General features: G+C 35.3%; 34 protein-coding genes, 6 long non-coding RNA genes and 1 pseudogene across 93 annotated transcripts; 18 read left to right on the forward strand and 23 right to left on the reverse strand.

Annotated features, from left to right (window-relative positions):
• Window positions 1-3,985: 3,985 nt before the first annotated feature.
• LOC145724776 (uncharacterized) lies at window positions 3,986-9,424 on the reverse strand. The gene has a single exon (XM_081973241.1). The coding sequence runs from the start codon at window positions 9,422-9,424 to the stop codon at window positions 3,986-3,988; it is 5,439 nt and encodes a 1,812-aa protein (XP_081829367.1).
• Window positions 9,425-110,142: 100,718 nt separating this feature from the next.
• LOC145724848 (uncharacterized) lies at window positions 110,143-110,598 on the reverse strand. Its single transcript, XM_081973355.1, has one exon. The coding sequence runs from the start codon at window positions 110,596-110,598 to the stop codon at window positions 110,143-110,145; it is 456 nt and encodes a 151-aa protein (XP_081829481.1).
• A 69,529-nt stretch (window positions 110,599-180,127) lies between these two features.
• LOC145740459 (uncharacterized) lies at window positions 180,128-180,626 on the forward strand. Its single transcript, XR_014181435.1, has 2 exons — window positions 180,128-180,386; window positions 180,461-180,626. It is a non-coding gene; the product is annotated as an uncharacterized LOC145740459 (long non-coding RNA).
• A 105,164-nt stretch (window positions 180,627-285,790) lies between these two features.
• Window positions 285,791-293,139, reverse strand: LOC145728000 (toll-like receptor Tollo pseudogene; annotated as a pseudogene).
• Window positions 293,140-296,729: 3,590 nt separating this feature from the next.
• PolZ1 (DNA polymerase zeta catalytic subunit) lies at window positions 296,730-318,387 on the reverse strand. Of its 6 annotated transcripts, none has more exons than XM_081972947.1 (16): window positions 318,192-318,385; window positions 313,843-313,999; window positions 313,595-313,781; window positions 312,968-313,529; window positions 310,651-311,365; window positions 309,599-310,101; window positions 309,418-309,514; window positions 307,672-307,881; window positions 307,547-307,589; window positions 306,204-307,325; window positions 304,282-305,506; window positions 302,990-303,265; window positions 302,750-302,940; window positions 302,465-302,692; window positions 302,183-302,405; window positions 296,730-297,307 (listed from the first exon to the last, which is right to left on the reverse strand). In XM_081972947.1, the coding sequence occupies exons 2-16, from the start codon at window positions 313,985-313,987 to the stop codon at window positions 297,134-297,136; spliced, it is 5,901 nt and encodes a 1,966-aa protein (XP_081829073.1). In that variant the 5' UTR covers window positions 313,988-313,999; window positions 318,192-318,385; the 3' UTR covers window positions 296,730-297,133. The 6 variants fall into 6 exon arrangements, with proteins under 6 accessions (XP_081829073.1, XP_081829068.1, XP_081829078.1 ...); XM_081972942.1 differs by having other exon boundaries at window positions 309,418-309,532; XM_081972952.1 differs by having other exon boundaries at window positions 309,418-309,753.
• Window positions 318,388-319,495: 1,108 nt separating this feature from the next.
• Window positions 319,496-320,757, reverse strand: LOC145736593 (uncharacterized). Its single transcript, XR_014180035.1, has 2 exons — window positions 319,702-320,757; window positions 319,496-319,625 (listed from the first exon to the last, which is right to left on the reverse strand). It is a non-coding gene; the product is annotated as an uncharacterized LOC145736593 (long non-coding RNA).
• A 5,055-nt stretch (window positions 320,758-325,812) lies between these two features.
• Window positions 325,813-334,878, forward strand: Tsf1 (Transferrin 1). 2 transcript variants are annotated; one of them, XM_081972077.1, is made up of 12 exons: window positions 325,813-325,958; window positions 326,111-326,213; window positions 326,807-326,946; window positions 327,001-327,279; window positions 327,333-327,490; window positions 327,547-327,868; window positions 328,146-328,352; window positions 328,401-328,707; window positions 328,764-328,960; window positions 332,160-332,290; window positions 334,523-334,666; window positions 334,726-334,878. In XM_081972077.1, the coding sequence occupies exons 1-12, from the start codon at window positions 325,835-325,837 to the stop codon at window positions 334,819-334,821; spliced, it is 2,208 nt and encodes a 735-aa protein (XP_081828203.1). In that variant the 5' UTR covers window positions 325,813-325,834; the 3' UTR covers window positions 334,822-334,878. The 2 variants fall into 2 exon arrangements, with proteins under 2 accessions (XP_081828203.1, XP_081828211.1); XM_081972085.1 differs by lacking the exons at window positions 325,813-325,958; window positions 326,111-326,213 and adding an exon at window positions 326,552-326,724.
• Window positions 334,879-338,604: 3,726 nt separating this feature from the next.
• On the forward strand, window positions 338,605-386,156 carry LOC145730407 (free fatty acid receptor 4-like). 4 transcript variants are annotated; one of them, XM_081981606.1, is made up of 4 exons: window positions 338,606-338,843; window positions 356,339-356,578; window positions 383,704-383,860; window positions 385,117-386,156. In XM_081981606.1, the coding sequence occupies exons 2-4, from the start codon at window positions 356,367-356,369 to the stop codon at window positions 386,050-386,052; spliced, it is 1,305 nt and encodes a 434-aa protein (XP_081837732.1). In that variant the 5' UTR covers window positions 338,606-338,843; window positions 356,339-356,366; the 3' UTR covers window positions 386,053-386,156. The 4 variants fall into 4 exon arrangements, with proteins under 4 accessions (XP_081837744.1, XP_081837732.1, XP_081837737.1 ...); XM_081981618.1 differs by lacking the exon at window positions 356,339-356,578 and having other exon boundaries at window positions 338,605-338,843; XM_081981611.1 differs by lacking the exons at window positions 338,606-338,843; window positions 356,339-356,578 and adding an exon at window positions 362,677-362,818.
• Window positions 386,157-390,069: 3,913 nt separating this feature from the next.
• Window positions 390,070-397,647, forward strand: fzy (cell division cycle 20 protein fzy). The gene is made up of 3 exons (XM_081996090.1): window positions 390,070-391,195; window positions 394,401-394,792; window positions 397,321-397,647. Exons 1-3 carry the CDS (start codon window positions 390,220-390,222, stop codon window positions 397,513-397,515), a joined length of 1,563 nt encoding a protein of 520 aa, XP_081852216.1. The 5' UTR covers window positions 390,070-390,219; the 3' UTR covers window positions 397,516-397,647.
• A 40-nt stretch (window positions 397,648-397,687) lies between these two features.
• Nup54 (nuclear pore complex protein Nup54) lies at window positions 397,688-417,441 on the reverse strand. Of its 2 annotated transcripts, none has more exons than XM_081996089.1 (7): window positions 417,228-417,441; window positions 414,482-414,934; window positions 413,027-413,251; window positions 412,767-412,962; window positions 412,621-412,713; window positions 410,069-410,744; window positions 397,688-398,002 (listed from the first exon to the last, which is right to left on the reverse strand). In XM_081996089.1, exons 1-7 carry the CDS (start codon window positions 417,280-417,282, stop codon window positions 397,775-397,777), a joined length of 1,926 nt encoding a protein of 641 aa, XP_081852215.1. In that variant the 5' UTR covers window positions 417,283-417,441; the 3' UTR covers window positions 397,688-397,774. The 2 variants fall into 2 exon arrangements, with proteins under 2 accessions (XP_081852215.1, XP_081852214.1); XM_081996088.1 differs by having other exon boundaries at window positions 412,767-412,977.
• LOC145740483 (uncharacterized) lies at window positions 409,885-417,145 on the forward strand. 2 transcript variants are annotated; one of them, XM_081996092.1, is made up of 2 exons: window positions 409,885-410,043; window positions 416,601-417,145. In XM_081996092.1, exons 1-2 carry the CDS (start codon window positions 409,993-409,995, stop codon window positions 417,081-417,083), a joined length of 534 nt encoding a protein of 177 aa, XP_081852218.1. In that variant the 5' UTR covers window positions 409,885-409,992; the 3' UTR covers window positions 417,084-417,145. The 2 variants fall into 2 exon arrangements, with proteins under 2 accessions (XP_081852218.1, XP_081852217.1); XM_081996091.1 differs by lacking the exon at window positions 409,885-410,043 and adding an exon at window positions 416,392-416,547.
• A 1,602-nt stretch (window positions 417,442-419,043) lies between the features above and the next one.
• LOC145729099 (cathepsin L-like proteinase) lies at window positions 419,044-423,177 on the forward strand. The gene is made up of 4 exons (XM_081979727.1): window positions 419,044-419,213; window positions 419,269-419,607; window positions 422,427-422,715; window positions 422,780-423,177. The coding sequence occupies exons 1-4, from the start codon at window positions 419,121-419,123 to the stop codon at window positions 423,115-423,117; spliced, it is 1,059 nt and encodes a 352-aa protein (XP_081835853.1). The 5' UTR covers window positions 419,044-419,120; the 3' UTR covers window positions 423,118-423,177.
• A 2,819-nt stretch (window positions 423,178-425,996) lies between these two features.
• LOC145726164 (homeobox protein rough-like) lies at window positions 425,997-441,561 on the forward strand. The gene is made up of 4 exons (XM_081975135.1): window positions 425,997-427,651; window positions 427,718-427,918; window positions 438,367-438,601; window positions 440,842-441,561. The coding sequence occupies exons 1-4, from the start codon at window positions 427,540-427,542 to the stop codon at window positions 441,035-441,037; spliced, it is 744 nt and encodes a 247-aa protein (XP_081831261.1). The 5' UTR covers window positions 425,997-427,539; the 3' UTR covers window positions 441,038-441,561.
• A 1,698-nt stretch (window positions 441,562-443,259) lies between these two features.
• On the reverse strand, window positions 443,260-607,782 carry LOC145729054 (tachykinin-like peptides receptor 99D). 2 transcript variants are annotated; one of them, XM_081979673.1, is made up of 11 exons: window positions 607,624-607,782; window positions 546,767-546,823; window positions 483,024-483,126; window positions 473,525-473,677; window positions 466,103-466,277; window positions 458,817-459,032; window positions 454,297-454,447; window positions 451,741-451,937; window positions 450,948-451,090; window positions 450,805-450,897; window positions 445,408-445,543 (listed from the first exon to the last, which is right to left on the reverse strand). In XM_081979673.1, coding segments are annotated over exons 3-11 (1,209 nt in total). In that variant the 5' UTR covers window positions 483,103-483,126; window positions 546,767-546,823; window positions 607,624-607,782; the 3' UTR covers window positions 445,408-445,541. The 2 variants fall into 2 exon arrangements, with proteins under 2 accessions (XP_081835792.1, XP_081835799.1); XM_081979666.1 differs by lacking the exon at window positions 450,805-450,897 and having other exon boundaries at window positions 443,260-445,543.
• Window positions 502,605-503,481, reverse strand: LOC145725145 (uncharacterized). Its single transcript, XM_081973816.1, has 2 exons — window positions 503,242-503,481; window positions 502,605-503,105 (listed from the first exon to the last, which is right to left on the reverse strand). The coding sequence occupies exons 1-2, from the start codon at window positions 503,479-503,481 to the stop codon at window positions 502,605-502,607; spliced, it is 741 nt and encodes a 246-aa protein (XP_081829942.1).
• A 5,391-nt stretch (window positions 607,783-613,173) lies between the features above and the next one.
• On the reverse strand, window positions 613,174-625,359 carry LOC145726116 (protein tolkin-like). 2 transcript variants are annotated; one of them, XM_081975087.1, is made up of 15 exons: window positions 625,153-625,359; window positions 622,999-623,380; window positions 618,550-618,981; window positions 618,177-618,494; window positions 617,772-618,002; window positions 617,531-617,718; window positions 617,324-617,477; window positions 616,802-617,269; window positions 615,332-615,497; window positions 614,958-615,163; window positions 614,696-614,901; window positions 614,298-614,509; window positions 614,103-614,237; window positions 613,885-614,050; window positions 613,174-613,831 (listed from the first exon to the last, which is right to left on the reverse strand). In XM_081975087.1, the coding sequence occupies exons 2-15, from the start codon at window positions 623,150-623,152 to the stop codon at window positions 613,685-613,687; spliced, it is 3,183 nt and encodes a 1,060-aa protein (XP_081831213.1). In that variant the 5' UTR covers window positions 623,153-623,380; window positions 625,153-625,359; the 3' UTR covers window positions 613,174-613,684. The 2 variants fall into 2 exon arrangements, with proteins under 2 accessions (XP_081831213.1, XP_081831205.1); XM_081975079.1 differs by having other exon boundaries at window positions 622,999-623,412.
• Window positions 625,360-626,119: 760 nt separating this feature from the next.
• Window positions 626,120-642,462, forward strand: Zn72D (Zinc-finger protein 72D). 6 transcript variants are annotated; one of them, XM_081995067.1, is made up of 17 exons: window positions 626,120-626,272; window positions 627,295-627,430; window positions 629,203-629,382; window positions 629,992-630,118; window positions 632,045-632,475; window positions 632,537-632,680; window positions 633,508-633,615; window positions 633,837-634,019; window positions 634,776-635,084; window positions 635,141-635,241; window positions 635,939-636,125; window positions 636,349-636,466; window positions 638,366-638,454; window positions 639,045-639,140; window positions 641,159-641,413; window positions 641,602-641,704; window positions 641,910-642,462. In XM_081995067.1, exons 1-17 carry the CDS (start codon window positions 626,223-626,225, stop codon window positions 641,975-641,977), a joined length of 2,685 nt encoding a protein of 894 aa, XP_081851193.1. In that variant the 5' UTR covers window positions 626,120-626,222; the 3' UTR covers window positions 641,978-642,462. The 6 variants fall into 6 exon arrangements, with proteins under 6 accessions (XP_081851193.1, XP_081851184.1, XP_081851200.1 ...); XM_081995058.1 differs by having other exon boundaries at window positions 626,121-626,272; window positions 638,363-638,454; XM_081995074.1 differs by having other exon boundaries at window positions 626,121-626,272; window positions 632,537-632,671; window positions 638,363-638,454.
• A 1,432-nt stretch (window positions 642,463-643,894) lies between these two features.
• Window positions 643,895-663,270, forward strand: ndl (serine protease nudel). Of its 2 annotated transcripts, XM_081995044.1 has the most exons (23): window positions 643,895-644,936; window positions 644,997-645,128; window positions 645,552-648,138; window positions 651,200-651,429; window positions 651,482-651,770; window positions 652,017-652,493; window positions 652,686-652,822; window positions 652,880-653,041; window positions 656,780-656,863; window positions 656,914-657,105; window positions 657,157-657,328; window positions 657,383-657,499; window positions 657,549-657,718; window positions 657,775-657,888; window positions 657,945-658,254; window positions 659,825-660,007; window positions 660,058-660,388; window positions 660,447-660,798; window positions 660,856-661,096; window positions 661,728-661,835; window positions 661,893-662,008; window positions 662,420-662,624; window positions 662,678-663,270. In XM_081995044.1, exons 1-22 carry the CDS (start codon window positions 644,801-644,803, stop codon window positions 662,620-662,622), a joined length of 6,843 nt encoding a protein of 2,280 aa, XP_081851170.1. In that variant the 5' UTR covers window positions 643,895-644,800; the 3' UTR covers window positions 662,623-662,624; window positions 662,678-663,270. The 2 variants fall into 2 exon arrangements, with proteins under 2 accessions (XP_081851170.1, XP_081851161.1); XM_081995035.1 differs by lacking the exon at window positions 662,678-663,270 and having other exon boundaries at window positions 662,420-662,645.
• LOC145739804 (uncharacterized) lies at window positions 648,510-649,135 on the reverse strand. Its single transcript, XR_014181223.1, has 2 exons — window positions 648,997-649,135; window positions 648,510-648,934 (listed from the first exon to the last, which is right to left on the reverse strand). It is a non-coding gene; the product is annotated as an uncharacterized LOC145739804 (long non-coding RNA).
• On the reverse strand, window positions 653,953-655,808 carry LOC145739764 (uncharacterized). Of its 3 annotated transcripts, none has more exons than XM_081995132.1 (5): window positions 655,582-655,808; window positions 655,324-655,529; window positions 655,085-655,270; window positions 654,188-655,035; window positions 653,953-654,135 (listed from the first exon to the last, which is right to left on the reverse strand). In XM_081995132.1, exons 1-4 carry the CDS (start codon window positions 655,734-655,736, stop codon window positions 654,212-654,214), a joined length of 1,371 nt encoding a protein of 456 aa, XP_081851258.1. In that variant the 5' UTR covers window positions 655,737-655,808; the 3' UTR covers window positions 653,953-654,135; window positions 654,188-654,211. The 3 variants fall into 3 exon arrangements, with proteins under 3 accessions (XP_081851258.1, XP_081851269.1, XP_081851250.1); XM_081995143.1 differs by having other exon boundaries at window positions 653,953-654,141; XM_081995124.1 differs by lacking the exon at window positions 653,953-654,135 and having other exon boundaries at window positions 654,164-655,035.
• Window positions 663,271-665,420: 2,150 nt separating the features above from the next.
• Window positions 665,421-675,348, forward strand: p53 (transcription factor p53). 3 transcript variants are annotated; one of them, XM_081995154.1, is made up of 9 exons: window positions 665,421-665,582; window positions 668,495-668,604; window positions 668,843-668,936; window positions 671,266-671,439; window positions 671,496-671,688; window positions 671,740-671,971; window positions 674,251-674,446; window positions 674,505-674,652; window positions 674,711-675,348. In XM_081995154.1, the coding sequence occupies exons 2-9, from the start codon at window positions 668,552-668,554 to the stop codon at window positions 674,728-674,730; spliced, it is 1,110 nt and encodes a 369-aa protein (XP_081851280.1). In that variant the 5' UTR covers window positions 665,421-665,582; window positions 668,495-668,551; the 3' UTR covers window positions 674,731-675,348. The 3 variants fall into 3 exon arrangements, with proteins under 3 accessions (XP_081851280.1, XP_081851282.1, XP_081851285.1); XM_081995156.1 differs by having other exon boundaries at window positions 668,843-668,932; window positions 671,265-671,439; XM_081995159.1 differs by lacking the exons at window positions 665,421-665,582; window positions 668,495-668,604; window positions 668,843-668,936 and adding an exon at window positions 669,344-669,673.
• On the reverse strand, window positions 666,892-668,969 carry LOC145739793 (uncharacterized). The gene is made up of 3 exons (XR_014181221.1): window positions 668,836-668,969; window positions 668,243-668,261; window positions 666,892-668,181 (listed from the first exon to the last, which is right to left on the reverse strand). It is a non-coding gene; the product is annotated as an uncharacterized LOC145739793 (long non-coding RNA).
• Window positions 675,349-677,124: 1,776 nt separating the features above from the next.
• On the forward strand, window positions 677,125-684,068 carry nesd (SHC binding and spindle associated nessun dorma). The gene is made up of 5 exons (XM_081995111.1): window positions 677,125-677,776; window positions 679,820-679,977; window positions 682,605-682,781; window positions 683,064-683,733; window positions 683,816-684,068. Exons 1-5 carry the CDS (start codon window positions 677,292-677,294, stop codon window positions 683,982-683,984), a joined length of 1,659 nt encoding a protein of 552 aa, XP_081851237.1. The 5' UTR covers window positions 677,125-677,291; the 3' UTR covers window positions 683,985-684,068.
• A 4,552-nt stretch (window positions 684,069-688,620) lies between these two features.
• Window positions 688,621-752,988, reverse strand: uif (sushi, von Willebrand factor type A, EGF and pentraxin domain-containing protein uif). Of its 2 annotated transcripts, XM_081991351.1 has the most exons (44): window positions 752,806-752,895; window positions 737,078-737,181; window positions 728,468-728,549; window positions 720,734-720,921; window positions 717,820-718,738; window positions 717,551-717,763; window positions 717,275-717,411; window positions 717,036-717,214; window positions 716,799-716,982; window positions 715,427-715,616; window positions 715,000-715,372; window positions 714,628-714,939; window positions 714,003-714,438; window positions 713,759-713,941; window positions 713,517-713,706; window positions 713,235-713,464; window positions 712,362-712,823; window positions 710,738-710,992; window positions 710,440-710,678; window positions 710,175-710,388; window positions 709,903-710,120; window positions 707,534-707,786; window positions 707,276-707,475; window positions 706,499-706,795; window positions 705,523-705,701; window positions 705,304-705,469; window positions 704,789-705,230; window positions 703,334-703,624; window positions 702,996-703,280; window positions 702,699-702,944; window positions 702,478-702,643; window positions 701,216-701,467; window positions 700,952-701,163; window positions 700,579-700,895; window positions 700,294-700,519; window positions 696,956-697,079; window positions 695,805-695,966; window positions 695,583-695,654; window positions 695,246-695,436; window positions 695,017-695,190; window positions 694,417-694,880; window positions 691,830-692,179; window positions 691,439-691,767; window positions 688,621-689,409 (listed from the first exon to the last, which is right to left on the reverse strand). In XM_081991351.1, the coding sequence occupies exons 2-44, from the start codon at window positions 737,175-737,177 to the stop codon at window positions 689,375-689,377; spliced, it is 10,737 nt and encodes a 3,578-aa protein (XP_081847477.1). In that variant the 5' UTR covers window positions 737,178-737,181; window positions 752,806-752,895; the 3' UTR covers window positions 688,621-689,374. The 2 variants fall into 2 exon arrangements, with proteins under 2 accessions (XP_081847477.1, XP_081847567.1); XM_081991441.1 differs by lacking the exon at window positions 695,583-695,654 and having other exon boundaries at window positions 752,806-752,988.
• An 18,068-nt stretch (window positions 752,989-771,056) lies between these two features.
• Window positions 771,057-802,812, reverse strand: Top2 (DNA topoisomerase 2). 4 transcript variants are annotated; one of them, XM_081984805.1, is made up of 18 exons: window positions 802,581-802,812; window positions 802,367-802,442; window positions 800,819-801,004; window positions 798,418-799,139; window positions 797,140-798,095; window positions 793,731-793,902; window positions 793,007-793,663; window positions 792,592-792,951; window positions 791,344-791,492; window positions 791,077-791,280; window positions 790,760-791,019; window positions 790,651-790,674; window positions 786,565-786,732; window positions 786,367-786,505; window positions 786,171-786,316; window positions 786,019-786,114; window positions 778,080-778,311; window positions 771,057-771,541 (listed from the first exon to the last, which is right to left on the reverse strand). In XM_081984805.1, the coding sequence occupies exons 2-18, from the start codon at window positions 802,379-802,381 to the stop codon at window positions 771,336-771,338; spliced, it is 4,692 nt and encodes a 1,563-aa protein (XP_081840931.1). In that variant the 5' UTR covers window positions 802,382-802,442; window positions 802,581-802,812; the 3' UTR covers window positions 771,057-771,335. The 4 variants fall into 4 exon arrangements, with proteins under 4 accessions (XP_081840931.1, XP_081840923.1, XP_081840906.1 ...); XM_081984797.1 differs by lacking the exon at window positions 802,367-802,442; XM_081984780.1 differs by lacking the exon at window positions 802,581-802,812 and having other exon boundaries at window positions 802,367-802,550.
• Window positions 778,867-781,728, forward strand: LOC145732563 (uncharacterized). The gene is given in 5 exon segments (XM_081984909.1): window positions 778,867-779,414; window positions 779,474-779,703; window positions 779,888-779,978; window positions 780,033-780,319; window positions 780,473-781,728. Coding segments are annotated over 5 exon segments (1,410 nt in total). The 5' UTR covers window positions 778,867-779,286; the 3' UTR covers window positions 781,147-781,728.
• Window positions 802,813-804,846: 2,034 nt separating the features above from the next.
• LOC145732588 (transmembrane protein 216-like) lies at window positions 804,847-805,602 on the forward strand. The gene is made up of 2 exons (XM_081984944.1): window positions 804,847-805,213; window positions 805,268-805,602. The coding sequence occupies exons 1-2, from the start codon at window positions 804,982-804,984 to the stop codon at window positions 805,459-805,461; spliced, it is 426 nt and encodes a 141-aa protein (XP_081841070.1). The 5' UTR covers window positions 804,847-804,981; the 3' UTR covers window positions 805,462-805,602.
• Window positions 805,603-807,101: 1,499 nt separating this feature from the next.
• On the reverse strand, window positions 807,102-808,260 carry AIMP1 (aaRS-interacting multifunctional protein 1). Its single transcript, XM_081984933.1, has 2 exons — window positions 808,063-808,260; window positions 807,102-807,963 (listed from the first exon to the last, which is right to left on the reverse strand). The coding sequence occupies exons 1-2, from the start codon at window positions 808,222-808,224 to the stop codon at window positions 807,187-807,189; spliced, it is 939 nt and encodes a 312-aa protein (XP_081841059.1). The 5' UTR covers window positions 808,225-808,260; the 3' UTR covers window positions 807,102-807,186.
• A 291-nt stretch (window positions 808,261-808,551) lies between these two features.
• LOC145732521 (uncharacterized) lies at window positions 808,552-818,923 on the reverse strand. Of its 8 annotated transcripts, none has more exons than XM_081984896.1 (10): window positions 818,650-818,922; window positions 818,283-818,592; window positions 816,484-816,890; window positions 814,756-814,851; window positions 814,590-814,698; window positions 814,338-814,391; window positions 814,028-814,122; window positions 810,822-810,987; window positions 810,506-810,722; window positions 808,552-810,389 (listed from the first exon to the last, which is right to left on the reverse strand). In XM_081984896.1, exons 1-10 carry the CDS (start codon window positions 818,815-818,817, stop codon window positions 810,155-810,157), a joined length of 1,857 nt encoding a protein of 618 aa, XP_081841022.1. In that variant the 5' UTR covers window positions 818,818-818,922; the 3' UTR covers window positions 808,552-810,154. The 8 variants fall into 8 exon arrangements, with proteins under 8 accessions (XP_081841022.1, XP_081841007.1, XP_081840977.1 ...); XM_081984881.1 differs by having other exon boundaries at window positions 808,552-810,398; XM_081984851.1 differs by having other exon boundaries at window positions 808,552-808,791; window positions 810,120-810,398; window positions 818,283-818,922.
• A 103-nt stretch (window positions 818,924-819,026) lies between these two features.
• LOC145732505 (NHL repeat-containing protein 2) lies at window positions 819,027-831,915 on the forward strand. 3 transcript variants are annotated; one of them, XM_081984827.1, is made up of 9 exons: window positions 819,027-819,102; window positions 819,235-819,422; window positions 819,473-819,890; window positions 819,950-820,122; window positions 820,188-820,382; window positions 822,115-822,348; window positions 822,407-822,618; window positions 824,723-825,066; window positions 831,047-831,915. In XM_081984827.1, exons 2-9 carry the CDS (start codon window positions 819,275-819,277, stop codon window positions 831,489-831,491), a joined length of 2,169 nt encoding a protein of 722 aa, XP_081840953.1. In that variant the 5' UTR covers window positions 819,027-819,102; window positions 819,235-819,274; the 3' UTR covers window positions 831,492-831,915. The 3 variants fall into 3 exon arrangements, with proteins under 3 accessions (XP_081840953.1, XP_081840944.1, XP_081840937.1); XM_081984818.1 differs by lacking the exon at window positions 819,027-819,102 and having other exon boundaries at window positions 819,174-819,422; window positions 831,050-831,915; XM_081984811.1 differs by lacking the exon at window positions 819,027-819,102 and having other exon boundaries at window positions 819,175-819,422.
• Window positions 831,916-842,090: 10,175 nt separating this feature from the next.
• Window positions 842,091-847,279, reverse strand: LOC145732570 (tubulin alpha-1 chain). Its single transcript, XM_081984922.1, has 2 exons — window positions 847,118-847,279; window positions 842,091-843,523 (listed from the first exon to the last, which is right to left on the reverse strand). The coding sequence occupies exons 1-2, from the start codon at window positions 847,118-847,120 to the stop codon at window positions 842,174-842,176; spliced, it is 1,353 nt and encodes a 450-aa protein (XP_081841048.1). The 5' UTR covers window positions 847,121-847,279; the 3' UTR covers window positions 842,091-842,173.
• A 2,706-nt stretch (window positions 847,280-849,985) lies between these two features.
• LOC145740273 (uncharacterized) lies at window positions 849,986-850,745 on the forward strand. The gene is made up of 2 exons (XR_014181383.1): window positions 849,986-850,321; window positions 850,373-850,745. It is a non-coding gene; the product is annotated as an uncharacterized LOC145740273 (long non-coding RNA).
• A 911-nt stretch (window positions 850,746-851,656) lies between these two features.
• Window positions 851,657-855,281, reverse strand: LOC145740272 (tubulin alpha-3 chain-like). 2 transcript variants are annotated; one of them, XM_081995710.1, is made up of 2 exons: window positions 855,061-855,281; window positions 851,657-853,108 (listed from the first exon to the last, which is right to left on the reverse strand). In XM_081995710.1, exons 1-2 carry the CDS (start codon window positions 855,061-855,063, stop codon window positions 851,762-851,764), a joined length of 1,350 nt encoding a protein of 449 aa, XP_081851836.1. In that variant the 5' UTR covers window positions 855,064-855,281; the 3' UTR covers window positions 851,657-851,761. The 2 variants fall into 2 exon arrangements, with proteins under 2 accessions (XP_081851836.1, XP_081851837.1); XM_081995711.1 differs by having other exon boundaries at window positions 855,057-855,280.
• A 4,049-nt stretch (window positions 855,282-859,330) lies between these two features.
• On the reverse strand, window positions 859,331-867,085 carry LOC145740271 (tubulin alpha-1 chain-like). The gene is made up of 2 exons (XM_081995709.1): window positions 866,908-867,085; window positions 859,331-860,765 (listed from the first exon to the last, which is right to left on the reverse strand). Exons 1-2 carry the CDS (start codon window positions 866,908-866,910, stop codon window positions 859,416-859,418), a joined length of 1,353 nt encoding a protein of 450 aa, XP_081851835.1. The 5' UTR covers window positions 866,911-867,085; the 3' UTR covers window positions 859,331-859,415.
• A 5,124-nt stretch (window positions 867,086-872,209) lies between these two features.
• On the reverse strand, window positions 872,210-880,724 carry LOC145725356 (uncharacterized). Of its 2 annotated transcripts, none has more exons than XM_081974079.1 (6): window positions 880,458-880,720; window positions 880,141-880,407; window positions 879,765-880,089; window positions 876,894-877,145; window positions 876,191-876,348; window positions 872,210-872,758 (listed from the first exon to the last, which is right to left on the reverse strand). In XM_081974079.1, the coding sequence occupies exons 1-6, from the start codon at window positions 880,617-880,619 to the stop codon at window positions 872,573-872,575; spliced, it is 1,350 nt and encodes a 449-aa protein (XP_081830205.1). In that variant the 5' UTR covers window positions 880,620-880,720; the 3' UTR covers window positions 872,210-872,572. The 2 variants fall into 2 exon arrangements, with proteins under 2 accessions (XP_081830205.1, XP_081830215.1); XM_081974089.1 differs by having other exon boundaries at window positions 872,617-872,758; window positions 876,167-876,348; window positions 880,458-880,724.
• Window positions 880,725-881,944: 1,220 nt separating this feature from the next.
• Window positions 881,945-882,831, forward strand: LOC145725362 (guanine nucleotide-binding protein subunit gamma-1-like). Its single transcript, XM_081974102.1, has 2 exons — window positions 881,945-882,217; window positions 882,282-882,831. The coding sequence occupies exons 1-2, from the start codon at window positions 882,209-882,211 to the stop codon at window positions 882,483-882,485; spliced, it is 213 nt and encodes a 70-aa protein (XP_081830228.1). The 5' UTR covers window positions 881,945-882,208; the 3' UTR covers window positions 882,486-882,831.
• Window positions 882,832-884,077: 1,246 nt separating this feature from the next.
• On the forward strand, window positions 884,078-886,682 carry LOC145738809 (uncharacterized). 4 transcript variants are annotated; one of them, XR_014180871.1, is made up of 2 exons: window positions 884,078-884,178; window positions 886,396-886,682. It is a non-coding gene; the product is annotated as an uncharacterized LOC145738809 (long non-coding RNA). The 4 variants fall into 4 exon arrangements; XR_014180869.1 differs by lacking the exon at window positions 884,078-884,178 and adding an exon at window positions 884,286-884,493; XR_014180872.1 differs by lacking the exon at window positions 884,078-884,178 and adding an exon at window positions 884,489-884,605.
• Window positions 885,575-926,575, reverse strand: Gdap2 (ganglioside induced differentiation associated protein 2). Of its 9 annotated transcripts, none has more exons than XR_014180860.1 (12): window positions 926,416-926,575; window positions 924,978-925,176; window positions 921,976-922,118; window positions 921,676-921,918; window positions 918,504-918,645; window positions 918,349-918,446; window positions 914,890-915,055; window positions 894,830-894,983; window positions 894,527-894,721; window positions 890,987-891,130; window positions 887,247-888,000; window positions 885,575-886,832 (listed from the first exon to the last, which is right to left on the reverse strand). XR_014180860.1 is itself a non-coding variant. In XM_081993810.1 (11 exons), exons 2-11 carry the CDS (start codon window positions 925,169-925,171, stop codon window positions 887,959-887,961), a joined length of 1,521 nt encoding a protein of 506 aa, XP_081849936.1. In that variant the 5' UTR covers window positions 925,172-925,176; window positions 926,416-926,575; the 3' UTR covers window positions 885,575-887,958. The 9 variants fall into 9 exon arrangements, 1 of the variants encoding a protein (XP_081849936.1); XR_014180858.1 differs by having other exon boundaries at window positions 887,135-888,000; XR_014180857.1 differs by having other exon boundaries at window positions 885,575-887,022; window positions 887,135-888,000.
• A 195-nt stretch (window positions 926,576-926,770) lies between these two features.
• Window positions 926,771-931,956, forward strand: Naxe (NAD(P)HX epimerase). Of its 3 annotated transcripts, none has more exons than XM_081993854.1 (5): window positions 926,771-926,932; window positions 926,983-927,199; window positions 931,280-931,428; window positions 931,481-931,623; window positions 931,673-931,956. In XM_081993854.1, the coding sequence occupies exons 1-5, from the start codon at window positions 926,879-926,881 to the stop codon at window positions 931,896-931,898; spliced, it is 789 nt and encodes a 262-aa protein (XP_081849980.1). In that variant the 5' UTR covers window positions 926,771-926,878; the 3' UTR covers window positions 931,899-931,956. The 3 variants fall into 3 exon arrangements, with proteins under 3 accessions (XP_081849980.1, XP_081849985.1, XP_081849993.1); XM_081993859.1 differs by having other exon boundaries at window positions 926,776-926,932; window positions 926,987-927,199; XM_081993867.1 differs by having other exon boundaries at window positions 926,787-926,932; window positions 927,012-927,199.
• Window positions 931,957-934,403: 2,447 nt separating this feature from the next.
• Rexo5 (RNA exonuclease 5) lies at window positions 934,404-948,439 on the reverse strand. 3 transcript variants are annotated; one of them, XM_081993791.1, is made up of 8 exons: window positions 948,130-948,439; window positions 947,810-948,053; window positions 947,507-947,755; window positions 944,002-944,201; window positions 943,771-943,942; window positions 939,657-939,832; window positions 939,329-939,599; window positions 934,404-935,098 (listed from the first exon to the last, which is right to left on the reverse strand). In XM_081993791.1, exons 2-8 carry the CDS (start codon window positions 948,031-948,033, stop codon window positions 934,465-934,467), a joined length of 1,926 nt encoding a protein of 641 aa, XP_081849917.1. In that variant the 5' UTR covers window positions 948,034-948,053; window positions 948,130-948,439; the 3' UTR covers window positions 934,404-934,464. The 3 variants fall into 3 exon arrangements, with proteins under 3 accessions (XP_081849917.1, XP_081849927.1, XP_081849908.1); XM_081993801.1 differs by having other exon boundaries at window positions 947,507-947,749; window positions 947,810-948,075; XM_081993782.1 differs by having other exon boundaries at window positions 947,810-948,075.
• Window positions 948,440-952,895: 4,456 nt separating this feature from the next.
• Window positions 952,896-956,034, reverse strand: fbp (fructose-1,6-bisphosphatase). Its single transcript, XM_081976461.1, has 5 exons — window positions 955,746-956,034; window positions 954,128-954,272; window positions 953,769-954,070; window positions 953,237-953,441; window positions 952,896-953,107 (listed from the first exon to the last, which is right to left on the reverse strand). Exons 1-5 carry the CDS (start codon window positions 955,913-955,915, stop codon window positions 952,919-952,921), a joined length of 1,011 nt encoding a protein of 336 aa, XP_081832587.1. The 5' UTR covers window positions 955,916-956,034; the 3' UTR covers window positions 952,896-952,918.
• Between the last annotated feature and the right edge of the window lie 58,433 nt (window positions 956,035-1,014,467).

Below are 1,014,467 nucleotides of genomic sequence, written 5' to 3' on the forward strand. Positions count from 1 at the left end.
GTATCAAGGTTATGTTTCATATCATATATTTTGGATTTATTCTCAATCCTGTCGAACGACATCATTCGTCAACCAACCGCATTGTTCTTGCCATGGGGTCCTGCAGACTGTTTTTGGCGCCCATGCACAGGATGACCCGATCGTCGACATAGGCCTGTATGTATAAGCCCGCGTCGTTCAGTTTCCACAGGAGCTCCACCACGACACTCCACAGCAGAGGAGAGAGAACTCCTACCTGGAGGCAGCCTCGTGCAGCCACTAACTTGTGCCAATGGCCGTGGAGTACGGCTCAGACTCGCCTCCGCGACAGCATGAATTCGATCAATCAAGGAGGTGTTACAAATGACATCAAAAGGAGTCGAGTGTCTTCTCCTCGTCGAGGAAAACTCCCAGAGCCTCCTGTTTGCAGAAAAGAGCACCTTCAACCCTGCAAACCAGATGATGAAAGGGCCGTCTCTGGAGATTTGCCTTTTTGATAGGCGTATTGGGTTGCATTTGTAGCAGCCTCTCCTTAATGTAGCGACTGATTGTTTCTTTCCAACTTTTACAAGATTCTGAGAAAAATGTTTGTAAGACTGATGGGCTTAATATGGTTTTTGGGTCAGAGTAATCTGACTTCTGGCTACTCGGTATGTCTCGACTGCAAACAGCCAGTTCCTTTCTATAAAGGTCCCAGTTGGTAGCCCTCAGGTTTCTGAAAAATCTGTTCTCTTTTGATATGTGCCGTCCTAAGATCGAAGATGATATACCTGATCATGTGCATTATTAAATTTTTGTTTTTGTCTTAATGGATTCAGTCGCATCTAACAGGCAGACAACAAGAAATTATACAGACATCAGCGAAGAACAAACGAGTTTTAACAAAATGAATCAAATTTTAAGATAAATATTGAAAAATGCCAACAAATTTACAATTATTTGCTATTTTCCTCGTTTATTTTTTCGCTTCATACTGTACTAATGTTTTGTTTGGCTAATGCATTTTAAACTCAATAAGTTACTTTTATGTGTTTCATTTAATCTGTTGGTTTAAAAGGAAATTTGGCCAGTATATCGTATTCATGGAATATGCCTTTGACTTTCTTGACGTAAGTTTGATTTTCAAAAGTATGGGATGAGCATATTTGCTGGTTTAAAGGAGACAAAATGGAAATAATGCTTTCTGGTCTGCAACTCTGTGTCTTCTGTTAATTACTACCCCTCTAAATTTATATAAAATGAAGCTCTTTTTTAAGTGTTTCTTTAGAAAAGGCATGCTGTGCTGTACTATCATTTTATATGTTTGCTGAAATGAAATATTGGTCAATCAAACCATATTTTGGGGTAAGATGCCAAATGGATAATCCTATCCTCTCTTAAAATTGTTTCCTTCCTTAAGGGTGTCTTTTTTTTAATTGGTAAATTGGCATGAACTTAGCTATTTTGAGTGAGTTTTTATAGATCATCTATGCAGAGACAAGTTCCTCACCATTAAGCCCTCTTTATAAGAGTCGAGTCTACCAGATTTTCTTCAAAACTACCCCATCCAGGACAAGTAAAAGAAAAAAATATTTTGTTTTCTATCAATAATTCAGTAAAAAGTGTATACTTCCCTAACAAGTAAATGTAAAAAATATGCATACGAGTACATATAGATTGTCTCTGTTTTATTGAGTTATTATTGAAGATCCACTTATCATTTTCTTTAAAACTACTTTTACAACTAATGATAGTTTTATATCTCATGGTTTGTCATTAAATTACTACGTAAATTAAATATAGATGGATAAAGCAAACTGTACCTTAGCTTACCTCATTTGGCTCTTCTACTTATCAGCTGTTTGCAACATTCCAGAATATTCTTATATTTTGGGGAAATATTTCATAAATATAAATATTTTTTGAAAAACTTAACTTGCTTTATGGTTACTACTAGTCAATATTGTGAAAATCAGTGCAAAACGAGCAAAAATAAGCTTCCCTCTACCCGCAGGTCAGGGAGTTGATTTATCGTTTTTATTAATTAACATGCACATATTTGTTTAGCAATTTCCGCAATGATTAAAATGAGAATTAATCACTGGACCGTATTTCATAACATATCATATAAATCAACCCTTTTTAGTACCAAAACAATTACTATTGTGCAACAATGCCTTTTTATGTTGTCAACAGTTAATTTTTTCATCAAATTGTGGAGAATTACCTCGACTGACTGACTATTGTTATTAAATTTAAATACGTCCGATATTAAAATATCACCAGTCCAATAAACAATTTAATAAATATTTATAAAGAGCTTTTTATCCGCCCAATTAGCAATTCCATGGGAAAATATACAAAACGTGGAGCGTGTTGCATTATTTCGCTGCTAAAATTGTTGTGCATTCGTCCGCGCAAACGGACCTTGTAAATTATACATTTCCGGTTGGATTTGTTTAAACAAAACCCCCATTTCGTAACTAAAACCGCCCCGCTGGCGAAAACAAATAAGTTGAAACTGTAAACTTTGTTTTGGTATGAGCAAAACGGGGGTGAGCGAATGTTTGTGGCGTCTTGCCACCCCCTGGGAAAAGCAATATTTTTATTTGCGTTGACAATTTGATGTAGTTCCCCCATTTTAAATTTCACACTTGGGATTTCTGTTAAGGTTAGGATTTAGCTACAGGCTGGAGCCGATTTATATTTAAATTACCTTCTAAACTGTTTTGTAATAGTCAAATTGAACTGTTGCCGTTCTAAAGCCAGCTATTAAAGCCAGTCTGTGTTTTTGCATTGTATTAGATCTGTCTCGATATTTTCAGATTGATACTGCAAAGGGCTGAACAAATGGTCAAAAAACCTAAATTATTTGATTATCAAAATAAATATAATGTAATTATTTATTTTAACACATTTTTGATACTCAATTTGGATTTCGTAGAGGGCTAGAACTCAGAGAAGCTCTGTTTGCCATACCGGTCTTAATACAGAGATGCAATTGATTACCAGACAGCATTAGACGAAGCCCGGGAGCGAATTTTTGTCAACGGAGAAGTAATAAACAACTTGCGTTATGCGGACGATACGGTTCTACTGGCGGAAAGCGCTGGTGATTTGCATCTGACGTTCTCGGAGGACATGGCACGTAAAGAAGAAGACAATTTTATTCAGTAACTTAAGTGATTCTTCGTGAAATGCGGTCCAGAAAATGGGATATTGCTTGTTTTGTCAACAGACAAAACAAGCAAAACACCAAGAAAAATTCTGTAAAGAGCTTTAACACTAGTTGTTACAACTCAAAATTGTCCAGAATTGATTGGAACGATGGTTAAGGCTAATTTTAAAACTGACCAAAAAATAATTTTTCATAACAACTCTGGTTTTAACTAGTCTGGACAAAAAAGCATGATAATACCATCAATCATTTCAATATTTACATACAACTCTTTGTTAAAAGAATATACAAATTTACAGAAATTATGAAAGTTGCAACAGAGGTTAACAGACAAGTAGTTATTGCATTATTTCTGAAAACAGAACAATCTTAATCATAACAGCTTTAGTAATTTCAAAAAGTCCACCGATAATGCCCAAATGTCGAGAGATATTTACTCGTAAACTGAAATTCACGAACATAGACTTTTATCTATACTGTTGTGTCGTGCACCAAAGAAACTACCCGTTTCAAGGGCCGTCGACCGGTTCGTTAAATAAAATACGGAAGGTCTGTACAAAACACTTTAATTTCCTGACAAAACTAGCAAAATCTAATAAAGTTTCCCGCTATCTTTTTCCCTTCTACATCCATCCAATAACAACCTTGCTTAACCACACTTTTTTAGGTTGTCTTCTACTTCTCTTCTTTTCCGCCCCATTCAACCGTCTCTTATACCCAACATTTCTGACATTCTCCCACCTAAGAAACATTGCTGACAAAAAAAATGTTTCTTAAAACTAAAATTAAGCTCGTAAAGCTAAACAAACCAAAGATGGTAACTACATCAAATTTCCTATAGAACAAACACTAGTCTAAATAACGACTTGGAATCTTACTAATGCGTCCACACCTAGTTGTTTTCTCGACTTCAATGCCAACATCTTCCATCTCAGGTTCACAACTCTCCTGAGAAAGCGGTATCTGTGGGTTTTCACATTCTGTCGAAGTCACAGGCGAATCCCCTTCAGTCTCAGTTCGAACACGAAGCTTAAAATCGCCCAACTCTGAGAGTCTTTCAGGATCACGTCCACACTCCAATGGAAATAGTCGTTGTAGCGGACGAAGTAAGCACCCTTTGATAGTCTCCACCTTGACTAAACGAATCTGCCCATCTTTTCCTGGAAGTACGTCTACAACACGTCCGATAGGCCATTCCAAACGCTTCGTATTGTCGCTGCCGATGAGTACCAACTCACCAATGTCAACTGGGCGGGTCACTTTTCCATCGCAAAATAACTTCAACTGTCCCAAGTATTCTGAACGAAAACGTTTTCGCAACATTTCACGTAAAGTCTGAAGTTTCCGTATCTTACGGCTGAATGAAGTTTTGTCGATGACGTCACAATCGGGTAATCGGTCTTCTATCTGTTCTCTTAAAAACATGAGGGGAGTCAGTGCAGTCAGATCTTGGGGATCTTCTGACAAGTAGGTGAGAGGTCTGGAGTTGACTACTGACTCGCACTCACACAATAGCGTCGATAATTCTTCATAATTGAGGCTGGCTCGTCCCAACACTCGCCTTAATATCTGTTTTAGAACACCTATTAACCTTTCCCAAAATCCGCCCCACCAGGCTGCAGTAGGGGGGTTAAACTTCCAGGTAATACGCTGGATAGCGGTTTCTCGCGTAATTCTCTCCCAATCTAATGTCGCAAAAGCATTTGCTGCTCCTAGGAAATTCGTACCGTTGTCACTGTAAACAGTATTAGGTCTTCCTCTACGCGCTACAAATCGTCGAAGTGCCTGGAGGAAACTAGAAGTGGAGAGTGAAGTCGTAAGTTCTAAATGTACGGCTCGATACACGGCGCAAGTGAATAAACAGATCCAAGCCTTCTCTCCAGTTTTGAGATACAACGGTCCCGCAAAATCTACTCCGGTCACCTCAAAAACTGCCGCATCTCGTACACGATCCATAGGTAGCGGTGGCGTTTTCGCCGACAAGTTCTTGGAGTTAAACCGGTTACAAACCACACAGTGCTTTATTACGGATCTAATGGTACGCCTTCCGTTAAGCAACCAAAATCTCTCTCGAAGGAGTGAAAGTAGACCCTGGGTTCCGACATGACATGACTTAATATGGACTTCCATGATCATACTCTTCACTATAGGATGTTTAGATGGCAACACTATGGGAAAACGAAAGTCATCGTTATCTGACCTTGTAGATATTCTGGACATGAGACGAATTAATCCTTTTTCGTCACACATGGGGGAAAAACCAATTAGTCTTGAGTCATTCAATCCAGTGAAACAGTCAGCTTGCACTAGTTTCAGGATTTGTACCTCTGCCGCGTTATGCTCGTCCGCATCAAGTTCACCATACTTCTTTGTATCTGGGCGCTTGCAATTGTTAATAAATCTCTGGATCCACCCAAACATACGTACGGTTTTGGTGTACTTCTGAAAGTAATTAAAGTGCCAAATATCGGTTTTTTCCAAATGGTTCAATGTAGTGACAAGTTTCTTTTTCTTTTCCCCATTAATCTCTTCCTCATTGGGAACTTCAACGGCAGTTGGCCAAGTAACCGGGTCGTCGTAAAGCCATCGGGGTCCCTCCCACCATTTTAAGTCGAGTAACTGCTTCGGAGAGCACCCACGGGATGGTAAGTCAGCTGGATTACACACTCCAGGTAAATGTCGCCAGTCGTCTGCCGATGTCAGCTTTCTTATCTCGTTTACGCGGTTCCACACAAACACTCCCCATTCTTCCTTTCGTTGAATCCAATGTACCACAGTGGAAGAGTCGCTCCAAAAAAAACATGGAACTTCTTGTTCAAAATTTACCACCAAGGATGAGTAAAGACGAGCGCCTATGGTGGCCGCCAACAGTTCCAGTCGAGGTATGGTCATTTTTGTAGCTGCTTTACACAGAGGCGATATCCTTGCTTTTGCACCCAACAGAAATACCGACACTTTACCGCCTCGGACAGCTCGTAGAAAGACGACACAAGCATATGCTGATTGGCTGGCGTCACAAAACGTGTGCAAACTCAATTCCTCCGCTTCGTTGGTACCAGCCATTACCCAACGAGGTATTTTAATCTGTTGCAGGTAATGCAACTCATTAATCCAACTCATAAACTTGTGAGCTAAGTCTTCAGTCACTGGTTGATCCCAGGTCAGGTCGTCCTTCCATAATTGTTGAAGCATCAGCTTCGGTATGAGCGTAGTGGGACTGACAAAACCAATTGGGTCAAAAACTTTCTGTGTCAAAGCAAGTATCTGTCGTTTAGTAAGGGCGTTCATCTCCAAAGTAACGTCTTTCATGAAACTATAATTCAAAGTAAGATAATCTCCTTTGGGGTGCCAATTCAGTCCGAGCACTGCGCAGGTTTCTTCAAAATCACCAAAATCCATTCCTCCAGTGCGCTCCCACCCTCTTAGATCAAACAGTCCTTGTTTCATGACGATTGTTGATTCTCTGATGAACTTTTCAACTCCTGCTTCTGTGGATAAGCTAACCATACAATTATCCACATAAAAACTTCGTTTCAATTTTTCCACCGTCTCACGGGTATACAGCAGATTACTACTCGACTTAGTGGAACAGCATAAATTTAAACATTGGGACAGGTGATGATCCAAAGTGGCCCCAAGAAGGAAAGGACTGCTATTCAAACCAAAAACTACTCTTCGGTGGTTGTATACGACTTCGCGTCCTTGAGAGTCTAGCCATAAAAATTTTAAGAAGTCGCGATCTGCAGTATGTACACTTATTTGCAGGAAAGCCTTACGAATGTCCGCCACTACCCCAATCCTTTTTTCTCTGAATCTCAATAACATGGAAGGGATTTGTTCTATCAGATTGGGTCCTTTTTCAAGGCAGTGGTTTAGAGCAGGTTTCTCTTTCTCATGGGCCGAAGCGTCAAAAACCGGCCTTATTTTTGTAGTTAGACTGCTCTCGTTGATGACGGGCCTGTGGGGCAGGTAATGTCCCAGAAGATGATTAACTTTGTCTGGACTAACTTTCTCGATAATTCCTTCTGCTTCCCACTCGGCAAAAATCTGTTCGTATTGATCACATAAACCGGTGGATTTCAACCTTCGAACAACAGACTCTAATCTCTTCTGTGTTAAGCTATAATTGCTGGAAAGTGGAGCATGGTCTTCTATCCATGGTAACCTGACTTCATATCGCCCTTCTGAATCGATGTGGATTGTCTGATTAAAAAGTTCCCTGGCAGCAATGGCAGCTTCTTCTTTGCTGCGTTTATCCGAGGGTTCCTTAATCCCAAGAGCTTCCAGTTCCCACAGTTGAGTAAGGGACGCGTTTTGCACGAACAAATTTAACGTCGTCATGACGGTAGTTGAACGAGCGCCATTTTTGCTTGAAACTTTTCCCATAAGTGTCCAGCCTAGTTGAGTCTCCATGGCGATCAATCCACAGGGTAACTGTTCTCGTCGTCCGGTGTACAACATGCCTATAACATCAGCCCCTAACAACAATTCTATGGGACCAGACTGCCCACTATCTGATACTTGGACGCCCAAAATGTCTAACTCATTGGTCCAAGGTCCGTAAAACACCGGTGGTACAGTTCCACAAATAGTAAGTTGATCCAGGGCTTCAAAAGTATGGGAAAATAGACCTCTACAAACAGTAATATCAAAACACTCATGCGTCACCCACATCTCTGATCCCCCAAAAAGGCAATGTACAACCTTTTCCACTCTTTTGGGTTGACAGTAAAGCTGTGTGGCAGTATCTTTCAGTATATACGACCGTTGTGAGCCAGTATCCACCAGAGCCCTAACTACTTTTGACCCTCTATCTCCTTTTATTGTCACACGCAGCGTTTGCAAAAATACTTGAGTAGACGTGTGATTAGCTAGCGTATGTTCACGAAAATGACTACCACTTGGTTCCTCCGTCGTAGTTGGTTCGCACTGCTTGTCATTTCCACCATCCTGTTTAGTAGTGGCGAGTAACTCTGAGCACATTAAAGAAACGTGTGAACGACCACATAACAAACATCTCATTCTGCCCCTACATTGTCTCGACTGGTGACCAATTTTCAAACAACGAAAACAGGCTTTATACTTAGCGGCCACTTCTTTCCGTTGTTCTAGACTCATTTTTTGGGCTTTAAAACAGGCTTCGGACAAGTGAGTACCTGAACAAAACAAACAGCGATTAATGCGACCAACCTCTGCATTTACAAGACCCAAAGCAGTTGGTTCGTTATGAAGTCTGTCTTTTCCCCGTCTTTGACCGGCATTGTCTCCTCCAGACGACCTCATACCACTTCCTAAACCAAAGCCTTCAGCTGCTAGACTAATGCGCTGCTCATTTTCCACTTCTTGCTTAAGGAAAAGCATAAGTCGCTTTAGCCGAATTTCCAACGAAAAGTCGGTTGGGTCGTCACCACTAGCAGGGCTATTAAAAATAGCTGAACGTTGCCAAACCCTAAGTAAATCCTGGGGTAAACAAGACTCTATCAATGGATACAACATGGCGGAACATTTATCAGTTGTTATCCCAAGTGTCTCTAAAGCTCGCAACTGAGTTTCAATTTGGTCATATAGACTGCTTATCTCCATCTTTTGTTTAGAGGTTGTGTTGGTTAAAATCAACTTTAATAACTCCCTAACATATACCTCTATTTGGAGATCCTCCCTGCCAAATCTACTTTGCATGCTTTCTATAATTTTATAATAGTTCTCACTCATGGCCGGATAGCTCTCAACAAGTTGTCGTGCTCGACTTCCAGCTAAAGTTGCCTGGATTAAATATTCAATTTTATCATGGTTATCGATACTCTCGTCTTGGTGAACCTTTTTAAATTGAGCCCAAAAAGCCAACCAGTCTTTGATGCTACCGTCATAGTGTTTGAACTCAATACGAGGAAGTCTAAATTTACGCATACCTGTGTGGTTATCTTCAATACTCACAGTGCTTCTTCCATCAGCCCCCCTGTTATCACTACTTCCAGTTAGGGTACTAGATTCAATAACCTTGTTACATTTCAGCCTCAGTATAGTAAATTTCTTGGCATAAACATCACAGCTTTCTATATCAGCTTCCAGTTCAGCGGCTGTCGACGTTTCCAACAAAAGATCATATAGTTCACAGTCAATTTTGCTCAGACACTCGAATTTTGACTGTAACATTTCGAGGGAAGCTTGTATTAAGTCTTTGTCAGGATTTTCCGACTGTAACCCCACTTCTAGTTCATTCGCGGCTCGTGTAAACGCACTCCGGTACACGGTACGGCTTTTCTTTGTAATTTCAAGTCCCGTAGCCATAATAAACGATTTGCAAACCCGATTCAAAATCACTCAAAGTTTCGAGGTTAAAACGACAAAGTTCGAAACCCGGTAAAAGTTTACAAAACTCGACTGCAATGGTACGGATTTTCCACGCACTTTCCAGAGTAACACGGGGGTTTTCCAGCTTATTTACAGACCGAAAAAGAGTTCCACTATTTTCCACAATAAGTCCTGTCACGGTCGCCAAATGTTGTGTCGTGCACCAAAGAAACTACCCGTTTCAAGGGCCGTCGACCGGTTCGTTAAATAAAATACGGAAGGTCTGTACAAAACACTTTAATTTCCTGACAAAACTAGCAAAATCTAATAAAGTTTCCCGCTATCTTTTTCCCTTCTACATCCATCCAATAACAACCTTGCTTAACCACACTTTTTTAGGTTGTCTTCTACTTCTCTTCTTTTCCGCCCCATTCAACCGTCTCTTATACCCAACATTTCTGACATATACCAAAAGCATTTACTGGACAATGGGCTTTTGGCACTGATTTCTCAATCTCCATACACAAAGAGATACTGTTGGTTTTGCCAGAAAAGATTTAAGAACAATCAACCCGGAAGCAGGTAAAATCATCACACAGGAAACTAATAGTACTAATTCAGAAGACAACGGAATTTGAAAAAATTAAAAAAGTCTTCTTCTTAGAATTCGGTGCAGAATCCTGTGTATGCGTTGATCTTCTTCCTTATTAGATGGTTCTATTAGTTGTAGGATTTTGTTATGTTTGGAAATCCTTTATACCCGTCCATTAACGGATATTTCGCAGCAACTTCTTTCTGCCCATTCCTCTTCTTCCCCTTTCAATTTTTCCCTGAAGAATGAGGTGCTGAAAGTGGTAACGTTTTCCACGCAACTTGTGTTCTGTCAGAACGGCTCGTTGGAGAACGTTTCCTTTTCTCACATGATCGACCCAAGATACCCTTAACAAACGTGGGAAGATCCACATTACAAAGGCCTCAATTTGGTCGATGATTGATACCTTTAACTTCCACGTCTTGTCACCGTAGTCTGTAAGAGATTTTCGAAGTTTTGGAATTTTGTTCTAGTCTGCTCGATCCTGCATCTAATCTCTTCATCATTCCAGGTCCTCCATCGTGAATTCTTGGTGTGGAATATCTTTGGATTTCTACATTGACCTGCACTAATTTGATAAATTTTAGAGATCATGTGCATTATCTGCCAGTATCACGGTGTCATCCGCATACCGAATATTGTTAATGAAGATTCCATGCATTTCAAAATCTTCGGTGGTTTGTGGTGTCAAATCAGATTACGAATTAACCATTTTCCATCCAGTCCCAAATCTCTAAGGTATGTTATCAGGAGATTGTCAAATGCTTTTTCAGAATGGATGAAACACATAAGATCTATTCTTTAATCTTGGCAGTTTAGGCCTTATGTCTGGAAAGTGAATATCGCTTCCAGTTCTAAATCCGTTCTTAAATCCAAATTGACTGACTTACTTCCTTACATTTTTGGTAAAGCCTTGTGTGTAGCACTCGAAGGAAAAGCTTCAGAAAGTGGTTCATTAAACTGATGATCTTTACACGAAGTTACGTTGTTCAATTTTGGTAGTGTGATAAACGTAGAGCGGAGCCAGCCTTTGGGGAATGGTATCATAGAAAACAAAACGAAACGAGCAGAAAACGTAACTGAATGTTACTAAACATTGAAATTGTCAGAAAATTTTGTAAATTTGACTTTTTGTTGTTAAACTCTATACTAAAACTATTGTGAAATATGTAACAATTTCCAACTAGTGGACTAGTCCTTACTCTACAGAGTGTCTAAATCATACAGAAGAAATTCTCAATCTCAAATGGCGCTTAAGATGACGATCTAACCTAACTTGGATAACTTAGTTTAAAAACGTAAAATGTTTGAGATACAAAATATCACAGGTTAACGGAAATTGGTTTTAGTTTTTAATTTTTTTCTAATAAGTAGTGCATTACATCAAAATTTGACAAGTAGAGGGCTTTCACTTTTTGTAGGAAGAAGTGGTATAATCTTGGAGGATGATCTTAATGTAAATTAAAATATCTGACTTTTTATAAAATCTCACTCAAACATCACCATTAACTGATCCTTAGAGAGACAATAATTTCTGGCAAATTTCAAGCGTACCCAGTTAAATCCGTTCATTATCCCAGCGAAATTATTTACAAAAGCACAAGAACGTTAAGTGGTTTGTGCATATTATGTGCAGCAACTAATTAAGTCTGCGGCGGATTCCAGACTGAGCTAATTTTATGGAAAACGCCTCCAAGATTGGAATCTTTTAAGGTGGTGCTCCTCGACCACGTTATCAACTCGTCGATACGGTCAATTAACGAATTTAGAGCTTCAGGCTAAAAGCAGGACAAATACAGTCATAAAATTATCAGATTTTTTATATGGCGACCCATGTTAATTTTAGTGGACATCGTTTTAATTAGGCCAATTAAAATAGCAGAAGTTTGTTGATCAGAAATCAAAATCTTCTCCAACAGCGTTTGTTCGATATAATTCGTATCACCATTAGTTAAGGGTCGATGTCTTTTTTAAACTCGTTTTGTACATATTGAATAATTGGAATTTCTCGTTGTCACCTTAACATTCCTAAGAACGATTAACCTAGCAGGAAATAAGTGAAGAAGTCAACGTAGTAACGAGACTCCCGCTGACACACGTCGGATCCAAACGGACGATAAGCCGGGATTAGCACCGGCTTATTACTTGATTTCGATGGAGGTTTGACCCTTCAACCCGAAGAAGTCGTGCTGTGACTGGTAAATCACTTGGTGTTCTCAGAATGTTGTTTTTATTGATTGTTTGACTCTTCAGGAGGCTGGGTCATTTACAGTCTCAAACATCGTCGTCAGATACTCTACAAGTTTTTTTTTTTAGAAGGTCATATATCATAAGAGAAAACGTTGTCAACGAAGTTTTTCGAGTCAAAGTCATTTTGATTCAAAATATTTGTTTTTGCTGTTTTAAGTGTTATGACCAGAATAGCCAACATGCAAGGAAACTAATTAAAACAAATAATTGATCAACAATAAACAATCTATAATAGTGTAACGAAGTTACGAATATTTTTCTGTTTGGTTTACTAAGCCGTCCGTTAGTACCGTTGGATTTGCGGCGATATGCAGATAAGGAATCTATTAATAGAAGCCGTTTAGTAAAGTAACCAGTGCTAGGACGTTGCCAAAATACGATAAGCCGTATTATTAAGTTATTATATTTTCTCAGGATTGGCCAGTCCGATTTTTACCATTCTTGTTGGAAACCATGGGTAATATTACAGGGTTTACAACAATGCTGCAGTATGATAGCGCGTAATAGGAAATTAGTGGTTTGCGTTTCCTTGTAATTATAATTCGCGAGTTGACGTAGCTGGCTAGGTTGGCCGAAGCGTACCGTTTTCCTGCAGTACTGCGTTTCGGTACGCGTCACTCGAGTAGGGCCGTGTTTCCCACTACCCGACAGTGGGGGAATCAGACTGTCTATAAAACTGGCGTGCGCCGCCAGTTCGTTGTCTGTTGAGATCACTAGCTCCCCCGAGCAACATCTCAACCTCCCAGCAGCACCGCCGCAACACAGTAAGTATACCTGTTTAGTGGTTAGCTCTCCTAGTGCACTGTGTACCTGTTATTTGAACACCGAGGCTCGCTAGACCGGGTGTTCGTTCCCTGTTTACTCCAACCCTGTACCGCCGTTTGTTGTAGCGTCGTGGCTCGCTAGACCGGGCGCCGCTGTAACGTTCACGTCACCTGTTTTCATTGCAAACGCTACATGGTTCGCTAGACCGGGCGTTTGCACCGTTAGTCCCAGTCCGGCCATCTTTCCGGCCCTTTTTACTTCAGTAGCATTGTGGCTCGCTAGACCGGGTGCTACGCCATAGATCCGGCACTGTAGGCTTTTATACAAACACTACATGGTTCGCTAGACCGGGTGTTCGTATACTTTTCCCCGATAGGCCAATTTCCGGCCCTAGTTTACTCTGTAGCGTCGAGGTTCGCTAGACCGGGCGCTACACGATAGTTCCACCTTCAACACAAACGCTACATGGTTCGCTAGACCGGGCGTTTGTGTCATTTAGTAGTCCGGCCGCACTTCCTGGCCCTGTCTTTTGTTGACTACGCTACATGGTTCGCTAGACCGGGCGTAGGAGGCAAGTTTCTAGATCCCGTTGCCAACAAGAACCACTACAAGGCTCGTAAAGACCGGGTGGTTCAGTAATACCCTGTTACAACTCTTTTACCGACCCGTGACACCGTAACTTTATTTGCACTAGGACGGTTAATTGCTTAGTTGTAAACGTAGACCTGCATTGACCCTGTAATTAACTTTGATTCATTTTGTACCTGTAACATTCATTGCACTGCGTGGCTTTTTAACTTTCTGCATTATACCGTTGACCTGTTTTGCATCGCATCCGACCCGTACCGTAACTAAGTTGCACACTCTCACTCTCGTTCTTGTTTAATTAAGGGGAGGGGGGATTTAAGATACGTTTGTTTGCATAAGTATTTGCTCTAGTTAAGTTTGCTGGCATTTTAAGTTAATCACAGAGAATATACGTTAGTTGATTGGTACTTTTGGCTTTTATTTGCGTTGTCACCAACTGAACCACTGTTACCACAGATTGTCGGGAACCTTGTCTCCAGCTGTATAAAAGCTACCAAGGCATACGAATTGTGTTTCCTGGTTCACATTTCGAAAATTCTAATTACTTTCTTTAAACCAGGTGGCGCCCGAGGCAATTCTCATTAACTTTTGTTCTAGAACATACTTTAATTCGAACTCCCGAATAAATAGCGTCACAATAGACACAACGTAACTTAAAATACTGTTTTGCACAGCCGATAATACAGAAAGAAATTAAAACTACTCAAAAGTAGATTAGAACTACTATAAACATTATTTCCAATTCTATTCTCTGAATGGACTATGAATATTCTAGTTTGTGAGAGAAAGAGAAAACCCACCAAAAAAGTGCAATGGACTAGACAAAGATGACCATAAAACTTCAAGTAAATGACACTGGTCAGTTTGTCAAAGCTGATATGACGTAATAAGACACTAAGTCACAAGGTATTAATCAGTCTATCATAGCCATGAAGAGTTCATATGATCTCAACTGTCGAATGACACATTTGGTTTGACAGACTGACACAGGTCACTTACTTTGTCATCTTTGTCTAGCTCATTGATTTCTAATGTGGTGAGAAAAGAAAATATATACTTTTGAAATCTTATCAAAAGGCATTTCTTATCAGAAACGTTGATTTGGACAACAATTACATAGAATAATTATTATCAACCTGTACTGGAACCAATCCGCCTTTTTTTGAGTGGAAGGAGAGAAAACAGAAGCAATAGAGATACTGCGGGGTGTAAGGCAGGGTTATATACTCTCACCGTTATTATTTAACATCTAACCGAGCCCTGTGAAGAACTGTATACTAATTAATGGGAACTGCATTAATAACATTAGATATGCGGATGATACTGTGGTGCTCGCGGACAGCCTTGAAGATCTCCAGGCAATCATGACCAAAATAACGCAAACAAGTAAACAATAATATGGCCTTGATCTGAATATTAGTAAAACAAAATTTATGGTGATCAGTACAGACGCAGTGGTCGCAGGAAGAGTAACATTAGGTTTGCAGCAGATTGAAGATCCCCACGGGAAATTCGATGTAGAAGAAGAAGAAGCAAGGATCTAACCTTAACAACAATGATAAGATTCCTGCGCAGCTATAGTAGAGTCGTGGATGCTGACGGGAACTAAAAGCAAAAAAACTGTCTGAGTCTTTTGAAATGTGGCTTAACCGTAGATTGCTACGTTTATCATGGACTCATCATGTTACTAACGAGGAGGTGATGAGGAGGACGAACCAGGAAAAGGAAGTATGTACTTATCAAGGTGAAGTCCAGAAAATATCTAAGACATATTATGAGAAACTCGAACAGATTTCAGTTACTTTAACAGATTCTTGGATGACGAAAACCATCAGAACAAAGAAGAATTTTGTGGGTGAAAAACCTCAGATCATGGTTTGCAATGTCCATCACTGGTCTTTTTTGAGCTACGGTCAACAAGGTTATAATTGCATGGTTGATGGTCTTGTTAAACATTATTATTACAAAGAACCAGCCTCAACGATGCAAATAAAAATTGATGAGAAAAATTTTAAAATGAACTAGCCAAGCCACTGTCTTAACCAGTGGTGTTTTTGATCAAAACTTGAATATAAATGTTAACCAAATATCACATTTGATCAGCGACATACGTTTTTTAGTTGGTAATTGAGACTCAACAGTCAGAAGTTGCTGAACAGTATATTATGTAGAAGCTGGGATGTTCAGACCATTTAGATGAAAACAAACACGTCCTACAGATCAATTAGCCTTTTACGTTTAAGATAATAGTAAATCTGGTATTCCAGAAAGGACAGATCCTGATGGTAAGTTTATAACAATACTTTTAACAAAAGCAAAAACATAAAACTCAATTGTGTAACAATTACTTGGAGAAAAATACCGACTTCTGCAACTTATTTCTAAAGGAAAAGAATTGTTGGTGGGAGGCAGATGTCATGGCTGAGAAGAATCAGGCAATGAAGAAGAAGTACTCTCCACAGTAATCGTCAACGTCCGGAAGACCAAGCAATGAAGAAGAAGAAGATTCAGACAAAAATTGTCCTGCGATGGTTTTGTTATTATTATGACGTTCTTCGTCATAATAATAACGTCTTCGTTCATTAATAGCCCAACACCATCAACAGACAATCTGTACTCCGGTGCAAACATTCTGCTTAAAAGGAACTAGGCAAGACGGATATTCGGCGGGATGAAAAGCCCCTTCATCATCATCATAGAGATGGAAAAGTGCGGTGCACGGTTGAAAATTTAATGCAGGCCACTTATTATTCGTTCCTCGAATATTACTGGCCCTGAAAGCGTTTCAAAACGTGTATCGTTTGTACGCTAGACGTTCTGCGCCTTATTTTGCTTGGTCGACTAAATCTTGAGGAGAATTCTTAAGGCCCCCCCAGGTTTTTAAATGCATCGGGCCGAAAATCTACGCGCGCCGTGCTGAATAATTTTCACAGATCAGTCGTAGATCAAAAGGTCAACTGCAAAACTGTAAAAGTTGCAACGAAAAACAGTTTTCTACTCTGACATGTTTTAAAACAAAATGTTAATTCTTGCATTCAGTACAGTTGTCATGTTTCTAATATATTAACGAAATTCGATGAAGTAAATAATAGTGTTATTTACCATCTGCCAACGTGTATGGTGATATGATCACATTTCTCATGAACATGCCAAGATAATAACCTTAAAAGGAGCCGAAAGGTTTACGAAAGTTACGTAACCTTGAGCAGATTATACAACCGTATTGGTATATAACGAGGCACATCATTCAAACTATTTTACTAAAAAACCACTAAAACTAATAGTAGCGATGTTATCAGGACCCATTAAAACCGTTCACAGTTTCTGGTAGCCCAAATACGACTATTTAACAGCCAATTAATCGTCACTTTCGTCCATTTTTTATCATTAGCGCTCATCGACTTTCAATTAAAATAAAAATCCAACAGTTGGAATAAGTTACAAAGAGAATACCTAATTAGACTAAGACTGGTCGTTAGTGAAGGAAGATTTAAAAATCCTCCCTAACTTCCAGAGGATTTAAAATTAAAAAGATGATATATATATTTGGGTGGCGGCTGTCTTTTCTCTACAGTGGCGTACAACACCTTTTGCATACCTAAAATGTCTTAAAACTGCTGCTTGGTGCTTTGGTGCAAGTACTCTGCTTAAACAAGTGTTCCTTAGTAAAGAGTTTTTAGGAAAATAAGCAAATATGTGCGCCACTGTTTTAAAGAGGAAAGCATCGTCTTCGACAAATGGGGGCGAAATTCGGAACATCTGTTTAGTTGCCGCCCCAATATCGTCGTCTCGAAAAGTTCGTCACGTACTTTCCTACGAAAATCCAAAAATTTACGGAGAATTTTAAGAGCCTGAAGTTGGCAACTAGTATATAGAAATCCCGGCAGTTTTGCGGCACATTTTACTGTTTTTAATTTTTTAGAAACCGGTCCGGTTTCCTGCCGGAATTGGGTTTTACTGCTTATCGAAAAAGCCCCATAGACCTACTTTCGTCCGGCCGTAAACGGAAATTTACATCCCCACGTATGCAAGCGAAATTCGTTTTACGTTTTCTCCAACCTTTTTTTTGCTTCGAGTTCTAATCTACTTAGGAAGAGATGAACCGGCAACCTTGCGCAATGTAAATTGTAACCAAAAAGCGAATTCGTGGATGGTTGTTTAGGAACGCTGCCAAATGTCCTGCTGTTTGTTAATACGGTCACATGTTGCATGCATTTGATGCCCTTTAGGGCTGGCCTGTTTCACTCGATCGATCGTAGTTTGCCCCGAAAAATGTTAGTCTGAGGGAATTTTTAGATTAAAATGGTCACGACCAAAACTTTAACTTGCAACATAATATTAACAAACAGTTGACAAGAATTATTAGCAACAATTAGAGATGGTCCAAGGTAGTTTTCTCCATGAAGAAATAGTATATTACATACTCAGATGGAAAGTGTTTGATTTCTGTCGAGAAATTAGGTAGTTTGCCTTCGAGATGAACTTTATCTCGAGACAGAAATTAAACTTTCTACCGTGGTTTGTATACTATTTTATTTTCAACCATTTATCAAAATCTTATCGGACTTCTAATAAATCATTCAGTTGAAATATTGATTGCTAATAGTCTCTAACAATAAGGTAGTATAGGTACGAGTAGTTATGACTTCAACCACAATAAACGACGGTGGTGATTTGTTTACAATCTTAACAACGTCATTATTGTGCTATTCTGTCTTTAATATTATGAGCTGAAACGTTTCTTAAAGTGCTTTTAACATGGAGATTTCTGAAAACGCAGATGTTCCTCATCATCACCTGAGCTGCGAGCTGTTGCAGAGGTGGCGGCACAGTCTCTTAACTATAAAAAATAAGCCCAGATATGACAAGACGCATATTGACATTCACCCGGGTGGAAAGTGACATTTACCCGAGTGGAAAGTGAGTACTTTCCACCCGGGTGGAAAGTAAATCAGGTAATTTTCATCTTTCTACCTGGTTCACACATAAGAAATAACGTTATTACATATCTGGTTGAAAATAAAAACCTTTGCAAACCAAAAAAAAATGTTTTTCAGACTGCAAAACACCTTTTCCAGTGGTAACACACTGGAGTTAAATTTGACAGTTGTGACGTTGAGTGACATAAGTATCAATGTTCCTTAACGTCAGAACTGACAAATTTGCCTCCGTGTAGCTGTAAACACAATTTACAGGGCAATTTCTCAAAAAAACACATCTTTTAGGCATTTTATGCTTTGATATTACTGGTAAGTGAGTTTTGATAGTTATGACAGCTGTCACGTGACGCAAGGCACTAAATTGTTTCTTAATGTCCGAACTGTAAAATTTGGCTTCATGGTACTTTAAACACAACATCCAGTGTAATTCATCAAATTAGCAACTATTTTTAATTTTATCGTTTCAACTCACTGGTGAACGGGTTTCGACAGTTATGACAGCTGTCACGTGACGTAAGAAAAGTGTTCTTTAACGTCACAACTGTCAAATTTGGCTATATAGAGCTTCAAGTACAATCTTCCAATGTAATTCCTCAAATTAGCAACAATTTCTAATTTTATAGTTTAAAGAACTGGTTTTGACAATTATGACAGCTGTCACGTTACGTTATAAAAATTAAAAAGTGTTCTTTAACGTCAGAACTGTCAAATTTGACTTCATGCAGCTGTAAACACAACTTACAGGCAATTCCTCAAAGATACAGATTTATTTGGCATTTTATACTTTTTGATGATCACTGGTGAGTGAGTTTTGACAGTTATGACAGCAAGTGAAGTTACATTGTTTCTTAACGTCACAACTGTCAAATTTTGGATCCCTTGAGCTTCAAGCACAACTTCCAGTGTAATTCCGCAAATTAGCAACTATTTCTAATTTTATATTTTCAAGGCACGGGTGAACGAGTTTTAGCAGTTTTGGCAGCTGTCAAGTGACGTAAGAAATGTGTAAAAGTCTTTCTTAACGTCATAACTGTCAAATTTTTGGTCCATAGAGCTGTAAAGACTACTAACTGTGTAGTTTCTCCAACAAACTTCATCATTCTCTTGAATCCTAATATGGTGGTGCTGGCCTTGGTGGTGGATACGGAGGTCACAAAGCATTTCTGTTACGTACAAGGTACTCAGTTCGTTCACCATGTTTTTATTGTTCGGAGAACAAAACTCTTAAAGGATACAAGTTCTACATTATAGAATAGGTTAAGCCTGTTATTAAACACCACCATTCCAAAAGAAAAATCTTCATATCCCTAAAGTTTAAAAGTTCGTCATTCAAAGTTCTTTTGTTAAAATCGTAGCTGATAGAATTGATAAATTCCCCGACAGACATTATTAATAGGCAAACCAATACTTTGATGATTAAAATAGTACAACTAGTACGGGGTTAAGGAGTACCTACAGAACATCTAGAACTGAGAACCGAGGTCCATGTGACTAAATAGGCTAAATTCATATAGATTTAGTTAAAAACTAACTTTGTTGATATTACTCATTGCCAGAAACTGAAAATCCGACAATGCCACAAGATATCTGACAATTGCTATAACTAAACTATTGTTAACCCACTGGCAACGCCAGAAGCTATCTAGTATTGCCTGAAAGTATATGGCATTGCTAGAAACTATCCAACAATTGTGAGCAAATATCTGGTAATCCTGGAATCTATCTAGAATTACCAAAAGCTATCTGACAGGTGCGAGAAACTATCTGGGAATGCTAGGATCTATTTGGATTTGCCAGAAGCTATTTGACAATTGCGAGAATCTATCTGGCAATGCTAGAACCTATTTGGAATTGTTAGAAACTCTTAGAATCACCGTCTCTACCACCATGTTAGTACACCATATTGTCAAAAAATGGTGTGGTAATCCTAGAATCTATCTAGCATTGCCAAAAGCTATCTGACATGTGCAAGAAACTATCTGGGAATGCTAGGATCTATCTGGATTTGCCAGGAGCTATTTGACAATTGCGAGGATCTCTCTGGCGATGCTAGAACCTATTTAGAATTGTTAGAAACTCTTAGAATCACCGTCTCTACCACCATGTTAGTACACTGTATTGTCAAAAAATGGTGTGGTAATCCTAGAATCTATCTAGCATTGCCAAAAGCTATCTGACAGGTGCGAGAAACTATCTGGGAATACTAGGATCTATCTGGATTTGCCAGAAGCTATTTGACAATTGCGAGAATCTATCTGGCAATGCTAGAACCTATTTGGAATCGTTAGAAACTCTTAGAATCACCGTCTCTACCACCATGTTAGTACACCATATTGTCAAAAAATTGTGTGGTAATCCTAGAATCTATCTAGCATTGCCAAAAGCTATCTGACAGGTGCGAGAAACTATCTGGGAATGCTAGGATCTATCTGGATTTGCCAGAAGCTATTTGACAGTTGCGACAATCTATCTGGCAATGCTAGAACCTATTTGGAATTGTTAGAAACTCTTAGAATCACCGTCTCTACCATCATGTTAGTACACTATATTGTCAAAAAATGGTGTGGTAATCCTAGAATCTATCTAGCATTGCCGAAAGCTATCTGACAGGTGCGAGAAACTATCTGGGAATACTAGGATCTATCTGGCTTTGCCAGAAGCTATTTGACAATTGCGAGAATCTATATGGCAATGCTAGAACCTATTTGGAATCGTTAGAAACTCTTAGAATCACCGTCTCTACCACCATGTTAGTACACCATATTGTCAAAAAATTGTGTGGTAATCCTAGAATCTATCTAGCATTGCCAAAAGCTATCTGACAGGTGCGAGAAACTATCTGGGAATGATAGGATCTATCTGGATTAGCCTGAAGCTATTTGACAGTTGCAAGAATCTATCTGGCAATGCTAGAACCTATTTCGAATTGTTAGAAACTCTTAGAATCACCGTCTCTACCACCATGTTAGTACACTATATTGTCAAAAAATGGTGTGGTAATCCTAGAATCTGTCCAGCATTGCCAAAAGCTATCTGACAGGTGCGAGAAACTATCTGGGAATGATAGGATCTATCTGGATTAGCCTGAAGCTATTTGACAATTGCGAGAATCTATCTGGCAATGTTAGAACCTATTTGGAATTGTTAGAAACTCTTAGAATCACCGTCTCTACCATCATGTTAGTACACTATATTGTCAAAAAATGGTGTGGTAATCCTAGAATCTATCTAGCATTGCCAAAAGTTATCTGACAAGTGCGAGAAACTATCTGGGAATGCTAGGATCTATCTGGCTTTGCCAGAAGCTATTTGACAATTGCGAGAATTTATCTGGCAATGCTAGAACCTATTTGGAATTGTTAGAAACTCTTAGAATCACCGTCTCTACCACCATGTTAGTACACTATATTGTCAAAAAATGGTGTGGTAATCCTAGAATCTATCCAGCATTGCCAAAAGCTATCTGACAGGTGCGAGAAACTATCTGGGAATGCTAGGATCTATCTGGATTTGCCAGAAGCTATTTGACAATTGCAAGAATCTATCTGGCAATGCTAGAACCTATTTGGAATTGTTAGAAACTCTTAGAATCACCGTCTCTACCACCATGTTAGTACACTGTATTGTCAAAAAATGGTGTGGTAATCCTAGAATCTATCTAGCATTGCCAAAACCTATCTGACAGGTGCGAGAAACTATCTGGAAATGCTAGGATCTATCTGGATTTATAAGAAGCTATTTGACAATTGCGAGAATCTATCTGGCAATGCTTGAACCTATTTGGAATTGTTAGAAACTCTTAGAATCACCGTCTCGACAACCATGTTAGTACACTGTATTGTCAAAAAATGGTGTGGTAATCCTAGAATCTATCTAGCATTGCCAAAAGCTATCTGACAGGTGCGAGAAACTATCTGGGAATACTAGGATCTATCTGGATTTGCCAGAAGCTATTTGACAATTGCGAGAATCTATCTGGCAATGCTAGAACCTATTTGGAATCGTTAGAAACTCTTAGAATCACCGTCTCTACCACCATGTTAGTACACCATATTGTCAAAAAATTGTGTGGTAATCCTAGAATCTATCTAGCATTGCCAAAAGCTATCTGACAGGTGAGAGAAACTATCTGGGAATGCTAGGATCTATCTGGATTTGCCAGAAGCTATTTGACAATTGCGAGAATCTATCTGGCAATGTTAGAACCTATTTGGAATTGTTAGAAACTCTTAGAATCACCGTCTCTACCACCATGTTAGTACACTATATTGTCAAAAAATGGTGTGGTAATCCTAGAATCTATCCAGCATTGCCAAAAGCTATCTGACAGGTGCGAGAAACTATCTGGGAATGATAGGATCTATCTGGATTAGCCTGAAGCTATTTGACAATTGCGAGAATCTATCTGGCAATGTTAGAACCTATTTGGAATTGTTAGAAACTCTTAGAATCACCGTCTCTACCATCATGTTAGTACACTATATTGTCAAAAAATGGTGTGGTAATCCTAGAATCTATCTAGCATTGCCAAAAGTTATCTGACAGGTGCGAGAAACTATCTGGGAATGCTAGGATCTATCTGGATTTGCCAGACGCTATTTGACAATTGCGAGAATCTATCTGGCAATGCTAGAACCTATTTGGAATCGTTAGAAACTCTTAGAATCACCGTCTCTACCACCATGTTAGTACACCATATTGTCAAAAAATTGTGTGGTAATCCTAGAATCTATCTAGCATTGCAAAAAGTTATCTGACAGGTGCGAGAAACTATCTGGGAATGCTAGGATCTATCTGGATTTGCCAGAAGCTATTTGACAATTGCGAGAATCTATCTGGCAATGCTAGAACCTATTTGGAATCGTTAGAAACTCTTAGAATCACCGTCTCTACCACCATGTTAGTACACCATATTGTCAAAAAATTGTGTGGTAATCCTAGAATCTATCTAGCATTGCCAAAAGCTATCTGACAGGTGAGAGAAACTATCTGGGAATGCTAGGATCTATCTGGATTTGCCAGAAGCTATTTGACAATTGCGAGAATCTATCTGGCAATGTTAGAACCTATTTGGAATTGTTAGAAACTCTTAGAATCACCGTCTCTACCACCATGTTAGTACACTATATTGTCAAAATTTAGTCTCTTAATTCAATGTGTTTCTCATTTGGTTTGAGGGGGAAATGGGATGCGACAAGAACCGGTCCTGCCTTTTTAGCTTCGTTAATAAATAAACCGCTTCCGCGTCTCAAGACTCGGCACACAAACTCACAAAGGGAATCCGGAATTCGGAATTCAATTTTAAACACAATGTCGCTCCGTTATTTGCTTTAAGAAACACTAATTACGGCCGCGTCGTCTTTAGTCCCGTGCATGTGCACGATAATGAAATTAGGCACGTATGCAAAGCCGCTAGTATTTGCAGCCGTTTCTTGACTACAAAACCATATAATATCGTCCCCCAAAATTTGGTAACGGACTTCCCTTCCTTTAGTTCAGTGTGTCAAATAAGGCGTCAGATATCTGACTGCTTGGATATCTTTTGAACTTCTGCCGGATAATCACCGTTATTACTTTAGCTATCTAGTCTCTTTGTAGCTGAATCTCGACGCTTGGGCTTTAATCCTGCTCTAGGATTACAGGGTCTTTGCACTTTAGCTGTATTAATGAGGATTTATCAGGAAAGTGTTTTTCTGCTAGAGGTAAACAAGTTGCGCAACAGTACCGTTTACGCGGAATGGAAAAGATGCAGGGGCATTACGTATTCCATATTCCATGCGGACTGTATTTTCCACTATCCGAGATTGAAATTTTGTTTCGTTTGTTCTAAATTTTATTTTGTTCATTTTTTAGAGTAGTGCACAGCCTTGTGTAGCATATTTGCGCTGTAAACAGGCCACGCTTTTCAAGGTATAACTTGTTTTGTATATGACAGTGGTGTAAATATCGGCCTTTAACGTGATTGACCACAGTGATTGATGTGCATACTCGCCAAATCACCCTTAACCCACATTTGTTCTAAATTACATAACCAGGCAGAATTTAGGGTTTGTTATCTAACTGCCTCCAGGTATATGTGCCTCCAGGTATTTAAATGTAATTTACAGAATTTTCAAGGTTAAAGATGACATTTTCCGGGTCACGTGACTGTTGTTGACAAGTTTTAACTTAACTTTACATTGTTGCCAGCTGCGAATTTAAATTGTCACGATCACGTGACGTTGTTTTACAATTTTAGCTTTCCCAAGTGTTTAATTGTAATTTACAGACTTTTCAAGGTTAAAGATGACATTTTCCCGGTCACGTGACTATTGTTGACTAGTTCTAACTTAACTTTACATTGTTGCCGGCCGCAAATTTAAATTATCACGAACACTTGACGTGGTTTTACAGTTTTAGCTTTCCCAACTGTTTAAATGTAATTTACAGAATTTTCAAGGCAACAATGTAAAGTTAAGTTAAAACTTGTCAACAACAGGCACGTGACTGGGAAAATGTCATCTTTAACCTTGAAAATTCTGTAAATCACATTTAAACGGTTGGGAAATTTTTAACTTAACTTTACGTTGTTGGCAGCTGCAAATTTAAATTGTCACGATAACTTGACGTGCTGACATTTTCCGGGTCACGTGACTGTTGTTGACAAGTTTTAACTTAACTTTACATTGTTGCCAGCTGCGAATTTAAATTATCACGAACACTTGACGTGGTTTTACAATATTAGCTTGCCCAACTGTTTAAATGTAATTTACAGACTTTTCAAGGTTAAAGATGACATTTTCCGGATCACGTGACTGTTGTTGACAAATTTTAACTTAACTCTACAGTGTTGCAGCCTGCGAGTTTAATGTGTCACGATCACGTGACGTGATTATATAATCAATCAATCAAAAGTACTTTATTGTCCTGAGAATCAGGTTCCATTGACAAAATTTAGAATAATAGATGCAAAAATAATAAACAACAATACAAAATTTAGCAGAACACTAAGTACAACAGACGTTCAAAGTTAAAATGCATCTTATAGAAAATTAAAACGTAAAATTAAAATATACGTATTAAAATGAACATGAACAATGTATACACATATGAACTAACACAATTTTAGCTTTCTCAACAGTAATTGTAATTTATATTTTGAAGGTTCAAGATGACATTTTCTGGGTAACTTTCCCGTGTTGCCAGCTGCGAATTGTCAGGGTCACGTGACGTGCTTTTATAATTTTAGCATTTCTCACTGTTGTAAATGTAATTTACACTAAGACTTTATCAACCTAACCTTCCAGTTTAAAGCGATAATTTTTTATTTTTGAAAATTGTGGTGTTAAAATAATTGTTTTGTCAATGTTTTCCAGGGATTGAAAAAGGTTTTGATTTCTTGTCCGTAAATTTCGTTAAGAGAGTTGTAAATATCATTACATATTTACATTCATCCAGATCAGATATCATTACATGTTTTCACCTCAGAAATTTGTGGTAAGATTTTGTACAGATATTTTGCAGACCATCAAAAGTATCGTACACAAAAACGAAATCTCAAAAAGGATGAGTGAAAAAATGGGGTAAATCTTAGTCTCTTTACTTACAATGAACTTATTCGCCACTCACTTATTAAAGTAATATAAATATCTCACTCAAAAGCAATTTGTTTCTGAATCAGATTCCGGTAAAGTTAGTTGAAGATAGAAAGGTAATTGCGAAAATTTCTGAATTTTGCCCTAAAAGTGAAAATTTAACGGAATTCATCTTTACAATCACATCACAAGTCTTATATTAGTAAGTTCAACTTACTGTGCCATACATTTTTTATCAATTCAGTTAGTTTCTTAAAAATGGATCAGTAAAAATCCTAATAATACATCATTAAAAAACCTTAAAAATAACTTCATATTTTTAATAAACGTACATTTTTAAAATGTTTAGTTTAAGCACATTTTTATTTATAAAATTGCATAAATAATAGAATTCTTGTAGACAGCACAACTGAACACTTCAGTACGACACTTAGGGTCCTCATTGCTTGAAAATCATGTTTAAAACACATTAGAGAATCTTTCCTATGCAAATCATTGCTTAGATATGCAACTCACGAACTCCAGACGGGCTCACTCAATATTCGATCATTAATTAATAGTATCAAAACTTGAAGTTCATCAACCCTCAAACAATCTCAAAGTTGGCTAACTTGCTCGTGGCAAAGTTGTAAAATTCAACTCATACGTGGCGACGTTAAAATTTAAGGTTTGATTTATCGGAAGTTAGTAGTAAGTAATTTAGTTTAGCGCCGTATAAAGTTTTTATGACGAAAAAGTTTTCCGCCAGTAACTTCGTTTATGATTAGTAAAAGGTTCTCGCTCGATTTATGATTAATTTACGACTGTTATTTTTCCGCTGTGAAGAATATAAAATGCTAAAAGGTATCTTTGAAGGTATTTTAAGAATTCTTGCGACTGTCCCGCCGAATTTTCTGGTTCCCAACTATGCCAATAAACTTGAGGAGGATTGATATGCGGTAGCACCAGGTCGTGTCGTCGGCTTCTTTGATATCCACGCCGCTACCTTAAATTATCCCCAAATGATTTGGTAATTAAAATTCCCAATACGAGAGAATATTTCAGATTTAGGCCCGACAACAACTAAATCTGACAGAGACAAATTGAGGAGAAATCAGAAACGACCAAAAAAGGTGATAATTCAGGAAATTACACAAACCATAGAGTTGTTCTAACTTCAAGCTCTTTTTACGACAGCAGCTGTAAGTCGCTTTAAACAGTTTAAACTTGGCTCCAGCTTTCTTTAGATTTAACTTTTAAGAGTTAAATGGTTCGGAAGCAACTAAAACTGAAACTTTCAAAATTTCAGATCCTTTTATTTTTGCATAGATGGAGGTTGTTCTTATAGAAAAACAACCCGGAATAGTATATAACCATTAAATTGGAGCAGAAGAAATCGGATCTTAATTTTTTATGTTGTCTGTTTGACGATTCATAAAGCGTTCCAGGTCGCTCAACTCGATCCGTATTTGTTTCGAGCTTAAGAAGCTTTGTAGAAATGCACATTTGACGATACATCGCCCGCAGGCTACGTGTGGTGAATTGATGAGGCCCGATTGCACTATAGAAACCCGCACAATACCAATTTTATGTCAATTTAAATTTTATTCTGTTGTTAACCTTTTTTTTAAAGTGGATGTATTTGATTACATGAGTTGCATTTTACTGTGAGCTGCAAAAGTACATTGAATAATAATTCTTTCAAAACCAGGTGAAGATGTGGTAAAGTTTCTGCACTCATATTATTTTTCAAAAACGTACATATAAATTAGAAAATAATAACTGTATGAAGAGAGTCCATTTTCACAAAGTGGAGTTGAAGTAAACTGGGTTTGTTTAATAACACAAAGACGTCTCCACTCTTTTATACCATAAAATGCCCCAAATAAAGGTACAACAAACCCAGTAATAACTGTATGTTTGATTTTTTATATAAGAATACACTTCTAATCATTTTTGCACACACAGACATATATTGTCGTAAATTTATTATTACTACTTACCACTTTGAAATGAAAATCTCTTTCTTTAAGAACCTAACCTAACCTAATTGTGTCACGTGACTCATAATTTTCCAAACTTTAAGGTTAAGTTAAAAATTATCTTTCCAAAAAAAATCACGTCACTGGGTTAAGTTAAATTAATACTCACAAATATTATTTAACAAACTACGTGGCAAGAGTAGGCAAAGATAGGTTAGGACCACTTTGAAATGAAAATATCACGTGACTCGGTTGGATTAACTCAAAAACTGCTTTCTGGTTTCCAAAGAAATCACGTGATTTAGTATGTTGTGTGATAACTTTCCAAAATAATGTTACGTGACTGGGTTAGGTCAGGTTAATTCTCTAAAAACTTTATTTAACAATTCACGTGACAGGATAAGGAGAAGTTGGATTAGGACTACTTTGAAAAAAAATCACGTGACTCAGTTAAGTTTGGGAAATTACATGAGTCACATGACATTGTTAGGTTAAAAATGACTTTTTGGTCTCAAAATAACCCACGTGACTTACTTAATTGTCTGACAAATTTCCAAAAAATGTCACTGTAGGTGCTTTGCCAGAAACCTCTACATGCTCCTGGAATTTTCCCAGAACTTGCCAGAAGCCTCTACAAATGTCCTAAGCCTTAAGAACTTTTCAAAATTGCCAGAAGCCTCTACAAATGTCTGAAACCTTTCAAAATTTGTTTAAAATTGCCAGAATCCTCTAAATACTCTTGGAGCTTTTCCAGAACTTGCCAGAAGCCTTTACAAATGTCCTAAACCTTTTAAGAACTTTTCAAAATTGCCAGAAGCCTCTTATTGCTCTTGAAACTTTCCTAGAACTTGCCAGAAGCCTCTACAAATGTCTGAAACCTTTCAAAATTGTTTAAAATTGCCAGAAACCTCTAAAGGCTCCTGGAACTTTTCCAGAACTTGCCACAAGCTTCTACAAATGTCTGAAACCTTTCAAATTTTTTTAAAATTTGCCAGAAACGTCTAAATGCTCCTGGAACTTTCCCAGAACTTGCCAGAAGCCTCTACAAATGTCTGAAACCTTTCAAAATTTGTTTAAAATTTCCAGAATACTCTACATACTGCTGAAACTTTTCCAAAACTTGCCAGAAGCTACTACAAATGTCTGAAACCTTTCAAAATTTTTTAAAAATTGCCAGAAGCCTCTTACTGCTCCTGAAACTTTCCTAGAACTTGCCAGAAGCCTCTACAAATGTCTGAAACTTTTCAAAATTGTTTAAAATTGCCAGAAACCTCTAAATGCTCCTGGAACTTTTCCAGAACTTGCCAGAAGCTTCTACAAATGTCTGAAACCTTTCAAATTTTTTCAAAATTTGCCAGAAACGTCTAAATACTCCTGGAACTTTCCCAGAACTTGCCAGAAGCCTCTACAAATGTCTGAAACCTTTCCACATTTTTTAAAATTTGCCAGAAACCTCTAAATGCTCCTGGAACTTTTCCAGACCTTGCCAGAAGCCTCCTCAAACGTCCTAAACCTTTTAAGAACTTTTCAAAATTGCCAGAAGCCTCTTATTGCTCTTGAAACTTTCCTAGAACTTGCCAGAAGCCTCTACAAATGTCTGAAACCTTTCAAAATTGTTTAAAATTGCCAGAAACCTCTACATACTGCTGAAACTTTTCCAAAACTTGCCAGAAGCTACTACAAATGTCTGAAGCCTTTCAAAATTTTTTAAAAATTGCCAGAAGCCTCTTACTGCTCCTGAAACTTTCCTAGAACTTGCCAGAAGCCTCTACAAATGTCTGAAACTTTTCAAAATTGTTTAAAATTGCCAGAAACCTCTAAATGCTCCTGGAACTTTTCCAGAACTTGCCAGAAGCTTCTACAAATGTCTGAAACCTTTCAAATTTTTTCAAAATTTGCCAGAAACGTCTAAATACTCCTGGAACTTTCCCAGAACTTGCCAGAAGCCTCTACAAATGTCTGAAACCTTTCAACATTTTTTAAAATTTGCCAGAAACCTCTAAATGCTCCTGGAACTTTTCCAGAACTTGCCAGAAGCCTCCTCAAACGTCCTAAACCTTTTAAGAACTTTTCAAAATTGCCAGAAGCCTCTTATTGCTCTTGAAACTTTCCTAGAACTTGCCAGAAGCCTCTACAAATGTCTGAAACCTTAAAAAAAATTTTAAAATTGCCAGAAACCTCTAAATACTCTTGAAACTTTTCCAGAACGTCTCAAAAGCTTCTACAACTGACGGCTGGCTGAATTTAGGTAATTTTCCTAAATATGTTATTAAAAATGACGGCGGGAAAGTGGAAAAAGAAAACTGGGGTAACCAGAAAAAAAATTGTTAGATTCGGATAATTTGCTCAAAAATTGGTTTCTACTTAACTTTTGAAGAAAATCATGTAAAGTAGGTTAATTTTCCGGGTTTGTTAGATTATTTCTCTAAAAATTGTATTTAAGCGGCGGGAAATTGTATAGAAAAGGAAAACTGGGCGTGACTCAACTAAGGACAGGGCAGTAACCAGAAAAAATTTGTTAGATTCGGATAAATTGTTCAAAAATTGGTTTCTACTAATCTTTTGAAGAAAATCACGTAAAGTAGGTTAATTTTCCGGGTTTGTTAGATTATTTCTCTAAAAATTGTATTTAAGCGGCGGGAAATTGTATAGAAAAAGAAAACTGGGCGTGACTCAACTAAGGAAAGGGTAGTAACCAGAAATTTTTTTTTTAGATTCGGATAATTCGCTCAAAAATTGGTTTCTACTAAACTTTCGAAGAAAATCACGTAAAGTAGGTTAATTTCCCGGGTTATGTTAGATTATTTCTCTAAAAATTGTATTTAAAGGTCAGGAAATCGTATAGGAAAAGAAAACTGGGCCTTACGCGACCAAGGCCAAGGCAGTAACTAGAAAAAATTGTTACAAACAACCGAATACCTTATAGAACCTGTCAGGCATATAATGTATCTTAAATATGAATAAGTTAGTAGTCTGAGTTCGCCATCCGGTACTAGAATGTGTCAAACCCTAATTCCAGAGCATTAATATAACCTACACCCGGTACATTTGTTTATTCTGTGCTTATGAGGTTTCAAAAACCGAGACAAAATGTGAGAAGTACAAAATATGAGTTTTAATAACATGACACAATGTTTTTATGAAAATCTCTGTTGTAATACAAGAAAATATTAGTTTGAAACGTCGCATTGTATCATTATTTCATTGGAGCATGTTGCTCAGTATTACGTGACATCTTCAAACACAAGCTCTGAAATAGACTTGGCAAGGAACCAAGTTGGAAAGCTTTATCGCCCCGTTCAAATCTGAAAGGAAGACGATTTGCAAACATCTGCTAAAACCGTGCGACTATTAGGATTTACACGTCCGCTTATTTGTCTTTCGTAGGTGTCGGATTTCTCCCCTAGACTATCTTTGTTTCCCATCAAAATGCCTAAAGAATTAAACCAGAAGCAGAATTTCAATTAAAACCGGTGGAGGCAATAAACCGATTAATCATCTTCGGGACTTTATCGAACCAGCAGATTACAATAATACTAATAAACGTTTAATTGTCTTTAACGAATCTTAATTGAGGAATCACTCGGCCACATTCTTCCACTTGTTTGCCAGGAAATTTACTGGCACAACAAATTGCTGGTCGGGATATTAAACCGCGTAACTGTCCTAGATATTTACGACCGTTTGATTGCGGGGGGAGTATTAAATTTGCTGTTTGCTGCGAATAATGCCATTCAGAGCATTCCAAATGTTCTACGTTTTTCCACAAGATAAGTTTTTGGGATATTTTCTTCTTCTTGACGAAACATGGTCCTGGATATTGCAGCTCTGAAGTTGTGAGCATCCAAACCATCTTCTGAGATCCATTAACCATGATTTTGACGTCTGCCGATTGATCTCTTTACTTGTATTTTGCCCTCGATTCTCAGAAACTTTCTCGCCTCTCATAACATGACCTAATGTAACTCGTTTTTCGTTGTTTTATTGCCAGTAAGAGTTCCTTTTGTTTTCCCATACACCTCAGCACCTCCTCATTGGTTATGCGGAGTACTCTTCTGTACAGGTACATCAGTACAGAGTCCAACAGGCGTACAGTAAAACCGAGAAAATATAGCACCTGACCATACAAATTCGAAGTTTCAAGCTGAGGTTTGATCTTGTGAAGTGTGCCCAGATATTTGAAGGAGGATATTTGTACGATATTCCTTATCGTATATTAGTCATATTATTACTGTGTCTAGCGTCTCTCTAAATATGGTTTCTGAATATAAATGTAGAAAAGGAATGGAGAGAATGTGGAGTACTGTCTTACTCCCCTTTTTATTGGCACTACCCCTGTTGTTGCTTGTTCTACTTTTACATCGGCGATTTGGTGCCAGTAAAGGTTGGAGATGATGTTTTCCTGTTGGTCTTCTCTGGTTTCTTTTAGGATTTCAACCAGCTTGCCTCAAGCAGTCAAATGCTTTTCGGTAGTCTATAAAGCCAGCGAAAACTTGTGTTAAAACGTTAGATGATAACAGTGCCTCTCGTGTGCCTTATCTATTATTGTGTATTATTCATTTCACATGAAATTTTTTAAATGGATCGGTAATGGTTTTAATCAGTTTTCATGTTCTTCACAGTTCTGGAACATTTCGAATCCCTCTCTCTTCCTCTTGTTCTTTTCTTCTCGAGAGAGAGTATGGTGAAATCATGTCTCAATTCCTCAGATCGTACTTCTCCATCCTCTTTTCTGTCCTGAGTCGCAAGAGAAGCTTCCTGCAGACCGTGACTTGGTTTGATCCAGCCCATCGGAGACCTTCCTCTTGGTCGCTTACCATCATTGATTATTCCCTCCACAATTAGTATCTCCAGTCAGTTCTTCTTGAAATATGTCCAAAATACCATAGGTATGATTGGTTTATTCTGTTTGTTAACTTTGTGGTGACTTTTAGTTCCCTAAGAATTGACACGTTAGTAAGATATTCGCAGCATTCTTCTTCACATTTCAAAAGCAGAGGTCATCAAAAGGTTTCGGAGGCATATGTGGCAATAGGAAAGATACACTACGTACGTACTATGGCCCGTCTGCGTTTGCTTTCTTTTTCGAAGCAGTCTTTGTTTGTGATAGGTGATCCTGAATAGTAAAATTTCTCCATCACTTTTGTTCGACGTAAGATCATGTTCTCTGCTGGACATTTGGAATATCCTGTATAAATATACCTTCAGAGTCATTGTACCGTAACAATCATTGTTTGTTTCTTGGAACACTTTATAAAACTGTTAATTGAATCAAGTGGAAGAAGACTGCAAGATATCATCTCTCAATCAAAAAAAAAATCATTTAATAAAACGTCGGTGGTTCTGTCCGAATAGGTGTTCCAAATTGGTTTTTACCTGTCAGGACGCCTACGCCTTCGAAATAGTAATATACAAGCGAAAGAATGGACGGTTTAGATTCTGATCTCAAATAATAAAGTGGCTGATTAATTATGTCAAAATGCTTAATGGAGTAAACGGGGAACAGTGGCCGAGACGTTTTTTCATTGTTGCGCGACTTAATTGGTCGGCTTAATTGATGGGGGTTGCTTTTGAAACCCTTTCCACCGTTTTGACTAACATTCTTGTCTTTGTACTGTCTATCAGTGTTTGTATTGTATTTTAATTGATTAACTTGTGTATCATTTATTAGAATATTGTACAAGGGGATTTCTTTAATGAAAAGTCTTTCCAGAATACTTCATACATAATAAACTTTACCTAGTTCATAAACTTACCAAACAAATAGCCAAAATTATGATGGATCGTTACTCTACCATAGACAACCCTGCTTTTTGTCTGCAATTCTGCATTAGGGCTATTAACATAAACTGCTTTTTGGACAAAACCCTAACTTGGCGCAAAAACATCATCCAAATCGATTACTTCACATCTAGGCGCTTCACTTATATAGTAAATGGCATCTTCGTGGGCTGCTTCTTGTGCAAATGCATTCATTAACTGTTTGTACAATGGTGCACTGCATCATCAACACCAATTGTCTCAATGGCAGTATTTAACTCCTGCTCTTTATCCGTCATCGCCATGTGCCTTCAATTCTACGATTCGAGGTGGAGACAGCCATACGGCCTTTAAAGAACGAGAAAAAACCGGGTCCTCACAACATACAGGGTGAAACATTGAAATTAATGTGCGAACCAGTTTCTTGATATTTTGACCACCCTTTTTAACACCATCTATGATAGAGGAAAGTTTCCTGAGGACTGGCTACATTCAACCTTTATTGCTATCCCTAAAAAACCAGATGCAAAATACAGTGAACAACACCGCCTAATAAGCTTGATAAATCGTATAACGAAGGTCTTCACAAAAGTTATACAAAACAGAATATACGGGAAATGTGAAACAAACATCTCCAAAACGCAGTTTGGCTTTCGTAGCGCACTAGGTGCAAGGGAAGCGATCTTCAGCCTGCAGATTCTCAACCAGAGGTGCAGAGATATGAACAAAGACGTACACCTGTGCTTGATCGATTTCTCCAAGGGTTTTGATAATGTCAAGCACGAAAAGCTCATCGAGGTGCTTAGGAACACTGGCCTTGACGGAAAAGATATTCGTATTATCGCTAATATGTATTGGAGTCAAACCGCAAAAATAGAAATAGGCAATTCGATCAGCGATGAAATTGCTGTCAGAAAGCTCTTATTCAACCTATACTCTGAAGAAATATTTGGAAAAGCACTGGCGGAATTATCAGATGACATCAAAATCAATGGACAACCAACATTAGATATGCCGACGACGCAGCAATTATAGCAAATAACAATGAAGATCTTCAAAATATTATGCAAAACCTATACATAGCAAGTGAAGAATATGGACTCTCCCTGATCATGTCAAAAACAAAACATATGATTATTAGCAAAAGTCAACATCCTCCAGTGCGTCTAACGATAAACGATCAGGACATAGATCAGGTGGAAACGTACACATATCTCGGAACTACATTAACGCGAAATGGGACCAGGCATCAGAAATACAATCACGGATAGAAAGGGCTCGGGCTGCGTTTAATAACATGAAGAAACTATTTACCAGCAAAGATAAGTCTCTACGACTAAGATTAAGGCTAGTCAGGTGCTACATATTTTCTGTTTTCTTCTCTGGTGTAGAGGCTTGGACTACAACTGAGGCCACTTTAAAAGGACTGGAATGCTTCGAAATTTGGACATATCGGCGTATTTTGAAAATATCCTGGAAGGAACACATCACCAACATGGAAGTTATGCAGATATTAGGGAAAGAGAAGGAAGTCGTCTTTACAGTAAAAAAACGGAAGCTGGAGTATTTTGGCCACATACTAAGACATGAAAAATACCGGCTTCTATAGTTGGTTGTCCAGTGCAAGGTGGATAGCAAGAGAGGACCAGGGAGGAGACGACATTCTTGGTTGCACAACCTACGCCAGTGGTTTGGATTGTCCTCTGTTGACCTGTTTAGAAGCGCAGTAAACAAGATAAGAGTAGCAATGTTAATAGCCAACGTCCGCAACGGATCAGACAACGGAAGAGTTGTTGATCCCTCTCTTGTAAAGTGATTCCAAGCTTTTTCCAAGTCCTTCTTTTCCTTTTCCAACTTATTCATCATGACATCCAGTTTAACCTTGACCTGCCTTAACTCTTCTTAAGTTCTTTTCAGATTTTTTAGTTCTTCTTGATTGTGTAAATACTGTTCAGTCATTCATCTCACCAGTTTCTCTTTTATGGTAGTTAAGAGACACTCTCTGATATGTTCACTTATAATGAGTGCAGGGGGATTGAAACTGCCACCTGGGGGAAGGTTAGGAAAAGGAAGAGTTGGGATAAGAAGGAGGAAGCTTGAAAGGGATTGTAGGGGTTTGGCATTGTGTATGGATAGTTTCCAGAATATATTTGACACATGCTTTGAATGTTTTAAATGAAACACCCTGTATTTTGCTTTCTCAATCAAAAAGTCTATTTATATTTCAAATATTATAATAAGGTTATGTTGGTTACTTAAGTATTGATAACAAAGAACAATTAAAATATTAGTGATAATAGTTCAATTTGAAGTTCAAAAACAAAAAAACTTCAAACTCAGATTACCAAAATACAGGGTGTTACTTGGTGATATTACCCTCGATAATTTTAGATAGATTTAGATTTTTTGTTTTTAGGATAAAACAAATACTTTTTTCAAAAGTGTACAAAAGAAAAATTAAACCGTTCATCATGCAATCTTTACAAGTACCACAAGCCAATTCTCAAGGGCCTGGAACCTGGCACCTTATCAAATTTCGGCCACTAGAAATTTACGATGGCAACTTGAAGTGTTAGCAAAATCTCTGACAGTTATCTGTTTGGTTTTTTTTTGGGAACGGTGTCAAGTGCCATCGTTCACACAAACAATAAACCGATATATTTATAATTTTAATTTTTATTTGCCGACCCAGGTTTATGATGATGGGACCGCGCCGTTAAATTGGTAATTTATGCATTCCGCTTTTTTGTCAGAGACATTTATAGCGGATAAATCACAGCTTTAGACTTGTCATGTTTACACATGGTGGAGTAACGAAAATAGCGGTTTTCGAACCGCGTTTACACCTGCCAACCCTCTAGTTTAATAAATTCGAACTTAAAGGGTTTCAGCTTCCAGTCTTGACGTATTTTTCTTTTAAATTTAGTCCGTATGGTTGATCATCCTCGATGTGATTCGGGGAATGCGATAGGCCTACAAAGGTGCCAGATTTATGTCTGTTTGAGTTTTTTCTACGTTGTTGATCTCCAGTCCTTCGTTATTATAATTTATGATATTTACACAGCTTAAAAGAAGAGAATCAGTTAAAATTGCGTCTGTAAAGGAGATAAAAATATTAGAATTTATAACACTAATAATTTACGACTGTACAAATTATACATAATAATATGAATAGAATTATATTTTCGTCTGTTATTAGCTTGTAGATGAATGAATAGACTATAATACAAACTTACACTAATTTTGAACATCAAATAAGAAAAAAGTTCCTTGGAAAACTTGTTCTTTTTAAAGATTTTTGAGGCTATTTTTTGACAACCCCACTTTTGGAACAAACTTTGAAAGAAAAGTGTTTAGAACACAGTAAATGTCAAATTCCACATAAAATGGAAAATGTCCCAAAAACGGACACTGATAATTATATGACATTATACATAAATTACTAATAGAATTCGATGTAAATCACAAAAATATATAGGGTGTCTAAGCAGGATGACTAGATTTTCGGTTAAACCAAAACTCCAAAATTTCAAATTTCTATAAACAGGTTTGGGTGGCTAACCGTGTATATGGAGTAGTCAGTAGAGTAGTAACAAATTTAGTAGTATATAATTTGTATTCTTTATAAAAACCTAACCTAACCTAACCTTTTGGAACAATGTTTGAATTTAAAAAAATAAGTAGACATAGGTAATAAATGTGAAGTTTTTAGAAAATTATGAAGAGAAGTTATTAACGGGTAACAAATTTTCGAAAGTAGGAAGCCAGACATAAATGACAAACAGAAGATGTAGGATTCAAGTTTCATTCATTTTTTGTAACTTTTTTAAAGTTCAGAGATGTCTCTGGTGTTTCCAACACGATTCTAGAAACATTATAACAATAAACGGATTGTGGAGCAAGATATTTAGAGGCCTTTGGCAATACTAAATGTTTATTTGAGGATTTTCAATGTTTTTAAAATAGACTCTAGTAGCCTCTGGAAGTTTGGAAACTTATAGAGGCTTTTGGAAATTTTAAAATGCTTCTAAAGTCATCTGGCGTAGAAAATAGATTATTGACTGGTTTTCCATGTACATAAAGGCGTCTGCAAATACTATAACAGCTTTGGTGTTTTTAGAGTCATCCGTTAATTTGAAAACGATTTTAGGATCCTTTGGCAACTTTAGGAGAAAGGATGAAAAGTTAAAGGTTTTTGAAGATTTTAGACGTTTCTGATACCTTTGAAACAAACAAAAGATTTATCTTGCAAAATTTTCATAACTTTAACCGTTTCCGACTATTCGAAATTTTTTATTTACTTTTTTAGAAATTGCAAAAAATTTTCTCTGTTCTGTATCTCTGTCATTTTTGGGGTTGCAGCGGCTGTAAAAAGCTTAAAATGTTTGTCTTGAATTGCTCTTTTCCCTCGTGTTGACAGCAACACGATATAACATATACAGGCTGTTCAAAAAACAGCTAAATTTTAGACTAACGCTCTGTCAGTTATGACAGCGTTTAACCGGCACTAAGTGGGTGTAAAGTTCACTGAGTTCAGAAAGTCTGAAAGTACTGAATGTTCTGAAAATTTTTGGTTTCTTGCAAAATTTTCGTAGCTCTACCTGTTTCCGAGATATTCGACACTTTTTTTTTGGAAATTGCGTCAAAATTTTTAAAATTTCGTATATTCCCTATTTTTGGGATTTCAACAACTGTAAATAGCTCAAAATGTTCGTTTTGAACTACCCATTTACCTCGTGCTGAGTCCAACACGATTGAACATATACAGAATGTCCTAAAAACAAAATGAAAAACAGTTAAAATTCGACGTTGATAACTTTTTTTGGAAATAAAATACAAATTTTGAAAATTTGGTATCTTTGCCTTTTTTGAGGTTTCAGCGACTGTAAATAGCTCAAAATGTTCGTTTTGAACTACCCTTCTACCTCGTGCTGACCGCAACACGATTGAACATATATAGAGTGTCCTAAAAACAAAATGAAAAACAGTTTAAATTCGACTTTGATTACTTTTTTTGGAAATTAGATAAAAAATTTGAAAATATGGTCTCTTTACCATTCTTGGGGTTTCGGCGACTGTAAATCGCTCAAAATGTTCGTTTTGAAATACCCATTTACCTGGTGCTGACCGCAACACGATTGAACATATTCAGAAAGTCCTAAAAACAAAATAAAAACAGTTAAAATCCGACTTTGATTTCTTTTTTTGGAAATTAAATAAAAGTTTTGAAAATTCGGTATCTTTGCCATTTTCGGGGTTTCAACGACTGTAAATAGCTCAAAATGTTCCTTTTGAATTACCCATTTACCTGGTGCTGACTGCAACATGATTGAACATATACAGAGTGTCATAAAAACAAAATGAAAAACAGTCAAAATTCGACTTTGATTACTTTTTTTGGAAAATAAATAAACATTTTGAAAATTCGGTTTCTTTGCCATTTTCGGGGTTTCAACGACTGTAAATAGCTCAAAATGTTCGTTTTGAACTACCCATTTACCTCCTGCTGACTGCAACATGATTAAACATATACAGAAAATCCTAAAAACATAATGAAAAACAGTTAAATATCGACTTTGATTACTTTTTCTGGAAATTAAATAAGAATTTTGAAAATTCGGTCTCTTTACCATTTTTGGGGTTTCGGCGACTGTAAATAGCTCAAAATGTTTATTTTGAACTACTTTTCTACCTCGTGCTGACCGCAACACGATTGAACATATACAGAGTGTCCTAAAAACAAAATGAAAAACAGTCAAAATTCGACTTTGATTACTTTTTTTGGAAAATAAATAAACATTTTGAAAATTCGGTATCTTTGCCATTTTCGGGGTTTCAACGACTGTAAATAGCTCAAAATGTTCGTTTTGAACTACCCATTTACCTCCTGCTGACCGCAACATGATTAAACATATACAGAAAATCCTAAAAACATAATGAAAAACAGTTAAATATCGACTTTGATTACTTTTTCTGGAAATTAAATATGAATTTTGAAAATTCGGTCTCTTTACCATTTTTGGGGTTTCAGTGACTGTAAAAAGCTCAAAATGTTCGTTTTGAACTACCCATTTATCTCGTGCTGACCGCATGATGATTGAACATATACAGAGTGTCCTAAAAGCTAAATAAAAAACAGTTAAAATTCGACTTTGATTTCTTTTTTTGGAAATTAAATAAAAATTTTGAAAATTCGGTATATTTGCCATTTTCTGGATTTCAACGACTGTAAATAGCTCAAAATGTTCGTTCTCAACTACCCATTTACCTGGTGCTGACCGCAACATGATTGAACATATATAGAGTGTCCTAAAAACAAAATGAAAAACAGTTAAAATTCGACATTGATAACTTTTTTTGGAAATAAAATACAAATGTTGAAAATTTGGTATCTTTGCCTTTTTTGGGGTTTCAGCGACTGTAAATAGCTCAAAATGTTCGTTTTGAACTACCCATTTACCTCGTGTTGAGCGCAACACGATTGAACATATACAGAGTGTCCTAAAAACAAAATGAAAAACAGTTAAAATTCGACGTTGATAACTTTTTCTGGAAATTAAATAAGAATTTTGAAAATTCGGTATCTTTTCCTTTTTTGGGGTTTCAGCGACTGTAAATAGCTCAAAATGCTCGTTTTGATCTACCCATTTACCTGGTGCTGGCTGCAACACGATTGAACATATACAGAGTGTCCTAAAAACAAAATGAAAAACAGTTAAAATTCGACTTTGATTACTTTTTCTGGAAATTAAATAAAAAATTTAAAAATTCGGTCTCTTCGGACCTAGTCTGCTAGGTGCAGAAAATGATTCTGAATTTTTGGTATCTTGCAAAATTAACTTAACCATTTCCGAGATATTCAACTTTTTACCTTTTTTTTTTAAATTGCATGCAAATTTCTTCGCCATTTTTAGTATTTTATTTCAAAATGTTCTTGAACGTTATCCAATTTTCACTAATGTGATATTGGTGAAACAATATGTGTAGGTACCCTTTTCATGAATCTTCCTTTAGTTATGTTAACTTTACTGCTGAAGTCAATGAAAATATACATTAAAAACTAATAAAGAGATGCAAAGTTATCAATTTTCTTATTCTTATCATAATTTGAATAAAATTCCAAATGCAACTGCAAACTTTGAAAGATTTGCTAAAGAACTGATTTCATTTGTACGAAGGAGCAAAACGATAATGCTTTACTTACCCTTAAAAAAACAGAGAAAGATGATTCGATGCGTCTGTATAAATTAAAACGAACAAAACCACAGTACACAACTCTAGATAGGAATAACATTCATGTCGTTTAATGAGAATGGCAGCAAAGCGTTAAATCAAGTCCAGCAAAATGCAATACGAAACCATCGATCATAAATAATGGAGCGTTCACGTGACTAATATCGAAAAGTCAACGTCCGAAACAAAGAAGAACGTCGGTTTACGAAAATATCGCCACATGTCGCATACAAACCCGATAGGAAGTGAACCCCAAATTCGCCATAATACAGCAGAAAAGAGAATCGCTAGAGATATCCCTCATTATTTGGGCACAATCTAAAAACGTTACGCCGAATGGTTTACAGATGTTGTTAGGATCAGGACGAGGAAATCCAGCATTTATTGTTCACTGATAAGGTTTTTGTCCTTGAATTTTTGATGTGGTTAGAGGTCATAATGGTGTAAATGTCACACCTCATCAGACCAGCCGGAATGGTGCGTGGTAATGACCAGAATTTATGGCGGAAATTAAAAAGCACCCTTCCAGACACACACGTGTGTTTATTTTCGTCACGCCCCAGTATTATTGGTACAAATACGAAACTTACACAGTTACACTTTTAAATCTCCTGGCCGCAAACAAGGCATAAATCTGAAAAATTTGTTGCTTTTAATTGGTTACAAAGTGGAAACATATTTCTTCTCACTGTCTGGAGGATGTGGGACATCCGATTACCGACAGATGTCTTCAGTGGCGTTTCATCCCTTGTATCGAGGGGGTTTCAGAACCTGAAAGCCACTGAAGGCAGATGCGACTTGAAATTCTTGCGACGACCGTTGACAAATTTGGTTTTCTACGCCAATTTTATCGGAAGGAATTCAGGTTTTCCGCTTATTAAATTTGGAATGTTGAAATAAATTCACCGCAGCATATTTCTATATGATACGCTATAGTTCGGTAAATTTGGAAATACATTTTTCAAATATGCATATGAATGAGGATAAAATTTCATTTTTCTCCGAAAAATAATCATGCAGAAATATTTACTGTCCGTCTATTTGTTATCACTAGAGTCCGGATTTCTAGAAATTTTGCTTTTTATAAATAATAAAAGCAAACAACCTTTGACATCTAATGTGAACGATTTTATGCTTTTTTTGCTTTTTTCTTCGTTTTGTGATCATTTTAGTTTTTTGTGCTTATTTACTGCTATTTTTGTATGGTTTAACTAGTTTTTTACAAAACAAGCTTTCCAAGTTTTTAAAAATAAACTAAACTAATAACTGCTTTGACAAAAAATTGCTATATTGAGATATTGAAGCCACGCCAAAAACATGTTGCAAAATGTATAAGTATCAATTTACAAATTTGAACTGACCAAAAAATTTCCAAATACTCCTGAAGAGGTCTAAAAAAATGTAAAAACATTCCAAAATACTATAAAACCTCTAAAATGCCTAGCAAAGCTTACAAAGCAGCCTAGAAGCTTCTAAAAGCTGTTAGAACAATTTAAAAGCTTCCAAATGCTTTTCAATTTATCTAGAAACTTTCAAAAGCTTCCGTATGCTTCTAAAGCAGTTTAACAGATTCCAAAAGTTTCTAAAACCGTCTACAAGGTTTCAAATGTCTTAAAGGCAGTCCAGAACCTTCAAGGCTCTTTAAACTGCCCAAACACCTTCCAAATGCTTCTAAAGTAGTCTAAAAAGGTTTTAAAACACTACAGAAACTCCAAAATATGTCTAAAGCCTTACAAAACAGTTTAGAAGCTCTCAAAAAATTTCAAAACAGTCTAAAAGCATGCTTCTAACGTAGTTTCAAAGCTTTCAAATTCACATGTCTTAAGAGCAGTCCAGAATCTTCAATGATCCTAGTCTAAAAAGATTTCAAAACACTACTGAAACTCCAAAATGCTTCTCAAGCAGTCTAAAGCATTTCAAAATAGTCTAGAAGCTTCCAAAAGCATTTAGAACAGTCTAAAAGATTCCAAATAATCTGCAACTAGTCTAGAAGCACTTAAAAATTTCAAGGCAGTCTAAAAGCTTCCGTATGCTTCTAGAGCAGTTTAAAAGCTTTCAAAAGTTCAAATTCATATATCTTAAAAGCAGTCCAGAACCTTCAATGCTCCTAAAGTAGTCTAAAAAGATTTCAAAACATTACAGAAACTCCAAAATGCTTCTAAAGCAATCGCAAGTCTTTCAAAACAGTCTAGAATCTTTCAAAATCATTTAGAACAGTCTAAAAGATTCCAAACGCTTTTCAACTAGTCTAGAAGCTCCCAGAAGATATTAAAGCAGTTTAGAAGCTTCCAAAAAATTGTGTGAACCGTGTAAGAGATTCCAAATGCCTCTAAAGCATTTCAGAACCTTCAATATGCTGTTTAAACAGTCTAAAAACCTTCCAAATGCTCTCAAGAAGTTCAAAAAACTTTTGTTTTCAAAACAGTCTAAAATCTTCCGAATGTTTCTAAAGCAATTTGAAATCTTGAAAAAATTTCTAGAAGTTAAACTCAAAAAAATGTTGGATCTCTGAAAGAGTTTTGTGCTTTTTTACAGATTTTTATGCTTTTTGAAGCAAATAATTTTGCTTTTTAAACGCTTTTTTTCACGACTTTAGTGCTTTTTAATCCGGACTCTAGTTATCACTTTAATGCGATCATCTTGTTGATAGTAAGCATTGTGTTTGTGTATATTTTCTGCTTGAATTTACTGGTACAAGTTTGGTTTTTATTTAATTCTGTCAATTTACAAAGCTTGAATTGTAATTTTTGACCTTTAATAACTCGATTACTTGTCAAAAAGACAATGACAAAACAATAGTCAAAAGGCTGACGTTTTCAAAAATATGCCTACTTTTGCGGGAATTTTGGCAGTTTTCAAGACACTTAAAAAATGACATTTTGACAGATGACACCTTACTCCACATTTGTACTATTTATGGCTAAGTTGAGTTTAAGGACATCTTAGATAAGAGTTTAGTATAGACTGTGTGATTTTACTGCTGATCTGTCACATTCAAACCTCAACTTAGCTTAAGTTGTACTTAAAATCGACTACTTGGATGTGTCGGGGCATAACCTAAACTAATTAAACAAAAATTCATTGGATTACCTTCTTTAAAAATGTCAAAAACCTAGTTTTTTATTTTTTAAGATCAATCGGTGCTTTATACAGGGTGTCACAAATTCGTGTCTAAGTATGAGGATTTCGAAAACGGTAAGTGATAGAGGATTGGTTAAATAGAGGCAAAGTTGCTCTATTTGGAGTTCAATCTTCCGAAAAAATCCTAAAATTCGGAAAAATAACCTCACCTGTGATAGCTCTATTCATTGGCTACTTGTCACTGACTTTAAAATTAGGATATTTTTGAATTTTTAGTTTTTTTTTAATATCTTTGGAAGTACTCGAAAAATCGAAATTTTCAAATCAGAAACTTTGCCCTAATTTAAACTATTTCGTATCCCTTATATGTAGTTTCCGAGATCCCAATGGTAAGGGTTGAATTTGAATTACCCTGTATAAAAGATGCTTTCCTGTAATTTGTAAAGGGGCAAAAGTGGAATTAAGAGATGAAATAGATGCTAGAGACATAATACATAATATAATGTGTTTTCGGGAGTTATAGCACTAAGTGAACCAAAAGAAATACCAAAAATAACAGAAAGAACCCCGACCAGAAGATGTATACCAGAAGAATATTTATTTAGTAATTAAAGCAACATTAAACGCTACTTTTATTACTTCAATTAACGAAAAATTACAAAAACATTTTGGTTTATGGTGTTTGATTATTTGGACATTTGATACAACTTGGTTAAAGTTGTATTTGAATTTGAAATTTTCCAGTGCTGGTTTGGATACCACTGATGTTGTATTATGGCTGTAATGACAAGATTGTTGAGTGAAATAAAGAATTCGAGTCAATATCATTTTTTTTTAAATGGTTCAGTTTTCTCCCAGCTTTGGGTTGAAGCAATAGAGTTTCTCAAAAAGGTCGTCTCATTAAACATATAAATATAAATATTTTTAGCAACGTACTTACCTTTGAAATTAGTATAAGTCGTCATGTAAAATTAAAATGTATTTCTAAAAGTCGAGCACCTGCACGAATTTCGGAAACCAGCCAACTACTTAAAATACGGTGTCTAGTTTCCGATTTCAGGGAAACGACAAACGACACCCGCTCGCCATAATTCAAGTCGAGCCACACACAAAATTCGAACGAATTAATCAAGAGAGTTGGAAAGGTGTCAACCAGACATGGAATTAATACTCAACGCATTAACTGGTCCTCAACAAATTGTTTCCACCCATTTCGTGATTTTTTTCACACATTCCCACCCAACTGATCTACGCAAAGTCACCTGAGGGCCATACCCAACAACTCAATTTAAATAATTAAAAACTTTCCAGCCTCCAGATTTCCACAAGGGAATCATCCACTTTGCTGCCTGACTATAGCGCCTCGTCCGTAATTTTGCTTTTAATTACCTCTTATTCAAGCTTTCAGAGGAAGTGAAGGTTATTAAGGAAGCTTGGAGGTGGGAGTGTTCCGTCCCTTCTAATTTCAGGGTGTAAACTTCCCCTTACGTTTGAAAAAACAAGAAAGATTAAGTGAAATCGAGTTTGGATGTTTTTTTTAACAGCTCTACATGACGGACGAGTCGTGCAAGGGATTAAGTGGATCTTTAGGCCGTATAACCCAAATTTATTGATGGGCCACACGTGCTTAGAACGGATAACGTTTTTGGGCATTTTCCAGACGGAGGCGGATTTTAAAGTTTTAAACTAGTTTTCTGTCGTCATTGATCAGCAGCGGAAAAACTAAACGGGTTGAAACTTTTTACATGTAAGTATTGGTAAAATGTTGCAGTTCCTGAAACCCAGATATGGAAGCAGAAGAAGAAGAAAAGTTTTAGGGCAGGAAGATCAACCTCGGATTATCTCTTTTGCGTCAATTAATTGAGAAAAAAGTAGCATTTGGTCATATGTGGGAATACGGTTCCCAATGGGAATTAGGACTGAAGAGAGAGAGGATATACAATAAGCTTTTGACAGTGTCCGGAGGAGCCTTCTCTAGGAAGCGCTAGAAAAAAAATATTAATTTATTAATAAGTTAATAATTAAGAGCGTTAAACAAGACTGTTGTATCTACTTACAAGAAATACTGAAGCAATGAAAAAGACCATGGTACATGGGTATTCCTTTGGGACCAAATAATAGTGGCACAGGATTGCGAGAACCTGGAATACATGTTAATATAAACAAGATAAATATTTAACTATTTCAGATAAAGATAGATTAGTGGAAACAGCAGTACTCTAAGGAACTAAAAGAGGGCAATGTGACAGACTATTCATTATTCAACGACATCATATAGATTTGTATGAAAATATAGCAGAACGATAGCTGTTGGGCAACATCTGGTGACATCTGTACTCAACTCTGTGAGTTAGAAAGTACAGATGGCGTTCCCAAATCTAGAGGGACAGACTTCACCAGATGTTGCACAACAACTATCATTTCTGGCATCCAGTTGACTATACTGGAATGAAGGTTTTGTTCTTTGATTATCAAACCCTATAGCCTCTCTGATGAGCCGTAATACGGCGAAACCGGTGAGAGGATTGGGATTGATAAACAAAAAACAAAACCTCACCTTTATAGCAGAACGAGCAATAAAAAGTTCCTCGACCAAAAGGAATACCTGCTGAGTTGCTGAAAAATAGAACAAGCAAACTGACAAAACTCCTGACAGAACTGGTTACCAGATACATAAACGGTAAAGAAATACCATTCAACTGGAACGAGACATGAATAATACTTAAAAAAGAAAGAAGAGACAACTGCTCAAACTATAGATGCTTTTCCGTCACGAGTACAATGAGCAAACTGTAAAAAGGTATTAGAATGTCTAAACTCAATATTATGGTCAAATCTCTTATGAAAGGAAAAGTACAGTAAGAACTGTATGACTGTGAAAAGTCTGTCCCTCTGGAAGCTTCTAGGACTCCCTGGAAGCTTCAAGAACACTCTTGCTAGACAGTTTCAAAAGTAATTTGCTCTTTTGCTCTTTAATTTACTTAATTTTTCTTTATCTCCTGTTAATTGTTCTTTGCTTCTCTCCTATCAATTCTTCTTTTCTTATCTTTATTCAATTATCCTTCTTTCCTTTTCCCCCTTTCAACTCTCCTGTTGTAAGTAAAAATAATATTCATTAGTTTTGACGACTTTTCTCTCGTTTCACTTCCCTTTCTCGATTCTTTTTTTTTCTTTCTTCTCTTTTTGTGATTTTTTTTGGCGCCCTTTTTTTCTTTTACTTTTTTCTTGTATTATGTCGGTTACTTAGGTTTTTACTAAGGGTTTAACTTTTTTTATATTTCTTACGTTGATTTTTATTATGTTTTTATGAAAACTGACAGAATATAAAATGTTGTAGCTGGCCTCGAACCAACGACTTCAGCATAGAATTTTCTAAGGTTTAATTTGCTAGTAATTGATATTTTCAAATGATTCAGTGAATACGTTTTAAACCATTTGGATCACGACCTACCTTCCTAACAACAAATCACTATAATTAGCTCGGAAACGACTTTCTTTATGTCCCGAAATTCCCGGAAGCTTTGTTTCGATTCGTTAACGCTCCAGCAGGCCACAAAGCAGAAAATTAATAAAGATGGCTCATGCTGCGTCTCGCTGTATACATCAATTTGCATCGCTAATGACTTTGAATTTTATTCGCGATTGTTGCTCAATTACCCCCTTTTTTACTGTCAAAACAAGGAATTTTTCCTTGTTTGTTCCAATTCAATAAATTTCGGCACGAGTCTAGTGGCCGTAAACTTCTTAAGTAGGGTGGGCGAGACAAGATACTCGAGGATCTACTTCGTTTGGCTCTTGGTGATCCCTTTACAGGCTCTGCCACTCCTTTACCGCATTATGCATATGGTTCACCTTGGACCACAGTAAGTGGATAGAGTAGTAACCGGTCCTGTAGATTGTCATGTCATTGTTCAAGTTATAGAGACTAGTCGAGAGCTTTTGATCAGTCTTGAGACTTGTTACATATACGGCATTTTTAAGGTTCAAAGGTGCGCCAGTCTTGAACAAACAGGCGGATGATGTTTCGATTAAGTTTTTTCGACTAGCCGTTGGTTACGACCCGGTATATTATGGGGGAGTAACTGATGGGCTCGTTATACTCTACTTAATTGCAGTTTATGTCCGTTTTCGGTTTGGGCATATCACAACATGCAGCTTTCTTGGACATTATTTCATTCACTGTGTTTTTGTAACTTTGCATCAAATTTCTCTTCTATACAGAGTGTTACAAAATTAAAGGCTAATTCGTTAATCATAAGGGTCTTAAGCAAAATATAAATGGTTTTTATAGCACACAAGAGTAACTGGGACGTTGTGGATCTGTTTTAGTTCTCCCACCAGTGAAAGGGTTTATTTTGACGTTTTGGTGGTCAAAATGGTCAATTTGGTTGCTGAGTTTCTGGAGGTAGGAAATAACTCCACCATAATGTCTGGCATAGATCCATCTGAAGGTCCTTTAAGACGAAGATCCTATTTTTGCAAAAATATTCTCGGAGATTTTCTTAATGGTGGCCTAGTCAGTTCAATTGCGGTGAGAGATCGGCTGAGGTGCCTACTGGAGGAGTTCTTTTCTTCGATATTATAAGCTACCAACTTTTCCGGATTTTTAATATTCAATGCTTCGTAAACTCAATCTAACTACACATACTCTTGAAAATGGGTTTGAAGTTGGTTCTCCGAAATAGTGACATATTCTCATGAATGACCATTGTGTACTAAGACCAAAATTCAACAAGAAAATTCATTTACAGCAGGAACAAGGACTTACTTCTCTAGAAATATCGGAAAGAGAGATCCACCATTCAGTACAATTTTAGATTGAACAGTAAATATTGCACTTTGCATTCAAGGCTGGTTGTAATATCTATGAAGGTTATTTTGACAGTTCTCAAGTGACAACCGTCTATAATATCAAAACTAGCAAACGTTGTCGCGAATCTGTCAAAATCGTAATATAAAACAGATGAGAGATTTACTTAGATTTTAACAGTATGATATTATGACCATAGGTTGATCCTGGAGGTTTACTTAGCCTTAAATTACACTGTATTTTGATGGTTTAAAGAATAGAGAAGGTATAACTCAGTAGTGAATTATTGTAAAACACTTTTGGAAAGTCAAACCAATTGTAAGAAGAGCAAAAAACTTTTGGTGTAAAACTCGCTTAAGAAATTCGATTAGTATTGAGTTCCACCTAAAGACGAGCCTGTAAACATCATTAATCAATCAATCATCATCACTAACGCATTTTGAATGTTGCTCATGTAGAATGCTCACTTGAACACAGCAGCTGTAATTTAACAAGAGTACTTTTACTAATAATTACTTTTTTTAATCATTACTAATTTATTCCATTTATAAAAGCTTAAATTATGTTTCTGAAATTTATTTATTTAGACATAGGAAAGGTCAGAAACATTTATAAATTTTTTAGGACGGTGTGGGAAGTCTGCTTCATCTTAATTACCTTAATCTCATTTTACATTCTGCTTTTTAAGCTTTCTAAGTAATTAATTTTAAAGCATCTGGTTTTATTGTTTTCCTGAAATGCTGCTAAAACATGAATATAAAGGGAACTAGTACATTTGAGAAATCTTCTTACACTTCTTGCTTTATAACAGATTGGGTGTGTTAGCAAAGTCTTTTGTCCAGAAGTCTTTCAGACAGCAATTTGTCCTAAACTGACAATAAAATTTTGAAACTTTAACAAACCATACAACAATAGACTTGAACGTCTTCGAGGTAATATTTTAAGGGTGGCTTCCACTTCCCACTTTAACTGTCAGGTTAGCCGACGTTTACGCCAGGCCACACATCGAACCAAACAATGGTATGGGTTGACTGCAAAACGTATAAAAGTCAATGGGATCAACGGTGTCACGGTGCGGTGGTCCCTTACAATACCATATCATATAAAACCAGTGGCGTAGCGTTGCGCATTTGTGAGAAACAATGGGAAACTGCCAGGCTACGCCACTGAACAGTGTCAACTGCACAATTGTACAATTCGCGGTGGTAAAAAAGAATCTTTATACAATCGAACCTAAATGGCAGGTGGTAGGAAAGCGGCAGATATTGATTTATGGTTTAGATGTTAGGGAAGTTTGAAATTTTGATCGTTTTGTGACCTGAACACACATAATGAGACATAATGGGGTATTGTGATCGTGTGGTAAAATATTTGCTGTTTCTGGGTATATAAAAAAAACCACGCCTGTATGGTTTGTTTGACGTGTGAGAAGATGGACGATATGATACATTATGACTCTGAAATATGTTGGATGTTTCCAGCATACCAATAAATCAAACTTTTTGGTAGTAAAATGTCCGGTAACTTATTTTAGTAGCTTGTAAGGCTCAAAATCTATCATAAATATAAGTGAATAACAATCAAGCAAAAAACTTTGCCATTACACCACAACATATTGAGGCAATTGAAGAGACAACTCAACATTTACGAGTAGAACGGCAACAAGAATTAAAAATCATATCTCAATTTTTCTTAGAAAAACAACACTAAATTAAACAAAACCTATCAAAAGCTGAACAACAATAATATGTACTCCCTCTATCTTTCTAAAATGCATAAAACCATTATGCCATTACGGCCAATTGTAAGTAAATAGTATCAATTCACCTACACAGTCACTACTTACTAAACATTTTAAATCGACTTGTAAGTAACACAATTCATTTCATTTTCTTGAAAAACTCAAAGAAATTGATATTAATTCCAATGACTTTCTGGTATGTGCAATATGTGCAAAAAAAGCATAATTCCAATATGGAGATGATTACTACCAACAAAATTCTGGAATGACAACGGGTTCCACCTTACCAACAAACCTTTTTGGTGCGGTAAGACGAAAATTCCCACCAACAAAAATAACCAAACAAACAACCAACTTATAGAGAATATCTAGAAATGTTTAGTTAAAATTAGATTCAATGAGGACTTTCCCAGGTCATCTATCAATGAATATATGGCAAAAATAAACTGTGTTCATTTATTGACTTTTTGTACTTGGTAAGCAGATAAAGTTGTTAGAGTTAGTTGTTTTTGAAAGTTATTTTTAGAGATTAGCATGTATCTCTTCAGGAATTGATGCGGTGCTTGTCTATTATATACTCTATCAAGCCTTTCCTGATCACTGGATGAGATTTTTTGGATGTTCCTCTAATACCATCTGATTTAGCGACATGAATATTTTATTAATTAAGAGTTATAAAATAACTCGCTTTTATGACAGTTTTACTCATCGCTTTTATTAATTTACAACGTTCTACGTCTTCCATAAGGTCAGAAGCTACCAGGGGCCTAATTCTTGAAAACGGAAATCTCAGGAGAAGTGTTGATAAAATGTGACAGAAGAAGCTGACAATAACGGGTTCCTATCACATTCTACAGGTCTTTCTCTTGATAACTCCCTTCCTTCGTTTCAAAAATATACGCATCCAAGAGGTCCCTGAAACTTCTAGAAAATCCCAGAAGCTTCCAGGGGCCTAATTCTTGAAAGAAGGGAACGGAATTCTCAAGAGAATTGCCAATAGAATGTAACAGAAGACGCTGACAATGGCGGGTTCCTATCACATTTTACAGGTCTTTCTCTTGATGATTCCCTTCCCTCGTTTCAAGAATACGCACCCCGGTAAAAAACAGTCAATCCTCCTCAATCGAAGCTTTTGAAATTCTTCAACAAGCTAATTTCAGTCAAAAACACCCACAAAATCATCTGGGTACGTATTCTTGAAAAGAAGGAAGGGAATTATTAAGAGAAAGACCTGTAGAATGTGACAGTAACCCGCCATTGTCAGCTTCTTTTGTCACATTCTATCAACGCTTCTCTTGATAATTCCGTTCACAGCTTTAAACAATTAGGTCCCTGCAGTTGTAATACACTATAAGGCCTAAAATGTATTTTACCAGATTAATGAAAAATTAGAAACACGAAAATTATTAAAAGGAGAGAAGAAGAAAAGAATAATTTACAGGAAGGAAAAAAAGAAAAAGTGAAAAGACAGAAAAAGCTTCAAAATTAATATAAATGATTTTTACGCCAAAAATTGTATTCATCTAAGTTAATAATAGTGCAATTTTTTTTAAATTATGGTGGTGATTGTATGTCAGAAAAATGAAGTATTTGGTATAGCAAACATTTTTATTTACCATTTTTCAGAAAAAAAGGTATTAGGACCAATTTTAGTTAACTTTTTCTACCAGATTTATAATCAGCATCCCCAAAAACCCTTTAGTCAATATTTTTAAAATCTCAACAGCTGATTTTAGCATAAACAAAATGAAAAGCGGGACACACTGTATAAAACAAAGAACAGTCACAAAAATAGATGAAATCGAAAAGAATTGAAAAATAATTAACAAAAATGGTTTGAAGGAAAAAATTACAAAGTGGATATTATTTTTGTGCCAAAAATGTATTCTACCAGATTAAAAAAAAAATAAAATAGAAACGAAAGCCAGAAGAGTTTAAAGGAGAGAGTAAAAAAAATGGAAAAGAGACAAAACAATAATTGATAGTAGAGAAGAAGTGAAAAGAGAGAAAAGGTTCCAAACTCACCATCATTTGCACCGTCGTAATTTAAGTCAAGTTTAAGTTAAGCGTGGTTTAGACTGTGAGTGTTTATCGGTATTGTCACATTCTGACCCACCCTTAATTTAAGCCTCGCTTAAAGTACGACGAGGAGAAGGAAAAAAGGATAAAATTTTGACTAGAAACAAAGAAAAATCTAATAATTTTGTTTTAGTTGATTAATTTATAATAAAACAGTAGATTACTAAAAAGCAACATAATTACTTTGTAATATTAAGTATATGATTCAGTCTGTGGTTGTATATTAATTTTTAAAATACATTATACTAATGAAAATGGTTGTGCCCGAAGATGTATAGTAAAACCGAATATTTACTTTGTACATTTCCATCACATAATTACATTAAATTCTATTAAAATCTTGTGTAATTATTGACTGAAAGTCTTAATTAAATTCCCTTTTAAATGTTGACTATAAGACCACAGACTTTGTTTAAATGTTTAGACTTTCAGTTGTGCTCCACTCCACTCCAAATCAAACTTTTGACATTTCAAACAAGTAATTTTCGAAAACTAATTGAAACAAGTTGCAACTAAACAGACTTGAAATCCTATTAGCCGCACCGGTAAATAGAGAGGAATTTCCGGACGACAAGACAATTCTTTTGACACCCAGTTTCAACGTCTCCGAACAATGTTTATGTAAATCCGTAAAGTTCACGTTCTTGTCGTGACTTGTTCTCCATACGAAATCGTTTATTTGTCTCCCTCTTGACATCTGAAAACAAGTAATTACGTTTTCCTGCACTCGGGCAAAAACACAAATTCTCTACAACCTTCATCCCCATCTAATTATAAATTAATAACGCGAAGTTAATAAAAATTCTCGTATCCACGCTTTTCCACAAACTTTTTTTCTTCCATTTTTCTGTTAAGGTAATGGACAAAGTTCGGCCTCAAAAGTTGGGAAAAAATCGCTCCATTATATGAATACCTGATGAAGGGATATGCCTCTAAAATAATCTCTACCGAATAGGTCGTTGTTTTATTTATGATTCCGCTATATTACTTCGTAAATTTTAATAAGCGCCCCCTGAACGTTTAACCGTCTCGTTTGTCTACAGTTTTATCCATTAAGTCCATTAGTGTAACGTTATGTTGCTACTTTTTTTGCCAAAACAAATTTTCCTACTTTTTAAATTTTTCTGCTGGACTGTTTTCGAGCGTCTCTGTTGAGAACCTGAAAAAAAATTATTAGGTAGCAGATTCTAATATCAACAGCAGCACTTTTCCAGGGAGAAAAATATTTTTTACCTGCGAATCCGTTCAGTACTCCGCTGGACCTCTCCCATTCACGGAGTTTTTAATTTTTTCGTTATTTTTCTTTCACGAAACTAGAAGAGAAGGGCAGTTTGCCAGTCAGTTTTGTATGCGTCGCATACAATAATAAAACAAGGAATAATGTTGTTTGATGACTGCTTTAGCAACAACCAACTATTACGATGATCAACAATTGCGGTAAGAGCTCAAAATAAGGAAAATATTGATGACAGGTCTGGCACTAGTAAGACACTAATAGTAGGCGTTACCTTAACTGGGAAGTTAGACTAGAATTCTAAGATGACAGGTTGTCCAGGTCTCCTGGGCATACATCCGCCCGTCCAAATATGGAGGACCTGGAGTTGGCCAGGGTCGGATAGCGGCACAGTAGGTTGGTGGCCGATGTCACCTTCCATACACCAGCGGCATTAGGCGTCTTCCGCCAGGCCTATTCGGTGGATGTGAGCCCTTAGCTGACAGTGACCGGTGTACAGTGCCGTCACTGCCCTCAAGTGTGGTTTGCAGGAGATTGTTCGTCCTGTTTTTAGAGGGTCACCTAATGAACTCCTTGGAGTGAGTCAACCCTGTAGTTCTCAGCCATAGGTCGGAGTGTTCCTGATAACACCACTCTGTAATGCTTTTCTTTGCTTCACCGTGCGCCATACCAAGTGCCGGTTCTGGGCCGATGTAGGACGCCTCCGAACCCAGCTTAGCCAGTTCGTTGGCTTTGGCATTCCCTGTGAAGTCGGAGTGACCCATCAGGATACGCTGTTGGATTTTCCAAGAGCTCAAACAGCGGCCTCACTGTCTGTGAAGATTTTTTATCGATTTCCGCCTAGGGGGGTTTTTAACCATCTCCTTAGAGCAGATCTCGATGGCGTAGAGTTCAGCCTGCAGGACCCAGTTTGCCCCAGTCCCTCAGTCAGACAGACCCTCGCCTTAGCACGGAAAGCCCCAGCTCCAGTCCTTTTTGAGAACTTTGAGCCGTCCGTAAACGAGCAGATATCTGCTCGGAGTAGGTCATCAGCCCGTTCTGCCCAGTCCACTCTCGATGGTACGAGGGTCCTGTAGCATAAATGTGGTAGTAGTACCCGGCAGAACATCGGAAGGCATAGGAAGGGACTCGCGATTTAGAATTTCCGCAAGGGGCCCTCGAAGCTCCATGTATGTGACCAGGACACGGGTAATAAGAGCCAGTAGTAGGCCATCCTTGCCTCCCTCTTCAGCAAGAGATGAAGGTGGGTAAGTTAAGGAGGCACTCTAACACGTACGTGGCCGTTGTCTTGAACGCCCCCGTGATAAAAAGACATGCCTGTCTTTGGATTGAAGACAGTTCCTTCGCTACGGTGCTCTGGAGGCTCTGGAGGCCAGTATATCTGCTGGGGCTCTAGATCCCAGGATCTCCCGCAGATGCTTTTGCATCTCCAAAGCAGGATATTAGCTCTACTGACTAGTCTGTTCACATGCGGGTTCCAGGTGAGTGTTTTATCTGGAATGACTCCCAGATATTTTACCTGCGCCGCATATGGTATTGTTTTACCAGAGAGGGAGAGAGGGCGGTTTAAGAAAGCAATATATCAATAATTGTAATGAAGACAGATATAAGACAGTGGTTGAGATCGAGGATAGCGGAATTACCTTAAATATTAAAAAGACTTATCACAACATCAGTACAGCAATAGAAAAACGTATAGATCAACGGAGAACTAGTACAGAAAGTCAGTATGCAAACATTTTTTTGCCAGAATTGAGCAAGTCATATTCCTACCCATCTTTTTCGACCTTCTCTCGACAACTTAACAAACTTCCTATCATGTATTGTAAATTGTAAAATAACCTACTGTTCTCTATTTTGAGTTTAGCAAAGTCTTTATGTAAGTGTAAGCTAGAAAATAAACTTTGAAATTCGTTCGTAACTTTTTAAAAGCAACAGCCGCATCATCGCCAACTTCATATTTCACTGCACTTTGTAAGGAGATCTTTTGGAATCGATACGTATATGAGAAGGTTTATTAATTTTTGAAGTTCGAAAGTAAAAGTTCCTATAAATGTGCTCAAGTTTTCGAAGTAATAAAGTTCGGAAATTGTGTGCAAGTTTTGCAGTCTTACCTTTAAGTTTTATAGTCAGTGTGTCTGTAAGGGCTGAACTTGATGTATAGGTTTTATATTTATGATGTTTTCTATGTTAAAGATCGTGAATATTAGTTCGTAAAACGATTTTTTGTGAAGCTAAATCTTTTTGGGTTTATATATTCTAGTAGAAAAAATGTTCTGAGACACTCATCAATTCTACATAAAAAATAATGCTATATAAACCATACTTTAAAAATTCAGATCTTTATTTTGACCATCATTTCTTTTCTAAGTTTTGACATTAGTGACATTTAGAGAATAATTTAGCTAGACAGTCGCGTGACAACTGTCAAAATAACTGTCATAAATCTCAGAAATACGTTTTGAATAAGAAAACATTTCTTAACTCTGAATTTAACATCTTTTGGGCACAGTGACAATTTTGACGTTAGTGACAGTTGTCACGTAGTTCTAGAACACTATTCAGCTAGACGGTCACGTGACAATTTTCTAAATTACTGTCATATGTCTCAGAAACACGTCTTTTTACGAAAACTGTGTTAAGCTGTATATCTTGCCAATTCTAGTCAATTTTTGACAGTTTTGATATTAGTAAAAGAAATCACGTGGTTTTAGAGGGTAATTTAGCTAGGCAGTTACGTGACAACTGTCATAAATCTCAGAAACACTTTTTAAATCAAATAACGACAACTGCAATAAAGTTTTTCTAAACCATGATTTGTGAACCTTTTGAGCACATTTTGAAAGTTTTGACATTAGTGACAGTGTCACGTGGTTCTAGAACACTATTTAACTAGACGGGCACGTGACAATTGTCAAAATAAGTCAAAATAGTTGTAATAATATAAATTTTAGAAACACGTCTTGTATCGAAAACTGTGTTAAAAACAGTAATTGTAGCAAAGTCTAGTCAAGCTTTGACAGTTTTGACACTAGTGACAGATATCACGTGGTTTTAGACATTAATTTAGCTAGGCAGTCACGTGACAACTGTCATAAAATCGACTGTAAAACCCGCTTGTAGTAAGAAAATTACTGTTTTACGCATTTTTTTCAAATCCTAATTAAATTTGTTATTCAATAACCTGAAAAAACACTACAAAATTGATCATGTGGAGTTGGCAATTCGCAGTATATAAAATGTTTCACCACCCACATAATGACAATGTTATTAAAAACGGTTGATTATATATAAAAAAAAAACAGGAGAACGGTAGAAAAACCACAACAGAGGTAGAAATAACAGCGGATGCGCGGACGACACCGTCTTACTAGCAGCAGATAAAAATGATTTACAAACGCTCTTAGCAGCTGTTACAGACGATAGCCAATAAATGGGACTACGATTAAATATAAAAAAGACCAAATGGATAGTTGTCAGCAAAAACAAAACATATCCGATAACTTAACAGATCTCAGCTTAATTGGAGAAATATTGGAGAAAGTACAAAATTACAAATATCTGGGCTGCTGAGTGAACGAAAAATAGGACTTAAGCCAAGAAATATAAAACAGAATAGAACAGGCACTAATATCTTTCAAGAACATGCAAATTGTTCTATGGGATAGAAACTTGAGGCCTTACCGAAGAATGCTGAGGATATCGTGGATGGACAAAGTGACGAATGAAAATACTTAATATTAGAAGAAGAAGAAAGCTGGTGCACTTTGCCTACGTAATAAGAAATAAGGACGAAATATGAATTGCTCCACATTATTCTTCAAGGAAAATATAAGGAAAGCGTGGTCCTGGTTGACGAACACCAAAGTGGACAAAGATCATGAGACTGATCGCTAATATTCTAGGGGGACACTGCACTTGAAGAAGATGATGATATAACTGTTTCTTCTTATATTCTGTTTAAGCTTCTGATTGAACGTACGTACTTGATCCCACCATTACACATTAAAATAGGGTCCAAACTCTTAGAAATTTATACCAAACCACATAAAAACTGGACATAAATATTTGCTTAGATGCAAGAAATTATAATGAACTTATCTAAAGCTGTTGCAATTCTTGAACTGCCATCGCCAATAGTTTCTAATTGTCTGCACATGTCTCGAGGGAATTTTTACTGCGACTTGCTCGAATTTTTATTGAAATATCAAATCGAGTTCGGCTCTCACGCACCCATTAAGCCGCCATAAAAATTTCAAAATACAAATCGTGTGCCATGATTCGGTTACAAACCACCGCAATTTAGAGCAATTTGATAAACAAGCAGACAGAAACCGGTCATCCTGCCTTGATTCTAAGCCTTGAACACACCACACTTTTCACTTCTTTATCTTTTAATCTGCATTATCCTGTGCTTTCATCAATTACATGATTTTTTATAACCGAAAAGTGTTGTTGTGTGATTAAATATTGATGACATAGATTGTAGCTGAAAAAATTAAGGTATGAGTGGATTGGTTCAGTGTGAACATGGCTTAAAACTCAAACATTCCGTCCGTCGTAAAGAAAATTCAAACTGACGGATGCATTATTTAGCCACGATTTCAATCAGGCTGCCTCAATTATGCCAATCGATGGCAAATTGCCCTCCGCATCGGCGTTTTTATTTTCTACCGTCCCGATTTCGTGTAAATAAACAAGGACGTTCGCGTTCCGGCTTAATTGCTTATATCAGTCGCGACATCTGGAATAAAATCTACACCCGGATCGGGAATTTACGGGAATACGGATGCCTGATGAAATTCATTAACGCACACTCCCACTGCCGTTGCAATAAACGTTTGTTACGCTCAAATAAGCTGTTCGCACTGTAGACAAATAGATTTCGTACTCGGCAATACACAGGTATTTTAATTGCTTCGTGGGTTTGTTGGACCTCCATGATCACTAGATCTAAATCCACGTGACCGTGTCATTTCTTGCATTTATTGGATTTGAAATGGAATTGCTGTGGCGGCAAATGCAGAACGATAATTCATTAAATTGGATGATATCTCACTGTTAATAATTATACTAGATACAATTCTTTTATTGTTAACGATTTAAGCAAACCCTGCTGTAGCTTTCGTACATGTTTTTGTATCCATCGTCTGATGTCGCTTGTGTTGAAAACGACTTATCTAGACATCCTGTACAAGATGAGTTTCATAACATTTTTGCTCTTTCTTGCTGGCTTGTTTCAGACAGCAGTAAGTAGACTAGGTTAGGTTAGGTGGTTTAGGAAACCTATTATGATATGAGTTGAGCAAAACTCTAAAAACCTTCATTACTGGGAAATAGGTTGGCAGAGAGTTCTGAATTTTAATTCAGCTACATCTATTTACATTTGTAAAATTTGGCAACAATGGCTGCTATATAAAATTTTAGTTAAACTTGTCAGTTGTCCTCGTCAAGTTTAAATTTTGGTGGATCCCGGTAAATTTTCTACTTGAGACAATACATCATAATCAAATTTTGTGCTGGTAAGTAATTTGATGAAACTAATGCAGAAAACGTATATAAGTTTCATAGTTTTCTGATATTGGGATTCTATCGTTTTTCTAGCTAAAAATGATGAAACTAACATAACCAAAAAATAATTAGATGTTACACATTTGGTTAACATGAAATTAACGAAAAAAAGTAATTACTTATAAATACTACCACAAGACTATTACATAAGCATTAACCAAAAAGAATTTCATGAATCTGCACTTATTAGCTTTCTTGATATATTTTTTCTTTAGTACGTTAAACAAATTTGAGTGATTTGGCATCTCTATTACACAAACAAGCCCAATTCAGGGTTCATTGCAATCACAAGATTCCTAAATATGCACAAGAATGCGATTTGTACAAGTTAAAACACCACCGGAGTCGTTATTTGCCAGTTTTGAGTCGATTGGCATCAATTGAGGCAAGAAAGCCCCTATATTGACACAAATGAGCCCAATTTAGCATGCATTGCAATCACAAAGCGCCTAAATGAGCTAAACAATACGATTTGTGTACTTAGGAACATCACAGGGGTCGTTTAGTTTGCCAGTTTTGGGTCGTTTAGTGGTTTTCCAAAACACCTGGATTGAACAACAGTAAACATTTCTCTGATCCTCCAGAAATAAGAAAAGAACCTCTGGAGAAGACTGATAGCGCTGTAGGAGACAAGAGGAGGATTAGAGAAGGATAAGATGATTTTTCTTTGCATACAAGACGAAAGAAGCAATAGAAGATTCTGCTTAGAGGCAAGCACTAGTTATACTGACGTATTTTCTTTCAAGCGAAAGGCAGAAGTTAGATTTAAATATTCATAAATGTAATAGTGTGCAGTGAGCAAAAGAAAAAAAGGATCTTTTGTTGCATCTTCCAAAATACTTGGAAAACGTTTCTCTGATCCTCCAGAAATAAGATCTGTGGAGAAGACTGATAGCGCTGCAGGAGACAAGAGGAATATAAGAGAAGAATAAGTTGTTTTTCTTTGTGTATACGAGAGGAAAGAAGCAATAGAAGATTCTGCTCAGAGGCAAGCACTAGTTATACTAACATATTTTCGTTGAAGCGAAACATTCAAGTTAGATTTGAATATTCATAAATGTTATAGTGTGCATTGAGCAAAAGGAATAAAAGAATCTTTTGTTGCATCTTCCAAAACACTTGGAAGATGCAACAAAAGAGTTTCTCTGATCCTCCAGAAATAACATCTGTGGAGAAGATTAAGTTGTTTTTCTTTGCGTATACGAGAGGAAAGAAGCATTAGAAGATTCTGCTTAGACGCAAGCACTAGTAATACTTACGCATTTTTTCTTCAAGAAAAAGGCTTTAGTACCGGAGTTATATTTAAATAATATTAAATATTATAGCCTGCAGTGGTCAAAAGGAATAAAAGAATCTTTTGTTGCATCTTCCAAAACACCTGGAAGATGCGACAGCAGACGTTTCTCTGATCCTCCAGAAATAAGAAGATGACCTGCGGAAAAGTCTGATGGCGCTGTAGAAGAGGATGATGAGAGAAGATTAAGTTTATTTTTTTGCGTATGAGATGAAAGAAAAGACAATCCTGCTCAGGGTGTAGAACACGTTAAGACCTAACTGGAAATGCTAATTGTTATCATCCCATACTCCATTAAGACTGATATTGAGTAGGCATTAAATTGCTATGACTATTTGAATTCGTACTTATATATTGCTATAATATTTATTTAGTCTTTTCGTAATATTTACAACGTATTGAGACAAGCCTTATTTTACGAGATTCACTGCGCATCAGTTAATATTTTTGTTCTGAATCAATAAAACTGGATCATCGCGTAACTCTCACAAGAACAAATATACGCTTGTTAATGCTATAGTATCCCGAATGTGGATGTAACAATTTACGGTCGAATCGAACCTTATCGAGCAAACTTTTCAGATAACACGGGCGTCATTACAAACAACGACGGAGGACTTAAAAATTTATAGGGCCGGAAAAACGGTTCGTCTTTTCTTGAGGGGGATAAAACGACGGGACGCCAGTCTCCCGGAATTCATGTCTGTTTTATTGTTTACCTCCAACGTTTGAATCGCTAATATTTTATTTCCGCTTGTCTTTTCCTTCTGTCCTATTTGGAAAAACAACCGATTTAAAATTTATGGATATATTTTGTTGAGGGTCATATCAACTGTTTGAATTTACGCTCAATAGCGTTTTTTTTTTTTGGAAGATATTTTAAAGTGAATTTAATGCTATTTTTCTTGGTTGTCGGACTGTTGGGGGTATAAAAACTTTTCTAAATGTGTGTATAAAATATTCCAGAGGTCATAAATAACGTAAGCAGGTCCGTATATCAAATACGTGCCATTTCAACATGCTACCTTAGAAATGCACTGGCGGCGTGCAGGCGAACGAATTCGCGCAAAAACAAAACTTAACACTTTCGCGACATTAATAAATTTACTCCCGTTTAATGCTTTAATTTTCGTTTCGCACGAAACATTCTTATTCTGTCCGGTTTCGTTTTTTTTCTAGAAATTTCGTAAAAGAGCACTCTAGTCCACGTCAAGATTATAAATTGCCTGTACGATGCTCGTCCAGATTATAATGTTCATTTTCTTGCAAGTTATCCAACAAGATATGACGTGCCATACAAATATCTGAGAGTCTAAAGCTTTAGCCCATATCTGTCAGAAACATGTTATTTATGTATGTTATAGACGGTAAACCAATGTTGGGAAATCACTAATGAGAAAACTATTTTATTTTTAATAAAAATTAGAGTTTATCTAGTTTAATAAAGCTATTATTAGTCCCAAAAAATAATAATATATAACGAACAATATGGATGAAGGTAAATTTTCAAAACACCAAGAATATAAGAACCTGTACCCTCCACGCGCCCTTATCACTGCAGTCATCCATCTCCTCATGCTTCTGATGACATTATCAATCATGTCTTGAGGCAGATTGTCCCAAATCTTAACCAGAGCAGCTGCTCCTTGTTCGGGATTTTGAACTGCAGGAGTTATGGACCTTAATCGTCTACCTAACATGTCCCAGACATGTTCAATCGGATTAATGTCTGGAGAACATGCCGGCCACGCCATTGTTCTTATTCCGACAACATTCAAAAAGTAGGAGACACATCGAGCCTTGTGAAGGCGGGCATTGTCGTGCATTAGCAAAAAGTTTTCTCCGATATGGGGGGCGAATGGTACGACATGCTCTTGCAGAACATCGCGAATGTATCCATCTGCATTTAAAGCTCCATTAACAACCACCAACTCTGTTCGTGCCCCTAAGCATATTCTACCCCAGACCATCACTGACCTTCCACCATAGGAGACAGTGGGAGTAAAATTAAATTGTTCATCTTGTTCTCCTCGGCGGCGATATAACCTTTCCCTGTCGTCGATGGAATTAACACAAAATCGACACTCATCTGCGAACAAAACATTGGCCCACTGATGATTTTCCAAATTTTCGTGCTCCCTAGCAAAGCCTAGTCTGGCCACACGATGACGCCGCTGGAGTAATGGAGCTTTCTTGGTTCTGGCCTTCAAACCAACTTCCTTAAGCCTTCTGCCAATGGTCCGAGCACTTGTTCTTCTTCCACGTACTTTTTCAGGTCGCTTCTTAGTTGCGGTACTGTTTTACGACTATTCAATAATGTTTGCAAGACTATGAATCTGTCATCTCTAGCCGTGGTTGACCATTTTCTTCCTTGACCTCGTCCCCTCACATACTCTCCCGTTTGTCTCTAACGTCTTACATTACGATATATCGTAGATTTTGATTTTCCTAACATGTCAGCAACATCTCTGTAACTTGTACCAATTTCAATCAACGCTACAGCCTTCGCCACATCAGTAGAAACCATATCACCCATGTTGGATTTTTAAGAATCAAAATGATGAATGTTTTTGACTTTCGCTTGACAAGAACCAATGACGTATAGCAAATTTGATTAGGAAACTATGGCAATAGATTACCTCTAAAACAGGTGTGGAAAAATAAGATCAATATCCACATTTTCTTCAAAACCCTGTATTTTCTTTAATAATTAAGATATCAGAGGGAATAAAAAAGGGAAATGTTCAGAAAATAACGGGCTTAAATTTGATGTTATAAACTGTTTTCAATTCTCAGTTGTTCTCTCCACAGCGTGTCTCAAAGAGCACAAAAAATTCCTTCCTTCCTTTTCGTCCCTGTATATGACATAAAGACAAACCATTTAAAATGCGTAATAAGACAGATGTATTCATGAAGAATCAGGCTACAATTCATTAAAAAGATGATCAAAATCGGGCGAAGGATTGAAGAGGAAATTGATGTTAAACTAAGTCTAAATTTTGACGGTTCTTCTAATTTTGCTGGTGTGTACTTTGGTAAAAGTTGTGGACTATGAAATAAGATGTTTAGTTAAATATTAAACTAGCAATTTTAAACAAAAAAATGTATTTAGTTAAAAGAAAACTTCTTAACTGAGGTAAGAATCAAGTTAGGAGCTGTCAAATTGTTCCACCTTTAATATGTCTTTTTTTAATATTTTAACCATTTTCATGAAATATCTAAGAAACGGTGCAAGATAGGTATAGGGAAGTATAAACATTAATTACTAGTCTTCATGCGAGGAATTCAAAAATGGGATTAGAAACAGGGTGTTCCATTTGAAAGTCCTAAATAATTTGTAAAGAAAGTTTGAATCCAACCTAGGCTACACTCCAAATTTTAGCGAAAATATTGAGTCGTTTTCTAGATACTTCTAATATACCATCAGCGTGAATCACCCTGTATGTTACTAAAAAATGTGTAACGTTAAAGGAAAGTCAAAATTACGGACTACATTTTTACGTTTCAATGAACCTCCTAACTGTCATAAGAATCAAGTAAGGAGCTGTCAAATTGTGACTTTTTCAATATGTCTAGTACAGTTGTACTGTTCAAAAGCATGTCAAATATTTCGGTTATTTGTAATTTTTGTAAAAAAAGTAAAAATTACGGACTGCACCTTTCTTGCAAGTTGACACATGTCAAATAAAGACATCTGTCGTTTTTAATGAAAGAAATAGGAAACGGAGAAAGACTTAAAATAACAGTTAAGCAAAAAAATGAGGTAGATAAAAAAACTTGAAGAGAGTAGGAAAACACAAAATAATTTAAAAATCGGTAGAATCGACTATACATAGGAGTTGCAACTGCAAATAATGCTTTGTAAAAATGGGGAGTTTTGAAATGACTAATCTTGAATATCATTGATCAAAAAGTATGTTCTCATCCTTCGTTCATACCTACTCAAAGATCTTTTGTCTTTGTCTCTAGTTTTAGACGAGTTAAAAAAACTACATATCCACATAAGTAATAGTTTATTATTAACAAAATTTTCTGATTTTCCAGTTGGAAATAGTTTTCTGCCGGCTATTAATATAGTTACTGATTTACTTCCATTTAAATCCAATATTTTGCATCATATTCGCAAAGCAGAAATGGCCCTGCAAATTTTAAAATGTTCTCCAAGTTTCTATTTCTACATAATCATTCTGTTTTAGAACACATTAATTAGATCTTTTATTGTGTTCTTCATACACAAGTTAGTTTGATTTTTCTGACCGACATTTTCTTAGAGGTAAAATTCCAACTATAGGTCTGTTCTAACATTAAATTTCTATAAACAATTTGGGTGGCTAACCCTGTATAGTGCCTACACACGAGGCTTTTTACTCACTCTGTACATTGATCGTGCATGCACTAATTTCCGGATGATGCATAGGTTTGAGAACAATCACAAAATCAACAAATAGGCGTGATTTTTTTTGTCTAGTGGGATTAAGTCTGTTGAGTGGGCGTACCGATTCGATAACACTGCAACACCTAGGTGGTTATTGTTTGCTTATTTAGATGCCGATCCGGATACTCTATACAGACTATACATCTTTACTGAACGGGCTTTTGTAGTCGGTCCTATTGAGGTATTATTTATTTAAATTGGAAACACTTGATCGAGCGTATGATTCCCCATTGTGTGCAGCGATCATTGTAGTGCTTGGTTTTTTTTTTGTAGGCGCGTACGTTCATTAATAAATTATGAACTGGCTTCCATATAGAACAGGCAACGCGATAAAATTGTACATTCATCATAGCAACAACCAGAAAAATTTACGGAGATAGATCGTATAACCTTTAATTGGACCCGAATCGTTTCGCAAATTTGTATCGAACAATCTCTTCAGCTGAAACGAATACGACTACATTTGTTTACCCAACGCGTCATTATAAAAGATGATATTATCGAGCATGTGGAAAAACCACAATAAATAATCGAGTTCTGTTGTTTTCGTAGCAGTAACAACCAAGTTACCAAACTGAACAACGGAATCTTCTTCCAAACGGACAATAACTCTCTATTTTGGTGTCTGCAGTCTCGACGGCATCGTGTTCTTAGGCTTTATTAAATAAATTATATTTGACACTATCGAGAATCTCAGTCTCTGCGTATGTTCACCCGTTTTGTATCCGTGTAAAATCGGAATTTTAAAGCGACAATGAGACGGTGCGTCCATTAAAATATTTCGTGGGAAGACGATCAATCAAACCCAATCGGTCGTGTACTGCCTTAATTCCACCTGGTGTTGGTCGAGTGTCAATTAAAATGGTTGATTGAGGTGCGGGAAACTCAAAACACTTGGAAATGATGCTGACAAAAAAAAATTAAAAAAGTTTATCAAGTCTTCAAGTGTCAGAAGCGTAACATCTTTGGTGGTCTTTTTAAGGAATTTGTAATATTCAATGTAGCAGTCTGCCTTCGGTGTGCGATGGGAGAATTGAGTAGCTCATCAAACCTCGATGCCGGTCCCAAACCCGGAAAAATGAGGAGGATTGTCAGGCTAGCAACCTGCCTGGCGTAAAAACAACACCTGCTCACAGATCCAACACTCAGCCTCGGAGATGACGAACCCGGCGAGAAACAGAAAAACGAATATGAAACACAAGCTAACCAAAAAACCACAATGGAGACAAAAGGACAGCCTGCTGGACAATATGTCCTGGAGCACGAAAGACAAGGAAATATTATTGGAAATGGATAACCATAAAATAGACAAATGTGTTTGTGTAGCAGATTTAAAATGTCTGCTGGAGGCTTCTGGCACATTCTAATCACTATTAGAATCTTCTGACACTTTGAGATGTCCATTAAAATGTTTCAAAGGCAACTGGCATTTTAAAAATAATAGTTCTTAGAGGCTTGTGGCAACTTTAGGAGACACTTAAAAGGTTTCAGAGGCTTCTGTCACATTCCAATCACTATTAGAACCTTCTGATACTTTGAGATGTTTATTATAATGTTTCAGAGGCTTCTGGCAGATTTAAAATGTCTGCTAGAAAACTTCTGGCACGTTTAGAAGACTCTTGGAACGTTTTAGAGGCTTCTGGCACATTCTAATCGCCATTAGAATCTTCTGACATTTTCAGATATCCATTAAAATATTTCAGAGGCAACAGGCATTTTAAAAATAATAGTTCTTAGAAGCTTGTGGCAACTTTAGAACACTCTTAAAAGGTTTCAGAGGCTTCTGTCACAAGTGTCACATTACAATCACTATTAGAACCTTCTGGTTCTTTTAGATGTCTATTAGAATGTTTCAAATGCTTCTGGAAGATTTAAACTGTCTGCTAGAGGTTTCTGGCACGTTTAGAAGACTCTTGGGAGGTTTCAGAGACATCTGGCACATTCTAATCGCTATTAGAATCTTCTGACACTTTGAGATGTCCACTAAAATATTTCAGAGGCGACTGGCATTTTAAAAATAATAGTTCTTAGAGGCTTGTGCCAACTTTAGAAGAATCTGAAAAGGTTTCACAACCCTCTGTCACATTCCAATCACTATTAGAACCTTCTGATACTTTGAGATGTTTATTAGAATGTTTCAGAGGCTTCTGGCAGATTTAAAATGCCTTCTAGAGGCTTCTGGCACATTCTAATCGCTATTAGAATCTTCTGACACTTTAAGATGTCCACTAAAATGTTTCAGAGGCAACTGGCATTTTAAAAATAATAGTTCTTAGAGGCTTGTGGCAACTTTAGAAGACACTTAAAAGGTTTCAGAGGCTTCTGTCACATTCCAATCACTATTAGAACCTTCTGATACTTTGAGATGTTTATTAGAATGTTTCAGAGGCTTCTGGCAGATTTAAAATACCTGCTAGAGGCTTCTGGCACGTTTAGAAGACTCTTGGAAAGTTTTAGAGGCTTCTGGCACATTCTAATCGCTATTAGAATCTTCTGACACTTTGACATGTCCACTAAAATGTTTCAGAGGCAACTGGCATTTTAACAATAATAGTTATTTGAGGCTTGTGGCAACTTTAGCAGACTCTTTAAAGGCTTCAGAGGCTTCTGTCACATTCCAATCACTATTAGAACCTTCTGATACTTTGAGATGTTTATTAGAATGTTTCAGACCCTTCTGGCAGATTTAAAATGTCTGTTAGAGGCTTCTGGCACATTCTAATCGCTATTAGAATCTTCTGACACTTTAAGATGTCCACTAAAATGTTTCAGAGGCAACTGGCATTTTAAAAATAATAGTTCTTAAAAGCTTGTGGGAACTTTAGAAGACTCTTAAAAGGTTTCAGAGGCTTCTGTCACATTCCAATCACTATTAGAACCTTCTGATACTTTGAGATGTTTATTAGAATGTTTCACAGGCTTCTGGCAGATTTAAAATGCCTTCTAGAGGCTTCTGGCACGTTTAGAAGACTCTTGAAAGGTTTTAGAGGCTTCTGGCACATTCTAATGGCTATTAAAATCTTCTGACACTTTGAGCTGTCCACTAAAATGTTTCAGAGGCAACTGGCATTTTAAAAATAATAGTTCTTAGGGGCTTGTGGCAACTTTAGCAGACTCTTAAAAGGTTTCAGAGGCTTCTGTCACATTCCAATCACTATTAGAACCTTCTGATACTTTGAGATGTCCATTAAAATATTTCAGAGGCAACTGGCATTTTACCAAAAGCCACCCTTTGGCTGTACCAAAGTACATCCTAATATACAGCGGAGTTGCTAAGCACAAAAAGAAGAAAAATGAATGAATCATGATAGCATCACTGGAAACAGAAAAAGGAAAACTCCACATAATTAGTGGTATATGCACCAGATATTAACAGAAGCAAAGAAGAAAAAGACTTATTCTATAAAACACTAGAGGAAGAAGTAAGGAAGATACCAGCAACAGAGAACCTCCTTATAAGGGGCGACCTGAACGCCAGAATTGGGAACAACATAATATCCGGAGTAAAACATCGATTTAACGAGGACCACCTCAACGAAAATAGTGAAGCATTAATCTACTAGAAGAGAATAAACAACAGTTTCTTTAGACATAAACTGCAACCCAAAATCACCTGGCAAAATTCTCTAGGACAGAGCTTTACAATAGAAGTATCCAGATTAGAGTTTTAAAATTTGGTCTTCTTTTGGGAAGCACTTTTTTGGACATAATTAACATTTTTGAAAAGCACACAGTTCAGTTGTAAATAATCAGATTTAACTTGATACTGATACTAAAAAACATCTCTTAAAGCTTCAGTCATTTTATAATATACTGCCTCTTCGACCATACGCGGAGATAAAAATTGGAATTTATGAAACAATCTGCAAGGGTGCGACCGTATCTCGTAACGAAATCCGAAACGTTATCAGCCAATTTAGATTAGATTGATATAACTATACGATTTGAATACATGCATAAAAGATGAAAGAAGGTAAATGGGAGGGTTAAGAGAGAGATAAAAGCGATTCCGCTTTTTAAAAAAATATTACTGTGGCCAAATTGATTTAGTACGGTTTTTGCGATACCAATTTACGGCCGCGGAATTGGATAGGAAATAACCGAGGTTTTGTTGCTTTACATAAATTATTTTCGTAGATTTTTAGTGTGGAAACGTCGCTTCTCAAAAGGAGGAGCTTATTTGAATTTCAAAAGGAAAGCGACCGGTGATAGATCGATAAGGAAAAAAAACCTCTAATGTGTTTGGCTTTCGCATTAAATTCCACCGGTTTGCGTGCCCGGACTGGAATTTATTATACCAAATATTAGATACGTTTAAAAGGGCAAGTGGCAGATATAACGATAGTGGCCGAATGGCGTGACATAATCAAATTTAGGATATTTACTTGTCGACAGCTTTATAAAAGTTACACTGGCTTTAGGGTGGCTTCATTATTAAAACTCTCTACTATACAATTTTTAAAGTGGTTTTTCCTGTACGCTTGTTAATGATTTCCACATTCAGCCACACAATTTGCATTACACTTGACCCGTATTTGAAACTATAACTGGATGATTGCAAAACAGCAAACAAATTCAAGTTTGTTATTATCGGTGGGATGTAAAGTTCAAACACAATTTGGAACCAAATGGATATTTGTTGCCGAACCAGATTTCCAATAAATGAAGGATATTTGGAACACAAAATTAATCCAAGTTTGTCAATTTTAATCACTGTTTTGTGGAATTATTTAGATGATGTTCTTCTCTTAGAACAAAAAAACATAATATTTCCTGCTGAGTCTCAGCAGTCAGAAGCCTTTGGCAGATCACAGAACAAGATTCCTAAAAATTTGTTTTGCACATCTAGACAGTTTTCGCAGAAAAGAATCATTCTTGTTTTCATGAAACAGACGGAAGTATGGCTTGTCCTTTATATCCTCTTCTCTTCTTTCATGGTAAATTTTAGAAATCGTTAGATCTGACCAATAACGTTTTGTCTGTGCAGTCTTTCAGCACGAATCACAAGGTTAAGTGCTCTAGGTGGAATTCACTTTTCTAATTAGTCGACACTTTTCTAATATTCGATGAACTGTTAATCCTCGATAGTGTCTCCACAAAGAGATATGCCAGATCATCTATACAAAGGTCCTTCATGAAGATACTCCGCTTCCACTTTCATTTCTTGCATTTATTTATTAGAATACTTGTGATTCTTGTCTCCACCCAAGCAGATTTATCATCAAAGGTAGCACTAACATCACTTCATCCCAAAGAATTCGTTTCAAGGTAAAATGTATTTTCAAGAAGGGGCATTTAAGAGGGTATGTCTTTAGCAAGTTTTTATTATTTCTCCATACAGTTTGTGATACCAATTCAGGGACATGCCCTGAATATTAACGATTGATAAACTGAAATGATGGATTGAACCAGTTCTTAAAAATTGTACTGCAGATTGTAAGTTTCTAAGAAAGCACTCATATGAGACATTTAGGTTAATGTATGTTAAAGTTTGGGATGTAATTTAAGTTGACGTGTTTTACTTTAAAAACGAAAGTTTCCGTGCTCAATGTAAATTATTTCAAGTAGATCTTTTGAAATAAAGGAATTTCACAAGGAAACAGCAGAACAAGTAATTATACTGACTTGAAAGACCACTTTGCTTGGTATGGAAAGACTTCAAAAGTCAACAATTTTCATTTCAAAAATTTAATTTTATTGATAAAACTTTACTGTTCCAGATCAAATGATATGATGAAGAGACATATGCAAACCTGTCAACAATTGCTAAATAAATCACATAATGTCAAATTCAGTGTGTGTTCTTCTGTGTGAATCATGACTGACTGATAAACCCTCAAATTATATGGTGTTTGGAAGCATTTGTTCCTACAGTTTATGGTTTTAATGATAATGTAAACAGGAATAAGTCAGTTAATATTAATTGTGATGAAAACTCGTTATTAGATAATTATTTTTCTTTAGAAATATGTCAAAAACTTTTTGTACTGTTCTCACAGTGCTATTTTTCAATCACTTAATATTCGTAGCAGTACTAAGTCCTCGATTTTTTGTTGCTTCTTAATTTTTTTCAGGTAACTCAATATCTTTAGTGTATTTGCATACCTATACACACTTTCCATGCAGTAAAATGCTAATTTTCTTCTTAAAATGTTGGAAAATGTCAATCTGTTAGTTAATAAAAGTTTCTAGAGACAATTCCCTGGATCTGTCTTTGTGATCTTTACAATGACTATTCTAGTTGTTTTGGTCTATTTTGATCATAGATTGTATATGAAAGAAAAGCTAAGAAAATCCGAAGAAGATCCAACCATTAGAATCTAACTTGAACACCGAAAAATAGGTGAATTCGTCTTTTTCGAGCTTAGGAAGAGAGATATGTAATGAAGTTATTCATCTACGGGTCATTCAAATAGCTATTTTCCTAGAATATTTTGTGCGATATGCTGTAGCTACTACTACTACAACGTAATCTTTTATAAAAAGTAATTTATCAGTTCAAGTGATTTAAAAGCAAATTAAAAGTCAATTGGTCTAATTTGACGTACAGATTCTAGTAAAAATTGTGTAATACTTAACCTTTTACTTCACACAAGATAGGCCGATAAATGACTCTCTTTGCAAACAAATTTGAACTCTTTGAATCCAGTTTTGTCGTGCTAATTAAATCGTTCCTACCTACTTGCTGTTCGGGAGGATGTCGATTAATGACATCCGACAGTGTCATTTATAGATATTTGCTACTTGGGAAAAATACAAACCGTTTCTAAAATATACCCATAATCAAATCCAGAAGATTTAGCTCAGGTGAAGACGGAGGCCAAGTGACATTCGTCTAACTGTAAACGTGTTTTCGATCAATTTGAAACAAGAACGACTTTTCCATTATACAATACAAGTTTGTTTATTTTGAGTGTTCATTTTTCGAAATTTTTCCCGGGTATCTCAAAAACTACAAAACTACAGTTTTTTTTGTGAAACAAACGATGGTTTTCGAGCTACAGGGTGATTTTGAAAACTCTGCATTTTGGGAAAAAGAGGTTCCTTTACTTTTACTGAAATGATGCATGTTTGAAACAACAATTTTATTAGGAAATATGGCCATAAGAAAACTAAAATATTCGTGATTCCAGCGTTGCCGCATCTACATGAAATCAGTGGCAACAACGGATTTTTGTTTGACAACCCCTAGTAACTGATGACTATTTGGAAGGCTGTAGCAGGCGAACGGTTGAAGATACAGCAAAACGGTTTACGTGTTCCTTTCTTACATTTTTGAGATCAATCTTGTGACGGTATTTTCAAAATAACGAAAAACTACTCAAAATTTAAAATTTTTTGAAAATTTTGAAAATACAATCATAATGTAGATCTCAAAAAAAAGTAAAATAGGAACATGTAAACCGTTTTGCTCTATCCTCAACTGTTCGCCTGCTACAGCCTTCCAAATAGTGAAAATTTCAAGGTTAACAGTCTGAAAACATAACCGGTGTTATTGCTGTCAAATTATTTACTCCTTTGTGGAAAATCTTAGAAGAAAACGAAAATCATTTTCAACAATTTTTCGATTAAGGAGGTGAATTGTTAGTTATTTTGATATCTATGATACAAAACACAAGTTTGGTTCATAACTCTGAAAATATCGACTGCAGAAAAACTGAGTACGCCACTGGATTCTTCATCAAATTCTCTAAAGAAATCCATAATCCGATAAGTTAAAAAACGGCGGAACAACAAAAACGGGACAAAAAGGACAAAAGTTTTGTTTGCAACATCGTTTGTTTTACAGAAATGTAAGACAGTAAACCGCAAAGAGTTTTGTTCCAGCATTTGTAGTTTTCGAGATACTCCGGGAAAAGGACACCCTGTACATTTCTTTTCTTCTAGTCTACGCGTCACCAAAGTTGTAGTTTCAGTATCAATTTTAATGTTATAATTAAATAATATTGGTTATTTTACTACTGTTTTTCCTACACCAGTCGTTCCTGTTTTATTGGTGCTATACTCCTGGTTTTGGTCTTCAAAAAATTTATGGGAACTGGTTCGCAGAAACTAATTGCTGTTTGACAATCTGCATAAACCTGTCGCAATTCAAAAGCGGCAACGTGGCGTTTCGGCCTTTCAGCATGTTTTTTCATGTGACGCCCCCCATAAAAAGTCCCATCAGCGGCAAACGTCACTCTTCAGCAATATTTCAAACTAAGTTATGTTACAGTCCTTTAATAAAGACCGTCGACAAACACTAGAATTCCGGCACAGTCATATTAAATTTTTCAGATCCTATCTCCAAGTGCAGCAAAAAAGCGCGCATTTGCATACATATTAGAGCGGAAGCAAACGGCATGTATGCCGGCGGATTTCGAAGAGTGGAGATATTAGGGGGGACCCTAAAAATTTCAAATTTACTGCGAGCGTTATGGAGGGGACGCCGCCGAAAGCCCAATTTTAATAAACTGTCTCGTATGTCGCCAACATGAAAAGCGTCCCAGTTTTGGGCGCTTTATTTATCTGTCGCGTAATCAGCATTCTGGCTAAAGCTCCGCCCAACAACACCTCCAGAGACCAGACCGAACATGTTTATCCATATGGACGTAAGACGTATTCTGAGTAAAGTTCGCGGTTTAACGTCTCTTAGGTAATGTATCCGAAGTTATTCAACTGGCTCTTTATCCACGATAGTAAATGAAACAAGTGATACTTTGGGGAGTTTGCGGTCACGTCTTTGGCCGCTTCGGCACATTAACGGGGATTACCGCCCCGTGATGGAACTTGCTTAATTACGGGGTTACGCTCGCGAATGTCTTAAGGGAACTGGATGAGACACTTTAGGGGTCCAGGTCGCCTGGCTCGTGTTATTGCTTGTTTTAACGCCGATTTCATAGGAGGTTTCCGCGCTTTAATGATGCTAAAACTGTTTCTTTGTTTTCAGAATGGCATCTATGTCAATATTCTGTTCATAAATCCTTGTGGTATTAGTTGTTGCAACCTTTTTGCCGATGATGTAGACGAAAAAGACCCCTCTGGACCTCCCAAGATATTCCTTAAGATTATCTACTACAGAATATCAATAAAGTGCGAAAGAAACATCTATTCCACACAATTAGGATTCAAACGAGGTTTAGGCACGACAGAAGCATTAGTTGCGACTCAAGTACTGGTTCAGAACTGCAACGATCAGAGAAAGAACATAATGCTGTGTTACATCGATTATGAAAAGGCGTTCGACAGAGTCCAACATCATAAACTGATCCAAATCCTAAATAGATTGGACATAGACCAAAAAGACATCCGCTGCATTCAAAGCCTATACTGGAACCAAATGGCTGAAGTCAGAGTTGGTAACGATCTCACAGAAGCAAGACCAATTTGTAGAGGGGTCAGACAAAGGTGTGTTCTCTCTCCACTTCTCTTCAATTTATATTCTGAAGCCATATTTCAGGAAGCCCTAGTAGAATGCAACGTGGGAGTTAAGATGAATGGTGTATGGGTCAACAATATTCGTTATGCGGACGACACAGTTCTAATTTGCGGGATATGCTTGGGAGTGTCGGGGAATGCAGTAAGACCATGGGCCTCAATATCAACACTAAGAAGACTAAATTTATGATAATTACTCGAAAGCCACAAAAATTTCAAAACTCAAGCCTAACATATGAGAATCAACCAATAGATAGAGTAAATAAATTTAAATATGTAGGAACGTGGCTGTGTGAAAACTGGGAATCAGACAAAGAAATCAGATGCCGGATTGAAAATGCACGCAGTGCGTTCATGAAATTCAAAAAAGTGCCCACCAATACTGATTTCGATCTTGGCTTGAGGATTAGATTTGTCAAATGCTATATTCTGGACAGTGTTGCTTTATGGCACGGAGGGATGGACACTGAAGGTGAGCACAATGAACAAGCTGGAAGCATTCGAGATGTTGGTCTATAGGCGTGTACTGAGGATTCCATGGATTGCAAGAAGAACCAACGATGAGGTCTTGAGAATAATTAATAAATACCGCAAACTGTTAGACACTATTAAACGTCGAAAAACAGCATACCTGGGCCAGGTAAGACGCAACGAGATGGTACCAATTCCTGCAATTGATAATTGAGGGAAAGCAGGAAAAAGATGTCATGGCTCTGCAACGTTAGGCAGTGGACAGAACTGAGGACAATGCAAGAACAAGGCATACCATACGTGGTAAGGAAGAGTGAACAAATGTGATCGCAAACATCCATTAATGGACACGCAGCAGAAGAAGAAGAAGAGAACAAGACAGAAAGTCAAAATTGTCATGCTGAGCAATCTACTACAAAACTCTTGTGAAAACTTACTTAGGTTATTTACTCACCCGGTAGATATTTTCCAAAGACTTTAACGTCTACACCGTTGTTAGTGCACGTAGTACGTAGTTGTTGTGCAAGATCTGGTGACGTCTGTACTCAACTCTTTAAAACTAAACCTTCATTCTACCATATCAACTGGATGACAGAGATGATAGTTGTTGTTTGGAGGTTATAATCCGAAAAGGAAAAAAAGACTTTAGTAAATGTGTGTTTCGTTCCAGAAGTTGCTCATCAGTAAGGCTTGGCATCCTCTTGCCTTATACACACGCCTGTAAGTGACGTGGAGCTTATATAAGTACTAATCCACTGTCCTGGAATCTCGGCGATTAGAACTTAGTTGCTGATTGCATATTTTTGAGAGATAGTAGCTGCAGGTGTGCAACATCTGGTCACATCTGTAAGAAAACCTGTAAGACATTCTAGTAAAAGTAAACAGGAATCTCAAATTTCCGACTGTTTGATGATCTAAGAAATTTTGTCATAATCATCTTCTTCTTCAGGTAGCTTTTCCAATATCGGATACATCATGGCAATCCTCACCATGGAAACTGCTGCTCTGAATAAATCATCATCATTTTCTCAGATTGTGCAGTCAAGACTCTTCTTCCAATTGACCTTTTGCCCACATTCTTCCCCTGTCTGATCAAGTAGAGTGTCTCATACTTTGAACATCGCATTATGTGACCCAGATTTTTCTTCTCTTCGCCTCTTTTAACACCTCCAAACTCTTTATTCATTCTGGTAAACATTTCTGCGTTGGTCGTGTGCTCCATCGATGATATTCTGAGCAATCGTCTGTAGGTCCACATCTCAAATACCTCTTTATATTTTCCTTTCGTTCATTCTGTTAAGAGTATCGGGAATTTCACTTTAGCATGCGTATTCTAATATTTAGGCTTGAGTCGCGGCTACAGAGCATCTCTTTCATTTTTACAAATGCTGCTTTCTCTATAAGGTTCTTGATTTGTGGAAGTAATGCTTGTACCCAGAGAGTTATATTTTGTAACCCTCTCTAATTGTTCTCCGTCTACATAGAGGTGTTCTTGGGGAGCGTTGTTCTTTGTTATAATTTGTATGGTTCGCGTTTTACCTTTTCATTCAGAATGGTAGGCACCGTTTGTTATTGAGTACTAGCCTGTATCACTACTCTCTGATCATCGGACAGATTTTTAATGTAATTTTCCCATTATAATGTGTGCTTCTCTATATCTATTATGTTTCAGCCATTGTCTGTATTAGAATGTACTGCTTTTGTTTTCTGCTCGTACCGTTAAATTATTTGATCGTTATATGGAGAGTATGTACATCTTGTCGCTGTTGTAACTCCCCCACTAAGCCTTCCCTGGCTTGGTGATATTCATACTTTGTTTTTCAGCTCTCGGTACTTTTTCTGGTCTCTGGAGGTTTTGGCTATTCTCCTTTCTTCCCTTAACCTAAGAATCTCATCCGTCATCCAGTAATCTCTGTTTTGTCTTTTTCTTGGTGTCAGGTATTCTCTGCATGGCTCGATCATTGCTGATTTGAAGGTTCACCACATGTCATATATTTTTTTTAAATTTGCTCCGCTGCTAACGATACATACATTTATCATAATACAGTCTATTAGATTTCTGATGATATGATGAGGGTTATCTGGTGGTTTGATTCAATATTATACAGTATCCTTTCATGAAAATTCAAAGAACAAGAAATTCTGTCATTGTTTCCAGGCCTTAAAAACTTTCAAGTGAACTTTCTACGAGATTTGCGTTTACCATCAGGTTGAAGCAACTTTCCAGCTACTCTAATTACGACGTTCCTCGTAAAAACCGACAAGCTCGGTTCAAATTTACCTCATTACCCACTTTTAATGAAGGCAAATAAAGCCGGCTCTGCACGGTAATACAACTTTAAAAGCTGCCAGTTTAAAATTAAACCGAACCATGAAACCGTCATAATGATTGCGGCATTTAACGCACCCAAATGGGCAGGAGAACAGTAAATTTCAGAAAATCGTCAATACTATGATAAACCCGAGCTTAACGTTGATATAAATCTGTATGCAGTTTTAAGGGTGTGTATCTCCCTATCAAAGTAAAAGTGTTCTTAATAAAGGGCCGCAACAACAGGGCTAATCTGCAAATAAACGGTGAGTTAAGCCGAATAACAGCATCAGCATGGGGAATAGACACAGGCTTGAAGTTCATTTTTTATACGCGAACATCTGTCACCCTCGAGGTTAATTTTGGCACGGACAACCAGCAGCGTCGTCTGAATTATTTAACCCTAAGTTAATTAACCTGCCCTAATTACCTGTCGCTGGATAATTGCCTAGGTTCTACAGTTGAAAAATATTACAAAAATTCATTTGGCTTCTTTTTTTGCTTACGCATAAAGGGAAATTCATAAAAAGTGGCTACGCCACTGCGTACAACCCCCTGGGACTTCCTCAAGGGTAATCCAACCCATTTAAGTTTGATTCGCTTTATTACAACTGCAAATCGAGGCTTGTCTCCCTGTCAAAACATAAAGACGCAAGATTTATACGTGCGCCCATAAAAAGTATTAAGTGTAATTTGTTGTCTCGGTTTACCCTACGGCTAACACCCTGTAGTTGCGGTGAATAACATTAAAACTTTTTCATTTGGCGGAGTGCTAATTCGATTGACAGATGGTCTGATTTTGTGTCAGAAATGCAAACATTTTTAGTCACTAAGGGTTTCCTAAAAAGCAATTATAAAAGGCATATTTTAAAAGAGAATTTTAATTCCATATTTAAAATTCCTTCTTTCCTTTTTAACCTAAACTCAAATCTCGATACTGTACAAATGTTCAAATCTTTTGTGGGAAATGTGTCAGAAAGAGGTACAAAAACTACCTTATTTGACTACCTTAGAATCTATTTCAGCAATAAGAAACAGGGATCCTTTAGTAGATGGAAGAATACTGTTCTCGTTAGAATGAACAATAACCTATTTAAAGTCTTTTATGAATTTACATAAAACCATGAACATCATAGTACTTATTTCAGTATGTTTCAACAAATTTCCAGTACATCATTGGGACATAAAAGGTGCAAAAAAATTACATCTAGAAATAGTTTTTTGTTGTTTTCTTCCAAAGAATATTCTGAATAAACTAAAAAAACGGTCCCAATTCCAATCTCTTTGGATCAGTTAGTTATAGATTCATAAAACGAATAATAAACTATAGACTTTACAGTAATGTGTGCAGACGATACGTAGTTGTGTATATCATTAGAGTTGATAAGCAAGTTAAACAAGATATTTACCTACCAATTTATGCAGTAAGATAAGCATTCTTTAGAGAAATTGACCCTAGAAAGACATTTTCATCAAATTTGTCACGTTCAGGAACACTTTGATATTTACGTCACTTAACGTCACAACTGTCAAGTTTCGTCGAACTATAATATAATGTACACTTTGATTTATCTAAGCGGTAGAATTATTTTGGATTGATAAAATTCGCATCAAAGCTGCGTGATTTTTGACAGCTGTCAGGTAAGTAAGAAACATGTCAAAGTGTTTGTTTATGTCAAAACTGTTAAATTAAACTCTATGGAGCTATAAATACAACTTGCAATGCTATTTAGCAAATAAATAAAACTAAGTAGTATGTTAACGCAAAATGAGTTTTGACAGTTGACAGTTGCCTGGTGACGTAAACACGTATCAAAGTGTCACTCGACCTCACAGATGTCAAGTTTTGAGACTTTCATCTCACTGCTGAATTAATTTTAATAACTATGACAAGTCAGTCAGGTGGTTATAACAACATTATAACAAGTTTCACCTGACTATGACTGTCAAATTTAACGTCTTAAACTGTCATTTACAGTCAAAACTACTAAATTTAACTCCACAGAGTTGAATGAACGTCATAGGTAGTTCAATTCGTCAAAGTGGTTTTTCCAACAACACAAATTCAAGATTTCTTGAGCTTTTCGACGTTGTCAAAATGACTGAACCAAGAGTTTTGGCTTCTAAGTTCTAAAGTCTGAAAAGCTGATATTTTTTCGGTTGAGTCTAAAATGCCAAGTTCACTCGATCTATTGCATTATACAGGGTGATTCCAAAGTTTCCTTTCACCTGCGAATAGGGCTTCAAAAAATAAGGTTCAAGGTTAAATTATTTTTTTTTGAAATGTGAACAATAACGAAGATACAGGGTGTCAAAGTTTTACTGAAAAAACGAAAATAAAAAATTCCTTTATCTTAATTTTAACTAACTGACAGGTTATTTCCTATCAACACACATTAACAATTTTTTTTTAAATTTTCTAACTTTTTCAGTTTTTGAGAAATTTCAATTCGAAAATTGTGTCACTTTCTGTGAGTTTGCAGCGTTGTTGCCAGGTTTGAAGCCTTGTGAAGCTGTAATTTGCACTCCAATCTAGATTTTTTATATATCATTAGAAAGAGAATGAGAAATGTTACAAAATGTCGGTTGAGCGAATTTTCTAACTTTTTCAATTTTTGAGAATTTCAATTCGAAAATTGTGTCACTTTTTGTGAGTTTGCAGCGTTGTTGCTTAGTTTGAAGCTTTGTGAAGCTGTAATTTGCACTCCAATCTAGATTTTTTATATATCATTAGAAAGAGGATGAAAAATTTTACAAAATGTCGGTTGAGCGAATTTTCTAACTTTTTCAGTTTTTGATAAATTTCAATTCGAAAATTGTGTCACTTTTTGTGAGTTTGCAGCGTTGTTGCTAAGTTTGAAGCCTTGTGAAGCTGTAATTTGGACTCCAATCTAGATTTTTTATATATCATTAGAAACAGGATGAAAAATGTTACAAAATGTCGGTCGAACTAATTTTCTAACTTTTTCAGTTTTTGAGAAATTTCAATTCGAAAATTGTGTCATTTTTTGTGAGTTTGTAGCGTTGTTGCTAGGTTTGAAGCCTTGTGAAGCTGTAATTTTCACTCCAATCTACATTTTGTATATGTCATTGGGAAGAAGATAGAAAATGCCACAATATGGCGTTTGAACAAACTGTCTAGCTTTTTCAGTTTTTGAGATATTTTAATTTAAAAATTGTGTCACTTCTTGTGAGTTTGCAGCGATGTTGCCAGGTTTGAAGCCTTGTGACGCTGTAATTTGTTCTCCAATCTAGATTTTTTATATATCGTTGAAAAGATTATAAAAAATGCTATAAAATGTCGATAGTATACTTCAACCCTGTAGCACCCTGTATCTTCGTTATTGTTCATATTTCAAAAAAGCTTCAAACTTTGAAGCCCTATTCGCAGGTGAAAGGAAACGCCCCAACTTTGGAATCACCCTGTATTACTAGTATTTTCGAAACAAAACAAAATTTGGCAACAGTCCTGATATTAACTTGTCATCAACTTTGGTTACATCCTGTAGAAATGTTTTTTTTTTCTTATTTATTTGGGTAGTGCTCTTCTTTAAACTTACATGTGATCCAGTACTATAAATGAACCTCTCCAGCGTGACACTGTTCGGGGAATGCCCCCAAAAAGACATTCGTTCCACGTTTACGGCCATTTTACATACATGTGCGTATATGGGATACCTGTCAAAGGCAGCAGCGCAAAATAAAGGGATGTTTTCGTCTTTGCCTGACTTTTTCACAAAAGGACTCGTCACGGTCGGTTGCGGCACGATTTATTGTTCGTTCTGGCTGTTTTTTTTCCTTGCCCGCCTTGACGGGAGTCCCCCAGCCCTAAAACGTAATAATGTCAAGGCAAAACGACTGAAATTAGACAGCGCACTCGATCGTTTTGTCTCAAATAACGAGATCCAGTCCCCAAGTTGAAAAGTGGATAAAAATCGCGCCCAGACACGCAAAAATGACCCGGAATTTCCCCGGATGCTTTGTAGTCGAAAGCGGCCGAAAAGAGCTTTGATGTCCCTTGTAAAGCGTTTTCTAGACGAGTCTGCAATATGCGCAAAGTTTCCCATCGGGATTGCTTTTGCAAATTGACAACGTGCCGAGGAAAATGAGCACGAGCACAAAAAACAGGCCTGCGGTATTACCGGACTTAAACCCCAGGCAAAGTAAGATCAGAAAACAATTTATCAGAGTCAATAAAAGTCAGTTTTCTTTAACCTAGAGGACAATGGAATGGAAACAAACGACCTGTGCGCTTGGGGCTCATCTGCCGCCCCCGCACCGGTGAATCCACGTGGGGCCCGGGTGCATTTACGCTTTCAATTGTCCTGTTATTGGGTTTGTGGGCCACCGCAGTTGCAAAAACATCCCCCAAAAGTGTCGTTTAAAGACCATTATTCTTTTACCAGACGGAGAATCACCACGTAACTGGATTTAGTTGCGGTTTTTATTCAGTTGTTTTATTTCAAATTACGTTATTTACAAGCAAACTATGATTAAACAGGGATATTTACTAGTCAGTTGGCTCGTTTTTGTTAGAAGATCAGAAATCGATAACACATTCTTTCAATCTTGTGGATTCGTAATCTTGCTCTAGAGTTAGAGGCTCCCCTTGCTAAAAAACTATTAAAATTAAACCCTGAAAAAGGACTGGTCAAAATTTACATATAATTTAGAAGTAATTCAACACTAACGAGATTATCATTGCCTAAAACAAGACGATTGAAGCATTGGTGGGACCTTATGGACTAGGATTACGCAATGATCGTGACGAACGTCTTTACCAATTCTGCCAGGAGGAAAACATGAAAATAACAAACACATGGTACAAGCTGCCACCTAAAAGCTTATATACGTGGGAGATCGCCCAGACAACATAATCCGCAATCAGATCGATTACATACTCATTAACAAACGTTATGGGACATCGGTAAAAAGATTCTTGATGGCGGTAATCAAAATCAAAATTATGACAATCAAAACCCATGTACCACAGCCAAGGATAGATTACGAAAGACTTAAAGATGAAGAAACAAAAAACAAAGTTACCAAAAATCTTAATGAGAAAATATTGACAACCATAGATCCACAGACGGTGGAGGAAGCTAAAATGGGTAACGTATAGAAAGAAATGGAGGCTGTCATGACCAATGTTGCGGAGGTAGAATTGGGACATAAACGAAAAGCACAAAAACACGATTAGATGACAGATGAGATACTGGCGCTGTTTGAGGAACGAAGACGGTACAAGAACCAAGGGAATGGTGATAGCTATAAAAAAATCCAGAAAGTCATTAGAACGAAGATAAGAACCGCTAAGAATGAGTGGCTGAAACAACAGTGTAAAGAACTAGAACAACTACAAAGAATACCCGATGACTTCAACCTACACAGAAAGATAAAAGAGACGGCAGGAATCTATAGAAAGATTCCATTCTCTAATGTAGAAAACAATCAGGGAGAATTAGCGCTGATCAACAGCGTAAAATCATATGGGAAAACTATATTAGCAACCTTTTTGCCAATGAAAGACCTGCTGTTGAAAATGCAGACGACAAAGACCTCTCGGGACCTCCCATCACAAAAGAGGAAATGATAAGAGCGATCAATACATCCAAAGATAGAAACTCGATTGGTCCAAACAGCATACGTGTAGAGTTGCTCAAACTATTGGACGGCAAAAGCATCACAGTTCTTCAGACGTAGTTTAATCGAAACACAGGCGAATATCCCGCCAAATGGTTAACATCGAATTTTGTTTCCTTGCCGAAAAAGAACCATGAAACAAAATGTGAGGACCACAAACTAATCAGCCTTATGAGTCACACACTGAAGATATTCCTTAAGATTATCCATAAGAGAATATCAATAAAGTGCGAAAGAAACATCCGATCCACACAGTTTGGATTCAGATTTCAGACTCAAGCACTGATTCAGAACTGCAACGATCAGAGAAAGGACATAATGCTGTGTTTCATCGATTATGAAAAGGCGTTCGAGAGAGTCCAACATCATAAACTGATCCAAATCCTAAATAGATTGGACATAGACCAAAAAGACATCCGCTGCATTCAAAGCCTAGATTATGCATGCAGCTTTATGGCATATAGGGATGGACACTGAAGTTGAGTAGCAGCAGTTGTCTCTGGCGTGTAATGAGGATTCCATGGACTATGGACCAACGATGAGATCTTGAGAATAATCAATAACGACCACTTAGACACCATTAAACGTCGAAAAACAGCATACCTGGGTCACGTAATATGCAACGAGAGGTACCAATTCCTGCAATTGATAATTGAGGGAAAGATTGAGGGAGAAGAGAGGAATCGGCAGGAAAAAGATGTCATAATTCCGCAACGTTAGACAGTGGACAGGACTAAGGACAATGCAAGAACTCATGCATACCATACGTGATAAGGAAGAGTGGACAAATGTGATCGCAAACATCCATTAATGGACACGCAGCAGAAGAAGAAGAAAACGAGACAGAAGGTCGAAGTTGTCATGCTGAGCAACCTACTACAAAACTCTTGTGCAAACTTGGTTATTTAGTCACTATGTAGATATTTCCAAAGGTTCCAACCTCTGCACCATTGTGGCCTACGGCCTGATAAAAAAAATTAAAATTAAAGGAGAAATTGGTTTCCTACAAATCTTGTGAGTGTATAGTTTTAGTGCTTCACTTTAGTTTTAGATACCAAAATGAAGTATTTTGAAACACTTTAGCATTTTCTCTATTCGACCGATTTCTGCAGTAGACTGCTACTGTTTAGGTTTCAGCTGTTTATAGTGTAAGTTTTATAGGTTTAGTGGTACCACCCTCACCGACAAACATTAAATTTCTATTTTGACATTTACGCAGAATAGGTGAAATTTTTTCCGGAACCCGCAGGCATTGTTCGGTCGTTCTTTCATCCATCATTCAGCCATGAATAAGATCCCGTACGTAGGAGTGATAACTAATGGTACATGTATTGACTTTATTGAATCTGGCAACTGATATTTATTGCCCCCGCCGTTTGACGGCTAATACCAGAAGGGTGCTAGAAGAGCCTCCTTCCTCCTACCCCCGCGCGTAAATTACGGAAACCAATCAATAAATACTTCAACCCTTTTTAAACTTTATCTCGACCCCGATCTGGTTTTACACCAGACGTTTACTTTACCGATCAAGGCCCATTTGTCTTGCGAACGCTGATCGCCCCGATTAGGTGGAATGAAAAAAACCCTTTAGCAGGTCCCCGAATATATAATCGGGACCTACAGGTGGCTCCTCATTAAAATCCAAAGGGTTGGATTATTGAAATTGCTTCTTATCGAGACAGCCGATCGGGAAGCTGGACAGTTGCATAAGCAACAAAGGGAAGACGCAACCGACGTCCCGGTCGCAGTACAAAGGGCGAACGGCTCCCTTGAAATTTTCACGCACTCGGGTCTGTTTGAATTCTGCCTTTTAACGTACGAAACTTCGTGTGACAGACGAGTGGTCTGGTTCTCTGTAAACACCCTCTTTTCAACGGAAAAAGTTGCGGGTCATTCTTTGAAAATATATAATTTATCTTTAAAGAAGATTGTCCAAACTATGTATCAAAAATATAGGTGCAAAACTATTACCAGAATTGTATTTAACCACAGCTGAGGGTTGCTAAGAGTTATTTTCAATTTGGGGTTTATTGGGAGTCACCCTGTACTTAAAGTAAAATTACCATTGAACGCATCAATCAGTGCCAATCAGATTATTATGAAAAGATCATAGAATGAGAATGCTCAAAAGTGATACCACAGCTCTAATGCTCTAAACATTAAATTTGCTTCAATTCAATCAAAATCGACACAAAATCAATGATTGGAGGAAAATATTAGGCTACGAGATTCAATCTTACAAAACCAACTGAAATAATAGGTATTTTGGAAATCAACATCGGCAGTCAACTTTAAGAATGTATGTGTCTAAAATTATGAAATTCACGTAGCTAAAGCTATGTAAAGTTAAACTTAAATTAGTCAAAATCAAGATGTACCAGAACTTCACCTTAAATGTCCAAAATTAAGCCTACTTTCCTGTATATACAGGGTGGTCCAGTTTTAAATGTCAATAATCCACCAATCCATCATAGCCAATTAAAAAATAAGTTGACATTCATTATGTCATTTTCCTGAAAAGTGCTTCTTAAGAAAATACAGTCCTTCAAATTTCTGTTTAAAAATCGTTTTTTTTGTCATCACTGTCAGACCGTTGGAGCAATATTGATCAAATTTGGAACAAGCACTTTATTACACGTTATTACGGTCAAAGACCCAAAACTAACCCAACCCAACTTAAAAATTGTCTTGGAAACGGAAAATTCACTTAAGAAGTTTAAAAAATATTATTGTAGCCGGTTGTCATAGTTTCCAGACAAACTAAAAGACTAGTTTTGAAAATAGAATTAGAAAACATAAAAATTTCAGAAGCTTAAAAATTGTGTTTGTAACCAGTTTTCATGCAAATCGAGAGACTTTAATACTAAAAATTGACTCGTAGACATAAAACCTACTTTTTCAAGAATTTGTTACTACAAATTCTTACATTTATTAAACCTTAAAAATTGACTTGAACCCCAAAATGTGACTGAACTAATGAAAAGTGACATCAGAAGCTTAAAATTTGCATTTGAAGTAAGTTTTCATAATTTGAAGACAAATTTCAATATTATAGTCTTAGATGCAAGACATTGACATTAGATTCATAAAAATTGTCTTGAAAACTAACTTTTCGTGCTTTTTACTTTGCTTTTCATTTTCTTCGAATTCTGGACTATTTTTAGTGCTTCAAAACTGCTTTCAGCTTGGAAAATCGAGATTCAAGACTATCTTCACCAATTTATTGACATAGCAAACTTAAAAAACAGTTTTTACATTCTTCATAGACTTAAAATGGCATTCGAAGCTTTGTCACTATTAAATCGACTTCTAGACACCTCAGTGCTAAAAATGCAGGTATTTCTTACTAAACTAGACTGTTTTTGGTGTTTTAAGGCTGTTTTCAGTGCCTCAAATCGAGTTTCAAGACTATCTTTACAAAGTTTTTGACTTATCAGGCCTAAAAGCCAGTGTGTCCACTGACCATAGTCTTGAAAATGTTATTTCAAGCTTCTTCACTATTAAATTGACTTCTACACTCATAGGTGCAATAAATTGTAGCATCTCTAAGAAATTCAGACTGTTTTTAGTACTTTTTAAGACTGCAAAATCGAGTTTAAGACTATTTCCAAAAGTCAAGTTTCTTCAGTAATAAAAGTAAAAAATTCTGGTACCAAATGCTACAATAATAGTCTTGAGAACTAATTTTTAGAAATAAAATGTCCGAAAATTTAATTTACTTCTAGACTTAATTAAAGTCTTGAAAATATACTTTTGGACTCTCTTTAGTCCTAGTAAAGTCAGTTCTAGCATTAAAAGGCAACTTTTATAATATTTTTAGTATTAAAAAATGAGTTTCATGCACAATACAATCTTTGTCTTGATTTCCGGACTTTTTTTAGTTCTTGAATGCCAGTTTCAGACACTCAACCAGAATGGCAGTCTGAGAAAGCGAATTATAAGACCATTCCTAATAGTAAAAAGCAAGTTTTTAGACTATTCAGTACAAATTTGGACTTTCACAAGTGTTGAATGTTCAGTTTTAAACTATAAAACGATTTTTTAAATTGAAATTTGGAGGACTGTATCTTCCTTAGGAAACGTTTTTCAGAAAAATGACATAATGCAAGTCAACTTATTTTTTGATTAGCTATCAAATGGTGAATTATTGGCACTTAAAACTGGACCACCCTGTACAGGGTGCCCTATAGGGAATTAAGACTGCAAAAAATTTTAACTTTGTTTAGAATACCTAACCAAACCTAAACTAATATCTGAATGACAGTGAAAGATGGAACTCAAATACTAAATAAAAATGGCATCTGGCATGACGATATTAAGTTAACATTTAAATATTTAGTATTTATTTAATTGACAATAATAGCTATTTATGTAACCAGTTACGAAAAGATCGATTTTGTGTAACGAATGAATGTTTGTAGGGCGAGCGCAGCGAGGTCCTACAATTTGAATGAGTTACACAATAAGACATTTTCGAAACGTGTTGCATACATAATTTTTTCTAATTTTGACCAAAAAGCGGTAAAAACCATCTTTTAAAGTGATTTAACACAAATATTCACTTTCATAGCACCTTGTAGTGACAACGACATGTTATGATGGATGTCGCCCATATGTTTCTACGGAAATGCATAAAAACAGGGAGTGATGAAATGAACTTTTCATAACTAGTTACATAAAGTATCACTTTATTACATAAAGTGAAACGTTTTGTCAGTCTAATCAGTTTTGAAAAGTGTCACTTTATATGCCAAAATTAGAAAAAAGCTATTTGTGTGTCAAAAGATTGCAAAATTTTGATAAATAAGTAGAGTTCTAAATCATGCACAGCATTTCAAATATACTTACTTTGGACATTTCCAGGAGTATCAAAGAAGTTTAGTATTTTTTGAAAATATAAGAAAAATGCTGATCCAAAAGATAATAACTCCTAAAAATCTTAAAAGCAGTTAATAAAATAGGTAAGTTAATAAGTTTAAGCTGCTAACTGGTAACGTAAGTTATTTTCTATAGTAATAACGCAATGGAATAATTTATCTCAAACTACTAAAAATCGTCAAATTACTTGAAAATAAATTCTAAACTCTAATTTGCTGTTTAAGTTACTTTACTAATTACTTGAGAATATTGTGTTTAATTCTTTACAAACCTTATTGCCCAATAAAGCTGTAAATAAAACTTGACAACCGAAAAGTTGTTCTGAAAGAGTGTAAAATTAATTTTAATATAATGATAAATAATTTAGAAAATAAGTTTGGCTCTCAATAGGTGTGTAACGCGATACGATGAAGATTTATGGATAAACGCACGAGGGCCTCACTTTATACCCAATTAAAGTATCAAAACGGTGTTTTGATTTATGTTGGAGAGCCAATTTAAATCTTGATCCGTACGAATTCGTTGGTTAATTTATTACCCGGCATATGTGATCATAAATAATCGAGTTTCGAAAAAAAGAAAAGGTTTTGTCAACAGTCAGTACCGATTATCTGGTGAATTGGTGTCGGGCGCAGTATGGTAAACATATAAAGATTGATGAAATTGCTGCAAAGTTCAAGTCCTGTTAAAATAAAACGAGTCTTAAAAATTGCTTCTTCATTTATCTTTATATTTCCATAAGTATCGTTTTCCGCGACAAAAGAAGTTCGCTGACTTGCCTCAGGCGTTCGACCCGTAAAACGTTCTGACAAGGCATCGGACATCAAAGCTAGTCGCGTCCCGTTTACAGGACGCCGCAAAAGTACGTAAACTAAAGGCTTTGTCGACGCCCGGAATGACAATGGCGCATTCCTTCGTTGGCAAAGGCATCGAATTCTGATCCGGACGGAACACTCGAACGAAATTTGATTTAATTGAAATTTCGGGGTTTCCTGCAGGATCCTGCATTGTCAAAGCAACGAACAATGTCTCTCTCCCTATATGGAGTAAGTTTTTTAAACGCATTTACTTTCACGTGCATATTTGCCGTGCTAGCAAAATCCACCCTTCTCCCCCTCAAATACGCGGTGATTTAAGGAAACAATTTGCATTTTTATGCTCTCGAAAACAGCATCTCGGGACCTCGTTATTAGTCGACTGTATTTCTACGAGTGCCGCGAACCGGGTGAAAACAAGAGTCATAAAAATACATAAAGCTCTGCCAGAGATCCAGGTAAACGATGTGGTAACGGGCGCGGTTCGGATGAATTATGACCCTCGTAAACGTTTTCGGATTTCGGTGTTTTAACGTTTCGAATTGCGGACAGATTTTGTTAAATATTCAGTTAAATTTACTTCCATAACTCACTTTAAGAGCTTTTAATGGAGCGCACAAAGTTCTCAAGGCTTTAGCTATCAAACTTTTTACACTGTATCTTTTAACGTGTTCTTTCCAATTTATTTGCTAACTTGTCTGTCTCATGGAAGGTATATTTGGTTGTCAGAGTAAGTTCTTCTCAAAACTTGTATAATGTGATCAAATATGTTACTTTGATTCGTATTGATAGGTACTATTAAAAATATTCTTCTTCTTCTTCTTCTGATCTGTTTTCCCTATTCTAGTAGTGTAAATTAACTCTCCTATAGTTCCCTTCTATGTCTAATATTTCATATTTCAGAGCCATGACATATTCTTTCTGTCTATACCCTTCTTTGCTCTATTTTTGCTGCTATTAGCAGTTGGAGCAAATGGTACCTTTCGTTGCGTAACACATTTCCCAAGTACAACGCTGTTTTCTCGTATCTAGCAATTCACGTTCTCTTCCTATCGTTATCAAAATTTCCTCTTTAGTTTTTCTTCCTGTCCACGAGACTTTGAAGATTCTTCAGTAGATCCACATTTCAAATAGGCTTCCAATGTCCAGCCTTCCATATCATACAGCTACTTAACATTATGTGAATCTACTGACCCGTCTTCACATAACCAAGGCCCCAGATAATTATTAAACTTTTTTACTTGCTCTATGTATATGAGAGTTTGGCGTTCTGAAACTCATTCAGTCTTTTTTAGGTTGATTGTGTTGATCCCCTTGAGTTGGCTGTGCATTCCAACTATGTCCAGAAGCCTTTGGAGGTCATTCATATTGTCTGCTACCAGGATTGTGTCTTCTGCGTACCTAACATTGTTGATCCATGTGCCATTTACTTTGATGCATAATTCTGGTCCTTTGAGAGTTTCTTGAAAAATGTTTCTAAAGTAAATGTTAACCAGAACAGAGCAGAGAACACATTCAGGTCTTGCACCTCTAAGGACTTTTTGTGCCTTTGTAACTTCGTTGTTAAATCTCACTGCAGCTGATTGGTTCCAGCGTATATCATTTTGGTCTATGTCAAGTCGCCTCAGCATTTGAACTAGTTTATGCATTCTTCGTAGTCTGTGAAACAGATCATCAGATCTTCTCTATAAGTTCTGAACTAAGACTTGTACCGAGAACTATTCTAACTCCGAATTAAAAATTGTAGACATTCTGTATTAAATGATTTTCAAAGTGTAACTCATCAAGCTAATTTATCTATGATCTTCACATGTTGTTGCATTGTTCTTTTTTGGGAGAGGTATGAAAAGATATGTAAGCCATTTGGTTGAGAATTTTCTGATGTTGTAAATTTGGTTGAAAAGCCTTCGTAGCTTCTTAATACTTTCGTTGTCTAGTTACTTAAGCATTTCAACAGGCAATAAAACTAGTTCAACTGTATTCTTATCTCTCAAGCTTATATTAGACTCCTTTAATGTAATTGACGGCCCAGAGAAGTTATCCTCCAGATTATCTTCTAACTGAAGTCTATCATCTGCAAATAGTTTGCCAAGATATTGTTCCCAAGTAGCTTTTCTCTGTGATATTTGTCCTTTTTTGTTTTGTATGTTAGGGAAAGTCTATTTTCTTTACTTTAGCTGTTTCTTTTATTGTTCTGTTCAGGTTGTACTCAGCTTGTTGTTCATGCAAATTTGTTGCCCTTCTTATATTCCTCTTCTTAAACTTATTAAGTATTTTGATGATTTCAATATTTAAGTTCTGAAATATTCAAATTAGATTTAATACTACACTAAGTTCAAGAACTAGAATAGCACCATTTCTAAAAGCTGACGGATATCCTGAAGATTAAATCTGGTCCATCCAGTAATCAGTTCACAAAAAGGCTTTGTACTCGGGCACTGTGTGACATTATGGTTCTTCATTACTATCAGTAGGTAAAAATTTAGAAAATCCGTACGACCAATCAAAGGAAGATATTGTGAAAATTAAGCTAGTTGTGTCTAAATGGATATTCCAGGCAATGTCCTACACATTTTCTTTTTCTTTACATGACTTAAGAGTATTTCCATATTCTTCTTCTTCCTCTATTATAATTGGTTGTTTAGTTGGTTGGTTGCTGTATCTGTACTGTTTGTTAAAAGTATCAACAACAATTATAGTTCCACGAATTCAATATTATTCGTATTCGCTTCAGGTAGATTTACAAAGTTGGGAGCAATTTCCACACATCTTAGTGTAAAATATCGTTAACTCACCCTGTACGGGGTGTAATACGGATCTCGCTTAACTTTGTTTTGCTATTGATGGTCAAAGTCCAAAGTGATTGTAGCTGTTTAGTGGTTATAGTAATAATACAGTTTGTTCTCATTGTTTGGTAAATCACAATGATACTTATGACGTCCATTACTCCAATCTTGAATATTTAGGTTAGCAGATTAAGGAAATTGTTATGTTTATTAATTTTATCTGTTGTATGACGATTTTAAATGCTGTGCTTTCGTAACTGTTGGTGTTTCAAGTTTAATCTGACGGTCTGGCTATTTTTAGTAGAAGACATAGTCTTCAGAGCTATACATCTTGAAAGCAGGGAATGGAATCTCAAGAGAAATGTTGGTAGGTAGAATCTGACAAAAGAAGCTGACATTGGCGGGTTCCAATCACATTTTACACACCTTTCTCTTACCAACTCCCCTTTCCTCGTTTCAAAAATACGCATCCACCAGGTACTCATAGCAATTACCAAGAGAAGAAAGTTGGAAGTTTTTCTGGAACAACCTTTTCTATCTGCTGAAATAATACCATTTGCTATGCCAGAGCCCTGGAGGTGTTGCTGAATCTTATGCCATTAGACATTTTTATTAAGATGGAAGCCGTACGTGCAGCATACGGGCCATACTTGTCCTGCGGCTGGCACTATTGTCCAGTCCCCTAATTGGACAGAATATTAATATCTGCTCAGATAGCAGGGCAGCCATCCAAGCACTCAGTGCTGGAATGTAAAACAATCCTCGAGAAACTCTCGTTGGAAAATAACATCCGCCTCATCTGGGTGCCAGGACATTCTGATGTTCCTAGCAATGAGGAGGCCGACCGGTTGGCTAGATTGGGCGAAAAAGTGGCGCCCGTCGGTCCTGAACCGTTTGTTGGGATCTCAAAGAGTACGGCTAGACGCTCCATGGGAGCCTTGGCCAGGCAATGGTTTCACCAGGCCGCTGATAGGTGGCCCCAGTGCTCTGAAAACTAACTACTGAGACTCGACAGACGCAATTTAAGAACGGTGACAGGCTTCTTGACCGGTCATTGTCACCTTAGACGACATCAGTCTTTCATGGGTGTTGCTGAGGATCCCGAATGTAGGGGATGCTTAGAAGATGAAGAAACTTCGGGACATGTCCTTATGAGCTGTCCTGCCTTGTCTTATGCGCGTATGCGCATACTGGGATAGCCAATGCTGTTGCCCAGGGACATAAGGGACTGCCCCAGCAACCTGGTGGCTTTTATAAAGGACACTGGGCTGCTGTAGCTCTCTTACTGGCGTGACGTGACGGGCCCATATAGGAGGCCTATACGTTTTTCAAGGTCAGGAGCCCCCCGCGTCACACACACTCACACTCACATTACCATTTGCTACTCGGGTGATGTATGTAGATAATCTGGAATTAAAGATATTTTCATTTTCTTCTGCGGTAATATTCAGTTTTCAGAAGCAATAATTTTCTTCATCAATTTTAATAAGACTAATATGCCAAATATTCCCTTTGAAAGTAATACTTTCAGCTTCTCTTCCAACTTTACTAAATACATTCTCCAAAAATATCCGCATTGTTCTTTAAATCATCAAACAATCTCAAAATTTGTCTGAAATCAGCACAAAAATGTTGCGTAATCTGGTTAATTTGTGGTAATGGTAATGGTAAAGACACGTCTCGACAAACAACTTGCGCCACTGCACATAAAATCCGAGTGACTCGTCAAAAAAAACGTTTTTTCTTGCAACCCAAGTAAGTAAATCAAGCAGAAAATAGTCGATATCCTTCTCGGCGAACACAATTGTATACGCGGTGACTTAAATCTGATTTCACTTTGTTCTTTTTAATTAGTTCGTTTCAGATGTATGGTTTTTTAAACTTTTGTACGATTGTCGGTCGATTTCTGTTTTTTCGGACATAATTTCTTATCTGATTCCGTTGATCTAAAATTGGAGCAGTGGCTGATAAAAGGGTATTTAAAAGTCCCGAATTTTTCCGCCTGTCCGCCCGATTACTTAATGCCTTTCAAACGATCCATTGCGTGGCATGAGAAAGTATCAGTTACCTTTTGGGAGTTTTTTTTTTTCAGTTCAGCACGATAGCCTAGAGGTTTTTCAAATAGTTTTGTTGAGATAAGTGGTGTGGACAGTTTGACAACCTGATGATTTTTGCAAAAAAAAAAAACTGTTTTTGTGTACTGTAAAGGGCTTGAATTATTCATGAACGTTGCCAAAAAAAAGTCCGGCTGTAAAACAATAAATTGACAAATTAAAGTGCATACATTTTAAATTTTTATCAACCTATTTGCTCAGCTGCTATATGCGCGTTTTTTTTTGCCGATTTATTCCGTTCGTCTCGATGGTTTCCGATCGGAAATTGGACGCAGATTTTCGGCTATTATGTTTCTAATTCGTTGAATTTGAAAAAAATTTGGTTGCACGTGAATCATTTAAACCGCCATAAAATACTTCTTTTGCAAAACGCGTCAGGTCGAATATTGCATTAGTTAGGCAAAGTGTGTAAACGTAATTTATCGGAACTATTAAAATCGTAAATTTCCGGCACATGTGAAGTTGTCGAATGAAACGGAGGGTGGCTACGACACGTTTCTCTAATTAGCCCAATTAGTGAACTGGCCATACTCCATAATAATCCCGATATGGCTTCATCATTATTATTATCATTACCGAGCGGAATGTAATTTTGAATTTTCCCTTCGAGTATTGCGTCCGAACGGCGATTTATTAACAGCTGGTAGTTTGTTTTTGGAAAGACTAATTACATGCGGTACATAGTTAGCAAACTGTTTCCATCTGACCTTAATTTGACAGCATAAAGTCAACAAAAGTGCACTAAAGAGCTTTTAGTTTAGTTTTTTTGCTGACTTAAAGTTAAAAAAATGCGAATAACTGACCATCTTTTTTTGAATAATCATCTCCCAATGAAGTATAGCATTATATACAGGAGGGAACAAGTTTTAAGTTATATTATTGTGCTCTCTTTTTGAGATACATGGTGGATGCACTATGATAAGATAAGTAACGACAAGAAAAGAAGATGGTTTCACTCTATACAATCAAGCTTTATATTTTTTTCTGGAATAACTGCCCATTTTGTCGAATTTGATTTGCTAGAGTGTATCAAACATAAGTAAAACAGTAATGTAATATTTACAACTGTGAAAAGGCTTTGTTTAATGATAATTCACTAATATGTCCTGTTTCCGAAGAGATAGAGTAAATGGATTCTTTATGGAACAGGTAATAGTACGAAGGCGTAGAAGGGCCACAAACGTTATTTTTATCAAATTTTTACTTCAAACTCAGAATTTACATTGTTACACTATTCGAACCAAAATAGTAGAATTCGTCAGTTTGACAACATTGCAATCACACTTCAAACCAAATTAGTAAAATTTGTCAGATTGGCATCATTGCAAGCATCGTTTAAACCAAATTTGTCATTTAGGCAACATTGCAAATACACTTTTGACCAACTTAGGTAGAATTTGATAGTTTATCAACAAACATCACACTTCTAACCAAATAATTAAAATTTGTCATGTGTTTGGTAACATTTTAAACACTTTTCCAACCATTTTGACCGTTTGGCAATATTTCAAATACTCTTCGAACCAAATTAATAAAATAAAATTTGAAGGTTTGGCAACATTGCAAAGACAAAACTTTAAACTAGAGTAGGGCACGCAAAATCTTTCTTATACTTTACAATAATTGAAAGTTTGAAGAAAGAAGACTGAAATTAATCAACACATAACCTGAAAATTCACGTTTTGTATTGTTTGATTGTGATATTGTTTGTTGATTTCCATATGATTAACTCAAAACTCTCAAATATCAATAAAAACAGTAATAAAATTAGTAACTAAATATAAAAGTAAATATCTGGAGTTGAGTCAAGTCAACAAAGAACGAACAACAGCATTGAATATTGAATTGAATGACAATATTGACAGTTTGGCACGACACCAAATGTCAATATTGTCATTATCAAATACGGCATATAACCACAAACCAAAATTGCTAATTAGAAAGTTTCAGAAGAAATCCGAATTTACAGACTTGCCCATCTCTACTCTAAACCAAATTTGACAACTTTGCAAACACTCTTTGAACCAAATTAGTAGAATTTTTCAGTTTCAGGAAAAATTAGTGGAATTTGTCAGTTTGGCCACATTGCAAACACTCTTCGAACCCAAATAGTATAATTTGTCAATTTGGCAACATTGCAAGCATATTGGAAGAATTTAACTAAATTCTGAGTTCAAAGTCAGAATTTAGTTAATTTCCGAATTTGAAGCAGGAATTTACGAAAAATAACGTCTGTGCTGACTGAAAACAGTCACGTGACCGAAAAGGAGTGACACGATTTTCAAAATAACGGTTCAAACTGAAAAACGGTCACGTGACCCTTCAAATAATAGTTTTCTATTTTCAATCACGTGGCCTTCAGTATTACGTTTTTGCATTAAAAAAGAGTCACCTGACTATTAAAAATAAATTTTAGACTTTAAAAAACAGCCATTTAAACTTAGAAATGGTCACGTGACCCTTCAAATCATAAAGAAAGAAAGAAGAAGATAAGTTAATAAGAAAAGTTAAGAAAGAAAAATATATAATTTTTTTTTCTTTAATTTTTTTTTAGTATTATGATATGTTAAGTTCTTCCCTTACTCTCCTATCTGTACTTTCTAACTCATAGAGTTGAGTACAGATGTCACCAGATGTTGCACAACAACTATCCTTCAAATCATATTTTAACATTTGCAATGGTCACACTTTTTTTATACTAACTCTATTTTGACTAAGCGTAGCTCCGTTATTAAGCAAGCTACTAAAAAGCGTAAATAAGAAAAGTTCTAGGAAATTTTATCTTCTACAAGGTTGTATTAAGGTGTTTTTGTCCTTAAGGGCTTCCTTAAGGAGTTAAAAAGGAGGAGGAAATGTTGGTTTAATTAATGCCACATTTGTAATTGTTTGTCACGCAAACTTAATAAATCCTAAAATTTAATTCACTGTGAAGATCGATAAAGATGATCAAGACAATAAAGTAGAGACAAGAAAACAAGAGAGACAAAAAGGACAAGAAGGACAAGTAACCGTAACTAAGAAACTTGATGAGACACTAGTGCACTAGTCAAAACAGACTACTCAACAAAATGAGCTACAATATCTAGAATAGGTCTTTGTAAGAAACTGATAGAGCAGACCAAAGTTTAACAAAACCTCACACCAGAACACGGTCGTTGACAACAAACAGAAGATGGTGAAAAAGAGCTGGATTGGATCAGCTGCTTCCCTTACATACAGAAGATCACGAATAGGATAGGAAACACGTATGAATCACATATTTGGCATTGAGCAAAACGTTTTAATTTATAAAACTAACTAATTCTAGAGATGTTTATCAATTAAATTTGGTCTTTTCCTCCAGTCCACCATTCTAAGTCTTTTAAGTCGTCTACATTATCAACAATAAACGTGGTATCATCCGCCTAACAAATGTTATTGATGAATACTCTGTTTGCCTTAATTTCCTTAAGTCTCTCGTGAATATACAGATTCCTCAAACAGATTCAATAAAAGAAGATACAAAAAGCATCCTTGTCGTAGCTCTCTTCTAACTTGGTATAGACTTTAAGACTAAAACAGACAAAATAGTTAAATTAATCAGGAATCTAGATAAAAAAAGAAACACACTCAACTCGTTGAGTTAATTGTCTTAATTTTTCTAGTTTTTACTGATTTTCTTGCACTTATTTTCTTATTGTGAGGTATTAAAGTCTTTAAATCATCTAACTTCATACATAACAAAAGCGCAACTTTCAAGCTCGTTTTCTTAAAATTGCTCCCAGACACCGTCAAGTTTTATAACGCCTTTTAAAAAACAATATTAAATTAAACTGGCCTTATTAAATTATGAAACGACCAGTGCGAGTAAACCGGCACGAAACTGACCCTTTTAAGTTTTAAAAATGGCCAGAGCGCCATAACGACGCCGGTCACGTTTCCGCATAGCTGCCAATACTGGGAGTAGCTGAAATATACGAGGTGGTCAAGATACCGGGCCATTTGAATTCACTTTTATCCCCAGTATATCATGACCCAGGAAGACTGTAACCGCAGGAGGAATTTCTCCCTGGAGAAATCTGAAATGACCACAAACGGACTGTATAAGAGTTGAGGAAAATCTATAGCAAGAGACGGATGACGTAGTTAAAGATTCAAAGGGCCGAAGACAAACTGCACCCCACTGAAATATGCACCAGTGCAAAGTGGGTTTTTGCTGGAATTGAGCGCGACGACACGAGAAAATGATGGAAGACGTTTGCGGAATACGTCTACGACTCTAGTGCAATTTTAATATGCCCTTTGGCCTGCAAAGTGAAGGAATGAAAATTTAAGGGATTTTCTGCAGCACCCTGCAACAAAACCCAAACAGATTTGGGAAAATCAACCCTTAAATCCGATCAGTGGTTTACAACTTGATGAAATTAAACTCAGTTTATCCGGACGCGCGGATATGATAAACAACCGTCAAAATCGACCGGGTACAAAACTAATTACCTTAATTTATGTTTGCGTGTGAGATATTAGGTATATAAATTATTTTCTCGATTCGTAATTAAAACTAAAACGTCCATAAATTCATTATTAGAAGCGCTGCCCGCTAATGTTATTGCGGCACAACATTTTACTGGAAACCCGTTACCGGTGACATTTTATAATAAATATTTATTCACAATATGCTAATGTCCGGCTTAATCGTCGGATCGGGCGGATTCGTTACATGTTTGAGAACAGGTTAAAAATGTTTTTTTTTTCGGGAAAAAATCGGAATTTCAGGCTATATACGTCAAGTGTAAAATAGCTTGAAGTCGAGACATTTATTTGAAACATAAAACCAGTAAATTACTGCAGTACCACTTTAAATATTGTAGCTCGTGTAGCTGTAGAATATTCAGAAAAAAATAATAAATTACCAATCTATCTAGGATATCATTTTGCAGTGAAACCAGACACTTTTTTCCTAATAACAATTACGATCTAAAGAAAGTCACAGTACCCTTTTAACCAGGTGCTTACCACACACCCTGTATAATCTCTCTCTCTCTAGTCGTTAGCTTCATGTTTGAAGCGTCGTGATCCCATGTTAGTCTCATGTTGTGTTTTTAGCAGTTTCCCTCCATTCCTCTCTATCTGACATGCTGTCTTGGAAAGATTTTCCTGTAAACTGCTTCATCTGGTCCAGCCATCGTTTTGAAGAACGTCCTCTAGGTCGTGTTCCCTCTACCTTCCTTTGGACCATAAGTTTTTCGAGATTGTCATCTTTCCTCCTGCTGACATGTCCAAAATACTTGAGAATCAGTTGTTAGATTTTAGTTGACAATCTGACTTGGATGTTAAGTTCTTCGAGTATGCATACGTTAGTTCTGCGGTCTGTCCAGGAAATCCTCAGTAGTCTTCTCCAGACCCACATCTCAAACGCATCCAACTTGGCGATGTCTGTGGCTTTTAAGGTCCAGAGGGTGTTTACTAATTTGCATTTTGTTGTGGTTGTTATATGCCAATCTTTCCAAATTTTGTTGAGTTCGGTCATGGCCGTTTTGGCAAGAGCTATCCTTCTTCTGATTTCTTGACTTGATCCGCCATTTCTGCTGATGTGGACACCTAGATAAGTTATTTCCTCCACGTTCTCGACATCTTTAATATTAGGCATTTCTTCCCTGTATAATAGTTTGGATAGCAAAGTTTGGAGGAAAGCATGCAGGTCAAGAGAGGATTTTTGAGGACTACAAATTGGTATATTCAGCCACCCTGTAACTGTCTTAAAAATCAAGTTTATGGAAGTCTTTATTAACATCCTTTAGAATATCTTACAATTAAAAATTACAGCGTACATTCCTCTGATACTTAATTTAGTAACTTCGACTGCATTATTAGTAAACTTCCAGACTTTCCGCCCTTAAATGGGGTGGGAAAACATCCCCCCAATAAATCCGCTATGCAAGTTAAAATCGGATGTTTTCAATATTCGGTCCGGAATTTCAGATTCTTGGCAACTGCCGCGGAGAATTTAAATCGAGAGCAAACTTGAAACATACTTTTAGTTCCGAATAGGGCTGACGAAGGGTTGTTGTGTGTTTTTAATATCAAAAATATTCGGGAGAAAAGTTTCCCCCTTTCAGCCATCCACTGAATAGAAAAAGAACATAAGAAGGAAATGGCTCTTCGCTAAATCCGACACGTACATATCCGATACCCTCCATCATCAGAATATCAAGAGTCCATCACATTTCCGCAGACGGATCCGGAACGTTGTCAAAAGATTTAGGTGTCGCGAAGTCGATGCGTTTCCATTTTGTCTGCCTCAAATTCTCGGATTTATTCGATATCATTTTCGGGGAAAATAAGTTCGTTTCACCCCGACAAAATCCGGACAATGTCTTTTTCTTAAAGATGGAGCACCCGCGGCTTTGCCATTTTATGGTTTTTATCAAGCGATAACTGGGTTATGTTATATGAGGACTGATTTACAACGTACGGGTGGTCTGCGTAATTGATTGTCGGGTCTCGGTTCAACGTAGGTAATTGCAGGTTTCTGTTTTACCTGCCATGTTTTTTTGGTAGAAAATTACAGGTTTTTGGAGGCCAAATGTAGAAACTGAGCAGTGGCACTGCAGGATTATTTTGTGCTTTAAGTGAAGACATTTTTATTTTTTAGCGTTTAGCACTGCTAATAGCCGAATTATCTATTATCCAGTCATTTTTATTTTGTAAGAAAATTATCTAAAAGGCCAAGACAGGCAAGTTCAAAAGTCCAGCAGTGAAAGTATTACGCTGATTAGTAACTGGAGATTTTGACGTCTTTTTGATGTCTTTCCCAATTTAAGGACAACAGAAAGAACTGTTAGACTCTTTGGTCCTACAGACGGTAAAGCTAGAATTTTCTGTAATGAGCACCACCATTTGTATCATTACATCATCTTTGATTAGATTCTTAATAGCAGTCCCAAAGTCAAACTCCATCCATCACTTTGCTGCACAAGCTTTGTAAAGATAATCTGCTGATCCAAGCAGTCAGTAGCCTTAAACAGCATTGATAATACTGAACATTCTACTGCTGATGAACTTCCCCTGCAAGAACCAATGGTGCTCTGGTGCTTGAAGGTGGTGAACACATGATGAAAGAAGACTTATTCGCTTCACAAATTTGGTTTCATCGATATCCCATTTTGCCATGTGCTGTTTTGTCTTTTAGACCGTTGCTCATGTCAATTACTTCCAAGTGGATGTGGATATGCATGTTGAGAGACCCAATTTACAGTTAGCTATACTGGTCAGGCTTATTAATTTTATCAGCAGGTGAACTCACACTTTACCTGGCAGTTGTGCCAAGTAACTTCCGATTTACTATCAAAACTAAACATGATGATGATCTTGATGAATTATTTGTAGGATCAACATTACTCATTGATCATTTCCTGATCAGATTGTATTGTTTTTGATTGTATGTTGTGATTTTTTTTTAAATTAGAAAGACCGTTTATACCTCATTTATCCTGCTCAACAGAAACTGGTGGCTTTCAAAGTCTAAAATGTGCAATGTTTCCAATGAGACAAGTTCCACGCAAGAAATAACCTGATTTTAATTTTATGCTAATTAACACAGACCTCAGTGTTAATTCGGTAAATAAGGCAATATATTCAACTTTAAGAAAAAATGCAATTTACACAAATCATTTCGATTAATTCTTAATGACTTTGCTTTTCTGATTCTTTTAATACAAAAATTGACCTTCAGTGAACTTTGCAGTTCCTTTAAAATTCGCCAGCCAAAAATTCGACTGTGTCTAAAGGTCCAATCGGTCGAGAAAAAAACAAATACATTGAGACAATCCCGTCTGGGTCACACTTGAACTGATGGGTTTGATGGATGCCTCAGCCAGACGACTATTGTCGATACCCATCCGTCTATAAAACGTATTTCCACCCATTGTGGCACGTATTTTTACAATTTAACTGCTTTACTGATAAGTGTCCAGCCAACCTGCACCAATACAACTTTGATTTTTCAAAATTTAATCTAGTTTAGTGTCGAATATTGAGAAGAGCAGGTGCAACGATAAATACGCGCTAAAGCAAATTATCGTATTGAATTCATCCAATTAAAATGGAAGGTACTTTTAAGGTAGAGAAAATCATCTGCTCGATGCTTGAAGGGGTTTTATTCAGATTGCTTGTACGAGTTTAATCAGATTGTTACCGTGGGATTGCCTTTACTCGCTTTTGAAATTTCTTTAATTACTCTAAGAGAAAACTGTTTTGGTGTTAGTAGTGTGCAACTTAGGAAATTTCGTTGATTTCTTTCAAATACATTTTCAAACAAATGCAAGAAAGAAATGTTGACTCTCTCAACCCTTTTAACGTAATTGTTATCAGTGTGAAAAGTCCCTAAAAAATTGAAATTGTTTTTAAGAGAGCAACGTTCCTACAAAGTTCTAATTGTAAAACAACGAAAAATATTGACAGTTAATATAATCAAACAATCCACCGTAGATGTGTCCACATACACTAAACTGTCTGTACCTTGCTAGACTAATCTCAAACTAAAAACCAATCTTCTCCAAACAGGCTACTTTAAAATCTTGGGTAATAAAAAGCTTAAATTTCATTCACTTTATTCATTTACCAGGAAGGACTACAAAGTAGGACACCCTTCAATAATGTACACATTTTTGAGTACCTTGTTGCTCTGAAACAGATCAGAACAAAATCTTGATATCTTCTTTGTCACTTTGGTGATCCGCTTTTGAATAAGATAATATAACTTAAGATGACTTTTTGGTCTCTTATAAAAATAATACAAACAAACGCCAATGTTCAAGCTTCTTGAAACATATACTGCACTAAACTCTGTGGATGAATAGAGCATATGCAGATCTCGGTTATCGTGAGAGATATAAGATCCAGAAAGTGTTCCAAATAAATGTTCTCAATTCTCTTATTCAGGAAGTTTTAAGAAACCCAGTGCCATTTGTGCCTAAAAATAATTAAAACCAAATTTATCAAAGAAAATGTAAGAAGAGATCTGTTTTCCAATTGGTATCTCCGAATGGTGCAAAAGTATGAAAGTTAGTATACTGATTTTGTTTTTTTTAAGGGTAACCAGTTTTGAAACGTGTAGGGTTTATACAGTTGGAACTTTTCAATGTTGACCATCTTGTGATGCAAAGTAACCTCATCCTTGTTTCAACTGTTTAGTAATAAGTCCAGGTTTTAAATCCATAGGAGCAGCTTACAGAAGAAGGTAATGAAAGCTAAACTGACAATTTTAGCATTTATTTGTCGTTTACTCTTTTGACTTGAGAGCAGAATGATTTCGAAAATGCTTAGTTTGGCCATTAGAGCTGGCCTATCCAGATATACTGTATGTAAATGATGTACGAGAGTGTGCTAATGTTATTTCTAGTACAATGTGTAAATGCTGAAGCTAATGCACAAGATCTCCTTGAAAATTTTGTTATATATAACAAAACTGCAAAATTTGAAACCAAAAACCTAGAAAAACAAGTTCTAGGTACATTTTTAGATGGTAAGCAATAGGATTGTCTAAAAGGTAAGTCTATTTTTGCAATATCGATTTTGCTTTTACGTCCACTATAGACATCTCAAACTACAATCATTTTCAATGCTATTCCACTTGATTCTAGGACAATTAATTTTAATTCTTAATTGGTCCAAGTAGACGCCATTACAAAATAAACTCTTACCCAACAACATATTATTCACACAAAACTGATTTTTGAAATTCACCCATAATTTTTTTGGCGACATTATTTGTTTACACAAACAAGATAAAGTTACAGCAGACTGGAAAGTCCAAGCAAAAAATGAGTTTTCATATAATGATCGAAGTGAAAGCTGTATAAATAATGGATTCCTAAACTCACAGTTTTATTATACAGCATGGGAAGGTTTGGAAGAACAAGAAAACCGAAAAGAAAAAAAAAAGAAAATATTGTCTCGCCAAAGGCAAGGTTCAAGTACCTAACAGAACAATAACTTTTTTAGGATTGTTTGTCTGTTACTCGAACATGCCCCGACAAACGTTTTTTTACCGCCCTTATTTTTAATGTAATATGTAGGACCGTAAAAAAGGGAGAAGCCCTTCGGGCTTCAGGTGTATGTTAAAGTTTCGTAAATACATCTAACACAAAAGAAAGTTACCCTACCAGCATAACTGCTCTTAAAACTAATAATAATTTTCTAGATTGTAATCTGTCCCTTTCTTTTCGCCTTGAACTAAATTAGACCAGAAATCAAATAATACAATTCGTCAGTATCGCGTTTGATATGCCTATCGTTTCTGTCGCTCTATCAAGCTTATTCAATTACGTTTCGCCCCCATTGCCGAAACCCTTTTGTGACTACTCGCAAAGAATACCGGATGCAGAGGGAACTATTTTCCCAAGAAGATAAGCGTCGATAATTCGATTTGTGCTTATTGCTCTTAATTAAATTTCCTAGATTGGAACCAGAGCTTCTCAACATCTTTCCAGAAAAACTGAACTATTTGTTTCACAACCCTCCCACCGCTAAGATATTCACGATCTAATTCGAAGGCGCCGCGACGCCAAACAAAATTCAAAACTTCCCGGGCCCCGAGAGTTTAGGAATAAAGTTGGCCTTACGGTCCCCGCGGACCCCGAACCGGGAAAATTTTATCTGCGAACTGTTGATACACACAAATAAAAGTTTTAAACTTTAACTGCGACAAAGTATTATGCTACACCTAAATTTAACGATATATATTCAAGCGGGACGGTTGCAAAACTGTATTGGAACTTCCGAAGGGCCGGAAAGTTCATCGACGCCACCGTATAAGGTAAATTTAATTTCCTATAATCGTGTTCCGGAAAAAAAGTCGATACTTTTGTTTGTCAGTTGAAACAATACTGTTAGTTCATAACCTAACAAGTAACTACCGCTTACATCTTGTAATCTTGTTATGTTGTAGCTCAACCTGGCTGATTTTGTTATAGTCAGCAAAATTTGATAGTAATCCGCATCAGGACCCTAATTCTTGAAAGCAAAGAACGGTATTGTCAAGAGAATTGTTGATGAAATGTGACAGAACTAGCTGACTGCAAGTTTCTGTCATATTCTACATACCTTTCTCTTGACTCTCTTCCCTTGTTTCAATAACATATCCTAGGGTCAGTCAGTTTGAATCTTAATTGGAATGACTTAAGAAAGAATTATTTTATGAAGTTACGGTATTTTTGTAGTCCTTTAGTTGTGAAGAGGCTATCGGACATGTTAGATCATATTTTGATTCTTGATGATACCTGGAGAAAATGCGATATTACTACCCTATTACTCTTCTTCGGTTGTGTTGCGAGGACGGCTGTCTCCACCACTTCCTCCACTGGAATATTTGCTGCCAAGGAATTGATCCATAAACTGGGCTGGTGATCTGCTTCTTCTTTCTTCGCCTTTACCCTGAATGACCAGTTTTTTCATTCCATCCTTTCTTACAACATGACCTAAATGGTTGAAAATGGTGAGGTTTTGTTTTTTGTTTATCAATCCCAATCCTCTGACCGGTTTCGCCGTATTACGGCTCATCAGAGAGGCTATAGGGCTTGATAACCAAAGAACAAAACCTTCGTTCCAGTATAGTCAACTGGATGCCAGAAATGATAGTTGTTAGGAGGAACGTTTTATTGGCTTTTACGAAGGTTTTGTTCTTTGGTTATCAAGCCCTATAGCTTCTCTGATGAGCCGTAATACGGCGAAACCGGTCAGAGGATTGGGATTGATAAACAAAAAACAAAACCTCACCATTTTCAACCAATCAGATCGGTGTTTACCGAATGATGCGGCATTAATGGTGCTGTTCCTAGATTTTGGAACGCCATCTGTACTTTCTAACTCCTAGAGTTGAGTACAGATGTCACCAGATGTTGCACACAACTATGACCTAAATGTTTGAGAATACGTATTTGTTTGTATATTTGATAGAAGTCAGTTTTAGGATTAATTCTTAGTGGTTGAAGCATTTTTTTTATAGCATAACATTTCGAAGGCATCAATCCTCCGGCAGGAAGCATTGAGAATCCATGACTCTGATGCGTATGTGGCAACCGGAAATACAAGCGACCTTACCTTAGCAGTCGTAGTTTTGATGTCTTTCAATATTTTGACAAGTTTGGTGACTAACGATTCCGATTCGTCTCTTAATTTCTTCTTCCCTTCCCACTCTATTTGCAATGCAAGCTACCAAATAACTGCTACTCTTCCCTTCCTCTCTATGTTTGGTATCATTTGGAAGGACTGAGGCAGTACTCCTGCATTATCGACGACCATAATAAAGCATTTACTTCTATACAGTTTCAGGCCTATAATCTTCAATGAGCTGGAACAACTTTGCCATCTCTTCCTCTATGGTAACTGTGCCAACAGAGTTGTGTCGTCAGCGTAGCGCAAATTGGATACTTACTTTCTAATGATACTCTATCTGCGTAAGTATTGAAGAGGAAAGGGGAAAGTATACATCCCTGACTGACTCCCTTACCGGTATGGAAACTATCAGTTTCTCATCAGGTCCTAGATTCTTGAAACGAGATGAGTTATCAAGAAATACATAATTTCACAGAAACCTGCCATTGTCAACCAGTTCTGTCACATTCTATCAACACTTCTCTTGGCAATTCTACTCTCTGCGATCAAGAAGTATTAAATGTACTGCCACAATCATTTCTGTAAGATTTTCCACAGTAGTAACGCAAATGTTTCGAGTAGTCAAGGAAGCAGAAGATTACTGGTACGTTAAATTCGTAACACTGTTCCACCATAGATGTGGCACAACAGCTAACTTTTCCACCAGTTGTCGTACATTGGTTAGCTTGCCTCTTGTTTCCTCTTCCAGGATTGAATCCCGATTGTTCCGGAGCAATTTCAGGAAGAAGAAAGGTTTTAAGTCGTTCCTGCATCACAAATATAATCATGTTCCACGTTTCCTCAGATATCTACAGCTTCTTTGGTTTATTTCAGCTTCAGATTCAGTTTCTAATATTTCTTTAAACCTGCTCCACAGTTCTTCGGTGTTTGAACTGTCGATTTCTTTAGATATTTTGTTGGTTGCTTCCGTTACATTCACAGAGGCTTGCGTCAAAAAAAAATAACTAAAAGTGCCAAAAGAAACACATCTAGAATATTTTTGTAATTCCTTTACATGAAATCAGTGGGAAAAACGGATTTTGATTCGACAACCCTAATAACTGATACCATTTTTCGATCATACTAATTTTTGTTCTTAAAGTTGCTCTCTAGATTTTGTATTTTGGTGAGATATTTACCATTTAAAACATTAAAGGTCAATGTGGCTTAACGGTTCATTAAAAATGACAAATCACGTATGAACGCTAATTGGTGTACTTCCCATTCTTTTAATAGCTTAAGTATGCCATTTTATCAGTAAATGGACGCTTTCAAACTTCTTGAGGAAATTCAGGCTTCAAACTAAAAAAATGAAAGTTTTGAGAAAATTTTTTAACTTTATTTTCAATTGCAGGATTATGACACGTGTATTGGAAATTCCTTTTACTCTCAAAAAAAAACTCAAAATTCACTTAACTCGTGTAAGGTCGAAATTGGTGTGAAACCCATTAGTACTCTAATGAGATTAGTCTTTCTAATTCATTTTAATATTAAGAAAATTGAGATCTTAAAAAAGTAGGAACATGCAAACCGTTTGCCTGCTACGGCCTTCCAAATATTGAAAATTTCAATATTTAATTGTTGAAGCATTTACTGGTGATTGTGATAGAAGTGTCGTCCGCGCAAATTGTATATTTTCTAGAATATTGCGTATTGTGAAGATCATTGATACAGATCCTAATACAGTTGTACAATTGTGCAAATTTTTAGAACAAAACTGAATTGATGGTTGCCATTTAACTACATTTTTGGCTTGCACAAATTGCCTGGACGTATGAACGGTACATTGGCTCTCTATGCTGGAGTATGTATTGCTCACTCTCTGTCGTCTGAAAGAAAAAGATGTGATTCGATTAGGTTTATTCCAAACTTAGCAAAATGATATTTCAGTTTTCGCGGAAGAGTTCTGTGATCCAATCAGTCAAAGGCTTTTGACACAAAATCATTTAATTCAATCATTATGAAATGACTCAGAAGCTTTGTCAGGTCCCTTACACTGTCTTTCTCACTCTGACTCTCACATGCATATCTATTACCACAGAAATGACAAAAATGATATCAGACGATATTTTCCATGAAGAGCAACGTCTACAAATATACCCTCCAAGAATAGGTGAAACTCGCCGAGTGTTGGATTCATATTCTTCATTGGTTCTTCTCTAGTTATTGGCCTATATTTGTTTATTATAACCCATAAGGCTCGAGTAACATTTGTGGCATTATTTATACGATAGTATTGAAAAGATGAGATTTTATCATATCTCCCAATAAAACACACCCTGTATTGTGCTCATCAGCCAGAATATTTAAGATACTGATATTGATCTTGCATCATTCTCAGCTGGTTATTAACCCAGCTTATGTGAAGTTAACTTGATCTGATCTCATCACATACTTTTTTATGGGAAAACACTCATGATGAGCTATATCTAATTTGTTCAACAATATGACAAAGTTGTCATTTTTACTGGTAAAGTTTACATTTTCGACCATGTTTCTCCATGAGGTAGATCTCTTGGTAAGATATGACTGTCAAAGTTAAAAAAGTTAATTGTAACATATTGTAGTTAATTCAGCATTAGTAAATTCAATTGATTTCAATAACAGACATGAGGAGTATTAACACTATCATCCCAAGTAATGCAGGTATGTTCTGCATTAGGAACCCTGCCAATAACTTGCGCACCTTGTACTTTGCAATTTTTTTATTTCGAATAACATTTTAAAATACTTTCGATGTAGAAAATAATCCGAGGTTTCAGTATTTAGGAATAAAGTGCTAAAGTAAAAAAAGTAAAACTAAAACTAATTAAAAACAGATTCTTCTCGTCTGAAAGTGAAGACAGAACGATGTGTTTTCGAAAAAGTATCGAGTTACTCACTAGAGACCGAAAAATCTGTTTTACAGTCACCACTCGTGTTTTCCTAATTGACGTCAATCATCCTACGCCTATGCTCATATTTTAAACGACAAATTATAGATGAGTCCGTCCCTGCGGTCCATTTCTAATGCATTGCCCTGTAATTGAGCTTATATACGCGATAATGCTCGTACAATGCAAATTGACGTATCCTCGCTTTATAATTGAAATACACGTGTCTTGTAATGAAACTTTACATTATTGATAACGATATATTGGATATTGTGGATGCCGATAGCGTTTGTGAGGGACAATTCAGGCTGTCTCGGTTCCCTTGGGGGATTAAGCCTGGCGTAACACTTTCTCATGCATAAACATGAACGGTTTTTTTTCCACCCGAAAGATGATCCATGTACAGTTAATGTTATGTTAAGTCGAAATTTTTAAGGAGATAAAGTGCTTTCCGTAATGACGCGTAATGCCCTTTTGTCCAGGTGAACCCGCCACAATGCCATGCTTAAAGTGTTCTTTAGCTTTCTTCTATTCTGACTTTGAAGTTATAAATAAAATATTAACGGTAATCAATTTGCGGGATATGGTGAAGGTGGTTCTCAAATAAATTCGATTTTACTTTTCTTAAATTAACAACTTTAAGGTTAATTTCCTGGTTGACTTGTTTGTTTTTTTAATATATCAGACACTTGGTTGTTTTGTGTAAAAAGAAACTTTTCTAATTCATCGAAGAACTGAAGAATTTTAGACTTTAAGAGAGTTATTTTCTTATCAGTTAGGGAAAGTGACACTTTCTCACACCAAATTGACTTGGAGCTCGGGCAAGCTCTTCTTTTCCGCACTAGTGCAGAAACATAGCTATTTCTAACTGCTTTGCATGCGGGGAAGTGCTGACTACCCACGGTAATAGAAAAACGTGGTTTTGTTATTATGAAGACAGCATTATTGACTTTAACGCTTTGCTACAATGAACATCAGACCCAAAACAACAGTCGTTCTGACTGATATTGCTCCTTATATGTGGTGGTTGTCATCTTTAGGATTTTTAACTAGATATATCTTTCCACTTCACACTACTTCTTCTGTCACCTTCTGATCCAACGAATCCAAAATCACCATCTTATATTACTTCTTTAGAAGATTTTTCCACATTTTCAGCTTTATTCCTCAGCTTACTCAAAAATTTCTGGTTTTATTTTCAGCATCTTTGACGTCTTCTGCAGCTCTAAGAATCATTTCCACAGTTAGGTTAGCGGACATTTTCAGGTTGTTTTCTTCTTTCTGATCCGCTTGAAATGTCTTAAGATCAACTTAAACTCTTCTTCTTCTTCTTTCTTTCTAACATGGTAAACCATATTAGTAGGCTACTGCCTGTTCATTGCCAGCATGTCCTCCCCGGAGGATGATGTCCAGCATTCTCGCCATCGTTTTGGTGGTCTTCCCTGTGATTTTTTTCCTACTGGGTTGTTCATTTTTGCGGCTTTGACGAGTCTGCTGTCCTCCATTCTTTTTATATGTTTGTTCCAAAATCTTCGTCTCTGTCTCACCCACCTTCCTATGTCCTGTATTTCGCATTGTTGCCTAATATCTTCATTCCGAATTCTGTCGTGTAGCGTTTTGCCTTGTATGGTTCTTAATGTTTTCATTTCGACTGTTCTCATCAGTTGTAGAGTTCTGTTTGTGTCTGATCTTGTCTCTGCCGCGTATGTTATGATAGGTCTTACGGCCGTTTTATATATTCTGGTTTTGCTTTCGGTGTTAAGGTATTTGTTCTTCCAGACAATTTCTCTCAGGCATCCCGAAATTCTAGCCCCCTTCATTGTTTGCTCTCTAACTTCGTTATACAGATTTCCATGGCTCGTTATTTCTGCTCCCAGATACTTAAAGTGGTTCGATAATTTTAGAATCTATTTCCAACTTGCATCTTATCGGTTCTTTAGATGTTACTAAGCATTTGGTCTTCTCGGTGTTAATGACCATATTTAATTCTTTAGCTTGAGTGTTAAAGGAATGTAGTAATCTTTGGAGATTTTCCTCGGAATCCGCAATAAGGACAGCATCGTCAGCATAGCAGACGGCATGGAAGAATGTGCCTCCCATTTTGAATCCAGCAGTTTTGGGTAGGGTTTGAATTATTTTATCCATTATCAAATTAAATATGAAGGGGCTAAGTGAATCGCCTTGTCTAATTCCTGTGTTGATCTCTATGTCTTTTGTTGTCATATGTCCTGCCCTGATTTTTGTTTTACACTGGGTGTTAATGTCGTATGTTAGGTTAATTAGTCTATGATTAAGACCTTTTGTTCTCATTATTTCTAAAACATCCTTTAGGCGTACTCTGTCAAAAGCCTTGGTCATATCGACAAAACACATGTACGCAGGTTTATTGAATTCTATAGATTTTTCTGATACTTGTTTGACAATGAATATTGCATCGATAGTGGATCTGTTTTTTCGGAAGCCTTGTTGTTCTTCTCGTATGTTTATGGTTTTGGTGATTTCTTCCAGCATTGTTTTTGTGAATGCTTTGAGTGTGCTATCAAGCAGTGTTATTCCACGATAGTTTTCTGGATTTGTTTACTGTCCTTTTTTAAAAATGGGTATGGTTACACTATTGTTCCACTCGTCCGGTATTTTTCTCTCTTCTATGATATTGTTAAATAGGGTTAATATTTCGTTCTGTAGGTTGTTTCCGCTATATTTAAGCATCTCATTGGTGATCTCGTCTGGTCCAGGACTTTTTCTATTTTTAAGGGACTTTAAGATGCTTTGTATAGTGTCAATTGTTAATTGAATATCGTTATCCTCCTCATGCTCATTCTGTAGCTGTTCTATGTCTTCCTCTTCCTTATATAGATTTTTAAAGATTGTTTACCACTGCTCTGATGTGATTTTATTGGTTTGCACTGTATCTTTGACTTCAAGCTTGTTTCTTCTTAGCATTCCCCATATCTTTCTTCTTCTCTCAACTTAAACTAATTTTCGAAAATATTTGGTCCGGTGATGTAGATTATTTCGTTGAATGTCTGGAATTTGTTTAACAACGACGTTTTCGTCAAATACCCTAAAAAAACTGAAGAAGAAAAAAACAGCGAACAGACAACTAACTTTCCGGCAAAGCAAATTTAATTACTTAACTCTCCGCGAAACTTCCTGGTCCATGGAGTTAATACGGCGTAGTTTCCAGTAATCCCGGATTACTCCTGCTGCAACAATTGACAAAATAGATGCAAGCCCGCCGAAATAAAGGTCCGGATAAGGGCCGAGCTCGCTTTGTTTTTACTGCTCATTATCGCTGTTCGTTCCCGTGGATTGTCCCGGGGCAAAAATTACGTCCGGGAATTAAGTCGTTTTAGTTGAAATGTGGACGAGAGCAACACAAAATTACAATTTACTAGCAACGGTTTTGTCAAATTTGTATCTAGGTGCAAAATTTGGTACAAAAGTGTCGTCAAATTGTCAACTACACTAAGGAAGCATGTTTTAATAACATTGACCACCATTTATTTGTGTGGCTGTTAGATTACCTTTACTTGCCTAACAGGGTGGCTACAGGGATCCAAAATCATGTCAGCCAAATGAAGAGTTTATATGGATGTTTTTATGAACTTATTTAAAACGACATTTACGACAATAGTATTCATATAAGGCTTGCAGTTATCTACTCTAGTGATATTATTTACGAGCTAGTAAATTTCATAATAATTGAGCTTAAAGGTAAAAGGTATTAGAACCAGGACTACTTAAAAATGAGGAAAGAAGATCGTTATATGAAGACCATCTTAATAAAGAATTGGAAAGTATTGCCAATACAAATGACATGTACAACCACTGGCTTGAACTCAAAGAAGCTTTTCGAAAAACCAATGAGACCTCCTTCACAACTACCAAAGGACACAAGAAGAACAAATGGATGATATTCTGGATTTAATTCACTATACAGATTATAAAAGAAGAACCCGAAATTAAATAATACCAGCAAAAGAAAATTGGCTGACTGAGGGATGTCTGGAAGCAGAAAATCTGAGCAAACTAGAAGAAATCGCCTGAATATACAACAATAGGAATATAAGTTTTATTAAGGATGAAAACAGTCAAATAATATTGGACACCCAACAACTACCACGAACATGGAGAGAATACACCACTCATCTTTCCAGGACGACAGACCAAAATAGATACAACAACGCTATCAGGACCAAATATATTAAATAGTGAACTTAAACACTTCTATAACTCTAATGCCAAATAACAAAGCTCCAGGCCCTGATGATATGTACTCAGAACCGTTTCATTTGGTTAGCTAGCAAAAGCTTGACAGCATTGTCCGACTCTTTAACAATATTTATGACACTGGACAAATTCCCGAAGATTGGCTCCGTTCTACATTTGTCGCGCTTCCGAAATCAAACAACGCAACCGTATGTAAGCATGATGAGCCATTTCCTTAAACTCTTTCTTCGAGCTTTACACGAATTTTTGGTGCTAGTCAATTTGGATTTAAGAACGGTTTTGAAACAAGAGAAAAGAGTCTCCAAACATTGGTGCAGAAATGACAGGATCAGAAAAGAGACGACTTCTTGTGCTTCATCGACTACGAGAAAGCATTTGATAATGTAAAGCACTCCTCATATATCTTGGTTAACAGGTCAACAGTTAACTGATGATGATCCTTTCTACAGATGAAGCTGCCAAACCACGAGATTCTAGTGGCAAACACAGTAGAGAGAGATGTACCAAGACATCCATATTGGCAAGCTTGTGGTGAGAATGTGGAACGCACAGTATTTTTGATTGCTTTTACTCCTCCTTCGTCAAACATGTAACACAATCCACGAGTAGCACATTAAAAAAAAATCGGGTCTTTAGGGGAAACTTAAGGTATACTAAGAAGGCAAACGACAGACTGACGTAAGTTGTCTCAAGAAAGTTTTTTGCCGATGTCAACTAAATAGAAGTTTCTAAAGGAAGAATATCCCACCAATAAACATAAAGATGCCATAGACAATGAAGGGATCTCGAAAGACATCCAGAGAAATAAAAACAGAGGCTGCATTCGTTTTCAAGCTCCATGGAGGGAGCAGAGCATTTTTGACGTCACAATGACGTAATTTGCCAAAACCATAATTTGACCAACTGTACTCTGTTCGCTCCATGGAGCTTGAAAACGAATGCAGCCAGAAATCCAGAGAACTAGCAGGTGTATTAACAGACAATGCAGAACAGAACAATGATATTTACAGTAAGTTAAAACATCGATTCTAGATTTCATTTTTAGCATACTATTCTGATGCTATTATCTCTCCTCTTCTATTCTTGCTCAAAGGCCTACTTTACTAGCTGGTTAGGTTAAGTTAGGCAAAAGTTGAGCAAATTTCTGCCATCTGATCTTGAATCAAGGTTTAAATATGATTTATAATTAGAATGTGACAGTTGATCAACAATTTGACCAATTTTCTTCTCTACCAACAACAAGAGAACTGATATACTGATTGATAGTTAATAATAAGACAAATTGTTGTGTTCACTAAGTAGCTTGGTTTTGACTTTTTTCCATCCATCCATCCATCATCAAGTGCGCTCTAAATTCAACCCGTTAATGCCCCAGTTTCAGTATTCAATCCAATATTAGCCGTAACTGAAGTGGCTTATTAATATTAAGACAACAGGGTGGAATGTACATTATCTTGAAGGTAAACAACGGATTATCGATTTACGTGAAAATAGGTCAGTGCTCATTACACATGCTATCCTGTTTACTTTTACGTAAACTGACCGATGAGGCCAAACTTTCCTATAAGCTGAACTGGCCAAGGAAATCGACCCGACAACGCAATTAATCCGGTGCACCATTCTTGAAAACTATTTTAACGAAATCCGTTCCAGTCCGAGCAGAAGATGGAATTAGTTTCAGTAGCTATTATCTTTTTAATTTAATCCGCAATACCGAAATCCTTCCAAGTCTGAAACAGGCCATGGATTTGGAAATTAACTGAAAAATTCGTTAGCTTTCCAGCGCCGCGGATATTTTCGATGCAATTATCCGGGGACCGAATCGAAAATAAGGCGAAGCCAAAGAAACGTCCGGAATTTTATTTAAATAATACGAAAAGCGGATATTTCATTATCGGATTCCTCCAAAGGGAAATGCGGGGTTTTCTCAGTTTTATTAATTTATCGACGCCCCACCGCCGATTGAATTTGTTTTTCCTCTAATTCTAGTATTTTTTCGTGGATTAGTCAGTTATCTGAAAAAGCCTAATCCTACAACCAGTATTCCTCAAACGTTTTTCCAAACCAGATACTAACGCAATTGGAAGTGAAACAGTTGTACGACCGCTAGTTTCATTTTGACAGAGGACGGGTCCTCGGCTATCTATTACATCTGGTAATTCTAATAATACCTCCACTAATCCCCGTGTTTTAGAAATCTAAGGCATTTCACGGCCGCCCGACTGTAGAGATTAATTTTTCAGAAATTAAAGTCTATTTGAGTTGACGGACGTGAAGCCGACTTAAGATGCCGACGCTTTATTTTAAAACGGTCGGACGAGTTTTGTTTTGAAAGTCGATTTATCGTCAACGCAATATTTGTACAACGACCAAAATTGCGCCTATTCTACTTTATGTGCTTTGTAGCAATTGGACGAATTATCCAAAAACAATCCAACCAAGCTTCTTAATTCGAATTAGTGTCACTGAGTTGTGCCTAGATATTTATCTTCTTCTTCTTCTCCCTTTGCCTCAATTAAGAAGACTGTGTCGTCAGCGAATCTCAGATTGTTTATTGTTATGCTATTGATTTAACTGACTATGTCATGGTCACCAAGAATCTTCCGAGTACAAATTATAAAGGATTGGTGAGTGTAGATACTTTGATGGACTTTATTGTATACTTCTCTGGTTCTTCAAATGCTAAGTCTTCTACTTGTATTGATACTTTCTGATCAAAGTAGATTTTTGGTGTTATTCGTACTTCTCTGGGGTCGATTCTTTTCCTTGTTGGTGTGTTTGTGACTTGGTCAATGTCGACCTTTGTCAAAGGAATTATGATAATCTATAAAGTACATGATCTATATTTAATCAGCTTTTTAATGGAACTTAAAAACAGTATTACTTTTGTTCTTAAGTCTTTACGAGATCCATTTCACTTTCTGAATGTCTTGTATTATAATGAATTACCCTAAAGAGAATTTTCAATATTTGACAAATCAGAGCAACTGGCATTTTGTTCTGAAGGGTTATAAATATTGCTAGCAAACATTTGTTTTAATCATTCTTCTTTTATACTATACGTTACTCTCCCAAATTTCATTTGCGTAAGTTAGAATATCGCCAGAGTCCTTATTTGTCGGTTTTCAGCTGTTTGGCATAAACTGGAGAACTTTTGGAGAGGAACAAGCCTAATTCAGCATTTATTGCAATTAGAAGAGCCATAAGTATGGTCTAAAATTCTATTTGTGTAAGTTAGAGACGTTTAGAATCAATTGGGGAGAGATGGGACTTTCACTGTAATCACAAACGCCATAAATAGGCTCCACAATCCATTTGGGAACGTTAGAACATCGCCGAGGTTGTTAATTGTCGGTTTTAACACGATTGGCTTCAATGGGGAAGGTTTTGGGCTCTGTATGACAAACGAACCTATTTCAACGTTCTTAACGTTATTTTTTACCCATTTAAGTATCCCTGTTGCTGGTGTGTTCTTTAATGTCTTTGGTGCATATACCACTTTTCTTCCCCTTTCCAATCTCCCTTTAAATTGTCTATACCTCCCTGCAAACTTGTGTATTGTGTTAAGCCAATCGATTTATAACACTTTTGTTTTATTGTTTTTAAAGTGTGATAACTCACAATAGAGAAGACAGAAAACAACAAATTGATGTATTAAGAGGAGACCAAATACTTGGATGTCGCCAGCCGATACACATGATAATATTGTCCGTAATCAAATTGCTTAGTTAACAAGAGGTTTAAAAACTGCTTTCCTGGCGTAAAAACCTATCTTCGAGTAGATATTGAATGAGATGAAGAAACTTACGAAAAAACGTTTAACGTACGCATAATAGTAAAGAATCCAACTGAAACCTTTAAGAAACGGTAAAGTGAAACAGACCACAGACAAAAATAGAACAACTATAATCAAACAAACACTACCTGAAGAACGGAGAGCATGCTTCTTGAAAATCAAAGACTGGAAATCAGTTCATTCGAAGAAGCAACAGGCTCTTCCATAGTGATCCACAAGATGGAGACAGGAGATAAACAGCAGAGTTTCTCAAATTGTTGGAGAAACGATACTCACACTTGAACAGAATCTTGCATTCTCGAAATATCCCCGAATAAAGGCTGCAATCAGAATTTATAACTATGTACAAAAAGTGTGGAGGAAAGATGTGTGAGAAGTATCGGATCATCAGCCTGATAACTGAGGAGTCAAGGTAAGTAAAGTAAGTAGTCAAGAAGGGAAACAATTTGAAAAGATGAGTCAAAATGGTAGAACTTCATGGTTATGAATAAAAAAAGTGCTTCCAAATGGAAATTTCATAAAAGTGACCAATATAGGACTGAAATCGCCATTCAATAATAGAAAGGTGAAAGGCTTGAAACAACAGTGACAGTGTGTGAGCAAATTTTGCAAGCAGTCCAGGGGACATTCCGATTGCTATAAGCTAATGGGTAAAAGTTCTCTCAGAACGACTCTCGACGCTTCTTTTCATCAAGTAAAGCTGGTTTATTCCTCCAGAGTATCTCAAGGCATGCTCAAATATCATAAAAGATGTGTGGAAGACACAGCAGTTTCCTGGTGAATGGAAGCTCCTAAATACGATAAATAAACTTATTGCCATCATCATTCATACGCGTCTCGCAAAAGCAATAGAACCCACCCAAACACGAGAATAGGTTGGATTTAGGCCCAACAGGAATTAATATCAAACAAAGTATTGACCTTCTCTATACCTAACCTTCCTTGATTTCGAAAGAACGTTTGATACTCTGGTATACTCAGCTATATAGAAGAACGCTTCTGGAGAAAGGTGTTCCACCCAAACAAAAGTGCTGGAAGAAATAGAAGTCATGAATGGAGCAGAACAGGGATATGTGTTATCCGTGGTGCTATTCAATATTGAGCAAAACTTCGTTATAGCTGAAAGAGCCATTCCGTAGACTTTTACAACCCGTCTGGGGAAATGTGACTAAAAATTCTGTCACGTAAGGCAGAAAAATTTGGAATGAAAATGAATATTAACAATACCAAAGAGATGCTGTTAAATACAGACCAACCGATAGAAAGAGTGTGTAATGAAGTTAGTGTTCCTCCTCGGCAGAGTAATAGACAACACGGATGGCATCAGAGAAGGGTGGGATAGAGAGAATTGTGAAAGCACGCAGAGCTTCTTCTATTGGACTACTAAATCCAATATGGAACTCGAAGGTGTAAAGAGATTCTATTAAAATAGGGATCGAACTTAAACGCTGTGCTACGATAGAACATTTGGATGAAGCTGAGATGATGAGCAAGTCATGGGGAGAAGTGGCAACTGGCTTATAATCAGGTCAGATGGAGGAGATTTGTGGAGGTCCTATGTTCCAACCTGAGGAATAATGGGAACGCATATTTTACGCTGTTGGGTACAAACTGAGTCAACAGGTATGGGACACTCCCTTCTGTTATGTTTCACAAAGCCCATTATCCTAGAATGACAATTTTTTCCTAATGTGCCCCCAGTGTATGACTGTATCATCTTACAATTTACTTGACTAACATTTTATAGTGTGCATCACCTTTTGATACAATTCAAGTATCCATTAATGCAATTTAGACTCATTATTGTAACAATTGAGCAAACTGTTGGTGAATAACTAACGACACTACAAGAATTGATTACAAAATTACAGTTCATTTTACATCTTTGACTAAGTTAATGACACGAAGCTAATTATAGTTTATACTAAAAAAAGCAAAATTATGCAAATTTTAGTAGGCGGTTACAAGTTCCCTTGTTTGTTCAGCCTAATTTGGCCGTCATCGTGATCATGGAGCTGGCTAATTACGTGGTACCTACCTTTAAGAGTCCCGGTGGTCTTATATAATAATCCCTGAAGGGCAGAGGAGGTACTAGCCTTAAGTAGTGTTGCTTGACTTGACAAACAGGGTTTTGGAGCCTTAAGGGTGGGTCAGTGGCGGAGGCATGAAATAATTGATTCCCAGATAGTCGGACAGCCGCTGACTGGCTCGTTAATCTACTAAACCGATCGCTCACGCAAACTTAAAGTAACGAACAAACCGTAAGCTTTTATATAGTTGGCGAAGTTTTTGCGTTAGGAACTTCGACATGCAAACATGGAAAGGTTTTTCTCCCACCCACTTTCAATTGAGATAAAAATGCGACAAAATGTACCGGGTGTATCATTATAAATTACTAGATGGATATTTTACTTGATCTTTTTCTATTAGTCTCTCTATATATTATACATATACTAATTTTGGCACTTTTTCGCCTTCTTTGCTTATCTCTTCACATTTTAATTCTTCTTCGTTTAAACTGATCGGTGTTCTTCTTATTTGCTTCTTTCCGTTCTATTCTTCTGTTTTTCTGTGAAAGTGAGACCCTTTCACGTTTTTCAATTATTATTTATTTTCTTCCTTTCTTTCATTTCTTGTTCTTTTCTTGCCTTTACTCAATTCTTCTTCTGTTCTTCTCGCGTTTTATTCTTCTCTTTTGAAATATGAAAGTCCTTTCTTGTTTCTTAATCAAATAGTTTTTTCTTCTTCTTTGCTTCCGTTCCAACCGTTTTTTTTTTATGATCATAGAAGTAAGTTATTTTCTGCAAATCTATATGGAAACAATCATGTAAGGTAGAAATAGCAACTGTATTTTCTTGCCATTAATGTGATTCAGTGGGTTTACTAGCAAAGTACAGTTTTAGCTACAAGCAATATGACATCTGACCAGCTGATCATTTTTGCAACATTGTTATTGTGCCAAGATTTGACATTCCTCGAGAGTTTTCTGTTTAATGTACAATTTATATGATACATTAACGGTTTGGAATACACTGTTACGACACACCCTCAAAAAATATTTAATTAAATCTTATCAACTACAATCGTACTGCATTAAAGCCCCATCGGAATCGGACCGATCGTTTATCAAAAACTAATTAAATTTATTTACACTCTAATAAAAACGCCATTTGCAGCCGCGCCACTAGAAAAATGCCTCCCGCATATTACTTAAAAAACGGTCCCCTCTTCGTCTCGACAATAATATCCTCAATAAAGGGCAGACGACACGAAAAAATACTTCTGTAAATGATAGGGACGCGGCTGGTAGGGGCGGTTATGATGGAAAACGCGTACTTTTCAGCTCAAAATCCGTACGCGTCCCTCTATAATAAGTAGTTTTCAGATTAGTCACCCTCCTCAGTTTTTCTTCTATCCCATCTGACACCAATGTTTCCAAAAATATGTTGGTAATTTACTGTCAAGAGGTTATTTCATTGGCTTTCTTTTTTGATACGTAGTTGTTACTTATATAGTTGAACTAAATGCAAAGTTGTCATGCAATGGAAATTAGTCATCAGTTGCTAACATACCAGAAGATTTATCCCATTCACCTGTGACGTTCAACTTGTGACGTTATTTCGTTTCTTTAACTTCGCAGAACGAAATACCGGTGACCTTTTGGATCTGATCAGTCCATTCCCAAAACACTCATCCTCTCCAGGTTGTTGTCATCTCTTTGCACGATGTATCCAAAAAATCTCAATATATTCGCCAAGCACATCAAGAAGGTAAAACATAGTCTATTGCGGATGTTCTCTAAGGATTCGTAGCATACGTCTGCAGCACCAGATCTCGAAGGCATCTGTTCTTTGTTTGCTTGTTTAATTGTTCATGTTACATATTGAAAAATGGAAAAAATCAAAGATAAAACTAATTTCATATTAGTGTTGTTATTCAGCAAACCGGGGGGGTAGCCGCCTCGGAAACGTATGGATCCGTCACATCCTGGTTGTTGGAAGCTGCAGCAGTGCAGTCGACTTTAAGAAGCCAACTAGTCTGCTAGGTCATTTTAGTTTTATTCGTAATAGATCTGTCTTTTCAAATCTTGGTTTGTCGATTTATTGCACTTTTAGCTAGTCCTATTATCCTTCGGATGTCACTTTGTTACTCGTGTTACTAATATATAATCCCAGGTACAGGATATGGTCAACAGTTTGAAATCTTTGTAGAGCCTCTGTCATGGATGATTTTGGTTTTCGCCGCGTTCATGATAAGGCCATGGTTATTGCTCTCTGTCTCCACGCTGTTTAGGGGATCCAACTTTTCCTCTTCTGAGGCAGCTCTTAATGCTGCATCGTCTGCATATCTTAGGTTTGTAATATTTTCCTCCGCAATTGAGATTACTCCATGCCAATCATCCAATGCCTTCCACATTATGTCTCCAGAGGTTTGAAGAGGAAGCAGCAGTGACGAACGCCCCTGCAGATTTTAAATGGGACCGAGTTCTGGTTCTCTATTCTGATCTTAGCTATACTGTTGTCGTAAAGGTTTCTTATGAGTGCAATCAGATGTTCAGGCACTCCCATCTCTTGAAGAACTCTCTACAGCATCTTCCAGTTAACACAGTCAAATGCCTTTTGGTAGCTCCAAAAAGCAGATGACTATTGAATATTGAATTTAAGGCTTTGAGAAGCTAAATTATATTGTCATCATCATCATCATCATCATCAACCAGCTGAGGACGGTCTGAGCTTTTGTAGCCAGCGATTCTTCTGACATTTGCCTCTCCGAGTTCATCGCCAGAAAAGTCTGTCTTCCCCGATCTTTACGGTTCTATAACAGTACCATCTTCAACCGGAGCTTTAAATCTTTTCATTTTCTTTAGTGCGTTTCTTATTTCATTTACTGTTATACCTGGATTTTTTTTCCATCCTTACTTAACTACGCTTTTTCCAGAGTTTTCTCCCTCTCTTTCTTTATCTCAGTTTTTTGTATGTTGCTCATCAAAGTTTTGTCGGCTACAATAATGTCCTTCTTCTCTGTTGTTGGTCATATTTGTGGTTCCATTTTTGTCTTTTAATTTTATTATTTCTTTTTTCCCAATGTTTCAGTTTCTCCTTAGAACTTGACTTTTATTATCTTCCATCCTTTGTTGGATTTGTTGACTATTCTACTTTCAGTTTTTTTTCTTCTTATAGATTTGGAAGTTTGTAGTTCTTTGTTCTTATCGCTTTGCATTTTTCTTCTCATGCTTGGGTTTGCTGGCTTTCCTCTCTAGCTTTCAGTATAATGTCATTTCGAGGATAGTGTGGATGGGTTCTATATTTTAAGGGTCTGTCCAGGTAGGTGTGTATCTCTTCATACCTTTCTTATCCAAGGTCTATTTCTATAAAAACTTTCACCACGCTGTGGTCGCTACCCATTGAAAACTGGTTCAGGACTAAAACTTCTCTAAAAATTTGCTTCTTGTCGGATATGATAAAATCAACCTCATTTACATCTTCAATGATTCTTTTTGTAAAAGAAGCTGTTCCAAAGGTTCTTTTCCAGTAGAAAACTTGCAACGCGTTTGCTTTTGCTTTCCAAACCAAATTGAATGGTTTGTGTGAGAGAACCAAAACCTGATATAAAAAGGCTCTTTCAAACTATGAAAGAACATTAGGAAAGCAGCTCTGTTAGCTTATGTACCAAAATGGCCCAGAATCACATCTAGTGTTAAAAAAGTAATTTTTGGAATTTTTAAACCGACAAAAAGAAAATCTACAGGTCCGTATCACAAGCTGTATAAAATTAAATTAGAAGATAAGATTTGTGTGACCCTTCTCCCACACGATTTCCAATTTACTCACTTCCATCACACCCTAATACGCTCCGTATTTATTTTTAATTTCCTCCAACTGTTACGTGTTTAATCCGAAATTGTGAAGAGCATCAGAACGAATGAAAATAATTTGAATGTTATAAAACTTAATCATTCGCCAGCGTTAAAGTTCGAGAGTTAACTAATATGTCGCCTTCAAAGCGGTTGCAAGGGATTTCCTTTAAAATTCCGTCCTTGAATATTAATTATGACTCTGTTGATTAAAGAACAGAGCGCAAATGGCCCAGATATCAATCTGGTTTTCTTTTCCCTTTTTGAAAATTTAATAAACTGCCACCTGACACGCGACAGAATTGAACACTAAGTGCCGCTGATTTGCTTTCTATTTACTTTGTTATTTATTTCTCGGGGACATTTTTTCCTTTGCTCTGCTGATAAAGTATAAAACGCAACCGAATATTTTAATATTATTATCGTAGTTAAGTGGGAAAGGTCATTCCAATTCTAAAACCCTCAAAAACCGTTTACACAGTATTTTTTTAAAAATAAGCAAGTCTGGTATACTTTTTGATTATTAGTATAAAGCAATTCCAACGCATGCCTGTTGTAAAATTTTAATTTTTTTTTAATTTTCTTAAAATATTAAGAAAGTCACTGGAATTCAGAATTTCAATTATACTTAACATTGTATTTTTCCACAACGGTGCTCACAAAACTGATCATTAAAATTTACTGAATATAACCAAACTGTCTGTTAAAATTGTATCGGTGCAAGCTGGGGTAAACTGCTATTGGCAAATATTTGATATTAGTTAGGCTAAAAGCCCTTGGCGGTGTTTAATCCATTTTTAGTAACGCCATTACGATGACTCGTTCGATTACTAGTCCACTGTTGCCACGTAGTTCTACCGTTTTTGTGGTTCTTCTACCGTTCTCCATTTTTTTATAAAACATTTTATATAAGTAATCTACACGTTTTCTTTTGTTGTGTGGTTTTAGGTTTGTGGATAGGAAATTTGATGAGGATTCTAAAAATGTGCTTAAAACAAAAATTTTCTTACTCTGTGGGTTTTTTTGTCCCTGACTGTATTTTCAAACTGTGTTTCTAGGCTTTTCGAACTTCGACACCGCTTTTCTCCATGACTGCACGAAATTTTGTACTGTCTTTTTAGGTTATTAAATAGGAATTTTAATTAGGATTCCAAAAATATGCTTAAAACAGTCAAATTTTTACTCCAAGTGGGGTTTATCAGCAATTTTGTCCTTTCAAACTGTGTTTCTAGCTTTTCGAAGTTTTACACCGATTTTCTCCCTAACTGTACTGTTTTTTTTAGGTTATTAAATAGGAATTTGAATGAGGATTCCAAAAATATGCTTAAAACAGTAATTTTTTTACTTCAAGTGAGTTTTCCAGGCGTTTTTGTCGCTGACAGTCTCTTCAAACTGTGTTTCTGGCAGTTCAAGACTTGACTGCTTTTCTCGCTGACTGTACTAAATTTTGTCCTGTTTTTTGCAGGTTATTGAATAGGAAATACAATGAAGTTTTTAAATCTGTTTTTTTCCTCCTCCAAGTGGGTCACGTGGCTTCCTAGCTAAATTAGCCTCTAACCTAACCTAACCACGTGATATGTGTCACTAATGTCAAAACTGTTAAAATTTGTCTAAAATAAGCAAGAATTAAAGTTTATCATAGTTTTCTTACAGTTTTCGAAACAAGATGTGTTTCTGAAATTTATTACAGTTATTTTGACAATTTTCACGTGACCGTCTTATCTCAATAATGTTCTAGACACACGCGACAACCGTCGCTAACGTCAAAACTATCAAACTGTGCTCAAAACTTCAAATCAGGGTTTAGAAAAGTTTTCTTGCAGTATTCGATATAAAACGTGTTTCACTGATGTGAAAATTGTCAAAATCTGACTAGAATTTGCAAGATTTACAGTTTAACACAGTTTACGAAACAAGACGTTTTTCTGAGATTTATGACAGTTGTCACGTGACCGTCTAGCTAAATAGTATTCTAAAACCACGTGATAACTGTCACTAACGTCAAAACTGTCAAAACTTGACTAGAATTTGCAAGAACTACAGTTCAACACAGTTTTTGAAACAAGACGTGTTTCTGAGATTTATGACAGTTATTTTGGCAATTTTTACATGACTGTCGAGTTAAATAGTATTCTAGATCTACGTGACAACTGTCACTAACGTCAAAACTGTCAAACTGTGCTCATAAGTTCAAATCAGTGTTTAGAAAAGTTTTCTTACTGTATTCGATATAAAACGTATTTGTGAGATTTATGACATTTATTTTCGCAATTTTTACGTGACCGTTTAGTTGAATAGTGTTCTAGACCCACGTGACCTGTCACAAACGTCAAAACTGTCAAACTGTTCTCAAAAGTTCAAATCAAAGTTTAGAAAAGTGTGCTTGCAGTATTCGATATATAACGTATTTCTGAGGTTTATGACAGTTATTCTGACAGCATTCACGTGTCTGCCTAGTTAAACTATCCTCTAAAACTACGTGATATCTGTCATTAATGTCAAAATTGTCAAAACCTGACTAGAACTTGCAAGAATTACAGTTTAACACAGTTTTTTGAAACAAGACGTGTTTCTGAGATTTATGAAAGTTATTTCGGCAATTTTCATGTGACCGCCTAATTAAATAGTGTTCTAGATCCACGTGACAACCGTCACTAACGTCAAAACTGTCAAACGGTGCTCATAAGTTCAAATCAAGGTTAAGAAAAGTTTTCTTGCTTTATTCGATATAAAACGTGTTTCTGAGATTTATGACAGTAGTCACGTGGCTGCCTAGTTAAATTATCCTCTAAAACTACGTGATATCTGTCACTAATGTCAAAATTGTCAGAATATGACTAGAATTTGCAAGATTTACAGTTTAACACAGTTTTTCGAAACTAGAAGTATTTCTGAGATTTATGACAGTTATTTTGGCAATTTTCACGTGACCGTCTAGATAAATAGTATTCTAGATCCACGTGACAACTGTCACTAACGTCAAAACTGTAAAACTGATGTGTATTTTTGAAGTATGGTTTATATTGGCCTTTCAAGTTAAGATTGCAGCGCCAGTTGAACTAAAATCGGGCAACCCGTTCCTAACCTAACATTATAAATAATATGACATTGTCATTCCATATTTATGAAACCAGTGGCTAAATTCCTAACCAAAATCAATGTAAACAAACGGATAAATGACAGCTGGAATGCCCGAAACTGTTTTCATAACTGATCACCAGAGGGAGTATCCCTTATCTTGAAACGCCAATAGCAAATTTGTTAATAACTTTTCTTTATTAAAATTTTTCGATCTATTGTTATCTACCATTTTTTGACCGATTATTAAATATTTTGACTTGGCAACACTGAGTTAACTAGTTGAAAATTTTAGGGGCAAAGATAACCCCACAAGATCGAAATCACCATTTAATTAAAAAAGCTACTAAAGGAATCATGCACGTGCGTCTTTCCAGCTTAACATGAGAAAGATCAGTGAATTTCATAGGAAAAAAAATAAGATAATCTTGGAATTAACTAGGAAAATTCCCCTCTAAACCAATTTGCAAAGTTTCCATTAAAACCGGCTTCGCGATGCGACTTCCGGAGGTCTTGGAAAAGTTGGATTAAAAACGTCGTCCTTCTGTTCCTTTCCATTGGAGAAAAACTCGCTGCACAACTCCCGAAAGAATTTTATACCGCCGAGCTTGTTAAGGAGTTTAGCAAACTTCCTCTTTAAACTATTTTGACGTTTCCTTGATCGTTCTGTAGTTGTTATGTTAAGAGTCTGGAAAATTCTGGACTTTTGTTGTGTAGTTTTTTTTCTTTTAATTTGTACAAGCAAAAAGCGGTTGTGCGAGGCAGCAACGAACACGAGCCCAATAATTAAACGGCAAGAAAGTTTTGCCATAAAATGTGTGCTTTACCGGCATAAACAAACTTAGCCGGAAAGTTTCCGAGCCCGGTTAAAGCGCAACTTATCACCACTTATGGAGCTCCAGGGAGCGTTTGGTTAGTTCGCGATTTCATATTTTGCCAAAAAGTCGGATTCGTTGCTGTTCTTTAGAAATTGAAGCCAACTACCACAAAAATTTATCTAAACAAGTTGATTTACTGAGTATTTTGAAAGAAAATACAACTTTATTATACAAAGGTGAGTCAGTTTACATACCCGGTGCGGGTTGCAGAATTCGAGATGACTACATTGGTGTGGCACGAGACGGAGTCTTCGACCGTCTCCCTGACTAACAGATGTCAAGCTTTTTTTAACCAAATTGACTCAGTGACGAACCCTATTGTTCGTCGCTTGATTTCATATTCCTGCTGCAGCAACAGTGATGATTTGTCACTCACGACTTTTCTCAATAATTTGCCGAAAATGGTCACACTGTGACACTCTCACAACTTTCTCGAATAAAACAGCATCTAATTTTGTGTTTGCACAGACCATATCTCACAATGAGATTTATCTGTATTTTGTAAAAATTTTACTAACAGCGCTACAATTATTTGCTGTTCATTCGTAAAAAAACACAAAATAAAAGACAAGAACGAGTCAGCACACGACCGACATTAGAGAATGTGAAGGGACCGTCAAAGGGGTCTCCTCTTTGACACGTAATTGATTAATCGCCTTTGACGGCGTCTCTGGTTCCCGATGCCATCCGTCTTAGTTTAATTAGCGGTTTAAGGGGGGAAGTTCACCCCGCTTTAATGGGAAAAAGGCAAACATTTCAACGACAATTGCGAAAAACGCCCCCACGCTCGTCTCCATCCATGTTTCGCGATATTCAAATGCGAGTTTTGCCGGCGGTAGGTGCAGGCGAATAATTCCCGGCCAGTGATAAGGGTCATGAAATTGAAATGTTGATTTATGGCATCGAAAAAACGGACACGCACCCCCAATAAATGCCGTGTCTAATTACGTATTAAATGCGTGGGGTTGGGGTTGTTTCAAACGGTTTTATTGTGAGATATGCAACGTATCTGCATATTTGTGAATTATGCAAACTAGTTATTTCTGTTCTAATTATTTTTTTACAGTTGTACGATAATTACACATATTTGAGTCGTTATTTCACGATATGTAATCTGTAAAGGCTGATTGCTAAGAAAAATTTGAAAAGAAGAAAAAGAAATAATTTGGGCTTGCAAGATGCACTAAAAGTTTCTTTAGGATTGTTAATAGGAGAAGAAGCACTTTTGGTATAATCCAGTTTTCAAAACTAGATTGGTGTAAAGTAACGATGTTTTAAAAGATCTTTTATGCGAAAGGCGTAAAATTGTGGAACGATGAGATGAAGTAACTGAGAACCTCACTTACCAGACACAGGAAAATGTATACCGGAATGAACACACCAAACAAGAGGAAGAAGTAAGAAGAACAATACCAATTAACTCAGGTAAAGCAGAACTACAGGAAAACCTTCTAGATAAGACTGGTAAGATACTTAAAAACTAAAGTGAAACCTGTTTCTTCCAAGGGAATAAAAATACATCTCAAGAAGATTCTTGAAGAAGAATGGTAATAACCAAGAAGCTGTCTGAACAGCTTTATTGGAAGCAATAAACAAATTTTTCTAGAAGACCCAGAAGATGCTAGAACTAGACGAACTCTCTTAGAGCTAGTAATTCCACTTCCTCAGATAACAGACTAGTCTAGTCTAGTCTGGCAGCCTGGTGCATACTGAACCGAAAAAGCTTTAAGACTGGATGGATCACAATTGATTTGTATCAACTTGATAGCTATTTGGTCGACCTAGCGAACTACAGTCATTGTAGAAAATGCAATCCAAGAAATAGGAAACTAAAAACTTCAAGTCCACTGAAATAGAGCAAACAGATTATAAAATGCATGGCTTTCGATGTAAGGAAAGCATTTCTTGTCATAATATGCGCAAATAATGTTCTTCTAATCGATCTATTTTTAAACGCAAATTTGGCATTTCCATGTTAGTTATTACTGGAGAAATAATTCGAGTCCTGGAATTCATCGAAAGAATTATGAAACTTGATGAGCAAAATTTTTCAAAGTTATCAAGTTTTATAGTTTACTTGTCAATTTTCAGTTTGCAAAGTTATTTATCCAGTTTCGAGTCCTGAAATTCATTGGAAGAACTATGTTGTTGAAAAAAATTAATGAAAATTGACTTGGTTAGCAAAATTTGTCATTTTTACGTTTATTATCAAATTCAAGTCTAAAAAATACTATATTGTTTAATTTAGCTGAGTGTTGGTAAAAACATCATACTTTTGAATCTGAGCAGTTCTTTAGTTTGCTGATGTTCTAGAATTCTCTAAAATAATTCAAAACTTGTTTGGTCTACTAAGTGCTACCTTAGGAAGTGTGTAACAGGTTTCACCCTGTAACTCCCTTTCCTCATAAGAGAGAAATCTAAAAAAATTCTGGATTATTCTAGAACAGTCACAGAACCAAACAAATTGAAGATTTAAGTTAATTCTAAAGTTTTTTTAGAATAGTTCAAACTTTGTTTGGTCTGCTAAGTGGTTTAGAGAGTTGTAACAAGTTTCACCCTGTAGCCCCTAAAATTCTGAAAAAAATATCAAATATTATATACAACAGTTACAGAAACACCAGTAGAAAAATTGAGGCTTTGTTAATTTTCTAGAATGTTACAAAAACTTGTTGTTATTACCTGGACGTTTGGTTTGTCCTCCAGGCGTGCGAACAATGGCGGCTGGAGGACAGTTCTGACTGATGTTTGTTTACGTGGCAACTCTAAATTACTCTCAAAGTTATCTGGCAGGTTTAAAACAGTCTCAAAAAAGTTCAGTGGCTTCTGGCAACACTTAATGACATCAGGGTGCGTATTCTTGAAACGAGGGAAGGGAGTTATCAAGAGAATGACCTGTAGAATGTGACAGAAACCCGTTATTGCCAGCTTCTTCTGTCACATTCTATCAACACTTCTCCTGCGATTTCCGTTTCCTGCTTTCAAGAATTAGGCCCCTGGAGGTATCTGGCAGGTTAGAAATAGCTTTAAAAGGTTTCAGAGGCCTGTGGCAATATTAAAATGGCGTCTAGAGGCCTATGGAAACTTTGAATTACCTCCAAAAGAGTCTGGACAGTTTGATAAATCGCAAATGGCAGAAAAAACGTTTCAAAAGAAACTAATAAAAACATCCGGTTGGAGTGACAGATTTAAAAAAAAAACAGTTGACAGATGAAAAGAAGAACAGACACAAAGTGGTTTGACATAAATGACAAGTGACAGACAATAATTTAGTTTATTTACCAAAAATATATAGAGGGCTTGGAGTTCTGTAAGAGGACTTTTAAGACACTTTGCCCCCATTAAACATTCCTAAGCAAATATCTCCTTTTTGACACCTTTGAAGGCAAAATGTCTCTCTCAGGTTTTCGTAGAAAATTAAATTTCCTACAATTTTTGTTTACTAATATTTTCCAGATTTTTGCCATGTGGCTGAGTTACAAGACATTGATTCAGACACTTTCCCCAACTAAACATCCCCAAGCAAATATCTTCCTTATGAGGTTATTAAGGACCAAATGTCTCTCTAAGTATTTGATAGAGAATTGAATTAGCTAAACATTTTTTCTTTAGACTTTTGCTGAATTCTGTCAAAAAAAGAAAATACAGAGGATTTACTTTGTTCACGGAGTTTCCTATAATTGATACTTGAACACTTATTAGTTGCCTTTTTAATCCCCACCAAATATCCTCTGGTAAGTAAATAACTTCCAGTCAGTGAAAAAACTGACACGTGATCTACCTTAACGACGACAACAATTAAAAACTTTTGAGTTGCAAACACAAAGTCAAATGACTTTAAACCAGTAAAATCCACATTACAAGTGCCTAATACAGAAACAAAGCCTTAAAGCAAAATACATGTTGGGTCAACTAAAAGCGAGCTTCTCTTGTCCGATAAGTGTTTGCCAAAGCTCTTCGTTGTTTGCAGACTGCATAACTCTAAAACAGTGGCCTTCCTATTTAAACAAACGAACTCACTGTTTGGCTACCATTTGTTTTTACATTTTCTTTTCTCCATTTGTTTGTTTCTCTTTGCTTGGCAAATATTTGATCACCTTGGAACAGTTTTTTCTCTACCTAACCTGCGAAGTGGCAACAAGGCTGAGATCACAGATTCAGTCAAAAAGTTGGATTTATGTACAGTTTATAAGGCACGGTTTTGGTCGGGGCATAAATCACCCACTTTAATTATATTGTTACGGAGACTTTGCCGTTTATTTCAGAAAATTTAGGGAGTTTTCTACTTCACTTGTTTACTCTCCAGGTCGTCGAAACTCCTCCCGTAACGCAGCATTATTTCCTAAAACTTCTCCTGAAATTTACCAACCAAAAACCCATTTCCTTTAAAGCTTCCTATCGAATTTTGTTTAAGTTACGTCTTAGATAGGCAGAACAATGCTAAAACTACAAAAAGCCATCCTAAAAGGCAATAAATACTGCATTATCGATGAACCCTCTGTATACGTTCCTGTATATAAGATATATACCGAGTCTTCCAAGCATTTCCTATTAATTATGGAATATTTTAAAGCCCACGTTGCCAGTTATTTATTAAGTGACATACTAGCCAGCTTCTTAAAGCGAGTTTAATTGGCTACCATCTGGAACACTTGAAACAATGTTGCCAACGCTTAAATGATCCCCAAAAATTTGCCAAATTGCACAAAAAGTTTTTTTTTTTGCTTTTATTCTACTTTCTTATACTATGTGTCCACTTAAAATGCTATTATTACATTTACTCAACATGAATTTGCAGTTATCAAAACGAACAGAATTATATTCTTGGATTTTTAAAACATTTTTAGAAATGTCACAACATACAAAATTCAACTCATTTGAATTGAAAGTACCCTTAATTAAAAATGTTTTTCATTATCTCATATGACCAATAACATAAGTACAGCTTAAACCAACAATCAACAAAAAAAAATAAAAATCTGCTGTCTTGGACGAATAGCAATGAATATCACGTTCTAAATATGTAATAAAACCCTAAGAAATGTATTTATAAATTGACTGATAATTTAAAATTATTCTTTTTTATAAAAGGCTTATAAAAAGCGGAAACGTTAATAAATTATGAACCATCAAATAGTGATTTCTGAAGAAACTATTAAATTTACTTAGAATGATTTAAAACTGTATTGCTTTTTTTGCATGATTTTTTTGTACTTTTATAGTTTTTTAGTGGTATTTGACAGGTTGCAGCATTTTGACATATGAAATCCTGCTCCAAAGAAAACAGTTTTACTTCACACCTGTCAAAAATCCTGCTCATGGAGTCCTAAAAAACATTTTATGTAAATTTTAACATTTTAACAGTTGTGACGTGTATCTTGTTATTTTAATCATATTTCAATCTGTCACAATTGTAGTAACTGTCAAATACAACTTTATGAAGCTGTCAAACTATAAAACATTGCTTAAAAGTAGTACAAATCATATTTGATGCTGGTTTATAGGTCTATGAATATAATTTTGACAGTTCTGACATGCAAACGCATGTTACAAACGTGTCAACTGGCAAAATCGGTTCCATAAAGCTATTAAACTAAAACAACCACACATGAAAAGAGTTTAAATTAGTGATAGTATGTTATATGCTTCATAAATTAAATTTTGACAGAGAACACGTCCATTTCGGACATAATAAATCTGTCACCATAGTGGTAACTGTCAAATACCACTCCATAAAGCTCCAAAACTACAAAAACTGCTGAAAACCACTGTTATAGTTAATATATTTTAAATTATACTAAATGCTTATTTGTAGGTCTATGAGGAGAAAGTGGACAGCATATTTTAACCTGTCATAAACTTGGAAACTATCAAAATTTCTTAAAACAATTACAATCAGTTAAAATTGTTTTTTAGTTCCAATTTCAAGTCATGTTTTGTTTAAATTTTATAGCTTCATGAAGAAGATTTTGATAATTTTCCAGTTTTGACAGATTAAAATATGCTCAAAAAACCAAAAACACGTCACAACAGTTCAATTTCTACTGATTGACGTACAACATCATGATCATTTACAATTATTTACAACTGTATTAGCTATAACAGTGCTCTTAAGCAGGTTTTGTAGTTTTATAGATTTTTGGAGTGGTATTTGACAGTTGACATCATTGTGACAGATTTAAATACATTCAAAACGGACATGCGACCTGTCAACATTTACTAACTACCAAATAGCACTGATTTAAGTGATTTTTATGTAGTGTATTGCTTTTAAACAAGTTTCGTAGTTGTGATCGGTATTTGACAGTTTCCAAGTCTATGACAGATTGATATATGACTAAAATAGACAGATCACGACACGTCACAACGCGGCGCCCTCTAGCGATCAAACCGGGAATGATACATTAACTACTAATCATATTTTTGGAAACCTGATAGTATGTACTCTCTTATCTATATTATATCTTTTACCTTTCTTAACTTTTTGACGTAACTTGTCAAATAACCAACCTATTAACTGTCAAAGACAAGATTGTCAAAATGGTTGGTCTGCAAATCATATTTTTGGAAACCTCATAGTCTGCACTGTCTTTTGCGGTATTTTGCCGTAACTTGTCAAATAAAGAACGTAACCCTGTCAAAGGGAAGAATGTCAAAATGATCAACATCACTGTTTGGGTCTGACAAGCTGGGTTTTGGCGTTCTAGTAGTCAAACCAGCAATGATACAGTATCAATTAGTTACATTTTTTAAAACTTCATAGCCTGGACTGTCTTTTACCTTTCTTGATTTTTTGACATAACTCGTCTAATAACCGAGGTATTAACTGTCAAAGAGAAGATTGTCAAAATTGAAGATTGACAAGCTGAATTTTGTCGTCCTCTAGCGGTCAAAACGGTCCTCTAACAGGCAAATTTTGTTGCTTTAATGAAAAAGTTAAATTGATAAGTTTTTCCAAAATATTGAAATCTGGTTATTCCAGAACCAGGAAATGTTCCACAGACCTACAGCAAAACTGACTTGAAATTTCTCTTTTTTCTCAGCAAATCGAATTTCTCCATGACTTGTCCCATTCAAAGTGCACAGCCAGTTTGCTCGCATATTTTGCTTAACTATCAATTGATCTTAATTAAAGGGTCGTCAGTAGCTGATTTAGATTTAATGAGTTGTCGCTTTAGTCAATAAATATCGTACAAATCAAGATTTAAATGGAATGAGATCGTGGAACTCTTATTAAGTCTTTGTTTCAACAACTGCAAGTGTCATGTTAATATAACTAAGGTCACAAATAGTGGAAGGACGATAAGAAGTAGTTTGATATTCAAGAATCAGCATTTTCACTCCAGTATAAACAAGGAATTGATAAAAATCAGGTTTTAGTTAGTGTTCTGTTACAATCGAAAGTAAAAAACTTTCTTCATTAAATACTGCAAATGCTGTTATTACTGCCGTTAGTCAATTCTCTGTTAACCAATTACCTAAGTTAAGCAAGTTTTTCCGATTGAAAAGCCATTTATATGGTCAGTTTTTGATGTAAAAATCTTAACAAACATAGTAATTAATTGAACTGACATTGTCCCAATTTTCTTCAACTTTTCTTAATTACCTGACGTTACTTTTCTTCTTCCCGAAATAAAACATTTGGAATACTTGAAAACAGTGTTGTATATGACGAGGAAAAGGCTATGTTCTGAAAAGTGGAAAACGATTTTCCAACGCTAAGTAGCTTTCCCAGAAAAATTGTTTTGAAGAGGTCTATCCTCGATAATAATGGTTACACAGTAAAAGTACCTCCTTCCTCTGGTTAATTGTTGTCTGTTCTTCCTAAGACAGTAAATACTCAGTTCACTTTTTAAAAAAAAACATGTTCCTGTAAAAGAGAGACATTTTGTTCCTGAGTCCACAGACATTTTGGTAGTAAATACTTAGAAATGTTTACTTAAAAGGAACTGCATAACCTAATAATCTAGCATTTTGATGTTTTAGCGATTAGAATTTGAATAAAGAATTTAGGATCCAGGTCCTGTATTGGTATCATCTTCTTAACATAAAACTCAGAAACTAGAGCATCATTTGGGTAAACTTCTCTTTTTTATACATTATCAACATGTTCTTTCTTGACATGGATACATGTAAAGAGATATATTGAAATACCGTTTGAATATTGTTAGTTTCGTCGTTTCCTGTACAAAACTTTCTGCCTCTTGTGCTCTTTTGGCAGACTAAAATGATTCTCGACCCTCCAAGCCTACAAGTATTCCAAAATATGAGGAAATAAGTCTTCTTCTTGAATTGCTTGGTTCAATGTAAACTTTTGGTAATATACCCAGACAGACAAAATCAGTTTTTGTTCACTTTTCCATAGCAAGACCAGTAGAAGTATTATGTAATTTGATGAAAATAAGGATTGAAACAAGACTTATGAGTCGGACATGTCAAGTCAAAGTGAATTAAAGAAATACATTCATTATTTTCTATTCCCTTACATAGTCCTCCTGCTGGATTTACTTTATTTTATTCTCTAGACAAATGCCAGCAATTTTTTCATATTATTATAAGTTAAATGATGATCTGATCATTAGCATCAAAATTATTTGGAAAATCTACCTGTGTCAGCAATACAAGAAATCTTCTTTGTCTGATCTTAAGATGAGTCTGAAAGAAACTTGTCCCACCAAAGTACACAAATTTGAGCATAAGGATCTTAAAAAAAACAAAAATCTAGGTCCCTTTCCCAGAATCCCTAACCTAGATCTATTAAAAATATCCAAGACCCTTCGGACCTCCAAGTGGGAAAACAATCGTACGAAACCCCAATTTGAAAAAGGCAAAAGGCGGCATAAATGGCAACAATAGCACCCCGGGGCTTTAAGTAGTGGCAACGACGGTGACTTTCACAAAAGCAGATGCATCTTTGGCCCTTCAGGGGCGCAACCCCCTTTTGGAATACATATAAAATAAATAAAAAATCATTTGGGACGCCTCTGATTCAATGCTCAACCGCATCTCATTAGATGATGTGAAGAACACTTGGTACGGAAGGTGACGAAGCGAATTTTTTCTGGTCGAAAACGATGAATTCACAATGACGGAAATTTATGAGTTATGACAGCGGTGGTTTCGGATAAACTGGTTTGTTGAGCACCAATTCTCGGATTGGGGGTTATTAAACGCTTTTGTGGCTTAGTGGAATAATTGGGTCGAATTTGAGACGCCCGATGGGGTGTGAAAGTTAATGATCTTGACTGAATTCTGGTCTTGACATTTATTAGGGGTGATTGTAAATCGTTGTACCGGTTCACTTGAAAAAACTCCGGTTTTTGTTTCATTTCGCTTGGTGGTTTCCATTTCGTTACAATGAGAGGCAAAAAGTTTTCTGTGTAACGCCGACCAGGAAATAAAAAGGAAGTAATCGATTCGACATGTCGTCTCTGACTTTGATACCCTGGTATGCACCCGAAAGCTTTTGAGATCATACAGTTAGAGTTCTGTTAGATTATTTCAAAATTAGTCCTGGAACTATTACAGGATTCAACAAAAACACTCTGTATACTGCGTGAAATATATTGAATCCTGGATTCCACTCAGTATCACCCAAGTACTATTCAGAATTTTCAATTTTGTTAATTAGTTTCTAACACTCTTCATAATTATTATTAATTCTTAATTTTGTCACAAATTTGTTGTTGTTGACCATTCTATGCTAAGAACTAAATTAACTGCAGTAAGCAAAAAAGACAATTTAGTTCAGTCTAAATTCATACCTTAACCGCTAAAATTAATCTGCTGAAATCGTCTCAATGATATTTAAGAATTCCTTCTTTTTGTACTTATTGAAAACTGGTGCAATTTTGCTTTCCTTATAACTGTTTCATTCATTAACATTCTTTCTTTAGTTTCAATGATTTAACTTTTTATATTATATAGGTTTGCAATAAAAATTTGCAATAGTGTTTTATTGTAATTATTAGAAAAACTTTTGTCCTGATAATGGGGTTTTGTTCGATTTTAGTTTTGGTACAAATTCCAAGCTTTGATGCACTTTTTCTGATTATTAATGATGCAGTTACAGAGTTAAAATGGTTTAACGACAATTTTTGGTGTAATGCAGGTTTTATCAGATATTCCAGGACTGAAAAATAAAACTTTTTTACTAAGGCCGAGAAGAATTATGAAAAAATCAGACTAAACAATCAAATTTAGTAATTATACCAATAGATGGTAGATACCAATATATGGACATAAAAAACAACCCATATCAAATACGGTTCTATAAAAAAATCTAATTATTATTTTTTTAATAATCATATCAATAAATAATCTAGTAATTATTACATGTTTTTCAAACTTTTTACTTTCTAGTTTAGTTAAGTGAAGAGCCAAAGATGAGGCCCCGAGTGAACAAAATAACGAAACTATGTACAGGGTGTTCCATTTAAAATAACGAATTTAAGGGGGTTTGAACTAAATGAAAGCATTTACAACAAAACTTGAATGGAGAAATTCAGGCAACTTTAACCACAAACATCTTCGAAACAAAGTCTCAAGAAAGATGTTCAGCATTTAGCAGCTGTATTTTAAACATTTATGGTCAAGTACAAAATCTCTGTAACTCTAATCGTTTCCGAGATATTCGACTTTTTTACTTTTTGAAAATTGCAGCAAAATTTTGAAAATTCCGTATATTCGCCATTTTTAGGACCATAGAAAGCTCAAAATGTTCGTCTTGAACCCCTCTTTTACCTAGTGATAACCGCAACACTATTGAACATATACAGGGTGTTCAAAAGTAAAAAAACTTAAAATTGAAAATAACTGTCTGCAAGTTGTGACAGCGTTTACCTGTTTCTAAGTGGATATAATTATATAAACCTAGTTCACTAGTGAAAGCTCTTCTGAATATTTTTGGTCTCTTGACAAATTTCCGTAACTCTAATCATTTCCGAGATATTCGACTTTTTTACTTTTTGTAAATTGCATCAAAATTTTGAAAATTCCGTATCTCCGCCATTTTTAGGACTTCAGAGACCCTAGAAATCTCAAAATGTTCGTCTTGAACTGCTAATTTACCTAGTGATAACGGCAACACGATTAAACATATACAGGGTGTTCAAAAATAAAAAAATGGAAAAATTTAAAATAACGATCTGCAAGTTGTGAACGCGTTTACCGGTTTCTAAGAGGGTGTAAACTTGGTGCAAAAAATCGTGTAAAAAATTTTGACTATAACGTTGACTTTTTACTTGTTTTGAAAATTGTATCCAGAATTTTGAAAGTTCTGTATCTCCGTTATTTTTTGGGTTTAACCGGTAAAAAACTCAGTAACCTGAGTAATCAGTTTCCTGTCTGGTTAAAAACTTTGATAATCCGAATCAAAATTTCAATAAAAAGTAATAGTGGTAGTACTGAACTGCCAGCTGTCAAAATTTGTGTACTTCAGTCTGGCCTTAAACCGTCAACTGTCAAAGTCTGTTCTATAAAGCAGTAAACCTATAAAACATACTTGAAACACTACAGAACCGTTCCAAAGGAATTTAACCGTGTTTTATACCTTCATGACTGTTTGCAAAGCAATATCGTTAATTTGACGAGTATTCGAGTCCTTCCTTACAGTGTAAACTGTCAAAATCCGTTCCATGAAGCTGTAAAACTACAAAACTTACTTGAAACACCGCAGAAAGATTCTAAAGAAATTTAACTGAGTTTTATACTTTCGTGACTGTTTGCAAAGCAAAATCTATGAAGTTTAGTTTGTCTTCTGTCAAAATCCGTTTTGTCAAGCTATAAAAATATAGAAGTTACTTGAAACACTGCAGAACCATTGCAGCGAAATTTAACTTCATATTTTATACCTCCATGACAGTTTGCAAAACATTATGGTTTATTTGAAAAGTATTGAAGTCTGTCCTTATAGCGTAAACTGTCAAAATCCGTTCCATGAAGCTGTAAAACTATAAAACATACTTGAAACACTGAAGAACGGTTCCAAACGAATTGAACTGTGTTTTATACTTTCGTGACTGTTTGCAAAACAGTACCTATGATTGACAAGTAAATATTCGATTCTGTCTTTACGGTGTTATTTGTCAAAACCATTCCATAATGCTGTAAAGCTATAAAACATACTTGAAACACTGCAGAACCATTCCAAAGAAATTTAACTAAGCTTCACACCTTCACGACTGTTTACAAGCGCAGTATGGATTATATGACGACTATTCAAATCTCTCAGTACTGTGTCAACTGTCAAAATATAAATTAGGTCTGTTCGCGCAAAGAATCCGCAACTAATAATCAGAGAAATATGTACAGCCATTGGTCATTAATCAGAAAATGTCAATGTCACCTGTTTATTCAACAAATAAAAGCCAACATTTTCAGTTTGGGATTTCCTGTGCAGACAGACCTATTATCACATCCATTCTCTCTACAAAACACTTTTAATTCTTCCTTTTCTACTCCTTTGAGACCGGTCCCGGAATTTTTTGTGGTTGACTTCGGCTCTTGTTATCATTCAAAAGGCCGGTGACATTGACACTCTAACCAACTTCCGCCCAATATCGTTGCTGCCCACATTATCCAAAAATTGTGGAATATATTGTCATCATGATTAGAATGACGACTTGAACTCAAAGAGAGTGTTTAAAAATAAATCCGTTTTAGAGCAAATAGGGGCACTAGAGTGCAATCATCTTTTTGGTAGAGCTTGGTACTGGAATAAACCAAGGTGAGGCTTTTGCGATCTGTCCAAGGCTTTTGACTACGTGGAGTGGCGTGAATCTGGACATCCTCATCCGGGAGATGTCTGTGTGCCGTTTTTTTTTCTCTATCGATGAGTATTTGGAATATTCAACTGGGATTTGGTAGTCTCTGACCGGACACTGCTTTAAATTTTGAGATTTATTTTAGAAACTTTACCACAATCTCCACTTCTTTCATGTAATTATTAATGGAGTCACAATCCAAATGCAAAAGCTAATACAGAAGCTGATGTGATGGTAATTTGAGTTTCTACATGGCAATTGTTGTAATCACCAAAACTTTGTGAACTCAGGTGAACTGCGCAGTTCACAACCCTAATGGGATAAACGCATTTTCTCTTTTCTTTCAACATTCAACTTCTTCTTCTTCTTCTAGTGCCTATTCGTTTCGAATATTGGCGACCATCATGGCTATGATGTCCTTGTTGACTGCTGCTTTAAACAGTTGTTTTTGAATACCATGTCCTTAGGTTCTTAAGCCATGATATCCTTCTTCCGGGCCCTATCTTTCCAAATACTTTTCCTTGGAGGATGGATTTTAAGAGTTTGTATTTGTTGTCATTTCTCATTATATATCCGAGATATTCCAGTTTCCTCCTCTTAATCATCAACTTCTGGGAAAAGTTGAAAATACACCAAATTATTAACTCTAAGAATAAATCAAGAAGAGTTCTAGTTATGAAAAAAATCAAAAAATGCTGGTTTAGAGAAACGGAAACTGTAACTAACTGTGCCCTTTGTGTATCAATCTGTGCCACTTTCCACCCTGATCACAATGACCGAACCAACCATCAAACCTACATTATGTGTACTTTCTAAGAAAGAGACAAAAACCTTGTTTTTCTTTACGAAAAGCTGAAAGCACAAATCGTGGCAAATGTTTCTCTTAAATTTGCAGTTTTTACAGCTGCCCTGAGAGAATTCCACACAGCACTGATTAAAACAATAAACCATCGTTGGTACACATAGCGCTGTACAAATACCAACTCCCTAATAACAGGTTAGGACTACAAATCCGGCCGATGTTCTAATAACACACGTTGCACAATGTCAATATCATTATCCAATCAGAAATGTCTCTGCAGACAGCCTAATTACAGCCCGCGTCGGTAATTTATTTCGTATTAAGAGTCCCGGAGCGGGTTTTTAAACTCTGACCGGCCGGATAGAGCCGGTTGTTTCGCTTTGGGGCTTAATCTAATTAGAGGCCAGGTGAATTTATAGACGAGTTATTAAAATGTATTAACGAGGCGCTTTTGCTATTATTGTCCTTTTGAATGGGGATTTTCCACATGACATAAGTTTTGGCGTCGCGGTCAGATTAAACATCCGTCACTTGTATGCGCTGAACAGTAGTTTATTTAAGTTAGTTTTAACATTGTTGGCGCCAACATGGCAAATTTGTTTTCCTCAAAAAATTCGGCATAAAAGCATAAAAATCTGTAAAAATGCTTTAAAAAAGCACAAAACTCTTTCAGAGATGCAAATATTTTTTTGAGTTCTAGAAATTTTTTAAAGCTTTTAAACTGTTTTAGAAGCATACGAACGATTTTAGACATAGATACATTTGGAAGGTTTTTGGACAATTTAAAGAGCGTATTGAAGGTTCTGGAAGGCATTTGGACATTCTTAGACGGTTCTAGAATTTTTTGAAGCTCTTAGACTGTTTTGATATTATTTGGGAGCATCTGGACTAGTTGAAGAGCATTTTAGACTGTTCTAAAAGCTTTTGGAAGCTTCTAGATTGTTTTGAAAGGCTTCCGACTGTTTTAGAAGCATTTTGTTGTTTCTGCAGTGTTTTGAAACCTTTTTAGACTACTTTAGGAACATAGAACGTTCTGGACTGCTTTCAAGGCAATTGAAACCTTGTAGACAGTTCTAGAAACTTTTAGAAGCTTTTAAACTGTTTTAAAATCATACGGAGGCTTTTAGACTGCCTTGAATTTTTTTAAAAGCTTCTAGACTAGTTGAAGATCATTTGGAAGCCTTTAAAGCGTTCTAAAACTTCTAGACTGTTTTGGAATACTTTCGACTGATTGAGAAGCATTTTCTGTAGTGTTTTTTTTTGTAATTCTAACCGTTTTCGGGATATTTTCCAAAAACTACTTTGATGCACTTTTTACCGAAAATTAGTTCAATACTTTAACACCCTGTAGCTTGGTTATTTTTGGGAGTTCAGGGTGGTTCAGCCACTCAAACAAATCGTTTTAAACTGCTCTTTTCAGTGGTGTAGAGCAAAAAAATCGTGTACAGAGTGAGCAAAATTAATGATCCACTAACAATTTTGTGCACACCCTGTATACAGGCAACTGTATTGAATTTCAAACGTTACGTAGTTTGGTTTAGTGGTCAATTAGGAACAATTTTGCACTCTTGTAGTTTTTATGTAAATCTAACCGTTTTCGAAATATTTGCTAAAAACCATTTTAATTCAGGCGGCGGTCAGTATAGTAGGCCAGGAAAAACATTCATTTTGACAAAATTTTGGTGCATTTTTCCAAAAAATCGCGAATAACTTGATTATTTGAAACGTACCGTATAGACACATTAAATGATCGTAAGTGGCTAATGATTAAGGCTATCACGTGACGTTAAGCGGGCACCGCTAACTTGCCCCGTTTGGCCGCTAGAGGGCGTCAGACTTTGATTAATTTTCTTCGGACATTTTTCTAAATATCTCGAAAACGGTTTGAGCTAGGAGTGTGAAATTTTTACCACGTATATCCTCAAAGCCCCCTATATAATAATATCTTTCATTAAATATAACATTTTAGGGGGTTACCCTATAAATTTGTTGGAAAATTTTGTGAATTTTGAAAAATGTCTTTGACTGCCTTAGTTAGTTTAGGTTAATGGTAGAAATGTGACGTAAAGCGTCATTTGTCAAAATATAATTTTTAAAGGTGCTATGTCTTGAAAACTGTTAAAAATTTCCTAATTTCAAAGTCAGTGTGTAAATGGCGGCAGTTACAGCAAAACGGGCACCAGATTTGTGTTCTCCATGGCATAATTAGTTAAAATTGCCTTTTTAGACTACTTTCGGAGCATTTAGAAAGTGTTTAAAGAGCACTAAAAGTTCCAGACTGTTCTTAAGGCATTTAAAACCTTGTAGACCAGTCTAGAAACTTTAGGAAGCTGTTAAACTGCTAATTAGAAATCTTTTGAGAGCTTCTATAGATAAGATTTGGAAGCTTTTCGACTGTTCTAAAAGCTTTTGGAAGCTTCTAGACTATTTTGTATGCTTTTGCAAGGTATTTAGCAGCTTCTATGTTGGAATGTTTTTACACTTTTTAGACTACTTCAAAGTATTTGGAAATTATTTAGTCAGTTTAAATTTGTAAATTGACACTCACCCATTTTGAAACAGATAATTGGTATGTTTTTGTCTCTCAGAAGCCTTCAATTTCTCAATATAGCTATTGCAATTGTAAATTAGGCTATTTAACTTTAAACCATATTAAAAATTGCTTTTATTATTTACAAAAAGCAAAATTCCTAGAAATCCGAACTCTAAATAATTAACATTCTTCAAGTTATTTAAGTAGGTATGTTTTGAGAATTATGACAAATAATAGTTGCTTAACAGGTCTACGAACCGTAATAAAATTGTTTTTCCTGAATCATAACGTGTGAACAAAAAATATGATCAATCAGAGAGAATAACGAAAAAAGTCCATTTTTCTTTAAAAACAAAGATTACTGAGTTTTTTACCGGTTAAACCCAAAAAATAACAGAAGTTTGAAAATTCTAGATACAGCTTTCAAAACAAGTACAAAATTTAGTTAAAAATTTTCACACGACTTTTTGCACCCAGTTTACACCTTCTTAGAAACGGGTAAACGCATTTACAGCTAAAAGAGTTTCAGTTTCTAATTTTGCTCTATTTCTTTTTGTTTTATGAACACCCTGTAGACGTTCAATCCTGTTGCAGTTAGCAGTTCAAAATGGACCATCTGAGCTTTTTACCAAACACCAAAAATGGCAGAGATACGACATTTTCAAAATTTTGATGCAATTTACAAAAAAAGTCGAATATCTTGAAAACAATTAAACGGACCGTAATAAAATTGTTTTTCCTAAATTATAACGTGTGAACAAGAAATATGAACAATCAGAGAGAATAACGAAAAAAATCAATTTTTCTTTAAAAACAAAGTTAAAACGGCATTTGGTGCAATTGCACCTCAAACACCCTGTATAAAAAAGTAATAACTAAAAATTACTTTACCTACGACCTCAGTGTAAATAGCTAATTACGCATAGTTTTCCGTTACGTAATGAACCTGTTTACGCACAGTTGTAAAAAAAACGCACAGCTGTAAAAACAGCCCACAGTTTTAAGATCGGCCAAAAACTATTGCTCTAATGCTGGGAAAAATTGATTTTGTTTACATTTCTTCCTTTATCAGAGTATATTAGATGGAGATCATCGCGTAATGCATTGTTCATACAGTTTTAAGTAACTACCACTTCGTCTAGAATATTATCTGCAATAGCAAACACATCAAGTAATATTACTGAAAGTTTTCCCTTTCTTCTTAATAACTGTAATGTCACCATAAATAATTATTTTAAGAACAACACTAATAATTAATTATTTAAGTAACATGATTTGTGAATTTTTTTTATTATGTTATTATTTTTTTCTTTAGTGGCATAATGCCTATGATTAGTACAAATATGATGTCAATACGTTGAAAATATAGTTTTTTAATGAAAAGTTACTCTGAATTATATGAATTGCGAAAACAGGACTTTCCATTTGGTCGTAGGTAAAGTATAGTACGTCACACGTTAAGGCATTTTACGCACTCATAGAATAGAAAGTACCTTTTCCATATCGTGCGTAAAATGCTTCTTACAGCACTAGTTACGTAATAGACTATAACAATCATTCTAGTTCTAGTAACTCGTTTCACGAAATCTCTGACGCATAACCCTGCACGCACTTATCAAAAACAATCTAGCAAGATTTTGAATGACATTTTGACAGGGTGGATGTCCGTTCCATAATACGGGGACTTTGCCCCTGACGGGGGCCAAATCTCCAATTTTTCACAGTTCGACGGACTGATGAAAAACAGCCGTCGCTAAATCGATTGTCCTCGCTTTTCTTACCATTCTTCTGATTGGGTTATCCAGATTTTTCTGACTAAAGGGAGAGACCAGCACGTGACTGATTTATTAAAGTTAATTTTAGGAACTCGGCCTGAAAAAACCAAGATTTGCACTATTTAATCAAAAGTAGTTTCAGTTTGCAATTATCTCCTAATAAGTCAGAGGCTGATTTTATCAAATTTAATTACTGGCTGTAGCAAACGAGAAACACCGTGCAAATTAATTGATAATTTACTAGATAAGAGGCCCCTTTTCCTGGTCAGGCAGATCGATCAGTTTGCAATTTTGTTGTTGAGCAACTTTCTTAAAAAACTCCCCCATTTGCCTAATTAAATCCTCTTTCATCTGCAAGGGCAGTTTGCAAACTATACTTGTAAAGGGACTGCAACCCCCTTTTAGAAAAACGTTGATGGATTGGCTATTTTGAGGGTGGAAAAAAAGTCAAATTAATTTAATGTGCCTGATGAATTAAACACGAAACATTAATAATACGCTACTTGGCTGTCAAAGAGTTTATCACCCAAAAACAACACATTCACATCTTGAATCTAAAACAAACATGCCATAAAGCAGTCATTAACAACCCCAGACGCCCGTAAAATGACTGTTTTCATTAGACAGTCGGGGCTAAATATAGTTTTTTTTATGAAACTTCTTATTGCAGCATCAAGAAATAAGAAACATTTTCAAGAACAACATATGGCGTACTGCAAGGTGGTAAGTACCACACGTGCAAGCTTTTAAGTGGGTACTCGACTTTCTAGCTGGTTTTGCACGGTCAGTGTATCCATTTGAAGCATCTTCGTATTCTTCTGTGAACGAGGAAGTGTACTGTTAGCTGCTAATTAGATTGTGTAACAGTACGAGTCATTTTTGAACAGGTGGATTTGAGTGAACTGTTTGTTTCATTCAATATATTAAAAAGCAATTCTAATTTAAAAAAAAATAAATTTAAAAACGTATTATTTAGTTCACGTTATTTTTAAGATTAAAGGTTTTTTCTCACTCAATTTAAGAAACTAACTGCACTGATGAAAAAATTATGACACATTAAATTAATATTATGATCTCGTTGACAGCTTAATTTGATTTACTTAATATAAAAGTTAGTTATGTGATATTTATAAAAAATAACTCTTAGCAAACGATAATAAGTTCAAAAATAGCGATGATATGAAATTATCAAAATTTTAAGGCAATTTACAAAAAAAAAAAAACAGTAAAAAAAAAGTCTATTGGAAAACTTTACAATAGACCATAAAAATGTTCAAAATGCAGCTGCTAAATTCTGAACATTTTTCTAGAGATTCTGTTTCTGAGATATTGAGGTAAGAGTTGATTTCTCCAAAAAGTTGCGTTGAAAGTGCCTTTATTGCGTTAAAACCCCTCAATAAATTAGTTATTTTACATGGAACACCCTGTACGTGATTACGTCATTTTGTAATGTAACATCAACTGCCACAAACGTCACAATCGTTTTAATATGACAAAAAACAAACACGATCTGTCAAATGATTACAGCTAAAACAGAGAGAGAAGACGTCCAAGACAGATTTGGTGGCCCCGTTTAGTCTTTCTTTGCATTGAATATACGAATTTTAACTAAATTTGGCAACACTGCTAGTATATTTAATTCTTTTTTTAAACTGGACGAATTTTTAATAAATTTGACCAGAATGGTAGTATTTCTCATGATTGGCCAAGTTAGGTGATAAAATTTGGCAATACTGCTGCATTTTTCTTGCAAATTTTTATTTGGCAGAAATGCTAGTAATTCTTTAAGTAAAACTTTCCTAGGAATTTTGATTGAATTTGGCAACAGTGTTTTATTCGTCTTTCTTTAAAAGATGTATTTTGACTAAATTTTGCCACATTTGTAGTAACTCTTGTTAGGTTAGGTTAAGTTTAAGGTAAAAACAAGAAAAACATAAAAAAATTTGTTATGTGGAATCAATGTTGCCAGGTCTACCATTCAAACGGTATATCTACCGTTTTGAAGTTGTTCTCCTGTTTTTTGTATATAACCCACCGTTTTTAATTACGTTATTTCCATTATGTTGGTTGTGAAACTTTTTATATACTTTATCAGTTTATTGAATAGGAAATTTAATAAGGATTCTAAAAATGCTTTTAAAACAGTCATTTTCCTACTCCAAATTATACTCTAAAACAATGTGATGTCTGTCACTAATGTCAGAATTGTCAACATTTTACTAGAATTTGCAAGAATCACATTTTAACACAGTTTTCGAAACAAGACGATTTTCTGAGATTTAACAGTTTGTCAATTATCACTTCATAGTCTAGCTAAATAGTGTTCTGAAATCACGTGACAACTGTCACTAACGTCAAAATTGTCAAACTATGCTCTAAAGTAGCAAAAATCAGGATTTAGAAAAGTTTTCTTGCAGTATTTGATATAAAACGTGTTTCTGCGATTTATGACAGTTATTTTGACAATTGTCACTTCATAGTCTAGCTAAATAGTGTTCTGAAATCACGTGACAACTGTCACTAATGTCAAAATTGTCAAACTATGCTCTAAAGTTGCAAAAATCAGGATTTAGAAAAGTTTTCTTGCAGTATTTGATATAAAACGTGTTTCTGCGATTTATGACAGTTATTTTGACAATTGTCACTTCATAGTCTAGCTAAATAGTGTTCTGAAATCACGTGACAACTGTCACTAATGTCAAAATTGTCAAACTATGCTCTAAAGTTGCAAAAATCAGGGTTTAGAAACGTTTTCTTGCAGTATTTGATATAAAACGTGTTTCTAAGGTTTATGACAGTTATTTTGACAATTGTCACTTCATAGTCTAGCTAGATAGTCTTCTTAAATCACGTGACAACTGCCACTAACGTCAAAACTGTGAAACTATGCTCTAAAGTTGCAAAAATTATGATTTAGCAAAGTTTTTTTGCAGTATTTGATATAAAACGTGTTTCTGATATTTATGACAGCTATTTTGACAATTGTCACTTCATAGTCTAGCTAGATAGTCTTCTTAAATCACGTGGCAACTGCCACTAACGTCAAAACTGTCAAACTGTGCTCAAAAGTTGCAAAAATCAGGATTTAGAAACGATTTCTTGCAGTATTTGATATAAACCGTGTTTCTGAGAATTATTACAGTTATTTTGACAATTATAACATGACCGTCTAAGTAAATAGTGTTCTACAATCACGTGACAACTGTCACTAACGTCAAAACTGTCAAACTATGCTCTAAAGTTGCAAAAATCAGGGTTTAGAAACGTTTTCTTGCAGTATTTGATATAAAACGTGTTTTTGAGATTTATGGCATTTTGACAATTGTCACTTCATAGTCTAGCTAGATAGTCTTCTTAAATCATGTGACAACTGCCACTAACGTCAAAAATGTCAAACCATGCTCTAAAGTTGCAAAAATCAGGATTTAGAAACGTTTTCTTGCAGTATTTGATATAAAACGTGTTTCTGAGATTTATGATAGATATTTTGACAATTGTCACTTCATATTCTAGCTAGATAGTCTTCTTAAATCACGTGGCAACTGCCACTAACGTCAAAACTGTCAAACTGTGCTCAAAAGTTGCAAAAATCAGGATTTAGAAACGATTTCTTGCAGTATTTGATATAAACCGTGTTTCTGAGAATTATTACAGTTATTTTGACAATTATAACATGACCGTCTAAGTAAATAGTGTTCTACAATCACGTGACAACTGTCACTAACGTCAAAACTGTCAAACTATGCTCTAAAGTTGCAAAAATCAGGGTTTAGAAACGTTTTCTTGCAGTATTTGATATAAAACGTGTTTTTGAGATTTATGGCATTTTGACAATTGTCACTTCATAGTCTAGCTAGATAGTCTTCTTAAATCATGTGACAACTGCCACTAACGTCAAAAATGTCAAACCATGCTCTAAAGTTGCAAAAATCAGGATTTAGAAACGTTTTCTTGCAGTATTTGATATAAAACGTGTTTCTGAGATTTATGATAGATATTTTGACAATTGTCACTTCATATTCTAGCTAGATAGTCTTCTTAAATCACGTGACAACTGCCACTAACGTCAAAACTGTCAAACTATGCTCCAAAGTTGCAAAAATCAGGGTTTAGAAACGTTTTCTTGCAGTATTTGATATAAAACGTGTTTCTGAGAATTATGACAGTTATTTTGACAATTATCACGTGATCGTCTAACTAAATTGTGTTCTACAATCACGTGACAACTGTCACTAACGTCAAAACTGTCAAACTATGCTCTAAAGTTGCAAAAATCAGGGTTTAGAAACGTTTTCTTGCAGTAGGTATTCGATATAAAGAGTGCTTTTGAGATTTATGATTTTTGACAATGGTCACGTGACTGCCTAGCTAAATTATCCTTTAAAACAACGTGATATCTGTCACTAATGTCAAAACTTAAAAAAAATCTGTATTTTTGAAGTACGGTTTTTATAAGAATAATCATGTATAATACCTATTGTATAATAATAAAAAATAAATGAATTTGTTTTGATCTACCGTTTTTTGACTGATTATTCTACCGCCATTAAATATTGACTTGGCAACACTGTGTGGAATAGTTTCTTCTTTTCTGAATGGCAAACATAGTCAAACTATAGAAATCATTGAAGTTTAGACAACAATGTAAGCGGAAACGCCTGGTTCTATCTCCTAAAAACCAGCAACGATAACGAGAAGAGTTAAGTTTACATACCTATTAACACCGTAATTACTATTCCGATTATGTTGCTGGCAGTTGAAATAAATTTTAATGGAATTATAATTGCCGGTTACTTCTCTAATTTAAATGTAATTTGACCTGTAAAAATGGCTGAAAATTGTTGCGCATTCTACCGACGGCTGCCCATCACTCTAAATGATCTACGTCGAAAAGGAAGACCTTTAATTATTCCGTTGTTAGGTTAGGTAATTGTTTTACCAGGGCCAACGAAAGTCAATAACAAGTTCGGCTAAAAAACGATTTAAATAAAAACCTCGAAAGTTTGTATATTCCAAAGTTTCAAACTCTTTTAGATTTAATTTTAATTAATTCGTCCTCGAGGGTCTCACTTTTCCTACTCGACCCGCTCAAAGTTTAGAATTTACTCGATTTTTCTTACTTTCACTGTGAAGGACCCCGTTGAGATCAAAGCGACTACTTTTTTAATATAAATGGATCTCTACGCGATAATTACTCCGATAAAAATGTACTTGCCGGAAGGGTCGTTCTAAAGGCGAAATGCCTCTGTCAATTAGTAATTTTAATGACACTTAATAGCGTCTAATAGCCGTGGGTTGTATAGTAGAAAAATCGGAAAGCTTTCCCGGGAAAACAGTAAAAGTTTAAAACTTAATCAGAGATCGTTTCGGTAATAAACCGTTCTTAAAAGGCAGGTAACAAATAGAAGTAAATTTAGCATATTTCAAGTAACATAACATAACATAAAGTTAGCTCTAATCTATCTTTAAGATATAATTAAGTCTTTCAAATTTTTTGTTTTGCACTTTTGGGTTCCAAAAAGCGTGTTTTATGGACAAAACAACAGAGACAGGTAAGTTCTACTCATCAAAAAAAAAATCGTTAAGGTGTATATGAAATATCAATCAGGGCCAGACATTTTTGTACACTGAAATTTCATTTTTCTATAAATTTCCACAAGAAAAGTTTTTCATGAGCTTCCACAAAATTTCAGTTTCCAGCCAAAATTTCCACAAGTACCGTGAATGGGAAATTAAAACAACACGCTGTAAACCTGGATTTATACAGAGTGGACCTTTTAAGTAATGTTACACAGAACTACAGTAGATTCCTGAACTGAAAATATTACTATCCAGCTGAAAATTCTTATACCGAAAGTCGATATTAAAAAAGATGTACATAGTAAGTGTTTTAGTTGAAATTTTATTTATGATTTATTATCATGTTTTTGTAGTTTTTTGACTTTAATAAATTAATGAAAATTTTTGTAGGAAGGTTCTGCCAGGCGAAAAATGAGTTAGTATTGGCTGTTTAGCTATTTTATTGTAACCTAATAGACGCTATTTAACTTTTTTTATTAAATTTTGTCCTATTATTGGTCAATTATTCAACGTTTAGCAACGATTTAAACAACGTTTTATTCATAAGTAAACTAAAAAGTTTCAAAAATTTATTCATTATATTTAGGGGTGTAAAAAAGTAACCCTTAGTGGACTTACTTTGTAGTTTCCTCAGGAAGGTTTCCTGAGGTCCTAAGAATCTCTTGGTACCCTAGAATCTTTTTGCCGCACCCTTCCAGTACCACTAAAATGCCAAAGATTAAAATTGTTTAATAACTTTGAAAGTTAATGAATATACTTAAGGGTGTAAAAACGTAATCCTTAGTGGAGTCACTTTGTAGTTTCCTCAGGGAGGTTTCCTGAGGCCCTAAGAATCCCCTGGTACCATAGAACCTTTTTGCCGCACCTTTCCAGTGCCACTAAAAGGCAAAAGTTTAAAATGGTTTAATAACTTTGAAAGTTAATGAATATACTTAAGGGTGTAAAAAAGTAACCCTTAGTGGAGTTACTTTGTAGTTTCCTCAGAGAGGTTTCCTGACGTCCTAAGAATCCCCTGATACCATAGAACCTTTTTGCCGTACCCTTCCTCTACCACTAAAAAGCAAAAGTTTAAAATTTTTTCATAACTTTGAAAGTTAATGAATATACTTAAGGGTATAAAAAGGTAACCCTTAGTGGAGTCACTTTGTAGTTTTGACAGGGAGGTTTCCTGAGGTCCTAAGAATCCGCTGGTACCATAGAACCTTTTTGACGCACCCTACCAGTACCACTAAACTGAAAAAGTTTAAAATTGTTTAATAACTTTGAAAGTTAATGAATATACTTAAGGGTGTAAAAAAGCAACTCTTAGTGGAGTCACTTTGTAGTTTTCTTAGTAAGAACCTCGTAGTACCATAGAACCGTTTTTGCCGTACCCTACTAGTCTACTAAACTTGTTTAGGACCGATTGCACCGACATATTTAAGTGCACCCTAGGTTAGGCTTTAATTGGACTGGGACATTTTTGCACATGATCTGTCACAGTCAAATCACAACCTAGTCTATGTAAATCCTAAAGTGTCCTTAATTACGTCGGTGTAATCCGGTATTAATAACGCTTTTTAACCCCATTTCTGTCATTCGAGAAAACCAAAGACAATTTTTGTTTGACAGATCAGATGACGTTTTTTATCTCCAAACTTGTTTGACATCTTAATACATACAGAATATCTCAAAAACAGATGACGATAGAGTTCTTCTAAAGACGTGATCGTATTCTACGTAAAAAGCTCTAATAACGCTTTATTTGCCGTAAAAGATAATTCAATTAGAAAACAGTGAAAAAAATATACATTCAATATAGTGAAGTCATAAACAAGAAGTAAACCAATCGAGACTCATTTTAATAATTACTGCTGAAAAATATTTGAGCATATAGCAAATATAACTAATGTGACAGTCATTATACGTGTAAAAGTCATGAAAACCGTTTTTAAACTGCGGAAAATATCATAAAATTTCTCTAAATTTCATAAACTTCATCTCTGGAAAGCACCTTTTCCACACTCGACCGCTTGGCGTGCGGAAAAGTATTGTTTTCCGCACTCGTTAGTAGTAAGTCTTTTCTTATTTACTTTTCTGTGACAATCATTGAAAAGACTGGTGACGTCAAAATCTTTTAAATAGTATAATAAAGTAACAGACAAAATTAGAGTATATCTATAATTAAATCAATGAAGTAAAATAGAAAAAAATCCACCTACAATTATCCCCCAGGATTCTGATTTATCGCCACCCACTGCGGTGCGTCTTTATCGTTATCCGAGCGCGAATCTCGTCCGACCACCAACCAGGCTGTATTTATCATAATTATCAGGTAGAATATTATCATAAGTATGATATATGCCTCGAAAATTACTTTATTACCAAGAGCTAGACAGTCCACTGTTTGCTTTTATACACGAGTGAATTAATCAAGCCGGGCGTACGCCAGCTGATATTGGTTTGGTAAATGGCTCGATTATCACACACACACAGGTGGCTGTCCCTAAAATCCGCACAATTTCAGTGTGTAACTCTCATGATAGAGTTTCATACAAACATAGTAGGTGGTCAAGCACAGGGATTTAATTACATACAAGAAAACAGTCCAAATTAACCCGGAAGGGTCGTTAAACAGAGACAAACAAGTAGTAACGTTAGCTATTATTGACCCTAAAACCCTCGCACTAAAAATAATACAACCACTAAAACCCAAAAAATCGTTGTTTTGCCATAACGGTTTATAACCATAAAGGGGAAGATTCAACCCCATTTTTTCCGTGAAAAATATCACAGAGCAGATTAAAATCAAATTTGCTTTCGTCGCAAAATAAACACTTGAATCGACTAATTAAAAGCAGGGCCGATTTGAATTAAAGGCTCGCAAAGTTTTATTAGCCGGAACGGTTTGTCAAATGGAAGTTATTTACGCTCGGCCAATGTTCGGACACAAATTGAAAACTATAAATTCAAATAAAACTCTGCCAAACCAACTCCCTCCCCTCCCACTAACGCTATACAAACTCGAATTGAAAATTCCCCAGTTTTAATAATGATTGTTTTCGGTTAAGTGATGGTTTCGACCGCAATAATTCAAGATCGGTAGACCGTTTTTGGTTGTAGTTTTAATTTTTTTTTTAATCGTTAAAAAAATTCAAGAAGTAGTTGTTACACGTAAAGTTGCTTTGAGTAAGAGATTATAGACAAAACGTATATGTAATAGTAAATTGATTTTACTATTATTGCTTTTGGTTCAGTCAACTAGCTCCAAGTTTACGTGTGCAAACACTTGGCTAGATCACGGGTTCAAAGGCGCCACATTTTTCAGATTATCTAATAGTTTTCTGCTCGAAAGTATAATTAGAAAAAGGTAATCACTGACACTGATCCACAGACGGTAGAGGAAGCTAACATGGGTGACGTATGGGAAGAAATGGAGGCTGCCATGACCAATGTTGCGGGGGCAGAATTGGGGCATAAACGAAAAGCACAAGAGATACTGGCGCTGTTTGAGGAACGAAGAGGGTACAAGAACAAAGGGAATAAAGATAACTACAAAAATATCCAGAAAGTTATTAGAACGAAGATAAGAACCGCTAACTAGAACAACTACAAAGAATACACGATACTTCAACGTACACAGAAAGATAAAAGAGACGGCAGGAGTATATAGAAAAAGTCCATTCTCTAATATAGAAAACAATCAGGGAGAATTAGCGCAGGATGATCAACAGCGTAAAGTCATATGGGAAAACTATATTAGCAACCTTTTTGCCGATGAAAGACCTGCTGTTAAAAATGTAGACGACAAAGACCTCTCTGGACCTCCCATCACAAAAGAGGAAATTACAAGAGCGATCAATACATCCAAAGATAGAAAGGCGATTGACCCAGACCGCATACCTGTAGAGTTGCTGAAACTGTTGGACTACAAAAGCATCCCAGTTCTTCTGACGATATTTAATCGAATCTATAACACAGGCGAATATCCCGCCAAATGGTTAACATCGAATTTTATCCCCTTGCCGAAAAAGAACAATGCAACAAAATGTGAGGACCACAGACTAATCAGCCTCATCAGTCACACACTGAAGATATTCCCTAAGATTATCTACTACAGAATATCAATAAAGTGCGAAAGAAACATCTATTCCACACAATTAGGATTCAGACGAGGTTTAGGCACCAGAGAAGCATTAGTTGCGACTCAAGTACTGATTCAGAACTGCAACGATCAGAGAAAGGACATAATGCTGTGTTTCATCGATTATGAAAAGGCGTTCGACAGAGTCCAACATCATAAACTGATCCAAATCCTAAATAGACTGGACATAGACCAATAAGACATACACTGCATTCAAAGCCTATACTGGAACCAAATGGCTGAAGTCAGAGTTGGTAACGATAAGACCAATTTGTAGAGGGGTCAGACAAGGGTGTGTTCTCTCTCCACTTCTCTTCAATTTACATTCTGAAGCCATCTTTCAGGAAACCCTAGAAGAACGCAACGTGGGTGTTAACGTGAATGGTGTGTGGGTCAACAATAATCGTTATGCGGACGACACAGTTTTAATTGCAGATAACATGGAGGATTTGCGGGATATGCTTGGGACTGTCGGGGAATGCAGTAAGAACATGGGCCTCAATATCAACGGAATGCACTAGTCAAAGAGAAAGTCAAACGCGCCAACATGATTTGGTAGGAATGCGGTCTCAGATAGATGGATAAAGCAAGACTATTGCTTTTTACCCTCCTATCCTTGTAGACCAAAGGGATAGGTCTGGAAAAGAAACTCGCTACAAGTCCAGGAATTTTCTCTTTCGGGAAGTTCCCAGAGTTGCATCGGCGTCCCTTGTCCTGGGAAAAGGATGATGCCCCCTCTGACGGAGGGGCTCTTCTTGTCCTTTATTTCTTCTTTCTTCGTCAGCTCATCTATCTCTGGTGGTCCTGGCGAACTATAGGATGTCCGAACAGCCGGCTCTCGTCCGTCTGTTTTTACGTCCAAAGTTTGGTGGAGTTAGAGCCTGGTGAGTGGGGAATTCCAGGAGTGCCGTCAGAGCCCAGTTACCACTGGGTTAACTGCGGAAAGGTTCTACCCAGAGTTTGAGAATATGAAACATAAATGGTATAGAGAAATGGCGACAGTACTGCACCTTGCGGCACTCATCCTGCTTCCATTTCCCTATAACTTGAGTAGACGAGAAAGTCAAAATCTTTCCTCGCGTTTAAATAGTCAAGGGATAAACGAAAACGCGGTGGGGGCTATCGAAGCTAGCCGAATCTTCCAGAGCACGTTTTCATTCAGAAAACAGGAAGTTTGTGTTAATTAATTAGTAGAGAATAGCTAGTAAAATCCAAAAGGCATAACGTCAAACTTTAGTAATAAATAACTAACGTAAATAAGGGTGAAACTCAAGTAAGTCACTATGTAACACTATTGTTGGGCTAGGATAGTTTCTGATCAACATCTTGTCTTAACGTCTCCTTCTTAAGATATTTTGTGTACAAAACTAACAGAAGACAAACGCAATATTTGAATATAGCTACTCCTTTAGTGTTTATCTTTTTATCTACTCCTAGCATGGTAATCATTCATTACATAGCTCATTTTGAGTTACGTAATGAGCGATTTTACCGCACTAGTGCGATAATAATCGATTTTATCGCACTAGTGCGATAAAACAACTTTAAATGAAAATTCCTGCTGTAATTGTTTATTGAATTTAAACATAACTTTGATAAAACCATGAACAGACCTATCTTAAATAATAACTATATTTTACTTTTTATAAATAATAAAAGGAAAATGTATTCCTGAATTAGAAAGTTCTTGGATCGAATTTACACAAAAAAAAAAAAATGCTGGATGAACTATAGGTTGCTGCCAAGGTTTCAAAGTACACGAGTAACACTTTTTCTTGAAAGGGACTCTTTATGTTCTTGGTCTCGCACCAGGTGAGAAAACGTTGATACATTTTTTCATATTTCTCCTTTGACTTGGCAGGCAACAAGCCAGATACCACGTTTGCGGCAGCTTCTTCAATATCTGACGGAAGTTCTTCAGACATGTTCATAACGAAATGCACTTTTAAAAATTTGTGACTGACACTGTTAAATTGTCGCTTAAGTGATATGTGGAAACAAATGGCCACCATAGCAACAACACCAAAACAGTACAGCGTAGATGACAAAATTTAAGGGTAACAAATAACTACCCGTAGCAAGCATATACGAGACGTTCCTAAATAGTTCACATTGCACAAAATATGAATTTTTTTCTTACTTTACGCTGCTTCTGATGGTCGTAGATAAAATGTTGTACATCACCGGTGGGGTATGGCAAATTAACGTACTCGTGTGATCACTAGTAATGTAAATAACTATTCTTCTATGTTTTATGACATATAATAAAACGAAGATAATGTTACTAGCTCGAATTTCACAAACCGAAACACTTTTGTTAAAAAATTTGAAGACTTTTGAAGGATGTTTGGTTTTTACAGAGAGTCTTGTTTGAACAAATGCCAGACTTCATCGTAAACTTGCAAATCCTTTTGTTGGACCTACTGGAGCACCAACCACATAGTGGTCAAGAGAGTTCTGCTAGATGGTTCTGCTATTTAATTTCAAATTAAGAGACTTTGACTTCAAACTAGTTTTCTCTACTGCTATTAGTGAACAATTTGTTGATGACATTCAAGTGGTCTCTTCTATCCTTTACCGTGTTAAACTGTTTGGAACTGACTACTCCCCAAATTTCGAAACAATCTGATACAAAAAAATTGTTAGGATTGCCTTATTGAAATATTTCTTTTTTAAGAGCCAGTCGCTGTATCTGTAATAGAAAATTAGAATGGCCATAAACACCAAAGCATCGACATTGACGGCAAAAAAATCCAACAGGAATTCCGGCCGATAAGTCTCATCCGCACCATCTGCATTCTCAAAGTGTTTTTTAAAATGTCCGGCGCGCGGCTACAAATTATGCCATTAGTCAGCCTGACGTAAAAAGCGCCGCTTTCGCCACTCCGGGGAAAAACAAAGAATGTTTCGCCCATTTGTATGCCGGGATGCAAGTTTTATGTACTTTGGCTTTCAATCAAAATACGTCTTTCGTTTCCCCACCCACTTCATTCATTCTTCAATGAAAGACAAACACTTTCGTACTGAAGTGCGATTATCAACCCTTTTACGCGATGTTTGCCTTATCGGGCACTTCATCACGTAAAGTTTGCCCCTGTCTCATCAAATAGATGAGCCTTTCGGATGTAAACAAGACTTTCCATGGCATTAAAAGTAAAATGTCTCAGTCACCCTGCTTTATTATTCCAAAGTCAAGCCCTTTTTGCATGTGTAGTTGCTCCAGATAAAGCCTTTGGGGTTTTATAGCTTTTTTTACAACTCGAAAGTTTTATAGCTCGAAGGGAAATATTAAGCTGTTACAATATTATGAAAAGTTTATTCCGGAATGGGTTACATAAATCTTTGGCTTAAATGGGTCGGTTGGCGTGACTGGAAATTCCAACTTTATTGGAGCTTGATTAGTACTGGAAGCGCCGTTAATTTTTCATTCATCCAAGTTGTCGCTTGCGGTGCTTATTGACACACACAGAGGGGGGAATCCAAGCCAAACAGAATTAAAAACCCATAAATTCGGACGGAAATAAACATCAGAATTAGGTGTGAAATTAATCCGAAATAACACCTACAGGAACGAAGAGTTTTCGTGCTTTTGGTGTACGTTAAAAACGGTTGATAAAGTTAGAATTTCAATCGAGCAAAACGAGGCTACAAATAAACCATCAGCCAAAGTTAGACACGAACAAAAAATAACATCGAAACTTTAGGCGGAACTTTTGGAAAGCCGGAAAATCCAGCGGACGTTTGACGGGGCCCGGACAGTTAAACCTCAAACTTCCAGGCTGGACCAATTTCCAGCTGTATTACGCCAGTCATGTAATTAGGACAGTGAGTGTTGTTTTGTATGTAGAGAGTTGACAGTTGACAGATGAATTATTGGTGCCGCGTTGCCAAATGAAACAAAGTGCATACGTGCTTTTTTTTTCTCAAATTTCTGTAACTATTGATAGAACGGTGAATCTGATAGAACAGTCCACAAAATGTGTCAACAAGTAAGTATGGTCCATTTATTTTCCCGTGGCGGTTACGTCATCATTTGCCTTTCTTGTCTATTACATGCGTTCCGAGCGCGATAGAATTTTGACGTCATCTAGTCACGTCGGCAATGAATCAGGACGACAAGGCTCGGAAAATCGGCCGCCATTGTTGACAAAAAGTAAACAAAGAGACATTTTTTATTTTTGATGTAAATTTTACAATATTTTAAGGAATATTTTGATTTAACTTGTTTTTAACTGCGACTGAGACTAGATAATGTGTGTGTGTTTCGATAGTCAGTTTTGAAAATGCCACAACACTACAAAAACCAAGTTTATTCAAGCCAGTGGTTCTCGAAGAAAGATGGATATAGAGTATTAGGTGTATTTAGCAGAAGCTGACAAGGTGATTTACCTAATACTATAAAAAGGACTCTGGTAGAGGTATTAATGAGCTGCTAATACTAAATAGCTTATGTTTCAGGTACCTTTATTTGCCTAATCTGGAGTTTGCTTATCATGCTTTGAAAGGGTCCAAATTTAAAAAGTCCCATTATCAATTGCTCTAAAAGACTCAATATGCAGAGTGTTGAAAAAACAAATTTCTAATAAGTTTCAGGTAATATTAGAAAGATACAAGTTACTTAATACATAAATTTGATCAAATGCCATTATTTTGCAGAATTAGCCCTTATAAATTTTGCCGTATCTTCTCTGACTATAAGGCTAGAAACAGATGGTGCTACTGTTAAATACTTTTCCATCAGATAGTAGGTTAAATTACTATTTTAATTGTATTATTTACACATTATGAAATATACAAATAAAATCTTTAAAAAGTACACTCAAGTTTATATTTTATCTAAGAAGTCTAGTTTTCTTCATAAACAATCATAAAATTAGATAATTTCCTTAACTCAGGTACCTACCTGCTCTTATAATACATTGAACTGTAATTGAAAAAACATGTTAAATAAATCACACAACAAAACCAAATTGATATGTATTTAATGCTGGGTAAATTTACAAAAGGAAATAATTAAGCAATCTATATCACAAAACCAAGAAGCAAGTTCTTAAAGCACCAACAATTCTGTTATAAGTTAAAACACTGCTTTAGGATTTAATAGTCCCCAGGATACACACATTGCCTTTCCTTTCTTGCAAATTTTATGGAATAATTCTTGAAACGTTGGTATTGGGCTGTTAATGACTCGTTTGAATGCACCTATCTGTGATGTTCTTTCCAGATAATTTAAATTGAATGTGGTTGTTGTTCCCAAGCCAAAGTTTGATTGGAACTTTCCGTCTTTGTTTACCACCAAATGTTGCAAGTTTTCCAGTTTGGTGAAGAAAAATCTTAAATTCTACGAAGATTTCGCAATAACAACACTAATTAATAAACTTAAACAACAATAAATTAAGTTTTTATTTCTTCTGTTTGTAGTTTTTAGTGTTTTTCAACTTTTTAAAATTCCTAACCTCAAAATGTTTAGCCGACTGTCAGTTGGGACTATGCTCTATGTTGCCACATCTTCCACATAGTTTTCTCATTTTCATTTATAATTGCTTAATGAAAGATACATATTGTGAGGTTTAAAGGAGGAATTTGTCAATACGGCAACGTCCAAACAGGTGATTAAAAGGATGGATAGCCTAGCTTGTAATAAACGACGTGCGTAAATTTCAATATGGCGGAGCACTTGATGACGTAACCACCACGGGAAAAAAAATGAACCATATTTTTATATTCAACCAGGTATGTAATGACGTTATTTCTTATGTGTAACTCGGGTGGAAAGATGAAAATTACATGCTTTTACTTTCCACCCGGGTGAATGTCAATATGCGTTTTGTCATATCTGGGCTTACTTTTTGCAGTTAAGAGACTGTCTGCCGCCACCTCTGCAACAGCTCGCAGCTCAGGTGATGATGAGTAACATCTGCGTCTTCAGAAATATCCATGTTAAAAGCACTTTAAGAAACGTATCAGCTCAAAATATTAAAGACAGAATAGCACAATAAGGACGTTGTCAAGATTGTAAACTAATCACCAGTCGTTTATTATGGTTGAAGTCATAACTACTCGTACCTATACTACCTTATTGTTAGAGACTATTAGCAATCAATGTTTCAACTGAATGATTTATTAAAAGTTCGATGAGATTTTGATAAATGGTTGAAAATAAAATAGTATACAAACCACGGTAGAAAGTTTAATTTCTGTCTCGAGATAAAGATCACCTCGACTTCGTCTCAGCGAACTACCTAATTTCTCAACAGAAATCAAACACTTTCCACCTGAGTATGTAATATACTATTCAGTACTAAATTTATATATCTTGGTGGGAACTCTTCTGCTGTTCTTCCCTAGGAATGTGACACTTTTGTATACCATTCTAAGGTATGTTTCCTCAGATAGTGGAAAATTGGTCTGTCTGTCAGGAAACTCAAAGGTTCTTTAATGCGCCTGTTCTGAGGAAGTTTAGTGTTATTCCTACAAATTTACCTTCTTGCTTGAAATGTGTCACTTCTTCCCAGATACCTCAAGATCAGATCAACTTTATCTTTCTTCACTATATTACAGAGGTTTTGGTAGGATTTATACTCACCTACGGTGTGGTATTACTTCAAATAAAGTGTATTTCAACAAATCTCTCTAGCGGAAACCCATAATCACAATCAGAACCCCAAATTAAGGTAATCATTTTCCTTTACTTAGATAAAATCAATACAAAAACATAAACACATTAAAAGCCCCGTTTTCGCTCAGATTATGATATATCAAGGGAAAAAAAAACCCTGATAGATGCTTATACATATAAACTAGAGACTATTAATTTTGATAAGAGCAGTCGTCCAATTTTCCGCGCGTTTCCCCTGCCCAATCCATTAATAAATTACAGACCCCCGAGCGATTTTATTACTAGAATCTGAGCCTATTTTCCCCGGCAATTTCACAAACGACTACATTGCCATTCCTGCACTCTTGAATAGTTTTCTCCCCTCTTTCTGGTCATAAAATATTTATTGATATATTTTCTTAATGTACGGTATTGCGGTGTCAGGTTGAAAGTGTTTTATACATTAGAAGGGACGGTTTTTCCATCCTCTTAGAAAGTAGCTTATCAACTGAGATCTTCAAGCTGCAAACTGTGTCAACAAATTTATTTGGTTTTTAGACACCCTATACCAGAGAAAAGATGTGAGAGAATTTGAGAAAAGCCACACAAACTTAAAACTTAGAAAGATGGAAAAGAAATTAAAAATATTATGCTAACAGAGATTAAAAACCAAATTAATAGGAAGAAAAAGGAAGGAAAACACAAAGAGATGGAAATGCCTACAAAAATAAATAGCTGAGAAATGTATGGCAGAAGGAAATAGTGGATTATACTAAAAGACAAGACGGTACAAGCAGTGTTGCCAGGTTTGCAGAAAATGCCTCACCTCTGAGGAGTTTGAATTAACTTATTTACTGCAGCAACAAAACTTGTTTGTCTATGTGCTGGGTTAGAACAATAAAATGGAGAGTCGTGATGTGTATTTGTTTATTTTAATTATATTTTATTCTGTCGTAATAAAACTTGTTTAAAAGCAATACAGTCAGTACAAACCATATTTAATACTTGTTTATAGGTGTATGAATACAATTTTGGCAGTTCTGACATGTGTGTCATCTGGTAAAATCGAATCCATGGAGCTATTAATCGGAAACAATCACTTGGAAAGCGTTTAATAGTTCAAAATACCTTATACAAGGTGATTCCAAAGTTGGTGCTTTCCTTTCCCCTACGAATAGGGCTTCAAAAAATAAGTTTTTTTTTCCTTTGACGCTTTTTCGAAATATGAACAATAACGAAGATACAGGGTGTCAAAATTTTACCGAAAAAAAAACAAAATAAAAAATAACTTAAATTTAATTTTAACTAACTACAGGTTATTCTTTATCATCAGACATAAACATAAACAAAAGATTTCAGCCGCCTTTGAACTAACTTTTAATAAATTGACATTTTAAATTAAAACAACATTTAATTTTAGGCACGCATTAAAAATAATAAAAGGGGTTTTATTTTTAGAATTGAACAAGGAATTTAATAATAAATTTTATGTTAAAAAAAAACTAGTAGGGTAATATTTTTTTTCGAAAATGTTTTTAAAAAATTATACGCGCGCCACTGGTAAATGCAAAAAAAATGTTGTTTCTTCGAAAATTTCCTTTCCACGTAGCTACTGACACCTACAAAATTTTGTTTAATTACTTCAAGTGGTTTGACCAAAATCATAAAATTTTTATGTATCACCCTGTATCTTCGTTATTGTTCATATTTCGAAAAAGCGTCAAAGGAAAAAAAACTTTATTTTTGAAGCCCTATTCGCAGGTGAAAGGAAAGCACCAACTTTGGAAACACCCTGTATTTAAGTTTTAAAGTGCAAAAACTGTACGAGTAGTGAAAATAGAGGTGTTCATCCGACAATAATCGCAAAAACATTCATAACGTGCAAACTGTTGGAAAATCAAAAATTAGCCATCTTTATTAAAGGTTTAAATTGGCAAAAATGGATTAATCTAGTTTGAGCTCGACTGAAATAAACACACGTACACTGATTTATAAAGTCAAACAAACAGAAAACGATAAATGGAATTCCATATTAATGCTAATACAAACGTTCATGTTTAGATAGTAGTGCATATCCGTAAATGCCATATCTCAAAATAATAAGTAGTTAACTTGTTACTGCTGAATTAATACAAACTCAATATTTGTTTGTATTCGCTAATATAAGTTACATTGATTTAAGGTTAATAATGATTTAAATTTATTTTTTAAGGTTTTACCATGCTTAATGCAAAATAATATGATTTAGTGATGTTTTAAACTGGTGTCTAGACTGAGTGGTGGTTTGGTTTCAAATTACGACTTTCTCTACGTAGAGGAACAGCTAACAAAACTATGACCAAATTAACACATTTAAGACTTTCTGCCTGAAATAAACTCTCTCTTGCATGATCATCATTTGCTATAGTGACTTTTGCATATAATCAAAGCTAAAAAATCTTGCTACCTAAAGAATAGGTAAGAAAATGTGATGCTTGTCCGCACCACCACCATAAATCAAATCCCTTGTCACTTGTGCAGGCCCTAACACGCCTTTGCAAATCCTTCCGAAATTCACTCGATTTTGTCTGAATAGAAAATCCGTCGGTTTTAAGTTATTTTTATTGAATTTTTAAGCCACCCAGTGTCAATCAGACGCTCGTACAGGTGCTGACAACCGCCCGCCTTACGAAATTGTTTTTCTAAGGGGTAGAACCTGAAAATTTGGTCGCTTTTAAAGAGTGGTTAACAAGCCACGATTTTGCCAGCTGCTTCTTGTTATCCCAGAGGGAATTTCGGGAAAATTGCTCAAATAGGTCAGCGAAAGGACCGGAGGTGGTTTATAATTAAAGGGACCGACCGACTTTTTCTGGGGTTAATATGGTTTGGTAGAAATGATGATTGAAAAGACATGAATTAGATGTCACGCACAGGTTTGTTTACAGAGCATTTTACTTAAGTTGACAGGGTTAACATATGTTACTCTAATAGATACTTATAACTAAAGTAAAATATATTTAATTATTTGGGAAGTCATTTGGTTTCATCACTATAAAACAGGTACCTTTACAGGATGATACAAAATTTCAGATTTTTCCAAGACTAATTCCGCAAGAAAGATATTTTTGGTTTATGACTATTTCGCTAATCGTTTTCTAGATCGATTGATGTCCTATCTTATCGCGTGTCTCGCTAAATTGTCACTGTTTGCAAACTGAAAATTAAGTAAGAGTTTTTTGTAGAAATTATCTTCAGTCACCCTGTAAACAAGACTCACTTTGTGCACTAAACTTCATCAGATGTGCAGTTTACGACTATAAGACGTTCTGTCAAGAAATGTTTGGACTTTCCAATGTTTTCTACAGCGATTGGCTAAGGAGAGGATACTTTGGAGATCGATCAGACTGATCTTCTTTTTTTTCCTCTTCCTTTTGGTATTTGAGTTATTTTATTACCTGGATTACCTAGCTGTTGGCTCCTTGTTCTTGCAGGACTTTTAGTTGCACTTTACCGAATGCTTAAGTTAGTTCAACAATGCGGTCCAGACCATCACAGAAAGACAGGCAGCACAAAATGCACAGGAATCTGTAGATTTACGTTCCAAAACCTTTTAGGAACTTGGAAAAACTCTGCTATGCTTTGAAGCGCACAATAAAATAGGATTTTGTTGCACAAAAAAACACCACAACAATAAAGGAAAAGATATTCTTTATTATAAGTCATTTTGTAGAATTAGAACCTACGTGTTGTCTGATACAGTAGATAGCCAAGGAAGAAATAATGTCTATATTAAGAAAACATCTGAATATAGGACAAACTCTAATGTTTTGTATTTGCGCAACTGAAAAGAGTCTAAACACAGGACACTTTGAACTTCGGAAACATCTACATTAAGTGCGAAAAGTCCTGAATATACATTGTTCGGAAGAGAGAATAGAATATCTCTTCAATTTTTTTTCTTCTCCACTTTGTTTCTGAAACTGGTGAATTACTTCTTCACGTAGCTCCACATAGAGATAGATACAAAAAAGTTCAGTCAATGTGGGAACGCTTGAAACAGCAAAGACACTGTAAGAAGAAGAATACATGAATGTGAGACTTGCACGCCATTGTGATACACAAAGAGACATAGCAGGAATGCTCATCAAGACAATTCTCCAATCCTTCAGGAAGACAAGACTTTTGAGTTAAAAATAACGGGAAAGTACAATTAGGCAAATCGAAAACAAAAAAACGGTTAAGGATGTTCGACTTTAGATACCAACTGAGAAACAAAAAGCTCAGTGACAATATTGGTGGAATGGAAGAATGTTCTGCATATATCAAAGGAAGATAACTAAGGTAAATTATTTACTTAATATACTTACCAAAAGCAATTAATCGTGTCTTATACAACAGGATCGGTATAATCTTCATGTGAAAGGGTTTTCCACCTATTTGTGTAATTCCTAAAGTGCTTAAGTTGATTCTTTTTATTAAAATTTATTTCATAAACTTTAGTTCGTTAAAAACAAGATTCCTTCCATTAAGTAAGATTAGATGATGAAGGATTCACAACAGGTATATTCGCAAATATTTGCAAAATAATCAAAGTATTTCCCATCTACCAGAACGAAGACTGGTCGAAGATGCTTGGGAGTTTAGGTGAAAATCCATCTGCGCTCATCCAGATTTTGTCTTGACCCAAATGTATTACCATTTCCTTAATTCAATCAGGATTATTTTCTACAATATTCTAGTATAGAGTTCTTCAGGTACCACGTCGAAAAAAGTTCTTTATCTATTGTAATGGAAGCATACAACATGCTGCCACATTATTTTTCAGAAACACAGAATGCTCCATTTACGAGGTAAATGCTACTGATTGAAATCCTAAGCAATTCTATTAAAATCAGGTTCTAGAAAATAAGTTGGCTTCTTGTAAATGTTCTTCCTTGATTTCACGATCAGTAAGACTGTAACGTTCTAGTCAATGTAACTAAATCTAATTTCTTATCAAGCTCAGTCAAAAAATTGGCAATGGGATTCTAAATGATTAATTAGATTCATCAATGAGAATCAAGGACAATATTATTAAGAACATCACTGACCACCTTCTTGGACACTTAACAACTTCCTCTAACAAAATAGTATCATCGGCATATTGATCCACTTCAAAAACAAGAAAAAGTTAGGCATGAAAAACTAAATCCAGAAGCGAAAAAACGATTAATTTCTGACCGTACAAATTATCCAGTGAAATCTTAAAAGTTCATTGACAATAAGATTAAGATTTTCATTGATCGGCCTCTAGGGAAATTCATCCTCCAACTCCAAAAAAAAATGAGAAAAAACATTTTTAGGATTAAAAATTAAATCCAGAAGCTGGAAAGCTTAATCTCCAACTCCACAAACTATCCAGCGAAATCTTAAACGTGCACCACAAGATTTTTATAGCCTCCTTGTCAAAAGCTAATTATATTTAGTTGCGCCACATTAATTTTACGCCCGGACGCTCTATTACTTTTGTAATTACAATGTGAGGACGTACGAGGCATCGCAGATGCGGACGATTCTCGATCTCGTACAGGAAAAACAGTATAATCGCTCTATTTAGTTGTGGCGCCCGCCTTAATTTAAATATCTCTTTCGGTTCGTTTTTTTTTTCAAAAGTTTCTTTTTAGAGCGATAATTTCACTTTTATAGACAAAGACGTGCTATCCGGATCCGTGGCTTGCATCACAAAATAAACGCGGCAATGTCTTGAAGGTGGCGGAAGAGATTATTTCACGCCTAGATCAAAGAGTTTAATAATGTGACGGGTTTCTTTTGGATTTTTTCTCTCCGGCTATAAATATGTGCTCGATAGAGTTTTTGCGTTGCAGTTCGTAATATCATCGGAAAATAAACAAAAATAAGATGGGACATCACGGAAGGGTTCAACAGGAAAGAAGAGACAGGAGCCGTGCTGCTAGACGTCTCCAAGTTCTTGGACAGGGTTGGGCACAGAGGACTTCTAATCAAGATGCTGGATGCCGGATTTTCAGTCGGCCTGGTAAAACCATCTTATCTTTTCTTTCAGGTCGTCGCTTCCGAGTCAAATTCGACAGCGGCTACTCAAGTTACAGGGAAATGGAAGCAGGAGCAGTACTGTCGCCATTTCTCTGTAACATTTATGTTTCAGATCCATCTAGAACTCACCGGACCAGCTTTGTTCTTTCTTTCTTGAGGACAAGAAGAGCGCCAGAAGAGCCCTTCCGTCAGCGGGGGCATCCTTCTCCCAAGACAGAGGACGCCGATGCAACTCTGGGAACTTCCCGAAAGGAAAAATTCCTGGACTTGTAGCGACTTTCTCTTCCAGACCTATCCTTTTGGTCTACAGCGATGGGAGGGTAAAAAGCAGTAGTCTTGCTTGACCCATCTATCTGCCAAAGAATATTGGCGCGATTATTTTCAAAAGAGTTTCTGTGGCCAACTGTACAAATCACAGGGAAATGTGATTTACTGGCGAAAGTGTAGCACTGAGAGCATTTGGCACAGGAAATCTGACAGCCGCGATGCATAACTTGAGGAAGAAAAGGACGAACTTCCGCATGAAGTGAAGAACTGCATGTAGTGTAGACCTGACGTCTTTCACCAAGTCTTCAATTATTCATCAGTTCAGTAGCCTCCCCGAAGATCTGATAAACTGCAATGCTGGTTCTTATCGAAGAACCAAAACTACAAACTACACACCTGTATCACCAATCGTAAACTGTTAGACTCGTTTACCAAAAGGACTTGATGATAGAAAAATAGTGAGGACAACCTAGGTCGGGTTCCAAGCCGGACTTTCCACAATAAATGCTCTTAAGAGAATAAAAGGAATCAGAGACAGAAGAAAAGAAGAAGCTCCGAAAAATCAGGAATTGTTTTACGAACTCGGGTGGCATAGTTGATGCTCTTGAAGAAGGATTATCATTTAAAAGTCAATAATCACACAGAGCGAGGAAGAATTAGAAATGTTCTGCAGAATTTGCTAAGAGTTAGTAATTGCTTTAAAAGCTATGATGACAAGCATAATGAAAACTAGAAAGAAGAAGAAAAAAGAATGTGGAAATTAAGGAAAGTATCTACAATTCAAAGTAAAATTGGGTAATTTACAGACAAGTAAATTACAAACGATTACAAGTAACCGACAGAAGACGATTTACCTTTATCTCAAAGTAGAGACTACTTCAAGATTATATTTCTCAAACTCCTTCAATCATTGGAGTTTTTATGAAACAACGAGTATTACGCATTAAAGAATTAGTAAATGTGGGCTTTTACACTTAATAAACACTAGCAATCTATTAGAAGACTATTCTCTGTATGTTTACTTGAAACTAATTATGCCTGTGCTACTACTACCTAATTGAATATTGTAGTTATTGACGTTCAAATTTTACAAGGTGTGCTCTTGAATTGGTTAAAAGACATTTTCTCCAAGCAATTATACTTTATTTGAAGGATCCTTCGTGAGCTTTTCTTTTGTTCCTTTTCACGCAAAATCATCTTTACCACACAAAAACTAGAACTACACCCCATCTACGTAGCCAAACTTTCTGGTAAGGACTTTAATCCATCTTAAAAGGCAGCTTTCTGACTCAAAATATGCAATTACAAATCTTGTAATATCTGAACTGTGTATATACTGTTAATCAAAATATCGTGCTTTGCTTACGGATTCTAATTTCAAAAACCAATTGAATCATTCTTCTCTGCATTGACTATAAAACCACTCACACATATTTTTTGTCTAGAAATGTTGTATCATCTGCTTTATGAAAATTGGGGCAGGTTGTTCCTGTATTCCTTCTGCATCATTATCTAGAACCTTGATGAATAGCTCTTCTGAATAGGTTAAAGTAAAAATTCTGGCCAGTTCAATCAGTTCAGCAAATTCTGCTCCTCTTCTTTTCTGACGCTGAAAGAAATAATTCTTCTTTAAAACATATTTGGCTTTATCAAACATTTTAAACTTCTGACTGTTAAGAATGCTGAGTAGATATGTAGTTTCGTAGCGATTCTGATGAGGTTGTGCGGGAACATGTGTTTGAGGTAGTTTTGGAAATTAAGTCCATTTTTCTCTTTGAGCTGACCAATTAAGACATACTTTCTGTTTATCTTGAAGCCAAATAAAAAGATCTTATATCCACATAAGCTCCTTATTTTAAGACACTCATTTTAATAAAGACACAAGAATTTTCAATTAATAAAGCAAAAAAAGGACTACATGATTAAAAATTATTAGGTTGACATTAAAAATATCCCACGTATACGTGCAAAGTAACAATCAACTTAATTTTTACTATATTTCAGTTGTTATACAACAGAAAGTGCCATGGGTTTATTCCCGACAGGAAATGCAACCGCCCCCCTTTTTAAATTACAAAAGAGTTGGATCTAATTAAATTTTTTCCAGAGAAAAAGACGTATACAAGACCAATAAGCGGCCGGAAACAATTAGAATTAACCAGCAATTTCTCATTTTAAATAAGCCGGTTATTGCGCACATGACAGTTTTTTAGGAACCCCATTTTCGACTTTTTTAAGTAGCCTAATTCGTTTAATCCCAAGGGACTGGGTGGAAACGGTTATCGAAAGCCCGTCACGGACCCATAAAACTTTGAACGTCTTTGATGCTTTAGACGACTCTAAGTGGCGCCGAATGATTTCCCCAAAGAACCAGAAACGCTGCATGCAACTGCGATTTGAATTACTCTTCCTGCATTGTTAAAGTAAGCGTCAAATTTCGATTTTATTTGCTTTTGGTTGGAAAGCGCGTGCATATGATTGCCGCTAGGCAAATCGAATCAAATCACCTATAACGTATTGTGTCACTGATGTAATAGTGGTTTTCCAACAATCGTGGATTCAATCTTTGAGATGTTTGCAGATGACACAGTGTTGGAAGCAATTTAATATTTTTAGCAAGCAGAATTTTTTTAACAAAACATTTCTAACAAAATATTGTAAAATTATACCTGATGGTGTTCTAGAACAGTGTTGCCAAGTCAAAATATTTAATGGCGGTAGAATAATCGGTCAAAAAACGGTAGATCCAAACATAAACAATTTATAAGATTTGGGTATACTGGTAGAGAAATTTCAAAACGGCGACAAACTGCGCGAGTGACGTGTCACTCTGGTCACGTGACCAACTGTCGAATAAATGTCAAATTCACTACATCACAAAATAATACAAATTTGCTATATAAACCATATTTCAAAATCAGTCAATTGTTTGACATTAGTGACAGATATCACGTATTTTAGAGCATGTTTTTACTAGACAGTCACGTGACTACTGTCATAAATCTCAAACATGTTTTATATTGAATACTGGAAGAAAACTTTTCTAAACCCTGACTTTTGCAGCTCTTGAGCACAGTTTGTCTGTTTTGAAATTAGTGACACTGTCACGTGGTTTTAGAACATTATTTAGCTAGACGGTCACGTGATAAAATACCGGTTTTTTTTTTGAATCTATGGTTTTAGAGGATAATTTAGCTAGGCAGTCACGTAACCCACTTTGCAAACTGTGTTTCTGCCAGAAACATGGTTGGAAAGTTCAGTCAATGACAATATTGCCTGTAAAATCCACTTACGGTAAGAAAATGACTGTTTTGTGCACATTTTTGGAATCTTAATTAAATTTCCTATTCAATAACCTGAAAAACAAAAAAATTTAGTACAGTCAGTGAGAAAAACAGTGTCAAAGTTTGAACTATCAAAAACACAGTTTGAAAGAACAGTCAAGGACAAAATCGCGGGTAAAATCCAATTGGAGTAAGAAATTGGCTGTTTTAGCACATTTTTGGAATCCTCAATAAATTTTCTATTGAATACTTTAAAAAAGAGTACAAAATTTAGTACAGTCAGTGAGAAAAGCAGTAGGAAAGTTTTAACTACCAGAAACACAGTTTGAAAGAACAGTCAAGGAAAAAATCGCTGGTAAAATTCAATTGGAGTAAGAAAATGGCTGTTTTATGCACATTTTTGGAATTTTCATAAAATTTTCTATTGGATAATCTTAAAAAACAGTACAAAATTTAGTACAGTCAGTGAGAAAAGCAGTCGCAAAGTTTTAACTGCCAGAAACACAGTTTGAAAGAACAGTCAACGACAAAATCGCTGGTAAAATCCAATTAAAGTAAGAAAATGGCTGGTTTATACACATTTTTGGAATCCTCAATAAATTTTCTATTGAATAATCTAAAAAACAGTTCAAAATTTAGTACAGTCAGTGAGAAAAACAGTGTCAATGTTTGAACTACCAAGAACACAGTTTGAAAGAACAGTCAAGGACAAAATTGCTGGTAAAATCCAATTGGAGTAAGAAAATGGCTGTTTTATGCACATTTTTGGAATCCTCAATAAATTTCCTATTGAATAATCTAAAAAACAGTACAAAATTTAGTACAGTCAGTGAGAAAAGCAGTAGCAAAGTTTTAACTGCCAGAAACACAGTTGGAAAGTTCAGTCCATGACAATATTGCCTGTAAAATCCACTTACGGTAAGAAAATTACTGTTTTGTGCACATTTTTGGAAGCTTAATTAAATTTCCCATTCAATAACCTGAAAAACAAAAAAATTTAGTACAGTTAGTGAGAAAAACAGTGTCAAAGTTTGAACTATCAAAAACACAGTTTGAAAGAACAGTCAAGGAAAAAATCGCTGGTAAAATTCAATTGGAGTAAGAAAATGGCTGTCTTATGCACATTTTTGGAATCGTCATTAAATTTTCTATTGAATAATCTAAAAAAACAGTACAAAATTTAATACAGTCAGTGAGAAAAGCAGTAGCAAAGTTTTAACTGCCAGAAACACAGTTTGAAAGAACAGTCAAGGACAAAATCGCTGGTAAAATCCAATTAAAGTAAGAAAATGGCTGTTTTATGCAAATTTTTGGAATCCTCAATAAATTTTCTATTGAATAATCTAAAAAACAGTTCAAAATTTAGTACAGTCAGTGAGAAAAACAGTGTCAATGTTTTAACTACCAAAAACACAGTTTGAAAGAACAGTCAAGGAAAAAATCTCTGGTAAAATTCAATTAAAGTAAGAAAAATGACTGTTTTATGCACATTTTTGGAACTTATTAAATTTTATATTATATAACCTGAAAAAACAGTACAAAAGCGGTGTCAAAGATTGAACCTCCAGAACCACAGTTTGAAAGGACACTCAGGCACAAAATCGCTGGTAAAACCCACTTGGAGTAAGAAAATTACTGTTTTAAGCCCATTTTTGGAATCCTCATTAAATATCCTATCCAATAACCTAAAAATAAAACAGATGGATATGGCAATTTGCAACGTTATTAAAAACGGTAGATTATATAAGAAAAAAAATAGGAAAACAGTAGAAGAACCAAAAAAGAAGAAGAACCCAAAGAAATTCACTCATGTCTTAGATTAGTTCCAAAGGTTTTTATTGATATTTTGTGGTTGCCAGCTTGAGCATTCCAGATTCCCGGTGATTTAAAAAGTTTTTTTTTTTTTTGTTTAACCAGACATCAATATCTTTTTTTGCATTTGGCAAGATGGCATCAGTGTGTTTTTAAGGTTAGCAAAGCCGCTGTTTTCCCTCACAAACGATAAATTTAAGTTGCAACGGGAAAAGGTTGAAGAAACTGCCAACAAACGCCAAAAAACCAAACACCAAAGAACATACGTTAATAACGTCAAAATTCCGTCTCAATCAGTTCACAACTAATAGACAAGGAACGACAAATTATTACGTCACTGCCGCTAGCCTTGGGATGGACTTCAGATATACCAATTAACGGTAGACTTGGCAACAATGTCTAGGTGCAAAATGATTACATCTTTCTTACATTATTACGCTAGAGCCAACGTTAGAGTCTAGAGTATACAAGAGCTCTAAACCTTGAAACTCAATACAAAAGTCCAATATTGAACTACCAGGCTAAACCATTATTACTGGAAAGGTAATAGAAGTCAGAAGGGAGTGTCTACGAAAAAATATATTAATCACCTAAGCAGGAAAAGACAACACAGACAGTCTGTTGTATTAATTAAGCAGCAGCCTAAACATACACACCCGACAACAGAGGGAACGTTTATCCGGTCGGACCTGTCGAGAAAGAAGAATTTGTGCCGAAAACTTCGGCAAAAAGGCGATCTTCACGAAAACCAGCCACCGAAACCGAAGAAACGAAAATCGGGTCCAAGCTCGTCCAATTGATTTACTTTTAATTAGATTAGCGGTTTTGTGGAACAAGTCCCAGTCATTTGACTGTGGCGAGTTTAAAGTCCGACCTTCGCTTCGCACCATTTCGAAATGTCAGCAGTTTAAATTTAGGTTATATGACTCTGGTAATTTTTGCCACCCTAAAATCAAACACTGCAAAATTGAGGGTGTTAATACTTGATTTGATGAGCAATTTATTGAAAAGCTACACTGAATCTGGAAAATTACTCAGACGGAGCCAGGATTTTCCTTCGGGATTTTAAACATTTTAACGTTTTACGGATTGATTGATTTAATCTGCTTGCTTTCGATTCGAATTTCGGATTAATCAGGGAGGTTTGAAATTAGGTGGGAATAAGGATTTTACGACTGTTTGCTTTCAGACGATTGCCACGCTTCGATTATTTATAATTCAGACGTCTTCTTGTCTGGAAGCTATCTTAAAACGGACTAATTTTAAGTGGCAGAAGTTTAAAAAGCAAAAACATTTAAATTCAGTTAATAATTGAAATGACTACTTTTCAACAGTTATATGTGTCATCTTACAAGGACCTTGCATACCGCAAGTTAGTATTTGCCATTAATAAAACTAGAAAGCTGATTACCAGAATGTCACTATAAAATTCATGCAAAGAAGAACATTCAAATTGGCTTCGTAATCTGGACTCGTCGGTCTAATATCACAAAGGGATTTGTCTGTCTGTGCCCCTTCTATATCATTAATATCACAGCATCATAAAATATTTATTCGCTATCTGGCATTTAGGGTGTTTAGGAATAGGGAAGATTGACGCAACATGATAAGGTTTAGATGCAAATTCCCCCCAACTTCTCAAGTGAGTCACACTGTATGTTGTCATTTAATCAAATGACTGGAACCTGTGTTTCCATACACACAGAGTGAATCAATTTGGTTAATTTTTTAAGATATCAGGTTGGTTCAATGTTTCGTTTGTCAGGGAAAATGTACCTACCTGAAAAATACAATTCACCATTGAAATGGCTTTATTAAAATTGACAAAGCTCTTAGTTTACGCTTTTTGACTTACATTCGAAAGTCAAAAAGCGTCAGTTACAACCAAATCGGATTACGTCGACAGATTAGCATTGAAACGGCGCATTTTTAATTAAAGCTCGAGTTTACGTCTCTATACCGAAAAACTCGGGTCCAAAAACCGAAAATGAAATCATAATAGAACATCCGGCGGCCGTCAAAAGCCGCCACTTAACGCGAACAAAAGAACTTATTATGCCTTTTCGGGAGGGCTTAGCCAAACTGTTAAAATAACACCGAATTGTCTGTCAAGCTTAGAAATTTTCGGATTATGTTGGTGTACGTTCAAGCGTTTACGTTAGTACAGCACTGAGTTTTACGAAAATTTAATTTGCATTTTCAAGTACTTTTTAGACTGTATTTTTTGTGGCTTACATCTAGTTTTTATTCCAAATACATGGTTAACATGAGGAAGAGTCAAATCGTCTTTAATACAAAAAAAAAACATAATTTTTCTCAGAAAGTCTAAATGTAAAGATGGGGGACCAAATATAGCTAATTTTCAAGTTAGAATAGAAACCATCAGAAAAACTGAAAACTAGAAAACACTAGAAAACAATGAAAACAATTAGGAACAAATAAACAGAGAAGCAGTTGACGGAAAATTACCCAAAACTGGTTGAAGAAGTTGAAAAATTAACAGAAAATTTAAAGCAAGAATCATGGGCAATAAACTCAAACAGTTAACATTGAAAAATGCTTGCAAAAGACAGAAACAAAACTGCCACAAAGGCTGACCTGAATTATGAAGATCTGGAAGATTCAGGATTTTTCAAACAGCTGGAGGAGAAGTGGTTTCAGGTGAAGAAGATATCTAGTGAACTAAGGCTCATCTGGTAAACTGTTGGAAGTTTTCAAAAACTGGCGAGAAACACAATAAGCATTAGCATAATACAAGTTTGTTCAGACTTTTAGCTACTAATCTAGATTGATGAATGAAAGAGACCAAACTTAAAGCCAACTGTCATCCATGAGATTAGCCTAGATTCCATATCAGTGCAACCAATTGCAATTGCCTAATTATCCCTTTTCTACGCTGTTTAGAAATTAGCAAATATTTCTGCAGAAGTAGAGAAATTGTTTTACAAGTAAACTGCGATAGATTTAAAAAATCCAGAAATATGGAGAAAGGCAGTAGAAAACTGCTTAAAAGTAGTTGACAACCACTAACCAAGTAATTTCCAAGATTCATGACAGATACACCACATAATAATAGCTCCGAAGAAGTACGAATCAGAATAGAACAGACCATCAGAATCACAATGGTAAGAATGAAGAGACTTTTCTGCTGTCGAAATCTTGATGGCTCTCAAGAAGTCAAATCGGAATAGAACAGACCAGGGTGCGTACTCTTGAAACTTGGTAACCCCCACCAAGAGAAAGATCTGTAGAATGTGACAGGAACCCGCCATTGTCAGCTTCTTCTGCCACATTCTGTTAACCCTTGAGAAATCCGTTCCCTGCTTTCAAGAGTTAGGCCGCTGAAGCACATTGGTAAGGATGAATGGATTTTTCTGCTGTCGAAATCTAAATCTGCAGCTAAAAATATGTCTGATGAGATGCTATGTGCAATCTGTACTATGGGATGGAGGTATGGGCTTTGAAGACAATTGATATAAATAAGCATTAGCATAGTACAAGTTTCTTCAGACTTTTAACAAAATGAAAAAAAAATTCAAAATATCTACTAATTGATGAATGAGAGAGACCAAACTTAAAGCCAACTGTCATCCATGAGATTAGCCTAGATTCCATATCAGTGCAACCAATTGCAATTGCCTAATTATCCCTTTTCTACGCTGTTTAGAAATTAGCAAATATTTCTGTAGTAGAGAAATTGTTTTAAAAGTAAACTGCGATAGATTTAAAAAAGCCAGAAATATGGAGAAAGGCAGTAGATAACAGCTTAAAAGTAGTTGACAACCACTAACCAAATAATTTCCAAGTTTCATGACAGATACACCACATAATAATAGCTCCGAAGAAGTACGAATCAGAATAGAACAGACCATCAGAATCACAATGGTAAGAATGAAGAGACTTTTCTGCTGTCGAAATTTTGATGGCTCTCAAGAAGACAAATCGGAATAGAACAGACCAGGAACTTCTTGAAACTTGGTAACCCCCACCAAGAGAAAGATCTGTAGAATGTGACAGGAACCCGCTATTGTCAGCTTCTTCTGTTACATTCTGTTAACCCTTGAGAAATCCGTTCCCTGCGTTCGGCAGGGAGGCCCCTGAAGCACATTTGTAAGGATGAAGAGATTTTTCTGCTGTCGAGATCTAAATCTTCATGATATGCGGAGATTGAAAGCACTTGGTGGATATACCGGAGAGTACTGGGGATTTCATGAGTGGAGAGAGTAACCAACGTCGAAGTGATGAGACATACGTATGCATAAAGAGAGAGAAATAATTTCAACATTGCAGAGAATGAAATTGGGATACATAGGAGATCATCGCTCAAGTTGGGGAAAGAAGGTAAAATGTCAAGGTATGTCAAGCTTCTGTATTTAACATTTTCATGTAACTCTCAAGACAAACGGGATAATCACTTTATAGTTGGGACAATCTGTACGAGGGTTTGAGGTTAAAGTCAATTTACCGTAAGTAAAATCTCTAATGACATATTTCTTAGAAACACAGGTAAAAGACTACTTTCGCCCCGGAGACGCGTGCATTAAAATGCGACCGGTTAAATCAAAAATACAATTTGTTCTCAGACTGGGGAAAATTGTGCAGTTTCCTTTTATCCTTAATAAAATTTCCCTATCTGCAGCAACTTCCATATTTTAATTTAAAAAAGCTTCTTCCCTCCCCGGAAAGGATAACTTCGTGGTTCAGTTTTCCCGTTGTAATCAGGAACGGGGATTTGGCTTTCTACGTTTGCGTTATTACTGTTTCCGGTTTTGCAATTTAAAATCCGACACACAAAGGCTGCTGACGCGTCACACTACTTAAACAAAAATTGGATGCACATAGATAAGTCATTACGGGAAGGAATTTAATTTGGGAACGTTGTAGTTGAAAACCAAGGAGGGAGGGAAAATCGAGCGGAAACGAGATCGAGGTCCGTAAAGTGATCCGCGGGAGCACTCGGGCACTTTTCTCAACTTTGCCAAATTGACAAAGGAAATAAGTGGAAGACGAGACATCTGTTTTACTTTCCAAAGTTTGTTTATTTGTTTCGAGTGCGAGCTAGCAATTGCGGTTTCTTGTTTATCGTTGCTAAAAGCCTTCTTGTTGCAGTCGGAATGCTGTTATTATTGAATGGTTTTGTTGCAATTTTTGTTTCATGCTTTTAAAAGGTTTTATCAGGATTGAGATCCTTGCTGAGTTTCCACTTTACACAACAATGACGACTGAATTATTCTCCAGAAAAAGAAAGAGTTTTGGTTTCACACTTTTCAAAATTAATCAAAGGGGACTTTGATTATAGGTGCTTAGATTGAGACAATTTTGTTGCATAAAAGTGTAAAGCCAAATCCAATTAATTTAACAATTCTTTCAATAAATATTCAACTGAACTTTACTTTACTGAAATAACTTTTAATATGATCGTTCAAAAGTTGAAATATTAAGAGACATGTTACGTGACTTTGATGAATGCAATTTGAACTTGAAACATTGAAAAGACTAGTTGACACGTCTCAAAAAATTTAGCTTAAACGTTGGAAAAATGGTAAATCAAATTTAAACAAACACAAATTTTTAAACTTTTTTGATATTTTTTTACATGACAGAGTTATGCACTCGTTTCATGTTTTGAAACAGTTTTAAGGAAATATCTTCCTTAAATAACCTTTTTTGTCAAAAGTACCCTGATGCAATCTAGTAGAGAATATAATTTTCTACAACATTCCTCTATTACACTTTCTTGATATTTTTTTAAATAACCGAGTTATGCACTCATTTCAAATTGTGAAACAGTTTTAAGGGAATATCTCCGTTAAATGACCCTTTAGGTCAAAAGTACACGGAAGCCATCTTGTAGAGAATATAGTTCTCTACAAATTTTCCTTTTTACACTTTTTTGATATTTTTTCAAATAACCGAGTTATGCACTCATTTCCTATTTTGAAACGTAAGAGATTACCTTCCTAAAAAATCAAATTTAGACAGCTTTAAAAGCTGAAATTGTTAGAGAAACATCACGTGACGTTGATAATGCACTTTTGAGCTTACAACACTGTAAAGACCAGTTGATATCACTCAAAAACAGTCACGTGACTTATAAAATGTAGTTTAAACGTTGAAAATGTAGTAAATTAAGTTTAGGTAGTTGTAAAACTAAAATTGTAAGAGCCACGTCACGTGACGTTGATACTGCAATTTTGAGCTTGCAACACTGTAAAGGCCAGTTGACACATTTGCAAAATTAGTCACGTGACCATAAAAAACAACTTGAACTAAAAAAAATTAGTAAATCAAATTTAGACAGTTGTAAAAGCTGAAATTAAATAGTCACGTGTCTTTGATTATGGATTTCTGAACTTGCAACACTGTAAAGACCAGTTGATACCTGGCAAAATTAATCACGTGACCTTAACAAAAACAGTTTGGATGGAGAAAAATTTGCCAAATCAAATTTAGACAATAATTGTAAAAACTGAAATTGTAAGAGAAACATCACTTGACGTTGATAATTCACTTTTGAGTTGGCTACACTGTAAAGGCCAGTTGATATCTGTCAAAAACAGTCACGTGACTTTTAAAATATAGTTTAAACGTTGAAAATTTTGTAAATTAAGTGTAGGCAGTTGTAAAACTAAAATTGTAAGAGTCACGTCACGTGACGTTGATAATGCAATTTTGAGCTTGCAACACTGTAAAGGCCAGTTGACACATTGCAAAATCAGTCATTTGACCATAAAAACAGCTTAAACAAAAAAAAAACTAAATCAAATTTAGACTGTGTGTACAAGCTGAAATTGAAAGAAAAACGTCACGTGATTCTGATTATGCATTTCTGAACTTGCAACACTGTAAAGGCCAGTTGATACCTGGCAAAATTAATCATGTGACCATAAAAAATCAGCTTTGACGAAGAAAAAATGCCGAATGAAATTTAGACAGTTGTAAAAGCTGAAATTGTAAGAGAAACATTACTTGACGTTGATAATGCATTTTTGAGTTGGCAACACTATAAAGGCCAGTTGATATCTATCAAAAACAGTCACGTTACTTTCAAAATATATTTTATTTGCTGCAAATTTGGTAAATTAAATTTAGACAGTGGGTAAAGTTAAAATTGTAAGAGATGTGTCACGTGACGTTAATAATGCACTTTTGAGCTTACAACACTGTAAAGACCAGTTGACATCACTCAAAAACAGTCACGTGACGTTTAAAATGTAGTTTAAACGTTGAAAATTTAGTAAATTAAGTGTAGGCAGTTGTAAAACTAAAATTGTAAGAGTCACGTTACGTGACGTTGATAATGCAATTTTGAGCTTGCAACACTGTAAAGGCCAGTTGATACATTGCAAAATCAGTCACGTGACCATAAAAAACAGCTTGAACTAAAAAAAATTACTAAATCAAATTTAGACTGTGCGTAAAAGCTGAAATTGTAAGAGAAACGTCACGTGGCTTTGATTATGGATTTCTGAACTTGCAACACCGTAAAGGCCAGTTGATATCTGGCAAAATTAATCACGTGACCATAAAAAATCAGCTTGGACGAAGAAAAAATGCCGAATTAAATTTAGACAGTTGTAACAGCTGAAATTGTAAGAGAAATATCACTTGACGTTGATAATGCACTTTTGAGTTGGCAACACTGTAAAGGCCAGTTGATATCTGTCAAAAACAGTCACGTTACCTTCAAAATGTAGATTAATCGTTGGAAATTCGGAGATTAACAGTTGCAAAAGTTGAAATTGTAAGACAAAACGTTAGGTGACTTGACGATTTGTCAAGTTGGTTTTGATTGACAGTAAATGCAAATATTAGTCAAATAGTTCAATAATTTTTGTTTTTGTAGCAACATTTGTTACGTTTGACAACTACAATTTATATTTTTGATAAGTTACCAACATAACCTCAATAAGTTAGATATATTTGATATCAGAAAAAAAAACAGTAAGGGTACTATGTAACTTAGAAATTTCTATTCTATTTCCTTACATAGTTCCACGGCAGATATTCCCAATAACAAACAACAATAAACGAGTCAAAAATATGTCAAACTATAGTGGCATATGCAAATTTTGACAAGCTTATTTTAGTGTGAGTTATTTTGTTTGTGAGTTTTTTCTGTGTTGTATTACAGGATTACTTCTTTAATATGTTAAGAAAGTAGCCAATATCGCTGCAAGAGTAGGGCAAAGGACTTGTGTGAGGTATTTCCTGAATTTTGAACCAACACAGCATGATCGTAATAACTTCCTCACTTTTTGACTAATAAATCTTGCAGAAATAGCCGATCCCACAGGACAGGAAAAACGACGCAATCAGACTTGAGACAAAGGCATATTTTCCGTAATATGGCAAGGCTGGCGCCCATGTTTTTCAGCAAATCGCCTCCCATCCCATAATTAAAACTAATACTTTGAATAACACAATTAAAAACGCAGTTATCCTTCGTAGTACGTTTCCTTTTATGGATAATGTAATGGAAATGGAAATTAGTCTGCTTTTCTTTGCATTTTCCGTGCAAAGTACAGCGCCGGCCCAACAAAAAATTACGTTTTTGTAATGTGTCTAACACAATGTTGATGTGCTGTTGCAACTAATTTGTAAAAGGATGGATGAGTTGAAATGTGAAATGTTTACACCAAACTGCCAACATTAGAATTATGTAAATTCCCATGAAAATGACAAGTGGTGAAAGGGACGTCACTGCCCTTAAAACAAGGGTGCATACACAGGGCAAAAACTCCATTAGAATAATAGTTCTGTAAGTACAATTCTGCAGACTATCTGCACCGGAACGTCTCTTTTATGAGGTTATCGTTCTGAAATGGCAAAAAAAGCCAATTCTCGCGATCCTGGCCTGCGTAAATCGCTCTTTATGATTTTAATCAGGTTTTTATTAAATCCCCACTTCCAAATTATGTTTTTTCGAGAAACTATACTTAATTTTAGCTTCCTATTAACCCCCCGCAGCTAAAGAAGGAACGTGCGGAAATAGTTATGTGGATCTGATAACCGCACAGGATAATGAAGAAATTAAATTGCCATTATGGCAGCCTAAATTGCAAACTTGCACCGGATATGAAGACAATTAAAGGTATTCGCACAGAGTCTTTTGGTAAATTACGACTTATGGGCGAGACCATTTAGGCCATTTGCATACTGTTTGATTAGGACAATGTCAGGTAGGAAACATGGACGTATGGTAAAACAGGTTTTGGTTATATTCAGTGTTGCCAAGTCAAAAAATTTAATAATTGGTAAAAAAATAGTAGATAAAGGTAGATCAAAAATTAAAAAAAAATTATAAAGAAAACAAATTTCATCGAAAAATATAATACCAGTTTGCTATATAAACCATACTTTAAAAATACATACTTTTTGAGCACAGTTTTACAGCTTTGACGTTAGTGAGAGTTGTCACGTGATTCTAGAACACTATTTAACTTGACGGTCACGTGACAATTGACAAAATAACTGTCAAATCTCAGAAACACGTTTTGTTTTGTGAACTATGTTGAACTGTAATTCTTGCAAATTCTAGTCAAGTTTTGACGTTAGTGACAGTTGTCACGTGGTTCTAGAACACTCTTTAACTAGGCCGTCACGTGACAATTGTCAAAATAACTGTCATAAATCTCAGAAACAACAACACAACAACACTCTTGTTTCGAAAACTGTGTTAAACTGTAAATTCACGTAGACAGTATATCACGTGATTCAGTTTCATAGTAGTGACATTTATCACGTGGTTTTAGAAAATAATTTAACTAGGCAAGCACGTGACTACTGGCAAAATAACTGTCATAATTCTCAGAAACACGTTTGGTATCGAATACAGCAAAAAAACTTTTCTAAACCCTGATTTGAACTTTTGAGCACAGTTTGACAGTTTTGGCGTTAGTGACAGTTGTCACGTGGGTCTACAACTTTATTGAGCTAAGACGGTAACGTGAAAATTGTCAAAATATGTTTCATCTCATAAACACGTCTTGCTTCGAAAACTGTAAGAAAAATGTATTAAACTTTATTTCTTGCAGATTCTAGGCAATTTTTAGAATCGTCATTAAATTTTTTATTGAATAACCTGAAAAAATAGTACAAAATTTAGTACAGTCAGGAAGAAAAGCGGTGTCAAAATTTGAACGATAGTCAGAAACGAAATCGCCTGTAAAATCTACTTGGAGTAAGGAAATGACTGATTTAACCATATTTTTAGAATCTGGATTGAATTTCCCATTCAATAATCTGAAAAAACAGCACAAAATTTAGTACAGTCAGGGAGAAACGCGGTGTCAAAATTTGAACTGCCAGAACACACAGTTTGAAGGACAGTCAGAAACGTCAGAAACTGAAAAATCGCTGGTAAAAGCCATTTAGAGTACAAAAATACTGTTTTAAGCACATTTTGGTCAGGAAGAACAGCGGCAGTGTTGCTAAGTCAAAATATTTAATAATAGTAGAATAATCGGTCAAAAAATGGTAGAAAACGGTAGATCAAAAAATAAACAATTTTTAAAAGAAAAACAAATTTCATTTTATATTATTATATAGCGTGTTTTGCTACATAAACCATACTCAAAAAATACAGATTTTTATTTTCTTATGAATTGTTTTCTAAGAATATATTGAAATTAGTGACAGATATCGTGGTTTTTAAAAAAAAGATAATTTCGCTAGTCAGTCACGTGACTACTGTCAAAATAATTTGTCATAAATCTAAGAAACGCGTTTTATTTCCAATACTACCAGAAAACTTTTCTAAACCCTGATTTGAACTTTTGAGTACAGTTTGACAGTTTTGACGTTAGGGACAGCTTTCACGTGGTTCTAAAACACTATTTAGCTAGACGTTCACGTGACAATTGTCAAAATAACTGCCATAAATCTCAGAATCATGTCTTGTTTGGAAAACTGTGTGAAACTTTAATTCTTGCAGATTTTATAAAACAAAATAATAATAAAAATAAAACTTTGACAGTTTTGACATGACAAATATCACGTGATTAAGTTAGGTTAGGGAGAAAGTTAGAAGATAACTTAGCTAGGCAGCCACGTGACCCACTTGGAGTAAGAAAATAACTGATTAAAGCACATTTTTAGAAACTTTATTGAATTTCCTATTTAATAATCTGAAAAACAGTACAAAATTTAGTACAGTTAGGGACAAAATCGCCTGTAAACTCACTTGGTGTAAAAAAATCATTGTTTTAAGCACATTTTTGAAATCCTCCTTGATTTTCAATTCATTTTCTATTCAATAACCTGGAAAAATAGTACAAAATTTGGAACAGTCAGTGAGAAAAGCGGTGTCAAAGTTCGAAAAACACACTTTGAAAGAACAGTCAAGCACAAAATTGGTGGTAAAACCCACTTGGAGTAAGAAAATGACAGTTTTAAGCACATTTTTGGAATCCTCATTAAGTTTCCTATTCAATAACATGAAAAAACACTAAAAATTTGGTACAGTCAGGGAGAAAAGCGATGTCAAAATTTGAAGAGCTAGAAACATAGTTTGAAACGACAGTCAAGGACAAAATCGTTGGTAAAACCCACTTGGAGTAAGAAAATGACAGGTTTAAGCACATTTTTGGAATCCTCCTTGATTTTCAATTCATTTGCTATTCAAAAACCTGGAAAAATAGTACAAAATTTGGTACAGTCAGTGAGAAAAGCGGTGTCAAAGTTCGAAAAACATACTTTGAAAGAACAGTCAAGGACAAAATCGATGGTAAAACCCACTTGGAGAAATAAAGTGACTGTTTTAAGCATATTTTTGGAATCCCCATTAAATTTCCTATTCAATGAGATGAAAAGAAAACTAAAAATTTGGTACAGCCAGGGAGAAAAGCGATGTAAAAATTTGAAGAGCTAGAAACATAGTTTGAAATGACAGTCAAGGACAAAATCGTTGGTAAAACCCACTTGGAGTAAGAAAATGACAGTTTTAAGCACATTTTTGGAATCCTCATTAAATTTCCTATTCAATAACCTGAAAAAAAACACAAAATTTGGTACAGTCGTGTTATATTTAAACTGCCAGAAACACAGTTTGAAAGGACAGCCAGGAACTGTGTTGTTTTAAGCACATTTTTAGAATCCTCATCAAATTTCCTATCCAAAAACCTAAAAACACATTACAAAATAAAACATGTGGATTTGTCAATTCGTAGTATAGTCAAACGAAGAAGAAGAAGAAGAACTTGTCGAAGTTTTCAACATCAGCAAAAGCAATGGCATGAGGATCAATATTAATTTTCAATAAATAGAAAGTTTTTCGTAACATTTTCTAGAAGACTTAATTCTCTTACTCTAAAAATAAATCAGAAACATAAAAACGGATTCGTTTGCTCTTGGTGTTGTCGAAAGAAGTTTTCGGCAAAGAGACCCACTCGAGAAGATCGCGCTCTCGAATGATTTATAGGAATAATTAAGCATCACGCGTAATGTTTCATAAATCCGTTTCGGATGATTTACGCGACCCAAAACGTTCAGTTTATGCACTGAACTTCGCTAAATTCGTAACAGTGGGCATTCATAAAATCGGGATGATTAATTTTGGAAGCCGGAGAATTATTGTTTCTTTGCCGACCGAATATAATGCGATGGCGCGAAGCTTTTTTGCCTCCATGAAAATTGTCCAAATCGACCGCAAACCTTCTTGTTCAGAAATTCCATCTGGAAGTTTATACAGTCGACACTGTTTGAACGGAAATGTGCTTGCGTTCAAACAGTTTTTGTCGCAAAGTTCTCTGGAGAGATATTCTAGAATAATTTATGTTATACACTACACCCAATTTATAGCAACATTATTTTTCAATCAATCAATGGAATGATATTTACTTAAAACACCATTAACAGTCGTTCTTAACTAACCTAACTTTTGTTCTTTGTAACTGTAATTCCAATAACTTCTTCCTCATCCTAAATTCTGCCTCTCATTCTGTTTCTGTTGTTGTTGTCAGTAGGTTGTCCTTCCATCTTTTCTTTGGTCTTCCTTTTGGTCTTCTCCTGCAAAGGTTTTTTATTTTTACAGAGATGTCAGCTAATCGGTTCATTTGTTGATGCTCTGGATGGTACATTGCTCCCGTATGCTCTTATTTGTTTGTCTGTCCCTAAGTCTTATATCCTTAGGAACAGAGAAAACAACAATTTAATTTTATTATTTATTCTACTTTTTGTTTCTCATGCTCAAACCAACTTTACTTGTAGCAGTTTCTTTTGACTATTGGCTGTATTGGTACTTTTTTAATATTATTCTGCTGTCATTAATTATTTTTGCGTTACTGCTTACATCTCCATGTGTTTTCCTATTCAGAGAAAATACTAGAAAAGCTTAGATTTAAGTTCCAGTCTAGTTAGAGAGTCTTAAGGGTTGTCGGAAACCTAATCTCGACTTAGAGGCCGCAGACATACGCGAACCGTACCGAATCCGAGCGAAATTAATCGCAACTTCGGAAGTAGCTGCCGTCAAAGTTGAGAAGCCGCGGGAGTTGCTCAAAGTATCAAATTGTCGAATATTGTTTGACGTCGGCTCTAGAGCTAAAACCACCCCGCTTAGTACCGAGATCCGTTCGCTAATAATTAACGAATCCCCGGCTATTTCAATTTGCAAGAAGGAATTCCATAGTTTACTTAACTAGGGGAAAAGGGATCGGGGATTAATGATCGCCTAAACATCCGGGAACCGGTCGAAACTTTGACGATTCTTCCCGCAGTTCCGGGGAGATCGAGTTTATCAATTGTGCGGATTATGGACGTGCTAAGTGCGAATACCTGTTAATTACCGACGTTTTAGATGGAGAAGCTAAGCGGTGAATAATCGAATTCCGGTGGAGAGTTTACAGACAAAGGCAAGAGCCTTGAAGTTTAATTAAGAAGAACAACAGTGAAACAAAATCTCCTGTGGTCAGTACGATGCTCGCGCTTTAATAAAAACAAATTTAAGGCTTCGTCAGTCCATGAAACGATGGAGAATGAGCTTTAGTTCCACATCGAGAGGAAACGTGTCATTCTTGATTTGGTACAGTTTTGCGTGAGAACCAGATTGACTGTAAGAATTAAATTGTTTTAGATTTAAAATCTTTCAGTATCTCAAAAAAATTGCAAATATCTAAATAACAGTGCACGAGATAATTTTATTATTAAACAAGAAGTAGCTAAACCTAAGGTACTTTATACAAGTTACTTACGAACCTGATCATCCTGAACAAACCTATATGTCCTTTTAAAATTTAGAAACCTTATACCAGGTCATAGTCATTTTTGTCAATTCTCTTACAAAATTCATCACAAATATTACTGATTTTATGAATGATCCTGACGAAAACTTGATTGATTGCTTTAAAGTCTATCTATATTTCTAGGTATTAAAATTAGAGCACAAGTTTGTGTCGGACACTTTCGTACAAAAATGGGTTGTATTTGATCATGATATTTTCGTACAACATTTTATAACGAAGAAAAGGTAATGGCAAAAATTAAAAAAACAGAAAAATTCCCGGGACAAACCTCATCCCAAACGAACTTCTGAAATATGCCGGACCTGAACTAGGAAAACATCTAAAAATCCTCTACAACAAAGTTTTAGAAACATGGGAAATACCTACGGAATGGCACAAAAGTATAACTATCCCCATATTCAAGAAAGAACAGAAGACGCACCCGGACAACTACAGAGACATAACGTTGCTGAACACAAGCATGAAACTCTTTCCGGCATTTTGAAGGAAAGACTTGAAACACAAATAACAAACAAGGAAGAACAACAAGGCTTCAGACGAAACAGATCCACGACCCACGCCATATTCATTGTCAAACAACTAAAAGAAAAATCAATCGAATTTAATACACCAGCATGTCTGCTTCATCGATTTGACCAAGGCGTTTGATAGGGTTCGCCCTATCGACATCATAAATATACTATAGGTAGCGAAAGAAACGCCAGACACCATCGTAAGAGCAATCCGCAGTCTCAATATGAACAACATGACTAAAGTAAAGGCAGGAAACACTTAAAGGGAAGAGATACCGACACCAGGAGGCATCAGACAAGGTGACAGCCTTAGCCCATTTCTGTTCAATCTCTTAATGGACAGAATTATAGAGAAAGTATCATCACTAAATATGGGATATCAAATCGGACAGAATAAAAAAATCAGCATAGTATGCTACGCTGATGATGCAGCTATTTTCGCGGAAACGGAGGACGATCTACAGAGACAACTACACAAATTCTGCCAGGTCAGCCAAGCGATGAACATGACCATATCTATAGAAAAAACGAAAAGCATAACCTTTGCTCAAGATCCCGTAAGATGTAAGCTGGTAGGTCAGGACAAAATCATCGAGCAAGTGTCACAATTCAAACATCTGGGTATGGATCTGTCGAGTTATCACGACCCAGTGCAGGACCTAAGAAGCCAGATCAGCAAAGTGTCTGCCGATGTCGGATTGCTTAAGGCAGATAATATGGGCGAACGAATACATGCGAAAGGATAGCAAGGTCAGGATCTATAAGACTTGTATCAGGCCGATCATGACATACGGAATAGAAACCAGAGAAGAAACCAACATAACGAAAAGAATGCTTCGAGTGGCCGACATCAAAAAGCGCAGGACTATAATGGGAAAAACAAGAATAGACCGAATTAGGAACACTGACATTAGGGAACAATGTGGGGTGCAAGACATGTAAGATGGGGGAGACAAAAGATATAGGTACGCTCTCGTGAGAAGAATGGAAGAGGGAAGACTGCCACGCATCGCACTTGAAGGGAAACCAATAGGGAAGAGAGCACCCGGAAGACCACCTAACGGATGAAAGGACACCTGGCAGTCCACGTCCCAGGAACTGATCCCGAGGAACCTGCAAAACTAACAGATCGCGGGATCTTAAATAAGAAGAAGAAGAAGACTTTCGTACACTCTTAGACTGTTATTATCTTTTTTTTCTCATTTAAAGATGTAAGTATATTATAATTTCTGATTTTTGGTATTAGATGCACCGGCACTGCTTATAGTCATTCTGGTTTCAACTTTTTAAATTCATCTTATGTACACTTCAAGTACACCACAACGATGGCTCTGATGAAGTACGCAATTTTTTTAAGAGTTTTTGGCAATCCCAGTTCGTTTCTAGCAATAAGTAGCATAAATTCTGGCATTGTTGTAGAAACTATCTGGCAGGTTGGAGAGAAGTACTCATATACCAAAAACATTCCAATGTGTGTCAATATCTTAAAAAACTTCTTTGTTAAAAATATCTGACAATTTTGCCAGAAACTATCTGGAATTACTAGAAACTATCTGACAAATGCCAGGAACCATCTGACATCGCCAGAAAGTCCTACTACAAATTACATGGCTCCTCTGAGGCACTGTACATTCACCACAAGGTACTGCAATGATTTAATTACCTGGAGCTTTTGCTCTATTTGCTTTGAAATAAAATGTCAAAAGACAAAAAACCAAAAATATATGATATGATGAACACATTAGATCTAAAGAAGAATCAGAAGATCATCCTTTTGCCACAAAGTAAATATTGAAGTTGAAATTTTGGAATATCACGAAAAGAAAAAAAATCCTGATAACATTCTTGACATGCCATCGAGTTGTGTAACTCTGGCCCAATTTGCGTCGATCATGTATCAGATGTGTGTCTTGCAAAATTTCGCATTATGCAAACTATCTGATTAACTTTTAGTTTCATTATTACCAACACAGAAAAAAGCAGCTGAACTGGACTTATTTTATTAATTGTGTGGGAAAAGGCTTAATAATGCGACAATTATAGTATTCAGTACATAAAACATCCCTCGAATATACTACGTAAAGTAGGGTCCTTGCCAAAAATGTGTTAAAAAAAACAGCCCTGATGATGCAAATCTCGGACGACTTAAAAAGAAGAAAAATTACGTTATTTGACAGTTGGTTTTGTTAAATTACGTCAAATTCACTCTGCACGCTCCACCAGAAAGCTAAACCGAGTACATCCAAATGAAACTATCCGTTTTGGCTTATTTTGTCAGTTAATTCAAATGAAGCTTTCATACAAAGATATCCAATTAGAAGATGAAAATGTAAATTTTTCGTGGTGGGGAATATAAACGTGTTCTGTCAATCATGTTATTCCTTTCCTTTCGTGTAATTTGACCATTCTTTTGTAAACTTGCAGTGTAACTTGACATAATACGAGTATCATAAGTGATTGCCATACACAATTAATTTTGGAATGATCAAGAGCAGGTTGTAATTGTGATTATTAAAGCTCTATCAATCAATTGACAACAGTTTAATTCAGATGTGGTCATACCATAAAATTACCTTTGACCAAACTTCTTTTTCATTGTCTTGATTACTACTTTTCGTGGATATATTGGGGGTTGGATTTTGTTGTACTGAATGGTTCTTGACTTAAACACCCTTCACATAAATAGACTTGAAATATTTTGACTATAAATTACCACCTTTGAAAGGTTTCTTAATAGAACCCATCCACTTCCAAACAACTTTTGTGCCCTATTATATTAAAAACCCTATAAAAAACCTTCTAACCTGCTCTAAGCCTGAAAAACAAAAGACCGGCCGCGGACAGCTGATTTATCAACTAAAATTTCGATCTCGACAGGTGCTTCTCGTTGGTTACTAATAAGAAGGCAGTAAACTGTTGGTTTTCCTCTTCAACCTAGCAATTTCAGGCCAACGAGTGACGACCTAATTCCGTTGGTACTGCGGCGAACAAGTCAATTCCCAGAGGTAGCGTGGTACCTCGAAGCTGAAAGTCACCCACACGCAGTCCAAAAAGTAAATTGAATTTCGGTAAATTCGATTAGCGAGTCAGAGCCACCTACTGAGCGAAACTTTTATAAGATTATTAAACGTACATGATTTACGTCTCGAAACTGGCTGCAGCTCCTCATAAATCAGAAACTGAATTTACTTTTTCGGGGAGCGAATAAATCAGCGAAATTAAACAATTTCTGAATCCGTCCGGCTCGTATTCTGCACTCGATTTACTGCTGTTTCTATATATGTGTATATAGATTATGTCAAAGTGGTCCAGAACCGTAACAAAAAAAAGGTCTAATTAAATTAAAATGTTACAATTTATGGTTAATCTGTAGGTCTTAAACTGTTAATACAAATCATAAATTAATATTTATCTTATACCTACAACCAGCACAGATTTCTCAAAAAAAGCAATAGTATTGAAAAAATGGTGGAGAGAAAAGACCAGTGGTACTCAGAGGTTTTTCAATATGTTACCTTAGATTTTCAGTTTGACATTATTTTCCATGATAGAGAGAGAGAGTATCAGCCAAGACTATAATCAGAAAAAGATAGATAAACTCTATGTAGTTAATAATAGTAATGGATATTAATCACGGAAGTAGAGTCTGCAGAGGTCTGGGGCAGGTGTGTATAGTGCGACTTCGGGGACAAGGCTTAGCTTCCCTCTAGGCTGCCACTGTACCATCTTCCAAGCCGAGATCTTTGCGATCATCCGATGCAGGGAATTCACAATACTCCAGAAGAATATATTTATCTGTAGGGACAGCAAGGCAGCAATGGCTGCCTTAAAAGCTTATTCAACAACGTCTGCGCTGGTGGTGGAGTGTAAGAAGACACTCCTGTCGCTCACGCGGATGGCCTAGGTACGTCTAACTTGGGTTTCAGGGCACTCCGGTGTTAGGGGAAACGAGGAGGCGGACAGGTTGGCCTTTCGTGGCTCCAAAGAGAGACCCGTAGAACCCGAACCTATTGTAGGACTAGCCGGCTCGGTGGGATCCGCCATTGTGGACTGTATCTTCTGGCAAAGATCCGATATTACTTGGGAGGAGGCCGGAGGCATGCGGCAGTCGCGATGTCTCATGGGCTTTTTTCCAAGAAACCAGTCAAAGTCCCTGATGGAATTATCCAGAAAGGACCTCAGATGTGTGACAGGACTTCTCACGGGTCACTGTCAGATGAGAAGACACATGCACATTCTGGGTCTGTCACAGGATCCGGAATATCGCTTGTGTCTGGAAGACGAGGAAACGATACATGTTCTCAAACAGTGCCCGACACTTGCGACGATCAGAAAAGAGCTTTGGGGTAAAAGTGTAATCAACCCCTTGGATATTCAAGGTACCCGGCCAAGGAGGCTTTGAGGCTTTGTCAGGGCCAACGAACTGGAGGGGTACTAGCTTGTGATGGGTCACAATGGCTAGAGGCTGTCACAAGTGTCTTCTCCGAAGGGAGCCCATCTAACATCATCATCACGGAAGTAGTCTTTAGTGCAGCAAATCTTAGAACATATAAATCTATATACTTTGGAGATACTTGCCTCTATTGAAGACTCAGCTTCAAAAAAATACTTTCAGAGGATGACTTTTGAAGAAAAATACTTTCTGGTTTATGATATTAATTATTCTGGAGAACCAACTCGACCAAAATATCTGAAGAACTCGAAAAGGCTAAGAAATTGACTTTTCTAGAGTAGTTTGTCATGAAATACAGTTAAGATTCATGTAATTAATGCAAAGGAAAAGAACAAGAAGAAGTCATGTTAGAGCAACAGACAAGCACTGAGAACAGTTAAATTGACAAGATATTTTGATGATATCATTGATTTGATAGAAGAAAATTGAAATAGTCCAATGACATAAAGAAATCAAAAAGTTTATTTTTCAATCATTCATTTATGTCAAATAATGAAACAAAAAAAGATGGACTATATCTTTTGCTATAATAACACTAGAAAATAATATTTCTGGAAAAATTTGCAAAACAAAAAAATTCACAAATTTCTTCCTTTAAGAAAATATAATCTTCTAAACTGTTAAAATATAATATACGAAATCAAGTTTAAGCGCATCCATTGCACCTTAGATCATTAAAGAGACCTTCCTGTAAGAGGTTCCTATTCCAAACGTTTCATTTTCCGACGTTTTCTAATTTTACTTTACATCACCGGCAAACAATTTTGACTGAAAACGAAAGTAGAGAAAAAACAGAAAGAAAGATAAAGAACCGAATGAAAAACTGTCTCATATCATTGTCTTAATACACCTGGCCGGATTAAGTGTAAGTTCTCATAGATCATTGGAGGCTTATCTAAAAGCTCAAGTTTAATATTGTGACAACTCGAAAAAAACCGTCGTTCGAAAAGGTGTAGTTATTTATGACGCTGGAAAAAAGCTGTCCGACACCTGAAATCGTTTTGTTAAAGAGATAGTCCAAACTGGTTTCGACTTAATGTATATTGACCAGCGCGAGCCGAGAAAACCAATATCCCTATCTGTCCTGGGCTGGGTCATTTGTCTTTTCGGGTTGATAACTATCTTTATGAGATGATTCTTCTCCTGCGGGGCTTAATAAATCAATGGGCTTTGGCCAGTCATTCATTTTGGGTGTACTTGTTCCTGCCAACGTTATAATGAGGAGAAAGCGAGGGGTGCGGCTGTATCAACTGTGTAAAAGTGCATTTTTTCCATTTTCCAAATATTGAGTTTTTAGTGATTGCATTAGTAAAGCTGTGGCAATTTTTCAGATCGACAAAATTGACTCGATACAATGACAAAATTCGAGTATTGCCTCCCCCAGTTCAGTGCAGTGAGTTTCAATTAACGCACCGGTTAGAAATTATATTTGCGTTTAGAATTTCGGGCCGCGGAAAATTGCATTACTGCCCATTTACAAAATTAATACCCAAGCACAATACTCGATTGTTTATTAGCCAATTTTGACGCCCATCAGCGGAAAATTATCCGGCGACAGTGGAAACGGACCCTAATTTGATTAAAACCAGTCACTTTATTGAGTTCTAATAGATGCCAAACGTTTTCATTGAGATGCCATTCATCGTTAGGGAATAACTTGGGCTCAATTACAGAAGAAGTTATATGTACAGTGTGTCCCAAATTGGTTGTACATGTATTAGAAAATCATAAAAGCTACAAGGTTGGGTTAGATGGGGACAGTTTAGATAAAATACACGTTTAAAATCACATCACATTAAGAATGTAAAGCGAAATTTAAAACAAACTGGACTTGTCTCACCTAATTTGGTGAGTTTGGTGATGCTTTGCTTTGCTGCTAAAGGAGCATACCAACATATTAAGTGATTGGTATCAATTAATATTCACTTTCACACAATTTGACTAGCTTAGAGGTTAAGATGTCTGCACAAAATGCTTCTTTTTCTTTACCTTAGCATAGGCCAGAGGCTCTGAATAAAAACTTGCTTTTGCTCATCATATTTGAGACCACGAAAGGATGGAAACAACTTGCTAAAATAGATCACTTTGGGAAGCTCGCCAATTTGAGGAACCAAATTTTTACCATAAAAGTCAACGTGATTCTTATAGCTTTTGCAGATTATAATTACTGTTGGTTGTAATAGCATTGTATCTGGCGGGAATAGGGAATTACACACCTCACAAAAGAAGAAAACTGCAAAGCTATCGCTGAAGTAGAACAAGAAGATTTTAGCGCAAATATTTCCACCTTTGACCATCTCTTTTCACTGACATATCCTAGAAAAGAAAATAGGTTTTAATCTGAAAAAAACATATGGTAACCCTGGTAAATCTGTGGGAAACTTTACCCTAGAGTAATGGATCAACTTGATGCTAATAAAGGCTGTGAAAACCTTATACAATGATACAACATCTAGACGGTTTAACACCAATATTGACGCTTACCAAAGTTAAGGTTTGGAAGCGGAAATGTAGAAATTTAGATAGAGCAGTTGATGATGATTATACAGTTTACACCCTGTCATTTGCAGACGATCATGCTATGGTTGCACAAGATGGGTGACATACAATTCATGACCAGCAAAGCAATTGAAGGATATCCCACAAATCCCATTTATTGGGTTTAAAAGTCAACATCGACAAAACTAAACGTTGGATGAACAAGATCAACAGCTGGCAACGAGATATTTCACATTGTACAAATATCTGGGAATAAGAATCTCTAAAGACAGAACCCTCAACAATGCAATGAGAGGAGCGCTCAAGCACGATGAGGAAATTCCATTCAAATTGATATACTATGGCAGTATCGATGCGGTATGGATACGTAATGATACAACAAGAAATCTTATAAAAATCGTGCACTGGTATTTCTAAGGAAGTATAAAACTAGGAGGACCATGCAAGAGCTGGAGAGAAGGAATTGAGACCGCAGTTTGGGGAAAAGATTTAGAAGAAGCCATGTGGAGAGATAGAGAGAAGTGAAGATTAGGAATCTAATCATGTATATCTAAAATTACAAAAACTTGTTGTACTCTTCACAACTAGGTTAAATAATCTCAGGATCATTTAAAAAATACTGAAATGGTCACGAAGTTCCAGACATGTGGAGAATCTCATATACATTCAGTATAAGCTCCGTAAGTCAAATATATCACAAAATTATCAGTAATATTATAAAATAGAAAACGAACATGGAAGCAGAAGAACAAGCGGGTTTCAGAAAAGGTAGATCTACCTGAGATTATTTCTTTTGGGTTATTCAATTTGAGAAAAATGTAGCATTTGACCAACACTGCCTTTGCTATATATATGGATCTAGGGAAAGGCTTACGACAGTATACCGATGAGCTTTCCCTGGAAAGAGCTAAAGCAAGCAAATATTAATGTAGGGCAATCAAGGCAAATATGAGGGCAAAGCTAAAATAAGAGATATCCTGGCCAAATGGTTTAGGATTGCAAAAAGCCTTAACAGTGTTACTACTACTACTTAGAACAGTATATGGGTATTAATTTAGACGATAGTATTCTCAACAACAAAAGAAGATAACGGAGAGGATGTTGTGCGATACAGAGATGGATTATTGGAGAACGGCTGCTGGATGATCAAGGAGAGAAGAGAGTCACCAACCAGAGGATTAGAGAAATAATGGAAGTGGAACATACTATAGTCGATGACATTCGAGGAAAACCACTAGATGGATAAAATCATGTGAAGAAGATATAAAAGAAGAGATTGCCTAAATATGTGAAAACGTGGAAATCAGCTGGAAGAAGGCGACGAAGAAGGCCAAGAAATAACTGGAGAGAAGGAATCGATAATGAACGAATAGACCTTGTTACTTTTAGTGAACCTTGTTACTTGGTTGTTCCCATAGAAGAATGCATGATTTTGAACAGTTTAGTTGATGGGGCATATGTGGTCGTCATTCTTACCTATACCAGATGATTTCTCGATTTAAGGTAATTAACAGTTACTACTACAAGTTCTTCCCCCATTTACTATACCAATGTAAAGACAAAAACCGTAATAAGTGCCAAATACAAAAATGTGAAAAACATTAATGAAACTAACCAAAGAGTCTTTAAAAGTCTGTTCTAACGAATTCTAGTTGAGTACGTCACCATTTCAGTTATTTCGGTCTCATATTCTTGTTCTTTGTTTTTCTCTTCATTCTTCTGTTCTTTGGAAGCAAGCATTTTGTACTTTTCCCGAGTTCTAAAATATTATTTCTAAAGATTAAATCTTGTTATGATGCTTTTTGGATTATGCTCTTCATTTCTTCAGTAATAATGGATTCCTTTCTGCAACAAGTTGAACTAAATTAAAAAAACTTACAATTAAATTAAATCCAATTTATCTATCGCTCGTGTCTCTCGTTACATTTCAATTTACCTATCGTGTCACTTTAAACGACTGTACCATTCGGTCAGCAAAAGAGGGCGGAAAGAGCAAAACTAACAAAGTTTCAGCAATGCAAATTCCGAAGCCGGTAATTTAATTAAACGTAAACTAACGTGGCCACTAACCATAGAAAACCGGCAGGATAAACACGCGGTTTTGGCGTATACGAGAAAAAAAACCGGAAAAAATTGAGATTCAATTTCTCAGGACGAACGTAACCTGGAAGCAATTAAAATGGACAAACACGCGAACAAATGAGTTTTGTAAAACGCACGCTCTTAATTATCGCCTTGGTCGGGCTTACTGACCGTTAATTACATTAAAAAACGCTCTCAGAGCTGGAATAGAAAGATAAAGTTTGTATTTTGAGACTAGAAAGGGTTTAAAACGGTTTTTCTTACATTATTCATTAATTTAATTGCTGACAAAATTAGAAGCTTCTTTAAAACATTTTCAAGACTTTTTGTATATAATCAATATGTTACAGTTTACTTACATGTAGGTAATGCAAAAATAGGAGGAAATTGTTGTAGACATATATGTTGTTGAATCTTTTCGAAAAATAACGAAACGTTGAAGTTTCATTTTTTCTAGCTTTTGAGATGTTTCTCATAAATTTAGAGCACAGATTACCTTCTGAAATGTACATCTCTCTACGCGTATAACTGCTGCTAAACTGCATAATCTCACTTTTTCGGTAGAAATTCGCATATTCTGGATCACCGCAGTCCATTAAAGACCTCAATTAAGGGATTATGTTGGTTTTTACGTTGGGGCCTGCTGCCGAAATTTGAAACCCGTTTAACCGAACCTCCAACGGTAATTATCCTTAAATTTATTATTCCCCAGGTCCGTCACTGGGCTGGCCGTCAGTTCTAATGATAGCCTACTTCTTGACCAGAGACGTACAGGGCAAAGTTGAAAACCAATTTGCAAAAATTTGAGTCATCTTTGCTTTTGTTAAGTTTTTCCCAGCTCATTTTATCAATAATTTCAAAATTTATTTATCTTTTTGTCTACCTAATTACAACTGTAACAGCCGTTTCATTTCATACTTTGAGGAACCAACTGATCCGCCACTGTTTTGACTAACAAGAACCTCGTTTATAAAACAGAGTGATCATCGACTAAACACAGGTTCTCATGATTCAAATTTCGAAAATATGCTCCGGCGTTATTATTTTCGTACCCGGTGATTACGGACCACCGCCGAAGAGGGCCGGCAACGTCTTCTTCTGGTGCACCAGCTCTCTCAGCTAACAACTAAGATTGTTAACAACTTTGCCATTACAGTGCTTAACCAATGGTCAAATACGAAAAGTTTCTGGAGTTTAACAAAGCACCAGGTAAAGGGCGAATACAAAACGATTAGGGAATCAAAGGAACAATATCGCAGATGGACTTGAGAGTTTTCGCTTTACGTCCAGACGAAGTGCGGTTAAACCTGAAGTTTGCCAAAGGCAAACGAGGAAAACTCCTTTTATAAGGGAGAGTTAAGGTGCTTCCTAAACTCCCCCACATATATCCGGTCAGTAATCCGGATTAATCCCTAGCCTTTATAATTATTTCCTTTCCAGTTGTATTAGATTTCATCAGGTAAACTTATTGGCTAGTTGCTATCGTTTCTAGATCACTTAGGGGCATTTTCTTATATAATATCAGATTACTCTGAAGACTTTAGGATGACAATTTTAAATTGGAAATTTGCCTTCAGGTCTTGAGTCTGTATCTATCCAGGGTTAGATTAGTTCCTGCTTTTAATTCTTAAGAGCAAACTGAATTTTCTTTGAAAATAATCATAGAAAATGAAATTGGCTATACTGCAAGGAATAAAGTGATATAATAGATCTTATGTTATTTAAGCGAGTGAATGATAGCACAATAGCCATTACTTACATATGAGCAGAATACTATAGTTTTCCTCTTTTTGTCAATATAAACAGCGTGCAAAAATACAAGCAACTTCTTAGAAAACAGGAAGGCTATACCAACAAGATAAAAGATATTTAAAATCGTTTAACTAATGAGATTCTTCGTAACTGCTCGAATACAAATTTGAAAATTAAAAAAGAGGCAATCCACCTGCCTGACCGGGACCCCATAAAACCATTACCACCGAAAGCACTTTAAGTCTCTATTCAGGGATTCTTGAAATGCTAAAAGACCCCATAACATAATTTCCTGCAGTTAATGGTGGCCAGAGCTAATCTTATCATCGTGCGGGCCCGGTCCGACACTGTTTACCAACATCATTAACGTACCATAAACAATGACGGGATCTGCTTATTATCATTTTACTTAGTGTACGATTACCGGTGTTGGGTTTGGTTTATGGGATTAGTCGTGCAAAGCTTCCTCTTGCAGTGGCGCCACCTAGTATTTGCTTTAAAGTCTACCAGATGGCTTAAAAGTGGTAGTTAGTAGGTCAGAAAAAGACAGCATACAAAATGCAGAACTGTGGAAATCAAATAAAAAGAGTATTGGATAGTAAAAGAGCTGGAGAAGAACCTAAAGAATTGAAAGAGTGTAAAGAGAAAGAGGAAAGAGGTGAAAACAGTGTGAACAGGGTAATAGAAGAAGAACAGGAAGAAGAAGAACAAACCAAAGAGTACAAAAAGCAAAATACTAAAGTTGAAGAGGAAAATAGTATTGTCCAGTTCTTGGGACAGTGAACCAAAAATCTCTGACAAATGCAAAATGGACAAAAAAAAGGAAAGATACGAAAAACATAGTAAAGCTAAAAAATAAGCAAAAAGCAAAATAAAAGTTGGCGCAATTAGATAATCGAAAAATACAGAAAAAGAGCAAACTAAAAATAAAAGTGAAAATAAAGTGTTTAGTTGAGCAAAGTAAGAAGATAAAAATATCCAACAAGAGAACAATAGAGAATACAGAAAAAAGCAAAGCAAAGATGAAATTGTGTAAAGTGAGGCAAAGGTCAGAAACAGACAAAGAGAAAAATTACTAAAGAAAATGCACCAGTAAACCATGTAATACAGTTATGACAACTAATATAAGAAAATTGTAAGATAAGTAACCAGAGCATACTAGAAAGTGGAAAGATAGAGAAACGGAAGAAAAAGATTGTGGTAAAGACGTTAAAAGCTAAGAGCTAATTTATGAAGAAAGCTGACCAAAATAAGGAAACAACAGAAAAGGAGGAGGATTAATTGTGAACAGGATAATAGAACCGAAGCAGAAACAGTAAGAAAAATAAGATTTAAAAGAACTCATAAAATAATATAAATAAAAGAAAAATATTGGAAAACAACAAACTAAAAATAAAATAACAAAAGCACGATACTAAGTAGGGAGAAAGATTTCAAAAAAATAAACGGGTAATGAAAAAATGGCAAGACAAGCAGGAAAAAAGTATATGTGAACAGTAAATATGGTCAATAATAAATAAACAAAAAATAGGCAAAAAAGATTATTTACGAGTAAAATAACAAAAGTTTAGTTGAGCAGAGTAAGAAGAAGGAAAAAGTAAAAAACTTAGCAAAAATAATGGAGACAGCAGACATGTAAAGAAGTACAGAAAAACAGCAAAAGGAAAAAATTACTTAAAAAAATCTAACAGTATTATAAATATTATAATATTAGAGTATACTAGAAAGAGATAAAATGGAGAAATGAAAATAACTGGTCGCAAAAAAGACAAAAAACTGAGTAGATAAGAAGAAAACTGACCATAATGAGGACACATCAGAAAAGCAGGATAATTAATTGTGAACAGGAGCAGACCAGGAAGAATAAGAAAAATGAGAGTAAAAAAAACTGAATAACATAACATAAACAAAAAAAAAAGCAAATTAAAGAGTTAAAAGAAATGTAGTAAAGAAAAAAAAGTTATGAAAAACAATGTAAGAAAAGAGCAGTGCAATGAAAATCAAAGTAGTTTAGAAAGAGTGATGACGATCGATAGAAGAAAGAAAAAAAAAACAAAAATAAGAGACACAGAAAAAGTGAGAAAAATAAATTATAAGATTACAAACAAGTACAAGCAATTCGTGTGCCGAAACAAGATTTTTACAAGGAAATAAAAACAAATTAATATGTAAAACACAAAATTAATTTTCTCTGTAAAACTGAAAAGGGAAATACTAATAACTAAGAGATAAATGAAAATTACGTAATTTTCTTTGTTTTTTTTTTCTTGGTAGTTCTTTTCGGTAAGTCTCGTTACATGCAAATTCTTACATACCATCATCCTTTTTTTTATGCCTCACATAATCGATTTTTCCATATCAAAATTCATAGTTTTGTCTATTTAAATCTGAAGGGATCTCAAGTCTACTGCTATTTCGAAGTCATTTTAGCTCTTTGAAATTTTTTTGTGTTAACAAATCTTTTCCTCAATTTGTATCCTTTCTATGTTTCTATTCTAATTCAAGATGACGCTTTGTTTCCTAATCGTTTCTCAAAAGACAGATTTTAAAAAACTTGGGTTAGGTGGCGGTGACGTCACGCAATAATACAAAACAGATAAGAAATGCAGTTGATGACGTAACCGCCATTCGCCTTGGTTTTAGACACTTTTTAACTATACAGTGTGAATGGGGAAGAAGAATAAAACCATTGAAACTCAATGCTTCCGACAAAGATGGAAAACACTTCGTAAGTGATATTTGTCTTTCAAAGCAAATGACATAATTTGAGAGTTAGTCACAAAATGTCAGTCACAGTTTCTAAAAAGTCATGTGACATACCTACTGATATATGTCACTTACAAAGATGTTTCCATTTTTGTCAGGAACATTGATTTCCTATGCATAAGATGTCCTTGTTTAAGATTTTTTAATTAATTTGTCCATTTTTATTATGATTTCTTTGGAATTTAAAATGGGTAATATTTAATTAATCCCCAGAACTACACTACCTCTAGACGTCACAATACTAATATTCTTATTGTCTTTTTTACTCTAATTTAAAAAAATATCATTTTGATATATATTTAGTTCAATTTATATAATTTCACATTCTGTGTATATTTTTTTTTTTTATCTCAGAGTCTGAAAATTGGAAGCAATTAATCTAAGTACTCTAAATAGAAACTCAAAGTAATTTTATTCCATCGGGTCTAATCCATTAACAAACTAGGATTTTCATCTTGGTGGTAAAAAAGCATCATCATTGATCATAACAAAACATGTCATCAATTAAAACGTACAAGCAGTGTTGTTCCTAATTAAGGGTGCAGACGTGGGGCTCTTTTTTTCTAGCCGTTCACCTGATTAACTCCACTTGTTTTTAAGATTTTTTTTAATACAATTTTTAATGAACATTGTTTTTTTGTGTAAACTGGGCAGGTGATTTTGATGCTGTTACAGAAATGATGCGGACGTATACAATGCACCAAAAACCACAGAGAGGGAGACAGAAACGAAAACAGTGGGCGATAATAAAGGGAGCAAATTACGTTTTAATTATTGATGTAGTCCGGAACCAAACGAAATTCATTAGCCAAAATCAACACGAGTCATAACTATTTTTCCCGATGGCGCTATTGTTCGTTTTCGTGTGTTTATTAAAATAACAGGAACAGAAACTGGGAAAGGAACGTTTGTTTTTGCCTTCTGTGAGAAAAGCAAATATGGTTTTAATCAACTGGGAGGCCGTTTTCGCGATTTTTTGCTAGAAAAGCAGTTAGGTAACATTAGACGATAAATTCTCCCGCAACCGCTTATAGTAGAAACCGCATTATCGATATGGCGGTGTTTTTGTGTAATTTTCGAGCACGTTTAAACTTGGCCTTAAGCGCCAAACTCGTACGTGGGTATCGTGTATAATTAACCCCATTCATTTATGGCACAATAATTCAATGTTTGGTTATTGCCGGTTCTTTGTGCTTTTACCACTCTTATTGTCTTCTAGCTTTTGGATTCTAATTTTAAGCACCTAACCGGAAAATTTACATAATTCAACCAGAGACGTGAGCGTTATTCAGTGACATGCTACCTATACCAATAATTACTGTCCTCTTAGTGAATTGAGAGAACGATGGAAAATGGCAGATGTGATACTGTTTTCAAAACCACGAAAGGACACACCAAACTACCGGTCTACTTCAAAGAATGGGGAAATTAGCAGAAGCTATCATCCTGAAAAAGCTCAAAGAAATCGAAGAGGAGCTGCCATCATCCCGGATGAGCCATTTGGATTCAGACAAGCACACTCGACGGAACTTGGTTGCGTTCATCACCAATGGATACAATCAGAAGGAAGCAAGTTTTGCTAGACTTATCAAAAGCCTTTGATCGCGTTTGGTACAAAGAACTGCTCATCAATATGCTGGACCTTGGATTTTCAATGCAGGAGCAGTCCTCTTATCGTTCTTACACAGCAGGATGGAACCTAACACTGTCATGCTATGCTAGAAATGTCTGGCTACTCCCTTGGAGACTTCTAAGCAAAATGTAGATTCTGGAAAAATGATGTTTAGAATAGAAAATCCAGCTCAACCCCGCCAAGACACAAGCTATTCTGTTTATAGCAAAAAGAGCAAACTCAGACCGGAGTTTGTGTCTAGGTAGTCCATGAGAGACACAGATAAGATATTAACATGGAAGTGTCATGTCGAAAAATCCCGGAAGAAAACCAAGCTTGCCAGGATCAAACTCTACCCAGTTATCGAAAAAAACGTCAAAACCAGCGTCAAACAAAGCTGACTCTCATCAGAACAGTTATCCAGCGAGACCATGCATATCCTAGCAGCAAAGACCCACTTGAAACAGCGACAGAGGATGGCGGAATACCAAAACCCATTCATAAATACGCCATCGACTATGACCTGGACATGAACTCCCCCCACAAACGGCCCTAATTCTTGAAAACAGGGAACGGAATGCTCAAGAGAAATGTTGATAGAATGTGACAGAAGTAGCAGACAATTGAAGGTTCCTGTCACATTCTACAGACAAAACTCTTGATAATTCCCTTTCCTCCTTTCAAGAATACACACCCTGGACATCAGCTGCTGTCGATCTTGGCCAATCATCCAGAATTGAGAAACATGGTAAAATGGAAGCTAGTTGTACTATTGTTTTTTGTTTTCTGTTGCAGGTAACAATCAGGACCACCTCAAGCCAAGAAGATCTCTTCTTCTAAGAAGAAGTTACTTTAATCAGTCGTTGTTTCTGCTGATGCAGATGGATTTTCTGGATAAATGTTGATCTTAATAGAAAACTACCATTTTTGGGACAATTACGAAAGAACCAGTGATTTGTTCACTTTTTGATTTGATAAGTGTTTGAGTACGGTTAAATCTGTGACTATTTGGTTTTTGTCTGTAGTAATAAAATCAATTATTCCGTTTGCTGTTCTGCCATTTGGACTGATCCATGTTCACTGTCGAAGTCCTTTTAAAAAAGATGTTAATAGCCGCCCGTTGGTGGTGAAGAAAAAATTGTAACATACATTTTAGTCTAAAAAAATCAATTTAAAGAATAGTAAAGGAAGAAAGATATGAAAACGAAAATAAAAAAAGCTACGATTTGCAGACGATACTGTGCTGATTTTGGATTTAGGAAATGGTTTCAGAACTAACCGCAAAAACTTTGTCTATACAGAGTATTAATGTGAACATGTTACAAACTATGAAGGTATACTCAATAAATGGTAAACAAATTATAAATAACAGATCTTTCGCAAACTTTTCGTTTTCATAAACTGCTCTTCTTTAATTCTCTTTATTAAATTATTATCATGTTGTTGTTGCTTATTTAGTTTTCATCCTCTGAAGTATATCCACTTATATAACAATCAACTGAATTAAAACAATACTGACTTTGTTTTCAACATACATACATATACATTTTATCTAAACTACCTTAGCATTATCATTTATTCTGTTACACTGTACAAACATTTTTCAATGAGATATTCCTTTAGTTCTCTTTCAAATTTGCTTAGCGTAGGAGCATCTTTACTCAGAATACGGTTTTGTTTATATTTTCCCGGAAAAGCAGTAGGAATTTTTTTGAAAGAAAGTTGTTGGGAAACGTAGGGACTAATACAAAGTAAGAGAATTTAGCCGTTGTAACAACTTCTGAAAGAATGTCTCCTCAAAGAGCCCCAGTGCAGTCGCCCACATAAAGAATTATTTTTGGTAACTGATTTTCTCAAATATTGTTCCAGTCATTTATGAACAGTGGGACAAACAGCGGCTATAAAACATTTTACTTAAAAATCCCGTAATTGACTCCCAAATACGATCTTTCTACAGTTCCAATAATAACTCTTACCGTACGATGCTACAAAACCATACGAACAATCTTGTAACAAATCAATGAACATTATAGTAAAAAACTTGAAATTAAGTGCTCCAAATTCTTACAAAAACGAACGCTAAAGCAGTAATTGTATTTTTGGTTAAAGTTTAATGAATTGAACTTGGTCAGTCACATTTCTAGGAAGAAATTCAAGTAAATCCCAGAGCTCAAGGCTAGTTATTTACTATTCATCGACCGTGTAACCAACAGTATAAACCGTGTTAATATGCCGTAATGCAACCTCACTGAAACAATAAAACAACAGGCATAATGCTGGCAGGTCGTAATGTATGGTTTATTGTCTTCGAAGAAGAATGGACGAAGCAAAGCGGTTTCGCAAGACATCGAGGGGGTGGACGCTATTGAAGAAACTAATTTGAAAGAAACGCACTGTTCAAATTTTACCTTTCGACTGGTACCATCGAATGGCGGGTGGTCTCCTAACGACGACAAACTAATTGAAAGCCAAATATTTGTTCACATCTTAGCATTGGGCCCAGAAGAAACCGGAGAGTATTTAGTTGTTTGCTGTTAACTTTGTCAACTTTCAACCGCTAGATCTAATAAACCCTCCATTTGTTTCGGGCTACCGGGACGACAGTAACTTGATGCTGTTCCAATAAAGAAATCTGGGCGGCCACCTGGTCAAGAGTAATTAAATCGGGCGGGCAAGGTGGCATACGCCGATATCTTATCCTCGAAATGTCCGACTACCGAAGCCAATGTAATGGCGACAGCTTTCGATAAGTGAATTATTTAGATTTAGACCTCTGCAGTTTTGTGTCTTGGTTGGTTTTTTCCTTTTACAAAACAGGTGCTACTGTACTCTTTTTTGTTTGGTACGAGGATTGTGGACTTTTGCTTCAATAGTAACCACGTTTAATAAAATCAGACCAAACATATTGATACAAAATAACAATTTTAAACTAATAAATCATTGTCTGAATTAGAAACTTATCCCACATTTTGCTGCTAACATTCCTTATTCTATATTGCTATTATAGCTTAGGTATAGTAATGGGCCTGTCCCACAATTTTTTTTTATTTCATAACTACAAAGACGGATTGAAAATATTATACCCGTATTTTTTTGTTTTCAAAAATATTAAGTCTAAATAGAAAAAAAATGATGATAAAAACTACATTAATCTCATGTTTAAAACGCCCGCCGCCGGTGACGTACTACACTATCAACCAATCAGCGACAAGAAGTGAAACAGTTGGCGTGCAACAGCCAATAAAATCGCCCAGAATTACGTACGTCACATGCGCGCCAAAACAGATCTTTTAAATTTAATGGACAAATTCAAACTAATGTAGGAACATTTCCGACCATAATTTTTTCTTCAAGAATATGAAAAATTAGTTTTTTGATCCTATTCTTTCGATTCCAGTCATTAAAACAAAAATTTATGATATGTGGGATAGGCCCATTTCGCATTTTAAAATCGTTAGCTGTTTAGTGGGTGAATTATGTAAATTATCACTTTCTGAAAATTGAGCATCATGTCATTTGGGGTCTATAAGCATTTTCTGTTCTTGCCAATCTCTGCCAACTTTAATAAACAAACTTAAGTCTTATAATAGTTAAAGTTGGGACTTTTTGGAATAGTACCACTAAGATATTATGGTTTTAACTCTATAAGAAAAAAAGTTAGAATAAAGAGAACAACTATAAGTAGATCGGTCTTCTTTGCTTGCTTTTACTCAGGTATGATATGATCCTAAATTTAGAACTCATTAATTTTGAGACCATAAATTTTCTAGTATCTACTGAAACTGGCATAATTAATATCACAAGTTATAGGCTAAATTGAAAGTAAATGGCACCCTAATAAACAACATAGGATATGCCGATGACACGGTTGTAATTGCAGAAACTACAGAAGACCTTCCGATACTAATTAACAGTAGAATAGTAGAATGCAACGAAGAATACAGATTATTACTTAAGCAAAACAAAATAATGGTGGTATCTAAATCACCACAAAACTTCCCTGACATAACCGTACATGGTCAAAAGATTGAACGGGTGGGAAAATATAATTACCTGGGTTATCAACAAAAATAAGTTCTGAGGAAATCAAGATCAGAGTGGAAAAAAGCTACAGCCACATTTACTAAAATGAAGAAGGTGTTTTGAAACGACGTGCTGTCGTTTCTTTTTACAGAATGGAAGCGTGCACACTAGAAAAGATCGATAACAAGAGGGTAGAAGCACAAGAAGAGGACCACAATTTCCCCCAAACCTTCCCCCGGGTGGCGAAGAATATGATTCTCAAAATCTGGGTAGAACCTTTCCGCAGTTATCCCGGTGCTAACTGGGCTCTGACTGCACTCCTGAAACTTTGCCCTCCACTCACCAGACCCTAACTCCACAAAAACTTAAGGATGTAAAAGCAGACGAACGAAAGCCGGCTGTTTGGGCATCCTATAGTTTGCCAGGACCACCAAAGATGGACGAGCTGACGAAGAAAGAAGAAATGGAGGACAAGAAGAGCCCCTCCGTCAGCAGGGGCATCCTTCTCCCAGGACAGAGGACGCCGTTGCAACTCTGGGAACTTCCCGAAAGGGAAAATTCCTGGAATTGTAGCAACTTCCTCATCCAGACCTATCCTTTTGGTCTACAGCGATGAGAGTAGACTACATCGAGAAGAATATTGGCGCTGTAGAAGCATTTAAAATGTGGATGTACTGTAGAATACTAAAAATATCCTGGACGGAGAAAGTGACAAATGTAAAGATTTTGTGGAGGATAGCCTTTTTGCCTGTTTGCTACTAGTACTTCTTTTGTATCACTAACTGAACTTAACCTAACTTTTGAACGTCCTATATAAGCTTTACCTCTGTGTTAAATTATTCCCAAAGGTGATCTAACCAACAACTACAGCCTGTATCGAAGTAAGACGTCCCACCACAAGAGTTTTCTTCTTGAATAAAAAAAAAAACTGAATCGGTCACAACTCTCGCATCTTTATGCGACCACGTCCGAATAATGCGCTCATTTGTATGACCGAAATCGACCAATTTATTTCAAAAATACCCACTTGAGAATGTACTCGGACTAGCCCGAATATATTATTGGACTTGACCAGCCAACGGGTCGTATTTAAATTCAATAAAACGCTATTGAAACACATACGAGTCCGTACTTTTTATGCATATTTAATATCACCGGAGGATAGTAGGAGGGCAACAACTCCAGAACTTATGGGATTTTTTTCGTAAAACAGCGTGCAAACGCTTTGGGACTTGGACTAATCGACCACCTGTATGGTAAAAAGCAAATTCGCGTTCCTGAAAAAAATACCGCCCGTTCACTTGACTGATTTAGGATTATATCGAGTGGATGTTGTTTTCGAGCGGTGCCGAAGTGTGAATTTGTCAAGAAACAAGAGTGAAGATCCAATTTACAGCCACGAATGAACTGATTTACATCGCGACACTTTTCTTCACTCGACCGCATCAAATTAAGTAAATTACCCACGGTTCGTGTTGCTTTTTTTTGCAGGAACCACCTCAATGAAATTAGTCAACCAATCAACATTAACGGGAAGGACACCAGTTTATCATTTAGATAACACGAACCAATCAGAGCCACCAAAACTAACCAAACAGATTCAAGTCTATTATCACTAAACTTAAGATAATTTTATGAGTATAATATTGTATTTTTGAATAGTCCTATCGATTTCAGATATTTTTCATGTCTACAACAGTTTTCGAGATATTGACGTTTGAAAAATAACAATGTTTTCCAGTGTCATAACTGCAAACCAGAATGAGATAGAGCAAAATGGCTTGCATGTTCTTATCTTAACTTTTTGAGATCTATCATTTGGTAACATTTTTAATTTTGACAGGTGTCAAAAATTTCATCTCAGTTAAAAAAATGACACCTGTCAAATTTTCTTATATGACCACGCAATAGATATCAAAAAGTTTAGATTAAAACATGCAAGCCGTTTTGCTCTGTCTTATTCAAATTAGGACTAAGACACTCCAAAAACTAAAAATGTAATTTTTCAAACGTCAATATTTCGAAAACCGTTGCAAACAGTTATAGGTTATGATACATAAAAAATTACTATTCAAAAATACAATAGTATACAGGGTGTTCCATTTAAAATAAGCAAGTTTACATCTACTTCCGGTTAAACCGGAAGTGACAGAAAGATGATTTTTTTAAAAATATAGGAGGCATCGAATTTATCTTGCTTCCAAAAACAGTTTCTTGCTTTTATTTTTCTTCCCTCTCTTTCTGTCGTTTTGGCACATTCCTTGTCTCTTTCTTGCTCTTTGCCACTGACTTGACCGTCTCTACATTTATCTCTCTCTCTCTATATATGTAAATAAGTTTGCCTTGGTTCTCTCTCTCGTGTCAAGTACAAGTCCCTGCCTTTCTCTCACTAATCGATCGATTTTGGTTTGTCTCTTTCTCGCTTCTGCTTTTGCTTTACCTACCAACCCTTCTACACGTGACAATATTATGACAGTAACATGAATAACACCTTAATATACTCAAAAAATAAATGGCTGGGTGAGTATTGTTAGAAATAAAATGAGAGGACTATATTTTTTTAATGAGAACGTTAATGGACCAAAATACCTTTCCTAATTTTGCTTATTTCCAAATACAAGATGGCACAAGTGCTCATTATGCTGTAGAAGTCCGACAATTGTCTGGATCTAATCTTTCCTAACCAGTGGTTAGGATGACGTGGAAATATTGAATGGCTCCCCAGTTCGCCGGATCTTATGTCTTTAGACTTTTTTCTTTGGAGTCATTTTAAAACCGTGTTTAAAACTAAACCAGAGAATACCGAGGAATTGAAAGAGAGAATAACATTCGAATGTGGAAAAATAAATGAAGAGACAGACAACAGGAGTTTATTTCCAGATTGCTTCAGAGAAGCACATTTTTAAATACTTAATTAAGTAAAGGGGTTCATTTACTCATCCTCATCAGTTTAACAGTTGAACTAAAATATCGATTCAACGATTTTAGTCTCCATCCTCGTGTCGCCAATCTATATATGCTAAACTGCAGGTGGAAGCTCGAGAACTACTAATTCAATCAAACCTAAACCTAAAAACCATAAATAGGACTTCCCTCTTCGAGGCAGTAGCACGAATCGCATGACTACCCGTAGGCCGAGGGCTAAAACGTGTCACCGCAGTCCGAGCCCGGAACGGGACAGTTTTTGCCCGGTTTGCAGGACTTTTTTTCCTCAACCGAAGACAAACGACCAAACAATCCGATAACTCTCTAATGCCGTCTAATGCTAATGGCGACAAAGGGAATCACGATACTCGGTGTCCGCGGTTTTGTCCCGAAACCGATTAGAATTGCAAATCGGGCACGACACCTTTCGCCGTGTCCGCGTTGTTTAATTGTCGGACCCAGTCCCATTGTTTTGCAGTTTATTTTGCTTCGGTGTCGCTAGTTAAGCTTGGAAATTCACGTTCTCGAGAATGACACTTTTTTCTGAGAAAAGAGGAAACATCGATGACCTTGTCTTGTTTAATCAATACAACCGATACTTTTTAATAGACATCTAGTATTAATACAGACATTTAATTTAATTCAAAGAAGTCCCTAAAACTAAGAATTCCAATACTAACAAATTCGACAGCAAGCTCTTCCAGTTTAATGAAATTTGACATAAATCAATAGCAAATTTTAAGTGGTATTTGTTTACTGACTCTAGATAGTTGATTAGATAAAGCATTTTGTTTCTAATTGCTATAATAATATTGATTATCCATCACTTATGTTTATTAACTTCTTGACAAGAACATTCTGGCATAAACTGCAGTTTTAAGCTTAAAAGAGACATTTTTTTTGTTCTCTAAAGCTTAAGCTATAATGGTGGTAGTACCCCCCTACATATATTGGAAAATTTGACCTAAAATTTTGGTGAGTAATCTGTATAATTACTCCTAGCACCTGAAATAGTGAGTTACTGAAGCATCAAAAGTGAGAATAGCCATAATGATAGCAAACCTTTTGAGAGAAAACTCAAAGAAGAACAATCTTGGTAATGTCATAAACCTGGATAAAGCTTGAGCAGAACGTACGACTGATAATTGTTTCTCCTCTAGCTTTTAAGAACAGGAAATGGCACTTGGTAAAGAAGATCCTGGAAAAGTCATATCTACGGATAAAGCTTGAGCAAAACTCACGAACGATAATTGTTTCTCGTCTAGCTCTTCAGGAAGAGAAGATGGAACTTGAAGAAAAGAATCTTGGAATTTGGTCCTAGTGTTTATGTAATTTATCTTCAAGGATTGTGTGCAAAAGGTCGATCTTGAAGAAAGCTAACACAGCAGTGAGAAGGGTTGGATTCTTTCCGGAGAGTTTGAAGCATAATGCCACAGGTCGGTGTATTTTATTAAGTCCACTAAAATAGCGGAAACCAAAAAAGAAAAGGAAATAAAAGATAAAGTGTGGTAGCCAGTATTTCTCACTTTTAGAATTGAGATTAATTACATGAGTATTTCTGATATTCTGGATGATTCAAAGTAGAACTTTAAAAATTTGTTTATGAGATACTTTTAAATGGCCTGAATGCTTAAATATACTAATTCAATCGTAGAGAACATAAACCTCCTTGTAACGCAGGAACAAATAAATCATCATCCTTCAAGTGCCGTGTCCTCCCAGAACATTGGCGATCAGTTGCATGATCTTCACTTTGTCCACAGCCGACCTAAAGAGTGAATAGAACAGTTGCTATGAATTGCTGGTTCTACAGTATTTTCCAGAAGGTGTTTCATCATTGTAACCTAACCTAATCAGGATGTTTTCTGAAACTTGTTCTGTTCTTGTACGACAAGCACAAATGATTTGTAACAATTACAGGAACGATTAGAAAGAATTTTCTTGCTTGCTGATCAGAAAGGCAGATAAGGTATTTGGAGAATTTGGAGAGTTTGTCAGTTTTGTTAAGAAAAACATCAAAGCCACATTTTTTTCGATGTGGCTACCATTGCCTTGTCAAAATATCTATTAGATGAATGATATGTACATTTTATTACAAACTTAGTGGAATTCAGCAAGAAAAAAATAGAATATAAGTATATAGAAACATAGCTTTCCAGTCAAGCTTCAAGTCTGAAATGCTGATCAGAATATTTTGCAATCCAATATTTCTAGTGTATTTTCAGTCACGTCCTCACACATCAGTAATATATTACCACCTAAATCATCTGGTAAAAACTATTTTTTTAACTACTGCAGCGAAGTTTAGGTGCAAATTTTGAATTATTAATGGGATGGTTAAAAATATGGTTTACCAGGTTCTTGTCTTGTTTCATAAAACAATGTTTGTTTACTTTTACAAGAATCATGAGCATTTTTGTTTTTAGTACTCAAATTAGTATAAGTTAAGGACAATGTAGCATAGATTAGCATTCAAAAATGTATGAAAACATTGGGAACTCTCAATGTAGTCTTCCACATTCAGGAAAATTTGTTGTGTGTGTAAATCTCGTAAATCTCGAGTTGCACAGATAAATCCACCATCCTCTGATAGACCAATATGATGAGTGGTTTGGTAAAAATAAAAACTAGTGTAATTTTTAAGTGTAACATCATTGTGGTGCTTTTCTGGGTTGATTGTCCCGTATATCAGCGAAGACAAGGCCTAAAATGAGGTTTTAACGATGTCAGAAATGTCGTGCCGATTTTTTTCATTCGATAAGCAGTTTATCAACTTACAGTAATTGCCGAGTCTAGACCGAAGAGGAAGAAGGTATTTAAGGTTAACTTTGCCTATCTGCGCTCGTTTGCGTGCTTTCCTAGAAAATATAATGACTAAGTTACGGATGTAAGTCAGTGCCAACGTCTCTTGGAGTTTTTCAAAGTAATAGATAACCCTCTTAGAATCAGTCATAATAAAAAGTAAATTTTAAACTATAACATTACACTGGATAACGTTTAACAAAACAACAACCCAATTACATGAACATTAACATTTCTGGCCACCAGTTCACTGTTTATTAATTTCAATCCGGCTTAAGCAAACATCAATAATTAAAACGCAATTTCCTATATGTTTACACCCCCCATCTGGGCGGTTTTTGGGCCAAATTAGTTTCCAATCCCAAATTGCAAACTATACTAATTTGTCGACGGATTAATTAACAAATTTCAATTACAATTTTTCGGTTTTTTGCTGTATAGTTCGGTAGTGTTCAAAGGCATTTAATAAATATTAATGGTCTGGAATATCTCACACCTTAATTCTTCAGTGTCACCAGTGCACACAACATAACAAAACGACTTTCTCAGATAAGATTAACTTTGATTGATACATGGTAGCTTAAAATGCTTGGAACGTTGGGAGATATACCTGCTTGTAGGATTATCAGGTACAAATTAGTATTTGATAAGTGAAGACAAAAAGGTTGGAATAAGTTTATTTAAAATGCAGAAAGAGATTAGGACTCTTTTATTAGGAAGAAATGAAAAAAAGAGTTTCGGCAATTTTCAGAAACAGAGAAAATGGAGTTAAGTAAGAAAGAGACCGCAAAATTGAAGGGAAAACAGATGAGAAGGTAGAAAGAGAGCGGAATAGTAAGGATACAAAAAGGTTAGAAAACAAAAGCAGAAACGAGAAAACTGTAAACCGAAAGATCAGCCAGTGAGAGATGGAGACAAAGAGAAAAAGACTTTCCACGTGACACTAACGAGAGAGAAAGATGGTTAAGTAAATGTCAAAGGTCGAGAAAGAGACAAAATAATTATAAAAAGCAAAAAATCCCTGTCAAAGTAGAAGGTGTTCAATTTTACTAGAAAGACTATACAGTGTGTCCAGCGATAAGGAGGGACTATGGGGATCTTGGTAACGGTTAGAGATACAGATTTAGTTAAATGGGAGAAAAGTTGCGTAATCATGGCCTTAATAAAATGACATTTAAAAAACAACGAAATATTTTTTGGTTTTTGAGATTTTGAAAAAAGTGAATTTAGATTTTGAATTTCAGTTTTTTGTTGATGACACTTCTTTACAGCAACTTTTTAAATGCGGTCATTGGTTTTTATTATCAGATTCTGAAAACCATTTTTATTCCAAATTCAATGATGAAATGTCCTATTACGGATCTGAAAATTATTTTTTGTTATTTTTTTAAATTAAAAATTGCTTATGCCAATACATTGTTTAGATTATTTAGATGGTTATTATTAATTTATATTTAAAAATAAGAAAAAAATGTCAAAATCAAACTAAGACATTATTAAGGCACTTTTGTTCGTAAAACACGATTATGTAATTAGAAAAAATCTATCGTCATTGGATTCCGAGATATGGATGATAACTTCTATGGATGAAAAAGATAATTTAATTTGGAAACCGGAAATAAGTTTCACATAAAATTCTCTAAAACTTTCCCCATTTAACCGACTCTCTAGCTCTTACGGTTACAGAGATCCCAATACATGTAGAACCAATTTGGGACACACTGTATATTGAATCACTATTTTACTATCAAAATATTTGAGTAAATAGACTAGTAAAGTGGAAGCTGTCTAATTTAGCTAAATCTATCAAATAGCTTGCTTTATTGTATATTCTTCTCTTCTGCTCTGAGCAAGAAGCTATAAGAGAAAAAAAAGGAATCAAATAGAAAGTAAAAGGAATAGGAACACAATAAGTTGGAGAGTGAAAGCAGAAACGAGAAAGAGGCATACCTCAGGATCGACCAGTGAGGGAAAGACAAGGAAAAAGAGATAGACGGAGAGTCAAGTCAATGTCAAAAAGTGATATAAAGGCAAATAATGTGTGTTACTCATATTAGTGTTATAATATTAGAGTAAATGGGCTTAAAGCTTTATTACCAAATAGTCCTCGAAATAGAGAAAACAAAGTTAAATATAAATGAGACAGAAAATTGAGAGGAAAACAGACAAAGTTAGAAAGCGAAAGCATAAACTGGAAGGAGGCAGACCAGTGAGAAGAGACTGCGCTCAACACTAAAGAAGGAAAATATCAGAGAGAGTAAATATCAAAGAGCAAAAAGAAGGAAGTACGACGGAATATTGACTCCAACTACTGAAGAATGTCCTTTGACCAGATTTGCTCTGTTGTTCTAAGACAATTTATTTCAGTTTAGTTATTCCACTCAAGTACTATATTTGAGGTGATCGTGGATAGTATTGATGATCATCCTGTAAATTTACATTTTTCACGAAGGTTTCCGATTAGATTCTCTCAAATGTTTTATTAATCTAAATCATTTTTTCTAGAGCTCCAGACAATAATGGTAGTATTTGCTTTTATTGCCTCCCTGTAGGTATACCTACCACTGAACCGTTGAACTTTCCCATATGAAATACATTGGTGTCAAAGTTTCTGACTTGAACCAAGTTCAATGGGGGACCTCAAGACATCCTCATCAGTCACAAGGCCTTAAAAACTAAAAAAAACGTTTATTGAAAACCATTCCAACAAAATCCAACACTAAAACCATACCCACAGCCGACATATTTATGGATAGATGATTACTCAGTCTATTTTTATGGCAGCCGAATGGAAATGGGCAATATCCGCTAACTGCCTTTTCTCTTTTAACTCGTAAATATTTTTTCGTAATCGAATGGGCGATACTATAAGGCCAAATTAGCATCAAAGAGCCAAAAACCGACAAACAACACAATAAATTCCGAAACCGACTGACACCCAAACCGCCCTCGAACCGGCTAAAACGATGCAATTTATTGCCGCGATTCACCCTGTATAATCGCCGCAGACAAACTTGTAATACATCAATATAAATGGGCAGATGATGGGCAGTATAATTTTATTTACCTAGTCGATGTTCTCTTCGGGTCCGGCTACGCCCTTAAAAACAAAAATTTCATTATAATAGAGGCGCTGGCGCCCGACAGGCTTAGGGTCGGAATTTCTAAACCTTTTGTTTACGGTTTCGGCTAATTCGCTGTCTCTTGTACTGCTAACCGCTAATACAGCGACAAAGTATTGTCAACGGCCGAAACACCTGTTTGTGGTTTGTAAGGTCCGTTTTTTTAACAACTACAGATAAACTTAACAGTGAGATTTGTTGTCATGTGGTCCAGTCACTGTCCACTTTTAGGGTACTGTAGGAAACTGCACTTAATTTTTTGAGTATTACTACAATAATGTTAAAATATCTTTTGAATTACCAATTATCTTAAGAAGATACAAATGTTCTCACAGTTTTGGTTCAAGGAAATCTTTGTTTTTCTTCTGAAACAGTGTGTTCCAATATTCAGTGCTTTCTTCAGTTCTTCCTTCCTTCCTTCTTCCGTTTTGGAAAATTCATTTCCATAGAAATTTAGGTTGGTTTCATGGCATAGAATTGGGCCTCTTCCCTTCTTCGACTTCTCACTATTCACTTTGTTTTGGACTTTTCATTTTGTAGCTAGCCAATATTTCCTCTTCAAAGAACCAAAAGTACCATCGCAGTTTTATGTGGAGGATACTTTGTACCATACCTTTCGTTCAAAATGGAGTACCAAATCCCATTATGTTTGTGTCCCTTTTTAGTCGAAAAATTGAACTCAGACTCGAACTTTGGCAACCAGGTAAGGTTAGGTTAGGATAAGGTAGAACACCACGGTTTGAGTCCAGCTCAATGAAGAGCAAAATTTTGAAATAATGTCTTAATGGTCAGAATACTAGAGCGCATTCTGACTAAAACAGAAATAAACTTTTACCCTTTCTTCTTTAAATATCTCTTGACAGTCATGACTATCAACCAAAATTGTTTTTTTGAAGACACGCACTCCAGTTTGGGGGATTTCCTTTAAAGGGTTTTTTTTTCCTGCTGGTTAGCGTGAACGAATCCGCTCAAATGCAAGCAAACTAGAAAAAAAACGGCACGACAAAACTAGAAACAACGAAACTTGAGCAGGATTCCGGTCACGCACGCCCAAGCGACCCATTATGTTCAAATTGATCTCGTACGTCTCCTAACTCCATTTAGGTCGGGGCTAACTCGATATCTTTTTTATGTAGCCCCATCGACACCTCTCGAAAATGGAGTCGAAACAACGCCGCATTAGTGGTGTTTAGACCAGCTGGTAGAGTTTTTGCAACCTTTCCTGCAGCTCCACAAAATGGCTTTAAAACAGCAGTTTGTTAAGTCAATAAACTAGAAAAACCGTAAAAATGTAACTGAAAGCGTGTAGAATTTTGTTGCTTGAAGGTGAAAATGGAGGATGGATTATTAATTTCCTTTTTAACGCAAATACTCTCTTGAACATTGTTGGGTGCAAGTAACAAGAAAGCAAAGGACATTAAGGCACTGCACGACATTCAAGTAAGCCTTCAACTGGAATTTGACCTTTTTTGCAAAACGACTCGATTGCTGAAAGCAGTGAAACTGCTCATGATCCTTCTGAGGCACCGATAATGGTAAACTGTTAATTAATATGATGGTTTTAAGTTAATTGATAGTTAAATGTTACCTTTTTAAAGGAGTGTAAGCATTTTCTTAAATTACTTAAGGTAATAATAGTTTTAACATTTTTCTTAATTGCTCACTCATGATTCATAGTATATTATTTATTAGAAAGGCTAGTATTGTATTTCATCCAGGGAGTAATAGCTATTACATGCTAGCAGAATACTGTACTTTCCTATAACTCTATGGCTTCTCAAATTCATAAAATGCTGGTGAAAATGACTGATTACTCACGGGTATATGGATGGTTATAGGCATATTATTAAACCATCTTACAAAAATAGTATTTAATGTATTAGAAGATGCCTCCTATATTACTTTACTCATATTTGATATTACAAATCCGCTCTTTTTTCCTACATTATATTCAGACTACAAATAACATGGCAGGAAACTAGGAATATCAAACCAATGTGTTGAATTGAAAAAAAATATATTCTGTCAGAATTTTGACTACCAGTTTGTTCACAAAAATGATAGAACTTGAAATAGATTGCTAGGAAATCTGCTTCAAAACTATTGAATAAGAAAATTTGGTTTTTAACATTATTGTGTCAAATGCTAGAATAGTGTCTTCTGTTTGTGGATGATCTTAAAATTGTATTTGAAGGTTAATTCTGACGCTGAACTCAGGAAGATCTGTACAGCCTCAGTCGATGGTGTGACCAATAATGGAAAAGGCAGTAAATGCTGGGAAATGTTGTTTACGCCAAAAAAACCTACTGACTATATGCTGTAAATCCATCTAGACTTCAAAGTGTTACTTTCGTTATGGATTTGGAGCTTCATCTGGATCTGGCATTAAGTTTCACTCGCTAATCACGTTTCTTGCAAAACAAGCAAATCGTTGAAAGTAATCGGATTTATTAAGCGATGTTCTTGTGATTTTCCTTCCCTGGATTATGTTAAGCTCTTTTACTTCTTGTCTGTCTATTTATGTTAAGTGAGTGATATTGTGAAAAATTTTAAGATTTATTAATTGGAAGTTCTTACTCAGTGGGTTTTTCTACTAATTGTAACCACTACTAAGATTTAACGCGTCTTGAGTCAGTTTTGAGGATTGAAACATTATTAAACAAGAAAAAAAATACAAAATTTAACTGTCCTGTCTTTTAACTGGTACGAGAGGAAGGGTTGCTTCGACGAGAGGCAATTCGGTTTCCAGAGGTCCAGGGACACGGTTCAGGCAATAGAAAGAATGATGGCAAAATGGGCGAATACAAGGAACGTAACTGGCATGTTTTGGTGGTCGGAGGATGGAAGCGGACGGGGTGCCGGTGGGTCTCAGGGAGATTTCCTGGCAATTCCTGAATGCTAGGATAGTAGCGAGTGGGGAGGTGAGCGAACAGGTAACGAGGGGCTGTCCGCAGGGGTCAAGCCTGGGACCATCCTCAGAGACGTTTGACGAGGAGGATGAAAGGGATGGACAGGCATTCGCGGACGACCAGGTGGTCTTGGTCGCCGGGGTGTCTGTCAAGTAGATTGAAAAGAGATGAGAGGGGGTGTGGAAGAAGAGTGAGAGATGGGAGAGAAAGGGTCGGACGACTTATAACAAGTCAAAGACGAGGGCTATGTTTACCGAAAACTACGGTAGGATAAGACCTCCGGTAGTGCGTCTGGGGGAGGAGAGAGTGGAATATAGTGAGTGGACTGACGTGCTTGGGCTTAGGATTGACAGGAAGGGCATGTTCATTGAACATGCCAAGCATGTAAGAGGGCGAATGGCAGACGGGCTGAACTGACGAAACTGACGGGCCTCTGCAGAAACAAAGGGAGAATGGACAAGAAGAAAGTGGCCACATCGGCAGCGCTGTATGGGAGTCAGATCTGGGGAATTAGAGCGAATGACAGTAGAGTGAGAAGGCATTTGGGGGCGGCGGAGACCAAGTTCCTGTTGGCCTCCGTTCGATGTTACAGTACGGTGGCCACGGAAACCATCAGGGTCGTCAATGGCATGCTACCGTGGCATCTGGCAGCCGCCGCTGCCGCCAAATTTAGAGAGAAGTCAGAGAGAGTAAGGGAGAGCGACTGGGCAACAGATGACGACAGACCATATCCGGGTTGGAGAACATGGACGGAGCAGGAGGAGGTCTCGACGGAAGGGGAACAGGTCGTCTGGGTTGATGCTGGAGTGTATGAGGGATGGACGGGAGTGGTTGTCTGCGATAGGGGCGGCATTAAAAATGATAGGGGGAGGGGGAAGGGGAACTTCGTGGTACACACGGATTGCCGTAGCGAAGTTCACATGCAAAGGATATGCGGTGAACTTGCAATGGAAGGGGAGAGAGAGCGCTGGGATTGCAAAGGCAGATAATCTAGCCAGGAATGCCAGATGGCGGTGAGAAGTAGGGAGTTTACAGATAAAACTATGGGAGAGAAAGAGAATATAGCGAGACATGAATGAATGGGTGATGAATGAGTGGCAAAAGAGCTGGGACATCACTCCGAAGGGGAGGGAGGTGTACCAGCTCTGTAAGGAAGTGGGGGTGGACAGATTTGTGGAAAAAGATGTAGATGTGGTGAAGTAGGGGTTATACATTCGATTTACTTTACAAGTGCTTTATAGATACTTTAAATTGCTTCTGGAAAAAAAGTTATTACAATAGAAAAATGGAAGTCTTACATTACAGGTTACTGACTGTAATGCACCAAAATGATAATTTATATGATTATTTGCTTCACTGTTACATATCTTTTTTTCTAGGTAGTTTCCAGATAACTCAGAACACTTAATGCATATCCAAGGGAAAGACATCATATTTTGTATGGACAATTAAGGTAATTTATACAACTACATAAAAATTAAAACGTGGAGAAGATTGTTCGGCTGTACGAATGTCCGAACACACTATTTCTTCTTATATGAAGAACTTTATACATTTTGGGAAGCACTAAACTAACTGCGTTTTAACCGCAAGATAGGCAGCATTTTACACATTATTTTTCTGGTGTAAATAAGGAGAAGGTTAATTTGTTATGTGCAAATATAACCAGCCTTAATTATGTATGAACGCCACTAAAATGTGTATGATTAGATTAGGTCAATTAGGACAAACGCACAGTATAAGATTGTTAGCTAATCTTTAGAGAAGTTATTTCCCTTAAAACAAATTTGAGTTTTACTCGGGATAATTGAGTTTTATCAAAAATGTCTTATAGCTTTTACGTCTACATATGCCTAACCTAACCCAATTTCAAGTTTTGTCAAATTTTCTACTATAGTTTACTATAATGATAGTCATTTGAATTCCGGTCTTTTCAAAAGATGATATTGTACAAATAACTTCAAAAAACAATATGCATTGCATGCAAGAAGGACAGTTTCGAAATTTGTAGAACCATTTATGGTACACGTTTCAACGACTGTGGTAGAACAGATTAAGAAAACGGTAAGTGAAACCCTTAAGGGCAATAAAGATACGGTTCTGATAGTTGAAAAGGAACAATTGCCGACATACAACCCCCTAATTTTCCATTGTCGTACCGGAACAAACATATCGCGAGACGCAATCGGCCTATTCGTCCTTTTGTCGAGTTGAAATGCGAAATTGTTGCCATTTGGGCCTGCGGCTCGGATGTCTAAAGACTGTATTAAATTACCTGACAATAAAGGCCTTTAAAACGCTTTTTTCCACTGTTATTCCTTCCTTTTTTCTTGTTTTAATGGTTTTGTGAAACATAATCATCAAGGGTCCAAAATTTCAGCTAAGCACACTGAACTTTCAAGAAAACAAGGATAAATAAAATAAATTGTCGTGCTACACTGTTACAGCATTAACAAGAATCAGAAGCGATTGGAAAAACGTACCAACGAAGAATCGACCGTTGAATTACAATAGCCTAGAGCACGAATTCCTTTAGTAGTAGTTCTAGAGAAATATTTAAAATTCGCATTCGGTCATACTAAAGGCACAGTGTTTCCCACATAAAAATGAGCTCGAACAGGCCAAAGAACGTGATTTTCTCTTTACCAACATGTTTCCCATTTATACCAAGTAAGTTTTGTAAATTTCACCTATCAATGTTTGAAGAAAGATATATAAATAAGATATTGATTCTTCTTCTTCTTCGAGTTAAACAGGTGCTTGTCAAAAATTCCAATATAGCTGAAATAGGACACTTTGCATTTGTTGGTATTGTAGAAATTGAGTTTTTTCAGGATTAGATGATTTTTTATGAAGTCGTCTTGACTTTACCTAAGTTTATTGTTCTAGTCAAGTGTATTTTGTGTTTATTTTATGGTGTTTTCACTATTGTTCTTATTGTGAATTGTTCCTTCGTTGTTCGGTAATTTGTTGTTGTTCTTTTACTTAAACTCTATTGAATACTGTCTCTATAATATGCCGTTCATTGGTTGCCTGTCAAAATGTAACAGCAATTTAGAAAAAGTGTCAGTCTTCCAGTTATCATTACCTATACTGTATATAAATATTGTTCTTATCATATGTGCGTTGTCATACAAAGTTTACTTACTCAATCTGCAATATATCGAAACAAAACAAGATAACTAAAAGGTTTTTCTATAACAAAAATAATGGTAATAATCATTTTTTCAATTTAGTTGGTGGTTTGTTGTACTTTTCAGTACAAATGTTCTAACCAACTCGTTTCGTCTAAACTTGATTGTGTTTAAAAAGCTCTATACATGTATGGATCAGGAGTGAAACTTTTTCTTTCTGACAAAGTGATTTTTGTACCATGGAGAATTAAGAAACAACAATAACATTAAGTGCTGAACCGTTGTTTCACTGCATAAACTTTTATTTGAACCATTGCTAAAAGCAAATAGGTACGGTATTTTATTTCACCATGAAGCTAAATTTGACAGTTTTGACGTTAGATTGACGGTTTAGGGTGCATCTAACCAGCTGTCAAAACTGTTAAACAATAACGAATTGAAATGTTAAGAGTCCAATCTTATTTATAACTCTTTTATTAACAAAAGTAACCTTTCCTAAAAAATAGCATTTTCAGCTTTTTGTCACTTCTTTTATTACTTTATGTTCATTAAATTTTGACAAATAATAAGTTTTTCATATGAGAATTTGAAGATATTATTATTTACACAACAATTTGAAATTTGCATTTTATTTGCAATTTACATTTACAAATATTGTCAAAATAACTCATCTCTCGTCATAAGATGACAGATATCACATGGTTTTTGAAGGATAATTTAGCTAGGCAGTCAAAACAACCTGTCATAAATCTCAGAAACACGTTTTGTATATACACACACACGAATATTACAAGAAAACTTTTCTAAACCCGGATTTTCGCAACTTTTGAGCACAGTTTGACAGTTTACAAAATTGCTTGTCAAACCCACTTGGAGTGAGAAAATAACGGTTTTGAAGCACATTTTTAGAATCCTCATTAAATTTCCTATCCAATAACATGAAAAAACATTACAAGATTTGGTACAGTCAGGGAGAAAATCGGTGTCAATGTTTGTACTGATAGAAACACAGTTTTGGAAAGACAGTCAGGGGCAAAATGGCTTGTAAAACCCACTTGGAGTGAGAAAATGACGGTTTTAAGCACATTTTCAGATTACCCATTAAATTTTCTATCCTATAGTCTGAAAAAACACTACATGATTTAGTACAGTCAGGGAGAAAAGCGGTGTCATAGTTTGAACTGACAGAAACACAGTTTTGAAAAGACAGTCAGGGACAAAATTGCTTGTAAAACCCACTTGGAGTGAGAAAATGACGGCTTTAAACACATTTTCGGATTACCCATCAAATTTTTTATCCAACAGTCTGAAAAAACACTACCAGATTTAGTACAGTCAGGGGGAAAAGCGGTGTCAAAATTTGAACTGACAGAAACAAAGTTTTGAAAAGACAGTCAGGGACAAAATCGCTTGTAAAACCCATTTGGAGTGAGAAAATGACGGTTTTAAACACATTTTTGAAATCCTTATTAAATTCCTTATCCAATAATCGGAAAAAACACTACCAGATTTAATACAGGCAGGGAGAAAAGCGGTGTCAAAATTTGAACTGACAGAAACAAAGTTTTGAAAAGACAGTCAGGGACCAAATCGCCTGTAAAACCCACTTGGAGTGAGAAAATGCCGGTTTTAAGCACATTTTTGGATTACCCATTAAATTTTCTATCCAACAGTCTAAAAAAACACTACAAGATTTAGTACAGTCAGGGAAAAAAGCGGTGTCATAGTTTGAACTGACAGAAACACAGTTTTGAAAGGACAGTCAGGGACAAAATCGCTTGTAAATCCCACTTGGAGTAAGAACATGACGGTTTTAAGCACATTTTTGGAATCCTCATTAAATTTCTTATCCAATAACCTGAAAAAACACTACAAGATTTGCTACAGTCAGGGAGAAAAGTTTGAACTGACAGAAACACAGTTTTGAACGGACAGTCAGGGACAAAATCGCCTGTAAAACCCACTTGGAGTGAGAAAATGACGGTTAAGCACATTTTTGGAATCCTCAGTAAATTTTCTATTTAATAACCTAAAAAATCACTACAAATTTTGTTACAGTCGGGGAGAAACGAGGTGTTAAAGTTAGAACTGACAGAAACAAAGTTTTGAAAAGACAGACAGGGACAAAATCGCCTGTAAAACTCACTTGGAGTCAGAAAATAACGGTTTTAAGTACATTTTTGGGTTCCTCATTTCATTTCCTATCCAATAACCCGAAAAAACTCTACAAGATGTGGTACTGTGAAAATCTTTGTAATATTATTAACTTTCTTATGCTTTCTTTTTGCTTATCTTGACAAACTCTATTTTAAGGGCATGCGTTATTTAAATCAATTCAGATTTTTATCTACTGTATTCACAAAAATTACTTGCTTTCTTCTTCTAGAGAGATAAGCATTATTGAACGTTTTTCATATTATCTCCTCTTCTTTCAACCATTATCACTGTTATATTTGATACTTAATCAATAACTGTTGCAATATTTTCCTCTAACTCTGAAAAAACTCTTAATTTTGTTATATGGACTGATTTTATCAGTTATTTTAGTGTGTCAAAAGAAAGTATCGCTGGAATACACTAAGAATAATTTTAAATTATCTTTATTCACCATTCTCTGAGATAATCAACCATCCGACAGTAAAATAACGCATTGACCACCTGCACGTGAAAAGTCTCTTAAAAATTCCAAAAGCGGTTCCGAATTTCGTCAAGATCAATATCTCGTAAACTAATGCCTTACGCCTACCGCTGCGGTGCCTTTACTGTCCTAAGACACAGGAAATAACCAAATATCTCTTTTGGGGCACGTACAAAAACAATTTAAATGGACCTTCCCTGATCTTCCGGTAATAACCACCAGGTTTTGTCCATTCACGCTTCCATAATCAAAACTACAAAATAAACACCTTTGTCAAGCGTTGGAAAAAACTTGGAGATACTAAAATAATAACATTAATTGGATTCGCTCGAGTACAAGCCTGTTATAAAGTTATTGTTCAAAGTTTGACGTTTTTCTGGTGTCTTTGTTGCCCGAAACCCAATTAGGATGCAGTAATAATATCCTTTATGTGCGGATTATTAAGGTTCGAATTGTGGCCGGAGCAGTAAGGATTAATTTGTGATTGTCGGGTGCTGTTTCCCAGGCTGCATTCGATTTAATTTCGAGCTATGTTTTTATTTCTGTTTCTTCGAATGTGTGTGTGAATTGGAATGGAAGATTTTGCAGAGGTTATTGCTCTTGGAAACGAATGAGATTCAAATAAATTAATCTGTACTGTAGAGTCAAACAGTTTGTATTAAATCTGTTTATTAAGGATTAACAAAGAACAAAGTTCTAAAAAACATTTGACAAAGACAGACATTGACAGCCTCCCTCCCAACAATACTATTACCTAACAAAACGGTAATACAGGTAAATGGAATTAGAAACAACTGATATCCTTTCTTCTCTGACAGGTGATTTGGTTCGGGTTACTAACACTGTTGGTTCGGTTTCGTTCATTGCAGGTGTTTTTGGCATAGCTTTTGAAGAAGTTGAGCTGGTTCCAGGAAAAGTCAACAATCGAGGATTCCATTTATCTCTAGTGATGCAACGATTAGAGGCTTGTCCAGGTTGTAGCACAATTTTATCTCTTTGATTTGCTCGAATTTGATCTACATGTCTCTTGAAACGTTTTCCAAAATAATCAATTTCATAATGTATATCTCCTAGCTTTGAAATAATCGTCCCAGGAATCCATTTATCCATTCTCGGATTTCCAGATAAGAAATAAACTGCTTGTGTCGGATGGAAAACACGAAAGGAAGGTTCAAAAGTTGCTTGTTGTCTCTCTGTAATTTTTGTATACAGACTTTCAGGTTTAAGTAAATCAAGGCGAGTTCGCAGCGGACGACCAAGGAATAGCTGAGCTGGAGATTGCCCTGTAGTAGAGTGGGGAGCTAGAGTGGGGAGATACTGCCTCAAGAATTCGTTTAAGTTACGCTGTAAGGTCCCTGGTGTTGTAGCCATAATTTTGAGATGATCTTTAACGGTTTGTACATTCCTTTCCGCTTGACCATTGGTTGAAGGATGGTAAGGTGCTGTACGTTTGTGGTACTTAACTCCGACTTGTTGCAAACATTCTTTAAATTCTACAGAGGTAAATTGAGTTCCGTTATCAGAGACCACCGTAATGGGAACTCCATAAGCTGCAAACACTTCGTCAAGCATCATTATTGTGGAAGTCGCTGTTGTACTGTTTGTAATTTTAACCTCGAGCCATTTACTGTAGGCATCAGAGACTATAAGCAACATTTTACCAGCAAACGGTCCTGCATAATCAATATGAATGCGCTCCCACGGACCATGCGGATATTCCCAGTGATGATCATGATATTTCGGTGGCGCATGCGCATATCTAGCACAGTCACTACAGGATTTGGCGATCAATTCAATATCAGCATCAATTCCGGGCCAGTATACAAACGAACGAGCAATTCCCTTCATTTTTACAACGCCCAGGTGTGCTGTATGAAGATCATTCAAAACAGCCTGACGAAGCCCAGATGGCACAACGACTCGATGTTCAAAAACCAAGCAGTTTCCGACAAGCTTGTATTCCAGCTCGGGCGACTTATATCCGGCGCGAGCAAGACTTTGTCCTGACTCCAATAACCGAAACATTTTTCCAAGATGAGGATCCTTTACCGTTTCCCGAGCAATACTTTCAGCAGAAGTTGGAAGTTGCTGAATCTGCTTTATTATAAAATTGTCGAATTCATCAAATTCTTCTTCTTTGTCAACTATGTTCCAAGTTCTTGGCCTAACAACATTTACTAAATTGGGTAACGGTACTCTTGAACAATAATCTGCATTAACATTCAATTTTGTAGATTTGAATTTAACCTCAAAGTCAAAATGTGCGAGATAATCAGCATAATTTGCCATACGACTGATGCAAAGAACAGGTAGTGATTTTTCAGGATGTAAAATCTGCGACAGTGGTTTGTTATCCGTGTACAGAGTGAAATGTCGTGCATAAAGATAATGGAAAAATTTTTGTACGGCCCACACAATTGCAAGTGCTTCTTTGTCAATTTGAGGGTACTTCTGTTCAGTTGAGTTCATAGTTCTACTTGCGTAAGCAATTGGTCGTTCACGTCCGTCGTTAAGTTTGTGCGATAACACAGCACCAAGTCCTATTCGGCTGGCATCCGTTGCCAAAATCAAAGGTAGAGAGGGATCATACGGCATAAGGACTTGAGGTGAAATCAATGCATGTTTAATGTCTTCATATGCTTTTTCTGCTTCTTTAGTCCAAGTAAATGGTTCCTTCATGCACATGTCACGTAAAGGGCGAACTCTCGTTAACAAATCTGGAATGAATGAACTATAATACGTAGCTTTCCCTAAAAATAGCTGCATATCATCTTTTGAAACTGGTTTTGGCGCATCTCGAACTGCTTGCACATGCTTATCTGATTTATGAATTCCCTGTGCATCAATTCGGTGGCCTAAAAACTCAATTGAAGTTGCTCCAAAAACGCATTTACTTTTATTTAGACGGAGCCCATGCATTTTTATTCGTTCCAGAACTAAGTCCAAAACTTCCAACAGCTTGTCAAAGTCCTCTGCGAATACAACCACATCATCAAAGAAATTTTTAACGTTTTGGAGATTTTGTAGCACTGATTCCATACGACGTTGCCAAATAGCAGGAATATTTGCAGCTCCATATACTGCTCGTGTGGGTCGAACCAATCCATGAGTTGGCGTATTGAGGGTCAGAGCCTCGGCAAACTCTTCATTAATCGTAAGATGTGAATAAGCATCTGTAATGTCCAGGTGACAAAAGAATTTTGCATTCTTCATTTGATTGAAAATATGTTCACACTTTGGAATTGGATATTCGTCAATGATCATTTGAGGATTCAGCGTAGGTTTGTAATTACCTGTGATGCGCAATTTCCCATTTTTCTTAGCAACTACATGCGTCGTTGAAGCCCATCTTGAGTAATCAACTTTCCTGTACAGTCCTGTCGCAATTTTAAATTAAATTTCCTTAGCATAAGCGTCGCGCAATGCTAGAGGAATTTCTCTTGCTTTAGAGAAGATTGGTGTTGCTCCTGGTTTTAAATGTAATTCTTCAGGTGGTCCTTTTAGTTGTCCGGCGGTATCACTAAAAATGTCTGTAAATTTGGCCAGTAGACCATCCAGGCGAATTTTGTTTTCTTCATTTAAACTTGGCACTGACGTTAAAATACCATTTACTTGTTCAGACTTCGAAAAGAGTTTGTTGAAATTTATTTCGTCAATAAAATGTACTATCCATTCTCGTCCTAGCAGAGCGTCAAAATTACCTTTAACCACATAAACATTTAATTTTCTTAATTTTTGTCCAATCTTAACTTGTACAGGAAGACGTCCAAGGCAGACTATTCTATGACGAGTATAGCTAGCAAATTGTCTGTCGGATCTTAGTAATGAAAACTTCGGCTTGATTGATCGCAATGTTTTTTCACTAATTATGGCACATGGTGCACCAGTGTCGAGTTCCATGTCTACTACACGTCCGTCAATTTCTACTTTAATCATATGACGATCAATTGTTCTTGTAGCACAAATATCGTTAATTGTTCTGAAATAGTCAATATGATCAGTACTTTCGGAACTAAGATCTTCGACAGGTTGTAGTATACTAGATGTTTTTGAGATAGGTTGTTGTCTTTTTGACCTGCAGACCCGACTAATGTGACCCTTTTTTCCACATGTATTACAATTTTGGTTTAAGAAAAAACATTGACTACGTAAGTGAAAACCTCCACAACCATTACATTTGAAACGAGAATTTTCATACTCGCCTGCTGCTCCATCACGCATTACAGGGACTCCTGGGTCCTTAGTCTTCAACATTGGTTTGCGTTGTATTAGCTTCTGATCCCGTCTTATCTGCGGATTTGTAAATCCTAACTTGTTAGTTGGTTCTGATATAGGTACATATGTTGGTGATTTCACTTCGTTTGCAGTGAAATGTGTAGCTTCCAGGACGTGTACGATTTTGTAAGCATCTGAAAAGTTGTCTGGATTCTTTGCAATAATCTCATCACGCATTTCGCACGATCGCAATCCATGCAAAAGCAGTTCAATAAGCATTCTGTCTAAAAATGACCCGTACTCACAATAAGTTGCACCTTTCCTTAAACGGAGGACGTACTGTGCAACAGTTTCATTTTCTTGTTGGATAATTTGTCTAAATTTGATACTTTCAGCATATTTATTTTTACTTCGATCAAAATGTTCAATAAGAATCGATTTAATTTCTGTGTATGAAAGACTTTCAGCAGAACGGGGACTGATTAGAAATTGTATCACATTATTTAGTTCTGCACCCATGTAAACTCGTGCATAATTACCATGTTCATCATCAGGTATTCTAGATAGTTGCAACGCCCAATCAAACCGCTTAAAATAATCTTGTATTATTGGTTCTTCAGAGGAACGGTATTGGTCCATAGAAAAGTTCGGGGGTTTGCTTGATGATCGGGAGAATGTACTTAATTCTGCATCTTTAATTCAGATGCATCACCAGCTGCCGGCGTTGGAACGTTTGTGGCGGCTGTTTGTACTGCATTAACGATTAGTTTTGATAGAGCTTGAAGAAGTTCGGAAGGTATTTCGCTCATTGTTGGTATCCCACTTCTGACACCACTATTAAATCTGTTTATTAAGGATTAACAAAGAACAAAGTTCTAAAAAACATTTGACAAAGACAGACATTGACAGCCTCCCTCCCAACAATACTATTACCTAACAAAACGGTAATACAGGTAAATGGAATTAGAAACAAAAAGAATAGTTATTTACATTACTAGTGGGGTATGAGCATTTTTATAGTCACGAGTGGGAGTGTTGCCACGACGAGGTCGTAGACCGAGTTGTGGTGATCACACGAGTACGTTAATTTGCCATACCCCACGGGTGATGTACAACATTTTATCTACGACCATCAGAAGCAGCGTAAAGTAAGAAAAAAATTCATATTTTGTGCAATGTGAACTATTTAGGAACGTCTCGTATATGCTTGCTACGGGTAGTTATTTGTTACCCTTAAATCTTGTCATCTACGCTGTACTGTTTTGGTGTTGTTGCTATGGTGGCCATTTGTTTCCACATATCACTTAAGCGACAATTTAACAGTGTCAGTCACAAATTTTTAAAAGTGCATTTCGTTATGAACATGTCTGAAGAACTTCCGTCAGATATTGAAGAAGCTGCCGCAAACGTGGTATCTGGCTTGTTGCCTGCCAAGTCAAAGGAGAAATATGAAAAAATGTATCAACGTTTTGTCACCTGGTGCGAGACCAAGAACATAAAGAGTCCCTTTCAAGAAAAAGTGTTACTCGTGTACTTTTTTTTTTTTGTGTAAATTCGATCCAAGAACTTTCTAATTCAGGAATTCATTTCACTTTTAATATTTATAAAAAGTAAAATATAGTTATTATTTAAGATAGGTCTGTTCATGGTTTTATCAAAGTTATGTTTAAATTCAATAAACAATTACAGCAGAAATTTTCATTTAAAGTTGTTTTATCGCACTAGTGCGATAAAATCGATTATTATCGCACTAGTGCGGTAAAATCGCTCATTACGTAACTCAAAATGAGCTATGTAATGAATGATTACCATGCTAGGAGTAGATAAATATAATTAAGTTCAAACACAACAGTTTGAATCTTCATATTATCAAAAATTAAATGTATTTTTTCACATTAGAGTGGTCAGGGAACCTAAAACATTTCTAACATTAAGTGCACATTTTGCCAACTTGCTAAAGTAGTCACAATTTTTGTTTTCTTATTACTTGTGACAGTGATTTTTTTGGATCATTTTTAATACCTTACCATTTCTAAACGAAACGACAGATTTTGATGCGATTTGGACTATCATTGAGCTTAATTTATTGGCTTTTGGGACCCTAAAAGGTCCGGCGAGTTGACCTTAAGGCCCTTTTCGCCATTTCCCCACCTTACCACCTCTGACTTACGCCACCCAGACGTCCCGTCTCCCTGACGAAGGCAAGGATCCGTCCCCACTCCAAGGAAGACAGTGCCCTGGGCCCTAATTCTTGAACGCAGGGAGTAGAATTATCGATAGAAGTGTTGATAGAATGTGACAGAACTGGTTGGCAGAAGCAGGTTTCTGTCAAATTATGTGTTCCTTTCTCTTGATAACTCCCTTCCCTCGATTCAAGAATCTGTAACGGAGGAGACATCTCCTACTCCTACCTCCTACTTGAAAATGTAACTTTTTTGCACGCACTTCCTTTACGCCCTGTATAAGGCAGTTAGAGTGCATTAAAGTAAAAGTTTGTTACATCAGTAAAAAGCCAGTAAACCAAGCCCAATGACAGCGCAAACCGCATTAAAATCTGTTGATTCGTTTCGAAATGGCGAGGTTCTATCCAGTTCCTATATTCTTCTTACGTTAGATCTAAGTTTACGATTGTCATAGTCACAGTACATATAGTATGTATGTGAAATATTCTTTGAGATTCAAATCTATTCAAAACTCCAGATTTGTTTTTTTCCCGTCGTAGAATCATTTCTTGTTCTTCCTTTCAGATTGTTCTTGCTCCTTAATTCTCTAAGTTCTCATCTTCCATTTCAGCCATACTATAATAGGCTACAAAACAACTGATATTAAAATAAGTTCTTTTCTATGCAAACAACATCTAATAAAGCATATAGGTACAGGGAACAATATTGTAACTAATTATTAGCAGTATGTATGCTATTCTGTACTAATGATAAAACAAACTACATGCAGTTAAAACGGGATTTTTCAATGTCACGTGACTAGTCTACTTCTGGATCACTCCATGGTCAGGTGAGCATATTCAAATTCAATTTATTTCTTTTACAGTCTTCAAATTTAGACATTTGTAACGTAACATGTCCGTTTTTAAAGTAAAATTTGAATTTTTTGCGTCACGTGACTATTTTCAAATAAATTTGTACCGTCACATGACTATACTCAAATTGAAACATGGTTTCCCAGAATCACGTGATCAACGTGCTCACGTGGTTAATTTTAAATATATTTTTTTGGGTCACAAAACCGTTTTCAAATTGAAATTGATTATTCTCGATTTTAAACCGTCACGTGACAGTTCTCGATCTGGCAATAGACTTCAGTTTTAAGTCACGTGATAATAACAAAACGTATATGATTGGCTTGTATATTATCAAATAGTATATGAACTTAATTACTACTGATTTCGATCTTAAGTCCTGAATGTTGATATCGTTTGTCAATCACAGAAAGCTACATGAACGATACAATTACCAAAAAATATAAAGAAATTAAAATTAATAGAAATATCGAAAATTTCTTCGGAATTCCGTTCAGAAATATCTGTAAGGTGTCAAAATTGCACTTTTAGTTTTAATATAAAAAATTACAAATAACCTATTCTAAAGTTGTTTTGTTACTTTTGCAATACTCAACAAAATGAGAGATGTTTTATATATCGTCATTTGTCATCTCGGGTTATTCTTGACTCTCTGTATATCTGACTAACTATTAGTGTAGTTTGTCCACGCCCTTAGTCCGTTAAATTGGAAATTAACCTTGTCCAAAGCGGCGTTTTCATGGGTCCGAGCCCGCCAAGCAGCGCCCCAGCTGGGAGTCTTGAGAAACCAATTCTATTACCAATCCATCATCGAGTCCCATATTCAAATCTTCCACTTGCCAATCACCCAATAATGCCTTACCTACCATAAATTTCATTCCGTTTTTCTCCTCTAATTGATTCTTGGTTATCTTGTCTTTGTACATCCAATTACCATAACAATAAAAGACGTTCCTACGATATTAAAACGATTTTTTGCCGGTACGGACTTTAATTAAAGGCGCCAGGTGTCTCCCAGTTTTTTATTCTCTCTCTCCAGAGGTGAAAATTTGATTTTGTCCTAACCTGTTGGCGCTAATTTTCAGCCCGGTAAAACGATATTCCGTTTTTCTTTTTAGCCATAAGGTGAGCGTCCTTCCTATATGAATGTCACCTTAAATTTGAATAAACGACCGACTGTTGCTCGAAAAATACATGTTTATTCACGTAAAAAGCGTTTATTTTATTAGTCAAGAACATAATTTTCCCAATAACAAAGTAAAGCGGCAACGAGATGTCCCAACCGGCTGGTGGGTTTTTTCTTTCTGCCTTTTTTTATTGTTCGTCCGGTCTATGTACTGTACTGACACTGTTTGTTATTTAAATCAGGCAGAGATATATGATTTCCATTTTTTTCTGTTCTAACAAATCTGAATAGTATGCAGAACATTAATTTATGTTTGAAAAAATCCAAAAGACTTAGCTTAGGAAATACCCAAAAAACTACTGCGAGAAGCAGTAAACTACGACCCGGAACTAGAAGCACCCCACAAACGACCCCGATACCAGTTACTGGATAACGGGTAATTATTAATAAGATTTTCTTCTGTTTCAGATAGATGACAATTCAGGACCAACCAGCCAAGAAGAGTACCACAATTCCCCCCAGACATTCTCTCTCTGGATAGAACCTTTCCGCAGTTATCTCGGTGCTAACTGGGCTCTGACTGCACTCCTGGCACTTTCCCCCGCTTTGCCTACGCAAAAGAGGGAAAACCATTCCCCACTCACCAGACCCTAACTCCCCAAAACTTTTGGACGTAAAAACATACGGACGAAAGCCGGCTGTTCGGACATCCTATAGTTCGCCAGGACCACCAGAGATAAACGCGCTGACGAAGAAAGAAGAAATGGAGGACAAGAAGAGCGCCATAAGAGCCCCTCCGTCAAGGACAACGGATGCTGATGCAACTCTGGAAACTTCCCGAAAAGGAAAATTCCTGGACTTGTAGCGACTTCCTCTTCCAGACCTATCCTTTTGCTCTACAGCGATGGGAAGGTAAAAAACAGTAGTCTTGCTTGACCCATCTATCTGAGGCCGCATTCCTAGCCAAAAAATATTGGCGTACCCAAAAAAACTAACTTCTTCTTCTTAAGGTGCTTTATTCATTTATGTACTGAATGTTGGACAATTCTGGTTTGGGTCTTGTGCAGCTCTGAAAAGAGTGTATGGTCGTGAAAGTTTGTCCAGTCTCTTATCTTCTATTTTTTCTTCCGATACCTCTTCTACCTTCGACCTTTCCCTGCATAATCAGCTTCAGAAATTGGTAGGTACATGGAATTCCTGAATATATGACCCAGTTAGGCTGCTTCACTATTTGCAGCAGTTCTCCTTCTCTTCCCATTAGATTTAGTACCTCAGTGTTGGTTGTATCTGTCCACCGGATTTTAAGGATTTTCCATAAACACCCACATTTCGAAAGCTTCTAGACGATCCATGACGTTAGCTTTTATTGTCCCATCGTGGCCTGTTCAATTCTGCTGCGTATCCTCATATCCGGATCAAGGTCCTCAGATATGCAGCTTCCGAGATATCTAAACTTGATGAATATTATTACCGTTCACTTGTATACTTAAATGTATATTTGGTGTTCTGCTAACCACCATTACTTTCGATTTGTCTGCATAATTTTTTAGACCAAGTCGTTCTCCTTCGGTATTTATCCTGTCGATCAGACGGTGAAGTGCTTCCTGGCTTTCAACCAATATAACCGTGTCATCGGCATAACGAAGATTATTAACGACCTGTCCGTTAACCTTTATGCCATCCTCTGTATCTCTCTGTGCGAAAAGATTGAATAGAAGGGGGCACAAAACACAACCCTGTCTTACCCTTTTCCTACCTTCACCGCTGCCATTTGTTTTGCATAGAAGTCGTTCTGGTCTATCCTTCCCCGTAGAAAATTAACAGTCGCTATATTAACATTCTAGGGAAGTGTTAAAAAAGGAAAGAAAAATTGTTTCTTAAATAACTTTGAGTAAGTAAAATGGTTCAATCCCAGATGAACAAGCTCATGTAAATGATTTCAATCGTATTTGCATGTTGTAAGAGAATTAAAACTAAATTTAAATCTAAATCCATAACTTGTTAATTATTGTAAGTAATATAATAAGTGCAACAAAAATTATAGATTATTTTTTTTTTAATTGAAAGGTGATATTCTCCTTCTTCCTGGTGGTCTTCTGCTATAAACTTTCCTTGGTGAGAGGACTTTGAAAGGTAATATTTGCTTTCGTTCCTTAAAATATGTCCGAGGTATTCGAGCTTTCTTCTCTTAATGGTGTTCATTGCTTTCAAGTCTTTCTTCATTCTCACCATCACTGCCCTGTTGGCTATCACTCATGATATTCTCAGCATCCTCCTGTAAAACCACATTTCAAAGGCTTAGAGTTTTCTTGGAGTTGCCTCGGTTAATGTCCATGAATCTATTTCATAGAAGAGAATGTGAATGTGAATTGTGACTTTTAAACGGATAAGCCAATGAAGGCGGCTTTCTCTGTTCTTCACTTGATCTCTTGTGAGTGGTCCCAATTATCATTGATCATCGTTCCCAGACAGGTGAACTTTGCTACTCTGTCTATTAGTATGATCTTGATCGTTAAGCATTATCTTCCACCAGTTTCTTTACTGATTACCATGAATTTGGTCCTCAAAGAACGTTTACTATGTTTGTTTCATATTAATCTTAATAATAGTTTACTGATTTCAGTAAAAGATTCGGATGATCCCTACATCTTTATCATCCATCCCCGTATTCATCAAGAGTTCATCATCTTTTCGTGTTTTATTCTATCGAACGGATTCCCCTAGTATACAAAACAGGCAAAAATATATCTACTTCATATCCCTACAGCGCTGGAACAATATTTGCAGGCAGAAAAGTGTATGTCTTGTTCCTATGCCCTTCATAAATCCAAATTGTGTATGTGACATTCTGTCCTCGCAGATCCTATAAAATTTTGAATGAATGATTTTGAGGAACAGTGACTGAGGATGTGACTGAGGACTGACCGATGGATCCGTAAGTAGCAGAACTGAGTATAACCTAATTTTCTCAGGAACAGGCCAAGGTAACTCCCAGCTTGTTGATGAACACTGTAAACTCCGATATATGTCCAGTACGGTAGGAAATGTTACAATAATATCTGAAGAATTGTAGAATATTGGATATTTTGGTCTAATAATCATGCAAACATGTATGGTATAACAATATTCCAGTGGAACGCAATGGGATATCAAAGTGAACAAAATATTCAAAGGAAAATGCAGGCCTTGAGGTATCTGATTTTAAATGCACAGATCATTCACATATACCTTCTACAGAAACTAGCTTAGCCAAAGCTAGAGCAACTGAAAATGCATTGGAAAAATCAAATCATACCTCCAATTGGAATTACTAGATATCCTGGTGGCAATTAAGCTTGACTTAACGAAAAGGTTCTAGTGGAAAAACTGAAATCGTTTGTAAAGTATCACTTAATAATTAATAATTTTGTATTATGTATTTAACCTAACTTATTCTATTTTTAAATTTCTGGTCAGTATTGCTCTAAAAAGAACAAGAGAAGGAAATGCTATAAACAACCGGAAAGCTACTACCTAATCCATTACATATTCAGTCATTTTCTCACTTGATATCTCACCAAGCACATGCAACAACTTCAATAATTAGAGTGTTTGTGTCATCCCAATGGTGTAAAAAATAAAAACTTCATATACATTCGAGAAAATTAACATGGCAATCGATCAACTCCCTCTTAAAGGCAATCTGAATATTTGGAACCGCCAACTCATAATCTGAAATACGTCTTCATCATACCTTGATCAGACCAGTCTAATTATGCGAAATGTTTTATTAATGAATCGGTCATTAATTTAAGAATCGAGATATCGAAATTCGCCCTAAGCCCGACAGTTACCCAACTTCTCAAGTCGTGAAAGATCGTTACGTCCGTCTTGTCTTTGTGGTCAGAAAACATCATACAACAGGTAGATGGGTCCCCGGAGGCGGATTTGGCCGACCTCTGATGGTTCACAAAAGTAGTTTCGTAACTCTGCTGGCTACGTTTACGTCCTTCTTTGTTGTCGGTTGTTATCGGCCACTAGAGTCCGAATGAAAGGGACGACGTAAACCCAGCCAGTTTGGAACTGTTTGTTATTCCTCCGGAACCTTTAGACTTATTATAATTGGATTATAATGTACACTTGTAGACTGATAACTGTAATTTTCGGAGCCGAGTTTTAGGAGATTAATTTGTTAAATTTTGCTTCATCGAGCCATGGTTTAGGATGAGGTAAATGGTTAAGATAAGCCACACAAAGCTTCAGATTTCTATTTGCTGGCTGGGATTTATGTCTTAACGCACCAAAAAGGTTTGTTGGGAAACAATAATTTTACACTATTTTTAAGTTGAAAATAACATTATCCTAGCCGTCCCAATACAAGACCACTGACATAATCTCTAAAAAACTCTCTGGCGTTTCTTATGTAATTTTTAAAAGTAATCTTGTAGAGCATGAAATTTGTTACAACTCTCTTTATTAACACATTCTGATAGCTCATAAAATAACAGAGTTACGCTCACTTGAATAATTAATCAACTAGTTGAAAATGAGCACTTTGGTGCATTCTGTCACTTTGTGGCCTGTAACTCGTTTAGGAGGTTCTTAGGGACAAATACCTAAATATGATCTTGTACAGCGTTAAATTTTCTGAAACTTACTTTATTAACACTTTTTGATAGCTCCTTAAATAACGGAGCTACGTTCACTTGAAAAATCAAACTAGTTGAAAAGGAGCACTTTGGTGCATTCCGTCACTTTTTGCCCTGTAACTCGTTCAGTAGGTTCTTAAGAACAAATACCTAAATGCGATCTTTTAGAGCGTTAAATTTTCTAAAACTTACTTTATTAACACTTTTTGATAGCTCCTTAATTAACGGAGCTACGCTACTTGAAAAATCAAACTAGTTGAAAAAGAGCACTTTGGTGTATTCCGTCACTTTTTGCCCTGTAACTCGTTCAGGAGGTTCTTAGGGATAAATACCTAAATGCGATCTTGTAGAACGTAAAATGTTCTAAAACTTACTTTGTTAACACTTTTTGATAGCACCTTAAATAACGGAGCTACACTCACTTGAAAAAGAGCACTTGATGAAACCCCTCACTGTGGTTCTGCAGCACATGAAATTTGCTAAAACTTACTTTATCAACACTTTTTGATAGCTCCTCAAAAAACAGAGCTACGCTCACTTGAAAAATCAAACTAGTTGAAAAAGAGCACTTTGGTGCATTCTGTCACTTTCTGGCCTGTAACTCGTTCAGGAGGTTCTTAGGGACAAATACCTAAATACGATCTTGTGGAGCGTTAAATTTTCTAAAACTAACTTTATTAACACTTTTTGATAGCTCCTTAAATAACGGAGCTACACTCACTTCAAAAAGAGCACTTGATGAAACACCTAACTGTGGTCTTGCAGCGCATGAAATTTGCTAAAACTTACTTTATTAACACTTTTTGATAGCTCCTTAATTAACGAAGATACGCTATTTGAAAAAACAAGCTAGTTGAAAAAGGGCACTTCGGTGCATTCCGTCACTTTTTGCCCTGTAACGCGTTCAGGAGGTTTTTAGGGACAAATACCTAAATGCGATCTTGTAGAACGTAAATATTTCTAAAACTTACTTTATTAACACTTTTTGATAGCTCCTTAAATAACGGAGCTACACTTACTTGAAAAAGAGCACTTGATGAAACACCTAACTGTGATCTTGTAGAGGATGAAATTGCTAAAACTGACTTTAACAGCACTTATTAATAGCTCTTCCAATTTACGTAAGCTAGCTACGAAGTAACGTAAGCACTTTGGTGCATTCTGTCACTTTCTGGCCTGTAACGCGTTCAGGAGGTTTTTAGGGACAAATACCTAAATGCGATCTTGTAGAACGTAAATATTTCTAAAACTTACTTTATTAACACTTTTTGATAGCTCCTTAAATAACGGAGCTACACTTACTTGAAAAAGAGCACTTGATGAAACACCTAACTGTGATCTTGTAGAGGATGAAATTGCTAAAACTGACTTTAACAGCACTTATTAATAGCTCTTCCAATTTACGTAAGCTAGCTACGAAGTAACGTAAGCACTTTGGTGCATTCTGTCACTTTTAGCCCTGTAACTCCTTTCATCGGTCTTTAAGGACAAAACACCTAAATGTAATCTTGTAGAGCATTAAATTTGCTACAACCTTCTTTATTAACACGTTTTGATAGCTCCTCAAATAACAGAGCTACGAAAAACATATTATATACAAAATTCTGTTACTGTTACTGATCTTTTGCAATTTTCACGTAAAATTGTTAAACCTTTCTCAGAATTTGTTGTATAAATTTGAGTTCTAAATTTCGAAATACAGAACCAATAAAAATAAATTTGTAAGACGTTTTGCGTTAATTTAGAGAGGGTCAAACGCTTTGTTAACCTCTATCAAATCCCAGATGTTTGGTTCAGATACCAATTGATTTCAGTCAATTGTTCTATAAACGGACAGTTTGAGACCACTTTATCAATTTACGGTAAATCCTTGCACGTTTCGGTTTTGTAGGAAAAAAATCGTGAGGATCGTTTCAATGTCAGCCAGAGAAAAATGATTATTATGAACAGCATGGAGGCGCGCCAATTTAAAATTCAATCCGGCGTGAGTCACTTACAAAAGAACTTACTTATCAATCGGCCAGGATCTGAATGATATTTCCCTTTAAATGGTATGCAAATATTTTTACAAACCCATTCTAAAGCAATAATGGATGGAGCCGACCGCGGATGGCATTATATTGTTCTCCGAACGAGAACGAATTATGTTATTTGTTCTTGTTAAGTGTTAAACTCGAATTGATTGTAATGGTTTGTTGTTTTTTTTTTTGTGACAATATAATGCCAAAGGTTAGGACCTACCGCAGATTAAACACATTTCACCAATATTATTATCGGGCTGGACGCAGAATTGTCACATGAGCCGGCAACGATCAATCTGGAGACATCGGATCGGTTTTTCCTGAAAAGGTCGGCATTAATTTCAGTTGCCGAACATTAATTTCTACGGGCCATTTAAATAAGGCTAAAAACCGGATTTCTGAACTCATTAGGGTGGTGTCGAGGCTTTTATGTGGAATTAATTAGCCTTTACGCCGTATTAGTTTAATGGCTTCGTATTTTCGCTTGTTAAAAGTGCCGTCAACGGTTGGTATTTTTATCCGACTGGTATGGATGGTATTTCGGGATTTGCATTCGATTTTAGAGGTGAGTGAAAAAATGTCAACCATTTCAGTGTTGGTCCACCATACCTATTTTCCTTAATTATAAAAAAAAAGGTAGAACGAAGGTCGACTGCTCAGTAACTTTACGGCAATAAGCATTCCAATTATGTAGACCTTACTGGTTTGTTTGAGAAGGATTGCATTAACTGACTAGTTAGGAAGGATGAGGGTTCTTAGCGTGTCAGTACTTAATGAGAAGGGTTTTAGTAAAAGACTTTACTTTAAATATTTTATGTTCCACTACAGTAGGCAGAATTTTGCTATTTGGTAAATATTTAGCCCAGTTCACATTTACCTGGGAAGAAATTTAAAGTGAATGTTGACAGATTGTCCTGACAAGTTTAAAGTCTAGTCTTTCTAAAGTTTTTGACCTTACACCAAATTCAAAAAAGTGTATATTATTCTAACCTAACCTAATTATATAGAGTATAAACCTTTGAGGTTGTATTTCCTCTATAGAGTTTTACAGGAAAATGTCTGCTCAAGTAGTTTGGTGATTATTGGATCTATTGTACCCCATCTCCTTCTGCTATCTCAAAGTTTCCTTGTTTATAGGAGCCTCTCAAGATCCAGTTCCCTTTGGAACTTCAGGATCTTGAGAGGGTCTATTCGAGGCATTTCTTCTACAAGCAGCTGGTATGATCCCAGTGTGTTTAATCTTCTGTAATGTACAGCATAACACTCCAGCAGGATGTGGTGGGGTGTCTCCGGATCTTCTCCGCAGAATCTGCAGGTGATGTCCTATTCTCCTTAGGTGCTCTCTTAGTCGACAATGTGTTAGAAATCTCGTTATTGCTTTGAGACTAATTTTACTGAGGTTCAAATTTGCCAAGGAGATCTTTGGTCTGCCTCAGTCCTGGACGTGTTTGCCAGTGCGTTGCTCTCTTTTCTTCTTTAGGTTTATTAAGTTCTTCCTGGACGTAGAATCAGTGGGGTTGATGCCCATTTCGTGCCAGAGTATCTGCTTTTTCATTCCTCTCTACTCAGAGGAAGGTTACCTTGCTGTTCCTTCCTAGATCCTTGACTTTTCCTAGGCATCCAAAACCATCATCGAGTTAAACTGAATACACCTTATTATGGCGTGAATTTCCGCTTGAAAAACGCTAGGAAACTGACCCATGGGTTCGGAGGCCAGAAGACTCCTGTTCCAGTTTTCTTGGAAATTTTAGATCCGTCCATATTTTTTCCCAATACTTGATTGGATACTCTGCTCCATTCTCTCTTGGTGCGTAATTCCATTCGAAATTGTTTTTTTAAAACTGAACTTCCTGATGATTTTGTCAGTTGGGTGACCGACGAGGAGTACACTACCAGTGGATAGTGAGTCCCTTACACTGTGTGCTTTTCTTTTAAATCCCTATCCAATCTGAGATGTGCTCCCCAAGCAGTTCACCATGATGTGGAGAGGTGTGAGGTTCTCTAGTGCTGCTGTTGGAGTCGATCTGCTCCTGTTATGCACAAACATGCAAGTCTCAGTGATGATTTTGCCTTGCTGGCGATCTTTTCTAGATGACGATTCTAGATCCAGATCCAGAGAAGTTTGAGTCTAGGGTGAGTCCTAAATACTTAAACCTTTTGCCGCCATTCAAAGTTTAAGATGATCATCAAGTGCTGTAGTCTTATTCTCGTGGTGAAAGGTACCACTGTGGTTTTTGATGAATCAATTCTCAATACCACTGAGAGACACCATTGATGGATGATTGATCATTTTGTAAGAATTATTTGTGTAATTATAAGTATTTGTTCTAATACTATTGTGAGCTCTCATCAAAGTTAATCATTTTGCTTCACTGTTCACTGTGAACAAATCAAAGATAGAGAAATCTTAATACTCTACATCAATGAAAGAACACACTGTATATATATTATGTACCTTGCTATTGTTGATCACTAAAAATACTCTTCCTAAAGTATTTTTGTGTAATTTTAAATTTTTTTTTTTTAAAGTAAACCAACATCTTAACGTTGCGGTTATTAGAAAAATGTATTTTTCAAAACCATTGTCTTTGAGCAACTTTTTTGTTTAAAACATGTGTAAATCCAATCTGAAAATGGATCGGTTATCCAGCTTTGATGTCTCCTAATGTATTTGCATTTCATAATTCCTTTGAGATACATTTTATATTAATTTAATTAATTAACGAATGTATGGTAATGTTTATAAATGAGACTAGTTTTAATGCCTTTTTACAAGCATTTCAAAGGATTTTTAAATAACTAGGATTGTTGTTATTCATAATTAAAGGCAAGTCCAGTCTACTGAAAAGTACGTGTATAACCCAAATGTGAAATTTCTGAGTTACACAAATTAGGACGTTAATTGCTGACAAACCAGTAAAACAACTTTAGAAGTTCCACAGCTCTAAAACCACTGGGATTTATACATAGTTTAATAGGTTCTGAACTTAATTTCGACCCAAATAATGGAACAGTTTACATGGAAGTATACTGGAAAATAGGAGCTGTATGAAGTAGACACGGTAAATTTGTTATAGCGAAGGGATTGCTGGAAAATCAGTTGAGTAATTTAACAGTTGTCGCAACTCTACAACGAGAGGATGTCTTCAAATTTTAAAAGATGTTTAAACAAATTAGTAATAATTGGAAAAAATGTATTAATTTAAAATACCGTTTGAAGAAAGATGATATTTGATACACGTCACCCTAACACTTTTTTTTTTTTTTTAATTAATAATGCAAATATCATATTGTAATCCACAGCTGGCATATTGTTTCAATTTTTTTTCTCTTTCAACACTTTGTTCCATTCCAAGCAAGAAAAACATGATTCAGCGTGCAGAAGTACCCAAAGTACGGTTAATGTGGTTATGAATTTTCTTCTTTTCTGAATGTCAATGTAAATTAAACTTTTTGGTCTTTGTCAGTTGGTTTCACTGAACTGATTCACTCACAGATCAGAAACAATTACACACGTACAGATTTTTGTGTATTTCACAAATATACATTAATGAGTTAGTAAAATTTTGGGTTCTATAGAGATGTGCCCATATTATCCTTAAGACGAAACTAAACATTTAATAAGTTTCGATCATAATAGCATTTTCCATTACCTAAATTAGAACAAATTTGTTTTAAAAATCATCAGAACAGAATTGTATGCACTGAGTACTATAGTCTATCCGGCGAACCTACGGAGTAATAAAAGCGAAAATTAGGAGGGGTTGATTAGTATTGGTCTATATCCGGTCCGTTTTACAATATAATATCTTCTTCTCTCTCTAATATAAGGACTTCTCGGGTCTCATGTCTCGATTCACTTTTACGTACCTGTTTTACAGTGTAATGCGGGTCGACCAAAGTTGCCGCCCATCGAATTTTATTACTCCGTAGGTTCGCCGGATAGACTATAGCAGAAACGGTGTTAGGCACTTCATTTAGTCCAGTTTGTTTTTCATTGTAAAGTTTTGATAGAAAAATTAAAAAGTTACCTGAAAGAAAACTCCAAGTTGGTAAATATACATTTAGAAAAATCTTTTTTCTAAAAAAAAACTAGTATTTTTAGAGACGTTTCGTACAAGGTTATTTGTATCTTTAAATAATGAATCCACCTGTCATAACCCTGCTAATTGCATATCCAATATGAAGAACATACACACAGATGAAGATTTAATGTGCAGGCTCAGTTAAAGAGGAAGCGAAGTTATGCTTAAAGTTCAAGAGTAGAAAAATTCCTAGAACAATACAAGTTTGAATGTGTATGGAGACACCAAGTGGGCAGAGATTTATTGTAGGATTTTGCGTTTTGGGTTATGAAACACCGACTTTATTGCACCAAAGTGGGTGTATACCCGCTATATCTTCGTCACGGGTTCTTGGCCCAACTCGACCTGTGGTGAGCTGAAGAATAGTTAAAACAAAAAGTGGAATCCACATCACACTTGACTCGTCCGAACCGAAATCGAGCGTCTAATTCGCTTTCGAGTCTCGTACTTCAGAGTAGAAAGCCCCCCGTTGCGACATTAAACAATAACTACTCCGAACCCTCATCCATCATAACTGCGGCTGGCCTTGGCTGAGATTAGGTGCTGCCCCCCCGCGGCGATCAACCGCTACGTAAAGTGACATTTAATTTGTTTTGATCCGGGCGGCTTCTTCGTTTCTACTCTTCTTCTTCTTATTTGGCCTGTAAGCCGATGGATGAGTGATGCATTCCTGCTTTGGATCGTTAACTGGCTCGTCGAGTAAATCACGATTTGATGCTTTGCTCCGTTGCAACGAAATAGAAAACACTTCGTAGAAGAAAAGTCATGGAATGATGTAATTTGTGCTAAATGTAACACGGAATTTGGTTGCATAATGTAAGAGTAGTTGATGATCAGTTATCTTAGCTACATTTTTATGAATAAGTTAAAAAATGATTATTAGGTCATGTTGCATTCATTTTAGCACCCTCTTCTTTTACTAATAGTCATTCCTTCTTGTTTAATAATTTAATTGAATTAATTCTATTGTTGTTTGTATGGTTATTTATTGTTCCTCCTCTGCATTGAAATCTTTATTTGCACTCTTTTCTATTTTCAAGTGTACCCATTCTTTCAGGATTTTTATTGTTATCGATACAGTTAATTTTGCCACATTGCATTTGTAATTTAATTTTTTACGTCTATGATGGTAATTTTGACAGTTTTGACATTAGCTAGGCAATTTACGGCGTGGTTTTGATTCTAAACAGCTGTCACAACTGTCAAAAATTATATGGATATGGAGCTGTAAGCGTATGTCTGACCAACACAACATTTCTTCAAAGTGTAACTGAACCAATTAACATTGGTTTTATAGCTTCTTGGAGATAAATTTGACAGTTTTGACGTTGAAGGTTAATTTAGGGCGTGGTCGAATTGGTAAACAGGTGTCACAATTGTCATATATTGATCCATTAAGCTGTAAAATGCAAGTATATTGCCAAAACCCTCTTTAAAATTTATGTAAACACAAAAAATTAATTTTATACCTCTATGATGGTAATTTTGACAGTTTTGACATTAGCTAGGCAATTTACGGCGTGGTTTTGATTCTAAACAGCTGTCACAACTGTCAAAAATTATATGGATATGGAGCTGTAAAGCGTATGTCTGACCAACAATTTCTTCAAAGTGTAACTGAACCAATTAACATTGGTTTTATAGCTTCTTGGAGATAAATTTGACAGTTTTGACGTTGAAGGTTAATTAGGGCGTGGTCGAATTGGTAAACAGGTATCACAATTGTCATATATTGATCCATTAAGCTGTAAAATGCAGGTATATTGCCAAAACCCACTTTAAAATTTATGTAAACACAAAAAATTAATTTTATACCTCTATGATGGTAATTTTGACAGTTTTGACATTAGCTAGGCAATTTACGGCGTGGTTTGGATTCTAAACAGCTGTCACACCTGTCAAAAATTATTTCATGGAGCTGTAAAGCGTATTTCAAAGTGTAACTGAACCATTTTAAATCGGGTTTACAGCTTCTTGTCGATAAATTTGACAGTTTTGACGTTTAAGGTTAATTTAGGGCGTGGTCGAATTACTAAACAGCTATCTTATATTGATCCATTGAACTGTAAAATGTAACTTGTGACAAAATCCTTTTTAAAATATACTTAAACACAAAAAATGATTTTTATACCTTCATGATGGTAATTTTGACAGTTTTTACGTTAACTAGACAATTTAGGTAGTGGTTTTGATTTTAAACAACTGTCAAACGTTAATCCATTGTGCTGTAAATCGTGTGACTAAAAATCCAACATGGGGAAAAAATGCCAGAACAAATAATTCCAAAACTCGCCTTTCAGTGAAAGGAATAAAGAGGACGAACACGAGAAAGACTTACTTGGGGAAGTGGAGTTCAGAGAGCAATGTCGGAAAGAAATCTAAGACCAGGAGACTGACCCTGGATACCTAGATAGAAGAGGTTGGCAGCTAGGAAACAGAAGATCTAGGGTGCTATAAACCCGAACTTCGGAGGATATGACATATCCCATTGCCTGTGAGCGCATTAGTCCTTAACTTATGTAGCGGTTTTATTGATTTAAATTTAGATTTCAATTAACATCCAGAAAAATTTTACAGAGATTCTACTCTTATTTTTGGTGTATCTGTCAAACGTCTATCGGAACATATTTGAAATCAAAGTTACTAGTCACAATTTTCTAAACTAAATGATTAGTTAGAGTACTTAAGTAAATCGTTGAGTCACAATTTAATTCAACTCTGTCTGAGGCCCAACCCACACGTGCACCGACAATTGCCAGCACACAGATCGAATTTCCATAAACTAATTAGCAACAAATCGACGTTTGAATAAAAGATACGATTGCGAATCAATTAATACCCTCGGCGTCGCATTACCATTCATTACAATACATTAGGGGCGATTTTTTGGTGTCGCCGGTAACTACTTGTCACATTACCGTCACTCCCAACACGGTTTTATTATCAGCAATGAATACATTTCGTTTGCCCGGCCATTTGCTTTGCTAATACATGTTTGCTGCGAAACGGTGCCCCGTCTCGAAGCAAAATTAATTAATTATCTTTACAGGCTAATTCGTGGCGATACCAGAGTGTGAAGTATTTTCTAGATGCGAGGCCCGGTCGCAGCGGGACACCCTGTAACAATCTTCTTTATCTCGCGTTCTTCGACTACCACAACTTTGCTTATTAACATTTAAATATTCGACCCGTCCATTTATCAGACTAAGTTATTTGGACGCAAACTGCGTGCCGTAAAGAAAACGCACGTCTGGTTTTTCTTCTTTTTTTTTAAATGGTTGAATATGGGCGGGGGCGAATTGCCCACGTGGGCCGGACTGGTCTAAATTATGATTCACTTAAAGTTTTTTTCCAGTCCTCAGAAAGGAATTGGTCTAAATGTTATGTAAAGCACAAGTGCATATATCTTTCTATACAGGTGTGATACATGAACGAGACAAAGACAGAAAACACAAAAAAGTCTTCTTCTTTTTCTACTGCTATCCATTAATGGATGTTTCACTTTTAAACATGCCTCCCTAATTCTGGTGGTATGAATTAATTCTCCTGAGGTTTTTTATTTTTCCTTCTTTTAATAAATAATTGGAGCAAATGGTACCTTTTGTTGCGTAACATATTTCCCAAGTATGCTGTTTTCCTATCATTCCTCAGAATTTCCTCGTTGGATTTTCTTGCTGTCCACGGAACTTACGAAACCTTGCGCTATACGTAGACGACACCGCGCTACTGGCCAAATCCAGGAACATCAAGCTACTCACCCAAAGACTCCAAGGCGAATTGGAGACACTGGAAAAATGGTGCACGAAATGGAAGATCCAACTGAACGCCGCCAAGACCCAAGCTATTCTATTTAGCAAGCGGCGAAAACTCAGACCGAAAACCAACCTCCGAGTCCAAGATGAAGATATTCCATAAAGTAACAGCGCGACATACCTCGGCGTAGAACTAGACAAGACACTAACATGGAAGTGTCAAATCGAAAAAGCCCGGACGAAAGTAAAGCTTGTCAGGACTCAACTCTACCCAGTCAACGCCAAACCAGCGTCAAGACCAAGCTGACTCTTATCAGGACCATCATCCAGCCACACGTGAGATACGCCTCAGCAGCCTGGGGATATGCAGCGAAGAACCACTTGAAACGCCTTCAAGCGGTAGAAAACATAGTGCTAAGATCAGCCATCAACGCCCCGTGGTATGTCAGCAACGACACCATCAGCAGAGATCTCCAGTACAAGACAGCGACAGATAAGATCGAAGAACACGCACGCAAGTTCTTTGACAAGATGGTGGAACGCCAGAATCCACTCACAAGGAACGCCATCGACTATGACCCCGAAATGGAAGCCTTCCACAAACGGTCAAGACATCAGCTGCTGGACGATAAATGACAGCGCTGAACACCCGAACATGACAACCATCCGGATTTGACAAACTTTCGATCCTGACCCAACTTCTTTTGAGGTAAAGTTAAAATTAATGTTTCTCTGTTTTTAGTTTCAGATGACAGCCAGGACTAACCAACCAAGAAGAAGAAGACCCCCTCGCTGACTGAACTTGGGTAGAACCTATCCGTAGCTAACTCGGTGCTAACCGGGCTCTGGCTACACCTCCCAGATTTTTGCCCGCCTGCTCAAAATGCTGCAGGTTAAGGACATCAATCTCCTCACCACCGATCCAACCCTCACAAATATTCTTGGATGCAAGAATGGTTAGCCAACTAACCATTTAAACATACAAGAATATGCCAAGAATCCCAAGCTGACAAAGAAAGAAGATTTGAAGACAAGAAGAGCGCAGAAGAGCCCCGTTCTCAGCTGGGGCATCTCCTTACCCAGGACAGGAGACGTCGTTGCAACTCTGATTTTCCCGAAAGGGTAATATCAGCTTTGTTAACGGAGTCTTCTTCCGGACGTTTCCGTTTGATCTACAGTGATAGGAGGGTTAAAATGCAGTAGTCTTGCTTGACCCGCTTATCTGAAGCCCCATCCAAGTCATTAATAATAGCGCGGTAGATACACATTTCAAGCCTGCTTTCCATACTTGGTTATGTAAAGACTGGCGTTTAGACGTAAAAATGTTGGATAGAAACAGCGAGGAACTTATTTCAGAGATTCAAAAACCTCTTTACGAAATCTGGCTTGGACCTCATTCTCCAGAATTAGAGTCACAAAATGTTACGTAATGTATCAACAATACGTAAAGTAATGAAAATGAATCTTAGAGAGTATTGTTAATCCGTTCATCAGCGCAGAACTTGATGAAAACAAAACATTTGTCAAAGATGTCACTTCCTTCTGCTCTGGAACGAAGATTACATTTTCTCTAGTAGCAGTGTAGCTTTAAGCTAATTTAGGGCAGTTTCTCATGGTCACTCTATTTTGATTCTCAAAATGTTAAGTATTTTTCAATTAGCTGTTGTTGTTTTACATAACAAGTTCTATGGAATCAAGCAGTTGACCATGTAGTTTTATGATACTGAGTAGCGAACGACTTCCAAACTCATAAAAAGTCACTAATCAGAAACTAAACAGCCGAAATCGTGCTTAATATTCATTTAAGAAAAACTAGATTTCTATGAACTAGTGAATAAGCCGGGTTTCGAGGAGAATACAGCACACTGACCATCTACAAACATTGCAAATCCTTTGCATCTGTTGATTTCTAAACACATTTGATTCTATAGAAACATGGACCTTTTTAAATGCACAACAACGCCACAATTGATTCTAGGTCCGAAGCATGCTAGTAAAAATTAACGAAGACACGAAAACAAGAAGTTCGTTAATGGAATACAATATCACCAAAGCTATTCACTTAGGCCTCTGGAAGAAGTCTTCAAAAAACTTCTTCTCCAAAAAGGAATAAAGATTGATGGATCATTTCTAAATAATCTACACTACTAAATGACTGTCATCATTTCCAACCACTTATGCGACCTGACAGAAATGTTGCATCATTGAATGAAGCTTCTGAAGGTATAGAGCTGACAATGAACATAAGCAAAACCAAAACAATGAACCTTGACAATGCTCATATCCGTAATCTTAACTTCGGTGGACAAACAAGGTGGAAAGGATAATTATGTTATATCTGAGAAACAATGTTAATTAAAAGTGTTACAGGAAATTCACTGGGACTGCATTAGTAACTGAATAAGTAAATCACATGACGGTTATTCGGTGATAAGTGTCTTGCAATGAACTGAAATAACTCTTATAGAGGAAAAAAATCATTTTTTTGTGTTTACATAAATTTTAAAGTGGGTTTTGTCAATATACGTGAATTTTACAACTTAATGGATCAATATATGACAATTATGACCTAACCCTAATTAACCTAAAAAATGAAACCATCAAATTGTGTCCAACAAGCTATAAAACCAATTTTAATTGGTTCAGTTACACTTTAACAAATTCTTGTTCAAAAATACGCTTTTACAGCTCCATGAAATAATTTTTGACAGTTGTGACAGCTGTTTAGAATCAAAACCACGCCGTAAATTGCCTAGCTAATGTCAAAACTGTCAAAGTACCATCATAGAGGTATAAAATTAATTTTTGTGTTTACATAAATTTTAAAGTGAGTTTTGTCAATATACTTGCATTTTACAGCTTAATGGATCAATATATGACAATTGTGACAGCTGTTTAGTAATTCGACGCCCTAAATTAACCTTAAAGTCAAAACTGTCAAATTTATCTCCAAGAAGCTGTAAAACCAATTTTAATTGGTTCAGTACACATTAAGAATTCTTGTTCAAAAATACGCTTTACAGCTCGATGAAATCATTTTTGACAGTTGTGATAGCTGTTTAGAATCAAAACCACGCCGTAAATTACCTAGCTAATGTCAAAACTGTCAAAATTACCATCATGGAGGTATAAAATTCATTTTTTGTGTTTACATAAATTTTAAAGTGGTTTTGTCAATATACTTGCATTTACAGCTTAATGGATCAATATATGACAATTGTGACAGCTGTTTTAGTAATTCGACCGCGCCCTAAATTAACATTAAACGTCAAAACTGTCAAATTTATCTCCAAGAAGCTATAAAACCAATGTTAATTGGTTCAGTTACATTTTACAGATCTTAGTCAAGATTTTATTTACAGCTCCATGGAACAATGTTTGACAGTTGTGACAGCTGTTAGAATCAAAGTCACGCCCTAAATTACCTAAGTAATGTCAGAACTGTTAACAATTACCATCATAGAGATATAAAATGCATTGGTTCCTGTTTATACGTAAATTTTAATAGGATTTAGTCAAAAGTTAAATTTGATAGCTTAATGGATCAATATGTGACAGTTTGTGACAGCTGTGTAGAATCAAAAACACGTTCTAAATTGCCTAGCTACTGTAAAAACCGTCAAAATTGCAATTATGGAGGTATAAAATGCATTTTTTGTGTTTACGTTAATTTTAAATAGGATATAGTCTAAAGTCGCACTTTACAGCTTAATGGTTCAATATCTGACAGTGGTGACAGCTGTTAAGAATCAAAACCACGACCTAACTTGCTGACTAATGTCAGAACTGTCAAAAATTATCATCATAAAGGTCTAAAATGCGGTTTTCGTGTTTTATGCGTAAATTTTAAATATGATTTAGGCAAAAGTTGCATTTTACAACATAATGGATCAATATGTTATAGTTGTGAGAGTGTTAGTAATTCGCCCGCCGCCTGAGCTGTCAATTTACGTCAAAACTGTCAAATTTCAAATTTGTCAAATTTATCTCCAAGAAACTCATTTTAATTGGTTCAATTGCACTTCAAAAAACTCTCAATCAAAAACACGTTTTACGGACAATGTTTGATAATTGTGACAGCTGTTTAGAGTCAAAAACACGTCCTAAATTGCCTAGCTAATGTCAAACTTTCAAAATTCCAATCATGGAGGTAAAAAAATGCATTTTTTTGTGTTTACGTAAATTTTAAAGTGGGTTTATATACGAATAGTTACGTTTTACACCTCAATGGATCAATATATGACAGTTGTGACAGCTTTTTAGTAATCCGACCATGCCCAAAATTAACCTAAAAGTCATTTTAACATTTTTAATTCGATATTTCCTGTAATAAAATCAATGAAGTTAAACTTTTATAACAATTGGGTAGACTCTCCAGAACACCCGGTATATTCCGGTTCTTTTTTCACAGTCTAAGCCGTGCGTGGCGAATTAGAATTTAAATGCAGCCGCAACTCTTTACAAAATACACGATGAGATCCACAAGGGTGGCCTAATCCGGTATTTTTATTCAGAAGGGCGACCCCGTTTAGTTAAACGAGATTATCTAAGCCCTTTTTAAAGTCCGAAAGAAGCGCGTTTCATTGGGAAAATTTACACTTGCGTTTTCCTCTTGTAATTCAGTTTGTGTTTCTGATAAAGATTATCTACATTTAAGGTACTGCCACCACACACATGTTGGGTCCTTTGTGTGTTGTTCGTGTTTGGTTTGTATGCATTTTGTGTAACCCCGAGTGTCTAATACAGATTTATGGATGTTTTGACGTTAATTCGTAGATTTTTTAGGGACACGTTTAAAGCTTTTCAAACCGAACACAGGGATAAACGGATTCCATACGAACGCGAACAGGTTTTTAATGTCCCCATTTTTTTTCTTGTGTGTATGCGACTTTGTTTGTTGGTAATCATCGGTTGGGAGCCGCAATCAAAAAGATAATTGACATAATAGATGATTGCTTCAATGGTAATTATAATTTGGCTCTGTCCTAATTTAAATCCGCTTAATATTGTGAAATTCAATCGCAAGCGGTTTATTATGTGGTAATGCAATCACTTTGAACTTAATTAGACGGATTGCAGAGCAACCAAAGAGAGTTTTGGTTGAAATTCGTTATTTTATTGCTTCACAGTATCTAATGTGGTTGCATTCACATTTTCGGTTTGTCAACCAGGTGAAAAGTGAGTATTTTCCACTATTATTTTCTTCTATCTTTCATTACATTTGATTTAATAGTACTTGCATTGAAAACTGAAATCAAAAATGAGTTGATCCACATGATATAAAACAATAATCAGGCTTTAGAGCTGGAAGATTAGATGTAGATAACATATTTAGTATTAACCCAAGTAAACGAGAATAATGCAGCAATCAATGATCTTACTAAAGCCTACGACACTGTTTCGATAAGAAAATTTCGCCAGCATTTCGAGTGACAAAATGGTTCAGACTTTATCTGAACAAGCCCTCAAGAGATGAAGAAGATCCTGCCAAGGAATGGAAATGCGGAACAGAACACTCTTCACACATCACTTTGCTGATGACCAGACCACCATAGCACAGAAGAAAGAGGATCTAGAATTTAGGCAAGGAAACAATGAAAACTAGGGTTTTATAATGAATCTTGATTAAAGAGCAGAGCAGGAAAAAGAAAAACAATAATTAGATATAGTATTAAGTATGTTGCTCCTATTCGAGTATCACACTAATAAATTTACAATTTCGAATTTACTCATAGGAAACGAAATGATCAGAAGAGAAAACAGTGAAATTTAGCATTTGAAATCGACTTCTGGAGAAAAGGTACAGAAGAAAATCATCATAACGAAAGAGTAGGAGAAATTGTGCAAGTAGAAAAATAAGAATGAACGAGTTAAAAAGAAGACAATTGATATGATCTGTGAAAGTTATTAGTAGATTCTTATATGATGGTTATAAAATGGGTACAAAAGATTATAGGCCGAAAACAAGATAGTTTGGAGGAATACAAATGTCCGAGAGAAATTGCTTCCAGGAGTTTGGTTAGACAGAAAGGTCAGAATACTGAGAAGCGGAAGGGAAGAAAAACTCTGCACTGACATTATTTTGCTCAAAATAGTTAGAAAACTATCCCACTAAAGGGAGTGAAGGAGCAATTAAGGTTGATTGCATCATCGGCACAAATCACTGTGAATGTGCTATCTTCTCATTTGACAATCAGAACTCTTTATGAAGGCTTCAGACAGCATTTTTGACTACTCAAAAACAACGAAAAGCATTCTGACATCATTTTGACACTTTAAACATTTGTAAATTTTTACAGCTTTGGTCTTCTCATCCAAACTTCTCGAGAAGCTTCACGGAGCAGTTTTGACTACTCAAAGACATCGACAAACTTTCTGTCTTTAATTTGCTAATTTAGGAACAGTAAAATTCTTGTAGCTCCTGTTTTGACAATCCAAACTTGTCAATAAAGTTTCAAGTATCATTTTTGACTACTCAAAGACATCCACAAGCGTTTTGTCTTTACTTTGCTAATTTAGGAACAGTGAAATGCCTGTTTGACAATCAGAACTCTTTATGAAGGCTTCAGACAGCATTTTTGACTACTCAAAGACAACGAAAAGCATTGGTAACATCATTTTGGCACTTTAAAGGCATATAAATGCTTCAATCTTCGGTCTTCTCAATCCAAGCTCTTCGAGACAGCTTCACGGAGCATTTTGACTACTCAAAGACATCGACAAACTTTCTGTCTCTACTTTGCTAATTTAGGAACAGTAAAATTCTTGTAGCTCCTGTTTTGACAATCCAAACTTGTCAATAAAGTTTCAAGTATCATTTTTGACTACTCAAAGACATCCACAAGCTTTATGTCTTTACTTTGCTAATTTAGGAACAGTGAAATGGCTGTTTGACAATCAGAACTCTTTATGAAGGCTTTACACCGCATTTTTGACTACTCAAAGACAACGAAAAGCATTGTGACATCATTTTGACACTTAAAGGCATTATAAATGCTTCAAGCTTTGGTCTTCTCAATCCAAGCTCTTCGAGACAGCTTCACGTAGCATTTTTGACTACTCAAAGACATCAACAAACTTTCTGTCTTCAATTTGCTAATTTAGGAACAGTAAAATGCTTGTAGCTCGGGTTTTGACAATCCAAACTTGTCATTAAAGTTTCAGGTAGCATTTTTGACTACTCAAAAACATCGACAAGCTTTCTGTCTTTAACTTGCTAATTTAGGAACAGTGAAATGCCTGTTTTGACATTCAGAACTCTTTATGAAGGCTTCAGACAGAATTTTTGACTACTCAAAGACAACAAAAAGCATTGTGACATCATTTTGACACTTTAAAGACTTTATAAATGCTTCAAGCTTTGGTCTTTTCAATCCAAAACTCTTCGAGACGGTTCACGAAGCATTTTTGATTACTCAAAAGACATCGACAAACTTTCTGTCTTTATTAGTACACGTATGCTATCTTCTTCATGAAATATTCTGATAACGTCTAATTACACGAAGCTTATGAAGCAAAAGATTATTGAGGGTGACAATGACACAACACAGTACAATATGCGTGTGCAGGCATGACAGTTCTCAAATATGTCAAGTAGCTGTCAGGTGATAAAACAGAATCATCACGTTAGTCATAGTTTGTGATAGATCAAAGCAAACTGCTTTTAACCTATGTTTTTTCCTCAATTCTCAATATTGTCACGATTGGAAACTTATTTACCTATTTTCAGGGGGTTACAAATCATCACTGCTGCTATGCAGGAATATAAAAACCAGAACAATTTGGTATAAATAGGTTTGACATCCGTTAGTAAGACAGATGGTCGGAGACGGTCAGAAGACTCCGTCTCGTGCCACACCATGTAGTCGTCCCGAATTCTGCAACCCGCACCGGGTTCGTAAATTAATGAAAATAGAAAATTATGATAATCGCGAGTACCAACCCTCCAGAAAAACTGGCCTCATCGTCCAACAAATGTAAGTAAAACCTATTTTATTATTGTGATATTTTGTGCATGTGAAATGTATTGTTTAAAGTGATACTTTTTAAGTTTAATTGATTTTTCGATTCACTAGGTTAATAAACCAACCATTTTGTCAATTAGTTTTAAACTGTGTTATTTGATCATTAAATTATATTTTTCTACTTAAGTGGTTGATTCTACCTCTGGAAACAAATCTCGGTAAGGCGTTTGAATGAGGATGCTGAAGTTTTGTAGTTTTTCAATATTTTCTTCTTTAACTCGCCATCCAATGTTTTACGACTTACATTACTTGCAGATTAGATGGCAGTGATAATCTACGAGATGATGTTCTCTTTTTTGGTTCTGCTTATTATTCTTCTTCTTGAGGCTCTTTTGGTTCACTGCTGGACGAAGGGATCTCCCAGGACCCTCGTATCCTTTAACATCGTCCAATCATCTTTTCTGCGGTCTTTTCATATTCCTTTTTGTTTCTTTAGGTCTCCAATGTACCAGTCTTATTGTTGACCTGTCTGTATTCTGCCTTGCAACGTGTCCATTTGAGTGTCATTATTCCTTTGATAATATCTGTTAGGCTTGTTTTTTCTCTGTTCTTCTGTCTTTTGGTTATTCATCTCTAAATATTTGTGTTAGTTGAATCAAATCTTGGCTTTTGATTTGATAAAAAGAATTGCCAAAAAATGTGTGTCATCAACCCTTCAAAACAATTACTGTTGAAATCCTACAAACTTCTTCTTCGTTATACGTCACAGCTGTTTTAAAATTCTTAACATAAAACTATTAAAGTGTCCTACATATTTGCAATTCTTCCTGATTAGTTACACAATTTACCCCTTCGAAACTCGCTTCGCTACACATACAGGGTACATTTCACCCTGAAGAGGGTATCGCCACTTGAAACGTGGGCTGCCGCTTGTTATTTCAGTTTGATCGGACCTTTTTTTTTTATTCCTAGCTACAATATGCATACATGATCTGATTCGGGACCTTTTGTTGTCGGTTAGTGAATGGATTTTAATTCATGGTTTTTGTCCCTTCCAAGCTCCAGCTGGATCTTTTTAAACTTGTTTTTTTTTCAGCAGAGGGACGTTGACCTGACCACTTTTGCGCTAACCAGGTTAGTCAAAGTGACTGAGAGGAAAATGTTTCTCTATCGTAAACAAACACGAGTAGCAATATTAGGTTTGTATTAGTCTAAGCCGATGTGGCTAATGGATTCGTATTTCTTCCAGCAGTTACTTTGCTTATATTAGAAGGAAAGGAACTGTTTACACGACCATTTTTAAAAGCTTCAGCTTGCTAACTTTCTTTTGCTTTTTGGTAGTTGATGACGGTTGTTTTCCTAACTGAAAAGAACTACTAGAAAGTTTCTGTTTAATTTACTAAAAAGAAAGTTTTTACTTAATTAGTAGATAAAAACTGACTAATCAGTTTCTGTAAATAGATTTCTTATTAAATAGTCAATGGTCGCAGGGGAGGAACTAGAAACCGACTGGGTGACATAGAAGAGGAACAACAAGAGAAAGATCTGTAGAATGTGACAGGAACACGCTATTGTCAGCTTGTTCTGTCACATTCAAAGAACACTTCTCTTGAGAATTCAAGTTCCCTGCTTTCAAGAATTATGCTCCTGGTCTAGTTCAGATGGAACACTCTGCAGAATTGTTGTTTTCTGGATTCTATTATAAATTCTAGATATAACTTATGTATAATGTAGGTAATATACATATCTGTATTTGTTTCAGAGATATCTATCATTTAAAAAAGTGTTTCACTTGAATATTTTAAAGTAACATAAAAGCTAAACTTGCTTGGTTTCAGGAACAGTGAACTACTTTAAAAGCCCCTAAACCAGTATTTCAACATTTTTTTCCTTTTGAAGTAAAAGAGAACAAACTGAAAAGCCAGCTTCCATATATTCCGCAAAATGGTTTCGTTCCACCTCTCACTTAATTAAGGGTCTGAAACCAGCTCATAAACACCCTATAGCCAAGGTTGCATTTTACTATGACCGGATAGTAAATCAGTTCGGTTTCTAAATGTGGCATCTTGACCATAAAACTGTGACGACTTTAAGGTTTAACCGCGATTTACGACCTTTCAAGTTACCCCCTATTATAAGGTACTGTAAATCTATCAGCGGTTACCTTTAACTGGAAACCGTATTGGTAAAACTTAGCCTTAACTAAGTCACGCCAGGTTGCGTAAACCGGTAATTTAGCTTTCAGCAGTTTGAGCGGATTAAATATTATTTTTTTTCTCGAATAGTAATTAACAGCCGCATGGTAATTCGGCCATTTTAAAAACAGGAAACGGGGGCCATGATGCGTTCCCCGATCTTGATAGATTACAGTCTAAACGACGGACTGCGCCACCGGCCAATAGGAAAAGGGTTTTGAACGGAAGTGGACTATTAACGTGTCGAGGTTTCCGTTTGTTTTTTTCGACTTTTTACCCCATTGTTTGCCGCATTTTCCACTTACATTCACACACCCAGATGTCTTGATCAGCCAACCAAATTTTCTCTACAACTCGAAACTGTATCGCTTTATTAGTTTATTGCCACGAAAAAAATCTCAGCTTTCCAAGGACTAAAAATTGGTTCTGGGTGTAAATAAAATTCAGTGTTTCGGGGATGATTTATGGTGATTCTACCGAGAATTTTATTGTTGACTGTTATGGGAGCAGATCATTCAGAGGGTATGGTCCGTTGTAAAACCATTTGGAAGCTAAACCGACATTGAAACATGCAATTGTGTGTTATCTGTTTAAGGGGAATAGTTAACTGTTTGTTCTTCTATAATTTTTAAAACTGCTCTGCGAGTGTCAATCATAAGTTTATCTCCAGAATCTGTTAGTCTGCAGAATTTCAAATAATTTTGTGCACCAAATCACGTAGTCTTTTTAGATTAAAAATTGAATTCATACTGTATTAAGTGTACAATTTGTGTTTAACTTTCATGTCTAACTGGTTGCTACTGACGAAATGCTAATATTGTAACTAGTGAATAAAACTTAGATAAGTTGGTCTCCAACCTTTTAAAACACATTATACAAAACAAGATGACTATTTTGGTATTTGTAGTAGTATGTTAATACTGTTTATCTACCAATTTCATGAAAGAAACTGTTTATTTCGGTATTAGTAAATCGACAAGTACCTCGTGCACTATCTGATTATAACAAGACCAGATACACCACTTTGAATTGCAAAACAGTTTTAAATATACATTTCTACATAAGTGGATTGGATGCACAAGGTCAGATAATGGCCAGCGGGATCTCCTGACTTAACATCTTAGATTAGAGCCTAACTGAAACTATATTTACTAAAGATATTACCAGTATATTATCCCGTAGAAAACAGCAAAGTTCTTCTTGTATGTAACAGTTCTGGAACTTTAACAAGTTTTATTGGCTATCGGATAATTTGAGTAAAAATGAAAATGTAACTGTTTGTACTCCTGCGGTTACGTTTTGATTCGTTTGAAGTTACAATTTTTTCTTCTTTCGCTTGCCGTTTGCCTGTTTGAACATTCCCTGCGGGCTTTCAGGCCACTCTGAATAGCAGAAAGTTTACACACGAGTAAACGCTGCCATTGGCGTTCAAACGGAATATTACTCACAAAGTTTAACACACGCATTAGGCAACACAGACCAAACGCAGGAGAAAGCACATGACTTAATTATACGCTATACAAACATTAGACCACATTTTTTAATACCTAACGAACTTGACATGTGTTCGGTAAGCCGCCATACAAAAGTACAGTGGTTTTTTTTAAAAAGTGGGTCACGTGAAGTAGGTCTTTTGTTTGTAGGCATGAGCCTTAAGCCTTTCATTCATATACTCACTAGATTTACTACTCATTTTTTTCAAATCCTCAACTTACTGTGAAGTACTTTTGACTAGCAACACAAAAATTGTGGACTAAACTAAATAAAAAAAAAAAACAGAGGAAAACATAATATGTGTGAACACTCAAAGCTCATTCCTACTAGTCTATATGTGGCCGGAATGTAGGCAGAAAAATCGTTTTCCTATGGCAAGGTAGGTGCCTAATTGTCAGAGGCCTGAATGCTTATTGTAGGTTACTATTTACTTATTTTAGTCTATCAGAAAGAATTAGGCAGCCCATTGTTGTGTCGTTCGAATGATTTATAGTCTGTTAATGCGCATAGGAGAGTGCGTTATGAATGGTCGATTCTTATCTGGTTACAATAATATGTTGCATTCGGATCGCCTGCAGGACACGTCTGAAGATGGTTTATGGCGTTTGAAACGTTGCAGTGTCTGTAACTGTGTCCGTAGAAGTATTTGCTGATTGTGAATATGCAAACTATTTACTTAAATCAGTTTACCTTATTCTTCACAGAATTATCCCTTGTGGCTGTAATTAGTTAGGTTAGTGTAGCTCAAATGTTTCTTCCCCAACCCTATAGAAGCTAGAAAATCCAAAAGCCCTACTGGATGAACAAGCACTACATAATAGTTATATATTTTCCCAATTTTAGTGCTCCCTAGCATAGCCTAGTCTGTCCACACGATGACTTCGCTGGAGTAATGGACCTTTCTTGGTTCTACAGGGTGGTCCAGTTTTAAGTGTCAATAATTCACCATTCGATAGTCAATTCAAAAAATAAGTTGACTTGCGTTATGTCATTTTTTCTGAAAAACGATTTCCTACAAGATACAGTCCCACCAATTTCAATTTAAAAAATCGTTTTTATGTGTAAAACTGAACATTCAAGACTTGTGAATCAATCAAATTTGTACTGAATATTCTAAAATTTGCTATTACTACTAGGAATAACCTTATAATTCGTTTCTCTCAGACTGCAGTATCTGAAATTGGATTTTAAGAACTAAAAACAGTCCGGAAATCAAGACAAAGATTGTATTGTACATAAACTCATTTTTTGCTATTAAAAATACTCTAAAGTTGATTAAAAGGCTAGAACTGATTTGGTCTAAAGAGAGTCTATTTTCAGGACTTTAATTGGTGTACAACTCAATTTTCTGAAACAAGACTACAAGCAAATTAAATTTTCGGACTATTTTACTTCTCATACTAATATCGTAGCATTTGGTACCAAATTTTTTTACTTTTATTACTGAAGAAACTTGACTTTTGGAAATAGTCAAGTTTAAAGTTTTTAGTAAACTCGATTTTTCAGTCTTAAAAAGCACTAAAAACAGTCTGAATTTCTTAGAGATGCTACAATTTATTGCACCTATGAGTGTAGAAATTTAATAATAAAGAAGCTAAGCTTGAAATGACATTTTCAAGACTACGGATAGTGTACAAACTAGCTTTTAGGCCTGATAAGTCAAAAGATAGTCTTGAAGCATCTTAAAGCACTAAAAACAGTCTAGATTTTTAAGAAATACTTGAATTTTTATCACCGAGGTGTCTTGAAGTCGATTTAATAATAAGAAAGCTTATAATGATATTTTAAGTCTAAGGAGAATGTAAAAATTGTTTTTTTAAGTTTTGAAACACTAAAAATAGTCCAGAATTCTAAAAAAATGAAAAGCAAAGTAAAAGGTACGAAAAGTTAGTTTTCAAGGCAATTTTCATGAATCTAATGTCAATGTCCTGTGTCTAAGAATATTTTCAAGACTAAAATAATGAAATTTGTCTTCAAATTATGAAAACTTACTTCAAATGCAAATTTTACGTTTCTGATGTCACTTTTTGGTGTTCAAGTCAATTTTTAAGGTTTAAATGTGGTTTTTTATGTAAACAAGTCAATTTTGAATATTAAAGTCTCTCGATTTGTATTAAAACTGGTTACAAACAATTTTTAAGCTTCTGAAATAAATTTTTATCTTTTTTAAGTCAATTTTCAAAACTAAAGAATTTCAGTATATTTGGAAACTATGAAAACTGGCTACAATAAAATTTTTTAAGCTTCTTAAGTCAATTTTTCGTTTTCAAGAGAATTTTTAAGTTGGGTTGGGTTAGTTTTGGGTCTTTGAACGTAATAACTGAATTATCTCGTAAACGAAGTTTCAAATTAGAATTGTATAAGAGATAATTAATTTTCATCGTGAACAATAAAATTAAAAGAAACTGTAATTTTTGAAAAATATCCAAAGACGTAGAAAATAAGGCGAAAACATGATACGCTTCTGATCCTACGCTTCTGGAGAATTTTGGCAAACGTCATTAAAACTGGACCACCCTGTATAGGCGTTCAAACCAACTTCCTTAAGCCTTCTGCTAATGGTCCGAGCACTTGTTCTTCTTCCAGTTCGCTTCTTAGTTGCAGTACTGTTTTACGCCTATTCAATAATGTTTGCAAGACTATGAATCTGTCATCTCTAGCCGTGGTTGACTGTTTTCTTCCTTGATCTCGTCTTCTCACATACTCTCCCGTTTGTCTCCAACAGACATTACGATATATCGTAGATTTTGATTTTCCTAACATGTCAGCAACATCGATGTAACTTGTAGCAATTTCAATCAACGTTACAGCCTTCGTCATATCATCCATGTTGGATTTTTAAGAATCAAAATGATGAATGTTCTTGACTTTCGCTTGACAAAAACCAAAGACGTATAGGCAAATTTGATTGCGAAACCATAGCAATAGATTACCTCTAAAACTGTGGAAAAATAAGATCAATATCCACATTTTTTTCGAAACCCTGTATTTTCTTTAATAATTGAGATATCAGAGGGAATAAGAAAAGGAAATGTTCAGAAAATAACGGGCTACAATTTGATGTTATAAACTGTTTTCAATTCTCAGTTGTTCTCTCCACAGGGTCTCAAAGAGCACAGAAAATTCCTTACTTCCTTTATGGGTATTCATGAAGAATCAAGCTACAATTCATAAAAAAATATGATCAAAATGGAGCAAAGAGGAAATTGATCCAGTTCCTCTAATTTTGCCGGTGTGTGTAGTAATGAATTTTTTTTTACAAGCAAAATATTATTAATCAAACACTTGATATAACCTCTGACGGTTTTCATGGTTAAAAATTAAAAACCAAACCGGTCGACAATAAAAACCAAATCTCCGCTTACATAAAATCAACATTGTACGGTTTTTAACAGGTTCGAATCTTTACGTTTATGATTATTTGTATCTTTAATAGAATTTTAATTTCAGTCGGCAAAGAAATCGGATTGTAAATACTCAAACCACCGTAAACCTGACACGTTTATTGGTGATAAAACTATACTGACGTAGGTCCACAAGTTTTTTAAGGACGGTCCACTATAGTATAGCTCAATATGAGTATCCAGTACCAAATTGGAATTAACTAACTATCTTAGGTGGTCACTTTTTCCATTTTTTATTTTCCCCAATTTACATAGAGGTGTCCGGTTACAATGGTGATGTTGTTCAGCTACGTTGAATCAATTATTCAACTGTGTATATGCGGAGAACGAGATTTTAACCGCTATTAATTTCCAATTGTCTAGGAAGAATTGAAACGTAATGGTCGTTTTATGGTAATGGTTTGGGACACCGTACATCCAAAAGGCTTTGTCGTTTACCTAACTGTTGTTACCATTTTCTGTAACGTTTTATACGATAAAAACGAAAGTGAATTAGAAATGGGCCAAGATATGTGGTAAAAATCACTTTGGTAATTGCAATTGCACAGGGTGAGCCCAATTGGTGATATATGTATAGGGATTTTGTGTCGGTTAAATGGGAAATCTTTTAAAAAAGCCACTAAGGCACCATTTTTTTTAAGAATTCGACGTTTCTGGAAAGATCATCAAATTGGGAATTTTTTTTGAAAAATTGAAGAATTTTCAAAATTTGGAAGAACTTTCCAAAAAAATTTTGAGAGAGATCATAAATGATCAGCATTCTGATTATTCATCACAGTTTTGCACCTAAATGACTAGGTTTATGCTGGTTTCAGATACTGAGTACAAGGTAAATGCCGTCAATACTGGCAGAACGTTAGTTTAAAATTTGACCGTTTTTCTGTTTGTTTCTTGCACACTCTGTATTATATTTATAGTATCGCAGTTTGTGGGAAGTGAAAGAGCAGTTTGAAACAGACATTTTTAGGGTTTTTACGGTCGCGAACTCTCTAAAAATGGTTGAAATACGTAATTTTAAAAATGTTGATGCAGTTTCCAAAAAAAGTCGAGTATCTGCGAAACGGTTAGAGTTACGACAATTTTGCCAGAGATCATAAATGATCAGAATGCTGTTTTGCACCTAAATGACTGGGTTTTTGCTGATTTCAGATACTGAATACAAGGTAAATGCCGTCAATACTGGCAGAACGTTAGTTTAAAATTTGACCGTTTTTCTGTTTGTTTCTTACGCACTCCGTATATACTATTTAATTGTGTCACGGTTTGTGGGAAGTGAAAGAGCAGTTTGAAATAGACCTTTTAAGGTTTTTACGGTCGCGGGCACCTTAAAATTGACGGAGATACGAAATCAAAATTTTGAAGCAGTTTCCAAAAAAAAATCGAATATCTATTTTTTAGTTTTTGGACCAATTTTCATGATTTTGCTCATTTTTTAGTTTTTAACCCAATTTTCAGAATTTTGCTCATTTTTTAGTTTTTGGACCAATTTTCATAATTTTGCTCATTTTTTTAGTTTTTGGACCAATTTTCGTGATTTTGATCAATTTTCATAATTTTGTTCATTTTTTAGTTTTTAAACCAATTTTTATGATTTTGATCAATTTCCATAATTTTGCTCATTTTTTAGTTTTTAACCCATAATATAATATAATATAATATCTGGGAAACGGTTATGGTTACGAAAATTGCAACAGATCATAAATGATCAAAATGTTGTTTTGCACTTAAATTACTAGGTTTATACCAATTTGCAGAATTTTCAAAATTCAAAAAACCGTTCGGAAACGGTAAATAAAAAAAACTAAAAAAAATATTCAAATGTTAAGAACATCAGTGAGAAGAACGAATTAACAAAATTGTTTCTGTTTCTTTGAAGTTGAGTGCAGTTTTAGACAACGTCTAATGTAACTGCTGTTTGAAACAGGACAAAAACCAATAACATAAACATGTCTCCAAATTTTGACTGAACATGTCATAAAAAAAAATACAAAATAACGGAAACCCTGAAATTATCTTAATTATAAAATGCTTAAAAAATGTATTTTGATCTGTGTCATTAAAATAATTGTTTTTTCTTGAAAAATTGTCTTGTCTCCCTAATTACCAACGGTAACACTCTTTTTCGAAGTCTTTTTAATGAGGAATTTAATAAGTTAAGCCATTTCCTAAACACTGCATAACAATTACGTATACCGACAATAATTGTGTGTCTTAATGAAGGTAAGAATTTTACTAAAAATAACCAAAATATTACTTTTTAATAGTTTCCTTTATTTAAGTAGTCTGAAAATCATTATTTAAGTGATTTACTAGCAGGTATCTAGTAAACTACAACCTTGGTCATGGTTTTGTAAAATCTGGTTTAAAACCCCTAATTAAGTGAGACAGTGGAACGAAAACTACACATCTTTGCTAAATGTGTGGGAGCTTTCAGTTTGCCTTTTAAAAGGTAAAAGTATAGGAATACTAGTTTGGTTAGATATTCCAGGTATTATAATCCCGAGACGTTCAAGTTTATCGGGTAAACTGTGCATAGGGATTTTTTGCAAAATTTTGCTTGGAAAATGATTGACGACTAAATAATTCGACGATAAAATCCTGAGACCGCAGGTCGAAGGATTTTTTCCAAAGAATTATTTAGTCGAAACCATTTGCCTAAAAGAAAAAATTTGCAAAAAACCTACCGAATGCACATTTTACGTGATAAAACCGTGAACGCCGAGGGGTATATGTCAAGATTATTTCCTGAAAACTCACATTTTTAGTTTATTAACAAGAAAACACCTTAGTTAGAACACAAATACTAACTAAAGGTGAAGAAATTATATGTAATATTGAACTCACCCCCTAGCAGACGACAGATTTTCGTTCAGCCATGTATATTTTTGTTTACATTTCACATTGACAATCAGACGTCATAATATTTAATTTATGTAATTTTTTAAGGAAACTCGTTATAGTGATTTATTAATTGTTTAATATTGAAGAAAATAGCTTAATTTTATATGTGCCTAAATCCCGTTTCGTTTAATATCAAATGTTCTTCAAAAAAACGTATTCGAAAAAGGTAGGAGGTGTTTAATCACTGTTAAATTTTAGCAGCCAGGGATTTAATCAGTATAAACGGTTCCATTGGTGGAACTAGAAAGGTTCTCGGAATTTGATTGGCTGCGGTACAATGAAGGAAATAATCAGTTTTAAATACATATCATTTTAATAATAAAAAAAAATCATCATTATAAAATCAGGTCCGATCGTACAGGAAAAGCAAATTTTCGGAGAAAAAGATCAAAATTGAAAGAAAGATCAAGTATTTTTTGTGAAAATCTCAATTATTGAAAACAAAATAGTTATTCTTGCTCTATAAACCCGGTGAATAAACTGACACAAAATTGAACCTTTCTGTTTATGACAATGTTCTCTGAAATTAATTCTTCATGTATAAGAAAACTAAATCTCTAAAGGCACTTCTCGTAAAATAAGAAAAAAGTTAATAAACATTTAAAACTAAAAACAAAAATCATAATATATAATCAAATAATCATGTTTCAGCTATTGTTCCTACAAACTTTTGGTTCAAAATGTTTACTGAATAAGAGTATAATTAGTATTTTACTGACCAGTTTTGTGGGATTACCTAAAACTAGTTTTAATGAACATTTCAAAATAAGATCCTTTATGCATGTTTGCTTTTCATACATTGTTCTAGAATTTTTGAACTAATCCAAAGTTAGTTGACAACATATTCAGAGAAAAGTTATTATATTATTCGATATTCGAGTGTTGTAGAATAACTTCTAATTTTAAACTTTGCTAAAGCAGTGGGCTGGAATTGAAAAACAATTCAAATGGCAACTAAAAAATTACAAGTTGATCTTAATGACACTAGAAATTCCAAAGAATCGATTTCCTTAAAAAAACACGATTTTTTAATAATTTTGAAAATGCAAAAACAGAGTGATAATGTCAACTATAAAATTTCAGATTGACTTTAGGAGTTCCAAAAAAACAACTTGAAAGAAAAAACACACCTTGAAAGCTTTTCAATTTTTATTAATCATAATTGCCAATCACAATAACCTCAATTTTGTTGCAATAATTTGGGGATCGATCAAAGTTTTGTCTCGAATTATAACCTAAAATTAAAAAAAAACAAACAAGTGTTGAACATTATTTAAATCAGGACCAATTATAGTCCTTTCAGAATCTGCTAAAAAAAATTGTCAACTCTGTATTTCTTACCGTTTTCGAGATTCTCAATCGAGTTTAATTTTTTTTGAAATGTGTATTTTTAACAAATTAGGATAGGTAATTATTATAGGAAAGATATACTCTGTACTAAAAGATTTAAAATAAATACTCTGCTGCAAAATCTACGATTTCCATACACAGTTTACATGCGTGGAAGCCCATTAGGTGCTGATAGAAAATTGAAAATGGCCATCATCCTGGAATGGCACGTAAACAAGCACACAAACCCGCGAAGATCAATGTTACTACATTTACCCCGACCCGTATCCGACAAACGAATGCATATGTAAAATTTGCAGGGCAAAAAGCAAAATCGGGAAAAAAAACGCACAAAGCCGCATTTTTACCATAAAAAAGTATAAAGCCGAGCGCCATTTATTCACCTGCAGTTGGTACTCTTTCGGAGCTTTTGCGGACTGAAAATGCCTATTCATACTCCCCCCAGTTTGATTGTTTTACCAATTTTTAGCTTGGTTTTTGTGCCGCATTTGCACTGTATATCACTATGGTTTATGTCGATATCGGCTGCGTATTGTTGCTTTTTTGCTGTTCAACCAAAAGTGCAATAAACCCGCTTTGTTCTTGTCTCAAACTTGTGGTGGAAACGCCAGACCGACAGGCGACCCCCAGGTGAAGGCGACGTGCCTGGTTTACGTAACACAACGACGGTTAGAATGTGCCTTTATAAAAGCGAACTACGCTTAAATATTTCTAATACATCCCGCACACCACTTTACAAACAACATTTCTGGGAAATCGATAGAATGACTTCAGATTCTGGGAAAATTGCAAGTAAGGTTTAGTATCGAGGAATTTTTATCTAGAGTCGGTAAAGTTAAAGAATATAAATAATTCCTTGAATTTGGAGGAAGAGAAATATTTTGGTCAAAACATATACAGTGAGATAAATTTATCTCTGAAGATATGAGGAGAGACTAGGTTAGTTTATCTATGCAAATTTTCTAACAGCACACCCCAATAAATTGTATAAGTAACACAGAGCGTTCCTAACTCCCATTTGTTTTAAAAGCAGCTTGAGCATTTAGAATTACTCAGTTTTAAGCAGAAATTATAACATTAGTCCTTTCCACGTTTAATAAATACTTAACTTTATAAAGAAGAAAGAAAATCTGTAATGACTCTTGTAGAATATGAAAGAACTTCAACCATTTAAAACCACGAATTTTCTATACCTAAACTTCTATCTCTAGCATAGTTTGTTGTGGAGAAAATTTGCTCAATAAGAGCATTCTTAGTTATTAAAACGTTTCCCTTAAACTGGAGTGTATTTGTAACAACTATAAGTTAGGGGGCTTTTCAGTCGCTTTTACAAGACGTTACAAGCCCAGAATGACCAGTTTTGTACTCCTGAGCAACAGTCACATGAAGCAAACTGCTTAGTCGACGAGGAGAACTGCAACGAAGCAGCCCTCTTTGCTCAACTGGAGAAAAGAAGAAGGATATTCGGGCAAAATCTCTAAAATTACTGACTTTTTAAGAGAGCAAATAAGACACAGGATTAACCAGAGAAGAAGAAGTATCTGAATCAAAGGAAAGGTTACCATAAGTCACTAAGACTAATGTTCTTTAAACACGAAATGTAATATCGATATATTGATAAAAACAGTTAGAGAGTATTCTTTCACTGTTCCAAAAACACTATCGTTTTACAACAAATATTTTAAAAGAAAACAACCAGAGGAGTGAATTGAAAGGCTTTAAGTCTTTTAAACTCAGTAACTCTAGAAAATCGATTTGCTGAATCTAAAAAGTTTTTCTTTAAGAAATCTACTACCAAAGCTGTAGAAGATTTCCGCTTCTCATTGAACATTCGGTTAAATTTCACTTTTTGGGGTTTTTTAGGAAGCTGCAGTCAAAGAAACTCTTTTAGAGATGGCGAAGAGATGTCAAACGAAAGAAGAGGCTTTATTGATGGGCAACGACCTTTATGACTGGATTACCTCTAATTTTAATCTAAAGTTCATAAGTAGTAGCAGCAGAAATAGGGCAATGTAGCTTTTGAAAAATAATAAAATAAGTAATAAAAAGAAACAATTATGTAGCTACGCAAATGAAATCACGCTGATTGGAAAGAATTGGTTAATCTCTCTCTCTAGTCGTTAGCTTCATGTTTGAAGCGTCGTGATCCTATGTTAGTCTCATGTTGTGTTTTTAGCAGTTTTCCTCCATTCCTCTCTATCTGTCGTGCTTCTAATGCTGTTTTGTAAAGATTTTCCTGTAAACTCCTTCACCTCGACCAGCCATCGTTTTGGAGAACGTCCTCTAGGTCGTGTTCCCTCTACCAAAAGTTTTTCGTGATTGTCATCTTTCCTCCTGCTGACATGTCCAAAATACTTGATAATCAGTTGTTTGATTTTAGTTGACAATCTGACTGGATGTTAAGTTCTTCGAGTATGGATACGTTAACCTCAGTAGTCTTCTCCAGACCCACATCTCAAACGCATCCAACTTGGCGATGTCTGTAGCTTTTAAGGTCCAGGATTCTGCTGCGTATAGCGCAATTGGAAAAACGAGGGTGTTTACTAATTTGCATTTTGTTGTGATTGTTATATGCCAAGCTTTCCAAATTTTGTTGAGTTTGGTCATGGTCGTTTTGGCAAGAGCTATCCTTCTTCTGATTTCTTGACTTGATCCGCCATTTCTGCTGTATGTAGATTTAGTTAAAAGAAAAACCTAAATAAATGCCTAAATCTTTATGCATTTCGAGTTTTTCCGTCAATTAAAAAATACTCGTGCTGAGCTTCCTGCAGTGTCCTACCTACCTTGAAGTCATTGAAATCAATTTAATGAAATAATCTGAAATCATGTCTCGGATTTCTAACACAGCTCATTAAATACGGTTAAATTTTCATAATATGCCCGCAAGCAACTAAATTACCCATTAGCAGTTGAAGACAACGTTTCAAATCATTCTTAGAATTTTAAACAGAAATATTAAGGCATTAGGCCTCTTAGTTAAGTAACTTGTTGTGAATGGAAATTTCTGTGTAGTCAAGTGTATTTACTTATAAGTTAATTAATTCTATGGCTAACAAAACCAGCAATATCAAGTATAAAACTTATTAAGGCGAAAATACGTAATCATTAAGAAAGTTTATATTATTAATTTTGAATAAGCTAAAACTGAAAAACGTTAAAAGCTACAAGATTAAAAATTTTCTATTAACAATATTCTGTGCAATATTTTACTAGAATGGAGATTCGGCTTAAAGATAAATTAAGAAGTTTGTTGTATAATAATGACAATTTGTCTGTGTGACAATGCTCCAATGAAGTCAAATCAAAGGACAGAAAAATGTCAAATATCAATTTTTGGATGAGAATGAGGATTTGGATAAAAAATGAAAATTTGAGATATTTAAAAAAACTTTGTGAGCCTTAACTCTAACCGATAAAGCAGGTTTGGTTATAATAGTATATTATTAAACGAGCAAGTAATGATAGCTATTAAGGCAAGTGTAGTAAATCACCGAGTGAGTAATAGCCATTACGTCCGTGTAGAATACTATACTTTTCCTAAGAGTGTGGTATCTATTCACAACAAAAGAAGGTGACACATCACACATAAATTAAAATATCATCTAGTGTTAATTTGACAGCTATTGCAAAAATAAAAGTAAATTGAGTCACATTGTATTTGTTAGTTTTCAAGTAGTTTTGTTGTTTTGCACCTCCATGGGATTGAAATTGACAGTTTCCAGACTCAGGACAGAACTGTAACTGTCGAAATTCAACTCATAAAGCTATAAAATGCATTTGTACTGCTTATACTGATTTTAAGACTGTTTTATGATTTTACAGCCTTATGGAGAGGATTTTGACGATTTTCAAATTGAAAAATTGACTGAAAGTCAGTCAGAAATAGACAACCAAAGGTTAAATGCCTAGATGGAGATATAAAATGCATTCAACCAACGTCACACTGATTTGGTTACTTTTCAAGTGTTTGGTTGTTTTGTACCCCTATGGGTTTGAATTAGCCAGTTTTCAGGTTTAGAACAAAACAAAAAACAGAGCTATAACCTATAACTGACGGCCAAATGTCATAACTGTCAAAATTTCACTCATAAAGCTATAAAATACGTTTGGTACTGTTCATACTGATTTTACTGGATTTTAAGACTGTTTTATAGTTTTACAGCTTTATGGAGAGAATTTTGACGGTTGTCAGATTGAAAAATAGACTGAAAGTAAGTTGGAAATAGACAAACAAAAGTTACAAACGTCAAAATTGCACTGATGGAGATATAAAATGCATTCAACCAAAGTCACACTGATTTTGTTACTTTTCAAGTGTTTTGTTGTTTTGTACCTCTGTGTCCTCTATGGGATTGAATTAGACAGTTTTCAGGTTTAGAACTGAACAAAAGACAGAGCTGCATCCTATATAACTGACGGCCAAATGACATAACTGTCAAAATTTCACTCATAAAGCTATAAAATATGTTTGGTACTGTTCATACTAATTTTACTGGATTTTAAGACAGCTTTATAGTTTTACAGCTTTATGGAGAGGATTTTGACGGTTGCCAGATTGAAAAATAGACTGAAAGTAAGTTAAAAATAGACAAACAAAGGTTACAAACGTCAAAATTGCACTGATGGAGATATAAAATTCATTCAACCAAAGTCACACTGATTTTGTTACTTTTCAAGTGTTTTGTTGTTTTGTACCTCTATGGGATTGAATTAGACAGTTTTCAGGTTTAGAACTGAACAAAAGACAGAGCTGCATCCTATATAACTGACGGCCAAATGACATAACTGTCAAAATTTCACTCATAAAGCTATAAAATATGTTTGGTACTGTTCATACTAATTTTACTGGATTTTAAGACAGCTTTATAGTTTTACAGCTTTATGGAGAGGATTTTGACGGTTGCCAGATTGAAAAATAGACTGAAAGTAAGTTAAAAATAGACAAACAAAGGTTACAAACGTCAAAATTGCACTGATGGAGATATAAAATTCATTCAACCAAAGTCACACTGATTTTGTTACTTTTCAAGTGTTTTGTTGTTTTGTACCTCTATGGGATTGAATTAGACAGTTTTCAGGTTTAAAACAAAACAAAAAACAGAGCTGTAACCTATAACTGACGGCCAAATGTCATAACTGTCAAAATTTCACTCATAAAGCTATAAAATACGTTTGGTACTGTTCATACTGATTTTACTGGATTTTAAGACTGTTTTATAGTTTTACAGCTTTATGGAGAGAATCTTGACGGTTGTCAGATTGAAAAATAGACCGAAAGTAAGTTAGAAATAGACAAACAAAGGTTACAAACGTCAAAATTGCACTGATAGAGATATAAAATGCATTCAACCAAAGTCACACTGATTTTGTTACTTTTCAAGTGTTTGGTTGTTTTGTACCTCTATGGGTTTGAATTAGACATTTTTCAGGTTTATAACAAAACAAAAAACAAAGCTGTAACCTGTAACTGACGGCCAAATGTCATAACTGTCAAAATTTCACTCATAAAGCTATAAAATACCTATATTTGGTACTGTTTATACTGATTTTATTGGATTTTAAGACAGTTTTATAATTTTACAGCTTTATGGAGAGAATTTTGACGGTTGTCAGATTGAAAAATAGACTGAAAGTAAGTTGGAAATAGACAAACAAAAGTTACAAACGGCAAAATTGCACTGATGGAGATATAAAATGCACTCAACCAAAGTCACACTGATTTTGTTACTGTTCAAGTGTTTGGTTGTTTTGTACCTCTATGGGATTGAATTAGACATTTTTCAGGTTTATAACAAAACAAAAAACACAGCTGTAACCTGTAACTGACGGCCAAATGTCATAACTGTCAAAATTTCACTCATAATGCTATAAAATACCTATATTTGGTACTGTTTATACTGATTTTATTGGATTTTAAGACAGTTTTATAGTTTTACAGCTTTATGGAGAAGATTTTGACGGTTGTCAGATTGAAAAATAGACTGAAAGTAAGTCAGAAATAGACATCCAAAGGTTACAAACGTCAAAATTGCACTGATGGAGATATAAAATGCATTCAACCAAAGTCACACTGATTTTGTTACTTTTCAAGTGTTTTGTTGTTTTGTACCTCTATAGGATTGAATTAGACAGTTTTCAGGTTTAGAACAGAACAAAAGACAGAGCTGTATCCTATATAACTGACGGCCAAATGTCATAACTGTCAAAATTTCACTCATAAAGGTATAAAATACGTTTGGTACTGTTCATACTGATTTGACTGGATTTTAAGACTGTTTTATAGTTTTACAGCTTTATGGAGAGAATTTTGACGGTTGTCAGATTGAAAAATAGACTGAAAGTAAGTTGGAAATAGACAAACAAAAGTTACAAACGTCAAAATTGCACTGATGGAGATATAAAATGCATTCAACCAAAGTCACACTGATTTTGTTACTTTTCAAGTGTTTTGTTGTTTTGTACCTCTGTGTCCTCTATGGGATTGAATTAGACAGTTTTCAGGTTTAGAACTGAACAAAAGACAGAGCTGCATCCTATATAACTGACGGCCAAATGACATAACTGTCAAAATTTCACTCATAAAGCTATAAAATATGTTTGGTACTGTTCATACTAATTTTACTGGATTTTAAGACAGCTTTATAGTTTTACAGCTTTATGGAGAGGATTTTGACGGTTGCCAGATTGAAAAATAGACTGAAAGTAAGTTAAAAATAGACAAACAAAGGTTACAAACGTCAAAATTGCACTGATGGAGATATAAAATTCATTCAACCAAAGTCACACTGATTTTGTTACTTTTCAAGTGTTTTGTTGTTTTGTACCTCTATGGGATTGAATTAGACAGTTTTCAGGTTTAAAACAAAACAAAAAACAGAGCTGTAACCTATAACTGACGGCCAAATGTCATAACTGTCAAATTTCACTCATAAAGCTATAAAATACGTTTGGTACTGTTCATACTGATTTTACTGGATTTTAAGACTGTTTTATAGTTTTACAGCTTTATGGAGAGAATCTTGACGGTTGTCAGATTGAAAAATAGACCGAAAGTAAGTTAGAAATAGACAACCAAAGGTTATAAACGTCAAAATTGCACTGATAGAGATATAAAATGCACTCAACCAAAGTCACACTGATTTTGTTACTGTTCAAGTGTTTGGTTGTTTTGTACCTCTATGGGATTGAATTAGACATTTTTCAGGTTTATAACAAACAAAAAACACAGCTGTAACCTGTAACTGACGGCCAAATGTCATAACTGTCAAAATTTCACTCATAATGCTATAAAATACCTATATTTGGTACTGTTTATACTGATTTTATTGGATTTTAAGACAGTTTTATAGTTTTACAGCTTTATGGAGAAGATTTTGACGGTTGTCAGATTGAAAAATAGACTGAAAGTAAGTCAGAAATAGACATCCAAAGGTTACAAACGTCAAAATTGCACTGATGGAGATATAAAATGCATTCAACCAAAGTCACACTGATTTTGTTACTTTTCAAGTGTTTTGTTGTTTTGTACCTCTATAGGATTGAATTAGACAGTTTTCAGGTTTAGAACAGAACAAAAGACAGAGCTGTATCCTATATAACTGACGGCCAAATGTCATAACTGTCAAAATTTCACTCATAAAGGTATAAAATACGTTTGGTACTGTTCATACTGATTTGACTGGATTTTAAGACTGTTTTATAGTTTTACAGCTTTATGGAGAGAATTTTGACGGTTGTCAGATTGAAAAATAGACTGAAAGTAAGTTGGAAATAGACAAACAAAAGTTACAAACGTCAAAATTGCACTGATGGAGATATAAAATGCATTCAACCAAAGTCACACTGATTTTGTTACTTTTCAAGTGTTTTGTTGTTTTGTACCTCTGTGTCCTCTATGGGATTGAATTAGACAGTTTTCAGGTTTAGAACTGAACAAAAGACAGAGCTGCATCCTATATAACTGACGGCCAAATGACATAACTGTCAAAATTTCACTCATAAAGCTATAAAATATGTTTGGTACTGTTCATACTAATTTTACTGGATTTTAAGACAGCTTTATAGTTTTACAGCTTTATGGAGAGGATTTTGACGGTTGCCAGATTGAAAAATAGACTGAAAGTAAGTTAAAAATAGACAAACAAAGGTTACAAACGTCAAAATTGCACTGATGGAGATATAAAATTCATTCAACCAAAGTCACACTGATTTTGTTACTTTTCAAGTGTTTTGTTGTTTTGTACCTCTATGGGATTGAATTAGACAGTTTTCAGGTTTAAAACAAAACAAAAAACAGAGCTGTAACCTATAACTGACGGCCAAATGTCATAACTGTCAAAATTTCACTCATAAAGCTATAAAATACGTTTGGTACTGTTCATACTGATTTTACTGGATTTTAAGACTGTTTTATAGTTTTACAGCTTTATGGAGAGAATCTTGACGGTTGTCAGATTGAAAAATAGACCGAAAGTAAGTTAGAAATAGACAACCAAAGGTTATAAACGTCAAAATTGCACTGATAGAGATATAAAATGCATTCAACCAAAGTCACACTGATTTTGTTACTTTTCAAGTGTTTGGTTGTTTTGTACCTCTATGGGTTTGAATTAGACATTTTTCAGGTTTATAACAAAACAAAAAACAAAGCTGTAACCTGTAACTGACGGCCAAATGTCATAACTGTCAAAATTTCACTCATAAAGCTATAAAATACCTATATTTGGTACTGTTTATACTGATTTTATTGGATTTTAAGACAGTTTTATAATTTTACAGCTTTATGGAGAGAATTTTGACGGTTGTCAGATTGAAAAATAGACTGAAAGTAAGTTGGAAATAGACAAACAAAAGTTACAAACGGCAAAATTGCACTGATGGAGATATAAAATGCACTCAACCAAAGTCACACTGATTTTGTTACTGTTCAAGTGTTTGGTTGTTTTGTACCTCTATGGGATTGAATTAGACATTTTTCAGGTTTATAACAAAACAAAAAACACAGCTGTAACCTGTAACTGACGGCCAAATGTCATAACTGTCAAAATTTCACTCATAATGCTATAAAATACCTATATTTGGTACTGTTTATACTGATTTTATTGGATTTTAAGACAGTTTTATAGTTTTACAGCTTTATGGAGAAGATTTTGACGGTTGTCAGATTGAAAAATAGACTGAAAGTAAGTCAGAAATAGACATCCAAAGGTTACAAACGTCAAAATTGCACTGATGGAGATATAAAATGCATTCAACCAAAGTCACACTGATTTTGTTACTTTTCAAGTGTTTTGTTGTTTTGTACCTCTATAGGATTGAATTAGACAGTTTTCAGGTTTAGAACAGAACAAAAGACAGAGCTGTATCCTATATAACTGACGGCCAAATGTCATAACTGTCAAAATTTCACTCATAAAGGTATAAAATACGTTTGGTACTGTTCATACTGATTTGACTGGATTTTAAGACAGTTTTAGAGTTTTCCAGCTATATGAAGAGGATTTTGACAGTTGCCATCATATTTAAAAATAAACTAAAACTAAGAGAGACACACAACCAAATGTTATAAATGCCAAAAATGCACTGATAAAGGTATGAAATGCATTCAACAAAAGTCACACCAATTTTGTCTTTTCAAGCAAGGATGGGAAAATGTATGTATAAAATAATATTATACATGAAAAATGTATAAAATGTGTATAATATTTTATACACATTTTATATGTGTATAAAATATTATACACACATTTTATATTATGTGTATAAGAGCGACATGACAAGTATGACATATACCGTCACTTTTTGTCTAATTACAAGTTTGGGTTAGATTGTTCTTTCGGTTCATATTCGTATATAAGTAAATGTCCGACCACAGCTCAACATGTGGCAAAATAACATGTTCAGAATGGTAAATGTAGTAAAAGAATAATTATTTCTAAAACTGCTTTCAAATCTGGTATTATATGTCTACTAACTTACATATTCTAGAGTATTCTAACTTACCGCCATAATATCCAAAAATGTATAATATTCATGTATAAAACATTCTAAACTTTACATATTCTATATGTATAAAATTGTGTATAATACATGAGTGTATTATACTTCCCATTCCTAATTTTCATATAACGTGTAGTATATGCTCTACAAACTTAATATTACCAAAGATAAGTTTAAGTGATCTGTAATTAAAAAAAAATCCAATAACAATTAACGATATTATATGAACAATAAGTCTATCAAAACAATCGAGAATGTGAAGGCTGATTATTTATAACAGTCACTTATTGAATAATCGAGTAATTAATTAGATCTAGCACACGGGTGTTATAATTAACTTGAAGGAATGTCGGGTGAGCGTAGAGGGGTTTAATTGGGTTGGTGAGAAATAGTCTAGGGGATTTAGATCAGGCTATCCGGAAAGGGGCATTATTAGCATTTTTTCCAAAAAGTTAATTCCCGGAACGACGCAACTATGACGTATCTATTCGGTAATTAAACCGTTTCCGAGGCTTTTAATGAATATTTCAGAAAGGAAAATGGCCGTTTTTGTAATTGAGGAGAGGCAGTAATTAAAATATATCACCTCGAACGTCCGACTGAACAGATTAAAAGATAACTCGGGTATTTTGATTGATTTGGAGGGAAACTTGCTAGTCTGAGAGGAAAGGGGCGTGCCCCGGTGTGCTGTAAACAATTGCTGCAAGATTGCTGCGATAAGTTTTTCCCTCAGCTGCGTAAAGGAAAAAAATCACTTTGTCTTGGATGAAACCTCTATATACATATAAAAGAGATCCGAGAAAATACAAGAAGAAACACAAAAAAGGTACCTACAATTCCAATTCGATTGAAATAACAACCGAGAGGTTAGCGAAAGACCATCGTGAGATTAAAGTAAGATTAGTTTCTGCGATTGGCCTATACAGACACAAAGGACATAATTTTATTTGAAATAAATTGTCGATTTTATCGCGGCCCTTTTTTTTTCTCTAGTCTGGGGCAATTTGGAGAAGCGGCCCTATACGAAGGGCTCTTGAATAAACTATCGGGTTTACAGCTGCTTGGGCCGCGATGCCACTCTAGGAAGAGGACGAAATGTTATACAGTATTCCTTTTGAAGTTCTTTTCCAGTGCCAGTTTCAGGTATCCGGGCTTTACGAATACGAAACTCTTTATGGTCCAAAGTAGGAGGGAGTTGCATCTTTAGTCGTGACTAATGCTGGACAAAGTCCACATTTGATGTTTGAAAAATTCGATTTGTCAAGTCACTTTACTCTTGACAATCAATGGGTATAGACATAGTAGCTTCAGTGAGGATTGTCAGTTTTGAAATTGAAACTCTCCCCCCGCTCTTACTTTCCATGTATAGACACAGACAGGACTAGTAAAATGTTGAAAACAAGACTTATTTAGCTCAAAAGAGACTAAGAACAGAAAAATACTTGAGTAATGTAACTGTTTTCTTCCGCATTCAGATTTAACTCTGGATTAATTTAATTAGATTTTCAGGAAAATTCTGGCACATTTCTTCACATTGTAGGCCTACTGCTTTGCTGAGTGTTCTAAAGGTACGAAATCCTGGGCAAACAGGATCAGGAAGTTCAGTTATCATGTCATACTTTTTTAAACACAGGGTCCCTACAAATTAATTTAAAAAAAATTATTTCAGTTAACCTTTGACTACAGATGGGCTTTGACACTCGTTCAGAAAGTCTCCCCATATTTGTCTTGCTGTTTCCTGGTTTAGACTGTTTCTAGATACATTACATCACCTTTTTGGTCTCATGGGGATACAAATTTGAGTTTAAGATCTCTTTCAAGTGTCATCTCCTCTCAGAAGATTGAATATCCTCATGGTTATTCCCACTTTTGACGCTGCAACAACTCAATGCGGCTTCTTCTTCTGCTTTTTATTCTCGGTGCTAGAAAATTAAACTACCAAAATAAACCCACAAAGTGAACAATGGCGGAAAACACACTTTAAGGGTTACTAACAAAAAATTTGTTGCTGTCTTTCTATAGAGGAATTAACAGCAAAACCAGTTGTGTGTAAAGACAAAATTCGTTGGTTGTTGAAGGCAAATCATGCTCAAAATGGAGAAAGTAGAAAATGAAGAATTGAGAAAATAGAGAATGGATGAATTAAGAGAGGCTGGTCAAGACGAGATTAGTATGGGAGATACTAATCAAGACGAGAAAGTATGGGAGACAAAGAACTGCAATTCGGAAATGAAACATCGGCAATACGACGAAAATTTAGAAAGGATGGTAAAACCCCGAACAAGGAGCCAAAAGGGTGATATATTTAGACCCGAAGACAAAATAAAAAGCTGTAATGAAAAGCTGTACATGTTAAAAGTAGAAAGGAAGGAACGTGGCTTGGGAAGGCTTGGAGGAGGAGTGGTGACGTTGAAATGGATAAAAAAGAGGAAAACAAAATTTAATGTTGAAAAAAATTAATTAATAAAAAAAAATACTGTAGCAGCGTATTTAAGCTGGTCATTCAGACAGACATCTTCTATTGCTTTGCCAATCTCCAACATCTCAAGGAGGTTCATGATATTGCCCTTATCACAAAAATGCAAAGCATTATCATGAAATGATGGTAGCCTGCGAAATTTGATTTCATGTTGGTAGTGTCCAAATTAGTGGTTTTTTTGGAACTTTTCATACTCTCTAGTGTGTTCGTTTATGAATTCTAGTGGATAACTTTCTGACAGTCTGACCATTACAGTGTGGAGTACGGTAAACTTCGGTTCTTTTGAGAAGAAGAGTGGGATCTTTGGAATTGCACAGTAATCTGCTGGAGGTGTGAGTTGTTGGATGTCATCTGTTACATTTTCTGAGAAGTTTTCAGGACAAGCTTCATGTTTGTTAAGACCTTAGAGAGTGTCTAGTGACTGAAATTTTAAGTTTTTTTCACACTTTTCTTTAGTCACCCTGTATGGTTCTATCGGCATAATTCAAATCATTAATTCATTCCAATAAGTTCAATTCAATGAAGATCCATATAAACAAGCAGGAGCATAGGTAGACCTCCAAAAAGATAGGCCAGATGATGTGAAAAGAACAGCGGGCACCCATTGGCAGCAAAAAGAAGACAGAAAATGCATGGAAAAGATTAGAAGAGGCTTATATCCTGCAGTGGGCAAAAATTAGCTGAAGAAGAAGAAGAAGAGCCTGACAATAATAGCAAAGTTATTGTTTTAAAATGAGATTAATAAAATGAATTGGAATTTCTTACAAGATCAAATAATTGCGCTGTATTTAAATATTCTTCGAAAGTCTTATCTGTTTCGGTTTATAGCTTAACAAATTATGCACTTCTTGCATTCAATGAGTCTGTTCAATACCGACAATTAACTAGATTAATTGAGTCGATAAGCTTGCTTGATTAGTCAGGAAATCATTGATGAGTTCTTCTGCACAAAATTGATATTCAATTAGGTAATCCTAGAAAACATGTAAGAAAGCTGAAAATGTTTCATAATGTCGTTAATCTACACTTTTCTGTTTTATGAACTAGCTGAACTAGCTGCTCTTATGCGAATGATTAAGTTTTTCAACAGAAACCCAAAGAAGAAAACTTCCCCAATTTCAAATTACTGACTGAGCCAAACGTCGGTTTATACTCCATATTTTGGCGGCCGCCATGGAAACTTCATCCCGAATTGTGGCTTATCCTCCGGAGGGTAGTATATAGTCTAGTCTTAAGTGGCGAGCGCTCCAAACTTAATACAAAACCGAATCCGGACGACTGAAACAATAACTCTAATTCGCGCCCGGATAATTCGCATTCAAATCAGCTTAATAAAAATCCCGGCGGCGACAAGTAAAGTTATTCGGCTGCCGCTTTAAAGACGGTTTTACCACTCGTCGGATCGCAGCTTCGTTGAGGCGGCAGCTGAAGCTGAGAGCCTTCCACAGCTGCAGGATCGCTTAATATCGTCGCTAGAAACTTATGAAACTTGAGTTTGAGTCGTCGTACAGCCTCCGGCTATGCTTATTTTTTTGTTGTTCTTGTTTGTCTCTTAGAGTTAATTGGCCGATGTAGTTTTGAGTTTGAAATTGAAAACCAGCCAGACGAGGTCTCGTTATCTGTTTAACGTCAGTAATTAAACCTCGATTAACCGCCTATCTTCGCTGAAACGGAAACATCGCAAACTTTTTACTTCGGGCAACTGCTAATCAATTAAGACAGCCGGTCAAATTCAAATTGCAACCTCTCAGAAGTTTGTTGGCGATTGAATGTGAAAAATTAAGGGGTTTGTGTTGCGCCAGCCAAAGTTGGAACAAACAAGAGCCCGCAGGAAACATAATATTCACTCAAACTACTGTAACTAATTCAATATTCATGAACCAGTGGGCTTTAAAATCTTAAGGTACATTCACAAAGCCAGTGTGCCAATATTGACGTGCTGCTAAATTATTAGGTTGGTTCGTACGTGCCAACTCTGGTATACAGTTATGTGCATATTGTGGTTCGGTCGTTTTGATACACTTTAGATAATTTGTTATTCCATTTTTTTTCACCAAAAAGGAAATTACATTTATTGTGGTTAATAATGCTTCCTGCAGTTGTTATCAGTAAACTCTCTCAATAGCATTAAACAACATCGAAGCTAGATATAGTTTACGGATAGGGGTTTCAATTACACTTTGATAATAATGTTCCACGGTAAGATAGGAGTTATATTAGACGTGTAGTACCTAGAAATTCAGAGATAATTATTCAACAATCAGCAGTATTAACGTTATCTAATTTCCTAGAATAGTTTAAAAGAGGGTTCATATGGGGGTATGGCTGAAGGAAAAACTTTGACTTTAATGCTCTATAGCTGTACTACAGGGTGTGAAAGAAACTGAAATTTTCTAGTAGATCCCATTTTTGTGTTTTTCAACATAGGAAAGTGTTGTTTAGATTTATATCTGGAGACGCTTTTGGCCATTTTCCAATTAACATGCGGTGTTTCACAAAATATCGGATTATCCAGAAAATACGACATTGCAATGCTTAATATTGGTGTTAAATATCTGGCAGTTATCTAAAATATCTTACTTTTCATAAGATTTTAGGTTGAGTGTTATTATTATTAATTAAGGCAAATTAGCTCAGTTTGAGTACGAACTTTTTTGATAGATATGGTAAATAGTGTAAAAATGATAACATTCCCGCACTATTTTTGTTATCTAAATATAGACCTTTTTCCACACTAGTGCGGAAAGAAATTATTTTCTCGCTTTATGGTGAAAAAATTAAATTATGTTAATTTATGTTATTGTAAATTTTAATCAATTTTTTTTTTGTACTTAATATTTTTAAGGTGCTGTTACCTATATTTTAGTTACATACATAATGTGAATATGTATAAAAGAACAATATTGTTTAATTCACTATTATTAAAAATTTATTTTTTAATTTTAATTTATCATTTATTTTCAATTATTGGAGAAAAAATTATGTTCCTATCACGTCCGGAAAGTTCCTTCCAGCAGAAAGTATCACTTTCCGCACTTGTTAGGAAAATAACTATTTCCACATTGCAAGACTAATTTACAATAAATGCATAATAAACCTGCAAAGTTGAAGTTTACATGTGTAGAGCAAAAAACACATTTGCACCAACCTTTTTAGAGAGAGATATTCAAGCGAAGAAAAATTGAGTGCAAAATAGTAACTTTATCTACTACTAGCACGGTAATGATCCATTACATTGAGTTACATAATAAGGGATTTTACAGTCACTAGTGTCATAATAATTTATTTTATCGCACTAATGCGGTAAAGCACCCTAAGAGTACAATAAAACAATCATTATCGCACTAGTGACTGTAAAATCCCTCATTGTGTTAATCGTAGATGAAATATTGTACAATACTCGTGTGGTATGGCAAATTAATGGACTCGTGTGATCACCACTAGATTTACAATCTCGTCGTCGCAATGCTTCCCACTCGTGACTATAAAAATCCTAATACCACACTAGTAATGTAAATAACTATTTCCACACTGGTGCGGTAAAGTTACTACATTCATTTTATTTTTCAAAAAAAAAAAAAACATTTAAATCAAAAAACCGTTTATTTGATTTTACAATTCAGAATACACTTTTAATCATAAATCATTTTAGTAATTTTACTATAAATTTTCTTACTCGTAGGAAAAATGTACCTTTAACTGCTGCAGTCACACTGCACTGCAGTTTCGTGCGTTAAAGTACCATTTTCCGCACTTGTTAGGTAACGAACTATTTGCTATTCGAGTGTGGTAAAGTGCACTTTTCCTTTTCGCACTGTAAGATTAATTTACAATATCCCGCACTCAAATGAGTACAAAAGGAGTTTACCGCACTCAATGCGGAAAGTAACTTTACCGCATTGTAAGATTAATTTACGTTTGGGTGTCCCACGACGAAAGACATCGATTGATATTGGAAAAAGTAGAAATAGGAGAGTTTTGAAAATTTGGCAGGATACTGATGTGGACATGCCCAATCCAACTAAAATTTTTTTCAAGATGGTTGCACTTCCGTTTATACCGGAAGTCGATCACAACTTTCGTATTTTAAATAGAACACCCTATATATTATTACATATTTGGATTCCTCACAAAATTCTGACCAACTTTTGTATAGAATGCCCTATGCCTATCTCTAGCCGTTTTCGAAATATTTGATGTTTTTCCAAAAAAGTGACAGTTGCAACGCTCAACATATTTTTGTACTCTGTCAAAACCTTAATTCATTTTGCAATGAAACTTTGGGTTATTGTAAATAACGGATCGTTTTATTAAACTGAGGGTGCGTAATGACATATACAGGGTCGTCAAAAAAAAATCATAAACTTGCCACTAAAAAAAATGAAAAATCTCAAGTTTTTTAAATAGAAACCCACATTTTTTATGACGGAATCATTTTGAGCCTTAAAAATTACTATAAGTTGCAATTTACTTGCCTATACCTAAATCCAACCCATTTCGTTTTATTTGAGAATTAACCTTTTTTTTATTAGGCTGCATGTTGGGATTAGCTGGTACTCTTGGTCATGCTTTTGACACACGGTGATATTGGAGACCTGCAGAGCATGTTAATAACACTAGTTTTGAGTGTTTTGACAACTGCAAATTGCCGTAGCGGTTACGTTATTCCGACCAAGATTACTTAAAACATGTTCGGTATTTGCCGCTCGTTATCCAGAAAAACCAAAGCCATCACCAAAAGCTGTCAAGCAAATAATTGAAAATTTTAAGAATACGGGACAAAACCAATCCCTAACAATACAAATATAGAAATTGCAATTTTGGGCTATTTTGTTGCAAATCCAACTTCGTCAATAAGACAAGTTTCCGTAGAATCAGGCATATCCAAAAGTTCAATTCAGAGGATCCTGAAGAAACATAAATTTCACTATTTTTCATTTAAATTAGTGCAACACTTAAAAGAGGTTGACTTTCCGAAGAGAGTTGTTTTTAGTGAGTTTTTGCTGACTAGTCACTATGGAGATGACTTGTTTTTGAATAATATTATTTGGAGCGACGAGGCCAAATTCACTAAAAATGGAATGTTCAATAGACATAATTCACACTACTGGTGTGACATAAATCCACACGTAATTAGAGAGAGAAATTTTCAAGAAATCTGGAATTTTTATAATAAAAAATGTTTATTCTCAAATAAAACGAAATGGGTTGGATTTAGGTATAGGCAAGTAAATTGAAACTTATAGTAATTTTTAATGCTCAAAATGATTCCGTCATAAAAAATGTGGGTTTCTATTTAAAAAACTTGAGATTTTTCATTTTTTTTAGTGGCAAGTTTATGATTTTTTTCACGTCATTACGCACCCTCAGTTTAATAAAACGATCCGTTATTTACAATAGCCCAAAGTTTCATTGCAAAATGAATTAAGGTTTTGACAGAGTACAAAAATATGTTGAGCGTTGCAACTGTCACTTTTTTGGAAAAACATCAAATATTTCGAAAACGGCTAGAGATAGGCATAGGGCATTCTATACAAAAGTTGGTCAGAATTTTGTGAGGAATCCAAATATGTAATAATATATAGGGTGTTCTATTTAAAATAAGAAAGTTGTGATCGACTTCCGGTATAAACGGAAGTGCAACCATCTTGAAAATATTTTAGTTGGATTGGGCATGCCCACATCAGTATCCTGCCAAATTTTCAAAACTCTCCTACTTATACTTTTTCCAATACCAATCGATGTCTTTCGTCGTGGGACACCCTGTATATGTAAAGCAAAAATACCCATTTGCACCATTTTTTTTCTGAGATATTCAAGCAAAGTAAAAAAGTGCGGAAAAGTAACTTAACCACACTAGTCCAGTAAAGTTCTCCTTTCATAAAGCTTTAAAATCAATTTGATGATTCTTTGACACTTTTTTAGAAACTAGAACTTTCCACTTTTATGGAAGCAAATTTTGACAGGCCTGACAGATGTCACGTGACACTAAGATTAGATATTAATCTGACGGTTACGTCACAACCTTCAAAAACTCCCTCCCATAAACCTGCAAAGTACATTTAAATCTTACCAATTCAAGAGAAATTATAACTTTCATTTTGATATCTTCGTCCTAATTAAGGCCTAATTTGAGAGTTGTGACGTAACTAACAGGTTGTCACGTGACATCAACACACTTTTTATAATGCCTACGTTACAACTATCAAAAATTCCTTCCACAAAGCTAGAAAATTCATTTTTCCTTTGACAGAGAATAAGTTAAAATCTTTATTTTTATAGCCCTAACCCAGGTAAATTTTGACATTTGTCATGTGATCTCGCATGTGATACTAAGACACTTTTTAATTTGATGCTTACGTCACAACTGTCAAGTGTTTCCATTTATAAAGTCAATTTGATTGTTTGACAGTTTTTGAGTAACTAAAACAAACAAATTTGAATATCGTAAATTTATTTTTTTTTTTCAATATGAAATAGATAAACCAGTATTGTTTTAAACAAAAATATTTTTTGGGCAGCTCCTGAGTAAAATGTTTTAAGCTAAAATACTAAATTCAAAAAATTGAAATAGGAATAATTGAGAGAAATAAAAATTCATAAAACTTACATTATTATGAGTAGTAGTAAATACACTTAATTGACCAATCAATTAAGAAAGATCAAAATGTCCAAGTTAATTTATCGTATCTTTTTATATGTGTTAAATTAGGATCACCCAAGTTAATTAAACGTTACTATACTTACCTTAAGTTTAAATCACTTGATAGTTTTCCCCCTACCCTTATGACTTGCAATGTTCATTTATCATTACAATAACATTAATAAAAACCTACAACCCCTACATATTTTTTGCAATTTTCCGCATTGCGATTTCCCTGTCTGACTGGAGAAAGGGCATGAAACAACCCTATAATATCACCCCTATACATATACAATCAGTCAACCCCCTGTAACTTCCTAAACAGATATATCAGCTATCGGAAGTGGGAAATTACATACCCCAAAAAACGGATGGCTAGGGAAAAAAAAACGAGAAATGTTAGTTATATTTAATTTTTCCAATATGGACACAAAAACCTAGTGTTAATTCAATAGACCCCCAGTCCTAATCCAATTTCGAATTGAAACAATTTCAATTTTTTCAGGCAATAATCCCCAATTTTTTTGTACAAAACAACAAACGGCTTTTTGCTTTGATGACAAAAGCCGTTAGAGCAACAAAAAATGTATTTCAACTGAATAACATAACATTAAAAATATCCTAAACCTAAGGATTTACCTAATTTGATGTGCCTCTCTCTGACTTTTAAAAGTATTTATTGTCCCTATCTATTTGGTTCAAAAGGATCCCGTTTTACCAAAGGAATGCCTTAGAATGGGATTTCTACCTGGTCTGAGTCACAATAGATCTAAAAGGGCAGCTCTAATTAACCGTGGTTGTGTGTGATTCCGGCTTTACAGGCAATAAAACTCCAACGAAGCGAGATCAATTTTAAAAAAAGTTTTTATTCATAAATTATTATTTAATGTACAGTGTCCAACAGTCTTTAAATGTATATTAAATACTATGTACAACCTAAAATTAGTGACTAATAAGCGCTTTTTAAAAAGTTTTGTAATAGTACTTTAGAAGGATATAATTTAATTATATACAAAATGTACAATTACAGTCAAATTAATACGTAAAATTTTGCGCAAATACATTTTATAAGTAAAAAACAGCCTTTTATTAAATTTACCACTCACCGTTATCACATTTTTAAACGAAATAAGTCCGAGACTGAGGAGGAGCGTCTGGAATTGTGGAGTAAACGTGATGGGGCCCCGGATACTGCGAGTACTGAGGAGGCCGACCATCAATAGAAACGTAGCTGTGGTTTAGCTGTTCCGAAGCGCTGCTACCCTCATCCTCTGTGCTTCGATTTGACTCACCCCCTGATACGTAAGTACTCTGTGTAGGAGTTGGAGTCAATGTGGTACCATTATGAACCCCAGGCATTGGTTGGTACTTATACCAAGTGTCTGTATGGGGAGTGGTGGTGTATCTAGTGTTGGGCTTGCAACGGATTTCTGCCGCCCCATTGGGGTGGAGGATTTTGCCTCTAGAGGCGTTGTGGATGACGTCAGGCATGGAAAAACGCAACTTTTCCCAGAATCGCCTCTCTCCCCATCTGGTGATAGTTGCGGCCCTCAGTAAAGCTCTTAATTCAGGGTCCATTGGTTCTAAAGGGTCGCCACTAAGTATGCAAACCAGTTTATGGCGGAATGTGGTCCTTAGGGCAGCTTGCAGCGCCGCTCTGAACTCAGGTTTAGTCCACTCAGTGCAGATTAAAGATGGGGAAACCACAAACAAGATTCTGCGTGAAGCATCTGCCGCCCCCACTATAGCGTCCGCCCCACTAACTAGATGCAAATCTCTATAGTGCAAACAAAGAGTATGTCCTAAAGTTTCTAGTTCTGAGGCAATGACTCTGCAAAGATCTTCATCCTTGTGACTGTAAACCATGTAACAGTCATACATATGATCTTGATCGTCACTAACAGTTGTACTAGTGTCCTGGAAAATTCTGACGCCATATTTAGAATGTGCCCACAATCGGACTTCTTGTCTAAACACGAACATTATGGCAACGATCAAACACACCACGATCACGCTCACTAAAGTGGCGGCTAAAAGGGGCACGTAACCGTCCCCTAAGTGGGGCGCCACCATTTCGCGTTGTACAGCCGACGTGGCCACGGTATTGTCCAAGTCCTCGCACTTGTTTAGAGCTTCCGACACGGTTTCACCCCCGCCAGAGCACAACATTTTCGAAGGGTCTCCTCCAGAGGAGCGCAACCACGAGTTCACTTTACTCAAAGACGCGCAGTCGCACGACCACTTATTACCATCCAAAGACACGGACACTGCCTGCAATTTCCATGGAGTAAAGTCCACGATCTCGTTCTGGTCCAGTTTTAACACCTCCAAGTTGTGCATGTTTCGGAAAGTTTGGTTTCCCACGTAAGTTAACTTGTTGTGGTCCAAGTAAAGCTCGTTAACGTTTTCCAGTTGATCGAATTCAAACCCACGCAGCTCGTCCAGTTCATTCCCTTCCATGTGGAGCACTCTGAGAGACTTAGCACCGTTAAAAGTGCGGTTGTGCAGTGCTTTTACGTTACTATTGTTCAAATATAGGACTTCAAGCTTCTTTTTGCCAATAAAAACGTGGCTGCCAAGCTCCCCTAAGTCATTACCATCCAAGTAAATTTCTGTTGCATCCATAGGAATTTTTTCAGGGACTTCCTTGTAACCGGCATTACTGCAATCCACCACGTTTGAGGTCCAGGTGTGGTCGTGATAGCAAGAACACCGGTCTGGGCAGGTCATTTCACAGTCACAAGCATCAAAGTCACAACAGTGGCATAAGGCAAAACAATGAGTTTGGTAAGGGCATAAAAAGTTTGAGGGTTTGAGTCTCTGAAGTGGTTGAGGAGGACTTCCACGGGCATGCGCCAGCTCACAAGTAACATCATCCAAATCCAAAACTTGCGGATATTGTCTCAAGTTGCTCAAATGGTTGATTCTTAGCAACCACTCCATCTTGCAGTCACAGTAAAAAGGATTGTTTCCAATATAAAATTGGGGCAAATCCTTATCGTCACTTACAGGTGTTAAATTCAAAGCTGCAAGGTCTAAATATCGAATTTTGTTGCCGTACAAAACAACTTTCTCCAAATTCTTTTTGTGTGTGAAAGCGTTGGGGGCTACTGACGTAATTCGGTTGTGCTGCAAGTATAAAGTTTCCACACTGTCAGGTATTGAGTTTTCTTGAATTTGTGTGATCAAATTGAAACTCACGTCAAGCATTTTGATTTTCAGGCTATTGCGCACATCAAAGTAGTTACTTAACTCTGGAATTTCGTTACCGTGCATATCCAACCACTCCAAACCCACTGGTAAATGACTAAAATCAAACCATAAAAGCTTATTAGAGGACACATTAAGCCACACTAAGCTCTGTAAATTAGTAAAAACGCCACTAATGTCTGTTAGTTCGTTAGCGTCCAGTCTGATGGCTTTCAAAGTAGGATTACTGGCAAAAGCACTTTGTTCCACAAACTTAATACGATTTGAAGCTAAGTTCAAGACTTGTAGAGACGGTAAAGTGGAAAATGCGTCCCTAGACACGTTCACAATGTGATTATCTACCAATCTCAACCCGTACAACAAGTCCAATCCTTCAAATGAGTTATTCATTACACTTTCAATCAAATTCTTGCCCAAATCCAAGGTTTTCAGGAATCGTAACTGTCCAATTCCTTGAGGGACACCACCGAGAAGATTTCCATTCAGTCCCAAGTCTTGCAAGTTGGTAACATTTTCGAAAGCTTTAGGGTGAATGTTTTCAATCTCATTTTGGTCGAGTAAAAGCTGGTTTAGGGCGTACAATCCAGCAAAGTGGAAGGCTTCAATGCGGCTGATTTTGTTGTGGGTTAAAGTGAGGGCGTGCAAATTTTTCAATTCGCCAAAAGCGCCCTCAGCAATTATGTTGATTGAGTTGTGCTCCAAGTTAAGGATTTGCAGAGTATACAAGTCGTGAAATAGAGCGCTATCAATGCGGGTTAGTTGGTTGTGTCCTAAGTTTAGCACAACCAGTCTGACTAAACCCGAAAAAGTGTCTCGATTGACCCAGTTACTAGTTAGTTCATTGTGAGATAAGTCCAGCACTCTTAATTGGTCTAAACCTTCCAAAAGTCCAGGTGCTAGCACACTTAGGGAATTATTCTGCAGGTATAAGTGACTTAGTTCTCTTGATGACTGAAATAACTCAGGTGGCATAGCCACTAGAAAGTTGCTGGACAAATTTAAAGTTTTCATAGCGTTAAGTCCAACAAATGACCTGTCTCCCAAAGTGCTAACTGCATTGTCTTGCAAGTGCAACTCTTCTAAACTTCTCAGAGCACTAAACCCATTATCTGGCAAGGCAATCACTTCATTTCCACTTAAATCCAGCACTTCCAAACCGTTTACACAAGCTCTACCAGGTTCCAGAGGTCCTTTGCCCCAATCAGAAAATCCTAGACTTTGAATGTCCTGAAGTTTATTCCCAGTCAAGTTTAAACTGGTTAAACTGTACAAAGGGCAGAATAACTCTCGTGGTGTTTTCCAAATATTGTTGTCACCCAGGTCTAAGCTTTTCAGTTCGCTGAGTCCACGAAAACTTTCAGAGTGGAGCTCCAAAGTCATGGAGGACCATTCAGAATTGCGAGAGCGTAGTGATAGAGTTTTGAGGTGGTGCAAACCGGCTAAAGCGCTAACAGGAACGTTACGTATTTTGCAGTTTTCAATTTTCAAATGGTGCAATTTACGTAAAGCGCTTAAGAAACCATGTTTTGAGTTATCTAGGGTGGACTCAAAAAATAGAGCGTCATTGCATTCGAGTTTCAGTGTGGTGACTTGATCGATTTGGATTTGAGTTAAGTTTCCCACAACTAATTCCGCACCACTTATAGTCCGAATTTGGCAGTAGAGTTGAGGTTCTTCTTCAGTGGCTTGCCATTCGCATCCCGAAGGGAGGACGTCAAAACTTGTCAAACTCCGGGCACTAACACTAGCAATCACTAACAGGAACACAACACTAAAACGTAACATTGTGATTTTCGAAAAGTTTTTAGTGTTTACACGTACATCACAACGAAACGACACGATCTCGGCGAAGTTAAAGTCGTGAACCGAACGTGCTTCACAATTCCACGTTCGCTGTTAAACTGAAGAAGCGGGACAGGACAGGCAGACTGTTGCATATACGGCGGGACTGTAACCACGCCCCCTTTGTCCCCCACCGTCGTCTCACTTTGAGCTTTCAGCTGGTTAGACTCGCTGTGAATGGATGATGTCACGTGGAGTTTTGATAATGTTAACAATGTGCAAAGTGGTTCCCCCCCGCGGTCCTCTTTATGTGTATTGCCGATTGTCTCTCTGGTTTTTTGCTTGTTTTTTTTACTGGTTTATTGCCAATTTTCACTATTTTTATTGCCATGTTTTTTTATCTATTTATTGAACAATAACAACAACACATCTAATGTGAACGATCTATGCAAAAGCACGTCATTTGACAGATTTTTTTTGTGTTTCTTTTTGCTTTTTCTTCTTTTTGTGTTTATTGTATGGTTTTATTTTGTATAGGTTAATTTACAGTTGCAATAGTTCTGTAATTTCTCGCCAACAATATAATGAAATCATTCTACTCACCTGAGTGCACAAAATGCACAAAACCAAAATGCAATGTTTTGATGCCAACTGTCAGTGAGGATGACAATCAGAAGACTTACTTTGTTTACGTTCAAGATTAGCTGTAATTGGTCTATTTCATATTGCACGCTGAAGATTGTCTGTGATTGGTCTATTTCATATCGCACAGTTGCGGAAAGTCTAGGATTCTGTATTCGTTCAACCGCTGGCAATTGCCTTATACTTATCCGTTCTCTAAACTGTTAAGGAATGAACCAATATCCCTGTAGGAGTAGAAAAAATTAGTTACACACACATTTGAGTCTCTACTTATTCCTGTAACATTTTTTCGATTATGTTTGACCTTTCTTTAGAAAATTAACCATTTAGCACTTAAATTCCTGGTTTCCCCTAAGTAAATTTAATGAAAACGTCCAAAGGAAATAACTTGATAAACATTGATCTGATTTTAAGAGAATCTGTTTTTATAGTATTCACTTAATAAAATAAGAATATTACGCAGAAATCTGTTTAAAAATGTAATAATTGTATTTTAAGAATGTATGCAAAGAACCACTTATAATAACTAAAGGATTTCTCAATCAATAAAAAGTAAAAAGTATTCCTACTGGAAAAGGTTGTAGTTAACGATTTGTTTCAGGGAAATTTGGTTTTTTACCTATAAATTAGTTAACAGAAAAGCTTAAAGGTCCTGTACAAGTCTTTTTAGGACACTATACAGTTAATATACATTTTATTTGCAAACATAAATCACATTTTAAGAAAACCTTTTTCTTGTCGCTTTAACAATCCTATTATGTGGTAAATAGATTCATCAGTTCTGCCACGCAATCTCAGTATTATAAGCCTAAAAAGTATCTAAATTAAATTTAAAAAAAATTTAATTAAATAAATAATAAAATAATGATAATAATAAAATAATAATATAATAATTTAAGTCCTTTAAGTTGTGTTTTCTTAATAGTGTTTCGATTATTGCTAAACTTACTACCCTATTATAAACTATAGCGTGACTGTAGTTATTTATAGGAATAATTACAATATTTGTGTGTTATATTTTTCGTCGAGGATTAAGATTTGTTTACTAGTTTGAAAGTCAAAACAGGCTTTTGCAATCTTGATTCCTCATCACGATAAAATGATTACCTATTTCTGTTTTTTGTATGCCTCTATTTGTACATTTGTTATTTAGGAATAAAAAGTGTTAGAGGAAAATACATCCAGTAATGATAAAACATGCATTGATAGAAGGTTATTAAGTTAGTTTTAAGTTTAGTTAAGTAAAATAACATCACAACACAAATAACATGTGTCATAAGGTTAGTATTTGTAATTTGTATAATTCAATGTATCAATTTTTTTGTCTGTATAAGAATCTACCAGAAACTTGATGGTTTGGTTGGTCCTACCACGTTCTACCTGATTCTCTCGCCTGGTATACAGTCATCAGACCAATACAAATTTGAAACTAATATTTAGCACATTAATTACAATACAATCTGTAGAACAAATAGGAATTTGGACTTATTTAGACCATAGCAAGCAGACTTAAATGTGCAACAAACATTATCAGAATCGCGGAAATTACGTTTAAATTGTAGCAAATAAACAAGATAGCAACCTCGACTTGATCATGTTAATAGATTCAAACATACTATTCTTTCATTCATAAATTACACAATACACATTCTCACAAATGTTGTTATTTACACACGTACTTACATGGGAAAAATCACGACTTTGTTGAATATATAAATGTATTCAAATTTGCCCACGTTAACTTTAAAAGACTGAAATCGTGCTAATTTAAATCCATGTGTTAAACATAATTATGCACGCAGATAAATTTAACTGTAATTGATTACCTCACGCTGTACTTTTGTATAAACAGACAATTTAGAAAGATTCATAAACGTCAAATATGTATTTAAAAACATATCTTTACTTATCGGATTTCAATCTATTAAAGGCGGACGCTTTACATATCTAAATTAAGTATAATAAGGGAAAATAAAGAAGAAAACCTCTTGAGAGAGCTTCTGCATACATCCACTTGTGAATAATCGTGAATTCTAGAATGTTATATCACAAATTATGTTCCTACCTAGGTAAAACAAAACCAATGTTTTAGTGTTCTTAGTACAAATACGTATACAGGTGTGATAAAAAAAAAACGTGTAACGGACAGAGAAACATTGATAATTGCATGCGCAAAACAGACAAAAAATTTGAAAGTTTGAAAAGTTTAACTGCTAAACAGCTTAACGAATATTAATTCATTTTATTCAAAAATGAATGCAGGAACTAAAAACACCTATTCACGGAAATTAATAGGAATGGTCCATGTAACTAATGTAATCGATGAATTCAGATAGACACTGACAACATTGTCACGAAGTTTTCGCCTTACTAGACAGTTTATTGGGCTTTCTGTCTTTGACTCGCCTGTGCAATTAGCAATAGGGTTTCTCTGTCAATTACACGGTTATCCTATTAATTACTGGGAATCATAAAAACCACAAAAATTGTAAATTTAGAAATACAAACAAAAAGGACAATGTGTACAGAATATTTTTGGACAAACGCAAAAAAGGTGGTCTTTCTGACTCTTTTGTATTCTGTTAAAACCACTGTTTTACACCAGCTGTTAAATAAAGACCAAAAAACTCAGATTTCAAGTAAGTTAGACATGTTAGACTTGCAATTTTCAAGTCAAAAAGATGCTATCTCTGAAGATACTTGTAACTACTTTCTTCTTGCTCTGACGCTCTTTGTGAATATACTTGCAACTACTTTTTTCTTCTTATACTACGAGTATAATATAAGTATAAGAAGATATCCTGTTGTCGGCTCGCTGATGTATGCTAGTCTCACTTGGTCCACTCTATATTTATGTGATCACGCCAATATCTTATTTTTTTCTTCCTTATCTCACTATGTCCTCCATCTTGCATGCCTGCTTGTATGTCACTGTTTCTCACTTTGTCTCTGAGTGTATTCTCTGCGATGGTTCTTAAGGTTTTCATTTTTGCTATTCTGAGGATGCTTGTCAGCTCTAGTGTACCCTGTTCGCTGTTGTTGTTATTGTCACAGTCTTGTTGTTGTTGTTGTTAAATAGTTCCCTGTTCGCTGTTGTCACACTGGGTATAATCTCGTTCATGATGAGGTTAAAAAGAAATGGGCTGAGAATATCACCTTGTTTTGTTGTGGAAGATACACAAAAAAGATGTTCCACTTAGACTCACACTTTTTCTTGCAGGCTTAACATAAACACAAAATCACTTGTCTCACATGTCGTCTTGATCTTTTTTGCTCTAGTATCAAAATACTTAAAATTCTGAGACATAATTTGTCATTAATTATGCCAGAGTAGCCATATAGTGCATGTGAAAAGAAGCAGACTTCTTCTGGTTAATTAAGTCCTTAATTTTCTTATTAAACTAAAGATGGTCTTTGTAAGCAAAATCTCTAAAGAAAAACGATAACCGTTAAAACTGAGCTAAGAAAATTGAAATGCAAATTGAAGGCATAGTATTGAGCCGTACACCATCATGGACAAGAATCGCGATTCGTTATCATTGCATGTTTAGCGAGAAGATCGAAATCGTCCGCGTGTAAAAACGTCCGATTCACGTTTTGACGTCCCGGGGCTTTCGAAAAACATAATTGAATACGATTTATCATTTTATTACCTAGGCAGGTTGAAGGTGGATTTTTTCCTGTTGCACCTTCGCTGTCGTGTTTTTTTCTTCAGTCGGATTAGCGTCCGTCCGTTTTGATGTGGTGTATTTGCTTTCTTGTTGCATTGCAAACTTTGACGCTTTCAGATAGTCTTTATGTAAATGCTTTAAAAGTTGCAGATCACTTTGAAAATTGACGAAACAGATACATACGGTGCCATCTCTGGGTCCGACCGATATAGACTGTCGTAACTTGGTAATATCGATTAGTCACTCTTCCTTATTGTGAGATTTCTGACTGTTAGGTGGATTAGTTCCAACTGTTTTTCTCAGGTTTAGGTAACTTTAACATTACACTAATCAAACACAAAATATAAATTATTATTATTATAACTTTAGTTGGAAGTCATTAAGGTGAAAATGGGCGGCGTTGTCAATGTTATAGAGTCCATATTTCTACAAAATTTAGCTTTTTGTACATAATTTAAGATTTTGTTAATGCTTTTTTTGCTTTTTTCTTCGTTTTGTGCTTATTTACTGCTATTTTTGTATGGTTTAACTAGTTTTCTACAAAACAAGCTTTTCAAGTTTTTAAAAATAAACTAAACTAATAACTGCTTTGACAAAAAATTGCTATATTAAGATATTGAAGGCTTCTGAACGACAAAAACATGTTGCAAAATGTATCAGTACCAATTTACAAATGTAAACTGACCAAAAAATTTCCAAATACTCCTGAAGAGGTCTAAAAAAATTTAATAACATTCCAAAAAACTATAAAACCTCTAAAATGCCTTGCAAAGATTACAAAGCAGCCTAGAAGCTTCTAAAAGCTTTTAGATCTAAAAGCTTCCAAATGCTTTTCAATTTCTCTAGAAACTCTAGAAAAAGCTTCCGTATGCTTCTAAAGCAGTTTAACAGCTTAACCGTCTACTAGGTTTCAAATGTCTTAAAGGCAGTCCAGAACCTTCAAGGCTCTTTAAACTGCCCAAACACCTTCCAAATGCTTCTAAAGTAGTCTAAAAAGGTTTTAAAACACTACAGAAACTCCAAAATATGTCTAAAGCCTTCCAAAATATGCTAGAAGCATCCAAAAGCTTTTAGAACACTCTAAAGGCTTTCAAATAATCTTTAACTAGTATAGAAGCTCTCAAAAAATTTCAAGGCAGTCTAAAAGCTTCTGAATGCTTCTAAAGCAGTTTAAAAGCTTCCAAAAGTTCAAATTCGCACGTCTTAAAAGCAGTCCAGAACCTGCAATGCTCCTAAAGTAGTCTAAAAAGATTTCAAAATACTACAGAAACTCCAAAATGCTTCTAAACCAGTCGGAAGTCTTTCAAAACAGTCTAGAAGCATCCAAAAGCTTTTAGAACACTCTAAAGGCTTTCAAATAATCTTTAACTAGTACAGAAGCTCTCAAAAAATTTCAAGGCAGTCTAAAAGCCTATGAATGCTTCTAAAGCAGTTTAGAAGCTTCCAAAAGTTCAAATTCGCATGTCTTAAAAGCAGTCCAGAACCTGCAATGCTCCTAAAGTAGTCTAAAAAGATTTCAAAATACTACAGAAACTCCAAAATGCTTCTAAACCAGTCGGAAGTCTTTCAAAACAGTCTAGAAGCTTCCAAAAGTATTTAGAACAGTCTAAAGGCTTTCAAATAATCTTCAACTAGTCGAGAAGCTCTTAAAAATTTTCAAGGCAGTCTAAAAACTTTCCTATGCTTTTAGAGCAGTTTAAAAGCTTCCAAAAGTTCAAATTCACATGTCTTAAAAGCAGTCCAGAACCTGCAATGCTCCTAAAGTAGTCTAAAAAGATTTCAAAACACTACAGAAACTCCAAAATGCTTCTAAAGCAGTCGGAAGTGTTTCAAAACAGTCTAGAAGCTTCCAAAAGCATTTAGAACAGTCTAAAAGATTTCAAACGCTTTTCCACTAGTCTAGAAGCTCCCAGAAGATATTAAAGCAGTTTAGAAGCTTCCAAAAAATTTTGTGAACCGTGTAAGAGATTCCAAATGCCTGTAAAGCATTCCAGAACCTTCAATATGCTGTTTAAACAGTCCAAAAACCTTCCGAAAGTTTTCAAAACAGTCTAAAATCTTCTGTATGCTTCTAAAGCAATTTGAAATCTTGAAAAATTTTCTAGAAGTTGAACTCAAAAAAATGTTGCATTTCTGAAAGTTTTTTTCACGACTTTAGTGCTTTTTAATCCGGACTCTTGTTATAAATAACATGATTTTACATTTTTATATCTAATGTAAGAACATCATTTGTATTTGCAGAAAGATCCGAGTAGTTTTACTTTTTCAGTTAAACTTTTACGATGTTGAGAAGGGAGAAGGGAAAGTTAGTTTAAGCGAGGTTAGGTTAGGTTAGGCCCTTATTTTGAGAGAGAAAAGGAAGTTTGTTAAGATATTTAAACATAAATATGGACCATCCTATAGGGTTACTCCATTTGGTCCCAACGGTTTTCAAAAATCAAAACTCTTTTAATGGTTCTGACGTCATCGGTAACTTCCTATTAACGGATATAGAAATAATCTTTATTTTTTCATTAATAACAAATTAAGCGTATTAACAACTTGACTACAGTGTTTAAAAAGTAAGAGAAATCCACAAAAAAAAAAAACTTTAAAAATAGATTTTAAGCAAAAAGACTTTTTAAAACTTTACAATTCAAGAAAATCAATAAACAAAACTAATATACTACAACACAGCCAAGTAATACTGATTCAAATAGATGCGAAATAAACGATAGATAACTACTAAATCACTTAAAAAGTTCTTTGGAACTTTAGATTTTCCTGAATTGCACTACAAAATGTAACAAAAAAAAATTAAAAGTCATTTTAAAATTGCACTTACACTGTAACATAACAACTTTTCTAGTTTTCTAGTACCCTCAACAAACTGACGAAGTAATTGTCATCCGGTGTCAAAGTAATTACTTTCCAGAAAAACGGGAAAGGTATCCAAAAGGTCGCGAACATAGTTGGCTTGAAGTAGATCGTTGTGGGTTTGTGTCCTTCGGTAAAGGACTGGACAGTCCAAAGAGGCGCAGGATATTTGGTTTAAGTTACCAGTGCAAGATTGACAGATCTAAAAAGTGAGGTAAGATTGAAATAAACTAATATCTGGTGTGATATTGTCAATTTAATGCAAATCAATAATCATATGTAATTAAAACTTTTGTTAGTGGTCATGATTTGATTAATATCGAAATTGTGATCTCGCTTTACAGAGTGATTAAAACAAACTCAATGTACTCATTTTCGTGTATAGTTTAAAAAAAAAGGAAGTTTGTGTAAGAGAGCTTTTCTTACTTATTTACTTCGATGAAATTGGTAAAGTTCTGTTAAAGAGGCATTCAAAAAGTGGTTAATGTCAAAAATCAAACATTTCACCAATATTAAAAACTATTTCATCCTTAGTGATGGATCAGAACGAGAACCGTAACGTTGTTTACGTTTTTAATGCGTTACTTTTAGAAATTGTGAGCTTGAAATGGGAAAATTGAAGTTTAATTTTGTTATTCCCCCTTTGCTTCGGAAAAACAGTAAAAATAACGTCATTTTTGATGTTTTACCATAAATATTATAAATTGTCCTTAAAGGCTAAACTGGCGGAAATGTCTAAAGATATGGATTAGATTATTGTAAAAAGTATGGTTTTTTTATCAAATACCATTGTTTTCTATTGAAATTACATAACTTGCTAAAAATTATAATAAAATTTCTGATTTTAATTTGATACTTTTTTTTTGAGGTCACTATAATGCAGTTAATAAGTTTTTACTTAAATTGTGTAATCTTGCTAATCCCGTTTTTAAAAAAATCTAAAGAAATTGTCGAATTTAAAACAAGTTAAGTAATAATCATCCCATTATTCAAATCTTTAAGCAAAATGGCTATAGACCATATTTTTTTACTTTTGATTACATCTCACTCGTCAAACCCTGCATACTCGAATCAGTGGCAACTTCCAAAAAAAATTATTTAACTCATGAGAAATAGAAAAAAAATACCTTTCAATCGTCAAAAGAATTATTAAAATCGAGTCAATTACTTTGAAAAAACAGCTTCTGAAAAATGACGCAAGAAACATATTAAAGTGTCACTTAGCACCGCAAATGTCAAATTTGTGGCTCTATTGAGATGTAAATACAAGATACAACTGTTTTGCAGTTTGATAGGTATCTTCTCGCTGCTGAGTTTTAATAGTTATAACAAGTGTCACCTGACTATAAGCCACGCTGTAAAGTGTCATAACTGTCAATTTTAACGTCTTAAACTGTCATTTAGCCTCACAACTGCCAAATTTAACTCCACAAAGTTAGAAATAACAATTTGCGGCGCGATTTATCAAAGAGAAGCGACTATTTTCTTATCAGCTGTCAGTTGCCTATAAGCCTGTCAATAAACGTCATAGCTAGTTCATTTCGTCAAAGTTGACCAAGTTTTTCCAACTACGTTACCAAAATAGCTGAATCAGAAGTTTTGATTTCGGCAAGGATAATTTGAATGTAATTTTCAAGCTTTTCTATGTGGAAAATTTCTAAAAAGTATAAATTAAGAAGAAATATTAAAAATTCTGAGAAAGTTTGTAAAAGAGAATTCTCCATAATTTACTGTTTTCCGTAAATTCTTCGTGAAAGTACCTTGGGCAATCTCTATTACTAAGACAATAATGTTACGGTTTGGGCCTACTATACTCGAGTCAGGATGAAACCGATGCGCCGCAATATTTGGCCGGGCGCGTGTTAAAGTAGGCCACAGTTAGGAGGCGCCACCTGGAAGAATCTTGGACGTTCGATGCAAATCGCGAAGCGTCATTCTAGAACGTGGTTTGCGAATATAAAAGAAGCGGCGTCAACGACGGCGTAGAGAGTAGTGTAGTAGTGAATTTGGGAACGCGGATAAGTTTAAATAGCGGAATAATTGTGGAATTGTAGTAGTGTTTTTAGTAGCTGTGTTAATTATTGTACGGAGTGTTTTGAAGTATTAATAAAGTTATTAATCGTTGAGTTAAATTGACTTTGTGTGAACCCACGGGAAAATCGTAACAATTGGTGTCAGAAGTGCGATCAGACTTTAGTGCGACGTGAATTGGAACTAAACTTCGGGTTAAAGACAGTGTTCAGAACCGGACTAGAGATTTTCGAAACAGTGGTGTGTTAAATTTATTTTATGCCAATAACAAGACGTCAAAGTGCAAACATGGAGGCCCAACTTGCAGCTATGATGGAAATGCTTAAACAAAATCGACAACAAGACAAGGAAGAACAAGAAAGAATTCGACAACAAGACAAGGAAGAACAAGAAAGGATTCGACAACAAGAGAAGGAAGAACAAGAAAGGATTCGACAACAACAAGAAAGAATGCTACAACAAGATATAGAAATGCGGCAAGAAGATAGAGAGCGGCAAGAAAAACGTAACGTAGAAATATTGAACGTTCTAGCACGGAACAAGACAGAAATCCAAGAGTATGTATCCGATAGTCTCAAAAAGATGGAGTGTGATGTTCAGGTAAAATTAGACGATGTTCGGGAGGACATTAATAAAATTCAGGTTGATGTTCGGGAGGACATTAATAAAATTCAGATTGATGTTCGGGACATTCATAAAAATCAGAATGATGTTGAGATAAAGCTACGCGACTTAGAGCAGAAAATTGACAGCAGAGGAGCCAGCTCTACAGTGATCACCGGAAACGGGCTCAACAAGATCAAGCCTCCCACATACGATGGTCAAACTTCATGGACAATGTACCAACTACAATTTGAGGCCGCTGCAAATGCAAATGGATGGAGTACCAAGGAAATGGCTGTAGCACTAGTAGTGGCATTACGTGGACCTGCATTGGAGCTGTTACGGACTGTATCGAACGCAATTAATGGCAAGACAGCAGAAAACTGGTGAAAATCTAGAAGAGTTTGAAACCGAAATTCGTCGCCTTGTGCATATGGCTTACCCAGCCGTCCCGGATGAAATCCAAGAAGAACTTGTGGCACAGTATTTTGTAGATGGGATTCGAGATCCGGAGGTAAAGAAATGGCTGAAGATGTTCAAAGGGAGCAACAACAGCGAATTACTGACTCGAGCGCTGGAAATTGAAGCTGCGTGCAATGATTTAAAGCCAGAGCCTATTCAAGAGGAAAGAGTACCGCCAGCCGATCATGTTGCTACATTAATAGATGAAATTAAAGCAATGGTAGGCCAATTAGTGCAACAAATGGCAGCATCAGGAAATAGTCAGTCCACACAATTAGAACGATCACGCCCGATCACGAGAGTGGAGTGTTATCGATGCGGACGTACGGGACACATTAGAAGGAATTGCAGACAGCGGTCTTGTTCTCCAAACCCACAGTGTCGACGAAACCAGGACATCAGAACAAATCACCGGAACTCCTCTGCTAAAAGAAACATTACATGTTATATTTGTGGACGTAAAGGACATTACCAATGGAATTGCAGACAGCTGTCTCGTTTACCGACCCCGCAGAACTGGCGTAACCAGGAGCAGGAAATGAAGAACCCGGAAGGACATTTACCGCGATATGTAGAGGATCGTCAAGCTTTGGATAGTGACTTAAGGTATCGGAAAGGACAAATTCATAATGGTTGGAGGATTGGTCAAATCGCGATGGTGACAGATAAAGGCGCTACAAAAAGAATGAAGAGCTGCGTTTCTAAGGAGGACATAATAAAAGGACAGCGCTCAGACTCTGATTTGAAAGTAATCAGAAGATGGTTGGAGAAGGATTTGAAACCGGATTGGCAACAGATTTCCAGATATGGACCAACAGTAAGGGGTTACTGGTTGCAGTGGAATTCGCTTCGACTGCGAGATGACTTAATTACTCGCAAATGGGAAAGTCCAGACGGAAAACGCTTTGTTTACCAAACAATAGTGCCCAATTCCTGCAAAGAGAATGTGCTGCGAGAACTACATGACAGTCGCGGAGGAGGACACTTTGGAGTAAACCAGACTTTGGCTAGAATAAGAGATCGATTTTACTGGATTAACTTCAGAAAGGACGTTGAGGAATGGTGTAAACGTTGTGACCAGTGTTCGTTACAGAAGGGATCCATCACAGTTCGGGAACTTGAGAGAGAGAAGATGAAACCAAACAACGACCGTATGAAGATGACACTGGACCACAGACCAACTGGTGGCAATTATAAGGAAGGTGATGCCGTGTGGATGTTTCAACCCAGGAGGAGCAAAGGATTAAGTCAAAGATGGCAACGACACTGGGAGGGACCTTTCAATGTGGTAAAAAGGTTAAATGACGTCGCGTACAGAGTCCAACGCAGCCCCAAAGGCAAGATGAAAATTGTCCATCTGGACAGACTCAAGAAATACCAGGGATTAGATGAAGCGGATCGGGACGATCAGCTTTAAGAGGGGGGCAGTGTTACGGTTTGGGCCTACTATACTCGAGTCAGGATGAAACCGATGCGCCGCAATATTTGGCCGGGCGCGTGTTAAAGTAGGCCACAGTTAGGAGGCGCCACCTGGAAGAATCTTGGACGTTCGATGCAAATCGCGAAGCGTCATTCTAGAACGTGGTTTGCGAATATAAAAGAAGCGGCGTCAACGACGGCGTAGAGAGTAGTGTAGTAGTGAATTTGGGAACGCGGATAAGTTTAAATAGCGGAATAATTGTGGAATTGTAGTAGTGTTTTTAGTAGCTGTGTTAATTATTGTACGGAGTGTTTTGAAGTATTAATAAAGTTATTAATCGTTGAGTTAAATTGACTTTGTGTGAACCCACGGGAAAATCGTAACAATAATATGAGCGTTTTCCATTTTCATTATGCTCCAGTTTTATGTTTTCTCTCTTAGACACCACAAAACATTATCACTTGTTAAACTCATTTGACTATTGCATCATGAGCTAAGCTAGGAGTATCCCAGACCATTTAAACACCCTGTTTAAAATTATTTAACACATTATAGACTTACCAGCAATGTGTCTTGGTAACTCTCCTCCCATCCTCTAAGCTTCTCATGCAAAACTACTGAGGCTTCTTGAGGTTTTCGGCTGCAGCGCAAGCATAATCCTTCCATACAGGGTTCTCCGCACGCCGCACACAATTTAGACACAAAATACTGCGATATGGTTGACTTAACAATAGGTGAAGAATTCGGTAGGTAATGGGTGTTTTTCCGAGGCATTTGATTGAACCTTCAACAAAGAAATTATAAAAAATTCTAGTAGAATTCAGGAAAACTTCAACAACAGACCACAGGAGGGCGTCAGCTCCGATTAGATTAAGACAGCGATTCAGTGGTGGAATAATAACTTTAGTAATGTAGTATAGGGCGTTAGGGCGCAAGGAAGAGTCAGCCAAAAGGTCTCTAGGACTGCGCACTAAACGGATTAGCGGTAATCCAGGATGGCCATGCACTATTACATAAGGTACTCTTTCACTTCTGCGCGGTTCGCTGCGTTTGTCCACCGAAATCCATTTTCTACCAAACTAAGGAAATTAATATCGCTGGTTTGAGGTTTTGGTGTTAAAACAGTACCGTGCCAACTCTAATGCAGGTACACAAGCACCTGGTCGGTAACCAGCAAAACCTCTATACTCTTTGGCAAAAGTCAAGTCCTGAATGCTAGCTCGACCAGCTTGTATTTTGCTAAACTGCTTCACCACGTACTTTTTAACCAAACTGACGTCTTTAGTGTTAAACAGTATCATCAAGCACTTTTGCAGCATCTACGCCAATGTCAATTAGACTAAACAATGTTAAACTTAGTAGAATTACCTTAGATACAGCAGGGCAACCGTCCCTCCTTACAGTTTCTATGCCTTTCGCCTCGTAGACTGGTTGTTTCTCTTCAGGACTTTCGTACATTAGACCGACGTAGCGTTTTTTGGTTTGTAAAATGCACGGTTGGTAGACTTTTTCTAGTTTCAGTTTCACCGGGTCGGGATTATCCGCTGTCACGGCTTCAGCGATTTTTTTGCCGATTTCAAATGCCACTTCCTTTGTCCGGCCCGGTACTAAGACGAAGAGAGAGTCGGTGTCACCGTACACTACCTAGTAATTGACATAATTGAGTTTTGTTCGTTCACTGTTGATTTAAATTAAGTGTAATTACAAACTAATTTGAAAATTGGGCAATCAAGTTGATTTGCAAAACAACTTTCAGTAAGGAACTCAAGCAATTTATGAATTGTTTCGACGAGACAAGCTTTCTCTTAGCTTTCATTAGAGATAGTTTGAGCGTGTACTGATTCTGACACTTTTTCAATTTATTTATTTTTTGGAGAAATTGTCCAAAGAATTTGAGTAGTTTCAGGAGAACTCAAGAGAATAATGAAGAAAAAGCTAATAAAAGCACCTAAAAAGCAACAATTTAGGATGGAATTTGGACTAGTTGGAAATTATTGAATGCCAGGTAGATTTGTCCTTGAAGGAACCACAATGTAAGTAGTCTTTAGCTCAATGGACAGTTCTGACGTTAAGGAACATTTTAATACTTTTCTTACGTCACGTGACAGCTGTCATTACTGTCAAACCCCGTTCACCAATGACTGGAAACTATAAAATAGGAAATAGTTGCTAATTTGAGGAATTATACTGGAAGTGTTTAAAGCTGCATGGAACCAAATTTGACAGTTGGGACGTTACAGAACACTTTAATACTTTGCTTTCGTCACGTGTACAGCTGTCATAACTGTCAAAACTCACTCACCAGTGACCTGCAAGTATAAAATGCATTCACATTTTCGACCCCCTTGTTTTCTCTCAAAATCTAAATTAACGTGTTTCCAATAGTATACTGTAGAACAAAAGTGCTCAATTAAACGAGGATAATACAAAAACCGACTTTTACAGTCTAATTTCTTCTAATACTTATAAAACTTGGAATTACATACCAGATGTGATAAAAGTAAAATTGTTTGTAATTGGTCTGTCGCATATTCCACGCTTAAAACTTCCTGGTATTGGTTCATTTCATATTTTTACAACGAGGGTTAACAGTGTTAAGATTAGCCACTAACTAATTCGATGAATCTGTCAGAAATGTTCATTTTAACTCATAATCTTACCTTAGCATCCCATTCTTTGTTGTTCTCCACCATGGCAATAGCTCGTTGTAAAGTCTCCCTGCCTTTACTGACCACACTGTCCCCGACCTCCACGCAACACATCCTTCCACTAAAATTGGCAGCGGTATAGCCGTAAGTGACATTGGCGATCAGCTTCAAGCCCAACTGTCTATTATGCAACACTTTCTGTAACGTGTCGTTTCCTTTGTTCTCCTTCATTGAGCTTTTGACCATCAATCGGGTGTCCAGCACCTCTTTTAGCATCCGCGGCAAAATGCCCTCACGCACTTTTTGCTTCACAAATGCCACGCCGCAAGGAGAGTAACTGAGCAATTCGCGTTCGCAAAGTTTCCGTACAAGTTTTCTTGGAACTTTCAGCTGAGTTGCTCCAAACTCAAAAGGGTGGTTGCTGCCTAATTTGCTGATCCTGCCTACGCAGGTAGTGAAACAGTAGTTGTATGCGATCATAATTGATGGGTAAAGACTTTGAAAGTCTAGCACTATTACGGGATCAGTGTAAAGCTTTGATTCGGGTTCCATGACTAGAGGAATGAATTCAGGAGCTCTCATATGGGCTCTTTGTCGCGTGTCTGGAGAAACTGGTACAAAATTTAGCGGTTTAGCAAGACGCAACATCATTGACTCTACTCTAAATTGGGATCCTCTGGATAACACCTCGTAAAACTGGATGCCAAACAGGCTAGCCAGTTCACTAGTGCGATTCAGGAAGTCCAACTTTTCAAACAACTCCAACACCACGTCGACTCGCAGAAGGTAGTAACGAACCACGCGGTGTCTGTACAAGTTACTGCGATGATCCCACCAGAAGGTTAACTCTTTAAATAGATACATAGCCAGTCTACGATGTAAAATGTGATACACTACAGACTCAAAAGTGTAGCTTTGTAGTGCCACTTCGTGCCGCATTGACCTCCACACATTTAAAACAATCCGCCCAATTATGTTGGTTTCAAATTCCTGCGGATTGAGTTTGGATTTGCCAAACTTGTGCAACTGGCTGCGGCTCAATAAGGATGTGAGGTTGATGGAGAGAACGGAAGCGCGTTCAATAAGAAAGCCCCAAGATAGCATTTCAATTTCATACCCTGCCAAAATGTCAGGGTTCTTCTGCCTGACCAAGTTTACTAAACTGTTGATTAAAGATTCTTCGTCGGAGACTAAAAGGATGTCGCACGGAGTTGTTAGACCATCGAGGAAGTCTGGCCTGAAAGATTTAAATTACTTTTTCAAGGGATGGTACTCACTTTTTTACAGAAAATTATTTAATATGAATTTCAGCAAATACAATTACTTTACCAAAGAGGTGTTCATATTTTTTAAGAGAATGTATCCCATTTACTTGACAATATAACAGTTTGTTACTTTCATTTACAAAACAACTTATATTAAATTATTAATCCTTCCAACAGGAGTTGCAATTTTCTTTGTAAAGGAGCTTAAAAATATGCCAATTCAACTGATCAAGAATGATCATCACCAGAATTTTCACTTCCACACAATATAACAAAAAAGTATTTATTTTAAAGCATAAACAGCACTAAATTCAATAAAAACAAAAAAATAAACAAAACAAAGACAATTGATTATAGTTATAGCTTGTTTGCTTGTTGAAATGTCAAAAAGTCAAAGGACAAAATTCAAATTGAAAACGCAGACGTCAAATGCAACAAGCACACGTGAAAGCCAATCAGGATATTAACAAATTTAAATTTTAAATAGTTTCTAAGTTAGCTAGACCATTAAATGCCAAACTAATTATATTTTCTGGGTATAAATTAAATTTAGAACTAAGTATAATTGTCAAACTTCAATACCAGTTTATGGAAGAAGTCCTCAACTAAACAAATGGAAGAGAACTGAGAAGTCATTAACAGGCTACTGTTAACTATTACATGTCTTACCTGCTTACTCCCAATTCTGCAGGGAGACAATTCACAGCAATAACACCGCGACCAGCTCCACTGTCCTCCAGCATTGAGTAAAAAACCGCGCAAACTTGGTCAAGTTGAGGATCAGGACGTAAATCCGCTCTAGTGCGGACATGCAGCTCCATTACCATGGTAGTCAGTCCCAGATGGTGAGAAACAGCACGAACCGCTTGCATATCCTGCACTGATCTGTCAAATCCGTAGGTGTTGTTGGGTGTCACCCCACTAATTTGACAGGACTTGTCTTGTTGTGTTAGCTTCGGCCAGTCAGGACTCAAGGATAACTCAACATCGGAACCCCCTTCGTCGCCTTCAGGACTTGTAGGGATATGCAGCAGTTTGGTAGAATGTTCTTTAGGAGTGTGTTCCACCTCAGTTGGCTGGCCAGACCATTTTAGAACTTCCGCAACCGTTGGTGCTTTCTTGACAGGGCAAATTACGATCGATTTGTTTGAGGAGTGAGCCAGCTTAAGGCTGCGTGCATTGTTAGAGTTCCACTTAAGACCAGCAACGTTCTGCAGAAAAAGTTTTCGAAACTCTTCCAAAGCATTTACCATGGAATTAAACTCTGGAAGGTGAGCTGTGGTTTTGCTAGGAACGCGCAGCGTTTTTTGTCCCACCTCCACTGACCCTGCGTAGTCTTCAAGATGACTGTAAAATGGCTCCAACTGCCTCACCTGCGGTATATTGTACTCTCCAAGAGTGACTTCAACTCTTTCTCTAGTAGGAGCCTTAAGAATCGTTTTTTTTACGGCTTGTGCAGCAGGTATATCCGAACTGGTTGCTGATGAAGGAGTTTGGACGGTTGAACAACCTGGTTTTGCCGTTATGTTAATAGTTTTATCATACTTTTCAGAAATTGTTAAATTATGAGCTTCGTCACCCGAAAACAGATCGGAATCACTTGAGGAATGGTTTAGTACTGTCTGACTGGATAATTGGAGGGTACTAGAAAAGTTTGACTTTGAAGTATAAGCGCAAGAAAGGAACTCCTGGGTTGTGGTGTGGTTTAATGGAGAAATGGAGGCCTCAGAAGTGGAGAATAACTGCCGCTTGTAAGATACTGTGTCTTTTGATGTCCAAGCAGAAGAGGATCTGAAAAAATATATTGAACTGCTCAAAAAAAGTTGAAATTATGATAGTCAGGGAAATTACTATACTGAAGTCAGTTTATGCCTTAAACAATTAATGATAAGCCCAAAAAAATAATAAACAGATGATAAAAGTGGAGTTGCGTCTTGGGATTCCAAACCAAGATGAAATGCAGTGGAAACCCATAACCCTAGAGTAAAAAAGAATTTTAAAAAAACACTCACTCGATGTGGAAATCCGAAACTGGCTGCAACTTTTCCGCAATTCCTAACAATAGACAATAATCATTTACATACAACTAGAAATTTAATGAACTAAATTTAACCAAAATTGAATATCAATAAGTTACCTTTCGTATTATTTTGCGAAGAACCTGAAGCCTGAGAACTTGTGATAATCTTCAGTGGTGGATAAGGGGTAGACCGTACGTTCTTCTTAGCTTGTTTTATTTTCAGGGACTTTCCGTCTTCTTCCGAACTGCTGGTATCAAAAGCTCCATCGCAGTTTGCGTACAGATTGATCAAAGAACCGTTTAAACGTCCACCGGACGCAGCACCACCTAAAAAGTGGCACCAATGATCAACGTGGGCAGACTGATAAATGTAAAGTACCGGTAACAAAAAAAAAAGAAACGTTTCCAGTGTGATTACTTTAAATATTTAAAAAATAGAAATAGTGTTTTCCATAACTTGAGAATGATTAGATAAATGTTGTCAGAAGGTAGAGTCAAATACGAATAAGTTTCTTATTCTGTCATTTTTGTGAAACAAGCAGTGTTGCATATATTTCTGCAAAATACCGAGAAAACAAAAAGTTTATGGCTCTAAACGGTTCCTTAAGTTGGGAGCAATCACTTCTCCTCGTCCATTTTCCTGAGAATAGCATTGTTTAGCCCACATTTACAATTGAATCAGTGAATGGTCAAAAAACTAACTCCAATTTCCCATTACTACTACCTAATAATAATTACTTAATTCAATAATCGTAATTTTCCTGATAACTATTAAATTTAGGCAATACACATAATCCATAAAACATACTGAAAACTCAATGAAAAATTCCAAAATATAATAAAATACAGATTTTTTTTATGGAAAATGAGTGGAATTTTGTTAACTTATTTTTGGGCAGCGTAGTTTATTTAGAATATAATAGTCTGTATCGTATATTACATCTTATAAGTAGCTGTTAATAGCTTAATCAAATAACATTTAAAAAGTTAGTTACAACACACATTTGTAAAATACAGGGTGTTTTTAATAAGTCTTCCAATAATAATTTTAAAGGTAAACAGTCCATAGGTCCGCAAGGACCTACTTATCGAGCTGCAGGGTGTTTACATTTTGACGTTTTTAGCTGTGATAAGAACTAATGTTAGGTCAAATTATGTCTATGAATATCTTAATTCAAATTTGTTCACTTTCACTGCTTTATTTCATATCAAATATCTCGGTTATTTGTATTTTTTTTTTAAGAAAATTGTGTTCAGATAAAGGAAAGTTGAAATTACGGGTTATATACGTTTGAACGAAACTTCTAGCTGACATAGTAACCAAGTCCGCAGCTAAACGGAAAAAAGTGGCAAAATGAAGGAAACTGATGATATGCATTAAATTTCAGGAATAACAAATTATAATCTATAAAAATATTTGCTGGGGATTTTTTTATTTCGACTGGGGAAATCGATTAGAAGCATCTGGCAACCCTTACTATGATTAACGCTATTCATAGTTTTCTTTCTTTGTTTCCAGTTATTTTGAAGGGTTGAGCTTATATTTTAACATCTTCAAGTATCTAATTTTCGTAACCGTATACCTATAATTCGTTTTTTTAACCTTAAATAATCTAAAATATAGCAATAAATCTCAAATTATTTTCTTCTTCACGCCAGGCGGCTGCAAGAATTCGTTTAAAAAACCCCTACTAAAATACACCTTTTTATTCATTTTTGTTTTTTTTTTTTTGATTGAAACTTATGCTAGCACAACTTTCCGTTTTTATTTAGTCTGAAAAGAAAAAGAAACAACAAAAAATTAAACAAACTGCACTGGAAACGCTTCAACATTAAACTGTCAAATTTGCCCTCTCCAAGTACCTTTACCACCACCAAGCTTAGGATTATAATTGCTGTTGGAAGAGTTCAGGAATCCACGATAAGTTTCCGCGACCTTTCCAAAGAATTGCAGCCGCACCTTGGAGAAAAACTGACTCTTCAAAGGCGACACAAACGGATTGATGTGACCAGTTATACTCAACATCTCAAACTGTTTACTCACAGAAAACATTTCGTAGTTGATACCCGTAAAACTGGCACGGCTAGTTGACTGAATCTCTTGAACGTTCTCCGTAGATGGCGGTTTTTCCAGGGTTTTTGCTGTTGTGGTTGGTTTGGCAATGATTGCTTGCTTAGGTTCTTTAGTGGACGTTTCCACTATTACTTTAATAATTGTATTTTCTGACTGATCACAGTGTGCTTTAGGATTTGGAATAATCTTCTTGAAACCGCTACTAAGGGGTTTTAAATACGCCACCATTGACTTGGCTCGCTTACTGCGGCTTTGCAAGCAATTACTATTAAATGAATTTAGAAATGCAAACAGAGGATCATGCAATTGCAAAGGTATGGGCGTGACTTCAGGATTGGCGCACCCTTTGTAATGTAGAATGAACGCCTCGTGAGGAGTTTTCAGAAGTAGATGCAGGTCGGGATAGATGTAATTGTTAGTAAGGCTTAGGAGGCTTTGGATTATGCTGTGATTTTGCTGCTGCAGTGAATGCTCTAGAAATTCACATTTACCAAAACTTAATACAATATTCATAACAGTTAAATGTTCTGAGCTATGATAGTATTAAAACTCAACTGCTCATCACGTTAACTGGAATAGAGAAGTCATTTTAAAACAGAGAAACGGATCTTGATGCGATTAGTGGAAAGTTTTGCTGATATAGACAACGTTGACAAAAAAAATATTATCCCGGTTGACGTAGCACGATCATCAACTAGAGATAAGCATGTGTAAATTTAAGAAGATTTAAGATGGTAAGAGCATTAAAAAAAATTGCCAGAAAACGTTCCGGTTTATTTCTGAACCTTTACCAGAGACATGTCTAAGAAAAAATTTACGCTTAGGTTGAAGTTCATATGCCAGAATAATTTTAACTGGAGAATATATATAAAAAAATTGTTCACGTGAACAAAAAGTCTATAAATCCAACTCCAGTACAGTGCAAACCGCATCAAGATCTGCTTTTAAAAAGAGTCAAAGTCCAAAGTCCTGTTTGACATAATGAGCAGTCAATATAGAATTTATTAAATAAAAAAACTCACTTGTAAATGACGAAAAGGCAGGTCTGAGCTTAAACTTGGGCGACTTCCAGTTGTTCAAGTCTCCGACTCGCCTTTTGAAAACTCTCCCGAGTCTAGCAACACGATTCCTAGACTGAATCATCTTGATCCTCCATCTTAACTTCCTCAAAGCCTCATCCACAGTTAAACTGGTCTTATTGAGACTTTTCTTCTTGATATTACTTGTGGACAAATATTTACTAATATCCAGTCGCTGTAGCTTGACGTAGGCTTTAAGATTTAATTTATCAACTGCAACGTAACCGTCCTCAAGTGTGGGCATTGATCTTCTTGCCCTTTTAAATTTTCTTTCTTGTTTCTCATCATCGTCGTGCATTCCGTCAATTTGAGGTATCAGCGTGGAATCCAAGTCTTCTTCAGGCTGAGGAGCAGATTTTATTGGGGTGGTTACGGACCCCAAAGGCATGCTAAGATCAATCTCGTCTTCGTCGTCTTCTTGGGGTTCCTCTTGCTCTTTCTCTTCCACTTTTTCTTCGGCTAGCTGTTCCAAAAGTTGTAGAAAGTTTAGAGCTTCTTCGTCTAGCGTAGGGTCGTTCTGAGTTAAGGTTTCATTGAGGAACATTGTGTCGTTTAGAGATAGATCTAAAGAAGAACGGCGAATGTCCAAAATTGACGCGTTTTGTATGGTGGCATTCGAAGGAGTTTCTGCCGGGTATATTGAAGCATCCGGGTTTTCCTAAATGATTTAATTATGTACAGAGTGTCTCAAATTCTACGATTTAACCGGGTATCTCCAAAAATAGCAAATGTAGGGTGATGAGAGTGAGAAAGGAACGATGGAGCAGTCGTATCTTTCACAGATGCCCCCATTTCTCAGCTACAGGATGATTTTGAAAATATGACATTTTGAAACCCCCTCGTGTTTTCTTTATTATTAGCCACACGGAATTACTACAAATGCCCCAATACTGTTTTCTGATCCTTAAAAAGTCACTTTCAAATAGTTTTTTTGCTCCTCAGAAACACCAATATGTCACCAGTGTCTTTTGAGTCTTGAAAGTATCACAAAATGGAAGTTCCCAAACAGTTTTTGCAGCTCAGAAACACCAAAATGGCATTAGTGGATTCTGATCCATTAAAATGTCACCAGAAGTTTGCTGTTTTCAGTTGCTTCTTCGATTCTCAAAGCTGAGAGAAAAATTGATGAAGTTTGACGCCGTCTAGCGGCCAAACGGTTTAACCTACCAACCAGTGTTGTCATATCTTTACGTATAAAAGTTTATAGAGTGTGCACCAAATTGAGTGAAATACTGCATCAAAAAAGTGAAAAAAAAGGTTAGCTTTGACGCCCTCTAGCGGTCAAACCGTGAAACCAATTAACCAAAGTTGTCTTATTTTACAAAGCCCATTTTATTGGCTATCCATCAACATATTAAAATCCTTTTCTTGTCAGTCCAATAAGGAAGTTATTTAGGTTTGAACAAAACAGTGCATGAAATATTGGTCAACTTTGACGCTCGTTAGCGGCAAAACGATTGAACCGGTCAAGCAACGTAGTTATATCATTGGAAAGCCCATTTCCTTGGTTATCCATCGACATATAAAAGTCCATACATTATGTATCAAATAAGATAGTTATTCACGATTGAACGAAAGAGTGCATGAAAAGTGTTAAAAACGTAAATTTGGCAAAACGTGTCACGTAATTTTTTTTCATTTTTAAAGGAAAAAAGTCACAATAGCCGCCAAAAGTCACGTGACTCTTCAAAAAACAGTCAAAATGGTGAAATTGTGTGCGCGTGTGTTACGTTACTTAGGAAAGAAAAGTAAAAAAATTTTAGAAAACGACAACAAAATGACCGGTAAAAAAATCACGTGATCTGGGAAAAACTGATTGAAATAACAAAATTAAAACGTATCAAAATGGCGGAAATGTCTATTTAAGAAAAAGTGATTCTTAAAAAATATTAAATAAAAAAAATAATGAGAAACCTCCAAGTTCAGCCCAGCGTAACTCGGTTATTTGGAAAAATATGTAAAAGGCGAAAGTTGTAAGAAATTTCACCCTTTACTAGATTGCATTAGGGAACTTTTGCCCTAAAGGGCCTCCTGAGGAAAATATTCCCTAAAAACTGTGTCAAAGCACAAAAAAGTATTTTAAAAGACCCTAAACTAATTGAACAGTGTTATATATTACTATTATTATTATTAAAATAATGCGCTTCACAAAAAAATCACTCTATATTTGCTAGTTTTGAAGATACCCGGTAAAACCATCAAAGTTGAAACACCCTGTATATTATTAAATATACAGGCAATTTTTACCTGATCATCGTACCTTAACTATATCCTTATCCAGTGATGTAGACGCCAAACGCTCCTTCAAAGCCTGATGAAACATTAGATGAGTCTGAGTCGGTGGCACATTAACTCTTTTCAACTCCAGAAAATCCCCGAATTGTGACGTGAGACCTTTATCCCGTTTCCTCTGCCTTTCGTCTTCCCACAAGGCGGCAATGCCAGGATTAACAGCCAAATTACCACTCAAAACTTCATCTCTATTTAGAATATTTTCAGCCAGTACATCTCCCTCTAGCTCACATACTGAACTTTTTTCCACAATGCGAGGCAAAAACTCTTCCCCGTCCAAATCTCCACTTTCCGCAACATCCGGATTGAACCTAAACTTCATTTCCGATACGGAAATATCGCTCATACCGTGCAAATTAAAGTCGATCATAAATTGCAGTGTGTAGTTCAAGTGGATTTCGTGAGGTTGAAACACCTCACCTAAGATATTTCGATTTAACAGTAAACCACCCACCCTGGATACTAAATTAGGGTTGTACAGGTAGATTTTGAAGAATTGATGGGTTTTAGGGTGAAATCCATACATTGGTCTAAACCACCAAAATAAAAACGCAAGTAAAAAAATAGTTTGCTGCATTAATAAAGGAAAACTTACATTCCAGATACCAAAGAAATGTTATACACATGTTGCGTAAGAGAGTTGGCCTGGTTAAACTGCACGTTGATAGTTTTATCAATAGCAGACGCAAGTTTGTACATGAGATCCTCAGGTTTACCCCGACCATCATAAGGAATGTACAGGTAGGGAAAAACTCCATGAATGTGAAGACAAATTTTTTTTCCTAATATTTAAAACACTTTTACTTAATATCAGTAATAAAAAAAAATCTTTTGGTGTTATACCGTGTTCAGTAGACCCAAAACACCGCAGAACTGGTACTTGACTCACTGTAGAGCTTCGGAACTCGGAATATGTGACGTCCAGGCCTGGAATTGGTGATGACATATAGTAGTCTAGGACTACAAGTTTAATGGAGTGTTTAGGCATAGTGCGGTTTATCTGTAACAAAAAAGTGATTTTATTTGTTTTAAAATACAAAATGGTTAGTACATTAAATAATCACCCTGTAGTGTAGTGTTTAAAACAATTTAGTATAAACCCTGGCGGTATTTTTTTTAAGTGTCTCATATGAACAAGTTTTTAACTGAGAAAAATGTGTTACTCCTTAAAACGTTTCAGATATATCATAGTGGCAATTTTCCGACAGTGTTATTCTCTTTGTAGTTTTTCTGTAATTCACACGCCTTGCTAATCACAGAACTGCAGTTTTCTTTCCATTATTTATGACCTTTTTATTTTTTCCCACATAGAGATAGTTAATTCTCAGAAATTGATTTTTAGAGAAAATGCCAATAGAATTTAAACAATTTCAATTCAGGCAATCAAACTATTTAAAAATTATAAAATGTCAAGCAGATGTGTTTCTTGCAAAAACCACACTGTAAGTAGTCTTTACAACTCCATGAAACCAAAATTGACAGTTCTGACGTTAAGGAACACTTTTCTTACGTCACGTGACAGCTGCCATAACTTTCAAAACCCGTTCACCAGTGACTTGAAACTATAAAATTAGAAACAATTGCTAATTTAAGGAATTACACTGAAAGTTGTGTTTAAAGCTCCATAGACCTAAATTTGACAGTTAAAGACCACTTTAATACTTGCGTCACGTGACGGCTGTCATAACTATCAAAACTCACTCACCAGTGACCTGAAAGTTCAAAATCCCAAATAGATGTGTTACTTTGAGGAATTGCACTGTAAGTTGTTTTTACAGCTCCATAGAACCAAATTTGTCAGATCTGACGTTAAGGAACACTTTGATACTAACCTCACTTAACGACACAACTGTCAAATTTCGTTCCATAGAATTATAAATACAATATACATTGTGATTTATTCAATCAGTGGAACTATTTTTGATTGGTAATTACGCGTCACAGTGAGACTAATGAGAAACATATCATAGTGTCAGTTACACTTGTTGTTGTCAGTCACTTCTAACAAATGTCAAATTTGGGGCTTTATAAAGGTATAAATACAAGCTACACCTGTTTTACATTTGATAGTTTCATCTTACTGCTGAATGTGTTTTAATAGTTATAACAAGGGTCACCTGACTATGAGCCACGCTGTGAAGTATCATGTCTGTCAAATTTAACCTTAAACTGTTATTTAACGTCACAACTGCCAAACTTAACTCCATAGATCTACGAATAACAATTTGTGGCGTAATTCATCAAAGAGACGCGACTATTTAATATTTAGTTGGTGGAGCCAATAAAACCAGCAAAAAAAACACTTTTTCAGCTTTTCGACGTTGCCAAAATGGCGTTGATTTGAATGTAATTTTCAAGCTTTTCCAGCAAGTTTTCCACCTGGTAAAGGAGTTTTACTCTAAAAAACTGAAATTTTTTCGGTTTGTGAAAGTTGTAGTATCAATCCTCCAAAATTCCATTGCCTGAATTGTTGCAAATACTTTTCATTTCATTCATTGAATCTATATGACATTTTAAGTATTATTATTTACTAAACTGCGCGCCACCTCAACCAGGACAACGATTTTTTTGGGTAATTTTTAAAATCTCGCCATTTCAAAACGGATCATCGGATTTAAATGCGACTTGGACTGTCATTGGACTTGATTTATTGGCTTCAGTTGACGAGTTCAAGAATAAAAAAATAAGGGTTTCCATTTGCAAAATACAGTAGACAGCAGAGTACAGAAAACTGTAACCAGACAAAAGTGGATATATCCATTTTGTGACTGTGGAGTTACTTGCTTATTGTTTTGAGATTCCATGAGATTTGTGAGCAAAACCTATAAATCCTTATGTAAATTAAATTGAAAGTTAGGTGAATCCAGTAAAAAGAAATATACATAAAACAAACTGAAAGTGAAGAAAATCGAGACTGAGACTGGAAGCAGCTAACATGACAACAGTTTAAACCCTTAATTAATTTGCTTAAAAAAATTCTTGTTTATTAATTTTATAACTAAATATATTATGAGGTACTAAAAAAATTTTAATGTTATTATTAAGTAACATTCACATAACATGCAGTGCATTTGTACTGTTAATGGCAAGTGCACTGCAAGAAGTAGACAAATGACATCATTCACAATAAACTCAAAATTAAAATTATAAAATAGGAATCAGGTTAGGATTTTAGAAACACAAGACATAAACATCATACTAATAATAGTAACCATCCCCTAGACTTCAAGTATTTGTGCCAAAAAAGATAATTAGGTACAAACTGAACCAACATGCATAAACAAATACAAAAATTTTGAACAGTTAATTAACAACAAAAATATGCATGTGTCAAACATCTGAAATGGCTCTCCTTATTGGTTGGTTGTATTAAGGTGGTAAAACTTAACAGTAAAAGCTAAAAGCTAGATAGGTTTTGCACTACTATTAAGTTATTAATCCCACAGTATACAAGTATGAACAGTACATTAGTTTATAATGTACCTAACCTTTAGCAGTACACATACCTTACCGCTGCAATAGCCATAAAGTTTATGTGAATGATGCTTTACTTTTATCTACTGTACCTAAACTTTATCATGTAGGTACTACAATATTTGAAACTCCAGCAGAACTTCATTAAGTTATTTGAAACAAGCAGAATGAAATAAAGTTGCGTGTTTATTTACCATTTTTATGTGTTTACCTCTACTGTGAACTGTGAGTACCATTAACTTCACTCCAAAATGAAATAAATTTATTTGTTTATTTGTAATAACTTTGAATCTGTGTATTAATATAAATCTCCATATCTCCAACAACTCTCATTTGTGTAATTCAATTTTTGTATCTAGCTTAGAATTATCTGAAATGCATTTATGCACTCTTGACTGATCAATTTACTTGTGTGAGTCAACCAAAGAAAAACTACAAAATTTTAAACAAAGTCATGCCAACCTGTCTACCCTAACAATAACAAAACCCAATAATCATATCAGTCAATGTACCTGTAAATTAAACAACAACAACCAATCTGCAGTGGAACTATGTAAGGAAATAGAAAAGAAATTTCTTTCTTCATCTCCCTTCGACTTGCATGTCCTACTATAAGTCTGCCTTGTTTAAATCTCTGTTTCTATCTCTATCAAGTTACATAGTACCCCTACAGGCTACACCCTCTTAAAAAATGTGACATGAACACAAATATTATAACACATAAATAATTAGGTACATATGGCAAATAAAATATTAACATTACCTGATAATCAACAAAAAAACATATCAGTTTCAACCTGCACTAAAAATAGCAAGAGAAATAGATTATCAATACTTTCCTCTACTACTATACTCTATAAGTTATAATTGACAAAAATAATCAGTCAAGCTTAAAAGTGTAGTTCAGACTGTGACTTTTTTCAACTTTTTCTATCACAAAACTCAACTTAAACTTAGAAAAAAATATGAAGGTGCAAATGGGGGTGAAAATGTTAATGCCTTGGTTGATGTTATATTCTCTTTAATAACTTATGGCAAAATTTGTTTAAGCTTAGTATTTATTACATATTTGTTTTACCCAATTTACCTTGTTAGTATAACTTGTTTGTTTCTTAAATCTGGTTTGCCCCATTTACACAAATACTTATGAAATACAGTAAAATTTAATTAATTACAGAAATAAAGCTCAAACTTCTGGAAAAAGAAGCAAATTCAGTTAGTTACATTACAATAACACTAACATAATGCTAAGTTGTTTTAATACAAAATTAATAGTCCTTATTTGTAAATAACTTTGCATTTAGCATTTGTTTTATTCAATTTAACTAATTACCTAGATAGTTCAATCTACACATTTTGTTTTCAAAATTTTCTCTAAAATTTCAACATGCACAATATTGAATTTAAGAGTGACTCAAGTACCTAATAGATTACACAACACTACAAACAATGTCTAAATTGTTTTATAATAATTAGGTACTCCCTCGGGTACTCCATTACTATCTAAATTTGTCAGAAAACTAATAATTACTGCCTTGCTTGCTAAAATATCCCAGAAAATATCAGTCAAACTCCCACTATATTTTTCTCAAAGAATAAGTAAAACCAACCTCTGAATGCATAGTTTATACTGAATAACTCTGTTGAAATTATAGTATTTACAATAACAAATTATAATCTTACAGAAAAAAAACTGTAGGTAATTCAAGTTTACTTACCACAGTTTCATTCAAAAAACCCAATAACAACTAAATTAAACACATATACGGAACTTACAGAGCTAGTAAATATTATGAAAAAACAATTTTAAGTGGTGCAAATGACGATTTAAAACTAAAAAAAGGCTTTTTAAAAGAAAAAAAGCTTTGAAAACAAACCCTACACCTAGCAAATTTAAATACAAATAAGTAAGGTTAGTTGGTCGCTTCTTCTTCTTTTTCATCTTTAATCTGTCAGAAATCGTTGAAGTGACAACTGACAATAGTAAGGAGTGGTAGGAATGTAGTAAATAGGTAAATACGTTTATTGAATGAGCTTGATATAGTCAAATTTTTACCCTTTGAGAATGACGTCAAGCAGGTGAAAAAACACGCATGTCTGGAATTAGATCACAAGTTTTAACCTACAAATGCTTTGAAAAATTAGTGCGTTCAGAAGTGACTGATGATCAAGTGCCTTGAAAATCACATGATCATCATTCATTCAGGGAATAGGTGTGCTTGCACTCACTTAAAGATCTCTTCTACTCCTAATAACATAATATATTATTAATGTTCATTGATTTTGTGCTCTGTTATTGTGCTTTGCACAATAAAGCGAAAATAGTAATTTGACATAACAACATTACTAACTTCTTTGTTTTTCATAAAAGCGGTTATTTTGGTTTTGCTGACCGACATTTTCATAGAAATGTTGGTGAAATAGGAGTCGTTAGCTGGAATTCCAGCCTTTTTCTTTCGGCATAGGGTAGCAGTACTCAGTTTTGAAGCATGTGATGCTCTATCATACACATTGGAATAATCAATTGGGATGACATCTGGAAACTGTTTCTTTTCGTACTCCAAAAAAAGCAGCACAATTAGAATTAGCATTTGGGCTTGCTCATTGTAGCACAGCATTTTTATACTTGTGATATTTGTTTATATCAAAGTGACAGTAAATGTCAACATTTTTAATTTGACAAGATGACAAAATCAATAACGTGCCTTTTTTGCTAAAATTGTTTATTTCATATGTTTGACATGCGAGAAACAAAGATGCAAAAAGATGACGTCATTCTCAAAAGGTAAAAATCCAACTATAACAAATCTGGAAGGATTATGTGATATTAGAAAATCGCAAAATATAGAAAGGGATCGAATACTTCCTTATGATTCAAGAACAGCTTTGATCAGGGAATTTATCCTGACGCCTTAAAAACGTCTAAGGTGATACTCATATATAAAGGCAAAGGTGACCATAGCGATGTGAGAAATTTTAGACCGGTTGCACTAGCAAGTCAGTTTAGTAAAAGTTTTGAGTATTGTTTTAATGTTCGTTTATCCAAGTATTTAGAAAAGTATAATATTATTTCTAGGCATCAAAATGGTTTTCGCCCGGGCTATTCTACTCAAACGGCTTTAGACATGGCTTTGAGCAATGTGTATGAAGCACTAAATAATAAAAACGAAGTTGCTGGATTATTTTTCGACATGTCGCGTGCCTTTGACACTCTCGACAGAGACTTACTCATTCGAAAGCTTGCATGTGCGGGCGTGAGGGGTCCTGCTGGCTCATGGGTGCATTCGTATTTGTCCCGGAGAAATCAGGTGGTGGACGTCTGCAGCTCGAGATCAGATAGTTGTGAGGTGGCTGTTGGTACACCGCAGGGGTCCTGCCTATCTCCTACTTTATTTATCGTCTATATAAACGATTTGGCGGATTCATTAAGAGAAATTGGCTTTCCCATAATATATGCAGATGACTGCAGTGTCATAATAACAGCTAATAGTTTTCAAAATCTTATAGAAAAATGTCAGTTAGCGACTTCTACCATGGCGACGTGGTGTCAAAAAAATGGTTTGAAGCTGAACACAGATAAAACATACGCAATTCAGTTTACCACAAAGAACAAATCGATAAACTGTAGCCCTTTAATCTGGACAGAGGGTGGGTCGATACAGAGCGTCGATGGCGTCAGACTTCTGGGCATCACTGTAGATCAGAAACTTACATGGGGATTGCATGGCGACATGATTAACTCTAAATTAGGTTCATACTGCTATATGATCAGAAATATTAAAACAACGGTGTCTCTGGAGGTGTTGAAATTGCTGTATTTTGGCTTGGTGCAGTCTCGCTTATCTTACGGTTTGATATATTGGGGTCACTCTCGTGCTGCCGGGTCGGTGTTTATTTTACAAAAAAGAATAATCAGAGCTATGGTTGGTCTGCGTCCCATGGAATCTTGTAGGAATGCATTCAGAACCCTGAGAATAATGACGTTGTCTTGTTTGTATATATATTTGTTGATTATCTTTATAATAGAAAAGAACAATAATTTACAGCAAAAAAGTTCTATACACAGACATAACACTAGGACAAAGAGTGAGTTTATTCTTCCTAAATGTAGATTGGCAATTTCGCAAACTGATCCGAACTATATGGGCATTAAATGTTTGAATAAATTGCAGAAAATAACCTGTTTATTTGATGGTTTCTCAGTAAATAAAAACTTTAAAAATAAGTTGAAGGATTTCCTTATAAATAGGTGCTACTATACAGTAGCAGAATTTTTTGATAGCGATGAACTGTGAATGGCCGCTTCCAGATCGAGAAACTGGTTTTATCAATACCTGTGCCCTGTGCCCGATAAAAAAACCTGGTTTTTAATATTGTGATGTTTTTAAGTGTTTTTTTTGTGACGGACTTTGTGTTGGTGTGGTTTATTCTAATTATTATACATGTTAGATAAGTATACCTATAAATTGACGATCCCATAATGTTACATTGTTCTGTTGTAAACATTGAGTGGAATTAATAAATCAAATAAATAAATAAATAAAAAAAAACAATTATATGGAAGCAGTGGATTGAGCAATGGAGAGGATAAAAGGGAGAATGTATGGAGAAGTCATAGTTTAAAAGAGGGAGCACTTAAATCGTAAAGATATTATCACCTAAACGACATAGCAGACAATGGTCTCTCCCCGGCACTGCTCCACAGAATTGGAGTAAAACCGTACACCTGTAACCAAAAGGAATTCATCACTTGCTTTTTGAGTGTTTTTACAACTCCAAAACAAGATTTGCTTTACTCTATTTTGCAACGCTTGCTACCCACAAATAACACCTTTCAGTGTGACATCTATTTTTCTCCACTCTCTTCTTACACAGAATGTTTTCTCAATGCAGCTCAATTCAAACTCACGATCATTTATGCATGAAAAAGTTTCTAGCAATCCTCCGCCTTAAGTTAGTTCATATTAACATAAGCTAACAAGTGCTGGCCTACACTGCATAGGGTACGCAAATTACATTTTCCAAGTGCAAATATTGAACACATTTTATGTGAACTAATACAAGCAGGAATCCAAGTTACTGAAAGATGGTGTTCGGTCATGGAATTTAATATAAATCCAGCCAAAACCACTGTAACAAAAACGGGAAGCACGAATTTGAAACGGGTTTTGTGAATAGATCTAGTCCAGAATACGCTGGAATTCAAACCAATAAGTGAAAGACTTAAAGGACAATGGTACAACATCTCGATCATTTCAGCGCATGCAGCAACTGAGGCGAAGGATGAAGCTACAAAGGATGCCTTCTACCGTGCCCTAGAAAGAACTACAGATACAATGCCCAGACAAGACTTTAATGCCAAGATAGGCAAAGAGTCCAACTTAAGACCAACAATAGGCAAACACAGCCTCTATAATGGCCAAAGGCTTATAGAAACAGCTGCAGCTAATAACATGATGATAAAGTCAACCATGTTCCCACATAAGGACATTCATAAACAGACTTGGATAGATCGGACAGATCGACCATATCATTACAAATGCTGGTCACACGAGCAACATATTGGATGTATAAGAAGCCTAAGAGGAATAGATAGGGACATAGACCATTACTTAGTCCGCGCAAGAGTCAGAATTAGAATATCGACGGACAAATACAACAAAACCCCAAAATGGAACATAGACGAACTGTAGAATGAGACAAAACAACAACAATATAAAGGAAAACTCAAGCAAACAGTAAACTCTGAAACAAAAGGTAGTGAAAGTGAAAATGAAAATGAAAAGCTATGGGACGTAACTGCAGAAATTATAACAATAAAGACCGCCGAAAGTGTCTTTGGAAAAAGTAAAAGAGAGAGGGCAAAAAGATGATTCGACGAGGAATGTCAAAAACAGCTAGGAAAAAGAGAAACAGAAAGGAAGAGAATGATACAACTACAAACAAACGAAAGTAGAGAGAAGTACGCAATTTGTCGAAAAGAAAAAAGAAAAGTAGTAAAAGCGAAGAAAAGAAGATATGAACGACAGAAGTATGAAGCAATGGAAAGAGACCACCCCAAACCAAGCTCCAGAGAATTCTACAGAGCAATCTCTTGGAAGAAGAGAGGATTTAAACCCAGATCCATACCAACACTGAAGAACAACCAAGGGCACATGATTCTCAATGACGAAGTACTAATTGAGGAATGGAAAGGATATTTTAAAGACCTTCTAAACGTGAAACAAGAAAAACCGCGCCAAAGAAGAAACATACAGCACAGTGGACCTACCAGTTAATGAACCATCCTACGAGGAAACCCAAAAGGCACTAAGTAAACTAAAGAACTTCAAGGCTCGAACAAACTTTTAAAATATGGGGTAGAGGCACTACATCGCCAAATCCACCGAGTAATAATTCTAATATGGGGAGAAGAAAAAATGAGATGGAAAGAAAGCATCATCATAACAATCTACAAAAAAGGGGACAAATCAAAATGCTCCAACTATAGAGGAATCTCACTAAGTAGACTAACCCCATAAGCAGAAAACCTCCTGGGAGAGTACCAAGCCGGATTTAGGACAAACAGATCAACAATAGACTTCATAGACTTCCGACAGTCATACGATAGCATAGAGAGAAGCCAAATCTGGAACGCTATGGCAGAATTCTCTATACCAAAGAAGCTCATTCAGATGACTAAAGTTGGTATGGAGGGCGGAGTATCTAAGGTACGAGTAAATAACAGTCTATCCAGCAGTTTCGAAATACACTGTGGGCTTAAACAAGGCAACGCCCTATCATCGCTGCTTTTTAACCTCGTCTTAGAGAAAGTCGTGAGATCAGCAGAAATAAAAATCGAATTGCTAGCAGCTCACTGAAGAAATCAAGGGCAGAATCCAATCTTCAAACCGCTGCCTATATGCACTAAACAATCTTATGAGATCAAAAAACATAGCAAGAACATCAAAAATTAAAATTTATAAAACCGTTGTCAGGCCGATAATAACATATGGATGCGAAACGTGGATAATGACCAATGCAAACGAAGAAAAACTTAGACGCTTTGAACGAAAAATCTTTGGACCTCATCATGATCCGACTATAAATCGATATCGCATATTAGGACGAATGCCGAAGTGCAGGAGCTCTACAACGATAGTGATACTGTCCAAGAGATTAAATCCCAAGGTCTAAGATGGGCAGGCCACGTACTGGATGACGAAAGACTTGTAAGAAATGTGGGAGGAAGTTCCAACAGAAAAAAGACCACTCGGGCACCCCAAAATGCGTTGGAGAGACAACATTAAATCAGACCTCCAAAAAATGAATATCCCTTTTGACTATAGATTGATGGAAAACCGAACTGAGTGGAAGAGAGTGGTGCAGTCAGCCAAGACCCACCCAGGGTTGTAGGGCTAAAAGATGATGAAAACTATATCTGTACTATTTACAAAAAGAAGAAAGCTGGCAAATCTAACAACGATCGAAATATCTGGATAAGTCATGGAATCCTAGCAGGAAGTTAAATTTCTACGAAAAAGACTAGATCATGAACTGCTGTGGAACAGGTACATTCAGGAAAATGTCAGCAAGGGTACAAAGGCCTTGGGAAGGAACAACAAAAACAACAAAACTAACTAAAAGCGATAAGAACTCGTGTCTCTTATCAATTACTTTTAATAGCGCATAAACAAGAATGTTATTTTTAGCTATCGGGGTAATTCCCACAATTATTTCGCTTATAATTACGCATTATATAGCAATTAATTTCTAATCAGGCGACCGGTGTTTGATCTGAAAACTGCTTTTCAAAAAATTACGATACGAAATACTACTTGATGCAAATATGACCAATAAATGAAGAGGCGATGTTTAAACTAATATGTTATTTGAGCACGTACTGAAAGTTTTGGGATTCACCGTGAGGTCACGCTTCTACAGGGTGTACCACATTTAGACGAGATAATCCAACAGAAGATAGGATCAGATACAACAAAGAAATAGAAAAAAAAACGTATCAATATGTTTGTTTCAGTGCATGGTTCGTGATACGAGGTGACAAAGTTTAAATACAACGAACTTTTGAAAATGATCCAAATTACTGGTTCACACGTGTGCAGAAACGATAGTAAGGATGATTCCGGAAAATTGGAAGGTTGGAAGATTCAAATGTACAACCTGTGGTGATGGACCTATTTATTACTTCGAAGGTATAATATCACGGAAAGTTTAGATCCTGACATCGAGATCAAATCCTATATAGAAGAAGTGTCAAGAACGACGTTTAAAATAATGAAATTTTTATTCTGTAACAATGCTATATCTGGTAGGTTCTCCTTTTCTTCTTCTTCTTCTGGTACCATGACCGATCAACAATGGTTGGTTATCATGTTGGCTATTAAGTTGGCTTGGAAAAGCTGAACTGTAGACTTTCCATACTACTGACTTAAATTCTTCAACCTGGTTCCCTTCTGCTTCTCTATGGGGTGGAAAGCTGGACCTTAAAGGTAGCTCCTTTTAATTGTTTGGTGGAATTAGAGATGTAGATTCACAGAATGCTGCTGGTTTCTTGGACCAAAATGCTCCTCAACGAAGAAGTCTTGCAAAGCCAGAACAAAACGACAATTTCTAACAATAAAATTGCGTGGAGAAAAATATCGTCTTCTACAACTCATTCTAAAAGGAATAATAAATGTTGGTGAGCAGCAGATGTCTTGGCTGAGAAACACCAGACAGTGGACAGAATTCATGAAGCTGGTGAGCTTTTCAGATAACCAGAAGATAGATAAGTACTCTCCACAGTAATCGGTAACGTTCGAAGGATTTGGCAAGGCATATGAAGACGAAGAGGAAGGAACTATTTTAAAGATCTATTTTGTGAATGAAAACAGTATTGCTTTTCAAAACAACCCTCAGGCGAAGAGGGACTAGAGAAAAAAAGCGCTAGTGGTAATGGGCCGGAGAAATAAGTTTGGACTTTTTTTTAGATGGATAAGTATAAGCTAAATCGAAGATTAACAGGAAGCTAGATAAGACAAGTCTCAATTGTATCTAATTTAGTTTTTTTGACTGAAACTTATTGGTACACCTTGTATGCAAATTAGAGTTCTTAGTTGAAATTTCTTGGAATGACCTCACAAATCACAAAAGTCCCAAGACTGTGGCTTTTTATTACAATCAGTACCTTCATAAAAATGTCCATAAATAATTTTCAGGAGGTTGTAGTGCCAGTAGTGTATTAAGTGTGAAATCAATAAGTATATAATCAAAGTGTCTCAAACTGCACTGTGTTCCCCTTAAAAAAGCTACATGAATATAAAGTAAAACAACAACACAGACCGCTGGTTGAGATTTTTTCCTTTATTCTGATCATAGATAAATGTATGGTAATTCGAAAAGCTCGGCCAGTGTAGTAAGAACCATGAAGCCTGTTTGGTTCTTCGTTTTCTTTGTCGCGGCCATCGCGTCCGCCCGGTTAACCAAGAGAAACGCGCGACAAGTCTGTGAGTACCTCGTTAATTGATAAATTGCATTGTTTTTGTCTTATTTTTAGCTTGAATTTTCTGAGTTTAATTAATATACAAGGCTACTTAAGCTTTATTGTTGGTTGCATTCGTTCTGCATACGTTCATAACGAAGTGACTGATCGTTTCAGATAAAATGTGCGTTGCCGACAGTTTGCTGCAGTTGTGCAACGAAATGGCCAGCCAGGAAACTAAAAGTGCTGCTAAAATTGTTTGCATCCCTGCTAGAGACAGGTATATGACTCCTATGGTTAATATTTTTAATTTTAGAAAGCTGTACAGTCTGGTTTTTTGTATATTATGGTTGCGCATTAATATACAAGTATGGAAATTTCAAAATTACACATAGCCAGAGCAGTGCAAATAAACAAGTTTTATTGAAGATGTCAAAATTTGGCAGCTCCTAAATTGGTTTTTATGACAGTTAAAACATCAAAATGTAGTTCGTCATTTTGACTTTCCTTTACCTAAATACAATTTTCCTAATAAAATCACTATAACCGAGATACGATCAAAAGTTTATTGACAAAGCAGACAACTATCTCCAGAGCCCTTTTCTAATAATTATTGCCTCAAACAAATAACTTTTTTACAAATAATATTATCACAACTTACGATATCCTTGTAACCTTTCCATAAAATCGAAGGTTTTTCCAATATACGCGGTTTATTGTTTACAACCTTCGCGCTAACGGCTTATCACGGGGAATTCGCGACATTAGATCCCAAAAGGCACAGTGAAAACGTAATTGCATAAGTTTTCTTCTCGATAATGCTATCCGGTTTCCCTTAGGAAACTTTAATTTAACGGTTTGATTAAATTTCAGAATGGAATGCATCGAGAAAATTAAACAACACGAGGCTGATTTTCTTACAGTAGATCCGGAGGATATGTACGTGGCCAAGAAAGAACCAGATGGTGATTTTGCCATCTTCGAAGAGATTAGGACCAAAGAAGAACCTGAAGGTTGATTGGTTTAGTTTGTAGTTGTTTTTTGTATTAATGTTGTGGGTTGAATAGCTGAGTTTAGGTACGAAGCTGTGGCTGTGATCCATAAAGATGAAAATATCACTAATATTAAAAATATACAAGGATTCAATTCTTGTCACACTGGGGTGGGAAGGAATGTGGGGTATAAAATACCTCTTACCAAGCTGAAGCAGAAGGGGATTATAGGACACTTAGCAGAACCTGATATATCTCCAAGGGAAAATGAGTTGAAGGCCTTGTCTAAGCTTTTCAGCAAAGCTTGCATTGTAGGCCAGTGGTCGCCAGACCCTAAAATCAACCTCAAACTCAGTAAGTCCTTTATATGAACAATCAATCATTATTTCCAACATCAACAAATCTAGAACAAAAATACTCCAACTTGTGCGAGCTTTGCGAACATCCAGAAATATGCGACTATCCTGACTTATACTCAGGGTATGATGGAGCTTTAAGGTGCTTAGCACACAATGGTGGTCAAATCGCCTGGACTAAAGTAATTTACGTGAGAAAATTCTTTGGAGTAAGTCTCTCTTATCTGTGTAACCCACACTTGGATACAGATTTAAGTATTTTTAGCTCCCAGTAGGAATAACTCCAGCGAAAGCGACCAACGAAGATCCATCCAAGTTTGCCTACCTTTGCCAGGATGGCAGTAAAGTCCCAGTTACGGAAACGCCCTGTACATGGGCTGCCAGACCATGGCAGGGCTACATGACCAATGCGGCTGTTGCCAAATCAGTGGATGAGTTAAGGAAAAAAATTGAAAACTTAAACAATGTAGGGAGTAAAAATCGTGCGCCTTGGTTGGAGAAGGTGTTGGAGATAAATGATAAGTCAGTTCCTAAAGAGAATAAGGTTATTTCTCCTGGGGATTACTTGGACAAGGCTAATTACACTGGTAAGTTTACTTATTTATTAGTTATTTTTTAAACTTAACCAAGAAATGCGTCTTCTTCTTCTGCAACCAAGTTCTGTGGAGTCGTCTGCATACAGAATATTGTTATTGGGTATTCCATTAACCTATTCTTGTCTCTGTTCTGTGTATATATCATTTATTTTTTGTTTATATGCAACATCAAAATTAGACACTTCTTTTGGAGCGTCGAACTGCAAAAACTTAGTTATTTCTGAAACTTATTACTGAGATAACTTTAGTTACTTTTTTGCATTTTCAGACGTGGTGGAACGTGACTATGGTCCACCTTTCAAAACTGTAAGGTTCTGCGTCACATCCCAGACAGAAGAAGACAAATGCCGCACTCTTAAGAAAGTAGCATTTTCCAGAAATATTCGACCAATGTTTGATTGTGTACTGGAAAAAAGTGTCCAAGACTGTCTAAAAACTATTAGAGATGATGGTGCTGATGTCATTACTCTTGATGGTACCTACTTTGTTTCAAATCTGTCAGGTTTTTAATATTAAATTTCAGGAGGATTGGTAGACGTCGCAGAGAGAGATTTTAATCTGGTGCCTATACTGGCAGAGCAGTACGGTCCCACTGGTGGTTCCTACTATGCAGTTGCAGTGATCAGAAAAGATTCAACTATAGGAAGTTTCGAGGATTTAAAGGGTAAAAAAGCGTGCCATACTGGAATAGGCAGAACAGCTGGATATAATGCACCTCTTCACACTTTGGTGTCCAAAAATATCCTCAAGCAGGGCGATTGTCCTTATCCAAAAGCTTTAGCAGAGTTCTTTAGCGGTGGTAGTTGTTTGCCTGGTGCCAAAGATCCAAGGTGGGTTTACCTTAAGCACTCATGAAATCCTCGAAAACGATCTGTTGTTTTTGAAGGTATAATCTGGATTCGGCAACTTCGGAGAAACTCTGCTCATTATGTGCTGGTGACCTCGAAAAGAACAACAAATCCACTAAATGCAATTTTGACCAATCGGAATCCTTCAGTGGTTATACTGGTGCTTTCAGGTGTCTGGTTGAAGGAGGTGGTGATGTGGCTTTTGTTAAACATGTCACTGTACCTGGAAATACCGGTAAGTGCAAAGAACAGTTACGTTTTGTTACAATTTTGGTTTATGATGCAAGGATGGTTAAGCATGTTGATTTGTCCCCTTTTTTGGGGATGGATACAATAGTACTTTCCCTTCACTTTGATGGTATTTTGTCTTTACCGGTAGATTCGCAGTTATGTAAGTTTCTTCTTTATCCGGTTCTTCCTGTTTAAGGTTTAGATTTTTGAAGTGTCCTTTCTTTTTTTCCATTAGTTCTTCGTCACTAACCTGGACCTCTCTCCTCCAAAGAGATTGCTCTGTAAAATTCTAAAAAGTCTATTTCCGTTGCTTCATATTTTTGTGCGTTTTTGGTTTTTATCAATCCTTTATTGACTTTTGACCAAAGATTGATGAAGGACCGCATACATACAAAAGTTGTGCGATCAGCTCTGACCCACTCAGGGTTGTAGCGCTAGACAATGATAATGATGATAATGAGCTAAAGAATAAATCTGCAAAAGGTATCAGGACATCAAGCAATAAAAACCACAGAATGATAGACCAACTGGCAAAACTAGAGATGCAACAAACAGTACAGCTTACAGTACCATGGCAGACTATTTCAAACAAAAAAAGCAACGACCAAACTTTGAACAAAGTTTAAGAACCTCAGACGCTGCTCATTATAAGTAGATACCCTGTCGAAGAAGACTGATGTAGGAAAGTTGACACGGACAGTAAAATGTTGGAGTGAGTGACCGTACCTTATTGTCCTCACCAATATCACCTACAAACAATTGGTGTATTACAAGAGTCAAGAGTAGTATATGTATAAAGTAGTATAAACTGGGACAAACTGCTAGTGCTAGAGTTAGGTGTCTTGGCAGGCTGAGATATGTGTGCTTCTGTCAAATGCCTTATTCTTGTCCTTCTTCTGGTATGTCTCCCACAAACAGTTTGATTGATGCATTCTCTTGATGATAACGTATGGCTCACAAACACAACTTTTGACATAAAAAACTATCAATAAAATAACCGAGAGCGAACCATGGCGAAGTCCATGTTGGGAGTGACATTGCGAAATAAATTAAGAAATGAAGAACTACGTAGAAGAACAAATGCAAGAATATCGCAAGAATATTAAATAATAGATGGACAAAAAGAATATGAAGAGAAGAATGGTGTCTTAAAGGTGAAGCACATAGGAATACAGAAATGCATGAGTAGATGGAGTTGTGATTGGTTGGAGTACAGGAGTGTTGGTGATGATTGTGGTTGGTTAAATTATGATATTGGGGAATGAGAGAGAGAGAGAGACGGGTAGACTTAGCGACGATCTGTTGGTGATTTTGGAAGAGATTAGATTAGTAGAAGCAGGACAAAGAGGTGACATATCTTGTTCTGCGACAACACAATAGGATACCAATAGGATAGTATGAAAAGTGAAGGGCTAAACTGTTAAGCAAGGGAATTTCTTCTTTTTATTGTTCTTCCTTAGGCCGTTTGAATCTATAGCTTCTTCCAATAGTTTGCATGTCCGTCTATCCAGGGCTGTCTGAAACTCTTCCATCGCTTTGGGATTATCCCTGCATTTGTATTTGTGGCTTTTAGGTGCCACCTAGATGGGTTCTGCTTTGCAACATGACCCTCTATACTTTGAAAATATAGAGTTTTTGGATAGCTTGTTAAGGAACAAGTTTAATACCGATGTTTACTCAGACCAGTCCAGTTTTGTTCAAATTGGTTTATTTTAGGTATGCAAGATACAAATTGTACTACACCTGATTGCGTTCTTACTTGGTGTCTAGTGAGTTTTGACTTCAAAATGATGATTGACTTTTCAGAAATATATAATTTCTCCTATAATCATCATGTTGTTATAAGGTGTGAATGACATTTACAGAACATTCACAACGTTTCTGATCAAATTGATGAGTAAACTTACATAACTTGATCAAAGAATAGCTATTTAACAAGAAGTGACAGCTGAAAATAGAAAGCGAATTAGACAGAGGTGAACTCTTCCTACCAAAGTTAAAGAGACAATCGACTGATATCGGCTTTGATCGTTGAATATCAGGAGTTTTATTGGTTGGTCATTCAGGTTGTTGAATAACGTTGCCATATCTCAGACCACATCAAATATTTGTTTTAAAACATCAGTTTAAAGTTAATAATAGTTAATAAGAATTGATATCTTCCAATTATTAAGAGGCGAACTTAAAACACTTTGCCTGACTTGACTTTGGCTGAAAAGAAGTAAACAATGATTATACGAAATTAGTTTATATTTGACTATGAAAATTGAATGCAATTTTTATTTCCAAATGAAATAATATAAGAGACAACTGGCAACATGTTTCCTACCAAAGGTCAGCCAAAAACCAACAATCACCCCAACATCAAAAAAATTATGCCGGTTGTCCCTGGTAGTTAAATAGCTATTCTTTAACTTGATCATGCAGATTTTTAAACTGTACTAAACAAAAGTTGCACCAAACTTTTGGTAAATACACTAAATCGATCACACAGATTTACCTGGTTCTTATGGACCTTGAATGGATTTCGAGTCAAATATTATCAGCCTCACCGGTCAAAGAACTGTACGTATACGAAAGCGTAAAAATAGTTAAAATTCATCCAGGTTGGAGTTTTATCTGAAAAATCTGACATTAAAAACTCGCATACGATTTTCCAGGTCAACTAACTGAATGTAAGGGTAAGCAAAAAAGACAAAGTGGATCTCCACATAATTTTTATTATGTAGCTTTCAGTTGCCCAACATGTTTCAAGGGTATAAACTACTCATGTTCAAGGGCTTAAAAAGGGCCACACTTATGGAAATAACGCCTTTACACACAGCACGTAAAACGGTTCTTACATCACTTGTATTTTAACTTTCATAAACTCATGATTATTCTCAGCAGCCCAGAAATACGAACACTCAGCTAAATAGCATAGAAAAGACCTAATCGAATGGCGAATGAAATGGGGTCAGATGGGGTGATAAAACCACCCCCAAAGTGCCTGAATTTGCATCGGGCACCTATTTAGGTCAGCTACACAGTTTCTGATTTATGATAACAAGGCCGTGCGCGAATTGATGCCCCTGCTTATCAATTAATAATTACTCAAGGTTTGTTTTCGTGTTCGATTTCGTTCCAAGCTTTGTTTTAAAGGCCCGAGGGGTTACTGCCAAAATTTAACGTTTTTGTTAAAACATTTTTTTGTGTCATTTCAGATGGGAACAACCAGGAGGCGTGGGCCAAAGATTTGAAGTCTCACGACTATGAGTTGTTGTGTCCTGATGGGGGACGTGCTGCGGTTGACGATTATGCCAGTTGTTATTTGGCTCATGCTCCACCACATATGGTAAGTTTATGTCTAATACTAAGAATTAAATTAAAGACAAATCCAGCTTTATTGCTAAAAACTACACCCATTAAAAAATAAGGTTTTACTTAATTAAGGACTTAAGAGAATAACGAAATTGCAATGTCTAAACTACTAAACTTAGAGCACTTTTAGATTATTGCAAATATGCAATTAATTTGAATGAATAGTCGAGAAGATTGAAACAACATTTCGAGATAAAGTTGCAGCATTTAAATTTAATTTATTATTTACCACAAAGCTAATATTTTCACCTAAATTTTCTAGTTATCACTACCCAGAAATTTTGAATTTTGTTGACTGCTTATTCCTACTAAACATTCAAAATAATTTAAAATATAATTAAACAAACAATGATAATTAGGTGAAAATAATAAACAGTGAAGGAATATTAACTGAATAATTGAAAAAAAGGTAATTGTACAAGAAAAATTATTCTGTGCCTCTGCATTCTTATTTCCTGCAAGTAATAAGGATACTAGTGCTACACGTGTTTCTGATTTTTGACTTTGTCACTGTGGTTTGTTCTCTTCTGCTTCACTTTTTTTGCGGAAATATCCATTACCCCACTCTTTGAATTGTTCCTAACCATGTCTTTCCTTTAGTGTAAATTTACCTCAACAAATTCAGCTTTATAAATTGCCAACCGTCTTTCTATGATAGAATACAACCTTAGTTCTTATTATCAAAAATGTTCTACAGTTTCTCTGATAAAACACTACTGCAAGGTAATTTTTTGTAAATATTTAGGGTCTAACTTTTTTGTGACATGTTGTTTGTATGTCTATGTTATGGGAAAACTTAAGGTTTCAGTTTGTCCTAAATAAATAGTTTTCTACTCTGAGATACTCTCTATGACATGTTTTTCTCAGTTTTGGATTTGAGATGCACAGCTCCAATACCAAAATTGCTGGCAGCTGTGTCCAAAATAGGCTTTTCTTTTGGTTGTGGATTACTGAGGGTGAGACTGAAGAAAAGAGATGCCTTTAACCTTCTGAGAGCTTGAACATTTTTTTTCCCTCACTAAGTTGTACTGTAGAGTGCTACAGACAATAAGTGTCTGTAGTAGGTGGGAAGTCCTAAGCAGCTTCTCAGGTTGTGTATATCCTTCGGTAATAGCCTTGCCAGACTTCCGTCAACCGACACCACATGTCCAAGAAACTCGACTTGCTTTTGGAAGAACCAACACTTTTTGGCGTTCAATTGGAGATGGGACCACCTATTCTAGCAAATACTTCTTGTAAGTTGTCCAGATGTTCTTCAAAGATTCTTCCCATCACCATGATAAACCAGGCAAGTCTTTCAGGCCGTGAAACACAATTTCCATGCGAGTCTTTCAATCAATCCGAAGAGCATTACATTGAATTGGTACAACCCATTTCCAGTAGAAAACCTTTTCCAGCTTCCCAACTTGCAAGTACCCACTTTTCAAATCTAAATTAGAAAACCAACAAGGTCGTCCATTCACACAAAATCTTCTTGATCCATGTTTTTTGGTGACCAGAACAACAGGTGATGACCAAGGGCTGCAATAACATAGATTCTTCTATAACTCCGTTGTCAATCTTCCTCCTGCTCTTCCTCTTGTTTGGCTACTAGTATAGTTTCCTAGGCGGTGGTCGATTCGGTTGTGCATTTCTGGTGTTGATTCTGTGTTTTACAATGGTAGTTTTTCCCAGATTGTTCGGAGATTCAAATATGCTAGCTTCTTTCCAGGTTTTTTCAAGTACATTTAAGAGTTTGTTCTCCTCCAACTGCTCTTTCTGTTCTGTTCACCCTTTGCAATTGGTTACTAGGCTCGTATCCTGCAATAACTTCGCCTTTGTAGATTCGGACGTTCGGACTTAATTTCTTTAATTTACAAGTGATTTTCCAATGATCTATCTGGTCTGCCTGGGTTTCGTACAAGTCCAATTCTTCTCCAACTCTCCAATGATTATTTGCTTGGATTCCCATTGATCTACCCAGGCTTCTGAAGGAGATAATTCTGGAGGCTTTGTCTTCAGTCAACATTGGCTTCGTATTGTGGGCATCACTTTAAAAAAAAGTTTGTTTTTAGCCTTGCTTTTGGTTCCCAACTGATCATATTACCTTACATTTAGCATGCAATTTTTCATAAAACTGTTATCAAACTTAGCAATCAAAGTTTTTTTTTATGATAGTGACTTAGTGAGTAAGTGAGAAAACAAAGTAAAACATTGTAAATTTCAGGTAGTGACATCTAACACGAAATCTGAAAATCTGGTGGACGAAATCAGAAATGCTCTTATTTCAGTGAGCACCCAATTCACTGAACGTCCTGACCTATTTAAAATTTTTGGATCGTATCAAGGCAAAAAAGACTTACTTTTCAAGGTACAGTACTTACATTTCTAATAAATTTTTGAATTTTAACAATATTTTTATTGCTTTAGGACTCTGCAACCGGCTTGGTATCCATAACTGGACAATCAGAAGTGCAAAAGGATTACTCCAGATTACTTCAAGTTGTCGGGGCTTGTCAGTCCTGAATTACCTACAATGTAAAGTTTGTACTAAAACGATAAGATTATAGCTTTAAAGTTTGGTATGGTAATTTTATTAAAACCTGTGATGCAGGATTGGTATTGAAAATCTTCCAGCATCGCGTATAATGCATACATAATGCCCGAGCAAATTGCAAAAACGGATTAATTTTTAGATTAAATTTTGAGGGTGAATGACTACAATTTTGATCGTTTGTTGGGAAAAATGTAATAGTTGGCAACATGCTCTTTAATTCAATTTTAATGAAAAGATTCTGAAATGAAAAATATAATTATTATAACTTCAATACAATTATTAAAGAAAAATGTAAATGAAAAGACATTTCTTAAGCCATTTGTCATCATGTGGGAGGAACAAATATAGAAAATATGCGTGGGAAGTTCAAATCTACACAGATAAGCTTTACAGTATCCGGATAGATCCGAAAGTTTTCAATCGCTGAAAGTTAGTGAACCGGGATTTTGTAAAACAGCTTAAAAGTTTGGAATATATTAAAGTTTCAGGTACAAAAAATCATGCATGAGCTAGAACAAAATAAGTCAACATAAAATAGTAAAACTTTTTTCTTATAGAAATATACCTGTTAGAAAGTTGCTTAGAGGAGACAAGTTGAGTAAAAGTCCTGGTTGAAAACGCTTTTCCTGAAATTCAACATTGTTGTCTGGAATATAATATTTTTGTGTCTTTCAACGTACTTTACTAAATTTAATATTAACGTTTTTAGCAAACCAAGAAAAGTTTCTCTTAAGTTTTTTAGTTTTACTTTTAGTCTTTGATTTGGCCAAAAAGCAAAACTATAGTCACATAAAAATGAACAATATTAGAGACTGTAAACTTTTATAACTTATATTGTTTCGATCCAGAATTCTATTACTTTAAACACGATTTAACCCTCAACTTGCTTGTTAATAAGTTTTCTACTCCTAACTCTGCTAACAAAGTGGTGGTTTCTAAATTTTCCCAATTAACTACTTTTAAATTTTAGCACATATTCATAGGCTTAACAACCATTTTGGCTTAATTGACCTGCCATATCATTAAAACTTAAAATATGAACACTTTGTATACAGTTTTACGTTCTTTCCATGACTTTAAACATTCAGTTTTGTGGATGGAATTTAATTAATTAGTTTAACTACTTCTGCAAGTATAACTGACATTTCTTTAACAATTTAGGGTATGAAATATTTCTTCTTATTGTAGTTTTTCAGTGAGTATTGTAGTTTAACCCAAAAAAGGTATTTTCTGGCAAAAACAGATGGGTGGACGTCCTATAAAGTAGAAGTTTTTTAGTGGATGCATGTATATGGAGACGATATCAACATACAAATAATCAAGTAGCTAGTAGAGTAGAAGCTCTTCATTATGTTGTTTCGAATCCTTTTGTGAGCGTAAAAAAATTAATTAAAAAAACAGCGTTACTACTTTTCTTTCTAGATTTTTGTATCCATGTTAGTTTACATATATTTTTGTTATTATTCTGCTTAAAAATAGCGTTTAAAGACCAGAAATTGAAGTAGTCTATTACTATTCATATAAATAATTAAAGAACTGTGCTATTCTTCACTTCTTCAATGGTCATTTACTAGTAAATCAAAGATCAACACATCATGGTCATCTATTAGAAAAATTTACAATTTTGCATGGATATACCTATATCATTAATTTGTTAATGCAAAAATTAAAAGTTACAATGTTTTAAATAGCTTTAACATTAATTCATCTAATAGTTAATGTTTTTCATGTAAATTTACAGGTTGAAATACCAAGATACTTTAGTAAACTGAAAATGTTGATTAGATGGACCATTACTGGTACAGTGACCTTAATATTCGATAGATTCCTAGCTCAATTATTATGAAAAATACAGGGTTTCGAAAAAAAGGTGAATACTGATTGTATGTATGTACAGGGTGATTTTTTAATTGTGAACACCCCCTTAACTCCTTTATTCTTCATTTTTTGAAAAATTGCTAATTATGAATCTTTGTAAATATTTGTGTGGTTGTACTTTTTTTTTAGATAATCCACCAGTATACAGTGTGTCCCATATTTGAGCAACAAACCAAACTTATGATTTTTCAAATGGTATGGTCTGGATCGATATTCAGTTGTTTTTGCTCTAGCAGCCTTACTTTAACCACCCCCCTCGAGAGCAGAAATTCCTAATTTCAGCGCAATTTTGAGGCACTATTCTTAAAAATTGTGAATAGATCGCTTATTTGAAACATTCTGTATATAAGTTAGAGCAAAATGGACGTCAGATTAGTCTTTCTCAAGTTAAAATTAATTAAAAAAATCACTTTTATCGAGCAAAATCCAATATACTCGTATGGCAGCGATTAGTAGATTAGTACAGTAGGCCTAAAAATTCCTAATTTGCACTATTCTTAAAAATTGTGAACAACTCGCTTATTTGAAATATTCTGTATATACGCACCATATAACAAAAGAAAGCTAATTAATGTGGCTATCACGTGACGTGAAGTAGACACTGCTAAGTTGCCCCGTTTGGCCGCTAGAGGACGTCAAATTTGACTAACGTACTATTTGCTCAATATCTCAGGAACGCTTTAAGTTTCCGCAAAAGCACCATGGTGGTACACAACTTTTACTATCTTAACACTTGTAACATGCACCGTTTGACCTTAAAAATGAAAAACTAGAATAATAATAATAAAAAACAATCTTTATTTCATTACGAAATGGGCTATCGACCGAAATGGTCTTTCTGCCCTTGTTTGTGTACATTTGTTGGTTTAGGCTAAAACTAGAATTTTTTAAAAAAACCTGATTTTTCTGTAAAAAAATTTAATTTTGAAAATGAACTTTTACTTACTATATACCTTCAGGTTAATCATTAATCTATATTGTGGTAAAAAAATCAAGGTCTAAAGTGAAATTTTGGTAAATTTCTATACCCTGTATAATAACTATTTCTACAGGGTGGTCCACCAGGAACTGCCGCTATCCATTATGGGAAAACCGTATAAGGAGCATAATTTTGAAAATTTGGTGGTATACCAAAGTCGCAGTTTTTCTAAAATATGTTCAAAATCGTGGCGCTTCCGGTGATACCGGAAGTGGGTACCAACTTGCTTATTTTAAATGGCAGGTACACCCTGTATATTATTATAGTTTTAGATTCTGCTAAGGATATCAAGTATGTTTCATGTATGATAACCTAAATCTATCTGCAACGGTTTTCGAGATATTGACGTATGAAAAATGACATGAAACATACAACAACATACATGAAATCGTTAGTAGAATCTAAAAATATAATAATACAGGGTGTTTCGGTGTAACCAAATATAACAAATTTTCAGAGTTATGCTCTTTACGGTTTTCCCATAATGGATGAGAGTTCTAACCTAAATATCTACAAATTTTGTATTTAAGCTTTTTTTTAAATAAAATCAGAAATCAAGAAGTTTTGTACGTTTTTTATGGGGATATCTTAAAGACAAACAGGCTATGGAGGTCGAACTTAGTGCAGAAAGAATTCGGGGGATAATATGGCCAAAAGTAGAAGCTATGAATAACGAGAATAATAATTGTATGCAAAACGCTACCGAAAGTAGTCAAACAAATTCAAAATTTGAACTGTTATTCGTTATAAAATTTGCTAAAACCTCCCTAAAACTAGAATAGTTTATCAATAAAATCATCCAGGGGGAACATAATTCAGGGCGCGTTCCTGGTCCAGGACACTTCCGTCTTCCTGGTCGAACCCTAGCATTATCCTAGGCCAGGAACAGGAACGTTCGCGTTTATTAAATCAGTCGACGTTTGGATTCCTTCGAAGAAGGAGGTGGTAGTTCAGTAGCAAAACAGTCGCGTATATCGGACACCTGTAAACACTTTCGCCATCCGCATTAACAAATAATTTCTTCGGTTTTTGGTTCGTTGATTTTTGTTATGCGCTTTCTACCGGAGGATAATAATTGTTGTAGTCGTTGCCATTACCGGCGATTCGACATGTACCGCACGGATATTTGTACCTGTAAGTACCGATTGTTTAACCGAGAAAAAAAACATAATTGGTGTTGATTAAACGAGCTTTAAATATGCACCAAAAAAAGTTACTTTAACGTAAAGGAACTAAGAGATTTTAGCTTTTTTAGAAAACTTATTTTAGTCAGTTTGCTTTAACATGACAAACTTGTTGTCATAATTATTTTCAGTGTGTGTCATCAAAAAATTGTCTGGTTTCTCATACTAATAAGTACAGGGTGGCCAACTATAGGACGCCCTGTGCTTTATCGTAGAAACCACTATTGACTGCAATTTTTCCTACTTCGATGCGGTAAAGTGGACTTTTCCGCACTCATTTGACATTTTCAACAAAACGTTTCAGGCGATTTTGAACCTTTATTAATTTTATTGGAATTAATAAACATCTTTAACTACTTTAGTTTGACCTTTTCTGTATTTTTTGGACAAGAAGAAAGATAGAAAGAAGATAGATATTTTTAGCAAAAACACGTTTTAACCAATAAACTTTCCTATCAAAGTCAAAATTTTCCTGATTGCGACCCTGTGTATAAACCAATTTAACTGGAAGTTATTTTCTGAGTGTAAACCGAGCTTAAGTGGTTTTAATACAGAAAAGTCGGTTTTCAATGTCACTCAAATTTCGGTACATCCTTCTAACAAATCGTAAATAACTTCCTTATTTGAAACATTTTGTTAGTACGTATTTGCATCCAAAGATAGCTAATAAATGGGGCTATCACGTGACACTGACAGGACTACGCTAACTTGCACCGTTTGGCCGCTAGAGGGCGTCAGAATTCTGTTTTGTTTTTCGTGGTTTTTGCGAAATATCTCGGGAACGGTTGAAAAAATTTTTATTTTTAAAATTGACTTTAATTACCCAAATACCTTTAGTGTAATGGTGTAAATGTGATGTGGAGTATCGTTTGTCAAAATACCAGTTTGTAAAGGTGTCACGTACTGAAAACTGTCAGAATGGCACTATATTTAAGTTCACTTCCAAAATAGTGCCCCTTGGAGCAAAACGGACACCATATTCGTTTTTCCCAGGCCTGAATTAGTTGAAAACATCACTTTGTCTAGTCAAAATCCAATATGGCCGCTGTTATAGATGGCCGCTAGTATAGTAGGCCATTGAAAATCGTATTTTGGACTAAATTTCGGTGCATCCTTCTAATAAATCGTAAATAACTCCCCTATTGGAAACATTTCGTAAGTACATATTTACATCAAAAAATAGCTAATAAATGGGGCTATCACGTGACGCTGACAGGACTACGCTAACTTGCACCGTTTGGCCGCTAGAGGGCGTCAAAATTCTGTTTTGTTTTTCGTGGTTTTTGCGAAATATCTCCGGAACGGTTGGAAAATTTTTTATTTTTAAAATTGACTTTATTTACCCTAATACCTCTAAATTAATGGTATAAATGTGATGTGGAGTATCGTTTATCAAAATACCAGTTTGTAAAGGTGTCACGTACTGAAAACTGTCAGAATGGCACTATTTTCAAGTTCACTTCCAAAATAGCGCCCCTTGGAGCAAAACGGACACCATATTCGTACTTCCCAGGCCTGACTTAGTTGAAAACATCACTTTGTCAAGTCAAAATTCAATATGGCCGCAGTTAGTATAGTAAGCCATTGAAAATCTTAATTTAGAGTAAATTTCGGTGCATCCTTCTAAAAACTTAAAAATTGTTTTTTTGAGAAATTTTTAAAAGCGATGGCCCTTCAGTTTTTTTGGCAATTTTTTTTATTTTTTAAATTGACTTTAATTACCCAAATACCTTTAAATTAATGGTATAAATGTGATGTGGAGTATCGTTTGTCAAAATACCAGTTTGTAAAGGTGCCACGCACTGAAAACTGTCAAAATGGCACTATTTTCAAGTTCGCTTCCAAAATAGCGCCCCTTGGAGCAAAACGGACACCATATTCGTACTTCCCAGGCCTGACTTAGTTGAAAACATCACTTTGTCTAGTCAAAATCCAATATGGCCGCTGTTAGTATAGTAAGCCATTGAAAATCGTAATTTGGACTAAATTTCGGTGCATCCTTCTAATAAATTGTAAATAACTCCCTTATTTGAAACATTTCGTAAGTACATATTTACATCAAAAAGTAGCTAATAAATGGGGCTATCACGTGACACTGACAGGACTACGCTAACTTGCACCGTTTGGCCGCTAGAGGGCGTCAAAATTCTGTTTTGTTTTTCGTGGTTTTTGCTAAATATATCGGGAACGGCTCTAGTGACAAATTTGTAATTTTCACCCTTCAGTTTATTTGGAAAATGTTTTTATTTTTAAAATTGATTTTAGTTACCCAAATACCTTTAAATTAACGGTATAAATGTGATGTGGAGTATCGTTTGTCAAAATACCAGTTTGTAAAGGTGCCACGCCCTGAAAACTGTCAGAATGACACTATTTTCAAGTTCACTTCCAAAATAGCGCCCCTTGGAGCAAAACTGACACCATATTCGTTTTTCCCAGGCCTGAATTAGTTGAAAACATCACTTTGTCAAGTCAAAATTCAATATGGCCGCTGTTAGTATAGTAAGCCATTGAAAATCGTAATTTAGACTAAATTTCAGTGCATCCTTCTAATAAATCGTAAATAACTCCCTTATTTGAAACATTTCGTAAGTACATATTTCCATAAAAAAATAGCTAATAAATGGGGCTATCACGTGACACTGACAGGACTAGGCCAACTTGCACCGTTTGGCCGCTAGAGGGAGTCAAAGTGCCGTTTCGTTTTTCGTGGTTTTTGCTAAATATCTCGGGAACGGCTCTAGTGACAAATTTGAAATTTTTACCCTTCAGTTTATTTGGAAAATGTTTTCATTTTTAAAATTGATTTTAATTACGCAAATACCTTTAAATTAATGGTATAAATGTGATGTGGAGTATCGTTTGTCAAAATACCAGTTTGTAAAGGTGCCACACACTGAAAACTGTCAAAATGGCACTATTTTCAGGTTCACTTCCAAAATAGCGCTTCTTGGAGCAAAACGGACACCATATTCGTATTTCCCAGGCCTGACTTAGTTTAAAACATCACTTTGTCAAGTCAAAATTCAATATGGCCGCTGTTAGTATAGTAAGCCATTGAAAATCGTAATTTAGACTAAATTTCGGTGCATCCTTCTAATAAATCGTAAATAACTCCCCTATTGGAAACATTTCGTAAGTACATATTTACATCAAAAAATAGCTAATAAATGGGGCTATCACGTGACGCTGACAGGACTACGCTAACTTGCACCGTTTGGCCGCTAGAGGGCGTCAAAATTCTGTTTTGTTTTTCGTGGTTTTTGCTAAATATCTCGGAACGCCTCTAGAGACAAGTTTGAAATTTTTACCCTTCAGTTTATTTGGAAAATGTTTTCATTTTTAAAATTGATTTTAATTACGCAAATACCTTTAAATTAATGGTATAAATGTGATGTGGAGTATCGTTTGTCAAAATACCAGTTTGTAAAGGTGCCACACACTGAAAACTGTCAAAATGGCACTATTTTCAGGTTCACTTCCAAAATAGCGCTTCTTGGAGCAAAACGGACACCATATTCGTATTTTCCAGGCCTGACTTAGTTTAAAACATCACTTTGTCAAGTCAAAATTCAATATGGCCGCTGTTAGTATAGTAAGCCATTGATAATGGACTAAATTTCGGTGCCACCCTTCGAATAAATCGTAAATAACTCCCCTATTGGAAACATTTCGTAAGTACATATTTACATCCCCAGATGGCTAATAAATGGGGCTATCACGGGACGCTGACAGGACTAGGTTAACTTGCACCGTTTGGCCGCTAGAGGGTGTCAAATTGACGTTTTGTTTTTTGTGGTTTTTGCTAAATATCTCGGGAACTATTCAAGTAATAACTTTTATTTGTGGAATTTCTTTAAAAATTATACATTGAAATCAAAGAGTAATAACTGTAAATTTCTAATTAATTAAGAATACACTAATTTAATCATCTTTGGAACCAGAAACTTTTGTTTCAGTAATTTTACTAAACCTTTTCGTTGAATTAAAAATGTTGGAATAACAAAGTGTCAATTACTAAATTTTTTTAGTAAATAACAAAGCTAAAAACAGAATAAACGTAATTTCTAAAAAAAATGTTTGAATGCTCATTTCATTGGCTATCCATTGACATATAAAAGCTTATACATATTGTTAATGTTACAACTTTTTGACTCTTTAAGGGCTAATTTGATCCTGGAAAATTAGGAAAAAACGGTCACATGACCTACCACGACATAATGGTGGCTTGTTGGGTGGAATTTTTTTTTTAAAAACTGTTTTTTCAAATGACAATTTTCGTAAGAGTCAAATTTGCCTCAAACATTGCCACTTATATCCTAATGGATTTTGCGTTAGCTTGGCAACTAAGCGTAAGCGAAAATTGACCTTAATAATTTTTTTTGTACAATTTGGTTACGTCTCTGGATTTGCCAATTACTGTGCTAAGTTTGTGCCAAATATCAGGGCCGTAACTGTCCGATAGACAGTGTATCAATTTTAAGTACGATTTTTTCAAAGAAGTGATCATACAAAAACTTATCTTAATTTTGAACAGGAAATCAGAAAAAAAATAAAATTAGGGTGTTCCATTTAAAAAACTGGACTTTTGGTCATTTTTTAGAACTGACTTTTTGACGGCATTTTGTAGTACATTTGACTGTGTGTCACGTGATCATTCATTGTTTACCAATGATAATATTACATGAACTAATGCAATTTGACCTAACGAAGGATTGTTGATTTCAAAGAGTTCTTTGTAAAACATAATTTTGGTTATTTCCCCTAAATTGCACGAATGAATCACATATTATAATCAGACAAAAATGTTTTATTCAAAAATGTAATAATTGCGTTGATAAGAAAAATAAAAGTTAATAGTGTAAAAAACGTTTTAATTGACTAAATATTAATGAAGTGACGGTTTTATTTAATGATTTGCCATGCATTTAAGAAAGGAAGTAAATAGGAGGGATTATCTTATGAAATGTATGTCAACTGTCAATTATTATGCCACATTTGAAATATTGAAACATCGAGGGGTCGAAATACAAGGTAATTTACGATGATAAACAATAATAAATTATGGTTATTGACGCAAACATGCCTGATACAAATATTATAGGATATACAGGGCGTTGAGTTATTCTACTAATCAGATAATACATTATAAAGAATATCCCATAAATTGACTAAAGAACAAACGAGCTGCAAATTTAAATTTGTAGCAAGACGCAAATTCGACATAATTTAAATAACATACGTCGTATTAATTATATTGCAACTTAATTAATACTGAGAAATACAATAAATTTGTCATCAACGTCCTAAATGGAAATTGCAACTATTTCATCCGGCCATTAGTTTGATATGGGTTTACGAATTAGCCCCGGTAATATAATCAGGTGTAAACCGTACTGATTTAGCATTGATCCTTTTTAAATAATTTACCGTTCGACAATTATAATATGCCAAGAGAATTTATAAAAATTTAGGAGAATTCAAGAGAATGATGATGAAAAGGTTAATCAAACAAAGCATTTGCATGTGTTCTAGATCCTCAGAACAGTCATAAGCTACTCAATTTATTAGATATAAATAGCACAGTAAGGATGAATTTGAAAAATCATTAAGAACCGATGCTAGAAAAGTGCAAATAAACTTTTAACAACTTTGGAACTTTTAAAACTTAATTTATCAGTTTAAATACACACAAGTTATGGATTGATTAGACTGATAAATTCTCTAGGGGAAATGTGCAAACTTTAAATTGATCGTTACTAGAAAAGTTCAGGTTCCTGGCTATGAAAAAGTTCAAAGTTAAAGTTCAAAAAAAGTTAATTAACTACTAAATGAGGTTCGGAAATAATAGATAGCGTTGACCTTTGTTGGTTGAAAGTTTACTCGGAGGCTTAGCAAAGCTTTTGATACAGTTTGAAGATTGTTTTTAGGTTGCAAGTTCTTGTACAACCTGTCTTAAAATAAGACTAGAAGTATTCGCAAAATATACAAGTTTTTTGACTTATTCTAGGTTTTTTAATTTCCCCCTAATTGTTTAACAATTTTATAAAACATGTCAAAATTCAACGATTCCTGAAACATATTACCAAGTTATTTTCGAACAAACGTAAAAAGTGGTGACAAAGTATCACTCCAAGCACCAATTTATAGCTTCATGAGCCGTGTTTTGACAGTTGCACTGTATTGACTGCTGTCAGATGCCATTTTGACTAAAAATCAGAGTTACAACTATCAAAACTTTTATTATAGACATAAAAAACGGCTTCAGTTGTACCTTGTTCAAGTGGTGGTAAAATATCACTCCAAGCACCACTTTATAGCTTCATGAGTCGTGTTTTGACAGTTGTGCTATACGGAACAGCTGTCAAATGCCATTTTGCCTAAAAATACGTGTTACAACTATGAAAACTTTCATTCTAGACATAAAAAATGGCTTCAGTTGTACCTTGTTCATGTAGTGGCATAATGTCACTTCAAGCACCACCTTTTTAGTTTCATGAGTCGTGTTTTGACAGTTGCGCTATACGGGACAGCTGTCAAATGCCATTTTGACTAAAAATACGTGTTACAACTACCAAAACTTTCATTATAGACATAAAAAATTGCTTGAGTTGTATCTTGTTCAAGTGGTGGCAAAATATCACTCCAAGCACCACTTTATAGCTTCATGAGTCGTGTTTTGACAGTTGCTTTATACGGGACAGCTGTCAAATGCTATTTTGACTAAAAATACGTGTTACAACTATCAAAACTTTTATTATAGACGTCAAAAATGGCTTCAGTTGTACCTTGTTCAAGTAGTGGCAAAATATCACTCCAAGCACCACTTTATAGCTTCATGAGCCGTGTTTTGACAGTTGCACTGTATTGACAGCTGTAAAATGTCATTTTGACTAAAAATCCGTGTTACAACTATCAAAACTTTCATTTTAGACGTAAAAAATGGCTTCAGTTGTACCTTGTTCAAGTGATGGCAAAATATGACTCCAATCACCACTTTATAGTTTCATGAGCCGTGTTTTGACAGTTGCACTATACGGGACAGCTGTCAAATGCCATTTTGACTAAAAATACGTGTTACATCTATCAAAACTTCTATTATAGACATAAAAAATGGCTTTAGTTGTGCCTTGTTCAAGTAGTGGCAAAATATCACTCCAAGCACCACTTTATAGCTTTATTAGTCGTGTTTTGACAGTTGCGCTATACGGGACAGCTGTCAAATGCCATTTTGACTAAAAATCCGTGTTACAACTATCAAAACTTTCATTTTAGACGTAAAAAATGGCGTTAGTTGTACCTTGTTCAAATAATATCACTCCAAGCACCACTTTATAGCTTTATGAGCCGTGTTTTGACAGTTGCGCTATACGGTACAGCTGTCAAATGCCGTTTTGACTCAAAATACGTGTTACAACTATCAAAACTTTCATTTTAGACGTAAAAAATGGCTTCAGTTGTACCTTGTTCAAGTGGTGGCAAAAAATCACTCCAAGCACCACTTTATAGCTTTATGAGTCGTGTTTTGACAGTTGCGCTATACGGGACAGCTGTCAAATGCCATTTTGACTAAAAATCCGTGTTACAACTATCAAAACTTTCATTTTAGACGTAAAAAATGGTTTTAGTTGTACCTTGTTCAAGTGGTGGCAAAATATCACTCTAAACACCACTTTTTAGTTTCATGAGTCGTGTTTTGACAGTTGCGCTATACGGGACAGCTGTCAAATGCCATTTTGACTAAAAATACGTGTTACATCTATCAAAACTTCTATTATAGACATAAAAAATGGCTTTAGTTGTGCCTTGTTCAAGTAGTGGCAAAATATCACTCCAAGCACCACTTTATAGCTTTATTAGTCGTGTTTTGACAGTTGCGCTATACGGTACAGCTGTCAAATGCCGTTTTGACTCAAAATACGTGTTACAACTATCAAAACTTTCATTTTAGACGTAAAAAATGGTTTTAGTTGTACCTTGTTCAAGTGGTGGCAAAATATCACTCTAAACACCACTTTTTAGTTTCATGAGTCGTGTTTTGACAGTTGCGCTATACGGGACAGCTGTCAAATGCCATTTTGACTAAAAATACGTGTTACAACTTTCAAAATTTTTATTATAGACGTCAAAAATGGCTTCAGTTGTACCTTGTTCAAGTGGTGGCAAAATATCACTCCAAGCACCACTTTATAGCTTTATGAGTCGTATTTTGACAGTTGCACTATACGGGACAGCTGTCAAATGCCATTTTTACTAAAAATACGTGTTACAACTATGAAAACTTTTATTATAGCCGTACAAAATGGCTTCAGTTGGACCTTGTTCAAGTAGTGGCAAAAAATCACTCCAAGCACCACTTTATAGCTTCATGAGCCGTGTTTTGACAGTTGCACTGTATTGACAGCTGTAAAATGTCATTTTGACTAAAAATCCGTGTTACAACTATCAAAACTTTCATTTTAGACGTAAAAAATGGCTTCAGTTGTACCTTGTTCAAGTGATGGCAAAATATGACTCCAATCACCACTTTATATTTTCATGAGCCGTGTTTTGACAGTTGCACTATACGGGACAGCTGTCAAATGCCATTTTGACTAAAAATACGTGTTACAACTATCAAAACTTTCATTTTAGACGTAAAAAATGATTTCAGTTGTACCTTGTTCAAATAATATCACTCCAAGCACCACTTTATAGCTTTATGAGCCGTGTTTTGACAGTTGCACTGTATTGACAGCTGTCAAATACCATTTTGACTAAAATCCGTGTTACAACTATCAAAACTTTCATTTTGGACGTCAAAAACGTCAACAACCATGTTACAACTGTCAAAACTTTCTTTATAGACTTAAGTTGTACTGTGTTCAAGTGATGGTAAAATATCACTCCAACCATGACTTAATAGCTTTTTGAACCGGATTTTGACAGTTGCACTGTACCAGAGAACTGTCAAATATTATTTTACTAACTATAGCATAAAAACGCTGCCAAATTTTTAAAACTTTTTAATAAAACTGTGGCACCCTGTATGCACGAGTTTAATTGTAGCAATTTCAGAAAAAGTAAAGTGGCAGAACTGCTCTAAAAAAAATGAGACACAATTTAAAACCCTCATTTTTCATTCTCTCCCTCTAATTCCGTATATCCCAGCACCACAACACGAAAATAACAAATTTACACTGAATAACACAAACAGGAAATTTCCAGTTTTTGTCTGTGTTGTATAATTTTTTTTAGGAGCGATACGTTGATCTGATTACCCTGTTAATCGGAAAATGCGAATAGATAATAGGGAAAAACTAGCTCTGTAATTATTTTATAAAAGTTTCAGGAAGTTTTCGCCTAAAGGCAATACGAGAGCAGTAAATTAGTTATCTGCAAACACTTTCTTCCTCCCACTGTTTATGCGCTTCAGGGTTTTGCAGAGAAATTAGTGTGTTTAAGGTAGAAAAAACTTCACTTTGCAACTAGTGTAGAATTTTTAAATTAGAATGATTTCATAAAAATTGCAAACGACTAATTGTTTTGGCTTACAAATTGCATTGTCTAGGTTACTTTTGTGCAACAAACAGCTGACACATGCAGTATATCATCGTCATTATAGCAGGAATTTCTACTGTATAGACGAAAACAATACGTGACATAAACACAATTAATATTGCGCAAGGGTACAACAAGTAAATTGCATAATTATTAATTTAGTGGATTGAATTTTAATAAGAGTGGATCCATCCAAAACGCCCACTAATTTAAACAGAATCTAAAAGGCAATCATCCAACTTTTAGGCACCTAATTCGGCATTTGGGTCCATCAAATCTCTGACCCCAATTTCTCGGGAATTAATTTGTTTACAGACAGACTCCCGTGTGTATTATAACTCAGTTTATAGCTCCATAATTTATAAAACAGTTTTAATTAGAAAAAGTTTGTTTTTTTGCAACAGTGGCGAAGTACCTACAAAATGATGGATATTTTGCGTCATAATTAAAATTTTTAAACGAGTGAATAATAACCATTATACACGAGTAGAAGGCACTTATCACAAGTCTTCTCCTGTAAACAATAACTTGACTGTTTTGTTGCTGGTACTATTGCCCTATTGGCTGAGGGGGGTGTATAATGAAAGAGGAATGATTTGTTTGGTCAATAGCAGTGATTTCCTATTGGGAATTTACTAAGGTAATCGATACCATTAATCAATCAATTTAAAACCACCTAGATTGTCTTATGTTGGTTAGTTTTCGAAATAGAGCTATTTCGTAAAAACCGAAATCAAAGAATAATTAAAATATTAGTTGTATTTAGAGCTCCATGGAACTCTTTTTGACAGATGCAACATTTGGTGACAGTTTACAACATTGTCACAATTGACTTGGCGCTGCCATAAAGCTATAAAGTAATATAACTTGAATCTGTGGTTCCATATAGAAAAGTTGTTTGTTAACAGTTTAGGACGTTGACTGGGTTGCATGACAGATGTCATCAGGGTCATAGTTGAGTAGAAAGTGTCATAAAGTTATAAAGTATCATTTTATGTAAAAACAGTTTAAGTTGTATTTACATCTTAATGGCTCTAAGTTTGACAGATGCATCGTTTGATGACAATTTACGAAATTGTCTTTAGTCACGAGACAGCTGCAACAAATCTCAAAATTGACTTAGCCCTACCATAAAGCTGTAAAACACCAAGGTTGATATCATTTTGGTAAATTACATTACAAGATGTATCTTTGGTTCCATTTAAAAAAGTTTGACAAATGTGATCTTTTTTGACAGTTTCGGACGTTGGCTATGATACATGACAGCTGTCACCACTGTCAAAGTTTACTAGAAAGCGCCATATACAGTTATTAAGTTTCATAATGATGTATCATTTTATGTAAAAACAGTTTAACTTGTATTTAAAACTTAATGGCTCTAAGTTTGACAGATGCATCGTTTGATGACAGTTTACGAAATTGTCTTCAGTCACGTGACAGCTGTAACAACTCTCAAAATTTACTTAGCCCTACCATAAAGCTGTAAAACACCAAGGTTAATATCGTTTTGGTAAATAACATTACAAGATGTATCTTTAGTTCCATTTAGAAAAGTTTGACAGATGTGATATTTATTGACAGTTTAGGATGTTGATTATGATACATGACAGCTGTCACCACTGTCAAAGTTTACTAGAAAGTGCCATAAAGTTTCATAATCGTGTATAATTTTATGTAAAAACCGTTTAAGTAGTATTTACATCTTAATGGCTCTAAGTTTGACAGATGCAACGTTGGATGACAGTTTACGAATGTGTCTTCAGTCACGTGACAACTCTAAAAACTCTCAAAATTTATTTGGCCCTGTCATAAGGCTATAAAATACCAAAATTTGTATTGTTTCGGTAAATTACAGTACAAATGGTATCTGAAGTTCCATTTAGAAAAGTTTGACAGATGTGATATTTATTGACAGTTTAGAACGTTTGTTATGATACATGACAGCTGTCATCACAGTCAAAGTTTACTAGAAAGTGCCATAAAGTTATAAAGTTTCATAATGGTCTGTCATTTTATGTAAAAACAGTTTAAGTTGTATTTACAACTTCATAGCTCTAAGTTTTACAGATGCAACGTTTGGTGACAGTTTACAAAATTGTTTTCAGTCACGTGACAGCTATGGTCATACTATAATTGAAACACCTTGTATTTTATTTGGTCAATCGGAGGAACTCTTTTTTCTGATTTCAAAAATATATATTTTATTGAGGTTATGCTGGTTACGTGTTTGAATATCGGGTTATTTGAGTTATTTCAAGATAATTTGCAGTATATTGTCATTTTAATAGAAGTAATACCATTTTTTTGCAATTTATTGATTTAATACTTGTAATCTTGGATAACCATTGTATGAGTTATGTAATAAAACTTGCCAACTAAACAATTATATTTAAAATTAAAAATGCATAAAATGTTTATAAAAAGAAATAAAAATATTTATGAAAGTAGTTAGTCTATTATTTTTGTTTTTCTTTATATCATTTTTCTATGTATATTTTCTGCCATTTTTAAGGCACTACACTGTTCTGACTTTTAAAAGACAACATTGTTTACTCACTAATATGTATTTGTAATTATCAAACAAACTGCGATATAACATGTTAATGCAAAGTGAATAACTGACAATAATCACTAAATGCTGGAAGTGCAGAGTACGCCTGAAGGAGTATTAAATGCGAAAATAGGACAAAAAATGCTTAGAATGGTAATTGATTACTAGCTAGAAAATAAAAAACAAAATACAATAATATCGAAATGAAAATTACCTTGTTTGATGACAAATTTATACTTATATTGCAGTCCAAGGCGTTTGTATTTTGCAGAACCATAAATTTTAAACTGTCAAGTAATAAAGCAGTTTCATAACCTTGATCTACGAATTATGCTGCTTAAATATTAATTAAGTGGGTAGCTGTTTAACAAACTATCAATGAAATGAATAATAGAAAATTTGTATAAAAACGTAAGTAAAAAAACCAATTTTCAACTTATTTCAATCCCTTTACAACTATTCAGTACAACATAAATACAAAGACATGATTTTTGATGCAGTCCAAAAAAGGCAAAAAGCTTTGATAACGTTTGCTTTATTCACATTGTTGTGTCTTTAGCACAGAATTCTTCATTCACAGTTCAACAAAATATAATTATTTTAAAAAATTTAGTAACAAACATGAATTATCATGCATAAATATGACTTTTCTGGATAATAGTGAAAGGCAAAGGGTACAAAAGTAAATAAACCAAAAAAGTTGCGTTTTGCAGTCTTTATTGATTCTCATCTATTAAAAACCTCTCTTTGAGAGAGGAGCCAGCTGTAAAGACAATTGAGGCGTAAAAGCTCTTCTACGTTTTGCTAGACATTCGCTAAATTAACTAAAGTAATAAATGGAGCGTCCGAACTTGTTTTAGAAAATTAAGCAAACCTTCCTTATTTGCCAGTGATTATTTTGGTCTAATAAAGCAAAATTATGTAAACTATCTTTTTCTGAAAGCTTGCTTTTAAGCATACGTCCTGATTACTGAATTTATTCCAAGTTACTCGCACTCTGTATATCCAGACAAACCGTAATAAAAATTGTTTTGACTGTTCTAAGGGAAATACATATTATACTATAATTAGCAGAAAACATTGACTTTCATTCAAGATGAAAGTGACTAATATGCTTGTTATAACAACTCAAGCTAATAATAATTACGGTCATTTGTAGCATCCGCATCTCGATTACAAAGGGAAATCTAAACTTTCATTTTTTTGCACAAAATCGCAGACTAATTCATCAGCTCACACCTAATGACAACTTAAATGAATAATTGATAAATAATGAAAGGGGTCTTTTCAAAGAGAAAAGAGAAGATGAAAGCAATTGTTTGTTTAAAATTGATACAGAAGATCAATATATTGAAAGTTGGTTACATTACCTTGCTTTAGTAGGATATCTGGTAATTTTTAATATTAGCAGATTGCTTTTGGCAGTGTCAGCTAGTTTATGGCATTGCCAGATAGTTTCTAGCAATTGTCAGATAGACTTTTGCAATGTCAGATGGTTTTTGGCACTGGCAGATAGTTTCTAGAAATAGTCAAGTAGTTTCTTGCTATGCCAGATAGTTTATGGCAAGTCCCAGATAGTTTTTGACATTGCCAGATAGTTTCTAGCAATTGCCAGATAGAATTTTGCAATGCCAGATGGTTTTTGGCATTGGCAGATAGTTTCTAGAAATGGTCAGATAGTTTCTTGCAATGCCAGATAGTTTATGGCAAATCCCAGATAGTTTTTGACATTGCCAGATAGTTTCTAGCAATTGCCAGATAGACTTTTGCAATGCCAGATGGTTTCTGGCATTGCAAAAGTGCAAAAACCATTTCAGATAGTTTCTAGAAATGGTCAGATAGTTTCTTGGAATGCCAGATAGCTTATGGCAAGTCCCAGATAGTTTTTGACATTGTCAGATAGTGTCTAGCAATTGCCAGATAGATTTTAGCAATGCGAGATGGTTTCTGGCATTGGCAGATAGTTTCTAGAAATGGTCAAATAGTTTCTTGCAATGCCAGATAGTTTATGGCAAGTCCCAGATAGTTTTTGACATTGCCAGATAGTTTCTAGTAATTGCCAGATGGTTTCTGGCATTGGCAGATAGTTTCTAGAAATGGTCAGATAGTTTCTTGCAAGACCAGATAGTTTATGGCAAGTGCCAGATAGTTTCTGACATTGTCAGATCATTTCTACCAAATGTCAGATAGATTTTTGCAATGCCAGATGGTTTCTGGCATTGGCAGATAGTTTCTAGAAATGGTCAGATAGTTTCTTGCAATGCCAGATAGTTTATGGCAAATCCCAGATAGTTTTTGACATTGCCAGATAGTTTCTAGCAATTGCCAGATAGACTTTTGCAATGCCAGATGGTTTCTGGCATTGCAAAAGTGCAAAAACCATTTCAGATAGTTTCTAGAAATGGTCAGATAGTTTCTTGCAATGCCAGATAGCTTATGGCAAGTCCCAGATAGTTTTTGACATTGTCAGATAGTGTCTAGCAATTGCCAGATAGATTTTAGCAATGCGAGATGGTTTCTGGCATTGGCAGATAGTTTCTAGAAATGGTCAAATAGTTTCTTGCAATGCCAGATAGTTTATGGCAAGTCCCAGATAGTTTTTGACATTGCCAGATAGTTTCTAGTAATTGGCAGATGGTTTCTGGCATTGGCAGATAGTTTCTAGAAATGGTCAGATAGTTTCTTGCAATGCCAGATAGTTTATGGCAAATCCCAGATAGTTTTTGACATTGCCAGATAGTTTCTAGCAATTGCCAGATAGACTTTTGCAATGCCAGATGGTTTCTGGCATTGACGGATAGTTTCTAGAAAAAGTCAGATAGTTTCTTGCAATGCCAGATAGTTTATGGCAAGTGCCAGATTGTTTCTGACATCAACAGATAATTTCTGGTATTACAAGTTATTTTCTGACAATTATTGTTAGATCGTTGCAAGATAGTTTCTGGCAATTCTTAGATTATTTCTAGCAATGCCAGATACTCTCTGGCAATTTTCAAATAGTTCCTGGCAATTCCGGATAGATTGTAGCAAACCCAAACATTTTTTTTGCACTTTCCAGAAAATATATGGAAATATCACAAAAAATGTGCATGACGTCACACAAGTATCGTACCCTTAGCAGATAGGTTTTTGTTACAAAATTTTATAATGTAGATACTGTTGCTTATAAACCAAACAGTTTTCGGTTCTGATTTGCACAAAATAAACTTGTGGTCAGGTTTTAGAGTAAAATTCTTGTATGTGCAATATCTTATTCGGTCTATCCCATACAATAAGCACCATTCCCAAACTTGTATCATCAAAATAACCAACTCAGTATAATAATTTTTAAAATCAAAACAATCAGACAATCGTTTATATTGTTTTTTAACCCACTGTGCGGTATTCATGACATTATATGGGCAAAACCGTGAAACCCAGGAAATTCCAGTTGTCCTTTGAATTAAATTGGAATTAATAATATTCTATTCTGTTTTACTGATATACGGTTAATCTGCCTTGCCCACAATGTTATTTAAATTACCGCTAATCATCTTAATAACACCTGAAGGCAATTTAAAACAATACGTAGATGTAAGCCAATAAATCTTGTCAAACTAGTGAAACTCGAAACCAGGAATTAAACTAGTTCCGACACGTAATTGGACCTTGTCAATACATGTATATTAATGGATCGTTAAATTTAAAGCGACTCCTGACAGTTTTACATTGACTGAACAGGAAACTGGGTAAATCAACCTGAGGAATATGGAAAAACGGTTAATTGCTTTGGTAGAAACTGTTCAAGTTTCAGGTTTCATTTGCACCCGCCATTTCAAGAAAATTTTAGCTGAAACAATTCAGTTTCCCTGAATAGAAAATTGCTACATATTTTTGTGTCGTTGGATGGAAACTAATTATAAAAATTGTTGGAATTTTAATAGTATTGGGAAATCCCATATTAATTAATATTTATATCACGTAAAGATTGCTTCGATTATTTTTTCAAACTGTAGTAAAACTGTCTGGAAGCTTTTTTTGTTTAGAAGCAGATTTAATATATTTTATTGTGCAACAGTTAAATATAACTTTCATAATGAAGCTTTCAACAAGTTCTATCTTGTCACTGTTCATTTTTCTGAACCAATTTCCAATAATACGATTTTCTTGCCAAAAACAAATAAATCTACTGTCGAAATCAATTTGTTATTTATTGATTTGCCTAGTTTTGCTGCGAACTAAACAAACCCCGACCTTTCCATAGCAAATTTTCTTAACATATTCTGCATAAATTTTCCGCAAGCGTATTGACCCACTTATTTTAAGAGTCCATAAACACAAAATAGGTATTGTTTGGCAAAGTGAAAACTATGTATACAAATGTGTTATTTTCCAAATACATGCATGTGCTCTAAAACTGGGATGACTTTCAGGAAAATAACACGAGCCTTATGCTGCTTTTTTCCATTAAAAATATTGAAAATTTGCGTTTATGTGTAGTATGAAATGTGTTTCGTATAAATACGAACCTGCCATGGGCAATTTTTTAAATTTTATTGCAATGTTTCCTAGGAGGATAAAATGAGATTAAATGGTTCTGAGCAGACACATAAATATAATTTTAATATTTCATTTCTGCAGCTTGTTTTTGGTTATTTTTTGTCTGAGAATTAAAACTTTAGGATAGAATTTTGTATGGCAAAAGTTTCCACCTTTCTTAGAAACTTGTTTAAGGCACAATTTGGTGTTTTTTAACTGTAGCAAAGTCAAATTCAGAAAGTTGTATTATACCAATTACCTCAATATCTCTTCTCAGCTCTATTAGTAAGATCAAAATCAAGAAGGTTAGGTTAGTAATTTTCTCTTTTTTAATAGGTTGTTTGAACAAGCAAACTAAGTTCTTTAACTTAATATACAATTATATTTTAACAGTTTTGCCATTTTATTGACAACTTTTTCAGATTAAAAAGTACTGTATGTGGCAAAATTTTAAAAAAATATGTCATTATTTTAGTTTAAAGAATACTGTTTAGCACCAACTTTATCCAAATTGAATTCTCTTTTACAACTTTCCATATCAATTCCTCTTATTTTGTGAGTAACGTAAGTAGTAGTTTTCCGTTATTGTACTAGTAACCTACATTAGCTTGTACTTAAAACAGTAAATCCGAAACAACATAACAAAATAAATTCGACGAAATCTCAGGTCGTTTCGGGGTTATATCCTATCTGATCGTAAAACACAACCTTCCCAAGGAAAACCGTTTAAAAGACAAATAACTTCACCAGGAAATAGGTTAGACAAACTATCCATAATAAAATTAGGGAAAGTGCTTTCTCATTGAAAATCTGTTTGAGAATGTTTTATTTTCTAGAAACTCTGCATGTAGTCCGAGAAGAGAAATGGAAAATGTACAATTTGACTCATCTTGGAATAGTTCCTACGTTTTTGGAGTGGATAATCAAAGTGGATGGGGTGGACGATATTTCTTCAGCTATTTTTCGGAATTCAATTCACCGCATGATCAACACTACCTGTGGGAGCTTACTGTACTTATATTCACTTTCATTGTGTCACTTTTTGCTAATGTGTCCATTATTGTCTGCGTATTCAGGTAAGATTAATTTTTAATTACTCTATTATTTAATTTTGAAGTATTTTAGGATAGGGACTTATTTGAACTTGCCTGAAACAACTTTTTATTGGTATCTTTTGCCTTGGTCAGAAAAGAATTTCGACCACTATCCAAAATATACAGGGTGTTTCAGAATTCGTATTACAAACATAGACCATGTAAAAAATGCACTAAAAAATGCTTAAGTTTTCGAGATACAGGGTGTGAAAAAATCTGGGTTTTTGTATTACCTTATAAATTTGTAATACTCATTTTGTTACACCCTGTACAACTTAATTAGTAAAATTCTTTATCTTGTAAATATTGATCTTTACGGTGCGTCCAAGATAAATAATCTTATCTCTATAGAAATCTTGAAAACGGTTAGAGAAAGATCGAATTTCATTTTGCTTTTTGAGATATTTTGAAAAAAGTGAATTTTTGACATCAGGTCGAATTTTGGGCGTTTCTGCATCGCTCGAAAAGTACCTAAAAATGACAAAAATCGAGGTCATCTCAAAAATGGTACCAATAAGCGTCATTTTGACACCAGATTTGACTTTCTGAGGTTTGCAAAGTACCTTAATCTAAAGCTGCAAACTACAGTAATTTTGACAATTTTGGTACACTTCACCATAAAATCGCTAATTTGAAACATTCAGTATAGACACATCATAGAATGGTTTGAATTATGAATGGAGCTATGACGTGACATAAGCGGATGTGGCGTTTGAACGCTAGGTGGCGCCAAAACTGGTCATTGAATTTCGCACTTTTTTGTAAATATCTTGAAAACCGTACAATTTACATACTTGAAATTTTTACCATAAAGCATTTATCATATACATACACAATTTTTTTATAAAATGTAATGAAATCTAAAATTCTCTAATTTTTCTAAACCTTTTCTTATTTCTAAAAAAATAAAAATGTTGCCTTTTTTGTTTTCAACCTGTGTTAAACAAAACTTAAAACATTATTAATTCGAATTATTTTTTAGGTAGAATCAATAAAGACCGTTTCCAAATTAAGTAATTACCCATATCTGAAACACCCAGTATACAGAAAAAATATTAATTGTAGATACAGTGTGTAATAACTTTTAAAAAGTAAATGTTTATGCGTACTTTGAATATTATACCTATATTCAAGTAGTAGAAAAAATAGAACATACACGTGTTGCGTTAAAAGTTTATATTATATTGCGTAAATATGAAATGTAAACTTAACAAAAATAAAAAGTAATAAAACTAGAAATATAATCCTTACTAGGTTTATAGATCCTGGTTTATTTATACATGATTTTAGGTTATGTTAGAGCAAACAACTTTTCTAGAAATCTAGCTCCACGTGTATTAATTATTTTAAAAATATAAGTAAATATTTGCTTTTTTTGGCTGAAAATATTATAAGCATTTTTTTGTAAATATCACATATTATTAACATTACGTATTACGTATACTTGGCAATGTACATAAGCTGTTTTGAAAACACTGAACATCTATTTATTAATATTAATCAACTTGTTTGTAATTATTTTGAGTAGTTCAACTACTTTACAAGAGTTTTCGTAATTCAATTACTTTTCTTGGGTAATTGCAACAGCTCTGAGTAAAATAACACATGGGAAATCGTTTGACAAACCTAATCTTCTGACATACAAAACTCGATGTAACATAACAATAATATTGTAAACTCATACTGGTTACAGGGGAACTTAATATTGTTACTGATTAAACTAAAATTTGATTTTCTTTCTAAGTTTAAATCGAACAGTTTACGTTTTCATAACTTGATTTCATTGATCTTTGATTTTACCTTGTAAAAATGACATTTAATATAAAAATACTTTCCAAAATACCAATCTCTATTAAATTTTAAATGGTTTTATTTCAATTTTTGAAGAGAAAAAGATACAAAACTTAACTGACTTAAAAATGGTCTAAATAAGTCAAAGCGACAGCTTGAAAGCCAAGTGAAGTTTCCAGGCTGACATTTTAATGTGATCAATAGCCATTTAATGCAGTTTAAAAAGTTTAATCCAAAAATTAGTACCAAAATATTTCTAACCTTCAAATAGAAGAGCTACAGCCAATAATGGTGTTTTTTCTAATGGATCACCCGGTATATTTAACTATTTTCGGAATGTGCTCAAAATTGTGCAAATATTTTTACAAAAAAAAAAAATTAATAATTTTTCGAAATTTGTTTTTGACGAACCCTATATATTGATAAAAAAAATTATAGAGAGGACCATTTATTAATTATTATTACTCTAGAATTACTGTTTTTACTATTATTATAACTCTGCAAACTTAGCCATAAATAAATGAAGGTAGAATATAAGACAAGTTTTACAATTTTACAACGAACTAAAATGTTTTTAAAAATTGGTAATTTTTCAACCTCTTCTGTATTTCAGTTGCTGTTAAAGTTATCAAAAAAGGAAGAACGGTTCCCGGTAGAAGTTTTCATGTAGAATCCAATGGCGTAGCCAGTTTTTTTCTATTCCGTTTAGTTTCTGACATATGACAGTAAGTTACATTTTTTTAAATGAAACATCCTATATATTTTTACGTCATTTAATTCTGTTGATTTTTACCTTTTCAACGGTTTATTACAACATATAAGTTTGTGGAGGTTAATCCTGTTATTTTAAAAAAAGACCTTTGCTAAGCTTAAAAAAAGGCCAATATCTAAAATACCAAACAAAATCGGAAATCATATAAACTAACACATCAGAAAATTAAATATTTTTAATAAATCTTATTAAAAAAGTTACAAACAGTTCTACCGTCACTTTAATAAGAAAAGAGGCCATTTCTATTTTCTACTATTTTTAAGGTAGAAGTTGAAAAAACTGTTTATAAACGACATATACATGTTAATATGAACATATTTTGTTTCAACTGTGGATATTTTTATACATATTATTTAGCACTTTTTTGTTAAGGAAACGCCTTTTTTCTAATTACCAAGATTAACGTTTACAAACTTATATGTTTTAATACACCGTTGAAAAAGTAAAAATCAACAGAATTAAATGAACTTAAAATATATAGGGTGTTCCATTTAAAAAAATATAACTTACTGTCATAGGTCAGAAACTAAACGTAATAGAAAAAAACTGACTACGCCATTGGATTCTACGTCAAAACTTCTACCGGAAACCGTTTTTCCTTTTTTAATAACTTTAATAGCAAATGAAATACAGAGGAGGTTCCAAAATGACCAATTTTCAAAAACCCCCCGTATCTTCGAAACAAAAGAAGTTTGCGCCGCCCACTTTTCGCCAGTCATCTCAGCTCAGAAAAAGAGATCAGAACACGTATGCTACTTTTTTTCTATCTATTACCGTTTTCTCTGTACCCCGTAAAACCATCGAAAATGCAGCACCCTGTACAATATAATATAGTTAAATAATAGTAGTTTAGTTGAAAATTTGAAAATTATGCATAAAAACCAAAAACGAGGCAAAAAAGAAATAATAAGCACTAGAATACACGGAAAAGCTAGTACAAAAGACTCCCATTTTCCACTTTTCATCATCACATTGAAAAACCTCCGTATAATAGAAAACGTACACGTTCTGATGAATAAATGAATACAGTGCGGTGTTTAATAGAATGCGATAAACTAAAAAAACCATTTAAAAAACCACACTAAATGTCCGTAATCAATTCGTGAGTGTTAATTGATAATTCGATTTTGCTTTAAATTCAGTTTGAAACATGTTTCGAGTGTACATAAACAATAGAATCGTGTGCGGTTTTAAAAGTAAATTGAACCAGCGGCGTGGATCGTTACGTTTCGTTTATCGTTTATCATATCCGTAAAAGGAAATTGGACTCAAAATATGGTGAAATATCAAGCAAATTTTAATCCAGATAAAATTAGGTCGGATTTAAATACAAAGTAAATTTCACAGTTGCAACCTGTTTGGAATTTAAAACTTTGCTTTAAAAGTCCAGCCAAAACTTGCAAAGATTACTTTGACTGACACATTTTTGTACTTAAAAGTGTAGGGGCATAAGTAGGCAAAAACACTACTTACTGTCAAAAAAAAACAGAAGAGGTAGTTTTTAATTAAATGTAATATAATGAAATCCCTTACACCTTTCCCTTTTACCGTTTTTTGAATTTGAAACTAGATTTCTCTATAATTTAGTGCCTTAAGACAGTTTTTGGCAAGTATCTTCTACGGACGGCCACCTACAGCAAAATTGCTCTAATACAATTTTGTAGAAAATTAAATTCCTTACATATTTTTCTTTTAAAGATTTTTGATACTTTTTAAAATAACGAAAATTGGTTGATTGAATTTGGAACTAGTTTTCTTTAAGCAATTTAGTGCCTTAAGACAGTTTTTGGCAAGTATCTTCTACGGACGGCCACCTACAGCAAAATTGCTCTAATACAATTTTGTAGAAAATTAAATTCCTTACATATTTTTCTTTTAAAGATTTTTGATACTTTTTAAAATAACGAAAATTGGTTGATTGAATTTGGAACTAGTTTTCTTTAAGCAATTTAGTGCCTTAAGACAGTTTTTGGCAAGTATCTTATTCGGACGGTCACCTACAGCAAAATTGCTCTAATACATCTTCGTAGATAATGAAATTCCCTACATATTTCTCTTTTACAGATTTTTGATACTTTTTAAAATAACGGAGATGTGGTTGGTTGAATTTGGAACTAGTTTTCTCTAAGCAATTTAGTGCCTTAAGACAGTTTTTGGCAAGTATCTTCTACGGTCGGCCACCTACAGCAAAATTGCTCTAATACAATCTTGTAGATAATAAAAGTTTCTACATATTTCTCTTTTACAGATTTTTGATACTTTTTAAAATAACGGAGATATGGTTGGTTGAATTTGGAACTAGTTTTCTCTAAGCAATTTAGTGCCTTAAGACAGTTTTTGGCAAGTATCTTCTACGGACGGTCACCTACAGCAAAATTGCTCTAATACAATTTTGTAGAAAATTAAATTCCTTACATATTTTTCTTTTAAAGATTTTTGATACTTTTTAAAATAACGAAAATTGGTTGATTGAATTTGGAACTAGTTTTCTTTAAGCAATTTAGTGCCTTAAGACAGTTTTTGGCAAGTATCTTATTCGGACGGTCACCTACAGCAAAATTGCTCTAATACATCTTCGTAGATAATGAAATTCCCTACATATTTCTCTTTTACAGATTTTTGATACTTTTTAAAATAACGGAGATGTGGTTGGTTGAATTTGGAACTAGTTTTCTCTAAGCAATTTAGTGCCTTAAGACAGTTTTTGGCAAGTATCTTCTACGGTCGGCCACCTACAGCAAAATTGCTCTAATACAATCTTGTAGATAATAAAAGTTTCTACATATTTCTCTTTTACAGATTTTTGATACTTTTTAAAATAACGGGGATATGGTTGGTTGAATTTGGAACTAGTTTTCTCTAAGCAATTTAGTGCCTTAAGACAGTTTTTGGCAAGTATCTTCTACGGACGGTCACCTACAGCAAAATTGCTCTAATACAATTTTGTAGATAATAAAATTCCCTACGTATTTCTTTTTTACAGATTTTTGATACTTTTTAAAATAACGGAGATATGGTTGGTTGAATTTGGAACTAGATCTCTAAGCACTTTAGTGCCTTAATATCTCTTTTAATGCAATCTTGTAGATAATGAAATTCTCTACAACTTTCCTTTTTACAGTTTTTTGGTATTGGTCGACAAGCAATGTATGACTGCCATTTTCACTTGGTATTCCAGTATAAACAGTAATTTGTATGTTTTGTATTATTTATGAAACTGCAGTTTGAGAACATAATATTTGACATTTTGATGAGTTGGGGTGCGTATGTTTGTTTCATAAATTCGAATCCTATTTGGGCCTAAAATAGAATAATATGCAACCATGACCCCGTACAACATGCATTCAAATAGGACAACAAACTATCGGAAAGCTTTCCTATTTATACCCGTGGGATGTTCGATGTTACGACAATCCTGTTATGCTAATTTTGACCCTGTTTATGTTGATCCGTGCTTCGAGGCTCATCGCTATTATTTTGTTGACCATTTGACTGATAGAGTGAACTGGGTACAGTTTATCATTGTGATAATGTAGAGTCAACAGATTTGTATAAACCTGTGAATTATTAATAGAAAGTTTTTTAATATAAGATCGATAAGCGACGGAAGTCGCCATATTGGTTAAACAGTTTTGGGTGCGCCTTTGTTTACCGCACAGGTGAGTGAATGTAGTTGAGCAATTAACCTAAAAACCCAAAAACAAAGTGCATATGTATAGAAAATTAAGTTATACAAATATTATTATAACCGAAACCCCAATTATTTGACAAAATGCACTTTGACACAAAAAACATTGACACATACGATGATTTCATTGTTTTGTGACTTAATTCAGTAAGTTTTTCTCTTTTTTGCAAGAAAACCAATAATATTTCTACTTTTATATGTTAAACACAAAAAGCAGAGTTTATTCAAATTTTGATAGAAGGTAAAAATATCAAGCACGTCTCAGTGGAATAAAAACAAAATATTTCCTATTTGAGTACGATTGTAAATTGAGTAAGTGTTATTCTGAGAATGTTACTGTAATTTAATTACATTTTACCGGTTTAACTGGAGATTGCAATGCGTAAAAGCAGGTGAACAAGCTTAGGACGTGTAATAGAATCCAATTAGAAATTAGAGCGATTGAGGAGAGGAATTTTCGAAATAGACTTAAGTAGTATAACAAGATAACGTAAGATTAACTGCACAAGTGCTGCAATCGACACTTAAAAATTCTGAAATTTATACGTAAAATTGCTTTGAAATGTTGAAATTGACATTTATAACTCAGAAAAAATACTGAAATCGACACTTCGACTGAAATAAAATCGAAATTTAAAAAGCTGGAATTTGTGCTTGAAATTGCTACAATTTGAAAAGTATACTGTCCTGTTCTGGATAAAGGGTTATTAAAACACGTGTCCAAGCTTATACAGTGTGGTTTTTGAAGCAGGATACATGTCTTTAATGCTTGCAAGTTTCATGTGTATTACAGACAGGCGATTACGACAATATTTTCGGTTTTTCTGTTCATGAAATCAAATTTTCAATCGGTTTCAGAGTAAATACTTTAGGGGGTGTTAAGAAGTTTAAAAGAACATAAATTTGTAGTGTTTGTAACAGATAAAGCTACTTTGAACAGACTCAATTCTCCAATCATTTGTGCTATCAATTTTCAGAAGAAAAATTATGAAATTTCTTTACTTATCATACTTTGAATCTAAAGAGTGAAGTGAACAAAGCTAAAGTGGATAGTGCATGCAAAAACCTAAAATTTCTTTTATGCAAATCTGCCCTTTTACGACAAACAGAGTGTAGAACAAATATTTCATTATTGACATATTGAAAATAATATCAAAGTTGCTTAAAAACGCTGTGTTTCAGTTTTGAGATTTTTTCAAATGTAATAGGCAGTTATAGTATATTATTCAACGAGCGTGTAATGATAGCTTTTTTTCACGAGGGCGAAGTACACGAGTGCCGTAAATTATCGAGTGAGTAATAGCCATTACATGCGTGTAGAATACTATACTTTTTCTACAACTGTGATAAAGTCTGCTGTCTGCTGTCAACATGACAATTTTCATCACCTGCTATTGTTCGGTTTGGTACCGGACAATTTGACAGCCAAAGCAAAAATCAAAGTTAATTGAAGTCACACTCCTTTTGTTACTTTTTAAGTATGTTTTGTTGCTTTGTACCTCTATAGGATCGAATTTGACAGTTTCCAGGTTTAGAGCAGAACAAAAGACAAAGCTGTAACAGACAGCCAAATGTCATTTGTATACGACGTAATAATGTAAGAAAAGAAAATCAATATGTTTAAGAATGACACTATTGATAAATGAAGAAGCAAACATTCACAAACGTTACATTCAAAACTAGTGAATAATAAGCATATTATTGGCCAGTCATAGAAAAAAACACGTTTTATTTCACAATGCAAATCCTGGATTTGTCAAACTGCCTCAAGGGTTCAAATTTATTGTGCACGCTTCTTCTTTTAATGTATTTTTTTGGGAAACTACGTTTTAAACTTAAACTTAATAGTCTAGACTCTTTCGGCCTTGAGGCCGACCGAAATGGCGCAATATTATCCCCGGCACGAAATTTAATTGGGTGTCAAAAACGTGCCGATAATTTATAATGAACCGCGTTGGCACGTTTTTGAGTTCGATTGATCGACAAATATAAATTAAGCTCCGTTTTAATCATTTGTTACGGTTTTGTTTGCCCTTTTCTCATCGGCGCAACACCCTTAAACGTAACCAGTGTGATTAAATGCGGCTCGTGGGCGTTATAAATACACTTGTTTGTTAGACTAAATGAAAAAATTTAAGCTCCTTTATTAAGAGGAATTTTCTTTCAAACTCGTGCTTAAATATTGGCTGTCATTAAACAATAACTAAAATAGTATTTTTGTATAAAACATTTATTTTTGTGTAGAATATTGGACAACTTAGTGTTGAGCGAAAAGTACGACATACAAACAAAAAAAGTGTGGTAGATGAAAAACCGATCATAGGAAAACCGTGTAACTGACAGAGAAACAAAAATGAAAATCACAAAAATGCTAAAATTAACACTTTGTAATCCTTTCAAACGTTATATGTAAAGTCCGGATTAAAAGGCACTAAAATCGTGAAAAAGCGCTTAAAAAGCAAAACTATTTTCCTCAAAAAAGCATACAAATCTGTAAAAAAGCTGTAAAAAAAGAACAAAACTCTTTCAAAGATGCAAATATTTTTTCACTGTTTTGAAAACTTTTTTGAACTACTTAAGGAGCATTTGGAAGGTTTTTGAACAGTTTAAAGAGCATATTGGGGGTTCTGGAATGCTTTAGAGAAATTTGTAAATTCTTAGACAGTTTTAGAATTTTTTTGGAAGCTTCTAGACTGTTTTGATATCTTTTGGGAGCTTCTAGACTAGTTGAAGAGCATTTGAAATCTTTTAGACCGTTTTGGAAGGCTTTCGACTGCTTGAGAAGCATTTTGGAGTTCCCGTAGTGTTATAAAACCTTTTTAAACTACGTGAGGAGTATTTGGACAATTTAAAGAGCATATTGAAGGTTCTGGAATGCTTTACAGGCATTTGGAAGTTCTTAGACGGTTCTAAAATTTTTTGGAATTTGCTATCCTAGTTAAAGAGCATTTGGAATCTTTTAGACTGTTCTAAAAGCTTTTGGAAGTTCTAGATTGTTTTGAAAGGTTTACGGTTGTTTTAGAAACATTTTGGAGTTTCTGTAGTGTTTTCAAATCTTTTTAGACTACTTTGAAGAGCATTGAAGGTTCTGGACTGCTTTTAAAGCATTTGAAACCTTGTAGACATTTCTAGAAACTTTTGAAAGCTTTAAAACTGTTCTAAAAGCATACTTTTAGACTGTCTTGAAATGTTTTGAGAGTTTCTAGACTGTTTTAAAAGCTTTCGACTGCTTTAAAAGCATTTTGGAGTTTCTGTGGTATTTTGCAATCTCGTTGACTACTTTAGGAGCATTAGGAAAGTTTCTGGAAAGTTTAAAAGAATTGAAGGTTTTGGACTGCTTTTAAAGCATTTGAAAACTTATAGAGGGTTCTAGTAACTTATGGAAGCTTTTAAACTGCTTTAGAAGCATACGGAAGCTTTTAGACTGCCTTGAAATTTTTTGAGAGCTTCTAGACTAGTTGAAGATCATTCAAGCGTTTAGTCTGTTTGAAAAGCTTTTGGAAGGTTTTCGACTGCTTGAGAAGTATTTTGCGGTTTCTGTAGTGTTTTAAAACCTTTCTAGACTACTTTAGGAGCATTTGGACAGTTTAAAGGGCATTCAAGGTTCTAAACTGAAGAAGCTGTTAAACTGCTCTAGAAGCATACAGAAACTTTTGGACTGTCTTGAAATCTTTTGAGAGTTTGTGTAGATAAGTTGAAAAGCTTTTGGAAGCTTCTATGCTGTTTTGTAAGCTTTTGCAAGGCATTTTGGAGCTTCTTTAGCGTTTTGAAATGGTTTTAAATTTTTTTCGACTACTTTGGAGCATTTGGAAATTATTTGGTCAGTTTAAATTTGTAAATTGTTTTTGTCTCTCAGAAGCATTCAATATCTCAATATAGCTGAAAATTAAATTTTACAAGCCATACAAAAAATAGCAGCAAATAAGCCCATCATTTGCAAAGTGAAAATCAGTCTCAAAAGAAAATTTAATGTGATTATGGGACACCCTATAAGTGTCCCAACAGTCTTTTGAACTAGAACTTATTAGTCCCATCCGTACTGTCAAAAACGCCATCAAAACAAATTTAAATGGCCAACTTTTACATTCAAAAGAAGTAAAAAACATTGACCTGAATTAATTTTAATTGAATTAACTGTTTAGTTAACCAGCAGAGTTTTGAGAACATTGTTTGGGTCCCAATAGTATTTTGACAACCAAAAAATTGCTATTAAAGTGGTCGCAAAAAGGTTAATCAATTACCAAGAAAATAGGTATAATATTACAGATCGATGAGGGAGAGGAGTTTCATAAGTTAAGCTGCACTTTAGTTATTAATCCCTATAATTAATCAGTTGTTGCATAACTTGCAGCTAGAGTCCAATTAGCGTAAAAGTGCATAAATAAATGTCAAAATCTATTTTGTTTCGTTCGTTTTAAAATAGCAATTTAAACATGGAAAACGCCGTGGATAATAAAGTTTAAAAATTTGCAATTTAATTAAAATAATGATTTTGATGCCAAATTTATTAAATTGTGACTCATTTACTGAATTAGTGAGATAAACACGGTTGACAAGTTAAAATTATGTCATATTTCAACTCTCATTGGTTGGTTTATTAAATCGGAAGTTGTAGTTATTAGATAGAGAGGAAAAAGTTAGTCTATTACTTTTAATGTATTAGATACATTTTTGATAGAAAATCAAGTTTAAGCTTGGAGTTTGTATTTGATTTTCTGCGGAAATTCATGCTTTACGACCTAATTATACTAAAACTTTGCTCCTCAGAGTTAATATAAGAACTATTATCTATCTCGTGTTCAGGGAACTTTCACCCAAAACCACATCTTAATAATCCATTAGCTATTTAACAGAGCTTTGATGCAAAATGACGTTACAGAAAGATTTTGCGTAAAAGTTCTCAAATTGTTTTGTAGAAACGGAATTATTGACCCTCCCCCCCAATTTTAAATGTCTGCTAGATGCTTCTGGCAGTTTTAATGGCCTTTGTCACATTCAAATCACTATTAGAACCTTCTGGCACGTTGAGATATCAATTAGAATGATTTAGGAGCCCTTGGCACTATTAAAATGTCTGCTAGAGGCTTCTGGCAGTTTTAATAAATTTTTAATAAGTTTTAATGGCTTCTGCCACATTCAAATCACTATTAGAACCTTCTGGCACGTTGAGATATTCATTAGAATGTTTTAGAGGCCTCTGACACATTTAAAATGTCTGCTAGAGGCTTCTGGCACATTTAAAAAAAAATTAATAAGTTTAATTGGCCTCTGCCACATTCAAATTACTATTACAATCTTCTGGCACGTTGAGATATCCATTAGAATGTTTCAGAGACATCTGGCATATTTAAAATATCTTCTAGAGGCTTCTGGCAATTTTAAATGTCCATTAGAATGTTTTAGGGGCCTCTGGCACATTTAAAATATCTGCTAGAGGTTTCTGGCAGATTTAATAAATTTGTAATAAGTTTTAATGGCTGCTGCCACATTCAAATCACTATTAGAACCTTCTAGCTCGTTGAGATATCCATTAGAATGTTTCAAATGACTCTGGCATATTTAAAATATTTGCTAGAGGCTTCTGGCAGATTAAAAAAAAAATTAATAAGTTTTATTGGCCTCTGCCGCATTCAAATTACTATTAGAACCTTCTGGCACGTTGAGATATCCATTAGAATGTTTCAGAGACATCTCGCATATTTAAAATATCTGCTAGAGGCTTCTGGCAATTTGAAATGTCCATTAGAATGTCTTAGGGGCCTCTGGCACATTTAAAATATCTGCTAGAGGTTTCTGGCAGATTTAATAAATTTTTAATAAGTTTTAATGACTTCTGCCACATTCAAATCACTATTGGAATCTTCTGGCACGTTGAGATATCCATTAGAATGTTTCAGAGGCCTCTGACATATTTAAAATGTCTGCTAGAAGCTTCTGGCAGAGTTAATAAATTTTTAATAAGTTTCAATGACTTCTGCCACATTCAAATCACTATTAGAATCTTCTGGCACTTTGATTCTTCTATTAGAATGTTTCAGAGGCCTGTATCGAGTTATCGTACTATTTGCAGTCATTTTAGTCATTTTTCAAATTCAAAACGTTAAAAAATAATTAGTATTGACAAATATTGAGTATTGACTTAATTTAAATATTAATAAAAACAATTTTTTGTTGATAGTGGGTACGGTTTGACAACGCTGCCAAAACTCGCCTGGTTCAACAATAAATAAAAATTGTCAAAATCTGTTATTCTGTCAAAAGTTGTCAAAATTACAGTGAAAACAAAATGGTCAAAATGTGTCAAATTTAAAGAAATCAAAATTGTTGTTTTGATTGAAAGCTAAAGTGGTAATTTTAACACTGACATAGATGTCATGCATGATGTTGGCAATGTTAAAGTATTGTTGGTTTAATAGTCTATTTTGATGACATAATTACCCAAATGTCAATTGTCAAACACAATAGTTGTCATTGTTATTTAATTCGACTTTGTTTAACAATTTTGTAATTATAGTAACTCTATTATTTTACGCTGAATGACTCAATAACGGTTTAAGCAAAAGATAGCATAGACATTTACATTTAGAAAGTGCATTATATTTTTGTTACGCCCTGTATACTACGGGCGACTGAACTTTTGATAGTACTTAGTAGCCTAAAAAATGTACGTAAAATTGTACAATTCATATATTTATTGGTTTTCACGTATAACTCGTCATTTTTAGAATTTTCATTACATGAAATCAAACTTTTCCTAACTGGTTACATAACCAACTATTATATTTAACTTTTGATGGATTTGGCCCGGTTAAAAACAATACAACTCTGGCAATCATAAAAATTCAAAGGAAAAGCACACAAATTTGTTCCGCAAACACTAGAACATTTCCAAATCCCATTTCACTTTTCAGACTTACCATTCTTACCATCTCACCTTGACTTGTCGGTCGTCAAATCAGCATCGTTCCACAGTTTATCTAGGTCAAAACGCGAAATTGAATTTCAAATCTTAAACTGAATAAAACCTGCAAAGCTCTCCGTTGCCGACCTCGTTTTCTGGTTATTGTGCCTGGCCTGCAATTCTATGTTCGTCTACTGCATAAAAGGCAGGAAATTTCGAAACAAACGCTAGTTTAAGTAGGGTAGATTCACGATAAGACGATTTGTACAGTTTTTGTGTGTCATGGAGGGTGGATTTGTTCCATTTTAGGGGTTGTCTGTGTGTGTGGAACACAATACCAGTAGTTACCATTATGGAAACAAGCTTGTACAAGGTGATTTTTTATATTTTATTCTGTATCAGTTTATTTGAATCTTATTTCACTTTGTCATAAACTTGGAAACTCTCACTCCAAGAAGCTATAAAACTACAAAACTTATTTAAAACCAATACAATCAATGTAAATCAAATAAATATTTAGTATTATAATTTTTTAGTTTTATGATGATTTTTTTGGCAGTTGTGACGTGTAACTGTCTATTGTGGATAGATTTCAATTTGTAACTGTAAAATACAACTCCATAAAGCTATAAAACATTGCTTAAAGGCAGTACAAATCATATTTAATGCTTGTTTATAGGTCCATGAGTAGAAATTAAACAGTCGTGACGTGTATCTGTTTATTTTGAGCATATTTCAATCTGTCACAAACATGAAAACTATTAAAATCTCCTTCTTTCCATGAAGCTCTAAAATTTTCTTAATACAAGTACAGTCTGTTTAAATTTTTATTGCATGTTTTTTAGAGCTCCTTGAGCAGAATTTTTGACAATGATGTGATGTTTTGTTTTCTTTGGAGCTAATTCTATCAGTGCTGCCAAATGTATTTTTTTTTCGGGGTAGATGTGTTGAATACATTGGGGCAGTTCAGACATTCATCATATTATATTACTTATTATCATATAGATTTTCTTAAGAACAATGACGATCAGGCTTTAGACCAGACCAGAATGAACTCCTACTCCTGCTGAGTTCACACCGTCTCTGTTTATTATTATTGGCAATGTTGCCAAGTCAAAATATTTAGTCGATAGAATAATCAGTCAAAAAATGGTAGATCCAAACAAATTCATTCATTTTACATAATCATTGATTCTTGCTATAAATAATATAATAACCGTACTTTAAAAATACAGATTTTTCATTTTTTTAATAATAATCGTTAGATCGCGTGGTTTTAAAGGATAATTTAGCTAAACAGTCACGTGACCATTGTCAAAACCATAAATCTCAAAAACACACTTTATATCGAATACTAAAAGAAAACGTTTCTAAACCCTGATTTTTGCAACTTTAGAGCATATTTTGACAGTTTTGACCTTAATAACAATTGTCACGTGATTGTAGAATACTATTTACTTAGATGACCACGTGACAGTTGTCAAAATAACTGTCATAACTCTCAAAAATACGTTTTATTATCAAATACTGCAAGAAAACGTCCCTAAACCTTAGTTTTTGCAGCTTTTGAGCATAGTTTGACAGTTTTGACGTTAGTGACAGTTTTCACGTGATCGTAGAACACTATTTAGTTAGACCGTCACGTGACAATTGGCCAAATAACTGTCATAATTCTCAGAAACACGTTTTCTATCAAATACTGCAAGGAAACGTTCCTCAACCTTAATTTTTGCAACTTTAGAGCATGGTTTGACAGGTTGTCACGTGATTTTAGAAGCTAGACTATGAAGTGACAGTTGTCAAAATAACTGTTAAATCTCAGAAAATCGTCTTGTTTCGAAAACTGTGTTAAATGTAATTCTTGCAAATTCTAGTAAAATTTTGACAATTCTGACAATAGTGACAGACATCACGTGGTTTTAGAGAATAATTTGGAGTACGAAAATGACTGTTTTAAGCGCATTTTTAGAATCCTTATTAAATTTCCTATTCAATAAATTGAAAAAGTATATGAAAAGTTTCACAACCAACATAATGGCAATAACGAAATTAAAAGCGGTAGATTATAGGTATACAAATAACAGAAGAACGGTAGAAGAACTACAAAAACGGTAGATATACGGTTTTAACGGTAGACCTGGCAACATTGGTAGATTTTGATGGGAAGAGCGAGCGGGGTGAAGTTATTGTAAATGAGGTAGATGTACCCCGATCGGGGTAGTTGGGCAACGCTAAATTCTTAATGTGAAAATGCTGCAAATACCACTCTATGAAGCTATAAAAGTGCAAAAACATGCTCAAAAGCAATACAGTCCTAAAGGATTTTATAGGTTTATGAAATGAGTTTTACCGGTTGTGACTATGTGTGTGTTATTCTAAAAATATTTTTAAAATCCAACGGCAAAATTCTGTTTGTTTTGGGATCATCAATCCGTATTAAGTAGATGTAATAATAGCATTTTAAATGAATTGGCAAAGTATAAAAACGTAGAATCAAAGCAAAACTGAGTTCATCCGAATTAAATGGAATTAGGTCAACTAAATATTCAAGTCCATGCAATAATTGACATAGACAAATGTTTCCAAGCTTCGTAAATATTTTCTAAAACTCCGTTTCCCTAATAAATCCAGCTATTTTCTGTCATTGACATGTTAAGTTATTTCAATCAATAAATCTGAGTGGGTCTGCGACCTGTACAAGGTCCTTGACTCTGAAAGTTCCTATTGAATAGCATTCATTCAGCAAAGTAAGTTTACTAAACGAGTAATGGAATTTAATTAAACCACACGATTAGATATCAATTTAGAGCAAAAGGCGAATAGCGAGCAGATTGTAAAACCAAACGAATCGAAAATTAGAGCGCATAACCGTTCTTTTCAATTAACTATAAAAGGTTAATAATTCCAGTTTTACGGGTTTTCGCTCGAGATGTTTTTATTATATTGTCGTAAAATTGGTTGTTTTCGTTTGTGGAAGCTCGTAATAATTGGAAGGATATTTTTAGATAAGGTTTTAGATGCCTGGAAGTGGCTTAAGGCGTTTTATAGGAATTGTCTTGAAACATAATCAAAAAGTTATTATTTTTAAGCACTTAAAACACGTGACTTGTTTTTTAAATAGTATTTCCCGCAACGTGGTTATTTTTGAAGAAAATAGTATATTATTAATCTAGTTTGTAAAGCCTAGTTTAAAAAACAAAATTTAATTTTAGTAGTATTAGTATTAACTGTGAAAAGAGATTTAATTTTAGTATCAGCAATAACAAATTGATTTTAAGTAAATTCAATTATTACTAATACTAAAATTATACATAAAGCTATAAAATACGTTTCATATTGTTTATACTGATTTTATTGGATTTTAAGACTGTTTTGAGGTTTTACAGATTTATGAAGAGGATTTAGAGGGTTGTCAAAAATAGACTAAAAATAAGTCCGAAATAGACAACCAAATGTTATAAATGTCAAAAATGCACTAAAAAGGGTATAGAATGCATTCAATTAAAATCAAACTGATTTTGTTACTTTTCAAGTAAATGTTTCATTGTTTTGTACGGGATTGAATTTGACAGTTTTCAGATATAGAGCAAAACAAGATTTTACATTTTGTTTTAATGCTCAGGTCACAAGATTCCCAATTAGTTCCCAATCTATTTCATTATCATTCTGTTTGATGGTCCTTTGTGTAATAACTCACTACAAATACTCTTCTAATCTGACTTAAAGCAGTAAACAGTTTGAAAGAAAAAGTGGAATTCCCCACTACCATTTCACTTAATATTTAACTTTGTAATTTTGACTGTTTTCCTGGTCTTTACTGCTATTTTGGTGGTTCATAAGGCGAATTCCTGGTAAGTTAGTCAATTGATAATGCACTCATGAAACTTAGAATAATCATCTGGAACATTCTAAAAAGAAAACGCTAAAAAAGTCGGTAGAACGTTGCGAGCAACGTAGAGGTTGTCTCTTCCTGATTGAAAATTGTACATTTTGTTTATCTTCTGAAACATTTGGAAGATTTTTTAAAGGTTTTGAGACTCTGCAATATTTTTAGACATTTTGCAACATTTTTAAATCTACTGCAACATTTCTAGACCTTTTGCAGCGTTTTTAGACGTTTGTTACTCCGACTAATTTTTTTTTAATTTCAGTACTAAAACTGACAGTTTTATCATTTGTACTGTTAGGTTTTAGTAGTAAACGCGTCATCTTGGTAGTTTGTACTGTCAAACTGCAGTACTAAAGCAGTCAATGTCATAATTTGCATTGGCAAATTTGAACACTAAAACTATCAATTTTATTATTATTACTTTCAAATTTTATCACTAAAAACAGACAATTTTATAATTTGTACTGGCAAATTTGAGCAAGTCAAACTTGGTACTAAAACCAAGACTAAAACAGTAAATGTCATAATTCTTAACCTCAAATTTGAATACTAAAACAGTCAATTTTGGCACTTGAACACTCAATTTCATAATTTTTACTCTCAAATTTGAGTACTAAAGCAGACAATTTCATTATTTTGACTGTCAAATTTGAGCACTAAAATAGTCATCTTCGTAATTTGTACTTTGAAATTGGAGTACTAAAACCATCAATATCAAAATGTGTATTGGTAAATTTGAGCATTAAAACAGTCAATTTCTTAATTTTTACTCTAAAATTTTATCACTAAAACAGACAATTTTATAATTTGTACTAGCAAAATTTGAGCACTAAAGCAGTGAATTTCATTATTTTTATTCGAAAAGTAGTAGTCCATATGTTTATATGGAGTCATTATTTTTATTTTTAAATTTGAGCACTAAAACTATCAAATTCGTCATTCTTACTGTCAAAATTGGTACTAAAACAGTAAATGTCATAATTTTTAGCCGCAAATTTGAATACTAAAACAGTCAATTTTATCCTTTTACTGTCAAATTTGGTTACTAAAACTATCAATTTCATAATTTTTTCTGCCAACCTTGGCACTTGAACACTCAATTTCATAATTCTTACTCTCAAATTTGAGTACTAAAGCAGACAATTTCATTATTTTGTCTGTCAAATTTGACTTGTTGATTTAACTGTCAAGTTGTCTGAGAGAGCTGTAACCTTTAACTGACGGTCAAATGTCATAACTGTCAAAATTCCACTCATAAAGCTATAAAATACGTTTAGTAACGTTTGTACTGACTTCAAGTCTGTTTTGTGGTTATACAGCTTTATATGGAGAATATTTTGACGGTTGTCATAGTATAGACTCGTAACACTGTAAAGTTTAATTTGGGAGTTGTGACGTTGGATGACACTTTAAGATGTAAAATTTGACAGTTATGACACTTTATAGTGTGGCTTATAATCAAGTGACACTTATAACTATTAGAAAATTCATTAAGCAGTGAGATAAAATTATCAAATTGAACAGTTGTTGTATCTTGTGTTTTTACACCTTAATAAATCCCCGAATTTGACATTTGTGAGGCTTTGATATGTTTCATACGTCACCTGACAGTTCTCAACTGTCAAAAACTGGTATAGATCTTTATATTGTATTTCTTTGATACGTTGCATTACAAGTTGTATTTATAGCTTCGTAGAGTTAAATTTAACACTTGCGACACTTTATGTACAGCTGTCAAAAATCACCCAGCTGTCACGCGAAATTAACTTTGTATTTATAGTTTTATGGAGCGAAAATTGACAGTTGTGCTGTTAAGTGACGTAAGTATCAAAATGTTCCTGAACGTCAGAACTGTCAAATTTGGCTCCTGGAGCTATAAAAGGGTACTTACATTGTGGTTCTTCCAGTAAACACATCTACTTGTAATTTTATAATTTCCAAATATGTTGTTTGAATTCTTCGTTCACTTGAATTTTTCTGAAATTTTCTTGTCATTTTCTTCCAAAATAACTTTCTGAAAATTTTCCATCTCAGTGACAACAGGACAAACTATCACTTACTATCACTAGGCAATCTCTTACCGTTCATTGGTCAAGAAAATAATAATAAAAGAAATTGTAAAGAGAAAATCATGTAGAATGTGACAGGAACCCGTCATTGTCAGCTTCTTCTGTCACATTCTATCAACACTTCTCTTGAGAATTTTGTTCCCTGCTTTCAAAACATAGACAATTGGAAATGCAGCAGCTGATCCTCAGCCTAAAAAGATATTAGACCTAAAATGTAGTCAAAATTTATACTAAACTTTGCCACAAAAAAAGTAGTAAAAGTTTGATTTTTTCAAAATGTATCATAGTAAAAATGTGGGTTGCACATGCGTAAAACTAAAAATTATATATAATTTAATTATTACCTATACCTTCTTGAGCTGCACTAAAACAACCCCGTTTAAGGGTAATTTCGACCCTTTTATGTGCGGAAAAACGAAATGGCACGTTTCACATTATTCCACTAAAATAACAATTGCGCCAACCCAAAAGGCGCAATTCCTCCTGAATGCTGATTACTACGTTCAAACTGAATTTGCGAAGAATAAAAGGGGATAAGATATTGTACTAAACAAATTTCTTAAAAGCAACTTCCTTGTTGTAACTTGTGAATTAACAATTGAAGGGAATGTTCCTAAACTTTGGTAAACCAATTAAAAAAGCACTTTAAAACTACTGAAACTTTCAGGTTGAAAGTTCCGGCTTGCGACACTCAAATTAGCCGCCAGACCATTATGTAAATAACTATTAAGTGCCACTGAAAAGCAAAAACTTGACTCGATTACTTGATTTTTCTTCACCAGACCATACATATTCATGCCCTTTTGACACGTGGACGACCTAAAAACAGACTTATTAAAAGGCTTCTTATTACTCCACCACTTCTGTTTATGCGGTGGGATTTCTGCTGTTCTATTATTAAAAATCGTCACTTTGTAAGATGAAGGAGTTCGTAAATAAGGAAAAAGGTCGCGACCAAACAAGTGGAGGTAGCTAAAAATAACGCGTTGCCTTTCAACGTCAATAGGATAGAGTGGCTGGAGTGGGCTCGTAAAAGCTATTCTTAGACTTTCAGCTCAATTTTTGATAAAACTTCTAGAGGGTATTGACTAGATGAGATGCAGGGAGGTTATATATTATATCCGGAAGAAGCTTGTAATATTAAAATTAACTTCAGAAACGTTTAAATTCAAATTGCACTTACACAGCGATCAAGAAAAGGAGTTTTGTAATATTGTTTATTTTTTACATAAAATACCAACTACAATTTGAATATGTACTAATGTTATATTAACTTAAGAACAATTTAAGCTTCTAATAAACATCTTGCTTTAAATTTAGTGCTAGATCAAGTATTAACTGAACAAAAAGTACTAATTAACTGACTCCCTACTAATTAATAAGTTTTGTGATTGTTAGGTGGTGTAAGAGAAGACACAAGCACAATGTGAACACAAAATTGACTAATACGATGACAAAATTAACAAATTTAACTTTAAACACAATAACAATTACAAATGACAAATAGAAAACGTTCTGGGTAATCGTTTATATTTTACTCAAAACTAACTTTGTAAATTTTGCAGCATAATTTAATTTAGCAGTATTTTTTTCTGAATCGCCTGAGACTAATATCAAAACTGAATATGTCTAAATTTTTGACACTTGTTTTGCTTATTTTAAATACCAGATGTATGTATTTTATTTGCTCTTTTTTTCTGCTTTCAAATACGTCTGAGGTTATATGTGTTGGTTACTTTTCAAAAATATAAATGTGTAGTTGTCAAACGTAATACTGTTGTTTAAATTATTTGACTAATATTAAAATTTAGTGTCAACTGGCCTTTACAGTGTTGCAAGCTCAGAATTGCTTTATCAACGTCATGTGACGTGTATTTTACAATTCAGCTTTTAAAACTGTATAAATTTGATTTGGCAACTTTCACTGTTCAAACTATTTTTTGATGGTCACGTGACTCTGTTGACAGGTGTCAACTCTGGTTTTTACAGTGTTGCAAGCTCAGAATTATCAACGTCACGTGACGTGTATTTTCAATTTCAGCTCTTACAATTTCTATCTAAACTTGATTTACCAAATTTTCACATTTCAAACTATTTTGTATGGTCACGTCACTATTTGACAGGGCATTTACAGTGTTGTCAGCTCAAAAATTGGATTATTAAAGTCACGTCAACTTTTGCAAGTATGTAAATTTAATTTACCAAATTTCCCACCTTTAAACTAAAATTTAACAGTCACGTGGCTAATTTTGTCAAATGGTCTTTACGGGTTTCAAAATCAAAACTTCATAATAACATCTTTTATAACTCTCTAAATTTCAGATCAAAGTTAGCTATTGAGTTAAATATAACAATCACTTTCTTCTTGCACGTACATTTGTAATTATTATTATATTAGTTACTTTAATAAAATAATAAAATTCTAGTTACATCAGAAAAGCTTTTAAACTAAGACAAGAGTCTTAATTTTGAAAAGTTAACAGGCGGTGAGCGGTTTTAGCATAATTGCATTAAAACTTTTTCCATAATTTTTCTTCTATTTCAACGTCTTTTAAAAGATTTAATTCTTTTACTTACCACAAGTTATCAAAATTAAATTAGATGACCACTTCCACAGTTTTTCCTCTTTACAAAATCACAAACATTATACATGAGTAATCTGGAAACTGAAAATAAATGATAACATAAATACAAATGTGTATAAGTTAGTGAGAACCCATAATTTTACGGTATTTTTTATATTTTTATTTCTGACTTTCAAGTTTTGTTTACTTCACGTAAGAGCAGAAATCGTACATTTTCCAAGATTAACTTAGACAACTTTTAATGGAAAGTAAATAACAACATTGATTGAATATTATATTTAGGTAAGCTGTTAGAATATTAAAATATTGATTACGCCTTCATGCCACTTTACCAAGATTGATGCTAAAAAGCAGAAGCGAAAGATGTTTTTACGGAAAGTAAATAAAAACGTTTTGGATTCTGTTAGAGTGTAAAAGCGATAGTGGACGAGAGTCTTAGGAAGCCTTGAGGAATTATTTTTTATGTTAAAAATTGTGTTTGTAGCTTTAAATGGATCAGCCAGAAAATGTATCAAGACCAACAGTATATCAAGCAGAAAAATAATGCAACAGTGATCTAAAGCTTTATTGATATTGCTTCTGATCTGATTTTGTAATAATTTTTGGGTAATAAGTTTACTTTAGTAAACAAGTTTTCTTAAATTGTCCAATTCGCTATACTTTGGGATGAGTAAGAAGTACTTTTTAGTTTTATCATTTTTATTAAATATTCTTTAGAAGCGTAATTATTAGAGTAAGCAAAGTGCTCTTTTAATAAATAAAATTTAATTCATACAGTTAAAAAAAGTTAGTTTTTATGTTTTAAATTGTTTGTAAAAACAAGAAAGTAGACCGGTGAATCATCAATTAAGTAACTGAGAAAACTATTTTTCTCAAATAATTTTCTGTTCTGAATTCATTAATCTAAAATAAGTAACAAATAATTGATGCATATGGGTATTTTCAAAACGTATCTGCTGTTTATTGCAATTTTTGGTTTAAACCTATTTTTTTAAATCATTTTTAATTCAGAAACTATTTGTCATTACCAGAAACAATCTCACAATTGCCAGAAACTATCTGACAATTGACAGAAACTATCTGAATTTTTTTATTTAAAATTAATTTCATAATTTTCAGTTCTGCATCTAACTTAACTTTTCCTTCTCATTTTCAACTTGACCTTTGCCAATGCTTTTTTTTGATTTTTTTTTTATGTAGCCACCTTTAAAAAGTGGCAAATTAATCACGAAATGTTTCATATAATATTGTTCAATTCTTTGTTTAAAATTGGATTTAACCAAGATGCATCTTATCTAACACAATGATAGTTAAACTCATTTTCTTTTTGGTTAAGCCTCTTACAATAATCCCCTCCAGTCACTAAAAAATAACTTTCGGCCTTAATAAACCAACTTTCGTAGGCGATGAAGGTTTCATTAGAGTTGCAAGTGGGCGACACATTTTTTCGCTCCCTTGGGAGTATTATTGAGAGACTGTTCCTGTTATTTCTACGAGTATTTGCTTCACGTTCAAAATATTCGACTTTCTCGTAATTCTACGCTAAAAATGCGAAAAAAACTTCCGGAATGTCATTTACCCAACTCGTGTCAAGTCCCGACTATTTCCTAACAGGAATTAAAAGTTTAGTTTCAGGGTTTGTCACAACTTTAAATTGCATTTCGCGTAAAACCTTGATGCTGTAATTTTGTGTTGATTTGCATTTAGTCGCCCTTAGGGGAGGTCATCAGTTAGAGGAAAACTTCTTCACTATCGTTTTATTAGCATCGTCACCTTAGGCGAAAATCTATAAGTGACCTACTTTAAAATGCACATTGTTGAAAATAAGCTAACAGTGAAAGAAATTTTAAAACTCCTTTTCTAGGTCACTTTATAAGTTACTTGTTGTTTTTAAGTATTTTGGGTAAGTGTAGGTAGGTACTTGTAGAAACATTACTTATGATTTAAGTTACAATCTAAATTAATCAGACAACATCCACTAAAAGCAAAACAAACAGTTTCAAAATTTTAAAACTCCTTTTCCAGGTCACTTTGTAAATTACTTGTTTTTGAAAGTATTTTGTGTAGGCGGTTGTACGTCTTGTAAAATCATGACTAATTAATTAAGTTACGACCTAAATCAATGAGATAACATCCAATAAAAGCAAAGGCCGTATAATAATCTCGAAATAACAGTTTCCTTAATCTTTGCTTTGTTTTAGCACAATGGGACCTTTCAATGTATTAATGGGTTTTCTCGAGTATTTGGGAGTTTCGGGTATATACTTAGATTCCCTAAGGCAGGCCCTTAACGAGGGCGTTCTGTTAACTATCAATGAAAGCCGCAACATAATATAACATCTGGGATATCGTATTTATTATTAGAATACCCTTATTTTCATTAGGGTGGAATGTTCGCCATTTGGTTGGAACTGCTCGTAATTTGGACTTTGTAGCAAAACAAGAATGCAGCTAATAAAAAATAATCAACATTTACAACTTAAGTGAAAAATTTTCAACTTTCTATTGCTTCCATAATTGTATGTATAAGAACTTTGTATTATAGTGATTTCTGTGTTTTTTTTCTTTCTAAAAGCTATAAGAATTTCATTTCGTATAGTGTATTGACTCCTGTTAATGACTTCCCATCATTAATTTAACTGGAAATGTTTCCAACTTCCTCGTATGTGCAGACTCCTTAAAAGCATATTGTATTAACGAGGTCATTCACTTTATTATGAAGAAATACGATAGCGGTTGCGTGTTTTGTGACTGTAATTGTTGGCAAACGTGACTATAATAATTAAATTGTAATTAGTGTCTAGGATTAGACTGTAATCATTTTATAACACATAAAAAACAAACAAAATTAGGTAGACTAATTTTACTCTGTTTTTGTGAAGTTGTATGTTAAAAGAGGTTCTGTGAGGAAGTTTTGGTTTTGAAGTAGAGTCATAGGTAATATAATTTATTCTTCTCTGTAGAATAACATTACTATGTACCGGATGATCCACCTAAGACAAGAAGTCGATGGTATTTGAAAAAAAAAATGTTTAAAAAACAGAAGTAAAACCAACATTTTATTAAAAAAAATAATAATCAAATTTTGGATTTAAGTTTTGAAAATACCAACATATTATCCTGCAGATTATCACAGGCGATTGAGATTATTGAACTCAAAAAGTGTTCTCCCAGATGGTACGATGTATGTGTATGGATACTTATTATCCAAAAATTATTGGAAAACTTAACTGATTGATTTTATTTCAATTTAGTTAATATCAAGAAATTGGTACACATTTGGAGCGTTGCATTAAAAATTAGAAAATTATTTTACTAAGAATATGCAGCATCTAATATAATAGCTGCCTAATTATTATATAATAGCTGCCTAATTATTAAAGTTTATTTTATAAGTAATTTTTGTGTGACAATTCATGAGTGCACAGATTCATAATTATTTTTTAAAGTTTTTGAGCCTTAATTACATCTCAAATATTCAAACATAAAAATTCAATTCAAACGTTTACAGCAAGCTGAAAAGTAAAAATATTTAAAATTCCAATAAGATTAAGCATATAAAAGTTGCTTTAATAAAGTCTAAGGGATATTTTGATAGCGAAAAGGGTTTCTTAGGTTCTGTAAGGCATTTTTGATTGAATTCCTAACAAGTTTTAATAAGCATAATAATGTTTGTATAAATTAATCAGGTTCGATCTGAATAAAAAAAATTTCATCAGTGTGTCATTGAATTACTACATACAACGTTAAAGAAGAACTAATTTTGTAGATACTTTTTCATTTAAAATCATTTTATCACTTTTGGACTGACGAACAAATTAAGTTTAGTTAGACGATAATTACAAACGTCCTAATTAAATAATAACCTGATATTTCACTTTAATAGGCGCTTTTAAAATCAAAACGGAGCAACTGCTCTATACAGTCAGAGCAGAGAGACAATAATTGCTGCTTTTAATTAAAAGACTGTTTAGAATAGTTAAAGCTTATTTCAGCTCCGAGCTGAATAAAAAATCCTTCAAGAAGGTGTAATTAACACAGAAAATACATTCGCAAGTGAACGTTTAACAGCTCTTGTAAGTTTTAAGTAAGTAAATTGATTGAGTGTTTCATAAATTGTTGATACAACTGTGATGTTCGATATTTTACGTTGCAGCCAAGTCACAGCTGTCAAATTTTTGTACATTTAATGCCCTGACTTAGGTTGATACCTGTCAAAAGGTTAAACTTTGTTCAGAAGCTAGTTTCTGAGATGTTAGTGATTAAACCTGTCTAGTGTTAAAATTTTTTATACAAATGTGAATTTCAATATTTTCAGTAGCCGTCAAGTGACAACTGTCAAATTCAGTACATTTATTGTCCTAGGCTAGGTTGACAGCTGTCAAAAATTTTAGCTTTGTTCAGGGCTGAGATATCAGTGATTAAACCTGCCTGGTATTTAAGTTGTTGAAATAAATGTGAATTTTAATATTTTTACTTGCAGACAAGTGACAACTGTCAAATCCTATATTAGGTAGTTATAGTCCTATATTAGGTTGACTACTGTCAAAAATTTTGTCTCTATTCAGAAGCCAGTTTCTGACTGAAAAGTGATTAAACTTGCCTATAGTGCTAAAAAATTAAAAATTAGTTTAAAATTAGTTATTTGGACTGATTGAGGAAAGGGGTTTTGAATTTTAGTTGTTACAAATAAATAAATTGTCTGAAATGTAAATAACACCGAAAATCGATTAAAGAACATTAGCCAGTCAACGATTAAAAACTCTTAGGTTTATAGTTAGTTAGTTAAACAATTAAGTAATTTATAGACTGATTGAGGTAGGGAGTTTTTGAATTTGTGTTGTAATTAAATAAACTGTTGGAAAAACAGAGTAATTTTTTAATCTGATTTTGAAGTTAACTACTCTAACACTAAAGCGGCACTTTAAGTTATTCCTAATTTATAAAGATAGCTTTGTCTAAAGTTAATAAATTCGAACAAAGAGAATCCATTATGTTTCACATTAAACTTAAATGCATGATCTACTTTCGGTCATAAAAAGCTTTCAGCTAAATGGACTTCAAGACCATTTATGATAAACGACGTGTTCCAATTACTGTATTTAGCTAAGTTAGCCGTTGGGGGATCCAATTAATTAAAAGGTAAATTTATCATCGTTGAGGTCATAATATTTGCACAAATGTCGTTCGAATGATAAACAAGAAACAATTACCTCTGACGTTCTAGAGATACCGCAAAATCTTTCAGGACTAGAAAGAAAACCACGTGCATGATGGTAACATAGTGACATCAAAGCAAACACAGTTCGCTAAATTAAAGTGGTTGATGTTTATTCAATCTTCTTGAAAATTGTGAATCTAAATGTAAATTAAGAGACTTGGCAACAACAATTGAAAAACTTTGTTTTTCAGGTATCCAGAAATGAAGACTGTAACAAACTGTTTCGTACTTAACTTGGCCATCAGCGATATTTTGTTCGCACTTACCATTCCGGTGGTGGCTTACACCAGGATAAGCCAGTCGTGGAAGCTGGGAGACACTACTTGCAGGATTATTCCTTATCTGCAGGTTTGTACTCAAATATTTTTGATACATCAAAATAGGTTTCAGATTTTGTGATTTTTATAGTTTGTTTAAAATATTACTGACTAAAAATTGCTGCAAAAAAAAAAAAAAAAACCTTTGAATAATTTAAAGCTGAATGCACAGGAATAGCTTATAAAGCTTATTATAATGTGATTTCGAAAGAGCTTGTTTGTTCCTAGAAAATTATTTTTCAAGTTAGTTAGTTAATGAATTTGCTGAACTCCTGTAACACATTCTAAGTTACTATTTTTACAAATTTTGTTATACACACCAAAACTCCATTGTTTGTGAAAACTAACTAAACTGTTCCGGTAGATCTCTTTGGAGTAAGGACATTTACCGGAAAGTAGCGAAAAAACGGCATGTAATTTCCTCATAGAGGCGAAAAATTACTGGAGAACTAGTGAGTAGACGTAAGTAAATAGAAACACAAAAGCAAAATACAAGAAAAACGTCAGAAGATAGATGGAAAATTGTAAACCTTCTGAAGGAGAACACTTTTCTTCGACTTGAAGGAAACCATGGATGCCAAAAGAACTGAAAACCAAGAAAAATAAATTATGAAGATTATCTAAAAGATTTAACAACACTCTTAGAAGGTCAAAAGAAGTAAAAGTAAAATTATGTGGAAGACATGTTTGAGAAGAAAACTAAGGGATTGTCAAATTGGAAAAATCGAGAAAAACATGATTCCACGACGACAGGAAAAAGGCATAAGATCCTTTCAAAAAAGACAGACAAGACTGATGGGACAGTAGGGAGATAAATCTAAACGCAAAGAGTAAATATCCAAAAAAAAATTGACATAATGATAAAGTAGAACCTTTCTGAAGAGGACTTTACTAGTGCTCCTCCATCACGTACGTAAATGCTCTGAGAATAAAAGTAAACGAGTCTAATTTTGACAAATATAGGAATGGATTCTTTAATAACAAGTGGCAAAATAAACTTCATTGTGTAATTGGTTACACCATCAGTACCACTCCAACCAATTGTCAGATGCATAACAACAAAACTAATACATGCATAATGTTACTAGGGATAAATTATTTTGACATGAACATTTCTCAGAACTAGTACTACCTAGTACCAATGAATATTAATCTAACCTATATGTTTCTATTGAACCAAGATTCAAAAACATACAAAAAAACTATTACTTATAGTCTACAACAGCAAAATCTGAAATCTATAGATTCTATCCATCAACTACACTTAGTCTTACCAAGTTTTAACAGTTTGTTTCAGGCATCGTGCTGCTCTGGACTTTGGCCTTCATTAGCATAGACCGTCATCGCTGCATAGTAGTACCACCGTACCGCTCCAAGATGTCCTTACCCCAAGCAAACTGCACTTCCGTCCTCATCTGGCTGGCCATATCAATGGCGGCAGTGCCCGTAGCTCTGTGGTTTCGGGAAATCACTACAGACCAAGGATTAACAGTTTGCACTTTGGTTTTTCCCAAATCCGATACGATCAACTATTCAGTGCTTTTCATTATCACTGTCGTGTTTTTTGCCTGTCTGCTACCGATGGCGTTGCTAGTCTACCACTACCAGCAAATTTTCCAGAAGATTCTATCTACGAAAAACGCTTGGTCAACTTCCTGTGTTGTAATCAGCGCCGTGGAAATCAAAGGATGTGGCAGAACTCAGACTAGAAGACAAAGCGAACTGAGTTTGAGCGATATTTTTGTACCGTGGCCTCGTAAATTCTCTAGCCAAATCAACTCAAACAGTCGACATGGTTCCCTATCCACTCAGGAAGAATTGAGGCTCAATAAGCATCTCAAAGTGGTCAGGGTACTCTTTTTAAACGTTGTAGTGGTTCTGGTAATGTGGCTGCCCATTACTTTAGTAATGATACTAATCCATATAGATGGAAGAAGGGAAAACCAGGACTACGGATACTTTTTGAGGTCACATCATTTTATTTCCGCGTTGAGTGTCGCCCTATTGAACACCGTAATCAACCCCTTGCTGTACGGGGTGTTGTCGGATAATTTCCGAGCGTGTCTGCTACGGATTTGGTGCAGAAGGGAGAGGGGAATATTGGAAACAGCCACACCGTCAAGTGGCAGACAGAATGGGAAGAACAAAAGACCGAGCGCTTCGTTGAGTGAAAAAAGTGAAAGGAGTGTTGGTGCAGAAGGAGAGAGGAAGTTTCTAGGTTAATTAAGCTATATAGATGTGTAAATACGATAAGGCATTTACTTATTTATTATTGTATAGGCTGGTACTGAATTAGTGTTTAATATACTGATGTAGTTATAAGAAAATGCTACATTTTGTTCCATTATTTTCAGTTTCTGAAAGTCAATCTTCTTCTTCCTTAGCCCATGTCCGGCTATTCACGGCTGACTGACAACAATTTATCTCCGGTATTTTTTTATTGTTCCTCCATCGCTTTGGGGTTTCCCTGCATTTCTTTTTGTGGATCTACTTAGGTGAGTTCTGCCTTGCAACATGGTCTGCTCATTTCCGTTTTACTATGGGTACTCCTCTCACAACATTCATTACCCTTGTTTTTCTTCGACTCTCACAATTTTTATGCAATCTCTTCAACTGATCCCCCATGGCTCTCTGAGTTGTTCTGAGTCTTTCTGCACTCTCCTCGTTGTAAGTGTCATAGTCTCCAGTCAGAATATTGTGACGGGTGTCTCATAGGCTTTTCGGTTAAGGTTGATTGAGTAGCCTAGTTTACCGAATGCGGCCTAGCTAAGTCTTGCTCTCCGGGATATTTCAGCTGTTTGGTTTTGTTTTTTGGCGTTTTCCAATGCACACATTCAGTGATAAGGTATCCTTTTGGCAAACCCTGGTCTATTTGGTACATCTGTTGAGGTCTCGTCGTCAATGGCTTCTTGTAATGTAGAGTTTTCCTAAATATGTTTGATAAGATTGAAGTATCTTGTGTCTATTCTTCCCAAGAACATCCCAAGCAGTCTTGACCGAGTTGAAAACCCGTTTGAAGCAAACCGGTCTTTTGCTACCTGACATGCAAGAGTAAAGCTTATTTCCAGAAACATCAGTAGTCCATATTCATCCGCGGCTTTTGGTAGAGATGACGACCAATTCATCCTAACTCGCTGCCTCTGTCTTCTTCCTCTTGGATATAATTCAAAGGAAACAATGCTGGGTGCGTATTCTTGAAACGAGAGAAGGGAATTAACAAGAGAAAGACCTGTAGAATATGACAGGAACCCCCCATTGTCAGCTTCTTCTGTCACATTCTATCAACACTTCTTGAGAATTCCGTTCCCTGTATTCAAGAATAGGCCCCCTGATGTCATTTAAATTGTAATAGGTAGTTAAGCTGAAATCCCTTGCTCTAGTCGCACGGTAATACAGGAATATATTCCAGCGCATGATCCAAGCATTCTGGAATGTCCTGATGATCAAAATGGCAGAACAAAAGCAATAAGTAGTACTAGTGTAGATTTTGCCGCGCAAATAGGGTCTTTTGAGAAAAACAAGCGGGCTGGATGTATTGGTTAGGCTGTGATGGGGTTTTCTGGTCTGAGCTCACTATAACCGACACTCACAAAAAATTAACTAGCAAAAAGGTAGCCATCCCTCCAAATGACTGGGCTCTTGGAAGCAAAAAGGTTAAAGAGTTGATTCGAATCCTAAGTGACGCCAAGACAACATCCAAAGGGTTGATGTCAAGGAATCGTTGGTTCTTAAAAACTCTGACTGCGGTTTTGTCAGGCCAGTGTGTCTAAACAGACATCTATACCCATACCTACTATGTATGTAGAACGACAGAAACAAACCTGTCATCTATTAGATGGAACATGAAACTCAGCTATAGCCAATCGTCTGTTAGGAGGACGGCCTCGACACTTTCCACCTGCAAGATATTGTCTTTTTTGGAATGTGGATATTCCGGCTTGTATTTGTCATGAAAACGGGACCTTTTGGGTAACAAGGATCAAAATAGTAAAAGTAGAAAAAGTTGGGGAGTAAATGGAGGGAAAATGACAAAAAAGAATTTTAGGACCTTTTTAGACTCTCCACACTTCTCCAAAAATAGCATTTACCAAGTTAACTTTCCTTTACAGTACTGTTTTCTTCCCAGAAATCCAAAATGGATACTCGCTATACACAACCTTTCTCTCTCAAAGTAAGCAGCAAGTTGCCAAGCCTTATGTACACTTCTCTAAGATCTTGCAGTGTTTTCTCAAAATGATTTTTACCAAAATAAACTAGGTATACAGGGTTGCCCATCGAAAACGAATCAGTGACGTTTTTAGAAACTCTGTAGATTATTTTAAAAAATTTTCAGACACGTCAACTTTATTTTTGAAAAAGACAACAAAAACAAACAAGAATTGTTATGTAAAGTTAGTGAACAATTGCTTCTCTCCATTGCGCGACCGTGGGGTTCTATTGTGGCTCACACATAATGATCTCTTCGATCAAAAAGCGAATACCTGTCTCAGTAATTATTAGTCTATTAAGGTAGTAAAACAAGATGTTCTAGGCTAATGCTGAAAATGTTTACTATAAAATTTTATGAAGTACATATTCAGGCAAAGTAATTTCATACATTTTGTAGAATTTGTGGTGGAATTTGATCGCATTCCTGTAAGATTCTTTAACAAAACTCTTCTAATGACGTAGATTAGGTTAGGAATAGCATAAATTATTGATTTGAGATAGGTATGTTTCCAGTGGAAGAAGTATAACGGTGATAAATCAGGAGAACGTGCAGGCCATTGAGTCTCCTTTTTCAATCTATTGATTAAGAAACCGTTTAACATAACGCTATAATATACCTAATAAAAAGTATTTGAATTTTAAAGCTCATATGATCTCTTGAGAACGGTTAGAGATTAGAGATAGGTATAAAGACATGTTACATGGGAAAAGTTTAGATTATCAAGGACAACCATAAAAATACGTGTCCGAGAGTTTTTCGATATAATCTGTATAGAGGGTATTTAAAAAGGTCCCTGTATCGAAAAGTCAAATCAGGTGACCCCACGATCTAGTCACTCCAGTTTCATGTAGTAGTAGTAGTAAGTCATTTTAGTTTACAAGTTTAATAGTCTATTATACAGGGTGTCCGGAAAATACGTGTACAACGTTTGACGACAGACTCCTGACGTCAAAATATGTCGATCTAAGCCGACTTAGTTATATCCAAAATTGTCTCGTTTAGCCGGTAGAGGGCGACAAAAATTTGTAAAAATATTGGTTTTTTACTAAATTACGTGAAAACCTGCTAATGGATTTTAATGAATTTTAGTATGTAGACTAATACTATAAAATGACGTTTTCTAGTAGTATAGTCACCGGCTGTAAATAAGTGGAAGTGTTATAAAAGTGATATAATACGTCAACATTTCTCCTCATTTTTTATATGAACGGCGTTATGACAACCCAGATATTTTTGTCGAGTGACCGGAAGTATTTTGAAGCTATTTTACCTCTTTAATATTTCCCGGTGGATGAGCTGTTTCGCCCGGAAAAAAAAATTTACAATTACCTGCATACATCAAAGTAGGTATAATAAAGTTGAAATTATTTATTGTAAGAAACTAAGTAAACCAAAAACATTACTTAAGCAAATGTGTAAAATGACCGCCATCTTGCTGAATACACTTATCAATACTCTTTAAGAAATGAAATTGTACCCAATATTTTTACAAATTTTTGACGCCCTCTACCGGCTAAACGAGACAATTTTGGATATAACTAAGTCGGCTTAGATCGACATATTTTGACGTCAGGAGTCTGTCGTCAAACGTTGTACACGTATTTTCCGGACACCCTGTATAATAATGTGGCAATAAAATAGCTTATTACCGGCGCACGTGAGTAAAACTTGCAAATCGAGCAGATGAGGCAAGATTTGCAATCTATCGAGGACAGTATAATAACCATGTATACCAACACGTATATTATGTACCATACTCTACCTACAACAGTGCTGTAACTTGATTACACTTAAAATTCAGTATCTCAGGCATGTCTTTGCCTTGTTTTACCTTTTAAAATTAGTTTTTTATAACCAGTTCTGATCATTCCAATTCCATTTGACTTTCAATTCAGTGGCTGTTTGAGGTTAACAAAGACCGAGAGCTATCACGTGACTACTAACACGCGTCTCGGTAAGTGGCCACGTGCTATTTAGCGTTTAAAACTTTTTCCTCTTCTCTTTGTGTCATGACTGTCATATTAGCATGACGTGATTTCAAATCGAATACTCTTGTTGATTAACGGACAAATCGGTTTAGTGCAGTTTTCATTGTATTTGTATAGTTTTAATTCAAATACCTACATTTAAACACTCTTCACTCATTTGGCCGTTACAATTTATACTGAAAACCTACCAATATGTCCCAGTTTAAGTTCTGGAACGATATGAATAGTGTCCTAAATTTTGAAGGGCCTGTAACTAAAGGGCCTCAACCCCGTTATGAACGCAAGAAGAATAATCCCCTGGGAGGCAACCTGAACAACAGCAGCCTAAACTTGTCAAAGCAACGCTCGTTATCCTCATCTTGCCTAAGCTTTTCCTCCAAAACACCATCTAAAGGTCTGTCAGAGGAAAGTGCAAGAGGAAAAACCCCATCAAAAACCCCCTTGAGAAAGTCCAAAACACCGACACCAAACAAAGCAGGCAGAACTCCTGGAGGTGATAGATTTATACCGTCAAGAGTGGCCAGCAACCTGGATTTGGCTCATTACAAAATCTCTCAAGAAGATAATGCTGAAAATTGCAGTCCAGACAAAAATGATTTGTCGAAAGCTTTAGCTAATAATTTGTTGGGTAATCAGCGTGTGTTGGCTTATAAACACAAGGCTCCTGCTGCTCCCGCAGGGTTTCAGAATCCAACTCGAGTGCTTTATACTCAAACCCGCACTCCCTCCACTTCCTCCAAAACCAACAGATACATTCCACAAGGTCCTGACAGAATACTGGATGCTCCCGACATAGTGGATGATTTTTATTTAAACTTGTTGGATTGGGGCTCCAATAACATTTTAGCAGCCGCTTTAGGTTCCCATGTATATTTGTGGAATGCCAGCACTGGCAATATTGAGCAGTTGCTTGAGTTGCAAGGCAATGACTATGTCTGTTCTTTGGCTTGGATTCAGGAAGGTGACTGTTTAGCTGTTGGTACTACAGAAGGTAGTATTGAACTATGGGACTGCTCTCGGTCAAAGAGGTTGAGGGTTATGAATGGACATTCAGCTCGGGTGGGTTCTCTGGCTTGGAACAAATATGTACTGAGTAGTGGCTGTAGAAGTGGACAGATCATTCATCATGATGTCAGACAGAGGGAACATATTCTTGCAACTATTTCTGGTAAGTTAATAGATTTTTTTAATTTAATAATTAAGTATTACTTAGTAAAGTTGAAAAAGTCAAATTTTGTGCATAATTTCCACCATTTTAAAGTTTGTAAGTATCTATTCACATTTCAGCTATTTTACCAATTAGGTTTATACTTGGGGTTTCCTGTATTTTTTTCGACTTTCTATTAGGTAAAGGGTAATTTTACTTGTAAGTTTATTCTTGTGATATTGTGTTTTATTTGTAGTTTGTAATATTTGTAACATTTTTATGAAATATTTGGAGGTACACTTGGTAACCAGACTAGATTAAAAAGTGGTTGTTATTTAGTTATTAATTGTGCTTGGATTCTGGAACACTACTTTTATAATATTAAAATGATTATAAAAAAAGATGCTGATCAGAAATTTGCTTGCCAAGAAGCCAAGTACCTACTTGCTGCAAGAATATTGTTGCAAACCTTAATTTCATGTTATCTAATACATAATTTACTTATAAATTGTAATTTTTAGTATTTCCAAATACCTAGTAGGTAAGTTGTTTGTTTATATTGCTGCACTTCACTTTTTTACACTTTTGTAGCATTTTTAGACAATATGCAACATTTGGAGGGTTCTAAAAGCTTTTGAAACATTTTTTGAACTTCACCAACACTTTTAGGTTTTTTGCAACATATTTATACCTACTGGAACATTTTTTGATCTTCAGCAAGATTTCAAACAAACAAACAAACAAAATGTATTCGTGCTCACACAAAAGGTTTACACACGTCATAGTCAATGAATTTGATAATATAAAAATATTAAATCTATATAATGCTTCATTTATGTGAATACTTATAGCTAAAGAAAAGTCATTAATGAGAAAAATCAGAAAAGTCATTAATAAGAAATTCATTGATAGAATAGAATGATTTGACCTCGGATTTGACAATCAAATTTTCTTAAATTTTTGTTTTAAATTGCAGAAAAGGTAACAATTTTATGTGAGATGGCAACAGATTGAAGAATTTAGGACCGTAAAAAGATATCCCAGTTTTCAATTTATGAATTCTACAAAAGTCCATATATACAGGGTGTCCGGAAAATACGTGTACAACGTTTGACGACAGACTCCTGACGTCAAAATATGTCGATCTAAGCCGACTTAGTTATATCCAAAATTGTCTCGTTTAGCCGGTAGAGGGCGTCAAAAATTTGTAAAAATATTGGTTTTTTACTAAATTACGTGAAAACCTGCTAATGGATTTTAATGAATTTTAGTATGTAGACTAATACTATAAAATGACGTTTTCTAGTAGTATAGTCACCACCTGTAAATAAGTGGAAGTGTTATAAAAGTGATATAATACGTCAACATTTCTCCTCATTTTTTATATGAACGGCGTTATGACAACCCAGATATTTTTGTCGAGTGACCGGAAGTATTTTGAAGCTATTTTACCTCTTTAATATTTCCCGGTGGATGAGCTGTTTCTCCAGAAAAAAAAAATTTACAATTACCTGCATACATCAAAGTAGGTATAATAAAGTTGAAATTATTTATTGTAAGAAACTAAGTAAACCAAAAACATTACTTAAGCAAATGTGTAAAATGACCGCCATCTTGCTGAATACACTTATCAATACTCTTTAAGAAATGAAATTGTACCCAATATATTTACAAATTTTTGACGCCCTCTACCGGCTAAACGAGACAATTTTGGATATAACTAAGTCGGCTTAGATCGACATATTTTGACGTCAGGAGTCTGTCGTCAAACGTTGTACACGTATTTTCCGGACACCCTGTATATTCCCTTTGGCTCTTGTATGATGGTAATGGATGCTTTTGTGTGTGTTGTATGAATTTTCATAATTTTTAACATGTCAGAGACATTGATAAATGTCTTGTGAATATACAGTCAAAATTTTCAATTTTGAAAAATAAAATCGGCAGTTGTCTCTGTAACCGATATTACTGAGGATTCTAATAGTCCTCCATTTCTAAGCCTTCTGCAGCATTTTTAGACCTTTTGGAACATTATTAGAGCTTTTAAAACATATGTAGATGCTCTGGAACATTTTCAGACCACTTGCAACACTTTTAGTTTTTTGAAATACTTATAACCAATCAGAAACCTTTCTAGTTGTTTTGCATGTTGTTAGAACTTTTATAACATTTCTAAACTTTCTGGAATATTTTTTAGCCTTCGCCACGTTTTTAGAGCTTTTGTAACATTTCTAGAGCTTTTGCAACACTGGTGGATGTTTTTCCAAGTTTGTATACCCTTCGCAACATATTTAGACTTGTTGGAACATTTTTTTGATTTTCAGCAACATTTTTAAGCATTCTGCAATATTTTTTTACTTTTAGAAACAATTTTATGTACTTTAGGAATTGAAAGTGCATTTTTATAATAATAACATGTTTGAAACTAAAATATGTTTGTGATTCCAGCGTTGCCGCATCTACATGAAATCAGTGGCAACAACGGATTTTTGTTTGACAATCCTAGTAACTGATGTTATTTTTTGCTTAATCTACCTAGTGGGTTTTTGTTCTAATCAATATCTCTCTAAATGTCGTCGTTTTAGAGATATTGACTGTTAAATATTGGAATTTTCACTATTTGGAGGGCTGTAGTAGATAAACGGTTGAAAATACAGCAAAACAGTTTACATGTTCCTATATTATTTTTTTAAATCTATCTTACAATGGTATTTTCAAAATTTAAAAGAAAAATTGAAATTTTAAGTATTATTTTTGTTATTTTTTGAAAATCCGTTGTTGCCACTGATTTCATGTAGATGCGACAAACTCTGGATTCACGAAAATATTTTAGATATATTCCTTATGGCCATATTACTTAATAACATTTTTGTTTGAAACATTCATCATTTTTGGTTTCTGAAATACAGTACCTCACATTCTTACTTGGCCACCTTGTACAATTCGCAAGGGATTAAAAGACACTTTGGTCACCATGTTTATGTACTATTTTATGTACTTTAGAAAAGTGTTTCTTCAAAGTGTTTTCGAAAATCATTTATTCTGCATATTAGGTTAGGTTAGTATTATAGGTATATACATTTCTGCTATAAAAACGAGTATAAAAAGTCTGGGCATATACAAAATATTCTATTATTATAGTTTTGATCGTTTTTTCCAATTATAATATCTTATACAATAAAAATTCATAGTAAACTTGCTGATTTTTTTAACAAAATTTGATTAGGACACAGCCAAGAAGTGTGCGGATTATCCTGGTCACCAGATGGAAAATATCTAGCTAGTGGTGGCAACGACAACACTGTAAACGTATGGGCGGCAGCGCACGGAGCGTGCCATTCCGAAACGTCGGCTCTTCACTCATTCACGCAGCATCAGGCCGCGGTTAAAGCGCTAGCTTGGTGTCCGTGGAAACCGCACGTGTTGGCAACTGGAGGCGGTACCGCCGACCGTCACATCCGCCTATGGAACATTAATACCGGAGTATGCGTAAACGCTATTGACACTAAGTCACAAGTGTGCGCACTGTTGTGGTCTTCAAACTACAAAGAATTGGTTTCTGGACACGGTTTTGCCAATAACGAAGTTGCGATCTGGAAGTATCCAGTAATGACTAAGGTAAGTGGTGTCACATAAGTTACTTAGTTTTAGGGAGTTCAAAGTTTTATATTTTTTAAATATTGAAATGGGGTAATTAAAAACAAAAAAATAACAGCAGTTGCTCAAAATGTCCTCCTTCTGCAAGAATACATGCTTTACAACAACCAACTAAAAACGTTTTCACTCATGGTTCATATGACCTCATAAATAGAAACCCAATAGATTTAAGTCGGGAGATCGTGGCGGCCATAAAATTGGACCAATCCAAAATGTTCATTTTCCACCGTTTCCATTTCAGTAACCGTATATACAAAATTTATCTCAGCATATCTTTTATTATTTTTGACCGCTAGGTTTCCTTTCCTGTGGAACAACCCATAAAAATAAAATTGATATAAACAAACTGACCAAATCTTTAATAATCTTTGAATGTGATATTTGTGAAGCGTTTATCATTTTAGAGTATTTGGTACCTAAAAGCAAGTATTGCAAATATCTGGCAGTAGTTCGAATACCGCAACATATTTAAAATTGCAGTAATTGCTGAAAAATTCATATCCTTTTCTTAAGTTCTTGAAATTTGAAATGATTTTAAGTTATAGAGTATTTGGTATTTGAAGAAATAAACTGTGTTTTTGCCTTAAATGTCCCAAATTAGTGTTGTAACCACTTTTTCTCTCTTTAACTTGTTAAAATAGATACTAGAATACATTTCTACTGCTATAGAAATATGTATTAAGGTTCAAAGTTGCTTTCCTGTCTTAAAACTGTCAAAATTGACAATTGAAACTTACTGACTGGTTTTGAATTCATTGAAACCACTTGGTAATGGTAATGGTAGGTGTGGATGGTGACAATGTACTGCGACCTGATTAGATCTATTGTACCCCATCTTCTTCTCCTATCTCAAGGTTTCCTTGTTCATAGCAGGCCCTCCAGATTTAGTTCCTTTAGGAATTTCAGGATCTTGAGTGAGTCTGTTCGAGGTATTTCTGCCACAGCCAGCTGGGGTAATCCCAGTGTGTTTAATCTTCTGTGGCGTACAGCATAACACTCCAGCAAGATGTGGTGCGGGGTTTCTGGTTCTTCTCCGCAAAACCTGCAGGTACTGTCCTCTTCTATGCCTAGCTTCCTTAGGTGTTCTCTGAGTCGACAATGACCCGTTAGAAACCCCGTTAGTGCCTTGAGACTAATTTTGCTGTGGTTAATCAGTGTCTTCGATCTTGCTCGGTTAAAATTACCGAGGAGATCTTTCGCCTGCCTCAGTCTTAGAAGTGTTTGCCAGTGCGTTGCTCTCAGTTCTTCTTCAGCTTTATTAAGTACTTCCTGGACATATGCTTTTCCAAGGCCGCAGATTGGTTCTGGCCCGATCAGTGACGCTGATGCTTCTTTTCGTGCCAGAGTATCTGCTTCTTCATTACCCTCTACTCCGACGTGCCCCGGAACCCAGAGGAGGGTTACCTTGTTCCTTCCTAGGTCATTGAGCTTTCCTAGGCACCCATCATCGAGTTTTTAGATGAGCTCAACGCTTTGATGGCTGCTTGGCTATCGGAAAGAATCGCAATTTCCTTGTTGCGGTATTTCCTGCCGAGGTTAAACTGAATACACCTTTCTATGGCGTGAATTTCTATTTGAAAAATGCTAGGGAACTGGCCTATGGGTTTGGAGTATTTGGTGCGAGGCCCGTAGGCCTGCTCCAGTCCCCCTCGGGAGTTTTAGATTGAAACCACTTACTTAAATAATTTAAGATTGCTATAGGCATCCAAATACTACAGAAAATTTTCCAAAAATTGAAAGAGGCTTCTACAAATGCCCTAAACCTTTAAAACAGCCAAAGGTCCTTTCGTTTGCAATTTTCAGAGCCCTATTCAAGGGTTCTAAAATCTCCAAAGGATTTTTCTAAATTGTCAGAGATCTCTAAAATCATTTTAGAATTTACAGAAGCTTCCATACATTGTCTAAAATGTCCAAACTGTTCTTAAGATTGCCAGATGCCTCTAAAATCATTTTAGTATATCCAGAGGCCGCTAGGTATTACTGAAAACCTCCTAAAAATTGCCAAAGGCAACTACAAATTGCCAAAGGCATTAACAATTTTTCAAGATTGCCAGTTGCCTCTAGAATCCTTTTGGCTTCCAACTACTACCAAAAATCCACTACAAATTAAATTTTCCATGATTGTTTTTATTACAGAAGCATCACCAATTGTTCTATACACATTCAAATAATTTTTTAATTTTGCATGAAGTTACGAGATTCATTATCGAATTGCCAGATGTTTTTAATTACTGCGAATTGTCTCTCAAAAATGTCCAGAGGCCCCAAGTGTCCTACAACTCTATACATTTGTTTTCCAATTGCCTAAACCTTTAATTTTTTTCTTTAAGATTAACTGATAGGTTTTGCAAATCATTTTGCTAAATTCTAAAACAAAAACTATTCTGAGAATAATTTTGTCAGGCTAAAACACTGACACCTGAATCTTCTTTATTATATTTGAAAACGGATGCAAAATTCAAATTTCTGATAATTTTGTAAATTTAAAGGTGACTGAACTAAGAGGACATACTGCCAGAGTTTTACATTTGGCAATCTCACCAGATGGCACCACGGTTTTGTCAGCAGGAGCGGACGAAACTTTAAGGTTATGGAAATGTTTCGTCATGGATCCTGTTAAGGAGAAAGCGAAAGAGGCCGCCGTCCGCGCCAAACCTAGTGCCTTGAGACAGTGCATTAGATGAATGTATTATTTTTTTTATTTATACTGACTCAGTTTTAGTTTACTCTAATTCGTTTTTAGTTTGTGTATTTTGTGTTTATTTTTTTTGTACGTCCTGAAATAAAGTCTGATTGACCTAACGATTGTAAAAATATCCCACGTTTTTTTTTTGACCTTGAAGTTCAAACCCACTATGAAAAGTACAGAGTATAGTTTATTACCAGAAAAATGGAAAGGAGTACATAATAAAAATAAAACGTGAAAATCAGTCTGTGAATATCCTACATGAGACGACGTTTGTCTGTCAACTCGTGCAACCCTCCGGAAATAATTTTTAGCGATTGCAGGTCGGCGTTAACGATTTCGACCAGTTGCGCGATGCCGCCTTGCTGCATCTTCAAAAATTGTTTGATTTCTTCTTGCGCATCCGCATCCAATCGGTACCTCTCAGACTGTTTACGGGAATGGTCCATCATTTTGACGTGCGACAACAACTCGTTGATTTGACCCTGTAAAAGTCACTTTTCAAACAAATAATAAAAGAGGCAAAACAGATTTTTCAAAAAATTGGAAATCCTTAATTTAATGGATTTTAAGTGCTAAAGCGTAAAATATATTGTTTATAAATCTCAAATATCGAATTATTAATAAACCTTAACTGGGAATTAGCTGAAAAACTGACTGGAGACATGTTAGGAACGATTATTAGCAGTTCGTTTTTCCACCAGTGATCGCGCGTATTTGCTTTACACTTTCTACCGTTTGTTATCCCATCTAGTTGTTTTTGGTATAAACTATAATACTGTAGAAATATAAAATACAATTCCATAAATAAAAATATATTATATTGTGCATCATTCTGGGATTAAATCAAAGATGCACAAATTTAATTTAATTGGGGGTTGATAATCAAGTGTAGCAGGGGTTTGTTTTCGGTAAATCATTTTAGTATACACGTAGCTGTAATGTTATGAAGAGAACTTTAAAAAGCCGACCCTTATAAAGGACGTAGGGTAAATTAAATGAGCGGTGGTAAGAAAAATATACCAAGTATTTTGTTTAAAAATTTTTTAAGGGCTGAAAATCGACCGTTCCGTCCTATAAAATTGTGGAACTGATAAGAATCCGACAGATATTTTTGTAGTTGTATGCCAAAAACGATTTGGCCGCTCAATGGACAATTTTCATGACTTCTTCATCAGAAGAAGAGGAAACACTGAAACATCCGTTTGTTAACGAATTAACAACACAGAAAAGAACAAATTACTAGAACTTTAAAAGTTAAGTGTTTAAGATATGTTGTTCATATCTGTTTAGCGTAGCCGTCAATACACGTGCGTCACTATTTGTGGATCAGATATCTGGTCGTTTTAGCTGAGATATTGTCACGTTTTGGGGGTAGCGCAGGAAGAGAAACAACAAACGTAGCTCAAGTATGTCTCCTTTATTCGTATACTGACGATGATGCCTAACTAAATCTTACTCCCAGATTAAGAGGACCGCTAGTACCGCTACAGGCGGGACGCCCATGGGACTCTCTCTACGAGGGGGTGCGTGGGGGTGTGTGTGTGTGTGAGTGTGCGTAAGGCCTCCTGATGTGCCGCCAAGCGGAACCCGCTCGATACGAGCAGGAAACCTCTATGTCCGACAAGCCCGAAGGATTTACTTTATGCACAGCAAGCCCCCCTTGGAGTGTCGCCAAGCGAAACCCGCTCGATACGAGCAGGGAACCCCTATGACCGACACGCCCTAAAGGACTTACTTTAGGTACTGAAAGGGTCAAGAGTCCCGACGGTCACCACTGGGTTGCGTAAGGACTCTAGTCTGTTCAGCCTGGATTTCCAAGAAGGTATCGAGCCGTCCGGGCACTAGGAAGTTCGGACTGATGCTCGATAGACCGACCCAGAGACCAGTAATCTTCGATGGCTTGAGACGCTGATTAAATACTCGTCTCATGACCCCAATTTGCCGGTCTCGCTGATTCGGCAGTGCACTGGGGGAGACCGGGGCCAGACTAGGTAACGGAACATGGTGCAACTTATGTTATTCGTGACATCTCCCCCCTCTGAAGAGTGTTCGCCCCGGACACTTAACCCTAACTTAACTAAATAACCTACATGCCCCATGGCTTTATTTACACCGTGTGACCAATCGTAACTTATGTCCTATTACGCTCCCCTTGTTATCTCCCTTGTGGTTCTCCTGGAATCTGTTGCTCCTTCCTGGAGGGCGGCCTTACGCGGCTTCGTCTTGCCTAACTGTGCGCCAGAGCACCCGTTACTCAGTTCGCGGGTGGTGGCGCCCTCTACTGACTTTCCTCGTCCACTTCGAAGTGCGCGGGATGGTCGCTTGTTCCGTGAGTTCCTAGGTTGTGATATCCTGGCGGAAGAGGCGTAATGATTGGTCAACCTACTTAAATAATTGTTTAGACTATGTTAGCTTTATGAAATATACTGAGTTTGCACCCTACTTATGCAAAATGTTACCCTTACAACTTATTTTATTGTTCCACTTCCTTGCTTTCTACGTCTGAATCCACATCGGATATATCCCCCAAAGTCCATTCATCGTAAAATGGTAAAATCCTCCCTATGTGCACTATATCCGTTTTTTTTCCTTTTTCCTGTTTTACTTCATAGTTAACTTCACTGAGTTTCCTTATTATTCTGTAGGGTCCGAACCATCGTAGCAACAGTTTCTCACTTTTTCCCACTTTCCTAATTGGGATGAATATTTTCACCCTATCTCCTACCTCAAATTCACCATCTCTGTGATATTTGTCGTAAATGTCCTTGTCCTTTTCTTGTTTTTTGTGGATATTATCTACAGCAATTGCCCTTAACAGTAAAGCTTTCTCTCGTAATTCGTTCGTGTTCGACTCGTCCTCAGTTTCTAAAAGGGTGGCGTCCAGTGGGAGTGTGGGGTTCCTTGCGAATATTAGTTGAAATGGGCTAAAACGTGTCGTCTCCTGTTTGGCCGTATTGTATGCGAATGTCACGAAAGGCAGATACGTGCACCAATCTGTCTGCTCTGTGTTGCAGTATAGTGACAGCATGTCCGCCAACGTTTTGTTTAAGCGTTCAGTTAGGCCGTTGCACGAAGGGTGGTATGCCGTTGTAAAAGTGCTTTTCAGACCCATAATCTGTTGTAATTCCTGCACCAGTTCGGATTGGAATACCTTGCCTCTATCGCTGAGGATGCTTCTAGGAACGCCGTGAATTAGTATTACTCGTTCCAATAAGAATTTTGCCACAGGTCCTGCCTTCCCGTTAGGCAGGGCCGCTGTGATGGCGTATCTTGACGCGTAGTCTGTCACTACTACTATCGTTGTCTTGCCTTGGTTACTTTTCCGGAATGGTCCCAGTAGGTCTATCCCTACTTTATCAAATACTTTGCCCACTTTTATTGGCTGGAGTAAGCCCAATGGCTTATCATTTGTTGGCCCTTTTCTCGCCTGGCAGTCCCTACAACCTTTAACGTAATTTCTGACGTCCTTAGTCATCGAATCCCAATAGTATTTGGGAGTAAGTCTGCTCAGAGTTTTTGTTACCCCCATGTGTCCGCTGGTAGGTGCGTTGTGAGCTTCCCACAAAATTTCCTCCCTAAGTGACCGGGGGATCACGAGTGCGTGTTCCAGTCCTTCCTTAGTTTGTGTTGCTCTATACAGAACGCCCTCCCTCAGCCTAAAATTCTTTATTTTTCGCCGTGTCAGTGCGTCAACGTTTGTTGATTCGGGGTTGCTTATTGCTGTTTTTAATTCTAGTATGGCCTTATCCTTATTCTGCAATTCTCCTATGTCTAACGTTGATATCGTGAAAGTGGGTATATCGTCTAATTCATCTAATTCGACTTCGCTCCATCCTGCCACCGGGTTCCGTGATAGGCAGTCCGCATCTTGGTGCTTACTGCCTTTTTTATAGACTACCGTGTAGTCAAATTCTGCCAACTTGAGAGCCCAACGTGCTAATCTTCTTGAGTGATCTTTTACATTGTGTATCCAGCATAATGCGTGGTGATCTGTTACGATTTTTACAGGGTGTCCATAAATTAGATGCCTAAGGTAGGTCATTCCCCAGACTGCTGCTAATAGCTCCAGCTCGCTGATCGAATAGTTCTTCTCTGCTTTTGACAAGGCCCGGCTTATATAAGCTATCGGGTGGTCTTGACCGTCACTGCCTTCTTGGAGCAGAATTGCCCCTATTCCATCTATACAGGCGTCCGTGTGCATTGTACATCCTATATTCGGATTGTAATGTTTTAATACTGGGGATGACGTCAGTTTTTCTTTCAGCAGTTCAAATGCTTTCGCCTGATCTTCACCCCAGCAGAACTTGTTCTTTTTTGTGGCCTCATGTAAGGGCCGTGCCAATACCGCGTAGTCCTTTATAAATTTCCTATAAAAATTGCATAATCCTAAAAAGCTTTGTAGGTCCTTTGTTTTCTTTGGTGTGGGGAATTGCTTAATCCCTGCAAGTTTTTCTTCCTCTGGGCTTATTCCTTCTTTGCTTACTGTGTAGCCCAAAATCCTTATCTTTTCCTGCAAATATTCGCATTTACTCGGTTTTAAGGTCAGATTGGCTTCTCTCATTTTCTGGAATACTTTTTGTAATTTTGCTAAGTGTTCCTCTAAGTTTTCTGAATAAATAATAATATCATCTAGATATATTAGTATGTCCTTCCACTTTAAGTCTCTAAATATCTTATCTGCAAGTTGTTGGAAGGTTGCTGGTGCATTGCATAGACCAAAGCTTAACACGTTGAATTCGTATGATCCATGTCCCTGTGCCGTGAAAGCCGTGTATTGTTTGGACGACTCTTCTATAGGAATCTGCCAGTAACCCGAGAACATGTCCAAAGTTGTAAAGTACTTGGCATTTCCCATGTATGTGAGAATGTCATCGATTTGTGGTATCGGGTAACATGATTTTTTGGTGACTGGGTTTATAGTTCTTTTGTAATCCACGCAGAACCTCGTCGTGCCATCTTTCTTTTTCACCAGTACAACGGGGCTTGCCCACGGCGAGTGGCATGGTCTTATTACTCCGCAATTGAGCATTTCTTTTATTTGTGTGTCAATGATTTCTCGCTCGGATTGTGAAACTCTATAAGGGCGGCATTTCACTGGTTTATCTTCTGTTACTTCTATTTTGTGCTCTATCAGTTGTGTTTTGCCCATATATTTTGGTGACTTGCAAAATACGTCCCCATATTCAACCAGTAGACTCTCTAGTTCTTTTTTGAACTGCTTATCCGTAATGTGGTCCAGTTTGTGGTCTTCTAATGTCACTACTTCTTCGTCTATTCTCTGTGTTATAAAGAGTGCTGTGGTGCTCAACCCACTGGGCTCTTCTAGCCGTGCCACCGTTGTGTCTTTGTAAATAACCCTTCTAGTTGGCCCTATGTTCTTGAGGGTCAATGATATAGAGTTTTCGGCTCTTTCTAGGTTGCATAGTAGGTTGTTGCGTACTAGCCATCCCTCGTTTTGTACTAATAACATCTCTGTAGATAGGGGTATTTTTGGTTCAGTTTTGATGGATTTTTTCTCTCCTGGCTTCAGAGTGTAATCTTCCTTTGCCTTCAACTTAACTATCAAGCGGTCATCGTTTTCTATGTAGTTCGGCAGGGTGTTCCAGGAGCTGGTTTGTGTCTTGGTCTTTCTTGGTCGGGGTTCTCTATTTTTTGAAACCAGTACCGTCACACTCGTTTCCTTGAAAGTCTCATACAGCAAGTCTTTAAGCTTCTCCCAATCTGACTCGCTGTTTGCGTTTGCGGATGTCAATCTAGGTATAGCCACCTTACTTATTTTATTTCGTATTGCCCAATCTTTCAATTTCCTACAGCAATGTTGGAGCGTATGAGTAGGGATATATTCGCTACCCCCTTCTTTTACTATCATCTGTAGGGTATGTCTGTTTTTCTTAAACAAACTGACCACGCTCCCTATGGGTAGCTTTTCTGTGTTGTAATCTGCCAAATGGTCCCTGATGGCTTTTCCCACTCCTCTATCTCTACTGGGAGCCGAAGAGACTGCAACGGCCCATGCAGTGCTGCTCGGAAGACTGAAGATGGACCCAGGTATTTCTTGGATCACTTCTCTCCAGCTCCGTGTTTTGCATGGTTTTTTGGATGCAGAATCTTGCTTTGCACCGAGCGGTATCACCAAATCTTGATTTAGGGTGAGTATGTTGGATATTAAGCAAATTGCTGCCTGCATTTCCCTTAAGAACTCCATGCCCAAAATAAGGGGTTGTGGTGTATTCTCCAATATCGTTGCTTTAATTTCTAATTTTTTCTTGTAATTGCCTCTGAGCTCCAGTGATGCCAATGTGTCGCCTAGACTTCTTACTTTCTGACCGCCAGCTGTCACAAGCAACGTGGGTGGGTCTCTGATCCTATGTTTTTTGTTGACCAGGAGATGGCTTATCACATTTAGTTCCGCACCTGTGTCAATAATCGCCGGTACGTAATAATCGTTCACAACAGCATTTATGTATAGTATCTTATAGCACGTTGTGCCCCGAGTGGAGAGGGTGACGGGACTTAGTTTTGCCACCCCCTGGAGTTTGGGTGCTGCTGTCTACTTCTACACACAGCAGCAAAGTGGCCTATTTTACCGCAGTTGTAGCACCTGAGCCTGTTGTCATATGTCTTCGTGGATTGGTACTGTCTTTCTGGATTACTGGCATGGTTTGTGCCATAGTCTCTCCTGAGCGGTGGCGGGGTTCTGTAAGGGCGGGGATTGCCAAAAGGTGACTGTCTTTGTTCTACTGGTCCAGCGGCCTGTTCTTCTATTTGATGCTGCGGTCTAAAAGTGAGCGGTGTCGAGAACTTTTCAGGAGCGTTGTCTATTGTGATGCAAAGTTTTTTGACTTCGTCCAAGTTCCTAGGTGGGTTATTAGGAAAATTTGTGAGCCAGTAGTATTTAGCTCTTGGTATATCTTTTAGCCCACTCTGGAAAATATCTACGAATTCGTCGAGATCTACGTTTTCTTTGTATTCTTCGTATAGGACCCTTAGATCATAGAAATAATTCTTTGTCTGTTCCAGGTCCCTTTGCTTCCTTTGTCTTAACTTTGCAAGCAAATGGCGACTGTTGATACCGTCGCTAAACTCAGTCTTGAATGCTTGACAAATGTGTTGCCAGTTGCTGTCAGGGTTTGCTGCTTTATATTCTCTATACCAAATGTTTGCGGCGCCCTGCAGGTACGAGTGAAAGTATAGTATTTTTAACGCATCGTTCCAGCTATTGGCCACTGCCGTTCGCTCGTATGTGCCGATAAACTGAGGGGCTGAATCACTGCCCGGGTTGAACGTTGGTGGGCTGATGAATTGAGGTAGTGCGGGTGTTTTTTCCCCTGCCTCAACCGCCGAAATGGTAATGTCCGCCATTTCTCTTGACCCCTTCTTGCCTTCTAATGCTTTATCTCCTTTCTCAGGGTGTACTTGTGCTCCTGTCTCTATCACTGTATTTTCCAGATCGTTTTCTGGTTCTTGTGGCTGCTCAGTGTCTTCCGTTCTTGTATTTACAAGCGTAAGGGTTAGGTAATCTGTTTCTTGCATCCAAGGGTCTCCTACGCTTGAGCTCCTGTGCCTTGGTTAAATGGGGCTTTTCTCATTCCTGTTAGGGCGTACGGCTTGGTTTGGCCACAGATATGGAGATCAGTAGCCCCGGGATTCAACAAGGCGCCTCCACCATGTCACGTTTTGGGGGTAGCGCAGGAAGAGAAACAACAAACGTAGCTCAAGTATGTCTCCTTTATTCGTATACTGACGATGATGCCTAACTAAATCTTACTCCCAGATTAAGAGGACCGCTAGTACCGCTACAGGCGGGACGCCCATGGGACTCTCTCTACGAGGGGGTGCGTGGGGGTGTGTGTGTGTGTGAGTGTGCGTAAGGCCTCCTGATGTGCCGCCAAGCGGAACCCGCTCGATACGAGCAGGAAACCTCTATGTCCGACAAGCCCGAAGGATTTACTTTATGCACAGCAAGCCCCCCTTGGAGTGTCGCCAAGCGAAACCCGCTCGATACGAGCAGGGAACCCCTATGACCGACACGCCCTAAAGGACTTACTTTAGGTACTGAAAGGGTCAAGAGTCCCGACGGTCACCACTGGGTTGCGTAAGGACTCTAGTCTGTTCAGCCTGGATTTCCAAGAAGGTATCGAGCCGTCCGGGCACTAGGAAGTTCGGACTGATGCTCGATAGACCGACCCAGAGACCAGTAATCTTCGATGGCTTGAGACGCTGATTAAATACTCGTCTCATGACCCCAATTTGCCGGTCTCGCTGATTCGGCAGTGCACTGGGGGAGACCGGGGCCAGACTAGGTAACGGAACATGGTGCAACTTATGTTATTCGTGACAATATCTTTTCAATAACCTATGAAAGCGAAAGGTTTGTTCAGAAACCCAAATTGAACAAATAAGACAACTTATCGAATCGATAGTCTTATGTGAAAGATACCGAGAATCAGAAACCGGGCATAAATCGACTAAGGGTAGATATAGAAATAATATCCTGTCAAAAACTCAGAAAGGCCGGGTACTTTAAGGAAGTGAGGGATAATTAATGAGCGATGGGGGAAAAAGTATAAACCTTTTTCTATTTAAATGTTTTCTGAGTTTTTGACAGGATATTATTTCCATATCTACCATTAGTCAATTTAATGAAAAAAAACGCCCAGCAACGGTCCATTTTCAACCCTTAAAAACTATTTAAATTGTAAAATGTTTCTACTACCGCTCATTTAATTCACCCTACGTCCTTTATAAGGGTCGCCCTTTTAAAGTTCTCTTCATAACATTATAGCTACATGAATACCAAGACGATTTACCGAAAACAAACCCCTGCTACACTTGATTATCAACCCCCCAATTAACTTTATTAACTTAAATTTGCATCTTTGATTTAATCCCAGAATGATGCACAATATAATAAATTTATTACTATGATATATTTTTATTTATGTAATTGTATTTTATATTTCTACAGTATTATAGTTTATAGCAAAAACAACTAGACTGGATAACAAACGGTGGAAAGTGCTAACTCTTGAAAGCAGGGAACAAGATTCGCAAGAGAAGTGCTGTTAGGACATGATAGAAGACTTGATAATGGCAGGTTCCTGTCACATTCTGCATACCTTTCTCTTGAAAACTCCCTTCCCTTGTTTCAAGAATAGACACCCTGGTGGAAAAACGAACTGCCGATTTCGTTGCCGAGAATCGTTGCTAACATGTCTCCCGTGAAAAACTGAGTTACAAGCTTAAAAAAGTGATATTTCTTATTTGTTTACTGCCATCAACCGCACAACAATAAGCCAATAAAAATGGGTACATCTGCATTATTTTCAAGATCTAACAAATAAGATAGCGAATGACAACCTATAAAGTGTTTCAAGCCAAATTGAGAGAATAGATCTGGTAAGTGTAAAACAGATCTTCGTTTCTGCCCCAAAAGGCAAAACTATGAGAAAGTTCTGGTGGTCCAAAGCAGGTTTTTTGTTAAAGAAGCTGCATATTAAAGCAAACTTACATTGTTCAAGTCAGGGACGGAAAACTGGGTATATGTCGCCGGCTTTTTTGCCGTAAAAAGCTACTACGCCACTTGAATCTACGTAAAAAACTTTATCTACTCCTAGCATGGTAATCATTCATTACATAGCTCATTTTGAGTTACGTAATGAGCGATTTTACCGCACTAGTGCGATAATAATCGATTTTATCGCACTAGTGCGATAAAACAACTTTAAATGAAAATTTCTGCTGTAATTGTTTATTGAATTTAAACATAACTTTGATAAAACCATGAACAGACCTATCTTAAATAATAACTATATTTTACTTTTTATAAATATTAAAAGTGAAATGAATTCCTGAATTAGAAAGTTCTTGGATCGAATTTACACAAAAAAAAAAAAAGGCTGGATGAAGTATAGGTTGCTGCCAAGGTTTCAAAGTACACGAGTAACACTTTTTCTTGAAAGGGACTCTTTATGTTCTTGGTCTCGCACCAGGTGACAAAACGTTGATACATTTTTTCATATTTCTCCTTTGACTTGGCAGGCAACAAGCCAGATACCACGTTTGAGGCAGCTTCTTCAATATCTGACGGAAGTTCTTCAGACATGTTCATAACGAAATGCACTTTTAAAAATTTGTGACTGACACTGTTAAATTGTCGCTTAAGTGATATGTGGAAACAAATGGCCACCATAGCAACAACACCAAAACAGTACAGCGTAGATGACAAGATTTAAGGGTAACAAATAACTACCCGTAGCAAGCATATACGAGACGTTCCTAAATAGTTCACATTGCACAAAATATGATTTTTTTTCTTACTTTACGCTGCTTCTGATGGTCGTAGATAAAATGTTGTACATCACCCGTGGGGTATGGCAAATTAACGTACTCGTGTGATCACCACAACTCGGTCTACGACCTCGTCGTGGCAACACTCCCACTCGTGACTATAAAAATGCTCATACCCCACTAGTAATGTAAATAACTATTATAAGTTCTCGTTTTCAGTTTTTTGTTAACTTAAGAGATATCGCAAAGAATCGAATAAGACCAATTTCTAAAAATCCTCTGTACAGGGTGCTGCATTTTCGATGGTTTTACGGGGTACAGAGAAAGTGGTAATAGACAGAAAAAAAGTAGCATACGTGTTCTGATCTCTTTTTCTAAGCTGAGAGGACTGGCGAAGAGTGGGCTGCGCAAACTTCTTTTGTTTCAAAGATATGGGTGGTTTTTGAAAATTGGTCATTTTTCCACCTCCTCTGTATTTCATTTGCTATTAAAGTTATCAAAAAAGGAAAAACGGTTTCAATCCAATGGCGAAGTCAGTTTTTTTCTATTACGTTTAGTTTCTGACATATGACAGTAAGTTATATTTTTTTAAATGGAACACCCTATATATTTTTAGTTCATTTAATTCTGTTGATTTTTACTTTTTCAACGGTGTATTAAAACATAAGTTTGTAAACGTTAATCTTGGTAATTAGAAAAAAAGCGTTTCCTTAACAAAAAAGTGCTAAATAATATGTATAAAAATACCCACAGTCGAAACACAATTTGGCTATGTTCAAATTAACATGTTACATGTCGTTCATAAACAGATTTTTTAAGTTCTACCTTAAAAATAGCAGAAAATAGAAATGGCCACTTTTCTTATTAAAGTGACGGTAGAACTGTGTGTAACTTAGATTTTTAATAAGATTTATTAAAAATATTTAATTTTTAGATGTGTTAGTTTATATGATTTTCGATCATATGTCAGAAACTAAACGGAATAGAAAAAAACTGACTACGCCATTGGATTCTACATGAAAACTACTACCGGGAACTGCTCTTCCTTTTTTGATAACTTTAAGAGCAACTGAAATACAGAAGAGGTTCAAAAATTACCAATTTTCGAAAACCCCCTGTATCTTTGAAACAAAAGAAGTTTGCTCCGCCCACTTTTCGTCAGTCATCTCAGCTCAGAAAAAGAGATCAGAACACGTATGCTACTTTTTTTCTATCTATTACCGTTTTCTCTGTACCCCGTAAAACCATCGAAAATGCAGCACCCTGTACATACATCCGAAACCAATGAAGATGGATCAATTCTGATTGGATTAGCTCTATACCCCGTAAAACCAACAAAAAGTGGCCACCCTGCACACTATTAACTTTACACAAACTGATGTTAATTAAAAGCGATGGTTCCCTTAGTTGTTAACTGCTGGCATTTAAAAAATCTATAATATTTCTCTTAGGTGGTGACAATATTTCAGCTAACTTTTAAATGTACAGAATTTCAAATAAAAAGAGTTTACGATCTTATTGCATGCCTTTTGTAAGTCATTTAGAATGTTGATAACAATTTTCTATAACACTGAACTAATCGTCACTTTCGCAAGATTTGCAGATTTCTCTGTGGTACTCGAAGACAAGATTTTCCCATGTTTTCCAACGTCTAAATCAAACTAATATTAACAAAAAAAAAAGTTTTCAAATAACATTTTATGTAAAGCAAATCTCATTAAAAACTCGATATTTTTTAAGATTTTTAAACTCTTTGTGTTCGCCGATATTTAGGAAAACGGCTTATGTTTAGATAGTACTACAATTATTTCTGTTTTATTATGAACATACAAAAAGTGTCAGACAGTAGTAAAGGTACGCACATAGTGGAGCGACGATCAAAGCAGAGCGGAGAGCAAAGCGACAAAATACAATTTTGACCCCCGCTTTGCTCTTCACTATGTGTCAGCCAATTAATACTGTATGTTTGTTTTCTACGCTTTGTTCCTCACTTACTATGTTTGTACCCTAACTATTTTAAAAATGTTTCACTCTGTTCCCCTCAACAAAAAACATAATTCACGCGAGGTTGCCTTATCGCAGCAAAAAATTAGAAAAATTCCACAATTACTAACCAAACCTGATAACAACTACCACAGTTATTTGTTATTATTGCAGTTTTAAATGTAAAAGAAAACACATAATGTCCGACAATGTACTACACTTTTTAGGGCTATCGCCCAACCATACTGAGGTAAGTACCTAATTTTAGAACCAACCTTAAACTGTTTCGGGGCGTTCAACTGAGCATGCATCACCTCCAACCGTCCTCGCAACGCCTCCTCTTCCGGCTGCAGCGATATTCCCACTTTCCTGCTACTCTCCTGCTTCACCAGAACCCGCAAAATGCGGTGTTGCAACTCCAAAAACTTCTGTTTCAACTCGTTAATGTGCGCTATGGAGGCGGAATGTTTGGTCTTTAGTCCGCTCATTTCTTTGCCGACTTTCTCCAAAAATGCTGCGTGTAACCCGGTTTGGTACTCCTGATTGAGCATGCGCGTTCTTAAATCACCGAACCCGTTAATGGCCACCGGGATGTATTTTTTCGGGTCCGGGTTGTCTTGCACGGCCGCCTGCCACATTTGACGGTCGATACCGGGTGGAGGAGTTTTCAAATACTCTTCCAACTCTCCTTTAGTGGGCGTGACAAAAGGAGTGATGGCAGTCACGCCCACGTTGGTTAGTTGTTGTTTCTGGGCGGGTTGGTTGAGGTAGGCGGCCAATTCTGTGGCAGGAATTTTCCGGTTTAGGCCAGTCACGCCTTTTTCGGATACGCTCACTTTTACTTCAGTTTGAGAGTCTGATAAACCTTTAATCAGGAGAATTTCCACTGTGAGGTTAGGACGGTTGCCTAGTACTCCACCGATTCCGGACTTCAATAGATCTTGCTGATTACTAGACAATACAAAAATAGATTTTAATATTTTTTTATTCATTTCATAAAATGTAGCTGCTTTAGAACATAAAAAGAACCGGGAAACGGGTCACAACTGCCAGAGTGTGATTTCAAATTTATAATAGTTTTTTGTTAGTTTATTGAACACCCTGTATATGTTTAATAGAGTTGCGGTTAGAACAGTTTTACACTCGCTTAAACCCCAAAAATGATGGAGATACAAAACTTTTAAAATGTTTAACTGTTGACTCAGAAAACGGTTAGAGAGTAACGGAAATTCTGCAAGCGAAAAATATTCAAAGTAACCTTCTGCATCCTGCAGACTAGTGGACTACGTTTACACCCACGTAGAACTAGGTAAACGAGGTCAGAAGTGTCCGAGCGTTAGTTTCAAATTTAACTGTTTTTCTTTAAAGTTATTCATGCTTTATTGAAGGCATTTCAAAAAATTCAAATGTAAAAATATTGTTTATCTTTAACTATTTTCTAAAAAATTTCATGATTTGTACGTTTCATGATGAAGGTACAGCGTAAACTACAAAACTCCATTGAAGACGTTTTTTGCTTTCTTATAGTTAAAAACCTATTTGATCAACCAATTACACAATTTATGTTTGTCTCAATTGGAATTGCTATAGTAATAATACTAATTCCTTTTTAATTCTTTGTAAAATCAATCCACACATAGAGGGATATTGTAGGATCGTCAAAAATAAATAAAAACATAAAAACCACATTCACACATTAAAAGATTTGATCATATTTTAAGACTTTCTGCAACATTTTTAGACGTCTAGAAGTATTTTCAGCTTTTTGACAACATTTTTAGACTTATGGTCACATTTTCAGACTTTTCGCAACATTTCAAGGATTTTTATGCAACATGTCAGAGCTCTTGAAAATTTGTTTGCAAAATTGTTTGGCTTTTCACAACATTTCCGGCCTTTTGACAATATGTTTAAGATTTTTATGACATTATTAAGCTTTTTGCATCATTTTTAGTCTTTTGGTCACATTTACAGACTGTCTGCAACATTTGAAGGCTTTAATAACATGTTTAGAGAGTTTTGATAACAGCTTCAAGCTTTTTTCAACATTTTAGCCTTTTTACAAACTTTTCACATTATTTTTAAATTGTTTGCAACATTTTTAGATCTTTAAAAATAAATATTTTCAGCTTTAACAACACCATCTACAAAATACAATACCAGACTAAGAGTCAGAAGCTCTTTCTGCTGAAAAGAGAGTTAGAAACTCTTCTGCAGAATAAAATAACATCTATTATGAAAAACAACCTGAACTCTCTCTTATTGACGCACATTCGTATTCCCAAATTTACAAACAGAAGACTTTACGCTACAAAAACTAAACTAGTAAAGGTAATGTAAGATCTTGCAAAAATTGTTTTGAACTGCAGAAAACTTTAAATATTGCAGTTGATTGAGTATTATTATTGGATGATTGATTTGTATTTGGTCAGATGATAATTTAAATTGTGATTTTTTTTAAACTGATTAAAAATGTTTTTATAACCAATCGCAGCTACATTAAAGGGATTTGGGCATATATGACAAGATCCAAATGGTTTAAAAGTTCAAGTAACTAAAAAGTAGTGATTTCAAATAAAGCTCCTTTCTGTAATAATAAATATGCTAAATAGAATAACCATAGACAAAAATGTTAAACGAATTGATGTGTTATTGATAACCAAAACTGTCTAATCAATAAATAAGGGCGATAAATGTGAATATTTCTTTTTCCCTCTTTAATTACTGATTTAACATTGTTACTGTATGGTTTATTTAGCTTAATATAAAGATAAAACATTTTCTGCTCTCATAAATAGGAAGTGGTGTTTTATGTAAAGTTACTTACCGCAAATCTGTCACTTTCTTGTTAAACACAAGTTTCACCACACCCTCAGAGTTATCCTGTTCGGGGATTGCGTTGTATCCCATCGCTTTAAATCTAAAGAAAACTGAAAAAGTAACCCACAAACATTTCGCAAACATCAAACTAACCTATAAAACGGATTTTGAGGCGTGTATTCCACCGCAGGTTGACTGGTGCTATAAAAACCCTTTCCCTTGCCCCAACAAGCCTGCAACATGTTCCACTTTTTCAAAATATCATCCCGCTCATCGTTGAACACGTTAATAGAATACACAGAAGCCATCACTTGTTGGTTCTTATTTTGCGGCACCGCGGGCTGTTGTCCTGCAAATCCCGCCCCTTTTTTCAACCTTACAAACGCCCTCACTTGTCCCGTGACCATTCTTACCGGGTTGCTGTGCCGGTTTGGCGCCAAACAATCCTCCGCCTGTTCCAAACCCGCCAAAACCTGTAGTAGTTGAGGTAGTGCCAAATAGTGACGGAGCAGTGCTTTGGGGGGCGGCACCAAATAATCCCGCCCCAAAAGTGGGAACGGCCGAAGATTGTCCGAACAAACTGGGCGTGGTCGTGGTGGCGGCTGGTTGACCAAAAAGCGAAGGCGTGGTCGTATTTCCTATACCACAATTTATTTATCAAAGCAGCAAAAGTATGTTTAAGAACCATTTTATATCAAATTGATTTTTAATTGAAAAATTATAGAGAAAACAGAAAGTTTTAAAATATTAAGGATAGAATTACTAGAGATGGCCCAAAGTAATTTTTCCCACGAGAATTTTCTTCTACAAATGTTCTCAGAATTTTAGTTATTTATTTGTTAATTTCTCAGTAATTCCCTATATTTGTCCCTTATGAATAAACACTTGCATTTTCCCACAATCAAAACATGAAATCTGAAGCATTGTCTTCAAATTTAAATTGCAAAAATAAATTAAAAACAGCATATTATTTTGTAGAAAGAAGAGAAGAAGAGAAATATTAACAGTTTATTAAGGACTGGTACTTTCACTTCCGGATAAATTTATTCTTTGGATAGTTTCTAAAGAAGTGAAAGTACTTGCCCTTAAAGGAAAGCAACATTTGTGCATTTATTAACCTTTTCTTCATCATTCTCTTGAATTTTCCTATAATTCCTAAAGCACGGGTCACACTAGGCTGCTAGTCAACCGCAAATTTAGAGGCAACCACTATCAACATGCTGTGACTATAAAATTGGACAATTTCAACATTGTCAGCCGCTTACAAATACTAGCTGGCTGATGATGCCACCAGCGAATTTTATGGTCTCATCATACTAATAGACCGTTGATAGTGGTTGCTTCTAAATTCGCGGTTGGCTAGCAGCCTAGTATGACCCGTGCTTTAGAGATTCCTCTTTATTGATTTGTACAAGAAGAATAGAACTCCAATTAGTCTGGGGTGGATGAAATCTCAAACAATTTACTCAAAAAATGTAAAAAACATTTGTCAAGTAATTGCTTTTTTGTTTAATCTTCCTTTCTCGAATGGAACATTCCTGGCAGTCTTAAAATTTACAGTTGCTGTTACTTTTTGTAAAAAGGGAGACCCTAAACCTAACCTAACAAAGTTTCTAGCTACAGAACGATTAGTTTGTTGTCAGCAATATCTAAAATATTTATACTTTTTCTGGTGCATCAAATGTTGTGCTTATTGCAAAAACAAGGTTATTGTTTCAAATTGACTTTCTAATTTCCTACCTACAACGCTCTGAACTTTTTTTCCTGCTAATTCTGCAAAAGTGTATTCTTTTTGTAAACACAAATTTGATAAAAACGCTAAAATACTGTTCTAAAATCATTCATAACAGCATCAAATCATAACTCACCAAAAAGACTGCTTTGGGTAGCAGGTGTCGATCCAAACAGACCTGTGTTTGCGGTAGTGGCGGTACCAAAAAGACCGCCCGGTTTCTGGGCTTGTCCGAATAAACTCGTCGAGCCCTGAGTCTGGGCGGTCCCAAAACTACTACCAAAAGCAGGGGCGGCGCTGCTTGCTGGCGCTCCGAAAGTCGATCCAAACGCAGGGGCGGCACTGACTGCGGGCGTGCCAAACGTTGACCCAAAAGTGGGGGCGGTATTAGCGCCGGGTGCACCAAACGTCGACCCAAATGTTGGAGCTGTGCCGCCGGCTGGCGCACCAAAAGCGGGCGGCGCTGTGGTCGTTGCCGACCCAAAAGTAGATCCAAATGCGGGTGTAGGTTGTGATTGACCAAAGCCAAAACTAGTCGACTGAGTCGTAGTAGTTTGAGTGGATCCAAAAGGTGTGGCAAAACCAGTTGCTGTTAAGAATACAAATGAGTTATTTAAAGTAATTTAAAATGTTAAAAACTGCTCAGTCCCAATCATGACAGACATGAAAGTAGGATTTTGACAAGTGTAAAGACACATGTGCAGTATTTGCGTAAATCATAGTACTGTTTGCAGTTTGTGATTGGTCAAAAAAAGCAGCAGCTGGAAGCTGCTTTTATGACCAATCACAATAAACTACTCAATGAAGTAAATTTCACAGAAATACTGCACATGTAGACTAAACATCATTGCCAGAAATATGTTCAATATGTGTACATGTTGTTATGTTAATTAACACTTTTAGATCTCTAGTGAAGTTTTGAAGTGAGTTTACCCTAGCAAATACAAGCATATTTTCTGTAGTGTATTGAAACTGTAATTGTTTTTTTTTTGCTTGACTAATTTCATACATAAAACACTAATGATTGGTGGATCTCTATTTAGTTATGGGTCTGGTTATTTTGATATGAGCTTCTCTTTGTTTTTCTAAAATCTGTTAAAGAAAAATTGTTGATTTTTATAAATCTAAGCAACCTGAACCAAAAATAATCATTTTTAAAATTGAGAAGCTACAAACTACTTTATTAAAGCTCAAGATCAGTTCAGAAGTGTTGCTTTTTTTGAGCAGCTAGAAAAAGTGAAATATAACTACAAAACAGAAATAAAAGTCACTAAAAGTAATTAAAATGGGTGAAAAACAGGGAGAAAACATATTACTTTCTTTATATTTAAACAATAGACATACAACTACTTGTACAAATAGAAAACCTGTTCTACTTTTTTGGTTAACTCTGTACTGAAAAATTTTCTAAGAAATAACATTCAGATGCTATATTTTAATATTTGTGGGTAAACAGAGATACTTAATCAAGGTACATCAATATTGAAATGCTACCCTGTATATTTGCTGACTAAATGATAGACCTTTATTTACCTTTTTATAAAAAAAACATATTAAAATGTTGATATTTAGTTAAGCTGTTTTAAAGAAAAATTATAAATAATGTAATTTGAGACAACATTTCAGAAACTATAAAATTAGAATATTTAGGTTCTATTAACTCAAAATTCTATAATGTTTTTGGTAAATCTCTGTAACTTTTGTAGGTATTAACAGTTTTTTCCTATCTGTAAAGCCGAAGTTGTTACAAGCTGTTTGAATATAGGGACCAATCCTATACAGAGCAGGATTTGGAGCATGGTAAGCTATTTTCATGGCTATTTTATTTGGAACTTTCCAAGGATGTCAACATTTTGAATTGTGTTAAAAATTATCAAATCAAAATCAATGACAATTTTTTTTTAATATAAATAAACAATTTTACTTTAAATGAAATCAATATATTAGGCATGTGTTGCATTGCTCATTCCTTTACCTATTAGTCACATAAGTATCAGCTAAATAGTACAAAAACATTTTAACTACCATAGACAAGCAGTAATTATGCAAAAAAATTATCACCAACAACCTTCCAGTAAGGTAATACAGTTCCAATAATTGTTAAAGCAAGTTCAAAACATTCTAAATACCTAGTCAACTACCATGGATTATATTGAAAACTTTTGGAATTCAATAGTCAATACCCTATTTCCTTCCACAGAGGTTTTAAATTTAAATTTACTAAATCACATGATTAATTTCTGTGTTTGTTTTAGGATGATTTACCACTTTTTGACCCAACCGCTGCACCATACAATGTCCACCCAATGGAAGTTGATATGACAGTACAACCCTCAAAGGTTCTAACCAACAACTGGATTCAACCACCTGTCAAAATTAAGGAAGTGCTTATAACTATTATTCGAAGAAGCACTGAGTCACCAGCTACTATTGAGACAACCACCACTAACCAAAATATTTACTCAGAGACAACTACCATTGTGGCTGACAAACTTGATTCTGCTTCCACCGCTGAATGGTTGGAGATTGTTACTACAGAACCATCTATCACTGAAGGAAATGCTAATATCTACATCATAGTGGCATTAAGTTTGATTATATTGATTAGTGCTTGTTTGGGGATATTAATGTGGTGCAAAAACAACCGCTTAAGAGCAGAACGCAGAAATGAGTACCCAGTCCATGCAGTATCTAATGAAGAGTATATGGACCCCCAAAAGCTTAAAAATGTGCCCTAAATGATTGTAACTGGGATTCTAATATGATTTGCTTCATATGTAATAAAAACATGTTATTGTTGCTTAAAGTGTTTTTTTTTTTTAAATCGCACTTATAATATAATCAAAATTATAAATAAGTGACTAAATTAAGGGGGTACTTACGTTTTTGGGGGGTTGAACCAAAGGCCGGGGTGCTGCCACCAAAATTGAACGACATAGCGTTTATATCTTAATATACTTTTACAACAGTAATATTTAACAGTATTTTAAATGTTTCTTTATAAAGATAAATTCATTAAACGCGATAAAAACTTTTAAAAATGTATCTTGGCTTTTAATAAAATAAATATAAACATAACCACAAAAATTTTGACGTTTGTGGTTTGACTGACATTAGTGACACAATACCGCTATTCGACAATCGACATACGCCATAAACTAGAGATGGGCCGGAAGAAAATCCATAAAAACGTTCGGTACTCGGTAAAGTCAGTTTATAGTGCAATTAATTAATAATTGTAAATAAAGCCTCTAGCTTCTAGGTTGCAGGTTGGAGCTTCATGATTTTTATCCCCATCAAGCTTAAGTTAAGTGTGGTTCAGACTGTGTATAATATAGTTCTATAAAATCACAGTCTGGACCACGCTTAACTTAAGCTGGGCTTGAAGTGCGACGGTGTAAATGGCGGTTAGTGGTTTAATTTCTTTGGCTTTAGAGTTTTCTACGCATATCTTGGTTAACTTTATGATTTTTTCTGGTACCCTATGTCTTCCAAGACTTGCCGGATACTTTCCCTGTTGATGCTTGACAAAAATTGTTGGTGGACCTCTTTGTAAAAAACTGAATTTTTTTGATTTGATGTCATCTCTTGGGCAGGAACGTGCATTGGTAGTCCCTTAAGTTGTCTTCTGCATATGGTGATATGCGTCTTCTTAGAACATTTGCTTGATTGTCTTTCCAACTTCTTGTACGCTACCATTGAGTTCTTGGAGCATAACCCTGTCCCAGATTGTCTGACAAAATAACGCTATCATCCGCGAAGCGTACTTGATTAAGTATGGTGATTGTATTTGGTCATAAACCGTTCCAAGAAGTAGCAATGAACTATGCAGAAAGTGAAGCATTAATGCCTTATTTGCTCGCATCACTCCTACTTGCATTTGAACAGCTTCAGGCAACATATTGAGAATTTGAAGAGTATGTGGAGAAAATTCCAATTCAAAAAATGTTTCCAAAACTGCCTACAAAATCCAATGTCAAAAAGTATGTCTAAAAGTATAATATCTCTAAAAGAACATATTGATATGTTCTGCTTTGTTCCAGAGTTCCATTAGCTTCATTGCTTTACAGCTTCCAGCCAAAATTTTCTCTTTCCAAGCCTCTCCACAACTTTACAAACTATTAAGTCTGGGATAGCGCTTGTAGCAGGTTTGTACTCTAAATCCCTCCTACGTAAACTCATGTTTTTGGTAAATATAGGGTAACTGATAAATCATCACCTTTTATGTAGAAAAGGTCTAAATTTATTTTTTATTGTACGTAAGATATAGTAAATATAGTAAATATAGATAAAGTTATGGGGATATAGCTTAGCAGCTATATTCCCATAACTTGAATAAACATGTATAGATTAGATCTAACTCAGTTCCAACCATGAATTAAGTTTTTCGTGAACCGCTGGGAGACCACCTAGATCACTTTGACAACCTCTGCATCGTTTACAATAATAGATTTAATGAAATTATTACTCATTTAAGTATATGTTTAGTGAGTTTTACTTTACTTACTTTTACTAAAGTATCAAGTCAATCAATTAGTCAGTTTTCGGTATTTAAAATAATCCATTGCTTACATTTAGCATGAAATCACGATTGATATGATTTTAAGTACTCGCTTAATTCCATCAATTTTTTGCGGAAACACAGAGTCACTTTCTTTATCTAATCGGAAATTATATTTTGGGTAAACTCTCTTCAAATTCAGATCATACTGATTCTATTAACATGACTGATTTCAGTGAGGTTTTCTAAACTCATCTAAAAACTTTAATCGGGAATGTTTCAAATAAATTCAAATTTACTAATAGTTCTGTATGTTAGTGGCTATGTATTCAGTACAGAATTAAACGTATCGTTCAAAAACTTTCAGGTCAGTACTACACAGCTTGTTCTACCATCCAATGGTAAAAATACTCTTATTTTAGCTCACACACCAGAAAACCTATGCAACCAATGAGGAAATTCAATTACGAGAAATTATTTTCAATTCCAACTTACTGAAAATTCAAGAGCACAACCAAAGATATGAGCAGGGGTTGGAAACATATACGATGGGAGTCAATCAGTTTACGGATATGACGGAAGAAGAATTTGCAGCTTGGTTAAATGGCAGTTTGTTGCAATGGCCGCAAATTGGAACACGTAAAAGTAGTCTGGACATACTGGTTGGGGAAATACCGGAAAGAATCGATTGGAGGGAAACGGGTCTGGTCACTGAAGTTAAAGACCAAGGCAGATGCGGAGGATGCTGGGCCTATAGTACTGTGAGTTTAATTATTATCGTTAAGTATAAGTTTATGTATAATAATGACGCTTTAATCTAAGCGTAAAGTGAAGTATGTCTGCTTATCGAGATTGATATTAAAATATCATGAAATACAAACAACGAAAACTGTGCGAAATATGTTGTAGATAACCTATCTAATGCTCATGGAGTGCAACATACAGTGATATCTATATACTCTCAGATTGAGTGCTATAGGGTGTTTAAAAAAATATAATAGTCAAATCTATAGAATATATACAAGATAAAGTAAAAGGTAGTAGAACAGAAAGGAAAATAGGGAAAAGTGCATTGTTGCCAAAGTGAAGCAAAAACCAATACACAATATTTGGTATCAGTTACCAGAATCTTAAATTAACTTTTGTTGTGAGGACAATTTTCTGGGTTTTTCCTTTTTCACTGTTTGAAAACACGAACACACTGTATTGATGTTTAGTTCCAACTTGGCAATGGCGTCTAACCTAACCTAGTTAGTTAGTTAGTTATGGAACGTGAGCTGGCGTATTGTGCCCTCCACCGCGACCGCAGGTCCATTGTGGGCTCACACATAAGTTAGAGCTCATCCAGAATACTCGACTCCCTGAGGAACCGAATAACTGCTCTAGATGAGAGGATGTCCAGATCTCTTGGGCGTACATCCGCCCGTCCAAATATGGAGGACCTGGAGTTGGCCAGAGCTGGACAGCGGCACAGTAGGTGCGCGGCCGACTCGTCATTTTCCATACACCAGCGGCATTCGGCGTCTTCCGCCAGGCCTATCCGGTGCATGTGAGCCCTTAGTTGACATTGACGGAATTCTCAAGATAAGTGTTGATAGAATGTGACAGAAGAAGCTGACAATGGCGGGTTTCTGTCACATTCTACAGATCTTTCTCTTGATAACTCCCTTCCCTCGTTTCAAGAATACGCAACCTGGTGTGGTCTGCTGAGTTGCAGGAGATTGTTGGTCCTGTTTTTAGATGGCCCCCTAATGAACTCCTTAGAGTGAGCCAACCCTGTAGTTCTCAGCCATAGGTCGGAGTGTTTCTGATAACACCACCTCGTGATGCTTTTTTTTCATACCCAGTGCCGGTTCTGGGTCGATGTAGGCCGCCTCCCAACCCAGCTTAGCCAATTCGTTGGCTTTCGCATTTCCTGTGAAGCCGGAGTAACCCGGAATCCACATCAGGGTAACGCTGTTAGATTTTCCAACAGCGGTAAGAACTTCATGACATCCCAGGACCGCCTTGGACACAAAGCGACCTAAGGAGAAGGCTCGAACAGCGGCCTCACTGTCTGTGAAAATTTTTATCTGTTTCCCTAGAGCAGATCTCGATGGCGTAGAGTTTAGCTTGCAGGACCGTCGGTGTTTGCCCCAGTCCCTCAGTCGGACAGACCCCCGCCTTGGCACAGAAAACCCCGGCTCCAGTCCCTTTTGAGGACTTTGAGCCTTCCGTAAACCAGCAGATATCTGCTCGGAGTAGGTCATCAGCCCGTTCTGCCCAGTCAACTCTCGATGGTACGAGGGTACTGTAGCAGAAATTGGTGGCAGCTGTGCCCGGCAGAACATCGGTTCGTTGGTTCTGAATCAGAAGGTGACGAATAAGTCGCTTTTATATGTACGAGTATATTCGGAAGGAAATACCTTGGAGTTATACTATACTTGAGACTAAACTAAACTGCAATCAACATATCAACAACATTCCTTTCTCCGATGCATCCCACTCCGTCATTATCTAATCCTCCATTTTTCTCTTACTCTTCTTTCTATCCCACAGATCATAGGCTCTTTGATCTACTTTCCAACCAGATTTCCTCACCCTCCATGCACCCAACGGTTAACCCCACCCCTCCCTCATTTTTTCTTTCCATCCACGCGATCTCTATTTTCCATCCTCTCAGATTCAATTTCCACCACCCTTTATAGACTTGAGTCCGGCAATATCCACACAGTCCACCCGATTGTCCGTGATAATCCCCCACGCTTCCTTCTCATCCCATCCCCCCTCTCACTCCTTCCTCTATCGGCATCAGCTCCGCCAAAACGCTTCTCCTCTCCTTCTCATCCCATATAACCATTTTGCACCCCGTCTCCCTCACCACCGCTTAATTCGTGTATCTCCCTCAGGTCTGCGTCTAGCCAAATTTTCTAGACCACCATCCATCCTTTTTTAAACTCTCCACACTGAATACGGCTTCTCACTCTCTCTTGTCCCATTTTCACTCTTTACTCTTTTTCCCCTTGCTTTTCGCCGCTGCTAACCAAGCAGCTCTCACTCTCTTCGCATGTTCCACAAACAAACCTTTCCTATCCAGTCCCCTAGTAAGTCAACTCACTCCTCGCATTGGATTCCGTCCTATCCCATCCTCATTTTTGGAGTCTCTATTTTGGAGGACAATAAACTACCATAAAATTATTTCTATTACAAAGATTCAAGTAACGGTCATTAGCATATTGCACTGAACCAGCAAAACTTAAACAGTCATCATCAGCAAACTCTGTTAAGCTTCAGTTCCTAGATTTAGGGACGTCATTTGTATGTTTTAACTCATAGAATAAAGTACAGATGTTACCAAATGTTGCACAACAACTATCTTGTTTTGTTACCCAGTTTATATGGACACTGGAAGGAAGGTTTAGTTTGTTGGTTATCAAACGCTGTATTAACTCTAATGAGCCATGATATGGCAAAATGTGTCAGTAGATTGGGATTGGTTTTAAAAATGAGATAATAAAGCTTAACTCTGTTTGATTCACTTTGTATAAACAATTCAATGAGTCTAACCTTTTGGTGTATCAATTTTTTTTTTTTGCGTAAGACTGGAACTTTAGAGGCTCAATTGGCATTAAAAACTGGTGAGCTGATAACGCTAAGCGAACAGGAGCTTTTGGATTGTAGCCATTCAAATTATGGGTGCAATGGAGGAGTAGTACAGTACGCTTACGATTACATCATTTCCAGTGGTTTGTCTTCTGCTGAAAATTATCCTACTACCGGAAGTGTAGGCAGCTGTAAGCGCAAAAGACACAAAGCCGTCAGAATGGAAGATTATTACAGCATAACGCCGTATGATGAAAGCGAACTAAAAAAGGCGGTAGGCGTTGTTGGTATGTTTGATACCCATAAAATATTATTCTCTACTATCGTACTTATCGATCAATTTCTTTGCAGGACCAGTTTCAGTAGCTATTAACGCTAACTTAATACAAAACTATCAAGGAGGAATTTTTAAAAGCGCTTGCTCAGACGATCTTAATCATGCCATTCTGGCTGTAGGTTATGACAAAAACAATGAAACTGGAGAGGAATATTGGATACTCAAAAACTCATGGGGTACATCGTGGGGCGAATCGGGCTATTTTAGAATGAGTCTTGGTAAAGGATTGTGCGGTGTTGCCGTCCAAGCTTGCTTTCCTTTGGAAGTTACTAGCAGTTCCAACAACCTTATTTCAACCAAACTCTGTATTAATGTTTTTATTATGTTTGCGCTTTTGTTAAGATTTTTTTAATCTGTCAATAGAATTTTTTTTAGTAATACTAATATAACTAAGAAAATGTATACACTAAAATGTGAGTAATTTACGTTTAGGTGACATTTAAATTTTGAAAAGGTAAGCAATCCTATATATTTTAAGATTAAAAACATTAACTCATCATAGCAAAATATAATCAAATTTACGTTTTATCCTTGAAAATTGACTTGATAGTTTCAGCAAGTATAGAATTTTCACCTTTTTTGTTTCAAGCTGGAAAATTGACTTGAAAACTTGATCAACAAAACATTTTTCATGTTTTGACATTTGAAACTTAAAAAAGGACTTGAAAAGTTGATAATTTGATCAAGTTAACATTTATTTTATGAAGACTGACTTGATAATTTGACCAAATATTAAATTTTCACATTTACAGGTTTCAAGCAGGAGAATTGACTTGAAAACTTGATCAACAAAACATTTTTCCCGTTTTGACATTCGAAACTTGAATTGGAATGGACGGAATTCACTTTTCAGATATGTAAATTGACTTGATAATTTTACTAAATAGATAATTTTAATATTTAATTGTTTCAAGCTGGAGAATTTACTTGAAACTTGATGAAAAAAGCAGTTTTCACGTGTTAACATTTGAAACTGGGAAGATTACTTGAAAAGTAGATCATTTGATGGAATTCACATTTCAGATATGAAAATTTACTTGAAAATGTTACCAAAATAGAGAATTTATACATTTCCTTGTTTCAAGCTGAACAATTTACTCGAAAAGTTTATCAACAAGGCATTTTTTATGTTTTGAAATTTGAAACTTGAATAATAACTATAATAGTAGGTAATTTGATGAAATTTACATTTTAGGTATGAAAACTGACTTTGTATTGTTATCAAATAGAGACATTTTACATTTTCTTGTTTCAAGCTGGAAAATTGACTTGAAAACTTGATCAACAAGGCATTTTTTATGTTTTGACATTTGAAACTTAAAAAAGGACTTGAAAAGTTGATAATTTGATCAAGTTAACATTTTTTTTATGACAACTGACTTGATAATTTGACCAAATATTAAATTTTCACATTTACTGGTTTCAAACAGGAGAATTGACTTGAAAACTTGATCAACAAAACATTTTTCCCGTTTTGACATTCGAAACTTGAATTGGAATGGACGGAATTCACTTTTCAGATATGTAAATTGACTTGATAATTTTACCAAATAGATAATTTTAATATTTAACTGTTTCAAGCTGGAGAATTGACTTGAAATTTGATGAAAAAAGCAGTTTTCGCGTGTTAACACTTGAAACTGGGAAGATTACTTGAAAAGTAGATCATTTGATGGAATTCACATTTCAGATATGAAAATTTACTTGAAAATGTTACCAAAATAGAGAATTTATACATTTCCTTGTGTCAAGCTGGACAATTTACCCAAAAAGTTTATCAACAAGGCATATTTCATGTTTTGACATTTGAAACTTGAATACTAACTAGAATAGTAGATAATTTGATGAAATTTACATTTTAGGTATAAAAATTGACTTGGTATTGTTGTCAAATAGAGACTTTTCACATTTTCTTTTTTCTAGCTGGAGAATTCACTTAAAAACTTGGTCAACAAAACATTTTTTACGTTTTGACATTTAAAACTTGAAATATGACTTGAGAAGTAGATAATTTCTGGAAATTCCCATTTTAGATATAAAAATTGAGTTGATAATTTGACAAAATAGAGAATTTTCACATTTTCTTGTTTCTAGCTGGAGAATTCACTTGAAAACTTGGTCAACAAAACATTTTTTACGTTTTGACATTTAAAACTTGAATTGGAATGGATGGAATTCACTTTTCAGATATGTAAATTGACTTGATAATTTTACTAAATAGATAATTTTAATATTTAACTGTTTCAAGCTGGAGAATTGACTTGAAACTTGATGAAAAAAGCAGTTTTCACGTGTTAACACTTGAAACTGGGAAGATTACTTGAAAAGTAGATCATTTGATGGAATTCACATTTCAGATATGAAAATTTATTTGAAAATGTTACCAAAATAGAGAATTTATACATTTCCTTGTTTCAAGCTAAACAATTTACTCGAAAAGTTTATCAACAAGGCATTTTTTATGTTTTGACATTTGAAACTTGAATAATAACTATGATAGTAGGTAATTTGATGAAATTTAAATTTTAGGTATGAAAATTGACTTGGTATTGTTATCACATAGAGAATTGACTTGAAAACTTGATCAACAAGGCATTTTTTATGTTTTGACATTTGAAACTTAAATAATGACTAAAAAAGTCGATAATTTGATGGAATTCACATTTTAGATATAAAAATTGACTTCATAATTTGACCAAATATAAAATTTTCACATTTTATTTTTTCTAGCTGGAGAATTCACTTAAAAACTTGGTCAACAAAACATTTATTACGTTTTGACATTTAAAACTTGAAATATGACTTGAGAAGTAGATAATTTCTGGAAATTCCCATTTCAGATATAAAAATTGAGTTGATAATTTGACAAAATAGAGAATTTTCACATTTTCTTGTTTCTAGCTGTAGAATTCACTTGAAAACTTGGTCAACAAAACATTTTTTACGTTTTGACATTTAAAACTTGAATTGGAATGGACGGAATTCACTTTTCAGATATGTAAATTGACTTTATAATTTTATCAAATAGATAATTTTAATATTTAACTGTTTCACAGTTATTTAAGTTTCACTGACATTTGAAACTTAAATAATGACTAAAAAAGTCGATAATTTGATGGAATTCACATTTTAGATATAAAAATTGACTTCATAATTTGACCAAATATAAAATTTTCACATTTTATTTTTTCTAGCTGGAGAATTCACTTGAAAACTTGGTAAACAAAACATTTTTTACGTTTTGACATTTAAAACTTGAAAGATGACTTGAAAAGTACATAATTTGAAATTCACATTGTAGATATAAAAATTGAGTTGATAATTTGACAAAATCGAGAATTTTTACATTTGCTTATTTCTAGCTGGAGAATTCACTAGAAAACTTGATCAACAAAACATTTTTTACATTTTGTCATTTGAAACTTGAAAGATGACTTGAAAAGTAGATAATTTCTGGAAATTCCCATTTTAGATATAAAAATTGAGTTGATAATTTGACAAAATAGAGAATTTTCATATTTTCTTGTTTCTACGTGGACAATTCACTTGATAACTTGATCAACAAAACATTTTTTATGTTTTGACATTTGCAACTTGAAAGATGACTTGAAAAGTAGATAATTTCTGGAAATTCACATTTTAGATATAAAAATTAAGTTGATAATTTGACAAAATAGAGAATTGTCACATTTACTTGTTTCTAGATGGAGAATTCACTTAAAAACTTGATCAACAAAACATTTTTTACGTTTTGACATTTGAAACTGGAAAGATGACTTGAAAAGTAGATAATTTCTTGAAATTCACATTTTAGATCTTAAAATTGAGTTGATAATTTGACAAAATAGAGAATTTTTACACTTTCTTGTTTCAAGCTAGAGAATTGACTTAAAAGCTTGATCAACAAGGTATTTTTCATGTTTATTTATGTATGCGATATGTTCAAAACGTTCCTCGTTCATCTGAAGAAACAATTAAATTGTCCTTTGTCTACCTGAATATGCTTAAAGATATACGATAATTTATTACATAAAGTTGATTTTGGCAACTAGACAGCCTGTATAATTTTAATTACAGAAAAGGACAGAAAAAAGTTTAAAGTATGTGTTAATTTTTTGTAAAATATGAAATTTATACGCTATTTTTAAATTTGTTCAGAACATTATACACAAAATGTGTCTGAAACAACAAACAGAATCGAAAAAAAGGTGTCCCATTTGTTTTAGAGTTAAAAATTCCAAAATATTTACTACTAGATTTGATTGAATTGAATTGGTATGATTAAGAGGTTAATGATTTTTTCACAGATGACAATAATTGCTTTAATACTTTATAGCAATTTAGTAATAATTTCAGCTGCATTTTCTTCTTGCAGAGTTACTTGTACTAAATGAATATTATCTGTTTTAAAAAACATCCTGTACAGTATTTTTACATACTTACAGGGCGTCACAAATTAAATCTGGTATTTTTATCATCATCATTGTTCTTTCAGGAATGTATTTCCAGTAGATTTGTTTGGGCAATTTGTGCACTTGTATTTAATTGTGCAAATTTCGCTCACATCACACTGTCATTGGTGGTTTAGAGTAACGCCCCTAACTAAGGGCCGGCCTTTCGTTTAGGGCAATTTTCGCTGCGGGGTAGTTATAATCACTTATGAGTTGCTTATTTAACGTTTAGTGGCTCAAGAAGTACATCAGCTGATTTAAGTGCGCGTCTTTAAGAATTTAGTTGTACAAATAGTGTAGATTTTAAAGAAAATTAAACAAAAATGGACTCTACCACCACCACCACAACAAAAATCAAACCATCCAGTCCTAGAGAATTTTTCCACAAACTTTATGGACACCTGGAAGACCCTAAAGTGCCCACATCTAGCTCCAGTAAGTTTGTATCTACGATAAAAAACACCCGTTTAACCTGAAATTTAAAATGATACAAACTTTCAGCAAGTTTAGCTGGTAAAACGGATCAGGATTTGAGTACACTGTCTGTTTTCCAAACCTCCCTAATTTCTGGAAATAACGTTGCCAGACTAGACAAATCGGAAGATTTAGTGGTACCTGTGCCTATTTTAGCAACACCGCTACCGTTTCTGCTTCCTCCGGAATCACAATTGGCAGCTGCTGCAGCTGGTTTATCAGCTTTTTGTGAGTACATAGCTATTAGTGCAATTTACTAGATTGTATACACGAAACTATGCCTGAATTATTTAATTGAATCAGTATTTGTTGTACAGTGGTGTAAATTAAAAATTCTAAAAAATCTGAATGACAACAATTTTCATACACCTCCTGTATAGTGGGGGCACTGACGGAATGTTAAACTTCTAGGGATGAGTTTAGTAGTTCCTTAGGAACGTTTTTGCTCTCATTAAAATTTTTCGTAACTCTTACCTTTTCTGAGTTATTTAGCAAAAGCTGGTTTGATGTAACAAATTTTCAAATTAGTTGAAATTGCGGTTTAATATTTGAACATCCTGTAACTCGGTTATTTTCGGGAGTTTAGGGAAGTTGAACCACTTAAATTAACCATTTTGAGCTCCTCTCTCCAGTGGTGTTACTTATTACAAAATTGTGTACATGGTGTCCAAAAATCTGAATCACTACAATTTTCATACACCCCCTGTATAGTAGGGGCACTGATTGACTGTGAAACTTCCAGTGACAAGTTCAGCAGTTCATTATGAACATTTTTGCTCTCCTTCACATTTTTCGTAACTTTCACCATTTGTTAGTTATTTAACCGTAACTGGTTTAATGCAACCAAATCTTTTCAAATCAGTTGAAATTGTGGTTTGAAATTTGAACACCCTGTAACTCAGTTATTTTTGGGAGTTTAGGGTGGTTCAACCACTTAAAAGAACCGTTTTGAGCTCCTCTTTCCAGTGGTGTAGTAAAAAAATCTATCTTAGAAATTGCGTACAGGGTGACCAAAATAGTAAATTACCATAATTTTCTTACACACGCTGTATACTGGAAGCAACAGCGGTCTTGCAAACTTATGGTGCTGGGTTAAGGAGTTGATTAGGAACAATTTTGGTGTCTTGAAATTTTGTTGTAACTTCCACCGTTTTCGAAATATTTAGGAAAAACCGGTTTTGTGCAACAAATATTTAAATCAGTTGAAATTTCGGTTTGAAATTTGAACATCCTGTAACTCAGTTGTTTTTAAGAGTTTAGGGTGGGTCAACCACTTAAAAGAACCGTTTTCAGCTTCTCTTTCCAGTGGTGTATAGTAAAAAATTATATCTTAAAAATTGCGTACAGGGTGAGAAAAATATTGAACTACCATACTTTTCTTGCACACCCTGTATACTGGAAGTAAAAACGGTTCTGCAAACTTACGGTGCTGGGTTAAGGAGTTAAATAGCAACATTCTTGGTTTCTTACAATTTTTTTTAACTTCCATAGTTTTCGAGTTATTTAGCAAGAACTGGTTTGATGCAACAATTTTTCAAATTAGTTGAATTTGTTGTTTGAAATTTGAACACCCTGTAACTCAGTTATTTTTGCTAGTTTAGGGTGGTTCAACCACTTAAAAGAACCGTTTTCAGCTCCTCTTTCCTGTCATGTAGAGTAAAAAATTGTATATTAAAAATTGCGTACAGAGTGACCAAAATAGTAAATCACCATAATTTTCTTGCACACCCTGTATACTGGAAGTAAAATCGGTCCTGCAAACTTACGGTGCTGGGTTAAGGATTTGATTAGGAACATTTTTAGTTTCTTACAATTTTTTTTAACTTCCACCATTTTCGAGTTATTTAGCAAAAACTGGTTGATGCAACAAATTTTCAAAACAGTTAAAATTGTGGTTTAAAATTTGAACACCCTTTAACTCAGTTATTTTTGGGAATTCAGGGTAATTCAACCACTTAAAAGAACCGTTTTGAGCTCCTCTTTCCAGAGGTGTAGAGTACAAAATTTTATCTTAAAAATTGCGTACAGGGTGAGAAAAATATTAAACTACCATACTTTTCTTGCACACCCTGTATACTGGAAGTAAAAACGGTGCTGAGTTAAGTAGTTGAATAGGAACATTCTTGGTTTCTTACAATTTTTTTAACTTCCACAGTTTTCGAGTTATTTAGCAAAAACTGGTTTGATGCTACACATTTTCAAATCAGTTAAAATTGTGGTTTAAAATTTGAACGCTCTGTAACTCCGTTATTTTTGGGAGATCAGGGTGGTTCAACCACTTAAAAGAACCGTTTTCAGCTCCTCTTTCCTGTCGTGTAGAGTAAAAAATTCTATCTTAAAAATTGCGTAAAGGGTGACCAAAATAGTAAATCACCATAATTTTCTTGCACACCCTGTATACTGGAAGTAAAATCGGTCCTGCAAACTTACGGTGCTGGGTTAAGGATTTGATTAGGAACATTCTTAGTTTCTTACAATTTTTTTTAACTTCCACAGTTTTCGAGTTATTTAGCAAATACTGGTTGATGCAACAAATTTTCAAAACAGTTAAAATTGTGGTTTAAAATTTGAACACCCTTTAACTCAGTTATTTTTGGGAATTCAGGGTAATTCAACCACTTAAAAGAACCGTTTTGAGCTCCTCTTTCCAGAGGTGTAGAGTACAAAATTCTATCTTAAAAATTGCGTACAGGGTGAGAAAAATATTAAACTACCATACTTTTCTTGCACACCCTGTATACTGGAAGTAAAAACGGTGCTGAGTTAAGTAGTTGAATAGGAACATTCTTGGTTTCTTACAATTTTTTTAACTTCCACAGTTTTCGAGTTATTTAGCAAAAACTGGTTTGATGCAACACATTTTCAAATCAGTTAAAATTGTGGTTTGAAATTTGAACACTCTGTAACTTCGTTATTTTTGGGACTTTAGGGTGGTTCAACCACTTAAAAGAACCGTTTTCAGCTCCTCTTTCCTGTCGTGTAGAGTAAAAAATTCTATCTTAAAAATTGCGTACAGGGTGGCAAAAATAGTGAACCACCATATTTTTTTTCAAATGTATTTCAAATCTTTTATCTCACTGCAAAAAATGCAGAAATAGAAGAATTTGTGCACTTTATTTTGTTCTTTGTCTATTTCGTGTACTTGCGAAATAAAATCATGGTAACAACCAAGAATTGAAAAATTGAAAAGTTTTCTGACTTAGTAACAGTTTTTAAATGTTACAGCCTATTTTTTCAACTCCATCCTTAAAAATGATACTACAAACAATAAGAAAACACAGAATGGGTTTCAATTTTCTCTGATCGGACCCTCGTTTTTAGGGAAGAGCACTTAGTATTGTAATTCCACAATGCGTAATCACAACACCGTCAGCAGTTCATACTTTTATTTAAAGGTGGATGGACCAAGGTTGGGGTGGTAAATTAAGCGTGGATAATCTGTAATTGAGAGGGCCATACACTCCTGATGATGGTAATCAGGCCAGAAGGGTATTGTTGCTGTGAATCACTTGATCATTATTTTAGAGTTTTTTTTTTGTTATTTTTGTGGTCTGTATTTGCATAGAACAAACTCACAGGGTGTGTCAACCAACAAATTTTCTTTAAAGTTTTAGTGCTGTACAGGGTGGTCGTGTTTAACAACATCCTATAAGTGGTTAATTGAAACGATTAGTTTATAGGAAGCCTCGAATATTAGCGGTATTACACCCGATTGGACAGATTTAAATAGGCGTGCTTCGTGTCGCACTCTGCGGTTCACACGGCCTCCCCTTTTGAAGGAAGAATGCCATATGGGCTTGGGTAAATTAGCAGATTCGCCAATCAAGCCGGAAGTTTCGATTTTAAGGGAAATCCTGCCACTTTTACCTTCTTATCTGTACTCAGACAATGCAAAAATGCTTGTTTCTGAACGTACAAATTTGCTTGCTTTACTGGGAATGAAAGAGAAGAGAAACAAATGCTTAATATATTACAATCACCTGGGGTGTTCCACCCTCTAGGTAAATTAAAATTACACTTAATAATTAACCCAGGTCCATCCCCATCCTATTCTAGAAAATCCCTTTATAACAGACTTTAGATGTAGGGGTGAAGTTGGATGATTAAACTATACCAATTAATCATTCTACCTTTAGTTGTCGATTTTAAATTAGGTTTCAACTATGCATTTTCAGTAACCTATTTTCACAGTTTTGGAATCATCTGAATGAATAATGACTATTATACGCGACAATTGTAGTTTCGCTATGATTTTACCTAAAAAGTACTGCATTTTGTCAGATAACTCAATTGTGCTACTGGTAATACTGCCAGAATGGAATACATAAGATACATAAGAGGATGGGTATTAGGTATAGTGTACAATAGTAGTGATTTTCAACTAAGGGTTTAACCAAAGCTTTTAGTTATTCCCGGAATATAGAATTAATGTTGTTATATTATAAGTAACAACGAATAACAAATAATGGAATTACGTTTGGTTGAGATTCTTGGAGTTTTAAAATCACTTTTTTGTGCTTTATTACATGTTTTCTAAATTAAATCTCTTAGATGACCCTTTAGAGCAAAAGTGTCTTCTTGAGAAAATCTTTTAGAGTATAAAATTTCCTAAAACTTTTTCCGCTTACACATTTTTGATATTCTTAAATAACGTAGTTACGCTTGGTTGAATTTCTTAGGTTTTATAAAATAATTTTTTGAGTTTCAGTGGAGTTTTTTTTAAATAAATCCGTTGGTTGGCCCTTTAGTGCAAAAGTGTCTTTTAGCAATCTTACAGAGGAAGAAATTTCCTACAAGTTTCTCTTTTTCCCATTTTTTGATCTTTCCAACTAACGGAGTTACACTTGATTGAATTTCTTCAGCACTTTTTTGTGCTTTAGTACAGGTTTTTTTTATTATTTATTGAATAAATCTCTTTGATAACCTTTGATATGCTTGATATACTGTTCTCTACAGAAAAATTACTTAACAATGGTTGACAGGATCAGTATTTTATTGAAAAATGACATAATTAATTAAATATTAAATTTGACTATCTGAGAGCAATACGAAAGCTTCCTATTCCAATTTTTGTGGTCTTAAAACAATAAAAGCTTCTAACCTAAAATGTTTGGTTGTCTAGGACATCTTTGACTATCAGTTGACAATTCCAAAACAATAAAAAGGGTTTCAGTATAATTTAGGACAATTTTAAAGCAGAAAGACAGTAAGACAGCTTCTGACGTAAGTACTTTTTGTGTAATCATTTGACAATACCGACACAGTAAAATGACGTATAGTTTGAAATTTGACAACTTTAAATCAGAAAGAATATGTCTATAGACAATTCTGACAATGTAAGCCAAATTACTAACAATTCGTTGTAATTTAAGTCACAAACTAACATAACCTTGTAAAAAAAGTCATTTGATATTGATAAGCCAGTAAACTAACATAAAATGCTTCAAAACGTCAATTTTGACAATTAAACGACAAAAGTGGCATACAAAATAAATCAAATTTTGAATTAAGTCATACATTTTTCGCTTAGTAGTGGAATTGTCAAATAATGACCGATACCTTTTAAATGTCTAAGTTAAGTCAAACTGTATGTTAAAAGCTTCAAATTGTCAACATTTGTAAACCTGAACAATCTTTTTCAAAATTGTCAAACTTAAAGTTCCAAGCCTTTTTACTGCTTTGGAATTGTTAGATGTCTTAGACAACCAAAAATTTTATGTCACAAGCGTTTCTACTATTTCCTGACCACACAAATTGGTATAGGAAGACTTGTTAGTGTCTTGAGATAGTCAAAATTGGTGTTGTCAACCTGCTTACTGCCTTCATAGTGTCTTAAAAGCCTTCTTATTGTTTTAGGGCAGTCAAAGTTGATGTTGTAAGGTTGTTTAGTGCCTTTATAGAGTCTTAGAAGCACTCTTAGTTTCTTTTGTCCAGTGATGGCAGAAAATCTTAGATTGGCCAAAAATTGGGTTAGAAGCTTTCTTTTTGCCTTCAGATAGTCAAAATTGATGTTGTAAGCTTGTTTACTGCCTTCACAGGGTCTTAGAAGCATTTTTAGTAGCTTAAATATGCCCAGTGATGACAAAAAGTGTTAATTTGGAGAACATTTGAGTTAGAAGCCTTATTATTGCCTTTAGATTGTCAAAATTAATGTTGTAAGCTTGCTTACTGCCTTCACAGTGTCTTAGAAGCATTTTTAGTGTCTTAGAATTATCCAGTGATGGCAGAAAGTCTTAGATTAATCAAAATTTGTGTTAGAAGCCTTCTTATTGTCTTCAGATAATCAAAATTGATATTGTAAATTTTGTTACTGCTTTCAAAGTATCTTACAAGCCTTCTTAGTGTCTTAGAATTGTCCAGTGATAGCAGAAAGTCTTATATTAGCCAAAATTTATGTTAATAATCTTCTTATTGCCTCAAATTAGTCAAAATTGATGTTGTAAGATTTTTTACTGCCTTCATAGTGTCTTAGAAGCATTTTTACTGCCTTAGAATTGTCCAGTGATGGCAAAAAGTCTTAGAATAATCAAAATTTGTGTTAGAAGCCTTCTTATTGTCTTCAGATAATCAAAATTGATATTGTAAATTTTGTTACTGCTTTTAAAGTATCTTACAAGCCTTCTTAGTGTCTTAGAATTGTCCAGTGATAGCAGAAAGTCTTATATTAGCCAAACTTTATGTTAGTAATCTTCTTATTGCCTCAAATTAGTCAAAATTGATGTCGTAAGATTTTTTTTACTGCCTTCATAGTGTCTTAGAAGCATTTTTACTGCCTTAGAATTGTCCAGCGATGGCATAAAATCTTAGATTGGTCCAAATTTGTGTTAGAAGCCTTCTTATTGTCTTCAGATAGTCAAAATTAATGTTCTAAGCTTATTTACTGCCTTCACAGTATTTTAGAATCATATTTAGTACCTTAGTATGTCCAGTGATGGCAAAAAGTGTTAATTTGGTCAACATTTGAGTTAGAAGCCTTATTATTGCCTATAGATAGTCAAAATTGATGTTCTAAGCTTGTTTACTGCCTTCACAGGGTCTTAGAAGCATTTTTAGTGCCTTATAATGGTCCAGTGATGACAGAAAATTTTAGATTGGTTCAAATTTGTGTTAGAAGCCTTCTTATTGTCTTCAGATAGTCAAAATTAATGTTTTAAGCTTGTTTACTGCCTTCACAGTATCTTAGAATCATATTTAGTACCTTAGTATGTCCAGCGATGGCAAAAAGTGTTAATTTGGTCAACATTTGCGTTAGAAGCCTTATTATTGTTTTTAGATAGTCAAAATTGATGTTCTAAGCTTGTTTACTGCCTTCACAGGGTCTTAGAAGCATTTTTAGTGCCTTATAATGGTCCAGTGATGACAGAAAGTCTTAGATTGGTCAACATTTGTGTAAAAAGTCTTCTTATTGTCTTCAGATAGTCAAAATTGATGTTGTAAGCTTGTTTACTGCCTTCATAGTGTTTTAGAAGCATTTTTAGTGCTTTAGAATTGTCCAGTGATGGCATAAAATCTTAGATTGGTCCAAATTTGTGTTAGAAGCCTTCTTATTGTCTTCAGATAGTCAAAATTAATGTTTTAAGCTTGTTTACTGCCTTCACAGTATCTTAGAATCATATTTAGTACCTTAGTATGTCCAGTGATGGCAAAAAGTGTTAATTTGGTCAACATTTGAGTTAGAAGCCTTATTATTGCCTTTAGATAGTCAAAATTGATGTTCTAAGCTTGTTTACTGCCTTCACAGGGTCTTAGAAGCATTTTTAGTGCCTTATAATGGTCCAGTGATGACAGAAAGTCTTAGATTGGTCAACATTTGTGTAAAAAGTCTTCTTATTGTCTTCAGATAGTCAAAATTGATGTTGTAAGCTTGTTTACTGCCTTCATAGTGTCTTAGAAGCATTTTTAGTGCTTTAGAATTGTCCAGTGATGGCATAAAATCTTAGATTGGTCCAAATTTGTGTTAGAAGCCTTCTTATTGTCTTCAGATAGTCAAAATTGATGTTCTAAGCTTGTTTACTGCCTTCACAGTGTCTTAGAATCATTTTTAGTACCTTAGTATGTCCAGTGATGGCAAAAAGTGTTAATTTGGTCAACATTTGAGTTAGAAGCCTTATTATTGTCTTTAGATAGTCAAAATTAATGTTTTAAGCTTGTTTACTGCCTTCACAGTGACTTAGAAGCATTTTTAGTGCCTTATAATGGTCCAGTGATGACAGAAAGTCTTAGATTGGTCAACATTTGTGTAAAAAGTCTTCTTATTGTCTTCAGATAGTCAAAATTGATGTTGTAAGCTTGTTTACTGCCTTCATAGTGTTTTAGAAGCATTTTTAGTGCTTTAGAATTGTCCAGTGATGGCATAAAATCTTAGATTGGTCCAAATTTGTGTTAGAAGCCTTCTTATTGTCTTCAGATAGTCAAAATTAATGTTTTAAGCTTGTTTACTGCCTTCACAGTATCTTAGAATCATATTTAGTACCTTAGTATGTCCAGTGATGGCAAAAAGTGTTAATTTGGTCAACATTTGAGTTAGAAGCCTAATTATTGCCTTTAGATAGTCAAAATTGATGTTCTAAGCTTGTTTACTGCCTTCACAGGGTCTTAGAAGCATTTTTAGTGCCTTATAATGGTCCAGTGATGACAGAAAGTCTTAGATTGGTCAACATTTGTGTAAAAAGTCTTCTTATTGTCTTCAGATAGTCAAAATTGATGTTGTAAGCTTGTTTACTGCCTTCATAGTGTCTTAGAAGCATTTTTAGTGCTTTAGAATTGTCCAGTGATGGCATAAAATCTTAGATTGGTCCAAATTTGTGTTAGAAGCCTTCTTATTGTCTTCAGATAGTCAAAATTGATGTTCTAAGCTTGTTTACTGCCTTCACAGTGTCTTAGAATCATTTTTAGTACCTTAGTATGTCCAGTGATGGCAAAAAGTGTTAATTTGGTCAACATTTGAGTTAGAAGCCTTATTATTGTCTTTAGATAGTCAAAATTAATGTTTTAAGCTTGTTTACTGCCTTCACAGTGACTTAGAAGCATTTTTGGACCTAGATTGGTCCAAATTTGCGTTAGAAACCTTCTTATGGTCTTCAGATAGTCAAAATTGATGTTCTAAGCATGTTTAATGCCTTCACAGTGTCTTAGAAGCATTTTTAGTTCCTCAGAATTGTCCAGTGATGACAGAAAGTCTTAGATTGGTCAATATTTGTGTAAAAAGTCTTCTTATTGCCTTCAGATAGTCAAAATTGATGTTGTAAGCTTGTTTACTGCCTTCACAGTCTCTTAGAATCATTTTAGTACCTTAGTATGTCCAGTGATGGCAAAAAGTGTTAATTTGGTCAACATTTGAGTTAGAAGCCTTATTATTGTCTTTAGATAGTCAAAATTAATGTTTTAAGCTTGTTTACTGCCTTCACAGTGACTTAGAAGCATTTTTGGACCTAGATTGGTCCAAATTTGCGTTAGAAACTTTCTTATGGTCTTCAGATAGTCAAAATTGATGTTCTAAGAATCAAAGAATTTTAAAAATCCTCTTTTTTGTCTTGTCAGCGTAAAATCCGATAATATCTGGCATTTAATAAAAGATTTGCACTGGTATATCCAGTTTTCGAGGCTTCTGACAAGTTTTGAGAGCATTTCAGAAAAGTTTAGAGGATTCTGATATTTTCAAAATGATCCTATTATTCTCTGGCAAATTTAAAAAAATCTTGGAAAGCTTAGGACACTTGTAGAAGCCTTTGGCACTTTTTAGTGACTTTAACGTACTTTTTAGTAAGTTCTCAGTAGTATTTAGAGGTCTCTGGAACTTTCAAAAAGGTCCTACAGGCTGGCTTTTTAAAACAATTCTCGAAAGCTTTAGGACACTTGTAAAGGCATTTGGCTATTATTAAAAGGTTTGTATCTTTAAAATAAAAACAGCTTCTTTTAAGGCAGGCTTTTCTTTTAAAAATTAAGCATTTCTCTACGTGTATCGATTGATTAAGTGCAACAAAAATTGTTGCATTAAATGCAAAACAAATTTGGAGTTGTAGCTATTTTAATCTACATCCAAAGGCACCAGTAACCATAATATGTGACTTGTTAACTGTTTTGTTTCGTTATTATGAGACGTAAAGTCTGTTTAAACAGCCTATTGTGTCGTCAACACATAATCTCCAACAGGCGGAGCTTTTTCTCCATCCCCCCTTTCCGGTCTCCCAGTGTAGAAGCCGCTTTCCATTACGCCCCACTAAACCTCCCTAATCACATCATAATAATATTTTACATTTCGAATTGTAGTTGTTATTGTATCGTTTAAATCTGGTGGAGAACGTTGCCAAATTTATGTTTACTTATTTAGGTATATAATTTTTAAAGTTTGGTACTCAAGGGTTGCAAGCTCAGCTTTTGAATTGTATGCAACTTAACAAAGTCACTCACTAGGGTTAAGGACAGTTTTTAAAAGTGGATTATACTAAATGATTTGGCAACGTAGCACTCGACTTACGCAAAATCTTATCTGGGAAAGCGAACCGCTGGAAATAGTCGCGAGGTGCGAAAACCCCCCCTGGGCGGCAATAAGCCGCCCATTGTTGCCAGCCAAACGCTCGGAAAGTGATTGTAAATGCGGCTTAAGCTCAGATCGTTATCGTTACAACTTCCCGGACGGGAAATTCCGGCTTTATATCGAAAAAATCATGTTGCAGTGGCCAGGCGGAGACGAAAAGAGGGCAGACCGAGACGTCAAAGGACCACGTTCAGTTCTGAGCAAACTTTGCGGCTCGAAATTGAGTATCAGCGTTCTGAGTACATCAGCAGAGGGCGCAGATGTGAATTGGCCGATGATTTGAGACTGTCGGAAACTCAGATCAAGATTTGGTTTCAAAATAGACGTGCAAAAGATAAAAGGATTGAGAAAGCTCACTTGGATCAGCATTACAGGTCAGTCTTATTTTAAATACTGCATTTATTTTGGACACTGTGTATCTTTCTTTACTAGGTCGTGACAATTACACTGTGTAACTTCACAAGAAGAGTGCTTTTAATTAAAAATATCTTTATTTTTCTATACTCTAGTTGCTTTTTTATTTAAGATGATGTACTTGAAGATTCTTCTCCTTTTGGTTTAAATGGCTATTGTGTACTTGGAAACTGCAGTACAAAACACTTCCGTAGATAAGTGATTAAACCATCTTCTCAGGGCCTTTAGCCATGATTTATGGCGTCTTCCTACTGATCTTTTACCTTATATTTACCCTGTATAATGAGTTGGAGAGATTCGTATCAATCACCTTTCAGCACGTGATCTAGGTTATCTCATTTTCTCTCTTCGATGGCGTTTAGCAGTTATTTTTATTTACTCATGTGTTGGAGTACTTGGTTGTGCTCATGTTTTGATGAAAAAACTACGTTAGTCTGGTTTTTCGCAAGTTTTTATTTCGTCGTTAGAACTGGAATGATGGGTTAATTTGGGACTTTTCTGTTGATACAGGGTGAAAACTCAAAACAGGATATATTTGGAAAAAGCTGCATAATGCCAGAAATATGAAAGTATGGTGAAAAACTATCAACTCTATATTGCAGGCAGTCGAAAGTACTTCAAACTGATGATTAATTGAAGAAAGAAAAAAGTTTAACAAAGAAGAAACAACAGAAATTCTTACAATGGAGGAAGAAGGTAAAACTTCTGAAACTACAGTAACTACTAACTAGAAGAAGGAGACTTTGAAGAAGCTCAGTATTAAAAAAAGAAACCAGACGAAAAAAAAGATGTTTCAGAGGAACTTCATTGTGGAAGAGCTTCCTGAACAAATACTAGAAACTATCACTATAGAAGAAGGAACTTTAAAAAAGAAAACCATCCAAAAGCGTGTTATTAAAAAGAAGAAAGGAGACAAAGAGGAAAGAACAGAAATGGTCACTATTGAAGAAGAAGGGAAACAACCTGAAACTAGAGTAGCAGTTCTTCAAGTCCCTAAACAGTTTGAAGATAGTGAAAAGGTTTCTGAACAAATTCGAGAAACTATTGTGGTTGAAAAAGGGGTTCCTAAGAAGAAAGTAACTAAAAAATCGTAAAAAAGAAGAGAAAATTGAAATAAATAGTTACCGTGAAGAAAGAAGGTAAAACGCTTGAAACTACAGTAACAGTGGAAGAAGTGCGAAGAAGAACTAGAGCTGGTAGTTGAAAAACTTAAGATGTACATAAGAAGGTACACTGATTTAAGAAGGCTAAAAGGAGTGCTCTCAAAAAGAGGATTATCAAAAAAAAAGAAGGAAGACAAAGGAGAGAAAACTGAAATTGTTACAATTGAAGAAGTACTTGAGCATCCCGAAATTAGTGAGGAATCAATTAAGAAAGTACAAAAAAAGCGCACAGTTAAAAGTAAAAGAGATATGGAAGAATCTCCTGAAGAACCAGAATACACCGTGTAATAACTTCATTAAGAAGGTGTACCTAAAAAGAAAACAAATAATCGAAAAAAGAAAGGAGACAAAGAAAAAAAAATCAAAATAGTTTTAGTTGAAGACGAAGGTATACTACCACAAACTACAGTAAAGATAAACAGTAACGGTACCTAAATTTTGACAGTATCATCCCTTGCAATAAGTAATAATAATAATAAAATAAAATACTAATAATAATAAAAATTAAGACTTTTCTAATATGCCTTTTTTCGGTTTTCACTCTGTGTCAATATACAGTACACTACACAATCATATGTTTACCAAGTCCTGTCCTGTGTGTATATTAACTGTCTTTCTCATATTACATCTACTCTTGTCATATTTTCTACTCGTTTTACTTCAACTAAAATCATCTATCTGGTACCCATCGTATATAATGTACATACAGGGTAACAAAACCAAAACCAAAATAATACCTAATTAAAAACACACAACTACATGGATACTTGAATTTTATCTCACGTTTCCATAAAAATCTTCATTATACACGAACGAATTAGACTCATTAGGCAAACCCAAATAGAAGATAGATAAAGTAGTATTAAAAGCCCCGTGTTAAGATTTGAGGGTCTGATACGATTTTCTCGTGTTAAACAAGCATTAAATACCCCTTTAAACCTCTCTATTACGTGTGTTTATCTCCCTCTTTTATATTATTGTATTGTTAGGACCTTAACGATAGCTCCCATTACAAATTGGCCGTTAATATTTTTCAGGAAACTGATGGGGAGTTTCCAGTCAACCTTTTGTCGGATGTGCAGCGAAGGTTCTTGCTTCCATTTGCACTTGGATCAGTGCAATTCAAGTGCCCCTGAATTGCCAAGTGATTTTATTTTCAGAAAGGACAGTAGCAGTTTGTTTAGTGCGGAAAATGGCGAAAGCAATGGTAGTGCAGTTAATGACAATACGTAAAAATATAAGACCAGAAGTGTTTCCGGAAAATGTCCATCGACTGGAGTTTGTTTATACTAGAGCAGGTTTTTAATCAGCGCTTCCTTACGCTAGAATTGACTTTCTTTGGGAGGATTGGCTTCACTGAAAAGACTATTCAAATATGTATAATTGCAACTCAGGAGGGTTGGTTTTCAATATGACTTTATCGAAATAAGAATTGTTTAATACAATCGTTTAAAAGTGTAGCTAAATAGAATATGTTTGTTTATTTATTTCCTGTAAAGTATAGAATAAAGTAATAATAGATGGTGTAAAATTAGGAAAAAATTATTTAAAAATCAGGGATGGATGGTGTAATTTTAAGTCATGCCAAAAATTATTAAATAAAAATTCATGTTAATTCATTATTGAGTGATTGTTTATATTTGACTTTTGACTACCTAACTCTGTTAATTTTAATCTGACAGCAAAATTTAATCGCCAAAATTTAATATCAAAATTGACATATGCCATTCACTTGTCAAATTGTTGACACATGTTTTGATTATCAGTTTTTGTCAAATTTTCTTTCTGCTCTCTTTCCAATTTTTCTTGTTTTACTTTGACCTTTCAATACTATTATTAATTTTTTTAATCTAATAGAATACACTTTTTGGCACGAAATAATATACAGGGTGATTTCAAAATTGGGGTTTTCTTTACACCTGCGAATAGGACTTCAAAAAATAAGTTTTTTTTTTTCGTTTGACGCTTTTTCGAAATATGAACACTAACGAAGATACAGAGTGTCAAAGTTTTACTGATTATTTCCTTCCTATCAATTTTGACCAATCGCTATCAAGAATTAGTATAACAAATGTAAATTTTAAGTGGAAAAATCACTTGTCAACAACCGTCAACTTAGCTGTCAGCAGTTTTTCCGGAAAAAAAAATCGAAAAAATTGCACACTCCTCACAACAACATAAAGAATAGTGTTACCCTTTCTAGCTTGAAAGTTATTGTTCTTATTAATTATTGTTCTTATTGTTTTAATTAAAATAAAATGTTTATTTAACTCAGGAAATAATCTTACCAAATATCGCTCGTGCATTCCAATACTCCAACAGGAAAAATTAGAATACTCGTTTCTAAGTAATTTGTTTTAACAAATAGCATGAGCGAGAGTGGTTTTAAAAATCATCCGAGTCGAAGACGAGAAGAGAAAGAATAGAAACTAGAATAGAATAGAATAGAACATAGAAACTCGTTTTTCCGAATTTTTCCGGAAAAATTAAATGCACTAGGGATATTACCCCCGAAAAAATTTTTTTTTTTAAATCGATTTAGCGTTAATAAAATTACGTTTTAAATCATTAAATTTTTGTTTTTTCAGTAAAAAATTGTTGATATTTCGAAAATGCGTCAAACGAAAAAAAAAACATTATTTTTTGAAACCCTATATTCGCAGGTTAAAGGAAAGCCCCAACTTTGGAATCACCTTGTATATTAGTTTAGAAGCCTTTTTTATTTTTTTCACCATCACCATCATCTTTGTTTCACTCGTGTCAATTATTCTTCTTTTCTTTTCTCCTTACAATTTTTGTTTTTTTTTCTGGTAGAACACAATTATTGACGGGAAAATAATATTCACTTATTTGTGCGCCTTATATCTCTTTTCAATTCCTCTTTTTTCTGTAAATTCCTATTCTTTTATTTTCTTCTTCTTTTCTATTCTGTCAAATGTTCTTTTTCCTTCTCTCCCGTCAATGTTAAGTGGAAAACTATGTATTTTATTTGCTCAATCAAAAAAAGCTTTTTCTTTTGTGTAAATGTATGTATTTCTTTCTTTCTAAACTGATAGAACATCAACATGCAATTTTGAGGCCCATTTTTCTCTTTTCACTTCATTTTTTCTCCTGCCCATTTTTTTAAATCTTTTTTAACTCTTCAACTTTGTTTTAATCTAAAAGAACACACTTTTTGTACGTAAGCATAACGGTTATGTTTTTTTCCCACATTTAATTTTGCATTTTCCACTCTCAAAAAAACAACAAAAAACATAAAAATAATACAACAATATCATATACAAATTAAATTTATTTAGTGTGATTTTTCATTTATTTTTTTGATTCCAGACGTTTGCTATCCAGGAACTCGTTATTTTAGGAAACATCGATTTTCATCTGAAACTCAAGCCACACTGTATATTTAAAAGGAATCTATATGCCACTGAATTATGGTGAAATAACTAACAAATATATACAGGTGCGCATTTATTTTTTACAATTACACGTCGATGTCCTTTTTAAAAGGTTTTGGTGCAGTTTTCTATACATTTTCGATTAATCGCTGTATACAAAGTGCTCCAACAAATGTCAGTTTTAAATTTTCTCACACAATAAAATCGTAACGTTTAAACTGATGTAGTAGGCACCCTGTATATACAAAAATCACTTGTTTTATATACACATTACTTATGCATGTAAAAAGTAAATACAAATTTGTACAAGCTTAATAACTTATAGACTTATAATTACTAAAAGGTACCAGCTGATAACAAGATATCCACTCTACAGGGCGGTAAGAAAACTGTACACAGTAAAAATGAATCACGCTCTGTATAGTGTCAGCTTCACACAATATTTTAGTTACAGACAAAATTGAAAGCGCTTTGTTTTCCCTGCTTTAGTGTTTTATTTTTTATGGATCTGTGCACAATTTACAGTATTTTTAATATACAATCAAATCGTTGGTGCTAGGAGAAGAGATGAGAGCGGAAGACGATGGTCTTGTAGCTGTTGGTCAGGTTATTTACAAATTTGCTGCGTATTCCTCGGTTTTCAAGCTTAATTAATAAGATAAGTCGCTCTATCAATCAAATATCTTATCGATATGGAAAAATAACGATTTTCTACAATTTAATTGTTAACCAGACGATAGAGCCCTCTTGTTGTGTTAAACCGAACTAAGCGTCAAATCAATACAATATGGTTATTTTGGGCAAGTTGAGATCGATTGGCAATACATCGATTATACCATGTTTAAGAAGTCTGATAGATGGCGCTAGTGTTGGGCGATACTACAAAACTAAGCAAGTTTTTTACACGTTTTTCTTGAAATTGCTAAACCAAAAATTCAGACAAAAAAACAAAGTGATTTAGTAAAAATTTTAAATAGTATTACATCCTATTGGATATACGTATTATGTAGATGGTTTGTTCAATATGTTTTATTTTTCGATAAGAACTTTTATGGTTAAGCAATAAGTATAGTCATTTCAGGGACACTCTGGGAGTTATTGCAGTTTTTCGAATAATTGATACTAAACTTGGAATAGTCTGACCAGGGAGCCGAATTCTCAAAACGAGAGTTGAAAGTTTTCAAAAGAAACATAAACAGAATATGACCAAAGACTGTCATTGTCACCCAGTTTTGTCACATTCTGACACTTTTTAGAATCAATTCTCCTCTTTTCAAGAATTGTGGGTTCTGTCAGTACAATATAATGTTAAGATTCATACGGCCTTCATCGATTACAACAAGATAATTCGATTCTGTTGCAAGCTTGGCAAGGAAATCCAACAAGTGGAAGTAAGAATAAAGTTAAAGCTAAGGTCTTCAACACTTAACGTATTTTTCCTGTTCTGACATGTGCAATGGAAAAATAAAATCCGCTAAGAAACTTCAATGAGAAATAGAACGGGTGAGGCATATCGCTAGGCAGGACAATACAAGATGAACAAGAGAGTTACTGCAATGGAGATCCAGGCTTTCCAAAAAAAGTATCGAACGATCACAGAAAAGATGTATTGACAAAATCAAGAAAAGGATGGGAAGAAACTGATACCAAACAGTACAAGATAGGTTGGAGTGGAGAAAACAAATGGAGGCCTATATTCAGGAGTGGATGAGCAATGGCTGTTACAGAGAGAAGAGAGAATACAATAATTGTAGCCCCACTAGATATATTGTAGTTATGTCTCCAGAACGTAAATTAATTAAAGTTACTGACCCTAAATCAGTTATCAAACTGTTATGTTGTGGCTAAAGGTAGATTTTACAAAATGAAGGTTAGATATGTCTTGCGAATAAGTATATCCTTGACCTGGACCGCCCAACACTAGTAAGTAGTACTTTTTTGTGGTATGCCCACAATAATTCCTAAACTTGCGCAATTATCATCCACCACTCAATCGTTTTTAAAACCTTCTCATAAAAAGTAAAACTTTTAGTTCAAAGTAGTTTGCTCTCCTCCTCGACAATGTCCTCCTCGCGGGGTCTTAAAGACGGCCGCGAGGCTGCCCCGGCCTATATCCATGTGCGTCGTTGTGGTCCCACTCCCGTTACTCCTCCTCCTACTCCGGTTCCATTGCTGGATGTCCCGCTCCCTGACCCAGTTCTATGTCAAGACAACTGCCTTAATTCACATCTGCGCAATGCCATGTCGTCAGGCAACTGGCTGTAGCAGGTGTTGGTCGAAGATGATGGCGAGGGTCGTCCAGCAGCCATTGAAGTGTACGGATTGTAGGACACGCGTAAAGTTCCTGGAAAAACCATCTATGTAAAGTATGTTTTAAGTTAGGTTAAAAATCAAAAACTTGATTGGATTGAGTGAATTATTTAATGCTTTCATGAAAAAATGATGCCAAAAGTCTGAAGCCATTTTAGTTTACAAATTCAAATATCTTTATGGCCAAATTTGGGATTATGGCAGATTGCAACATTATTTGGAAAATAATGGCATATGCAGAAAAATTGGTAGAATTATAAGGTAATGTTTTAATCTATGACAGAATCAATACCGATATCAGGATTAACTCAAACCTCAAACAAAATATGTTGAAACAATTAAACAGTTTAAGGAGGAAATGACTTCTAACTAACATAATACTTAGTTTTTATTAAGTAGAATTGCGTACACTATGGTCTTTTACGCAGTTTTTCTCAGTTATTAGTGATTTTCTGAAAACAACTCAGTTTTGGCAAAAGAATGTAGAAATAGAGAAAGAAAAAAATCTGAAGACAGTGAATGGACTATACATAGCAATTTTAAACCGATAACATACATTTTCCTACACTTTGCTCCTTTTGGTACTGGTTTGACTTTCTGTACTTGTATTCACTATACCATAGTCTATGGAATAAAGTATTATTAAGTTTTACATTTAAGTTTCTAGGCTGTCTTTCCCAATTATTAATGATTTTTCGTTAAAAACTTCATCCCAACGAAAGAAAGTAAATATTTTGAGCTAGATTTTGACGTTCGAACGAACTTCCTATCATAGAAACCAAGTAAAGAGCTGTCAAATATTGACCCTTTTAGTGAAGATTGTACCGTTGCACTGTTGTATGACTGAGTGAGGTTGTCTCAATTATTTAGTATCTTTTCAAAAATATTTTTGGGTAAAAGATGACGTTTGAAGGACAGAAAGACACCTATCTGCCAGCTGTCATAAGAACGAAGTTGCCAAACAAAGTTGGGAACAAATGAATTGGTTAAAGCTCAAATGAAATTGACAATAGGTCTGTTCGCAGAGGCAATCCCTGACTGGTTTTCAACTCAGAAACAGTAAATGTCAAGTTTTATTGGTTGGATGCTCACGTGACTATGACGTGTTCTGACTTGTGACCAATCTATTTCTCTGATTACTAGTTGTAGATTCTCTCTGCGAACAGACCTAATATGGCGCTAATTTGAAGAACGCCATCTTGTTTTAGCTTTACCTAACCTAACCTAACCTAACCTAACCTAACCTAACCTAACCTAACCTAACCTAACCTAATATGGCGCTAATTTGAAGAACGCCATCTTGTTTTAGACCCTGACAAGCTGTCAATATCGACCGTTTTGTCTCGTTTACTAAATATAGCCAACTTTGACAATATTAGACGGAGAACTGCTTTATAATAATTTTTTTGAGCCTAGAACAGAAAGAAAACCTCATTTCCCTTTTTCTAAAGACTTTGATGACCGATCTCGGTTAAAACTGAGATTTACCTTTCTTCCTTTAACTACATCGAGGTTAAATCTTTTAAATCTAGCAAAGTAGCGTACATTTATACCTCCATAGGTAGGGTAATCATTAGACAAAATAAGGAACCAATTTTTTTGTGTTAGGTTTTAATTACTATTTTCTATTATTTGTATGTATTTGTTATTAAAGTTGTGGGGGTTCTTTATACTTTCTATTCGTTTTTTCTCCTTTTTTTACAGTAAAATCCGTCATCAACACTTACAAAATAGTGATGGGATGGATAAAAAGAACACTATACTATAGGAAGAACTCAAATTTCCAACAAAAATGATGGTTAAAGGAAACTTCTGATATTAACTAGTAATATCAGCAAAACATATTCGTTTTGGCATTCAAAAGCTTGTACCTCCCTATGTAATATCAGCTTTGATTTATAAGATTCAATTGTCTTCAAAAGAAAAGCTCAAACTATAAATTGCACCACTTCAAAGGGATATCAAGCATAAAATATAAGCCCCTAAAACGTTTTTTACACCGCTTGGAAATTGGACAAAACAGACACGAAAACCAGGTCAAGCAAGCCTACAACATAAATCCGTGCTGATCAATCTCTTAAACCTGGCTTGGGTATTGTACCAGCGGACATATTGCATTCATAATTCACCCAATAAAGCAGGAAGGAATAAAAATTGTAAACTGCCTCCCGCTTGCAAAGGCTATAACTCACTTTTGAATCGAGGACCGTGCTGAAATATTGCCGTTGATAAACGCGTTGTATTCGGTTATTGGAAATTTGTGTCTTGTCCTTTTTGTTTGCGGTTTGTTTAGACTACCTCTGGTTGGGTTTTTGCAGACCACTCGTCAAAAATGGGGAAAACAAATTATGTTTGCCACGAGCGTGTCCGATACGTTTCCCCCACGTTACAAAAGAAAAGTAAATATTTGGTGAATATACAATTTATAATCTGTTTATTTATGAGTATTTGCAGTAAAACCTTGTTAAACTTGTTTATGTGTTTGTAGCAGGTTTCTTCTGAGTTCGTCTTCTTTTTCTTCTTCTTCTTTCTTTCTCATATGGGTGTACATATAGGTAGGCTAATATCTGTTTTGTCCTATTATGCCTATTCGGACGTTGATGTCCAGCACTTTTTCCAGCGTTTTGGAGGTCTGCCTTGGGTTCGTTTTCCGACAGGATTGTTTGTTTTTGCGATTTTTATAAGTCTGTTGTCTTCCATTCTGTTCTTCATTTCTGTTTACGTGTTTACTCCAATTTTCAGTTCCAGTTCAACTTTAGTTTCCATTTTCTTTTCTTCTTGCATACGTTATGACAGGTCTGATTGTCGATTTATACCTCTACTCTTACTTTACTGCTTATGTTGAGGTATTTGTTTTTCCACACAATGTCTCTTAGGCATTCTGATATTCGAGACGCCTTTATAGTTTGTTCTCTGACTTCATTCTGTAGATTTCCATTACTTGTTATCCCAGCTCCTAAGTATTTGAACTGACTTACTTGCTCTACAATTTTCTGGTCAATCTCCAGTTTGCATCGGGTTGGCTCTTTTGATGATACGAGACATTTGGTTTTGTCTGTGTTAATGACCATATTTGTTTTGGAGTGAAGTAATCTCTGAAGATCGTCTTCAGAATCCGCAATGAGCACCGCATCATCTGCGTAGCAGACTGAAGTAAGTGTTCCCCATTGTCCATGATGTCCGCCAATTGCACTCGGTCATAAGCTTTAGTCATGTCGACAAAGAACATATAAGTTGGTTTGGTTGGTACAATGAAGATAGCATCTATGGTAGACCTGTTTTTCAAAAACCTTGCTGTTCTTCGCGAATTTATTAGGTTTTGTTTATTTCCTCTAACAAAGTCCTAGTGAAGGCTTTGAGGATGCTGTTGAGAAGCGTTATTCATATTCATTTGGTACTTTTTGTTCTATTATGATGTTTCTGAACTGAGTTAATATTTCTTTTTGTAGGTGGTCTCCCTCGTATTTTAACATTTCATTTGTTATCTCTGCGGATCCTGTGCTTTTTCGATTTTTGAGATGCTTCAAGATGTGTTCTATCGCCTGTCAATTCTTTTTCTTGGTCTTCTTCTATTAGTAGTGCTTCAATTCCCTCATTTTCTTTATATAGGTTTTCGAAATATAACTTCCATTCTTCCGCGTCGATTTTATTGGTCTGTATAGTATCTTTGATTTCCAATTTGTTCCTTCTTAGCATTCCCCATATCTTTCTCTGTGTTCGTGTTCATTCTATATGCTCTACTCGCTATTAATCCAGATTTAATATAATTTTAATATAACAAGAATAATAATATAAACCTTTTCAGTTAAAGTTCTTGTTACCTAAAATTTAAATAGTTAAAGATGTCTGGGTCTCAAAGTGATGAATATTCGTTATAACTACAAAACTCATTCTCTTACTCGTTTGAACACCTACACACACTGCCTCGATTCGCCCACACTTTTGACATTATCCATTTAGGTTACGACAACTTTTTATCTCGTGGGTGTCTTTTTATACTTTCCTCCGTTTAAATGTTGGGAAAAACTAGAGATATACCAGTAAATTGAAAACAGCTACAGACTGTCTACGATAGGCTATTTATCATGAGGAATTTAAACCACATTTTGTGTTCGAACTGGACATTGTTGACTAATGTTTCTATTTGATCGATTTGGTTGTAAACTGACATTTGAATAAATCAGGAAAGTGAGTGAAAAGCAGTTTAAAAATAAAATGGGTTGCTGGACTAGGTCAAACATATAATGATGAGATATTACGAGCTACAATATTTAGTTAAAATTTATCTGGAAGACAAAAAAATTGAGGAAAAAATTTACATTTTAATTCATATCAAAATGGTACCTTGCTCTTTGTTCGGATGGAAAAATTTGCAAACGCTGCATTGCGAGTTTTTGGCACTATAGCCAACCATAATTCGGTCATTTTACTTTGCATTTTACAACGTCAGCATTATTATGTTTGTTGAAATATGGAACTCGGGAAAGTAAATTTTCATTTTGTTACATTTTTCTGTTAAATCTAAAATATAACCCCTACTTTTATTATACATAAATACATAAGAAAATATTTATTAAAATTTGCTATGATTAATCTTGATCTAGTTTTCTTCTAAATCTACTCAGATAAGTTATTAATCCTGCATTTCGTTACATGGATATGTTTTCGTTGTTTTATAATCTAGAGTCAAGTGGATCACGAATATATACATTTACTGCTTTGACAGCCAGGTTACGGCTTTTACTATTTGTTTAATCAATACCTTCTTGGCACACAAGACAAGAGAATAAATCCATTAATTTATACAGAGTGGACAATCTCTATCTCTATTCAAAATGCGTCCAGAAGAGAAATGAAAGATGATGACCAAAATGTGTAATCAGCTTATTTCTGGACGTTTTAGAGAACTGAAGAAACCAGTTCGGTCAAATTAACACTATCCACAAAATAACAAAAATTCAAACCGGAGTGGATCACTGCATCATAAAAATTAGTGCAAAAGGATGAGATTGTTGGTTTAAATAACCCTTGAAAAGTCTAACATTATGCTAGAAGCATCTTGGTTTACTTCTTGTCATTTAAATACTTCTAGAATCTAGCAAAAAGCTTCAAATTCGTATCTAAACAAAACTGCGTGCTTAACTCGAGCTGCACTAAAAACAAAATACGAAGCATGATTGTTCCAAATGGGGCATGCAACACCTGAACTATTCTACGAAAATACGTTATTAATGTGAACACCAAACTAAAATAATCTCCAGAGTTACATGCCACATCAAGAAGAATCATACGTACAAATTCGACTGTCTGATTGGCGGACGCAGACGTGACGTTGATGGGCGGTCCACTTTTGATGGCGCAGATCCGTGTACTTGTGGTTGCTGCTTCCTGGCGCAAGCGCGGTAACAAAAACGACAAGTTTGGTTACAGTTTCTTACCGTTTCGGATTATCCGATTGTGGTCCGGGGATCCGGAGTAGGAACGTCGTTTACTCGTCAACACTTCTCGTCTGGTTAGTGCTCCTGGACTGACGTGAACGAATGGTAGACAAGAGAAGAATTGTTTGAAACCTCTTCTAAATCTAAAATTAAAACAAGAATATCTAAGAAACATTCTCCTATATCCGATTCTTGTTGATTAGGGTTGTGTAATCATTTAACCGATAATAGACGATATAGTATAAGTATAAGTGCCGTGTGACGTCACGAGGCACGTTTCTGTTCGGCCTCGGTTTTAGTATGATAGTGAAGTATTTAATAATATTAAATTTAGTTTTTGGAGGCCTCTGCCTATTTTAAACAATATTTCTAAGAATTAGGACACGTGTAGAGGCCAAAAATAAATTTGGTACAAATTGGACAAAAGTAGAATTCACAAATTATGTCATCTTGACGTCACGTTTGCTCTGTTCGCTCCATGGAGTAAAATAACAAACTTATTATAAAAATATCCCATAAAACTTTGTACACCTACTTAGATTACTTTAGACACACTGTGATTCTTGTTTCAAGCCCGACTTGTTCGTTTTAAAAAGGAAACAATGCATACGCTTCAAAAATCGGAGAAGGCCTTAAAAAGTCGAGACAACACGTACAGCATCCCCCCATTATTCTCCCGTAATGCGACAACGTCTGCTTTATTATCTGCCTGAGATAAAGCGAATTTATACGCTTTTCCCGTAGGAGGAGATGGGGTCCGCTTACGTATATACGAGATGGACCGAGACCTTACCTCGCATTCATCCAACAGTAAATGATCGGATTGTACATCGAGTTGCTCATTGCCAGCCAATAGATAGCCAGGAACGTTTCCTGGATGTATTCGGACCTGGTGATGGACGGGTAGTAGGCGATCAAGATGAAGTAGAGCTGGTAAGGCAGCCAGCACACTGCAAAGATGATCACCACCACTATCATCATCTTCACTACCTGAAATTTGAAGACTATTAAGAATAATGAAACCATTGTCTATAGGAAATCACGTTGGAAAGAGAGGTGTTCTATGTCTAAAATTTAGAGAAAAACAAAAAATTAAAAAAAGTGTATGATACTTCCATGAGTTATGATAAATTGAATGTAAAACCGATTTGTGTTGTTTGTCACTTTTTTTTTGGGTCATGTTACAATCTGTGGTCTCATTACCTGAAATTTGAAGATTATTAAGAATAATCAAACCATTGTCTATAGGAAATCACGTTGGAAAGAGAGAGAACTGGTGCTCTATACAAAAATTAGAAGAAAAACAAAAAATTAAAAAGTGTGTATGATACTTCCATGAGTTATGATGAATTGAATGTAAAATTGATTTGTGTTGTTTTCACTTTTTTGTTACTATCTGGGGTCTTTTGGGTGGCAAAAAATCAAAATTGTCGATAGGAAATCAAGTGGAGCAAGGTGAGAGTTCTCAACCACAAATTGCAAATATTTTAATTAATCAGTGTGTATCATGCTTCTATGAGTTATGTTGATTTTAATGTAAAACTGATTTGTGCTGTTTGTTCACTTTTTTTTGGAATAATGAAAAAATTTAAAAACTCTTTTAGAAATTTAGAAACTTTAAGTCTGCGTATGTAACATAACCTAGCCTTTCTACAAAAACTACTATAAAACGAATCCTAAAAATTTATTTTTCATTTGAAACCGACGCTAGGGAAAATGAAAACACCTAACAACGTTAAAGAACTGTTGAGACTTTCTCGGGCTGATTTCGAAACGAAACGTAAAACTTTCGAGTATTAAACTAAACTTGTGAACTGCATTTTACATTTGTTTGTCCCTAGCGAAAAACTTTGGAATAGCTTACAGAACACATTAACCATTCGCAAGATTATTATCTTTTAAATCAAATAGAGAAACGTCAATTTTTGTTCAAACATTTACTTTAATAGCTATTTAGGTACCAAGGGCGTTAGAGAAAACATAAATGCCCCAGAGTAGAAAATAATTCAATAAATTATTTGTCGTACATTTAAACTTTCCTCAAATTTGTAATGAGATATTAATTATGTTAGGTCTGTCATAACAAATATAAACTAAATTAATAAAGTTCAAATTTCCTAATTACCTACATTGCTCTGTGAATTACATTGAAACGTTTATGGCAAAGGTATTCCACAATTCACGATTATATTATGTATTTAACGGGATTTAAAGTATTTAAACGCAGGCAATGATTAAGAAGCAAAAACAACGCTTCCCAATGGAGATTAGACGAATTTAAATATTTAATGGGATTTGGGAAGGTTTTGAACATTAACGTGATTAGTTTAGTCAACACAAAAGAAAACCATTTAATATTTTTTTTAGAAAATTTTTTAAATAATTATTGATGAAGATACAAAATTCCATCCCTAAACAGAAACTTTATCTACGAAAATCGTTCGAAAGTTAAAAGTTGTCACAAATAATGTCCATTGCACATTTCACAAATAAACGGGATGTGAATTTTGATTTTCATATTTCTACGTGCCCATGAGGCACGAAATTCGTTATAAGATATATCGATACAGATATTTCTAGAGAAATTTGTATCTGAGTTTGTTTCTTATAATTGCAAACTGCTATTGACACAACTACAACACTAACCAAAAAAAGGAATTATTGATAATTTTCTAATTTTACCTATGACTATCAGAGCAAGTTTCTAGAGCCAGACTGTTGATAAGTAAGGGTAAACCTTCCGTTACATTCTGTAAAAAATAGTACAGTACGTAACTAGTGCTATAAGAACTCAAAAAATATCATAGATGTCCATTTCAAGTCCATATTAGGACTGTTACTATACTTTTGCCAGGATGAGTTGGTTCCAAGAATTAAATGAAATGAAGTAGTTTCAAGAAAAGCTGATTCAAGTAGTTTTTATTGCAAATCCTTCTACTTCGATCCTAGTAAATGCAAATTACAGGTTGCCAAACTAAAATGTTGATTTGGAAATCGTTTCTCTCGGAAAGAGTTGAAACATTTTACGCACGTTTACATTTTAGGTAATAGGTGTTATTATCTATTCAAAACTAGTGAGTAAAAATCATTTTATTAAACAGTCGTCAAAAAAAAATATAAATAAAAAGTATTAATGGAGATGTTTGGAAAAAATTGTAGCGGACGTTAAAAATTTGATAATATTTTTCCACATTTAGCCGGATCAGAACCATCGAGAACTCTGCCATTAAGGAACAGTCAGAAATCAATTTTTACCTGTTTTCTAGGTTAGAAAAATAAGATTGTTATTACATATTTTCACACTTAACTTACATTGACACTTAACGGTCGTCAAATACCTTCCACTTACCCGTCTTTTGCTTTTGATGTTATCCATCTGCCTTTGAGTGCATTCACCAATACTCTGCGAACCCCACAACTCAATACCAATCCTAGCGTAAGTGTAGGTCATGGACAGTATAGGAACTAAGTACGTAATCACCAGGAAGATCACATTAAAGCTGAAATTAAAATCCCAAGTTAAACACAAAATTTTACAAGAAACTTTGATGGGATAAAGATGTGTTTTAATTACGTCGTTTTTCAGTGCGAATCATTTAACTTTCGCGCTTTCCTCTAAAAACGACCTTTAAAGGTCCCAGTTTTCGGTGCAGCACTTTAGCGCTGACAAATATACGGCCATTAGGGTAAACGTCAGTAAAAAGGCTCCGTAGGGTCCCGACGTAACGCGATTTGGGCCAAAAATGGAAAAAGGGAAACTCAATTAGCCAGGCGCGACTTCCATGTTCGGAAAAGTGAAACTGAACAGTTTTATTTCTACTGCAAACTATTGTGTTTATTAGTCTCCAGGGTGGACTTCAAAAACTACGAAGCTGAAAATTCCCTTGATTAAAAGTTTACTAAAGTGAGAGTTTTCGGTAAGAAAGTTTTAACTGGAGCCTTGATAAAAGTCTTTTAAATTACAACCTTACATGTAAACTAATTTTAATTTTTAAAGCCTTATAGAAAGTAAAAGTCATCATAAGGACGTAACACCACGTGGATTTTCTTCTTGAATTTAAATTTCTTAGACCCGGAACCAAATTTTATACCAAACTCAAAGTTTAATAATTAGATTCGGCTTGTTAATCAATAAAACTGAGGTGATCTGACATTTTAAATTCGAAATCAGCTTTTTCTTACTTTCTTTAGCAAAGAATTTGAATAAAACGTCGGTGATACCAACACAAAATATTAATGAAATCAAAAATTCCGTTTCAGTAACAGTATAGGCTTTTATTCATTCAAAGGTCATGCAGGTTCCTGATTTTGTCTTTTTTTGTAAATGTTTAATTATGGGAAATACTACTTAAAAAAAAAAACGTTTATAATTTCTTTTATCGAATATTTCCAGAAAAAACATTCTTAATTCTTGGAAAAACAAAGATATAGTTACCTAAAAGCTGTTTGTCAAAATATTGTTGTCTGTCTATCAATTTGGTGTACTTCTTTTTATACACATTCACTAATAAACGCCATATTAGGCTTTTCACTATTTATATAACCTTTCTATAACTGTTTTAAATTGCCAGAGGCCTCTAGAATCATTTTGAAGGATTTTATAGATCTCTGAACGTTACTGAAAAGTACCAGACTCCTCCACAAGTGTCTTAAACATATAAGTGTGATTGAACATATCTAATTGTTTTAACTGTTTTAAATAGGGAACTTTTCCATTTTTTGTAAAAAGTCTCCTCTGCAACTGTTTGAAACTTTCCCAGAGTTATTTTAATTTGCCAGAGGCCTCTAGGACTATATTGAATGTTCCATATTTATCTAAATGTTACTGACCCCCTTCTGAAAAGAGCCAGGGTCTTCTACTAAATGTCTTAAACGTTTCCATAACTGTTTTAAATTTTCAGAGGCCTCTAGGACCATTTTGAAAGTTCCATAGACCTCTAAATGTTACTGCCAACCTTCTGAATAGTGCCAGAATCTTCTAAAAGTGATTTAAACGTTCCCATAACGGTTTTAAATTGCCAGAAGCCTCTAGAACCTATTTGAGTTCCATAGACCTCTAAATGATGACAACCTTTTTAAAAGTGCCATAGTCTTGTATGTATAAGTGTATTCCCATAACTGTTTTAAATTGCCAGAAGCCTCTAGGACCATTTTGAAAGTTCCAAAGAGATCTAAATGTTTCTAAAAAGTGCGATAGTCTTCTACAAGTGTCTTAAACGTTTCAATGACTGTCCTAAATTGCTAAAAGCTTGTAAGACTATTTTGAAAGTACCATAAACCTCTAAATGCTATTCTTTTAATAAATGTCAGAGGCCTCTATAAGTCTCTTAAACGTTCCCATAACTGTTTAAACTTGCTAGAGACCTCTAAAGCCATTTTGAAAGTTCGATAGACCTCTAAATGATGATAACCTCTTTAAAAGTGCCATAGTCTTGAATGTACAAGTGTCTTAAACGTTTCCATAACTGTTTTAAATTGCCAGAAGCCTCTAGGACCATTTTGAAAGTGCCAAAGAGATCTAAATGTTACTGACAATTTTCTAAAAAGTGCTATAGTTCTCTACAAGTGTCTTAAACGTTCCCCTAACTGTTTTAAATTTCCAGAAGCCTCTAGAACCATTTTGAAAGTTCCAAAGAGATCTAAATGTTACTGACAACCTTCTAAATAGTGCTATAGTCCTCTACAAGTGTGTTAAACGTTCCCATAACTGTTTTAAATTGCTAAAAGCTTGTAAGACTATTTTGAAAGTTCCATAAACCTCTAAATGCTATCCTTTTAACAAGTGTCAGAGGCCTCTATAAGTCTCTGAAACGTTCCCATAACTGTTTAAAATTGCTAGGGACCTCTAAAGACATTTTGGAAGTTCGATAGACCTCTAAATTATGATAACCTTTTTAAAAGTGCCACAGTCTTGTTTGTACAAGTGTCTTAAACGTTCCCATAACCATTTGAAATTGCCAGCACCCTCTAGGACCATTTTTAAAGTCCCAAAGAGATCTAAATGTTACTGACAACCTTCTAAATAGTGCTATAGTCCTCTACAAGTGTCTTAAACGTTCCAATGACTGTTGTTAAATTGTTAAAAGCTTGTAGGACTATTTTGATAGTTCCATAACAATCAAAATGCTACTGAAAACCTTTTAGCAAGTGCAAGAGGCCTCTATAAGTCTCTTAAACTAACTGAAGGCCTCTAAAACTATTTTGAAATTTTGATGGGCCTCTAAATGCTATTGAATACCTTTTAACAAGTGCCAGAGGCTTCTACAAGTGTCTTTAACGTTCCTAAGTCTCTAAGATCATTTTGAAAGTCCCATCGACCTCTACAAGTGTTTTAAACCTTCTCTTCCTTTCCGTTATGCCTTTTTGCAGGGGAATGAAGATTGATGTTAGTATTAATCGGCCTACTGGCCGGTTTCATATATTCTGTTGAAGAATTTCTGAAGAACTGCCATGATGATGATCGAGTATTTTTTTGAGCTCATCGGTACCAGATGTTTTGTTGTTTTTCAGTGAGTGGATGGCTCCGTCTATTTGGTGTACACACTTGAAGAAATTCAAGAGATTTCTTAATACAGAGAAAGTTAAAATGTATCAAAAATTTTGTCGTGAAAGTCGGAAACAACAATAATTAACATATTTGTGTTTAAAATCATTCACATTGTTCTCTATTCCGCTAGTGGCGTAATTACCACACTTAGGAATAATAAAATGATTTGTGCATTAGAAACCAAATGCACCAAATTATACCACAGTCTACAGTAGAATCAAAGAAATCGTTAGGAAAACTGTATGAATATAGATTGAAGATGAAGAAGAAGAGATGGACTTCTTGCGTCGAGAACTGCGTCCTTAAACAGGGTGTCCGAAGATGGATGGTAAGTTGAACTGGAGAAAGGAGAGTTTTCAAAATGTGTGATATTATTTATACAACACACTTACTGCTACCGTAGATCAGAACATAGTCTTGAAAGATAACCTTATACAACCATATTAGCATCTATCCTACCTTCCACCTCCGCACACCCTGTATATTAGAATGTCATTAATATTGAAGAGCCTCAGTATAGTTGCAATTCTGGTTTTTATCAGAATAAGAGAGAGAAGAACAGAACACCTGGTATGATTGACCTAGTCGCAACACTTTGTATAATTAACCATAATATGCAAACAAGAAAAATGTCTCTCACTTCAAGTTTAGGTTCGTTGTCAAAGAGGCATAAATATGTTTAAAACCAAAACAAAATAATGACAGCAAACGAGAAGAACATGAAGGCAACTTAGCAGAGAAAAATTGGTTTCTCTACGACTATCGTCACGGATTCTAGGTGGTTTTTAAATTGATTAACCCATTTGTATTACACGTAAACTTGTAGTTTAAAGTGAACTAGCTTTTAATTCAAGAATATAATTAGTTCAAAACTCGAAGAAAAAATATGATTAATTGCATAGCTAACCTTGTAATTATTATACAATTTAACGATTACTCTTATTTAAATTAAAATCTCACATCCACAAATTACTTTCAAAGAATTAAAAAAAAATCGATGAATTCTGCAACAAATTACAGGGTAACGAGATTTTAAAGCCCGTAATTAAACATCGATTTCCGCAAACACTTTAACAAATTTTCTCGTCTTGAAAACTCGCTAAATTTTTACACTGAAATCTACGAACTAAATGTCAAGGGGTTTTTCCAACTTTTATTTAACTTAAGCTCGTCCATTCTTAAAAAAAAACCAGCTGGGGAAGAGGTCGTTTATCTCCCATTCGGCTCCCCGGAGCGTTATTCATTCTTGCTACTTTTTTACTTTATAGCAATCCCCAAAGTGTTTTAAGGTTGGCGTTTTTCATCAGCGTCTAAATACTCACTAATATTCGTAAGGACTGTCGTTGGTCAGACCGTCAGGCCACTCGGGATAGCAAATCACCCGTTCTCCACCGTTCGAATACGTGTCCCTGTAAGTCTTGTAGTAGAGTAAACTTGGCATTCCCATTACAACTCCTAATACCCATGTGAGTAAGGCCAGGATTAAGGTTGTGTGTCGGCCCATACGTGGTCTTAAAGGAGTCATTATAGCCATGTATCTGAAAAAGAAAAAATAATCAAATATGACTGATGATTACTACAAAATTTCAAATTAAATACTTTTTAATTGCTAGCAATTATTAAGATTAGGAAATTTCAGAATTGAACCTGTCATACTGACAGTCAAAAAGTCTCTAGTTTTCTATGATTGTTATTGTACACAATGTTTTCCTTCTTCATTTGCCAAATTTAAAATATTTACCATAGAACACCATAGTGTTATTCCTTAACCTTAATTTTCCTTTTTATTACACTAGTAAGTCATAATTTAAGGATTATGTACATTTGACCTCTGACTGTTCCTGACCAACTCAATCCCATAGAGGTAGAAAACATCAACAGGGAAGAGACAAACAAGCAGAGAGAAGAGACTCTATTGCGGACGTTCAGTTCTCTAAGGATTGACTCGTTCGTCCTGTCTACGGAAGTCGGATGCGTCTCCAGCACCACATCTCGAAGACATCAATTCTTCTTCTGTCTGCTTCTTTAATTGTCCACGTTCTAGCTTCATATCGGAAGATGAATCAACGATTGAACTAGTTTCATTTTAGTGTTATTCATAATAGATCTGTCTTTCCAAATCGTGTCCAGTCGACTCATTTCCATTCTCCTTCGGATGTCACTTTCACTTGAACCCGTGTTACTAATATATTGTAGAGCCTCTGTCAATTGCAGAGTGTTGGATCAATTATCATGATTTTGGTTTTCTCTGCGTTTATCATAAGGCCGCAGTTGTTGCTCTCTCTCTCTCCACTCGGTTTAGGAGATCCATCATTTCCTCTTCTGACGCAGCTATTAGTGTTGTATCGTCTGCTTGGCTCAGATCTTTTTACTCAAAATTGAAATCCTTCAATGCCAATCATCCAATGCCTTCCTCATGATGTATTCTCCATAGATGTTGAAAGAGATCTGAAGAGTGCTGGTTCTCTATTCTGACGTTGGCCATACTGTTGTAAATGTTTTTTATGAGTGCAATTAGTTGTTCAGGCACTCCCATCTCTCGAAGAACACACAGTCAAATGCCTTTTGGTAGTCCAAAAAGACACAGATGACCATTGGGATAAAATTCCCTGCATTTCTCTAAGAGTTTCTGTCGGATAAGCATCTGTTACCCTCTGGTACCTTCGTCCTACACAAACTCTGCCTATTCCTGGGGAATCTATCGATCCAGATCCCCAAAGATCGCTTTATAGAATCTTGCTCGGGTGTGATATCAAAGAAATGGTACGGTAGTTGCTACACTTTATGGTTGGACCTTTTTTATGAGATGGAATGAATATAGAAGTAGACCAGTTTTTGGCCATAGACCATGCTTCCATATTATATAGTATAGATCGGTTAAGAGTGCCCTGTTGAACCAAACTTTGTTTATGATTTTCCTCTTTTCAGATGTGCTATTGCTTCTTCTACCTCTTCTTCAATGTCAGGTTTGGGCATTATTTCATTTATATTGCGAATTCTACCGTCTTCATCTATGGATGTTTTGACATATGTTGGAGAAGGTCGTTTTTCAGTAGTTTCATCTGTTCACTTATAAATGATTAAATGGATTCAGACGAAGATATCAAGATCAGAATAGAAATGGTTTGAAAATCATTTACCAAATACTCCGCAATGCTTTCAAGCAGATATTTAAACCTCCAGTTTAGAATAAGATTTATGGAATGCTGTCATGTGTGTATTGTGATACAGAGTGGACCTTGAAAACTCAAATGATCAAAAAACTTGAGCCTTTGTAGATATTGCTTTATAAAAGCATCCTGAAAATACCATGAACTGACAGAATCTGTTGACTCTCATTAAGATAAGAAAAATATCTTACGCAAAGATAAATCCCTACAACACCTTTAAAATTTCATTCGGTTTATATAAGAAATGAGTAACTATCCACGTGCAAGTAAATAAATTATTCAAAAACAACCATACATTACCAACATCATATTGAAATGTGTTGTAAATTTGAAAGCTCTAATCCGACACAAAATATGGTTAAGATTTGTATAGTTAATTTTCCAGCGAGTCAAGTTTAAACTGGCACAACTCCAAACTGGACAAGCAAACATAAGCCGTCTCCCACACGAAAGTTCTGGACGGTAGCTGTAGCTGACCTCAAATTAAGTGTTACCCCGCGCTCTTAATCCGCTATAAATCTGGTTTCCGTAGCACACGTAGCTGCAACATAAACTAGGAAGCGAGTGGCACCCGGAGCTGTTAATTTACTTCTGTATATTTAAAACGCAGATTACTCAGTTGTTATGCCTGATGTAGCGGGCTGAAGCTGTTCAATTATGTATTTACAAGGGCTAAAATGGTGCGGATTAAGCGGGCGGGAGCGCAAGAAATTAAGTCGGAATTAATTCCGTCTGCTCGTTAAAGATGAATAATTGCTTTGTTTTCATCGGCCTAGACAATGCCTATGATTGCGACTGTTTGTTCCTGTGAACTGAAAACGCTCTTACGTCTATTAATTGTCTATCCATAAGATAGATCGTGTTGTCTAAACAACTGTAATTAGTTTTGAAAAATCTCTTCATTTTAGTCTAGTCTCTCTATCTAGTATTTTTGGTGTTGTAAATAGAGTTTCTGATGGAAAGAAAGAGCGAAATCAGGAAATAGTCAAACCATTACCTAGAACTAAGAACCTACTACTCTAGTACAGGAATCGAGGAGGAAACGGAACGTAACGAAAGATACGAAAGGAACTCTACCAAAAATTATACAAGTTATGTATTCCAGACACGTCAAATGCAAAAACAACGATTATCATTGTCGGATCCGAAAAAATCTCAGATATAAAACACCAAAAAATAAGAACAGCACTGAAACACATGAAAACGACAACATAACCAGCAAAATGTTAAAAATGGGGAGAGATCCACACTGGTTAAATCACTAAGGATACTCTTCAGTAAATACTTAAATGAAGGTAAAATTCCTGAAAACTGACGAAGCGCAGAAGTTATCCTTATAGTACACAAAAGCGCAGACGATACCAATATTGACAACTATCGACCGATAGTGTCTGGATGAATGTAGAATACCCAAAGAACGCAGAGGTGATGAGAGAGAGGCTGTCCTTAGATATTTCAGCAATATCCAAAACTATCGTTCGATAAGTCGTTTATCCCATATGTATAAATTATTATCAACGGTCTTACCAACAAACTGGATTCATACCAACCAAGGGAGCAGGACGGTTTCCGAAAGGGATTTGGTACAATAGATCATCAAAACTTCTTCTTCTTCGTCGTATCTTCATGTCTGAAGCAAGGTGACACTATGGCTACTTGCAGCTCGTAACCTTACGCTTTCAAAGGTGGCGATCCTCATGCTTCTTACTTGATCCAGCCAACGTGACGGAGATCGGCTTCTGGGTCTTCGGCCTTCTACTTTGCCCTGTACTATAAGTTTCTCTAGGTTATCCTCATTTCTGCGTGTGATGTGTCCAAAATATTGAAGGATTCGTCTGCCGCAGAGGTGGATAGTCGATCCGTGATGTCGAGTTCATTAAGAATTGACACGTTTGTTGTTCTAGCCGTCCATGGAATGCGCAACATTCTTCTTCAGCACCACATTTCAAATGCGTCTATGCGGTGTCTATCAGCCGCCTTAATGGTCCATCACTCGGATCCGTACGAAAATATACAGAACACCAAAGATCTCACCAGAGATATTTTTGTCTTTTTGGTTATCCCTCTGTCTGTCCATATCTTTCCCAGGTTTACCATAGCTGCCCGCGATAGTGCTATACGTCTTCTGATGTGTTCGTTATTTACCGATTCGATATTTGGAGGCAGATTGTTTATCTGTACTGCGTTACTTCTATCAATTACCATGAGTTTGGTTTTCATAAGATAATCTCCAGACCAAGAGTCCGACTCTCATCAGCCACCCTTCCAAGCATTCGGGCCATTTCTTCTTCATTCTTTGCTATTAGAGTGGTATCGTCCGCGTATCGAAGATTGTTTAGCATTTTACCATTGATCGTGATTCCTCCCTCCTCCAAATTTAGGACGCGACTCATTATGTATTCACCCCTGGCGTAGTCCTCTTTGCATTTTGAAAGGATCCGATGTTTTATTAACCAGGTTGACAATTGCGCCATTATTCTCGTACAAACTGGTAATGAGGGCTACCAGGTGGCCTGGGACTCCCATTTCACTCAGCACTTTCCATAGACTCTCACATCTTACACAATCGAAGGCTTTCTTGTAGTCTAGAAAGCATAGGAGCATAGAGGCCTTAAACTCTCATGCTTTTTCTACTAGTTGGCGGGTATTAAATCTAAATAGCAGACTTATAGTAGGGCATCCAAGTCAAAGTGAGATGAATAAAGAAATTTCTTTTCTATTCCCTTACATAGTTCCACTGCTGGCCGACTTAATATCTCCAAAACTGTTTATCTTAGCTCTAGACAAAGTTTGTAAAAAGCTGTCTTGGGACAGGAAGGGTGGATGATGTAGGTACACCTGAATCCCTTAAGGTAGGCAGACGACATCGTCCTTATAAGTAACGTCGTAGAAGAACTTGAGACAATGCTACAAGATTTGAATCAAACAGCTAGTCAGATTGGATTGGAGATGAACTTTATTAGCAAGACAAAGATGATAAGTAGGAACGACGTTCGGATGAACACAACAGCACAACTCTGAAAAATGTCTAAAATTACATATACCTGGGACACATACTAAAGTTGGGCGGAGAAATTTAAATTAGAGAAGAATTAGCTTAACATGGTCTGCTTTCGGTCACATTCCTCAAGATCCCGCCATACCCATCTGCCTGAAAAGGAAAGTATACGATTCTTGTGTACTGCCTGTGGCCACGTATGGACTAGAAATAGTAAGAAGAAGTGAAGTAAAAAATATTAGACGAAGAATTATTAGCAAAAATTGCAGATATTACAGACCGTACTGCAAATTGCAGAGAGTGAAGAGAGGTGGACGCTTTGAGAATTGTACCTTGGCGTCCCAGAGAGTCAAAGGGAAGAATTGGTAGACCACAAAAAGGCGAAAAAATACATACATACTGAAGGACATTGGTCTCAACTTGCTGAGTACCGGAGCTTATGGAAAGTTAATGGAGTCGCTTATATCCAGCAACCGCAGACTGATGAAGAAGAAGATCGTCCGATAAGCCTTTCAACACTTTAGACCAGATACAAACAATGAAACTACTCATCGAAAATGATGGAGCACTAGATGGAGAGGAGAGATGATGGAGCACTACTCTAAGAGTACACATCGATTAATTCCCATTGAGGAGAATGAAATTCCAATGTCCCCGAAACTATTTACCCTAGCTCTGGAGAAAGTCTTCTAAAAATTGCCTTGGTAACATAAAGAAACTAAAATAGATGGGACATACCTGAATAATTTGAGATTTGCAGACGACATTATAGCGTTGACTGACAAAAAAAAAACTAGAAATAATGCTGCATCAACTCCAACAGGCATCAATCATGTAGGACTGCAAATTCAGAAGACTGAGTGCTCGTGATTTTGAAGCCGTGAAAATATAGAAATAAACATGAAAACAAAGATAATAGAAAATGTTGACACAAAGGGTAACACAAAGATCGATGGAAAGAAGAATACTCGGTGTCAGCTTAAGACAGAGAATCTTGAATATGAGCATTACTCTCCTAATATCTTGAACAGATATCAAAAGATTAATGATTCTCAAATGGCAATGGGTAGAACACCTTGCAACACAGAATACAGACAGGTACTTTGAAGACCCATAGAAAAACGAAAAAGTGTGGTAAAATTGCAGAAAAAATCGAAGAACGATGCACAGGATGACAATGGTTCCGAGTAGCACAGGACAGAAATTCGTCTTCGAAGAAGAAGAGAAGAAGAAATTAAATTGCCAACTTTAAATTCTGGCAAGAAAGGTATTCCGCAATGTATCCAAATATAATTTCTGCGAATAACATTTTACGTACCATGAGCCGAAAGAAAGACCTTTCCGAAACAAATCAAACTTTGGCCAAGACTGTATCATTTTGCTTTCAGCCCTTGATACAAAGCAAAATTACATTCATATCCTAAATAACCTTTCCAAACTTTTTTCAGAAAAGTCAGGAAAAAACAGATAAATGAAACCACGTTAAGTTAAATTTGTAACCTTTTGCCAGAGACACTCTGGCCCTTTTCAGGCCTAACTCAATTACTACTATTAATCAAGTGAGAACTTTTTACGAGCAAAAATAAAGCAGCTAGGAAATAAACCGGAGATGTTAAATCACTCTAAAACAATGCGGACCTTATCTAAATAACGGGAAAAAGAATCAGCCAGTTAGCACCGAGGCTCGAAACAAACTAAAACAAAACCGTAACTGGATAATTTGTTTCTCGCTCTTCTATCGTTTCCATTTCGCCGACCAAACCGCCACTTTAGGCGTTTAGTTAATTTTTTTTTCCTTCAGGTTTAATCACATTATTTCAGTGGTGAGTGTGCCAATTCTTTTTTCCTGCCAGTTTAATAAAATTAAATCTAAAGCCAGGTTTGCATAGCGTCGAACCGCAAAGTCAATGCCGACAAGGAACGGACTCTAAGTTTGGCGCTTTGATCCCTTGAGGGTGGTAACATTCCGGATGTTCCACTTTCGACTTTTTGTTTGTACAACATCCCCTCAATTCCACTTTAGTGTAGTCGGGAACATGCTGAACTTACTTCTATTTCCTTTATTGGTCCTTATAGATTTCTCCTATTCAGGTTTATTAATATATTATAATAATAAATGTATGGATATTCAACATAGTAATAAGTAATTTCTTTTTGTTGGTAGTTTGTGTAGTTTCTTAGCATTAATTCACGCAAACTGACAAACCAACATGTTCCATTTCCACTAATCCAAATTTAGCTAAACAATCACGACAAGGCGTCATTGTTTTAGTCCAAAAGGATTATTTTACGTCGGAAACAACTCCAGTTACCGACCGAACAATTTAAACACTAATCCACCTCAAAGCGTTTAAGCTTTGTTCGCTTAATTTTCCGCTTAACTTGAAACGGAGACTCACACGTGTCGTTTAAAAATCCCTAGAAATGGGAGAAAACTTACCTGTCAATCGAGATGGACATGAGGGAAAACACGCTAGCGCATACTGATAGAACAGCGATGAATTGGCTCACTTTGCAATAGAGTTCGCCAAAAGGCCAATGCGAGTAGAGCATGTAAACGTAGTTAAACGTCACGTTTAACGTTGATACCATCGTATCTGCGATCGACAGGTTCACTGAAAAAAAAACAGAAAAAAGTTTATGTACAGGGTGGTCTTTAATTAAATGTAGTGGACAAACAAAACTGAAATTAATTAATGCTTTCACTGAAATGAAATTTAGTGCTTTTTAAAGTAAAACTTAAAATTTAAGGAATTTTAGTCTTCTAACTATCTAGGAATCTTGTTTCTAACTCATTATTGTGCAAGAATATCAACACTCCACTGTTTAAACTTTAAAATGTGTTTATACTGACATTACTGGAATTTAAGTGTGTTTTACACTTAAAAAGGACTTTGACCGTTGTCATATATAAAAATTAACTAAAATTCAATCAGAAACCCACAACTTAGTGTTATAAATACCAAAAATGTGCTGATAAAGATATAAAATGCATTCAACCAAAGTCAAACTACTTTTGTTACTTTTCAAGTATGTTTCGTTGTTTTATACCTCTATGGGATTGAATTTGACAGTTTTAAGGTTTAGGACAGAACTGTAACTGACGACCAAATGTCAGAATTGTCAAAATTCTACAAAATACCTTTCGTACTGCTTATACTGATTTTATTGGATTTTAATAGTGTTTTGTGGTCTTACAACTTTATGGAGAGGATTTTGACGGTTGTCATACTTAAAAATAAACTAAAATTAAGTCAGAAACAGACAACCAAATGTTAAAAATACCAAAAATGTGCTGATAAAGATATAAAATGCATTCAACCAAAGTCAAACTGCTTTTGTTACTTTTCAAGTATGTTTCGTTGTTTTGTATCTCTATGAGATTGAATTTGTCAGTTTCCAGGTTTAGGACAGAACTGTAACTGATGACCAAATGTCATAATTGTCAAAATTCCACTCATAAAGCTATAAAATACCTTTGGTACTGCTTATACTGATTTTACTGGATTTTAAAAGTGTTTTCTGGTCTTACAGCTCTATGGAGAGGATTTTGACGGTTGTCATATTTAAAAATAAACTAAAACTAAGTCAGAAACAGACAACCAAATGTTACAAATACCAAAAATGTGCTGATAAAGATATAAAATGCATTCAACCAAAGTCAAACTGCTTTTGTTACTTTTCAAGTATGTTTCGTTGTTTTGTATCTCTATGAGATTGAATTTGTCAGTTTCCAGGTTTAGGACAGAACTGTAACTGATGACCAAATGTCATAATTGTCAAAATTCTACTCATAAAGCTATAAAATACCTTTGGTACTGCTTATACTGATTTTACTGGATTTTAAAAGTGTTTTGTGGTCTTACAGCTTTATGGAGAGGATTTTGACGGTTGTCATATTTAAAAATTGACTAAAATTAAGTCAGAAACAGACAACCAAATGTTACAAATACCAAAAATGTGCTGATAAAGATATAAAATGAATTCAACCAAAGTTAAACTGGTTTTGTTACTTTTCAAGTATGTTTCGTTGATTTGTACTTCTAAGGGATTGAATTTGACAGTTTCCAGGTTTAGGACAGAACTGTAACTGACGACCAAATGTCAGAATTGTCAAAATTCTACTCATAAAGCTATAAAATACCTTTGGTACTGCTTATACTGATTTTACTGGATTTTAAAAGTGTTTTGTGGTCTTACAGCTTTATGGAGAGGATTTTGACGGTTGTCATATTTAAAAATTGACTAAAATTAAGTCAGAAACAGACAACCAAATGTTACAAATACCAAAAATGTGCTGATAAAGATATAAAATGAATTCAACCAAAGTTAAACTGGTTTTGTTACTTTTCAAGTATGTTTCGTTGATTTGTACTTCTAAGGGATTGAATTTGACAGTTTCCAGGTTTAGGACAGAACTGTAACTGACGACCAAATGTCAGAATTGTCAAAATTCTACTCATAAAGCTATAAAATACCTTTGGTACTGCTTATACTGATTTTACTGGATTTTAAAAGTGTTTTGTGGTCTTACAGCTTTATGGAGAGGATTTTGACGGTTGTCATATTTAAAAATTGACTAAAATTAAGTCAGAAACAGACAACCAAATGTTACAAATACCAAAAATGTGCTGATAAAGATATAAAATGCATTCAACCAAAGTTAAACTGGTTTTGTTACTTTTCAAGTATGTTTCGTTGTTTTATACCTCTATGGGATTGAATTTGACAGTTTCCAGGTTTAGGACAGAACTGTAACTGACGACCAAATGTCAGAATTGTGAAAATTCTACTCATAAAGCTATAAAATACGTTTGGTACTGCTTATACTAATTTTACTGGATTTTAAAAGTGTTTTGTGGTTTTATAGCTTTATGGAGAGGATTTTGACGGTTGTCATATTCAAAAATAAACTAAAATTAAGTCAGACACAGACAACCAAATATTACAAATACCAAAAATGTGCTGATAAAGATATAAAATGCATTCAACGAAAGTTAAACAGCTTTTGTTACTTTTCAAGTATGTTTCGTTATTTTGTACCTCTATGGGATTGAATTTGACAGTTTCTAGGTTTAGTACAGAACTGTAACTGACGACCAAATGTCAGAATTGTCAAAATTCTACTCATAAAGCTATAAAATACCTTTGGTACTGCTTATACTGATTTTACTGGATTTTAAAAGTGTTTTGTGGTGTTATAGCTTTATGGAGAGGATTTTGACGGTTGTCATATTTAAGAATAGATTAAAATTAAGTCTAAAACAGACAACCAAATGTTACAAATGTCAAAAATGCTCTGATGAAGGTATAAAATGCATTCAACTAAAATCATTCTGATTTCGTTACTTTTCATGGATGTTTCGTTGTTTGGTACCTCTATAATCTATGGGATTGAATTCGACAGTTTTCAGGTTTAGAACAGACCCAAAGGCAGAGCTATAACTGACATCTATAAAAATATGACGTAATAGTGTAATAGAAATTATAATTAAGGTTTAGAATTTACATTATGGAAGCAATAAAAAAAGATAGAAACAAATATAGATTACTGGGACTCTAGAAATGCAATAAAGATTTAAACGATTTAATAAAAAAATGTTTTTTATCCAAATAAAAACTAATAATGCACATTTTTTAAAATTATTATGAAATTGATCAAAAAACTGCCTAAAATTTACCTTAATTGTTCTGAATTTTCCTTTCCAACTTTTTTTGTGTTATAAATTTAGTTTTTGGCTTTTTTGTGCCACATGTTTCATAATCTCTTCTTGTAAAAGCTTTTGCCCCGAAAGCTACATAATTTGAGATCCTCGTAACTGAAGTAGGAGTAAAAGCACAGATATGTGGTTTACAGGATATGAAATGGAGAAGGCTCAATCTCGAAATTGCTTTATCCAGTTCACTTGTCATAACTTATAAAAGTATGATTGGCATTTTATCTAAGCTGTGTGAGTATTGATAATTTTATATTTAGCCTTAATGCGGTTTACTTAGACGTCGGAAACTTTCCGTCATCGCTCAACATAAACACGAAACAACGTATAATCGACTAGACGGTTTAATCCTTTCACAGGCAGTTGTTAAACAGTCTCAAACGAATTTCTAATAAGTAAATTAAGGAGATCAAAACTTTCCTCTCGGTCGGGGTACGCTTTTGTAAAACTGTTCAACTCGTGTGCAGAAAACTTTGTTGAACGACAGTTTAATTGCACGTTTCCTGTATTTTAAGCAGTTTTGGTGGGAATATGTGTCCGGTCAAGGATTGACCAGTCCACGTTAATTACGCACTCATCACTAAACATGAAACAAACCAATTCGGTTCGGAATCGAGTTATCGACGCATTAAACACATTAATAATTCCAGTAAACCGTCGGCCACGAATTGTCGAATGCTCAAGTCTGTGCAAATTGGTAGTGTACCTCAATTTCCAGGTTTCCGTATTTGCTTGTTTACGCCCAAAATTACCTATCCTAGTTGCTTGATAACAGACAACAGTATTAACGGTTTAAAGAAGTTGGACGTCAAAAATTAAATCAATTTTATGTAATTATCGGATATTAATTTTGTATTATTGGTATCATGATGTTCTATTCTTAGAATATAGAATACTCTAAATTGTCAATCAATCATTAGAAAAAAACTACAAATTTCCTGCCAGAAGGTTTAAGTAATTGCACGTAAATACGATAAATTTGTGAAACCAAATATTTTAATTTAATACCTTAAATACCCTGATTGCAATAACTAATGAATAATATAAAATGTCAAAAGCGTCAGCAAATAGACTCATTATACCTCAAAAAGAGATCCTCTTTTTTATTAGACGATTTGTGTAATAAATAAAAGGGGTTCGACTTGCAAAAGCTTTGAAAATCAAGATAGACATAATGACAAACTGAACATTTTCCATGAAAGGTAAAAAGTCGAAAGAGCAAAATGGTATGTCAGTAGAAATTTGATTTACACAATCTGTTTTGGAATATTATTTTCTCTGAACTTGATTTAACTAACAGATTAAGTAAAATTTTTTACCTATTTTTAGTTAAAAACAAATTTTAGGCCTTAATTTAATCATAATTTCCTACTTATACTGGTTTTGGTTACTTAAATTGGAAACTGTGTATGTTACTGTTATTTAACCTCTGCGGTTTTTTTGCACTAATGAGAATATTTTTACATTTACATTCTCTGTAGAATAAGTAATTTCTTTTAAAATTTATAATTTAGAATTCATTTGCTTTAATTTTTGCAAACTAACTTTGAATGATACCTTTCAACTTTTAGCTTACTCTTTGCTGATTACATTCTTAAACAGGATTTTCAGTTACCTGCTTTTTCCGGCAAAGCTTGAGCGAATATAAAGAAACCCTGTACCCAATCTATAATCGGCAAACTTTTTAATTAAATGAACGTCAAATATATTAATCAGTAAGAAAAGTTTGGATGAGTCAAAGTTTAAAAGTTTTTACCGCTAAAAGCTTCATTTATCTCTCCCTTTTCATTTTGAGCTTCGATTTGCATACGTTTCCGTTTTGTTTTAGAGTAAGTCATTTTTTCAAAAAAGAGTGGAACACAAAAGGGTTATTATTAATTGTTTCAACACTAAAAGTTCGTATTTTTAACTTATTATGGAATTTTTATCTGAGCCTCAAAACCATTTGAGTTGATTTCGTAGATCAGAAAAATGTTCTTGTGAGCATGCAAATTTGCATTTTATGTTATTAGACTGAAAGATTGATTTAATTTACAAATGTAAACATTTTGTTTAATTAGCACAATTTGATAATTAAAAGTTGTGAATTTTTAAATTTTGTTTGTTCTTTACTTTTTATTTCATTCACTTAAATGAGAAAATAATCACTTTCTCATTTGTTTCTCAGTAGCACGAGGTACATAAAGAGATTGTTTTTCTGAATTTCTGAATCACTTGTCAAGCTTTTGACAGATATTGTGATTATTTTGTGAACCTAAAATAATAGCAAAGATATTGTAATATACAATATCTTTGCTGTACTGAGCCATATTCTTTCGGATCCAAACGCGTCATGATCCAAAAGTCACGTGATTTGTAATCATGGTGCCATGTGACTTTTAGATCATAACGCTTTTGGATCAGAAATCATGGGTCGAAAGAAAGCGCCTCTGTATAAAGCAAAGTCTGGTTGAAAAAAATGTTTTTAAGATGTAGAACACTTTTAGAGACTTTTGGGTTGAGGTTTGAATGTGAGAGATTAGGTGCAAAATAACACAGTCTAAACTAAACTTAGCTAAGTCCTTAACCTCAACTTAGCCAATGTTGGGAAAACGAACATTAGGGGCTTCTCGCATTTCCAAATGATTTTAGAGACCGCTCACAATTTCTCAGTTTTTAGACAAATTGAAAGACTTTGGTTTTGAAAATTTACTTTGAAACCAGTAAACTGTGAAAATTCATTTGAGAGGTCTTTGTAGTAAGTCGTTATAGTTTTCAGTTAAATTGAAAAACTTTAATATTGAAAATTGACTTGTAGACATGAAAAACTACTTTCTCTTGAATTTTTGACTACAAGATTATAGATATATATTTAGATTCATGAAAATTGACTTGAAGACTAACTTTTCAAGTTTTTTTACTTTGCTTTTCATTTTCTTAGAATTCTGGATTATTTTTAGTGCTTTAAAACTGCTTTCAACTTGGAAAATCAAGTTTCAAGGCTATCTTCACCAAGTTTTTGACATAGCAGACTTAAAACACAAGTAATAATGTCCTTTCAAGCTTTGTCACTATTAAATGGATGATGATTTCTAGACACCTCAGTGTAAAAAAATTTAAGCGTTTCTTAACAATCTAGACTGTTTTAGTGCTTTAAGCCTAAAAAATCTAGTTTCAAGACTACATGCACAAAACTTTTGATTTATCAACCCTGAAAGCCAGTTTGTACAATGTCCATAGTCTTGAAAATGTCATTTCAAGCTTCTTCAATATTAAATTCTTCTACTACTCAATCAGAAGTGTTTTTAGTGCTTTAAGACTAAAAAATTGAGTTTCAGACTATTAATTCTAGTAAAAGTCCAGTTTATAACTCTTTAGTAATGAAATTAAATAGTTTTGACACTAAATGCTACGATATTAGTCTTGAACACTAATTTCTAAAACTGAAGGTCCGAAAATTTAATTTGGACTGTTAAAATAAACTGTTAAAAGAAAAAATAGATCGTTCGGACTCCTTTAGTCTTAGTAAAGTAATTTCTAGGCTTAAAAGTAAATTTTTAGACTATTTTTAGTAGTAAAAAATGTGTTTTAACCGCAACAAACTTTGTCTTGATTTCCGGACTGTTTTTAGTGCTTGAAATTTGCTGTCTTTTTGACAAGAAGTTTATATTAAGTATATTCGACAAATTGGGATAATCATTTGGCAATACAACGATGCAATTATCTCCTGCAATGATTTTTTGACTGGTTTTTAGTCTATGTTTCTCTGTCCTACGGTTATTCTTACGGTTGGTTTATCTTTTATCACACGTGCATAAATTGCATTATATGCATGTTCTGAAATGCGCAAAATGAATGGTAAACCAAAACAGAGTTTTAAAAAATAGCAGGTAGTGCAAAATTAAATTTTGTTCCGGAATACTAAAGCAAAAAACCTGAAACCTTTTCCCAGATTAAGTAACTTTAAAAATAGTTGTTTTTCTGGAGTTACGTAACGGAGGCCGCTCCCGCTCATAATAATGAGTATGCTGCCGACCAAAGTGCATTATTAACCAGGTCCATAATCCCCGAGTATTATACGCCTTGGTTTAATGGACTCAATTTTTGTTGCACAACTCCCACATTTATGGTTTATAAAAATTAATTATATTAATAAGGAAACTTACATAAAAAATAATTGGTTACAGTCCTCATTCTTTTATGCGCCAAAACTATCCAAATTACAATCAAATTCCCTCCAGTTGCCACAAGCACCATTCCAGCGTAAAGGATACTCCACAACACCTGCCTCCATACGGGTAATATAAACTGGTTACGATCTGCAAGCAAAAAAAGAAAATTCAATTTGAAATAACCTTTAATAAAGCGGTCCAAATGAGAGGTTAGTTAGAGCAAGCACCTCCAATCTCTCGGTAAATAAGTTACGCTTTTGCTTATTAAACCGCTGACTTCGGATTTCTTTGTTATGGAAAACTCGCTGCGGCTGTTATGATTTAATTACAGCACGTGGAGTTTTCTCTACCAGTTTAAATGGGGTTTTTCCAGTTTCAATCGACAAAGCAAAAATTATATACAAGGTGCCGCAAATTGGTGTGTAAGTATGGAAATCTCGCAAAAGTTAGTTAAATCATGGCAAAATTGCGCAATTTAGAGTTGTAACACTTTTTTCAAATTCTAACCGTCTTGAGAATAATCCAGACATTTTTTGCTTCAAATTTGGCCTTTAATAACTAATTTCGGAAATCGATTTTACAATTGCCATTTTACTAGCCTAAATTTACTAGAATCTGTGATAAAAGTTACAAGTTTCAGATCTCTAACTTGGGAAAAATCCCATTCGAAAATCTTAAAAAGCTTTTTGCATTTTTCAATTCAATCGTGAATATGTCGACATTAAAGTACCGTAGCTGGGCAATCGTGACTTTGAGCGGACAAGTCTTTCCGTTTGGCCGCCAGAGAGCGTCAAAATCAATGCTCTAAAAGCTAAAAATCCGTAGAAGGTTTCTCCCTCAATCTAACACTACAACAATGCAACTAAATTGACATTTGTACAATCGATAGAATACTGATATTAGTTTTCTAACCTTCAATGTTTCAGAAAAAAAGTTATCAGACGGTTATTCTAGTAAATTTAAGCAACAAAATTGACATTTGTAAAATTGGGAAATTAGCCTTTTAAAAGGCCGAATTTCAAGAAAAAACTTCTGTAATATTCCTCGTAGAATGGTATTTAAAAAAGAAATAAATTGACAATGGTTACCAAAAACAGAAACATCCGACTTCAAATGTGACGTTGTCATGTTTTTGTCAAAGAAAGGAACGTTGCAATTGACAAAGTGTCAATAATCTGAATTTTATGTTTCATCAACAGAAAAAACACATATTTTTTATTATTTTTGCAAAATTGCAAGTTAAATTTTAAATTAACAGCAATTTTTTCATACACTCTATCTCTTACCATTTTTGAGATCAAAAAAGTACAATTATACAATTCTGACAGAGATTTTTTTGGGTCATTTTTAAAACCGCTATTTCTAAAAAAATTGACAGATTTTGACACGGTTTGGACTGTCATTGAGCTTAATTTATTGGCTTTTTGTTGATGGAAAAAACCCTGACTTATATGCACCGCCACTGTACTATACAGGGTGGAAAGGAAGCGCGTGCCAAAAAGTGAAATTTTCAAGTCCAATTGACCAATATTTTTTTTTTTTGGTTTTAACTTAAGGAAGTGTTGCTTAGGTCAATATCTCGGGAAGTTTTTGGCCGTTTCCCAATTCTATGACTCAAGAAATATCAATTTATCCAAAAAATGCGACACAGCAGTGGTTCTCGAATTAAGGCAGTAGCTTTGAACTGTCATTTTAAGTCACGTGTAGGTTACATATTATGTGTTGCATAATTTTAAGTCAACACGCTTGACCGATAGAAACATACAGGGTGTTTACAGTTAAAGTGGAAGAACAACTTGTTCAAACAATTTCAAGTTTTACTCACTGTCGCTGGACACCCTGTAAGGTCTTACCAAATATGGGACTTGTCCTGAAAAGTCTTTAGATTATGTAACAGATAGTGTTGAACATATAACTGCATTTGAATAGATAGAAACCTGCTAATATGGCTTAATTCAAGATTGAACAGTGTTATATCCATTTTCCCAAAAAATAGATATTTCTTCGGACACATGACGTTAATTAAGAAACGTCCAAAAACATTCCGAGATAATACCCTAGACAACAAGTTACTACAAGTATGTAAGAAAAAAATATTTATTAGTAAAGTGACTGTAATTTAAAACTTTTATATTTTTGCACTCGTTTTTCTCCCACTTTGATTGTCTCTAGCCACCCTGTATGACCTTATTGGTCATGAAGTTGCTTTAAAAATTATGTAACAGATAATATTGGATCTACACCCAACTAAATGACACATAAAAAGCTAAAAGCATAACTTAATTCGAGCTAAATTAGTATTTCTTGAGATCTGAAATAACACTTCCTAATGTTAAAACAAAACCAAAAAAAAAATATTGGTCAATTGGGTACTACTTGAATATTTAATTTTTTTTTACGCACTTCTTTGACACCCTGTATAAGGCAACTAGAGTGCGTTAAAGCAAAAGTTTTTTGCGTCAGTAAGAAGCCAATAAACCAAGCCCAATGGCAGTCCAAACCGCATTAGAATCTGTTGATTCGTTTCGAAATTACGAGGTTTTTAAAAATGACGAGCAGTTTAGTTGAATTTAACCAAATACAAAATTGGAATATTATTTTAATCGATTATTGGTTTAATTGAAAAGGCACACAAAATTTCCATTGCCATTACCATTACAAATGAATAATAACATTATAATATCAGTCAAACAGTGTGTTTGTTTGCGTTATTCCTTGTTTTCTCAGCCAGGTTTTGATATCTTATTAAAGTCACTCGGTGTCAAGTCAGAAGATGATGGATAGGAAACAGGTTTTTACAGGATTACCTCTGAATTTGCTTCAAAGCTGACGGTTTTGTTTACTTGAAATCAAATATTAGGAATCACGTGCTTAAGAACAGATTTATTTTTGAATCTTATCACTGTTCATTAAGTTTATCAATGTTTGTAGTCTTGATTAGAAAGTGACCAGTTAAAATAACATTTTTTGTAGTTGTTAGTTTTTTTGATCTTATTCTACGGTTTGCACTGAATGTAAAGTTAAGTAGGTAAGCAAATTGTTAACAGTCTTAGTTATTAACTATCATTTGCAACAAATAATCTCCTTTTAGGTGAGACTTTCATTTAATTAAGCGATTATTCAACTAATAATCAATCAGGTTATGAGGATACTTGGTACGAGTATTAAGTTTCTGTATGTTTGCAACCATTACGAATTCACGATTTTTAGTTTTTAATAAAATTTAGATTCAGCTAATTTATCTCTCTTTCTTTCTTTGTGAGACATTTCAGGAATTTTTCAAATCTATTTTTTTTGATATCAGACAAGGGTGGTATACAGGGTGGTCCGTCACGAACCGCCAGAGCTGTCAAAATTTAATTGATAGACCTATAAACAAGAATTAAATGTGATATGCTCATGAAGTTAGATTCGACAGTTTCGGCCATTCACAACTGCCAAAAAACAACTAATAAAACTATAAACTGCCTAACAATATGATTTATACTGATTGTATTGCTTATAAACAAGTTTTGTAATTTTATTGCTCCATGGAGTGATATTTGAGAATTTACTAGAGATACTAAACTGTTATTAAAATAAACAGATACACATCATGACTATCTATTTCTACTCATGGACCTATAAACAAGCATATGATTTACAACTGTACTAACTATAAGTGCTTTAAGCAGGTTACTTGTAGTTTTATAGCTTTATGGGGAGTGGGATTTGACCGTAACCACCATTGTGACAGATTCCACAGATTTAACTTCTGAAGCTACAAAATACATATAACGTAGTGGAACACTAATTCAAACATTTTTTAAGTGATTTTTTTTTAGTTTAATAGCTCTATGGTTTTTGCCAGCTGACATGTTTGTAACAGATTAAATTCGGTCTGAAGCGTGTATTTGTAGGTCAGAACTGTCAAAATTGTATTGATAGACCTATAAACAAGCATTAAATATTATCTGAAAATTTGATAAAAAAAACTGAAAAATTTACCTAATAAAATTGGGCAAACTAATTAAAAATTGTCATTTTATTAAATACAAAACATCACATATTACCATTAAGTTTAATTAACAAAACACCTTAGAAAGTAATTATTATTATAAATATTTTGTTCCAATAACTTTGTAAGTAACTAAACAAAATGTTAAAAGTTAACAACGTCTAGTCTACCTAATTATTCTAAAATTAGACTTAACTTAGCAACTGAATATTGATATACTGACTGGGTAATCGAATTGGGTGTAGTTATAATATTGAACATGACTCTTCTGATCAAAAAGGGTTAGGACGTTAAAGGAGAAGGGCAAGAAAATGTAATTAGTAATAATTGAAGTAAGTATTCTGAGGTTAAACTTTCTTCAGTAGTTAGGTATAAGGCAATATGTATAACTTTATTAAATCAAGCAACAAGTTATACTTTCAAGAAACATGTTTTTGCGATATATACAGTGAGAATCAAAATAATTCAATTTTTAATAAGCATCATTACATTAATTACCTTAAAGTATATGAAAATTATGGAAATTTTATTGAAACGACGTACGAATTGTATCATAACCTTGTTAAGCACATTCTAGGAACTAGCTTGAATTTCTGCTAGTTCTTTTGAATACACTACATTTTAAATAATCCCAAAGTAAGTCAAAGTAGTGTCAGGAACTCTAGCTGGCCAGGACATATCAAATCACAAAAAATTCCTCTGCTAGGAAATGTCTGTCACAAAATCTTCATTTTTGGGAATGCATGCAGATCTTCTGTCAGAGGATTTTCTTCCAAAACTAATTTTGTCACTTACGTAACCAAGACGATATAACCCGGCGAATTTCAAAATTATGGAACCACATTTTATCGAATTTTTAACAGTACAGACTACAAAACGTTTAAGCAATTAACGTAATTCAGATATAGAACTTTACAAAACTTGGTTCTAATGTTGAATTGAATTTCTCCCTTAATGTGAATTCTAACACAGTTTTACCCTCCTCACTGTTATCTTTTATCACAGCAAATCACAGTAATTTTATTTTCCAAACTATCACGGAATATCAAGAAGACTATTCCGACGCAATTACGATGCAAAGATTGCTTACTTATATCGTTGATGTTCTTTGGTGTATTTTTGTTATTTTCTATATCTCACTTTTTTCGTCTTTCTCATCTTTACTGTTTCTTTCTTCAGTCTGGTCTGCTCTTCTTCTAAGTAGCATTTGATTCCTTTGTCTTCATTATTGAAAATGTTCTGATGTAGCACCTTCTCTTCTCTCGTTCAAACTTTTGTCTTATTTATTTCTGTTTTCTTTGGCAATTCTTTAATGTACTTAATGAGACGTCCTCCTTTACACTGACAGCAACAATCTAACCAAATACGAATTTAATTTAATTTAAATGTTCCATAAAGTATGACTTTGATAGTATAAAAAGAGATTTTTAAAATCACCCAGTACGAGCAGAATTTTACAGACATTTATTCGAGTTTTAACACAGTACAAGTTAATTATTCAACGCGTGGTTTGGCTGTAAAAAGCGTTTTATTCAGCAGTAAATTAACAAGAATAAAGTTGGGAATTGAAAAAATAACAATAGGAATAATTTATTTGGTCATGTGTTGGCTCCAGCTAATTGCTAATAATTGACGACAAACTAAATTTGTTTTTTGTCGGCCAATAGTAAACTATATTTGTTTTTTGGAGTCTTATTAAAATATCGAAGTGAAATAAAAACATTCCTAAGTTTTTTCCTATTTAGTCAGGAAATGGGGTTTTCCTGTCAAAACACACTAAATCTGGACACCCTGTACTAGTGATTTTATCCACTCACATACCGTGAAGTGTCGCTTCCTGACCCTTATTAGGGCTTGAGTCGTTTCCTGTACCCACTATGAAGCAAAACCACTACCAAAGGCCTTCCCATCGAGCCTTTCTGGCCAGGCTGTCCGCTTTCCCCATATCCCCACTCCCGTCCATCCATCCTGCACACTCGCATCCACCCAGACGACCTGCACCTCTCCATCTAACCGGTTCTCCGCTGCTTTCCAGAGTCCCCATCCCGGAAACGGTCTGTCGTCTTCCCTTGCTCTCTCTTTCTCGCACGCCCTTCGAGATTCACCCCTAAACTTGAAGGCCGCGGCGGCCGCCAAGTGCCACGGTGACGTGCCGTTGACGACCCTGAGGGTCTCCGAGGCAACGGTCCGGTAGCACCGGACCGAAGCCAGCAGAAACTTCCTCTCCGCCGCCCCCAAGTGCCTTATCACTCTACTGTCACTCGCCCTTTCCCCCCAGATCTGACTGCCGTAAAGCACCGCAGGTGCCGCTACTCTCTCCATGATCGCCCTCACCTTCTCCTTGTCAATTCTTCCTTTATTTCTGCAGAGGTCAGTCAATTTACTGACTGCCTCCTCCATCCTTCCTCTTACATGCTTGGCATGTTCAATGAACATGCCTTTCCTGTCCATTCTAATGCCTATCACGTCTACCCATTCACCATAAGTCACTCTCTCTTCCCCCAGTCTCACCACCGGAGGTCTTCACCAACATCGTCCTGGTTTTGGCCTTGTTATATCTCATACGACCCGTTTTCTCCCATCTTTCACTCGATTCCCAGACTCTCTCCCACCTTTTTTCGATCTCCTTCACAGGACTACTTGGTCGTCAGCGAAGGCCTGTGCATACACTGCTCCTCTTTCATCCTCCTCATCAAACATCTCCAGGCTTGAACCAGGCTTGAACCCTGTGGACATCCCCTCTTTACCCTTTCACTCACTTCCCCACTCACTACTATTCTGTCATTCAGGAATTGCCAGGCTATCTCGCGGAGACCGCCCGGCACTCCATCCACTTCCATTCTCTCCTTATACACTCTCATTTTATCCCTCAAAGCCTCCACTGCTGCTATGGTGTCCTTAATGTTTCCTTAAGTGCTTCTTAAGGAAAATACAGTCCTTCAAATTTCTGTTTAAAAAATCGTTTTTTTTGTCATAACTGTCAAATCGTTGGAGCAATATTGATCAAATTTGGAACAAGCACTTTATTACACGTTATTACGGTCAAAGACCCAAAACTAACCCAACCCAACTTCAAAATTGTCTTGGAAACGGAAAATTCACTTAAGAAGTTTAAAAAATATTATTGTAGCCAGTTTTCATAGTTTCCAGACAAACTAAAAGACTTTAAATGATAGTTGTGTGCAACATCTGGTGACATCTGTACTCAACTCTATGAGTTAGAAAGTACAGATGGCGTTCCAAAATCTAGGAACAGCACCATTAATGCCGCATCATTCGGTAAACACCGATCTGATTGGTTGAAAATGGTGAGGTTTTGTTTTGTTTTATTTTTTTGGCATTAATGGTGCTGTTCCTAGATTTTGGAACGCCATCTGTACTTTCTAACTCATAGAGTTGAGTACAGATGTCACCAGATGTTGCACACAACTATCATTTCTGGCATCCAGTTGACTATACTGGAACGAAGGTTTTGTTCTTTGGTTATCAAGCCCTATAGCCTCTCTGATGAGCCGTAATACGGCGAAACCGGTCAGAGGATTGGGATTGATAAACAAAAAACAAAACCTCACCATTTTTAAAAGACTTTAGTTTTGAAAATTGAATTAGAAAAGATAAAAATTTCAGAAGCTTAAAAATTGTGTTTGTAACCAGTTTTCATGCAAATCGAGAGACTTTAATACTAAAAATTGACTTGTAGACATAAAAACTACTTTTTCAAGAATTTGTTACTACTAATTCATACATTTAAACCTTAAAAATTGACTTGAACCCCAAAATGTGACTGACAAAATGAAAAGTGACATCAGAAGCTTAAAATTTGCATTTGAAGTAAGTTTTCATAATTTGAAGACAAATTTCAATATTTTAGTCTTGAAAATAGTCTTAGATGCAGGACATTGACATTAGATTCATGAAATTTGTCTTGAACACGAACTTTTCGTGCTTTTTACTTTGCTTTTCATTTTCTTCGAATTCTGGACTATTTTTAGTGCTTCAAAACTGCTTTCAGCTTGGAAAATCGAGTTTCAAGACGATCTTCACCAAGTTATTGACATAGCAAACTTAAAAAACAATTTTTACATTCTTCATAGCATAGACTTAAAATAGCATTCCAAACTTTGTCACTATTAAATCGACTTCTAGACACCTCAGTGCTAAAAATTCGGGTATTTCTTAATAAACTAGACTGTTTTTAGTGTTTTAAAGCTGTTTTCAGTGCCTCAAATCGAGTTTCAAGACTATCTTTACAAAGTTTTTGACTTTATCAGGCCTATAAGCCAGTTTGTCCACTGACCATAATCTTGAAAATGTTATTTCAAGCTTCTTCACTATTAAATTGACTTCTACACTCATAGGTGCAATAAATTGTAGCATCTGTAAGAAATTCAGACTGTTTTTAATGCTTTTTAGGACTGAAAAATCGAGTTTAAGACTATTTCCAAAAGTCAAGTTTCTTCAGTAATAAAAGTAAAAAATTTTGGTACCAAATGCTACAATAATAGTCTTGAGAACTAATTTTTAGAAATAAAATAGTCCGAAAATTTAATTTACTTCTAGACTTGTTGTCCAGTCCAGAAAATTGAGTTGTACACCAATTAAAGTCTTGAAAATATACTTTTGGACTCTCTTTAGTCCTAGTAAGGTCCGTTCTAGCATTAAAAGCCAACTTTTATACTATTTTTAGTAGTAAAAAATGAGTTTCATGCACAATACAATCTTGGTCTTGATTTCCAGACTTTTTTTAGTTCTTGAATGCCAGTTTCAGACACTTCTCAGACAACCAGGATGGCAGTCTGAGAAAGCGAATCATAAGACCATTCCTAATAGTAAAAAGCACGTTTTTAGACTATTCAGTACAAATTTGGACTTTCACAAGTCTTGAATGTTCAGTTTTAAACTATAAAACGATTTTTTAAATTGAAATTTGGAGGACTGTATCTTCCTTAGGAAACGTTTTTCATAAAAATGACACAATGCAAGTCAACTTATTTTTTGATTGGCTATCAAATGGTGAATTATTGACACTTAAAACTGGACCACCCTGTAGATAATCCAGTAAGTCAGTATTCTCTCTATTCTCTCTCAATTTAAATAGTTACACCCTAATTTATAGTTAGTTCTACAAACTGTGTTTAGGCTCAATTGTGTATAAAACTTCATTTTAACTGAAACCTGTTAAAGTGACCTTCCTAAGTGACTAATTCCTGTCTGAAGTACTAAAAGTCAGTTTTACACAGTTTAGTTAGTTAAACTTGGGGTTAACTTAACGTTATGGTTAGTCTGTTCGTGCATCTCGAAATTGACAGTTAAGTTTTACGAAAACATGTCAAACAAGGAGGTTTACCATTTCAACAAACAAAATTGAAACCAATTGAAATCCGTTTAAATTCTATAAATCTTAGTGTCATTTTACTCAGTAAAACAATTATTTTGCCTCCTGAGACACCCTGTATATGACATGGAAAGTCAAAAGTAAAGTCAAATATTGCTTACCTTCAAAGGTGTCATTATAGAAAAATCGACTAGAATTGTGGATGGACGCGTTCTCAAGAAACGCCGCGAAGTCCGCCATGTTCTCTCGGTCGGAGCATGAACTCTGCAAAAGATATTACAAAAAAGCTGTAATGAACCAATCATCTATTAAAAACAGGGTAACTAATTAGAAGTCGGGTCCTATCAACGACCTCATTAGCGGCAAACCTTTTCCGCACTGTTCTTTAGCGCGAAAGAGGCCTAAATATCTCAAAATCTATGGCCATTAACAAATTGCCGAATGTTGTTCAGGTCCGTTCGATAAATCAACACGCTATTACTTCGCGCCAGACAGCTTGAAGCGGAAACAATGCATAGGGATGAGGGTGGTACACCCCCTTTTTAGTCTCCCCCTCATACGTCATTGTTTTACTCAAAATAACGCACCATTCAGTGAGTGAAAGGGTTGCGGGGGAACGATAAACTGTGATATTGTTGTTTTGTTTAGAAATTTCGCAGACGCAAGTGTGAGTTTTGAATGAAAAGAATTTTCCCGGTTTTAAAAGGGTAAAAAACCGCGAAAAAGCATTGTTGTTTCTTCTCATTTAATTTACGAGTCACAGTATTTTTCTTTGTATGTTCTAATTTGACTTTGGCATTATACCTCCATTTTTCTGACTTCAATTTACTGTAGTTTGATTCTGAGAATTCGATACTCTTTATAAAGTAGTTATAGGCGTAAATTTACCGTGACCCGTAAGGTAAAGTAAAATTAAGTGTGACAGGAAAAATTACCAATTTTACCAGTAAATTTATGGGTCTAATTGAAATTTGCTTTAAGCTTTCAGAGAATAGTTTAGCAGTTCTTTACGAACATTTTTGCACTCTTGCAAATTTTTTGTAACTTTCACCGTTTTCTAGTTATTTAGGAAAAACTGGGTTGATGCAGCAAATTTTCAAATCAGTTGAAGTTGTGGTTTGAAATTTAAGCCCAATGTAGCTCGGTTATTTTTGGGAGTTCAAGGAGGTTGAATCACTCAAATTAACCGTCTTGAGCTTCTCTTTCCAGTGGTGTTAAGCAAAAAATTCTATCTGAAAAATTGCCTACAGGGTGATCAAAAACAGTGAATCACCATAATTTTCATGCACACCCTGTATACTGGAAGCAAAAACGGTTCTGCAAACTTACGGTGCTGTGTTGAGAAGTTGGTTGGGAACATTTTTGGTTCTTAGCAAATTTTTTGTAACTTTCACCGTTTTCTAGTTATTTAGGAAGAACTGGGTTGATGCAACAAATTTTCAAATCAGTTGAAGTTGTGGTTTGAAATTTAAGCACATTGTAACTCGGTTATTTTTGGGAGTTCAAGGAGGTTGAACCACTCAAATTAACCGTCTTGAGCTCCTCTTTCTAGTGGTGATGAGCAAAAAATTCTATCTGAAAATTGCATACAGGGTGACCAAAAACAGTCAATCACCATAATTTTCATGCACACCCTGTATACTGGAAGCAAAAACGGTTCTGTAAACTTACAGTGCTGAGCTAAGAAGTTGATTAGAAACATTTTTGGTCCCCTACAAATTTTTCGTAACTTTCACCGTTTTCTAGTTATTTGGGAAAAACTGGGTTGATGCAACAAATTTTCAAATTAGTTGAAGTTGTGGTTTGAAATTTAAGCACATTGTAAATCGGTTATTTTTGGGAGTTCAAGGGAGTTGAATTACTCAAATTAACCGTCTTTAGCTCCTCTTTCCAGTGATGTTGAGCAAAAAATTCTGTCTGAAAAATTGCATACAGGGTGAACAAAAACACTCAATCACCATAATTTTCATGCACACCCTGTATACTGGAAGCAAAAACGGTTCTACAAACTTACGATGCTGTGTTGAGAAGTTAGTTGGGAACATTTTTGGTTCTTTAGCAAATTTTTCGTAACTTTCACCGTTATCTAGTTATTTAGGAAAAACTGGGTTGATGTAACAAATTTTCAAATCAGTTGAAGTTGTGGTTTGAAATTTAAGCACATTGTAAATCGGTTATTTTTGGGAGTTCAAGGAAGTTGAACCACTCAAATTAACTGTCTTGAGCCCCTTTTTCCAGCGGTGTTGAGTAAAAAGTTCTATCTGAAAAATTACCTAAAGGGTGCTCAAAAACAGTCAATCACCATACTTTTCATGCACACCTTGTATACTGGAAGTAAAAAACGGTCCTGCGAATGTATGGTGTTGAATTAGGAAAAGTTTTGGTCTTTTTTTTGTGATTTTTTTTTGTTTCTGAGTTATTTAGCAAACACTTCTTTCGTTTAAACTTTCTTGGAAACAACTAGCAAACTTTAGAAGCTTCCAGAACCCAATCCATATCAGTCAAACTTAAAATATAAGCTTGAAGTGCCCGAAAGCTTAGAAATATCAAATTAATTTAAAAAATAAACGATTCTAGAACTTCTAAATAGAATCTAATCTAGTACCTTATATAGGTTAGATGGAACTTTTTTAGAAGATTGTAAGTCTCATTCCATAACAGTCAACCTAGGTTACAGTCCTATTTTTGGGTTATAAGGATATTTCAAGGTTTTTAGATACTTGTAGGTTGAACTGCTATGGAATGGGACCTGAAAGCTTTCAGAAAGTTTAGTCTAACCCCTAGAAGGTAATTCAAAATCTTTTATGTTAGAGTAATGAGGATATTCTAAACTTCTGGGCTCCTCTAGACTGTAATCTAAGTTTGACTGACATAAAATGGATCGTAGAAGCTTCTAGACTTCCCGAGGTAACCCTGAGAAAATTCTAGAATGCATTTTGCAAGCAGACCAAATTATTTAAACTAGTCTTCTATTTCCGAAAATTTTACTCGTTTTGATGGGGTTTTTAAGTACGCCTGGGTCTTATTATAGATTTGACAGCTGTGGAATCGAACCTAGAAGATTTGAGAAGTTTCCAGTTAATTCGTAGAAATGAATAAACTAGACTTTTGTACAGGGTGTTTAAAATTTGTCCTGCAGGGTGCCCTCCAGCAGAATTGTCTTAACCTTTTTCGTTGTTACTACACAGGGAAAAATTGAACACAATCACTTTTGTCACTTTTTTCTTTAAACTTTTTAAAAAGAGGTTAAAACTGATTCTTATAGATATTTTTTTAAGTCTAAATCAATTCTGCATCAGTTACCAAAATATTTTGGAGCAGCCCTAGTGGTTTAAGTGCTGGTTTACCAAGCAAAACATGGAAGTATTATTGCCAAAAATGATGTGTACAGGGTGTCCAAGTAAGAGTAGATCTCGGGTTTTTTGACTAAACCGTTAATTCTTGTGTTTTTTTTTTAAAGGTGCCCAAAGCTAGTAAATACTTGCGGTATGTATGTGGTAACTGCTATGTTATAGAGCATTGAGGCTAGTACCATTGAGAATAGCAGAAGAGCAGGTTTTTTTCTATCAGATGAATTTAAAACCATTTTTCCTGTTTCTCCTTACCTTTTTTAGTATTGGATAGTTTGACACCACTCTATGTCTTCAAATTATGACTCTCATAGAAAAATGGTTGTATATTATTCTATTTGTCTTAGCTTTACTTCTGCCACTTTATTATGTTTTACACTTGCTGCATATGCATTTCAGTCATTTCATCTATAAAAAATTCAGAGTCACAAGAAACTTTGTAGTGTTTTTGTTTAAAATAAACGAGCGGCCATGTTTGCAAAAACCTTCCACCATTTTAAACAAGAAAACATAAAGTTGAGGACGATCATCCGTCACGTCCTCCAGGTTATAAACGACACTCGTACCGTAAATTGCATTAATACGTGCTCTGGATGTCCAAAAACTGCTTTAAGTAGTTGGGCGCCGGCTTTATTGAGTGAAAAATTTTTTTGTCTCGAAAAAATCATAATCATTTATGACACGCTAAATAATCCAATCGGAAACCACATTTCCGATAATTGGAAAACAAACGTGTCGCATTTAGCAAAATTACTTCATTGAACAGCGACATTCGCTTGATGGACTGGCTAAACTAATAATATGCTTTTCGATAATAATTATTCATCGGTTTGTTTTTAGGGTGAGAAATTGAGTTTTTTGATTTGATAAAATCACACTTAACCTAAAACAGTTTAGTATTCGTGTATCAAAATGTAATACCAACGAGGCCTAGAGGCCTAATTGAGATAGAGATAATTGATAGCGTTGCATCACCTCAGGTCTAACAACTACTCCCTTTCCATTAAAAGATTCTGTGTTGTTTGACAATGTTTATTAATTTTCAACAAACAGGAAATGAAAATTTAGATTCAGATTAGATTAATTAAATTATACCGGGTATTTCAATGAAAAAAGTAGATTTTTTTTAGAACGTTAGTACCAAATATGTGTATTCTACCTTTATATAGAATATCGCTGCAGACAATTTTCTATTATACAGGGTGTTTCCAAAGTTGATGCTTTCCTTTCACCTGCGAATAGGGCTTCAAAAGATAAGGTTCAAGGTTAAATAAAATTTTTTCGAAATGTGAACAATAACGAAGATACAGGGTGTCAAAGTTTTACTGAAAAAACGAAAATAAAAAATAACTTTAACGTAATTTTAACTAACTGACAGGTTATTTCCTATCAAAACACATTAACAAAATTTTTTTTTTAATTTTCTAACTTTTTTAGTTTTTGAGAAATTTCAATTCGAAAATTGTGTCACTTTTTGTGAGTTTGCAGCGTTTTTGCCAAGTTTGAAGCATTGTGAAGCTGTAATTTGCACTCCTATCTAGATTTTTTATATATCAATAGAAAGAGGATGAAAAATGTTACAAAATGACGGTTGAGCGAATTTTCTAACTTTTTCACTTTTTGAGAAATTTCAATTCGAAAATTGTGTCACTTTTTGTGAGTTTGCAGCGTTGTTGCCAGGTTTGAAGCATTGTGAAGCTGTAATTTGCACTCTAATCTAGATTTTTTTATATATCAATAGAAAGAGGATGAAAAATGTTACAAAATGTCGGTTAAGCGAATTTTCTAACTTTTTCAGTTTTTGAGAAATTTCAATTCGAAAATTGTGTCACTTTTTGTGAGTTTGCAGCGTTGTTGCCAGGTTTGAAGCATTGTGAAGCTGTAATTTGCACTCCAATATAGATTTTTTATATATCAATAGAAAGAGGATGAAAAATGTTACAAAATGTCGGTTAAGCGAATTTTCTAACTTTTTCAGTTTTTGAGAAATTTCAATTCGAAAATTGTGTCACTTTTTGTGAGTTTGCAGCGTTGTTGCCAGGTTTGAAGCATTGTGAAGCTGTAATTTGCACTCCAATATAGATTTTTTATATATCAATAGAAAGAGGATGAAAAATGTTACAAAATGTCGGTTAAGCGAATTTTCTAACTTTTTCAGTTTTTGAGAAATTTCAATTCGAAAATTGTGTCACTTTTTGTGAGTTTGCAGCGTTGTTGCTAAGTTTGAAGCCTTGTGAAGCTGTAATTTGCACTCCAATCTAGATTTTTTATATATCATTAGAAAGAGGATGAAAAATTTTACAAAATGTCGGTTGAGCGAATTTTCTAACTTTTTCAGTTTTTGATAAATTTCAATTCGAAAATTGTGTCACTTTTTGTGAGTTTGTAGCGTTGTTGCTAGGTTTGAAGCCTTGTGAAGCTGTAATTTTCACTCCAATCTACATTTTCTATATGTCATTGGGAAGAAGATAGAAAATGCACAATATGGCGTTTGAAAAAACTGTCTAGCTTATTCAGTTTTTGAGATATTTTAATTTAAAAATTGTGTCACTTCTTGTGAGTTGAAAGAGTTGTTGCCGGGATTAAACCCTTGTGACGCTGTAATTTGCAGTCAAATGGAAAAAAGATGCAGAATGCTTCAAAATGGTGTTTGAGAGAATTTTTTAACTTTTACAGTTTTTCAGATATTTTAATTCAAAAATTAAAATACCTGAGTCACTTTTTGTGACTTTGCAGCGATGTTGCCAGGTTTGAAGCCTTGTGACGCTGTAATTTGTTCTCCAATCTAGATTTTCTATATATCGTTGAAAAGATGATAAAAAATGTTATAAAATGTCGATAGTATACACCCTGTATCTTCGTTATTGTTCATATTTCAAAAAAGCTTCAAACGAAAAAAAAACCCTATTTTTTGAAGCCCTATTCGCAGGTGAAAGGAAACGCCCCAACTTTGGAATCACCCTGTATATTTATGGAAAAATCGAAGTATTAGTAAAACTATTATGATTGGGTATATCACATTATTAACAAAAAAAAGTCAAATGAGTGCGGAAAAGTGTATTTTACCGCACCCGAGAAGGAAACAATTTTTTTTAAACATCTAGTGAATAAAAAATTGTTAAAATCGTTGCTAAGCGTTGAATAATTGACTAATAAGAGAACTAAACTTAATTTTAAAAAATATTATATTTTGTGAGCCACGCCTTTTTGAAGCACCCTGTATATTCAAAAACAGTTTTGAACAACATATTTCAATATTCTCTAAAACTTTTGTTTTAAGCTTTTTTTGTATTTTTCAAAACAAGTACAGGGTGTCTCATTAATAACAACCCCGTTTAACTTTTTTGTTTATGATTTTAGAAAAAAATGTTTATACAAAAGTTGTAGAATTTGTTCTAAAGATTTGCACGTAACTTACTTAAATTATAAAGGATGTCCCAAAAAGTGTGACAGATCAAACTTCTGTTTTTTTTTTAAATGGAACACCCTGTATTTTATTCAACTGTTGAATACACGCCGAGACGATTTCAACGATATATGGTAAGTTGGATTTATCCGTAATTCTTTTCTCAAAAAAAGGGAAAAAGCAAATCTTTCAAACCACCCTTACATAATTCAAAATTTCTTACCACAATTAATTTTCAATCATTACAAATGAATTGAATAGAATTAATAGAAATCATGCCGACTGGATAATTTATGGTCCCTTGGTATAAATATGCCCTTTGTTGTGCATTGGAACCCTCCTGGAGCTAAATAAAAAATTGCCAAAATTGCATTTTTTGCAAAAATTGCATTTTTTAAATTTTTGAATGACTGTGCCTTTTTTATTTGAACTCTTATAGATTTCACTAAAACGCCATTAGGAAAAGGATAAAAAAACTACAAAATGAGCCAAAACTGGCCTCTCTAGCTGTTCATGTTACCGAGATATTGAATTTCAAAAAGTAGTAAAAAAAGACCATTAATACCCCTTCAATCTTTCAATTTTTTTTGAAAAATCAAACATTTTAAAGTGCTTTTTTTGTACTTATTTTACCTAATTTAAGGTTCTTTGGAATAAATATGCCCTTTGCTGTGCATTGGAACCCTTCTGGAACAAATAAAAAAATTGCCCAAATTGCACTTTTTGCAAAAATGGCATTTTTTCAATTTTTGAATGATGTAACTGTAACTTTTTTATTTGAACTCTTATAGATTTCACTAAAACGCCATTAGAAAAAGGAGAAAAAAAAACTACAAAATGAGCCAAAACTGGCCTCTCTAGCTGTTGATGTTACCGAGATATTGAATATCAATTTTTTTTATTTTGTTCTAAATCTTATCACTGTCAAATTCAATCCCATAGAGGTATAAAACCACAAACATACTTGAAAAGTAATGAAATCAGTTTGACTTTTGTTGAATGCATCCTAAAACAGGCTTTAGCCACACTAATAGTTGATTTATGCTCGACGTTAAATTAAAACAAGTTTTTGTTCATCGTCGTTGTCAAATTGTGTGTTTTGTACTTAAATTGTTAAAATAAATTGCTTTATGTATTTGACGTACTAGACAAAAATATATTCTTTCAAACTTGCTATTTCTAAACAAACGATGTAGTTTTTCATTGTTTCTGTAAAGTTTCGTTTTTTGGGAGTTTAACAGGTTCTATTAACTTGTAATCATCGATTTGGGAGTCGATTTTATACAGGGTGTCCGGAAAATACGTGTACAACGTTTGACGACAGACTCCTGACGTCAAAATATGTCGATCTAAGCCGACTTAGTTATATCCAAAATTGTCTCGTTTAGCCGGTAGAGGGCGTCAAAAATTTGTAAAAATATTGGGTACAATTTCATTTCTTAAAGAGTATTGATAAGTGTATTCAGCAAGATGGCGGTCATTTTACACATTTGCTTAAGTAATGTTTTTGGTTTACTTAGTTTCTTACAATAAATAATTTCAACTTTATTATACCTACTTTGATGTATGCAGGTAATTGTAATTTTTTTTTTCTGGCGAAACAGCTCATCCACCGGGAAATATTAAAGAGGTAAAATAGCTTCAAAATACTTCCGGTCACTCGACAAAAATATCTGGGTTGTCATAACGCCGTTCATATAAAAAATGAGGAGAAATGTTGACGTATTATATCACTTTTATAACACTTCCACTTATTTACAGCCGGTGACTATACTACTAGAAAACGTCATTTTATAGTATTAGTCTACATACTAAAATTCATTAAAATCCATTAGCAGGTTTTCACGTAATTTAGTAAAAAACCAATATTTTTACAAATTTTTGACGCCCTCTACCGGCTAAACGAGACAATTTTGGATATAACTAAGTCGGCTTAGATCGACATATTTTGACGTCAGCAGTCTGTCGTCAAACTTTGTACACGTATTTTCCGGACACCCTGTATATTAGTATATACTACTCTTGTGAACTAATTTGTATTCACAGATAAAACATTCTTTCTTTACTTACTTTGTGCTTAACTTAAGTTTTTGATTGCAGTTTTTGTTTTGTGTTTTGTTATTTTCCCAAATCCACACACCTTTGGCGGAAGTATCTGACAAAAGAAGAAAACGTCAATCAAGATAAGCTGTGATTGACATTTGTACCAAATCTTATTCCAGCCATGCGACATAAGCATTAAAATCAATATTAAGTTAAGAAAGTTAAAAGTTGATCAACTTCTTAATTTGATTTAACTAAACTTTAACGTACTAATTCTATTTTAACGTCGTGCATAAATCCACCTTAAAATTCTTTATATTATTTCATGAGTAAAATATATTTCCCCTTACAAATATCCATATTCAATGCCAAACTTCAGTATAACTTCTGCCAAGACATTGCCAATCAACAATGTTTCATCATAGAAGTAGTTCTCACCTTCTGTAAATAAATAGAGCGACGAGGGTCGAAAGTTTCGAAACATCATTAACTTTATAATCGATCAAGTAGCATCCTTGGCGGCAACCTTTAACCTTATACCAGCAAAAAAGTAGAATCTGGCCAATTCCCGCAGGAAGCAAAGGATTCGTTCGGGCTTAGAAGGGTCTGGAAATTTTCAAGAAAACGTATTTTTGCACCACCAGCTCAAAATGCGGGCCAAGTCCTTGGGGGATACTATTATCGTACATGAATACGAAGGACTTGACTGACTCGTTTAAGCGCGAATATTTACTTTCCATGATAATTTTTTTGAATGTTTGATTTAATCCTAAAATGAGCGACCTCCCCTGATAAGTCAACAAACGCCTCGAAGGAAAATTGGATTTCCATCGTTTTTTTCTACAAACACAAAAATTTACGAAGGGGTAAACTTGGAAAAGAGTTTCTCCTAGCTTGGACTTTTCAATGCAAACCGCTTTTAAGCGTAATGAAATATTTTTTTTTGTGGCCGGCCGCTAATGGATTATTCTGATGGTCGGTGCGGGGGTTGTTGGAAGGCGCTAACGTTAAAAAGCGGGAGATAGTAAAGCCCTTTCTGCCTTTACGGCCGGCACTTACTCATATTTGATTTACGAGGAATGCGGACATAAAAGTTAATGTTCTAAGCTGCGGGTGGAGTCACGTCTATTCTGCTGTGTCCCACATTACAAAGAGGGAGAGTGGAAAATGTGCTGTTAACTGGACAAGAGATGTGCAGTGTGACAAATTATATTTTACTCAAAAATATTAGTGGCATGATCATTTAGATGCTTGACATTACAGTGTTTATCAAATGTTATTTCACATTTTCTTCTTCTACTTAAGGGGAATACTTGTTCTTCATTGTAACTCGCTTTATGGAGGTAGGTGGTCACTCCAACGTTTTCAAAGATTTTCTCTAACTTATCTCTGGCAATCTTCACTATTCGCTCTTCTGTCTTATGTGGGATATGGTCATTCCACTCAATTTTTCTACTTAGTCGTTGATATTTTCGATGTTTGTCCGAAATCCGGGCTTCTTTCCCTGACCCGTGCTTTTCCAGCTATTTATTAAATTATCTTCAACTCTGTAGTTTCCATAATTTGGCTTATTCTGGATGTTTCGGATCTTGTTTCTTCTTTAAGAAGAAGTTTTGCTTCATTTAGTAGCTGCACAGAAACTGGATATAGACACATAATATACGACACATAGAGTCAGAGTCAGACACATAAAGTACGTAAAAAAGTACGTAAATATGGATCAAATGAAAAATTGTAAATATAATAGGGTAGGTCACATTGTGACAAAATTGCGAAATGAATGAAAAGTTACAAAATGGCTTGTGGAAAAAGAATCCTTCTGTATCTGTAAATCCACAGCACTTAGGCCACATGTGACCCATTGTACATCCTCCCAAGTTGTCCTCCTAGGTCACTGTCCATCCTGCCTTTCCCAGGAAGGTGGACAGGTCACTAGGAGACATCTCTTTTATGCAGGTGTAGGCCAAGACTCACCGAACACACACACTCTCTTATTGACGATAACTCCAGATACTCGCATAAGACATGCCCGACAGTTTCATCTTCCTATTCAAACAGAGGTGTGTCCACTAGCCCCATTGTATGGAGGTGTTTCCTTAGTTGACAGTGGCCAGTCAGAAATCCTACTGTTAAACGTAGGTTTCTCCTGGTCATCGCCAAATATTTCTTCGGCGCCAGCTTCCCAGGGTGACCCAGGGTGATCCTGGCAAGACTACATTCTTTGATTCCATCCCATCTCTTTAGGGATTGAGCATGGGTGTAGCGTTTGGCCAGATTATTATGTTTTTGCCAGAAATACCTTTTCTGGTTAGTTCTTTCGTGGCGATTGAGATACCAGCCAGTTCCGTTTGAACCACGCTGGTATTTTTTCCCATTCCCCACTTAATCGTTAGGCTTAGTGATCTAGAGTAAACTCCACATCCTGAGCCTTCTTTGGTTTTTGAGCCGTCTGTGTAAATACGTATTGCATTTGCAGCATCTGACTCTGAGTTCTGTTTTATTTGTATTTTGTAGGGTTTGTTAAACATAAATCTGTGTTCAATTGCATCACTGGCTGCCTGCAGCATAAGCAGCGCAGTGAGTGCTTCTCGCCATAGGCTTAGCCTCAATTGATCTGCTCCTACTGCGGGGTTTACACCAGCCGTGCGCAATAGTATCTGCAAGATAACTATGTCATCTGCGTATGCAAATGTGTAGAATCCATTATTGTTGAGGTGATTAATTAGGGTATCCAGAACTATGTTCCAAAGAAGGAGTGATAAGACCCCTCCTGGTAGACATCCCCTCATGACCAGTCCTCTCACTGTGATGTCTTCTACATTGATACTTATTGCTTTACTGGAGAGCATCTTAAGTGTCCATTCTCCTACTACTAGGGGTGTGTTGGAGTTAAGTTGCTGGGTAATTGTCGGAAAGGTTGTTTTATCAAACGCTCCCTCGATATCTATGAATATACCTAGGGTGGATTCTTTATTGTCCTATGATTATTCGAACCTAACCAACCACTTGGTGAAGAGCCGAATCAGTGGATCTACCCGGAGTATATGCATGCTGATTTGGGTGAAGTGGGTTGTGAACCAGCACCTCATCTCTTATATACCGCTCGCAAAGAAGAACGATGTGAGACTAATTGGTCGGAATGCTTTTGGTAAGGTGTAATCCATCCTACCTAGTGCCATCTGTCTGAACCATCCTCATCGGACAGGATTTCTTATAGGCAATGACAATTTTGTTTTGGATAGATACCGTGTACCTTTCCAATTCCTCGTTACTGCAAGGAGTCAGGACCTCTGTAACCTCGGGCGATGATATCCTTGCAAAAGAATCGTTAATGATAAAAACGACAGAAAAACGATTTAAACCAACAAACATTTTTAAAGTTTTTCTTATTACAAGAACTACAATTTTTAAAATGTTCAAATAGTAAGTCTGGTTTATATGCCTGAAGCAATGTGACTAGTAAGGTAGCCTGCAAGGTTCCCCGATTTAGTTCCCTTTACTTTTTGATTTATATGAAACATAAATCTTTTGTGTAAACTTTTGTATATGCATTTTCTGGTAAACCTGTTTGTTATTTAAATATCAATTTTGTAAATGGTTCCAAACATCCTTATAATGCAAGTGTTTCTTACTGTTCAGTTAACAACACCTTATCCTTTGTCCAAACAACAATGATGCTAAGTATGAAACTTACTAGCTAATATCAATTAAGATTGTGAGTACAACTCGTATGAAATAACTGTTATATCTGTACGGAAAGAAGTGAATAAAATTCTAGGATGTGCATGTTAGAAAACATTGCGATTTAACCCACTTTTATTACTTTTGTTGTGGAATTCTCAGAAGTTTATCCGATCAAGTCAAGCAAAATATTATTTTAAGAAAAGTTTCATAAAGCGGTGAGACAAGTTGACGTTGTACGACAGTTGAACATGCATGTAGTGTTGTTTGTAAACAAATCCGTTTATTCGAACAATGAGAGTCAACAGCAAGTTTAGATATGTCAGGAAAGTAGAGAAAAATGTTATTCTATTTTCTAGATAAAATTAAATCCACTCTACTTATATTTGATCATTTCCTTATAGTGATTTTTTCACAAGTTTCTCAAACTATTACTTAATATTGAATTACTCACCCAAATATCAGTTAAACAACACTAACTTGAATTACTTTACAAATTGAAACTCTTAAAATGTGACTTAATAATTCTACTAAACTAAGTGAATTTCCTCGGAAACTTCGTGAAAGTAAAACGGCCAGTTGGACTCGAATAAAATCATGTTAATTTTAGAAGCGCAATTCTCCTCCATGACACCAAATTGTAATTTTAATGGAAGCATCCGGGAAAGCTAAAACGAACTGGGGCTGATTAAAAATCTTTCTAGTCGTCATAATGAAACCTTTGTTTTTCCCGTTTTCGCGGTTCCAACTAATAAAAGCAAAACTCTTTCTATCCAGTCGTCATGGAAATTTTAGAACGTTCTCAATAATATTTCCACGTATAAATTCGAAGGGAAAAATACCGATATTTTTACATGGAGAAATGTGATCGGTTGCCCTCCGGTATTTCCTTTTGCCATCGTGATCGTTATGGCCCCCGTATAAATTGTCGACATTTAAGTCCGTTTTTAATAAAGGGACCCACTTTTGATGCATTTATTGGAATTTTGCTTACGTTCCTTTCTCTTTTTTTTTTGGTTTTGCGGTGTCGTGACGACAATTCTTTCCGGAGTGATCTCATGAATTTCCGATGCGCATTCCGGTTCCCCAGGGAAGTTGGATAGCGGAAAGCTTTCTCAATTGGATCGTACCGTAAATCCTTGCACTTTTTAAAACCAACTCCTCCTTTGAATCCACTTTGTAATCCTAACATTGCAAAATTTACCATCGAATTAACGCCCCCGACCAAAATTAACTAGACAGAAACTCTATTAGATGTTGACAAGTTTAATAAGCTTTCTGGGTGGCCGAGCAAGACGAATTATGAGGGAAGTCAAAACAGGAGCTCCACGTCTAGAAACCGCTCTAAAGTAGCGCACTTAATAGATAATTTCGAAGGTTATCTTAGGATGTTCTGTTGCCCTTTTGGAAAGGTTCTTGACCAAATACAGGTGTGGTAAAAGAGAAACCGACCATAACCGTGTAACGGACAGAGAAACATTTATAATTGCATGTGCGAGGCAAAGACCCAAAGTCTAAAAAAAGTTCAAAATAAGACTGCAATGTTGCCAAGCGTTTTTTTTTTTTTTTGAATTTGTCGACTAAATTACATGCAAAATTAATTTTCATGTGTGTGCTTAGTTTGATTATTGCGTACATTTGTTTTTTTATGTCATTAGATAGGAAATTGAATGAGGATTTTAAAAATGTGTTTAAAACTGTAATTTTATCACTCCAACTGGGTTTTACAGGCGATTTTGTCCCTGACTGTCTTTTTAAACTGTCTTTCTGGCAGGACTAAATTTAACACTGTTTTTCTTCCTGACTGTACCAAAGTTTGTAGTGTTTTTTCAAGTTATTGGATAGGAATTTTAATGAGGATTTCAAAAATGTACTTAAAACTGTCATTTTCTCACTCCAAGTGGGTTTTACAGGAGATTTTGTCCCTCACTGTCCTTTCAAACTGTGTTTCTGGCAGTTTCAATTTGGACACCGCTTTTCTCCCTAACTATCGGTACTCGATTTTTTAGTGTTTTTTTGTGTCATTAGATAGGAAATTGAATGAGGATTTCAAAAATGTGCTTAAAACTGTAATTTTATCACTCCAAGTGGGTTTTACAGGCGATTTTGTCCCTGACTGTCTTTTTAAACTGTCTTTCAAGCAGCACTAAATTTAACACAGTTTTTCTTCCTGACTGTACCAAAGTTTGCAGTGTTTTTTTAGGTTATTGGATGGGAAATTTAATGAGGATTCCAAAAATGTGCTTAAAACTGTTATTTTCCTACTCCAAGTGAGTTTTAATGGAGATTTTGTTCCTGACTGTCCTTTCAAACTGTGTTTCTAGCAGTTTCAATTTTGACACCGCTTTTATCCCTAACTATACTCGATTTTTTAGTGTTTTTTTATGCCATTAGATAGGAAATTGAATGAGGATTTCAAAAATGTGTTTAAAACTGTAATTTTATCACTCCAAGTGGGCTTTACAGGCGATTTTGTCCCTGACTGTCTTTTTAAACTGTCTTTCTGGCAGCACTAAATTTAACACTGTTTTTCTTCCTGACTGTACCAAAGTTTGTAGTGTTTTTTTAGCTTATTGTATGTGAAAATTAATGAGGATTCCAAAAATGTGCTTAAAACTGTCATTTTCCTACTCCAAGTGGGTTTTAATGGAGATTTTATCCCTGACTGTCCTTTCAAACTGTGTTTCTGGCAGTTTCAATTTTGACACCGCGTTTATCCCTAACTATACTCGAGTTTTTAGTGTTTTTTTTATGTCATTAGATACGAAATTGAATGACGATTTCAAAAATGTGTTTAAAACTGTAATTTTATCATCCAAGTGGGCTTTACAGGCGATTTTGTCACTGACTGTCTTTTTAAACTGTCTTTCAAGCAGCACTAAGTTTAACACCGTTTTTCTTCCTGACTGTAACAAAGTTTGTAGTGTTTTTTTAGGTTATTGGATGGGAAATTTAATGAGGATTCGAAAAATGTGCTTAGAACTGTCATTTTCCTACTCCAAGTGGGTTTTAATGGAGATTTTGTCCCTGACTGTCCTTTCAAAGTGTGTTTCTGGCAGTTTCAATTTTGACACCGCTTTTCTTCCTCACTATACCAAAGTTTGTAGTGTTTTTTCATGTTATTAGATAGGAAATTTAATGAGGATTTCAAAAATGTACCTAAAACTGTAATTTTCTCACTCCAAGTGGGTTTTGCAGACGATTGAATTCATCGCTTTGCTCGTCGGGATTTAATCTTGACATACGATCAAAAATAGCGGTCTAACCGTGGATAATATAGAGTTTTTTCCACTACTAACCATATTTTTGATGGTCATTTTATAGAAAATTTAAAAATGTAGGATAACAACAAAAAGTCAAATATATATCATATTTCATATGTGTTAATACACATTGACATTATTATTTACCTAGGTCAATAATACTTTCTTTTTTCTTGTGTTTGTGCCAGACTCTAGTCTAAAGATTAGACGCTATTTTTGACCTAGGTCAACAATGACCATTAAAGTAGAGAAAACTAATTTCCCAAGTTACTAGTTAGTGGAAAAAATCGGTTATCGTTTTCCCAAGATACAGGGTAACTTAGAAAAAAGTGCGATTTTGATTTTTCATAAACATTTCTGTTGTAGACCAAAAATTTAAAAACCCTCAAACATGTCTCCAGATATCTGCCAAGCCCATAAAATGACTTTACCTTGTATGTCTGTTAAGAAATAACTTTTGAGCCAAAATGAATGACGTTCCTGATTCTAGAACAGCCTTTCAAATTCTTTTTTGTTCATTAAATTCGGCTGAGGCGTTTCGGAGATACATACTGTGTCGATCTTTTTCGTGAGCAGTTTATATGTTCCCTTATTGTAGTTACTAAAAGTAGGTAAATACTAACCAGTGGCATATTAAGGTAAACTAAATTTTAATGATTGCATAGACATGGAGAAACACTTTGAAACGACAATAGGAAAGACACTAGACCAGTAGGTATGCCATAGAGGTGTAAAAGTTCAAAAAGTAGTTCATCACAAGGATCTACAAGTCTAATATTTTCGTCTATTTTCAAATCATCAATACATTCAGATTACTAAAGTATTCCAAATTATTCAAAAAACTTCACAACAACTCAATTTAACATAAAAAAAGCTGAATTGTGCAGCATTCCAATAACGTTTAATTGACTTAACTGACGTGAAATTTATTTCCATATATATACAACAAGCATTGAATCGAAAATAATGTAATAACTTATTCAGTGCGTTTCGTTTATGAGTAATTGAGGCATGCTTGCTTGGCCAGGCAAATAATATTTTCCGCTTTGTTTTGCTGATAATTAATTATTCACTTTTCATGCAATTTAATGTATTGCTCCAACTGGCAAATTGGATCTTAAACCTAGAAATTTTTATTGTGATGCGAATTGCTACACATGTAACAAATTGACCTGATACAATTTGCAAGAAATCGAGTTTCGTTCGGTTTTTGAATTCGATTCGATGAAACTACACGACTTAAATTAGTAGACAACCCGGAAATGCAGTTTTGTCGATTCCCCTTCGTGCCGAATAACGTTGCACGAAATATGCAGTAACGTTTCTCTTCGCTAGAAAATTGAGGTGTTCCAATTTCCAATTTTCAAAAAAAAAAAACGTGTTTCGAACGTCATACTGCTGAAACTTATTACACGTTCTTTCACACACGAGGGACAACTAAAAGCTGAAACTAGTTATCTAAAAACGGGAGCAAAAAGGGGCCCAATGTCCTAAGGGATCATTCCTATTCCCTTAAAGTCGTTTTTTTCACTTTGAAACTTATCCGAATGGAGTTTTTCCATTCTATCTATGCGTGTTGGTACCAGTGTTAAATGTTTCTTCAAGTTTACCGCAATTTTCATCTGTTTCTTTTATTCAATAGCGTATGCCTTCGAACTCGAAAACTCCATCCAACAATAGCCTTTATGGCGTATAATTTCTAGCAGAGAGTTGTGGAAAAAGTCGTAAATTGATTGGAAATAAATTTAAATTCCAAATATCACGATTTGCTCATAACTTGTTGTAATGCGTATTATCCAATTTACAATTCAAGCACAATTTATTCTAAATACATGTAAATCAAAGCTTTTGTAGTAAAACTAGACAATTTATCAAAAGGAAAAAACTAGCAAATATGACGTTCTACACAAGATTGGGCGCAAATTGAGATTGATGGGTTTCCAGGTTGATATTAACATTTTTTTCTGCTGGCTAGGAAATTAAATTAACATACAATTACTTTATTATTTCAAAAAAATGGGTGCCCTACCTTTCATTGGCTGAAAAAGTAAACATACCTCCATAATGAAGTGTAATTCTCAGTCTACTGGTGCAGTATTTGCGTAAGTCTTAGCACACATGTAATTGGTCAAAAAAAAGCAGCAAGCTTTTTTGACCAATCGCAAACTTTTGCTGCGATTTTCGCAAATTCTGCACACGTAGATTGAGCAGCAACATTCATTCAACACTCTCACCAAACAACGAGATAGATATAGATGTTTTAGAGCTTTGATTTTTATTTTAATTGTGAAAGCAAATTTTGACTGTGTTTTGTCTTCTTCTTCTTCTTCTTTCTTTCTAATATGGGTGTCCATATAGGTAGGCTAATGCCTGTTTTGTTCTATTACGCCTCTTCGGACATTGATGTCCAGCACTCTTTCCAGCGTTTTAGAAGTCAGGATTGTTTGTTTTTGCGATTTTTACAAGTCTGTTGTCCTTCCATTCTGTTTACGTGTTTATTCCAATATTTTCTTCTCTGTCTTACCCAGTTCATTCTGTAGATTTCCATAACTTGTTATCTCAGCTTCTAAGTATTTGAACTGATTTACTTGTTCTACAATTTTCTGATCAATCTCCAGTTTGCATCTTGTTGGTTTGACACATTTGGTTTTGTCTGTGTTAGTGATCATATTTAATTGTTTTGCTGAGGAAGGAGTGATCTCTGAAGGTCGTCCTCATAATCCGCAATGAGCATCGCATCATCTGCGTAGCAGACAACATTGAAAAAAGTGTTCCCTATTTTGTATCCTGCTCTTTTGTTGTTGTTGAATATAAATGGGCTAAGTGAGTCACCTTGTCTTATTCCTATGGCTATTTGCACTTCTTCAGTTAATAGATGTCCTACTTTTATACTAGTCCGACAGACAATATCTGGTTCACTTCCTTTTCTCGAATTATTTCAATGATGTCCGTCAATTGCACCCTAAAGCACATATAAGCTGGTTTATTGAACTCGAGAGATGTTTCTGTTATTTGCTTCACAATGAAGATAGCATCAATGGTAGACCTGTTTTTCCTAAAACCTTGCTGTTCTTCGCGAATTTTTTTAATTTTGTTTATTTCCTCTAACAAAGTTCTAGTGAAGGCATTGAGGATGCTGTTGAGAAGCGTTATTCCATGATAACTGTCCGACATTGTTTTATGGTCCTTGGTTGGGGTTGGTTCGGGTACAGCTAAATGCAGAATACAATTTTTACTTAATTTTTCATTTTTGTTTAAATGACAAAAAATATTTTTTTGACTCCCATTTGAAACCTTGTTTTTAGAATGAACCAATTTAGAAATATACAGTTTTCTTAAGTAAATGAACCAGCCGTTATATTGCCTTTCGTTCTTGTATGATGGTAATGAATGTTTTCATGGGTGCTGTCTGTATCTTCATATTTTTTAACATGTATGAGACATTAATCAATAAATAAATGCATAGTCAAGATTTTTAAAAATTAGATCAGGATTTGTCCCGTTATACGATGATACTGAGAAATCTAGTAGCTTTCCTTGGCAGACCAAACACTATTACTATATCATCTGCTTTGCGAATCTCCTTTCCTATCTAGCAACCTTCATATATCAACTAACACATAAAAATCATAGATGATGAAGTCAAGTGAACCAATGTGATTCATTTAAGTTTAAAAAGTATCCGGGCTTATAAATCGTGGTCCAATGGAATTTCTTCCTAACGTTTCGTCCACATCTGCGGCGGACATTATCAAAGACGATGACGTAACGGTCGAAGTGCACTTCCGTACCTCTCGACGATGATTTGCATCGGCGCGCACGGTGTCTGGCGCAAGACATCTACACCAGAGGGAGGTAGCACATGCCCATAACGGTCTGGGGCAAGATTCGTTTCCACCCCGGATCTAACAAGGTGATCTCTTCCTTTCTGTTGATGATGTTCTCGTGCTTAAAGATCTCAATGGCTTCTCTAGTTAATTTAGAATAGTAACGCTGTGATCAATCCAAAACCTCCACCTCTTCAAAACGAATATCATGTCCTCCAGAAAGTGCATGTTCTGCCACCGCTGATTTTTCGGTCTGTCCTAGTCTGCAACTTCTCTTGTGCTCTGCTATTCTTGTGTTGACACTACGTTTAGTCGTTCCAATGTACGCGGAGCCACAGCTGCAAGGGATCCTGTAAACTCCAGAAGCCGATAAAGGATCCCATTTGTCCTTGGCCGATCTGAGACTCTGTTGTATCGTGCGGGTTGGTTTAAAGACGGTCTTGACCTTGTGCTTCTCTAAAATCCTTCCAATCCTATCCGTGGCCTTGTGTATGTATGGTAAGCAAGTCCAACCAACTTCCTCTTCAACATCATCCCCCGTTTGTTGTCTACGTAGTTTGATGTTTTTTGGGCGAGTGGCTCTGTTGAATTGTTGTCTACTGTATCCGTTCCATCCGAAAACCCTTTCCAGATGTTTAAACTCCTTTTCTAATTCTGATGGTTCGCATTTATTCTGATAGAGTTTTGATCACTCCTCTTTTTGGGCTAGAGTGATGATTAGATTCACTATTAAGATAACGATCCGTGTGTGTTGGTTTTTGATACACCGTGTGAGCCAGTGTTCTATAAGGTTTCCTTGTCACCATTACATCCAGGAAAGGTACACGTCCTTCTTTTTCGATCTCCATAGTAAATTGAATTCTTGGATTTACGGAGTTTAGATGTACCAAGAATCGCTGCAGTTCGTCTTCACCGTGGCTCCAAACTACAAAGGTATCGTCAACGTATCGAAACCAGCACTTTGGTTTCTTTGGAGCGGTGGCCAGAGCATTTACTTCCAATGTTTCTATAATATAGTTTGCTATTACCGGACTGAGAGGACTGCCCATTGCTACAAAATCATTCTGTTTCGAAGAATTCACCCTGCCACTGGAAGTAGCCGCACATGTGGACGACACTTCAGTAAGAAATTCCATTGGACCACGGCTTATAAGCCCAGATAACTTTTGTATTTCAGTTTTAACCGGCCTTGAAAGCCTTCATAATCTGATATTGTAACATTGTTTAACACTATGGCTAAACACATCCTATCGAGATGGAAAGTTTATGAGTCATATCAACGTAATCCAAAATCCAATACTTCAGATAATATTACTCAAAATTTAAAATACACATTGACTAGTACACACACATTTTAGTTTTATAGCAATCTCTTCTTCCTATAGTAGAACAAGCGGTCTTTTTAATTTATCGCTGTCGATACGTTATGGCGTAACAATTTCCCGCCTGCTGGAAAATTACAAGTCTAAGTAATTTCCCCACTGTCAGCCTGCTGGTTCTAAATTTTCTGCAGTCAGTGTGGCAATTTATCGTCACCGGTAGGTTCGCCTCCGGTCATTAAACAGCATTTTTAGTTGGTACTGGATTTCCCTTGCACCCGATTAAATTATTAATCCAGCCCGACAAAACGCCACTATAAATCAAACGCCATTGGGGAGGTAAGGGACCGATCAATCACTCTCTTATCGGATTAATAGCGTATCGATTCTGTTTGCCTTAATTAAAAATCACTTTATAATTGTCAACAATAGGTCAGTAAAATTTATGTTTAGAAGAATCAAGGTGTTTGTTTACTAAAAAAGACAAAATCAAAAATCGTCAGACAAAAAGTCAAGATCTACACGAGAGTTAGGTTAGTCAAAAAAGTGTATTCAAATTTAAAGTTTCATTCATGAACTCTGGACTAATTACTTAAAAAATCAGGTTTTATTCGACACATTAAAAAATTACTTATGACTGTCTCTAAATTGTGCTTTCCAATCTAGTTTAATATATCGCAGTATGGATGTTAAAATGAAATCGAATCAGCCTTAAGGGCCTGCCAGCTTCCTTTCAAGATTCCATTTTTAATTTTCCTATTATTTACCCGTCAGTGGCACGTTTCTCGTCTACAAGAGAAGATTGTCTCCAAAACTGGTTACAGCGATCATAACTTAAAATGATTTAAAAAAAAAAACCAGAAAGTCTCTTGCAATATCTTTTTGATGTATACGGCCCATAATTCGGCCGTAACAGGCTTGTTAAGTTCACAAAAGAAATATAAGGGGCGGCTGACGGATGCCCGGAATTTCAATGCAATTTAGGCAGTCTCTGAAGGTAGGAATTCGGAAAAATAGCGTTTGGTTGATAACATGCCTACACCCCTACTTAATAACAAGTTTCTTGTTAGAATTTCTTATTAAACTTGAGATTTTTTATGCAAATTATGCAGTTAAGGCGAGTGGTTTTGATTTTTTCAAGAGCGCTTTAATACATCAATTCAGTTCTTTTTCAGAAGAAAAATCAGTCCTGCAAACTTACGGTACTGAATTAAGGAGTTGGTCTCATGCAACCTTTTCTGAAAAGTGGTTTGGTGCAACAAATTTACAAATTAGTAAATTTGTGATCTGAAATTTGAACACGCTTTAAAGGACAGTCAGGGGTAAAATCGTCTGCAAACCCCACTTTGAGTGAGAAAATGAAAGTTTTAAGCAAATTTTTGAAATCCTCATTAAATTTCCTATCCAATAACTTGAAAAAACACTACAAACTATGGTACAGTCAGGAAGAAAAACGGTGTTAAATGTAGTGCAGCCAGAAAGACAGTTTAAAAAGGCAGTCAAAGACAAAATCACCTGTAAAACCCACTTGGAGTGAGAAAAGGACAGTTTTAAACACATTTTTGGAATCCTCATTCATTTTCCTATCTAGTGACACAAAAAAAACTAAGAAATCGAGTATAGTCTGCGAGAAAAGCGGTGTCAAAATTGAAGCTGCCAGAAACACAGTTTGAAAGGGCAGCAGGGACAAAATCTCCTGTAAAATACACTTGGAGTGAGAAAAGGACAGTTTTAAACACATTTTTGGAATCCTCATTCAATTTTCTATCTAGTGACACAAAAAAAAACTAAGAAATCGAGTATAGTCTGCGAGAAAAGCGGTGTCAAAATTGAAGCTGCCAGAAACACAGTTTGAAAGGGCAGCAGGGACAAAATCTCCTGTAAAATACACTTGGAGTGAGAAAAGGACAGTTTTAAACACATTTTTGGAATCCTTATTCATTTTCCTATCTAGTGACACAAAAAAAACTAAGAAATCGAGTACAGTCTGCGAGAAAAGCGGTGTCAAAATTGAAGCTGCCAGAAACACAGTTTGAAAGGGCAGCAGGGACAAAATCTCCTGTAAAATACACTTGGAGTGAGAAAAGAACAGTTTTAAACACATTTTTGGAATCCTCATTCAATTTCCTATCTAGTGACACAAAAAAAACAATAAGAAATCGAGTATAGTCTGCGAGAAAAGCGGTGTCAAAATTGAAGCTGCCAGAAACACAGTTTGAAAGGACAGTCAGGGACAAAGTCACCTGTAAAATCCACTTGCAGTGAGAAAAGGACAGTTTTAAACACATTTTTGGAATCCTCATTCAATTTCCTAACTAGGGACACAAAAAAAAACACTAAGAAATCGGGTATAGTCTGCGAGAAAAGCGGTGTCAAAATTGAAGCTGCCAGAAACACAGTTTGAAAGGACAGTCAGGGACAAAATCTCCTGTAAAATCCACTTGGAGTGAGAAAAGGACAGTTTTAAACACATTTTTAGAATCCTTATTCAATTTCCTATCTAGTGACACAAAAAAACAATAATAAATCGAGTATAGTCTGCGAGAAAAGCGGTGTCAAAATTGAAGCTGCCAGAAACACAGTTTGAAAGGGCAGTCAGGGACAAAAATCTTCTGTAAAATTCACTTGGAGTGAGAAAATTACAGTTTTAAGCACATTTTTAGAATCCTCATTAAATTTTCCATCTAATAACCTAAAAAAACACTACAAGATTTGGTACAGTCAGGAAGAAAAACGGTGTTAAATTTTGTGCTGCCAGAAAGACAGTTTAAAAAGACAGTCAGGGACAAAATCTACTGTAAAATCCACTTGGAGTGAGAAAAGGATAGTTTTAAACACATTTTTAGAATCCTCATTCAATTTCCTATCTAGTGACTCAAAAAAACAATAATAAATCAAGTATAGTCTGCGATAAAAGCGGTGTCAAAATTGAAGCTGCCAGAAACACAGTTTGAAAGGACAGTCAGGGATAAAATCTCCATTAAAACCCACTTGGAGTAGGAAAATGACAGTTTTAAGCACATTTTTGGAATCCTCATTAATTTTCCCATACAATAAGCTAAAAAAACACTACAAACTTTGGTACAGTCAGGAAGAAAAACAGTGTTAAATTTAGTGCTGCCAGAAAGACAGTTTAAAAAGACAGTCAGGGACAAAATCGCCTGTAAAGCCCACTTGGAGTGATAAAATTACAGTTTTAAACACATTTTTGGAATCCTCATTCAATTTCCTATCTAATGATATAAAAAACACTAAGAAATCGAGTATAGTCAGGGAGAAAAGCGGTGTACAAATTTAAACAGCCAGAAACACAGTTTGAAAGAACAGTCAGTGACAAAATCTCCTGTAAAACCCACTTGGAGTGAGAAAATGACAGTTTTACGCACGTTTTTGGAATCCTCATTAAATTTCCCATCCAATAATCTAAAAAACACTGCAAGATTTGGTACAGTCAGGGAGAAAAACGGTGTCAAAATTTGGAATGCCAGAGACACAGTATTTGTAATTTACTACGGCTTCGTGCGTAACTTATCCCATATCGTGCGTAAAATGTTTCTTACAGCACTAGTTACGTAATATACTATTATATGTATTAACGCACTGTGATGACACGTCTTGGCCTACGGTCTCGCGCAAATTTTTACACGCGTGCTTTAATAATATTCATATCCTACTTGTTACGTAAATAACTATTTATCACAGTATTTTTTAAATTTTCCGCGTAAAACCCAATCTGACAATGAGGCAACACAAGTCGCTAAATTTGAACAGGAAGGAGAATGTCAATTTGGCAATTGCCTCGTTTTTAATAGTTTGTAGTTAATAGAAATGCCAATTTTTAAAACTTTAAATTTGCAAAATCTTGTGGAAACTTGGAATGTTTGGTTTAAGACAATTATTTTGTTTTGTGGTGCAGAAAGAATGCAGTACAGAAAGCATTCAGCGCTCTTTTATTCCTACCAAATTTCAAGTCATTTTACTTCCTATAAGAAGCAATTTACAGTTGACCTTTATCTGAAAATCTCATAACCTAGTCAAACCTCGTAAAGGCCCAGATATTAATTAACACGTGCCGAAAAGCCTTCAGATGACGTCAACGTCCTGCGAACATGAAAGGACTAATTACGAGCTTTTGTTAAGTAAGTCGGGTAGGCAAAACTATGCTTACAGGCTTCTACTGTATGTTAAGTTGAGGCAATTTTCACTAAAATGTTTACCGAGGGTGTTGTCGCCCTTACATTACATATTGATTGACTTTATTGTCTGGTATCAAGGAAGTTTGCCGCTCTCTCACAATTTATTACACTCGAACGTTTCTGATTAGTCTGAGACGCGGATTTTTACTGGAAAGTAGCTATTTACATGTACATCCCCACAATGGAAAAACGCGATGAAAGAGAAAACTTTTAATGCACTTTGAAACCCTGAAGCAAGCAGGCAAATTATCCCCACGAGCTTCGACTACATTCTCCTTTCTTTCGCGAATAGCAAAATGGATTCGGATAACTTGCTGACAGATGGAAAAGTTTTTTTCCTACGTGGAATCCAAACAATTTAAGTTTTTCCAGCGCTTGCGGAACTAGAAAGTTCCGATTGTATCTACAAAGGCTGAACCGAGATTATCTAAATCGAGTTTAACTGCCGTGTGAAATATTACAAGTAGATTACGAATTTATGAGCGTAATTTAAGCCGGCAGATTACGGAAATTGACTGTTTCCTTACGAATTTAATTTATATCCGCCCCGAAGCCTTAAACCTCTCAGATTTCATAAATTACACTCTGTTATGAATGTAAATATTAAATGTTATTTATGGTTGTTAGTCAACGTGTTTTAGAGGTAAGTGTTTTTCTAAGTATGTAAGTGTGAGATTTTAGTTTATAACCCCAAATCACGTGCGAAAAGATTTATTATAAAATGTTTTTGGTTTCTTTTTTACTAAAATATTTCAAAATAGCTGTAGTTTATCGCCTAAGGCTGTTTTATAGAATATTTATTCTTTCATATAAGAAGCGATGTTTTCTAAACTTTAAAACGAAAAGTGCAATCAAAATAAAGAAGTTGCAAAAAACAGTAAACCAAAAATCATAAGAAATGATAGTAAGATCAAAATAAAACCAAGATATTCAGGCCAAATTCAGTTTTTTAATAGTTTTGCCTTGTTTGTTTTGATATGCCTTTTGCACTCAAGCCTTTTGTGAAGGCTACTATGGCTGCATTTCTGGGGTTTATTTTCAATATTCAATATTTCAACAGTGGCTGGATGATGAAAGTTAATGGAGTCTGAATGAATAACATACGCTATGCTGACGACACTGTTCTGATTGCGAACAAGCTGGTTATAGCCAGGATATGAGATGAAAGATGATAGGCGTCTTGATGAATATGGGGAAGGATCATCCGGAACCTTTACTGCTTTTACTCCGTTTCCGTAATGAAAACCAAATTTCTGGTAATCAGTAGAGAAAGTAGTAAAAAAAAAGTTTAACAATCATACACTAATAAAGAAAGTAGCAGTTCACTTATCTGGGATGAATTAGGACCACTCACAGAAGATCAGTTGTAGAATAAAGAAAACAAAGACCGCATTCAAATGGCTAACAATTCAAAATCCTAACCTCAACATCAAAATCAGACTTCTCCGATGCTATACTTTCTCGATTCTTTTCTATGGGATGAGCGTCACTTTGTTCCAAAGTGCCAGCTTCGTTGTCCTGCTTGTCATGGGGTACAGTTTTGCTTGCGCATGAGATTTTGGTTCATCTTGACCCCAACGTACATCGCCTTGTTGCGCCTTCCTCTTCCATTCGGTCTCCTCTTGCAGGTATCGGGTCAGGAGTAGGCCGCTCCAAATCGGAATCCAATTGCTCGTCGGAGATGACGTGCAGGTCCTCTTCTTGCTCCTTTAGCCTCATGAGGATGATAACTTCTGCCACTTTTCTCAAGGATGGCAGGAAGCTGATCTGCCGATAATTCTGGGAGAACAGCGGGTCCTTTTGTGGTTTCGGATACAAGATAACATCAGCCCTCTTCCAGTCAGCAGGAAAGTGCCTCAGTTGAAGTATTGCATTAACAATATTCAACAGGGCAGCTTTTCTGGGCGGAATGTTTCCTATCTCGTCCCATCCTGGTGCCTTTCTGATGTTGAGGTGCCGCAGGATTTCCTGTAGCTTCTCTGATATCGCGTGCCGGATTGGTTGGTCGTCTGGCACATCTGTTCCTTGTCCTGAAATTGTCTCTCTAATGTGTCGGCAAAGGCTTCCGCTTTGTCCCTCTTCCCGTAGACAATCCCGTTGTTGCCATGAATGGCTGGAATCGGTTTCCTCTTTTGTCGCAGCGCTCTGCACATGCTTCTGTCCACGGGATTTAGGCTTTCTAGGTGTTTTTGTCATTAGTTTCCTCTATGGTTGTCCAGTGCAGCCTTAACTCGCCGGTTAAGCTGGTTGAGCCTATATTCTTATCTGCAGGAGTCTCTCCTGTCCTCATGGTACTACCAAACTATTTAAAGCAGCATGATATACAGGATGATCACCATCAATATTCGGAACGATTAGGCACTTGAAGACTGAAACTGGCCACTGAAAGTAAAAGCCATAAACAAATTGAACGCATTTGGGATGTTGTTGTTATGAGATACTGCAGCATTCTTAAGGTACCATAACCAGGCAGAATGACAAACAAAAACAAAGATCGCAAACTTTTCAGCAATGTAAAAAAAATATACTGCGTATCTAAGTGATACATCATAAATATCAATTTCTGCAACTGGTTATCGAGAGCAAAATCGAAGATAGAAGAGGACTAGAACGAATGAGATTCTCATGGCTAAGGAACGTGAGAACCGGATATAACCAAGCTATGGAAAATGTGGTAGCAATCATCCATTAAAAGATAAGCAGAGAAAGAAGAAGATACAATACAATACTAAGACTAAGAAGAGAGACTGACCAACTAAGAATACAGTATTCAGTGCTCCCTGCCTAGTTTGCCTGATGGTAGTGTTCTTTTTGCCTTAGACTACAGTAACTAACTCATCAGCAAATCGAAGAACGTCAATTCTATTATCGATAATAATTCTCAGCTGCTGTTTTACAAGACTACAACCCAGAGGAGAGGGACCCTCTCCTTACATCACTCTTCTGTGTATCAGTGAGTTTTTGTCCTTATGGATATTGTTTTTTCAGCAGAGAGCTTGATGCCTTATATGATAATCACTAACTTTTTCATCGTCTTCATCATAATTGACTTAAGGCTTACGTTTTGTTTAGGTCTGGTCTCTTTCAAGCAGCAATCAGGAGGATACGTTAAAACGCGAAACCGGCTCTAAAAAGTCTCAACATCTAAGGAACTTGTTTGGAAGTTGAAGGAGCACTAGAATTGCATCATCTAATTTTGCTAGATTATATTGATCGAATGAGCTTTCTGCCCATTTTATTTTCTTGTACGTTGTCACTAATTTAGCTCTTTTTTAGCCTTTTAAACGAACAGACTAGTCATGTAATGTTATTCCAAATTTTCTGATCCAGGAAACAATTTTAAAACATTTTTTTCTCTAGTGTTGTATTAAAAACACTAGAGCTTATTGATCTTTGGTGATTGTTTGTGAAAGTCTGGCAGTTTTGACTGTTTTATATGCTGACAAGCACTTCCTCTAATCTTAGAGTTTCTAAGAGCGTTCATAGCAAAGAGTAATATCAGTAAAAACCATAACAAGGAGGTTGAAAAAAAAAAAATTGTAACAAGTTCTATAGTCTATCCGGCGAACCTACGGAGTAATAAAAGCGAAAATTAGGAGGGGTCTATATCCGGTCCGTTTTACAATATAATATCTTCTTCTCTCTCTAATATAAGGACTTCTCGGGTCTCATGTCTCGATTCAATGCGGGTCGACCAAAGTTGCCGCCCATCGAATTTTATTACTCCGTAGGTTCGCCGGATAGACTATAGTATTGAACACATATTAACCAACCCTTTTACCTACATTCAATAAACTTTCTTTTCTCAATATTGTTTAATATATCAACATTTAAAAGAATATACATACTGTGTTTTACGTGTGTATGTATAATTGTTGAATTGCGATTTAGATTTTTATATTTCAAATCAAGCCCCTTTTAACAGCCATTAAGTACACATGTAAGGAATGGAATTTATGGGCCTGGCAACGGACTTATCGCGTGACCGCAGTAGATATTTCGCCCCCGTTTTGCGGTCGAAATAATAAGTTTTGCAGTTAGCGCTGAGTGGGACGAGTTCAACTTGAGATTACGATCTCCCTGAAGGGGGTGCGGAACGCTTATTGAAAGGGCATCAGTGCCACCGATGATGAACGAAAACATTAAATGGTTTTGTCGATCAATCAGGTTTGCACTTCGCAAACGACTTTCTATTATGTGCTCCGAGTTTCACGGACGAAAGTTTTGAATCGAGATTTATGCAAAATTTAACGGCGTGAGATCTCTTCCCTTGTAATTAACCGGTTTAATTAGGTTCCTCAGGCACTGTAAAGGTGCCTAGATGGTGAGTTATTACGGTAAAAGTTCTTGGCGTTGGTTTTGCGGAGCAACTTAACATACGCCAACCAAAAATGTTCATTTGTGCAGTGAGTAATAACTGAATTATAAAGAGAAATGTTAAAGTTATATCACTAGTTTGATAAAAGAATCTTTATGTACACTTTTTTATCGTAGAATGTTGCTAACTAACTAGACTACTTAAATTCTTCATATAAGACTTTATTTTCTAATTGTGCTCTAAAAAGAAAACCACTCAAAAACGGAGTTACAAGACCTAAAGGAAGAGTGTCCGTGGAAAATATTTGTAAAAACTCTAGAGTCTACTTGGAAACGTCAAAATATATCCATTTATTTAAATGACTCCCATCTCCAAATTTGACTGCCTCTTTTTCTTCTTTTATGGTAACTCTAGACTAAGAGCTTCTCAGGGAGCAGGTCTTCTGACATTCTTTGACTTCATTATCTCAGAAGTTCCTTTCTGTAGCTTTGAGTATTTTTTCTGTTCTTCCTTTCAATAATATACACCTACGAGCTTGAGTTGCTCATTTAATTGTCTTGTCTCTTCTTGTTCTCTGGGCCCTGTGCCTTTTACTTGTTCTTAGCTACTAGTTGCTCCTATATGAACGAAATGTTTGAAAATTCGGGCTCATCCTATGTCAAATAACTTTTGGGGTCTTTGATTTCCTGGATAATAGACCATTTAATTCTTTTTGCTGTTCAAGGGATTCGCAAGATTCTTCTCCAACACCAGAGCTTTAACGCGTCAATATTTCTGCCATCGACTTCTTTCAGTGACCATATTCCCTTTCAGTGGTAATTATTGTTTTTGTTCTTCTAGCACAATTAGCTTCCTGCAAACAACCTCCTAATCCGAAATCAGTGCTCCCAAGGTGGTTAACAACTTAGCGTTCACCCAGATGTTGGATATCAGGCCGAGTATTACAAGCTCGATCAATGATCATCACTTTGGATTTCAAGTAGTTGATATCTAGGCCAAGGCTTCCACTTTCAGTTTCCAGATTATGCAGGAGTTTGTCTTTGGTGCTAGCCAACAAGACGGTGTCATCTGCATAGCGGAGGTTGGAGATATTTACTCCGCCAATCGTAATTCTTCCTTTCCATTCCTCTGCCACCCTTCTGATGATATGTTCTCCATAGATGTCAAACAGAATGGGCGACAAGATGCATTTCTTCCGGACTCCTTTCTCAATTATTTTCCAGAATGCACTATTAGGCATCTTAACTGCTTTCCTTGTTTGGAGGTTCCTGTCCTATATTAATCGTCAAGCATTTCCGTCTCTTGAAATCCTCATTCTCAGATATTTTTAACTTTTTCAGTAATTAATTGTTGACCACTAAGACCTATTTTTCATAGTCCTTTATTAGTTTCCGTGTCATGTGCTTCATATCTTAAGCAACTATTACTTGGTCCTCCGCAAAAGATACAGTGTACAATGTAGTATCATGGTATTCCCATTATACTGTTTTTTATTTTGTTTACAGTGCATTTTCTAAGTAGATTCTAAATAGGGTTAGGATATACAGCAGCCTTGTTTGAAATTGTTGGTAACCTGTAACGGAATTCTTAAAATATCAATTGGACTATATGTTGATCGAAAATGCTAAATAGTGTTCTTGACACAGATCGAAATTTTACTCCTCTATCTTCGGAAATTTTCAATTGATAATTTTCTCTTAGTGTACCATCATCTGTGCTGCATTCATCCAAGTGTACCATTAGCTGTAAATTACTATGCTTTCCTTTCTAACTTGTAACATTTACCTATTTCTATTTCACTTTCAAAAGTGGGTTAAAATGCTAGAATGTTTCTGTTTGTTTACACAATTATGAGCTTTAAATCTTTGGTCTGTCACTTGTAGCGTCTTTGCAAAGTACTAGTTCTTCTGGTTTTGGTGAGAGTATTTCTGAATTTAGGACTGCTCTCATGTTCTTAAGAAGTAGCCAGATTTCTGAGCTTTTTCTTCCTCCTAAATAGAAGTTTTGATTGCTGTGAATATTTCCATTGGAGGCTCTTCTTGTCTCTAGTCATTTTGTGTACACTAGCTTGTAATTTTTTGTAATTTATTATGTCATCATCATCATCAGCCTATACTGTCCACAGCTGGACAAAAGCTTCTCTCATACCATTTCCTCTAGTGCCATCAGCATCCAGTTTCCCCCATCGGGCTGAAGGGCGTCCTCTGTTTCTGTATGCTCCACTCTTGGTCTGCATTGTAATATTTTTTTGTCTAGTTCCACTTCATACGCAGAATGGCCTCTCTCTCTTACTTCTGTGTTGTGTCTGATGGTTCTATCTCGGAGGGTATTTCCCAGCATTGATTTCTCCATTTTCTGAATGTTGTTCATTAACAATGACCAAGAACAACATTCAACATTTAGTATTACCTCCTTGTAAATCTCAGAGAGTTCATTCTAAGTAAAAAAGTATCTCTCAATGTAAATTTGTATAAAACAACAAAGGTTCTTTAAGCATTGATCACGTGCTTCAGTTTTACTCCTTCTGGAGTCCTTCTGGTTTATCATTAAATTTTTTGTTGTTTTTGGTCAGGTCTTTTTGTGTTTTCTTCTTGAATTGCATTTTCAATCAAAATGATTAACAGTTATCTACTAAGGTTAATATCGTTTCTCGTGTTATTTACTTTCCTATTGCGTAATCACACTTTTTCGCGTTAATTATAAAAGAATAACCAACTAACAAAGCACAAAGGAATAAAGATCATCATTCCATACAAAGTAGTTAATATTCAAGGCTTTACCTGTCACAATAAGTTATTTTGATGATGTATAAGGTTACTGCACATCAATTGTTAAACACTTTAAGTGGCAGATGACGTACGTATTTAAGAATTTTGTATTTATGTTAAAATTGGCTTTAAGTTTTACCTTACATTGTATACGCTATTTCAGGTATCAAATAACACTATAAGTCATATAGAGAGATATCTGTCAACCTCGTGTTTTCTCTTAAATTTTCTTTGATTTTAGCTGTTTATTTTGTGTACTGTAGACGTTCTTGTTTTCTTGTGTATGTTGTGCACTTATAACACGTTTGCTAATCTCCCATCTCTTGAAATGGGAGAGCTATAGCAAATTTTGAAATTGAAATTTTTGAAATTTGATTGTTCCATGTTTTGTTAGAAAAATGACATGAATCATAAAACGTTGATTGGCAGAAGCCTGTTTGTGGGTTGCGTATAATGTAGTACACGTTACGTTACGTATTACGTATAAAAGTTACGTTACGTATAAAGTTTTGCTGCCACTTAAAGTGTATTGTGAATAGATAATAAAAACGAAAAACATCTACCATATAACTGTATAAGTCAATAAATCTCTAAAAAGTAGCACAAGTTAAACATTTTTTGGCAGAAAAATCCAATTTGTGTGCACAAAGAAACTGAAAAACCATCAAACTTAATTAACCAACTTTTTAATGCAAATAAAACGTCCAATACGAGATCGTTATTATTTCGGTCCCGTCAAAGATACGTCGGTAATTACCGTGGCCCGGTCTATTTCCAGTTTTTAATTGGCGTTTTTGATGTGCAAATGCTAAATCTGAGGTTGATAATTGTGATTTATAACAATGCTTAAAAGCGTAAAGGAGCTAGAGAGAAATTTTTGTGGAATTAGCTGTAATTAGTATATTTCATATCTCACGGCCAAAACTGCCTTTGATTGGTCCATTCCATATTTTACACTTACCTGTGATTAGTCAGTGATTCTATATCCGTTCAGCCAGTTGCCTACATATCCGTTCTCTAAGCTGTTAAGAAAATAGCAAATTTTTTCCCTTTTTCTACCCTATTTGCCACAGAATTGGACTGGGGAAGATACAACCCTACAACTTGCATTTTCACTGTTCCCCCCATTTTTTACGTCGTCGCAAGGGATATCGAGGCCAAATAAATTTTATAAATTTTGCAAATGTTTGATCATAAAAAAGCATATTGACACTTACAAATAGAAAATTCTCAGAAATGTATTTTTTGATAAAATTCCAAAAAGAATTATAGGAAAATGATAAAGAAAATGAAAAGTGCACATCAAATGCAACAATTCAGTCAATTGAATTTGGACTATTTGGAAATGCCAAGTAGATGTGTTTCTGATAGGAATCACACTGAACGTAGTCTTTATAGCTCCATGGAACCAAACTTGACAGTTCTGACGTTAAAGAACATTTTTATACTTTAATTACGTCACGGGACAGCTGTCACAACTGTCGAAACTTTTTTCAAGCTTTTCCAGTTGAAAAGAGTGTTCTAGTGTCCAAAATTTCTAAGTTTTCATTTTATTTTTGGTATTGTATTCCTTATACCTATTGAATTGAAATTACTAAGAATTTGATTAAGAAGAAATATTAAAAAATCTGTTAATATTTGTAAAAGAAAGTTTATCGTTTTCCGTAAATTCTTCGTAGACAAAATTACCTTGGGCTTTTCCAAGGCAGGCTGGAAATTTCCACTTTCACCAAAATAGTGTTCGTGCCAGTTTATTTGCTTACTAGACAACATTTTCCATAATGAAAACAACATTACTTTATATAAACAATCTTTTTCTAATTTTGGCATATAAAGTGACACTTTTCCAAACTGATTAGAGTGACAAAACGTTTTACTTTTCGTAACTAGTTACGACCGTAGAAACATATGGGCGACATCCATCATAACATGTCGTTGTCACAGTTTATACAAGGTGCTATAAAAGTGAATATTTGTGTTAAATCACTTTAAAAGATGGTTTTTACCGCTTTCTGGTCAAAATTAGAAAAAATTATGTATGCCACACGTTTCAAAAATGTCTTATTGTGTAACTCATTCAAATTGTAGTACCTCGCTGCGCTCGCCCTACAAACATTCATTCGTTACACAAAATCGATCTTTTCGTAACTGGTTACATAAATAGCTATTATTTCCGAGGAAAACGGCTATCGACCTACAATGGTCTTTCTGCCAATGTAACAGAAACAAAGCTTAATGTATTTACATAAATATTTACAAGAAAAAAAATGTTTTACAAAAAAAAGGTTAAAATTAACAGTTTTTTTAGGTAAAATGCTCCAACAGAGTATATTGGGGAGATTGTCTAGTTGGTCTTGTGAGGGAGAGGGGGGTTATTATTGTCCAGTTGTGGGGGTTGCCTTTCCATTTTGCCTCTAGTTTTGTTAATCGTTCTGTTATTTTTGTCAATTTGTGTCCGTTCGTAGAGTAATTTGTTAGATGGGTTATGTAGCGGGTTTCGAGGGTGTCTAATCTTAGTTATTAGTCTAAGTGCAATTTGTTCTGTAGTTTGTATGTGTTTTGCTGGTCGAGTAGAGGTCTGCTAATAGATTTGTATATTTTAGTTGCAGCTTTTGTGCTTATACCTCTGTTCTTGTACGTAAGAGCTCTGAAATGTTTAGTTCGTTTAATAATTTCAATTCTCACGTTTTGTGCATGTTTTGTAATTTTGATTTTTTGGTCAAGTGTTATCCCTAAGTATTTTATTAGATAGAGTTGTCTTTTATTTTGTGATTTGGTAAGAGTAGTTGTTTTTTTGCGGGGTTTGGTGGTTAATCTCCATTTGTAGAACCATGCTGTTGTCTGTTAATGTCTGAAGCCGTTCTACAGCTTTTGCCGTAGTTTTGGCATGCACTATGAGTGCAGTGTCGTCAGCATATTGTCGAATGTAGTCATGTTTGCTTATGTAGTTTTTGTCAAATAGATTGTGGTTGTATATGTTATAAATGATATTATACCGGCTTTTTTCAATTTTCGGCTAGAGAAAAAGTAGCTTTTAGGTGCGAAAGTCAATGAAATACAGTGGAATCTGTACAAAGAACGCTAAATTCCAGTTTATATATCCGCTACGGTATCGGAAAGGCAACTAAACCCTAAAATATGTGGATAAACAGTAAACATTACACTAAATAAACCATGTGTTGAACTATGGAAGCAAAACGGCGTTTTTTTTGGGAGAAACTCAATCAGTAGAAAGATTTACGACGCGTTTGCCTCATAAATATTCATAAACCTCTATGAATTCGATACACGGGTAAAATCCTCATTTTTTTTTTCGAACAGGTTTGGAATTTATTTTAGAATTAGGCCGGTAATCGTCGAGGTCGTAAATCCGTTTTTGTTTTTGTGGAGTAATCGGACAATTTACATAAGCGAGTACGTGGGCGAGGCAAGGCCTCATCAAGCCTCCATTCAGACCGGCAATTTGGCCTTACCGAGTCGCTAAACAACCGTTTCAAGAGGAATAATTGCTATTCGAACTTTCGAGTAAATTCGTTTCGTTATTTTGCGCTCCTTGCAGCTGCCGTTTCGAATTTATCCCGTCGCTTTGCCTTCGGGAAATATTATTGTAACTATGTAGTCTTTATGCCTCATAAATCGTGTTTAATTTACATTTAGTCCTCGAATTCCGATCCCCGGGGGCTCTAACCGAGTTCTTTGAGGCAACTTTTGCCACCGGAATATGTTTATACGATTATGGAGCATCACAGTTATATGGTCTTTAGACTGGTCTTTTTGATACAAAGTATGTTCTTTAACAACATATGAACCGTTTTACTTACGCTCACTTCATTTTTCAATGTGAATTTTGCAGTTGTATATAATCGCCCAGTTTCAAGAACTTAAAAGTACCAACTTCTGTTCATAACTGAAGATTTGAGAACTGAGGAGGAAAACAAAAATGTGCTTAAAACTGTCATTTTCTATCTCTAAGTGACTGTTCTTTCAAACTGTGTTTCTGTTAGTTCAAGTTTTGACACCGCTTTTCTCCCTGACTATACCAAATTTTGTAGTGTTTTTTTTAGGTTATTGGATAAAAAATTTAATGAGGATTCCAAAAATGTGCTTAAAATAGTAATTTTATTGCCACAAAGAGATTTTACAGGCGATTTTAACCCTGAATGTCCTTTCAAACTGTGTTTCTGGAAGTTCAAATTTTGATATTGGTTTTCTCCCTGACTGTACTAAATTTTCTAGTGTTTTTTAGGTTATTGAATAAGAAATTTAATTAGAATTTCAAAAATGTTCTTAAAATAGTCAATTTCTCACTCCAAGTGGGTTCTACAATCGATTTTGACCCTGACTGTTCTTTCAACCTGTGTTTCTGTTAGTTCAAGCTTTGACACCCCTTTTCTCCCTGACTATACCAAATTTTGTAGTGTTCTTTTAGGTTATTGGATAAGAAATTTAATGAGAATTCCAAAAATGTGCTTAAAATAGTCATTTTCTTACCCCAAAGAGGTTTTACAGGCGATTTTAAGCCTGACTGTCCTTTCAAACTGTGTTTGAAATTAAAATGTTGATATTGCTTTTCTCCCTGACTGTACTAAATTTTGTAGTGTTTTTATGTTATTGAATAAGAAATTTAATTAGAATTTCAAAAATTAGCTTAAAATAGTAATTTTCTTACCCCAAAGATATTTTACAGGCGATTTTAACCCTGACTGTCCTTTCAAAATGTGTTTCTGGAAGTGCAAATTTTGATATTGCTTTTCTCTCTTACTGTACTAAATTTTGTAGTGCTTTTTAGGTTATTGAATAAGAAATTTAAAAAATGTGCTTAGAATAATCAATTTCTCACTCCAAGTGGGTTTTACAGTCGATTTTGACACTGACTGTCCTTTCAAACTGTGTTTTTGGAAGTTCAAATTTTGATATTGCTTTTCTCCCTGACTGTACTAAATTTTGTAGTGCTTTTTAGGTTATTGAATAGGAAATTTAATGAAGATTTCAAAACAGTGCTCAAAACTGTCATTTTCTCATTCCAAGTAGGTTTAACAAGCAATTTTGACTCTCAAACTGTCAAACTGTACCCAAAAGTTGAAAAAATGGGGTATAGAAAAGTTTTCGTGCAGCATTCGATACAAAAAGTGTTTCTGAGATTTAGGATAGTAATTTTGACAGTGACAGTCACGTTTTTGACGGTCACGTTACTGCCTAGCTAAATTATTTTACAAAAATCACGTGATATATGTCCCTAATGTCAAAACTCTCAAAATTTAGAAGAATTACTGTTTAACACAGTTTTATAAACAAGACGTGTTTCTGAGATTTATTACAGTTTTTTTTGACAATTGTCAGTAAATTACAAATTGTTGAAATAATAATATCTTCACATTCGCGTCATTTTTCTTATCTCAAAAACATATTATTTGTCATAATTTTAATATGAGACAATAAAGAAAAGTGACAAAAAGCTACTTTTTAAAATTATGATTGTTACTCATTTTGTACAATAATCACTTGGTCAGAAAAGTTTTAACTCAATTATCTTATTGTTGATAAACTAAAATCTCATCAAAATTACATTTTATTCAGAGTTTATTTTTAAGATTTTATTTTGACAATATTCACCCAAAATTGAAATTAATGACAGCAATGACAGGAAAATGATGCCTCTCAAGCAAATAGTATTTAGACCAGTAAATGTCCTGTTTAAATTGGAATTTACTGGTAAAATTAGTAATTTTTTCTCTCACACTGGATTTTACTTTTCCAATTATACCTTACCGGTAAATGTAGGCCAATCAGTAATTTTTTGCTTCCGATTTGGCTTAAAGATTTTTTCAAATAATTTTTTAATGGCTTAATGTAATAAGTAATTAATTATTTGGCTTAATTAAAACAAAATCCTCAAAATTTTGTAAACAAATTGAGTGTTTGTCTTCTCATATTCTACACGGTGGTGTAGAAAATCATTATTTACGTGTCTGCACGTCACAGTTTACTAAAGAAGTATAAAAACATTTAAGACTATCCTGTGCTACAAAACACAGGGATGAGAAAATATAAATCTCTATGTAAGTGATGATTTATTTGTTGTAAAGTTGATGTTAACCATAGCTCAATTGTTAAAATACGTACAAATAGATTACATACGATAGATTACAACGTCATTTTCTTTGATATTTATTTACAATCGAAAAGATTTTCTTAAAAGATTGAAAGATTAACAATTAAATTTAACATTATATTAATCAATTTACTTCAGTATAAAATATATTATTAGGACGATAGTTATTGTAAAGTGGATCGTCTCGACTACTTAATGTTTTTCAAAGCAATGTTTAATCTTATAATGAACATATTTTGAAGCTATTTGATTTACTTTTATAAACAATTCAAAGTTTACTGTGGTTGATATTGATTTATGTTAAATCTGTTATTTAGGTACGTTGTTACTCATCTTTATAAATGCGTAATACTTACTTTCCTCTAAACAAGTAACACAGTTTACAGACAAGAACAAATGCTATATTTTTTAATTTCCTGAAAATCCAATTAATTAGTTTATATTATTTGGCAAACAATAACAAACATTAATTGGTGGGAAACTTATAGCACTCAATTCTCTATTTGGTCCCAATTCAATGCACTATTGCTCTAAATTTTTTGAACTGTAACTTTCCTGAACCATATTGTTATGGTATTCTACTGAGTTTCTTACTAAAAGCAATTTAGCAACTTGAATGTTGAACACTATGAAAATATACAATAACATAAACTAAAATTAATAAATAATATACTCTTCTGATGACATAATGACGTCTGATTGACATGAACATCGTCTTATGTACTGAGTGTTAAATTCAAAACAAACTGTTTGAAAATGCTTCTTTTAGATCACTTCTGGCAGAATTATTATGTTGTGTATGTTAATAAGTTTCTTCAAATTCTTTCAGAGTTTGCAATATCCATCTTGAGCTCTATTATTACGTACCATTACATGGTTGCTATTGTGGATATAGGTATCGTGGTGGCAGGTAAATAACAGAAAATCAGATCTGGTCAGTGATTTTTGCAATTTGCATCTGTTTACATCTTTGTAATGGGCCTATCCCACATATCATAAATTTTTGTTTTAATGACTGGAATCGAAAGAATAGGATCAAAAAACTAATTTTTCATATTCTTGAAGAAAAAATTATGGTTGTAAATGTTCCTACATTAGTTTGAATTTGTCCATTAAATTTAAAAGATCTGTTTTGGCGCGCATGTGACGTACGTAAGTCTGGGCGATTTTATTGGCTGTTGCACGCCATCTGTTTCACTTCTTGTCGCTGATTGGTTGATAGTGTAGTACGTCACCGGCGGCGGGCGTTTTAAACATGAGATTAATGTAGTTTTTATCATCATTTTTTTTCTATTTAGACTTAATATTTTTGAAAACAAAAAAATACGGGTATAATATTTTCAATCCGTCTTTGTAGTTATGAAATAAAAAACAATTGTGGGACAGGCCCATTGTGTTGTCAAAATTTATAGAACATACGTTAGTAAAGAAAAAACAAGGAAACACTTTAGCAACACAGAAAACTAAACTAGATTTCTCTCTCCATAATACTGTTGGACACTAAACCACCAGATAAGTGACTGAACAACCAGGTTTGTCACAAAATGTGTCTAGAAAGAGGAAATCCATATGGTGAGTTCACATGTGTGGCAAAACAAAAAAAAAGCAGCTTTCAACTTTCTGCTTTTTCTTGACCAATCACACATTTTGAAAACGCTTTATGTTTGTTTATCCTCTCTTTTGAGTGATTTTACATAATCACCGTCGAACAAGAAGTAATTAGAAAAATGTTAGTCGGTAAATGATGGCACAATTATTCCACCAACTTTCAGTAAAATGTTATAAACCCTCGACCAACCTACTGAATTGTGAGGTTACACAGTTTTTCGATTCGCTGGCATTTGAATATCCTGAAAAAGAAAAAAGTTTCTGAAACGTTACTACACAGCAAAACACTTAACCGAATGAAACTGCACGAAACCTGTTTATGGATGAGATTCCTTTCCAATTTTCATATTGAAGTAAAAAATAATGGGGCGCTTTGGCACGCTTTAAAGAAATTTAGAATTCAGTGTGTTTTAGTAATTTTCTTGCATTTCTAGACTTCCTTTATTATATTTCTTCTGTAGACCGGAAAGTATGATGTATAACAGGAATACGAGTATTTAAAAGCTAAAAGTGAGGTTTAACAATTGAAATTTTTACTTACAGTTTAGTATAGAGCTTACAAACCACAAAAAAAAATGAAACTCTATACAAACGCCAATTTAACATGGTTATCTGTATGGGCTGACCCGTGTTTCCTAAACCAACACAATTAAACAAATAATTAGTCCAAACTAACATCAACAAGAGTTGGATGCACTAATTATATATAGCCTCTGGCGGTTTAATTGATGTGGATCTCTACATTCAATTTATTGGTAATGGTTAAACTTATTTCCATGATTGTTAAGGGAATTTCCGCTTCTTTCGGTTAATTGTGGGAATGATTGCAGTTTTAGAGGATCAACCCACAATGCTAACCGATGGACCGAGAGTTTAGAAAATCAACGAATGTGTATAGTAAAAGAATGTGTAGAGAAAAAGTGATTATATTAAAGTGAAGTTATGAGAGAGAAAAGGAAAGAAACACACTAAAATTGCTAAAGGTAAATAAAAAAGCCAAAAAAACAAAGAAAAGAAAAGGTGTAAAAAGTGAATGACGTTCAAACAAAAAGAAATGAAGAGAAAACTGCGCAAAGGAAGAAAATAAAATATTAAACTACCGCAAGGCTCACCTCTTTCACCTTTACTATATAATCTGTACTGCCATGACATATACAACCATAACAAACAAGACAAAAATCATATTGACGAAACAGCATACATATTACAATACGCAGACGACACTGCACTTATTGTTCACGACAAAACTACAACAAAAGCAGTTTCAAAACTACAATCACTTACTGACGACACCATGACATGGTTCTACAGATGGAGACTAACGCCTAACGCAACTAAAAACCAGCTTTTATTACTGAACCATCAAATAAAAAACGACTCACCAAACATAACCGCAGACGGACACACAACTGATCCCAAACAAGACGTTAAATACTTAGGGATAACACTGGACCAAAAACTAAAATTCACAAAACACCTTAAAAATGCCCGGACTGAAATCATTAAAAGAACAAAACACTTTAGGTCACTAACATACAAAAACAAAGGCATTAGTACAAAAACGGCAACTCAAATATACAAATCCATCTGTAGACCGGTCCTGGACTACGGACACTTACTTAGAGCAAACGCTACGGACAAGACTAAAAAATATACACAAATTACTGAACAGATTGCTCTAAGACTAATAACAAAAATACGACATCCTGCAAACCCACTACACAACCCATCCAACCAACTTCTCTACGAACGTACGAACATGACTAAAATAACTGACAGACTCATACAACTACAAACCAAGTGGAAAAATAACCCAAACAACTTGACAATTGTAAATCCACTATGCATAACCAGACAGACTAGACAATCCCGTTATCTTTTCCCCGCTCTCACCCTGTTAGAACATTTTAATTAGAACTTTTTTTTTTTTTTTCTCAATGTATAATTTGTATATATTAATTAGAAATAAGATTACCTGTACATATTAAAAAACATGTATACATAGGCAGAAAGACCGTAATGGTCGATAGCCGTTTTTTCTTGGAAATAAAGATTGTTTATATATATATATAAAATATTAATATCAATTTAGTTGCCAGAACAAAGAATAAGAGTTCTTTAAGTAATTTGTGGTCAATTAAGCTTTTTACGAGTAGTTTTTTAAATGATTTTGTAGCCATTCATTCAACATTCTCAATTTTAGTCATAATTTTTGTATTTCTCAGGTTCACAGTTCCTCCTATTTTTTAACATCAAGTCTCCAACATCCTGACTTAGGAAAATCACATCATCCGCATAACGAAGATGGTTTAGATATTTGCCATCAATTTGTACGCCATTTCTACTCCATTCCAGTGTCTTAAAAACATCCTCCAATGCAAGAATGAATAGCTTTGAGGAGATGGTGCTTTCCTGTCTAATTCCCCTTTTAATATGGATTTTTTTGCTTTCTATGTCCTGTGCTATTTTTATAACTGATGTAGCATTGTAGTAAATATTTTTAACCAGGTTTAACTAACTTTAAGTCATCCTTTGTATTATTTAAGGCTTTAAAAATAGTCACAGTCAAAATATTGTACCAATTTCCAGTTATATTGTTGGTACACTTTTACATCTTGTGTTACAGTTTGGCAATATAAGTTTTTCGTTTAAAAACTGTCTGAATTGAGTTTCTCTAGTATTGTTTCATTAAATATAATTATCCGGGCTAAAACCTGAACCCTAGCCTACCCTACAAATGCAAATAACAAAAAATTAGATAAACATATTTTCACTGAAAATGCCTTCTACAGTACTTTATGATGGATAAACTAAATGCAGTTTGAGACTATTCAAAAATAGAACCGGTTCTATTTTTCAGCAAAGGCTTTCTCAGCCTTACGAGAAGAGTACTGCAGCAACCAGGACAATGGAACCTTTGATTTAGATCATCCACGACTTCTTAATTAAACAAAAACCAATCCAAAAACAGTAACGTCATTACGAATGACATAAATTAGACATTTTTCTGTCTAATTGCTGTCGAGGAAGAGGAAAAGCAAGCAAGAGGAGTCAGAAAGAACAACAAGCAGCAAGTTGCACCCGAAGAGTGTGAAGAAAACCAGATTGCTGTGCAAACCTTCATTGATGGTGTCCGGATGATCAGTACCAAATGGGAGATGTAGCATTAGCTGTTATGGAGTTAATTGTAAAGAAGGTAGATGAACTTTCCTATCGTCTTAACCCGAACATCAGAACAAATCAACGGTACTCCTCTGCTAAATGAAACATTACGTGTTATCATTGTGGACGTAAAGGATATTACCACTGGAATTGCACACAGCAGTCTCGTTTACCGACTCCGCAGAACTGGCGTAACCAGGAGCAGGAAATGAAGAACCCGGAAGGACAATTACCACGATATGTAAAGGGACGTCAACATTTTGATAGTGACTTAAGGCACCGGAAAGGACAAATTCATGATGGTTCGAAGATTAGTCAAATCGCGAAGGTGAAGATCAGCGTTTCTAAGGAAGACATAATAAAAGGACAGCGCTCAGACCTGATTTGAAAGTAATCATAACATGGTTGGAGAAGGATTTGAAACCGGATTGGCAAGAAATTTCCAGATATGGACCAACAGTATAGGGTTACTGGCTGCAATGAGATTCTCTGCAACTGCGAGATGACTTAATTACTCACAAATGGGAAAGTTCAGACGGAAAACGCTTTGTTTACCAAACAATAGTGCCCAATTCCTGCAAAGAGAATGTGCTGCGAGAACTACATGACAGTCGCGGAGGAGAACACTTTGGAGTAAACCAGACTTTGGCTAGAATAAGAGATCGATTTTACTGGATTAACTTCAGAAAGGACGTTGAGGAATGGTGTAAACGATGTGACCAGTGTTTGTTACAGAAGGAATCAACCACAATTCAGGAACTTGAGAGGGAGAAGATGAAACCAAACAGCGACCGTATGAAGATGAGACTGGACCACAGACCAGCTGTTGGCAATTATAAGGAAGGGGATGCGGTATGGTTGTATCAACCCAGAAGAAAAAAAGGATTGAGCCCAAAATTACAACAACCCTGGGGAAGAGCCATACAGGATAGTGAAGAAAATAAACGATCTAGTTCTAGCAGGACAGAGTTTTCACTTCTTTATGTTAACATATTTGAAAAACCTTCAGAGTCGAGAAATTACGGGGCTTTTGGTCTCTATTGTGAGTGATTTCTCTTTTACTATCAAACCACTTTCATGTCTGAAAATCAGGGGAAAACTATTTAGTTTCCGATGAACTGAGCGAACCAATGTGCATTTATACATTAGCAGAAGAGCGTTAGCCCGGAAAGGTTCTAGTTCAGCTGAATGTGGAACAACGTATTTACTTAATTTTAAAATTATGTCTGAATATCAAAAATGATTTCCTTTTATTTAAATTATTAATATTAAGATGTTCAGTTACTGATAAATAATATTTTGTAATCAAATCTGCTAGTGTTGAAGAAGCCACTCAAAACCTTGAAAAACAACTTATAACGTCATAGAGCAATAAACAGTCCGATATCCCGTTGTGTATTTCTTATGCTATTACGCAGGGACATTTGTTCGGACTCGATGGGGAGTTCATTTTCCATTTATTCGATGCCAAGGGTCGTCCGTCAACGGCAAAATAAATACAGCGTGTCACAGGCCTGCCCTCCCATTTCCCTCACCTTATACAACTTAATGGTCTTCGTGGCGTTATAGTTTATTTAGCAGGTGGAAGGTTTACGGACGTGTACATCAGTCATTTCGGGACTTTAAAAGGTATTTTTTACCCCCCTAATGGTAAATTCAATGCGGTGTAAACACACAAGAGCGTTATGGGGTTAGGTTTCGCTTTGAAATACTAAATGCAAAACAGTTTGAGATTAGAGTGTATCTGTTGGCGCTGAATGACGGGAAAGCCGCATGAAGCAGGAAATGAAAGTCACGCAACTAGTATAAAAGAATCGCCTCCCCCGTGGAATGTCGGAGAATCGAATTGACCGAATTGGATTACCATAAGCCACTCTGCTTGCCTGGTTTAATCAAGACCTGGATTTGAATGAGTTTCCACTAATAAGGCTTTAGATATTCGAAGTGTAATACGAAGATGGGTCTCATTTTTATCGGTTAAATGAAATTGAATAAGAAATTCATGGACCAAGTTCACTTTTAGAAGCTCGCTAAAGTCGTTTTGTAACTTTTAAATGTGATTATCAAAAGTAGTCGATATGTTATTTCTTCCTGGTTCAGTGGGTCTTATCATTACCGCACATCTGGTTTATTAATTAAATCTGGTGGTTAAAACATGGAAAACCAAAAAACGTTCAAAATCAATGATGATGTTTGATTTGAACAAGAAAAGTAACGGAAAAAAGTATATTTGTCATAATTGCGCCTCGTTATCGTCGTTTTATCTGGTTCGATAACTCTAGCGACTAATCCTGTTTCGAGTCGTTGCAGCGGTTAAGTCTTGCGCACTGCCTGTCTGGAGAAAACCAGTGACATAAGTACTACATTCTCCCACTCGACCGTCCTGTACATCATACGTATTGGATGATCCAATCACATATTCAGGATCATCGTTAGGTAGGTTTGCCCAAGACTTAGCTTTCTTTTTGAACGCCATGTGTTTCACAATCACTAGAGAGATTACGAAGATTTTTCAACATGTGCTTGCAGGAAAGTAACATTCCAGACAAATGGCATACTGCTCCAAAAAAAGGAGACAAAACAAACCAGAGCCAGAAAGCAGAGTGAGAACAGGAGGATACCATGTCCCCTAAATTGTTTATAACCGTCAGGGAAAACGCTTTCAAAAAACTCAACTGAAACACCAAAGGAATCAATATTAACGGTCAGAAACCACCTTCGCTTCGCGGACGATATAGTCTTAACATCAGACGACCTAGGGGAGGTGAACCAAATGCTCTATGAGCTGCAGGACGCATGTTCTGGGGTTGACTTGAAAATGAACTTCTTTTTTGCGCGGTCTTGGATGGGCAGCCTATGGAATACTGAAACACCAGTGATCTCTCTACTTGCCTAAAAAGAAATGTGTTTAAGGCAAGACACCATGTCATAAACCGTGAATTGCGAAGAAGAACCGGGGTGTCAGATATTATTGTAAGAATAGCCACAATGAAATGGAACGGGGCTGGGCATGTGGCCAAACAGAGAGACAAAAGATGGACAAAAAGGTTGCTGGAATGGAGACCATGTACCGACAAGCGTAATAGAGGAAGAGCATCCACACATTGGACCGACGACCTAAAAAAGATTGTAAACAACTGGATCCGGGAAAGCCACACAAAAATGGAGCTTGAGATATGAGGGAGGCTTATGTTTAGTTGATGATGATGTATCCCATTCTTTCCTTTGAATTGTTTTCTATGGTCTCAAAAACTGAGGCTTCAGCTTTAATCCTGGTTCTTTTTGTACTTAGTATATGCTCTTCCCCAAACAGCACAGATCTATCCAATGGATATCCATTACATATCCTCATTTGGACATCAGGGCTGTCCACTGGAAAACCCAGTTTGGACGTGGGGCATACAATGGATGTCCATTGGATCCTACGTTTGTCACAGAATTATTAGTCCAGTGGATATCCACAATATGGACATCTAATGGATCAAAAAATGGACATCGAATGGACGCTCAATTACATGCTTTGGATTGCCACAGGAATTACAATGGATGGCATTTATCAAACATTATTGTTAATATGTATATAATAAAATTGTACGTCCGCTTGTTTTCTTCTTGTAATTTCAGTATCTCCTTCTTGGCTTTTCTTCTTAATTCGTTTCAATCGTCTTCAATTTGGTGTTAATTAGTTCCGTGTTTCTCATCTGCTTCTTATTTCTGATGGTAGCAATTCGAACAATGTGACGAGGCTCCTGAGAAGTGTCACAGTTATCGCTCGCTGAATGTCACCCACATGTTTGTACAATATAGCTGGATTTTCTAGGGAAAGTTTTGCTAGTACAGAAACTATAATGGAAATGTAATCGTGTGGTGTTTAATGTTGTGGTTGTCGCAGTACTGTTGAAAATCGGCTGAAGTAAATCCTGTTTCTCTGTCAGGAATGATATTCTCGGGTTTACCCAAAATTCTTCCTTTTGATCTCTAAATGACTTCCTTCGTGGTGGTAGGTATAATTAGTTGGATACAGCCTATCAAACTTTGTAAAAGAGTATTTCACGGCTAGAATGTGCTTGTGGTTTTTACTGGTTGATTCGATTGGAGCTAAGTGATCAATGTGCAATGCATCAAATTCCAAACTGGTCATTTGTAATAGTGGATCATTTTATAAAGAGGTCACAAATAAGAACATTAGTATAGAATCAACAATTAAAGTGGCCAACAACTAAATCAACTGCAAAACCAATAAGAAAACGAAAGAAAAAGTATTATCTTATATATAAAACCGTCATCTGAAGCTTCCACAAAATCCCTATAAGCGCACGTAAAACAAATTGCTAAAGAAAGCATTGCTACGTCACGGATACTTTATACAACATCCCCGTAAATCCATTAATTTTCTTCCACCAAAGACAACCCTATTATGTGGCCAAAATGAAACCATCAGCTGTCTGAAAACGTGTAAACTAAATGGTGTGCCTAATGATAAATAGTCGTCATCACTGACCTTTCGGTTAGCATTTAACACGCACTCAGCCCGACGGCCTTTAAACTGGTCCCATCTAGGAACAAAATTTCCTGTAAGTCAATTAGGAAATGAGGATCCTCGTTGTCAAATCGAATTAGACTAAGGCAGAGAGCCGCATTCGTATCGGATCGAATTCGATTGGGATATAGTTTGAAGTGATTTTAAGACTGCGTTTTCCCCTGGCTGGATGGCACAAATTATTTTCGACCGGTCTCTTGATGAGATTGCGCTTTTTTTTTCGAGGTTCTACACTGTTCTCATACTTGATAAAAGAGGAGCGCAAAAATTGCGTGCAAAGAGGATTAAACGCGAAAAAAGAAGGCTCTTCCGATTCATTATCTCTTGTTTTAAAGGTCTTTAAGGGGACGCGGCAATTACCTTAATCAAGTTGTCCCAGATGAGATGCTGTTCATTTTCAGTAAAAATTGGGACCGAGCCTGCTGTGTATAATCTAATTATATTCCTTTTTTTAGGACTAGGCCGACCTTTACAGATTTCAGTACTAATTAAAGCTGGTAATTTTATTAACAGTAGAGAGACATGAACAGCCCAGTTTTTACTAATACTTTTTGCAAAAAGTTAACAAATTGTTTTGGGGCGAATGTCGTTTAATGAACCAGACCAGAAAGCGGTTAGACCTATATAAAACGATATACAAGATTGGTCAAAAGAGGATTCAAAGGCTACAAAACCAACCTGTAACTGTCTGAATAAACGGGTTATGAACTGTCCAAGAAGAAACTTAAAAAATTGTAAAATCGTCTTTTTTTTAGGTTGGCCAAAAGAGAATTTTACGGACTACAAATTAGTATAATAAACAACTGGGTAACTGTCAAAATAACCAAATTATCGACTGTTAATGTAAAAAATTGTAAAATTCAATATCTGCCATTCAGTCAATCTGAGTCATCTGCTTTAATATGAAGTAACTCCAAATATTACTACTACATACAGCGTAGTCAAAAAGTCACAAAATGACACCCTGTAACTGTCAAAATAACCAAATTATTGACTGTTAATGTAAAAAATTGTAAAATTCAATATCTGCCATTCAGTCAATCTGAGTCATCTGCTTTAATATGAAGTAACTCCAAATATTACTACTACATACAGCGTAGTCAAAAAGTCACAAAATGATACCCTGTAAGTGTCAAAATAACCAAATTATTGACTGTTAATGTAAAAAATTGTAAAATTCAATATCTGCCATTCAATCAATCTGAGTCATCTGCTTTAATATGAAGTAACTCCAAATATTACTACTACATACAGCGTAGTCAAAAAGTTACAAAATGACACCCTGTAACTGTCAAAATAACCAAATTATCGACTGTTAATGTAACAAATTGTAAAATTCAATATCTGCCATTCAGTCAATCTGAGTTATCTGCTTTAATATGAAGTAACTCCAAATATTACTACTACATACAGCGTAGTCAAAAAGTCACAAAATGACACCCTGTAACTGTCAAAATAACCAAATTATCGACTGTTAATGTAAAAAATTGTAAAATTCAATATCTGCCATTCAGTCAATCTGAGTCATCTGCTTTAATATGAAGTAACTCCAAATATTACTACTACATACAGCGTAGCCAAAAAGTCACAAAATGATACCCTGTAAGTGTCAAAATAACCAAATTATTGACTGTTAATGTAAAAAATTGTAAAATTCAATATCTGCCATTCAATCAATCTGAGTCATCTGCTTTAATATGAAGTAACTCCAAATATTACTACTACATACAGCGTAGTCAAAAAGTTACAAAATGACACCCTGTAACTGTCAAAATAACCAAATTATCGACTGTTAATGTAACAAATTGTAAAATTCAATATCTGCCATTCAGTCAATCTGAGTTATCTGCTTTAATATGAAGTAACTCCAAATATTACTACTACATACAGCGTAGTCAAAAAGTCACAAAATGACACCCTGTAACTGTCAAAATAACCAAATTATCGACTGTTAATGTAAAAAATTGTAAAATTCAATATCTGCCATTCAGTCAATCTGAGTCATCTGCTTTAATATGAAGTAACTCCAAATATTACTACTACATACAACGTAGACAAAAAGTCACAAAATGGCACCCTGTAACTGTCAAAATAACCAAATTATCGACTGTTAATGTAAAAATTTGTAAAATTCAATATCTGCCATTCAGTCAATCTGAGTCATCTGCTTTAATATGAAGTAACTCCAAATATTACTACTACATACAGCGTAGTCAAAAAGTCACAAAATGACACCCTGTAACTGTCAAAATAACCAAATTATTGACTGTTAATGTAAAAAATTGTAAAATTCAATATCTGCCATTCAATCAATCTGAGTCATCTGCTTTAATATGAAGTAACTCCAAATATTACTACTACATACAACGTAGACAAAAAGTCACAAAATGGCACCCTGTAACTGTCAAAATAACCAAATTATCGACTGTTAATGTAAAAATTTGTAAAATTCAATATCTGCCATTCACTCAATCTGAGTCATCTGCTTTAATATGAAGTAACTCCAAATATTTCTACTACATACAGCGTAGTCAAAAAGTCACAAAATGATACCCTGTAACTGTCAAAATAACCAAATTATTGACTGTTAATGTAAAAAATTGTAAAATTCAATATCTGCCATTCAATCAATCTGAGTCATCTGCTTTAATATGAAGTAACTCCAAATATTACTAGTACATACAGCGTAGTCAAAAAGTCACAAAATGACACCCTGTAACTGTCAAAATAACCAAATTATCGACTGTTAATGTAACAAATTGTAAAATTCAATATCTGCCATTCAGTCAATCTGAGTCATCTGCTTTAATATGAAATAACTCCAAATATTACTACTACATACAGCGTAGTCAAAAAGTCACAAACTGACACCCTGTAACTGTCAAAATAACCAAATTATCGACTGTTAATGTAAAAAACTGTAAAATTCAATATCTGCCATTCAGTCAATCTGAGTCATCTGCTTTAATATGAAGTAACTCCAAATATTACTACTACATACAGCGTAGTCAAAAAGTCACAAAATAGCACCCTGTAACTGTCAAAATAACCAAATTATCGACTGTTAATGTAAAAAATTGTAAAATTCAATATCTGCCATTCAGTCAATCTGAGTCATCTGCTTTTAATATGAAATAACTGCAAATATTACTACTACATACAGCGTAGTCAAAAAGTCACAAAATGGCACCCTGTAACTGTCAAAATAACCAAATTATCGACTGTTAATATAAAAAATTGTAAAATTCAATATCTGCCATTCAGTCAATCTGAGTCATCTGCTTTAATATGAAGTAACTTCAAATATTACTAATACATACAGCGTAGTCAAAAAGTCACAAAATGACACCCTGTAACTGTCAAAATAACCAGATTATCCACTGTTAATGTAAAAAATTGTAAAATTTAATATCTGCCATTCAGTCAATCTGAGTCATCTGCTTTAATATGAAGTAACTCCAAATATTACTACTACATACAGCGTAATCAAAAAGTCACAAAATGACACCCTGTAACTGTGAAAATAACCAAATTATGGACTGTTAATGTAAAAAATTGTAAAATTCATTATCTGCCATTCAGTCAATCTGAGTCATCTGCTTTAATATGAAGTAACTCCAAATATTACTACTACATACAGCGTAGTCAAAAAGTCACAAAATGACACCCTGTAACTGTCAAAATAACCAAATTATCGACTGTTAATGTAAAAAATTGTAAAATTCAATATCTGCCATTCAGTCAATCTGAGTCATCTGCTTTAATATGAAGTAACTCCAAATATTACTACTACATACAGCGTAGTCAAAAAGTCACAAAAAGGCACCCTGAAACTGTCAAAATAGCCCAATTATCGACTGTTAATGTAAAAAATTGTAAAATTTAATATCTGCCATTCAGTTATGGTAATCTGAGTCATCTGCTTTAATATGAAATAACTCCAAATATTACTACTACATACAGCGTAGTCAAAAAGTCACAAAATGGCACCCTGTAACTGTCAAAATAACCAAATTATCGACTGTTAATGTAAAAAATTGTAAAACTCAATATCTGCCATTCAGTATTCAGTCAATCTGAGTCATCTGCTTTAATATGAAGTAACTCCAAATATTACTACTACATACAGCGTAGTCAAAAAGTCACAAAGTGACACCCTGTAACTGTCAAAATAACCGAGTTATGGACTGTTAAATTGTAAACTGTCGCTCAAACGAGGATTTAACGATCTGCGAATGGACGTATTTGAATCACCTTGTAACCGTCAAGATTAGGTTAAAGTGGACACTGTCAAACTGAGATATTTGCAATTTCCTGATTATATATTCACACCGCATTTATAGCGCAAGTTTAAAATCCTACAAAATGGTAAGTGGGTATATTTGAAACACCCTGTAATCGTCGAAATAAACATTGTCAAAGTAACCCAGTTACGGACTGTTAAAGTGGTAACTGTCAAATTTATAGTTAAAACTTAGTCAACTCAGTTATAATCAGTAAATAACTTAGTTATGAGTAAATTTTTAGATTGGTCTAAAGAGGATTTCAATGGCTACAAAATGGTATATTGAACCACCCTGTAACTGTCAAAATAACCGAGAGTGAAAGTGAAAAGTGTCAAATTCAATCTGCCACTTACTCCTATTTGTTTTATTATGAAATCTCATCAGTATTTGACATTTTCACTGTAGACTGTAGATATAGTGGTTCAAATGCCATAAAATGGTATATCGCGCCATTCTGCAACTGTCAAAATAACCGAATTATGGACTGTTAATGTGAAAGTTGTGAAATTTAATCTGCCATTCAGTCCCATGTGTTTTTATAATGACTTTTTGAAATACTCAAATATTTGATACTTTCACTGTAGACATGATGTAAAGTGCACCAAAGGCCACAAATTGGCATACTAAACCACCTCATAACTGCAAAAAATAACCGAGTTATAGACTGTTGAAATTGAAAACTGTCACACTCACACTTTACTTCATTCAACTCAATTCTAATCAGTAAATAACTCAGTTATCTGTATTTACTACAGACTCTTGTTATAAGGTGGTGGTGGTTACGACAGACTTTTGTTAGAGGATTTCAAGATTTGCAAACTGGTGTATTTGAATCACCCTGTAACCGTCAAAAGGATCAAATTATGTTAAATTGGAAATTGTCACATTCATCTTGTACTTCAGTCAACTCTCAGTATTTGAATGATTGGTGACCATAGAACTATAAAAAGACACTTGAAAAGTAGCAAATTATATAAAAAGTATACTGAAATTATTTTGTAGGTCGATTGGTAATTCTGACAGTTTCGACAACTACTTTGACAAGCAAATTGATCTGTTAGTACACTGACAAATGTCAACATTTGGATACCAGGAAGCTGTAAAACTGGAATTAAATGTAACCAAGCACCGCTCTACATTATGGTAAGAAGAATTGCTTGGGGAGCACATCTCAGGCCGGATTTAAAAGGAGAGCACACAGTTCAAGGGACTCACTTCCCACTGGCAGTGCACACCTCGCCGATCTCCCAACCGACGAAATCATCAGGAAGTTTAGTTTCGAAAAACAATTTCGAAGAGCACCAAGAGAGATTGGAGCAGAGAATCCATTCAAACATTGGGAAAAAATACCTCCCGAGGGGACTGGAGCAGGAGTCTACGGGCCTCGCACCAAATACTCCAAACCCATGGGCCAGTTTCCTAGCATTTTTCAAGCGGAAATTCACGCCATAGAAAGGTGTATTCAGTTTAACCTCGACAGGAAATACCGGAACAAGAAGATTGCGATCCTTTCCGATAGCCAAACAGCCATCAAAGCGTTGAGCTCGTCTAACATCAACTCTATGATGGTTCTGGAGTGCCTAGAAAAGCTCAATGATCTAGGAAGGAACAACAAGGTAACCCTCCTCTGGGGTCCGGGGCACGTCGGAGTAGAGGGTAACGAACAAGCAGATACTCTGGCACGAAAAGGAGCACTGATCGGGCCAGAACCATTCTGCGGCCTTGGAAAAGCATATGTCCAGGAAGAACTTAATAAAGCTGAAAAAGAACTGAGAGTAAAGCACTGGCGAAGACTTCCAGGACTGAGGCAGGCCAAAGATCTCCTCGGCAACTTTAACCGAGCAAGATCGAAGACACTGATTGACCTCAGCAAAATTAGTCTTAAAGCATTAACGGGGTTTCTAACGGGTTATTGTCCACTCAGAGAACACCTAAGGAAGCTAGTCCTAGAAGAGGACAGTACCTGCAGGTTTTGCGGAGAAGAACCAGAAACACCCCACCACATCTTGCTGGAGTGTTATGCTGTACGCCACAGAAGATTAAACACACTGGGATTACACCAGCTGGCTGTGGAAGAAATACCTCGAGCAGACGCACTCAAGATCCTGAAATTCCTAAAGGAACTAAATCTTGAGGGCTGCTATGAACCTTGAGATAGCAGAAGAAGATGGGGTAGAATAGATCTAATCAGGTCGCATTACATCTGTATCCATCCACAACTACCATTACCAACCAAGTGCAAAAACTATATTAAAAATGTATTTTAGAGATCTATGGTTTAAGTTTCTACAAACATTTTAACTTTCATTACTGTTACTTGTTAATTTTTTTGTTAACTATTAGACAGTTCAACTAATCAAATAATCCAAAATGCAATCTTTACGTCATCCAAGTTTACTTTGATTTTTCCGTATATTTATTAAATTTCATTGTTACTTACAGATTTCTTGTAGTTTCCAAAGTTTAATTGATCAAGCCCTTTCTCTTTGTTTAAGCTTCAAATTAATTAAATTCTTGGTAACTTAGTTAATTTATACCTTTAAGCCTTGTATTGCAATGGTATTTTAACACTGTGTAGTACGATTAAACATTGTTTTTGTCTTGTAAAATGCCAAATACACATACTTACACAGTTTTTTTTTTTTTCAAACATTTCACTGATTTAGTCATTTTTTTGTATGTAAATTAAGACAAATAACACATAAAAATGATGTGGGAGCCTGACTTTCAAAAACTATGTTAATTTGACCCTCTTTTTTACATAACATCTGAGTTTCCTGGTTTTTTTTTGAAATAAACCTGATTTAAGGCAAGACACAAATCCGCCTGTCGTCAAAAATTATTACTGAACGTGGCAGGGACAGACAAAATTGTTTTGCGATCGGTAATAATCGCTTCCGGAAGCATTTATTACTCCGGAACGATCCGGCAATAAACACAATAAGATTTATTGAAAGCCTAATGCGGTTCGGTTTGTTTGTTTTATTGCTTCGCAGTTTTCCAACCGACAGTCTTGTTTACACTACTTTAAAACTAGTACGGCTGTGTAATTGGGCGTACTCTGTTGTTAGGTTCATAAAAATTCGAGTTTAGAATGTTTTCGCATGTATAAAATATTGCATAGACAATTTGGAACGCAGGGAAAAGCGGTATTAAATCTGCATTTTTCCTATCCTATATGCGTTACAACTAAGACAGTGGATCTATGGTATTTTGATGAAACGCGACAGTTTTATTGCTATGGAATGCAAGGGATTTTGTAGCTACAGCCTCATATTATTTATCCGAAACGTCAGCGATATTACATTTTGATGTCTGGAAAAGGGACGTATTAGGGAATAGGCGACTTTTCATAAAACATTGCCGTGTTTTATTCGCGTTTAGGCTAGGCGCTTATACGAAATTTGCGCATATTTTGAAATGTACCAGAAAACTAATAAAACTTTTAAAGTTTTAGGTAATATTAGTCAGCTTTTATCGGTAAGGTAAAGTAAAATTCAGTGTGACAGGAAAGTGTACCAATTTTACCACTAAATTCCAATTTGGCCAGTAAAATTATGGGTCTAATTGAAATTTGCTTAAAAGATATCATTTTCCTGTCATGGCTGTGATTAAGTCATTTTTCGATTAATGTTGTCAAAATAAAATCCTGAATAAAAGGCTGTTTTGACTTGTTTTAGAGATTTTGGTTTATCAATTATCAAGTCACGCGACCACTTTCAAAATAACTATCATAAATCTCAGAAACACGTTTTGTATCGAATAATGCCAGAAACGCCAACCAAACACAATTTGAAAAAACAGTCAAGGACAAAATCAAGTCAAGGAGTGACAAAATGGCTGTTTTAAGTACATTTTTGGAATCATCATTAAATTTCCTATAAAAAACCATATAGTACCATAAAAAACACTACAAAGTTTGGTACAATCGGAGAAAAAAGCGGTGTTAAAATTTGAACTGTCAGAAACACAGTTTGAAAGGACAGTGAAGGGCAAAATTGCCTGTAAAACCCACTTGGAGTGGGAGAATGTCTGTTTTAAGCACATTTTTGAAATCCTCATTAACTTTCCCATCTAATACCATAAAAACACTGCAAAATTTGGTACAGTCGGAGAAAAAAGCGGTGTTAAAATTTGAACTGTCAGAAACACAGTTTGAAAGGACAGTGAAGGGCAAAATTGCCTGTAAAACCCACTTGGAGTGGGAGAATGTCTGTTTTAAGCACATTTTTGAAATCCTCATTAACTTTCCCATCTAATACCATAAAAACACTACAAAATTTGGTACAGTCAGAGAGAGAAGCGGTGTCAAAATTTGAACTTCCAGAAACACAGTTTGAAAGGACAGTGAAGGTCAAAATCGCCTGTAAAACCCACTTGTAGTGAGAGAATGTCGCTTTTAGGCGCATTTTTGGAATCCTCATTAAATTTTCTATCCTATACCATAAAAAAACACTACAAAAACAGAGAGAAAAGCAGTGTTAAAATTTGAACTGAAAGAAACACTGTTTGAAAGGACAAAATCGCCTGTAAAACCCACTTAGAGTTTGATAATGTCGATTTTAAGCAAATTTTTGGAATGCTTATTAAATTTCCTATCTAACACCATAAAAAACACTACAAAATTTGGTACAGTAAGAGAGAAAAGGGGTGTCAAAATTTGAACTGCCCGAACCACAGTTTGAAAGGACAGTCGATGACAAAATCGCCTGTAAAACTCACTTGGAGTGGGAAAATGTCTGTTTTAAGCACATTTTTGGAATCCCCATTAAATTTCCTCTCCAAACCATGAAAAAACACTACAAAATTTTTTACAGTCAGAGAGAGAAGCAGTGTCAAAATTTGAACTGCCAGAACCACAGTTTGAAAGGACAGTCGATGACAAAATCGCCTGTAAAACTCACTTGGAGTGGGAAAATGTCTGTTTTAAGCACATTTTTGGAATCCCCATTAAATTTCCTCTCCAAACCATAAAAAAACACTACAAAATTTTTTACAGTCAGAGAGAAAAGCAGTGTCAAAATTTGAACTGCCAGAAACACAGTTTAAAAAGACAGTAAATTACAAAATCGTCTATAAAACACACTTGTAGTGAAAGAATGTCTGTTTTAAGTACATTTTTGGAATTCTTATTAAATTTCCTATCTAATGCCATAAAAAGCATTACAAAATTTGGTACAGTCAGAGAGAAAAGGGGTGTCAAAATTTGAACTGCCAGAAACACAGTTTGAAAGTACAGTGAAGGAGAAATAATCACCTGTAAAACTCACTTGGCATGGGAAAATGTCTGTTTTAAGCACATTTTTGGAATCCTCATTAAATTTCCCATCCAAACCATAAAAAAACACTACAAAATTTAGTACAGTCAGAGAGAAAAGAGGAGTCAAAATTTGAACTGCCAGAAACACAGTTTAAAAGGACAGTGAAGGACAAAATCGCCTATAAAACACACTTGTAGTAAGATAATGTCGGTTTTAGGCACATTTTTGGAATCCTCATTAAATTTCGTATTCAATACCATAAAAAACACTACAAAATTTGGTACAGTCAGAGAGAAGGGCGGGTTCAAAATTTGAATTGTCATAAACATAATTAGAAAGGACAGTCAAGGAGAAAATTGCCTGTAAAACCCACTTGGAGTGAGATAATGTCGGTTTTAAGAACATTTTTGGAATTTTCTTCAAATTTCCTATCCAATACCATAAAAAAACACTCCAAAATTTGGTATAGTCAGAAAGAAAAGAGGTGTCAAAATTTGTAATGCCTTAAACACAGTTTGAAAGGACAGTCAAGGACAAAATCGCCTGTAAAACTCACTTGAGTTGTGTGAGAAAATGATTGTTTTAAGCACATTTTTGGATTCCTGATTAAATTTCATATCCAACAATCTGAAAAAACACTACAAGATTTGGTACAGTTTGAGAGAAAAGCGGTGTCAAAATTTGAACTGACAGTAACACAGTTTGAAAGAACAGTCGGAGACAAAAACGCTTGTAAAACCCACTTGCAGTAAGAGAATGACTGTTTTCAGCACATTTTTGGAATCCTCATAAAATTTTGCGAGTTTGAGTGCATGTTAATGTGTTTTGAGTGACACTAGATTTGACAAAATTTACCTAACCATTCCAGGATGCCATAGTTGCTTTTCCAAAAAGTATGGGCGTGATAAAAAACAGAAAAAATTGATCATAAAGGCTGTAGGAGACAATTCAAGAATAAAACAAAGTCTGTGACATTCTATTCAATAATTACGGACAAAAATGCGCGTGATCAAACGAGCAACAGAAAAAGTAATCAATGTGGCAGAGGCAACACAGTGGACCAGTATGCTTTTTCCAAAAATTACCGGCAAACATGCGAGTGATAAAAAAAATACAAAAAGTAATTAAGCTTGAAGAGACAACACTAAACTATGGAAATAATAAAATTATTACTAAAAGAGCGAAAAATCCCTCAGACAACATTAAAACGAAAATCAGTCTTACAGACTTGTTGAGAGTCATTTCAGTTCTTCTTGCATCCACTAGTCTACAGAAAACGTGAAGACACTACAATGTAAAAAAAATCTTTAAACCTCAAGTTTTGTCTTAATCCATACTTGTTAAATAGGTTAAGATTTGTTCTCACTTGCTTCTCAATATTTTACAGAACCACCTGGATTATATCTGTCAGACTTGCCCCTTCCGGAAAACTTCAGCATTGGGTCGACAAAGAGAAGAGAACGCGATTAATGAGAATTCCTCGGCGATGATTGGAAGCGGCATTTAAAATAATCGGAATTCTTTCAGGCTGTGGCATTTCCCCTAATTGCAACGCCCCCACTTTGCCCCTGAACCTACTTTTAGAATGAGTGTAGATTTTACCAGCCTATTTACATTTACGGCGTACGACAATGTACTGGAAATTAGTTCCTTATTCGCTTTGCTAAATTATGGTAGAACACGTGTAAATTACCTAAAATTATGCAATTTAGATCACAGAAAAAAATTTAATTTCTTTTTAAATTGCTGAACATTTGCTTCCTGTACTAGCCACGTGTTATGTTGTGTGGGATAATTTTCCTTTACAAAAAATATACATGTAACATTACATGTCTTTGGCTTATAATAGTAAAATTGCATTTACTTGCATTACTTTTTTTTACACTGAACTTATATCCTTTGTAGAATTCCGAATATTCACAAAGTCTCGTACTTACTATTGCATTCATCAAAAGGGGATTTTAATAACTTCCTTTCAGAGCAACGCTCATATATTAAACTGGTATTCAATATAATCCCAGGCACTTTTAGTATGAAATAAATAAAATCATCAATGATTTTATGTTAAAATTCAATCGACAGCGTTCGAATCAATTTGGTGTTCAATCTCCTAATAATTGAGTTTTATTAATTCACGTCTACAGACATTATTTAAACCTTTATCATACTTTCCTAAATTCAATTCATTTACACTAATACTTGTCAACGAAATTTGACAAATTGAAACCAAACCAAAAGAGACAAACTGGAAAAAGTGTAATTCAGCAAACAACTTCCGAGCTATCAGTGCGCCACAATAGGATCGCATTTCCTAAAATGAAACTCCCATCATTTTCCGATTAGATTCGTTTTTCTTTTGAAGAAGGGAACAAACGAGACTACTCGATTGTAAAGAAAACTCAGTCGAGGGCAGTTTTCTCGAAAATGAGCCGGCACATCGGCAATAATCGGATGATTCGATACTTGTCATTGGGGCAAGGTTGTTCTTGTTAATTGGCTTAGTTACACGAAATCGAGTAGCGGGAAATTTATAGTGATTATGTTATGTATTAGTATTTATTTTTATTAGTATTTATGTATTGTATATTCCCAATAAATAAGAGATTAAAACAGGGCGACCGACTAGCACCGACACTGTTTAACCTGGCTCTGGAATATGTAACTGGCCTACGCAGATGATATCAATATTATGTCCCGCAGAGCGGAAGAGGCGGCAGAAATATACACACAACTGAAGAGAGAGGCCAGAAACATCGGACTCGAAATATATACACAAAAGGCAAAAACACTAACCCAGGCAAGAACAAGAGGAAACGAAAACTACCTCAGAGTAGAGGATAACGTGGATGCTGTCCAGAGCTTTACATATCTAGGTGTTGAACTCAACACGAGAGGATCAGAGGAATCGGAGATACAACATCGAATAATATCGGCAAATAAAGCCTACTTTGCTCTGTCCCATATATTCCGCTCCAAAATCATACACAGAAAATCCAAAATCTGGATATACAAAACCATCATCAGGCCGATACTATGCTATGGATGCGAGACATGGGTCATGACCAAGAACTCACAGAATAAACTGGAGGTGTTTGAAACAAGAATACTAAGACGGATCTTTGGGCCACTAAATGAAAATGAGACATGGAGAAGAAGATATAATCATGACATCTACCAACTTTTCAAGGAGGCACCTATCTCAGAATTCGTCAGACTACAGAGGCGACGTAGTAAGAATGTCGGATAACAGACTACCAAAAGGGTCCTCAACAGTAGGATGCAGGACAGAAGACCAAAAGGGAGGCCACGAAAAAGATGGGAGGATGGAGTGACAGAAGACGCGCAAAACTTGATAGGTGTCAGAACCTGGAGGAGAGCAGCGTTAGATCGACAGTGTTGGAGGCGGAAGATAAAGGAGGCCAAGGCTCAATTTGGGCTGTAGCGCCATTGGAGAGAGAGAAAGAGTATTGCCCTCATTGTACTAGTAACCAATCAAATACAAAGAATCTTTCTTGTTCCACCATTGGAAAAATTCCTGTTCACAATCCAGTTTTTTCGATAAAGTTTTTGAAACAAAACTTGAACACTATTTAAACATTAAATTTAGGTTATTCTTTTCAATATTAACAATAAATGAATTAGTATAACATTGTTTTCATTAAATCATCTCATTGTATAGTCTGTTCACGATTTTTTTGGATCTACTCGTTCCAATGGAATTTTGACATTTTGGCCCTTGTAAATTGTTGACATTCCACTTTTCTCACAATTTTCATCTGATCGTATATTATAAGGTTTCTGCTGCTACTATCTGGTTAATGAGAATTGTTTACTTAAAAAGTTACAGATTTCACTAAAATTTACTTTTTTAGGTTTTTTTGCTTTAATTATAATTATACTTTACAAATCTTTTAAATGTTCATTCACTTAGAATGCTATTATCATGTCTACTCAACATGGATTTGCTGATCTCAAACCGAACAGAATTTTGTCATTGGATTTTTAAAAAGTTTTTAGAATAAGTCGCAACAGCCAAAATTCAAGTCCAGAACCTAAACAATTTATGTAAAATGATTTAGTACTTTTATAGCTTCATGGAATGTTATTTGACAGTGCTGCACACTGTAGACCTATTTCTAAAAGAAACAGCTTTACGTCACATAACTGTCTATATTACTATCATAAAGCTACTAAAAATCATTTAATGCAAATTTAACAGCTTGTACTAGTTTTAAGACAGATTTTATAGCTTCATAGAAATCATTCACACATGAAACACACATCACAAACAGGTTCCTAGACAGTTTAAAACCTTACGAAATTTGTATCCAAACGTAATTTTTAAGAAATATTTGTGTCAAAATCTTTTTAACATGATTTGACAACTACTGACAGACATTGCAAACATCAATCTGAACACCATTTAAACAGGAAAAAGCAGGGATGTAAAATTTCCGGAAAATTCAATTTTTGGGAAAATTTTCGGTAATTTCTTGGAAAAATTTAAAAATCTGAAAATTGAAAATAATTGTTTTTTTAAGTAGTTATACCAAACATCTGCCAGATCTCTCAAATTTTGAAAAGACAGTCACAGACAAAATTGCCTGTAAAACACACTTGGAGTGAGAAAATATCTGTTTTCAGCACATTTTTGGAATTCTCATTAAATTTTCTATAAAATATCATTAAAAAAACACTACAAAATTTGGTACAGTGAGGGTGGTCAAAATTTGAACACAGTCAAGGACAAAATCGCCTTTGGAGTGAGAAAATGTCTGTTTTAAGTACATTTTTAGAATCCTCATTAAATTTCCTATCTACTACCATAAAAAAAAAACCTACAAAATTTGTTACAGTCAGAGAGAAAAGCGGTGTCAAAATTTGAACTGCCAGAAACACAGTTTGAAAGGGCAGTGAAGGACAAAATCGACTGTAAAACCCACTTAGAGGGAGAAAATGCCTGTTTTAAGCTCATTTTTGAAATCCTCATTAAATTTGCTGTCCAATAGCATGTAAAAACACTGCAAAATTTGGTAAAATCAGAGAGAAAAGCGGTGTCAAAACTTGAACTGCCATAAACACAGTTTGAAAGGACAATGAAGAAGAAAATCGCCAGTAAAACTCACTTGTAGTGAGAGAATGTCGGTTTTAAGCACATTTTTGGAATACTTATTAAATTTCCTATCCAATAGCACAAAAAAACACTACAAAATTTAGTATAGTCAGAAAGAAAAGCGGTGTCAAAATTTGTAATGCCTTAAACACAGTTTGAAAGGACAGTCAATGACAAAATCGCCTGTAAAACCCACTTTGAGTGAGAAAATAATTGTTTTAAGCACATTTTTGGATTCCCCATTAAATTTCGTATCCAATAATCTGAAAAAACACTACAAGATTTGGTACAGTCTGAGAGAAAAGCGGTGTTAAAGTTTGATCTGGCAGTAACACAGTTTGAAAGAACAGTGAGAGACAAAAAACGCCTGTAAAACCCACTTGGAGTAAGAGAATGCTTGTTTTAAGCACATTTTTGAAATCCTCATTAAATTTTCTATCTAATAGCACAAAAAAACACTACAAAATTCGGTACAGTCAGGGAGAAAAACGGTGTCAAAATTTGAACTGCCAGAAAGACAGTATTTGTAATTTACCGGTCAAATTTTGAAAAGACAGTCACAGACAAAATTGCCTGTAAAACACACTTGGAGTGAGAAAATATCTGTTTTCAGCACATTTTTGTAATTCTCATGAAATTTTCTATCCAATAACGTAAAAAACACTACAAAATTTGGTACAGTGAGGGAGAAAAGTGGTGTCAAAATTTGAACTACCATGAACATAATTTGAAAGGACAGTCAAGGACAAAATTGCCTGTAAAACCCACTTGGAGTGAGTTAATGTCGGTTTTGAGTACATTTTTGGAATCCTCATTAAATTTCCTATCCAATACCACATCCAATTATTTAAATTTAATATCAATTGAACCATTTTAAGACAGAAACAATAGTTTCTAACATCGATTGGGATAATTTGCAGATACCAAGTCTCTAGGACAGTTTTTAACATGATAAGATAGAAATTAACTGAAATCACTGCAAAAAAATGCGTTTTAACGTCAATTTTAAGAATTTTTAGGGTTAGAAAGTTTTTAAAACAACTTGACTACTAACATTGAATATATCAATCTGAACTATTTTAAGACAGGAAGAACAGCTTTTATCATCAAAAGTGACAATTTACTGGTATTAAGAAGACCTTTAACTTAGATTTTGACAATTCTAAGACAGACAGACAGTTTTCAAACAGAAACAGCTGGCAGACATCGAAAACGTCAACTTGAACCATTTTTAGACAGAAAGACTTTTATTGTCAATTGTGACAATCTGCTGCCACTAAGAAACTCTCTAACCTCAATTTACAGGTCACGACTGCCTGACTTCTACTCATGGACCCATAAACAACCATTTAGAACTGTATTAACTATAACAGTGCATTTCAGCAGGTTTTGCAGCTTTATATGAGGTGGCAATTGGCAGTTCAAAATAGACGTGCTTCATGTCAAAATTCAATTTATGACGCTATAAAGAACTTTTATCACTAATTTAAAGGCTTTTCAAGTGATTGTTTTAGTTTAGTGATAGGTCTCAGTATTTTATCGTCTTATTTTTTAATCTCAATCAATTTCCAAGCAAAATTTTGCTTAAAATCCACTTAAGCACAAATTACCCGATAAAATTATGATTCAAAAATTTAAGACCAACACTTACCTCTTGGGCGATGTCTAGGAAAAGTCTTTAGAGCAAAACGGGGCTTTGCCACTCAATCTGCAACAAAATTAAGCGTCAACGTCGGCACAAAGACTCAATTTTCTTACAAGTAAATTGGTAATTCGAGTTTCTGTGCTGATTTCCGGCAATTCCGCAAAAAGGATTAAAGCGCGCAAAACTGCGGTTCTATTTTATGTATAAATTCCCTTTTTGCTGGTGTGTTAAATAATTTTGCGGTTTTTACTACTTAGTGAGCAGCGTTCCGCTTTTATGGTCTCGCAAATTTAAGTTTTCAGTTGATATTAAATTTCTACTGCAATCTGTTTGAATATAAAGTATTATGCAGCATTTCACGACAGTTGGGATTAAAAATTTGTTAAGATTTCACGGAACAATTATTACTTTATAGTGTTTTCGCTCATCTTAATGACTTTACATTAATTATAGGTTATGTTAAGAAGAGTAATACGGGTCAACCCTGTATGTACAGGGTGATTTAACTACTGTATTTATCATTTTATCAAAAAATTACTTAATATGAATCTTGGTTTTGCTCTAGCAGCCTTAATTTAACCACACTCCTAATAGAGAAAAACATCCCTAAATTGAGCAAAATGTTCGTGCATTTTTCCAGAATGTCGCGAATAACTCGCTTATTTGAAACATTCTGTATAATCACACTGTATAACAAGAGAAAGCTAAGGAACGGCGCTATCACGTGACGTTAAGCGGATACAGCTAAGTTGCCCCGTTTGGCCGCTAGGGAGCGTCAAATTTGACTTATTTTTTGTAGTTTTTGCTGAATATCTCAAGAACGCCACCAGAAACTCACCTCGATGGGATGCAACTTTTACCTTTTATGTTCAAGTGTCATTTGTCAAAATGTAATTTATTAAGAGTGCTACGCACTGAAAACTGTCAAAATTGACATAATTTCAAGGTCATCTCTGAAACAGTGCTACTTAGAGCAAAATGGACGTCAGATTCGTGTTCCTCAAGTTAAAATTCGTTAAAAAGTTCACTTTGATCGAGAAAATCCACCATGGCCGCGGTTAGTATAGTAGGCCCAAAAATTTCAAATTTGAACTAAATTTTCGTAAACTTTTTCCAAAAATCGTGAATAACTCGCTTATTTGAAACATTCTGTATATTCGCACTCTATAAAGAACGAAACCTTATAAATGGAGATATCACGTGACGTTGAGCGGACCCAGATAGGTTGCCCCGTTTGGCCGCTCGAGGGCGTCAAATTTGGCTCTTATTTTTTGTGGTTTTTGCTAAATATCTCAGAAACGGTTCACGTTAGAGGTCTAAAATTAAATACCACAAACGCACCTCGATTGAATGCAGTTTTTACCTTCTATACACTTTTTCGGTACCAGGCACCGTTTGACCATGAAGATCACAAAACAAATTTTGGCGGTTTGTTCTACGTAGCACCTTAAAAAAGTGACATTTTCACAAATGTCATTTTTGACACTATTAACCTGAAGGTATTTAGGCAGAAAAAGGAAATTTTTAAATTTCTCAAAAAAATCTGTAGGTACCAACACTTGAACATTTTGAAAAATTGTAGTTTTTAATTTTTCTAGGTCATACGGTGCAAGGTATAAAAAAGTGTTAAGATAATAAAAGTTTCGTACCATCAAGGAGCGTTGTCGTAAAAATTTCAGGCCTCTAACTTTAAGCGTTCCTGAGATATTTAAGAAAAACTATAGCCAAGTTTGACGCCCTCTAACGGCCAAACGGGCCAACTTAGCCGTATCCGATCAACGTCAGGTGATAGCCCCATTCATTAGCTTTCTTCTGTCATATGATGTGTCTATACAGAATGTGTCAAATAAGCGAGATTCACGATTTTTTGGAAAAATGCTTCAAAATTTCGCTCAAATTAAGAATTTCCGCTCTCGATGAGGATGGTCAAAGTAAAGCTGCTGGAGCAAAAACAGTTGAACGATACAAACATTTTACATCAAGTAGGCCTAAAATTTCACGTAGATTCCAAATATTTAATAAAAAATAGTTCATCCCATTTAAACAATTAAAAGTAAAGTTGTTCAAATTTAGAACACCCTGTATACGAATGGATTTTCCAGAAGTATACACAAATATCTACAAGATTCATATTTGGCAATTTTTTGTGTTCAAAAATCCATAAATCACCCTGTGTGTACAGGGTCTTTCACTGGGGACTGACCAAGCCCCCTTTTTGGGCTTCCCTGTATGTAATTAAAGAAACTGAGATAGCCATTTGATAAAGAATCAAAAAATTAGTACCAAAATATTCCTAACCTTCAAATCGAAGAGCTACAGCCAATAATGGTGTTTTTTCATAAGGATCACCCGGTATATTTAACTATTTTCGGAATGTGCTCAAAATTCTGCAAATATTTTTACAAAAAAAAAATTTACTAATTTTTCGAAATTTGTTTTTTGACGAAACTTGTATATTGATTAAAAAAAATTATAGAGAGGACCATTTATTAATTATAACTCTGGAATCATAGCTACATAAACAAATGAGGGTAGAATAAAAGACATGTTTTACAATTTTACAACAAACTAAAATAAAATATTAAGAAATAAAAGAAAAAAAAGAAAATTTTGTGGTCATTTTTGGATTCAACTTTTTAAACTACATTAAATGGCCATTTCAGTTTTTTTAATTACATACAGGGAAGTCATAAAAAGGGAGTTGGTCAGTCCCCAGTGAAAGAGGTAAAGGTGACTGAATTTCCTTATTTTGATAGCTTTCTGGATTGTCAAGACTTTTTACATACACTATTTGTTCCTCTAAAACTTCCTGGATTTCTTATCATTATAATAGCAACCACAAAGCCAAAAAATCAAATTTTGTAGATTTTAGACATGTTCTCAAATAGTCAAAACTTTAATTTTTATTCGAATTAAATCTACAGACCAGAAAACTGATTTCACTTGTTAAGTTTCCATGCCCACGCTTTATTATTATTTATATTATTTATTAATCAAGTTTTGTTAAAAGAGAAAGCTAATTTAGTACAATATAAATAGAAATATTTTAACGTGGCGTGTTCAAATGACGCTAGTTTCACGTTCCAGCTCATTAAGTCGAATCCCCGCTGACAAACTAAGGCTTTGCCAAGGTAAAACTTGTTCCAGACAAAGACTTTTAAATCCACAGTCTAAAGAAATAAGCTCCGTTTTGCGCTTGAAAAAAAAAATGCAATCTCTGACCTTCCACAGTGCGAAATCGACTAATAAGTTCGTATTTTTAGCCCTGATGAAAGAAAGAGGGGTGACTCAAATTGATTTAAGCAGTCCCCTCAAAAGGCTCTTTTTCTTATTGTCTGGTAGAAATTGAGACTAGGAAAACTCAATTTTAATTCTTAGTGAAAAAAAAAAAGTTGTCTGTCTAACTCACTGATTTGCAACTTTTATTGAAAACGACAAGGAAAAGGGAATTAAAAAGACAAATTTACAGTCAGTTTCAACTTGTCGGCGTGAGAATTTCTCGACTGGAAAACAATCAAAAGTTGGGAATTAAACAAAAATGGAAAAAGAGGGAAAGGGTCGACTGTCGTGAGAACTGAAATCTCCAAAAACGCAAAATGCCGGAACGGTCCAGAGAAGCGTAAAACGATATTTTCCACCCGCATGATTCAAAAAATTTTCTTGGCCACATACACGATTCGGGTTTTTCGGATAAGTACCATATACCAGTGCCTCTATTAAAGCAGTTTTTTTGAACTTTCTGGTTTTTTTAATTTTTAACAGCCAAATGTTTCGAAAAAAGTGTTTATAAGATAAAAGTTGCGTTTTTCCAGGTTCATTAGTGAACAAAATTTCATGCCGCCAAGTAGAATCGTTTTCGAGATATTTACTGAAATTTACAAAAAAATTAATTCAACTTTGATGCCCTCTACCGGCCAAACGGTAATACTTAGCGGTATGCTTTTAACGTCATTGGATAGGTTCATTAATTTGCTATTTGCAATCCTCTTATGTCTTTATAGTAAACATTTGAACAAACCGAGTTATTTGCGATCAAACGAAAAAGTGCAGAAAAATTTGGTAGAAATACAAATGTTCAATCATCTCAAAAAGTTATGTTTTTATTAGGCAAATCTGATGTAACGTAATAGAGCAAAAACAAATCAAAATCATTCTTAACCGAAAGTCGCTATCTCTCACCGTTTTCGAGATATTTGCAAATAAAATTGTCATTTGACAAATGACAGGAAAACTGTTTTTTTTTTCATTAGTCAGGAGTAATTTGACTTCCTCGACACGGAAGCGTTGTCTTTTTCCAAACACCATTTTCTCAAATACGACCTCCAAAACCGTTTTGCTCTATATTTTACCATTTCCAAAAAAACTGTATATTTTCATTAATATTTTTGTTTAAAATATTGATATTTTCTTAACATTTTGTTTTTAGTTAGACAGTTTTGCAGAGATGTTACTTTCATTTGTACAATTTTATATCTAAATTTTTCGTATTAATAATATTTTTTGTTACATTCTGTCACCTATACGGTCTCAAATTTACTCCACTATCTGTAAATAACGATCAGAGAAAGGACATAATGCTGTGTTTCATCGATTATGAAAAGGCGTTCGACAGAGTCCAACATCATAAACTGATCCAAATCCTAAATAGATTGGACATCCAGACCAGGACCAAAAAGACATCCGCTGCATTCAAAGCCTATAGTGGAACCAAATGGCCAAAGGTCAGAGTTAGTAACGATCTCACAGAAGCAAGACCAATTTGTAGAGGAATCAGACAAGAGTGTGTTCTCTCCCCACTTCTCTTCAATTTATACTCTGAAGCATCTGAAGAATCTTTCAGGAAGAACGTAACGTGGGCGTTAAGGTGAATGGTGTATGAGTCAACAATATTCGTTATGCGGACGACACAGTTCTAAGTGCAGATAACATGGAGGATTTGCGGGATATGCTTGGGACTGACGGGAAATTCAGTAAGAACGTGGACCTCAATATCAACACCAAGAAGACTAAATTCATGATAATTACTCGAAAGCCACAAGAATTTCAAAACTTAAGCCTAACATGTGAGAATCAACCAATAGAGCGAAGAAATAAATTTAAATATCTAGGAACGTGGCTGTGTGAAAACTGGGAATCAGACACAAAAATCAGATGCCGGATTGAAAATGACTGCAGTGCATTCATGAAATTCAAAAAAGTGCTCACCTAAACTGATTTCGATCTTGGCTTGAGAATTAGATTTGTCAAATGCTATGCCTGGACAGTGTTGCTTTATGACATGGAGGGATGGACACTGAAGGTGAGCACTATGAACAAGCTGGAAGCATTCGATATGTGGGTCTATAGGCGTGTACTGAGGATTCCATGGACTGCAAGAAGAACCAACGATGAGGTCTTGAGAATAATCAATAAAGACCGCGAACTGTTAGACACCATTAAGCCTCGAAAAACAGCATACCTGGGCCACGTAATACGCAACGAGGGAAAGAGAGGAATCGGCAGGAAAAAGATGTCATGCCTCCGCAACGTTAGACAGTGGACAGGACTGGGGACAATGCAAGAACTAATGCATACCACACGTAATAGGGACGAATGGACAAATGTGATTGCACACATCCATCAATGGACACGCAGCAGAAGAAGAAGATCTGTAAATACCTTCATTGTCACCCTTAAGATGTAAAACTACTTTCAAGTCTCAAAAACCGTGTAGAAATTGTAAGGTCCATGAAAAAACTAATTTATAAGAGTACTACAGATGATGTCATACTCTAATGTCAAACTCATGACAGCAACAATGCAAGCAAATTCCTCTTGTATTCGCCCCGATAAATTGAAAAATTCGGTAATAAAAAGTATGTTTTGTATAAGAAAAACTCTAAAAGGTTCCTTCTACACAGTTAAGTTTTGCCTTTTAAGATCACAAAGTCGATTAAAAGCAATTGTTTGTATTATTTTCCGGCATCTTGCGACAACCTAACCTAACCAGGCATCTAGTTTAAACTGGCGCTAGGCGGAAATTCATCAGAAACAGAGCGAAATGGCGCCACTTAAACCAAGATTCAAAATAGAATAAAAACTTTACTATTAATCCCTTCGAGTTAATTTACGGGCACAATTAGAGCCACATATGTTCATATGGTTCCAAATTTTCAGACTTGTATCTTGTCAAACTTGGGAGAAATTACCGAAAAGGTCTACAAATAGCTTCAAAAGCTTGTAAACAAAGTAAAAAATAAGTAAGATACAATCCTGCTACATTACTTCTGTAAACAATTACTATTAAACATAGAACTACAAGAATGAACCAAATTTTATTGAAATTTTGATAGCAAACTCTGTAATTTAGTGTCGGTCAAAGTTACACCTTTGCAAATTAACTCGCAAGTTTAACTGAACGGGCATCAGATACCTCAAGTTTCTTGTGCGGTTTCCTCTAGTCGCCCTTGATCTATGTCAGGGTGCTAAGTTTGTTTACCACGTCTCAAGCAAGTTGTGTTAGAGTTTTGTATGCCAGAAGGAAGGCTGATTAAGTCATTTATATGGTGAACAGACAGTGGTGTTCAAATCTTGTCAACAATCAGCTCTAAAAAGTTTCAGGTTTTATTTGAGGCAATTCAGCAATACTTATAAAGTTAGCAGTGAATAAATGTTCCAGAGGTTTATTTAAAATTATTTTAACAAGGAAAGTTATCATATAAGTACATGACAAAGTTTAGAGAAAAATTTACTTCATCTGTCCAAAGAATCTTCAAATATTTAATTGAAAGCATGCAATTAAATAATAAAAGTACACATCATCCAATTTAACAAAGTTTGTTTTTATTAATCGTAAAAAATCGTCTTTTCTAGAACTATTGAGTGTTGGTAGTCGCAATTTAGACCATGTCTGACTGTATGTAGTGACATGTAAACTCAAAAGCTAATGAAAAACACACTCAACATCATGTTAATGTAAGCAACAGTTATCTTTCTTTACTTTGTAAGTTAGGGAAGGTTGTAAAGTAACCTAACCTATCTTTTTGTAAACCTGTGCTACCGCGAACCTGCAAGAATGTATAAGAAGAATCAATAAAAGTCGTAAAGCATACTGAATGCCTTTTATATTATCCTTTCATTCCAATTAAGTAGCATGACGACTGTGAAGTGTCGCAACTATAACTAATAAAACCATTTAATAACATAACATAACAACAATCAATAAAGCAAAAAGACAGTGGTGTGATTCCAATCTGTACAAAGAAACCAAATTAGTACAAAACAGTATCAAAATTCCTTAGACAAGCAATTTTCCACATGAACCTAAACTCTTATATCTCTTTCAGAATGAACGTTAACGTAATACAAAATACGTAAACATAAGCGTAAACGTATAAAATAACCATAGCAAAGACAATGAAGTTCCGTTACTTCTTACGGACTTCGATCAGTTATAACGTTTACATAACAGTGGGAAAGAGAGACAGAAGAGAAACAGGCATTAACTATACGGATATGGTAAAATAATTTGTAGTATTTGTAGAAATCCCAGCACTATTGGTAGTTTGTGGTTGGTCGAAATACAGCTACTTTTATCTTGCTGTTATTTTCTTGATCTACAAATAGTGTGATTTCTATAAATTTTCTCTGTGTGGAGTTACCATCAATCATTCATTTTCCAAGCAGCTTCTTCTGCAAATTTTAATAATCCAGAAAACATGTTTATGCCAGATTGGTTCGATGAACCTAAAAAAATTCGTTGATTTTAAAGAAAGATAATATCTGAAAACACTACATATAAGTATCTGTAGATACCAAGAAATAATTATGACCGATGTTTTAACGTTTCCCGTTGATATTTGGTTGTGGCTATGTAGTTGATTTTAAGTTGAATTTACGTTGAACAGCGATTCAAGCGACATTTTTACTATTTTATTTAACTTTTCCCAATCTACCAAAATCAACGTTACGTTACGTTTTACTACAACGTTTCTTCGACGTAGTTGTGCTTATTGGGTAATAACGTTAAAGAGTGTTTCGTGCAAACGTTAAATTACGTTTGCAAATCAACATTGCTGTTGCAACGAATTTTAACATTGTCCAAGTTCCTAAAATCAATGTTGGATGAGTTGCAGTACAACGTTTCATTAGCGTAGTTGTAGTACTGTGTAAGAATCGTAATCGTAATTTAGTAGGGTTTTAGTCCTACTTGAACGGTTTTTTACAGTCAGTTATTAGCACTTTTGTGATTATAGTTGTTATCACACCTATCGGTTACGTTACGTTACGTTACGTTAGAACAGCATACGTCGTACGAGTTGAGTAATGTTCTGACTAGTTTATTCACTTTATTTAACGTTAATTATTGTCGTATAGTGGATAGTCGGAAAACTGTTATTTGAAAAGTTGAAGTGAGGTTTGAGGCTTACTTTAGGAATTTACTACACTCCGAATTACGAGAGTTGCGAAAATAGGATTTTACATTTGATCGTAGGTAAAGTACGTCAAACGTGCCCTAAAGCATTTTACATACTTATTGAGTTACCTAACTGTTTCCATTTTATGCGTATACTACTTCTTACAGCACTAGTTAACGTAATATACTAAATTGAATGTCCTAAGTAGGCTATACATTATAACCACACGGTTTACCAGAAATTTTATAGAAAACAACTATTGGTGTAAATTAATATAAAAACATTTTGAAATGAATATCCAGGGAAAACAATTCAAATAGAGTAATTAACTTTATTTTAAAGTATAGTTTTTCAGACAGAAACCGTATCTTGACAAGGTTTCTCGCATCGTAACGACTGAAGCACAATCTAATGGTTTAACCCCCTTAAGGGGGAAGCGATAATTAATCCCAGATTGTGACACGTCATATTTCACCTGTCGTTTTGTTATTCTCGCAGATTCCCTTTTCCAGAGATTCGCCTAGATAGTAATGATCGTAATGACTTTCGCCTTTGCTCCACGTTATACAACTTATAATAATTATCTTAAGACTTCAGTTTCAAACTGATAATATAAATTTGAGTAAGAGGTATTTTATTGTATATTTTCAAATATTTTATCATAGAATAGTTGTTGATTGGATATTAAAGATTATTAATATTGTACTTAGTATCTATATGCTCAATTGTTGTGTTTAACTCATTTAATTTTGTTGTTTTTCTGACTTACATTATATGAAGATGTTAAATTTATATTATTAAAAAGTTAGTTAGTTTTCACCTTATTTTTTAAGGAAGAGCGTTGTAAGAAAAACGCAAAAGTTGCTAGTTCAAATTCAACCAAATCCAGTGATATCTTCAACCTATTCCTTTCTACATAACAGAATTCGTAATAGCTTTATCTTTGTTTTAGAAATTAATTTACGTAATTTATGACAGTACTGAAACATGGGTGCAAAATGAGAAATCAACGATATGTCTACAGCATGAATTGGTTGAAAACAAACACGTGACTGGTAACATTAATTGTTACATTATGACTGATTGGAAAGTATGTCCTAAAATTAGGATTTTTTAAAAATTGTCACATTGTGTAAACATTTTTAAAGGTTTCTTCTAAAAAAGCTGAAAACTAGAACGTAGTTTCTGGGTTAAAATTTACGTTAGGAACATAGCCAAAAATGTCACGTGACCTAAAATATTTTAAATGCTGAAACTGAAACCTTGATTAAGGTAGTGAAATTTCAAAACAAAAATTATTAAAATATCCTGAAAACTGTTTTAATATCCATTCACTAAGATCTTGATGCAATCAAGTTTCCTAGCTTCTTGTGCAATTATCCATACTCTCAACCTTTGTTTGTTACTATTTTAAATAATTTCTAATTAAGCAAATTATTGGAATTTTACAAAAACAGTTACAAGTGATCTTTGACCCAGTCCTATTTTAACATTCATCATGTGACACACGTATATGTCCTTTATTCAACGTCACGTGAGCGCTATTAATATACATATTTTGTTTTACTAAATTACAATAACCTGTTTTGTTTAATTTTTCTATTATGTATTTATTTTGGATTCAAATTTTGTGAATCAGATTGTAGGTTTTTCTTAAATAAAAATTTTATATATCTTGAACTTTATTGGACTTAACTTAATAATAAAATAAGGACCCTGCCGAAATTTTGCTGAAAAACATGAGATCGAAATAAAAAAACAAGAATATGTTGAAAGCAGACTGAATTACTTTCAAACTTCAAGAGAGGAATAAGTGATAAAAGAAGAGTGGAAGAATGTTTTAAAAAGTTGAGATGGCCCAAAGTTTTCAAAAGGAAACTAACTAAAAAGAAGAGCGGAGAAATGTAAAATGACTGAGCTGGTTAATTACCCAGAAATATCGAAAACAGACGAACTAATGAAAGAAGAGCAGGAAAATGTATTGAATTGATTGAGCGGCTAATTGCCAAGAAAGTTTAACTGATAAGAGTTGAAAAATGTCTTAAAATGATTGAACTGGCTAATTGTCCCCAGAAATGTCAAAAAAACAACGAAGTGGTAAAAGAAGAGCGAAAGATTGTGTTGAAATGATTCAGATGGTTGCTCAGAAATTTTAAAAGAAGAGTGAAAAAATGTGTTAAATGGACTAAGCTGGTTAATTGTCCTGAAATTTAGAAAAAGAAAAAAGTCAAACTAGTGAAAAAAGAGCGGAAAAATGTACTGTATTGAGCTGGCTAACTGCCTAGAAACTTCAAGAAAACTGATAAAAGAAGAGCAAAAAAATGTTTTAAAATTATTGAATTATTTGCTAATTGTCCACATATTTAAAAAGAAGATGACTTGATAAAAGAAGGACAGAGGAATGGTTTAACATCATTGAGATGGCTAATTGATCAGAAATTTAAAAAGTATAGGAACTTTGAGATGACTAAGTAATCATAAAGCTTGCACTTTTAAAACTCAGTTTCAACACTATTTGCTACATGGCCTCTCTCTATATCTAAATAGTTTCTAGAATACAGGGTTTCATTTTTGGTCACTTATTAATCATCCTGTATAGTATAACACCCTCTTTTTCAGACTACAAGAGACATAAAAAGAAAAAGTTTTAAAAACGTAGATGACTTATAGAACAAACAGGGTGTGCTAATTAGGTAATTTGATAAATTTCTTAGGCACTTTATTAATAATATAGTTATCCACGACCTGTCAAACTGTCAGTTATATTTGACAAACCTTCGCCTTATTACCATGCAAACAATGCTTAATGACTTTTTATCGATGCTGTTCGAGGTGAGAACCACCAAAGGGAGCCAATTCACAGTTGAATCAAATTAAAGGAAATAATAGGATCTATATTACGAACAACAATATACTCGCTAACACAATTTCTTGACTATTAAAGCCGACTATTCATCTTAATTGCTTGTTTAATCGAATAATAGAAGGGCGCCTCATAAAGGAATCACACGGTTGTGCCCGACAAATATCTGAGAAATGGTTGATGAAATTAAGGAAGCCGCTCTCCTAGTCGTAATCCAGTTATGCACTAATTCCTTTAATATTAAATAATATTCCTTCTTTTCTTGCAAATCTCGGCAAAAAATCAATTGGCCTTGGTGCTACGTTAATTATGGAGATTTCCACCACCAGGAAAACTTGAAGAGTTGAATGGAAAGTTTTAATTACGTGCCGGCTATTTGCATTTCCAATGATTAATTCTATTGAATTTGGACTATTTTCGCACCCCCACAAACCACAGCAAGGAAATTATTATTTAATTTTTTTGCATTATTGAAGAGAACAAGTTTAATTCTAAATCTTCCGATTAAAATTGAATTTAAATTAAAAATAACGCGACCTTAAGGCAGAGAATGCCAAAACAAGCAATTTGAAAAATTTAATAATAGTAGGAAACTGAAATTGAAAGCTCTACAGCGGCCTTGATGGGAAAGCGGAAAACTCTATTTTGTAAAAATTTAAACTTTGCCCCGTTACAATGCTATCGGGAGAAGAGTGCTTGATAAATAATTAGAAAAGTTTTTAATAATGCGCCAAAGGGCTTTTCAAACTAGAACCCGCCACTATCAGGGTAGATAATGGCATGATATGAAAATATGCTCTAGGTGACAAAATTTCAAATTTATGTGTTAATGATATAGATAGGAAGATGGATATTATAGAGAATGTTAAAATATGATATGAATGTTGTATTGTTGTAGAAGTTAAGGTTAATTAAGAAACGTACAGAAAAACGTATTAAAAAATTTGGTTCCACAGTTGGAAACCAGTAATTTCATTCCACTGTGCAGAATCTCTGCAAACAGGTCATGAACCTAGAATTGTCATAGAAGTGATAAAAGTTAAAGCTCCAGTGTTAAAAACTACCGTGAATAATAAAATGGCAGGCAATCAGAAGGAATTCCAGTTAAAGCTTCTACTAGAGCATTACGATGTGCTGGATGTCTTAACACAAGAACCTCCAACAGAAGACTAAGTCAGGTTGCTGACAATGTTTTATATGGTATATACAAGAGACTGCTATGCAAGTTCAATGGCAAAGTAAGTTAAGAAGCATGAAGTATTCCGGAACGTGTTCATTGAATGATTTCCTAGTCGAATATGAAAAAAATTGTGGTAGCAATTGAGAGACTGTAAAAATGTTACTTAGCTTTTGTCTGCTATGTCGGAAACTTACCATTCTAACACCACAGCAATTCACATTCTATTTTGTCAGAACACAAATGCAGTTACAACAGACTTCAAAGAAGAAGTAAGGCAAAATAAAGGGAGAATAGAGGCTGGTGTTTCTCAACAAGTTTTTGCAGCAGAAATTAGAAGACTTCCTCCAAGGAATTTTCAATTTAATTGTTATTACTGTGCGTAGCAAAAAAGAAGAACAACAAAGAAATAGGCAGTGTAATGTGGCAGAAGATGAAGATGAACTTGTTTTTAAGACATCAAATGAGTCAGTCTCTAAAGTAAATTTACATGACAAGTCTGTAGTTAATTTCAAAGCAGACAGCAGAGCCACTGAGCATCTTGTTACGAAGAAAATGAACAGTTTTCTGATAGAATCAAGATCAGTAAACCAGAAGATCAATGTAACTAAAGAAGGAGAGATTGTAAAGGAACACTTTTATTAAAGACAAGAAAGTGAAATTGGAAAATGTTTTGCTGTCTGATACATTAACACACAATTTACTCTGTCAGATGCCAGAAAATTATTTAAAAAAAATGGATTAGTGAAAATACAGAAAGAACAAGAAGAAGAAAATTATGCTAACTGGTAGATATGGACTTATGGCATCGACGAATGGGGTACTCAAATATGCAACCAACTTCTAATGTATGCAGAGTTTGTTTGCAAGATAAGCAAGTGCAATTTTCTTACAAATTTCTTAAGGAATGTACAGAAGAACGTGTCAAAATCCAATAATAATACTGAAAATTTTTATTTGGCAAGACATACTGAACGCGATGACATTTTTCTTTGTAGCTAAAACATGGAAAAATCCAAATGGTATGATAAAAAAAAGGAAATTGAATACATTCTGTGCAATAGGAGGAATATCTGTACTGACGTGACAACGTTTCTGCAAACGAAATAAGCGTCCAGAAAGAGGCTTTTTGAAAAGAATTGGAGAAGAAATTTAACCACATTGTCAACATAGAGGGAATGAACTTGAATCAACTCGCCGGATTGTTGTTCTAGAGTTAAAACAGCAAGTGACAATAACCTAGCACACTTCTAAGGCAAAGGAAATCAATAGTCAGATATACAACAAAGTACCTGCAGTTCAGCAAGAAAGTACAGAAGGAAGTAAGGAAACTGTAAATGAGGATAACAGTTGGTGAATATCTTGGGTATGTCAGTGAAATGGGAAAAGAAAACCAAACAGCAGAGATAAAATAAAGAATAAAGCTGACTTTTGGAAAACTGAGTAAATTAGTTAAAAACCCTGCCATCCCTATAAACTTAAACAGAAACATCCTATCGCAACATATGATCTTGAGTAACCAACAAGAACAATGCAAATGTTTGGAGTTAGCTTACGAGATGGTTTTATCTGGCAAGAAATAAGAAGAAGAACGAAGGTAGTGGACCTGATACAGGCAGGCCACAGAAGACGTGGTTGGATGATGTTAAAAGTAGAAGAAAGAGAGTACCAAAATGAAAAAGGCAAAACAGCATGGAAACAAATTGAAGATGCTTTTGTTCAGGAGTGGACAGATAATGGCTGACGAAGAAAAATAGAAGAAGATATGGATAGAAAAACTTTGTGTTAACATTTAGATAGATTAATATTAAAATGCATTTTTCCCAGTAATTTATATTTATATCTCTAATAATGTTGAATCGTCTGCAACATTTTTAGTTTGCATTTTTGTGTCCAGTGGGTTGAATTCTGTGTAACAAGAAATAGTCCCTTTTGTAATAATACTTAAATATAATAAATTACAAATAAAAACCGTTTAAAATGTTACAGAATAGAATCTTTAATTCATTCTTTTCAGAATAATCCTGACAATGGGTTTAGCATTACCACAGCTAAATGAATAATAAAAAATTTATGAAATTAGGAATTTAATATCCCGCATTACACAAATTATCAAACAATGCCTAAATACAATTTGCAAATAGAAAACAAATTATGATGCGCATATTGCACACAAATGCGTGTTTCCTATCCCAGTTGTATGAAATGCATATTGGTATATTATTACCTATAATTTTCACAGCATGATTCATATGGAAAGGAAAATTTCATCAATTTTACTGTAATAATGGTAGTTTCGATCCAAATTGGGACTCAAACACATTGTTAATAAAAACAAACATAATCAAAAATCTGCTTTTTGATATCAAAGATGACTTTACTAAAACCAACTAAAGTTTAGATTGTAATGGATATTTTTCATAAATGACAGTATTCAAGTTGAAAAACAAATAATCTCTAATAAAATTTTGATTTGAAACTTTGTTTACTACCTAATTGAGTTATTACGTTCAAAGACCCAAAACCAACCCAACCCAACTTAACAATTGTCGTGGAAACGGTGGAAGTTGACTTAAGAAGCTTAAAAAATGTCTTTGTAGCCAGGTTTCATAGTTTCCAGATATGTTGAAAGACTTTAGTTTTGAAAATAGACTTAGAAGCCAGTAAATTGACTTTTAAACGATAAAAATTGACTTAAGAGGCTTAAAAACTGTCTTTGTAGTCAGTCGTCATAGGTTTCAGATAAAATGAGAAACTTTAGTATTGAAAATTGACTTGTAAACATGAAACACTATTTTTGACTACTAATTCACACGTGTAAACCTTCAAAATTGACTTGGACACCAAGAAGTGACTCTGAACCAATGAAAAGTGACATCAGAGGCTTAAAATTTACATTTGACGTAAGTTTTCATAATTTGAAGACCAAATTTGATATTTTAGTCTTGAAAATAGTCTTAAATACAGGATGCTGATCTTCATCAAGTTTCTGACATAGAAGCTATAAAAAACAATTTTTACATTTTCCATAAGCTTAAAATCACTATATAAATTGACTTGTAGACTCCTCAGTGTCAAAGTCTAGACTGTTTTCAGTGCTTTAAGGCTGTTTTCAGCCTGAAATATCGAGTTCCAAGACTATCTTTACAAAGTTGTTGACCTGAAAGCTAGTCCATAGTCTTGAAAATGTCATTTCAAGCTTCTTCACTATTAAATTGGTGCAAAAAATTAGAGCATTTCTCACAAATTCAAGTCAAGTTTCAGACTTCAGTAATGAAAAGTAAAAAATTTTGGCACTAAATGCTACGATATTGAAAACTTAGAATTGAATTAGTTAGTTAGAAAATTTAATTTGGACTGTTACCAGTGTTTAACTGAATTTTAGATAAATTTTACATAACGAGTATTCATTTGACGAAAATTGCTCCAACTGTTCTTCAGGAAATGGGTTATCAAATGGTGTGAATTATTGACACAAAATTGGACCACTCTGTAGAACAATATACGCACAACTTATAGATGAAACTAAATTTACTTATGCAACTTAATAGTGCTCCTTAATAACCCACCAAGTGTGCACAAGATAATCCAGGCAACTAACAACAATAAAATTAATATTTATGAATATTTATAGTCTAGTTATTAAGCAGTTACAATGATAATTACTACTATACTAATAAAATACAGATACCAAATCATAAAACTTTTTTTTTTTGGCAACTGATATACGCACCTATGAAAACGAATATTTCAATAGTTCAAAAAGTTAGACAAATTACAAAACAATAGGAAAATTCAAAAATATTAATGGTTTTGTTAGAAAACAGAGTGTTGTTTGTATTTTTCTAAATTTAAAGTGTTTAATTTAGTTTTATTAATTCAGAATATAATAAATTGTTTCGACTGTTTTTAGGACGCTTTTCATGAACAAGTTTACTAGAAAAGACCAAAAGTATGTTTTTTTTTTTGTTTCTGGTTAGGTTAATCCGTTTATAAAAATTGGAGTTTGCAGACCAAAAAAGGAATGTAATTAACTTCTAATAAAATTACTAATATTACTTGGTTAGTGCATTTTTTATTTTAAGTAGTGTCCATTAAAGTCCAGCAAATGATTATACAGAGTGTCTAAAAATGGTCCAAAATTAATAACTTAGACAATTAGTCAGCTGAATCATTTAAGCAGATTCTTCCGCTCTTCCTTTTAAAGTGTAGTGACTAACATGTTTTTCAAACAAATTAATTTATACTTTATGTAATAATTAACTTAAAAGTATTAAACTTAAAGAATAATAATATAGTTTGTGCAAATCGTTTATTACAATCTATGTCGTGCACTGGTTTCGACCTATAAAGCCATCCTCAGCACCTAAAATTCCACCAAATCTCACAGCACAAGCCTGACAATTATTATTATATTATTATCCAAATATACTAATCAAGTTGTATGTGCAACGAACCTGAAAAAATGGTAAAAAGCGATGCAAAACCCAATTTTCTATGCATCTAAATAAATGGTTTACATCCCAATCTATCACCCCCAATCAACTTAACCCGGATTCGATCCCCATCTGGCTGTTCCGATTAACTTGTTGAATTCCAGGCGCCGTTTTGTTTTCTTCCCTTTTTCCAGTTTTCCCTTGCAACAAATAGTTAAAGTTCCATTTACCTAAACTCCGGTTTTAAACACACACAGCCATTCAAACGCCAATCAGTTGGTCTAACATAATAATTAATGCTTTAGTTACCACCAAATTCTCTCAGTAGTAAATTGCAGCTTTATCAACGTTGCGGAAGTTAAACATGTTTTGGAGTTGGGGAAATTCATTTTGGGGGTTTTTTGTCAATGTGCAGCCTGGCGAAAGAGCCGTCGTTTTGGCTCTCACGGCGTCCGTCTATTGTCACTTTCGATCAAACGGAAAAGGGGAAAAAGAACGGGAAAGATTGATGATGCTGGAAACAAACAAAACCTCGAAAGAGTTTTATCCGGTACAATAAAGTTTAGTATAGATAGTCGATTGGACAAGAAATCCGAGTGAGTAAATGCGCTAATTACAGCAGTGGGAGTACTTTCAGTTTGATGCTGATTTCTGATTCAGCGCTTACAGCACAAATCCTTAGCGTAGCTAATTATGGAACATAAATCTTCTTTGCGCTTAAAGTCCTTAATTCCCGACGAAATTTGATACTTTCGCTTTGGGGTGACAACAAAGAGTGAAAACGATACGTTTTTTCTGTCAATTTGCTTTGTTTTCACAACTCTGGGGGATACGACACCCGTTTTATTAAGGCCCTTCATGACGCCGCACATTTGGAAGGTAAATCCCAATTAAACGAGTTTGCTAATTAGTTAGCTTTTTGCCGATTTGGTGGTTTTAACCGTGTCTTAATGCAGCAGAGAATTTTACTAGGTAAACGTCTATTAAATGAGGGAAAACTGCATTGACTCAAAGCAAAATTGCATTGCAACCAACACTGCTGGATTTTCGTAAAATTTACATTAAGTAAAGTCGGTTTAGGTTTGAAATTGTTTCACAAAGGTGATTATGTTGTAACTGTTGACGATTTTGAAGTAATTTGTAAAACAGATTGCAACTTTGAGCAGAATTTATGCAACATTTTGTACTTCCGTAATTATAAGCTAAATAAAATTGTTTTAGTTTCCGGTGTTTACTATGTATTTCTTTGGGTTTGTATTCTCAAGATTAAAGTAGTACTTCTAAAAACTATACAGGGTGGCCAAATTTCATTACCTAAATTTTGGTAGAAAATTCATCATCATCAGTATTATTGTCTGACAAACTAGAGTGTGCCATTGTTGAATTCTAGACATATTTCAGGATAGTGCAGAATTTACAATTTTTTCCTCAAAAATCCTCATTAATTAATTATGGTTCATTTTTTTCCCGTGGCGGTTACGTCATCAAGTGCTCCGCCATATTGAAATTTACGCACGTCGTTTATTACAAGCTAGGCTATCCATCTTTTTGATCACGTGTTTGGACGTTGCCGTATTGACAAATTCCTCCTTTAAACCTCACAATATGTATCTTTCATTAAGCAATTATAAATAAAAATAAGAAAACATTATTGTTTTGAAAAAAAACATTCTAAAAATCTCACATGTTTTGCTTTTTTTTCGAAATCTGTATAATTCATCGGTTCGTTTATTACTGCAACAAACAATACACCAGGTTCACATCCTGTCCTATGTTGCCACATCTCGTGGAAGATGTGGCAACATAGGACACAGTACCAACTGACAGTCGGCTAAACATTCTAAACAACATTTTGAGGTTAGGAATTTTAAAAAGTTGAAAAACAGCAAAAACTACTAACAGAAGAAATAAAAACTTAATTTAGGGTTGTTTAAGTTTATTAATTAGTGTTCTTATTCTGAGACCTTCGTAAAATTCAACATTTTTCTTCATCAAACTGGAAAACTTGCAACACTTGGTGGTAAACAAAGGCGGAAAGTTCAATCAAACTTTGGCTTGGGAACAATAACCACATTCAATTTTAATTATCTGGAAAGAACATCACAGATAGGTGCATTCAAACGAGTCATTAAAAGCCCAATACCAACGTTTCAAGAATTATTCCATAAAATTTGCAAGAAAAGAAAGGCAATGTGTGTATCCTGGAGACTATTAAATCTTTGCAGTTTTGTGATGATTCTAAAGCAGTGTTTTAACTTATAACGGAATTGTTGGTGTTTTAAGAATTTCTTTTTGTAAATTTACTCAGCATTAAATACATATCATTTTGGTTTTGTTGTGTGATTTATTGATATAACATGTTTTTTCAATTTCAGTTCAATTTATTGTAAGAGCAGGTAGGTACCTCAGTTAAAGAAATTATCTAATTTTATGATTGTTTATGAAGAAAACTAGACTTCTTCTTAGATAAAAAAGAAACTCCAGTGTACTTTTTAAAGATTTTATTTGTATATTTCATAATGTGTAAATAATATAATTAAAATAGTAATTTACCGTACTATCTGATGTAAAAGTATTTAACAGTAGCACCATCTGTTTCTAATCTTAGTCAGAGAAGATATGGCAAAAGTTATAAGGGCTAATTCTGCAAAAATAATGGCATTTGATCAAATTTACATATGAAGTAACTTATATCTTTCTAATATTACCTGAAACTTACTAGAAATTTGTTTTTTCAACACTCTGCATATGGATTTTGACAACAACATTATAACCATAGCTTCAAACACCTTCTGTTCAGAGTCTTTTAGAGCAATTAATAATGGGACTTTTTAAATTTGGACCCTTTCAAAGCATGATAAGCAAACTCCAGATTAGGCAAATAAAGGTACCTGAAACATAAGCTATTTAGTATTAGCAGCTCATTAATACCTCTACAGAGTCCTTTTTATAATATTAGGTAAATCAACTTGTCAGCTTTTGCTGAATACACCATTACTCTATATCCATGTTTCTTCGAGAACCACTGGCTTGAATAAAGTTGGTTTTTGTAGTGTTCTTGTAAAAACTTCTAGGGAGTAAGTAAATATATGGGCTGTTTTATTGTGACAGTGTTTTCTATTAGAAAAGGCATCCTTTTCTGTTCCACAAACTCTAGTTCCTTCAGAATGTTTCAGTGGGCCCCTTGATAGTTGTAAAGTGTATTAAGGTGGCATTTTCAAAACTGACTACCGAAACACACACACATTATCTAGTATCACACGTAGTATCGCAGTTAAATCGAAATACTCGTTAAAATATTGTAAAATTCACATCAAAAATAAAAAAAATACGGGGTGTGCCATTTAAAATAACGGTTTTATACGTTTGATAAAAGCGTTTTCAACGCAACTAAGTGGTGAAGTTAAAGCTCGATTTAACCTGAAATATCTCAGAAAATTTAACTTTTGGTATAACATTTATTAGGTTATTAATGTCCGTTTTCCCAACATTAGCTAAGTTGAGATGATGATCTTAGTTGAGCTGATCTGCCACATTCAAACCTCTTAAACTCAGGTTAATTTGTACTTAAAATTGACTTGGAAGTGTCGAGGAAACAGACATAAGTAGCTCTGCTTCGTTTCCCGTTTAAAATAATGGTTTTATACGAGTTTGAACTTGGTAAGTTAAAGCTCAATTCAACCTGAAACTTTTGGTACACTTATTAGTTCATCCGTACTCATAAAATTACAAGTTTTGAGCATAATCCATTACTGTAAGAACGGTTTTAATTACTGTTTTACATAAAAATGCACTATTATAACACTATTCCAAAAAATAAATCACTATTTTAAGCCTCACTTCAAAAAAGTAACGGAATTCTGTAATGGTTACTGCAATCATTATTACATTTTCTGTAATATTATAAATATGTAATGAGAATAAAATCCCTGTTGACCGCCTAGTAATGACCGTTTTTCCTGCCTTAATGACTGACTATAGAAATTTGTTAAGTGTTTTTTTGGTTGCATTACTGAATAATAAAAGCGTTTAATACAAATACAATTAAATTACTGAAGCTATTTATTATCGATTATCATCAACAGATACTAAGGAAAATGTGGAATTCGTGATTTTTAAAAAATCGAACAAATGTCCATTGTGATTACCAAATAGTGACAAAATATGTATTTTTGCTAAAAATATTAGTTATGAAACTATTTAATTGCTGGTTATTAAAACACTCAAGAGCCCTAATCTGTTTTCTTTTTCCAGTTTAAAATTTAATTCATTTTTATTAACGTGGGCACTAATTCAGTCAAATTCACATTGTAAATCAATACCAAAATAAATTATTTACTTATTGGTGGTTTGGCAACTTTGTCTTTGTTTACACTTTGAAGAATTGGTCAAATATCTGTTTGTCAGTAAAAGAGAAATTTTGTTTGTTTTTTGTGATAATTAATGCTTCTTTTATTTTGTATTAAGGATTGAAAGCAAAAATTGGTTCTTTTACTTCTGTTCTAGGAAAATGGATTATTGTTGCTATAGGTGCTTGTTTAGAATTTTTAACGCCGCAACTTTTATATGTTCAGTTTTTAAAGAAAACCTGAATATGTTATTGGTTATTATGTATATACATTTTCACATAAAATAACAACAAAATGGGTATTTATGATAGTCTGCACTGTCACTTTAATGCAAATTTTAGCACACCATCCTGCAAAATCCAGCTTACATGGGGAAAAGTCTAGACAGCGTGTGTTTAACCGCAGTTGTTGATATGGATTTGATGTAGTAATCTTTATTTAAAGTTTGCTAAAGTTATAAACAATAAAATATTATTTAATAATCGTATGTAACTAAACGTTATATCCGTTTTAATTAAAAGATTACCAGAGCATTACTTTTATTTTTGAAAATAACAAGAAAAATTGTAAAAAACTTTCTCGTTTCTACGAAAAAAAACACAATATGAACTATGAAAACTCAGTCTTAAAACAATAGTGAATACGTTACCGAAATTATGCCTAAAATTACTCGTAGAGTAAGCACAAAAGTAATAATTCAGCAAAGCATGCAGTATAGGTGCAAATGGAATTTCAAAAGCGAGAACTGTTTCTGTTGGTTATTTAGAATAATCTGCAGCCAAAGTTTCAGCAACTTGTCTACTGCAGGTCTTACAACTAAACTTAGACGACCACATAAGGGACTTTACCTAAAGTTACGTTTAGAATAAGCGTAATCAAAATTAGAAATTAAGTGAGAAATTTACCGCATGCATTAGATTCGAAGGTTTTGTACGATCAAACGTGAAAAAAAATTTAAATAATTACTGTAACACATTTATAAAATTTATTCAAAACAAATAACAAGTATATCAAAATATCAATTATTCTAGTTTGAGATAATTCAAAAACTACCAGAATTTTGTCCAAAATGTTTCCTGCAGTATTAGATATTTGTTTTTTCCTTATGGACGCCAATTTGGATTCTTAGACGAAAAAATAATGACAATTTTATTCTGATTTCAGTGATGTATCCTAAACCTCTTATGGTTTGCTTCATCAAAGGTCAAAATACGTTTGACTGATGCTTTTAATACTCATTTTATTCTTTTTGCAAGGAGAAAAAGTGACAATAGTAAAGTTTTATTTATTTCATTAGAAAACTACAAAAAAATTTAGGTTTATTTCGAATATTTTTGGAAGTAACAGAATTTTTTTTAGATTTGAGATTTTAACTTTTGTGAATTTTCAACTCTGTATCTCTTACCGTTTTCGGGATCCCCATACTAACACACAAATTTGTGAAATATTTTTTGTACTGGAAATACAAAGTGTTAAAGTCTAATTTACGTTACACAAAATTACTTACACTACATTTTATTTTTTATTCTTATATCAAAAATCAGTGTTTATTAATTTCATCAATTTAAATACTATTTATTTTCAACCAGGTATGTAATAACGTTATTTCTTGTGTAAACCAGGTGGAAAGATGAAAATTACCTGCCTTTACTTTCGACCCGGGTGGAATATAATTCGATGAGATTTTGATAAATTTTGTTGAAAATAAAATAGTATACAAACCCCGGTGGAAATTTTAATTTCTGTCTCGAGATAAAGATAAATATACTATACCTAATTTAATTGACTGAAAGTTTTGACAAGCATGGTTGTTGTCAGTTTGAGTGATATTGAGCGTTCCGACTCGAAGACAAAAAAGGTTCCATAAGTAATGCCTCACACATTCACCCATAGAGAGTATGCCGACATGATATTCGTGTATGGTTTCTGCAATGGTAGCGCAATGCGAGCTGCTGATGAATATCGACGTCGTTTTCCAAATCGAAGAGTTCCTAATCGAAAAGTTTTTCAAAAATTGTTTGCAAGGGTTCAGGAAACTGGAATGTTTCCAAGCGTAAGGATTGATTCGGAACGAGAGGAGGGTTTAGATGCTGAAAATGAAGAAAATGTTCTGGATATGGCTGAAGAGAATCCTGGAGTTAGTACGAGGCGGATCTTCAAATACTATCACATGTGGCCGTTAAGACGCTTAGAAAAAACGGTTTAAAGCCTTTCCACGTTCAACCAGTCTTCAAGAAGTTGATTATGACTTAAGGCTTCAATTTTGTGAATGGATCAAACAAAATCGAGACCTCCACAGTCCACAGATAGATTTTATTTACCGATGAAGCTCAGATTACCCGCGATGGAATCAACAACTAGCACAATGAACATCGGTGCCACGATGAAAATCCTCATGCCACATTTGAACGAAACTTTCAACATCGATTCAGTATTAATGTGTGGTGTGGAATGCTCAACGACTAATTGTTTGGTCCTTTTTGTATTGGACGGATGTCTTACTGGAGATGGATATTTACGGTTTTTGGAAGACCTTGTAACGAATATGTTGGATGATGTTCTGCTAATTGTTCGACACCGAATGTACTTTCAGCATGATGGAGCTCCGCCTGTTTTCGTGATCGTTGGATTGGCCGAGGAGGACCTCATGTTTGGCCACCGAGATCACCAGACTTAAATCCACTGGATTATTGCCTTTGGGGGGTGGATGAAATCACTAGGAAGGACTCTGCAATCAAATTTTCAATTCTGCAAATATTATTAGAAACAATCCCCAAGCAATTCAGCGTACCACTCGACAGATTAACAAGCGTGCTGCAGCTTGTATTGAAGTTGGTGGGGGTATTCAAAAATACGTGATTTGAGATAGTCTAGTAAAACTTGAAAATTCCTAATTATGTAGAACTTAATCACTTAATCAATTAAACAAGCAATATTTATTTTAAATTTTATAGGTATATTCTTAATTAATTATATCAGCGTTAGTAAAACTATGATTGAAAAACGGGAGCTAAGTTATGTTACCATTCAATGTTGGATGAAAATATTGAAACAAATAACCTAACATAAGAAATAGTATATTATAAACCTAGGGACTAAAGTGGTTCCTAATAAGCCGAAGAAGTCCAAGACATTGGATTTCGACCATATAAGAGATTTTCTTCAAAATGCTCCAGATGAACAATATCTAGCCCAAAAGGTAAGATTATTTTCTTTACTTTGAATATTTTCCTGATAGTACTACTAAAAATAACATTGATTATTTTTGTCTACAAAACTACAAAATGTACTGACAGGAGACAATTTTGTTGCAGGTGGTGCTGATTATGAGAGTCACTGGAGCATGTCGAGGAAAGGAGCTCTGCCAGCTAGACTGCAACGATGTCTCGGATCATAAAAGCTTTTTTCTGGTAAATCTACGGGGAACAAAATCAGGAAAGGATCGCTTGTTTGTGATAAAAACGTCTGGCGAAAACTCTACGAATGTAGTGGAATTCGTGAGAAAGTATATTGGTCTAAGGCCACCTACAAAGCATACACGATTTTTTGTGTCTTACAAAAATGGGAAATGCATGACTCAGCCCATAGGAAAAAATACATTTGGACAGCTACCAAGGAGAATTGCTGGCTACTTGAGACTACCAAACGCAAACCTATATACTGGGCATTGTTTTCGCAGATCATCAGCTTCTTTACTTGCCGACTCTGGATCAACCATAGATGTGTTGAAAAGACATGGTGGCTGGAAAAGCAGTTCTGTTGCTGAAGGTTATGTTGAAAATTCATTGTATCAAAAGAAGAATGTTGCCGATCAAATATTCACCAATGTCTTCTCCGATGTTGATATGGCATCAGCATCAACCATAGAAAGATCAATTTCAGAAAATGAGACAACGGCAACGGCGACTGCTACGTATGTGCAGAATATGTTTACTACTAAAAATGTTGCTTCCAATTGTCCACCCTTCGTTAGCCTTGCAAACTGCACCAAAGTCAATATAAATGTAAATATATATAATAATAAGAACTAGATTTAAGTTATGTTTATGTTAATTATCCTTTTTCGTCCTTACACTTTAACAAATAAATAAAATTTCAATAAAATCATTGTTTAATTTGGAAGAATTTACTTTAAATCCCCCAGGGATTAAAATTACTTTTAATCCCTAAAGTGCATAAAAGTATATTTTTTCAAAATTCAATTTTTTCAAAATAGACATTTTCAGAATAGTGTTTTTTACTATGAATTCCTGTCTTAAAAAACGTTATTTATTTACCTACAAGGATGGTAAAACCGTCAATTTCTGCTAACAAAACGAAGTACAAATCCAAAAATCAAATTGTTTTTTGTTTTGTGCGTTTGGTGGAAAACCGCCTTAATTTGTAACTCTGTATCATCTTCATCTATAGTCAATATTAGCATGTACCTGTTTAAGTACTTAATTTGTTTTCCAAGTGTGTTTAATTCAAAATTATCTTTAGGCTCAATAAAGCCAATCATATGTCCAACAACTGTACTATATTTTACTCTTCTAGTTTTTCTTATCTCGAATACGCCAGATTTTTGTTACGACTTTACCAACAAAAAATATAATATAAAAATTACCAACAACGTCCTATCACCGAATCAATCAAAATTAACTCTAAACCTTTGCCCTTTTCGTTTTTTTTTTAATAGTGTCAAGCTCGGTTTACGATACTATTAACTTTATGACTCCATTGCGTCTTTATTGAACAATTTCTTTTTTTTTAATAACTTCCCGTGACTTATGAATTAGCCGATAAAACGTCGTTTTATTAACCTCTAAAGGTGCTTTTCAATCATCGGAACGATGTTCCATTATATTGACTCAAAGGCAAAACACGTTCGATTTCTTTAATAAAACCGCTCGAGTTTTTTACGAATTTACAAGACAAAGTTTTTGAACGCGTGTTTCCTTGACGATAAAACGAAAATTCCAGGAAGTAGTCGGTTTATTGGTTTTTTTTCAGTGAGTTTCTAACGTTTATTTGTTTTTATGATGATCTTGTTCTAGCACTTATTTAGTCAATGGTTTCAAATTTGTCAAATCATCATCAACTTTATATTTTCTTATAGACGCTATTTTGAGTTTTTTAGACAAAAAAATGATGCTTCTATTCTGATTTCAGTGATGTAGGACTATTTTTGATTTATTCTAATAAAAACTCATTTTATTACATTTGAAAAAGTTTGCTTTTTGGTAGTGAAATCCACGTTATCTTTGATTGAAGTTAACTTAAACGTCGTACATGAACAAGTTTGGCGTCGTACGTTTTTTTCCTCTTTTTTCATACTAGATTGGTCTTTAACTTCAATAAATCATTTCCTATGGTAATGATAAAGAACAGGAGTGACTCGCCATGGTTCACTAAGGGTTTAAGGATCGCTTCTAAAAATATGAGATGTCTCCATTATATTCGTAAATACTTTTTATCTACTCCTAGCATGGTAATCATTCATTACATAGCTCATTTTGAGTTACGTAATGAGCGATTTTACCGCACTAGTGCGATAATAATCGATTTTATCGCACTAGTGCGATAAAACAACTTTAAATGAAAATTTCTGCTGTAATTGTTTATTGAATTTAAACATAACTTTGATACATTTTTTCATATCGCCTTTGACTTGGCAGGCAACAAGCCAGATACCACGTTTGCGGCAGCTTCTTCAATATCTGACGGAAGTTCTTCAGACATGTTCATAACGAAATGCACTTTTAAAAATTTGTGACTGACACTGTTAAATTGTCGCTTAAGTGATATGTGGGAACATGGTGGAAACAAATGGCCACCATAGCAACAACACCAAAACAGTACAGCGTAGATGACAAAATTTAAGGGTAACAAATAACTACCCGTAGCAAGCATATACGAGACGTTCCTAAATAGTTCACATTGCACAAAATATGAATTTTCTTCTTACTTTACGCTGCTTCTGATGGTCGTAGATAAAATGTTGTACATCACCCGTGGGGTATGGCAAATTAACGTACTCGTGTGATCACCACAACTCGGTCTACGACCTCGTCGTGGCAACACTCCCACTCGTGACTATAAAAATGCTCATACCCCACTAGTAATGTAAATAACTATTATCGAATGTTGATTTATTGCCTACTTTAGATATCGTATGATCTTTCGTAACACAATTCGTCTGGCGAAACAATTATACTTTTCATCTAGGCTGAACAAATCTAGCAATAGGTCTAGAGAAGCCTAGAATATCGTTCGTGATCTTACAGGGAGATCGTCTACTCGTGCTGTACCTAGTGATATTCAGCCACATGAGTGAGCCCTCGCTGGGGACATTCTCTCGGGCTCCGGCGACCCTAGATCTTACCTTTGGCATCTTTCTGTGCCTCAATCATTTTTTCTCGGTCCTGTAAGCGCGCACGAGCTTGCTGACGTACTGAAATTTTTTAAACTGTCAAATTATGCCGAATTTGATGGGATTTCTATGAGGGTTGTTTCTACGCTGCCTGACAATGTTTTATCTGTTCTCGCCGATGCAATCAGCGCATCCTTTTCTAAGGCAGTTTTCCCATCATGTCTTAAGAGGGCTCAGGTTATTCCTCTTCACAAGTCCGGTGACTATCGTCCGATTGCCCTGCTTCCGGCACTGTCTAAGGTGCTGGAGAAGCTGGTCCAGAGGCGGATGATGTCGTTTCTGTAGCGTCATGAGCTTCTCAGCCCATCTCAGTTTGGCTTCCGGCCAGCAATGGGCACGAATGATGCTATTTTTTCTTTTCTTCAGGTTCTGTATGGTCGCATGAATTCCCGCGATATTTGGGCCGCGGTATTTTGCGACTTGTCGAAGGCATTCGACTGCGTAGACCACCAGATCTTGCTTTGGAAGCTTCAAGCTTATGGCTTTCGAGTCGCTTCTTTGTTGTGGTTTCGCTCTTTCTTGTCCGGCCGGAGCCAGGAGGTCTTCATCGGGGGCCATGGTTCTGGAGAGTTAATGTTAACTTCGGGTGTCCCTCAGGGCTGTTCTTGGACCTTTGCTGTTCTTGATATACATCAATGATATTGTTTCGCTCCCTATTAACGGACAATTCACTGTTTTCGTTGATGACCCGAGCATTCTTTGGAGCGGCAAGAGCGCCGATATTGATGGGGACCTCTCCATAATCAATCATTGGTGCAATTCCAACTTACTGTCATTAAATATCAGTAAGACCAAGATCCTACATTTTGGATGCTCATTGCAGGAGATTCTTGTTGAGGGTGAGCCATTGTGCGCCGCTGGAATGAACAAGTTTCTTGGTCTTATTATTGACGACTCGCTTCGATTCGCTGAGGGTAATCTCTGGCAATCTGGATTACCATGTAGCTAGGAGTGCATACTATGCACTGATTGACTGCCATCTTCGCTACGGCATAGCTTTCTGGGGAGTTTGTTCTCGAAGCCGCTTCAATTCTGTGTTTCTCCTGCAGAAGCGAGCATTGAGGTGCTTGTGTCGTGTTGGATACAGGGCCTTATGTAGACCCCTCTTCATTGAACATGGTATCCTCACCTTGTGCTGCATTTTCATCTTAGAGACGATTTGTCTTGTCCGTGGCAAGTTTGGGGGTCAGTTGTCCGAGGGCTCCGGCTCGATAACTCGCAGTAGATTCGTTTTGAGGCTTCCCATTCCTCACACGGAGAAGATTGAGTCGTCGCTTATTTACGGTGGCAAGAGACTTTTCAATAACCTTCCTCTCCACGTGAGAGGCCAGCCATCTGCGCATGGATTTAGGCGTAAGGCTGAGAGGTTTTTGCTTGACGGGGCGTACTATCCTCTGGACGAATTCTACTCAAGTTCTTAAGGCGCCTTGTTCTGCCATAAATTGACCAAGCAGCACTGTTGATGTTTTTGATCTCTTTCTCCTCTCTTATACAGGGTAACTGCCTTTTTGCTTTGTTTTTATTTTAATAATTGTAAGGTGTCATTATGTGTGATTCAGACTGTATGTGTAGTGTAATAATTATGTATGTTCTTTTTTTGCTATTTTTGTATGTGTTTTCAGGGCTTTGTCAATGACTTTAAGTTTCCGACAATTTGATCAATTGATTTGATTTTAGTCGGTTTATGGGTTTTTCAGTGAGTTTCTACCCTTTATTTGTTTTTATTGTGGTGTTCTAGCACTTATTTAGTCACGCCCTGCAGATATGTTATATGCACCGTTAATTTAGCAAAACAAGCGTTTAATTACATATAAACGCTAATTAACTGCCCTCGGCTTATAATTAATAATACCGAATTAGATTAATTAAATTGACTGACGCTAATATATGGTGATTGTTATTTTTTCAGTGGGGCGGATTTGTTCATTTGCATTTTGGTTTCCGGTTTCATTGTTCAATTGATAATAAATTATATTTAGTTTTAGTAATTAATCAGGCTGGAGTAACCCTTGGGGATAGTTTGGAAAGCTTAGCAGATTATTAACAATTACGGAAATATTTTTGAAAATTAATAACTACACTGATAATCCAGTCGATATATACAGGGTGTCACAAATTCTTGGGATGGAAATCTCGCAAACGGTAAGAGGTACAGAGTTTATGGAAAAATTGCGCAATATATGCTAAAATTTAAAATCTGTTTTTTTTTTTTTTTTGATGATATAACTAAAAATAAATGACATTTTACTCTTTTATTGGTTTCCATCATCAACTTTGGCTTTTCTTATGGGCGCCATATTGGATTTTTACATTTTTGAATTGGACTACTTTTTCTGATTAGAATAATGTGTGATATATTATCGTTCAATTTTTCAATTCAGTGTAAATAACAACATTTACGTTTTAATAAAGCGTACCTTCAATATAACAGCTTAAAAACTAGTTGTCAAATCATTTGACACTTATTCACGTGTCATAATTGCCATTTTCAAGCCAATGAACATGTGACACGCTGTCAAATGACAGCACAAAGCATGTTTTCTCCTTTTCATCAATTTTATGGAACTCGTCTGACTCTTTTCTCATTTATTTTATGAGACAATTGAAAATAAATGACATTTTCTGATTGTAGCAATATTATAAGTGAGATACAAATTTTCAGTTTTTGGAAAAATCATCAGATTTTTTGGTTTTTAAAACACTGGGCTAAAAATTAGTCTTTAAGACTAATATATCGTAGCATTTAGTGCCAAAATTTTTTACTTTCATTACTAAAAAGTCTGAAACGTGACTTTCAGTATTAGAAATAGTCTTAAACTCGATTTTTCAGTCTTAAAGCACTAAAAACAGTTTGAATTTCTTAGAAATACCCCTTATTTTGTACTGATGAGTGTAGAAGTCAATTTAATAGTGAAGAAGCTTGAAATCACACTTTCAAGACTATGGACACTTTCTTTCAGGCCTGATAAGTCAAAAACTTTGTGAAGATTGTCTTGGAACTCGATTTTTCAGCCTGGAAACAGACTTAAAAGACTAAAAAGAGTCTAGATTTTTAAAAAATACTCCAATTTTTAACACTGAGGTGTCTAGAAATCAATTTAATATTGACAAAGCTTGAAATGACATTTTTAAGCCTATGGAGATTATAAAAATGTTTTTTTAAGTCTGCTATGTCAAAAAGTTGGTGAATATAGTCTTGAAACTCGATTTTGCAAGCTGAACAGTTTTAAAGCACTAAAAATAGTCCATAGTTGTAAGAAAATTAAAAGCGAAGTAAGAAAAACTTGAAAAGTTAGTCTTGAAGTCAATTTTCATGAACCTAATGTCAATTTCCTGAATTTAAGACTATTTTCAAGATTAAAATATCGAAATTTGTCTTCAAATTATAAAAACTTTCTTCAAACGCAAATTTTAAGCCTCTGATGTCACTTTCCATTAGTTCAAAGTCACTTTTTGGTGTCTTAGTCAATTTTCAATGTTTAAATGTGTAAATTATTCGTCAAAAATTCTAGAGAAGTTAGTTTCTTATGTCTACAAGTCAATTTTCAATACTAAAGTTTTTCAATTTATCTGAAAACTGTTACGACTGACTACAAAGACAGTTTTGAAGCCTCCTAAGTCAATTTTCATAGTTTTCAAGACTAAAGTTTTTCAATTTGTCTGAAAACTATGAAATCTGGTTAAAAAGATCAATTTTTACGTCTCTCACGTACATTTTCACCGTTTCAAAGTCAATTTACTGGTTTCTAAGTCAATTTTCAAAACTGAAATCTTTTAATTTGTCTGATAAGACATTTTTTAAGCTTCTCAAGTCAATTTTCACCGTTTTCAAGTCAATTTTTAAGTTGGGATGGGTTGGTTTTGGGTCTTTGAACGTAATAACTCAATGATCTCGTAAACAACGTTTTAAATCAAAATTTGATAAAAGATACGTATTTTGAAACTTACTTGAAAAAACAAACCGGGTTATGACCAAATACTTTTTGGTATGTCAAAAGTGCATATGTCAAAACTGGATTTTCAAGCGCTTTTCGTACATTTGGCAACTATGCTTTTTGCGGTTGATAGAGTTGGAAAAAAAGCAGAAAAAGCCACAATTTGAGTTTTTTGCGGTCACTGAAATGCTAAAAATAACCAAGTTATGACTATATTCCTCTTGCTATGCCAAAACAACATATGTGGAAGCTGGATTTTCTAAGGAGTCTTCGTACATTTGGCAACTGTGATTTTTGTGGTTTACAGAGTTGTAGAGAGGGCAGAAGAAGCTACATTTTCAGATTTTTGCGGTGAAATTCCGAATTACGACCAAATTTCTCTTGCAATGCCAAAACAACATATGAAGAAACTTTTTTAAGGATCTTTTGTACATTTGGCAACTAAGCTTTTCGTGGTTTGTAGTGCTGAAAAAAAAGGCAGAAAAGAGAACATTTTGAGTGTTTATGTACTTCTTGGTATATCAAAAGTACATATGTGAAAACAGCATTTTCAAGCGCTTTTCGTAAATTTGGCAACTCTGATTTTTGTGTTTGAAATGGTTGGAAAGAGGGCAAAAAAGTTACATTTCGAGCTTTTTGTGCTCACTGAAATCCTAAAAATACTACAACCAAATTTTTCTTGCTATACCTCATATATCATTTTTGATGGGCTATCGAGTTGTGAATTATTGATATTTAAAACTGGACCACCCTGTATACTACAGGAACATAATAACTTAAAAAGTTTCCAGTGAAGGTATTCGTTTTCCCTAACGTCCGGTTCAATAAATCGCGAGAACTTCTTGGAAATCTTTAGGAAACTTTATAAGTTCAATAAATCACAACACAACATGTTAAGTTCAATGTCATTTTCATATCAAGTTCTGTTCAACACAATTACCACAACAATTATTGAATTAAGTAGTCAATAAAAGTTATTCAGCTAAATCTCACACTATTTTATGCTAACTTATTTTCTATTGTTTTTATTCCAAAAGGTAATCAAAACAAAACCAATGCAAGTATTGTTATCACTAATCTCGCTCAAACTGAATTCTGCATTATATTTTTCTAATAACTAAATTATAAGAAATATTATTAGGTAAATTGACACCCAGAAAACATGGGAATAGTCTGAACAATAAATCTCATACTCAGTGAAACACCCTGTAAGAGGAGTTGAAAGTTTACACTCAAAAACAATTTATTTTTTTTTAAGTTTAGTCACTTTAAATTTTCCAACTTTGTAACAACTTTCTCTAAATAATCAACTCTATTCGTTCGTTATACGTCTATTTGATTTCAAAATGTCTTGTGGAGAATTTTTAATTCACCCTAAACACGTAGACCTTTAATAGTCGTATTTTGGAGTCATAATGGGTTGAGTTTGTAAACTTTGTGGGGATTTTGTTTCGTTTAATGCCACACGACATACAATGTTTAAACTCTCGTGTATAGCCAGTTTTAAACAAGTGTATGTAATTATTGTATGTTATTCGATATTTCAATTCTTTAGCCAGTTTAGAGTAAAATTTGTAAGAAGAGCAAAGAATAATAATTAATAAAATGCAAATTGTCATTTTGAATAAAATTTAAAGTTACACTCTATTTACTTAGTTTTTGCTGTTATTACTTTCAAGTTTAGTATTTAAGGTATTTTAACTTCTAATTTATAGCAGAACATATTGTGAGATTTGCTTTAAGCACTTAAATCCGCTGAAACTGCTGGGGCTGTCCGGAAAATGTAAATGAGAAAAAGTTTCCAATGACGACGTAAAAGTGGAATTAAAACTTCATCCCTTATCGCGATAAAAAGTCTCAAACGCAACATGTAAATAAAATACTTTTAAGTTTAAAGCTCTAAAACTTTCTTCTTTTGGCAATCGTCAATAAATAATTGCCTGTTTAGCTTCAGGTTAAATAAAACTGAAGGTGGAAAAGAAGATCTAGTCCATCACATTTAAGACTATCACAAACCAAAGCAAAAAAGTCAAACTGATGAGATGTTATTGACGAGGAAATGAGTGTCTTTTGTTCACTTTCTGGCTTACATAAAAGCTGCTTTTAAAGATATTTAGAATGCAGCTAACGTAAAGTTTGTCAACCTAAAGAGAATATCATCAAGCGTTATCATGCACTTCCATTAACTTTTAATGCGTAGCAAGAGACGAGTTAAAGGCAAAGACATTGTTAAAGCAAATCCGAGTCTATATCCACACAAAGTTTTCTTTTTGAAGTTGTCGTGCCATGGGAATTTTGAGCAGAAATCTGCACCAGGAATCGACAATAGGCAGCAGGTCTTGAAGTGGTTTGCGGGTCTAAAGGTCTTGTAATAATCAACTCAAAAGCCTTCGAGAGACTCGCTAAGGATCATAAAACGGACCGCTGCACAAATACGGTCGTATTTGAAAAGGTCAGTTCAAAAATGCAATTAATGACGAAGGGGCCGCTGCACTTCACATACTTTAGTAAAAGGGGAAAACCATTTCCAAACTCCTCGGCTAGGAACAATCAAATTGCGGAACTTGGAGCTCTGGAAATTACCTGGAAACGTGAGTCGGACCGCTAAAACGTTTATAAGCAAATAAGGTGGTCAATCGTATGGTTAGATTGGCCACGATTATCTTTCTCTAAAATTGGAATTTCAAATGCAAGTTGTCGTTTTGTGTTCGTATTTACCTTTGGGATAGATCAGATAATATTGTCAAGATCCGGAATGCATTTAATTATAATGATGGAACTAATACAATTAAATTCTACAATTGCTGGAGTTTGGAGTTTCAAGAGGATGTTCAGGTTTTTCCAATTTATCGCTCATGTTTTATTTTCGACCATCCACTGTGCTGAGATTGACGCATGTGCTGCACATATGGGGGTTCTTCAGTAAGTTGTGTTTTTTTAGAGATAATTGTGGGTTAACTGGAAATGATCACTTCTAAAGTGCCTTATCCAATTAATTACTTCTCATTTCGTGTTATAAAAAATTTCTAAATCTCAAACTAATACCTCAAACCTTGAGAGTTGTAACATGTGTCATCTACAAAACTATTACGGATGAAACCCCACTTAAATGTTTTTTAATAATATTGTCACTGTGCGTGACCCTTGAGACGTTACTAGACTGTATAATTTCAATTTGTATAGGACTTGAACAACTTCCTAACAAAAAATAAAACTTTTACCAATATATCCTCCAAAGAAGAGAAAAATGATAAAACTGTCTTTCCTGAAACTTAGCACATGGCATTAAGTAACACTTTGTATTTGACTTTTACTGAAATAGGTCAGAATCACAATATATTCAAGAAGAACCAATGCCGTCTCAGCTAATTTACGAGCTGTAGGGCTTAGAATTTTGGTCCAATGCAACAGACAATCAATCAAATCCTATTAACAATTATTAGATGTATCCATCATCGCAATACAATTGAATCGACGCATAATGGGATTAACAGTAGGCACATCAGAAATTAGTGTTCTTGCGTATTTCAAGGTGTAGCATATTTTTAGAATATACAGGGTGCGTTAATCCGTGAATTTGAATATGAATTCACCGAATTTTAACACTTTATTTTTAAATTTAGTAATTTTAATTACAAAATAGGTATCATCTGCATAACACAATTCATTCTGACATGATTTTCAGGTCATATCTACTGCTCTTAGTATTTTTGGTTCACTTTGTCAAATGTTTTCCAATCATTAACAATAAGCGCAAACAGTCTTTTTTGAAGATATTATAGGCAATAAAGTTTTTCTTTTCCCACATCTATTTCTATTAATCTCTGAAATTAGGTGGCTCTTTAGGCTGATCGTAAGAAGTTATTTGGTTGTTTGACGATTTGTTTCTTTAGCATTGTAGCGAACCATCATTTACATAATTCCTTTTTGGTATATTACAAAACAAAATCATGACTTAAAGGGAAAAATAAATGGATACAAATAACACCTTAGTGGAGACAACCAAATCCATTTTTGGTACAGAACGGAGAAGAAAAAATTCCAGATGGATGACCGAGGAAATATTGGACCTCACGGAAGAGCAAAGAAAACATAAAAACAATCACGAAGAAATATAACAAATCCACAAAGCTCGAGGCTTGATTAGCAGAGATACCAAAATCGAACAAATGGATAATCAACATAATTTGTTCAATTTACATATAAAAATTAAAGAAGCCAGGATCGCTACAAACACGATTGGCGAGGCACTACAGGACATTGGCCAAAAGAATACTTTAATGATGAAAACCGAGGCATTTTGGAAAAACCGAACATAGAAACTTGACTGAAATCACCACAGAAGTTGCGAATGCAATCAGGAAGCTTAAAAACATCAAAGCAGCAGGAACCGATGAAGTTTATGCAGATTTGCTGAAGTTCATAGAACAAAACCACCTCGACATCATTACAGAGCTATTCAATTACATTTATGAGAGCGGCCCAATTCCAGAAGAATAGCTGGTTTCAACATTTATCACAACTAAAAAAAATGTGAAGATAAATAGACGTATTTATCCCAAACTCGAAGAACATATCGGAGTGATACAATTCGGAACTGACTCGGAACACAGGAAGCATGTTTAGCCTTAAAACAACAAAAACTGTGATGCCTTTTCCTGTTTCATCGACTTCGAGAAGGCTTTTGATAGAGTAAATCACACAAAACTATTGGAAACGCTCAATCAGGCCTGGATTACAGGGATGTCCCCATTATATTTAACCTTTACTGGAAACAAAAGGCTTGTGTTCAGGGGGAGAATGCGCTCTCTGAAGAGTTTGACGTCCGCCAACAAGTTTGACAAGGATGTGTGCTCTCTCCTTTGTTCTTGAAATTTTTTGAAACCTACCACATGCGCCAACAAACTAGGAACATTTCTTAACAACAAAAGGAACAAATAAATGAAATTAAGATCCGAATTGAGACGAGTAGAACAGCTTTTAATCACATGAGAAGCGTGCTGTACCTCAGAGTCAGAGTTCTTAGATGCTACGTTTTCTCAATAGTAACATATGAGGTGGAAGCTTGGACCCAGATATGGTGCTACCGACACATGCTTAGAATATCATGGGTTATCATACTTCGCACATGTAATGCGAAACCAGAAATATATTCCTACTTCAGCTTATTATGCAGGACAAGGTAAAGAGATCCTGGAAAACGACAAATATCTTGACTGCGATGATGGACAGGAATGACATCTATGGATCGATTTAGGGATGCAGCAAATAAAATCAGATGAGCCATAGTAATCGCGATCGTCCACGGAGGATAAGGTACAAGAAGAAGAATGCTTTTTAAAAGTTTATTAGATTTCAACACTTTTTTGAAAAACGCTTTTTGAATATCACCATAAATATTAAACTAGAAATGTTATTAAGGACCACTCGCTGAGTCAATAAAAGCAAATTTCTGCTCAATTTTCTTTTTATACATCAATTGAGCTGTTGGGTCGACGATTTGCATGTTAAAGGGATTTTAAAAAGCCAATTGAAGAGTGGAGCGTTAACAGTGGGTCCCCAACCACCTCTTTGCCCGCCAATCCATGTAAATGTTCTCCATAATGCAGATAAGACCGGATTCCGATCTAACGATCGGAATAGTCGAATCGACAATGTCTGCGATAGAAAATGACGGCAGCGAGATTAGTTATGAAGGTCGCTTAATGCGAATACTTCCTATCGGAATCGGATTTTAAGCCAAAAAATCAAAAAACGACACTCGGGAAGCGGGCATTAAATTCCTGTTCAGCGCTCGCTAAACGTTTCTTCAGTCGGGATCCAGTAACGAGGTTGCCTTTTCCTGTTGAGATATCGACGAAGGGCTCTTTTAAGTCTCCCTGTTATTTGCTTAATCCAAAAAAAAAACATCTCATCCTAAGAGCAATCATAATAAAATCAAGAGAAAAAATGCCTTTAGAAGCGCAACGCTCAAAAATGTAGTGTAATAATACATAATTCTATTCTTCTTCTTCATATACCATCTCCATGTCTGAGGTTGGCTATCATCATTGCTATTCTTACCTTGGAAACTTTGGCTTTGAATACGTTGGAGGACGTGACGACGAACCGTTCTCGTAAGTTCCTAACCCAGGATATTCTTCTCATTCCAACAGACCTCCTTTCCACTATCTTTCCCTAGATTATGAGTTGCAGAATCTCATAACGTGTCCGAAATATTGCAGTTTTCTCTTTTTAACTTCATGTAGAATCTCCACGTCCTTCTCCGTTCTTCTTAGGACATCTACGTTTGTGACTACATTGTCCATGGTATTCTCAACATCCTACGGTATGTCCACATCTCGAAGGCTTCCAATTTTGCTCACAATATACGTTCAGGGTCCATCGCCACTACAGAGCAGCTTCTTGATCCACATGAAGGATGCACGGACCTTCTCAATGCGAATCTTTATTTCTGAACAATAGTCCACAGAACAGTTGACGCTTGTCCCCAAGTAGTCATAGCTCTCGACTCTTTCCAGTTTTTCGCCTACCACGTACAGATCCTCATTTGGCACTTCACTTTTGGGAACAATCATGTATTTGGTCTTCGTATCGTTCAGTGTTTGATCATATTCTCGACTAGATGTGATGACGTTATTCAATATATTTTGAAGGTCGGACATGTTTTCGGCGAGAAGTACTGTATCGTCCACATAGCGCAAATTGTTCAGTGAAATTCTGTTAACTCGTATTCCACTTTCTTTATTTTCGAAGACTTTGGTGAAAATTTCCTCTGAATTCAAGTTGAAGAGGAGTGGCGAAAGACCCCAACCTTGTCTGACTCCCCGTTTGATTTCCACTGACTTAGTTTACATTTACATACTACTAAAAGAAAGCAAAACACGAAACTATAGTACCCCTTCCAAAGCTTAAAACTATTGGCTAGAAATTGAAAACAAATGTAACGTATATTAAGCAGAGTTAAAAATGTTTTACCCGTTTAACCAACATAGGCAACTGTGCAACAAGATAAAAGCTGGAAAACTCCAGATTTATTGAGGAGTTGACCAGAAATGAAGCAGCTGAATGTAATAAAGATATAAAATGAAGGGAAATAGCTAGAATGCAGGTAAGGAATGAAGAAGTATCTCATCTCACTAGAAGATTCATTCACTGAGAGATTTTTATTGACAAAGTGTCTAAAATTATTGTACAAAATTTTATTAACAAGACTTTTAGGAAAACCCAAGTTGGTGGTTACAGTTTTGATCCACGAAAGTTTCTTATTGATGTTAAAGAGTCTATGAAAAAAGCAGTTTGAGAAGAGATTAAACGAAGCGTTGAAAGCCCATTAGTCCTAATAATATTCGCAGTTTTAAAGCCCAGCCTCATCAGATATTCAAATAGCTCCTGCTAGGACGTATTTCTCCAGCTCTTTCTTAGCCGCTCCATAAAATTTAATAGAACCATCGCCGTTATTATGATGGGTCTTGCCTGGGGCGTGAACAGAATTTTTTTTCTTTGTCGCACGTTCAACATACTATCACACAATGAGGATGCCCGTCTCTACGGAAAATAAGCCCACGCGGGGATTATTTTTGGGGTCGTGTGACAAGAGTAACAGGTAGAAGAAAATCCGTAATTTTTCTTTAGCGGATAAAGGGGAGGTGTGTTTCATAAAAACGCTTGGAGCAGCTTTTCCAAGCTGGAGCTAAATGAGGTTAGCGGAGCATTTTGCGATGTGTATGTTAAACGGTCTTAGGATGAGATCAAAAGGGCTTTGAATACGTTCATTATGAGCCACAAACGGAGTATTGTTCCTCGATTTTAAATCCAAGAGTTTCTAAGGCATCTAAATTTATTATAAAATAATGTCAAGCAAAAATGTGTAGCAAAAATTTTCGATTGAATACAAACTGATGTAAAATCCAATAACAAAGGAATACACAGGATGTTCCATTTAAAATACGAAACTTTATCTCACAATTGTTGCCATAGACTTTGATATTCTGCCAAACATTCAGTACTCTGATCCTTAAAATAATCTGTTCCTAATGGATAATGGCATATCACCGTGATCCATCTTATTATGCATGCGATTTCCATGTATCAAGATTCAAAAAAGGTGCAACAAAACGTGCAGCATAATCTGATTAAAAATAACAAGAGAATACGAAACTAATGACCATCTAATGACATGATTACATGTACGTTTTAATATTATAAAAGAAATTCGACGCCTATAGAATTACCACTCAGAATTCAACTTATCAAGGTTAAAAATAAGTTTATGATCTACAGGGTGGTCCAGTTTTAACTGTTTACCATTCGATAGTTTATCAAAAAATAGGTTGACATGCATTTATGTCATTTTCCTGAAAAATGCTTCCTAAGGACAATACAGTTCGTCAAAGTTCAATCAATTCAATGTCAAACCGTAATTTTGATCAAATTTAGAACAAATACTTAATGACGTTTGTCCAAATTGTCCAGTATCGTAGATATAGGAAGATGGTTTTAGTTTTTTCGCTGGATATTTTTCAAAAATGATAGTTTCTTCTACTTTTCTTGTTCAATTTGAAAAAATAAGTATCTTTTATCAAATTCTGATTTGAAACTTTATTTACGAGATAATTGAGTTATTACGTTCAAAGACCCAAAACCAATCCAACCCAACTTAAAAATTGAGTGGAAAACGGTAAAAATTGATTTAAGAAGATTAAAAAATGACGTTGTAGCTAGTTTTTAGAGTTTCCAGACAAATTGAAAGACTTTGATTATAAAAATTGACTTAGAAACCAATAAATTTACTTTGAAACGATGAAAATTGACTTGAGAGGCTTAAAAATTGTTCTTGTAACCAGTTTTCATAGTTTTCAGATGAATTAAAAGACTTCAGTCTTGAAAATATAGTTGGAAATTGTGAAAATTGACTTGAAAGACTTAGAAACTGTCTTTGTAGTAGTTTATAATTTGAAAACACATTTTAATATTTTAGTCTTGAAAATAGTCTTAAATACAGAATATCTATTGACATTAGAATCATAAAAATTGACTTAAAAACTAACATTTCAAATTTTTTTCTTTTGCTATTATTTTTCTTAGAAATCTGGACTATTTTTAAAGCTTTAAAACTGCTTTCGGCTTAGAAATTCGAGTTTCAAGACTATCCTCACCAAGTTTTTGACACAGCAAAAATTTGAGCATTTCTTAAAAATGTTTTTAGTGCCTTAAAGCTGTCTTTAGCCTGAAAAATCAAGTTTCTGATTTATCAGTCCTGAAAGCCAGTTTGTACACTGTCCAAAGTCTTAAAAATGTCATTTCAAGCTTCTTCACTATTAAATTGACTTCAACACTCATTGGTGCAAGAAATTGGAGCATGTGTAAGAAATTCGGACTGTTTTTAGTGTTTTAAGACTGAAAAATCGAGTTTAAAGCTATTTATAATAGTAAAAGTTAAGTTTCAGGCTCTTCAGTGATGAAAGTAAAAAATTTTGGCAATAAATGCTAGAATATTAGTCCTGAACACTAATTTTTATATGTCCAGTGTTTAATTGAATTCTAGACTTGTTTATCCAAAAAATTGAGTTGTACACCAATTAAAGTTCTGAAAATAGACTTTTGGACTCTCTTTAGTCTTAGTAAAGTCATTTCTAGTCTTAAAAGTCAACTTTCACACTATTTTTAGTAGTAAAAAATTAGTTTTATGCCCAACAAGTTTTGTCTTGATTTCCAGACTGGTTTTCGTGCTTGAAATCCAGTTTCAGGTACTCGACAATGGATTGCAGTCTGAAAACTATTCCTAGTAGTAAATAACAAGTTAGAGTTACAGTTCAGTCAGTTAGAGTTACACTACCTACAGTCTAAAAAAATTAACGCCAGTAAAAATTAGTCCAAAAATTCTGATTTTTTTTTTACTATTTTCAGTGTCAAAAATTAATTCACAAGGACAAATGACCAGATTTTAATCCTTTTTAACCATTTTGTGGTCTTGTCCCATTAATTTCTGTAAACTGGTAAAATACTGACAGTAATACTGACCATGGGAAGACCTTGTGAAAACCTGAACCATCAACATATAAAATGCAATTAATGTATAGTTTGAATTAATTTAATGGTGAAAATGATGACAGTTGTTCATGTAATGGCATATCAAGTACTAGGAAATTACTGTAATATATTTTTTACAGAATGTGTTTTTTATAGTGTTTCTGTCCTTTGGGTTGGAATTTGGCAGTAGTCAGTGTAAAAACAGTGTCATACAGTAATTTTACAAAATACGTAGTTTTCCACTACTCTTTGCAATTTCCGTATTTATTTGTGGTATTAATCTTTTTTTTAATTACATATCCCGTAGCAACGGTAGATTATGTAAATCTTTAAAGTAACTTAAGTGAATAAACATCATACGAAATTATTATGTTGGACGTGCAATAGAGCAGTTATCCATTTCCAAGGCACTTTGGGCCACGTTGTTGAATGTTTCTAACTGGCTCCTACTCGTAATAAAATCCATAAAAATCCGCAGTGATGAAAAGAGAGATGTAGAGGAAACAGAATTAGGTCTCGCTGACCGTCCACATAAATTCGACGAAATTGATACGATTACCTTCTAGACATTTTGCTAGTTCCCCTTTTTTCTTGTTTACTAGGCTATATTTGGCAATTTGCTTTTCTTATCCGGTTTCGCATCGAAACTAAGTTAAGTGACATTATTGAATTCCATTCAGTTAACTAGGCACTATTCAATATAGACGATGCCTCTTTAAGGAAAAAATCACTTTTTACTTAAAACCAACTTCAAGCTCGGTTGGCGCATATTAGCTCTCGCAAAGCGAATAAAATTGATTTAAAGTTGCGACACGAAATCCATATGGAAATTGGGGCTCTGAGGTGCCAAAAACGTGTATTCCATTTCGTTCGTTTTGCCATTTTGCCATTGACGTCATCCACTGACAGGCTCATGTGAATTATTCCTAATGCTATCCACGCCTACGTTCGAATCATGGTAAGCACACTGAACATGAATGAAAGGGCATAAGAATGCGCTTAGCAAACCAATCGGTTAATTATCCAAATTGATAGGAATGGTTAGAGTCGCAACCCTTTTTGCGAATTGTCATCGGGGATAAACAGGATGCGGATTATATAGGGCGGAAGCCCAATAGCTTTATGATGGGATCGAATTGTTTGCCAACGGTTTGGATATTCAGGAGTAAATTTAGTGTTTCAGTATTTTTTGCTGTGCTGAGACGTGAAAGATTGAATAACTACAAAATTACGGTCTCAATTATTATGATAAAACAACCTTGTCTGTATCTGTGCACTATATGAGCTGAAAGTAACAAAACTCAAAAAGATAAAGGCTCTTCTGCCATGGATTTTAAATCTTGCCTCTCTGTGCAACCCGACGAAAGAAAGTACCTATTAAACCACTAGAGAATTTGGCTTTTAATATAAACACAAAAAGCTCCCCAAAAAAGAAGAAAAGTGCTGTTTTTTTTGTTATGAAAAATACAAGACAATGGTTGGCACATGCAGTGAAGAAGTCCTAAAAGTGTTTTAAGTGTTATCCGTTGAATTAGCTTGAAGAGGAGAAGACGCAAGTTGCTCTTATATTAAGGAAGAGCTTTTTGGTAAATGTGCGATAACTGAACGAATTAAATACAACCACCTGCTTACGAAAGACAACTCAAAGGGATGATAAATCATGTGCTTCTACCAATTGGATTGAAAAACACACACAATCCAGATATATGTGCAGTTAAGCAATAAAAAGTTGATTATATTTTTGTTGAATAAAAACTGTTCGGTTTTTCTTAACTGTGAATCCGTAATGAAGAATTTCATAATTGTACCAAGACGCTCTTCTTCAACAAGTTTGGAAATAAGGTATAGAAGAGCAAAAACTAATTAAAATTAACGGGAATTTCCATGCAAAACCTTTAAATAGCTGCAAACTAGCATGGAAAGTTAAGGAAAATGAAGGAAAGTACATCCAGTGAAGCTCATCACTAGCACCGGAACTTTCCACTTCAAATCTTACTATGAATATGAAGTTATTGAAACCTTTCACAGTCATACCAAATAATATGCAGTCATAAGAGGAGAGGAGACAGACAGTCACTAATTTCGACAGTCCTCTGACAGTAAAGACCAAAGTGACAAAAGCACGGGAAAGAGGTACCTAATCTCCAAATTCCAAATAAAAGTTTGACAACAACCACTAATTTTGGGTAAACACAGTGTTCATAGTAATTAAGAAGACCACAAACCAAGCAACAGATGAGAGAGTAGATAGAATATGTGAGCAATAGATAGATCTTGCGATACTTAATCTTCATCCAACTCTGTCATTCCATGCCTCTTCCTCTAGTCTTAGTTTTTGGATCTCTTCCTCTACACCATCTCTCCAGCTTCTTTTGGGTCTTTCACGTGTTCTCCTTCCCCCTGGTTTCCACTGCATTACTAGTTTAGATATTCTTGCCTCTGGCATTCGTTGCACCTGGCCAAACCATGTCTTGAATATCGTCCACTATTGTATGCTTGACGTTCATTATTTCTCTGATTCTCTAATTTTCTTTCCATTCTTGACCTGCCCGCCGTTCTTCTCCAAGAGTCCATTTCTGCTGCTTTCAGCATTTTCTTTGTTGTCTCTTTTAGTGACCATACCTCTGAGGTGTAGGTGGTTATTGCTTTACGATTGTATTGGAAATTCTTGTTTTGTTTTCTTTACTGATATTTTTGTACCAAAATACACTGTTAAGTCGTGATATTGCCTTCCTTTCCTGTGTGTGTGTCGGTCTTTTATTGCTTCTATTAGATCTACGTTGTTTGTTAGTTTCATACATAGGTATATATTTATACTTAGTTCACTGCTTTATTGTCTGTCCATTGTTTAGTATGAGATGAGATCCCCCTGTCCTCATCTTATATATTCTGTTTTGGACAAGTTGACTTCCAATCCCCATTTGGTGTACTCTTCTAAAAGCTTCATGAATTCAAGATCTTCATAGTCTTCAAATAAGTGGTCTAACGACGAAAAACCTGCTTGTTCTTCTGCTTCGTTATTTGTGTATTCATTTTCGATTCTACTACTGCTTCCGTGTTTGATTAGTTGCCCATATATCTCTCCTGGTCTCAGAGAGATATCTGGGGAATAAAAAGGAATAAAAAGATAATAATGGTGGTAATTCACTGAGATGACATAAAAGTTTCATTCTTTCTTTATTGAGACCAACTATAATAACAAAGAATTAGCAATAATTAAAGTAATTCCATTTCATTGCATAAGCAATAAATTACCAACTTAAATGTAGCTATTTACATATTCAATTCATTTTCACGCGATAAGAGTGTGGCGCTTTAATTCCACCCTCAAGACGTTTCTGAAAAACTTTTTCCCATTTACAACCCCCAAAACAGCCCCAACGGTTTCGTTGGATTCAAGGGCGTATAAAAAATCTACAACAAAGAGATAATTTATCCTGGGACAAAAAACTCCCCGAGTGCGCTTCAAAATAGGCACCTGAAGCTTAGCTCGGTCGTCTTTTATTGATGCAAGAATCCCCCGAAGGGATTTCAAAGGGCTCGCCAAGCTGCATGTTAAGCGGAGTGGTTTCTATTTTAGCGTTGGTGTTATTATGCAACGCGGCGTAATCGAACCTCGCCCTCTATCTTGTAATATCACCAAAGTGAGCGTATTTCGCAAATCTACCCTTAAAAGGCCTTGCGACTAATTTTATCGACAATTTTATTGAAAGGTAAAACAGCAAGACTGTCGGCTTACCCTATAAAACTTTACCCAGTACCACGTATTGACCGGTGATTCCGAATGTATACGATTATTTTTATGTTCTTTGACGTTATTGCCGTAAATAATCCGCTCTTATAGGTCCAGTTTTTTAGTTTATCGTCAACAAAGTGCAGTATAATAAGTGGAAACAAAAATTTCATGTTCAACCAGGGAATACTACAACGGTTTACATGACGATAACGCCCACTGAATTGTTGTATTCCCTTCTGAGCGGTCAGGAAATTGCCGGATATTGAATTTCCTTTTATATCTATTTACATTTTATTATTTGCTTTTATTTTTTTATTATGGACTAAAACATACGAATGTGGGAATCTAGTTACTAAAGGTACGTGTATTCTTAGTTCAGTAAATCGTACGGATATACCAAGTGCTACATAATTATAAATTAAACATTTTATAGCACATCGTTGTTCCTCCATACCTATTTTCTATTTTACTTTTTACTTTTAGTTAAAAGCGTTTAACGAAAATAAGTAATATGAAGTTAGCATTAGAAATTCTTGTGGCTTTCGAGTAATTATCATGAATTTAGTCTTCTTGGTCTTGATATTGAGGCCCATGTTCTTACTGCATTTCCCGACAGTCCCAAGCATATCCCGCAAATCCTCCATGTTATCTGCAGTTAGAACTGTGTCGTCCGCATAACGAATATTGTTGACTCATACACCATTCACCTTAACGCCCACGTTGCGTTCTTCCTGAAAGATGGCTTCAGAATATAAATTGAAGAGAAGTGGGGAGAGAACTCACCCTTGTCTGACCCCTCTACAAATTGGTCTTGCTTCTGTGAGATCGTTACCAACTCTGACTTCAGCCATTTGGTTCCAGTATAGGCTTTGAATGCAGCGGATGTCTTTTTGGTCTATGTCCAATCTATTTAGGATTTGGATCAGTTTATGATGTTGGACTCTGTCGAGCTTCATAATCGATGAAACACAGCATTATGTCCTTTCTCTGATCGTTGCAGTTCTGAATCAGTACTTGAGCTTCTCTCGTGCCCAAACCTCGTCTGAATCCAAATTGTGTGGATCCGATGTTTCTTTCGCACTTTAATGATATTCTGTCTTGGATAATCTTAAGGAATATCTTCAGTGTGTGACTCAGGAGGCTGATTAGTCTGTGGTCCTCACATTTTGTTGCATTGTTCTTTTTCGGCAAGGGGACAAAGTTCGATGTTAACCATTTGGCGGGATATTCGCCTGTGTTATAGATTCGATTAAATATCGTCTGAAGAACTGTGATGCTTTTGTCGTCCAATAGTTTGAGCAACAGGTATGCGGTCTGGGCCAATCGCCTCTTCTTCTTCTATCTTTGGATGTATTGATCGCTCTTATAATTTCCTATTTTGTGATTGGAGGTCCCAAGAGGTCTTTGTCGTCTACATTTTCAACAGCAGGTCTTTCATCGGCAAAAAGGTTGCTAATATAGCTTTCCCATATGATTTTACGCTGTTGATCATCCTGCGCTAATTCTCCCTGATCCTTTTCTACATTAGAGAATGGACTCTTTCTATATACTCCTGTCCGTATTCATTAGCGGTCTTTATCTTTTCTTCTCTTTTAGCGGTTCTCTCATTCTTAGCGGTTCTTATCTTCGTTCTAATGACTTTCTGAATTTTTTTGTAGTTATCACCATTCCCTTTGTTCTTGTACCCTCTTCGTTCCTCAAACAGCGATGGTATCTCATCTGTTTATGTCCCAATTCTGCCTCCGCAACATTGGTCATGGCAGCCTCTATTTCTTCCCATACGTCACCCATGTTATCTTCCTCTACCCGCTGTGGATCTATGGTTGTCAGTATTTTCTCATTAAGATTTCTGGTAACTTTGTTTTTTGTTTCATCATCTTTAAGTCTTTCGTAATCTATCTTTCGCTGTGGAACACGGGTTTTGATTGTCACAATTTTGATTTTGATTACCGCCATCAAGAGAACATGGTCTGAGGGCACATCGGCGCCCGGATAGGTGCATACTCTCTTTACCGATGTCCCATAACGTTTGTTGATGAGTATGTAATCGATCTGATTGCGGATTATGTTGTCTCCCAGTTTGAAACTAATTACCTGAAGAAACCAATTAGAAACAACTAATGTTGCCGGAAAGTTTCCTGGTAAAAGCTGCTGACATTTCTGAACGTGATACGAATATAACAATTATTATTTTTTTTCTTTTAGATTCAGAGCACATCAATATAGAGTTAACTGTATTGAATCCTATATTAGCCCTTTACTTTCACTTGAAGCAAATGCAACTGAATCAGAGTTATTTCCTACTTCATCTTTTAAATTCAAACTTACATAAAAGACACTCTTAGATGCAGTATATTGGATACATTTTTGAAAGTTTGACAAAAGTTACAACAAAACTCCTAAGAAATCTGAAATCCTAAATACCAATAAAATGTATTCATTAACTGTGTTGTTTATAGTATAAAACTTGAAAACAACAGAATAAACACTTAGAAAGTGTCTCTGATATAATTGCATGTAATAGCATTTTTAGTCTAAAATGTCAGGGCAGTTCCATTAAAAGCTTGCATTCAATTTGAGTCTTACTAAAATGCATTAAAATGCAAGATTTCATTCACTTTAATGTACAATATCAGTGAAAACTAAAATGAATGAAACATGAATGAGGCAGCCACTTTTTAGCTTTGCATAACTGAGCAATTTTATGAAATAATTCTTCTTTGTAATTAACTTTCATTTATTTAGAGTGTTGTAGTGAGTGGTTTGCAAGAGATTCAAAAATATACAAACTTCAAGTTTTATGTCCCTTTTTGAGATTACCGAGCAAAGTAAATTCCAGTACGACAACAAATCCGCCAGTCGCGTTGTTTAAACTGTCAACGATCAAGTAAAGAAGCGAAGATTCCTGCACTTCAAAACGGTTTGAGCCGATAAATTCGCTCCGTGCATATTTGACGATGTTTCTTCGTAAGTTCAGTCTGAAAAGGGCAACGGAAAACCCTGCCACCATTTAGTTTCATGAAATATGCAACCCGACTCGCGTTTCCCATCCCCCCATTCTCTGTTTTTTCGTTAGGGTCCGCTATAGAGTCGTTAAACTTTATGAGGCGTGTTAATTTTCCATGGAGAAAGCTCCTTTACAGGTTGTAAAGCTGGTTTTGTCGCACTAGTATTAACCTTCACGCCAAGTTCTAGCGAAACAAATTAAGCCCAATATAGATTTGATAGATTTAGCTTTTATGGACGTCACACGAAAATGCTTCTAACCTAAAATATTTAGTTGTCTAGGACAACTCTGTCTATCGTTTGACACTGCCAAGGCAGTGAAACAGCTCACAGAGGGACCGTTGAATATTCCGTAACGATTTTGAAGTAGTAAACAGGCAAAAACATTAAATTTTGACAACCTGGAGAATTGTAACATACATTTTGACTAATCTAAGACTTCTACCATCATTAGACAATTCTAAAGGACTAAAAATGCTTCTAAGGCACTATAAAAGCAGGAAAGAAGTTTCTAAAACTGTTAAACAACTTTTACTTACGACCTCGGTGTAAATAGCTAATTACGCATAGTTTTTCGTTATGTAATAACCCTCTTTACGCACAGTTGTAGTTTGTTATTGGACTGTTTTAAGATCGGTCAAAAACTAATTGTTCTAATGCTGAAGAAAATTGATTTCGTTTCCATTTCTTGCTTTATCAAAGTATATTAGATGGAGATCACTGCGTAGTGCATTGTTTATACAGTTTTAAGTTTTTTTGTTAAAGTTCATCTAGATTCTAGACATCTGCAATAGCACATACATCAAATAATACTACTGAAAACACTGCCTAAGTCTCAACAAGCAACAAAACAGATACGCCATTGTTCTTTCTTAATAACTCTAGTGCTCTAAGGCATTTTACGCACTCATGGAATTACACACTCGAGGCTTCGCGGTTTCGTGCGTAACTTTTTCCATATCGTGCGTAAAACGCTTGTTACAGCACTAGTAAGACGTTTGTTAACATTTATTAGCAGTTCTATGCCAAGAAAACATTTTTAAAGTAGTAAACAATCTTACAACATCAATTTGACTATCTAAAGACAGTAAGAAGGCTTTCTAAATCAGTTTACTGGTTATAGAAAGTTATTCTGAACATCTTTGGTTTCTCACAAAATGTCCATTACTCTCACCATTTTCGAGATGTTTGACTCTCTTTACTCATTTGTTTAAAAAATGCATAAAAAATTTTAAAATTTGGTATCTTCACTATTTTTGGAGTTTCAGCGGCTCTTTCACGTCTTGCTAACCGCAAAACGAATTAGCATACACAGGGTGCTCAAAAAAACATTTAAATTTAAAACTAACGTTCTGTCAGTTGTAACCGCGTTTACCAGGTTCTAAGTGGGGGTAAACCTAGTGCTCTAGTTGCAGAATGTTCTTGCAATATTTCCGTTCCTTTAAGCGTTTTCCAGATATTCGACAATTTTACTTTTTTTTGGAAATTGCATCAACATGCGCCATTTTTGGGGTTTCAGCAACCACAAAAAACTCAAAATACTCATCTAAAGTGCTCTTTCACGATTTGCTAACCGCAGCATGACATGAATATATACAGGATGTTCAAAAAACTCAAAGAAGAACAGTTTGAAACTACGAAGGCGTAGAAGGGCTACAAACATTTTTTTTCTTAAATTCCGACTTCCGACGAACTCTGAATTTAGTTAAATTCTGACTTTGTACTCAGAATTTAATTAAATTCCGACTTCAAACTCGGAATTTACTTAGATTCCGACTTCAAACTCGGAAATTAACTAAATTCCGACTTCAAACTCGGAAATTAGTTAAATTCCGACTTCAAACTCGGAATTTAGTTGCAATGTTGTCAGACTGACAAATTCTACTATTTCACATCTACTAATTAAGATCAAAAAGTGTTTGCAATGTTGCCAAACTGACTAATTTTACTAATTTGGTTTGAAGAGTATATGCAATGTTATCAAACTGACTAATTCTACAATTTTGGTTTGAAGAGTGTTTCCAATCTGCCCAAACTGACAAATTCAACTAATTTCTTTGAAGTGTGTTTGCTTGCAATGTTGCCTAATTAACAAACTCTCCTAATTTAGATCGAAGACTGTTTGAAATGTTGCCTAACTGACAAAATTTGGTAATTTGGTTCAAAAGTATCCTAGTTCAATGTTATCAAACTAACAAATTCTACAATTTTGGTTCGAAGAGTGTTTTTAATGTAACCAAACTGACAAGTCCGACTAATTTCTTTGAAGTGTGTTAGCAATGTAGCCAAAGTTAACAAATTTTACTAATTTGTTTCGAAGAATGTTTGCAATGTTGCCAAACTGAAAAATTTTGTCTAATTTGGTTTGAAGAGCTTTTGCAGCGTTCGAAGTCGGAATTTAGTTAATTTCCGAGTTTGAAGTCGAAAAATAACGTCTGTGGCCTTTCTACGCCTTCGTACATTCTGAATATTTTTGGTGAAAAATTTCTGTTTCTTTAACCGTTTCCCAGATATTTGACTTATTTACTTTGTTTGGGAAATTGCATCAAAATGTTGAAAATTTCGTATTGCTGCAATTTTTCCAAATTGCTCAAACTCCTCTTTAACTTTGTACTAATCACAACACGATTGGACAGACATTTACTCGGTTGTAAGTGAATGTAAACCTAGTCCACTGGGTGCACAAAACCATTCTGAACATGTAGGTCTTTTACCAAATTTTAGAAACTCTCTTTTTTAAATAAATTTGAAAATAATGTTGCGAAGCGAACTTTTGATTATTAGTTAGGATTTCTTTAGTTATTTGTTGTTACCCCTGTATGTTACGTTGCTTTGTTTACGTTCTACATTCTTTTGTCTGTGTTCTAGAAAATCCTGGCTCCGTTGCTTATATAGAGAGAGATTTATGTTATAGCTTAATGAGTGTGAGAGAGAAAGTCTATTTCATGAATATTTGGGAACTTTCTAGAAACCATGGAAGCCTATATAAGCAGCTGAACCAGGCCTGGTAGTTAGTTGTTGAGTTGATGATTGTAGTGAAGTCGAAGTTGTCAGATTACGAGGTTAAGTGTCAGTGTCAGTTTATTGTTTGTAAACAATATACAGTGTTGAACAAGAAGTGTGTCATTAAGGAGTACGACGGTACATTTGGTGTCAGAAGTGGGATTGGAGAATCGAAGAAGAGTTCCAGAGGAAGACAGAATAAACCGACAAAAGCAGAAGGTGTGTTGAATGCCTGTGAGTACACGACAACAAAGTGCCAAAATGGATGAAGGAATGAAACAACTTATGGAGATGATTCAAGCAATGAAAGCAAGTCAGGACCAAAAGTTGGAGGAAATGAAAGCGAGCCAAGACCAACAGTTTGAAGAAATGAAAGCGAGCCAAGACCAAAAGTTCGAAGAAATGAAAGCAAGCCAAGACCAAATTAAAGACCAGTTTCAACAACAAGATGAAAAATTAGACCGGGTAATAAATGAAATTAAAGGAGAAATGGACAACAGGATGGAAATTTTGGAAGAAAAGGTAAATGAGAGGATAAGCGGTATGGAGGAGACCGTTCAGACCTTGCGAGAGGAATTTGACAAACTACAGGAAAAGTCTTCAAAGCCAACCGTAGTCGCCAGTTCTAGTGTCTGCTCAAATATTAAGCCACCAGTTTTCGACGGTAAGACCTCATGGCAGGTTTACAAAAAACAGTTTGAGGCTGCCGCAGAGGCCAACAATTGGACATCAAGTGACAAAGCCACTGCCTTGGTTTTGTCACTTCGAGAAGAAGCACTGGAGGTTTTGCAGACTTTGGACGAGAGCCAGTACAAAAACTACGACGACTTAATCCAACATTTAGAGATGAGATTTGGAAATAAGCACCTAGAACAAGTATACGAAGCTCAGTTGTCTAGTAGGACCCAAAGAAGCACGGAAACACTTCAACAGTATGAAGCCGACATTGCTCGATTAGTTTGTCTGGCCTATCCAACGGCCTCTCACGACATTAGAGAGCGAATGGCAGTACGGGCTTTTGTACGAGGTCTTAAAGATTGTGACACAGAGCAAGCAATACGATTAGCGAGATGCCAAACATTGCATGATGCTCTTGCCTACGCTTTGGAGTTTGAGGTGGTCAAGCAAGTATCACGAGGACATACTCGAGTGCGTCAAGTCAGAAGCCTTACACCGGAACCGAGAAACCGATATTCCAATTCAGATCACACAACTCAGTCAGACTTGAGTCGTCAGCTGGAGGCATTTCGAAAAGAACTAATGGGAGCGTTAAATAGAAGAAGTCAGAACAACCGAAACGCTCAAACCACCACGTTTACTCGGTCATTGGAATGCTGGAACTGTGGAGAAAAGGGGCACATTCAATCGCAGTGCCGCAAACCTAGAAGAATGCAGAACCAGGAAAACGAAGAGTAGCCAGTTTTCCGGGGCAAAAGCTGGCTATGCAACACTGTCAAGCCCCACCAACCATAATTAAAGTAGCCCGTCTTCAGCACGAAAACACCAGCTTAATAGTGACCGGTAAGATTTGCGGCCGAGATTGCCAAATGGTTGTTGATACCGGTTCTTGCCATACTATCGTAAGGCCGGACATAGTGAAACACTGCAGGATTAGCGACACTGGTACAAAGTTTATATTGGAAACTGCCGCTGGTGAGTCAATGCCTGTTCTGGGAATCCATGAAGCTGAAGTGAAGCTTGGGCGACGTGTCTTCAACCATACCGTTTTTGTGGCCAACATAACTGATGACGTCTTAATGGGCTTAGATCTTATGGAGCAACACAAGTTCCAGCTGGATTTGGAGAATAGACTGATCAAGACTGGACAAGACGAGATTGTTATGATGACACCCGAACAAGATATGCGTGTGAGGAAAGTCACGTTGCAGGAAGATGTCAACTTACCTGCAAGATCAGAGACCATCGTAAAAGTTAATTTGGACAGAAAAACGGAATTGAGCAAACTTCAGCTGATAGAACCGAGTTATGAAGAGGAAGATGATGCTGTGAAGAAGGGAGTTCTTGTAGCCCGCACCCTAGTCCAGCAGAAAAACGGCCAAGCATACGTAAAAGTCGCCAATTTGAAAGAATGTGGTCAAAGACTAAAAAAAGGCGATATAATAGCCAAATCCGAACCAGTACTTATGGTGACTAAGGAGTCGCACGAAACAAAACCAAACCCTGACAGTGACCTTCCTGAGTGTTTGGTGCACTTAATGAAAAAGACGAGCTCAATTTTGACTGATCAAGAAAAACAGACTTTTGGCCGTTTGCTTCACGACTACAAGGACGTGTTCGCCTTAAATGAAACGGATTTGGGAAGAACTCATTTAGTGAGGCATAAAATTGAAACAGGGGATTATTTGCCCATTAAACAAAGACCCAGACGGCTCCCATTGGCTAAGCAGGCAGAAGTGGAAAATCTTATACAGGACATGGCGGATCGCGGCGTCATTGAGCCATCCACCAGCCCTTGGAGTTCTCCTGTGGTACTTGTTACTAAGAAAGATGGGTCGACAAGATTCTGCGTGGACTATAGAAGACTAAATGAAGTTACTAAGAAAGACAGTTATCCCTTGCCCAGAATAGATGACACCATAGACACTCTGGCTAACGCAAAGTGGTTTTCCACCTTGGATCTAAAAAGCGGATACTGGCAAGTGGAGATGGATCAACGGGACAAAGAGAAAACTGCCTTCTCAACTGGAAATGGCTTGTGGCATTTTAACGTCATGCCTTTTGGACTTTGCAATGCTCCGGCAACCTTCGAAAGATTAATGGAAACTATTCTACGAGGATTGACTTGGAAAACCTGTCTTGTTTATTTAGACGACATCATTATTATGGGCAAAACATTTGAAGAACACCTGCAAAACGTTGAAGAAATCTTCAAGAAGTTCAGAGGGGCAAACCTGAAATTAAATCCGAAGAAATGCAGCTTTTTCCAAGAAGAAGTCGAATACTTGGGACACGTTATATCGTCAAAAGGAGTAAAAACCGACCCGAAGAAAACTGAAGCTGTAAAGAATTGGCCTGTTCCGAAAGACAAGCACGAATTGAGAAGTTTTCTGGGATTGTGTTCCTATTACAGAAGGTTTGTTCGTGGATTTGCTGATATAGCCAGACCCCTACACAAATTGACGGAGAATAACCAGCCCTTCGAATGGACTACAACATGTCAGGAAGCCATGGAAGAACTGAAAGTAAACCTTTGTTCTCCACCAGTTTTGGCTTTTCCACGACCTGGGGAAGAGTTTATTGTGGACGCAGATGCTAGTAATATTGGTTTAGGCGGAGTTTTATCTCAAATTCAAGATGGTGAAGAACGAGTGATCGCCTATTTCAGCAAATCACTATCAAAGCCAGAGAGAAATTATTGCGTAACCAGGAAGGAGCTGTTAGCCGTAGTGAAAACAGTCGAGCAGTTTCACAAATACCTGTACGGACAACGATTCAGACTAAGGACGGACCATGCCTCTCTGAAATGGCTATTTCAATTCAAAAATCCAGAAGGACAAATAGCTCGATGGTTGCAAAGACTTCAAGAATATGACTTCCAGATTGAACACAGAAAGGGACGTTTGCACGGAAACGCGGACGCAGTGTCACGAAGACCTTGTGTGGAAGGTTGCAATCACTGTAAACGCCTGGAGATAGCTGAATTTGGAAAGCCTTGTCGAAGGATCGCTCTGAAAAATGACATCGCATGGGATCGGGAAAACTTGGCTGCCGATCAACGAGAAGACCCCGATTTAGGACAGATAATTAACTGGAAAGAGCGTGGAGAAAGACCAAATTGGGAGGAGATTTCCGCTAAGTCTCCAACATTAAAGGGATATTGGGCATTATGGGAGTCCCTTATTATTGATGGAGATTTACTAAAAAGAAAATGGGAAAGTCCGGATGGGAAAGAAGAACGACTACAGGTAGTTCTGCCAAGAAACCGAGTTAGTGACGTACTGAAAGAAGCCCATAATGGAATTGGTGGAGGGCACTTTGGCATCAACAAAACGTTAAATAAAGTTAGGGAAAGGTTCTATTGGCTACAAAGCCGCTCAGATGTAGAAGATTGGTGTCGGCGTTGCGCAGACTGTTTCAGTAGCAAGGGTCCCAAAACTCGAAGCCGAGGATGTATGAAGCAGTATATTGTCGGAGCTCCGTTTGAGAGGATTGCCGTTGATGTAGCTGGACCTTTTCCCAAAACTAATTCCGGAAATCGCTATGTCTTGGTCGCAATGGACTACTTCAGTAAATGGCCAGAAGTGTACGCAATACCAAACCAGGAAGCCGCTACTGTAGCAGAAGTTCTGGTTGACAACTTCTTCTGCAGATTTGGAGTACCGAGGGAGCTGCATTCGGATCAAGGGCGTAATTTCGAATCGGCAGTATTCACGGAAGTGTGTGATCGATTGGGAATTAAGAAAACCAGAACTACTCCATTACACCCACAGTCAGACGGAATGGTGGAACGTTTCAACCGGACACTAGACAACTACCTAAGGACAGTCGTCGATAACAATCAGACAGATTGGGATCAGCACATTCCGTTTTTCCTGATGGCTTATCGATCGGCAGTACATGATTCCACTGGCCAAACACCAGCTAGTGTTGTCTTTGGAAGGGAGCTTCGTTTGCCAATGGATCTTCTTTTTGGACGACCGGAAGAACCCCCAGCCTCTTGTGATAGCTATTCAGAAAAATTGGCGCAACGCTTGCATGTGATCCATGAGGAAGTTCGGCAGAAGTTGAAATTTGCAAGCGACCGACTAAAGACAAGATATGACAAAAGGGCCAACAGCAGCGGATTCCAAGCCGGTGATCAGGTCTGGTTATACAATCCTGCTCGAAAGAAAGGAAAGTCACCGAAGCTACAGAGGTCATGGGAGGGACCCTACGACGTTATAAAGCGTCTGAACGACGTCGTCTACAGAATACAGCGAGGACATCGGGCGAAAATGAAAATAGTTCACCTGGATCGACTTGCACCTTACCGACCACCCAAAGCTGGTGAAGTTGATGATCGGGACGATCAACTCTAGGAGGGGGGCAGTGTTGCGAAGCGAACTTTTGATTATTAGTTAGGATTTCTTTAGTTATTTGTTGTTACCCCTGTATGTTACGTTGCTTTGTTTACGTTCTACATTCTTTTGTCTGTGTTCTAGAAAATCCTGGCTCCGTTGCTTATATAGAGAGAGATTTATGTTATAGCTTAATGAGTGTGAGAGAGAAAGTCTATTTCATGAATATTTGGGAACTTTCTAGAAACCATGGAAGCCTATATAAGCAGCTGAACCAGGACTGGTTAGTTAGTTGTTGAGTTGATGATTGTAGTGAAGTCGAAGTTGTCAGATTACGAGGTTAAGTGTCAGTGTCAGTTTATTGTTTGTAAACAATATACAGTGTTGAACAAGAAGTGTGTCATTAAGGAGTACGACGGTACATTCCAATGATTCCAGTTTACAACCAACTTACAATATACCAACAAACAGTCATGTTTATTAACTAAAAATTTAACTTGAAACTTCCACGAGTAAATGGTGCTTGCTTATTTATGGTTAACACTAAGTATATTTATAATGCGTTGGATTCTCGTCGTAATTAAGAGACTGCACGTACAGATCAGTCAGCGTAAACTTGCAAATCCACTTGATTCAATTTTGAACTATTTGCCAAGTATTATAAATAAAACTTTAGCTGATGCAATCTATCAAGAAGGAATATTTATATATTTGGGAAGAACTGGGAATATCTTATCAAAAGTTGTAATATTTTCAAAATGTTTAAAATTATGTCCAATTGACTTCTTTTTCAATATTCAGTTAGACAAAAATGTTCACTATAATTTATTGAGCTCGAAAGTTGGAAATTTAAAAGAAAAAAAAAATCAAAAAGACACTCTCAGTTAAGTATTGAAAATGCATTTAACACTTATTAAAACTTATCTTTTACGTACTCTTTTTTATCGTATTTAAAAATGTATATTATATATTTTTATTATATATTTATTAATATACAGGGTAATTCAAATTCGACCCTCACCATTGGGATCTCGGAAACTATAAGAGATACGAGAAAGTTTAAATTGGGGCAAAGCTGCGCAATGTAAAGCTCAACCAAATGCAGTTTTAAAAATTTCGATTTTCCGAGTACTTCCGAAGATATCCGAAAAAAACTGAAAATTTGATTTTTTGTTTTTATTTATTTCTAATCTTATTTAAAGAGATATTCCAAAACTAAAAGCACCTTAAACCAATAAAAAATGGTTTGTCACTTACTGTATAAATAACTATAAACTTGCACTTAACATTATACAAAATTGAAATTTGGCATAAAATGAAGTGCTTAAAATGATGATCTTTCTCTTGGAAACATAAATAAGCCTTTTAAGTTAGAGATAATGCTAACAAATCTCTTTTTTGATTAACTTAAATAGTTCAGCAATGCTTGTATAATAATAACATTTTCTGCGGGGGTTTCTTTTCTAGATACATTTTTAACTATGATTGACGCTCTAATGATCATCCGAATTATCGTGTTTGACAAGCACTGTCAAATAATGACATTTTTTAAAGCGGCCCATTAACTCAAAGCCAATAACTAAAGTAAAAATAGTTTTTATTGAATTATTTTGTTATTTATGAAGCAAATCATAAGTTATTATACATCACTAAAATCAGAATAAAACGTACTATTTGGTGGGCTAAAAATCCAATATGGCGCCCATAAGAAAAAAGAAAGTTGATGATGACTGACAGAAAACGAAAAGTCGTGTGGCAAATTTGTATCCATCATCGAATAGCTAGGAAAAAGTGGCAATGAAAAGATGCTTTTAGTTTTGGGATATCTCTTCAAATAAGGTTAGAAATAAATAAAAACAAAAAATCAAATTTTCAGTTTTTTTCGGATATCTTCGGAAGTACTCGGAAAATCAAAAATTTTAAAACAGCATTTGGTTGAGTTTTAAATTGCGCAACTTTGCCCCAATTTAAACTTTCTCGTATCTCTTATGGTTTCTGAGATCCCAATGGTGAGGGTCGAATTTGAATTACCCTGTATATAAAAATTTTTTATTTATGGGTGAAAGCTGTTTAAATCAAATTTTTGTTATACCAATCCTAAATTTAGCTACAGAATCTTCTCTGAAATTTTCTGAGTTATTTACTTACACCATGAATTTAGGCATTCAGTTGCATTTAATTCAAAGATAATATATTTAGTTTGAAAATATGCCAATAATTCGAAAGTCTCAGAAAACTCCAACCCCAGGAGCTTTTAATCTTTAATCCTAAGACCTTCAGATGAAAAATCTGAAAGACAGCATTGAAAAAAATAACTATTCTTGCAGAAAATGAATATGCTTTCTGGACTCAAGTATCAATTTCTTTATTAAAAACGCCTAGTAGGAAAAACCGCATTTTTATGGGAGTTTTCACCTCAAATCCGACACGACATAGCGCCATTACTCCTATAAACAACCTTCAAAATCCTCACATACGTTGCGTATATCAAATTACTTGATTAAAGTGGATTTATGATACGAAGTAGATTTTTCCCGGAATCATTAAACTGTATGTAGGCTTTCTCAAGGTGTACCTTCAAAAATTATTTTGTTAAATCACTATGACAAAAAGGAAACATTTTAATAGGAAGGTGAATGTTTAGAAAATAGTAAACGTCACATTAAAGACATTTATCGTTTTATTATCCATTTTACCAAAAGTTTCCACCCTCTGTTATTCTAAGCTCAATTTGCACTGTCGTATTTTAATCCGAGTTTAAGTTTCGTAGATAAATATGTACTCAAAGAGAATTCTTGGTAAAATTGAAGCTAATTTTCTAAAGAGTAGTTAGTAATTTACTCTGTCTTTTTGGCATCTATGAAAATGATACCAACTGCTTTTTATTTTCTATGGCACCAAAGCAAAGATTACTAAAAACATACGTTGTAGAACAAATACTGTCACTTAGAATTGATTCAAATTGTTTGCCAAAGGATATACAATATAGGTCTAAAATTTACATCATTTTTTGTGAATTGATACTACAACAGCTTTTTTAAATTTTTTAGAAAAGTGTCGTTTTTTTATTAATAAGTTAAACAGGAAAGACCAGAAGGTAAATCTCTTGAAAAAAATTATGGAGGAACATTACCAAAACCTACTGATTTTTGGCCTGAAGTGGTTATATTCTTTCTTTTACATCATTGATTGGTATTGCTAGTAATTCCAAATCACCCCCAAACCAGTGCATATGATTAAAACTGAAATTACGCAATAAATAATACTCTTAAGGTAACTCTTTAAGTAACCTAAACTTTTCTTTTTAGAAGTAATAAGCTGCCAGAAACTCCGGGGATTGCTCTCAACATTGTTTTCAATGAATCTCAATTGGTATTCCAGGTCATTAACTTTGACTTTTTTGAGTCATAAACGTTACTTGTATTTGGTATCATCCTGTTTACCCTGTCTAGGCAATACTTATTTGCGCAACAAGGGTGAAAAGTGAAACTTTTGCTCCCCCGAAAAATTCCATGGTGCAAAAAGCATTTTACTCCAGATTTGCACACCTAATGTTATGTTTTATTGAAAAAAGTAGCAGTTAAATAGCATGTTAATTATGTTGGTTACAAGTATATGTTTGTCAATTTGTCAAGAAAGTGTCAGAGACAACGGATTGATTTCAGTTTTCAACCCTCAAGTGAGGGAGGAAAGTTTAATTTCCTATAAGGGTTGTAGAAAAATATTCTTCTTTACTCAACTATCTTCCAAATCCACTAGCATTAAGTTTATATTTTGATCCTTGTCATTTAAATTGTATCAGGTGTCAACTATCCATCGTAGGCTTGCCCATAAAAGGGCCAAGAAAAATACATCTAAAATTTGTTTGTAATTCTAGCGTTGCCACATCTACCACATCAGTGACAACAAAAAATTTTCTGTTAATAATTGATACCATTTTGTGATTCTGCTACTTGGTCTTGACAGTTTTTGTTCTGGAAACTTTCTCTCTAGATCTTGTCGTTTTCGACAAGATGAGAAAGTTTCAATATTTGGAAGGGCGTAGCATTAAAAAAATGTGATTTTCTCCTAGAAGCTAGAAAAGCTTATTTTAGAATTAGTTTTAAACAGATCAGTGTAATCTAGGACAAGTTTGGCCGGTTTTTAATTATTACAACTACTTTTCGATAGAATCCAAATTTTATGGTACCTAAAATACACTTTTTTATCGAAAAGCGAAAATGTCCAGACATGTTTTTTCAGAACAGCTTAATGATCGTGTTTAATATAATATAAGGTAAAAGTAAAAACTCAAAGTTTTAAATAATTTATCATTTTTATAAATCACCCTGTATAACCTATCTTAAGTGATACTTTACAAACTAACACAATATCTGTAATTGATACCCCAAACTAGGCATTTTCTTCTTGTTTAATTTTCACAGTATTTTAAGTAAAATTTAACCAAAAAGTTCTGGCAGTTTGTTTCAATTGGCCTGCAGTTTTAAAAGAAAAACTTACCGGATTTTCACTGGTAAGGTCCAAATTTTGCATCCAAAAAATGGAATCACAAATAAAAATTGCGCTCTATTTCGAAATAGAGCGCAAAACTTAGAGCGCGTCCGTTAATAACGAAAGTTTGAGACGGTCGGACGGTGCGCGAAACACTGTCACGGTCGACTATGCTAAGGCTGAATGTTTGAAAATAGCGGCACGCCGCACGCAACTTTATATTTTACATATTGTGTACGATATCGCTTTATTATATACCCACTTAGTTGCGGATTTTATTTGCACAACAAAAAACCATTTCCCGATGCGAAAAAGTCACCCTCAACGCGGTTTTTGTGCCCCGGACAGATCATGCGAAAATGCCGAAAACCCTTTGAAAGGATAAAAGCTAAACCCCTAAACTGGCGTGAGCACGTTTTTATGCCGTTTGTTTTGTGTGGCTTCAAAATTAAATTTCAATGTTTTAGGACCGTACATTAATTAACGAAACTTTAGAATAATGCCGAGCCAAATTACTGTAAAATTAAGCGTATAATTAGCCTGGTTTTATTTGTTATACGAGGTGTCAACTACATGATAGCAATTCATATTTTATAAAAAAAGGAAAAAATTCTAGATCGAGATACAGGATGTTTAAGTTCAGAAAATAAATTTTTTGCAGACCTTCCAATACAGCAATTTTTGTAGTGATTGGTGATATTTCACTTAATAGACAACTCCATTAAATTGGATCTGACAGCTTTAGTTTAGTTTAACAAAGTTGCAGCACTTTCCTTCAATTATTATTATAATATATTATTACTATTTTTTAACATAGCACATCCGTGGATTTGCCATTGTATCGATGATATGTCAATCATTTGTCAAATTCTTGGGCCATAAATCAATTAACCTTCCGCACTGTTTTACTTAATACTTATACTAGATTAGGCTGAACTGGGATTAACTAAACTGGTCGTCAAAAAGATTGGGACAGCAAACTTTTTCAAATTGGCTAACTTGATTTTACTAATTTTATAGGAGAACAAAACCTCTGAAGTATAAATCCTACCTAACATTTAAGTTTCATTCGAGTGTTCAGACACGGCGTCTAGTTAATAAATTCTGACAAACTCGAATACTACCCTGGAGAAATGAAGGTCTTGAATTCAGCAACGTAATTTCCCATACACAGAATATTGACCCTTTCCGTCCACCCGATCACTTCAAAACGTTTAGTCCGCACTGAATTTAGTTAGTTGGGGGTTCGATCTAATTATCTTTTTCATTTGGACGCCCAATACCGCATAAATATTCTCTTTTATATAATACACGTAATTAAGGAATTCGGCCCTTTCAGTGCCTGATCGAATTTGAACAGTTCATTAGGGGATCGACCGGTTTCGGCGAAGAAACCCGTTGACAAAACTGTTTTCCTGCAATTGTTGGCAGAAGTTGTTCCAATGTTTAGAACAGAAACATCAGAATTGTGAAGTTGAGCTTAAAATAATGTTGTAGTAACACATTTCAAAAAATAATTAGTGTAAGCTTCTAAACTCAGTATATCAAATGTTGAATTTGTTCCTAGTTTAACGGCATTACTTTCAAATTGTAAGTTTTGTTGATTACAGAACTTTCTTATTTTTTATAATATTCTATAATTTTGCTACACATTCTGAGTTATTAAAAAGTATAGTATACTACTAGAATAGACAACTTAAAATAGAAGTTTTAATGAATTCTTCAAAGATAGATTTTTTGTCCCAATCAACCGTCATTATGCGGATGACACCTCTATCCTGATTAGAACATCAAGCATTACTGAGTTAGTAAATCGAGCACACTCCAGTAAGTCTGCTAGTAAAGGGTGTTCATTGCACTACATTTGAAACAACTATACTTTAAAATGTCGTTTGCTTACATGAAGAATATGACGATATCCAGTTATTTATGGAGGTTTAGTGGTGTAAACGTTCGTAAAATCATGTAGATTAATCCCCATAATGAGCCTAAAGAACAAAAATAAGAGCATTCGCTCAAAGTACAATATAAAAGCAAAAGTAAAGCTTTATTGAATAATAATTTGGTTTTGTTTCATACTAAATACTTCGTTATTCGGATCACTTTTTACCCAGCTTTTTACCAATTATAGGCAGGAATATTATGTTACAATGTCTGATTAAATATAAAAGGCTAATTTCGTATTAATTATGTAGCGGCAGAAGCCACAATGCTTTGAATTCATAAGAAGAAAAAACGAATGAAGAAAATAATCATTGTCTCAGTTTCTATCAGTATATTTTCTTTCCCAAAGAAAGGGTTGAGTAACAAATGCACGTTTGCTTCATTGAAACGAAAAAAGTGTGTAAAAACGTTTTATGGCTCTCTCTAATAATCCCTTAAACTGAAAATCTGCACTAGAGACCAACAATGAAGCTTTTGCTAGTCTCAAGCAAAAGCATAACTTTATTCAGATAATCTGATGTACTAACTTATGGTGCAGCAAATCCTTTGCCGTCGGTTGTAAAGCAAGTTCTTCCAAAATATTTTTATCATATGCTTTAAAGGTTTTGCTTTAATAATTAACAAAGTAGTTTTATTCAGGAAAGCTTCTAATCTTATATGACAACCTGTAGCAGAAGAAATAAGAAATCATCTGCACCCAGAAGAAGAGAAAATGGAAAATGAAGATGATGAATAAGATAAGGACTGTCAGTTGGGTTTATGGTAATTGGTAATCCAATTGAATAACAAAAAGATTGCAAATGATTATTGCAAAGTGTTAGGAATTATTTACCATCATTAACAAAATTCTCTGATGTGATGAATCCACACTTATTGAAGCAAATATGATAATTTACATGAATGGAGAGATAAAATACCCTCACTTATTATTAGAAGTGTACTTGGCTCACAAAGTCTACCAAACCAACTCAATAATTCTGCTTTGATCTACAAATGGTTACTATAGTCGTTATTCAAGGTTTTGTCAGTACAAAAGTAGAGTTTTTGGTCCCAACACGTCATAGAATATCAATGCAAATTGTCAGATAGTTTCTCATAATTGTCAGATAATTTCTGGCAATGTCACATAGTTTCTTGCAATGTCAGGTAGTTTCTGGCAATTTTTAGATTGTTTTTGGCATTGGCATCAGATAACTTCAATAAAAAAGTGTCAACAAAATAGTTTCTGCCAATACCCGATTATTTCTAGAGTTGTCCGATAGTTTCTGGTGTTGTCAGATAGTTTCTCATAATTGTCAGGAACTATCTCTGTCAGATGTATCATGGCATTCCAGATAGTTCTGACGTTGTGAGAGTGTTTTGAGCAATGCCAGATTTTTCGATTCCACTATCTATTTAGCATTGACAGAAAATATCTGTCACTGCAAGAAACTCTCTGGTATACAAGAAATTATATGACAATTGTCAGAAAGTATCTGGCAATGCCAGAAAAAGAATTATTTACATGGCCCCTCAGAGTCACTGTATAAAATGCTTGTAAAAGAGAATTTACAATTTTCCATTCTTAATTTTCCCTGTTTGAACACGAGCGTCAATTTTGGATCCATGTATGGAAAAAAATTAATGAAACTCCACCTACTGATAAAAATGATGAATAAAACATAATTCTTTGTATGTCAGCAAAGAATGTACTTACTCCGCGCCACTGATTTACCGCAATTTTGGGAATCTCATAACGCGACGAGCACTTATAATTTTAAATGACAAATCTTGGATGATTAAGGGAGAATAAAAATGGCCGACTTAGGTCCGGGAATGGGACATTTATTTCCGGTCTGCAGGAATGAAATTCCCGGTTTTTGTCTCTGCACAGCTTCGGAAAAACAACACGAACCGCATAAACGAATGTTGCAAGTTTATTATCAGCTTTATTAAAAATTTCATATCTAACCTTGGTTACGATCATAAAAAACACTCGAACTGGCTGACAGGAGCAATATTTTCCGTCTTGTCTCAGCAACTATTTTGTATCCCCCATAAACATATCCGTCAGCTTTAAAACTACATAGTTTAACCGAATTCAATTTGCAGATTCAGTCTATATATCAAGAGTTTAGTGTTTCGGGATTTAATTTGGATAGGTCAAGTTAGGAGTTGTTTAACTAAAACTAAGCGTTTGCTATTCCACCCTCTGGATCGCATGGGAGGCATATAATGGAAAGTTTTAATACACTCGCTGGATATTGAGAGAGAATTGAACCTTTCTGGAAAGGGGTGTTTGCGCCAAGATAATTAAAAGAAACCTCTTAATATTCAGGAGTAAAACCTTAAAAGATGTTTTTATTATATGTTTGCTTTTGAGTGGAAACCACTTATTTGTTAGGAATATCATGAAGTCAGCATTTATGGAGAGAGGGCATTGATTTTATTAGAGTGCTGAATACTGAATACATTATTTCTTCTTTTATAAAATGTTCCATAATTTATGTTTCACCTATCTACAATAATAGATTCATAACACTTTAAGAAATGATATACTGGTTGTAATGTCCATTGCAACCGAATTATAATCTCATTTGTGTGTTTCATCAGATTTTACGAAGACTCATAACCACAACACATACAATTTTATAACTTATTTGACTGAATGATTTAAAATCTATCTATCTAATTATCTACTTAAAAACTAGACTTTTTTTACTCTTAAAATCTGAAGTCATATACCTACAGGGTGTTAGATTTGAATTAAGAAAGTTGGTATACATTGTGACTGACCCTGTATACTTGCCAACCTCATTTCACTCTCACGTCATGTGCTGTTATTTACTAATATAAATCGCAAACATAATAAAATCAGTAGTTTTGGAGAAATTTGCAATATTCCAGACTTTTCAGAGACGTCTTGTATTTTTCATAATGTTTGCAAAATTACTATGAGTTAACAGGTTAAAAAGTAGTTGAGTCTTTAAAGTTGTTTTAAAGAATTTTCATGTCTTTAGTGACTAACTTCTAATTTTACAGAGAGATGAGGGTGGGGAGTTTTGTAAGTGCAATAGCATTCTTGTTTTTTCAACTTGATCTTGTCTATGAACTGACAACTGGCTTTGGTATGGATAAGTAAAAAAACAAACATATTGAATAATAAGTGTTTTATATGGACAGTGACATGTGTATTATCAAAATTGCATCAAATTGATCCATTAAAAAGGTATTGGATATTTAGATGTTCCTGCAACTACCTAGAAATTGGTGGCAATACCTGAAAAAAGTACATCACGAAGCCAAAAACAAACAAAATTTCTAGATACAGACAGTCCTGAAATCTAAGAATATTTTCTTTCAAAGCAAACTTCAATCTCTATGTTCGAATTTTGATGATTCGTAAAGGAAAAATAGGCATCAACAGATTGTCCACTAATAAAAAGCCTACAACGAAGAGGAGATAGATTATGGGCAAAACCTTATACCATACTTTTTTCAGTCTTACCAACAAATTGTCGATCTACAGTGCAATGGAATTAAAGCAATTTAAAGAAAATTAACCCATTCGACGACAGTATTATCCCAGAAAAGCCATTCCGCAGCTACATTGAGGTAAAATAACACAAAAAGTAGTAAAGCTGGGAACGTTATTTTTATTTTACGACACTGATTAAACTCTCGAAAAGTTCTCTTTACGTCTGTCTACGGATCGTTCCAAACAATTTTACGGTTTAAGTACACATTCAAACAAGAAAACTGCATACAATAATTTTCTTTTGACAATAAGGGAACTTTTTATATTAAAACTGTGAGTAAGTAGTGAAAGTACCATGTAACAATATCAGAAAACTCTTACACTTACTAGTTTAATAGTAAACATACACTACAAACGCCCTCTATAAACGAGGGCGAGCACAACGACATCAAATCGATTTAAAAGTTATTACTCTCTTAAAACTTCAATCACGCCATCAACTATTTAAATACAAACAGGTTTCTACACATACATAATAACTCGTTAAGTCCCGATAGTTTCAGTTCCGGTTAACGTCAAGTTAACCCTCGGATAAATCGGGTATCGTCTTAATAAAATGTAACAATAATTAAATTGAGATCTACAAAAAGGTCTTTAGAGGTCGGGTGTTTACATTTCTTCCTCTTCTTCTTCCTCTTCTTCGCTGTATGTCGTCAGGGCTTCGTAGACCAGGCTGAAACCTTTGCTTACTAAAGTGTCGTCGGATCTAAATCGAACCAGCAAAGCCTCGTTTGTCGAAATAATGTCAAAAGGTTTCTAAAAATATCAAAATAGTGATCGAAAAACAAAAAAATTCTGTCACAACTTACTCTAGTGCCACAAAATCTCCCATAAGTGGGTCCGCTCGAGTCCAGTCCACTAAATATTTCGACATAGTCATATCCGCAGTCTTTTTCGTCTTCAGTATCAAAAGTGAGAAAGGACAAGTGGACGTTATAGCCTTGAGGAGCTTCGATTGTCCAATCGCAATCAGCCCTAAAATCGGTTGGTCACAGAAGTAAGAACAAAAAAAATACTGTCAACAAACCTGTTATCGTAACTAGAGCTGCCAAATTTGGCGTGAGAGTAAATGTGTTTCTTGTCCACCGTAGCGGCCAACATTCCGCCGCAAACTGTAGAATGCGTACCCGAAAATCCGTTTCTCTGAATGCTAGCATCAGACCTGTACAGAAATATGTTAACTGAATTGACTTCTCAGAGTCAGCAAGAAGCAAGCACAAACTTGAATGTCATGTACAGCTGATTGCCAGTAGCGACAATCATATGCGGTAGCTTAGACCCGCAGAATCTGCCCAGTAAGGCGGCTTCTGGCGATGAACCGTCGTAGAAGTCCACGTGGTCGTAAGCGCACTCTTGGTGAGGTTCCAGCTCGAAATAGAGGAAGTTTATCCTGACTCTGTGACCTGGAGTGGTGCTGAAGTGCCATACACAGTCCTACATTATTACATAATCGAGAATTAATTTGGTTCAGGCACTAAGTTGTTGGAAATAGCACCTTTATAAAAGCAAAAGCTTTTCAACAAGAAACCAAACAATTTTGGTGATTCGCTTTTTTTCAGGAAAAAAAACTTTATGTTACATAAAACCTAACTGGTTACGTATAGCTATCGCATTTCTTACCTTTTTTGGTGGATAATAATCTGGATAATTAGGACTTTCCAATTTTCCGCTGGGTGAAGTGATTTCATATTTGCAACCACCCTCTTTACAGTCGTGTCCATTTTCATGGAGAGTGTACCCATTGTGACATGTGCAAACATACGATCCCAAGGTGTTGAGACATTCGTGCTGGCAGTTACCATGATCCTTTGCACACTCGTCGATATCTGTAATACAACATTTTTAAGTTGGTTTACGAAATAACAACAAGTAAAATTCTGACCTGAAACGAATACAGCAGCAAATCCAGTCTTCTGTACACTAGTATCAGAGTAGAACACCACCCTCATAATATTGGTCTCCGAGGTAATCATGTTGGGAGCCTTACCACCACAAAACGATCCGTGTTTTTTCAGTCTACCTTCTCTAAACTTGCTGAAGATGTCCACTCGGTCGTATTCGCATTGCTGCTGTTGAGGATTATTGTTTCTGAAAAAGAAAAATTGTCTTGAAATAGCTATTTTTTATGTAAAAGAATCAGTAATGTCCACATGCTACTTTCTGCTAATAATTAAGTTAAAATGATACAATACACAAAGAAGCTTGTAAAAAAATGTTATTTAATATGCACCGATCTGAAATAAATGTTTAGCTTACCCTTCCAAGTCAAAATGAGTAAAATTCAGGGTGATCTTGTGCTGGTTCTCAGCTACAATCTCCCACACGCAATTTTTGTTGAATGGATACAAATCGGGGAAAGAAGGAGATGTAATAGTTCCATTCTTTTTGTCTCCTGTTATGTTAAAAACTCCCCCGCAAGCATCTGAAAAAAGAATATAAAAAGTGTGTGAAAAAGCAATAAAACAGTATGAAGAGCCAGGCAAAATTAATATCCAAAAAAGTGCTTTTCAAAAAAAAGACTAAATTTAATTATTGTTAAACCGTATTCTGAAAACATCAATTAAATAAATAATAACTAAAGTTAATAAGAAACTAATGTAAAATAACTAAAATAAATAGTTGATAAGCAACATATCCACAAAATGTATCGTAAGAGAATGATGAATGTCCAGTGACTCTAACCGTTTCCAGGATATGCCATTTCTGAGGTTGCAGCAACTGTAAAAATCTTGAACTGCTTCTTCACTTTGTGCTCACTACAACACGATTAAATACATAAAAATCAAAACTACCTTTCGACTATAAGTACTGATGTAGCGGGTTAAGTACAATAAGTGATAATTTCTCTAATCGAGAGATATAAACTGGGTGAAACTATTAATAATTATATAACGCTATTGCACCTGTTACTATACCCAAGAAAAAGGTTTGATAGTCTCATAGTCTCTTCTCTATAGCATCAGAGGAGAAACTCAGTCAAAGCACGTTATAGGCTTCCTGACAGGAATGTTAACATTGGAAGACTGATCTGAAGAAACGACTACCAAATGAAAAAGAACCTGGTCCCGAAACGAGCAGGCCGCTACAAACAAGTCATTTGACATTCTAAAGAAAAACAGATCATCCCAAAAATAAGACACCAGTCACACACAAGAGAAAGTTTCATCTGATCCAAGCCCTGTCCATGCATTACTCTTGAAATGCAAATAATCTTCTGTAAAAACTGCCAGTGAGAGGAAAAACCATTAATAGAAAGATGATGTTTCTAGGAGCATACCAACATACAGCTCTACTAAAAAAAGGTATGTGCATGAAACCTAATTTGAGTTACAGAAATTAATTGCAATTTCAACATCTTCCAGAGAAGACTCGGGACACTCGAGATGGGACAAATTACCTGCATTCGAAAGTATTTGCTTACCTACAAGTTATTACCAACAAAATTGCAAATAAAGACAGAAAGTTGCCAGAAACTAAAGAGTCTCTGGAAGTTCCACAAGTTATCAAAAGTATGATGGAAAGCTTGATAGGTCATTGAGGACAAATATTTAGCACTGATTGAGACTCACTGTCTGCCTTCTTTGTTCTGTTTATGGGCTAAAACTAGCAGAAATCACTTCCTAGGAAGATAATCAACAAGGCAAGATACTATTAAGGATGGAACAGTTTAGAGCTTTTACACTTCTGGTGAATGCAAAAGCTACATATTTAGTTAACTGACATTACCTTCGCAATTTTTTCCATCAGAATGCAACTCGAATCCAATTCGACAGGCGCACACATAACTTCCTAGAGTATTAACGCACAGCTGGGCGCACCCATGGTCGACTTTGGAGCACTCGTCGTACTCCTTCATAATGGTGGCCGAGAAACCGCCCTTTTGCACCGATCCGTCCGAAACAAACTTAACCAGCATGTGATTGGACGTGGAGATGACATCTCCAGGTGGTTTGTGGCCGCAATGTACTTTAATGATTGGTGCGTCCACCGTGATTCCATCTCGGATTTCCACGTAGTCGTAAACACAACTGTCGTGATTCTCCACGTCAAAACTTTGAAACTTCAACGCCACTTGGTAGTTGTCTGGAACTGTGATTCTCCAGATGCATTCTTTATTTGGGTGGTACTCTTCGGGGTAATTGGGGGATTCCAGGTGGCCTTCCTCGTCTACGTAGAAATCTCCACCACACACAGCTGTAAGTCTTACTAGTATAGAATTGGATGTTTAAGGTGGTGGTAATTAAAAACCTTCATAGGAAGCTGTAAAGCCACGATGGGTTCCTGGACGCTTAGTGACGTAAGTCACCAACATCCGGCTACCCGTGGAAGTAATTGATGGTAGTTGTCCGCTGCCACAATAGCGTCCCAAGATTGTAGACCGGTGCCAGTATCCGTCCCTAACCTAATCAAAACACTCTACATCCAGACCATGGAATATCCTTGTATTGCACTTACTTCAACGTAGTTCTCGCTACAATCTGGAGATTTGGAAATATCCAAATTTGTAATATTGAGAATAATCTTTTCCCCGTGAGTCGCTGTGATACGCCACTCACATCGAATAGCCTCATCCATAATCTTATCACCGCGGAAAACTGGTGCAATGAATGTAGCCGCGTTTTGCTGGTAGGTTCCGCCACATTCTGAAAAAACCACAATAAATACACATACAAATCAAGAAAAGATATTTTCTTACTAGGACACTTGTAAAGCAACTTAGTTTGGGCGATGTCTCCTTCGCTTAGTCGGACTCTTTGACCAATTTCTGGTCGTTTTCTTCCAGCGATGTCCACCGGCTGGATGGTATCTAAGTAAGTACCTTTGGAAAAGGTATTTCTAGCATAATGCATGATGGAGTCGTAATCGTAAGTTAGTCCCAAAGAATTAACTTCTTCTTCGTTCAACTTGTTGAAGTTGTATTCTTGACCTAGAATTTTTTCATATAAATTGTATCTATATTACAAACCATCTATCATATTATAAAAATTATGATAAAAATGCAACCAAAATCAAAGGCGAACCGTTTACCGGCAACTTGATACTATTTACTCTTTTCCCATAGAGTCTCGTACACTAAAATCTTCAAATTGATCGTACTTACCACTCATGATATTCTCCCTGATGATATTGACGTGGTTGTCTCGATCAGGACGGGTGTGTTCGTGCCAGAACCCAACCACGTGTCCCAATTCGTGCACCACAATGCCAAACTTGTCGCAATTTTTCCCGATGCTGATAGCTTGTCCACCATTCCCACGTTTACCAACAAAAGAACAACAACCACACGGTCGTTCCGTAAAAATGATGTAATTTTGATGGGCTTCTCTGTCGCGTTCTACAAACTTTACGCAGGTAAAGTTCTCCCAATGGCGCATTGCCTGTTTGAACAGAGCTTTATGAAGACCGCTGAAATTTCCATCTGAAATTTAATAGAATAGTAGAATTTAGAAAATTAATTCTGATAACCAACTTACCAATTTCATAAGGAATCACTCCATAATCCCACACTCTTTCTTTTCTAGCTGTAGCAGCTCTAGTCACTCTTTTCTTCTTCAAATCAAAATGAGGTTCAAAATCGTGCACCGGAGACTCCAAAACCTGGTGCAACCCCTTGGACACGGTTTTCCTCCGTTTCCTCCGATTGTGGCGTCGTTTTCTCCTGCCTTGGGGCTTAAGAACCTGACTGTGTTTGGTCCCTTTCTGGGTGTAAACATTGTGAAAAGGGTCGTTATCCGTTTGAGGCGATTCCTGTTTCAATTTTTTGCGCATAAAGTCGCTGAGGCCCTCCTCTTCAACTTGGAGACCTTCCAGCACCTCTTGTTTGTACTTTTCCACCTCCTCTTGGAGAATGGATGATTTTGGTGCAGGTGGTTCATCAGGGAGGGCAATGTCCCCTAGGAAGTTTCCTAGAAATTATGAATCCAGATTTAATTTTATGGTAAAAAGTGGTGGAGGGATGGAATTGCGGCATGTTAATTATCGTTTGGACAAGCGCATATTCGACGACAATAAATTTTGGCTGGTCGCGGAAATTTGCATTTATCTCTTTTAATTAATCTGCATCTGTTAAGCGAAATTATATTTCCATTGCAAATAGTCCCGACGCGGTAAATACCGAAATTCCATGTAAAGTCACGATAACAGCGTTTCATTGTTTGTCCGACCGCTTTGCCAATCGATAGTATCGTACAGTAGGCATTATTTGGATTATTAACTTGTTTTCATCCTTTTGTTGTTTAATGATATTTGTATAATTTTTCATAATAAACAATAATAATTATGGTGTTTTCGTGCACTTACTTTAAAACTTTATGTTTATTGGAAAAGTATTACAACGATATTGTAGGAAAACCAAATTAAAAATGGAACGACCTGTAAGCAAAATTAGTAACAAATGATTAATATGTGTTTTAATTGCAGGCATGTGAATTAGTTCCATCAGTGATTAGCATAGAAAAAATGTTATGGAGCCATCGAACAGAAGGCAGTTTCTTAAACACCTTAGCGGATTTTAGAAATGTCAACAGTATCTAAAAGCCCATTTTTGTACATAAAATTCTTAATTAATGTTAGTTGTCCAACTACGACGAAAGACAAGACCAATTGATATACGGAAAAAATCGTTTCTGATATCGTTTCCTAACAATATTCTGGTCATCATCGCCAGAACACTCCAGACAATATAAGCTTTATCTGTCTTAATAAAGTACCTATCTGGCAATTTTAACCACAACTGGTCAATTCTTCCTAAAGGAAAGAATTCACCTAGATTGCTTAGAACTCTAGTTACTCATTAACACCTCTTCTTCCATACTGGATTGATTAGAACCTCTTTTCTTTTAGAGTTAATCTGAAGGATGGAATTTGGCAGGAAAGTGGTTCAATAGCTCTAAATCACGTTTCACTCCTCCTCCTCAGTCATGACTGTGATTGACCATTCATGTCTATATTGTGCTTTCTGAGATGCTTCCAGGAGACATAATGTGATTTTTTTTAATTTGATCAGACTTCGGATCAGACAGACCATCGTGAAGGAGATTTGCATCTTCTACCTTCGACGATCAGTCTTTCCATGCCCTCTTTCCTTCTAGTGATATGACCAAAGTACCTCAGAATGTTTCTGTTTTTTATTGTGCTGCCTCTGGTATCAATATTTAATTCTTGGAGCACAGACTCATTTGTACCATGTGCTGTCCATGGTATTCGCAATATCCTCCTGTATACCCACATCTCAAAGGTGTTGATTTTGTTCGTAGACAAGGCTGTGTGCTGTCATCACAATTGTTTGATGTGTATTCACAGGTAATATTTCAGAAACCACTCTAAAAAAAATGTGATCATTGCATTGGAAAAGCCATAAAAAATAACAAGGTTTGCAGACGATAGAGCAATAATAGTATAGAGTATAGAAAAATTAGGACAAACAATGAACATAAGCAAAACCAGGTAATCTCAACAACTAATTTTTTGTTATCAACAATGTTCTACATTGACTACTTGATTCTTTTTGACAACCTTTAAACTATTTACTATTCATACTTATATGAGTATTGTCACAAAAGAAACATTTCTCGTTATCATTAATAGGTTTCACAGGTGAAGAGTAGAGGAGGTCTTACAGAAAGAGATTTGAGAGAAAATGCATTTTCTTCCTCTGCTTTCCTCAATTTCTCTGTATCTTCCCCTCATCACGTGACCCAGATATTGCAGCTTATTTTAATTATATTCAATATTTCCTTTTATTTGTTCATTCAGTGTATTACACTTTGATGTAATATTTGAAACCCTCAGCCCCTAAACTAGTTATTAAGGACTTTAATCGAAATGTTCAGATATTCAATCTAGATTTCTACGAGTTTTCCAACTTCTTCATCCTTTGTTTCCTCTATCAATCCCACAGATGTTTTCTGACAAACACATATATTCCGGTAAATTTTACTTAATCACTTAAAAAGAATAGCGGCATATCATTGTGGTTTCAATTCTGTCATAATGTTGTCATGTAAATTATTCAAATATACTTTCTACTTTGATATGACAATCTATTTGGACCTTTTTCCAATACACACGCCTTCTACTATCTTGCCTAAATAAGATATCTTGCTAGGTTATTAGAAACTGTAGCTTGACTTAAATATTCTACTTTGTCAGTTTTTACTGAATCTTCATGGATTTCATTGATTTGCGGCCAAGAATACGGAAATGTCCCATCAAGACTTGACTTTGCTTGTGTAGTAGTAGGAAAATCCAAAGTATTCCATACATCATTGTAAAATATGACATTGTCTACAGTAATTAGGTTCATTCTTTTGGTAATTTGTCATTAAAACACCCTAATGTCCTTAATGACATAACTGAGACGGATGCCACTGGTCGCGTCAAGATAAGCCCCAATGGAAGGATAAATAGTTTAAAATTAATAACCTAATCCAGGGACGACGGAAGCGGAACTTCAGCAACTCGTTATTTGTAAAGATTAGGGTTAATTCCTGAAGTTTAATGACGCAGCAGGTTTAAGCCCCCTTCAACTTGACGAAGATGAGACGACGTAACTAAGCTTTCGCCCCATTTCAACCCCCTTCAAACGACCCGTTTTTTATTTTTCAATCCTGAGAAGTGAACAATATTCGTTTGCTGATGCTGCTCGGTCATTAACGGAAGCGTCATTAAAAAATTTTAATTTGAACATCTAACAAGCAAAGTTGCTTTTTAGAGATATTGTGCCAAGGTGGGATAATTTGAGAGCGGTGTGCGTCTATGCGAAGGTGTAATAATAACATGGATGGAAATATTAAAGGTTTCGAACATAAAAATACAGAGTGGTCTAAATTGATTTAGTAAGATACTGAAATGATGCGAAGTACAGACAAAATAAAGGTCAAAGTGTCATATAAACTATGCTTGAAAAGTGCCCCCTAACAAAGCTGTGTAAATATGTGACCTAAAAAATAAATTTTTTGAGTTTTAATTTGAAAATGGCATCCTTGTTCACCACTTTGAAGTAATCATTTGGACATATTTTCAATTTTTTAATACATACATGTCAAAAGTTGAATTCTCTTAAATTGAAAAATGTAATTCAGTGAGTCTTTGACAAAACAATTTCAATCTTTAGCAAAATTCTAAAGGAACCATATAATTTTTTTCGACCAAAACCTAATACATAGATAAAATTTGTCCTTCAGGGCCTCAGAAAGGAGATATTTGCTTAGGGCTTACTTTAATCCCCCGTAACTCGGACACATAACAAAATACAGGAAAATGTTAAAGGACTAAATTTGTAGGGAATTAAATTTTCTACAAAAACCTAAAAGGGACATTTTGCCCTCAAGTTCGTCAGAGGGGAGTTATCTTCTTAAGACTAAGACAAAATCTGTGAGTCCGTGAAAAACCATTTCAACTTTCTGTATTTATTTTTCTTGACAGAATTCAGCAAAAGTCTAAAACCTTACACACGAATTTGTGGCACCCTGTGTAGAACCACAGGAACCTTGAGCCACTTGTTTTGCGTACATATTATTATCACAAAGAAAAGCGTCAAGCTCAAATCGGTTTTAGCCTTTCCCAGGGTTATTGTCCTGATAAAGCCCATCATTACAGCATCGGTTGCATTTCAATCAGCAGTTAGATATTATAATAATGGGGACGTACTGTTGACAACACACGTAAGGAAGGACATTATACATGCCAGTTAAGCACAAATACCAAAAAAAATTGCCAGGAAATTATAAATTACACTGCGGCGGAAACAAAAAGGGCGCCACTGGGGTCTTTTACTAATTCCCCCTAACGCATATTATACGCTCTTTAATAAATGAGATTAACACGTTCCAGTTACCTAGTTTCACAACTCATCATGTATGTACGGTCATGACTTAGTTCATAGTATTAAAATAAATCCACCATTTTGTCACCCAACTTACCAGCTTTGCAAGGATCTAAATCCAGGTCGTTGGAGACATTTTTAGGGAAAACTGTTTGCAGTAACTGGTCGACGGTGTACTTGGACTGATGCGTAGAAACCGTTTTGTACAACAGCGTTGCACTGGTAGCGATGAGCCAAATATGCGTCCACATGTTGAGCGGAAAAACTCGGTTTTTTCGTTAAAGTCCGATAACTCTTCACATTTTACTCTCCCAAGTCGAGACGACCGACTAGAATCGATTGATAAGAGTCCCAGCCAGCCTTTTCTCATCGGCGATTGTTTTGTTTATAAACTGATACTCTTATCGCCATTCAACGTCGATCTCCGTCTTATTGTCTTATAAACGGGTCTTAGAATTGTACGAATTCAACATTTTTTGCTGCAGAATTGGTCAATAGAGTGGTGTTAGCACTAGATAAAATAAACTATAATTTTTAGAAGATCATCAATTATAGATCATCTTCAGACAGAGTAAATGGTAAACTTGTAACTTTTATCAACAATTCATGTTTATAGGGTCTTTTATTAATTGAATGATGATGAAATCTATAATACATATACGGATCTGTAAATTCTGGTATTTTTATCAAATGATTCAAATGAGGGTTGGAGGTTAAGCATTAGAGATAGAGATACGAACAAAAATGCATTTTAACTACACGCTGAAAATTTCCCATCGCTCAAGGAAGTTGTTTAGTTATGTAGTACATCAGTGGTAGTTTTCAGTAAAAATACAATAATTTTAAAAAAAAGGTCAGTGTAGATCCAATTTGGTATGAGATTCCTGGTTAGCTAAAAGAAAACACACTAATTTTGCTTTTTCTTTAAATGGAAAAATTGAGATTCATACTATTTTCATTTTTTTTACTGCATTTGACTCTGTTGATGACAATGTTTCTTGGTCAGATTGTATCACGGTATTATTGAAGTAGATTCTTAAGTTTTTATTACACTGTCATAAATATCTCAACATTAAAATGTGAAATCAGCATCAAAAAATGAAATTTTTTTTTGACTACCTACACCAAGACCTACACCTTAGTCACACCCTGTATACTCGGATCCGTGACAACTTTCAAAAATATTATTTAGGTCATCAGAAAGAGGAAGAAAATACCTTTCAATCCTGAAAAAAATTATTACAATACATACATATTACAATCGAGTGAATCAATTTGAAGAAACAGCCGCTCAAAAATGACCGAAAATTTTGCTATCCCCTTCTTTTTGACGAGCAGTTTCATTTTCATGCATCACAACCTGTAAATATCATCTGTAATGGTTTTCAAGATATTGATATTTGAAAGAAGTGTCATAGCTCCTAACCAGAATAATATAAGATAGAGCCAAACGGCTTGCACGTTCTATCTGGCAACTTCAGAAGACATTTTATTTGAAAACTAACTAGGACATAAGTCAAAACATGACTGGATTTGAGTCAAAAGCTACAGAGAAAGCGAACCAAGTGCGACAATTTGACAATTAGTCACAAAAATTAATGGTAAGTATCTCAAAAACGACAAAATTTAAAGATAAACTTCTTAGAACACAAATTACCCAGATCAAGTAGCAGAATCGATAAATGGTTACTAGGGTTGTCGAACAAAAATCCCTAGTTGTGGCAACTCTGTAATTCCAAAAATGGTTTATATGTATTTCTCTAGGCCCTTATGGTTACAATTTTTTTCTTACGATGGATAGTACCTCGCATTCTTAGTTGGGACACACTGCATTTCAAGCAGCAATGATGTACTTTCTGCTCTTATCCTAAAAATAACTATTCTAGGTATGCATTGTAAGCTGGACGTTTTAGACAGTTTTTTCACATAAATAATATAGTAAATTGCGAAAATCCCAGTGGAAACTAGTAAAAAGTCATCAATAGTGCGCGCGGAAAATAAAACTTATTGTGCGAAACCTACAGTTTTTCGCATTGGTTGTGCGGGCGGGAAAGTACTAATTACTCACGGTGGTAGTAAAAATGGTCAAATTTTAATAGGTACTGAGTTGAGTTTAAATGTATGAATCATATTATCTATGTCAAAGACCAAAATGTACGTAAATTAGTGTCTATTATTTTCGGAGTGATTTGAGACAAATTTAGCTCATCAACCTGGAGTACTTCCAGTCGGTACGACCGAGGAGCCTTACTGTATATAGGTTTGGCAAAAAATGAGACCGTCTCTTTGATTCTCGTACAATTTGAACGATTCAAGCGTGAGTAACGATAAACCAGTCGTAATTCAAAACCGGGAACGAAAACGAACACATTCTTCTTAAGACACAGACCGGAATCGCGTGAAAAACCCCGTCACGATGTGGCCGTGCAGCCTCCCGACGAGCACAGATTTTATGACTGATATTCACGGACACGCATCCACGAGATACACACACAATAAGCGGTAGCATCGCCGTCTCCAGGGGCGGAGCCCCACGCTTTGCTCCCAGTTTTTTGAGCCATCCCCAACCACCAAAAACGGCGGAGCTGCCGCCAGGGGATTCACAAAGAAAAAACCAACAAACCACCCTCTCTCAACACTCTTCTTGCGATAGATATGGTCCTGTTTAAACTTTACCCAGATACGGCACTGATCAAACAGGTAATATATAGCAACCGCGATGTTAAAGGGCACTAAATTGCTAATTAACAACCCTACCTATGTAGGTTTAGGGGTTGTGGGCGCTCGGCCGTGTGAAGCAGGTGGCGTGTGTGCGTTAATAAATTTGCAGTACACGTCCCTGGTGGTTTAAAATAGTAATTAAAAGCCACTAGCCCATAAATTAATTAGATTAAAGCAAAAAATGTGGGACCTTTGCTTTTTTAAGTTGTCATAATATCGATAACTAAAATATCGATATATGGCAACCATTCCCATCGCATAGCTCGATAACATCGGCTCATTCCTACTAAAAAACAGGTTATGGTGTGGATGACACATGTGAATGACGTCACTGGAAGAGAGTCAAAGTAGTTTTCGTGTTTGTACCAACTTACCAAGCAAGTAGTTGTATTATGTTTTTACCCACACTTTGAGCCTGATTTATAAATCTTATTTTACCAACAAACATTTCTAACTAACTTAATTAACTTTCCTATTTAAATTCCCCGATTTAGCGCGAATTTTCAAAATTGACATTACTGACACTTCCTGTTGTTAAATTACAAGCGAGTCCGCACGAGGGCGTTTAGTCAGTTTGTTGGCGTGCTGTGTGAAAGAACGATGGCCACTAATAACTATTTTGGATTTACGCACGGTGGAACCCAATACAGGTAAGCATAACGTTTATCTTAATGTTGTGCATGATTTTCTCTTTCGGTTCGTGTATGGGCTTTTGGGGTAGCTCTTTTTGTAACTTGTCAAAAGGCGCCTTCAAAATTGGCAAAATCATTGTCCTTGAACGGCCGGCATTTTCACCAAGGGGATCGATAACCGGTGTGGCGTTGCCACGTTTCTGTGTATTTTATTTCAACCTCTTTACAAACGATAAGTAGAACTTTCCATTAATTATTGAATACTAATATTTGAAGGAAGATTGGAGAATACCTAGCGTTCAGTTTGTGTATTAATTCAATAATTTTCAACTTACCAGATATCTGTGGTTGAATAGACGCGCTACTAGAGTAATTTTTCCCATTTAAATTTGTTATGCTTCCATTGCCACTCAAAACATTATTTAAAGTGTCCTTTACACAGTTATTAATACAGTCTCAAACTCCCTAAAATGTCTTCTACAGGAAAACTAAAACATGTGACATGGCAACGTCGCACGAATGACGCCGTTCGTCCGCCATTTTGGCCGCCCGGTTTTGCGGTTCTATTTGCGGCACGTGCGAGTTTTCCACTCAAATATCAGGTTTTTGAGGTGTTTAAACCTTGGTTTTTGTAACCAAAAGTTGGTTTAACCCTCGGTGCACGTTTTAAAACCCATTGCAACCGTAGAAAATTTGAAATCGTTCCACAATCTCTAGGTAAGTCTTGGAAGGGCCAGCCTACTTTGCCTGGAAGCATGGAGGCCGGTCTTTTGGAAGTTTGTCTCTATTTTCATTAAAAAAGTGTTTACTACCTTTCAATTCTACTTATTTATGTTCCTAAATTTCAAGAATACTCTACGCATTGATTATAATCTTAATTCATCACATTTTGCATTATTTGAGTTGATTTCAAAGATCAATCAAACCTTGACCTGCAACTTAAGCTACAATGGATACTCCACCAAAGTTATTGACTGAAATAGTGCAATTTAAGGCAACAAAGCATGCTTCAGAATGCTAATTGAAATCTCTAATTACAGTGCAACAGCAACTGGAGCAGCATACCAAGCAGGACAACCAGGTTATGCAGTAGCTGCGCCAGCAACAGCTGCCGCCACTTACGGCACCCAAAGAGCACCAGGCTACGAAGCAGCCTATCAGACAGCAGCAGCTCAGGTATGTTGTAGCTTTTCAGTGTTAGGTTAAGTTAGTTTGTAGTTGGGGGTTACTAGCGATGAGGCAAGCAACCTTTCACAGTTTGTAACATGTTTTGAGCAAAGTTATTGTTTAAGTGTAAGCCAGCAATCTGTGTTTATGTCTTAAATGTTGGTTATCTGTATGGTGGATTAGTCCAAATTAAGTTTTTCTGGGTATTCTTTAGAATACTGATACCCACCTAACTAATTAGGAACATAGGAACTACCCCATATTATCATTATTTGGAGCATTATTCAATTAAATACTAAATTTACATTTGTTCCATGTAGGTGTTGTTCTCGAATATCTTGGTTAGGTTTATTAATTTTTTAAACTAGTTTTGCCACCTTTGATGTTGAATGTCTGAATTACAAATAATTATAATGCCAGAAGCATACAGAGTGAGTTGAAATGTGATGTTTGCTGCTTTAGGGCCACTGCCAGTAATTGGCCTCTTTATCACCTCTTCTGACAAAGAAGAAAGAGAAATCTTACACTTTCAAATGTATGCTCTGTTTTGATGTTCCATCAATCCTGCAGAGTGAATTTGATGTCATCATTTGTACCAAAAATGTCAAATTGCGTCATTGTGACCTCAAATTCGCTCTGCACATTAGATGGAACGTCAACTCAAAATGAAAAATTTGGACTAAGTAACAGACACAGTTACTTGTATATCACACTTTTTTCTATTCTATGGTTCACTAGGTGGTTTTTTGAACAAAAAAAAACTGTCTGCTGATTTATTGTACTTTGGGTGTTTGGTCTCTCTTGTAGTGTAAAAAAAAAGGATATTTGCTTTTAATATCTGCCTCAATAGCCTTAACACATAGTATGTTGTATTTGCTCGGATTTTAAATGCCAAATACTAACTTATCATGAAACTTTTTCCAATGTGGTCTTATCTCCAGTAAAACCTAGTGTTTGTTCTAAAAAAAAAAAATAGGTAATCAAACCATGTCACAGATAATGTTATAGTGGTTTTAGAATGGCAGGTGATAGAGCTTAATTCAAGATTCAGACACTGGATGTTTATTATTGAATTGTCAAAAACTTATTAGTCTAAACAATACACCTTTATGTTGAATTAAACAAAGTAAAATATTTCTTTGGCAAATATACCTTTTTTGCCCTCCCTAAAAAATCTTTAAGCCCAGTTGATGGATGCACAGTTCAGTTGCCATACCATATCGGTAGTTTACCAATCAAAGAACATAATAAAGTGTTTTTTGTCTACTAAAAAGCATTTTGGCACCACTCAACTATAAACTTTCTTTTATGGAATAATGAGAGAAGCAAGTTTGTACTCAAATTTCTGTATAAAATTGTATAAAAATTGGTGTTCCAGAATGAGTTTATTGCCAAACCACCAAAAGTGGTTACCTAATTTAAGCATTTTTTGATAACAATTGGAATTAAAGAACCATTATACCACCAGAATTAAAATAACGGAATTTCAATTATACTTTGTTATCCAACACAGATAAACTTTATAAGCTACCAATATACAAACACACAAGTTGTTTTGAGCAAGAATGGTTGTTTAGCAGTCTTGGAGTCTGCTAATAATGATATTCGCGTCCTCGCTAGTTTCCTTCCACCGAATAAAAACACGAGTGTCTGTCGGCTGTATGCAACTAAATAACCGCCACCAAAAATATTTTAAAAAACTCGTTCAATTAGTAATTTTGCAAAACTGAAAAAATTAAAGGAATAAAAGATTTTCGGGATTTCACTAGTATCATTTTTAGGGAACTTATGCTGCAGTTGGTACCGGTGCCACGCCAGCATACGAATACGGTTACGGTCAAACAGCTGCAGCAGCCACATACACTCCGGGTTACGACCAAGCGACCGCAGCCGTCGCGAAACCGGCCACTTACGCCACTACTTACGCTACGCAGAGAGCCAATCAACAGGCCCAAGCTGCTGTAAGCATTTTGTTTTCAATTGGGCGGTACAAGGGGGGGGGGATTGGCTCTTAAATTGACAGCAAATGGCAAAATCAGCAAGGAGAATTACACCCCCGGTGTCTTAGTGCTTGGGCGTGATCAGACACCTTGCTACAGCATTTTAGTCAGAATCCGGTCATGTTGCTTTGTCTTTTACTTGTAAAAGAGAGAACTTGGGTTTTGACTGACATTTTTTAGTGTAGACGTCTGCGATAATTCGGGCGTCCATCTAAAATGAAAAGATTTACAAAAAAGTAGTTCAAATAAAGCATTATAATACTCATAAAATAGTGGCCTAAAAAAATGATGTTTAGTTTTGTAGAAGAGAATTATTAGTTGTCAATTGTTTTGCTTTTTTAAAAAAATTGCTTCCTACTTCATTTGACTGACTCTATTGGTAGAAGCAAAACTTTTAATTGTGAGTTTACTAGAAGCTTTAACTAAGCGTTGCTTCTGCTTAATGACAGCGTCCGATAACAGGGAACTGTGATTGTTTGGATGGGCGCCCTTTACATTTGTATGAGTGTGTGCATGTATATGGAGAGTTTGGTCAGATAAAAAGTTTCTGACAAGAGGAGCGTTTTGCAGACTGCTGCAGCGAAGCCAGCTCAGTACGCGGCTACTTACCAGCCTAACGCCACTGTGTACCAGGCTACGTACGCCCAACCCGCCGCTCAGACTACGATAGCCGCCCAACCTACCACGCAGGCAAAACGTGAGTACTACATGCTCTTTTTGTACCCCATAAATCTCCATTTATAAGAACCTAAAATATGATTTTAAAATTATTTCTATTTTATCACCTTGTATAATTATTTCGGGTTTAAAAAAGTCTTGTCATTTCAGTGTCATCAATCATTCTCATTTCAGTATGTCTAGGGCAATCTGAATGAAGTGTGTCTATAGCTACAAGACTTATAAATAGGTATAACTTAGCTTGGTGATTTCAAAAATAATGTCAATACCGCGAATATATTTTTAATTCACTCAGTGTGAGTTAGGAGTAATTTTTAATTTCAAAGACACCAGACATCAGGTTCCTCAAATATTAAACTTGGTAAAGAAAGTATGTGTACAGAAAAATTTATTTGTTAATTTCAACTAAAAATTAAGAATTTCACACTATTAGGCAATTTTACATTTCTTGATTTGCAGCTTTGAGCTGCACCAGATAATCTGATATTTGAAAAACTGACCACATGTTATAAAACAACCATATACTTTGTTAAATATGAAATAAAAATTGTCTGATTGAGAACTTGCTGCTGGAGAAGTATTTTTAATGCTGATTTGTGAAATTAACAGTCAAACTAACACAATTATTTTAATCTTAATCTATTAATGATTTAAACTTTTAACACTTGTATAGTCTTAGGACTGGTACTTTTACCACTGGATTGGATTTCTCACTAGATTTCTTAATAAAATTATTCTGAAGTGAAAGTACTGGCCCTAAATAGGATATCAGAGGCATTTGTTTTTGGCTCAAATCCAATATTATTGTCCTTCTAAGGAGTGCAAATACAACTAGGACATTAGTTTTATACAAATGTGGAAAAGTGTTGTTTACATCCAGATTACAGGATGTTTTTGGTCATTTCCCAATTAACGTTCTGTGTCTCAAGAAATATGCATATATCCAAAAGCCAATCAGCAGGCTCAGCCAGTTAGGCGGTAAAAGGTTTTTTTTTGTCTTAAATTGGCAGGAAAAGGTAAAATCAGCAAGGAGAATTACACCCCCGGTGTCTTAGTGCTTGGGCGTGATCAGACACCTTGCTACAACATAATAGTCAGAATCCAGTGATGTAGCTTTGTTTTTTACTTGTGAAGAGATAAGCTGGGTTTTCACTGACATTTTTAGTATACATTTTCAAGTCTCCAATTAACCAATATTTTTTTTGGTTTAATTTTAACACAGAGTAGTGTTGTTTAGCGTTATAACTAGGTATGTTTTTGGCCGTTTTCCAACTAACATCCTGTGACTCAAGAAATATTGAATTATCCGAAAAGTGCGACAGCAGTACTCAATCTCGAATTGGCAGTAGCATTGATCTGTCATTTTACGTCAGGTGCATGTTTCATAATTTTAAGTCAACTCCCTTGACCGATAGAATACAAGGTGTCTAAAGAGAACAACTTGTGCAACCTCAAAAACAATTTCAAGTTTCGGTCACTGTCTCTGGGTACCCTGTAAGACCTGTCCTAAAAACTACTCAGAGTAGGTAACAAGTAATGTTGAACATACAACGGCATTTGAATGACAGATGTAAACGAGGATATATTAAATCACTGCCGATTAAGATTGAACCCTGTTTAAGTGTTTATCCATTTGCCGGATAAATCGATAATGTTTCGGACTGCCCAAAAACGTCTTGAGATATTACCCTAAACAAGAAGTTACTAAATATGTTAGAAAATTAAAAAACAACCTTTATTGGTAAAGTGACTGCAGCCTAAAAAACTATTACTGTCATGTATTAGTTGGTCTGGAGAAAATCTTGATAGTCAGGACAAAAAGTCGATTTTATAACCAAAAGAAAGTAATCTTGATCCTTTTTCAACTGACAGAATGTTTTGCATCATCCAAATATGATTTTCTAATTTTATACCTGAAGAGTTTAGAGTTTCCCATTTTTTGCAGCAACCAGCGCCACGTATTCCGGATACGACGCGGCCTTATATTCGGCCGCAACAATGTACGTTGCGCAGCAACAGCAAGGCGGCGTAGCCGCTCCTACTGTAGCTGCAGCCGCTCAAAAAGGCGCCGGATGGCAAGGCTTTAAGAGGGGCGCGGGTGGTAATCGGGGCAACCGACCCAAAGCTCCACCTAAACCTCAACAATTACACTACTGCGACGTGTGTAAAATTAGTTGTGCCGGCCCGCAAACTTACAGAGAGCATCTGGAAGGCCAGAAACACAAGAAACGAGAAGCTGCCACCAAGATGGCGGCCAGCGTTGCGACCACCAACGCTAACAGATCCGGAAATTCGCTGCGATGTCAGTTGTGCGACGTGACGTGCACTGGCAATGATGCCTATGCAGCCCATATACGTGGTGCCAAGCATCAAAAGGTAAACAGATTCACACGATCACAGTAAGTATATGGTGGTTGAGGGTGATGTTTTGCTGCAGGTAGTTTTGCTACACACTAAATTGGGAAAACCGATTCCGCCTCAAGAGCCTGAGGTGATCGGAGGAGCTAAGAAGTCGCTGGCGAGCGGACCTAAGATCAATTTTGTGCAATCGGGAGGCCTGGGAATAAATAATGTAAGTCAGGTGCGTGTTTTTGTAGCGTAGTATTTGTTGTGTATGTTCGAAGACTTCGTAACTAAACAGAATGTCGAGCGAAAAGTAGTCGATCTTGGAATGTTTTTTTCTTATTTTGGTTACCGTTTGAATCAGAATATCAAGATTTGAACTTTATGTTCAAAGCAGCGTTTTTGTTGATAATCTAATAAATCAAAATGAGTTTTTTTTTGCGCCAGAAACGCAGAGGTCGCTGGTGCAAATTCGGTGAAGGGCGAAACAAATTTTTAATTAATGTCCGAAACGCCATAAAATTTCCATGTAGTTGAAACATTAAAATCAGTTTTCATTAAATTCTAGGTCAAAGTGCTATTTTTTTTAAATGGATATTTGAACAATTTGAACAGGAATATTTAAACTATTACCAATTTATGAATAATTAATTTTGCTCTAGAAATACTTCTATAATCTTAGTGGTTTTTGCTGGATGCAAAGGATTTGTCGTTCTCTTGGATCATTTTGGCGTTGTTGTAGACAAAAAAAAACCGTGTGTTTTAATATAAAGAATATTGTAACTTTGTAGCTGCTATTTTTTATAAGTAAATTATTTTCTTTGCTATGTGATTAGGGACAGTGTTCAGTACTACTATTAGTATATAAATTAGGTGTTACATTGACGTTTATAATTAGAGCGTCTTTGCTAATAATTTTTAAGGAGGTGTAAACCAAACTGTAACAGTAGCATCAAGTAAACGGAAGATATCGGGAATTTTTTTTTTGGTTGACACCCCCTTACCCAAAACATGAAAAAATCGGCGTACCCAGCTGACCACAGCCTTTCGGTCTCTCTATTCCAGGGAAGTAATGGCGAGGTGAAAGAGGAAGAGCAAGATGACACACCGGAGCCTGACATTCAACCAGTAGGACAAGACTATATTGAGGAAATCAAGAGTGAGGACGGCAAGGTACTGATTATACATTGATATCGTCGTCCCTGATTGGATAATGTTGGACGTTGTCGACCTCGTTGACAATTTCGGTCCGTGCCAATCAGGGCCACAGAAAAAGACGGACATTTTCGCGGGACGGTCGTCTACAATTTGCGCCGTTCCGTAGCCCAAAATCCGCACAAAACTATTCTCTTCACCAGGGAATGTCATGAAGAACCGAATGATTCTGTCCGCAGGTGATGAGTTTCAATTGCAAATTGTGCGAATGTCGGTTCAACGATCCGAACGCAAAAGAGATGCACATGAAAGGTCGCCGACATCGGCTACAGTACAAGAAGAAGGTCAATCCGGATTTGGTGGTCGACGTGAAACCATCGCTACGTCAAAGGAAGATTCAGGAGGAAAAATTGAGACGTGCTGTAAGTAGATTTTTTCTGTTTTGGGTCCAGGGGGTGCGTTCGGTATCATTTTTACCCTATATTCGAACTTGCGGAGCTTATTGCATGAGAATAGTATGTTTGACATTTAAGTAACAATTTTCATATGAATTAGTTATTCTCAGTCTAAATTCAGGTCTTAAAAAACCAACTTTGCGTTTTACTCAAAATTTTTGGTGCTAAATTGATATTGGTTCTAGTCTAGCATAATAATTACAGCACGCATGTACAATTCAACAAATTGCACGAGTTACATAATGTAGAAGATGTTTCAATTTGGTTATAAAAAAAAATATGTATGAAAGTTCAATTGTCATCTCGAACAGAGATTTTAATTTTAATGTCGACCTCGACGATTGTTCCTTTTGTTAACCCGTTCATGGTTTTACAAAATTTTCAGGTTGTCGTAGATTATAACGGAATTTCTTCACCCCCTTTGCTTCAAGGTCTAGCCTAGGGGTATTGCTAGTTCCTACATTTATAATTATTGTATTTTATTTAAATAACCCTAAAACATTTTCATTAAGCACAGTCAAAACTTTAAGAGCTTTCTTTCACAACATTCTTGTGAAAGTGTTGCTGATTTTGAAACAGATGTGTCAATTGACACAAAGTTGCACAATTTCAAGTTGAATAGTCTTAATTCTTTAACAGGAAGCAATTGTATTCTTGTGGTTTTGAACAATCTTATGATCAACTGACTAAAACTATGTTGCTATTGTTTTTTTTTTCTTACAGGCGATGCGGGAAGAATTTTGGGCGCGCAGACATGGTTTCAACATGGACGACGAGGAATCGATGTATTGGGAAGACCGACGTCGTTACGAAGAATACATGGAAATGGTATCTAGGGGCGGACCGTTTCCTAGAGGAAGACCATTCCCGGGAGGGCCGCCATTCTTTCCTGGAGGACCGGGTGGTCCGAGACGGCCTGAATCTAGCGACGATCGTCATGTAATGGCAAAACACTCCGAAATCTATCCTAAGGAGGAAGAACTTCAAGTCGTCCAGAAAATTGTTTCACATACCGAAAGGGCATTGAAAAATGTGAGTTTATTTGGAAAGCTGCGGGGAAATAGGTCAGTAATGACGTGGATGTTTAGGTGTCAGACCAATTGGCGGAACTGAAACCTGCTGAAGGGGAAGCTGCCAAGGACAAACCAGTCGAGCCTGCACAGAAGGAAGACGGCCGGGATAATCAGCTGTAAGTTTTTTTTTGCTTTCAGTCATAGTTTTCGAGTTGAGGAGGCGAGAGTAGAATTGAACTTAAATGTCAATGGTACTTTTAGATTTTTAAACTACTAGATTTAAGTGACTAAACGCTTGACCGTTAGAAACGATTATTTGTGATTTTAGTTGCTCTTTGACTCATTAGTAAAAAGAGTGCCTAAAAGAAAATTAACATCATAAAAAATTGAAACGACCATCGCGAGATAAATGTATTAACCGTAAGTAATATTCCAAAATTCTATTTTTGCAGCTTTCATCTTGTATCTTAAAAAAGTTTTTCTTACCTAAATTTCAAAACTTATAACTCCGTATTTTGGGAAAAAAGAAAAAGTTATATAGCTTTCGATTTTTTTTTATATTAATTCAATTAGTGGTTGTCAAGTCAATCCTGTTTACATACATAGCAAGAAACATAACACAGGACTTGAAAACATTAGAAAGAGTCAGCCCCTAAACAGGAGACTGCTATCTATTTTATTAGATTATGTTTTTTTGATTTTTTGTATGTTCTTATAAACTACAACAGACAGACGGTATATTTTGATTTGCGTTTTTCAATTTCTACAGTTGAAATAAAACTGAACGAAAATAGCTGTCTGTGGTAGAGATGTGAAGCAGTTTTTTATGGTTACTGAGATTTACACATGCGTTATAAGTAGAATTTTTTGCAGGTTCTCATTTCAGAAAGAGCAAGATGTGTCGCGTATGCTACGCGGTGTTATGCGCGTTGGACATTTGGCTAAAGGTTTGCTATTGAAAGGGGACAATCAGGTCGAGTTGGTGGTACTGTGCGCAGACAAGCCTACGCTGACGTTACTAAAGAAAGTAGTAGATTTATTACCGGCCGCGTTCAAACAGGTACGTTAACGACTGATTATTACATTAAACTTAATGTCAAAAACAATTATTTACTCAGTTATTATTGGGTCGAGTTAGCTTTTGTTGTAAGCTTTTGATTTGATAGGATGATGCTTTGAGACTCTTAGATAAAGTCTCTTCGCACAATGTTTATTAAAAGTGTCTTTTTATCATTAATCATTGTTAGGTTGTTGTTTGTTTCTATAAACTGAAATGTATTTAGGTGGCACCAGAAGCAAACTACCAGGTACTGATCAATCCGGCTGAGGCCGGATTAACAGTGCAGGCTGAAGGACTGACCGTTCTGGTTCAGTTAACAAGTCCGGTGATGCGTGAACAAGGTAAGTGTTGTTGGGCGCGATAAATGTAAGGGTCGGTGGAAGGGCGCCGATTTCGTTCGCGATCGATAAGTGGATGGTTTCCGGATGCTTGGTGGTCATAAAAAAAAGCACAGTCTAATAACGTTGATTCTACGAAAAGAGGTTCGAAAAAAATAAGTGCGTATGCGCAAGCCAGTATAACAAACTTTAATTGTAAATATTGGACTTTTTTTAGGCCAAAGATGGAAGTTCTGCATGATCCAGTGTCAGCTGAATGCTGGCGGTTTCGTGAACAACTTTTTGTAATTTTTTTACAGTCATGTTTTGAAACAATTTTTGATGCATACTTACACGTTAAATCTTCCATAAGAGTAGTATATTATCAACAAAATGACTAATAATTGCGTTTCAGTAATTAGGCTGGACGTATTTTAAATTAATTTTGTAGGGCTGTTTTCAAAAGCAAAATACCGGCAGTGGAATCTAATTTTTAAAATTAAATTGGTATTTATTTGTTTACATTTTTAATAACAGACTTATGTCACCTTTTCAAAAATTGCAACGAAAACTGTCAAGCTCTTTGTTTTCAAGGTTTTTTGTTTTCGTGGAAGCCTAGTTGGATCATAAAAATTAATTAACATTTGTATTTACCATAAATTTGATTTGACCGTGGATTTTAGATCTTAAGACGATCAAGTTTGTAAAAAAAATTGTTTTTAAAATTGATCACTAAAATTGTTTATTTTTCGTTTTGAGTAGTAGAAAATATCATACGATGTTTGATGCTATAAAGTTAACTTTTTTTATAATACACCCCCCACAAAAACTATCGTCTTACTAAAATATTTGCAGAAAAAATATTTGTATTGTCATGAGTTTTTGGTTGAAAATATAGTTTACCAACAATAGCAGCATATTAAAATTAATACCCGACTTAGTTTCATCTATTCATAAAAATTTTTTTGGTTAATTTTATTATCTCTGTTAATAAAAGATATTAAATTTTTTAGCACAACCTTATTTTACAAACATGCATATTGCTAATTTAAATGCGTATGTTGAAAAGAAGACAGAAAACAAAAACAAATTGACTTCATGCAGATTTAAATAACTGTTGGTTGATACGTATATCAATTTTTGCAGTACATTTCTTTTCAGTATTTATTTTATATCGTGATTTCTCATGAGTGCATACTAATTACTTAGTTTTATAAACTGTGAGTTAAAGTAAGGTCGGGTCGGGGGTACTAAACACGACCAAACTGAGGTAATTTTGATTGTTACAAAATTACTAATTAGTAAACCTTTTGGTACAGTGTAAGTATATTAGTTAATAAAACAAATAAAAAACTAAGGTTTTACAAATAGATGGGGCAAAACTCTGCTATTAATTTTAGCATGCTGCTGCTGTTGGTATATCTACAGGGTGTTTTTTTTTGTTGCAACCAACGGTATTTACTGAAAAATGAAATGTTATTTTAATAATCCCAGATTATTATTCCTGAAGGAAAGATCCTAAAGGAAAAAAAAACATTCAATTCGATCAAGAGGTTCGTATTCAAACTTTTGCAAATATTAAGTAATGCGATAATTTTTTTGGGGTGTGTAATATAATATTTAGTAAACTATAAATATTTTTGTTCACGAAACGCCGAAGAGACTGAATAGTTTGAAATAGCCAATTTGTCGCACATACGCACACCAGTCAGTCCAATACTTATACATAAATACGTAAAATGGCTTTTGTCTTGTATAGACATCCCCGTTTTCTAGAAACCATCGGCTAATACGCGGTTGAAGGATTTTTGATCATGCACGTCGGTCAGACGCTCCCTTACCTTAAGTTACTTAAGTGGGAAGGGGAGCGCTGGCCGATCATCTAATGGTCAAACACCCTTTGAATTGTGTGTTGTCTAGAAGCTGCGAGCGGCGGGTCGGACCGGGATGTACTCTCGAGAGGAAAGTGTCTCCAGGCGCTGGCAGCGCTCAGACATACCAAATGGTTCCAGGTTGGTTCTCTTTTTTTGTTGTTGTTCTAATCTATCTGTTCTATTTTACGTACGCGCAATCTGTTCGGTTAGCAAAATTCGAAGAAAAAAAAAAGATAACCTGTATCCATGCAGCCTGATCGTTGTTGTTACTTAAGGTTAGAGCGGGACCTTGGGCGCTGCGCAACCACACTATAACTTTGTTTTTATTCCATTTGGTAGATTATTTGTTAAGCAAGCAAACCATGCGCGTCTTAAGTGTCCCGCCCAATTATTTAGAAATCATTGATCTGATGATGTGGGTTTTTGGCATTGCTAGTAAAATTAAACGAATATTTACTTTGTATTTGATAGAAATTCACTTGCACGACAACTAATAAGTTAGATACAGAAAAAAAACTACACATCTCAATCACAAAGATTGTCGAAAAAGTGCGAGGGTTCCACATAAATAAAAATTCTACTTGACTCAACACTGATCATCAGATTTAACCGATAAAACATGCGTACATTTTTAATTTCCTGATTTTTCGTTTTTTGTTTTCGTGGAACCTTTCCGCGACCAATGTAGGCTGCTTGCAGTCGATTCTGATTGGTTGAACGTTTTACAGGCTAGAGCTCTAGGTCTGCACTCCTGTGTCATTATTATCCGCATCCTCAGGGATTTGTGCCAGCGTGTGCCTACTTGGTCGCCTTTGAGCCCGTGGGTAAGTTATATTTTTTACTTATTGTATTTAAGAAGGGTTCCTTTTTTTTGTCTACTTATATTTACCCCACGTTACTCCCTGTTTATTACATGTTGGTCTTACCAATTACTTGAATAAATATCTTATATTATAAATATCACCACTTACCACTGTAAGTAAAACATTTTTCAATCGTTTACTTTGTTTAAAAGATTAAAAACACTCAACACAAAAAAATCATAAGTACTCCTCTCTAATATGGTTGAATGTAGAATACTCTCTTACTTACCATATTTAGTTAACACCCTGTATGAACAACTAATTTCTTATGTTTGCATGAAAATAATATTACATTATAGAATTAACAAAGACTGATTAGACCAGCAATTAAATTACAAGCAGTAACACGCAATGTTGCACCAATACCGCTTTAAAGAACTTGACTCCTTGTCAGACATTTACGTTGTATTATTAAATATTGTTGAACTGGTATTTTTGATAATAATAATTCTTTGGTTTTAGGTTATAGTATAAACACTATTTTATTTTAAAGCACAAGTTTTTTTTATCTCCTTTAGCTGTTTAATATTTTTTAAATTTTAAGATATACCGATAAATATTCAGTTTTACCTATTTAGCCCAGTCAACAAAAAGGTATAGAGGGAAATGCTTGGAATACAATTTTTGACTTCGTAGTTATTGAAATATTGTAGTTGTTTTGGTAACGATCTTTAAGAAGATTTAAATGTAAACATCAGAATCACTATGATGGTCTCTTAGACGTTTTGGCCAGTCACACAACAGAACTTATATTTTTTTTTGCCTAGATAGTGGATAAACAGCAGACAAATACAGTAAAAGAAGAATAAACGCGATGACCACATTTAAAAGAAAAGTACAACTAAGTATACCTATTTAAAAATTAATAGGTCTGATTTCAAATTATGTTGGCAATACTTGTAGAATAGGATTGGCTGGTTGATGGTATGTACTGTTTGAACTGTGTTGAACAGCACTGGTGTAAATATTTCTGTAGCAGGAAAACGAAAGCAATTGAATTTAAATCATTTTTCTGTGGAAGGCAAATAATACGACCATTAATTTCACAGTGCGTATGCCTTTCTAGTAATAGAAAATATTCTCATAAAGCCCTAGAACATCATATATTTGCTTAGGGAAGCCATTTTCAATCAAATCGAATACATCTAAATCGTCGTTCAAACATGTCATAGTTAAGTACAAATTTTTAGGATTGTTTTTGGGTAGATTTCAGATAAAACAGCCAAAACTGTGTTGCAAAAAAGCAATGTTGCCGTAAGTCTCTAAATTTCTGAAGGCATTACCTATCTTCCAGGGTTGACATTTGTTGTTTATTTTAATGGTTTAGAGTTTACAAGGTATGCGTTAATATACTGGAACTATTGGCCTTTCAATATAAGAGCTACTCCCTCTGGTGATCAGTTTTGAAAACAGTTTCGGACATTCCAGCTGTCATTTCTCCGTTTGTTTACGTTGATTTCGGTTAGAAATTTAGCACTGGTTTCATAAATATGAAGTGACAGTGTCAGATTATTTATAATGTTAGGTTAGGAACGAGTTGCCCGATTTTAGTTCAAATGGTGCTGCGATCTTAACTTGAAACGCCAATACTAAATGGAACTTTCAAATCGAAATTTTCAACGGTAAGAGGATTAAACTATTGGAAATCAATGCTTGTGACAAAGATGTAAAATGTATTGACTGCCAAAACTAAAAAACTACATAACTAATTAAATCAGTAAAGCAATATGGTATAAAGTCTTTTGGTATTTACATGAACTGTCATTTATGAACAGGATAATGTTAAGTATGATCTCTATTAGGACACCTTATTAATTTAACCCCAAAATGAAAAACACATGATGCTAGATTATGTATTTGCTACTCTTGAAGAGTCATGATGTTAAAACCATTTCTGATTGTTTTTCAATAAACTAACTGTACCACTCGTATTTTGCATTTGATTTGGCATCTAGACGGATTTTTTTGGTTACTTTCAGGCCATGGAACTTCTGGCCGAGAAAGTGATTTCGTCGACGCCTGGTCAGGTTCAACTATCCCCCGGCGACGCCTTACGCAGAGTAATGGAAGCAGTCGCAGGCGGTTTATTGCTGCCTGGTGGCCCTGGATTAGCCGATCCGTGCGAAAAGGAGGGACCTGATGCTTCTTGCGCTCTCACCGCCCAACAACGCGAGGATTTGACGTGTTCAGCGCAGTATGCCTTGCGTTTGATTGCTTTCCGACAGATTTATAAGGTTAGTAGCATACCAGTTGTATTTCCTTTTTACATTCACCTTTAGACATGATGTTTTACTTTAGTATTTGCTACTCTTGAAGTACCATGATGTTAAATCACCTTCTGAACGTAATTAACTTACTGATGGGAGGTTACGTTCCGTTTTTGTTTAAATATCTAAAAAGGGGATTTATGTTGGAATTTTAGGTTTTGGGAATGGATCCTTTACCTGCGCCTCAGAAATCATTTAAGAAGGACAGATCTGCGCGCAAGCGCCGTCGTTCAGGCGGTGAACAGGAAGGATCTGAAAGTGAGTTTTCATTTTCTGATAAATCTTTGGTTGTGTTTTCCACTTTCCTTTTCTTTCCGTTCCATTAATCACGAGTTTCCTGAGTTTGTAATGTGTTTCTTCTGTCCAGTTTTGGTGTGTACACAGTTCCAACATCCTTCCTTTAAGACAATTGTCAGTCGTTACATTTGCAGTAGTAGCCACAGACTTAACACAGGGTTTTCAGGTGATTCCGGCAAAATTATCAAGACCGAACCTGCCACGCCATCAGGGGAAGCCACGCCTTCTAAGTGATTGAACCTTCCACATTACACTATTTGATAGGAAAAGAACTAAATTACGTGCGTTAAGTTGACCTGTTCCTTTAAACTAAATGAGGGCTGGTCATCTCTAGTAAATTTCATAGTTACAACCGTATTAACCTAAAAGGGAGGACACAAATAATCCGTCTCTGATCACACAACATGCTGTACGTTCTCTCTCCGAGAGAGGGACATTTATTTCTTGTAAACTTTTCTTTTGGGCTTTGACGAAGCTGAATTATGTTGATAACATTTTCTTCGTTAACGGCGTGGATGAACGAAACATGCTACGAGAAAATATATACTTAGAATAGTTTTCTTAGTTGTATCATATTACGTTGTGATTGATTAGTTGTCGTAATTAGTTATTTTTGATGGAGTCTGTTGTCTGGTAGGCGAATGACATGTGTCGTTCAAAGGTCACTATGATGGATTTGTATTTTGATTTTTCTATGAATAAAAATGATGTTTCAAGCAGGTCTTGGGATTGCGAATTTTGATCATTCAACCTCTACTCTTTTCCTATATGTTTCCTATAATTTTTCTGTCTGATGGTTTCATTACAATTAAGTTCGACCCCGCATTGTTTATTTTATTCTACGGGTACAAATTTAAGTAAGAGATTTTTTCCCATTCTAATGAATAACAGTTCTAAACCGCAGCGGTTTGAAAAACTCCAAAAAGTAAACCGTTGTAACGTCGCCGATGGTAAAGCTTTTTATGCTATTAAACAAAATAAAGTTCAGGTTTTTTAAGTGTAATGATTTCAATAATAGTAATGATATTTATAAAAAAAAATATAATTGTTTCAACATTATGTCCCAACTCAATTATCGAAGAAAAGCTTCTCATTGAATTTACTTTGATGCATTTAACTGCATTGTTCCCCGTGAAACTAATAAAGTGATAAATTTCTTAAAATAGTTCTATCGACCTCTAAATGTTATTGAGAACCGTCTTAAATGTACCAGAGGCTCTACAAGTGTCATATCTTCCAAGAATTGTTTTAAATTATCAAAAGATTAGATCCATTAAGAAGGTGCCAGTGGCCTCTAAATTTACTGACAACGTTTTAAACCTAAGGATTAAATTTATGCCGGTATATTAAGGAAAACCTAAGAAATGGCTCTGCCCTTTGCAAGTGTTCTACACCTAAGAAATGTTTAATTATTGTTGGTATATGAACTTTGGTTTGTCATATATTATGTAATTTATTCTAGCCTTAAGTTATAACATAACTGTAATCAATAAAATTACGATAATCAAAATCAATCCATATCACATTTAATCATCGACATACGTTTTTTTCTGGTGAATGTGACGCAATCAGTTAGAAGTCACTGAACAGACTATACATATTCCTCTGTTGACCCTTTAAGACAAAACAGAAATATTATTGTGTGTAAACTAGGGTCTAATAGATAAAATATAAGATAGCATATCTTATATTTTTATAGGTAATGTGTCTATTAAGGATGTTTTCTAAAATTTTTGCATACTGCGACATTGATAAACTACATATCAGTACTTTGCATCACTTTAAAGAAACAGTTTTCCTACTAAAATCTTTGGTAAATGTGGAAGAGAAAAATTTTCAAGAAAACATTAGAATACTTTCAATGATGACAATTTTTAACAGATGTTTGCAGATTTTTCTTATTTATACTTTTTCCAAAATCGATCGATGCTGTTACCAAAGGAACACAAATTTGATTTGAATAATGCTTCATAAATAAATATAAACAAAATTACTTTTGACTTCGTTTACAAATAACTAACAAGTAGTTTCTAAATTAAATCATCAGAAAGTCTTTAAGGACTCAGTTGTGTCCCAAATTTCAGCTAAATATCTCGAAAACCATTAAACCCAAATTAAAAAAAATACAAATAATATATAGTTCAATGTATCTATTACAATATGGATTAAAATGTACGGTGTGATGTTCTTTAGAGGTATGTTTTTCAAAATAAGAAGTTTTTAATTGGAAAAGTAAGTAGTTGAATGATATAACCCTCAGAGCAGAGGCAAATTTGAGAAAAGTATCTCAAAAATTGCAGGAATGAGAATCTGTTTCTTGCTGTCAAAACCAAATAAACTTTTAAAACTTTGACCTTCTGTATATCTCTTTGAAAAGGTGCAACTTTGTGATAGATAATAAGTTGTCTTGAAACATCATTTTTAAATGTTCCCTGTCGGTCGAGCTACGGGCCGGGCCACCCTGTATACGAGACATAATGTTTTCGAAGCAACATTTTTAACAAACCTAACAGCGAATACATACATATTGAAGAGGCGTGGAGGTTAGTGATAGTGGTTGAGTTAATGAGTTGCGTAAGGAAACCAAAAGGACATGTATTTCGGAAAAAATTTATAGCAAAAAATAATAATTATTATTGAAAGTAAAAAAAGCAAGATGATGAGCATTTAAAAAAAAATACAATTCTGTCTTGTTCTGTATAAGTTTTGTTAAAAAAGAAAAAGTGTGGTCAGGTTCCAATATTCTTGTCTAAATGCTAGACAAATTTTACTGCAAACGGTGTTTTCAAGTTACTTAAAATTTCCATTTGCCCAAAAATTACTTAAGATTGATAAAAAATATTTGCACACAACAAAAGAAAGCACATCAACCCAGAATTTACAGAGAACGCTGATCGGGCAACCTTATGCAACACTACCATATCACTTACCTAAGCGAGTTTGGCTGTTTTGATTAATCGGAATCGCATTAAAATATGGGTCAGTTGTCAGCTTATTACAGTGTGAGTATTATTAAGGATAGCAACAAAATACTTATTTGGTTCCGAGTGATACAAAATGGTGGTTCCAAAAGGGGCGATAAAGAAAAAATCGCTTGAGGAAGTGAAATCTGGTTCGCCCAGCCCAGAACCTTTCCAGGAACCTGAAGGAATGACCACCATTGACCTGAATAGAACCGACGACTACTCTAAAGGTGAAAAAGTACTAACATTTTTTTTGTACAGTGTGAGTGAGTTTGGAATATTTTAAGCAGAATGCAACGAAGATAATGGCAAGTTAAGACAAAGGGCTCAGATTAGGTACGTGGCTCGGTTGTTGGCTTGTTTATGCTCAATCCTGCTGCTTGTGATGGTTGTGTTAATTTCAGGAGCTTTTCTTGATAGAGGTAAGTTCAAAAACAGTAATAAATTGATAAGTTGGTTTTATACAGGGTGTCCCATAAATATAGCAACAAAATGAGCAAGAGTCCTAGAAGAGAAATTGTTGTGTGTAACATGAGAAATTTTGAAGTAAAACAGGTATTCATATCAAAAAACGCTACTAACAACCGTTTTTTAGTTATTTCGGTTTAAAATAACGAACGCATACGTACAAAACGCATCGTTAAATAAATCAGTTGAAACTTCTATCTTATGGTATCATCAACTTTTTAGAAAAAACAAAAATTAAGTAAAGACTTGCTAATCTGAAAAAATACTTGAGGAAATTATTATGTGAAATGACGGACACTTTATTAAACATCCTGTGTAGACTATTCTGTATTATTGTATAGTTTTACTCAGGTTTTTCAGTTTGTAGTTACTTTCAGAATATCAACTGTTTACTCTCAGTACAACAACCAAACCACCACCAACTTCAACCACTGAGGATTTTATCAGCCTGACCAAGCAACTGAATCAAGCCCTTTTTAAAGACAGACTAAAATCCGGAAATTATCTGGACAAATCATCCATAAAAATGCAACGTTGCCAACTCAAGCGCACTTTGGAGGCGTGTTGTCACGTGTTTAAGGACACTGAACTAAATCTTCTTTCGGATTACTGCACCGTAAACGATATGCTTAACATTTTAATGGAATACGACACTGAAAAGAGACGAAAACGTGAGATTGACTATGAGGACTATTTGGTTGCTGATCCAGAAGGTCACGGAGGAGAAAGTGATTATTTGCTGCAATCCGCTCCTATGTTTATCTCACCGAATAATCCTATGTTAGAAGAAGAAGGTTTAATGTACGTTGAGCCTCATTTTGAGGATGATTCTCCTATGGTTGGAAACTATTTGGGTGCCCCGCTACCTGATCGAGTTAAGCAAGAAGTTCTTCACCATGTTACTTTAGCACCTGTTGGTGATGTGATGCCTTTGGCTGAATTTGAAACACAAGAAAGAGGACACCCAATGTTTGAAGCTTGGAGAGAAGAACAAGGTTTTCCAGGTCAACATTTCCAAAATGCTGATGAACCAATATTTGGAAATAATGTAGAATTTATGGAAGAAGGACTCAACCATCCACCTCCCGATACTATTTTTGAAGAAACCCCTGAAGTGATTCACTCTAATTTTGAACAAAGAAACAGAGGTCTCTTAACTAATGAAGAAATTGAAGTTTTACCTCAGCATAGCCCAGATAATGTGGATATAATTGGGAGAAAAGTTATCAGTAATAGAGGAGAAGATTCGGGAGCGTTGGAGTCTTATAGAAAGTTACCTGCAAATGTAAATCATTTGCAGTTTCATAGTAAAGGAGATGAAGACATCCAGGTTGGTGCTGCGCAGAAAAATTCTCTTGAAAGAGTTAAAGTTGTTACTGAAAATTTACAAGCAAAGTTAAACCATCATAGCGAATCAACAGCTGACAAAATGGCTTCTTATGATCCAAATCAACAGGAAGAAAATCTTCAAGTCGGAGAACCTCAAAAGGACCTTTTAGCCAATCATTTTGTTGATGGTGGGAAAACTGACGGAGGGAATGTTAATGATGAAAATAAGTTTTTAACTGACCAAGAGCAGTTTGGAAATTTTCCAGTAAATGTAAAGCCTTTCGAATTACCCAGTAGAGAAGTTGAAGACGTACCAGTTGGTGACAAGTTGGTAGCCAAGTTTGAAGGAGTTAAAGTTAGTGAGAATTCACAAGCAAATTCAAATGACCATAGTGAATCAAAGAGCATTTTTCAAAATCAACAAGTTGAAGACCCTCAAGAGGAAATTGTAGCCACAAAATTTGATGAAGAGAATGTTAGTGATGGACCTGCAGTTGACACAGTTTTGACAGATTTTCACAAAATAGGGGACGTTGAAGTTGAAAAACTTGAACCTTTATCTACTGATAAAGTTAATGATGAAGCTTCCGTCAGTTTTCAAGACAGTACAACTGTAGACTATAACCAACATAGAAAACTTACCAAGAGATTGCGAGTTCCGAAGCTAACTAAAGAATTTGCGGTTGCTTTTGAAAATGTTGCTGAACGAGATAAGGGTAGTAATCTCGAGCAGAATGAAGATTTAGTGGCAGCTATTGACAATATCACTCCTTCTCAGAAAACAAAAGAAACTGGTCGCAATGAAAAAGACATTGAAGAACTTCTGGAAGGAGTTAGAGGAAATCACGATGGTTTTTCCAACGAAGAAGTTCAAGTTGGTGAACCCCAACACAAAAAACCGCTTGTATCAAAATTTCCTGACGCTAAAATTATTCGAATCAATGTCACAGGAGGTCCCGATGGTGTTCCTTCTCGTGTTAATCCTGGAAAAGACTCGCCTCAAACTGTAATCTCTCCAAGTACAAAAAGAACAGGCAAACAAATGTGGAACCCCCTTGGAATTTCAGATGCTGATATCAGTGATGAACTGGATGAAACTCTTCAACTTAACCAGTCTTCACTCGAAGAACTTTTAGTCGGAGCCTCAAACTTAAATAATGAAGGTATTAAGGATTCTAGAGCTGCTCCTAGCCAGGACGACTTTAGTCCTAAAGGCAAGCAACTGGGAGCTTTAGAAGACGTTCAGTCCACTCAGCAAATGCTCCCTAATCCGTGTTTTTATCCTTATCCTTCTCCATACATGCCTATGATGCCCAATCCTTCTAGAATAGATCCAGGCTACTTGAAAGTGCTATCATCCAGCCAACCTAGAGCTCAAGTCCTACTCAATCCAGCAATGTTTTATAGTGTTCCTCAGCCTACGTCGCCGTCTTACATGTATCCGCAGTTAGCCCAAAACGTTCAGCCTCCTGCACAGGCGCCATTGCAAGTTACTTCACCAGGAGGGCAGTATTATGTGTGCAACCCCATTCCAACACCAGCAAGTAGCATTGCAGGAATGGCTCAAGTGGAGGTTAGACGAGAGGCCACTAGTTTACAGGATTTACTTCTCGAGAGCATTGATTTTGACCGGAGGTGAGTATTTGAAAATATTATTATTCTGTAGCACAAACCCTGGATTTAAGAGATTTATATGGGTTTTTATACTTTTTGTGGTGCCTGAACGGTTGATTTAGCTGTATATTTTAGTTTTGGTACTTTCCATGCAAAGTGCATCCGAAAATACGTTTTAAGGTTTGCCTGTATGCTATTTAAAATAGCTTTGTTGATGGAGTCAGTACCATCTAGTGGTATTTTGTTTCATAAAGATTTTTGAAAATCAAAGTTTTTTGTTGCATAGCAGAGATCTCTTGACGTAGCTATAGTAAGGACTGTTTATGTCTAGATTCTTTTTGAAGAACTATAAAGGTAATATTGGGCAACTTATCAATATGAATGTCACATGCTTTGCAATTATACAATTTTATTTGGATACATCTCAAATAATTTTAAACTACTTACATCTACACATTGTTTTTTACTTTTAAATTCAATAAAGCAAGTACCTGTTGTTTACAGTTTTACAAATTTTCTTTTTTAAATAAAACGGATAATTTGTGGAGTTTATTTTGTTGCTTTTGGTATGATAAATGCCATTTGTTATCACAAAACTTCTAAATGTTTAATTTTTTTATTTTCAAGTAAATCAACATTTTTGCACCTACTGGTAAAATCTCATAGCCCTTGGAAGGGTGTCCATCAGATAACTAGTAATATCGATCCAAGTCGATCTTTTCGGGTGTAAGGGTCAAAAAAATTCTCTTTTGAATGCTGCACTGAAGATAAACGAAGATCCATGCTGTAATAGAATTATTGCATCTCTTTTGGTAATCTGAAAAACCAAAAATCAATATGTTTAGAGATTTTTGAGGTGTTTCTATGTAGCTTACTTACCACGATTTCTTTATCATGTAATAGATCAGGAATAAGAAATTGTCGTCATCCTCAACATCCACTTCTTAACAAATGAAAATCATATCATTTATGCCTCTTGCCTCTTGCCTTGCCTCATTTAACCTATTTTTTTTTGACGTAACAGACTGTAACTGATTTTGACTTTGACAAGAATGACAGCCGTGACGTTCCCGAAGCGCAAATGCGCGAAGTATGAGATGGATATCTCAAAAACGATACAAAGAGAAAGAGATACAAAGTTTTTTTAATTCCGCTTACTAACGAAGATATTCACAGAAAACCGAAATTTAGAAAATTAGATTTTATTTGTTTGTTGCTTTATTTGATGCCTAAATCAAAAATAAATGAGACTGTACCATTATCAATTTTTCTCATCTACAACGTGGCAGTATCATATTTGAGTTCCAACGTTTCATTTTCAACTTTTATTCACAATTTAGTCACATTTTTTTTCGAATTCTTACCTAATTTTCAAACAATCAAACAAACAAGTGTTGAACATCAATTAATTCTTGTTGCAATGTTTCTTGTTATTAGAATAACACCCTAAGAATATTTCAAAAGTTTTCCACTTAAAATTTGACTTGAAACGTTCAATTTCAGTAAACTACCGATTTTACTACTGTCAATTTTGTGGCCTAAATTTACTAGAACAACCTTTCTGAAAATATTCCAGAAGTTTATTGCCGCTCGAAGTTTGGTCTTAAATGACTAAGTTAGGTAATTTGCCTACTTTACAAATGCTATTCTTGTAGCCTAAATTTATTATAATAACTCTCCTAAGAATATTCCGAAAAATGCTGTAAAACATTTGAAAATATCCGTAAGCTAAGTTAACCTCTCAATCTACGGAAAGTTGAGCTTTTCAATTAACATTTGTAAAATCGGTAGAAGAAATTAGTTTTTAAAGGTCAAATTTCAAGCGGAAACCTTCTGGAGTATTAACTTAACAACTGAAATTGATTTTTAAGGTGAATTTTAATTGGAAAACTAAAATATTATCAAAGGTATTCTAGTACATTTGGGCCACTAAATTTAACTGTACTTCTGTAACATTCCTAGTAAAAATATTTACTTGCGATTCAATTATTTGTAAAAGTAACTATGTCGTGCTTTTCTTACAATTTTTTTGATTAATCTTCCAGTCTAAATTTAAACAAATACGCAACAGTAATATCAAATGAACGAATACTTTATCTGTCAAAATAGAAAATGCAATACTTATATGGAACTTTTTTATTCCTCGTATAAGTGGCTTTGCAAACAGATACGAGATATTGTACTGACACCATATTTGGGTAAAAACACACGGAGCGGTTTGTGTCGTTTCGGCCACCGAGTCGGCCGCCGAAGCTGCGCTTGCTTTATGTCGTTTCTGTTGAATGAAACAGACGGTGCTTTTTGGAGCGGCACGCAGTCGCGGTGGCCGCGCGTACCCTGCCGAACACCATGCGCCGCGAACGGTTTTACGATTCTGGTCGGCATGTCATTACATGTTTGCTAATAGATTGAAACAGACGTAGGGCGGTTTTGTCGCGTTTTTTTTATTTTTTCGTACTTCAGTGTTGCCAGTGAAATATTTAATAATGGAAAACTTGGACATTGAAAAATTAATTAATGAAATTCACCTTGACAAGCAATTTGGGATATGCGTTCAGAAGATTATTCCAATAAGATTAAAAAAACGAGTTCTTGGGAAGAGGTAACCGACGCTTTCATGGGTGAAGTGAAAAAAATCATTTATTTTTTTCTCTCATTGATTATAGGATGAATCCAATATTTGCGTTTCTTTTTTTTTATTCTCTTGTATAACAAGCATGAAGTTGTTAAAAAAAACAAATCATCATCACTTTCATCAGAAGAAGCCATATGTAATGCTTTCAACGTCGTGTTCAATTTACAACTAGACAACATTGATATTTTGAATTAAGAAAATCGCCCGTCAGCACTTGTAGTGACGCCCCGTGTGTTTTAAGCCGCTTTTCCGCCGAGCGGTGGCCGACTCGGCACAAACCGCTCCGTGTGTTTTTACCCTTTTTCTTTCGTCAAACGGCGTTTTTTTTTTTTTTTGCTGTTTAGCTAATATTTTAAATAACACTCGAGTTAACAAAGGATATCAACAAATTTTAGTTTGTGATGAGACCTACTTTTGGAATGTTGAGCCAGGTTGTATATTTTACAGTATCAACCACTCTCGAGCAGCTTGGGAAGGAATCAGATGCCCCATAGGCGAACATCAATGCCTGGACAACAGTAGATGCATAAAAAACCAACACGTATGCGATAACGAAGTTCACTGTGACGATGGCAGCGATGAGATGGGCTGTTCTTGCAAAGAGCGGATGGGAAAATTGAGGCTCTGCGATGGATATTGCGACTGCCCCCGCTGCGAGGATGAAGAAGCTTGTTTTGGTACATTTTCCCACATGCTTAAATTACCATTGCATTTTTTTCGTTTATTCAGGTTGCGCAGAAAATGAATTTTCCTGCGACGATTGGTCCCGATTTAGAAGATCGACGTGTATTCCTCTGGAGCAGCGCTGCGACGGAGTGAAACAGTGTGAAATCACTGGGAGGGACGAAACTGACTGTTCGGTGTTAACGGACCAGTTGGGCAATCTTACAAGGAACAAGATCTCTAATTCCGTAGGGTTTCTGCACCGTAACTACAAAGGACAATGGTATCCGACATGCTTTGGAAGCGAATTGTGGGCGGCCGAAGTTTGTCAAGTAGAAGCTGGTCCTAGTTCCATGTAAGTTTATTAGGTATTGTCTCCATTTAAAGAATTCATAAGTTCTTTACTTCTTCTACGAAAATGTTAAAGATTTAGTAAATATTAATGAAGGGAGAAGCAAGACAAGAATCAAAGTTTATCTAATATGTTGAGGTAACGTTTTGGCTGGAATCTTGGAACAAGTTTTAAAAACCAGTGATGTACCTTTCTATATCCTATTGTTTTATAGTTTTCTATCTTTGAGTGTATTATTTTGTCAAACAGCACTCCCAAAACGCACATGACACTGACCGCCCAAAATTACGACGGTAAATTTATCAACATCCGACCAAACAACGAGGTGAGTCTGGTAAACGGCTGCGTTCAGGACCGAGCCGCCTTTGTTGAATGTCCGCCCATTTACTGCGGCTTAAGATTTGTCGTGCACAACCCCTACAGACGAGAGGAGGTGGATACCAGCTTGGAGGAAATGCTCAACCAGATGGAAAGAGCTTACAGCATGCGGGAGGACGATTATTTAGTGGCCGAAAAGCTGGGTGAGATCCTCAAAGAGACCCAAAATGATGACAATTTGAGTCGATTGAAAAGAAGGCATACTGAAGGGCGAATAGTAGGGGGTAAACCAAGTCAACCTTCGGCCTGGCCTTGGCTGGTTTCGATCTACAAGAATGGGATTTTTCACTGCGCCGGTGTTTTGATCAATGAATTGTGGGTGATTACTGCATCCCATTGCGTTGACAGGTAAGAAAAGCTTTACTAAATATAATGCTTGTCATTATTATCAGAAAAATTAACTTTGACCATACCCCAGATTGTGTTAATCTACTCCACTAGTTTCCACTACATTTAAATTAGTACAATTTCTCTAGCCTTTACTCTAAAAAGCTGATTATATCAGTCAATCTGTCTGAAGAACCTGCTCATATCATTTAGATATTGGCAATACTACTACGAAATTCAAGCTGGAACGTTAAGAAGATTCTCTTACGCCCCGATGGATCAAAGACGTTGGGCTAAAGTGGTTTACAGTCATGAGCTGTATGATAAGGAAAATTTACGCAATGATATCGGTAAATCTAACCTGACTAAATATGCAAGTGCACCTGTATTCAATGAGATAATTTCAGCCCTGATGAAGTTATCAGCACCAATCAGGTACAATCGGCACGTGCGCCCAATCTGTCTTCCTTCTGAGAGTACCGCAGGAGTGGAGTTTAAAAAGGAGCCGAAAACTGGTGCTATATGCACTACTGTAGGCTGGGGAGCCACCGTGGAAAGAGGATCTGATCGTAAGTACCCACAAAATTCAATAGAATGTCTGTTCATTATAAAAAGTGGAAAAACGGAGTTTAATAGTTTTATGGTATGAAATGTGGTATAGGAGGGCAAAAAATTAAAAGTGAGATTTCTGTAATAAACATTGAAAGTAATTACTGCAAATTACATTTTATACAGGGTGTGTAAATAATCTGTGCAACAATTATTATCTACAGGGTGTTATATCTCAGTAACTATTGAAAATAGAACCCTGAAAATCAAACTTGTATCATAAAAGCGACCAAGAGAAAATCACGTGAAAGAAGGCTTGAAATGTGACCTTTGCTCCTCTATTTGTCACATTCAATTTTCCGTTTTACCTTTCTATTATTGTAACGTCACTCCGTTTTGGTTTGATTTTTGGCCATATACGAATTGCTCAAATAAAAAATAAACCTTCTTATTAATTTTTTTAAATTTGTTTTTTTTTTGTTGCATGTTGAAGATTTTAAATGAGGCATATTTTCTAAACAAATAGAAATATCAAGTTGACATTTTCAGGATACGGTTGACACTTATTTGGTACACCACATATCTGTGACCTAGAAACCTCTCTTCTGTTTATAATGAGTTGAGTGAGAGGGAATGCATGGACGTATGTCTAACATACATTTTAACCAAACATCGGAGACGTAACTGAAATTGTGCTGCTTTTTAAGAAGATGTTAAGTGCTTTTTTAAGAAAAAAATTAAACTTCTGATACATCATCTAATGGACTATGAAGTAAATAACGCTCTTTCTAATGAGCCATTGCCCGACTAAATCCCATGAGTCGTTTTCGAGATATTTTAGTTTCCGTCCAACCATATTCGCAACCCCTCTTACCATTAGGTTGTGTGGGTGTGAACAAAGAAAAAAAATTATGAAGAAATTGCTCAAGAATTTAAATGTGATATTTTTATTATATTATTTTACTACATTTTTAGTGTAATTGCACACACACACCAGTCTTTTCTCTTGGTCACTTTGATAATACATACATTTTTTAAGGATCTAAGTTTAATAATTACCGAGATACAGCCACCGTTTTGCGTCTCCAAATTAATACCAATCATCAGGAAACTTCTACAACTGACGATTGAGAAACTTATAGTTTATGAAACATAATATTTATTACGTTAAATTGTGTCTTTGGAGAAAATCACCAGTCGGCCAAATCGGATTCACTCACACTAAAAGCATCACTTAAAAGCTGAGTGAGAGTATAACTCAAAGTGTCCTGCCTCTTAACACTTTCCTCCACGTCTAGAGCTATATTTACGTCCTTCAATAAACATGGGTACTTTTTATAAAGCAGCAAGTCCTCTTTGATTAACCTGGGCAAGGGTATCACTTTATCTATAGGGTCGACAATATCCGTACCCTTGGACAACGTATTGACCATAGCCCATCTAACTTGCTGAGACTTTTTAACTTTAGGTCGTAAACTTGGTAGTACTGTGCCTCTATTTAGAAGACCTTTGAGCCGTTTTTCTCTAGGGTGGTCTACCGTTTTAAGACGGTTAGTTTTGCTGTTATCTAGGCACTGTTTTAGAACTTCTGGGTCTACTTTGCTTGAAAATTTCTCTATGGTTTGGTCTAGAAGTGTTCTGGCTTGTCGGTCTTTAATCACACTATCACAGACGTAAGCCCAATACGGATTGACTTTTTTTAGGGACTGTAATGTTTTCAGGTCTAGGTAATTGAAAATTATTTTAACGATCCAAATAGGAAGCATTTGGACCCAGTCCATGGCCTGTGAAGATGTTGCCTTAGTATTTTTATTTGCCTTTTTAGATGGAGCTTTCTTAGGCTTTTTTGTAGGAGTTTCCGGGTCGGCTTTCACTTCAAACACTTCTCGTCGATACTTCTGGATAATTTCTTCCCATTTTTTTCTCATCTTCTCTACTTCCAGAGTAAGGGGGTGCTCTTGAGGGTACATAGTAGAATCGTCCGGATCTTCTATGTTTAGAATAGCTTGCAGATCTACAAAACCATTATCAATCAGTCAGTTGAAATTGTCTAAGAAAGTTACCTTTCTGGGCTTGGTTGGTTTTAGAATGACCGATTTCTAGCAATTTCTGATTGTAGATATTGACTATTGGAATATACAGCTTGCGCACTAGGCTGCCTCCAGCCATGCGCACCAAATCCAGAATCATAATAATCAGCTTTGGATTGGGTAAGGTTGCCAACCAGTTCAGATGACTACACATTACTTCTGCAAAATACTTTTCAGCCATAAAATCTTTTATTCAATTTTAATTTAAAAACCTTTAAAGCAACTTTCTTCCATCGCCCGATCGTGGTCAACTAAAATCTGGTCTGAAACATTATTGCTTTGCGGACTAACGTCCGAATAGGCTGCAAGTTTTCCATAAAGCGTACCGATATAACTTATTATACGCACCAGGGTGTCGAAACAGTTGATGTTCTTAATGATGCTTAGAATGAATTGCTTTTTGTGATACCAGGACAAACTGCAGAAAAAAGCTATTTTACGATTTTCTATAGAAAATATCATTGATGTACCGAACAAAACAGTCACTTAAGCAGCTAAAACGCAACTCGTCTTCTCGTTCCTCAACGTGGAGCTGTTTTAGCAGTTCATCCTTTTTTCTGGCTTCCTCAGCCAGAATCTCTTGTTCCTCGTGGAAATCTGGGTAATTATCTAAGCAGAAGTTCATGATTTTGAAGACAGTAGCTGCAATGTTGTTAACCGAAATTCTGACAATTCACTGACGTTATTTTGACAGTTTATACAGATTTTAACAGGCTTTTATTTTTCCACTCTAGTAAGACAAATACACTATTTTGTTTATTAAATTCGGTTCAGAGGTACAGGGCGATCAAAATGACAAAAAAATTTTGGATTTCGATATTTTTCTGGAGCTGTTTAGTTGATGGTCAAACGAGGCTATGAAGAAATCTACAATACTATCTATAATAAATTGAAATTTGCATCTGATCTATATTGTTATATTGACGGTAAGTTTTTACTGACTGAATGAAAATTGTTTTCTGTCTTGTCTCAGAAATAATAAAGACAAACAAACATGTATCCTATTGACTTCTGTATATGTATCCTAATACGTACACATAATCATACATCCGTGTCGAATCACTTGAAAATAGTTACTGTTTCTCTACAAAATGATAGGCAACTATCACTTAAAAGCTACTTGACTTGTGGGAGCTTTACTAACAATGTATAAAAATAAAAATACAGGTTTATAGATTTTGATTTTGAATCATTTTTTGTATGATTATGAATATTATAAAGACGAACACAGAAGTAGTAAGATTAGATTTATCCGTTAGTCTGATTATAATTACATAATTGATGTAGTCAATGAACTGTACAGTTTCAATACGTAAATAATTACTTATTTTTGTTATGTGTTCCCTACATTTTTAAAAAAATATATAATATAATAACATGAAATGAATTTTTAAAATAACAATCCCAGGATTAACAAAAAAATAATATGATAGTTTTGACCTACAAAACTGAATCGCAACCATATTTTTCTTCAATTAAACTAGAATAAATAAGGTAAATTAACTGTAAAAATACTTGTGGGATTTGTCGAGTTTACCAAACTATAGGGACTATAGAAGCCTACACTATCGATATAATGCCTCCTACAGGAATCACAAAGTTTGCGTGCTAAAAAGTGACAAATCTATTTGTAACTAGTTTTTATTGATGAAATAAACGTATCTTTAGCGGACCAAATGAGAGAAGTAGAAGTTCCAATCCTAGGTCACTGCAAACACAACGAAGACTCAGACTTGGATGAAATCTGTGCTGGTAAAGTTACAGTTTTCTCTATTTACACCTTTTCAGTCTTAGTTTTTTAGGATTTTCTGAAGGAGGCAAAGACGCTTGTCAGGGCGACTCCGGTGGCCCTTTAATGTGTCGCAATCCCAATAATCAAAATCAGTGGTATTTAGCTGGGATTGTTAGTCACGGACAGGGTTGCGCTCGCCCTAATGAACCGGGAGTTTACACCAGGGTCAGCAAGTACCTTCCCTGGATTGTTGAGCATACCAGTAAGGTTTCTTTAGTGTCGCTAGTGGTTTATATTAAGAAGGTTTTTTTAGGGGGTGACAGAGTGACTATGGCACATCCTTTACAAAAATGTCCAGGATATATTTGCAATGGAGTTCACCGGTGTATGTCTAAGAAAAGAAGGTGTGATGGTACAGTGGATTGTTTCTTAGGGGACGATGAGTTTGGTTGTGGAGGTCATAACGATATCTTTAAACACTCAAGGTTGAACTGATTTTTCAGTAGTTTATATAAGTAATTTAACTTTATGCAAAGTAGGAGTCATCTAATGAGACCTCTGGATGAAGATGATTTTGATGACTTGTTAGGAGCTACGAGAAACTCCAGCCTGGATTTGTGGGACGGATTTGATGGGACGAATTTCCGATGCAAAGTGTAAAGTTCTGTCTTAATCCAAATAGGTAGTTTCAACTTTGTTTTGCAGCCTGTTACAGGTAGTTCCTATGAAAAAACGTTGCGATAAACAATTGGACTGTGAAGATGGCAGTGATGAAGCTGATTGCAGCTGCGCGCACTACGTCCACTCTGCACGTCCCGACGCTATCTGTGATGGAGTCACCGACTGTAATGACGTCAGTGACGAGATTGGTTGCGGTGAGTCTTACTAAACATCAAGTTTTAAGCAGGTTCAAGCTTTTTCATTACAATAGCTGGCTGCACTCAATCACAATTCACGTGCCGTCTCTCAATGCAGTGCATCGATCAATCAAAACGTTGCGATGGAACGTCTGATTGCCCTCAAAACGAAGACGAACTCAACTGCGGTATAAAAATCTACATCTATTATTTGAATTACCTTTATTAACTTCTTGGTGTATAGTGTCCCTGACAAATGGAAAACATCTGACAGTGGATAAAGACAACAGGCCGATGCTACACGTAAAAGGTGTGGTGACCGTCAATCACCAAGGATTGTGGATGCCACTCTGTCTCAACGCGTCAACTGAAAATTCAGTTATTGCCAGTAGCGTGTGTAGCGTTCTCGGTTTCCAAGATTACAGCGGGTTCTACAGGTACACTGTAGAAAATGCTAGCGTGGATGTTACCAAATCTATGACTGAGGGAAGGGTGACTTTAAAAGGGGAGGCTGTCAAAAGGTGTCAACATTGCTGCGATGGTCTGTTTGTGAGGTATGTTTTAAATAGTTTTGATTTTTTATCAACAATATATTGTGCCAGTAGTATTATACCAAAAGTTACTTATTTTGAATTTTGAGTTTACAAGCTTATTTTTGGGGTTTGAGGGGCTTATGGAAACAACCACCAATCTCAGTCAATTTAAGAACCCAAAATCATAATGTTTATTTACGGTACGATTTCTACCTAACTCATCTGCCTTTATCGTTCCTTTTTGGACATTTTGAATTGAATTGAAGCAACAGGCTTTAGGTCTGGCGGTTACGATGTTTTTTAAGCGAGATTTCCAGATTTTGTAGTGTCCCAGATAAAAGTAACTGCATGGGGATTTCGGAAACGGTAAGAGATACAATTTCGGTTGAATCGGGAAAAAGTTTTGCAACTCTGAGCCCAATCAGATGCTGCATTTAAATATCTACAAAAGTTTCAAAATATCGATCACAAACTAAAAATTGTATTTTTCCAAAAATTGAAATAGCTGTCTTCTAAAGAGCTTTTAAGCAAATTTTAGTAAAATTTTGTAGTTGTGTATTAATTGAAAACGATTTGAAAAATGTAAATTGATTAAAAATTTCTTTTTTTTACTTAGTTTTTGCAACAAATGTCGTAATTGTAGTGTTGTTGTCATAACTAGGTAACTGTCTCAAAGTTTTATTTTTTCTTACTTTTAATCAAAATAACAAAATTAGTAAAACATATTTTTTAATTATTGTATTTCTAAAGTTCCTAAGAAAAATAGCATTTGATTACAAATCAAAACAAAAGTTAAATAAAAATAAAACAATGACTAAGCATAAGCAAAAAACAGTCGATCTCCAAAAAAAAATTTATTTAGTAGCTAAACGCTGCCCAACATATTTTGAGTGTATAAACTACTCATCCTCAGGGGTGTTTGGCTAATTTAGGGCACTGAGGATGAGTGCTGGATGATGGATGAGATACACTCGAAACATGTTGGGTAGCATTTATCTACTAAATAAATATTTTGTGGAGATCGACTTTGTGTTTTTTGCTTATACTTACGCTATACAACTCCACTGTTTGAAGATAGACTATTTCTGTTCACTCCAATGACTAAGCGTTAAATTAATTATATTATATAATAAAATAATAATATCATATATTATTATTTTCATCAGAGCATAGAATTTTTAGCAAAAGTTGAACATTTTTATGGTCTTTTTCTGCGAACCAGATTTTTATTATTTTCATTAGGCACTCTAATCCCGATTGTGTTTTTTAAAGGAACTATAGATAATTAAATAATTTCTGAGCTTACTAAAGGTCGATAAACCCGGCTGCCGTCTTTCTGGATATCGCTGAAAGTAGGTACTTATGCTTCAATAATCCATATACTCTCATTGAAAATATTTTTGGAAGTCACTAAAAGAATAATTGGAAGTTTTGACAGATATTTACGTAGCTATGACAACAAAACACAATTACGACATTTGTTTTAAAGTTAATCCATTGGTCTGTATAAACTATTATTTTGTAGACAAATTCAATTTAATGTTTTCTTTTTGGTTGATGCGTTGTTATAATAGCCATTTTATTTCAACAGCTGCTTCAACAAATCAGTTAGCAGCACCCTAACTTACAAAAACCTCGAACAAAGCAGCGAACTATACCTTTCTCCATGGACTGCTTCAATCTACTCGGAAGGCAATTTTCAATGCACAGGAGCCTTACTGAACCCTTCATGGGTAATTACCTCCATACACTGCTTTGGAGACGACTTGACAAAGTGAGTTTTAATTCTCACAATTTAACCCGTTTCATTTTGGTTTTTATTAGATATTTAGGCAACCATTCTTATGTAACCGCAGTCATGGGTAAAGGTAAACTGGACCTGCCGGTTAAAGGTCCTCACGAACAAATTGCTCAAGTAATAAGAGCTGTGACGATACAAAAAGATGTGCTACTGTTGAAAGTGGATAAGGAAATTAAATTAAACCGCTACGTGCAAATTGCCGATCTGAATTCCAGATGGGAGGGCGACAGTAGGGAAAAGTGTTTTGCAGCAGGTGTGGGAGAAAAGGGGGTTGAATTTAAAGCACTCTACCCAAAACCAAAGTGCCCGAGAGGTTATCGATGCTTTGATCGTAAGATTACCGAGGACTGTATGGTAGGCCTGAGAGTTTTTCCTGCTAGTGCGTTTATTTGAAAACAATTTTGATGTTTAGAAAAATCAGCAACCTTGGACTGGGGTAGTGATGTGCGACTCTAGGGTGGGTTGGTACCCAGCTGCGGTATTTCATAACGTTTTCGGAAGATGCGGATTTTCCCCGGACAAATCGTACACCAGTTTGCAATTTTTGAAACTTGAAATTTTGGATGTGGTTTTCGGCGAGCGCTCCAATGCTTCCCACATAGTAATGGGAGCTGGACATTGTAATGGTTTTCGCTGTGCCTTAGGTCAGTGTTTAAACAAGCAACAAGAGTGCGATGGAGTTCAAGACTGCGAAGATGGTAGCGACGAGAGTGAGGAAGTATGCTACCGTAAAGAGAGTGAATGCTACCAAACCAATCGTTGTGGTGAGTTGTCAAAGAACGCCACTGGCGTCCTCTACACTAATTATGATTAAATTACAGACTGTCCGGCCACTCATTTTAAATGTCCGAAAAGCGAAAAATGTGTGCCCAAATCGGCATTCTGCGACGGCCACAATGACTGCGGTGATTATGCGGATGAGCCTACAGTATGTTCTTGCGGGAACTACCTTCAGCTAACCAATCCTAAACTAGTTTGTGACAGAGTCTTAAATTGTGCTGATCGTACCGATGAAGATCCCGAAGTTTGTCAATGCAAACCTGACGATTTTCATTGTGGAAGGTAATGCTGAGATTTGATTATTTTTTTAATCAAATTTTGAAATAAACTAAAAAAAATTTCTGTTACTTTTTTACGTTCCGATTAATGCTTTAGTATACTTGATTATTAAGGATAAAAAGATATTTTATAGGTCTTAACTGAACTTCTGTAAAGTAAAAAATAAATAACTATTATTTTAGGTAGTACTGGGTAAAATGTGTAAAAATTGTCTACAATTTTACTGTTTATTTGTGTATTTGAAAAGTTTAACACGATCAGTGTTAAGCTGTCAGATTGACAGTGACATCTAATCTAAGGTCAAATATTTCGGATGGGATCCTTTCCAAAAAGTTAAAAAATGATTTTTCTCATTTGGATTAATTCATCATTTGGTCTTTTTGACATGTTGACATTTAAGAGTTATTAACACAAAAAAGATCTAAAAACCAGGAAATGGTATTTTAGAAAAACACTCAGACCCGTTAATTTTAATTTTTTTTGCATTTTTTCAACTCAAACTATTTAAATGATGAAAGTTATTCATTGTTTTAATAAATCAGTCAAGTTCAAAAACTATACGGATCTTATCCATGTTTATTCTTGATTTTACTTTAATTTAAACTCCTTTGCAAGTTATTTTATTATTTCTCAGCACTAATAAATGTGTACCGAATGATACAATATGTGATGGACACCCAGATTGTCCAGGCGGCGAGGACGAGGTTCATTGCCTCAAACTGGACAGTCGTAATCATACGGAGTAAGTTGCAATAACCCCGTTTTTTCTCTACATAAATTAACTCTGCAAATTTGACAGAACCAACGCTGGAGAAGTGCAAACAAGGGCTGCAGGAGTATGGCATTCTGGGTGTTTCAACTCTACTTACACCTCGGACGACTTGGAGAAGTTGTGCGAAAAACTAGGATTTCCAGGTAAGTTCATTTGCAACAATTCAGTTTACTAAACGACTTTAAAAAAATAAAATAAAGAAATTTGTTTCCAAAAATTGAAAATTTGCACTTCTTTTCTCTGTGATTTTATAAATATTACAGTTTATTATTTTATTAATTTTAAGAAATTAAAAACTTGTTCATTTTAGACTATCCTCAAGTCATTTGTTTATTTTGAAATCTGCTGCTGTTCTGTGAAAGACAATTTTTGTATGGAAAACAGTAATTAACAGTAAAAAACCAAATCGATAAATATGATCACTTATTACTTTGGCGAAAGTGAAACGCCTGAATTTTCACATTTATTTATATTATTATCACCTTTTAGTGAACACACAGATTTAGTTAATCTTTTTTCCAAATAAGTAAATACAAATCTTTGTCTAAAATCAGGTACAACAGGTTATCAACTTTCCGTAAGACCCAATATGACGGCAGTACTTCCAAAACGTCCGGTACTTGACTCATTCGACGTTGTATGGCTGAACAGCGCTCCCAAGCGACACGTGAAGTTTCTGATGCGACCTGGAAATAGGCCTTACGTGAGCTTCGTCAAGGACCCAACCTGCCTTCGGCTTTTCGTAGCTTGTGTTTAAAAGTTAATAAAGAATTAATTTATTTTTTCCCTTTCTAAACTAATCCTTATCATAGATCCATTGGTGTAAAATCCCTTTATCCTGAAGTAGAAACGGAGGAGTTTAGAAGTTTTTACAACCGAAAATATTAACCAGAGATTGAAACTCGTATTTATATAAAGGTAAGTAATGAAAATTAATGAATTGATTTTAGTTTTATTTTTACTTCTTTCTAATGGTAATCTTTTCAAATCATTAAAACAAATTCAAGACCAAGACTTTAACTGGCATCTATTAAAAAAAACATTGTTTTGTGATTACTGCAGTTTTATCACATTATTATTCTTTTTTATGTATAAGTCGGTATGCGGAAAATCAAACAAAAATAGGGATGACATAAAATGACTGTCAATGTTTTGAATGTGACATTTTTTAGCTTGTCTGTTTGCCATATTCAAAACATTTACCTGTTTATGACATTTAATATTCCTCATAGGTTCCTACAGTTTTTTGATGAAAATAAAGATGTTGCGGCAATTAAAATTGAAGAAAAACAGGAAAACTGTATTTTAATTCAAAAGAAATGCGGGAAAAATTTAGGTGGAGGTGTAAAAAAAGTTGGAAGTGAATGGTTTGCAAACGCCAAATTTAACAGACGGTCCAACGTGTTTTTGTAAGGAGCAAACACAGCAAAATCTTATCAATTCTGTTTTGTATGAAAAATTGCTGTGTTTTTTATTTTTCTCGTACACAGTTACCAAGATATTATTATATTATTATTTGGGTGTTTGTGCCGGCTTTCCCTCCCAAAAAAGCTCTCAGCTGTTTTTCAGATTTCATTGAAGTGTCTATAATCTGGGCTAATATCTAGATCAAAACTATACCTAGAGAAAGTTATAGTATGTTTATGTAGTTTTATTGTTATTTCAGAAATAGATACCAACTCGCTTATTTTAAATCAAACACCTTGTATATTTCATTTTTGGACTCTTTAACGAACTGTAGCATATAGAAATTGATTTATTTGTGTTTATTTCCAAAAGTATCGATTTTTCAAATAAGTTCCATACTTGCTAACGGAAAACTAAATACAATAATTGTAAAAATAGGGGTGTTCCATTTGAAAAACTTGACTTTTTGCACTTTTAAAAATTTTTTTAAGGCCAATTTTTTAACTCTCTGTATAACTACAATATATTTTTGAAGATTTTCAGCACTCTTCCTTATATTATCCGTAACTAGTTACGAAAAGTATCACTTTATGTAACTAGTTATGAAAAGTTCATTTTATTACACCTGTTTTTATGCATTTCCGTAGAAACATATGGGCGACATCCATCATAACATGTCGTTGTCACAGTTTATACAAGGTGCTATGAAAGTGAATATTTGTGTTAAATCACTTTAAAAGATGGTTTTCACAGCTTTTTGGTCAAAATTAGAAAAAATTATGTATGCAACACGTTTAGAAAATGTCTTATTGTGTAACTCATTCAAATTGTAGGACCTCGCTGCGCTCGCCCTACAAACATTCATTCGTTACACAAAATCGAACTTTTCGTAACTGGTTACATAAATAGCTATTATTTTCAATTTTACTTCCGGTATGATCGGAATTCAGAAATACGGTTATTACGTTTTTTTCTATAACAGAGTCGGCGGTTTGTGGTGGACCACCTTGTATATTGTATACAGGGTGAAGTTCCAATTGAGACTGTAAAATCAGACGATCCTATTGGGCAATTCTGTCATGTCTATAGAAATTTTCTTAAGAACAAATTTATCCGGTAGGGAGGTATTTTTGTTTAGAATTTCTGGTATTAAAGCAAAGAAAAAATTAGGCATTTAAGAACTTTGAACCCAAGTACAGAGTCCGTATATTTAGACAGTTTGTGGAGACTTTATTTTTGCAGATATGTTTTATTGCAAAAGTTTTCGTTCTTTTAAATCAGCAAAAAATTTTATTTTATGGATTATTGAATAAAATAATAGACTACTGCTAAAAAAAATATAAATTTTCAATGGAACGCCCTGATATTGTGATTTTATTGTGCTCTGCACACTGGATAGAGCATCAACTGGAATACTAAGAGAATGACGTCAAGCAGGTGAAAAAACACGCATGTCTGGAATTAGATCACAAATTTTAACCTACAAATGCTTTGAAAAATTAGTGATTGAGTTTCAGTTGACATCTGGAAACTGTTTCTTTTCGTACTCGAAAAAAAGCAGCACATTTAGAATTAGCATTTCGGCCTTCTCAGTGTAGCGCAGCATTTTTATACCTTTGATATTCGTTTAAATCAAAGTGACAGTAAATGTCAACGTTTTCAATTTGACAGGACGACAAAATTAACAACGTGCCTTTTTTGCTAAAATTGTTTATTTCACATGTTTGATATGCGAAAAACAAAGATGTAAAAAGATGACGTCATTCTCAAAAGGTAAAAATCCAACTATAGATTGATTTGCTACAGTCTGACCTGTTGGAGCTAATTACCGAACACGGTTAAAATGGCGGTCAGGTCAGCAACCAGTCAAACCTGGAACTGTCAAGAAGGACTTAAGGCAACGTTGCAATTGCAAACAACCCTAAATTTGAAAATCCAATTCAAACATTAAATTGCTGTGTATTGCTCAAGTTTTCTTTGTAAACACTGATTATGTATCCTTAATTATCGTTCTAACCTGTCAGTGTTACGTTTTTCGTGTTGATAAGAGTAAAATCATTTGTTAATGACAGTCCTAAATATGACAACACTGACAGAAAAAATGCCGGCCGCCCGGCGATTGGCGACGCTTGAATGCGATTGGCCTAATCGGACTGATAGTTATTTGCGTGATTGCGTGAGTCACGCAACAAGTGGTTTGCTCGGTGATTGAGTTTTGAGGGGTGATTCCGACTAATTTTATAGGGGTTGCGATTGAAAGACGATCCCGATTGGCGTATTTATGAGAAACACAAAATCTGCCGGTAACAGGTGAGCCCCTGCGTTGTTTTTATGGCTGTAACAGACAGAAAACGAGCCACAACAAAGAACATGTATGTAAACATGGCGGAAAGGGTTGTTTATAAACATTACTTCTCACCAGTCATCTCCTTCCAGTTTAATGATGATTATTGTATTATCCGCGTAAATGACTCAGTTTTCTAGAAATTGCTGAATAATTTTGTATTATAATTTTCTATTTTGGATTATCATGCAACATTGTGCAATGGACCTTTTGATAGGATGGTTAGGTGTCACACTATTTCCTCATATTACCTCATTATGATGAAACTTTTATCTGGCCTAACAGCGAGTGTCAAGAATTAAAAAGGATCCCTGGTTGTAACTGAGTAGTTTTGTAATAGAGAAAAACAACAGCAACTACCTAAGTAGTATGCTGTGGTATCATTAGTTAGTAACTTTACCCCTCTTCTTCTTCTTTTGGTTTTACGGCCTTAAGCTGCCAGGACTATACGGCCGAACTTTACCCCTATTGTCAACCCTGTAAATTGTCTTAAACTTGTCATTCCTGTCAGAGTTGTTTATAGGTTTGATTTCAATTTAAAGTTTACATTTAAATTAGCTAATATAATAAAAGTTCATATTTATTTTTGGACTAACTTACAGCAGTAACCCAAGCATCAGCATTGCCAGAGTGTAACATAATTATTGAATTGTAACATAAAAAAAGTAAAAGCCTGTAAAAGTGATCTTGAACCTATCATTTCTATCAGATATGGACCACTTTTATAGGTTTAAGTTTAATTTCAGTATGAAGTTTAAACAAAATTTTTAATTGTAACTGCCACTACTTAGATTTCACTTATCTTCAGTCAGTTCTGAGGAAAGACTGAAACATTGGCCAACAGGAGGAAAGGGCATGATTTTAATTATTTACCTAACTGTCCTAGGTAACCTACTCTCAGAGATTTCAACATTACTTGTACCATGGAAAACCCTCAGGAAAACCACTCAACTGAATGATTTGTTCTACTATGTTAGTATGTGATGTAATGTTCCATTCCACAGAACATACTACTAAAATGACCGAACTGAATTATTTTCTTACAAGAGTTTCATCTCTGACAAGCAGGAAACTTAAACTGGATTATCCTGGCAAAACTGTGGGGCAATTTAGGGAACAAATCAGAAATCTACAAATGACTAATTTGCTCTGTTGTTCTTACAATGCTGTAAAGTTTCAGTAATTTCTTAGTCAAGAGAGTTGCTTTATAGATTATTTGTTTTATCATTGTTAGCTTAAGTCATGGGCATGTGCAGTAAAAAAATAAAGAAAGTTTACTGCTAGTGATGATTTTTTGTATATTTCCTTTTATTATCATTTTCTATTTTTTGGCTTAACAAAGTATCAAAAATTAATAAAAAACATTTAAGAGAGTCCTTTTGGAATAGAGCAAAACAAGAGTATCTCTGTTGATATGCAAGTTTTTTAGAAATCTCACAATTTAAAACTGTGGGGCTCTGGAGAAATGTCATAATTTTTTCCTTAAATCTGGTAGTAACAACTACTCTTCTCACTTTTAAGTTTAATTTCATTCTAGACTTTAAAGTAAATTTTTAAGATCCATTAATTGGAACTTCTCACTCAGTGGACCAGCTCACTTTCCTACTAATTGTAGAGATCCTACTAACTTAGATTTCACTGGTCTTTAGTCAGGTCTGTAGAAAACCTAAACTGGATTATCCTTGCAAAACTTTGATGCAATTAGGGAACTAATCAGGAATCTGCCTGATTTAAGTATCCTGTAGTTTACATTGAATGATTCTTCACTCTTCATTAAACTCTCAGTAATTTACCTAGAATATATTCTTTCTATTTGTCAGTTGTGAATAAATGTTTGTTTTTTATCACAATCAAAACATGAAATCTGAAGCATTGTCTTCAAATTTTATTTGCACAAAAAATTCAAACGGCATATTATTTTGTAAAGTAAATTTTTGTTGTCAGAAACTATTGAAATTTAAATCCAACAAACTTGTCTAAATAAATATTTAATAGAAATAATATTGCTTAAAATTTCATGTAGATTTCAAAAACACCATCACAAACTGAAAAATCACTATGTTTTTGAGACTCTAAAACATCTTTTCCAGGGGGAAAAGTTTGACTTTTACATTCTGTGGAGCTGTTACGTCTTACATTTCAATATTACATACCTATAGTAATTTTATAAAATTAATTATAAAAAATAAATATAAAATATTTTTTGAGTGTCAAATTTGGCTCCATGGGGCTGTAAAGATTACTTCCTACAGTGTGGTTGCTCCAAAAAACTCATCTACTTGACCTTTTATAAGTTCTAAAATTTCATTGCCTGAATTGTTGCTTTTGATGTGCACTTATTAGCCTTTTCTTCATCATTCTCTTGAATTCTCCTAAAATTTCTTAAATTCTTTTGGTATTTTCTCCAAAAGTTATGTCTTCTTTTTGGTTTATAGTCTCGTTATTTGTTATTTTCTTTGATTTAGCTTAAGTCATGGGCATATCCAGGAAATACATATATAACATTAGTATTACTGAACTTCAGATTAATCCTTCCACCAACACAACTGTTATCTAAGCAGGCACCTAGAAAATTGTCGTTAAATAAATATATCTTTCTGTCAATCTTCCTATGACATTAACTCACAGAGTTGACTGTTTAGTTCCTGAAAAATAGAAAATTGCATTATGGAATTTTTCCTGACTGCTCATTTGACATAACAATTACATGCATGACATTAATAAAACATTACATTTTTGTACACTTATATTACTTTATTAATAATAAATCGCCTAAATCATCTTTATTAAAGCAATTTTGGTAATTTGTTTCACTGAATATTGGAATAATCTTACTAGTGAATTAGGCTTTATTTAAAATATGTTTTTTTTTTTCTAGAACTTTGCACCTCTCACTTATTTCTTACACTGCTGGACGAAACCGCATTACCTGACAATGTCATTCGAGCTCCTAAACCAAGACGAGGCCAATGAACTTTACAATAATGTGTAAGTTTAAAAACATTGGATTTTAACTGAATTAGTGAGAATAATAGTACAAGTCCAAATTGGTTGTTTTGAAGTGAGAAAAATCAGAGACCAACAAATTTTATTTTAGTGTGTAGATAATACATTAAAACTACTATATGTTTACTAATTGTTGTATGTTTACTAACTTGTACTGTTCTTATTTTCACCGATTCAACCGTCGTTGGAATCCAAATTTAATCAATAACATACCTTTTAGGGGATCGCAGTTAAACTTTTTTTTAAATGATATGCATAATATCGAAAATGGGTTGGAGTTTGACATAAATGGGACGTCTTTGGCCACTTTACAGGTAAGTTTTGTCACTGATTACTTCCTAGAAAACGACACATAATGCCGGAATGTGTTGTTGTTGTTGCAACTTGCAACATGAAGCTAAAAGCGTAGCTGCTATTCCAGTAAAGATGTTCCAAGTAATTAATGAACAATGGAAATTTTAGTAGTTGAGATAGGTTGTTTGTCTAACTTAATCATCATTGATTTGTAAACACCGAAGTAATGTAGTAACTGTTCAAAGGTTATGATTGAACGAAAAATAAAGAAACCTGCAATTTTGTTATCTACTTTTTGTTTCAAAAAATTGTGAAATAATTGTAAATTGTTTTGTTAATTTTTCTTAATCAGACAGAAAACGTCACGCGTCGTTTGGAGCGTGACGTTCTACATAATAATCAAATAAAAAGAACCGCAGCCTATATTGAATTCATTTAAGTATTATTAGGTACAAAGGCGGGCTGAATCACCGGTCTAAACCTGGTTCAAGTTAAAACTTGTTGGTTTTGTGGAGTGGCGTATAAACGCTATATTATCAGTCACCACAGCAAATTTTCAGTATTTCAAGTTCTGTCTGAAATCTAGTCGTTTAGTTGTTAATTTTCAATGAAATTATTTCTTCTGTGATATCATTACTTGTATTCTAACTTATTTTTGTTGTTGATCTAACAGAGTTTAATTAAAGCTATTTATTTAATTTATTTTGTTAACCAAAGTTTCAGTGTTTTAATTTTAGCAGCAATGGGTCTAAACATGGTAAGTGATGAGTTTTAGACTTGAGTTATTGAAACTTTTGTGTAGAATAGATTAGTTTCCAAATTAGAGTAACCTCGGTGCAAAGTAAACATGCATATTTATTAAAGAGAATTAATGAATTTTTAATTTTATATGCGTAAAGGTTTCTAAAATTGATCTAGTTTTTTCATATACATATCATAGTTTTCGATTTGCCATATATTTTTGATTTTTATTCAATTTTTTTGAACTATTGATAATTCCTTTTCTAAAGCAAAAAAACAATATAAATTATTCTTTTCTAATAAAGTTGTATTTACTGATATTGAGGATATACAGAGAGTATCTAAATACACCAAAAATTTGTATAGATTTATTCTTTAGTAAAAAATTAGGTGGGGAGTCTTATACAGGGTGATTCCAAAGTTGCGGCTTTCCTTTCATCTGCGAATAGGGCTTCAAAAAATAAGGTTTTTTTTCGTGCAATGGAAATTCCAATGATTACCAGTATATTCTTCCATGTACACCGTATACAGGGTTGGTCTGTGAAAAAAGTACGTAGATACGAGATTTTGAGAAACGGTTTTCACTGACCTATTTAGATGTTATTTGGCTACTTTTTCATAAAGAAAAATTCATATCAATTCATTTGAATTGGGGAATTAATATTTTTTCTGATTACGATGATGTGTCAATTGGCAGACACGTGACATCATTGTCATTTTCAAACCGATGACACTGTTAAATGACTTCACGGAATCATCCGTTTTGACTTTCTAATCGATTGTTGATTGATGTTATTTTGTCGCACTCTTCTGAGTCTTTCCTGATTTATTTGATTAGGTAACTAAAGATAAATGACATTTTGCTGTGCCATGATCGGCTTTTAGGTTTTTGTTTTGGGGGCGCCATATTAGATAGAATTCTTCTTATTTAAATTGTTAAATCAACATTTATTAGGTTAAAGCGCGCGTTTCGTGTCATATTGTCACATTCCTTTCCAAATGGCAGTAATATCACTTAGACTAGTGTCATTTGACCTATCGACGGATGATTGAGATGTTATTTTCAAGACGCTATTTGCAAAAACATAATTTTCAATATTTTTACGAAATTGCAAGGTGAACCATAACGTATATTGCAATTTTGTCTTCTTTAAACGTTCGCAGTTGTCGATATTTCGACTTCTCATCAATGCTAAACATCTTAAAAGATGCGTTCCAGCAAGCTGTACAGAAAATAATGAATTTACCTTAAAAGGTAACAAAACCACATGTGTCTATTCATTTTAAATGAGACACCCTGTAATCTGCTGTGTGGTTGTAAAGTAGTATTATTACGGGAGCATTAACTTTTTTTTGACATTATTTGTGAGTTAGTATAGATAATTTTATCTGTACAAATTAAGTGCAGGTTGTTTAAAAATTAACTAATCTCTTAGATTGATATAGGCACTAGGGTATCTAAAATACCATATAGCACTACTCTATCTTGAAAACAGTAATAGATACTAGGTCGATCAGAAAAATATCGGCAGTTACTAAACTTTGCATTCAAATTACATATTGAAATAATATAGTGACACATGTTAGGCGCCGTTATAACTTTTGCAGGATGAAAGTACTACGCCATACGAAGACGTGAAAGACTTTGCAATCTCTCAGAACAACGCTATGATGCCATTGAATCCATTGAACGGAGTGCTGTCCAATGAACAGTACATGGGACCTTTCGGGTTTGAAGTGAATCCCATTCCCAATGATTTAAAAAATAAAGATCCGTGGGTGGTAAGCCAGTTCGAAACATAATCTATTTGGCATATGCCAAACCTGTTTGGTTCCAGTACTCTTCTTCGTTGAACAAAGTTTTTATGAACATCAGCCAGCTATTTCCGGTGGATTTCAAAATTGCGAATCGACCACAGGAGCAGCCTTTATTCGTCAGAGTCACTCCTCAATACTCCAGTCAAAATTTCGCTCAAGATCCAGTTTCGAGGTGTTTGCAACACGATTACCAGGGCGATTTGTCCAACAAAGGTCATATGCAAATTAACAAATTGCGTTCTCTTCATATAAATTTTTTTATAGATATTCCTGAACATGTGCGTCAACACGTTATAAGATGTCGCAATAACAAGGCCCATTACATTGGAAATCCGAAAGATGGACAGAAACTTAGCATTGTGTTTCCTTTGGGAACTCCCCAGGCTGGCAGTGAGACTGTGCGCGAACATTTCAGTTTTGTTTGCAAAAGTTCTTGTCCTGCACCGGGGATGAACCGCAGGGAAATTGAGGTTATTTTCACCCTTGAAAATGGAAGGTAAGTTTATTGTTGTGATACTAAATTTATGTTGCGGTTTGTTTCGTCACAAGAAGGGCGTCAGAGATCATCTTAAATTTACACTCACTCTATAAGTCCACATTACTTTCTGTATTCACTAATTAGTTCCAATGGGTCTATGAAAGGGAAGTAAAAACTGCTTCAATTTAACCTAAGATGACTTATTGTTTAGAATTCAGGATTTTATCCACTGAAATTTGGGAAACGTTTATTTTATGATAAATATAAAGCGATAACAGAATAGGATCAATTGACTAGTGAGTAAAAAGCATCATTTTTAAATAGGTGAGTGAAAAATTACATCCGACGGAATTTAGAAAAACTGATGCAAACGAACTATTTTAATTAATTTTAAGAGTTTTTTTAAATAAAAATTTTAACTTTTCATTAATGCTTTTGTTGGGTATTGTGAATCTGTAAAGAAATGATTTTAAGTTATTTTTTTAAGATAACGTTTTTGCTACTAAATAATGGTACTAAAATGCACCTTTGCTTATTCTGTAACTTCGAAATAATAGTTTTGTCACCAAAATAACAATTTGACTTGTTTGTATCTATTAAATTATGATACCTATATTTAATATGATCATGTTTTAAATTCTAACTGACATAAATAGTAAAAAACTGTCAGAATAAATGACAACATTATCTGTCACATTTTACATTGTTTAATGATTTTAAACCACACATGATTTTAGACAAAAAAATATAAAAAGTGCAATTTTCAAAGGTTATTGAAACTTAACTTTTTTGAATTTAGATGTCAATATTGTCAAATATGACAAAAGTGGTAAAATTGACTGAGTATGTTAGAATTGTGATTTTTACTTACAACTGTTAAATTTCATTTCATCTATTTTTAACTTGAGACTATATGTATTATTGAAGACAATGTTAAAAGTTTTTTGAAAAAACGAACTAGCCAAATGGGGTTTCTAATGTTATATGAACTTTGATTGGTTGGTCATATACTATGACTTCTGCAGAGTTTAAACTTAAATGTTCCAAGAACTGATTTAAATTACCAAAAACCATTAAGGCCATTTTGAAAGTGCCAGAGACTTCTAAATGCTACTGACAACTTTCCAAAAAGTAGCAGAAGGTTCTACAACTGTCTTAAACCTTCCCAGAATTGTTTAAAATTGTAAGAGGGCTCTAGGAGCATTTTGAATGTGTTAGAGACCTCTAAATGCTACTGAGAACTTTTTGAAAAGTTCCAGAGCCCTCTTAAACTGCCCTAAAACTGTTTTAAATTGCCAGACACTTTTAGGACCATTTTGAAAGTTAATATACCTCTAAATGCTATTAAGAACTTTCTAAAATATGCCAGAGGCCTCTACAAGTGTCTTAAACCTAACATTTTTAAGCCTAAAATCTTTAAAACCTTTTAATAAAAAATTAAATTTTACCAGATAAAATTACTCTAAACTTTTAAATATCTAATTTTTAATTTTAACTTCTTCACTGTTAAACATTATTACCTGTACCTTAAATTTTTAAATTTAAAAAAATAAAAAAGACCATAAGCCCCTTATTTATAGGAATATCCTCTTAATACTAAAATTAACATTCATAAATTTAAGAACAGGAAAAAGCAAAAAGCCAGGAAGTTCAAGCCAGAGTCTGGAAAATTTTAATAACATTATTGCTTATCCAGTGCAAACAATCTCCAAACATAATTTTATTCAAAACTAAATGAAGACACACACTTTTGAGCCATTCTACGTCTGTTGGGATCACATTGGACACTGAATTTGGCTTGTTCGTGGTCAATCTGTGCCAAATTGTATTCTTTCGTCTCAAAACCGGCAAAGATCGATTCCGGTGTTCTAGTCTGCATATTTGTTACTTTTGAGGCATTCTACGTCTATTGGGACTACATTGGTCGCTGAATTGGACTCGTTCGTGGTCAATCTGTGTCAAGTTAAACGTAAAATCCTCAAGTACAAACTGCAACGCATCTACCAATAAAAACTCACAAATTTTAAAGAAAAACAAAATAAAAATAATGAATAAATTAAATATACAATATTTTGGTCTGTGATATACGAATAAATGTTTAAATGGGAATTTGCTGACCAAAAGAAAGCAATAAACTGAAATTTGATTATTGGTTCATTAGTTAGTTTCTTTCTATCATACGGAATTGTTGATTGTGTGAAATGTTTGTTGTTAATTGTTTCACAATGGTATGGTTATTTTACTTCACTTTTTCTTATTTTTCTTTCACTTTCAATCAGTTTTTCACTTTTTTTCAGAGGTGAAGTGGTAGGTAGAAAATGCTTAAAGGTTCGGATCTGCGCTTGTCCGAAGCGCGACAAAGAGAAAGAAGAGAAGGAAGCCGAGAAGAATACACCCAATGCTCCTCCTAAAGGAAAAAAACGCAAGGTGGAATCGTCGGCTACGCCGCAAAATCGCTCAGACTCGGAGGATTTAACTGTGTACAATTTCCAAGTAAACCTCGCATTAAATCAATCAAAAGTACTTAACAACAATTAAATCGTTGTTTTAGATGTCATTCGTCGGCAAAGAAAATTTTTTGAAAGTTTTGACTGCCGCTGAACATGTTTACGCGACCAAACTGTACAAGTTAAAAGGAGCACCGCAGGAAAAGCAGGAACCTTTACAGGAAAATTTGGAGCGCATTCAAACCGTTATTAGTGAGTTTTTAACTTTGTTTTTATGCCTGTCAATGTCAAAGTGATTATTTGCTTTCAGAGACGTTGACCAAACACTAGTGTCTGGCTTTGGCAGAATTTTTGCTATACAACTATATTTACTCGTCTATTTTTAGCATTTACTTGTTCGATATTCTTCATTCTTATAGGTTCTTAAGAGTGCGTTTTTAAAAGAACTGATTTTCCTTATACGGACATTCCATTAAGTTTCTTTTGTATTGAAATTTAGTTTGTATGTTATACACATGTCACAACGCTCGTGCGCCTGTGTTTGTGTCGTATATTTTATAAAGTATATATGACGTTTTGAGGTGCTAGAATGAATCCAACATTTTCTGATCTCATTTTTTCTAAAAAACAATATCATCATTTTTGAGTCATTCAGGATTTCGGAATTTCAAGAAGCGTAGTTATGTTTTCTCTAAAAAATCAGAAAAAAAAATAAAAAATATTTAATGAATTACTTAAATATCTATCGTCCATTAATTAATTTTACAAATTTTATTAATTAAATTAGTGTTGATAAGGCTAGTGATTGTTGTGTTTAATGATCATTCTGTCTTTCACCCTGTTGGAAACATATTAGTCCTGATCGTATACTTTTACAAATATATTGTTTGTATTCGCGTTTCCAATAGAAACGTTTTTTTTATACACAATTTTTTGTCATAAAGATAATGGTTTTATTTTTCCTCGGTAAATCCACGTTACTTCCTTTTGTTTTGGTGTGTGCCACAATTTTCCTCTCTGACCTCTAAATCAATGAACTAAAAAACTTGTAAATATCTTACATACGTTCAGTAAGTATGGAATAAATTCGATTAAACTGTAATTATATGAAAATGTGTCAAAAGTTTATACCAGAAAAAAAAATAAATTCGCCAAAGTTTACATTTTTGCAGAGATGGAAAGGGGTTCGTTCAAGTATTCCAATTTTGGAACATCCTGCATTAAAGATGCATATTTAGAGATGCTCAGACAAATGTACCTACGTTGTCTGAGCATTTTTCTGAATGTTGATTACCCAAATTTATTCCATACTTTATAAACTATGTTGTACTGAGCAAAACAAGCTCCAAAATCGCAAGTTTAGATTTTTGTACGCAAAAACACTTAATAAGGTCCAGTTACTAATGATTTGTGATTAATATAGGTGTGGAAGAAGAAGGCTACTGAGTGGCGCAGTTTCTTTATTTTTACAGAAGAAATTATAATCTGCTTAAGAAGTGGTTGGTATCTTTTTCAGGTAAGTTTTGTCACCCCTACATAGTAATTTAAGAAATCTGGTATTAATTTAATATACTTACAAGGATCAACAAAGGTGAGTTTAAATATAAAAATACCTTTTGTAAACTTGTTTTATGTATTTAAATACAGTGCCGTGGAACTCTCCGTGAAATTAACGAGACAAATAATGATAGACTCGGAAACATTTCTAGAGGAAATGTCTTTGTCGTCGTTGTCTAGGCTAAGAAGAATATAATTCAATTTTAATTAATATGCTTAGAAAGAAATGCCTAATTCTTTTAAATTAACTGGATTATTTATCATTTTATACCAATTTTTTTTAGAAAAATTACTTTTTGAGTTAAGTGCTAAAAACCTGCCGATTTTAAAAAAATTATTTTAATTTCGTTATTTTGGATTCCTTACCTATTTAACTAACCTAACCAGGCACTACAACAAAATGTCAAAAACTGCTGATCATAGTTTAGGATGGGCAGTTGGGAAATTTACACAAATTTTATTATAAATCCGAAATATTATAAACATTTTATACTTTTTTCATGTAGGTATATAAAACATGATTTGATACATGTAATGTATTATACAGGGTGTCCCATAACTATAGACATTCTCTCGTGAGCATACAGGGGAGGTCAAAATAATACAAACATTCATATGGTTCATATAAACATTTTTCCTAAAGTCACTCCGAAGGGAGATATCGAGCCCCAAAGAACTGCCCTCCAATTAACGTTTTTGACCGTTACTTTTGAACCACTTTGTATATTGTAACGATTTTTGGGTTTAATGTTTTATCGAAAGAGACCTTCTATTTGACATCAAAACCATAACATAAACTTTGAATACTAATTTACATAAAAAAACGAATATTTTTAATAACATTGTGGTTTAAGCAGTTCCTTCCTTCCTTCCTGAATCCCCTATCCAACTAGGGGAGTTTAAGCAGTTCAATGAAAAATTTACCCATGAAATGAATATTGACAGTTCAACAAAAACTTGAGAAGTACATTTGAGTTAAAACAGCTGATTAAAGTTTGAATGTAACTTAATAATCACGACTTTTTGGAAGAAGCAGACAGAATACTAATTAATTCAATTTAGATTTAGATATCATGTGTCATCTATTTTGTAAGGATGTAAACGGTCATGTGATACAAGTTTTAGTTTAGTTGGTTGCCTATGTGAATTAAAGAATTGGCGTCGGGCAAGACGAATTAGATAGGTTATGTCAATCAATCGCCGTTGTTGAACTGTCACATATTTGAATTTTTGAAAGTGCACTAATCTACCATTCATTTAATTTTTTTCTGTACTAGATTTAGGATTTACCACAGAAAAATAACCTGTCCGTGATTCGTTAAAGTGTATCTATCATGAATGAAATAATTCTTTTTGATAAATCACTCCAGGACCGACTTTCCGAATACGAAAACCTGTTTTCAGGAGCCAGTAAAGTCCCTTACTCCACCCTGCCAAAAGAATTCTCCTTCTACTTGGAACTGACCATGGATAGGAGCGGTTGGCAAGCTATATGGAAAATACCGAGACTCAAATGTGAAGAATTCAAAATTTACTTTCCAACCATAGTCCTGGTGTATGTGATGAACGTTTCGTACAGTGACCTGACAGCTTTAGTGAGGATCCTGGCTGTACAGGACGATATTCACTTGCCTGAGAAGCATCACGTTGCTTTGGCCCATTTGTGGCCCACTAAACAACAAGACAGGAGCATTGCCTTGAATATAGAGGCTACAGCAAACACCCTTGATATTTATAGGTTTTTTAATTTAAACTTACTGATGCCATGGGATGAGGATGAGGATTCCCCTGATTGGGTTCAGGATCATTTGGTTAGCAGGTAAGCTGTACTCCTGTGTTTTTTGGTTTTAGTATGTTGTTCTACCTGTTCATGTGTTTAAATTAAGACTTCTATTGAATAAGTACTACCTACTAATTACATAGGAATGTGGTTTTATTTAAAAACTAAGCACTTTTTATTGTTCTAGCTAGACATATAAAACCTATGAACTACTTGTTAACAAAGATTCTAAAAATTATTTGAATTGCATAGTAATGTGATCCTACTTTCAGAAAATGTTTGCAACTTACCACAAGTATTTAAATTGTTTAATTTGTGTAGGAATGTGGTCTAGAAAGTAACTAAATTTCTTTTAAAGTTTCTAAATTACTGGTTACTGTCTAAATGTGCTTGTAAATTATGTGTAACTTGTTCTTGTTTTTTCATAAAAATGTTATTATGAAGAAACATGTTATAGAGAGGTTTGCAAGCTTTAAAGTTTGTTATTACCAGGAAGTTTGAAAAATTGGGAAACATCTGGCTAATATGTAATAAACCCCACTTTGAAGTGTATAAGCATGTTTTTTAATATATAAATCCTTCAAAGTTATTACTTTAGTTAGTGATTTTTTTTGAGTTTTTAATAAACTGTTCACAAAAAAGATCAATACAGCTAATTTTTTTTTAAATTTTTACAGCCTTTATCTCCTAAATGCCCCAGTAAAATTTAATAAACAAAAAAGGTTTTCAGGACATTCATTTTGCCTTAAAAGTGATTTTTTCACAAATATACAGAGTAAGGAAAATTGTGCTGCAAATTTCTTGAATTTCTACCCAATGCATATTGTAATAGTTGGGGATAACATATTTTCTTATGTCATTTTATGGGGTTGATATCTGGGAACCTTTTTTGGGAGTTTTTCAATTTTTGGTCTACAATACCCCTACAAAAATTTTTATGGGGTACATCTACAACTGAAATGCTTTTATTAATCAACAGTTTATGTTCCTAGTTTAATAAAATTTTAAATACAAATCTTTTTATTAAAATTATGCAGTACAGAGTAACATGCAAGAACCTGTAACCTCAGTAATTATTTTCTTATAACCCCATCACATTTTTTACATTTTGCACAACTTATTTATTTCTATCTCCCTAAAATTAGTTGAGATACAGAGTAATTTATAAAAAAATACATCAGTTTCAAAAACACCCCATAATTCCTTTTGTAGACCAAAAATTGAAAAACCCTCAAACATGTCACGAAATATCAACCAAATTCATTATATAACACAAAAAAGATGTTCTGAAACTATCAAATGCACTGGATTAAAAGATAAGAAATTTGCAGCACTTTTTTCTTTTCCCTGTATATCGGTGAAGAAAGCTTCTGATTTTTCAGTCAGTAAATGTTGCAAATGTGTATCATGTAACAGGGAACAGTTAATTTTGTAAAATGATGAATGATGCTGAAAATGATGGGTAGCTAAAAAATGCACCCTTTTTCTAAAAAAGCTTACCTATTACCATTTGTAAAGGAAAATTTGCCAACAACAGGCATTATAAATTATACAAATTTTATGTTTGATAAACTTATTTCAAAAAATAGAAAACAAAATAAATGAAATCATCTGTTCAAAATGATCTTCATTGGCTGGTGACTTATAAACTCCTTTTGAGCGTTATCAGTCACTTCTTGGGAATATTAATGACTGAATTTTCAAAATGTTAATCCAAACATTTGTAGGATGAGTGTGGTATAAGATGGATCGAACTTGCTTAGAATTACTTGTAGAATTCAAGTATGGAATAAAATACTCATTAAAAAAAAACAAAATAATTTAAATACTCAGTATTTGGGTCACCCTGTGTAAATCCAAAACTAAAAATAAAAACATAGGAGTTTGAGCAATTTTGCGAAAAATAAGTCTTTTTAATTTTATCCAATTACATTTTTCTTGTTGTGTTTTCTTTTGTGGGTTTTTACGGTTTCACGCAGGCCTGATCTTTACCTACCACTATACTAATGACAGTGACAGAGTACTTTTATTTGTTTTGTTTTGTTATACTTTCTGATAAACCCAAGTTTACTTTCATTTCAGATTGAAATTCTATTACGATTTGCGTAATGGCAACATACCGATTCACATGTGTGAACATATCAACGCCTTGATCAATGAAGCCAAGAGACTGAGCAACAGAAGAGAACAACTAAACAATACCTGTGACGAATTAGAGAGCGACGGTGACGAAAACAATGGTAAGATTATCGATCAAACTCCCCATTAAAATGAAAGTAAAAAAAGACACTACTTTTACCACAATAAGTTTAGTTTTGCCCTTGGTTGGTCTTGTCTCGTATATTTTGTAGTTTAGTACAATGGCGATTTAATTGAATATACAGAAAATCAAGAAAACGGGTAATGTAACAGTAAAAAAAATTGCCTTGTTGACTTGTAGTAAAAAAAAGAAAACGTAACAGCTTGAAATGTGACAAATGTCAAGTACTTTTTGTTATACTGTGTGTTACTTGTTTAATACAATTTCTGCTACATTTAACAAAAGTTACACTAAAAACTAAATATATCCTTTAAAAATTTAAGCTAATTCTTTTTAAAGTTTTTATAAATATTGAGAAAGTTTATAAAAAACTATAACTACCTACTTTACAAATATTGCGAACACAACTTTTAAGAGTGTAAAATAGAACTACAATTATTATTTTCCAATATAAATTTAAAAAAAAATGCCGTTGAAGAACTTAAAAAAAACTGATTTATATTCAAATTATTGCAGTTATTAAGTTACAAGTTTTATCGTTTGCAGGATTTGTAAGTTCACAGCATCTAATCTAAAAAATTCGCAAATATATCATTAAATTTACTTTTTTTCTCTCTCAGACACCATGACAAAGTCCTTCTCTCTCACGAACAACTGAACTTATTTTTTATTATGTGAGCATCATTTATTGTCATTTTGACAGCTGAAACATAGTATAAGGTCACGCATAAAACACGTTCTGACAATACAACGAAACCATGTAAAAGTCGTATTCAAAGCTCTCGAAGATTGATTTTGACAGTTGTTTACTGGAGTTGCAATTTTGGGTCCGGTGCAAACTGTTCGCGTGCTTATGTCGAAATGCGCCCAACAAAATGAAATAAACCCTTTGGCAACTTTAGAAAATCACGAGAGAAATGAGAACCGTCATATTTATTGCCCTCTGTAGAGGAGGGTGACTGTTTTACTGTAGCTGTTGTCACCTGATTGTTGTATACGTCGGAACTGTCAATGTGCACCACTTGACAACTCTAGAAAACAACAAAAAGTCGTATTCAGAGCTCTATGAAGCAGATTTTAACCGTTTTAAAGCAATTATTGTTTATTAAAATCAAAGTATGTGTGTTTTATAACATTATACTACCATCTATTGTCAGTTTGACTGTTTAACTAATAGCCATTTTGAAAGTTCCATAGACCTTCAAATGCTGTTGAGAACCTTCTAAAAAGTGCCAGAGGCCTCTACAAGTGTCTTAAACCTTCCCAGAGTTGTTTTAAATTGTTAGAGGTCTCTAGGACTGTTTTGAATGTGTCAAAGACCTCTAAATGCTGCTGAGAATTTTTTTAAAAGTTTCAGGTCCCTCCACAACTGTTTTAAACGTCTCCATAACTGTTTTAAATTTGCCAGAGGCCTTTAGGGCCATTTTGAAAGTTCCATAGACCTCTAAATGCTGTTGAAAACCTTCTAAAAGTGCCAGAGGCCTCTACAAGTGTTTTAAACCTTCCCAGAGTTGTTTTAAATTGTCAGAGGTCTCTAGGACTGTTGTGAATGTGTCAAAGACCTCTAAATGATGCTGAGAATTTTTTAAAAAGTTTCAGATCCTTCTACAACTGTTTTAAACATCCCCATAACTGTTTTAAATTTGCCAGAGGCCTTTAGGGCCATTTTGAAAGTTCCATAGACCTCTAAATGCTGTTGAAAACCTTCTAAAAAGTATCAGAGGCCTCTACAAGTGTCTTAAACCTTCCCAGAGTTGTTTTAAATTATCAGAGGACTCTAGGACGGTTTTGAACGTGTCAAAGACCTCTAAATGCTACTGAGGACTTTTTGAAAAGTTTCAGAGCGCTCTACAACTGTTTTAAACTTCCCCAGAATTGTTTTATATTTGCCAGAGGCCTCTTGAAGCTCTTGAAAAGTTTCATAGACCTCTAAATGCTATTGGGAACCTTCTTAAAAGTGCCAGAGGCCTCTACAAGTGCCTTGCCGACATATTTAAAGGCATCCTAGGCTATACTTTCATTTGCCTGTGTCATTTTGCACATGACCTCTCACAGTCAAAGAATAAGTTACACCGGTGCAACTTGCCATAAGCCTTCCAAGATTTGTTTAAAATTGCCAGCAATCAATATCACATTTAATCACCGACATACGTTTTTTGCTGGTGAATATGACGCAACAGTTAGAATTCACTGAACAGATTATACCTGGGCTACACGATGACGTAATTGTCAGTCATACTGGTCCCAACCATACCCATTCACAGCCAACCATACCCATTCACAGCCAACCATACACTTTTACACAAACATCCGATTTTTTGGTGTAAATACAAAACTGATTTCCTTAACATTATATAGGTAACAATATTGAAATCAGCTCAAAATGCTAAAAATTTAAGATGCTATCAATACATTTGTTATACGCCATTAACTATGTATTGATAGCATCTTGATTGTATTTGAAAACTAGTGACTGACTGTCTGTGTGTATACGATTTGTCTATTCACAGTGACTCGTGTTTGACTAGCTATAACTTTCTCACTGTTGTAATCTTTGCCTCGTTAGGAATTATGGACGTTACAATATTGTCGCAATTTTAATTTCAGAGCATATGAAATCGTTAATAGAGATCAACATGCGCCTCAACCAAATCCAGAATGAAGTTAGTATATTAGAAAACACATTATTCAGGAAAGTTATCTTGGATCGTCGAGACTCGAATGACGGTCAAATGTCCGATTCGGACGATGACGATCGTCGTGTTTGGATCGTTACGAAACCAGGTAACACACCTGTATAGTTTACTCACCCTGTATTTATAACCGATTTTAAAAGATTAATTTACTAACTCCGGTTTTTTGTGATTTACAAGACTAGTTAAGCGGAATATTACTTTCTATCACTTTACACACTGTGTATTCTGATGTAACTGCTTATACAAAACAAATTTTTACTTCTCACTTCAAGTTACCATCGCATCCGAATTAGTGTTTTCCGTAGCGTTACCGTAAATCTCACAAATCCTTTCATACCTTTATATGACTGTGATTTTTTGTGTATTTTAGCCAATGCAATCAATTACATTGAAATGTTTAAACTGGCAGCCGAAACCAATCCTAACGACCGCATTTCGGTATCGTCAAATATAATGGGAAAACTAAAAACCGCAAACCCCGACGAAATGATCTTACTCAGTCCTGAAGCGCACAAAATTAAGGACGGGGGCGTTGTAGTCGACAGTTGCGTCATTAAAGGGGTTAACCAGAATGAACCAGCTTATATCGTGTCTTTCACTGAAAATATAATGTTTGATTGCGTGGGAAATTCGGTAATGTTGGAAAATCTCACTTTGGACTGCCAAAAGGCTCAGTGTGGTTTGTTGGTGCGGAAAGGGCACTTGATCATGAAGAATTGCACTTTAAACGGGGATCTCGCATCTACAATTCGAGACGGAATTTTGGTTTTAAAAGACGCTGCACTCACTTTGGAAAAGTGCACTTTCTCTGGGTTTTCGACTGCCATTGTGGGAAATTCCGGATCTTCGATTTCTATCCGCGGTTGTACAATTAGCGAAGCGATGCGCGGAATTTTGATTTACAGCAACTGTCAATTGAATATAAAATCGAGTTGTATTGAGAGCTGCAAAGATTACGGAATTGTGGTGGAAACTGAGGAAGAACTACCATTCAATGAGTCGCCCGAACCCAGTTCAAGACCATTTGATGATCTGAAAACGTAAGTAATTACTACTCTTACTAGCAAACGATACTGTTCTGTAAATTAACAATGATTCGTAACAATATGATTCTTTTCGCAGATTCTCGTATATATCAGTCGATAATTTGCGAGGCGGTAATAACGTTAAAGGCGATTTTAACGTAAAAACGTGCAATATAAAACCCCGGAACAACCTTTTCGATAACCCGGAATTCGATCCCACTTTCATTGAGGAGGATGGTTCCGATCAGGATATGACCATTACCTAGTCTATTTTAAATATGATTATTATTAATGTCAATTACTTAAATGAGATTGTTTCTTGCTTGAATAAATTGGATATTTTGTTAAAACCATATTTCTGTTACGCTTTCCTATGTACCTTTTATATTAAGACAGATAGTTAACTTTTTAGTTTACCAGGAAAATTTGACCAGTAAATTACTGGTAATTACAAGTACTGTGTTTTTGGCAGTTCAAGCTTTGACATCGCTTTTCTGTCTAACTGTACCAAGTCTTGTACTGGTTTTCAGGTTATTTCATAGGAAATTTAATGAGGATTCCAAAAATGTGCTTACAACTGACATTTTCTCACTCTAAGTGGGTTTTATAGTCGATTTTGTCCCTGACTGTTCTTTCAAACTGTGTTTCTGGTACTTCTAACATTGACACCGCTTTTCTCCCTGACTGTACCAAATCTTGTAGTGTTTTTCAGGTTATAGAATAGAAAATTTAATGAGGATTCCAAAAATGTGCTCAAAACAGACATTTTCTCACTCCAAGTGGGTTTTGTAGTCGATTTTGTCTCTGACTGTCCTTTCAAACTGTGTTTCTGGTACTTTTAACATTGACCGCTTTTCTTCCTTTTTAACATTGGCCGCTTTTCTTCCTGACTCTACCAAATCTTGTAGTGTTTTTCAGGTTATAGAAGAAAATTTAATGAGGATTCCAAAAGTGTGCTCAAAACAGACATTTTCTCACTCCAAGTGAGTTTTGTAGTCGATTTTGTCTCTGACTATCCTTTCAAACTGTGTTTCTGGTACTCCTAACATTGACACCGCTTTTCTCCCTGACTGTACCAAATCTTGTAGTGTTTTTCAGGTTATAGAATAGAAAATTTAATGAGGATTCCAAAAATGTGCTCAAAACAGACATTTTCTCACTCCAAGTGGGTTTTGTAGTCGATTTTGTCTCTGACTGTCCTTTCAAACTGTGTTTCTGGTACTTTTAACATTGACCGCTTTTCTTCCTTTTTAACATTGGCCGCTTTTCTTCCTGACTCTACCAAATCTTGTAGTGTTTTTCAGGTTATAGAAGAAAATTTAATGAGGATTCCAAAAGTGTGCTCAAAACAGACATTTTCTCACTCCAAGTGAGTTTTGTAGTCGATTTTGTCTCTGACTATCCTTTCAAACTGTGTTTCTGGTACTCCTAACATTGACACCGCTTTTCTCCCTGACTGTACCAAATCTTGTAGTGTTTTTCAGGTTATAGAATAGAAAATTTAATGAGGATTCCAAAAATGTGCTCAAAACAGACATTTTCTCACTCCAAGTGGGTTTTGTAGTCGATTTTGTCTCTGACTGTCCTTTCAAACTGTGTTTCTGGTACTTTTAACATTGACCGCTTTTCTTCCTTTTTAACATTGGCCGCTTTTCTTCCTGACTCTACCAAATCTTGTAGTGTTTTTCCGGTTATAGAAGAAAATTTAATGAGGATTCCAAAAGTGTGCTCAAAACAGACATTTTCTCACTCCAAGTGAGTTTTGTAGTCGATTTTGTCTCTGACTATCCTTTCAAACTGTGTTTCTGGTACTCCTAATATTTACACCGCTTTTCTCCCTGACTGTACCAAATCTTGTAGTGTTTTTCAGGTTATAGAATAGAAAATTTAATGAGCATTCCAAAAATGTGCTCAAAACAGACATTTTCTCACTTCAAGTGGGTTTTGTAGTCGATTTTGTCTCTGACTGTCCTTTCAAACTGTGTTTCTGGTACTTCTAACATTGACACCGCTTTTGTCCCTGACTGTGTACCAAATCTTGTAGTGTTTTTCAGGTTATAGAGTAGAAAATATAATGAGGATTCCAAAAATGTGCTCAAAACGGACATTTTCTCACTCCAAGTGGGTTTTGTAGTCGATTTTGTCTCTGACTGTCCTTTCAAACTGTGTTTCTGGTACATCTAACATTGACACCGCATTTCTCCCTGACTGTACCAAATCTTGTAGTGTTTTTCAGGTTATAGAATAGAAAATTTAATGAGGATTCCAAAAATGTGCTCAAAACAGACATTTTCTCACTCCAAGTGGGTTTTGTAGTCGGTTTTGTCTCTGACTGTCCTTTCAAACTGTGTTTCTGGTACTCCTAACATTGACACCGCTTTTCTCCCTGACTGTACCAAATCTTGTAGTGTTTTTCAGGTTATAGAATAGAAAATTTAATGAGCATACCAAAAATGTGCTTAAAACAGTTATTTCCTAACTTCAAGTGGGTTTTGTAGTCGATTTTGTCTCTGACTGTCCTTTCAAACTGTGTTTCTGGTACTCCTAACATTGACATCGCTTTTCTCCCTGACTGTACCAAATCTTGTAGTGTTTTTCAGGTTATAGAATCGAAAATTTAATGAGGATTCCAAAAATGTGCTCAAAACAGACATTTTCTCACTCTAAGTGAGTTTTGTAGTCGATTTTGTCTCTGACTGTCCTTTCAAACTGTGTTTCTGGTACTCCTAATATTTACACCGCTTTTCTCCCTGACTGTACCAAATCTTGTAGTGTTTTTCAGGTTATAGAATAGAAAATTTAATGAGGATTCCAAAAATGTGCTCAAAACAGACATTTTCTCACTTCAAGTGGGTTTTGTAGTCGATTTTGTCTCTGACTGTCCTTTCAAACTGTGTTTCTGGTACTTCTAACATTGACACCGCTTTTGTCCCTGACTGTACCAAATCTTGTAGTGTTTTTCAGGTTATAGAATAGAAAATTTAATGAGGATTCCAAAAATGTGCTCAAAACAGACATTTTCTCACTCCAAGTGGGTTTTGTAGTCGATTTTGTTTCTGACTGTCCTTTCAAACTGTTTTTCTGGTACTCCTAACATTGACACCGCTTTTCTCCCTGACTGTACCAAATCTTGTAGTGTTTTTCAGGTTATAGAATAGAAAATTTAATGAGGATTCCAAAAATGTGCTCAAAACAGACATTTTCTCGCTCCAAGTGGGTTTTGTAGTCGATTTTGTCTCTGACTGTCCTTTCAAACTGTGTTTCTGGTACTTTTAACATTGACCGCTTTTCTTCCTTTTTAACATTGGCCGCTTTTCTTCCTGACTCTACCAAATCTTGTAGTGTTTTTCCGGTTATAGAAGAAAATTTAATGAGGATTCCAAAAGTGTGCTCAAAACAGACATTTTCTCACTCCAAGTGAGTTTTGTAGTCGATTTTGTCTCTGACTATCCTTTCAAACTGTGTTTCTGGTACTCCTAATATTTACACCGCTTTTCTCCCTGACTGTACCAAATCTTGTAGTGTTTTTCAGGTTATAGAATAGAAAATTTAATGAGCATTCCAAAAATGTGCTCAAAACAGACATTTTCTCACTTCAAGTGGGTTTTGTAGTCGATTTTGTCTCTGACTGTCCTTTCAAACTGTGTTTCTGGTACTTCTAACATTGACACCGCTTTTGTCCCTGACTGTGTACCAAATCTTGTAGTGTTTTTCAGGTTATAGAGTAGAAAATATAATGAGGATTCCAAAAATGTGCTCAAAACGGACATTTTCTCACTCCAAGTGGGTTTTGTAGTCGATTTTGTCTCTGACTGTCCTTTCAAACTGTGTTTCTGGTACATCTAACATTGACACCGCATTTCTCCCTGACTGTACCAAATCTTGTAGTGTTTTTCAGGTTATAGAATAGAAAATTTAATGAGGATTCCAAAAATGTGCTCAAAACAGACATTTTCTCACTCCAAGTGGGTTTTGTAGTCGATTTTGTCTCTGACTGTCCTTTCAAACTGTGTTTCTGTTACTCCTAACATTGACATCGCTTTTCTCCCTGACTGTACCAAATCTTGTAGTGTTTTTCAGGTTATAGAATAGAAAATTTAATGAGGATTCCAAAAATGTGCTCAAAACAGACATTTTCTCACTCCAAGTGGGTTTTGTAGTCGATTTTGTTTCTGACTGTCCTTTCAAACTGTTTTTCTGGTACTCCTAACATTGACACCGCTTTTCTCCCTGACTGTACCAAATCTTGTAGTGTTTTTCAGGTTATAGAATAGAAAATTTAATGAGGATTCCAAAAATGTGCTCAAAACAGACATTTTCTCACTCCAAGTGGGTTTTGTAGTCGATTTTGTCTCTGACTGTCCTTTCAAACTGTGTTTCTGGTACTTTTAACATTGACACCGCTTTTCTCCCTGACTCTACCACATCTTGTAGTGTTTTTCAGGTTATAGAATAGAAAATTTAATGAGGATTCCAAAATTGTGCTTAAAACAGTTATTTCCTAACTTCAAGTGGGTTTGACAAGCAAATTTGTATCCTACTCTCAAACTGTGCTGAAAAGTTGCAAAAATCAGGGTTTAGAAGTTTTCTTGCAGTATTCGGTACAAACCGTGTTTCTAAGATTTATGACAGTGGTCACGTGACTGCCTAGCTAAAATATTTTCTAAAAACCAGGTGATATCTGTCACTAATGTCAAAATTTGCAAGAATTACACTTTAACACGTGTTTCTGAGTTTTATGACAGTTATTTTGACTTACTTACTGGTAAATAACCGGCCACGGTAAATTTATTAATAATTACTTTTGAGTCAATAACTAAATTCGATTTTTGGCGGTTAACTAACAATTTGGTTGGCTTTCAAAAGTAAAAATAACTCACTCTGGAACAGTAAAACAAACGATTTTCTAAATAGTTTTATTTTTCTTTATAAATGTGTATTTTTTATTTATAAAATGAATCGTTCAGTCACTCTCAAGCGCACGCTCTCCCAATCAATTAATAAGATACACAATTAAAATATAACTATCATAACTTCACATATAAAAAACACAATTTGTAAAAAAGTTTTTTTTTTGATAAAATGTATGTATAAGTTACTATAAAGTCTAAAAATGTTGAAGATGAATTCGCTTAACAAGTACAAATCAGGTTAGTGGCTGTATAATAATAACGACGAGATAATAACAAAATTATTAAACATACTTTATACAGTGCGTTAGTTGACAATAATTGCCCGCTGTTGTTCCTAACAAAAAAAAAATTAAATGAAAAACAAAGAGAAGAAATTGCAGATATATCTTTTATATATGTATAAAAAAAGAGAGGTAATTCATGTACAAAATACAACAATATTCGATGTGGAATTTCTTCTCTGTTTTCAGTCCCAGGGGTCCAGCACTAGATTAACCTTTCCAGTGCTGAACCCGATCTTAACTATAATGATTTAAAGTTGGTAATAAAGCTTTTACTGTCGTTGCACGTACATTTACACTATATACGATCAAAATACTCCCATACGAATTGGGAGGTTTCAAGATGATATAAATTAACTGGTTTTGGTACTACCTAACCTATATATAGTGTGTGTCTGAGACTATTTCTACCGGATCGTTGTGCTTCGATTGAGCATTTCTTCTATATGACCAGAATACAGTTTATTGGCCGACTTCGCTGTCGCTGTCGCTTTTTTCTGAAACGGAACAAACATACTCAGTTATAGATTTGTCTATAGTGTTTTGCAAAGTGAAGATGTAAGATGTTCCATTCTAAAAGAAAACAAGTAAAAAATCTCGGTAACCATTGCAGATACGAAATAATAATTTACGCACAAATGGTTAGAAATGAATCACACATTTTTTGAATCCATTCTAGGCACTACTAAAGGCAGATATTTTTTGTGACATATTAAACGTCACTTTCAACGCTGTCCTATCCGTCTTCCTGGTGAAACTTTCACGCAGTATATCTCGGGAACTGTACGCTTTTTTACGACCTTGTAGACCATGACAAACTAAAACCGTTTTTCTAGTTTTATTTCGTTTAGTAGGACGGAATTTGACAGTCATTACATTTATGACATTTCAAAATATTTGTAAACAGCTACATGTCACAACTGTCAAAACCAGCCAAACAATTCAACTGTTAAAACACTCATGAATCTATAAAAAGCAATTTACTTGCAGTTTTTTTAGTTTTACAGCTTTATGGGACATGTTTGGACAATCGGCAAGTTCACGACGTGTAAAGCATACAGCCAGACCCATAAGAAACCCATAAAATGCAATGCAGTTGATTTCCAATATTTCAAGAACGTTTTTCTAGTTTTACACCATCATGGGGCATGTTTGGACAGTTGACACGTTCATGACAGTTCAAAATACGTGTCAAACAAACCAACTGTCAAAATAAAAGTCATGAACTTATAAAATGCAGTTCAGTTGATTTTTACTTTCTTTTTCTAGTTTTACAGTCGTCACGTTTGTCCAAATAACATTTATAAACCTATAAAATGCAATTTACTTGATTTTTACTCTATTCCAATAATTTAAGTACGTTTTTGTAGTTTTTTTTATTGTTGCAGTTTTACAGCTTTATGGGAGATATTTGGCCAGTTGACGGGTTCACAACAGTTCAAAACACGTATAGCAAACAGCTAAACGTCACAATTGTCAAAATAACACATATGAACCTATAAAAGACAATTCAATTGATTTTTACTTGTCTATAGCTTTTCAAATAATTTTTTTTAGCATAATGGGACGGATTTTAACAATGTTCGATGACGTTCGTTTCAAACAGTTCAAAATACATGTAAAGGAAACAGCCAAACAACTGGCAAAATAGGACCCATGAATCTATAAAATGCAATTCAATTGATTTTTACTTATTTACAACCTTTCAAGAACATTTTTATAATTTTATAGCTTGATGGGACGATGTTGATCACGTTCGTGACAGTTCGCAATACGTGTAAAGCAATTAGCCAAACATTACAACTGTTAAAATGACACTCATGAATTTATAAAGTACAATTTAGTTGATTTTTTACTCATTCCCAATCTTGTAAGTACGTTTTTGAACTTTTACAGCTTTATGGGACATATATGGACAGTTGACACCTTCACGACAGTTCAGAATACGTATAAAATAAACAGCTAAACGTGACAACTATCAAAATGCAACATGAACCTATAAAATGCAATTCAGTTGATTTTTACTTATTTACAGCCTTTCAAGTACATTTTTCTAGTTTTATAGCTTAATGGGACGCGGTTTGACAGTCGTCACGTTCGTAACAGTTCAGCATACGTGTACAGCAAATAGCCAAACGTCACCACTGCCAAAATGACACTCTTAACTGTAAGATGCGATTTTTGTTGTTGTTGAGTTGATTTTTACTTATTTCCAAAGTTTAAAGTGCTTTTTTTGCAGTTTTACAGCTTTATGGGACATATTTGGACAGTTGACATGTTCACAAAAACAACCAAAAAAGACCGTGGACAGACTTTCTTCTTCTCTTCTCTCTAGTTCTCTTCTTCTGATCATTAAAAAACGTATGTTCAACATAATATTTCCCGAATTGACTCCTGTTCGTTGGTTTTCTTCCTTGAAACCGACCAGATTTAAAAAGAAATCGTATTTGCAATGGTTGAACTTTTTTCTTGTAAAATGAAACATTGTACATAATGCAATAGACTTACAAGGCAATTACTGCTCACCTTTCTTGCCAGGGTAGGCATGCCTTTTCAGTCGATCGTACAGGTCGTCCTTGGTACCGTACAAACTAGCATTACTCCTGGCTAGACTGTTCATCTTGCCTCCATTCACGCCATTGTGTAAGCCTTCTTTCATGTAGGTTTCATTGTAAAAGTTTGGCATTTCCCATCCATCTTCCTCATCGTCGTAGTAGTGCGCATACGTGGAATGGTGGGAAGGCGCTATTGATTCTGCGTACGGAGTCGGTGCACCGTAGTAGAAGTTTACTTGAGAACCGTTAGCGTCCGTGGCGGGAGTAAGTAGTTTCTTTGGTTCTTTACGGCGATTAGCCCTAAAGTACGATTAAAAAAAAAATTGTATTTCAAGTCGCGCAAAACAATTTAACCAACCAACCTAGCACAAATCATCCATATCAACAAGACGATAAAGATGATAAGGATTACGGAGGCAGCAATTCCTCCTGCAATGTAAGCGAACTCGGATTTTTCGCTGCAGTGTTTGCCGGTGAAACTGCCTATGCACCGACATGAGGGTGCGCCAGTCACGTCCTTGACGCAGACGCCCTCGTTTTCACAGTATCCATCGCACACGTCCGTGCATTCTTTGCCGGTACCGTTGAAGCCAGGTTTACACTCACACTTAAAGTCGCTCGTTTCCGGAATCAGCAGACAGTAGGCGTTTTGGTCACAGTGCATCTCTTGACCGTTCATCTCGCATGGGTTTGTGCACTCTTTCTTAGATTTCTGCAAAAATTTAATATTTTAGTTTGGTTACACTAACAAATACTCAAAGATGTGCTTTTGTGACATAAAAAAAGTACATATAACGGAATAATTCTACCAAATTATATTTGGATTTTTGGATTTTTTAGATTACTGATTTAATAGGGAGAAAAAAAAAACACTTTACATCCTCCGGAAGAACAACTTGACAGATCTAATGACCAATGAGGAGACTACATTACAATGTCTCATCATATCTTCATAAGATCCGAGTTATAGTTAAGCAAGCACAAATTTGCGATGAGTGTCTATACATAGTATTGGTCCAGTTAGTAACGTTTTTGAGCCATTTTCTGTCGATACCACACTTTCCATCTTTCCTTCCATTATTAATTGAAGGAATGTTAAATACACAAAACTTTTTTTAGCTTTACTATATAAGAGTCCCTGAATAAACACTTTATCCCAGGAAGCGAAAAAAAGCGACTCACAGTGGGCCATGGGAAATTCTAAGTGGTAATAACGACTTTTGCTATATTGAGCTCCTTCTATATATGGACATCTTCTGAGAGACAAAAACACACCATTTACAATTATATAGAAATTTGTTGATTTCTGATTAAATGTATCATAGTTTTTTTACGTAATAATATTGCCAGAACGCTACACTAATATAGCCTAACAAATACATAAGATTTCAAATGCTCTTGGAACAATCTATTTAGCTTCCAAATGCTTTTCAACTAGCCTAGAAGCTCTCAAAAGACTTTAGAACAGCCTAAAAGCTTCCGTATGATTCTAGAGAAGTTTAAAAGCTTCTAACAATTTCTAGAATCGTCAAAGACTTCCAATTGCCTCTAAAGCACTCAAAAACCTTCAACAGGCTCTTTAAACTGTCCGAAAACTTTCCAAATGCTCCTAAAGCAGTCTAAAAGATTTCAAAAGCTTCCAAAACACTATAGAAACTCCAAGAAGCTTTTAAAATAGTGTCTGGAAGCTTCTTAAACACTATAGAAGTTTCGAAATAATCTTCAACTAGTCTAGATAGAAGCTTTCAAAAGATTTCAGAACAGTCCAAAAGCTTTCATATGATTCTAAGGCTGTTTAAAAGTATCCAATAATTTCCAGAACCGTTAAAGACTTCCAATTGCCTCTAAAGCACTCCAGAACCTTCAATATGTCCTTTAAACAGTCCGAAAACCTTCAAAATGCTCCTGAAGTATTCTAAAAAAAAATCAGAAACTCCAAAACAGTGTCTAGAAGCTTCCAAATGATCTTCAACTAGTCTAGAAGCTTTGAAAAGATTTCAGAACAGTCCAAAAGCTTCCATATGATTCTTCCAAAACAGTGTCTATCAGGAACATTTGGAAGCTTCTAGTCTAAAATGTTCCAAATGCTCTTCAACTAGAAGCTTTCAAAACAGTCTAAATTTTCCAAATTTCTCTAAAGCAATCCAGAACTTTCAATATGTCCTTTAAACAGTCCGAAAACCTTCCAAATGCTCCTGAAGTTTTCTAAAAAAAAATCAGAAACTCCAAAACAGTGTCTAGAAGCTTCCAAATGATCTTCAGCTAGTCTAGCAGAAGCTTTGAAAAGATTTCAGAACAGTCCAAAAGCTTCCATATGATTCTTTCAAAACAGTGTCTATGCTGCTTCAGGAACATTTGGAAGCTTCCAGTCTAAAATGTTCCAAATGCTCTTCAACTAGTCTAGAAGCTTCTGAAACAGCTTATAAGCTTTCAAAAAATTTTAGAACAGTCTGACAGCTTGTTACTAAAAACTGTTGTCTCTACAACAACAAATCTTAAGTATAAATGAGCCTTATGAACAGACTGTTAACAAAAACAAAATTTGAAGAACAATAATCAGTAATGTTAATAATTATAATTAATATTACTGGCCAATTTCCACGCCAGAAAGGAAATTCCAACATTATATCCAGTTAGATTTCCACAATAGCCCACTGTGCGTCAGCTATCTTCAACCATTGTGAGAACAATAAATTTATAATGAAAAATCCCCATGCATGCACCTGAAGTACCTTAACGTGAAGTGTGCAACATACTTAAATCTACCATCTGAGCAAAAGTTTTCACTCATCAAGTGTGTTGTTCAGAAACCTTTACCATCTTCTGTTAGTGTATACTTACTCAACATCTTAGAATACACTTCAAGACACAACAACCGAGTTAAAATGATTCATACCTTTAGTCAAACACAACATTGACATTTCTAGGTGTATAAACGTTAAAACTTACCGAAGCTACATTCTTGGTGCTAGTATTGGGCGGGCACGGGATACACGAAGTCTGCTGAGTCTCGGGTTGATAGAAACCGCGCTTGCATGGCACACAACTGTTCAGCGTGCCGTTGAGGTATGTTCCTGCAGTGCAAACGGGCAGGGAACATTCTTCTATTGTGATGGCACCCGTTTTGGGAGTGGTGCGTCCCACTGGACATGACACGCAAGCGGCTTGCACTCCTTGCGACCTGTACGTTCCTCTGGGACACGGTTCGCATCTTCCGTCTTGCGCCAATTGCTGACCGTTGCCGCACTCGTCCCGGCATTCTTTCACGGACACCGCTTCGTTGGTTCTGGTCGTTTTACCCAAACCGCAAATCTTGCAGCCGAAAGCGCCCTCTAGCGGTTGGTAGAAACCGTGACCGCAAGAACGGCACAAACCAGCGTCGTGGTCGTAGAATTTACCGGCCGGACAACGCTCTGTTGAGGTAAACGCTTTTTTGTTATTTTACTCATTATTGCAGTGGATTTAAGTAGATTTTTCTTTGGAAGTTTGTTTTACTCCATCATTCATTCGTGTCACAGTTAACTTTGAGAATAATCTAAGAACATGTACCTTTACAATCTGCAGCGCTCCTAGCACCAGTTCCTACAGTAACACCCGGACGTCCTGCAATCATCGGACACTCGATGCACTGTGATTGTCCTGCTTCGCTCTGGTAGGAACCTTGTGGACATGGCAGACAAGACTTGGTATCCTTATTGTAGAAAGTACCCACAGCGCAAGGTACTGCAATATTACCCAGTAGTTTCAAGTCATTTGTCTGGTATTGTTTATTACTTACCGCAGTCGGGTGCGACTACAACTTGACCGGGCGGACATGCGTAGTCAGATTCCAATTTCAATGAAGACGGGTCCGGTACGGTGTTTGGTAAAATGTCCCTGACGTCGAATTGGTCTTCTTCTAGGATCAGTTTCTCCAACAAGTCTTTAACGCTTGCGCGTTCGTTTGTGTTGGTGTTGACCACAGGATCGCTATATTAATTTAGTTTGCACAGTTAGTACGAGTCATAATAAAGAGACAATTCACAAACAAATAAGAGTGAACTGTCTTTGAAAACGAAGAAGCAAGCAACTAGATAAAACAAGCGGTGCATGCAACAAAAAGACTAAGTGCTTACTTCAAAGCCGGGAAGGCGACTTCGATGTTGTAGGTGTCGCTCGCGGGCGATTGCCGTCCTTGTCTGTCTTGTCTACAAAGAAAGAAAGGACATGCTATTCTAGCTACGCGCAACTAAAACACTACTCTAGGTCTAAATCACAACAATATTTAAGTATGATATGGATGTTAGTCTAAGAACAAACTAGAAAACACACTACAATTTCTGAAATCGATAACTTACTTGTCTACTGGAACACTGGTGTCCACTACGTAAGTGCTTTCATCTTCTTCGTCAGTCGTTTGTCGCACTTGTCTGCTACTTCTGTGGTCACACTTTACGTCAATGTTCAAGTCTTTACATTCTCTAGTGCCCTCCACTGAGAAAGAACAGAAGTTCCAGTCCCTGCAAGCGGAAAAATTCAAATTAGTAACAATTAACAGTTAAATGACAATAATTAAATGACGTTCAGTTGGTCAACGTATCTCCAGGTGGACAACTTTTTATGTTGGCAACAGTGTAAGGTCCTTCCAAAGGATTTAATCTGATACAATCGATTGACCATGTACGTTTGTACTACGATTGATTTGATTATTCATTGCCTTCATTACACTTCTGCTTCTTGATGTTTTAGCTGGTGAATAATTGCAATTTATCATTCGCTCACGAGATTAACATGGACTGGATTTCTTCACGAAGTTTGCATACTTAGCTTCTGTGCTACCAGGTTAAACCTGTAGAGGTGTTGCAAGTTTGCATTTATGCCAAAATAATATTTTTCAGGAGCAAATTACTCTGCAGGAGCTCGACGATCTGTACTAGTACATCATTTTTTAATTTAGAACAAGCATTTGTTGGCTTTATTTCATCATTTTCACCAGAACCAGCGTTTTAACATTGTCAACCATACAATTTAATGGTTTTTATATTTTCAACTCTTGGCTTTTTAGATCTTTCAAAGTAGCACAGTCCTTGATAAGCGCATTCCGAGATTTAGTTTTCTTTAAAATCTTTTGTCAATGAGCGGTAATTCTTATCTATTGTTGACATGATTGCTACGCTGTTACCAGAAATTTTTAGCTTTTTATAGGAAATCTTGGTGTGTAATCTATTGCAGTGCTTTGTCCATGCTTAAGTGTGTTTCAGAACTATCTGTGACAGTTTAAGAGCTTTTCCTCTTATTTGACAGGTTTGTGCTTTAGTTCCTGTTCACCATGTCATTTTGTGTTGGGTAAACCGCTGTTAGAAGCTTATTTCCTAACTTTCATTTTTACTTTACGTTCTAGTGCGGAATTTACCTTTGAAACATTTTGTTCCTCGTATGTTTTTGACTTTTTCAAAGTTACATGACAATTTATAAAGACTCTGAATGTGAAAACATATTCTGTACGCACCTGTTGAGAGTGTTAACTGCGTTCCTCACTCGTTGCCTCAAAACTCCTTGACCAGCTTCATTGCACAGCACTGAACTAGGGAAGAGCATGTTGATCCTAAACACTCGTTGAGCAGCTTTGGCCGCTGTAAAGAACAAGTTAAAGTTATATTGGAACATACCTACAAATATCGCAAAAAATTGGGGCAAAAATATACTTTTGCAGTGAATTTATTTTCCTTAGCAAATTTTAATATGTCAGACAATGTCCTAACGGTGAGATACTTTGAAACTTTTAAATTACAGTTTGAAAAGCATTGAAAGAGAATTCACCAGGCTGTAATTTGGTCAAAGCTGGAACACTGTAACTGTCAAAACGAAAAAACTTATTTTAGAGCAGTGTTGTATTGACCCTCAAATTGTGCCGTTTTAGGTATCAATTAAATTTGAGTAATACAGAGTGGTCAAAAAACGATTTAACAGGCTATAATTTGGTTAAAAAATTGAACCGGAAAACTGTCGAAATAACGAAGAAACGAGTTGTCAAAATGGACGGCCAGATTGATTAGTTATATTAGAATTAGAGCAGTTTTGTATTTACCGTTAAATTATGCCGTTTTAGATATCAATTAAACTTGAGTAATACAGTGTGGTCAAAAGAGGATTTAATAGGCTGTAATTTGGTCATAACTGGAGCACTGTAACTGTCAAAATAACGAAGAAATGACCTGTCAAAATGGACGGCCAGATTGATTAGTTATTTTAGAGCAGTTTTGTATTTACCGTCAAACTGTGCCGTTTTAGGTATCAATTGGACTTGAGTAATACAGAGTGGGCGAAAGATGATTTAACCGGCTGTAATTTGGTCATAACTGGAGCTCTGTAACTGTCAAAATAACGAAGAAACGAGCTGTCAAAATGGGCGGCCAGGGTGCGTATTCTTGAAACGAAGGAAGAGAGTTATCAAGAGAAAGACCTATAGAATGTGACAGAAGCCCGTTATTGTCAGCTTCTTCTGTCACATTCTATCAACATTTCTCTTGAGATTTCCGTTCCCTGCTTTCAAGAATTAGGCCCCAGATTGATTAGTTATTTTAGAGCAGTTTTATATTTACCGTCAAACTGTGCCGTTTTAGGTATCAATTAGACTTGAGTAATACAGTGTGGTCAAAAGAGGATTTAATAGGCTGTAATTTGGTCATAACTGGAGCACTGTAACTGTCAAAATATCGAAGAAACGAGCTGTCAAAATGGACGGCCAGATTGATTAGTTATTTTAGAGCAGTTTTGTATTTACCGTTAAATTATGCCGTTTTAGATATCAATTAAACTTGAGTAATACGGTGTGGTCAAAAGAGGATTTAATAGGATGTAATTTGGTCATAACTGGAGCACTGTAACTGTCAAAATAACGAAGAAACGAGCTGTCAAAATGGGCGGCCAGATTGATTAGTTATTTTAGAGCAATTTTGTATTTACCGTCAAACTGGGCCGTTTTAGGTATCAATTAGACTTGAGTAATACAGGGTGGTCAAAAGAAGATTTAACAGGCTGTAATTTGGTTAAAACTGGAACCGGAAAACTGTTAAAATAACGAAGAAACGAGCTTTCAAAATGGACGGCCAGATTGATTAGTTATTTTAGAGCAGTTTTGTATTTACCGTCAAACTGTGCCGTTTTAGGTATCAATTAGACTTGAGTAATACAGTGTGGTCAAAAGAGGATTTAACCGGCTGTAATTTGGTCAAAACTGGAGCTCTGTAACTGTCAAAATAACGAAGAAACGAGCTGTCAAAATGGGCGGCCAGATTGATTAGTTATTTTAGAGCAGTTTTGTATTTACCGTCAAATTGTGCCGTTTTAGGTATCAATTAGACTTGAGTAATACAGAGTGGTCGAAAGATGATTTAACCGGCTGTAATTTGGTCAAAACTGGAGCTCTGTAACTGTCAAAATAACGAAGAAACGAGCTGTCAAAATGGGCGGCCAGATTGATTAGTTATTTTAGAGCAGTTTTGTATTTACCGTCAAATTGTGCCGTTTTAGGTATCAATTAGACTTGAGTAATACAGAGTGGTCGAAAGATGATTTAACCGGCTGTAATTTGGTCAAAACTGGAGCTCTGTAACTGTCAAAATAACGAAGAAACGAGCTGTCAAAATGGGCGGCCAGATTGATTAGTTATTTTAGAGCAGTTTTGTATTTACCGTCAAACTGTGCCGTTTTAGGTATCAATTAGACTTGAGTAATACAGTGTGGTCAAAAGAGGATTTAATAGGCTGTAATTTGGTCATAACTGGAGCACTGTAACTGTCAAAATAACGAAGAAACGAGCTGTCAAAATGGACGGCCAGATTGATTAGTTATTTTAGAGCAGTTTTGTATTTACCGTCAAACTGTGCCGTTTTAGGTATCAATTAGACTTGAGTAATACAGTGTGGTCAAAAGAGGATTTAATAGGCTGTAATTTGGTCATAACTGGAGCACTGTAACTGTCAAAATAACGAAGAAACGACCTGTCAAAATGGACGGCCAGATTGATTAGTTATTTTAGAGCATTTTTGTATTTACCGTCAAACTGTGCCGTGTTAGGTATCAATTAGACTTGAGTAATACAGGGTGGTCAAAAGAAGATTTAACAGGCTGTAATTTGGTTAAAACTGGAGCACTGTAACTGTCAAAATAACGAAGAAACGACCTGTCAAAATGGACGGCCAGATTGATTAGTTATTTTAGAGCAGTTTTGTATTTACCGTCAAATTGTGCCGTTTTAGGTATTAATTGAACTTGAGTAATACAAGGTGGTCGAAAGATAATTCAACCGGCTGTAATTTGGTCAAAACTGAAACCGTAAAACTGTGAAAATAACGGATTAACTAGTAATTTTACTGCAGTGTTATACCGTCAAATTGTGATTTTTAGGTAAAAATTTGACTTGAATGATATAAAGTGGTCAAAAGAGGATTTATCAGGCTGTAATTTGGTCGAAACGGAATCCTTCTAGCTGTTAAAATTACTTAGTTATAAGCTGTCAAAGGGAACCAAGTCCAGATACATTAATATGAAGAACAGGACCGTACCAAGCCCAAATTATTTGGGTTGTAACCCACCTGGTAAACACTTTGAGCATGTGTGAGTAGTTGGACAAAGAAACTCACTGAAAACCAGTTTTTTTTACAGTACTTGATAGATTTTTAGTCAGATTCGTTCTTATCAGAAGGCAATTCGGTGATAAAGTCCAAAGAGACTGTTGGAAGAACCGAGTAATTGAAGAACCAGTTGCAGGGATTAACTATCGAAGTAAAGAAGTGTAAACACTAATACTTTGTATAACAAGTAAGTAAATAGAAAAAAACTTACGCGAACAAGCCGGATACACCAAAGGTAAGTTAGCATCTGTGTTTGGCCTCCAGAAACCTTCAGCGCCGCAAGTGTAAAATTTGGAAATCTCCTGAGAGAATTTCAGACCAGAGTTACAACCGATTTCGCACACCTTAAACTGTCCGCCAGCGCCCCAATCTTTGCACGTTTGGTAACCTCCGATCGGATCGGGGAGTTCCGGGCAAAACTCTGACAGAACCGACACCTGCAAAAATTCCATATTTTACATGGTAAATTTAAAGAGAAAAATCGAAGTTGTTGAACCTTGAATGTGCAGGTTGCGGTGTTGCCCGCTGCATCACTAGCCACATAGGCGATTTGATATATGCCCCACAACAGAGTTTGTCCAGGTCTGTGTCCGCTCTTTTCTTGTACACCAACCACGCCTACATTGTCACTAAAATGCGGCTCATCCCAAGCTACTAGAGCTGATCCGTTCTTGGTGATGAACCATAAATCTCCCGGGCAATACTCCACTTTAGGCGGGATCTTGTCAACTTCCAGGTCTTGACATTTTGGTCCTGCATAACCAGGAGGACAGTTACGTTGCCCGCAGTGTGATGGAACTACTCTCTCCACACCTAGAACAGAACCACTTAAGTAGTTTGTAACGGGACAAATGTGGTCTGAACCAAACCTCCAATAGTGTCTTCATAACCAGCCCAAGTGAGCACAAGACCTCGATATAAAACTGGCTCAGTACGACAATCGCGCACTTGCTTCTGAATCTCAGTAGTGACATCCAGAGCTTTGTTCCAGATTTGGACTTTGGTTAAGTGGCCTTGGAAACCTGACTCCGTGTAGGCTTTAGGATTTCCTGATTGTGGTCTACCCAATGTAGCCCAAGCGCTACAACACCAAACGTTAAATAACAACGCTTTCAATCACATATGACACTTACTATTGGGGAAGCTTTCGTCCACCTCCGTAACCATCAACTTTGCTGGCAATCAATCCTTCGGTGATCAATTTGAGTTCACCACCATTTTCTCCGTCCCAAACTATGGCAATGTGATGCCATTGGGCGTCGTTTACGGTCGTGTAGTCGCGGTAGCTCAAATACACGTCTTGCAAGTCTGGGAAAATGGATACTTGGACGCCATTGGAATGAGCTTGGATGATGGGACGTCTGTTGGACGGTACGTGTTTGGCGCTGCAGCAAAAAATTACGTTGAGAGCTCAGTTAAGTCCGTCTCAGGGCTAGTGGCAGTGACGTAATAGTTATCATTCCTTTTCTATTAGATGTGAACTGGGCAAGATATAAATTTGACGTCATTAACGTATGTTGTTTACGAATTTTTAAATTTGTGAATGTTCGCGGTGGCGCAGGGCCACCTTCAGAAATAACTCCACGTCCGTAGGTTAACAATGTACATTTATTACATTATACAATACAATTATTTTCGTTTTGTGTAATTTTGACAGCAGAATCATGTTTCAAAGTTCAAAATGTACCGTACTAGTTTTAATTGAAGAATACCAAAATTACGGCGGTTATCTAGTAACCACGCAGACAGTCTCAGAAAAACTAATTTTTAGGTAAATCTTGGATTTGTTCGGAAAATTTTTGAATTTTTAAAATTGTCTGATTGCCTAGATAGCTTTAGGTAAATGGTAGAAATGTGACGTTGAGGGTAATTTTTTAAGGGTACCACGCCCTAGAAACTGTCAGAATTGTCATAATTTTAAAGTCATCTCCAAAACAGTGCCAGTTAGAGCAAAATAGACGTAAGTACTGGGACTCCGTGTAATGTAGGTAGACTAGAATTCTATTTGTCTACCATATTCTTGTTATTGGGCCTTTTGTGCTCAAACCGGTAAAGCCACAACATCTCGTGAATTTGGGATCAAAAATCCCAAATTTAAGTGCAAATTTCAGGCACTTTTCCAAGAAATCGTCCATAACGCGCTTATTTGAAATATTTTGTACAGACACACCATATGGCCAAAGAAAGCTAGCCAATGGGGCTATCACGTGACGTTGAGTGGGCAGTTGACTCTAGTTTTTCTTGAATATTTCAGGAGCGCCTTAAGTTAGAAGTTTCATCTCGTTGGAAGTCTAGTTCAACAAAAACGAAGCTTTTTCAATATAACAGAGTTAATGTCGTCACTGCCACTTCTCCTGGAACAAACAGTACTTAAGTTTTTTGATTAAATATGTACCTGACACTGTATAATGTGAAGAAAATTCCATTTTCGTCTTTCTGAGTAAACTGCACCCACATTGCTATGGTCAGACTGGATGAGGTAGTGGTGTAGAATGGTACTACTTGAGAAGCTGAACTACGACTAGCGTCGCTGAAGTAGAGGTCATAATCGACAGAGATAGCTGCAAAACCATACCTATTTGCACCACTATCTTGCTGTTTCAATCAAAAACTTACTCTTCCTGCAGTCTTCTCCAGTCAAGTTGAATGGACACTGGCAATAAAACTTGCCAGTAAGATCAATACATGTAGCACTTGGTGGGCAGGAGTTTTCTTTACAGTCGACAATGTCTTCTTCGCAGTATTTTCCTGTGAAACCTGGAGGGCAGATGCATTGGAATCCAAACATATTATTGGTGCAGGTAGCGCCATTCTGGCAAGCCTCTGATTGGCATGCGTCGTATTCGTATTGGCACCCGATTCCTGCAATCACCATCATTATTTGCTCTCTAACTTAATTTACTGTTAACCTACCAGTGAATCCATCGCTGCAAGAGCAGTTAAGTCCAGAACCAAAGTCCTTGCATTTACCGCCGTGCATGCAAGGATTTCCTATGCATCGTTCGGGTGCTGTTTCGCATTGTTTTCCGTCCGTTCCTGAAGGACACACGCAGAAGTAGTCTTGGAAGAGATTGATGCACTTGGCATCATTTTGGCATGGAGTGGTTTGGCAGCTTCCAATATCAGTCTGACAGTTCTTGCCTGTCCAGCCGGGTGGACAAACGCACTTGTAGTCTCCCACCTCATCTCTACACGAACCTAAACTCATGTTCTTGTTGTAGTTGTTTTACAAAGGTGTCCCGCAAACTTACCTCCGTTTAGGCAAGGTTCGCTACGGCAATCATTCACATTCTCTTCACAAGTGGTACCCGAGTACCCGTCGCGACATTTGCAGTAGAATTTGTTGTCCAGGTCGACGCATTTTTCGGTACCGAGCGGGTTGCAAGGATCGGTGAGGCACTCGTCGATTTCTGCTTCGCATTGTAAACCAACGAATCCGGGACGACACTTACAGTTAAAACTGTCCACCAGGTCGGTGCAGGTGGCGCCGTTTTGGCATGGTTTGGACGAGCAAAAGTCAATTGTATGTTGACACCGTTTACCTACATGGTAACATATTTATGTAATTGTCTTTTTGTATGAATACCAGAAGGAGGGAATAACTCATAGTTGCCTCAACCTTTTTCACCCTGTATATCTCGCAAACGATGCACATTTTGTATGGCATAAAGACTAATATTTTTGAAGTCACGTGACTCTTTTTCAGGTACAAATGTTCACGTGACTTATTTAAGATTAAAAATCGTATTAATAATGTATTAGAGTTATCTTTAAAATTTAGCACCCGCGGCGGTAAATGAGTTAAATCCGGCACTGGGAAGTACTGACAAGTTTTACCCTGTATATTGTTACGGTTTGGGCCTACTATGTTCGATACTTCTGAACGAGCGCTCGCTTCGGGATGAAACCGATGCGCCGCAATATTTGGCCGGGCGCGTGTTAAAGTAGGCCACAGTTAAGAAGCGCCACACCTGGAAGAATCTTTGATATTCGAGGCAAATCGCGAAGCGTTTCGCGGTCATTCTAGAACGTGGTTTGCGAATATAAAAAAAGCGGTGTCGACGACGGCGTGTAGTGTAGTAGTGAATTTGGGAACGCGGTAAAGTTTAAATAGTGGAATAATTGTGGAATTGTAGTAGTGTTTTTAGTAGCTGAATTAATTATTGTACGGAGTATTTTGAAGTGAAAATAAATGTATTAATTGTTGAGTTAAATTGACTTTGTGTAAACCCACGGGAAAATCGTAACAATATCTTGGAAACTGTACACATTTTATATGGCACTAGTAGGCTGTAAAGTAGACCATGACAAGAAGAATCGAATGACGTAAAAACATAGAGGGTGTCCTATTTGAAACAGTTGAGTTTTCGGCCTTTGAATGTAATTTTGTCAAATTTCTTGTTGAAAGTAATGACAGTTTTCCGCAACTTTTACCCTGTATATCTCGGAAACATAATAAGGTGCCGGCTGTTTTTCTATACAGGGGAAACAGTAAGGCCGATGTTAACAGTAATTTGAATAAAATTAATTAATTCTCAAAGTGGAAACAAAGCTGGTTTAGGAAAAGGAAATTAAGGAAAAAGGCTGGGGATGTCCCATAAACCAAAAAATTGTTTTTTTTTTCAAATTTCCTCCTCCTGGTATTTATGAAACAATATAACACAACTTAAAATCAATATTGTGCTTTACGTATTATTACAACTTACCAGTAAATCCAGGTTCACAACTACAAACAAAGTCATCCACCAAATCTGTACAATGTCCTCCATTCTCGCAAGGATTGGCCTGGCAATCATTGATATTAACCTCGCAATTTCCCCCAGTCCATCCGGGTTGGCACACACACTCGTGGTAGAACAACTTGTCAACGCAAACACCGTTCTTGCACGGACTCTTCGAGCACAGATCGATCTTGTCCTGGCATCGTTTTCCAGTAAAACCAGCCGGGCAAGAGCAGCTGAAGTCGTCAACCAGGTCGGTACAGTTTGCTCCCAGAAGGCAAGGTTTTTCAGCGCAGTCGTCCACGTTAATATCGCAAATTTGACCTTCCCAGCCTGGGAGACACTCGCACATGAATCTACCTTGTTCGAGAGCGATGCAGGTAGCACCGTTGTTGCAAGGGTTACCATTGGCTGTGCACGGATCAATCTAGATGTACAGTTAGTATCAGTTCTATTTTTCAGTTAATTAAAGTTATGTTGGACGATGAATTGAAACTTACAGTGATATCACAGTCCACCCCAGTGTATCCAGATCGACAGAGACAAGTATAGTTCTTGTATCCAGGCTCATCTTTGCACATTGCCCTGGCAGGACAGGTATCGTTCGAACAGTCGCTCCTTTCTTCCTGACAGTTGATTCCAGAGTATCCAGGAGGACACTGACACCTACCCAAACACTCTCACTGTACTCCTGTAAACCTCCTCAAAACCAAACTTACCTGTAGCCTTGAGGCAGATCGATGCAAGTACCTCCATTGTAACAAGGTTGGGAAGCGCACTCATCAATATCGATTTCGCATCTTCGTCCGGAGAATCCAGCAGGACAGAAACAGTGGATACCGTGTCCCATCGGGAAACACAAACCTCCATGTTGGCAGGCGTTTTCGGTACATTGTACCTACACGTTAAATTGTGATGGTAAGTGCAAAATATTACTAGAAATAACAGTTTTTCATCCTGCTAGAAGTAAGATTACTTCAGAATGTTAATGTGTTACATATAGTTATAAAACTCCTAACCTTCATGACTTCATTTTTCAAGATTATCTATTTGTCTGTATAGTGACATTCTTGAAACATGTATTTCCGATTATATGGCTCAAATTATTGTTCTGCAATTAGAACCACTTATGATTGATGATTTTATGGTAGAGATGCTTGGAAGTTTTGTCAATTGAAAAATTATTTATGTTTATTATGTTATGTTATGTTATTGTTAGAATAATTTCCATAGAAATGACAGAATTGACCAATAGCAGTTTCTCATTTCACGGTTTCCATAGAAATTATCCTTAGAAAAAAGTTATTCTGAACTGAAAGTACTCACCCTAAAACAATTGTGTTATTCAGTACTAGACAATCGAAAACAGAAAAAACACAGTTTTTCCTCAAGGTAATGGCGAGACTAGAGTCTAGGCAGTTGGAGTTTGGCAGTTGCAACAAATGTATGATTTTAAATAGCTTTTTATATAGGAAATTGACTGTTGAAGTGCAAATGAAGTTTACAGATTTCTAGATAACTTTTCTGTTTCTTAAATGCAACAAAAATCTCAAATCAGTCGAAAAATTTTGCTATGATGCCATGCAATTGAAAATAAAGATAAGTTATTATTATTATTTGACTAATAATGGTAAGGAATAGCCAAATAACACAAAATGCAACAACATTCTTTTTTGTAATTTTTAGACTATTTACCTGTCGGCATTCGTCCCGTCCTATTGCTCCTGGCCCTTCAGTTTTCATATTGGAAGGACACTCGTTGCAAGAAGTTTGTCCGGAGATGGCCTGGTAAAAGTCTCGAGGGCAGACGGTGCAAGAGGCCAATCCGGTGGGCGAGTACTGTCCTGGAGGACATTTAGGCTTGCATAGTTCTTTCGTTGCTGCTGACGGTTGGTAAGTGAAAGTGTTCGCAGGACAGGCTTGACAATCTTTGAAACCTCCGGTTGGTGGTTCTCCGGAATAACTGTTTCTGGGACATTCCAGGCATGGAACCTATGTTAGAAGGAGAAGAAATTGTAAGAAAAAAATTAATTGTTTGAGCGTTATGGTAATCTTAAATAATTTAATTGTATTTTTATGAACGGATGTTTTCCAGAATAATTATGTACTTGACCCAGAATTAGTACTGTAATTACGAACATAAAGGGCACATTGGTTTTCAGACTCAAATGGAGCAAATGTGATGTTACAATTCGTAACGTCACATTCGCTCTACTCGCTCCATGGAACGTGAAAACGAATGCGACCAACTTTTGATTGCTAACAACATGTTGCCAACAGTCTAAAACTGGTTAAAAATGTCTAAATAATAGTCTGTGTGTGATTAAATTTAACTGAATATGTTGCCAACTGTCCATAACTGTTTAAAAATGTCTAAACAGTTTGTTAAGCGATTAAATGTAACTTGAACATGTTGCCAACTATCTAAAACTTTCTAAAGCTAAATTAGTTTACAACTTGTTATGTTCTCACCATTCCAGTGGGAGAGTACGTTCCATAACCGCATACAGGAACACAGTCCTGAACACTTTTGCTACCTTCCTCCCTAGTGTAGGTGCCTTGCGGACACCGAACACAAGAACCCTGCCTGTCTCGGTTCTGGTAGAACCCGCGTGCGCAGTACGTGCACTCCTTTTGGTTCGGTCCGGCAAAAGTCCCGGCAGGACAATGTACTAAAAGTGCATCCACAGTTTAGACCAACAAACTTCAGGACAAAAGGAAACTACTTACAGCATCTAGGTACGTCGTTAGTGTCCATATTAAGCACTTCGCCGACGTTACAAGTGAATCCACGGTTGCTTTCCGACTTGAGGGCTTTCAATGGAGGACATTGGTTGCCTATTGAGGCCACGTTCAGTAAGGGTTCGATCACGGCATTGGCATAGGGTACTGATAAGTCAAACATCAGGTTCATAGTACTTCCGCAAAGGTCGTAAAGCTGGGGTTGCCGGATTTCGGGGTCGACATCTACGATGTAGTCCACCTTAAAAAGTGTATAGCATATTGTTACGGTTTGGGCCTACTATGCTCGATACTTCTGAACGAGCACTCGATTCGGGATGGAATCGAAGCGCCGCAATATCTGGCCGAGCGCGTGTTAAAGTAGGCCACAGTTAGGAAGCGATACCTGGAAGCATCTTTGATATTCGAGGCAAATCGCGAAGCGTTTTGCGGTCATTCTAGAACGTGGTTTGCGAATATAAAAGAAGCGGTGTCGACGACGGCGTAGTAGTGAATTTGGGAACGCGGTAAAGTTTAAATAGCGGAATAATTGTGGAATTGTAGTAGTGTTTTTAGTAGCTGAATTAATTATTGTACGGAGTGTTTCGAAGTGTGAATAAATTTATTAATTGTTGAGTTAAATTGACTTTGTGACAACCCACGGGAAAATCGTAACAATTGGTGTCAGAAGTGCGATCAGACTTTTGTGCGACGTGAATTGGAACTAAACTTCGGGTTAAAGACTTCGGAACAGTGGTGTGTTAAATTTATTTTATGCCAATAACAAGACGTCAAAGTGCAAACATGGAGGCCCAACTTGCAGCTATTATGGCAATGCTTGAAAACCAAGAAGAGATTCGACAACGAGTGTAGTAGTGAATTTGGGAACGCGGTAAAGTTTAAATAGCGGAATAATTGTGGAATTGTAGTAGTGTTTTTAGTAGCTGAATTAATTATTGTACGGAGTGTTTTGAAGTGTGAATAAATTTATTAATTGTTGAGTTAAATTGACTTTGTGACAACCCACGGGAAAATCGTAACAATATTAACTATGAATGGAAGTCATAAAGCTAGTCAATGGATTTAGAAAGGTAAACATTTTTTTTTTCATTATACTACGCTGAAATCTTCTGTAAGAAAAAACAGGAGGCGAACTCTGTAACGATGTAGGAAATAGAAAACGCATAGAAATAGTCAAGAAAATGTCTTTCTACTAACAGTTGGTACTCTCTAAGCTATTTTCTATCACATTTGGCTGACACAATCAACAGAAAACTCAAAAACAAAAAAAGGGGGATGCAAACACAATCAATTGGTCCACAACTGGACATAAAGGTTGAAAAACAAAATATTTGAATTTTAGAAGACGACGGAAAAGAAAGCATGACAAATGCAACATTTCATAGAGAGATAAAATCATAGGAAGACCTCATTTGGTCTTTCTATTTTGCACAACCTGGAGGCGAACTCCATAACGATGTAGGAAATAGAAAAAGCAAAGAAATCGACAAGAAAGAAAATTTCTTTCTATTAACTGTTGGTACTCTCTAAGCTATTTTCTATCACATTCGGCTGACACCGTCAACAAAAAACGGGAACTTATCGGTCCTAAAAACATTGACTAATTTCTAGTAATAAATATAGGGCTTTTACTTGTTTCGTCGTATTCAGGATTAATGACAAGTATCAATGACAATAATTTAAATAATTCTACGTTTTCTACTTTCTTCTTCAGTAATTAATCAAATATTTCAAAGTTTACATTCTAAAATAATCCGTTTTGTTGTTGGTTTTATTTATTGTAGTTCTGTCTCTTCAGTTTCTTATTTTCTTGTTAGACCATTAATATTTTTCAGTTGCTTGTAAACATGCTACCAATTTTTATGCATTTTGTGAAGAAAGTAGGATGGGACTTTAGGATGTGTTGATGGAACCCATATAGCCATAACACAACCATTCCATCATGAACAGCTTACACCTCAAAAACAATAACAATAGATGCATTAACACTTTAACTAAAAACTCAAAAACAAAGAAAGGGGGGTGCAAACACAATCAATTCCCCAACACAACCTTATTGACACAATGTTGACACTGACGGGCATAAAGGTAAAAAAACAAATCATTTGAATTTTAGAAGACGACGGAAAAGAAAGATTGGCAAATACAAAATTTCATAGCCGCAGGAGAGAGATAATATCATAGCAAGGCCTCATTTGGTCTTTCTATTTTACACAACCCGAAGAGCTACGTTGAGTGTCGATTTTCGCCAATTGAAACGTAGAGAGACGATAGAGAAGGGTTTTCTGATATAGCAAAGAAAATGTCTTGCTATTCGTTACAGAGTTCGCCTACAGAATATCTACTTTTTGTCTTACCTTGACGACATTATCGTCCACTAGACTGGCCATGGCGTTGATAATAGACACGTTCATTTTGACATTGACAGCGGAACACTTTTCAGACAGTACTTTGTTCAAATTGTCATAGTACTGAGACAGCAAATCTGTGTATTGTTTCAGACAGGCGTTGGCCACAGCACCGTTAGCCCGGTAATTCATCATTGCGGTGAAGTGGTAGTCCGCTTGTTGTGTATCTATTTCCCAAACAATTAAATTTATTCTAAAGTTAGATTAAGCACTAAACCTACCTTCAGAAACGCAGTCTGGCACCACTCCTCTAGGCTTCCAAGCAGAGTTTTTGTCACACGTGAAGGTTTTGACAGGTTCACCGTCGGTGAAACGGAATCCAGGTTTGCAGGTGGCGATGCACTGCAGGCCTCGGTCACCCGGCAGGCAATTAATAGCCCCATTTACTGGGGGACGTAGCTCCCAATCCACACAAGGCGTCGCTTGTACCGATACCTGTTTGTTTTTATTATAACTTGGTTTCCTTCACTGCCTTAAAAGACATACCTGGTAGTGACAGGAAGCTTTGTTGCCGTATTTGTCAGAAGCGATGACGGTGACGTTTTCAAAAGCCCCAATGGCAATTGTCGCCCTTTCAGGAATGAACGTAAGCTGTACATCACCGGACGAGTCTGTGACGTTGATTCTGCTGCGGGTTTCATTGAAGTTTACGGGATAACTATCTTGGCGGTCAACCAGTTCGATAACGTAGCTGGGAGGGCAGCTTAGTTGCGGTGGAGTGTTATCTGAACCACAAATCAGTTAATACAGAAACCAGTTTTGACTGTACTCTTCCTTATCTTACCAGGAACAGTGATGTTGATTTCGCAAATAGCCACGTTGCCGTCATAGTCAAAGGCCACATATTTCACCACCATATCCTCAAACACGTACATGGGAGTCTTAAAGTTTGCAGGCTCGACTTCTAATCTGGCAATGCTTCCAGAGTTGTCAACTGCGGTAGGTTCGGTGAAGTTGACGGGCAAGATTCCGCCATTTTCATCTTTTTGCACCACAATTGGTTGTTGGGGGCAGTTTTGAAACACTGGCGTCTCGTTATCTATCGATAGAAATTAACCCAATGTTATCCACGAGCGTTAAATTAAAACATAAATGTTATGTTTCCTCGAATCAGTGGCGGATCTAGAAATGTGTCAAGGGGGAGGCTTGAGTTATCAAAAGTGTTGATATGTTCTATATAATTTAGTTGAGTTTGAGTTATTCTTCAAGTAACTAACTTTGTTAAAGATTCAACAGTTTGCACAAGCTTTAGACTGTTCTAAAAGCTTTTGGAAGCTTCTAAGCTCTTTCAGCAGCATTTAAAAGCTTCTAGACACTCTTTTGGAGTTTCTATAATATTTTGGAAGCTTTTCAATTTTTTTAGACTACTTCAGGTACATTTGGAAGGTTTTTGGACAGTTTAAAGAGCATATTGAACGTTCTGGACTGCTTTGGAGGTATTTGGAAACTTAGACGGTTCTAGAAATAATTGTTGAAAGTATAGGGAAGTTTTTAGACTGTTCTGAAATCTTTTGAGAGCCTCTGGACTAGGTTACAGCATTTGGAAGCTTTTAGACTGTTCTAAAAGCTTTTGAAAGCTTCTATGCTGTTTCAGCAGTATTTGGAAGCTTCTAGACCCCGTTCTGAAAGTTTTTGGAATCTTCATAGTATTTTGGCTTCTGAAATCTTTTTGTACTACTTTAGGAGCATTTGGAAGGTTTTAGGACAGCTTAAAAAGCATATTGAAGGTTCTGGATTGTTTTAGAGGCAATTGAAAGTCTTACGCGTTTCTAGAAACTATTGGATACTTTTAAGCTGTTCTAGAAACATATGGAAGCTTTAAGACTGCTTTGAAGTCTTTTGAAAACGTCTAGAGACTAGTTGAAGGGCGTTTGGAAGCTTTTTAGACTGTTTCAAAAGATTTTGAAAGCTGCTATGCTGTTCCAGGGCCATTTTTTAAAGCTTCTAAACACTGTTTTGGAAGCTTTTGAAGTTTTTATCGTGTTTTAGAAGCTTCTAAAATCTTTTTAGACTACTTCAGGTGAATTTGGAAGGTTTTTGGACAATTTAAAGAGCATATTGCAGATTCTGGACTGCTTCAGAGGCATTTGGAGACTTAGATGGTTCTAGAAATATTTATTGGAAGATTCTTACTGCTCTAGAAGTATAGGGAAGCTTTTAGACTGTTTTTACATTTTTTGAAAGCTTCTAGAAGTTTTTAAACTGTTACAAAGACTTTTGGAAGCTTCTGTGCTGCTTCAGGAGCATTTGGAAGAATTGGAAGTGAGCATTTTTTTTGTATATGTGTTTGTGCTTTCATCAGCAAAACGGGGATCCGCCAGTGGCACGAATTCTACTTAAAAATTGAAAGTGGTCATAACTATTCTCCGGTTAAACCAGAGTTGATAAGAAAAACCAATGAAACTTACCCACACAAGGAGAATACCCATAATCGTACCCAAGAAGTGGTTCCTTTTCAGGTTCGTCACATCCAATCAGCTCAAACTTCAAACAGGCATTATCCATATATTTGACAATCATCAAAACAACAAATCTAGCCTGCACGTATTTTGGCAAGGAAATCATGGACACTTCTCCATAGTTGCCTGGGTATCTCATGGTTAAGGTAAAGTTGGGGAAGAACACCACGTAGTTTTCGTTGTCGGCTTGTTTGTAGAAGAACCCAATCTCGGTGGGTCTACCCACCAGGTCGTTGGTTACCACTCCTTTTACCAGAATGGCCTTCAGTCTGTATACTTTGCCCAAATCCACGCTGACAAAGGATCCGTTTGCTTTACCGCACCATCCAGTTACTGAGTTGAGTCGTACGTTTTTGGCTTCGTAGTTTGGACGTTCGCTAGTTGCGTTGATTGCGGAATCTGGAATTCTTCCTGTAGGACGAAATAATTTCAATTAGTTAACCATATCATTAGTATGTTGTTGTATTAAGAGAAATGTAATCATGGTTTGTATCATAAAGAACAAATTTGAAGGAGAGCCTATTTGATTTGATTGCTGAATAGTGTAGTGTAGAGAAACCGGAATGTCAAATGTAAGCGTTTTACGAAGTAGGAAGACTAGGCTATTTCAGGTATTAACCTGGAGCAAAATATTATTCGAATTTAGAAACTTTTCCTGGAGGAAGCGCCGAACAGGAACTGAAAGCTGTATATAGCTAAGTATTTCAGGAACTTTACTGTTATCAAAATAAAGGAGCTTGGAGTAATTCTGCTCTAACTGATGCCCTGATGGTCACATTTAAAAAGAAGAATAGATGTCCTACAAACTGATTGAGGACTTACCTGAAGCTAGTCCCAAAGGTCGTACTACTTTACATTCAGGCTCACGGACACACGTGATTGGTCTGTTATCAATTGGAATGTAACCAGGTCTGCTGCAGGAGAACGCAACTTCTGAACCCTGCTCGTAGCTGCGCGATATTTGCACGCCATCTGGTGGCCTGCCGGGGTCTTCGCATACCGGTCCTTCGCATCGCAAATCACCAAAGTCCCAAACTCCATTAGCTTGACATCTGATTTACCAATCGGTACATTTTCATGTAAATTAAGTTGAAGAAAACTAACCTGACCACGTTGTCGTGCTTGCTACTTTGTCCGGCCAACTTGAAGGTGTTCTGACACCCGAAAAAGAACGACGACTGGTATCTTGTGTCCAGGAATTGTCCGTATTCAGCTCCTGGTGTAGGTGGAGGTACTCCACAGTCGACTCTTGGGCAGGAAGGCATTGTTCCGCTCAACCAATAATCAGGGAAACCTACGGAGTATCAGTAAGCACCAAGAACAGCTGAAAAAGTAGTGTGACCCACCAGGTTTAGGATCATAGACACACTGCCTGAACCCGCTGCTAGAAGTCCTTCTCAACTGCCGTCCAGTGTTGCCACAATGCAAAGTAACGTTTTCTCTAAAAGGCACCAGAACGCTGTCCTCGTCATTCCTAATCACCCGTAAACCTTCATTTTTATCATCTGGTAGTGAGACACATTGAGCGTCTGCGTAAAACCACAAAGTTATTATTCATTTCCTTTGTAGAGCTCTAGACAATTAACATACATTTGCATTCAGGTACTGTCCCGTTCCAAACTCCGGTAGAAGTACACAGCAACGAGCTGCTACCAGACATAACGTAGCCAAAGTCACACTGGAACCGTACCAAGTCTCCAAAGTGGTACTTGTCTTTAGTGGACAGCACTACACCGTTATCAGGAGCGTTTAAAGATGGACACATGACAGGCACGCAAGATTTGGAAATTTGATAGGTATCTCCGTCTCGTTTGCCGTTTTCCGACGATTCGATGTAGTAGGAGGCGGTACCGTTGTCTTGGTACAGCTCGAACCCAACATTGCACGAGCAAGTAAAGTCTCCGGGAGTATTGATGCATCTTTGCTGACAACCGCCGTTGTTTACTGAGCATTCGTTGATGTCAATGCATTCGTGACGCGTACAGCCCATTACTTCCAGTTTTAGGCAAGGTGCGCCTACATAATCCTGTTGAATATAAACGTATGTTGGTGTTAATGTTTTACACAAGTCCAAGGCCAGTAAATTTAGACGGAGAGAACACAATGCTTAAATTGAGTTAATTGACTTTGGTGGTAAACCTTTCTTCACATTCACAAGACTTATTACAAATCATATAGAGAATAACATATTTTCTGGTAAAAAAAGTGAACTTACCTGAATTTTAAACTTCACATATCGAGCTTCGATCGGCACTGGCAAATTCAAAATGCTCAACGTTGGTTTCTCAATAGTAAACTCAACAGCAAGACCGTCTGGATTTCTGTAGTCCTTAAAGACATCAGTCAATTCGTCCGTATACTGGATTCGGACCGCTGAAGTAAAGGCAGTGCCATCATTCAACCTGGTAACGGCCATGGTCCTGAAGCCTCTGATGATGGTTGGAGCTCTGAGATCCACCATCACCCAGTTAGAACCAGCATCGATGGCGTTGCCACACCAACCAGCTGGGTTATTCAGTCTTACCATCTTTAGTAAAAAGACCAGTTAAACAAGTTAACTAAACTAATCTATAAGAGGAAAACTTACAGTTTTATCATAACCATCTTCGCTACCGGATACCGTGATAGACTCATCGGGAATACCTCCATTGCTGAGTCCCAGATCAGCTACAGGTCTACACTCAGTTGTAGGAGTAAAGCCTTTCTTGCATTTACACTGGAATGATCCTGGAGCGTTCACACATTCAGTAGATGCGACATCACACTGACTGCTAATGCACTCATTAATGTCTTCACACCTAGGCGGGTTGTTAAACGTTTGGTTTTCTCCGCATTTCAAAATTCCATTTCCAATCAGTTTGAAACCTTTGAAGCATTGCACTCTGGCTTCATCAGTGTAGTAGTAAGTGCGCTTAGAGTCGGTTATAATTCCGTTAGCAATTTCGGGAAGAACTGGACACCTGAAGTAGATTATTATAAGTGGAGGAGACTTAAGACAGTAAAAGTTATCTCACTTGGCCCGAGAACAAACAGGAACTTCTCCACTCCAGGTTCCGTTGCTCATACACAAAATTACTGGAGGTCCGCTACGGATGTAGCCTGGTTCACATTCGTAACGGATGATGGTACCGTAAGTGCGTCCTAAACCGTTTAGGATAGTCATGTTTGCGTGGGGTACTTCAGGGAGAGAGGCGCACTGTGATGCTGGAACATTCAAAATTATTATAGATATAGAAAAACATTACATAATTCAGTAGAGTTCATTTTCTTGACCTCCTTGCATCTATGCTCTTCTAATACCATTTTCGATTTTGTGTAAAAATTGGATTTTCTACCAGGAGTAAGAGAAGGTATTTTAAGTTTTTTTGACAATTTGTTGAATGTGTCTGCTACCAGGAGTAATCGAATTTTTACCTTCTTTCATTTCTGCTCTCACAAGTCTCGATTTTTCGTAAAAATTGGATTTTCTACCAGGAGTAAGAGAAGGTATTTTAAGTTTTTTTGACAATTTGTTGAATGTGTCTGCTACCAGGAGTAATCGAATTTTTACCTTCTTTCATTTCTGCTCTCACAAGTCTCGATTTTCCGTAAAAATTGGATTTTCTTCATTAAAAAAAGGGGTAAGAAAAGATTTCTTGACTATTTAGTAAATGATTGGAATATCAGAAGTAACAAAAATTTACCATCTTGCTTTTTTGCTCTCCTACTAAAATTCTCGAATTTCTGTAAAAATTGGATTTCGCACAGGAGTAAAAGAAGGTGTTTTAAGTGTCCTTGATAATATTTGATAGATGATTGAGGTGTCAGGAGCAACAAAATTTTAAAGTTTAAAATGTAAAAATTGGATGTTCTACCAGGAGCACACGAGTAAGAGAAGTTGTTTTAGGTTTTTCTCTCTTGACAGAATTCAGCAAAAACCTAAAGAGGAAAGCTGTACCGTTAATTCTCTATCAAAACCTTAAAGAGACATTTTGTCCTTTAGGGCCTCAGAAAGGAGATATTTGCATAGGAATGTTTAATGGGGGCAAAGTGTCCTGAAGCTCCAATTCTTCTTCTTCAGGTGCCGTCTCCGTTTCGAAGGTTGGCAATCATCAGGGCGATTCTTATTTTTGAGACCGCAGCTCTAAATAGTTAGCTATTATAGAAGCTTCAATTGTAACTCGGCCACATGGCAAAATACAGGAAAATGTTAAGGGAGAACTTTCTACGAAAATCTAAGAGGGACATTTTGCCTTCAAGGGCGTCATAAAGGAGTTCTTTTCCGAAGACTAAAACAAGATTGCCAACAAATGTAAAACTACTTTACACAAGTAATTGATGGGTATTTGAAGTATAAACCATTTTTCATCAATAGTACTTATTTTATCAGTATTGGTAGGTTCTTACCCAAACAATTAGGTTTCTTCTCCCATTTCCCATCAGCCAAACAGGATATCTTCTCAATTGGTTGTCCTGAAGGAAAAGCGAACCCAGCGTAACACTGATACATAGCCTGTCCTTTGTAGGTTACGTTAGTAGAACCAATGGAAAACCCGTTATCAATTTGTGGTACTGGTCCACAATACACTTCCTAGTAATCAAAGACTGAAATTTCTGAGCATTTAAGGTTAATAAAGGTCCAACCTGGCATTTTGGGATGTAACTAATTGACCAGTTACCACCAGGCATGCACTGGGTGGTCAGACGGTTACGACCAGTCGCAAATTCTTGTCCAGCTGGACAGCTGAAGGTTATTATAGTTCCGAAAGCGGTGTCACGACTGGATGCCAAAGCGCCAGCTCCAGGTTGTAGTAAAGGACAGTCTGTAATCCAGATAAATCCATTAAACACTTTCTAAAAAAGTGTTTCAAAGTGTTTAGTACCTGCTGAAAAAGTGGCTTGCCATCCTTTCTTGTTATGCAGAGGATCAGTGGTGAATCGGAGCAGCATTTCACCACTAGAAGCAGTTAAGGTGATTTTTGGTCTGGCGGTTTCAGTAAATCCGTTACCTGGATGTAACCTGTAGATAAATAGTTAAAGTGGTGATTTCAAGGCAATATCAGACGGTTTATACAATTAAGACCTATATAACAGTGTAAACCATGTCAAAATTCATTTTTTGTTTTCTTAAAAATAGACTGAACAACTTCATTTCTTACCTTAAACCGCTAGTGGTTGAACCGTCAAAGATCTGAACAAAATCTGATTTGTCCACATCAAAGTCATCAAAATTAAGAGACAAAGCTCCTCCTACTGGATTCCTGATTTTATACAAACATTCCTGGTTGCTTGGATAGTTAGCTAACCCATAGGCTGGTGAGGTGATGGTACCATTCCTGGTCACAATGGTCGCTTTACATCCTTGAGTATATCTGAAAGTTTTCTTACTTTAGAACAAAAATACTACACTGAAGAAAAACTTGAATACCTGATTCTAAATCCTCTCTTTGAATCGCCTAAACTAGTTTTGAAGTAGACGTACAAATCGCTTTTGGTAGACATAACAATCCTTTGGTTTCCTTCTAAACCTCCAGTCAGCCTGGCAATCAGTTGACTTCTGGGTGAATCTCCGTCTCTGACAAACACGTAGTCTCTTCCTTCATCCAAATCCAAATCATCCACCTCCAGGGTGATTATTCTTCCACCTTGAGCGCGGATAATATACAAACACTCCAGTCCTCCTGGGTATTGTTCGGGGTAGCCTGGTGATTTCAACACCTGTCCTTGAGGTGTAGCTCTTAAGTTTCCTCCACATACTTGCGGTTCGGTTTTCCATGATGCTCTAAAACCTTTTTTCTCCACAGAAGCGTCAGTACTGAACTTGACGATCATAAAATTGGACGCTGACACAAACGATCTGTTAGCCAAGTCTTGTTTGCCAGATAAAGTAGCCAGATTGACTGAAGTGTCTTCAGTGCGTCCGCCCACCAAAATCTGTACCGTATCAAACGTTTTCTCAGTCTCAAACTCTTGGAATTGTAGCAGAATGTTGTGTCCTTGCGGACCTTCTAAGGTCCACTTACAATTAGTGAGAGGAGCGTACTTGTGGGGATAGTAAGGTGATTCGACAACGTCTCCGCTACTGGCCAGGTAAAAATTGCAGTTTTGGGCGCAGTCCAATTCGTCGCTGTTGTCGCCACAATCATCTTGTTTGTCGCATTTGAATTTTTCGTTGATGCAAGCGCCGTTAGAACAATGGAAGGAACCGGTAGGGCATGCTTTGGCTCGGCACATGAACGGGAGGAGGGACTCGCAGGTTGTTAATTCCCATGACTGGCTTTCTTCGGTGATGGAGACGTCCACACATTCGCCTGCGTCGGGTTCTGGTTGTTTTAACGACCAAAATCCTGAAAAAAAAATCACTTTAGTTACATCGTTTTATTGACCTTATTTATAAATAAGTTAACTACACAACAAATAAACACAAGTTCTAATTTTTTCTACAAATTAGAGAGTAAGGGATTTTAAAAACTATATTTTGTCATTATTCATATTGTTACGGTTTGGGCCTACTATACTCGATTCGGGATGGAATCGAAGCGCCGCAATATCTAGTAGGCCACAGTTAGGAAGCGACACCTGGAAGCATCTTTGATATTCGAGGCAAATCGCGAAGCGTTTTGCGGTCATTCTAGAACGTGGTTTGCGAATATAAAAGAAGCGGTGTCGACGACGGCGTAGTAGTGTAGTGTAGTAGTTAATTTGGGAACGCGGTAAAGTTTAAATAGCGGAATAATTGTGCAATTGTAGTAGTGTTTTTAGTAGCTGAATTAATTATTGTACGGAGTGTTTTAAAGTGTAAATAAATTTACTAATTGTTGACTTAAATTGACTTTGTGTGAACCCACGGGAAAATTGTAACAATATTGAGCAATGTGTATGTTACGGATAAATTGTTCATGTTTGTAGTCAAGAAGTCAATTTTTAATACTATCTAGTCATTCAATTTATCTGAAAACTATGACGCCTAGGCCTCTAGTATGACGTAATACATGTCAACTTAAGTTTGGATGAGCTATGGAATGGTGAATTATTGACATTTAAAACTGGACCACATAATTATGGCCATTGCGCAGTTTCAAAATAGCAGCAGAAGACAGTGTACGCGCACGTTTAAGAGAGCGTTTCTGTGAAGTTTCCATGACTTGGTGTCTTTGAAATTGAAAAGTGAAAACAATTTTTATTATACTAAGATAGTCAAGTTAGTAAAAAATTCTAAAATAACCAAGACTACTCTAGAATACCCAAGAAATTTGATATATGTTCTGTTAGGGGTTAAAGGAGTGGAGAAGCTAATGCTCGTGTATTATCAGATATCTTATAGTACAGTTTGAACTATTCTGTACCATGGTTGGAGAATTAGAAGAACTAAATTCAACAAACTCATCATCAAAGCTTACTTATTCATTCTCTAAAGCAAATGGATGTTGGCATGTTTCATAATGAATGGCATGTTCTTTCTAACAACTTGCTAACATTATCTATGATGTTTGGCCCCGATGAGTAGGGTACTGTCCAATTTAACCCAATACCTAAAAAGTAAGAAAGTAACACTCAAAAAGGTCTGAGGAATACAGACTTTATCATCATGATTCACCTGCTGAAGACCTTCCTGAAAAGTGATACAAGCAAGAATAAGAACGAGATGCAAACTCAATTTTGATAGAACGCAGTTTGGTTTTAGAATCCTGTTCAACATGTAAAACTCATTGAAGCACTGAAAAGAGTGGGAATTGATCAGAGAGATCTCCAAATCATAAGAAACCTGTACTGCCAAATCTGACTCAACCTGTCCTGTAACAATGTGGAGATGCCTACGCCACGGCTGCACCTTGTGTCCTCTTTTATTCAATTAGTTTTCGAATTTTATTTTCAAGAAAGCATTGGAGACTGGCATTAAGGTATTAAGATCAATGGACTTCCTATACATAACTTCAGAAATGCAGATGATACGGTTATTATGGCGGAAATCATGGAGGACCTTCAACAACTGGGTTATAAACGCTAGCAGAGAAATGGGACTAAACATACAAATACAAAAAAGTCGCCGTACTCAACACGCAAACGAATAAAAAAAAAAAAAAAAAATTGAAATAGTTAAGCTCTCTTATAACAGACAACCTAGATGCTGTATCCATATCCGATGAAAATTCAGATAACTGATAGGACACACTAGAAGAAGTGCTTTAAAGAGACAAACAATATTGCACTAGTTCCTCTCTACAATCACTGTCTATGCATTTTTGGGAAATTCCTTTGCAGGTGTAGATACAATACCATAAACTCCAAAACACAACTAATTTTAGTGTTGTAGCAACTTACAAACAACTAATAATACTAACCTGAGTATTGGGACACCAAAGTACCAGCAGCAGATTCTAAAGTGTTCGTTCGAAGGTCATCGAGTGATGCCAACCCCAACCAATAGTGATCGAGACCTCTCCGATCTACAGACCCGGAACTATTGGCTATACTGGCTGTCAGATTGTTTTCCGCATAGGATTCCACCGCCATCAGGTCGCTTCCATACCTGCAAAAACATGATTTCTATGAAATTGCGTTCTACTAAAATTAGTACAAGCTTCGGACTGAAGCAACAAGGAAATAGCGCGGATACCTTAACGCCGTATTAACTTTAATAATATACCTAGTTGCTTAATAAGCTTACAGCTCAACGTTCAGGCGGAAAAGATTAGGTAGTTGTTGAGAGATACATATACACAACGCCTTGTGAGTAATTTGCGCTCTTTTCCTAAATGGGTGCTTTCAATGCGCACATTGACAAAAGATCAAACTCCATATTGGAGGAGTGTTGCTACTAGATTATTATATGATTTAACAAGAAATAAGGTCGGGCAAAAAACTGGCGCACCTTTTAATCTAATAACAAGTTGTTGGTTACGAAGAAGTCGTGAGCAGTCGATTTGAATGTTCGCGTCTAGAAGAAGGTCGATAAGCATCGAACGACAATGGGGTCGTATTTTTTTGCATTGTATGTCTAATAGAAACATATATCCTTTAGATGGATAGGGTTGTCCTGTTTGTTTTCAGTAGACGTGTTCGATATTACTGTCAGAATTCACTCTGTATAGCACTTATAAAGAAATTTGTTATGGTTCCTTGGTCTGGTGGCCGGCGGTGGAGAAGGCCTGTATGGCAATAACCGGCGCAATGAAGACAACACCGAGTTTCGCATTAAACGTTCTTCTGGGCCTTCCTGAGTTACCTCGGTGGATACGCACTGAGGGCGCTGCAGAGGATTCCAGCATATTCCAATCCTGGGAGCAAAGGTGGTCGCACCTGACGTAAGACTTAGGTTCGAAAGAAAGTTTAAGGTAGAAATTCCAACCAGGGAAAGTTGGGATAGTGACTAATCGAGAAGGGGTGCAAAGCTGATACACCGACGGCTCAAAGTCTCCCAATACGGGATGGTCCGGGGCGGGAGTGTACCGACAAAACACCAACAAGGAGGCATTTTTTTCGCTGGGGGGTTGGACGACCATCTTTCAGGCGGAATTGTTTGCAATCCTCGAGGGCGCCACAAGCAAGGAAGTTACAGAAGGACGAGAGGGAGTGATCGAGACCTGCTCCGACAGTCAGGCGGTCCTAAAGGCACTTTGTAGTGCCATGATGGGCAACAGACTGATTTGCATCTACTAGGAATTGGTGGTAGCCTTGTTTGTTCGCAATGTGGAACGGCGGAGGAAACATCATATCACCTATTAGGAGTCTGCCATCGCTGGTCGTCTATCAGGAGGCGCTTTCTTGGGGCCTCCACACTCTCCTGCAGGGAACTGTCTTCCTTGGAGTGGGACGGATCTTTGCCTTTTTCACGAAGACGGGACGTCTGGATGGCGTAGGTCAGGGGTAGGAAGGTGGGGGGGTCCCCCCGCATTATTACTACTACTACTAATAAAGAAATGTGAAGAAACTGGTTATGTTTCTAATATTTGTCATTGAGCAAAATTTCGACTTTCTTATAGTATATTGTAAGTACTTACAGATAAGAAAAATGATAGATTCTTATAGTATATTGTAAGTACTTACAACAATTATAACAAAATTCGGTAGTAGTAGGAGATATGTTTTAGAGTTGGTTGAGGAGAGTTACTTATTTACTTTCGTTTGTTGGGATTATCGACTCAAAAGAGGGAAAATGGTTGCACTAAAAATTGAAATTTGATATTAAGTATTTATGTTAGACAATATAATGTCTTTCCAGTTTTTTTACGCTAAGTGTGCTTGTTCACTCTATCATGATCTGCGTCTGAAAGATGGTTTCCTCTAGACCCAGCCAGACTTTGAGGAAATATTTTATATTGCCTGCATTTGATGATGTCCAGTTTCGCAATGATTAGATTACAGGGTAATTCAAATTCGATCCTCACCATTGGGATCTCTGAAACGGTCGGATGGCAAAATTGAAACCACACCAACACCCTCCCCCCTAACCCTTTAAATTGTCTTTTGATCCTCTAGAAACTTTAAGATATCTATTTCCTAAAGATGCAGAAAAGTTGGTATTCCTGGTCCCCTGCTTTTCTCCATGGAATATTATGGTTCAGCAGCATTGTAGACGGTGAAAAGTGTATGAACTAGCGCATTCATGTCTCAAGAAGCATTTTATGTTGTCAAATCTGTGCTTTGTCACAATAGTGTGATTATGTGCAAGAACATATTATTTAGCAGTGACCTTTATACAAGGTGGTCCAGTTTTAAGTGTCAATAATTCACCATTTGATAACTGATCAAAAAATAAGTTGACTTGCATTGTGTCATTTTTCTGAAAAACGTTTCCTAAGGAAGATACAGTCCTCCAAATTTCAATTTAAAAAATCGTTTTATAGTTTAAAATTGAACATCTAAGACTTGTGAAAGTCCAAATTTGTACTGAATAGTCTAAAAACTTTTTTACTACTAGGAATGGTCTTATGATTCGCTTTCTCAGACTGCCATCCTGGTTGAGTGTCTGAAACTGGCATTCAAGAATTAAAAAAAGTCCGGAAACCAAGACAAAGATTGTATTGTGCATGAAACTCATTTTTTACTACTAAAAATAATATAAAAGTTGACTTTTAATGCTAGAACTGACTTTACTAGGACTAAAGAGTCCAAAAGTATATTTTCAAGACTTTAATTGGTGTACAACTCAATTTTCTGGACTGGACAACAAGTCTAGAAATAAGTTAAATTTTCGGACATTTTATTTCTCAAGAGTTTTCAAGACTGTTATTGTAGCATTTGGTACCAAAATTTTTTACTTTTATTACTGAAGAAACTTGATTTTTGGAAATACGCTTAAACTCGATTTTTCAGTCTTAAAAAGCACTAAAAACAGTCTGATTTTTTTAGAGATGCTACAATTTATTGCACCTATGAGTGTAGAAGTCAATTTAATAGTGAAGAAGCTTGAAATAACATTTTCAAGACTATGGTCAATGGACACACTGGCTTTTACGCCTGATAAGTCAAAAACTTTGTAAAGATAGTCTTGAAACTCGATTTGAGGCACTGAAAACAGCCTTAAAACACTAAAAACAGTCTAGTTTATTAAGAAATACCCGAATTTTTAGCACTGAGGTGTCTAGAAGTCGATTTAATAGTAACAAAGCTTAAAATGCTATTTTAAGTCTATGAAGAATATAAAAATTGTTTTTTAAGTTTGCTATGTCAATAACTTGGTGAAAGCTAACTTCCAAGCTGAAAGCAGTTTTGAAGCACTAAAAATAGTCCAGAATTCGAAGAAAATGAAAAAAATAAAATAAAAAGCACGAAAAGTTAGTTTTCAAGACAATTTCCATGAATCTAATGTCAATGTCCTGCATCTAAGACTATTTTCAAGACTAAAATATTGAAATTTGTATAATTATGAAAACTTACTTCAAATGCAAATTTTAAGCTTCTGATGTCACTTTTCATTAGTTCAGTCACATTTTGGTGTTCAAGTCAATTTTTAAGGTTTAAATGTATGAATTTGTAGTAACAAATTCTTGAAAAAGTAGTTTTTATGTCTACAAGTCAATTTTTAGTATTAAAGTCTCTCGATTTGCATGAAAACTGGTTACAAATACAATTTTTAAGCTTCTGAAATTTTTATCTTTTCTAATTCAATTTTCAAAACTAAATTCTTTTAGTTTGTCTGGAAACTATGAAAACTGGCTACAATAATATTTTTTAAACTTCTTAAGTGAATTTTCCGTTTCCAAGACAATTTTTAAGTTGGGTTGGGTTAGTTTTGGGTCTTTGACCGTAATAACGTGTAATAAAGTGCTTGTTCCAAATTTGATCAATATTGCTCCAACGGTCTGACAGTTATAACAAAAAAAACGATTTTATAAACAGAAATTTGAAGGACTGTATTTTCCTTAAGAAGCACTTTTCAGGAAAATGACATAATGAGTGTCAACTTATTTTTTAATTGGCTATGGATTGGTGAATTATTGACATTTAAAACTGAACCACAAGTAAGTTGAACTACTCGATGTATTTACTTAAAGTGTTTTGAAAAATCCAATATTGCATCCATACATCCTCAAAATGTATTTGATAACTTGGAACTGGTGGAAATATTACGTTTTTTGCAATCCCCTGTAAAAATCTTACATACGAGCTTTCTTCTTCAACTGTTATAACTAATTTCCTATTGTAGCATAAGGCTGCAATTTGTGGTTTTAAAACAGGTGCATCCGTTTTTTGCCGGTTTTTAAAGGAAGCTTTACACTCACCCTGGTATTCTACCACATTACATCGAAAGTGGACTGAAGATAACCGGGTACGTGCGAAACCAGCATTGTTGGTCATCGGGCAATACCCGCGTCCATTTAACCGATACACACAAACAACTCAAGTTTCTTTTCCGTCGATCGCCCGGATCCGGAAAATTTACTTTCTATTTGTTTCGCGTACCTGCGACCTGCGTTTTCTTTTTTTATTGGAAACGATAGGCCTCGTTTGGACTGCGCTAATATGGGCAGGTTTCATGCTGTCGCGTTAAGTTTGCAGAAAAAATAGCGCATCTTATGTTTATTCGACTAGTTGTTATTTGGTAAATTAGGAAAATCTTGCAAAACCCATTAAAAAAACGGAAACTTCATAAAACTGATGCTAAGCAAAAATTATTAACCAAAAAACTGTCTTTGGAAGCTTTTATGGAAGTAGAGTGTACTTTTCCAAAGTCTTCGAGATTGAATTATTCAAATTTAGGTTTAAACCAATTGTTTAAAAGAGAGTTACAGCAAGATTTTTAGAATAAGTTATTGTCTACATTGTTCTACATACCAAAATAGTTAATGGCAATCAAGATTAGAGATATTCCAGGGAAGCATATTATTTTTTCGCTCATTACATCTTCTAGAATCAGATTCTTCTATTTCATCTAAATAGTTTCTACACTCACTAGTGGTAACACATTAAGAACATAATTACCAACACTATTTGCGCTTTTTTAGTTTGATTAGTATATTAGCTACTTGATGTGGCCAATATGTTGTATTTATCTAAAATATTAATAGTCCAATACATAAGAAAATTTAATATCAGATGGATTGGTTTGATGGATGGTTTGACTATAATTTTTGAATTAAGACCACAGAGAGAAAGAGCTGGAGAAGGTTGGTTTCTAAGCCAGATTTATGGTAAATCATATTATTCTTGAATTATTCATCACCTAATTAAATCTATAGTTTTGTATTTTTCAATAGAATTACATTTCAATAGTAAATTAATTGGTGCCATGTTATCCCACGATCAAACTGTAAAATGCAGATTTTCTTAATGTGGCACAAACGTACAGACTTCTCAAGAGCAAAAGAGACAAAAAGTACATTTTTACAATCATAAAGAAAATCCGATAAAGCTGCAAAAAATCTTCAAATAAAAAGAAAACATTTTTAGACTAAGCTAATAAATTATTATAATTTTCTCGAAGAAGTAAAATAGAAGATGCTTCGTATAGTGCAAAAGAATGCTGTGAAGCGTTAACAGATTTGAAAATGTGGAATTTTGTATTTTTTTTTTCACACAATCAATGTGATTCTGGCATTAACGTGTTTTTCCAACAAGTCAAATACAATTTTGCCGCTTAACGTGGATTTTCTACGAAACAAATTTTTGGTGCCCAACGTGTTTTTTTGCAAAATTTGCCTCTCAACGTAAGGTTTTTACCAATAACCAACTTAATTTTACCGATCTATGCCAGAAACTATCTGGCATTGTTAAAAACTATCAGGCAGTGCCAACAACTATTTGGCGTTATAAACTATATGGAACTGCCAGAAACTATTTTGTATTGTTAGAAATTATCTGGCAATATTAGAAACTATCTGGCATTTTTAGAAATTATCTGCCATTACCAGATAATAAATGGTTATATTAGACACTCTCTGGCAATGCCAGAAAATATCTGACAATTGGCATAGACTAATTGAAATTGTTAGAAACTACCTGGCATTGTTAGAACCTATCTGACAATACTTAAAACTATTTGGTAATGCAGGAAACCATCTGGCAATTCCAGATACTAATTGGCATTATTGGAAACTATCTGACATTGCCAAAATCTATCTGGCATGGCCAAAAGATAAATGGCTATGTTATAAACTATCTGGCATTGTTAAAAATTTATCTGCCATTGCCAGAAACTATCTGGCATCGCCAGAAAATAAATGGCTATGTTAGAAACTATCTGGCAATGCCAGAAAATATCTGATATTTGCCATAAACTAACTGAAATTATTAGAAACTATCTGGCATTGTTAGAAATTATCTGAAAAAGTTAGAAACTACCTGGCATTATTACAAAATATCTGAAAATGCTACAAACTATCTGCCAATGTTAGAACCTTTGGCAATTCCAGAAACTAACTGGAATTATTAGAAACTATCTGGCATTGGCCAAAAGATAAATTGCTATGTTAGAAACCTTCTGGCAATATTAGAAACTAACTAGTATTGCCAAAATATTAGATTAGATATTCTGGCAATATTAGAATCTGGCATTGTTAAAAATTATCTGCCATTGCCAGAAAATATCTGACAATTGCCATAAACGTATACCTTCATCATTTTTTGGACCCACGCAGTTTCATTGAGAAAACCGTGTATATCTAATTATAAAAAATTCAATCAGGAGTCTTTCCCAACCGAAACAGCCTGTAGGCTAAACAGACAATGGAATAAGGACATCGATTGCTAAAATGCATGGGTTTCAAACAATATTTCACCCACAAAAAGCGCGGAAAAGCTTGGGCAATCTGAATTTCAGTAATTCATTAAAATATTGTTGGATGCGCTTTTTACTTTTTACGCACAAATGAACTGAAAATGTATACTTTTACGGTTTAGTTATTAGATGGAAAAACATCTTTACCGCCCGTTGGCGACGAGCTGTAAAGTGAAAATAACTCATGCTGCATTCTTTTGCTGTGTGCTTCAACAAGAAACTTGATGATACTGTCTTTTAACAATTGTACACATAAATTGAAGTGCATTTAAAATAACAATAAACTATTTCATTACAATACGCTAACAAGACTGTTTCGGTTATAGTGTTGTAGTTATAGACATCTATGCTTTCAAGCAATTCAATTATACTTTATAACGTTCTTTTGACTTTTCTGGCAGTAAATTCTACAAAGATTCATCTGCTTCAGATGATACTTTAGCTAAAATGATGCCAAAATTTATCAAATTTAGGATATCACCAAGATCTTGAGAGATTTCGTTTGAATGATTTTATTGACAAACAAGTTTATGATTACTATGGTCTGACGATTGTTTAGTGATAAATTTCACTGGTACTAAATTAATTAGCTTTAATTAAATGCATTTAAAGTATCTCATTTGTGCGTAAAACGTTTTACGTACCACAGGACGAGTAAAAACTTCGTCCGTGGGCGTAATCTTCTTCTTTCGGCCCTCTACACGTAAATAACGATTGTAAACCGAGCAACAAATTTTACCTTAAAACAAACTTCCTAATCTTCTTTAGTATGCAATAACCATCATAGTACGGCGTGTGAATGTTTTGGTTACAATTGGTGCGATATATGTAACAGTGTAACACTGACACAACTTACCTCCTACATAACTCGGCAGCCTTTTCCCATGAATGTCTGATATTGAAGAATTTGTAACAATGCAATCCTCGCAATTCCCAGCCTGCAATATAAAATACATCAGAGCATTAGATTTGTGAACCTGTTATTACATTGTTAATGGTTTTAATATTATAATTGAGGGAGAGTATTATTGCCGAAATAGTGGCAATTCGTTTGGAATACCAATTTTTTTGCATTAAAGACGTTATAAAGCAACCTAGGAAAACCATGTAACTGACAGAGAAACATTGATAATTGCATGCGCGAGACAAAGACAGGAAGTTCAATTTTGTTGCAATGTTGTCAAACGTGTCTCTGAATTCATCGACTAGATTACTTGGAAAATTAACTTTCTCACTAGAACAATTATTTTGATATTTGTGTTCAGTACAGTTTCTGTGTACATTTGTTTAAAAAGTTAGTACCAATACTCCAACAACAAAATTATATAACTAATCCAGTGGATGAAGTCAGATAAGCTTCTGGCAACATTGCCCCAAAGTTTTCGCCCACTAAATATTTTATTAAGTTTTCTGTCTTTGTTTCGCGCATGTTATTATCAATGTTTCTCTGTCAGTTACATGGTTTTCTTTTATCACACCTGTATATTTGACTGATACTAATTACACCTTTTATTGGCAACACGATTTGGTAATAAATAGCTGGTGTATTAAATGCGATAATACAACAATAAACGTTTCCTAAATTATAAACTACGTGAGTTGAAAATCATTTCAAACACGATTATTTCGTCTGCAATTATAGTCAAAATAGTACCAAAATTTGTTTAAAAACCATATATTTAACATGCTGCTATAATCAAATTTTATTAAATGTTTCGTTGTTTTAAAAATCATTTGTAATCAAGTGTAATACACAATAAAGTGTACTTACGTGAGACATCACACGAATATTCTTAATATCTGGCAATAATGTCTCTGATCTCTGTGTGAGTGAAATAAAATAATAAACTAACAAAAACCGACAGGGTTTCATTGACCTTAACATTCAGAAAATGAGAAACTATTCAACAAAACCAATCATATCCAAATTGGTAAATTATTAGGTATTTTTTGTTTAAATTTAAAAATGGAACAAGATTTTGAGAAGACCAATTGTCCAAATAAAAATCAAAAATAAACAAAACATATGATGACAGAGCTTTTTAAAATTTTTGTTTTCTCAGTTATTACAGTAACATTTTTGTGTTTAGATTTACTTACTTACTAAATGTATGTTTACAGTTATATGGAAATTTCAAAATTATACATAACAATCCAAGGATAAGGAGAGATAATCAATGTTTCAGACGAAGATGGAAAAAAACTTCGTTTATGACATGTGTCAGTCTGCCGATCAAGATAATACTTTCCCTGCATTACCATAGTACACATTTTTAAAAGATTGCTTTCTTGCAAAATATATTTGGGAGGAATTAATATTCTAAGATGAAAACCTATAGAAGTGGAATGATCATTTAAACGATAATAAAGGATATCCTTTATCTGTCTCATCAATCAGTAATTCCTCAGAACAGAACCTTCATAAATTCCTAATGCTATAATTGAAAAAGAAACCAAACATTGGTGGAACAAAATAAAATACATGATTTCTTCACAAAGCTTATTATTGATATTCGAGACCAATTTGGAGAACCGAAAATAATGTCACCAATTATACGGTTTAAATAAGAAAGTATGAAAGTAAGAAATAATTTCATATTATATTGCAATTCCGTTTATTTTTTTATTTTACTAATGCTGCACACCCAACTGCGTAAATCTAACGTTTTGCATAAATAAGGTTACATAAAAATGCTTTCCTATAACATTAACCTTCTACTGGACCTTGGTGGTACTTGATCTCAAATTAAAAGCTAATAACCTAGCTGAGATTAATTATTATTATACTGTCCAGACAAACTAATTTCAGTCATTTTTTTTATTACGTAACAGCTTCACTATTTTGTCTAGATTTGTGGTCTTTGGATGGAGTTTACGTTTCGTAATGTCTTCTTCTTCTTATTCATATTTAAGATCTCGCGATCTCTTTTGCAGTTTCCTCTGGATCACTTCCTGGGAGGTGGACTGTCAGATGTCCTTCCATTCTTCCGGGTGCTCTTTTCCCTATTGGTTTCTCTTCAAGTGGGATGCGTGGCATTCTTCTCACGTGAGCGTACCAATATCTTTTTCTTTGTCTCCCCTGTCTTGCACCCCACATTGTTCCCTAATGTCAGTGTTCCTAATTCGGTCTATTCTTGTTTTCCCCATTATAGTCCTGAGCGGTTTCATTTCGGCTACTCGAAGTATTCTTTTTGTTTTGTTGGTTTCTTCTCTGGTTTCTATTCCGTATGTCATGATTGGCCTGTTACAAGTCTTATAAATCCTGACCTTGCTATCCTTTCGCATGTATTCGTTCGCCCATATTATCTATACCTGCTAGACCTGGCAGAATTTGTATAGTTGTCTCTATAGATCGTCCTTCATTTCCGCGAAAATAGCTGCATCATCGGCGTAGCATACCATGCTGATTCTTTCATTCTGTCTCATTTGGTATCCCATATTGTGGACACTTTCTCTATGATTCGGTCCATTAAGAGATTGAACAGAAATGGGCTAAGGCTGTCACCTTGTCTGATGCCTCCTGGTGTCGGTTCCGGAATTTATTTCAAAGTATAAACACACAATCTTCCCAACAGACAATGTATTAACCTCTGCCAACTAGGGGCTTAATAAAATCCCTTAGGCCAAATCACTAGTTCTAAGTGGTTTTCGAGCAAAAGTCGTCTAATGAGTGAGAATTCTTCTTCTTCAAGTGCCTATTCACTCGGAATTTTGGCGATCATCCCGGACATGATGATTTGGTAGTAGTTTTTAAGCCATGACATTCTTCTTTTCTTTTCTCCTTCTTCCTGGTGGCTTTTTGCCATAAGCTTTCCCTTGGAGACCGAACTGTAAAAGGTGATATTTGCTCTCGTTTCTCATAATATGTCCAGGACTCAAACTTTCTTCTCTTCATTACTTCCAAGTCCTTCATTCTCTCCATTATTACCCTATTGGTCACTTTGTCCACCCATGATATTCTCAGCATGCTCCTGTAAAGATGTCTTTTGATGTCGATGTTGAGACCGTTTAGCCATTTGGTTGAATGCGGCTCTTGCTTTCTCTATTCTACACCTGATTTCCTGTGAGTGGTCTCAATTATCATTGATCAGGGTTCCCAGATAGGCGAACTGTGCTACTCTCTCTCTATTGGTGTGTTGTTTCTGAACGATATTTACTGCTAACATCTTTTATCAATTCTTGTAAGTTGTTCATTTTGTAAGTGAACATCACTATTATCTGCGTACCAGATGTTGTTCATTCGTTCTCGAAACTTCTGGCTGTACCCCAGCAGTACCGAAACACGTGCTACCTGCTGGATGAAGTACCAGATGAAGTGAGCTGGGAAAGGGACAGAATTTTTGACAATTGCTGGTTTCGACGTTTAGGCCCATGAATTGGCCAACCAGATCACCCGAAATTACACTTCTCGACTTTTACTTAATCCTGAAGAAGTACATGTGTCAAGAATGAATAAAGTTATGTAATAAAACCTTGTAGCTTGGAAGTGACGTCTGAAGTACTGGACATCCTATATTTTAGAATTTATACTTTTCGATGATTCATTTTAACTTCAGTAAAACGGCGCACGTCTCGTCTCTATTAAATACTTTCTATCCGATGATTGCCGGACAAGTTCCTACAGCAGGGGCCGGTTCACTACGGTTTTACGCAAAGTATTTCTGTGGGTCAAAGAAATCTACGGCTGGCCTACAACAAACCTAATTATTATTATTCCGCGTTATTTCATATCCGATGAATCGACACCCCTCAGCGTTATCTAATTCAACAATTATTGCGGTTTTGCTGCAGAAATTAGTATTGAATTGGCATATTGTGGAACAACCGTGAAAATACGTCGAGGTGTTCTAGTTTTATTTCTTTTACGTCACTTTGTAATTATGTTAAAATAAACCTAACATCGAGTCTTAATCCCGTTAACCAAATATATTTATTACGGTGGTCAATGCAAACAGTTATACTCACGGATGTTGAACAATACCAGTTCCTTAGAGTTAATCACCTTGATGACTCGCCGAATCATCGATCAATGTAATCGTTTTGCATTTTATTAAACTAGCATTTAGCATGGGCTCAGCAAGAAAAATGTCAAGGTTGTACAGCCAAAACATCATTCAGGTATTCCACTAGACTTTGCGTAACACCAAGTACAGACCTCCCGCTAATTGCTCTAACCAATTTGCAGCAGATAGTTTGGACAAGAAGATGCGCACATGATGCTTTCTCTGCTATAAAAGCGACATTTTTCACTAGAAACTGTGTACAGCATCTACAATTGGCCAAATTCATTCACTACACCATTCGAATCTTGTGCAATATCTAACCGCTATAATAACTTTCACCTTATTCAGAATCGAACGGGTCTTGTGTTGTTTCAACTGTGTTAGGAACCTCAAGTTGATAATAATTTGTATATTTCTAATAGTGAATCTTAAGTTTGAAGCACGATAGTGTTTCAAACTCACTGAGTTTCTCTTTATTTTGATGGAATAATTGGTAAAATGGTACTAAATTGTTGCGTTAAATGGTCAAAGGAACAGCTGGATGATGAGGATTTCACACAGTCTTCTTTTGGATTGAGTATGAGAAACTACTTCTTTAGGGTCCCGTTGGTTCTTTTTTGTGGAAGAAAGAAGAGAAACTGGAAAAAACCGTTAGCCTGAATAAAGTATCGCAATTAAGACCTCGTCAGAAGGTTTATTTGAGGTAAAGTCTGTTAGCTAAATTTCAATTCAATCAAATCAGAATAGAGTGCTCACTCACTATTTTTTACACTCACTATTTGTAAAGTAGATAATACTATTATTTAATCTTCATTTGGAAGAAATCATTCAGAAAGCACTGGAGAACACAACATTGGGAGTAAAGGTTAACTATCCGGTATGCAGACGACACCAAACTTATTGCCGAAACAATAGAAGATTTACAAGCTTAAGCAACAGAAAAACCTATGGATTAACGGAGAACTACCAGAGAAAGTAATGAGTAGGTACACTGAAGAATCTAAATCAAGAACTGGGCAAGCCAGAACCGTATTTAACAGATATTGCAAAATGTTTTATGCAACTTACAATTTGGAGTCAAAATATTGAGATGCTACGTTTTCTCAGTGTTGCTATATGAGATGAAGTCCTGGACGTTAAAGAAAAATATAAGTGACCAACTGGAATCACTTGAGATGTAATCATATAGAAGGATTTGAAGACTAAGTTGAGTAGATGTGGTAACAAATAAATAAGAACGTACAGAAAAAAATGAGAAAAGAAAAGGAAAAGCTCTGCAATATCTGGACTACGTGATGAAAGGAGAGAAGTATGTATTGTTGCAGAATATTATCCAGGGAAAGATACAAGCAGAAGGAAGCATAGGAAGAAGACGAATTTCCTGGTTACATATCCTGAGAAAATGGTGTACAACTCTAGTTCCATTGAGTTGTTTAGAGCTGCAGCGCCTACAAGTGAAAATAGCCATGATGATAACTAGCCTTCTGACAGTAGATGGCACTAAGAAGAAGAAGAAAATGTATAAAATAATAGCGTTGTTAAGCTTATTTGTACCAGAAACACTTTTTTACACACTGTACCATTTTGTAATTAAAACTTATATCAAATATCTGTCGTTCGATTGCTTAATGCTTAATGATTGATAAATGGTGTTTCGTTCTGGTACATGACTCGACACCTGTTAGTCTAATACAGGCACACAATATTTATTCGTGCTGTTAGCGTTCTTTGTTGTTTCTCAACCTTCTTCTCTTTACCGCTGGAGGGCTTCTTCGTCCAACCTTAGTTGATTAAGCCTAAACAGCACTACATTGCAATTAATATCAGTCTGTTTACAGAACGCTTCGAGTAGTTCATATAGCTTTTTGCTGTTCATCTTGGTTTGTTATCAACTGACCATTATAACAGTACCAGTACCTGTACAGTTTAGTCACTTACTTGAGAGCTTTTGCGTAGAAGTGGTTTTGTCAAAATTGTCTTGTTTTTGACAGACCACTTATCTATCTATCTCTTTACGTTAAGTGAATGAAGTACAGGCAATTAGGACGTGTAAATATTCGGTTTAGCTTCAACTTCCCTTTTCTTTTTTGAGAAATACCTTTCAGAGTGAGGTAGTAGTCCATGGTTCTCACAGTGTAGGTGAATGCATAAAATTGACACCCAACCTTCTCCACTTTTGGTCCATCAACGTAAAGCAATGATTGAAATCCTCCAAACGAACGTGAAATAATCTTAAACTTGTGATATTCTTCTTCTTCAATTGCCTTATCCCTTTTGGAGGTTGGTTATCAGCTTTTCTAAACACCACTTCCTTAGATTTTGCATCCAAAAGTTTCCTTGCCCTAGAGGATAAGCTGCTGAAGGCGATATTTGTCGTGTCTCATCCGTTTCCTTTATCATGGATGTGACTTCTTGTTGTTTGCCGATTCTTCTGGATACTTCTTCGTTTGTTACGTGATCCTTCTAGGATATATCCACATTTCAAAGATTTTGTTCATAATTTGTTCTGTCTGTGAATATGTAGCATTTGATCAGTCTAATTTTTAGTGGTAGTGAGACGTTTCTTTCTGTAAATATGTTTTTCATTGTAACAAAAGTTGATCTTACCTTTTTAATCCTGGATTTGATTTCTATGCTCATGTCCCATCGACTGTGAACAATTGTTCCTAAATATGTATATTTTTCAACGTAGGTACTCTATGGGTGTTTGGTTTAGTGTAAGTCTTCCTATTGGTATTCGTTGTTTGCTAATGCACATCCACTTTGTTTTTGAGATATTTAGTCCGAATTCCTCGGATATATCGTTAGGAACTAGACTTTGAAGATCTTCAAGACTATAAGTGCAGCGTCGTCCGCGTATCTAATGTTATTGATGAGTTCTCCATTCATCTTTATTCCCTCTGTGGCATCTTAAAGTGCCTCGTCAAAGATCGTTTGAGAGTAGAAATGGAAAAGTATACATCCTTGAATTCATTTTAGTCAATTCACACCATTCACATACACTTTAGTCAATTCATTGACTTGATACCATATTACCACCATTTTTAGATTAGACACGTTATATTGAGGTTATACATACTGTTAGCCTTTCAGCTCTGGTTATGCACATCTGAACATGTTTGGTTGCCAGAATTGAGTTTTAGAGTTTGTCACAGGTTTTGTTTACTGTTTTCATTGTTTTGTTTCTTCGTAGGTGAATAAAAACGACTTTTTGAACCTGATCCTACCGTGGGCATACAAGTTTCCAGATTTTGAATTGAAAAGATTCAATTCCTGATATTTGGCACCAATAATATACACAGTTGTGGTAAAAGAAAAATTGACCATAGAAAACACAGACAGAGAAACACTGATAATTGCATAAGCAAGACAAAGACAGAGAAAACCCAATAAAAAGTCTAGTAGGCGAAAACTTTGCTGCAGTGTTGATAGACACTCATTTTAGTTGTTTGGTCTGGTTTCTGGTTTTTTAATAAAATGAATGAATATTTGTTTAGTTGTTTACCATTTGAGTTACTATTGCGTTGCAATTACTCTCTAATGACGTTATTTTAATCTGTCAAAAGTAAATAAAATCTATGACTTCAAAATCTCTCTCTGTATTGTGACGTTTTGGCAAACAAATTTTAGGAATAATTTCTTTATTAGTTAAGTTTTATATTTGACAGTAATTGGGACTGTAATTTGACTGCAAAACGAGGAACAAACTGATTTTGAGAGTAATCTAGTCGACGACTTTAGTGAGACGTTTGACAACATCGCAGCATGACTGTTCTTATGTTTGTTCTGTCGTTGTCTCGCAGATGCGATTATCAATGTTTCTCTGTCCGTTACACGGTTATCCCTGTGATTGGTTTTCCTTTTGCCACTTCTGTATAGTAACTAATTTGCTTAATTTGATTACCTAAAATCTGAATTAATTATATATCATGTATCATCGTCTCCAAGTAGTACAGCTGAAGTTAAGAATAAAACTGTTCATAGTTGTATCAATAACTTTTGAATACCTGAATGATTGTTCGCAGATGGTATTTTCTATGAGAATAGACCTATTGAAATTGGAACCTTGAAATAATCATAATGGTTTAGCGGCTTTGAAAGTTAACTTTCAAAGGTATTCTACCTGAGTTTTCAGTCTTTAAGCTACCAGGACTTTTGACTTCCGCTTACCTGAGTGCAGTTTAAAAAAAAATCATATACCTGACTTGTTGCAGCAATTAAAATATTAAGGCCAACCATTGACGGTTTTCATTATTGCGCATTTTCTTTATCTATTACAGCTAATACAACGCTTATTAAAGAGATACACGTCCTCGGGGGCATTTCAAATCTATACATATGCGAGAAGAGAACGACATTCCTCCGCAATAACGCTAGAGAGTTACGCAAGATGTTGCTGCAAGAATTGCTCATTTCTCGTTCGGCTAATAATGGTGTACTATAATACAGGGTGGTCAACTTACCGCTAGGACAAGCGAACAGATTACTGGAACCATCACTCGGTTCTATCCTAATGAGAGTGAGGGCGGCGACCAACAGGGCCGCCTCTATCCTAATCAGCATCGACCTAGAAGAAGAAAAGCAAAATCAGTATCCTTGATCTAAAGTTCTGGTGGAGATTTTTACATAAATTATTCGGTTTGTTGGACCATTATCTAATTAGTTACATTTTTGTTAACCGGACATCCGGGCTACTGGTTTTTTGTTACTTAACCCTGTACAATTCAAATGTGTGTCCCACACATGTTAAGGTGGGTTTTGTGGGCATCGGTTCAAGGTTGCAAGATGTGCAATTTGGTTGTGATTAAGTAAATTCTAACGGAATAATTATGCGGAAGATGCTAGAAATATTTAATATACCGTTACTGTACAGTAGGTTTTGTTATTTGATGTTGACCAGTTGAATATAGGAACAAGCCACTGTTGGCGGTTACATTAATGGAGGTGCCACCATATTGAGTTTCACTTATGTTTTCCGCATGTTTTTTCTTTTTTAATACTTTTTTCTAGATTTATTGAAATTCCAGTTACCTAGTCAAGTTTTCCTGAAAGCTTAGGAGCTTTCTAAATGAGATATTTAGTGGATTTCATAAAAAGTGTTTAGGAATTGTAATTGTTTAGGTCAGAGTACTTCCAGAGAAGGTAGGAGTTTTAGGGGTTTTTAGGAGCCACTAAGTCACTTATAGAAACTTTTCCAGAATATTCTTCTTAATTCAGAAAAAATACCTGCAAGAGGAAACCACAGCATTGGAGAAATGGTGCAACAAATGGAAGATCGACCTAAACGCGGAGAAAACGCAGACCATAGTCTTCAAAAGAAGACCAAAGATGAGGATAGAAGGCATGGACATCGAGTGGCGCAACAAGGCGATGTACCTTGAGGTCAAGATGGACAAGAAACTCACGTGGGGAAGCCACATAGAATACGCCAGACAGAAAGCCAGAGCGACCAGAGCAAAACTGTACCCCATGACAAGCAGGACATCGAACCAAATCGCACCTAAAGAAAGTCCAAGAGGAGGAAAACATTGCGCTCAGGACGCTCCATGGTAGGTCAGAAACGTGGACATCCAGCGAGATTTGAAGTTCACCACCACAACGGATGATGTTCCAAAAAGTGGAAAGCAGCGAAAATCAGTTACTGCGAGAAGCAGTGAACTACGACCCGGAGCTAGAAGCACCCCACAAACGACCCCGATACCAGTTATTGGATAACGGGTAATTATTAATAAGTTTTTCTTTCTGTTTCAGATAGACGACAATTCAGGACCAACCAGCCAAGAAGAAGAGGTCCACAATTCCCTCAGACCTTCCCCCCGGGTGCGAGAATTTTATTCTAAAAATCTGGGTAGAACCTTTTCGCAGTTATCCCGGTGCTAACTAGGCTCTGATTGCATTCTTCTGCCTCCCATCCCTCACACCCCAAAACTTTAGGATGTAAAAACAGACGGACGAAATCCGGCTGTTTGGACATCCTATAGTTTGCCAGGACCACCAGAAATGAACAAGCTGACGAAGAAAGAAGAAATGGAGGACAAGAAGAGCGCCAGAAGAGCCTCTCCGTCAGCGGGGGCATCCTTTTCCCAAGACAGAGGATGCCGATGCAACTCTGGGAACTTCCCGAAAGGGAAAATTCTAGGACTTGCAGCGACTTCTTCTTCCAGACCTATCCTTTTGGTCTACAGCGATGGAAGGGTAAGAAGCAGTAGTCTTGCTTGACCTCCAGCCAATAAGGAATATCCCAGATCCAGAAGGCTGAAACCTGACAGCCTTCTTGGCCAAGTTATCGAAACAGTATTGGAATTACACAACCGCTAATTTTCTTGAATTTCACTTGTAATCCACATATTTCTTAAGGTAATAACGATCATTACTGATCCAAGCAGAAATCGTGTTAAATAGCGCATAGTTGCAGATGTGCACAATAATAACGCCGATGCCATTAAGACTGTTTTAATTAATTATTAGAGTTACCGTTAGGTGGGCACTTGATAGTTATTAGGCTTAAACGGCCCATAAGGATGCCAGACAAATAGACCAGAAACCGTAGCAGAGAAGATGGTTGATTCAAGTAATAATAAGTGGCATCGAGGCACGCGTTTACTGGTTTCGATCGTTGTTATCCAACGGTTAAATAAGACGATTGCTTCCGGTTTCGCTGAGAAAGGTAAAAGGTCACAGTCAGAGCGTGACGAAAACACCAAACGTCGATCAAACATTAGTCCAGTTTCATACGTACGATTAAAAGTGACAAATCTTGTTCTCTATGTTAATTGCGCTAGTTTTCTAGGACGGTGTACAGTTAGATCGACGTGTCGCGTTCAGGTCCCTTTCTACTCTACAGGAGAATCTTCGAGTAAATTTGTGTTTGTTCCAAGTTCGATTAAAACACAAAAATATTATATACGGTTTACGCAAATTAACATTAAAATTGCAAATTTCTTCCTGGTGTCAATATGCACTTAGATTAATAAATTATTAACGTTTACGTAAAACTGGCCTTGATTCTTAATTTAATCAATGGCATTTCATTAAGTCGGCATACTTCAAATTGTTGCACTTTTGTTACGTAAATTTGTTGCTTAATTGTTAAATGTTTGACAAAGAATACGCACTGGGAGAATACATACCCATGATTTTATGAAAAAGGAGTTACCTATTTAAACGTGTTTTGCTACCTGACTCACCTAACTGAAACCTTTCAGATGTTTTGACTAAACGACCAGTCTTTGAAGTTGTTGTTTGTGATATCTGGTTTTTTTACAAGAAGAAACATCACCATTCGTTTATTAGTTCTGATACTTTTCCATTTCCTCCAGTTCATTTTTCAAGCAATGATCTTGAGTCTTTGATTTCTCCATTACCCGCAGTAACTTTATATTTAATAATGAGTTTTTCTAAAAACTTTGCAACATTATTTTCAAGTTGACAACGTCGGAAAAAGTCTAATTATACAGGGTGGACCAAAATATCTGGTTAGGAATATACTGTAACTCTACATGGTGTACCTTGTAATTGAACAATTTGAAATATATCGATATCTTCTTTGCCATTTTTTGACTGATGATGTCTTCTGCATCTATTTTGCACTCTTATGACATATTTCAATGTATATCCTTCCTAACTTTTTCTTTTTACTACTCATTGCAATGAATCTTATCCTAAAACATGTTCTTTTCTTCTTCAGAATCACCATGAATGACATCAGCATTTACAAAATGTTAATGTTGTAATTGTTACATCTTCTTGGTAAATTAGGACATTTCCTAGTGATGTACAGTGCCACAACTTGAACATGATTATTTTCTATCTTACAACGTTTGACAATATCCGGTGGGTACACCAATTCCAGCTCTACAATCAATGCATTGTGGTAAGTCTAGTTTAGTCACCTAAACATAATTTATTTGGTTGCTTGTTTTGCTTCGGTCAAATCATACTGTTCTTCATCAACTCTGATGATGAATACTATGTCGGTCCCTTTCGTGCTTAAAAATGCTTCTTACAACACATGTTATGTAATATACCACACACTAGAGGAACGGTCAAAATTTAGACTTAGTTTAACATCAATTTTCTTTTCAATCCTTCTCTCGATTTTGATCATCTTTTTTATGAATTTTAGCTTGATTCTTCATGAATACATCTGTCTTATGACGATTTTTAAATAGTTTGTCTTTATGTCATATCTTCTTCTTCTTCTTCTTCTTTAGCCTATGTCCATCCACTCCTGAATGTAGGCCTCTTCCAATGATTTCCATGTCCGTCTATCCAGGGCAGTTTGAAACCAGTTTCTTCCTGCTATCTTCTGGATGTCATCCCGCCATCGCTTTGGGGGTCTCCCTGAATTTCTTTTTGTGGCTCTTGGGCGCCACTGCATTATTTTATTAGTCCATCTAGATGGATCCTGCCTTGCAACATGACCCGCCCATCGCCACTTTAGTTCGGCTGCTCTTCTCATAACATCGGTTACCCTTGTTCTTTTTCGGATCTCTTCGTTTCTTATTCGATCTCTGAGGCTGATTCCCAGCATGGCGCGCTCCATGGCTCTTTGAGTTGTTCTGAGCCTCTCTGCACTTCTCTCTGTAAGTGTCATAGTCTCCAGTCCGTATGTTGTTACGGGTAAAATGCAGGCCTCATAGACTTTCAGCTTAAGGTTGATTGGGATACTTTGGGATTTTAGAATGTAGCCTAGCCTACCGAATGCTGCCCAGCTGAGTCTTGTTCTCCGGGATATTTCGTTTGTTTGGTTTTGTTTTCCCAGTCTGATAGCGTGGCCCAGGTATATGTATTCCTCAACGTGTTCTAGAGTGCAGCCTTCTATGGTTATTGCCGTCTCTTCGCTGGTCATTATTTTGGTTTTATTTAAATTCATCTTGAGCCCGATTTGTTTTGATGTTTCCTGCAGTTCTTCCAACATATCTTTCAGCTGATTGATGTCGTTACTGATGACAACAATATCGTCAGCAAAACGTAGATGATTCAGTCGGGTTCCATCTACATTGATACCTTTGTTTTCCCAGGCCAAGTTTTTAAAAGCGCTTTCTAATGCCAATGTGAATAGTTTAGGGGATATGGTATCCCCTTGGCGGACTCCTTTTTCTATTTTAATCTTATCCGTTGATGTATCTTCGTCAATGGCTACTTGCAATGTAGCGTTTTCGTAGATGTGTTTTATAAGATGCTCTTTGAGACACCCTGTGGAGAGAACAACTGAGAATTGAAAACAGTTTATAACATCAAATTGTAGCCTGTTATTTTCTGAATATTTTTCTTTTTTATTCCCTCTGATATCTCACTTATTAAAGAAAATACAGGGTTTCGAAGAAAATGTGGATATTGCGGGAGGCCTATGTTCAGCAGTGGACATCAGGGGCTATTTGATGATGATGATGATGAAAAACTTCTCAGAGATACGACATGAATTTTATATCCAATTCCCCTTTGTGATTAAAAAATGGTCACTTTCAGATGTAATTATATCTCAACAATGCTTCTAACCATAAACCTAACCAAAAAAATGTTCTACTATACCATGCATATTACTGTCACTAATACATTCCCCTTCCTCCTTTACAGTGGAAGTCTTCAGGGACACCAATTAGACGCAAACCCGATTTCCCAATTTCCCAATAGCAACAAACTGTACAGAAAAACTTCACAAATACCTTTGACCACAAACATACACGACCATTAGAAAGTCAAGGTTGTACCTGCACCGAAACCGTACGTAACGCCTCAGATCGGAATGAATTTATCCGCTTTTTTCTTTCGCTTCGTAATTAACACGTAAACGATAATTGCCACACAATTTCCTAGCAACGTTCCATTTAATCCGGCCGCGGATTTAGTAGGCCGTTGATCGTTTTTTTTTTACAGTTACCTCTCCAAAATACTTTTGGTTTCTCCATAAGGAGCTATAGTCTATCCGACGAACCTACGGAGTAAAGTATTGGTCTATATCCGGCCCGTTTTACAATATAATATCTTTATTTCTCTCTAATATAAGGACTTCTCGGGTCTCATGTCCCGATTCTTACTTCAACAGGTACGTAACGGTTTTACAGTGTAATGCGGGTCGACCAAAGTTGCCACCCATCGAATTTTATTACTCCGTAAGTTCGCCGGATAGACTTTAGTAACAGTTACCTGTCACACTTAACGTGAATCACTAAAATTTTTTTGGTATGAGACCATAATGAAGTAGTCACGCTTATTTCGGTTGTTGTTACAGGAGAGACCATTAGTTGCAATAATTAATCAGGTATCTGGACTGGTTTTTATTGTCGTAGGCTAACCTTGGACAACTTTACTTAACTAGGTAGGTAAACCTCGCAACACTTTAACATATATTACTAATATAAATCAAAAGGAAAATTGCATATTAGTTTGCGTTAACTGGCAATGGATTTCCTGCTTGCAAACGGACAAACATTCTTGCTGCGATTCGAAATTCTTTCGAGGGAATTTAACCTACATGACACTCACGCCATGAAACTGAACCATAATTCAAGCCCCCGAGAGATTCATATTATGAAAACTGACTTTAATTGTTGTATGAAGTGGAGCGCGATGTTGCCGTACCGTAACCCAAGAAGTTACATATTTTTTGCGAATTCTGCTGTTTTTCTGTGAGAGGACTGTCTCAAAACTGACCACATTTACAACGTAACGTTTAGTGATGATTTTATACCAAGTTTTGCATTAGGTTCATATTACCCAAAAAGGCAATTGTGACATAGTTTCTGGCAGTGCCAGAAGGTTCAAAACTTCTTAATAACTCAAACTGATATAAAAATCAACACTTTAAACGTTACAGCAACTTATAACATGGAACATTCCAAAGATGTCTTTATATCAATTAGCAAACCCCATGTCAAGAATAGAAAATGAATAGATAGGCATTAGAAAATGACTAGGGGGATGATACCTATTTTATTGGACAAATTTAATTCTTTCTCTTTATGTTTTTTGAACACTCTGTATAGGTTCAATCGTGATGCAGTTGCCACGAGGTGAATGAGCAATTCAAGACTGTGAGCATTTTACAGTCGCTGAAACTCAAAAAATAGCGAAGATATGGAATTTTCCAAAAATTTTATGCAATTTCTAAAAAAAAAGTTAAAAATGTCGAATATTCTGAAAATGGCTAGTTTCGGAAATTTTCCGAGAGACCAAAAATATTACAAATGACTTTCTTTACCCAGCACGATCACAACTGGAAGAGAGTTAATATCAAATTTAACTGTATTCTAACACCCTGTATATGTTCAATCGTGTTGCAGTTACGACGTGGTCATAGAGCAGTTCAAGACAAACATTTTGAGCTTTTTACAGTCGCTGAAATCTCAAAAATGACGGAGGTACGGACTTTTCAAAATTTCAGAGCAATTTTCAAAAAAATAAAATAAAAAAGTCGAATATCTCGGAAACGGTTAGAGTTACGGAAATTTTGCAGAAGGCTAAAAATGTTAAGAACGACCTTCTATACTCAGTGAACTAGGTTTACACCTACTTAGAACCGGGTAAACGCAGTCACAGCTGGCACAGCGTTACTTTCAATTGAACACCCTGTTTATGTTCTAGCGTGTTGCGGTTAGCACGAGGTGAAAGAGCAGTTCGAAGCCAAAATTTTGAGCTTTTTATACTCGCTAAAACCCCAAAAATGGCGGAGATACGGACTTTTCAAAATTTCAATGCAATTTTCAAAAAAAAAGTAAAAAAGTCGAATATCTCGGAAACGGATAGAGTTACAGACATTTTGCAGGAGATTAAAAATGTTAAGAATGACTTTCTGTCTCCAGTGGATTAGGTTTATACGCACTTACAACTACGTAAACGCGGTATTTTTGAGTACCACACAATTGTTTTTGAGCACCCTGTATATGTTCTAGCGTGTTGCGGTTAGCACGATGTAAAAGAGCAGTTCGAAGCCAACATTTTGAGCTTTTTATACTCGCTAAAACCCCAAAAATGGCGGAGATACGGACTTTTTAAAATTTCAATGCAATTTTCAAAAAAAAAGTAAAAAAGTCGAATATCTCGGAAACGGATAGAGTTACAGACATTTTGCAGGAGATTAAAAATGTTAAGAATGACTTTCTGTATCCAGTGGACAAGGTTTATACCCACTTAGAACCACGTAAATGCGGTCTTTTTGAGCACTTCACAATTGTTTTTTGAGCACCCTGTATATGTTCAATCATGTTGCGGTTGGCACGAGGTGAAAGAGCAGTTCGAAGCAAACAATTTGAGCTTTTTATACTCGCTAAAACCCCAAAAATGGCGGAGATACGGACTTTTCAAAATTTCAGTGCAATTTTCAAAAAAAAAACTAAAAAAGTCAAATATCTCGGAAACGGATAGAGTTACGAAAATTTTTCAAGAGACTAAAAATGTTAAGAATGACTCTCTGTATCCAGTGGACTAGGTTTATACCCACTTAGAACCACGTAAACGCGGTCTTTTTGAGCACTTCACAATTGTATTTTGAGCACTCTGTATATGTTCTATCGTGTTGCGGTTGGCACGAGGTTAAAAAGCAGTTTGAAGCAAACATTTTGAGCTTTTTACAGTCGCTAAAACCCCAAAAATGGCGGAGATACGGACTTTTCAAAATTTCAATGCAATTTTAAAGAAAAAAAAGTAAAAAATCGAATATCTCGGAAACGGTTAGAGTTACGGAAATTTGGCATAAGGCTAAAAATGTTAAGAACGACTTTCTATACTCAGTGAACTAGGTTTACACCTACTTAGAACCGGGTAAACGCGGTCACAGCTGGCACAGCGTTACTTTCAATTTAAATTTATCTTTGAACACCCTGTATATGTTCTAGCGTGTGGCAGTTAGCACGAGGTGAAAGAGCAGTTCAATACAAACATTTTGAGCATTTTATAGGCTCTAAAACCCCAAAAATAGCGGAGGTGCAGAATTTTCAAAATTTTGATGCAATTTCCAACAAAAAAATTTAAAAAGTCGAATATCACAAAAACGGATACAGTTAGCGGAAATTTTACAAGAGACTAAAAATGTTAAGAATGACTTTCTGTATCCAGTGAACTAGGTTTACATCCAATTAGAACCGGGTAAATGCGGTCACAACTGGCAGTGCGAGAGTTTAAATTTAAACTGTTTTTGAACACCGTGTATATGTTTAAGAGTGTTGCAGTTAGCACGAGTTGAAAGAGCTGTTTAAGACCAATATTTTCAGTTTTTTACCGTCGATAAAACCAAAAAAATAGCGGAGATACGGAATTTTCAAAGGAATGTCGAATATCTCGGAAACAGTATCAGAGTTGCAGAAATTTTGCATAAAATTTTGCAATGCAGCTAAATTCAATGATTTAAAGAAACTATCTAAGTTAAAAAAATCGTGTTTTGGGTAACAATTGTCTTAAAAATTTAAAACAATAAATTATTACTGAACTAGATACTGCGTACTAAGCAAATATCATTTTAGTAAACTGGATTTTTATCCTTGTTTATACTAATACATACTACTACTAGATAATATAAATGTAATACAAAAAATCAAACTAAACGAAGACATTGCCATAATTATGTGCATTGTTGCCATATTGTAGCAAAATAACTGTTTTATATGCGACTAGTTTCATACCTTCAATAAATATCCAGGATGGAAGAAACCAGTATCAAAGTAATATAAAGGTAAAATTGTTGAATGCGACAAATAAGAAAAGAAAACATTATATTTAGAAAATTTACCTTTCTGTTGCATTGTTACGTCATTCCAATTTATTTTGATTGTTGCCTTATCTTTTTCAACAAAAATTCATTAATTATTACTTTTATGGACGATGACGAATGTCTTTCTTAGTATCATCTTGTATGTAAATGAACTACCTACCCATCTCTCAAATCTGACATCGGTTCAATATGCAGATGACACAACCGATCTTGACCATCATTGTAACACTGCTCAGCTCCACGTGGTAGCTGCCGCCACTCTTAGGAAACTAAACACCTATTTTGCTGACATCAATCTATGCCTCAACATCGAAAAAACAGAAACTGCCATATTCTCATTGAAAGAAAAAGATGAAGGTAAATCGTTCAAATTTTTAGGAGTAATCCTTGAAAGCAGGTTGACCTGGAAACACCACATCACCCAATTGACCAAAAGCCTCTCTTCGACCCTATTTCTCCTCCGCAGAATCTCACACACCAATCCAATAGAAGTCTCCCGCACAGCATAAATGGGTCTTTTCCAGTCCAAACTATCATATGGCCTATTATTCTGGGTAAATTCGACAGACTGGCAAAAGGTCTTTCTGTTACAAAAAAAAAGCCATAAGTATTATGGGCAAAGTAGAGTCCTTGGACAGCTGCAGAGCCTCTTTTCAAGATCTTCGAATCTTAACCTTACCAGGCATACATATACCAATGTTTGGCACATGTGAAATTTGCAACAGTAAGCAGCAGACTTATTAACAGAAAGACTTAGAAAACTTATTAACACAAACTTACCTTAACCGACAAGAGCTACATCAATAACAGCATCAAACTGTACAACTCCCTGCCCAATGAACTAAAAACTTTGCTACATTTAAAGCAAAAATAAAACAATTACTTTTAGATCTGTGTCCTTACTCCTTAGATGAATTTTATATTAGCAATAGTTACACCATATAGGTAATGTTATAGTTATGCTGTATATTGTGTAATTTGTAAAATATATGTACCTTTGACAATGCTAAACATCTCCATCGAACTCTATTTCTGGCAAGCATTTTGACTTCTTGCCATGATGCATTCATTTTACGTGTTTCACTTAATATCGTTCTTCTCCAAGTTGTCTCTGGGCTTGGATTTCTTCTCCAGAGCTCTTCATTTGAAATTTTTCTTAGGATAGGTAACTAAATTGCATTTGATGGTATCTGAATTACAGTTAATTATTCCGAATCACGCTTGACGACTGTTTAATTACTGAATTCGAATTAGAAATGTTGTAGAAGATCAGAAAACCCAAAGTTAGGTCTTTGAGCGCCACTCAAAAACAGTTACAAACTCAAACTGATAAACACTGTACACAAAGAAGCACGTTCTGACACATTTACAAGTCTGTAAAGCCTGAGGTGCAAAATGAGCTAATTGTTTTCTAAAGTCTATTTAATTACCTGACTAAACAAACATATAAAGTTAGACTTATACGCTTGCACTTGTAAAGCTTTTCCTATAAAAAGAGCTTACAAATATATGCAAGTATGCGAACCCAGTTCGAAGAACCTGTTCTGATGACCGATCGAGGTTACTGTGCGAGATTTTTTGGTTACTTAACTGTTCGTTGTTGATGACGACTCACATATGATCATCATCACAATTTTAGGACGATATTTGTCAGAATTTACGAATGAAAAATATTGAGGTGAGCGTTTACTGTTAGGCCAATGAGGATGTCCTCTACGTTTTTTGAATTTGCTAACTGTAAAGCTCTTTTAGGCGGGTTTCTCCAAGTTTGGCGGTTTTTCAAACCGGAAAAACTTTGTTCGGCACGGTGCATATAAAAAAGAAAATACTTCGAGGCCGGAATTTCTAATGGTAGTCTAAACGGGAAAGTGATTCATGCACAAACTTTAATCGGACATTTACCAAGGCTTTGAAGACGACTTTGAAGAGTTTAAGCACAACAAATTTTGTTGAGATCTCAAATATGATTTTTCCATATACAGAGTGTACAGGAATAACTGCAAAAACGTTTTTAATCCAAAGATCACTTGTGCGTATTTGCCAATTGGTTTCTGGCAATACCAAAAACTTTTTATGATAGTTAGATACTATTTGATAATTTCCAGAAACTACGTGACACTGTTAGAACCGATTTGGCAATGCCAGAAACTATCTGGGATTGCTAGAAACTATTTGACGATTGCAATAAACTATGTGGCATTGTTAGAACCTCTCTGGCAATGCCAAAAACTATCTGAGATTGTTGAAAACTATCTGGCAATGCCAGAAACTATCTAGGATTGTTAAAAACTATTTGCCAATTACTAGAAACTATGTAACATTGTTGGAACCTATCTGGCAATGCCAAAAACTATCTGAGATTGTTGGAAACTATCTGGCAATGCCAAAAACTATCTGAGATTGTTGGAAACTATCTGGCAATGCCAGAAACTATCTGGGATTGATAAAAACTATTTGCCAATTACTAGAAACTATGTGGCATTGTTAGAACCTATCTGGCAATGCCAGAATCTATCTGAGATGGTTGGAAACTATCTGGCAATGCCAGAAACTATCTAGGATTGTTAGAAACTATTTGACAATTGCCAGAAACTACGTGGCATTGTTAGAACCTATTTGGCAATACCAGAAACTATCTGGGATTGATAGAAACTATTTGACAATTGCCATAAACTATGTGGCATTGTTAGAACCTATCTGGCAATGCCAAAACCTATCTGGGATTGTTGGAAACTATCTGGCAATGCCAGAAACTATCTAGGATTGTTAAAAACTATTTGCCAATTACTAGAAACTATGTAGCATTGTTAGAACGTATCTGGCAATGCCTGCTACTATCTGGGATTGTTAGAAACTACCTGGCAATGCCAAAAACTATCTGAGATTGTTGGAAACTATCTGGCAATGCCTGCAACTATCTGGCATTGTTAGAACCTATCTGGCAATGCCTGCAACTATCTGCGATTGTTGGAAACTATCTGACAATGCCAGAAACTATCTAGGATTGTTAAAAACTATTTGCCAATTACTAGAAACTATGTAGCATTGTTAGAACGTATCTGGCAATGCCTGCAACTATCTGGGATTGTTAGAAACTACCTGGCAATGCCAAAAACTATCTGAGATTGTTGGAAACTATCTGGCAATGCCTGCAACTATCTGGGATTGGTGGAAACTATCTGGCAATGCCAAAAACTATCTGAGATTGTTGGAAACTATCTGGCAATGCCAGAAACTATCTAGGATTGTTAAAAACTATTTGCCAATTACTATAAACTATGTGGCATTGTTAGAACTTATCTGGCAATGCCAAAATCTATCTGGGATTGTTGGAAACTATCTGACAATGCCAGAAACCATCTAGGATTGTTAAAAACTATTTGCCAATTACTATAAACTATGTAGCATTGTTAGAACGTATCTGGCAATGCCTGCAACTATCTGGGATTGTTAGAAACTACCTGGCAATGCCAAAAACTATCTGAGATTGTTGGAAACTATCTGGCAATGCCTGCAACTATCTGGCATTGTTAGAACCTATCTGGCAATGCCTGCAACTATCTGCGATTGTTGGAAACTATCTGACAATGCCAGAAACTATCTAGGATTGTTAAAAACTATTTGCCAATTACTAGAAACTATGTAGCATTGTTAGAACGTATCTGGCAATGCCTGCAACTATCTGGGATTGTTAGAAACTACCTGGCAATGCCAAAAACTATCTGAGATTGTTGGAAACTGTCTGGCAATGCCTGCAACTATCTGGGATTGGTGGAAACTATCTGGCAATGCCAAAAACTATCTGAGATTGTTGGAAACTATCTGGCAATGCCAGAAACTATCTAGGATTGTTAAAAACTATTTGCCAATTACTATAAACTATGTGGCATTGTTAGAACTTATCTGGCAATGCCAAAATCTATCTGGGATTGTTGGAAACTATCTGGCACTGTCAGAAACTATCTAGGATTGTTAAAAACTATTTGCCAATTACTAGAAACTATGTGGCATTGTTAGAACCTATCTGGCAATGCCTGCAACTATCTGCGATTGTTGGAAACTATCTGACAATGCCAGAAACTATCTAGGATTGTTAAAAACTATTTGCCAATTACTAGAAACTATGTGGCATTGTTAAAACCTATCTGGCAATGCCTGCAACTATCTGGGATTGTTGGAAACTATCTGACAATGCCAGAAACCATCTAGGATTGTTAAAAACTATTTGCCAATTACTAGAAACTATGTGGCATTGTTAGAACCTATCTGGCAATGCCAAAATCTATCTGGGATTGTTGGAAACTCTCTGGCACTGTCAGAAACTATCTAGGATTGTTAAAAACTATTTGCCAATTACTAGAAACTATGCGGCATTGTTAGAACCTATCTGGCAATGACTGCAACTATCTGGGATTGTTGGAAACTATCTGGCAATGCCAAAAACTATCTGGGATTGTTGGAAATTATCTGGCAATGCCAGAAACTATCTAGGATTAAACAATATCTTATTTAGATCATATCATTAGATAGATTAGTGTGGATCAATTGTATGGCCGGATGGGTCTCCGGACTTACTAACATATATAGCAAAGTAACAACAACAATTCAAATACATAAGAGAACAAGACCAATACACATAAGAAGAGATGTCAGACAGAGCAATATTACCAAAACTTTCAAACCAGTTCCTAGAGGACGTTTTTAAAAAATTGGACGAATATCCAATATATAAGACAACACCTGAACAACCTACGATACGCGGATGATATCGCCTTGATAACGGATAAGAAAGAAAAACTGACGAAAATGCTGGAGAAACTGGAGAAAGCAGCTAAAAATATAAGTCTTAGTATGAACTACGCCAAAACTAAAATCATGACGAACACCGTTAAAGATATCACTGAGACAAACTGTTATTACTCCACAAAGAAAACCAAACAGGAGAATCAAGAGACGAGTTAGATTGGGTTGATCAGTATTAGGCAAATTGAGCTTTATTCTAAAAAATATCCACAATACCTCATAACCAACTTTCTGTCCTCCTCACCTATGGATCACAAACATGGACAATGAAAAGGAAAATGTTACATGTAAAACTGATATATAGAAGAAATAAAACAAAAGTAAGAGATGTTAGACAAATGGAAGCAAGATCACAATGCCAGACAAAAGGTTGACCGATGGAACTAGAAATGTATTCTAAACTGGAGACCCTGGGAAAATAAAAGAAGCAGAGGAAGACCCTAAATGAGATGGGCAAATAACCTGAGGAAACCCACTGGAACTAGATGGATGAACAAGACGACAGACAGGAAAAAGTGTAAAAGACTGCCAAAAGATGGACCAAAGAAGGCTAAATAGATATGTTTCAATCTCAACATCACTTTTGTCGTCTAAAAGACTTTATCTATCATATCCACCCAATGTGTACAATGTTGCATTTTTGTTTTTGTTACTAAGTAGGGTAATTTTCTAAAATGTTACTGCATATAAATCAAAAAGTATAATTTAATTTGAAACATGCTATCCCCTTGTACTTTGGACAATTTGTTATAGTAGGTATTTGGATCTGCATTATTGCTTGAACAGGAGTAATGTGTGATCAAGTATAGTTTTCATACTTAACCCAATTTCTCTTGTTTGTATAAAAATGGTACAAAACCTAATGACATGAGGAAAGCAACGATCAAGAATCAATGAAACTTTGCAATTACTACCAGGTCCTTATAAGTTATTATTAGAGAGCACTTTAAAACTGTTATTGAATCTAAAACCTCGAGTGTTTTAAAATGACAGACATAATATAAATGTGGAAACTTCTTTAGAAGTGATTTTGTAAGAAACTTTCAGACTGTTTTGGAACAATTCAGATTTGTTCCGGTTTGTTTAACAATAGTATTCATCATTATTAGGTTATTTGTGATTGAGGTTATAGATGAAAGAATTCTTAGAAAAATTTAAGAGATACCTGCGAACCCGACTTTTACCAACAGAGGCCCACCTTTTCTGAAAAATTGATATTTCTAGGCACGGATAGTCAAAGAGACCGATTAGGTAACCAGTAAAGTATGTGATCCATTTTAATATTCAAGACCCTGATGAAGAACGGTACACGTTGGTTTAATACCTCTAACTGTTCCTTTGTGTGTGCGGTCAAGCTAATTCGGTAAGCTGGGCAGTGTTAGTTATTCTAAGGCCCCGTTTTCCGGCTCCCGGGTATTTGGGTAACCTCGCCTTCTTAACACTTGCACCCGAGAAAGTTTGAAATTTTTAGGCGCGGCTACATTTAAGACAATGCCAACCAGAAACGCGTTTGCGTAGGGTATTTAATTAGGCAAGGCTAAGCGTCCAAGGTGAAAAAAAGTGGCAATACGGACAGTACCATCGACCCCGATAAACAACTTTCGGTATGCAAAAGTACCATCGCGGGCGCAGCCATCTTCAACGACGGTTACCTAACCTTCAACTCGAAAGGGTACTCACCTAGGTGTTCTCTGGACGTTCAAGCTGGAACAACCAAAACCACACACATAGGTCTTTCCAGGTACGTTTGAGCCAAACTTGGTGCACCAACTATTATAACCAAACCGAAAAAAAAAACTATAACGGTACTGAGACGCGGTACTACTTACTACTACAGCGTACCACGGTACCACGGCGGTTCGAGCGAGCTTACTGAAGACGGAATTCTTGAAGGAAGGCGCTGGGCCGTGCACAGGTAGATTTGGTGGGAGAAAGGTAGCTGGTTTTAAGTGTGTGCGAGTTGTAGGTACCGGGTGGTTCTGTAACTGTTACACCTATAATTACTTTCGGTAGAGACTTGAATGTTTGTTAGACCACCCTGTACAGTCGAGCTGTAAATCACAGGGGGTTTTTGATACCTCGACTGTAAACATACCTGTAGAAGGCAAAGAATGCGTGCTCGTCTGATAAGTTTAAGGGTTGAGACAGGTGATTAGGGTGGGTTTACGTCAGGTTTCTGGAATTGTAACAAGTTTGATAATGGACAGAATATTATCCACAAAGAAGGATATCACCTACCTTATGCACATTCCCAGCAGATAGTTTGTGATTGGTCAAAAAAGCATATTCACAACAATTAGTTTATTATTTCTCTCATTGGGACAATATTTGAGACTATTTATAATCTGAGGGTGCTGAAGTGCTTAAACCAGTTCAAATCTAGATTGGTTTTAGATGCATTCATTGCTTAGGATATCCAGTAAATTGTTTAAATGATTTTTTGTAACATCATATTCCTAAAATAGAGGCAATTACACCTTTTACATTTGTGGTTTTAACACAATTTTCCAAAGTAAACTGTTGATCTCACAGAGAGTTCAATGAGCAAGTAAGTCAGCAAACTTGTAAATTAGGTAGAAATTGTTTTTTTTTTCTATGCTTATTGCTCACTAGAGTTGAATAGATAATAACACCCATTACTCACTGGTTCAGTCCACCCGCGGACACCACCAATATACAGGGTGGTCCAGTTTTAAATGTCAATAATCCATCAATCGATAGCCCATCAAAAAACAAGTTGACATGCATTATGTCATTTTCCTGAAAAACGCTTCCTAAGGAAGGCACAGACCTCCAAAGTTCAGTTTAAAAAAACGTTTTTTTGCTACAACTGTCAGACCAATTTTGATTAAATTTGGAACAAGTAATTATGAAATGAGTACTCGTTATTTGATTTGAATGATATTCTTCAAAATTGTTTATATGCGTCGATATAGTCTTTATTTTCTACGCTCACTGGATATTATTCAAAATTGACAAAAATGTCTATTTGGGTTATTGTATTTTTTACTTTAAAATGATTCAAAGGGATTCATTTAAACGCTGGTAACAGTCTGAATTTTCGAACTATTTTAATTCTAAAAATTAGTGTTCAAGAATAATATCGTAGCATTTAATGCCAAAATTATTTACTTTCATCAATGAAGAGTCTGAAACTTAACTTTTACTATAAAAAATAGTTTAAAATTCGATTTTTCAGTCTTAAAGTACAGTGAAGCGTCTAGCAGTCAATTTAATACTGACAAAGCGTGAAATGGCATGTTTAAGCCTATGGAAAATATAAAAACAGTTTTTTAAGTCTGCTATGTCAAAAACTTGGTGAAGATAACCCTAAAACTTGATTTTCTAAGCTGAAAGCAGTTTTTAAGCCCCAAAAATAGTCCAGAGTTAAAAAGTTAGTCTTCAAGTCAATTTTCATAAATCTAATGTCAATATCCTGTATTTAAGACTATTTTCAAGACTAATATATTGAAATGTATTTTCAAATTATGAAAACTTACTTCAAATCCAAATTTTAAGCTTTTGATGTCACTTTTCATTGGTTCAGAGTCACACACTTTTGGTGTCTGAAGAATTTGCAAGGTTGAAATGTGTGAATTTGTAGTAAAAAATTCTCGATAAAGTAGTTTTTCATGGCTACAAGTCAATTTTCACTACTAAAGTTTTTCCACTTATCTGAAAACAACTGACTGAAAGAGAGTTTTTAAGCCTCTCAAGTCAATTTTCATAGTTTCCAAGTCAATTGTCAAGGCTAAAGTCTTTCAATTTGTCTGAAAACTGGTTACAAATACAATTTTTAAGCCTCTCAAGTCAATTTTCACCGTTTCAAAGTAAATTTACTGGTTTCTAACTCAATTTTCAAAACTAAAGTCTTTCAATTTGTCTGGAAACTATGAAAACTGGCTACAAAGACATTTTTTAAGCTTCTTAAGTCAATTTTCATCATTTTTAAGACAATTTTTAAGTTGGGTTTTGGGCCTTTGAACGTAATAACTCAATTATCTCGTAAACGAAGTTTCAAATCAGAATTTTATAAGAGATCCTTTATTTGTCAAATTGAACAAGGAAAGTAAAAAAAACTGAAATTTTTGCAAATTATCCAATGACGTAGAGAATAAGGCCGAAAAATGAAAACCATTATTGCTCCAGCGGTCTGACAGTTATGATTATTTTCAGGAAAATGACAGTGTATGTTAACTTATTTTTTTGATGGGCTATCGAATGGTAAATTATTGACATTTAAAACTGGACCACCCTGTATAGCAAAAATCAAAGTAAAATGGAGTGACGTAACAGTTAATAGAAACTTTGGTTGAATGCATTCTAGTTATATACCATCATCATTACATTTTTAGCCTTTATAACATTCTGTTGTGTGTTTCTAACTTAATTTTAGTCTATTCACACTCTTAAAATGTAGTAAAATCAGTATAAACAGTACTAAAGGTATTTTAAAGTATCATGAGTGAAATTTTGACAGTGTGACATTTGTCAGTTACAGTTCTGTCTTAAACTTGGTCAAATTCGATCCCATGGAGATGCAAAATTTGAAAAATTTGGTTGTAAATACTTCTGCACCCATGTAATGGCTATTACTCACTGGATGGTTCATCTCCGTGAGTAATAGTTATCATTGCATGCTGGTTGAATAATATGAGTACTATTAATCAACATGTATGTTCCTTTCTCTTCTTATCAACTTTAACTCTAATTTGAATTTTTATTTAAGTGTAAAATTGCACTCTTGAAAGACCAAATCTATAAAACATTATAAAACATTTGGAATACTGCCCACAATCTCATTAAAAAAATATATTTTACATTTACTAGACTCATTTAAAGCGTGACCAAGTACAATTGCCATAACTTAACATTATCTTCATGCAATAATCTTAACGTAAATATGTAAGAGTTTCTCCTCATAGAATTTGGTGCTCGAGGAATGCGAAGAAAATGTTCCATTTCTACGGCAATTACGTTATTGCGTCGGTTTGCAAAACTTGGTCAAAACCAATATGATGTGGCATGCAGAATTCAGGTGGAAATTGGTGCAAATCGTCTCCGTTCGACGTTCAACGACCCAAGAAATAAACCGTTGGCCAGGGCCAACGCAAGAATGCGACCCGACCGTACCCAAACACTCGGTATATTGGTCAGGCGTCGTCCGAATATAGGCCGTTCCTATTGGTCACATTCTGACCTCATTTCGTTCTGATAACTCAATTCCCACCAATTGTCACGTACTAATCAACCTGCGACTAAAATGAGTGGAATTGCACCCCATGAACAGGTTGAAGTAAAACCGGAAAAGTGTCTGGTAAACTGCTTTTTAAATACTGATTTTGGCACGTACTAAGCATAATAACAATTTAAAGGTAAAGCCAAGAAGGTATTGAGTTTTATTAGTTTTAAATCACTTGACACCCAAAATTTGATTTTTAAACAAGTGTGAGAAAGTTGGGTAGAACATCGTATAAACTAATTGTTTTATGATTTCTCACGCCTTTGATGAGAAAGGAAAGCCAAAGTAGGAGATAATTTTTATTACTTTAAGCTTAACACTTAAAGTAAAACATATTAGTAAGCCTTCTAATTGGTAACAATACTTTTTAAGGCAGCTGGTTTACTCGCCAGTCCAAGTTTTTGTGAAATCAACAGTAGGTTAAGACAGCGAATGCATCGTTTGGCTGTTTAAAGTCGAATTACTGATTAGCTGCAAATTAAGTCAAAATTTTTAGCATTTAAACCAACGGAGCATTCAGGAATTAATAAACAACCAGTGAACTAAACTCTAAAAAAATTAGGAATCTGTTAGTTGATTTTTGGTAAAAATTTGTGACAGATGTACTGCGACCTGATTAGATCTATTGTACCCCATCTTCTTCTGCTATCTCCAGGTTTCCTTGTTCATCAAGATTTAGTTCCTTTAGGAATTTCAGCATCTTGAGTGGGTCTATTTGAGGTATTTCCTCCACAGCCAGCTGGTATAATCCCAGTGTGTTTAATCTTCTGTAGCGTACAGCATAACACTCCAGCAAGATGTGGTGGGGTGTTTCTGGTTCTTCTCCGCAGAACCTGCAGGTACTGTCCTCTTCTAGAACTAGACCTTCCTTAGGTGTTCTCTGAATCGACAATGACCCGTTTGAAACCCCGTTAATGCCTTGAGACTAATTTTGCTGAGGTTAATCAGTGTCTTCGTTCTTGCTCGGTTAAAATTGCCGAGGAGATCTTTGGCCTGCCTCAGTCCTGGAAGTCTTTGCCAGTGCGTTGCTCTCAGTTCTTCTTCAGCTTTATTAAGTTCTTCCTGGACAATGCTTTTCCAAAGCCGCAGAATGGTTCTGGCTCGATCAGTGGTGAGGATGCTCCTTTTCGTGCCAGAGTATCTACTTGTTCGTTACCCTCTACTCCGACGTGCCCCGGAACCCAGAGGAGGGTTACCTTGTTGTTCCTTCCTAGATCATTGAGCTTTCCTAGGCAGTCCAGAACCATCATCGAGTTGATGTTAGATGAGCTCAACGCTTTGATGGCTGCCTACTCTCCATCCTGTATATGATGACTTAGTTCCGTAGTAAGTTTTGAGAACCATGTCCTTAAGAAGAAAGTTCTATTTCCCTTGGAGAACAGATTTTAAAAAGTGATATTTGCTTTTGTTACTAATAATATATCCGGGGTACTCAAGCTTCTTCCAGGTTTCTCTAATATCTTCTCTATCCACAATCAGCTCATTTTTCTCTTTGAATTTTCCTGTAACTTCTCTCACTTTCCTATGTACATTGCACTCATCGAATCTGCTTTGCAGTACTTCTATTTCTTGGCATTTCTCATCAAATTCCAAACCAATATCCCTTTTTATGCTTTCGTGTTGATGAGAAACTGTTCTTTATTTTCTCAAACAAAGTTTCTTCTGTCATCCATGATTTATTTTTCCTTCCATCATTCTTCAGGTTCCTATCTTTGACATTAGTTGTTATTGTCATCAAGTATCATTATTTGTTCTTCTGTGTTATCCGCAATCAGTCTGCATTAGTCGTTGATATCCTTCTTTTCTTGGTTCCTTACTGGTGCCGTTCTTAAGTTTCCTAAGATTATATTTTGGCTGTTTTGTTTTATATTCCCCGACAAGTGGATTGTGGTCTTGTGAAGCTGTTTCTATATCTTTCTTTGTTTATGGATTTATTCAGATATATAATCTATCTGGTTTTGGATGATATGGTCTTCTCCTTCATCGTTTCTGGGAGAAATCCCATGGTATAGTCTTCTGTTTGGTAGCTTATAGAAGGTGTTTGTTATTATTAAGTCATGTTTAGATTATATATATTATATTTAGATATTAAATGCTTTTAAACTTATCTAGAAGCTCTCAAAAGATTTCAAGACAGTCTAAAAGCTTCCGTATGCTTCTAGAGTAGTTTAACAGCTTCCAAAAGTTTCTAGAATCATCTACAAGGTTTTAAATGCCTTAAAAGCAGTCCAGAAACTTCAATGCTCTTTAAACCGTCCAACCACCTTCCAAATGCTTCTTAAGTAGTCTAAAGCATTCCAAAACCGTCTAGAAGCTTCCAAAAGCTTCTAGAACACAATAAAGGGTTCCAAATGATCACCAACTAGTCTGGAAGCTCTCAAGTTTTAAATGATTTAAAAGCAGTCCAAAATCTTCAATGCTTTTTAAAATCTCCAGATAGCTTCCAAATGCTCCTAAATAAGTAGTTTAAAAAAATTTCAAAATACTACAGAAACTCTAAAATGCTTCTAAACCAGTCGAAAGACTTCCGAAAGCTTTTAGAACAGTCTAGAAGCTCTCAACAGGTCTAAAAGTTTCCGTATGCTTTTAGAGCAGGTCAAAAGTTTCTAGAACCGTCTATAAAGTTTCAAATGTCTTAACAGCAGTCCAGAACCTGCAAAATGTTCTTAAAGTAGTCTAAAAAGATTTCTACAGAAACTCCAAAATGCTTCTAATAAAGCAGTCGGAAAAAACAGCTTTCAAATCAAAAAAAAATCAAACAACAACTTTCAAAACAGTCTAGAATCTTCCAAATGCTTTTCAACTTATATAGAAGCTCTCAAAAGATTTCAAGACAGTCTAAAAGGTTCCGTATGCTTCTAGAGCAGTTTAACAGATTGTAAAAGTTTTTAGAACCGTCTACAAGGTTTTAAATGCTTTAAAAGCAGTCCAATGCTCTTTAAACTGTCCAAATGCAGTAGTCGAAAGCATTTCAAAACAGTCTAGAAGCTTCCAAAAGCTTTCAGAACACTATAAAGGCTTCCAAATAATCTTCAACTAGTCTAGAAGCTCTCAAAAAATTCCAAGGCAGTCTACAAGCTTCCGTATGGCTTCTAAAGCAGTTTAAAAGCTTCCATAAGTTGATAGAACAGTTCATAAGCTTTAAAAGCAGTCCAAAATCTTCAATGCTTTTTAAAATCTCCAGAAACTTTCCAAATGCTTCTAAACAAGTAGTCTAAAAAAATTTCAAAATACTACAGAAACTCCAAAATGCTTCTAAAACAGTCTAAAGCCTTCCAAAAGCGTTTCGAACAGTCTAAGAAGCTATCAAACAGTCTAAAAGTTTCCGTATGCTTTTAGAGCAGTTTAAAAGCTTCCAAAAGTTTCTAGAACCGTCTATAAAGTTTCAAATGTCTTAAAAGCAGTCCAGAACCTGAATGTTCTTAAAGTAGTCTAAAAAGATTTCTACAGAAACTCCAAAATGCTTCTAAAGCAGTCGGAAGCCTTTCAAAACAGTCTAGAAGATTCCAAAAGCTTTTAGAACATTCTAAAGACTTCCAAATGCTCTTCAACTAGTCTAGAAGCTCTCAAATATTATCAAAACAGTGTAGAAGCTTCCAAAAAACTCTAAAACCATCTATGAATTTCCAAATGCCTCTAAAGCATTGCAGAACCTTTAATATGCTCTTTAAACTCTCCAAAAACCTTCCAGATGCTCCTTAAGTAATTCAAAAAAATTTAAAAGTTTTTAAAAAGCTTCAAAAATTTTCTAGAACTTGAACAAAAGAATTTTGGGCTTTTTTACAGATTTGTAGGGTTTTTAATCCGGACTCTAGTCATAACATTTCTGTACTAGAAGCATCATCAAGAATAGAGCCTCTCTAATACCCAGCTCATTTCTTGTGGTATACTCTAGAATGAATCAAGTTCACTATTCTACTAAAATCATCATGTTAAACGAACCTTAATCGTATAGGCTTAATTAAAATTCATAGTGGTCGTCTTCGGTTGTTGAACTGGTTTATTAATAATATTTGCGGCGATGTTAGTTAATAAGTAGCGCAAACCGTTTAGATTTACCCTCCGTTATAGACTAAACTAGATTTAGCTACTTATTTTTATGGTATTCGGGGTCGGAAACTTATTTACTGTTTGATTAATATTAGTTTCAGTTAAATATGTAAAGTACGGAAATTATTACTTTTCCGCACGCAAAACGGTTTGAACATTTGAATCAAGTTGCGCCATCTATTTCATATCTCACAGTTGTGATTCTATATCCGTTCAGCCACCAGTAAATTAAATACTTATTTATCACATCATAATAACATCTATGCTAATGTCCTGTAAAAAAAGGAAATAAAAAACCTGTCGATTTCGTAAGGTAATTAAAAGACGTACATTTAACACTCCGATGCATCGATAATCAAGCTTTCTTCATGCAGGAGGAAGCAATTCATTTCTTTTGCAGCAAACCGTGAAAACGTTCTCCTCCGATTTCACAATTTAACAGTTTTGACGTGGAGAAAAAATTATTTTTTTCACACCCACAGTGATGTTATGGTAAATTCCTTAACAGTTTAGGGGACGAATAAGTATAGGCAATTGCCAGTGACTGAACGGTTGTGAAATCACAGTCTAATCCTGACTGTGAGATATATGAAATAGACTAAGTACAGGGTGTCTGAAATTTGATGGTTTTACCAGGTATCTCCAAAAGCAGGTTTGCAAGGTTTTTGCAAACCGACTTTTATGAAAGGAATGTTAGAGCAGTCGTACTTTCCACAGTTGCCCCATTTCTGAGCTACAGGGTGATTTTGAAAATATGACAGTTAGAAATCATTAAAAATTAAAAAGGTAGTAGGAATTCTCCTTGTATGTACACATTTTTGATACTTTTCCAAATAACCGAGTTAAGCTTGGTTAAACACTTGTTTAGAGTCTTTTAAAGCGTTTTGTGCATTAGCCAAGTTTTTTAGAAATATCTCTCTGAGAAGGCCCTTAAGGGCAACAGTGCCCTAACCCAATCTGGTAAAACGTAAAATTCTCTACAACTTTCTTCAACGTTTTTTTCATATTTTTCCAAATAGCCGAGTTAAGCTTGGTTGAACTTGTTCACAGTCTTTTAAAGCGCTTTTTGTGCGTTAGCCAAGTTTTTTTAGAAATATCTCTCTGAGAAGGCCCTTAAGGGCAACAGTGCCCTAACCCAATCTGGTAAAACGTAAAATTCCCTACAACTTTCTTCTTCTACACTTTTTTCATATTTTTTCAAATAACCGAGTTAAGCTTGGTTGAACTTGTTTACAGTCTTTTAAAGCGCTTTTTGTGCGTTAGCCAAGTTTTTCAGAAATATCTCTCTGAGAAGGCCCTTAAGGGCAACAGTGCCCTAACCCAATCTGGTAAAACGTAAAATTCTCTACAACTTTCTTCAACGTTTTTTTCATATTTTTCCAAATAGCCGAGTTAAGCTTGGTTGAACTTGTTCACAGTCTTTTAAAGCGCTTTTTGTGCGTTAGCCAAGTTTTTTTAGAAATATCTCTCTGAGAAGGCCCTTAAGGGCAACAGTGCCCTAACCCAATCTGGTAAAACGTAAAATTCCCTACAACTTTCTTCTTCTACACTTTTTTCATATTTTTCCAAATAACCGAGTTAAGCTTGGTTGAACTTGTTTACAGTCTTTTAAAGCGCTTTTTGTGCGTTAGCCAAGTTTTTTAGAAATATCTCTCTGAGAAGGCCCTTAAGGGCAACAGTGCCCTAACCCAATCTGGTAAAACGTAAAATTCTCTACAACTTTCTTCAACGTTTTTTTCATATTTTTCCAAATAGCCGAGTTAAGCTTGGTTGAACTTGTTCACAGTCTTTTAAAGCGCTTTTTGTGCGTTAGCCAAGTTTTTTTAGAAATATCTCTCTGAGAAGGCCCTTAAGGGCAACAGTGCCCTAACCCAATCTGATAAAACGTAAAATTCCCTACAACTTTCTTCTTCTACACTTTTTTCATATTTTTCCAAATAACCGAGTTAAGCTTGGTTGAACTTGTTTACAGTCTTTTAAAGCGCTTTTTGTGCGTTAGCCAAGTTTTTTAGAAATATCTCTCTGAGAAGGCCCTTAAGGGCAACAGTGCCCTAACCCAATCTGGTAAAACGTAAAATTCTCTACAACTTTCTTCAACGTTTTTTTCATATTTTTCCAAATAGCCGAGTTAAGCTTGGTTGAACTTGTTCACAGTCTTTTAAAGCGCTTTTTGTGCGTTAGCCAAGTTTTTTTAGAAATATCTCTCTGAGAAGGCCCTTAAGGGCAACAGTGCCCTAACCCAATCTGATAAAACGTAAAATTCCCTACAACTTTCTTCTTCTACACTTTTTTCATATTTTTCCAAATAACCGAGTTAAGCTTGGTTGAACTTGTTTACAGTCTTTTAAAGCGCTTTTTGTGCGTTAGCCAAGTTTTTTAGAAATATCTCTCTGAGAAGGCCCTTAAGGGCAACAGTGCCCTAACCCAATCTGGTAAAACGTAAAATTCCCTACAACTTTCTTCTTCTACACTTTTTTCATATTTTTCCAAATAACCGAGTTAAGCTTGGTTGAACTTGTTCACAGTCTTTTAAAGCGCTTTTTGTGCGTTAGCCAAGTTTTTTTAGAAATATCTCTCTGAGAAGGCCCTTAAGGGCAACAGTGCCCTAACCCAATCTGATAAAACGTAAAATTCCCTACAACTTTCTTCTTCTACACTTTTTTCATATTTTTCCAAATAACCGAGTTAAGCTTGGTTGAACTTGTTTACAGTCTTTTAAAGCGCTTTTTGTGCGTTAGCCAAGTTTTTTAGAAATATCTCTCTGAGAAGGCCCTTAAGGGCAACAGTGCCCTAACCCAATCTGGTAAAACGTAAAATTCTCTACAACTTTCTTCAACGTTTTTTTCATATTTTTCCAAATAGCCGAGTTAAGCTTGGTTGAACTTGTTCACAGTCTTTTAAAGCGCTTTTTGTGCGTTAGCCAAGTTTTTTTAGAAATATCTCTCTGAGAAGGCCCTTAAGGGCAACAGTGCCCTAACCCAATCTGATAAAACGTAAAATTCCCTACAACTTTCTTCTTCTACACTTTTTTCATATTTTTCCAAATAACCGAGTTAAGCTTGGTTGAACTTGTTTACAGTCTTTTAAAGCGCTTTTTGTGCGTTAGCCAAGTTTTTTAGAAATATCTCTCTGAGAAGGCCCTTAAGGGCAACAGTGCCCTAACCCAATCTGGTAAAACGTAAAATTCTCTACAACTTTCTTCAACGTTTTTTTCATATTTTTCCAAATAGCCGAGTTAAGCTTGGTTGAACTTGTTCACAGTCTTTTAAAGCGCTTTTTGTGCGTTAGCCAAGTTTTTTTAGAAATATCTCTCTGAGAAGGCCCTTAAGGGCAACAGTGCCCTAACCCAATCTGGTAAAACGTAAAATTCCCTACAACTTTCTTCTTCTACACTTTTTTCATATTTTTCCAAATAACCGAGTTAAGCTTGGTTGAACTGGTTCACAGTCTTTTAAAGCGCTTTTTGTGCGTTAGCCAAGTTTTTTTAGAAATATCTCTCTGAGAAGGCCCTTAAGGGCAACAGTGCCCTAACCCAATCTGGTAAAACGAAAAATTCTCTACAACTTTCTTCAACGTTTTTTTCATATTTTTCCAAATAGCCGAGTTAAGCTTGGTTGAACTTGTTCACAGTCTTTTAAAGCGCTTTTTGTGCGTTAACAAAGTTTTTTAGAAATATCTCTCTGAGAAGGCCCTTAAGGGCAACAGTGCCCTAACCCAATCTGGTAAAACGTAAAATTCTCCACAAATTTCTTCTTCTACACTTTTTTCATATTTTTCGAAATAACCGAGTTAAGCTTGGTTGAACTTGTTCACAGTCTTTTAAAGCGTTTTTTGTGCGTTAACAAAGTTTTTTAGAAATATCTCTCTGAGAAGGCCCTTAAGGGCAACAGTGCCCTAACCCAATATGGTAAAACGTAAAATTCTCTACAACTTTCTTTTTCTACATTTTTTTCATATTTTTCCAAATAACCGAGTTACGCTTGGTTGAACTTGTTCACAGTCTTTTAAAGCGCTTTTTGTGCGTTAACGAAGTTTTTCGAAAATATCTCTCTGAGAAGGCCCTTAAAGACAAAGATGCTCTTATCCATTCTGGTAAAGGGTGAAATTCTCTACAACTTTTTCATCTTCTTCACTTTTTTCATATTTTTCCAAATAACCGAGTTAAGCTTGGTTGAACTTGTTCACAGTCTTTTAAAGCGTTTTTTGTGCGTTAACAAAGTTTTTTAGAAATACCTCTCTGAGAAGGCCCTTAAGGGCAACAGTGCTCTAACCCAATCTGGTAAAGAGTAAAATTCTCTACAACTTTCTTCTTCTACACTTTTTTCATATTTTTCCAAATAACCGAGTTACGCTTGGTTGAACTTGTTCACAGTCTTTTAAAGCGCTTTTTGTGCGTTAACGAAGTTTTTCGAAAATATCTCTCTGAGAAGGCCCTTAAAGACAAAGATGCTCTTATCCATTCTGGTAAAGGGTGAAATTCTCTACAACTTTCATCTTCTTCACTTTTTTCATATTTTTCCAAATAACCGAGTTAAGCTTGGTTGAACTTGTTCACAGTCTTTTAAAGCGTTTTTTGTGCGTTAACAAAGTTTTTTAGAAATACCTCTCTGAGAAGGCCCTTAAGGGCAACAGTGCTCTAACCCAATCTGGTAAAGAGTAAAATTCTCTACAACTTTCTTCTTCTACACTTTTTTCATATTTTTCCAAATAACCGAGTTACGCTTGGTTGAACTTGTTCACAGTCTTTTAAAGCGCTTTTTGTGCGTTAACGAAGTTTTTCGAAAATATCTCTCTGAGAAGACCCTTAAACACAAAAATGCTCTTATCCATTCTGGTAAAGGGTGAAATTCTCTACAACTTCCCTCTTTTACACTTTTTTCATATTTTTTCACATAACCGAGTTACGCCTGTTTGAACTTGAAGGTTTCCCATTATTTTTTAAGAATTACGGTTTTTACAATGGTTATAACCTTTAACCAGTTTTTTCACGTGACATTTCCGCCATTCTGACATGTTTTAATTGATTTATATCAACCAGTTTTTCCAAAGTCACGTGATCTTTTTCCCGGTCATTTTGATTTACCTTTTTCTAAACCTTTTTTACTTTTCTGTTCTGTCAGTCACGTGACACACGCACACACAATTCCGCCATTTTAGCTGTTTTTTGGTAAAGTGTCACGTGAGTTTTTTCATCATTTACCCAACCATTTTATCCACGTGGTTTCTAGATCACTTTTTTTAAACTTTTTATTCAATCGTGAATAACTATCTTATTTGACACAAAATGTATGAACTTTTATATGTCGATGGATAGACAATGAAATGACTTTCCAACGATATGACCACTTTGCTTGACCGGTTGAAACGTTTTGCCGCTAAAAGGAGTCAAAGTTGACCAATGTTTGCTGTTCAATGCACTATTTTGTTTGAACCTAAATAACTTCCTTATTTGACTGACATGGTAAGGACTTTAATATGTCGATGGATAACCAATAAAATTGACTTTGTAAAAATATGATACCTTTGGGTACTTGGTTTGACGGTGCGGCCGCTAGAGGGCGTTAAAGTTGAGCATTTTTTTTCACAATTTTCAAAATTTGAGTATTGAAAATCGTCATGTGACTTTGTGAACTATAAAAAGGGTCACGTGACTCTTCAAATAATATTTTTAACATCTAAAACAGTCACGTTACCTTTAGGATTCCGGTTTGACGTGAACACATTTTTAATTGAAAATGCATTATAAAGAGAGTAACGTGTGTCTTTAAAAATATCAGTTTAAACTGAAAAACGAGCATGTGATCCTTTAAATAGCAGTTTGACATTATCAAAACTGTCATGTGACATTATAAAATCCATTTTTAATCTTAAAAGAGTCACGTGACCTTTAGGATCCGTTTTGAAGTTGAAAAAAGAGTCAAGTGGACTAAAAAAAATTAAATTTGAGTATTGAAAATCGTCACGTGACCATTTGCATATTAAAAGGAGTAACGTAATTTAAAAAAATCTCAGTTCCAACTGAAAAACGGTCACGTGACCCTTTCAACATTATTTCGCTATTTACAGTCACGTGACCTTCAGGATTTCGATTTGACATTAAAAAAGAGTCACGTGACTTTTAAAAATATGTTTGATTATTGAAAATCGTTATGCGACTTTATGAACTGTAAAAAGAGTCACGTGACCTTTAAAAATATATTTTATTTTTAAAAATCGTCACGTGACCATTTGCATATTATAAGGAATCAGGTGACTCTTCAAATAATACTTTGACATCTAAAACAGCCACGTGACTTTTAGGATTTCGTTTTGACGTTAAAATAATTGAAAATTGTCACGTGGCCATTTGCACTGCAAAGCGGATCACGTGTCTTTAAAAATATCAGTTTAAACTGAAAAACGATTACGTGATCCTTCAAATGACATTTAAGTCATGTGACATTATAAATTCCATTTTTAATCTTAAAAACTGTCACGCGACGTTAAAAATGACATATTAATCTTACAAATACATACGTGATTTAGTGTATCAGTTTAAAACTAAAAAAACGGTCACGTGACCTTCAGGATTCTGTTTTGACGTTAAAAAAAGAGTCCTATGACATTTAAAATAAATAGAATCTTTATTATCGATACCTCAAACCAGAAATTCTTATCTTGATTAGTTTTCAAAATACGAGTAATTTAACTCAAATTTATTTAAAAAAATCAAGCTTTCTTATGCAATTCAGATGGGATAGCAAAAGAGAACGGATTATAGTGTTACGGTTTGGGCCTACTATGCTCGATACTCGATGAAACCGATGCGCCGCAATATCTGGCCGGACGCGTATTAAAGTAGGCCACAGTTAGGAAGCGCCGCACCTGGAAGATTCGAAGCAAATCGCGAAGCGTTTCGCGGTCATTCTAGAACGTGGTTTGTGAATATAAAAGAAGCGGCGTCGGCGTGAGAGAGTAGAGTGTAGTAGTGACTTTGGGAACGCGGTTAAGTTTAAATAGTGGAATAATTGTGGAATTGTAGTAGTGTTTTTAGTAGCTGTGTTAATTATTGTACGGAGTGTTTTAAAGTGTTAATAAATTTATTAATTGTTCAGTTAAACTGACTTTGTTTTGTGTGAACCCACGGGAAAACCGTAACAATTGGTGTCAGAAGTGCGATCAGACTTTAGTGCGACGTGAATTGGAACTAAACTTCGGGTTAAAGACTTGTGTTCAGAACCGGACTAAAGATTTTTGGATTTTTGGTGTGTTAAATTTATTTTATGCCAATAACAAGACGTCAAAGTGCAAACATGGAGGCCCAACTTGCAGCTATTATGGCAATGCTTGAAGAACAAGAAAAGATTCGACAACGAGACAAAGAAGAACAAGAAAGGATTCGAAAACAAAACAAGGAAGAACAAGAAAAGATTCGACAACGAGACAAAGAAGAACAAGAAAGGATTCGAAAACAAAACAAGGAAGAACAAGAAAAGATTCGACAACGAGACAAAGAAGAACAAGAAAGGATTCGAAAACAAAACAAGGAAGAACAAGAAAGGATTCGACAACAAGAAGAAAGGATTCGACAACAAGACAAGGAAGAACAAGAAAGGATTCGACAACAACAAGAAAGAATGCGACAACAAGATATAGAAATGCGTCAAGAAGATAGAGAGTGGCAAGAAAAGCGTAACGTAGAAATATTGAACGTTCTAGCGGGGACCAAGACAGACATCCAAGAGTATGTAACCCATAGTCTCAAAAAGATGGAGTATGACGTTCAGGTAAAATTAAATGATGCTCGGGAGGACATTAACAAAATTCAGAATGATGTCGAGATAAAGCTACGCGACTTAGAGCGGAAAATTGACAGCAGAGGAGCCAGCTCTACAGTGATCACCCGAAACGGGCTCAACAAGATCAAGCCTCCCACATACGACGGTCAAACTTCATGGGCAATGTACCAACTCCAATTTGAGGCCGCTGCAAATGCAAATGGATGGAGTAACGAGGAAATGGCTGTAGCACTAATAGTGGCATTACGTGGACCTGCATTGGAGCTGTTACAGACTCTGCCTATCGCCCAACGAAGCAACTATGAAGCATTAGTAGCTGCATTAGAACGTCGTTATGGGGATCAACATAAGAAAGGACTGTATCGAACGCAATTAATGGCAAGACAGCAGAAAACTGGTGAAAATCTAGAAGAGTTTGAAACCGAAATTCGTCGCCTTGTGCATCTGGCTTACCCAGCCGTCCCGGATGAAATCCAAGAAGAACTTGTGGCACAGTATTTTGTAGATGGGATTCGAGATCCGGAGGTAAAGAAATGGCTGAAGATGTTCAAAGGGAGCAACAACAGCGAATTACTGATTCGAGCGCTGGAAATTGAAGCTGCGTGCAATGATTTAAAGCCAGAGCCTATTCAAGAGGAAAGAGTACCGCCAGCCGATCATGCTGCTACATTAATAGATGAAATTAAAGCAATGGTAGGCCAATTAGTGCAACAAATGGCAGCATCAGGAAATAGTCAGTCCACACAGTTAGAACGGTCACGTCCGATCACGAGAGTGGAGTGTTATCGATGCGGACGTACGGGACACATTAGAAGGAATTGCAGACAGCGGTCTTGTTCTCCAAACCCACAGTGTCGACGGAATCAGGACATCAGAACAAATCACCGGAACTCCTCTGCTAAAAGAAACATTACATGTTATATTTGTGGACGTAAAGGACATTACCAATGGAATTGCAGACAGCAGTCTCGTTTACCGACCCCGCAGAACTGGCGTAACCAGGAGCAGGAAATGAAGAATCCAGAAAGACATTTACCGCGATATGTAGAGGATCGTCAAGCTTTGGATAGTGATTTAAGGTACCGGAAAGGACAAATTCATAATGGTTGGAGGATTGGTCAAATCGCGATGGTGACAGATAAAGAGGCTACAAAAAGAATGAAGAGCAGCGTTTCTAAGGAAGACATATTGAAAGGACAGCGCTCAGACTCTGATTTGAAAGTAATCAGAAGATGGTTGGAGAAGGATTTGAAACCGGATTGGCAACAGATTTCCAGATATGGACCAACAGTAAGGGGTTACTGGTTACAGTGGAATTCGCTTCGACTGCGAGATGACTTAATTACTCGCAAATGGGAAAGTCCAGACGGAAAACGCTTTGTTTACCAAACAATAGTGCCCAATTCCTGCAAAGAGAATGTGCTGCGAGAACTACATGACAGTCGCGGAGGAGGACACTTTGGAGTAAACCAGACTTTGGCTAGAATAAGAGATCGATTTTACTGGATTAACTTCAGAAAGGACGTTGAGGAATGGTGTAAACAGTGTGACCAGTGTTCGTTACAGAAGGGATCCATCACAATTCGGGAACTTGAGAGAGAGAAGATGAAACCAAACAACAACCGTATGAAGATGACACTGGACCACAGACCAACTGGTGGCAATTATAAGGAAGGTGATGCTGTGTGGATGTTTCAACCCAGAAGGAGCAAAGGATTAAGTCAAAGATGGCAACGACACTGGGAGGGACCTTACAATGTGGTAAAAAGGTTAAACGACGTCGCCTACAGAGTCCAACGCAGCCCCAAAGGCAAGATGAAAATTGTCCATCTGGACAGACTCAAGAAATACCAGGGATTAGATGAAGCGGATCGGGACGATCAGCTTTAAGAGGGGGGCAGTGTTACGGTTTGGGACTACTATGCTCGATACTCGATGAAACCGATGCGCCGCAATATCTGGCCGGACGCGTATTAAAGTAGGCCACAGTTAGGAAGCGCCGCACCTGGAAGATTCGAAGCAAATCGCGAAGCGTTTCGCGGTCATTCTAGAACGTGGTTTGTGAGTGCGTGAGAGAGTAGAGTGTAGTAGTGAATTTGGGAACGCGGTTAAGTTTAAATAGTGGAATAATTGTGGAATTGTAGTAGTGTTTTTAGTAGCTGTGTTAATTATTGTACGGAGTGTTTTAAAGTGTTAATAAATTTATTAATTGTTCAGTTAAACTGACTTTGTGTGAACCCACGGGAAAACCGTAACAATAGGAAATACTGCAAAAGTTGGCAACTATGTCTGCAATGACGAGCTGTATTAGCGCCATCTCTTAGAGTTTACCTACAACTGAAGCGGCCGAAATACATTAGGAAGCCCTTGAAGCGAAAACGGCTTCCTTTTATTACATTGCGCTGGTTGTCTGTACTTATCATTTAGTCTATGGTTATAATAAGTGTCACCTGATTATAAGCCACGTCAGAACTGTCAAATTAAACATCTTAAACTGTCATTTCACGTCGCAACTGTCAAATTTAACTTCACAGAGTTACGAATAACATTTTTTGCGTGATTCCTCAAAGAGACGCGACTACTTGACATTTTACACTTTCACGGCACTGTTTAATGAGTTTTGACAGCTGTCAGGTGACTGAATAAATAAATATTGAGAATTTAAGGAAGAAAAAATATTCAAAATTCTGAGAACTGAGTAAAAGAAAATTCTAGATAACTAACAATTTTCCGTAAATTCTTCGTGAACCTTGGGCGATTTCTAAATTTGTCAAAACAGTTCTTTGAGTAATACTCACCTACATTTGATAGAATCACCCATTCCTATCCCAAAATTCATGACAAACAGAAAAACCACTAACTTTATGATCAATTTATTATATTACAAAAATCTGTACACGGTACAAAAAAGAAATTCAATGTACGAGTTTCAGACAGTACAATATCCTAAAAAATATCAGATGTGGCTGGTCTACCAGTGTCGGCAATTTATCTATAATGGAACTAATTCGACTATAGCACTATTAAAAAAACTAGACTAAATTAGGGTGAATGATTTAAAAAATATATAAAATAAATTAACTCTTGTGATGATATAACGTGTTGAACTTGATTGACGTTTCATCAAAAAAACATTAACTTTAGTCGCTCTCGGAATCGCTGAATGTGTACTTCGATTTAGCCTTAGCTCGGCCAGGCCTGTTTGTTTTTGGAGGTTCCTTCGGGACGTCAGAGTCATCGTCTAGAACAAAGTCATAGTCTGAGCCAGCTTTGTCCTTCTTTTTCTGTTTTGACGAATTTTTCGGTGGCGGACTATCGTCGTCTGAACCTTTTTTCTGCTTCTTGGCTGGAAAAAAATAATAAAACACCAATAACATTTTTTATTAGATTCTATTTTTTTGAAAGCTACAAATTTCAAAGACTAAATCAATCAATAGCCAATGAATTACAACACATAAACGAGTAGTTTTAACCAATAAGCACAGTAGTTCTGTGACAACTCCACGCATGTATAAAAAATCGCATATACAGGGTGTCCAACGACACGAAAGACATCAATCAATATAAGAAACACTACAAATAGAATCGTTTTGACAATTTGGCAACATACTGAAGTCAGCACGCCTAATACAATTAAAATAATTTCTACAGGGTGGTCCAGTTGTAAATGCCAAGAATTTACCATTCGATAGCCCATCAAAAAATAAGTTGACATGCATTATGTCATTTTCCTGAAAAATGCTTCCTAAGGAAAATACTGTCGTTTAAAATTCAGTTAAAAAAATCAGTTTCTTGTCATAACTGTCAGTTGGAGCAATTTTGATCAAATTTGGAACAAGTACTTATGAAATTAATACTCCTAATGACGTTTATCAAAACTGTCCAGTGGCATAGATACAGAAAGATCGTTTTCATTTTCGGCCTTATTTCCTACATCACTAGATATTATCCAAAAATTACACTTTTTTTACTTTTCTTGTTCAGTTTGAAAAAATAAGTAGGTTAGTCAGGTTATCTACTTCTTCGTTTACAAGATAATTGAATTATTACGTTCAAAGACCCAAAACCAACCCAACCCAACTTAAAAATTGTCTTGGAAACAGTCAAAATTGACTTGAGAGGTTTAAAAATTGTCTTTGTAATCAGTTTTCATAGTTTTCAGACCAATTTAAAGACTTTAGTATTGAAAATTGACTTGTAGACATGAAAAATTACTTTCTCTAGAATTTTTGACTACAAACTCACACATTTAAACTTTGAAAATTGACTTATTAGACACAAAAAACTTGTGACTCTGAACCAACGAAAAGTGACATCAGAAAATTTGAATTTGAAGTAAGTTTTCATAATTTTAAAACACATTTCAATACGTTAGTATTGAAAATAGTTTTAAATACAGGATATTGACATTAGATTCATGAAAATTAACTTGAAGACTAACTTAAGGTTCTTTACTTAGAGAACTTTGGACTATTTTTAGGGTTTTTTAAACAGCTTTCAGATTGGAAAATCAAGAATATCTTATCTAAGACCCGGTTTTGACATAGCAGACTTAAAAATCAATTTTAACATTATCCATAGACTTAAAAATCCTTTTTCAAAGCCATTTCAAGCTTTGTCACTATTAAATTAGACTTTTAGACACTTCAGTGTTAAAAATTCGACCATTTCTTACAAATCTAGACTTTTTTAGTGCTTTAAGGCTGATTTTAGCCTGAAAAATAGAGTTTTAAGGCTCTTCTCTATCAGACCAGTTTGTACACTGTCCATTAGTCTTGAAAACGTCATTTCAAACTGTTTCACTATTAAATTGACTTCTACACTCATCGGTGCAACAAATTGGAGCATTTCTAAGCAATTCAGACTGTTTTTATTGTTGTAACACCGAAAAATCGAGTTTCAAACTATTTATATTAGTGAATATAGTGAAATTCAAGTTTCAGATACTTCAGTACGCTAAATGCTACGATATTAGTCTTCAACACTATTTTTTAGAATTGAAATAGTCCGAAAATTTAATTTGAACTGTTACCAGTGTTTAATTGAATTCTAGACTTATTTTAATCCAGAAAATTGAGTTCTACACCAATTAAAGTCCTGAAAATAGACTTTTGGACTACCTTTAATCTTAGTAAAGTCATTTCTACCTTTAAAATTAACTTTTAGACTACTTTTAGTAGTAAAAAATGACGGTTTTTCGTGTTTGAAATCCAGTTTCAGACACTCGACAATCAGTTTTACACTAATTATAGTCTAAAAAATTTCAGTTCTGACAGTTATAGCAAAAAAAAAATATTTTTTTAAACTGGAGTCTTGCTTAGGAAACGGTTTTCAAGAAAATGACATAATGCATGTCAACTTATTTTTTTTCTGGACTATCGAATGGTGAATTATCGACACTTAAAACTGGACCACCCTGTATATCAGGCAAATTTAGGTTACTCTGAAAAAGGTACTCAGTTATATTTAAAGGCTTCTGGCAATTTTAAAAAGTTGTTAGAAGGTTTAAGGCACCCGTAGAAGCTTCTAGCTCCTTCAAACATTTTTAGAAAGTTCTCAGTAGTATTTAAAGGTCTCTGGCACTTTTAAAATGGTTCTAGAGGAGAGAGAGTGCTCTGGCGATTTCAAAGAATTCTTGAAGTTTTTGAAAAACTTCAAAGGTATTACAAAGTTTCTGGCATTAGCAAGATGATCCTAGAGGCATCTGGCAACTTCTTTCAAGGTTTAGGACACTTATACTGGCCTCTGGCGGTTATTAAAAGGATCGATGCATTAACATTGCTATAGTCTGTTTAGTGACTTCTGACGGTTGCGTCACGTCACAAGAGTTTCAAAGGTATTTAGAGGTTTCTGGCATTTTCTAGATGATCTCTGGCAACTTTAAAAAATCCTTGAAAGGTTTAGGATACTTGTAGTGACCTCTGGCGGTTATTAAAAGGTTTGTAGTAGTATCTAGACAACTATGACACTTTTAAAATAACCCTGGAGGCCTTTAGAAAATTGTTAGAAAGTTTAACACACTTGTAGAGCCTTCTGGCAAGTTTTTGGAAGTTTCAAAGGTATTTAGAGTTTTCTGGCATTTTCAAGATGATCCTAGAGGTCTCCAGCAACTTCAAAAAATCTTTGAAAGGTTTTGGACACTTGTAGAGGCCTCTAACACTTTTTAAGAAGTTCTCAGTACTAATTAGAGATTTCCGGCACTTTTAAAAAGGTTCTAGAGGTCTCTGGCAGTTCTTAAAAGGTTTGCACCAATATCTAGTGAGATCTGGAAATGTCGAAGGATTCATGGAAAGTTTTTGGAAGAATTTCAAAAGTATTTAGAGGTTTCTGGCATTTTCAAGATGATCCTAAAGGCCTCTGACAACTTTAAAAAATTCTTAGAAGGTTTAGGACCCTCGTAGTGGCATCTGGCGTTTATTAAAATATTTGTAGTAGTATCTAGAGAACTACGGCACCTTTAAAATGGCCCCAGAGGCCTTCGCAAATTTTAGAAAATTGTTTAAAAATGTTCTAGAGGCCTATGGCAGTTCTTAAAAGATTTTTACTAGTATCTAGTGAGCTCTGGCAGTTTTTAGAAAATTTTCAGTAGTGTTTAGAGGCACTTATTACACAATTACAAGGCAATTTAAAACAATTCTTGGAAGCTTTAGGACAAAACTGTGGCACCTTTAAAATGGTCCTAAACTCCTCTAGAAAATTGTTAGAAAGTTTAACAACGTTGGAGAGGATTTTGGCAGTTTTTAGGAAGGTTTCAGGAACAATTAGAGGGCTCTGGCTGTTGCAATATTATTCTAGAAGCCTTTAGCAATTCAAAGCAATTCTTGAAAAGTTCAAGGATACTTGTAGAGGCTTCTGGCAAGTATTTGGAAGAGTTTCAAAAGTTTAGAGGTTTCTGGCATTTTCAAAATGACCCTAGAGGCCTCTGCCAATTTTAAAAAATTCTTGAAAGATTTAGGACACTTGAAGAGGTCTCTGAAACTTTTAAGGAAGTTCTCAGTAGTATTTAGAAGTCTCTGGCACTTTCAAAATGGCCCTACAGGCTTCTGACAATTTAAAACAATCCTTGAAAGCTTTAGGACACCTGTAGAGGCTTCTGGCAAGTTTTTGGAAGAGTTTCAAAAGTATTTAGAGGTTTTTTGCATTTTCAAGATGATCTTAGAGACCTCTGGCAACTTTAAAAAATTCTTGTAAGGTTTATGAAACTTGTAGAGGCCTCTGACCAGTTCTTAGTAGTATTTAGAGATTACTAGCACTTTCAAAATGGTCCTACAGGTTTCTGACAATTTAAAACAATTCTTGAAAGCTTTAGGACACTTGTAGAGGGGTCTGGCAGTTCTCAAAAGGTTTGTAGTAGTATCTAGAGAACTGTGGTACTTTTACAATGATCCTAGAAGCTTTTGGTAATTTGAGAAAATTGTTGAAAGGTTTAACCCACTTGTAGAGATTCCTGACAATATTGAGGAGGTTCTCAGTAGCAATTAGAAGGTTGTAGCAGTTGTAATATGATTGCCTTTGGCAATATAAAACAATTCTTGGATAGTTTTAGATTGCCTTTGGCAATATAAAACAATTCTTAGATGGTTTTGGAAATAGCAGCAGAAATCTGTTTTCAACTGAAATAGTAGTCTGGAATTTTAGTAAAATGATGATACGCATTACGTAATTTTTACTTTAAAACTAGATAAATGATATTCAAGATTAGCAATTCCGGAACGCATTATTTTTCCAAAGCAATTAAAAATTAAAAGTTGTGATAATAATTAAAGACATGCGTGTGTTTTTTTTTTCTAAGAGTAATCCGTCTCTCCCTCTATGTTTCTACGAAATCGCGTAAAATCAAAACTTTACACTACTCACTGTTACATAAAATACTTGCAAAGTATAAACCGTTTCGTCACAAAAATCACTTTATATACTGTTCTCGCGGAGTGAGTTTACCCGTGCGTCACAAAGGCTACGTCATTTATAATCATATGAATCAAATCAAGTTTTCGTCAACAAACCTGTTGTGTTCATATTATAGAAAAGAGCGTGTCTAAAGCTTCGTCACGTTTAAAATTTTGCCTGTATTGTCAGTCAGAAAGTAGTGATCTGGCTGCAAATTTGCACTAAAACAACCTTATACCAAAGCAAATCAAAAATATCTTGACCGAAATAACATTTTTTATTTATGAGAAGTCTTTGTTTGGATCATAGAATTCCGTCTAAATTTGAAACCTAATTTATTTACCAAAATTCGCAAAAATGTATCCCCAATATGTAGTATTTCTTTAACTTTAAGCTCTTGATTTAGGTTCTGGAGGGTTACATGTTTCTCTAAAATAAATACAACAAATTAAAAATTCAATAAGACATTCTGAGTGATGCTGTAGTATCTCATATCTCATTTTCAGGTTGCAATCCACTTATTTTATTTTAAACCCGCTGGAAAACATTTTAGACGCTTATTTTGTTTTTCTATGACTTTATTATTGATATGTTTGAAGAAATTTTTATGAAAAATCTATAATGCAACCCAAAAATCTCAGTCTCTGGAAACAATGAAATGTTAATAGATGTTTCTTACAAAAGTAGATATATTTTACTATTATTAACATACTATGGTTGTACATATCATATAATGTATTGTACATATATGTATGACACCTTTCAAAACTGATTAGAGTGATAAAACGTTTTACTTTATGTAACTAGTTATGAAAAGTTCATTTCATCACTCCCTGTTTTTATGCATTTCCGTAGAAACATATGGGCGACATCCATCATAACATGTCGTTGTCACTGTTTATACAAGGTGCTATGAAAGTGAATATTTGTGTTAAATCACTTTAAAAGATGGTTTTTACCGCTTTTGGGTCAAAATTAGAAAAAAATTATGTATGCAACACGTTTCGAAAATGTCTTATTGTGTAACTCATTCAAATTGTAGGACCTCGCTGCGCTCGCCCTACAAACATTCATTCGTTACACAAAATCGATCTTTTCGTAACTGGTTACATAAATAGCTATTGAACATCCATTTTAATGCTTTCAGATAAATCAGTGGTCATGGCCCGTCGATAACGTCTCGATTTATGTTTTCTAGGTGAGGAAATCATAAGATTACTTGCTTGCTTTTTCCGAATCGAATAAACAGTTTTGCAGGAAATTTTCAAAACAGCTGCAACCTTCTAGTATCAAAAAAATACATCAGTAAGAATATGTAAGGTCTTAAAATTTCTTATTTTCTTCCTGAACAGATGATAAAGCTTCTAAAGGTACTTCATTGGGTTTTTCCAATTCAAAATATTCACAAAGGTTAAGAATTAACTTCTGGGCTTGTCTGTGGAGATTTTTTCCAGGCATTTTCTAAAAAAATACCGTAATAGTAAGTAATTCCGAATTTACGAAAAACCAAATGGCTAAATAAAAACCATAATAGACACTCCCACTTTTTTTTTCAAAACAGGTTAGTAATTGTGCCAATTTTGGTTAGATCGTGACAGCCCACATAAAAAAAAATTAAAATATTTATAATAATATTATGAAAGTACTTACAGAATGTTAAAAACGTAGAAACAATAGCTCTTAAAAGAACTGTGGTGGTGTGGTAAATAGAAAACTTTATAAATAATTAACAACACAAAGAAACGGAAAATAATTAATAGTAAACAAATCAAATAAATTTCGATGGTTTTCAAACTGACAATGACTGAAATAGAAGCGCTAATCAGTAAATGTTTTTTTTTGGAAGACATTCACTTAGATATTTACCCTTTCAGAAAGTGAACAATAGACAAGGATGAAGTCAATAAATGCATGTCTACTTCTAAATCATAGGGGGATGACGCACGGGTAAACTCAGTCCGCGAGAACAGTATAAGAATTAAGTAGAAAAAACTTACCTCTAGGTTTTTTAGATTTCGTCTCAGGCTTCGGTTTGGGCGCGGGTTTGGCAGCACCGTCGATATCGCTATCAGAGGTTACCATTGGTCGCTTAGCGGGGCGGGTTTCGGACGTGCTCGGTTTGGTTGGCTCGTCGTTTTTAATTAAACGATCAAACAACTCCTCGGAGGACTGCTGCATTTGAGGAGGCGGTTTTTCGTCTTCGCTTTCATCGCTTAACAATGCGGAAGCCTAAAAAAATAGTATATTATTAACTAAGGTTTAGACAGTAGCTTTTATTGACTGTATATCAAGATTATATCCCGATACCTTTCATCATATCAGCATTTATCACTGAAAAAATAGAAAAGTATAAAATAATAACAAATACATTTTGTTTGCTCTTCAATAAAGTGCTTTTTTCTTACAAAGTAGTGACAACTTAATTTTGCATTTGTGATGGCTGAAAATAGTGGCGGTTCCAAAGACACTGACAAAAAAATGATCAAATTTGGTGAAGAATTTCCACGGAAAAACCGATCCAATTCGATGGGTTCAACAACGTTTTCAAAGTCAGAAATTAATAAAATTATTCACGGGTACGAGGAAAAAACAGCAGCGGAGCTGATAAGGACACAGTCAACTAAACAAACCTTCCAATATAAAGATAACATTGCTATCGCTTCCAATATCGAAGATAATACTAATAGCAGACAAATACCGGAGATCCTCAATAAGTTAAAAGACAATTTGACCGTTACCGACTATGTATTTAAGTCGCCGGATAACTCCGGCAAGCGAACATGTAGAGCTCGATTCAGATGAGAAAAGGCCACCGCATCATCAATGACGCAGTTTTTAAAACTATTTCTTTCTCCTTCTACAGTTGCCGTCGCATTAGATATAATCAGAGGCGTCCTATTAAAATATTCCCGAAAATAAATTCTTAAGCGGTCAAAAAGCCACTTGGCAACGTAGTACGGTTTTTTACTTGGGCACAATTAAAACAAATGCGGGTGCGGCCAGGGACAGATGGACCCTTTTACATGCTTTTACTAGCCGGCACTCTAAACGATGTTGCCAAGTTTAAAAAAATGTAGTGGCGGACAGGTTGAGTTTAAAAATTAGGTTAGGTTAGTTTCCGTTTTAGTCTGGTGTTTTGGTTGTGTTGTTGATGGTCGCAGTTTGAGTTCACGTGTTATAAGTAAAAATCGTTAATTTGTCATAATGTCTCCAAAAAAGATTGGGAAGAAAGGTGTTGTGATACACAGCCAAGGGCGTGAAATTGTAAGTAACGTCTTAGAATTTATGAAGAAGGAGGCAGAAGGAGTTTCCATTCCTTTGAATAACTACAGGTATTGTCTTTGATTAAAAACGACGAAAACGTTGAATAATATAATAAATATCATTTTAGAGAGAGAACTATAGCAGCTACAGGGGTGTCTAGATCTACTGTGCAGAAGATATCTAGAGAAGCACTACATGTTGAATGGGGAGGGCCAAGCTCATCATTTCACACTCCTACAAAGAAGGGACAGATTAAAAAATTAAAATTGGATAACATCAAACCTGATGAAATCAAAAGAATCAGAGAAATTATTTATGATTTCTATATTCTTGAGAAAAAACTTCCAACATTAAAAGGTAAGTTTATAATACATTAGGTATACCTACAGAGTCTTCAGAGTTTTTCTAGCAGAACTTACCATGTTTTTTACAATTAAATGTAAGCCTAGTTTGCTATATGTATAAACCTTGATAATGTGTTAATTGAAAATTTAAAACAACAAAATTTAGACTAAAATGGGATTATTTTTTATCTTTACAGGTATTTTGCAAAAAATTATTGACCAGCAAATCTTGACTGAATCCATTAGTGTAAGCAGCTTAGGGCGATTGCTTAAGAACATTGGATTTTAGTATGTTTTACATCTTGGCAATCATGTACATCAAAATAACTTTATCTTTTGTAGGTGGCAGAAGACACCAGACAAAAGAAAATTCTTGTGTGAATCATATGACATTTGCTTAAAACGAATAAATTTTTTTAAAAAATTGGTGCAATACCGCTCAGAAGGTCGCAATATTGTATATACAGATGAGACATACATTCACAGTAGTCATATTCATGACAAAGGATGGTATGATGAAAGTTTTAAAGGCTTACAAAAACCAATTTCTAAAGGACAACGCCTTATAATAGTGCACGCAGGTGGAGAAAAAGGATTTATTGAAAATGGATTGCTTATATTTAAGTCAGGTAATATTTATGTACACCTCAAACCTACTTAAGTACTTCCTCCTGCTTAAATAAAATAAGTTTATATAACAAGTAATTAATAAGTTTAACCACATTTTACACATCATATAAGACACATAATGTTTGTACTATGATTTTTTTTTTTTTTTTTAGGTTTAAAAACAGGAGATTATCATGATGATATGAACCATGAGAATTTCATGACTTGGGTAAAAAAGCAATTGCTTCCTAATTTACCTGACCGCTCAGTCCTTATTATAGACAATGCAGCCTACCACAATGTTACTGTTAACAAAAATATTACAACGGCTACTAAAAAAGGAGATATGTTAAGTTGGCTAGTGGAAAAAGGAATCCCAGCAGATCCTCATTTAACAAAGCCAGAGCTGTATCAAATCATACAAGAAAATAAATTTAGATTTCCTCCACAATATAACTTAGATAGGCTGTTAGAACAACATGGGCATCTTGTGTTGCGTTTACCACCCTACCATCCAGAATTAAACCCAATAGAAAAAATTTGGGCTTTGGTTAAAAATTGGGTAGCAGCTCATAATACCACTTTTAAATTGTCTGATACCGAAGCTTTAACAAAACAAAAATTTCAAGAGGTGTCTGAAAAAGAGTGGTTTGACATTTGCCAGCATGTAAAAAAGTATGAAGAGGAGCTCATAAAAAAAGAGCATATTTTTGATGATACAGTGGACCAGCTTATTTTTACTGTTAACACTGGTTCATCTGATGATAGCGATGAAGATTCTGGTGATGATGATGAATGTGATGCCAGTTTATCCGAAGAAGAATTAGGATGCTCACTCCTAGACTAAGTTTTGGATTTTTGTTTTATGTTATGAATTCGTAATTTGTATATGTATATGTATTTATAAATAAACAAAATTATCAAATTTATAAAAATATATGATTATTAAATTTAACAAAGATAACAAATTTTAAATATTACCTCTTCTTCATGAAACCCTGTATATCAAAAACGATGCAAAGGCAAGCTGAAAGTTACTTTGAGACTTCATTTTCAAGGTCTAGCTGCACTGTAGGACCTTCAAATTAAGAATAATTGAACAAAGAAACCAGCTGCCTATTTTTATCTTCCAATAATTGATTAATTGCCCCAAGACAATGTTTTTTTGTGGTTAACATTGCCCTAAGTTAAGTTATATAATTTGGATTTAAACTAATTGGTATTTAATATTCTTCATCAATCATCACCCTGCAGCTACAGCAGAAAAATAATTTGCACAGATCTTTTTAACCGAAACACACTGTATGTTTTTTTAATTTACCCTTTGCTTGTTTTCTTGTTTATTTTTTAAATTAATATTTAAAGAAATGGGACCAGAGACCTAGGCCAATTTTGTTCTCAAAGCGTCAATATTATGTATGTATATGTATTTGGTTTGTTTTATAAAACCTACTTACCTATCCTGTTTTAATACAATTTATGAAATGAAAAAGCAAAAACTACACCTATTTACGTTAATTAAATTTCATTTCACTGAGCAGAGAATAGCACGCCATTGACTCGCTGCATCAACTTGGAAAGTAACGAAGGCAGCAATATTTAAAGCGAGACGTACAGAGATCGTGACATCATCGTTTGATGACGGCCGTGGCCTTTTCTTAGCTGATTCGAGCTCTAACGTTATGTCACCTGAAGAGGAAAACTGTTACAAAAGGACATATGATGGAATAAGACTCATGTCAGACGCGAGGACCTCCGTTCAACAAACAATACAAACATCAGAAAAACAAAAAGAACTACAAATAGGCAGCATTCTAAATGATACATTTGAAGCACTAGGAAAAATTGAATTTTACACAAGTGAAGAAGTAAATGGCAGTCCAGCTATAATTAGGTACAATCAAGAAAGATTAAGAAAATCAACTACTGTTATTTACAAGAACTTGACTCTTATCACCCTAAAAATGGGACAACTAGAGCAAGAAAAAATGTCCATTGCACATGAATTAGAATTGACAACCTTGAAGATAAAAAATGACTCAAATACACACCCCCTATTGAAAGCTAGTAATCAACAATCCATTGTGCCAAAAGAAAAAACATACGCAGCTGTAGTACAAGAGATTAATCCTTCAAAAACAAACAATGATCAAGAAAAACAAACATGGACAACACCTAAGTTTCAAAGAAATTAGAAACACTCGTTAAAATCAATGATGTCTCAGACCCAAGAGAAGCAATGTGTCAACTTAAAAAAGAAATTGAAAGATCTGGGATAGAAGGAGGATTCAAAAATATCAAGCATTTGAAAGATGGGGCAATAGTTTTTGAAAGCCGGAACGAAGCGCAACAAAAGATATTAAAAAACACACTGGAAAAGAAGGACAACATAAAAATTAAAGAAAGTGGGATAATAAATCCAATGTTTATGATAACTGGCATTCTAAAGGGCTACTCAGAAACCGAATTTATTGAAGAATTGATCAGAATGAACGACACCATCGAAACCGATTTGAATATTTCAAACCTAAAGATGGAAATCAAAGTAATAGCTAAAAAACAGTGTCGTAACCTCACCAAAGAAAATTGGATTCTACAAGCTCAACCAACAATAGCTAAGTGGTTTTTAAAAGCCGAAACCGTCAATTTTGATATGATAAAAGTGTACGTCCAAAAACATGTTAACCTAACCTTATGTTTCAAATGTTGCGGTTTTGGACATGTTGGAAAATACTGCAAGGAAGGGCTGTGTTGCCATAAATGCGGAGAATACGAGCATTCAGGCAGTGATTGCCAGTCAATACGATTAAAATGCATTAACTGTATTAAAATGAAATACAAAGCAGAAGAAAGCCAACATTCAGCACGTGACATTAACTGCCCAGTGTACCAAAGGAGGCTGAAAAACTACCGGAGTCAGATCAATTATTCAGATAATTTTTTATAACCAATAATAATAGCAATGGAACCAACAGATCTGAAAACAGAATTCTTCCCAAGACTGTCACAAGCATAATACACCAAAATAATATTTTTGTTACCCTAGGCACAGACTGAACCTGAGCGAAAAAAGTCCAGAATATATGTGCGTAAAATTGTTTAACAAGTTACCTCGACAAGTTAGTCAACAAAAAAGCATATCAATATTTAAAAAAAAAAATTAAAAAATTGCTTATTAACCTAGAGCCATATACTCTGGATGACTACATGAATATGTAAAAATACCTATAGTTAACTTTAGAACTTTTTTTTTATTATTAATATGATTTTAACAATGTATATACAGTGCGTTTTTTTTAACGCGCAACATAGGATTTCACGTGTTAAATTTTTAAGCCCGTGTTAGACCATGTTGTTTTGGAACTACAAGTATAAAACTTGACGGGTGGCTGTTTCGTACCCTGAAGCTTAAGTAAGTTCACCAATTCGGCCTAAAAAGTCATTAAAAACTTGCAAAAAATCATCTTTTTTCGAAAAGATTTTATCTTTCTATACTCCCTGTATGTATGATAGGTGCTTGTTGTTTTTGATACTGGCACGGCAGGTAGCAGGTAAAATTTGGCGTAGAAAGTAAAACAAGTTGATCATTAACTTTGTATCAAGAAAGTTAAGAACAAAAGAAGTATTTTTATAAGTGAATTGTTCAAAGTGACCTCCGTTTGAAGCCAAACAGTATTCCAAACAATCATAAAATGCCCTTTTGACGTTCAAAAGATGTCAGGTCTTGATGCAGTCCAAATATGTCACTCTACCTGCTACCCGCCCTGTCCGTATCAAAAACAACAATGCATACAGGGAGTATGAAACGATAAAATCTTTTCGAAAAAAATGATTTTTTGCCAGTTTTTAAGTACTTTTTAGACCAAATTGGTTAACTTACTTAAGCTTCAGGGTACTAAAGACACACCCGTCAAGTTTTAGACCTGTAGTTCCAAAATAACATGGTCTAACAGGGGCTTAAAAATTTAACACGTAAAATCCTATGTTGCGCGTTAAAAAAAACGCACTGTATAGCTAGTGTAACATTTTGTACAAACACGTAAAACATCTTGTATGTGGCCTGTTATGGGCCTATTGACAAAGTTTCTTTTTGTTATCTCTTTATGTAACAAATATGAAATATATATATTGCCTAATTGCCTATTACATAAATTCGCATTTCGTTAAAAAGTTAAATTTCATTATTTTGTGTATCAAAAGAATTGTATTTTTTTTTCATAATGTTTCAGAGACACTGATTTGTGTTGAATCTGAATTTGTTTTTTCTTTGACTGAATTAACTTCCTTATTGCAAAAAACACTTTTCTTACAATGAAATAATATCACTTATAGATTTCCAAAGAAATAATCTATGGATATGTTTTTACCTGGAGACTCTGACAAATTTAAAAAAATAAATGTACAAAATAACTGGCGACTCTTCAATTTTAGAACTGATAACATCAATTAGTCAAAGTAGATGTAGTTTTTCATAAAACTTCTTGGTACTTATAAAATTTAAGAAAATATTAAGTAAAGTTTCAAAGGTTGTTTTGTAAAATTCTTTCTTTTTCTCATTTCCGTGAAATTATAGGTATACTTTTTTACAGGGTGTGTCACAGTTGTTGTGACAAAAGCCTAGGGGAGATTCTCCTGGCAATTTCCAGAAAAAAAAAATCCAAATTTTTTAATATAAAAAAATTTTAAGTGGTGTTGACAACAATAATACATATTTTACGATAAAAATATTGTTTTTAGTTTCATCAGTAGCGCGCGTACAGGCTCGTCACTCGATATTTTTTTAACAAAAAAATGATACACCACAGGTTTTTTTTAACGCAAAAATTATTTTTGTTGTTTCCTGTTCAATTCTGAAGAGAAAAAGTTATTTTAATTTTTTCCTAGAGTGTCCCATTTTCGAGTAAAAAAATAAAAATCATTTTTATTGCAAATACTAAAAGCAATGCGATTATTTTTAAAATATCAAATTATTGAACCACTAGCAACAGTTTTTTTAAGCAACACTTGAACAAGCAAACCTCTTCTAAATTTGTATTTTTTTTTGAAATTTGAACACATTTGAACATTATAATAAACTACATTCATATAATATAATAAATTTTCAATAAAAAGACCATAAAAAATATGGTTAATAGTGGAAAAACGCTATATTATTCACGATTTAGACAGCTTTTATTGAGGATTTAAGACATAAGTTTCAATTCTGTCTTAATAATGTACTATCATTAGACATTTGGATTACGTTGTAATTGTTACTATTAAAAGTAAAACGTCCTGAACTCAGTGTATGTATCTTACACGTTAACGGTAAGGGTAAATTCAATTAGCGGTTTACTGTACTGATATCCAGAAATAACCAAAAAGTATAGCATTTTTAATACCCCAGCAGATTAACGGCATCTCCTTTCAATGTAAATAAATTGGTTGAGATAAAATACTACCGGAACAATGTATGTCTTGTCAGATTGTTTTAGTCAAGAATTTAAGTTTGGTTTTGAAAGTGACAGAACAAAAGGAAAAAGTTACAGTCTGAACAATGGTTAGCTTAGGTACGACGGTGCAATAACCCCTGTGTGTAGCAAAAGCCACAAAGTTCTTTAAGATGATCAGAAAATGAGCTTGCTACCTTTTCTTGACCAATCACAAACAGTTGTGTAATTAACGCAAATACTGCACATTTAAAAAATAATCAAACTCATAAATAAAAATAATTACTCACCGGTTTGGGGACAGTTTCTTTTACCAAGTCATTGTCGAACAAAACATCTTCTCCTCCAGAGAATTGGTCATCGTCCGACAGAGTGTAGTTGGTAACCTGAAAAAAAAATAGGTTTAGCACAATCAATGTGACTTTATAAGCTTTAAACTCACTTTAGTAGCTGCCCGTCTGGCATTGGTTCGTTCCTTGACGGGACTGACCTGTACGTCAGATTCGAACGAACCATCCGAATTGAACTTGTCGTCCTCCGAGTCCGAGTTCTTCTTTTTACCTCTCTTCTTAGGCGACCCATTTGCGGCTGCAATACAATTTTTCGACCTCATACTAATCATAGTTTAAACAACAAACCTTTCTTGTTAAAGTTCAGCGTGGTTTGCTTCATACCGTCTCCGCGTTTCTTCTTCACCTTCTTTTCGACTTCGTCCGGTGTGCCGAGTTTTTCCTTTAAGGTTTTGGTGTCTTTTATCATCGCATCGAATTCATCCTCCTGTAGCAGGTTAAAAGTGAAGAAAAAACAAATTACACAACCAAAAACTGCAAATTTACTTCTTCATCGAATGCAAGCTCCTTCTTCACAGTTTTCTTCCCTTTGTTCTCTTTCGATTTCACGGCAGCCTGGATTCTCTTTTTCAAATCCTCGGACACTGTTGGTATTATTCGTTGAGCGGCGGGAGATGGCAAAGTTTCCATATGTTGTATTTTCTTTCTTCCGCCCTTAATTAGAAAGAAAGTCATTCCAAATCATATATCAGAAGACTAAAAATACTTTCTAATTACACTTTTTCATGGCATCTAAAACAATACATATTGTATGTCCTTTCAAATGTATTATTAATACATACTTTTCATACAAAGTGTTACAAATTCGATGCATTAACACTGCTATAGTCTGTTTAGTGACTTCTGACGGTTGCGTCACGTCACAAGAGTTTCAAAGGTATTTAGAGGTTTCTGGCATTTTCTAGATGATCTCTGGCAACTTTAAAAAATCCTTGGAAGATTTACGATACTTGTAGTGACCTCTGGCGGTTATTAAAAGGTTTGTAGTAGTATCTATAGAACTATGGCTATCTTTGAAGGGGCCCCAGAGGCCTTTGGCAATTTTAGAAACTTTAACACACGTGTATAGGCTTCTGGCAAGTTTTTGGAAGAGTTTCAAAGGTATTTAGAGGTTTCTGACATTTTCAAGATGATCCTAGAGGTCTCTAACAACTTTAAAAAATCTTTGAAAAATTTAGGACAATTGTAGAGGCCTCTGACACTTTTTAAGAAGTACTCAGTACTAATTAGAGATTTCCGGCACTTTTAGAAAGATTCTAGAGGCCTCTCGCAGTTCTTAAAAGGTTTGCACCAGTATCTAGTGAGCTCTGGCAGTTTTTAGAAAGTTTTCAGTAGTGTTTAGAGGTTTGGCAGTTTCAAAATGGTCCTACAGGCAATTTAAATACACAATTACAAGACAATATAAAACAATTCTTGGAAGCTTTAGGACAAGACTATGGCACCTTTAGAATGGCCCTAAAGACCTCTAGAAAAAAAGAGGCTTCTAGCAATTTTTAGGAGATTCTCAGTAGAGGAAGTTCTCAGTAGTATTTAGAAGATTTGGGACCTATTTTATTCATTGTATTTCTTAATGACCTGAGCAACATTCTGCTTTCAGAAAATGAGCATGTGACGTGTTATGCCGATGATACGAATTTATTGACAGGGGGAAGAAATGTAGAAAGCCTAGCACTATCGGGAGAAAACTTATTTTGCAGAGCACAAGATTGGTTTAAAAGTAACAGATTATTACTTAATAATAATAAAACAAAGGTTCTACTCTTTAGAACAAAACAATTTAAAATTGAAAAACCTGGAACACTAACTTTTGGACAATTAAATACAGAGCTCGTAGAACATACCAAATTTCTTGGATGAATTCCTAAACTGGTCAAATCATATTTTAGAGTTAAACAAAAAGCTTAGTTCAGTTTGCTATGGCATACGAGTCACTGCGAAATACATGAATGAAAGAACATTAAAAATCCTATATTACGCAAACTTTGAATCTGTGCTCAAGTATGGGATAATATTTTGGGGTTCTAATAGCTTAATGGAAAAAAATTTTGTTTTACAAAAACGAGCACTTAGAATAGTCAAGAAAATGGGATACAGGGAGAGCTGCAGGGGGATTTTCAAAGCTAATGGCATTCTGACGGTGTGGGGACTATATATTTATGAATGTATAGTTTTCTTTTTCAAAAACAAAAGTATGTTTGATCTGGAGGTACATCATAGTTATAACACTCGAAGCGTAAATGTAAATTATCCGATACACAGATTAACTATAACCGAAAAAAATCCATATTATGCCTTTTTAATACATTACAAAATGATTTAAAATTAGAAAGAAATGAGACTTTTTAAAGGAAAGGTAAAACAGATGTTAATTAATTTAGAGCTATATTGTATCAGGGATTATGTAAGAGACTATTAGGTGTACGCTCATCTTAAAATGACGCTGTTTCTTTTTGTGTTTTCATGTATGTTTTTTGTAGTTACAGGAAATGTATTGTGACCATAATTAGAAATAAAGAAGACTAACTAACTAACTGACTTTGGCACTTTCAAAATGGCCCTAGAGGCTTCTGACAAGTTAAAACAATCCTTGAAAGCTTTAGGACACCTGTAGAGGCTTCTGGCAAGTTTTTGGAAGAGTTTCAAAAGTATTTAGAGGTTTCTTGCATTTTCAAGATGATCTTAGAGACCTCTGGCAACTTTAAAAAATCCTTGTAAGGTGTAGGACACTTGTAGAGGCCTCTGACGCTTTTTAAGAAGTTCTTAGTAGTATTTAGAGATTTCTGGCACTTTCAAAATGGTCCTACAGGTTTCTGCCAATTTAAAACAATTCTTGGAAGCTTTAGGACACTTATCGGGGCCCTTGGCACTTCGTACAAGGTGTTCAATAGCATTTAGAGGGTTATACAACTTTCAAAATGGGCTATGGTAATTTAAAACAGTTATGCGAAGGTTTAAGACACTTGTAGGACCCTCGGTCACTTTTAAGAAAGTTCTCAATAGCTTTTAGAGGCTTAAAGACCTCTAGCAATTTAAAACAGTTACGGAAAGATTTAGGAACCTGGCAGAGGGCTCTGACACTTTTTAGAAAATTTTCAGTAGCATTTAGATATCTGTGGCACATTCAAAATGGTTCTATGGGCCTCTGGCAATTTAAAACAGCTATGGGAAGGTTTAAGAACAACTTGCTGACAGTTTTAGGAAAGTTCTCAATAGGATTTAGTGATGTCCGATATTTTCACAGTAGACCTCTGGCACTTTTTAGAAGATTCTCAGTAGCTTTTGGAAATTTCTAGCACATTGTGTCAAAATAGTCTTAGCTAGAAGCCTTTGACAATTTAAAACAATTCTAGAAAGATTTAAAACACTTGTAGAGGACTCTGACACTTTTTAAAAGATTTTCAATAGCATTTAGAGGTCTGTGGAACTTTCAAAATGGTCTTAGAGGTCTCTGGAATTTTAAAACAGTGAAGGGAAAGACATTTAAGACATTTGTAGGGCACTTTTAAGAAGGTTCTCAATAGCATTTAGATGTCTCTGATATTTTCAAAGTAGTCTTAAAGACCTCTAGCAATTTAAACCAGTTACGGGAAGGTTTAGGACACTTGTAAAGGGCTCTGGCACTTTTTAGAAGGTTCTCAGTAGTATTTAGAGATCTCTGGCATATTGAAAATGGTCCTAGAGCAATTTAAAACAATTGCAGGAAGGTTTAAAACACTTCTAGAAGCCTCTGGCACTTTTTAAGACATTTTCAATAGCATTTAGGGGTCTATGGAACTTTCAAAATAAAACTGGCAATTTAAGACAGTTGTGGGAAGATTTAAAAGACTTGTAAAGAACTCGTGGCACTTTCAAAATGGCCCTAGAAAATTCAAGCCACTTTTTTAAGTCTGAATACAAGATTTTTTTACGTTTATACTCATAATATTTTCAGCAACTTGTTAGGCATGTCAGCATATGGTATTAATTTTTATAATTGCAAAAATTGTACGGTTTTGTAAGTTTTCATGTAATTGTATATGTTATGTTTTTAAATTAAAAAATATACCTAAAAGTTATATAACAATATCGCAAAAACCCCAGACAAATTGTTCACCGATTACCTTTTTTCAATTACTAACACACTAGTGCGGTAATAAAGGCTATTATGACACCGAAAATAGTGCGAAATAATGATATTTTGACAGCAACAAGAAAACCAAAGACGATACCAAATTTCTGTTGGCGACACACTCACTCAAAAAATACCTCGTCGGCAGCGTCTTTTTGATTTTAAAATTTCTTAACGGTCTTGGTTTGTTGAGTTTCCACAAGCAAATTTGGCCACTCTGTACGTGAACAATCCTCCTAAGAAAACACTGCATTGGCGCAAAACTCAAATATTATCAGAAAGTAATCAAATTTATGTTATTTTAAGAGACGGAAGAAAAAGGTTTTAATCAAAATAGTCTCACGTGAACGTAGCTTTCATTTCAAGTTTCCATTAACTGAAATGATTTTCAGTCACCTTTTACTACCAAATATAGTTCTCACTAAAGCCACTCTTATTTAGGCACCCGGTACAACAAAACTTACCTTTCCTTTCACTTGAATAACTACCTGAAGTCCGAGCAGCATAAATAAACATTTTTAAGTCACAATAATAGCAAGACAAGGCAAAGAACAAAACAAAAATTCATCTTACCGTCTCTTTTTTCTCTTTCTTCACTCCCTGCTCGTCTTTTCGTTCCTTCTCTTCCACTTCGTCTAACTTTGTAACAAACGCGTCCAAATCGTCGCGCCACAAATCTTGCGGAGTTTTCCTTTTCAACTGGTCCAATTCCGCTATTTTATTGTCCCTCTGCTTCAGCAACTCGTTTTTCTTTTCCTCCGTGAGCATCCACATCGACATTCCGAGCAAATAGTCGAATTTTTTCACATCAGACAATTGTTTGAACTCTTTCTCTGTGTAATTATTATTATTAAAATTATTAGTTACAGCTGAAATAAGAGTATACTTACCAGGATCGACTGGTTTCTTTCGTTTCGAACTGGAAGCACCTTCGTCCTCATCCTGTTGCTCTTCTTCCTCTGGGGCTTCCTCTTCATCGTCTTGCTGTTTCATATTCTGAGCTTTCCATTCCTTGACTGGATCAGGTTCGTAACCGCGTTTGATCAGCTCTTCGACGATAGTTTTTCGTTTTTTGTTCTCAACCTTGAGAGTACCTGTGCGACGCCGGTTTGTTTAAATATCTTCGAAAAAAGGTATTAAAAAGTGGTTCAAGTTACCATCACACTTTTGTTCAATAAATCTCGCTTGATGGCTCAATTTTTTAGCCTCGGCCTCTAACATGCCCGTTAAGTAGTCTTTTCGTTTGTGGTAGAATTTCAATCGAAGTACGTAAAACTCTTGCAGAATATCCATTACGGAGTCGAACCTAGAGGAATAGTAGGTTAGTAGGACTATTATAAAGGCAGGGACCAAAGTGCTGATTTTAATACCACGGGGAAACTTTTGTAGACTATCTAATCTAATCTTTTGTATATATCTAATTTTGAGATCATAAATTTCATTTAGTGCGCACTAAAAAGAATGACAAAATACACTGCAGGTCGTTTAAAACGCATAATAAAAAATTGATTGGTTTGATTGCTTCCTTGGACTATAATTTGTCCAGTGAATGCGAAACAATATGTTTATCGAAAACATGCCACCAATATGTGATCTTTGATGTTTAATTTAAAATCTATTGAACAAAAACAAAAAAGCACTCTCCGTTTCCTAGAGAGTGAACGCAAATTTGACTGCACTGCTATGCAACTATGATGAGATAGACCACAATTTAAACAAAGTATGGAGTTTTCTTTGAAAACCAACAACAAAGAAAAAGCTTGGAAACTTAAGCTAATCATAAATGTTCAGTTAGTATGCTTTTAAAGCTTTAACAAACAATGGCAATTCCTATAATATCTTGGAAGCTTAACCAACCTAACCACCCCGCAAACTATCTTAAAACAGGACGGACAGTTTTAAAACACTCCCAGACTAATATTTACGGTTGAGAGTTTAGGGAAAGTGAAAAATAATGTTTGTCCAAAATAAATCCCAAAACTTATACACAAAGTATTAAAAAAAAAACTGTGTTTTCTTCGTAATAACTATAAAAAGTACTCACCGTCTCAAACAGCCTAACTCGACCACAATTTAAAAAAAGTATGGAGTTTTCTTTGAAAACCAACAACAAAGAAAAAGCTTGGAAACTTAAGCTAATCATAAATGTTCAGTTAGTATGCTTTTAAAGCTTTAACAAACAATGGCAATTCCTATAATATCTTGGAAGCTTAACCAACCTAACAACCCACAAACTATCTTAAAACAGGAGGGACAGTTTTAAAACACTCCCAGACTAATATTTACGGTTGAGAATTTAGGGAAAGTGAAAAATAATGTTTGTCCAAAATAAACCCCAAAATTTATACACAAAGTATTTAAAAAAAAACTGTGTTTTTTTCGTAATAACTATAAAAAGTACTCACCGTCTCAAACAGCCTAACTCGTCAAAACAACACATCGACGTCAATGAAACGACAGACTGCAACTTGAAGACCTTGTGCAGTCCCTCCTTTTCCATCGCCTCCAACTGTCCGGCTTGGGGAGTGACCACGAAACGAACCGTGGTATCCGTGTTGTATTCCTTGTAGTCCTGCAGCACAGCCTTGATTTTTTCAGTACCGCTTAGCATCGGTTCCAGAGTGGACTCCTTATAGTTTTGTGTCCAGGTACCGACCGGCAGTTCGGTGATTTCCACTTTGTTGTTGTTAACGAGCGCCAATTCGCCGCTGACGCAGTATCGTTGGTCTCCGCAGTACTCGATTGTACCTTTGAAGTTTTTATACCTACAAATCGAGTGTTTTGAAATGAGTAGCGGTTTCAAATAGAAAACAAACTAACCAGGGATGTATTTCTTTAGGCTCTTGGTCATCTAACTTTGCCCTGATGTACTCTACCAGATCTCTAGGATTGTAATTGGGAATTTTGGTCATCCAACCAGTTCCAATACCGTCTGCACCATTTACAAGCACCATGGGAATAATAGGCATATACCACACCGGTTCAATTTTTTGATTGTCGTCGTATTCGTGCGTAAGTAGCGGATCGTCGTGCGGATGAAAAATTAACCGTGTTAACGGCGACATTTTCGTAAAAATGTACCTCGCGCTGGCCGAGTCTTTGCCACCATTCAGCCTCGTACCGAACTGACCTCGCGGCTCCAGCAAATTGATGTTATTACTCCCCACGTAGTTTTGGGCCAAATTAACAATGGTCATACACAGCGACACTTCGCCGTGATGGTAGGCGGACTGTTCCGCAACTGAACCGGCCAATTGCGCCACTTTTACCTCGCGTTTGTCGTTTCGCTTCAAACAAGTATACAGGACTTTACGCTGTCCTGGTTTAAACCCGTCCACTAGACAGGGAATTGATCGGATATTGTCAGCGTTCGAAAACAGTACCAACTCTAAATTAATAAAATCTTTATAGTTGACCATGCGGGTTTCCTTAGTGTACAGGTAACGTTCGGGCATGTTCATCTCTTTGCGCCTCTTACTGCAATCCACAACAACAAAAAAAAAACATAAGAAAACAATATTATTTCACTAGTGTTAATCCTGACCTATCCTGCATAAAATTCGTGAGCCATTCCTTTCTGGCCTCGATATGTTTCTTACTGAATGCCAAGACGATGTGATCATCGTCCTCTGGACCGCTGTATCTAAATTGGATACGGTGGCGCGTCATATTGGTGAAATACTCTTTAGCCTCCTTTGACGTGGAGGTACCCAAACCTATAGTGATTCAAATGTCAGTCAATTCGAGAACAAAAGACCGACATGACAGTAAATATACACTATTGGAAAACTTGACAAACTTAAAAGTCTGTTTGTTTGTTTGTCATAATAAATCATGAAAGATGATGCATACAGAATGTACATAAAGTATAGAATAAATTTAATATTGAAATATGAAAGTTATCCGGGGTTATAGGCCGATAATGTCCTCCGAAGATGTGAACGAAACGTCAGGAAGAAATTCCATTGGATCACTGTATGCATTAAAAGTATAAGCAGTTCACTGCCTGTTGTTAGTCACTTTCAATGTCTAATTATTCTGTCTGGTGTCGTTCAGTAATAAAGGTGAGTAAAACCAAATTACTCACGAGTAGGTAATAAGTGTTTATAGTGTATGTCACGAAAGAAGACGATTCAAGGCCATTCACACGTTCAATCAACGACATATTTCCTTCAATACGGTAATGATCTATGCCCGTATTCATAGTTCTTCCTTGAGGCTCCCTCGATCCTCAAGGCACCCTTAACGTACGGAATTTGTTTCATAGACGTTCCTCGGCTCTTAAGGGTTCCTCGACCGAGAAGAATTTTCGATGGAGGGTAGAAGGTACCTTGAGGCGACCTCGACATTAAATTATAGGTTAAGTTGCATCCTATTGCTTGTATATTTTTAAATTGTTTGTATACAAGAAAAGTATGGATTTAGATGGGTTTCTTAATTTTGTGGACCGTGCAGTAGAACAACCAAATTTTTATTTACGCTACCGAAAAGGTATATACGTGATGCAGAAAATCCTTTGGAATTTTATGGTGCAGATGAATTTAAGAGAAGATACCGATTTTCAAAATTTTCCATTACAGAGGAGGTTTTTCCTCTTGTGAGAAATTCACTAGAAAAAAATACAGATAGTGGATTACCGATGCCTAGAATTATACAGTGTTATTAACCGCCTCAAGATTTTACACCACTGGAAAGAGGAGCTCAAAACTGGTTTTTTAAGTGGTTGAACCACCCTGAACCCTTTCAAAAATAATTGAGTTAGAGGGTGATTGATTCAAATCATAATTTCAACTGATTTAAAAAACAGTTGCATCTAACCAGTTTTTGCTAAATAACTCAGAAACGATGAAAGTTGTGTGTGTTTACTCTGTACGAAGTTTAAAAAAGACAGGAAAAACTGACCACATCTGTAAAAACTGTAAAAAGCGGCAGAAATCTGAGAATTCCATTTTTTTAAATTGCCTCCATTTTGATTTAGTTTCATAACCGTTTTTCATAATATATCTTTTTTTGTCTAACTTTACCTAAATCTGTGGTACAGAAAGAGCAAGCAATATACTTCAGATTTTTTAACGCCCCAGTTATTGGCGTTTCAAGATAAGAGATACTTCCTCTGGTGATCAGTTGTGAAAACAGTTTCGGGCATTTCAGCTGTCATTTCTCCGTTTGTTTACATTTATTTTGGTTAGGAATTTAACACTGTAGTTTCATACATTTGATGTGACAGTGTCATATCATTTACGATGTTAGATTAGGAAGGTAACTTGAAAGGCCAATAGGTCAAGACATTTTATCGATTTACGGTGTTGACAGTTTTCTATCATTTGCAAGGGCGCCTTACTCAAAGGCTACTTGAGGAGCATCTGTGAATCCGAATCGCCGAGGGCAACTCAAGGCGGTCTTGAGTAAGGAAGGCGTAAGGGTTCCTTTGAGGTGCGACTATGAATATGGGCACTAGACAAAGACATTTAGACAATTCATGTCTTCCAATTTTGCAATTGGCTAAAGAGAGCAGGAGAAAGTTCAATAGTGTCTTCTTGATGCATCAAATGCTGTATTTTCACTATTCAGGCGCAGCTCACATTGACCGATTGTTGCATGTAATCTTGATATAGTACTCTATATCGCTATTGAAAGTTTTGCAAACCAGTTAGTATGGGACCAGCCGCTGAATCCCAAGTTAGTATTTTCTTTAGTGAAATATTTTCAAGAAGAAAAGGACAATAATCGTTAGTGCAGATGGTAGGTACATTTAAATGAAATATAAGTATAATTTTAAAGAGCGTTTTGCTTCTTTGTTAGAGAGTGGCTACAGCCTTAAATATTAGTATAAGAGTCATCAAATTCTGAAATCTCCGGGGAAAAAACGACCGAGACAAAAAACCAAAACTTTTGATTTGCCTGAAAGTAGTAAATGTGATATTTGTAACACAATCTATCACCTGTATTTTGAAAGTAATAAATCTCTCCTTATTTAACAGTATTCCTTGATAATATTTCTTCAGACCTCTCTGGTAGACCGTAGTGTGTATAGCGTAGAAAATAACATTTTATGCACTTTAGGGATTAAAAGTGCACTTTTAATCCCTCATTTGAGGGATAAAAGAGACACTTTTAATCCCGCAGTTTACTGTATTTGCTGATGTCGACGTTTGCTTCAGATATTATCGTGGCTTTGATCATGAAATATTGGCTCCATAGAGAAGATGCCTTGAGCTTCTTAGACTTCTGCAGGAAGTAAGCCAGGAGCACCTTTTCATCCGTAAAATTCTCTGCATTCTGTTCAACGCACCATTTTTGGTAAACAAGAAACTGTTTTTTGTAAGCCTCGCGAGATTTTTCTGGAAGAAGGCTAGCGATGGCCTCTTGGGCGGCCTCTTCAATGTTCATTTTCAAAAAATACGATTTTTCTGGACTCACCGTTTGATAACAACTGATTGACATTTGTTTTGTGCCATAGCAACACTTCCAGGGCACAATAAATTTTAAGTGAATCCACCATGCCAACAACAATCAATAACAACTATCAGTAATACGAGAGTACCGTTGTAACCACTGTTAGTTTTGTAATTTTTTTTATTTTTAGTTTCTCGCATTCTAAAGTGCATAAAAAGTATATAAACCTCGTGACTAAAGTGTCTTTTAATCCCTTAGCGAATTGTAGCCCTCCCTACGGTCGGGCTTACCTTAACCTTTCGCCGCAGGATTAAAAGAACCACTTTAGTCCCTAGGTTTATAATATACTATTACTAACTTAATTTCCAATTTCAATACAAATAATCAAACCTAAAGTCAAATCATATCAAATCTATCTAAGAGGTAAGTTCACATTTCTTTATTCGCCGTATCAGAGGAAAATTGGATGACTTTGAATAGTCTTTGGTGAGAAAGATAATATCTATTCAAAACTAGTTATAAGAGACACAAAACTTTAAACAATCAAAAACTCTTACCTTTGTAGTACTTGATCTGATAACTCTGATGATTGGGTGTATTGCTTTTCCACTCCTCGAACTCTGGCAAGGAATAGAATGACAGCTCATGATTCTTCTTTTTAGCTTTGACGATGGGCGTGATAAACTCTTCTAGGAAGTCCTGTCTCAGCAATTCGGGCCAGTTGTGGTGTATAAAATTGATGAGCAACCCTTTGATGTGCGACCCGTCCTGATCTTGATCAGTCATGATCATGACTTTACCGTAACGCAAACTTTTCATATCGTCCCGTGACAAGTATTTTTTCTTGTACTGAAGCCCGATAATTTTGATCAAATTATTGATTTCCGCGTTTTCTAAAATCTGTTTGTGCGTGGCTTCGCGCACGTTCAGCAGTTTACCCCTCAAAGGGAAGACGCCGTAGTAGTCTCTGCCGATAACCCCCAAACCGGATACGGCTAATGATTTAGCTGAATCTCCTTCAGTCAATATCAAAGTACATTTCAGGCCGTTTTTCGTGCCTGCTTCGTTGGCGTCCTCCAATTTGGGTACTCCTTTCAGTTTGCTGGTCTTTTTGCCGGCGCTCGCCTTTACCAACTCGTTTTGTTGTTTGAACTTGGCCCAAGACAGCACCATTTCGACGATACCACTTTTCTGGACGTTGTTGATGAATTTTTCACTTAAGTTACACTTGGAGCCGAAACTTTTCAATTGAAGTGTCATGTTCTCTTTCGTTTGGGAATCAAAGGTCGGATTGACGATTAAACAATTAATAAATATCCACATGTGATTTTTAATTTGAAACGGCTTGATGGCAGTGCCGCCTTTGTTTTTCTTTTTGATCACTTCCTGAAGTTGTTTCACGATCATATCAACTACATAATCGACGTGGCGACCACCTTTTGTTGTCGCGATGCTGTTGACGAACGACATCTGTTGGAACCCGCGTTCTGACATTGTCACCGCAACTTCCCACCTAGAATAATACTTAGTTTGCAATTTTTGTACCGATTTGCATCCCGCACGCTTTTAATTAACATTAACCCTTATTGTCTTTGAACGGTTTAATTAACAGCCACGGATTCCAAAGAAATGACAAATCAAACTCATCTGACTATGAAAAGACATCTTTTTGAATTTAAATTCATCAAATAACAATTTGACAAATAAAATTGCAATAAAATAGAGATACAACTTATTCCACCATTTATGGAATACATTTTAGTGGCCAAATAGTTATTAGCTACTTTATGAGACGATGGAAATACCGACCCTAATTCTAAGTAAATAAAACGTACCGTTCGTTCGGCTGCTCGTAAACAACTTTCAGGTTGTTTCCCATTTCGTCTTCCTTGCCTTTAATGTACAAGTCGATATAATCTTTGAAAGTCTTAACTGGCAGTCGTTGTCCGTTCAAAAATACTTTAACCCCTCTAGAAGCCGCGGCAATATCGTACGCTCTACGGGACATCAACGCCACTATATCATCATCCAGCTTGTCCATTTTAAACTTCTTCAAGTCCGGTTGAAAGGTGACTTTCGTGTAATCCTCACCAAAAAAATCCTTGACCTTCGGTTCAGAAGCCTTCGTCATATTACTGCCCCACGTTTGTTTGAATTGCAGTTTATACTGTTTTGCGGCCGTTTCGACCGTAAACTTGTCACTAAAGATGTTGCACAATTTGGCACCGTAACCGTTACGGCCTCCAGTCACTTTATCCTCTTCATCATTGTAATTTGAAGAAGTGAGTAAATGCCCGAATATCATTGTGGGCACATACATGTTTTCCTCTTTGTGCATAACCACTGGAATACCTTGGCCGTTGTTCCACACGGAAATCTGGTTTTCTTCCGGTTTAATTTCGATTTTGATGCAATCCATATTTTTGTCCCGTTGTTTATTATCGGCCGCATTTACTAAGATTTCATCAAAGATTTTATAAAGACCTGGGACGTACTCAATTTGTTTTTGAACCATCATATTTCCTTCAGAGTCATAGACCCACATTAATTCACTAACCTTGAAAAGAAAGTTGAATGTTAAGACAAAACTCAGCTGGTAGAATGAATAGTACTACTAAGAAATTCTCAAAATGTGTTTCATATATTATAGTGATAGAAAATTCTTAAAAATGTAGTTTTGGATACAATGCCTGAGGAATTTTAGGAGAATTCAAGAGAATGATGATGAAAAGGCTAATAAATGGACATCAGAAGCAACAATTCAAGGAATGGGGTTTGGACTACACATGTGGAAATTATAAATTGCCAAGTAGATGTGTTTTTTGGGAAAACCACTCTGTAAATAGTCTTTAGAGCTCCAAGGAGCCAAATTTGACAGTTCTGACGGTTTAGGAACACTTTTATACTTTTCTAACGTAACGTGACAGCTGTGATCACTGTGGAAACCCTTTCACCAGTGACCTGAAACTCTAAAATTAGCAAGTAGTTGCTAATTTAAGAAATTACACTGAAAGTTGTGTTGAAAGCTCCATGGAGCCAAATTGAACAGTTGAGACGTTAAGGAACACTTTAATATTTTGCTTGCGTCACCTGACAGCTCTCATAACTGTCAAAACTCACGCACCAGTGACCAGAAAGTATAAAATGCCAAATAGATATGTTTCTGTTAGGAATTGCACTGTTGTGTTTACAGCTCCATGGAGCCAAATTTGTCAGTGCTGACGTTAAGGAACAATTTGATACTCACGTCACTTAATGTCACAACTGTCAAATTTCGCTCCATTTAGTAATTTTGAGTCACAGCTGCGTGATTTTTGACAGCTGTCAGGTGACGTAAAAATTATTCCAAAGTGTATGTTAATTTCACAACGATTTGCAATGCGATTTAGCAAAGAAATATGCGTAATCTGCGTAATCCAGTTGTGTTGGTGTCAAAAGAGTTTTGACAGTTGACAGCTGTCAGTGTAACTTAGCCGCACAATTGTCAAATTTGGAGCTTAATTGAGATGTAAATACGAGATTCATAACTGTCAGATCTAACGTTTGAAAGTGTCATTTAACGTCACAACTCTCAAACATATCTACAAATAACAATTTGCGGTGTAAATCATCAATAAGACGCGAGTATTTGGCATTTTACATTTTCACGGCACTGTTTAATGAGTTTTGGCAGTTGTCAGGTGGATAAGCCTGACTTTTAACGTCATAACTAGTTCAGTTCGTCAAAGTGGTCCAAGTTTTTCCAACCACATGACGTTGCTAAAATGACTGAACCAAAAGATTTGGATTTGGCAATTTTTAATGTAATTTCCAAGCTTTTCCATGGGGAAAAGGTGTTTTAGAGTCTGAAAAACTGATTGATTTCTTCTTTTTACTTAATAAACCGTAGGTCAATTCAAAAAAATGCTAGAATCTTTTATCTGTCAAATTAAACTGTTTCCAAAAAAAAAGTTTGTTTTCCAAAATAATTGTGAAGTAAAAAACAATATTTAAAAATTACCTAACTGTATGTTACAGGTTTCTTTTCTTTTGTTTTACTAAATAATTTAGATGGAAAATAATAACCATTACAAAATCTCAAACAGTTTCTAGGAATTTCCAAAATAAGATGTCATAGCTATAAAAATGAGTTCTTATTTCCCCTTTAATAAAACCTCAATAAAGCAGTTTTAAATACTTAGAAATTTATAAACAAATTCTTAAATATTAAACTTTTTTCCAAGCAAAACAACTTACCTTTTCAACTGAACCTATGTAAGTGTCAGGTCTCAATAAGATGTGTTCAAGTTGAGATTTTTTCTGATAAGTTTGTTCAATAGTGGTGGCCTTCTTTGATTTAGGTTTTGGAGGTGGCGCAGCCTCCCCATTTGTGCCACCACTGCCTCCAGCTGCCCCTCCATTTGACAGATTGGCAAACATAGTCTGAAATTGTAATTAATATAACGACGATGGTACGTTTTACTTCATTCATTTTATTATTGATAAACCAAAGTCTCTAAAACAATAAATCAAACAAACAAATCAAAACAGACTTTTATTTTGACAATATTGACCAGAAATTACTTTAATAAAGTTAATGACAGGAAAATGATATTTTTCAAGCAAATTTCAAGACTCTTAGGATCTTAAGGATTTATTGGTAAAATTGGTACATTTTCCTGTCACACTGAATTTTACTTTACCTTACTGGTAAATATCCAGTCAGTTAATTTACTATCAATAACTAGTTAACACTAAAATTGCAAAAAACTAGCAATGCTGAACCATTTTTTTTAATAACAAATTTTTTCAAATAATAAACAGATTTGATATTTTATTATTGAGCTCCAGGCACTTATATCATCATGGGTTTTTGTTTTTGAAACTGAAAAGTAGCATAGAAGTACTTTTTTTCTGTACAAATCTTGTAAAAAAACTGAAAGTGAATAATTATCATTATTACTCCACATGTTGTAATATTTGATATATTATCATATTGCTTTACAGCAAATATGCTCAATCTGAAGAACACATATCTTACATGTGTCCCCATTATTTATGATTGGCAATGAATTATGTTAGTGTTTGGTATGTAAAATCTTTAAGACTCCAACTTGATCCATTTAGGTAAGGGTACACACAAGAAAAGCAGGTTATCCAGCACCAAGGTTAAAGACAATCAAGAATAGGTAAAGAAGTAGTCCATTTTCTCATAGTTGAGGTGTACGTACAAATGTAGAGGGGTGACAATAAAAAAAATTAAAAATATATTGTGGAGAAGGCTGTGTGGTTAATCACCCTGCTACATTCAAGAATAGGTACTTTAACAAGAAAACTACCAATTTTTCTAACTTTGTAGAGACATTTTTAATTTAAATATACTAAAATTCAAAATATTACTTGAAAGTAGTTTACTCCAAGAACAACAGGAAAGTCCCATGACCACTGAAAACAAGTCAAAAATGTAACATTGATTTAGCCTAAATAGTCAGCTTTCTACAAACATTTACAGGTTAAATAAACTGTAAACCTGCTCTTTTTGTGATAAAAACTAAAACAAAACTCTCCTTAAGACCCTCTCCTGCTTGGGACATTTTAGACCTGTTTAGTACTGGTTAAACACATTTGAGGTTAGAGTGGATAGGTGAATTAGTTTTAAAGGTAAGGCACCTATGGTGTACTTAAAGCCAAACAAATCCTATCAAACCTTTAAGATAGTCGCATATAAGCAAAACCAGAACAAAAAAGCAATATTTTGTTAATGTTTCAAATCACAATACAAACACATAACCACACTTTTTTTACCGTGAAACTCGGCATTTTTGGCAGCTTATTTAGGCGGAAAACCCGTTTTGTGGGACCCGCGCTATACAAGCAAGCACTATAACATAATGGTAACATTTAAACTTGAACAAATCCCTAAAATTTTGGGTTTAACGGTCTCAAACACGAGATAAACGCCACCGAAAGATCATTGCCCTCCCCCTCGTCCCGCGGCAATACTCCGTGCACTGCTTACCTTTAAATCCGCCATTTTTGCTGCTTGTAAATTTGCAAACGCCGATCTTTCTACATTATTCTGTTAGCGTCACTATCCCAACTAAAAACAACACGATTTTCTTTGTTACATTAACTAAAATTGGCAGAATGTTGTAACAAACAAATATTCGGCGGTATTATTTAAAAAAAACAGCCACAAGACGGAGATGCATTAGCAAATATAACAGACAACAACGTTAAGCAAATGAACTAAGGTTATGACGCATGACGCCAATCGTCAATCGACCAATCGCAGGCTCGAGTCAACTGTCAAAATACCGGCTGACAGTGGGGGTAGGTGCTTTGTGGCCAATCGGTTTGCAGGAAATTTGAATTTAACCAATCAGGTGGAAGGTTATATGTCAACAAACGATCGGTTTATACAAGGTGGTCCACAAATTGCAAGTTTAAAGAACTTGGAAGAATTAGAATTAGAGAATTTAAAAATAGTTGTTTTATCTATAACAGACATTTTTTGTCGGCTTATTCTCCCTTTAATTCAATATACCGTAATTTTGATAAAACAATAAATATACCAGAGTGTCCAAATCCAATATACCTACACAGTGATCACATAGGTAATACAGTTTTTTATTAACGAGAAACGACGTCTCAAAACCTGTCCGAATAGCTTTTTCTCTGTCAAAGCTTCAAATTTGTTTCAATATACCTATTTTCTACAGCTTTTTACGCATTTTTTAAGATGTATACAGCTTTTAACACTATTAAGCATGCATGTACCTACATATGGCAAAAATCAAAGCAAAACGGGATGACGTAACTGTGGATGACAAGATTTGTGTGAAGTGATGTCACATTTACCTTTAATTAACTTTATTACATTGTTTCATAGTTACCACATAGTACACTTTATTACTTTGATTTTTTCATAATTACTTACCTAGGCCGCATTCGTTTTCACGGTCCATGGGGCGAGAGCAGAGCGTTTTTGACGTCACAATGACGTAATTTGACAGTTGGTCAAACTATGGTTGTCCCAAATTACGTCATCGTGACGTCAAAAACGCTCTGCTTGCTCCATGAAGCTTGAAAACGAATGCGGCCTAGGTAAGTAATTATGAAAAAATCAAAGTAATAAAGTGTAATATGCGGTAACTCCCTCCTCCCCCCTACCCGCCCCTCCTACTTCAGAGGATTCTAGCAGTTAAAAATTGTTTTAACAGTAACAGGTTTAGGACACTTGGTAGAAGCTTCTGGCTTCTTCTGGGAATTTCAGGATTACTGTAGAGACCTCTCTAGCAGTTTTAAAAAATTCCTGCAAGGTGTAGGACACTTGTAGATGAGGCTTCTGACTTCTTGAAAGGTTTAGGACATTTGTAGAGGTTTCTGACAGCCTCTGGAACGTTTTCAACACTTATAAAGGTCACTGAAAATTTAAAAAAAATCTTTTAATATTTGGGACACTTGTAGAAACATTTGACAGGTTTTGGAACGTTTTGAACAATTGGAAAGGCCACTAACAATTCTACAAAATTCTTTGAATATTTAGGACACTTGTAGAAGGTTTTGGCATGTTCTGGAACGTTTTCAACACTTGTAAAGGCCACTGACAGTTTTAAAATATTCTTTGAATATTTAGGAACAATAAAAAATACAAAAGTGACATTATAGATATTAAATATACCTTGTGCGCAGAGTATATCAGTGAAAATTGCATATATTTAATAATTGAAAATTCAAGAAAAGCAACAAAGAATACTAAAATAAAAGTTAACATTTTTCCACTGAAAATTGCATGAATTTAATAGTTAAAACCCGAAAAAAGCAACAAAGTCCACCAAAAAGAGTTTAGATTTTCTTAAATGTTTATCCTTTTAGATAAAAAGCTTATTACAGCTCATACAGGGTGACCCATATTTGAGTAACAAAAACCAAGCTTATACTATAAACTATAAGATGACCACAGTTTATAATTCTTGAATTGAATACAAATATTTATTTAGATCAAACAGACCTGAAGTTTGAAGTAGAAAACAAGGAAGTTATAAAAGGGTGTAGTCAAAATTCAATCACCCTGTAGAATGTTCCATACCTGTCTCAGTCGTTTTTGAAATTATTGAAGTTTTTTTAAAAAATAGCAGTTGTATGAAAGGCCAACTTACTTTGATACTTATTTGATGTAACTCATTTGCATACAGGGTGGGCGCAAAAAATCAAAAATTATGAGAGAAAACGCCTATACCGAGTAAGAAAGACATCTGTCAACCCACAATATAGGGGTTGTGTGCCAGCTGTCATATAAAATTCAGATTCAAATATCGATCCCGCGATAACGCAACTCGCTTTATATACAAGTTGCACTCCCTGCCTTCCTCATTCAATCGTTTTGCGATGAAATCCACGATACAAACACAACAGAAATGACCGACAATTGCCGTATAAACACCTCTTTAACTTTTGAGGTACTGCTCTACCTCAATTCCTACTATTTCGGACTATTTGCCGCCTGCGAAATAGGCATCAACATCGTCAAGTACCTCAATTTCGACGATCTGCACCATTTCGAGACGGATTTTGGGGTGCTGATGGCTGTGTGCGGTATTGAAATCCTGCGGATCATCGTAGCTAGAAGGGGCAACTTGACTGAAAAAAGTTTTTCTTCTGTAAACAATTGTAATACGTTTTATGCATGTTTGTAATTTTCAGAGTGGTTAATTGTACTTGCAATCCTGCTGACCATCCCTTCTGTAGTGGGGGTGCTTTATTTGATGCTGTTGCAAAGCGAGGTGTTAAGGTTCGAATATATTATTTGCACTATTCAATTGGGGCTGTGCCTTATTGAAATTGTGACTGGGGTGTTGTGTTTGTTTCCTTGTTGTAAAGTTCCAGAGTATTATTAAAGTTTTAAGTAGATATATTATTTACTATAATATACTGCAGTATTGATGAAACATTCAGTGAATACTTTTTACTAGTATTTGATGATTTAATTAAATTATTAAGGTATTATTGTAATAATTAAACTTTATGACTAAATAAATGTTAAGTTTGATTTACTCCCATAGGAATCCCAGAGGCGACACAAATAATATGTCCAACTCAATTGTGCAGATAAATATCAGATATATTATCTGGAAAAATTCAAAGTAAAACAGTGCAATATAGAAAGATTAAAAATGTTTTGAATGTTCTGATGTGACAAATAAAGAAAAAGTAAACATCACATTCAAATCATTTATACCTTTCTACTACATTGTGACGTTATCACGTTATATTTGAATGTCGCCACATGTGTCATTATCTACTACAGTATAGTCAAACAAAAGATTATAGAGTTCTTGTGCGCATTGTACAGAGTGATCTCGGAACTATAATAAAGTGATACTGAGTGAGAGACAAAGGCAAAGTTGTGCATTTTTGTGGGAAAGAATATGCCTTTTAAAAAAAAATTCAAAATCTGAATAGTTTCGGAAGTATTCTGATTTGCGTTCCTATTTAAAGAGATAATAATTGAAAATACATATTTGTTACCAGTTGTTCCTCGCCAAAACGTGGTAATATCCATTTCGTTATTTTCTTAGTTACTTATGAGTCAAAAGTGGGTTACCTATGAAGCAAATAAAACAGAAGAAAGACATTTTAACCAAACGAAGTGTTAACATATTTTTATCAAAAATCTCTAATGCATTTCTTTAAAAATACATTTTTTTGAGAAGCGGAATGATGTGTCAATGTTTAAGAAAAATATTCCTTGATTTTTAAACAAATTTATTCCATATAGTATTGCTGCTCACTGTATGTGTATACAGGGTGTATAGAAAATGGGGTTGTACGTTGTGGGACACCATAAAGTGTGTAAAATAAAATATTCGGACCTTTAACACAATTATTAGCAGGAATGATTGTTATAAAACTCGCAACACCCTTGATGAGGTAAAAAGGTGTGATAAGTCCTACTTAAAAACTGTGAGACATGAAATATAGGTAAGTTAGAAATATTTGAGAGAGAGTGATACAATAAAGCCTTGGTACCATAAGGTATCTATTTAGTATTAGAGGCCATTTTGGCTCTAAATAATCTCTAATTCTTAGAATAAATTTTTTAATGGTTTGTTCCTCTTTTTCACTGATATTAAGATGAAAATAGTTTCTATCAAAAAAATTTAATTCCAAAGGTAAAAGGTTGCAAACAATTTTTTGATTTATTTGACATTACTGTCAATAAGTTCATTTTATTGATAAAGGAATACACAATGGTCCAAATAAATAATTTCTGTAATGTAACAATTTTGTCTAAAAAAAAATATAACAAAATTGTGTGTGTTTTAACTCAAGATTGCAAGGCTATTTGAAACTAAAATTGGGTGGCATGATGAGGGCTAAGATGACCAAAATTTTTTCTAAAATTGACCACCACGGGACGTATTTTTTATCTTGAAAGGCCAATAGTAGTATAATGGTAGTAACTTAATTTTGAACTTGTAAATAGTGTCAAACATTCCCAACTTTAGGATAAAAAGATTTAATAAAAAATATGACCTTTGTATTAAAGCAACCTTTATGACTTAAATAATCCATATTTGATTTTTTGATAGTCAAACAGTATAACAAAAAATAGACTTTTCCTACTTGACAGGAACATTTTTCAAGCTCTTTGCACTTGAACTTCCTTTACCAGGAACTACAAGGGGAACCCCCTTGTAACAAGCCTCCAACTTGTCATTAGTGTGCAAGTCAGGTGCCACAGTCTCAAATATTTTCTTTTTGGGATTCATCACCCCATCTGGTTGTCTAGTGTACCCATCACAATGCACCAAGTCACCTGGTTCAGCATTAGGAGGTGGCAAAAGCACTTCAACTCCTTGTTCACTACTGGCACACATTACCATTGCCTCTGAAGTAATCCCACGCATTTTAACTGGCTTCAAATTGCACAAAACCATCACAACTCTTTCCTGAAGCTCCTCAATAGGGACATGTTTTACTAAACCTGAACAAACAGTCCGGGGTTTGTCCTCTCCACAGTTGATTTTTAGGACATAAAGTGAGTCTGCATCGGGATGTCTTTGGACTTCCACCACTTTACCTATTCTCAAGTCAAGTCTACCAATGTCAATTGGTAGTTCAGCAGGTGCTTCTTTTTGTGGTTTGGGCTTTTTGTCCTTTTTTGGTTTAGCTTCTGCAGTTTCTTTAGGCTTTTCAGCTGGCTGTTCTGATGCAGGTTCAATGGTTGCACTTGAAGTTAGCACAGTTTGTGGTAATGGAACTTGCTTTACTCCATTTTGGACTTCTAGATTGACCAGTTTTTTCTTGGCTTCTTCCACTGCAGCCAGAAGTCTGGTGTTTTCTTCCCTCAATTGTTTGGCTAACATGTTGTTGTATTCTTGGTTTAGATTGCTTAACTAATGAAAAAAGACTTTTAATACTGAGTGTGCTTGATTTTTAAAGACAAAACAGGCAGGTACATTTGTCTTAGGAAAACACTTTGAAAAATAACTTACTTCATTTTTTAAAGTGTTAATCGTATTTTTAGCTTCTTCGGCGTTTTGCTTGATTCTTTCTATCGCTTTGACCTCGGACATTTTATAAACGTGCTGAAATTGCCGGTAAACTTGAGCTATATTGCGAAAAACTTTAGGAATTTCAATATAAAAATAAATCATCACCAAGTGGAAGAATGAAGAAAACTATTAGGTTATGTTATTGTATTTGTCAGTGTCACTGCTACCAGTTGACGACTGACAGAAACAGATGGTGGAAACAAATTAGTTGATGCAGCGACCCCTAGAAACAAAGTCTAGAAACTGTCTCTGAGACAATTTTTGCAAACAAGCAGAAGTATTACTGATGTTGGCATTTAAATGGGTTTTGCGCCGTTATAATTGAAAGGAATGGTATAAGGATTATCCGTCTTATAATTTGGAGGTTAAGTGTTAGTTGTCATTAGTTTGAAAATGCGATTATTATACTAAGTAAAAGTAAAATCAAAGTTAAAATTTGTAGAAACAAATTTATTTGATTGTTATAAATAACACTGCAAACTAATCTCGAATCGATACCGCGCCTTATTAGCAAGCTAAGTTATATTACTAGAAAGTGTAAAGCTAAAAAACTTGAAAAGTTTTCATCTCTACTCTAAATCAGTTTGAAAGTTTCACAATTCGAAACAAATTTTATATTATAATCTGTACAAAAAAGCCGTTGTTTTCGCATCGTCAGCGCGATTCAACCTGAAAATGGGACCGGTTAACGCAAACTCCGACAAACTGCATATACAGGGTGTCCAAAATACCACCAGCGCTATCTTAAAAAAACACTGTAAGAAATCGGTTAAAAATAAGAAATAGATTGGTGTTTTTGGAAGCTTTTACTATCCCGTTTACTAGCGCCGTATAGCGTCACCGTTCTTAACTTAAAATAGCTACCTTGCAGTCACGTGACCATATTCAATGTCAAAATATTGCTTTGAAGGTCACGTGACTATTTTTAAGCGTCGAATGGTATATATCTTGAAGGTTACTTGATTATTTACAAGCATCGATCAAACTCTTGAGAGTGACGTGACTCTTCTTATGGTTAAAATAGCTACTTTGCAGCCACGTGACCTTAATTATGGTCAAAATGTCGTTCTGAAGGTCACGTGGCCATTTTTACGATAGAAAAAATTTCTGAAGGTTACGTAATGTGTTTTCAACTATCAAATTCACCGACAAAGGTAACGTGACTATTTTCAAGAGTCGAATGGAATCTTAAAGATCGCGTGACTCTCCTTACGGTTAAAATAGCACCCTCGCAGTCACATGACCACATTTTTAAGGTCAAAATGTTGTTCTGAACGTCACGTGACCAGTTTTAAGATTGAAAGTAATTTCTGAAGGTCATGTAACTGCTCTCAACTATCAAATTTGCCTACAAAGGTCACGTGACCATATTTAAGATCAAAATGTTGTTCTGAAGGTCACGTGACCAGTTTTAAGATTGAAAGTAATTTCTGAAGATTATGTAACTGCTCTCAACTATCAAATTTGCCTACAAGGGGCACGTGACCATATTTAAGATCAAAATGTTGTTCTGAAGGTCACTTGATTGTTTTCAACTATCAAATTCATCCATAAAAGTCACGTGACTATTTCTAATTTAATTCATATTTTTTATTGAAAAAAAAAATGTTTGACAGCGGCGCTTAGTTTTTTTTTTAATGGTCTTCGGTCTACCACTACGTTACTGCAGTTTACAAGGTTGCCAAATCTCTTCTAGTTTTCCAGATTTAGGTGGTTTTAAATACACACTGCATTTTGTTCATCACAATAGAAAAAGCTATTTAATATAAAAGTGCAAAGTATTTTTAAAGTTTGAATCTTGACAATCCATCTTCAGAAACCTGGAAAACTAAAAGAGAATTATTGGGGGTTGTGAAAAGGCTCCAAACCAGCATTTTTTTCTTATCACCACGACCTTTTGTAATTCTTTTCCAAAATAGCTATGAGGAGTAAATGATATTTCAAACACCCTGTATTTAAACAGGACTGGACAAGACATAATTACAATAAGGTACAACCTGCGCTTCGGTCGAATTTTTTCCCCCACCAGGCCTCATCTTCGGTGAGACCTCTTACCCCTGCTGGACGATCTTGACCTTGACCGTCGCGACCTTTTGCGGTGCGACCTGCTGCGCGATCTTTTACTCCTCGAACTCCTCCTGTACGATCTACTGCGCGATCTCGATCGTCTCGAGTAACGCGACCTTTTCCTCGACGAGTACGGGGAACGAGACCGTGACCTAGACCGTCTGGATGATCTCTTTGAATAGCGAGATCCCGATCTGGATCTGTAAAACCTGCGTTTGATTATTTCCTAAAATTTTATAATTACAACAATCAACGCAGCCTCAAAACTACTATTTCGTCCTCGATAACAATGTTCAATGTTAAATTAAATATGTACCGTCTAGAGTGTTTCCTCGAATCGGAGCTACCTCTTCTAGAGTAACTTTCTACCGATCGGTCCCTTTTAGAGCTCGATGATCTGGTAGACCGTCTTCGATTCGGTTTTCTACTAGACGCTGGAGAGCTACTGGACGACCGTCTGCGCGGTTTGCGGTCTAGATATCCCGAGCTTCCTGTAGATTCATCGTCTTTGGGACTGTGTCGTTTTGCGGGCGCTGTAAAAACATCCGAATGACCAAGCGTCTACACGTTCGGACAAATGTAAGGTCGTCAAGGTGCTTCTCGTGGACGAGATGCGAGGTGGAAATACTGACCTGGCGCGTTTGCTTGCTCTACCTGTGATTTATCGCGGGAATCCACACTCGACGAACTACTCTCGCTACGGCTGCGCCCCCGCGTTTTGCGTTCTACCACCGCCAAACGCTCTCTGATCTCCTGCTCTGTTTTGGAGAATGCGCTTTGTCGTTTTCTAATCGATTCCTGCAATAGTTTTATTTATACATACAGGGTTAGTCACGTAAGATTGTGACAATGTTTAATTTTGGCATAAATATTAAGATATTATTAAAAGTATCTTTTAAAATTATTTTACGTTGAAAATAAAAGATAATTTCCTTAAGATTCAAAACGTCTAAACTTTACAGTTTCTGAAATATTTGTTATTTTATAAAAATGTAGAACAAATATTAGGGCTTAATCAATCAACATCTGTTAAATAATATTTATTAGCCAAAATTGGCTTGAATACTAAAAGATTAAAAAATAAAAGATTTTAAGTTTTTGTTGGTGTATAACTTGAAGATTTCTATTTAAATTACCAAAATACAGAGCCTAGCCTACACGTTGTTTCTGATTCTCAGGGTTTACAGGATTGGTTTTATAGCTATTAATGTAACGGGATTATTATGTGATTTATAATAGTCGTGGACATGCAATGTCCTTATAGTCAACACTATAAGGTTGAACTTGCTGGAAAAATCGAAGGAAAAGTCCAGTATGAGAAAGAATATGAACAGTTTTGTGTGTGGCGAAACCAAGAACAAGTTCGAGGTGCAGAAGAAACGGTGTTGCTAGCATATTTTGCAAAACTCGCTGCAGAATATTCTGCTTCGTCCTTATGGCCAAAATATTCCATGTTACGAGCGACCTTAGAATTGAAGGAAAGAGTGGAAATCGAAAAACGTCGGATATAGTGCAAAAAAATCAAAGGTATTTACAACAGAACAAATCAACGAATTTGTACGTTCTGCTCCAGACAAGGAGTTTTTGAAGTTAAACGTGTCCTTTCTAATTGGAATTGGAGGAGCCTGCCGAACCAATGAACTAACCAAGATGATCAGGAAGATGTTGACGTTTTAGAGGACAAGCTGATTGTTAATATTCCCGACTCCAAAACCCACATGAAACGGACGTTCGCGATAGTATCTGAGGGCAAAGTCAATCCTGTGCTTTTATTTAAAAAGTATGCAATGTTAAGGCCAGCACATGTTACTCATCAAAGATTGTTTCTATCATATAGAAAAGGAAAATGTACAGCCCTGCGGTATTCATTTCTTCGCTAAACTACCTCAAAAAATAGCTGAGTATCTTTCACTTGAAAATCCTAATATGTATACAGGTCACTGCGTTAGAAGATCTTCGGCAAATTTTCTTGTTAATGCTGGAGGGGATATATTGGTTTTACAAGAACTTGGGGATGGGAATCAACGAAGGTTGCTAGAGGGTATCTACAAGAAAGTGTGTCCAAGAAAGTTTCCATTGCTCGCAAAATTCAAATCGGCGATGTCTCCGGCAGTGGATTAAGCCCTAGAGAACCGGATGAAATAGAGAGGAATGCATACTCGGGCATTAATCAGCCTTCAGAAGACATAAATATGATCATGGACTCCAAAGGCAGTGGAGTATCCGTTAAGTTTGAGAACTGTCAAAACATTGTTATGAATATTCATGAAAAGTCGTTGTAATATTATTCTGTTATCGAACCTGTTGTCCTTCGTAACTAACGTATTATTAGTACCTAAGGTTTTATGAAGGAATTAGTACATTTATGATGTTGATAATTATTAATAAAGATTTCATATAAAATCGTTTAATATTCAATGATAAGATAAAAAACTTTAGTATCCCCATAAAAAAAGTTTACAATTTTAGTGGAGGCGACTGCGCATTACTGCCCTTTGGTAGTCTAGAAATGTTAGATCTGGAAATCTAGGAAGCCATTTAAGGGTCCTCTTCTATAATCTATCTATCCTGATTCTCCTAATCTATCTTCCTGATATACCTATATACATAGATATGTACACAGGGTAATTCAATTTCGACCCTCACCATAGGGATCTCAGAAACCATAACAGATAGGAGAATGTTTAAAATGGGGCAAAGTTGCGCAATTGAAAAGCTCAATCAAATGCAGTTTTAAAAATTTTGATTTTCCGAGTACTTCCCAAGATATCCGGGAAAAACTGAAAATTTTTAGTTTATTTATTTCTAACCTTATTTGAAGAGATATCCCAAACCTAAAAGCACCTTTTCATTGCCACTTTTCCCCAGCTATTCGATAATGGATTCAAATTTGCCACACGACGTTTCGTTTTTCGGCAGTCATCATCAACTTTCTTTTTTCTTATGGGCGCCATATTTGATTTTTAGCCCACCAAATAGTACACTTTATTCGGATTTTAGTGATGTATAATAACTTATGATTTGCTTCATAAATGACAAAATAATTCAATAAAACTAATTTTACTTTAGTTGGCTTTGAGTTAATGAGACGCTTTATAAAATGTCATTATTTGACAGTACTTGTCAAACACACACAATTCGGACGATTATTAGAGCAAGTCAAGCATAGTAAAAAAAGTATCTAGAAAAGCATTGCTGAACTATTTAGGTTAATCAGAAGAAGAGATTTGTTAGGATTATCTCTAAGTCAAACCGCTCTTTTATGTTTCCAAAAGAAAAATCATCATTTTAGGAACTTTAAGTGTGCAAGTTTAAATAAAGTAATATTGCATTTTGAAAAACACCAAATTGTGTCGGGTTTTGGTTAAGTTTTAACTAATTAAAGTTATTTGGGGCTGTTGGCTTACTGATTGCAGTTGGCTTGCTCTCATATTATTAACTTAGTATCAAATTTGTGATAAAGCTTAAAATAATATTGCCGCATTTTTCCTCATTTTGACTACGCACGTTCAGGCCAATTGCGAGTGACAAGTATTACCAAGTAATCTTCATAAAACGGAATTTTTAAAACTGCATTTGGTTGAGCTTTAAATCGTTCAAATTACAATGGTGAGAGTCGAATTTGAATTACCCTGTATACACCGATATTAACAAACAGTTCTTGAAAAATATCCAGTTCTGCTTAAGCTATTGTCAGTTACTTAGTAGACAATTTGAGTATGTATTGAAGAAACATTTTTTAATTAAATGAGTTGACCGAAAAACGAGTAGAAAATTATTTGTAAATAACGTAGGATGAGCATCAGCTTCACCATAATCAAAACACTAGAGTACTTACTTTAAGTTCGTTTTCGGAATCCGAACTGACCTCCCTGCGTTCCTGATGGTCCGAGTCTTCTCCACTGGAAGATCCCTCATCGTACGCACCCAGACCTAAGAAGCCGTTTGAAATAACCAACAAACCGAAATGAGGAAGAATAGACGCAAATCATCAATCAGGTTAAAATTGTCGCATCTCTGGCCGCATTTAAGAAGCTAATCCATTGGTGTAATTAATACAGGGTGTCTCAAAATCACCAGTACCCGTTTTTGGCACACCCTGTATCGCGTAAAAACTTACAGTGAATATCAAGAAAATGAACACTTACCGAGCTTGGCCTTAATGAGGGCACCACTGGGTGCTGAAGCGAGTTGATCGGAAGCTGCAGTTTACAACGTGTACGATTAACAACTAGATTTTGGTAAAACCTCCTCGCATTTACAACCCGCTACAAAAAGCTTACCCAACTTTCGTTTTAACTTTAAAACAAACTTTTTAACAGTTCATATGTTCCGTTCGATCGCAGTGTGAGCACAACTGATCAGTTTTAACACTAGTAAAGTGGGGTCAAATACAATACCTTTGCGTTTTTTAATATACCGTTGACGTTCCTCTTTGCAAACCTGTTCGATTTGTTCGTTGGTGACTTTTAAGAGAATTTCGGTCATGGTTTTGCGCATTTTCAATATCTGCAAAACATTTTCCTATAACAGGGCTCTACAACTGCAGGAAATGGTTGTATTTACCAATTCCTCAGGTGTCAAAGGAACTGGAGGGGGTGGGGTGACTTTCCTTACTAAAGGTGACTTTTTGTCGTCGTCGGAATTTTCGTTATCACTATCCTGAAAGTTCTACATTTATAACATCCGTTTATACAAGGTGTTCCACGACAAAATACATCAATTGACTCACAAAAAAGTATAATATGCTTAAAGGAAATTTTATCCAAAACGGTAAATTATTGAGAATTTTCAAAATGTAACATGAAATTGCAACAATTCAGGCAATAGAATTTTGTACGAGTGATCTTCCTCCATCAACCTTCTCCATCTGCAAAAGCTTGAAAATTACATTGAAACCTTCATTCGGTCATTGTGGCATCGTCAACAAGTGAGCTTTTAATTCGTGTAATTGAAAAAACGTGCACCACTGACGAACTGAACTAGACGTTTAATGACAGGTTTGAAAACAATAAACAGTGCCGCGAAAGTGTAAAATGTCAAAAAAGTCACGGATGAACCACGCTGCAAATCGTTATCGTCGTAACTCTGTCAAGTTAAATTTGCCAGTTGTGACGTTAAATGACAGTTTAAGACGGTAAATTGGACAGTTATAACACCATCGAGCGTGGCCTGACATTTGTGAAAGTCTGACATTTGTGAGACTAAGTGATACTTCGATATCTAGGTATCTTACGTCACTTGAGCTGTCGCAACTCATTCAGAGCTAACATACAAGAGGAATACGCAGATTTGTTGTATTTCTTTGATAAATGGCATTGCAAGTTGTATTTGAAACACTTGTGACATTAACAGACACTTATTCAGTGAGATGAAACTACCAAATTCAAAACAGTTGTACCTTTTCTTTACAATTCAATAAAACCCCAAGTCTGACATTTGTGAGACTAAGTGATACTTTGATATCTAGGTACATTACGTCACTTGAGCTGTCAAAACTCATTCAGAGCTAACATACAAGTGGAATACGCAGATTCGTTATATTTCTTTTATAAATGGCATGGCAAGTTGTATTTGAAACCGTTGTGACATAAGTATCAAAATGTTCCTTAATGTGACAATGGACAAATTTGGCTCCATGGAGCTGTAAACATAACTGACAGTGAAATTCCTCAAAAAAACACAACTATTTGACATTTTATACTTTCAGGTCACTGGTCAGTAAGTTTGACAGTTATGACAGATGTCAGGTGACCCAAGCAGCTAAGCAAAATATGAAAGTGTTCCTTAACGTCCCAACAGTCAAATTCGGCTCCATAGAGCTTTAAGCAGAACTTTCAGTGTAATTCCTCAATTTAGCAACTATTTCCAACTTTATAGTTTCAGGTCACGGGTGAACGAAGTTTCGACAGCAGTCACGTGACGTAAGAAAAGTATAAGTGGTACTTACAATGTGGCTCCTCCAAGAACCACATCTACTTGGTATTTCATAATTTCCAAATAGTCCAAATTCCATTACCTACCGATTTGCTGCATTTGTCGTGCATTTATTAGATTTTTCTTCATAATTTTCTTAAATTCTCCTAAAATTCCTTAAATTCTCTTGAAAAATAAATGTCTGAGAATTTTCCATCTCTAAACATGAATACAGCAAAAATCAAAGTAAAATACGATGACGTAATAATGTAATAGAAAGGCGAGTATTTTTACTTCAATTTTCTTAATATAGTTTTTTGAATATTGATGTATTTCTTCGTGGGACACCCTGTACGTAATAAATAAAAATGAACATACAAATCGGCTTTTTTTCAGCAAGTTTTTCTCCTTAATCGTATGCCGCAAAATCTCCATTTTTTCCTTCTCCTCCAGTTTCAATTTTTCAGCAATCTCATCATTGGCTAATTTTTCTTTTTCGCGTTCCAGCTGCTTTAATTTATCCCGCTCCATTTTCTCCAAACCTTCACGAATCCAGGCTGGCAACTGTTTCCGTTTGTTCGTGTCCAGTACAGGGGGCGCAGCGTCTGGTATTGCGGGAGGATCACCACCGGCCGCGGGGGTGATTATCGTCACTTTGGTGGGCACATTTACTTTGCTATACCGTTTGTTGTGCGGCTTGATTTCCGTTTGAGTGATTTTTCCCATTGCCATGCCTGTCCAGAACGCTGGCTGATTGTTGGTTGATTGTGGTGGCGCATTATAACCTTTATTTGTTTATATCAATTAAGAAGCTTCAATTCAAAAATGTTACTTATTAATTTAAATGTGAATTTTAAAATATTAAGAATAAAATGCATTTAACTTTTAAAAACTTGAACCAAAATATACTCAAAAAGTTTAAAAAATGACTTACAATTATTCTGCAGCTAGAGAGAATATGATGATGGCATAAATTTATAGGAAGAAGGCTTAGTTTGTTCATCAAGTACAGAGTGTTTTAAATCTTATGACAAAATTGTAGAAGCCTTAAAAACATCAAACTTCTTGCTCTGAACACATGTGACTGTGGCTTTGTTTGAAAAGCAAAAAGCTCTAACAATTTAAAACAACTATAAGAAAGTTTAAGACACTTGTAGAAGGTTCTGGCAGTTTTCAGTAGAATTTAGATGTCTCTGGTTACAGAGAACTACAACAGACAACAGTCAGAAGTCACTGAACAGAGATTTCCCCTGTAAAAATGCTTCTTATTCTTAAGATGACAAAAAAATATGGAAAGTTTGCTTTGTTGTGGTATTAAAATAATATAACATGGAATTACTATACAAATGTTTTGTTACAGGATAAAAGTAGCTGTTGTTTTAATGGTAGTTAGTTTTAAATATCTCAAAATGTTATTTTTGAATGATTTTTTTACTACCTATAGGTACATTTGTAGACAGATTAAATCTAGAATCTTCAAGTTCAGAAAAAATAAGAAATAAAAACTAAATCAAAAAACCTGAAACTTAAGCACACTTAATTTTTCCAGTTTTTAGATAAAATTTACTTAGATGAGCTAATGAAACAAACAAATTTGTGACTTTGTTATTCATGAAACAAATTGATGTGATCTGCAAAATGTCTCAGGTAGGTAATTCAAATATGTACTTAAATTTCTCAAGGAGTAGAATCATTACTATGTACTATGTATTACACGGTACACTAAAAATATGAAAACCATGTCCACTCTTGAAAATGCTCTAAACCAGATATTACTTGAGATATTATCATGCCTAAATGGTCAATAGATTTAAAGACAAAAGTTAGTTGTAACATTTCCAGAATTTATATATTTTATTAAGTAAACTGTAGAAGTTGGTCATCATCAAACAGTCAAACCTAAACTAACACTTGCTTTTCATTAAATGATTTTTTTTTTGGAGCTTTAAATAAAACACTCTAAACTTGCATTACTTGCAGTCAATTTATGTACTTCTCAAGTTCTTTGTATTCTAATCTTTAACTTTTGTGTGTCAAGTAAAAAAGAGGTTTTGCAGAATTTGAAATGTTGAATTATATAAAAGAATTCAGAATTTCTCCTAGACTTGTATCAAATAAACTTTACAATAACTTTGTTGATATAAAAGTAACAACACTCAAACACACATTATACTTACTAGTATATGGAGTGGCATTATCACTAGCAGAATCTGGGAATACTCTATTAGGAGTAGGAAGCAATGGTGTTTTGGTATTGGCCAGATGTGGGGGTGGTATATTGGTTGGGGGATTCCAACTGCTGCTCCAGTTCCAGTTAGGACCTGGAGGACCAGCCTGAGGGTTCCAGTTGTTCCAAGCTTCAGCCCCGGGAGCAGGGGGAGTCGCTTCAGATCCGCTCCACGAAGGTGCATCATCTTTTTCAGTGTCCATGTCCATTTCAGCTTCACCCCCTTCAGCTGGCTCCATTTCAGTTTTAGGTCTCTGCGGCTGCATAGAGACCTTAGCAGGAAAGTGGGAAATTTGATTTCGGGGTGGTAATTGTACCCTGGTTTCGCCTGGAATGGGTGGCGGACCGGCTTCTTTCATTATGATCCACTGTTGGGCCAGAGCCGCCCAGTCCACCTGGTCGTTGGGCGTATTTTGGTAAGCCGCCGGGTTCATCGCCCATTGCGTATACTTTTGTGAGTCCGTAGACTCTCCACCCGAATACATTTTTAATTAAGTTTTCATAGTTTTTCACTAAAAACTGAGAAGGAAAATTCTTTACAAAAATTGAACAAGAAAATGAAAATAAGTTGTTCTGACAACTGACGTGACAAGTCATCGACTTCCACTTTTCTAATTTTGTAAACTGTCACATGACCTCACTGTTAGTTATTTCAAATTGATCACATGACTACTTGAATTTATTTCTAGAAAATATAAAAAAGGTTATGTGTGTGTTATCATCATCATAACCTCCGACCCATATTTTGGTTTTTGTCATTGACCCAAAAGGTAAATGGAATTAATTGGAAAATACTTATACGTAATGTTCTTTGCTACTTTCCGTTAAAGACCTGGTGCGCCATGCCCCACATTCTCATTACCGCAGCGTTCTAGTGCAAACCTAATGAATTTTCTTCGCAGGATCTTTGCAGGCGTAACTCGCAGGATAAGGCCCCTTAGCATGGACACTATGGACAGTGAGGAAAACTACTTGTACTACTCTAACGAGAAGTTAACCGGCCTTATTGCGTTAAGTAAAGACAAGGACGAAGCCATAAGAGAGTACTTACGCACAGTTAAGTATGCTCCTATTAAGGATTTCAACAATGGTAAGTTTATCCACTTCCTTTTTTAAAGCTCTAGCGTAATTATTTTAAAGGTCTCGAGTGGTTCAACGTGTCAGAGCCATTGTCCTTTAACAAGCACCTCAAAGGCAAAATTGTTGTGCTTGATTTTTTCACCTATTGCTGCATTAACTGTATGCACATAATTCCCGATTTACGAGAAATTGAAAGCAAATTCTCTGTTGAAGATGGCTTGGTTGTGATAGGTGTTCATAGTGCAAAGTTTGAAAATGAAAAGCTTTCCTCTAATATACTGGCTGCAGTGCAGCGCTACAACATTGCCCATCCTGTTGTAAACGATCAGAATTCTGAAATGTGGCAAAATTGTGATGTGCATTGTTGGCCTACTCTTTTACTGTTAGGCCCTGATGCTAAACCTCTAGTTATGTTAACTGGTGAAGGTCACAAAGATGACCTACTGGATTATATTAAAGTTGCCTTAGAGTTTTATAAGTGAGTCTCTCATTTTACCTGTGTGTTTTTTTTTGTACTTATTTACATGAAAATTTTAGACAGAAAGGTCAAATTTCTGATCATAAGCTTCCATTTAAGTCAGCTTTTCACTTACTTCCAGATCTAAAAGGTCCCTTACTATTTCCTGGAAAAATTGCTTCATTTACTGATGAGAATGAGGGTCAATTACTGGCTATATCAGATACAGGAAATAACAGAATTTTAGTGACTGGTAAGTGTCAATTTCTATTGTAGTAGCTAAGCAGTGAATTACTGTGTTTTCTGATTTTTTTTTAGACAGTAATGGTGCATTATTGAAAGTGATTGGTGGCAAGAAGCTTGGGTTTAAGGATGGTAGTTTAGAAAATGCTGAGTTTAATAATCCTCAGGGACTAGTTTTTCTGAATAAAAATGTTTTGTTTGTTGCTGACACTGAGAATCATGCAATAAGGAAAGTTGATTTGCTTACTAATAGTGTGGAAACTGTAGCAGGTAAGTGTTATTTGGGTCCTAGAAATTTCATTTACATTATAACCACTACAATTAAAAAAATAGTAAAATTATAAAAAAAAAACAAAAAAGTGTCATTATTTTTAGAAGTAGGTAGTTTTAGGAAAAATTGTGAAATATTTGTTTTACTTTGAATCACTATACCAAAGAGCTATAGTGTGACAGTAATAATACTTCTTTTATTATCCATTTGAAACTAATATTAAAAAAGTATCAAAAATTTTATAATTTTCTATTTAAGGACTGTTGATTTTACTGGTAAGAGGTAATGAATGTTCATCATGTATAATGTTAAAGTGTCAAATTATGGGAGGTAATACGCAGAAAAACAAGTTAACACTGATTTTCTATATTTGCATGTTTTTGCATTGTTTTTCTTGTCCTGTGTGTCTGAGCTGAGATGATGTTAAATCTGAGCTCAAAAAATGGTATTTGATAAGAGAATTCTAAAATACAATTTGGAAATTGAGCTTGTTAAGTCAATAGAACAGTTCTCAAAAATCTACTGACATGAGATCTATTTTAATATTTTTCTCAAAGTGATCTAGGAAGCTAAAATTGTAAATTAAAATCCTCAAATTGATTCTAGTTTACTTTAGAAATCCTAAAAAATCAATTTTTATTAAAAATCAGCACTCTTAAAATACTGAAAATGAGAAAACATTGTGAATGGCAAACAAAAAATTGCAAATCAATCTCAGATGACAATTTCTAAAGAATCGATTACCATTGAAAAAAACACTTTTTTAAAATATTGGAAATGGAAAACAACACTAAAATGGCATTTAAAAATTGCAAATTGGTCCAAGATGACTCTAAAAATTACAAAAAATCAATTTGCATGATAATAACACACTTTATTAAAATGTTGAAAATCGAAAAATAAAAGAGACAAATTAAACTCTTTTTGTTTTTTGAACACCCTGTATATGTTCAGTCGTGTTGCGGTTAGTACGAGGTAAGTCGAATATTTCGGAAACGCTCAGAGTTACGGAAATTTTGCAAGAGCCCAAAAATGTTCAGAATGTCTTTCTGCATTCATTGGACTAGGTCTACACCCACTTAGACCCTGTAAACCGAATCACAACTAGCAGAGCGTTGTTTTCAAATTTAACTATTTTTCCTTTTGTTTTTTTTTAACACCCTGTATAAGTTTAATCGTGGCTCGGTTAGCACGATTTGAAAGAGTAGATCAATACGAATATTTTGAGTTGTTTACATTCGCTGAAACCCCAAAAATGGCGGAGATACGAAATGTTCAACATTTTGATGCAATTTTCAAAGAAAAATAAACTGTTAGAGTTACGGAAATTTTGCAAGATACCGAAAATGTTCAACATGCAACTGCTAAGTTCGAGGATTTAAAGAAACTGTTTAAATTTTGTAGTCAGGAGACCCAACTGTATTTCTTCAGCCTCTCTCTCTCTGGTCCATTTCCCTTAGAAAGGATTAGTAACAAAGATGCTCCTGTAGCAGTATTTATGGTATTTTGCCACTCCGTTCTATTCTGGTCCATGTTTACAGTTTGATGAAGGCCTTGGCCGATTAGATCTTTTGTTTGGTCCACCCATCTCATATTTTTTTTGCAATAACCGTCAAATCGATTAGGGATTATAACGGAAGGTTTTTTTTTTGTATAATAAATTTTGATTCAGTTTGAATTTTGAGTACTGTTTCACTTTAGGGAAACTTCTATCTTGATTATTACTTTTAGGAACTGGCCATCAGGGTCACGACCGTTTAGGCGGCAAACCCGGTCCGGACCAGGCAATTTCAAGCCCGTGGGACATCTGCGTGTACCGCACACCCGACATGGATCTCACTTTCCACCCAGACGGTAAACCGCCAATCCGAACAGTTTTACTTATCGCTATGGCGGGCACACACCAGATTTGGGCGCTGTTTTTGGACGACACTGTTTGGTGGAAATGTAAAAAATACTCTAAAGGTTTGTCGGTTTCAGTCGCTGCAAATGTACGTTATTCAGTACGTTGGATTGATTTTAGGTACTTGTATAAATATTGCTGGCTCTGGCAGGGAAGAAAACCGAAATAATAGTTACCCACACGCTTCTGCGTTTGCGCAACCGTCAGGATTGGCTCTGTGCGAAAAACGCAAGGAGCTCTACATTGCTGATAGTGAAAGCTCTAGTGTCAGACGATTGTCATTGGTGGATGGAAAAGTGACACCAGTAGTAGGGGGAGACAGAAACCCAAATGTGAGTCATTATTGTTTGTTGTTTTTTTGCGGACTTATATTTAAATGTTTCGGCATTTGAAATGATTTTTCTAAAGTTTAGGACACTTTTGGAAAGTCCTCTGACAATTTTTAGGAGGTTTTCGATTATATTTACATACTTCTGGGCGTTTTAAACGATTTTTCTAAGGTTTAGGACACTTGCAGAGTTCTCTAACAATTTTTAGGGGGCCTTCGACAGTATTTAAAGGTTTCTGGGCATTTTAAATAATTTTTCTAAAGTTTAGGAGACTTGCAGAGTCTTCTGACAATTATTATGAGGTTTTCGATGCTTCTGGGCATTTTCAACGATTTTTCTAAGGTTTAAGACACTTGCAGAGTTCTCTAACAATTTTTAGGGGGCCTTCGACAGTATTTAAAGGTTTCTGGGCATTTTAAATGATTTTTCTAAAGTTTAGGAGACTTGCAGAGTCTTCTGACAATTTTTATGAGGTTTTCGATGCTTCTGGGCATTTTCAACGATTTTTCTAAGGTTTAAGACACTTGCAGAGTTCTCTAACAATTTTTAGGGGGCCTTCGACAGTATTTAAAGGTTTCTGGGCATTTTAAATGATTTTTCTAAAGTTTAGGAGACTTGCAGAGTCTTCTGACAATTTTTATGAGGTTTTCGATGCTTCTGGGCATTTTCAACGATTTTTCTAAGGTTTAAGACACTTGCAGAGTTCTCTAACAATTTTTAGGGGGCCTTCGACAGTATTTAAAGGTTTCTTGGCATTTTAAATGATTTTTCTAAAGTTTAGGAGACTTGCAGAGTCTTCTGACAATTTTTATGAGGTTTTCGATGCTTCTGGGTATGTTCAACGATTTTTCTAAGGTTTAAGACACTTGCAGAGTTCTCTAACAATTTTTAGGGGGCCTTCGACAGTATTTAAAGGTTTCTGGGCATTTTAAATGATTTTTCTAAGGTTTAGAAGACTTGCAGAGTTCTCTGACAATTCGTATGAGGTTTTCAATACTTCTGGACATTTTAAACGATTTTTCTAAGGTTTAAGACACTTGCAGAGTTCTCTAACAATTTTTAGGGAAATTTCGAAAGTATTTAAAGGTTTCTGGGCATTTTAAATGATTTTTCTAAAGTTTAGGACACTTGCCAAGTCCTCTGACTATTTTTTTCGTTTATACTTACAGACTTCTTGCGTTTTAAACGATTTTTCTAAGGTTTAGGACACTTGCAGAGTTCTCTGACAATTCGTATGAGGTTTTCAATACTTCTGGGCGTTTTAAACGATTTTTCTAAGGTTTAGGACACTTGCAGAGTTCTCTAACAATTTTTAGGGGGCCTTCGACAGTATTTAAAGGTTTCTGGGCATTTTAATCGATTTTTCTAAAGTTTACGACACTTGCAGAGTCCTCTGACCATTTTTAGGAGGTTTTCGATTATATTTACAGACTTCTGGGCGTTTTGAACGATTTTTTTAAGGTTTAGGACACTTGCAGAGTTCTCTGACAAGTTTAGGGACATTTTGACAGTATTTAAAGGTTTCTCGGTATTTTTCTAAAGTTTAGGACACTTGCAGAGTTCTCTGACAAGTTTAGGGACATTTTGACAGTATTTAAAGGTTTCTCGGTATTTTTCTAAAATTCAGGACACTTGCAGAGTCTTCTGACCAATTTTTAGGAGGTTTTCAATAGTATTTACAGACTTTTGGGTATTTTAAACAATCTTTCTAAGATGTTAGGACACTTGTAGAATTCTTTGACAGTATTTAAAGGTTATGGGCAGTTTACACAATTTTTTTAAGATTTAGGACACTTGTAGAGTTTTCACTCATTTTGGGAAGACTTTTTTTGCAGTAGCAACTAAAGGTATTAAAATTTGACGTGTTTTGAATTAGCGAGTAGAAATTCTAGGCCTATTCACGTGCCTCGTAACGTAGGAGTCATTGTTACGTCGAACGCGATGACTTTTTAAGCTTTTTTTTTAATCTAAATCTTTGCTTGTAGGATTTTGCTGGGACCTACTTAAGTGTATTTTCCTCAATCAGTTATATTTAATTTCAAATGAGAGTTACCCTATTTTTATTATTTGCAATATCTTGCAGTATACTTGACTCTTTTTCTTTCAGAATCTTTTCGCTTTCGGCGATAAAGACGGCGTTCTTTACGACGCCAAGCTGCAACACGCCTTGGGATTGGCGGCGTCGCACGACGAAACCATTCTTTTCGTGGCGGACACTTACAATCACAAGCTGAAGCGGATCGACGTGTTGGAAAACAAAATCTCCACGTTACAATTTAGCGGAAGTCTGGAGGGCGACAAAGAGGCGATCTGCTTTAAAGAGCCCGGTGGTTTGTGCGTCAGTGCCGACGGCAAAAAACTGTACGTGGCCGACACAAACAATCACCGGGTCAAGGTGTTGAGTTTGGGCCGAAATCACGTGGTCAGTGGCGTCGCAAAGCTGGACTTAAGGTGAGTAAAATATGTGAATTTGTGCGACTTTTCCAATTTTGGTGACAAAACTGGAATGGTTTCGGTCGAAAAGTATTGAATACCTGATTTACTAATTCCTAAAATAGTAATTATGCTGGCCAGTTGCTGGTAGTTTGCTAGAGATTTGACAATCTGTATGTACAATCTACAAACTAAAGCTTTGCCTAAAACGAAGTGAATTGAAAACGGCTGCGTTGTCAAATGTGTTTGAAATAACTGATTTTATGCAATCAGATATTTATTTAGGCTCAATAACAATGAATTAATAGGGCTGAAACTTATTCACAATAACATTAGCATACATTTCATACACTGAAACGGAATGCGATCCCCGTTAAAACGAATATGAGTAAAGTCTGATTATAATTATTATAACTTAATAACTAGTATTATATATTTTATAAAAAAACCCATTAATCATCATCATTTTCAAAAAATCAGTTGGCGGACTTTGCATTTGAAGTTTAACAAAATTAGTAAAGACTTCTTAAATAATCAATTTATGTTCAGTATTAAATTAACAAAATTTTGAAAATTGCGTTGCAACTTGCATAATTTACAAAAAGAAAACTGCACAAGGAAGCACAAATAATAATTTATAGGATAATATTATAATAGAACGAAAGGTGAAACAAATTTAATAATAATTATTATAACTGACAGCTATAATCACATTGTCACGTGATACTCTGTAACGCGCTGCCATTGGTTAAGAGTTAAGATTGACTTGGCGGGATATGTACAGGGTGATTGATTGAATTTTGACCACCCCCTTAACTTCCATAATTTTGATTTTAGCAAAAAACGTTAAATACAAAACTAGAAGATATTTAGGTCTACTTTATTTTTAGATAAACAGTTATTCTACAGGGTGTCCCAAATTTGAGTAACAAACCAAACTTATGTTTTTTTAAATACGATGACCAACTTTTTATCCGATATTTGAATTCTACGTCAAATTCTAGGCCTAATTGATGTAAAATGTCTGTATCGATATTCAACTGTTTCCGCAGCAGCGTCCTTGATTGATTGAATTTTGACCACCCTCTTAACTTCTTTAATTTTGATTTTAACAAAAAACGTTAAATACAAAACTAGTAGATATTTAGGTCTACTTTACTCTTAGATAAAGAGTTATTATACAGGGTGTCCCAAATTAAAGTAGCAAACCAAACATGTTTTTTTTAAATACAATGACCAACTTTTTAATCTATATTTTAATTCTACGTCAGATTCTAGGCCTAATTGATGTAAAATGTCTGTATCGATATTCAAATGTTTTCGCAGCAGAGTCCTTGATTGATTGAATTTTAACCACCCCCTTAACTCCCGTATTTTTGATTTTAGTAAAAAAACTAGTTGTAGCAACAGTTATAGATATTTGGGTCTACTTTTACTCTTATATAAACAGTTATTATACAGGCTGCCCTAAATTTGAGTAACTAAATTAAACCTTAATCAAAGTAGTAGTAGTTAAAGTAACAGATGCTGCGGAAACCGTTGAATATCGATACAGACATTTTACATCAATTCCTAAAATTTGACGTAGAATGCAAATATCGGATAAAAAGTTAGTCATTGTGTTTATAAAAACATAAGTTTGGTTCGTTACTAAAATTTGGGACACCCTGTATAATAACTGTTTATCTAAGAATAAAGTAGACCTAAATATCTTCTAGTTTTGTATTTAACGTTTTTTGCTAAAATCAAAATTAAAGAAGTTAAGGGGGTGGTCAAAATTCAACCAATCAACGACGCTGCTGCGGAAACAGTTGAATATCGATACAGACATTTTACATCAATTAGGCCTAGAATCTGACGTAGAATTCAAATATCGGATAAAAAGTTGGTCATCGTATTTAAAAAAAAACATAAGTTTGGTTTATTACTCAAATTTGGGACACCCTGTATAATAACTGTTTATCTAAAACTAAAATAGTCCTAAATATCTACTGGTTTTGTATTTAACGTTTTTTGCTAAAATCAAAATTAAGAAAGTTAAGGGGGTGGTCAAAATTCAATCAATCACCCTGTACTTGCATGACTGCTGCATTTGGAGGGTTTTAAACGATTATTCTAAGGTTTAGGACTTGTTAGGACACTTGCAGAATTCTCTGTCAGTTTTAGGGGGTTTTTGACAGTATTTGAAGGTTTCTGGGCATTCTAATCGATTTTTCTAAAGTTTAGGACACTTGCAGAGTCCTCTGACAATTTGTTGGAGGTTTTCGATAATACTTACACACTTCTGGGCGTTTTAAACGATTTTTCTAAGGTTTAGGACACTTGCAGAGTTCTCTGACAATTTTAGGAGGATTTTGACAGTATTTGATGGTTTTTGGGCATTCTAATCGATTTTTCTAAAGTTTAGGACACTTGCAGAGTCCTTTGACAATTTGTTGGAGGTTTTCGATAATACTTACACACTTCTGGGCGTTTTAAACGATTTTTATAAGGTTTAGGACACTTGCAGAGTTCTCTGACAATTTTAGGGGGTTTTTGACAGTATTTAAAGGTTTCTGGGCATTATAATCGATTTTTCTAAAGTTTAGGACACTTGCAGAGTCCTTTGACAATTTGTAGGAGGTTTTCGATAATACTTACACACTTCTGGGCGTTTTAAACGATTTTTATAAGGTTTAGGACACTTGCAGAGTTCTCTGACAATTTTAGGGGGTTTTTGACAGTATTTAAAGGTTTCTGGGCATTATAATCGATTTTTCTAAAGTTTAGGACACTTGCAGAGTCCTCTGACAATTTGTTGGAGGTTTTCGATAATACTTACACACTTCTGGGCGTTTTAAACGATTTTTCTAAGGTTTAGGACACTTGCAGAGTTCTCTGACAATTTTAGGAGGATTTTGACAGTATTTGATGGTTTCTGGGCATTCTAATCGATTTTTCTAAAGTTTAGGACACTTGCAGAGTCCTCTGACAATTTGTTGGAGGTTTTCGATAATACTTACACACTTCTGGGCGTTTTAAACGATTTTTCTAAGGTTTAGGACACTTGCAGAGTTCTCTGACAATTTTAGGAGGATTTTGACAGTATTTGATGGTTTCTGGGCATTCTAATCGATTTTTCTAAAGTTTAGGACACTTGCAGAGTCCTTTGACAATTTGTTGGAGGTTTTCGATAATACTTACACACTTCTGGGCGTTTTAAACGATTTTTATAAGGTTTAGGACACTTGCAGAGTTCTCTGACAATTTTAGGGGGTTTTTGACAGTATTTAAAGGTTTCTGGGCATTATAATCGATTTTTCTAAAGTTTAGGACACTTGCAGAGTCCTTTGACAATTTGTAGGAGGTTTTCGATAATACTTACAGACTTCTGGGCGTTTTAAACGATTTTTCTAACGTTTAGGACACTTGCCTAAAACGAAGTGAATTGAAAACGGCTGCGTCGTCAAATGTGTTTGATATAAGTGATTTTATGTAATCAGATATTTATTTAGGCTCAATAACAATGAATTAATATAGGACTGAAACTTATTCACAAATTCACTTCCCCGTTAAAACGAATATAAGTAAAGTCTGATTATAATTATTATAACTTAATAATAGATATTATATATTTTATAAAAAAATAGGTTTTGAAAAATTTAAACGTCTTAGATCCATTAATCATCATCATTTTCAAAAAATGACTTGGCGAACTTTGCATTTGAAATTTAACAAAATTAGAAAAGACAAATAATAATTTATAAGATAATATTATAATAGAACGAAAGGTGAAACAAATTTAATAATAATTATTATAACTGACAGCTATAATCACATTCTCACGTGATACTCTGTAACGCGCTGCCATTGATTAAGAATGACTTGGCGGGATATGTACTTGCATGACTGCTGCATTTGGCGGGTTTTAAACGATTTTTATAAGGTTTAGGACTTGTTAGGACACTTGCAGAGTCCTTTGACAATTTGTAGGAGGTTTTCGATAATACTTACAGACTTCTGGGCGTTTTAAACGATTTTTCTAAGGTTTAGGACACTTGCAGAGTTCTCTGACAATTTTAGGAAGATTTTGACAGTATTTGATGGTTTCTGGGCATTCTAATCGATTTTTCTAAAGTTTAGGACACTTGCAGGGTCCTTTGACAATTTGTAGGAGGTTTTCGTTAATACTTACATACTTCTGGGCGTTCTAAACGATTTTTCTAACGTTTAGGACACTTGCAGAGTTCTCTGACAATTTTAGGGGGATTTTGACAGTGACTTTTCCAAAGTTCAGGACACTTGCAGAGTTTTCTCACAATTTTTAGGAGGTTTTCGATAGTATTTACAGATTTCTGGGTATTTAAAAAAAAATTCTAAGATTTTAGGACACTTGTATAATCCTTTGACAATATTTAAAGGTTATGGACAGTTTACATGATTTTATAATATTATAATAAAACGAAAGGTAAAACAAATTTAATAATTATTATAACTGACAGCTGTAAAGACATTGTCACGTGATCAAGCCATCTTGAAGGCGGTCATAAGAATTTACAAAGTTATCATCCATATCTCGGAAACCAATGACGATAGATTTTTTCTAATTACGTCGTCGTGTTCTAACGACGGCACGTAAAAAAGTGCCTTAATAATGTCTTAGTTTCAAAACTCTCTTTGACTTTGTTAAACAGTGTTTAAAATGCAGCCTCTGACGTTTTTCCAATTTTCCGGAAAACGGAGAAAGATAATTTAGTTTGGAAACCGGAAATAAGTTTCACATAAAATTCTCTAAAACTTTCCCCATTTAACCGACTCTGTAGCTCTTTCCGTTTTCGAGGTCCCAATACATGTAGAAGCAATTTGGGACACACTGTATAGTATTTTAAATTTAGACACTGGTAAAATTGAAAGAACTACGTCACGTGACTATGATAATTCAATTTTTGAGCTTGCAACACTGTAAAGACCAGTTGATATCTGTCAAAACTAATCACGTGACCGTTAAAATGTGGTTTAAACTTTAAAACCTTGGTAAATTAAATTTAGACTATTTTAGACAGTTATAAAAGCTGAAATTGTAAGAGACACATCACGTGACTTGAATTATGCAATTTTAGAGCTTGCATTACTATAAAGTCCAGTTCACACCTGTCAAAAACAGTCACGTGACCTTAAAAATGTAGTTTAAATGTTGAAAAATTGGTAAATTATTATAATAATTTGTAATGAATATTGTTTCAACTTAATATCATGTAACAAAGATTTTACCATAATAATTACATGTGCGGTCAATTTTGTTATATTGTTACACTTATTGTCTACTGCTTGGTCTACTACAACGTATTCCTTAAAATATCGCAAAACATTTTGAAACATACAGTCAATGCCTCTAAATTCCATGAAATGCCTTATAAATAACTTAAAAAATACCTCAAAATGCTGGTAATACTGGGAAAGTGCCTCATAATACCTCGAGTGTGTACACCAAAATACTTCGGCGATCTATGAGTCACAATTCTATTCTGAATCATTTCAATATTTAAGTGTATATAACTACTTATAATATGTCAATCATATTATGTGCTTTAGCTCTCACTGACTTAAACCTAAAATTATAATTGTAATTAATATGGTTGTGACTTTTACTTTGTCTGCTGGCACCATGATCTGTTGTTGTCAGGAAAAGATACTATACTAAGACTATCGACAACTCACATTTCCTATTCGGTATATTAAAATCTCCTGGAATCACAATATTGTTGTTAAGTAAAGTATCACAGCCTTCCAGAGACTCAAAGATGTACTCATAATCTTTGATCGAACAAGATGGAGCAACATATATCAGAATTACAAATTGCAGTTCTACATAACTTAACCCTACAGCCTAGAGAAGCCATGTAGAAGAATAATTGTTATAAAAGCTGCAAACTAACCTACTAGGCAAAAGTCTTACTAATTATTAAAAATATTTACGTTCGATTTCTAACAGAAACTTTTAATATGTTTGTTACTTCAGCAGGCAGGAAAACGAACGTATCACAATCGCTAGCAGCGTAAAAGCCACCGACGTTTACAGTCTGCTTAAACCCATACAAATCAACCCCAGAGGCGGTAAAATCCTTCTTGACGTTGACGTACAATTCGTCAAGGGTCTGAAACTCACTCCCGACGCTCCCCAAAGATGGATGGTGACCTTACCTAGCCCCACATTTTCGTGCGTACCTAAAAGCGGTACCAGCCTGAAGGAAATACAGATCGTGGTAAGCGTACCGTCGCAAGACGGCGCTCCAGCCCATTCAGACGCGGGCGTCAACTTCAGCTTGGTGACCTGCACTGACGAAACGTGTCTTCCTAAAGTGTTCACTCTTCGAATTCCTTTGGAGTATTGTGAAGGTGGTGAGGTGAAAGTGGAGAGGGGGGTGAAGGTTGCTTTGGGGGTCAGTGATGTTATTGTGGAGTAATGTTGGTTGGTACAGTTTTCAAGAGTGTGATAAATCAAGGTCGGGTTTGTTTGTGGTTTAAATTCGCGAAAAAAAACGATTTTTTAAAATGTTGATCATATGAAATAAGGATAATCAAAGCTTATTAACTCAGTTGGATTTTTATACACTAATGTTTGTTATTTCTGTAGTTGCCAAACTCATTTTCGATTGAATTAACGCCAGTTAGTAAAAATGCAGCTTTGCCAGAACCAGTCATTGTAGGCAAAATTTCCGTTAAATACAGTTTGATAACTTACAATCGTTAGCTCTTTGTCTACGTTTTGCGTACAGGAAAGAATGGACCATGTTGAGACACTTTGTAGGTTTTTTTACAATTCATACTAAAATATAAATATTGTATTTTATAAAAATTAGTATAAAGTAATAAAACTATATGATGAAAGATAGAATAATTATTTTTGCTTAAATAGGAGAAATCCTCCAATGGCATTAACCGTAGTTTGGTACATTTCTCGTTTTAGTACATAAAAAATTATTTATGGTTTCCTAACAAAAATATAGGTTTTATCTGCACCATTGGTGGCCATGATATGGCAAAAATGTGACCAGAAGGAGCTCTTGTTAATTGTTTTCAGCGGCCTAATAACTCTGAATCGTTATTAAATGGAAAGCCATATTTTCCTAACAAGTGCGGAAAGGATGCTTTTCCCATGTGTTGGAACAACATTTTTTCTACTTCAGTTACGGAAAATGTCAGATTCAACCATTTAAATTTACGCAGCTCTTTACTTAGGATGTCCAGTAAGCACATGATCAAACGGGTACTATGAGGCTTAAATATGACGATTTAAAATTCTAACCCAACTAATCAATTGATTTACGAAAGACTCAACTAAATTGTATTTTTGACACGCTGTATCTCAGATATTATTGGAGTAGGGTAACTTGGGTTAGATCGTCATAGCGAATTTTAGGGACACCCTGTATAGATTATAGACTGCATGCGCAGTGGGCAGTTTAGCTTCTTAAAACCTTCCTTTACAAGATTCTTTAGGTTTAAGTCCCCATTGTTTTTGACTGACAAATATTCTATTTGTTTCAATACTTTGCCCAGAACTACCTCATGATAAGTTTCAAAATTGGTATGGTAGATGTTATTGAAGAGGAGAGAGAGATTCTTTGAAGAACTGCAAACAATACTAGACATATTAGGGGTGACCTAAATGTCATAATAGGACATGAACCACTGGATGTCATAACGAAGAGACCACAAACGAAAATGAAGATCTTATTCTGCGCAAACAACAACATGAGAATTAACAATATTGTTACGATTTTCCCGTGGGTTCACACAAAGTCAATTTAACTCAACAATTAATACATTTATTTACACTTCAAAACACTCCGTACAATAATTAACACAGCTACTAAAAAAACACTACTACAATTCCACAATTACTTCGCTATTTAAACTTTACCGCGTTCCCAAATACACTACTATACTACTTCCTAACTAACTACGCCGTCGTCAACGCCGCTTCTTTTATATTCGCAAACCACGTTCTAGAATGACCGCGAAACGCTTCGCGGGTTGCCTTGACCATTCAAGAATATTCCAGGTAGCGCTTCCTAACTGTGGCCTACTTTAATACGCGCCCGGCCAGATATTGCGGCGCATCGGTTTCATCCCGAAGCGAGCGCCCGTTAAGAAGTATCGAGCATAGTAGGCCCAGACCGTAACACTGCCCCCCTCTTAAAGCTGATCGTCCCGATCCGCTTCATCTAGTCCCTGGTATTTCTTGAGTCTGTCCAGATGGACAATTTTCATCTTGCCTTTGGGGCTGCGTTGGACTCTGTATGCGACGTCGTTTAACCTTTTTACCACATTGTAAGGTCCCTCCCAGTGTCGTTGCCATCTTTGACTTAATCCTTTGCTCCTCCTGGGTTGAAACATCCACACAGCATCACCTTCCTTATAATTGCCACCAGTTGGTCTGTGGTCCAGCGTCATCTTCATACGGTCGTTGTTTGGTTTCATCTTCTCTCTCTCAGGTTCCCGAATTGTGATGGATTCCTTCTGTAACGAACACTGGTCACACCGTTTACACCATTCCTCAACGTCCTTTCTGAAGTTAATCCAGTAAAACCGATCTCTTATTCTAGCCAAAGTCTGGTTTACTCCAAAGTGTCCTCCTCCGCGACTGTCATGTAGTTCTCGCAGCACATTCTCTTTGCAGGAATTGGGCACTATTGTCTGGTAAACAAAGCGTTTTCCGTCTGGACTTTCCCATTTGCGAGTAATTAAGTCATCTCGCAGTCGAAGCGAATTCCACTGCAACCAGTAACCTCTTACTGTTGGTCCATATCTGGAAATCTGTTGCCAATCCGGTTTCAAATCCTTCTCCAACCATCTTCTGATTACTTTCAAATCAGAGTCTGAGCGCTGTCCTTTTATTATGTCTTCCTTAGAAACGCTGCTCTTCATTCTTCTTGTAGCCTCTTTATCCGTCACCTTCGCGATTTGACCAATCCTCCAACCATTATGAATTTGTCCTTTCCGGTACCTTAAGTCACTATCCAAAGCTTGACGATCCTCTACATATCGCGGTAAATGTCTTTCCGGATTCTTCATTTCCTGCTCCTGGTTACGCCAGTTCTGCGGGGTCGGTAAACGAGACTGCTGTCTGCAATTCCATTGGTAATGTCCTTTACGTCCACAAATATAACATGTAATATTTCTTTTAACAGAGGAGTTCCGGTGATTTGTTCTGATGTCCTGATTTCGTCGACACTGTGGGTTTGGAGAACAAGACCGCTGTCTGCAATTCCTTCTAATGTGTCCCGTACGTCCGCATCGATAACACTCCACTCTCGTGATCGGACGTGACCGTTCTAACTGTCTGGACTGACCATTTCCTAATGCTGCCATTTGTTGCACTAATTGGCCGAACATTGATTCAATTTTATTTATTGATGTAGCAACATGATCGGCTGGCGGTACTCCTTCCTCTTGAATAGGCTCTGGCTTTAAATCATTGCACGCAGCTTCAATTTCCAGCGCTCGAATCAGTAATTCGCTGTTGTTGCTCCCTTTGAACATCTTCAGCCATTTCTTTACCTCCAGATCTCGAATCCCATCTACAAAATACTGTGCCACAAGTTCTTCTTGGATTTCATCCGGGACGGCTGGGTAAGCCAGATGCACAAGGCGACGAATTTCGGCCTCAAACTCTTGTAAATTTTCACCAGTTTTCTGCAGTCTTGCCTTTAATTGTGTTTGGTACACTCCTTTCCTATGCTGATCCCCATAACGTCGTTCTAATGCAGCTACTAATGCGTCATAGTTGCTTTGTTGGGCGATAGGCAGAGTCTGTAACAGCTCCAATGCAGGTCCTCGTAATGCCACCACCAGTGCTACAGCCTTTTCCTCGTTACTCCATCTATTTGCATTTGCAGCGGCCTCAAATTGGAGTTGGTACGTTGCCCATGAAGTTTGACCATCGTATGTGGGAGGCTTGATCTTGTTTCCGGTGATCACTGTAGAGCTGGCTCCTCTGCTGTCAATTTTCCGCTCTAAGTCGCGTAGCTTTATCTCGACATCATTCTGAATTTTATTCATGTCCTCCCGAACATCATTAATGTCCTCCCGAACACCGTTCTGAATTTTATTAATGTCCTCCCGAACATCGTTCTGAATTTTATTAATGTCCTCCCGAACATCATTGAGACTATGGGTTACATACTCTTGGATTTCTGTCTTGTTCCGTGCTAGAACGTTCAATATTTCTACGTTACGTTTTTCTTGCCGCTCTCTATCTTCTTGACGCATTTCTATATCTTGTTGTAGCATTCTTTCTTGTTGTTGTCGAATCCTTTCTTGTTCTTCCTTCTCTTGTTGTCGAATCCTTTCTTGTTCTTCCTTCTCTTGTTGTCGAATCCTTTCTTGTTCTTGTCGAATCCTTTCTTGTTCTTCCTTGTCTTGTTGTCGAATCCTTTCTTGTTCTTCCTTCTCTTGTTGTCGAATCCTTTCTTGTTCTTCCTTCTCTTGTTGTCGAATCCTTTCTTGTTCTTCCTTGTCTTGTTGTCGAATTCTTTCTTGTTCTTCCTTGTCTTGTTGTCGATTTTGTTTAAGCATTTCCATCATAGCTGCAAGTTGGGCCTCCATGTTTGCACTTTGACGTCTTGTTATTGGCATAAAATAAATTTAACACACCACTGTTTCGAAAATCTCTAGTCCGGTTCTGAACACTGTCTTTAACCCGAAGTTTAGTTCCAATTCACGTCGCACTAAAGTCTGATCGCACTTCTGACACCAATTGTTACGATTTTCCCGTGGGTTCACACAAAGTCAATTTAACTCAACAATTAATAAATTTATTTACACTTCAAAACACTCCGTACAATAATTAACACAGCTACTAAAAAAACACTACTACAATTCCACAATTACTTCGCTATTTAAACTTTACCGCGTTCCCAAATACACTACTATACTACTTCCTAACTAACTACGCCGTCGTCAACGCCGCTTCTTTTATATTCGCAAACCACGTTCTAGAATGACCGCGAAACGCTTCGCGGGTTGCCTTGACCATTCAAGAATATTCCAGGTAGCGCTTCCTAACTGTGGCCTACTTTAATACGCGCCCGGCCAGATATTGCGGCGCATCGGTTTCATCCCGAAGCGAGCGCCCGTTAAGAAGTATCGAGCATAGTAGGCCCAGACCGTAACAATATTTTCTTCGAACATATCAAGACGCAAATTCACAGGAAAAACTACAAGAGGACATCAATTGGTATTAGATTATATTATCAGAAAGAAGGAGGTCGTACCTTAAACAATATTGGACGTAATGAACTTTCAATGGCGCCAACTCAGGAAGCGATCATAAGATGGTACTTTGCAAAATGAGACTAGAACATACCCAAATCCACAAAACCTAAACGGCAAATATGCAGCAAATGCAATGTCGAGTTATTAGAAGATGACAGCACAATCTGTGTGAAGACCAGAAAATACCACCAATGAAAAACAATAAACAAATAACATACTAGATGGAAGCAATAGGAAAGCGAAAGAAGTAGTTAAACGGAGAACTATAGCTATAAACACCAGAAAACTGGAACAACTATCAAAGAGAACGAAACCAGGATAATTTCTTTATTCTCGTTTCTTCTCTTTCTCGATTAAATGAAAAAATAAGGGAACTAAAAGAAAACTATTGGGAAAAGTTCACAAAAGGAATGGAAAGAGCCAGACCTATACGCAATATAAGCCAGAGGATATGGGGAATACTGAAACGAAAATCACGACAAAACAGGGGCAAACGCACTTTCGGAATTCATACAAGGAAGAGGAAGATAAGGAAGAAATTAAGAAATGACACGATCAAAGATACCTCAAATTTCCTTAAAAATATTAAAAGTGTCATACCAGACGAGATCGCTATAATGTCATAAACAACTGACCCCATTTAAAAACATCATAGAAAAACAAGAAAATACCAAACTAATGGGATAGCAGTATAATAAAACCCGTTTTAAAAATGGGCAGAAAACTATGGTGGAATAACCCTACTTTGAAAAGATTCGCAAAGACTATTCTGGGGGAAATCACCAGAACTATAAGGAGAAGAGAAGAACAACCAGGCTTCCAAAGAAACAGATCCACAATTAATACAATATTGAAGCTTTGACAGAGTGCGTTTAAAAGATGCCCTGGAAATAATGAGAACAAAAGGCCTAAACCATAGACTACTTAATGTAATAGAAGACATACATATCCAATACAGAACAAAAATCAGAGTAGAACCCATTAGAACGGAAGATATACAACACGGGAGTTAGACAGGGAGACTCACTCAGCCCCTTCATATTTAATGTGATAATAGATGAGAAAATCTTTCTTGAACGGCTGGATACGAAATGGAAAATACTTTCTTCCATGTCGTATTCTACGCTGACGACGCGGTTCTTATTGCAGATTCCGAAGATAATTTCCAAAGGCTACTCCATTCTTTCAACACCAAAGCAAAAGAACTAAATATGCTGATCAACATCGAGAAGACTAAATGTTTAGTAGTATCAAAGAAACCGGTAAGGAGCAAACTGGATATCGACAAAATCGTCGAATAAGTAAACCATTTCAAATATTTGTGAGCAGATAGAAATTGTTTAGAAAATCAAATACGGAAAGCAAAGGTAAGATATACCTACTATACAGGGTGTCCCGCGAGGTAAGGGACAAAACTTCACTACGTGTTTTTTAGGTGAATTCGAGTCAAAAATGTTCTATGAACATGGGTCCGCAAATGCTTCCTTACCGAGATATGATTTTTTAAATTTAATAGTGATTTTGTACCGAAAACTACAATGGCTCTCATCCACATCATTAAAAGGGCTAGACTATGCTTACAATGGGAAAATGGACACTTTGAACAATTATTATAAACAGTTATTTTCCAAGAGGTATTAATTTTTTTTGTAAAAAAATATTTTTGTGAGGTTATTGTACTTTCCAACACAATAAAACTATTAAACTTAAAAAAATCATATCTTGGTAAGGAAGCATTTGCGGACCCATGTTCATAGAACATTTTCGACTCGAATTTACCTAAAGAACACGTAGTTAAATTTTGTCCCTTACCTCGCGGGACACCCTGTATAAAAAGGCACTAAGACCTTTAATAACATACGCAGCAGAAACAAGACCAGATAGAAATAGAACTCTACAAATAATGAAAACAGTTGAAATAAATAAAGACCTTAAGAAGCGTATAACGCAGAATACAATGCGAGATACAGTACATAGGAAGATGGGTGAAAAATGAATAATCCACATAAAGACCACCAAAGCGCTGGGGAGAATGCTGGGCCTCATCTTCCGGGGAAGGTGTGTTGGCAACTTGTATCCCATATTAGAAAGAAGAAGAAGAGTTATTGAACATTTCTTATTTTAGTGGTAGCAATAAAGCATCTCCTAGCGCCCTATGGTGGCCACAATATTAGAAGAAATGTTCTCCTCGTACCCAGCTGATTTGGATGGACTCCCTGTATATGGGTAACATTATTTGTTATCTACTTGATTTATTTATTGGTATGAAAGCGTAAATTGGATTGGACTACGGGAGGCCTATGGTCAACAGTGGACGCAGCTAGGCTGAATGATGATGAAAACGTTTCACGCTTGTAATTTCTTTAATATCATAACCAAAACTTATACTTTAAGATTCCTCAAAATCCTCTATCAGTTGTCCTCAATTTGTTCTAGCTACCTAGTTTGAATTCGTTTTTATGTCGAATTTTAGTACAAATTTCCTTAGGACAAACGACAATATGCACATAATTGATCTCCTATTTAACGTATTTGTTAAATAGGTGAACATGTGGTCACAGATCGACATCACCACACATGTTTACCTGCAAAACACCTTGAATGTTGTAAGAAATACATAAATGGTGTAGGTGAGTCACGAACGACTGCACTGACATGTCTTTTTAAGGTAAGACGAGCTTTGCGCTTACTAAATAAGGTCACGTTCACTTTCACCCATCATTTGGAGATTGTTTTCGATTTTAAGTTTTGCATTTAGATGCGTAAAGCAATCTGGTCCAAAAAATGCTCGTTAGGAAGATTTGCAACCTTGTTAGACGTTTAAATTTACTAAAAGTTTTAGGAAATTGATGGAAAACGCAGTGTAGTAATTTCAATATGCAATTTTTTTTTTTTTATAAAGTTTAGTGCATTCAAACCGTCAAGCGTGTGCAAAAAGGGTTCTTCATAAAGTAATTTAATATTAAAGTTGCAATTTTTATCAGGATTATACTGATAGTGATTTATTTTCCTAAACTGCTGTAAATTTGAAGCTACTAACTTTCTATTACATGTCCTCACACCTAAAAATTTCCAAAATAAAATAAATAACAATTTTCCTATCATGCAATATGAAAATAACAAAATTATGATCTTCTATGTCTATAATGTCTTTGTTTTGTAGGTCAAGTTCATTCTAGTAAAAAGAAATAAATATGTGTTAGAACACATTTCTGATCAAACTGCTTAGTTGAGAACATGTAATAGAAAAGCAAGCGGGATTCCGTAAGTCCGCAGACGCTTCGAACTCTTATTGAAAAAGCCACAGAATATAACACTCCATTTGGCCTTCGTCGACTACTAAAAGGCTTTTGACTCTGTCGAAACCTGGGCAATTCTAGAATCCCTAGACAATGCAAGGATCGACTCTAGATACTGAAACCTCATCAAACAAATCTATAATAACGCTTCTATTCATGTAAAAATAGATGATGAGTTAAAAACCGACCATATTCCAATCAAAAGAGGAGTAAGGCAAGGAGACATCATCTCACCAAAAATTTTTACCCTTGCCCTGGAGGATGTCTTCAAAAAACTTGACTGGCAAGAGAACGGGATTAATATCGATGGAGTGCGTCTAAACCATTTACGATTTGCCGACGATATTGTGGTCGTTGCCAGCACAGGTGAAGAGCTTAAAAACATGCATCGGGAGCTTCATCGAGCATCGCTGCAAATTGGACTTGAACAAAACAAAGATCATGAGTACAGAAGACATCCAGGTGACCGTTAACGACCAACCCCTGGAGGTTGACTCGGAATATGTTTACTTAGGCCACAAAATTCAAGTTGGCAAAGAAAATCATCATCTTCTGAAATCACAAGAAGAATAGGCCTCTCCTGGGCAGCCTTTGGCAGACTAGGATTTATCCTTAAATCTAGTGCGTTTCCTATAAATTTGAAAAGGAGAGTGTTGGAAGCCTGCGTGATGCCGATTCTCACATATGGACTAGAGACAATGGCAATTACCCGCAAATTTGCCAATAAACTGCAAACCACCCAGCGAGCAATGGAGAGGGCTATGATAGGAATCACTCTAAGGGATATAATCCGCAAAGAGGAAATTCTTAGAAGAACTAAAGTGACAGATGTTCTAAGGCTTGTGGCACAACTGAAATGGTGATGGGATGGTCATGTGGCAAGGCAGAACGACCACCGGTGGGCACATAGGACACTAGTTTGACGCCCAAGAGAGACCAAACGGAGCATTGGTAAACCCCAGAGACGATACCCAGAATGTTGCAGGAAGGAATTGGACCCGGACTGCTAGAAATAGAAAGGCGTGGAGGGATTTGGAAGAGGCCTACATCCAAGAGTGGATAAATACGGGTTGAGAGGAAGAATAGAAAAGTGGTGTCAAACTTACAGCAGTTTAAGAAAATAAATAAAAACCCATACATTCTCATTTAAAAAAATGCAACGTTGATATGTATTTAATTTATAGAGCTCTCTGTATTATTCCAAGGTATTTTGAGATATAGAGATTTGATTTATTTTTGAGATTTGTCAGAAATTAACACTGCTCGATCAAAACCAGCGATAATCTCTCGGACTAGAGCAAAAAATTGAAACTTTCTACTGTAACATATGCGCGAAAAAGTGAACTTTCAAGCACTTTTCAAGCAAAGTAGAAAAGTTTCCTGAAAAAAAAAAGTTCAAATTTTAACTAAAAAACTATCAATAACGGAATGAGTGTTCGTATTGCTCAACTTCCCCTATTTTTAGGGCTTCAAAGATAACGTTTCCCCAATAACTTGCCCATATGTGAAATGTTTGGTGTCAGATGTCTTATATTGTATAAACGTACACAGCTTTTAAGTATTCTTTTACAGGGTTTACCACGATAAAAGGAACTACCGATATACAAAAAAATAATAATAATAGCATAGGAAAGGTGTTTTACTCAAAATGTTTGTTTACGTCTAGGTTTCAAACATTTTCACATTTCAACATCAACTGTTGAATGCTACAGTTTTCCAAATATTGAAAATTCCAATGGTAAATATTTCGGAAACGACAAAATTTAGAGAGAAACTTTTGAAAACAAAAATAGATGTGTTTTACTTGGGCTTTTAGTTACCATTTTTTTCCGCAATATAGCTTTCCCAAATACCTACTATAGTAAATAAGCAACCTTGTATATTATATAGGGTGTCTTTTTTTGAGCCCATATAGAGACTATTTGAAGAGACGGAAGGAAGATTAAAAATTGAAGTTATGTAATTCGGAATTCAATAAAATGTCGCTTTGAAATTTAAAAACCCTCAAGTACTTTCGAAGATATCCGAAAATAACCAATTATCATATTATCAAGTTATTTCAAAAAATAAATGACATATTGTCAATGCCACTTTCTCCTCTATAACGCATGGCAGCATCGTAACTTTCACACCATCAACAATTTTATTTCCGATGATCATGTAACCTACTGCCACTGTGACATACGTTTCGGTTTTTTTCTTGTAAACGCCATATTAGATGTGTACCTCTTTAACCGCCATACTTCAAGTTTCAAGTTGAGTTTAAGTGTAGTTCAGACTATGTAGTAATTTTTTTCATTCCTGTGGACACAGTCTGAACTACCCTTAAACTTAATTTAAAGTATAACCGTGCAATACCCCCTAAAATGTATTTTTCCTTAGTATATGTGTCAAATGTTATACCATGACTTCGATCTAGAATGTTGTGCTGTATAGGTATAGATTAGTCGACCCTCATCCCCCACTTTAAATAAAACAAGTAAATCAGGTGAAAAAATCAGGACATTTATTTAAATCTTGCAAAAAATGTAAAAAAAATATTTCGGTAAAATGCAGTGAGAGGAGACTTAATACTCTTCAGCGCCTTCACCTTCACCTTCTCCGGAGTCCATGCCGACTTCTTCGTAGTCTTTTTCGAGGGCAGCCAAGTCCTCACGAGCCTCAGAGAACTCGCCTTCTTCCATACCTTCTCCCACGTACCAGTGCACAAAAGCCCTCTTGGCGTACATCAAGTCGAACTTGTGGTCCAACCTCGCCCAAGCCTCAGCAATAGCGGTGGTGTTAGACAACATGCATACAGCCCTCTGCACTTTAGCCAAGTCGCCTCCGGGCACTACAGTAGGAGGCTGGTAGTTGATACCCACTTTGAATCCAGTGGGACACCAGTCCACGAATTGAATGGTACGTTTGGTTTTGATGGTGGCGATGGCAGCGTTTACATCTTTAGGTACGACGTCACCACGGTACAACATGCAACAGGCCATGTATTTGCCATGACGAGGATCGCATTTGACCATCTGGTTGGCGGGCTCGAAGCAAGCGTTGGTAATTTCAGCGACGGACAGTTGTTCATGGTAGGCTTTTTCGGCGGAGATGACTGGGGCGTAAGTGACCAAGGGGAAGTGAATTCTGGGGTAGGGTACCAAGTTGGTTTGGAATTCAGTTAAATCGACGTTTAAGGCACCATCGAATCTCAGAGAAGCTGTGATGGAGGAAACAATTTGGCCAATCAGTCTGTTAAGGTTGGTGTAGGTAGGGCGCTCGATGTCCAAGTTACGTCTGCAGATGTCATAGATGGCTTCGTTGTCGACCATGAAAGCGCAGTCAGAGTGTTCCAAAGTAGTGTGGGTGGTCAGAATGGAGTTGTAGGGTTCGACAACGGCGGTAGATACTTGTGGGGCTGGGTAGATGGCAAATTCCAATTTAGATTTTTTGCCGTAGTCCACAGAGAGACGTTCCATCAACAAAGAAGTGAAACCGGATCCGGTACCACCACCGAAGGAGTGGAAAATGAGGAAACCTTGCAGTCCAGTACATTGGTCGGCCAATTTCCTGATGCGGTCCAACACCAAGTCGACGATTTCTTTGCCGATGGTGTAATGACCTCGGGCGTAGTTGTTGGCGGCATCCTCTTTACCAGTAATGAGTTGCTCTGGATGGAACAACTGTCTGTAGGTGCCGGTTCTCACTTCATCAACGACGGTAGGTTCCAGATCAACAAATACAGCTCTGGGTACGTGTTTGCCAGCGCCGGTCTCGCTGAAGAAGGTGTTGAAACTGTCATCTCCACCTCCTACGGTTTTGTCAGAGGGCATTTGACCGTCAGGTTGGATGCCATGCTCCAGGCAGTAGAGCTCCCAGCACGCATTACCGATTTGGACTCCGGCTTGGCCGACATGAACTGAGATACATTCACGCTGCAATTAAAAGAATTGTGTTAATTGACAAAAGTAAAAACTTTAAACATTTTAAGAGCTTTCTTTAAGACAGCAAATTTAAAAAAAAACATCAACTTAGAAGCATTTTTTATAAACTTTAATATTCAAAGAAAAAAATATGAATTTTTCAGTTGATTTGTGTAGTCTAAGTCTATATGCAGTGTACAGGGTGCTGCATTTTCGATGGTTTTACGGGGTACAGAGAAAACGGTAATAGATAGAAAAAAAGTAGCATATGTGTTCTGATCTCTTTTTCTGAGCTGAGATGACTGGCGAAAAGTGGGCGGCGCAAACTTCTTTTGTTTCAAAGATACGGGGGGTTTTTGAAAATTGGTCATTTTGGAACCTCCTCTGTATTTCATTTGCTATTAAAGTTATCAAAAAAAGGAAAAACGGTTTCCGGTAGAAGTTTTGACGTAGAATCCAATGGCGTAGTCAGTTTTTTTCTATTACGTTTAGTTTCTGACATATGACAGTAAGTTATATTTTTTTAAATGGAACACCCTATATATTTTTAGTTCATTTAATTCTGTTGATTTTTACTTTTTCAACGGTGTATTAAAACATATAAGTTTGTAAACGTTAATCTTGGTAATTAGAAAAAAAGCGTTTCCTTAACAAAAAAGCGCTAAATAATATGTATACAAATACTCACAGTCGAAACAAAATTTGACTATGTTCATATTAATTAACATGTTACATGTCGTTTATAAACAGTTTTTTCAACTTCTACCTTAAAAATAGTAGAAAATAGAAATGGCCACTTTTCTTATTAAAGTGACGGTAGAACTGTTTGTAACAGATTTTTAATAAGATTTATTAAAAATATTTAATTTTTAGATGTGTTAGTTGATATGATTTCCGATTTTGTTTCGTATTTTAGATATTGGCCTTTTTTTAGCTTAGCAAAGGTCTTTTTTTAAAATAACAGGATTAACCTCTACAAACTTATATGTTGTAATATACCGTTGAAAAGGTAAAAATCAATAGAACTAAATGAACTAAAAATATATAGGGTGTTCCATTTAAAAAAATATAACTTACTGTCATATGTCAGAAACTAAACGTAATAGAAAAAAACTGACTACGCCATTGGATTCTACGTCAAAACTTCTACCGGAAACCGTTTTTCCTTTTTTGATAACTTTAATAGCAAATGAAATACAGAGGAGGTTCCAAAATGACCAATTTTCAAAAACCCCCCGTATCTTTGAAACAAAAAAAGTTTGCGCCGCCCACTTTTCGCCAGTCATCTCAGCTCAGAAAAAGAGATCAGAACAAGTATGCTACTTTTTTTCTATCTATTACTGTTTTCTCTGTATCCCGTAAAACCATCGAAAATGCAGCACCCTGTACAAGGACTGATCAGTAATACATTATTGCTCCTAAATAATCCCTAAATAATCGTCAAAAAAAAATCTTTGCAATATATAACTAGGGTTTAACAGAAGAGGACAATTACAATCGACCATTCGGTCAAACAATTTCGTGACATTATTTGGCTGGGTTTTGGACAAGGTTATACAGGGTGGTCCAGTTTCAATGGTGGAAACTTCAGAGAACGATAGAGAATCGAAAAATAATAGGAGTTTGCATTATAAACTATATTCGAGAAAAGCTTCGTTAAAGAAATACGGGGGATTAAAGTTTTATATATTTTTAAGTTTTTGCTTTATAGTTCTTACAGTTTTAGAGATATTTAGCTCAAATTTGGATTAGATGTATCTTGTCATACCCTACATCACTGGATATAAAAAATTAAAATTTAGAGTTTGTCGAGTGGTTCTCGGAGTGTTTAGCCAGACTTGTTGTAACCTGGCAGAAAAAAAAACACTTAAAATGTTATGAAATACGTGATTTTATGTTAATTTACGCAATGCAGGCAATTCAACGTGTTGACTGTTGTAACTGAATTTAAGTAATTTAATGAGAATGTAATGTAATTAAGTTTAGAAAACAAAATGCGGCAATGGATTAAAGTAAAACAAACATTCCTGATTATCAACAAAACATTTTTATCCTTTTTAAAACTTTGTAGTTTGAATTATGGATTTTTTCTCCTTGATAAGATTTTGAATGTAAAATGTAACAAAATAGCGTAATTTTCTGACAACCATAATTGAAAACACTACAGACTTTCTTTGAGCAAAGGATAAAACCAAACTTTTGAATCCACATGTTTGTACTGTTGGGAATAATGCCATAAATAGAAGAAAAAATAAGAAAACTATATCTGAAACGTCCTAAAAACGTCGAAATATGGCGTTGGAGGAAGTTTCTTGTTAACAAGGAGATTTATCAATTTATTATCAAGTTTTACAAAAAATACTGTCCAAAAAATACGGTCCATCGATTTGCACATAGAGGTGTGGAGGGTGGATTTGGTTTTGAGTGAGTGTGATTATTAAATTTATAAAAATGACATTTTGGAAAAAGAGTTTAGTAACAAAGATTTCAATGTGCAGTGTCACAAAATAATTTTCAACATTTATGACCAAGAGTGTAATACACTCCTGTATTATCAAAGAAGGAAATGTGGTAGACCACATGACTCTCGAGGACACTTAGAATGGTTCACATTTACAACAATAGGTTTTAACCAAAAATGAACCACTTTACCAACACTTATTGTTATTATTATAGTTTAGTACCATAAATCTCATAATAAATGTCAGGCTTCCATTAGAACACACCATAAAAATAAGCATGACTCATTTCAGAGGAAATGAGTGTCAACAAATACTTAAGTAAATTGGATTTAAGCAGAATTCAAGTTGTTTCTCATTAGGTACACTTTTACACATTTAATGAGTAGATTAGCTGTGAATTGGACACGTTTCTGGTAAATGACCTTTAAGCTGGGAGTAGGTAATTCATTATTGATTTTAAAGGAAAAAAGTTAATACGATTTTGTAGGACACTGAATTCAGTGGTAAAAGCTGTAATATGCTATAATCTTAAGCCTGGTTTATACAAGAAAATTTAAATTTAGCTTGCAAACTTAAAAATAAAAATTAAAGTTTAATTGTCAGAAATATAAATAAACATTCTTCTTAATGTTGATACTAAATTAATTGTTAAAGCTAATGTTAAAATTTCTTTTATAAACCAGGCTTTAATTGAAGTGAACTTTAAGGCCCAGTTGTACAACATTGGTTCAAGTCAGAAACGTCACTTTGACAGCAATGCAATTCATATGGAAAAGTTTAAGTACCAGTTGCAGTTCAACTGAACTAGCCTTTGAACTGCGATTGTACAACCGGACCTAAATAGTATTGATCCTTCTAGAATGATACAGAAAGGGACCCACCCAAACTAACCCCACCCAGAAAATTGATTGCTTAAAATTTGCCATTTTCGTTAATATTACACTAAAATTTCCATTAAATTTGCTACGAAAAGCAAGAAAGTGAACTGGAAACCGCAAGAATTCCTGTCAAAATGCCGGTCGGCATCCAAAATGGCCGCCGCCCTGCCACGAAAACTGATGGCATTTTAAACCAGAATTTTACAGTTTCCAGTCACTTTCCCTCAAAAAAAATACAGTCCAGTACAACCGCAACGTTTACTTACCATTTTGATTTAGTTTTCTTGTAGTCACTAGTAAAAAATGGACACGAAAAAACTTGTAGAATGTAGGTTTCAGAGACTGTGCTATGCGACCCCAAAACTCCAAATTCTAAATACAAGCGGAAAACCGGCTCGGCGGATATTTATACGATCGGTGACGTCAGAGGAACGACGCCTTGATGGCGCCCGCTGATTGGCCGCGGCCCCCTCACGTGACTAACGGTTGTAACGGATTCGTTTATCGCGGTTCACAAACTTTAATCACGGTCTCCATGGATGTCGCTTAATGTACTGTTACTGTACAATTGATATTATTAATTCTGCCTTAAGGTGTAGTAGTGTACTGAGTGTGATAATTAGGTATTTTGTTGTTAAGGATTGATTTGGTGTGATAATAATCTTTAATTTTTTTCTGAAGTGCGAAAGTAATTTTAAAATGTCGAAAGTACAATAAACCAGTACAATTGGGCTATTAGATTTATGCGGGTTTGCGACAACCGTTCTGCCTACTGTGTGGTGTCTTGCAGACTGAAAACTTGATGATCTCATTTCTTGATTTGAATTCCATTTTGGGTCGATATCGATTTTTTTTCCCCCTGTTAGCAGATGGTCTGGAAATGCTATATTTGAGGCTTCTCCCCTGGTTTATACCGCAATTTTCCATTAGGTTTTACTAGCCTTCAATTTTAATTCCAAACTTGTGCTAAAAAAAAGGAATTGCCGAATTTGGGACATTAATGATTTAAAAAAAAAGTGCAACAAATTGTACCAAATGTAGGCAAATTTCCAATTTAGTACAATTTCTGGTCTAAGGTAAAATGCTAATCAATCTACAAAATTATTTAAAGACAAGGTTGCCTTTAATAGAACAGTGTTGCCTTGTTTTGCACAAAAACCACTTAAAAACATGAATTAAATTCAAATAACTAATGGTTACAGCTTCACAGCTTTGATTCGAAATGGCCTAAAGACTATCCAACAACACGTTTGTCATTTCATTGAATTCGTTGCCTGTCAACCTGTCATTGTGATGACAGTTATTCAAGAAAATAACGTTAGTATTTATTAGCTACGACGTTTCGTTTTTTAGATACCATCATCAACTTTTTCAAATACGGATTGGACTTATTTCGTTTCAAACTACAAACAAACAAACTCAAAAAACAAAATTGATTTGATTAATTATTTATCAGAAAAATTATTAATTAATCAAAAATATATTTTTCCTTCGAATGACCGCAAGGAAGGTGCTTTGCGCACACTTTTACATATGCAAAGTAGCATTTTCCCGCACACTAATGCAGGAAATTTGTCAAAAATTTAAAATTAAAAACAACAACGAACGAGTTCGGGCAAGTAGTTAAAGAGCGGAAAAGACGCTTTCCGCATGTGTTAAAAGGTACAAAATTTTTCCTAAACTAATTTTTTCACACTAGTGCGGTAAAGTTACTTTTCTTTGCTACAACATCTCATAAAAAGGTTGGTGCAAATGGGTGTTTTCGCTCTACACATATAAACTTCAAAATTGCAGGTTTATTATAAGGCACTTTAAAATTTTTTATTTTTGAAAAAAATTGAAATAATGTTTTAGGGGTCTTTTTTACTACTTTTTGAAATTCAATATCTCGGTAACGTGAAGAGCTAGAGAGGTCAGTTTTGGCTCATTTTGTAGTGTTTTTTATCCTTTTTGTAATGGCGTTTTAGTGAAATCTATAAGAGTTCAAATAAAAAAGTTACAATCATTCAAAAATTGAAAAAATGCCATTTTTGCAAAAATTGCAATTTTGGCATTTTTTTTATTTTACTCCAGAAGGGTTCCAATGCATATCAAAGAGCATATTTATACCAAAAGACCTTAAATTAGGTGAAATAAGTACAAAAAAAGCACTTTAAAATTTTTCATTTTTCAAAAAAAAATTAAAGAATGTATTAGGGGTCTTTTTTACTACTTTTTGAAATTCAATATCTCGGTAACGTGAAGAGCTAGAGAGGTCAGTTTTGGCTCATTTTGTAGTATTTTTTATCCTTTTTGTAATGGCGTTTTAGTGAAATCTATAAGAGTTCAAATAAAAAAGTTCCAATCATTCAAAAATTGAAAAAATGCCGTTTTTGCAAAAATTGCAATTTTGGCATTTTTTTTTATTTTGCTCCAGGAGGGTTCCAATGCATATCAAAGAGCATATTTATACCAAAAGACCTGAAATTAGGTGAAATAAGTACAAAAAAGCACTTTACAATTTTTCATTTTTCAAAAAAATTTAAAGAATGGGGGGTATTAGGCGTCTTTTTTACTACTTTTTGAAATTCAATATCTCGGTAACATGAAGAGCTAGAGAGGCCAGTTTTGGCTCATTTTGTAGTATTTTTTATCCTCTTTCTAATGGCGTTTTGTTGAAATCTATAAGAGTTCAAATAAAAAAGTTACAATCATTCAAAAATTGCAAAAATTGCAATTTTGGCATGTTTTAAATTTTACTCCATGAGGGTTCCAATGCATATCAAAGAGCATATTTATACCAAAGGACCTTAAATTAGGTGAAATAAGTACAAAAAAAGCACTTCAAAATTTTTCTAGAGTGGGAAATATAAGGGGGCTTTTTTTACTACTTTTTGAAATTCAATATCTCGGTAACGTGAAGAGCTAGAGAGGTCAGTTTTGGCTCATTTTCTAGTTTTTTTAATCCTCTTTCTAATGGCGTTTACTGTTTTGAAATTGAATCTAGTGTCAGCTTAATACAGGGTGTTAAACATATTAAGAACTGTATATTAAATTTTTCAAAAATTATTAACATAGATTTTGTTGAGGAGAAAGAAATCTGCAACTTTGCACCTTTTTATACAGCTAAGGTACTTTTCCGGTACTCTGGTGTATGTTCTGTCTTATTTACCTAAGTCAGAGGTAAAAAATTTGCTAAAAACATTAGTAAAGTTGTAATTCAAAAACTCATGAAACGAACCCAAATCTTATTTGTTAACTGTTTAAAGTAACGGAACCAGTTTCGTTTATACTTAGTAAACCCTTTAAAAAACTAAATACGTATAGCATTTGGGCCATTTTTTCTCCTATACAATACGGTAAAGTCTTTGGTTGTCGTGATGTTCGCAAGCTATTTATACTTGCAAGAGTATAATTAAACCAGGCTAGGGGTAAATAACCTAAGTTCTCCTGGGTTTATATCGACCCGGTTGTGTGCGTGTCTTAAAAGAGTAGGTATAGGCAACGTAGAATCATTGTTTTTAGTTTTAGTTTGCTTTTAGGGTAATAAAACAGGTATGGATATTTCAAAAGTATCCATAGGAAAAGTCAATACTCTCGGCAAAAATGGAAAAATGTGTGAGTTACCCTACTGCAGCGGATTTGACGTCACTTAACATTTGTTCATCTGAGTAGGAATGATATTTTGTGACCAACTGTCAAATTACGTCACAATAACTACGGCAAACTGACACACGCCACTTACAAAGTGTTTTTTCATCTTCGTCTATCCCATCGATTTGTAATCGTTCTCTCTCTTAATCTTATCATAAACTTTCTTAAGGATAGAGTTGGATAATTAGTAATAACCAACCTAACCTACTCTGTCATGTTTTGGTACTGAAATAAATTGAATAGCAAACAAGTGCTGTTTATACTCAAAGCTTTTTTTCCATTTCCTTGTTTTGCCATTTTACCTAAATTGACTTGAAAAGAAAAACAACCTTTAGTCACCACCAACCATCACCATATCAAGAACGTCCCACATTGTCTCATTATAACAAGTGGGTAACGGTTTGTCTAATAAAAAAAACTGTGTGTATGCGGTACATGTTGGCGTTTGTAAATTGAAGAATGGTAGGAACATTCACACTATTTTTATATATAGAGTTTATAAAAAGTTTTATTGCATACAATGATCTAATTATTGTAAAATTTGAATTTAATTCAGTATCACTATAATTAAATATCGCTTTTTTAGAAGTTATTTGAATGATTATACAAGGTGAGCTAACTGAAACAAAAGGGTAGTACCAAAAAATGACTTTATCTCAATTAATAAGTTGTAGACTGAAAGTTCTAACATACTAGAAGAACGTGACGATTGTGTGTTGAAATTGTCTTGGTACCTTTATATTAAAAATTCTCAACAAAAACATGCAAAAAATACACTTTTTGAGTTATAATTTGTGTATATTGTAATTTTAACCATTTTTGCCTAAATCTTCTATTATCAATAAAAATATATTGCTCCAAAAATGTCGCATTAGGGGAAAGGGGATTAAGGGTAGTAGGACATCAACGACAATCTAGGAAAAACCCGTTATTGGTCTACAAATAGGAGGAGATGCACAAGGGATAACCTTTTTGGTCTACAAGCTCAGTGTACTTACAATGGTATGCACCACCAGTCATTTGGAAGGGTTAAGTTTAGGTTATGAATTAATGTAAAGTGGAGGTTATTTAGCGCATTATCTATGTAATAGAAGACTTAAGTTGCCTTTGAAGACAAAAACTGATTGACATCTTTCTGGATGATTTAACCAAACTATACAAAAACTCAGTAATTAGTTTTAATTGTTTAATACTAACATACTCCACACAAATTATTGTTAAACTATTTTAGATAATAGGGCTTTTTGGCCCCTCCTAACCTAACCCAACTCGACTACTTAATACTCGTCTCCTTCTTCCTCAGCATCTACGGAATCCGTGCCTACTTCCTCGTAGTCTTTCTCCAATGCGGCCAAGTCCTCGCGAGCTTCCGAAAACTCTCCTTCTTCCATACCCTCTCCCACGTACCAATGCACAAAAGCTCTCTTAGCATACATTAGGTCAAATTTGTGATCCAATTTTGCCCAAGCTTCTGCAATAGCGGTGGTGTTAGACAACATGCAAACAGCTCTTTGCACTTTAGCCAAGTCTCCTCCAGGCACTACAGTAGGAGGCTGGTAGTTGATACCCACTTTAAATCCAGTTGGGCACCAATCAACGAATCGAATGGTACGTTTCGTTTTGATGGTGGCAATGGCGGCGTTCACGTCTTTAGGCACCACATCCCCGCGATACAACATGCAACAAGCCATGTATTTGCCATTACGTGGATCGCATTTAACCATTTGGTTGGCAGGTTCAAAGCAGGAATTGGTGATTTCAGCTACTGAGTTTTGTTCGTGGTAGGCTTTTTCGGCGGAAATTACTGGAGCGTAGGTTACTAGAGGGAAATGAATTCTGGGATATGGTACTAAGTTGGTTTGGAATTCAGTCAAATCAACGTTTAAGGCACCGTCAAACCTCAGGGAAGCGGTAATTGAAGACACGACTTGACCAATTAGTCTATTCAGATTGGTGTAGCTTGGGCGCTCAATGTCCAGGTTACGTTTGCAAATATCAAAAATCGCTTCATTGTCTACCATAAAGGCGCAATCAGAATGTTCCAAGGTGGTGTGGGTGGTCAGAATAGAGTTGTACGGTTCTACAACAGCGGTGGATAAATGAGGGGCTGGGTAAATGGCGAATTCCAGTTTGGATTTTTTGCCGTAGTCCACTGATAGACGTTCCATCAACAGAGAAGTGAAACCCGAGCCAGTACCACCTCCAAAAGAGTGAAAAATGAGGAATCCCTGAAGTCCAGTGCACTGATCAGCTAGTTTCCTAATGCGGTCCAACACTAAATCCACGATTTCTTTGCCGATGGTATAGTGACCTCGAGCGTAGTTGTTGGCGGCATCTTCTTTACCAGAAATCAGCTGTTCAGGATGGAATAACCGTCTGTAGGTACCGGTTCTTACTTCATCTACAACCGTAGGCTCTAAGTCAACGAAAACGGCCCTAGGTACGTAATGGCCAGAGCCGGTGTCGCTGAAGAAGGTTGTGAAACTGTCGTCGGTTGCTCCTACGGTCTTGTCGGAGGGCATTTTACCATCGGGTTGGATCCCATGTTCCAAACAGTAAAGCTCCCAACATCCATTACCGATTTGAACACCAGCTTGGCCCACGTGGATTGAGATACACTCACGCTAGAAGAAACCAAAAATTAAGTTAATTTTATTATCGTTTATGAAATCTCGTAACTTAACATATCATGGAGGACATCCCAACGTGGTTTTACGCTTAAGCGAGTTTACCCAACTACATAAACATAATAACAGTGATTAAGCATAAACTTAATCACTAAATGCAAAATTGAATATAAAAGAAGTATTTTCATAAAACAGTTTATCTACAGGGTAGTTCATAATCTATGCGCAGGACTTGCACTAATCTATGTTTGAAATACAGGGTTAGCCACCCAAACTGTTCATTAAAAGTTTATAAGGATCAAATATTGATAGAAATTTGAAATTTTTGTATATGTATTATTATATTATATTACCTTGTATATTATTGTATTTTTGAATAGTCTTATCGATTTCAATATTTTTGACGTATCATAACCTATATCTATCTACAACGGTTTTCGAGATATTGACGTTTGAAAAATGACACTTTCAGGTTTTCAAGTGTCATAACTCCTAACCAGAATGAGATAGAGCAAAACGGCTTGCGTGTTCTTATGTTAACTTTTTGGGATCTATTGCGTGGGAATATTAGAAAATTCGACAGGTGTCAATTTTTTAATGATATAAAATTTTTGACACCTGTCAAAATTAAAAATATTACCAAATGATAGATCTCAAAAAGTTAAGATAAGAACAACCGTTTTGCTCTATCTCATTCTGGTTACGAGTTATATGACACTTGAAAACGTGAAAGTGTCATTTTTCAAACGTCAATATCTCGAAAACCGTTCTAGAAAGATATAGGTTATGATACATATAATAATATACAGGGGGTTCCAATTAAAATAAGCAAGTTAACATCAATTTCCGGTTAAACCGAAAGTGACAGAAAAATGAAAATTCCAAAATTTCAAATTTCTATCTCCACACTAGGGTGGGAAAATTGAATTATGTTAATTTATGTATCGAATTCTAAATTATCATTCCAGTATTACTACTACTACAAAATGCCAATAATTGTTAATTAATTATTAATGTTAGTAACAAAAAGTAGATTAGAGGTAATTTATCACATCAAAAACCCATTTATGGTAATCAAGTATTATTTTTGTAATAATGTGCTGTTATATTTTAATTACATAAATATGATGAAAATTTATAAAAAAAAACAATATTGTTAAATTCACTATTATTAAACAGTTCTTTTTCAATTTCAATTTATTATTTATTGTGTCTTCCAATTATTGAAAAAAACAAAACGAATAATGTTCATATCAGGTGAGGAAAGTGCCTTTCCCGCACTCGACTGATGCCCAATTTGTTTAGATACAGGGTGTGAAATTGACAGAAAAAATAAGTTTTTTGCAAATATATCCAAATTTTTTTTTTTCAAATCAACCTAAAATCAACTTCTAGACTCAAAAACATTATTTCTAAAATGCACCATTTTAGAGGGTAAGTTAATAAAGAATTTTATGATATTTTTAATTTTTTTTATATCCTAAAGTGCTGCCCATCTATTATGAAACACCCTGTATAAACACAAGTTCTAACAAATTTAGTTCTTGACAAGCAATTGAGCAAACTAGGAATTTTCAACTAATTCATTGATTTGCAATATGTACTTCTCTTTTTGTATCATATGATGGGATTTCTGTGTAGAGATGTATAAAACCTTGTATTATATACAACTTTGCCATATAAAGACATTTAATCAAAAGTGAAAATACTGGTACAATTAAAATAAACCTAAAATACTCAATAAATAATGATCTCTCTCTAGTTTACTCATGATTTAAGTAAGTACACTTTGTGTCTTATGCACCAACTGGTCAGAATAACCACTTGATAACCTGTTCAACAGTAAAGTGAAAATGCTTGAATTGATGTTTATAGTTAAATGTGAATTCTTGTTAGGTTTTTACAGTAATTTTAATATGTTCATGCATTTTAGCCTTAAGATAACTCACCATTTTGATTTAACTGAGGGCACAGGGGGATATAACGTCTGAAGTGTGATCAAGATCAAAATAAAGGTTTTACACAAGTAAAGGTAAAACAAAGTCAGTATTTTAACAATTGTAAAACATATGCGATCCTCAGAAGGTAATATAATTAAAGAAACCTGGTCAATTAAGCTTGCGACAACGCACTAGCACTGAATGACGCCTCCTCTGTTGTGTGTACTAACCTAACCCCCACGAAAGTTATCGGTGATCTCACTTATCGCTAATTTGAATTTGTGTGCAGTTAGCATATGGTCTGTTTAAAGACGCTATTTGAGACTTTTCCTTCAGTTTATTAATTTTTTTGAGGAGGATTTATTGGTATTGTTGGTGACCTTATTGGGTAGTTTTCTGGGAGCTCTGCTATCTTCCACTGGGACAGGATTTACTAATTTCGGATTAGTACACTCTTTGCAACGACTTGGACTATAAGTTTTATAAACGTTATCAGTCTCTGCCTACTGAAAACTACTGGTTTACATGAAATGTTATAGATCGCCTTGTTTGCTCGTACCGGACTCCGGAGGTTTATTAGTTATTGCTTTATGCATGCGAGAGTCATCCAGGAATTGAAACTATTTTTTATAACAGTGTTCTTAATAGTATATTATTCAACAAGCATATAATGATAGGTATTACTCACGAAAATAAAGTTTGCGACACGAGCTAAAGGCGAGCGCATCGAGTGAGTGATGACTTATTACTCACTTTATGTAAGTATGTAAACTATAGAATGTTTTATTTCATGTACAAATACATATTATACATTTAATGAGGATTCCAAAAATGTGCTTAAACCTGTCAATTTCTTACTCCAAATGGGTTTGACAGGCGATTTGTTCCCTGGCTGTACTTTCAAACTGTGTTTCAAGCAGTTGAAACTTTGACGCCCTAACTGTACTTTTCTCTCTAACTGAACCAAATTTTGTAATGCTTTTCCAAGATATTTGATAGGAAATTTAATGACGATTCAAAAAATGTGCTTAAAACTGTCATTTTTTCCCTACAAGTGGGTTTGACAAGCGATTTTGTCCCTGACTGTCTCTTCAAACGGTGTTTTTGGCAGTACAAATTTTGACACCGCTTTTCTCCCTGACTGTACCAAATCTTATAATGTTTTTTAAGTTATTGGATAGGAAATTTAATGAGGATTTCAAAAATGTGCTTAAAACAGTAATTTTCTCACTCCTAGTGGGTTTTACAGGAGATTTGGTCCCTGACTGTTCTTTCAAACTGTGTTTCTGGCAGTTCAAATTTTGACGCCGCGTTGCTCCCTGACTGTACAAATTTTGTAGTGTTTTTCGAGGTTATTGGATAGGAAATTTAGTGACGATTTGAAATATGTGCTTAAAACTGTCATTTTCTTATTCCAAATTGGTTTTACAAGCGATTTGTTCCTGGCTGTCCTTTCAAGCTTTGTTTCAGGTAGTTCAAATTTTGACACCGCTATTCTCCCTGACTGTACCAAATTTTGTAGTGTTTTTTCAAGTTACTGGATAGAAAATTAAATGGGGATTCTAAAAATGTGCTTAAAATTGTCATTTCTTCACTGCAAGTTGGTTTGACAAGGGATTTTGTCCCTGACTGAACTTTCAAACTGTGTTTCTGGCAGATCAAACTTTAACACCGCTTTTCTTTCTGAGTGAACCAAATTTTGTTGTGTTTTTTCAGGTTACTGGATAGGAAATTTCATAAAGACGTCAAAAATGTGCTTACAACTGTCATTTTCCCACTCCAAGTGGGTTTTACAGGAGATTTTGTATCTAACTGTTCTTTCAAACTGTGTTTCTGGCAGTTCAAATTTTGACACCATTTTTCTCCCTGACTGTACCAAATTTTGTAGTGTTTTTCCAGGTTATTGGATAGGAAATTTAGTGACGATTTGAAATATGTGATTAAAACTGTCATTTTCTTATTCCAAATAGGATTTACAAGCAATTTTGTCCCTGGCTGCCCTTTCAAACTGTGTTTCAGGTAGTTCAAACTTTGACACCGCTTTTCTCCCTGACTATACCAAATTGTAGTGTTTTTTCAGGTTACTGGAGAGGAAATTTAGTGAGGCTTCCAAAAATGTTCTTCAAATAGTCATTTCTTCACTGCAAGTTGGTTTGACAAGCGATTTTGTCGCTGACTGTCCTTTAAAACGGTCTTTCTAACAACCGCATTTCGACTGTGTTTCTGACAGTTCAAATTTTGACCGTTTTTCTCCCTGACTGTACAAATTTTATATTTTTTTTTTTAGGTTATTATATGGGAAATTTAGTGACGATTTGAAATATGTGCTTAAAACTGTCATTTTCTTATTCCAAATTGGTTTTACAAGCGATTTGTTCCTGGCTGTCCTTTCAAGCTTTGTTTCAGGTAGTTCAAATTTTGACACCGCTTTTCTCCCTGACTGTACCAAATTTTGTAGTGTTTTTTCAGGTTACTGGATAGAAAATTAAATGGGGATTCTAAAAATGTGCTTAAAATTGTCATTTCTTTACTACAAGTTGGTTTGACAAGGGATTTTGTCCCTGACTGAACTTTCAAACTGTGTTTCTGGCAGATCAAACTTTAACACCGATTTTCTTCCTGAGTGTACCAAATTTTGTTGTGTTTTTTCAGGTTACTGGATAGGAAATTTCATGAAGACGTCAAAAATGTGCTTACAACTGTCATTTTCTCACTCCAAGTGGGTTTTACAGGAGATTTTGCCTCTGACTGTTCTTTCAAACTGTGTTTCTGACAGTTCAAATTTTGACACCATTTTTCTCCCTGACTGTACCAAATTTTGTAGTGTTTTTCCAGGTTATTGGATAGGAAATTTAGTGACGATTTGAAATATGTGCTTAAAACTGTCATTTTCTTATTCCAAATAGGTTTTATAAGCAATTTTGTCCCTGGCTGCCCTTTCAAACTGTGTTTCAGGTAGTTCAAACTTTGACACCACTTTTCTTCCTGACTATACCAAATTGTAGTGTTTTTTCAGGTTATTGGAGAGGAAATTTAGTGAGACTTCCAAAAATGTTCTTAAAATAGTCATTTCTTCACTGCAAGTTGGTTTGACAAGCGATTTTGTCGCTGACTGTCCTTTAAAACGGTCTTTCTAACAACCGCATTTCGACTGAGCGTAGCTCCGTTATTTCAGAAGCTAGAAAATTTTAAATAAGGGAAGTTATAGAAAATTTCATCCTCTACAGGAGTGTATTAAGGTGTTTTTGCCCTTAGGGGCTTCTTTAAGGAGTTACAAAAAGAATGACAAAAAGTGATAGGGTGCTAAATTTGTGGCTCCGCTAGGCGGTACTCCTCCACCCTTGAATTATCCTACAATCAATATGGTTCACCCTGTATAAAAATTGTTTGGAGACCATATCATACCAGTGGCTCGGTCGGCTGAGCAAATATAAGGTAAAGGCTAGGCCTCCCCATATACATAATAAGTCAGTCGTGCGTTTTTAATACAGGGTGAGCCAAATTGGTGATGCATGTATGGACATTTGGTTTATCTTTAGAGATACAAATCGGTTAAAAAAGGAAAGTTTTATGACAAACTCATACTCGGTTATGTTTCAATCTTATCCAGTAATATTTGGTATTGTTCAAAACAAGACCTGAAACTAAGATACTATACAGAATCAGACAATTTATCTTTGATTGAACAAACATTTCTTCACTTTTTTGTTTTATGACAAATAAATCATTTTAGTCATTAAATACTGTAAATCTTGATTTGATACTATTTTCACTACTAGTTTTTAACCTTCTTTTTCTAAAACACAAGTGACATGCATTGATAATTACAAATTATCATTTCTTCGCGACAAAATGCCAAGCTCATAGTTTTTCATGCGATCATGCGTTCTGTAAAGCTGTCTTCAGTTGCGATTTAACTAACCTTATAACTCTAAAAATAAAGAAAAAATTAATTCATGCATCCACCGAATTGATGTACCTTTGTATTATTATTTATATCTAACAATATTGTTAGAGCTCTGTTCCAAATTTGAACACTTTAAAAAATACACTCAGACAAAAATATTGCCTACTTTATTCCTATAACAATTTTTGAGTTTTTAATTTTTATTATTAGGTGCATTACACAGTAAGGTTTTATGTATAATTTAGTGCAGATTTGGGTAAAATAATGTTCAAAGTGAGCTGTTATACTAAATAGGCAATAATGTTACAAAATACAAAGTTTTTCTCTGTGCACAAGTTTCAGTTATACCCTCCCATAAATAAAACAACCAAATCATTGACAAAAAAAACTGGGTAACATTTAATCTTATAATAACTCAGTACAAAAAATAACTTTTGAACACAGAATGAGACAGAACTTAATATTCTTCAGCCCCTTCCTCCTCGCCTTCGGCGGAGTCCATGCCTACTTCTTCGTAGTCCTTCTCCAAAGCTGCCAAGTCCTCGCGAGCTTCTGAAAACTCTCCTTCTTCCATACCTTCGCCGACGTACCAATGCACGAAAGCCCTCTTGGCGTACATCAGGTCAAATTTATGGTCCAACCTCGCCCAAGCTTCAGCAATAGCAGTGGTGTTAGATAACATGCAAACAGCTCTTTGCACTTTAGCCAAATCGCCTCCAGGCACTACAGTAGGAGGCTGATAGTTGATACCCACTTTAAATCCAGTTGGGCACCAATCAACGAATTGGATGGTACGTTTAGTTTTGATGGTGGCAATAGCGGCGTTTACGTCTTTGGGAACGACGTCACCACGGTACAACATGCAACAGGCCATGTATTTGCCATGACGAGGATCGCATTTCACCATTTGGTTGGCGGGTTCGAAACAAGAGTTGGTAATGTCAGCTACGGAGAGTTGTTCGTGGTAAGCTTTTTCGGCGGAAATGACTGGAGCGTAAGTCACCAAGGGGAAGTGAATCCTTGGGTAGGGTACCAAGTTGGTTTGGAATTCAGTCAAGTCAACGTTCAGGGCACCGTCAAACCTCAGGGAAGCGGTAATTGAAGACACGATTTGACCAATTAATCTGTTTAGGTTGGTGTAGGTGGGATGATCAATGTCCAGGTTACGTTTGCAAATATCAAAGATTGCTTCATTGTCGACCATAAAGGCGCAATCAGAATGTTCCAAGGTGGTGTGGGTGGTCAGAATAGAGTTGTACGGTTCTACAACAGCGGTGGATAAATGAGGGGCTGGGTAAATGGCGAATTCCAGTTTGGATTTTTTGCCGTAGTCCACTGATAAACGTTCCATCAGCAAGGAAGTAAAACCAGAACCAGTACCTCCTCCGAAAGAGTGGAAAATAAGGAAGCCCTGTAGTCCAGTGCAGCGTTCGGCCAGTTTTCTAATGCGGTCCAACACTAAATCCACGATTTCTTTTCCTACGGTATAGTGGCCTCGAGCGTAGTTGTTCGCGGCATCTTCTTTCCCAGAAATCAACTGTTCCGGATGGAACAATTGTCTGTAAGTGCCGGTTCTTATTTCGTCTACTACAGTAGGTTCCAAGTCGACGAAGACAGCTCTGGGCACGTAGTGGCCAGCGCCAGTGTCGCTGAAAAAGGTGGTAAAACTGTCGTCGTTTCCGCCAACGGCTTTGTCGGATGGCATTTGACCATCAGGTTGGATGCCGTGCTCCAGACAGTAGAGTTCCCAGCACGCATTACCAATTTGGACACCCGCTTGGCCGACATGGACTGAGATACATTCACGCTGCAAGAAAAAGATCCCGATTAATTTTAATAGAAAAACTAACATTCTCATTTATGCAGCTTGATAGTTTAAGTATTACTTAACTGTGGACAGTACTATGCACCACAGAAAACATCACATTTTAAACTTATCAAAGTAACTCTCGGATTTAATTGAAAATTATTTGCCAGAACGTTGTGCTTCTTGCAGTTTATACAACAGTCATTGGCGCAGTTGATAAAAATGCAGAAGATTCAATTTGGCACCAGTAATGGTTACAGATTCTTAATAAACAAAGTTTTATTCATGACAATCATGCAATTTGACTCTACAAGAAATTGAATAAATGATTTAATTAGCTAGAAACATTTGATCTCTACAGAGTGCCACAAATTCGTGTATGAGAATCTCGAAAACGGTAAAAGATACAAAGCTGGTTAAATAGAGGCAATTTGGAAAAACGTTTTTATAGTGCGCTTATTTGATGCGACAATTCAAATTTATTACCACTTTGTTATTGTAACTTTTTCTCCTCTAAAACCGTTATGAATTTTATTTTTTTAAATGCCACCTTGTTTTTCTTAAAGCAGATTTTGAAAGTACTTTGCTTTCTGATTTCAATGACATGCAAAATTTGATTAACCTAAGCTAACCAAGTTAGAAAAACTGTCGATTTATCATTATTTATTTCCGATTGGAGATTGAAACAGAAAATCCGAATTTTCTGATTTATTTCATTCAGAAGAGACATTTAGACATTTCATTCTTCAGATGTTAAAACTTCCAAAGTTTCCATGGAAGTAATATTAAATTTCATTAAATTTGACGTTTACACAGAATTTCACGTTTAAAACATTTTATCTCTGTATGCTGTATTGCTCCTAATTTTGTATCAATAGTAATAATTAACTAGTGTATTAAATTTAACAACATTGGTTTGGTGTAGGAGCAATCATGATCACTAATTATTAATAATTCAGAAAATTCTAGCCTAAAATTCAAGAGATTTGTGTGTTGCAAGTCATTTAAATAAAAAAACAGAGCGTTCTCAAAATCTGTTTTCAAAAATACAGGGTGGCATTTAAAATAATAAAGTTGATGATGGTTTTAGAGAGGAAACAGTTGCAATGACAAAGTGTCAATTAATTTGAATTATCTCATCAAATAAGCTTACAATAAAATAAAAAAGTTTGTCGAAAAGTTTGTATACAGTGTGTCCCAAATTGCTTCTGCATGTGTTGGGATCTCGAAAACGGTAAGAGTTCCAGAGTCGGTTAGATGGGGAAAGTTTTAGAGAATTTTATGTGAAACTTATTTCCGGTTTCCAAATTAAATTATCTTTCTCCATTTTCCGGAAAATTGGTCAAACGTCAGAGGCTGCATTTTAAACACTCTTTAACAAAGCCAAAGAGAGTTTTAAACTAATGTTGACGTAATTAGAAAAAATCTATCGTCATTGGTTTGGAAACCAACAGAGATAACCAACATAACCTAAGTAAAATACAGGGTGTTCTAAAAAATACTGCAACTTTGCTAATTTAAACTATGCTGTCAGATGTTAGTTTCAAAAAACTCTCAAAATGTTAAAATGCTCGAAATACCCAACTTAGTATAATACAAACGATGCTAATATAACTTACAAATTAAAAAAAAAAAACACATTTTCGTTTTTTGCAGTTTTTTGAAAATTTTAGAAACCAAATAATGGTGAAAATGATAAACTTAGTATACAACGCATTCCATACAATTTATGTCGTAAAAACAGGACAATTTTGATTTGATTGATTTTTGAAAAATGTTATTGGATCTATGTTTGAAGAAAAAAAAGATATTAGAATTAGGTATACAAAAGGATTATACAGAAATAATGAGAATTAAATAACGGATAAAAAAGTACTATAATATAGAGGGTGTCTCATTTAAATTTCAATTCTCTTCTTTACATTTACATAACTCAGGGGTAACTGAAACTCAAAATAAGGCAAAAAATTGTTTATTGAGAAAGACTTAAGGGCAAGAAGATAAAAATGACTGCAATTTTTAAACTGTGTAAAGTCAACGACCACCCTGCCTAATAAGTGTGGAACCACCTGCTCTAATTTCATTAGGTTCTACTCAAAAACCCAATTTATTAGGTACTTCAAAATTCATTAAAGAGACAGGTAGAAAATTTGACCCTTAAACACTTAACTGACACATCACAGGGCTACCAACCCTTATTAGGACTGTCAAATTGTTATATAATGAATTATGATCGCCTTGGGCAGTTTTGTGGGTGAAACCCACTGATTAGAAATTGCACCTGCTGTGCTGGGTCATTGAACACCAAATTAAATGGGTATTTTTGCGTTATCCGACTTTGGTTTGGTAGAGATTTATAAGTGAATTATTTAAACAATACTTTTCCCATTTTTGTGTATTTTCTTTGGTTAGGTCCTACTGTTTGGTCACAAACTTTCCCTTATTCTATTCAAGCTGGTCAGCCCTAAAAGCAGCAATATCCTGTGGTTTAGCGAAAAAAGCGATATCCTTACAGATGCGCAGTAAGTTTCTCACATTGTCCGCATACAAGTATTGATTCGCACTGCATCTAGAATTGCAAAACCTTTGGATATAGTGCCAACTATAGATACGAATTTTTCCCAAAATTTCGGTTTTCTAACGGCTAAATTGTGAAGAAACTACCATACCAAAATAGAGTGTTTCAAATCCTGTTTTCAGTTTAGTTAGTCACATTTCAAAGAAAATCAATAGCTACAAATGCTTAGATATTCTGCACGCAAGATTGTTTTAATATATGTGTTCTAGACAGGAAATTTATTCTTTCAACAAGATTGCAAAGAGAGTCAGAGAGAGGATAAATTGTAAACCAATGCTCCAGACGAAAATGGTAAAACAAGTGATTACTATACAGGGTGTCTGTCAAAATAGAGTGAATAAAGGAAAACTGATTTAGCATACTTGGTTTAATAGGATTAATATCTGCAATTTATACAGGCTGTTCTATCTATATCTAGGGTATTCTGGGGTAGATGCTTCATTAAGGAAATACAAAGCGCAAAAAAAATGTTTTTTCATTCTTTTTTGTAACACAGTTTTTGAAATATTTATCTTAATTTTTGAGTGAAGTTTACATTTTTATATTTAATGATTATAATTTGTCAACAAACTATGCTTAATTTTGGACATAAAAGCCACGGTTAAACCCCCAAACACACTGTATGAGCATTGAAAGTCAGTGTTTGCAGGAAAACGATTAGTTTAGAAATAAATCAATTGTTTTATTCTTTCTATGGTTACATTGCTGACATCTACAGGGTTGTTCATAAAATAAAGACAAGTTTTTGGCCTTCGGTGAACAACCCTGTATGTGTTTAATTATTGAAAAGGACAAACTAAACTTATCCAAAATATGATAAAATACAGATAATGTTTTGTTTGAAAAGAAAACACTTTGGTCTATTTATGTCTAAAATTATGACAGCTGGAAATACCTAAGTATGCCACTGGAAAAGGTCACGTGACCGGTTTTAATTTTAAATTTTGAAGTCGCGCTATTCTTTTTTAAGATCAAAATGGCTAAAATGCTTTTTAGAAATTTGCGGGATTATTTTCAATCATGAAATTGAATTTTAAAGGTCACGTGACTGTTTTTAACGTCGAAATGAAATCTCGAATGTCACGTGACTGTTTTAAATACTAAATTCGCATTTAAAATGTCACGTGATCGTTTTTAAATTCAAACACGGTTAGTTTAAGTCGCGCTACTCTTTTTAGTCTTTTTGAAGATCAAAATGGCTAAAATGCTTTTTAGAAATTTGCGGGATTATTTTCAATCATGAAATTGAATTTTAAAGGTCACGTGACTGTTTTTTAACGTCGAAATGAAATCTCGAATGTCACGTGACTGTTTTAAATAACAGATTCGCATTTAAAAGGTCACGTGACCGTTTTTAATTTCAAACTGATATTTTAAAGTCGCGCTACCCTTTTTTAAGATCAAAATGGCTAAAATGTTTTTTAGAAATTTGCGTGATTATTTTCAATCATGAAATTGAATTTTAAAGGTCACGTGACTGTTTTTAACGTCGAAATGAAAGGCCACGTGACTTTGACGTCTTATGCTTTGGATATAGAGAGGATTTTTGGAAATTGGCCATATTAGATTCTTTGCAACATCTCAGCTGTCATTAAAGTCAAAAAAAAATTGAAAGTGCCACTTATAGGTTGTTTTACGTAGTCACTCACTTTTTTCATATGGAACACCGTGTATATATTCGTTGGATAGCTCCTGTTAAGCTGATTCCATTGATATAAATAGTTTTGCATTTCTACTAGTTTCTAAAATATTAATAAAAACCACCAAAAGTACCAAAATTTGATTCAAATTGTGACTTTCAATGGCCTACTATACTGACGGCTGTCATATTGGTTTTTGATCCATCAAACACATTTTTTAAACTAATTTCGGCCTGTAAAACATTATAATTTGACAGTTTTCAAGGTGTGTTCACCCTTACAGACTGGAATTTTGACAAATGACACTTTACACCATTAATTCAATTAGACAAAGTGAATTTTGAAAATAAAAAATTTTCTCGAAAAAGCTAGAAGTTTCTTAGTTTAGAAATCACGTTTTTTTATTTTTCCAGGTCAAACGGTGTATACAGTGTGTCCCAAATTGATTCTACATGTATTGGGATCTCGAAAACGGTAAGAGTTACAGAGTCGGTTAAATGGGAAAAGTTTTAGAGAATTCAATGTGAAACTTATTACCGGTTTCCAAATTAAATTATCTTTCTGCGTTTTCTGAAAAATTGGGAAAACGTCAGAGGCTGCATTTTAATTAAACACTCTGTAACAAAGCCAAATAGAGTTTTGAAACTAAGTCATTATTAAGGCACTTTTTTACGTAGAACACGATGACGTAATTAGAAAAAATCTATAGTCATTGGTTTCCGAGATATGGATGATAACTTTGTATATTCTTATGGCCATCTTGAATTTTTGCATTTTTGGAAAGCGCTTAAAAAATCCTTTTCAATGATGTACTTGATTATGGTTTTATTTAGTTTCTAAAGGGCAGAAAAACGTTTTTTTAATTTTTGTTATAGTTGGCCTTAGTAGCACACTGTCATTTGTTTTTCATAATGGCGGCGACATTTTCCAAGGCCAACTAAAACAAAAGTTTCCTTTAGAAACTAAAATTTCAATTTTCTCACTAGAGCCGAGATATTTAGCAAAAACCACTAAAAAATTATTGATTGATGCCCTCTAGCGGCAAAACGGTGCCAGCTCCATGGGTTAGCTTTTGTTATTAAAAATGTCTATACAGAATGTTTCAAATAAGCGAGTTATACGTTCAATGTCCTACTTATACTGACAGAGGTCATATTGGTTTAACTAACGAAAAGTGACCACCCTGTAAACCTTTTTAAATATGGAACACCATGTATTTCAGTTTCTGTGTAAAACTCAGTCAATATTCGTTCAAGAAAAGCGGTCTATTCTGTGTTATCTTTGTAAATTGTTTGAGTGTCTCAAAATAGTCAAAATGTCAAAATAGTGTCAAATCTATAATTAACGACATATCCAACAATCACAACCCTGAATTTTTCTACCATTTTAATTTTAGTCACAACATATAATGGTTAGTCATCAAATATAGGTGCAGCCACTTTATAAAACTGTCATTTCAAGGAAGCTTTTATTGATTAAGTAGAATAATTTTCTACCCAACGAAACAGTCTAGAGTCAAGCACATAACCTCAATTAAAATTAATTATTAAAATATCATTCTCATGCAACTACAACGAAAATGCAAGATATGTTCTCCTCTCCTCTGAGAGGAAGTTAATTGTAAATTTGTTGTATATCAAGCGAAAATTAGTCAAAAAGGGGTCATCCATAAAACTAAAACTACACAAAGTGAATGCCTCCTAAAAAGTAAAAATGTACTGCATCGGCATTAAAATGTCAAACAAAAATCGTTAAAAACACGTGGGGGGGCCCCATTTGGCATACAAAAACGTTTAGCCGACGCCTATTTTTCCAGAACGCCTAGCCTACGTTGGTTTTCAATGGTACAATACGTCAGATTATTCACTCAACAGTCCCAGAAACAAAACATTCCACAAAATCATGCCCAAAAGTTAAAACTCACCATTTTGAGTCTTTTTGTCGTGTTCCAAAAAAAATCTAGTAGATTATAGCAGTAGATGGGGGCACGTGGGCGAAAACAGGCCCGGCGAATGTATTTATATTGATGGTGTGAGACTCGTTGAGATCACAGCGAAAACGGTCGACGTATCAGTATCACTTCTAGGCGTCTATTGGTCACGGTCGGTTCACGTGACTAAAAGCTTGTAACCGTCGCATCCTAAATCGCGGTTCACGAATATTCCAATAGGGTGATACAACCAACAGAATTTGTACAAATTTTGTACAATTATAATTGTAATATCTATAGCGGTCATTCATTATTCACAAAATTTACTTTTTCTAATACTACAGAGAGGTCTGTGAGATATGAAATAGAGAGCATCTCACCAATCACAGGTGAGATATGAAATAAACCAATCACAAGAAAATTTCACGGTGCTTCGATGATATGAAACACACCGCCTACTATACTAGAAAGTCTAGAAGGTGCTTGTCAAAAATTCCAATATGGCGGAATTAGTGGTGACAGTTGGCGTTTGTTTGTATTGTGGAAATTGAGTTTTTTGAGTATTAGACGAATTTTTACGGTTTAAAATTATTTGCGTAAGTTGTTTTTGTTTGCTGCCGTTCATCAAGTTTTTCAAGCCACATTGTAACAGCAATTCAGGAAAAAGCTCAACCGTGTCATTTTTTTACTTTACAAAAAACCGGATCTAACTCAAGAGTGGTTGAACCACCGCCCTCTGTACAAGAAAGCCTAGAATGTTACTTTTAATGGCGGCGTTAGCGGTTTTCGTTTTGTACACAAACCTATGCAGATGCAGAGAAAAGTTTTATTTTAATTTTTTCGTGCAGTTGATTAGAAGTTGTGAGTGAAAAATCAAAGAACGCTTCATTCCTGATCCAGATATGTATAGATATGGCTTTTTATACCCAATAAAGTCCAGCCAAAGCAAGTTTGGTTAGAACCCTTTGTCCTGGAAAGTACAACTAATGTGAAAACTGCTCAATCAAAGAAAATTTGGAAATCCTTGAAGCTAAGTAAGCAAAACTGGTAAATGGGTTTTATATTATTACCAAGACCTTTCTTTTAAAATGTAAATGTGCCAATGGAACTTCTAAAAGCTGTCCTGTTTCTTCAGAGTAAACCTTTGTTGCTCTCAAAATGCAGGCGGCCTCAAAATGTAACTCACATATGAGAAAGCATATTGTACTTTCACCAACTTGCTTTTACAATTTGGCAAACAACTAGTGGACGGCATATTGAATTTAAGTTAAAAAACCAACAACAAATTATAGAACAATGAAGGAACAATAACAATAGTGATAACACAATAAAATGAACACAAACTACACTTTCACTAGAACAATAAACATATAAACAACAATATATAATAGCAAACAAAAATTACTTTGGCAAGTAATCCCAAGTCTTGACTTTAAACCTTAAAAATTGATTTAATCATCGAAAAACTCAATTTCCACAATACAAACAAATGCAAACTGTCAACCACTATTTCGGCCATATTGGAATTTTTGGCATGCACCTTCTTGGCTTTCTTGTACAGAGAGCGGTGGTTGAACACTTTGAAGTGGGATGATTTTACTCCAACACTATACTCAATGGTAAGTACCAGTGCTTTCTAGTACAATAAACTTATTAGGTAGGTACTTGGTACATGCACAGGTATGCGAGTTACATTTTAAAGCATCCTTCATTGTGAGGGCAACAAAAATAATTTTGAATGAATGTTCTTGGTAATAACATAAGAACCATTACCAGTTTTGCTTATCTAGTTTCAAGGATTTACAGATTTTCTTACATTGAACAGTGTTTAAACTAGTTTGCTGTGTGTTGTACTTTCCAGGACAAATGTTCCAACCAATTTGTTTAGGCTGGACTTGATTGTGTATAAAAAAGCTCTCTCTCTATACATATCTGGATCAGGAATAAACCTTTTTTGATTTTTCACTCACAACTTGCAATCAACTACACGAAACAATTAAAAAAAAAACATATTTTTTACTGCAAATACATACGTTTGTGTATCAAACTAAAACCGCTAACGCCGCCATTAAAAGTGACATTTTATGCTTTCTAGTATAGAGGGCGGTGTATGAAATAGACCAATTACAACTAATCTTGAAGGTAAAACAATCATCCTTCTGGTTGTCAATCTCACGACAGTATTGGCGTAAAAACATTGAAATTTAGTTTGAAAAAGAAAAAGCTTCAATTACTGTTCAATTAATGTATCAAAGCATTTACTTTGTTATGTGAGAAATATTTTAGAAGAATTTTCGAATCAAACCAATTACTAGCCTGAAATTACAAGAACGTTTGTTCTTAAAATTTCTGAATCTTTTCGCTATCCTCTCTAAATTTCGGAAATACCTGAAATTTCAATAAAAAGTCAATGAAATCTAAGAAATTTCAAAAATTTTACGGTTTATGAAAGTTTCCTTAAATATTTCAATTGTTTCAATACTCAACTTCAAACTTCTGATTACCATAAAATAAAAAAACATTCTAACCTCAAAACTCATAAGTATTAGAATTTTATTAATTTGATTCTTCCATCTTCAATTCTCTTGTCACAGAAAAAAGAATGAAAATTGACATAAGTCTATGTAATGTTCATTTCTAATTGCAATATTTGTGACTTGTTTTACAGGTTTAAATAAAATTACTAACGAAAACAATGCAAATGACAAAAATCAAGTCTATTAACTAGGCGACACCTAGAAATTTCATGTTTAGTATGAAATTATTGAAATTGATTGATTGAACACCCTGTATCTCGAAAACAAAGCACTTGCGGGCACATGTACTTTTTGCTAGGAGAATCTCCCCTAAGCTTTTGTCACGACAACTCTGAAACACCCTGTATTTCATGAAATTTAACAACCCTATAATCAGCTGTCACCTGATAACCGCTCTAACCGAGGGGTAAACAGTAATATCCAAAATGTTTACCAATTTCTTTAATATTTCACTAATTCTCCTTATATCATATTATAATTCCCTTTGAAATTCAAAAATTATATAGAAATTCTTTTAAAGATATTTTTTAAAAGTTATATTTGATTATGGGTTCCATTTAAAATAAGAAAGTTAGGTGAGTTATTAAGAAAAGGGAAGGCAGTTGCAAAAAACTAAGCAAGTCACTGGAATCACATCAAAAAAGTGTCTTAAGAACGTTTTTGTTTCACTTCGATATTTTAAGAAATAAAAAAGTTGTGAAAAGTTTTCAAAATGGGCGAAATTCTAAAAACGCCCTCTAGCGCCGCAAACTGACTGAAGATATGGTTTTTGCCATTAATCTTTTTTCAAAAATTGAGCTTAGACATCTATACTAGTATTTGTCCTATCTAACCGAGAAATGGTGTTTTCCTGTCAAAACACACTAAATCCGGACACATAATCATAGTATAGTAGTAATTAAATGTAATCAATACAATCCACTGACCTACCTAACTTAGTACAATTGGAAAATAGTACCATAGAAAGGTCAGTAACAATCTTGAACCTTATCAGTGCATGTATGTACGGTTGAAAAATTCTATAGGGGCAAGAGAGAGAGAGGGCACAGAGTATATAATATCGGCGTTCCAAATTTAATTAAGATGGCACTGATGGCAGCGCCCTCTGGCACTAATCTGCGCCGTGCCATAATGGCCATATTGCCCTAAAATGTTTTGTGCCAATCCAATATACGACATTTAAAGCCTCGCACAATTTCGAAACCAAAGAACAGATTTTCATGCGGTTCGAACTGTCATTGGGCTTACGATTTGTTGGTTTTTTGCTGACCTGAAAAACTTTTACTTTAATGCACTATAACTGCCTTATTGGCGCTGAAGATTGCCTGTGATTGGTCTATTTCATATCGCACTGGCACAGTTGCGGGAAGTCTAGGATTCTGTATCCGTTGGCAATTGCCTACTTATCCGTTCTCTAAACTGTTAAGGAATGAACCAATATAGAAAACATGTTTTTCTACTCCTACAGGGACATATTGGTTAATTCCTTAACAGTTTAGAGAACAGATGATTAGGCCAGCGGCTGAACGAATATGGAATCCTAGACTTTCCGCAACCGTCGGGTATGAAATAGACCAATTACAGATAGTTTTCAGCGTGCGATATGAAATATACCAATAACAGACAAATCTTCAGCGTGCGTTATAAAATAGACCAATTTACAGCTAATCTTGAACGTAAACAATTCTTTTGTCAATTGTCATCCTCATTGACAGTTGGAAAACACTAAGTTTGGACTTACATTTTGTATTCAATTCTAATATAAAAGCGTCTACTTTATTAAATGAGAAAGAAAATGATACAAACTCACAAATTATAATGAATCAAACCAATTCAACACCTCAACCTATAAGCTGTCACACCTCAGAGTTCCGCAACGGTATGAGGGTAACAAAAACAGTGAAAAAATGTAACATTTCTGATATTATCATACATCGTCGTAGTTTTTTGTAAGAGGTACGAGATACGATGAGGTATGCGACAAGGAATGGTTGTTGTGGTTTCGTGAGTTCCAATGGCCTCTTGCTTGTTAGCATCCAGCCAAATCTTCATATGAGTACTCTACGCTCTAAGGGAGAGCGCACCAGGAGCCCCTAGCGCGTTGGGTTGTTACCCTACCCCCCTCCTTTGAAAGAAAAAAGTCACTTAAGGACACAATCCGAGTAAAAGATACAGTCATTCCTCGTGGAAACTATAACACTGTCACATCCACGTGGTTTTCTTCTAGGTTTTCACCCTTTCCGCCTCTTGGAAGTGCACCGCACAAGACAATTCCCCGTAGACTTTTAGGAATCGACGTTTCCACTTAGAGATTCCACCATCTCCACTCGACCGCCTGCGGAATTCGGTTGTCAACTTCAAATTTCCCTGAACACCGTTTCAAGAAACGTGGTTTCTTATTTCACGAAACTGACGGTACGTTCCAAATTGAAAACCGAACTCCCAACAAGGAATTTCATTTCTTACCTTACCGTTTTTCGTGAACGATTGAGAAGGGTCTATCATTTGACTTAAACATATATTTTGTAAACAGCAGTGCTCATGTATTCTTTTGTGTCCCTCATTGTGTGTTTTTAAGTGTTCAAGTTTAGAAAGCTAGAAGTCTATATATCACGGCTCAATTTGAGCAAGAACATGTTTTGATCCACACTAATCATTCATTAAATTAAATAAAGATCTAAATTTTGTTGTTGGTGTAATTAAGTCTTTTGTTCAAATTGTAAGAGAATTTTTTGGAAAGAGATAAACAAAACCGCAACTAATAAAAAAATTCAACAATTATTTATTATACCTATTACGGACATAACAAAGTTTAAAATTAACATAATAAACAATACTCTCAACTATAACTGGATTTGCCCGACAATAATCTAACACCAAAAACAGGATGGCACAAAATGCTACTTTTTCGCCGCATTCGTTTTCACATGCCATGGAGCAAGCAGAGCAAATGTGACGTAATTTGGCGGAACCCTTATTGGAACAACTGTCAAATTACGTCATTGTGACGCTGTGCTCGCTGGAACGTGAAAACGAATGCGGACTTTATCTAAACCACCAGCAATGGTCCCTTGTCATCGGTCGCTCAAACGTCATCAGTATGGACATTCCTCCGGCAACAATTACTCGCAAGCGTGTCCGGTTACAGTTTCCATGCTGCTTACCCGTTTGATCGGTTGAGCTTTTTCTTCTAAAGTGGTACCGTCCAAGCTGCCGTGGTGTTTTAGCATGTGATCTCTCAGGTAGTAGCGTCTGATAAAGCCTTTGCCGCAAGCCGGACATTTGTGCGGTCGTTCTTCAGTGTGCACCTAATAGTAAAACACATTTGTCACACCAAAGTTTAGTTAAATGGTGTGATTTGTTTATTGGAAATTACAGTATACAGTATGGTGCAAATGCATGGAATCCTCTAAAACTCTACTCTACTTTAGGTTGGTTTCATGTTACCTATCCACAAAAAGTTTTCGAGAAATTTACTATTAAACATAATAGAAACCCAGAAATATAACATATATTATTTAGCAGCAAATGTTGGAAAAAGTATTGTACCTGCTGATACGCGAAATGACTCTTTCTGTCAACACAAAAAGCTGTGCGAGTGAGCCATTGGTTTTTCATAAAGACATTAAAGCAAACATAGGAATAATGAAATTTACTGAAACCCAACCAATTTGAAATTTTGATGATGTTTGGTTAGGGAGATAAAGCAAGAACTCAGAGACAAGAGTGTAATTTATTTAATCGTAATTGAGAACCCATTTCTCCCAATCAAAAGTTTTGCAACAACGGTCACGTTAAAGTTTCCTTAAAACTGGTAACAAATCAGTTTCCGAAGCCGAGACACTTGCTTTTCAAAGATTCACGCAACAGCACAAGACAAGTAGCATGTGTAATGTGCCAAAAAGTGGCATTCATATACACAACACCTGATTCAGGAGCTGTTAGAAGATGATTTTGATCTAAAAATAGGAAACAATCAGATCATAGGAACATACTGGTACTGAACATCTTGAATTTCTTCACGATTATCTGCTAGGACAACTAAACCAACTATGTATATCTAAATAGAAACCAATTGTAGTTCCAGCAGGCTGGGGGCTTCCACACTACTGTATTGATGTAAAAACCTACTTAAAGAATGATTTCCCAGGTAAATGGATTGGGAGAGAGGATCAATAGAATTGGCCACCAAGATCCCCAGACTTAAATACATTACACTGTTTTTATTAAGGTTACTTAAAGAACAAAGTGTATAGAAACAAACCTAGCAATCTTGAAGAGTTAAAGAACCGCATTATAGCAGAAATTGCTCAAATATCCCCAGAAAGTCTTTTTTTATCTTTCAGTTTAACTATTTAGGAAAAGAATAGGGCATTATACATAAACCTACCCAGAAATCGAAAATGAAACAAAAAAATAGGCGTTGATGAATCAGTTCGTTGAAGAACAGTAAAAAATATATTTGGCAAACTAAATAGCTCCTAGAGTCTTTGGACAAATAAAAATATCTGCCAGAGCCCTCTCTGGCAAGTTCAAATAACTTGAATGACGTTTTGGAGCTTTGAAAATTAAAGATGTCTGCCAGATGCCTCTGGCAGGTTCAAATGACTTTAATGACGTTTCAGAGGCTTCTGTCAAGTAAAAATGTCTCACAGAGGTCTCTGGCAAGTTCAAATAACTTGAATGACGTTTCAGAAGCTTCTGAAAATTAAAGATGTCTTCCAGATGCCTCTGGCAGGTTCAAACGACTTTAATGACGTTTCAGAGGCTTCCGTCAAGTAAAAATGTCTCACAGAGGTCTCTGGCAAGTTCAAATAACTTGAATGACGTTTCAGAAGCTTCTGAAAATTAAAGATGTCTTCCAGATGCCTCTGGCAGGTTCAAATGACTTTAATGACGTTTCAGAGGCTTCTGTCAAGTAAAAATGTCTCACAGAGGTCTCTGGCAAGTTTAAATTACTTGAATGACGTTTCAGAGGCTTCTGTCAAGTAAAAATGTCTCCCAGAGGCCTTTGGCAAGGACAAATTACTTGAATGACGTTCCAGAGACTTCTGTCAAATGAAAACGTCTCCCAGAGGTCTCTGGCAAGTTCAAATTACTTGAATGATGTTTCACAGGCTTCTGTCAAGTAAAAATGCCTCCCAGACGCTTCTGGCAAGTTCAAATGACTTAAATGACGTTTCGGAAGCTTCCGAAAATTAAAAATGTTTTCCAGAGGCCTCTGGCAGGTTCAAATGACTTAAATGACGTTTCAGAGACTTCTGACAAATAAAAACGTCTTCCAGAGGCCTCTGGCAGATTCAAATTACTTGAATGACGTTTCAGAGGCTTCTGTCAAGTAAAAATGTCTCCCAAAGGCTTTTGGGAAGTTCAAATGACTTGAATGACGTTTCAAAAGCTTCTGAAAATTAAAAATGTCTTCCCTGGCAGGTTCAAATGACTTGAATGACGTTTTGGAATCTTCCGAAAATTAAAAATTTCTCCCAAAGGCTTCTAGCAAGTTCAAATGACTTGAATGACGTTTCAGAGGCTTCTGTCAAGTAAAAATGTCTCACTGAAGCCTCAGGCAAGTTCAAATGACGTGAATGACGTTTCAGAAGCTTTGAAAATTAAAAATGTCTTCCAGAGGCCTCTGGCAGGTTCAAATGACTTGAATGACGTTTCAGAAACTTCTGAAAATTAAAAATGTCTTCCAGAGGCCTCTGGCAAGTTCAAATGACTTGAATGACGTTTCAGGGCCTTCTGTCAAGTAAAAATGTCTCCCAAAGACTTCTAGCAAGTTCAAATGACTTGAATGACGTTTTAGAGGCTTCTGTCAAGTAAAAATGTCTCACTGAAGCCTCAGGCAAGTTCAAATGACGTGAATGACGTTTCAGAAGCTTTGAAAATTAAAAATGTCTTCCAGAGGCCTCTGGCAGGTTCAAATGACTTGAATGACGTTTCAGAAACTTCTGAAAATTAAAAATGTCTTCCAGAGGCCTCTGGCAAGTTCAAATGACTTGAATGACGTTTCAGAGCCTTCTGTCAAGTAAAAATGTCTCCCAAAGGCTTCTAGCAAGTTCAAATGACTTGAATGACGTTTCAGAAACTTTTGAAAATTAAAAATGTCTTCCAGAGGCCTCTGGCAAGTTCAAATGACTTGAATGACGTTTCAGGGCCTTCTGTCAAGTAAAAATGTCTCCCAAAGACTTCTAGCAAGTTCAAATGACTTGAATGACGTTTCAAAAGCTTCTGAAAATTAAAAGTGTCTTCCAGAGGCCTCTGGCAGCTTCAAATGACTTGAATGAAGTTTCAGAGGCTTCTGTCAAGTAAAAATGTCTTCCAGAACCCTCTGGCAGGTTCAAATGATTTGAATTATGTTTCAGAGGCTTCTGTCAAGTAAAAATGTCTCCCAGAGGCCTCTTGGCAAGTTCAAATGACTTGAGTGACGTTTCAGAAGCTTCTGAAAATTAAAAATGTCTTCCAGAGGCCTCTGGCAGGTTCAAATGACTTGAATGATGTTTCAGAAGCTCTTGTTAAGTAAAAATGTCTCCCAGAGGCCTCTTGGCAAGCCTAAATAGGTAAGAGGCCTCTGACAAATAAATATGTCTCTCAGAGGCCTCTGGCAGGTTTAAATGACTTAAATGACGTTTCAGAGGCTAGCAATTACTAAAAATACAAAATTTAAACTAAAGATTTCCATACATTTGCACCATACTGTATAAACTGGAACACACTTTTTAAGTAAGTGATTTAGTTACCATTGTGTGGTACTGCAAGTGAACTTTGGTGCTAAAGCGCTTATCGCAGTAGTCGCAGGCAAACGGTTTCTCACCGGTGTGAACCGACTGGTGGCGTTGCAGGTCGCATTTTTTTATGAAAGCCTTGTCGCATAGATCGCAAGGAAAAGGCCGCTCACCTAATAAAAATTTAGCTAATAATCGCACGGCTAACGTATTAGAGCCAATTTATTATTAAGACAACTTGTCGCGACATTTTGAAACCCAAATATGTTAAAAACCACCTTTTTTAAGTAAAATGCGTTAGAGAATAAGAATTTAGAGTTAAATGAGTGTCTCAAAAAAGTTACGGCGTTTTAAATATGTGTTAGGTACCACAGGTGGCGCCCTCTAAATCTTGTATTAAAAATTAACCCAGATTTTGATTATTCTTCTATTACCTTACCCCTAGTCGAGATTTGAAAAGATACACTAATAACTATAAAACAAATATTTACAAAAAACTGTACTTTTGACACACTTTTGGACTAAAATGAATTGGGTTAGGTTAGATCGTCATATTTAAGCCTCAAAACATTGTGGTAGCATTTTTGCCGCACATTTTAGGAACACCCTGTATAATCATCTAAGTTATAACTATTATAGACTGGTTGTAATTTTGCAAAACCTTTTTTATTGTTAATATGTTGAAAGAACACGCTATATACCTTTGTATTAAACTTACCAGAATGGATCATTTTGTGCCAGTCAAGATGGCTCTGTGCCCCAAACGATTTACCGCAAACGTCACACACGTACGGTCGTTCCTTGCTGTGGGTACGCACGTGGAAATTCAATCCGGTACGATTGCTGAACGATTTTCCGCATAAATTGCACAAATATGGCTTTACTCCAGTGTGCGTGCGCAGGTGGATATTCAAGTTATTAGAGGAAGGAAAGCGTTTTTGGCAGATTTCGCACTGGTAGTTTTTCTCACCTGGGGATTTTTGTTATTTTTCAGAAAATTGGAAAAACTCCAAGAAAGTTCGTTTTAAATACTTGCTTAGAGCTTCTCAATAAAGTGAAAGGTTGTTTTGAAAATTATTAAGGGTTTCCTTGTAGGTAGAACACTGTATATGAGTAACACTTGGTAAATTCTTATAATAGTATATTTCCTCACTATAAGTCGCACTGAGAAGTGTCAAAACTGTCAAATTTAACGTCACAACTGCCAAATTCAACTCCACAGAGTTACGGTTACGAATAACAATTTGCAACAGGATTCACAAAAAAAACGACTCTGACATTTTACAGTTTCACAGAAATGTTTAATGCAAGGTTTAATGAGTTTTGACAGCTGTCAGATGGCAATAAGCTTGTCATTAAACGTCTTAGCTAGTCAAAGTGGTCCACGTTCTTGAGCTATTGGACATTGCCAAAGTGACTGAGTCAAGAGTTTTGGCAACATTGATTTGAATGTGGTTTTTAAAACTTTTCACGTGGCAAAGGTGTTTTAGAGTCTGAGAACTGACATTTTTTCGGTTTGGAAAAAATTGAATGGAAGAGAAATATTCAAAATTCTCGATAATTAACCGTTTTCTGTAATTTTTTCCTGAAGAAAATTACCTTGGACCATCTCAATACACATAATTCTACGAAAAATCTTCAATTAATTTTAGATTAAGTCGTTAAAACAAATAAAGTGTTACTCAACCAGCTTCTTACTTATTTAAGTTACAAACAAACCCTTATCAACACTTTATCAATAGAGGGAATTAAGTAAGTGCTTACTAAAAGATAAACAATCAATTTTAGGTGTTTGTGGTTTTAGTATTGTAACTCATTGTAGGTAGGAATTATTCTACTCTTATTTTTGCAGTTATTGTCCTGAATTCTCCTTTGGAATATCATTTGGAAATTTGGAATAGAAATTATGAGTAGAAAAATAATATTTTTCAAATTTCAACCAAAATCAAAAGGCTTATTTTTTATGAAAGCTTTTTCATTTTGGGGGCAGTATGACATAGCTAACTTTGAGCATTGATATTGGATATAATAATCTCCATCTTTTGACTGACTTACCACGTTGACGTTCCAATTTAACAGCCAATAACTCGGTTAATTTGACAGCTACAGAGTGACCCAATATATTAATTTGTAGCCCTTAAAACCCTCTTTTGAACACTCTATATAGTGTCTGTAGTAAAAGTGTCACAAAAATTGAGTTATTTAAAGTGCAAGACAGATTTTAAAAAAAATTGACAGTTTCCACTTTAACAGCCAGTGACTCGGTTAATTTGACAGTTACAGGGTGACCCAATATATTAATTTGTAGCCCTTAAAACCCTCTTTTGAACACTCTATATAGTGTCTGTAGTAAAAGTGTCACAAAAATTGAGTTATTTAAAGTGCAAGACAGATTTTAAAAAAAATTGACAGTTTCCACTTTAACAGCCAGTGACTCGGTTAATTTGACAGTTACAGGGTGACCCAATATATTACTTTGTAGCACTGAAAACCCTCCGTTGAACACTCTATATAGTGTCTGTAGTAAAAGTGTCAAAAATTGAGTTATTTAAAGTACAAGACAGATTTAAAAAAAAATTGACAGTTTCACTTTAACAGCCAATAACTTGGTTATTTTGACAGTTGACAGGAGTGACCCAATATATTAACTTGTAGCCCTTAAAACCTTCTTTTGACCACTCTATATAGTGTCTGTAGTAAAAGTGTCAAAAAATTAGTTATTTGAAGTGAAAGACAGACTTAACAAAAAATTGACAGTTTCCACTTTAACAGCCAATGACTCGGTTAATTTCACAGTTACAAGGTGACCCAATATATTAATTTGTAGCCCTTGAAACCTTCTTTCAACCACTCTATAAATTGTCTGTAGGAGGAGTGTCAAAAATGAGTTACTTAAAAGGAAAGACAGATTTAAAAAAAAATTGACAGTTTCCACTTTATCAGCCAGTGACTTGGTTAATTTGACAGTTACAGGGTGACCCAATATATTACTTTGTAGCCCTTAAAAACCTCTTTTGAACACTCTATATAGTGTCTGTAGTAAAAGTGTCAAAAAATGAGTTATTTAAAGTGTAAGACAGATTTAAAAAAAAAATTGACAGTTTCTACTTTAACAGCCAGTGACTCGGTTAATTTGACAGTTACAGGGTGACCCAATATATTACTTTGTAGCCCTTAAAACCCTCTTTTGAACACTCTATATGGTGTCTGTAGTAAAAGTGTCAAAAATGAGTTATTTAAAGTTAAAGACAAAAAAAGTTAGTTATTTAGACAGTTGACTTGAGTTGACAGGAGTGACAAGAGAACAAACCATTGCTTTGTCCTACCTAATTAACTAAAATGTAGTTTTTCAATCTTGTTTTCTTACTATAAATAAGTATTTTTAAAAATAAACATTTACATATGAAATAATAAAGGAACATAGGAAACCCTCATTTTCTTTAAATGGAGTGTTTGCATTAGTGGTTACTTCAATACAACAAACAAATTAAAATAAAAAAATTGCTTTAAAATGTAAAGTTTAGAAGGTAATATTGTGAACCATTTTTTAAAAATAATTTAACTGCCTATTTGTAAATTAGTAACTCACCTGTGTGAACTCTGGTATGCCGATTTAGACAGCCTTGTGAATTAAATCCTTTACCACACAAGGTACACAAAAACTGCCCCTTAAACTTGTGTCTCTTCAAGTGAACATTCAAAATATATTTGGACTTAAATGTCTTGGAACACAAAGTGCAAACTACTGGATTTATTGGTGGTTCCACTTCTTTCTCTTCCTGGTTTTCCACCTTGCATATTTCCGGCTGTAGTCCAGCCAGGTTGAGGCTAAGTCCAGCTTTTCCACTACCAGATGGGTCATTAAAATCATCTGAGATTTTTAAAGGACCTAAATCAATGTCTGCTTCACTGACCTAAAATTTGGTGGTTAGCAGCTTAACAGGGAGTTAATCAGTGGTGTTAACCTTCAAATCAAGTGGTTCATGTTCAACAAAAGGGCTGTGTAATTCAGATTTGAATGTTATATGTGGATCTATAGCAGGTCTGCTGAAATTAAGAGGGTTTACGTCATGTCTGGTTAAAGGGTTGTAAGGCGCGTGGCCGTCATCAAAGGGCCCTAAATGTTTACGCAAAACAAACTCAGACTTCTCTACTTGCAGCTTAAACTTGTAAAATGACCGAAGTTGCTCGATACAGTTTGAGCAGATCTCATCAGGGAACCCTTTAAACAACTACACTTTCGGTTACGATCTAGATTTTTTGGTTAATAATTTATATTCACCTTTACTTCATGGATCGCGTTAAGCAGCTCCAGGACTGTAATTGTTTTGTTGTCCACTCTTATTCGCTCTTCCTCGATTTTTTTACGGTAATTTTGGTTGTTCATACACGTTCTGCATATATTCTTGAAATCTACGACGTTCTTGTACGCTGACAGATCCATCTTTAATTGAACACGAACGAGTTATGGGGTCATTTTTCCTTAAATAATAGCTTATCAAATTATCAATGTTTTTGGATTTTCAACAAAAACATAACCTCATTTTTTAGATTGTCCTTGACTTTTTACCAATTGACAGAAGACAGAGGCGGCAGAATTAAAAAAAACAACAAAACTTCGTGGAGGACAAACAATAGACACTTTTATAATTATTTTTATTCAGCGATAATTAAATTAATGTTTGAATGATATAACGAATGAGAGTTTGTTAGGTACTACTCGGTTGTAGTACTTATTGTGAAAAGAAATAATTTCTGAGGAACTTCATAATGTAAACTATGCGTAAATAGTTTATATTTTAAGTTTGATATCAAAAAAATAAAAAATGATAAAGACATAAATCATTGTCAAGGGATAATAAAAATATAAGGAGAATAATTATTATATTAACTAAGGTTGGTTAATCCTCTTTTCACCAATCAGACGATAATCTGCCATTTATCACTCAGTGACTGCGCTAATCGTACACAATACACAATAGAGTAGTGTCACGTGACAATTGTCAAATTTGAGTTGAGTCACAGCAATAATTACAGTACGTACGTAAGTCTAACAGTACTTTACACCTCCATGAATAATGAATAAAAGTTCGACAGTTTTGAAGCAAAAACTGTCATTTTGTGATTTAAATTTTGGCTTTTTCCAAGTCACGTGATTATTACTCTGCCTTTGACAGGTCACGCGACTGTCACTAACGTGTGCACTGTCAAAATCCGTTTCCACAAAAGTTTAAAGTACAGTAAAAATTACAGAGTAGTTTCACAGTACTTTACACCTCCATCAATACGGTTTTAACGGTTTTACACAAATGACTGACCAAACAGTCCGGTAAAGTGAATTTTCATCATACTTGACTGTTTTTTGACGTTTTGGCCTTGGAATTTGACTAGAATGATTTCAAATAGTCCGGTAAGTCAGTTTTCATTAAAATGTACTGTTTTTCAACGTTTTCGTCTTGTAAATTGACTATAACGACAAGAACATTAAATCAGGTGAATTTTTATGATATTTGACTATTTTTAATGTTTTGACCTTAAAAGATTTTTTATGATATATGCTATTTGAGTCCGGTAAATAATGTATATTTTAAGTAACAGCCTGATGCTTTAATTCAAGCCACAAGTTATACATTTTGACTTTTAACTCTATTAAGGCATTTTGTACAATCATTGTAAATTTATATCCGATACTCGCTTTCTTTGAGCAGCGCCACCAGCGGCCGACTTCCCTGACTGTCATTGTCAATGTCAATTGTCTATTGTGTTTCTATTGTGACGTATTTTTATTATCATTTTGGGACTGTTTCCACTGTTCCAGTTCTTCCTTGCTTTTTGTGATTTTTAATTGTTTTGACCTTTCTCTGATTTGACTGATTATTTAATTGCAATTAATCTAGTGGTTAACGCTAAACCGGTTTACAATTTGCTTAACTTCCTGTAAACTAACAGCTTGTATACTTGATTGGCCACAGCCCCACCCTTCCTGTCTACCAAATTGCCCACAAATTCAACAGGTTGGTAGATAAACAGTATATGGACATGGTAAGATCTTTAGCTCAAAGTGTTATCAAGCAAAAAATACTAAAAGTGTATGGTATGTATTCAGGTTGTCTCAAACTTGCAACAGCAACGTGCCATCACAGAGCAGCTGCGACGAGAGGCTGCTATTAAACGTATGCCAATCTCTCAAGCTGTAAAAGATATAATCAAATTCATACAGGAGCACGAACCCGATGACTGCCTGGTGGTGGGATTTTCTAGTCAGAGAGTGAATCCCTTTCGTGAAAAGACCCCTTGCTCGGTACTGTAAGTGCTTGTCGGGCGGGGGCAGCTCTATTTAAAATGTATTTCTTCTAATTTAATTTTTACAAGTCTTCAGACTAAGTGTAAGTGAATCTCACTGCGGATTATTCCACACTTTTTATTCATATCACTAGCAGTTTTTTCAATTTAACTTAACTGATGAATATGGTTGGTATTTTTCTAATCAGAGAGTGGTTAGTGCCAAAATATTTTTGTACCCTTTAGGGGTTTGACTGCAGACCCATTATGAAATTTGACCAAATTGCATTTATGACATATTAATAGATAATTTATAGTTAGTTTGTAAAGATCTAAATCTAAATTGTGTCTTAATATATTGATGATTATTGCAACTGCTTGTTGTTTGCTCCAACCCTTCAAATTCCTAGAGAGGGATCATTTATCTACTTAACTCTGAAGATCAGCTTCAATTTAGGTGTTTGCCTTTCTGCACCCCTAATATTTTATTAAATAAGGGATTCTCTAGCAGAAGTTCAGAAAGTAAATAATTTCTTTTTCTTGACGATTGTGGAGTTGATGCATATATCAGGAGTGCCTTACTTTAAATTGTATCCCCTTTTGTTTCTGTGCTCCTAATACAAAACTCAACTTTTCTGATAAAACAAATTAAGCACACAAATGGTAAATTAGACTTTCTTGACAATTGGCGGATTGATGAACACATTAGGACCGACTAAAAGTTAATTAGATGCGTTCCACAACTCTCGATTTTCTTGTTTTTATTTTTGATTCATCAGAAGCCTCTAAACAGCCATTTTTGGTTACCAGAAGCCTCTGAAACCTTCTTATGGTCGTCATGACTGTTTTTAATGTGTCAGATGCCTCCAGAAGCTATTTTGTATTGCCAGAAGCCTTTAAACAGCCATTTTTGGTTACCAGAATCCTCTGAAACCTTTTTAAAGTCGTCATGACTGTTTTTAATGTGTCAGATGCCTCCAGAAGCTATTTTGTATTGCCAGCAGCCTCTAAACAGCCATTTTTGGTTACCAGAAGCCTCTGAAACCTTCTTATGGTCGTCATGACTGTTTTTAATGTGTCAGATGCCTCCAGAAGCTATTTTGTATTGCCAGAAGCCTTTAAACAGCCATTTTTGGTTACCAGAATCCTCTGAAACCTTTTTAAAGTCGTCATGACTGTTTTTAATGTGTCAGATGCCTCCAGAAGCTATTTTGTGTAGCCAGCAGCCTCTAAACAGCCATTTTTGGTTACCAGAAGCCTCTGAAACCTTTTTAAAGTCGTCATGACTGTTTTTAATGTGTCAGATGCCTCCAGAAGCTATTTGTATTGCCAGAAGCCTCTAAACACCTATTTTTGATTAGCCAGAAGCCTTTGAAACCTTATTAAGGTCGTCATGACTGTTTTTAATGTGCCAGATTCCTCCAGAAGCTATTTTGTATTGCTAGAAGCCTCTAAACACCCATTTTTGATTAGCCAGAAGCCTTTGAAACCTTCTTAACGTCGTTATGACTGTTTTTAATGTGTCAGATGCCTCTAAAAGCAATTTTGTATTAGCCAGAAGCCTCTAAATACCCATTTTTAGTTGCCAGAAGCCTCTGAAACCTAAAAATCGTCATGACTGTTTTTAATGAGCCAAATGCCTCTAGAAGCAATTTTGTATTAGCCAGAAGCCTCTAAACACCTATTTTTGATTAGCCAGAAGCCTTTGAAACCTTATTAAGGTCGTCATGACTGTTTTTAATGTGCCAGACGCCATTTTGTATTACCAGAAGCCTCTAAACAGCGAATTTTGGTTGTCAGAAGCCTCTGAAACCTTCTTAAGGTCGTCATGACTGTGCCAGATTCCTCCAGAAGCTATTTTGTATTGCTAGAAGCCTCTAAACACCCATTTTTGATTAGCCAGAAGCCTTTGAAACCTTCTTAAGGTCGTCATGACTGTTGTTAATGTGCCAAATGCCTCTAGAACTCCTTTTGTATTGCCGGACGCCTCTAACACCTATTTTTGGTTTACCAGGAGCATCTGAAACCCTCTTAAGGTCGTCATGACTGTTTTTAATGTGCCAGATTCCTCCAGAAGCTATTTTGTATTGCTAGAAGCCTCTAAACACCCATTTTTGATTAGCCAGAAGCCTTTGAAACCTTCTTAAGGTCGTCATGACTGTTGTTAATGTGCCAAATGTCTCTAGACGCCATTTTGTATTGCCAGTAGCCTTTAAACAGCCATTTTTGGTTACCAGAAGACTCTGAAACCTTAAAGTCGTCATGACTGTTTTTAATGTGTCAGATGCCTCCAGAAGCTATTTTGTATTGCCAGAAACCTCTAAACCGCCAATTTAGGTTGCCAGAAGCCGTTGAAACCTTCTTAAGGTCGTCATGACTGTTTTGAATGTGCCAGATGCCTCTAGACGCCATTTTATATTCAGTAGCCTCTAAACAGTCATTTTTGGTTACCAGAAGCCTCTGAAACCTTCTTAAAGTCTTCATGACTGTTTTTAATGTGTCAGATGCCTCTAGAAGCCATTTTCTATTGCCAGAAGCCTCAAAGAACCTTATTGCGTTTCTGCGTTCCTAATACAACTTTCGCGTTTCTGTTAGAACTGGCGATTTTCTACCAGGAGCACAGAAAATAAATAAAAGTTTATTGACAATTGGCGGATTGATGTGAGTATTAGGTGCGACAAAAATGTACCCTCCTTGCGCTTCTGCGGTCCTAATACAACTTTCAATTTTCTGTTGAAAACTACTAGAAGCACAAAGTAAAATACATTTTCTTGACAATTGTCGAAAATTATCAGGAATTACTACCTCTTTGCGTTACTGCGCTCCTAATACAATTCTCGATATTTTTTTTTATCAGGAGCACAGTAAATTAAGATTTCTTGACAATTGGCGGATCAAAAAAGTATCAGGAGGTAAGTAACTACAATGTTACGTTCTTGCGTTTCTAATACATTCTTCTATTTTTCTGTTAAAACAGATTGTCAATCAGGAGTAATAAAACTTACCTTTTGGCGTTTTTGAGCATTCTCAATTTTCTGTTCGAATTAGAAACTTTCTCCAAGGTAATCCGAAGTATCTTGACAAGTGGTGGACTTACAAAAAAAAAACAACAAAAAGTTAGTAATAATAATTTTTTTTATTAATTTGATTGGCGATAACAATGTAGGTTTGGGGGACAGCTCTCTTAAGCCTAATAAAATTATTAAAATATAGGTATATCAACGCATATAATATACGGGGTGATCTTCAAAAATATAGTTTTCATATCGAAATCACCGCCGAACTATCTCTTAAAACGACACTCAAAATGTAAAAACAATAGTGGATGATTATCAACATTAAAATCTAAAAATTAACAATATTAAACACAAATAAGTAGTCCGCCATGTTGGTTTTGGTACGCCATTCAAAACAGACCGCAACCACAAAAAGTTAACAATTTCCCTAAAATTACGTTTTAATAATAATAATTAATGAAAATTCCAACTAACTATATACGCGGAGGCGCTCAAATTGTAGCCTAAAATAACACGGAATGTTTTTGACACTAGTTTAGACTGTATCACTCGAAAATAACGTCAAAAAGTGCGAAGAAGTCTACCATTTTCATGTGCACTTACTCTACGTTAACTTTTCGACAACCCTGTAAGCATAAGTTAGGTTAGGTGCGCGACCGATGTGGCAACAGCGCCATCTGTTGTCGTTGCGCTGCAAGGTGCAGCAGCTAGAAGCCTGGGAATTAATTTTTAGATATTTTACAGGGTGGTGTAAGAAAGTTGGTCAACCTGCTAATCACTGGAACAAATTAAGTACAAAATTTCATATTATCAGTTTTTTTATTTGCTTTGATATACAGGGTGTCAAAAAAACTGTAATAATGACATCATTTGATGAAACACCCATTTGTAGTTGTCAGAAGCTTCTGAAACCTTCTTAAGGTCGTCATGACTGTTTTTAATGTGCCAGATGCCTCTAGAAGCAATTTTGTATTAGCCAGAAGCCTCCAAAGACCCATTTGTAGTTGTCAGAAGCTTCTGAAACCTTCTAAAGGTCGTCATGACTGTTTTTAATGTGACGGATGCCTCTAGAAGTCATTTTGTATTACCGGAGGCCTCTAAAGATCTATTTTTGGTTTACCAGAAGTCTCTGAAATCTTCTTAAGGTCGTCATGACTGTTTTTAATGAGCCAAATGCCTCTAGAAGTAATTTTGTATTAGCCAGAAGCCTCTAAACCCTATTTTTAGTTGTCAGAAGCCTCTGAAACCTTTTTAAGGTCTTCATGACTGTTTTTAATGTGCCAGATGCCTCTAGAAGCAATTTTGTATTAGCCAGAAGCCTCTAAACCCTATTTTTAGTTGCCAGAAGCCTCTGAAACCTTCTTAAGGTCGTGACAGTTTTTAATGAGCCAAATGCCTCTAGAACTTCTTTTGTATTGCCGGACGCCTCTAAACACCTATTTTTGGTTTACCAGGAGCATCTGAAACCTTCTTAAGGTCGTCATAACTGTTTTTAATGGGCCAGATGCCTCTAGAAGCAATTTTGCATTAGCCAGAAGCCTCTGAAACCTTCTTAAGGTCGTAATGACTGTTTTTAATGAGCCAAATGCCTCTAGAACTCTTTTTGTATTGCCGGACGCCTCTAAACACCTATTTTTGGTTTACCAGGAGCATCTGAAACCTTCTTAAGGTCGTCATGACTATTTTTAATGTGCCAGATGCCTCTAGAAGCAATTTTGTATTAGCCAGAAGCTTCCAAACACCCATTTGTAGTTGTCAGAAGCTTCTGAAACCTTCTTAAGGTCGTCATGACTGTTTTTTAAGTCATTTTGTATTACCGGAAGCCTGAAATCTTCTTAAGGTCTTCATGACTGTTTTTAATGAGCCAAATGCCTCTAGAAGCAATTTTATATTAGCCAGAAGCCTCTAAACACCCATTTCTGGTTGCCAGAAGCCTCTGAAACCTTTCTAAGGTCTTCACGACGGTTTTCAGGGCACAAAATTACCCGACGTTGCCACATATCTGATAATTTAAATATTGTTAGCGTCCCTAAAAAAATGTCGTAAAACAGTTAACAAAAAAAATCAAAAATATATACAAAGCGACCAACATTTCGCTCAACTAGTGAGTTAACAGTTTGACCATTTTTCTTCACATACCCTGTAGTACGTATTAATAGCGCAGGCGTACGTCACTCACACGCACTTATCAGTCTCTCTCACTATCAATCTTTAAAAAATAGGGCACTATTACTTTTTTTTTCCTATCAAGTATATAATAATAGTAACACCGGCGTTGGCACACACTTGTTATTATATATTAGCACTAAAAATTTCTCTTTTTTTTTTGTTTCTCATATAGTTTTCTCTTCAACTATAGTAACGTTTAATATTGCATGTTATCACGTGTGTGGATTAGTTAATACTAGACTTAATGTTAGCAGTTAATTCTCGCTTAAACTACTAGATAATGACAAAACAGTTTGAGTCCGTATCTGTTGAGTTTTATGTGGGCGCACCCGGCTGGAAATATCGTAAGCCGTTGATCTGAAATCAGTTAAATTTTTGTTAAAAAATTAAATATTAAAACGTAGCGCAGATTGGAATAAATAATTTGTTGATTTTCCGCAAAAAAAGTGAAGCTACAAAGTAACTAAAGCTACTAGTTGGTTTACTCTACACCATTTACACAGGTAGTTTAGGAAATATCACTTGGATTTTAGAAAATATAAGTTGCATCTCAGAACTTAAAAATTGTATTTCAGTATCGTAAATTTGATTTTAGAAAGCGTGAGTTGTATTTCAGATTAGTCTCTTGTATTTCAGAAAAGGTCTGTTGGATATTAGAATAGTTATTTTAATTTCAGAATTTGTCACGTGTATTTTGAAAAAAGTTATTTCAATTTCAGAATTTTATTATGTTTCTGTGTGTTTATTAGTCCATTTTTTTAATTTAATACCAGCGAATTGTTCTATATGTAGTAACAATTACGAGTTACAAAACGCCAACAAGAATAACTTTGTCAATGAATACAAAATTTACATCCAAACTGGCATATCTTCATTTGCTAAAACTTTTAATAACTTTGTAACAATGACAGCACAATTACCTTTCACAAATGTTAGTATGAAGATTTCTGATGTACAACTTTAATTTTCCAAATTACAAATAACCGTGTCAAAAATCCGACTGATCTTTTCTGAAATTCAAGAAACTGTTCTAAAATACAATTTGCAATTTCTAAAATCAAAGTTATTATTCTAATATTGAATGTACCGTTTCCGAAATACAAGTGATATTTCTAAAATCCAACACATGGTTTCTAAAATTCAACTGATGCTTTCTAAATTACATATGTAAATGGTGTAGTTACTTGTCACAAATTATAACACAGATACATATAATTTATCTCCTTATTGCGTTTCTGCGTTCCTAATACAACTCTCTGGATTTTCTGTTAAAACCAGATATTTCTATTAGGAGCACAGAAAGTCAATTAAATCTTGAAAATTGACGGATTGCAGTCAGGAGGGACTAAAATTCATTTCTGTGCGTTTCTGATATACAACTCTCGATTTTCTATTTATCAGGAGCACAGAAGGAACAATTGCCGGATCAAAGCAAGTATCAGGAGCGAATGAAAGTTACCTCCTGGTCTCCAACCAACTGCAATAACTTCCAAACCGTTTGTCGTAGAATATTGAGCTTTGTTCCATTGAAAAGAACTGTTTTTTGCTTCTGATATACACTATAATTACTTGCCTGAAATTGTTTATTTTTGCCGACAGATGCCGCTTTTGCCAAAACTCATTTTTCTGTCTAACTCTAATCTAAAAATGCAACCCATGGTGCTTATATTTATGATCGAGGAGTAAAATTTTGTATACTAATTCCTAATATGCCACTAATGCCCACTAATTGCTTGTAATGTTCAGTAAATTCTAATAATTCCCAATAACACGATACAATACTAATTTTCTGAACTACCACAACTGAAGAGTTTAAAAAACCTTTTTTCATTAAAAAAAGTAAAAAAAAGAAATATGCAATGATTTAACCGGAAGTGGATATCAACTGCTACTTATTTAAATGAGACACCCTGTATATTTTTGCATTTTTGGATTCTACGGCAAATTCTAAACATATTTCGAGTATTCATGTCAAATACCTATATGTGTACCTATGTGTATTCCTTACTGAGATATTTACCATTTTATGTGAAATTTGAAAAACGTCAAAATATATGGTACAGGGTGGTCAAAAAATGGGCTCATAAAATCAGTTCTAAAAAGAGGACAAAAAGTTTAGTTTTTCAAATTTGAAACATTCCTTATTCTTATAATTCTCTCAGATTGACACAAGTTTGTATTAAGTAATTTGTTTTTAAATCATTCTTTAAATTGATACATTGAACCATTTTGTAACTGTCAAAATAACCGAGTTATTGAAGGTTAAAGTAGTAGCTGTCAAATTAAGTCAAACTGTCTTTATTGTCAAATAATTTTTGTTTGGCCGCCAGAGGGCTCCGAAGCTAACTAAATATTTTCCTTGACTGTTACCACTCTAATTTCTGAGAAACTGTACAAATTAAGGTCGATTTTCGCTTGCATTAAGTGGCCAACATAACGCAAAACCCATTAAGATAGTGGCGGTGTTTCAGTCAAATTTGTCCCTTACGAAAATTGTCATTTGCAAAAACAGTTTTTTTCAAGAAATTTCAAAGTTTTACTTTCCAGGGTCAAATAAGCCATGAAACAGTCAAAAAGTGTTTCATGTGCACCCCCCGTCACTAAACCGTAAATAACACGCTTATTTGTAACACTTTGTATAATCTTTTATATGTCGATGGAGAGCTAATGAAATGATTGACGTATAAAAGTCGATTGGTTGGTGGTACTGTTTAGCCCGCTAGAGGACGTAAAGTATGCCTTTTCATCCTTTCGTTCAATCTTGAATAACTCCAATTTTAGTAGAGTTTTATACGTCAATAAATAGCTAATAAAAGAAGCTTTCTAAAAGTATCCTAATTGGCCGCGAGAGGGCGTCAAAGTTGACCAATTTTTTTATCACTCTTTTGGTGGATACTTTTGTTCAATCCTGAATAACTCGGTTATTTAAAAAATGAGCTTTCTATTGACGTATAAATGTCGATTGATTAGTGCTACAGTTTCGCCGCTAGAGAGCGTTAAAACTCAAATTACAAAATTTATAATTCTTTGCTGTTTTCCAACAAGTTTCATTGAAATTACCAAACTTTATTTATCTTTTTGATATTTTTTTTTATAATATAATTTAGACGTTCTGAATTCTATTAATAGTTTTAAAAATACTAATGTCCTTCAGTAATACCTACAAATTTAGCAATAAAAAAATGGAGGAAAAAGATTTTAATTAAAGTTATTAGTCGTGAAAGTAACTTCCATTTGCAATTTATACGTTATACGCTTGATAAAGACAGGAAGCAAAACCACGTTTTTTCTTATGCGGAAAACCTGTACAAACCATTTTTTCCGGAAATATCAATGTCCTTACCGTCATGTCGTATTCGGTGATAAATGCTGGGATTTCCAGTTGGTCGGGGGACATAACCGAGTACAAGTACTCCACTCCGGGCAGGTTATGTACTTTTTGCTTGATCGCCGGCGCCATGAACGTTGTGAACCACCACGTCATCATCTAAAACAAAAATGACGTCTCACCGAATATTTGAAGTGGGTTTAATCGATTTTTTCTTAAATAGCACTTCCTGCTGTACTTTTAACTTTCATTAAATGACTTATTTGAGAGCTATTGGCACTATTCTAAATAATTTCCTAAAAAACTTTGCTCCTAATTTGAATATTTTGTTAAATAACTGTATGAAATACTGAAAACTGACTGAGATGCACAATTTTCCAAGGATTGGAAATATTCTAAAGCATACAGAGAAAAATGTTTCTTTAGTACCTTGTATCACAAAAAACAGCCTATTTTATTAACACATATTTGGTGGAATACTCATATTTTAGCATCTTCTGTTCACCCTAGCAATATTGAGCAACAAACACCCTGTACATATCTTTCAAAAATATTTTTCTGACTCTTTTGGTTGATGATCATATTGTCCTTATTATTATAACAAACAAAATGCACTTTCTTCTTTATAGTAGTTTTAGGTTTAACCAAAAAACCAACCTAATGAAATTCAATATTTAATACCATACTATCTAAATATTATAATGTTGGGGATAAGATCACATACTGTATTTGTACAAAATATAACTATACCAGTAACACAAGCACCTCTCCAATCCCTAATATAAAATAAATAGCCTCACAGGTTAATCCGTAACGATTTTGCTACTACAACCACATTTTTCCATTTAGTTGTACGTTAAACAGCCAAACAATTTCAAACATTAAACGGGTCATTTACAATCATTTAAAAAAAACTAATGACGAAAATATGGAAAGACCTCACTAATTACCACATATAATAGACTGGGTAATTATGTAACAAAATCACGGATTATTACGGGAATAATTACAGACATTTTTTTTTGGGAGAGATACTGTGTAGCTTTTCTATGGTCCGACGGATATGCGTTATGTACAAAGGTAGGCACTTAAAGCACCTTAATTTAATTTAATATTAATTTTTCCATTAAATTCATTTTAATCATTCAACCCGAACTCGTAAACATACCGATAAAATTATTGGACACGCCAAACCTTCGCAAATCGTTTGAAATTTATATACAAATCAATGTTGCCAAAGCCAAAACTCATTTTGGCAACGCCGGAAAGTTGACAAACTGAACTAGCTACCGTGACAGTGCCGTGAAACTGTAAAATATCAAATAGTAGCGCCTCTTTGATGAATCACACGCCTCAAATTGTTATTCGCAACTCTGTGGAGTTAAATATGGCCGTTGCTACGTTAAATGACAGTTTAAGATGTTAATTTTGACAGATATGACACTTATCAGCGTGACTTTAGTCAGGTCAACACTTGTTATACCTTATTCGGCACTAAGATAAAATGATCAAATGCAAGACAGTTGTACCTTGTACTTAAACCTCATTAAAGTACCAAATTTGACATTTGTGGCACTTCAATATGTTTCTTACGTCACCTGATGGCTGTCAAAACTCATTCAGCGCTAACATACAACTGGAATGCTGCTGAATTAGTTGGATTTCTTTGATAAAATATAAAGTAATAATTTGAAGTTGTATTTATAGCTCCATCCAAGTTAAATTTAACAGTTGTGACATTAACAGACACTGTACATTGTATTTATAGTTCTATGGAGCGTAATGACAGTTGACGTAGGTATCAAAGTGTTTCTTCTCAATGTCAAAACTGACAAATTTGGCTCTAGGGAGCTGCAAACACAACTTACAGGGCAATTCCTCAAAGAAACACATCTATTTGGTATTTTATACTTCCAGGTCACTGGAAAGTGAGTTTTGACAGTTATGAACTGTCACGTAATGCAAGCAAAGTATTAAAGTGTTCCTTAACGTCTCAACTGTCAAATTTGGCTCCATGGAGCTGTAAACACAACTTACAGTGCAATTCCTTAAAGAAACACATCTATTTGGTATTTTATACTTCCAGGTCACTCGCAAGTGAGTTTTGACAGTTATGACAGCTGTCACGTGATGCAAGCAAAGTATTAAAGTGTTCCTTAACGTCTCAACTGTTCAATTTGGCTCAATGGAGCTGTAAACACCACTTTCAGTGCAATTCCTCAAAGAAACACATCTATTTGGCATTTTATACTTCCAGGTCACTGGTAAGTGAGTATTGACAGTTATGACAGCTGTCACGTGATGCAAGCAAAGTATTAAAGTGTTCCTTAAGGTCCCAACTGTTAAATTTGGCTTCATGGAGCTGTAAACACAACTTACAGTGCAATTCCTCACAGAAACACATCTATTTGGTATTTTATACTTCCAGGTCACTGGTAAGTGAGTTTTGACAGTTATGACAGCTGTCACGTGATGCAAGCAAAATATTAAAGTGTTCCTTAACGTTCCAACTGTCAAATTTCGCTCCATGGAGCTGTAAACACAATTTACAGAGCAATTTCTCAAAGAAACACATCTATTTGGTATTTTATACTTCCAGGTCACTGGTAAGTGAGTTTTGGCAGTTATGACAGCTGTCACGTAATGCAAGGAAAGTATTAAAATGTTCCTTAATGACTCAACTGTCAAATTTGGCTTCATGGGGCTGTAAACACAACTTACAGAACAATTCCTCAAAAAAAACAAATCTATTCGGCATTTTATAGCTCCAGATCACTGGTAAAAGAGTTTTGACAGTTATGACAGCTGTCACGTGACACAAGAAAAGTATTAAAGTGTTCCTTAACGCCTCAACTGTTCAATTTGGCCCCATGGAGCTGTAAACACAACTTACAGGTGCAATTCCTCAAAGAAACACATCTATTTGGTATTTTATACTTCCATGTCACTCGCAAGTGAGTTTTGACAGTTATGACAGCTGTCACGTGATGCAAGGAAAGTATTAAAGTGTTCCTTCACGTCGCAACTGTTCAATTTGGCCCCATGGAGCTGTAAACACAATTTACAGAGCAATTTCTCAAAGAAACACATCTATTTGGCATTTTATACTTCCAGGTCACTGGTCACTGGTAAAAGAGTTTTGACAGTTATGACAGTTGTCACGTGACACAAGCAAAGTATTAAAGTGTTCCTTAAGGTCTCAACCGTTCAATTTGGTTCCATGGAGCTGTAAACACAACTTACAGTGCAATTCCTCAAAGAAACACATCTATTCGGCATTTTATACTTCCGGGTCACTGGTAAAAGAGTTTTGACAGTTATGACAGCTGTCACGTGATGCAAGGAAGGAATTAAAGTGTTCCTTAACGTCAGAACTACGTTAGGCTGGAGGGCTTATTGAACAATGTAGTTTTTCAATACTATTTTTTTCGGACTTAAAGTGACTAGTATTTAAAAAAAAAATAATAAGTGTATAATTTTTTTGGTTATTCTGCTTAAATATGAAACAAAACAAAATTAAGGAAGAATCTTTTACAATCAAATTTAGCGACTCACCTTGGTCCAAAACGTCGGATGTATGACGTAGAAGGCCTTGAGGTTCTTTTTATATTTGTAGGGTAAAACGTTATAAACCTCCCGCAGCCAGGTAAACGACGGGTAATTGCTGCTGTTGGTGAGTGTGTGGAAATAAGCGATGACGTAATCGCCCCTGACGATCGGGTCCAGAAGGTTTATCAGATAGAGCAGTGCCTGTAATCGGAGGTTGAACTGTATAGGAGCTAATCGAATTTCGTTCTGACCGATAATTACAGATCGGAGTGTTGTGGATCAAGGAATAAAAGAGAGACAAAAAAATACCTTATCCAGGTTTACTTTGTTGTACGGGAACCATTTTCCGACAAAAACTACCACGGGTCGTCCTAATCGGTCCACACCGCTTTGATATAAGCATCCGATACCGGACACTTCGCTTAAATCTTCTGTTTTGGATCGTCTTAAGAGTTTCTCGTACCTGGAACAAATTAAATGTGATTAACTAATTCACATATTTCACATAATGTTGAAAGAATGACATAAGTGAGCACAGGAATGGTGGTATCGTACAAAAACGACTAAATTTGGACAAATATGCGCAGTTTAATATAAGTGGGAATATATTCCAAAAATTACAAATTTCAAATTACTAACAGAAGTTCCATTTAAAGGTGTCCAATATTTGACTCACTCCGTAAAAATCAAGTTTGACTGATTTCCAGTAACTATGTAGACTCTGTAGAAAATAACCAACATTTAGCTTAAACTTTTTGATTTTTATTGTAATATCAATTCCTTATCATTGTAAACCGATTCGATATTATTTATTGCAATTACATTCAATGATAAGAGCTGGAGGAAACAATGGTTTCTTTTGTCTTAGATCGTTTCCAACTACAGGAAACATAATGTGAAATATCTCACTATAACTACTTACAAAGTAATGCACTTATCTTATACAGAGTGTTTGGAAATTAGATGTTTAGAGAAACTGGATCAACAAGTCACTGTTACCAACCATTAAATGGTATAATTTTCCTAAAAACGTTTTAAAAAAGTTGCCAGATTTCAGTTCAAGTTTTGCTTTAATTAAACTTTCTTAAACTTTGCAAATCCTTTAAGTGTCCACTTAAAATGCTATTACGTCTACTCAACATTGCTGGTCGCAAAACAAACACAATTTTGTCTAGATATGTGTTTGGATTTTTTTAAATTCATTGAAATGATTCAGAACTTTTATAGCTTCATAGAGTGGTATTTGACAGTTTGTAGCACTTTGACATATAGAAAGAAAACAGCTTACATCTGTCAAAAATCCTGCTCATGGAGCTCTAAAAACATTTAATGTGAATTTAAATTTATTGCAACCAGTTTTAAGAAAATGTAGTTTTATCGCTTCATGGAGGTTTAGAATATTGTGTAAAATTTTCATAAATCTCTTCAACAAAGTGACTGTACCAAAACAAAGTTTATAGTTTGGACTGAAACTTTGAAAATTCACCACAAATTCATGTTAGCATTAAACTTAAAAAACTGTTTTACTTTTTAAAATAAGGAACATACAGAAATTTTCAGAATTTCTAAAATGGATATACTGAAACTTGGCAACACTAGACATATTTTGTTACAAACAATGGGTTACAACTGAAATCTAGTCAAGGCGCTCCGATTCGTGGCCTTCATTTTAGGTTTTCAATTTCCCCACGGTTGTATACAAGCATTTTTCATGTATTAATAAGCTAATCGAGCAAATCGCGTGCCTAATTCGCTTCTGGTCTCGCCAGTCTGAAAAAACATATTCGATTTCAGGAAAGTTGCGTGGCGCCATGTGGTATTTACGTTACCGGCAATATTCCTATTCGTTCCCATATTTATAGGAATGGATGAACGTCATTAATCCAGGTCGTTAAAAATAGACCTAAGTACGTCTGCTGGAGGTGGTAAAGAGCAAAAGCCGCACGAAAAACCGGAAAACGGAATTCCTAGGGGATCGCGACTGAGTGGAAATTTTAACCGGACTATACAGGGTGTTGCATGTCTTGGTTGGAAAGTTGCATTAGATGATTTTAGAATTGACTTCTCTAACTACGAAAGGTGTCTCACGAGTCCCAACCGAATTCGTGGAGCCAAATTGGTTATGGTTTATGGTGCAAATTCTTTTATGAATGACTTTAAAAAACATATTTTTAGCATAATTATGATTTGTAAGTCAAAATTGGAGATTCTTTTGAAGATGTCAGTAATCCATGTCAGTCTCTCAGTTTAAGAAAAGGTTTTTCAGCTGTTTTACTGTGAAATGAAGAGTATAATTGAAATTTGCTTGAAAGATATCATTTTTCTGTCATTAATTTGAAAAGTAATAAATTTGAATCACTACACTTTTCATGCACCCCCTGTATAGTAGCCACACTGACGGACTGTAAAACTTTCAGGGATTAGTTTAGCAGTTCATTACAAACATTTTTGTTTACTATCAAATTTTTCGAAACTTTTGCCGTTTCTCAGTTATTTAGTAAAAATTAGTTCAATGCAACAAATTTTGAAATCAGTTCAAGTTGTGGTTTAGAAATTTGAACACCCTGTAACTCGGTTGTTTTTAGGAGTTCAATCAGGTTGAACCACTCAAATTAACCGTCTTAAGCTCCTCTTTCCAGTGGTGTTGAGCAAAAAATTCTATCTTAAAAATTCCGTACAGGGTGACCAAAAACAGTCAATCACCATACGTTTCATACACACCCTGTATACTGCAAGCAAAAACGGTCCTGCAAATTTACGGTGTTGGGCTAAGGAGTTGATTAGAAACAATTTTAGTTTCTTGCAATTTTTTTGTAACTTTCACCGTTTTCAAGGTAATAGGAAAAACTAATTTAATGCAAAAAAATTTCAAATCAGTTGTGATTTGAAATTTGAACACCCTGTAACTCGGTTGTTTTTAGGAGTTCAGGGAGGTTGAACCACTCAAATTAACCGTCTTAAGCTCCTCTTTCCAGTGGGATTGAGCAACAAATTCTATCTGAAAAATTGGGTACAGGGTGACCAAAAACAGTCAATCACCATACTTTTCATACACACCCTGTATACTGCAAGCAAAAACGGTCCTGCAAATTTACGGTGTTGGGCTAAGGAGTTGATTAGAAACAATTTTGATTTCTTGCAATTTTTTTGTAACTTTCATCGTTTTCGACTTATTAGCAAAAACTAGTTTAAAGCAACAAATTTTGAAATCAGATCAAGTTGTGATTAGAAATTTGAACACCCTGTAACTCGGTTGTTTTTAGGAGTTCAGGGAGGTTGAACCACTCAAATTAACCGTCTTAAGCTCCTCTTTCCAGTGGGATTGAGCAACAAATTCTATCTGAAAAATTGGGTACAGGGTGACCAAAAACAGTCAATCACCATACTTTTCATACACACCCTGTATACTGCAAGCAAAAACGGTCCTGCAAATTTACGGTGTTGGGCTAAGGAGTTGATTAGAACCAATTTTGGTTTCTTGCAATTTTTTTGTAACTTTCATCGTTTTCGACTTAGTAGCAAAAACTAGTTTAAAGCAACAAATTTTGAAATTAGTTCAAGTTGTGATTTGAAATTTGAACACCCTGTAACTCGGTTGTTTTTAGGAGTTCAGGGAGGTTGAACCACTCAAATTAACCGTCTTAAGCTCCTCTTTCCAGTGGGATTGAGCAACAAATTCTATCTGAAAAATTGGGTACAGGGTGACCAAAAACAGTCAATCACCATACTTTTCATACACACCCTGTATACTGCAAGCAAAAACGGTCCTGCAAATTTACGGTGTTGGGCTAAGGAGTTGATTAGAAACAATTTTGGTTTCTTGCAATTTTTTGTAACTTTCATCGTTTTTGACTTATTAGCAAAAACTAGTTTAATGCAAACAATTTTGAAATCAGTTCAAGTTGTGGTTTAGAAATTTGAACCCCTGTAACTCGGTTGTTTTTAGGAGTTCACGAAGGTTGAACCACTTAAATTAACCGTCGTAAGCCCCTCTTTCCAGTGGTGTTAAGCAAAAAATTCTATCTGAAAAATTGCGTACAGAGTGACCAAAAACAGTCAATCACCATACGTTTCATACACACCCTGTATGCTGGAAGCAAAAACGGTCCTGCAAATTTACGGTGTCGGGTTAAGAAGTTGATTAGAAACAATTTTGGTTTCTTGCAATTTTTTTGTAACTTTCATCGTTTTCGACTTTTTAGCAAAAACTAGTTCAATGCAACAAATTTTGAAATCAGTTCAAGTTGTGGTTTAGAAATTTGAACACCCTGTAACTCGGTTGTTTTTAGGAAATCAAGGAGGTTAAACCACTCAAATTAACCGTCTTAAGCTCCTTTTTCCAGTGGTATTGAGCAAAAAATTCCGTACAGGGTGACCAAAAACAGTCAATCACCATACGTTTCATACACACCCTGTATACTGGAAGCAAAAACGGTCCTGCAAATTTACGGTGTTGGGCTAAGGAGTTGATTAGAAACAATTTTGGTTTCTTGCAATTTTTTTGTAACTTTCATCGTTTTCGACTTATTAGCAAAAACTAGTTCAATGCCACAAATTTTGAAATCTGTTCAAGTTGTGGTTTAGAAATTTGAACACCCTGTAACACGGTTGTTTTTAGGAGTTCACAGAGGTTGAACCACTCAAATTAACCGTCTTAAGCTCCTCTTTCCAGTGGTATTGAGCAACAAATTCTATCTGAAAAATTGCGTGCAGGGTGACCAAAAACAGTCAATCACCATACTTTTTATACACACCCTGTATACTGCAAGCAAAAACGGTCCTGCAAATTTACGGTGTTGGGCTAAGGAGTTGATTAGAAACAATTTTGGTTTCTTGCAATTTTTTTGTAAGTTTTATCGTTTTTGAGTTATTAGGAAAAACTAGTTTAATGCAACAAAATTTCAAATCAGTTAAAGTTGTGATTAGAAATTTGAACACCCTGTAACTCGGTTGTTTTTAGGAAATCAAGGAGGTTGAACCACTCAAACTAACCGTCTTAAGCTCCTCTTTCCAGTGGTGTTGAGCAAAAAAATGTATCTTAAAAATTCCGTACAGGGTGACCAAAAACAGTCACCAAAAAACATCATACTTCATACACAGTATATTGTAAGCAAAAACGGTCCTGCAAATTTACGGTGTTGGGTTAAGGAGTTGATTAAAAACAATTTTGGTTTCTTGCAATTTTTTTGTAACTTTCACCATTTTCGAGTTATTAGGAAAAACTAGTTTAATGGAACAACCGCTTTTCTCCCAGGCTGTACAAAATTTTGTAATGTTTTTTCAGGTTATTGAATAGGAAATTTAATGGGGATTTCAAAAAATTTACTTAAAACAGTCATTTTCTCAATCCAAGTAGGTTTTTCCAGCGATTTTGTTCTTGACTGTCCTTTCAAACTGTGTTTCTGACAGTTCAAAACTTTGACCCGTATTTGAAAAAATAGTGTTGATGATGGTTCCGCAAAGACAAAACGTCGAAAAAAAAATAAAACGTAAAACCAAAAAATGCACTTTTTTCAAAATATCTCAAACACCAAAAACAGTCGATGTTTTCTAAATCTGTATTTCAAACTGTTTTCAAAATCCCCATAGTGGACCTCCTTATCCTGGACACACTGTATATTACCAAATTACCAGAATTACAGTCCATAATGTATTGCGGTGATTCGTCGTGGTCCACCCTGTATAGCAAACTCGTTATACCACTAAACCGTGCGATTTTTCTACATAAATCAAAAGCACAATTTGCGGACGCACTGTATACAATTTTCACACCAAACTAGCCAACCTTGATCCCGATTGGCTGACGCAAAAAAAAAACAAACGAACATTTACCTGTCCTCATCGAATTGTAAGGCAGCCTCCGTCGTGCTAAGGCCGAGGAAGTTGGCCACATTGGAGAAAATGGTGGGGTACTCTGTATCCACGGACATAGTCGAAACCACACTACTTTGCGACGCAAAACACGCGAAACAAACGCGAATCGGGGCAACAAGTGACTGTCGGCGCGACGCCAACTGCAAGCCGCGAGAGGGTGATGCGATATGTGCGTGTGCGATACTTTTTTTTTTTTATTGTTGTGGCACGACTGGTTTTTCAGAAAAACTTTTGATAAGTAGATGAAATAGGCACGCAAACAATCTATCTTTGTTTAACTCGGCCGTAAAATTTTACAATCGTTTTTTATTGTCGCACGTCAATCAGAAAACAACGCTGAGCATAATGAGGAAAACCAGGAATGAAGTTTATTATTGCTAGATGCCTGTAGAATCAGTTTTAAAAATGCCAGAATCCTCCAAAAACTTTAAAAACCTTCCAAGAAACTTCTAATATATTCTAGGTGCCTCTAGAATTACTTTGGAAATGCCAAAAGCCTCTAGAATAATAATTTTTAAAGTGTCACACTCTTCTAGAACTTATTTGTTCTTCCAAGAAACTTTTATTATTGCTGGATGCCTGTAGAATCACTTTAGAAATGCCAGAATCCTCCGAAAACCTTCCAAGAAACTTCTAATATATTCTAGGTGCCTCTAGAATAATAATTTTTAAAGTGTCACACTCTTCTAGAACTCTTTTGATTTTCCAAGAAACTTTTATTATTGCTAGATGCCTGTAGTATCATTTTAAAAATGCCAGAATCCTCCAAAAACTTTGAAAACCTTCCAAGAAACTTCTAATATATTCTAGGTACCTCTAGAGTCACTTTGGAAATGCCAAAAGCATCTAGAATAATAATTTTTAAAGTGCCACACTCTTCTAGAACTCTTTTGATCTTCCAAGAAACTTATTATTGCTAGATGCCTGTAGAATCATTTTAAAAATGCCAAAATCTTCCAAAAACTATGAAAACCTTCCAAGAAACTTCTAGGTGCCTCTAGAATCTCTTCGGAAATGTCAAAAGCCTCTAGGATAATAATTTTTAAAGTGTCACACTTCTAGAACTCTTTTGATCTTCCAAGAAACTTATTATTGCTAGATGCCTGTAGAATCATTTTAAAAATGCCAAAATCTTCCAAAAACTATGAAAACCTTCCAAGAAACTTCTAGGTGCCTCTAGAATCTCTTCGCAAATGTCAAAAGCCTCTAGAATAATAATTTTTGTCACACTTCTAGAACTCTTGATCTTCCAAGAAACTTTTATTATTGCTAGATGCCTGTAGTATCATTTTAAAAATGCCAGAATCCTCCAAAAACTTTGAAATCCTTCCAAGAAACTTCTAATATATTCTAGGTGCCTCTAGAGTCACTTTGGAAATGCCAAAAGCATCTAGAATAATAATTTTTAAAGTGTCACACTCTTCTAGAACTCTTTTGATCTTCCAAGAAACTTTTATTATTGCTAGATGCCTGTAGAATCATTCTAAAAATGCCAGAATCCTCCAAAAACTATGAAAACCTTTCAAGAAACTTCTAACATTTTCTAGGTGCCTCTAGAATCTCTGTGAAAATTCTAAAAGCCTCTAGAATAATAATTTTCTAAGTGTAACACTCTTCTAGAACTCTTTTGATCTTCCAAGAAACTTGTATTATTGCTAGATGCCTGTAGAATCACTTTAGGCCAGAATCCTCCAAAAACTTTGAAAACCTTCCAAAAAACTTCTAATATATACTAGATGCCTCTAGAATGACTTAAGGAAATGCAAAAAGCGTCCAGAATAATAATTTTTAAAGTGCCACACTTCTAGAACTCTTTTGATCATCCAAGAAACTTTTATTATTGCTAGATGCCTGTAGAATCACTTTAGAAATACCATGCCTTCTAATATTTTCTAGGTGCCTCTAGAATTATTCTAAAACTCTTATTTGCCTCTAAAATCACTTTTGAAATTCCAGAATCTTCCAAAAACTTCAGAAATGTTCCAAGCAACTTGTAATATTTGCTAGTTTTCTCTAGAATTATTTTAAACGTGCTATTTTCGTCTAGAATTACTTTGAAAATGTCATAATCTTCCCAATACTCCGGAAGATTCTAAGAAACTTTGTTGTTTTATTGTTATTTGGGTCTAAATTCACTTTACAAATGTCAGAAGCTTTTGAAAACTTGGAAAACCTTCCAAGAAATTTGTAATGTTTGTTAGGTGCCTTCAGAATTACTTTAAACTTGCTATTTTCGTCTAGAATTACTTCGAAAATGTCATAATCTTCCCAATACTCCGGAACATTCTAAGAAACTTTGTTGTTATTGTTGTTTTATTGTTATTTGCGTCTAAATTCACTTTACAAATGTCAGAATCTTTTGAAAACTTGGAAAACCTTCCAAGAAATTTGTAATGTTTGTTAGGTACCTTCAGAATTATTTTAAACTTGCTATTTGCCTCTAAAATCACTTTTGAAATTCCAGAATCTTCCAAAAACTTCAGAAATGTTCCAAGCAGCTTGTAATATTTGCTAGTTTTCTCTAGAATTATTTTAAACTTGCTATTTTCGTCTAGAATTACTTTGGAAATGTCATAATCTTCCCAATACTCCGGAACATTCTAAGAAACTTTGTTGTTATTGTTGTTTTATTGTTATTTGCGTCTAAATTCACTTTACAAATGTCAGAAGCCTCTAAAAACTTAGGAAACCTTTCAAGCAACTTGTACTATTTGTTAGGCGTCTCCAGAATTATTTTAAACTTGCTATTTGCCTCTAGGATCACTTTGAAAATGTCAGAAGTCTCTAAAAACATCGGAAATCTTCCATAAAACTTGTAATATTTATTGCTAAGGGCAAAAAAGCAGTTTTAAACTCGAAAATCTAGTCACGAAATTCTTTGTAGAAGAGTTAAAATCAATCAATTTTTTTTTTGAATTATCTTGAAAAAAAGGATGACATTTGTGAAAACGCATTAGATCGGTTAAAACAAAATAAGACTTTTTTCTAGGCCATCCTGTAGCTTAAAGTACTCTCTACTATTAGCCATTTTTGAGATATTTCATTTATTTCAAAACAAAATTTGGACCACTCCGATCACTTAATTTGATACGAAAGAGAAAATAGTTAAAAAACAAAGTTGTTCCTACAAAACAGGAAATTATGTTTATGACATTTTTGCTCTAGCATTTAGAATTTCAGAGTAAGTTTTATGTGAAAAAACAATCTATTCTACTTCCGTTTGTTCTGCGCTCTGCAAAACCCTGTAAAACCAACGATAAAAGACCATCCTTTATATATATTATAGGTGCCCCCCAAAAATTGTATCCAGTGTTGTATGCCTGGTTGTATAACTAGCTAAAATAAACAGAAAGCTGTTTGGTGTATGAAATTTTACAGGAAATATAAATAAATAATTTTTTTCTAATCATGGCATATAAAGTGACACTTTTCAAAACTGATTAGAGTGACAAAACGTTTTACTAACTAGTTACATAAAGTATCACTTTATGTAACTAGTTATGAAAAGTTCATTTCATCACTCCCTGTTTTTTCCGTAGAAACATATTTCCGTAGAAACATATGGGCGACATCCATCATAACATGTCGTTGTCACTGTTTATACAAGGTGCTATGAAAGTGAATATTTGTGTTAAATCACTTTAAAAGATGGTTTTTACCGCTTTTTGGTCAAAATTAGAAAAAATTATGTATGCAACACGTTTCGAAAATGTCTTATTGTGTAACTCATTCAAATTGTAGGACCTCGCTGCGCTCGCCCTACAAACATTCATTCGTTACACAAAATCGATCTTTTCGTAACTGGTTACATAAATAGCTATTTTTATTTTAGGTAATAATAACTATGACAATAAGGATTACTATTTAGCAACGTTGCTACTTAATGTAATACAGTTTCAAGAAAGATGATATTAGAATCACGTCACCCTAACCTAACTCTATTTTAATTTAATTTCCTAAAGCTTTATTCCATTTTTAAAAATATTAGGGTTGATTTAGTAATTATTCTAAAGTTACTAGAGAACAAAACGTTTTCATAAAATAACCTTAAAATGAAATATAACCGTTTTTCCAAAATTTCGCATTTTTTAGAATATCTCTGAAACTAATTGAAATTTTCCCAATGTTTAAGCGGTTTAAATTTTTTAATTCTAACAGTCAAAAGATTTACTTACAATACTACTATACTAATTAGAAATACCCTTACAATTTTTACCACAACCTAGTAATACAAGCGACGCTAAAATGTATCTGGCCGATTGTAAAAATCTGAATTTGAATTAACTGCTCTGCAGCAAATAATCACAAGACTAGTTACCAAACCGATGCTACTTAAACGTTTCGAATTAAAATTGCCCGCTCGATTCGTTTACATTAAAAAACCATAAGAAAATCGAATCATTTTTGTGTCTTAAGTAGAGCATAGACGTCCGGTATAGCGAAAGAAAACTTAACACGGATTAGTAAGCGAGCTTTATTGCACCATATAAAACCGTGCATTATAGCCTAATTAACTTTATAATCGTTTTTGTGAGGGATTTAGAAAAGCGGTGCGCAATTTCAGCAAATCCCCCTTTATTAAATATGATGAAAAACAACCTTAAAAATCGGACGGAGCCACGCGCGACCTTTGCCTTTATTTCTTCTATATAGGACAAACCCTCCCCGCAGTGTGCGCTATTGATTTTGGCATTTTATTGTTCTTTATTACCGGACGACCGGTGGAGAAATATTAATTTTTAAATCAAACACTATTTGAGCACTTATTAAGTGTACAAGGTCAGAAAATGTTTGTTCTCGTTACAATTTAGCGCAATCGGCAATTAGAAAGACCAATGATGACCAGATGCAATTACTAAGCTATCCGTAATCATGTTTGATAAATACAGACAAAGCAATCTGTGTAAGTTTACAAGACAATGCTACAAATAGGAGTTGTTGACCTAGAACAGTCAAATAGATGCAAAAACTAAAGAATTAGCATTATCAAAAGCTTAAATAAACACTAGAACAAACACTGAACTGAAAACTTACCAGAAACAGCAATATGAGATGATGGAAGAGAATCCGTTTGGATCAAACACCAGAAAGTTCTACAAGACAATATTCAAATGACAAGAAAGGCTTCAAACCCAATTCCAGCAGCATATTGAAAAATGAAAATGGACACCTAATAGCAGACAAGGTTAATAATGAATTCAATGTAGATTATGAAAAAAGTCATACAGAGAATATCTATCAAACCGCAGACTTGTCAGTAGAATAATCGTCACTGGAGGAAACAGAAGAAGCACTTAAGAAACTCATTAACAATATACCTGCAAAGCTTCTTAAATATGGATAATTTTCTACACGAGGAAATAAATCAGATCATTCTACTCATATCGAAACGATACCGCAGAAATGCCAAGCAAGTATAAAGAAATGACATCAAAGTATAATAGTCCATATTCATAAAAAAAGGAGATATAACAAAGTGCTCGCATAGACACATTTCTTTACTTAATACTTCCTATAAAATCATATCGAATATCCTCTTAAATAAACTTTCGTAGAAGCATTTCTAGTAGAATATCAGGCAGGTTTCTGGAAGGTCCACTTTTCACAGTCGATCAGCTTTTCACTCTCCTACTAGATGGAAAATCAATACACAGTCGTCCAGAATCTTTTCGTTGAATTGTAGAACGCAATGTCAGAACTGTCAATAGTAAGAATAAGAAATCATAGCTATTTCTTCTTCGTCTTCTCCAACTCGTTCTCTCCGTCATTCTAGAAAAGGTGGTCAGAGCTGCACAGGTCAAAATATCGAATTCCTGTCAAACAGAGGACCTAAGCTGAAGGCTAGCATATCCATATGATCTGATCAGAAATTCAATAACAGTAAAGAAGAGACAAAATGTAACAGTAGATACCAACAATTTTGAACGAGTAGAACATTTTAAATACCTGGGGCAACGATTACAGCAAACAACGATATCACGGAGAAGATAAAGGGAGGGATACAATCAGCCAACAGATGCATGTACTGACTGAATAACCTATTCAAAGCGAAAGCCCTGACAAGAACTTCCAAGATCAAAACATACAAAACAATCATTGTTGTTGTCAGATTTGAGAGGAAGTTATTAAGGTTTGGTCCCTCATTTGCTCCGAACACACCAACCCACCCAGGGTTGTAAAGCTTAAAAGAGAAGTCCAAATAGATGCTCAAATGGGCCTGGAAGGATTCAATCTGATCATCTTAACTGTTTCTTCTCCAAATTCAAATTGCGCCTTACTCAAACGGAAATTATCCGTTTATCCAAAAGCTGTCATGTTATTCAAAGGGACAAGTCAAGTAAATTCTTGACTTGATGTAGCCAAACTAATTTCAAAGCTCTAGTGAGTTTGAAGGTTGGGATAACAAGAACGAACCAAAAACTGAACGTTCACCATGAACACAATAAACCTAATCCCATGAATAATTATAATAGAGTGTCACAAAAGACAAGAAACAATAAATAGTTCCTCACTCACTGACAAATAGATGCTTAACTTAGCAAATCACTAATGATTCACCACTTGGTATCGTAAAATGCAAAGATGGAAGCAATGCAGGGTTAAGAAGACCCAATATTTCAATTACAATATCTCGTAAACTATATGAACTATAAGTGTGTTCAGTTAGTTAGCTAGAGTTACAAATTGAACAAAACAATCATGTTTGGGACAGAAGTTCGAATCACAAACAACTAAAGCATCTTAGAAGCGTGTAAACTATTCTTTTGTGCGGATAGGAATAGCCAGGGACGCACCTTTTTAAAATGACGCGGTTCTAACGTTACAAATGTCAACAGCCTCGGTTAAGGTTAGCAAAAGGTTATCCGATCGATTGAAGTAATTTTTACCCGTAAGACGGCAAAACAACTTTACCAACCTCTTTCTCTAAACGTTCGGATAAATGCAGATCGAAATCTAGGTAAATATTGACTCGGGTGCGAAAAGCGGAACATCCACGTCGTAAACAATAGACATCGCCGACACTGATAGCAACTTTCGTTACACGTTTTCTATTCAAATGCCGGTGTAAGGGTTCGGATTCGATTCGAATAGAGAAGGAAAACGAGTCGAGGCGGTGTTTTAGGGTTGCGAAACAATGTACGCCAAATGGAGTGGATATATTGTAAGTCACACACATCTCAAATGATTGCAACGTTCTTTTCATCTCAATTTAGTCTAAAACATATTTAGTTGAATTTCCATATTACGTACAATATTATGGATTATGTCGACTGATTATGAGTACCAGTTAGTATATGATGACGTTCAAATGATCCTTTGAATTTTAATCTCAAAAAAATTGACGAAAAAGCAATAATTTAAGATCAAAATGACTTTGACACTTCCAAAAGTCTATAATTTCAGACATATTAAGTTGTTATTGCTGAACTGAATGGCGTCTCTACTACAACACAATAATGCAGCAGGGATGCTAAGATAGTTCATCGAGAAAGTTATCTGGTATGGCAGACGACCTACTAAGCACTGTGAGAATCCATAGAATTTCTAGAAAACCGAGCTGATGCAGAAGATTGCTTCTCTTCTGTTGAAAACCATCAACAACTGACCGATAGGCACAGTAAATTCCCAGAAGACGTACAAAATCTACAGAACTAGCTTGAAAATAACCTTGTAGGAAAAATCGTTCCTCAAAAGTAAAGAAACAGCAGTCGGCATCTTAAATATTGAAAGCAATGAAAGTGAGAAGAGCAGAACCAAATGTATTTGATTCAATCAAAGCTCCGTTAGTCAGAGAACTATACAGGATGTGTCCAATGTGACACAAAGGTAATGCAAGAACCTTATGATTCATCCTCGCAAAACAGTAATATACCAGAAGGCTGCAACTTGTCAAACCCCCTTTCCTATCTGGTAGAACAATCCTATTTGAGACTCCTGTCGGTGGATTAGGTGAATTATCTGGAAGTTATTCTAAAAAAATACTCATTTGTACTCTCTGCACTTAAATCTCGTTAATAAAGCAAATGTCCAGTTATGGTGGGCATTGCAAACGTTTCTGCTAGAAGTGCTGGGTTATTCTGGCTTTACACTAGAAATATCCTCCCTATTCCAGACAGACAACTCGTCTGTCAGTAAAATTATATGGAACATTGAGGAAATTCTAGAACGGGAGTTTTTTTGGAGATGTTCTCAGATATTCTACCATGCACGGTTAAGGCTACAAAGCTCTCGTACCAATAGAGGAAGTGTACTGACCGAAATAACTACCTACTCCAAGCAAACACCTGTTGAACCGAAACGAACATTTGCCCAATAAGCAGACCAGACAACATGCTGCTCTAAGAGGATGACCTTACTATTCAAGGGGAAGACGATAACAAACATGATAATCCTCCTTTCGTCCTTATTAAACTCTCATGGAGAAGCTACTAGGGTGCCTTAATGGATTCCGGGCCATTCTTATTTCACAGACAGTGCCCAAGCCGGCGAATTTACAAAACAAGAGTCGGAAGAGGTCGTTACTCAACCAGACAATTGGGTCATGGTGAAGAAAAGAGTCATCTTGAAATGAAGCAACGAGGAACAATCCAATTCTATGGCTGAGAATTCCGGGGTGGATATTCTTTCAATGCGTGTCCACTAATGGATGTTTGCGTGTCTCCATTCTTCTTTATTCCCTACTGTATGTCGTGCCGTCTTCACTGTCTGATATTCCGTAGACGAGACGGATAGTTTTTCCTTCCGATCCCTCTCCTTCAATCAAATCAAAAGATGTAAGAAGTGTTATTTCGTGTTCTTCTTTTCTTATTCAATGCACACAGTTCACGTTATCCGTTGACACGTCTTAGAATTCCGTAAGGAAGCACCGACCAAACGTAGCATTCAATGAGTCTGAGTCTTAGGTTAATCGGAAAAGAAAAACACTTAACACTGTATCGTCAGCATAGCGGGAATTGTTATAATCCTCACTTCATTAACTTTGACTCTCAATTCCATATGTTTCAAGGAGATCCCGGGGTTGATCCATACCAAGAACTTTATGATGGACCTTTACCTACAAATATCCTGCAACTAACTAAACAACACTTAAAAACAATGACAACACTCACTGACAATAGCGTTCATTGCCATGCAGAACAATTGTTGGGTTGCCGTTTTTGTACTCTTGAGCAGGAAAAAACAATTATCCAGAACCTGAAAAAACTGGATATTCTGCACGGATTATAATTCGGAATGAGGAACCAGCATAACCCCACGGTTCACATCTGTCAAAAAGTATTAACCAATTATCTGCATAGCTGCTGATTCATTAAATAACTAGTCAGTTTGTAAATCAGAATATGAGACTTTTTGGCATGAACAAATTGAATTATTTTGATTTTTCCTATAAGCTCTCTAAAGATTGTCAGGTATTTTAAGAACACCCTGTAAATTAATAACATTTGCATGAATGTCAAATATAACTGCTTTTTTATTTATTTTTGTTCCTGTAAAACAGTTCATAATCCAAATAGTTTTATTCGTTAAGGAATTAATATTGCTGATCAATAATTTGATGTGTAATTTTGTGGAAAAACAGCGACATTTACTAAATAACCTTTTTCACAGACAAAAAAGCAGTGAAAAAATAAATCAACATTTCAGTTTAATTTGTAAAAATACAGTACCTACTACAACGGAAGAAAACTCAAAACTACTCTATCCACAACATAATTTTTCTCAACTATGACCAAAGTACGACACTGCACGAGGTACTAACCTGGCCTTTCGCATCCACACATAAAACGCCCTTTTACAGGAGGCATTAGAAGATTTTTCCGGGATGTAATTGTTCTCATCCACGCAGTCGGCCATTCTAAATTATTCAACCAAAGAGAAGTATAATCGCCTTGGAAACTAGACCGGACGCAACTTACGAACTGGGGGGGTAAGTTGAACTGTCGCGGCCGCGTTTCGGATTGATTGAATAATAGATAAACTATATATCGGAAAGTTCGTTGATTAAGAGGGTAAAACCGTCACAAAGAGACGAGAGGGGGGCGAGTTTTGTGTGTGTTTATGCGGCGACGTGTAACACGTGGATGGTTGTTTAGAAAAAAAATTAAACGCTCAGAGACATCGCTGTGGAAGTTGAACTAAACGGGGATGTCACGCCCGTGCCTGTCAAAACTATCTCCTTAAATCGACGTCTAAAAGTGTTGACGTAAAATTGGAGAACGAATTTATTACGCTATTAAACGCTACCAAGGCTTAGGGATGACGGTTCAGTCGATATTGTTTAGATTAGGGAACAAACGTGGCCTAAAACGATAGGTGTGTGTTTAAGCGACGTTGATTGATTAGCTTGAAGGAATATACACATTATTTTTAGTTGAAATGATTTTTCTAAGTTTACTCAATAAGGCTATTAGTCCAATGAGCTGCATAATTCAAACTAATAAAGTTTTTGGGAAAGCGTCAAATTTAGACTTCCCAAAATCCAAATTGAACATAGTTGCTACAAATAGGTTTTAATGTGTTCATGTTCGTTTGCTGTCCAATATTACTATCCTATAGGTTTTCTCCTTTGACCAAGTTGTGTCCTGTAGTGGCTGGTAAAGATAATAAATTGTAACATTAAAAAAATGTGAACAAATACTCAAAGTCGATGTTACTGTAATTTAATGAGTCGGCCTGAGCCATCTTCCACCAACACACTTCTTCTTTCATTAGGACTCTGTTTTCATCAGTCATTAGCCCGGAGCAGTTGGGATGCTGAAGACCAGCTTTCATACCATCTTATAGGTGGTCGTCCAGGAGGTCGAGATGTATTTGGTTTTTTCTCTTTTGCTTCTTTGCCAGCCGATCATCTGGCATTCTGTTCACGTGGTTTCTCATCTACATCTCGGATCTCCCATATTTCCTTTATTTCTTCATTTCTCTTCCGGTCAAATAGCGTATGTCCTGTTATTGATCTTAGTGTTCGCATTTTTATTGTTCTTAAAAGTCGTTTAGTTCTTGTGTTCTCGGTGTCATGACCGGTCTTAGGCAAGTTTCGTATATTCTGACCTTATTCCTGCTGATAAGTTTATTCCGCCAGATGAAATCAATTAAACCAACACACTACCTAATGTAGCAATATTTCTGAATCATTTCTTCTTTTGGTTTTACTCTGATGACCGCAATAAGTAGGGATTTTTCAGAAAAAATATCTACTATCTTTCTAGTTTCTTAATTCATGTAGTGTACATCTGCTTCTATGATGCAATGAAGTCAATGTTTGAATTGAATATCTTAATATAAGAAACTGTCAAAAAAGGATAAATCCATACAAAATTGTCTACTACTTTCAAACAATTATAACAAACTAAAATTTCTCAAAAATTTGTATAAATCAGGCGATATCAGTACACATGGTACTAATAAAATGTTAGTTTAGCCAGGTTTAAAAAAACAAATCTCTAAACAGTAGAAAAGAAAAAATGTTTGCCTATTTTATGTAAATTAGGTAGTTTTTGGAGCTATTCATGTAGTAAAGCCAAATTCACACTGTATCTGTTTCGATCGAAACCAATAGAAATAAATTAATTAAATAACCTCGATATTAACTAAATATTTGATTTAATTAAGCTTGGGTAAGTCTATCTAGCTTACAGTTAAGTCTCTAAAGCTTATTTGAAAATGAAAGTACATACGCCATTTAAAAGCATACAAAAAATTGCAATTATACATTTAGCAAAATCTATGCAAGCATAAGTTGCAAGCACTTTGACTCAAAGTAAATTGTTTATCTAACCATGAAAAAAGATTCCCTGAGTTAGTTTTCCTTAATACAAACTGCAATTTGTTTACATCACAAATTTGCTAATAATTTTACAATGTTATTATTTTCTAAAGCAAAAGAGAGTAGCATTGATGCCAAACTGAGTCTCCTTCAGTCAAGTTTTAAGTGTTGACCTCACACAAAAATGTAACGGTTTTCTTTTTTCACTTACTTCTCAAATAAAGGGAATGGCTGTGGTAAAAGTTTATTTTATGTCCAAAAATGATACTTTCTGCGCGTGATAAAACTATATTTTTTCTACAAGCATTTTTAATAACTGGAATTCAAGTATTAACATAAATAAATTTCCCCACACTAAATTTGAATCTGTTTTCCCGGATATTTCCAGTAACTGTAGTAGAAAAAATGTTGTCCCCAATGCGGAAAGGATCTTTCCCGCACTCGATTCCTTGCCCAAACTCCGCAGTATCACTTTTCTTACTTGTTAGGAAATTGTTATTTCCAAAAGTAATTGTGTGCACTTGATAGAAAATATGTATTTCTTACAAAAAAACAAAACAACATAAGTACAATTTGAACCCATTTTTTGACATGGCGGATGATTGTGAGAAGATATTAGAAGATGAAATGTTACAGAACAAATATAGTGTGACAGTAATGACACGGGTTAAAGGACTGTTAAAACCTACTTACTTTAAACGGAATATTAAGAAGAAAACGATTACGAATAACCATATTTATAACATCATTCTCTATAATAATGATGATGATATAATAATATCTACTTTTCAAATTACCCTAACAGAATTATCTAATGTTCGCAATTGAGAACTTAACCTATTTGTTTTAATCTTAAATTCATGTTAAGTTTTTAAACCAAAATTTCGGCACTTTCTAAAGTGGTTGAGGTGCAATGAATACAAGAAATGTAAACATAGCAGAAAGGTGCTAAAAAGACCAAAACAGGGGACCAAAAGTGTTTGTTGAATATGGCGTCCGTAAATTTCTGTTTAGTTAGTAGGCTCTATGGGATCAAAATCATAATGTTATTTTTGATGTACTTTCATAAAAAGTTGGTTGAGTATGACTTTTGTTTGAATTCAACAAAAGTTATTAAGATTTGTTGGTGAGTTGGCCCAAAAAGTACCTTTTCTTCTCATCCTTTATTATTACTTACATATTTTACTCGATTTATAATAACAATAATGGTAGGATGTAGTCTATAAGCAGCGGTGAAGTACAATCAAAACAATTTTTATTAAAATGTCTTGAGTACAAACAACTTCTGACTTTCTGAGTCCTTTCTCCTCTTTGTGCTTTATAAATCTTAGAAAATATGGTAGTTTTTATAACATATTTTTAAATGTTTGCTGATAGTGTGTGTCGATGATTTTCTTTTATAATAATAACTGTGTAAATTTTCTATAAAACACAAATTACAAACCGCCTATGCAAGTGTACTTTGCTTTCGGGTTTTTACCGATCCGAAATTTGCACACTAGATGACAAAAAGACTAACTAAAAAATTACATTACTTTCCAGTCTTACCAATATTAAAAAATGCCAATTACACGTAATGTATAAAGTAGTGATGGGTGAATTACCAGTAAAGTAAATATTTTACTTTACCAGCAAAATTTGACCGGTAAATTACAAATACTGTGTTTCTGGAAGTTCAAATTTTGACACCGCTTTTCTCTCTGATTATACTAAATTTTGTAATGTTTCTTCAGGTTATTGGATAGAAAATTTAATGAGGATTCCAAAAATGTGCTTAAAACAGTAATTTTCTCACTCCACGTGGGTTTTACAGGCGATTTGGTCCCTAACTGTCCTTTCAAATTCAAACCGTCTTTCTGATTTTAAATTTGACATCACTTTTCTCCAAGACTTTACTTGATTTTGTAGTTTTTTATGTCATTAGATAGGAAATTTAATGAGGATGAACGTGAGGAAACACGTGATTCGGTTACTCGGTAACAGGCGATTTTGTCCCTGTCTGTCCTTAAAGTATTCAAATTTCAGATTACAATTTCACTGATTAGTAAATTTGTTAAAAACAGTTTTTTCTAACTAACTCGAAAAAGTTGCAAGAAACCTAAAATGTTCCTGATCACCTTCTTAACCCAACACCCTAAATTTGTAGGACCGTTTTTGCTTCCAGTATACAGACTGTGTATGAAAATTCACAAAAACAACCGAGTTACAGGGTGTTTAGATTTCAAATCACAACTTCAACTGATTTGCAAGTTTGTTGCATTAAACCAGTTTTCGCTAAATAACTCAGAAACGGTAAAACTTTCGAAAAATTTGATAGAGAGCAAAAATATTCGTAAAGAACTGCTAAACTAATCCCTGGAAGTTTTCTGTCCGTCAGTGGCCGTTACTATACAGGGGGTGCATGAAAAGTATAGTTCAAATTAATGACAGCCATGACAGAAGAATGATATCTTTAAAGCAAATTTCAATTATTACCCATACATTTATTGGTCAAATTGGTAAATTTTCCTGTATATGAGCGTATATTGTTAATCTAACCACAAAAACACGTTCTTTGAATGGGTTTTCCCTAACATGAACATGCAACTGCAATTTGTTTACTTGACGAATTTGTTGAATTTTACGACTATTTCAAGACATATATGTGGAACAGCATAAATACCCAAAACAAAGGCAAAATTGAGTATGAACAACTAAAAATCACATCGCAATTTATTTGGAATTCACTTACCGTTCTTGGTGCTCCAATTCTTGTATGATAATGTTGGCAATTGGATCAGTGATGGGCCGTTCTCCCAGTAATCGTTGCCGATCGGGATCGGCTTGCATCTGAGCAAAAGAACCATCGCCCAAGGTGATCTCCAAGTGAGGCGAGATGGAAAGACTGTCGTCGTCAGCTGCAATAAACCACCAAACTGTCGTGTATCGAATTAAACCATTAATTAGTTAATAACGGTCTTACAAAAATCGTCAAACGCCTCATTAATCATGGTCGAATGTTATCAGCGCAAAAAAAATCACTCTAAAATGGACTGTTGAACGAAAAGGGAGCATCACGACGCCCGAGGATTCCGAGAATGTGTTTTTTCCACGCGTTTAACACAAGTTTTAATCTTTGTGGTGTATTAATTAGGGGGGCTATTTAGATTAGGCGGTGGTCGGCTTGATACAGTCTTTCTGTTATTTCCGCAGGTCACAAACAAAACATGTGAAACGTTCGCCGAAATGTGCCGAATTAAGTGCGGGGATCAAAAGTTGTTAGTAGAAAAAATGCGCATTTAAAAACAGAGCTCTAAAAACTCAAAAAGTAAAGAAACAGAAGGTCATGGGTAAGTAATATCATGTTTACACTCTCAAATAATTATATAACGTCGCGCCTGAACGTAGGTCTCTTTTAGTACTTAACTGGTTTTGTCATACATAATTATGTTAATAAGTCTAGAACATCAAACACTTTATACCTTATTCCATTTGATGCCAAAACCAATGAAGTTTATGACAATAACAAACAATTAATTTGAATTCTATTGGTTACATGTCTTTGCAAGCTTTAATACACGATCCTAAATCCCTCTGAAAATTATCCACTACGTTTAAAACAAATTTTTTAGAAATGTGTGTGATTCTTTTCGGTTTGTGAATAATTAATTATATAATATTTTGTCTCTACCAAATTGTTTACCTAAATTAAAAGAATATGATGCCAAAGTTTGTTAACAATATTTTTGAATCTACTCTCTGCATGGACTTTTCACATTTTGCTTACTGTTTATTCTTAACAATGATTATTTTCTTAAAGTTGTATGACAATTGACGTGGTGCAGGGTTTGACAGATGGTGCGTCACATTCCTGATCTAATTTCACTAGACAAAGATCGAATTAAGAATATGAGTTTTATATACTTAAAATAGAGCAAAGTGTCCAAGTGTTCAGGTATAGTGAAAAGGAATAAATCCTAATATCAAAACTTTACCATATAGACTATTTCCAAAAGGTGACTTGATTCAAATTGCCAAAATCCTCTAGGTCTATTTTGAAAGTGCCAGAGACCTCTAAATGCTATTGAAAACCTTATAAAAAGTACCAGAGGCCTTTTAGACGTGTTTCAAATTTTCCAAGAATTTTCTTAGATTGCCACAGGCTTGTTTTGAATGTGCCAGACCCTCTAAACTCTACTGAGAACCTTGTAGAAGTGACTTAAATCTTCTCATAACTGTCAGAGGTCTCTAGAAACATTTTGAAAGTGTCAGGTCCTCTAAATGCTATTGAGAACCTTCTAAAAAGTGACAAAATCCTCTATATACACCTTCCCATAACTGTTTTAAATTTCCAGACACCTCTAAAACCATTTTGAATGTTCTATAAACTTCTAAATGTTATTGACAACCTTTTGAAAAGTGCCAAAGGCCTCTTCAAGTGTTTTAAACCTTCCTAGAATTGTTTTAAATTGACAGTGCCCTCTAGAACCTAGAACCTTTTTGAAAGTTCTATAAACCTCTAAATAGTATTGAAAACCTTATTAAAAGTACCAGAGGCCTTTACAAGTGTTTTACATTTTCCAAGAATTGTCTTAAATTGCCACAGGCTTGTAGGACTGTTTTGAATGTGCCAGACCCTTTAAATTCTACTGAGAACCTTCTAAGAAGTGCCAGCGCCCTCTAAAAGTGTCTTAAACCTTCCCATAACTGTCAGAGGTCTCTAGAAACCTTTTGAAAGTGTCAGGTCCTCTAAATGCTATTGAGAACCTCCTATAAAGTGCCAAAATCCTCTATAAATGTCTTAAACCTTCCCATAACTGTTTTAAATTTCCAGACACCTCTAGAACTATTTTGAATGTTCCATAAACCTCTAAATGCTATTGACAACCTTTTAAAGTGTTTTAAACCATGCTGGAATTGTTCTAAATTGACAGTGATATTGAAAACCTTATTATAAGTACCAGAGCCATTTACAAGTGTCTTAAACCTTCCCATAAGTGTCAGAGGTTTCTAGAAACATTTTGAAAGTGTCAGGTCCTCTAAATGCAATTGAGAACTTTCTAAAAAGTGCCAAAATCCTCTATAAATGTCTTAAACCTTCCCATAACTGTTTTAAATTTCCAGACACCTCTAGAACCATTTTGAATGTTCTATAAACCTCTAAATGCTATTCACAACCTTTTAAAGTGTTTTAAACCATGCTGGAATTGTTCTAAATTGACAGTGACATTGAAAACCTTATTATAAGTACCAGAGCCCTCTACAAGTGTCTTAAACCTTCCCATAAGTGTCAGAGGTCTCTAGAAACATTTTGAAAGTGTCAGGTCCTGTAAATGCTATTGAGAACCTTCTAAAAAGTGCCAAAATCCTCTATAAATGTCTTAAACCTTCCCATAAATGTTTTAAATTTCCAGACACCTCTAGAACCATTTTGAAACCTTATTAAAAGTACCAGAGTTCTTTACAAGTGTTTTAAATTTTCCAAGAATTGTCTTAGATTGCCACAGGCTTGTAGGACTGTTTTGAATGTGCCAGACCTTCTAAGTGCCAGCGCCCTCTACAAGTGTCTTAAACCTTCTCATAACTCTTTTAAATTGTCAGAGGTCTCTAGAAATATGAAGGCATTACATTACATTTTAAATAAAGTAATCTTGTATACAATACCCCGAACCATAATACTTGATTCGCTGGTCTTTACATATTTTGTTTTTCAACCAGATATACAGCTTGGTTGTAAGCTTTATGACTAGAAACTGGACACACTGTATAAGGAAAAGCGGCATTTTTTCGTAAACAAATATGAACTTTTCAGATAGAAATGACTTACGGATTACAAGTAATCATAACATACGTCTTAACGTGCGTTTATCATCACTGTACTGAATATCAGTGCTAATGAAGAGACAAACCAACAATCGAAACGTCGGTGGTAAATGTTCTAATAAATCAATTAAATTCCAATTTGCTTGCGAGTTTTTTCTCACCGGGAATCTAATAACCCAAACGTGAAATAATCACCAATAAAATACATACAAATAACGGTTTCAAAACTTGCATTATTTTAGGGAGGTGTATTTCAATTAGTTGCTATTTTTGCTCCTAACAATGCGGTTAATAGCACAAATTAGATAGGAAATACTTGGAATTTTCCTATTCTTCAGTCATTGTTTAAGGGGAAAAACTGTCTAGTAAACAAAAAACATTAACTTACGATGTAAAGTATGCTGAGGATTGTCAATGATACGAATCTGTCGGTCGGGCATGATCGGTTCCCCGTCAGCGCCCCCCACGTCACTAGGTAGCTGATACCTGTATAAAACTAATCATCACACCTTTTTTCCTTTCCAAAAAAATACGATAACTTACTTAGCAGCCTCCTCTTCGTGTTTAGAGCGCGGAAAGTACAAAGGCAACAACACTTCGTAAATACCTAAATCTACTTTGTCAACAACGAATATCACAGTATCCAGTGAGTTGCCATGTCGCTCCAAAAAGCGTCGTACAGTCCCTGTTATAATCAAACATCCCTTATTCAATCGTATAACTTAAGACCGGTTTATACCTCCAAATTAAAAAAATAAACTTGATTTAATATAATTCAAATTACATGTAAAAAAATAAACTTTAGAAAGTGGGTTAAATTAAATGGCATAGATGTATTTTTTGAATTCTAGTCTTTTTTGTTTTTGAAAAAAGTTGTCAAATGATTAATTGTAAAATTGAAAATAATAAACAATGAATGAAGATGTTTTCTCCTTGAAATGGAAACGAAATGGAATCGTAAGACCAATAAACAGGAAATGAGGGAAAAAAATAAACAAAACAAGTTTTACACTTCAAATACAGGGTGTCCCACGACGAAAGACATCGATTGATATTGGTAAAAGTATAAATAGGAGAGGTTTGAAAATTTGGCAGAATACTGATGTGGGCATGCCCAATCTAACTAAAATATTTTCAAGATGGTTGCACTTCCGGTTATACCGGAAGTCGATCACAACTTTCTTATTTTAAATAGAACACCCTATGTATTATTACATATTTGGATTCCTCACAAAATTCTGACCAACTTTTGTGTACAATGCCGTATGTCTATCTCTAGCCGTTTTCGAAATATTTGATGTTTTTCCAAAAAAGTGACAGTTGCAACGCTCAACATATTTTTGTACTCTGTCAAAACCGTATTTCATTTTGCAATGAAACTTTGGGTTATTGTAAATAAAGGATCGTTTTATTAAACTGAGGGTACGTAATGACTCATTTGTATACAGGGTCGTCAAAAAAAAATCATAAACCTGCCACTAAAAAAAAATGAAAAATTTAAAGTTTTTTAAATAGAAACCCACATTTTTTATGACGGAATCATTTTGAGCATTAAAAATTACTATACGTTTCAATTTACTTGCCTATACCTAAATCCAACCCATTTAGTTTTATTTGAGAATAAACATTTTTTTTATTATGCTGCACGGTTGGGATTATCTGGTGTTCTAGTTGGTCAAGCTTTTGACACACGGTGATATTGGAGACCTGCAGAGCATGTCAATAACACTAGTTTTGAGTGTTTTGACAACTGCAAATATACCGTAGCGGTTACGTTATTCAAACCAAGATTACTTAAATCTGTTAATTATTTACGGAGAATGTGATAAAGTTGTGAGTAGAACGTGTGAGGTATTTGCCGCTCGTTATCCAGAAAAACCAAAGCCATCACCAAAAGCTGTCAAGCAAATAATTAAAAATTTTAAGAATACGGGATCTGTGAAGATAAAAGCTATTAAAACAAAACCAATCCTTAATAATACAAATGTAGAAATTGCAATTTTGGGCTATTTTGTTGCAAATCCAACTTCGTCAATAAGACAAGTTTCCGTAGAATCAGGCATATCCTAAAGCTCAATTCAAAGGATCCTGAAGAAACATAAATTTCACCCTTTTTCATTTAAATTAGTGCAACACTTAAAAGAGGTTGAATTTCCGAAGAGAGTGGTTTTTAGTGAGTTTTTGCTGACTAGTCACTATGGAGAAGAATTGTTTTTGAATAATATTATTTAGAGCGATGAGGCCAAATTCACTAAAAATTGAATGTCCAATAGACATAATTCACACTACTGGTGTGACATAAATCCACACGTAATTAGAGAGAGCAATTTTGAAGAAATCTGGAGTTTTAATAATAAAAAATGTTCATTCCCAAATAAAACTAAATGGGTTGAATTTAGGTATAGGCAAGTAAATTGAAACGTATAGTAATTTTTAATGCTCAAAATGATTCCGTCATAAAAAATGTGGGTTTCTATTTAAAAAACTTGAGATTTTTCATTTTTTTTAGTGGCAAGTTTATGATTTTTTTTTGACGACCCTGTATACAAATGAGTCATTACGCACCCTCAGTTTAATAAAACAATCCTTTATTTACAATAACCCAAAGTTTCATTGCAAAATGAAATACGGTTTTGACAGAGTACAAAAATATGTTGAGCGTTGCAACTGTCACTTTTTTGGAAAAACAAAATATTTCGAAAACGGCTAGACTTAGACATACGGCATTGTACACAAAAGTTGGTCAGAATTTTGTGAATCCAACTATGTAATAATATATAGGGTGTTCTATTTAAAATAAGAAAGTTGTGATCGACTTCTGGTATAAACGGAAGTGCAACAATCTTGAAAATATTTTAGTTAGATTGGGCATGCCCACATCAGTATTCTGCCAAATTTTCAAAACTCTCCTATTTATACTTTTTCCAATATCAATCGATGTCGTGGGACACCCTGTATTCACAGAAAAAGAGTTCACAGAAAATCAATTTTATCTACTCCTAGCATGGTAATCATTCATTACATAGCTCATTTTGAGTTACGTAATGAGCGATTTTACCGCACTAGTGCGATAATAATCGATTTTATCGCACTAGTGCGATAAAACAACTTTAAATGAAAATTTCTGCTGTAATTGTTTATTGAATTTAAACATAACTTTGATACATTTTTTCATATTTCTCCTTTGACTTGGCAGGCAACAAGCCAGATACCACGTTTGCGGCAGCTTCTTCAATATCTGACGGAAGTTCTTCAGACATGTTCATAACGAAATGCACTTTTAAAAATTTGTGACTGACACTGTTAAATTGTCGCTTAAGTGATATGTGGAAACAAATGGCCACCATAGCAACAACACCAAAACAGTACAGCGTAGATGACAAGATTTAAGGGTAACAAATAACTACCCGTAGCAAGCATATACGAGACGTTCCTAAATAGTTCACATTGCACAAAATATGAATTTTTTTCTTACTTTACGCTGCTTCTGATGGTCGTAGATAAAATGTTGTACATCACCCGTGGGGTATGGCAAATTAACGTACTCGTGTGATCACCACAACTCGGTCTACGACCTCGTCGTGGCAACACTCCCACTCGTGACTATAAAAATGCTCATACCCCACTAGTAATGTAAATAACTATTACTTTAATGAAAGTTTATGTTTAATTTTTAATTTGAAGGTATCAAACCGGACATGAATTGTAAACTTACGCAAGGCCACGTGAGCACCCTGATCGGGCGGATAGTTGCGTTTCAACGAGTGCAACGTTGGAATGGCAATCGAATGCAATCCCATCTCTTTGGCTTTTTGCAAAACATTCCTATAGCACATGTGAAGGGTGTTTTCGGAAGCCGTCTGATATTTGATGTTATATTTCGGACCCACCGTGTGAATCACGTAACGGGCTGGGAGAGCGTGCCCTTGAGTCACCCTAACCTCTCCAGTTTTACATTCTTTGCAAAATCAAAATGTTAGTGATTAAATTGTTTGAAATTTTCAACCAAAAATACCTCTAACATCGGATTTTATCTCCTCCTTTAAGCGTGGCCCCGCTCTGCGCAGTATGTTAACGCTGACAGGGTTTGAATCGTTCAATGATTCGTTCGTGGAATTGACTATGGCGTCTACTTGTAAAGAAGCAATGTCACCCACCCTAGAAGCCCAAAAAACACTATTAAAGGTTCAAAATTATTTAAGTAGAAAACACAGCTTTATGTGAATTAATAACAAAACAACAAATTTTAAAAATATGTTATGCACTTTGGAAAAACCATTAGCAATTATAATAAATAAGTATTTCCACAAAACTCAAAAAAACCAATAAAATAGTAAAGAATTAATCTTAACTATTTAAACAAAAATTGTTTGGAACATACAAGGTGTCTTAAATATACATTTTTTTTATTACTTAATTAACAACCAAAACTTTATACAAAGTATCCCATTATAACCATGTATAAGTAGGTATATTTAATAAGTGGGGTTGACATGAAAAGCTTATTTAAAACCAGCAAAATATTGCATCCAAATAGCGTATCTACCAGTGTAAGCTTTAAAAATAAATTTTAACTATTCATATTTTAAGTGTTTTTCAACAAGCTATTACAGGATTAATGAAAAATACACACAACAATTTATTGGACATTTGACAGTTTGTAATATAACCTAATGACTTACATTATCACTGGTATCAACAATTTATATGCCTAATGAAATAGGTAAATATGTTATAATTTGCTAATTTGCGATAGGAAAGCAATTTAAATTATTTTGAACAAAATTACTATTAAAATATAGGATCACCAGTAATTGACCAGCAACCAGTATTTGATCAAGTACAGCTCCGAAAAAAGATTTATTAATAAAAGGGTCGTCTACCAAAAGAATTTTTTCCTGTTTATTAGTAGTATTTACTTGGAAAAATATGGGACACATGTTTTTTCTTTTTGGCTCTAGATATATTTAGCTTAAAAAAAAGGTTAGTAAAACCACACTTATTTGGTACACCATATACGAATCACTCTCATGTGAGTGTAAACCAATTAGTGTCCTTTACAGACTTATGAGTGAGATTTTGACAGTTCTGACCTATGTCTATTGATTTAGGGCTCAGTCTGGTTCTGTCAAAGTCACGCGATTATACTTAACTCACGAAACTGTACATCAATCACATTAACAGCCTGTAACTCGGTTATTTTGACAGTTACAGTGCTCTTTTGACCACCCTATGTAACGTCATCTGTATTGCCAAATAACAGAGTTATTTAATAAGAAAGACTTATAGTTAAGTAAATAAAAGAAGCAGAGCGACTATAAGGCTGCTGAGCGGGCGTGACGTATACATTGACCAACCAGACTTGCAAGAAAGCAATCACGTGACTCATTGACACATTGTTTTAGACCAATGACAACTCCTAAAAGGTCTTTCAACCCCGATTAATTGAAACAAAGCAAAACGAAATGTGACTTTATAAGCAAAATTTAGTCACACACTGTATAATCCAGACTGGAGGACGCTTTCGTTTGTTTGTTTTGAGTCTCCCCTCCCCCTCCAAACCAAAAGTCTGGAACCTTCTTGGTGTGATAGCAATTAAGACAAGTCCATATTAACTATGGGTGCATATACAGAGTGGACACACGTTCTTCTGCTTATAGCAACAAACCGAAACAAAATTATGTCTTATATGAATTTTTACCAAATATAAAGCTTTAAACCGTTAAAGTGTCAATAAGCAAAAAATAGTCAACTGATACGACATTATTAGACAACTTTGGCAACAATGCACTGGTTACAAGGAATGAATAATTCGCCTCCCCTCTCTAGCCTTTCACCCTTTAGGGAATTGAAGAGTCTCTAGTTACGTCACGGGGGATCGTGCCAGGCTCATTTTAACGTTTTATTAATAGCACATCGTAAGGCATAAACTGTATTAAGTTTATATTTTGAACCTTAAATTCTACTATAGTAGACGACCCTATTCAATGCATTACATCTGATAACTGGAAAGCTTTTTAGCAACCTTCGGCTTTATATTGTTTTATCACTGTTACCTATAATGGGTTTGGTTAGTAGGTATTTCACGTTATGCTTACTTGTTTTTAAATTTTTGATCTACAAAAGAAAATACAGTGTTTTTGAAAAATTTGCAGTTTTTTATAACTTTACTGGTACATATTTCAGGACAACTGATTTTGATGAGGCAAATGCTTATTAAATGTTCCTGTTCATTAGTTGTAATTGAATTACAATGTAACATATAAAAAGTGTCAAATTTTTTGTAAAGAACAATACATTTTACTATCATTAACCTAACCTAACCACATTTTATAATTAACAGACATTCAGTTGGATTATTGTCAATTACTGTCCTGTTTTCCTACATTTCAACATTTTCATGAGTATTTTGCCTTGGGTAAACCATGACCAAAAAATCAGAATTTTCCTTCAATTAGTCCAAGAGAAATTAATTTTGAAACTTTAAAATGTATGCTCAGAACAAACCGAATTAGATTTACATTAATTATGGCCCGGTTGACCAATTACACATTATTTTGATTTACAAAAATCCAAGATGACAACTGAAAACATTGTGTTCAGTGTAATTTAGTACAAATAACTTTGTTGTACAGATACCTACCAGGAAATTATGAAAAAGTCTTTTAAAATCAGAACTTTCTTATGTAAGGTGAATATTCAAAAACCCCAAACAAGTCTCAAGATATGGCAACACCTGTCAAATTCAGACAGTTAAAATTTCTCTGTATGCTGAAATCTATGTATTAATCATGAAAAACTCAACTTTATTTTGGATAACTGAAACTTTCGGTGTCTCAAGTGATTCTGTGAGTTCAATTAATTTAATCTCTAGTTGAAGCCTAATAGAGTAGATAGAGTGTAACAAATAATAACATGATATTAGTCATAAATGCAATAATTATATGATTAAATAATACAAATTTACTACTACCTCAAAACAAAAACAAGCATAAAAATAAAACAAAGCTATCTTACCAGAGAATAATTTTATGATTGATGCTATCATCTAATGGGAAAGGAGATGAGTTGGGACTTTCCACTCCCTCCAAGGGAACAGAAACAGATGCATGCTGAGACTGTGGAGCATCCCCCCATCTATTGAGCACTTGTGGGGAGACTATAGGCTCAGGAACTTGGCCCAAAGGCTCTGGTTCCATAATGATTCTCATTCAACCTATAATAAATACTTCAAATAATCCTCACTGAACCAAACCGGTTTTTTTTGTCAAAAACAACCTTCATGGTTCTGTAGTTTGTCAGAACTACTAGATTCAGTCAGATTAACAGTTCAATAAACTAATATTTCAAAGTCAAAGTGTGGTGAAAGATGCTTAAGGTTGTGACCTCCCAATCTTCAGTTATCTGCACAATTTTTACTGATGTGAGTGTATTAATAACTAAAGATTTTACAGGCTGTATTGAATATTGATTTAAGTTATCTACACTTTTATCATATGTAACCATTATGTAAAAGTGTTTTATTGGTCAAATCTGTAATTTGTATAGAAATTATTCTAGGAATAAATTTGTCTGGAGATGAAAGTAACTGTCCTTAAAGTGAAAAGCAAATTATACTTAATCAAACTTAAAGACTTTTAACTGGGTCACTGCATGTCAAGGAATAAAACTAACTGTACAATTGCATTTTACATGAAACCAAGATTTACAAAGGCTGCTAAATTATTTAGCAGGCCTTTGTGAGTTTACAGTCATTATTACAAACTACCAATCAAATTGAAATAGATACCTGTAAACTGTGCAGCCTTGACAAAAATCCACACAGCCTATTGTAATGGTAAACCTCAATTGTTAATAATTGTTATTTCATTTGAGTGGGAATTAAATCAAAACTTACCTGACTGATACAAAAGTAATAATAAATTGCACTCAGTTTACTGGGAGATTACCTGCTTGAATTACAACCCACTTGAAGTCAATCCTTTGTTATTCAGATAAGAAAAGTTGATTGATATCACCATCCTTCTAAAAACACTCTGGGGTTAGTCACCAATGATGATGTGCTTTGTCACTGTTTTAATAGACTGTTACAGGAAACTAACCGAAATTATATTTTTTTTAATAGACCACTTCAGTGGTCGCTTGATGCAGGCAGTATAACGTCATTAGCTCCCCAGGAAAGTAAATTCATAAAAAATTCAGGACCCCTTCCAGGGTCACCTTAATTGCCTCTTGCAAATGTTAGAAACTTACATAATGACAGACTACCAACAAATAATGATTAAACTCTCGTTTGGACAATAAACAAAGAAGCGGAAATTCAGCCGGAGGGCAGAAAACAACCAACAGATACGGTAGTAAAACATTATAGCGCAAAACCGCAAGGGCCAAGGTCAGGAAGCTTAACCTGTCCCGGTCTTCCTTGTTTTCGAATTATTTGCGTAAGGAAACTTACCAGGATCAAGGGCTCGAGTTTTGCGTGCTGATCCGGTTAGAAACCATGCATGTCAATGTGTTTATTTAATTAAAAACAACGCAGCTTTCACACAACACACACACCTAAAGATAAACAATTTTTATGATGATAGAAAAAAAACTGTCACGTTGACAGTATTGACAATCGATATAGAAATAATTGCCATCTTTTTTTAGTGCTAACTGGGAAACAAAGATGGATCTAAGTTTGATCGGGGGATTTCAAACGTCGTTTATAACAGCTGTGCGATTTGCATATGTTAACACCCATCACGTGTCTATCCCTGTTTTTTACCCAGGCTGTCATGTGACCACTAACAAAAATTTGAAATATTTCCCCCTAACCTATAATTTCTTTGTATTTATCATTTATTATTTGTTTATAAATAACTTTTAAAAAAGTCTGTAATCAAAATTGTTATAAACTAGAGAACTTGAATGTAATGTCGATAACTTCCCTGGGACTGTTGCGAAAAATACAGCCGAATTATCATCAGGTTAGCACCGTTTTATTTAAACCCATTAAACAACTTAACTGTGCTTTAAGTTAGCGTTAAATTTCCTGCACACCACCAGAATTACCATGGTCAAGTTTCTTGGGCAACAGGAGGCTATAGACATAGATGTAGAGCTGTTCAATGAGTACAAGTACTCAGTGGACCAACTAATGGAGCTGGCAGGACTCAGCTGTGCTGTGTCTATTAGTAAATGCTTCCCACCAAATACCCTTGGTAACAAGTCGGTATTGGTGTGCTGTGGGCCTGGTTAGTAGTTTGTTACAATAACAATAAACATTGTTTGTTTATTGTTAAAACATACAGTGTGTCTAAAATTGGGCTACAATACAGGGTGGGGGTGCCCATTTTGCAAGCATTCTGTCTTGTTTTATCAATCTTTATTTTTTACTATCTCAGAATTTTTAACATTCTAAAATTTTACCAATTTCTGAAAATAATATGAGAGAACAAGTTTTTTTTTTAAGTTTAATTGAAAATAATATAATCTGAAAAAGGTTATCTTTATTTAACATTTTTATGGTAACTTTCCCTTGTACAAAATGGTGATATTTCCAAGCATATTTCTACATGTTGATTCAATTTTTTTACAGCCAGTGCTTTGAATTTGATAGTACTATACAGGGTGTTTACATACTTTAAATACCGTTAAAGTGAGAGAACAAATTGTGCAAACAATATTAAGTTTTACTAACTGTCTCTGGACAACCTGTAAGGTCTTATCAAACCTTGGGCTTGTCCTGAAACATACTCATATTAGATACCAAAGAATGTTGAACAAACAATTGAACACTGTTTATATCCACTTTCTGGATGAATCTATACTTTTGCGGACACATGACGTTAATTAAGAAACCTAAACAACAAATTACTCTGTAAGAAAAATTAAAAAATATTCATTGGCAAAGTTAGTAGTAACTAGAAATGTTTCTGTTTTTTCTCTAGTTTCTCTCTCTCTTTGACTGTCTTTAGACACCCTGTATGTGATTACTGGTCATGGGGTTCATTTCAAATTATGTAACAGATAATATTGGATTACTGGCAATGTGTTTTTCGGATAAATCAATAAGATCCACATAGCGATAAAAACCTTTCTTCTGTACTTTTGTTTGGAGAAAAACCCATAAACCACATTCCTTCAAACTCATCAACATCCCCACTAAACTTTTTTTGTTTGCATTAAAATTTAATAGTTGATTCACAGCTATTCTCATTGTTTTGTCTTTTAAATTGCTACACAGAAACCATAGGGGAATTTAAGGTTTTAAATACCAACTAGAGCTTATAACGTCTTACGTTTCAGTTCGTTCAAATGAGCCGGGCACGGTCCCCTGTGACGTAGTAAGAGACATATTTCAATTTTATAACGTACGTGGAATTCTTAAGTCAGAATACGCAACTAACTAACTACTCATTCCACAAGTATAAAAAAATGGTAAAAATATCTTATTGGGACAGCTCATCTTCCTAATGTTTGAGCACGATTGAACCACGCTTAAACGGCATTTTTTCCAGCAGAAGATAACTAAACTTCCTGAACACGAATTACTATAAAATAAACATGAAAACCTAGTGTTAGTTAAATCTTTTTCGACGCGACGGTTGACGTTTGGTTAAAATTGTTATTAGACTACGTCTCAACTGCTCAACTCACTAGAAACAGAAGAGAGATAGATGGATCCATGTTCCTTTCTACGTTACAGATATGTGGTGTACCAAATAAGTATGGTTTTCACTGTATTGTATTTACAGCATTCTGATGAGAAAAAATCGTTTTATATCAAATGAATTTTACAAAGAAAAAAAAATTTTTAAAGTAAGACCCTTAGAGTTAAAATAACAGTTTTGTTGGTACCAGAAAAATTGCTACTCAATTGAATGTATCACATTGGTTGGATAGTATATTTCGTATGGAAGATACTGAAAAGAAATTATTACAAAGATTTCCTGAAGACAATATCCATCAACCATCCAATTAACTTGGTGTTTTGCACCTATTTATTAAATAGGCTAGAACAGCACCCAATTGAATAAGACAATTTATTTATACTGATTTGCGAGTAATTGTTAAAATACGCAGGCTTATTGGCGTGGATGATCAAAGTTTTTGGGTTTTCTACTTACCAATTATTGTGAGTTTCTTTGCGATGTATTACGAATTTCTATTCCGGTTCCATTGATGTCCAACATTAAGTAAAAATTTATTGAGGAAACTTGTATTGTTGTATCCATTTCTGAGCTCGTTTATTACTCATTAATACCATATTTACCGTCATTCTTTCAGGATTGGGTAGGTATGATCGTTTTACTCTTCAAAACCAGCTTTGTTCCCACTTTATTGGCACTACTAGAAGGGATTGCAGCCTTTCTGTAGGAAAATGATAAACTGGTAGTAAAACATAATTGATTTTACCTACATTTTGCGGTCTCGCATTGCAACAACATGGCACAAGTACTTCTTTATGACCTTTGTAGTTGAAAACTTTTGCACCCGTAAAATTGATCTCTGTGTCTGCTCCTAGAATACTCATTATACCTGTTAAACTAGGTAAAAAAAAGAGAAAAAGTGATTAAGGAGGCGAGTTTTTCAATACAATATTTGTCTTTTCTCCCACAATACGCTCTGTATAGACCATATGATGCAAGTTTTCTTTAAATTTTCAATATGTTAAAGTAGTTTGTCCACTTTCTTGACTACCAATAATTTTCTACCAGGCTATTTGGCACTGTTGTCCTCCTTATCATACTCTATGATTTTTGTATGAAATATGTGGCTTTAATTAATTGTAGACCTGGGCTATGTGTGTAATGTCTGCTGCATATGGTTTCTGACTCCATCCACAGTTTTATAGCAGAAAGTTCTGTAGATATTGGGATTAACTTGCACGCAGTACTGCCTTCCGCTTGAATCCTTTATTTTACATCGGGCACACTTTGGCTTTTGGCCATTCAAATGTAGATATGCCATTCCGATTATGCGTTAAATTTTACTTAATTTTTTGTGGGTTCTTTGATTCAACGTTTTTTAAATTACCTCTAGTTCACTTACACACTTAGGTAATTTAGTTCCTATGGGTTTGTTAGATATTAGGGAGAATTTACCAGTTACCAGAAGGAACTGGTTGACGTTGTTGGGCCAAAGAATTCCAGTCAACTTCAAAAACTACACTTCTTATTTTAAATAAATGACCCGGACTACAAAATCCCTTGACCCTAGCTTTAGTCTTGCATTATACAGTGTGGAACAGCCAAATGGAATAAATTCGATAACGAATAAATGAGAGCGTGTTGGGAAAAACGCTTGGACACGTCGATTTGTATTTTTAGATGCGCATTTATTAAAAAAAATAAAAATTATATAGGGTGTGTCATGTGACAGTGGCCGATACCAACTTTCTTATTTTAAATACAACCCCCTGTATATTATAATTTTTTTGGATTCTTCAGAAAATTCTAGACATAATTCATGTACAATGTCCCATACCTATCTTCAACTGTTTCGGAAATATTAAGTGTTTTCAGATGTATTACAACAATTAACATTAAAAAAAGAAAATTATTTTATTTCACAAATAATGTAAAAAAAACAAAAAAACATTAATTTCAATGTAAGAGATGTTCAAAATGTTCGTGAAAATAAGTATTGAGTGTAATGTAGCGAATTTGGGAAATAAAATAATTTTCTTTTTTTAATGTTAATTGTTGTAATACATCTGAAAACACTTAATATTTCCGAAACAGTTGAAGATAGGTATGGGACATTGTACATGAATTATGTCTAGAATTTTCTGAAGAATCCAAAAAAATTATAATATACAGGGGGTTGTATTTAAAATAAGAAAGTTGGTATCGGCCACTGTCACATGACAAACCCTATATAATTTGTATTTTTTTTAATAAATGCGCATCTAAAAATACAAATCGACGTGTCCAAGCGTTTTTCCCAACACGCTCTCATTTATTCTTTATCGAATTTATTCCATTTGGCTGTTCCACACTGTATGATACTCCACGAGACTATAATCCCCATTTACACCACTTTGAACGCCAGCCATGTTGAATTAGTTTTTGCTAACCTATTACTAGCGTTGAAAAAACACTCAATAGCCACAGTTTACCACAAAAAGCAACTTTCCTAAGTTATTCCAATTTCCAAGTTGCTTGCAATATTAAATTCAATACAAGCTTCAAGAGCAAAGAAAAATCACTTTTCACATTTTTTTGTATATTTATCAGTTGTAGTTTTTACATGATTTACATAAATTATTTTTAAGTGGTAAATCTTAACTTTTGGTATGTTAAATTGTTAAAACTTAGAGGATATTCTAGGAAATAATGGAGGCGACGGTCTAGTATGCGCTCGTCACATGAAACTATTTAACTACAACCCTGTAATTTACTATCCAAAGCAAACTAACAAGGAACTTTACCAGAACCTAACTCATCAGTGTGTCTCAATGAACATCCCAGTGTTACAAGTAACAATAACAGTAAATGCTGCTACATTCCACTGAGTTGATTTTCTTATAGGAACTGCCAGAAAAATCAAAAGTCGAATGTGACTATGGTTTGATCGTGGATGCTCTGTTTGGTTTCAGTTTTAAACCACCAGTCAGGCCGGACTTTGTTCCTGTTATAGATTTGATGAAAACCACTTCACTTCCAGTAGCCAGGTCTGAGTCTCATTAAACAATTATGATAAATAAAACAGTGATATTTTAGCGTGGATATTCCAAGTGGGTGGAATGTAGAAACAGGAGAACCAGAAGAAGGTGGTGTGAAACCTCAACTTTTAATTTCACTCACCGCCCCTAAAAAGTGCGCTGCACAATTTGAAGGACGCTTTCACTATTTGGGCGGTCGGTTTGTCCCCCCTAAACTGGCCTGCAAGTACCAACTGGATTTACCTGAGTATCCCGGGACTGAATGTTGCGTATCACTGAAATAATGGAATGTTCTTGTTTTTGGGCTGTTTTTTTTTTTAAATTAATAAAAAATAAAGTTTTTATGTCCGTTTGTACAAGCATGGTTGTAGGACCGACAAAACTGAACAATTTAATGATTTTTCGTCGTTTTAGACTCACTAAACCGACAGTTCTTCAAATATTAGATACAATTGAAGAACATTTAGAATACCCAGATGATCGGTAAGTTGTAGTACATACAGGGTTTTTCAATGAAAAGTAGCCACCCTGAATATCTTCCAAAATAATTTCTCTGTTAAAAAATGCTAAGACACGTCAACAAAGATTGCAAGGGGGACATCTTTTTACGTAGGATTTCATAAGGAATTAATTGCACTATTTTATTTCTACATTTGCTTTGAATTGAGACCAAAAAAAATAAAAACATTTTTTTGTTATTTTGGTCAAACTGCTGATAACACTACCGAATACCTGTTTTCCATTCCATGTTTTTGCGTCAGTCGGTCAACTTGTAAGTTCGTTTTGAAGGAACATTGTCAATATGGTTTACACGACTGCCGAAAGAATAGAAATTGTACGTTTTTATTTCAAACATAACGATTGTGCACGAGCTGCCGCGCGCGTTTTCAATGCAATCCATCCAGATAAATTAATTGGTCATCAGTATGTCTTAAAGTTGATGCAAAAATTCATGGAAACTGGTTCAGTGACAAATAAAAAACATCAACATGAAAGACAAATTATTAATGAACCAATTGAAGTTGGTGTTTTGGGACACGTTGCAATGGATAATAATCTCTAAGTCTTTAAATCAAATTTCTCATGCATCGGGTGTTTGGACAAGCAGTGTATGAAGAATTTTTAAAAAACACAATTTTCATCCATACAAGGTAAAATTGGTTCAGAAATTAAACGAAGATGACTATGATAGAAGACTACAATTTTGTGAAATTATGTCTACTAATCTGACAAACAACGTGAACTTGTTGTACAATATTTGCTTCAGTGATGAGTGTATGTTTTTTTTGAATGGAGAAGTGAACAGGCATAACTGTAGGTATTGGTCAGACACGAATCCACATTGGTTTAGGGAAACCCATACCCAATATCCAGAAAAACTTAATGTTTGGGCAGGTATTTTAGGAGACCACCTCGTTGGAATGGCGCTACTTAAGTTGAGCTTCTTGACACCACTGTTGATCCGACCATAACAGAGCTACTAGAAAATGATGAAAATTTATTTGAAAATCAACTAATTTTCCAACAAGACGGTGCACCTCCACACTATTCACTTCCCATTCGAGAATATCTGAATAATCGATTTCCTGGAAGATGAATTGGTAGACGTGGTCCCATGGAATGGCCTGCGAGATCACCCGACCTCACTCCGTTGGACTTTTTTCTATGGGGGCATTTAAAATCTAAAGTCTATGCAACACAGCCGGCCAATATTGCAGACCTTAGGCAGAGAATACATGCCGACAACTGACACCGCAAGTCCTCACAAATGTTCGCGAACTCTTCCAAAGTCGCTTGTATTATTGTATGGAAGTTGACGGAGGTTATTTTGAGCCATTAATTAAATGATAACCGCTATTTGCTATTATTTCTGCAGTTAACAAAAAATAAATACAAAACGTATTTTTTATTTTTTTTGGTCTCAATTCAAAGCAAATGTACAAATAGAATAATGCAATTAATTCCTTATGAAATACCCTTTCCAACGATGTGCCACACAGGGTATGGTGCCATTTGAAAACTTAGTGGGGGTGGCTATGGCGGCAAAGGGGCTGATGGCAGAAATTCAAATCCTACGTAAAAAGATGTCCTCTTTGCAATCTTTGTTGACGTGTCTTAGCATTTTTTAACAGAGAAATTATTTTGGAAGATATTCAGGGTGGTTACTTTTCATTGAAAAACCCTGTATAATGAATTGATCTACGCGTTTTTCCTCTCGTTTCTTTGCCAGCATTTTTAAAATTGTGTTCCTATACTTTTATAATCATTTTTTTATAGTAATAACTGCGTTAGTCTCATAAAATCAACTAACAAGCTTTCGGTTTTATGCAACTGGAAAACATCCCAGTACAACTGTTGTGGATTTTATGGGAATGGATGTTGCAACAGCTTCTAAAATATTAAGAAAGTTTCCTAAGTTTTAGCAAGTTTGCGGCCTCAGTATATTAATTGCCAAGTGGACCTGAAGAAATGAATTAATTTTCTCGTGTATTTTATTTTAGCGTTATTTATAACACGAAACGCGTTTTGGGAGAACATATTATTTGAATTCAAAATATTCCTGAAGAATGCCTAAAGATGCAATGTGCCAGCGAGCTTAAGTTCTCTTACTAGGTAGGGTTGAAATAAACATGGCGCAAACAAATTTTGTATTAGGGTAACCTAAAAATTAGGAAAACCCTAGTAAAGTATTACCCAGTAACATTTCTGTGCTAACGGATATTAATGTTTTTTTGTGATTTTTTTTTTAAAACGCGATTTGTTGTTATATTTACCGGGGGTAAGAAGGACATGAAGATAAAGTAAAACTCGGTAATTTTATTGAAAAGCGAAGGTTGATTGTTGATTCTGCTACGGTATGAAATCACGCTTGAGATGAATGAAACACGCACCGTTGCCACCTTCTCGTCGTCCAGTCATCACAACGGCTACCAGGGCAGGTTGGCTAGCTGCCGCGTGCACTTGACCGATCCATTTGTCCAACTTTTTCAACGTCTTCTCCATCCCTTCTTGATCCAACTGGTCACTGGCAACTCTCACATGTCCTATATTCAGATTGAATTTTTCTAAATCGGCGCATAAATGCCGCACCACGTCCCGATTCGATTCTGCTTTGATACACTCAACACTGTCCACGGACGCGTTCTTATCCACATAGAACTGATATTTGTCCGCGATATCGTCCACACCAACCACGCGAGCAACGTTGCCGGCTTTCACACATTGTTTTAACATGCTGACCGCGTAGTTGGCCGTGCCCATGTCCGGGTACGCCCTCTGTTCGCTATAGATGGAATTCATAACCGCGTCACCGTAATAAGGATGTTTTTTGAGCTTGAGCTGGACGAGTTTCATGCAAGCCAAACTGTCCTCAGAACTGCAATGACCTTGCCCTCCCATCTGGATTTTCTCTTCCAAAAATTCTCGGGCTAGTGTTTGCAGTTTAGTTTTGCGCGTTCGGTCTCCGGAAATGTTGTAGATTACGCTGTCAAGCATAGTAGTATAAATTGAAAAATCACAACGTTTACATCAATCAAACATGCGCTTTTTTTCAATCGCATTTGTGTGCAGTCTTTCAAGTTTTTCTTTAATTTCTGCGACCAAAAATGGCTAGTTCGCCCCTGGCCTTATTACTGCATTAAGCAAAATTTCAGCGGGTTCCGATTATGTGCAGGGTGTCTCAAATTCGATGGTTTTACGGGATACTCATACCAGGAGCAATCATACCTTCCACAGCTGTCTTTGTCATATTAGCAACACAGAAAAGCTAAGTAGGTACATGAATTTGTTCTAAATTTAATGTTCTTTTATTACAAACCAGAAAGCACCCATGGATCCATAAAAAAAAAAAACTTTTGGCAGTTTTTCTCTATCTGTCCACCTAGAAGGTAAATATTGTTACGGTTTGGGCCTACTATGCTCGATACTTCTGAACGAGCGCTCGCTTCGGGATGAAACCGATGCACCGCAATATCTGGCCGGGCGCGTGTTAAAGTAGGCCACAGTTAGAAAGCGACACCTGGAAGCATCTTTGATATTCGAGGCAAATCGCGAAGCGTTTTGCGGTCATTCTAGAACGTGGTTTGCGAATATAAAAGAAGCGGTGTCGACGACGGCGTAGTAGTGTAGTAGTGAATTTGGGAACGCGGTAAAGTTTAAATAGCGGAATAATTGTGGAATTGTGGTAGTGTTTTAGTAGCTGAATTAATTATTGTACGGAGTGTTTTGAAGTGTAAATAAATTTATTAATCGTTGAGTTAAATTGACTTTGTGTAAACCCACGGGAAAATCGTAACAATATTAACAACTCTGTGGGTTTTTTTTTTTTTCATTTTCTGTTTCTGTGCTTTCAACTATGTAGTATTGTCTAACTAGGGACAAAAGGTCACGCAAACCTTTCAGGATTTGAGAATCTACTAAAACAGCACGGCGACTGAACAAATAAATGACGTTGTGTGATATAAAAGTTGCATTGGTTTCAAGAAACACCTAATTAGTTTAGTGGTTTCAAGAAACACCTAATTAGTTTAGTGGTTTCTGATCCTTAAAAATGAATGGCTTCCAGGTCAGAAACATCAAAATGGCATTAGTAGATTCTGATCCTAGAAAAATGTCCCCAGAAGTTTTTTTTGAGTGGTGAATGCTGTCTTCAGACGAATGAAAGTATTGCTGGTGTAAATTAATTGAAATGATTGTGCACTTTCAACTCGGATAATAACTACCGTTGCAACTAAATTGTATTCTGGTTTGCTAACCGTAAGTTTCACTTTGATTCCCACGTACTTGGGGCGATAAAATCAAAACAGATATAGGAAAAACTGGCTGGAATGTGCGTTGTTTAAAATTCAGAGCGTATCCAAGCATGGCGTTATTAATGCAGAATTTTTGTGTAAAATAACGTGTTTTGTAAGGTTAACATCATTAGTTCACTTGTGCTGTATCTGCGCAAAACACAGAGCACTGTTGGTAGTCTGTGATTTGCCAAGAAAAAGCAGCTGAAAACTGTTTTTCTTTACCACTCACAAACTAGCCACTGTAATATTGTAACCATAGTAATTGAAGCAAATTTTAATAATCAAACTTTACTAGGGTAGATTAGCCTGTAATTGGCCAAACACATTTCAAAAGACGGTAATAAATAGAGTCCGGAAAAAGCACTAAAATCGTGAAAGAAAGCGCTTAAAAAGCAAAATTATTTTCTTCCAAAAAAGCATAAAATCGGTAAAAAAGCACAAAACTTTCAACATTTTTTTGAACTACTTGAGGAGCATTTCGAAATTTTTGGACACTTTAAAGAGCATATTAAAGGTTCTGGAATGCTTTAGAGGAATTTCAAAACTCTTAGACGGTTCTAGAATTTTGTGGAAGCTTCTAGACTGTTTTGATATATTTTGGTAGCTTCTAGACTAGTTGAAGAGCATTTGGAAGCCTTTAGAGTGTTCTAAAACCTTTTGGAAGCTTCCAGACAGTTTTGAAAGGGCCCCAACTGCTTTAGAAGCATTTTAGAGTTTCTGTAACTTTTTTAGGGGCATTTGGACAGTTTAAAGCGCATTGAAGATACTGGACTGCTTTTAAGACATTGTACACAGTTTTCAGTTGTTTAGTTGAGGAAAAAATGGGTTAAGTTTGAAGACCTCTAGCGGCCAAACGGTTTAACCTACCAACCAGTGTTGTCATATCGCTAGAAAGCCCATTTTATTAGCTATCTATTGACGTACAAAAGTTTATATAATGTCGACCAAATAAGGGAGTTATTTACGATTGAATGAAACACTGCACTATAAAAGTGGAAAATAAATTCACCAAATTTGACACTCTCTAACTGCCCATCCAGTGTTGCCATATCGTTGGAAAGCCCATTTCGTTAGCTATCCATTGATGTATAAAAAAAGGCCATACATTTTGTGTCAAATAAGATCACGTGATCTAGAAAACACGTTGGGTAATGATGAAAAGAGTCAGGTTTGTGATGATGATTTGTGTCACGTGACACTTCACCAAAAAACGATCAAAATGGTAGAATCGTGTGTGCGTGTGTCACTTGACTTTGCGCGAACAGAAAAGCAAAAAAAATTTTAGAAAAGGGCAATTCAAAATGGACGAGAATAAAATCACGTGACCTCCAAAAAACTAGTTGGAATATAACAATTAAAACATTTCAAAATGGCGGAAATGTCACGTGATCTTAAAATAACTGGGTAAAAGCCAAAACTATTGTCAAAACCGGGTTGAACATAACATTTGGAATTCTTAAAAAATATGAAAAAAATAGAAAACCTCCAAGTTCAGCCAAGCATAACTCGGCTATTTGGAAAAATATGAAAAAAGTGTAAAAGGGGAAAGTTGTAGGGTATTTCCTTTACCAGATTGCATTAGGGCACTTTTGCTCTAAAAAGCCTTTTCAGGGAGATATTTCCAAAAAAATGTGTTCACGCACAAAAAGTGCTTTAAAAAACTCTAACCAGCGTTACACGGTTAATTGGAAAAATATCAAAAAAAATATAATAGAAATGAAATGGAAATTTCATAAAGGGCCTCCTCAGGGAGATATTCACTAAAAACTGTGTCAAAGCACAAAAAAGTGTTTTAAAAGACCCTAAACAAGTTTAACCAAGCGTAATTCGGTTATTTGGAACAATATCAAACAAATTTTTACGTTGTTTTTCAATTTAAATTTAGTTTTATATATTTTTGAAAAGGTAATTTTCAGCTTATTCCAAACCTGCCTAAGTCTCATTTAAAAAAACAGTATGATTGGTTCATGTCTTAAAAACCAGAAAAAACAAATTACATTTGTGGATTCCACGTTAAATTTTCTATGGAAAGCCATTTGTAGCTTTTCTGTGTCGCTATAATGATAATTGTCATATTTTCAAAATCACCCTGTAACTCAGAACTGTGGAAGGTACGACTCGTTCCTTTCAGAAAGATCGAGCAATGGTGCAAGAAAACAGCATTGCTCTAACCTTGCTACTTTTATACCCCGTAAAAACATCGAATTTGAGACACCCTGTACAGTTTCCGGATCTACACCGTTTACACATGTAGTTTAGAAAGCGTCAGTGGAATTTTAGAAACCATAAGATGGATTTAAAAAATATCACTTGTATTTCAGAAAAGGTACTTTCAATTTTAGAATAATAACTTTGATTTTCGAAATTGCAATTTGTATTTCAGATTAGTCATTTGTATTATAGAAAAGAGCAGTTGGATTTTAGACATGGTCATTTGTAATTTGGAAAAATTATATGAACAAATCGTATTATAGTATGTGTCATATAGTTATGGGACACCCTGTATATTTTATATAAATTAATACACCCGATGGGCGGGTTTTTTTTGCTTAAAGTGATATTATAAAAAAACAATAAACTAATAACCACATAGAAACACAAAAAAATCTGAAATTGAAATGACGCATTCTAAAATACAAGTATATTATTATTATAGTATATTTTTAAAATCCAAGTGATATTTTCTAAACTACATGTGTAGAAACATGTCAATAGAAATAAAATATTTCAGAGCCCATAAATTTCATATTTTTCATGTGACTTTGGATAGGATTCTGTTCTGCTGAAACCCTCCCCCCCTCTAATTCAAATGCGGCTAAACTCAGAAAAAAACTTTTAATTTACGTCCGATACCCCAAAAATGATTTCCTTTCCTTTGCGGAGGATAAAAAATAAGTATAAAAAAAAACAATTGAACTTACCTAGTGTCAATCACATAAGGATGCATCATTTTCAACGCGTGCAAATCGTTGGACAGCGACTGGCCTACCAATATAGCATCATCTGGCAGTAGAGCCCTTAACTCCTCGCGTACATCTTGCAGTTTTTTGGTGACGTTTCGCATCATTTTCGCATTAATACCCGAAAATCTGGTCAAGTAGTCCACGATTTTGTTCTGCGGTTTGACCAGTGCATCGTACAACACTTCGTGTTTTTCACTGACCACCGACACTCTGGTCAATTCCAGATCGCCTGCGATTATATTGAATTGATAGATATGGTGACAAGACTAGTACTGAGTCAACTGACCTGTGGATGTTTTGCACATTTCACAATCGAGAGCGATTAAGGGACTTTGCGCGGTTACGCTTTTGTAACTGTCTTTGGTGAGGACGTACTCGGCGTATTTGCGCTCGGCGAGGCCTTTGATGGGCAGAGGAAAGTTTTCTTCAACCATTTGCCATCCAGAAAGCAACAGCTTTGTTCTAATAAAAACGACACATTTTGAGAAATTAAATGATATTGAATATGGTAAATTGCCCCATAAAGGGAGCAGAAACCATATTCTCCTAGTTAGATAAGGGATTCAGGAAGAAGGAAAGGTATTGAAACAAGATTCAAAATTTAGCTTAAAAATTATTCATTTCCATAAAGAAGTTGATATTTTCATTCCAGATTTTTAAATAAAAAGAATCTATCTGCACAGGACATTTGCAGAAACTATATACTGTATAATATATAAGTTTAGAAAGTTCAGTCCAAGTAAAGATCAAATTATAGAACCTTATTCTGAAAACTTCATTTAAATAAAAGAAAATGAAAATTTTATAATGGGAACATAACAACAAAGTTGGTACATAGTACTATTATACCTATAAAGAGTTGCTAAGTACCAAAACAGTCAAATTCACTGTGAAAAAATGATGAATTCGACTGTGTTTTCGGAAATTACATCAAAATTGTATTTCACGGTTATTTTTCGGGTTTCAAGGACCGTAAATAACTTAAAACGTTCGTCTTGATCTGCTCTTTCACCTCGTTTTAACCCCAAAGCAATGGAATATATACCGGGTGTTTAAAAAAAAAGAAAGACAGTTAAATTTGAAACTAACGCTGAACCAGTTGTGACCGAGTTTGGCCGTTTTTCAGTGAAGTTAAAACCGTAACTCTAACCGTTTCCGCGATATTCAACTTTCTTTACTGTTTTTTTTTTTTGAAAATTGCATCAAAATTTAGAAAATTCCGTATCTCTGCCATTTTTGGGGTTTACGCCATTGTAAAAAGCTCAGAATGATCGTCTTGATCTGCTCTTTCACTACGGCAACACAGTTAAGTGAAACACCCTGCCAGTTGTGACCGAGTTTGCATGTTTTTAAGTGCAACATTTAACATTATTAACATTTTTGGTCTCTTGGCTAAATTTCCGTTGCGAAAAACTCTAACCGTTTGCGAAATATTCGCGACTTACTTTACTTTTTTACAAAATTTAAAAAATTCCTTATTTTTGGGGTTTCAGCGACTGAAAGTAGTTCAATATGTTCATCGTGAACTGCTCTTTCACCTCGTGCTAAGCGCACCACGATTGAACATATACAGGGTGTTCAAAAGACAAACAGAAACAGTGAAATTTGAAACTAACGCTCTGCCAGTTGTGACAGCGTTTACTCAGTTCTAAGTGGATGTAAACCTAGTCCACTGGGTGCAAAAAGTTATTCCGAACATTTATGTTCTCTTGTAAAAATTTAGTAACTCTAACGAGATATTAAATTTTATTAATTTTTTTTTGGAAATTGCATCAAAATTTTGAAAATTCTGTCTGTTCTTTCTGTGAGAATACAGCGAATGTAAAAATCTCAAAATGTTTGTCTTGAACTGCTCTTTCACCTCTTGCTAACGTCAACGCGATTAAATATAAACAGGACGTTCAAAAAACAATAAGAAAAACAACTAAATCGCTCTCTCAGTTGTGATCGCGTTTGTCCGGTTCTAAGTGGGTGCAAACCTAGTCCACTGGGTGCAGAAAGTCATTCTTAACATTTTTGGTCTCTTGTAAAATTACCGTAACCCTAATCATTTTCGAGATATTCGGATTTTTGTACTTTATTTGTGGAAATTGCATCGAAAGTTTGAAAATTCTATATCTCGGTTATTTTTTGGGTTTTAGGGACCGTAAAAGCTCAAAATATTCATCTTTAACTACTTTTTTATCTTGTGCGGTCCGCAGCACGATTGAACGACAGTACAGAGTCTTCAAAAACTTCTTTAACTTTTTTGGCAGAAAAACGGACTTTTATCGTTATTTCCCGTTATTGAAAGTACAGGGTGCTGCATTTTCGATGGTTTTACGGGGTACAGAGAAAACGGTAATAGATAGAAAAAAAGTAGCATACGTGTTCTGATCTCTTTTTCTGAGCTGAGATAACTGGCGAAAAGTGGGCGGCGCAAACTTCTTTTGTTTCAAAGATACAGGGGGCTTTTGAAAATTGGTCATTTTAGAACCTCCTCTGTATTTCATTTGCTATTAAAGTTATTAAAAAAGGAAAACCGGTTTCCGGTAGAAGTTTTGACGTAGAATCCAATGGCGTCATCAGTTTTTTTCTATTACGTTTAGTTTCTGACATATGACAGTAAGTTATATTTTTTTAAATGGAACACCCTATATATTTTTAGTTCATTTAATTCTGTTGATTTTCACTTTTTCAACGGTGTATTAAAACTTGTAAACGTTATTCTTGGTAATTAGAAAAAAAGCGTTTCCTTAACAAAAAAGTGCTAAATAATATGTATAAAAATACCCACAGCCGAAACAAAATTTGGCTATGTTCATATTAACATGTTACATGTCGTTTATAAACAATTTTTTCAACTTCTACCTTAAAATAGTAGAAAATAGAAATGGCCATTTTTCTTATTAAAGTGACGGTAGAACTGTTTGTAACTTAGATTTTTAATAAGATTTATTAAAAATATTTAATTCTCTGATGTGTTAGTTTATATGATTTCCGATTTTGTTTGGTATTTTAGATATTGGCCTTTTTTTAGCTTAGCAAAGGTCTTTTTTTAAAATAACAGGATTAACCTCTACAAACTTATATGTTGTAATACACCGTTGAAAAGGTAAAAATCAACAGAATAAAATGACGTAAAAATATATAGGATGTTCCATTTAAAAAAATGTAACTTACTGTCATATGTCAGAAACTAAACGGAATAGAAAAAACTGACTACGCCATTGGATTCTACATGAAAACTACTACCGGGAACCGTTCTTCCTTTTTTGATAACTTTAAGAGCAACTGAAATACAGAAGAGGTTTAAAAATTACCAATTTTTGAAAACCCCCCGTATCTTTGAAACAAAAGAAGTTTGCGCCGCCCACTGTTCGCCAGTCATCTCAGCTCAGAAAAAGAGATCAGAACACGTATGCTACTTTTTTCTGTCTATTACCGTTTTCTCTGTACCCCGTAAAACCATCGAAAATGCAGCACCCTGTAAACACAGGGCACAGTTTTGCAAAAATAATAATAGATAAGAAATGTTGCATGACACCCATCAAAATTACTCACTTAAATGGAATAAATAGCAACATCTGAAGACTATTAGGGTAAATTAGCCAGCAATTGGCCAGTTAAGCAAACTTTTTACTTAAAAAATGTATAGTTTATTCGAGAATTATTTTAATTATATTTGCTTATTACCAGCAACCAGGGACCTCCGGAAAAATAAATTAATAAAAAGAAAAAGTACTAAAGGTCCAGTAATTGATCATATTTAAAAAAGTATACAAGTTAACTTGGGAACTAGCTTTGGTCCGATTCGTCACTGTCAGAAGTGTTAGAATCTTCTAACTTAGGTTTTTTACTCTTTTTTATTGTTCTTTTTCTTTTATTTGCAAGGTTTCTGATTTTTCCTTCTTTCTTTTAATTTTCTCTTTTCTGTTTTCTATTTTAAAACTTTCTTTTTATTCATAATATTGCAGCTAGAACAAAGAAAGCCCAGTGATTGACCACACTTTTTATGTGGTTAAATCAATTTTATAACGAGTATTGCATGTAAAAAGGTAAGAAAACAACGTGCTTTACTAAAACACTATTAAAATACACCAGGGTGGACAATTACTAGGATCTTAGCTATATTTTATTCCAGTAACTGATCAGTGTGTTAACTGAATTTAAAAATAACAAAAAAACAAATTTAGTGTATGTTCTGTTACTACAAAACTCAGAAATCAATATTATTCTTTGTTATTCAGGTTGACTACCGATTTAATAATGCACGTGTACTCACCTTGCTTATTGCGTTTAGAAATGCAATCTTTGTCCTCTCTATTAGTTAAGTGAACTAATTGTATTACCCTTTATTGAAATGGGGGTGCTGATCAATTACTGGCTATTGTAGCCTAGAAGTTTCACATACAACTTACCTTGAAAACTTATCATCGCCGGGAATGGAATTGGCCAAATCAGTATTATCAGCACTACTCTCATCCTTCTGGATGGGAAAGAAGTGATTAACAGTATCATAAATTTCATTACATTGTTTTGCGGCATCGTCAATACTTCCATACTCCTCAATAAGCCTTTTCATTTGAGTGGCTGCAATATAACTGTTTTTTTACGCCCGTAATTTTTTGTTTGAAACAGAACATTCTTACAAGTTAGTGGAACCATGGATAACTCCTTCACAAAGTCACTATTGTAGGCAAAAGGTGAAATAATTTCAAGTTTATGATCAAAACTTGAACTAGTGAATGGAAAATGGCTTTCGAACGCCTCGTAATGGTATAACGAGACATTTTCTAATACTAGCACAGTTACATTTAGTAAGCGGTTGTATTTTTCCAGGCTACACCATCTAAAAAGCAGATATAGTATTAGGTCTGGTTTCAGAGAGAATTGCCAACTAATAAACAGAGAAATATGTACAGCCAGTGGCTTAAAGTCAGGAAATGTCATAGTCTTATGAGTATTTAACCAATAACAACCGCAATTTCATTGAAATCCCTTTGACAAACAGCTATTTAAAACATAAATAACATTGTAAACTTTTCTTTTTAAATTGATTAATGGTATCAATTGTAAGTGTCAGTAAGTTTTAATAAAGTTTCAACCCTTTTCTTAGACGTGAAGTACAGTCTACAGTTCGCGTGTAATAAGTATACCTATAACATCATTACGCTCGTTGAAGAATATACTATTAATCCCTCCTATTGTCACTAATGGGGTAACATCCATTCACAAGAATTAAGCATCATAATTGAAATACGTATAACAGGACGTAATTTTTCATGGACATAGGTGAGAGCTTCTGGAGAGATTGCCATGGCAGGTTTCAAAATGGTTACAGAGACACTTGTAGAATCCTCTGGCATTTTTTAAAAAAGTTTTCAATGGCATTTAGAGGTCTATGGAAATTTCAAAATGGTCCTAGAAGCCTCTAGCAATTTAAAACAGTTATGGGAACGTTTAAGACATTTTTAGACAACTCTGGGACGTTTCAGTAGAATTTAAAACTCTCTGACACTTTCAAAATGGTTATAGAGTCCCCTGACAATTTAAAATAGTTTTGGAAAGGTTTAAGACACTTGTAGAGGGCTCTGGCACTTTTTAGAAGCTTCTCAATAGCATTCAGAGGTCTCTGGCACATTCAAAATGGTCCTAGGAGCTTCAGGCAATTTAAAACAGTTATGGGAAGGTTTAAGACACTTGTAGAGGACTCTGGCACGTTACAGAAAGTTTTCAGTAGAATTTAGAAGCCTCTATCACTTTTAAAATGGTTATAAAGGCCTCTGACAATATAAAACAGTTATGGGAACGTTTAGGACACTTGTAGAGGACTCTGGCACTTTACAGAAAGTTTTCAGTAGAATGTAGAAGCCTCTGACATTTTCAAAATGGTTATAGAGTCCTCTGACATATTAAAACAGTTTTGGAAAAGTTTAGAACACTTGTAGAAGGCTCTCACACTTTTTAGAAGCTTCTCAATAGCACTCTTCAGGTCTCTGGCACATTCAAAATGGTCCTAGGGGCTTCTGGCAAGTTTTTTAACTTGCCAGAAGCCCCTTTTAGCAGTTTTGGGAAAGTTTAAGACACTCTCTGGCCCTTTTCAGAAGGTTTTCAGCAGAATTTAGAAGCAACTGTCACTTTAAAAATAGTTATAGAGGCCTTTGACAATTTAAAACAGTTTTGGAACAGTTTAAGACACTTGTAGAGGCCTCTGGCACTTTTTAGAAGGTTCTCAATAGCATTTAGAGGTCTCTGGTACATTCAAAATAGTCATAGAAGCTTCTGGAAATTTAAAACAGTTATGGGAAAGTTTAAGACACTTTCTGGTACATTTCAGAAAGTTTTCAGTAGAGTTTAGAAGCGTCTGACACTTTCAAAATAGTTATAGAGTTCTGTGACAATTTAAAACAGTTTTGGAAAGGTTTAAGACACTTGTAGAGGGCTCTGGCAGTTCTCAATAGCATTCAGAGATCTCTGGCACATTTAAAAAGGTCCTAGGGTCTTCTGGCAATTTAAAACAGTTTTGGAAAAGTTTAAGACACTCTCTGGCCCTTTTCAGAAGGTTTTCAGCAGAATTTAGAAGCAACTGTCACTTTAAAAATAGTTATAGAGGCCTTTGACAATTTAAAACAGTTTTGGAAAAGTTTAAGACACTTGTAGAGGGCTCTGGCACTTTTTAGAAGGTTCTCAATAGCATTTAGAGGTCTCTGGTACATTCAAAATAGTCATAGAAGCTTCTGGAAATTTAAAACAGTTATGGGAAAGTTTAAGACACTCTCTGGCCCTTTTCAGAAGGTTTTCAGCAGAATTTAGAAGCAACTGTCACTTTGAAAATAGTTATAGAGGCCTTTGACAATTTAAAACAGTTAAGGAAAGGTTTAAGACACTCTCTGGCTCTTTTCAGAAGGTTTTCAGTAGAATTTAAAAGCCTCTGACACTTTCAAAATGGTTATAGAGTCCTGTGACAATTTAAAACAAACAGATTTGGAAAAGTTTAAGACACTTGTAGAGGGCTCTGGCACTTTTTAGAAGCTTCTCAATAGCATTCAGAGGTCTCTGGCAAATTCAAACTGGTCCTAGGGGCTTCAGGCAATTTAAAACTGTTATGGGAAGGTTTAAGACACTTGTAGAGGACTCTGGCATGTTACAGAAAGTTTTCAGTAGAATTTAGAAGCCTCTATCACTTTTAAAATGGTTATAAAGGCCTCTGACAATATAAAACAGTTATGGGAACGTTTAGGACACTTGTAGAGGACTCTGCCACTTTACAGAAGAATTTCGAAGCCTCTGTCACTTTTAAAATGGTTATAGAGTCCTCTAACAATTTAAAACAGTTTTGGAAAAGTTTAAGACAATTGTAGAGGGCTCTGGCACTTTTCAGAAAGTTCTCAATAGCATTTAGAGGTCTCTGGTACATTTAGAAAGGTCCTTGGGGCTTCTGGCAAGTTAAAACAGTTTTGGGAAGGTTTAAGACACTCTCTGGCCCTTTTCAGAAGGTTTTCAGTAGAATTTAGAAGCAACTCACTTTAAAAATACTTATAGAGGCCTCTGACAATTTAAAACAGTTAAGGAAAGGTTTAAGACACTTGTAGAGGGCTCTGGCACAAGGTTCTCAGTAGCATTTAGAGATCTATGGAATTTTCAAAACAATTTTAGAAGCCTCTGACAATTTGAAATGGTTATGGAAAGGTTGTAGAACAAGCAAGAGAACAAGACACTTGTAGAACCCTCTGACACACACAAGAAGGTTTTCAATAGCATTTAGAGGTCTCTGGCACTTTCAAAATGGCCCTAGAGGATTCTGGCAAATTTAAATTAAAGTTTTTCAAGCCACTTTATGGACACCAAACTGTGTCATCTTAAATCTACACACACACACTGTCTTTTTATAAAACTGATAAAAATTAAAAAAATCAAAATAACTTAACATAATGTTATAAAAAGTAAAAACAATATATTCTTGTTTGATCTTAGTCTAATGAAATCTGATAAGGGATGTGACATGTGACACAACAGTCAGAAGTCACTGAAAAGAGTAGGATATTAGCTAGGCCAAAGAAATAAGTGTTTGTTTGTAACTATTCTTAAATATGAAAATATGACAACTTAGGAAACTCACCTATAACTTAAAATAGAAAAAAAAAAAAACATTACCTGGCAGGTGAGTAGGGGGAGTGTACACCAATCTGTGAATACAACAGCAAGTGTTGGACATCAGAGAGAAATAATGGACATCTAGTATCAAGGGGAAGCTTTAAAGTGGCATTTTCACCCATATCCCTCAATCGAAACTTAGGCAACTGCCGTATTTTTGAGCTTTTCTCCCTGAGCATTTTTTTAAGCTCCATCAAATCAGCACCTTCTACCATTGGTTTACCTGAAGGTCCCAACTTTTCACTAGAACTAAAATTTTCATCACTGCTGATTATATTTGGATAGTACGGCAGAGAGTACAACCTTTCAGTTTTCAGTTTTTTGCTAGGACTGTGACTGTTATCAAAACATTTCTCCCGCACAAGTGGTTCTGCGGGGGTGGCAACAAAATCACCAGCTTTGCCAGTTTTAACTTTAAGCCGGTCATTTTCATTCAGTTTCACTATATCTAACAGTGCAGCCATTTTCTTCTTTTTGTTCTCTATCCTATGCCGCCTCTTGGAGCTCGTTTCCACGGGGCCGGTCATTTTACAGCTACAAACTAAGGCTGAATGGTACCAGCCAAATAACTTTAATTCCACATGTTTAGAGCAGCGAATAAAATAGAAAAACCACTGGCTTACCTCATAGGTTACTATAACAGAAATTGCGAAGCAAATTAAAATTGCCGTTGAAGTCACATTAATAAGATTTTTGATGTTGCTCACTAAATAATGATCATTATGTTGAAAGGTTCTTGACAAGTTACTAGCCAGGTTAACCAGTTTGAATCGTAACTACTCGATTTTGGAATGGATTTATTCGTAGAAAAATGTCCACAAAATTGGATTAGTGCTGTTTTCAATGTAGTTTTTCATGAAAAATGAGCAGAAAACGTGAAAAACCAAAACAAGATTTCACACATCTCACTGATTTTAGAAAATAAAGTTTGAGGTTAAGGTTACGAGGTTTTGACAGTCTCTTCTTTTCTTCTTGTGAGGGATTTACGGTGGATTTTACTGTTCGTTAACATTTATATAATTAATAAATTGGAATTAATCGAATAGGCACTTGAAAAGGGTTTTGATGGTAAATCCACAAGAGTGTAAATAAATTCTAATTGGTCAAAAAAAGCAGCAAGCTAAAAGCTGCTTTTTTGAGCACTTTTTAGAAGGTTATCAATAGCATTTTAGAGGTCTCTGGCACATTCAAAATGGTCATAGAAGCTTCTGGCAATTAAAAACAGTTATAGGAAGGTTTAAGACACTTTCCGGCACATTTCAGAAGGTTTTCAGTAGAATTTAGAAGTCTCTGACACTTTCAAATTGGTTATAGAGGCAGGAACGGTTTAAGACACTTGTAGAGGGCTCTGGCAGTTTTTAGAAGGTTCTCAATAGCATTTAGAGGTCTCTGGCACATTCAAATTGGTCATAGAAGCTTTTGGCAGTTAAAAACAGTTATGGGAAGGTTTAAGACACTTTCTGGCACATTTCAGAAGGTTTTCAGTAGAATTTAGAAGCCTCTGGCACTTTTTAGAAGGTTCTCAATAGCATTTAGAGGTCTCTGGCACATTCAAATTGGTCATAGAAGCTTCTGGCAAATTAAAAACAGTTATGGGAAGGTTTAAGACACTTTCTGGCACATTTCAGAAGGTTTTCAGTAGAATTCAGAAGCCTCTGGCACTTTTTAGAAGGTTCTTAATAGCATTTTAGAGGTCTCTAGCACATTCAAAATGGTCATAGAAGCTACTGGCAATTAAAAACAGTTATGGGAAGGTTTAAGACACTTTCTGGCACATTTCAGAAGGTTTTCAGTAGAATTTAGAAGCCTCTAGCACTTTTTAGAAGGTTCTCAATAGCATTTAGAGGTCTCTGGCACATTCAAATTGGTCATAGAAGCTTCTGGCAATTAAAAACAGTTATGGGAAGGTTTAAGACACTTTCTGGTACATTTCAGAAGGTTTTCAGTAGAATTCAGAAGCCTCTGGCACTTTTTAGAAGGTTCTCAATAGCATTTTAGAGGTCTCTAGCACATTCAAAATGGTCATAGAAGCTTCTGGCAATTAAAAACAGTTATGGGAAGGTTTAAGACACTTTCTGGCACATTTCAGAAGGTTTTCAGTAGAATTTAGAAGCCTCTGGCACTTTTTAGAAGGTTCTCAATAGCATTTAGAGGGTCTGGCACATTCAAATTGGTCATAGAAGCTTCTGGCAATTAAAAACAGTTATGGGAAGGTTTAAGACACTTTCTGGCACATTTCAGAAGGTTTTCAGTAGAATTCAGAAGCCTCTGGCACTTTTTAGAAGGTTCTCAATAGCATTTTAGAGGTCTCTAGCACATTCAAAATGGTCATAGAATCTTCTGGCAATTTAAAACAGTTATGGGAAGGTTTAAGACACTTTCTGGCATATTTCAGAAGATTTTCAGTAGAATTTAGAAGTCTCTGACACTTTCAAATTGGTTATAGAGGCCTCTGACACTTGACAGTTAGGGAACGGTTTAAGACACTTGTAGAGGGCTCTGGCACTTTTTAGAAGGTTCTCAATAGCATTTTAGAGGTCTCTGGCACATTCCAAATGGTCATAGAAGCTTCTGGCAATTTAAAACAGTTATAGGAATGTTTAAGATACTTTCTGACACATTTCAGAAGGTTTTCAGTAGAATTTAGAAGCCTCTGACACTTTCAAGTTGGTTATAGAGGCCACTAACAATTTAAAACAGTTAGGGAATGGTTTAAGACACTTGTAGAGAGGAGTCTGGCACTTTTTAGAAGGTTCTCAATAGCATTTTAGAGGTTTCTGGCACATTCCAAATGGTCATAGAAGCTTTTGGCAATTTAAAACAGTTATGGGAAGGTTTAAGATACTTTCTGACACATTTCAGAAGGTTTTCAGTAGAATTTAGAAGCCTCTGACACTTTCAAGTTGGTTATAGAGGCCACTAACAATTTAAAACAGTTAGGGAATGGTTTAAGACACTTGTAGAGAGGAGTCTGGCACTTTTTAGAAGGTTCTCAATAGCATTTTAGAGGTCTCTGGCACATTCCAAATGGTCATAGAAGCTTTTGGCAATTTAAAACAGTTATGGGAAGGTTTAAGATACTTTCTGACACATTTCAGAAGGTTTTTCAGTAGAATTTAGAAGCCTCTGACACTTTCAAATTGGTTATAGAGGCCTCTGACAATTTAAAACAATTAGTGAAAGGTTTAAGATACTTGTAGAGAGCTCTGGCACTTTTCAAAAGGTTTTAAGTAGAATTTTAGAAGCCTCTGACACTTTAAAACAGTTAGGGAACGGTTTAAGAAACTTGTAGAGGGCTCTGGCACTTTTTAGAAGCTTCTCAATAGCATTTAAAGGTCTCTGCCACCTTCAAAATGGTCATAGAAGGTTCTGGCAATTTAAAACAGTTATGGGAGGGTTTAAGACACTTTCTGGCCCCATTTCAGAAGGTTTCCAGTAGAATTTAGAAGCCTCTGACACTTTCAAATTGGTTATAGAGGCCTCTCTGGCAATTTAAAACAGTTAGGGAAATGTTTAAGACACTTGTAGAGGGCTCTGGCACTTTTTAGAAAGCTCTCAATAGCATTTAGAGGTCTCTGGCACATTCAAAATGGTTTAAGACACTTGTACTCTGGCACTTTTTAGAAGGTTCTCTATAGGTCTGTTTGCAGAAAGAATCTCCAACTAGTAATCAGAACCATATAGATAAATCCATTGGCCACAAGTTAGAAAACGTCATAGTCACGTGAGCATTCAACCAATAAAACTTGACATTTACTGTTTCTGAATTGGAAACCAGTCAGGGATTGCCTCTGCAAACAGGCTTAATAGCATTTAGATGTCTATAGAACTTTCAAAATGGTCCTAGAGGCTTTTAGATGCCGAAAATCACTTAAAAATCACAGATTTAAAGGGTTATTGCACCGTGTTTGTTCTAGTGTTATTCTTAGAAATGTAACTTCTTGCTTGAATTCCATAACTTCTCCAGATATCTGAATCGTTGTCAGATATACCAGCTTCCTTATTCTTCATGTGCATAACAGTGGTTTTGGCTGAATTTCCTAGTCAGCCCCATGATGACCGTGCATCATCTTTTAGTGACTTTGATTCCTGCTTGTATTAGTTCACATAGTGTTCATATTTGCCCTTGGCTACTAGGATGTCATCTGCGTACCCTCTGCAGTGTAGAATTGTGCTTGTTAGCTTAATAAGTAATTCATTTACTACTGTAAGCTCCATATCAGGGAGGTGAACACACCCACCCTCTTAGGACTCTAGTCGTGGCAATTTCAATGGTGCTACCACCCACTGGAGTTTCAGTAGACCTTGTCGCAAACATCTCACTCATCCAATTCGTAGTTGCTTTGTTGACACCCATCATAAGTCAACCCATGATCAAGGGTGTATCAAAAATATTAATAATGTGCTATTGAAAAAATGATCACCATCAAATGTGCTCATTGAAGAACCGAACACAAAAAGATATACCAAAAAACAATAGAGTGGATCAGAATGTATCTAAACTCTGATTCAATTGGATGAACAGAGATTCTTAACCCTTCCTCAAATAGCATACTTAGTATCGAGAAATGAAAGATGAAAGAACAAATTATCAGAGCATAAAATACTCGACAGAAGTCAGAGGAAGAAATAACTTTAATCACTTTTCTGCAGACTTGAAGCTCATGAATGAAGAACACACAAGACTTTCAAGATTTAATGGATAATAAGCCCATAGAGACCAACATACATAAATGACAAGGCACAGGCAGATCATGGACAGAAAGCACAAATTAAGAGTATTTAGGTCAAATTATGATAACCTCTGCTAGAATAAAGGTTTTCTTCTGTTATAAACTGGATCGTCAGATCGAACTCCTGGTTCTGGAGTGCAAAACAACTCTGGAAACGCTGACCCAAAGGAATGACGTACGTCCTGTGTGGGGTTCAGGAACATGCCGGAATTTTAGAAACAGAAGAGGCGGATCGAAAAGAACCCGCTGGTCACAGAGGCGACTGTTGGAATCGCCAATAGCAATAAAGTGATCCTGTCATTGAAATCTTTAGACTAGGAAACTACTCATAAATAGTAATGTCTAGAGAGTTGAGAACCATTTTAACTATGTGCTTCAATCTAGGTCCCTTCAATATTGTATTTTTTGTTTTAAGTGTCTCTAATAATCACCAAAAGCCCCAGAAGGAAGAATAAGTTATTGACTGTTACTTATGTCCACTAAGTCTCTTTGAGAAAATTTTCTTCATACTACCAGTTAATTAAAAAAAAAATAATAGAAAATCTTTTCTACGATTAAACTTAACGTTGATATACCATATAAATACATTTTGGAAATTAATGTGCTACATTCAGAAAAACACAAAACTGATGTGAATTAAAACAGTAAAACACAAATTATTCACTATTTTTATAATATTCTATTTTTCGTGACGCTTAATAACACTTAACACTTCTTCGACATCTTCTCTGGAACCTAAGAAAATGGGGCTTCTCTGGTGCAAGCTGGTTGGCTGCACGTCCAGAATGGAAATTTTTCCGTTGGAAGCCAGACCTCCTGCTGTTTGTATAATATGGGCCATTGGAATGCATTCGTACAAAAGTCGAAGCTGCGTAATAGAAAATACATCATTTTAGGACAAGTTATGGTTTAAGCAAACTAGTGAGTAAACACTTTGTTTTTAGTTTACTATTTTACCTCTTTCTAACCATATAAATGTGTTTGAACTGGATATTACCTTTCCGTTGGGTGAAGACGTAGTTGCGGGGTAAATAAAGATGCCGCCATATTTGATGGTTCTGTGGACGTCCGCCACCATGGAACCCACATATCGAGCATTGTAAGGTTTGCCTTTGGATGGATCCTTTTTGTTCTCAATATACTCCCTCACTGCTGGGTCCCATTCGCTGGTGTAACCCTCGTTTATGGCGTAAATTTTTCCTCTAAAATTTACAAACTTTTTCTAATTTTTTGCCTTTTTATATTACTGTATATTAGTTTATTTTTTTCTTGAAACAGTGCTGTAATAAAAGTGAAATGTGAGAAAATAAGGATTATCTAATAAAGACATTACGCAAAAATGTGCTGATATTGCTTCATATCTTCAATGTAAAATTTTCCATCCTTTAGAGTTTGAGCACCATACCCACCACAGGATGGAAATTTACTGATTAATATATATAATAAGTATATAAATATGATATTAATTTAAGAAAATGCGGGAAAATGGTCAGAATATTAGATGGATTAACTAATCAAGTTGTTCTTACCGTGAAGGTACTGTCATATTCTTATCAGTCAAAACAAATTCGCCAAAACTGGGATCGAGCATAAATCCATTGACGGTGTTGCCCAGCGCCAGCACCATCATGGTGGCGCTTCCATAGAGGGCATAACCAGAAGCTACCACTTTAGTACCAGGCTGTAGAGCGTCCTTCAAGCTGGGTATACTGTTATCCTCTTTTTTCATAATGGCAAAGATCGATCCGATCGAGACTAAGCAATCAATATTTGACGAACCGTCAAGAGGATCGAACGCCACGATATATTTTCCTCTTTGTTCGGTTTCTACCTGTAATTAGAGTTTTAAATATAAATCGGACAGAGACGAATAACATTGAGAAAGTACTTCGATAACGGTTTCGTTTTCTTCAGAGATGAGCAGCGCCACCGTGTATGAAGCGCGCAGCATGTTGATGAACAGCTCATTGGCCAGAACATCGAGTTTTTTCACTTCTTCCCCTTGGACGTTTGTTTCTCCAGCAATTCCAAACCTGGTAGTAAAGAAATCAAATGTTTTATCAGTTTTTAGTGGCAATAGAGTGACGTAAACAGTTAAAGTGTTTGCGACAATCACAGTCTAATTGTAAGGTTATCTTAATTGCTGCGTAAATAAATAAAAAAATCTGTACAACTTCAAGCTCTGAAGAAACAATCTTTAAGTCACAAAAAAACTTGAAAGTTTTGAAAATGATTTTTGCATCTTCAGGGCCGACAAGATAGCAATAACGAAAATCACGCTAACAGAAGCAGTAAATCGTATTAACAGAGAAGCACATGTTAAAAACAGAACAGGAACAACTAAAAGATTCCATTCCTAAATTTGTGTTAATTATTTTGTAATTTAAAAACGTTTCCCATTTAAAAGTTGGTTAATTTAAAGACAACTTGCTAAAAGCAAACTAATTCAAAATCTAAAAAAGTACAATTTTAAATTACAAATTGATATACGTTGGAAAACGATCGATTTCAACGTAATATAGTTCTTTGCCTCACTTTAGTCGCCAAATAAGCAATTTCCTAGATAATCGTTTTTGTGATGGCTGGATTGGCAGAAGAGGACCTCAGGCTTGGCCACCGAGATCACCAAACTTAAGTCTACTGGATTATTGCTTCTAGGAGTGAATGAAAATCACTGGTAAACAAGAGTAGAGTTTAGGCTACCGAATTTTCTAGGCTGCATTGGTTTAAGACCTAAAATGGTATATTCTACGGCAAAAAATTAATATTCTGTAACTCAAAGTTTGAAGCGTGAGGAATATAGAGAAAAAATTTCAAAACTATATTTTTCGAAAAAAAAATAAATTTATTACAGGGTGTTCTATTTAAAATTGATAGGAGAAAAGGGAAAAAGAAGAACTGACAGAACAGAAGAAAAAAAGGTTAATTTACAGAAGAATTGAAAAGAAAGAAAAGGCTCCAAAATTAGTGGTTATTATTTTCGCGCCAAAAATTGAATTCTGCCAGATTAAAGGAAGAAAAATCCCAAAAAAAGCATGAAAGAAGAAGAATTGAATGAAGAAAATAAAGCAGAAGAATTTAAAAGAAAGAAAAACAAGAAGAATAATTGAAAAGAGAAAAAAATTACAGGAGAGGATAGTTTAGAGTAGAATTGGGAAACTTTCCCAAATCGAAAACTTTCCGGGAAGGACATGAACCTTTCCGTTTACTGTCAAGTGTCACATGTTATTTTTACCTGTCAGTTCAATGAATACTCGCGTTTTCCATTGGCAAGTTTAGTGCAACACTAGTAAAACTAATTTCCTAGATAGAACACAGGATCAGACTTTATGTTGCTGAAACACGCCTCAATTGTTACTCCTTGAACAGATAATAAAAAATAGATTTTTTTTAAAACTTTTGGTTGCAAATTGATTTTTGTATTTGCCTAGTAACATTCCTTGACACCACATTAGTAGCAAATATCAAGCATACAACTCTTCTAATGCTACAAAAAAAATACGTACAATTGCGTAAGACCGGCCCTTCGTACTGCACTGCTAATAACTTTGACAGCAGTTTGAATGGCATTGAGTAGCTGAGTCAGTTCTCCGGTCGCTGTAGGCACTTTGGACTGCTCAGAAAGCACAAACCGAGTCAGAGTGATGGCGTTCGAGTCGAAACCGTGCTTACTCATATTTCCTCTGTATCAGCGCTACGACAACTCAGCAAAATATATCGGAAAAGTACTTTCACCTACGGCTGAAGGTGAGTACTGACTGACTGCCTGGTTAATGTATTTGCAGTACGACCGGCTGAACGATTAACAACGACGACAAGTCGAAAATAAAAGTGACCTTTGATACTATTTTGGAATCGCCGGTTTGTTAACACCACGATAAGATGTTATCTGTGCTTTACGCGGTTGTTGTTGTTATGTTGGTGTGTTTGTCAGATTGGTCTCGTACCGGTTAATTGGGTTTTAAACCTGATTATCGACAACCACTATTGTGTAACCCAGTTCATTAGTTTTTACGACAACCAAACATACACTTAACGAATGCATGAAAGTTAAAAATGTGAAGTAAAAAGGTAAAAACTTATGATAACCAGGTGACTTGTGTTTCTGCCTGTTGACTTTTTAATATTCAGTAAAATCAACACAAATGTGAGGTGTACCAACCAAAATAACACCCGTCCTGCACACCAAGACCAAATATTGAATACAACTTGCATGCACTATAGAAACTTTCAACTACTTTTACTGGTTTTACAAGCAGGTGACATTAAACCGACATCCTCCGATGCTCCGAACATGCAATCAGGTGTTTAGGCACTCCCATCCCTACAAAAGGACTCTCCACAGCATCCCTAGTTGACTCTGTGTTATTCACTGATTGCACTCATAAGAAACCTTCACGACAACAGAATGGACAAGATCAAAATAAAAAACCAGCACTCGCTCTCATTCAAAACTTGCAGAGGTTTGGTCAGGAATGCATCCTCTCTACAGATCTCTTTAACATCTATGGAGAATACATAATGAGGAAGGCATTGGATGATTGGCATGGAGGAATCTCAATTGCGGGTAAAAAGATTATAAATCTTAGTTATGCAGACGATACAACGCTGCGTCAGAAGAAGAAATGTTGGTTCTCCTAAACCGAGTGGAGACAGAGCAATAACTGCGGAGCGGAGCAAAACCAAAATCATGATAGTTGATCGTTCCAACACTCTGGAATTGACAGAGGCTCTACAAAAATTTCAAATCGTTGATCATTTCATATACCTGGGCTCATATACCTATTAGTTCATTCGAAGGAGAAAAGGACTAAAGAGTTGAAAGTGCAATACGTCGGCTAGCCAAGATTTTGAAAAACAGATCTGTTACGAATAACACTACGTGGACTGGACGAACGAGTCAATCCTTAGAGAACTGGACATCCGCAACTACTCTTCTACCTGCCTGGCGAACATATTGAGATTTTTTGGACACATCGTGCGAAGAGATGAAAACAACCTAGAAAGGCTAACACAGAAGGGCAAAGGTCTAGACGGCGCTCACCAATCAGATGGACTGATAAGATCCGAAAGGCCACCGGTAGTTCGTTCTGAGGTTCTGTAAATATAGCTCGGGATCATGATTTTTAGTAATGAGAGAACGACGATGAAGAAGTAGAAGGAAGGATGCCAGTAAACGACTAGCTTCCTTGCAACATCCCATAATAAATTACACTTAGGTTAGAAAATTGGATGAAAGCTTGATGTAAAGAAATTACAGAAGGAGCTACAACAGAAACATGATGAATTTATAATATTCACAAGAGAGCCTATGAAATTACTGGCATACAACGCAAGAAGATACTCTACATCATAAGGAAAGCTGATGGAAAACTTACTCTAAACCCAGACGAAATCAAAGAGGAATGGACTCAATACATCTGTCAACTATTTGAAGATAATAGGGAGGATGACATAGTCTGCGAGAGTAACTTTAATGAGTTTCGACTGATATGAGTCTCATAAATCTGAGAAGTTCTACTTATAGAGAATGACTTCATTGACCACGAAAAAGGTTATGATCGCGTAGAGCGTAACAATAAACTCCAAACTCTGCGAGTGAGGAAGAGTTATATTTTGTCTCCTACACTTTTTAACCTCTACACGGAGAATATATTTAGTGTGGCAACAATCTGGCGAAGGAATAAAGATTGGAGGCAAAACCATTAGTAACATTCGATACGCAGATGACACCGTGCTCCTGGCTGAATCATTAAAAGAACTACAATGTATGTTAGATAAGGGGTGTTGGTTCGGAAAGAATAACTTTATGGCGAGAATATAGAAAGTCTGTGTTAATCACTCGATTAACACAGACGAAGAAAGTAAGGCTAGAATAGAAATAGCTAGAAGAGCTTTTCTGAAACTCAAGCCGCTGCTCTGTCATAATCAACTTAACACTCATCTGAGTGAAGTGAGTTTCAAGTTAAGTTATAAGTATGGTCTTTGATATTTTAGGTTGGGTTAAGGTTTGACCACTAGCTTGTACAGCTTATAACTCTTAACTATGACATGGATCTCGCAGCTTTTTAGTACCAAATGAGTGAGATACTTTGAGTTTTAACATTATAAGTTGAAGAAAACTATTCTGCCTTTTATGGTGAAGCGAAAATGTACACAACATGGTATAAGAAAGTATTTTTTACCAATTTGGGGTCGTAATTATAGTTCCTTGGATACAAATACACCAAATACACTATCCCCAAGAGATGTCCACTCTTACCGGATAACATCAATATTGATTTAGTTACCCTTTGCCGGAAAAGTAAACTTTGAACTGACCTTTATAACCCTAATAGGCTTAACCTAGCAAAATACGAGGAATAATATCGGAATTTAGATCTCGTCCTACTTTATACCTTTCTGTTTAAAAGCCATATGTTTTTTGACTAAGATGATTAAAACAACTTCATCAAAATCTGAAAAAATGTTAAATATTCTCTTTTAGTCATCCATCAGTTTAATTTGTAAAACTGATATTCCCGTCGTTTTTCCACAAACCGTATTAATCTCCCCAAAATTACTCTACAAATTGGAAGATGTACAACAGAATTAAAAAATTTTGGGAATGAATATTAATATAGTTTTCTGTTGGTTTACCCTTCTCTACAAAACTTCGACAATTAAAATCTACCCTTCATTAACAATTTAGGTGAAACCCATCAATCATGGCATGAAAAAAAGCACATTGTGGTAATTAATCAACAAGAAGTGTTCGTGCAGATAACTCTAATAATTTTTGATACAAATGTGATAAAAATAAATTATCGATACAAAATGAACTGCAACGACCTTCTCTGTCATTACAAAGTAGTGTTGGGAATGTGTACTATACCTTAGAAAATGGACGAGAGAAAGAAATACCTCTCCATAGTCTAGACTAAATCAAAAGAAAGTAAATTTGACATTGTTCACTATTTTAGTGGAAGCTATAGGAAAGTTACTCTAAACAGGATTCAATGTAAAATAACTTGTAACTGGACTTAAGAGGCAATTAAGACTTCCACAATAATCTTCGATACGCTGACGACACAATCATTATCGCAGACAGCCTAGAAGCACTACAGAAAAGAAAACAGCTTTTCCTAAAAATTAACATTACTAAAACAAAGATAATGTTAATAAGCGGAAAGAAAAACATCCACACCAACATTCTTTCCAAATTCAGATACCTAGGAAGCTGGATAACCGAAGATCTCAATTATGGAAGACTTAATATGCAAAATCTCATATGTATGTAGCCTCAGTCTAAAATTGACGTATCGTTTTGTAAAAGAGTTCGTCTTTTCTGTGCTGTTGTATGGACACTTAAAGCGGACATGATGAGTAAACTGAAAGCCATGAAATATGGGTTTTTAAAGGACTTTTTAAAATACCTTGGAAAGATCACATCATCATCAACAAAGTACTCTTCATACTCATGGCTAGAGACAGACAGACAACTATTTTTTGTAATGACAAGTCCCAACTTCTGTGAATAATAATGGAAAACAAGATAGATGGAAAAAACACTCTGGCTCAAGAATATTTCCATTTACATCCATTGAATTGATATGACACCGTAGGAAGAAAACAAGAAATCTTCCATTGAACCATCGGTCAAAATGTTTGGTTGATAAGTTTAGTAAATCAGAATAAAGTCATTTAAACATAAATGTCCCAATATAACACTTTTTACTTTTAGCTCTCTGGAGGGTTTTGGTTAGTTAGGTTATTAGATAGGAAAGAAGAAATCATTCACAACCAAGACTAAGTTGTCAAATATGTTGATATCGCCAGTGTCTGCAGTATTCTAGTCAATATTAAAGAGGATGAGTGTTGTTCCCGAAAGGTTGAGTCCAGTTGAAGGTGGTACTACCTACTTATTAGCTTACTCGATTGCCAAAAGATATTGCAATAAATCTCCAATGCAAACCAACATTTCTCTTAACATTCCAGAAACTACATGCCATGCCAAAGAACATAGCCAGATTTGGATGGGGTAGCGTGCGGACTTTGCCTCAATTTCCAGGTAGTAACCAAGTGGAAAATTAATAGGAATCGGAATCACAACGAAAACAACGCGGGTCTGGATGAAAATCGGGGGGCTGCAGTCAGACTGCACGGTGTTAAGGGGATGGTTGGAGGGATGAAAGGGGGGAATGTCGGCCGGGTGCAGCGGGATCGATGGCCGACGTGGCGCGAAATACAGTGGGGCTACAAAAACATAGAAAACCAAAAGTTTGATCTAAGTCGTGCTGAGGCTTAAATGTAACATTTTCCAGGAGATTAACTGAGAATTGCAACCATTGGGTGTAGTGGTGAGTTGCTGAAAAACGGTTTTGATTGTGAAGGTTGTGAGGGGGTTGGAAATTTTGTCCTGAATTTTCCTAGTTGAAGCCACTCTTTGGCGGTCTGGGTCGACGACGGTCGTTCACCTGGAGCAGCTTCGCCGGAGGTTCCGCATTCGACGGCCGGGTTGATGCTAGTGCAAGGGCCGAAATGCGCTTTTCATCCCCTTTTTGTCTGGCTAGACTCCATTAATTTCTGTTATCAATGTATTTACCGGACATGTTCTAAACGACATTTTCCCAAAATTCAATTCAACCTCAAACCTAATTTAGTCCTACCTTCATGGAATCACTTATCGTACCTTATACAGGACGTTTTCTGGTAGTTGGTTGAAAAAATCAACACCGTACACAAACAATATTTTCTCAAAGCCACAGACATCACATAAGTTAATGCGAATTTTTGTCCTTGATGGCAATCATGAAATACCTATTCCGCATCTTAAATAACTCAAACTCTGTGCTTATAGTTTCTCCACAAGAAAAATTGAGTACCTACAGAATAATGAAAGAACTTAATGAGCGTCCATCAATCCCAATGAAAAAAATAAGAATAAAGTTAGTTATTTGTTCCAGTATGTCCGTAGAACTCAAAATGCAACAGCTCTAGTTCTAAAAGTGCTCTTTATATGATAAGGCTAGATGGTATACGCTGTATATTATTGATTTTACTTAAAACTAGTCCCTAGATTTTGGCCAAGCTTGCTGGTGAACGTATCTCTTAGTTTTTAAGCCAAGGCCCTTATTCATTTCTTTGCTTTCTAAGGGGTCCTAGGTTACTGCTAAAACATCTGAAATCTTGTACTCCTAGCAGAACAACATCTGTAATCTCTATACTCCAGCGAGGGAACTGATTTTTCTGTAATTTGCACAGCTGTAGAGGAGCTATCAGGCAAAATATGTTTTACCTCCATTAACTTCAGTCATCCTGTACCTTTCTGAATTAACTAATCAATCCATCAGCCAACTGAATTCTTCTTCTTCTTCGTCTGACTAGGATTGCTCCTATTTGTCTGCCTCCCATTTTGTTTCTGTTGTTTTCAGTAGGTTGTCCTTCCATTTTTTCTTTGGTCTTTTGCTGCAAAGTCTAATCTTTGCTGAACCATATTCTTACTCTCTTAGTTATAATCATTCCACCTTTGTTGCCAACTATTCGTTATGGTATTTCTAACTATAATACATTTATATGCTTCATGGTATACAACTGTCAATGTTGATATGCTTTAGATATGTATATCTCTATATCTCTTCATTGGTTAGTGAAGAACATGATTTGCCCATACATCGAGGTTGTACAGGAGTACATCTATCTTGGACAAAATATAATTTTCAACCCCAACCTTCAAAATAGAGAAATATGGAGAATAATTTAGTTAGGGTGGGCTGCCTTTGGCAAACTAAAGTATATAATCAATGCATCCAGCCCGTTATAACCTCTATCATAAGTCAAGATCGCACAAAGAAAGATGGAAAGTAGGATAGCTAGGAGTAAGACTCCAAGATAGAAAAACGAGTGGATTAGGGATATAACTAAAGTCCTAGATATAGGAATCCTAGATATAACCGGGCTAGCCATCTGGCACGAATAACGGACGACAGATGAAGTAGAAAGGTCACAGAATGGAGACCCAGACTAGGGAAATCGCGTGGCAGTCCCAAAACTAGGTAGACAGATAAATGAATACCGCGTAAAAGAGATGGAATAGCTAACGCTGCATATGATGACGATGATGATGATATCTCTTTTGTGCTTTTTAGAGTAGCTTTTCCATTTTGAAACTCAAATTGTATCAGACCGGTATAGTATAGGTTTCCTAACTTTTCTTTTCTGAAAAGACTTATTTGAGAAGAATTAACTTTAGTGGCTGTAGAGAAATGGAAGAATATTGCACATAATTTGTTTAGTTGTTTCGATGCGCGGACGATTTGTATATCAGTCTGTATGTTTGGATTTTCTTTTCAAGGTTCTATTAATCGATCAACCCCCAGAATTTGATGAAAATATGTCATCTATTGTCTCAGCTGTACATTTTAACGATCAACCGAGATTCTCCTGTCTCTTTAACGAGTCATCACAACCTTTTGTTTGCGCGAAACAAAATCCGTCCCTCAGACTGAGGGGTGAGTGCGATTAAATTCACCGCCGACCACCACAATTAATCTTGTTTTGTTTTAAAAGGGAGCGAAGTTGTCAGTGTCCCGCAAAATACGTTCATAAATCATAAATTGCATTATTTATTTTGTGTATAAAGGCAATTTAGCGTAACTAACAACTGCGCTACACCTCCACAACCGATCCGGGCCGGTTCTGCACACTCTGGCGTATCCAGACCGGGGTTTCCTGGATTGGCCGTTCTCCCCAGCGAAATTATTGCAGCAAAACCCCAGACAGGGAGCGGGCGCGCATCTGGATGCAGGTTAATGACTCTGGATCCTGCCCCGTTTCGTTTTTCCTCCCGTTCCAGCTCGGATCCAGTTTGTTTTACTACTTCAACGATCCGGATGACCTTTGACCGTTACGTAACAAGCTTTCCGTCAACGAACCGACACCTTCGGTTATCTACATTCGTTATTGATCGGAAACCATTTCATACATTTTTATTTTATTAAAAGTATACTGCTCTATGCGACTCAGTATGAAATTCATACGAGTCACATAAAGTAACTTATGCTCCGAATGAAATATACTATTTTATTTTAAAAGTTTTTGCGTGTATTTTTCTAACAAAACATTGTGTTAGCAATACCTCGGTAATTTTGCTTTGCATTTAGGTTAAATGACAAAAAACCTGCCAAACATTGATACTGAATATGTCACTTAATTTATGAACTGTTTGCACTAAAGTTGAAGTTATTTGAAGTATATATCTTTTAGCTTCTTGGTCATTATTTTGATAGTTGTCACGTGACTGTCTAATTAAATAGTGTACCAGTATCACGTGATTGCTGTCACATACGTCAAAGTAAATAAAGCTGCAAAAATCAAAGTTCACTACATTTTTTTATACTGCTCGAAACAAGACGTGTTTTAGAGCTTCTTGATCCATAATTTGACAGTTCATAGGTCACTGTCTAGGTAAACAGTGTTCGAGTATCACGTGACAACTGCCAAAAACGTCAAAACTGAGAAATTTTACTCAGTTTGGGCATGAAGCTTTAAAAATCACAGTATGGAATAGTTTTCTTGAAGTATTCGAGACAAGTCGTGGTTTTTGGCATTTTAGTCATTATTTTGACAGTTGTCACGTGACTGTCTAATTAAATAGTGTACCAGTATCACGTGATTGCTGTCACAGACGTCAAAGTGTGTTCAACCTAAACATGAAGCTGCAAAAATCAAAGTTCAGTACATTTTTTTTATATTGTTTGAAACACGTGTTTTATAGCTTATTGATCTATAATTTGACAGTTCATTGGTCATTGTCTAGGTAAACAGTGTTCGAGTATCACGTGACAACTGCGAGAAACGTCAAAACTGACAAATTTTACTCAGTTTGGTCACAAACCTTTTAAAATCACTGTATGAAACAGCTTTCTTGAAGTATTCGAGACAAGTCGTGGTTTTTCGCATTTTCGTCATTATTTTGACAGTTGTCACGTGACTGTCTAATTAAATAGTGTTACAGTATCTCGTGACAACTGCCAGAAACATCAAAACTGACAAACTTTGGTTTTTAAAATTACAGTATGGAACACTTTTCTTTCATTATTTGAGATAAGTCGTGGTTTTTAGCTTCTCGGTCATTATTATGACAGTTGTCACGTGGCTGCCTAATTAAATAGTGTTCCAGTATCGCGTGACAACTGCCAGTGGCGTCAAAACGGGCAAACATTACTCAGTTTGGACATGAAGCTTTTAAAATCACAGTATGGAACAGTTTTCTTAAAGTATTTGAAACAAGTCGTAGTTTTTAGCTTCTTGGTCATTATTATGACAGTTGTCACGTGGCTATCTAATTAAATAGTGTTTCAGTATCACGTGACAACTGCCAGTGGCGTCAAAACTGGCAAAATATTTACTCAGTTTGGGCATGAAGCTTTTAAAATTACAGTATAAAACAGTTTTCTTGAAGTATTCGAGACAGTCGTGGTTTTTGGCTTCTTGGTCATTATTTTGATAGTTGTCACGTGACTGTCGGATTAAATAGTGTTCGAGTATCACGTGATAACTGCCAGAAACGTCAAAACTGACAAATTTTACTCAGCCTGGGCATAAAGCTTTAAAAATTACGATATGGAATTGTTTTCTAAAAGTATTCGAGACAAGTCATATTTTTTAGCTTCTTGGTCATTATTTTGAAAGTTGTCACGTGGCTGCCTAATTAAATAGTGTTCCAGTATCACGTGACAACTGCCAGTGTCCTCAAAACTGACAAACTTTGCTCAGTTTGGACACGAAGCTTTTAAAATGACAGTATGGAACACTTCCCTTTCATTATTTGAGATAAGTCGTGGTTTTTAGCTTCTTGGTCATTATTTTGACAGTTGCCACGTAACTGTCTAATTAAATAGGGTACCAGTATCACGTAATGGCTGTCACAGATGTCAAAGTTTGCTCAACCAAAATATGAAGCTGCAAAAATCAAAGTTTAGTACATTTTTTTATATTGTTCCAAACAAGACGTGTTTTATAGCTTCTTGGTCTATAATTTGACAGTTTATAGGTCACTGTCAAGGTAAATAGTGTGCTAGTATCACGTGACAACTGTCATAAACATCAAAACTGACAAGCTTTGCCCAATTTGGACACAAAGCTTTTAAAATCACAGTATGAAACAGTTTTCTTAAAGAATTCGAGACAAGTCGTAGTTTTTACTTTCTTGGTCATTATTTTGACAGTGGTCACGTGACTGTCTAATTAAATAATGTTCCAGTATCACGTGACAACTGCCAGTGGCATCAAAACTGACAAACTTTGTTCAGTTTGGTCAAAAAGCTTTTAAAATTACAGTATAGAACAGTTTTTTTTAAAGGATTCGAGAAAAGTTATAGTTTTTAGCTTCTCGACCATTACTTTGACAGTTGTTACGTCACTGTTTAATTCAATAATGTATCAGTATCACGTGATTGCTGTCACAGACGTCAAAGTTTGCTCAACCTTAAACAGCAAACCACTTGGAACAGTTTTTTTGCAGCGTAAATAATAAGTAACTTAACTTAAATTTAACTTAAAAATGTTTACTGTTTAACTTCATGTGACTACTCCATTTATTTAGACGCTCTCGACCACATGACTGTTATTCCAATTTTAAGAAGTAATTTTGGAAATTGTTTTAAAATATTTTTTTTCGAAAAATTTTAAAATTCGGGTTTAGTAACCTACATTTTGAGTAACCAAAACAAACTAAAATGGTACTTTTACAGTTTTCTTTTTCTTCTTATATTTTAGTTCAAGAAGTTTAAAAATAAAATAGATTTCAATGTTCATTTAAAATAGAAAAAAGTTGTGATCAAGCTACATTTACAACCACGGCAAACTCAAATTTAAATTCAAAAATGTCTGCTTCATCATATAAGTCAATGTTAATATCCATGCACAATAAAAATTTTCTTTGTGATTAAGTATATGCAAGACATAAATTTGCTTTTCTTAAATTTGTTGGTTATGTCAGGTTATGTTTAGGTTTTTGTGGCATTTTATATCCCACACATATTAATTATTTAATTTTCTTAAAATAACAAAGACATTCGCAATGAAGAAGGGTCCAAAGTCATTGAATTCTACTATGGGGAGCAGAACGTAAACCAAGATGTTAATGATGATTTTTGTCTGAAACAAATATGTAATTATCCTGTTATTAAAAAAAGATGCAGTTTTTAGCAAGTTTGCACACACTCTCTGTGGTTTTTTTTCTTTTCACACTTCTTGTATCAAATTAATCTTCTCTTCTTCTGGCCAATTTTTCTTATGGTTTTGATAGTAGTATATGCCCAAAAGGACGCAAGCAAGGTTTCCTTGTAATTGCTATTTCTATCCATATTGTCACGTTTAAATTGTGAACCCTTTTTGACCCAACAAGTTAAACGAGATGTGTTTATTATTTTATTAAACGTCTTTACATTTACATTCGATCTGGTAGAAAAATACAATATACAAACCATTTGGTAGAAAAGTATAATTTAGTAACTAAATAACAGCTAAAACTAAATGGCCAAATGACTTTTATGAGAAGATTTAAGCTTTCTCGTGTTGTGATGAATGATCTAACTTGAAGGGCAAGCAAATGTTTCTAATTGTATAAAGAGATATTTCCACACAAAAAAGTCCTTTGTTATGTCACTCAAAATTATCTTCTCTATTTTGTTCAGCACTTTTTCTGACTTTTTGTCTGCCATTTTAGGTATAAATGCGTTGCGAAAAAATATAAATAAAATAATAAAGAAAAAGGGTGCGCCACGCAAATAATACATCAATTTTTTTTCTTCCGGATTTCATATCTGTGTGTGCCGACGCGAAAATCCTATTTATATGCAAATTTGGAAAATCTGTCCCCGGTTAGAATACGCGATATTTTCCGCGTCATTTTTCTTCGGACCGAGCCGAAATCGACCCCTCGGAAATTTAAGAATAATATTTGTACCGACGTTTCCCCGCTGGCGAGCCTGGAAGCATCAAAAACAAACTTGCAAAGGGCTGAGGTATTTAATACCGAACTAATTAAACGAGCTCAACCTTCCCCTATTTCGAAGTTTGTTTCGAATATGTAATTTAACTGAGCAAAGGGCGGCCGCTCCCCAAAAATGAAAGGACCCTCCCCCTTAAAGTAGGTATTTACAAAAGAGTCTCCTTCATTTCCCTGTTATCTCGTTTTAAACGGGGGTTGCTATGCCGTCCGGACGGTTGCAGGTAACCAGCCCTTAATTTCCGTTCAGACGTAGTATAATAATGGGTGTTTGAAATTGCAGATTCAATTTTTATGCAATTTTGATTAGCTGTTCTGCTGAATAAATCAATTAATAGTTGGAAATCAATGTTAAACTGTTTCTGGGGGAATTGACTAAATTTATCCGATTAGTAAATTAGCGGAGTTTGCAGCAAACAGGATTTGAGTGTGATCTTTAGAAACCCATTGATTACATTATCATGTATTACTTAATAGGATATTATTCTTCTAATTCGGGTATAGTTGATCGGGTTTTCGGTCTTCTGGTAGAGATTTAAGACCGACAACCCCTATCGTTTAAGGGCTGTACTACAAACTCATTAGAGGGACAGGGTTTAGATCGATTTACGTCATAGTTTCTTATGATTTATAGAAATTGTACGTCTTCTTCTTCCTATCCCTTGCAACGTGATACAATTGATCAATACTAAGGTTAGTCCACTCTTTTCTTCTTTCTTCCTATGCTCTATATCTTTTCTTCCCTGTACTTGTAAGAGATAGTGTTTGTCATTGCAAAGTATGTGGCTCAAATATGCTGTTTTTCTTACTTTCACCATTATTTGTGACTCTATCAGACCCACAAATTTTAAATAGGCATCTGTAGAGCCATTTTTTAAACTTCTCTTTCTTTTTGTAGGAGATTGGGCTTTTAACGTCCAAGTTTCAACCCCATACACAACAGCTAAGACCATACATAAATTCTAGAAACCTAAATCTAATAGCCAAACTCAATTTCCTATTTGTGAACATTGACTTGTATTCTACAAATTCATTTCATCTTGGTTCAATTGGGAATTTATGGTTGCTCCCAAGTAGATTACCAAGTAGTTAGTTTAAGATTACCATGTATTTGGTTTTCCTTATTACGTTCATTGTTAGTTTCAATTTTTTGCTTTCCTTATTAATGCTATTTAACAGGATTTGCAGCTCTTCTATACTCCCTGCCATTATTGCTGTATCGTCTGCAAACCTTATGGTATTTACTATGGTTCCTCCAATGCTCACACTTTCCGTTTTTTCCATAGTGTTTTGTAAAATATTAGCTGTGTATTGACCAATTGTGGTGGTGATCTCCAAATAAACTGTTTGTATTTTTTGGAAAATGTAGTTTGATAGAAATTTCGTAAAATATTCGAAAATGTCACTTAATTTATGAATTGTTTGCACTAAAGTTGAAGGTATTTGAAGTATATTTCTTTTAGCTTCTTGGTCATTATTTTGACAGTTATCACGTGACTGTCTAATTAAATAGTGTTCCAGTATCACGTGACAACTGCCAGTGGCGTCAAAACTGGCAAACTTTACTCAGTTTCGGCATGAAGCTTTTAAAATCACAGTATGGAACAGTTTTCTTAAAGTATTTGAAACAAGTCGTAGTTTTTAGCTGCTTGGTCATTATTATGACAGTTGTCACTTGGCTGCCTAATTAAATAGTGTTCCCGTATCACGTGACAACTGCCAGTGGCGTCAAAACTGGCAAACTTTACTCAGTTTCGTCATGAAGCTTTTAAAACCACAGTATGGAACAGTTTTCTTAAAGTATTTGAAACAAGTCATAGTTTTTAGCTTCTTGGTCATTATTATGACAGTTGTCACGTGGCTGCCTAATTAAATAGTGTTCCAGTATCACGTGACAACTGCCAGTGGCGTCAAAACTGGCAAACTTTACTCAGTTTGGGCATGAAGCTTTTAAAATCACAGTATGGAACAGTTTTCTTAAAGTATTTGAAACAAGTCGTAGTTTTTAGCTTCTTGGTCATTATTATGACAGTTGTCACTTGGCTGCCTAATTAAATAGTGTTCCAGTATCACGTGACAACTGCCAGTGGCGTCAAAACTGGCAAACTTTACTCAGTTTCGGCATGAAGCTTTTAAAATCACAGTATGGAACAGTTTTCTTAAAGTATTTGAAACAAGTCGTAGTTTTTAGCTGCTTGGTCATTATTATGACAGTTGTCACTTGGCTGCCTAATTAAATAGTGTTCCAGTATCACGTGACAACTGCCAGTCGCGTCAAAACTGGCAAACTTTACTCAGTTTGGGCATGAAGCTTTTAAAATCACAGTATGGAACAGTTTTCTTAAAGTATTTGAAACAAGTCGTAGTTTTTAGCTTCTTGGTCATTATTATGACAGTTGTCACTTGGCTGCCTAATTAAATAGTGTTCCAGTATCACGTGACAACTGCCAGTGGCGTCAAGTCAGTTTGGGCATGAAGCTTTTAAAATGACAGTATAAAACCGTTTTCTTGAAGTATTCGAGACAGTCGTGGTTTTTGGCTTCTTGCTTTGTAAAAGATTAGCTGTTTATTGACCAATTGTGGTGGTGATCTCCAAATAAACTGTTTGTATTTTCTGGAATATGTAGTTTGATAGAAATTTCGTAAAATATTCGAAAATTCTTGTACTGACTACTAAAGTTATTTGTTTATTGTAAGCCACGTTTTCATGGATTAATTAAAATTACCCAACTCGTAATACGTTGTCAGGCATAACTATTTCATTATTACAAAAAAATGTTACACTAAACAAAATACAATTCATAAAATTAACTTCCTAATTTAAATTCATGCAACAAAAATGTATTTATAATTTTCGTTGCACTTAGTATATTACTTATGACAAGTTTGACTATAGTCTATCCGGCGAACCTACGGAGTAATAAAAGAGAAAATTAGGAGGGGTTGACCCGCCCCGTCCATTAGTATTGGTCTATATCCGGTCCGTTTTACAATATAACATCTTCTTCTCTCTCTAATATAAGGACTTCTAGGGTCTCATGTCTCGATTCACTTTTACGTACCTGTTTTACAGTGTAATGCGGGTCGACCAAAGTTGCCGCCCATCGAATTTTATTACTCCGTAGGTTCGCCGGATAGACTATAGTAGCACATATTTTCACCTAGTTTTTAATATGGCCAGTGTTGCCACGCCTAGGAAGAATTCTCCATCTCTGGGGAATTCGAACCACATTTGGATATTTAGAGAAAACTTTTAAATTTGTTTGTAACATGGGTAAATATTAATACAAAGCTCCATATAACTTATTCATTAAAGCAACAAACATATTTGTCAAGCTAAACTTGCTTAAAAGCAATAAAATCATTGTAAATCATATTAATATTTATAATTCTAATTTTAGAGTTCCATGAGTTGTTTTTTGGCAGTTGTGACGTGTAACTGGCTATTGTGGATATATTTAGATCTGTCACAATGATGGTAACGGTCAAATACAACTTCATAAAGCTATTAAACTAAAAAACATGAGTCAAATTTAGCTGGTTGTGACTTATTCTAAAAATGTTTGCATAATACATTATGGTAACAATGTTTTTAGAAGTATTGGAAAACAACTTCCACCAAAAGATTTAATGATTGTAGATATCAAAGTCTACATCATATTTTCATGATTCATTTCCATCCATTTCCATTAGAAATTAGTTAAAATTGCATTAACTGTTGATACTCGTGTCTGATACACGTGTGTGCAAACTTTCCGTAACTGCATTCTCCTGGGCGTAGGTTTAACCTATTTAAACCATTTTTTTTTCAACATACAACCCTATTTCACTTTGCGCTTTTGCACTTGTGTATTTTTCAAAGCAAAAAATCCATTAAAAAATGAAAAAAAAAGTGCGAATAACTCGACGGGGAGTGAATAATAAACGGTTCTCCCCCCTACGCATCTAAGTCGATCGCTCTTAACCTGCAGCAGACGCCCTACGTTTCATCCCCCATTCCTATTACACATCTGGGGGCTTTGATTCGGCCCCATTAATTTAACGGGCCGAAAAGGAAAACCTGGTCGGAAAAGCGCCCGTTTCAGGAGGTTATAAATGATGCAAAAATTGTTCCTCATTAAATGATAAATAGGGAACGTTCGCATGGACTAGCGAAATTTGATTGCCTCGATTTACCTTCTTTTCCTTTTGTTGTGGGGGACTGTGCAGTCAGGAAATCAATGTTCTGGTAGAGAAATCTACAACGAGTTACCTGCGTGCGATTACTTTGGTTTGCATGGTTTAAGCGTTCGTCAATAGGTGGCGGTTTTAAGCAAAACTTGCAATAAAATTTTTGCTACTAACTTATTCAAGACTTGCTACAATTAATATGTAGTGAGATGTCAGTTTTTCCATTTTTTCAGTGACGGGCAAAATAAAATCTCCGCCACTGATTTTGGCAATAACCAAACAAACATTAGGAGACTTGCAAAAGTTGCTGTGCCACAAACAGTTCCGGAGAGAACACCAAAAATAAGTTCAGAATACGTATATTTTATGACTTTTACTTTAAAACTGGTTGTTTTCGAGAAGTTGAAGATTTGCCATTAAAAAAGAGATGTCGGTAACGTTTGCTTTGTGTCTTTCTTGAAAGAAGAAGTAAGACTTTCAATAAAATGGCCATCAAGATCACCCGATCTAAGTTCGTTCGTTCGACCAGGTAGTCTGTTTAACCTTTAAAAATTGACCAAACAACTTTTAAAAATTGCTAAAAATTGCTTGCTTGGTTTTTTGATAATTAGTTTTATTCAAGAATTTTAAGAATCTGAATGTATTCAATAATACATTTCTGGACATCATGTGAGTTTTAGACAAGCAAACTTGGGAAAAGGGAGAGAGGCAATGCATCTTCTTCTTCTCTTCATGCCATTTTCTCATTCTTTGATTGCAGGAGGTATATTTCCTTAAGTTCTCTATGAGTTTATCATTTTGGACTTTATCAAACTCCTTCTGGAAGTCGATGACAGACGTAAAAATGCTTCTCTAGTTTCCATTCCTGTTCTGAAACCGAACTGCGTCTCATCTAGTTGTTCTTCACATTTTAGATATAGTCTCTTATGGACTATTTTCAAAAGTAGTTCTTTTTTTCCAATTTGCCAATCTTTTGGAAATTGTCCTTTTTCATAGATTTTGTTTTTGTCAATAATCTATCTTGTCAGGTCCAGCCTTCTTTTCTGTTTTTCAAAATATGTACGGCATATTCCCCTTCTGCTTTAAAAGTACATAGATCTTCTGTCTGTCTATTTTCTACTCGTACATCATCGCTTTCTGCAGCAAATAGATGTTTTTGTAGTCTTCTCAATCTTGTGACCACTGGTATATTTTTCTTGTGTTTCTAGTTAAATCTTCTTTGGCTCTCTTTATGTAGTGTTCTACTTGCTTTTTCAGTTCTGTGTATTTCTGTAGTGTTCTTACACTAGTTAAGTTTTTCTTAAATAAGATTTATAATTTTCTGGGTCATCCATGGTGTTTTCGGAGTTTGTTCCTCTTTGCCTACCATTTGTTTCATGGCAGTGAGAAAGAAAGGTGATGCATACGATGATGAAATTTGTAAAAGAGAAATTGTGGATGTGGTAATTGTGGCGAAAGTTTGGAAGAGTGAACCAAAGTGGAATGGATCTAAAAAGTATGGTCTAAATGACGGTAACGTCGTAGTTTGGACAAAGAGTGTAACGTAGTGAATGTAATTCTGTGCATAAAAAGGATTGACGTGAGGGAATTTGGAATTTACGATGATCCCCATGGGAGGACAAATAGGAAAATGAAAGACAGAGAGAGTTTGGCGAGAGATTTCAATACAGGAAATGAAGGGGGGGGGGAGAGGTTACCGAAGAGAGATATTGGAGATGGAAGTATTGTATGGATTCAAAACGTTGGGGTAAAAGATCTTTTTGAAAGTGCTAATGAGAGCAGTTGGGTCGATTTCACGTGGGTGAGAGAACTGGAGGAGTGGAATGTGGAGCAGATATAAATACTGATGAGTGATCACAATTATGTCACGTTTAGGGTGAGAAGGAAGCTGGATTCGAAAGGACTCAGGTAGAAGGAAGCAAGTTACTGCAAGTAAACATTAGGAACGATGTTGGGAGAGCTTGACGAAATAGGAATGGAATAAAACGAGGGAGAATAAATGGTGGGTTGCTCGCGACTGGGATATAGCAAAGAAGCAGTGGAGAGACAACAGAAGCAGAACTCAGAAAGGCATATTATGGGAAACAAGAAAGGAAAGAGAAGAAAGAATAAAAAACACATTTAAGAATAAACTGAACAAAATAGTTTGGAAAATAGTGAAGTGAAGAAAAACGTATAAAGCCTGAGATGACAGGAGGTTGTGCTAAGAGGATGAATTAAATGCAAAGAATTACCCTGGACTCAGTGAGGAAGAGAAAACAGACAATGAGGAATATCACAAGTACAGAGCTCACTCGAACAACGAGAGAATGAGAGGTTTCATTCAAACATGGTTTTCAGGAAGACGACATCGAGAAGGCCCTTAGGAACATGAAGAAGAAGAAAACGTGGAGACGACTGGATCATGAATCATGAGTTGGTGGAGTGGAAGGCCTTCCTAAGCTGTGGCGAGAAGGAGGTGGCTCATAAAGCTGTTGTTTATATAAAAATTTTGCACAAGCTAGTGAATAAAAACGGATAACGAATTGGTAGAAAAGAAATAAGGAAGACGAAGGAGGCTTTAGGCGGGAGAGTGAATGAATACAACAAGAAAGGATAGCAGGTGTTTGGTAATCACGTTGGACTTGAAAAACACCATAACGTGGCCAACATTATGTTGATGAAAGAATGTAGGAGATCGCTTGGGACTCTTTAGGAAACAGGGTGCCCACAAGAGTCCAGTTTAGAACCAACCCTGTGGCTTGTGTGTATGAATGAGTGGTTGGAAAAATGGGAAGAGAGAATGCAAAGGGAAGTGTGTATAGACAGGCATTTGCCGACGACCAGGTGATGCTGATCGCGGATGTTTTGGTGAAAGAAAACTGGAAGGATAGATGGAGACTGTCAAATTAGGTTAAGATAAGATTAAGTGACTATGTAAGGATTTTATGTTTTGTTTCTTTAATAAAGGAATACAGAGGTAGGTATGTTTCCGATGATTTTGGGAGAAGCGGAGGATAGCTGAGTACGTGAGAGTGGTTGGTGGGTAAAAGATCGGTCAAAGCCCTTCAAAGGGTTAGATTAGAGAACTGTTTCTTAAATTTTTGGTGGTTTTGTGGTGTGTTATAGTAAAATCTGTTCAATTATTAAGCGTAGCACATGAAGCCTTACATCCCAGAAGTGTTTTAACATGCACTGCTAGAACCTGAAAGTCTTAAACATTGAAAAATGGGAAATAGACTTAACAAACTGCTGCTCAAGCATTTCTATTCCTACTCTGTGATTTTAGGAAGAAAATGCTAAAGGGGCAGCTTGCAAATCGTAAAGTTTTAACAAAAGCAGAGTTGTTAAATCACCGATCAGTATTTGTTAAGTAAATTTAGATAATTTAAGGGAACAATGTTTGGAACGTGTTTGAGTAAAGTTGCAGTTACTTGGTTTCTTATCAAATATGGTGGGTTCAGAGAAGTTATCCTTACACTTCCATAAATACGTTGCCCCACTCTTACTAACTCTTTGTTTTGGTTTTTTGTGAATAGCTTCTTCATTCAAAAGTTTGAAACTTAATAGAATTATACATTTTGATGCTGGCCTCTCAAAAATAATGGGAAGAGTCCTTCTACGATATTAGTCCTGTGGCAATAAGTCAGTTTTTTTTTTGGTTTCATCGGAAATTGATGCTTTACCGCCAAAGTAATTCTGTTGTTTTCACGTCTGCCAAAAGGGCCGCCGGTGACGATGTAAAATTTTACAACCAGTCGTAAAAAGTCGGGACTGTTTATTGCGTCGCCGACCTAAAAATGATACCTTAAAAGTAATAAACATTGACGTTTGTCTTTGTATTTTTTTTTCCATCCTTGCAATAATGGTGGAAAATAATTTACACGTTGTACAAAGTCACACTTTTTTATCAAGTGGTTGTTCTACACAAAAGTACATTCTTTGGTTCTATACTTGACGCCCAAAAAAATGAACTCCATTCAGTCATTACAGGTAGATCCACAATTTACCTTTTGGTTTTTTTGGAGTTTTCCTCCATGTTCCTGCTTAATTATCAGCCAACAGTCTAAAACCATTTCACGTATTTCTGACTAATACTTCCACTTTCTCAACAAACGTATTTGGTACGGTGAGACGAAGATTCCAACCAAGCTCTAAAGCTCCACTTTCTTCGGTCTCGATAGTGAATTAAATGTTTGGATTTATTGAATTACGACCACGTTTTACAACACATCAAAATCCAGTTTAAAGCAGTTAATATAATATGTGGAAGATTAATGTTGGTTAAAGTTCCGTCAATGAATCTAACTAAATGAATCTCAATTATGCTCATCCATACCTTGACTATAAAGATTTGCTGATGTTTAGCTTGAATAATTACGTGCGTGTCACACATCTGCTAATTGTGTGAATTTATAATAAGGTATTGCTTAGACCCCTACTTGTATACAAAAAATAAGTTGGATCAGTAAGAAACTAGTTTGGTATGCAAACCGTCATGTTGAAGAGTAATTTTGGTACGATTTTCTGTTTTCTGTTGTGTATTTTCTAAAACACTCCAATCAATCTTTCAAAGGTTTTACAAATCGATTAGTAGTTTCAAATATGACATCATTGTGATTCTAACCTAATTTGGACGATTTTGGAGTTGGCACCAAAAACAACTGGCGATGACAGTTTTCCCAAAAATTCCCATTTATAATAATTTTAACCCAAAAATACAAAATTTAAACACATTTATCTGCTTTAAGGTCCACAAGATGAAAACTAACAAAAAAGACTAATTCTTGGTTTTGGTTGTTTTATGTTTTGACTTCAGTTGATGTTTGTGATTAATAAAAATAATAATAACTAAAACTGTAACAACCGTAATAACAGAATATATGGCAAAATATTGGCTCTCATTGGTTGAATGTCCATGTGACATTGACATTTTCTGCCTAGCGTCCAATGGCTGTACATATTTTTCTGATTATTAGTTGGGGCTTCCTTAAGCGAACCTAAAAGGTACACTTTTTGCATTTTCTTTTCTACAGTTCCTAGATTCTCAGTATAACAGCATATGAAGAGCCAGAGGAATACCCAGTAGACTGGCAGTTTCTAAAAACTGTTTTTCTTTTTGTTTTTTGAACACCCGGTATACGTTCATTCATGTTGCGATCAGCACGACATCAATGGCAGATAAACGGATTTCCAAAAAAAAAAAAAGAAAAAAGGCGAATATCTCGCAAACGGTTAGAGTTACATACATTTAGCAAGCGACCAAGAATGTTCTCAGAACAACTTTCTGCACCCTGTGGACTAGGTTTACACATACTTAGAAGCGAGCAAACGCGGTCACAACTGGCAGAGCTTTATATTCAAATGTAACTGTTTTCCTTTTTGTTTTTGATTGCCCTGTGTATGTTCAATCGTTTTGCGGTAGCAAAGACAAATATTGTGATTTTTTTGCAGTCGCTGAAAGTCGAAAAATGCCGGCATTTGTTTGTTTGTATGAAATTTCCAAAAATAGGCAAAAAAGTCAAATATCGCAAAAACGGTTAGAGTTATGGACATTTTGCAAGCAACCAAAAATGTTCAGAATGATTTTCTTCACCCAATGAACTAGGTTTCCACCCACATGTAAAATAGTTTTTTTTCTTTTCATTTTTTGAACATCCTGTATATGTTGCGGTTAGCACGAGGTGAAAAAGACAAACATTTTGAATTTTCCCACTAATCTAACCCTAATAATGGCGGAGAAACGGAATTTTCAAAGTTTTGGGCCAATTTTGAAAGACAAATTAAAAATAGTCGAATATCTCGGAAACGGTTAGAGTAAAAGAAATTTTGCAAGAGACCAAAAATGTTCTGAATGACTTTATGCACCCAGTAAACCAAATTTACCCCAACATAGAACCGGGGCAAACGCGGTCAGTAATATACTCGTCCAACTCGTAATATGACAGGACAAAAGAGGAAAGAAAGATGAAAGTCACGACTGGGATCATTCATCATTTTGTCACAATAAATTTGGAGGTTATGGTGCTCGACAACTCTCAATAAATTCTTCCAAAAGAAAGCATATTTTGACATTACAAACAGCTCTTATCTTGTTTGGATGGTAGTTTTAAGGGATGATCATGATTCCTGCTTCTTGCAAGTTGGTTGAAAATCAAAGCAAAAGTTAATTTGTAAACATTTACTATAAATTATAAAACAGAATAAAAAATAAATATTTAGTTGAAACTTCTGCGGATTTTGAGCCGCTCGATCCGGAATCCGGTGGGTTCGGTCCTTGCTCCCTGACGATGCCGTTTCCCGGATTGCGCCAGGACAACCCCGGAGAGTTCATTCGGTTACTCCGTGTCAAGGGCTGTTCGGTGCAGAGGATCTGCAACCCCATCCGCAACGTGGAGAAGACGTCATCGTCGCGGCGGAAAGGTTAACGTTAGTTGAACTCGTGACCGTAGTAATACAAACGAAAAACTTACGTATTCCGTATTGGTTTGATAGGAAAATTGTAGTATTTGACTGATTACTATATTTCAGTTGGTTTTATTAATTTTACCGACTAAAATATGTTATTGATTTTGCGTCACTCCTTCCGTGATTGTTTCCTGATAGAAATCCGATATATTTTGTCAATAAATATTTCAAAAACAAAGACACATTGAAAATTGAGACAGATACACTACTACACTGCAAGAAAAACGGATGGATAAACTAAATGCACTTACTATAATACTTTTAACGTAATCATTCATTCTAATTCGTACTACATCATGGTGTGGCACGAGACGGAGTCTTCTGACCGTCTCCGACCGTCTGGTTTACTAACGGATGTCCAGCTTTATTTATACCAAATCGGTTCAGTGACGAAATCTATTCGTCGCTCGTTTCCAAATTCTTGCATAGCATTAGCGATGATTTGTCATTGCTAAAGGCCAGTTCGAGTAGTCTTCATTTATCTGGTAAGTCGCACTTATAACCCCACATTTTGTTAGAATGTTATATAGACTTTGGCAACGTTCCCAAACCTTCCAGAACATTGCAGAAGCTTCTAGAAGTTGTTGGAATGTTATAAGGCCTTTGGCAACGTTCCCAAACCTTCGATAACTTTGCAGAAGCTTCTAGAACTTGTCAGAATGTTATAAAGCCTTTGGCAACGTTCCCAAACCTTCCAGAACTTTGCAGAAGCTTCTAGAACTTATCAGAATGTTATAACGCCTTTGGCAACGTTCCTAAACCTTCCAGAACTTTGCAGAAGCTTCTAGAACTTGTCAGAATGTTATAAAGCCTTTGGCAACGTTCCCAAACCTTCCAGAACTTTGCAGAAGCTTCTAGAACTTATCAGAATGTTATAAAGCCTTTGGCAACGTTCCCAAACCTTCCAGAACTTTGCAGAAGCTTCTAGAACTTGTCAGAATGTTATAAAGCCTTTGGCAACGTTCCCAAACCTTCCAGAACATTGCAGAAGCTTCTAGAAGTTGTTAGAATGTTATAAGGCCTTTGGCAACGTTCCCAAACCTTCCAGAACTTTGCAGAAGCATCTAGAAGTTGTTAGAATGTTATATAGACTTTGGCAACGTTCCCAAACCTTCCAGAACATTGCAGAAGCTTCTAGAAGTTGTTAGAATGTTATAAGGCCTTTGGCAACGTTCCCAAACCTTCGATAACTTTGCAGAAGCTTCTAGAACTTGTCAGAATGTTATAAAGTCAGAATGTCAGAAAATGCCCCCTCCACATCAAAGAAGAGGACCAATGTGACCTCCTTGTCTTGTAATCCCTGTTCAGCTTTTTGCACCAGAGCATAGAGAGCCGTATCTGTCGACCTTCCTTTCCTGATAAGCTGATTACAATGCAGCGGAGTCCTGATGAGGACTTCTACTGTCTATCATTATTTCCAGCGTTTTCATGAGGAAGAACGTATAAAGACCACTTCCGCTGACCGCCAATCATTTGGGACACATCCCATTGTCACGCTGGCCTTGAAGATTCTCCTCAAAAACGGGAGTAAGATCTCTACGCCCGACTGCAGCATCATTGGAATTATCCCGTCTGGACCTGCGGCTTTATATGAACAGAATTGCGAAACCGACTATTTGATAGCGTCATCACTAACGACTCTTTCGGCCGTGGTCCAATCCCATCCATTAGGGCAGATCTTAACCTCCGAATTCTCCTTTCGCAAGGAGAAGCTGTAAGGTCTCCTTTTTCGTTTTCGTTCAAGTGCCGTCCCCTTTTCTTAGAGTTCCTATCTCATTCTGTGTTGAGAATCTGCAAGCCGAGCTGAATCTGACAGGCAATCAACCTCTCCGCAGAATTTCTGCCAGCTTGCTCTTTTGGACCTTCGTAGTTCCTTCTTAAATTTTCTCCTTGCTTTGAGGTAAAGTTCCCAGTTTTCGTTGCGATTACCCTTGATGGCTCGGTGGAAAGCCCTCCTAGCATCATTTCTCAGACGCTGAAGAGCCTTAGTCCACCACGGAACCGTAGAAGTTCCAACCGCCTTGAGTTCGCACGATTTATGGAAGACTGATGTCATATCATCGTTTAATCTTTTTACTTCAAGTTCCAGCTCCTCTGGAGGTTATGTTACCTTCTAAGAACTCCATGGACTGGCTAAGGTGCTCTGTATTGAAACCAATCAGCTTTCCTCGGTTTCCTCTTTTTAGGTATGATGCGATGATCTGACATCGTTATGTTGTTTGATACTCCTGGTGGCCAGCGTTATATCAATGACTTCCTCAACGTCGGCTCCGCGTTTCTGTTCAAAACTTCTAGGTTTTCAGTGATGAGGTACTCCAACAGAGCAGCACCCCTGGCGTTTGTATCAGAGCTTCCCCAAATTGGCTTCGCGACCGATAATCGCTTGAAAACCTGACCTGTTTGCAAATTGTATTACTTTAGACATATCTTTCGTTGGGGGAAGTTGTGCAACGTCATACGGAAGATAAACACTCTGTAGTGACATCCCTGGTTCCTAGCTGCGTCATATCCTTGGATATCATTATGCAGCTACGAGGCTTCTCAAGTTTTGATCAAAAGATGTCCGGTATTAAATAACTGTTGAGAGAGGAGTGTTTTACGTTAGATTTTAAAAAAGGAGCATTGTAAAATACAAATTCTAGTTCACTGCAATTATCAATCTTCCCCAGTTCCAATTCTAATCAAATTATAGAGCATCAAAGGTTTTCTTAAAGCAAATTTTCGCCTTAATTACACCCTCCCAAAAAGGTGGCAGTTAATTACAGGGCAAGTTTCGGAGAGTTCTGAAAAAGGCTAAGTAAAGGGCTCGGCTAAGGAACAACAAGTTTGCGATTTCTCCAGGTAATAATACGTGACCGCATCCCGTCTACCGGCTGTTCGACCATGAAAACTTAAAAATATACCACGTTACTCGCTTAGTTCAATATCAATCTTTTTGTCCTTTTGTTTTGCGCACCCAGCTTGTAATTTACCCACATATTCCCTACTTTTTTCCAGCACCGCAAACCTCTTTCACTCGGTACTTTGTCAGTAAAGAACCCAAAAACCAAAATTATTACCTGGCCGGACATTATTAAATGAAAAAAAAAACGGCATGTGTTACAACGGCAGGTGCATCCCGTAATGGAACCGTGCGCCCGGGTCCATTAGCTCAGCACCTGGTACCCTGGTTCTTTCTGTCTGGTTTTTGTTATTTTTAACGCCTGTAGCTAAATACCGGCCTTAAACTAGAACCACTGCTGTACCATTGTATGCTACAAAGCCAAAAATTGTCATTGATAGATAGAGAACCTTCAAAGTTTCTAACTAAAGAAGAAAGAAGCCGATTTCCTGTTGCAGTGTTGTTAAGTAAAAATAATACTTTACGGAACAAAAATTTCAAATAGACGCTTTAGTTGAAGATTTCAAACTGTTTCTTCAAAGCAAAAAAGTACTTTCATTTCATACTGTTTCGTAATATTCCACTTTATCCACTACTAGCACGATAAACATAGTATTATTGACTTGTGAAATTAGTTTTCTCTACCTTAATGGTAATTGTTGACCTAGGTCAAAAATAGAGTCTAATCTCCAGTTGTAGTCTGGCACAACAAATATTTTACTTCTAACAATATTACTTCTAGGAAAACCTACTTATTTTAAACTGTTTTGGTGCAGTCACTTGAGGGATGAGGGAGGGTTGAGGGAGATTTATGAAAATTGTCCACAATGTTCTAGACTAGTACTAACTCTTATTCTGCAAACAAAAATGCAAAGACCAGTTTTATTTTCACGTTTTTTTGGAGGAAGACTTTGAAAAACTTCTACAAAAGTTTCTTCTTGAATGATTCTGGCTTCGTTTTTGTTTCCAGAGACTCTTGTACGTATTTTTCCGTCTGAAACAATGATCTGTGTATTGTTTTGAATATTTGCTATAAAGGAAAGTGATTTATTGGGTAGTTCCGCAAAAAAGTGAGGCAGAAAGCAACAAGGATGATAACCGGGCTGTTTCGCTTTCTGCTGTTAAGCTGCGTTATCATCCTTGTTCCTTTAAGCTTCACTTTTTTGCAAAATTACCCAATAAACCACTTTCATGATTTGAGCATTTCTGAACAATTTTTTAACATTTTTAGGGTTTCAAACATGTTAGTCTGGTTTGAACATTTTTGGAGATTATAGGTAATTTTGAACATTATTAGAATCTTTTAAACACTTCTAGACGATTTTTAGACTGGTTTGAAAATATTTTACAGAATTTTGATAATTTTGAAGATATTTAGGATTTTTTGAAAACCAATCAAAAATTGTGGATATTTTGAGACTTTTTTGAAGATTATTCCTCATATAGTAGTGAATAGTTTTTTGAAGTTTTCTAGATTTCTAGACGAGCTTATATTGAAGATTTAGATTTTTAAATTAGACTAAGCATTTTCAGACTGTCTTGAATATTTTTCATATAATTTTGAATATTTTAAGACAATTTTGAAGATATCTAGGTTGTTTTGAAAACCAATAGAAAATTGTAGATATTTTGAAGCTTTTTTCAAGATTATCAGACTTATTTGAACATTTCTAAGATAATATTAAATACTTATTTGCAATTTTCAAGATTTCTAGACAAGCAAGAAACATTTTGAAATTTGTTCATATAATTTTGAATATTTTAAGGCAATTTTGAAGATATCTAGGTTGTTTTGAAAACCAATAGTAAATTGTAGATATTTTGAAGCTTTTTTCAAGATTAACAGACTTATTTGAACATTTCTAAGATCATATTGAATATTTATTTGCAATTTTCAAGATTTCTAGACAAGCAAGAAACATTTTGAAATTTTTTAATATAATTTTGAATATTTTAAGGCAATTTTGAAGATATCTACGTTGTTTTGAAAACCAATAGAAAATTGTAGATATTTTGAAGCTTTTTTCAAGATTAACAGACTTATTTGAACATTTTTAAGATAATATTGAATATTTATTTGCCATTTTCAAGATTTCTAGACAAGTAAGAAACATTTTGAAATTTTTTTATATAATTTTGAATTTTATGGCAATTTTGAAGATATCTAGGTTGTTTTGAAAACCAATAGAAAATTGTAAATATTTTGAAGCTTTTTTCAAGATTAACAGACTTATTTGAACATTTCTAAGATTATATTGAATATTTATTTGCAATTTTCAAGATTTCTAGACAAGCAAGAAACATTTTGAAATTTTTTCATATAATTTTGAATATTTTGGCAATTTTGAAGATATCTAGGTTGTTTTGAAAACCAATAGAAAATTGTAGATATTTTAAAGCTTTTTTCAAGATTAACAAACTTATTTGAACATTTTTAAGATAATATTGAATATTTATTTGCCATTTTCAAAATTTCTAGACAAGTAAGAAACATTTTGAAATTTTTTTATATAATTTTGAATTTTATGGCAATTTTGAAGATATCTAGGTTGTTTTGAAAACCAATAGAAAATTATAGATATTTTGAAGCTTTTTTCAAGATTAACAGATTTATTTGATAATTTTTAAGATAATATTGAATATTTATTTGCAATTTTCAAGATTTCTAGATAAACAAGAAACATTTTGAAATTTTTTCATATAATTTTGAATATTTTAAGGCAATTTTGAAGGTTTTTAGGTTGTTTCGAAAATCATTAGACATTTGTGAAAATTTTTAGACCATTTTGAAGATTACTAAGTTGTTCTGAAAATCAACAGATAAGTATTTTATATATTTTTGTCTTTTTGAACATGATTAAACTCTTTGCAACATTGCTGAACGTTTTTCAACATTTTTGTTTCACAACAGACTCTCTTGAATATTTCTGGACAAGTTTGAACATTTTTCGTACATATTTTAACATTTCTAGATTGTTCCCGATTCTCGGACTTGTAAGTCTCACTAGTGAGTTATGGATTGACTGACATTTTTATATTTCACAATAGAAATTTTTGAAAGTGCGCCCCTGCTCTCTAATCTTGTAACAAGTGTAATGTTCTGATATTTTGTTTGTATACTATGGTGAATAAATAAAAGCGCTACTAATGATACTTTTTCTATGTGTAGAACAATATACACAGTAATCACGCAATTCGTTCATCAAATGTTGTGATCTTAATACAAACTTGAACAGTTAAATTTTTATAGTAAAGAACATCCATTTTGTATTTGTTAGTGTCTTAAGTACAAAAATTCAGATAAAAACCATACAAACTGACATGAGCAGACTCGTTAAGTCGAAACGATATCCTTTCGTTCAAATGTTTTATAATCCTTCGTTGTAAAACAGGCCTATCTTGAGCACACCCCGTATTACCTGGCGTCAACCGGTTGCGTAAAAAAGCGCAGCCTGGTGCACCACCACCATCAGCTGTTCTGCGGTACACCAGCTGATGGTATCCACCACCTGCCCCTCATCATCGGGGAGCAACTGCCGGCTACCACACCCAGGTCCCATTTTCATTGTTTATTTTTACTGCAACCCAGACATCACGATATATTCAGTTAGTTCGCTTACGGGGGTAATTAACACCACGTACATGGTTCATTATGAAAGTAATGCGCATTTTCTGGGAAAATTTAATTTATTGATCTTACCAGTACAAATGTTTAAAATTCTTCGAAATAGTCTTTTCCTGCATCACTTGCTGTGTCTCTCATGCTTGGAAAGTATTTTGAAACCCCAGCGGTCCCTCAGTCTCCTCACAGTCCCGATTTAGCTTTCTGTGACCGATTTTGGTTACCCCAACTGAAGAAAGAGATGACGGATCTTATGTTACAACGTTCTTAAAAGGCTTCCTGTGAAGGAATTCTTCCAGGCATGACAGACACGTCTCTGCAACTGGAGGAAGGGACTATTTCAAAGAATCTCAGGCAGTTGTGCCAGTACTATATATTTTTTCCAGAAAATCCACATTACTTCCATATGAATGAGCATTTTCTGGGAAAATGATTTATTGATCTTATCTCTCATGCTTGGAAAGTATTTTGAAACCCCAGCGGTCCCTCAGTCTCCTCACAGTCCCGATTTAGCTTCCTGTGACCGATTTTGGTTACCCCAACTGAAGAAAGAGATGAGGGATCTCATGTTACAACGTTCTTAAAAGGCTTCCTGTGAAGGAATTCTTCCAGGCCTGACAGACACGTCTCTGCAAGTGGAGGAAGGGACTATTTCGAAGAACCTCAGACAGTTGTACCAGTAGGATCAATAAATGATATATTTTTTCCAGAAAATCCACATTACTTTCATAATGAACCCTGTAACTACAATGTATAAACAAAAGTCCCGCCGTTGTCGACGGCCGGGGTGCAGCAGCAGGAACAGGGGATATGCGTTCCCATGGAGATCCTGCAGCCTGGTCGCAGCTCCAGGGCGACGTTGCCAACGTTGCCGTTTCCATATGGAAACCGTGTCGGACGTTAGCCCGGGTCAATGAACCGTCGGGCCCCGTAAATTTTCCACCACCGAGCAGACGATGGGGGGATGGAAAAGTTCGGCGGCTCTCCAACGTAGACGGGAGAGCAACTCTGGATTCGATGCGGGAATACGCAAATACCGTTAAAAAAGTTTTCGGTGAGGCTTAGAAAGACAATTGATTTTAGTTCCCCTCTATAATTCAGTATAAATCTCAAGATGATACTTGCAAAATAGGGTGAAATTAGAAGACAGTGTCGCCTCGTTTGAGACAGTCTGGTGCAGGAAAGTATCACTTTCCGCACCTGTTAAGATAATAATGCACTATTTTTTTAATTTATGTTCAATGCAACATATTCCCAAATCGAAATATTCAAATCTTCTCGCAAAAGCGTAACCTGAAAGAGTGTTGTCAAATTTTTGGAATAGCAGGGGCTTACTTACGATGATATTGATCAAAATAGTTATTTACCTAACAAGTGCAGAAAAAGCGCCTTTCCCTTTTTTTACTGCTTGCTAAATTCTACTTTGCGTCATTCGGGTAACTACAGTCTTGTGCGGAAAAGTACCACTTTCCACCCAAGGATATGTGGAATATGTAGTCTGCTTAAAATCTGTCTTGTATTGGTTATAAGGAAGAGTGAGTACTACCTGTGAGAGTAAGAAAAAGTGTTTAACGTTGTTTCTAATATAGAAACTGCCAGAAATGTGATATTTTTTCTGTTTTACAAATAGTTGTTTCTAAGACGAATAGTTTTAACCTGAACTATTTTTTCTTGCAGTTTTTAGAGAAACCTCTTCTCTTTACCTATAGCAAGAAACCCAGGCCAAAGTATCTGATTACCTGCCTTGGTTTAGTCTATGAGAGATACAATTGGAAAGAAAACGACACAACACGATTGCTACAGCTAATTTCTGTTATTGATTTCTAATCAAAATATTAATAATTGAATAAAAACGAGTCCCCCAAGACCAACAGTCTGTAAAGGCAAGTAATGCATTCTACCATTGTCAGAAGAACATTTGCAGAAGTCTTCAGTCTAATGTACTTATTATGTTCTTCCAAGACGTTAGACGACTAATTCCATTAAAACAATTAAATGAAAATCAATCAGTAAACGTGACATGAATATTGATCGATTGCTCGAACTGACTAAACCAATTTCATTAACTACAGTATGACTCAAATTTAAACGCTCATAATGGATGTAATTTTACGGATGAAACGAGTATATTCGACTATCTGGTGCATGTATCTTAAATCTGGTCTAGTTTACATTTGATCATTGTTTTAACCAGAAAATAAGAATAATCACAACCATATCCCTCTAAGAAGATCGAAAAAGACCTTAAACCCTTAGAAAATTGATTGAAACAGACCCATCAGACTAATTAACAGTCACCTGTCCAAAAACCATCGAAAATCGTAGACAACCAACAGAATTGGACTTATATGAACCACAAAGTGACGGTTAGAGTAGGAAGGATGTTGCACAAAGTCGGTCGACTCAAAAAAGCCTCAGATCTGACAGACTCAGAGACAAACAGGATCATTTTTCATCTTCAAAAGACGATGAAGACTGAAGAGTCAGCAGTGACGGAACAGCAGTTTTGAAGCAATATTCAGTTGCTTACAAAACAGTTACTTTTCGTTTTTGTCCAGAAAATCCTTCTCAGAAAATATATTCACAAATTCTCGTAACTTTATTAGTTTTTGGCATACAACCTTGTTGAAACCTAATAAATAGTGCTGAATCAATGAAAAAATTCTTTCGCTCTAATTCGTCGTATGATATATGTTTTAAACATGAATGGCAGGGAAACTCCCTAAAGCTGGGACATCGCATTCCCTCTCGGTGTTGTTCAATTTATCAGCAAACCAATTTTTTGAGTCGCCCACGACGTCTCCCCCACGTTTTTCACGTCCTGGGGGATTCAAAGCCGAATTTATTCGGGTGGCGACGTGGAAACAAAACGGCTAAATTGATTGGATGGTTTTTTCTGGGTCGAAAGTGGAAAAGAACGGATTTTTTTCACTACTAAAATGAAGAATTCAAAGTTTAATTTGCAGTTTGACTGGCCAGAATATGCAATTTTTTCGAAAAAATCCGCTTAACCCTTGCTTTTTTTTAAAACCTTCTCGGTTACTGATGGGATTTTCTTTTGTGTTTGTGTATGCGGTATACATTTTCGGAATTAAAACGTCCGATTTTTCTTGCCTGGGGAGTATTGTACTAGGGTGACTCTCATTTTTTACCCTGTTGTGAGTCGGGGTTGACGGCCTGAGGGTGGGAAATCTTAAGCATCGATTGTTCTCTAATGGATGTTACCTCAGAGTTACGTTTATACGCTTATTGTTTTTATAATAACGTTTCTGACAATGCCAGATATTTTCTGGCAAGTGCCAGATAGCTTCTAGCGTTGCCAGATAGTTTTTGGCAGTTGTCACATAGTTTCTAGCAAAACCAGATATTTTTTGGCAATGCCTGATAGTTTCTGGCATTTTTATATAGTTTCCAACAATGCCAGATATTTTCTGCCAATTGCCAGACAGCTTCTAGCGTTGCCAAATAGTTTTTGGCAATTGTCACATAGTTTCTAGCAAAACCAGATATTTTTTGGCAATGCCTGATAGTTTCTGGCATGTGACAGTTTCCAACAATGCCAAATAGCTTCTGGTGTTGCCAGAGAATTTCTAGCATTACCAGACAGTTCATGATGACAATGCTAGATAGTTTTCAGCAATGCCTGGTACTTTCTGGCTATTGTCAGATAGTTTCTGGCATTTCCAGATAGTTTCTAACAATGCCAGACAGATTCTGACGATTGTCGCCTAGTTTCTAGCTACGCCAGATATTTTTTGGCAAGAAATTGTCATCAGGAACTATCTGGCAATGCTAGAAATTGCCAACAAAGAACAGAAATTGCCTGACAATTCTAGATAGTTTTCAGCATTTCCAGATAGTTTCTGACAATGCTAGATAGTTTTCAGCAATGCCTGATACTTTCTGACTATTGTCAGATAGTTTCTGGCATTTTCAGATAGTTTCTAACAATGCCAGATAGATTCTGACAATTGTCACATAGTTTCTAGCAATGCCAGATATTTTTTGGCAATGCCTGATAGTTTCTGGCATTTTTATAGTTTCTAGCAATGCCAAATAGCTTCTGGCGTTGCCACATAGTTTCCAGCTTTGCCAGATATTTACTGACAATGACAGATAGGTTCTAACAATACCAGATAGCTACTGACGTTGCCAGATAATTTTTGGCAATTGTCGGATAGTTCTTACAATGCTAGATATCTTCTAGAATTGCTCGGTAGTTTCTGGCAATTGTCAGATAGATTCCGGCATTGCTAGATGGTTTCTGACAATGCTAGATAGTTTCTAACAATGCCATAGAGCTTCTAGGGTTGTCAGATAGTTTCTAGCAATTGTCAGAGAGTTTCTGACAATACTAAATAGCTTCTGGCATTTCCATGTAGTTTCTGGCAATTGTCAGATAATATCTGACAATACGTGATTATTTCTAGTTAATGTCAGATAGTTTCTGGTATTGCCAGATAATAGTTTCTGATAATTTCTTTTAACTTTGATTAGCTAGGACAAGATGTGAGTTTTATTTAGAAAGTAAAAATGATTTCAAACGTCTTGAACCAAAAATTGTATTAAAAAATTCTAGAATACTCAAAATAAGGAATTTTTTAAAAATTTAAAAAATACCAACATAAACATGAAAAAAATAAGATTGAAACGGCTTTCATGCTTTTCAAACTATCTGACAATGCCAGAAACTATCTGACAACCGTCTAAAAAAGATGTGCATGGTCCCTTAGAGCCACCGTATTTTTAGAATATCAAATATGAAAATTATGAAACATTTTGGTGGTTAAACTTTGAAAGTTTGAATTTGCATGCAGTAGACATAGCCTTTCTGTTGGAATCCAGAAGAAAATATTTTACTTTACTAGTAAATTACTGGTAAATTGCAAATACTACGTTTCTGGCAGTTCAAACTTTGACGCCGCTTTTTTCCCTGACTGTACCAAATTTTGTTGTGTTTTTTCAGGATATTGGATAGGAAATTTAATGAGGATTCCAAAAATGTGCTTAAAATAGTCATTTTCTCACTCCAAATAGGTTTTACAGGCGATTTTGTCTCTGACTGTCCTTTTAAACTGCGCTTCTGGCAATTTATACTTTGACACCATATTTCCCCGTGATTTTACCTAATTTTGTAGTGGTTATTTATGTCACTAGAGAGGAAATTTAACTAGGATTCCAAAAATGTGCTTAAATCAGTCATTTTCTCACTCCAAGTAGGTTTTACAGTCGATTTTGTCCCTGACTGTCCTTTCAAACTGTGTTTCTGGCAGTTTATACTTTGACACCATATTTCTCCGTGATTTTACCTAATTTTGTAGTGGTTATTTATGTCATTAGATAGGAAATTTAACTAGGATTCCAAAAATGTGCTTAAAAACGTGATTCAATCACTCCAAGTGAGTTTCACAGGCGGTTTTGTACCTGACTGTCCTTTAAACCGTGTTCAAATTTTAGATCACAATTTCAATAATTTGTAAATTTGTCGTACCATACTAGTTTTTGCTAAATAACTCAGAAACGGTAAAAGTTACAAAAAAATCGCAAAAGACCAAAAATGTTTCTAATCCACTCCTTAATTCAACACCGGAAATCTGCAGAACCGTTTTTGCTTCCAGTATACAGGGTGTTTATGGAAATTATGATGATGTCACCCTGTACGCAATTTTTCAGATAGAATTTTTTGCTCAACACCATTAAAAATAGCATCTCAAAGCGGTTTTTTTAAGTGGTTGAACCACCCTGAACACCCAAAAATAACCGAGTTACAAAGTGTTCAAAATTTCAAACCACAACTTCAACTGATTTAAAAATTTGTTGCTCAATCAACCCAGTTTTTCCTAAATAACTAGAAAATGGTGAAAGTTACAAAAATAAATATGCTCGTTTTTGAATATGTATTTTTAGTTTCTCATAAAAAATGTAGAAACCTAATTTTTCGATTAAAACAAAAAAATAAACCAATTTTAATCTTCTTCTGTTCATGGGAAGGCCCCATTGATAAATTGTTTCTGTCTGGTACCACGATTTGAAGAAAGCGCCATCAGTGTGCACTTCCTGAACTCAATCCAATATGTATGCAGTGATTTGATAAAACCAGCAAAGATGTCGCCAGCTGTTACCAATTCTTAGTACTTTTAATGTCATGGGTATTAGTGTTAAATGGGAAAAATGACAAAAATGTTTTTTTCCCTGCAAGTTTTTTTGAATTAAATTTACTGTATATTTTAAAATTCCCTTTGACACATATGACCCTTTAGAAGTTTTAGGGTCGTATGCTGATATAAATGAAGAATAAAAACAAGTTTACACTTCTCAAAACGTCCAAGGATAAGCGGCAACTGGTCCTGAATCCATTACGTGGACCCGAAAAGGGCACGAAGGGGCGACCGGCTGCGCATTATATATTACCAAATACCTACCCTTAAATCACGTAACGCCGGGCGATAAAAAGGTTATTAATCTTCGGTACCGGGATGTCACGGCCGTATTGATGGGTTTCGAGGAGCACCCAAAATTTACGACTCTAAGCGTAATTAAACCCTTTCTCGGGCACACTTGGTATTTTCACTCTTTAAGGTCACTTTAGTGACAAATTACTTCCTTATTCTAAAAGTACCACCCTTTGAAACATTGAAAATTATACATTTACTAAATTATCCACTTATACAAATAAGTCCAGTCACTTAATTACACCCTAAAACGTAGGGGAAGTAAAACAATAGCGAGGGTGACTAAAATGCACCCCCTGGGAGCTGGAAGGGGATTGGAAACGTTTCGAATCGCCCTGTATACGCAGACGGGTAAGTTCCCACACCGAACCGGAGGATAAATAAGTAATTTCTAAAAAAAAGGAGAAGCAAACACGCCGAAGAAGACATCTGGGTTACGGGCCCAGCAAGGGCGAAACGGAAAAAAGTATACGTCGGTGTGTGTGTGCACCTTTTCAGTCGAGGCCGTCTTTGTGTTTTCACGCTTTATACCTGCACGTCGATTCTCGGAAGCCAACCAGAAAAAATCGCGCTGAAACGAATCTACAGGGTCGTCAAAATCAAAAACGACCACTCAAGTCAGCATATATGGAGATTTTGGAATTGGTGCATGAAAGTTATTGCACTGACCATCTCAGTTTGATTAATTATTTACAAAGTATGCAGGCAGAAATGTTGAATTTAAAAAGACTTCCCTAGATGAGTATTGTGAATCACACAATGGTGCAAAATCAGAGAGGCAAAAATTCGAATAGACTGATGAGGCCTATGACTAAGAACGTAAATATTCAAATAGTAACGTACAACAATGAGCACAATAGACCACCTCCCTAGACTGGAAGAAGAATCTACATCTACATAATACCACAACTAAACAAATGGAAGACTAGACCTTATCCCTGGATGCGCACCAACAAGCACAGCGAATGACATAGAGATGAAAACGTTCTTAGAAGATTCATGTCACTACAATCAAAACCGATTCAGAGAACATTGAAGGAAGTTTTGGTCTGGACACAAGAAACCAGCGTGGAGATATGCTATTGGAATACCTGAACCGAGAAAACTGTCTGAATACCTATTTCCAGAAACCCAAACAGAGGAAATAGACATGGAGAAGCCCCGATGGCAAAACCAAAAAAGAGATAGATTACATACTTGCCAATAGCAGAAAAATCTGCACAAATGTTTCAGTATTGAACCAGTTGGACACGGGTAGTTACCGTAAAATGATTAGCTGGAGCTCTTAATTTGTGGAGAGATTTTTTTACTGATCCATCAAAATATATTTCCCACCGTGGAAGAATTGAGTGGTAAGGAGGAAGAATATCAGAGAGAGCTTGATGATGAGAGCTGTTCTAATATCGAAAATGTTTACGAGAAAGCACAGTGACCAAATTAATATCAGACAACAAGGAATTGTTGATCGTATTCAGGCATTCTACATTCGTCTCTATACTTCCACCGTAACAAATACAGCGACGGCAGCACCAAACATTTTTCCGTTATGTCAGAAGACATTCCTGATATAACAAAGCCAGAGATACGTCCAGGGGATGACGGAATCACCTGTGAAATGTTGAAAATGAGTAGAAGCATTGTGGAGGGAACACTGCAGGTTCTTCTCAACAAATGCTTAAGTGAAGGAAGAATGCCAGCCAGAAAGGTGATAACAGCAACATAGAACTACCGACCAATCAGTCTTTTATCCCACTTATAAAGATTTCATACCAAGATTATCACTAACAGACTCACCAACATGCTACACTAGAGAAAAACAATTAGAAAAGGAAAACTGTTTACTTTGGCGTTAGAGAACAGATTCAAAACATTGTCTTGGTAGAGTAAAGGTATCAATGTGAACGAAAGTCCTCGAAATCACTTACGATTCGCAGATGACTCATGATCATCTTCATAAGTAGATATCCATGAACTTAAAGATACGTTAAGCCAACTAAATGCAGCGTCGAGAAAAGTCGGCTTTTAAGAACAAACCTGTCTAAATATATTGTAACAATAGACTGTACAACTTTAGAAAACGTCGATGAATGTGTGTAGTTGGGGCATAATACCAAAATGGACAAAGAGAACCAAACTGCCGAAAGACAATTTAGGAGTCAAGCATGATGAGAGAGATCAGGAATGGGGAAATCCGACAAACTCATAGACATCATGAAGGGTGTTCTCGGAAAGCAAATGGCAGTGGGTGGGGCATGTGGCCAGACAGAACCATGATAGTTGGACAGCTCGGAAAACAGGAGACCAAAATAGACCAAACGCATCGTTGGTAGACCTCAGAAGAGGTGACTGGACGATGTCAAACAGATTGCAGGGAAAAGACGGTTCCAAACAGCACAGGATAAGAACGCATTGAAATGAATGAAGGAGGCCTACTTCCAAGAGTAGACAAATAAAGGCTGAAGAAGAAGAGAAAGAACAAGTCAGACGTTTTTGACAACCATGTTGAAAATTAACATAACTAACCTAGAAGATCAAATCACGAGTTATAGCCAAGGAACCAATGCGTTGTAAATTAGCAGTAAACGATCATATAATAGATCTAGCATCTAAATATCATGCAATTGAGACCAAGAAAGTTATGACATTTAAATATCTAGGCGTAGAAGTAAGCGGAAATCAAGTTTCAGTAGACGAAGTAAGAGACCAGAATCAGGAGGACTGAGAGATGAACAGTCAGGTAAAGGTACAAATATAGGAGAGCATGTAACAAGAGTGAAAGATCCCTGGCTAGTCAAAATAACGAGAGGCCAAGAACACGAAGAACATTTGAAAGACCACCAAAGAGATAATCAGTCAGTCAGGATCGCAGAACAACTGAGAGGTGGAAGAGGAGAAAACAAGCCATTTACTACGAGAGAAAGAAAGTAAGAAGAAGAATTTGCGGCATTATCCATAGGACATTAACAGTAAGAAGAGAGTAAACCAATGTTGGAACAACAAAAATAAAGCGAAGCTTTACAAATGATAATTCTGTGATTAAGGTCATAAGTCAGGATTACTTTCATATTTCATTTTATAAATGATATGTTCCAAATCATATAAAACAAATTTAAAATGCCAATCGTACAGTTACTCCACTTGTCGATAAACGTCGATTGGTCTTTGATATTTCGTCCCATACAAATGTTGGAAAAAATATAAACTTGGCAGATTAGAATAAATCATAATGTCTTATGTCCAGATTATTATAGAAACTGAATAGTATTTCGTTTTACTAACTTTTCACTCGTAAATGCAGAAATATTCTGAAACATGAAGGGTAACAAAACAAAGGTCCGATATGACGTTGCAGATGTTTGAGTAAACTTGCCTAAGTTCAAAGAGGGTGGATATTGGGCATAACTTTATGACTGAATCAGCATGGGGAAAAGAACCCTATAGCGACATAAAGAGAAGATTACTGCCGTAGTAATACTACAGAGTTGTTTATAAAAATAAACAAGGAATTATTTTAGACAGAATTTTTTCCTAGTTAAACTGTGACTGCTTGTACTTTATCATACAAAAAGCATTGCTGCCAAATTGATTTTTTAATCCAAGCTTTTGTCACATTTAACCAACTATTGCACCACCTAGCCTTAGTTGATATTAATTTATAAAACATTATTGTTTTTTTTTTGTTGAAAACTTGTTTTTAAAACAATTTCTAGTTTATGTGAATTTGTGGATTTTTACTAACTATATTTTGTGTGAATGTGTTTAAGAACTGTACTACACAGTAAATAAAAATCAATAAAATGGGGCTTGGCTCTTTATGGACTCATTATAGGAGAACAAAGAAAGGACCAACAATCATCGAAGTCTTTTTTTTGTGCTGCCAGGCCAATTTCAATCACATAATGTAGGAAAGTTCGGAATCTAACAAAGCCATTAATATAATTTCTAATTAGTAATAACTTGAAAATATGTACTAGGATAGTTGTAAATTTGTTTTATTTGATAAATTGAGTAATTACGTTTTCATATGGAAGTTTTGGTTACGCGAACCAACCACACCAAAACGACTAGTTTTGGCCCTAATTGCAGTGTGACGTCACGAGGCACGTTGTGGGGTTTTAGCGTGCTTATTACTTGTTTTTTTTTGCTTGTATCGCAAAATAATAGTGCAAACCACATTAAAATCTGTTTTTCTGTTTCTGAAAATTACGATTTACTACAAATTTAATCTGTCAGTTAAAGTAACTCAGTAAACACAACTACGTTGAAGAAACGTTGTACTGAAACGCAACCAAACGTTGATTTTAGGAGATTGGAAAACGTTAAAATACACGGTGTTACAAATTTATAAATATAAATGCATTAGCATTGCTTTCTTTTGCTTCTCTAAAGTGTTATTTTTCAACAAGTTTTGATTTTTGATGTAGTAAGTAGCTTTGTTAAGAAACTCAAAAAGTCTTAATTAAGAAAGTGGTAGCAAATTTAATGCTCTACAAAATTACATTTAACTGTTTTTATCCTTAAAAACGCCATCAAAAAGTTATAAGGCAAAAAGTGACAGAAGTCCTCCTCAAGGAGTTACAGGACAAAATTCAACAAAGTGCTATTTTTCAACTAGTTTGATTGCTCTGTTATTTAAGAAGCTATCAAATATTGTTAATAAAGAAAGTTGTAGCAAATTTCATGGTCTACAAGACTGAATTTAGGAGTTTTGTTTTTAAAGTTCTCTTCAAGGAATTACAGGCCAAAAAGTGACTAAATGCTTCAAAGTGCTATTTTTCAACTAGTTTGATTTTTCAAGTGGACGTAGCTCTGTTATTTAAGAAGCTATCAAAATCTGTTAATAAAGAAAGTTGTAGCAAATTTCATGGTCTACAAGACTGAATTTAGGAGTTTTGTTTTTAAAGTTCTCTTCAAGGAATTACAGGCCAAAAAGTGACTAAATGCTTCAAAGTGCTATTTTTCAACTAGTTTGATTTTTCAAGTGGACGTAGCTCTGTTATTTAAGAAGCTATCAAAATCTGTTAATAAAGAAAGTTGTAGCAAATTTCATGGTCTACAAGACTGAATTTAGATGTTTTGTTTTTAAAGTTCTCTTCAAGGAATTACAGGCCAAAAAGTGACTAAATGCTCCAAAGTGCTATTTTTCAACTAGGTTGATTGTTCAAGTTGAAGTAGCTCTGTTATTTAAGAAGCTATCAAAATCTGTTAATAAAGAAAGTTGTAGCAAATTTCATGCTCTACAAGACTGGATTTAGGTGTTTTATTTTTAAAGTTCTCCTCAAGGAGTTACAGTCCAAAAAGTGACAGAATGCAACAAAGTGCTATTTTTTAACTGGGTTGATTGTTCAAGTTGAAGTAGCTCTGTTATTTAAGAAGCTATCAAAAATTGTTAATAAAGAAAGTGGTAGCAAATTTCATGCTCTACAAGACTGAATTTAGGTGTTTTATTTTTAAAGTTCTCCTCAAGGAGTTACAGTCCAAAAAGTGACAAAATGCAACAAAGTGCTATTTTTCAACTGGGTTGATTGTTCAATTTGAAGTAGCTCTGTTATTTAAGAAGCTATCAAAAATTGTTAATAAAGAAAGTTGTAGCAAATTTCATGCTCTACAAGATTAAAATTAGGTGTTTTGTTTTTAAAGTTCTCCTCAAGGAGTTACAGTCCAAAAAGTGACAGAATGCAACAAAGTGCTATTTTTTAACTGGGTTGATTGTTCAAGTTGAAGTAGCTCTGTATTTAAGAAGCTATCAAAAATTGTTAATAAAGAAAGTGGTAGCAAATTTCATGCTCTACAAGACTGAATTTAGGTGTTTTATTTTTAAAGTTCTCCTCAAGGAGTTACAGTCCAAAAAGTGACAAAATGCAACAAAGTGCTATTTTTCAACTGGGTTGATTGTTCAATTTGAAGTAGCTCTGTTATTTAAGAAGCTATCAAAAATTGTTAATAAAGAAAGTTGTAGCAAATTTCATGCTCTACAAGATTAAAATTAGGTGTTTTGTTTTTAAAGTTCTCCTCAAGGAGTTACAGTCCAAAAAGTGACTAAATGCAACAAAGTGCTATTTTTCAACTAGCTTGATTGCTCTGTTATTTAAGAAGCTATCAAATATTGTTAATAAAGAAAGTTGTAGCAAATTTCATGCTCTACAAGACTGAATTTAGGTGTTTTGTTTTTAAAGTTCTCCTCAAGGAGTTACAGTCGAAAAAGTGACAGAATGCTCCAAAGTGCTATTTTTCAACTAGTTTGATTTTTCAAGTGGACGTAGCTCTGTTATTTAAGGAGCTACCAAAAATTGTTAATAAAGAAAGTTGTAGAAAATTTCATGCTCTACAAGACTGAATTTAGATGTTTTTCCGGTTAAGTCTTCCTCAAGTAGTTACTGTCCAAAAAGTGACTAAATGCTCCAAAGTGCTATTTTTCAACTAGTTTGATTTTTCTAGTGGACGTAGCTCTGTTATTTTAGGAACTATCAAAATTTTCTAGTAAAGAAAGTTGTAGAAAATTTCATGCTCTACAAGACTGAATTTAGGTGTTTTGTTTTCAAAGTTCTCTTCAAGGAGTTACAGTCGAAAAAGTGACTAAATGCTCCAAAGTGCTATTTTTCAATTAGTTTAATTTTTCTAGTGGAAGTAACTCTGTTATTTAAGGAGCTACCAAAAATTCTTAATAAAGATAGTTGTAGCAAATTTCATGCTCTACAAGACTGAATTTAGGTGTTTTGTTTTTAAAGTTCTCCTCAAGGAGTTACAGTCCAAAAAGTGACAAAATGCTCCAAAGTGCTATTTTTCAACTAGTTTGATTTGATTGTTCAAGTGGACGTAGGTCTGTTATTTAAGAAGCTATCAAAATCTGTTAATAAAGAAAGTTCTAGCAAATTTTATGCTCTACAAGACTAAAATTAGGTGTTTTGTTTTTAAAGTCTTCCTCAAGGAGTTAAAGGCCAAAAAGTGACAAAATGCCACAAAGTTCTATTTTTCAACTAGTTTGATTTTTCAAGTGGACGTAGCTCTATTATTTAAGAAGCTATCAAAAATTGTTAATAAAGAAAGTTGTAGCAAATTTCATGCTTTACAAGACTGAATTAGATGTTTTGTTTTAAAAGGTCTCTTCAAGGAATTACAGTCCAAAAAGTGACTAAATGCTCCAAACTGCTATTTTTCAACTAGGTTGATTGTTCAAGTTGAAGTAGCTCTGTTATTTAAGAAGCTATCAAAATCTGTTAATAAAGAAAGTTGTAGCAAATTTCATGGTCTACAAGAGTGAATCTAGGAGTTTTGTTTTCAAAGTTCTCTTCAAGGAGTTACAGTCCAAAAAGTGACAGAATGCTTCAAAGTGCTCTGTTTCAACTAGTTTGATTTCAAAGTGGACGTATAGTTCCGTTATTAAAACAAATTGTAGGAAGTTTCTGTGATAAAACAATGAAATTAATTATGAAAATAAATCGAACTAAATTATCTACCCATTATGACCATTTTCTTTAAACTGAAGTAGGTAGTATAATCTAGGTATAATTTTTTGATAATTGTGGCACATTAGCTTTGGGAGGTATGTAGCTGCTAAAAAACAAAATAAAGATTTTTCGAAATTTCTTAAGTTTGACAACATTTAGAGTAACTTTTCAAACTTAAATTGAAACTTGACTGAATCAACAAAATTTGTTTATTGGGAACAAGGAGTTTAGTAGTGGGATTCAGATATAAGGGACATCAAAGAAACAAATTTAAATTGAATACAAATACATTTTATTATCATAATTATATTTTTCACTATATAATACTATGTATGTATATTTTACTGATGTATGATAAAATAATTACAATGCGTATAGCAACATTTATTATAAGTTATTTAATAGTTAAGTAGAAAGATATAAGAATAATACTTATAATAATATTGATATATGTACATATATGTATATCAATATTATTATTAGTATATATATAATATATATATCAATATTATTATTAGTATTATTAATATTATTAGTATGTTTCCGAAAAAAACGTGTACTCGTACAAAATACCGCAACTGGAATTTTTCTATACACTTGTATTGGTGTGCTATACGTATAATATAAAATATCCAGTTTGAGAAAATGAATAACAGTGAACATATAGAGAAAGAGAGGGAGTATTTAGACACCTTTCCACTTAAGTAAGACAATGAAGGGATTAATTATTACACGGCTTCCTTTATTTTTTTAAACATCCTCACAGTCTTACAAGTTAACAACAATAAACAGCGTCCCGCCCAAATTGTTCCCACTGTTTCGGTGGACTCAAACCTGGAACAAGTGGTTTACGAATACAGGTCCAAAACCAAAAAAAAAACGATTACATTTAGAAAAATATTTCACATCGAGAACACGTTCCAGTGGAATCCAGAAAATGTATAAAAATAACGCTTAATAATATATTATAAATACGACTGAAAAACTTTTTACTGCAAAAATAGCTATGTACGTTTTTAGGGTATTTTTGTCACCTCTTTATTTTTTTTTAGTATACTTTTCAAGCAATAAGAATTCCTTTAATTCAAATATAAATGCTAAACGCCGGAATTTATACGTTTTGTCGCCAAAGTACGTTTTATTAAATATTAAAACAGTCTAAAGATTATCATGACGCATGCTTCCTACGTATAAACAACACAAAAAAAACAACAACTAAAGTCAATTTAAAACTAGTGAATATTGGAAACAGCGTGCTGGAATAGTGAAATTTGTTTTACTACGCGGTGGCTGTTTAAAAATGTCATTTTGAAACATCCTGTGACCTTACAAGTTGTCTTCAATTTGTTTTTTTATAAACTTACCCAAATCTAATGCAGTTCTAATCCAACTTGGGCCCTTTCTGACAAGTTTTCTAGTGTTTTTCAAGATTTTATCTTACTGAGGACTGATAGTTTTACTTTCAGACAAATTTGTTGTGTGAGAAGCAATTTTGGTTTGATTTACAAACTGGTTTGAACCAACAAGGATATAGTACTAAAGAAGAGTGTTTTTGAAGCATATGAACAGGTTAGCTGAAAGATTCTAGTTCGTTTAGAGGAACTTGGCGGCGCCACCTCTGCAGCCTGTAAATTTTCTCAAAAAAAGTGCAAATTCAAACGTAGACAAATTTTTTTTAAAGGTTTTGACCAATTTCATTTACAATGTTTGGTCCCATAAACTTAAAGCGTTTTTTTGGGTTTCTTGGGTCCCAAATAGTGGGAAGCGACCACGGAAAAATGGAATAAGCTCAGAAAAATTGCACTTTTTAAGTTTTTGCCAAAGTTTGTTCTTTATTTTAGCGAAGAAAAGAAATTTCAGTTTAGGTTCATGTGAGTTTTTAGTAGGGGGGAAGGATGCCTTAAAAGAAGCTAACCTAAGATTCTGATAGGGTTGCCTAACCCATAACCTAAGAGTAAGAGTTTTTTTTAAATTTTTTAAATATTTTTGGTCCGGCATGGACAAAAGGGCGAAGAAAGGTGCATAGTAAATAGAACAAAATTACCCTATACTAATAGGCTTGGCTAGAATATCAAAAACTATCGTAAATTCAGCTAAAAACATTCATATATGTACGATTTATATCGATTTTGTGATTGTTGTTATAACAAATTGCAATGTTGCCAATTTTGCCAGAGTAAAAGCAATACAGGTTAATTAATAACACGCAATACTTAGCAAACGTAAAATCTACAAGATAATTTCAAATTTTGGTCAAAAAACGGACAGCGTGTCCCATATTCAGTGTTGCCAAGTCAAAATATTTAATGGCTGTAGAATAAACAGTCAAAAAACGGTAGATAAAAACAAAATCATTCATTTTACATTATTATAGTCTTTTAATACTTGTCAAAAATTGTAATCTTTGATTCTTGCTATAAAAACATTAAAAACCGTTACTTCAAAAATACAGATTTGTCATTTTTTCATTAATAATTGTTTTTTAAGTTTTAACATTAGTGACAGATATCACGTGGTTTTAAAGGATAATTTAGCTAGGCAGTCTACCATTGTCAAAAATCATAAATCACAAAAACACTCATTATATCGGATACTGCAAGATAACGTTTCTAAACCCTGATTTTTACAACTTTACAGCATGGTTTGACAGTTTTGACATTTGTGACAGTTGTCACGTGATTGTAGAACACTATTTAGCTAGACCGCCACGTGCTAATTGTCAAAATAACAGTCATAATTCTCAGAAACACGTTTTATATCAAATACTGCAAGGAAACGTTTTAAATCCTGATTTTTGGAACTTTAAGGCATGGTTTGACAGTTTTGACGTTAGTGACAGTTGTCACGTGACTGTAGAACACTATTTAGCTGGACGGTCACGTGATAATTGTCAAAATAACTGTAATAAATCTCAAAAACACGTTTTATATCAAATACTGCAAGAAAACGTTTTAAATCCTGATTTTTGCAACTTTAAGGCATGGTTTGACAGTTTTGACCTTAGTGATAGTTGTCACGTGATTGTAGAACACTATTTAGCTGGACGGTCACGTGACAATTGTCAAAATAACAGTCATAATTCTCAGAAACACGTTTTATATCAAATACTGCAAGGAAACGTTTTAAATCCTGATTTTTGCAACTTTTGAGCATGGTTTGACAGTTGTGACGTTATTGACAGTTGTCACGTGATTTTAGAAGACTATTTAGCTAGACTATGAAGTGACAATTGTCAAAATAACTGTTAAATCTCAGAAAATCGTCTTTTTTCGAAAACTGTATTAAAATGTAATTCTTGAATATTCTAGTAAAATTTTGACAATTTTGACATTAGTGACACACATCACGTGGTTTTGGTAAATAATTTGGAGTAATGAAAATGACTGTTTTAAGCGCTATTAAATTTCCTATTTCAAAAATCTAAAAAGGTATATAAAAAGTTTCACAACCAACATAATGGCAATAACGTAGTTAAAAATGGTAGATTATAAACTAAAAACAGGAGAACGATAGAAGAACTAAAAAACGGTAGATATACCGTTTTAACGGTAGACCAGGCAACATTGCTCATATTATTGGTGGGGCAATTTATTTATTTTTTAATTCTTATTTCTCCTTTTGTTGGTGTAGACTAATAGTTATTCAACAGGCAACATCGAATATTGTTATGGAAAAAATTCCAAAATCAGTATAAATCTTAAAAGTCTATGTTTTTAGCTAAATTTACGATAGTTTTGATATTTTAACCAAGCCCATTGATGTCCTTTTATCCAGGCCCGATCAAAAAATAAAAATTTTAAGGAAAAATGGAAAAAATGGCTTAAAATAACCTAATTTAAGTAGATTATGGGTTAGGTAACCCAACAAATATCGTTGGACTTTTTTGAGGTCTCTTCAACATCCTAGAAGCTCACATTGGCAAAAACACCGGAAATTTCTGCTCACTGCTAAAATATTGGACAAATTTTAGCAAAAACTCAAAAAGTGTGATTTTCCGATTTTCCTGAGCTTATGCCAATTTTCCAAAAGCTCTCAATGACGTTTTCCACTGTACGGGACACAAGAAATCCAAAAAAAAAATTTTTTGTTACGTAGTGTTATCTGTTATTGTTATTAGCAAAAGTGGAATTAAACATACTGGTACCAAGAAACGGAATTAATATACACAGAAGTAATGGTTTTATGTCATTTACTGTTTCTAGGATAGGAAAATGTTTCTTTTCTGTCTTAAAAATGGGAGTCAATAGTGAATTAACTACAGTTTGGATTTGGAAGTAACTTGTTGAAGCTATCTTCAACATCTCCACATCTTTGAATTAGGACGAACACCACACTCATTAAACCAAATTGTTGTTGTTGGTATAAATGCCCAATAAATTACTTCTTCTCTTCAAAACATCTTTAGCATATCAGGCTGATGGACTTATTCTCTTGACACCTCTTTGCTCCACATTTTTTGGTCAGCGCAATAAATTCTGATTGCAGGGGATGGATTTCCAGAGTTGTAGATTCTGTTGAAGATATCCCCTCAGAACCCAACAGTTATCTGTTCATCCTCCACGTTATCCGGACCTACTGCTTTTTTGATTTAGGCCTGTTGCATCCTTTGATAGTAAATTTCTAGTCTTTGTTCTTCAAAAAGTGTTTCCAAATATGATTTTCATCTGTTCTTCAGATCCTCTGATTTGGAAGCAACTTGTTGAAGCAATCTTGGGTTAAAATTGACATCTCTACATCTTTGAATTAGGACGAACACCACACTCATTAAGCCAAATTGTTGTTGTTGGTATAAATTCTTCTATAAATTACTTCTTCTTCAAAACATCTTTAGCATATCAGGCTGATGGACTGGACACCTCTTTGCTCCACATTTTTTGGGCAGCGCTATAAATTCTGATTTCCAGAGTTGCAGAATCTGTTGATGATATCCCCTCAGCACCCAACAGTTATCTGTTCATCCTCCACGTTATCCGGACCTTCTGCTTTTCTGATTTAGGCCTGTTGCATCCTCTGATAGTGAATTTCTGGTCTTTGTTCTTCAAAAAGTGTTTCCAAATATGATTTCCATCTGTTCTTCAGATCCTCTTTGTTGAAGATATTTTTTTCATTTATATCTGTGATCTTTCATTTATGTACGTTAAAGTGGTCATGTTTGGCTTACAATATTTCTTTTTGGACACATTTTTTTACTGCCTCCTGTTCTTAGGTTTCTCTAATTTATCTCCTCATCTGTGCCTTTCCTTGAAATGTTCTTCTCTGCTTCATTTAGTCTAAAATTTTATTGGTTATCCAAGATTTAATTTTTTGGTGTTAAAAACTCTTCTTTGTCAACTCGATTATTTTTGTAAATTTGTTTATCTTAACCTGCATTCCTTTCCATGTTTTAACCTTCTCGGTTATGTATTCACTTGCTTTTAGTTTACCATCTTCAAGTTTTCTAATTGATGATCCCGAGTAAAATACTCTGTGTTCTTCTTTGTCTATCCTTCGTCAATATTCTCTTTCTCCTCATTTCCTGGATGGCGTTGTCTAATTTTCCTACTTTTGCCACATTCAAGTGTATATTCTGACACACCTTGTTTGTATTGTTTCTTCTCTAGGAACCTTCATTGTATATGTACAGTTTTCCTCTGTAGTTTCTATGTCAATGACGCAGGGCAGAAATAATGGCAAATTGTTACGTTTTCCAGAATTTTGCTGGAAGTCATCTAGGAATGACTTTAGCATTGTATTGACTGGGTAATAACAGATCAATAACACATTCTTAACAATCAGCGTATCAAAGGACTTACAAACAGTATAGTAAATAAAAAAGTACCGAAAAACATATGAAAATCTTCTCTGTAAAGTAACTTATAGTTGTACAAATGATGATATTGTTGAGAATAGTGAATCTCTTATGGTGACTCATGAATTGTCACAAAAAATTGTAAAACAAAATGTCGCTCAGAAATTCCTTCAGACAGTTTCAGAAGGGTTTTCAAAAAACCATTAATTTGGTCCCCAAATTGGATTAGAAGGTTTATTTTGAGTTCTAATTTAAAAACGAATACAGAAGATTCATTATCAATCAGAAGCTTCAATTAACAGAGTTGTTCAGAATATTTGACCACTATGTGAAAATCCTAAACAGTTTTTGGTGTTCTTGTCAAATTAATTGAGACAACTTGAAGATCATACAGTGCAAGCTACTCGAACAATCTGGGACTAGCTTTCGTTCTGCTAACAAACTAACCTAACCTGCAAGTTTCCGCGGTGGTGCGATAAAGGGCAACAAACCGTAAAGGTTTACTATGTAGATTCGAAGACGGGAAGCCCCACGACAAGGTAATCGGCTTTTAAAACTTGCAAATTAGTCGACGAATTAAAGGGCGTACCGCCTTTAAGGTATAAGCTAATGCTACAAATACACGTTTACAAATAAGGGGTCGTATTCAAATATTCCTTTGCGTGTATAGAATTTTCGGTTGAGTTTGGTTGGTGGTAATTATCAACTATTATTGTTTTTCAGTTTTAATAGGACTTGAGCGTCCGCGAACCTAAATATCGCTGCCTAATCCAACTCCCGGACTATTTTTATAGTAATAATAAGAATAATAACTAATTACGCGAATAATAAGGCTTCGACGTGTCGATTGCAGGTAATGCAACAATCGATGGCGTCTAAAAATATTTCCCATAATAATAATATTGCTTCACAATCTTCATTGTTCAAAAAATAAAACTCCACATTACAAAGTAACAGTTTTTTTAGTAACTTCATTTTTGGCACCAGATTTACGTTTTTTTTTTAGTATTATCATTAAATATCGTTTTATCCATATTTATTTATTTTTTTGTATAGAGACACGTAACCATAATATCATCATCAATCAAACCTGGCACACCAACGGATTTTCTTTCAACGAAAAAAAAAAAAATGAAAACTCTATGCAAGTCGATGTTTTGTTGTGTTCCCAGTATTTTTTTGTTTGTTCTGTTTTTCTTTAAATAACCTGGCTTAGGTATATTCTGCTTTAACCGGATATTTGGTCTTGTTTATAAAAACATCAAAATTGCATTTTAGGAATTTTAATAATTTTATATACAGGGTGAGTTTCAGTAGTGTTTAGAGACAACATTCAGGAAACAGATATCAAACCCAAAACTAGATTTACTTGGAAAAATTTAAAATACAGATTATTGGAGTAAATTCAAATATTTTTTTACTTTGGTTGCTGACTGCAGTACAGTGAAGCTGTTGTCAAAATTAACCTAACTTTTGTTTATGTTCAAAATTAGCACTCAATACATAGTTTTTTGAGGTATTTCATATTTTTATTACAGATTGTTACAATAGTCCCATAGTAATAAGGAAACTAGCTAAAATAGATAATACAAATAAACAAAAGTCAAATTTAAAGTTTGGACACCCTGTGTATAACACCCAGTGATTGAGATTGGAAAATGCTCATACTTTTGCTAGTTATTTTCAAAATTACCCAAAAAAAAATCAGTGGTAAGAAGAGAGAACAATTATTGCACATCAAAGATATGAACAGAGATGGAGAAACACTCAGTAAGTGACAGTCTGTCAGAATTGGTCACGTGACTGCTTTATCAAAACTCTGCTTGATACATTAATTTGCTTTTATTGTTCTCTCTTTTTACTGTTGATTTTCTGATCTCTATATGCAGGAATGAGCAATTACCCCACTTTGAAGGTTTTCAGCATTTCTGACGTCAAACTGACGATTAAAGACAACTTTTACTGTCAATAATGTCACTTCCCGCTTTGTCATACGTCAAATAATGTAATTGATGTTTATTTGACAAATGTATTATACAATCTGTCTGGTGTACAATCAAAACATAGCTTTAATGTTTCAATTATTATTTACATTTTTGCACGCAGATGCAGAAATGGGGGTTTACGCCACATAAAGTAGAAATAGATTTTACGAGTAAACAATGTATAAAATGTAAATAAATAATTGACAGATGTTGACATTACATTTTAACTGTCAGTAATGTCATTTTCGGTTGTGTTAACTATAAACCATGTATAAAATGTAAATGAATAATTAACAAATCTAACTGAGAATGTTGACATTAAAGGCAGATTTTCGACCGACATTAATGTCACTTTCGGCATGTCATATGTCAATATTTTTGTTTTTCTAAAGTGAATTATTAGGCAGTCGTGGAAAAAGTAAAATTAAATACCAAAATAAAAAATCAAATAAAAAGAAGTTTTTGCTTTTTTTTTGTTTCCTCACCATTTAAAAACCTTTGGATCTGTGACAGTTTCCTAAATCTCCACCAAACACTAAAAATAAGCTCACTCTGTATATTTGGAACAAATTTCCCAGATAGCACAATTTAGTACCAATTCCGGTTAAGTCTAGTTTTTGATTAATTTTTAGAGTTGCGCTTTGTAAATCACTTACAAAAACAATGAAGCGTTTGTGCCAAGCGTCCCCGGTACCACTGTAAGAGGAGATAGAGGGGTTTGACAGAAGAAAGGTTCCGGAAACGACTAAGTTAAAGGCGTGGTCCCATTATGCAGAGTCTATAAATATCGAATTTGAAAGGTCTAGTACCGGGGAAGCTTTCATAATTTACGCGTGCAAAAGTCTAACAAACTCAAGCCTCTATTGGTCGGTACTAATACAAATTGGAAACTCGCAGGCTTGCAAATACGCCCGAAAACAGATAAGATACATTCACACGTTATGTTTTAGGTTTTTTTTTTTGGTTGGACGCCTCTAACCACCGCGTTACACCCCCCCGGGACAATAAAAAATATATATAAGTATTTAGGGGTGAGTCTATGAAGTCGTGTACCTCGGAGGGGACAGTGAGTGGCTTAGGGAATTCGATGACCCTACGTAAATCAATACTTTTTTATATATCTGTTAATTTAACTGGAAGTTTGGTTTGTTGATAATATTTATCAATTCCTGCAGTACTTTACAAGCTTAGTTACTTCCAACAGCTGCGTAACTGGATTTCATAACATAACCTGGAAAGCAGACTATTCCAACCTGCGAGTATAAGTATTATCTCTTTCCTGATAAACCTCAGAACACAATACTTTCATGGTTTGATAACAAAGAATGCAGACCAAAGAAGTTGTTTTAACCTAACCTAACGTAAAGGAAAGAGAGAACCATATACTTAGTACTGATTAGAAGAGGTCCAAGAGCAGCTAAATGGAAACGTTCGAATAATGCAAAATTGTGATATTATTTAGCGAGATAAAACCTTCCTTCTACTTGTTAGACATCTAGATGATCTGTTGATTCCGGATATGCCACTGTATTATTTCCTGAAATGTGGACTTCCAGCAGTCAATCCAACTCTTTGGTGGTATAGGAGTTGTAGTGCGGTGATGTTAAATCGATTAGATGGAAGAAATGAAATGATCTCAGAACGTACAAAGCTTTGGCAAAAAAGTAGACTTAATGCCTTGATTTATGACAAATTCCAATCAAAAAGAAAGTGTTATCATCTGGGACATGAATCTGAATAGAAAGAAACAATCATCAAATCTGCAAACCAAAGAGAAGGATGGAAGGATGTTGCCTTGGACTGAAACATTGAGATACTGTGTTGATGAATGGTTCTAAAAACACTGCAACATTAACGCACAAAAAATAATGAGTTTTAGAGACTTCCATGTTGGCGTCAGAAGAATGTCTGATAATAGATGGATGAAGAAAATATTAGAATGATGTTGCAGTATATGTATATGCCATACATGCAGGATTTTAAGAACACTAGAGAATATTAGAAATATGCATTTGTGCATATAACACACGCCTTCATGATGGTGATGATTAAAGAAGAGTTAGTTAGCAGAAGCAGAAGAATTTACAAAATTTAAATGTTGTGGAATGAAGATGATGGATGGCAACTGTATGAAGCAGTATCAAATGATTTAGTGCGCTATTTCCTTTGTACGTTTGATAATCTTGTAGATTTTTTCTTTAGTTAAAACTTTCAACCTCCTTTGAGGCTTGATATCTTTGGAAGAAGTCCAGAAACTATTATTAAACACCTATTTGGAAACCATCCTGTATATGCTGGTGTCGTATCATGAACCTTTATCAATTAGCCAGGCTTCTGTACTTATCTAGTCAGATAAGCATAAACTGCTAGAAGCAGTCAAATCTACAAGTTAAAAAGAGACAAGGAATTCGTAGACAGTATTTAGCAGACTTCCAAACCAATATACCCACGTGTTTCAAAAGAATAGAATTCGAACCAACGATGAACCTGGGGAACACGCTGCGAGCGGTCTATGAAACGATCAATGCTAAAAAAATTGAAGATGATTGAAACTCATCTTAGAAGGTAAACTCAGAAACGAAGCCAAAAAGGCAGGAACAAGCCACAAACACGATGATCGGATGACATTATGAGAATCAGTGGAAGCATGGAGCAAAAGACCGAATAGAATGGAATAGACTAAAAGAGGCCCACATCAAGCAGTGGACACTAATGGCTATTTGATGATGATAATGAATTAAAGAAGCAACCATTATGAGAAGCAGCGTAAACTGGATCCATGGAGCAAAAGACAGAACAGAATGACATATACTAAAATAAGCCCATATTAAGCAGTAGACACCAATGGCTATTTGAATATGGTAATGATGCTGATGATGATGAAGTACAGAACATTATGAGAATAAGTGAAAACTGGATACATGGAGTAAAAAACCGAACAGAATGGCATCCACTAAAAGAGGCCCACATCAAGCAGTGAACACAAATGTCTTTGATGATGATGATGATGATGATGATGATAATGATGATCTTGAAGTACAGAAGCAGACATTATGAGAATCAGTGAAAACTGGAAGCATGGAGCAAAAGACCAAACAGAAAGGGATACACTAAAGGAAGCCCACATCAAGCAGTGGACTATTTGATGATGCAGTAAAGAAGCAGATGATACTCATGTGGGAACCAGCTGATGCTGGCTGTGACGAAGACGTTTCTGCCAAACAACTGAACAAGATATAGATATAAACATCTTTAAAAAATGGGTTATTCCAATAAACTATTCAAATACAACTCCAATCAATTTAGACTCCAGGTGATTTTAGTTACTATGGTATTTTCTGGGACTAACCCAGTTTATGGAGATGGTTACAGGGCTAAAATCTAACAAAGAAACAAAGAACTAAATACAGTATAACATGTCTAGTAAAACATCTAAAAAAAGCAACAATCCACTCTTCAAAGACAAATTTTTGTGTGTTAAGTCTAGGTTAGTTATGGCAAGGTTAGGTTAGGTTAGATCAGCTCCGGAATGTCTAATGCTACAGCATTTTTGATAATCATCGTCAGTTGGAGCTTTTGGTCTGCATGGTGGGTTTTCTAAATGGGATACATATTCCTATATTGGAAACAACTGACAAGTACTATTGTACAAGGAAAAACGCCTCAGAAGATTAAGTATTCTCCAATTTCCAACATGGCTGATGGCCAATGTCTTTGAACTGGACTGAGAAAGTACTCAATTGCCTGGAGATCAGAATGAGGGTTTAAAACAGGGAATTATTATGTAATACACAATGTTTTCAGACTGGAGAATAGAAGAAAATTCGTATTTGCTTAGAACTGAGGGTATCAACTTGATGCAGAACCGCAATTCATGACATCTAAAGAAGAAACGCAATCTTCAGTCACTATTCTGCTCAGTAGAGTTTAGGTCTAAGTGAATTAGCACAATCTGACAGAGTTCTTCCAAACTGAAACCTTCCAGAAAATGTTTTTTAACACCAACGTTAATATTGCTAAAATACATGTTGTGGTACACCTGGTGGGCCTTCCTCACTGTCATTCCGAGATGGTATCGTGAACAAAAAACTGGGATAAAATAAGTTTTTTCTCTTGAGGTATAGACTTAATTTTCTATTCCCGAACAACACTTAAGTCAGTCTTATTCATCACAGTAAAGCTTTGATATGACGAAATTATTGTGCTTTGGCTTTTGCGTCGCTTTTAGCGCGCTTTTTTTTGGTTTCAATTTTTTTTTAAGTATTAACAGAAGGAGTGCACGCACTCCCTTGCAATGCCGTTCTCTTATGGCATTTAAGAGTATTTGGACACTTTTTTCTTATTAAATTATAAACTTGAACCGAACAGGAACTGTTTTTTGATGTGAGGGGGGAGTGAAAACGGTGGCGGGCGTCCATTTTTTTGTATTTTTTCCTTTATTATTTCTTAGTTTATAAAACGACAAATAGTTCAACCATAAAATATGTACGTTCAAACACGTATTAGTTATAATAATAATTATGATAAATAGAAATTTAACATTTGTTTTTCTTGCGTCAGCTAAATATATTTTCAAATATTATTAAATAGTTTATTTTTACTTTATTTATTATTATTATTATTAAGTTAAATGAGCGGTGACTTGCCAGGGTCGTAGGCCGTTCTACGAGTCTACTTAAAGTTCTACGGTTACCCTTCAAAACCGTTTTTGTTTTAATTAAACAGTCTACAAACGTTTTAAAAACTACTTATTTCGATACGTTATTGCTTTGAGTTACGTTCAGAAGACGAAATTTCCTTTGAGGGAGAAAAAAGTGGTGGTTTTTTTTTTGGCTACGTTATAATAAGTAGTGTTTTATTTACTATGATTATTGTTAAATAATTGAAAGCGAGAACCCGCGACCCTAAGCTATGTCTTGTCTTTAGGAGGCTACGAAAAGTCTATGTTTAATACGTTAAATCTTAGCAGTTTAAGTAGTTATACTCATTATAAGTACGGTATAAATACAGCATCTCTCCTACAAAAAACATCTAATTAGTACTTTCTTACGCCCTAAATACCGAATACTTTCCTCGTTTATTCTCAAGTAGCAGAGTACGAAATATATATTATATAGATATTACTTAAACGACGATTTCTTTTATTAGGCCCGTATATATAATATAATAATATTTTATGTATGTATGCATAATAATCAAGTGCTGATCGATTTGCTAATTTACTTGTGGCGTGTGTAAAACGGCAACTTATAGCCTGAACAACCTATGAAAAATCTGTTTCTACGTTTTTGGCGTGCTTTTGCAATAATAGTTGCTAAAAACCACTAAAACATGCTTGGTTCGTCTGTGTTTTAGATCTTAAAATCATCCAACTAAATTTACAACACTCTAGAATAATAAGTCACAAAGAAAACAAGAAATGTACCAAAAAACAGTTTACCTTTTATTCATGTGCATAATTTTCATTATTACCCTGTATATTTATACTCAAAATACTCTATTTCAATAAAACTACACTAATAATTCTAACTTTAGTCGTTGATACTTGTTTCAGATATTATTGTTCTTAAACTTATTGATAATGATGAAGTTTTACAGGGTGTTTAAAAATTGCTGTGGCAAAAGCCTAGATAAGATTTCAGTGGCCAAAATAAACCAAAAAAGTTCATATAAATAATATTGCAAGTGTTTGTTCAATTTTCAAAAAGCTTCTGTGGTAGTAGCAACATCACCCAAAATTTCAAAAAATGCAATTAAGTAATGCAGAATTTTTTAACTCAGTAAATAATTGGTTTACCATGAACAAACACAAGAAAACCAATTAAAAAGTAAAATTTTGTGAAAATGCCTAATTAATAGAAATATGGCTAAATGAGTATATTGGACTGCACAGGAGCATATTAGAAAACCATCGGTTAATGAAAAAATGGGTAATTTGCAGAGTTGCAGATCATTGTTTAGATCTCTAAGAATCTTGACGGTATTTAGAGTCTAAATGAGGTTCAGAAAAAAAAAATCAAAATTATACATAGGAAACCTTTAGGAAGAAGCGAAAAACTATTCAAAGTCAATGAACAAACTACCAAAAGCCCCTAGTAGCCTTATTTAAGTGCAAAAACCCTCTAAAAGTCAGTTTTATCTACCAGAGGTCTCTGAGATATTCGAAACCCGCCAGAAGCCTCTGGGAGCCAATTTAGATGCTTTTAACAATCAAATTAAACTTCCAGAAGATTTTAACAGTCAAATTTCACTACCAGATGCCTCTAACAGTCAAATTCAAGTTTCAGAGGTTCTAAACTATTTGAAATTATTGCCAAAGGGCTCTGGGAGCTAATATAAAACTGCCAGAAGCTTCTGATAATCAATTGAGTTAAGACTTTCAAAAGTCTTTAACAGTCAAATTTAAGTTCCAGAGGTCTTAAAACTATTTGAAATTTTTACCAAAAGCCTCTGGGAGCCCATTTAAAACTGCCAGAAGCTTCTGACAATCAATATAAACTTTCAAAAGCCTCTAACAGTCAAATTTAACTACCAGAAGCCTCTAACAGTCAAATTTAAGCTCCAGAGGTCTCTAAACTATTTGAAACTATTTGAAATTTTTGTCAAAGGCCTCTGGGAGCCAATTCAAAAATGCCAGAAGCTTCTAACAATCAAATTAAACTTCCAGAAGTCTTTAACAGTCAAATTTAACGACCAGAAGCCTTTAACAGTCAAATTTAAGTTCCGGAGGTTTTAAAACTAGTTGAAATTTTTACCAAAGGCCTCCGGGAGCCAATTTAAAACTGCCAGAAGCCTCTAACAGTCAAATTTAAGTTCTAGAGATGTCAAAACTATTTGAAATTTTTGCCAAAGACCTCTGGGAGTCAATTTAAAACTGCCAGAAGCCTCTAACAGTCAAATTTAAGTTCTAGAGGTGTCAAAACTATTTGAAATTCTTGCCAAAGACCTCTGGGAGCCAATTTAAAACTGCCAGATGCTTCTAACAATCAAATTAAACTTCCAGAAGGCTTTAACAGTCAAATTGAACTACCAGAAGCCTCTAACAGTCAAATTTAAGTGCCAGAGGTCTCAAAACTATTTGAATTTTTGCCAAAGGCCTCTGGGAGCCAATTTAAAACTGCCAGAAGCTTCTGACAAACAAATTAAATTTCCAGAAGGCTTTAACAGTCAAATTTAACTACCAGAAGCCTCTAACAGTCAAATATAAGTTCCAGAGGTCTTAAAACTATTTGAAATTTTTACCAATGGTCTCTGGCAGCCAATTTAAAACTGCCAGAAGCTTCTAACAATCAAATTAAACTTTCAGAAGCCTTTAACAGTCAAATTTAACTACCAGAAGCCTCTAACAGTCAAATTTAAGTTCCAGAGGTCTCTAAAATATTTGAAATTTTTGCAAAAGGCCTCTGGGAGCCCATTTAAAACTGCCAGAAGCTTCTAACAATCAAATTAAACTTTCAGAAGCCTTTAACAGTCAAATTTAACTACCAGAAGCCTTTAACAGTCAAATTTAAGTTCCAGAGGTCTCTAAACTAATTGAAATTTTTATTTAGAGTTTCCAGAGATCTCTCGTTAGTTACCAGAAGCTTGTAAAATATGGTTCTTCCACCAAATCATCGTAAATTCTAGGATTTAAAAAAATTCAATAAATGTTAATAATAAGTTGACTAAATAAGTGCGACACAAACAGTTAACTAAAGTTTAAGTAAATATCTTAAATACTGTAAGTAGGCACTTGCTCAATGATGCTTGTATGAACTTTTTTCTTCTTCTGGTCAAAGGCATCTCATAAACGTTTGTCTCCACAACTTGGATAATAATTTCTAGAAGCCTTGAAGACTAATTAAATAAATATTTATTGTGCAAATCACAAATAGCAACCATTTGCACAAGCAATTGATGATGGTTCTAATAAAACAGAAAAAACTGTAGGCAAAGTTGCCACAATTGAAACTTTTAGAAAGATTACTGGAAATATAGTTGAAAAATGTAGTACCTTTTTATTATGAAAAGGTTCTTTTTCGATAACATTTAAAAGTTAAGGGAAAACATAATTCCAGATAAACAAAAACATTATTATATGGAAAATCTATCATTCCTGGTCCAATCATGGTGATTTAACTCTAGATTCTCCAGAACATTATCCACTAGCTCCACCATTTAAGAAACATGAGAATAAGGAACAACAAAGTTGCACACTGGATCTGTTAATTTAAAATACGAATATGGTTTGAGTTAAGAAACCAAAACACAGACGGACACAAGCCCTATTTTTTTGGATAAATTGCTTGGAGACTTGGTGATTGAATCAATGATAATGAAGAATGGTGATGAGATGATTAACGATGATGATGAGTGAAATGATAATGCTGAGTGACAATGAATAACTAGATTGTCTCGAAATGATGATTTTTGCATCAGATGTGATTGTCGATGAATGCAATGA

Source organism: Ips typographus, linkage group LG1 (assembly GCF_016097725.1).
Source record: "Ips typographus isolate SLU linkage group LG1, UJ_Ityp_2.0, whole genome shotgun sequence".
In the NCBI taxonomy this organism is placed as follows: Eukaryota; Metazoa; Arthropoda; class Insecta; order Coleoptera; family Curculionidae; genus Ips; species Ips typographus.

What these genes read in the sequence shown, in the direction of transcription:
- LOC145724776 (XM_081973241.1), bottom strand. Translation starts at nt 9,424, where the DNA reads ATGGCTACGGGACTTGAAATTACAAAGAAAAGCCGTACCGTGTACCGG.
- LOC145724848 (XM_081973355.1), bottom strand. Translation starts at nt 110,598, where the DNA reads ATGAAGGGGGCTAGAATTTCGGGATGCCTGAGAGAAATTGTCTGGAAG.
- PolZ1 (XM_081972937.1), bottom strand. Translation starts at nt 313,987, where the DNA reads ATGCCTAAACACTCCATTAAACTTGTAGTCCTAGACTACTATATGTCA. An exon ending in ATTTCTTTGGTATCTGGAAT is followed by an intron (nt 313,530 to 313,594) that starts GTAAGTTTTCCT and finishes TTGGTGGTTTAG; the next exon opens with ACCAATGTATGGATTTCACC. An exon ending in GTTACCAAGACACATTGCTG is followed by an intron (nt 297,308 to 302,182) that starts GTAAGTCTATAA and finishes CTCACTTTTTAG; the next exon opens with ATCTGTCAATCTTGCACTGG.
- Tsf1 (XM_081972077.1), top strand. Translation starts at nt 325,835, where the DNA reads ATGTATGGTAATTCGAAAAGCTCGGCCAGTGTAGTAAGAACCATGAAG. An exon ending in GAGAAACGCGCGACAAGTCT is followed by an intron (nt 325,959 to 326,110) that starts GTGAGTACCTCG and finishes TGATCGTTTCAG; the next exon opens with ATAAAATGTGCGTTGCCGAC. An exon ending in TGCATCCCTGCTAGAGACAG is followed by an intron (nt 326,214 to 326,806) that starts GTATATGACTCC and finishes ATTAAATTTCAG; the next exon opens with AATGGAATGCATCGAGAAAA.
- LOC145730407 (XM_081981606.1), top strand. Translation starts at nt 356,367, where the DNA reads ATGGAAAATGTACAATTTGACTCATCTTGGAATAGTTCCTACGTTTTT. An exon ending in ATTATTGTCTGCGTATTCAG is followed by an intron (nt 356,579 to 383,703) that starts GTAAGATTAATT and finishes TTTGTTTTTCAG; the next exon opens with GTATCCAGAAATGAAGACTG. An exon ending in GGATTATTCCTTATCTGCAG is followed by an intron (nt 383,861 to 385,116) that starts GTTTGTACTCAA and finishes AAGTTTTAACAG; the next exon opens with TTTGTTTCAGGCATCGTGCT.
- fzy (XM_081996090.1), top strand. Translation starts at nt 390,220, where the DNA reads ATGTCCCAGTTTAAGTTCTGGAACGATATGAATAGTGTCCTAAATTTT. An exon ending in TATTCTTGCAACTATTTCTG is followed by an intron (nt 391,196 to 394,400) that starts GTAAGTTAATAG and finishes AAATTTGATTAG; the next exon opens with GACACAGCCAAGAAGTGTGC. An exon ending in AGTATCCAGTAATGACTAAG is followed by an intron (nt 394,793 to 397,320) that starts GTAAGTGGTGTC and finishes GTAAATTTAAAG; the next exon opens with GTGACTGAACTAAGAGGACA.
- LOC145740483 (XM_081996091.1), top strand. Translation starts at nt 416,488, where the DNA reads ATGGATTATATTGAAAACTTTTGGAATTCAATAGTCAATACCCTATTT. An exon ending in CCCTATTTCCTTCCACAGAG is followed by an intron (nt 416,548 to 416,600) that starts GTTTTAAATTTA and finishes TGTTTGTTTTAG; the next exon opens with GATGATTTACCACTTTTTGA.
- Nup54 (XM_081996088.1), bottom strand. Translation starts at nt 417,282, where the DNA reads ATGTCGTTCAATTTTGGTGGCAGCACCCCGGCCTTTGGTTCAACCCCC. An exon ending in CCTCAAAATCCGTTTTATAG is followed by an intron (nt 412,714 to 412,766) that starts GTTAGTTTGATG and finishes AGTTTTCTTTAG; the next exon opens with ATTTAAAGCGATGGGATACA. An exon ending in AAGAAAGTGACAGATTTGCG is followed by an intron (nt 410,745 to 412,620) that starts GTAAGTAACTTT and finishes TGTATTGTCTAG; the next exon opens with TAATCAGCAAGATCTATTGA.
- LOC145729099 (XM_081979727.1), top strand. Translation starts at nt 419,121, where the DNA reads ATGTTTCAAATAAATTCAAATTTACTAATAGTTCTGTATGTTAGTGGC. An exon ending in GATGCTGGGCCTATAGTACT is followed by an intron (nt 419,608 to 422,426) that starts GTGAGTTTAATT and finishes TTTTTGCGTAAG; the next exon opens with ACTGGAACTTTAGAGGCTCA. An exon ending in AAAGGCGGTAGGCGTTGTTG is followed by an intron (nt 422,716 to 422,779) that starts GTATGTTTGATA and finishes ATTTCTTTGCAG; the next exon opens with GACCAGTTTCAGTAGCTATT.
- LOC145726164 (XM_081975135.1), top strand. Translation starts at nt 427,540, where the DNA reads ATGGACTCTACCACCACCACCACAACAAAAATCAAACCATCCAGTCCT. An exon ending in AGTGCCCACATCTAGCTCCA is followed by an intron (nt 427,652 to 427,717) that starts GTAAGTTTGTAT and finishes ACAAACTTTCAG; the next exon opens with CAAGTTTAGCTGGTAAAACG. An exon ending in AGCTGGTTTATCAGCTTTTT is followed by an intron (nt 427,919 to 438,366) that starts GTGAGTACATAG and finishes ATCATGTTGCAG; the next exon opens with TGGCCAGGCGGAGACGAAAA.
- LOC145729054 (XM_081979666.1), bottom strand. Translation starts at nt 483,102, where the DNA reads ATGGCGGACTTCGCGGCGTTTCTTGAGAACGCGTCCATCCACAATTCT. An exon ending in TGTAACCAATTATTTTTTAT is followed by an intron (nt 466,278 to 473,524) that starts GTAAGTTTCCTT and finishes TTTTTTTTTCAG; the next exon opens with TGAACCTGTCGATCGCAGAT. An exon ending in GACAGTCCTTACGAATATTA is followed by an intron (nt 454,448 to 458,816) that starts GTGAGTATTTAG and finishes TTTTAATTTCAG; the next exon opens with CTTTAATGTGATCTTCCTGG.
- LOC145725145 (XM_081973816.1), bottom strand. Translation starts at nt 503,481, where the DNA reads ATGGGCAGTCCTCTCAGTCCGGTAATAGCAAACTATATTATAGAAACA. An exon ending in GACGTGTACCTTTCCTGGAT is followed by an intron (nt 503,106 to 503,241) that starts GTAATGGTGACA and finishes AAACTCTATCAG; the next exon opens with AATAAATGCGAACCATCAGA.
- LOC145726116 (XM_081975087.1), bottom strand. Translation starts at nt 623,152, where the DNA reads ATGTGGACGCATATTTGGCTCATCGCTACCAGTGCAACGCTGTTGTAC. An exon ending in TTTAGATCCTTGCAAAGCTG is followed by an intron (nt 618,982 to 622,998) that starts GTAAGTTGGGTG and finishes CATAATTTCTAG; the next exon opens with GAAACTTCCTAGGGGACATT. An exon ending in AGTGATTCCTTATGAAATTG is followed by an intron (nt 618,495 to 618,549) that starts GTAAGTTGGTTA and finishes ATTAAATTTCAG; the next exon opens with ATGGAAATTTCAGCGGTCTT.
- Zn72D (XM_081995058.1), top strand. Translation starts at nt 626,223, where the DNA reads ATGGCCACTAATAACTATTTTGGATTTACGCACGGTGGAACCCAATAC. An exon ending in TCAAGAGTGAGGACGGCAAG is followed by an intron (nt 633,616 to 633,836) that starts GTACTGATTATA and finishes TTCTGTCCGCAG; the next exon opens with GTGATGAGTTTCAATTGCAA. An exon ending in TACCGGCCGCGTTCAAACAG is followed by an intron (nt 636,126 to 636,348) that starts GTACGTTAACGA and finishes AAATGTATTTAG; the next exon opens with GTGGCACCAGAAGCAAACTA.
- ndl (XM_081995044.1), top strand. Translation starts at nt 644,801, where the DNA reads ATGGTGGTTCCAAAAGGGGCGATAAAGAAAAAATCGCTTGAGGAAGTG. An exon ending in AACCGACGACTACTCTAAAG is followed by an intron (nt 644,937 to 644,996) that starts GTGAAAAAGTAC and finishes TATTTTAAGCAG; the next exon opens with AATGCAACGAAGATAATGGC. An exon ending in CTTGGATGAAATCTGTGCTG is followed by an intron (nt 656,864 to 656,913) that starts GTAAAGTTACAG and finishes TTAGTTTTTTAG; the next exon opens with GATTTTCTGAAGGAGGCAAA.
- LOC145739764 (XM_081995132.1), bottom strand. Translation starts at nt 655,736, where the DNA reads ATGAACTTCTGCTTAGATAATTACCCAGATTTCCACGAGGAACAAGAG. An exon ending in GGAAGAAAGTTGCTTTAAAG is followed by an intron (nt 655,271 to 655,323) that starts GTTTTTAAATTA and finishes AGTATTTTGCAG; the next exon opens with AAGTAATGTGTAGTCATCTG. An exon ending in AACCAACCAAGCCCAGAAAG is followed by an intron (nt 655,036 to 655,084) that starts GTAACTTTCTTA and finishes ATGGTTTTGTAG; the next exon opens with ATCTGCAAGCTATTCTAAAC.
- p53 (XM_081995154.1), top strand. Translation starts at nt 668,552, where the DNA reads ATGTCATTCGAGCTCCTAAACCAAGACGAGGCCAATGAACTTTACAAT. An exon ending in CGTCTTTGGCCACTTTACAG is followed by an intron (nt 668,937 to 671,265) that starts GTAAGTTTTGTC and finishes TAACTTTTGCAG; the next exon opens with GATGAAAGTACTACGCCATA. An exon ending in AAAATAAAGATCCGTGGGTG is followed by an intron (nt 671,440 to 671,495) that starts GTAAGCCAGTTC and finishes GTTTGGTTCCAG; the next exon opens with TACTCTTCTTCGTTGAACAA.
- nesd (XM_081995111.1), top strand. Translation starts at nt 677,292, where the DNA reads ATGAATGAAATAATTCTTTTTGATAAATCACTCCAGGACCGACTTTCC. An exon ending in CAGGATCATTTGGTTAGCAG is followed by an intron (nt 677,777 to 679,819) that starts GTAAGCTGTACT and finishes CTTTCATTTCAG; the next exon opens with ATTGAAATTCTATTACGATT. An exon ending in CGACGGTGACGAAAACAATG is followed by an intron (nt 679,978 to 682,604) that starts GTAAGATTATCG and finishes TTTTAATTTCAG; the next exon opens with AGCATATGAAATCGTTAATA.
- uif (XM_081991351.1), bottom strand. Translation starts at nt 737,177, where the DNA reads ATGCTGATTAGGATAGAGGCGGCCCTGTTGGTCGCCGCCCTCACTCTC. An exon ending in AATCAACATCACTGTTCCTG is followed by an intron (nt 710,679 to 710,737) that starts GTAAGATAAGGA and finishes TTTGTGGTTCAG; the next exon opens with ATAACACTCCACCGCAACTA. An exon ending in GCCAGACTGCGTTTCTGAAG is followed by an intron (nt 710,121 to 710,174) that starts GTAGGTTTAGTG and finishes TTTGGGAAATAG; the next exon opens with ATACACAACAAGCGGACTAC.
- Top2 (XM_081984780.1), bottom strand. Translation starts at nt 802,462, where the DNA reads ATGTTACCATTATGTTATAGTGCTTGCTTGTATAGCGCGGGTCCCACA. An exon ending in ACATAGGTTCAGTTGAAAAG is followed by an intron (nt 799,140 to 800,818) that starts GTAAGTTGTTTT and finishes TTTCTTTTCAAG; the next exon opens with GTTAGTGAATTAATGTGGGT. An exon ending in TACGAGCAGCCGAACGAACG is followed by an intron (nt 798,096 to 798,417) that starts GTACGTTTTATT and finishes GTATTATTCTAG; the next exon opens with GTGGGAAGTTGCGGTGACAA.
- LOC145732588 (XM_081984944.1), top strand. Translation starts at nt 804,982, where the DNA reads ATGACCGACAATTGCCGTATAAACACCTCTTTAACTTTTGAGGTACTG. An exon ending in GGGCAACTTGACTGAAAAAA is followed by an intron (nt 805,214 to 805,267) that starts GTTTTTCTTCTG and finishes TGTAATTTTCAG; the next exon opens with AGTGGTTAATTGTACTTGCA.
- AIMP1 (XM_081984933.1), bottom strand. Translation starts at nt 808,224, where the DNA reads ATGATTTATTTTTATATTGAAATTCCTAAAGTTTTTCGCAATATAGCT. An exon ending in TTAACACTTTAAAAAATGAA is followed by an intron (nt 807,964 to 808,062) that starts GTAAGTTATTTT and finishes TTTTTTCATTAG; the next exon opens with TTAAGCAATCTAAACCAAGA.
- LOC145732521 (XM_081984851.1), bottom strand. Translation starts at nt 818,817, where the DNA reads ATGTATTCGGGTGGAGAGTCTACGGACTCACAAAAGTATACGCAATGG. An exon ending in TAATGCCACTCCATATACTA is followed by an intron (nt 816,891 to 818,282) that starts GTAAGTATAATG and finishes AAACAAATAAAG; the next exon opens with GTTATAATGCGCCACCACAA. An exon ending in AGAGCAAGCAAACGCGCCAG is followed by an intron (nt 810,723 to 810,821) that starts GTCAGTATTTCC and finishes ATGTTTTTACAG; the next exon opens with CGCCCGCAAAACGACACAGT.
- LOC145732505 (XM_081984811.1), top strand. Translation starts at nt 819,218, where the DNA reads ATGAATTTTCTTCGCAGGATCTTTGCAGGCGTAACTCGCAGGATAAGG. An exon ending in ATGTAAAAAATACTCTAAAG is followed by an intron (nt 822,349 to 822,406) that starts GTTTGTCGGTTT and finishes GATTGATTTTAG; the next exon opens with GTACTTGTATAAATATTGCT. An exon ending in GTCGCAAAGCTGGACTTAAG is followed by an intron (nt 825,067 to 831,046) that starts GTGAGTAAAATA and finishes TTGTTACTTCAG; the next exon opens with CAGGCAGGAAAACGAACGTA.
- LOC145725356 (XM_081974079.1), bottom strand. Translation starts at nt 880,619, where the DNA reads ATGGATCTGTCAGCGTACAAGAACGTCGTAGATTTCAAGAATATATGC. An exon ending in ACGCGATCCATGAAGTAAAG is followed by an intron (nt 880,408 to 880,457) that starts GTGAATATAAAT and finishes CCGAAAGTGTAG; the next exon opens with TTGTTTAAAGGGTTCCCTGA. An exon ending in GCATACCAGAGTTCACACAG is followed by an intron (nt 877,146 to 879,764) that starts GTGAGTTACTAA and finishes AAAAATCCCCAG; the next exon opens with GTGAGAAAAACTACCAGTGC.
- Gdap2 (XM_081993810.1), bottom strand. Translation starts at nt 925,171, where the DNA reads ATGAGAATCATTATGGAACCAGAGCCTTTGGGCCAAGTTCCTGAGCCT. An exon ending in AATCATAAAATTATTCTCTG is followed by an intron (nt 922,119 to 924,977) that starts GTAAGATAGCTT and finishes TTGGGCTTCTAG; the next exon opens with GGTGGGTGACATTGCTTCTT. An exon ending in GGGTGCTCACGTGGCCTTGC is followed by an intron (nt 918,646 to 921,675) that starts GTAAGTTTACAA and finishes TGATTATAACAG; the next exon opens with GGACTGTACGACGCTTTTTG.
- Naxe (XM_081993854.1), top strand. Translation starts at nt 926,879, where the DNA reads ATGTCGATAACTTCCCTGGGACTGTTGCGAAAAATACAGCCGAATTAT. An exon ending in TACAGCCGAATTATCATCAG is followed by an intron (nt 926,933 to 926,982) that starts GTTAGCACCGTT and finishes CTGTGCTTTAAG; the next exon opens with TTAGCGTTAAATTTCCTGCA. An exon ending in ACTTCACTTCCAGTAGCCAG is followed by an intron (nt 931,624 to 931,672) that starts GTCTGAGTCTCA and finishes GTGATATTTTAG; the next exon opens with CGTGGATATTCCAAGTGGGT.
- Rexo5 (XM_081993791.1), bottom strand. Translation starts at nt 948,033, where the DNA reads ATGACCGGCCCCGTGGAAACGAGCTCCAAGAGGCGGCATAGGATAGAG. An exon ending in GGCGATGATAAGTTTTCAAG is followed by an intron (nt 939,833 to 943,770) that starts GTAAGTTGTATG and finishes CGTTTTTATTAG; the next exon opens with AACAAAGCTGTTGCTTTCTG. An exon ending in CCTTATGTGATTGACACTAG is followed by an intron (nt 935,099 to 939,328) that starts GTAAGTTCAATT and finishes TATGCTTGACAG; the next exon opens with CGTAATCTACAACATTTCCG.
- fbp (XM_081976461.1), bottom strand. Translation starts at nt 955,915, where the DNA reads ATGAGTAAGCACGGTTTCGACTCGAACGCCATCACTCTGACTCGGTTT. An exon ending in AGGGCCGGTCTTACGCAATT is followed by an intron (nt 954,273 to 955,745) that starts GTACGTATTTTT and finishes CTTTACTACCAG; the next exon opens with GTTTGGAATTGCTGGAGAAA. An exon ending in CGTCTTCACCCAACGGAAAG is followed by an intron (nt 953,108 to 953,236) that starts GTAATATCCAGT and finishes TCTATTACGCAG; the next exon opens with CTTCGACTTTTGTACGAATG.